The 960948-nt window shown below is 36.6% G+C and overlaps 3 protein-coding genes across 5 annotated transcripts; all 3 read right to left on the bottom strand.

Annotated features, from left to right (window-relative positions):
- Nucleotides 1-301: 301 nt before the first annotated feature.
- Nucleotides 302-519413, bottom strand: Ephrin (ephrin). Of its 2 annotated transcripts, none has more exons than XM_090414874.1 (6): nt 519258-519413; nt 18753-18894; nt 16268-16436; nt 9590-9694; nt 9073-9318; nt 302-4417 (listed from the first exon to the last, which is right to left on the bottom strand). In XM_090414874.1, the coding sequence occupies exons 1-6, from the start codon at nt 519398-519400 to the stop codon at nt 4272-4274; spliced, it is 951 nt and encodes a 316-aa protein (XP_090271000.1). In that variant the 5' UTR covers nt 519401-519413; the 3' UTR covers nt 302-4271. The 2 variants fall into 2 exon arrangements, with proteins under 2 accessions (XP_090271000.1, XP_090271001.1); XM_090414875.1 differs by lacking the exon at nt 519258-519413 and adding an exon at nt 298049-298373.
- A 101175-nt stretch (nt 519414-620588) lies between these two features.
- Nucleotides 620589-751962, bottom strand: LOC150092266 (prolyl 3-hydroxylase 2-like). The gene is made up of 12 exons (XM_090414922.1): nt 751470-751962; nt 746281-746433; nt 722136-722307; nt 718180-718305; nt 702791-702927; nt 696217-696312; nt 688494-688742; nt 686444-686539; nt 672466-672616; nt 655423-655537; nt 638840-638912; nt 620589-622598 (listed from the first exon to the last, which is right to left on the bottom strand). Exons 1-12 carry the CDS (start codon nt 751953-751955, stop codon nt 622215-622217), a joined length of 2238 nt encoding a protein of 745 aa, XP_090271048.1. The 5' UTR covers nt 751956-751962; the 3' UTR covers nt 620589-622214.
- Nucleotides 751963-780704: 28742 nt separating this feature from the next.
- dbo (Kelch-like protein diablo) lies at nt 780705-940904 on the bottom strand. 2 transcript variants are annotated; one of them, XM_090414919.1, is made up of 10 exons: nt 940557-940904; nt 908386-908658; nt 876833-877105; nt 863456-863614; nt 847027-847237; nt 838204-838387; nt 832184-832327; nt 826113-826246; nt 801453-801661; nt 780705-781918 (listed from the first exon to the last, which is right to left on the bottom strand). In XM_090414919.1, the coding sequence occupies exons 2-10, from the start codon at nt 908632-908634 to the stop codon at nt 781727-781729; spliced, it is 1755 nt and encodes a 584-aa protein (XP_090271045.1). In that variant the 5' UTR covers nt 908635-908658; nt 940557-940904; the 3' UTR covers nt 780705-781726. The 2 variants fall into 2 exon arrangements, with proteins under 2 accessions (XP_090271045.1, XP_090271044.1); XM_090414918.1 differs by lacking the exon at nt 940557-940904 and adding an exon at nt 940028-940109.
- Nucleotides 940905-960948: the final 20044 nt, after the last annotated feature.

The following is a 960948-nucleotide window of genomic DNA, read 5'->3' as shown; positions in this document are numbered from 1 at the left end:
CCAACTCCCCATATACGAGAATAAAAAGGCGTTAGATGATTTTTTTTTGTCTGTCTGTCAACAACTAAATCTGTTAATGCATGCTGCTGAGTGTAGCAAAGATTTTCCTAGATGCAAGGACTTATGCGCAGGCGCAAAAGGCTCTAGCTGCAAATTGGAAAACAAACACTGAAAGAAAAGCTTTGTTGGTTGTTTTCTGTATGTCACCATGCTGATAACATACAGAAAAATTTAAGTAAGTTAAATAAGATGTGTTTTTGGTTTTTAAGTAAAAAAATAAAGACACAAAGACAGTCCAAAGTATTTGACAAAAGCTTTTTTGCTTCCTGGTTATACAAAAATGATACAACATCCTCTATGTATATATATTTATATTTATATTCCATCACAAAACAGGACTCGACAGAATTTACTGTATCCACAGCAACCGAATGCCTAGGCATTCAAACCACATAGTGGCTCTTGTTCTTCCATCGTCTGTCAAAACGGGCTGCAGGAGTAGGCCTATGACTGGTTTATTTATTTATTTTTTTTAATCCGAAAATTTAACAGACAACGCATAGTGACCTGGTATGGTAAAACTTACATTGAACTTTTTATAACGTCTTTCCTGAATGCTGTAAAAATACCCGAATATAAGTGCTTGCGTTATTTTAAATTCATTAATGGAAGAAAAAAAAAATGGCCGTTTGTGGGAGAAAAAAAAAAGTAATGGCGACCCAGTCTTGTATTTAAATTTTACATGAAATAGATGCTCTATGGCAACGCATTCACATATCTTTAAAAGTCTTAATTTATTTTTATTTATTTTTTACCGCAGAATAGTGAAAAAATTTGTGTTTTTTTTTATATTTTTCCTTTGCCTGTTGGCAACAAAATAAGAATGTCGAACTTTTATTTTATAAAAAAATTCACTTTCTCTTATTATTAATAGTAAGTTAGCGTCTTTATAAATTTAATAAATTACTTGAGATTTTTGAATTTATCTTATATTCGGGTAATTTCCAACATTAACATCTTTCTCACTTGTTTGTTAGGAGTACAAACTATGTCAACCAACTTGATACTTTAATGCATTGTCTCAATAGTAGAAATCCCGATTTTAGCTTTTTCCTAACGGTATAATTGTAATTATCTAGTTTATAGTTGAATATAAGCTATACATGTGTTCTTGTTTCGCATTTTAACGGAAATTCCAACCAGCAGTCAATATTAGAAGTTTTTTCTATGCAAGCCATAATCCGATAAACGCACAAATTAAAAATAAAGTTTATCTACAAGGACTGCTTCCCCCCCACTTAAAAAACATCGATTTCTTTTAAATTTAGATGCAATAAATGATTTCTTGCGCAATTTTTTTTTATTATTTACAGAATTTCGTAAACATTTATACTTGTAAATGCTAAGAAAATGGCTGTACATAGTTGATGTGTATAAAAATGATTTAAAGTCTAATTTAAGCATTATTAACAAGTGTAAAACCCATGACGAATGAATTACAAAAATAAAAATCTAAAACGAACGGAAGTTAAATATTGAGTAGATGGCGAAATATGTAAACACCAGATGGCGCCATGATAATTTTCGGATATTGTTTACACTTTTTATAATTTGGAGTACTTACCAATATAGACACCAGATGGCGGCAATAGTCATTAATATAACTTGGGGGGGGGAATGTCTTAAAACACCTATTTTTTTAACGGTATGCCTCCTAACATCCTTACAAGTGAGAAAAATGTATTTTTTTCCTTTCAAAACGACATTAACAAAGTACAAACAGTTACACAAAAATACACAAAAGTGATATCCCGATGGCTTTGTAAAATAAATACGCCCCTTTTTTTTTTATTCAGGGCAATCATTTACCAATACTTTATTTTTCATGACAACTAAATAGGTGCAGAGGGCACAAATACACAAAACTGTGTGATGACATCTTCAGTACTAAAAATAATCCAACTTGTACACAATAACATACCACACAGTATACAAATGTCTGTGGCAACTTCTCTGCAGGTGGCGCCATCTACATTAAGAATGCACGAGTCCATGTATTGAACCTTTCCAGTCGGCTAAAAAGTTTTTTTTTATTTATTTATTTTAACTTTGGAGGAATAGCTCCCCCTTTTGAAGCAGTCAAAGACAAAGCGTGAACTAGCCTTAGAAGCTCTAATCTGTTTAACATTTTAAAACATCCAACTTGTGTCGTCTTGTACACCATTGAAAATGGTTACAACAGTGTATGTCATGTATGGGCTGCTATGGTGAGAGCTGAAGAAGCCTTAAAAAAATGGCAGTTTGCAGTATCTAATCGAGAATTAGATGTTGCCAAAATGAAGGAACTGGGAAAGGTGAAAATGCAGTCATATGAACAAATGCAGACAAACTACCAAAAATTGCATGTCAGAAGTACAAAAAATGCTCACAAGATGGCATTGTTTTAAACTCAGTTTTGTTGTGTTTCCATCATGTTCATTCATAGTTGTATCGACACTAAAGCCTATTTTTTTTTACAGATTTTACATTTTAAACAAAAAAAATTGGTTTTTTTTTTCATAGCATAAAAATAAATACAGAAAACCCGCGATTTACAGCCACATTCATTACTAAAACAATAAAACCATCACTATCATTGCAATATATTAAAAAAAAAAAATCAGTAACGTTAGATTTCCTGCAGAATTCTAGAATAGACAATAAATAGATTTATCCAAACACATTTCCCTACAGTAAAACAATTAAAAATTCACTAAAAAACAACTTTGTTGTTAGTAAAAAAAACTGGACTCCGTTTAGGGTTGCTAAAAAAAAAAGGTGGCACTGTTGTAGCATCCAGTTTGTTCGTTTTTTTTTTGTTTAAAACTTCTACAAGTACCACATTCTCTCGACACAAGAGTTCTATACTTAATTAAGCAGTATAGTTAACGGAAAATGACAAAGCGGTAAAAAAAAACTGTGAATCGGACTGCTTATATTGACTTCGCTGAAAGAAAGAAAGGGAGAGAGATCATGTCAAACGAAGGTGTTGGTTACGGACGTATAGCAAAGTTGGACCCTTTTTAACTGCAGCTTCAGGGCTTTCTTTTTGCTGGTGTTAGCTGCCAACCAGAATATTTTAAGTTTAGTTTCTGGGCTGCTGTTGCGATTATTTGAAAATAATATGGCAGCGATAGGAGATAAAATAAAAAAAAAGAGCTAGCTGTGTTAAGGCACTTTTTTACGCATAACCTAATACTAAATTTGGCACTTTGCTCCCAGAAATGTGTTGACGTACCAGGATACAAAACATGAAGGCGAAAACGTAAGGATGGAATCACCTGCTATGGACTTTATCCTACTGGTGCTTGACTTCTATCCCATACTATAAATTTAGATCTGTTCGCCTAAAAAACTGAAACCAAAAATATATCTTTCGCTGTCCCAGGTTAGTATTGGTTATTCTTATCAGAATATAAATTAAATGTATTGATTTTTCTCTCTCCCTTTCATTCTTTCTTGTAGAATGTACATCAGAAATTCGAGCTATAGCATGTTTTCCGTTTTAAAATCAGTCTTTTTTTTTTTTTTTTTTTTTTTTTGCAGGTGGCACATCATTTATCGGAGATTTCTGGCACCAACCCTCCTGAACAAAGAAAAAAGACAAATTATATATATATAAAAGCGAACTTTCAACGATGAATTAAAGTCTTAAACGAATTGAGTCTCTCATCCTTTTGAAAGTTCATAAAGCGGAAGGGTAGGAGAGGTGAGTTCACTGTTCCAACACCATGTTACTCCTCTGTCTTTTTTTTTTTTTTTTTTTCCACCTGTTTGCCTGCCTGTCATGAAAAGCAAGCGATCCGATAGCACACACAGCGTCACAATAAGCACATTTTTTGTCAGTGTCACTAGATACAACGGCGTTGTGTATATGCATGTTTGCGTATAACACTACGAACTTGGCCTTCCAGTACATGCGTGACTTGTGAATGACCTTGGCGAATGACCTTGAAAGTAAAACTCCATCTCAGCAGCTATGAACTGCGTGGGCCAGTGCGATGGTTGCACGAGGAGATACGGACAGCAGCAACACCAACAAACAACACTTTGGTTGCTGTTGTGGTCATTTGGGTCTTTGACTTTTTTTGTGGTTTTTTTTTTTGTTGTTTTTCAGTTCTTTCGAAAAATTTCTCTTTACCCACGCAAGTCTATGATACAGAGCACTATGGTACAAGTTTTACAAATGCTGATTCGAGGACATTCTCCCCCTTCTAAAGGGGATTTTTCCCTCACCTGCTTAGGAACATCAGCAAGAGTAACGTAACAGAAGAGACCATAAGGGATCCAAGAGATGGAGCTTTTGCTGGTGGAGCTCTGTTATTAATCAGTTCTTCGTTCTTGGCTCGGGTATCGTTCGGTAGTTTGTCCTTTTCTTCTGTAAAAGAAAAGGTATTAAGATCAGTTCAAGATTTTCACTTATCTACATGGATAAATGAATATAAAAGAACATTTATTACCTAATACTCTCCATACTTTTATTGTTCAAATAAATTACCTAATATTTTGAGTTTCAAAGAGTAACTACTTTTAGAGGCTCAACACAAAGACATGATACGAAAGGAAACGAAATTCTGAAGTCACTACTTACCTTTTTAAGTATTTGTAAAAATTTGTGTCTACAAACAGCTGCTGGGAATGGAGAATGAAGATATATTATTGATATAAATCAGTGGCAAGAGCTAAGATAGGACCAGTTAGGTATATTCTTAAAGGGCAGCATAATAGGATATCCAAACATACTCAAGTGTGAGCCAGTAATGTCTTAAGGTCGGCATTATCGTGTTCATTCAGTTTAAATTTGCTATTAAAAGGACGAAAAACCATCGTTCTGTTTTGATGATTATTGGATTTTGCTGACTGAAGTAAATAGACAATGTTACCAACCAGCAAAACACGGTTATACAAATTGAAGAAATTATTTTTAATGTAGGTTTTATCTTTTTCAATTGTTTTTATGCCTATACGTGGGAACACCTATTCGCGTGGATACTCTAAATGTGTTCCAGGTCACAAAGCTTCATTAATAATGGTTTATGCGCCTCACTAACTCTATCTTTTTTTTTCTAAGAGATGTATAGGCGTCATAAAACTTCAGTGGACTTTTTTTGAGACTGTATGTATAAAACACTAAACAATGCTGTCGTTTCTATAAGGATTATGTTACAAATTACAAGTAAAAGTAGCCATTAAAATTGATTTTGTCTACTCAGCGAAATAAGATATGAAATTGAGATATAAGTCTTATGATAAATACTGGATCTTCCTCGATTTAAGGCAACTTATCAAAATAACCGTACTTCATATTAGAACAGGAAAACTTGAGTTGTCAATTTTCTGCGACATGTCAACCATTCACATTGCCTTTTTTAAAAGAATATTTTTCACATTTGTAGACTTGTGAATTTAAATATCCATAAAAACTCGGTATTCTTTCGAAGGATGCAGCTGATTAATCAAAGAGTTCTCTCTCAGTACCGCTGAGATGCGTTTTTTTTTTCTTTCTAAGACATTTCCGTAACTTTTGTCTAAACCAATTAAAATACGACACTGTTGTTGATCATCTTTTCCTTCTAAGCTAAAAGTTTCTGCACGAATATTTAAAAGAGACAGTGGAATAAATCAAAAAAAAGAAAGGAAAAAATAGAACAGCGTCAAGATAGTTCGCATTAGTTAACTCTCACTATATGCAAATTACTGAAAAAAGACTCAGGCAAAGCCTATATCATGAATCCTTTGTTAAAAGAAATTCACTTTAGCGAACCTCCAACATTAACAAGACTAGTGCTTTGTTCTTTAAAGTTTACTATAGTGAGGGTTGACTGTATAAAAGCATTCGGAAAATTCGGGAGTAGATTGAGCATGGAGGATACTCGATGAATCGTGACTGGAATAAAATTATTCTAATTTCATGCAGGACTACTCCTGCATGAAATTAGAATAATTGTATTCTAATTATTATGTAATCTAACTATTGCAATTGGGAATATGAGCTATCATACTAATAAATGTTGCGTTATAAAAGAAATGGAAGCCCTGCAGTTTTGACAGTGTTCAGTAAGTAATTTCTGTAACGATGTCTAATTATCAGATTTACTACAAAATGAGTCTTTGTGAAAATGGCATCTGAAAACGTTTTTCATGTCGTGAGGGAGTAGTGATTGAATTCACAGGAAATGTTTTATTCATCAGAATCAGGGTCCCCTGGTCCACATACACGATTTTCAATGTGCTGACCTTTCTTGTGTACAACAAATTGCATCCGGTGTGCGACATGCTCTACAGCTGAGCATAAGGAGTCCGACTGGATGTTCATAATAGCCTGCTTTATGTTCTCTTTCAAGATATGCAAGTTGGGAACGCCACCAACATACACCACGGATTTCAATTACCCCCACGGCCAAAATCACATGGAGTGACTTTTGGCTTCAAACTTCTTAATCATAACTCTCAGTGCTACAACTGAAATAGGACCTGTATGCAGGTTATGAAGCCTTCTAAATCCCCGAAGGGCCGCTACGGTATTGCACTGTTTAAGGTAAAACAACTTAACAAGTAAAGCACGTCTTATTGAGCGCAATTCGTCAGTCATTCGAATGCCTGAACGTTCCCAATCCCTTTATAAGTGGAATTGGTGGCGCTGCTGTCACGTACGCGCATAATCCTTTTTACCTGCGTTTACTGTAAATATTTGACAGCTTTCGGCTCCGCCAGCGCCAAAGTATCCCCTATCGACGACTTTTCGTACTAAATATTTTTTTTTTTTCGCGGAAATCATCTCCCCATGCCTTCAAAAGTCTCAATATAAAATTTGGTCTCATTCCGTTTATTGGTTTTAGCTACAGATGCCTTCAAAGAGGGAAAGTTATTTTATGGCCACCCTGTACATATCTTGAAGTGACAATACAATAGAATATCTGGTGATATATCCATGAGACATCAAGGATTCCACGAGAGGAAAAACAACCACGACGCCGACCTAAATCACGGAGGATTGATGATATCGGATTTGTAGGAGTGACGTGGGAAAGTAGAGCATGGACAGGCAGTTTTGGAGTAATCTTGGAAAGGCCTTCATCCAGCAGTGGATCGACAATGATGATCCATGAGACAATGGAAAACAAGGGGAAAGAAATATTTCCAAAATTGTTTGCCATTTTGGTAGGAAATTACGTATTTGTGATCAACACTTCGTTCTGATGTTAACAAGGAAAAGGATCATAACTTATAGCATGTTTTTATATTGAACAACTCATCAGAATTCACCTCCCCAAATCACCGATGAGTATTCATGCGTGTAACCTAATTATAAAGGTAGTATATGTAGTATGTAATATACAGAGACGGGTGTTGATTACAAAATTAAAGGCACAAAGCATTTAGCCTCGAAGATTCCCAAAATAAAGGACATTAATGCCAAACGTATAACAACTTTTGAGAAACATCTCTATCTTGATGGTTCTCAAAAGTTGCAGCGATTTACTTAAAGGGCAGCAACTGGGAAAGTCAATTAGCACTGACTGCAATAATATTGGCGATGAAAAAGATTCGATGAAACTAGTAATGAGATTGGGTGTGCATCGGTATCTGAAGGGTCGAAATGAGAGCAACTTTGTGAAATCGAATACTTCACATGATAACAAAGCAAAGCATTTATTGATAAGGATCTCGTCATTAAAGGCGAACAGAGGAAATGACTCGTAATACAATAAAAGGCATCGGTCTCTGATTTTTAGTGGCAGAGCGAAATCCTTTTTTAGTTTATAAGAGCTTTAGCGACTTGGAGTCGCACTAGGACGAAAGAAACGTCTACTGTTTGGAAAACCTCAGTTGGGATCTCTTCTTGGAAAATCAACAACTATAATGGCTTTTCAATTGATGGATAACACATGATGGACAGTCATAAGTACTGTGGTAATTAAGATCTGATTTGTCTTTCTCTTCTCGTATAACATCTTAAAGACTCATCTATTTAACAAAAAGCAATAGAGCAACACGAATATTTGACTCTCTTACGCATAAAAAGGGATTCACTTCTCGAACACGATGTAATAAAAGAAGATCCACGACATTAATATAATCTGTTCTAAAGTCTAGTCCACAGTGGAAATGTATGAAATTAGCGGTCTTGATTTTAATTTGAAAAACGACCACTAGGTGGCGTACATGCTCACTATTTGCTGGCACTCGCATGGGGATAGTAGTGTATTGTTCTCTTCATAGTCCTAACAGGAAACGTGTGTGGCTTTAAGCATTTCTGAGAAACTAGTCTTATAAAAGAAACTAGAGAAACGTGGTTTGTACGATGTTAAGAAAACTGTGTGGGACATCTTGGAGATAAATTAAAAGGTGTGTGTGCTCTAAAGTATAGTGAAGATTTTCTCACTCCAGCTGATACTAAGAAGCGCATAAAAATGGCTGAATAAAAACTTTGAAGTCGTTTACAAAATGATACATGCAAGAACGTTCCTCGTGAGTTCTTGGGGATGAAGAAAATGAAGAGAGTGATGAGGAAGAAGGACCACGGAAGAAATCGAAAAAGTCCGATGCACATTTATACACGGTGAGAGAAATTATAGTGGAGCAGTCAAATTGGATACAAACAATGCTGATGTCTTTCTTATATTCGGGTACAAGATTGTCTACAGTAGTCATGGAAATCTATTTAAAGCATTCCAACAACTTAAATTTCTTTTGGATTAGGGGATGTGTAGCTCAATTGGTATTGATGATAGTCTTCTACTGAAGACTTGGATTCGAATCTCTTTAAGAGGTGACGAGCCTTTTGTGGGGATTTTTTCAACTAAGGGTAAGTTAGCCTGTTTCATATAGAGGTGGTAAGTTTTCTCTTCTCTGGTTTTTATTTGCAAAACAAACAAAAACCTTCCAGAAGAACAAGCTCAGTTAACAGACAATACATTGGCCTCGTAGCCTTCGTTTCTTGGGCTATTCAAACCAATCCTTATTCTTAATCCCTTTCCCAGATTATCCCAAATCATGAAAATAAGATTCATTGGTCATAAGTCACCTTACCTGTCTTTTTGTTGTGTGTTTTAACTTTCTCATCCTCAATTGGCACTTCGTATGGCTTGTTGACGGGTGTTTTAGGTGTATACACAGGTCGAAACCAGCGAGGAATCGTGGTGGATGTAGGCGAAGGGAACGTTTCCCTTGCGGGATTCGATAGAATCGCAATGGGAGATGTAGTGGGAGGTATAACTGCTGGAGTCTTGTATACTGGGATTGTTGTGGTGCTAGTTGTGGTGGTTCCAGAAGGTGCTAAAAAAAGAAAAGTGAAATAAAAATGGGGATTACCTCACTTAATTCAATCTGTAATTTAAAATTACATTATACTTTTTTTCCCTTTCTATTTAGTTTACTCCCTATACCTGGATATCTTTCTCGTCAATAGTTGAATTTTTCTTTCACTTTAAAGTTAAGATTAATGAACTTCAACATTATAAAAAACACTCTTTTATCTCCTTCATGTCATTAACCCGTTTATCACGCATAAAGTTTAAAAAAGAAAAAGAAAAAAGTCCAAACTTACTTTTGGAAGGCGAACAGCACACCTTGAAGATCACCTTCATATTGTGGGTAGCGCATCGACCACCAACTCGCTGATCGAGCCCTTTTAAATCGCCTGTAGATGTAGCTAGAAGGGGGGAAAATGCAGATAAATTGCAAGTCGCTCATTATTTTTAAGAATGAAAAATATTCTTTGACTTTCTATAATATTTGTATCATGAATCAATGATCCAATAGCGATCGAAAAGTGAAATGCTGAATTTACAATTTATTTCGTTGCCATTTTAAAAAAATAAAGAAAAACAATCTAAACTGCAAACTGTAAGAGTATGGCTTCGTTTTTGACTTACAAAAGTAAGTCAAAAACGAATAAGTAAATTAATAATGGAAGAACGCTTTATATACTGTATATTACAATTATTTTGTTGTTTGTTCAAAACGCGCATGATTTTAAGCTTTGTTTCCATGACTACAGTGGTTCTGCTTTCGTATGCCAGGTGGCGCCGTATATTGTACATATCGTTATTTACTGATGTTACTCACGATATAGCAGGATTTATTACGAAATAGACAGTGTTTCAGTGCCCTTTCAACATTAAAGTTTTGGTTATTTAGAAATAGACCCATTATGAGCTAAAACTGAATTCAAATGTTACTTTTAAGGAGAGAAATATCACACTTCAGCACAAATTCATCCGCACCATGTTCTGTGTTTTGAGATACGCCATGTACTGTTTATTGAGATACTCGTTTGAAAATTGACTTTATTGTATTCTTCTTTTTTTTGCTAAAATAGAACCACAATTGAGTGATTGAAAGACAGCATGTTTGTACTGATCTCTAGACGACAAAAAATCGGACATTTAATTCTTACTTTTCTTCTCATAAACACAGCACTCTCACGCACATACAAACACAGAACCGGATGTGACGTAAGTCTGAGCGCCATAGTAGGAGTTAGTAAGATATTATGTAATATGGGGGTGGGGGGGATCATTAAAAGACTAGTTTTGGATATAAATCAAACATGTTAGCAATTACTCTTACTTTAAGATTAACAAATCATAGAAGTCCGTATGTGAAACGAATTATTGGTTGAAAACTATGTATTCAACGATTCCCTTTTTAAGTATTCTCCGATATTATGCACAGTCAGTGTACACGATTCTCCTGTTAAGTGTTGCAAGTTAAAGCATTTCGAAAGAACAATCTAGGCTTTAATGAGATTATGCTTTTCATTGTTTAATCCCCTCAAATACTTGCCGTAGATTGATTAGGCACACTTTTTAATTTTTCTTCGTTAGATTGAGTTGTCTCTTCCATTAATGCACTATTTATGGACTCTAGAATTAATCCTTCTTTTCATCAAGAGATCACCAGCTTTGAAAATATGCTTATCTGTTTTGCAACTCCACGGCTTGCTTCTTAATCCTCTTTACACACACACGCATAGAGAAGTAGTAGTACATACGGGCATTTTTAAACATTTGAAATATGGCTGTGTAACGCCATATTTTTATTCTGAAACTTCACACCATTCACTCGAGTTATTTGTAATGGAAAAAACTTTTTAAATACAAACAATGGATGCATTTACAGAAAAGGAGTAGTTTTAATTGGTAGAAGTGACTGTGTTTGGACTTGGAGATATACTCTTGCGAAGAAAAGAGCAATTAGCTTTCTTAGTGGGAAAAAAGTCACTTTATTAATTAATATTAGCACAAACTCATGTCTAAATGAATATTTACGCAAGATACGGATTGTTTATTCAATGCAGTAGAATATTAAAACGACAAAATGCAATTATTATAACAAATGGGCTTAAAGAATTTCTTTCTTTATTATTTTTATTACATGGTTAAAAAATTATGCCATAATTTTGCTAACTGTTGCACGTTCAAATATTTTATAGTTTTTTTCTTGAATTTAATCAACAAACCGCTGTTTTGTTTTTTATGTAAAAACGAATTTATTAGATTTTTTTTTAAATTTACTAATCAATTACGTTCTTTATCTCCTAACCCCTCATGCTATATTTCAGTTTAAAAAAAAAAAAAGTCGTAACTAATGCCATTTTTTTTTTTTTTTTTTTTTTTTTTTTGTTGTTGTTGTTGGCAATGAAATTCAACATGTACAGGGTTGTTCAAAATTCCACGCACAAACTTTGAAGGGAGGTAGAGAACATCAAAATCAACCCTATTCACATAGGAAAGCATGACCGGAAAGTGATAGGTGGCGCTGTTCGCCAGTCCTCCAGGTGAGCAATTGGGGCTTCCTCATTCAAGCTTTCGACGTCATACGAAGAACATGCGTCGTTTTACGAACGCTGAGATGGCAGACATGCACCTCCTTTACCATATTATGTATCCAACTACTATTGAACTGTCCAGTTAGGCCTAATAAAGTTTTTTACACTACTTACTGACTTGTGTTATTTCTGTATCTTTGTGTCCCTATTAGTACCTTCCGGTGGCGTTTCCGGTCATGCTTTCCTATGTGAATAGGGTTGATTTTGAGGTTCTCTACCTCCCCTCAAAGTTTGTACGTGGAATTTTGAACCACCCTGTATATAATTTTTTTATATGACCTAAGTATGGGAACTGATTTATTATAACGCTAAAGCGACGAAGGTAGGTATATGACTCATCTCTTTTGATTCTCGCCTATTCGCTAATTTCAAAATTATTACAATATCGAAGGCTCCCCTATTCTGCGAGATAACTTCGACTAAAATATTCATAGTATTTTAAAGCAGTATAAATAAGGGAATGTTGATAAGAAGCACCGAAAAGGCTTAAATCTCTATTGACTTCCTTCTAATATTTATTTCAATGAAATGCATCGTGCATTTTAATACTACAATCAGTTTTTGTTCCGCTAATGTGATTATCTTCTTTTAAAACTACCTTTAACTGTGTAGTTATTATTTTTTCGAGTTTCATTTCAAATGCGATTTCGTATGCTTTGTTTTCTAATCCACAAATGGCTTTTTATTCTTACAAATAAAACCTACGTGTTTCTCCTCTAAAAAATCCATTTTGATAAGTGTGTGCCTCTCTCTATGAGGTCTTTCATAAGAATCAAATACTTGTCTCCGGACAAATCCTACTTCTCCAAGTAATCTTTAAACATATGCACCTATCTGCACATGTACATCAATTTGTAATTTGCTTTCTTAGAGAACCTTTCTCAAATTTAAGCCCCATGCAACCGACTGTCGACCCTTTCCATATATCAGCAACGTGTAAACCTATTCTCGGCAGTATAATTATAAAATCAATCATTCGATTTTCATTTCTCCTTTCTTACCTTCCTATTTCCATATGAGGGTCGTTACATTTGCAGATTTATTTCTTACTTCTAGAAATTTCCACCAAGTTTTCAATTTTTATTCTTATCTGTGCTTTCTGCTTTTTCCTAAACAATCTGTCTATCACTCGTAGCCAGCTTACATTACCAAATAATCCTTTTTGCCACTCTTTGCCATCTTTTCTGATGCAACTGCGTCGTAAGATGTTTCAGTGTCATTTCGAGGGCCTTCTCAAGACTGCTTTGTAACTTTTTTTTTTCTGCCACTCCATCTAATATTAAATTTCTTGAGTCGTTTAAAAAAACTCGAGATCCATCAGTTGTACTGCTTCTGGAAAAATAGTTTCTTTCAAGAAGTCTTAAGACTTTTTTTTTTCTTAAGATTAGAATTCATTTCTGCTAGTAAATGTAGAATTTTATTTTTTCTGGGATCTTTAGCAATGTCTTTTAAGTCATTAAGTGTTCCTTGGTTTATCTGAACAACACGTTTTCGGCAACTAATCTGTTTGTCTTCTATTGATGATTTAAAAGTGGGAAAAAAATGTTTTTATATTTTTACCAATTAAATGTGTTCACAGATGAATGTTCTTTGATTAAACACGAAAAACAAACTTTTAGTTCTCTCTCCTCTTCGTTTTCCTATTTGTGTATTTTGTTTAGTTTACGAGTTAAATTTAAAAACTGAATTTTGGGGTGGAGCAAAAATCAAGCAATTAAATTTTGCTTCTGGCAGATTAAAGATGCGAGGGAAGTTGAATACAAATCTAAAAGTGCAGGCTCCAACGTGACAGTTTACTTATAGTTCGATGGAATGACAAATTCTTCAGGCAAAATTACAAATGCTGCCTCCAGAATATCCTCGACGCTTCTAAAATGGTTTAGAGACAGTTTGAGTTTTTCTCTACGCTACAAAAATACCAGGATGTACTTTTTTTTGTCTGTCTTTCAATTAAGAGAATCTTTACAAGAGATTTTGATTTAAAGAAAACTTTTCGTTTCTGTCTATCAATTTTGTTTTCCAATTAACAGAACCAACATTCGTCAAATCCCCAACAAATTGAGATTATTGAGTTCGAGATTATGTTGAGATTATTGAGTTCGAGATTATTTGAAAGATTTCATCATTCAAATAATCTCGAACTCAACTGTATTTAGAATGACCACGTGCTCTGAATTTTGTACATCGCTAGCATGGTTGAAAATATCAAATAAATGAACTTTTATTATTATAGAGCGATAATCAATTGTAAAACAATAAATTTTATTCAATGCGAATAAGTAACGTATGGTTATATTTGCAAATGTGAAAACAATTGCGCCAATTGTAAAGTAGCTGAATCTGTACTATATATTTATTTAGGACTATTATTTTATAAAAAAAATTATATTATTATAATATAGTTGTGATTGTTTGATTTTTGTTTAAGTTCCAAAGAGATTTTTTTTTTATTTTTGGTGGATAACTAGTACACCATTTAGGAACAATAATCTAATTGATATATATCATTAATGCACAGTTTATGGCACCATCTATCCCCGTGTGGTTGCCGGGATAAGAATAGCACCAATGTAGCTAATGCATGTCGTACGAGGCGACTAAAATTGGTACCTTTGGAGGGTAATGGATGGCAATGCTGTAGCCAATGAAGTTCTAACTGAGGCTTGGCTATTGCTGTTACCCTCCTGCCATGATCAGAGCTTTATAGCTCAATAACACCTTTTCCTTACACTGTCCTCTACAGACAACGGGGAATATAAAAAGCAATATTGCTTCGCCCCTTTAAGCCAGTCCTTATAAGGACTATGGCACCATCTACTTTACCAGATGGCATAAAGTTAGTAACATAACATCAATTGCTTAATACTTCCTGTTCGTCTACTTCAATTTCGAAATGCATCTGTCACATCAGCAACTGAAAATCTCCACCTGGATGACACAACTTTGCAAAATGAGTATCGCATCCCTATCCAATCTGAACTCACAAATTATTAACATCTCCTTAGAGGTATGCCCGGGGTGGCAGAAAAGTTTAAAAGAGGCAAGAGAGGAGAACCTGAACTCCTCCTCACAGGGAAATATGGACCCGACATCGTCAGTGCAAAATGGGGTGACCTCTTCGTTGATGACATCAGCAAAATCACCCCTGAGCAAGTAGAGGTAGCCCTGGATATAGACGAGGAGGCAGCTTCGGCGTTCTACACAGCTCTCTGCAAACTAGACATGGCCAAGGGAAGTGAGGTGGCCAAAAGAATCATAACAGCCCACAACAAAAGAAAGGAACAGATCCTTCCTCCACCTCTAAGTTTACATTTCCATTCCTTCTCCAGATTTATTCTCGCTTTGTTTTATTACATGTTTCCTTTTTAGAATTTTTCCATTTTTTTAAAGTGAAAAATCAACGACCGTTTTAGAAGCGCCCCTGGTGGGGCAAACAGCTAAAACAGGTCAGCCGAGGCCTCTTTTACCTACTCTACCACTATGCACTCTATCTTTATTTCCTCTCCTACTATCTGCTGAATCTCAGCCTATCTTACTCTACAGGCCAATGATGAAGTTTGTTGAACTCACAAAATATATAAAGTTAGTAGCTGATCTTCAGCTTTTCCTTTTTATGATTTTATTAACTAAAACATAAGAAACGCTACAGTCATCCGTTTACCTTTTAGCTCATAACTACAAGATGAATCGTCAAAAAACTTACTGCAAGTTGCTGAGATGTCACTTAATTTTTGTTTTTCTGGTCTTCTATCGACATCGCCTTATGCTTTGAGATCATCACGGCACACCATTCATTAAATTCATTGATGAGCTAACCGCCAAGAAAATACGGAGGTTACAAGCCTCTACGGAATTAATGGCGATCTTTAAGTGAGCTAATTCGTTTTTGGTAGCCAGTTGGGATAAGTTCTGCTTCTCTAGAACAAAGATACTTCGATGAATTACACCTCAACTTATCTTTTTGTTAACTGGTTTCTATCTGTTCCAGCTGGAAGCGTAATCTAGGTGGACTTAGGTCGGGAGATCGAATCAAGGGCGACACAAATGCCGAGAGTAATTAATTTTGCATTAGATGTCCCATTGTGGTCGGTACAAGTCTAATGGATAAACCACTTCTCTTAGAGAGCACAGAACTTGTTTGGAAATGATAACACGTGTAGTACGCGCCTAAACATTTCAGTATAATAAAGGAGACAGGAATTTAAAGCAAACTGCAGAAACTCTTGACGATGTGAATGAATTTAATAAAATCTTACAGCTCATTTTGCGTTTCTTTACAATCTTAATATTCTATTATTATTAGAATATTAAGACTCAATTTCAGATAAACAGAATATCCATTTGGACAGAAATAAATAAATACATTCTTGGAATCAGAGAAATGTTACTTACATACGAAATAGTAATCCTGGCCCGGCCTAAATTCTAAACCACCTGGCTGGGGAGTGAAAGAACGAAAAGTTATAGTAAAGTACATAAGTTGATGAGGCTTATCACAGACCGCAATAATTCGCGGATGAGGGTTTGTTATCCTGCACGAGTCGTATTCTTCTTTGGATACCTGTAAAAAAGACATTTTGAAAAATTAGTGGCTCGCGTTTTGAAAAGAATAATGACAATGATAAAAAAATTTATTCTTAGGTTTCTATCATTAAAATGACTCGTGGAACAAGTCTAAACACCCCCCCTTCCAGAGTTAGTCTATCTTCACGCAGAAAATACAGTTTTTGTTTTCTTAAAGACTCTGGTTTTTAATCTGCAATTGAGCTGAACTCGACAGTAGAACACACGCACACAACTAAGTAACTTATGAACATCACTGCTTATTTAGAACACAATGTCGTCTATTTCATTTGGATGAATAAAGTAGGCTATTTCTTTGCGTGTGAAGGATATTCTGAATAAATCTTGAGAAATAATGTTGTATACTTTAAAAATACATTTCACAGAAATAATTGTCTAGGTTTAAAGGATTATCATAAGAAAAGAAAAATACATTTAAAGAAAATCTTATTCTTAATTAAAAGTGGCTTATTTAACAAATAAATTAGTGGAATTCCACATGTTCATTTGTCTTGACAGGCAAAATAAACATCTTTCTCCTTTTTTTTTTTTTTTTACATTAAAATTTTGACAAACTTGTTTGCGATACTGCTTGAAATATTAATTAACAGTCTTTGTTAAATATGGAGATTAAAAAAAAGTAGTATCTTGGTTGACACACTAGAAGGAAAAAGGTAGCCCTATTCATAGGACAGAATTATTCGTCATTTAATATGATTATTAAAAAAAAAAAAAAAAAAAACCAGAGTTCCAGACATCTAAAAATTACTGGCATTAATTTAAGTCGGATCAGTAAATGCCTCGTAAAATCTTAGCGGTTTGTAGATTTTTGGGCGTCTTATAGGCAGTAGATTTTTCAAATAACTGGGCAGTTTTTTTTTTTTTTTTTTTTTTTTTTTTTGTAATAGAGATTTTAGAGGAAGAGCGAAATGATTTTTTCGGTAAGAGAACTCAAAAATCTGCAAACTATAGATTTTTCGAACCCTTGCACTTGAATTTTTGCATCAGTAATTTTCGTTTAACTTGACATATTTTTGTATTACGTAAATAATATTTCATTTTTAAATAATATTTATATTGTTTATTGTCCCCTATATTTGTTTATTATGATGGCTTGTTCCAATATGCAAATTTATCACCTACTTGAATAGTAGGCCAATTATAATGGTTGAAATTCGAGTAATGAATTTTTGGATGACTTCAGACAAAAAAAGTAAAAAAAAAAAACTGCATTAAGTAAATCAGATGGTGCAGGAAACATATTCCTATTAGTATCGATCCTTTTTTTGAACTACAGAAAATTCTCTAGGGAATTAAGCCATGTTATCTACTCTTTAACTTATACTCAATGGTTTCTCGCGGCCAATTAACTTTGTTTTATCGAAACCAAAATACTCGTAATACCATGGAAGAACAGTTAAGCCTCTCTACATCATATGCAAAATTTGTGTGCTTCTGGTAGATTTGCTTGTTTAGTGAACTCAAGTCTTTTATTAATATTTTACTAATTTGATGTTTAATTTTTATACTTTAATGATCTAAAAAAGTTACTGTTGATATTTATTTCTTATTTCTTTTTGCTTGTATAAAAATTAAATATATGTAGATATTCAATCTACACCTTATTATTTTTAAAATAAAATAAATAAATATACTTTCTCAGTTTACTCTTAAAACCAAGATGTTTGGATTGATTCATTCAATCCAATACCCTTGGAGGATGGCAATGCTGTAGCTAATGAAGTTTTGAGGTTTGGGTATTGTTGTTATCCTCCTGCCATGATCAGAGCTTTAATAGCTCAACAACTTATCTCTACACTGTCCTCTACAGATAACGGGGTAGATGAAAAGCATTCTTGCTCCCCCCTTTTAAGCCAGTCCTTATAAAGACTCTCAGCCGACGGAAGTTTAATAATGAGTAACTAACTCTAATGCTCCCCCCCCCTCTCAGCTTAAAATTTCGTGGCTTGGTCTTATCTTATCTTATATATCTAGTAAAAGTGTGTCTTTTGCCAGATATTTGGGCTTCCAACTGACACTAACCGAACAAAAGCGCTCGTGGGAAAAATGAAAATAAATAAATAAAATGCTAATAATCTTAATCTCCAAGCATTGGACGTTAAATGTGTCAATTAAATAATGTATCTCAAACACGTTTTTAGATATAACTTTCATAAAATTGTGAATTTACGTCAAGTTCAATTAACTCGAAATAAAATCATATTTATTACTTTGTATTTTGAACTTGGTCTTGTTATTCAGTCATTTTTTTTTTAAACTCGATAAAAGACGACAAATATTGGAGTTCACTTACATTGTAAATAATGTATCTTTCTGTATCTTCTTCTTTAGTTCCAGGTGAGTACACAGGACAAATAATGTTCACCTGATCGTATTCAAACGGTACATTTCCTTTGTTAACATCAATAATGTGATCTGTGTTGTCTATTCGGAATCTGGAAAAATAAAAGAAATACATAAAAATCAATATTTTTTATAATTTATTTTAGTTTAAGATTTTATAATTATTTGTAAAAGCTTATTTACGAAACTTTTACGATTTATTTTAGGTATAACTAACATGATTGATTTGTAAAAATTTCGATTATAGAGTCCATAATTATTTATCATTACTGAATTTATTTTTATTAATTTTTTACTAATTTGATTTTAATTTTTATAATACTTGAATGATCTAAAAAAGTTACTGATGATATTTACTTCTTATTTCTTTTTAATTGTACAGAAATTAAATATATGTAGATATTAGATATACACCTTATTGTTTTTAAAAGAAAATAAATATACTATCTCAGTTTTCTCTCGCAGCAAACCGAGATGGATAATGAGAAATTTCACATAATGAACTCTAATGCAAGCTTTGAATGTATGTTTGATAGCATCATTAAATATTAGAGAACCAAATTAGGTCAACTTTTCGAAATGAATGTTTTATGGCCTTCATTTCTGGATGAAGGATTAGAACCTCACTGAGTATGCGCAGACCCCAAACATTAAATGATAATTCATCTGTACAAAGCATCGAAACAAAAATGGCATTATCAGACTCATTTAGTCTATCTACAAAAAACTTCCACTTCATTTGCTGTTTCTTTCAGACAGGTCGATCTCATTGGCCAAATGCAACAAATCTTTGAACGCAAATCACCACTTCTATTTGGCAGATTTGCGCTGTACAAATTTATGTCGGACAACCTTGTATAGCGAAAATAGGACCGATGAATCATTAGTCATCATAGCGGGGGGCGATGAAAACACGAATGCGAATCGTTGGTCAAAACATCAAGTAACAGTCCCATTTTCCTCCCTCGCTCTGCCAATGAACAGACAAGAAAATATATAACCGAACATCAACGAGGCTGTTAACGAAATCGGCACACCGTATTTCCAAAGCGGTTAGGGGGGGGGGGGGATGAGAAAGAGAACGAATAGATAAACAAATAAATAAAAAAAAAAATCGCATATTTTCAAACGCTAGCATTTGCCTTATGTCAGGGATGGTTACAGCAAAGCTCTCTTGTCAACAAACCGAAGCCAAATTAAAGGGCCCTGTACGACCGCGTGCTGTAACATTTCTGACGCCACGGTCTCTTGTTCATAATTCTGAATTCCTACCGAGACCAATAATTATGTAATAAATCATCTGAAAACCGGAGCGCTCTCACTTATCCCCTTTCCTTCTGCCCCCCCCCCGCACCACCACTTCTTCCTTTCCGCATTCCCGTCGGCAGAGAGTAACGACCAGTGCACTACTTTCGGAAGCGATCGAAGACTTCGTTTGGGTCTAAGTTGTTAGTGTTGTGCCGAAGCCTTCGTCGTTCGTTTGTTTCCTTGGAAAGATGGAGAGAGAGAATGGGGGAAGACAAGAAATGGGGGTTGCATTAGATACGGAAGGATGTCGGTCGTAAAAGACCTTTACGACCGCGTGATGTTCGCGCAAGTTATCACAAGCGACGGTGAATGTGACGACGCTTACGACAGGACGGTCGTATTCGAAGGAGAGGCGACCGCTCCATCTGTGCGTTGTGTCCTCCTTGGCTCCCATTGAGACGGTTGTTAGACATTCTTTTCCTTATTTGCTGCTGATCTGTGTTTCTTAGGAACGAGTGAAGGCTCGATGTTCATATCTTACGGTGTGTGGTAGTAATTCGGGTTTGTGCAAGCACCCCGGGGGCTACAGACAGACACACACGCGCGATATTTACGATAACAGTCAAGATCGAAGCAAGAGAATTCTGTTAATTTAATGGAAAAACTTCCTACAAGAATCTTACGTCAGTTTGCATAATTAAAATTGTATTTTGAACATAAAACGAAAACTATTTTTCGTTTTTTTTTTTAAATTTAAATATAAAAAATAAAACGCTGGCGATGTTTTGTTTTATTTATTTTTAATACCGAAAATCAAAGTGCAAAACTGAATTTTCTTTTTTCTTCTCCAACCCCCTCTTTTCCATCTTTCTTGGCGGAATAACAATCGGACAGTACACCGAACAAACATAAACGCGTGCCTCTTGAGGCTCGGTCATAAAAGAGTTTTTGATGGCACAGATTTCCAGTTTCCAAGTCAGCTATACATCGGTACTGTTAGGTGTTGCGGAAACCCTCTTGGGAGCACCCTCGGTTCGTCTTTATTGGAAACGTCGTGCTTGCTTCCTTCCTCTTAACCGGGGGGGGGGGGGCGAGAAAGGAAAAACGACTTTTCTTTAGTGTCTGCGGCTAAAGTAGATAGGAAGTACAAAGGTCGATGTTGGTTTGCCCAAACTTCGAAAATACACCCGATCTTTATTGGTGTTGTGAAACAGTGACCTTTTATTTCATTTGGTGATTACCTGTCCCCCCATCCCCATGGGGTAAACAGTTATAGCATTGCATCCGAACTTAAAAGTTCTCTGTTTGTATACTCCGAAGTCTAGATGAAAGAAAAATGGATTCTTACACACATCGTTCCACTCTTAGTGCGATGTATGCCAATTCTACGTTAGCATTAAGCCATTACAAACGCTAAATAAAAAAAAAAAAGATCTTGAAATTGACCAACAAAGTAATTTAATAATAAAATCCTAATAATAGGTGGCATTTTTCAACAGTAAATTTGTGATTTATGGCATGTTATCTACGCTTTTAGTCATCTGTAGCTCAGTCGATATAGACGAAGCCTTTTGGTCGAATTCGATTCCCATCAGTGACGTGAGCAACCTTTATCTGCTCTCTTTCGATTAAAGGTGAAAAAAAAAAAAAAAATCATAGGATTTTTTTTTTTTTTTTGTACCCGGAAACTGAGGTTGTTCAAAAACCTCAGAACAGGCAAATCGGCCCGTGAATACACGGATCTACATAAAATACTTAAACTAGGAGGACTGAATCAGTCCTAAGGTGAAGGAACGAGGAGGGAATCCCATGCGAATAAATAAAACAATAAAACTCATCTGCATTTGCTAAGATAACGTAAATAGGCTACACGCCATTAATTAAGCCACTGTTATTTTAAATGTCGCTAAAAACCAGTGCAGTATACATCAAATCTGTCATGCAACAGTTTGGGAATGCAAGCGATTTAAAACAGGATAAAATTGTTTAGTAAAGTTCGGTTATCACCAAACTGATTCCATCGTCTCCCTCCCACTACCAACATTATCTCCCTGGACCTATCAAAGTTATCTACAAGAGAAGCAGAAGAGTTTGCACGTTACTACCACGGACCTAATGACGTAGCGAACCTTATTCCTATCTGTGCATCTTAGCACCATCTTCCTTCTGCACCCTGTTCGCTATCTCCGAACCAAGCTTTCAAGAAACTGACTGTAGCACTTAAGGCAATCTATAATGGGCGTGTAACGTAGAGACTATACTTTCAAGCTAGGGGAATAAGTGCATTACTTTCCCTCTGCATTCCCCTCCATACACACGTTTCCTTCTAGTTCTTTTTACGGGTGGATGGCTTGGGGTTGCTGATATGTGAAAAGCTGTAGTAGACACTTCAGTCGCGATGAAAAATCGAAAATAAAATAAAAGCTATTTCGTTTTATTCTTCCTCTATATATGTAGTTGTAATTGAAAAAAAAAAAGGTGGATGATATCACAAAGAAATAAAATATCTTTCCCTTTAAATTCCATCATTTCCTCCATAAAGGAAGAATCATTTTAAAGATTCCATTAATTTTATTATTAAATTTTTAAAAATTGCCTTTCAATATTAATGAGTTAAATTCATTAATATTGTGAAATCTAATTCACTATTGTGTTTCCTCGCGTTGCATCTTTTTTACAGTAATCATCTTTCGTTAACGCCTAGCAACACAAAATAACGATTATTTCTACTGACTACAATAAATTGAAGCATTCCAAGTAACTTCTTTATTTAATGATTTATTTATCCATTATTATTTTTATATTTTATTTATTTATCCATTATTATTTTTATATTATCTTTTATATGCATATATAAAGATATTTATCCATTATTATTATATTATTTGTATATATATATATATATATATATTATCTTTTTATATGCATATATATATATTATCTTTTTATATGCATATATAAAGATATTTATCCATTATTATATTATTTGTATATATATTTATATTATCTTTTTATTTTTATATGCATATAAAGAAATAACTAAAGAAACTGTTCCTACACACAATCCCGATCTACCAATGAAAAGGTACAATTTTATGATTATATTATTTCTTTATTATTTATTATTATTACTGTGTCCTTTTTTTTTCTTTATCTTCATTACTTCTCATTTTTTTTCTTTATTTTTTATTAATATTAATTTTTTATTATATTTCCTTCATTATTATTTATTTCTTTATTTTTTTTCTTATTGCGTTATTTATTATTATTCTATTTCTATGTTGGGTAACTCGAGACTATAGATAAAACTGAAACGAGATTTATCAGTATTATAAAAAAAAGAAAAAACGCTTTGAGTTTCATAATGAACAATCATATAGATTCGAAATAAGATTACCATTGCTTGGTAACAATATCTGAAAATAATTGAGAGTTGGATAATAGCTATTGTCCCTATAAGAGTTACTAGTGCTCGTTCCTTTACTCCTGCAAAATCTACGGAAACTAGGCTTAGCTCAATGGGCACAACAAAACCTTGCAAATAGAGATGAAACGGATGCCCGCATCAGATAACTGCGCCCATAACATCCTCCCTCCGCCAGCCTTCTCCTTGTAGTCTCCGCCCAATCACGCGAAAACAAGGAAAACGCGGTGCAGATATAAAACAAAACTCCATGACGACATACGTATGGTCTTCAAGATATAATTATAGTTTTAAAAGACCATACCAAGTCCCCAAGGTTCACGATAAACAGAAAAGAAAAAATATATAAAAGCAAAGGAGTAGTGCATTTACTTGATGTGCACTACAATTAATTTTTCACTGTAAGAAAGTGACAAGTTGTGAAACATGAACTGCTACCAACTACGGTTTTCTTTTGTGTCTTCTAGACTTTCTTTACTTAATTCCAGGTCTGAGATATTTTGATGTGGAGCCCTTCGGGTTTGCCTACAACACTTTTGATAGCAACTGGTGAAAACTCTAAAGCAAAAACCTATGCACAAAATTAAAATTTTAATAGTACAGCCAATTAAAATTTTTTATCTATTTATTAATTTGAAAAGCCTTTATAATTGTTGTCGTAACACGTAGGAAGGATTCTCCGATGCTTGCGTTTTTTTTTTTTTTTTTACTTCGATTGGTTCTCTTAAAGAAACCAGTCAATAACCACTCTGCGAATTTTTGTCTACGCTCTCCACTCTTTAAACAGTGGTTAGTAATTTTATTTCCACAGGATATACAAAATATATTAATATACTAATAGGAAAATAAAATATTATCTTTCTTAAAAACAGTTTATGGTATATTTTACTTTTTTTTTAATAAAACGTTTATTTTAAATTCAGACACCATTTATTATAAGTCATCACTTTGTATCTTAATCAATGAAAATTTTTGATAAAAATGCTTAATAATTAAGTAGTTGACTCGTAGATTGAACTCTTAATTTTTCTTTAAAATGTTTTGTGTTTTTTATTTATTCATTTTTTATTCATATCAATAGAAAAGTGGGAAATCTTTAGAAAATATAAAAGCAAAAGTATATCTCTTCGCTTGACCAATAGATGGCTCTGAGTTTTAACACACTGCATCTTTTATCACTATTATATATATATATATATATATATATATATATATATATATATATTCATGTGATCACTTTAGTAAGATTCCATTAAGATTTAAAGGGAGCGAAAAAAACGCCTACATGCTTACTCTACTCTTAATATTTATTAAATACAAATAGTATATATAAAATATATTAATATACTAATAGAAAAATAAAGTGTTATCTTTTTAAAAAACAGTTTACAGAATATTTTACTTTTTTTTAATAAAAATCTTTTTTCTAAATTCAGACACCCTTTATTATAAATCATCACTTTGAACCTTAATCAGTGACTGCGATTTAATTCTTGTACTTTGTACCATTTAAAGAGGTGGACTTTTCTAAATTCTCCAATTCGATTCATTTAGGAAACAATCGCCAAAAAAAAAAAAAAAAAAAAGCCTTAAAACTTTTCCAACCATCCGTTTTCTTGTCAAAGGTGAACATACACACAAGCGTTCACCAAAGACTAAACCGGAACTCAACATCTGCCAGTTAAAACTACGGATGCTAGAAATTTGCTTTCTCGCCCTTCTGCACGTGCGACATGTGGACAGTACACTAATTAGCATGCAACGCTCACGCTCTGACAAGCGGTGTATCCCTGCGTATCAATATGCATTATGCGCGGAGACCAACCCTGGACTATGGGTGATCATATTACAAGACAGCTAGATTAAGAGCACTGGCTCATTACCCGAATGAGCACATCCGGGTCCTCCACCCCTTTGGCCAGAGTAGCTAGGATTACAGAGGGACTAATTAACCCACAACGTCTAAATCTCTCTGCTGTTCGCTTAATTAGCGATAATGGAAGAGGGATGCTACTTAGAACTCTATATTTGTGTCGGAATGGAGAAATGTTAGATGGTAGTTTACCAAACTCAAAGATACGAGAGGAGAGAGCGCGCAAACTTTGATTTTTGCTCCGGTATCAGAACAAAGACTAGCAAGGGCTTCCAACGCTCTGCTCTTACAAAGCTGTGGTGGTGGAGAGCTATTGCTTCCGGCAGCTAGGATCAACACATGTGCGAGGAGAAATACGAACATGCGGCTTTATTAGAATCAATAAACAGGAGGTGGTTAAACTATTGATGATTATTTTAAATCTCTTGGCTAAGGCTGTTTTCCAGTGGAATTCATTTATTGAAAGATTTCAATTTATATTAAAGCCGCCATCTTTTGCGACAACAAGAATGGTGTAAAAGACATTCACTGTATACTGGAAATATCAATTCATTTCTTGCAAAGCACGTACATGGTATATTGTTAATGATAAATATAATCAATAAGGGACCTTGTCGTTATACCAATTCACAGAGAGCCATTTCTTACATGAACAGAACCAGCAAAGATCTAGCAGGGCTGCTATGTTTGTTTAATCTCTATAGTACAGATGGGAAAATGATGACTATAAATGCAACCAATTTTTAAGAAACCGTTATTTATTTTTTGCACAATCCGGAACTACTCTAAAAACCTACATGAATTTTTTTTCAATTCCTTTTCAATGTCCAACAAGATGGTTTTACACTCGGTGATAAAACTCATCTCTCACCTAAAATCCATCTCCTGTCTACGATGTTGTACTTTTGATACAGAAGCAACAAATGCACAAAAACATCTGTCTACTAGAGGCACAGGCTAAACGTATTGGTCTACAGATCAACATCCAAAAGTCCGAGGTATTCTCAATAGGTTGTGAAAACTTTATACTTCATATCAACGATAAACCCTTAGAAAGAGTAAAGGACTTTCAATACCTTGGATCGTACATCAGCAATACAGAAAATGATATCAGAAAACGTAGACAGCTGGCTCTAGTCTTCCATAACAAACTCCGCCCCATCTGGAAATCATCATTAGTATCATTAAAGACAAATTAAGACTATAACGTGCAACCAGCAGACCATCTTCTTGTATGGTTCTCAAACCTGGACAATAAGCACCAAACAAAGTACAGATCTAATTAACTCCCTTGGAACTACATGTGTCAGACTGATCCTTGGATACACCTGGATGGACCGTGTCACTAACTCTGCTGTGCTAATTCTGGCTAAGCAAGAAACCACTTGTCAGTATAGTCAAAAAACTACAACTCGGATGGCTTGGGCATCAACTCAGACATCCTGAAGTCTCGCCCTTTTTGGAATCCCTCATCCTATACAAACCAGAAGATGGCAAACGCAGTAGAGGAAGACCATGCAAACAATTTTGGCAACACATAAGTGAAACCATCAGTGGGCTGAACTGTAAAACTCCATCTGACATCTACCAGTTAGTTCAAGGTAGAGAGACTTGGAAGACCATAATTTGCAATATTTAATTTTTGATATAAATCTGTTTTCGCTTTTCACATTGTATCATATTGTGAAAAAATTATGTATGTACGTAAAGGAGATTAATGTATGTGGTGTTGCAAATTATTAAAATCCTTTCGAAAAATCTTGTAACAATTGAGAAAAATTAGAGAATCACATAACCAATAAATAATGGTATAAAGTGGTATTTATAAAGGGTGTCCCAAAATTCACGCAAGATTTAAATTTAGCACCATTTGTGCGGTAAAGTGTTGCCAACGAGAAAAAAAAGACAGCGTGACAGCTGACAGTTCAGGGTTATTAAAAATGGAGCGCTACACGAAAGAACAACGCATTTTCATTGTTGAGCAATATTTTAAAAATAACGAAGGTTTGGCAGCTACAGTTCGCAATTTTCTAACGAAATATGGTTGGAATAGTGATTTAACTTCAACTGTGAAAAGATTAAAAAATTCAAGGAAACTGGATCAATTAGTGATCTTATACACTCTGGCCGTCCTTCAACAAGTCGTTCAACAGAAAACATCGAAGCAGTTCATGAGAGTATTGCTGAGAGTCCAGGAACATCAATTTGGCACCGTGGTCTTGAATTGGGCATTTCGAGAAGCTCTCTACAGCGTATTCTCACGAAAGATTTGCATCTTTAGGCTTACAAAGTTCAATTGACTCAAGAACTGAAGCCTACTGACCACACACACAGCGAAGAGAGTTCGTTGAATGGATTATGGAACAACAACAAGTGGATGCTTATTTTTCGAACAAAATCATCTTCAGCGATGAGGCTCATTTTCATCTTGATGGCTTCGTTAATCGACAAAATTGTCGCATTTGGGGTTCAGAAAATCCACGAGTGATTGTTGAGAAACAAATGCATCCACAACGTGTCACTGTTTGGTGCGGATTTTGGGCTGGAGGCATCATCGGTCCATTCTTCTTCGAAAATGCGGCTGGTAAGGCAATAACAGTTAATGGTGCTCGCTATCGCGACATGATAATCCAGTTTTTTGTGCCTAAATTGCAAGATATGGATGTGGACGACACGTGGTTTCAACAAGACGGTGCCACATGCGATACAGCCCGAAAAACAATTCAATTACTGCACGAGTCATTTCCTGGTCGTGTAATTTCCCTTTTTGGTGATCAGAATTGGCCGCCCAGATCATGTGACTTAACGCCGTTGGACTTTTTTCTTTGGAGTTTTTTGACGTCTAAAGTTTACGCCAACAAGCCCACGACCACCCACGCCTTGAAGGAGGAAATTGAGCGCTGTATCAACGAAATTCAGCCACATTTATGCAAAACAGTCATGGAAAATTTCGACAAAAGAGTGCGTATGTGCCAGCAAAGCCGTGGAGGCCATTTACCCGATCTGCTATTCCATGCATAACCCTATACTGTATACTTTATGAATCAATAAGAAATTACGATTTTTTTAATTAAAAACCTGTGTTTTCTATCAAAATTACTTCTTGGTGAATTTTGGGACACCCTGTATGTGTTTCACATATAAATCATGTGAAATTTATATCACCTAATGCGTTTATAAAAGGAACCATTTCAATGATAAAATTCTTCCCTGTGATTACTTTATAAAATTTCACAGTTATCCACAATACGATTATAATTTTACATGATTAGCTGAGTTTTTTAAAGTGGTAATTACAATTAATGCTATTTGAATATCTACATCATAGCAATTAGCAATTTGGACAAAAGAAATAAAACATCTGGCAGTAAATAAAAACGTTTCTTATAAAGTCTTTCATTACTTGCAATCTTCATGCCTCAACCAATCCTCGTTATGTTTTTCTAATTATCTTCAAAGAACCGTTGATTAACATTCACCGTTTTCATTTGAAAATAATTACACAGTTTAAATTATACTGTTCTTAATAGCAATTCGCTTAAATATTTGAGAGAACGTTGCATCATCTATCATACCTAGTGCTCCGCAAATAGCAAAATTTGATGAGTAATTAAAAAGATTTTTTTTTCCTTCTTCATTTTTCAGAACGTACAAATAGACAGTCGCATTTTACTATCTGGAAAAAAATGTAATTAATTAATTTGCACATTTAGAGATTAAGTATTTTTCTTTATGAATTAACAAGCGCTTTTCAGATTGCTATCTACCAATGTTACGTTGTAGTTCACAACTGTTATGAAAGGAGGTAATCTATTAGGAATAAAGCTAAAGTACACAAGTTTTCGAGTAGAGCAGCACTAAATAAACTAAAATAAAAAGTGCATGCAATTTGGTAGATGCAAGAGTGCTGTTCAACATACTTTATTTCGTGTTACAGGCTATCAAACGGGAGGCTACGCTCTTGCATACAAATCAATGGACGGTTAGGCTTAGTGGTAGCAATAAACTTGAACACAGTCGCGAAAATGCTGTTCTGTGGCAAAGAACTTGCACTCTCGTGAACAGCGTGAATTGTAAATGAGAAACGGTTTCAATAGCGTTGCTGTAATGTGGTTTTAATTGTTAATAAGGTCAATTCTGAAGTTTGGGAAACCTTTAAAAAAAAAAAAAACTAAATTCTTAGAAAACAAAATCGGCTTTGGCTTTTATATAGAAGACAAAACTGGCTTTCTCTATAGAAAACAAATTATTTTAACAAAAAATCGGCTTTATACACAGAAAAGAAAATTGGCTTTCTCTGTAGAAAACAAGATATTTTAACAAAAAATCGGCTTTATACACAGAAAACAAAACTGGCTTTCTCTATAGAAGACAAGAATTTTACCAAAAAATGGGCTTTATTTACAGAAAATAAAATTGGCTTTCTCTATAGAAAACAAAAAATTGGCTTTTATATAGAAAACAAAACTAGCTTTCTCTATAGAAAACAAAATATTGGCTTTATGCACAGAAAACAAAACTGGCTTTCTGTATAGAAAACAAAATATTGGCTTTATGCAGAGAAAACAAAATATTGGCTTTATGCAGAGAAAACAAAATATTGGCTTTCTGTATACAAAACAAAATATTGGCTTTATGCAGAGAAAACAAAACTGGCTTTCTGTATACAAAACAAAATATTGGCTTTATGCAGAGAAAACAAAATATTGGCTTTATGCAGAGAAAACAAAACTGGCTTTCTGTATACAAAACAAAATATTGGCTTTATGCAGAGAAAACAAAATATTGGCTTTATGCAGAGAAAACAAAACTGGCTTTCTGTATAGAAAACAAAATATTGGCTTTATGCACAGAAAACAAAACTGGCTTTCTGTATAGAAAACAAAATTATATTTCTACAAAAAATCGGCTTTATACACAGAAAAGAAAATTGGCTTTCTATATAAATAACACAGAAAGCAAATTGGCTTTTAAAATAGCAGCTTTCTTACTAGAATAGAAAACCAGATTTTAACAAAGAAAAAAATCAGCTGCACACAAGAAACCAAGTGGCTTTTTATATAGAAAACAAAAAACCCAAAATATTCGAAATATTTTCACAGGACAATCCGAACCTTACTTCTTCGTTCTTGTACCGCATATTTTTCTGTGCACAGCGAGTGCTTACCGTGCTGTAGGTAAAAATATTGACATGAAATTCGTGGTTCATTATCGCTGACTAAGTGAAGGAATAGGCGCTCTTTTTCTTGTAGTTTCAACTACTCATCTGTCTAGTTCAGTCACGATCTAATGTGACTGGCAAGGCCACCCTCGCACGAAAAGCGAACGGGGTTCGAGAGTACGGGCTAAGCAGCAGGTAAGATTAAATTCTGGGACCCACACCTGTCATTAGCCGAGTTAATAGTGCACAAATGACTTAACAGTACACCAGTGTAATGGAGAAAAGCAGCATTAACTCCATCTTTTTTTTTTTCTTTTTTTCATTCTCCAACATGAGTGATTTTAGAAATTAAGTCATCGTGATGGATGACGGGAAATTAATCGTCCTCTAAACTAGGGGTTTCGCTGACTGGCTTTGTACTTTAGACTTTAGTTGCTGTTAGAACATAGAATATATGGATTCCGCAAGTATACAATAGAATAAGGACATGCCACGGCAGCTTGAGAGATTCATAAATAATAATAATAACATAAAAACAGAAGACAAAGGGCTGAGTAAACTTGCATACATTGCTGCCATCTGGTGGCTGAAATGTACATAAAACATGCTATATTTCAGATTACTTTTGACTCATTCCATAGAAGTACCTCCACAGTTTAGTCATTAACGATTGCCCAAAAAGACCTAGGTTCGATTCCCGTCTATGCGAAGAAACCTTTATAAGAGTTTGAGTTAGTGGGTCTCGTGTTTGCTAGCCATGATTCAAAAAAACACCGCGAATAGTGTTAAGAGACATATTTCCAATTGGGTAAATAAATCGGGGAGCAAATAACAAAGTTGACGAGAAAGCCAGTTGCTAGAACATCAAGATTGTAATACTTCCTTTAAACTTCATACATCATTGAAAAAAAAAAAAAAAAAATGGTGACGATGTCCATAATCTTTGCACTCGCTAAGAAGATTTCGAAAGAAATTCAAGTCACGGTGTTACTCCATTTGTTGGTTCAACGTCTCTGAGGATTCAGCTAACAACATTGAGAACAGCTCAATCCATACATTAATAACAATCTTTTATCACACGCGTAAATAATAAGCTGTGTGGGAGAGGTTCCTCTGCAGACCAGACGTAAATGATCGATCATAAAACGTTATAATCAGATATAGTAGTACCTGATTGTGTGTTATTTTCCCATCGTAGTTTAGTTGTCTGGAGTTCAGCCGTGTGAATGGCTATTCGATAGCAAGCGTGTGTGAGAATTGAACCATTAGGAAACCTCATGGTCCCTGAACGAGGGAAATTATATTTCTACTTTGTTTTCAGACAAATGGAAACCAGCGAGATGCGTTTGTTCAAGTGGAAAATTCTGTACAGAAATGAGCAAGGTTGACAAGGAGCGCATGGAAAGAAATCCATGTTGTGTAGATCTAGTAACAATGTCATTTTAATGGCACGTGGTGCGTGTGTGTGTGTGTGGTCGGCGATCAAGAAAGCGTCATCACAGAGGAGATTGTAATCACTTTAATGGAGCTTTGATGCACTGGTGAGGAGGGTAACATATGGCTCCCTACTGGCTGTAAACGGGGTGATTGTCAGGGTGGAAACGATAGGCACAAGTGTACTCTCTGGATGTGGCTCATTACTTCAAAACACAGCAACACGCTACGAGCGTTCGGTGTGGAAATGACGATGGTCTTGGAAGGGATAGAAGAGGGGGGAAATAGTGGAAAGTAGGAGGCACGAGGGCAGTAACTCAAGGAGGGCTGTCGAACATTTGCGTGACTCTACGAAATGAGATGTTTGTGCCAGTAAACGGAGGGATAATTTGCTTTCTGTTGGCGAAGGAACACGACCAAATAGCATTCTCATTTTGGACCAAGTTTTCGTGGTTGTGACACTTGAAGGAAGGGGGGGGGAGGCAAGAGAAGCTAACAGAAGGAAGTGAACGTCGGAGATGTTTCGTAACAACTGATGATATGGACCGATTAGAGAGTAACGGAAGAAGAGATGCGTAAGCTTCGTTGGTGGTTCCTGACGACAGTAGGAAGGGCTACATCCCGTCAACATGGCTGACAAGCGTAAAGGGCATTGCAGAGGACGTGAATCGTAAACTGGCTGTCGTGAATATTCATAATCTCACTAGCAATTGCTGCTCCACTGGAGCGAGGCTTGGTTGAAGAATGGTTTGGCATTTCCTATTTCCGTGAGGGGAGGATTCTGTGCATGCTTATGGACACACTGAAATTTCAGTTAGAAATATTTGATTTCCCAAGCAGTAGTGCATTCGATTTTTTTACGAGAGGGGGGGGGGAGATATGGGAGGAGTCATCCAATAGAATCTCTGTAGCGTGTGAAACTGTAATAAAATATCTGACTGGAATCTAACAACGGACATCCATCTTGCGATGCTTGTCTAAATTATTCATCGAAAGTTGTGCACTAAAAATGAAATCCTATAGTTGGCCCGTAATGAGTAATGAATAATCTGAAAATAAAAAATAATCCTTCGTTTTTATGTATGATTATGACTTTTATATATTCCTATATTTACTCGGAGACAGCGGCAGGTGACTCTGTTTGACGACATACAACGAGCGCGAGATACATCCTCTCCTTCTTCACTAATTGTTGCACTGGAGTGTAATTAAATTGTATTAATTTCCCGCCCGACACTTCTGGTGACTTCTTTCCGCGAGTCGTAGCTCACACTTCGCTATCCTGTTCGCTTACTCCGAAGATTCCCTGCGGATGGTAAGCTTAAGCAACCATAGTGTCCAGTATTGATTAACAGGATTTTGCCTGACAATCTAATTACCCCTCTGAAACAAATTACCGTGCAAAATGGTGTCTTCCCCCCCCTATAAGTTTGTCACGTGCCAACAGTACACTGTTCAGGAACAATAATAGACGAGGCAAGTCTGCCTAATGGAACAGAAAATAGGATGGGTTAGAATTTTAACACATTCTGCTCAAGGCAAATTAAAGAAGAGAGAAAGTGTAAATTATGAGAGTGAGGATATTAACTTATCTACAGCTTATTCATCTTCACACTTCGGCGTCTCCCCCCCCCCCTCCTTTTTATCGCTCAATTGTATTTGGAGTTTTCTTGAACAAACCTATCTTGGGTTTTTTGTTTTTTCCCATCGTGTATCGAACGAAATATAATATCTATTATTATTATTATTATTATTATTATTATCTGAGACCTCCAGGGAATCAAGGACTCATCGAGGGAGGCTGTAAATTACCCAACCCAGCTATCATACCTTCCCTTAAATTCATTCACACTAGATGCACTCACTACCCGTAAGGACAAATTATTCCACTCACTCACTGCTCTCTGGGAGAAAAACCTAGCTCTTAACCCTTTCTTGACTGAGAATAACCTTAACTTCTATGGATGCCCCCCCGTGTTCTCTCCCCACCTTCCATATAACGAAAAATTTCATCAGTTGAAATGCTATAACAACCATTCAAAAGTTTATAGACTTCTATCACATCATCCCTCTGTCTCCTGTTAACCAGGGTCTGCAATCCACATACTCACAATCTAAATCCCATAATCCGGTTATAATCTTTGTAACTCTTCTTTGCACCCTTTCCACAGCTTCTTTATTTTTGGTTCAGAGAACATTAAATCAATTTGTACTCTAACAGTGTGTATGATTTAAAAAAATGCGATATTCTAGTCACCAAAGAAAATCACAAACAGTACACAAAATACATTATCATAAGTAATTACATATTGCATTCCTTTGATCTAGGCCGCTTGCCATTGTAGACGCGAATTAGGGTTTAGAAAAAGAGAAGAAAAACTACTTACTAATTATATGACAAAGTATGGACAGATAAAGATGGAGTCAACATGCAACAGAGTGAAAGTATTTCATATTTTTGTTTATTCCTTCGTTGGTTTTTAAGCCAATTATAGTTTACAGGTGATATTGCTGCTGTAGCCTTGAAGGGGTGTAGTTAGTCCTTGCTCCAGGCATGGTAATGTTTTAGTGCAGTTCCCATAATTAATCTTCCAATTTCTATTAGTTGCTACCAAGCAAAAAAAAAAAAAAGGCGATAATGACTAGCACTATAATTATGACCTCAGTGACAGGCCTATCATCCCAGCACGTGATCTCTTTCCCCGCTAATTCCCTCCTGGTTATGGCAGCTTTAGTTTCTTGTATCTTCATATGACAAAACCTTCAGATAGCTTTATTCAATAAATGGGATTCACTCTCTCTCGGGCATCTATTCTGGTTTGTTCCAATGCACGTATCTCTGTAGGCTATATCACTGGGGAAAGGGTGTCAAAAATAAATTAAATTACCACACGAATTGAAATAAAAGTGAAAAAAAAAAAAAACTGACATTTGCACATCATCTGCCATCTGTCGACGGAAATAGGTACTAATCGTCCCCAGAGATAAAATCAATTTTACTGTGACATACTTACCCATCCCACCATAAACTGTTTATGGCGAACTATTGTCAAGCTTTCTCGCGCCCTGTTCTGTCCTCTATATCACCATACATCATCGATGTCACGCTATATACTAGTGTCACTAGGGTGTTGTTATTGTGTGTGTCCATTAATATCATCAATCGATCTATGGAGAGGTGAGAACGAAGGAAATGGTGTTGAAATACAAGTAGTGTTTTCCCTCGGAAAACACTACTTGTATTGGTTGAAAACAATGGCTGTTGAAGTCTTTTTAACGATGGTGGGAATAAGTTATGATTCCACGAAAACATCACACCCTTGTTGAATTTACAGAAGAAAATGTACCCAAGTTCAACAGTTTTAATTTACACGATCTAATTTTATTCAAAAACTGATAATGTCTGTTTCTGTTTCGGAGGTTATAGAAGGATTGAAGTGGTAAAAAAAATAAATAAAAATATACGTTAATAAAGATAATATTGGAGCTCACCCACGGTACTAATGTAATAGGTTTACAACCTTTGATAGGTAGGAATCACATTAAAAGAGAAAAAAAATTCTGCATACTGTAATACGTATTTTGGTGACAATAGCAGGCCTCCCATTCATAAAAAAATAAATAAATAAAAATGACAATCGTACCCAGTAGCCCAAGTACACGAAAATCGATCTACCTGACAGACAAGTCTGTAGTTTGTACAACAGTCTGTTGGAGGTGGTCTTGGAAAGTAAAAGGAGGGGTAAAAATGGTGACAGCATCCATAATCCACGACGCCCTAGGAAGATGCAAAGTCTTTTCCGTTGCTATAACAACAGCACACCGATTTCCAACAAGGATAGGAAGATAGAGGGAGAAAGCAAACTGCAGCCAGAGAAAAGGTTGCTATGAGGGGGGGGGGGGTTTGCTCGTCTTTTGGAGGCTGATTTTATGCCGTCATTATGACATAATCCGCGTCTCTTGTGACGGATGTCACGAGTCGCGCAAAGGCCTAGGTCGGTTCCTGTCATACTAAGCTCCATCGTTAGGATGGGAAGGGGAGTGCACGAAGATGCTGTTTCCATAACAACGAGGTTGAAGAGCAATGCAGGGAAACGGTCCAGTTGTATTAAACACACGCGAGGAGAAATCTGGCGGGTTTTGAACGCAGTTCTAGCTGATGGCGAAAGCTAATGCAATTTGAGTACTTCCCAGGCGCTGGCGAACATTACGAGGTTCTTGACATCCCTAGAAGTAAATCTCGCGTATAATGAAGTGTGCAGAAACATGGCCGTGTGCTCGCTAAAGTGTTCCCGCGTCATTTCAAACAGGGGATTAATAGCAATTTCATAGTAAACATTGAAAGAGGTAAAAAAAAAAAAAGTTCCCAAATTGTAAAAGAAATTTGCTGTTTGCAAGAGAAAAATTTATCTTGGAGCGAGTGGCGTAAGGTGGATAAACAGCAAGAAAGTTTGCTTGCGTAGATGACATTTGTGTAAAGTACTGAACATGTTGCTTTAGGTAATTTATTTCATCATTTATTACTTATGGAATAATAACGTTGTGATGCCATCTAGCGAACACTAGTGAAATTAGCAGGTAGCTAGCTACCTTTCTCCATTTCTGACGCATTTCACTGCTGAAATATGCAACTGTATTAATGATCCAAGGCGAATAAAAAGTATTTTTATATATAACGTAAACACTAATAAAAGGAAACATACGGGCTCCTGGGAAGAGCTAGTGTGCAAACCAAGGCAACTCAGATGTCAAAGATTAAATTCTCAAATGTTTGACCCTTGTTTAAAGTTTAGTTTTATATTTGGCTATAAAATATGGTTGGATCTATAATATACTCCATTTTAATAGTATATTTTTTATTTCTTCTATTTTTTATTTTTATAAATAGAAACAAATTGTTTAAGATCCAAGGCGAATAAAAAGTACTGTATTTTTATATATAATGTAATGTCTAATAAAAGGCGAACATACGGGCACCTGGGAAGAGCTAGTGCAAACCAAGGCAACTCCGATATCAAAGATTAAATTCTCATAAGCTTCCCGGTAAATGTTTGACCCTTGTTTAAAGTTTAATTTTATATTTGGCTATAAAATATCGTTGGATCCATAATATACTCCATTTTAATAGTACAAATTGTTTATTAGTCTCCGATCCGTTTGTGTCTTATTTATCCTCGTATTATTTTTCCTACAATATTAGTGACTTGGAATTTTGACAGGTCAACACAGTTCTACTTTATTTATGTATTCACCGGTAGTTTCCAGGAACAAAAACTGTAGATCGCCCCTCCAGAGAGGAACTTGCCAACTGATTTTTACGACATAGCAGTAGTTTGGAAACAAACTACCCTACAACCCGCTTTATTTTTATTTATTTACCAGCGGAGAACCTCGTTATCGAATAAGTTTCACCAGTAGACCAAACTCACGTGCCTTCTTGCCTTCCTGCATTATTCAGGAGCAGACGGAATAGTAGTTTGCCAAACCTTACCGGCAGGAAAGTCACTTCGGAAATTTAAGATCGCTTAGCTACCTGAAGCTGTTTGGGTCGACTAAAGCAATATGCAACAGCTATGAGATTGTTGTTTTTTTTTTTTTCAAGGTTCATTAGTATAAACTGTGCTTCTGATGCAGGATGCACAGAGGTAGACAAAGGTACCGATGATAATTAGAGAAGACCACCGACGATCAACTTGTTTTTCACCTTCCCCCTCCTCCCCTACTTTGTTGGCCCACATTGGTGATAATATAAGCTTACTATGAGGTTTGAATGTCGAGACCTGAGTTAATCCTTGGTTGTGGGTGGTTTTAGTAGGTTTTCCCCTACAGGGTTTCTATCCCCCACCCAGAAAATAAGTAAAACAGTCTCTGATTTCATAGCCCAATTCCTTTTTATTTTTCACTTTACAGTGAGGGGGAAAAAAAAAGGAAAAAACGAAATGTGCCATTTATCACCCACCAGATCGATCAATCTTTTAATGTCACCTAAAGCTATCTTACGGAAGCGTATATGCACTACACAGACATCTCCTGCGATAAAATCTCCGCTCTATAGACGCGTAACAGCTAGTATGGTGGAAATAAATTGAATCTTACACGCAATACTCGGGAGATGTCGCCAAACTTCATTCCCGTGGAGGGCATGTCCTATCTAGGTAATGTAATTTCGCGTCCTTTTTTTTTTTTCGCCCCTCATTCTCCCTTGTTTTGATTAAGCACCCCGTCAAACTATTAGCGTGCCCTATTACACCTCCATACATGAGGTGTCGCCAGAATAAGTTAGAAGACGAGTCTTGGATGACACAATTAACAATATAACGTCAAAGGCACCTCTATGAGTCTTCCCCCCCCCCTCCCCCAATAACTCCCCCCTCTCTCTCTTTACAGATACTGATGAAATTTATCACGCTACATAGCACGGAACTGTGGATATTACTGAGGTCGTCATGTAAGTGTCGTAATGAATCGGTGACCTTTGACCTATCTTTTGTGAGTCTGGGAAAGTAGCGAGCAAAGATATACACGCCACTAGCTGTACTTTGCGGGTTTTTTTTTGTTACTGCTTGGTTATCAGTTTGCCTCAATTCTCTCAATCCTGTCTTTATGCTCTATTTGGTGAATTCTTTCACCTTCTGTGTTGCAAGGGAACAGAATCGGATGACCACTGATATAGCGAGTACGCAACGATGGACAAAGGAAACCCGCTACCACTGCGACAAAGCTATCTAAATTACTACGGACATGTAGTCTAGGGGGCTTTTATACTCTGTCATCTCTGACATGACCCGGAGAGAGAGAGAGAGAGAGAGAAGGAAGCAAGACGAACACAAACGGATGGATAAAGTTATCTTCCACATAACTGCAGACATGGGGGACTGTCCTATCTACGACAGCATAAAGCGAAAATAATGGTCTCGTACTTCTACTGCCACCTAGCGGAAGCGAAACACACTAGATGGAATGATTCATTGCAGAAGTTATAACTTCGTTTTATCTCTTCCTTCTGTGGCTTTGTCCTATGCCACCGTCGCCACTTTCTCCTGTAATAGTGCAATAGAGGTCACACTGTACGTAATTAAATTAAAACTGTTAATACGTAATTTGTGCTAAATAAATTTGGATTCCATTTAGCTCGTTTAATAAGTAGATACCATTTCTAATGAATTTTTCAAACTGTTTTTAATACTGCTTTGGTAATAGATTTTGTATACCGAATATGTCACATCCAGTGGGAGGAACCGATCGATCCCCCCCCCCCGCCCAAGTCATCAGAACGCAATAATATTGTAAAGTTTATAGTTAAGTAAACAAACAAGAAAGCTATGTACCTAACTTTTTAAAATTATGATATGAATTATAATTTTACTTATAATAGGAATTTAGAAAAATGGGAAACCATAAATGTACTGTTTCAGTATTTAGGGCATTTATAAACAATATATACAACATTTTAACTTATTCTGGAATCCACTTTCCATTTCCTTGTTACTGAGGTGGCACTTCAATCGGCAAATTTGATTGGCTACAATTTATTCATTTTATCAGTATTTAGTGCATTTATAAACAATATATACAACATTTTAACTTATTCTGGAATCCACTTTCCATTTCCTTGTTACTGAGGTGGCGCTTCAATCGGCAAATTTGATTGCTACGATTATTCATTTTATCAGTATTTAGTGCATTTATAAACAATATATACAACATTTTAATGTATTCTGGAATCCACTTTCCATTTCATTGTTACTGAGGTGGCGCTTCAATCGGCAAATTTGATTGGCTACAATTTATTCATTTTATCAGTATTTAGTGCATTTATAAACAATATATACAACATTTTAACTTATTCTGGAATCCACTTTCCATTTCCTTGTTACTGAGGTGGCGCTTCAATCGGCAAATTTGATTGGCTACGATTTATTCATTTTATCAGTATTTAGTGCATTTATAAACAATATATACAACATTTTAATGTATTCTGGAATACACTTTCCATTTCATTATTACTGAGGTGGCGCTTCAATCGGCAAATTTGATTGGCTACAATTTATTCATTTTATCAGTATTTAGTGCATTTATAAACAATATATACAACATTTTAACTTATTCTGGAATACACTTTCCATTTCATTATTACTGAGGTGGCGCTTCAATCGGCAAATTTGATTAGCTACGATTTATTCATTTTATCAGTATTTCTTACAATGAACAATATTGCTGCTGGAACATTTGAACTATCGACTGACTATTCAATAAACTGAGTTGCTTGTAGGCACACAAAAATCAGTCTTGCCTTTAATATCACTACTTAACCAACTACATTTGTTATTGATTTTCTCATAGGCTTCAAATGTTTTAAAGCATTTGAAGTTATAAAACATACAATATTTAAATGGAAAATTTAACTGTACGCCATTAGGAAAGCTACCTGCTGTGTTTGTCTGCCTTCAATTCCCCCCCCCCCCTTATAAAGATGACAATAATAATAATTTTCGGATAAGGGCTAGTCTTGTGTCTAAATATATATTTTGTGTTTAAATGTTTTGTGTTGCGCGATGAATAAAATATTCCATCTACGTATGAGGCAGGTAACTCTACTCTGATAGATGTTCTTTGCTTGGAAAGGCGGGATTCGAACCCAGATTTGAGACCTATTTTTATGTCTTATATTATAAATACGATATTTGTTATTTTTTAGGTGCTGGATTGGATTTCTATCTTTTGATCATCCCTTCTGTTCCAAGTGAGACTTTAAATCAAAATAGGTAATCTTTAATCCCCCACTTTGGGATTATAAATGGGTAATCCAGGAAATGGGTTGTTGCCAATACTTTGACTGAGCAGTATAGGCATTCGTGTATCATAAGGCGTGTCCAATCTGTCTAAATACGATAAGGACAACAGATTGAAAAGATTAAAAGAGCAATGGTGAATAGTTGAAGCATTTCTCTCTCTCTCTCTCTCTCTCTCTCTCTCTCACACACACACACACACCGGTCAGATGTTTCATCTTGGCGTAAACACCAGCTGAAGACAAATGTCTGACAGCTTATGAAAACGTGCGCGCCCCCTTCTTTACGGTCTGCTGCTGAGAAATGTACGTGCTTTTAAAACGATGGGGCCCATCACCATGGCGACCCATAATACCGCTTGATGACACATTGCTTTTGGGTTACTTTTTCGCCTCGAAACACGAGTGCAAGATGGGTGAACTGCCTTTGAATTCGCGAGTTAAAAATACACAAGAAAAAAAAAAAAAATGTAAAGTAAAGAAAGAGAGAGAGGTGATCGTTGCTATGACAACATCTAATAGGCACGTATCGACGCAGAACCTCGGGCGCCGGCTCGAAAAATATCCCTTCAAATCACCCAATCCTTAAAAATAAGGAAAAAAGTGAAATAGCACACCGTTACTATAGTAGCCTAAAACTGCGTGTTTGATTTTTAATTTAGGTTTCGTATCCTGGATACAAGTGCAAGCGTTTAAAAGGCATCCCCGCCCCCCCTTCTCTTTAATATGTTCCGTTTCTGATGACTCACAGGAGTGAGGTTATGTTTCAGAGGGATAGTGGTTGCATTTTTCGTTTTTAAAAACGCGCTTTGAATAGTTGGGAAAATTCGTAACCATGACAACGCCGTATATGAAATTGGGGTGGGGATACTTTACTGCAACAGTTATTTCAGAGTAAATTTAATAAAAGCAGCGAAGTGCAGTGTTAGAGCAGGATCTGTTCGTGCGTAATGGACATTTTCTCCATTTGCAACTAACTTCTCGTGGTCATTATTCATTATTCAACGAGCCAAGTAGGGTTATTCCTTAAGAGTTTTAATCTAAGTAAAATTACTGTTTTTAGATGTTTTTTTTTCTCTTTACCGAATCGCAAAATGTGCTTGTAAATTTCTTTTTGGTAAAATTAACTTTTTTAGTGCACTTTTTGCGGAAGATTTCTTTCTAAAAATTGAGTAATTTTATATTGTGTTTGCCATTTCTATAAATTGCACGGTTCTGTTGTGTCGGATGTAATTTTCCCGCATTGATTCATTCTTATATCATTTCACATCTTGGCAATATCTGCAAATTTAATAAAGGTGAAGAAAAGTCCGCTAGGTTTGGCCATTCTTTTCTTTTGTTACTTCCATTGCGCGTGTTGGTAAATTCGCTTCAGATAAGATGAATGATTCTTTTTCTTCAAAGATTTGCTTCTTTAAAATCATTTACTATATCCAGTATATCAATATGATTACTATTATTATTAGTGTGTGTGTGTGTGCGTGCGTGCGTGCGTGTGTGTGTGTGTGTTGCAGATGGGTTAAGAGAGGCTTTTATGAGATTTAACGTAGAAACTTAACCATCATTTATAAGAAAGAGCTCTTAGATAACGCCTGTTTAATCAATTAGCAATGAGAAGAAGGCCCTTGGGTTGAACAGACCCGGATTCGAACTCCGTCTCGAATGCGAAGAACCTATAACAGCTTTTCTTACAAGAGTTTCTTGTTTTCGTTTTTTTTTTTAAATAGCAAATAGTGACCAGGTTAGTCTCACGTGAAGGTTGCAGATTTTTTTCCATCCGTAAAATAGATAAATGAGCCAGAACGCACACACACACAGAGTACAGTAACACTGGCTTCACAGTCTTCGTTGCATCGTACGTAAGAATATTCATTGACTAGACCTTCCTATTTTAATTACTCTTGCTGAGCAGTGCATTTTGTAAATTTTGATGATTACGATGAAACCGAAAACATTTATAATAGGGAGTTTGTTTTCCTATAGAAGCATCATCATCATGCACATCAAGGATTTAGGCCTAGCATGGCCTGTTCCGGGCTTAGAAGTCATCATTGAATCTTTTAAGAGGACGTCCTGGTTTTCTTTTTCCTAATGGCTTGTACTTTAAGGCTTCTTTTGGTAATCTTTCTGTTTTCATTCTTTGAACGTGTTCCATCCATTTATGTTTATATTTTTTAATTTTTTCTATTACCGGTTCTTGGTTTAATTCTTTCATAATATCTTCGTTTCTTTTGTGATCAAATAGGGTATACTTTGCAGTTTTTCTCATAAACTTCATTTCTGCTGTTGTTAATCTTTGTTTGTCTTTTTGTTTTATTGTCCAGATTTCGCTGCCATACATTAAGACTGGTAGGGCTAATGTATTGTATACTTTTAGCCTGGTTTGTTTTTGAACTAGGTTTGGTTCAAATATAGAGTTAATTATACCTGTTATTTTTAAATATTTTGCAGTGTTTACATTTATATCTTTTTCATTTTCATATGTTTTCTTCGTACATCCTAGGTAGTTAAATGAATTCACCTGTTCTAAGATCTTGTTATCTATTACTATCTTAGTTCTTGCTGGATCTTGTCCTTTAAAGGCCATCGTTTTTGATTTTTCCGTTGATATTATCATACCATAATCTTTGGATATCTCGTTTAGATTTAAAATAGCTTTCTGTAAATTATCTTGAGAATTTGTAATTATTATTTGGTCGTCGGCAAAAAGGAGAGTGTTTAAGTTCACAGTAGGAGAAAGTTTAATTCCTTGATGTAAATTTTTATTCCATTTTATTATTATTTCATTTAAGTAGATATTAAAAAGAGTTGCTGAGAGGGGACATCCCTGTCGGACCCCTTGGTTTATCTCTCTCGTATAGGATAGCTCATGATTTAATCTTATTTGTATTTGATTATTTTCATATATACTTATGATAGCTTTGAAATATTATTTGGTATTTGTCTTTCTTTTAATATGTTAAATAAAATGCTTCTTTTAACTTTGTCATGAACATAGAAGTTTTTAACATACGAGCATCATTAAACATATAATTTTTTTTAATTATTAAACATAAATGATTGAATGTATAAGAGAATAAACTGCTTCATACAGAAGAGTTACTTATGTTTTGGCGCAAATATAAGACACTGTTATCTTTTTCACCAAACTACGTGAACGTTTATAGGGAATAACCTTAATCAAGAAATAATCCAGGAAACAAAGCAAAGGAAACTAATTTCCCGACCTTGAAGTAATGATGACCAGGGGGGGACAACTTGAACTTTCTTAAGTATATTCTCCCCCCCCCCCTCACACACGCATACGTGGGCAGTGGAGGAGGGAATACAAGTCTTCAACCCACCCAACAAGTAATTGGTGTTTCCTCCACAGTAAAACTTTTTGAATTTACTTCTCCGTACAATAATTAATGTTAGCAAGCAGCCCTTGTACTTTCCAAGAAGTTCTTAAATTAAGCAGTTCTAGAGCACCCCACGCACCTTCTTCTTCTTCTTTTTTTTTTCTATATAAATCGCGTGCAACACCCACTTACACACGCAGTGATTCTAACGTCCATTTTAAAGTATACGTTCAAAAATTGTGTGCAACGCCCATCACTCTCTTGGAGTGGTTGGTTGCCAATGGCAACCAAAAGTTAATCTGAAAGCGAGAGGTATTTTTAACCTACTTTGTGTTTGTAGAACAAGTCAACTCTGGCAACAGCATCGTGTCCCCGCTCTGTACTCTTGTCAGCGAGAAGTCAATAAAACACAGAACGAACAAGCCACCCGCAGCCTGCACTTGCCACTAAGATCAACTAAAATTTTTACAACTTGTTGACACCGACTGGGATCGAGATTAGTTAATTATCCAGCCATGTTTATGCTAAAGAGATTGAAGGTTCGAGACGCAGGCTTTCGTTTTAAACTTGCATGCATGCTTCATGTTGAGATGATTTGGCGAAGAGGGGCGTCAACGCCGTAGCCTGTACACAAAGAAGGCGGGATGAAAAACGGGCGACTACCAATTAAGATCCGAGTGGATTATGGGTAATTAAAGAACTCATTTCATCCCCGGCGCGTAAGTACCCCAAAGACAGTTTTATTTCCATTAACTAAGTAACAGCGATTGGACATCTAAGATGTATTAGTTATTTGATCTTCTCAGTTTTTTTTTCTTATGTAATTGAAGCATTTACATAATGACACGCGTGTACAGAATGTGTTTAAAAGAGGGAAAAAGAAAAAATATCGTCTTTGGCGCTGGTGTTAATTTTCCATGGTAACACATCTCCAGCGCGCTACGACTTTAGTGATTGGTTGTTCCCCTCAATTCTGGTTCAGTTATTTATTTAAAGACAAGTTTAATTGAAGTCTATGCACGGCCTTATGAGTATCAAGCCAACACACACATTAGCCATTTTTATACGGTAACGTTGCTAAACAATGCACATTCATGAAATACCAAACAGTCAAGTAGACAGTGATTTTTTTTTTCTAGTTCGGCATCCTTAGTACGGCTTTACAACGCAAAATAATTCATCACCCCACTAAATTTTTAACGGATGAGTGCGTGTCGTGTAGGTTTTCCTAACTGCATTTTTACTCACTAGCAGCTACGTAAGCTATTCTATTGCTTTGTTTTTTCCCCGCTTTTTTTTTTTTTTCTAACTACTAGTTTTCAATTACTTTTTTTTTCCCCTTCAACGGAGATATATATATCAGTATTGGTCTTATCTAAAAACCCGTGCAGTTGCCTAAGGAAAGTCTTAGTATTCATCAAAGTGAGCTTTTAGTAAAAGCCGAAACGACGCGAACAGGAAAAAACAGAAATAATATTTAAACTCTGCAAAGCATGCACAGTTAGCCTACAGAGTAAACAACACAGACGACCGGACGCACCACCTCCGGCAGTGTCGAAAACTAGAACGTAATTACGGAAGGATAGAAGAGGAGAGTAGGCAAGGAAAGGCGGGTGGCGGGGGGGGCGAAGATTCTAGAGGGGGGGGGCGCAATGGGGGATGGTATAAGAGTTTCCAATGAGGAGGGTGATTCAGAAGTGGAATGGCCCGAGGATTATTTTTTGTGCGCATGTGTGCCTGTTTGTCCGTTCCGTGTGTGTGTGTGTGCGCGAGCGACGTCGCAGGTCATCCTGGTGAGGAGCGGGAAAGTGGTGATTGGTGATGGCATTCCTATGTGATTATAGAGTGTGCGAGAAGGCTGTCTGATCTGGGAGATGGTTCACACATATCCATCCTAATGACTTATGCCTACAGGCGGTGGCGGAGGGGGGGGATACGGAGGGGACAGAACGGACCGGACATTGGTAGCAGCAATGTGTGGGTATGTAGCATTTTGCATTCAGACTGGCTACGGTCTTTGTATGTTAGGGGAGGTCAGTCAGCCAGCCTGGTGGGAGTCACGCTACTCTGAAATTAGATAATGCCCATCTATTGAATATATGCATGAGATACAGATGGAATAACAGCTACGAAACACAACCAAATCTACTTCTATTCAAAGAAGGGAACAAAAGACACAAGATTTCTTGGATACATTTTATTTTCTGCACTTCTTTGACAATCTTTAAAATATTTTCCACATGAGTCGCTTGACACGTGTCAGTTATGTGTTGTGGACTATTTTGTTTATCGAAGAAAAATAGCTAATTATTTAGGGAATCAAATTAATGTAAGAGAGAGAGAATTACCAATAAAAAATACACTAAATGAGAATTATTGAGTGAAAAAAATTGCCTTAAGAAATTTCGACGTGAATAAAATAACATCCGATAGAACGACGCATTCCGTATAGAAACGTCCTGCATAACTGAATATTAATTCAGTTATGCAGGACGAGCAAATGCAAGGAATAAAACCGAAAAGTAAAAATAACAATAAACAGTCTAATGTATCAAACTTGATTGTTGCCATACTGTTAAGTTATTTTATGTCAATTTTAATTGTTCAACGACCATTGTTGGTTTATTACAAGCAACTAAATTCGCTATTAACAATTTCATTGTTTACACAACCGATGAAAATGATCAAAGCGCTCGTTGTAATGAAAAAAAAAAATTTTCCTAAATTGAATATTATTTCACTTTTTTTTTCAAGTGGATCATTTTTGAACTGCAAAATTAATTTAAAATAATTATATCTATAGTACATATGACAAACGAGGTTTAATTGTTGTGATAATGACTGATGACGTCACTCGACAACAATGCGATGATGAAATGCACATTATTTTGTGATCGTCTGCTGCCATTTCAGCTATTAACTTTCTCTTTATTTATAATCCGAAAATAATTAAATTTTAATTATGGTTATTGAAATATGTCAATCAAGTTAAATCACAGTAGCAGTTCACGTGATGTCCTTTGTTCAAATATTTAATCATGTTCCTTCGAGGATATAAATACGTTGTTTTACAAACCGATAGATTTTGGTTAAAGAACGCCTAGTTTGCATTCTCAAAATTTAAATCGTTATGAAAATCCCATTTATTAAATACCATCAATAACGGCCAACAATTGCAATAGCATCCTTACACTGGTGTCACATTTCAACCACGAGAGCGTTCGCTTACTCGCGTTCGCCCAACAATGAATCACTGTACCAATAGTGGCAGCAGTCTTACAATAAAAACAATGGCTTCTCATCAACATGCGCAAGCGCTCTCTCTTTTAGAACTGGCTGAAAAGCACTTGCGGACGATATATTTTAAGGGAAAGAGACGGCGACAGAAGTGCATTACAGGAAAGGCCTACATTTAGTGCAATTCTCGGAAAGCTTTAAATACCTTACGAAGACGTGCTTCGAGTTAACTATCCACTGGAGGGCCTATCATCATTTCGCGGACGTGGTTGCCATAGTAACATGCGTCCAGATTGTCCCTAGGGATAAAAGAGATATTTGATAAAGTGCACGGGAGGAAACCCTTTACAGGTCAGACTTCAATAGAAGGCATGCTGGTAGGTTATAATGAAACAGAGAATTCGTGTTAAAGTTATGTCAGTCGGTAACTCTCTTTCACGCAATCAGATAATAAAAAAAAAAAAAAAAAAAAATGGAGGAGTCGGAAAAATTAAGAAATGGATCAGATTTAAGAATGGATCAGGAACAAACGGATCACAGAGAAATTGATCAGAATAAGACGGATTAAGAAGTGGATCAGAAAAAGAAATTGATCAGAATAAGAAGTGGATCAGAAAAAAAATTCATCACAATAAGAGACGAATCGGATTACGAAGTGGATCAGAAAAAGAAATTAATCAAAATAACACGCGAATCGGATTAAGTGGATCAGAAAAAGAAATTGATCAGAATAAGAGACGAATCGAATTAAGTGGATCAGAAAAAAGAAATTAATCAAAATAACACGCGAATTGGATTAAGAAGTGGATCAGAAAAAGAAATTAATCAAAATAACACGCGAATCGAATTAAGTGGATCAGAAAAAGAAGTTGATCAGAATAAGAGACGAATCGGATTACGAAGTGGATCAGAAAAAGAAATTAATCAAAATAACACGCGAATCGGATTAAGTGGATCAGAAAAAGAAATTGATCAGAATAAGAGACGAATCGGATTACGAAGTGGATCAGAAAAAGAAATTAATCAAAATAACACGCGAATTGGATTAAGAAGTGGATCAGAAAAAGAAATTGATCAGAATAAGAGACGAATCGGATTACGAAGTGGATCAGAAAAAGAAATTAATCAAAATAACACGCGAATCGGATTAAGTGGATCAGAAAAAGAAATTGATCAGAATAAGAGACGAATCGAATTCAGAAGTGGATTAGCAAAAGAAATTGATCAGAATAAGAAGTGGATTAGAAAAAATTAATCAGAATAGCAGACGAATCGGATTACGAAGTGGATCAGAAAAAGAAATTAATCAAAATAACACGCGAATCGGATTAAGTGGATCAGAAAAAGAAATTGATCAGAATAAGAGACGAATCGAATTCAGAAGTGGATTAGCAAAAGAAATTGATCAGAATAAGAAGTGGATTAGAAAAAAATTAATCAGAATAGCAGACGAATCGGATTACGAAGTGGATCAGAAAAAGAAATTAATCAAAATAACACGCGAATTGGATTAAGAAGTGGATCAGAAAAAGAAATTGATCAGAAAAAGAAATTAATCAGAATAACACGCGAATCTGATTACGAAGTGGATCAGAAAAAGAAGTTGATCACAATAAGAGACGAATCGGATTACGAAGCGGAGCAGAATAAGAAATTAATCAGAAGAAGAAGTGGATCAGAAAAAGAAATTGATCAGAATAAGAGATGAATCGGATTACGAAGTGGATCAGAAAAAGAAATAAATCACAGGAAATGGATTAGATTACGAAAAGCTAATAAGATCAATTTGATGTGGGTATGCAAGAATTGTTTTTAATTTATATATTTTACTTATCTATTTTAATTTATTTTTAAACGAAATTTTAATTTATTTTTCAAATTTTGAAACATGTGGCGGTGGTCCTGTTCAAAACACGCGAAGATATTTATATACAAATAAAAAAATAAATAAAAATAAAATACTCGACACCTTCTTTCACACACACAAAACGGATAATTCAAATATGCTTGTTTTCTTGGTCACATTGATCAGGATGGTGAGGGGGGGGGGGGGCGTCGTAACAGCACGTACATGTCTTTTGGTCGACCCTGCACAAACGCCACTCGGCATATGGGTATTTCACGCACAGAGTACGTGCCATGGCTGCACGAGATGTCGGAGTGAAGAGGTTCACGGACTAGTGTGCTGCACTCAGCTGTTTTTTTTTTTTTTTTTTTCCTTTTCCTCAAGAACTTGAAAAATCTATTTGAAGTGGCTCGCACGTGTGGGAGAAATAGCTCTTTTCTTCGAATTGGATCTCTTTGGAAGTTCGTAAGGTTATCAGCGAGAGTACGTGGAGAGGATTTGACTTTCTCTTCTCTACTTTGCTGTCTTAGTTTTCTTCATCGCTCTTTCCTTTTTTTTCCCCCTACTTTCTTATTTCATATTTCCCCTGTTCATTTTTAGCATCTATTTTTCTTTTCTTTCTTTTAAAATCGCATACTGAGCTGTCCATTTTAAGTATTCGGATTTATCTTTGGGATCGACAAAATGGGATAAACGAATCCTGTTTTTCTATATTATTAAAATTCCTCTTGCATGCGACTTTGATTACAACCCCTCATACAGTGAGGGGAAGAGTTTCCCTCATTAGGAAATCAACGAAAAATACAGTCGTAACCTAAAGAAATATTAATGCGAATATATTAATAATATTCACATGGAAAATTAATCCATTGAAGAAAAATATTCCTGAATATTAATTCAGTTATGCAGGACGAACAAATGCAAGGAATAAAACAGAAAAGTAAAAACAATAAACAATCTAATGTATGAAACTTGATTGTTGCCATACCGTTAAGTTATTTTATGTCAATTTCAATTGTTCAACGACCATTGTTGCCGTTTGTTACAAGCAACTAAATTCGCTATTAACAATGCATTGTTTACGCAACTGATGAAAATTATCAAAGCGCTTGTTATAATGAAAAAAAAAAAAAAACGAAAACAAATAGAATAAATAAATAAATAGAAACGTCGATGGAAGCAAAGATGGTGGAATGGGGTGGAATAAAAATTAACTTTAAGCAGAAGTTACGCTTCTCCATTACAAATTCCATACTACAAGGTTAGGGGGGGGGGAGGTAATGGATTCAGCTGTCAGGTGTTTAAAAAGGGAAAACAAGCATCGGAATGGGAAAGTGGATTTGTTTAACCCCACAGACACCAGATGTCGATCTTTCCTTAGCCAAACCCCATTAACCCCCAGCAACCACCACACGACGGCCACTTCTTAACTACTATCGGTGATTTGGGATGCCGACCACCCCATATAAATTTCCGGCTCTCCTTTCCACCCTTGGATGTTTTCACTTACAAGAACGCCCATCCCTGACGTGTTCCGTGCAGGAAAGACCGCAGGGGTTGCTCTGGGGGGGGGTATAAATATATAGCTTTGTCACTACCTCTCTGTTGCTTTGCTCTCCTCCTCCCCATCGGGTTTAATTAGAGATCTATAAATTTAAGTCGCGAGATTTTATTTCTTGCAAATACTCCCCTCCCTGTAATTTTACGAATCCAAGACGAACCCTGGTCTTCAACAACTCACAAATGATAGCTGTCGGAGCTCCTGCATTTGTGGAATGTCAGCACTCTCGAAGGCGAGAAGCGCGCGCACACACACACGCACGCACGAGTTCCACGTGAGCCCCCGAGGGGCCGTTTTTCCAAGGATCGAGAAGAGATGGAAGTAAGGGGACAAACAAACCGAATGCACAGGTGTCAGGGGCTGCTTCCTTGGTGATTAATTACGTCCAACCTAGCCATTAATAATAATTTTCTCTTTCGTTGTGTACCTATCTTCTTAATCCATCTCTTGCAACCGGAACAGTACGGTGTTGCTGCTGCTAGCATAATTGGCCTTGTTACCGATTCGCGGTTGATAGGTACAGTTTATTAGGAATCGTTAGGCCTAACTTACTCTATTGTGGAAGCTTAATAGATATTTGTTTGGCTTGCAGAAAAGAAATTATAATAAGATGCTATCTCTACATTTTTTTTTTTTTTTTTCAGGGGGGAGTGGAAGCACAAATTCGCTACATATAATCATTTTATTCTTCTGCTTCCCCAAACACTGCTATCATCCTTGAATCATTTGTTGAAATTGTGTAATTGTAGTTTTAAGAAACAATTATAGTCCAAACATTACCAGGATTGTAGTCAGAGAATTTCTGAATTAATTATTTCTTCAAAACTGCGTATATTAGATATTTATTTCCATGCTTGCAAATTAAATGTTATATTTAAAAAGAAAAAATAAACTGTGTCAATTTCTGAACAATTCTTTCAACAATGAGATGCCACCCACGTTACTATAGTAACAATGTAATCACATTTTACACCGTTACCGAGGTAACAACTCGATCGCGTTGCATATTGTTACTATAGTAACAGCATTCACATTTCTCACCGTTACTATGGTAACGGTAAGCCATTTGGTAATCGCCATTTCATAGGGCCAAGTTTTTTTTTTTTTTTTTTTTTTAAATTCTCCATCCACAAACGTGCAGATTTCTGACGATATTCACGTGCGTCTGCTTTTGGACTGAAATACACTAGGATCACGTGGCGCGTAACTGAGTCAATCAATTCTTGTGCTTCGGTTTCAGCAGCCAGATTCGCGTGGAATTAATTAATTATTAAGGCGAAGTTTTACTTTTATGCTCGCGAGGCTGCCGTCTCGTGAGGTGCGTAATAGCCGTAACGGCAGTACTGAAAAGTAGTGCACGTGCACACACCCCAAAACACCGCTACGAAAGACCAGAGAAACGGTCATGAGCAGAGATGCGGTTGCAGAGCAATGAGCTCTCTTAAGAGAATAGTTTTACATCCTCCCGCATACTCGTGCATTTTTTATGAAGACGAGGGCGACTTACGGTATTGCAGGAAGCAGAGAGGGAATTAGGGAGGGGAAAGAGGGATACGCACCGCACCATTCGCGAACTTTAGAAAGGAGAGGAACTCTCGCCAAGCAAGTAAAAAATGTAACACCAGTCCGTTGATTTGCGGTGAATCTAAGAATTCCATCAACTTCCAAGGTCCGATGATTTTTTCCTGAATTGAATGAGAATTTTGCGCCAGGAAAATTAAAAACATCTTTAAACTAAAAATATTATTTATAGTTTAAAGATGTCTCTTATGAAAGATAAATAAAACATGTTGAATATATAATAAGGATGAAAAAGTTAACTTCATTCCCACACTTTTAAAAAGATATAATCAAGTAATTATAAATTGATTAAAGATCTGCACCAAGATTGGTTGGTTAGATTGATCAATCGACCGTGAGATGCGGTGATTGATTTTATATGAGATGCCCATATAGGGTAACGGATGGCAATGCTGAACCAATGAAGTTTAACTGAGGTCGGCTGTTGCTGTTATCCTGGGTAAATGAGTTCGCTCTCTTAGGGTTTTTTCCTTAAGGGAGCACTTTGAGTCTCCGGGGAAGGTGTTCTCCGGCACGGCCCGCTGAGGGGCTTTGTCGGTGAATTATTTTCCTCGGAATTTGAGCGGTTCTGCTCAGTGGTCGGGGAGCCCGTCACTGAGTGGAACCAACGCTGAGATTAGGACGGTCTTTCGCCCACTATGGAGTGGCCTAGAGATCGTCCGTATTTTTGAGATTTCACCTTTACTTACATAGTCGGTGATTGATTCATTAATGCCCTTGGGGGTAAGGGATGGCAACAATGCAATGCTGTACCAATAAAGTTTAACTGAGGTTCGGCTGTTGCTGTTACCCCCTTGGGCGATGAGTTTTTGAGTTCGCTCTCTTAAGGTTTTTGCCTTAAGGGAGCACTTTGAGTCTCCGGGGAAGGTGTTCTCCGGCACGGCCCGCTGAGGGGCTTTGTCGGTGAATTATTTTCCTCGGAATTTGAGCGGTTCTGCTCAGTGGTCGGGGAGCCCGTCACTGAGTGGAACCAACGCTGAGATTAGGACGGTCTTTCGCCCACTATGGAGTGGCCTAGAGATCGTCCGTATTTTTGAGATTTCACCTTTACTTACATAGTCGGTGATTGATTCATTCAATCCAATACCCTTGGAGGGTAATGGATGGCAATGCTGTAGCCAATGAAGTTCTAACTGAGGCTCGGCTATTGCTGTTACTCTCCTGCCCATGATCAGAGCTTTAATAGCTCAGTAACACCTTATCCCTACACTGTCCTCTACAGATAACGGGGAAGATGAAAAGCATTCTTGCTTCACCCCTTTAAGCCAGTCCTTATAAGGACCAAGATCGGTTGAATCAATCGACCGTGAGATGCGGTGATTGATTCATTCAATCCAATACCTTTGGAGGGTAATGGATGGCAATGGTGTAGCCAATGAAGTTCTAACTGAGGATCGGCCATTGCTGTTACCCTCCTGCCATGATCAGAGCTTCAATTGCCCAATAACACCTTATCCCTACAGTGTTCTCTAGGGAAGATGAAAAGCATCCTTGCTTCGCCCCTTTAAGCCAGTCCTTGTAAGGACAAAGAGAAGAGGACGAGGAATATGGATGAATCAATCGACCGTGAAATGCGGTGATTGATTCATTCAATCCAATATCCTTGGATGGCAATACTGTAGCCTCGGCTATTGCTGTTACCCTCCTGCCATGATCAGAGCTTTAATTGCTCAATAACACCTTATCCATACACTATCCTCTACAGATAACGGGAATGATGAAAAGCATTTTTGCTTCGCCCCTTTAAGTCAGTCCTTATAAGGTACTCTGAGAAATGCCTAAAGTGCCCCATCTAGTGAGTAAAAAAAAAAAATGTACCAGGAGAAGATGCAACTATCTATTAGATGAGGAAATTATTGGCAAAGAATTTTAAAATCCTAAATAAATACAAGTTTATGCGTTTAAGGTAGAAATGGTTAAATAACTTATTTTTAGTTTAAAGATGTATCTTATGGATGATAAACAAATATGTTGAATATATAATCAGGATGAAAAAGTTAACTTCATTCCCACACCTTCAAAAAGATATAATCAAGTAATTATAAGTAGATTAAAGATTTCCATTTGGCTATTCAGGGGGAGATAGGAAAAAATGGCGGCCCGTGTGTTAGTGTTTTGTGTAGTGTATTATTGATGATGAAATTAAAGAGTCAGCTGAGTCATTGTGTTGTTAATTAGTGGCGATAGTTTTGAATGATAAATGATATATACAGAGGTAAGTGTTCTTCATTTTCTAAGGTTTTTTAAGGTGAAATATTTGCTACCGTTGCTGGTAGATCGATTTGATCTACGGGATATATACGGGATATATATATAATAGAGTAACATTTTATTGCTGGTAGACACCTAAGAGTGTCTACGGGATCTGCTAGTGGACCCTCAAAAGTTCACAGGATTGTCTTTGCCTGCTCGGGGCACCTGAGGGACCTCTACTCTTTCTCCATCTGTGTATCAACACATTTTTATTTCTTGAAATGACAAAACTTCTAAATGAGACCCAATTCGAAGAAGTCTACAGGGAATTCCTCAGACTGGGAAAGCTACTGAGTGATAACTGGCCGGGAAAGGTTAAGCTGTATGACACGTTTCCCCCTGAATGTGTCTCAGACGCTGTCGCTGAAGATCATTTAGAGTCGATGCCTTCTACTCCTTCAGACTTTGCAGAAGTGCGTGCTCACAAAGTCGTCGCTGAAGATCATTTAGAGTCGATGCCTTCTACACCTTCAGACTTTGTAGAAGTGCGTGCTCGCAAAAAGCGAACAACAACAGAAGAACCGCACAATGACAATACTGTAATGGAACAGGATTCTCAGGGTTCGGACGCCGCTACCTCTCCCAAAGAAAAGGTGCCTCCGGTCATCCTTAGAGAAAAACAAAAGTGGGCAGCTTTACGATCCACAATGTCCAATCTGCATATTGGCTTCATTAAGGCCAAAAACATGGATGAAGGCATAAAGATTCAGCCAGCAACAGTGACAGACTACAGAAGGTTGACCAAGGAACTGGACAACAGAGGCATCCAGTATCATACCTTTGCGCTCAGTTCAGAAAAAAATTTAAAAGTAGTCCTTCGTGGTGTCTGTGAAGACATTGACACAGCAGAAATCGCTGCTGACCTAAATTCTCAGGATCTGCCACCAGTCAAAGTGAGCAGAATGTACAAAGCAGACAAAACTCCCATGCCATTAGTCCTTGTTGAGATTCACAAAATATATAAGGATATCTACAACTTAAAAACAGTCTGTGGTCTCATCGTCACACCGGAACCACTCCGTAAAAGATCATCTTCTGGGCAGTGCCACAGGTGCCAAAAGTTTGGCCATGCCCAGAATCTATGCCGAGCAGAATATAGATGTTTAAAATGTGGAGACAGCCACCCAACCAATACCTGCACTAAGCCAAGGACCACCTCGGCCAAATGTGCCAACTGCAGTGGCCCTCATCCGGCGAACTACAAAGGATGTACTCAACACCCAAAGAACAGACGGATGGAGGCAATCAATCAGCCCTCCTCCTACAGTACAAGAACACCAGCGGCCCAGACATCAAAACCGGAGACTCATCGACCACAGTCGGAGACCTCCAACCAAAAGCAAACAAGAAGTTATGCCGATGTGACCCGTACAACTAGGCCAATTCCAGACCAAAATCAACCAAGAGCACCTAAAAACCTAACAGCTATTATCACGGCCTCACTAGCAAACATGCTACAAAATTTTAGCCTATCAAACCCTACTGAAACCTCCACTAAAAGATTTCTTCGTGAAACACAGGTCATCCTCACAGCTCTCATAAATGAATAGTAACAAACTCATTCCAGCATCTCTTCAAATAGTTGCTTGGAACGCAAATGGCCTCAAAAACAAAATCCTGGAACTCCGTGCCTTCACATCTAGGTATCAGCCAGATGTTATTCTAATCAGCGAAACTCATCTAAGACCCTCAGACAACCCTACAATAAGTGGCTATCACCTATACAGAAATGACAGACTACTCTACAGAGGTGGTGGCACTGCCATCTTCATTAAAAACTACATTAAGCACCACTCTGTGAGCATTCCTTCAACCACTAACCTTGAGATCACAGGAGTGGAAGTAGTCACCAGCTCCACTGGCAAACTGAAAATCTACTCAGCTTACAACCCTCCCCAAAAATCTCTTCTTCACTCTGATCTAAATGCCATCTTAGGCATCAGAGGGCCCACCATTATTGCCGGGGATCTGAATTCCAAGCACCCTGCCTGGAATTGTTCAACCACAAACAAGAATGGTTGCATCCTTTTCAATTACTTAGGATCAAGCAACGCTGTTGTGGCAGGCCCCACCGAACCAACTCATCTCAGTACGTTCGGCACTGCTGATATCCTGGATATAGCTATCCTGCAGGATATTAAACTTCAGTACAGTATCATTTCTATGGATGAACTATCATCCGATCACAATCCAATACTGCTGCAGCTGGGAAATCAGGAATTCCTGTGTCCTCCTTCTCACTCCTACATTGTATGGGAAAGACTGTCAGCCGCACTCAAGGATCATATTGGACCTGTTCCTCACATACGCACAAAAGAAGAAGTAGAAACTGCAGTTACAAATCTCACACAACAAATTAATTCTGCTATAAAGGTAGCTTCCTCCTACAAAACTGCCCGCAAGCCAGATCGTTTGCCTGAAGACATCATGAACTTAATCAGAGATAAAAACAGAGCTCGAAAGAGATTCCGTAACACGTGTGCACCACAAGACAAAACAAATCTAAACAGACTAAATGGGGCAGTAAGAGATGCACTGAAAGCTCACAGAGACTATGTATGGGATGAAAAGTTATCCTCCATTTCACCTAGTGATCACTCCATCTGGGGACTACTGAAAAATACCAAATACAAAGGCAGATCCCTTCCCCCAATATTAACTGATCAGGGCCTTGCTCACACAGATGTGGACAAAGCAGAGGTTATAGCGCACAGCTTAGAAGAGCAATGCAGGCCTTCGTATGGAAACCTTGACTTTGACCACATACATAAGATTCACAGCAAGGTCAGACACTCACTCAAACTTCCTATCACCAGCACTGACCATATTGCATCAACATCACCTGCTGAGATATATGACATTATTAAAAATTTAAAGAACAAAAAAGCTCCTGGACCAGACGGCATTACTAATCGTGTGATTAAACTTCTGCCCCGGAGGGCAGTAGTGTACCTGACCAGTATAATAAATGCAATTTTAAGATTTCACTATTTTCCTTCCACCTGGAAACTGGCTGACGTAATTCCCATACATAAGCCAGGCAAAGACTCACACCTACCCCAAAATTATCGTCCAATCAGTCTCATCTCAAATCTGGGTAAGGTTGCAGAGAAGGTCATCCTCTCACGACTTCAAACCTCAATAAATGACCTAAACATCCTTCCAAAAGAACAGTTTGGTTTTAGGCAACACCATAGTACTACCCAGCAAATCCACAGAATTGTTGAATACATCACAACCAGCTACAACTGGCGCCAGTGCACAGGTGCTGTTTTCCTAGATTTATCCAAAGCATTTGACAAAATCTGGCATTTTGGACTCCTGCACAAGCTTATCTCAGCCGGCATCTCACCTAAAATGGTTCATTTAATCCACTCATATCTTCAAAATAGATCAATGCAAGTAAAAATCAACGGTTCTACATCCTCCCAGCGCCACATCTTTGCTGGAGTGCCGCAGGGATCTCTGCTGGCTCCATTGCTGTTCTCTGTATACATGTCAGACATCCCACACAATCCGATGACTTCCATTTTGGCCCTATATGCAGACGATACGGCAATACTAACCAGATCTCTCAGACCCCTTTTCATTACCAGAAAGCTTCAAGAAAACATTCTAAAGCTGGAGGGTTGGTTCTCTAAATGGAGATTGGAAGTCAACCCCCAGAAAAGCTCAGCCGTTCTTTTCTCAAAAAGGCCAATGTCTCCTGTAGGAGATTTGTTACTATTCAATATTAAAATTCCCTGGCAGTCAGAAACAAATTACCTGGGTGTAATTCTCGACAAAAAGCTATCTTTCAATCAACACACCAAGTCTGCATGCACAAAGGCATCTAAAGTCATAGCACAGATCTATCCGCAAATTAATAGAAATAGCAAGCTCAGCAACAGAATCAAATTGCAGCTATACCAGTTGACGATTCGTCCTATAATCACCTATGCCTCTCCGGCCTGGAGCCACACCTCTAATGCTAACATCATCAAAATACAGCGAGTGCAGAACAAGTGCCTGAGAATGATTTTGAATGCTCCGTGGTATGTTAGAAACATTCAACTCCACAGAGACACAAATATTCCCTATATCTTCTCTTTTCTACGATCCTTAGCCACCAAGTTTTTCCTAAAGACGTCCACACATCCCAACGATTTGGTTCAACAAGCTACAGCATACGATCCAACGGACATATTCAAATACAGAAGACCAAAAGCTATATTGGCCTCCTTTAGTGATGCATAATCTCCATGCCCAATCAGGGCGAGCATTCTGCTCATAAATTTTACCTTCACTGCAACCACAACAGATAGCGGGGAATATGAAAAGCATCTTGCTTCACCCCTAAAGACATAAATGTCAATTGTCAATTTGGCTATTCATTATTGTGAATAAATATGTTGAATAAATTTCAGGATATATATTCTTTGAGTGAGATAGAAATCTTCGAAGGTTGGTTTTGAAGGAGTAAAGAAGATAAACTTTTAAGCCAATGTCAGCAATAATGTGTTGAAGACTTTAAAAAAAATCCGATCTTCCATAGCATCTGTGGTCTATTATATCATTGCAATTGTTAGCGTGTTATTATATCATTGCAATTGTTAGCGTGTAATTGATAATTAGTTAAGCTGTTTTCATTTGGCTATAAAATATGAATGGATCCATCATATCCTTCATTCCAATTAGTAGCCTATTAGGCCTAATTTAACTCTATTGTAAAAAATTGCTATTTGTTTGGTTGCTGGAAAATGAATAATATAAGATGTCTCCGGATTTTTTGTAGAAACTTGAATTTTTATTTCAATAATCGTTTTATTCCTTAATTATAACAGTCACCATTGCCACTGAAGAACTCGTTCACCTTATACTAAATAGTTCCGTAGTTTCACGACATTAGTTTGCATTTTACTTCGGCAAACTAGCATGACATTATCCCCAACCCATAAACTCTGGAGGTTGATATCGTACGAGGAAGATTCGTAGACAAATTCGGTTTATAAACCGAAGAAATCCTACCTTAAAATGTACCGGAAATTCAAGAGAGAGATTGAGACTGGAAATAAAAAATAAAGTTCTCTATCTCCCCCGACTACTTTGGGTCGTACGGAGAGGTCATCTGTTATGCGTTGTAATCCATACGCTTCGTGTCGATTAGCTAATAGTAGATGCTACCGCCACAGGAAAAGCGGGCTCTACACCTGACGGGTATCCACTGTGTTTGTTATAAACGACTACCGTTGTAACTAGGTGGACTGGTTCCGACTCTACTTTCATCGGAGGGGGAACGCGGAGGGGGGGGGGGAGGAAACCGCTGATAAATGGAACCTGACAAGAGCGAAGCTGAAACGGAAAGAGAGAAAGAAAATGACGAAGCAATAAAAGTAAGATGGTAAAAGGAAAAAGGTGTCGCCACTGATATATACTGACTATCGGAATATAGATTGGGACAAGCCGCACATTATTCTAGTGTAGGGGAGACTTAAATCGTGTGTCTATTTGATATCATCTAACGTCAATAAGAAACTGTCCGTTTGGAAACTCTCACTGGGCTTGTTTCGTTAAAGAGCAAACCTTACAAAGAAGTGTGTGTTGGGTCAATTGACGGGTGACCTCTATAAATCGTTCTCGTATACAATAGTGAGGTCAATGACTAATAACTGCCTTCATCTTTATTATGTCAGTCTGAGCGCCTCACCTGGATTTTTTTGTTTAACGTCTACTTTTTCAAAGAGTACGCATGCGCTTACTTATCCTTGTTATTTTATGGTTTGATATAAGGCAATGAAATCTTAAAATCCTAAATAAATACAAGTTCATATGTTTAAGGCAGAAATGGGTTAAAATATTATTTTAAGTTTAAAGATATATCTTATGGAAGATAAACAAAATATGTTGGATGCATGATCAATATAAAAAAGTTAACTTCATTCCCACACCTTCAGAAAGATATAATCATATAATTATAAGTAGATTAAAGATTTCTATTTCTTGAAAAATTTGGCTGTGGATTGGAATACAGCCTTTAAGTTAATGAGGAGTTAAAAAATCGCGTTTACTATAATAAAATATAAAATAAAAACATCGAAAAAATGAAAGAGTCAAAACTTATTTAACTCGATCTTCTTTTTTTTTTTCGCTTGAATTAGCATCCAGCATTAAAAATATAGTTACTGTTGACTTTGGGTTGCAGAAATACTTCAAGTGTCACAGGGTTATACTATAATTATAATTAAAGCATGCTATTCACAAGAAATTCCTGATTGTGGCCTGCACTAATTACAGTAAAAAAATATGTATATATTCGTCAGTAGTATAGATAAATGCAGATATTGATGGCATAATTAATAATTGCCTACAATCGATGAGTTACGTAAGATAAGCTTTCGGAACCATTCCCTTGATATTACTCTCATCTATTTACCCCCCCCCCCCCCCGTATAAAAAAATGCTTGCAACAATACTTTGTCGGAATGCCAAAAAATCCGATCATAAATTTTTGTTACCATTTATATTAACATGAATTTGATTAATATCAACGAATACCACCAATCTTTAAAAAAAATAATAAAATCAGGGGCAAATGTCGTAAGTTAGATCTATTTAGTAGCTTGCTGTCTGGAAAGTCATAGTTGTTTCACGATAGCACAATAAATAAGGGGGTGGTAGAACGGACCAATGACATCCGGAGCTATATATCGCTGTCATCATGTATCCCTCCCCCCCTATCCCTCCGCACAAAGCAATTTTCCCTATCCGTCAGCTTAATATTAGACTTGGGGAGAAGCGAATAAGTTGGTCCACTTTGTCTTTTTAGTATTTCGTTGCTATGACAACCGGCAAAACTGCTTCTTCCATCTTCGTCTACTACTTACCAGCTCCCTTTCTCAAGCGAAACCCCAGTTTCGCTCTTGTACCACATCAGTCCCAGGTGGTGGTTATGACGACAGCTGTCAGACCGGATCGTTTGGGCGGATAAATTTTTTTTTTTCCCCCGTAGGCACGTGGTTTTAATCAGTTCCTCTGTTGAGGGTTTGACATTAATTTTGATCAGTTTTTGCAGTGGTTATTTGTCTTTGTCCTTGCTATTCCACCCTCCAGGACCGTGAAGATTGAGTTCAAGATTACACTTAAACAATGAAAATGTTAAGTCAATATTATCATCACGTGCGTTCATTTTTATTTTTCCAAATAGGCGGAGACCAGTTCAGTTTTAAGATAGGCAATCTTAAATAAGTCAAGAGAATAAAAGAATGCCCACCCCTTCATTTTTTTTCTATTTTTCTAAAAAAAAAAAAGCCTTCTAGTTTTGGAGCACCAAACTGGTGTTGTTCTCCTCTGTTCCAAACACTTCGTGTTACGTTTTGCTAGGCATGGTTGTTGGAATTCTTGCTGTCATCATCTAGCTATAAAACCCTATAAGATCTACAATAACACAGAATTTTGAGTAGGTCTTTTTTTTGTTTTGTTTTTACAGAATCACGAGTATGCAACACACACACACACACACACACACACACACACTAAAAACTCACTTCCTGAAAGCTCTACTTCAATTTTACCTACCGCAGAGAACTGAGCAAGGGAGCGTACCCACATACACACAGAGGCAAACCGGAAACAATCACCTCCAACTACGATCCCCCCCCCAAAGAATTTAATAATAAGGCAGGTGGTTGAGAGTAATTTTTCTTTCCCCAAATAAATAATAAGCTGCCGTCATCACCATTGCCATCAACACAGCCAGTGAACGATATCCCTCACTCACTTGAAGCCATCTGGCGTTCCACCCCCCTTCCTGCCTGCTTTTCTGAGGTTTCCACCCCAAGTAGATCATGCCAGGTTGGACTCTTTATCGTGACTCAGGCACCTGACTGGATGTCACGGTACAAGGATCAGGTTTCCATCGAAAAACTAAAACAAGCACTAAAAAAATGACCTAAAACAGAATTTTGGTCATTTTTTCAAGATTCATGAGAATATCTTCAGAATTTTGAAGTGCATGACATTTTTCAAATGTCCTACAACAATAAATAATAATAAATTGAATTATTTCTGCCAGTATTCGCTAAAAAATTGTAGGGATTTCCCAGATCACATACATTTCCAATAAGTTGTATTTCAAGTGGTATCTGGAGAAAAAATCGGTGATGGGGATGCTAATGTTCATTAAGATAACTTATTTCTAGAACAGTTCTGTTACTTTTATTATTTATATTACATACGTTTTATTGGTTAAAATATTTTGCAGTGACGTCATTGTCATAATTCTTTTTTTTTTTTTTTTTTACGAAAAAATTAAAAGGAGTTCAGTCTCCAAGTTTAAAAAGGACTGATTTACACGCTAGTTAGGTTGATCTCTAGAGAATGATTTTACAGATTATCTAACCCTTAATCTATGCGTTGTCCTAATATACTCTGTCCATTCAATTAACATTTATTCAGAGCAGCAAAAATTATTTGAGAGAATTTTATTTTAACTCTCACGTCCAAATTAAATCGGAGCAAAAAAAAAAAAAAAAGTTAATGGAATGGACAGAGTATGAAAAAGTTTAGAAGAATGGGAATGATGTAAACCACGTATAGCCTGCTTATATGGCATACAGAAAACACAGTACAGCTCATATTACAACAAGAGGAAGCGAGGTAGCTCCTTTTTACGTGTGTTTCATTGCGTCACTTTTTACAGCCTCAACAGAAGCTCGCGCTTCAAAAATCCAGGTAAACTAGAGCGAGAGAAAGAAAACGGAGGATCCGATTGCTGAACATTAGACGGTCAGATAAAGAGCGTAGAATCACGTTTCCACGCGCATTCATAAATCACAAATCTCGAGTTCTGTCACGAAGTTGGTTTGTGCAGTCAACACGCGAAGCCAACGAAAAGGAGCGATGGATGTGCGCTGTAATCCAACAGGTGAGTGATTGATAAGCATCAAGCCAGCAGGAGGAAATAGGGGGCAAAGGGGGGGGTAAAAAACAAGCGGTTTACACGTGGTCTCACACCTTGGGTGTGTCGAAGAGTTTGATTTTTTTTTTAACCCCCAGCTATGTTTCCCACTCGTATAATCTCGTTGGCAGAAGAGATAGCAAAATCATGGCTACTGCTACTATTTGGACTTTGTGTGTTGGAAGAATCAGAAGTTGTTCTCTCTGACCCTCAGTCACTTAATCTATCTCCTTCTTTCACTAAGTTTTCTAACTTGTTTCCCTCCCATTCGCTCACCTTAAGCTCTATTTTATTTATTTTTATTCGCATCTTAAGAAAAGGAAACATAACAAAATACAATTTCTTGTTCGTGTGTCTCGTTTGCAAATTCTGAATACCACGTATTCAGAATTCAGAACCCCCACGTCATGGATATCAGATGATTTTAAATGATTGAAATGGTAAAAAATGACCAAGTACTATATTTATTTACATTAACGTCAGGCTCTAAGACAAGTCGGTTGGAATCGAGCGTGTAAAAGTCGCATCATGTAAAAAAGGCCAACTAAATATATGGAAAAAGGCACAAGAAAAAGGAGACTCTATTTATTTACACATTAATCCTTTTGAGTTAGAACTATTCCGGTTCGAGTTCAGTTTAACTGTTAAGATTTTCTCTACTATACATAAATCTATCAGACTTTTTTATGTTATATTCCATCGAGTCGTTCTGACTCCTGGTGGCTCGATGAACATACGTTCTCCATTCAGATGTGTCCCTGACCATGTCTTTCAGTACCTCCAAGCACACTCCAGTTGCTTAACTCCATCCACCCATCTAATTCTTGGTCTTCCTCTTCTCCTGCTTCCATCAACGTTAGCAAGCATCATCATCTTCTCCAGGCTGTCATTTGCTCGCATAATATGTCCGAAGTATGACCATTTTTGCTTGATGATCATAGCTTCGAGGGAGCGATCTTGCTTCTTTCTGTCTATCACTGATTTATTGGTTTGCTTTGTAGTCCATGTATTCTTAGGAAGCGTTTCCGAACCCATAAGTCAACTGCATCTATCTTCCTTCTTTCATCAGGGTCCAACTTTCACACCCATACAGTATCGTAGGGAATACCATTGCTTTCACGATTCTGATTTTTGTTGCCACGCTAATATCTTTATCTTTAAAGATCTTGCTTAAATTTGTCATTGCTTTCTTTCCAAGTAATAATCTTCTAACTTCTTCAGTACAATAACCATCTTTATCAATTCGGGATCCTAGAAGCACAAAATTGTTCACTACTTCCATTTTCTCCCCATCTACTTCAAAATCATTACGTTCACATGTTACCATAACGTTTGTCTTTTTGAGGTTAAGACTGTTTTATACCAAACTATTAATAAAATTTGAATTTTAAAACCTTTTCACTTTTTCTCCAAAATTTATCCATCTCAGAGATATCTAAAGTGTTGAAATGCGAGACCGTTTGTTTCTCATGGATTACGTTTATTTTTAATATAGCACATCGCTGATATTGCTGGAGTGTGCGCGAACGTTGGTAGATCTACGATGAAGGATTTATGTTACATCACCAGTTAATATCTGTCTTGGTTTGAAGCGGTGGAAGTGTCCAACCCATAAGGTTGGCTATAGCTCACTCATTCTACTGCTCTACAACATTAATTTCATCCCTTACCATTAGAAGCAAGTGATACAAGAAAACAGACCACCAGAAAGTATAAAAAGAAATTGGCCAAAGTCCATACATCAGTCACAATATAGCGAGTCGCTCGTTTTTCATGACTTGAGAAATGATACAATTCATTTTCGCAGATGTAATTTTCCCTTCACAGTACAGATCGTTTTTATTGGGGGGGAGAGCGGGGTAGCGTTTGTGTGCACTTACAAAAAACTATAAACCGTAAACGATCCATAAATATCAAGATCCTATTAACAAGTCTATTTCATTATTTGATACTAGAACTTCGGCGCGCGTAGTTCGCTAAAAATCTATTTCTTAATACCATTTAGCATTAACATAAAATACTCTAACCACGTAATATACGCAATCAGAAGGTATTGGTGCCCTGAAAGCCTAACTCAACATATGTGTTGTTTAAATTGAAAATATCATCATCAAATTCCTGCCATGTACCCTCAAGGGGTGTACAGGATATGATAGTACTACATGAAAAATTTACATCATTACTAACTTCCTATCTACAATTTTCCTCCAAATCAGTCTGTTACTTGTCAAGACTCCAACATTATCAGATCTTATATTTCTATCGTCTAAGGCACTTTGTACCGTATCAATCCACCTATATCTTGGTCTTCCTCTGGGTCGTTTTCCTGCCAACCTGGCAGAGAACACTTGTTTTGCTAATCTTTCTTCGCCCATTCTGTTTAAGAGACCATACCACCTGAGATTAGCTCTGCTAACGCATTCCTGGATGCTGACAATGTCAAGTTCTTTCCTAATATCCTCGTTTTTAATATGATATTGCCATTGATGCCATCTGTTCACGCCTATAATCTTTCTCAGGACTCTCATATCTGCAGTCTCTAGTCTTTGGTCAAGTGTTTTACTTCTGACCCAGCTCTCAGATCCATAAGTTAAAACTGGTTTGAACACCGTCTTGTACACAGCTAATTTAGTGTTCGGACTAATTTCTCTCTTATTCCATATGAATTTATTCAATTGACTTCCTACCATACCAGCTTTGTTGATTCTGTTGTTTATTTCCATATTTAATTTACCATCTTCACTAAAAATCGTGCCTAAGTAGCTGAAATGTTTTACTTGTTCCACAGGTTCTCCATTCACAACACAGTTGACATTTTCAACGATTCTGCCTATTTTAATAATACAAATTGAAAACATCTATATTGTAAAGAGAGCGATATACAACACCATCAAGTGTTGTAATATTCTGATTGATTGTGACCTCCACAAGGACTTGTCTCCTCCCATTTTACAGTGTGCACAGGCTTGGGATTTTCTTCGGAGTATTGGAAATTACTAAAGCAACTTGCATAACCCAGTGGCGCACCCAGAGGGGGGGGGAAAGGGACCCGGGCACCCCAAAGAAAAGGAAAAAAACACTAGAAAAATTTCCAAAAATCTTTTCCTAATTAAAATTCATTTTTTTTTTTATTTATGTTGTGTGCTACTTATGAATTAGCGATCACTGCAGATGCTCAGTTATAGGTCGTATGCGATGCATAGTGTGTATTCGCAAAACGTCTACTCAACTCAGCCCCCCCACAAAGGTTAAATCCTAAACGCTCGGCCCCCTCCAAGATTAAATCCTGAGTGCGCCACTGGCCTAACCTATCAAAGACATCGATCAACTCCCTGAGATAATTTGAAGTTGGCAATCATCCAGTTGGACAAATCCTTATATTAATTGGAACTACATCGTCATTTTAATAGTCGCACTGTCGTATATTTTGACTTGATCATAGACATAGGATATTGTGTAGCTTAGAGAAGGACCAATAAAATGGAATGTATACGTTCAATATATTTTACCTTTATCTCTCTCGCCTTCTTTTAAATTTCTGTTTGCTCCACGACTTGTCACTCTAGCTACATCAAACCACACACACACACACTACATTAATCTATCGCAGACTTATCTTCTTCCTTGCATGCCACCTATTGTGGCTGTTTCATCATTCCTGGTTCCCATGACAACGTAGATCTACTTCAATTTTCATGGAAATGTAAGATTGGTGATTTCTCCGAGGATGCAAAGAGTCGTATACGTACACGCACACACATATATGTATTTCTCTAGCCTCTGAAAGACACTCAACTAGGACTAGATTGTTTCTTCAATGCTACAAGCCTTCCCCCTCTATTTCTCTACCCAACTATCCCCATTTCCTCGTAGATAAAGTCATTTCCTCCCATTATTATTAGCATACTGTTGCAGCATCCTTAGAAAAAGATGAGTTACGAGTCTCCGGAAATGAAAACAGGAGAACAAAGCACACATAAAAAATGAGCCCAAGTTATGAGGTCCACCAACCGAACCACTCTCCTTGTCCTCCAATCCAATTTCTGCATCCAGCTGATATTTGTACAAGTTCTACTCGAGAATAATATATCTTTTTCTCCCTTTTTTTCAATCCCCCCCCTCGTTCTCCAATCAATGAAAGCGATCCTAGGATTTCCGCCATATCTTCGGTAACCTTTTCTGCATTATGTAGAGAAGATAAAAACATCTCTTCAAACGATGATAAAAAAAAAAAAAAACGTGGACTGGCTGAATATTTGTATGCGTTTTCTTTGCTTTAATCTGTTATTTATATGCAGAAGGATGTTGAAATTTGTAGTTGAGAAAAAAATTCGCATATTTCAATACGACTATTTCTAAATATGGTATTTTAGTAACAGAGTAGTCCCAACTTCTTGGTTGATTATTTTTTTTTTCTCGCTGTCCATCAAATCCTAGTTGTAGTGTGTCCACAATGAAGCCTACAGTGCCCTCTAGCGCCATCTAGTAGTACTTCAATCTAAAATACTGAAGTGGGAAGTAGAATTTTGATCAAATGCAACAGGAAGTTAAATTCTCATTTCAAAATCAAATTTATTATTTTTTTAAAATATTATCATCGTAACATTCTTTTATTATTTTAGATTTTATTATCTTGAATCAAATAATAAATTTTAAACAGGGGTACAAAAGGTGTATTTGTACAGCGTGAAAAATCAAATTCTTATAAAATTAATTTATTTAAGTCTACTAGAAGAAAACCATAATTAAATCACGTCACCAGATGGAGCTTTTCATGAGTCCACTCCAAACCACGTACTTTCTTTCAAACATTTCTGTTGTTATTATTTTTTCTCTTTTTAAATGAATATTGATAGTACAAGCTTAACATCGATGAAGAAAAGAAAAAGAGAATGATTGAAAAACGAAGCCCATTTCTACACAAGATACTAAATCAAGCACTTATCTAATGGACTACCAGAGCGCCCTCTAACGAGTGGGAAAAAAAATTGGTGTTCATTCTCTGAGTCGGTGTGTTCCCTACTTGGCAATAGTAGCACTAATGCATAGCCCGCGACAACCACAAGAACACTTGGTCGACATCGCTCCGACTATAGTAGTATTGCTTCCTCGCACGCGGCAGCTCATTGTAGTGATGGAATGAGAAATCAATGGCAGATAGCTCGCTCTCCGCTGACGACTGCACTCGCGCAGTACCTATCATCATGGTGCTCTATACATTTCCTTCGTCGACAGACTACACAAGGCAGTGAACAAGCTTAAAGCGTCCAAAGGGACTTCCAGCGAGAGATGGGTTTCCTTCTCTCTCTCTCTCTCTGCACGACCCCTATTTCCTATCCCCGTTTGCTCTTCCCTCTGTAGTCTCTTGCCAGTGGGCTGTAATAGAATTTAACTAGCACTTTGGGATAAGCGACCGTTCCGATGCACTTCGATTCCGTCCATGCCCTACGACCTCTACGGCACTAACATGGGAGCCGAAATGTCACGCCCTCACTGCTTGCAGGAGCAACAGCGGTCACGTTTTATTGAGGCTGAAAAATTGCGATAACAAAGTCACGCCCTTTGCACCGACTGGTAACAATGACCATGTTTTATCGGAGGTCAAGGGCCCAAAAAAAAAAAAAAAAAAAAAAAAAAACGAACGAAGAAAATGATAAAAAAAAGAGTTTTATTTCATCTACATATGTCGTTAAGAATGCACACCTTTCTGTCCATCGCTCTTAATCGATTTATTTCATTTTTGTTATTTTTTTTTTCAGCCTACTGTTCTTCGTTTCGGCGCATTGATTAATAGTAAGAATAATGGAATGTTTTAAGACTGTATTTTGTTGCTGATCGAATAAAAATAGAATGTTTTATTGCTTTAAGTTTTCATTTTAAAGAAATTAAAGAGCTAAAAATATTCCTATACGTATTTAATAAACTAATATAGGTTTAAATAGAGAACTCGGATCTTGAATAGCGAGTTTGATGTCTGAACTGTGCTCAGGTGTTCGCTAATTTCCTGATGGATCACCCAGTGTACCTTTAGAGGTCATCTACAGTACCCTTCAGATGAAATCTGTTAACCTTGCTAATCAAACTAGGCTAACTACATACGATCAACAACTGGCTGATCTCTCTCCCTGACATACATAACTCTTTATCTGAATAAACAACAGAGAATAAAGAGCATTTTAAATGATAAATCTACACTCTAGGATACATTTTAATTTTTCTAAATTATGCACGATTTGTTTATTTGTATTTTCATTAAACCAAAGATTAAAATTGTAAGATTTCAAATTTTACAACCTTGCAAGGAGACACAAATAAATAAAACTCTTACGTTTTTGTTTGACATTGATGTATGTAGGAACGAGGTCAAAAGGTCTGGACCTCCTTCCCTTAAGCAGAATCTACACGTATGTTGGTTGAATACATCAAAATTAAGATCTCATCTTCATTTTTGACAAATTTCGACATTGGATTTTTATTACCAAATTAACAGCGCATTCTTAGATAAAGAAAACAAGTTCATTTAAAAAAACTTTAAGAAAACTTTTCACAAAGAATGAAGACAATTTTATCAATAATGAATTTAGTTTAATCCTTTATCCAAGTGTAAGCAAACAATGTTTGCGCCTGAAGTAGTTCAGGACTGAGGCAACTCGTAGTAACGGTGGATCAAGCTCTCATCACTCCTTGTCTTAGTATCTTCCATAATGCAAAGCACATCTCCTTGCGGACATGTCTACTGCTATACATTAAGGGAAGGGCCACTACCCAGACCGATTTCGACCTTTATTGAGGTCTCGTCAGTGGGAGCAGATCCCGAAGTGATGATACTAAGGCAGAAGCAATGGAGAGGTCATATTTACTTATACGAGTTGCCAACAGGTGTACCATCTTATTATTAAATTACTCTGGATTTAGAGAAAGATGTTGTTTAGACTATAATAAATTTAGTTTAATCCTTTGCATTAATTCTGATCGGAACTTTGTTTCTCATTCAGAATTAAAAAAAAAAAAAAAAAAGTGTAATCTTTATTTTTTTAATTATTTCAAAAAATTATCAAGTACTTAATTGCTGTTTTGGCATTAATGAAGAGAAGGGTGTTTTATTGTTCTAACCATTAATATCTCTAACTATTGATATCATACTAAGTTTTTAAATACAACACTACATACGCTATACAAGCAGACGCAAATTTAACAAAGATAAAATCTGATTTTTAAGTCGCGCGGTGAAAAACATGAAAAGATAAAGGGTTACTACAATTTGTAGACTGCGTTATATGAGTACCGTGTTGAACAAGGGTGACTACAATTTGTAGACAGCGTTGTATAAGTACCGCGTTATACGAGGATTACCTGTATTCAAAAGGTTTGGTTTACATGGAATTGAGATTGATATACAATTAAGGTTATGACGCCTTTGTTCTGTGGCTGGTTTGTCTGTATTTGGGGATGTAAAACCTTGGGATGTCTTTAATTTTTCGAATTTTGTAACTCGTAAAATTCATACAAAAATCTTTTCAATCCAAAATTCTATCCAGTTTTACTGATAATTTTTAAATGTTTTTCTTTCAATAATTTCTTAAATTTATAATTTGATTGCATTGGACTTGTGCCACTTTCATCAACAAACGATGGGACAGCTCTGTTCAAACGAAGACTCCCAACAACCCCCAGCGCGTGCCGAGCTAAACGAATTTATCCTCACGCAATCATTTTAACTTTCAACGAACAGTAATTATATTTTCAAGGATGCTCAACTAGTAAAAATAACGATTGGGTGCGGAAACGTCTAGAAAAAAAAAAAAACAAACAAGGGAAAAAAAAGTTAACAAAATTTCATTATTTTTGTTATTCCCCCCCCCCTTTTTTTTTTAATGTTTTCTCTTCTTTTGCGAGCAATCTGTGCGAAGCAGTTACCAGGAAGGAAAAATTGCATTTCTTGTGTTTAGAAAGATTTTTACAAGATTCTTCCGCTCCTTACTCAGCCGTCAATCTTCTCCCAGGTCTGTGCTTAATTAAAATCGATCTAGACATTAATTTCGGGATGAACAACACAATTGTCCTGGTTAACGTATTGATCGGCAGTGGTTGTTAAACTGCTGTGGACCGGAGTGGAATGGATGCGGGAAAAGGTAGGATGAATGAAATGGGATCTCTCAGCTCTTGGGCTTCCTTTACTTTTCTGTTTATATGTGATGGGAAATGGGGGCTAGTGGGCTTTTATACCAGTGGGTGGCATTGATACAGGTAATTATATGGTGGATTGGACAACTGTGTGTGTATATACAACGTCTGTGTATCAATTATTCTCTCTCTCTCTCTCTCTCTCTCTCTCTCTGTCTGTCTGTCTGTCTGTCTTATAGACGGTGTTTTGCAGTTAATGTGTTCTTACCCATATCAGTTTCAATTACAGAAATAAGCATAAAAAGCAACGAGCTCTTAATATCTTTTGTGTTTGCTGTTTAAATTTTAATATTAATCGAATTAGCTAGGATAGTTGAGTTCTTTATGCTTATCATTTGACTGTAATTTTGGTTCTGGCTTTAATATTCTTTTTGGGGGGGGGGAGTAAAAGTAATTTGTCGTTTCTCCTTCAATTAGGAAACGTTATTTGAAAGAATACAATAGCCACATAAAACTCTGAGTATATTTCGGTATAATTGGAGTCTTTATAAAAAATTAACCATTTTGTGGGTTTAATGGTAGCAGGATACTTCCTACCAATTATTTTTAAATCTACACTTGAAACATTAATACTGTTTGAATTTTCTGATAAAAAATAATCCCTAGATGACATGTTGCTTCAAAAGAATTGCTGATTCCATGAAAAAAAAATTTTTTTTAGTCAAATACACGCCTAGTTTTTCACTTGCTTATTTTAGAAACAAACACGCATGTTTCTTAGTATTATTTCTAATTAAATATTTTTTATGTTTGTTTCTATGAAATTATTAACTATTCTCTCTTTCGTCATGAATGATTTTCATCGCCCGGTGTAACATCGCACTTTTACAACCTTCTTTTATTGAAGTTTTCGCATTTTTTTTTTAAGAGTACAAGTAGCTGCTGTTTGAAACTTTATGTAGACTAGATTGGCCTTAAAAAGTAAATTAAACTTGCGTGATATTTTAAGTACTGTAGTACTTCCTTGGGGTCAGTGAAAGGCATCAAAGTAGGGATATTTTATTGTCGAATAAGAATGTAAAAAGTCAAAAGATGACATGTGCATTAAGATGTTAATTATCTTTCGTTTTGGAAGATTGTATCTAGAATAAAAGAGACGATTTGTGTGTATGTATGTGTGTACAAGGTAAATCCTAAAGCTTTTGGAATTTGGAAACGTTTAACAGATTCAAAAAAAAAAAAGTTCCACGTCAGCGACACCATTCTTGTAGACCCCAATCTCTCTTTCTAGACATTAACTGTCAATCGATCTTTAGTGTCAACCCGTCGAAAACGATCAGACTACAAGCACTCGAAGAATATTGGCTGAACTCGCTGTAGGTAAACTGTGTTATGCTCTTTATCTGTCATATAGAGGGCATCGAAATCTTCCCAGTATTGCACTAATGTCGTAGAGAACTGCTGGCCTTCGAAATTAATGTTTCATGAAGAGGAATTCAACTCCTGAGATGTGTATCAACAAACAGTACTTCCTATACCGATGAGGATTATGCAAGAGAATCGGATCAGATTTTGTTTTTAGTGGGATTTTAAATTGATTTCAGAAGGGCTAATTTAAGCTATCAGCATCGACTTACCTTTATTTTCAACAACTAGGACAATGTTACCAACAATCAATTAAACACGGATGCTCCAACATGACAACAATACCAGACAGCACATCCAGCGGTTTGAATTCAGAAAAAAATAAAAAATAAAAAATAGAAGAAGCTGAAGATGGCGCTTCTAGCAATTTGGCACGTTCCATTTTCATTTCATTTATTAGAATGGATACCTTACTTCCTAATGGATGGACTTGAATAATACTGAAAAATCGAGACTCCCTCCAATAACTGAACCTAGTATAGAGAGGATATGGACCGCATTATCTTCGCTCAGTCCAGTTTTTGGATGGCCCGGCTTTTCGTCGTCCTCAAGCGTCTCACGAGCACTTTGAAATCGCTTAAACCACGCGTAAACTTGAGTACGGGATAAGCATTCATCACCATATGCATTTCGAAGCATTTCGGTAAAACGTTTACCAAGTTTAACACGAAAGTTAATCGCAGGTGTCTGTTTGAAACTAATTTTCCGACCGTTCGTCAAAACACACCGTCACTCTTGGCACTATAACTCGGCTTCTAACGAAACAAATGTCATAAACAGTTGACACAATACTAAAGAAGGTTGCCGCTTTCGAGAACAAAAAGATACAACAGGTGGCGCCACTAGTTTCTTCTATTTTCGAAAAGTTCGGTTTCTTTTTGGACAGAGTGTAATAACAAACTCTAACGGTGCAGTCGAAATATTCTGATTTTTATTTATGTATATACGGAACACAAAACTAACGGACTACTATAATACAAAAACGAAAGAAAAAAAAAAGAATGGAAATGCTAAACCGCACCCATCTGTTGAAAGCTTCAAGAAGAGTATGTAAAGTATGACTAAAAAGATCACGGATGTATTCCCAAACAAATCGAAGAAAGTCTTCAGTTTACTGAAAACATATGTCACAGGTATTCTTGAAGATAATGTATTCTTTATGTAAGACTTCAATATCTAAAAATCACAAAGGATTTTGAGAACAAAACCACGTAAGGCAACCACATCACCATATACAACGTATATTTTCATACGAGAAGATAAGGGGAAATGTAAGAAATGGTAGGTAAGCTTATCTGAGCTAGTTTTAGCAGCATCATTGACCACAATATTCAGTTGTTTCGTTTATACATTCAGAGGTAGAACTACAAATGTTTAAATGTCGTAATGATAATAATAGAGATAAAATCAGTACGCATTGAATGATAAATGAAAAAACAGTTCCTCTAAATATATAGATTAAAATTGAATAAGTGTCATTATTAGGAATGATGGTGGAAGGAAACAATCAATGGAAAAACTATCACACAGTAAAAGTAATGAAAAGAATAACGAAAAAAAACGTAACGAGAGAAAAATGTAAATAGAGTAATTAGGTACACAGATAGCACCACTTGGAACACATTAATTCAATTCCCATCATTGTGTAGCAGCGCTAGTGTTATCAATATGGCGGTAGTCGTGGAGCAAAACATCGTCTCAATCCATTACGAGTTCAGATCGTGAAATAAGCTTCCAATATCTCTGCTACTCGTTTACGACTGGGCAATAGCTCTTTTCCTCATCTTACTCGCCTCCATTTTAACCCTCCAGCAGTAGCCCATAAGAACGCGGAGAAGAAAAGACATTAGAAATCTCACAGGTAAGAATGCACTTTGCCAATGGTCTATATCACCCTTGCCACACATTATCGTTAGGCCTAACGAGAGGCAAGTACAATCAACTAGAAAAGTGGATGGTGCACCAGGAGAAGCAGTCAAGGGCTAATGTTGGCCTAAGGACTTGTAAAATGAGTCTGTTATAGTGAAGAAGACGATGGCTTTCTTCTGAATACAGCTAGAGTTGCCAATGACCATCTTTTTCTTATCATACATTGTGAAGTAAGAGACAGAAGGTGCTAAATTCCACCGACAATAAAAAAAAAGGGGAACAAGGTCGGCGAAAATGGTTTTAAGCAATTTCCTATAAGTAAGATTCAACTTTAAGAAATAAAGGAGTCATCTGTTAAATATTCGATAGATGACGAGAATTCCTTACGTTGTGTGTGTGTGTGTGTGTGTGTGTGTGTGTGTGTGTATATATATATATATATATATATATATATATATTTTTTTTTTTTTTTTTTTTTTTTAATTCAATAGAGTATTGACGCTCCGTTAGATTTTTATCTCTGCCAGCTTTGGGAGAGTAAGAAAAAAATATTAATAACGCGATGCAAGAAAAAAATATTTGATGACAATGTTTGAATTATAGCCCTTGGGACATCGTTAATTTTTTTTCCCTTTTATTTTTTTTCAATTGCGACACCTTCATAAGTATAAAGTGCAAACAACTTTATCAGAAAATTTGTTACAAGTCACAGTTGCCAGAATTAATGATGCTTACATTTTTCAGTCCAAAAAAAATTAAATAAAAAAAAAAAATAAGCCGATATGTCAAAAGATAATTGTGAAGGAATAAAAAAGTCAAGAATGAGTACAACAAACAAGAATTAAAACACAAAAATATTACATAATATTTTAAAAAATATTTGTTTATCTACAGTTTTTGAGATAGCAATAAGAACTATCCATTAGCAGCGTGTTTGTTACCAACAGGAGCCATTTAGAAAATAGTTACGTTTCCAATTGCGCAGTAACTATCTGTTTTAGCTTACTTTACTTCTATCCTTGCCAATTTCTTCTTTAAGTATTTTGTAGCAAAATAAGGAGCAAAAAAACATGCTCCCATCTTCTATAAAATGGAATTGTTGGCGAAATCCCCTCCATTACAACCATTCTTAATGGATGTCTTCTTTTCTATAGTTGAATTGCGAACAATAATAGGTTCCTGAGAGATAAGTGCCATCTTTGTTTTATTAGCACAACTTAAAGCTGCATATTACTGTTATTTTTGCTGCAGTGCACAAAATTCGAATGATATCCAAGCTGCATTTTTATCTGCCACTCAAACGTTTGGATTGTTAGATTGCCTTGGTGACGTCACGCACTTCATGAAGTTTTTAATTTGAAGAAAAACTCTACTATAATCCGTAAAAGATAAATACTAGATAATTCTGCAGTTAGAAAAATGTTTTATAATTCAAAAACGCCCAATTCTTGAAACAAACACTGCAAATGCAGATTCAACAGTAGCCGTTGACTAAAAACGTTTCTATTTGAGTTTAAAGCTCCAGTTCGTTCTCATTCCAGAAGCATTGACCACGCTTGATGTTTTCTTTTATTCCCACCTGCATAAAAATCCAAGGCGTGGTATTTAGCACGTCCAATCTTTTCACTATAAACCGGGTGTTGCCCATCACAACAGACACAGGGGTGGCGAGATTATACCTCAACAAATTTCACGCATGTTAAGCTATTTGAAGTGGAAGCATCCCTCCCACGTTCATGCCAGACGCTCACGAGGGCCCGTGCTCTCGACGTGTCATGTACGGAAGGTTGTAAGGGTCACCAACTAGTTAACCTCACAACACAACAAATTGTGAGTGGAGATACCGAGGGGGGGGAGAAAAGTTTGGATTCTGGGAGTTTTCCTAATCAAGATAAATTGTTACCCCCCCTTCCTTTTGCTCCATCCGGGAGCAGACATTCCCCCCCCCCCTGGTAATTCCTCCCTCTCCCTTCAAAATTTTTTTGGGTCGCAAACCGGATCTCGCTATGCATCGAACTGTTCGGATGCTGCAGTTGAACGACAAATGATTATTTTCCTTTCAAACTGTTTTAGCCGACACCCCCTTCGTTTCTTAACCCCCTCGAGTTCTTCGCGTTGAGGTGATCGATGATGGGACACCCATTCAGTGTCCGCGTCAGTCGTGTGACACCGATGATGGATGAACCAAGCAGCAAAGACCTACTACTATAACTAGCGTATTGCTGGACGTTGTGCTTCTTTAACAGGACTAGATTATGTTTTGTTTTGTTCTCTAACGCTTGGGGGCACTGCTTTACGTCGATGTCCTACTGAAGTTTGGGATGGGATGCGCAATTAATCACTACAGCAGCTGGAAAGTTGTGAGAATTGTCTACAACACCCCCTGGTGTCGTAAGCCGCAGGAGTACAACCGAAAAGACATCGATGGAAATGACCCCATACTTGCCCAGCTGAACTGCACGAAACTGATAAAATTAGTGCATGTTTAAGATTAATAGTGATAAAAGACACGTGCTTTTAAGGTATTATGTTATCAGAATGTAGGAACGTAATCAAACGCCATCTACCGGCTATACAAGCCGTCCAGGTGGATTTTTTTTTTTTTTTTTACTGTCCTCTGGGGATATCAGAGGAGTGTTAAATTAATGGGACCTTTGGAAAATCTAGGAATGAAGGAGAAATAAAAAATGACGTATAAAGGATGGATGGAAATCAAAAAAATTCAAATTGTAATCTTTGTTTACTGATTTTAGACAATAAAAATATTAACACACAGAGAATGAGTTCACTAATAACGCTTACAACCCTTAAAATAAGATAAAAAGATCTTTAAACCCTGCACATAATAGCAGGCAAGCTAACAGAAAACCATTGGCTCATTAAGACCCTAAAAAGACCTCTTCGGGAGTGACAGTTATTCTGAGGACTCTACCTTAGCTTTACAGAGCACTCACAACCTAAATGTGGATGCAAATACATCTATGAGATTGTATTCTGTTTAATTCAACAAAAAAAAAAAAAAAAAACGTTACTTTTGACTGCGCCGAGAGCGTGTCATCTTATTCTTAAAAATGCCATATTTAAGCGGATATTGGATTAAATATTTATTTTTTAAATAAATTTTCTATATTATTAATAAGTAATTAAAATTCTTTGTTAATTTTCAGAAATATTTGTCATGTTTTTCTTAACTAACAACTTTATCATCATGTTTTTCGAGTACACCAATTAGATTATTTTATATTTTCTGTTAAATTGTTTCGATGATTTTTTCAAATTTAAATGGTGATTAATACCCTTGGAGGGTAATGGATGCTAATGCTGTACCAATGAAGTTTAACAGAGGTTCGGCTGTTGCTGCTACCTTCCTGCCATGGTCAGAGCTTTAATTAATAGCTCAATAACACCTATCCCTACCCCGTCCTCTACAGATAACGGGGAAGATGAAAAGCATTCTTGCTTCGCCCCTTTAAGCCAGTCCGTATAAATTTATACATTCGTGGTTATTCCATTTCGGTTAGTTATATTAGCAGATTTTCAGTGTCCATTTTTTTCAAAGCTTGACCTCATTTTCAAGAGACCTAATTACTCTAATAACATATCCATAGGGTGTACACTCAGAAATATTTTTTTTCCTTCTGAATCTAATCACTTTAAAGAACTAAAGTGACTTAATGGGCTTTCCTGAATGATTATAGTGTCCCTAATCGTTATCTATCAACGACAGGGACTATAGCTATGATGCCTTTTACATAATACACTTAAGTCAGCTTCCAGTGCGAATATTGTAACGATAGTTGATATTGGAATGAAGGACGACATTTTAAATGTATAATAATTTTGTATTAAATGATGGAGAAGCAAATAACACCTTCCAGGCGCAGAAAATACAAGCGACACTAAAACGTGGTAGAGTTCTTTGTTGATCAGAAACAGTAATAAATATAAACTGCAAAGGCAACTTGAGGTTGCCTTTGCCTCAAAAATCTTCAAATCCAAAGTAAAATAAACTGAGTCGCTAACTTATTTACAGTTCACTTGTGGTTTACCATATAAAAAAGATCAGTTATGTGAATCACATTCTAGTAATTGAAAATTCATGTATTGTTTTCATTTTTCCGTGTTCGCTGAGAACGAAAGAGGGCGCTAGTGCAATTCCCAGATCTTCCCTGAAGGTTATTCTACAAATGTGCTTAATGTAATCAATTTTGATTTTCTTGGACCAGTTCAATGGAATTTTTTCCTCTTTCCCACTCCCGTAGGATAAAAATAATCACAAATCACTTGAATATACCCAGAGCAATATTCCGATAACTACGGACGTGCGGTTATAAGAAGATGGGATATGCAAAAAAGAAACTTGATAGAAAAAGAAAATAATGTAAACTAATATTGGGTAGATTGATATGTTTACTAGATTTAATTCTTTACGATTTGCTAAGGATCCAAATAACTACACCTTTTTGTTTTCAGTTTCCGACACCAGATTTCGTTATTAATCTTCTTTCTATAATTTTAGTCTAATTTGTATTGTTATGTTATATATGCTATATTTGCAGCATCTTAACAAGTCGATAACGGCTCTGCGTTGTGTTTGTTCGAAATATCGAAAATGGGGTTTCAGTTGGTAATAACCAAAATATATATCTGCCTATAAAAACATACCAAAACTGTATTTATTACTATACTAATTTGACTCTTTATCTTTCCACTCATAGAAAGAAATCCTTGGACTTCACATTTGAGAAGCATGGTGGGACTTCCACCAGTCCACATAATTAAAACTATCCATCCAGAAAATGTTCGCCAAATAATTCCCACAAATCACGATGGCAATGTGGATGTTCCCAAGAGGATGCTTCCAGTTCTACAATGGTGATGCAATTCGCGTCGCTAGGGATAGCAGATGAAGGTTCTCAAGATCCTTGTGAGAATGAAATAATTAAAAAACTGAACAAGCCACGACTTTAAAAAATGTCAACAACTCAAAAAAAATTCAAAAACACTGCAAGTTCACATCGATGCAAAAAATTCCACTTGCATCTTCCTTAAACGCTTCTTATGAGGACTCAGTAACTTACAAGAAATGCCGATCAGAATCCAGTAATCACTGGCGCAATGGGATGGGCTTCTTTGATCAAAGCATGCCAACAACTACATAATTTTTAAGAACCATGGGTTATCGTTGTTCATCATCTTTGTACATCCGTGTTCTTTGTATCAGAAAAGACCATGATGATAGATTATATACAGTTGGCTATGTTTTGTTTTCTGATGTCCATTAGAAGAATCTTACACAGTCAAACAATTGTTTGCACCTCTCTAGCATCACTTTTTCCTACCATATCTCCAGCACACTGCCACCTTTGTTGGCAAGAGAATGCAAACATAGTGAACGCTACATTTTCCTTTAAAAAAGCATGTCCAAATATAATTATATTTTCTGGGAAACTCCTCTTTCACGTCCAGTCCAGCGTAACATTTATGCGAACAAGAAATTCTTTGTCGACTTGGCGCAGTGGAACGAGTCAGTCAGTGAACAATCGTTTTGTTAAAAAGACGTAAGCAGGAATCCTATGGACATTTCGAGCTTGGGTTATTCTCATTGGAAGGAGCAACCTTTTCTTAATCTATCTTACTATTATCACATGAACGGTGGCATTTAATTTAAAAGAAATATTACAAACTCGTCAGATGGATTGAAGTGGTTTTCCAAACCCATATTTTATAACTTTGTGTGTGAATTATTGAATCCGTTCTCCAAACGAACAAGCTCTGGGTTCGAATTTCTTCGTGGGCATTGATGTTTGGGACTGTCTTCGGTTGGGAGATGATTTTCATCGCAGGGTGTTAAACTATTGGTCGGCTTATAGAGATCTAAAGTGGCTTGAAAAAAAAAGTCCCATATTTGGAACTTTTTTTTTCAAGTCACTTTAAAAAAAAAACGCTTGAAAAAAAAATCCCATATTTGGAACTTTTTTTCAAGCCACATTTTTGAAAAAAACGCTTGAAAAAAAAAGTCCCATATTTGGGACTTTTTTTTTCAAGCGTTTTTTTTTTTTTAAAGTGGCTTGAAAAAAAATTTTTCAAGCCCTCTCTAGAGCAGGGTTAACTGACCATGTAAAAATCAATAAATACAATAATATAATAAAATTTTAAAAAAAATTAATTCTTATCCCAGCCAAGGTACTATTAAGTTTACAACCTATCATGTCACAGATGCAAAATGCCTGTCCTACGTAACGCAAAGTATCGAACTTTATTTTATCCTATTTTTTACAAATAAAAGATTGGAAAATCATTATGTAATCTAAAATGTCTGAAATTGTAAAAACTTTTTCCCCCATTATGATTTTCACAACATTCAATTCAGGGATAGATTATTATATCGAGCACGCCTCTGTCTATATTTGTCTCATATTCGATGTCTCTATTTTCTCTCTAACCAGTAATTACCGAAATGTGGAAAAACAGCTACTTCCCATGAGGCTAAATGCGTTTTTAAACCACCGACTACTCTGATCGCTACACTAATGATCTGTTATTATAATTTCTGTGTCATTTGTTGCCTCATCAAAAGCAGACGTTATCAAAAGTATTCTTAAATGGATATAAATTAGTTTAATAACTTTTGCTCTAGTTAAGTTGGGGTTATCAATTGTTTCTACTATTTTAAAACCGCAACCAAAGACTGTTGCTATAGCAACATTTGTTTGCCTGTATTGTTCTGACAACAAATACCGTTGGGTAGAAAGATCCACCAATTGTAATACGTTAGAATGCTTTAAACTGTCCCGTCTTGGATTCCAGATGTTTATCATCTCCTGGCTATAATCTACTTCCTTCAATAGTTTCCACTTTTATTGCCGATCAAGTTCGTAACGTAATCTGTACATTTTTTCTTTTTTTTTTTTTTGTCTTTAATTGGCCAGTGTTACGGACCCTATCGGTCCTATTGTATATCTGCGGTTCACATTAGTGACATAACATAAATCTCTTTGTCATTAGTCCAAGGACACCATTAATGTTAAAAAAGGATCAACCCCTAGTCATAAAACTCACTTTTAGGCCTTCTAATGGCGTTACCATCGCCAGCTACGTGTTTTTCGGCTGTGAACGAACGCCAGAAGATTGTTAGAAAAGAGCTGAAGGAGATGCAATTAGCCATCAATGTCTCACCATATAATTCGCCAGGAGAAAAAAAAAAATCACAGATCTTTACTGCTTCTTGCGACATCTAGTGGCAAGCGTGGGGGTCTTTTCCATCGAGATTCCCCCAGCTGTTAGATAGCCCTTGGGGTGAAAAAGACGTAGGTGCCGGAATTTGAGTTGCGAGACAGACCCAGCACGTGGACCACACCCTAAGAGATAGATGAGAGGAGGGAGTGTTTATCACGGGCAGTTCCAACAAGAAAGAAGGAATAACAAAAGGGCCTTCACCTTGGCGTCTTTCTCTTGAAGCTCATCCGAATAGAGCAATGAATTTCCACATTCTCTCTCTCGGGAAAAAAAAAAAAAAAAAAAAAATTTGAAAGTAAATTATTTGCCATTGAGGAAAGAAAATACTAGTTTATCTACACGCTGCTTACTGTTTGCATTTCTAATGAGACAGTACTGTATCATAATAAAAAGAAAAAAAAAAGTGAGGTTCTCAATATAGGGTATTATTTTTTTTTTTTATGTGGCTCCGACCTACAAAAGTTTCATAAGCCTATATTACATTCACACCATGGGTAGGCTGAGGATTCTCATTTTTATATATTTTTCTATGTTTATTAATTTTAATAGTCCACAAACCTTGCTCTGAGAAAGCAAACAGAACTTTTTTGGACCACGTCAGACTTCAAGTAAGTGGTGTCACACCGGGTAGTGAAATTCATCTTTCACCTAAAGACAACCACAAACACCCACGGCCAAGATTGGATTCGAATTCACAGCCTGCTGGGTGGAAAGCGGATATGCTAACCACTCTACCAACGAAATCAAAATGTTTCGCTTCTCCCAATGATGTTTCCATCTACCCTTTGAGACCTTAAGAACGAAGAAACTAAAGATACGGGGCCAGTGCGTCATGGGCAGTTTTCCCTGGTTTTCTCAATGAAAAATCCTTCCACCTTTGTAAGACACTTGCTAAATAACTCATCTTCAAAATTCCTTATTTCGTCTCCCAGACAGGATTGAAACCATCTGTAATATCTGATGGGAGTGAATGAACAGACGTTAGGCTTAACCAATAACTTTTCATTTTCTTTTTTGTCATTATTTTTAAAACTTCGTCGTTTTTTTTCTCATTCGCACGCATCCTTTCATTTGTAATCTTTCTCCAAATTCTCCTCCACCCTTTAATTTTTTTTTTCATTTTTTAATCTTCAAGAAAACGTTGGAGGTCGTACAACCGCCCACCCAATGGCTCATCCAAGTGCTTGGCACACTTATGAGGAAATGATTAATAGTTAGACTTGTGGACTCACCGATGGAGATGATTTACTGTTCCTCTTTGGGTACCTCCCCTAGCGTTTTTAGCCAAGCGGTCAAACATGCTATCGTCTTCCGCTGTGCATATTTATTTTATACCCGTTTGGAGTCCACTAACTCAACTTCCACTCTCATATTTTATACCGGCTGCATATATATATATCAAAGAAACTGAACTGTTTTATAATAAATATTTCTTTCCATATATCTGATTCTATAAGACAGATGTGTGGAATTGTGCTGCAGTTACCATGACAACAAGAGACCTTCCCTAGAAAGACCTAGGTTCGAATTCTAATACGATTATCGGGCAATATGTGCTCGTTCCTTAATTTAAACTACACAACGAAAACAAACGAAGTTTTGCTTGTGCCCACCAGGTGGCACTGTAGTGTAGGTTACGTCAAGAATGAAATATGTCCAAATTGAACTCCAATGTTCAACATTGGAGTTCAGTTTGAACTTAAAAAGATGAAGAATGAAGATGGCGATAATTTTTGCTTCATTCACGTGTCCAAACATTAATTATTAAGGATCTGAAAAAGCCATCTTTACATAGTCTTTGCGTTGCATGACTATTTTAAAATGCCATTATGTTTATATCAATGGATATTTCCATTCCACTGAATACAGAGTTTAAACAAAGTTAAAAATTCAAAGGATCCATTGAAAAACTGGCATGTCAGTGTTGTTATTCTGTTCTTTATTAAGTTAACGTGTGTAAATGATCAAAAAAAAAGGCTTGAATTCACAAACCAAACTCAATTATAGTTGTACAACAAAGAGTCGTCAAATATTGTATTTCGTTCATGCAGACTTCCGGTAGAGAATATCTCCTACAAGTTTTCAACTGTTTACAATACCTGCAGGAATATATAAGAGTGAACTCATGCATTTGATGAGTTTATCCTTCATTTGAACAGGAATATACAAACGGCAAAAAATTCCTAAGGGTACTTGCTGTTTATTGAAGAGAATTTAAAGGAGAATAGCCCCAGCCTCTCCCAATATCAAATACTTGACAGAGTTAATTGGCTTTGCTGTATTTTGTATATTCAGCTTTTGTGATTCAATGAGAGCATCGAGATATATTCTTCGCTCTCTCTGGCACTACTACATAATGCATTGGCGAATGGTGCGCGGTTTTAATAAAGTGAGGTTGCTTGCTCTAGCATTTGCTTGTTTTTTATATTTCCGTATTTTTTGTTAAGTGTATTGGAGTAACAGAAAACAAGATGTAAATGTTTGGAGAAGTCCTTTCACATCTCTCGTATATTACACCTGTTTTTTTTTTTTTTTTTTTGCTTTTTTGCTGCCTCCACCACTTTAAACTTGTTTACAGACTGTACCATTCCCTGGTTTTCTTTTAGCAATTCTCAAGACTGCCATTGAGGTTTATCTTAATGAAGCAGTGGAAGAAAACTTAAACCCCTAGACGCACACTCTACCGCCAAATTACACTTGAGATAAGGTTAAGCAGACGATAGGAAGAAGAAAAGTAAAAAAAAAAAAAAAAAAAAAAGAAATGGCTGGAGTTTAATTATTCCATTTTGGTTTACTCACTTTTTCCGCCCCCCTATACTTCCCCTTTTGTATTTTTCCAATCCTGTAAAGGAGCTGTGCATAATTTTTACACAATTTAACGTCTGGGAAAATTACTCAGTGGTCCGCACCTGCTCCACCCGATGAAGGCTGCCCTGTAATTGTTTGTGTGTATGTGTGTTGAACGGGGGAGGGGGGGGGGGGCAGTAGATCCGATAACTTTCCATTACCAACAGTGGTCCTGGCCATATGGGTTATCTCTTCTTAGTCGCTGCGCGCGCCGTATACGTATTCTAGGTCCCTCGAGACACCAATTAATGGTCCGTCAGAATGATAATAGATGTAAGTAATGGCCGACCGAAAATGCTCCACGAACCAGTGGAAATACGGCTATTGCTTCGTGGGTCCAATGGCGTATATCTATACAGTAACAGCTCATCTCCACCACCTCTATTGTCAGCAGAAACATCCCTCTCCCCCCTACCATACGTCCCTGTTTTCCACGAATGATTGATAGGGGGTATATATAGAAGCACAAACATTGACACCGGGCTATCACCGTGAGAATGGAAAGATGGACTAGGGCCATGCCGATCTTCTATCTCCCACCACCCTCCTATTCAGCAATCATCTATTGCTATTATGGGGATAGAAATGATAAGTGTGGGGGGGGGTAAACAGAAATCCAAGAACTGTGGTAGTGGTGGAACACATTCTTCTGGAAGGATGTTTGCCTTGTGATTGTTTGTTTAAAAATGTTAGTATTGTATTGTTCCAAAGTAGGAAGAGTGTAGGGATCGATTTGGATACGGAGCACCATCCGGATGGTGAATTATAATGTAGATTTCTGATTAAAGAGATGAAAGATACAACAAAGAAAGATATATGCCCACAAGTGTGACACTATTCATTTGCTGCTGCATAAAAACCTAGTGATTTTATAATAGGATAACAAAAAAATTAAGTTAACTCAAATATATTTCTGGTGATAATCAGCAGATAATTTTTTTTTTTTGACTAGATGGGTAAAGCAAGAATGTTTTTCATATTCCCCGTTATCTATAGAGGAAAATGTGTGGATAGGGTAATATAGCTCTATAAGCTCGGATCATGGCAGAAGGGCAACTAATAAAATGGGTACCCATTTTATTAGTTGCCTCGTATGACATGCATGGCCTACAGTGGGGCTATTCTTATCCTGGCTACCACACGGGGATCAATAGATTTTTTTTGGGGGGGGGGATAGGCTGAGTCCTTGACTTTTCATCTGATTGAAGAAAATCTGTGTGGATGAGGTGTTATTGAACTGAAAGCTCTAGTCATGCTGAGTAACGGCAATAGCCGAGCCTCAGTTAAAACTTTATTGGCTACAGCACTGCCATGTATTACCCTGGAAGCCCTAAAAAGGTCTTTAGGTTGTGAAGAGTCTTTTAGATCCCCTATTACAGCAGATAGTCCTTATAAGGACTGACTTATAGGGGCGAAGCAAGAATGCTTTTCATCTTCCCCGTTATCTGTAGAGGACAGTGTAGGGATAAGGTGTTATTGAGCTATTAAAGCTCTGATCATGTCAGGAGGGTGGCAGCAATAGCCGAGCCTCAGTTAGGACTTCATTGGCTACAGCATTGCCATCCATTACCCTCCAGTATTAATCACCGCATTCCACGGTCGATTCCGCCTCTCAAACCCTCCACAGCAAATAGTCCTTATAAGGACTGGCTTAAAGGGGCGAAGCAAGAATGCTTTTCATCTTCCCCGTTATCTGTAGAGGACAGTGTAGGGATAAGGTGTTATTGCGCTATTAAAGCTCTGATCATGGCAGGAGGGTAACAGCAATAGTCGAGCCTCGGTTAGAACTTCATTGGCTACAGCATTGCCATCCATTACCCTCCATTGTATTGGATTGAATGAATCAATCACCGCATCTAACGGTCGATTGATTCAACCCCGCCACAGCAGATAGTTCTTAAAAGAACTGGGCGATGGACTGAGTCCTTGACTCTTTATCCCGTCATCTGAATGAAGAATATCTGTGTGGATGGGGTGTTGTTGAGCTAAAAAGCTCTAGTCATGTCATGGCTGAGTAACGGCACTAGCCGAGCCTCAGTTAAAACTTCATTGGCTACAGCATTGCCATTTGTTACCCTGGAAGTCCTAAAAAGGCCTTTCAGAGACTATAATAATTTCAAATTCCACAACAGATAGTCCGTATAAGGACTGGCTTAAAGGGGCGAAGCAAGAATGCTTTTCATCTTCCCCGTTATCTGTAGAGGACAGTGTAGGGATAAGGTGTATATTGAGCAATTAAAGCTCTGATCATGACAGGAGGGTAACAGCAATGGCCGAGCCTCAGTTAGAACTTCATTTGCTACAGCATTGCCATCCATTACCCTCCAAGTGTATTGGATTGAATGAATCAATCACCGCATCTCACGGTCGATTGATTCATGTCCCGACGCAAGACGTTGCTGACTATAAGGGCGAAGCAAAATGCTTTTTTATTCCCTGCTATCTGATAAGGATTACTGTGTGAGGAAAAGTTTATGAGCTAAGAGCTCTGCCTGAGTGGGTGCGATTCAGAGATCTTCATTTGGAAGTAGGATGGCCTTCGGTCTCCTATATTTTGAGAAGTCTGTTTCATCATAATTTGCTGCTTGTTGCACTAATTCATTTGGATGTGAGCATGTCCCGAGCTGTCATCATAGATTAATTATAATAATCTAATATGAAATAATTAATGATGTATTTGATTTATTCAAAAATTTTAAAAAATTTTAATGAATTCCATTAAATTTTTTTAATAATTTTAAATAAAATTTTACTTGCATTATTGTTTTAAATTTATATTTTATAAATTTAAAAATCTCACTAATAAAATAAAGTTTGTAGTGACCTTAAAACATTTTGCTATTGGCTATTAATAGTTTATTATCACATATGAGGAATGTTGTGTGCGTGAAGAATTCGGTGATTAAGTAAGCTTGAACATACTAGTTAATTAGTGTCTGTTCATGCAGCGGAGAAAGTTAGTATAAACACTTAACTATGAACCACAAATCGGAAAAATATTCCAATTTGAGTTGTTATGACAACTACCATCTCGCATAATAGCAATCGCTTTATTTCTCATGTACCACTACCATTACGGAGGGGGGGGGGGCGAAGTCCGCGTAGAGCGCTAAAATATTGTCGTTAGTTGGATTCGAAGTAGCAAGCATTTTGCCACTGTGCTAAGGGTGGTGGTTTATTTGATTCTCGACATTGCCACGTGGAAGATGCAAGCAGAACCCCCGTTGTCATGACAACACAATCATATCTTAGATGAGCAATTTTAGTATACACAGAGAGTTAACAAAAGTCTCAGTAGATGAGATCGATGCTTAAAGATTTTGACGTGGGTGTGATTGTTGATGACATTTCCATCCACGAAGGATTGTCCCAGAGACCGGCGAATGAAAATCATTATACCAACTAAATACCAACTTTGCTGTTTTCATATATGTGTGAAATCTTGCTTGAGAATTACAAAGTAAATAGACGCCTGTAGAGAATATAGACGGAGCTAAGATGGCTTCAATTCAGTTTCCTGTTGTCATTTTGCAAAAGTGTAGAGACAACGTGCATGATTGTTTTGATTAAATAACCTTTCTTCTACTGGATAAGGTTGCATCGGAAATCAACCCTTGAAATAGCAAGATCCACCATGTATCTCCCGAACACCGTCCAATGGCACAGTCGCCACCAGACATCATGTGTCCAAGTTGCAATGTCACATGTCGTGGCCACACTTTGGATGGGTTACTTTAAAACCCTATTAGCGATGATAATATCAATCGGTGCACTCCATGTGGTCTGGGTACCCCAGTTTTACTGTCAAACGTGACTTGTGTTGGGTACTCGTTCCACCATCTCCGCCCCCCCCCCCCTGACGAGCCAACACCAAATGAACATTATACAATTAATATTGCTTTATACCATAAATATTGCAAAGCACGCACAGCGAAGAGCGTGAGGCTGCAATAGCACGCGCAGACACAACGCCCCACCCAAAGGGCATGCAACTGAGGCAGCGAAGGTTCTGCCGCGGTGTCAGAACCGTGAGCGGGAAAAGATGGACCTCCTCTGTACCGCGGTTGTTGTCTTAGGCTCCGGTAATTTGGCCGAGCTACATCCCCCAATAACTGCGGGGCAAAGCGTCTTTCTCGTTAATCGAGCCAGCAAGAACTGCACGTGCTTCGAAAGTCCAAGTACTTGGTGGGGATCGACGATTAATGTCCAAGTGGCCTCTTTACCCTTGGTAACAGTGGCTGGCAGAGTGAGAGCGCCCTCGGGCGACAGCTAAGGACATTAACGGGTCCTTGGTCAAAGAAAACAAGGCAATCTTCCAGGAACCTCTTTTTTTTTTTTGTTTTGTTTTGTTTTCCCCGTTGCCTGGTCAAAGAGCTGGTTTTTGGTAAGGTTGCGACAGTGCAACATATCTGTTTCACATGTTTAAATATGCAAATATAGTCTACGATTCCCATCTGCAGGACGTCCAGGAGTAAAAGATAATTTAATTATATCATAATAGGCTTTAACATTTCAATTTATCGGGAAAAAAAATTATCTTTTTAATTGGTATTTAAAATATAATCCAACTGGCGATTTTAACTCCTGAAAAACAGCAATAACGTATTTAACATAGTTTGTGCCAGTTACATAACAAACAAAAACTTTCTTGACGATGACTGCCATCTATTGAAGTTTATTGGAACTATTAGCATTTATTTTAATACTCAACGCAACAAACTGTTATATACCCGTTCAGCTTAAACTCAGGCTATCCCATTTCCCCAGGGAGGATGAAAAGTTGTCTATAAAGATTACACGCACACGCTACTCCTATATTTATTGTGACCATTTCACATCGCTTTCATGGCTCGATCAAATACCTAATACAAAAATGAACGAGTCCTTATAAGGACTGGCTTAAAGGGGCGAAGTAATAGGGAGAGTAATAGCAATAGCCGAGCCTCAGTTAGAACTTCATTGGCTACAGCATTGCCATCCATTACTATTAATTAATTAATTACCATCCATTACATTAGTATTAATCACGGTCGATTCAACTCTATGCGATCAAAAACAAGACATCCCCGGGAAATATACTTTAATTATTACTATATAATTATTTAAAAGGTGTTTAAAAGAATTGCAGATTTACACAGCTAATTCTAAAAATTTGAAAGGTAGATTAAACTTATCCTAACTATCTTTACATTTACTATTAAATTAAAAACTATTATTTTAATTTTATTATTGTCATCTATGATCATTCTTAAAGATATTTCATCCTTGGAGAAAATGGATTGGAAAAATGTATGCTCCGGGAACCACCTCATCACTGAGGCACTTAATATTTTACGTATTATCAAACTCACAAGTCGTCAGGGCAACACAGGCGCAAGAAGTCCCGAAAAAATTTTAAGTGTCTCAGTGATGAGGTGGTCCCCGGAGCCCTCTAGCTCTTGGGGCCCCCGCCAACCTCGAGAGTGTAAGTACGGCCCTGCAAATCGTGAAAAAAAATGAATGAACGTGAAGATCAAGAATATTCGGACGTATAATTGAACATCTCATTGGCCTCGCAACAATAGAGGAAGGCCAATTCCAATCAGATGGTCTATCCAAAGGAGACAAAGAAAGCATACATACATCCATAGCAAATCAGCTCGGATCTGATCACCAATCTCTTGTAGGTAGTTGGCAGAGATATGGAGATTTCGCTTATCACCTGCATCGATAGTGTTGGTGGTCTTTTTCGCTGTTTGGAGCCGAGTACACAGTTGTTCCAAACAATCAGTACAAGTCCAGTGGGACAGTAGGGTGCAAACGCTGCATGTGACCCCATCAACTGGCGCATCTGTCACGCAGTAGGAGGTTAAGCAGTGGCGGCAGAACAGTCACGTCGCTAAATCGCTGTATTCTTAATAGGTATCCTCCCTACCTACATCCTTTTGGTCCCCGATTTTGAACAGTAGAAGACACGGGTTATTCACTTTGTTTAACTTACATGGGATTAAAAGAAACTACTCCGTTCTATGACAAGACAAAGAAAGGAAAAAGGCAGTCATCCCCTCTTCCCCCCCCCCCCTGCGTTTCAACTTATAACGTGAACTCTTCCTGTGCTGTGGAAGATCCGGTTTTATAGACGAGGTCTCCAGTGTGTGTCTCTGTCGATGTACATCTCATGTTATGCTTGTCTCATCCTAGTTAAGTAACCGTTTTAGATGACGGACGGACGGGGGGGGGGGGGGGGAGAAGATATTCAAAAAGCACGTGCAAGTCCGGGATTTCCGTTTGATCATAATAATCACGATAAATCGCTACCACCTCGGAAACCGTGGTAAATAAATAAGAGTGAGAGGCCCAAAATGGCGGCCATCTAAAAGTATGAAGACGCAGGGGGAGGGAATAATGGGGGGTAAGAAAAACCGGTTAGTATGGTTGCCCTCTGGCGTTCTCTGGCGCGTTTCTCGACCGACAGACAGGGTCTATTACCACGTTTAATTCACACCTTTTCCAGTACCAACCCGCTTACGGGTGGAGTCGCGAAATGCATCGGCCGACCGCTAATTACGGAGCGCGCTTTCGTCCAGTTTGGCTATTTATTGGAGGGAGACGGAGAAGGTATGCCATAGGTTAAGCAAATGAAGTTTAGAACCCGATCCAGGTGGCAGTAGTGTGCCAAGATATTTGTTCTTTACAAGGCTCTGGTGATAGTTTTGGGCGGGGCGCTGTACGAACAAATCAAGCTTATAATAGCAAATGGTGGTGTCAGCTATTCAATGAATGTTAGAATACTAGAGAGAACTAAGATGGCGAAAGAAAGCAGGCGGGCGTGGGCTCCATTTACTTCTTCCTCCCCAAGTACTGTGTCAGATATAATGACAACATTCGCTGAAATGTGTGAAATTCACCACAGGAGCCTTTACTGGCATCGCTGGATATGATTATTTTTTTCAGGCGTGGTCTGCCCTTTTTGCTGGTTTGAGTAAAGTCCTTTACCGGGCCATTAAGAGCCTCTTCCGAGAATAAATGCGTCTCAGTGTCCAGGAAGTGGTATTTCCGATGAGTCAAGGATATCGTCAGGTGTTTAATACCAAGAGAATATTGAAAGGTTTCGCCACACGTAACGAATGACGTCCTACTTTCAGACAATCAATGGAAAGCAGGATTTTTTTTTTTTTTTTTTTTTTTTTTTTATTGCCGTAAGAGAATGTCATGTATAAATGAATAAAAAAAAAAATAATTTGGTAGGAAGTTTTTCCACTTGTTACAAAGTAAATTATACTTGCCTACAAATTATATACTTGGTTTAATCCTTTATCCAAGTGTAAGCAAACAAAGTTTGCGTCTGAAGTATTTTCAAGACAGGTCAACTCGTATATAGAAGCTGATGCCTTCACCACACTTGCCTTAGTATCCCATAATGCAAAGCACATATCCTTACGGACATGTAATGGTAGGGATTATGGGAAGAGTCACTACCCAGCCCGGTTTTGACTTTTATTGAGGTAAAGATCGAAACTGGGTGATCATTAGAGGCCAAACTCGGAAAATATCAAGGTTGAATTAAATCAGTTCTCATATATTTCTTTACACTTCAATAAAAGATAAAAATAGGTATATAATTTCTTGTAATATATAATTTATTTTATAATTTACTAAAATTATTTTTAAAAATAGCTTTACTACTAAGTGTTTTATTACTAAGACAATACACCTTTTTATTATTTATTTAGAAGAAATATATGAATTTTATAATAAGTGGGAATTTTTAATCGGGATGTTGAAAAGTGGATGAGATGCGGTGATTGATAATGCTGTAGCCAATGACGTTCTAACTGAGGCTCCGCTATTGCTGTTACCCCACTGCCATGATCAGAGCTTTAATTGCTCAGTAACACCTTATTCCTACACTGTTCTCTACAGATAACCGGGAAGATGAAAAGCATTCTTGCTTCGCCTCTTTAAGCCAGTCCTTTTATGGAAGGAATTTTTAATAAGTTGGTTCTTCTATATAAAAGAGACAGGACCATCATTTAAAAAAAAAAAAAAAAAATCCAGAATTACAATTTTCAAAATGAATTCAAAGTACGAATGAAGTTTATTGCTAAAAGATTTCAATTATAAAGTGGACTTAGAAAATTCTTATAACAACATATGACATTTGTAAATACCAGTCGACTACACCCGGATACAATATTTTCTTCAGGGCAATAATTCAAAATGTCTCTATTTGTTCTTTATCACGACTTCTTTGGCTTTCTTTGCCAGCTTACAATAATTTCATTTTCTAGGAGCTGCCAAGCCCATACTTGCAGTTCATTTATCAGTCCAGATGTTTCTGAGAATTCCAACTTCTAATAACAACAATAAAAACTGCTACAGGTGTTATTACGCGCACACACACCAAAACAAATTGTTTTATCTATCTATTATTCTCTACATGGCAGTTACATAGTGTACTTGAATCCCAAGAGAGCTATAAAACTTTTGCTGGTTAAGTCTTAATATCTATAGAAAGCTTTAAGACGTTCTAGTAAAAGAAGAAAAAAATCTATTGAAACAATTCTTAAAACAAATGGTAGACCCACTGAAATACGTTCTGAAAAAAAAAAAAAAACAGTTTAGTTTTCTAAAAACGTCGCTAGAGGGCGTCTTGAGGACAAGACTCAAGAGAAATACGTTCTGAAAAAAAACAGTTTAGTTTTCTAAAAACGTCGCTAGAGGACGTCTTGAGGACAAGACTCAAGAGAAATACGTTCTGAAAAAAAAACAGTTTAGTTTTCTAAAAACGTCGCTAGAGGGCGTCTTGAGGACAAGACTCAAGAGAAATACGTTCTGGAAAAAAACAGTTTAGTTTTCTAAAAACGTCGCTAGAGGGCGTCTTGAGGACAAGACTCAAGAGCTTGCTAAGCCAAGTGTTAAAAGCAAATGCAAGCTGGCCTATCTATAAAATCAGACATTGCTATCGTGGCTACGAATCCCAGATGAGAGAAGGCAAACGCGATAGACATTCTTGATACATCCCACGTGACCCGAACGCTACTCGGTATATATACATAGCGTTGATTATAACAACTGGTTAAGGTTGGCCTGTTCATCGCGATCGGGCGCAGAATTGTGTACATTTTGACACGCTGACCTGATATCGTTGCATTCATTGAACACCGTAGCATTTGCTGCTAACGGAGGGCGTCAATCGTAAAGGTGTAATGCTACACATTAGCGAAATCTTCCTAAATTGATTTCCCTCATGTGTTACGTTTAATGGGGGATGGCTGCGCATTGTTTCACACAACATGAATAGCCCTGGTCCTCATTTCCAGCGCGTGAACGTGCTCTTAAAGTTATCTCGACCGGCGTATGCTTGGTGCCAACAATGGTCGAGTTCGTCTTGTTATGACAATCTGGGAAAGGAAGAAATGGGGCGATGTTGAACACAAAGGGGTCGTTCATGAGAATGTGATTTTAATAACAATAGTGGAAATAACAGAAGAGTGGACACTGATGTTTCTGTATCAACATTGCATAGACTTCGGTTGTTTCCCCACATATTTTATTTATTTATTTTTTTTTATTGGAGCCTCTATAGCTCAATTAGCTTGGTTGGTTGGAAAGACTCAGCTTCAATCCCATCGTTAAAAAAAAGCATCAGTGAGTTAACCGGTCTCGTACGGAGGTGGAGTTTTTTCTGCCAGAAACTAAACTTTTCGTCCCTCAATACAGACAAACTGGCAAGGACAACAATTCACAGACAAAAAAAAAAAAAAAAATACATTATAATCTATAACCAATAGCTTAATATTTGTTTCATGAGATGATGTTGTATATCCCTTCAAGGCCGTTGTACCATTATACACTAATTATTTTCATTTATTATATAATTTCTTGTAACACATAATTTATTTTATATTTTACTAAAAATAATTTTAAAAATAGCTTTACTACTAAGTATTTTAATATTAAGGCAATACACCCTTTTATTATTTATTTATGGGAAATATATAAATTTTAGCTCGACAGTGCATAGAATACAATTTAAATTGCCTTTCTTACCTACACCTTGAAAAAAAAAATAATTTTTGAAGAATTAAATTATCAAATAAATAAATCATACTCAGTATACTGGGGTGTTTTTAATTCGATTTAATTTTATTTTAATAGCAAATTCAGATAAGTCGGAGCTGGAAACTAGATAGCCTTAGTTGGGTTAACACGAAGACGATAAAAAGCTGTTAAACCTGCATAAATAATTAATTAGTTAATTTTGTTTATATATGGGGGGGGGGAGGATATTAGGTCTCACGTAGTAAAGTGACAGGCGATACGTCAGGGACTGGAATGGGTGTCCTATGCTAATACGAGTCCGTTCACTGATAATTCGCTTGTCAACAATTTCTTAATTCTGGCAACTTGACCCACTTCCCCTACTCACTTATATATGAAAGTCATTTTGGAAACCGCTTCACGATTTTGTTCTTACGGAGGTGGATATCTTCTCCCCCATTGCCTCCCCCTCTTCTTCTCCGAAGTACAAATCAAGTTAGACAATGAGGTCGACACACTGAGGTCACCGGATAGGAAAACAGGGAGTGAGGGATATTTGGGTGCGGATGTTGGACGCAAAATACAGGCTCTTTAGTCATTTGTATTCAAGACGCTCTGCTCATTAAATACTTGGCTGGAAAGAGTGGTATTATTCAGTCCTTTCCACCCGCTCACTCACCCACCCCACTACCCGCTGGTTTTACAGCCGAGTTTGAAGGCAAATTATGGTGCTGGAGGTGCATACGTTTCAGTAATTGGTTGGGTTATCTGTTGGCTTGGTCCTTCTAGAACGAACAGAGAGATTCATCTACTTTACTTGACGTAAAACGAATGAAGATCGTGTAATTCGAGGACCTTGATATCATCTAAAACTGCATTTTGTATTGGTTTATTTGTAATACTTCATATTTGCGAGGTCAACTTCAAAACAATGAAAGATCGTAGACCGTAGGGTTGTTCAATGCCAAATCGGCGCTTGCTTGTAGATTATGTTAAGCGCTGGCTTAACATAATTTATTGTTATGTTAAGTTTAATAACATAACTTAAAATCATTTATGAGTTTACAATTGAAATGACTTTAATTCACGACCTGTAGAATTTACTAAGGTTTTATTTTTATTTATCTATTTATTTTTTTACGCAATCAGCAAGCCTTGCTCTATAGACCAAACAACAGAACTATTTTCAAGGCACTTGATGCCTCCAATAAGCGGGAAGGTAGCGTCACACCTGACGATGAAATTCATCTCTCACCTAAAAGACAGTCAGAACCATTCATGTCCACTGCGGGGTTTGTACCTGCAATCCTGTTAGTTGGAAACTACTCGGCCAACCATATTCACCAAAAGTGGGAAACCCATTTAGTTAGCTGAAGATCAGAGGGAATCTTGACCTTGAAACAGTAATTGGATCACTTCAGTCCTCTATTAAACCAAGTGGTAGTAATCATCATCATGCCTATCAAGGATTTAGGCCTAGCATGGCCTGTTCTGCCTTAAAAGTCATCGTTGAATCCTTTAAGAGGACCGTCCTGGTTTTCTTTTTCCTAATGGATTGTACTTTAAGGCTTGTTTTGGTAATCTTTCTGTTTTCATTCTTTGAACGTGTTCCATCCATTTGTGTTTATATTTTTTTAATTTTTTCTATTACTGGTTCTTGGTTTAATTCTTTCATAATTTTTCGTTTCTTTTGTGATCAAATAGAGTATACTTTGCAGTTTTTCTCATAAACTTCATTTCTGCTGTTATTAATCTTCGTTTGTCTTTTTGTTTTATTGTCCAGATTTCGCTTCCATACATTCAGACTGGTAGGGCTAATGTATTGTATACTTTTAGTCTGGTTTGTTTTTGAACTAGGTTTGGTTTAAATATAGAGTTAATTACTCTTGTTATTTTTAAATATTTTGCAATTTTTACGTTTATATCTTTTTCATATGTGATCATACATCCTAGGTAGTTAAATGAATTCACCTGTTCTAAGATCTTGTTATCTATTGCTATTTTAGTTCTTGCTGGATCTTGTCCTTCAAATGCCCAGTTTTTGATTTTTCTGTTGATATTATCATACCATAATCCTTGGCGATCTCATTTAGATCTAAAATAGCTTTCTGTAAGTTATCTTCAGAATTTGTAATTATTATTTGGTCGTCTGCAAAGAGGAGAGTGTTTAAGTTAACTGTAGGTGAAAGTTTAATTCCTTGATGTAAATATTTACTCCATTTTATTATTATTTCATTTAAGTAGATATTAAAAAGAGTTGCTGAGAGGGGACATCCCTGTCGGACCCCTTGCTTTATCTCTCTCGTATATGATAGCTCGTGATTTACTCATTTGTATTTGATTATTTTCATATATACTTGTGACAGCTTTTAGGACATTATTTGGGATTTGTCTTTCTTTTAATATGTTAAATAAAATGCTTCTTTTAACTTTATCAACTGCTTTTTCATAGTCAATAAATGCAATATGTGTTTCTAAATCGTCCTTTTCTAAATCCATTCTGTACTTCTAAAATTTTCAGAATATTTAAAATTATTACAATCATTCACTATGTACATTGGTTGTCTGTATGTCGGTTGTGTTGCACCATGTGATAAAAATTACTCACCATCCACGTTGTTTTCAATTATGCCTAGGAATCTAAGATCATGAAAGTCAATGTCGATGCCTATTATTACACAAGCCTGTGTATTTCGCTGAACGAAAATACCCTTTCTTATTGTCATAATTGCATATTAATTATGCGTTCCCATTCCAAATATTTGTGCTGGGGGAGAAATATTAATTACATACCTTCTAAATACTAATTACATACTAATTACTTCTTACATCGAAGAATAACTCAGTATTTATTTATTTTCTTGTTTAATTTAGAGGTAGCTTCGAAAATAACCCGCTGGATGCACCTTCGTGTAAGTATTATAACCACCTAAATTGATATGAATCACGTGAGTGCCCGGATGAAAAATCATGAACATTAAATGTATTTTAACAAGATCTGCCGATATTTGAATGTTGTTTTTGATTTAAAAAAAAAAAAAAAAAAAAAAAAAAAAAAAACACCGTATGAATAAAACCTCCATCGGAACATTATACACAACACGGAGAAACACGTGATACTCGCTCGAGCTGGAAAAACACTTCTGAAGTAATCGAATACCATAGGAAGCGAACCGTTGAGAACAGAGTTAAGGCCCGGGGTCTAAGAAGACGTGGAAGATATACAGGAAATGGAAGAAAGACGAAAACAGATTGTAGCCGACCACATTAAGGACTTTAGTCCAATGACCATATATCACTAGCGTTACTCGGGTCATGACACGCGCACCTACTTTAAGAAATGGTGCGGAAAGCTCTTCTGAAACTACCCCCAAAGTGCGGTTTTCTTTGTGAAGATAGTGAATGTATTGGAGGTGGGGGAAGGAATAATTTAAGCATTTTTTTTCCTCCTTCAAACATGGGTTGGATATTTCAATCGTCCTGTAGCGAAGTGATGAATTGCACTAAATGATTTTAAAAAAAAAAAAAATTAATCCAAGTGTTTTACTAAAATATTTCTAAAATTAATGTTGGAAAAGTGTATTCACTAAATTCTAAAAATAATGCAGTCTTGTTTTACTAAGAGGGCAAAATTCGTCCTTTTTTTAATCCTTCCTTAAAAGCTTTGATAGGGCAACGTCAAACCTGACATAACAAATGAAATTAACATGCAGCTTTCACATTTTAATCTCGCGCTAATGCCAGCTGGAGGCATCACGTGTAATGCCATACATTTAATGCTAGTACTCGCGCTATGTAAAACAGACAAGCACGAGATTTGACAAAAATGAAATCAACTACAATGAAGCGCGCATATTTCACTCTTATACAAGCTCCAGGCAGGTGGCAGTGTAAGTATTATAAGTCCGCGTCATGACAGAGTTACCACATTAAATCCTGGTGGTCCGCTTTAAGAAAATTACGCCCCATCTTTATATCAAGGTCCTTTTCTCTCTGCTTTTCCTGCCCTGCCACTTTATGTTCTGGTATTGGTAGTCCATTAGGACAACATTATATCCAATTACTTGGAATAACGTAAGAGTACTTGGGCTAGCAGCTTAACGGACTTAGTTCGGTAATGACGTACTTTGCATGGAAATGAACATTACTGACATCTAAAGAGAAAATCAAGAAAATAGCGGCAACGAACTAATCGTTTTAATACTTGGGACACAGCTTAGCATTACAGTATGGAACCATTTCGAAAAGTGATTTGTCAGCATTAGTACAGCGGGTAAAAGAGGCTTGGAAAAGTATTCGGGGTGGGGAAAGGGTCATGAAGGGATGGAAAGTAGGGTCATAGAAACGCTAATTAAACAGCGAAATTAAAACGAACTTCCCTACGTCTCCTGGAAGTCGCAATCTTCCCGAATAAAATTTTAAATCCGAGGTTTTTGCAATTGGAAGTTCGAACTCGATCTTAAATATGAAATCAAGGTTTATTACTTAATCGATAGATGGGAAATAACTCCCGATTGGGATTCATTTCTTAGTATAGTTTACGACATTCGATTTTTATCGCATTCACGAAAAATTGTAAGCCTGTAGGACCGAAACATCAGGATTTAATCTTTGGGGGGGGGGGGAGTTGAGTAGACGATTTGAGGATACACACTACGCATTGCATACGACCAATGACCGAGCATCTGCAATGATCGCCAATACATGCTACCCGTGATCTCTAGCCCGATTCGGGCAAACAAATTATCGCTCGAGCACTTCTTTCGCCTTGCGTTTACAATGGCCGTGATTCCCGAGTGCTTTACATTATAGAAAATACTAAGGAAAGTGATCTGGAGCTTGCTCCACCTTTATTACGAGTTGCCCATAAGGTTGCTTATGCTTGCCTCCGCTGAAACTTTTAGTTTCTATATATTCACACGAAACTCTTGTAGTTTCTATCTTCGGCTATGAAATAATGTTGGATTCAATATTCATTTAATTTGTACCATCATGTATTATATTTGCAGTGTTTTTTCTTTATGTTTTTATTGCATTTTATCACATACTCTAGTGATGAATATATCTCTCAGATATACCATCGCTAGCTCAGGGTTAAATAAACAATATTAGCTCAGCTAGAACTATATATGAGGCCATTTTTAAATTTTACTTTCCCGTATAACTTTATTAAAATATTTTTCGATCCTGTCTTCACATTTTTAAATTTTACTTTCCCGTATAATTTTATTAAAATATTTTTCGATCCTGTCTTCACATTTTTTTAATCAGATTCAAATTCTTATAAAATGCGCATTTAAGGCCATACTTCTGCATTCCTTATTGTTTGTGACTAGCAATATAGAGGGCGCTACACGCAACAAAAAAAAAACTTCAGTTTCATCTTTTGCCATCCTTCTTATCTACGGATAAAGTCTCCCATTTATGTCTTTATATATGTGCCGGATTTCTCAGATCAGAGTGAGAGAGGCATAAGAAGGAGGAAGAGATACAGAAGGATCGCCGACACATGGCAGGGAGGGAGGGAAGAGGCCCTTAGGGACGCTCGCGTTCTCTCCCCCCCCCTTGCTTTTAGAGTTACCTGTGGTTAGCGAGCCTTGAACGCTCCCAACAGCGTCCGGTCCTAACGGAATGCAGAGGTGTTAGTAGTCGCAGATAGTACTCATCCAATCACAACCTACAGCCCTTCACGTGAACTGGGGCTACCCATAACGAGGAAGGGACGCAAGGTAGACGAGATAAAGACAAGCACGCAAAGCTGCTAGCGTCCATGGCGCGAGCTCACTAATTACTTGACATTTAGCCCTTCGTGCTGGGCCTTTCGCACTTCTGAAGCCAACTAAAACATGAAGGCAGTGGGCGGGCAGTGGCCTCATCGACTGGTTTGACAAGTCAGGCCTTCTCTCCCTCCCGAGGAACCTAGACGGAACTTGAAAGCAAAAGGGACTCACTCGAGGGGACACAACATCACGAAGAACATCTTAAAAGAAAGAAAGTGCCAGCTATAAAAGTTGCTTCCATGATTTTATTCTGTGGAAGCGAGATTAGGTCAGATGATGGCGAATATCGTGTTATAATAAAGCGACATCACCCCAAATACAACAATGGCAGCCGATAAACGCACACACTAATATTATCTCAGTTATCTACATGAATGTGAAACGATATAAATTGATGGTGAATAGCCATACAAAATCCCCACCGTTGACAGTCTAAAATTTCCCTATAGAATCGTACGTTATATTTACATTAATTAGAACGAAATTCAAAGCGAATCAAACAAGAACGTGTTTTCCAAATTTAAAGAGTAAACACAATACTTGGAAAATCCCATCATGCATTAAGTGAACTGTCTCCATTGCTTCCACCTTGGTATCACCACCTCTGGGTCTGGCTTCCACTGATGAGCCCTCAATAAAGGTCGAAATCAGTCTGGATAGTGGCCCTGCCCGTAATGCATATATTATACATGTCCGCAAGGAGATGTGCTTTGCATTATGGGAGATACTGAGACAAGGAATGATGAGAGCTTGATCCACCTTTACTACGAGTTGCCTCAGTCCTGAACTACTTCAGGTGCAAACTTTGTTTGCCTACACTTGGGTAAAGGATTAAACTAAGTTTATTATAGTCTAACCAGGTGCAAAATAAAATTCCAAAGTCACTATTAAAAATGCAGTTATGAAAAGCCTTTATTTGATAATACTAATAGTCTAGATCAGGGCTGTCCAAAACACTATCCGCGGCCCGCCTGTGGGTTTTGATTTTCACGAGCGAAAAAATAAAAACAATTCGAATCGAATGTGTATCAGATATTTTAATTCTAGCAGAAATCAACGTGTTTTTCAAATATTAGACGTGTCAAAGAAGCATTCTTATACTGTTTTGTTCTAACGCGCATGCTCCGAGCGCTCAAGGGGAACATGAGCGCGCAATTAGTGCTGTTCGTTTGTTCAGCTGTCTAGGTTGAGTAGCTGCTCACCAAATTATTAAAGCATTGTGATGCGACCCTCGGATTACCTAAGGTTGGATAGCCCTGGTCTAGATCATTGGTTTCCAAACGATGGTACGCTTACCCTCGGGGGGTACAAAAAATAATCGTAATGGCGGAAAAACAAGTAAAGTAAACAAAATGCACACCTTAGTTATGGAAAAATAAATGTTAGGTTTAAAAAACAGCTGTTTTTTAAGGGGAAAGCGAAATAATTATAAAAATTTTTCAACTGAAGCTGAGTTTACCGGTCTTGTGCGGAGGCTGTGAGTTTCTTCCCGACATAAACGGTTGCTTTAGTCTTAAGTACAAACAACCGACATATTACACACACACACACACACACACAGGGGGGGGAAAAAACATCTCTCTCTCGGCATAACTACTTTTTTATATGATTTCTGTTTCTGCTTACTTCCATATCTCGTGGCGGTTGAACTCGCAAGAATGTACTAAGGAACTCGCACGTTCGGAAAATCTAGTAAATCATTGAATTAAACATACAGACAGAGAAGGGAAAAAAAAAAAAAAAAGGGAGAGCAGCCACAATATTAAATACATACTTCAGTCGTCTTCTTCGCGCAACCATAAAGTACATCCTATGCGTAGTAAATCAATATTTGAATCAAAATTGAATTTAATTCTAATTCTGTCTATTGAGTTTTGAGAATCAATTTAAATGGTTTTTCCAAGTTCCTCACAATGCTGTAAAATGTTATCAATAATTCTGTATATTTTTGCATAATTCTTCACTCGGTGTGATGCGTTTCTGGTAGTTTTACAACCCACGCTTGAGTGCACACCGAAACGGACCCATGTTAATATATCATACTGAAAAATAACTTATTATTATGCATCAGTACTTTTCTAAATAGTAACTAACTCTTCAAAGTACAGAAAACAACATCACACAACGAACTCTGTTAAAATAAAAGAAATGCCTTATTACCCCCACTATTTTTCGAGAACCATTATAACCTTAGCTATGACGTCATCCCAACTCCAAAAGACCGTTCTTCTCTGCCTGCTAAGCACGCGATTCAGTAATAATGGTGATGCAGTGTTCACAAATGTGGTAGAAAATGGACTTAGATGATATATCTCGGTTGCTAATTTTCCGATGCTAGTCAAAACTTGCTACCATCAAGCAAGAAATTTACTGTTGGAAGAAAACAGACCACAATGGAAAACCATTAGTATTATCGTTCATTGTTTTATCCGAATTGAAATATAGACTGACCGGATAAACACACGCATGCTCAGAAAAGACACCTATAGAGTGGATTCTTGCTTTGAACTTCCGGTAATTATGACATCTGTTGAAATATTAATTAGAATTCGATTAGAGCTTGGGATAACGTGTGTGTGTGCGTGATTCCTATTTGGAAACAAGTAGGATCGACTTAGAATTCTACCAACCCGTGACGTCATACCCAGAAGGGGTGGCTTACAATCGTGTTTAGCCAATTGATATTACAGCCCCTAAGGGAAAAAAAAATACTCCAAATAATCATGTTAACTGACAAAATTCGCGGATAACATCACCGTCTCAAATATTTTAACTACTCCTTACACACCGGCTTCTACGGCAGCTAAGAACATGCATTAAGACACCAACTGCCATTACTTTCCTTAATGAAAGATTGGTAACGCTTTGTTCGTTTATTGTCCACAAAGATATCGATTTCTGTTTCGAATAACAAACACGGCGGTGATTTTAGGGATCTTCAAAGCAAAGCGGGGTCCACGTAGTTGATAACGGCATCAAATAGTTTGAATTTCACTATTATAACTCAAGCAGCTCTTAGAGCAAACTCTCTTGACATGAACTTCCTCTGGTTTGCTGTTATTAACTAAAAAACTCTTCGTTAAAAAGCCATCCATTATCTGCCACTGGGACTACACAGCTAATTAGGAATACTTTTTAAGGAAAAATCCTTTATTTAATGGATTTTATTTGAAAGAAGATGAAATATGTTAACTGAGGGTTTATAGATTTTAATGGCTTCGTTTTGAAAGAGCTAACGTCCCTTAACAATGTCCTAATTAATTTTTCTTAATGTCTCTTTTGTGGACCTCTGTTCTTGTTTTCCACTTCCGTTTTGGGTCGCTGCATTAATAATATCACCTTTTTATTTATTTATTTAAATCACGTCATTTCTATCGTTCGCATTTGAAACAAGAATGTTGCAATAAACACTGCTGGCATTATTTAATGAAAAAAAATAAAATAATAATAAGTACATTACCATTCAGATGTAAATTTCTGACTACAAACAGATCTCTGAGAATACTTACCTAAAACGAAAGGAAAAATAAATATATTAGATTGAGAAACTGCACAAAGATCTAATAATAATAATAATAATAATAATAATAATAATTTACTTACGATTTTTTATAACCCTTCATGGGCGTCCGCAGGGAAGTTTAGGAGGGGCTAAGATATTGATGTAATTATCTGTGTCGAAGCTAAGGGGCTAAGCTTCGAAACAGATAATTACATCAATATTTTTTATTTAATTATTTATTTATTTTTTTACAAGAAGATCCCAGGAGAGGTGAAGTATCCTGTTGGCTCCCCCTGTGCGGACGCCCATGTAACCCATGATAGTATCTCGGGTCGCCCATGTAACCCATGATACTCAGTATCTCGGGTTCTATGGGTTTTAAAGCACATTGTGTTTACATAATTTTCACTTACATAATTTTTGCGCAATAAATTTTATATTTGGGATATTTACTGCTGAGGTATTGATGAAAATTGATATGCCAACTTCGTTATTTATTTTTTAATTCAGTATCGCACCGGAGTTCAATTACTTCCATTTGTAATTCTTCATCAATGTCTTCGAAACATATAATAAGTTTTCCTTTTGTTTAAAGCTGTCAGAAAACATTTAGAAGTTTGAATTTATTCTGTTTTAATCTCCGTAGGATGTTAGAAACATTGGTTTTTTTAGAAAAGAAATCATTAAGATCGCTGGCTGGATACTAAGCCTTCGCAGGGGCCGTATCCGGCCGGCCAGTTTGCGATCCCTGCTCTAAGGCTTTTCACACTGAAGGTGAGTGAGCTGGTTTCGTATAAAGGTCACAGGGTTTCTTCCCAGAAAGGTTACAAGGCTGACATACCAGCCGAAGAACACACAATTAAAAAAACATAATACAAGAGACTCATAACTCTAGATGTCCAGCAGTAATCCGACCTCCAATGACAACGTCTGTGCAAGAGTTACAAGAACAATTTTATGCGTTTTATGGCTAGTTTGATATATACAAATGACGACTTGGGATAAGCTTTAATTTGAGCATCCACCTTTTTAAACAGAAGAACTCAAAGAAACTCAGGTTGTCATCAGTGGAGGAGTGAAGACTCACACGAGATCTACCATATAAAAAAAAAAAATAAATAAATAAAAAAATCCTACCTGAATACAATTCGCAGAACTCTTGTATTGTCTTTTAACCTCGCTCAAGATAACACCAACTTTTCCAGAACTAATCCACAACGAAAAGAAAAATCGAGGTTGAATACCAAGAAGAAAGAGCTAACCTCAATTACCACCCCTTTCTGTCTCTTCCCCTACCCTCTCTGTGGCATATCTGGGCATGCGTGGATGAGCATTGACTGACGTGACTTACGGCCAGCATATGTTCGGGAATAAACAAAGGAGGCCTCTCCTTTTCATTCCAGTTACCAGTGAACATTTGGCAGAAACTCCAAAGGCACGCCAGCGTTCTCCGATTTCACGTGAGGGCGGGCAAAAGCAGCTAATGCCAGTTCCATTATTAGCCAAAACGCTTAGGCTGGCAACTTCATCAGGAAACCTAGCAGGTTATTGCTTTGCTCGACCCTGCTTGAAATATGAGTACGGGCCATGAGGGAAGCCTAATCAGAACTGTTCTGTATAGGCTTCTTTGTCATTTGTTGTAATTAAAGCAGATCTCGCGCTCTCCTAGCCTCCCTCTAATACATGCATAGGAGAGGGAGCGTACGACTCTACCTGGAATTGAATGCGACTTCAAGCTTAGGAAAAAGGGGGGTAAAAGAGAGGGGGGGGGTTAACGAACAAGCTTCTCAATATGCGGAGATTCTCGTATTTCAATTAACCCGGCATAATTTGCAGTACACGTACAAGACGGATCACGCGCGCGCGCCGCTGTTGTGGGTCGCGTTAAGCAACCTTTCTCCCCCAAGTTGCTGAAATAACGTTCCGTTCCGTTCGCTTCGTGTTGTGCGCGCGCGCGCGCGCGGAGTTGGATGAAAATGAAATGCTCTTAAAAGACAAAAGCACGTGCTGCTTCTCTATCCCCCCCCCCCCTCCCTTGAAAATTTTGTGTGCGGCACGCGCTCAAACTGCTAAAACAATTTGAGCGAATGGAGGCAACGAAGGGAATGTATTTAAAACATGACATCACGTGAGTTTAACACGTCCTTCGTGTCAGCCGCTAAAATAATTGTGCAATTTCGCAAAATCAGAAAAAAGAGACGTGATTTGAGCATCGCGTGCAAGCTGCACGCTCCTAGAGCAAACAATAACTTTCTAAAAGTGAGAAAGCAACAATGGACATCCCTCCCATTGTTGCGTGAGTTACGCGCAAGGTGCATATGTTAGCAAGATAAGATGATATATGGACGTGTATTCCTTGGGTGGTAATATAGAACTGCGAGTCAAGGTTATTATAATGAGATTAATTAACACTTTTCTGTTTTATATCTACTTAACAATACGCGCAGAACCCGTCACAAGAGATTTAAACTAGCAACAATTACAATGCAAGAAAAAAAAGTCACTAAAAGCGTCTTAAATCGTCTGTTTTTAATGTTCAAAAATCAGCATAAACTATGCATTGTTACATCATTACTTTGAAATAAGCAAAAGCCACTGATTCGAGAAATGGACATTAAAAAACATGCGCAGAAAAATTAAACCGAACTTTCCTCGCGCGAAATCAACAATTACATTTTCACATTCTTGGCAATGAAATTAATTATAAAATAGCAACTTACAAAACGATCGCGTGCAGCAGTCACGCAAATTTCCTGAGTCGCGTGTGAAAAAAGCATGAAACTGACGCGAAGCTCACGCGCGCGCAACGCAGAAAAATCACAACTATAATCGCAGACGAACTTTTAATCATTTTTAACACTTTTGTTTCATTAACGTCAACTGCTTAATAACAAATGCATTTTTGACGCCAGCACACCTAATAAATTACTTTAATATAAGAATATTAACGCGCTGCTATAAAGTGAAAAGACAGCGCCAAGTGTGTGTGGGCAGAATTCGGGATCTTTTATTACTGAGTGCGTCTATTAATAAAATTGAGAAATAAGATGAAAAGAAAATCAAATCGCTTGAGCCTGTTTTCTTATTTTCGGTGATGACGTTTCTTAATTAAATACTGAGCAAGCCGAAGTAATGAAAAGTGTTATTACACTGTCAAAGAAAATTAAATCAACTGCTGAATTAATAAACGAAAATATACCAAACTGGCTCTTTAAAAACACGCGAGTTAATTACAGCGAAATGGAGAATAAAATGTATGGCGTGCGAGCGAAAAATGCATTGTGCAATGCACACGAAATGAAACAGCGAATAGTTCACCCACACCAGATACGTTGATTTCTCATTCTGGCAGCGCGTGGCTCCACCGCATCATTCACACCGAGTTTTAAAACCCGATTTTACACGAAATTAACCGAACATTCATTTTATCAACGCAAACCACAGCAATCTATTACGTCACCTGGTAAGAAACGTACATCAACACGTGCTGATGCACGAGAAATGAATTTTTTCTTTTTTTTTTCATTCACGCATGCGCATTCGACTGGATTAAAAGAAATAAACCATATTTGGCTGCATTGCAGCTCGCTAATGCAATTGTTATAACTTTTTTTTTTTTTTTTAAAGCAGGAAGAAGCAATCGCGCGCCTTTTTTCGCACCATCCAGTGGGAGATGGCCATCAAAGTCACACCTAAACTCCTCCGATAAAATCTCGCTCGTATAGTCCCCGACGATTGACGTTGAAATATACCCAGGCAGGTGGCTGCAAGCGTGGTTGGGTACGCTTTGTTTCCACGGTGACCGCGAGCAGACCGTAAGCCTTTGCACGTGCCCTGGAACAGCCAGCGACTTGCAAAACATCAAGGAGACGGGTGACGAGCGCAGAATAAATTTTGAGATTGTGGTGTCGGCCCAAACTTCCATTTTAAGTTGGCAGAAATCCTTCAAGAATATTTCAATTCCTCTCTTTGTTCCTTGGTGATTCCTCCCAGAAATATTCCTCCTTTTCTTCATTGATTCCTCCCAGAAATATTCCTCCTTTTCTTCGTTGATTCCTCCCAAAAATATTCCTCCTTTTCTTCGTTGATTCCTCCCAAAAATATTCCTCCTTTTCTTCGTTGATTCCTCCCAGAAATATTCCTCCTTTTCTTCGTTGATTCCTCCCAGAAATATTCCTCCTTTTCTTCGTTGATTCCTCCCAGAAATATTCCTCCTTTTCTTCGTTGATTCCTCCCACAAACAAACGCGTTTTCTCCTTCTTTCATTTCTCCCAGATCCTCTTATTTCTAATTATCAATAATTCCAAAAATATTCCTCCATTTCCCCGATATTCCTCACATTCCTCTCTCCCTTAATCATCCTCATTCAGTCTTTCTTTCTTTGACGCAATTCGAACATTTATTTTAGCGACACAGTTCCCAATTGGCACTTCAATTAACCCTTACCGACTACCATGGAATAAATTTGCCACGTGCTTTTCATTTGTGTTGTTCGTTTCAATTGTTGTTTTCGAAATGCACAACACAAATGCAAAAGCCATCATTTTAATAACCTGTAAGACTTATTTAGGTTACGTCTGCATAGGCTGATGACCCCATCACATAAGTATGCAGAATATAAAAGAAATTCACACTCTTTATTTGCTACTCTGACCGTACAAAACGCACGAGATGTCAAACAAAAACCGAGTGAACAGACAAGCCAACGTACCTGGTTTGTAAAGCTGTTCCCAATATCCGAAATGGGATACATCTCTTTGGGGGTTTAATGATTTTTAAAAAATACAAAGAGGCGGAGAGGCGGCTTTGTTATGAGTTATGTTTCTCGCCGACACTATATATTTGTGACCCTAACTTGTTAGCAAAACAATTGTCAGGCATGACCCCCCCACGCCCTCTATCGTCTAGTGCTTTCCTTTATCCTGGACGTGCGTGTGCCAGTTCGCTCATTGACCTCTGACCTAAAGGCGTTTATCATAGCGAAAAACCACACACAAGCAGAATTTTGACCACATCCCGGTGTTATCCCGCTTGGCCACTCTTTCTCCAGCAAACGACAGAACGAGAAAATGGGTTAAAGAATGATTAATAGTAATGGTAATGCCCGACCTCAGCCAAGAATATTCTCCAAGCATTCCCGCATGAGGGCGTGCTTGTAGTCGCTCAACAACTGAACACTGGATAAGTGTTAAAAATCGAACACGCAAATATGACTGCTTGGAAAGCTATTATCACTTAGATAACCTCGAAAATTTATGATTATTAAAGTCTAAATTATATATGACGTCATCCAAACTGACACTCTCTCTTTACTTTATTTTTAAAGGATCAAAGTAACCAAATCCGTTCATAAGGAATCCAAACTTATAATGAAAAGATAAAAAGATTATGTTTCTTGTAATTTAGGCATTCATTTATGTTTTACGGAACACAGAAGCTATTTACATGCATCAAGATAGGACAAGTTTAAAAGCTGCAGCTGTAAAAGGCTTTTTGAATTACTCACAGACTATAACGCAAGTGGATATCTGTTGTTAATCGCAGATGAAGAGGAGGAATCAATGTAATATACGACTGGCTAGCTAATCTTCATTGAAAAGAGGGAGTTCTAAAGATTGTTAACTTCCAAGACGAATTGAAGATGGATTTTTCCAATCAAAGTATTGTCATGTATACATTCAATGGAAAAAATAATAATAATTTCTCTATACATTTTTATTTATTCTAGTAATTATATTACTATAATTAAACGGGTCTTTGAAGCCTTTGACAGCTAAATATTTAACAAAAAGTCACACATGGTTGGTGTGACTTCCCACTTGGACGAAAGTGCAACAAAGCCGTCGCTATCACAACCAGTTCTGGAAAAAATAAAATAGACGGACGGGATTTATCTTCACTAAATAAAAGTCGTGATCAAACCACTTTCTTCAACGAACTCAACCATCTCGAATCCGGGAAATAACTTAAAAATATTAGTTTGACTACAAGACAGATATCGTCTTTAAGCATTTTTTTTTTTATTGTTGTTTTCCCTCACCTACATACGTCGTAGTTAGACACTCCTGTAATACAAACTACGAAAAGATTCCCTTTCCCTTTTAGGGGGGCGGGGGGACCATCTAAAGTCGTCCCGTTATGTCTGTCTCTTAAAAATAAAATGGCAAAGGATTGTTGTCATTTTTTGGGGGAGGGAGTACCGTGTTCTTCGTAAAAAGTGAAGGGACTGTGTTTAACTTTACACAGGAAAGGAGTGGAAATGTGTTTTATAGATCTTGAACAAATGCGAATCGAATCGATATTGTTTTCAAAGCGAGTTCAGGTGTGTGTACATTTCGAAGAACAACACAATGGTACAATTTATGGTTTTTGAGTTTTTAAATATAAATAAAGAAAAAAAAACATTAATAAGAAATTCGATACAGCAAAAGAACACTGATTGTGTCATCAGTTTCTTTGTTACGTCTATTTCGCACAGAAGCGTACTAATATTTGGTTAATTACAATCAAATTTCTGCTTCGATCGTTTGGTAAGCAACAATGATCACGTGTTTTGTAATGTTTGTCATTGTTTAAAGTCACAAAGACTGAAATGTACAAAAGTATTGTTTGAAACATACGTGAAATAAAGCAGACATCACGTGGGATTTTGCGAGAAGTATAATTCTTATAAAGAAAACGACATTTGGGATATATTTAAAATCAAACAGATATTACAAGTTAACTAAACTGAATAAGGGATGTCTTTTATCGTTTGCTATGTGTGTTAATGTAAATTTTAGCGTTGTTATATCATACACACCCTGTTGACAGTGTTCAGGGGGGGTTGACGCGAAACATTTAAGCTTGAAGCTATGACTGTTGAACTTATTACCTTTGGCCTTTTTCTTTGGCTGCGGCGGAGCCTCTGGCACCATACAGAAATGGGAGCGTCCCCTTTCTGACGCCTCCTGACCCTCTCCCAATGTTCAGGGTGCCAATTACCGCGCGCCAAACGCGGTTACTTCAAAAGAATAACTTTGTAGAGCAGAGTTCGCGACGTCGGACTTACGCTGACGGTCAGGGCAGAGTGGGGTGCAATATAGAGGGGGCAGGTGAACTTTGAGACGTTGAAAGATTTTAACACGGAATGCGCGGAAAATAGATTTGAAAAAAAAAACAGGAGAGAGAGAAAGTATGAGATAATATAATGTCTGCATCTCTAATGTGCCCTTCAATGAGGCAAGCAACGTGTCAATCCTACTCCCTAATGGTAAGGTCAATTTAACTCCGTGGGGTGCATATCTATTGTGGGCGCAAGCTTGACATCCCGATAATGAACCACTTTAAAGGGCAAAGGTCAGAGTTTAAAGGCACAGGCTTTTAGATACATTAGAGCTAATACTAGTCCTACCCATTCGTGCAACTTTTATCAGATAATTTTTGCTAATTCTAAAGACGTTTGGGAATTCTACCCTTACTAGTTTTTTTTTTGGGGGGGGGATAAGAGAGAACGGAGGGATGTGATAAGGTTGCAATCTGATCCTTTTTACGATTTTTATACGCAATTCTTAGAGAAAATAGGTCCCTTTGTTCTATGGTGTAACCAATTATTATTTATTTTTAAATTTGTTGTTCAAAAAATTCCACTAATAGCCATGTAAATTTGTGAGCAGCTCCCCAAGTACATAATTATCGTAGGCATAAATTTCAAAGAATTAAAATCGTTTCCTTTATATTACATTTAGAGATCACGTTTGGCTTTGCTGTGGCACTAGCATCGCGTATAAGGCAACACTGAGCGTATCCCTCTTCTGGGAATACGTTAATGGCACGCACCAGCTGAAATTAGCTAAGCATTTTTCATCTTCATTTGAAGAACTACCTCCTTTCTCTATTACGGCGTATTATAAACATCTGGTGGAAGGTTAGCTGTAAGAAATAATGATCGGATAGAAAACGAACTCCGACATTTACATAAAAAACATTAAAGAAAAACTACACGTGTTCAGTAGCAACCAAATCACAGTTATACGTTATTTACTCTTTCACAAACAGCCGATGGTTTCTGCATTTGTGTCGAAGAACAACACATTTGAGTCATAATAACGAAACAGCTCAAGTAGTATTAGGGAGAGATTCTTATTTACATATTAAAGTAGGCCATTACATTTACATAAATGCTCGTGTGTGTGCGCTAGTCAGTGGAACGTTAAGCGATTACAGCATTAGTCCTTTAGACCTATCCTGGAAAACTATTTCCTGCTTAATAATCTTTTTCTTTGCCTTTTTTTTTTTTTTTTTTTTCATCCTAAACTATCTCGTTGCCAGTTCAAATAATTTTCCATTCTGCTGAGCTCTTTTCAGTGATCATAAACAACATTCAGAATTATTTTTACTACTGAGGTTTTCATTTACTTCTTTAAATTGTCCTTACAAGTAAATGAAGTGTTGAATATAAATTATATTTAATAAGAGATTACGTTATATTGGAGCCTCCATAGCGATAAAAATGGAGTTGATTTCACATCAACTAAATAAATTTTTTAACTTAGGGATATTGTATATTAGGATAACCAAGTTATTTTATAATTTATTAATTATTAATTAAAGCTCTGATCATGGCAGGAGGGTAACAGCAATAGCCGAGCCTCAGTTAGAACTTCATTGGCTACAGCATTGCCATCCATTACCCTCCAAGGGTATTGGATTGAATGAATCAATCACCGCATCTCACAGTCGATTTGATTCCTAATTTTCCTCAGAATCATTATTTTATTTTATAAAATATAAAATAATCATAAGGCTCCGTATTACTATTTATAAATAGTAATACGGAGCCTTATCAACTTTACCTATAGAAGTTGTAACAAGGTGTTTTTATTTTTAATAAAAATCTCTGGAGAAGTTACAGATATAACAAATTTTTTAACTTAGTGATATTATATATTAGGATAACCAAGTTATTTTATAAACTTAGTTATTTTATTTTTAAAATTAAATTTAAAACTTTAAATAATAAAATTATTATATAAAATTTTAACAATAGACTATACGCCTTTAATAATTTTATATTATAATTAACAACATTTGTATGTACTATATATTTGTGGGGGAAGGAGGAGGAAGAAAGTCCTTTTTTAGGACTTCCAGGGTAACAAATGGCAATGCTGTAGCCAATGAAGTTTTAACTGAGGCTCGGCTATTTATATTTATATTTATATTTGTGGGGGAAGGAGGAGGAAGAAAGTCCTTTTTAGGACTTCCAGGGTAACAAATGGCAATGATGTAGCCAATGAAGTTTTAATTGAGGCTCGGCTATTGCCGTTACCCAGCCATGACTAGAGCTTTTAGCTCAATAACACTCCATCCACACAGATTTTCTTCATTCAGATGACGGAAACTCAGTCCATCGCCCAGTTCTTTTAAGAACTTAATGTTATTTCATCAATTAGAACGATCCCTAGGCCACTCGATAGTGGTTTCCTATACCTTACTGTATTATACATATATAAATAATAAAAAGGTTTATTAGTTTATTATTAAAATATTCTGATTTAATTGAAATTTGTGAATTATTTTATGCTAATTAGAAAGAAAATTATTCTTACCATATTATTAATTACCGCTAATCTTTTTTAAGAATAAATAAACATAGTTTGCGCGTGAATTATCATAACGACTGCGCTACTTATTTAATTTATCACCAAAGTACTGTATAATGTTTTTTATTACAAACAGTTTTACATATTATGGCTTCTTAAGTGAATTTTATAAAAGCACAAAAGAAAATAATAATAAAATAAAATAAATTATAAGAAGGCAAGTCCAATACAATTGTTTTTTCTTCCCACTGACCTTTAAGTCCATCGGTTTGAATCATCGGAAAGAAACTCCGTTTGTAAGCACTAACCAATGCGCAAAGAGGATGCGCACAAGTCTATCTCATTTTGATGTCAACACAACTTTCGGTGTTGAGTGAAAAACAAACAAACAGTTTTGGAAACGAAGTTTTTTTTGTTTTTTTCTTTGAAAAATCTGCCGAAAATGTAGTTTCTACAAATCACGTCCTTTGTTTTTCTTGTAAAGAAAGTTGACTTGAGATAACCGATTTTTCCTGCCATCGCTAGGTCAAGTAGCGGCAGAGATTCGAAGTGAAGAAATGAAAGAAAGAGAGAGACCTCAACAACCAACCCGTTCTGCTTTTCTTAAGCACATACTTATCGATTAGATCAAATCGATAACCAGTTATTGCTGATGCGCGTTCCCTATTGATGACGAAAGCAGGAAACGTGGTATTCCCATGATTCGCTCCAAATACTCGGTTGGTCCGTGACAAAAGCAGAAAAAGATTTTTTTCCCCCTTCTTCTGCCACTGAAAAATCTATTTATGGTAATCTAAGGGCAGAGATACGTTCTTTAATGTTCCTCGCAAGTCGAAAATATATCTTCCTCTCTCTGCTCTCCACTAAGTTTTCTAGTGATTTTTTAGTGGGAGGGAAGCGAGTACTTGACGAGAATGGGGACGAATTTCCTCCATCTCCTTCCCTGTCATGGGAAATTTATTATGTTATACCACGAAATATATCACAACTATGCTGTATCTCGGGCTTATTTAAATAAATAAAATAAAAAAAAACAGAATGGAGATAGAAGGGAAAAAGGTTATTACAAATAGCAATGGAATCTTTTCTAACATCTTATATTACTCTAAATAATCCTAGTTTTAAAATTTTAGAATAAATTAGAATTGTAAAATAAATTTCATATGTATTTCCATAGAGAGTTGAGTAGTCATGTTATTATACAAATTCATTGCGACTTCTTTTGACTTATCACTCCATGTTTTTCTTATATTTGATGCTTGTATTCTGCGGAATAAAAATTTTAAAAATTATCTTAAAGTGTTCCACGAACCTTAGGGATCCATGAAAACTTGTAGGGTTTCTGTACAGACGTTTATAACCTGTATTAGAATGGGGAAAATGCTATTTTTTTAATTATTTCTAGAATAATTATGTTAGTTCATTAATTATGTATCATATTTTCCTGATTGAAATGTTTTGCAGGTAGCCACCATTTATTGGGGGTTTTCAAATAAAAGTGTACAGTTCTGCAGTATCAAAATGGTTAAGACACAGCAGTTTAAAATATAATATTAGAAATTAAAACAAAAATTCTATATTTGAAGAGAGGGTTGATTTTTATGTACGTAGGTTAAAGTTTAGGAAGTAAAAGAAGCAAAAGTTTCCGCCATCTTGTGTTCCTAACTCTAATTGTGATCATTCTGCGAAACACTGTGGGTTGTACGGTCGATTTTCTAAGACAAAACTTTCTTTAAATTGCAATGATAATTCTTGGTTTTTGATTTAAATAAATACATTTCTTATTTCTAAAACTAACTTCTTTTCGTTTCCTAAAGGGCGTGCAAACTTCTTTCTCTCTAGCCTTTCAAAATAGACAGGTAGTCGATCTTCAGTGTTTTTCATCATCGGTAGTTGAGTTCATTTCTATTACTATTTGTGCGCTTATTGATAGCAGAAGTATACATATACACTAAACAATTTCCGTCATCTTGTGTTCTTAACTCTAATTGAGATCATTGCACAAACGGTCCATTCTCTAAGTCGCAAAGTTAAAAAACTAGCTGAATAAAAGAAAATTAATCCTTATCCTTATTAGGACTGGCTTAAAGGGGCGAAGCAAGAATGCTTTTCATATTCCCCGTTATCTGTAGAGGACAGTGTAGGGATAAGGTGTTATTGAGCTATTAAATTAAAGCTCTGATCATGGCAGGAGGGTAACAGCAATAGCCGAGCCTCAGTTAGAACTTCATTGGCTACAGCATTGCCATCCATTAATAATAATTTGTGAGTTCAACAAATCATCATCGGCCTGTAGAGTAAGATAGGCTGAGAGTCAGCAGATAGTAGGAGAGGAAATAAAGATAGAGTGCATAATGGTAGAGTAGGTAAAAGAGGCCTTGGCTGACCTGTTTTAGCTGTTTGCCCCACCAGGGGCGTTTCTAAAACGGTCGTTGATTTTTCACTTTACAAAAAGGAAAAATCCTAAAAAGGAAACATGTAACAAGACAAACAAAAAAAAAAGTACAGAAAAAAGCAGAAATTGAAAGGTGAACTTAGAGGTGGAGGAAGGATCTGGCCCGAGTGATGCAGCTCACAAGGAACTGCACCGCCTCGCTGTAAGCCTTCGCCGCTCGGGTTCTCAGGTCCTCCCCCACCTGTGGGAGCTAAAAACCAGCGAAGCTGAGTACAGAAATCCACAAGGTGGTTACTGTTCCTTTCTTTTGTTGTGGGCTGTTAGGATTCTTTTGGCCACCTCACTTTCCTTGGCCATGTCTAGTTTGCAGAGAGCTATGAAGAACGCCGAGGCTGCCTCCTCGTCTAAATCCTGGGATACCTCTACTTGCTCAGGGGTGATTTTGCTGATGTCATCAACGAAAATGTCACCCCATTTTGCACTGACGATGTCAGATCCATGTTCTCCTATGAGGAGGAGTTCAGGTTCTCCTATTTTTTTCATCGCTTCTTTGAATTTTTCCGCCATCCCTGGGATACCTCTAATGAGATGGCTGAGAGTCTCCCCTGCTTTCGCGTGAGGGACTTCTGGGTGGGCGGTCTCAGATACTTTTGCTGTTTTGGGCATTACCAACTCTTCTTCCTGTGGGTTTAATGGCCGTTTGGAGGTGTTGGTATTCACCTCCATCTTTCCCTCTTCTATGTCTGTATTAGTATCTATATTGGTATTGATGGTTTCAATAGCGACTGTTTCTTCTTGTTGGATTTTACTGCTTGTGGAAGTTTTTTTCCCCTTTCGGTTTTTCTTAGACGTGTAGGTATGGATTTCTGTTATATCAGGAGCAGCCTCGAAAGGAGGAGAAGCTTCCTGTGGTGTGTCATTTCCATTGCTTGGTGGAGTTGCTGGCGTGATTGCACCACCCATCCTCTCAGCAAGGGTTCTGGATGGGCATGTGTCCACTTTGTGGTCAATGACCCCACATTTCAGGCAAGCTGACTCACAGTTTTCTTGGTTGTGGCCTGCTTTGAGGCAGTTTTTACATTTCACTCTAGGACAGTCCGCCCCAAGGTGAGTGAAAGCACCAGATCTAAAACATTGTTTTTTTACACCAGGGTAATTTATCATTACTCTGGCGGATCCAATAATAATGAAGTTGGGAACGGGCGTTTTCATCTCGAGGGAGATGTGGACTTCACCCGACTTCCATTTGGGGTTTTCTGCGTCATTTAGGACTTCCACCTTGTGTATAACGCCCCATTTCCCGAATATTTCGTGGATGATTTTTACATCCGTTTCAATATATTCTAAAGGGAATCTGGGGATTCTAAGTAGTTTGGTAATGCTCCCTACCAAAAATGGAACTATTGTTTTTCCATTACATTCGAATCCTGCAAGTAGTTTGTCTCTTGTTTGCTCACTCCTTACTACTACTTGGAAGCGGCAAAGGGAGTAAACCCAAAAATCTGCTCAGCGCCGACGCTTTCGATGAGGGCTTTGGCCAAACATCGAGGTCGTAGATCAGCTTCCACTTCGATTCCAAGGGTCCGCGTACGCGGCAAAGCCATGCTGGTAAGGGGGTCCTAAGCTATTCCCACCACCGAGTGTGTTGTTTTTGCCCCAGTCTGGGGTTTATTCTGTATCTGCTGCTGTAGTTTATTATCAAGTGCCTCTATGAGACGCTTTGCCGATAATAACTGAGCTAACATATGCTATACTACAATTTGCGCTTAGCTAAACAATTTGCTAATCACTTATGGGGAAAGTTCACAAAAATGAACGCTAACCACACTACAGAAATGATCCTGTGAAGTATGATAAGTCCTGAAAAGGAATTTCTTCCTTCCTCCATTACCCTCCAAGGGTATTGGATTGAATGAATCAATCACCGCATCTCACGGTCCTTATATAGTCCTTATAAGGACTGGCTTAAAGGGGCGAAGCAAGAATGCTTTTCATCTTTCCCGTTATCTGTAGAGGACATTGTGTGGATAAGATGTTATTGCGCAATTAAAGCTCTGATCATGGCAGGAGGGTAACAGCAATAGCCGAGCCTCAGTTAGAACTTCATTGGCTATAGCATTGTAGCATTGCCATTGATTACCCTCCAAGGGGTATTGGATTGAATGAATCAATCACCGACAATGTAAGTAAAGGTGAAATCTCAAAAATATATACGGATACGGACGATCTCTAGGCCACTCCATAGTGGGCGAAAGACCGTCCTAATCTCAGCGTTGGTTCCACTCAGTGACGGGCTCCCCGACCACTGAGCAGAACCGCTCAAATTCCGAGGAAAATAATTCACCGACAAAGCCCCTCAGCGGGCCGTGCCGGAGAACACCTTCCCCGGAGACTCAAAGTGCTCCCTTAAGGCAAAAACCTTAAGAGAGCGAACTCAAAAACTCATCGCCCAAGGGGGTAGCAGCAACAGCCGAACCTCAGTTAAACTTCATTGGTACAGCTTTGCGTTGCTATCCATCACCCCCAAGGGCATTAATGAATCAATCACCACATCTCACGGTCCTTATGAACCTTACGAACAATTATTTAAGTCGGATCTGTGATTATAAAAGGTGTTGTGAACATACAGATATTTTTGATTAATTTAAAATTGATTTTTTTTATTGAAATAATTTTAGTGATAGAATACATTAAAGATTCGCAAAGGTAGTTTTATCTCATACAAAAAAAAAAAAAAAAAACTTGTAATGACTTCCCAAAATAAAAATTACTACTGTTGGGCTTCGTATCCACTGCGCAGTGTAGCCATATAATAATAAAGCCATAAAATAACTGGTAGCCTTCCTATATGGGAAACATTACAATTAAATTGTACTTTAACCAAATATAGATGAGCAACAGTTGAATCGTTCATCATTAAAAAAAAATCTTTGTAAGAGGCTATTTTTAGGATAAAATGCCAAGAACAAAAAACTCTTCATTAACATCCATATCATTTTCCCGATGTAATTGATAATGTTTATTAAAGCCACAGTTTATAAACGACACTATGTGGGAAACAAGTGGAGAAGAAAAACTAACACTCCATACTGAAAATATAAACAATAAAGCATCCAATGAAATAACTAAAAACGGCCATTATTGTCACCCGAAACATAATGATGCATAGTTGCAAGAAACGTAATAAAACTTGGCCGATCAGCTAATGTAGGTCATTGTAAAGAGACCCCCACCATAAAAGTTATCTTGCCAATAGTACTCTCATTAGTTGCGGATGAAAAGAGATGGATTTTTTTTTTTTTTTTTTTCCGTGAGCTCTCGCGAGCGTGTATGTGCATTCACAGCGGTGTTTTTAAGTGTTCATTATATCCTATTGATTAGCAAGCGTTGAGGATTGGTAAAAATGTATCCAACCAAGCAGGGAATGTTCAAGAAAACAGATGAGAAGAAGAAGGATGGAGAGAAAGAGAAAAAAATGTCAGTTATCTTAATGTATTTGACAAGAGTTTGCACGCAAAGTTGGGTAAATCTTAAAAATATCTGAAAGAAAGAATGAGGAAAAGAAAAGTTTGCTAACAGTTTGCATACCAAAGAGACGATAATTAAGGCCGTGATAGAGAGAAAGATAGATAGATTGAGAGCGGCTTGCTTTCGAGTACAACAGTTTTCCAGATAATATTGGTTAGTGCGACACATCACAATAGCATCCAAAGTGGAACTCGCTTCCTACTCGCTTCTCCCAGAAATATTTTATTTTTGTCTGAACGTAGAAAAGAAGTAGCTAAGAATGAATGATTGTAATTGCTTACGGAAACTTTTTTTACTTTTTTTTAAATTCAATTTTTTATTTTAAATCTCCAACGATTCATTTATTTTTGATATTCCTACAGGGTCTGTAATAAATGTAACTAGCAATAGTTCGACTTTTTTCTTTCTTTCTCCTGTGCTTAAAGAACAATGGTATTAATTCCAAGTTATTTGGAACATCACTAAGAAAGGCCTTAAATTGAAATTGTTAGGAAGGCCATCATCGGTACAATCATTAGGGTTATAAAAGGGACTGCTACACCAAAAAAAAAAACATTCAACTACTACATAATCAAAAAGCTAAATACGATGATGTTAGTTTTCAATTACCTCAGAAAACACGTCATAAGATGTATGAAATGCACATAAAAGTATCTGATATGCACGTGATTTAAAATAAATAAATATCCCTCAAATCGATATACAGGGTGGTTCAAAATTCCACGCACAAACTTTGTGGGGAGGTAGAGAACATCAAAATCAAACCCTATTCACATAGGAAAGCATAACCGGAAACGCGACCTGAAAGCGATAGGTGGCGCTGTTCTCCAGCACTCCAGGTAAGCAATTGGGCTTTCTCATTCAAGCTTTCGACATTGTACGAAGAATACGCGTCGTTTTACGAACGCTGAGATGGCAGACATGCACTTCGTTTACCATATTATGTATCCAACTACTATTGAACTGTTCAGTTAGGCCTAATAAAGTTTTTTACACTACTTACTGCCTTGTGTTATTTCTGTATCTTTGTGTCCCTGTTAGTGCCTTCCGGTGGCGTTTCCGGTCATGCTTTCCTATGTGAATATGGTTGATTTTGAGGTTCTCTACCTTCCCTCAAAGTTTGTACGTGGAATTTTGAACCACCTTGGTTGGAAAAAACTAAAATATAAACCCATCTCTTTATTATTAATATTATCAAAAATAAGTATTTGTAGTGAAGATCACGAAGAGAACGTTTGTGATGTAGGATTCATAAAAAAAAAAAAAAATCATCCGAGAAATGTCGGAAAACATTTAGAGGGGATAACAAAAATTTAAATAACAAAAAATAAACTGCATACAGTATACAAATACGTCTGAGTTTAATTGTTGAGGTAAGTAATGGCGTTAATATACAAAATTATTTTTTTCTTCATTAGTTTTGGATTTGGAAGGTCCTTTTTGTCTGGAAATGTGTTTATGGGATTTTCACTGATAAACAGAATATTTTTAATGTGTAACTCCGTCCACAACAGGTTGTAAAGTCATAGCACATTTGTAACGTGGCTGTGCTAAGATTTTTTGCAATTTATTTATTTTTAAACAGTCCAAAAACTTCGCTCTAGAGATCAATTATAGAACTTTCATTTCAGAATTTTAATCAATCATCAGACTTCATTAACACGTCCTTTGCTAATTTGCTTCACTGTGATTTGAAGAGTGGAATCTTTGGAATCAGTTAGTAATCACACTGTGCAGTGTGATTACTAACTGATTCCAAAGATTCCACTCTTCAAGTGATGATTGTGGGTTCTTATATACTGTGACAAAGTCAAAAGCAATGTACGTCTATCAACCTGTGTTCTGAGGCTGTTTTGTCCGTTTTGATCGATTTCAAGGAAAAAATATCCTTAGTACCAGTCCTTTTATCACGAAGTCCAGACTGGCTGAAGGAACTCACTCTGAAGTGCATTTGAAGTGCTGTAATTGAAGACTGACAGTAATGTTGGTAAAATATGCCTCTTTGATAGTGTATAGAATGCACAAAAAGAAATGAAATATCTTGTCCATCTACAAGATATTTCGTTAGGTCTTTCCAGCATCTTGTGAGTGACCCTTCTAAAGAAAATATCTTTCTCTCTCTCTCTCTCTCTCCCCCCACGAATGTGGTTGTTAGTCTCATCTGGTTTCCCATGTTTGTTTGTTATACAAAATACATATTGCAAATCTCGATCTGTAGTTTATCTTTCGTTTTCAGTGCAAGTTTCAAGGATACTTCCCCTCTTTTGTATGTGTTCTGGAAGTTTTCATTTCGATAGGTGCCAGAAATACAGCAATAGTCGAAAAATTGGAGTAGGTAAACGCGAGAAATTTATTTGTAGTGTTCATGGACACGCATGAATATTTGCCAAAAGATAAACAACTTATAAATAATAGGATAACACTAGTAAGTTTTCAATTTATAACATGTAGGAGTACTGCTAACAGCATAGTTGGGTTTATTGTTCCACACTTGTTATTCGACGTTCAACCAGCATTAACGAAGGCTTACACTACGAACCCCCCCGCGCGCGCGCGCGCACACACTAAAAGCAAGGTAAGTTCAGAAACTCTTTTATAGAAGAGACCAAACATGGAACTTTTTTTACAAGCCACTTCAGTCCTCCAATAAGTAGGATGGTGGCATCACATCAGATGATGAAAGTCATCTACCATCTAAAGACATTAATAAAACATTCATGTCTACAGTAGGATTCGAATTCATTGGCTCTACTGACCCAATCAAGCCGCCAATATAACATACGGACACATACATTTTTTTTTTTTGTAATATTACTTATTTCAGTACTAGATTGCAATATATATACAATTAATTTTCTATTTCACCAGTAATATTTAGTTAAAACTTAACTTTATAAAAAAAAAAGTAAAAATAAATAATTATTATTACATAAATTTTAAAAATTCTAAAAAATTTGTAGTTTTCAGCGTTAGAAATTTAGTTGGTACACCTCACAATTTTTAACATAGTTGAAATTCAATTTTAGCGAAATATTGGATTAAAAAAAAAATTAACAAATACGTATCCAAATACAGTATCTATATCTATAGGAGCCTATAGATTTTAAATCTTTATAAGTTCCTTAGATTTAAATCTTTCCGAACCTATGTTTAAATCTATATAGATTTAAAATCTAGGTTAAAATTAAATGGAGACTTTCTAGAAAAACTAGAAAAAAAAATTACGAGGAGTTTTTTCTCAAATATGTATTTGTTATTAAGAAAGTATTAATGTATTTGTTACATAATGCATTTGCTATTAATAAAGTATATCAAAAATTTTATTAAAATAATAAAGATTAAAAATATGAAGGGACATTTAAAATTAAATCGAAATAAGAAATGTCAAATTATATTAAAAAGATTGATGATCACAATTTATTACGTATTTGGTACACCATATTTCTCTTTTTATAGACTCGATCCTTAAGATAATATTAAAATAGTATAATATAATGAAGGCTTTTTTAGACAACCACCATACCCTTGGAGGGTAATGGATGGCAATGCTGTAGCCAATGAAGTTCTAACTGAGGCTCGGCCATTGCTGTTACCCTCCTGCCATGACCAGAGCTTTAATAGCTCAATAACACCTTATCCCTACACTGTCCTCTACAGATAACGGGGAAGATGAAAAGCATTCTTGCTTCGCCCCTTTAAGCCAGTCCTTATAAGGACTATAAGGATAAGGTATAATATAATGTGTCAAAATAACAGAATGACACATTTATTTCACAAGTGGTTGAAACTGTATCAAGAGTGATCAGTAGAAGATCGACATTCTAAATTTTAAATAAGTTTAATTCTAAAAGAGTGATTTATACTGCGCATATTTGTGTATAGTTTTTCGATTCTGGTGCTGTGAAGAATAAATGATAGATGGAACGTCCCTTTTTTGCTATAAACCCCTGGGATGGGGAAAAAAAAAAAAAAAAAGGTAGACATCATCAGAATACCGTATATATTGTTGACCCAGTGGACATTTGACAAACTTTTTTGCATCCCCCCCCCCTAATTCTTTCTCTCTCTCACACACACACAGAATTTCCCTCTGGCATCAGATATGACACTTTTTCATACGTTTCTTTTTTGTTGTTGGCTACTTAATGGAGAGAAAGCAGGGGACAAAAAAAAATTTAAACAGTCGGGAAATTTTTCGTTTCCACGGCAACGTTTACCGTCACCCAAAACTGAAAAGCAAATTCTATCTTACTAGAAACAGTATTAAAAAAAAAAAAAAAAAGGGTGGGTGGGAGGCAGGATTTTTATTTTATGTTTGTTTTTTGATGGAAGAATGCTAATACAACAGCACTTAAAGTAACAGCTCATGAATTATTAATATATATTGAATATATATTGAATATATTATATTAGCATTGACATCTACTTGGATTTCAACTATGTTAAAAATTGTGAGGTGTACCAACGAAAATTCGTAACTCTGAAAACTACAAATTTTTTAGAATTTTTAAAATTTATATAATAATAATTATTTATTTTTACGTTTTCTTTATAAAGTTAAGTTTTAATTAAATATTACTGGTGAAATAGAAAATTAATTGTATATTTATTTATAAATCAGTGCATTTTTAATTTATAAGTGCAAAATTTATATTTGTACTTATAATTTAATTATAAATATAACTTTATTTATAAGTAAAATTATAATTTGTAATTAAATATTTTATGTTTAATTTATTTTATTTTATTTTATTTATTTATTTTTTTTTTTTTGTATATTTTGTTAACGACCAAAGCGAAATTTATTGTAAATCCAAGATAATTTTGTTTTTAATATAAAACAAAATTATGTTGGATTTACAATAAATTTCACTTTGGTCGTTAACAAATTAAAATATATTTTAGCATTAGCACGTCAGTTTACTCAGGAATAATGTGGACAATTATTAAATAAGGGGACGCGTGAAATTTAACACAGATTCTCTGGGGGGTGAGGCAGTTGAAGTTGGCGTACCTGTGGCTTATGCCATGCGAAAGAGTATGTAATCCTTTCAATTAAGAGTTACGCAGTTTTTAACTTTGCATCGGAAAAGTGGGAACCATTCTTAGAAGCGTCACTTGTCAATATTCTAATTTTCTAAACTTTCGGCAGTGCTTTAATTTCCTCTACACACTTCCTTCAAAAAAAGATAATTAGCCTCCGCTTCTTGGAAGTTTTTTTTTTTTTTTAATGTCTTTAAATTTTATTACGTTCCATTACAACCTGGGGTATTCCCTGAGAGCTGTTTTTATTTTTTTTTCTATAATTAGTGCTTAAATTTTAGACCTACTCGAATATTAAAAAAAAAAGTAGGAAAGTCGCTTATTAATTACGATGTTCCTTCATGCCCCCCCCCCTCACTGGACTCCCATCGTTATCTCAACATAGTGCAATATTCCGTCCTACCCCCCCCCCCCTGCCTTTTTTTTTTTTTAAATATTCACCTTCTAGAACAAAGTGAAAATGAGCCAGCTTTTCATTAGCGCAAAAATCCACACGCAAGTCGCGTGCAGGTTCGTGAGAGCGTGGTTCCGTTCCCACGAGCAGTCAAGTGACAGAACAGCGAATGACGTGACATCTACAACAAAGTTAATAGGAAAGTATAAGCTCGTGGAGGCTCATGTCTCGTGTTAATAGTGCGTGAGGATAATCCGATTATGAAAAATACAGAACTTGGCTGTCCGGCTAATACATAGTACATGATGTATGAACTAGTTAGAAATTCACACAACTATTGCATGAAATGATTTTTTTTTTTTTTTTTTTTTTTTTTCGGGAACTGCTGGTATATTTCGGGCATTAGTCAAAATGTCCAGTATGTGCATTGTAATTCTCAACCTGTTAGTTTCAATCTTCAAAATCATAGTGTTATAAATGAGATGGCAACGAGTCACGTGATTTATTCCAACCTCCAAACACACACCTGCGCATTGGAAATTTTCTCAACTCGCTACAATAATAGTAATGAAAGCTATCAGAAAAATACGAAATTCGTGCTATAATGGAGACTAACATTTTACATTCTTATTGGCTTAAAGAGGCAAAGCAAGAATGCTTTTCAACATCCCCGTTATCTCTAGAGGACAGTGTAGGGATAAGGTGCTATTGAGCTATTAAAGCTCTGATCATGGCAGGAGGGTAACAGCAATAGCCGAGCCTCAGTTAAAACTTCATTGGCTACAGCACTGCCTCCAAGGATATCCTTGGAGGGTAAATCACCGCATTTATAATTTTTAATAATTTGTAATATTATGATATGAAATATTTAATAGTGTATTATATATTTATAGAATTTTCGAAAATATTTTAAACTTTTAAAATATTAAACGCAAACAGTAACTATAAAATAAAAGTTAGAATGTTATTCTTTTCAAAAAAATTAAAATATAATAAACTACTGCTAGTAAACCATGTAAAAGTAACAATGGGTGACTAGAAAAAAATACTAGAAAAAATATAAAATTTTTTTAGAGATTATTAGGATTTTTTTACGTCTTTTAAAATAAATAAAAAAGAAACGTTAAGATAATACCTAATCAATAAAATTATAATAACCGTTTAGAACATAAATGTCCTTGATAAGATTATTATTATTATTATTAGTAATAATTCATATTACAAAATATAAAGAAATTCGTGTCATTACTTGGTTACTTGCAGATGAAACTTTATTCTTCGTTTTCTGAAGAATATAAAATGGGATAAGAACTATTATATTAGTCTCCACGCCGTGCGTCTCTTTAGCTACATAACAGATTACATCAATAACTCCTGCAATCCACGGACGCACACCATAATGAACCTTACGTTACTTGCCTACAATTGAAGAGAATATTACCATGGATTATGAAAATGAGAAAAAATATACTGAAAAATTATTCGGAATGTATAGGTTTTCGAAATAGAGCTCCCAAATGCTTGAAGGGTGCATCATATCTGTCTAATCCACTCGATTATTACAAAGTTCAATGCACCGACTCAAATCTTACAAATGCATGAATTTTGACGTAATATGACAGAGTTTAAAATCCGAGTTTTGGTGTTTAAGTGCTTATTTCATCTTTCACGTCCCTCCCTGGATGACACTGCGTGTAATGGTTTTCTATTCTCAACGATTATGATGACTCACTGTCTTTACATGCCGAGTATGTTATCAAAGGTCTAGCAGACACAATCCTTATCACTCTAATCCTGTAATGGACTGGTAAAAATCTGCTCCCTTTTATTTTCCAGTAACCTTGTGAGATGCTCCTGTTGCTCATCCTTTTTACATTTACAATACTTGCAAGATCTCGTTGTCTCGTGGGGGGGCCTTGCGTTTTATGCTTGATTTATCGTTGCCAGACTGTATACGAGCAAAAGGGGAAAGAACCTTCTAAAGAATTGGGGGTGGGGGGGTGGCAAAAGAGCATTCGCGGCGATTGATTCGCGTCGTTGTGAAAAGATGAGGCAGACCTCGGAAAAAAACCCTCTATCCACCTTAAATCACATCAAAGCTCGGTCCACTTTCCTTGTACACGCCAGGATAGCATCTGAAACGAACGGACGTTTTTACAGAAAATGCCCATCTCCTAGCCGTTCGCTCGTTGCCATAGCAACAAGATGAAATGTCAGTTGTCAGCGTTAGCCGATGATGGTGGGTGACGAGGACGAGGATCACCAGTCAACCTCTCCATTAATCGACTAGGTTGGAAGATGGGATGGTTGCGGTGTTTCTCTTCTCGGTTGACTCTCCTCCCCCCTTCCTTCCTCAATCTGACGTTTCACTATGGCAAAAGTTTGATTTATTCGGAATTTTATGCTGATGCGTTTATTTTTCGAATATTATTATTATTATTTTAAGTTGAAAGAGAAACGATACCGTTAGTACCACCCTCTTGAGTTTCCGTACTCCTGTAGATTCCATTTTTCTTCCTTTTAAAGCCGAGACATCTCTAAATATAGAATCTTGTTTACATCTTAAACAGCAGGATCGCTAGAGCGCACAAGACACAGGCCATTTCACCTAGTTTATGACAGCGAAAATCCATTGCATTACTGTTTAACTTGACCAGCGTCAGTATCAGTACTGTGTGCAACCTTTAAGGCAAATTCAAGGTTGAGTTCAGGTAGTAAATAGTTGCATTTACAAGATTTTGTTATTTTACACATTAAAAATGAAACTAACACACACATGAATTAAAATGGATCGGCTATTTAAAGAAGCAGCTGTTTTTATTTAGAAAATATAAAGAATGCTGTATAAAATTAAGACATTTTTAATAAACGGACGATAAAAAGAATAATTTTAAGATTTCATTAGAGTCGTCTTTTAATTTGTGCGTCTTCTGTTCCTCTTTTTATTTTTTTCCCCCGGTTAAAGTACACAAAATGAGAGAGAATAATGGGGAAAAGCAATAAGACCACTCCCTTGTCAAATATATCATTGACTGCGCTACACATATACTTCCAGTGTCGGACAAAAACGGAGGTTTTAAAAAGAAAGAAGGAGCAAGAGATGTACGACTCCTAGACAAGGATCTGACTCAAGTCCCTGTGCCATGTTGCCCTACCGGTGACAGCCGTCAGTAGGGGAGCGATGAGCGTGTATGACAAACGTCGCTGCAGGCGCTCTGTCAACAGCTTGAGCGTCCCCAAGTCTCGGGATGACAGCCTCCCCCAGACATGGAGAAGTGCTTACTTAAGGAGTGATCGCCATGGGAAGACAACGAAGAACGCACCGTAAAAAAAAAAAATAATAAAAAATAAAATAAAAAATAAAACATTAAAGATGAGCCCCCACCATAGCTACGGGTATGTCACGATCTAGTTGACGGCGTTTGTGCTTATGTGTACGTAGACTTGTGTGTGTGTGTGTACATGAACTTGCGGAGTCCTATTTCCAATCACTGATCTTCGACTAGTAATGCCCTCTGGGCGAAAGAATGCAATTTAGGGAATCTAATAACAGCAGGAGTCAATAAGTCTGGGATTTTCCGAGGGGTGGGAGACGAAAGGGGAGGTTATTGCCGTTTCTCGCAAGAGTGGAAACTCAACTCTGGAATAAAAACTAAAAGTGGGAAGTTGGAATCATAAGATTGATGTAGAAATTGGATACTGTATCAACAAGGCAAATTAGCACAACCCCTTAATCTAGAAACCACATGAATGGCCCCATCGAAGGAAGTTATTTTGGTACGAAATTTATCTGTAATCTTATTTGTTGCTTTGTATGCCTTGTTTTGTGACGTCACATCCGCTATCGCCTACTACAAAGATTTCATATAAATGTAGCATATTTGAGTCATTGTTAAAATCATTGTTTGCCGTTGCTTTAGTATAAATGCAAGTATTTGTTGCTTTGTATGCCTTGTTTTGTGACGTCACATCCGCTATCGCCTACTACAAAGATTCTCATATAAATGTAGCATATTTGAGTCATTGTTAAAATCATTGTTTGCCGTCTTTAGTATAAATGCAAGTATTTGTTGCTTTGTATGCCTTGTTTTGTGACGTCACATCCGCTATCGCCTACTACAAAAATTCTCATATAAATGTAGCATATTTGAGTCATTGTTAAAATCATTGTTTGCCGTTGCTTTAGTATAAATGCAAGTGTGTTTACCAAAATGCGCCCTTTCCGCTTTATTCATATAAATGTAGCATATTTGAGTCATTGTTAAAATCATTGTTTGCCGTTGCTTTAGTATAAATGCAAGTATTTGTTGCTTTGTATGCCTTGTTTTGTGACGTCACATCCGCTGTCGCCTACTACAAAGATTCTCATAAATGTAGCATATTTGAGTCATTGTTAAAATCATTGTTTGCCGTTGCTTTAGTATAAATGCAAGTATTTGTTGCTTTGTATGCCTTGTTTTGTGACGTCACATCCGCTGTCGCCTACTACAAAGATTCTCATAAATGTAGCATATTTGAGTCATTGTTAAAATCATTGTTTGCCGTTGCTTTAGTATAAATGCAAGTATTTGTTGCTTTGTATGCCTTGTTTTGTGACGTCACATCCGCTGTCGCTTACTACAAAGATTCTCATAAATGTAGCATATTTGAGTCATTGTTAAAATCATTGTTTGCCGTTGCTTTAGTATAAATGCAAGTATTTGTTGCTTTTTATGCCTTGTTTTGTGACGTCACATCCGCTATCGCCTATTACAAAGATTCTCATAAATGTAGCATATTTGAGTCATTGTTAAAATCATTGTTTGCCGTTGCTTTAGTATAAATGCAAGTATTTGTTGCTTTGTATGCCTTGTTTTGTGACGTCACATCCGCTGTCGCCTACTACAAAGATTCTCATAAATGTAGCATATTTGAGTCATTGTTAAAATCATTGTTTGCCGTTGCTTTAGTATAAATGCAAGTATTTGTTGCTTGGGGGGGGGGTGGGGGGGGGGGGGGGTGGGGGGGGGGGGGGGTGGGGGGGGGGGGGGGTGGGGGGGGGGGGGGGTGGGGGGGGGGGGGGGTGGGGGGGGGGGGGGGTGGGGGGGGGGGGGGGTGGGGGGGGGGGGGGGTGGGGGGGGGGGGGGGTGGGGGGGGGGGGGGGTGGGGGGGGGGGGGGGTGGGGGGGGGGGGGGGTGGGGGGGGGGGGGGGTGGGGGGGGGGGGGGGTGGGGGGGGGGGGGGGTGGGGGGGGGGGGGGGTGGGGGGGGGGGGGGGTGGGGGGGGGGGGGGGTGGGGGGGGGGGGGGGTGGGGGGGGGGGGGGGTGGGGGGGGGGGGGGGTGGGGGGGGGGGGGGGTGGGGGGGGGGGGGGGTGGGGGGGGGGGGGGGTGGGGGGGGGGGGGGGTGGGGGGGGGGGGGGGTGGGGGGGGGGGGGGGTGGGGGGGGGGGGGGGTGGGGGGGGGGGGGGGTGGGGGGGGGGGGGGGTGGGGGGGGAGTTTATTACCGCCATCCAGACGAACATTCCACACTGCGAGAGGTGGGGAAGGACCAAAGGGGGAGGTCAAGAGTAAGGCGTGACTTTGCACTGCTCTGATGGATCGGCTTTAATTCACCAAGCCAGGGAAGGTTATTGGAGAAGTAAGACGACGCTATATCAGGTTTAACACTTGTTTGATAGCTGCGACACCCCGCTCGGATATTCACTTCTAGGGCAGCTGACGCCATTTTGATGTGCGGAGGGATCCATTATCCTAAATAACGAAGCCACTAAAAAATAGTCCAAATTGCATTTTTTTCTAATAACTTGAATGGAAAAAAAATAAAAAATAAAATAAAATCCAGGATGAAAAGAGCTTTGAACATCGCTAAGGTTTTACATAATACTCTTTGTGTGTGTGTGTGTGCGTGCAGTAATTGAAGAATGAAGTTTGATAAACGAAATTGAGTTTCGTTTATTTCGGCATGCAAACAACACATTTGTAACTTCAATTACTGCATGCTTGACCTAACTGGGATGCGATTTCGTAGATATGGTTAATCGCTATGATCATTGCTGTTATCAACCCTAGATTCGTTTATCGTTCACCTGCCCTGAACCTATCATTAATTTCATTGCGTTTTTCCAAGTTTTAATTTTGCATCATCTGTATTCCCTTTGTCAGCTTCATTTGGGTCCGAAAAATGGGAACAATTTTAGTACGTCTTTATGACAAAAGTGGTTTTAATCGAGGATTGGGAGAGTTTTCACTTCTGCTTTTATTTTTAATAATGCGCAGCATTTTTCTGTCTTTCGGTACTCAATATTATAGAATTAAAATCGAACTAAAAATATGCCAGTAAAAGAAAAAAAAAAAAAACCCTCAATTATCAAAATTAAAATAAAAAATTCTCTCCTTCGGTACACTTTGTAGTTGGTTGGTCATTGAATCAATGGGAGCAGCACTGCCCCCTAGAGGGTATGGAAATAAATAAAATATGCCTAATAAAGGAATTGCGTCATACATTTCCTTGTTATAAATTATAAAATTAGTAATTCGTTATTATATATTTTATTGTTAATAATTATCACTTATGTTAAATAAAACAATGTCATGTGTTTAATTTGTATTATAAAATCTAAATATTTGCTTGTTTTTTTTTTCGGAAAATGGAGTTCTGTAATTTAGGAATACGCCCTTGGATGACCTTCATTATTTATTTGTAATTAAAAAAAAATAACATTAGACATTATTCATTAGAAAATTCAAGGAGCAGTTAGAATACCGACTGAAACTAATCTTCCCAAGTCTGGTGTGACGTATGCTGTGACGTCACACGAAGATCAAAATTGGTGAAATATTAATAGTGGATTAGCGAGGCATTTGTCGATACTTTCAATGGATGTCTTCGAGTTGGGGGGCTTACATACATCATGCGACCCACTTTGAAGAGGCGAGCGTGAAAAAAAAAAAAAAAATAGTCCGTATTACCAACATGAAAAATAGAATTAGCTAAAACCAAAACACTGATTTGAATTGATCATCAATACTAAACCAGTGGAAAGATGACTCCTTTGCTAGCGTATCAAAACTAAATTTTAATGGACATAACAATAATAAAAAAAAACTTACGTACACATTTATTTCAACTCACTTATCACAGGCTCCATTTTATTGGTGTCTCCACCACTCACCTGGTAATCCAAAATTAAGACAACTCTTAATGGTTGTTGAGGGAGAGGTCACATTCCAAAAGTTCATTTTCTCCACCTCGCCTCATTCGTCAGATGCTCGGGAAGAGGGGAGGCTTTAAAAAAAAAAAAGGGCACTTTTCCAACAAATTCGACCTCACTTTCCTGGGTTGCCGCTACTAGTAGACATCATTCCTCCCCTACGGTACAAAAGTTCCCGAAATATACCCCGCAATTGCTTCTGGTTGAGGGTAGAAGGTAAACATCACTGATGGGCATGTCCGGCACCCAACTCTTGCCATTTCGGGGACTGTTTACAATCCTCGATAAGTTCCAAATACTTTTAAAAGTAACCGGGGTGGAATGTTTCGCCATCTGGCAAAAATAATCGTAAAAGGCGTGGGTGGCCTTCGGAGTATGCGACGAAGAACATGTCACCGAGACAAGATAGTTGACCTTTGTTGTTACAGACACGAGCGATTACGATGGTGCTATGTTTGTCTTTTTCAGCTGCAGAGAGGCAAATAGTCTGGAGACAGCATCACATCACCCTTCATCCACGCACTACTGAGGTGGTCTCGTAAGAATTATGAGAACAAAATCCCATGTCAGCACTTCCATTCGAGGTAACCATGATCAGAAAAAAAAAAAAAAAAAAAAGGAAAAAAAAACACAGAAACACAGCCAACTACAGGATGCTAGACCTGTTTACATGAGGATTAAATTACGACTTAGGAAGCTGAAAAAACACCCCACTTTATCAGATGGAATTGGGGAGTCTTTCCATGTCAATCAAGAAGACGTCGGCACCGAGTACTTAAATCAACGGTAAGGTCCCTGAGAAAGAACAAGCGGATAGCTAGTGAACCATTTCCAAATACAACGAAAGAGTCATAAAAAACGTATTTGCACGAAAATTTTTGTTTGTTGTCATTATACAATTTAGAATATTAATGACGTCATCAATATACATTTACCATTGGACAAAAAAGAAAGAAAAAGGATCCTAGCATTTTTATATTTTTCACACCACCAATATTAATATGGCTAAAAAGTCATTCTCCATCTCTGTTATAATTCTTACTGATATTCTGCCCGCGCGTGCTACGTAGTTAGGTGTCAATGGCTCCTAGTCTTTCTCTGTATGTCTCTGGATGTTTTCACATCCCTTAAAACAAGCAAATTAACCACAAAACCAGGCAATTAATAGACATAAACCATCATCACAAACAGAGAGGCATTACACCCCATTTAAACCCTCGAATTAATAATTAGTTAAAAGTGTTGATGGACTAAACCGAGGACAACTGTCGCCAAAACGCAATGACACTAATACGCATGTCATTAATTCCCTATTCTTGCAATGTCTGATCTTTCAACAATGGAAACATGGAGAAGCTGTGGACACCTACATTGACCCCAGGAAAGATATCGTATCTCCTAAGTGTCCAATGCTGGGACAGTTTGAATCATAGTTTTCAATTAAGATATATGCACAAACACAGAGAGACCTTCGAGTTATAAGTCGTACATATATAATGCACTCCCTCGTAAATATATTCATTAGCTCCGCTAGGTGGCTGATGTTGTGTGGGCCATTGCGAACTACGTAATGAGAAATAATGGGTCTATTAGTAAGCGCGCGCTACCTGGTAATGAATGGACCGATGTTTACACACAGCGAGACGCACAAGTGTTAAACTGACACTATAGAAGCAGTTATACCTGAAAGGCCTTACACGAAGATAACACGTGACCATCATCGCTAACGCCCAAATCCTTATACGATTTTCTATGTATTCACTTCTTCAAAAAAATAGCAATCTGCAGGTTGAATCTAAATAGAATAAATTGGAACAAATGAGATCTTCGTTTCTGTCTGTTATATATGGATACGTTTTCCTGTTTCTATTAATTAGAATAGAGGCAGCAAACGACCCTTGCAGCGTCTTATCAGCGACTTGAATTGAAAAATACGGAGGCGTTAGAAAAATTAAAAAATTCGGCCAATTAAAGTGTCTGAATGCTATCTGTTGTATTGTCTTGGTGCCTATCATCCAAGTAACTCATCCAAGAATTCCCCCCCCCTCTGGTAAGCTCTACTTCATTTACTCTCCTTCCCCCACCACCTCTTTACTCCAACCCCCCTCCCCTCCTTTTACTGTTCTGACGTCAATCGATCCGTTTCGCTCCCAAAACGTGGGACTCTATAGAGAAGCAACGGTCGTCATGGAAACGCACGTGCAAAAGCTTGTGTGTGTCAAGTGTGCGTGAGATTGTTGCTAGCGGATGGTGTAGCCAAGAGGAATCTTCATGGAAATATGAAAAATTGCAGCAAATGCACTTTAATTCTATGTTTCAATGGGGAATTTGCTTTTATAAGTAAAAAGATAAAGATGGGGGATTGATCGGAAATTAACGTTAAATGTGCGAAAGACGCTTCATCTAGGGGAAATATTTTACGTGGTTCAATTTTTTGAAATCCTCCACGTTGGATTAATTGTCAAGGTGGCTCATATGAACAGCTAAAGATTTCAAAAAAAAAAAAAAAATTGCTGTATAGAGCAAAAATGAACAATATTTGTTGTTATTATTATTATTTGGCGAAGTATGCAGGTACCTCAGCTGCTTGCTAATAGCTACAATGGCCATCGGTTGGAAAGATTGAGTTCGAATCCATCTACGAAGCAAACCTGCTTTTATAAGTGTCTCACTCGCGCACGCACACATACATTTGAAGGTGAGCTATCCGTTCTCATAAATAGATGGATTTCTCATCCACAAAACAGACCTACTGGCCACAGACACACGCACTTTACAGACACAATCCATGGGCCTCGAAGTAGCATTTTTACCGATATATCAGTGGATTAAAGTGTTGTATTACAGCTTACTAAGACTTACACCTCTTAATCTCATGTTTTATGCGCCTTATAAAGATTACTGGCGTCCTAGATCGAAGTAGGTCACATGGACAGGTCAAATTGGCGACGTCCACTTGACTATGCTAAGGAGATCGTGAATGCAAGAGAAAAAAAAAAAATAGCCGTATTTCAATAAAATAAAATATTTTATTGAAAGTTTATAAAGCAATTAACGTGAAAAAAATCCTGTAATATTCGAACTAGGGGGGGGGCAGAATAAAACCGATTTGGAACGTAATGCGATTTCAAACCCACCTTGAACACAATACGATCTCATCACCCACTTACAAATTCCAGCCCAGTTCCAAACGAAGGAGAGATCCATGCACGTGCGTGTTTTGTGTGGAAGCACGCGCACTAGTGCGTGCGTGGGGGGTTGACCGCTATTGTTAACAACCTGTCAACTATACCAGTCAAAGTTAGATCCTTTTTTTTTTGTTGTTAATTTTTTTTTTCTCTTTTTGGTATTGGAGAACTGCGGTACCTTAGTAAAGGGGTGGGGGGAGGAAGGAGATTGATACTACTAGTGTTACGAGCAGTAGGGAGGAGATGCGATACGAGTATGCAAGAAAGCGAGGATGTGTATTCATATTTCACCCTTACGTCGGACAAAAGATTTAAAAAAAAAAAAAAAGAATGAAAGAAAGAAACTCCCCCCCTACCCCTCTCTCGGCTAAACTTAACGAGCAGTTCGAGACCAATAGCTTCTCGTAGCCCTCCAACGTACGGCTCGCGAGCAAAACCCCTTCCTCATGTTGATTAATGAGATCTGTCACAAGGCGGCGCTGTAACACCGTACCGTGCCTGATATCGCGTCATCGCGTTCTTTCTAGCACAGATTGACGATTTATTTCCACAGGCCGCAACCCAAGGGCCGAGGCTATCACGAGAAAGAATCCCCCCCCATGGTATATTCCCCCCAAGCACTTGAACCACCCCCATTTCTATTCCTCGTATCGGTGTCCAGCCAGTGCGCTTTAAAAATAATTTTCTTCTTTCGTTTCTGTCTCCTATTACTCGGGGGTGGGGTGGGGGGGGGGCTGAGAAACATGCGGCAAATGGACGTACGGAAAGAGGATTTGCATAATCTAAAACGGGAACCTTCCATTAAAGTCTGTAATAGCAAGTAGCTGGTTCAAGGGTTCTTGTCTAGCGGCAAGTCAATTTACAAGAAAGAGAGAGTTGGGGGGGGGGGGGGGGGCGCTACGACGATAGAAACGTTCATGCAAATAGTAATTGTGGCATTTCTTTAATATGCGGGGGTTCCTTGGGCTCACTGGCACTTGAAATATGTGCAAGTTGAAGAGAGTAATACCCTCGTGAGCTTCAGCTGCCTTTTTTCTCCCTCTGTCGATATTTTAAAATGGTTGGACTCATAATTTATAGACCAAAGTTGTTTCTGCATACTTTCGTTTCACTTTAAACGTGATTTAATGATTAATTAATAAGTGGATTAAAAGAGGGCGCTAAATTCGTGTTTGGAAACTTGATTTTTGATATATTGAATTTTTCAACTGCTGTAAAAAAAAAAAAATTGATTTTTTTTCCATATCGTAATATCGATATTTAATGTTTGACTATTATTTGATTAATATTAACTACGCTTTTATAATGTAATGTGTAATCAACGCTAACAACATCATTGGCTAAAAATAAATAAATACATAAGATTTGTTACGCAATTTTTCATTCTTTAAATGGCAAGTTACATATACATGTGAATATCTGTTTTTTTTTTTTTTTTTTTACAGTACAATCAGCATTATGTGTTTAAGTAACCATGGCAACGTGTTGACAGCTGATATCTCACGCGAATAGTCAGGAAAGCTTCCATTGTTGAGCACGCTTGGCAAAGTGCTATGCCTAATAGGATAAAAAAACATATAAAAAAACAGTTTTAAAATTAACTTCTTTTGATGGAGGTTTAAATGCAGTTTCCTTTTAAAAAATAGTTCTTTTTTCTTTTGCGTTATTTATTTATTTTTAAACGTTTCTACAAGAAAGTTATGTACATTCAAAATTTCTATAGAATTCGGGTTTTTCACGTAACTTTTTTTTTTTATCCCTTTTAGCACATTCAGAAATTTCAATCACAAAAAAAAAAAAAAAAAAAAAAAAAAAAACCAAGTTTAAGCCTATCTTTTAAATAAATGGCTTAGCCGAAATCTTCAAGAAGCGTTACGGACGTTAAACATTATATCGAAGTAAGCCGTCATACTGTAATGTGAAACTAATTTGTAAGCGTTAACCTCTAATAATAATGTTATCTTTCAAATATAAGGAGTCTTGGCATGTGCTAAGAGATTCAGTCAAGTATACGTCGCTGTGTGTGTGCCGAATCTATTTTTGGAGTTATATTTTTCAAACAGCCTTAATAGAAATGTTAGCAAAAGAAAAATGACATTGTTACCTAGCAACTGATAGTTGGTTAGGTTTCACAAGGCTAGGGAGAAGTCAAATAGCTTGCATATAAAAATAGTCTTCCGGTAAAAAAAAAAAAAAAAAAAAAAAAAAAAAAAAAAATTCATTAGGAACGTAACCCTAGTAGAATTACTGGCAAATATTATATCTGTGCAGCTTCCTTGTCTCCATTCTTAGAACGTACAAGGTCAAACCTTAGGATTCTCGAAATTGCTGTCCATAACGCATTTCAGAACACAAGTGGTGCAGTCATAGAGGGAGAAAACTGAGTCACCTGATCTTCCCCATGGCTTGAAAATATGAGACGGGCGCAGAACAAGAATCATCTTGACTAGATGCACACATCACCGTTCACTTAGAAAAGACCCAAGAAATGCCATCCTCCCCCAGTTCATTTAGGGGGATGAGATAAGACCCTGATAACCAACGAAGGAGAGTGCAAATATACTTAAATAGCTTCAACACGCTTTTTCCCATTCACCCAATCGACTTAAGGCGAAGAATGTCATAAGGAAATAAAAAAAATAAATAAATAAAATAAAAATTCACAAACAAGCCTGAAAAATAATTTTAACCTTCTGTAAGACACTACGTGATAAGCTATTACTTATCTGCGTGCTGTTATTTGTAATAATAGGTTGTACAATTTGCACGAGCTGTGAAACAACGCCCTTGTACTAGTTAAGACGTAGAGAGAGAGAGAGAGGGGGGGGGGGTCCCAGCTAATCTAAGAATTTCTAAACGTAAGAAGATACCGAGTAAAAACCATTTTTTTTCTACCCCCCCCTAGCAAATTACAGGCCTCATTAGCAAGAACAAGTTGATCAATTAGGGTATTAGAGGATAAAATCTTTACCCCCCCCCCAATCCTAATCTTTCCCATGGAATTACCCTATTTGTCTATGGGTCAAGAAGGACAAAGTTAGATACAAATGCGAGCTTGGGTTTAGCGTCTAATAATGTTAGTTCACTATTTTTTGAAATCCACCCAAGGCACTCCTCCCTCGCTATCTGCAGCCACCCTACACGAGGTCGTGCGTTGTTCAAGGTCCTACTGATACGACAGGTGTAGGGGGGGGGGGAATTGGAAGATTAAAAAAAACAGAAAGGGGGGATGAGTGGATACGTGTAAGAGCGTCATACACACCCACTAGATGAAAACAAAAATCGTGGATAATTTAAAGAACGAAAAGTAATATGGTTATTAAGATATGTACACGTGACCACTGCTCACTTTAGGGAGGGGGGGAAGGGGGGGTCCGTAGAAGTAAGAATTAGAGATTGTTATATCACATCAAATGATATTTAAAAAAAAACATTAAAAACATTCAGTGACAGCCATGTTATTACATAAAGCTGTTATACGGCCCCCTTTTAACCCCTAAGAACTGGCGCCTTATTACCCCCGAAGGATTTTGATTCTGCTACGAAACTTCGAGATCAACAATTAATAATACATCATTCCCGTAACTGATTAGAAGTGCTGGGCTACAAAAATCTTATGAAACATTCAAAACCCCGAGCTGTTTTACGATCGGGGCACGTGCTCCACATTTGAAACTTGAACGTGAACCACTGAAATATTGATGGAGTCTGACGCGATGTACTTAATTGATATCCTTTCAAGTTGGAACACTGAACGCCATCCTTGCGAGTAATTTACAGATTCGCTGATCCTTTTCTCGTATTGGCAGTCCCTTAAGGACGTTGATACTTCGGGGACTTCTAGAAGGAGGGGGGGGACGAAGGGGAAAGAGTAATTTTTAGTTTTGATCAGTCAACCGATGAAAATGTCAATTCAGAAATTACTTACAATACCGACAGATGGCAGCACTGTGGACATTTGGGATTCGAAATGTTGATTACAATTTCTTGGATTGCGAAAAGATGACACGGGAGAGGGATGGTGACAAGAAATTAGTTTTGTAATCCTTCCTCCATTACACATCTATTATGAGACACACTCGTATTAACTTAAGATGAATCCCTTTTGTATTGAGTGAACTGCAGTTATAGAAAGGCCTGGAATCACTACCACGGAATTTGAACCCAGTTTTTCTAACCAGAGAGCATTGATATTGATTGAGCTATTTGAGTTCGTTCTTTGGATCTTGAATCTAAAATACAGGGTGGCCATGAAATAACTTTCCATCTTTGGAGGCATCCCTAGCTGAAACCAATAAACGGAATGAGACCAAATTTTATATTGGGACTTTTGAAGGCATGGGGAGATGAATTCCGTGAAAAAAGACTTAGTACCAAAACTCGCCGATAGGGGGAATTTTGGTGCTGGCGGAGCCGGGTATGATAATAATAATAATAATAATAATTATACTATCCAGTTTCTTCAAACTTCTTAATCATAGCTCTCATTGCTACAGCTGACATAGGACATGTACGCAGGTTATGAAGCCTTCTAAATTTCCGAAGGGCTACTACGGCATTGCACTGTTTAAGGTAAAACAACTTAACAAGTAAAGCACTGAACTGCCTGAACGTTCCCAATCCCTTTTTAAGTGGAATTGGTGGCGCTGCTGTCACGTACACACAGTAAAATTTGAATAATCCTTTTTACCTGCGTTTAGTGCAAATATTTAACTGCTTTCAGCTCTGCCAGCGCCAAAATTCCCCCTATTGGCGACTTTTGGTACTAAATCTTTTTTTCGCGGAATTCATCTCCCCCATGCCTTCTAAAGTCTCAATATAAAATGTGGTCTCATTCCGTGTATTAGTTTTAGCTACAGATACCTCCAAAGAGGGAAAGTTATTTCATGGCTACCTTGTATTTCAAGGATGAATTCTTTTAAAATCTTTTAACGTACTGTTGAAAGACAAGTCAGCCAATAACTCTTATTCTTTTAATGCGATGAAATTCGAGGCAATGTGATGAGTCCTCACGAGAAGTGGATACTGAATTCCATATTATAAGCATGTTTAGGATTACGTTTATTCGTGTTAAAATAATAAAGGACCTTAAACTGATAGGATTAGTTCACTAATGCCTCAGAACTGCTGCAAAAACAAATACATTACACACACACACAGAGAGTGAAATGACATTGAAATGTCCTGTGTTGTTCTGCCACTAAGTCTGTCGAACACGTGATCCATAAACGTCTGTTGCGCCACCTAGTATTAACAAGTTTTATGTCTTATTTATTACTTAATAAAATATAAGGTCGTTATATATTATTGTTCTAAGGTATTCAGATAATACGTTTGGAATTTAAAAATAATTAACAAAAAATAAAAAAGATCCTTAAGGATGGTGGAAAGCCAACGTGAAGGGGTCGATAACTCGGGACCCTGTTATACAGGGTGTCCCAAAATTCACGCAAGAAATTTTGATAGAAAACACAGGTTTTTAATTAAAAATTGTAATTTCTTATTGATTCATAAAGTATACAGTATAGGGTTATGCATGGAATAGCATATCGGATAAATGGCCTCCACGGCTTTGCTGGCACATGCGCACTCTTTTGTCGAAATTTTCCATGACCGTTTTGCATAAATGTGGCTGAATTTCGTTGATACAGCGCTCAATTTCCTCCTTCAAGGCGTGGGTGGTCGTGGGCTTGTTGGCATAAACCTTAGACTTCAAAAAACCCAAAGAAAAAAGTCCAACGGCGTTAAGTCACATGATCTGGGCGGCCAATTCTGATCACCAAAACTGGAAATTACACGACCAGGAAATGACTCGTGCAGCAATTGAATTGTTTCTCGGGCTGTATGGCATGTGGCACCGTCTTGTTGAAAGCACATGTCGTCCACATCCATATCTTGCAATTTAGGCACAAAAAACTGGATTATCATGTCGCCACCATTAACTGTTCTTGCCTTACCGGCCGCATTTTCGAAGAAGAATGGACCGATGATGCCTCCAGCCCAAAATCCGCACCAAACAGTGAAACGTTGTGGATGCATTTGTTTCTCAACAATCACTCGTGGATTTTCTGAACCCCAAATGCGACAATTTTGTCGATTAACGAAGCCATGAAGATAAAAATGAGTTCCATCGCCGAAGATGATTTTGTTCGAAAAATAAGCATCCACTTGTTGTTCCATAATCCATTCAACGAACTCTCTTCGCTGTGTGTGGTCATTTTTAATAACCCTGACTGTCAGCTGTCAGGCTGTCTTTTTATTTCTCGTTGGCAACACTTTACCGCACAAATGGCGCTAAATTTAAATCTTGCGTGAATTTGGGGACACCCTGTATTTGAAGCCACTTCAGACCTCTAGTAAGCAGGACGGAAGGGTCTATACCAGGCGATTGATTTCCGAAGGCACATAGTTTGAAGGGGAATAACAAATATATTTATAAAACAAGAATCATACTTCCGGCGTGTGGAATTTAGAATCGCTCTAGTTGTATGCATGATGTCTGGTATATGATTTTGATAAAATTTGTCTATTTGTTCCGTTTTGGTCTGCCAGTAAGAAAATTAGAGTCAGAGATCGTCAAAAGATGTTTGAAGGGCTCTGCAATCTCAAAATGTTTAAGAAATACTGTCTTAGAATAGCTTGGGCTCATCTAACAACAGATACCACTCTTTGAAGATTTACTCAGTCTAGAATCATGTTGATAAAAACCCCAAACCACTATTAATCCATACAACGATGTCAAGTGAAGAGAAAAAAAAATAAAGAACAAAGGCCTGAATTTATAGAAATGCGATAAATTCTTCACTAAGACTTGTTCACAGCACGGTAATTACTCAGCAGACAATTGAGATCCCCCGCGGAACAGAAGACTCATTCGTCTCATTTAGCCCCTTGTGACTTTTTATCATTTCCCCGAAGTCAAGACCCAACTTCGTGGACGTTGTCTTTTTTCGCTAACAGCGAAGACTTTTCTAGCGTGATGGACTTGGTGAACACAGCGAAATACACGAGCTTTTAAACCACGTGCTTCAAAAAAAAAAGAAAAAAAAAGCTAAGACTGATGATCCGTGTACACTATTCTGACTAGATGCAATCAGAGAGGAGTACTTTAAAAGCTGTAAAGATAAATTACTTCCACGGCTTAAGAAGAATGGAAATCTTTGCAAATATTTGTTTTATTATTTTATTTGAACCGTTGTGTGCAGGAAATGAAATAATTTGCAAAGTTCTGATCTACATATCTACGCCCCTGTCCAAAAAGAAACCGAACTTTTCAAAAATAGCAGAAATTTAGTGGCGCCATCTATTGTATCTTTTGGTTGTCGAAAGCGGCAACCTTCCTTAGTGTTGTTTCAACTGTTTATGACATTTGTTTCATTAGAAGCCGAGTTATAGTGCCATGAGTGACAGTGTGTTTGGACGAACGGTCGGTCGTCACGATATTCATGCCGTACGCGACGAATTCTCGCTATCAATCGCTTCAAAACTTCGAGATAAAACTCGCCATTGACCGTTTGGCCAGGTGGAATGAATTCTTTGTAAATAATACCCTTGGAATCGTAGAAACAAATGAGCATTGTCTTTACTTTTGACTTCTCCAAGAGACTTTTTTTTCGGATGCCCCTCTTCTGGTGGTCTCCACTCAGCACTCTGGCGCTTTGTTTCGGGTTCATACTCAAAACACCACGTTTCGTCACCAGTAACGATCGTTTCAAGGAAGTTTGAGTCCTTACGAGCGGTTTTAATAAGGTCCTTGCAATGTTCAACTCGATACATTTTTTGGTCGTCGGTCAACTTGTGGGGAACAAATCGCGAATTCAATTTCTGAAGGCCCAAACTCTCGGTTAAAATATTGTGCACAGTTGATTTTGGAATCCCCAATTCATCTTCGATCAATCTCAAGGACGATTTCGGGTTTTCTTTGATGAAATCACGCACTTTTTTTGGATGTTAACTTCGCTTAGTCCAGTTTTTGGACGGCCAGGCTTTTCGTCGTCCTCAAGCTTCTCACGACCACTTTGAAATCGTTTGAACCACTCGTGAACTTGAGTACGGGATAAGCATTCATCACCGTATGCTTTTTGAAGCATTTGAAGCAGTTTAACACAAAAGTCAATCGCAGCTCTCTGTTTGAAACTCATTTCCCGACCTTTCGTCAAAACACACTGTCACTATAACTGCTTCTAATGAAACAAATGTCATAAACAGTTGAAACAACACTAATGAAAGTTGCCGCTTTCGACAGCAAAAAATAGACAACAGGTGGCAGCACTAGTTTCTTCTATTTTTGAAAAGTTCGGTTTCTTTTTGGACAGAGGGTGTACATTGTCACTTTTAAAAAAATAAAATATCACGTATGATACAAAACGAGAGAAAATGGATTGAACATCCCCTCTGAGCCTATTCTGAGAACAATGGACCCCATTATCCCAAACGTTGACGAAGATAATGTTTTAGTAAAACCAAGAGCTTGTAAATGGAAGCAGAGCGGAACTAACTCACCGTTTTTAGCTTTGTTCTTCAACTCTGTTTTTACAAAGTTTAAATTTAAAACAGACGTATGTAAAATAACAGAGAACCGCACAGTATCAGCTTCCTGGAGAAGGAGACGGATTTTCCTATGTCACCGTGTGTCTACATTAGTAATATCAGGCTTTTGCAGAAGCATGAGATGCAGCTCGTATAAGCTGCACTCATGCAACACCCTGTGATAAATCCTTAGAAATGGATGGATGGATAATACGATCTATAAAGATTTGGAGATTGCATGTATCTCGCATCTATGAAAGCAATAGTAAAAATTCATCTTGCCTGGCCATGGCAAGGAAAGCCAAAAAATTACGAACTTTCCATCGCTCCACTAAAGAGAAGAATACCAAATCAGTTGCCAAAACGTCAAAAGTATGAACATTATCAGTCTATTTCTGCAAAATTATACTTAACAAAGATGGCCGCCACAAAGTTATACTGCCGTTCTTTGAAGGTCGTGTAGTATCCTAAGTGTGTCTACAATTGTTATGATGCTTAAATGCGTCTTCGTAGTCTGTCCTAGAGGTGAACATCTTCAATGGTGACAACATCAATATTAACCTGTTTCTCGTGGTGGGGTATGCTAGGGTTTGGGGTGTTTAAATTTTAATTTTCTTTCCTGGTAACATAAACATCCATTTGTTTCCGACAGTGGATGAAAGTCTATCCTCTGGGTTGTCGTAATCCCTGTAGATTAGTATTTCTCAATCACTGCCAATTCGTTAAATACATAGCTATATCATTTATTTTTTTTTTATTTAACTTTACCTGTCCGTAGCGCAATTTGAATTGGAGAAACATTTATAGAGCACGTGTATGGTGTGCCCTGCCGTACTGCATCAAATAGCAGAAAAGCGGGGTGATTTTAGAACCGTCTTACATCCTCTGTCCAAAAAGAAACCGAACTTTTCAAAATAGAAGAAACTAGTGGCGCCACCTGTTGTATCTTTTTGTTGTCGAAAGCGACAACCTTCGTTAGTGTTGTGTCAACCGTTTATGACATTTGTTTCATTAGAAGCCGAGTTATAGTGCTAGGCGTGACAGTGTGTTTGGACGAACGGTCGGAAAATGAGTTTCAAACAGAGAGCTGCGATTGATTTTTGTGTTAAACTTGGTAAAAGTTTTACCGAAACGCATCAAATGCTTCAAAAGCATACGGTGATGAATGTTTATCCCGTACTCAAGTTTACGAGTGGTTTAAGCGATTTCAAAGTGGTCGTGAGACGCTTGAGGACGACGAAAAGCCGGGCCATCCAAGAACTGGACTGAGCGAAGTTAACATCCAAAAAGTGCGTGATTTCTTCAAAGAAAAACCGAAATCGTCCCTGAGATTGATCGAAGATGAATTGGGGATTCCAAAATCAACTGTGCACAACATTTTAACCGAGAGTTTGGGCCTTGGTAAATTGAATTCGCGATTTGTTACCCACAAGACCGACGACCAAAAAATGTATCCAATTGAACACTGCAAGGACCTCATTAAAACCGCTCGTAAGGACTCAAAACTGGCCAAACGTCAATGGTTAGTTTTATCTCGAAGTTTTGAAGCGATTGATAGCGAGAATTCGTCGCGTACGGCATGAATATCGTGATGCAGGCAGTTAGTCGTATTTGCACGATAATGCACCATCTCATCGTTCGAACATTGTGAGACAGTTTTTAAGCAAAAACCAAGTTTGTGTGTTGGATCACTCGCCATATTCACCTGATTCAGCACCCCGTGACTTCTTTCTCTTCCCCCGACTTTATTTGCCGATGAAAGGAAAGTGATACGACACCACTGAAAAGGCTCGAGCGGCAGTAAACCACGACCCTCAAAAGTGTCCCAAAAACCGATATAAAAAACTCATTTAACGAATTAATTGACAGTGCCAAACGCTTTTGGACAGAGGCTGTATAACACTTTTGTAACATTTTTAGAAACAGTGGTTTTATAAAATGTTCTTGAAGTGGAGGATATCAAAGATTCCCTTATCAATATCATGAGCTTGAAACAGATACAAGTGACAGCGAATTTTCTTTCTCACGTTACTTTACATTCGATAAATATAAGACTGGATATCTCTCTGTATTCATGCCGGTATTTGCAATATTACACTACTTTTTCAATATAAAATTTATCTATCAAAAGAAAACTGCACCAACTCCTTCAAGGGCTTATTCTTTTACATACCAAACAATATCAAACTGGAAGATGTGCTACCTCCTCTCAAAATTGGGAATTGTTGTAGCTACTCGCGTGCACGATTTCTTATATCTTTAGTGCGTTCCCCAAAGAAGGCATTTTCAACATCTTATGCATCAAGGCGCTGCACTTCGACTAACAAGACCCCAATATGCAAGAGGGCATCGCATAGTTTCTAGAAATTTGAAAACGTGTTCACGATGAAGTATATAAAACTCTACAAGTTTTATCTTCCGAATCCTTTTTATGATGCTCCAGAAATGGCAAACTGTACGAGGACTTTTCGATTTTATTGTAATGGTGGACTTGTTGCGAAGTTAAGCCTAACATTGACCCACTTTGCTCAAGTAGACACTTTTATTATGCTATTATATTAAAAGCACGTGTTCTATCGAGATAATACTATTAAGGTTTGTAAATATTTCAAATGCAGACAAGCTGTACGTACTACAAGAGGACAAACATTCACTTTTGGTGTCAATCTGGATATTGCCACGTTGATCCAACGAATCGAAGGGCTTGATCTATAATTCGCCCCTTTAGATTTCCATGTGTGAACAGCTCATGTTCGAGGTTACTTGCACCAAGTCGGTCTTTGTTATTTGGCATGATCAATAGCCGTGCATTCCAATATGGTTTTAACCCATGCTGCGTTACACTCATGCTGTGTTCCCTACGTTGTCTCATTAGCTCCTTGCACAGTATTGTGAGGATGACATATTACAGTACTGAGCAAACGGGTCTAAACTGCGGTCCACTTTACACCCAGAATGTAATCACGGAGGTCTAGTCAAGTTATAAATGTGTTTGAAGTTGGTATCGGCCCACAAAAATAAATTTTAATCATGGACTTGTTTCTGAAAGTAAAATATCTTATTTATTTAATCAAGTACACTGATCAGAGATCTAGCTAGTTTCTTTTTTATTTTATTTATTTAATTTCGTGTGAGGGGATTGTGGGGACCTAAAAATCAAACTGATTTTTAGGTCCGATTCATACTTTATTTTTTTAAGTATTTTTTGTTTAAAAAAAATTAAAATTGAATCCCCTAAGAATTTTTATTCGTAAGATGGATTAGGTGGCACTAGTTTATCTCTACCTTAATATTTTTTATTAATTTTCTTTATTTGAAAATCGATTGCCAGCCTTTGATGATTGTCGCAGCTAAGTGCATTCCTTCAGGGGCCTAGACGAAACGCAAAGTTTGTAATCCAGCTAATGTTTATGAAAAAAATACTCGTACGTGTTTAGCTGTAATAAAATTACCCCCCCCCCTCCAATCTTCTTTCGAAATAAATAAATTGGTTTATTTTACAAGCCTTCGATGTAATCGGGAAATATATTTCTAGTTTGGGATTTGAATAGGAACCACAGAGCAAACTATGAAAGTTCCCTCTGAAGTATTCTTTCTATCAAAACCTCGTATTGTTCATTTAATTTCTTTCTTTCTATCCCAGCTACCACTATCTCTCCACCTGATAAGGTCACTCCAATTCACAGGGGTGAAAGGAACCTCGAGATTGACCAAAAACGAGCAACAACCGGTGCTTTGGGGGGGGAAGAGAAAAACTCGTGCATTTTAACGGTCCCCAAATGACGCTAACGGCTTGAAGCCATACTGCGGTAGTGTCGGTCGTGCATTGTAACGGTCTCATTATTGTCTTGGTGAAGGGCAAGCCAGTGCCTCGCGCGCAGCCAAAGTCTAAGTTATGTCCCACGAAACAACGCCGGACTGTAAATTATTGAAAGTGCAGAGCTGGTGGGGTCGGTATGAGCATCCATTCCCAACAGCTCGAAACAAGGGGGTGGCCGTCAGCAAAGGAGAAAGTAGACAACTGGTGAGAGAGAGAAGAGCATAGGAAATGAAAGTGCGTGCGCGTGGTTGATGATTTTCATAGTGTTGTTTAAAATCCTTGCTTCTAAGACAGTAAACGAAACTGCATCAACTATCAGGATGAGACGTGGTCTTTATGAAGACGGGAGATATTTAGGGTAGGTGGGGGAGGGGGGGGAGAAATGGCGACTTTGTTTCCTGGGAATCCGCTTGATACCTGACTGGTTACAGGCGGCTAATTAGATGGAGTTCTTATAGCGTCTTGTTCCTACCCCGAACTCTTGGCAACAATGTAGAACTCAAGAAACGCCTGTTGATTTATCTTAGGTCATTACAATAACAAAACGCAGAGGATGGAAGAGAACCTTGGGAATGTTAAGGGGCTCATTATGAGTGGTCAACGCATTCGAAGTTTTAGTAATGGGGAAAAGAATTTAACAAAAGGGTAGGGGTGCAAAAGAGGATTGCAAGTGAAGAGAAAAATGCGCATATTACATCATGATAGCAAGGGTAGATTTCAAGTTTAGCAGCTATCAGATAAGACCATGAGGCTGGTGTATTATTTCTGTAAATTGCATGCAAAGTTATCTGGTTGTAAAAGAATAAAGTTTGACTTTCCTGGAGAAAAACTCTTCATGGCAGACTGGCTAATCCATGATGAGTCGAAAAAGATCCTATCAAGTACCTTTATAGAGCTTTTCAATCAAAGGTGAGTTAAGCTGTCACACACAGAGATGCCCAGTTTTTATTGTTATGGGAATACGGATTTTTCATCCTTCCAAAAAAGACAAACTAGCCTGTAAACACACATGCACTGTTCCCTAGTAAAGTAGCATTATCGTAACCAATCTTCACATTGAACACCCGAAAGGAAGTGACGTAGATTACGATACTTGGGGGGACGAGAATTTATACTCCAGATATTTTACGAGGTGATCTTTAAAGGGGTGTTTAAAGTTTCTTACCTGAGTGGATCTCAACATTAACTGAAAGGTGTCAAGACCTTTCAAAAACCTACAGGTGGCGCTACTGTTCTTTGTAGTGATATCGTTTCCAGATTTTCCACATATTTGAAAGAAACATCGTTATCAATATTGACAGACACAATAAGTACAATCTTTCACTAAAATTTGTCTTGGTTATTGAAATGCAAACAGAGGTGGATGGTAACTCCGATCGCCAATTAAAAGTTTTAATCAACGCCATTTAATAGGCTGCTATTGTGTATGGCGTAGTTGCTCACCATTAAAAATACCTTGGATTGCAACAGGCCACACAATTGATGGATTAACGACCGGAGTAAGGCTTCCCTCGGAAAGCAAACAATAACATTTAGAAATCCCATTGGGAGGAGACGAGAGGGAAAATTAAGAAAGACCCCAATAAGATAAAGAAATCTATTTTAACACTGATTTAGGATTCTGTGCTGCGTTTAACGATACGCGGGTTTAATTCCCAATTATTCTCGCTGAAAATACACAAATGACAATAGTGGGATCCTTTATTGCATTAGAATGATATCCGTTTATCTTTCCAATAAGTTTGGCACTCCCTTTCCAGGGGTGATTACGCAATTAGAGAAAGAATTCGAAATACGACAGGTCCTTTGTACTCCATGTGTGTGCGAGAGTTTTTTTTTTTTTTTCGTGCACATTATTAACTTAATAATCTAAATAAAACGAAAGCGTACGATAAGAATTCCATAATATCGAATATGCAACTGATTTATTTTCTGTTTTTTGTCGATCTATTCGCGCAAAATATCCTAAATTATGCGCTCATCAGCATAAAAAAAAAAAGAAGTTTAAACCTACATACACATCAATGGATTAATATATTACATCTCAGTATTCAACAATAGCATTTTTATAATTACCATGGTAACCCAAGTTGCTATGGTTTGCACGACAGATGTACGTGGAGTACCGAGTAAGACATATATAATTTACATTATGTTTTTCATGGTAAATATATAAACATTTTCTTTATATAAACATGAACGTTTATATAAAGTGCTGAAGCCCTACTTCGCAGACCAAATCTAAACCGTAATGACGTTCTTACTATTCCTAAAGTATGGGAAATTGTCATACAAAATTGTAAAATAATTTTTTTTATTTTATTTTTATTTTTCCCCCCTCCAGTTATATTTTAATTTGATCCTACAACACGCATATTGGGATTCCATTGTAAGCATGCGCCCTAACTGGATGTTATTCCTAGTATTGTTTGAATTAACTGTACTGATGACGTCCCAAGATACTTCGGATGAAATATTGACGAATGAAAACTTATCACTGTGGTTAGTACGTGTGTTTGTTCAGTCATAAACTCATATTTGCACGTTGAATCTGAGGATCCTTCATCTTAAAATATAAGATGAAGGATCCTCAGATTTAGAAGCGTACTAAAATCCAAAATGTCCTCAGGAATCACAGCCAAGAAAGCGAATAAAGAAATAGTAAGAATGGACAAAAATAAGATTGCCTAAGAATAATACGAGGAGATTACACATCTCGGACATGAAAGCTTGAACAATCATAATCGAAATAAGGAACATGGATTATTACGCAAACAAAGGTCGTGATATTTTCGGCAAATTCCTTGCAGCCATAGCTAACTCCTTGACGTACTTCCTTACCACGTTCCTTCAAGACAAAACTTGGATTTCTTTTTTATTTTTAGATCAAGAATTGAGCTGACGTATTCAATGACATATCCTGTGAATATGCCTTCTTATACATCGAAGCAACGTCAGTAAAATTTCTTTGTTTTTCTGTGAATTTTAAACATTATCCCAACATGTTTGCAAGTCATTTTTCCTTCCGATTTGTATAAAGGCAACGAAGCTGCTGACATCCAACCATAACCCTATCATTAGCATTCCTATTATGGCAGCATTTATTACAGACCTAAGCGGGGTGAAGGGGAAAAAAATTCTGACTTATCGCTACGGTTATTAGCATTTCAAAACTGTTTTTATTTGTTCAGTCTGGAGCACTCGAAAGAACACTAATATTTTCAATCGATTACTTACTGTTTTTTAACCTTCCAAAAATAAATAGGTTTTTTTTGTTTCTCTCTAAAATTCCAATGGGCGAATCGTCAGTACAGTAACCTAGCTATTGATCTGTCATAAATAAAAGACCGTGGATGATTATATTCCCTTTGCATCGCTGCACTGGAAGATTAGCGAGCTCTGTGTTTTTTTTTTAGACGCTTTCATATTTAAGGATGCTATAGCATTATTTCCCCCTAGGACAGGAAATATTGCGTTGTTTTTAATTCATCAAATTTAAATAGACTATTATTCGTCTATTTAATATTAATTCTACACACACGTAACCGAATTTTAGGGTTTTGATGTATTATGTGAGGTCAGTCAAGAATCAAAAACACTTCTATGTCATCACTCACATCCTGCTTTGTTCAAAACTGTGAAATCGACATCTGGTTCTCATGGCAACAATAGGAAGCATCATTAGATGCCACATACGGGCAACTAAGGAACTAGTGAATCATGGTAGCTATTTCTGCTAGCAGAAGTGGTTCAAGTTAAATAGAAGGAGGAGTGGAAAGCTAATGTGTGCACAGTTTATCTCCGGTTTAGGCCTAAACGCGTATTTTTTTCGTGCTCCCTCCCCCATTACTTTCGATGAATGTTCTGGGTAACCAAGCAAGTCTACAAAGATTATCATCATGGTTTTGACAACCCTCTTTCCAGTTCCCATCACTCACTAAGAGACAAAGCTGCCTTGACAACGCACACACATACACCTGTACAAATGCACACAGGTGTGTCGTCAAACTACGTCAACTAACATACATACACTGACTGGGATGGTCGGAAGGTATAAGGAGACTGAATATTGATTAATGTTTCGCTTGTCACTAAGTAATTTTTCATTGAGGTGGGATAGAGTATAGAATAGAACCCTTTATTGAATCAGCGTTCGGGTTTAGTGCAATAGAAAAAAGGGACCGCTTCTTCGTTTGATGAGCAGGAAAAACTGGAAATTTAGATGCAAAAAAGGTAGCTAAACAACCACCAACTGTATGGTGGTATCTTGGACCGGTTATAAATGTAGCAACTCTGATCTTCCAGATTCCAGCCATTGTAATTGATGTCCTGTAGGTTAGAGGTTAAGACAGTTTGAATCTTCAGTCACAGGAACTAGAAAATTATTTTAAGTGGCTTAGTAAACGTTTTCTTTACAAAGCTTATTGAAACAAATCATTACAAGTTTTTCATATAAAAATGAATAATATTCTGCTTGTTGCATGTACATTAAACGGTCAACTAAGTCAGCGAATGTTATCAGGTTTAGAAGGTTGTTACTTCGGAAGAAGGGGGGGAGCTTTAGTTATTTCCCTCCCCCTTTTACTATTAGGCCAGTATATTATGAGTGTTCGCTGGAGGTTTGTCTGTTTTGAGGGAAACCTACAACCTCCATGAGATCGAGTAACCTACCTTCGCTTGAAAAGTCCAACAGATATTTCCCTACGTTACTGATGTAATTAGTTGATACACTGGATAAAAACATTTGGCTTGTATAAAATGACAGACATTCCAGTAAAACTCATCTGATATAAGACGGTTTCGATAACGGGTTAAACACACACACATGTGGCGTCATCTGACGGTTATTAGATCCTTAACGTTAAGTAAAAGAACAAGAATGTTGGCGTAGAAGAGGCAGTAAATAAGGCAGATTTCTCCTTGATCTGTATCGAAGGTTCCAAACTCCACTAATCATATTTAAATGTACCTCTGATCGATCTGACTTGAAAAAACGAAGAAAAAACTTTTTTTTTTATTTATTTATTACCACTGGCGTCAGCATCTTTCTGTCGCTTGCAGCTCATAGATTATTTTAAGTGCAGCCTATCGACCTACTTCGATGGTACTCAACGTCCCTGTCTTTGTTCGCTCTTTGGTTTTGCTGTTAGTGTTCGCCTCCACTTTTTTTCTTCTGTTTTTCCTTCCCCCCCCCCATATACACTCCTTCTTCAGTCCCTATGCCGTTTTCCTATTGGCAGCAGAAGGTGGTCAAGATGTACTTTTCCCATCCGAAGAAGCATTTACGGCAAGAGTGGACATGGCAGTTTTACTTGCTGGTTTGGGTGGGTTCTGTGCGGATCAATACCAGAAACGCGCCGTTGTTGTTATTGGTGGTAATGGTGATGGGCTTAGTGGCGCCGCCACAACTAACATCAGTACCAAAGAAAGAAAAAAAAAAGTTTCTAGCAAACCCTGTCGTTTCACCTCTTCTATCGATGGAACTCGGCCAAAAGCCCAATTGATCATGTTCGCCGGTCAATACGACCTTGTGTCCGCGCTGTTGTTGTGGAAATGGACGCCACAGGGCAGTCATCCATAGTGTTTGCCCCACTGGATGCTCCAATGAACGGTTTACATCACTTCCTCCTTACCCTTCCTTCCTTCCTCCTCCTCCTCACCGTCCCCCCCCTTTCCTGATCGGGTCCTGCTGTATTTCTTTCTTTTTTTCCCCTTCTTTTTTTCCGTGTGTCGTCTCGGGAGTTTCGCGGAGTCGAGAGATAAATAGCGCGCCTCAGGAAGGGACTGGGGTGGGGGGGATGAGAGGGGAAAAAGTCTTAACGGAGATGTCGCACGTTCAACGCTGTAAAACAGAATGTGCGGAAAGGCGTCCGACAAAGCTATCTTGTCATGTCTTGTCTTTTTTATTTCTTTCACGATCTCCACCCCAGTGTTTCCCCCCCCTTTTTTTTGTATCCCGAAGCAACAGTGCTGGGGAAGAAAAGCCTGTGGAGAATTTTTTTTTTAACCTTTAAGTAACAAAGGTAACACGGAGATAGGTGATAGAGAAAGATTCACTTACTCTCTCACCAGAGGCCCAAAGGTGAGTTTAAGAGAATGTTACTTCGTTTTTTTTTTCTTTCTATACCAAGTTAATGTGGCTGAGAAAAGAACCATCGTTCGCTAACCAACAATAAATCAAAGGGAGCCTTCGAAAGAAGGGAACGATATCACGCAAAACGCTCCGAATTTGTTTTCTTAATCAAATGCATCAGAAAAGGAAAAAAAAAACATATCAGAACAAGTCATTGGCTTTTAATTTGCACCCGAAGTCATTATCGGAAGGTATCAACACCTCCGTCTTTATTACACTTATTAATATCAATCCCATGCATGAAATATCACCGATTTTAAATACACCAACCACTAGGAATTACTTCCCTGGATATTCCTCGACTAAACTGCCATCTGACGGTAGATCATTGCACCATAAACGTCATCAACTTTTTTTTTTCGCCTTCATTACTGGGTAAGCGTCTTGATTGATAAGTTTAGTGATTGAGGTCGATCTACCGCCTACCACGATGACCATGCACCCACATACACACACACCCACACTCCAAAAAGACTTAATGTAACAAGCCAGATGTTCCTACATAATCGTCTATTTTATCTATGCAACCTCCTCGTACCAAATACCATCTTTAATTGAAGCTCTTTTCGTTGCCACAGTAACAAAGAAACAACTCTCTGGGTTTAGATTAATCTCTTCAATACATAGGTTACGACTTAGTTAAATATCTACTTGAAGTTTACAGTTTGGTGATTTCTAAAATTACCCGTCTGCCTGTCAATTTCTACAAACTGCAGTGACCTCTAGCGGCAATTTAAAATTCACAGTAATAGTCGCTGCGTGCCCATTATTTACAATTGTTGCTTTAAATGCAATAGCTAATATCCACACAGCAGAGGTGGGTTGGGAAAATCAAGAACTACGTTGACTAGCAGCGCCATCCTAAACAGATATTTGCGAAGTAGTTAATAGTTGGCAAACGAGCGTTGTTTTGATATTACAGCTCCCTTAAGACTACCTTGATCAATGATTATATCTTTAGGCAGACTAGTGGAGAATATAAATATGTCAATTTCGGTTCCTGAAGAGCCCTCTAGCGGCACTTTGGTTGATCACAACATTAAACTTGAGAATGAATCACAGCCATTTTCTTTGTACTTCTTTTGGTAAACAGTCTTGGCAACAAAGTAACGAAAAAGGAATTTTCTTTGAAAGAAGTGGCACAAAAATAAACCCCCTGGTCTCTACGAAATCAGTTATAAAACGAAAAAAAACGCAGAACCCAAAACAACATAAGAAACTGACTAGTTTTTTATCATAACGTTGAACAGAGCTGTATGAAAAATCGATAAGCGTTACATAAAGTTAGAAATCAGGTTAATGCGAGTACGCGATAGTAAATTTCCGACTGTCTCTTGTGATCTTCATCATTCTTGGTAGACTTTGTCGCTGTCATTAGAACAAAGTCGGCAACTTTATAGAAATAATGCCCGAGTTGAGCTATTGAAAATCTAAGAAATATTTTTGTTCTTAAGTTGCGTATATAAAAAGACTCCAAGAATAAATGTTTTGACGTCTTCTTAAAATAATTTATATTTGGTAAAGACTATACTCTCAAGGACTTTGAAGACTGTTTTCCAGGCCATCACTTCAATATCCTTTTATGACATGAGAGAATTTCATGATGGAGTGGACTTGGACAAGACAATCGCCAACACTTCAAAGTCTTGGAGCGAATTTCACAACTTAGCACTCCCAAATACCCCGTGCTCACACAAAAGGAATAGTTCTTTGAAGAATTATGTTCGCTTAGAAAAATAAATGCTTGTCCGTCAAAAAAAAAATTACAACAAATGCTTCCACTCCACTGGAGGGACAAAAAAGAAAAACCACAAATTGCATAAGCCTTTTCATATGCTCTGAACATCTATTGAGTTTCATCTACAGTACTGCCATCTATATCAACTAATACAAAAACAAGAAAACATTAACAAAAAAAAGGGAAGGACATTTGTTTTATTTTTTTTTTTGGTCGTCTCTTTTCGCTACCAAATGCTAATATATAACGACATTTTGTTCAAGCGAGCATGCACGTAAAACACGAACAAACTAGTGTCCTTTCTAACTCAGAGCGACAACAAAGCGGACTTAACTTGTCAAGGACGGTTAAAGGATGATTTCTCAAACAAGCTACGACACTGTCGTGACATTTGGAGACGCGCCGCTTTAGATGTTGGTACGGTGCTCTTAACTCCAGTAACATTGATTTTGGTGTGGCGGAGACAGAGACGGTCATCTAGCGTTCGCCCCTCGCAGCACTAGCGCATCTCCTCGGACTTGGAGGAAGCGGGGAGGGAGAAGAATGCCCCCCCCTCCCTCAGGAGACAAACTATTGTCTAAGAATCTGTCAGGGGAAAGGACGACATGAGCGGAGTATTTGAGGAACCCCGATATGCTAACTACATGCTTTGTTACGTTCCGTAAGTTTTATCGGGAGTGTGGATATTGCAAGAAGCTCTGACGGAAAACACGTTCGCCCCATTTATCATAATACTGTGGACTTTGATGTCGCCGTATTTTTACTGTGGGGAGCCGTACGTCAAACCACCGAATTCGATGAAGTGTGAGCGTTAATTTATTTCTGCTTTTGGAAGACAGCAAAGAGTGAAGAAGATGGAAAAGGATCGAAGTGTGTTGACACATGGGATGCGATGAAGTAAGGCGAGGGGGAACGACGGAGTCAACCAGATGTGAACCGAGCTGTTTCTCCTCACACCCTCGGTTCAATGTCCATCATCTTAACTAGATCTCCACCACTCCATTTCCCATAAGGGGGAAGGTTCAGTGAATACCGACCTCCGTAAGTGGGAAAACGAGAAACACACCGCGAAGATGAACTGCGTTCACAGATCGGCAAAAGAAATCGTCATTGCTACGTGCCGAGAATGCACTTCCTAACACCACCCTAGTCTGCACCGAAATCAATTCAGGTGAAGGCTGTGGTGGAATTTTCAATGGGGTAATTACGTATCAACAGTTGGTATCCATGTATGCTGGCTCCTCCAATTACTCCCAGCCGCTAATTAATCTCTCGCAACACTGCCACAAGGGAGCGCTCTATTCCCTCTGCAAGTCTCATTGTGAGGCTGTTTTCCTGTCTACTCCTTTGTTCCAAGCACTGTGCTGTCAAATCCCTCGTGCTGGGAGACTAATTAATCGACAATACCTTACAAGTCGTTTCTTTGGGAACCTCTCAAGAACACTGACTGCGCAAAAGTCATGCAGATTATCCATTGTTTGGTTCCAGTCTGATCATTTAATTGTTGAACACTCCCTCCGATTCTGACATCATCAGATGGATTGCAGTTTTTTTGTTTTTTTTTTGCTATTTGCAATTTCGGGCCAAAAAATGACTTCATTAGACGCACAAGCTGAGGTTTGTTTTCAAAGGTTAGGTCCTACTTTTCCCAGCATCTATAGTTGCTTTTATTCGAAGATAGCAATTACTTGTGGGGTTCAGTACCTTTGGTTCTTTCTGTCTATCTGAATTACGGTTTCCGTTTTTTAGATGATCAGAAAGAAAGATTTGTTCCATAGTTCTTTCTGTTATTCCAATTCTTTTGTTGGCTTAGTACTTGTTAAAGTAACTTATCTACATAAAGGTATTGATCATAGCCCCCACCCACGCCCCTTCTAGTTGTCCAAGGAAGGTGAGGTGGGGGATTTGCAATTATATTTGGCCTTTTTTGTATGTGTGTCTCTAGATCTACACACCAAATGGTAATTAGCGTGTAGCCCATGGTTGGCAAACGAGGACTGCGATTTTGACAGGAGGGTAATGGGCCTACTTCCGTGTCAAAAGAGATCACGTGATGGTTTGTGTGTTTCACGAACGCTTATTCATCCTATATTTGCGACAATTGGACTCCAGTGGAAAGCACAGTCACACACATATAGAAAAACAAAGAAAATATATTCATTCTCTTTGGTCAAATGAATTATCCATGCACACTGGACACGTTTTAAGCCAGTAATTAAATATTTACGAAATCATTTTAGCTGGTTTACATTTTTAGCAAAATATTGACATTATTCTGAAGTGTATTTTATTATATGAATAAGTTGAGAATCATGTCAGAAATTAATATACACCCTCTGTCCAAAAAGAAACCGAACTTCTGATAGGAAATAAAACACAGGCCAATTATAATTATTCCAATCATTTATTTCAATCAATATACTCTCCCTCAGCTTCGACGCAGCATTTGGCACGGTCAATTAATTTGTTAAATGAGTTTTTTTATCTGCTTTTGGGATACTGTTGAGGGTCGTGGTTACTGCCGCTTGAATGTTTTGAATGGTATCGGGGGAAGAGAAAGAAGTCACGGGGTGCTGAATCAGGTGAATACGGCGAGTGATCCAACACACAAACTTGGTTTTTGCTCAAAAACTGTCTCACAATGTTCGAACGATGAGGTGGTGCAAAAGTTACCAGCAATACGATATTCATGCCGTACGCGACGAATTCTCGCTATCAATCGCTTCAAAACTTCGAGATAAAACTCGCCATTGACCGTTTGGCCAGGCAGAACGAATTCTTTGTGGATAATTCCCTTGGAATCGTAGAAACAAATCAGCATTGTCTTTACTTTTGACTTCTCCAAGCGACTTTTTTTCAGATGCCCCTCTTCTGGTTGTCTCCACTCAGCACTCTGGCGCTCATACTCAAAACACCACGTTTCGCCACCAGTAACGATCGCTTCAAGGAAATTTGAGTCCTTACGAGCGGTTTTAATGAGGTCCTTGCAGTGTTCAATTCGATACATTTTTTGGTGTCGGTCAACTTGTGGGGAACAAATCGCGAATTCAATTTACGAAGGCCCAAACTCTCGGTCAAAATGTTGTGCACAGTTGATTTTGGAATCCCCAATTCAATTCATCTTCGATCAATCTCACGGACGATTTCGGGTTTTCTTTGATGAAATCACGCACTTTTTGGATGTTGACTTCGCTCAGTCCAGTTTTTGGACGGCCCGGCTTTTCGTCGTCCTCAAACGTCTCACAACCACTTTGAAATCGCTTAAACCACTCGTAAACTTGAGTACGGGATAAGCATTCATCACCGTATGCTTTTTGAAGCATTTGATGCGTTTCGGTAAAATGTTTACCAAGTTTAACACAAAAGTCAATCGCAGCTCTGTTTGAAACTCATTTTTCGACCGTTCGTCAAAACACAGTCACTCTTGGCACTATAACTCTACTTCTAATGAAACAAATGTCATAAACAGTTGACAAAACACTAATGGAGGTTACCGCTTTCGACAACAAAAAGATACAACAGGTGGCGCCACTAGTTTCTTCTATTTTCGAAAAGTTCGGTTTTTGGACAGAGGGTGTATATTCAAAAACGACCACCCCATTCACCCATAAAAGAAAAATTGAAGACTGATTCTATCAGAACAAAAATCCGACATCTCAAATAGCTTAAAGTCTCCCGGTGTTGATTGGTAGGAATGAGATTTCATCAGAATGTTCATTCATACCACACAGTAATACGAGTGGCAGCACAGGATTGTGTTACAAGAACATGGGATCGATGAAATCCAATAATTTCTTGTTAATAAATAAGAATCCCATCAGGAAGTATTCATGAGAAAATCAGGCACTCAACAAAAAGGTGTTGAATATCTACACTGAAATTAAATATACGCACGCGTCTATGGAAGCAGACGGTACTCTACCAGATGTGGACTTTGCTTCATCTCAGATTAATAACGTGGAGGGATGAATTTAACTCTTGTTTTCAACTAGTGTTTTGATTCTCTTTGGAAACCATCAGATTGAACCATGGTATTCATCTATGAAGAGATCGAACATTTCTAAAAGCGTTGACGTACTCGTATGTCCAAGTTAGCCTTTTTTTGATGCATTAAAATTAATGTCCTACCTGTACGCCTGTCAGATGCACTATTTTGAATGCATATCATATATTTAAAAACATTTATATGCATGACAATCTAGTATTTTTTTCATTGAAGAAAATGTCATCATTAGTGTAACCGTATAGAAAAACAATACAGGAGTCACCTTAGCTCCCTCGGTATCAACGCTCTTTGATTAAGACCGGGTTCGAATCCCTGCTAGAAACGTGAACTTTTATAAGGATATTTCAGATGAAGTCTGAGTTGGCCGGTCGCATACGGAGGTGAAGGATTCAACGTTGGTATTTTAGATCTGGGTCTGGCTCCCACTGACGAGACCTCAACAAAGGTCGAAACCAGTCTGGGTAGTGACCCCCCCCCCTTCCCATAATGCATAGCACCATACTGTCCGCAAGGAGATGTGTTTTGCATTATAGAGAACACTAAGGAAAGTGACCAGAACTTACTCCACCTTTGCTACGAGTTGCCCTTGTACTCAAAGGGTGCTTGCGCTTGGATTCGCCGAAACTTTTATAGTTTCTATATTCGGCTTTGAAATAATGTTGGATTCAATCCGCTTATTTTGAATAATATCATATGTTATTTACGTTCAAATTAATGTGAAATATAACACTGAATAAAAAAAATAATAAAATAACTTTTCCTTGTTTAAACCGACGACATTTACATTGGTTTGTTCAAATGGATACATTGCAATATCTAAAGGCTTCTTGTAGTCACTTGAACCAACATTCATTCTATTTCGATTGCACCACCTTGCACATTAGTCATTGAATCCCACCTACTGTATATGAATACAGAGTATAAACCATTACAGACAGAGTGGGGCTTGACTTTGTGTGACATAGACTGAGACGTGACACGACAACGGGTCCTCACATTGTTTGGCGAAAAAAGCGCAGTTCAGACCCACCTGGATGTTTACTTTAAGCCGTACACAGGAGGCAAGCTAGACCTGAGGGCTGGTAGGGAAAAGGGCGATATCGATTTGGTTGTATGCATATACGTGCGAATATTTGCACTACCTCCTCCCCTCACCAACTCTCCATCAGATCTAGCTATTCGGTGGACACAACTATCCAAACAGCTGGGCTATTGTTGTGACTCATTTGTACCAACCCATACGCGTGTCTCCCAGGGAAACCAGAAGCTTTCTATGACGTCACAGAATAATGGAGATTTCCAGTCTGTGGGTGTAACAAAACATTGGGATTAGGTAGCTAAAAGCGGACAACATACAGAAGATGGAAGTGACCGGAAGAGGACTTCAACAGTTGACAGAGCGGGCGTAACATAAAGTAACCTACCATTAACAATAAAGATAGAATTACAACGCAAAAACCTTGTTGTTTGACCGGTGGCTCCCCCTATAGATAACAATCAAAATGAAATTTCGTTTTCTATGCAATTTCAAACGACTACTTCTGGTTTGAATTGAGTAGAATGTCTACAACATCACTTGAGTCCATGTTGTAGACATTCCACTCAAGTGATGTTGTAGACACACTTGAGTCTACAACAACGATGTCTGTAATTAATTATACTTGAATAATTCATAATTATTAAAGTGCAAAAAAAATTATATAAATTAAAAATAATTAAACACTAATAAGCACAACTTACACGTTGTATTTTCATTTAAACAAACTTTAAAATTTAAGTAAAAAATGTTAAATTGGAGTGACAAGAGATTCAATCAAGCTGCGAGTCTAAATCTCGACATGGATGTTTGTAATTGTCTTTAGGTGAATTCATGGTCGTGTGAAACTAACCTGCCCTCCTTACTGGAGGCTTGAAGTGGCGTTTTTGGTGTCTAAAGCACAGACTTTGTAAAAATATTTAAAAAAATAATAATAATAAATAGAAATAATCCTTAGTGAAGTGCACTATAGATTTAAGTGCAAATCGTGGATGGGGACGGCTCGTGCATAGGCACTGCACGAGCGGAACTGCAGCACCCCCCCCCCAGTTTTTCTCGATCTATAAATATTTATTAATTTATTTATATTTGCTTGTAAAATTCATGCAACATACGATTGAATGCGTGGAAATACATAACTCTAGGAGATCCCTCTTCTCTTTATTTGAATTTGTGTAAACATATTCAAATAAATCCACTAGCTACTTCAAAGAACGTACTAATAATGTTAAATATAACTGGTGGTTACAGCATTTCATACATTTTAACGGAAAGCCATTCCCTACAGCCTTAATCAATGTTTAGAAAGTTACAACACAGAGTGAAAAGCTCACTGAGTTCATAGTGGGAGGTTTCGGCAACTCCAAGTTCTCGTAATTGGCTGCATCCTTTGGGATTTGAGTTCGCGTGTCTTTTGAAGTTGTAATACACATAACCGTGTGAATAAGCGTTATGGAATTTGAATCGTTCTAAGTATTCGCATTCAAATTTGCGGAAGAAAGCATCAGAATCAAGTAGAAAGTGTGCATACATACATACAAGGCTTTTGAGTTCGGAAAGAGTACGGAAGCCAACTTGTGCCACGGGGCTTTTCAATAGAACCGTAGCTCCTGATACTAATTTCATGTCTGTCGTATGGGTTCGGTCAAGTGGAACACTGCCAATAGATTTTCTCTTTTTTTTTTTTTTTTTATTATTATTATGATTTGTTTGCGTTGACAGGTCTAAAAATCGAGACAAACACAAGGCTTTTGCTCGTGTCAGAAATTGAAAGGAGGATTCTGTAGACAGCAAATATATAAAGTAACGAAGATCAAAAGACAGCTACCGAACAAAAACTGTTTATTTTCGTGCACTTGAACGAATAATTCGCTAGCAAACCTGCGGAAGCCCATGGAAGTCCTCCAATTTTTTTTTTTTTATTTAATAAATAGTATCGCCTCAAATGTGACGCTGTCTGAAGCTCTTTTTTAGGCATCGACTGATAACAGTGAGAAAAGGCAGTTTACAAATAGGCAGTGTCGGTAGGAACTTCACAGATACATTTTACAGAGGGGGTCTTAATCCCTCGGGGATTGTATCAGAGCATCAAAGGTGCGCAATACTCCTTTGTCACCAGCTAAGTGACGAAATGAATACAAACACGCTTTCGTCCCAACTCTCCCCCCCAACGTTTGCATCCTTTTCTGTGAAAGCTTGAATCCTTTTTGGAGAGCAGCCTCTCTAACTCCCCTTCCCCCCAAAACCTCTTTCCCCCCATCTACAGCATACGAAGAGATAAAGAGGCCCAACATTTCAATTAATTCTACAAACCGGCTGCCGATCGGAGTTTATTGAAAGACTTTGGATGTTGCCAGCCTTCATTCAAATGCCTTCAATGTCAGCTTCCCCGAACATTGATAATTCCCTCCAGCCAAGCGATACACTTGCGGTAAAGCTCGTGCAGAAAGTTTTCTTTGAAGTTGTTTACAAAACACATGGCGAGATGCACTTGAAATCTTCGCTGGCGCTGATACTTCCAGGTATTGCTTATTATTTTCACTCGAGGCATTACATATTAATGGTACATCAAGGATGTCCAAAAGTTAATGAATGGGTTTAGGGTAAAATAAGATGCGAAACAAAACACCCCATACAAATAAACAGGATATCCAAGAATAAAATCGATCCAGTAGTACACTGCTTTAATAGGAATTGAATTCCTTGGAGGGACTATCGTATACGCTCCCTTATTGGTAAAGAACGGGTGCTTGGTTCCATTCAAGGGTCTTAAGAAAGTTTTCTAATTTCCGTCCACATGGGTGTGAAATAGGCTGCAAAAGGCTTCAAGCGTACAATTTTCCTTCAGGTATTCCAGCTGTTGCCTTCCTCCAACTTGCAATAAAGACCGCTTCGACTACAAGATTTGGGGTTGCTTAATTGACTCACAATAGGTTCTTCAATCCTATATTGACGGTCTTAATTGGATCATGGGTTAGACTCGCTAATGAGTGGACGAGAAGTTAAAACAAATATTATCTGTGGAAGTTGAAGCCAGCGTAAGTGATGATTGTAAGAGAATATGCTTAATTGGAGAATGAGGATATTTCTCATTCTCCATATGTTCCTTAAAAAAAAAAAAGTTTTGCGTTAGCTGGACAAGTACAGTAATCTGTAGGGGAACTGAGCGAATGCAGCTCAAGTGCTGTGTTTAATTGCTAAATTAAATAGGCGATCTATTTAATCTTTGTGGTGAAAGGCAGCCAGTTATTTTCAAAGTCTGACTAAGAGCGGGGGAACATTGAATCGTAAAAGAGGGTCGTTCGAATTAAATGAACATCTTAGTATATATATTAACCTGCCCATTTTTGCTATTGAAAACAGCTTATACATCTATACTGACCACAGAATTTCGTGTTTATCTTTCATTGAAAAGACTCCGAAATGACTCAAAAGAACGCTCATAGTTATTATTATTATAAACATGAGAGGCTGAAGAACCTCTATCGCATCTTGCCATGTGTGGGGTGCAGCTAAGTACTGACAAAATCATAATTAACAGCCAATACAGCCATCGTAACCACGGTTGCTATGGACGCAGTTGTAAATGACCCAACGCAACCTACGTCATCATCTGTCCCTAGTTAAGTCATAACTATTTGATAATGATATTGTATTTTCCACCTCCATAAGCATCGCATTAACTGAAATATTGGAAAAATAACCACTAAGCAGTACTTTAGGAAATAATATTCGCGAAGATAATAATAACGCAAAATGTACACGAATCAGGAAGGATCCCAAAGGATACCGAAACAACTTCGAAGTAAATAAATAATTAATAACAAAGATGTTGGAAGTATTTTCCACTTGGTTAGACGATAATAAATTTAGTTTAATCCTTTATCCAAGTGTAAGCAAACAAAGTTTGCACCTGAAGTATCTTCAAGACTGAGGCAACTCGTGGTAAAGGTGGTCCAAGCTCTCATCGCTTGTCTTAGTATCTCCCATAATGCAAAGCACATCTCCTTGCGGACATGTATAATGTATGCATTAAGGGAAGGGCCACGACCCAGACCGGTTTCCACCTTTATTGAGGGCTCATCAGTGGAAGCTAGATCCAGAGGAGGTGATACTAAGGTGGGAGCAATGGAGAAGTCATATTTACCAATACAAGTTGCCAAAAGGTGTCTTACTTTATTATTAATCCAAGTGTGAGTAAACAAAATTTGAGCCTGAAGAGACCTCAATAAATGTCGAAACCGCTCTGGGTAGTGGCCCGTCCCTTAATGCATACATTATACATGTCTGCAAGGAGATGTGCTTTGCATTATGGGAGATACTAAGACAAGGAGTGATGAGAGCTCGGTCCACCTTTACCACGAGTTGCCTCAGTCTTGAAGATACTTCAAGTGCAAACTTTGTCTGCTAACACTTGAATCAAGGATTCAACTAAAATTATTAATAAACAAAGTTTTCAGAATTTCGCATCTAACCAAGTATTAATCGGGAGGGACTAAATATTGGTGTCTGAAGACTGCGGTATTATAACCTAAGCATGAATCAACGTTATCCAATCAGTATGACTGAAATGGCCAAATTAAAGTAATAAGTCAAGGTCCCACTACAATAATTTAAATGTCATCTCATCACCCTTTGCCCATTTAATTACGCTTTCAATGAATACATGTGTCAATGACATTTGAAAATGTTCCATACGGATCGCAAGCACTGTTTGTTCAGATTTAAACTTCGATGTGTTAATAATAGTATTTAAAATCCGTCTTTTCACTTCATTTACGTATACTTAAGCCTACTTTCAGTCATTTGATGAAAAAGGTTTGGGAATTCACACAAATCTGAACGATTTGATGCGGAAAATTAAAAAAAAAAAAAAAATTGAAGGGCACGAGTGCTATATTTTCCCCACAGACACCAACCTCGTCCTCATCTATTATCGAACATAAACAAATCGCAGAATAATCGGCCTACACTGGTCCGTGGGTCGCACCAAAATTATCGGTAATCGGCTTAATGTGATTAGATAGCGTTGGGTCCAGAAGTAGGGAGAAAAGTGGGTTGGGGGGGGGGTAGAAAGCGAGAGAGGAGTGAGAAACACTAGGGATAAAACAAAATAAAAAAAAAACGACTAGAGAAAGGGAGAAACGCGCGCGCGTGAAATTTTGTGCCCATTACCAAAATCTCATTAGATTGGATGAATCATCATCAAGTTGGTGTTTTTTTTTTTTTTTTGGCCGTTTGCGAGTCGTGAATCAGCTGTACTGATTGAGCCAGTGTGTCAGGCTCGGACTCCATCATTAATTCTCAACATACCACCTCATTAGATTGTATGTCTGGACACAGTTCCTTTATGGGCACTTGACATCTGTTTGCTTTGTTTTGGCGAGCATGCATAGATGAACCCTAATCACTTTCCTATCGATTATTTGGAAAAATGTGTATTTTTTAAGGGGGGAGGGGGGAAAGAAAAAAAAAGAGGTTAATGTATATACTTTGAAATTAATATATAAATCCTGTAAGGACAGATTTTATTTTGCGCAAAGAAAACTCCATCTCTAATTACTGTAACTAAACTCTTTGTTTTTAGGGTGTTTAGAATGATAAATGACACCCACTGAGTATCCCTACTTTGCTAAGAAACTGCAATTAATCATCTGCTATCTTAAGATGGAGTTGAGTCTTGTTAGCTACCGAGATATTTATATACCCGCGTAGTTTTTGCACCTGATGAAAGTGGAGTGTGGTGTCGAAACGTACAAATTCTTAAAAAATATTGTGAAGAAATTGTCATTCTATTATGTGGGTCTGGCAACGAAAAATTTATCTTAAAAATATTCCCATCCAAACTTACCCTTTCTACCCTTTTCTTGGATACAAGTGGACTGATCCATATCCTAGGTAACGTAGTAATTTAGGCTAATCATATGTTACTTGCTTGCATTTGAGTACAAGCTGTGAACGACATCAGCTGCTTGATTCAAAGCGTGGCCAGGTGTAGGGTTGACCAAGCGTGACACACTTCTGTCCGGTCTGTCGGAAAACCTATGACGTCATCGGAGGATCATCAAAAATCTATTGGACGCTTGAAATGCGTTCCCGATTTGGAATGCCTTGTGAAAAACGAACGGTGGCTGTCTGGGAATAGTCAGAATGCGTGAAGGAAACGTAAGAAAAATAAAATATAGATGGGGATGATATTCAGCGGTTTAAATAATTCTAATTGGGAAAAAAAAAAAAAAAAAAAAAACATTTACTGAGGTTTTGAGGAAAACAGCATAGATGACCTATCGCGTTGTGCTTCGTGAACCATGACCCTCTTCGGAAACCGTCTTTTGTTGCTCCTCATATCCAGTATTTGTTAGTTGGTAACCCTCAGAGCACAGATTAGCACCAATATTACCGCACTTACATTGACTAATGACAGGAAGTTTGACTGAAACGGATGTATATGATGATACTCTCTGAGGATGCCTCGAATATCACCTAAAACTATCGAAGCATGGAAAAACGTCGCAATTATCCAAATACCAATTGTTCTTCTGGATTCATCGTACCAAATGAATTTTTTCCGGTTTCTGTGTCATCAATTACATGCGTTAGTAAGAAATCAATCCATTCATAGCCATCTTTGACTTATCGCAAGTGTGATGTTTAGTTTTTATCGTACTTCCCTCTGGGTGTGAACATTTTATAATCTACATTTCTTCATTTATATGAACTTATCGAATCATTAGGACACTCATTATTTGTTAATATTACTGCAGTCAACGCCATCTGACGTCGGTATCGTTTACTATTAAGGCAGTTCGAATAAAAAAAAATAATAAAAAGGACACGCGATGGAATAGGGAGATCTATTATTATGCTAAGCAGAATTAGCCGAAATTACCTCGGAGTAAAAACACTCACCGGGGAGGGGGGGGGGAGTAAGTATTTGCACGTGCAATTGTATATAGAAGGGAAACCAGTAGAATTATCCAGCGTCGGAAAAAACAACATTGACTAAAAGAAAACTACTTTAGTTCCGATCCGCCCCCCCCCCCACAAAATCTGTTGCCAGCTCATGTGATAGTTTCCATGACCATCGTCAGGCACGCGAGTTTTATTTTTTTTAATTCGCCGCCTTTCTGCGGAGCAAAAGGTAAACGGTGGGCTACTGACAGCGGCGACAACCCCCGCGAGGGGTGATTCAGATAGCGAAGAGGGACGATGACCCCCCAACTAATACGTCATGTTGCCACTCGAAAGTGTCACACTGCTAATCTTGTTTCACCTCCAGGTGACCGCCCGTAAATACGCCAAGCGGATGACCTCATCAAGTAGAGAAGTTTATGCGTTTACCTTGTTTCGGAATATAGAGGAGGGGGCGAGTAGAATTGGAGGTTTGAAGCTCGTTGGATAGGGGGCAGATGGTTATCGTGGTTTCCTATGAGAACAGCTTCCCACCATACTCGCCTGCTTCTAAACACTTTTCTAGTTCATCACGTGTTTCCATAGTTACCATCCATGACGTTCCATTGTTGTGCTATTTGATGTGTTTTTAATACTGGATGAATAGTGTGACACTGGTCTGGCTTATATCCAGTTTTCTTTTCTACATTTGTTGTTGCTAGATGGGCAAAATTCTTGGTTTATTCTATCGTTCATTCCTCGAATTTGTTACGAATCTTGCTTCCCCTCCCTCTCGTACATCTCTGGAGCTGTCACCAACACAGGGTTTGAGAGCGTGCCAGTGGATACCTGTACTTGAAGTAGCGACAACATACTATGTGATGTCATTTTTCTTTTGGCCCCGGCTTGGTAACACGATAAATAAAAGACAGGGTACAAATCGTCCTCCACGTTGTTATAAAGAAAACTAGGCTAACACACACAAAACTTGGCACCAAACGCAGTCTGGAACATGGCAGAGAAAGGTGAAGCACCTTACACAAGTAATAATACTTTTTTTTGTTTAGTTGCCATATGGATAAAGACACAGAGAGATTATTCTAGAAGCTGGCAACTTCAAACGTAACGAACTTATACAAAAGAGAATAAATGTGTCCACAAAACAAATTTGCGTTTGTAACTTTTATAGCACGCTTTGCTGAAGACAAATTTAACCTGCCTGGGTATATTAATTACAAATTTCTCCCCTTGTATCGATCGTGCCCCTTTCTGATTGTTTGAATTAAAGTTCGCTGTGTTATAATTTGTAATTTTTAGCACCCAATTTATCCCAATCATAATACATTGGGGTTGTTTTCACAAATTACGAATTAACTCGGGGCCGCTAATAATTTAAACAGACAGAAGAGACTTAATCGATGCAAGTAAATGGTAGCAGAGAGCGAGTTTCTAATTACAGCCACTATTTTTGAATTATGAGAGAGTTCCATAAACAAAAGTGACGTCATCAATTCAAATCATTGTGCTAGGCGGACGTTAATAGCGACTCAAACTGGCAATTACGTGTTATTACTGAGATAAACTAGTAAACTTTTACATTAACAAGCATTACTAAAATGCAACGCTTGTGTACACCTCTTTTGTCAAGGGGGTGTTTATTGTTACCGATTAACAAAAGGCTATCGATGCACCAAGAATTTTATTTGCCATTAAGTCTATAACAACTTTGACCGGTACTTTCAACTCTTACACGAGAGACTGGATTTTGTTGGCTATTAACAGCTGAGTGGACTTCCTTGTTGGCTAGCTTAGCCATCACTAGTGAAACAAGACACGCCTTGAAATTAAAAAAAAAAAAAGAAATTTAATTTTCATTGATTACTATGTACTCTCGACACTTAAGTGTACACACACACACAGAAGTATTTCTGAATATCCAATTATGAATATTTTTTGACCTGTCCACGTCTAGCTCTACAGATAGGTTTTTAACGCTGTATTACGATTCATTGCATACACATTTTAACCAGGTCACTACCCTTTGAATACTCTATTATCAGTACATACTATCATAATTGTCCTCCAAAATAAAGTATTAAACAGACATCATCCAGATCTCAGACTTTTTGATGTTTGCATACATTTTCGCCTGATGTATCCAATGACATGTCAAAACCACACTCTGCCATTTCTCGCATTGCAAGCCTGCCATCATAATTTACGTCAGTACTAGGAACCCCCCCCTTTATGGAAATCCCTTTCACTGTCTTATTTCCCCATCTATTCATTGCTGAACACCGCATCGGCCGCCCATTCAAGATCATCTCTTTCTGTGTCTTGCTTTTATTTCTCTGCCGTCTTAAATTCACAATTGCTGTACGTCCTCGCGCGAGGAATTTTCGTCTTTCTCCTCCACCTCCTTTACCCTCCCCCTACCGGAACGTATTGCCGCATTAGCACACAAATCGAAAAACTTCCTTTGCCGAAAAAAAAAAAAAAAAAAATCGAAATTATCATACAACCGATGACATATTTCCAAGCACGCGCGTTCGAGTAACACCGGGGTCCTATTGTTGGTTTCGTGAAAATGGGGTCATATCTTGTGGAAAGAAACAGTAAATAATTTTTAATTCATGTATGGAAAATATGAAGAAATGTTCGAAGTTCTCAGTTATATTTATATATAAGCCTATTACGAACATACAGGTATACGCGATAGGATGTGTGGGCTTGTACTAGAGGTAACAGATGCCTGTGTGTGTATAAAATTCAAGCTGTGAATACATAAGAAGGCCTTTTTATGTGCAACAAAGCGAAATATCGCTCAAGCATTTTAAAAACAGCATTTCCTTTTGTGTTACCAGAAACTTGCACACACATCAGTTCCTGTAATAGTCCGCACATGGCATGATATGCTATTACACGCTCACACGAACTCCAAATAGTATCTCTGTCTTTTTTTCTATTATGGTTTCATGCAACAAACGTATTCAAATATTTTTGAAAGATAAGATCTTGGGAAGAAAACATCTGGAAAGACTTATGGTATTGATATGTTTTTATTCTTTTGTTCGGATCTTTAAACAACTGGGAAAGGTATTAATGGTTCTGGTTATGTAAGGAAAATATTATAGACGAAACAGATACAAAATAGAAGTGGGAATTGGGTATTACCACATTAAGGATTAAAAAAAAAAGTAAAATGACGCTAAAACAGATTTAATCCAGTCTAATGCTGTCCACTGTCGTCAATGCTAATTGATGGCACTTCAGTCGTGGCGCGTGTGATTGTTTTTACTTTTAATAAGTATTTTTTTATTTCCTTTTTTTAAAAAAATCTGCACGCATGAGATCAGACATAGTTCGTGGTCGCTCTTCCTTTATTACTGTAACATTAATTACACCTGATTAGGAGTTTGTTCCACATCATTCACTGGGTAAACGGTCTTCTGTATTACATCCACTTCCAATTCCATGAAAATTCATCGAAACACAGTTAGTGGAAAATGCAATTCGTCGAAAAAATAATTCACCGAAAATTTTAACTAAAAATTAATTAAATTGATCCAGCCAAAGCGGAGTTACTAATATCATTTTGAATTTTTTTTCTCAAATCTTATGATAAACGTGATCCATTTAGAACAAAAACTAAACCAGACAGCTTCTTGTACTCACAAATTCTACTAATTCGTTGAAGCTACCTCAGGATGTGTGTTTAATTTTTGTTCGATAGAGGTAATCGTTTTTTTTTCTCGAAAATTGATTTATTAATTAGACTTTTAATCCCGAAATGTAGTACTCTTTAAATTGCCAAGCTCCCATTTTAAATATTTCTGGTCAAACGTTTTCGGCCAATAGTACTTGAGGATTTCTTTTGGCATTACAAAGTCTTCCAACAGTGCTAGCCCATAAAGTGCTTAACATTTAACAAGAACATCAACCCTTCTCAAAATTACATCAGTGTTTCTTATAATATTTAATTTATATGCTTTAAGTCATCATTCATTACTATAGACGATGGCTGAAATGCTGCCTTCGTTTCTGGTACCGTAATACGACCCTCCCCCACAAAGTAAGATTTTCAGTTTAATTCTAACTCCGTCTACAGTACATTTCAGAAAATTCGACCGCAAAACTCGCATAATTTCAACAAGATACGAGCGTTAGGGTTTAGGATCATAAGATGGTGTCTTCCGTATTCTTTTCTTGCAGGTACCTTGAAAATTACGACTCTCTGGTAATAATGGTTACTTGATGATTTTCCTACGTTCTTATTTATGTTTCCAACCCACCCAGAGGCGTAGGGGGGGGGGTGCCCGAGGTGGCACTTTGAACCTTTTCGAACTTTCGCAGTTAATTCTAAAATACAGTCTCGAGAACTCAGATCCAAATATTGTAATACTACTGCGAATTTTCCTTTTCTAAATTAAAACTTGATTAAGAATGACTATGAAATAGACTTCACCAATGTCATCGACGATTTTGCTAACAGAAAAGCAAGAAAAATAATATTTTAGAATGTTGAAAGTAAAGTTTTACTTCAAAACTAAACATAGTGTTTTAATTTATTTCCCTCTACTTCGTTATGACTTTTTATAGTATTTTTGGTGTGTACCGAGAGGGATAAACTCAGGGCCCACCCCGGGCAACAAAAGCTCTAGCTCCACCACTGAACCCCCCCCCTATTTTAAAGGAACATCAGAATGCATTACTTTAGATTAAAAAAATGTCAAGAACGACTTCCTAGTTATTGGTCCCAGATACTTTATTCTCTCATAACATTGCATTAATGATTTTTTTTTTAAATTTTGGATTGATGAGTAAAAAATGTTTTATTATATAATATTTTACATTCCATAATCTCCCCCCCGTCAGCTGTCAGGCTATACCCTCCCTCCTGTCTTAGAGCAGTATGTAATAGATAGATGAGCCTATACAAGGGCGAAAATATATTCTTATAAACAAAAGAACAATTTGTCCCTATAGTCATTGGAAGGAGTGTGTGTGTGTGTGTGGAAGGGGGGGGGGGAATCCTGAGCACCAAATCTTGAGTTGCAGCTTGATCAGTGTAATTTCCTTTAGCCTTTCGTGCAGAGCCCTTCATTGCGTATTCTGTCCCAGCGCAATAAATTCAGTGCCCGGTAGATTTATTACGGTCTTCAATCTTGTTTGTAGTCAGATATTATAATACATGCCGCTCTTCCAACCCATTTCTCATCTTTAAGACAGCGGGCCTTGAATCCTGTAGTGGTCCAAACACGTTACTGGAAAATAACGCTACGAGATTATCTAACTTGGATTCCAAATTAGTTTGTTCTTCACGCTCGAAATAGAAATAAAAATAACCTTCGCTTGTTGTATTTATGTCTGTTAATTCCGTGTTAGAGCCTCCATAACTTAGTCAGTATAGACGAAGCCATTTGGACGGAAAGAACCTGGGTTCGATTCCCGTGTTCCAAAGCTGGTTTGTCTTTTTTTTTTTTTTATACCGAATGTTGAATCCTTTCACTTCCATGAGACACCAACTCGCTCGTTGTTAGTGGAGTAAGTTTTTAATAAAGATTCTTTTACTCCTAGATGGGATTTGAACCCAGAGAAGAAGGAAACACTTCTAAGGTATCCATGTTCCGTTTCTCCAATTAATTTTCTATAGCATAAATAAATAACAGTTGGTGTTTAACAAAAGATCCACTTCTCACAGTAAAAGGGAAAAAAAATCTTTAGATACAGTTTGCGATAAAGGAGGACCTCCCAATAATGAAACTATGTAGCTAACGGAGTTCTATTTATCTTTCACAGTTATCCAACTGTTCTCATCACTCTACGTTTTCCCACAACACATACACCATCTGTAATATCTATTCTGCCATCGCATGTCGGATCTCGGTCTATTAAGGCTTGAAGACGAATCACGCTTATACAGATTAGTAATTGGGATGGCCATCGTTTGTCTGTGAGCAAGGGTATGTCTATGACGCACATTCTGTGAGAACATGCCACTGTGTTATTGGAGACAACGTATTTGACCTGCAATTTTCATCGCACAGCACCTGCAGAGAGCGCTACAATCCTTGTGTGTGTGTACTCTCTCTCCATCCGCTGATGTTTCGAGAGGGGGAGACCTCCGAACTGGACTGGACAATGGACCTCATTAGCAGCTACACTGTGGTTACATAAACCACCCCCCTAAGTTTCCAGAAAACCGTTTCCGTTTCGGAAATGGAAGTGGGAGGGTGATGGATTGGGTCTTTTGTTGACGGGCGAGATTAGTGATAAGAGGTGGAACAAGATTGAATTCCTACGAGGGATAGATAGATAGAAAGAAATTGATTACGAGAGGCGATTTGGCCATTAAAAACTTTTTTTTTTTATATATAGAAGAGCGGTGTGATTCTTCCCTGAACATTTGAGTGAATGTCAGCAGCAAACGTTGGAATAAAAAGACACAAAAAATTACAAAAAAAAAAAAAAAAGTCGATTTAAAAAATCACCATCATTAGACTTCTAGAGTGGTTTTAGCAATCACAAGGAACTAGCAGAATTTTACGGTAAATTTTATGTCATATTAATGATTTTTTTTGTGCAGGACTGTCGGGATCCTTTGATTTGGATCTTATCCAAGATGTGATGAAGACTTTTCAGCTGAAGGTGAGTTAGGGAATTTGACTTTTTTTTTTTAAAGCTTCCAGCCATCAGTTGGCTATTTTTGGCGTATTTTGTTCTTTTTGAGGAGTGTTTCCTGTCATGGCGACCTACTTTAGAACAGTAAATGTCCCCAGTTATATCAAAGCATGAAATATTGCGTAGGAAGTTCGTGTCTTACTTCATAACTACCACATGAATATCTTAACACAAATATAAATGTAACTATAATTACAAAAACGAAAGTCAGAGCTCAGCTGTCCATCCGTTCCCATTCATCGAGTGATAGTTCCTGCTTGGATGCAATTAGCGAACGGGAGGAATCATGAATAGGGAATGGGTAATGATTGAATCGATCACGAGGACTAAGACAACACTCCGGAGTAGACCCAACACTATACACATTTAAGTAACCCAATAATAAGACCATCCAAAAAAGTTCGGATGCTAGTGTTCCACCATACTTGTAGCATTAGTAATACTAGTCATAGTTTTCATCTGATGACATCTCCTCCTCTTCAAAACTGTGGAAAGATTGAAAAAATAAAAATGCCTTTATCATGGTTTTGATGTCCTTTATCTGAGCTGTAAAAATGTACCCCAATGTGACTAATTTGTTAGTGGAAAAGGAGCAAACAAAATAGCGTGTGCATGTTTTTTGATAAGCTTTCAATAGCATTCTGACTTAATGATTTTTAATGTATTAAAATACTGTAAAAGTATGAAAAGATTTTTACGTTACCATCTTCAGAGATCAAAGCATAAGATATCCTGAATACTTACCTGAAAGAAAATAGAAACGATTGTTATTATTCAAAATATACATCGATTTATGAAACTTCATTCAAATGCATTACTTATATAATTGTACAGTCGATAAAAATAATAATAAATGATGGATGACCAAAATAGTAGTCGTATTTAATAAAATTGAAGTAAACCAGAGATGCGCTTGTAATAGTTGCATGTTTCTTGACGTCACAGACACGTGATCACTACTCTAGAAGTAGTGATCACGTGTCTGTGATCACTACTCGCAGAAGAGGAGGGACCTCTTCTGTCCTCGCATGGGACTGGCTAACTCAGCATCATTTAAAAATCCCTTATACTCGTTCTTTGGATGGGATTTGAATCCGGGTCTTCCAATCGACGAATGCTGGATACGATGGTACTTCTGAGAGATGTTGACGTCTTAGATTGTACGGGAATACTTGGATAAACTATATTGAAAAGTATTATGCAAACGAGAGGGGGAAATAAGGATCCCCCCCAATTATTGTTCGCATTATTTCTGGACAGCTTCATTTATCTCCAAAAGAACCGGTGCTTGTTTTTCTCCGGGTACTCCTGCATCCCTCCGACTTCTTTCTTTCCATCTGCACTTCACAAATCAGAATGATGTGAACCATGACAAAGAGGGGAGACGAAAATTGAAACTTTTACATACATAAACGATGTACTTGAAGAACCTTAAAAATCCTTAAAGCTTTTGCATAAAAATCGGCTGTCAGTTACTCGTGAATAATCGCAATAATAATGTGGAATGTTTCGCCGAGTACAGGAGCCACTGTGGCGTATTTAAAGACGCTCCTTCAGGCGAATCTTGAGGAGTTGAAAGATAAAACGTAAAGAAGGGGAAGGAAGCAGTTGAAATACCAGGAAAAGGGGGGTATGTAGAAAAGAGAGGGGGATGGAAGTGTTTCTCTACGAACGTCATGCAGAGAAGTGTAGCCAGCAGTCTGGGAAAAGTCTACTGGGACTGAGAAGAGACTAGATCCAGCAGAAAATCGGCTCACTTTGATCTCCCTCCTGGTGTTATATTTGCTGCTAGTTTACGGTAACTCTGACAGGAGAAAAAGGACGCACTTTATCACAGAATGTCAAACAAAGTGGCAAAACTTTGTTGGCAACCTTCCAGTTTTCTCTCGAGTTTGCTTGAAAGAAATATAAGAGTCTTCAACATGTCTGTGCTTGCGTGTCGGAGACAAAATCGAAAACACTTATAGACTGCAGAGGATTAAAAATAAGGTTAAGCACTGTCATTGTGTTGTGCACTGCTGAACAACCCATTGACGCCATCCTTCTATAATCCAAGCGACGAACGTTAAAAAATCACCAATTCTATCGTTTAAATGCGTACCCAACATCACGTGACCTTGGTCTATTTGTGTAACGTCTACCAAAACACCTCACCCTTTAATAATAGTGTTTTGACAGAAGTGGAAATAGCGCCACCTACAGACAAACAAAATTATTACTGTAGTGGATTGTTAGGATTATTTCGCAGCTTTTAATAATCACTTTCATGACGAACATATACATTACAGCCTCCCCACTTGGTCTTGGGGTAAGGAGGGGAAGAAGAGGAGTTGAATTTAAGTGTATGTGAATTCTAAGGAGATATTTGCGAGAAGAAATTGATGATCTTAACTTATGACTGAATGGATACATCCTCACGGTATCCCCAAGTTCCTCTCACCCCCCCCCACTCCCGCTGTCAGTTTTTCACCATGCACAAATAATCATCTTTGATTGGCCACTGCAGCTTTCAACAACACTGACCGAAAATCATCCATCAAATAAACACAGAATGTCTTAAATATAGACGAAATATTAACGGGTGGTCCTACTGCACTAGGCCTAACCACCGTTCTTTAACATATGCACCTCTATCTGCGAACACGGCTGCTGACAGCTCCGTGATGGATGGGTTCTACATTACCGACAGAACGACCGCCTGCGAATGATAAGAAACAAGTATATGTGCACCCAACGCCTCCAATCGCCAGTGGGTGGTCTGTGGGTGAACTTAAAAAAAAAGAGTGGCCGATTTTCATCATGCTTTCTTTCCCCTAGTTAACCCCTCTTTATTTTCCCCTTCTTGATTCATCGCGGAAGCGTAAGATGACTTTTTCCTCTTTTTTTTTTTTAGAGATGGAAGTTCTGATTTGCGCTTTCAATTCTCTTCAATAAAATCTATAAAACTGGGCCTACCTACTACCCCAATCGATTTACACAATAAAGTTGTTTACCGGGAGAGAATGGCAGGTGAATAGGAGATTGATTTGCATTTAATTACTTTGTACGAATGAAAAAGTATCTGCGACTGACCAGCCGATAATTCTATTTAACTGCCATTGGTTACCAAAAACCCCAATTATTCTTTCAAGGATGTCTTCGTATTGAAGCCACACCGCTTCTCAGAATGCCAAAGGCACAAAAAACAAACAAATAAATCTTGCTACAGTTTTCTCTGTTGATTTTATTATCCTCCAAATGCATTGAAATCTAAATAGCTATGAACGAGTAACAATAAAGCCAACCAACTGTACATTGTTTGTTCTTAAAAGCTAGCAAACAATAAAAACGACTCCAAATTGACATTGCGATGTTAATAACAAGTTGACCTCAACCTGAAAAGTCAGGTGCAACTTAGCTTGTACTAAAACTCAATGACGAGTGCAACAATACAGCTAGAAAATGACTTTGTTTTTCGTAGTAGACCCACGGTAATATCACTTGACCTCCACCTACAAAGCAGGTCGCGAAAAGTGGTGCTCGTGGCCTCAGAAACCCCACTGGGTAACATTTAAAAATGCACCTGCAGGGATTACAGACCCAGAGACAGGAATAAAAGAGTTGGGTACGCTCCCAGCCACTATACACCGATGGCTTCCAATTTCTATAGCAAAGTCTGTTGTGGCCGACCTAGTGAAAAGAGAAAATGCCAAGCTGGAGCCGTTCGTAATACGTCGCACGTGCGCTTTCACAGCCCGAGGTGACAGAAAGCTGATTAGAATAAGGACTAACAGGTACACTACTTAGTGAGTCTCACCCATGGTTCCGACATCTACATATTTATGAAGCGCTGCCTTGTTTGCCAATACGGGCACCATCTCAATCCTATTCCCTTCCCCTACAAGCCAGTGGGTTCTCTCCCTCTTCCTCTACCACCAACCACCAGTTAATCTGGGCTCCAAACAGGTCTAACCGAGTTGATAGGAACAGCTGTATTTCCATTCTCCCAGCTTTTCATTTAGTCGTTCGGTGGCCCTTTGGGAATTCGAGAATGCTAAGCCTAAAGGGTAACTCACAATACGAGCTAAAAGAGGGGGGGGGTATTAATTTCTGTAACCCTTTTGAGTGCTTATTAAGTAAAAATAATTTAAATTGTCTATGATCATTTCAAAACACGAAATTTGGCTGCAGGTTATTCCAGGTATAGTGGCTAAAGTGTTACGACTAGTCACGTTCTTGTTACCCCCCCCCTGGTGACTTTGGGTTTCGGCCAGGGAAATATCCTTTTTATGGTGTCAAGGCTCTTTAGGCTAGTCGGAGATAGGAATTATGTTTTGTTTTTTTTTAATGGATTTTTACTGGTAATCTAATTATTAATAGAATTAAATCTACGAAGTCTGGTCTTTTGAAGCTCTTTGGAGCAGAGTACGTTCATCTGTGTCACGTGAGGTACGGCATTTTTTTTTTTTTTTTTTTTTTTTTTTTTTTTTTTTTTTCTTGCAAAGGTTTAAATAAGTTTAAAGATAAAAGTTTAAAACGACTTGGTCTTAGTGGTAGAGTCCGATGATATTCTTTCTCGTAAGGACTCGGGCCTACCTACCTTTCTTTGTAGTATGCATGGTTCCTATTATTGTAGTGGTCTCGGAACAAACGAAGTCGCTTGGCGACAGGGTTTGATGATAACGAGTTGACGTCTGCACAGACCTACTGATATCAACCCAATGGAACAAGTGGAACGTAAGCTGTGCAGCAGACCAGTGCGCGTGCAACGACGGATAAAAGTTCATTTTCGAAGGATGGTCGAAAATACTTGATTCATGTTGTGGATCCTCAACTTGGTTCTGATCACTATTTCCACCCTTCAAGACTCACCACCAATCTGAAACATGGTGATCTAATACTTATTTCAATAGTGTATTTTTCGTTCCTCCTATTTTCCCAACCTTCACAGAACGTCCAGTAAGATTGTTGGAATTTGTTTCAAAAATTAATTAATTATCGTATGATGATACAGCGGCTGTGAGTTACCTTTTACGGGAATGTACGGCACCCTCTCATTCCCTCCAAATTTTATCCGGGCTTCTGAATCGCCATAGCTGACGAATCAGAATTATGGATGGGTCAGTATTCCTGACTGTAATCAATGTGTGTCCTCATGGCTGGTTTGCCTGCTTGCGGGATGAAAAACCCCAGATGGCGGGGAAAAACCCTGCTGTCTACGCCCAAGACCGGCTAACTTGGCTCTGGCCGAGGAAGATCTTTAAGCGACGGGAATCGATCCTGGAGAACACGTGTTTAAAATTCGAGTAGGTGCATCTGTTATTGCTGCTAAGCGAAAAAAAAAAAATTGAAATCTCGTTACGCTATTGCAAGATCTTTTCGTGGTAAACTTCACGAACTATTTCAGTCGATGGAGTCAAATTTCCTTAATGGGCTCACTCAAAAAAAAAAAAAAAAAAAAAAAAAAAAAATCGCGCAATGTCTGACAAAGTCAGCTTTCAAGGTCTGTTGCAGAATGAAGAGATCCAAACTACAATGGCTTCAAACAGTGACGTGCAGAAGGGAAGTGGATGAGATGAGTACAGATATTACTCTTTCTTATGATAAACGCAGCCCATAGTAGTTTGGTTTTCTCTGATTTTTTTTCTGATTTCCAAACATCGGGGGGGGGGGGGAATTAAAACGTTAATAAGTTTAGAATAATATTTCAATGCAGTACGCTAGAAGGAAGTCCAGGCAACAGATAGTTTTCTTTTTGGCATCTATAAAAGGATATTTGAGTTATACAGATTGGGTACGTTAAAAAAACTTTAAAATGTGTTCTGTCCATCGTATGTCACTTATTTAAAATATTTTATTCCATTTTGTGCATTATACAATTTAAGATGGGATTTGTCTTCGCGGAGTAAAAAATATCGTATGGCTAACTGAACTTGAATTGAAAAACCCGGATAAAATCATAAACGCGAATTGAATTATTTTTTTTATATTTTTTTTCAAAAAAAATTAGCTATAAGTGAGTCCTAACCGTTTGTTGTAAAAATAAAAATAATTAATGCGTATTTATTAGATCTCCATCGATGTATTTACTGTAACTATTCAATTATTAATAAACTACTAAGTCCGATCCTGTCACCTTCTGGCGCTTGATTAACAAACAAAGGAGGGGGGTGTATTAGACTGCGTAGTACACTACTCAACAGCAGTCCGTAAACCATTAAATATAAATTATAAATGTAGAATGATAGAAGAGAAAAGCCCGCATGCATATATGTCAATAACTAAAATCGATAACCTTTCCTCTATCTCAAAGTATATGGAGGAAAAACGATTCATCTCTGACATATGTGTCTGGAAGACTACGTAAAGTGTATAATCACCTTCTGTCCATCTTCTCATTACAATTACGCCAGCATATACCTGTTTAAAGAACATAAATGAAGACTTAAGCAAGCCACGATTTATAGCATAACGACTGAAATTCTTTAGTACCGAAGAATTTCAACGTAAAGAAATATTACAACACAAGAAACTGCTGCTAGATCATCAAAGTGCTAGAGTGCTGCTAGATCAGTTGCAAGCGATCATCAAAGTGCTGGAGTGCTGCTAGATCAGTTGCAAGCGATCATCAAAGTGCTGGAGTGCTGCTAGATCAGTTGCAAGCGATCATCAAAGTGCTGGAGTGCTGCTAGATCAGTTGCAAGCGATCATCAGAGTGCTAGAGTGCTGCTAGATCAGTTGCAAGCGATCATCAAAGTGCTGGAGTGCTGCTAGATCAGTTGCAAGCGATCATCAAAGTGCTGGAGTGCTGCTAGATCAGTTGCAAGCGATCATCAAAGTGCTAGAGTGCTGCTAGATCAGTTGCAAGCGATCATCAAAGTGCTGGAGTGCTGCTAGATCAGTTGCAAGCGATCATCAAAGTGCTGGAGTGCTGCTAGATCAGTTGCAAGCGATCATCAAAGTGCTGGAGTGCTGCTAGATCAGTTGCAAGCGATCATCAAAGTGCTGGAGTGCTGCTAGATCAGTTGCAAGCGATCATCAAAGTGCTGGAGTGCTGCTAGATTAGTTGCAAGCGATCATCAAAGTGCTGGAGTGCTGCTAGATCAGTTGCAAGCGATCATCAAAGTGCTGGAGTGCTGCTAGATCAGTTGCAAGCGATCATCAAAGTGCTGGAGTGCTGCTAGATTAGTTGCAAGCGATCATCAAAGTGCTGGAGTGTAAGATTTGCAGACAATGGATACGAGAGCCTGTGACAAACACCATCTTGTATTTTTTATTGTGCATTTTATGTGCTAAACATATATGGTTATACACATAGGATATTCAATAAGCATTGGTAAATGCTTCTTCATGAAGAAGAAGCATTTTTATACACTCATCGATAAACAACTGCATTTTCTATTTGGTGTAAATTATTTACACCAAAGTGCTTTATAATCTCACGTACATAATCTTCTATGTCTAATTTATCTAATATATTGAACATTTTATTATGTTTTACCCGATCAAATGCCTTCTGAAAGTCTACGAAGCATATGTAAATGTTCCTATTTCTTTCAAGTGATCTTTCTATTAGTCTTTTTAGTTCCAGGATAGCATTAATGGTTCCCATTCCTCTTCTGAAGCCTTTCTGTAAATGCTTATCATTTCAAATTGACATAATGCTTCTTGCAGGCTTTGTTCTATAATTAAACCTGTGGAGAATTCATGACTAAACAAACACACGTACTAACCACGGTAATAAATTTTAATACGTAAATATTTCATCCTAAGTATCTTAGGACATCCTCAGTACAGTTAATTCAAACAATACTAGGAATAACATACAGTTAGGACGCATGATTACAATGAATCCCAATGAGTGCAATAGCGTGTTGTAGAATTATTAAAATATAACTGGAGGGGGGGAAAATAAAAACAAAATAAAAAAATTATTTTACACAATTTTGTATGACAATTTCCCATACTTTAGGAATAGTAAGAACGTCATTACGGTTTAGATTTGGTCTGTGAAGTAGGGCTTCAGCACTTTATATAAACGTTCATGTTTATATAAAGAAAATGTTTATATATACTAAATAATTTAAGTTACGTGTGTATGTTTAATTGTTCTTGTACTGTTTTTCTATGTCCACAGAAAGATTTCTTTTGTTGGCTTCAGTGGATCAATCGGAAGCGATGATACCTTTTGGTTGAGAGATGTGGGTTCAAATTCCCCTCTAGGATACGTAATACAGTCTTTTCAATTGAAGGTGAGTTAGTTTGGTCTCATATAAAGACGGCAAAAATTGAAAGTGTTGCTTCCACTGTTTTTTAACCTTCCCCTACATTATAATGTAGGGGAAGGTTATCAACAACTGCAACCATACAAACGCCACTCGCTTACGATGGTACATTCATTTTTTATTTAGTACTTTTTTGAAATATTAAATAATTTAAGTACACTAGTTTGTTACAAAATAAACTGGAGGCGTAATTTTTTTAATGCCCATTCCATAAATATTTAACAACACACTTACTATAAAGTATTAAACAGAACTTGCAACTTGGTCCTGAAGCAATTTAAATCCAGCTGGTTAGAAAAAATAAACCCAGACAAATGCGTTAAGAGAACAATAATCTCGAGCTAGTGCTCGAGATTATTGTTCTCTTAGAACAATGGCTGGAATAACTTGCCCATATAAAAATATCAAAGTTCTTCCAGAATCAAACACCAGTGCAGATCAGAATTAAATCAATAAAGAAAATAGATATAAACATAAACAAAATGTTACAATGCATTTTTTTTATTTTAATGCACACTTTCAAGTGCACATTAATAAAAAAAAAAATCGAAAATCTTTCCATAATGGAAACTGGCCGTCGAACATTAATTCGATAACGCAGGATGAACAAATGCAAAGAGTAAAACTGAAAGTCTTAAAACAAATTAGTGTAATCGATGACGTTTGCGATTAATAAATCCCGAGAAAAAAATGGTTTATACCATGTTTCACTTTATTTTTCAGTTCACCATCCGATTCTGTTTTGGACAGCTGGGACATATTAGGCGATGTATTATAATGCAACTGTGGAAAACGAATTCAGAATAGCATGTATTGCTTTCTGGAGAAAACTCTTGATTTTTCATCCTCCACAGATTGACCAACTTTGGAATTAGCCTAAGAAAAGGTCTACAAAAGTTTTGTGGTCAATGACTAGAATCGAAGCAAACAAGGCCATGAGGCAAGCGTAATTATATGTGTTAATTATATTCTTCTGGCTTGTTTGTTTTACAAGATCAAAAACCCTCCACGACTGTATGGGGATCCGCTAATTCACCTCGAGTTTAAAAACCCTTATAAAGATTTTTCGAGACAGGATTCGAACCCACGTATTTTTTTTCAAAGCAAAAATCTAAACTACGGACCTCTTAAGTCTTTCTACCTCTTGTCTATTTCACGAAGGTTACCACGAGGCTACACGGGCCTCAGCACATTAATTATCACAATTATAATTTAATATTTAGTAGCGAATGATTATTCTATAGGCATCTATTAAAATTTAATGCTAATGTAAAGTGGGCTCCGAGTAAAAGAAAAATAATTGATGTATGGCTGGTGAACATGTAAGCGAACTGATACGTATCAAATTAATTCAGATAATTTGGAATTTATCACCATCGAATTCCCAAATGCTAACTAAAACACGTACTATGATATGAAGACAGAGGGCGCTACTTACACAGATTGAAAACTACCCAAACAATTCACGTTTTTTTTTTTTTTTTTTTTTTTTTAAGGGGAAAAAAGCGCTGATCGTGTGTGATTTATTTTAGCTATTCGCGTTGATCAACTCGAGAACGAAATCTAATCCCAAAAACCAGTTTGAACATCCTGTTTACATTGCATCAATAGCGAATAGCAAACTTGCTTCGAGAACAAATTGCAAGTCGCCCTCTAGTTGTTGCGACAGATGTCGCTACGACATTTCTTGTGGAGTTTCTGTAGAATAGGAAATCAATCAAATGTTAGCACTGTCATCATTTACTTAGTGCCCTTCCGAAGGAGAAAAAAAGATGCTACAACACCTTGATAGAAACTTGATTACCCGCACTAGAGGCAAGCTAATTTAACTTTCTGGTCACATCAGGGAGCAACTCTTACCTGTTGCAAGCACGGAATAACAAATATAAGTACATATTTAGCGTAACATGTGTTCTATCTTCTTGCCACTTGGTTAACTATCACAAATTCTGAGTAGCCTGTCCACATCATATCGTACGGTGACTGGATTTCTTTCTTTATTTTGGTGGCTTTACAAAGACAGTTAATTGTGTTCTTGCTTCTTCTAGAAGAGAATTTGGTACGTGGGCTTTCTCATGATGAAGTTCGCTTGCTTGCCTGCAATTAGGGTTAACCTCCTACCTTTACCACGTGGTTTCATCCCATTTTCGTTAAATAAAAAAAAAAAATGAAAATCTACACATGATTTCCAAAATTGAATATAAAAAGAAGCGGCGCATGCGCAAAAGGGTATTTTTTTTAAGTAAATTATTTAAATATGGCAACGTTCTCATTTAGACCAATCCAGATGGATGCACTTAAAAAACGGAGCTAGTAGACCACAAAGATGCGATCAGTGTCATGTAGGCTTCCCAAGCGACACCTAATCAATCATTTTGATTATATTTTCTCTCCTTTTTTTTCTTTTTTTTTAATAATCCTTTCAGCTTGAATTGATTACAAGCCAGCCCCGCTTTTCTATCTAAAGTGAGTCAAATCAGGTTACTTCTACCCAAGTTATCTTGATAAAAGGCAGACATCCATATTAGCATGCCTGTAGTTCGGGGAGATTTCCTAAAAACTGACAAAGGTGACTTAATTGGTAAATGGTTGACTTTAGGGAACAGGTGACCGTAAAAAGCGGGTGAACATGATTATTAAATTCCCCAATTTTCTCCCTGTATTGTCGGAACCTACCTTTATAATGTAGCTAGTCTAGTACATGTGCATTTCATAAAACACAAAATCTTTCAGTTTTTGTCTTGATTTTTCCGTTTAAACTGAACCATCACGTGTGTGTGTGTGTGTGTGTGTGTGTGTGTGTGTGTGTGTGTGTGTGTGTGTGTGTGTGTGTGTGTGTGTGTGTGTGTGTGTGTGTGTGTGTGTTTCCAAGGCGACCATTTCGAAACTAGAATGTTTCCAGCAAAAATCAAATCTACTTCAAAATGATTGCTGCTTTGAAAGTTTAACTACGCATGCGTGACATGTCGACTCCATGCTTGTGTGGTTTGCATTAAAAATGAAACACATTTGAAAAACTTGGGAAGTTATATCAATCGAGAATGAGAAGTATACAGAAGTAAAAGTTGGAGTATTTTGACCTTTTTAAATATGCGTTTCGATGCATTTTATGCCAATTCTTTTCCCATAAGGACATTTTATTTTGTTTAATTTATTTATGACTAAATATAGAATAGCAATTGGGTTGGAACCTGACTGCGATTCAGATTTTTTTTTTTTTTCATTATGTTCTTTAAAACATAAAGTTTCTTGTTATTACCACTAGAGGGTTTGTTTATCAAACCTTTTAAATTCGCTGTTCTAACAGCCGATGTAAGCAGGTGTGTTTACTCACTTCAAATAGACAAAGACAGATTAGACTGGAAATGAAATGTCATGTAGGATTGGTTTTATCCCCCCCCTCCTCCCCATCATGTATCTTGATTGCTAACGAGGACTACGGCTTACTTAAGTTGACTTGAGGTGTTCAAAGATGTCTGCCACCATTTTAGACACACAAATGTGGGTCTAAAATGACCAAAATTTAAAAAAAAATTCTTTCAAAATTTTTGTCATTTTTGGGTTGGGGGGGGGGGGCACAAGTTAGACACTCGACAAAGCTTTCTTTTGCTTTTTTTTTTTTTTTTACTTCTATCGGTTGTAAGGTTATAAAAACTATTTTTTTCTATTGATATTAAAAACTTTTGTATTTTTTATATATATTTTTATATGATTAGGAAATTCTGCTCTAAAAATCAAATATAAAACTTTTGGATGTCGCTTCAATCCTGTAATAATCGGGGCGGTCTTTCGCCCACGAATGAGTGGCCTAGGGATTGTCCGAATTTTTAGAGACGGCTTTACCTTTAAATAAATAAATACGGCAATGCTGTACCAATGAAGCTGTTGGTACATTTGCAGATATAGGAGAGCTGTCCAGTTTTTTTTTTTTAATGGATTAGTGATCTATCCTATCCGCCGTAAGGTTAAAATTCCGGATTATCAAACTGTAGGTCATATTCTCCCTTAAAGTAGCGAGTTAGTTTCGTTTTCTATGGGTCCATACTACAATCATATTCCATGTTCTTAGACTGCTTTATTTTTTTTTCATAAAAAAATAAATAAATAAAGCAGCCTTCAGAAATTAAAACTTGACTCCTAATAGACTGAATAACTTTCTTTTTTGCTTGAAACTTCCTTTTTTTATTTTTTGGTAAATATTTCGCGCATTACTTGACTGAAGCCAATGCAGGGGTTTTTCTCTTAAGATTAAAAAAAAAATCCTTTCTTGGAGAAACGCTCTGCATGTTTGTATATCTTTAAAAGGGATGCCTACGGTCACACGATATTTTGATATTTCTTAAAATTGCATCTTACGTAGAACTCAGTCACGTGCTCAAATTTAGTCTGACGTCAAACTTTTTTTTTTTTTTTGAGACTAGAAAAAAGTTTTATTTGGTCTCTAGAACACACAAAAATTAATTTAAAAAAATAGAAAAAAATCCTTAGCACGGATACCAACGTACAACCTTGTGGGTGGAAATGATATAGAAAAAATCTCAAGGATTATCTCATTTTTTGGGGGGGGGGAGCCTTGAGAAAGTTCCATTTGGTCTTCAGAGCAGATAAAAATTAATTTAAAAAAATAGAAAAAATCCTCAGAAAAAAATCTCTCTCATCTTCTTTTTACCCTCTTTTACCTTGCGGCGTCGAGGGTTTATTAATCGGACCTCAAACCGTTGACAGGATAAGGTGGTCAGCCTTACGCCCCGATGTATCCTATGTCCTGTAGTGTTGAGCTCTAAGGCCGGTTTGCCTGCTTTGCGGGATGAAAAACCCCAGGATAAACTGGAGGGAAAACCCTACTGTCCACGTCCTAGAAAAAGTAGAATAATTACTGATTTATTCCCATTCCCATAAATTAATGATTTATTACCAAGACCGGCTAACTTGGTTATGGCTGAGGAAGATCCTTCGGCTCCTCACGTCTGACGCGAATCGAACCTAGGACACTCCTTCCCCAGGCTCGAACCCCAGGTTGCGAAGCGCACAGTCACTACGCTAACCTCACGGACATCTCAAGGATTAATTATTACTTAATACACCCTAAAAAACATATTTTGATTTAATGTTATTTATTATTGCAACTAAAGTGTGTCGGGTCCCATTCTTCATGCGTCTGGACTTAAAAAAAAAAATGCGGTTCCTAATCTATAGACGTCTGCTGCATTCTATCTTACTTTCTAATATTCTCGCAGAGACATAAAAGATCGACCAAACTAGTACAGAATTCGTCTCGAGAGCTCCCACACCACATTCAAGATTACATCGGCTTACTTCTATTCCCTTAACACATTAGAATTTTCGCTAAAGAAGTGTGAACTGGGGATTTCAACTTATTTTCTTGTTAGTGTAACTACATAAGAAATATTGCGAACAAAAAACTCTTCAACCCAAACACTTCCAAAGTCTATTAATAAAAAAAAGTGCTATTAAAGATCCCAGGAGTTTAATCACTTTTAATTATTCTTTCCATCTTTATTGGATTTTTTCTGACGCATCTAGTTGTCTATTAAACTCTGTAGGAGTCTTAATCTCGGTGTTCGCATTACCACCTTAACAGTTGCATCACCATCTAATGCCTCTATAATTCCCAGTTAATCTCCTTTTTTTTTAATCTTTGTAAGCAGCTTCGTTTTTTGTATTTTTTTATTATATTTTGCAGTCTTTACTGGCGACATCTCGCACCGGCTTTTTTTATTATTATTATTTTGTTTATTTCCTTCTTTTAGTGCGAACCCTTCCTCGCCAACAGATGCATGAAACGTCGGGTTCTTCCATGCAGAAGTTCTTGATTTCATATTTTTATTTTCTTCTATTCCTCGAGTGATTTCAATTTGCCATCCCTTGATTCCAATTTCGTTTCGTCTTGTAGACCGGCCTTGCCTTCAACTTCTTGCCTGGTTGCTCTCGAAGATTAAAGTCTAGTTTTTTTTTTTTGTACTTCCCCTTCCCCCTTCTAACCATCTCTCGCTTGTAACTCAAAGAATGTGTTCAACATATGGGGCTGAGCCCTTTATTAGTTGCACCGCTAAATTAGACATGCCACTGACAGACTCTTTCACGCACACCACGTTCTACGAGACAGATTTAGGATATTCATATCTCGTTTTGGTGAAAAAAAAAAGTGAAGGAAAAAGAGATGGAGGGAGGGATGAGAGGAACTTTTTTTCTCCGTAGTCAACAAAGCAACCTTATGTCCATTGGTTGCAAGAAAAAATTCTGCTGTTGATAACCTTCAGTTCCCAACTTGCATAAAGATGAAAAGAAGGTAATTTTTGACTCACATTAAACAGAAAATGAAAAAACAAAAAGAGTTACTGAATGATTAGACAACTGTGTTGGAACTTTATGTGCGGGCAAATCTATTCTACCTTCTCTCTTTCATTTCTAATTAGTAGCTCCTGTTAATTGATGCTCGTATTAATATCAGATTGCTGTTATTAATACTATAGAGTGCTGTGAATCTTGTCTAAGGTTACTCCTGGAAAAGATAGACCAACCAGCCTAAGAACACACACGATTAACACCTAATAATAGATCCCACTAATCGATGCTCATATTAATATCAGATTACCAAAGCCAGGAAGGTATAAGAAGGAACATTTTGATGAAATAAAAGAGCTATAAGAACCAATTAAAACCTCGCGTCTTTCATTGATACACTGACTAATATAATGGGATGAAGGAACAGAGCTTGCTCTCGTAGTATTAAATGACTCAATGGTTAATAACAATCATTAACCTTATAAAAATTAACATTTGTTTCGGTCCGATATACAAATTTACACCATTGGACCTACAGCGTTTCGCAAACTTAGTTCTAATTTATCTCTTCGGATGAATCCAGTTTAAACCTGGGTTCGAAACCCTCTAGGATTCCAGTATCACTTATACCTTTTCAACTGAAGGGAAGTCATGATAAAGGCTTTTTCTCCCGAAAACTTAGGCTGCTGTGAATCTTTTCTAAGGCCTGGAAAAGATAGACTAACCGGCCTAAGAACACACACGATTAACACCTAATAATAGTCCCTGTAGCATCAGTGGCTTGTCATTATTATACAGAGCTAATCAAAACTTATCTTTGCGGGGCCTCCCTATTTGATTGTAAGCTATATTTAAATCCAACACCTTATGGAGCAGTCCGTCTGTCTGAGAACCTATTTTTAAGCAGTTTTATATCCAAAATCATTTTCGAAATAGGTTTTTATTTTCTTCCCTGAAATTTATCCCTAGCAATGCAGGATTTCCCTCTGATTACAAAATGAAATAAATAATAATCAACACGATCAACAATCACTTCTGTGTACTTCATTCTCCAATAGCTACTATCACGCCACCTGGCGACAAACTATACAATTAAAAAAAAAAACGATGCACAGCAATCCCACAGCTGACCCGCATGTACAGTAGCAAACGTAGATCAATTTTGGAAAAAAAATATTCTTCGATAGAGGAAATAAAGAAAACAGAAATTCACCTACTTTTTCCCCTTGGAGCTATTACGCGTATTAACATTTACCTGATCAAAGGGGGGGGGGGTTTCCGCTCCTTACCACCCTTCTCTCTCTCTCGCTGCTTGATTCGCTGTTGGCATGTTTGAAGTGAAACGGCAGCGCGCGCGCGCACACACACACATTCGTTCCGTTGTGGAACGCTGCGCTAACCGCATGAAAAATGAAACAGTTTTTAGGGTCGATAGCATAACGCATTTCGGTCTTTAAAAATTCACGTGCCGGGGCTCCATCCTCTCTCGTCATGGAGCCGCAACCGTAATCATGGTGAATAATTCAGGTGTAACCGTCTACCGTACACAGAGGAGGGGGGAGGAAGGTTTGACGGGGGGGGGTGACTAAGGGAAAAGAGAATTTTCCCAAAATAAACTCAATAGTACCATTTGGCTAAGCACGTAGTGTGTAAAGGGGAAAAGGGGACTTTTTGTGGGGGGGGGGGGAGAGGGACTGAGGGGAAGTACTAGTTCAGATGATTGGCAGAATGAAATGCGAGTAAAGGAAGTGGATTGGAATGCATCGCTAATATTTAGGGTTCGCTTCCGAGATCAAACATCCGGGTGTCAAATTTACCGAAGTGTGTGAAGAAATGAGCAGCCTATATCGGAAAATATCTGTGCTTGCGCTAACGGGATTTTATTTGCACTAGATTATGTTCGTTATCATAACAGGAGTCTACTTCTCTCCAGTTTAGAACCGTGAACACCGCTACAGAGGGAGAAACGTACGCATTTTTACGTTTTTAATGTTAAGCCAGTTAGACAATGAACAGAGGGGAAAAATGGATCGCTTGTTTGACCTCGTAGAACTGATGTGGTTTGCAAACATTTCTTAGAACGATTCGGGTTCATCATAATTAATGTTTCCTTTAATTGAAGCACTTCGTAAACACGATTGTAATCACAGCAAATTTGCGTTTTCCATTTGAAGTTGAAAGAGGCCGACAGAATATAAAAGGAGGCCGACAAGCTCTGGGAAATAGAACTCTCCCTGAGATCATAGAAGCATGGAGAATGAAGAAAGAACAATGGGAGCTATTGTTAGGTCTAAAACATCATTAGCAAAAATTACTTAAAATTAAACTCAGCTATTATGGGCTTCAAAAAATTTGTGCATTTATCAACCGAGAATTTATATTAGAATTTGGACACTAATTATTGATTACCAGGAAACCAGTGTTTAGCATGTAATAGTAGTGACCCCTATCGGACATCTGTTGAACTTTGCTTAAAAAATAATACATTTTAATAAACGCAATTATAATCTACCATCGAATTTTTTTCGAAAATAGTTGCGATGTCCAACCACCAGGTGGCACTTTTTTCGAGACAAAACACCTATTAAACTGCTGCATCAATGTTCCTTTAGCTGACTAATTAGGGCGTCAGCAGACATCAATTTATACCAATACAAAGCAGCATGGAAGATTTATTCTGCTACTATGTCCCTACTAAACGTATCCCCCCCCCATCATTTGTCCCCTTCAAAGGGTAGAAAGGAAACCCAGTACTTACAGTGCATGGTGGAAACACCATAATGTATTTTTTTCTTCTTTTTAATGTCTGCCAGTTGGAAGTTGTAAGTGATTCAAGTTTACACGCCATGGGGCTCGTAGTATTAACTTTAATACTTGCTAGGTGGGCCGTCTCCTTGTTTCCCTTCTGTAATTAAATAATTTGTCAACTTTTTTCTTTTTCTTTTTTTTCACTCATGTTGTCAGCCGTTGGAATAATTATTGAATTCCAGTGACGATAGCTGTTGACTGCTAATGTTGATTATGGTCTTTGAGATACGTTTCCTAATCGAAAATAACTATGGTGGTATTAATTACACTGTTTTTTGTCTATCCCTTTTACATTACGTGAGAAAGCCAAGTTCCTAAGATACAGCATAGTTTTTAGTGAAGGTAATCATCATATTTGTGAATAATTCTACTGTTTTCGTCTAACCCTACTAATGCACACACCAACTCCAACCATTGTCATCAGTCATTTCAAGCTGACTGACTTAATCTAACTTAAATACTTTTTTCTTCTTGGTTATTCTAGAATAATCTTCCTCCATACGTGTGTCTGTGTTATAAAAATGTAAAGATAATGCTCCGTGTGGGTATGGTCACAGGAAATAAGACTAAAGCCTGCGGTTGTAGCGAACTAGTTGTAATTTAATGGCTCTTCATTTATTATCAGTTTACTTCAAACTAATTTAAAGTGTATATTTGTGTCTTCATTGTGTACAGATTACTGGAATCCTGTATCAATTATGGAATGAAAATTAACATCAGAAAAACAAAGGTAATGAAAATAGCAAAGAAAGAGACAAATATGGATATCAGAATAAATGGGGGAAAACTGAATCAAGTAAAGACATTTAAATATCTAGGAAGTGATATTAGCAGTGATGGAAGTTGTAAAAGTGATATAGAAGAAAGAATAGCGATGGGAAGAGATGCCTTAAATAGAAAATGGAATTTATCCAGAAGTAAAATGGACAGAAACCTAAAGAAAAGACTAATAAAGTGTTATGTGTGGAGTGTGTGCCCTCTATGCAGCTCAAACTTGGACATTGAAGAAAAAAGAGATTAAGATTTTGGAAAGCTTTGAGATGTGGATTTGGAGAAGGATGGAAAAAATGAAATGGACAGATAAAATAACTAACGAAGAGGTCTGAAAAAGAGTAGAAGAAATAAATCTGTTAAAGAGGGTAAAAAGAAGAAAGGGAAACTGGATTGGACATATTCTGAGAGGGAATGGAATCATCAGAGATGCCATCGAAGGAAAAATAGACGGGAAAAGACCCAGAGGAAGAGTAAGGAAACTAGATGACATGCTCAATGGAGACAGGTACACAACCTGGAAAGAAAAGGCTCAGAACAGAAGAGAGTGGAGGGAAAGTTTCTGCTACTAAAAAAACCTGCTCAATTGCCGAAAACCGAAGAAGAAGAAATTTATGACGAAAGAGAAAAAATAAATTTGATAATACAAGTTACAGTGCGACTTTGACTTAAAGGCTTCAAAACTCTGGTCTAAGAAATTTGCCTAAAATTGTATTAACTAAGTATAATTCTATTACTTTTTTTTTCCCGGGCCGATTGTCACGCTATTCACAACACCAAGATGGATTCTTTGAAGTCTTTGTGACTAGGCCTACCACAAAAAAATCCTCATCTTCAAATACCAGTTCCTTACAAAGCACTCTCTCAAGATCAAAGTTGTTAAAGAAAAATAGGTCGGACATTGAAAAAAAAAAAAAAAAACTGGATAGGGGTATCGTACAAACTACATCAAAGGACAGTAAAGAATATCCCTCCTGGGTTCGCATCAATATGTTAAGAATTTTACTTAACATCCGTCTATTTTGTACTGGGAAAATTGAAACGTCAATTGCATCTCATTGATCTATGGAGGGACAACAGAACGCATCCATATCACAATGCGTGAAATTTTCTATACTGAAATAAAGATCATAACTCTTATTCTCTGGTCATGTGTGCGTATTCCCTAAACCCCCCCCCCCACCCCTCTCCTCTACTCTTTCTCTCCGACACCCTTTCTATACTCCAAATCTCTTCTGTGTGTGTATTCGCTAACAAAACCACAGCTCGGGGTTACTATACAAATAGGTGGCTTCAAAAGCTCATAACGGGGTTGACACAACAGATGGTCCCTGAACTGTGTCACTTTTGTCGGCAAGGGACAAAGAAAGAGTGCGTTTAACTCACTTAAAAAATAAGTTCGTCGCCAATTGGTATGAAAGAGAGGTGGCTTACTGAATATCGTTAACAAAGTAATAGGGGATCGATGGACAAAGCACGTCCCTTCACAAAGTTATTGCAAAGGTCCCAGATATAATATGGTAAATTTACAATGGCAACCCCAACCAGGTTTCGAAATTAGGTACTGCAAAAGGCAAATATCCCTACAAGGCTACTTCAAATTCGAACGAAATGACTTCAATAACTCTGCAAATTGGTTTTTCTTGCATGTCTCATCCGAACTAGACATTCACATCTGTCTTAATTCCTCTTTTGCCATCGTCATGACAACCACATTGAAACTCTTTAAACAATGTCTGTGTTTTAATAATTCCGACTGCACGTGGTGTTTTCTATTGTCACCAAGTCCGTTTCCATGACAACGTTGAAATAAAGTATCTCCGCGCTGTTTTTATTAGAAAAAGAACACAAGGAGAATTTTTTTTTTTTTCTTTTTTTTAGTTATCAGCTATTATTTTGTAAATAAATCTCTGGAATTTAATTCTGTTCTAAAACAAAGAGGGCAATTCCACGGAAGTATTGAAGAAAAAAAAATTGATATGATTTGAGAATTTTAAAATTCATTTTTTTTACTTGACATTTTTTTAACTAGGGGGCGCCTACGGCGCTCAACCTCCCGATTTCCGTGCTGGTAGGTCATGCCTGATTATATGCGGTTGCCCTTGTGTTGCACTACCTACCCAATAGTAGTGCAACACAAAAAGGCGACTCGCAGCAAAGGTGGAATAAACATCACGCATTTCGTCGCCTTCCAAAACACGTCACATCCGTGACATAAAAACGTTTCAAATTTCGCTTATCTTAAATTCCTGAAAACCTCAAATTAAAGGAACTTTAATAAAAGAAAAATAAAGCAAGAAAAAATAATTTCATGAATTTGTAGAGTAAATATTTATAATCATGCATAATCATAAATAAACTAAAATAATCTTCCAACACCTTTTAATTTTATATAGAGTAGATAACAAATAACGTGACATATAAAAACGCCTCTAATTTTGTCTTATCTTTTTATAGATATAGATATAGAGTGAGATTTTTTTTACCTGAAGCAAAGTAAAGTATATAAAATACATTTAAAATATGCTTTAAGACGATTCAATCGTAAAGAACTACTTAGAAAATATTATATACTGTGTTCTATTCCATAGAAAGAGAGGACCAATCACTTTTAGAAGTACTTGAGAATATTCTCTGGAAAAATATAACCAATGACTTGTACAACAATTGGATTTCAATTTCTATTCGTTTTGTATTCATTGGATGCTATTTAAAAGCCATAATATAGCAGAAGGTTCAAAGCTCAGCATTTACAGCTCTATCAGGCACGTTTCAAAGGTAAAAAACGAGCGTTCACATGTAAAACGATGGACTAAGAAGGAAATATTCGCAGTCATCCAATCCACTCACACAGAATAGGATATTACATCTGTTGCCAGTGAGTTCGTTCAGGAAATCGTACCAATCGAGGTTAGCAAGACGCATAGAAATGAAGGCGTCGCATATGCGCTTCCTTTCGGGCACATGAACACATTCTAAACATCTACGCGCGCACACGGACGTTTTGTACCTTGCCGGCGACACCATAATGGCCGTGTCTTCTTGAATTCGCGTCCGAAAGAGGAGACAGACGCTTGTTGAATGGGGAGAAACTTCCAACAATGGCGTTGACATTCATCATGGCCAGCACGTGGCCGCGTTCTGTCAAAAGCGCGCGTGTTTGTGTGTGTGTGTGCGCGGGCACACAGATGCCTTACATCCGAGCCTTGCTCGCGATTGCAAAGGATCTTGTTATCGAAATGAGAGAGCGATTTCCACCGACAGTTGCAGCCCGGGAGTGATGTGGTGTTGGGGAGGTTATTGGATGCTCCTGCGAGAGAGACGGGGAGGGATGGAGAAGATGGAGAGGACTATCTGTGTTCGCCAAGGGGAGACGGGGAGGGATGGAGAAGATGGTTTCACCATGGAAACCAGAAACATATAAGTGGGCAAAAAGACTTATTGCTCACCCTTCCAATGCTGGCCAATACGTTAATTCTGTCTTGGTGACCGTAAAATATAACAGAAATCATTTTCCTCACCCATGGCGTCGATAAGATGTTGTATTGATGTGTTTAGCAACACAGCTTGGAAAATAACATTACTATGAGTTGGGGATATTCCAAAATCGTGACGAGAGTGGGGGGGGGGATATTCTGAAATATAAATGAAAAATACCAACAAAAAAACACGATTAAGGTGTATTTTCAATGTCTCTACTTCTATAAATTCATGATTTACAATTCACGCTAAAAGCACGAGTTTAAAATCATTTTACTGAAATATGTAGACTTGGGTTGTTGTTGTTTTTCCTAAATCGCTATACGTTATTTCTTTAATGGAACATAAATCAAACCAAATGACTGATATGTTGCCATACCAGGCCTTTCAAGGTATCTATCAATTCTCGGCGATTTCTCATTCATCTCAAGTTTCCTTGATCTATTTCTTTCTCCATAAACTACATTCATATTTTTCTCTTTTCTTCATTATTTATTTATCTGAAGATTTAAGTCTTCCATTTATTTATTTATTATATTTAGCATCCAACTTATTCTAATATTTTTACTGGTCCTTAACATTTTTTTTTTTTTTAAATCAACTTATGCGGAAAGGCTGCAATTCTACACATAAATGCATGCATTCTAAGTTTCAAACTTGCCTCTGAAGTCTGTCGAGGGAGAAAAAAAAAAAGGTAAAAATAGTGGTGTTAGATATGTTTAGGCCATAAAAATGTACTCTTAGTAGTGCAACACAGGGCAACTCGTAGCAAAGGTGGAGAAAGCTCTCAATTTTATAATAACCAAGATACAATGCTTCTCCACATTGATTAAAAAATCATGGATATTATTCTTCTCCACTGTACATATTTCCACTCAACAATAATTAACTATTTATTCCTATGAAAATAAAGGGTATAATAGATGCAGCCATATTTTATAGCCAAATATCGAGAAAAAAACTTAAAAACCTAGAAATTTACAAGTAAGCTCATGAGACTATATCCTTCGGCATCTTAATTAATTTAACACACTACTTAAAATACAATTAGCTATACACAGGAGGTCGTATTTACGACTTTATTAGTGCTATTATAATATAGATACATTTATATTTTATAGAAAAGAATAAAACATAAAAAAAATTCTATATTTTTCTATAAAATATAAATGGATCTATAATATTATTTATTTAATTTCTTATGTATGCTAATTTAAAGCTATCTTTTGATCGTATACTTCAGTAATACTTTCTTCCCATTCTGTATTATGGATAAGCAATATAAATAAACAGCGGTTTAACTATCATGGTGTTATTTCCAGGATTTTTCCAGGATTTAGTTCCTAGAAACTGAAAATCGAACAAGCTATCATGTTTATCTTTTTTTTTTTTATGCAGGGAGGAGAATGTAGTTTTTTCTCTTCTATAGAGGAAACGTTGAGTTTAAAAAAGTTGCGAACCATTCGTTTATTTATTTATTTATTCAAAAGAAAGTATCACTACAACGCAATATATTGAAACAAATTTAGTTATGAATGCTTTCAAAATTTATATATTGAAACAAATTTAGTTATGAATGCCTTCAAAATTTATATCCCTAGAAAAGACAAACGAATGTATTACCAAGAAAATTTATTATTTTTTTTATCCTCCTTGACTCAAATATATCGTTGTAGTCGCGAAGTTAAACTCTTCATTTCCTCCCTTCTAAGTTATTAAATTCGATCTATCAACAACAAGTTGCTGTGAGGTATTAGAGATTTATGTTTGGTCAATGATAAAATGCCTATCAATACTAATGTCAGTGAAATAAATAAAACGTGAAAATATTGTTCCCAACGTAAGGTCTTTCAAGTATAAGTGGTTCATATCGAAGTGAAAATGGAGTAGCATCTGTATAATATCAAAATCTGTTGTTGTTGTTTTTTTTTTCTGGACTAAACTGTCAAATCAGAGAGCCACGCGCACATTATATTCAACAATCGAATGAAACAACAATAAGCGAGGAAAAAAAAGCCATCACTTGACTTAATCTCGCTTTTTTTAGACACCATCCAGTCTAAAACGCTACTTCTGGATTTAAAAAAAAAAGCTTTTCAATGCTACCGCTCACCTAAACATGCTTATCAAATTCCAAATTTTTTCCTTTTTCTTCCTTTTTCAAATTAAAGTTATTTTATGTACTAATAGAGCTTTGAAGGGTGCTAAAATATTTCTTCTCAAATGCGAGTTCAACGTATTGATGATGCGAGTCGAAGTGCAATGTATAATTCAACTTTTTGAATCAATGACGCGTTTACTTCTGAGCCTCTTTTACTTATGGCCTGATTTGTTATTAAATACGTCAACTGTCAAGTATTATCCGATAGGCAACAACCCCTACTGTTACCATAGAAACGAGGAGTATGACGTCATATCCATCTTAATCAACAGAAGAGTAGTTTTTTTATAATGCCAGAGGACTTTTTAAAAAAAAGGGAGTGAGAAAATACTTCTAAAGCTGAAGAAATCAATCTTTTTAATCTTTATGTATCGCTTTTCCCCATTCTTTTGCATACAAACAAAGAATACAAAAGCAGATTTTGGTATTTTAAGTATTAAGAAAAAAGCTTCAACTTATACGATATATCTTCTAAATCCACCGTAATTTATGTAACCCCCTCACTCTTAAAAAGCTCCAAATAAAGATCTCCGAACTTCCCATGTGTTGAAGACAAAGTCAGCGAACTTTAATCATTATTAACGTGATCGTTTTCATTGTTCAAATAGATCCAGTGCTGTATTTATTGTTAGCATTATACGTGCTCTAATTAATAGCACGAAAATTTATAACAGCGAACAATTTCGAGTCAGAAAATGCAATCATAAAAATAGTTCTGTTTGAATCCGAAACTAAAAGCATAATTAATTCCATCCTGAAGTGTAAAATTTCCTTCCACCAGATGGTATCATTGTTTTGTAAACATTTCAAAAATATTTCAAACTGCGCAAGTGCAAAATGGCTTCACCGAAACTTGAGATGGTGAATTTCAATAAAATTCTACCAATCACAGTCGAGGAAGAACCGAAGAATAAACCATGTTAGTATTTATTATATAGTTTCTATTATTCATGACTATATTTCAAGATTTATTTATCTTTCATATAAAATCTTAAAGTAAATTTTATTTTAATTTTAAATTTAAAAATAGAATTTTATTTGTTTAAACATTTTAAACTTAATCAGCTTGTATTTTAATACACCATTTATTTTTCAATATTAAAAGAATATAAATAATTGTGTTGTTTCCTCACATAAAGAAAGTTCTCTTTGTCTGTTTACTTTTAGTTTAATAAATATATTTCAGTTCAGTTTTGAATTAGGGACACAGACATTCCTCTAAATAATCACTTGGAAAACATCAAATGGCCCGTTTGTCATTCGCTGCATCAGCATTTAATAATGCATCACTATTATATTTCCGAAACATTTAACAAGTTATCTTCTCTAAGAGGCAAAACACACTTTGATGCGTTCCAGATGGTATCTTTGAGGGCTTCATGGAACCATTAATTCACAAGTAATCCAATTATTTGCCAGCTTAAAGTCTTTTAGGCTCTCTTTTTTGCGCGACTAAAATACAAGCATCAACTGTATATTTTGAAAATCATATTCTATATATGTATTTGGAAAAACAAGATGAGATTAAAACTATGTCAATAAACTAAGGATAATGTTGCGTCCTCAGCTAATTTTATCATTCTTCTCCTAATTGGAGATAAATTTTAATAAACAGTATATTACACATATTTTTTTGTTTAAATATCTGTGAATTAATGGTTGGAAACGTACAGCACATTGGTAGCATGAATAGATCAGGTATTCGATGCCAGTCTGGTTGGCCTATTGGGCATCGTATCGGGTTTCCAACTAACAGAGGCTGTTGGAGTTCAAATCCCATCCCTATTATGGATGTGAATGCTATCAATGACATAAAACAAATAAAAAACTCGACTGTAGATACCAAAAATGATATTTTTTCCATACTAATTCAAATCTCCAATTAGAGTATAGATGATATCAGATCTAGGATAAATTCATCTGTTGTCTACTATTGAGCTACCGTATCTTTTCTTGAACAGTATTGATTTAACATTTCTTGCTTAAAATCAACAAACGTAAAAAAAATATAAAAAAATTCAATGAAAAAAAAATTGGCAGTGATACATAGTATAAAAATATTTTAAAAACTGAGTTGGTCATCGAACTTTCTTAATACCTTGTCATACCTCACCCCTTTTACATCATCCTACACTTCCATTATGTGTTTCAAGCATTTCCTGGGTCATAACCTTGTGAAATGGGGGGATTACGGTAGCTGATCCCCTGACCCCTAACCTACACTACTTTATCCACCCAAATATTAGCTGTAAGTAGCCTTTCTGTTTACAAACGATGGATTTGTAGCGGTGAAACCGCACAGTAGTTTACAAGAGTTGTGTGTAATGGCTGTCCTTACATAGGATAACTTCAGAGGTAATGGGCGCATAATCTTACTGCCTTAATTAGGGGGTTCTTTATTATGTAATCTTTTAATGTAGTTGCAGACCATTAAGGAGGTCGACTACACACAGTAACGGGGACTCCTTCAATATAGAAGGCTTTATTTTTTTTCCACTTAGGTTTTTACGTCATCATGTTACATTTGGACGACTGGTAATGAATCGGAGATTTTCTCTCTCCTCTGTCCCTTTCACACACTGCCTACACCAGCGCCTCATGCGTTGTTTTTCCCAACTAGATCGCAATCTGGTGAGGTGATTATAAAACATAAGGAATCGCCAGCACTGGGTTTATGAAAAGAAGGGGAAGACTGATTATATTGCACATCCTATAATTTTCTTGGCGTTTCATAAATCATTCACTCTCCTAATGTTCTTTCCTTCTAGATACACACAGGGGAAAGAGAGAAGGGGCATTGGAGTCAAGTTTTTATATTCTCATTTGGAACGCTTCTTGTATGGTCCTCAATTCGTTTATACTATTTTATAATAATGTGTTTCGGCACTTTTCTATTTTCGCTTGGCCCCCAGCGTGCACATGATCATTGGAAATGCCACTCATTGTTCTATAGAAGCATTTTGGCGAACTTGATCAGAACTTGTTTGGGTGAACACGAATATTTTATGGCCTTTGTCGATTCGTTTTTTTTTTTCTGTATGGCATTTTGTGCTTTCTTCGAGTAGATCATTAGAATATAAAGAAAAATGTGCCACGAAGAGATGGAGAAGATGTGTTTATTGTTATGCCTAACTTCCAATAGCAATTCTTGTAGACGTTTGTAATATCGAATGATGAACGGCATTCGATTCACTTACATACTGAAGACAAGACATAAATCTTCGATGAAATTAACTCAAAGAAACGACTTAGGTCAGGAGGAAGTGGAAAAGATGATAAACGCGTTAAAGGAACAAATCAAAACTGACCTCGTTTACTCGCAAGATGTATTTGGGACATCACGAAGGCTTACTGAGTGAAAAAACGATGCAAAAGAAACAGTTTAGGAACTCACAGAGTCGCTAACATCACCGTTCAGAACTAGTCACATCACTAATGATTTACTACTCCTGGAAGAACATTTCAACGCACTCTTAAACCGAAATAACCCAACAGACTTGGAGTATTCCCAGCTACTAGTAACTAAAATATCCAGCATGGAAGAAGTGATGGATGCCATCGTGTTGTGAGAGAGATTTGGAATTCAGAGTGCTGAAAACACATCGGTAATTTCGTGAAGATATCCACGAGTACCGGGATGTATATAAGGAGTGTTTCCCACTGGTAATTATGCCATTCAGGATGCACAAATAGAGGCCGTAAATTTCGACTTTATCCTTAAGCATCTTTCAGGTGTTCAGTAAAAAAAAAAACGGTAAGAATTTGCTGTTGTCCAGCATCATTCCAAGGCAAGTTTGGCTGCGAGGTGAATATACGTTGCAAAAAGAATGTTCCGATTTGAATTGCATCTCTCTGCAATTGTAATCACGAACCACAAATGAATTCAACATGGAGCATTTGTAACTGTGGTGAGTGAAACTTTAGACCTTGCTTCATACTTGGGAATTTATTTTGCAACTGTAACACATTTTCATTATTAAATATAATTATTTGAAATCGGGTCATTCATTTCGAAACACCCTGTATCCTGACTGCATGTATTCTCCAGCTGATTTGTCTTTTTTTTTTTTTCCGAACTTTTCCGTTGAAGAACTTTATGAAAAGTTCTTCAACTTCCGTACCAGACCGACACTTTAGAAGGTAATCAAGGTGGATTTGAACCCATATCGCTCCAACTCAAAGGTGTAATTTCCTTTGTATAATTTTCAATGTTTCAAGTAAGAGATGATTAATGTTTGCTGGTAATAGTTAAACTTAGATTTAAAAAAAAAATACGGGTCCTGCAAATAAAGATATTAACTCCACTTTCAAGCGTTTATCCGATTAATGGAAGGAAGAAAGGATCGACTTCACTTTCCATCTTGTCCTCGCCATAAAAACAGAGTGAAAAACGTGTTTTTTTACCTTCACTTTATGTCTTAAAAAAAGACCGAAAAAAAAAAAACTCGTCTGTCTTTTCTACTTAACCTTAGCTCTTATACTAAGGCTAACTTTAACCTGTACCTTTACCAGTAATGTGTGTGCGTGTGTGTATATATATATATATGGAAACGAGCTGGAACTTATGTAACAATTGTAGGCAGCGACGAATAGGGATGAAGAATAACAAGAAAAACAGCATTTCTTTCTTCTTGTTCGTTCTTGCTTCCACTAGTACCTATCGTGGTCTGGCGTTAATTACACAGGGCTCCGCCCAGCGGTGAGAAGTGGCCACATTCTCGCCGACACGGCACCAACGGCGACGGATAAGTGTGAAGAAACTCGTCCCATCTTGCCTCTGGCGGCAGTGCCTTCCCTTATCCCTCCCTTGCTGTTCCCCCCAGTACCTTCCCTTGCTGTTTTCCTCCCCCTTATTTCTCTGACTCCCCGCTACCCGACCTCCTCTTGCTCACCTTATCCTTCTTCCCCCCCCCCCCCCCCCCGCGCGCTCATTCCCCGAAGCACGATTTCCCACCGAAGTTCATTAATTTTTCATGAATTCTCATACTGACAACCACGGTTATCCACTGATGATGGGTCAAGACGGAAAACCCTCGCGCACACACACTAGTCTGTCGTCTTAGGTCGACATTGTCGGCGGCAAAAGACAATGCAGAAGTAGGCAACACATTATACATTCTTACTTTCATCTTTACCTCCCACCAACGTCCATTTTGGATTCGCCAAAAATCTCTGTTAGGAGCTGTTCGAACCACAGCGCTCACAGATGGTTGTAACTAAAAACTTTGCTGGTAATAAACTTGCGTGACGTCACTCGCTTAATATTTTTCAATATTCTACTGGGTACCTGCGTTGCTATGGTAACCGGCCAAGTGACGTCCTAGGGTCCATTAATTTTTTTTTTTTTTTTTTATGATGTTCAACGCCTTCTCACTGTCACTAGCGAAAAAGTATTAAACAACTTCGTTCACAGTATGAAAATCATTGGTCATCCTTCTCAGCACTATTAAGTTAATGACATCATCAACGTGGTTTTCAACTTTGTTACGTCTCATTTAGCGTCCAGTCGGGTGAAGCCTTCCATTCTTTACTAGAAACGCCTCTAAAAAAAAAACCGGCACAAATGTCCAATTGCCTTTCAACGTGTAATAACTTCCAGTAAAATACGACGGTGATATCCCATTGACATAATAGATGATTCGAAAGTAGTACACACTAATAACTGTTTGTTTCACGAAAACGAGACAGAAATCTGGTTCAAATCCCGTCAAGGATAAAAATATATATATATTTAAGTCTTTTCAATCAAGAGTTGGAAGGATACGAGAGATATTTCTTCTGAAAAATAGACAAACCAGTCTCTGAACACACAAAACAGTAACGTCTCATAGGCTTATACAAGTGCATTTCCAAAACCTTTTAAATGGATGGAATACTTGTCTAAGTTTTAAGACACGCGTCGTATCCGACAATTTTAGATTTCTCCACAACTGGCAATACGTTTTTCAACCGATCTTCCAGTTGATCCGTTGTAAAATAACTTGTTTGCGTGAATATGGTACCTGGTATGAAAAAGGTAGCATCAGTGATGTGCTGGAGAGGTTAACAGCTGGCGAATTTGGTTGATGGGCTTGAAGGTAGTCCCTAACTAATTAGGGAACAACCAAGGATAGAAATGATCTTTCTCCACCTTTGATAAATCCACCATTTTAGAACTTCACTACCAAACCAATCTATTATACAATAAACCATCAGATGAATGTTCAATCCCATTTTTGATTCATTTGATGGCTTACAAGAACAGCCAAATTCATAACAAGAATTTCTTATTCTAGATTTGGTGTATTCTTACTTTCTCCATTGTGCGTAGCGAAGGATAATCCCTCCAATCAAAAACAATCACGAACCAGACGAGGTTTTAAAATTATGGGAACAAACGCCCATTTCTTTCAAGCTAATCATTAACTGCCAAAGACCTTTTATCCATTTAGAACAAGTCGACACTGTTCGGTGTCAATCACATCCTTCTTAATGAGTATAGAGTGTCAGAGGTCAAAACCAGGGTTGATAGTTTGTCTTGAGTTGTCAAGGGCGAAACATCGCTGCTGAGTGCTTTTGTCGTCAGATGTGTCGCTGTCTGTTAATTATGTAGTTTTACCAGTTGTTTTTTAGTGGGTTCAAGCATTACTGAAATGCTTCATCTCCTTGACTACACTTGAAGACGTAGGGGTAGATGGAGGCAAGTGAAAATGGCGATTTTCGTTGTGAATTAACGGAGTCCATGTTTTGAAAATGACAGTAGAAATATTATCGGATATAAAATGGCATTCAACCATAAACGGTAGGCTGAGTGTCGGTAGCCAATGATTTATATATCGGCAACAGAACACAAATATCAGACTTGCCTGCGAAGTTAGACATCTTTATCTTCCTCAAAAGCATAAAAGTTCATCAGCAGATTGAGCTGCAAAAGAAGGCGATCCAACCTTGGATCCAACCTTCAGCGAGGTTGGAGAACATTGCAAATCAGGAGGATTTGGATCACTGGACTATAATCTTTTACTGTGGCATAGAAGTCATTGAGATCTTGGATGTTAATCCTGATGTAACTAGCCTGTATATAGAAACTCACATAAGATGTGTCGCGCTTGTCTTAGTCAATCATCATTGTCGTTCTGTCAGCATTTCTGTCAATAGTAGTTGAAATGCTGTCTTGAAAACTTGACGGGTATTCTCCTTGATTTCAAATAGAAAACCAAGTTCACCAACTAAAAATCCACGTAACGGCAAATACCGTTTTGCAACATTGAACTGTTACGGTATTGAGAGGTGGATTTTTGTCCCACACTGGTGTCCAAAACCTAAGGGTATTTCTGAAGATTGCAACCACAAATTCATCAGCTGGTGGCAATTTGTATAACTCAGCAACAGGGACACGTAGTAGCACTCAAAAGGATAAAAGGGAAAAAGGCTGCGCTACGCCTCCCCAATGCGTGCACGTGATAGATGAAACCCATTCGAAGAAGAACAAAATGAAGAAATATTTTGAAATTATAAGTAGCAATAATTCTGTCCGATAGAAGTGAATAAAATTCGTGATTAGGTTGTTTGGTGTGTGTGTGTGGAAAAGTAAGAGTTTCTTTCTCCGAAAATAATATTTAATTCATCTTCTCGGGAAAATCGACCATATTTCAGACATTACAAATTAATTTAAGATCATGAGATGACACAGTTGTCTGATCTCTCTCTTCCCAGGTACCTTCAAAATCATCGGTGGTCATGAACTCAACTATCGGCGACGGCTAAGCGGAGACCAAATACTCGCCTATTTTTCAAAAGTTAGTTTTTGTTAACTGAGTCCAATCTGCGTTTGTTCTTCCGCCTTAGGTCTTATTCTGTTTTTTTTTTCCTTATAAAATTTGATTTTTCTCCTAATTTTTCTGAGTTTTCATTTCCCCTATTATACTTGTTTTAGATACGATGAGACTACGTTTATTTATTTTTCCACATTATTCTGCTTAAAACAAGCAGAAATCTTGCTTGTCTAAAGTGTCTGCTGTTTTTCTTTGTTTTTTGTTATTTTATTCCGCTGTTATTTTTTATTACCTTTAGGAATAAAAAAAAAAAAAAAAAAAAATCACGGTAAACGATTTTTTTAAATTATTTTTTATTCGCGGAACAACCAAAATTAATAATTCCCTCTAGCTTGAGGGAATTCAAAGAAATATGGTATTTAAGATCGCCATCAAACTTCGCTGGGTAGTTTCGAGTAAACCATTTTAACGGCAAAATTATTATTGAAAAAAAAAAAAAAAAAACTTTAAATCCTTGGACATCTCACTGAATACTAGACTACTTGCATAGACATTTCCAAGTACTACTTATCGTAGATTTTCCGTATTTATTCGCCAGTGGAAAAACGGTTTAAAAAAAAAAAAAAAAAAAACTTATTTTCTTAATATATTATCTTGAGAGGATGTTCTGGAAGAACCTGTGTCTATGCTGCACGCTTCCCTCCTCTACCTCCTTATTCTTTTCAAATTATTTGCAGCAGCTTACAAATATTTCTCGTGCACATTAGTTGGCAAAACGGAAGAAACGCGGGAAGAGAGAAAAGAATGACACCCGACCTTTGGTAGCGATGACTTCGATTCCAATTCCGTCAAAGACAGAAAGAACGTTTAAAGGACTTGAGTGTTGTGGGTGAGTTAAGAGCAGACCTTACGGTAAGACGAGCCAAACAGTTCTCTTGGACTTCGCGCTTTTAAGGACTTCACCCCCTCCAAATGAAAACATCCAAAGGAGAAGGTCGACGATGCAACTTAAACCTGTCGGGTGGATCCTGTTTTTCACCCCTTCAGAGACTACATCTCCCCGCTGCAAAACAGGCAAAAGGCCCAATGGATAGATGCGAATACAACGCACACAAATCCTAAATTATAGTAACATAGAGTTGAGATACATGATCCAGCGTATGGGACGTTTGAGTACTTCCACTGTGTGTGTGTGATAATACTTACTAAAAAATATAAAAAGAAATTTTGGGGCGCATCCCAGGCAAAGTGGACAACCGAATTATGAATTTGAAGGGGGGGTTGAAACTGACCAACGATGGTACCTTCGCCATGTAAGGTCACTCACATGGGGGATATCGCTTTCAATCAAAGTTCAGAGTGAGAATTCCATCTTTGATTATGGACTTTTCTTCGCTCATATCGCCAATGCCTTCTTACTTCTAAGGGGTGTTGAATACGGAGGAGAGGGGGGGAGGAAACACCACTTTAAAAGACAAATATGACGTGCTCATGATAAAGTAAGGTGGTTGGATGCGCGGGCCGGTTCGTGTTATTTACGACATGAGGGAATCTCAGCGCCCTGTGCTCAACCAAATGACCCTGGCTGTAAGTTTCACAGGATTAGCTTCAAACATGCTCACCACGCATAAATAACTGGTAACTCGACTCGTTGTCTACAAGGGCCTCTTCCACAGTTCAAGTGCCGTGTGCTATTGACACCATCGGAAGATTTCCACCCTCCCCTGTCTCCCCCCCCCTCCTTGACGCTCCTCTGACGGAGATGGAAAGTGATTTACAGAAATCTTGCATCGAGGAAAAATATCGTGTTTCACATAACTCTTGACAGTCGCCATTTTGTAACTCCAAGATAAAGTCTTATGGAGGAATCCACCAGTTGTTAATTTTACGAAAGTTAAAGTACACACGACAACTAGTAGTGATAATAAATCTTTGTGGTTGCTTAGATACGATATCTTCTTAAGGGGGTGGAAAGATCTCCCACCCACGGGAATCTTGTTCATCTTCCCGTACAAAGACGCCATTTTTTTTTTATTTTAAATGAAGCGATTTAATTTGGTAATGAAGTTCATAAGTTTAGGGCCCATAGAGTTTGGGACCCCAACCTTTATTAGAAGCATTTGTTAGGCGCACGCTACGATAAGGAAAAACCGCTGCTTTGGTGTATGTGTTTTATCGCCCCCCCCCCCCTGTCACAACTTTATCCGTCTCTTCTGCACCAACATATTCCAGCACACACACAGCAGGAGTGTTCCGGTAGCGAAACCCATACTTGACACTATTTGCCGATAACAAGCACACACTCGCACACAAATATCGGGCTACTACCCATGGGACTCGAAAACTTCGCTCTCGCCAATCAGTGCCATTTAGTGGTTACGAGATGAGCGGCATCGTCCCTTAAACACCCCAGGAATCTTCGTGTGGCCGTAGATTTCATACTCTCATCACGAAGGAGGGATTCAGATGAGCGCGCGGGGGGGGGTAGGCAATAAGGGGAGCGGAAAAGACGGGAAGGGAAAATTTATTCTCAATGGCAGGGCAGGCATTTACCCAATAAATCATTAAGTCCCGAGCTGGCTACGAAGTAGAGCCGCAAAACAACGCGCATTTCTGTCAAGGCGAGAGAAGCTCACGCACGTGAAGAATATACCTGGCTCGGGCAGTCCGCCCTGAAACCATTACCGCCATGCTGTCGGAGAAAATTACGGCAATGCAAGTCTGGCATGTACGGAAAAGTGGAAGTCTACTATTACCACTAGATAACCAAGAGTTAGTCGCACTCGGGGGTTGTTGTGATGGTGAGGTGGGGGAGGGGGGGGGAGACGCATGGTAGTCCACACAGGCGCCGAGAAACCTCCGAAGAAAATTTCTGCTTTCGACCGGATAAATATGAAGGCTACAATTGAAAATAAAAATACCCATTGAGGACAATTAGAACGGGAAACTTCGTTTTGCGTGCAAAACGACACGTGTAAGCCCTGACGGAAGGGGGGGGGGAGACTGACGGACAATTGGCTGTTACTGTTATCGGTCACGAAGGTTCAATGGAATGTAGAAATTTCATAAAGGCAATCTCATGCGAGAATAATTATCGATTTGGATCGTAGCATACGTCACAGGATGTCAGTCGTGCTTAAATAATTCCAATGCCGTCAAATTATGATTATAAAAGCACTCTAAAACATTGTTAAAAGCCATTGAGCTGTAAATTAATACAACAAATTCCATTGTTGTTGACGTAACCAACAGACGTCTATTTCCATTGTTACCTTTATTTCGGAACACAAGAATAACATTCGACTGCAAACTCGCTTTATATTTTTGCGATCGCAGCTCCCTCAAGCGTCCACTGTCTGTCCCAAGTATCCAGTTCTTAGTCTGCTAGTATTCTGAGGCGTCTGCGAAAACAAATGGATTAAGCACGCGGCCTTGACAGTCGCGAGCAATGACGTGATAAAAAGTACGCTATCGTTGCCCGAGAGAGGGCGCCAAAAGAATATGAAGTTCAGAGTTCAACGGCGTGGTATGTCCTAATTTAGTGGCGACCGATCCCTGAAAGGTACACCATCTGCGCGCTCAGCAATTACGGCAAATTAATGTCGAGTTAGCTTACAATAGGGAATATATTTTGTGGCCTGGTTTTTACTCTTGACGTACTGCGTGGATACAAATCAAGGGCCCTTTTAGCATTGAAGACTTTTTTTTTTTTTAAGTTTTTAACAGCGAACTATTTGGAAAAGCGGAAGGCCTTCGTAAATGTGGATCACAACGTGAAAAATTTAAATAATAAAGTTAGAATGCAATCGGCGTGCGAAGAAAGAAAAATAAAGCCGTTTTAAAATATTTAACTGGAAACAGATGACGTCATTGTCTGCGTATTTAAATTGTTAAACAATAAAACAAAACACAGCCTGGACGATGTGAATTGAACAATCAGTAAAAAAAATGTCCTTTAAGCTGACTCTTGTATATTGTCAGATAGACATTACTTCGTTGAGAAGCCAAAATCCATCGTCTTCATTACAAAATGCTGTACTGAAGTACAGAACAATGACAAGCATCAATTACGTATAAATCTCCAAGGATGACTACAGTTGGCGCTTTGCCAAAAAATAATAATAAAAAAAAAATAACGAGAAAAATGTTCTCTTTGTAAGTTTATCATTTCTGTTAGGTGCTCCTAGTCTGATTAAATGATTCACAAAGGCATTTTAACTTAATGAACCTTCAAAGAATAAATTGCGCACAGGTTGGCTCGGAAAGAAACACATCAGTCATCCGGCAGAGTGGAAGTACTCATACTTGCTCGATAGCGTACTATTTTTCCACTTTTCAAACATTACTTTGAATAAACAGCATTTTGCGGCGAATAAATATTACAACTCTTGGTACAATAAACATTTAAATTCTATTTAAGTCAACTTTTTAAAAAAAAAAACTCCTAAAAAAACTGCAAGAAAAAAAATTGTTAGCGCTGACAGATTGGCTCTAAGAATGCATGTCGAGATTTGAACAATGGGACAGGTGTGTCGCTATGGTAACATGATGACACCAGCCACTCCCGCTCTATAATTGCTAAGTTGAAGCAATGCGCTGTTGGTTCGATTAAGGGTGACCGACAGATTAACGAGTGCGAACACACTTGGGAAAGCAGTTAAAGAACGATGCAAAAATGTTCGTTTTGGAAATAAACTATTTAATTCCAAATAATTGAAATGGCTAAAAATGTAGTTAATTGCCTTGAGGAATATATTTAGTAATGTATATTTCCAGTAATATTATTATTGCTCTAGGAAATGCAACAATTGGAGCACGCGCGCTGGTGGAATCGCGAGAAAAGAAAAAAAAAAAAACCTGTCGATTTCGTCACTATGAAATCTAAACAAACGATATATTTAATAATGTACATTTCCAGTAATATTATTATTGCGCGTGCAACAATTGGAGCACGCGCACTGGTGGAAGCGCGAAAAAAGAAAAAAAAACTGTCGATTTCGTCATTATGAAATCTAAACAAACGATGTATTTAGTAATGTACATTTCTGTAGGAAATGCAACAATTGGAGAACGCGCGCTGGTGAAAGCGCGAGAAAAAAAAAAAAAAAAAACTGTCGATTTCGTCACTATGAAATCTAAACAAACGATATTTCCAGTAATATTATTATTGCTATAGGAAATGCAACAATTGGAGCACGCGCGCTGGTGGAAGCGCAAGAAAAGAAAAGAAAAGAAAAAAAAAAAACTTCGATTTCGTCACTATGAAATCTAAACAAACAATATATTTATAGTAATGTACATTTCCAGTAGGAAATACAACAATTGGTGCACGCGCGCTGGTGGAAGCGCGAGAAAAGAGAAAAAAAAAAAAAAAACTGTCGGTTACGTCACTATGAAATCTAAACAAACGATATAAGCAACAAAAGAAAATACTAATAAAAAAAAAGACAATTGTGTCGATTTCACAAAAGAAAACGCAGAAATTACAACAAAGTGCAATTTATAATTAAGTATTTGCCTTTTTCATAGGCGTAGCAATAAATCAGTTCGTTTTTAGTGTTTCTCTCAAGTACCTTCCAGTAGCTAGTTTTAAATTAATAACAGCAACATCTTTTGTTGCTGAAAATAAGAATCGACCATAGGAGCTGTTTGATTTGTGTTTCTTTTAACAGTAAGAAAGCGTGTTAGCGTGTTCTTAATGCAAATGTTTAGTAAAATCACCGAAGCGCTTTTAAGATGTCAAGAAATATCAAAGTACGGTGTGAGGCTTCCACTTCTGTGAAATCCGTTTGGAAATCAGCACGTCAATAAATTAATATCGTGGAAATCGGGAAACCGCGTGCTCCAAAAGGATCCTTGTATGACAGTTGTGTGTGTGTGTGATGCCGAGAAATCGTTATGTAAAGCCTGACATTTAATTAATTGTTACTACGCACCCAATGACGGTCTAATATCCGGGTACTTTGAAGTGGAATGTACTGTATAGGTAATAAAAGTTCTCTATTTCATCGCGGTTTGCGAGCGGTGTTGACAGACCAATTGACAAAATGGTCGAAATGCCATTCAATATGGCATCTGGTTGGATTTTGGGATCTTTAATAAACGTCACTTTTACTTGAGGGGATTTCGGCCGAGAAATACAAATCTCCCTGGGGAGTTTGAATGCGAAATATTGGAAAACGAGGTGAAGCAACTTCAATCATACGTATTGGACGTAAAGCACAAATCCGAGCAGTAGGGGGTGGCTTTTCTTTTAGTGCTGACAGCTATTCGAACATCAGTTAGGGGATGTTATGAAATTAGGGGCGGGATAAACAGCGATAGAAGGAGAAGAAAATTTAACACTTTATTTATTTATGTTTAGATACTGGATGATGATATTGCTAAAGTAAATGGGAATAATTGTGAAAAAAAATTCATTTATATATCTGAATGCATTTTAAATGCTTAATAATATTTACAATAATTTAATAATATTTAAAAATATTTTAATACGTTCGTAGATTTGTTTTATTTGCAACTGCCGCGCCCTCTTATGTCCGTCTGTTGGCGTGAGATTACGGAATAATTAATAAAACTATTAAAATAGTGCAATACCAAGGCAACTCGCCCTGAACGTTTTATAAATGCATCAATTATCGATTCTTTTACAAAATTCTTCAGTTTTAAATCGTAAATATCGCCTACTTTGTATCAAAAAGAATTTATCTTACTTTTTAATAATAAAAAAAACCTTTAAATTGATAGCGAAATGGTTAAAGGAATAGTGGAGAAAATGCCAATATTAGAAGAGAGAAAAAGAGTGAATAGAAAATTTAATTTTTTTCTCACATTCTTGTAGTATTTGACGTCTAAATCTCACTCAAACTGCTGAATAAAAGGCAATATAAACTTTTTCGCCATTCTTCACCTTAATTTATCGCTAAGGTGAGAAAAACTGTAAAGTTGGCACAATTTCAGGGTATGCGTTCGTTCACATCTAATATTCGGTCGACGTTGAGCATCCCGTAGTGATATCGACTAGGAGTCCAAGTTGGCGTCGTAAGATAGAAATTGTCCTATAAATTATCAGATTTAGGGTAATGGTTTCGAGTAGATTGGTTGTGTTCAAGGATCTTAAGTGTAATTTTTTGTGTTTTTTTTTTATTTTGCTTTAAAACTAAACTAAGTTTTCTGTATAGCGCAATTTTTTTTCTATATTTTCGGTGTTACATTGCACCCTTTCTATTTATAACAGGCATTTTGTCTATTTTGTGTAGAAAAATCAAAGACTAAGCTAGCTCATCATCAGTTGAAAAACCTTATAAAGATTCCTAACAATCGTAGACTGGACTCGAACCCTGCCGAGTACTTGGAGAGACTTCCTCCACGTCATCTTCATAGACTTTCCCAAATAGTCTCGTTTTCAACTCCCAAATAAATAATTATTTTCGTGTTTTTAACAAAACGAGTTTTGTAATTTCTTGCGTAATTTAATGTCCTTGGCTTCAAGAGCATCGATGGAAGTGTACGAAAGTCAAAGTAACAGATGTAAGCAGTAAAAATAAGCAAAACATAAAACTCACCGAGAAGGAACGAAAACTTCAAGATGAGGGGTAAACACACTGCAGAAGAATAGCCATTAGAACCATTTACGTAAGTCATAACACTTGTTTTAAAATCTCGCAAAAATATCGTTATTGCTTTTACCAGCTTCCAGCTAAAAGGGCAACCCGGCAAACGCTTGATAAAGGGCTCTTTTAAGTGAATTAGTGTGTAGTTTTAACAGTCACATCTAACACTGGCAGTCTGTTTATTATTCATAACTCTTCTTGCTCTTCCCCCCCCCCTACAAACAGTGAACTGGCATCGCAGTCTCTCTCATCATCCCATAATGCATCTTTCCTCCATTAAGAGTACCTTCAGGGCCTGCGACCAACCATAAATTACTGTTATTTTGCATAAAACGTAACTTGCTTAATTCGGAGACACGAGACGAAATATACAAAAGTAGTTTCGTTTACATTTTTAAAATGTGCGCGCGCGCCTACACGTGACTCATATAATGAAGCAATAATTTAAGAGATTTTAAAACTCTCTTTTTCCCAGTATAGCGTTTTTACTTTTAAGGTTAATAATAAATACGGTTGATGGGTTAGTTTAAAATCCGAGTAACTACGGCAATGACGTCAGTGTCTTACGGATGCTTCTTTTGCTAGAAAAAATATCCGATTTTCCGATAGGAGAATGTTTGCCACCTCCGTACGAGACCGATTAGAACACTGGTGTCTTTTTACCGACCAAAGGGTATCGGAATGAGCTACGGAGGTCTCCAATAAATGCTATTGCCGGCTGGTTGGTGAGTATTAGCGTATCCAATCTTCAGTCAACCAACAGGTTGCGGGTTCGAACCCACAAACGGATATGGATGTTTGTGGGATGGAAGGGGATTCTACAAGATGATCACCATGAAATTCTCTTTATCCTCTAATAGCCAGAAATATACGTTTTATTATGACATTTAAAAAAACTGTCTCTAAATGTCTTACTAGAAATGTATTAAACACGAGTGCCCTTGACATAGACTGAATAATTGTTTATCTAAGTAAAAAGCGGTTATTTTTTTCTAAAATAATGTTTCGACTTCGTTCAAGTTAACCCACATTTCTACTCACAATGCTAATTTATTCAACCACGCCAAACAATGAAATTAAAAAAAAAAAAAAAATATGCAGGAGAAATTGACATTTGCTAATGTCACGCATAGTTAAACTCTCGTCCACAGGAAGCATTCAAACTGGCATTGTTGCTCATGCCAGCACTCGTTTTGACCTAAACACTACTAAAACGTGCTTATCATTATTTTTTTTTTTAATTTTTAATTTTTTATTTTTTTAAATGCTTGCCTATCGAGTTGCAATTGCATGATTGGCGTTTCGTGTTTGCTGTTGACAGGCGCGTGTGTCCTAACCACGTGTTCCAAACGGGGTGGAACATTTTCCCCTTCTACCCTTGGACCGTCTAGACACGACGGCTACATGAATTTTTTCCCTACCCCCCCCATCCCTTCCCTTCTCGGCAATCACGAAAAAAATGCATGAAATAAAATTATTATGTTAATTAGGTTTCTTTGTGATAAAGAGGGGTGGAAGAAATGAAAGAAAAGCGGTGTAATGATGCGACACGTTGCAAAGCGATCCATCTTTCCATCGGGTTTTTAAATAAATATGTGCTAACATTGGCTACATTGCCAACTGACAAGATATTAACTTCTTTTTTGTTGTTTCGTTTAGGGTAGTGACCAGCGGTCATCCAATACAATTTGAACAAGCCCTTCACCTTTGTGCGAACCGCTTTTTCTTCTTCGTCCAGCATGAGAATCAACCCTGCTCTTATGAGCAACCTCTTTGGCGATGATTTATAACAAGCAGGAATGTTGCGATGCTGGTATTTTATGTGAAAGACAGAAGAAAGAATTAGTTCTTAGAGCGTAAAAAAACGCATATAAAAAGGCATTTTAAAATGTTTTTCCATCGAACTATGTAATTTATTTTGTAATTTCCTCTAAACGAAGCTTGAGTTCCTTCCAACAATGATGTTTATTATGAATTAGTTTTTAGAATTGCATTGTTGAGAATAAACTGTTTACCATCATTGTTGATTTGGTTGGTCTGAAAGGTGCAAAAAGCAACTCAAGCGAGTAGCCTCAGAGCTTTAGTTTTTCCGAGATGGAAACAAAACACTGTGACCACCCTCTTATGAGCCCTCACGACGTTAGACGATGTGTGTGTGTGTGTGTGTGTGTGTATATATATATAGAAGATTTTGCGGTGCATTTTTTGAAACTTTTGATTATTTGGAATTTGAATTTTTTGATTATTTTAATCTTTTTAAATTTAATTTTTTTTGGATCTTTTCGAAATGATTTTTTTATTGTTGATTGTCTTTAATTGAATTTTTTTATGATTCTTTTCAATTGAAATTTTTGATCGTTTTGAATTTTTTTGATTGTTTTCAAATGATTTTCTATTGTTGTTTTCAAATGATTTTTTATTGATTGTTTCAAATGATTTTTTATTGTTGATTGCTTTGAAATGATTTTTTATTGTTGATTGTTTTCAAATGATTTTTTTATTGTTGATTGCTTTCAAATGATTTTTTTATTGTTGATTGCTTTGAAATGATTTTTTTTATTGTTGATTGTTTTGAAATGATTTTTTTTATTGTTGATTGTTTTGAAATGATTTTTTTTATTGTTGATTGTTTTGAAATGATTTTTTTTATTGTTGATTGTTTTGAAATGATTTTTTTTATTGTTGATGATTTTCAAGTGATTTTTTTTATTGTTGATGGTTTTCAAGTGATTTTTTTTATTGTTGATGGTTTTCAAGTGATTTTTTATTGATTGTTTCAAATAAATTTTTATTGTCGATTGTTTTCAAATGATTTTTTTTATTGTTGATGGTTTTGAAATGATTTTTGTATTGATTGTTTTGAAATTATTTTTTTTATTGTTGATTGTTTTGAAATGATTTTTTATTGTTGATTGTTTTCAAATGATTTTTTATTGTTGATTGTCTTTAATTAAATTTTTTATGATTCTTTTCAATTGAAATTTTTGATTGTTTTGAATTTTTTTTGATTGTTTAAAATTTTCGATTTTTTAATTGTTTGCATTTCGAATTTTTGATATGAATATTCGGAATTTTTTTTTTTGTTTATTCTCAATTAAATCCAGCCACAAATAATCAAGTATATTTCTTTCAAATAAGTATTTACCTGTAAGCATTTTTTTAAAAATCCAGAGTGCCGTTCTGATATTTAAAAAACAATTATAAAGAAAGAAAAAAATCCAAATAATTAAACCCACATCAAACGATTCTAGTGTTAGAAGCCCGGGCGGTATAATTTGAAGAAATTTAAAAATTGGGGTGCGAGTTAAACGACTTAGAAAAGGAATCAACATATTGATCCAACACAGTCTAAGATCCTCTACAAACTAAACTGGGGAAATTAAGCAAAACATGATGATAGCGTATACCACACATTACGTAAGAGATTGCGTATTAGTGTCAACTTGTAGGTGTACGTTACAAAACAGAAATGGCTGAACCTAACCTACTTTCTTAACGAATATTTTCCTGATATTAAAAAGTGGTACCGACGATATCAGCAATATCCTTTTTCTTAAACACCAAGTCATACGCGCTTATCAAAGACGAACATCCGTCTTCTAAAATCCCTGACTAGCTCTAGAAATTTATAGCCGGTCTTTTATCAAGCATACTCTTGTACATAAAATTAAATATTATGCCGATTAAAGGTCCGAGATGCATAAGCTGTAACTATTAGATTATCTTTTGATCTCAGAGAACCATAATTTTTACGCACACCAGTATCTGCAGGTAACTACTAAAAACAAGTTATTATTTGGAAGTTGCCAAACAACGTAATTAATAATCCGTGTTGCCAATATCCTCAGCACATAAAAGCGCAGGCAAAGTGGCACCGAAACGACCTCATAAACGCTGCGTCTAGCATCATCGACTTTTAAAGTCAAATGAAGTTTTATGCGTGTTATAGCTTCTTCGCACACCTACACTGATTTGATGTTATCTCATTGGCCGCTTCACTACAAAAACTGACCTACTAAACAACACTTCTAGCACCTTCAAACTCACTTGCAGTTTTTTTTTGATGGAACCGATAAAGCTTTATCTTTCGGTAGCTGGCAGACACTTGCATTAAAAAAAAGAAGAAAAGATAGAAGACGTAGACGGAAGAGGAATGCGTGTATTTAAAGTTCTTATCTATATTTCTTAGCGACACCTAGGTATTTAAAGACACGGATGTGCAAAAAATGTGTTTAGAAGAGCCCTGGATGAAACTCAAAACTGGTTCTTTTAGTAGCATTACAAGAAAAGCAAATCTCGGCTGTTGGCTTCATATTTCGATTTCCATACTTTAACTGGATAAGTTGATGGACATTAAACTTCTGTCCCCACTAGCTCCCCCTAGCGGGATGATGTAGAACTTTCATAAGATAGATTCCGGTAATTGGACCACATGTTTATTACGATAAATAACAATAAAAAATAAACCGACAGGTTTCGTAAGGGGTCAAAGGTAACTAAAAATTAAAACACACGAAATGAGAAATTACTCAAAATAACTTTTAGTTACCTTTGAGCCCTGAAGATGTAAGTCATACGACTTACGAAACTTGTCGGTTTTTTTTTATTGTTATTTATCGTAATAAACATGTCCAATTACCAGAATCTTTCTTATGAACCACAGAAATCTTCGCATACGATTTAGAACTTATTGAGCAGTAGGGAATGGGTCCCAAGATGATAAGCAGACATTATTTGGCCTCTAGAAAAGTAGGCACAAATACATTAACCTCTGGGACCACATGTGGCCTGCATGGTACGATTTGTATTAAAAATTTATGGTAAACTGCGCCAACCAACGAAGACTCTGTAGAGTCATTCGCAGATGAAAAACAGTCCTCATTCAAATCATCTGAAATGCATTTCTAGCCGACTCCCCCCCCCCCTTCAGGTGACTCATGTATGTCAAGTTCAATAGAATATATGTACAAATGCACCATATTTTTCGAAGTAATACGATTTGGTCAGGCTCTAGAGAATCTTCAAAGCTGGTTACCGCCTACCGTCTGCCGCTTGAACAAGTGCCTGCTCGTGCGTATATTGTCACTTTAACCCCCCCCCCCAAATCCACCTATCCCCCCGTGTTGTATAACTGTTCAAAAGAGGAAACCCGACAAGATATATAAAATAACCCCTTAAAAGACTGCAGCAAAAATGCAAGCCAAGCAAATAGTTGAAAGACGAGAAGGTGGTAGAAGCCAGGTGCTTTCTGCCTGGCCTGCTTTATCCTCGTCCCTTCCATCTGTTTTTTTCCGGCAGGCTAGCCGCTCGTAACACATCCACAATGACTAATAGGGAATCCTCTGTGTTCAAAAGACTGGCATCGAAGTCCCATTCATCCAGTATCTCGTATCCGATTTCTACCAGGCCTAACATTTACATTAAGTCTTGACCCCTTAGTCTTTTCCCTACCAGTCTCCCTCTTTCCTGTGCCTTCTTCCCCATTGTTCCCAGGAGAGTAAGCCCCCAGAGCAGCTAGATGGAATCGATATCAGTACCGGAACACGAGCGATTCCTGCATGCACTCAGCCACAGCTAACCCTCGTTAAGACTAAAGCCCAGCACAGCCTTAGGGATTAAATTACACACTGCTGACAGTTAATGCTCCAAGAACATGGTTGTAAAGAGACTTCCAGCATGTTCGAGAAGTATTTTAATCCACGCGCAAGGCTTCTCTTTCATGAGAAAAATATTTAATGTCTGTTTGCCCGACGCAAACCCAAAAACAATGAACTGTTCGAAAAATCACCACAATTACTCTTCTTTAGTCGAATATACAAAAAAACACCGCACTGCGCATCCTGATTGTGACGTCACCGTGGCTAGACTAACAATTGAAATTTCAACAATGGGTGCTAATTACATCGATGTACAGCTAATAAATGCTCATATTGGCAGTTGAAAGCCTTGTTAGGTTTTAAATAAACCGTTTTATTTATTTTTTTTTTTTTTCAGTGTTGCGTTTAACTTTTGCTTGGTCGCTTCGGTTCTTGTCACTCGCTTAAGATCGAGTATACACACACGGGAAAAAAAAAATCAAGTACATTTGCAACGATCCATTGATGTATTTAATCAATTTGTTTGTTAGTTAAACAGCCTAAAAACAAAGCCTCAATTACAAGCGATTTTTCTTAAATTAAATTTAGAAGAATGCCGTCAAACTTAACTGCATTTTTGCAATTAAGTTTCGTGCGTTTTTATAATTAGGTTACTGAGGCCTCGGCTGTAGTGTTTCTATCCGGATAGTTTTTTTTTTTTTTTTTTTTCTTGTTCTTCAATTTTAATGTAGATAAATCGTCTACCATAACTCCAACGTATAACCAAGGGATGTGAATTTTATAATTAGCAATTAGCACACTTCATAGAAAAATTAATGATTGCTGCTAAGGCCCCAGACGGGAGGATTTCATTTAGGGACAATTTTTTGAGGGGAGGGGGATGTTCAAGATATTTTATTATTGCTTCATGAACAACAGCTGTATAATTTTACAGCATATAGTAGTAGGAGGGATGTTTATGTAAAGGTTTATGAGGTCAAAAAAAATAAATAAAATAAGCTTCTGTGATTTTCACGTTATCCACGGATGTGATAACTAAACTGGATTCAACTGAGCAAAGGGTTATGAGTTCCGTACACCCTTAAAAAAATACACCACTTGTTAGCTGAGAAGTTGGCTGGTCCTACTTTGTGAACATCTAGTCTAATGACACCAATATGCAGTTTATTTTATTCTTTGAATAAAAGTAATAGAATTAACATATTTTATACGAAAGGCTTGAACAAGTCGTCTATTATGTCCTCTGATGCACTATGAATCCATTTTGGGATTCATATTTCACCACAGTGGCGTATTGCTACGCGCGCAAGCATATGCACGTCATAGTGAGATGCGAGCTATTAGCTTAACGCGGCACTGTCCTTCGCGCAGTTCCACTGTTGTTTATGTGCAGTTTGCGCCAGTAGTAGAGTGTTCGTAGTGCTTATCGTGTTTACTGCGTCTCTTTAAATATTTGGACATTACATTGGGGTTATGATAATGGATTTTATTTTTAAGTAATTTTGAATTATACTAAACTGTATTTCATCGATAATAAACAATATTTTTTTCATGTTTAATTTTTTTTTTTTTAATTTTTACCATAATTTTGATATTTTATCCAAACACGTATACACCGTACTTACAGTGTGTATGTATATTTTGAAAGTTGCCGCACCCCCACGATTTCAAGCCACGAGCAGCCACTGTTCAGGATTATTATGTGATTTATAGAAGCAAGAATTCAGAACATACAAGTATTATAATTTGCAAATTATAAACATCGTATGTCGAGTACAGTTTATTTTTTCTTTATTCAATAATTATTTGCATCTATATTTTAATTTGTTAAAAATTATTTATCAAAAAGAAAGGCGGGTTGGAACAATGAAATATTCCCTCAATGGGAGGGAGGGGGAGGGGGAAGACCATCAATTTCGGTAACCTGTCTTACGGCTATCTGAAATACACTTCGCAAGGTTCGCGTGCGCTAACACTACACTGACAACATTCTGTATACTTCGGATAAAATTTTATCCTTTTTTTCCCAAAAAACTAATTCATTCTGGTTGAGAATGTTCATAATGTTGGCTAGCAATGGGGAAAAATGTGTAACTTAATGATTATTATTAGTACTAGGATAATGGGCAAGTTGACACCTTTTATCAGATAAAGTGTCAAAGAAATTTCGGTACTAAACTTATATCAAGGCTATCTCGTGAGGCAGGGTAGTAAAGAGGGCCAAAATGACACCCTCTTTATGAAAACAACAACATAAACAGGAAGTTGAAAACACGAAAAATCCTAGTAAAAGATGTTATCTAGTTTCTTAAGGAGTTGCATTAAACAGTCTTGGGGGGGGGGAGATAAAACATCTTCCTCAATGCCACATTTCCAAACAGCATATTTCCCCCCCCCCCCTTCCCCCCCTAGTAAACTCGGAAGGTGTCAAAAAGGCGGGCATCACTGTGGAGTTAATTTCGGTAAAACCATTTTTACAGACAAGATAACAAAACCCAGTGCCCCCTGGTGAGTGTGATAAGGAAAAAACGTGAGCTTTTTTGACCCACTTTTACCTCCCACAACGTCGGAAGCTGGAAAGGGAAATGTTAACCAGTCGTTCCCCGATTGCTATCTACAAGAGAGCAAGAAAGCTAATCGCCTGTAATTACGGTTAAAGACCTCTTCATTGCAAAGCTGCGTCTACTACTATACGTAAAAAGCCTCGAGACTGGTAAACGCGTGAGCACTTATAGCCTCTGTGTAGAGAAAACGGCACAAAAATAAAGAAAAAACATTGTATACAAAAGTATGTCCTACTTTATACAGTAAAAGACTGGTGCATTCACAGGGGCGTACGAGGTCGCCATTTTCACTAAAACTGGGCCATACTTTCCAACTAAAAATAATAAATAAATAAACTGTAATACTCAGACTTCCTCTACGCACAAAACCTATAATTAAAGCCTTTGCTTAAAATCTATTTTTTTTTTTTTTTTTTTTTTAACAATTCACGCGCTCTCAACAATGGAAACACGAGCCGATCTTGAAGGAAGGTGGCGCTCGCTAAAAAAATACAAAATAAAAACACAAGCGAGTTGTAATAGAAAAGCTGAAGAGTGGGTAGGGAGCAGGAGAAGGAAAGAGAAGAATAAAAAAAAAAAAAAAAAAAAAATCAAGAACTGCAACGAAGGCAAAGTCCCACATGTGCGTTTTTTTTTTCTTTTTTTGCACTCCGTGACTGTAATGCAATTCGAGAAAAGATTGAATGTACCGAGCACTGTAGTAGCGAGAAGGTGTGTTTGAAAATATTGTTTCTATAAATAGCTAAAACTCTTCTTCCTGAATTTCGTTATTTCCAAATCGGAGAAATCTCAATGTAAATCTCCGACTTTACAATGCAAAACAGCGAGGTGTTTTTCGAGGCCTTTCGCATCTGTGAAGAACAATTTCTTTAAGGTGTCTAATACATTAAGCCATTCTCAGTCATTACATGCACTGGTGAAAATTTTATGTCCGTACTTCGACGGCCATTTTGTTCGAGTTTCGGACGTGTTTTTTATTAAATAATAAACAGACTTGGGATTTGTAATTAAACTGGGATTTTACGTTGGTTGTTGAACACGCGTCAACTTATTTGAGTAGATGTAAGACGAACTCGTTTAATACGGGGGCGTATCAGAAAATTACCGAAAATGTCTCATTTTCGGTGATTGTGCCAGCCTGATTGGCAGCTGGTTAGGAGGTGAGCTCTTCAACTAATAGGCTGCGAGTTCGAATCCCGCTACGGGTATAGATGTTTGGGATTGGCTTTAGGGAGATGAATTTAATCTCGCCGGCTATTGAGGGGGCCTGAAAGTGCTAAAAAAAGTTCCATGTTTTTTATAGGATTACCATCTTTAAGGGGTAGAAGCCCCATAAAAGAAATCACTGATCAGGTACTTTTTTTTTTTTTAATAACATCGTCAAGAGCGAAATAGGCGAGTGTTCCGTAGCTTCGCTTTATAGAGATATTTTAAGAACGAAATAGCCAATATTTTGATCCAGTTAAGAAAGATAGATACGTCGTCGAATAATGGTGATAGAGATGTGAAAATTTCTTAATCCGGCTTGGATCCGCTTAAGGTTTTCGGATAGTAGTTTAATGTGTTTTTTTTTTTTTAATTTTAAAAATTTGGCTATTTATTTTATTTTTATAGCAAGACGCAATTCTAGACAGCTCTTCACAATGGGATTTTGTTTGAAGTCAGTTTGATAATTATTGTCTTAAGGTCAAAGGTCAATAATTCGATGTATTCGGGATACAACAGTTTTGTATAATTGACGTAACGTCTAGGTGGGATGATCACGCGAATCTTGCCTAGGAGCAGCGAATTAAAAAAAAAAAATAAAAAAATAAAAAAATAAAAAAAAACATTTTTAAATAAATTTAAACAATATCTCTTTTACAGTTACGACACTAAAGTATCAAACCTAATCTTTTATAACCTGAATATTTTTCAAATAAATAAATTATTGGATAAAAATCTATAAACATATTTACTGGACTGCTGTAGTTGAATCTTAAAATCTTAAAGTCTTAAAGAAAATTCAAAATAAAAGCTTACCATAGAGTGGAAGTATTGAGAGCAAAAGAAGTGGAATACTTACCTATAAAAGGAAGAAAACACAATAAAATATTTGTTAACTAATACATAATAAATAACATGATTATGTGTAAACATACAACAGTCATTGTTTCAATATGTCATTGTTGTGATTATAATTGTTGTAGGAAGACAATGGACAGATGTGTTAGATCAGTGGGTTTTTGAGCATCGTATAGAAGAGAAAATTAGCTACGTTTTAATAATTTGTGTAATTTTTTTTTTATTTCTTTGACTCGCAGGGCTCTCCACGAGTCCCCTCCCATTTCTTTGTGCTGTTCAACTAAAATTTTAGTGTGTGTGGTACGACTCGAGCACACTACATTACCGAACACGTTTTACGCATGCGTGCTCCACGTAAAAGACCCCCACGCTCTTCTGAAACCCTACTTTATCTGGTCGTCCCTCCCTGTTCTATGACTAAGAGATAACTGATGCAAAAAAGGAACCGGAGAGCACAAAGAGACCTCAATTTTGCAACGAATGCCATCAGGGTCACCATTGGGAGGGGTGAGAAGAAAATTTAAAGGGGGGGAGGAGGGGTAAAAGAGCCGCCTTTGCTAGAACGATTGTTAAACATTCTGCCGATTGCCTCCCAAAAATAGATGACACCAGTGGACACCACCTCTTTTCTCCTACCATTTATACGATCCCTCTTTGCGTGCAGTTGAGAAGCGCTCCCACCCCCCAGAAATGTTTTCATGCACATTTTGCTTCCTTCTTACAATTAATTACATTTAGTCGGATAATGCTACTAATCGATCACATATGTCAGGAACAACCAACTCCCCCCCTTTGTACACAGATAGCGGGATTCAACATAATCAATCTTTATCTCATTTCGAGCTCGAGCTCTACATAGAACGGACACGCCACAGACTCCGAAAAATCCCTCCTGCCACAGTCGCTACCGAGTGCATGGGCACGAACCATGACGGGCATCTAAGCAGGTAATCCTGACCTCGCCAGATCAATACAAACAATACAATTAGGTCACCTACGGCGACCACAACAGCCACTAGTCCGTAGAGAGAGAGCAGGATTGCGTGTCTTTTACCCATTCTCCATACTTTCTATCGCTCGGTCCAGCATCTTCCTCCCCACGGACAATAAATTCTCTAACTGTCCGCCTACTTCTGTCGTTCTTCCCCCCCCCCCCCCCAAGTTAACTTCCCTCTCGGCACTGTTTAATTAAAACAAGAACGCCCGGGAATTTTTCTCTTGAGCGTTTTATCGTGGGTGGGTGGGGGGGGTTCAGGGGGGGTTGGTTAGATTAACGCACTGAAATAAGAGAACGCTGTTGTTGCTATGGTAACAGACACTACAGCCCGAAACGATAAACAGGAGAGAGAAAAAAAGGTAAATATTTATCTATTTAGCTGCTGCTAACGTCCCTACTAGAAAGCCACCGGTTTTTGACTCATAATTCTACCAAGGAGGACCAACAACCAACCACCAAAGTAAAAACGCAAGGCAAATGAAGTGTTGAAATTATACCAAGACTGTGCTGAGTAATGGGCTTTCGCACGAGCTGCGAAATGTTCCCTCTTTCTCCGCTTCGAGTTTAATTTGTTTGTGGTGGAAAGAGAAAATGATGGGAAGATATTTTCTTTAATTTGTCCTACGGGAAGCTGGAAACATTGTATCTGTATTAATTTTGCGTGACATTCCTGCCTTTCTCCATAGGTGGCGCTACACGTACACATTACGTAACCCCAAAAAAAAGAGAACTCAATCAACAAAGAAATGATGGCTTATTTTAATCCGAGAACTCCGACAATTTATGATCATATTTTCTTTCTCGAAATTGGGTGCGTGGGTGGATGTACAGTTGTGACAATTGCAAATAACTGCAAACATCTCTAGAGTCAATTCCGGTGAGAAAATAAAGAAAAACGTTTACACATAAAAAAGAAAATCTCCGGGTAGACAGACCATTTCCTTTTTTTTTGTTACTAGATTTATCAGGTCTGCTTCCTCAATTCCCATTGCCAAGACAACAATATTTGTTGCCTGTAATCAGTTCCGGCTATCATTCCATCACAGCCAAGGCAGCTTGCCATCAGGAGGGAGAGAAATAGAGCAGCTACCAACGCCCTCTTTGGGAATTGGGACTGGGACATCAACTAATGAAGGAGTTGAGCTAACCGCTAAAGCAACAGAGCAAGTCGATACCCATTGGCGTATCTCTGTGCCTAATAGCCAACGTCTCTTGTTATTTTTGGCCCAACATAACACAAATCAAACGAACTAACTAACAATGGGATTTTATTTCTATCCCAAGACCAATAATTTCACAAATAACGAAAAGAAACACGTAGCGACACCTAGCGGAGAATTTTATAAAACCAAACAAAACACCATGTACAAATATAAGTGTTAGGTGTATGCGATGACGTCAAAAAAAGTACCCAATCACGCCACCTGGCGGTGGATCGGTTGTCAGCATTAGACAAGACGATGATGGTGGTACTTTAGGCGAGGATTTATCACGTGAAATATTTCACGTCACTTGTAATGTGTCTTTGACTCTCGACCATACACCTTAGCAGTCAACAAACATCCATCTTCGCTACAGATCCGCCAAGAACAAAACTTCGCTGATCCATGTTCGCAGTCATCGTAGCCCCACCTTCTTCTTGTTTTTCCAATCACCAAGTCGTTCTGGATAATGGAAACTTCGCCCATCGTTCTCTTTCGTTCGCGAAAGACATGCTTGTAAATGTTGATAGGCCTATCACCGACTAACCACAGGGATTAGGGTAGAAATTCTCCGTTTCGCGTCACCTCTGTGGTTACATCTCTTCCCCAACTTCATTTGTCAGAACTTCATGAAGCTACAACGCTGTTGTAAACGCGCTACGAAATGGAAACCACAAATCTAGGAAAGGCGAAGAGATTGCTAGAGGGAGTTTAGAAGACGTGGATCACAAACATAAGACTTACAGATCTTTGAGTTATCTGTTTGGGAGAAGAAAAAAAATACATTCGCGAACAGGTCTTGTTTTGGTATCAATTTCAGTAGGGCTTCCCTATATCGCTACACACACAACTTTCTTATATAGTTTTTGCCCTTAGCGATCCCTCCCCTCCAAACTACGATAAGCACTTTTGTTACAAACAATGAAAGAAAGAAACTCAGTGTCGAGTTAGGAACTTGACGAGTTAGAACGACTTTTTTATGTACGGCCTGCTTAGTACGGTAGGTTCATATTAAAAATATAAAAGGGTTGGGCATTAAATTGAGTAATAACTGAATTTGAGCAGTGTTGCCATCAGGGGCGACTCGTGCATAGGCACTGCAGCATCCCCAATTTTCTCGATATATAAATACATTTATTAATTTATTTATATTTGCTTGTAATATTTAATTTTATCATCAACAATCCGAAACAATTCTCTTATTTTGTATAAAAAATAATAAAAATCCATCTTGTAGCAGTAAGAGGGCGCTAGCAGCACTGTGTTTACCACTGTTATAGCTACGCGCGCAAGCATACGCACGTCATAGTGAGATGCGAGCTATTAGCGTAATGCAGTATTGTTATAGTTTTTATTTTAGCACATTATTGGGGTTATGATAATGGGTTTTATTTTTAAGTAATTTTGAATTATACCAAACTGTATAATTTTATCGATAATAAACAATATTTTTTCGTGTTTATTTTTTTTTTTTTAAATTTTACCATAATTTTGATATTTTATCCAAACACGTGTACACTGTACTTACAGTGTGTATATTTAGAAAGTTGCAGCACCCCCACGATTTCAAGCCACGAGCCGCCACCGGTTGCAATACATCACTACCTATACACACTCTTATTTTAAACAGTTTTTTATATTTTTAAATTAAAAAAATGAACAATTAATGTTTCATAATGCCTCAATATCTTGGTGGTAGAACTAACACATCGGAGTTTAGAAGCATAATGCAAATAATGATACTTCAATATTTACATATTCCCTTTGTTGATGGGGTTATTATCCTTTGAGTTTAATGTTTGCACATAGCGGAATAAACTCATTCATTAACAGCAATAGAAATTTTTATAACTATTTAATAAAGATAATTCATTCCTCTAGTGTCCTTTTAGAATCACTGGAGATCATCTGTGTTGTTTCTTCTATCTTTTTTTTTTTTTATTGCTTCCACCCGGAAAACTCTTTAGATATGTGCAAACTTCGTTAATCTGTTTTTTTCTTCTTAAAAAAAAAAAAAAAAAAAAAAAAAAAAAAACGATTAAAATGTACGACGGGCAAAACAGAAAGAGAAAAAAAAAAATAAAGAGTGAAGGGAGAAAAAAAAAAGCGGACTCACCAAAAAGATTAACAAGAAAGCCAAATCCCAGTCGTATTCAAAGCCCTCCTTTCATCCCCCCCATTTATACCCTTTCTATGTCCCTTTTGCAATCAACGTTAAGTACATACATGCACCTCAAGCCACGAGCAGCATTTAGCATTAGGAACGAGGTCGTTATGGTAACAAGCATTGTTCCAAATGGCTGCGAATGATACTATTTAAATTAGAGGCATCGCGGTACCAAACAAAGACAAAAATTAATAGCCGGTTTCTACTTATTCGCACAGACTTTTCTTCTGTTATTAAGACACAGGAAGATTAAAAAGAGGGTGGAGAAAATTAAGTAATCACCTTGTACGCTGTCAAAGAACTCGAGTGACACATCGCCGAAGAATCTTGGTATTGGACAGTATTCATAGAAGCAAGCAAACAAAGTGAGTGACATTCGCGATGTGTGCGAAGAGTTATTAAAATGGAACGCCCTTAATTTAATTATTCCCTCGTGCACAAATCAATATCGGTATTGATGTTGTAATGAGGGCTGTCGTCATTTTCATCTCATACTGGTTAAAAGGAATGAGAGACCTTTTTTTTCGGAGAAATGATCAAAACTCAAATATTAATGGCCGAATGTTTTTATTTGAAATTAAAAGTCTCTGCCAGTCGGAAGGTGATTGCGATGGACCAATTTCTAGGTAAAAGAAGAATAAAAAAAACTGACTGGGACAAACAATAAAAAAAAAATGAAAAATGGTTTCGGGGAAGAATAGTGCATTGAGTTTGAAAGCAGCCATTTTTCTTCAAAGGAATTGAAAGGCACGCAGGGAAGTAGGGGGGTATTTTTCATTTCCAAGCTGCGAAGTAACTCGTATGAACTGTACGTTCTCTTTATTCTAGAGCAAACTGACATCCAGATGGATGACGTAATAATCATAGTAAGTTTTGTAATTCGCGCACCCCAAAAGAAATAATGAAAAGAACACTTGGCACGTTTTCTCGAGCCACGTAAATCATTCAGAGATCTTTGCACGGATATTGAGTGAACTAATAAAGTAATTCTACGCTGAATTGACCAAAAAAAAAAGTGAAAACAGTCTATTTGCTGGTCGGAAACATTGGAAAAACAAATCAAACCAAACCGACTGCTTTGGTTGACGCTTATAAGAGCTGAGAAGACACGATAGGCAGTGCGATCGCGCTGATGATAATCATGGAATTCTGAATGCTCAGCTGGGTCGTTTCTGTCACAGCGTAGGCAACACAGAATTGCCCAACATTGAGTGTAACTTCGATGTTCATATTTCCATCAACTACCACAGAGGATTCAAATCACGATTTGCATCCCCACATCACAATTACCAAACTTAAAAGAGACAGGAGGATGGAACTTCTGCTAAATAGTGCTCGGTGCAGCCGTCACACCGAAACGTTCCCATCCGGTTAAAGAGGTGCTTGTAAAGCGTTTTTCTATTCCACATCACAGCTTTCAACAGTGAAGTGTCCAATCACGGCGAGCCCGGCAAATCAAAACAGAGCATGGTTTGGAAAACGTTTAACTGCACATGACTATAGAGTTCAGAACATAATGTTCTGGTACAAATCTTTATAATGCCAATAATTGATTTACTTTTTATTTTATTGTTTTTGCCACTTATTTTCATCACTATACTTGTTGGACACTATTTCATCACTATTTTATTTGCCACTATTTCTATTTGCATCTATTTCTTCACTATACTTGTTGGACAGTATTTCATCACTATTTCTATTTGCGACTATTTCTTCACTATACTTGTTGGACACTATTTTATCACTATCTTATTTGCCCTATTTCTATTTGCCACTATTTCATCACTATACTTGTTGGACACTATTTTATCACTATTTTATTTGCCACTATTTCATCACTATACTTGTTGGACACTATTTCATCACTATTTTATTTGCCCTATTTCTATTTGCCACTATTTCATCACTATACTTGTTGGACACTATTTTATCACTATTTTATTTGCCCTATTTCTATTTGCGACTATTTCTTCACTATACTTGTTGGACACTATTTTATCACTATTTTATTTGCCCTATTTCTATTTGCGACTATTTCTTCACTATACTTGTTGGACACTATTTTATCACTATTTTATTTGCCCTATTTCTATTTGCCACTATTTCATCACTATACTTGTTGGACACTATTTTATCACTATTTTATTTGCCCTATTTCTATTTGCCACTATTTCATCACTATACTTGTTGGACACTATTTTATCACTATTTTATTTGCCCTATTTCTATTTGCCACTATTTCATCACTATACTTGTTGGACACTATTTTATCACTATTTTATTTGCCCTATTTCTATTTGCGACTATTTCTTCACTATACTTGTTGGACACTATTTTATCACTATTTTATTTGCCCTATTTCTATTTGCCACTATTTCATCACTATACTTGTTGGACACTATTTTATTTGCCCTATTTCTATTTGCCACTATTTCATCACTATACTTGTTGGACACTATTTTATCACTATTTTATTTGCCCTATTTCTATTTGCCACTATTTCATCACTATACTTGTTGGACACTATTTTATCACTATTTTATTTGCCCTATTTCTATTTGCGACTATTTCTTCACTATACTTGTTGGACACTATTTTATCACTATTTTATTTGCCCTATTTCTATTTGCCACTATTTCATCACTATACTTGTTGGACACTATTTTATCACTATTTTATTTGCCCTATTTCTATTTGCCACTATTTCATCACTATACTTGTTGGACACTATTTCATCACTATTTTATTTGCCACTATTTCATCACGATACTTGTTGGACACTATTTCATCACTATTTTATTTGCCACTATTTCATCACGATACTTGTTGGACACTATTTCATCACTATTTTATTTGCCACTATTTCATCACTATACTTGTTGGACACTATTTCATCACTATTTTATTTGCCACTATTTCTTCACTATACTTGTTGGACAGTATTTCATCACTATTTTATTTGCCACTATTTCTTCACTATACTTGTTGGACAGTATTTCATCACTATTTCTATTTGCGACTATTTTATCACTTTTTTTTGCCCTATTTCTATTTGCCACTATTTCATCACTATACTTGTTGGACACTATTTCATCACTATCTTATTTTCCACTGTTTCATCACTATACTTGTTGGACACTATTTCATCACTATTTTATTTGCCACTATTTCTTCACTATACTTGTTGAACAGTATTTCATCACTATTTCTATTTACGACTATTCATCACTATACTTATTGTAATAAATTTAGTTTAATCCTTTATCCAAGTGTGAGCAAACAAAGTTTGCACCTGAAAGTATCTTCAGGACTGGGGTAAGGTGGTACAACACCAGGGAAACTCGTTGCAAAGGTGGAGCAAGGTACCAACACTCCTATCTCAGTATCTCCTATAATGCAAAACACATCTCCTTGCGGATATGTCTAATGTTATGCATTAAGGGAAGGGCCACTACCCAGACTAGTTTCGACCTTTATTGAGGTCTCTTCAGTGGGAGCCAGGCCCAAGTGGAGATACCAGGCAGAAGCATTAACAAGGTCATCTCTACCTATAGGAGTTGACAAACGGTGATGTTAGCTTGCTCCACCTTTGCAATGAGTTTCCCGGTGTTGTACCACCTTACCCCAGTCCTGAAGATACTTTCAGGTGCAAACTTTGTTTGCTCACACTTGGATAAAGGATTAAACTAAATTTATTATAGTCTAACCAAGTGGAAAAAAAATAAACTTTCAACTTATTGGACAGTATTTCATCACTATTTCTATTTGCCACTATCTTTATTGCATCTCGACGTCATCTTTACCATGACAACTACCTATTTTAGCATTTACCGCGGTTACTTTCTATTTCATCACTTTATGCATTGCTAAATGCATTTTTATCACTATCTTGCTGTTTACGAGCGACTTATCTATTCCTGTTTTTCTAACATTATCATCGCTGTCTTTGATAATCCTCCATCTCTACAGAACTGCCCCCTCAAGAATTCCACTGCTATAAAAGACGGACGATGGACGGGAAGAGGTTACAACATCACTACACGAATAGCGCACATGCTTGGTATGATACGATCCTTACCTGCCATAATATTGCGTCCCGTGCAACTCCCGTTGAACAGCTCCGAACGAGCACCACGTGCGAAGCTCTGTTGAGATGTGCAGCAATTTTGATAAGGGATGATGCTCTATCTATTGCCTATTCACGTCCCTTTTACGTTCCTTAAGTAGAGCTTCTACTCTCACTAAACTTGGTACATGTTTCCTGTCCTCTCTTTTCATCGCTGGAAAAGCTCCTTCGGGATTTTCGCACTAACCCGGATGTTCTGGGAGACGTTACCTGCCAGTCTGGCAATAGCAATGCAACCACCACTCTCAACTTTTGGTGATTACCTGTATTATGACAGTGACCTCTGGCGGCTAGGAAGGGCACCAGATAGGTTGTTTAAATGGTTGGATTTCCGTAACATTTAGTGTTTAATACTTGAAGCAATATAAAAAAAAATAAAGCCAGGATTATTAAGGAATCAAATAGACCACAGCTGTTAGGGAATGGAAGTGCTCTTTATTTTATTTTTATTTTATTGGATGCACATTGCTCACCCTAGCGGTTGCCTCGTACTAATGCCTATTCGCTATACGAACTTTTGGAAACTATTTTGGGGTCCTACCATCCTTATGTTCTCCCGCGTGCCCATTTTCTCCCTCTCGAACAGGGGACCAACGAAAGAGCACGAAAAAACACTCAGTGGTCTCTCCCCCCCCCCCTCTGTTTGATGTCGTCTGTCCACAGGATGTCACATGTGCTCTTCTCTGTGCACCAACTGTTCCTTCAGGTATGACGACAAGCCAGTGCATTGACCAGTAAGCAAACATTCTCAAGCAGCTTTTCCCTTTGTGAGCATGGGCGTCTCGTGGCTGGCGCTTTTCGTCAGTCGTCATGTCACTCTGCGGCTCTCTGGGTCAACACAGACTGCCACCACCACCTCTCTTTCTCTCTCGGCTCTGTCAATATTTGTATGTGTTGGAGAGTGTTGAGTCAATACTCTCGAAACAGGAATTTTGAAATCCCACTGTAAGTCTTTCCCACCATCATCGCTGCCGCCCATTCTTACGACGCTAGGACTTTCGGTGTATGTACGTTTGTGTGTGTCGGGGGTGGGGAGCAGCTCTTCATGTCATCTGGTTTTGTGAGAAAGTGGAGATCTACAAGGGGGCCCTTGAATGGGGATCCACACATCAATGAGTGCTTGAGAAGGCGACAGGACTGACAGCGTGTACATTCAGTCCGCATTAACAGTTATGGGAAGTCTGCCATGTGCGCATGGAAAGTGACAGCCAAGAATTGTTTGTATAGCTCTTATAGGTGTCGCTCTCACTGGGAGTCGGCCCCCTTGTCTGTCCCTTGTCTCTCTGTAGTCTGAAGTCTTTTTTTTTTACCGCGTGTGTGTGTCAACTCTTCCTTTGCAATTCAACCCTTCAGCATGTCTGAGTGCGGTATGCCCCCAAGGTATTAAAAATAGTCCCCAGATAGAATCGCTATTCCAATATCATCAACTATCGTACTTGGGAGTGAAGCTTTATTAGAGTGCAATAGACTACTCGAAAGTCTTGATCAGGGTGGTCTGTGGGTCGTTTCTGGAATGCTACTAATGCCAACAATAGCTTGTTTGGGTTTATGAATTTCAGTTGAGCTAGAAGGGTGCTCTTTGCAGATTTATCCTCTTCCACACCTCATTAATTCTCACGAAACCCGGCTGAGGGTAGGAATAATGTGAATGGTGTGAATATTCGCTGTGGCAGTTGGCTACGCCCCTCTAAAAACGTATCACGTGTGCTTGGGCTCCGAAACTCAGACAAAGAAAGGTAACTGGGATTTCAAGGGAGGGGGGTTGAGAAAGACCTTCGTTCTCATTGAAATACTACACAGTTCCGAGTACCCCATTCAGCGTTCATGCTATACACCCCGCCAACTTCCCTACTTCAGGAAGAAAAGCGACCCATTCCACTAGTCAGCCGACCAGCTTGGAAGAGTCGTAAGTCGTGCATGCACCCTCCTCCTGTGACAAGCGAAGCCATGACAACGGTTGGCGGTAAGAAACAGAGGCCCTTGTTCCTCGGCCGACAGCTGTTTACGGCGACAAGTCGTTTGTCAGAGCAACCTCACCTTGATTCCCGGGGCTTTTTCTGTTTCCCCCCCAATCCCCCTCCAGCATTTCCCCATCCCACGTGTGACAGACGCTTAACACGGGGGAATCAACAGGCTTTAAACTTCCCCTGGCCATGTACATCGGGGGCATACGTTACATCAGTAGGGACCGGTGAATGAGGCAGGCCCCTTTGTCCGAATTTGTCGTAATCCCATCAAATAGACTCAGCTTCAGTACGGGCCCTTTTCACGACATCAGAATCGCTTACCTCAATCCCGTGCACCTGATTTTGTTTATTTGTTTGTATGCGCGCGCCTTACAAGTGCTAACATGGTAAATGTGGAGTCAAGTTACCGTCTTCATCGATCACCTCCTAGTTAAAGTCCGGTTGCACACTCCCGGAGAGCGAAAATCGTCGTTTATTGTATAGAAACACTTCGCACCCCCCCCCCCATCGTGGAAGAAACCAACATGAAGCGGACACGGAAGGATAAAACAACACTATTACCATGACCCTTTTGGCCAGCAAAGCGAGCCAGATTCAACCCCTAAATAGCGTAAATAATTATTCGAAGGGTCGCTTTGTTTTAGTCGCAAAGCATCTCGGTAATGAACCATGACTTGTTCTGTTGTAGCTGGAAATCTTCATAACGACTCTCTCTTTTCCTCGCCTCCCTCCCTGCTGTTCGAGCAGAGCTCGAGCCACGAGGAACTACATTATAAACAGGCTCCAGGCATTCAGTAACACCCAAGCCACGAGAAACGTTGTAGTGGAAAACACGAATAATAGTTATTTAGATTAGGTAATTGTTTTAGTCGCAAAGCATGACGGTAATGAGCCATAACTCCCCCCCCTCGAGTCCTCTATACTGCCACCACGAACTTATTGTAATGATGAAACGCACCATGGAACACATGACTGGCCATTCAGCTTATATCCCCCCTTACGCTTCAACTACCTTTACAAGAGGCTTCTGAAACCCAGAGTGGGTGTTCGCCCACTACTGCAGATGGTCCCCTTGTTAAAGTGAGTTGTCCAGAGGACAAAACTTCACCAAAGGTCGGAAAGCAGGGTGCAGCACACGGCAGAACCCCCCCCCCCCGATACCTCCCAGAGGGCAACCGTCCATTAGCTTAAAGCTTCTCCCCTCTTCGTTCTCTCCCCTCCCTACCACTCTGCTCCCTCTGGAATTCCACAACGGCGTTAGGACAAGAGATGTGCACGACGATATAGTCATTTGCAGTGCGTTGGCATCACGAAGGTTGTTGTTCCGTCTTTCGGGTCAGAGGTCACAGCATCCTCTTCGCTACAGTCAGCAGGGAAGCAGAAAAAAACAATTAGGCTTGAATTACCTGAGATAGAAACGAAGCCGCCGTCACTTTAGGGACTTGGAATATACAGGAAACCTGTCTATGTCCGATACATTTCTTAAGAACTAGAGGGTCAGCTTTCTTTAATCTCTCATCCCCCCCTTCGCCTTTGGGATTTTCTTTTACGGTTATCTGTGTGTGTGTGTGTGTGGATAGTGGTTTGAGTTGAAATTATGTCACAAGGAGAAATTTTTTTTTTTTTTTTTTTTTTTTTTTTTTTATCGGGAGCAATACTAGATTTAAAAAAAAAACTAGAAATATTGAATCGTTTTGAATTTACCAGGTAGTTTAAAAAAACTGTACGGTAGCCTTTTTATCATTTTTACGTTTTTAAATGTAATCCAAGCGTGTGAAGTAATAAATGAAGTGTTCATAGCTCTCATCAAAAATCTGAAGTGCGATCAAAAGAGAAAAAAAAAAAAAAAGTTCAGCAGCTGTGGGCAGCCAGACTATAAGTAGCGTTGTCACCTCTAGCGCATTCTCGTTGCTCGCCAGAGCTCGCAGAACCTATCCGGTTGCGTATTATACCCATACATCATGTGTTGCACAGGCGGTGTTTATGGCAGAGGTCAAAAGAACGATTCCTAGGCCGCATAGCCAGTTCAGGCCCCGTCTGGCTCACGAAACTGTAGTTTGCACGGCCATTAGAATCCTCGACACCAACTCCCCCCCATCCCCCAGTTCCCTGCTTATGTTTGTATGATAGCCGTCTGTTTAGTTACCTTGCGAACTTGCTACGAACCCCCCTTAGTCTTTCAACGAAGGTTAAAAAAAAAATCTGCGTTACCTATACGTAAAAGGGGTTGTTTCGGTCTGTGAAAAGGTCACATTTAGCAACCATACACATACTTGGACAGTTCCGCAGTTAGCCGACTCTGGTACGAACTCGCTGTCTCATCAAGAGATTAAAGGCTTATTGAGATGCCTTGTTCGTTTGGATTGAAATTCAACGTATTCCCCACTGTTGGGTGGTCCGTAATCCCTCTCCAAATGCAGAGGGGACAACTGAAAAATTATACAGGAGCGTATAAAGAGTTACTACGAGAAAACTTTGTCTATTGATCGAAAACTGGGGAGAATATTCCATAGATTGTCTACAATCTTTTATAACGTCTAGGAATATTTATCTAATCATGGAGACAAAATAACGCAATTTGTAACCATCCATCCTATCAAACTGACAACAATCAGGTCTAATCGAAATTAAATATTTTGACTGGCTATTCCACTGTGCAGAATATTTCAATAAAGAGATCTTCACGAAGATGGCAACCAGAAATTTAAATTCAGTTGATTCCAAAGAGTCTCATTTGGGGATGGGTAGTCTCAGATTCATCTTATAAATCCAAACTAGTCTCATTTCTTCTCTTGGCTAGGAAAATAACTTCTATTCAGACTTTTCAGCTTAAAATGAATTAGTTTCGTTGGAAATGAATCCCTCTTCATCTGGATTTTCGTCTCGCCAATCAGGATCCAATGAGGAAGACCAAACGCTACATACAGACAAATATACTGGTCTAATAGCCTTATTGCTTTGGCAGAAATTCGAATTCATGGTCCCACAAACCCAGTTTTCCTCTTAAGAGGATGGATGCTATCACTGATGGCAAATAAGAAGAGCGACAGGAATTGGAAACCTGATCGACAGTAAGAGGTATCATCGGTATGAGATGAGTGGTCTTGATATTGTACTACTTAAAATAAAAACGTTCGGAAGTGTTTTTTTTTTGTCTTTTGCTTGGTCCTTTTTTTATATTTAAGGTATTCTGACTGCAAAGGTTCAATTATTTCTTCTGGATTCTACCTGGATTCGATTAGAGCCAATCGTCCACACCACTACGGTAACTAATGTTAAGAACTAATTAAAGAAAGAGCTTAGAAATATCTACTGTAGCTTATCGTACCATTTTCTTCAATAAAATGCTTATCTGTTAAAGAAGAGGCCACTTTTTTTGGCTCTTTTATTTTTCAATTATTTATTTGAAGAAAGAGCCTAAACATTTTTTTTCAATGTTTGTGTTTTTTTCTTTAGTTTTTTTTTTTTTAATATTTCTGTCCACTCCATTTCACATCCAAGTTTTCTGTTAGACGAAGGTGCCTTCATCAAAAAGGTCAAAGAAAAGAGCAAGACGGTGGCGCACTTTATTCTAAATACTATCATTATCTTCAAGTGTTTTCTGTGTTTCTAAATAGGCGAGACTAAACTACCATAAATATTTAAAACGTCCCAACCGACTTTGAACTTCCTCTACCCATCCATCCCAAAAAGTTCCCATGGGTCTAAATTTGTCCATCGCAAAGATAATTTTTCAGAAGATGGGAATCTTCAACAACACTTGAGGAGTCTACTTCACCAAATTCATCTTCAAATGGACGATATAACTTCTCGTTCTTGACTCACTTCTTCTTAGCGCGCGCGCGCGGGCTCCAGCACGCGAAACGATAATACAAGTGTCTCGCGCATCACACAAAAGTGACGTAATTATAGTTAGTTAGCGCTGGTCGTAAAACTACAGTGGGGAGAGGGAGAGAGAGGAGAAGTGATGATAGAAATTGTAGCTAATGCACCACTTAACAGAGTCTAGCACTACTTCAGATCTCTGCAGACATAGTACCCGGATGAAGTCGGTATGTCTTGTTCTCGGCAAAAGGATTCTAATTGCTCCTTTAGACCCCTTTACCCGTCATTGTCGCAATTACTGTATGATATTTCAAGGAGAAAGGTAACAATAAGGTAAGATGCGTGCTAATCTTGTGTTGTGTGCCTTAAATGCACTTGCCACAAGCGCGAGAGGGATCCAATTAAATGTGACGCATTTGAACTGGTTGATTAGCGCTAATATGCTTCTCAGAAGCAGAGAAGGGGAAAAAAAAAAAATTCGCCTTTCATTCATCATCCACGATAGAAATGGTGATGTCCCAACTAATGCAATTGTTTCCATGTCATTTTGGTTCTATTAGTGTTGAGGAGAAGGCATTTGATGGGTTGGCTGTGTGATGTCTAAAGTAGTTAGCCGGTCTCGGGCCATTCTTTTTTTTTTTTTTTTTTAGGACTGGTGATAAATTTGTATTTTACATCGTTGCTTAAAAATAGCGGTTCGGAAAAGTCCCCAGAGGGCGCTTTTGTAATTTACTCTGGTTCCAAGATTACCGAAACATTCATTAAATTGAATTCTAAATCGTTTTTTTTTTTTTTTTTTTTTTTTTTTTTATCCTCTCTCCCTTCTCCTTCAGGAGGGATCCGTACAAACCCAAAAAAAAAAAAAAAATGCACCTTTGGAATACAATAGATGTCGTTCACGTCCTTAGGGCGCTACCAGCTCGATCTCATTTAGAAGAGCAAAGTCGATATCCGCTAAAGTAAACAGTACTCTCGACCCAGAGCCAGTTGAATAGCGTAAGTAGTCAATAGGACTGTATCGAGAACACAGAGCAACCTTTGATGCAGTGATATTTGTGCACACAAACACGTCCTATCTTTCTCTTAGCCTCTCTCTCTGAGAGACGGGTGCGTTTCTCCGGATGGACGATATGCGCGAGCCACTGAACACGAATACACTCCCCCCTATTGATCTGTGCTACTTACAGGTTGAAGCAAAGGCGCGAAACGAAAGCGAAGTCCCCATTTCTCTGTGTGGTACGTACTTCGTCTGTATTCCCCAGTTACACTTTACATACGGGCACTGTTGCAACGCCATGCAACAATGATGTGGCTCCCCAGCATCCAACTACAGTGAAAGGATCTGAAAATCAGCTACAGAGAATGGAAAACGTTTCAATAGAAAACTTACTCGACTATATGGGTGGGAGGAAGACACACTAAGAAAGTCCACATGCTGCAGGTTAGTACTTATATAAAACCACAGGTGGCGCAGCTCCAAAGAATGTATTTAGCATATTCGCATTCTAAAAATTAAATAATCCAATAAATGTATTCATATCTAGAGTGATTATGCGAAATGTGTGTCCCTTTTGATGCTCCGTATCCAACAGTATCGCCATGGTAACAGAAACCATTCTGTTACCATGGAGAACTCCATGAAATCCACAATTCTCTCATTGGAGCCTTTTTTTTTTTTTTTTTTTTGAAAGTCTCGCACACGTTTCAAAAGAGTGAGGCACACGAGACGAGGTTGAAACAAATGAGGCATGCGCAGAGGGGGCTGGATCTTAACAATCAACAATCTCGTAGGTTAGTAACAAACGACATCCACTTGTCAGTCGCAGTGACGCCGAAGATTTCACAGATATTAAAGGATGTCATAATGCTGATCTCGTGAATAATGGCGAACGTCAGTTGCATGTGCATGGACAAAACAGATGTCTGATAGATGGCGCTCAAAAAATGACAAGCGTAGGAGGGGTGATCCGTAAAGTCCTGTCATGCAGCGGTTTCCTCGTAAATGGTCTCGTACGGTGCACTGATGAAGTCTGAAGGCCAAGGTGGATCACCAGCGAGTGCTATTGTGTCTTCGGATACGGGGGAACATCCGTGGCGCGCGCGTGACAGGGGATAACCAGCTTCCCAATCTACAGGTAATAGGAACCTGGGAGTGTCTAAACACAGGAAGGGATTAAATTATGCACGGGAGTAGGATGTCTTGTTGGCTGTTTGAAGCAACCAACAAGACATCCTTTCTCGTCTTGTTCATCCCCTAAAAATATTAGTTCGGTTTCCAGATAGTGCCGGCAGGTGGCGCACCAACCAGCATTCAGGTATGTCTCTATTGATGGCTTCTATGTTCGCTGAATCGAAGTTATGTTCACTGCAGAAACTTAACTGAATTCAAATAGAAAACTTAAAGGGCTATCTACTACAAGAGACCCTACTATACGAACGCTTCCATTGATGGTCGAATCACAGCATCAAAAAAAAAAATAATAATAAAAAAGTTCACGTAGTAAGAAATAGTTCGAAACACAGCATCAAAAAAAGTTCATGTAGTAAGAAATAGTTCGAAACACAGCATCAAAAAAAGTTCATGTAGTAAGAAATAGTTCGAATCATAGCATCAAAAAAGAAATAAAAAAGTTCATGTAGTAAGAAATAGTTCGAAACACAGCATCAAAAAAAAGTTCATGTAGTAAGAAATAGTTCGAATCATAGCATCAAAAAAGTTCAAGTAGTAAGAAATAGTTCGAAACACAGCATCAAAAAAAGTTCATGTAATAATAAATAGTTCGAATCACAGCATCAAAAAAAGTTCATGTAGTAAGAAATAGTTCGAATCATAGCATCAAAAAAGAAATAAAAAAGTTCATGTAGTAAGAAATAGTTCGAAACACAGCATCAAAAAAAGTTCAAGTAGTAAGAAATAGTTCGAAACACAGCATCAAAAACAGTTCATGTAATAATAAATAGTTCGAATCACAGCATCAAAAAAAGTTCATGTAGTAAGAAATAGTTCGAATCACAGCATCAAAAAAATTCATGTAGTAAGAAATAGTTCGAATCATAGCATCAAAAAAAAAAATAAAAAAGTTCATGTAGTAAGAAATAGTTCGAAACACAGCATCAAAAATAGTTCAAGTAGTAAGAAATAGTTCGAAACACAGCATCAAAGAAAGTTCAAGTAGTAAGAAATAGTTCCAAACACAGCATCATAAAAAGTTCATGTAATAATAAATAGTTCGAATCACAGTCTCAAAAAAGTTCATGTAGTAAGAAATAGTTCTTTTATCTGACTGATAGGGACATGGTTATCTATCTAATTCTCACCATCTCCATTGTTTTACTCTGACAGGTTTATTTGTTAGTATCAGATAAAAAGTTGACAAATAGATATACGCGCACGCCACTACGCGGAGCTTAGAAGTCAAAACTCGACAACAATACTTAATTCAAATCACGTGATTATATTATGTGAACAGTACTATGCATTGTCAAACTTTCATCGTGCATTTACATCGCTGAATCAACGTTCTTCTCTGGGGTGTGCTACAAATCCGTACTTTTTAAGAAGGGTATTTGCATCTCCGCTAAATGAAGGATATACAGTTGGCGCTAATAAGCGTCTAAAACGAACTTTTTTTTTTCTTTCTTTTTCGGTGCCGTCTTCTTAGGGCGGCACCTTATATAATCCCCTTTGCCGGAGGCACAAAAGCGCATCTGGTTCGAGATTCAGCTACCGTGTGTGTGTGTGTGTCGTATTTAGGAGACTTGTCCTCTGGCTCCAGATGCATTTTATTGATCTGTGGAATTGTATTGATTTACAGCTTAATGCGGGGGTTGGAAGCGGTGCACGTGGTGGCATCAGACGTCTCTGCATGCAAGAAACCGATTAAGCTCCATGTCGATGGGTTGTCTCCAGGTCTTTTCTGGCAGCGACATAGAAAACGGGGGGGGGGAGTAGATGAAATTTGGAAGAACTTGGGAGGGGGGAAAAGTATGAGTTTATTGCGGAAGGTTAGGACTTTTTTTTGTTTGGGAAAACTCTAAACACACGCCAAACGCTGGGAATAGCTTGGAGTATCGAACAGATGGGCCGTATTTGCTCGTGTAGGCAAGCAATCCACTTGGAAGCAAATTATCTTAAGTATGTAGATGGAACAATGGTGATGATCATCTTGGTGGTCAGGTAACAGCAGTTAGGATTCTCCAAAGCAGTGTGGATCGATACCAGTTAATGTTAGAACATTCTACTTGGGTTTTTTTTTTTTTTTAAGATTCACCATCGATGAATCCATACTTTATTTTTTCCCGCTGACTATTCACTGGTTATGGTGTGCGTTATTATACATGCTGTATTTCAATATTGATCTCTCTAAAATAGGTCACTTCCACGCAGGTGACACTTTGTCTCTAGATGAAGGGGGTTTCGTGTCTCTAAGCAATGAACACACACAAAGAGGATGTGCTATTTCATCTTGTTCTAATGCTACAATTACTAACATTATTTGTTCTCCATTTTTGCAGCTAACTTTATAATGGAAACTGCTACAGCAAAAGTACTGCCATTATATATTGGTTGAACCACTTCGATATGAATTGACACCGAAGTTTAAAAATACATGTGAAGCATAGTCGTTAGTCATCAGAAATGACATAAGAGTGAGGGAAGAGGTTATCTTGAAGTAAGAAGGATAAACCCAAATCATCATCTTCACCCCTTCCTCGTTTTGTTTGCATTTATCCAAGTTTACTCACCTCTTAATTGGGATTCCACAGAAGAGCATACCTTAGCTACAGGACCAGGAAAACGTAACTAGTAGTTGTGGTTGACTATTTCAATTATTCCCAAAGCAATTAATTCTATGAAGCGAGGGTATTGCATGTTCTTTGGGTGGTTTGTATATGACGAGGGGATAAACATCCACCATCTCCGCATGATGATGTAGTTTGCTGAGATGAAGTCGTTAGCAAAGTTCTTCACATTTTTTTCCATCCAAAGAGCAGTATTGCTACCGACTACGCTACGATGAACTAAAATTCGAAAAAGGAATTTTAAGCAACATATAAATTGATATTCTAAATAATGGCCTTCATTTCAGAATTAGGTATTCCTTCCTGATGTTCTTAAAAATAGTATTTTCTTGATCTGTTTCTTTTTGGCGAAGGCTATGGCGACTGTTGGAATAAAGAAAAGTTAAACGCCGTAGTTATTCACGGAATACCCATTACGAGCCGTTTTCCCACACGGCCACGGTATAGTGATTGGTTGGCAAACGTAACAAAGGGGTTGGTAAGAAAACTGGAAGCGGAAGTTAGGAGCACGACAAAAAAAAAAAAAAAAAGTAATTTCTCCTAAAGGTGGAGCCACTTGTAAAAGAAAGCAGAAGGGCAACGAAATAGACTTCACATGGCAGTACTGTACGGAGGTCACGTGACACCGATAGCGAATTTGACTGCCACGATTTAGCGGAGTTCGAAACGGAAACTCTATTGCGTGCCAAAGCATTTCCTTCCAGTCTTAGAGCAATACAGACTGATAATCGGAATGAGTTGGTTTATAAAAAGGCCGGTGCTGATACCGCTCATCAAATACTGTTGACCTTTGACTGTCAGCGAAACAGTACATTCCCTTAAGAAGGCCAAAAACATCTTAAGCAGTTGAGAGTACAGAGTGAATAGCTTTCAAGTAATAGTTCCTCTTCTTGAGGGCCTATTCTGGACCAACTAAGCAGAAATTTCACGGAAGCATTGTCACGTGACGCAACAATCAAAACCAGGAACAATGAAAGAATGCAACTGTTGATACAACAATGGGCGCTGTACATCATTAAATCTTCGCGTTGCCATAGAAACGTCCTTTTCACATATTTACATCTAACAATACAGCTAACGTTTTTTTTTTTTTGTTTTTTCTTATCTACATAGGGAGAATAAACCTGTAGGACACACCGTCGATATTTTCACACGTGTAGGAAACCTGCCTTTGTCTTATGTCATTGGCTGTATGAAGTATGTTAAGACGATGTTTAATGCTTGCAGCCACCTTCTGCAAGTGACAGGCCAAATTTTGTGTGACATGCCCAAGTCGGAAAGGGGAATCGAGGGTATACGAGGGAGCGGGAGGATGGGGGGAAGGCACAGGAGAAGAGATTAAGTTTCTAAAGCAGCACGAGCATCTATTTGGTGGTGTCAAAATTTGTCAATAGCGTCAATCTCAACAGAGCTGCTGGCCAATTATTTGTTATTCTTTTTCACAAGCGCGCCAACCTAAAAATTAGGCTCATCTCACCATCCTACGTATTAATTTACAAGCCTGTTTTTTTTTCTTTCTCTCCTGGTGACTGAAAATTTAGATTTTTTTTTTTTTTTTTTTTATTTCTGTAGCCTAGCCCGTCATAATACGATTACTCCATGGCTTGTTGAAGAAGATGGATTCGTTTTTTTTTTTTTTTTTTTTTCTCTCATTTTTTTTTTCTCCCTTTTCGCATCTGTCTATGGCAGGTAATTTAATAAAGCATTCTCAGTGAGACGAGGATTTTAAAACGCACGTGAAGACTCCCCCCCCCCCCTCTTCTGTCTTTCCCATGTTTCACCGTAGTTATTTTAATAGAACATTTTGAACTGAATTTTTTTTTTTCCCCTTCTCGGTTCTTGAAGAGTTTTAATATGACTATAGACGCGTAATAGGGGGTGCTTTGGACAAGAAAGTAGCGTTAATCTAATAATCGGAGAGTTTTTTTTGAAGTACTTTTAATAACTTGGTTTTATAAAAGTATTTTTAAGCTTTCTCATGATAGGAGATTAAGAAATAGTAAGAAGGATTTATCCAATTTGGCATTAAGCCTATATTGGTAGCAGGGGCGGCTCGTGCGTAGGCACTACGGAACTGCAGCACCCCCAATTTTTCTCGATATATAAATATATTTATTAATTTATTTATATTTGCTTGTAATATTTAATTTTATCATCAACAATCCTATACAATTCTCTTATTTTGTATAAAAAATAATAAAAATCCACCTTGTAGCACTTAGGAAGGCTACAGTTTGCATATCATCGGAACTTAAAATTATCTAAGGGGAATTCTGCAACCCTCATTTGTTATTCCATAACTCCGCTGTGACCTTAACGTGTTAATAACATCACCGATCAAAAGTCAAAGCTATCAACAACGATAACAAAATAATAATAATAAATTTTGATAGCTTAACTAGTAAAGTTATAGATTTAAATGACTAGGGTGGTTCTATAAGCGCTATACTTCTACATTTTTTTTTTTTAAACATTATTCACATATGTTACTTCCCACAAATGCCGTGTACTAAGGTGATAAGGGAGCAACTGAACTGAGGGGATGGATACTATCGATGTCTAGTGAAGACATTTCTTTATATTGCCTACCGATGAACTATAAGGGTTGGGGGGAAATAGAAAAATACAAGACGAGGCTATTGGGGTGATGCGATAGTGCACGAGGGCACTTTGATGGGGGGGTAGGAGAGAGAATTGAATTATAAAAATCGAAAATCAGGAGGAGGAGGATTTGGAGGAGGAGAGTTAATAACTTCTTGGGGGGGGGGTGTTCAGATTTCCACTTCGCCGTGCGTAGAATTTCTTCCTTGGCTTTTTATACGCCTAAACACAGTGTGTTTTGTAACCCCAATAAATAAAATAAATCAACGATGGCCCTTATTTAGAAGCTCGCACTTAAAGCACGCGGTCTATTCGAACGAGCCTACCTCTTCGTTTTCTTTCACCTTGTTTGTTCAGATTGAAGACTTTTCTGCTGTCAACTTGTGTCTCGAGCAAATCGTTCACGAGACCAGAGCTGGGGTTTCCTGTCCCTGATCGCATTAGTCGCAGCTCCCACTAAACGGACCAATCGAGGCGATGCCAACGGCTTTATTAGTAACACTTTCCCGCTATCCTTAGAGAGTTTTATCAGACGTACAGGTTCTTTCACTACACGCAATGTCTCCTCTTGTCAGTCAACCATTAACGAAGCGAAACTGACTGACACTGCTCGTGCCTACAAGACTGACACTCTTCAGACACCACCTGTTTTTTTTTCATCCCATTTTCGTCTTTATAGATATGTCGAACTATATTTCTCTTAGCTGTATTGTTTATTATAATAAGCCTTAGCATTCGTTCCTTGATCATTTTATTGCAGTTGATTTCATTGTTGGGAGCGCGAGTAGCGAGCGCTCGTGTTTTGTGTCAATTTCAACAATCAAATATGGATTTGTTAAGTCGATGGCAATGCATATTGTTGTGCGTGATGCCTTTCTACCTAGCTGTACCAGCCTATATTAAACTTACTGCATTATTTAAAGTTCAATACGCTTCAAAATCCATTTAAGGCTAAGTTGGAGAAGTAAAATTAGATAGAATCAATGCTCTTCATGTGAATACGGGATCGCTAACATATGCAGTCATTTTTTTTGGACCAAAAAAAAAACATGTTTGAATTAAATAAGAGTCAAGTACCGAACTGACATGCGGATCCACAAATTTCAAATGGTTTTCTAATGTCACAGTCGATTTCCCATAAACCGGTTGGAAGTTATGAATTTTTAAACAGCGGGTTGAGAACTACAATATATGTCATGCTTACGATGGTAGCAGTATATCTGCTAAGTGTTGAATACGAGCGGGGGGAAGTCATAATGGAGCCGACTACCATTACAAGATTATTGGAAAATACAGTAAAAAATAATAACAGTAGTTGTTATGTTACAATTTTTTTTTTCTTTGTGGATATTGATAATTTCAACAGCCTACGTTGAGTTTTTGAACATTAATAACACAAGATGATCGAAGCTTTTAAAATAATAGTAATAAAGCAAAAGTTTCTGGAAATACTCGATTTGTTGGTGGGGGGGGGGACTGCATATTGTTGAAAACAGTATGCCACAAAGTCCTATTGTGGGATAGGAACGAAACACGTGCGTATACCTGTAAGAAATTATGCACAACTCGTTGATAACAGATCCATACTCACCAAAGTGAATGTAGGTCAAATAACGTATTTTGGATTTTTAGTTATCCCCCCCCCCCCTGACATCTACGCACTCGAATTGATTTCAGGAACTCAGCCTGAGTTTGAATCCAATTAACATACACAATAATCTGATTAGTTCCAGATTGGTCTTTCTATGATTCTTCATTGGAAAATGGGATGCTGTTGCCACGTTAGTCACTTTGAAATCGGACCTTAAGAAATTTGGACAAGAGCTTCAAGGGGTCTAAGGGGGGGCAACGAGGAGGTGTGGTCGGACTTCTCCAACAACAGCTGCCCCAATACTGAACTGACACTCACATCTTTGCCTGTCCAGCGATTACAGTAATCTTGCAAGAAATAGATCCTAATCCTCAACAACAGCTGTATACAAACAAAATCATCGACATGGCCAAAGCTGTTCAAGGAGCACACGGAAACATCTAAGACTCTTCAAAGGACAACAACAATAATCTTGATTCAAATTTGCTTGGCTGCTGAAACCAAGTTTGTATGTTTGTTCCCAGTTCGGGAACAAACATACAAACACACTACCGGATAAAATATTATGAAAAATAAATACATAAATAAACGAACAATATCAATGTAGGTTCCCTGAATTATTTTGTTCACCTCAATAAATATGTATCATCATCATCAGTGGTTCTAAGGGGTTCCCTAAAGCGCTCACGACCATCCAAGTATCTTTGGATTGGTAACCATAATTGTTGTATTAGGTGGTTAGTCCCATAAGCATACTTTTATATGTAAACTGCATGTTCCACTGGCCGATTTGCCTGGTTGGAAGCTTAAAAAAAAAAAAAAAAAAAAAAAAAAAAAAAAATTCCGAATTCACGATAGGCAGTGAAGAGGCAACATCGACCGACCTAAGCTACGGTACCTTATAGATAAAATACAGTGATTACATTTTTAACCATCAACTGATTTTGTTTGTTGCGTATTTACCTATGGCTACAGTGGACACAGTAGAGGTCGGGCAATACATTGATATCTGTGGGCACAAGTCTTACAATACTGTAACTGAGGTCACAGTTGCTTTAGTGACCTAAAAATTCGGTCGTAGAGGTGGGGGGGGGGGTAGATTTGTGGGCGGTCAAGAATCTTGAGAGGCTGAGAGATATCCAAGATGGTTCTGGAGAGTCCCGAGCACCATTTGCTCATCAATTCAAAGAAATATATTTTTGTGTGTGAATAAAACTTCGATTTAAGACGTATTTTCGTATGATTATGTGAATGAGAACTTTTATGTGACTTTAGAAATCCAAAAGCATTTGAGGGGGCGGGGAGAGAAGTCGAAGAACATTTCCATTATTTATGTTCACGTGCTCACAAGCCCGAGGTGATCTTAGAAGTGAAAGTTTACGTTCTGATTAAAATTCATGACGCCTTAAATGCAATGCTGGTCCGCAGCCAGAGCATTTTAAGAAACCTTTAAGTCCCCCCCGCGTTCAAATGTGAGAAATCAACTAAAACCATTGGGAAGGGAATCTGAAATAGATCAATGCTCAGAATGGCATGGAAATGATACGAGTAGCTAGAAACGGTAACTGAACGCCTCTAGCGGACGTATAGGAAACTAGCTAAAAAAAAAAAAAAGATGCTGTAGTCAGAATTCAAAATGTGAAAATGTTGGAAGGGTTGTTTGTCTTATTGGGTTCACGATGGCGAAACGAAATCCCACCACAAATTATATATATATAATTTGAGAACAGAGGATACGCCACAATGGGTGGCGTATCCTCTGTTCTCAAAACGGAACGAAATAACATCTGTGTTGCAAATGTTAGTGACCAATCAGCAAGGAAGTATAAAGAAAATTTTTCCACTAAAATTATGCCATAATTAATTATTATTTTAATATGTTAATAATTAATTATTAATTCTTACATTACAATAGAACCAAGGTGTTCCGTTAAAATTTCTGGATTGTTTGGGAAACGCTGCACTCGAATATGGTCTGAGCAAATCCACAATATTCTCACTCAGTTACAGTTGGTCTGCACTACTGTCTGTAAAGGTGTGTTCTAAAGCTGTTTGATTCATCAGGATTATCAAAACAATCAGCTATTTTCAGTTTTTCTTTTAGTAAGTTAGTCTTTCTCGTCTAACCACAGTTTACTGTATATTTAGGTCACTAGAAAAACAGCAATCTTGCAAACGATCGTTCATTTTTTAACACGAAGGCATCTAAAATTAATCAACAAGTTCCTATTTGTTATATACAGTTAACTGAACTAAATAACAATGAAACAAGAAATTTACATTTCTAGAAGTTCGTTTGTCATCATGGACAACAATAAAAATATCACGTGCCACGATTAGCGCAAGTTTTTAATTGTTAACATTGATAACAATGAAAAGCTGAGTGCAAGGGGAAAATAATCGTTTGGCATACACAAAAAAAAAATGGTGGCTTCATAGGGGAGTCGTTTGGCACAAAAATAAGTATGTATTTATAGACGTAGACTTAAAATGCTAAACTCGTGTGGCTTGGCCACCTTATGACCACTCAGACAAATCAACTCACGCTGACAAATAACCACGGGAAATATTTTGAGGCCTAAACTTCGTGGGTGTTGAGGAAAAGTTGTCATCCCGGACTTTTGTGTGCAAGAACATCGATTAAACCGAGATTACACTTTATCCAGGTAGACAGACCTCCGGTCCAGACGACACGTTTTGTTTTTTAAATCTTTCGCCGAAAAGGACGAACTCTGTGTAAAAAGACCAAAACAGCCATCATTTGATACAATGCATACATCAACAACTTCGTTCTTTTTGTCCTCTTCCACCATGATAAGAACGTAGCGGCACTAAGTCTACCATAAATTTTCTTTATCAAGTATCTGTCTCCTGTTCTCACTCGGAAGCCTTAGCCGTGAGTTACAGCGTCTGTCTGCTTGCGCATTTTACCCACTTTTTTTTTTTTTTGTCGTATTTTTTTCTTGTTTCTCGGTGTTCCGCCAACCGTACGATTTCTACTGCCGTCCCCTCCCCCCCCCCCCTTTTTTTTTCGCTTTAAGATTTGTTGCTTCCATTTTCAGCTCTGTCCAGACATTTTAGGGGGAAGAGAACGTCGGCTGCCAAGGAATAAGAAAGATACGGCATTTTCTTACCGGTGACTGGAGGATATAGTTTAGTTCGGAAGACAATGAGAAAGGGGGGGTGGGGTAGGTGTGAGAAATAAACAGGTGATTTTAGAACAGTGAGAAAGGATGAAGCATCAGAAAAAAGATTGGCGAAAACTGGAAGTATATTGGGCATCAACTTGAGTAGGATCCCACCGATAAATACAAGAGAAACATTAATATGCTAACAATGGTAGACTCAACACGTGACTATGCGTCCCATCACCAACAATAGACAGCCATCTATTAAATAAAAAAATAAAAAAGCTCGCTGTAATAATGTGGTGCGCGTTTGTTTGCAAACGAGCACCACATTATTACAGCGAGCATTTTACACATTATTACACAAACCGATATTTGCAATTCGGCTAACGTTTGTTACTTCCAAGTGTGGTCACCAGACGGCGCTATCTGTCTATTCGTGAATTCTTGTCATAAACAGATCGTAGACTGTAAAATTCAGCATTAAATTGGTTTACCGCGGTGGCAATGACCCTTAGAGGTGGGCTACAAGTTCCAAATGGCAGTATTTATGACGAGGGCATTTCTCGTAACAGGTTGAACGACGATGCTATTCCGAAGATTAAAAAAAAAAAAAAAAAAAAAAAAGAGGGAGGGAAAGGAACCAGAACGTGCATAACTGCTAACAGATATGGGTGGAGATCGGTGTGATAAAAATACGAAACTCCGCCTAATTTGACACCCCGTCGCACTTTTGCAACGTCTTATCGGGCCGCATCTCGCTAAATGTCTCTCGAACCCCTAGGAAAAATGGGTGATGAAATACCTGAAAGATGCGTTGACATGACAACCGACATCTTTGACGGAGAAAGGTGTCATCAGATGTCAAAAAAAAAAAAAAAAAAAGACGGTCGGGTTAAAACGGCCGGAAGAGAAAGAGCTCCAAAAAGGGCCCGTAGAATTATTGTCGGAAGGAGAAAACAGCGTCAGAACTCGTGGGAAATGTCGCATCAGACAAATCACACCGAGTCGTTCTCAGCGAAGCAGCAGCGCCTTTATAAATCACCGGACTTCGGTTCGATCTCCGGAAAATGGAGCCAGAAATTATTGCCGTGCTTAGTTATCTGTTCCAGCCAACTTGTCGTCCCTGTGTTGAGTGGCGAACATCTTCTCTGTTTCTCCATGCTCCCTTCTTTCCATCGAAGCGTCTTCCCCTTCTTTTCCTATCCCCCCTATTTTGCTATGCACAATTTATCATCCTTCCAAAGCAGCCATCTCCAACTTCTCTACCCAACGATATATTCATCAGTCTCCAGAAAAGTTTTGCAAGGTAAGTTCCCATTTATTTCCACTTCATCCGTTTTATTTTTTTTTTCCCCTCTTCCAAATGTACACCAACAATGAAAAGTTTAGTTACAAACAGTTGCTACGCTGTCCAATGGACAGAAGATATTGTTAAAAGTAAACAATGAACTAGATAAAACTATAAAAGTTCGTGAGGTTAGCTCTTGATGTTCTGGTGGCTTCTTCCAGTGACGGAAACCACAGTTTTTCGGTCCTCCTCTTGAATGAAGTTTATAAACGAAATTATTCTCAGAAAACCAAAAGAAACAATAAAAAAATATATCTAAAAATAAGATAAGATCTTTGAGAAATTTCAGCAATGTGCCAAGCGTTTATTTATTTATTTTTAAGGCTTGTCAGTGGTCGGAGAGATTATAAATGTACACGTGACCTCACTTAAGTTCTGTGCAACTACAGAACTCAATGAAAGACACTTAATGGATAAGACAATCCTCTTAAGACAAAAGCCTCATGCTGGAATAAAAACGAACTTCGATCTTCTAAAAAAAATATTCCGGTTTTTATTTATTTATTTACGAAGAATGACAGTTCCTTGCTACCCAGGGAGTAAGGCACTCTTGAATGTGGTCTTAATATCGAACTATTAGAAGACACGATCTCCAAAGAGCTTTGAATGATTGTATTTCGTTGGTTTCGTTTTTATGGTTCGATTACCCAGACTGCATCGCTTCGAATTATTGATTCTGTACGCAAGACCTGTTTATCCCTTCAACAGAGGTCTTCGCATCCCAATGGTATATTTTATGGATGTTTACGGACACACAGAACGACCATTTTGCGTGAATAGTATCGTCTTTCTGTAGCTTAATGTATTATTACAATAAGTTTAAAAAATTGTAAATTTTTAATTAAAAAAAACTTGCTTTTTAAAACAAAACATAAGAAATATGTTTGAGGGAACGGGTGGGAGGGGGAGAAAAAAAAAGCGCGATCCATACACCACAAACAGCGCTAATCTCTGATTGATAGAGACGAGTACCTAAGCCTAATCTCTTTGATTACCACCACTCCGACCACATCGTATCTCGTCTGCCGCTGTCCGATTGCCGGCGAATGGGCTCCAATTCACCGTCATGATCCAGCTATCATCCAGGGGTCGTGCTATGAACATTAACAGTCTGGGAAAGCAAACATGATTCCGCTGGAGTGGCCGATAGACAGCTTCTGAGTCTTGTCAGAGGAGACTTAAGCTCCTTGGAAAAGGCCCCCGAAAACTGTCGATAGATAGAAATGCTTAAGATGGTTTAAGGCTCCAAGAAAGTTTTAAAGACCTGTTCAAAGGTGTTCTCTTTCTTAGATATTATTTTTCTTTAATCACACACGTCGAAGGTGGTAACAGTTACATACGTCATCTGCAATTAATGAAAACTTCGAAGTGGAGGAGGGAGAAAAATGAGGGTTTTTTTTCGCAAGATTAAGAAGTGTGAAAAGTGAAGATAAAAGCTACCGAAGTCTTTTGGACAGGATCGTAACTACATCATTTCTTTGTCTTAAGTCAGTTCTATCTTTTACCAAAGAAATGGATAATCTTTAGTGTTTTTTATTAGCCGAAATTGTTTCCGCTATTTTTCCGAGTAAATACGAGGATCTGTTTCTTCAACTTTGTTTTGTGAGGGGGGGGGTATGTGAAAGAACGGGGGGACGGGGGGGAATAAATGCCATCTATCTAAGGCTCCGTAACTGCCGCTCAACTTACTCGGGTCTTCTGCTGTGTGTGCATTAGGATGATCTGCCTTGAGACGTCTTCTCTCGCTAGGTCTCGGTGCTCTCCCACCAATTGAGTAAAAAGGGCCGATGTAATGCTCGTTCTATAGGTAGTAGCCTTTGCATTCATCTCCCTCTTCCTTCAAATCCTCCCATTTCTCTACAAGAATCGCTAAGCCTAAAATAGCAGCTCTAATTCTTAAGCCTAATCCTATTAGTATACGAAGTAAGGGGTGGGGTGGGGATGGAAACGATGAGGCAGCTAAAGGTTTTCCCCGTATAGAGAGATTTGTACCAATGGGAAGAAACAAGATGGATGGATGGGGAGGAGGGGGGGTTGGAAAGGTGGACGAGAAACTCCATTTCTCGGTGTGCTAATGCATCGCAAAACGGCGGTTGGACTTTTGCACGTGAGACCTATAGGCGGTAGGATGACGAACAAAAAGAGAGGTCGGCAAGGGATGTCCTGGGAAGACTTAAATTGTACGCTAACCTGGTTTAGATTCGGTGCGTCCCATGGATATGGAGTCGTTTGGTTCGCCATTACGTGAATTAAGACGTAAGAAGAAAAGTATCATCTTTGAACCCCCCTCTTATAAAAATGCAGTTGCATCCGTAAATATCTTGGGCTTTGCTTTCTGCAAATATTAACCTTTGTATTTGTAAAGTTGGTGTCTTTCGATTCGAAGTGTTTTTATGACCGCTTTGTCTATTTTGCTGGATTAAAAAACCCTATGGAGATCACTGAATAGGACTTAGTGTTATACGACAAAACCAATCAATGTAAAGAGAGGGATTAGCAATTTTACTACAATTAGGGACACATCAATTCCCCTCCCATTTTTTTTTTTTATCTTTGGTACAGAAGCGCCGCCTGTTGACACTTGAATATTTCGTTTTTACAGCTAATCCATAAAAAAAAATCTCGGTGACGCCAATGAATGTAAATTAGCGACCCCTTTAGCTTTAAATCCCGGATTGGTGTCCATCCACTCCCGATAACATCCAGTACGTCGACGTATCTGGCGAGATCGGGAGCTTTGTATGAAACATCCCTCGTCCACGTTTCCCCAACCTGCTTTCATTTCCTTCTGTATTTGGCCCGGTCCGCTGTTTTTTGTGCGTGATGCGAACAAGGAAGAGAAGACGATGCTGGCTTCATTTCCTTTTTACACTTGGCGAAACATATGAATATCCTCCGCCTCCAATATCCGTCCTCCCTCCTTTGCTACCCCTCAATATTTGCTCCCTCCTAGTTTCTTACGATGTCCGTCGTAAACACCATCGCTTGTCACTTCCCATTGCTAGCGGATCGAAAATATCTTTCTGAAGCTACGCATTCCCCTCCCACCCCCATCCCTTACTCTTCCCACTTTTATTGTAAGCGTGATCTACATGACGTCACCTCGGAGTACAACTTCAATCAGCGAACAAAGATGGATAGATGGACGGACACACACACACACACACACACACACACACACATAGAGAGAGAGAGAGAGAGAGAGAGGTGTCAAAGAGCTACCGACAGAGATTGCCATTTTGCTTTCACAACGTACGAACTGCATTCAACTTCGCCATTTCCCCGGTGGTAAACTCGGCGCTGACTGCTCCACTAATTCAATTTCGTATCTTAATGTTTTGGCGGTGCTTCCTTTATTTTTTTTTTTTTTTGCCGAGAGTTCGCGCCCTAGTTTGGCTCGCGTGAAAGTCGTTTTCCCGTGGAGACAGACAGCAGTGTTTCGTAGAGCGAGAGAAGAGTAATAGCGAGCTGAGTGCAGAGACAAAAGCGCAGGAGTTAGGAAAAGAACAGACAGACAGAATAGAAGAAACGCCTGCACGTAATGAAATAAATAAAGAAAGAAAATATTAACAAAAATGTACAATTAGTCGTAGCAGTCGTGGCAATTTAGCCATCTTATGAGGATGACTGAATCCGAGTTAACACACCAGAAACGAGTGATATTTTCCATGCTAAAAGCACGTGCTCGTTATCGACCTCCCTGCGAAACTTCATCCTTTAACGGTCCTGGTTTTGAACTGTGAGGCTTGTTCCTTTTAAGGGGAACGTATGAATTTGGGAGAAGTAGGTAACCACTTTGCATCACCATTTTAGTGTAGGCTCAACATACTTTCAAAACTTCGTTTTTTTTTTTTTTTTTTTGGCTCCGAAATCAATGTTGTGCACTTTCCACAAATTAACACGACTGTCATTTGTCAGCTAGACTGCGAAAAAATTATTTTTAATATCAAAACAAAGCAATTGGTGAATGGATTTACAGACTTCGAACTTAGTAGATACGTACAATCTTATTAGTTGCTGGTTCTCATAAAAAAACAATGCAATAGCATACACTAGGGATCCACGCAAACTTAGACATTCCCAACAGCCTACAGACGTTTACTGATAATTTTGTGTACAAATTGATCATAGGGTCCGCAAAAAGATATATTTTTACATTAACAATCCCTGGTGTAGACGGTGAAAGAGATCTTGACTATTCTCTTTAAATTCAAACCAAGATTGGATCCGATGTTAACAGAAACGAGAGGCGAGGGGGAAATACGAGACAAGAATGGTTCCCAACCACCACTTCACAGATTCTCACTACCCTTCGTTCACGCCATCTATCTCTTGTTATAATTCAAACTCTTGAATGAAATATCTACTCCCCCCCGCCCCCCCGCTTCCTTGTGGGACTGAGGAACTAATTTATCTCCCTTCGCTGCTCAGGAGACACTTTTTATGGTGGGGATCGGAAAAGGTTCGAGAAACCGCGTCTAGGACAACGCCTTCATCTATCCCCCGCTCACATAAATTTGACCCCCCAGACAGGCTAAGAAATTACACTGACGGCTGCAAAGATGCGACCGCTTCGAGACAGAACTACGGAATACTTCTGCGAGTGTGCGAGGTTTTATTTATGGTTCGAAATGCGGTCTGGGAAGAGCAGTCAAACACTTCAATTTGGAAAGTCGCTTTAGGATGCTCTCGATTTACGACACGCCCAGATGAATTAACGGGAAAAAAAAGATAAAAAAAATAGGCTTATCCAACGTATTTTCGCGTCAAGGTACATTACCATACAACTTCCGTTTTCGACGTCATTTTGCATCTCGACCTTTGACCTCTTCTGTCTCAAATTCGAACCCCGCGTTCATGACTTGACAATTGCCTATTCATCGACTCCTTCACGGTTCCCACATTCTATTTATTCTTCTCTACTCGGTCCATTCTTCGGGAAAATGTCGTGACGTATGCGTTATAGCTTATTTCTATCAAACGCAACAATTACCGCAGACGAAAAAAACCATCACCGAGTAGCATTTCAATAATGACTCGTGTCCAAATGCAATCACCAGCGCGCGCTCCCACGTGGAGAGAGTGCCCACATTGTTGCCAGAAACCATAGTGACAAGCAGAGTAGCACGTGACTTAAAGGTCTGATATTGTTGAAAAGCGTTTATGACAGCTACAACCGCGTGTTCCTGAGTGAAATGAACGAGATTAGAAAAGAGGGGGGGGAAGGAATAATAATTCTCCACTAGCAAAAATCTATCCCATGATGCCACTTTTCTAGACGGGATAGCATTTTGGCCGTCACCATAGTGTGAAGTGTTAAACCTCTTGCACGACATGTTGAACCGGAGGTTTCCGTCAAGGTCACGATGGTATTGTTGTATTAGCAGTGATCGATCACAAGGTAATTGTACTGATTATAGTGACCTCCAAAATAACTGTGAATTAGCCGTCTGAAGCTTTTCCCTCTACCTCAGGCATTTTGAGAGAAATGTGGCTTATAAAGATAGAAAAGTGGAATGGCCACTTTTTTTCCTTGTTTTTTTCCTTTTAATATTATCTTAAACGCCGCCTTATAACCATGTACAGATATCTTTATTCAGGTTAATGCACAAGTCTTAACCATTTTAAGAATTTATTACAGCAAACGAGGCCCCCTTGCTTAAAAACTATGAATCAAGTTGGGAGGAATTTGAAACCCCGTCTTCGTTGTTCAACTAAAACACTGATAGTAGTATTATGCTATCTTTCTATCCAACCTCTTATGATTAATTTCTAGCTAAATGGCGATGCTCAGCTTTCTCCGTTTACTCATTTTAATGTTCTCTTTTGAACTATTACCAGCCTCTCAGTACAATAGAATATTATCAGTAAACACGTCACATTGATAACAGAATATCAGTAAACATGTCATATTGATAATAGAATATTATCAGTAAACTCTACATAAACACGTCATATTGATAATACAATATTATCAGCAAATACATCAATGAAGTAAATACGTCATACTGATAATAGATCAGTAAACACGTCACGCTGATAATAGATCAGTAAACACGTCATATCGATAATATAATATCAGTAAACACGTCATATCGATAATATAATATCAGTAAACACGTCACACTGATAACAGAATATCAGTAAACATGTCATTGATAATAGAATATTATCAGTAAACTCTACATAAACACGTCATATTGATAATACAATATTATCAGCAAATACGTCATGCTGATAATAGACCAGTAAACACGTCATACTGATAATATAATATTATCAGTAAACACGTCATACTGATAATAGATTATTATCAGTAAACACCTCATGAAACGCATTTGGATCTCCATTTTATGATAATAACAGAATCAGTTTATTTAATTAGCTAGCGAATGATGATACTGTAAGATCGGTGTAGCCCGGAATAGCATCATGTTACATCAATGTTTTACGATTGGTTGAAATGTGTTTTGTCTAAAGTGCACGACTGGATTCAAACTCAAGTTAGCCAGTCTTGGGTGTGGACAGCAGAATTCCCCCGCCCCCAGTTTATCTGGGGGTTTTCATGCTTCAAGAAGGCAAACCGGCCCCGTGAACACACACACATCTACAGTCAGGAATACTGACCCAGTCATAGGCCTGATTGGTCAGTATATCTGTTCCGAGCCGGGATAAAATTTGGGGGGGGGGGCTAAGATGGTGCCGTACCTCCCCGTAAAAGGGACTCACGGCGGTTGTATCATACGAAATCATTATTATTAACCCAAATCTTTATCGACTGAGCCATGAAGGTACTACAAGTTCCATGAAACTAGACTGGGAAAATTCTTTAATCCAACAACCCCCGAATTCTTAACGAGTTCCACGATTTAACCTATAAAACGTTTACACGCAAATAGAATTATTGCATCATCATCTTCTTCAGGTGTTTCATCATAATTGTTAACATCGAGTAGACAGCTGAGAGACTATCCCCTATCCCCTCAGCCAATCAACCTGAGTGGACAGTGTCTTGGATCTCCCACGAATCGATTGTCAGTTCAAATGCATTCCACTGAAGTGTGTAATGGCTTTAGGTTGCTGGTACAAGATCACCACTTTGTTTACTATACGCCTGAAAAATTTGTGCTGGAACTCTTCTAGAGCAAGATCTGTGGATTATCCAATCTTTATCTGACGATCAGTGCAATACTAATGTGTTCTAGGTTTGAAACAAACCCATAACGCATTCTTAAGGGAATGTAAACAGGAGAACGTATCAAAATCATCCAGAAGGTTATTCACGGAGATTTTACAGTAAAGCTGATGGCAGTGTACAGAGCATTGGGTCCACTCAAAGCTAATTCGGTTTCGGTAAACTAATCATAGGGCATTGGATGACTGCAGTGGGTTTTTGTTGCATGACCTATCTTCGCATCTAAATCAGTTTTTCTAAACCTTTAGTCTGAGAACAAACTCCAAGCATACGATATTCAATTTGAAAAAAAAGTGGATACAGATTTTTATATAAAAAATTTAAAACTGATATTTAAATGTCAATAGATATTTTAAATTGAAAAGAGCATCTTCGAATTGCTAAAGTTTAAGAAGTATTGCCTCAAATAATGGTCAGAATACTGGAAGCCTATCTTCGTACTCCCCCCTTGAACATAGCAGATAATGAAGATCCATGTCATCAGTGGAAAACTGAAGCCTATTTAAGGATTTAGCTAATCTCCCGTGGTGGTGATGGCGCAGATGCTCCATACGATAAACTCGGAGAATCCAAGCAAACATACTGACCTCATAGCCACTTCGGCTGTGATTTTGAATCCTACACGTCAATAAACCTGGTCCGAGGGAAAGTTTAAAAATTAGTCTGTCCGTTAGACTCAAAACTGAAATATGAATGCCACGGAACTCGGTATCGAGGCTATTACATTTACATTTCGATCGCAATCGACTGATATCGCCAACTAGTCGCCCGAGTTCTCCAACAAATCCGCTGTCATTGGAGTCAAAGGTGAGCCCACGTTATTAATTTCCTTATTGTTCGCGATGTTTTCGCATATCTGTCAAACTCTGCGGTATACATAGCAGCGCTATTGATTACAGATTGCACGAGGCTTCATTTTAATAACCAGTAACCACCGAGTTTGCTGACGACTTATTGAGACACACATCGAATGTTCCACTCATGCAAAATCCAGTCAACTGCTGCTTCTACCTGATTTGTCAAAAATAAACGAATAATCCATCTAACGGACAAAGTTATGATTTTGTCCGTTAGGTGGAAGTCACAGTAATTAAATATTACTTATTGTAATATATGACTTACGACTTCAAAGGATTAGGGACTTAACACGCAACGTATCGCGTACTGTTGACATTATCCATGGACTAAAATTATTTGCTTTTAATAAAAAAATATTGACCTTCAAAAATCAAATTACGTTTATGATGGACGGTGAACTCCTTAATGTGCAATATATTTATTTCAAAGCGGTTAACAGCAAAGCTATATATCAATCTGGCTGAAATTTATTGGACAGGATTAAGGCTGACATTTTTGGGGCATCCGCGCAGTTCACGATCAATCTACAAACATTGAAAAACAGAAAAATATTAATATGATGTTTATGCTCTTCCGCTGGGTTTAGAGGGGCCATCTGCTTTATATTACGCTATCATTATTTAAAATATGTAGCAGTCCCATCCCATCCGAGATACGGGGGTGATGTACTCATCGTAAGTGCTCACTTCCGTTACTAATTTGCCTCAGAAATTAAATAAACTTGCCTAAGTGCAAATTCATCTTGGAATTAGATTTAAGATGCCCCTTTTTTTTATGTGAATCCCACCTTAGTATAATATTTCTCCTCAATTTCGTAGTATACAATCCCAACTTTGTTTTTCTCATTCTTGATAATAATTAGGCCTTAAAGGTTGTTTCAAAAATGTCTATGGAATATTAAGCACATCACAATGTGTTTGGCTCAACGTATATAATTTTAATATTGTTGCATTTATTTTTTTTCCTAATCCTATGCTTTCTCATTTGATACTTGTAACCAACCAAAATGATCTGAAGCTATAGTAAAAGCTCCTGATGTGCAATGACCAGCATACCACTCTCATTTCTTGCAGAGACGGTTGCCTTCTTATTTAACCATGCTGTTAAGGGTCCCTTAGATTCCTCAGCAACTTTTCTTAATATATTTGCATAAAGATATAAAGATAATTGCAAAGCTGAAACGAATGTTCACATATAAACACGAGGATGTTATTTTCCCTCTTTACAAGGCCTTGATAAGACCTCACTTGGAATGTTGTGCGCAGGTCTCCGTTGTGATTCTGATATATTGGAGAGAGTACAAAGGAGTGTTAAAAAAGATATCAGGATTGTGGAATACTGATTATGAAGACAGATTGAGAATTTGTAGACTTCAGACACTAGCGAACAGGAGAAAGAGGGGTGATATGATTGAGACTTACAAACATCTGAAAGGATCGTACAGGGTTTCAGTTGATGGAATTTTTCAATTTATGGAGGGTGGGGAAAGGACGAGAGGGCATCCTTGGAAGCTGAGAATGAATGCCCCTAAGAAGGGGTGAGGGATAGGTTTTTCTCTCAGAGGGTGGTGCGTGATTGGAATGGATTGCTATTGGATGTTGTGAGTGCAAGCAGTGTGAATGAAAGAAAGAATAAGTATGATAGCTGGTGTATGTAGTATGTGGCCTCCCTCGAGGTGTCCCTAATAATAATATTTGTTTCCTTGCTTGTCGTACAGCATCATTTCTAAATAGCTTCTACGATTGACGGAGGCATGTCCAATGGTATGCATATTCGTTTCTGAAGTTGAGAGAATTCGATATTTATTGTCCCTTTTGGGAGGAAGAATCCAGCAACCTGTAAAAATTACTTCTGCGTCCATAGCGCTAGACTGCACGAAGAAAGACCGTTCTAGTCCAGTTCGATTCGTCGACTAGAAGAACATTTTCTGTGTTTTCTTTGACCGATTCTTGAGTTACCAATCTGTAGCACGGGCAAGTAAGATTTTTCCTTCCAGAAACTAAGTTTTTAACACAGCAACAACAACAACAAAAAATAATTTTAATAAATTAATTTGGACTGCCATTCATGGGCTCTTTTCAAGAGAATGAAGGAGCAATATTTAACTTCCCTCTTTCTGACTCCCAGTTACATTATCGCCAGCTGACGGACTTGATTATAATTTCATAAATCGATTCGTCAGGGCTCATTCCACCGGGGAAAAAGTTTCATATCATCCTCAGAGGACTAAGCGTCTAAAACCAACGACTATTCCCAGGAGATTTCGTGCCAAAAATCATCACTAGAAGCCCATTCACTCCCACCCTTTCAAACTTACAGAATGCGTTAACTATCCCGAAAACAGCAGCTTAACATAAAGGTCACCGTGTTCTTCTCATGCTATTAGAACCACGCAACAATAAGCGGCTGTTTCTAGCGATTCTAAGAACCTCCCTGGCAATTGTTTACATCCTTTTAAAGCTATTTCACTTTCTGCATGCTCATAACACTAATACCAAGAAAACTGTGCTGTGGTTTTCGAAGAAAATCCACTGAGAATATTTCCCACTTCCAGCTGCAAAGAAAATGAATATACAGCTCTTTCCGGAGAATATGTACCCCCCCCTCCTAAGTATAACTATTTTGGCGAGAGTTCTACGTATCCACTCATTGCTTCTTACGAACAATTTGAATACTTGAATAAGTAGCACAGTCGGCAGAAGACCCGGGCTCAAATCCCATTTGAAGTTTTCCCTTCTCTCTCATGCGAACTTTCTAAGCCAGCCTGTTAGACACTTCAGAAAAATTCCAAAGACCAAGTTCTGGAGAAGTGATTTCCTGGTGAGTTATAAAAGTAAATCAAATAAATGCATACTTGGTGGTGTCTTCTATTAAATAGAAATGTTGACCTGCGTGAATATTTTTAATCTCACTTCAGGTGAGGCATGTTTTATTCGGTTAGTTGGTCTCCACCGAAGTGCAGAAGACGCCCTTTTGAGTATTGGATTCCTCTTTTACTAGAGTGATGGAATCTGCATGGAGATGACCGCAAAATTAATTAAGTTAAAACAACATTTCAGATGAAGTTGGCGATGATAAATCGTGCTGGTTCATTCTCTTGAAAAGAGCCCATGATTGGCGGTTCAAATGATTAAAATTCGGAAACTCACCCCACTGGAGCACGAGATATATTGAGTGACAGGAAAACCTTGTAAAAAATGAATTCATTTGGGAAGTAAATGACTAAATCACTCTGTTTTTCCGAAACTCCTAAGTCCCGTCAAATAGCTTTAATGGTCTTCAAGTTGGCCCTCGATGATTCATTGATACTGGGGCTTAAAAACTGATTTAATATATCAATGGTTGCTTTAGTCTTCAGTTGATTTGCGCCTCAGGTATGAGCTGCTCAAATTAGCAGCTCATACCTGAGCTTTTTACTCTGTAAAACCCGAGTCATACCTGAACTTTTTACTCTGCAAAACCCGAGTCGTACCTGAACTTTTTTACTCTGCAAAACCAGAGTCATACCTGAACTTTTTTACTCTGCAAAACCAGAGTCATACCTGAACTTTTTTACTCTGCAAAACCAGAGTCATACCTGAACTTTTTACTCTGCAAAACCCGAGTCGTACCTGAACTTTTTACTCTGTAAAACCCGAGTCATACCTGAGCTTGACTGAGATTGAGTGAAATGAGCTATACGCAGATGAAGTGTTTATTGATTTTAGTTATTTTGGTACGGAGTATTAACGTTAAACTAAAGATTCTACAACAATACAAAAAAAAACTGTACCATCAGCTTAGGGTAACTAAGTATTGAGATCAGTTCTGCAATGTCACGCACGCATAAGAACATCGACTGTTTTACTCTCAAACCAAAGACCATTCGGCCAATGTATTATGTCTATAAATGGCACGTGCTCTGATCCCTATGCATATTATGAGAGATCCGAGATTTTTTCTGGTTTTTTTTTTTCTATTTGATAGGGAGATGGAAATACGATGATGAGGACCAATCAACTGGCCTTAAGTGATGAAACGCACTTATTACAAAAGAAATAGATGAGGTATTACCCCCCCCACACACACACCACCACCACCCGAAAACAATACCACGGGCATCCATTAAAACACAACCTAGAGACAGTGGGAAATAGCATTTGACTAAAAGACACTAGTAGAATACAGTATTCTTGTTACGATTTACTAAGCTATGGTTTCACGTAACCATGGGAACGTGTTGAATCTAAAAACACACAGGTGTGGAGTGTGTGCATACATGCATGCTTTTTTTTTTTTTTTTCAAATACTATTTATTTGAGAAGCCCCATATTACCAATATAACTGTTGACAGTCATTCTTCAATGAATCAGAGTCTGTTGGGTACACAACGAACTTGGTGATAATTTCGTTATTTGGAAAGGTGCTAATGTCAAGCCAATTTTGTCCACTGGGTAGTTAGATCAGTTTTCATTGTTGACAGTCGTATTTAACAGAACCACAGAATGAGGTCACGTATCCGGAATTCCATTGTGTGTATGTGGGGCGCGTGCTCACAAAGATGATAATAATAAAATTAGGATAAAGTGTAAAGCATATTGGTCTAGGACGCTGTTTTAAACAGTTCCAGGAAATATATATGAACAAAAAAAAAAAGAAAAAAAGGTAGTTTAGGTAATGCCCAATTGGAATATACACTCAAAGCAATGAGCAACTCCCTTGAAATGTAAATTCGCACGGAGTTTATAGAAAAGGATAAATTTTATATTTCATGAGTCTTCCAAAATACGGGAATAAAAATCAATTTCAATATAGAGCCCTATCCCTTTGGGGGAATGATTGGAAGAAGAAAGAAGTATAAAAAAAAATTCGACTATTCAAAAATTCATATTTCGTGCACGTAGCTTTTGTAAGATGGCTTTAGAAGTTGCTTTGAAAAGAACACATTTTACGTGCGATGCCCGAAGCGAGGGAGAAGAGATTTTTAAATACAGATTCGCCTTTTACCATTATAGTCAGGCGTACTGTATAAATTTGTTAAGAAGGTTGCAAAAAAAATGCCACGTGGGCTAACTTTGCGCGCTGCGATTATCAAGTCACAAAAAAAAACGACATAAACCAATAATGAAGAGAAGCACATCGTGACCTCTAACGGTCGAGAAATGAACTAGAAGGGAAAGTTAATTTTCTATTTTTAGTAACACACACTCTCTCTGAATTTTTTTTTTTTTTTTTTTTTTTTTTTTGCTGTTCCGATAGAGGGCATCTGTTAGATACATTTTAAGTTCCACACTCGTTGGGCTTTGGCCCGTGTAATATTTAGTATGTTCATTAAGTGGTAGCGCGGGGGGGGGGGGCGGCACTGCTATCTCTCAAGAGAGTCGGTCTTTTGCTGAAACCACAAACGACCTAGACTAATAACGTCAAAGAAATGCATACGAGATTAATATATACATCAGAAGCCTTGCGAGAGACACACACACAAAAAAGGGCGCTCTCATTATGCGTAGGCATGGATACAAGTGAGTACCATCAACATGGCATCATTGACGATGTACAACCAGGGAAAAGTACAGCCACAATCAATGCGCTTGGGTACGTTAGAAGAGGGGGGATAGAGGATGGAGTAGGTTCACGATGAGAGGAGAATTAATGGCTCGCCGTAAACTAATGAATTTTTAATAGCCAGTTAACGCCAATTATTGTTTATTTCTGGGGACGTACCGGAACTAGAATTCTTCCGCCAATTTAAGTCTCTAATTATTCTTCATAATTACATATTAGGCTTTCGCCATAAAGTGTAATGAAAGCTCCAATAACACCCACACCCCAATGGTTTTGCCTCGTTTTTATCTACGAGGTCCACTTTAGCTCCTCCTCTTTTGCATGGTCAATCTCCTCCCACGAGAGATTCGTATAAACGCTCCCCACTATTTATGTATGTCCTAACACACAGGACAGTCGCGTTTAAAGTCTGGATGTATTATTTATGTCATTGGTACACGAAGTCCTATCGTGCACGCTATAGGCAACAATTTATTTGACTGTTGGCTCTCGCATTGACACACACACACACACACACACACACACACACACACTATCCTTCTCAATACGGCTTTATGGCCTTTTAAACCCTTGTTCGTTATCTGGATTTTGCTTTTCTTAAAAATGATTACACCAACCCTTTACTAATTCATTTAAAAAAGCAATCAATAGTTTACGTCAGGTTTTAAAAATGGAAATGTCTTCGCTGAATTGATTTTTGTTTCCATTATCGTTCTGGCTATCAAGAAATCAATAAGGCACACGACTCGCTTCGACGTACTTCCCCCCCCCCCCTCCGGTTTAATAAATTAAAAGATAAAGCATGTCCGATTGGCGTGTATATCACCGCTACTAAAAGCGGCTATGACTGCATTGATAATATGAACAATAGACATTTAATGGGGGGGGGGGTTCGAAAAGATTTTATTGTGTGTGTGTTTGGAAATCAATCAACTGTATAATAGTCAATAGGCAGTGTGTAGACGAGAATCCAAATAATCCCAACTTTGATAACGATCATAGAGCGAATATCCAACCCCCCAGCGTCCCCCAAACCACTTCCACAAAATAAAAAAATAATCGATCTTGTTATAGCGGCTGTTTTCACGTCAAATACCGACCAATGAGATGTTCAAGCGATGGTGTTTAACAACACAGTTATTAAATCTTGTCTGCCGCCATCGCTCGTGCAACCAACTTTTCGCGGGTGAGAATGCACCACACACACTCTCAGAAGCTTTGTTATTAACTAGTATATTATGCGCAGTTTTCAAGTGGAGGGAAGTGCAGAGATCGGGCCCACGAAAAGACCGATAATGGGGATAGCGAGGGGGAAAGAGCCATTACCAAGTGATAACGGAGGTCATCATTAGTCGCCCTACCACCCAAGCTGTTGCTAAATGTAATACCGCGTAAACCTCACTCCTCTCGCGAGCTTTATTATCCCTCAGAAGCATGGCATTGCTGTTTATGGTCAACTTTATGGTCTCAATCATTATCTTTAATAAGGCATAAAATGCCAATACAAACAAGGCATCCAGATGGGGGAGTTGCTGGCCTTCATCTTCTCATCGCGTTATGATGAACAGCGAATAATCTATCTCATCTTCTGTTAACATCAGCTTACTAGATCGCTTTAACATCTCCAAACATCTACATCAGCATCCTATTTGTTTACTAAAGATAGAGAGAACAAAAGAGGGTATTCTATCCAAATACTGTTTCGTTAATCTCTTCTTTCTATGATGTATGAAACCACAACTAAATTCCTCTGGGAAAGAAATTTTAGTTAAAGCTTCCAGACTCCTGTATGGTTCAAGTATTCTTAAAATGCATCACAGAAAAAAGAGACTAAATATCATAGAATTGAACAGAGTATTTACTGCGCATGACTGATTCATGTGTTACTGACTAGGCCTACTTTTGCCTGGTAGCACTCCACTTAAGACACCAAAATCAGTTAATGTTCAAATATCAATATGACATATTGAGGAACTAGTTTAGAAGTTAGTCTAAATGAGATCGCCAAAGATTATGGTATGATAATATCAACGGAAAAATCAAAGACTATGGCCTTTAAAGGACAAGATCCAGCAAGAACTAAAATAGTAATAGATAACAAGATCTTAGAACAGGTGAATTCATTTAACTACCTAGGATATACGATCACATATGAAAATGAAAAAGATATAAACGTAAAAATTACAAAATATTTAAAAATAACAGGTGTAATTAACTCTATATTTAAACCAAACCTAGTTCAAAAACAAACCAGGCTAAAAGTATACAATACATTAGCCCTACCAGTGTTATTGTATGGAAGCGAAATCTGGACAATAAAACAAAAGACAAACAAAGATTAACAACAGCAGAAATGAAGTTTATGAGAAAAACTGTAAAGTATACCCTATTTGATCACAAAAGAAACGAAGATATTATGAAAGAATCAAACCAAGAACCAGTAATTGAAAAAAGTAAAAAATATAAACATAGATGGATGGAACACGTTCAAAGAATGAAAACAGAAAGATTACCAAAAACGAGCCTTAAAGTATGGAAAAAGAAACCAGTTCATCCTCTTAAACGATTCAAGGATGACTTCTAAGGCCGGAACAGGCCACACTAGGTTAGTGAAATTCAAATCCAAATTGCATTGGTCAGTTTTACAAGCACTCTATCTATGATCGAAATATTATTGAGTAATCTTAAAATACCGCCTGCTTATAGAGGTAGAAACAATGGTAAACATTAATGGAACAGGATAGAACGATTGTGCAATTTGGAAACCATTCACACACAGGGAGACTACCGAACTACAGCATTCAAGCCACTTCAGGCATCCAATATGTAGTGGTGAATTCCTCCAACACTTAAAAGGTATTCCATAGACATTCATATCGTGGATTCGGACCCACAACATAAATTACTGGGCGAGAACAAGTAGGAACTTCTCTACCACCCACTTACACGCTTTTGGTGTTACAGGACTTTATTTTTGTACGTATATTAGTATTCATTTTAATGATGCCATTCTCAAATACGTTTCCATGGCAACAAATATCATCACATTATACGTGTACATTACTTTTTTGATGAAGAAATAATAGATCATTTGAGTTATAATTAAATAGTTGCAATTCCAAATGACTTTAGCTAAAGAAATCGGAACTTTTCCAGTAGTACAGATTTTTTTTGTTTTAATTTATGTTCTTAATCTTGTTACTTTTACTCACAGATTCTAAATCTATCCAACACAACAGTAAGTTTACATATTCTATCACCAACTTATCCTTCTACCTAACAGTTATCCAACTAGTGTGTGTTTACCCATTTGGTCGGCTGAGTTGAACCAAGAAAGGTTGATAAAAGCGCCCAAGCGACACACTACACGCCTTCAACATTTACTCAAACGCAAAAGGACATTGTTTACCACAGAATCGCAGATGAGCGGACGGACGGGGAGGGAAAGCAAGTAAACTACACACAAAGTACAGTTGTGGCATGTTAGCGCAGGTTTCTGGAACTAAATATTTATGGGCAAATCATCGATCGGTCACAACTCTCCCTGCATATTTGATATTCCAAACTTTAGGTAACAGATGTTTAAAATTTCAGTTAGCGAACGGATGAGTACGAGCGAGAGAAAGAATGAGAGAGAGAGAAGAGGGAAAAAATGCCTCGTTACTGCCATTATGATTGCACCCTTTTTTTTCCCTTCCTAAAGGCATTATTAGCCATGTTCATTTGGCTGAGATTGAGCTGAGTATCACAAACACCAAGTGCTCCACCATTTCCTAAATATTACGCGCAGCTTTCATTGTTAGGCGCGTGCTACACAACATAATGATGCGGTTGATGTTTATTATTAAATTTCTGTGTGTGTGGTAATAAGTGGTCAATTTCTACATTTGATATGGGAAGCGAAGACACAGAAAATAAATAATAAAAATAATACAGAGACAACTGAAACCCATAATATTTTCTGGGAATTAATGAAGTTATTTTGATGCACTGGAATTACCAAAAGCAATCTTTTTATAGTAACAAAAACTCTGTTACCAAACGAACAATCCATTTATTACTATAATCAGCAAGTTAGAGGAATATCTCCATCCACACGCAAATGAGAGTAAAGTAAGTGACCATTTACGCTACCTTAAGATATCTCCAAGATGATGGAAACTGTGGATGCGAACAATTCCCCCTTTTGTGTGCACACATCCGGGCATTCATTATGCGAGAACGCATTTAAACGACAAGGGTTGCAAAACTAACATGGCGTCGTTATAGGGACATCATGGCCATTTTAACCACTGCGAGCAAGCTCCTGCAACAGGTCGTACTTGATGTGTGTGTGTGTGTGTGTGTGTGTCCATCACCGACTCACTTCCGTGCAAGCTTTATCGCCAGTCTAACATTGCGACTGTAAATTTGGCGCCGATGTCTCTGCTAGCCATTTCTAGCAGTAACAAAGAGAACTTCGGGAGGGGGGGGGGGCAAGGAAGGTTTATACGCACGCGACAGATAACATTAAATATTCCATCAAGAAGCTATTGTGTCTCGAAATGAATAAATCAAAAGGGTTTCATACAAGAATGCCGAGGGGATGAAAAAAAACTGGCGCTCACAAAGAACTCTAACTATAGGCATAAATGGTGGAATGAGAAAACATTTTGTATGTGCATTCATGATCTAGACAGCCCCTCAAAAGACAGCTTAAGCTCACGTGTATGAAAACATCTCTTCTGTTGTCGCCCCCCCATCCCACCCCACCTATACTTTTCATCTCGATTATCGACAGCCTTTTCATTCAACGTAAAGAACGATGAATCCAAGATGATTTAAAGTCCGTCACGAAAAAAAATAAAATAAACTTTTTTTGTTTTACCTCGGCAAGTACTTCAAGGTATTGATTTCGCTGTAAATTAACAACTCTAACTTATATGGTAGTTTGTTTGCTCATTAATGAGAATATTAAATGCAGGCTATCGAATGTGCATGGATCATCATAATCATAATTTTTTACCATCGAAAAAGTATTACTTTTTTTTTGCGCTTTCGAATAAAAACAAAAAAAGTAGATATTTTCAATACTGTTGTCATGGCAACTACATTAAAAAAAAGTGCTTCGTTTCGATGTCCGCGAAATAGACATTTTCAGAACTGTTGTCATGGCAACGATGTTAAAAAAAAGTGTTTCGTTTCGATGTCCGCGAAATAGACATTTTCAATACTGTTGTCATGGCAACTACATTAAAAAAAAGTGTTTCGTTTCGATGTCCGCGAAATAGACATTTTCAATACCGTTGTCATGGCAACTACATTAAAAAAAATGTTTCGTTTCGATGTCCGCGAAATAGACATTTTCAATACTGTTGTCATGGCAACTACATTAAAAAAAAGTGCTTCGTTTCGATGCCCGCGAAATAGACATTTTCAATACTGTTGTCATGGCAACTACATTAAAAAAAAGTGCTTCGTTTCGATGCCCGCGAAATAGACATTTTCAATACCGTTGTCATGGCAACTACATTAAAAAAAAGTGCTTCGTTTCGATGCCCGCGAAATAGACATTTTCAATACCGTTGTCATGGCAACTACATTAAAAAAAAGTGTTTCGTTTCGATGCCCGCGAAATAGACATTTTCAATACCGTTGTCATGGCAACTACATTAAAAAAAGTGTTTCGTTTCGATGTCCGCGAAATAGACATTTTCAATACTGTTGTCATGGCAACGATGTTAAAAAAAAGAAAGGTTTCTTCTTATTCGTGAATTAAGAACCATTAAGAACGAAATCAATCCCTTTTATTCTCGATAATTTCTTAACGTCGACTTGCTCCAATCGTAAAAATATTGATTTTTTTTATTCCCCCCCTCCCACTCTTCGATCACGTGTCCACGTTATGCATACACACACTAATCAAAAATGATAATGTGGGAAACGATGGATTTTCGCCTCGGAAGACACAAACCTTTAATGACCTTTTAGGTCGACACAACCGCCCCTACACTAGTATTTCCGCAACACACTTAAATGCACCGATGCGTTCACTGATTACGGCATTGAAAATAATCGAATTAACCAGTTCAGTTACGCTTAAGTTAGCAAACCGTATCGGTGCTATTTTAATAACATATCAGCGCCATAGTTAAACAAAGAATAGCAGTAATGGGGTGTCCGTGTAGAACTCAAAGCTCTTCTTTTCCCAATAGAGATAAGCTTTTTGATCCAGCTCAAATACCCGCGAATGTTCACACACACCGTTTCTTTCCCCTCTCACCTCCCCAGACATTTTCATCAATATGCAGCACCCTTGATTCAAAGGTCAAAGATGGTCGGCGCCAAAGGTTAATGTGACCATTGACACCAGACCACCTGGAGGCGTGGTTAAAGCCGAACTAAGGTCATGTATAGGAGGAAAGGGGAGAACAACCCGTGTGTGTGTGTAGGGGGGGGGGCTTTAATAATTTATCGAAGAAAAGAGGGTATTTATTTAAAAATTGGCGTTGTAATGAATCTCTGTAAACGTCGTCATTGGTATGCATTTCAGAGAGGGGGCCAAGTGGAGGCAACCATGAGGGGGAGGTGATGCGGATGACCTTTGCCGACCGCCAGGAAAAAAAAAAATGAAGCTTATAGAAAGAGGAGGAAAAAAATTAATTGGTCAGATATTTTAATAATGCGGTATCTTTTGAGGGGAGTAAACTATCGGGGAGAATGAAACTGCCGTTCGGAATCTGTAGAGGTTACGATACGACAAAAGACGCGTCTTACACACCACACCAAACTTGCCGAGTCCAAGAAAAAAAAGAAAAACCTCCCCTCTATCGACGACGGAGTCGTTTGCCCCATCGCCAAGGTTGAGAAAGGAGTGCAAAGCAGTTGGCGTGCTTTGTTCCCATTGGTCGCGCTCTGCCCCGGGAAACGACTGCTGACTCCGTCAAAATCTGTGCGTTCCACTCACCACCCCTTTTCTCTCTCCCCCCCCTGTCGCCCCCCAAACTACCTTCTCGCTCTTCCACCGGTCAGAGCTGACTACAGGTGTGAGATGATTATACAGTAACAGCCCGGGTTCTACTTATCTCCCTATCTATCTATCCATCTATCTTTTCACTTCTCCACTATCGTGTTCCTGGGCCAAGTTTTTTTCCTTCCATTAGTTGGTTACAGGTTTCTATTCATTGGATGACCGATTCGCATTTTTTCCCTTCTTCTCTCGCTTTAAACCTAATCAAAGCAAGAAATATGTTCGTATCGTTTTTTTTTCCCGTCTTCTCTTTCCCACATGACCTAATACATTTCAAAATACTTGAGTGCATCTTTTTCGCACGCCCATAATCGAAGGACCCCTTTAAAAGAATTTTATTGAAATAATTTAGTTGTTTTTTTTTTTTCTTCTTCTTTCGATATTAGCATTTGACTCGGTGAAGAATGTACATTTGCATTCTAAAATAGGGTTCAATTGTAACCTCGGAAATATTGCTTGTTAATTTAGTATTCAGTTATGCTCAATGTTTCAAAAAAAAGCAAATAAACGGCTATTAGACGAATGTGTTTACTCCACGACTTCCATGAACAAAGACCGAAAGGGGGGGTACCATTATTTAACTTGAAAACTGCAATGGATGAATTTTAATTTAAATGAAGACTCACTATTTGCATCTGGTAAAAGTTGTCTAGTTAAAAAAAAAGAAACCAGTTTTTTATTTTGTATCTTTGATTATTATTTCTTCCATTCTTTGAGCAACTGGTTAAAAAGGAGTATATCCCAGTGGCTCACCCAGGGAGGCCAAGGGCCCTTGAGCTCCTCACGTCAACGGGGATCGAACCTAGGACATTCCTTCCCCAGAGGTTGCGAAGCGCACACTAGGCTAACCGCGCGGACTTTAGTGTTTTACATCCATTGGAAGTTTATTTCATTGATGTTCTTCTACCACATCAAGAGTATCAATATAGAGCACGTGATTATAATATAACGAAATTCTCATCTGTTATTCCTTTATCCACAATAAGCTGTTTCTTTGCAGGGTTATGATATACAATAATTGCAAATAATCAAGCCATGGAAGTCAATTTAATAAAACTTTTATTTTTCATTCGCTGAAGGTTTTTTAAACATCCGTATGGTCTGGGGAATCCTTAGAAGCTTTTGCAGACTCCTAGGGTTCCACGGAGTTTAAGAAATACTGCCTTAAAGCGTTGAGTTGATTAAGAAAAAAAAAAAAAATTTTTTTTCCAAATTTTCACGCGGGTCCTTAAGATATCGGTAAACCCTAAACCAGCCGTTGATACGATAAAAAAAAAAAATAATAAGGAGAATGGTGTCTTTTGAATAACTTATTGTGCGTCATCCTCAGAAGGTAAATGGATGATTCTACATCATCTGCCCTCGCTGACTACCAAAAATAATCGGAAAATTACCCTCCAAAGCAATAACAGTCCAATGACTTCCAAACAGACAAGTATTTATATTGACATACATTGTCACTGAGCGACCTCTTCGCTCTGCTGGCACATCTCTATCGGTCAAAGCCCCGATAGATTATTATTAACAGAAAGAAGAGGAAACTTATTCATTTCGCGGTGTGTTCCTTAGATCAACGTTATCTCCGAGCAACAATACCTGCCCTTGCTCGTCTTGCATCGCTTGAGATAGAAGGAACACGAATGGCTTCATCTAATATAGTCGTACGCTGTCCATTGCCTCCGTCCTTGTCTATTGTGATCGGGGTGGAATTCTGTAAGGAAGGAACTCCCACGGATGATTATTAAGAAGTTTAAATTTATCATCGTTAGTCAATAGCTTAAAAAAAAAAAAAGGTCTTAGAAAGAGATGGATGAGGGGGGAGTTGAGGGCGACAGAAATCAGAGGCCGTCAAGGATGGGAAACAATTACCAAGCATTGTCCCGTCCGTCATGTAGCTTTTGTGGAAGCCAGGGTCGTACAGAACTTGGACTTATTATAAAGGGTTGACCCGGTTAACCTCCGTAGCGTTGTCGCAGAGGGATCCGATAACGAGGTCGTAACGAGAGCAGTTCGTGAAACTGTAGTCTGTCTCTTTTAGTGTTTCATTCTGTATCCCCCCCCCCATCAACCCCCTCCCAAGGTCTCCCCTTTCCGCTCCAATCGCTGCGACCGCAACCTCTTTTCTAATGGTATCCTTATAGCGTTTCCTGTGAATGGCTATTCTTGGTTATCGCCTGTCGCATTTCCTGAACCAAATGGGGGGAAGGAAATTCACTGGGATTCTCTTTAATGTGCACTGATTAAGAAATCTGGAACGCGAGCAAAAAAAAGAAGGGGGGGACAGAAGATGAAGATGTTTTCTTAGGGTTGTTCTACAAAGACTGGCTTCGTTGAGAATGATTGAGATTAAAAAGGCATCCTGGAAGATGACGTAATACCCATTGCATTGTCTGCTGCTCCTATTTCACAGCCAATCAACTATCATCGCCCTCCCTCACGAGCACAGCGAGTTATTTTCACAGATATCCACGTCTACGTAGATTCTTCACCTTATCCTTTATAAGGCAAATTCCCTTTTGAATTTGTATATCAACGATCCTTGCAATAACTCCCGTCTAAATAGCAACACATCCTTCCTCTGACTCTTTATAACACGAACAGACAGACGTGGATGTATGTGGAATATTATTAGTCATACTCTTCCAACGTCCATCTCTTCAGACCTGTGATTTGCCTGGAAATGTAATGATAAACAGCAGACATCTTGGATATTCAACCAGTGGTTCAGTCCATATTTAGTAGACAATTACAATCCTCTTTGGAAAAAGAATCATTTATATCATTCATACGCACACACTCCCAACATGGTGGTATAACATTTTCCAACTAAGTATTTATTCAGCTAAAGAAGATGTATCTTACACATTGAATGTTGATAAAAACTTATACCAAAATATAAACCCCAACGAACGCTACTCAACTCCAGACGCCAATGTTGTTCTCTCTGACAATCCCATATTGTAAGTAGTTTTTTTCCTTTCAAATAAAAAAATCAGCCTTATTTGGACATTTGAGGTTGCACATACCCGGGCGACATCGTCTGGTGTAGATAGTGTCACACCGGGCGACAAAAATTATATGCACTATACTTTTTTTCTTTTTTTTTTTGGCAAGGATCACCTGTTAAAATTTCCAAGCTATCATTTTATAGAAAAATGATTAAAAACAACTCTGGAGCAATTGAGATTCAGACTCAATAAATAATAAGACGTATTTTGAGAGTTTGCGTTTTCACAAACATTTAATTCGCAAAGGATTGTGGGTATCCATCTAGAATGATGATGAAAAGAGGTAGCGCAAGATTGGTTGGTTGTGAGAAGGGTCAGCACAATCTAAGGCCATCATTCCAACAATTCTCTCAATGGAGTGTGTTGCTGCATGAAAAACATCAATTTTGGTGAAAGAATACGAACTAAAAGCTAATATCTCTAAGATATTGCGAGTCATCTATGTAACCAAATTAACAAAATATTTTTGTTTATTTTTTTGGGGCCAAAATTCACTAAAATAAAAAAAAAATCACTAACATCTTATTAATTCACTAGGAATCAATAAATCTTCTCTATAGTTAAAAGGCAAAGAGATAAAACCACCAGTTGCTCGGAACTGTCATTCACTCTTCCATTCTATTTCCAAATCTCTCCCTGTCACACACACACACACACACACACACGACTGCGGTTCTAAACTACTTAAGTTCTATTAACGCATTAAGCGGATTTGTAGAGATCAGCATTTCCTCCCATTTTTCCACTGGTATTCACGAAGCGAATTTGCAAATGGTGCTGACACCGTGTGTATATGTGCGTGTGCTCTGAGCCTAAACCTGAGGGACAGAGGATCGGAAGGGGGGAGGGGAGATCACGAGTGGTTTGTCATACCCTGTTCAAAGAAAAGCGGGACTTAAATGAAAAACAGCCACAGCAGAAACTCCGAAAAAAAAAATCACCTGGGGATAGCCTTTGTTAGTCTGCATTATCCGTCTATAATAGTACGATACAATGCATGTGTGTGTGCGTGCGTAGCCGTGGGTCACAGTATTTCAAAGACCCTATCCCCCTTTCTTACCCTCACCTAGAACTGTTGGTAAAGTGAACTTACATCGGCTTCCAGTTTAGCCTGTTCATTTTAACAAGATCCCTAACTTAAGAACCTTTCCCCACCCCCTTTATTCACTCCCCCAAAAGCCGACATTCCTTAAAAATAAAGTACAAAACTCCCTATCTTTCCTCACGATACGACAATCTTAAGAAATTCTACAGATCAGCTGTTGTCAAAGCCTTAGTCGTATTTGACGCACTGAAAATTTAAAAAAAAAAAAAAAGTAATATAAAAAAGGGGATTTTGTGTTCGTATTATTCATTTGGGATGAGAAGTCTGCGCTTTTATCACGGTGCCACTTATTACATCGAGTCTTCACAATCCATTCTCATCCTTTATCACTTCTCCGATGAAGTAAGTGTAAGGCAAGTGCACGTTTAATGAACATACAAACAGCGCAGCCAAAAAAAATTACAAAAACTTGACAACTGTTTTCCTCCATTCTTAGCTGCTTGGGGGGGGGGCTATTCAATTTTGCTCGAATTTCGAACACCTCAAGGAGGCCCAGCGCGTGATCAAGTAACCAACATGACCAATAATCGATTTCATTACCTGCGCGCCTAACTTAGCTCTCTCCATAACATCCAGAGCTACTTTCCATTGTTTCCATTACCATGGCAACAAGAAACTAATCAAAGGAGCAAGAGCGACTCTTTTTTTTTTTTTTTTGGCTCTGCATCAGAGTAACAATAAGGATGGGGTGAATAGAGAGGGGGGGGGAAGCTTTTCTCCCGAAGTTAGAGGACAATGTAATATTGAGTAAGGAACCAGACGGAAGACCTTGTTATAAGAATATTCGATGCATCAACTCTTTTTAGTATCTGAACTTGCATCTCGTGTGGAAGTAAGAAAAAAAAAAAAAGTGTTGCTTGCAATAGCGATCTTTAATGATTTTATAGTAAAAAAAAAGTGTGCTACGATAAATTAATTAGCTGCTTAATGAAGTATAGAAATTGCACATTACGTAGTGAATAAAAAAAAATGGATTATGTAGAAGGCGAAGGCTGAAATACGATTGTAAGAAGGCAGTGTAGACCTCCTTCATAAATTCTTTTCTTTTTTGAGTTTTGCTCTTCAAGCTCACCTTGACTGCCAATCCTTAAGACCTCTTCCAGCTGACTACATCGCACCATCTTCAAAAGTAAGTGTCAATTGACTTTTCCCCATTTATCAGAAGGTGCATCTTAGCCTTAGGCGTATTCTTTAGCCTTCTGAACTTCCTAAAATTGTGGGATATTCAGACTTGGTCACCCCCCCCGCCTTTATTCAAATAAAAGCTGGAATTAATTTCCACAAATTTCGCACTAGAGTTACCGACTACGGGCCATCAATTTCTTATGCAAACAGCGCCGCGCGTTGACGACCCCTCAAAACCTAATTTGTTCGTCTCATGGGAATGTGAGTGAGAGATAGAAATAACAAAGTTTCTCTCTTTCTTCCTGATTTTTCTTAGTGGTCGTTTTGCCTTTTTAAGATTGGGCTTTGCGCATCTGGTCCCCCCCTTTAACAGGCAGGGAAAAAAAAAAAAACTTGCCCTCGAATAGAAAACGCTACCTATGTAATCCTCGTGTCACACGCAACGCATGTACCCTTCATTTCACCGAAATTGAACGGTCGTTACTGCAGCAGAGGAGATTAATTCCACACTAGTGAACCCCGTACTAGCATACTTATGTAATTTATGCTCCAACTGAAGCAGCTAGTCCAACAATATCTTCTGCATGTGCCACGTTCAACTGAAACTAGTGTACTGCAAGCAGTAGGCGCACGCTTGCCTCGATGGGTTGCCGGCAAAATGAGGTTTGTAGCACTATGGCTAAACAAGCGCCTTTCTTTGATCTTTCATTAACTGAGACTTCCAATCAATCCATACAGTGAGTTAGATTTTTTTTTTCTTTCTTTTTTTTCCTTGTCGATTTAAGGAGTTTTTATTTCACCTCTTCTATTCGCTGCTGTTCTTGTGGTGAATTGTAACCAACCAATCAGCGACCTGTAATTCCATCTCTTGTAAAGCATATTGTAAATTGTTTTACTGGAGAACAGTAAGAATAAAAGCTTATAACAAGTGACTCTCTGTTTGTTTCCCTTGTGTAAACAAGAACGTATCTGTATTCGTTTTCTATCATCCCTTTAACAATACAAGATTCCAGCAATCCAACCGACTCAATCAGATGGAGTACAATCACAGGAATTATTATGCCAGTTTAAGATCTGTTCTTTTACTGGCTTAAACTATGATTGAATGGAAAATTTTGTGGCAATAGGAAAGACCAAGAGAAAGACTGGATGGGTTAATTATTATAATATTGGAGTCTTGACAGACAACAGATTGATTTGGAGTTAGTAATGGTGTGACTTTTTCATGTAGTACTGTCATAATATTCTGTACACCCCTGCTCATCTAGTCAGCAGTAGAATGGCCCTTAAACCTCCTTTCTCCCCCCCTCAAAAAGAAAGAAAAAAACTATGGCAAGGCACCTGGAATTTCGGCACATCCATGAAGACGTGGATCACAATGATGTAAGAAGCTGATGATATATTGGCTTATATACTTATGTATGCAAAAATCTGCTCTGGATGACCTTGCATACTTCGAGATTATGGTTTTTTTTATTAAGACAAGCATTGTAAATGTTTGCTCCTAAAAGTCTCGATTAGGAGAGGACTTGCGAGCATGACAAACTCGCTTCTATGATTGATTTTATTTCGATTCTTCAATATGCATTTTTGCATTGAATTCCTCATCAACGTCCAATGTTAATTTGACGCTTTTTTTAAGTTATTTGCATGTCTGATAATTCACGAGTGAACCAAGGAACTAAAGGTATCTTTCTTACGAAGGACATTAGTCTTATTCCAGGACCCCCGTGCGCAACTAGCCACAGTTGCTATTTCTCGGCCTAGCAGACAATTGTTGTTTCCTTCGCAATGACTGATGTGTTCTATCCTTCCATTTCTATCTTCTATTAATGATTCGATAACATCCACTTCCTCATCCATCTCCTGCTATCTTTAGAGGGGGAGAGGAGAAATCCCAAGATGATTTTTTACGTTATAAAAGGAAAAGAAAGTTGGCCAACATACGGGAACAAAATCGCTTTATCATGAAGATTACATGTTCAGAATTTTCCGTAAAAAAAAAAAAAATTCTGTTGATTTAGAGAAGTTGTCTTTTATTAACCCCACTGTAATTCCCCAACTCTGTTGGTGTGTGGCTATCCCCCCCTTCCTCTGAAATGTTATAAATGTCTTTCTGCAGTGAACTTGACAGTTTCTTAAAGTAGAAAGCTAAACGTATCTCTTTGAGTGTTGCCTTATCCAATTAACCCGCACAGAGTACGGACAGCTTTTCTGTAATTTTTTTTTTTTTTTTCATTTTGGTTCATCCAGTGAGGTAGAATTTATTCCATAAGAACTGATTTGACCAAAAAAATGTCCATTTTGTGGTGTCAATTGGCAATTATGAATTTGTATATGAACACAGTCGTTTTAATAGCGTCGAAACGTCAATGCTGTAATGTTGGAAGGGTGTGTTTTCATGCTAATTTTTTTTTTTTTTTGGGGGCGGGATTTTAAACTAATCATAATAATAAAAAACGATTTAGCAGAATCAGTCTGCCTTGTGAGGGACGTGCCAGCTGCCTCTATCTCCGTCTCTGTACGCAAACACCACCAGGAGTGTTCGTGTGTGTACAAATCGAGCACAAAAATCGTTTTCTTCATCACTTTCTTGAACTCAAGGACTGCAAAGGTAAAATCAACATTGGGATGGATTTATTTGCTTTCTAAAAAGTATCTTCGAGGGGGTGGGTTGCAGTGTTGTAGCGTGGCGAAGTGGATGAACGCAGTTAATTTCAAGAAGCCAGGATAATGGTTTTTATCAACGGGCCTCCCTAGTAAATATCACTTATTTAGCAGTTCAACCCCGCAAACGTATAAATCAGAAACGCTGACACCCCAAGGGGGCACACACCGAAGAGGTAGTCACTGCCCATAATTATAATGGCCAGCTAAACCACACCTCCGTCCGCGAACCTGGTACGAAGGGATCCTGGCGGTGGAATCCGCTCTACGGGAAGTATGGTGACCTGAGGGTGTACAGTTCCCTCCCGCAGCCCTCTGTCGTATCTGGGGGACGGCTACGAAGAGTTCATTTCTCTGGATACCGTCGCCCCCCCCCCACCAACTTCTCCAATTCTCTGGCGGTACGGTAAGGTGGTGTTTGGACAGATGTTATCCAAATGTGTGCCAGCGTTCCGATGACCGTACGTGTCTACGGTGTCGTGCCGTCCATTTACTGGCATATGGGGTCTTCATCGGACCGTGACTTGCCGTACGAGCGTGGCGAGTCCACCGACGTTTCTGCGTCCTGCAGCCGTGTTCTCGCCGGTCACGACCTTTTTAAAGAAGTGCCGTCCGTCGCTGGTCGGCACCGCCGAGGAAAACGGCAGACTCCATCTTGGACACCCCGAGCTTAAAATGGGATTAGATCCGTGAATAGCACGCAGTGTCTTTGCCGTCGTCATTTTTCGTGCCCTGAAATAAGTGAATCAATTCCAAACAGGCAAGAAACCAACGTGGGCTTTCACTTGTAGTTTCGTCCTCTATGCTGATGACGCTGTCGGCGTCCGTCTACTTTCCTACGGGGGTTCACATGTTTAAAGAGTATATAACTTCTTTCTAAATATTAAATATTTTTTTTTTCATAGCCATCATTGGCGTGTGGATGTATTTTCAATTTAAGTTTATTGCGGTGGATATGAATGACAGTTCAGGTGAATTTTGCGAAAATACTAAAAGAGATTAAAAAATAAAAAATTGAACTCTCATTATTAAACGTATTTCTTTCCTTTGTCTTTTGCTTAATCTTTATAAGTATGAATTGATTTTTCAGCTTCTGCTTGTTAACGCCCGACTAATCGCATTAAAAAAAATAATGCAAAGAATAAAACAAAAAAAATGTCGTGATTATTTATTAGCAGGAAATTCACAATTAGCTCCATGGGCGGTTTTAAATGATTACTTCGCTATCAGTTAGCGTTTTAAATTGTAATTAGAACACAAGGAAAGCATTTTGAAAATTAATTTGTTCGAAGCAGTCGTAAATCTGACCCCCATCAGGATAGTTCTCCTTTTACTAAGATTTCTTTAATAAACTTAATACCAGCGACTTAAAATTGTTTAGTGATGAACTACTTCATCATTTGTTTGTCCCTAATCTTTACTTGTCAATTAATATTAACGTGTACTTTTTCAGGGAAATGAGATTGAAGTTATGTGGGGACTAACGGTAAGTTTTTTGTCTTCCGTGTAAACCAAACTAGCCTACGAACACACTGAATTGAGAGCTGTCAACACCGACCGCACCATCCTACCAAGAAGAGGAGAAAAAAAATAATCCAACCGACTATAATTTTAGTTCCATATCATCTCCTCGCTTCTATAATAACCTGATAGATTGCATCTTACACGTGCTACCGAAGCAACCCAACTTCATTGCGGTTATCAATTTGCTGGAGCAGTAAGTAAAAGCCTACGCATGGCTACCATCAAGCTGTGGGTTTTGAATCCCGCAATAGATGTTTGTAAAATCAAGTCCGGATAAGTTGACAGCTTATCTGATCTTGGAAAAAATAATTCAAGTTGTTCTAGATATAAATCAAATGAAAGCTTTGAATCAGATTAAGATGCTGGTTAAAACGTTTAGTATTCTTATAAGGTATACAGCCAAATTCCTGTTTTTTTCTTCTTTTATTAAATCAAAAATAATTAAACATTTTCAGTGGTATTTCATGTTTCAAATTCGTCTCTGCCAGTTATTCTTTTGTATTTACGGCAGATAGAAAAAAGTTACGAATATTTCGAAGCGATGCACTTATCAATGGGCTATAGACGACTTGCCTATTTCGTTCTCGACTACGTAACTTATTGTTGACATGGAAACATGAAGGCAAATCTGTCTTAAGCCAATAAAGCACCCCCAAAAATATATTCTACTAAGCGTAGTACAATATAACTTGGAGAATATATTGAACTGATTGTCGCTTGTGTTTGGAATGTGAATAGCTGTTCTATGCATGAGCAAAATATGGTTGGGAATATCTCAAACGCAATGAGAATTGAAAATTAGAATTAAGGATGCCTTGTAGAATCATCATTTGTAAAAACATGCTTGTTACAAACAACGTAATGCATTTCTATCAATTCATGTTTTCAAAAGCCTGGTTTTATACGATGGTAGCATGGTTTTCACTCTCGAAAACTGGAGTTTTACATCTCCGAAACAGGCCAACCGATTCAAAATAATGCACACAATTAACACTCGTAATACACTGGCATCACAGCCTTAGTCAACGATTCCTAAAATGCTCCAGTGTATCCCGGATAGGTGAAACCAAACACCCAGTAAGGCCAATCCAAGCTTCACCATCTCCAAACTAACTGATGAAATCGTATATGCGAAAGACCAATAAACTTAAAAAATTCTTTGCATTGTCAAATGAGATTCGAACCCGTCTTTTTAAAGAAAAAGCAATGATCGGTCGTATAGGACACGCCACAGTAGGACAGGAATTCAAAAGAAGCTGATATTTCATCTTGACGAATCATTCTATGATGAAGGCAAATTTTAATTCATTACGTCAATTGAAAAAGTAGCTAAGGGGTGCAATAAGGGATTCGAAAACTGCTGACTTACGCTCACACGCAGGGGAGGCTCGTGCATAGGCACTGAGGAACTACAGCACCCCCAAATTTTCTCGATATATAAATATATTAATTAATTTATTTATATTTGCTTGTAATATTTAATTTTATCATCAACAATCCTAAACAATTCTCTTATTTTGTATAAAAAATAATAAAAATCCATCTTGTAGCACTTAAGAGGGCGCTAGCAGCAATTGTTTACCACAGAGTCATATTGCTACGCGCGCAAGCATATGCACGTCATAGTGAGATACGAGCTATTAGCGTAATGCAGCACTGTCCATCGCGCAGTTCCACTGTTGTTTATAAGCAGTTCGCGCCAGTAGTAGAGTGTTCTCTACTAATTTTCAATATTTTTTCATGTTTAATTTTTTTTATTTTTACCATAATTTTGATATTTTATCCAAACACGTATACACTGTACTTACAGTGTATATGTATATTTCGAAAGTTGCAGCGCCCCCACGATTTAAAGCCACGAACTACCACTGCTCACACGTAATATCTCCATGTGTTACGTTGAATTCTTTTATTTGGAATAATTCTTACAGAATTATTGCGAATTAAATTTCAATTTTTTTATTTTTTTATTTTTCATAGTGTACAGTGGAAAAATATCCAGTTTTAGTCATTTGAAAATCGATTCATTCTTTTGTGCTTGCTTTAAAAAAGGTTGAAAACAGTCGGCGCTGATTTCTAGACAGATTTCTTCCAGAGCGATAATCAACTTGATAAAATGGAAACCCCTCCTTTTATCACGAAGTAATTCATAAAGGCCGATGAAGATCTAGCTTTGAGGTCTCATAAAATAAGAAACACAGGACCTGTTGCTTTTCTTAGAGATTGAGAGATGCTATTCAATAAGATTAAGTTCTAAGATTCTTTGAGCTAAAAAAGGAACAGCAATAAGTCTGACAAATATTCGTCAACCCCAAATGAAGATCATTACGCTCCTATTCTTCCAGCGTGGGGAAGATTTCTCTGGTTAGTATCGCGAGTGCGTTCTTCCATAGACTTGCTCGCAGCGTAAGTTTTAAAAAATGTCTTAATTCTGGTTTGGTGCTCTTACTTCAAATCTTGCGTGCATCAAGTCAGAGTGAATCTGTCAGAAAACATTTGCAGTTTCTGAGACGTCTCCCTATCTTCAAAATAGACAATCCCTTGTGCTGGGAACCAGGGAGCACAAACTATGTGGGTTACGGTGTAGCCCAGATAGGTTACTTGTTTGCATTCTATTGAATACTGTTTGGGTGAAGCAAGATGACGCCTTTGCCTTTATAGAAGTTGTCTTAGCAGTAACAGAAAACCCCTGGAAACCCTCGGTCAAGCTTTTCTTGTTTAACAATCAAGATCTTTGCAGAAACAATTCACCATCCCCCTTCAATCAAAAATATTACTTTTTTCTTGAAACTCCAAAGTTCGTATATTTAATGCTTGAGCCTGATTGGTCAAAATTCCCTCCTTTTAATCGTTTATATTTTTTAAATTTCATGTGACATTTATTGATATCCACCGTTTGTGCATTATCTTTCAATCGCATGTAGCCATTGGATTTGGGCATGGCGCATGCGTAGAAAACAAATTTGTCATCCTGCATTATTGGATTATAGGTGGGCAGCTTTCCGAATCGAAGCCATTTCCTCCTGTAATCTTAGAAATCCTTACAGAATACAATAAAATCAGTACATAAAATCGGATATCGTTTTAAATCCCAAAAGATTTCGGATTTCATGTGGATAAAATAAAAATAAAGTGCCTAGAACTGTCTCGCGGAGTATGCGAACAACGTTAAGATTTTGGAGTGTCGATCCGGTTCGTTTATCAACACAAGACACATGCGAGACGAACTCGATTACCAACATTCTAATCAATGTTTAATAATGATCAGAGATTCAAAAATTATTTGCTTCGAACCGGTTTATAGCTTATTTATTAACCATCGATCGAATTAGTTCACTGTTTTTTTCTGAGAGGTCTCTGCAATCGTGTCTGCTAATATTTCAGAGATAATGACTTTGTGAATCTTATGCTAATATTCTGAAACTGCTAGAGAACCAAATGGAGTCGACTGTGTGAAAACAATCATAGAACCAAGAGCAAATGGAGTCCCATCGTTATCGACCATTGTTTGGCCACAGACAGGCTCTTACTCAAATACCTTAGTTCCAAAGACCTCCTGTGTAGGGTACCAGTCAATAGTAAGAAATTACAATCATCCCATAATGAGTACGGTGGTCATTTTCCTACCCTACCCGCGTCCCCCGAAGCCGCACCTGGACAATGGCTATTGGTGGTCAAGAAATGTTCCCTCAGTTACCACCTCTCCAAGAATAAACCACAACACGTTACGATCTATTGTAATGTCCAGCTACCCCCATAATAACGTACCCCCTGTGCAATTTATACTTCACCTGAGCTTTTCCCCCCAAGAAGCCGCTAATGAATGGGGTTGGTTATCCTCAGGGTTCTGGGAAGACCAGTAAATCAATAAATGTCAATTCTTTCATGACTTGTGGGTATTGGTTTAATCCCCTCCCCTGCAGATACCGAGGGGAAAGAAAACACTTGCGAGCACACCTAGACAAAGGACAGGTGCTTTCTACTTGTCTGTGTTCTCATGTCTAGAAAAGGGAGGCTGGAACAGAAACTGTCTTACAGATAAAATACAAGTTCTTTGGAGTTTCCTTCAAGGAAGCCTTACTTACGTTCGCTAACGAGAAAGCGCTTGGTTCTATTTCCCGCCCCACAGAGTAGAGGTCACAGGTCAAAACTCCTAATTTTAAGTAACCTACTGGGGTTGGGCCTCTTTGCTTGCAACGTAGAATGGACCATACCCTTTCACTGGCGTAATTGGACTGACCTTCTAAGTCAAATCCCAACTTTCTGTTATCCCCGCAAAATTTGGCGAACCTCCTTCGCATTGACCCGAAAGGTCAGGGTAAGGGACGACGAAGAGAACTGTTACGTTTTTATTCTGCCCTTTTTCAGCCATCAAAGCCGCAAATTTGGCTATTTCATCCGGGCATCGTTGTATTGATATAGCCCTTTGGCCGCAGGGGACCCGGGAAGACAATGTCCCTCTTGAGGGAAGCCCATTTATATTTCCCTACTTTGAACTCCACACCACTCACTCATCCATTTACTTTTTCTTTCTCTCTGTTGCGTCACTGCTTAGTCCCTTTACACAGTTATTTAAAGAAGGCTTAATAACCCGAGAATCGACCACAAAACCCATTCTTCTCTCTTTCCCCTATCCCCGTCGCCCCCAACAGTCGTTTGGTTTAAAGCACGACCCAGGTGGTATGAAACACCTGAACAGGCGTTAACCAACTCCCCAAGTAACCTCTCAAAAAAAAAAAGAGTAAAAAAGTGTGCTTTTAACCGACTAAAATCCTTTTATGACAGTCCTGGTGCCCGCTTGGGGTACACGATGGTCGGATGAACACCTAACTTCGAGGCCACCCTTCCGTTCATATAACAGGAGCGCGAGATGTTGCATGCTTTTTACCCCCAAAAGTGAAATACGTAACTTTAGTTACACTGCTAGTAGCATATAGCTGTAGTGAATACTGTAGTTAGTTATCTGTTGCCATGGTAACCTAACAGTTCAATGTGGGAGCTTTCGAAGAAATTTTCATCAGTCATAACACTTACTTGGACTATTCTTGGCTATATCGTAAGCCGTAACGTGCCTTTCATATATCCCTCCCACTGAGGGATATACATGAAAGGTTCATTTAAGAAAATAACTAAAAATATCAGCATCATGGTGTTCAAAATCAGATCTTTTTATTTATTCTTCTTTTTTATCTCTATGACAGCACAGTCCATACCTTAACGAAACAGAATAATAAATATTTTTCAAAAATACAGTTTATTCACGTTTTAATATAATTTAAAAAAATATATTAATACTATTATGTGACACCTCTAGGGAGTCCAAAGACTCATCGAGGAGTGTGCCAACAGCATCGAACGATTGAATCCCTTCCAACTACTAACCGCGCTCAAACTTGCTTAACTTTTTGCGAGCCATTAAGTAGCAATCGACCAACCTTTGCTGGCATACGGAATATTTATCCAAGTAAACAAAACAAACGGTGGAATCGCTCCGGTAATAAGGACAATAGTCGCAACAAACAAAAACAGATTCCGGATAAATTTGAAGAATTATCAAGTTCCAAATTGGAGATAAAAAACAAGAAAGAAACAATTTTTTCCCTTTTATTTTTTGTCACATTCTTTTATCTTATTATCGGAGATATTGTCGCCCGCTTGTGCACGGCAATAGAAGAGTAGCCTACTTATATTTCCTGCAGGTCTTCAAAAGTAATCAGCTTACGTATTTACATCCATTTCTTATTTGTTCCCGCATTGGATTCATTCTTTGTCATTCACTGCTTTGAACCTTACCAGAGCCTCATTAAATCAACGGTCGCTAGGCAACATGTGTCCGTCATCTTTACTTTGTGCCCATTTTCTTCATATGCAATTTTATACGGAGAAGCTGGGTTCGTACAAGAAACAGAAGTCTGTGCAAATGATGAAAGTAAGGGACAAGAATTATGTGAAATCTTTAAACACACACACAGATCTTCCCTTAGGTTTCCTATCTTACAAGTCCTGCAATGGACACTAACCCTACTGAACGTGTGTTTGCCTATTAAGAATTGTTTGAAAGAGCCTTCAACAATTCTTAACGCATTGCAGATAATAAAGGGACGATGTACAATACAACCATTACAAGGTTTGGTATTTTGCTGAAGAACAACTCACGGTTAACTGTATACCAATAAATGTATTTCAAAAACACATCGTATGATCTCTGGTAGTAAATGATTTTATAGATTTATTATCTGGTTCTTGACATAATTGTTAAAAACGTGTATTTTGGGAGTCAAGTTGTGAATGTATTTTTGGCGTTTAACACTCACTACGGACTGAAATCCATGACATTTATGACATTTTTAAGCGAAAAAAAATCAAGACACTCAAGAGAGGACCATTAACATTAACAAGGAGGGTCATTTACAAAAAAAAAAAAAAAAAAAAAAAAAAAAAAAAAAAAGGATGCATTTACTTGGTGTGCAGCTACGATAATAAATCTGTGAAACCATTTATATATAAAGTTTGTATACTTTTTTATTATTCACATTGTTGTCAGCAGGTGGCGGGCGATGCAGTTATGTGCAATAAGGACAAGGCCTTCAAAACATGGCGTGCATACTTCTTTCAAGTCTTTGATTGATGTGGTTAGATTTCTTGGCCAAAATAAGTTTAAGGAGACATTTCGCGGCTAATGTGGATAAATGGTAGTTTGCTGTAGTGTTGGTTAAAACAGATAGCTTGCTTATCTGTGACAAGAGACTGTGTGCAATTTTTAGTGCATTATGGTGGTGAAAAAAAAACACCGGAGAGGGGGGGATAAAAAAAACACTGAAAGAAGCATCTCCTAACAGTCCCATTTGCAAAAAACGGAATCGATCAATTCATTCATAGAAATACAGCACAAAATTCAATCTTTGAAGTGATGTCACTCAGGGGCAGGAAGACATAAAATGATATCCAGAGGTGAATTATCTCTCTAGCTCGCATTTTGAAGTGTGTGTGTGTGTGTGTGTGTGTGTGTGTGTGTGTCAATGTGGTACCCAAATAGCAATGACAAAACCCCTAATCTCATCAGCGCAAGCCAACACCAGCTGCTAGTTGATAATCTATAATCATAAAGAGGCCGTTCCTGCTTTCATTTGGAAAACTAGGGAAGCGTAGAAGGGGGGGTAGGGAGAACTATAAAAATCCATTTGAATCCTCTCTCATATACATATATATATATTACTTTAAATTTCACCCTTTCCCCCTCCCTAAAAAACGTCCCCATAAACCAATTATATAGCCCAGTGAAGGCTACTATGATGACCGTGGGATTAGCTTTTCCCCCTGGTAGGTCGTACATCTTAGCGTCCTTTTGCAGCGTCTCTTGCTGCCCGCTGCGAATGACACTGTCGTCAATGCTTGTGAAGGGGGGAATGAAAGTCCCCGATGAAAAACCCCTCCAATTCTCACTGCTGCGCAAAAGCCTTGTTTGCTTGTTATAATGGGTCTGCAACCAAACGAGACAGACAGGAAATTGGCGAAAGGGATTCAGAAAAAAAAAAAAATGCCGATTACTAAGGAAAACGTGGTAATTTTCAACAGCAGACATAATCCCAATTGGTTGTTTGTCCTTGTAGAAAACGGCTGTCAAGAGTTTTGAGTGTCATCCCTTTAAAGGACCAGAACCACAATGTTTTCTCACATAATCCTGGAGATTCATCACTTACGGTAAATTATCCATCCATTCTTCTTTGCCTTTCTTTAACAACACTGTCGATGACGCAATGCGACATTTATATACATCAGTGGCCCCCAAAGAAAAAGGAAAACAACACTAGCTCAGAAACAGGTCCAACTTCTTCAGAAGATAACTCGAATCTCCAATTGGTAAATGTTAGCCTTTGGATTCATAAGAATAAAAATTCTCACGTTTTTCTTGTTTACAAAAGCAAGAATGTATTTTCCCCTTCAACCCAGTGGTTTGTGGGATAGCAAGGCAACTTTATTAAGAAATTATTACAGAACAAGGGGGTTTTGCGTTACCTTTCTTGTCCAAGAGTATTGTCTGTAGATATGTGCCGGTGTGGCTGTTTCGAGGGACAAAAAACTCTACCTCCGTATGAGATCGCTAACCCACCTTTGAAAAGCTCTGATAATGATTCTTCGCGTCGTACATGGGATCCGAACTGAAGTGTTTCCAGCCAAAGATTCGTCGAAACCGAGTGAGGTATGAAGACTCTTGAATCCGCTACCAGAATCTAAAATTAAGACCTTTTAATAACCAGTCCAGAAAGTAAAGTATCTTTTAAAATTAGAGGCCGACGTAGACTTTCATTGCTAGGTGGCGAGTTAAGAATTTTTTTTATTTGAAAATGTATTTCGAATTTGCATTTCAATTCCAAAAAATACAGAACGTGGGTTTTAATTTCATTTAAAAATTTTTGACGTCATGTCCTGAATCCATCCCGTTCGCGATGAGTTACTGGGAGCAAAACATCCTGGCAAAAACTTAAGCAGATCAACTCAATTTTTTTTAACTCGAAAAGTACCTAATACACGATTCCATTTGGTTTAATATTAAAACATTATCTGTTTAAATATGAAACCAAATATTAATATTTAATATTTGGTTTAATATTTAAACAGAGGATCGCATATTTAAACTGTTTAAATATGCGATCCTCTTCTTGCTCTCGAGTTGAATATTTCGAAGGATTAAAGTGCGTATCGTGTAAGGTGACGAAGAGACTCCCACAAAAACTTCAACCCGTTTTCCTCTTCTGCAGAGGGGCGGAGTTTATGATAGCAGTTACAGGTTGTGGGGTGGGTGGGAGGAAGGCATTCAAGTTATCCCCAAACCTTCTGCTTAGAAGTGTAAAAGAATATTGCTTGACTAGGCCTAGTCATTGCCTTAGCCCTGAACCACGTCGACTGGTCTTGGTCACCGTACTCGTTCGTCTTGTCAGCGGGCGAACATCAGACTGCAATAGCTTCTTCTTCCCCCCGCTGATAACTTGTCCGGCGACTGAACGCACAGGCAGGCTCCTTGTTTCTAAATTGACGAAGTCAAGTCGCAGTTGGCGGTGCCTTTTACGGCGAAATAGTTCGTTGGAAATTTTAGGCCTAGGACTCCTTAAGACGACAGTTTTCCTTTACGTAGAAAGCCTACAGGGAAGGCTAAGCCTATAATCGTCTTCATTACCGATGGCAGATTTAACCATTTACTGTACGCAGTTGACTTTCGCTAAGCAGTCAGAGATTAAAGCATTCACTGGTAGCCAGATTAGGATAATCAGACATTCGTTATCGGTAAGGGTGTTGTTACAAGTCGCCGTCTGCAGTTTTTATCGCCAAGTTTGTAATACTTATTGTAATACCAGCGATATTGTATGCCATTGTTTTCATAGTTACAATAGTTTGACACTGCGAAAACTGAGAATCTAATTCAATTAAAATCATCATATGATGGCACTTGACTACCCTAATATAAACATAAATGGATGGAACACGTTCAAAGAATGAAAACAGAAAGATTACCAAAAGAAGCCTTCAAGTACAAGCCATTAGGGAAAAGGAAAACCAGGACGTCCTCTTAAAAGATTCAACGATGACTTCTAAGGCCGGAACAGGCCATGCTAGGCCTAAATCCTTGATACGCATGATGATGATTTGACTATCTGAATACAGCAGGCATTTCTTTGATTGTTAACCTGAGCTGTCTTTATACAAACACTCTTAAAAGATCAACCTTTCATGGATTATTCCAGTGATTAGTTATGGCCAAAAAGTCGGAGGACAAACACCTCCAAAAGGTCCATATTAAGTCAACCAAAAAAAGAATGAAAGAGCGACTGACATCTCTGTGCATACACTGACACACTTTTTCTTCTTGGCATCACAATAGTACGTCATCTTCCAGTCTTAAACCAGGTTAACCTCCTCCTTGGGTGCTATAACACTGAGCTGAGAAATAAACTTGGGAATGCCAGTAATTTTACGAAATGTGCAACCCGGCAAGTGGGAGTTTCCACTTGTATCTCACCCCAGCCAACGTGTACACTAGTGTTTGGATACTACACCTGTGTAACGTTATGGAAGGTATGTCACTTCCTGCATGTTTCTGACGGCTATTTACTATCGGATGACCTCAGATCTACGGCCCCTTACCTCTTTTAACGTTATAGAGATGGAAGCCATGGCCATCTTCGAGTTTTTACGATCTGTATATTTTATAAATACAACCAACCCACTATCTAGTCTTTTCGTCGCTATAACTTACAAGAACCCTGACGTTCAACTTGGAAACTCGAAATGACCTTTGACATTTTTCTACCCGTAGTAAGAGCGATCTAGTAGGAATCCACCGTCTTGAATTTCTTCGCCATTCTCTTCTCGATTAAAAAAAATAGCATTTTGTATAAATATTTGGACATCCTTTTTAGTAGGATTGTGTTTCTTTATTCACGATATTAAATAGTAGAAAAAGGATGGGTACGAGATTAATAAAAAATCTGCGTCTATGACTATATGCTTAATAACAATACAAAGTCCGTAGATGTGGGTCAAGAGATGGAACCAACAAGGATTTTAGTTGGTCTTAATCAAAAACGAATATTTAGGAACCCATAACATAAATGACTTCGAAGATAATAACAAACCAAGTCCACATACAGGCACATAAGAAAATAACTTAGGTTAAAGAAATAGAGTACAATTAAATAAAAAAAAAACGTTCCATAGGTGTCGCTAGTGTTGAACACTGCATCCCAATGGGAACCGAACCATAACAGGTTTATTTTCTAGTTGCTTTCCTTGGCATTTTTTTTTAAAATGCTGTTTGGTACAGTGTTATTGGAAAAACGTTTGTACCAACGTCTGTCTTTATCGAACAGAAATAAACGTCTGTGGAACACGCCAGACCCTCAACACAAATTGATCCAATAGTGTCCGCTACTGACAGTTGTGTTCTCGCTTGGACAAATGGGTGAGAAGCAACATGCTGCTATGATGGCCCAGCAAATGATCAGATTTGGCATTTTTTTTATCCATTGAAAATAGATGTTGGAAAGAAGACGATATCCTCTTTGACCTTTTATTTGGTGTATGTATATAGCGACAAATCTGGTGTTCTCATTTATTCTCTCTTTCTCTTCAGAAGACGTTTTCCCACCCTTTAATTCCAAGACGTTTCGTAAATATAAGTTGAATGATGATTCTTCTATTAATGAAGTATCTTTTATCATCTTCGAAATAACCGCCGAGTCATCTTGACCTTTTTGACCTTATCGAATCATTTTCGAACCTTTCAAATCTAATTTTCTGGTTTCAATTTCTTATTCTTAATCTCCTTGGTTACTGCAGAGTTCGTATCCCTTTTGGTACATTAACATCTCTTTCAAACGCCCGTCTTCCATCTCCCCACCCCCGCTGTCCTAAAAATGCACCTGTCCCAGATTTTAATTTCCTTAAACAATTCTGAATAATATTTTTCAGTTTAGGGGGGGGGGGGGGAGAACTACCTTTATGTCAGTCTTATATCAAAACCTACATTCATCCATCATTTACGGGATGTACCAGACTTGCTCATCTATTTTTAGCTTGCGCATCTGGCCTGATGCCATACATCACTTTTTTTTTTTTCTTTTTGAGTTCATCTTTTCTTTAATAGTCAACCATCGACTTTTTTTTCCCTGTAAGCAGACTAACATGATAGTTTGCGTGTTCATCGTTAGCAAGACAACCTAAGTCTTCTGGACAAGTTCGTAGAAGATAATTCGAAGTAGCTCATAAACGATCGTGCACACAATCAACATAATTATTATTTTACTTACAACAATGTTCGCCAGGTGGCGTACATAAATTGCAAAAAAAAAAAAAAGGGAGGATTTTGTTTACTTCGTACACTAGGAGGGATGACCTGTTTTCGCAGTATTACCTAAATATTCGTCCCTATTCTGTCTAATGTGTGAAATGTGACGGAGTTATGGACATTCCTTGTTTTCGTGTCGCGCGCGCATGTAGAAAACATCCATTTTAGCGACTAGAACCCTCACTCCCCTTTCTTCCGTCATTGAGTCTAGGCTGCGGCTCTCTGTTGGCCTTTCCTGGTAGGACCGTGACCTGCATGAGTGCGAGCAGGGACAACCTGCTGATCAGTATTTCTTCCGTAACACCCCTCCTTTCGTATGACCTTCACCTTATCCAGAAGGGGCCGCTCTTCCCAAAGAAACTACAGGACAGTGCTAATTTTCGTAGTTAGCATTGACACACACACACAAAAAAAAAATGCCAATAATTGGGCGGATAACGGCGAAAAGTGTCAAAAATGGGAGAATATACACGGGTGGAGTCAACAGTGATGGATCTGAAAACACTATTTAGTTCAGTTGTTAATCGGAGATTAGCTGGGCTTAATTAGGATTCTGGTCTAAAGACAAGCAACACCTGTAGAACAAGGGGACACCTCCCTCCACTCCCCTGTAATCCCTGTCGAAAGTCACACCTTAGGATACCTCGTGAGAATTGAATTCTTGCCAAAGCATCTCCTCGTTCTGTTAAGGGAATTGATTTCGCAGCAACACTTGAGAACTCTTGCTAAATTCCTTGACGCTAAATAAGTAACAAAGACCATCTTGGTTCGACTGCAGTTACCCACTAAAAGGAATGTTTCTAGACGCTTATTTCAATGCCAATTCTACAGCTAAGTAGTTTTTTAAATGGCTGTTGAACATCCAAGATTTTAAACAATAATATAGTTGGGATCACGAACATCTGTTATCTAACACGGGATAGAATCCCTCAGCCCCTATTTTTTCTAATACATATCCTAAATATTGTACACTTCATTGGCTGAATAGACGTATGTTCTCAAACCAAGCTCTGCGTCTGAGTCCCTTTGTAGGCATGAATGTTTGGTCATCTTTGGGTGGAGAGATCATCATCATCCTACTGATTGGAGGCCTAAAAGTGATTTTGTAAAGGTCTATTGTCTCCAGAGCATTTCTGGATTACGTAAATTTTGCTCACTCATGATAATTCTGCTGTAGGCTAATACACTTTTGTGGATTGGATTCACATAACAAAAAATGTGCATATATTGTAAGGTAAACTGAATAATCCCTTGTTCTGATCTCATCCTTATTTCTTCAGGTCTTCTTTAACTACCCCCCCCCCCCAAAAAAAAAATCCAACTCCCGCAGTACGCTCTCTATGATTCAAAATAAACCAGACAGCATCCACAATAAAGATGCGATATATATAATATTCTTCACTCTTAAAATGCAAGGTAGAGCGTGGACAGACCACTTACACATCCAGCTATTTCAACTCCCTCTGTCAAAATATTTGACAAGTGAAGTCAGTATTTGTTATTAAAAATACAAAGCACTGGGAGAAAGATAAATCTCTCTTTGTCTACACATAGGCTTAATCAAGTTATTTATACGATGACATAAACGACTTGTTCGAAGACGCCAGATGGGTCCTTAGATTTCCTTGAAATATCCTTTGTAGGAACACAGAAATTGAAAACAAAGTTTAATGACTTACTTGATCCGTATGAGATTCTTGAATAGCGACAGGCAAGTAATCCAAATCGCTTTTGATTTACAGACATATCTCGAAGTGGATCATTACAAAAGGATTAAGCAGCTGGATGTGAAAGCAGGGGGATTGCAACTCGAAGAAAATATCGTAGAAACTTCTGATGAGATCTTCACTTGGATTGAGCACATTTTTGTAAATTGGCAGATGGGGTTAAAGCCGAGTATTGTTGACAATCTCATTACGGATTAGCAGAACTGACTTTGACAGCAATTAAGGTGTCCATCACGCCAACATAAACAACCCTTCGAAAAGTTGCAGTTAATTATTAATGCCAAACTTGTAAGCCTTTTAGAAATCGAACTGAGTTCCTTTTTAAGCGAAAGCGATTTAAGATCCATCGTCACAATGTCAATAGAGGGGAAGCCATAGATGTGAAACGTTAGCAATCAACTCGGCCAACACATCCGTATACATATTTATTGTTGTCATGACAACAGAAAAGGCATTCTCCGTGTTCTTTATTTTTTTTGTCCTTTTCACGCAGATTGGCAACTCGCTAATATAAGTCCCTAAATGCAGTTGAACAAACAGATTTTAATCGTGTCTGTACATCGTTATCTCCCCAATCCTGCATTTCTAGTCTTAATCTTGTGTGTATACACACACACACACACACGTCAAGTACCAAACTGAGTTGTAAAGGATATAATAAGGGGAAACATTTCTATCGATTAGCTGGTATTCGTGGAAGGATTCATTTAAAAGCACACAGCTCTGCAATAACACGTCAAAACTTAGGTGATTTACAAGTGGACCCATTAGTGGAAAGTAAATGAAGCGTACATAGCGAACGAGTTGATGTGTGGCCTCTCATTCCGGAGTTTAGCATCAACTAATGCTATTCAACAACTCTTAAAAAAAAAAAAAAAAAAAAAAAAAAAAAAAAAAAAAAACATAGGAAAGAGAAAATTAAGAACTATTTGGGTGTTAAAGAAATCTTATGGGTCTTTTCTTGTTGTCTATTTGATGCACGACATTAGATATTTATTAACCATCTGTCGTTGATAGGCGAGGATATATTTAATTCAGTTCCTGTGTTCAATCCTAACCATTTCTTTTATTACGATTGTGTTTCTTTGTAATCGAGTACAGAACTTTGCCATTGACCCACAGTTGCCCCCTTTGTCTACCCCCTAAACACGATTCTGTAATAGTTTATGAACATTACAAGCTTTTCATACATGGCATGCCATTTTGCTCAATCCCCTACCTATTCATTGTACTTCTTATCTATAGTTTCAGATACTAAAGAAAAAGAAGGGAAACGCAACTTTTTCTTTTAGTGAAAGACATCAATCTTTCATCTACTTCAACTCAAGATAACGACAAACTTGATAAAAAAAAAATAAAAATAAAAAATTACCTTGATAATGCAATAAGCGCACGCCTCCAACAATGGCAGCTCGAGGACTAGCTCGCTTTCTAACAATAGTTGTGTAAAGTGTGCATTTGGTGTAATAGCCATGCTGGGAATTTTCTGCTTTTTTTTTTTTTTTTTTTTTTTTTTTTAGTCTTACTACTTTAAATTAAGACATTTTCTTATGGCCATTCAATAGCCCTCAACACACCCTTGGTTCTATGCGATTGCCCAGTGAACAGTGACCACCAATTGCTTTTATTGTCTACTGCAGGGCAGAAAAACAACGTTGGCAGTGAATAATGACCTTTTACAACCCCCCACTTTTCCCCCCAGCTTTACACAAACAGTACTGTAAAAATAACAACTGCCCCTAGTCTGAAGAAAGTCGATAACTCATCAGTTTCTCCACCTACCCCACCACTACAAGCAGACGGTTCCTATAAAGGAAGTTAGTATAATTCAAGAGGGGGCCTACTAGATTGTAGACGTTTTTTTTTCCCTTCTCTTTGGGGGTGGAGGAGTGGAAGGATAGAGTGTGGTTAGGTTGGAATTCGAACTCCAGGCGCCCTTTAATTTGAGGGAAAAATAGACTATTTGTGGATGTTAAATAATAGGCGAAGACTTCTAAAGGGGTTATGGTAATGGTTATTTGGGACTGTAAAAAAACAGCTGTAAAACTCATTTAACAGATTGGGATAGCCCCCTAAGAGCTAAAAAGATCCCTTCGGTCTTTCTCCTTTAATCTTTCCCCTCATCTGTTTTCAAAGTAGGTCAAAATGGGTTAGAATTGTGTAAAACGGAGGAAGCACTCTCGATGCACGCAAAAGAAATTAATATTATCACATAGAAGTGATTCCCAACAAAACTGAAATCACTTAACATTATACTTATGCTACATAATTTTCTAGGCCCCTTAAAAGTGATTTTTCTATTTCTAGATCGCGTGATACTGATATGTGGGAGGGGGGGGGGGGGAGCTTAAGTACTTACCTAGTACAGTCCCATGCATGTTGATACAAATATTGAAACGTAGTTTCTTCACAAATTTTTTTTGACGGATCATGTATAGGTAAATTGCATGAAACCAATGATTAGTTTGTAGAAGAACCATCCATAAGGGACAACAACAAATGTCTGTAGAGTTATAAGTAACTGAATTTAATGTTGGATTAATTAGTGGGTGAATCGTGGACTGATATATCGAATAGCATTATTTACAAGAGTTAACCATACATGATAAATCGCAAAACACTCTTAGGTTTCCAAAATGAGTTGGCGACACCGCTCTGCACTGAACTTCCATCCAACAACAGTCTGGGCCACCTTTTGCTTGTGTATCTTCGTCCCACGCTGCGGTGTTTGAGCCTAAAGGATCCATTATCCGAGCGCAAAGTTTTTGCGCAAGTTAAGATGACTAAATACATCATTCCAAGTTTAAGACACACACATTTAAAAAGAAAAGTGGTGGTGGGGAAAGTACTTACATGGGGTTGGTGGCGTTCCAGTAGATGTCGGCTAGCCGGATGCACGCTACCTCTGACGACAGAGTGTCCAGGAGGGTCAAGAGAATTACCACGATCATCCATGGCATGATAGCAAAGAAACCGAGACGCAAGCAAATCACCGAAGACAGCGTAGAACGACGACTACCCCTATTTTTGCACGCGCCCTCACACAACACCGGTGAGCGTACACGCGGCAGCACCGATCCACGGTTTTACTTGGAGCACATAAGCCTCGCAAACAAAACACCTCGCCACGGCAGCGTACGGGCCAAAACACTTTCGTCGGCTACCAGATGCACTCTAAATCGACTCCGCGTCACAGGCGAACGCTGGCACCACCACCGACAAGCGTGCCTACTCTCGCCACCAATGCTCGGACGCCGTTCGTGGAAGGGGGATGGGCCAATGAGCGTTCGGGCGCCGCAAAGGAGCGATGCCACGGCATCGCCTGCCGTCTGGTGACCAGTGTGCACCGACAAAGACGACCGCGCGCGCGCACACGCGCGCACGTAGGACTGAGTCCAACACGGGTTTGATGCGTTAGGCCATTCATCCACTCTCGGGTGGATCAATAGGACGGCGTCCCCTTTTATAAGAAAGTACCTTCGACGGCCGCTAACTTTGTGCGATTGTACGGAAAGGCCGTGCTTTCACCCATTGATCGACCTGTGAGGGGGAAGGTGGACCGAAATTACGAAGCGACGTCCCCTTCGAAGTCTTTTCACCTTACCGTCATCTGTCCAGAAGACGAGAAACTTTTCTTGATCACTTCTGTCAGGTTGCCAATTTTCTAAGGCTGTCAGGAAGTTGTTAAGCATTTTTGCCTGAAAAAGGCTAAAAGTTGGTTCGTGAACTATTGAAAAGTCCCGCTCATCTAATACCGAAACCGCAACATACCCAAGTGCAAGAAGTCCCAATTTTCAATGCAGTTTAATCTAAAATCTTCATTTTTTAAAAGTATATTTACTTAATTTATTATATATGGTTTAAGTTTTATTTGATTTACTTATTCATGTGACGTCATAACCCGCTATTAACTTTGTGTATAGTAGAAAGAAAGCGAAAAAATGCAACTTTATTTAACTAATTTTGAAATTAAAATTAAAATAAATAAGATACATTTATTTATTTTCCAAAATAGTATTAGTAATATAATTTTAATGTTAAAATTTTATTTAATTTGATCTAATCTTGCTACACCTTTTTTTAAATCGTTTAAAATAAATTTAATTAAAGTACAGTGAAAACCAATAAAATGAAATCTAAAAAATCCTCGTTATCAATAAATTCTAATTATAACACGCAATCTGTTATTGAAAATGTCATGGTAGGTTGTTGTTGTTGTTGTTGTCTTTGAAGAGTCTTAGATGTTTCCGTGTGCTCCTTGTACTGCTTTGGCTATGTCTATGATGTCTATGATTTTGTTTGTATGTATAGAGTTGTTGTTCAGGATTAGGATCTATTTCTTCCGAGGCTGCTGTAATTGCTGGACAGGTAAAGATGTGAGTGGGTGTCAGTTCAGTATTGGGACAGTTGTTACAGTTTCTATATTCTCGTATCATCTGTATTGATCTTCATTCCTCTATAATGTCCTGTTCGTAGTCTTGCTATCGTGGTGAAGGTTTTTCTGTCAGCACTGATTTCGGGAATTTGATGTTGTATCACTGATTTCAGTTGAATTAGTTTAGCTTTTGCTAGTGCGTTAACATCAGCAAGAGTTATCGCGAGTTTCTTGGTTGAGTTCTCTGGTCTCTTTTGTTAATTTATCAGCTGCTTCATTGTAATCAATGCCTACGTGAGCAGGAATCCATTGTAAAATGCAACTTTTACCTAAACACTTTAGTTGATTTAAGAGTTTATGGATGTCTTGTGTGAGCTTGGTATTGCTGTTTTTGATTGCCTCCATAGCTGATCTTGAGTCACTATAAATTATTGATCGGTTGTCGAATGACGGGCTCTATAGGCAGTTTGGTAGTAGTTGATTTTCTTATTTTTTGTCAGCCAGTGCATAAGCCTGGAGTGTATGATTTTTTCGGTAATTTTACAAAGTATGCTAGTTAATGCGATAGGTCTATAACTTTGACATTGTTATTATGGGTCTGTGGTCACTGATGTCATTTCCCAAAATTTTCCATTGTGTACTTGATGCAATACTATAATGAATAGCTGTGATGTCAATAGCAGATTCAGTTCCCGTCATATTAATTATGTATTTGTGTTGTATTATTTATCGTAAGGAAGCGGAAGTGTTTTGAAATAGAACCGGAAATTAAATATCGGAAATGGGAAGCGAGAGACCTTAGCCTGATTTTTTGCAAACCAGTCCCTGACATAACTGTCATTTCAATCAAACAAGGGCTCACAATCACTTTAACTGTATAAAATTAGATTAGGCCAGTTTAGGCATTATCATAGAATGAGGTAATTTTGTTTAAATTTTAAATTAAAGATAAATTATTGTTTGCAAACGATCATGTCCGTGGCTGATTTTTATTCCATCACATTGCAATACGCCAACTGCCTATTTATTTATTTATTTTTAATTTTTTTAAATTTAAAATCTAACTGCCTATTTTTTGAAAATAGGCAGAAGACATGTCTCATTACTTATTGCAAAGCTTGATACCTTTAATCAGGCTTTTAAAATGCCACTATCTGATTTGCTACTTGGGAGTCTTGTAGGCCAAAACAATAATTATTATCGAAAGGGTAGCTAACACACACACACACACACACACACACACACACACACACACACACACACACACACACACAATCTTGGCTTTTTTGACCTATTCTTCAGCTACAAATGACAGCTTACCTAAGTTTAGTGGAAAAAAGACACCAGTGTTCTGTACAGTTAACACTGAAGATTGAAATATCTATAAAGGTAGTTGGAATTTACCTAAGGATTTAGCTGATCCTCCTAGCAGTGCAAAACCAAGAAACTGGTGGAAAGAAGTGCAAGAAAAGGCAATCAAGGCCCGGAACTTCAAAGTAAACGTTAGCTTAGAAGCTGTAAAATATGAACAAGCAAGTTGAATGGGGTCCAAATTTTCTAGACATTTATGAAACTAATCTGGATGTTAGGATTGTGTCTATTAGGATTTAGCAATGTCCCTAATGACGGATATAGTCCTCCCCTTTCTTTATTTGCAAATTTCCCTCCCCTCAAAAAATCTATTGGAAGGCTTCGGAAGTCATCTTGAGGAGATAAGATAGAATCGATTCTTGACGGGGATCAACCCACCTTCATTACTGACTTTACACTTGTATGGGTATCGCATCGATTTTTCTTTACGTACTCGCATTAGTTTTCTCTATTCGCCTCCGTCGACGAAAGGTCACCAGTGTCGCTGTTTATTTGGCCGACACAATGACAATCAAACGGCTAACGATTGCGCGTTTATGTAGCCGAGATAAAAGAGTGTCGTGGGAAATTTGAACCGTACATCCTCCATTTGGCACCCATTAACACTGCTTCTCCTCATGAGCGCAATCTATTTCTTGGTTTCGGTAGCAGCTCATTACTTATTAACGCAGACCGAGCGGATCACACAGCGAGGCAGCGACCCAGCGAACTCGACATGGGACCATTCATATGCACAAAGTCGTTCGGAATAATGGGAAGAAGATCTAATCCATTCTTTCTATGTGTAACACGCGTTGTTTAAGACAAGGCGAAAGTAACTTTGTATAATGCCAGTTAATGGCGTGTGTGTGTTCTCTGGTTGGTTTGTCTGTTTTTTAGAATCTGAAATTTCTTTCCGCTTGTGCTAAGAATGACTGAACAAAGTCTTCTAAACCTCAGTCGAAGTTAGCCAGTCTCATACGAGATTCTTTTTTTTTTCCCACCAAGAAACTCGGGTTTTTCATACCCCAGAACACACACACACACACACACACACACACACACACACACACACACACACACACACACACACACACACACACGGATTACAATCAGGAGTACTAAGAAACGGTCCCTTCAGCCATAGGCCTGATTTGTCAGCTATGCCGGTCTCTAGCCAGGATAAAAATAAAGGGGATTGAGATAGTGCCGTACCTCGCCGTAAAAGGGGTTCACGGCCCAACGTTGCCTCATCACACGAAATAAATAAAGACAAAAGACTTTTTATAAAGATTACTGGCGGTTTGTTCTTTCTATTTCTATACCAAATCCTCTTTTTGATTCTTTGTCGAAGTGTTTTTTATTCAGTGCAAATTCCGGTGTGTGTGGGGGGGGGGGGGGGGGGTCCGTCAATAATTTACGTCGGAAAGTTGTCTGGAAGTGGGAGGAATCTGAAATGTTTGTACAATAGGGGAAATCCAAAGAAATTAAATAAAGAAACAGAAGGAGGAGTTTCGTTTAGTTTTCCCCTTTATGCCCCCCCTCATGTACAAACATGCGATTGGCAGAAGATCAAAAAAAACATTTTTTTTTTATTAACATTCATTCTCTCTCTAAGCTAAACTAATATAAAGAAAAAACAGCCCGATTATCATCACTTCGACTGTTGACACGTCTGACTGCTCTGATTTCTCACTAAAAGACCCCCCCCCCTTCTCTATTTTATTAGGGATCGCTACAGAATGCAATTCGAATATCTTCATTTGTCTTCCAATTAAGTGGACTGACGTCAGCAACGAAAACCAACTTTTAGCCACCTCTTACAATAGCGCGAGTGTGTAGTGATGAGGTCACCGATTGAGTTCTTTCAACGCGCTGACCAAGAGGGTAATTCAAACTTCAGTTTTGCGCCCTGTAAGTTGTTTCCATAAGAGATAATGAATAGCTTAAGGCATCATCAATCACTATACAAGACTCAGCAGTGCAGGGACCTGGTAACGCCCCCTGGGAATTCGTGTCGGAATCATTGCAATAAGTGATATCTGTTGCTATTACACATAACTACAAAGCGATACATTGGAATATGTTGGTGAAATAGGCTTACTGAGACTGCGCACTAGATATGTCAGTAGTGTTACGTGGCAGGATGCGAGACTTTTAACAATGGCTGAATGCCTTTAACACGAGAATATCTATAGACATGAAATACTTACCCTTAGAGCAGTGTTTTCTCAACGTGGGGCGTACGCCCCACAGGGGGAAATTTGAATTTTTTTTGGGGGGGACAATTGAAAATGATGTTGCTTTCGTCACCTGATCACTGATATACTCAAGACACTCACCATTGTCGACGAGGGGGGACGTCAAAATCTTTGAGGGGTTGAGATGGGGCATGATCCAAAAAACGTTGGGGAAATACTGCCTTAAAGGATGGCAAGCCGGCTGTATTAAATTGCCTAAAATCTCTATTCGGGGGTAGGGGGGGGGAACAACCCTTCTAGGACGGACGAGAATTGAAGGAATGGCGATTTACTCAAAGGATAGCGGGGGACACAGAGCCGCTAGATGGCGCCACTAGAAGAATATGGTGAATATATCTATTCTATTCTATATATATATATAAAGATAAGCAAATTTGAAATGTTTTTATGTCACGTTTTTTGTCTCTTCATTGTTCTGAAACGTCCAACAATCTGTTTGCCTTCATGAGACAATTTGTTGGACATTTCAAAACAATGGAGAACCGGCTTACCAGCCGGGAACTCAGGGGGGGGGGCGCCGTAGGCACCCACGAGTTGCCTCAGACCTGAACTATGTTCAGACCAAATTCGATTGACTTGTCTGTTTGTTTACTTGGAAAAAAGGATTACAACCACGTTTATAAAATTGCTTGGTATCTTTAACACGCACGTGTATATATATATGAGAGAGAGAAAGATAAAGAAAGTTGTGTGAGGATGTTCTGGGGTGGGATGGAAATAAGCGATTTCGAGTGAGGGTGACTTAGTCCTCCAATACAGCAAGAGATGGCAATCGTTCGCTTTGTATGGATTCTCCAACACATGTGAGAAGGATGGATAAATTCAGCCATTTTCAGGGTTTTGTACTTGACGTTTCTTATTTATTTTTTCTTTTTTTTATTGAAGCTTCACTTCAAACACCCCTTTTATTTATGAAGAATAACGGAAGTTGCGAATTCAACTTTGAAACTACAGTGCAAACAGAATCCGATCCCAAGAATAGCTAGGTGTCAAGCAGATCGTTAACATCGCTACGGCACAGCTTACGAAACACGAACCCGTTCTTGAAATAGAATACAGTCTACCGAAAAATAAAAAAATCATAAAAAAAAAAAAAAACACAACAACACTATCCAGTTTGTCGAAGCAGAATTCTTTGGTTAGTTACGGCACTAGACTGTTTACCAAGCGATGGCATTGTGCACGAGGGTGATCTGCACCTGCTCTTAGAAGACGACCACGAGGCGCGTTTACTACAACCTCCAGAACGTGAAGAAATAAATTTATGTGCTGTGGCGAAGAAAGACAAGCCAAGCCTCAAGCAACAGATCACGTATATGCTCGTGCTTCAGCTACAATTCACTTGCCAGCGACAACAATAAAAGCACGAGGGCATCAACTGGCTGGCGCGAGTTGTGAAATTGACATAAACAAATTCATGTCCTATCGTTTAGATTTTTTTATACGCAGTTACCATAACTAGGATCGCTGTGTGTGTGTGTGTGTTGGACTCATACAAGCCAGCTAACATCAAATGCTCCCGCTTGCTTCCATCTTTCACTAAGATTTTTGTGCTTCCACTTTTACAACACATTCACAGGGCTTTTTATAAGGTTCACAGTATCGAACAGCGATTACTTAAAAAAGGAAACATCTATTCGTTCTATCCCGAAGGTTGTAATTCTTGTTCGCACTTTCTGTGTGACGTAGAGAGAGTTTTTCTTTCTTTCTTCTTTTGGGAGGTTCACTCTGGGACTAAAGAAAAACAGAAATTTGAGTCAACAAGCCACTTAGATTTTCTTTTTTTTTTTTTTTTTTTTTTTTTTTTCCCGTGCGATGTCTGCTTATTGTCGTATGGGAAAAGAACATCATAGACTGTTTTGTTACTTCGTTAATCTATTTAATTCTACATAGTTGAGTACTTTAACTTATGTGTACATAAGCTAAAATTGTTAACAAACACAAATATGACTAAACTCTTATTTTTTTATCGCTTAGTATCGTTTCTATTGGGCTCAACCACTCTTAAGTATCCAGACCCATACTGTTATCTTATCTGTACAAAGCTGTAGTTTCATTGAATCTCCGATAGCAGGCGTAGGCTATTTTTTGATTGAAATCAACAGCATCTCTGAACTAACCATCTATCAATGGTTATTGAAAATCAATAAAAATAACATAAAGATTTATGTATGGCCTTTCAAAAGGGGTTTAATGAGGATGTCAATATCCTATAGTTCATTGTGATAACTCTGCTGCAAAGCAAACAATAAAATACGTTTAGATATGCACATACTTTGAAATATTTCTTGCTGTGCAAAAGTCTGGACTCTGCAACTTTAATGTATAAAAGTCTCAAAAATCCTTGAAGCATATTGTATGAATACCTGCAACGAATAAATGTACTGTCTTAGAATCCATCAACCAATAATGTACAAACTTTCAGAATCCAGCAACCGATAATGTACAAAATTGTTATACAAAAGTCTAAGAATCATGCAACCAATAATGTACAGAAGTTCAGAATCTAGTAACTGATAATGTACAAAATTGTATAGAAGTTCAGAATCTAGTAACTGATAATGTACAAAATTGTACAGAATTTTAGATTCTAGTAACTGATAATGTACAAAATTGTTATACAAAAGTCTAAGAATCATGCAACCAATAATGTACAGAAGTTCAGAATCTAGTAACTGATAATGTACAAAATTGTATAGAAGTTCAGAATCTAGTAACTGATAATGTACAAAATTGTACAGAATTTTAGATTCTAGTAACTGATAATGTACAAAATTGTTATACAAAAGTCTAAGAATCATGCAACCAATAATGTACAGAATTTCAGAATCTAGTAACTGATAATGTACAAAATTGTACAGAATTTTAGATTCTAGTAACTGATAATGTACAAAATTGTTATACAAAAGTCTAAGAATCATGCAACCAATAATGTACAGAATTTCAGAATCTAGTAACTGATAATGTGCAAAATTGTACAGAATTTTAGAATCTAGTAATTGATAATGTACAAAATTGTTATACAAAAGTCTAAGAATCATGCAACCAATAATGTACAGAATTTCAGAATCTAGTAACTGATAATGTGCAAAATTGTACAGAATTTTAGAATCTAGTAATTGATAATGTACAAAATTGTTATACAAAAGTCTAAGAATCATGCAACCAATAATGTACAGAATTTCAGAATCTAGTAACTGATAATGTACAAAATTGTATAGAAGTTCAGAATCTAGTAACTGATAATGTACAAAATTGTACAGAATTTCCGAATCTAGTAAATGATAATGTACAAAATTGTTATACAAAAGTCTAAGAATCATGCAACTAATAATGTACAAAATTCTCAGACCCCAGGAACCTTAATATGCTGGCGATGCTGCGATGGTATAGTAAAAAAAAAAAACAAGTCAACTATTTATTCTGAGCCTTAAAATTTTAGTTAAGCTCCATTAGTTCACCAAATCTATGCATATTTATTAATTCTCTACAGTGAAGTGTATTTAGATCTGCACGATATCATGTGAATCCTGTTCCTAACCAATTTAGAATGTTATCTTTCTGAATGTACATGTTTTAATAATAATATTATCCGAATGCTTGCTCTAATGTACAAATCAGTAAACAGAGTAGGAATAAGTGAATAGCTGTTGGTGTAAACAAGGAATTCAACGGATCATATTAATATTGGCTCGAGATCATCACACTGCGAAAGAGTCAATATTTCACCAATTCGGAGGAAACGAATCGCCGACTTTGTTAACTTCTAAGATCAATAATGTCACTTGCAATCGGATGTCGAAGGACTTCGGTAATCAAACTCAGAATGCAATGTATAGTTTCTGTTTGATGTAATAACATTTTTATGCATCGTACGGGAGGATGTACGCATTTATGCGTTATTCATAGTGCTGTGTAGGAAGTGTACGTCACTGCAAATAGACTGCGAACATTCAAGGTATTACGAAGATCACAAGAAGACTGGAACAAATCTGATTACACGCGCCGCTAAGAGATCTTGGAGTATATTATGTATGCAAATATATTTAATTAACTAATTAGCATCTTTAATTAATGAAAATGGAGACTTCCCTCCAACACGAATGCCAGCATGGCACAAAGGTTAACCGTTTGACTGATACCAGTAAAGAATTTGATAAAGAAAGGAAAACTCCACCAGCTTGATATGAGTGACATCCTCGATCCCGGTAGAAGATTGAGTTTCAAATATTCTCTTCCCTAGCGGAAACTAAAGCGAAAATGATGCAATTTAAAATCAGTTTTCGAATTCAAAATAATAATATTAAACTCAAACGGAAGCGTCGTTTTTTTTTTTTGGCTTCCAATTATGCTACAAATTCTGGGCCACTGAAACTGTTGCTTGGTAGCATTCCTCCATCGTATACAATTGTTCATACCCACAAATCCATAGGCCTATGGTGGTGCCATCTGTCGGTACTTTTAGTAACCACCGATTAAAGCGCCCCCAATTTGATATGTACAGTTTTGTTTCGTGTATCGAACTGTTTATCACGTGTCCAACTGGGGGGTTTTAGCAGAATGCAACGAGGACATAAAAAGCGTTCCCGTAAACAAATCCACCTACTGACCCTACGAGTAAAATCACATTAATGATTTTAACATAAGAAGTGACGAAAATTAAGCAATATGTAGCACTAGAGAGAGAGAGAGAGGCAGACACCTGTATAATTAATTGCTCGGGGGAAATATTTCAGGGGTTCTAAGGCTAGTGGCCTCTCATAAAGTAGGCAGGTAGGAATTAATCTCATTTTTATACTTGTCTGACATGGGTGGGATAGCAAACAATCATTGCACAAGTCAAGGGCTTTGACCGCACAGAGATAATGGTCATTAAAGAACCCACTTCAAAGTATCCGAACACCCTCGAAACTGTGTGTGTGTGTGTGTGTGCGCGCGAACTTTTTTTCTTACACATGTGCAAGTTTTTTTTTTTCCGGTGCTCGGATAAAATTCATTCACATACGATCTTCCTTTAGATTCAAACCTAGGTTTCTACTAAGGGACTGATGGGGGGTTAGGGAGGGGGGGGGGAAGGTTCGCAATTTTATAATGCGAAGAATAACGCCAAACGGAGGTCAAAAGTAGTTGGAATACTTTCTATCCAGGAATGTGTAGGAACTGGCGTTTTCATTCGCGCGTGTGTGTGTGTGTGTGTGTGTGTGTGTGCACGCGCGCTCTTGTCATCTCTCGGGGCAGGGTGTGCGTTCAAGGAACGCTGGCTTTATCTTTTAATAACTAATGACGTACTGAAGCTGGTAAACTCAATTTGGGAGTTTTTCTAATTCTCAATATTAAATTAATGGATTTTAGAAAAAAAAAAGAAAAAGAAAAGAAAGAAAACTAGTCGCGTCTTATCTCTTGCCATACGAAGAGTGGGAAGATAAAGACTGCCACTTGATAGTTGAGTCACGTAATTCCATAACCACAGCAGCACTCTAACGAAAAACCAAAAACTCTAAAAGACCTCTTTCAATTCTTACACGGAGTCAGGAATGTGTATAAACTGCGCGTGCATTCAAAATGTCTTCATTTTCGCTGCTGTAATGCATCTCGTCCTCCATCTCATTAAGCCGTTTTAATAATATATATATATATATATATTTTTTTTATTTTTAATTTTTTTTTATTTTTTTATTTTCGGCGATGTTGTTCCAAGTCAGGTGAGATACAAGTTGATCCTCTTTCCTTCAGAACTTGGTCTCTGATGTCATCACACGTTCGGATTTAATTAGAAAAAGCTGAAAAAATAACTTCAGCAACTTCTTCCTCTTTCATTTTGCTGTAGTGACTTCATGCAAAAAGCTTTTTAAAAGCACTCAACACAAAACAACAGAGTTGATGGTTTCAAGTACATAACGAAGTTTCTTTTGTTAACGCGATAAACAACTAATCCAGTTTTTTTTTTATTTGTTTTGCTTTTCTTTAGCAAAATAAGATATTTGTACTCTACAAAGTGTTATTTATAAGTATAAAAAATTGTTTCAGTCCTTACGTCAGAATCATACCAAAGGGACCCTATTTATTATCTTTAACTCAATTTTCTTTGGCTTCTTCGAAACTGTGTCGTCCAATAATGCTAATTTATTACGGTAAGATTTCGGATAGTTAAGTCAACTATAATGATAAAAAAAAAAAAAAAAAAAAAAAAAATTCATGTTTTGATTTGGTTGTAAGTACGGCCGAAAGAACTAGGGCGATGAGACTAATGAAGTTAAGTTCTGCGGCTTATTTGATTTATTTGTTTTAGTATTTCTGTTTTGTATACTGGAATTGCCAGAACTACGAATGACAAAGTGTTCGTATGGGCTAAAATATTAGACAAATAACCGGAAGGGACGCGGGTTTGATCTGTAATAGTCGCGAACTATATCATTCACTATCAAAAATAAAATTGAATAAAATAATAAATTAATAAAATGAAAAATAAAACAAAAAATGAAATAATAATGTTAAGATAAGGGATGGTGAGATGGTGGTAGTTATCTGCCGTTCTCTCCTCCCTAGATATCAATTAAAATCACTGATAGTGTTATGCCAGCTATTTTGTGATTGATAAGGATGATTTCTGACTACGCATTCAGAACCAGGGCTAAACACGGTCTCGTCTACTCTCTTTTGGGAATAAAAGTCGTTAGGGGACTTCCTACTAGCCTACAAATAAAAAAAAATCACTTATTGCCCGTGAATAGAACTATTGTTACCATGGCAACAATCCAATCAAATTATTTATGATATAGGCGTAATATTTGTTACAACTGTTAAATTCCGAATTCCCCTCCCCCCCCCTAAACCGGTTACTTTGTGTCATTTTTTTCCTTCCCAGTTTTTGCTATTATTGTATTTATTTAATTTATTTGGAACTTATATTATTACCTTATTCAACGTGTTCACATTAAGCCCGGAACCGTAGTTAAAAACGCATTTATTTGAGAAAAACAAATGGCTGTGATACCGATTCAAAGGAGTGGGCGTCATGCTTCGAAGAACTGACTCCAAACGTAAGTAAAGACATAACAATTATGGAAACGATGGCAGACGAATCATAAAAAGAGGCGTAATGATGACATCATTCATTATAGCAATAGTTGTAGCGTAGACATATAATTTTGATTTGTCTAATTATACCCTAACCAAATGGTCCAATTGAAACAAAACTAAAACGACTCAACAGACCTTAATAGAAACCCCCAACACTAAAATTTAATTCATTTCTAATGAGCAACAGATCAGTTATTATGATCGAAGTGTTTCGCTAATAAAAACGAAATTATAGTGAAAAAAAAAACATTTTTTTTTTTACATTAGGCTTAAGGGTTTGTAATGTATGACGATGGAATTTCACAGTTCAGAGTTGAGTCCCACTGTTGTGATTTTTGCGAACTATCGTACGTCTTCGGCAAATTTAGATAATTCAAAAAGGATTATTGAACAGAGATATAAAAATCCAAGGTGTCAAAGGTCACACTAATTTTTATATATACAGGTAACCTTCGTATAACGCGTATGTTAGGTTCCATAGAAATGTCGCGTTGTATAAATCGCGTTATGCGAGACTCTGATCACATAGAAAAAGTAGGGTTAGGTGACATATCCAACAAAAAAAATATTTTTGTTGAATTCAAGCAATTCACGTAAGTTAAGAAAACATAAACTATGAGACAGATACGTAATATAAAATTATAGAAATACAATCCGGGTGAAAAACATATGAAAAGATAAAGGGTTACTACAATTTGTAGACCGCGTTATATCGAAACCGCGTTATACGAGGATTACCTGTATATCGTTCATATCAGTGGATATGAACGATACCTTTTGGTCGGAAATACTTGGATTCCAATCCCGTCTAAAACGCGAAAAACTTTCATTAGGGCTTTTCAAATGGGTTAGCTGGTCTTATACATCGCTAGCACGGTTTTAACTCCGGTCGGTTTTTCTCCTTCCTTAAAACAAGCAAATACACAACGAGCGGACATGATATACAAGGGATATTTACTTACTATTCTTATAAGTGGCTTGTTATGCAATATTACACACGCGAAACTAGTCGTATTTTCCATCAGTATTCAGAGGTGTTTTGTATTGTTGCCTTTCACTAGCTATTGTCACGTAAACTGGGTTTTCATATATTTCGCTAAATGGAGGTTATTGACTTCATACAGGAAAAATTTCCTCTTTCAAATCAATGATCTCCAAATTACAGTTTTTCTAATTTTTTTTTTATTTATCGTCAGCCAACAAAAAACGTAAAAAGTAGGATTTCCCTGTTTTTAGACGCTTTGTTGCTAAACCTTGTTTTGTTGATCTGACGTCATTGATTTCTCGAAATTTTTAAATGAGGTTTACTCCAAATTAATTAGCACATGAATACTGTAAATCTGTACCGTGGTTAAGCTTAAGGATAGATATTTTCTCGTCCATTGAAGTCTCCAATACGTAGGATGTTGTCGCACATGAACGCTATGAAAGTCGTGGCTCACCAGTTACAGTCCCCCCCAACTGCATCGGGATTCAATGAATTCTGAAATGAATAAAACTAAAAACCAACCAACCTTTCCCAACAAAACTGAATATTAACGATCGATACCGAAAGCAGCCTTAAATTTTACGTGCTCTCGAGATTTGTAACAACACTACCATTAAGAAAGCAAGTCTCAAAATATATATTTTTCTTTTTCTTCGCTACAAACTTTTTTTTTGTTTATTTTTTGAAAACGTTCTTCACAAAGTTCCATACGAAGCAGTCTTATCCAATGGAAATGATACGTCTTCGATATCCCTGTGTAAGAGACAGCCCCTCCTTCCCCGGAGTGCTTTTCTCTTCTTCTTCTCCCCCCCCCACCCACAAATAGCGCACTTTAGTTTTGCGAGAGTTTGTCAAACAACACGGAACAATTGTCCGCTTTCACAAGCCGTTTCTAGAAAACGTCTAATTTAGTAGAATTGTACGAACGCGCACGACGATGACGTTTCATTTGGTAAAATCCACCCCTGAATATGGCTAATTATACCTTGTCGGAAACGGCATCTCTTCCTGGGAGAAAGGAGGATCCATTGGCGATAGTAGTGGCAATGGTGGCAAGTGGAACATCAGCAAACGCTAGAGGGGGTGGAGAGGAATGAGAGGAGTGAAGGGGGAAAGTAGGGAGGTGTATCTGAAAATGAAATAATTACTCACCACCCCCTCCGCCCACTTTCTGTTTCATCTCTGCCTTTCCTCTTCGATCTACACTCCAAGATGTGTTATTATCTTATCGAGAACTCTCTCCAGGACTCCAGGCGTTTATTAAACATCAGGCATATCGACTAGGAGCTATGAGAACGCAGCCACGTGTGTTACTACGACACATCATCATTGTAATTTTGGTCTAGTCTATGTAGTTCCAACCTATACACGTTTCTCTGAATGTCTAGGAATAATGTAATGATTTTTCACCATCTAAAATGAAGAATACACACACGCACACACATACAGTACGTACATTATGTAAGTGTGTTTGTGCGTGTGTAGTTACTTGCATGGACGGAATAACAAATACATAAATTCAATGCTGTGGACGTGAGTGGATAGCTACTATCGAAAACAAGTACAATAACGACCAAGTGTGGGGGAACTGATGGTTAGGTGGTATTGTTGGGTATTTATTGAGGGTAATTCTTGGAAAGAAACCTACAGTAAGGAGGTTAAACTCTCCCCCCATCTCTTCCTTTGCTCTTCTTTGTCAACAATGCTAAATGGATTTTTTTTTCCCTTCACTCAGCATGTCGTGCATTGTTGACAGCAAAGGGCGTTTTGTCATACAGCTTTAAGAATAACTAATCACCAGACAGAGAGTGAGTTTGAAAAATTGATAAAGATGGGAACTGCATTGCATCTCGCCACACCAAGCATATCTCATAGTTGGAACAGACGCCGCAAGATAAATGACGCTGCACAGATCAATTAGCAAACCAGGCCCATCTCAACCGCTAACCCTACTTATTATAGCTGAGTGGGAAGGATTCCTTTCATCTCCTGCATTTTTGTGTTATTTAGAACAAATCACCTTCCAAACACACTGAAGTCTTTGACAGCCTGTTTACAATGCTATATTTAAACAATGAATTGTACATTATACACACGTCACAATACGATCTACAACTATCTTGATGGCATATCTTTATAATGGAGTGTAATGAGTGTGGGTTTTCAAGTGATTATTGTTTAAAAAAAATATAAAGTATTACGAGAAAGGAAAACAATAAATTCAACGTTAGGAATTTTGCTTAAGATGTTATTTCACATTTTTTAAATTACGATAGGACCAACACATATCGAACCAGTGATAATTAATACCGAAGTGGTCATGGTGTTGAAGAGAGAGCAAGTAAGAAGGAAAGAGCAAGTAAGCTACATAAATCGATTTCTAAAAACAAACAAAAAAAAAAAAATTTCCATAGTTTAGAAATATGATTCCATGATTATTAGAAAAAAAATCTTTAGGGATTTTATTAACGTTTCGTTTGATGGACGAATCTTTTAAATAAAGCGCCCATTATCAACGCAATTCATTTTTTAAATGAAATACATAAGCACTTTTTTTTTCCTTAACTACCTACTGAGAAATCTATTTGACGTTTTTTTTCAAATGAAATCGACAACACCTTTAATGAAAAAAAAAAAAAGAATTTTTATGCATTTTTTAAAAAAAATAATTCACGCGACATCGTCTCGCGCTGCAAATGAAATCAACAATTACTCACCGTTAAGCGATAAAAATAATAAATAATAAAAAAAAAGAATAAAAAAAAAAAAACTCAGTCGCGCGATGCCTCAGCACGCGCTGCAGATGAAATAAACAATTAAAGTTTATTGTTCTCCTAGATGCCGGGAAAAAAAAATAGTTGATTTCTATCCTTTTTAAACTCCATAAAAGATTTCAAGTGTTAATTAACTTTTGAAACCAAACTCTGTACAATTTCTCCACATAATTCCGATTCATAGACAGATGTTCGAGTTCCCTGAAAAACTGCTACATCTCGTGACAATTAGCTATGCGCAGTTTCTTGTTTCCACAGAACGTTCTTTTCTTAAGGAGCAGAATAATTTCGTGAGTTATGTGTACGCCTGGAGTCCTGCGTAATGGAAAAGGCATGCCATTAATGAGGTGGATGTATGATGGTTTTTAAGCAAGCTGAGAGGGGGGGGGGGGAATAAAAGAATAATAGTTTCCTATGGCACCTTTCTTTGGCAACTATCACAATATGTGGTACTTGCCTGCAATTTAAACGACCAGCATTATCTCGCTGCAATATCAAATGCTAAAAAATATTGCGGCATAAAGCTTAAGGAAATTTGGAGCTAAAAGCTTAACATGCATTTTATAACACAATTGTGTTTTTTCTTTTTTTGAAGTTACCACTTTTAGGAGGTATTAAAAAGCTTTAAATGCTACATTTTCAGGCGAATTTTCCGTTCTAGCTTCGTGCAGGCGCGTTCTTACCAGGTCGTTGTGAACGCCACTTGCGACAACCAAGCAACTAACTAGTCTTTTTTTTTTATCTGAACATGTGTGCTAAAATATTATTTCTAAATAAATTATTGCTTTTATTAATACGTATATTATAACAGTGGGATGTATTATTATTATTATTATTTGTTTCTCTGTGAATACATTGCCCAAGGCCTAGTTTGTTCTACTCATATTTGCAATTCAATTTATTTAATGTAATACAGGAGGGTTTCACGGTTAGAAATATGCAACTCAATTACTAAGAAACGTACAGAAAATTTTCATTGTTTAAATTATCCAATTTTATTTATTAAGAATGTAATGCACATGTAAGTTTCATTGTTAGAAATATGCAACTTCACTTATTTATTTAGAATGTCATTCACGGGCAAGTTTCATTGTTAGAAATATGCAACTTCATTTATTTATTACGAATGTAAAGCACATGTAAGTTTCATTGTTAGAAATATGCAACTTCACTTATTTGTTAAGAATGTAATGCACATGTAAGTTTTATTGTTAGAAATATGCAACTTCATTTATTCGTAGAATGTAATGCACGGAAAAGTAGTTTATTGTTACAAATATGCAACTCCGTTTATTAAGAAATGTACAGGAAAGTTTCATTGTTAATGTGTAATGCACGGGAAACTTTCATTGTTAGAAATATGCAACTTCACTTATTTGTTAAGAATGTAATGCACGGGAAACTTTCGTTGTTAGAAATATGCAACTTCACTTATTTGTTAAGAATGTAATGCACGGGAAACTTTCATTGTTAGAAATATGCAACTTCACTTATTTATTAAGAATGTAAAGCACATGTAAGTTTCATTGTTAGAAATATGCAACTTCACTTATTTATTAAGAATGTAATGCACGGGAAACTTTCATTGTTAGAAATATGCAACTTCACTTATTTGTTAAGAATGTAATGCACGAGAAACTTTCATTGTTAGAAATATGCAACTTCACTTATTTGTTAAGAATGTAATGCACATGTAAGTTTTATTGTTAGAAATATGCAACTTCATTTATTCGTTGAATGTAATGTACGGGAAAGTAGTTCATTGTTACAAATAATGCAACTCCGTTTATTAAGAAATGTACAGGAAAGTTTCATTGTTAGAAATATGCAACTTCACTTATTTATTAAGAATGTAATGCACGGGAAACTTTCATTGTTAGAAATATGCAACTTCAGTTATTTATTAAGAATGTAATGCACATGTAAGTTTTATTGTTAGAAATATGCAACTTCATTTATTTATTACGAATGTAATGCACGGGAAAGTAGTTCATTGTTACAAATATGCAACTCCGTTTATTAAGAAATGTACAGGAAAGTTTCATTGTTAATGTGTAACTCTATTGTTCATAATGATTAGAGCTTGTACATTTATTTTAGCAACTGATTTTACCAAACGATATTAGTCAAACTCTTCATGTTATTGTTGGACATTCATGGTAAACTCCATTGTTGAAACATACAGCTAAATTTTATCAGGAATGTACTGGTAATTTGCATTGCTAACAATGCACAATTCATTTTACTTGGGATAGAGCAACCACAACAATTAATATTTGAATCAAACTAATTTCTCCACCAAGGGGCGCTTCCATACATGAATTCCGTAGATTAATACAGTATGTACTTTTATTAAGGAACTGGAAAAGCGATTCAAACATATTCATTTGTTCTGCTGTAAAGCTTTCGGAAAAACGTCGTTATGTTTATTATGTGGTACGAGATCGAGTTTCTGTTTGGACCGTGCAGTTTCCTGGGATGCGGTAAATGGTATAGACGAAACTTGTTGCTCTGAATGGTTTATTTCATGTGCGCTTTGCTTTGATTATACTAAGATGTAGAGAGCCATTTTCGGGTAGTAGCAGAGTTTGGGATCAATTTCGTGTTCCGCATTTGCTATCTTGGTTTAACGACGCACGCTTAGATTCATTTATCATCTAACAGCGTACAAGTCTTAGGAACAGGATACCAACAGTGGTCATTAATTCAAGGGCTATTCTGCTCTGTAATTCGTCTCTCTCTTTCATTGGAGAGACAGGAACAGATAGTGCAGTACATATAATTCACACACACACACACACACACACACACACACACACACACACACACACACACACACACACACACACACACACACACACACACACACACACACACACACACACACACACAGTTATTGAATTCACTAAATATACGCTTCATAAACTGCAACTGCCTTTTAAAACTAAAACTTAAAGTGATCAATTGAATCTGCTTGTAGCGCCATCTGTTGAGGGATTATGAAACATAGTTTTTTTTTTAATTTTCTTGCCAAAACTCAATTTATTTATTTTTATGAAATCAAGTGGTTCCTTCCGTTCATAACTTTACACGGGCGTCGCGTGGGAAACTTAATTAAAATTACAAGGGTCTTTCACTCCCACCGTTTGATATCTGGGTACATGTGGTCGGCGACGAAATCCATTTTCACTTTTGGCTCGAACTAGGTCACACATTAGTGACAAGAAAGGTTGAGAGAGGGCAGAATTCTTTAGCACAGTGGCCTCTTGCAGGTGCATACGTCCATTTCGTTATCTTCATCGTTCTATCTGGTAATGGCAGACCAGGAAGGTCCGTCATTAACGTATCTACAGCACTACATAGGAAATAATGAGAAAACTAAACACTAAAAGAAGTTAGTCTGATAGCGTGTGTCTCTGACTTGGCCTTATCAAGGCGTGTCCCCTTACTAGTCGTTTGTTTCACTGCAAAATGATCGAGGGGGAGGTTGATAGGAAGGGGGAGGTGGGGGGGGAACTAGACGCCATCTCTAGGACGCACAGATGGTATGCTGTCTAGGAGATGAATTTTTGAATGATATTCTGTGTACACACAAAGTGCGTGCGTGCGTACACATTCGAATTTTTCTTTCTGTCGATGGTTTGTTAGTATTACCAGCTTGAAAAGCAAACATCAGATCTCTATTAAACTGGACTTCAGTAAATTATTACCAAAACAGAAATCGTTATAAGAAACATAAGACATTAAAAGTCTTATACGTAAGTAAAATCCTATTTTTGCCATCTACATGCGTCTGTTCATGGGATGTTAGTCATACGTCATTTATTACACACTCAAGCCGCTGTTGTCCTAGATTACGTGAATTACCTCATGATTTACATCTTTTGTGAAAAGCTTGCGTAAACAATGAGCCATTCACCCTATCCTGAATCCCCCAATTATTTAAGAGTGACACGTATGTTCTGCAAGATGTCGAGGAGGCGTCATGGCAAATATGTGTCGAACAAACAATAGCTCGAAAAATATGTCGTATTTTCTTCCGTAAACCCTTAGATAAGTACCAGGATACTAATGAAGGATAGGAAATAAAATACAGTATTAGTGTTGGCCTCGATTTCAGTTTTTAATTGGGACGTGAAGGTTTTTTTCGTCCCAGAAATTCGGGTTTTTCTTCCTTTTAAAGAAGCCTACCAGCCTCACGAATACATATCTATAGACATAAAATACTTCCCACTACTCGACTTGAATTATCGCTGAAAAGAATTTTTTATTTTCAATTTCAATAAATATCAAAACTGTCAAAAATCAAGAGATGAAGTTTTGTTTAGCTTAAAAAAAAATAAATAAAAAAAAAGACGGAGCGCAGCTTAATATTGGGGTAAGTTTTGTTGATCCTGTGAAAACGATCTTTTACAGATAAATAAATGCCACTGTACCTTGGGGCAAAACATTGATTGTTACGTGAAAAAAAATAGTTCCTTTTGTTCTTGTAAAAAAAAAAATATATTAAAGCCGTGGTAGAAGGGCAGACCAACATAAAAAACACAACAAAAATATATTTCCGATGGTGGAGTGAGGGAGGAAAAGATCATTTCTGGCATGGACACACAGAAAGAAGGATGAAGGAGCAAATTCTGTTTTTTAATACCAATGTACAGTACTTTTTGTAAGCTATTTTCTATGGCTTTCTAATATGACTTGGGCTGGCTCCGCAGGCTCTATACATCTCTTACTACAACATGTTATGACAGGGTCAACAGAGGTAGGCGAACTGCGCCAAGTACGATCTCTCTCATTCCTTCTCTTATTCTCCTTTCTTCTTTCTCTCTCTCTCTCTCTATTCCGGATACATTAAAGTACAACTGTACCCTAAGGTTAGTCTCAGGATCTAGTTTAACTGAAGAAAAAGAGGTTTATTATATGTTCGTCTAGTCTTTTTTTTATTTCTTCTTATCCTCGATAGAAGAGAGCCTTTTAGGTTCGCTTCAGCAAGTAGAGGGCCTTTCAAACAGTGACTACAGGCAAAGAAATTTTTAGTTTACGAAAAGGAAAAATATTTGAGAACTGGCTGAAAAGTGCAGCCCGCTTGGAGGCTAATGTTACTGAGTCATCTTTCGTGGTTTCAAGTGAATTGCCTTCTTTCTTTCCTCTTGATTCTTCTTTTACTCTTTCCCTCGCTCTTCTTCTTTATCTCCGAACTTCAAAAACACTCCTTTTCTTCAAACCACTACTATTTTTTTTTTTTTTTTGTGGTGGGGAGTCCGAAATGCAATCTATAGGCCAACGAAGAATTCTATCAGATTCAATTGATGGACCAAAAGTGCATTTTTTCTTTTGCCCACGTGATAATCGAATTAGCTGCATATGGTTTATCCTTGGGGGGGGGGGGGGTGTTTACGACATCTGTAACGCGTACATTAATTGCAAAAGTAAGAATGAAAAATAAATTTGACCACTTACCAGATGTTTAGTCTATTTTTGCCACCGACATCAAACATAAATCCAAATTATGAGTTGCAAAACATCTTAGAATGTTAATAACGACTTCCTGCTAACATTGAAAGCGCGTGAAAATTGCCGCGTGACAATTCTGCGAGCGAAAATCAACAAAGTAGGTCAACGAAAGGGAGGAGTTGAAGAACTAGATCGTATAAGGGCGGGGAGATAGAAATTCAGGAAGGTTATCCTCTCCAAAGCAACGCTATGCTGACTCCATCCGTAGGAGATTCTTCCCCCTTCCCCCTTACGTATTGTTTAGCACTAATCAGGGGTGTGAGGGTATCAAAGTCACCTGTCAGGGATGTCAATAGACGTCCAATCATTGCAATAAGTGAATGGTAATAATGCTTGTTGAGACATCGCTATTGAAGGTTGAATTATCAAGGGGCTGATTAGGGGGATCGTCCAAGACAGCCTATCGAGTGACGCAGATTACACGTTAGGGGGTAGACTGCCCTTAAAACGCTCAAATTTAAGTACGGACTCCACACATAGAAATCATCGGATCGTGGAGGGTATGAGTCACCAAACACCTCCTACGACAACAGATCAAAAGAGCTTCGCACGAATCCCTTATATATTATTCCCCTCAGCAGTCCTATTGTAAGGGTGTCAACTAACCCAGTATCAAACTGCCCCCTTCAGAAATATTAGCTGTGAATTGATCAGATATATTCCTCTCTATTTAGATTTTATTCGCGGTTATTCTGCTTTAAAATATCGCTAATAAAAGTGATTTTTTTTCCTTTTTCTTTCTGTCTTTTTTTCGGAGTACCCGGAACAAAACTTTACTCAGAGGAAAACGAAATGTGGTCTGTTCAACAGTGCATCGAAAAGATCACGTTAGGTCTGATTTGCATACCTTGTAATACTTGCGCTAACTCTCTGTATTATGCTAATGAGATGGTCACCAAAGTCGATTAACAGTGAACAGCGATCCATTAAAATCACCTTGGTTCGGTGGCCACAAATAAGCTTTGTGAGTTCCAGTGATCCCAGCTGTGTAGATTGCTGCTCAGATTAACAACTAGTACGCGTGTTCTATAGACTCACCTGTTGACGTACACTAACGAAAACGGACACTAATTACAATAGCCTCCCTTCTCTATAAATTAGAATTTAGTCTGAATATCAAAACAGAATGAGATCTTTAGCAGTCAGTGCGTCTAATATTATCGCAACTGAATATATATTTAACGTTTTAGTCAACAGCGAACGCTACTGTATTGTACACAATAGTTTATGGCAGAATCTCTAGATTTTTCCATGGGCTCACATTTTTCAAGTGAATTTACGTCATGAGCGCTTTTTTTTTTTTTTTTTTTTTTTTTTTTTTTTTTTTTTTCGGGCCATCAAATCTTTAGACCCTCGCCATATGGACCCTCGCTTTCCTGGGTTTTTCTTTTTTTTATTTTTTATAGCCAAATAAGATAAAAGTTGAAATTTTACCAGTTTATGAGAATATAACATTTGACATCACAGTTGCCTTGGATTATACTACTTAAAAGACACGAACTCCGCCCTAAAGCCATATATTCCTTTTATTAGTGCATTGTTTAAATTTCACTGGCCTCACCAAAGTAGATGTCGCTAAATTTACGTCTTCTGTTATATATTTAGAATTTTATATATTCATATATCCATATATCCCTCCACTATAGAGTCAAAAAAAAGTACTAAATATGCACAGGTACGAATTCAAAACACATCCCAGAACAAAGCTTCAAATTCCAGGAGAAAGGGTTGTTAAGGCCCTAATCCTCCCATCCACACCAAACTCCTCTCAATAGTAATAAATAATGAGCTTTGCTTGCATGGCCCTCCTTATTTAGCACTAACCACAATATCCATAATATTGTGGTTAGTACTAAATCATTTTGGCTATAAATGAGTCTACTTTCAGTTGATGCATGTTAAATGTATTCTGGTGGATCCATCGTACAACCTCTTTAATTCCTCGTGGACAGAAGACATATTATACCTGTCATAAGTTGACATCATTGATCTTTTAAAATGTTTACAAAGCATACGAAAGGGGTCTTTTGTATGTCTATGGATTTGGATCGGTTTTTTGAGGCATTCTTTTATTTGGTTGTTTTTTAGAAGATGGATGAGTCTGTTTTTCAAGTTGAATTCATTTTATAGTAATAAGTGAACCCTCTGGACTCATTTTAAGCGATTTTTGGTCCCTTAATTCTCGCATTTAGATGTCCCCCTAACTCCCCCTCTTCCCCAGCAAGATTTTTCCATGGTAGCCGGAAGGACCCAGGTGGTGCATATCCAGATGACCCCAACTCGGATCTCTGCTGCGTAAAAGGGTTAACAAATTGACGGCGATGGTTAGTTTCGCAGCGAATCAGCTCAACTCGAGTTGACACACTCAGTAAATGAGGCAAACGCGCAGCGAAAGGAGACGTCGATGAACGCAGCGCGAGCGTTTAAATTTTAATCGGGTTTGCAGTGATCTAATTCATTAGTAAGTTCCCCCTCACTTGCCGCGTTCCCTTCATCCGCTTAGCACCTTCGCGTTTCATAACTGGCCTTTCTGTCACCATGACCTGCTGATAGAATGATTAATGTACTAGCTCTGGCTCGTGCATACACCACACACACACTTCCCTAGAAGTGTTAGACATTTATTTGTTTGTCCATGCAGTCACCTAGTAATTAACACTACAGCGTTAATATGCACTGATTACAGCCTCGGTAGGCGATTGTTGCCAGCGACATCTAGCGGAATCACTTATAATATTAGCTCAACATCTTGGATGAATCCGAGGATGGTTCTCAGAGATGTAACCGAAGAAATCACGTGATCAAAGACCCCAAGATGATAATGTCGACTAGGGCAGGGTACAGGGAAAGATATCCCCCCATCCAAACTCCCTTTTTTTATTATTAATATTCACACAAGTCTCGAAGGAAGACGTGCAGATGAGTCAAAGTCCAGATGAGGAAAGGTGACACGAATTAAAATCTTTTAGTAAAAAATGGGGATCCCATCAAAGCTTATTGTGCTAATGGTGGCTTTGAACGTATATTACCCACTTCTCCCAAGCTATTAAATTAAAATTCAGCCCTCCACATTCTTGGTTTATACTGTTAATTAAAACATGCTCATCCGGGTGTTTAATGTGGCTCTTTTTCTTATTTTTTTTTTCGTTACGGCAACTAAAACTCTTTTCATCTTCTACTCCATTTAAATTTTCTAGTCATGGCTAACGCCAGTTTCTTTTCTCCACACATTTACCCAACTCCATCTCTTTTATTACATTTTTCTTTGACGCCATTTTTCTTAGCTTTCACTACAGCTTTTGATATGTAAATTTTGAATTCTTTTTTCCCCCACTCTGTAATATCTTTGCGCATTTCAAGTCTGTTCTCTTTCTCTGTGTGGATGTTACGCCTAGCCCAACTCTCTCGTCTTACTTTTTCCTGCGGTCTATCTTTCTCCTGGAAATATGAGTCCACATTCAACAGACTGAGTTAAAAATAGCCCTTTTTTTTAATACGATGTTTGGACGGAGCTTTCTTGCGTCTGTAAATATGTTTTTTTGTTTCCTTTTTTTTTATTTAAGATGGTAACGTAAAGGAAAAGAGGATAATACTAAATATAAGAGAGACAGATTTATAGAATATATAAGAACAGACAAAACTACTGTGCATAAGCAATATTAAATTTTCTTCTATACATCCGGATGCGACTACGTAGTGGTTACGTCACTTCCTTTTTGATGATAAGCCTAAGACGTTAGGTACTAACAAGAATCCCTAGTATTCCAGGAATTTTCTTTTCAAAAAATGAAATTGCTGGCCGTCTAGCTTCACGTGCATACAAAAGCGAACGGACGAACAAGTGAAGAGACCGCGTGCTTTTTTTTTTTTTTTTTTTTCTGGAGTCCAGTGTGCCCACGAAAAGGCCTCTTTTCTAAAAGAGCCCTTGGGCTGGAGCATGACTGTTCACTTTGGCTCACTTCTTGAGGACCTAATGTCCTACCGAGCCACACTCTAATCTGCCTTTCATCTATGACGTCACACATAATTACTGGCTCGTGAAGACAGGTCGTTTCACGCGCCTGGGACCATTATCTCCTGGAACATTAGACGGGGGGGGGGGAAGGAGGGTTCACGTGATTTTATTAAAAATTCATGGATTAAATTACGTCTGCAGACAGACGGACGGACGGATAGCGATGTGTGTGTGTGTGTGTGTGTGTGGTGAAGAGAGAAGTAAACAACATACAGTACTTGCTATTCCTTCTCATCGTTAGCAAGTACTGTATGCTGTTTACTTCTCTCTTCACCAGACACACACACGAAGGGTGAAGAATTTGTGTGGCAACTTTGAAAACGAGATTGAGTGGAAAGAGAGATGTCTCATCTCTAAAATGTATGGCCAAAATGCTTGGTCATGCATTCTACTCCAAATGTCTTGACGATCGACCTTGACACATTTCATTCTCAATAGAAATCATTCTTTTCTTATCTGTCTCTCCCGTGTATAAATATTTAATGAAAGTAAGGCCACTAAAAAGAGCTTTCTTTATCCCGAAGGCTTTTTTTGACATATATGTACGACCGTGTTCGGTTTGCGTCATATTACCGATGACGTTGATGCAGGACATGGCGAGCACATAGTGAGTGTTGTTATTGGACTGGTAACGATATTAAGTGTGTATTGATAGATGGGTCGCGTCGAGGCTAATACAAATACTTCTCCCAGACAGCTTTTGTCTCCGGTTTCATACCATTCCATCGATTGATTGTTTTCATTGATCTATTCGGACTTTTGACGTAAAAGCTGCATTCGAGGCCGTTCTAATGTCACGCTGGTAGGGCACCATATTTCATATTTAAGGATGGATCGTCACAAACAGAGAAAGCAACCATTTTCAACCATTTTCAGAGTAATTTTTTGACGTAGATGGAGGATCGTGTCAAAGTTTTTTCTGTTGATATCAGTGAAATGCGGTTTGGGGATTCAAATGCAGAAGAGGATTGGTAAACTAGAAAAAGTAAGTAAAGAGGCACAAATAAGACAGAAAAACTTCGATATTAGGTGTGAGATTATCACTGACTTATTGGAGGAGGCCTGAAGTGGCTTGGAAAAATTCGATGTTTGGTCTATAGAGCAAAGTTTCCGGATTAACTAAAAAATTCCAAAAATATATAAAATTAATAAAATTGGAAAAAAAAAACCTTAACTGTCTACGATATTAATGCACTAGGTTTCCGACGTTTACTGGTGGGAATCACATTAAAAAATCTAGCCCACAGGTGGCGCTACATTACATTTCGGTTGTAATCTTATTCTTACTATTCTACAGTTTCTATTTTGTAAATTTACAGCGTTTATTTCAAGTTAAATGTATAAAGTAAATAAAATTGAGTCATTTTTGTTAATTGTTAATCTGGCTAGGATCGGGATATTTGTGTGAGAAAGTCCAAGTTGGCTCGGCTCAGGTCACGTGAGAAGCAGTTTAAACTGATGCCACCATCTGCGTGTAATGGCATTTTTTATTTATTTTATTATTTTTTTTTCGCGGCATCCTTTCCATCGTCAAACTGGTCGTGGTTTAGAGAATGGCGTTCCTTGGCATCGAGCAAATTCCGTGAATAACTCAACTCTCTCGCTTCTAACCCCCATCCCCCCAACCCCATCGTTTAACATTTGTGCTCATCATTTTTTTATTCCTCTTCTTGTTCGCTCAACCAGCGAAGCCTAAATAGCATTTATAAACCCTGACTGTGGGGTAAAAAAAATTGAAAAAAAAAAAAAAGTTGGCCATTCTTTGGCTGGATTAAATATTTTTTCAACCTTATCTGGGAAGTATTGTGACGTCATATTTTGATTGGATTATTCTGCTTGTTCATAGAAAAGTTTGATTTCAAAAATACGATATCACAGTGCCCGGATTTGTCATTCAAGAGATCAAATATTGATTTATCGTAGAAAATGGAAATAAACACAGGAAAAAAAAAATTTTGATATAATCAAGAGTTACAGTAGTGGTACTACTGGAAATACTTGACTACTCTTTAAGTCCAAATTCGACCTGCAATAACGCGAACTGGAGTAGCTCTACTACCTTACTGACACACCATCTTTATTTATTTATTTAGCCATCTTTTTTTCTTTTTATGTTGCCAGGTATCTTCCAAACATTGTCAGTGTAGTAATCGAAGAGCCAGCAGTGTGAGAATAGCGGATATGCTACTCTTAAACTGTAGTATAAGTAGTCACTGTCGTCATTGGCACACCCAGGGAGGGGGCCCCTGGTTCCCCCAAAAAGAAAAAGGAAAAAACACTAGAAAAATTTCCAAAAATCTTTTCCTAATTAAAATTCATTTTTTAATTTATTTATGTCGTGTCTTCTATTTCTACGCTATTTATGAATTAGCGGTCTACAAGGTGAGAATACCCTTGGGCTCTTGGGAATCACGACCGTTCTGAACTCAAGGCGAACGAAGTAGTGATCGGGCGCTACTTCGTTTGGCTGAGTAGGGCCAGAGGAGATCACGGGTATCATGTATTGGGGACCACTGCATATACTCAGTCATAGCTCTTATGCAATGCGTAGTGTGTATTCTCAAATCGTCTACTCAACTCGTCCCCCCCCCCTCTCCAAGATTAAATCCCGAGTATAAAATATTCTATCCAAAGTGAAATCAGATGCGATAGATAATATACAACAATTCGACCTTGGTTATTTATAATAAGCAAGAATCTAGTAGCATATTCGCTATTCTCACACTGCTGGCTCTTCGATTACTACACTGACAATGTTTGGAAGATACCTGGTGAGTATTAGTCGATTCAAAACCGGATAAACTGCATGCAGTGATTCTAGGCTTCATCTACAAACGCCAAGTTGATAGATCGTTGACCAGACAGTATTAATCTACGGGTGTAGCGAATAGAGCCACTGGAAAGGTCCGTCAATTTATGCAGCTGTCTAAACAATGTCCGAAGGTCCTGCTTGAGGAAGTTACTCAGAGGGTAGTTTTTAGGGTGCTGGAAGAAGGAGATTTTTAACAGTCAAACATCGTTGAATAAGACCATTTATGGGATGTTCTATGTTCGCGTTCTAATGCAAATGCACACATTCTGTGTTAAGAAGTATTGCTTCTATCTGGACAACGACCCTTTTAAGAGTACTTACAGATTGGTTCTGCAATATAAAGGTAATGAAATGACCCTCCGGAAGTCCTGACCTCAATGCAACAGAAAACACCTGGAGTCTGATGGAAACGAGAGTAAACCGTTGTGGTTTTGAAAGTCGATGCACTTAAAATTTTGGTGTGTGGAATCATACGATTTTTTGGAAAGCCCTAACACGTGACCGTACTCAACGCAGTCCGAATATCAAGAATATTGATGGAGAAGATTCGTTCAGTCCGCGTGGGCATCCAAGTTACGCCATCTAAAGATTTTTCGATAAAAGATGAATTTTTTTCTTGTTTCTCATTCATTTATTTGCCGGGACAAAAACCAAAACGAGGAAATCAACAGTGGAAGAAACTTTCATTATTCACCGACAGGTGGCGCACTACTTGCAGTCACTGTTGAGTAGAGGATTAGATTCTTTATATATAATATTTAAGTGAGAGCAAAGTTCGGCTTCCACTACTCAATGTATAGTCTGAAACCGTATGTGCGTGGAGAGGGAAGTCCGTTGAAGGCGATTTGCGCATTTCCCACTTGCCTTTCTCTCCCCCCCCCCGTCCACTCCTCTTTTCACTTAAAATGCCGATTATACCGTAAAGGATGCCCAATGCTATTAGTAACCAAAGATGTATTCACTCGGGAATGCAGGGTCACCTATTTTTAAAGAAACTGCTTTCAACACCACCCCACACTTCACTTGTCCACGGCAACCCGCCCGATTCGCTTCGGTTGGGGTGGTTTTAGTCATCCCTCTCTTTCTCTGTGTTGTACGAACTACAAAGTCCCTCAAGTAGGTTTTGTTCCCTCTACTACGAAAAAGAGGATAGATGAATCTCTGTCTGAGTTGAAGCAGGCGTTCTGAAGGGTTCGCGTTAACACTTTTAATGCCTATTTAACTAACCATACGGAGGTCATGACGGAGTCCTTGAAATGTACACCATATGGCTTGTCGGAATGTTTACCACGCTTGTATTTACAAGCGAACAGAACAGAAAAAATCTTACAAACTTCAGTTGTGAGTTTTGAACAATGAATCGTGTGGTTTTTATAGCTATTATTCAAATAGTTTAATAAGTGTTAAAGGTAACACAGTAAAAAATTTTTGAAAAAAAGCATCAAAAGCTTATAAAGTACACTGAGTTGACAATAGTAATGTTGTGTATCGAGCTATCAATGCTTTTGCGATTTTAAACACGTAAAGTAGAATGAGTGCATATTCAAATAGAGTGGATGTTGTTGGCTCTCTCTCACTCTGAATAAAGAGGGCGCTCCATCCTTTTTACCAAGAGAAAATAACTGCAAATTCGTTCGTTTCGGTGTAGCACGTTTTTACCGATAAAAATCAGGTCTTTTTTAGTTCACACCTCACGAAAAGCACCAAAGCAATCTGTGTGTTTTGTGAGCTCAAATAAAAGGGAGTCAAATTCAATCTATTTTCGAACTTTTAAGTTAAGCCAATGATTGATCGGTCATATGCACATAACCTAATATGCAATAGTGCGTTACCAACGCGTGCAAATAGTTTTCACACAAAAATAAGTTGCTTTTGCTACTACAAATATTTCAAGGCGATCATGAAAGTAAACGTGAAAATAATCATAACTTTTATCCTTATTTCTTCCTTCGCTCTCTCTTTTATAATCGTTTATCATACAGAAAAAGCAGTTCCATTGATCTGTTATCGAATGAGGCGCGTGTGACGTCATCCATACGTAGTCAAGAACGAAATATGCGATCGATAACAAATTCATGCGCTTTTTTTTTTCAGCTGCGTATGAAATCTAGTTATTTTACATATTTTGGAATTATTCCGTGAATAGTCGAGTGTCCCGATCCCTCTCGGGCACATCCAGTCCCACTTGGATTCTCAACCGAAATATTAAATCAAGTACACTAGAAAGAAATGATAACATTCCTCCATATTTACAAATTCGATTAATTCCAGTTTTTCTTTTTAAATAAATCAGATTATTTTATTATGTAAGCATTGACAGGTGGCGTTGGCGCATCAACATGCTCAATTTCTACTTAAAATGCTGTTTTGAGTATTTATAAGCATTTTATTGTTCCACTACTATTTTAGGTGATAAAAAATCACTGGAACAAGCAAATGAAAAAAAAAAATTTTTTTTTTTTAACATAACAACATGCTTAGCAATGTTGACCTTTTACCGTGTCGATCGTAAATGCGGGATTAGAAACGTAAACAAAGCTAACGATGCCAATATCACCGTGGCATACAAAAATGTCTACTTTTAAAGAAAAACTACTATTCATCCATCTGTGACGAAAATGCAAAGACCCACTTTTTTTTATTCTTCGCTCTTTCTTTAAAAACACATATTACTGTAAGAAGCTCTCAACAAGACCATGAGTCGGTCTACTTTGCTGAAACTTGTCTCTCTTTAGGTAGAGAATAGGTGGGGAGGGAGAGAAAGTGCAAGCAGGGGAGGTAATGTGAGAAATTAAAGGCGCTGTTTTATAAATTGCACCAGTTTTGAACTCGTGCCAAAACTGACTTGGCTTTGTTGCTATGCACTCGTCTCCATTCTTTTTTCCCCCCCTTCTACCAGTAATAATTCAAAAATAAACGTTCAGGTAGGTGAAAATATCGTATGAGAAGATAACTGTTTCTGGAAATGATTCAATCGAATGGTTCCTAAACTACTGCACTCCTCACTCCCCCCCCCCCCCCCCAAAAAAAAAGCTACGTAAAATACAAGATAGAGACACGAGCATCAAGAACCGAACACAACTATTCCATTTAGAACACTAAATTAGGTAGGTGGCGCATCAGTCAATTCATCCCTTCCACGCAAACAGAGCCATTGATTTACGTGCAATCGCTTATTAACCAAATTTATTTCCGAAGCAAAATGGAATGCGTTATACTGAACGATACTAACAGATTCCAAAAAGTAGCGCTTTAATTTTTTTTTTATTAGTTTTTATTTCTTTTAATCTATAGATAAGAACCAAACTTCGAGCAGTAAATTGTCAGAAGATAAGAACAGAGGCCACCGGTGTTAGTCGTTCTACGGAACCCAGAATTAGGCAATTCATTCAAAAATGCGCATTAGTATTGTTCGGAGACAGTAATTTTAGTGCGTGATAGTCGATAGCGTCCATTTAACCAATAAAACCATTGATGAAAGTGGCCTAGATTACCTAAACATTATTGCAATGATTACCGGTGATTCATGCGCATAAACAAAGTTGCTGGATGGACTGCATTTTAACTGTGTGTGTGTGTGTGTGCGTGCGTGCGTGTGTAGTGTCTCTTTAATGTGCTTGGCACTAATAACAACTCGAAAGAAAACGAAGTTGGAGCATCCCCGTTCATTTATTAATATACGACATTACGGTAACAATGCTATACTGTACGGCGTTACTTATCAATAATGAAAGCGCATCTCTCATAACTATCTGAATCCTAACGTTACCTGTAGCAACATAAACAGCAGATCATCAATGCAATATTATTTCATCTACGAATGCCATCTCTATAACATTATCTTCAATTCTCATTATCATGACTTCTCAATTTATGGTCATCATTACTATAAAATTATATTCGTCCATGATCATGGTATATACCGTTATATCATGATCATTTATTTCAAATATATTTGAACATAATGTGATTTGTAGCACCATGAACAGTGTATCATCATCACTGCAACATAGTCTTCATCTATAATCATCATCTCTATAATATTATATTCATATATTATTATCATCATCTTCATTTATGATCATGATCACCATAAAATTATATTCGTGTATGATCATCATCTCTATAATATTGTATTCATATATTATTATCATCATCTTCATAACATCTTCATCTATGATCATGATCACCATAAAATTAAAATCGTCGAGGATCATCATCTCTATAACATTATCTCATGATGATGATGATCAACATCATCATATCGTCATCTATGATCATAATATCATCTACGATCATGATCACCAGAAAATTATATTCGTCTATGATCATCATCTCTATAATATTATATTCATATATTATTATCATCATCTTCATAACATCTTCATCTATGATCATGATCACCATAAAATTAAAATCGTCGAGGATCATCATCTCTATAACATTATCTCATGATGATGATGATGATCAACATCATCATATCGTCATCTATGATCATCATATCATCTACGATCATGATCACCAGAAAATTATATTCGTCTATGATCTTCTTCATCACTGTCATCTTCGTGTACCATCTTCTTTGTCTATGGTCATCATCTTCATTAATGATCGATCCTAATCAGTACTAGAGTATCTTCATCTACTACACCCGCATAATATTATTCGTATCTATGATGGTGATCGTTTATTTGGGCATCACTATCTTAATGTAAACGTCATCAACATCTCCACCTGTGACATTATGCTCATCGTCATCTGCAACATTTTTATAGCCCACCTCGTGATATTCATTTTAAGTTCTGGGTATTATTAGGATTATAATATAACTGGAGATGCCGTCACCACTGTAAGTATCCTTATAAACGTATTACTAAGCACGGATCACGCCAGCCAAAATTCGAACTGACCACTGATTAAAACTTCATCCTGTCGAGCTCCAAACATTTGTTTATAAAATCGATCGGCGATTGGTGGAAATTTCCACTTGACTTTCCCGCTTTCAACCAGAACCGACCAAATTAAGCCTCACGATTTTTTATTTAAAGAATTTCATCAATCATTTTTAGGTCTTCAATCTATCGAATGAAAAACGTGATATTCGCACGAGGCATTGAACTGACCCAAACCAATAGGGCTTCTCCTCCCCCCCATCACATTTTTATTACCAAAGAATCCCCACAAATGCAAATTTTTGTAGCCATCCCCCTTTCCGTGAACTAGAAATAACATGAAAATGCCTTTTCTAGGCTTCGGGAACTCACTGAAAACTACGCATGCGCATATGATTCGGATAGAATCGACGCCAAATAGAAGAAAGAACTAATCGGATTGTTCAGCTTTTTAAGACATTAATTAAGGCTTTTAACTATTATTGAATAAATAAAAATAAAATTTGAATAAATCAATTTTTTTCAAAATAAACTCACGCTCGACCCGGTTCAATTACTCCCACGAAATGTATTTTCTTATCCTATTTATGGATGTTTTCCCTTTAAAGGTAAAAACTCCCGTTAACAGTTGCGAAAACAAACCCATCTCTATAAACGAACGGGTTAGCGTTCATCCCGAAAACGAGCATGCCGCGAATTCTTACGATGTGCAAAGCTAAATCTTGGAGCGCAGCATAAAATATCATTCTTGAGACGAAATGCGAAGAATGTGAGCGGTCTTCCAAAGTTTGCCTTTTAAAGCCCATCTCAATCAGTCGTCTGAACCGTATACGTTGTATAATTGAATTACAAACAATAAAGTTAGGGTTAAAAAAACCAAGTCAACACTATAAAATGCTTTTAGTACATGCGAAGAATTTAGTCCTTACGAACAGCTTTCAGTAAATCTTAAACCCGATTTATAATTTGTAGTTTAATTATTATTGAAAAACATACGTATTACAATACTGACTATAAACTGGATATTTCCCTGAAAAATGGAGGCGCGCGCACACCTCGTGGTATCCAATAGCAACTATTGTTGAAACCTACATCCTTTCTCGTTGATCAATCTCGAGAAACGTGACACGTTTGGTTAAAATAATCTGCTTTGCACGTGCACAGTCAATTTCATGCAATTGAGTTTTTGTTTATTTGAAATGTATTTTTATCGCATTGTTAGCTATTTGAAAAATCAGGATTCTCTTTATTTTAATAAAACTAATAAAAATAAATAAATAATATAAACGTTTACAAATTATCAGTCGAGACAATCGCATTACATGCAAATGACTGAACAAGGTTAAGAGTCAGCACTCATTTACATATTTGAATCTGTGTGCGCCTTTAATGGCTGGAATGTGCGAATATTTAAACCGGAAACAAAATAAATAGGAAATTAATTGTGAAAGGAAGGACAGGATGTCATTGCTGCTTCATTAGCCTTGATGACATGTCTGTCTACAGAAAGAAATAAAAAAAAAAAATTCTTCAGGTACAATGTTAGCCGTCAGTAGCGTATTAACATGTGGGGACTTTTAATAGGACCCTTACGGTGCTCGCTCCCATATCTGTAATGTTAATTAGTTTATGTTCCATTACTAGTTCTCCAGAGATGGGAACAACTTATCTCAATCGATTAGTTAGTCCTGGAAGGATAAATATTCACGACCTGTCATCCGATAAATAATTAAAAAAAAAAAATTGGTAGCTTACTTATTGCAATGGGTCATTGATGAGACGCGTTAAGATTAATGCAGATTCAATGAAGGACAAGATTTTGCTGGTTTTCTTTTTAATTTCTTGAATACGCGACGTGTCTTCAAGGAGTAAGACGTCAACTCTTGTGAAGGTCTTGCAATTGCTCATTAAACATATCGATTGGTTGGTTTCCGAAGGCACTGATTTTTGGTGTTGTTTGTGTCGCTGCGAACACTCCCGATTTTCCCGTTAGGACTGTCGGATCTTTGCTGGAGGTCATGGAGTCCGGCGACGGAAGAGAGGGATGAGCTGTCGCTAAATAAATACGAAATAGATTGGTGGGCGTGCGTGTGTCTTACTCAACTAGTTTTTATTTGTTACACACACACACAAATCGAGGGGATTTGAATTTAAAATATAGTTGCGTGGGACTATATATACACCCTCTGTCCAAAAAGAAACCGAACTTTTCTAAAATAGAAGAAACTAGTGGCGCCACCTGTTGTGTCTTTTGGTTGTCGAAAGCGGCAACCTTCATTAGTGTTGTGTGAACGGTTTATGACATTTGTTTCTTTAGAAGCCGAGTTACAGTGCCAAGAGTGACTGTGTTTTGACGAACGAACGGTCGGTCGTCAAGATATTCATGCCGAACGCGACGAATTCTCGCTATCAATCGCTTCAAAACTTCGAGATAAAACTCACCATTGACCGTTTGGCCAGGCGGAACTAATTCTTTGTGGATAATGCCCTTGGAATCGTAGAAACAAATCAGCATTGTCTTCACTTTTGACTTCTCCAAGGGACTTTTTTTCGGATGCCCCTCTTCTGGTGGTGTCCACTCAGTGCACTGGCGCTTTGTTTCGGGCTCATTTTCAAAACACCACGTTTCGTCACCAGTAACGATCGATTCAAGGAAGTTTGAGTCTTTACAAGCGGTTTTAATGAGGTCCTTGCAGTGTTCAATTCGATACATTTTTTGGTCGTCGGTCAACTTGTGGGGAACAAATCGCGAATTCAATTCACGAAGACCCAAACTCTCGGTCAAAATGTCGTGCACAGTTGATTTTGGAATCCACAATTCATCTTCAATCAATCTCACGGACGACTTCGAGTTTTTTTTCTTTGATGAAATCACTCGCTTTTTGGATGTTAACTTCGCTCAGTCCAGTTCTTGTTCGGCTCGGCTTTTCGTCGTCCCTGAAGCGTCTTACGACCACTTTGAAATCGCTTAAACCACTCGCAAACTTGAGTACGGGTGTATATTATTACTGATGTGTGTATGCATGATCCGTGAGCTAAAAATTAAATTCTGGTACTTTTATCAGAGTTTTCACTGATGCAATAATGAAAAGAATGTACGATAATACAAAATTGGTGCCTTTTGTGTTCTGACATCTTTCGATGGTTTTGTAAGGTAGCGATTTTTGTGAGGATATCATCATCTTTACGCGGAATGATTTTCCTATATTTTTGAGCGGGAACGATTCATAGTTTATATTAAATAAATGCGTAGTTATTTATCTTTTGGTTTGCTCCATCGGAAGTGGGGGATTAAATGCCAAGGGCTAGCCAGCCACCTTGTTCAGATTCCTTCTTTTATTATTTTTACGAAAAGCAAAACATTGTTACTCGTGTGCCCTCTTGTGGTCATTTTTAAAACAATACTCTAGTTTTAAAGTAGCCTTTGGATTTCCACGGAATCTGTGATCTGAGGCTGATTTGAAGGGTTTAACTCGTTTCTCTTTGATATTTTGATAATGCACGCACAATTCTATCTTTCTATCTATTTAAGAGCACGATAAATACGACTTTTAGCCATATAACGTACGTTTAAACGAAAGTTTGATTTGCATTTTTTCTTTCTTTGGAAACATATGATCTCCCCCTGTCTAGACTCTGGAAAATAAGCAGGGATCCTTCCCAGTCGACTTGCCTATTAGGATTCATTATACCTGACGAGTCTCCTATGGAAAAAATGCCCCGAACCTGCTTCACGTAGCAAAGTCGTTGCATCTCCCTCTTTGACTACGTGGCTCCCAAGGGGGGTTCACACTGATCACTGCAGTTCGAACGAAGAGAGAAAAAAAAATCAAAATGTATAGCTTCACGTTTCTGGTAGCTTCAACTTCGGCGTCCATAACGACCGAAATAATGACCTCGGAGCAGCCGTAACGTACTTTCCTTTCGCCATCCTTCTTTTCGCTAGCCCCTCCTGTCTTCTGACTCTAGTGCATTCTTTACTTCGTCCCCACCCTTCCCCTACACCACTACCACCCTCTTTCTCCCGACACGTTTCCCACAAAATCGTACGTGAAATTCAAAGGGGGGCGAAGTAGGGGGGGGGGGAAGAGAGAAGAGCGAGAGATCGACGGAGAAAATGGTTCACCGAAATAACCGACTTCCTTCCTTTAGACCACCTCACTTTATCGTCGTCCGGAAACCAGCGAGCGAGAGTCGGTACAGCCCAGTTGACCTGAAAGACGACAGTCTATCGATACTGGCCGCAGCTTTACACTCATCTGGTGACCCATTCACGCACAATGGGCCGTAGCTAAAGGAGCCTTACATCGCCCACCCCGTTCTATTGCTTGCTAGTGCACGTGCATTTTCTCGAGTCTTCTCTCTCTCTCTCTCCGCGCGCCGGTGACGATGGGGTGGGCTGCAGCTGTTCCAAGATACACGGGTGAGAAATGATTTTCTGTGCTCAAGACGCAGTCTGCTCGTGTCTAGTGAAATTGACTGGGGGGAGGGGGGGGGCGAACCCTCCGGAAAGCACTTAATGAACCAATCGCCTAACACTGCATCAAAGTCAATACATGCGCGCTGCAAAGAGCGTATGCGATAGCTTATGCGTCTGGATATTACAGCTGCCAACCCCCCCCCCCTTCCCACCTCGATTACGCAAGAAGGGAAAAATCACTCAGACGTCTTATAGACACATCCGAGAATTAAGCCTTACCAATAATACTCACTGAAATTGCACCGCAGAGGACGAAATCTAACCGAGTTCACCGTGGAAATGCCTGATCAGATCAGGATAAGACAATCATAGGGGAGCTCCCCTCCCATCTGAAAACAAATCGGAAATAAATGTCTTAAACAACATCTACTCTTAGTTTTCACTTTCATTCCAGCAACTATAAACATAAATTGAAATATGGAATCTAAAAGCGTAAGTAAAAATATTGTAATCAAGGAAACATAAGAAATAATTTTAAAATATAAAAATAACGTAACTGTTCTAGAAATACGTCAATTTAATGAAACTTAATGTTTCCCATTTTTTTCTCTTTTTTTTTTCTTTTTAAAGAAAGTAGATCTACGACAAGTTATAAATAACTGTGTGCTCTTAAGAACCCTTGAATCTCGGGGTTCCTCGGGACACAAGGTAAGAAATATTGAGTTAATATCTACAGTCTTATCCAATCGTCTTTGTCACGCATAAGTATTTTCCGAGATTCTCTCTCTCACTGATATTTCGTACACGACCCCCACATTATAATTGGAATATCAAGAATAAACATAAATATTTCCTTCTCCTCAAATACGTAAATGTCGTTGTCATTGGGATTTTATCCGTTCTGAAGAGAGCCAACAAGTTCGAAACCGAAAAAGAAAACGACCTAGTCGTGTCTCCATAGCAATTCTTCGTTTCCATTAAAACGGACTGCATAAAAACAAGACGCTAGTCATTTATAAGTAGAATGTTGCTTAATGGTCACGAAAAAATCCCTAATTGGATTCCCATTAGGGTTTACTTGATCGTTTTAATAATGAAGTAATCCGAGCCTCGAGTTCTGATGTCACCCATTTTAAAAACTGGAAATAAAAACCGTATCTTGTGTTTACTTAATGGCATTTCTTCTTGCATTATTCTTCAACATCCTTAACGTGGTAAACATACAAGAATATTTAAATGATTTAATAATTCAATAATAAATATTTCAATGCACTTCTGGCTTTGTGTTATTAATAAAAATAGGTTCGATAGAGCAATTTTTTTTACCCATACACACGCACAGAAAAAGAAATAAATTACTGGCATTCTCCTTGAAAAGAATTACAGGCATCAGCTAATGAGGGCGACATCACAATTTAGGGACAAATGGTTGGTTCCGCAATGTCTTGTCGCACGTTGTGCGGACCTTATTTTCTTGCAGTGCTCAATCGATCGGTCATGGTTTTAATCCTGCGAGTGCTGCCGGCTCTAAATATTGACTTCGAATTTCCATTCTGCGAATAGATTAAACTTTTCTCGCATCTTCGGCGCCAAATTTTCACCTGTTTTTCCAAACGCGACTTCATTTTAAGCTACTTTTTTTTTTCTTTTTTTTTTTTTTTTTGTTTCGCTTCGTACGCATGGCAACACGACCTACGTATACACGCTGTTTGTTTCGGAAAAACTTTAATGAAAACGCACACCTTTCAGCTATGGTAGTAAATGGGTTTAGACCCCCCCGCGCCAGTCACATGACCTCCTTCCCGCCCTCATCTAGGGAGGAGAGAGAGAGAGAGAGAGAGAGAGGATGCAAGCGTAGGCTTAGCGGGCAAAGTGAGTGACAGCACCAACATCGCCCCGTGTAGAAGCGAACGAAAGATTAAACAGAGCAAGAAGGATCAAATCTGGCGCCGTACGAGCACGCGCTCATGGGGTTGGTAGAGCGGCGAGGGCTTTAAAGACAATGGAGATGGATGCCCGACAAGTGTAAAGTGACGGAATATGATAGGAACCATCGTTCGAACGGTGCCGTCGCCTCCCCCCCCCCCCCCCCCCACAGCCCAATTCCCATCTCCTACATTTTATTAAACATACCAGGAAATATAAAACCAACTGTGTTCGTCGGCGACTCCACCATCATCGCTCCCCGTTTCTATTCTTGTGTTCCGCTGCTTAAGATGACCTTTCCGTCTACTGGTAATAAGAGAATCTATTGCTTCGTTAAATTACTCTATTTTTCTTATTACGACATCGCCATTTGTTTTAAATCTACGGCAGTTATTGGGATGGCAATCGACTTAGTGTCGAGAATGGCAAAAACAGTTTGTTGTAAGAAACTATTGATCTTTTAAAAGAAACTTCAGAAGGAGGGAGAAAAAACAAACAAACAAACAAAAAAAAAACTTAGGCAGCTTTTTGGACAGAGATAAAAGATGCAGGAGAAGGCAGTAGCACCATAACAGTGGAAAATCTTGAAAATAAATAAATATATGGCAGTCGGAAAAATGTTTGTATCGACTACCATGGCAGACCGAATCGCTTTGATTCCAACGAGGAAATAAAAAAAAAAAAAGAAGTAAAAGTTCTGTGTGTATGTTATGAACTTTAGAACAGGACTGTCATCAGAAATATATTTAACCAATTCCTGAAATTACTCTGCATTTTTAATACACGATTCGTTTTGAATTGTGTAATAAGGAAGAAAAGCCATTTGAGGCAATTTATGCTATGGAAAAAAAAAAAATCGTAAATATATATTTGAATTTTATAGCATACTGTAACTTCACCAGTTGAAGTGTTTCAATGACGCAACAATGAAAATATTATTGAAATCAAACAACAATAAAAGAAATTATGATTGGCAACCATGTTTAACTTGCCTATAACGAAAGCTAATGTAGCCTATTCTGCTTTCATTATAGCCTAATACAGCCTCTTCTGCCATCATTATAGGCTAATGACGCTTCTTTAGTAAGCTATAACCAAGGATAAGAAAGGTTAATATGTATGATAGGTTAATTTGGCTCAGTTAGCCTAAATATTTTTGAATTCAGTTAATAATAAAAAATCTTTGGTAGGAAAATAAATTAGTTTTCCTATAATGAACCCGAAGGCTAATACAGCCCTCTTCTGCCTTCATTATAGGCTAATGATGCTTCTTTAGTAAGCTATAACGAAGGATAAGAAAGGCTAATATATGCGATAGGTTAATTTCGCTCGGTTAGCCTAAATATTTTTGAATTCGCTTAATAATAAAAATGTTTGGTAAGAAAATAAATTAGTTTGCTTATAATAAAAGGTAACGCAGCTTTGTCTGCCTTCATTATAGGCTAATGATGCTTCTTTAGTAAGCTATAACGATGGATAAGAAAGGCTAATATATGTGATAGGTTAATCTCACTCGGTTAGCCTAAATATTTTTGAATTCGCTTAATAATAAAAATGTTTGGTAGGAAATAAATTAGTTTGCTAATTTATTTCCAATTTATTTCTTGGATAAGAAAGGCTAATATCTGTGATAGGTTAATCTCACTCGGTTAGCCTAAATATTTTTGAATTCGCTTAATAATAAAAATGTTTGGTAGGAAATAAATTAGTTTGCCTATAATAAAAGGTAACGCAGCTTTGTCTGCCTTCATTATAGGCTAATGATGCTTCTTTAGTAAGCTATAACGATGGATAAGAAAGGCTAATATCTGTGATAGGTTAATCTCACTCGGTTAGCCTAAATATTTGTGAATTCGCTTAATAATAAAAATGTTTGGTAGGAAATAAATTAGTTTGCCTATAATAAAAGGTAACGCAGCTTTGTCTGCCTTCATTATAGGCTAATGATGCTTCTTTAGTAAGCTATAACGATGGATAAGAAAGGCTAATATCTGTGATAGGTTAATCTCACTCGGTTAGCCTAAATATTTTTGAATTCGCTTAATAATAAAAATGTTTGGTAGGAAATAAATTAGTTTGCCTATAATAAAAGGTAACGCAGCTTTGTCTGCCTTCATTATAGGCTAATGATGCGTCTTTAGTAAGCTATAACGATGGATAAGAAAGGCTAATATATGTGATAGGTTAATCTCACTCGGTTAGCCTAAATATTTTTGAATTCGCTTAATAATAAAAATGTTTGGTAGGAAATAAATTAGTTTGCCTATAATAAAAGGTAACGCAGCTTTGTCTGCCTTCATTATAGGCTAATGATGCTTCTTTAGTAAGCTATAACGATGGATAAGAAAGGCTAATATCTGTGATAGGTTAATCTCACTCGGTTAGCCTAAATATTTTTGAATTCGCTTAATAATAAAAATGTTTGGTAGGAAATAAATTAGTTTGCCTATAATAAAAGGTAACGCAGCTTTGTCTGCCTTCATTATAGGCTAATGATGCTTCTTTAGTAAGCTATAACGATGGATAAGAAAGGCTAATATCTGTGATAGGTTAATCTCACTCGGTTAGCCTAAATATTTTTGAATTCGCTTAATAATAAAAATGTTTGGTAGGAAATAAATTAGTTTGCCTATAATAAAAGGTAACGCAGCTTTGTCTGCCTTCATTATAGGCTAATGATGCTTCTTTATTAAGCTATAACGAACGATAAGAAAGGCTAATATATGTGATAGGCTAATCTCACTCGGTTAGCCTAACTATTTTTGAATTCGCTTAATAATAAAAATGTTTGGTAAGAAAATAAATTAGTTTGCTTATAACAAAAGGTAACGCAGCTTTGTCTGCCTTCATTATAGGCTAATGATGCTTCTTTAGTAAGCTATAACGATGGATAAGAAAGGCTAATATATGTGATAGGTTAATCTCACTCGGTTAGCCTAAATATTTTTGAATTCGCTTAATAATAAAAATGTTTGGTAAGAAAATAAATTAGTTTGCTTATAATAAAAGGTAACGCAGCTCTGTCTGCCTTCATTATAGGCTAATGATGCTTCTTTATTAAGCTATAACGATGGATAAGAAAGGCTAATATATGTGATAGGTTAATCTCACTCGGTTAGCTTAAATATTTTTGAATTCGCTTAATAATAAAAATATTTGGTAGGAAATAAATTAGTTTGCCTATAATAAAAGGTAACGCATGTCTGCCTTCATTATAGGCTAGTGACGCATGTTCAGCAAGATATAACAAAGGCAGAAGCCTAATGTGCTTGATGGGCTAATCTCTTTGAGTTAGCGTGTAACGAAGCTGAAGATACTGCAGATTCATGACAAGCTGCTAATGAGTATTCTCTGAAGAATCATCTTCCGATCTTTCCGTAATCATGAAGATAATCATCATATTCTTCGATAGGATGATTATCTTCAGTTCGCATAAATCTAAAAAAAAATAATCTTTATTCTTATAAATGATTCGCATAAGGTTTAAAAAATGTTTATAGGATTTTTTGATTCCCATTGCGCATGTCTATTGATTTATAATAAAATCTTGAGAATTTCGTGGATTAAATAAAATTCGATAGATTACGCATGCGCAGAAAATAACGGTCCGTTCAGGTAAAGCAGCTTTTTGTGTTTTATCTCTTCTACAGCATCCAACAGCATTTAAACGCATTCAATACACGAATAATACCTCTGATCTTAAGAAAAAGTTCTTTTATCAAGTAATCCCATTTTGTCTCGTGTATCGTTCTGTGCATTTCTTCAGCTAGAGGATGATAACAGATGGCAACGGGAGAATGGAAGATCATCAAAACTGATGTCCTGACAATTTATTTTATCTAGAAGCTGGGATTTCTGGTGGCCGAGAAAGCTCTTGAGTGTGTGTGCGTGTCTCGAAATCCAATTACGAACAATCAAAGAATACCAAGGCAAAAACGACAACATACTCGAAACGGTTTCAGCTGATGCCTGTCTGTTAGGGATGGTGAGGGGGTTGAAAGCGGGGATGAGAGTGTAAGGGGGGGAGAGAGAGAGAGAATGATTGAAGCACCGAGCCACGCAATGTAGTCACTGGGGAGGTTAAGCACTCCATCTTTACTAGTAGTGTTGCTGCATTAGTACCTCCATAGTGAGCGAGTGAGGAACGCCACGGGTTCGTAACCCAATTAGTGGAGATAGAAAGCGATTAGACGATGGCTGTTAAAACTTCTCCTAGACGCTGATGAAATAGTACGCAACCAGAGCGGGAAAATGGAGGCAACAAAGCAAGCGAAAGAGTTTTCGATCTAGGAAGACGCGTAAGGAGCATTTTTCTTGGTAAGCAATTCAATAAAATCCCACTTTGTCCCTTAATTAGTGATACCCAAAGCCGGAGCTGTATTATTAACGGTAGTTGCGCGTGCATTCTATCGACACCGGCACTTATACTGTTTTTTTCCCCCACCCATTCTCCCTTTTTTTTTTTGTTCCGTCAAGTAGTTGGGAATGGTGCATAATTTCGCCGAGTTTGTTTGAGGAGGGGGGGTGGAAGGGAGTCGAGTGAGGACAAGGTGATGCACACTGTCTGATTAATAACCGCACGAGGGCAAAAAAGGTCCCTCTTTATGGCACTTTCTACGAGAAAATTATTTTAGAAATGTACAGCGAATGTCGTTTCTTCTGTCAGGTTTGAAAGAAGGTGAATGGTTCTTTAAGAAGAAGAAAAAAAAGTAAAGGAACAAGAGAAGAAAAAATCGTAACAAAAGGGATGAAAGATCGATGGAATGAGAATTTCAACGGATGTAAAACGGAAACGTAAAAAGGGCTGACAAAGACTGAGAAAGCCAAGAACAGAGAGAGAACGAAAAAAAAAAAAAATAAAAGAAAGTCGTAATGGAGCTATTGTAGATTTAAAAATCCTAACGGTGAGTCGAATCAGAAATAAAATCTGAAAACTATTCAAATGATGAAAAAATTAGCAAAAAGAATAAGATGGGAGACGTCTCATATGCACATGAATAAGAAATATTTTAGAGAAAAAAGATAAGTCAATAATAGTGATGTAGCATTTTGAAAAAGTCGCATAGAAATCCAATATTGATGCATAATTATACTATCTCACACATATTTGAGGAATTATAATATGCATTAAAACTCAGTTCTTCTCACCAATATTGTTTATTAATGCTTTATGTATATTGAATAAAAATAAACGTTATTCCTATTTGACGCTTTCCTGCTGTACACTAGTGTGTTGCTGGGAAGTCATCATGATAGGGGAGCGATTGCTAGCATAACAAGTAAAGAATAAAAAAACCCGTTTAGTTTTGTACGATTTAATAAATTCAAGCCCATTTGCTATCACTAATACTTACTTCTTCCGTCTCTTATGCAATACAATAGACAGTTCGGTTACCACAAGCGATTCTTTCAAGATTAACTCACATATGCTCCTCTGTAAGAACAACATGACAGGGGAGAGATTGCTAGCATAACAAGTAAAGAATAAAAAAACCCGTTTAGTTTTGTACGATTTAATAAATTCAAGCCCATTTGCTATCACTAATACTTACTTCTTCCTTCTCTTATGCAATACAATAGACAGTTCGGTTACCACAAGCGATTCTTTCAAGATTAACTCACATATGCTCCTCTGTAAGAACAACACTGGAACGCATATACAGTATATTGCTACTAAAATGCCAATTATCTTTACCAAGCTTTTGTCCGTCCGTATGAGCGACTAAGAGAGCGGCACTCTTTCTCCTAATTATAAAACTACCATCACTTCAAACAGTCTTACAAAACACAAAAGAACGTGTCAGTGTAAGCAGTAGACACTTCAACTCCTTAACCTATTTCTAAGAAAACGTTGAAGGAGGACGTTAGAGAGAGAATTGCTTCACAAATGCGTTCTTCCATCCCAATAACAGTGCACGACTGTCCCCGTAGACTCCGTGAGCAGGTTGTCTCGGAACAATTACTTTGCCAGGTGACAAAACCAGGAAATGAACTAATTCCTGTTAGCTAACACACAGCAAGAGTGATACGATGGAGCATTTGCCCTACAGTGGGTCTCTCTTAATCATTCCCAAGCTTGCAGGGGGGAAGATGTTCCCACCAATGCACTGGTACATGGGATTATGCACCCTTGGGAGTGCGAAGAGGAAAAAAAAAGATTTCTTGCAATCGATGCTTCTCCACTCCAGCAAGAACTAGAGATGCTCACTCTTCGTTTTCTATAGTATTCAGTTGAATTACCAGCCGGTAATCAGCTAAGCAAAAAGAAAAAAAATTTAAATGCAGTAACGTCTATTTAGCAAACTGTTAAAGAAAACAGAGCGTGTACATCTCAGCCCAGGTGTCTGAAGAGACATGAAATTCACATGGCTTTAACTCCTTCCATTGTTTGTTGCACATCTGTCGCGAGACAGTAGCGTTGATTGTTGACATTGTTGACACGTTCTCTAATTGTTATCGCGTCCAAGACAAGGAAACTCATTGTTCACATTCCACAATAGCTTTTTTTTTCTTTTTTTTTTTTTGGTGAATTGTCTCGTGTGTAACATCGTTATCGCTGTTAAAAAACCCACCGGTACTAATCAGGGAATTTACAAGATCGGAAACTACATACAGATGACACTAGTTAACAACCAAGAATTTCGTTTTTCGTACAGAATTCCGGTTTAAAAAAAAAAAAAAAAAAAAAAAACAGACATGAATTCTATCACGTGTTTATATTTAAATTGGCTTTTGTTTCCGATAGTTAATTTTCCTTCGTCTCTTGAAATACATTAAAAACTCATTACAGTTCTTAATTGGCCAATTTAAAGGTTATCTCAATCGAAGCTTTTATCTCGATTGAGGGCTGTTTATCTAAATAGTTTCGATGCGTTTTTCTACTGTTTAATATTCTTATAATTAGCGGCTGCAATTTAGCCAAATGAGATAATTTAGTTTGGGTGTTTATAACATTCCAAATAACTTAATATTCCTTTACTGGTTTTTATAATGCGTTTTACTGCACGTTGCTTATGCTAATTAGGTTTCTAATCACTAAGTTATCCTTCCTCGTTTGCATTTTTAAGGGTCAACTCGTATAATTGGGAAAAATCCAGAAATGGCGGTCTCTTGCAGGAACAAAATATACACTTGGCTTTCGTGTATACGATACAAACACTGATAGCTTCGGTTAACATATTTCAGATAAAATAGGTTATCAAAGCAAGATTCAGTTTAATTTTATGACAAGATCGCCCCCGTAGTATCTAGTTTTCCACTGTTTTTTCCGTACTTTCTTCTTCTCCTATTTTTTTATATATTTCTCTCTTTCGTTATTGTTCATGTTTTTTCTTTCTTTTCATTTTCCTGTTTTTCTTTTATTTTCCGGGTTCTTACTTTTTTCGTTTCCGTTTTCTTTCTTTCTTTTTCCTGTTTCACTGATTTTCCTATTTTTTGTTTTTCCTGTTTTTCTTTTCCCTTTTTCTTATTTTATTGATTTTCCCGTTTTTCTTTTGCGTTTTCTCTTTCTTTTCTGTTTCATTGATTTTCCTGTTTTTGTTTTCCACTTTCTCTTTGTTTTTTGCTGCATTGATTTTCCTGTTTTTTGTTTTTCCTGTTTTCTTTCTCCCGTTTTATTGATTTGTTTTCATTGATTTTCCTGTTTTTCTTTTATTTTCCGGGTTCTTACTTTTTTTCGTTTCCGTTTTCTTTCTTTTTCCTGTTTCACTGATTTTCCTATTTGTTGTTTTTCCTGTTTTTCTTTTCCCTTTTGTTATTTTATTGATTTTCCCGTTTTTCTTTTGCGTTTTCTCTTTTTTTTCTTTTCCGTTTCATTGATTTTCCTGTTTTTGTTTTCCATTTTCTCTTTCTTTTTTGTCGCGTTGATTTTCCTGTTTTTTGTTTTTCCTGTTTTTCTTTTCCCTTTTGTTATTTTATTGATTTTCCCGTTTTTCTTTTGCGTTTTCTCTTTTTTTTCTTTTCCGTTTCATTGAGTTTCTTGTTGTTGTTTTCCATTATCTCTTTCTTTTTTGTCGCATTGATTTTCCTGTTTTTTGTTTTTCCTGTTTTTCTTTTCCCCGTTTTATTGATTTTCCTGTTTTTTTCCTATTTTTCTTTTCCATTTTTTTTCTTTTTTGTTTCATTGATTTTCCTGTTTTTTGCTTTCCTGTTTTTCTTTTCCGTTTTCTTTTCCCCGTTTTATTGATTTTCCTGTTTTTTTCCTATTTTTCTTTTCCATTTTTTTTCTTTTTTGTTTCATTGATTTTCCTGTTTTTTGCTTTCCTGTTTTTCTTTTCCGTTTTCTTTTCCCCGTTTTATTGATTTTCCTGTTTTTTTCCTGTTTTTCTTTTTCTTTTCCATTTTCTTTTTCTTTTTTGTTTCATTGATTTTCCTGTTTTTCTTTTCCATTTTCTCTTTCTTTCTTTTTCCTGCTTCATTAATTTTCCTGTTTTCCGTTTTCTTTCTTTCTTTCTTTTCCTGTTTCATTGTTTTTCCTGTTTTTTGTTTTTCTCTCTTTCTTTGGTTATGTTTTTTCTTTCTTTTCATTTTTTGTTTTTCTTTTATTTTCCTGGTTCCTGTTTTTATTTTCCTTCCTGTTTTTCGTTTCCTCATTCTTTCTTTTTCCTGTTTCATTGATTTCTTTGTTTTTCCTTTTTTCGTTTTCCGTTTTCATTTTTTCTTTTTCCTGTTTCTTTGATTTTTCCTGTTTTTGATTTTTCCTCTTTTTTTGACAACTTACTCCAAAATTCAGCTATCATAAATACCTTCCCAATTCCAAAACGATCGCTGAGTACGTTAATACTTCACGCTCGCAAATACAGGCACTCACTTATCCGTTCTTCTCCCCCCCCCCCCCCCGCTGCCCACTCTTCGCTTACCACCAAAGATCAGTGTCTGTCTCGGTTCATATAATTCAACCAACTAATTTACAAAATGATTAAAATACGATTGTCCACCCAAAGTATGAAATCAAGTATATAGTTGGAAGCGTCATTATAAAGAAACTGAGGGGCGTCTCTGACAAGCTAAATACCGTTAAAGCTATCTAATCCTTAATAAGAAACCCGGATTTATTAACATAATAAATTCACTCGATGCCACTAAAAGTATAGCGGGCATGAACATTGTGGTCACATTCTGTATTCTGGCTAAAATTATATGACTCCTGGGTGATTTATTACGTTAATAAATTGGAAGCTTGATCTCTCCACTAGATGGCGTGTATGTGAAGGCTCTTGTTTGCTATTTAGTTTTATACAATCGAATTTTGTGGTTTAAAATTGCTAAAATTTATTCAGCAAATTATGATGACATTTTAAAGTATTTTTTTTTATAAAATCGTTTAGGTAAAGATTTAATTTATAGTTTATTTCTTTATTTTAAAGATGATTACGCAATTTATAATATTTATAGCTTTGCACACTTGTCTAGTGTTTCATAGAAGGCAGCCATTTTGGATCCAGTAGTTCGTTGGCTGTTTGTTCTTGGCTACACTTTAAAATGAGAGTTTCAGGGATTCTACTCCTTCAATCGACTTTTAAATCACTCTAAAAGAACTATTAGAAGAGAGTGACTCAGAATAAGTTCCTTTTTCTCAGAGTGAAGAACATTTCATGACGCCAGTCCTGTTTAGTTACGTTCATTGCATCCATTTCAATCCAACGAACAGAAAATCGCTTCTAAATCAATAAAAAAGTCCGCGATTTCGAGGTGAAAAAAAAAAAAGTTTTATCCAGCAAATCGGGGGATTGTTCGCCGTCTTGTCTTGCTGAAGCATCTCATAGGTAGCGACAGCCCTGCTGACGGGGGGGAAAAAAACCGATAACAAGTTCATCTCATTCATCGTCTGTCGTCAACTCGCTCGAAAGTGTGTTCGAGTGGTCGACCTGGCACATGACGGACGACCGGAGATTGCACCTCCAATTCCAAATAATCACCCCCTTCACATTCGTTCCACTCCCCCCCGCGGTCCCCTTACACTTGTCTCTCGTTAAGCAGAGCGCTTGGAAGACAGTGAGCGTCTCCCTGACACACTGAGGGAATATATCCAACGTCTTGACAAGGCGTTCCAATTACCCTTGAGAAACGTGCTCCCGAGCTATCTGCCTAATGAAGCAAGGTAGCGAAGGAGAGGAGAGATGGAAAGGGGGAGCAAAGCGCCTGTTGCGCTTTTGAAGGCGTCAAAGTCTTAGTTTGCCATCGACCCTCCTTATACTTATCGCTAAATCTACGTTTCGTTCATCCCCCCCTTCTGGTGGGGAACACCAGAATAAATCCACGTGGGGGAAAGAACCAGAAGGAATTCCAGACACACATCAAGAGCTTTAATAATTTTAAAAACATTCTTCACATTAATATCCCCGGACTTAGAAATCGCTTTTTTTCCCTTCTCTTATACCTTCTCTCTTTTCACTAAAGAGGGGCCATTACGGACCCCCCTTACATGAGACTTTATATTATGATCACTTACAATAAGGCAATATTAAGTGTACGAAAAACACTGGAAGTTGATGTGCGTTGCTGGTTTCGAAATGACACAGATGAGGGGGGGGGGGTTCAATGACACAGATGAGGAGGGTTCAATATGGTTGCTGGTTTGTCCTCTGGAGGTTGAAGGGAAAATAAATGAATATCACTAGAAGGGCTTTATCGGATTTGAGTTCGAAAGAGATTTCTGAAACCTTCACTGTTATTACCACGTTTGCCACCCCCCTCTGCGAAAACGAGTAATAAAATCCCTTCTCTTTTATCCGACATTTTTCTTTCAAAGTAGTTCTCCGTTATGAGCCATCTTTTATACGAACCTATTTTGACTTCATCGCACTCGGTGATGATGCAGAGCACAATATTTAGCGTCCCCCTCCCCTAGTATGCCCTCTAGCGTATAATAGAAACAGCTAAAACACTTTATTTATTCTTTTTTTAGAAAAGTTGAAGATTACGTACGTAAGATATGGACTCAGTACCAGACAAATAGTTTTGAAATGAATTTTAAGCGACATAACATTTATAATTGAGAATGAAGGCAACTCTGTACAAGACAGCTTCCATAAATACGTCACTATCACACCACAAAATCAATACTAGTAAATTTTCTATGCACCCTGCTTCTCTTCAATGATTGCAATGCCATAGATTGGAGTTCCAGACACCGTACTAGTAGAACTTTGTTAGCACTCCAAAGCAAATATGTACCTACTACTGGTCCTGTATTTCAGTGCCTACGTTTCCAAATATACATTATCAGAGCTATTTATAAACACTCAGGACATAGTCTTCAAAAAAAAAAAGCGATTTTGAGTAGCGTAGTTTAACGTGTGTAGTTATTTTTATTATCTGTCTTGGGGAGATTGTTTTACTTTATTTATATCGAAGACCAGAGGGCAGCACAGTTCTCACAACTAACAATGAACACAGTGAGAACTAGAAACAATTACATAAGATGGATGACTGAGCTCAGACAAGCATTCAACACATCAAATAGCTTAACTGTTTCACTCGAGTGGCATCCAAATTGGATTTTTCCACAGGCCGTATTAGCACCAGTCCCTGAGAGCTAATGGACTCGGTCCTTGATGCACAAACCTCAACTTTGTCGCTCGTATGATAAAAATAGTGACCTAAGATTACGACATTAAAAGACAGTCTCTTTCTCCTCCCCTATTCGGCCATTTGGAGTGGAGGGAAAGGAAGAACAGGAGGGGGGGTTCAAAGTGAGATACCCATGCGTAGGTGTTCGTGAGAGCGTGCATGCGTGAACTCAGATGGGGAGAGGGTAGGGTCCGTCTGTGATGGCGCTTATCCACTCATTACATCTTCCGAAGAATATAATGACACTGTTTGTTCCTTCCGACAAAGTCAAAAGGCACTGTCTTCGCTACTCTCCACCCTCTTCCCCCCCCCTCGCTCCCTCCCTGTATAGGTCTCTCTCTTCCCCACAGACTTGTAACTGACACGTCATCTCACTAATGGTACCATCGCCGCCTTCATCTCTTTGGTTGTTTCCGGACCGGGAACAGGAAGAGGAAAAATGATGGAGCAGGATTAGAGAGCGTCACCACAGATTGTTGCTCTTTATCATTCCCTCACAACCCTGACGACAACTTCTACCACCCTACAAAGACATTTTACACAAGCAACTCTGGTTAACAAACCACTCACCGACACTGTCATGTCGAGTCACCAAACCGCAGACTTTGCGAAATCCCTCCCTGTTCGTTGGGCAATCCCCCCCCACAAACCCTCACTGGATACACAAGCCCCCCACACACACACACACAAACCCTCACTGGATACACAAGCGACGACAGAAATGCTAAAGCGACATAAGACAGATTGCAAAGAAACATTATTGATTGTACACAGATGGCCAAAGTGACACTACTAGGGTCTAATGAGAAGACAGTGGAGATTATAAACAACAGCGATGATGGCAGTGAAGACAGATATAAACAAACCCTTAATGATTGTATATAGAATACTTGATGACAGATCATACACGGTATCAACTGCAATGATTGCAGAAGAACTGTCAAAGCAAAGTGCGTGTCGAGTATAAATAATTTCTATAATTTATACATCTTAATAGATCTGCCAAGCTACAGAAGTTTAGCTTATTATCGTGGATTATATTAAGAATTATTAGCAATTCCTGTCATCAAGTGGACAAGATTAAAAATAGTCCTATTCATGGGTTGTTTCCAATTTATAAAAACAATTAACGTTACATTTTAAACACGTAAATAACTGTATTGATTTTCTCCTAGGCCTAATGTTAGGCTTAACGAATTCGCTTGAATAAGCTTGTTTGTGACAGTGTAGTATTTTTATTTTAACTGTTTTTAGATAAAAGCGATCGTCCGGATTACAATCTACTAATCCTGGTTCATGATTCAGTAATAGTATACGCTTATTTCCCAAAAGAAAGATTGCACGGTGTTAAAGAACCGCTACTGTGGGCTAAAAAAGAAATAGAAAGAAAATGTAAACAAAGCCAACTGTACCCCCTTAAGATCTCTTTGGAGCGATTCTAAAGAAGTTCCGTTATAGAGTCTCAAGTTGATCATTTTTTTCCCCTTTACTCTTTGTGCAAAACTAATCCTCTTACAATCACCCTTCGATAAAACGCGCTGTGTCCAACAGGAAATCTTGGGCTCATCTAGAACCTGCCGCATTCTACACACGAATCTGCCCACGGAAAAGAACGAACGGTCAAGCACCGTTGGCCGTTGGTAAGCCTCCAACATACCTCCACATGTGGAGTCGTTTTCCCCCTCTTTGCCCTCCCTCCCGTTCGCCAAAGTATTGTTGGATTAGGTGGATGCGTAGCATATGGGAGGCTTCAGTAATCTCTGCACCGTTTCGGAGCATTTGTCCTCCAATTGGAAGGAGGATTAGGGAAATGGGCAAGTTGAACGTATTAATCTGTGGCGTGCGTCTCAGGGATTTTCCCTTCAATAGATTGGAGAGGATTAGAGTTGTTGGGGATTTTTTTTTTCGTTCTCTCCTAAGTGAAAATTCAGAACGGGGAAGAGGAAACAGTAAGGTGCTAAGTACCTGGACATGTTATTAGTGTTTGATGACGCATATTTCTTATGGTAATGATTCTCACATTTCTTTTCTTTCTTCCCCCCCCCCACCCCCAAACTCTAATCTCTACCTACGTAATAATAAAACATCCGAAAGGCAATTATTCATCGCTGGCTGCAAAGCTAATTGCAGATCAAAAATCCACGCGTTAAATCTCGCTTCCCATGATGCTTAGCGAAATGAGGTTCATTTTTCACTGATGGAGATCTGAAGAAACTCAAGTGGCCAGCGTATTTAATCACAAAATTAAAATCAAATGCATACAGACCACACACACACTTTTTTGTATATAAACATCTCTAAACACAACCCTTTATACTAAATGAAAAAAAAATGAGATGAATATAAGATAAAAGTGAGTAGACGCTAAAAAAAAGGAAGTCGTACTGATAAGTCAGTCAAGAAAAGTAAACAGAATGGAAGCAATGGTAAGGAGGAACCCTGGGTGGGGGATTAGACGCTATCTCTTTTAGGCCTTATTCCATACCCGTTGTCTATGATGGTGGACTCATGTTACTGTCAATCATAGCTAAGTAGAAGGATAGAATTATTCGAATAACAACTTCACAAGACTGGGACTCATTGAGAAGGGGTAGGGGGGGAGAAGAAATACCCTAGTAGAGGACTGATAAAGACGTAATCTTAATGGTTAAGAGCATCTTTGGATGCTTTCCGGTTTAATAAAATCAACGTGCGTATTCATGCCTTAAAGTGTCACTTCTTGAGAGAAGTTAGAGAAGTAAGAAATTGATGATTTGGAAAGACTATTTTAATTAAGATTTTTTTTAAAGGATTGGATAAACGAGTGTAGGTTTTGGAACTTACATTTCGCTGTTATTTTTGCTTCGATTGCATAAAAAAAATTATTTAAATACGTTCTTAAGTTAAAAATAGTGTGCGCAGCTGTATTTCATCGTATTTTTGATTCTGCGCAGTTCTCAGAGAAGCCAAAGCTGTTAATGACTAAACTCTCTTTAAGTGTTTTAAAATAGTGCCTTCAAATTAACTGATGACAATTATATAGCAAACATAACTGTTTAAATTCGCGCGCGCACACACACATAAAAAAAAAAGGGTGAAAGGTCCGCTGTCGATAGACGAAAATGATTTATTAAGCTTTCGATAGCAGATCCTGTGAAGCGAAACAGCACCTCTGCGATGCATACTCTGATAACGACAAGATATCGCAACTGTTGCAGGCATGCACACCCGCTCTCCCCTCTCTCTCTCTAGGTAAGGCTAGCACGCTGCCAATGTCTCAATAATGCGCGCGCGAAATGAACGAGTAAAGTACAACGCTTGTTTGTTGCATCCCGCTGCTATCTCAGCTGTTACAAAAATGACCGCATAAAAAGACACACACACACACACACACACACACAGAAAAATCTCCTCGTGCAAGAGTACAGGGGTGAGTTTTCTTGTTGGAAAATACATCTAATTTCCTGGGCATATAGTCGACGTGGTCATCCATCATTTTTAACAGTGTATGCTCGGTAGGGTGCTAATCGAAAAACACTCTAGCTACTTCAGTACGCTTGGCTTATTTTATTCGTTCTATCAGCATTTTATAAAGTCGCCATGTCTGTTTATGGCTGGGGAAATTGCCTGAAGATACCTGAGAAGTTTACAACGAAGATTATACAAGGCTATACTTTAGGGCGAAACAAGAAGACAGGAAGAAAAAAAGTAACGTCTTTATTCTGGGCAAAATACGTTGGCGTTCTTTCTCTTATTATCTATTTTTTTTTTTAGCTTCGAAGGTATTTGTTAACTGGCTTGAGGATTATAAAAACTGCCTGGAATTCATTGAATCTAATGACTACGTCTGCCAGCATTGTTAGGTCACCGTCTGTTTGTGTCTCCACCCCTTAGACTCGCCAATCATTATAAGGAATTGTTGAGACGAATTCTTTATGGCAATCACCAGATGGCATGATATAGTAAATTTTCACGCAATAATACTAATGATAACCGCTTTATTTTTCTATATCACAAGATGTTTTTTTTTGTTCGCGACGTTTTAACAGTACTTACACTACCTGAACAAAAGTATTGGTAATCCAGACCCACCACATTTGCCTAGTGCATGACTCTCAGTAATTGATAATGACTTATGGAGGGTTTTATTAAGTAGGTTCCGTTATTCTATTGGGTATTCTACACATATTTAAGTCTTTGTTAACGTTTTTTTTTTTCTCTGTTTTTAATGCAAAAGAAGGGGCTACGATTTAGCATGACGCACGATGCGAGAAGGCTTTCGTCATGGATAACAGATACGTCAAAGCGGTGTCACTTGAGAGCAGGTGGTTGGGAATTGAGCATTTGGTCTCCTACTTCGTTCCAGACCCGGAATACAAGGCTAAACACGCACAACTGTGACCTTTGATTAATGAATTTCAAAGGAAAATGCCGACAGAGTTCAAAGATTACAGCATAAGCAGATGTATCCAATATGAGGCTTCTTTAGGAGCTCCAAATCACCTGACACCGTAAAAGAGGCGATAGGATGAGAAGGGAATCGTTTACCGTAACTTCTTTGTTAACAAAAGATAGTCTCGAAAGAGTTAAAATTAGTGTTACGATCGACCACGTCCCCCCCTTCCTTTTAATGTATACCCCCCACCTTCAAAACGTCACTCTGTTTATTTCCGTTTGACACTTGTTTCCAGAGAGATGACTGATTATTTCGTGATCAAAGTTTTGTGATAAATTATCGGCGCGAGATAATTAAGTAAAGGTTGTTACCGGTAGAGGGCTCTGCAAGGCAACAACGCATATCCAACAACTCAAAAAAACCTGCATAAATACAAATTTATTACCAGTAATGCTATGTGGAGCGCGAAATAGAAAAAAATGAATAATAAATGAGCCTCCATATCGTCTACATCTCATAGAACAGTTAAAAAAATTCGTTTATTAATTTTTGGTTCTAATTTGCGGTATCTAAAAATGCGTAACAATTTTCAACGGCTTTCGGCGCGTGCTAACGAACGTTCTTTCGCAGTGCTTTGCACTACCAACCTCCCATCCTGTAGGCGATCGCTCACGACGGGAATACAGATTCGCACTTTAAATCACCAAATTTCACGCAGCTCACGTTAATCAGCCCTTCATTAATTTAAAACTCGAATTTTTACCTCCTTAAGAAAGTCAGCTAAGAAAAACGCGATGAGGGTATGAAAGAGATTCTAAATAAATTCCCGTAGTAAATCTAGGCCGGATACGATTCGTCATCAAGAAAAACAACAATAGGTGTCGTTACTCGCAACTAGTAAAACATATGCATTCAAACACAGTCCGGTTAGGGGGGTGGGGAGCGTATAAATCTCTCTATCTCATGTAGTTCTTTTTAGAAACACTCGCATTGATTAAATAGATGAAGAAGAACGTCAAGAGTAAGCCATTGCTCTAAGAAAAACACAAAATTGAACATTCATTCTATTGCTGGTTCAGTAGCCAAATTGATTTGGTTAACTCAGCGATTTCGTTATAAAAATGATAACTAGGCCTAACATATTCGCATCTTTCAATACATTTTATGGGATTAAAAACTGTCCTTTCCACGTATTGAGATTGACTAACTCACCTTCACTTGAAAAGTCCTTATAAAGAACTTTTACCTTCAGTTTTATCTTCGTTATCGACTGAGCTATGGGGAATCCTTCAATTTTTAAGAAACAATTCTCAATGTCTAGGGTTGGCGTTTTGACGAGATACTTTGACCGTGTCAGTAGTTTATAAAAAGTCCCCTACAGCAAGTTTCAGCACTAGATGCGGTACAGATAAGAGTGGCTATTGAAGAAGGGACCTTTTTAATTCACTCTGTTCATCTTTCGGGTCCTTTAGCTGCATTGATTTCTTTAAAATTTTTACAATTAAGATTGAAGTGATATTTGGGATTTCTCAAGAGAGTTTTGAAGAAAAAAAAATGGTTAAGTGTCCCTTTGTCTAGTCAACTATCACTCCTCCCCGGTGAAGGGGGAGGAGCAGGTATCTGACAAGAGGGCAAGGGGTCGTAGTATGACATCACCCTCCCAGGGAGAAATTTCGTTGCACCTCCTAACAGGCCAATCGTAAATGTCAATCACGCCTCAAGAAACATTTCCCTTGGAACTGATCCCCAAAATTACTATCCCTATGTCCCCCCTTAAAATATTTCTAATCTCCAAAGGCCTAAGAAGAAACCATGAAAGGAATTACTCAATCGAGTTCCTTGTTTGAAATACGAAAATATGAAACATTCATTCGTGTTGTCATCGGCTTGCAAGTTGAGATCAGAGAATAAATACTCAACTGTTTGCACTTTTAATTACGATTTTAATTAGTCTTGAAAATAAAGGGCTTTCGGTGATATTCTTTTCATCGCAAGCTTTTTAATACGTTGCTTCATTTACGTGTTTGAGAGAAAGACCTTTCTTGTATTTAAATACCAGTTGGATAGGAAGACTCTATGAGCTAATGTTCGTTCTTCTACCTGCATCTTTACCATTGTCAAATGGAGTTTCCTAAGAAAGAAAAATAAACAAGTTCTTCCTCTTTCCCCCAAAAGAAAGGGAGTGGGGGAAGAAGCAGAAGGGTGCAATGTGATGAATTTCTCGTACATACATAAAAGACTCGGAGAATCAGGAGACGTCTTAAGAGACCAGCTAGAGATGGAATCTAAAGACGAACAAAATCTTTAGAAGTGAGATATTCGAACTAGAATAGGAAAGGGAATTTTCGCTTCCTGATTTACACTTTGGAACATATTTCGCTCACCAGGTGGCGTTTAGAAACCAAAAAAAATTTCGACTGTACTTTGGAACTTGACGAGAAGATGAAATTCTACGGATAAACTTGAGAAAAAAATGTATTTTTACTCACCAGGTGGCGTTTTAAACCACACTTGACCATCTCTGTTTTAAGATAAACATCGAAGGTACTTAATGGATAAGGAAATTACCTAAAAATGTAAAATTCATGCCTAGCAAAGGAGTACCTAATGTTGCTAACTGATGAAGGTTCTCTTAGGAATAATTCACGATGTCGCACGTGTTTGCCGAAAACCCAAATTTGTAAGGAAATGCTAACGACTTGTGAGTACACGGAGAAGCTCAGCGCACTAAATGATCCTCTCCCAGGTGCGAAAACGAGAACAAAGCCGCACCACCACTTTCAAACGCGATGAAGAATGAAGATTAGAACCTGACAGCACACCTGTGTTCGCTCACATCCACCTCCACAACTCCGAACTCATGATACATCCTCGTGCAAAATGGGGTTGCATTCCGCAGTCCTTAAACCACACACGGTCCGCTACCACCATTTATAATTTGAAGCGATTAAAACGTTACAGTTGAAGACTTATTTTCGGTTCTCCCTTTGCAGTGTCGTCAGAACTTTATTGGTCGTTAGTGACCACACACATGGGAGATACTCGCTGTTGATTTATTTAACACTTAGCCAAAACGACACCGTTAATGTGCTCACTAACGACCTCTACCGGAGTGGATTCGAAATTAATATTAATTTCCCTTTTACGCTGCTGTCGACAAACATTCTATGACGTCATGAATGGAGGAAATGACGCGTGTAAACGAAATTTCCTTTTTTTTTTTTTTTTTTTTTTTTAAATGAAGAAATTTACCTCAAGCGTTGTTGGAATCCATGTCTAAGGTTTGTGGGTAATGGTTCATATAAACAAAGAAAAATGATGGGGGGGGGGGGGGAATGGCGATGATCTACGTAGTCACCCAAGACTTTTCGAAAAATAAATGGGTTGGTTTTTAAGCGCGAGAAATAATAATTACAAAGGGGAAACTTTAGCGTAATGCGGCACTGTGCGTCGCGCAGTTCCACTGTTGTTTATATGCAGTTTGCGCCAGTAGTAGAGTGTTCGTAGTGCTTATCGTGTTTACTGCGTCTCTTTAAATATTTCGACATTACAATTAAAGACGTAACATTTGTTGGAGTTTTTATTTTAGAACATTATTGGGGTTATGATAAGGGATTTTATTATCATAACCCCAATTATTTTCTTTAATTATCATCGCGAGTTCCCTACCAAAAATATTTTTCTCCTTACTACATCTCTAAGCGAAGTACATGGAGTTAATTTCCACTTTCCAATACTGAAGTATGTTTTTGCACTTCCCATCTTTACAATTAGACTTTCAGAAATATCTTTTGTAGGCCGTCTGCTATGCGATGGTTATAATCTTCTTTGTTTCTTTAAGAGAAAAATATCTTAGAAAAATTTTTCTACTCTGTAAGTCACCAATTAATTAACAGACCGCTTTGTCGTTGTACTTTGACGATGATTACGAAACTAATATAGTTGTGTATTGGGAGATACAGGGATTGATCTCCAGAGATGCCTTTTGAAGTAGTTCTTAATATTTAAATTAAGACTGTAACCTTCAGCATTCTCTTCTTACGTGAGTATTTGAAGACGTTTCTATTATGAACAAATCACATGATATGGTCTGCGAGTATCCGCTGTAACATACGCGTTTATACACCTTTGTCCCTCCACTGTGGCATCACCTGTGTTTAACCAACCCAAGGAATATCGTAACCTATCACCCACAAGGGTGGGTCAGTGAAAATTTCCGCATGGGCCTCTCTATAATCTTCCCACACTTCCTCCAGGATCCAAATAAGGTGTAGGACAGAACCAATAACTTTAGTGAGGGGAAGGCAGCGTTAAGGGTGGGTTGGCAGACCTGGTGATGTTGTGTTGGGGTAATGACCCAGGGTAAGTGGCGCATAAAGTAGGAAATAAACAATAGGTCATTTATCACGATACGTTACGGTTTATTTAGACCAGTATTTTAATTTTCACGCGTTTATATTTAGGACATGTACTTTGTAAGTAAACACTCACACACAATGGAGTGTTCACGTTCGTTTCAATCTTCCTGTCCAAATACATTTTATGCAGTCTGTTTATCTTTTGACGTTTTCCTATTTTCAGAAAAACAATTTATTAGTCGCGAGGAGATGCTTCTCCCTTTCTAAAAAAATAGAGTGGATTAACCTCAGTTCTCATCGTACATAAAACACCCAGCTATTTTGTTAAACTTGTGATCTTGACAAGTACTGGATACGATGGAGCAGACGAGCATGCGCACAACAGTCTTTGATCAAATATCAACAATTAGCTTCAAAAAATATTTGCAAATTACTGGCATATCTATAGAGTTTATGCATGTAATTGATTTTGTGTGACTAGGGGGTCATTGCACTTTTCATTTTGAGCTGCCCTTATCAGAACTATTAAAAGAAGACTATCCGATGAATGCACTGAAGGAGGGTTCTCTTAGTGGAAAAATAATTAATAGTCCTTGCTGTCCACAAATTCATTCATTTCAAATGCATTACAAAGAACCCCATATTTATTTTTGTAAATAATAATTTCTTACTCTAGGGCGCAAATACATCACAAAAATGTTATTTATCGCATTTAATTTAAATTTAATCGAAAAATAGCTTTTTTTTACGTTGGCAGTGCAACGTCACCAGCACAACACTAATGCCATCTGGTGTCGGAATTGTGAACTACACTAAGCGGGGGCATCTCCATCCACTTGAAGCTGCGATTACAAATCCTAAATTAACACCGGAACTCATTAGTCAGAGGAGGACCAACACGATTGGCTTTATGAGGTGCGAGCCCTGTACATCACTCTTTTCTTGAGTAGTTCCTTTTTGATCTAATTGAACACAGGTTCCAAACCCAATACATCAATTGTAACTTTTTTTGCAGCATACTTGTCTATCCCCTTCCTCCCCCCGAAAAAATCTACACTCAATGAGGGCAAAAAAAAAACGAAGGGAGTGCAGGTTATTAGAAAAGGATTGAACTAGCAAATACATGTGTCTATCGGCAGTGTCCTTTCATTATTTAGAGGGCAACGTGCCATTTGATTTTAATAATTTCGGGAGGGCTGCTGGGGGGAGGATAGCGAGGGGGTCTCATAAGCGTGGAAAGCGAAGCCTGGATAAAAGAAGGCGACTCAAGTATGCCCTTCTGACACGGTTCGCGACAGTTGTCATCTACTCGCTGTTTTCTGTCTGCAACTAGCTATTCATCATCGCGATCAGCTGCTTGCTTTTGAAGATTGAGATTGTAAAGCATTTCATGGAGGTTATTAGCACACATCTGAGTCTAGAAGGAGACGAGAAAAAAAAAAAAGATGCCACAGAAATAATTTCCGGCAATCCATCACCCCAACCCTTTTTAAATTCCCCTTAACTTTCATTGTTCTCCCCTTTTCTACCCCTCATCAAAGTCTAAGAAAGCGAACGTCTTTCAACAGAGATTGAGAGAGAGAGTGTGTGTGTGCGTGCGTGCTTCGTATAGTGACACCTATAAAGTGATGGAAGAATTAAAAACGAAGTCTTGAATTTTGTCACCCGGACTGGAAAAGTGCCATCACTTATCCCCCCCCCCCCGATAATAACGCTGGATGCTACCGGAGGTCGTATCCCTAATTGGGAACGCGCGCGAACGAAAGAGGGACTAATTATAGCAGTCATTGCACGCATGCGTGGAATCCAAGCAGATAAAAATCAGTAATGGTAGAGATTTGGACAATTATTGCCTAAGATGAACACAAGGCATCTCATTAGGGTTAACATTAGGATAATCAAATCTGGCACGCCAAATTAAAATAACTATCCTCTTACAAAACGTGCTATACAAGAAGCTTAAGGGCTGTCAAGGGTGTCAGCTATCTACTGACAAACAGCAGAGTTGATGCCAAAAATAATAATAATAAATATTCACAGGAGGAGCGTTGCCAACTACGCATGCGTAGAAATGTACCCCACACAAGTAGGGTTGGGTCGTAAAACTAGTACGATATCAGCACTCACAAGCAGGCTAAGAATATGCACAACAGAAAATTAAGTGAGGGTTTGTATCGACGTAAGATGTTGACAGTGTAAATACGTTTTACCTGATTGTTCTTTGATTGCCACACACACACTCTGACAGCGTTTTCTTTCGACCACTGTACAGTGTTTTACCGTTACAGTAACACAGGGTGTTGTAGGCTATTATTACTTTAGCAAATCAGTATGAAAAACAGCTCGATACTACAAGTAAACAGTGCGTCTGTTATGTGCAGTCTGTAATCATGTAAACGACCATCCAAAGACAGATCATCAATGCATGCAAACATCTGTATTCGAAGCACGTTCTGTTGGAGATCGCGAATCCTACAAAAGAGGACGTGGCTAAATACGAAGTTGAGGATTAGTCGTGCGTTCATATTTGGTTTACGACACCCAACTGGAATTGTTTAGGATTAAATGCCATCGGAAGAGACTGTGAAATGAGAAGCGGTTAATTTGCGAAAAGTGAGTGGGAAGATGGGGGAAATAAACACTGTCATTATTTTTTTGTCTTCTCTTTAAAGACCGAGTTCGAATCTCGTCTAGAACGTGAACCTTCGGAAGAACTCAGCAGCTAAAGTTGAGTTACGGAATCTCCAACAAAAGTGGAATTTCCCTTCTCCAAAACTCGAGTCTGACGAAGGCAGACAAACCAGCCAAAGAACACACACACAATTAAGTCAACATTGACCTCATAACCTTTAGTTTGGCAATGATTTCAATTCATAGAACCCTCTGGGACAAACCACCATGGCTAAAAACGACTCCATCTCTAGCCAACGTTACTGTCCTGAGCCACGTGGCTATTCACTGTCTTACCGTGAGGTCAGCGATACAAATTCTTCTTCCTCAAGTCATCTTCTAGAAGGAGGTTGGCAACCATGGCACGGAACCTTTATCTTTCTTTTGCTGCTCTGGAACATTTTTGGTAATTCAAGCCAGTCGAGTCCTTAATGTCTTCGAACACATTCTCCTGCGTCTACCTCTCCCTCTTTTCCCATCCAGTTTCCCTTCTAATATTAATTTCTGAATGCCTTCTTGTCTAGTTAGATGTCCAAAATATTTAAGTGTTCGCTCTTTAATTATTTTCATTTTTGCTTTCTTTAAAACATCTTCATTTTTCATTTCCTCTGTCCATGGTATTATCAACATTCTTCTGATGGTCCACATTTCGAAAGCTTCTAATTTTTTCTCTCCTTCTTTATTTAGAGTCCAAGTTTCACTGTTGTAGAGAAGGCTTGACCAGATAGAGCATTTTATTAATCTTTTTCTTGTGTCTATATTAATGTCTCTGGATGTTAGAACAGTTTTCGTATCAATAAAGGCCTTTCTTGCTATCTTTATTCTTCTTTTTATTAACTGTTAACAGAAAGAAAAATGAACAGGTAGGTTCAGTTTCTTATTTATTGGTTCTTTTGATATAATCATGTACTTTGTTTTCTTTAGGTTAATAATTAATCCCATGTCTAAGCTTCTGTTGTAAATTTCGGTGATTAAGTTTTGAAGATCATCTTCAGATTCAGCTATAAGGACTGTGTCGTTATAGCTGAATCTGAAGATGATCTTCAAAGATGATGAAGATGAATGTCTTCTATTTCTACGGGCAAAGTGCCTTTTATTCTTTCTAGGATTATTCTCAGTAGTAATTTTGTAACGAAAGTTCTTGAAATTTCGGGGATAGTGACAAAGATGGATTTCCTTAGATCATCAAGGAGTATCCTGAATCATAGATGTTATTAAAAATAGCCTTTAGGTCATTAAGTGTGTTTTCATTTACTTTCTTTAACAGCTCAATAGAGATCTGATCCGGGCCTGGTGTTTTACCTGCTTTCATTTGACTTAGAGCGCATTCTATTTCTTCTTATGTAACTAGTTCACCAGCATATTTTGTATATCTGGTCCGTCCGTGCAATCAAGGTCAAACAGTTCTTTTCCATATTCTTTCCATCTTTTTATGATATCTTGTGTCTCTAGTAGCATTTTTCCATTTGAATCTTTTATACAAGGATTATGGTTGAAATTTTTCTTTTATTTGTCAGGGCTTGGATTGATTTATGAATTTCTTTACTATCGTGTTTCATGTCCAGTTCCTTTATTTCTTTACATTTTTTCATTTAGTCACTTGTCCTTAGCCTTCCTGCATTCATTTTTTATAAATTTACTGAGTATTCTATACTGTTGTGTACTTTTCCTTTTTCGTCTTTCATTCATAAGTTCTAGTATTGATTTAGCCATCCAGGGTTTTTTCTTATTGTATTTAATTTTGGGGATAACCTCGTTAGCTGTCTTATATATTGCACTTCTAAAATTTGACCACCTATTTTCAATTTCCTCTATGTTACAAAGTATATTGTCTTCTGTTTTTTATCCGACATGATCTAGTCTTCCTAATTTCTGAGTTAAACACCATTATGCTGTCAGGTATATTCAGAGCTGTGAAGTCAAGCGAAGATACAAATTAAGAAGTGAAAAATCAACTATCGAGATAAAAGACCCGATGATCTAGCACAAAGTTTATTCTTAATGTATGTTAATACCAGGGGCGGCTCGTGCGTAGGCACTGCGGAACTGCAGCACCCCCAATTTTTCTAGATATATAAATATATTAATTTATTTATTTATATTTACTTGTAATATTTAATTTTATCGTCAACAATCCTAAACAATTCTCTTATTTTGTATAAAAAATAATAAAAATCCATCTTGTAGCACTTAGGAGGGCGCTAGCAGCACTGTGTTTACGTGATGTGGCACTGTCCGTCGCGCAGTTCCACTGTTGTTTAGAATTTTAAGAATGACTTAAAAAAAAGGGACATTCAAAAGTCATTTATACCCGCAGGATTCCAGCCTACGATCAGGTGACTAGGAAAGAAAGTAGTTCTCCTTTGGCCCATCCAGACTGATGTTTAGAGAAAGCATCTTCATTTAGTATCACTTATATACGGCTTCACTTTTCATACACAGAGGAAGACTTGAGTTATCCTGTCACCTTCGTTGTGAATGGATGAATATTTTAATGTACGCTGCTATACACATTATTTATTTATTTTGTTGTCACGAAGTGTATTATCCCAGGAAGATTTTTTTTTATTTTTTTGTGAAAGATAAAAAAAAAAACTGCCAGTTCCCGGAAAGATACTCCCATACAAACGAACACAATTCCGAATTGAGATAACAACAGAAAAATAGAAGTCGGGTACCTCAAAGCAATGAAAAAAAAAAAAAAAAAAAAAAAAAAAAAAAAAAAAAAAAACGTTATTTCGAACTCAATGTGAGAAAAGTACAAAAACCATTTTTTTAAATTTCAGCACTATTTTCGAAAAAAAAAAAAACAGAAATGTACACTTTTTTGTGTGTTTCAACTGCCACGTATTGTTAAACTAATTGTACGTTGCAGATCCAAGGTCACGTGACCTCTTTCCACTCGAAAGCTCTTGTGTTACGCCTACAAAAAGAACAGTATACTTACTGACATGGATTCTTTTATAATTTTTTTTTAAATCCCCCCCCTATGGTTCAGGCTGTTCAGCGTTAACCACAGTATTCTCTGGCAGTATTAATCCTCGCTTTAATGGACTGGGAGAAGAAACATTACTTTTTATTTTTTCTTTTTATCATTATTAACTTATGTACACACAGACATGTAGCATTTTCTGGCACACGATCTTTTGTGCACTTAGAAATGGTGGGCATTGTAATGAAATTTAAAGAGGGGCCTGATCGCTTTCTTTCAAGCACACAACACTTCGACATCTGCCGTTAATGGACCATGAAATGACTACTTTAAATAGAACGATGCAACACAATAAACGAAAGGAGAAAAAAAAAAATAATATTGTCTCGAAATCTATAAAGGAATATCTTCATACGTGTTTTTGTTCCTCCAGTAACGCGCGTGCAAACCAAACGATATTACAGGATTACCGGATTGTGTTATTATTCGCGTTTTTTTTTTTCTTTTTTTTTGGGCGCCTCCTAGCAAAAGGATTACTTCTTTTTTTTTATCTTCAGATCATGGTTGTGGGCGACTCGTAAAAATTGTACACACCGAAAATCTGTGGCATCTAGTTCTTTTTGCCAACGGGCAGCACGCAAAAGGGCTTTACCCGCAAAACGTACGAGACGAAGGGCCTTGAATCTAAGGTGTCTGTCTAAGAAACGCGATGAAGTAATCATCGACAGCTTTAGCTATTGGAGAAAAACAGAAGAAGAGAAAAAAAAAACGTGTTCTAATATTCATAAGCAACATCATTTTCACCTCATATGATTGAGAAACATTCTTATGGCGAGAGGGGGTTTTAAAGTCCAATTTTTTAAACCCAGGCAATGATAAATGAACATTTAGGTATAATAAAGAAATAAAATATTCAAGACTGAAAGGCAAATACATTTTATGAACCTGATTATGATCGGAAAAGGCAAAATTTTAGTCTGTAAGGCAAACTTTTGGTTATGACCAACAAATGGATCAATGAATTTTCGATCAATGAGGAAAAGAAGACAGACAAGGGGAGGGGTGGTAGAAATAAATGATTATTATTGACGAAAACCGGAATTTTAATTATTGTAGATAAGTATCATCTTTCAAAGCTCGTATATCCCTCACAACCTGCATTTAAATCTCCCTCAATAGCCGTCGATAAACACCTACTTCATCAAAAATTACCATTAGGTACGATCGAGTGAATTTTCTCAATATCGGGTAGGAAAGTTGTTAGGCGCACACAGGACTTGTAAACAAGCCCCAAATACTAGCGAGTTTCAAACAGCAGCTTATAAAGCAGCGAGAAAATTACTCAGCCTTCGCACACCTCAACGAACGGACAGACACTTCATCCATCATACACAGACAGTCCAGCCCTAGCACCGTAACAATAGAAATGAAAAGGTTGCAAGCCCAGGTTTTCGTGGAGACACATCCAACGGCTGTCATTTTTCATTATAAATAATAGTGTGAGATACTAGGTGCTCGTTCGCCGAGCGTGACACTGCACTGACACGCTGAACAATGTATACATAAAGCAGGTTTCGAGTATGAAAAATGTTACGCGTTGCTTCTTAATTATGTTGTCTTCGATAATATTCGTGGGAGAACAGAAACAAAACCTAACTGAATCACTATTATCGCCAGGGTGTGCTCCGAGCTGATCTGTAGGAACTGATTAGGTTCTGGGCGCAGCCATACAGCGGTAATCCCTACCTGCAGAGCATCGTAGGGGGTGCTGTTGTCAAATGATGACCGGAACTAATTTTTGTTGCTCCACCAGCTTGCAGAAACTGCAGTTAATTATGTTTCCTATAGAAGGATTTGGGGGTTGTAGTACAGGATTTGGGGAAACGTGTTTGTTGAAAAGACTCCTTTGTTGTTGTTCGGGGTTTGAGTGTGTGTTCCGTATTTAACTGAGTTTGTTTATGAAATATATATATAAAGATGAAAGCAACTGTCTGTACCAATAGGCGTCAGTGTTTTTTGTATCACTAGATCAAAAAACCCAAAACATGGCTAGAAGTGCTCAATTCCCCCCCCCCAGATTTGACGTCTCTGATTGGATGCTGTAGGGTCACTCTTGTACCTCAGAGAAGCGACAGGGTTCGCAGATGCCCTTTACGCACAGAATTACTAACACAAAACACAATCACAAACATCCATGCCCATGGTGAGATTCGAACCCACACCCTATTGGTTGAATAGCGAGTACGGTATCCACTAGTCGCTGGGTTTTTTAAGACTAAGGGTGTTTGTTTACTGTCCGACCACAGATATGAGAACCTCAATTGGCTCGGTGCCAAGAAGAGTGAATTCATGTTGATGGGGAAAAAGAGATAAGTCGATGTACGAATTGGTCACCAAGATGCGAAATCACGTGCTTCATACGTAAAATTTCCCAGCTGTTCTACAAGCAAAATAGTTACCACTTTGAAAACTACAATGATCATAAAAGAGGAGTTAATTTTCCGACGTGTCATAATAAACAACTCATCCCAGAAGACGGATTGATTACCCTATTATCGGAATGGATTCTCCTTTTTGTGACATGCGCAGAAGCGTCGAAGGGTCTCGCATCTGTGGGCTTACAGTAAAATTAAAAAATGCATTTTAAAAATAATAAAAAAGGAAAAAAGGAAAGAAACTTGTCCATCCTGGCATGTAACTTACCACAGATTGAGAATCCTGATTTTCATTGAGAAATCGTGGGTCAATATTCGGAGAAAATAATTTAAAAGAAAGAAAAATTCAATAAAAATTTGAATGATGAAAGAAAAGCATCGGAAAAAATAATTACTTGGTTAATTATTTTTACACTTAATTAATTGTCATGTAGGGTTACAGCGCCATCTAGTGACATACTGTCAGAATTTTATTTATTTATTTTTTTCGAGTTACGATTGAAAGAAGCCAAGTATGACACATTCGTTTATAACGGACTGGATATTACGCATTTAGGGAAAAATTAGAACCTCAAGGGAGGGAACCAACAGGGCTTTTTTGTACGAAGACAACCTCACCTAATCAAATTGCAATTAACTACAAATCGTTATCGCTCGGCATGTGAAGCAACAAGTTCCGATTCGATGATATTCTCAATAATCTCCATATTCAAGTTGTCTCGCCGTGTGTGAAAGTTGCACAGAAAAAAAGATAGACAGAAAGAGGGAAAAAAGCAACAACAAAGAAACAGCGGGATAACTAATGCAATTTATTCCCGCTGATTAAATCCAATGATGTTTTAATTAAGAATAAATTCATTATCTTTAATCGCTTCATCAAAGGATAAGAAACCAAGATAATTAAAATCTAATTCTGCACATTTTCAGCCTCATGTGTATAATTAGGCAAATACTTTACACCAAATACCGGTTCTAAGATTAGAGGGGACATCAGGGAACCCACCAACAGAGCTGCAGAAAAGACAAAACCGGTCTTACAAATCTATACGGCAGTTCCCATTGGCAGAAACAAATGCGCATAATTAAGTCATCCATCACTAGATGGCCTTCGGGTGCAATGGACGAAATTGACATTTTTTTTTTCTTTCTTTTCTCTTGGTACACGTGTTATTTTGTTCGCCATGTCTGTCTGCTATTTCTAACATCGGCAGACTTTAAAAAAAAAAAAAAATAAAAAAATAAAAAATAAAAAAAATGCGTAATTTAGGGTTTGTTGTTTCCCCTTTTGAAATTGGGCAATTCCTGAAATTAATCTTACTTAACATTTCTTCCTGCGGAGCTGGGAGTTAATTAGAAAGATTACAGAAACGAGGGAAGAGACTCGAGACTGAAAATAGTGTACACTTGCCAGACGCATCCTCCACATTAATTACATGCAACTTATCAGAACGAGAAGTGATTAAACAAATCCCTTTATTAAGTTCCTTAGTTTCTTCTTAGTTGCAATATTGAACGTAGAGGGAGAGAAGGAAAAAATGTTTGTATCAGATGCTGCCACTTAGAAGGGATTACGTCTTAGATGCGTCTTGAAAATGCTAAGAATTTTGTATCGTCGCCATTCTGTGCAATGATCTTTAACTCGACGAAATTTTCGTTTATTTGGTTTTTCTTGATGAGTGTTTGCAATGAAAACACAACACACTAAACAATCTGCACGACAGAATGAAGAAGAAAAACAAATGAATAGAAAAAAAAAATAGAAGTAAAAAAAAATTGACAATTCAAGATACGAAATTGTAGAAAAAAAAAGTAGACAGCAGAAGAAAAAAAAAAAAAAACACTGGTCAGAATACGTCGTTGCTAAAAAAGTAAGAGATCAACAAACAAAAAAGAACTAATTTAAAAAAAAAAGTCTTTTAGCTTGGGAGGTAGCCAGAATCACCGGTAGATGAGTTTACGCCGGCCGATGATTTCTAGACTTACAGGAGAAAAAAATGTATGATTAACAGTTGCATTGTTTCACCTGCTTTTATTCTAAAGTGGTATTAACTATACAGAAAAGGGTGTTCGGGGGGATGATTTGTCTGCGTTGTGAGGATAAAAAACAGTTTTTGTGGGAACCAACTCTACGTCCCAAAAGTCCGAATAAATAGAGAACTAGCAGAATTAAAAAAAAAAACCTAGAATAAGTTCCCTAATCGGACTATAACCATCTTTGTTACTGGGGACGCAAGTATACGATCATGTAATTGATGTAATATACTGTTCTAAATATATTCCCCCCCCCCCCTTCCACAAGAGAGAATTAATCGAGTCAAGGCACACTCACTGTAGGCCGATAACACTCACTACTTGAAAAAAAAAAAAAAAAAAAAACCTGAGCAAGTAGAGGTAGCCCTGGATATAGACGAGGAGGCAGCTTCGGCGTTCTACATAGCTCTCTGCAAACTAGACATGGCCAAGGGAAGTGAGGTGGCCAAAAGAATCATAACAGCCCACAACAAAAGAAAGGAACAGTAACCACCTTGTGGATTTCTGTACTCAGCTTCACTGGTTTTTAGCTCCCACAGGTGGGGGAGGACCTGAGAACCCGAGCGGCGAAGGCTTACAGCGAGGCGGTGCAGTTCCTTGTGAGCTGCATCACTCGGGGCAGATCCTTCCTCCACCTCTAAGTTCACCTTTCAATTTCTGCTTTTTTCTGTACTTTTTTTTTTGTTTGTCTTGTTACATGTTTCCTTTTTAGGATTTTTCCTTTTTGTAAAGTGAAAAATCAACGACCGTTTTAGAAACGCCCCTGGGGGGCAAACAGCTAAAACAGGTCAACTGAGGCCTCTTTAACCTACTCTACCACTATGCACTCTATCTTTATTTCCTCTCCTACTATCTGCTGACTCTCAGCCTATCTTACTCTACAGGCCGATGATGAAGATTTGTTGAACTCGCAAATTATTATTTATATATATATATATATATTTATCCTTATATATATATATATATATGTATATATATATTTATATATATATATATATATATAAGGATATATGTATATATATATTTATATATATATATATATATATAAGGATATATTTATCCATATATATATATATATATATATATATAAGGATATATTTATCCATATATATATATATATATATATATATATAAGGATATATTTATCCATATATATATATATATATATATATATATATATATTATCCTTAACTGAAGTTTTAACTGAGGCTTGGCTATTGCCGTTACCCAGCCATGACTAGAGCTTTTAGCTCAATAACACCCCATCCACACAGATTTTCTTCATTCAGATGAAGGGATAAAGAGTCAAGGGTTCAGTCCATCGCCCAGTTCTTTTAAGAACTTAAGCATATATGTACAATGTTCCGAACTAGTCGCATCTCTACCAGCATTGGGGCGTACTTCAAAATTCAAAAATACGCTTAGCGCATTTTAAACTTATATATTCGGCTAACTGCAGTTCACATTTCTACACTTCATTAACACAGGTCATTAAAATTAATATCGAAAACAATTTTCGACAAGAGATGCTTATAAATTTCAATCCCAAATCATTACTTAGCGGATCGCATTTCAATGCTGATTGAAACACGATCTGAATGTGATATTTATAGCTGCTGGGGTACCAAATTTGACACGTCGCTGTTACAAATAGATACGGCAAAAAAAAGCTAATAGTAAAAAATCCCTGGAGGGACGATATAAAAAAAAAATAGAGTTATCGTCCTCACGTCTCCTCCTCTTTTGCCAAAGAGTTCCCAAACGTCGGAAACATTAAAGGCATACCATAATTAAGGAAGACTAACACAGGAACAGCCGTTACACTATTCTCATGCGGTAACACATCCCCCCCCCTTCTGATTCCCACTTTTCCCTCCAAACGTTGTCGTGGCTTATTAACATTGCCACGCTGTCATTAATTCTGTTCCCGCTCCTTATCCACGGCCTGTCGGCAGGTGTTCCGAAAGTGCAGCTACCCGCCTCTTGCTGTTGAGCAAACAACGCCAGGGCCAGAAGAACTCTGTAATATCCGTGTTTATTACAGGTTCCGATAGACAGAGGGCGTTGTTTCAGGTTACGATGTTAGTTTGGGTTAGCAATCCTCTATGTCTCTGTCTCCGACAGAAGGGCGATCTCCCCCCCCCCCCCAAGGAAAATTTTGACTTCAAAAAATCGGTAAATATGTAATGTTTGTGAGCACGAGAGTTTTCTCCTTATCTGGACGCATTAGTGACATACGCTAAAGATAGATAGATAGAAAGATAAAGATGAATGCAGAACTGTTTGTCTTAGCCATTTATCTCCTCTTTAAATCCAGTTTCTATTCCACAAATCAGACCTTAACACGTGTTAAAGCATGTCCTGAGCATGTCTAGGTGGAAGATAGTTCCGAAGTAGCAGGCGGCTATCTCCATCACCGAGTACGTTTCAAGACCTTCTTAAGTATCATTAGTACAATTAATTAGTCTCATTTGCGTTACCCTGTAGTTTTAATCAAAGCAAGAGTGTTTAACGATCTAATATCAATTCCTGTTACTTATTTTTTCTTGTATGACATTAAAGTTATTATCCATGTGAACATCAGCCACAGCTTGCGATAAATTCATTTTGGCTTTAGCTATTCTTCCATGTATATTCAACTGTGATGATTCTTGACTTATTAATACCACAGCAATGAACAAAACACATAGATTTCTCAACAATGAGCTAACGCAAGCAAAGAACAGAACACGTAGATTTCTCAACAACGAGCTAGCGCGAGCAAAGAACAAAACACGTGTAGATTTCTCAACAACGAGCTAGCGCGAGCAAAGAACAAAACACGTGTAGATTTCTCAACAACGAGCTAGCGCGAGCAAAGAACAAAACACGTGTAGATTTCTCAACAACGAGCTAGCGCGAGCAAAGAACAAAACACGTGTAGATTTCTCAACAACGAGCTAGCGCGAGCAAAGAACAAAACACGTGTAGATTTCTCAACAACGAGCTAGCGCGAGCAAAGAACAGAACACGTGTAGATTTCTCAACAACGAGCTAGCGCGAGCAAAGAACAGAACACGTGTAGATTTCTCAACAACGAGCTAGCGCGAGCAAAGAACAGAACACGTGTAGATTTCTCAACAACGAGCTAGCGCGAGCAAAGAACAGAACACGTGTAGATTTCTCAACAACGAGCTAGCGCGAGCAAAGAACAAAACACGTGTAGATTTCTCAACAACGAGCTAGCGCGAGCAAAGAACAAAACACGTGTAGATTTCTCAACAACGAGCTAGCGCGAGCAAAGAACAAAACACGTGTAGATTTCTCAACAACGAGCTAGCGCGAGCAAAGAACAAAACACGTGTAGATTTCTCAACAACGAGCTAGCGCGAGCAAAGAACAAAACACGTGTAGATTTCTCAACAACGAGCTAGCGCGAGCAAAGAACAAAACACGTGTAGATTTCTCAACAACGAGCTAGCGCGAGCAAAGAACAAAACACGTGTAGATTTCTCAACAACGAGCTAGCGCGAGCAAAGAACAAAACACGTGTAGATTTCTCAACAACGAGCTAGCGCGAGCAAAGAACAAAACACGTGTAGATTTCTCAACAACGAGCTAGCGCGAGCAAAGAACAAAACACGTGTAGATTTCTCAACAACGAGCTAGCGCGAGCAAAGAACAAAACACGTGTAGATTTCTCAACAACGAGCTAGCGCGAGCAAAGAACAAAACACGTGTAGATTTCTCAACAACGAGCTAGCGCGAGCAAAGAACAAAACACGTGTAGATTTCTCAACAACGAGCTAGCGCGAGCAAAGAACAAAACACGTGTAGATTTCTCAACAACGAGCTAGCGCGAGCAAAGAACAAAACACGTGTAGATTTCTCAACAACGAGCTAGCGCGAGCAAAGAACAAAACACGTGTAGATTTCTCAACAACGAGCTAGCGCGAGCAAAGAACAAAACACGTGTAGATTTCTCAACAACGAGCTAGCGCGAGCAAAGAACAAAACACGTGTAGATTTCTCAACAACGAGCTAGCGCGAGCAAAGAACAAAACACGTGTAGATTTCTCAACAACGAGCTAGCGCGAGCAAAGAACAAAACACGTGTAGATTTCTCAACAACGAGCTAGCACGAGCAAAGAACAGAACACGTAGATTTCTCAACAACGAGCTAGCACGAGCAAAGAACAGAACACGTAGATTTCTCAACAACGAGCTAGCACGAGCAAAGAACAGAACACGTAGATTTCTCAACAACGAGCTAGCACGAGCAAAGAACAGAACACGTAGATTTCTCAACAATGAGCTAACGCGAGCAAAGAACAGAACACGTGTAGATTTCTCAACAATGAGCTAGCGCGAGCAAAGAATAGAAGTTTAACAATGATTGAAGATCGCAAACAGTTTAATTGTTGTAACAAACCATTGTGAAAAAAATCAGTTTCAACTTCTTTCTTTCCATGGGCACGTGTTTTATTTACGTTCCATTTTTTTTTTTAAATAATAAATGTGAAGTCTTATTCCGCCGCGCCAAAAGTGTGTCACATCTTTTTTGACAACTATAATTTCCATATAAAGATGATATCGGGAGGCTCAGTGCATGGCCTGCTACCAAACCTATCTATCCCGGAAATTAATAAATGCATACCGGCAGTTGTGGAAGCGTCATATTCTTTTATAAGAAAGCTTGTTTTAGCTGGTCTTTCATTGGATGGTACTTATCGCATAACACTTGTAATTACCACCGCTACCCCGTTACAGCTCAATTTCCGCTACTTTCAAAACAGCCCGTTTATCTGACGCTATTAATGGTTTTCCCGGCCAAGTTATTTAGTCGGTGTACTCGCCTATATTCACATTTAACCCTACTCCACGAAATTCACTCTCCCCATACGAGGGAAAAAAAAAAAAAAACAGATTAAAGGTTATTTGTACAAGAAACAAATAACTTGTAGATCGACCGGATAGTTCTGGCTAACCCCCTAAGGTTGATTGCGTCTTGATGATATCTAACTGGGAGAAAAATACGAAAAAACAGGTCTCAGTTCATTTAATTAATAATCTGTCTATTTGAATACGAAAGTATTATCAATATTACTCGTTCTGCCATCTGGTGGTCAGATGATAAAGTAACCTTATGTATTATAGAACAGGAATCTACGAAGCGTCTATTTTATGGATCGATATTAATATTATTATAATGCTACATACCTAATTTGAATAAACATTTATTTCCTTTAAAACATACGCTTACACAAACATCCATGCCCACGGCGGGATTTGAACCCGCAACCTATTGGCTGGAGAGCGGATTCGAATCCGCAACTTATTGGCTGGAGAGCGGATTCGAATCCCGCCGTGGGCATGGATGTTTGTGATTTGTCTGTGAAAATACTAGTGATGGTGGTGGGCAGTAGATGGCGTTAGTGTAGATGATGAGGTTCTCTGTAGTTAGTGGATTGAGTGGTGCCCTCCCTCGATGAGTCTTTGGACTCCCTGGAGGTGTTACGTAATAATAATATATCAGAGTCGGTTTCGTAAGCATATTTGGAAAAAATGGCAGAGCCCTTTTGACTCGGGAAACTTGGATTCGAATTCCAACTAGGACGTCACGTACTCGGGAAACTTTTCGGATGAAGGTGAGCTAGCCGATGTTATATGATATCAGTATAACCCCAAACTATTTTTTTATGTAGTTTTCACCCACGAGAGGTTTTGTAAGCCTGTAAATACATTTGTGCAGTCGATGGGCTAGAGATTATTTTCTATCACGTATTAATTTTAATTTATTTTTACATAGTCTGAAAATTCTGCACAAACTTTTATTTAAATACAGGTTTTTCATTTTCAAAACGATAGAAATTATTCTCTCATATGTATCTAGTAAAATGAATGGCACGCCATCTGGAAAAAGAAAATGAACCACAAGCCGGACAATTTTAATAATAATAAAAAAAAAAACTCTTTTATCTATACGCAAGTCAAGTTTAGTTTAAAAATAGCTCAGCTAATATATTTTTTTATTACTTCAATCCATCGATGTTCGTGTACGGTTGAAAAGGCAGTAACCTAAAAAGACAAGCGTATACGGAACCATCGATGGAGCTTTGAACAATAAAGAGCCCGCACGTCAATAAACATATATGTCATTAGAAGTATCGTTTACGGTGGTCTCCCTTTCGCTCCGTAGATTGACCTTATTTCGAAAAAAAAAAAAAAAAATATCTTAACCCCACTGTTTCTGTATTCATTTCCATAATTGCCAGTGGAGTACAGACTACCTCTGATGGACCACGTCATCTCCATCGCATCTCATCCCCCCCCCCCGTTACTTCCATCCGCATTGAAAGCTAAACATGAAAAATCTCGTGGAGATGGTATTGGAAATCGAGGTTTTAAAATTGAGATTAATGATATTCAGAAAACTATTTCGAACCCCCCCCCGTGCGTTTTCTTTTCCTCCCCCGCCTCTGTCTTTTTTTTCCCCCTCCGTTTCAAAGTCGGGGCCCCGGTTGCCATGGCAACGGGACGTTTTCCGCAACTGATTCAGAGACACCCAGACGCGACGCTCGCGCGGTATAAAAGGGTTAGGACGGCAAAGCAATGTCACGGAATTAAATTATAGGCGGGGGGGGGAGAGAAAGAGGAAAACATTTTAAATCCGGAGGACAAATACATACGCCTGGACGCTAGAGGTCAAATAGAGGACTCTTACAAAAAAAAAAAAAAGGAGGGGGGGGGAATAATACATTACCGGCGGCAGTAGGTCGCTGTTCAGTGACATTACTGTAACGGATGACTGTTCGTTTGTTTGTCCAAACAAATACACAGTCTTTATGAACCAGTTTCCGTTTTGTTTTTTTAATAGGTGACTAAAGAAAACTCAAAAGTGAATCTAACTGGCACAGATACGACTACAACTTTCTTTTTTAATTTTTTGTAACTTTTTTTTTCTTTGTTTATAATCGAAGTCCAGAAAAGCATACGTAAAGATTGCTTATTAGTTTTCTTCAATGGCCGACAGATGGCGTTCTATAGATTCAACCGTAAAGGATCACGTAGCCATTTGACTCCCAAAGAAAGATTTGTTTGTGATTGACTGATCACGTATTTTGGACATCCGGGCTTTGGTACGTGGTGTTTGGAGTTTAAAGATTGTCCCAAAAAAGAAGTATTTTATAAAATATTCGATGCTACTAAATCAGGAATTTCCATCGTTGCTATGACCACGTTCTATATTTTTATTGATCCTCATGCAACGGAAAGTTTATTCCAAAAATATATGCATATCAATAATTTGGACAGCAACTTGTACACAAAATGGTTCTTCCCCTTAGCGCAATGATTTTTAATAAAGTATTAGATATGTAAAAACTAGGATAATATATCAGTCGAGTATGTAATGTTTTAAAGTTCTTCCATTGGATGAAGAATCTAAGTTCCGTGTTCAGTTCCACTAATATGCTTTCCAATACGGTTGCCTAATACAAAACATGTCAAACCAAAAGACAAAATCAGGACTAAAAAAAATGTTGTGGCAGAGTTATTGACTTTTCAGGAAGGTGGTTTCATAGACTACCATTTTAGTCATCAATCAGTTGTAGTACAATTTGTGGATATGAATTGAAATGTGGCCGACGTCCCTAAAAATGAACACATGGAAAAAAAAAAAAAAAAAAAAAAAAAAACGAAAAATCAGCAGATTTTCCATCCACACTCGTAGAGGTTTGTGCAGAATGTTCTGTGTTGAACAACATTGCGTTTGTTACCATGAGAAGGCTGATTGCACAATGCCAACCCATCATTGCATATAATTCATTGTGATTGGACAAGCTGAAAACCTGTCGTAGGAAGTAATTCACAACACACTTCTTTTTTTTTTTTTTTTATTCGAATAGGCATGTTGGGTATGGGGCTACCAGTAGAACATGATTTTCTCCAGCGTATCGTTCCCATCTTTAAAACTAGTGGAAGAAATATTAATAATTTGAGGTATGCAGATGGTACAACCTTGCTAGAAGAATGCAAAGAAGATTTGAAGGAACTTATTGTGAAAGTTAAAGAGGAAATTGCTCAATATGGTCTTAAACGTAACCTCAAAAAGATAAAAGTCATGGCAACATGTGAACTTAATGATTTTGAAGTAGATGGGCAGAAAATGGAAGCAGTTAACAACTTTGTGTTCCTAGGATCCCGAATTGATAAAGATGGTTATTGTACCGAAGAAGATAGAAGAAGATTATTGCTCGAAAAAAAGCAATGACAAATTTAAGCAAGATCTTTAAAGATAAAGATATTAGCCTCGCAACAAAAATCAGAATCGTGAAAGCAATGGTATTCCGTGTGGTACTGTATGGATGTGAAAGTTGGACCCTGAGAAAGAGTGAAAGAAGGAAGATAGATGCATTTGAATTATGGATTTGGAGACGCTTACTAAGAATACCATGGACTGCTAAGCAAATCAATAAATCAGTGATAGACAGAATAAAACCAGATCGCTCCCTCGAAGCTTTGATCATCAAACAAAAATTGCCATACTTCGGACATATGATGCGAGCAAATGACAATCTGGAAAAGATGATGATGCTTGCTAAAGTTGATGGAAGCAGAAGAAGAGGAAGACCAAGAATTAGATGGGTGGATGGAGTTAAAGAAGCAACTGGAGTGCGCTTGGAGGTTCTATAGAAACGATCCAGAGCAGTATTGAAATGCTAATGGACCATATCATATCCCAAAGGATTACGATGATGACATAGCTGGATAAAACGAAAGTGGAAATGTTTCCCAGTTCCGAGGTAAATCCTGTAGATTTGAAAAAAAGTTTGGAAAGAGTTTGTTTGTTTGTGTGTGTGTTTATCAACACTTAGTGGAAAATCTATCCAAGAAAACACCAATGGTGGCCAAAACGGTCTGTTTGTTACTAGCACGATACACGTTATATTTCCAGATACTTTTGGCACAGACAGTATATATGTTCTGTGAATAAAAGGAAACTAATTGGTTTACAGATGAATGGGTTCCCCCCCCCCACAACTCCCCCCTCTAAAAGAACCTACAACACAAATACAGAATTTCTTTTTGCTATCACCGTGCTGTCTTTATTTAAACATATGCAACGTATGACCCCATAAATGTTATTACTGGATCCATTTATCTTCTATACATCGCTGAAAGATTGCATGTTTGGTTATTTATTCATTTTTGAATCCTATTCACGATCTACTGAACTTTTGTTGATTGCTTTGCATTCTTTTTGCCCTTCGATAAGTGCTTAGGTTTTTCCTTGATATGTTTCTTATTGTGAACTCCATCTCTCTGTTTGATAACTACCCACGATCTTTAATGTATTGTGTCACATTGTTAGCTGTTTCTATTGTTGAAAAGTTTATTTTTATCGTATATTGTTGAAGATCTTGGTCGTTTGATGAAGGATCGTTACCATGGAGAAATTTCATCAGTAAACATTGTTAGGTTATTGTTAGTAGTTTTGTATTGTTAAAGGAAGCTATATTAGTTTTTTTTCCCTTCTTTAGGAGATATCGTTATTAACAGTAGCTGTTTACGTTCGATCGATAAAACAGGCCGTTTTTGTCATTTTTATTGAGGCATATAAATTGCTGGAAAAGTTCCATGAAGTTTAAGAAAGTCTGTATTTCTTTTTGAATAAATGTGAGTAGTTTTATTTTACATGACATACTTTAAGTGATGTAGGGACCGTCTAAAACGTACGTCCGTACACCTAGGAAAAACATTAAAAAATCTTTTGTGACAAAAAAAAAACATTCTTAGGCTTAGCTAAGCCTAATTTGAAAAGTTTTTCTAATTTATTTCAAATCGTTGGCCTTATAGAAGAACTCAGCCTATAGAAATGCTAGGAATGCATAATCCGACTACGGCAAAAGGACTGGAATAAGGATTACCTGATAGACACACACGCACACGCACACATACACGCGCAAATGTTAAAATACGAGATGGCAGTGCAAAGACCTTCTTTAAAAGATCACTTTAAATCCTCAAGAGTTTTAACGACCACCTTTGCCCTAAATGGGTCAAAGTTTTACGCATTCACTCTTTCCTTCGGTCATTATGGTCCCACGCTAACCTACACCACGCTATAAATTACCAGAGAGAGAGAGAAAGGGATCTGAAATTCGCATAGCGTGTTGACCAGGAACTAAATTCACTGTGCGTGACACCCACCGGAAGTAAGTTTTTTTTTTTTTTTTCCCAGGATATGGCGTACTGACACGAGTTTTTTTTCTTTCTTTTTGTGCCTCTGACCTCGTAATTAAGAAAGGTATAAAATAGCTACTAGTTTTCTGGTCTGCGCATGATACCATATTTCACTGGCTACTTTGTGATAATAACCAGCTTATCAGTGATATTCCAAATATCGTTTAGCATTAACCCGATGAAAATACTTCATGGGAAGTTGGTTTTCTAGAATTTATCATGTTGGATTTCCCGGATGTACGTCTCCTTCATTATTTTCAGTTTTTTCTGTTTTTAACCTATTATGGGAGTTTTCTTTGATGATTAGGATCGAATGATAAGACCCTTCTCTCAAAGAATTTCTGTTTGCCTTGCTTCAGCTAATGATTATACTCATTTGGAAGAACGTGTCTCATAATTCTTGGTCATGGAACGTCTTTAAGCTTTTCCATAAAACAAACGATGTCCTGGAATGATCACGTGTGATTAGGTAGGAAGAACCAAAGTATGGATATCTCAAGACGCTATAGAAGATATCTTGAAGGGAAGAAAAATTTAAGGAAGCCAAAATAGCGAATGCCCATGGGCGGCATGTATCCTAACAACATTCCTACCTGTGCTCGGCATCGAGGATTGTATCCTCGTTTCTCTGCTTGCACTACTTGAAAGACAAGGGCGCTGTCCAGGAGTCCGTATATTCGCCTTTTACTAGTGCATTAGATAAAGGTTTCACTGGCCTGACAGCTGGTTGGTTGGTTGGTTTCGTTTTAACGCTTACGTATAGACGTACACTATACCATGCAGGCTTTCGAAACCAGATCAGACAAATAATAAGGGTGGTCAATCCTTATTTTCGTAGTTCTGTAAATTACGTGTTTTCTCTGAACCGATTTGCCTGTATGCGGAATGAAAAAACCCCAGTTTCCGGGAAAAAAACCCTCCACCTCCGCACGAGACCGGTTAACTCATGAAAATTGCTCAGAACCAATAAAACTTACGCGGTTTGTTTTAGGGGAACTTTTGCAATTACCAGCAACCGCAATCTATCATATCTGGAATTGTTTCTTCGCACTTCTTTAGATTTAGATGCGTAGTCAAGATTCAGGCTCGAGATGAGTTTAAACAGAACTGCATTTGTTAACATCATTAATATCAAATAGGATTTATTTTATAATGGGAACTATGGCAACGTTTGAACGTGGAAATTGACAATTAACACGAATGGTTGTGACGTTTGTTGAACGTGCTTGACGCAACAATGATATACATAACCAATCGAAAGGAAATCGAAATAAATATATTTTCATTAATACAGGGTGGCCATAAAATAACTTTCCCTCTTTGGAGGCATCTGTAGCTAAAACCAATAAACGAAATGAGACCAAATTTTATATTGAGACTTTTGAAGGCATGGGAGATGATTTCCGCGAAAAAAAAAAAAAAGATTTGGTACCAAAAGTCGCCGATAGGGGAAATTTTGGCGCTGGCGGAGCTGAAAGCAGTCAACGCAGGTAAAAAGGATTATTATCATTGTAACGCGCCACATATCCAGCTGGAATGAGTGATGCGGCTGTTGCTTACACCGTCGAAATGTTATTATCTGCCTTTAATGAAATTATCCGCTTGTTTTCGGCTACATCAGCGCCAAAATTTCCCCTATCGGCGGCTTTTGGTATTAAATCTTTTTTTTACGGAAATCATTTCCCCATGCCTTCAAAAGTCTGAATATAAAATTTGGTCTCATTTCGTTTATTGGTTTTAGCTACAGATGCCTCCAAAAAGGGAAAGTTATTTTATGGCCATCCTGTATTATATAAAATATTCTTCAATAAATAGACGCGATGGAAGTGGCTTTTACATCAAGGAATGCGATGATGATGATGAAGTCGTTACGAATTTAAAACAAAACACGGAAATCTTGATTATTTAAATAATTTTAAATAACCAAGACAAAAAACGGATCCTCTTTATCTTCTCTCTGTAATTGTTTTTATTTTTCTTTTATACTGCAGGCAACAATGTTAAGTGAAAGATTAGCAAACACCCCCTTGCTATTTTAACGACGTAGGATGGACCATAAATTACATACCGATTTGCTTGGGTCACTGATGAGACTGGATCTAATTCATGGGGAGTATAATTATGTAACCATCCGTGTACTATGAAACTGTAATTAGCTCACAATTCAATTAATATCTAATTCATTTAAACATAACAGCCCCTAAATTCCCGAGCACCCATTACACGAACAAAAAAAAAAAAAAAAAAAAAAAAAAAAAAAAAAAAAAAAAAAATTTCCCTTCATTCCAGAGCCATTTTTCAAGCGAACATTTTCCAGCGAATCACTTGTAGAGATGTAGCAGGGGAGGATATGTTAAATCGTGAACGAGGAATTTGATAATGAACCCAGATAGAATTCATGAACCAAGCTTGGCTTCCTTGTCGTACGCCCCTTAGTTCATTGTCTCCCCTCAAATGATAGTAGGCAGGAGAAGCATGCACACACACACACACACACACAGCAGGAGAAAAGCAGCAGATGATGTTAGATGGAAGCGGGAGATAAGAGACCTCTGGGAAGGTTTTTAGAGGATGAGATGGGGAAGAAGGGAGGCAAACTTTTACAACGAACTCCGTAATGATACCGAGCACTAGGTAATTGCAGTTACTGCTAGCCAGCATGGGAACTATGGCAACGTTTGAACGTAAAAATTGACAATTAACATGAATGGTTGTGACGTTAGTTGAACGTGCGTGACGCAATAATGAGATCCATGATCAGACCGAAGGAAATTGGAATTAAAACAGACACGCTAATGCATTCTTACTTTTCTTGTGCTTCTGTTTTCTCCAATTTCTTTTGCTGGTTAGTTTTTTTATGAGAGTTTTATCCTTTGAGGAAAACAATCAAAAAAGTTTGCGAGTGTTTATAGAAGCCAACTATCAATTGTGGTCACTTTCAAGTTTCTTTGTGGGGATACGTTGGAGGGCAATCAACGATCGTTTGTCTATCAATTTATTGTCGTGTGTCGGTTCCAAACTACTTGCAACACAATCTCGAAGCAGCAGAACTTTTACTCATGCGTCTCTCGTTGCCACAGTTACCAGGTTGTTGTGGTGAAGTAAAAGAATAATAAATGGCTCGTTCAAGTTCCTATTATTGGTTCGCTTATAATCATTGACATTTTTTTTTGCAACTAAACATAGGTTTCTTGATTCTTTTTCTGCCAACCATTTTGTCCTTTCTATCTTTCGCAAATAGCTTGTCTTTTCACGACACAAAACAACAAAAGTGCTTTATCATCAGCAAGTAACGTCTTGTATTCTCCTTTGTACGATCACTGAAATTTCGAATCCGCCTACCGTATTGATATTCATCCCGTTTGTGAGATCACACAAATGTATTTCGGATTATATTATGTTATCCTTCTTGGTAAATACGAAGCTTAAAGCTGAGTAGGTCACGTGATACGTTGCGAGCGAGTGTGAAATTGACAGCTAGGAATCATTGTTGGGACGAGTTGTCGCGTGATCTCGGCTAAAGTTGAAGTGGGGAAAAAAAAAAAAAAGTTTCCAAGTGATTGGTTTGAAATTGACAGCATAAAAACGCTTCTGATCCATCAGGGTTTAATTTTTTTTTTCTTGTTAATATTTCGAAATTGATTGAAGATAAATTTGCTGCCAATAGTCACAAATGTACTCGATAGCATCGCATCCTTTTATAATTACACAGGCAGCGCCAAGCAACACCAATTGAAAACTAGAACACGGCATAGATATAATTATCATTGTCTTTATGGATCTCTGACACCTGCTCGTTCCTTGGGCGTTGTTCAAGTGCACTAGCGGAGCGGTCTTACGAAAATAGTAATCTTTAACACCCCGAAGAAGGACAGAATAGGAAAAAAAAAAAAAAAAAAAGTAGGAGGCGCTCTAATCACTGACGTCATCACCATGGAGACACGTGCGGCGCGAAACGAACACAAAACGCCGCCAAGGTATAATCAAGCCAGGTGCAGTGTCACACAAAGGAGAGACAGCAGGCCTGACGGCAGACCGTAATCCACTCTTACGGGGCTTATTGTGGAATTACAAAAGACCTCTTTTAACCCCCTCTGAGTTCTTTGAACGGGCGCGAAAAATGCACGCGCGACACTCACACACACATATACGTATTCATCAGGCCGTAGTTTCTGAATATATTTTATAAACTTCCCGACCCCGCCTCTCACGGCTTTACCCCTATGAAATTCTGCCCCCCCTCCCCCTCTTGGTCCGTCTCTTTCTCTGGTTGTCGTTCTGTGTCCATTTGTATGTATGTGGCCAGACGTGGAAGCAAGAAAACCCCGCTAACGATGCCACGCCTCCCTGTTGATGGCCATCTGGCCTATCATCTGCGAGGCCAACGGAAGAGTGTTGTAGCGAGGCAGCCCATTATAATAGGATCCTTAATAGCTCCTTTACGGCAAAATATTCGAATCCATTAGACAGCTTCTTAACGTGGGGTCCATCTACGGGTACACACTTTCATCACCTTTTATTAAGGTTTCTGTAATTATAGAGTGCCGAAAAGTCTCCCAAGTCGGCAAAAAAAAAGAAAAAAAAAGTTTATGATCACTAGGGATAGCGATATGAATGGCAGCTAGACCCGATCTTTGTTGCAGGCGACGGAATACGACATAAAAGGGAGGAGAGCATTCTTTAGAAACGCGAGGAAGTGATAGACGTCTGTCAAGTGTGTGTGTCAAAAAGGGTGAAGTGGCAGAGCCTTGCAGTGTGCTAAGCTCAACAGGTATAAGACAGGAAGTGGCCTTCAAACAAAGCCATGGAAAGGTCCTTATACCGCAAAGAAAAGAACGGGAACAACCAATAGCGAAAGAGCAATTCCACCCCCCCCGTTCATCCCTAGATATGCAAGGAAATAGGAAAAATGTAAATGCTTCGTAGTTAAAATATAAACGAACCACCCACTTAGGTCCCACGCTATACATCTCCTCGAGGGATCTTTATAGCTAATTTATGATCCCGAAGCACGGTTAGCTGGGGTTAAACAAACAACATTCACAGCAACACCTCATCACAATAAAATCCTCCGATGTTGCTCCCGCATTTTTCTCCCACAGGGGTAAGCATCCCACTAATGATTTCGAAACCGGTCTGGAGATGAATAAAAAGGGTGTAAAAACTTAGTTAGTTGTCGTCGGATTAAACGAGAATCTATTTTCGTTTACCGCGATGATTTAAATGTGTTTACGTAAGGACAGATTCTCATTTGCCACCAGAGCAACATTTCTTTGTTATAGCGACCTCAGAAATTACGTTATACATTTAAATTTAGATAATATTCACTCTTGTGGTTAACGTATTCATTCCTGTGTCGTATATTTCAATACTTGTCACGACAAACAAGGGTTTTGCGAAGCAAAAGATCGCTCTTACAAACTATTAATTAGGAGCCGAGTTGTGTAGTTTCGTAGTGGTAAGCAACACTGTTTGCGTGCCAGTGGGAATGTGTTTATCCCAATATAAATCATACATATCCTGGCCTTATAATTTAGCACCACGTTTGATTGATGTTGGTGCGTATTTCCACCAGATGTCGTAGTTAATTCATTCTAACTAGCCAAAGAGTAAACACTAATAAATATGCTTCCTCCATTGGTTTCTGAGCATGCGTGCAAATGTCGTTTGACTGACGCTTTTGTATGAACGATCAGCATTCGGGGGGGGGGGGGGTTGTTTCCTATTGTTTTTTGTTGTTGAAGATCGATTAATTATTTTCTTTTAAAAAGTTGCTGAGATGTTTATTTAATAGTTATTTTATAAGTATATACGTTTAATTCATTCTCTTATGTTTAGACAATTTTTTCCTACTTGAAATCTTGTATTAAGGCAAAAAACGAACAAATGAAAAGGATTAAAAAAAATAATAATCAATTTAGTTGAATCCTTTATCCAAGTGTAAGCAAACAAAGTTTGCGCCTGAAGTATCTTTCAGGACTGCAGCAACTCGTGGTAAAGGTGGATCAAGCTCTCATCACTCCTTGTCTTAGTAGCTCCCATAATGTAAGGCTTATGTATCTCCCATAATGTATAATGCTATGCATTAAGGGAAGGACCACTACCCAGACCGGTTTCGACCTTCATTGAGGTGTATTTAAGTAAAGACCTCTCTAAAAAGTAGGACGATCCCTAGACCACTCCATAATGGCCGAAAGACGGTCCAACTCAGCGTTGTTCCACTCAGTGACAGGCTCCCCCCCATCACCGAGAACTTCTCAGCGTTGGCTCTACCCAGTGGCAGGCTCACCCCACTACCAGCCAGAGCCATCATCTCAGCGGTGGCCCTACTTAGAGACAGGCAACAACCTATCGCCAAGCAGAGCCTCTCAAAGCCAGCCTCCACCGGTTCTGACCCCTATCGAGGTCTGGTCAGTGTGAACCAGACTCAGAGGTGGTGATACTGATGTGGAAGCATTAGAGAAGTCATCTTTACCTATACGAGTTCCCAATAGGTGTCATTGGTGTTGGATATCCAATATCAATGTTGGGAAGATAGTTGCCTCAGTCCTGAAGATATTTTCAGGCGCAAACTTTGTTTGCTCACACTTGGATAAAGGATTCAACTAAATTTATTATTGTCTAACCAAGTGGTTAGACAATAATAAATTCTAACCAAGTCTAACTATTCTAACCAAGTCTAACCATTTTTAAAATTTAAAAATTAAAAATTTTTAAATTTTAAATTTTTAAAAAAAATTTTAATTTTAATTTTTTTTTTAATTTTAAATTTTAAAAAATTTTAAAATTTTAAAAAAGTTTTTAAAAATTTGTCACATCGACAAATTTGTAGTTTAAATTTATTCAAAAATAATCAAATTAATTTATCCAAAATCAAAGTTGTTGTTTGCTGGTCTGTCTTTCCGATGTATAAAGTTCAAACCTTTTGACCTGCACTCCTACTCTGACCCCCCTCCCTTCCCCCATACTAGATTTTACGAAAGTTTTAGTTTATTCTTAGAAGTAGTTAATGTAAACTTTTGAGTACACAAATTGTTCATGTACGATATAAAGTTATCTTGCTTATTTTTTTTATCTTCTACTTTCTTACTTGTTAGGCTTTTTTATCTTCTTTCTCTCTTCTTTTTTATTTGTTAGTTTTCTTAATCGATAAAGGACTGTAAGTTGCGAAAAAGTTGCTGAACATATGACATCTTTTGTTCGTTTTCAGAATCTTATTCTTAAAGAAAAATTTTTTTTTCATAAAACTTTAAACTTACGAAAATAAAAAAAAAAACACGTTGAGCTTAGTGGCATTTATATTACATGAATATCACTAAAAGAGCACAGATGTATATCCCTATGTGATACTCTTTTAGGTAGAATGGCTTGGGTTTGGTCGGAATGATTTGGTCATTACCAAGCAACTGAGACTATCAACCCAGCATCTTCTTAATCATCTTTTGAGAAATGAAAACTTGGGATGGGATTCTTTTTTTTCGGAAGAAGGTTTTTTTTTTGGGGGGGGGGGGGGTTAAGATACCTAATAAGGAATAAATGTTGTGGTTATAGCCTTTTGGCTGTTCACGGGGTTGGTTTGCCTGCTTGTGGGATGTAAAACCCCACTTTCAACACAATAAGGCCAGCCAAAATAAGCCGTATTTGTCTTATATACTGTAGATGAAGTACATGCGAGAAAATTCTTTTTTTTTTTTTTTTTCCCCTCTACCAGTCTTGAACCTAGGACTGGTTTAATCGTTTTCTAGTGTCTACCCTCCCTGGATATGCCAAATATAGATCCTTCACTGTACAGTTCGAATGTGTGATGAGACATGCACCCTTTGATTACCAAAAACTTGGGTTCAATGTCGTTTATGACACGAGGATTTTTTTTTTTTTTAATTGAAGGCGAGTTCGCTGGTCTCATAAAGAGATGGGCCCAAGAACACACCCAATTAACGAATAAAAATATGTGGAGTGGTGCAGATGGTGTAAGTGTAGAGTGGTCCGCGCGGTCCTCGAACTCCGAGGTCTTATGTAATAAGAATATTATGACAGATTGACATTTAATAGTTCATGACTAGTTCCGATCCACTTCTTTTCTAAATTATTCTGTACCTCGAAAGTACGGCAATATTATTATTTTTTTATTTATTTCATTCTTCTAACTGCATCAATCCACCTGGATCTTGGTCGGGAATTTTTTCCTAGCATTCTGGCAAAAAATCTGTTTGCAAACCTTTCCCATTCTGTTTATGTGACCATACCACCACATATTAACCCTGATCCCCCATTCTTGAATGCTAACAATGTCAAAACCTTCATTCTCAATATGATATTGCCATTGAGGCCATCTGTTCACGCCCCTAATCTTTCTCAGGAGTGTTTTACTTCTTACCCAGCTCTGAGATTGACATTTTTTTTTTTTTTTTGACTAATTTCTCTCTTATTCCATACGAATTTATTCAATTGACTTCCCACCATACTAGGCTTTGTTGATTCTGTTGTTTATTTCCATATTTAATTTACCATCTTCACTAAAAATCGTGCCTAAGTAGCTGAAATGCTTTACTTGTTCCACAGGTTCTCCATTGAGAATAAAGTTAATGTCTCCAGTGTTCCTGCTTATTTTCATTGTCTTTTTATTGTTGATTTTCGTATCAAAGATTTACTACAACAGTTATTCGAATCCTGCAGACTTGTAGCGGATTTATTTAGAAGTATAACATCATCCTCATAAAGCAAAGAGCTGACATTAACATCTCCAATTTTCATATCATGTTTAATACCACATTCCTTCATAATGTGATCCATATAGATGATGAATACCAGAGGGGATAATGTACATCCTTGTCTCACACCACATTTAACATTAAACCATCTTCCTGTACTTCCTTCAATTCTAACTGCTGACTTAACAATGCAAGTCTAAGCTACTCGTGGTTCTGTGTAATGTTCTGTTGTGCTATATACGTAATGTACCTTGCAAAGAAGTGCTACCATTGAATACGTACCTTGCAAAGAAGTGCTACCATTGAATACGTACCTTGCAAAGAAGTGCTACCATTGAATACGTACCTTGCAAAGAGGTGCTACCATTGAATACGTACCTTGCAAAGAGGTGCTACCATTGAATATTAAACTTATTAATTCAGGGAAGCATAACAACAGCATCTCAACTGAATCTGTCTTAAAAAAAAAAAAAACTCAATTTTCACTCATGATAATCCTATAATATTTTAGCATCGTGAGTTACAAAAGGATTACATAATCTTGGAAGATTAGAGAAAGAAATACGGTACGTTACTTGACTGACATTATTTGCCTGAGTCTTTATTGGTGTTTTTTTTTTTTTTTTAAGTTTACATTCTTGAAAATTGAAAAAATGGTGTCATATGCCAGGGGAAGAAGTGTCCTAGGTTCGATTCCCGTCGACGACTTGAGCTTAAAGATCTTTCTCAGCCATAGCCAAGTTAGCCAGTCTTGGGCGTGGATAGTAGAGTTTTTTCTCAAGTTTATTCTAGGGTTTTTCATCCCGCAAAGCAGGCAAACCAGCCTTAGAACTCAACACTACAGGACATAGAATACACCGGGGGATAGGGTTGACCTCCTTATCCTGTGAACGGTTTGAGGTCCGATGATTAATAAACCCTCGACACCGCAAGGTTAAAAAAAAAAAAAAAAAAAAAAAAAAAAAAAAAAAAAAAAAAAAAGTCGTAAAAGTATCCTATTAGAGAAAAGGTGTCGGAACAAGATCAACCTGCTAATCAAGTCCTCCTTTTACACCGCTTAATTACCTGTTTTGAAGACTTCTTCTGTTTCTCACACTTTTAAATCGCCACGCAGATCACTTAGAGATATTCCCAACACGATTTCGAACCCGATGTCCTTAACAATTCACATAAAACTCTTCGCCCATAATAATCGCGATTCTGATTTTTTTTTTTTAAATCTTTTCTCCCTATTTTCAACTCCCATCAACGTTCTCTTGAATTCCGAGTTAAATAAAAAAGCGAACCTTTTTAGTTTTAATCCCAATTCTCTCCTTAATCGTGTTTAGTACGGAATCGCATTACATCAACCATGTCGACCCTTCAAAAGTACCACTAGGTAACTGCCAACCGATGACGTTTCATTCGACGGAAATGACGTCACTCGAGAAATATCCCGCATGACATGCTCTGTAAGTCGAATTTTCTACACTAGCGCATTTCTACGATGTAAAAGCGTTCGCTCAGCAAGGTGTTCGGGTGTGTATTCTATTCTCTTCTATAGACCCCTCAGACTGCGGGGGGGGGGTTAGAAGCGCAAATTAATACCTTCGTAATGCATTTAAGAGGCATACTATTAGCCACATGACCAGCCATACATCCGGTTGACGTTTTTCTCCTTAATCAATTTTTACTTTTTCCTCCCCTCTTTGGTTCCCCGTCTGGCTGCCCTCCCCTCTTTTTTTTTTTTAATTTTTTTTTTTTTGCTTTTCCCTATACAGGTTGACCACAAGAGTGGCCACAGAAAGCCTATCTGTGCGGCGCCGTCTCGGATGCCTCAGTAGCCGCCAAAACATTTGCGGAGTTCAGATAATTGGCACTCACAGAAACAACTACTTAACCTTAGTCGCCTTATCGGCGACACGCGCTGTAAAAATGCCCACTTCTCAACATCGCGGAAGAGTCCCCGAAAGGCATGCAAATTCACCGCAAGATTAGATAAAAGGTGAGTTAATGATTTCCGCTAACCCTAATGACGTTCGCATGTTCGGGGCATCATTATGGCACGCGGGGCTCGCGCTGAAACCTGATACTATTTATTACATGTTGCCACACAAGCGCGCAGGTAGGTGGAAATAAGGGAAAGGTGTCTGTTCTTTTTATTTTTTATTTTGTAAGGGCAACGGAGAAGCGCGGGGGGGCAGGGGGGTGGCGCAGGGTACGAAGAAGATCTTACGCTTTAGTGAAAAATGGCCGTTCGACTCGACGAACCGGATCTGCTAGATCTATTGTTTTTATGGACGTTCTTTACCTTCCCCCCCCCCCCTACACTGGCTTCGCTGATATCTGATAACCGAGGGTTTTCTGGACGCTCGTGCTCATAGTGGAGCTTTAGGGAAGAGGTAATGGTCATTCACTCCTTAAGAATTACGTCTGGAACCTCCCCCCCCCCCCTGTTCTCTAGACGTTGCCTTATTCCATCCCTTTCCCCCTTTGGCTCATTGATTTCGTAAAATACTGGTTTCGGTGTTTTCCACCAGGTGGTGACTGATTTGTCCACACTTGATTTTGAAACCGATAGGCATGCGGAGTTTAGCCCACAGGTTCACCTTTATTTATTCTTTCTTTCCTCTCACACTATTACTGGTGGGTCCTATTTCTCTTACGAGGCACGTCAGAAATGATTTTTCATCTGTACTTGAGTATTCTTCCGTTAAGGTCTCCCAACTGCGGATTTTACGGCCAAGTATCTCGCTTATCAATAATTATATTTTTATTTTGCTTCCGTGCAAGAACTACCCCCTTAAGATAGATCACAGTTAATTGCTTTTATGTACACAGCGGCATTTTGTACTTGAATTTTAATTATCACGTAGTCCCAGATATTAGAACTAGTTTATCAGATCCACGCCGAATTCCATTTCTATTAATTAGTTGCTAGTTAATTAATAGCACTAATTAACTAGAAATATCTTCGGAGACCAGTTCTTACGCATCGCAATAAATAATAAATAGTAAAAATAAGAATCCTATGAAAGCAATAGCTAAGTTACCTCACTTATTACAACAATTTCAATTGTTGCTAACACAACAATTGACATTTCCCCAACAATGAAATCCCAAAGCTGATTGAGATATCGATAACAATGAAACAGAAGATAACACGTTGAGTTCAACAGACAGTTAAAAATACTTCAAACAGAATTAGTTACATTATGTAAACTGTTCCACAATGTATAAAGCCCTTTATTTCGCTCCCTTATAATGAGTTGTGATACGCTAATATTTTATAATGCCATGTTCACTTAAGCCTTTACGTTACTGATATAATAAGTACGGGAATTAATACAGTCTTGTCAAATAAGGGAGCTACGAAATTTAGGCGATCATCGCATATTAACACTGCCATCAGTTTTCTCCGTAGCGCACTTGCTTAATCGCTGTGCTCACACCACCTGTCAAGTCTATAGGACTTTCTTTTATAATCGTGTCAACACTGTTTAAACACCATATGAGAAGTTTGGAAGCCGAACTTTCCATTAACCCCACCATTAATCTTCCGTCATAGCGTTAAATTAGGTTTTAAAAATGACTTCTAGTTTCCTATAGCAACAGAGGTTTTATTTAATACGTTATGGTACGCACAGGCAAAACGCGACTCTGTAAAAATTTGCCCTATTTTGTGTGTTTAAAAAAATAAAGTACTGCGTTAAAATATTTCATCGTATTTAGCCTATTACTTAGCTAGCATTTTATGAGCTGAAAAACGTGAATTTCAAAAAAAAAGCAAGAAAAAAAAATACGCAGCGTGATCAATTTCATTTTAATCTTTAACAATACTTTTTTACGCTACAAGTAGTTACCATAGTAACTGGTTAAACAATGAATCTAACTTTTTAATCATTTTCACCCAGAGCTCGCGCTGCTCGTGTTAAAGCAAGCTTTAACAGAAACAAAACAACAATGAAAAAAAAAAAAAAAAAAAAACAGCGCGTGCGGGAGGATGAAAGAAATGGAACACGCGGTTTCACATTCTTGTGTCATTTCAGAAAGCTGTCTCGTGTCGTTCTAGTGGCAGACGCAACAACGTTCTTCGTGAAACAGATACGTTAACCTAGCTCCGGATGCTAGCAGTTGTTTGTAATGGCCTTTTCAACTGCACTTTGTTGCCACTTTCTCTTCTATGACGAAGGTTTTTACACTTCTTCGCACTTTGCCTTCAATCACGTTGAGGTGTGGTCGGAGCACAAAGTAGCCATTAATGAGTGCTCATGGCATTTCGCAGGTGTTGAGGTCCGGCTTCATAATGACGGCGGTGGACCACGAGAATACAGCTGTTGTTGCTTCTAAAAGTAGAAAGAATTTGCTTGACGGAAGGAAAAAAAACATTTGGGAACAATAGTGGGCCTCTTAGTACGAGGCTATTTTAGTCGTCTAAGAGAATGTTTTTCTTGTTATGTTTTTTCCCGTGTTTTGTTTTTATAGCAACATCTGGGAACCTGTTAGCCTTAATTCTCCCATTAAACGCTTCTCCCCATTCAGTAGCACATCAAGAGGTATTGAGTCCCAGAGGAAAACCAACTCCGGTCCTTGATGTACCTTTGAGTTGGTGTACTGATGCAGGAGAGTTTAATATAGAAGACTCTCGAGTATCCTAAGATTTCCCCCCCTAAATAAAGCCTTAAAAATCTCTCTCTCCCCTCATCGTTATCTTAGCCGTGTATTTTTTCCCCCTAGTACCTTTTTGTGATTGTGGATACCAACTTGGAGATCAAAAAACTGCAAAAACCCCTAAGAACCATAAAGGCGTGAGGATAAACTGCACTGTGGAAGTTGCTATGCCTACAGTTTGGACTAATAACGGGTTATTCCATGAGATAGAGCACAAATTGCCGATGATTTGTGTGTGCACTTCCACGGAGCCTCCGCTTGGAGATGATTGAGTCATAAATTGTGACGAATACCCAGCCGTGCTACTGTTGGTTGCTGTTCATATTAGGGTCCTTTGATCTACGTTCCCTAATGTTGTCTTGAAGGAAGGAAAAGAGTTCCATTTTGAATTCTATACATTCGATGCATCGGAGTTGGGAATTGTCCCCAAGCGAGTTCTATGACTAAGCACGATTTCTCTCGCACACACACACACACACTCCGAAATCGTTTATATAACCCCCCATCCTCTACAGGTGTTCAGGGACTATTTTACCACCCCCCCCCTGGTGACTCACTAGTGACGTTGGTATGTGCAGATTTTGGAATCGAAGTTCCTTTTATTCAGTAACGAATTATTGGCAGTACGCAAATGGATCCACAGATGAGTCACGCGCCCCCAATAATTCACGGAGTGTCATGGTAACATCGCCGTGTGCACAACAAGACAAAACATCAACGAATGTGGAGGCAATTCCAACACTTTAATTGATCCAATGCACACCATGGTTGAAATGGTTGCTGTTAATCGAACGGCCATCTTCGGAGGATACACACTGTGGCGCCACCTAACGGAAAATGCTTTAAACGTCCTGTTAATGATAAATCTTGGATGCTTGTTTTCCTAACCCAGATTTCGGGTACTTAAATGAAGCTTCAATCAATTTTTTTCCCTCCTTTGCTTTTGTAACTGTTTTTAAAGGAGTCACAATTAAAATCACATTAATTACAATGATCCGATGTTGTGTTCTGCGAATTAACAGATGTCTTATCTTCTCTGTTGTTTGCTTTCTTACATAGATCGTTTTTTTTTTTTAGCTAAATCTAAACTTTCTCTTCCCCAACAGTGGAGAAAGGGGGGGGGAGGTTAGAATCCACGTGACAACATCGTTAACTAGAAACGCAACGACCAAAAATGGTTTTCTAAAAAAGAAATTTAAGATACACCGATGGAAAGAGAACAAAACTAAAGAAAGAGCGATAAAAAAAAAAAAAAAAAAACACCCAGATAAGTTCTGTGTGTTGCATTCTTTACGTCGGGGGGTACGGGAACTTCAGCTCGCGCTGTGAGCGACGGTTGTAGTTTGTGCATCCGCCCTTTGTCTTGTCGTGTCTACCATCTGACCATTCCCACAGCTATTGATCCCAAACAGTTCTTCGATCCACTGCAATCGATGGGGGGGGGGGGGGGAAGAATGCAACGGTGTATGTATTTTAGAAGTGGGCACAGTTTTCTGGGGGATTTCTTTCAACTACTGCAGATCTGGGGTGGCTTTATTCCTCTCTAGCGCCGTCAGTGTGCTTCTTTCCACCCACCCCCGGTCTCTTCCCCTGTTATAATTGAATCCAGGCTGCATGTGACAGGGGAAGCTTGGGGAGGAATTTCATCTTTCAGGGCCCATGTTATCTGCGTTTCTTTTTTTTTTTTTTATGCGGATCAGTTACGGGGTCCTTTTGATCTCTCGTTTGTTTTCTTCTTAAGGTGTTCTAAGTACTTTTGACGGTGGAGAAGTCGTATCTTTAAAACCATTGGCGTTTAAAGAGAACTGTAATTTGCATCACTTATAAATCATGGTGCTATGATCGCCTATTGTCACAGGAATTTTTTTTTTTTTATTTTATTAATAGGGCATACATCCCGTAGTCGGCGGTATATCCTTAACACATATTTTAGTAATATCTTTTGCTCAAAAAAAATTTTTTTTTTTATTATATTTAATTTCGTTTTTTTTTTATTTATATTTTATTTTATTTATTTTTATTACAAGTGACTAAATATCATTAATTTTTGAGAGCCGATCTGTGAAATCAGTTTTTAATATAAAATGGAATACGACAACGATCGATTTTAATCACTGGTCTGCCACTAAAACAGTTCGACTGAAATTTAAACCCATATGAATACGACAAGACAAAAGGCACTAAGTCTTAATGCAATCTATTGTTTCAGAGAAGAGTTTTTATAGTGTATGGAAAGCAACAGGAATTTAAAATGGTGTGCGACTACGTATTTTGCAAAATATATCCTCCCCAACAAAAAAATAATAATATTATATATGAAATCTTTAGATCTTTAAATTTACATCATAATTATATAACTTGATTTTCTGAGCATGATTAGATAAAAGCAAAGAATATCACCACTCATACCATACTACATGCAAAGATAATATATGTTCGTTAATGGAAAATGAACCATAGATGGCGCTGGAGCTCTGGAGTATCCAGAGGAGATTTACGTTTTTTTTATGGTTTTCATAATATGATTTGAAACTGTTTTAAATGTTTATAAAAATCAAGTGGATATTAAATCCACCATGATTATATATAATCCACCGAGACTATATATATATATATATATATATATATATATATATATATATTTTTTTTTTTTTTCGTGGCACATAGGGTTTTGTGTAATTTCTGTAGCCCTACATAAGTATGATAATAAAAGCAATACGGCACTAATTCTTTTAAAAAATAGTGTAGAGTCCTCTAAACCCTTGTTCTTCTACCTGTGTTCATGAAAATTTCCTGGCGGTCCGCCAAAAATTCCTTCGGCTCTCAGAAACACCCTAGAGCCACGTATATCAAATTTTCTTATCTCTAAGCAGCATCAGATGTCGCACTAGCTAAAAAATTGTAATTTTATAACAGTGTATTTAATAAATAAAATACATTGGTTTATGTAGATGGTATTTCTCAAGTGTGTTTTTTTTTTTTTTTTGTCGTACTGACATCTAGTTTCGGAGGTGCCGGCAGCATCAACTGACCCAAGGGTAACTGACCGCTTGCTGGTTATTTATTTCTAAGCAGGGGTGCGTACAGTCAGTGCCTGGCCATGCAGTCTAAACTCGAAGTCATCAATTTTCCCACCTTTCCTCTGTAGTGACAGAATGTACGAAGTAAGGCACGCGATGTTTTTTTTTTTTTTTTAGTGAACGACGTCATACTCTACTAGGCAAATGTGAACTAACATCTTCACCAACACAATTGCACAACGTTAAGCGTTTTCCTACCATTAGTCAATCTTCATGAGACGTACAAAAAAAAAAAAAAAAAAAAAAAAAAAAAAAAAAATCACACGTGCTAGGCAATCCTCCCACATCTATAAGACAATGGAGGAAACCAACACGCGACCTAATAAAACGCCCCTCGCCAAGCACCACAAACGACAACCGCATTTCTTTGGTGACAATTGCCATGATGGATCACTCGCATTTAAAGAACTTTCAGTTTATTCGCCTCCCTTATTTTCTCCCTACATGTCACTCCCCCTGTTGGCAGCACAGGGTATTCTTCCTTCCCCCCCACCCGTGCACCCACCGCTCTCTCTTCATTGGATAGCGTTTTCAACTTAACCTTACCAAACTCACCACACCCTGATGAAAATCAAGAGACTAGGAACGCCTTCTATGTCTCGCGCTAGCCGGTCCTCCCCGTTCCGTACTCTGTTCTCACACCGACAGTCTCCATCTTGCTACAACCGGCAGATACTTAAATGTCTACATCATCCATCAAGTCTACACCTCAGGTGGCATCTTACATTCTATTGCCCATTCGACCGATGAGTCTTTCTTTTCTATCAATTTGGTTTCCGTGGTTTTGCTCGCCTCCCTATTTTCTCCCCTGTTCTTAATAGCTTGGAATCATCTACATCTCGTTCTTCTTTCAAATCTGTCATTGACACATACTTCAGATTGCATGCGTGCCTTTACTTGGTCCAATACGTCAACTTAGTCAAGTCTTAAGTTATAAATGTCACGAACATTCTTGGATCCACCTGACTTTTTGAATGGGGGCCATAAACTATAGCTTCTGTATTTTTCTTTAAGCCAAAACAAGAAGGCTTTCAAAAGCATTTTTACTAAGTTTTTATAGTGTGTAGGAAGATGTTATGTTACCTAAAGTGAGGGTTTTACTGTTAGTGTTTCGAAAGATCCTGGAAGTCGTTTTCCGGTTGCATTTTTACTGTTTTCTTTATAAACATTGAAAATATGTATTGTATATCAACAATAATGGAAAACTAGTGTCTGATTTTCTTTATTTTGGAGATTTTATTGTATTTTTAAAATGTTACGGGTTATGAAATTACAGCCGTGTGTTCTTTGGATCGGTTTGTCTGTTTTGTTTGGAAAATTCAATTGTCACAGAGGAAAAATTTTGCCACCTCCGTTTGAGTGCGGCTAACTCACCTTTAGTTAAAACATATTTCAAGACTTTTCATGTTCTAGACGGGACTGGAACCTAGGAGTTTCCAACTAAAGCACATCGTTACCAAGAGGATCCCTGTTGGGATCCTCCGTATCTCTCAACAAGGATCCCAACAAGAACCCTCCGACTGCTCTCAATGTTTGCTTGGAGGGGAACAATCACCACGAAGATGCTATCTTCTTCTTCTAGATCACCTGGATCGAGCTGGAGTCATAACAATCCCATTTTGAAGAGATAATAAAATACAAGTCGTGAAAGCAATGGTGTTCCCTGTGGTGCTGTATGGATGTGAAAGTTGGATCCTGAGCAAGAGTGAAAGAAGGAAGATAGATGCATTTGGATTATGGGTTTGGAGACGCTTACTAAGAATACCATGGACTGCAAAGCAAACCAATAAATCAGTGATAGACAGAATAACGCCAGATTGCTCCCTCGAAGCTATGATCATCAAGAAAAAATTGTCATAAGCACGAAAAGAGGAAGACCAAGAATTAGATGGGTGGATGCAGTTAAGCAACTGGAGTGAGCTTGGAAATTCTGAAAGACATGATCAGGGACACATCTGAATGGAGAACGTATGTTCATCGAGCCACCAGGAGTCAGAACGACTCGATGGAACATAACAATAATAGAGAACTGGTAACCGATAACATTTTATTTAAAATTTCACCAAAATTTGTCAAACGGTTGAAGAAATGAAAAATGCAAGGGGACGGACACCCTACTACTTCGGTTACTATGGCTCAGATCACTATCATATACACACACAAAAAAGTGTCTCAATCTTTACGTCAATCTAAGACGATATTAACTTCATTTCCCCGCCCAATGACTTACGCAGTGGGCAACATGTACTAGTGATATGCATATCACTACCACTTACAAAAAAATAAACTTGAAAGTGAATCTTTCAGAGCCATCGTTCCTTTAGGCTCATATTTACAATGCGTTAATTAGCACTCTTCACCTTACAAAGGCAGAAACAGTTTTCGCAACACGCCCGTCAAATCCGTAAGAAAGAGGTAATGAATAGAAACAACGGTATAATGAAATTCTTTGCTTTAATTACCAGCGTTTTTAATTACTGCTTAATTAAAGAGTGCAGCTAAAGGTAAACAGGCGCCCCCCCCCCCTTTCGTTCCCACCCAGCATATGGAGGAATTGAAACAATTGGCTGATGATGAGCGACGCTGGCGGCATTTTCATGCCTCTTTATTACCCCAAAGCGCGGACAGCGCCTCCCTGCGTCACTTTTCACCTGTCCTTTCTTCTCTCTCTCTCTCTGTCTGTCTCTCCAGCCATCTTCGCGTTGTCCGAGCGCGATGCAGCTGCTGTGACTACTCCACTGTCGACAGCGCCACCTGACGGCCGAAACCGAATACTTGTTGGCGATTATACAGAACATTTGTTCGCATCTTTTGCGGCACCAAGACTTCCTGGAATCCGTGCTAAATTGGCGGAAAATGTGACGTCAGAATTGTCAGAGAAATGTAGGACCACCCCTGGTGACAAGCAAGAGATGGTCTGAAATCGTTGGAGAAAGTGTCTTTGTTCAAGGACCATTAATGTCAACAGGAATGGTTTCTTTACCCGATGACGTCATCACTGTTCTTCAATTTATTTATTTATTTATTTTTTTTTTTTTGAAAGTGATTTGACGTTCTATTCTCTTTCTGTATGATAAATAGACACAGAAAGAGAAAATAATATTTCAAATGTTTTCTGGATTATTAATTTTGTCAACATTATTTCGTGAACAGGAGGCCCTATGTTACGAACTCATGATTTTAATGATGCACGTGAAGCTAGAGGTGACGCTAGCTTCTCTAAGTGGTCTTAAACTATTTGAATTTAGTGCTTGGCATTATTCTATAAAGATAGTTTTACGGCATAAGCAGAGGAAAATTGTTTGGTTGCTATGGTGACCGACCAGATGAGTTTGTGTTAGAGGAACATTGTTTAGGCTAATGACTCAATAAAGATGGCTAGCAAAGTAGGAGTTTATTTGGATACGAGAAAAAAAAAACATTTTGTGTACTGCATGATAATGAACAGTTTAGTTTTTTTTTTAAATTATTTTTTGTGCGCGTCGTGGTGCCCCAGCTTAGAAATGGAAGGAAACAACTAGGTTTTTTTTTTTTTGGTTTTTTTTTTTTTGGGGGGGGGGGTGCATTTATCAATTCATTAATGCACAAAATATGCATATTAGGCATGATTAAAGTTTCTTAAAACCATAAAATAAGTGATTTCTAATGAATACGACTCCATTTTTGTGTTCAAACTAATGGATATAAAACTAAAAAGATTCATATTAAATATTAAAATTTTATTAATAAAACCAACTTAAACGAGCGTTTCCGAAGCGTGTGCCCTTCTGCTTTAGACACTGACTAACTCACCTTCAAGCGAAAAAGCCTTTGTAAAAGTTCCTCGCGTCCTTGATGGAATTCGACCCTGGATTTTTCTAATCATCTTTTGAATCAGACGCACAAATAAATTACGAAGCAGCATTTAAATGTTTATTTATATACGGGACAGCACCGATTTTTACGCCGACGGTGATTGAAACGGCTTATTTTTTAAGGCTAAAAGTAAGTATTAATATCAATCGATATTGAAGAGAATAATTTTCCAGTCAATTCAAAAAATAATAATAATAATAAATAAATAAATAAATAATTAAGGTAATAGTAAAAATAACGAAATTAACTAATAAATACATTGAGAGAGTTTTTTAACACTTCCGTTTTTCTCTCCTTTATTTAGTATGTCAAAGCACCAATAACTATTAAAATTAATTCTGTATTTTTTTTTTCAGGAAATATAAATATCTAAAATATTACTGATTATGAGGGAGTGTCATAGTAGTTCGGAGAACACAAAGTGTTAACCTGGCAAATTCACATTTAGAATGAACATAAGATTTAGAAATAAAACACTACTTAACAACGATAAGACATTAAAATCAGTTTAAGTCATGTAAATTATTATTTTCCACGTTTATAGTATAGGAGAAGACGGGGACTCACCAAACGGTTCTTATTAATTAATAAGAACTGCTTGATCCACCTATCTCATGTAGGAACAATTATATGCAGTTCTAACTGTGGGCGAAGAAGAATTTTGAGTTACATACTTGAATTTATTCTCTTATTCAAACTGACATTGTTGGTCGGCAATCAAATGCCAAACAACAATGATCATCAAGTATATTGTTCAGTCCAACTGCTGACGTCATAATTGAAACAATCGAATGTCCTTCAATTGTTCATTTACAATTAGGAATTTGGTTAAACCTTTATACGAATAAGGTGCTCATCCCACACACACACACGAATAAAACGCTTATTCTGAGTGACAGTAATTTTTTTTTTTTTTTTTTGTGTCACGTAGAAGATGCGTGGCAAACACTTAGCGCATCCGACTTATCAAAAGATGAAGGGAAATCGATTTCGCTGTCTTCATGCTCCAGTTAATATGGGATTAAATCTGTAAAATAATAAAAAAAAAAAAAAAAAAAAAGGAAAGCATTAAAAAGAATCCGAAAACATTATCAACGGAGAAAGGCGACATCCCTTTACTGGAAGTCGATTTCAAATAAATTTGATTTCCTCGGAGTTCAACTTAGCACCGTTGGACTGAATAAGGTCAAGAGCGATCTTTGGTTAAGGGAGAAGAAAGGGTCCGTGTTACGTCGATATCAAAGGAGAAACGTTGAAGTGGGATTAATAATTATTACCGATAAAAAGAATGCGTCATTTTTGACATAAAACAGAGCCATTTATTTGGGTCACAATACAAGGCTTGCGTTATGCAAATGATGTCGATGCTGCTAACTTGCATCCTAGATTACATAGCAACACAAAGGTTTGTAGTCTCGGGTCCTAAAACCCCAGGGAGAAACAAAGAAGACAAAGAATAAAACGAACGTGTGCTGACAACATTAGATGTTCGAGTAACCAGAACCCAGTTCAAGACTTGGAGAAAAATCAAAAGATGCCGACAAATTGCTCGGTAGTTTCAGAAATCTGCTTCTTTGTAAGGTAAGAATCCTTGCAAGAAACAGAGCTGCATGGTCCGGTGGGGATAGCGAAGCATTTTAATGTAGCAAGGTACAACTTACAGCCGAGCGAAATATCACCAAGAAAAAATAAAAAAACGTCTAATAATAATTAAAAATGACTTAATTTGTATCCCTTTTAGCTATTATTATTTTTTTTAAATTATTTTTTCAGTTATTTTTTTAAATACATAAGAGGGAAAAAATAAATACACGGGAAAAAGCGTTAATTATTTCTATTTCATTGTGTGAACATTAATATATATTTTAAGCAGATTTATTTATTTTTTTCATGCAGAACGTAGTAATATTTAGCTTTCAGTTTATTTCTTTTTCATTTCTTTTATATAATTTTTCCTCCATCACTCAATCTTAAAAAAAAAAAAAAAAAAATTCAAATACTACAAATGCTTTTTTTATATAAACTAACAAAGAATATTTGCAACCTACGCATTTCTTTAATTTTCCTTTGGAGTATTTACTTAAAAATAAGATTAAAACACCGAAGCCATCAGTTTTTCATCTAAATATTTCCGATCTACCTTCCTAAACAATAAAAAAAAATAATAATACCTTGACTTTTCAACTACACATACAGGAAATTAAGATATCTTATTCTTTTAGGTTGAAGTCTTGAGCGAACAGCCAATTTATACGTCTTATTGTTCTTCCAACTCATGTTAGGCAGATGTACATGTCATATTCTTTTAGTTTCAACTCATAACAATCCGTCTCGAGCCACAAGATGAAACTTACACAATCCAGCGCGTGCCTTGCCTCGTTCGAAATTGACATTGTTACAAGCGGGAATTTATATTAATAAACACGCAACAATTCACCAGCGTTGCATGGCTAAGAGGAGGGGAAAAGCCTTGGCTTCTGGTTGTTATGGCAACGAGCGCACGTGACGTTTTGTGTTTACGGGGGGGGGAAGGATGAGAGTGGTGGTGGGGGGGAATAAAACGAAGAGCAGTTCGAGAGGAAGATAACTCAGTCACGCATGCAAAATCTATTTCAATAGAGCTAAGGTGCTAAAGCTCCTTTGCTGGGTAATTATGTACACTAATGAACCAAAAATATCGGGTCAGCGGTCTAAAACTGAATCGGGCGTGCTTGGTGGTGGTGGTATGTGCCCTTGGTTGCATTTAATGATGCAACCAAGTATGTTGGAAACAGGGGGATAAGAAGCGATTGTGTTTCCATGACTGCAACGTCTGTTAGGGGGACCTTCTCCCTCATTAGTGTTTGGTTGCTTCTCGGGTATTCTCATTAGCGAGACATCTTTATTATTATTGCGGCTGGGGTAATATGATAATGTGGAAACTAAGGGTAGACTCATCCCTTTTCCCCTCCTCCTCAACTATGTTGCCGCAATTGCTTCCGATCTGACTGCAGGGGGGGGGGAATGTCGATAATGTTAGATTACATGCTTGTTACAGGGGAAAGAAAATACGAAGGGGGGAAAAGAAAGCTTTTTGGACCATTATTTTAAAACGGAGATAGAAGCTACCCTAATGAACGTAGCTACTCTAAGATATCCCATAATTGTGAAGGATATTCCAAAGAGACTTGCTGTCTGCGACTTGAGGATCATGATGCCAGCAAGCAAAGCAGTAGTTTAATCTACCATAACAACAACAGGTGCTCATTAGAATCCTGTTACAAGGAGGTTTTTTTTGTAAGAAAACGTCTCAATGACTGTCGAACACAGAGAGGCAATTCCATCACAAAAACAATTACAAGTATCCAATGTATATTTTTTAAATTCCAAATTAACCTTAGAAGTTACTTTAGGCTCAGTATTTATACCGTACCATAAATTTTTTACTTTGTGTAGCAATTCATCGTGTGTGGTTACATCTCAGTCTTCGATACAAAGAACACTAGACATATCAGGAGAAAACAGATGAAGATGTAACTGGAATATGAAGAATGGATTTTCCATAACCCTACCAAAGCAAGACTAATGGACCACTGGTGTTGATAAAAAAAGAGAAAAAAAATATTATATGAGTCACGTGTTTGCAGCTCACAGTTTCATTACTATATTCAGCCGTCCATCAATGATGAAAGAATATGGGAAAGGGATCGAAATGATGGATGGGTTTACTAATGTTCTCTCTACAGATGAAGATTTCACAAAGGTCCATCAATGCTTTAAGGAAGATCCCATTAGATAGTAAGAAAATCATGTACTTACGATTTTCCTATGTGGAAAAGGTAAACCTGTATAAACAGCATGCCAATTAGAAGAAAAAACAGTAAAGATAGAAAAGCACCCTAGAGCAATTCATATAGAAAGATCCAATGAGGAGGAGAATTGAATATTTTTTGTGTTAAACAAACAACATCCTTCTTTTCAGTCTGTGATCAGGTTTTGTCACCAATAAAATAACACAATCTAGCATATTTGTGTCGCATTTATTCAATACTGATGTAAGCAAATGTAGAACACTGTCTAAAATAATATTTCCCCCCGGTACATGACCAAAATATTAAGTAATTTTTTTCCCCAGTATATGACCAAAATATTAAGTAATTTTTTTTCAGTACATGACCAAAATATTACGTAACTTTTTTTCCAGTACATGACCAAAATATTAAGTAACTTTTTTCCCAGTCGATGACCAAAATATTACGTAACTTTTTTTCCAGTACATGACCAAAATATTAAGTAACTTTTTCCAGTACATGACCAAAATATTAAGTAACTTTTTTCCCAGTCGATGACCAAAATATTAAGTAAATTTTTTTTCAGTACATGACCAAAATATTAAGTAACTTTTTTCAGTACATGACCAAAATATTACGTAACTTTTTTTCCGGTACATGACCAAAATATTAACTTTTTTCCCAGTCGATGACCAAAATATTAAGTAAATTTTTTCCCCAGTATATGACCAAAATATTAAGTAATTTTTTTTCAGTACATGACCAAAATATTACGTAACTTTTTTTCCAGTACATGACCAAAATATTAAGTAATTTTTTTCCCCAGTATATGACCAAAATATTAAGTAATTTTTTTTCAGTACATGACCAAAATATTACGTAACTTTTTTTCCAGTACATGACCAAAATATTAAGTAACTTTTTTCCCAGTCGATGACCAAAATATTACGTAACTTTTTTTCCAGTACATGACCAAAATATTAAGTAACTTTTTCCAGTACATGACCAAAATATTAAGTAACTTTTTTCCCAGTCGATGACCAAAATATTAAGTAAATTTTTTTTCAGTACATGACCAAAATATTAAGTAACTTTTTTCAGTACATGACCAAAATATTACGTAACTTTTTTTCCGGTACATGACCAAAATATTAACTTTTTTCCCAGTCGATGACCAAAATATTAAGTAAATTTTTTCCCCAGTATATGACCAAAATATTAAGTAATTTTTTTTCAGTACATGACCAAAATATTACGTAACTTTTTTTCCAGTACATGACCAAAATATTAAGTAATTTTTTTCCCCAGTATATGACCAAAATATTAAGTAATTTTTTTTCAGTACATGACCAAAATATTACGTAACTTTTTTTCCAGTACATGACCAAAATATTAAGTAACTTTTTTCCCAGTCGATGACCAAAATATTATGTAACTTTTTTTCCAGTACATGACCAAAATATTAAGTAACTTTTTCCAGTACATGACCAAAATATTAAGTAACTTTTTTCCCAGTCGATGACCAAAATATTAAGTAAATTTTTTTTCAGTACATGACCAAAATATTAAGTAACTTTTTTCAGTACATGACCAAAATATTACGTAACTTTTTTTCCGGTACATGACCAAAATATTAACTTTTTTCCCAGTCGATGACCAAAATATTAAGTAAATTTTTTCCCCAGTATATGACCAAAATATTAAGTAATTTTTTTTCAGTACATGACCAAAATATTACGTAACTTTTTTTCCAGTACATGACCAAAATATTAAGTAACTTTTTTCCCAGTCGATGACCAAAATATTACGTAACTTTTTTTCCAGTACATGACCAAAATATTAAGTAACTTTTTCCAGTACATGACCAAAATATTAAGTAACTTTTTTCCCATTCGATGACCAAAATATTAAGTAAATTTTTTTTCAGTACATGACCAAAATATTAAGTAACTTTTTTCAGTACATGACCAAAATATTACGTAACTTTTTTTCCAGTACATGACCAAAATATTAAGTAACTTTTTTCCCAGTCGATGACCAAAATATTACGTAACTTTTTTTCCAGTACATGACCAAAATATTAAGTAACTTTTTCCAGTACATGACCAAAATATTAAGTAACTTTTTTCCCAGTCGATGACCAAAATATTAAGTAAATTTTTTTTCAGTACATGACCAAAATATTAAGTAACTTTTTTCAGTACATGACCAAAATATTACGTAACTTTTTTTCCGGTACATGACCAAAATATTAACTTTTTTCCCAGTCGATGACCAAAATATTAAGTAAATTTTTTTTCAGTACATGACCAAAATATTAAGTAACTTTTTTCCCAGTCGATGACCAAAATATTAAGTAAATTTTTTTTCAGTACATGACCAAAATATTACGTAACTTTTTTCCAGTACATGACCAAAATATTAAGTAACTTTTTTCCCAGTCGATGACCAAAATATTACGTAACTTTTTTTCCAGTACATGACCAAAATATTAAGTAACTTTTTCCAGTACATGACCAAAATATTAAGTAACTTTTTTCCCAGTCGATGACCAAAATATTAAGTAAATTTTTTTTCAGTACATGACCAAAATATTAAGTAACTTTTTTCAGTACATGACCAAAATATTACGTAACTTTTTTTCCGGTACATGACCAAAATATTAACTTTTTTCCCAGTCGATGACCAAAATATTAAGTAAATTTTTTTTCAGTACATGACCAAAATATTAAGTAACTTTTTCACCAGTACATGACCAAAATATTGTCTTTTTCCCAGTACATGACCAAAATATTAAGTAAATTTTTCCCAGTCCATGACCAAAATATTAAATAATTTTTTTTCAGTACATGACCAAAACATTATTTAAATTTTACCCAATACATGACCAAAATGTTCCGTAACTTTTTACCCAGTACATGACCAAAATATTAAATAATTTTTTAAGTATATGACCAAAATATTAAGTTTTTTTTCCCAGTACATGACCAAAATATTAAGTATCTTCGTGAGCAAAATATTAACTGCATGAAGAAAATATTAGGAACGTTTTCTTTTATATGTATTTTAATTTTTCCTTGTTTGAATACTTGACCAAATACAAGGAAAGATTTTTTTCTCGTATTTACGGTTTAACTTCAAAAAAAGCGAAATGAAGTTTTAATTTGCAAAGAAAACCCAGAAGTTCTTTTCAATCTGCAATAATCCAATTCGCTTTGCAACGAAAGTAATAATTTCGGTTCGTAGTTGTAATTAAGTAAATAATAAATAAATAAATTCAATTTTCGAAGAAGTACCCCTTTGTGTGTGTAGGGGAAGCCTCTAGGGGTTATTTGTATGTAATTATCGAAGCCTGGAAGGACTTACTTGCTAACTGGGCACGACGTTGCAACGCGCGGTCTTGCTCATTTGCGCGGAAGGATTTGGTGCGTCCGTCAAGTGACGCTGCACTCACATCGGGATGCCTTCGATCTGGCCACACGTATTAATTGGAAAACTAATATTTACTTAACTGGGTGGCGTGTTTGGCTGCTGGGATCGTTATTTCGATATAAGCCCTTAATTAATATAGACAAGCACCAACACCGTGTACACTACGCTATAACGAGGTTTGCTCACCAGGAAATGTGCAGTTAATATACAACTGGCTCCACTCACTCCTGTGCAGAAGACACATGGATAAACAAGAAGGAAAAAGAAACGAACAGCCAAACAACTTGAAAGATAGAAAGAAGGATGTTGCATTGCTGCTTACGTCTCTTGATTGGCAAAGACAGTTTTGGATCTACATGATTTGCTTATCCCATCGGACTCCATTACGCACGCACGCACGCACACACACACACACACACACACACACACACACACACACACACACACACACACACACACACACACACACACACACACACACACACACACACACACAAAATACAGAAAAGAATTTGTTGCAATTGCCCAATAATTGGATACTTACAGATCGGACTGCGGTACCAGACGACTGAAGATGGCTGCCTGAAATACGTTATCAATAGACGACCACTAAAATTGTAAATATTAAATCCCTTTTTAATTTTTTTAAAACTTTTCCCGTAAGATTGGCATTTTAATCACGTATAATGAGAAGATCATAAAAAAAGAAAGATTGGTCTAATAATAAAAATCATATCGACGGAGGAAAGAGATAGAACTAGAAAACGTAACTGGGGTAGAATAGCATGGAGGAAGAAAGGATTGAATAGAGAAGAGACAGATGAAAATAAAGTCAGAGGAAATGGGAAGAAAGAAGATAATTAAGATTGCAAAAAAATAAATGAAAAAAAGGGAGAAAAGACAGACCAATTTAGAAACAAAGACAGAAGAGGAGATTGGAGGCACAACGGGAAGAAGGAAGAGTGAAAGACAGAGGCACAAATCTCACCAAATGTTAATCGTGTCAAGTGCCGTTAATATAGTGATAAGTAGCGACCCCTATAAATCCGTAATTATCAGTTTTAATTTACGAGGGGCTTCCATTAGAGGGGAGTTATTAAATTAATAGAAGGCTCGTTGCGAACACCTTACATCGATTTGTTTATGTATTCTTTCTTTCTCTCTATCTTCTTTGAAGCACAGAGAGATAGAACGAGGGGGAAAAACACATCTGGTATCGATCGGAACAATTAAGCTCTTTCCACGAGATGATGAGGCTAATTACACGTGCTCATACTTGATGTTGGGCTCCGTTACCATGGGGACGGACATCAAGTACGGTGCGTAATAACTATTTATTTCTTTTTGATTGCCTAAAATAAAAGGGCCGATAAATCAGCGAAGCAGCAACAGGTGGGAAGGACAATAATCATAAATCAGGGGCGAATTTGTCGTGTTGCGTGGTTATGCATTGCTCGGTGCAGGGCAGGCGTTTTAGTGGCTCTTATTAGGACATTTTACCAATATCGCTGCTATTAATTTTCGTGGAGATTTCAGGGGACCGAACGCTAGACAACGAACGCTTAGCATGCACAGGGATGGACTTACATCGGCTATAAATACTGCACGTCAAGTACACGACCAGACAAAGAGCAGATAAGGTTGATCGCTTGCCTGCTATAAATTCATCTCGCTTAAGGAATTTTTCCGTTGTGGTTCCAGTACACACTTTACTAATTGCTCCCCCATCCATTAATTAATATTTTTCAATATGAGCAGGAGATTCGCTATGTTAAAGTAATGGAGATTAGGCTTAAGTTTATGGAGTTGCTCGTTAGGTTTAGCATCACTGGTGTCTGCGCCTGGAAGAATAACCTCCCTCTCCTTGGATTTGAATCCATCTACGAAGAGGATTATTTATGATGGATTGTCAACTTGGTGGGAGTTAGTCTCCAACAACTGATGTTTTTTTTTTTCCTTCCTTGAAATTTGGAATTTTTTTCTTTTTCAAAATATACAAACTAGCCGATGAACATATGCATTTAAAAAGATACTCGCCTCGTGATTTTACCTTCCTTATACAAACTCAACAAATACAAGAGTTACCAAAAGCAGAATCAAGACGCAAGGCTTCATTCCCCGAAGCCAGGCTTTTATAACCGAAGTCGATTATAAAATGGAGCAAACAAACAAAAGAAGTAAATACAGTAAACTAGCATTAAGTACCATACGATCCTGAAAGTGTATTCAGAAATAAGTGTAACAGTTGCATATTCCTAGCGAGAGATATATATCACATTCCTCATTCCATCTCGGTAAAGCTGGCTACCTATGATACAGAGCCTTCTTAGCTGGTTTCGACAGACCCTTTGACATGATGTTTTCAGTCGGTTACCGTTCTCACTGTGGCAAATCAACGTCCTGCTTGTAAGTGGATCTCCATATCTGAGCAATATCACAAGTGGGATTACACTCAAAGCCTTTATACAATAACACTACCATCTATTTTTGATGACAAAAAAAAATTCTGTAATATCATCTATGCAATTCTGTTAGCTGTTTTTTTTTTCTTTTCTATTTCCTGAGTTGTATATCAACTTTAATTTTTCCTTTTTCTTTTTGCTTAGAATTAACACTAGCGATAGCGTGGTTATGGGACTTCAGTGTTTTATATCAACCAATTCTGTGTATACTCAAGAGACGAAAAAAAAATGCACAAATAATTAAACCACTTCTAGTAATGAAATTATTTTCTCTTCGACCAACTCCTTACCAATTAAAAAAAAAAGTTGGGAAACAAGTCTGGATGTTAATTCGAGTGAGATCGACTCCCTCGAATAACAAAGAGGATAAGTCAATAGAAATAAAATACATCCAACGACAAGGCACACCCATAATTCCGAGAAAATTCTAACATGGCGATTACCGATCTTCTTACTATTGGAGGTGAGGGGGGGGGGAGGGATGGGGAGCTTAACTTCTTTGAATCCGTGTGACGGGCGAACTCTCTTAAGACACCTAGCGTGAGTTTTATTGCCGACATTCTTGCTAATCTTAAAGGTATGTTCGGCGCCCTCTACAGACGAAAACACTTACTGGGAAATGTCACTGAAAGGTTAATAAGCACGGTCAGCTTCGAAGCATGTACCATTCGGGCCCGTTCGACTCTTAATGCGCTAGTCGGAGATCAACAATGGGCTCGCATCTCGCGCCATGAGCAACCGGTATCACGTTTAGCGAATAACAAATCACATACAGATATCGTGCGTGGCTAAATAGGATCACGCGCATCAGACGTCATCGTATTAAAGTAGCAAATCACGTTCTGTCTTGTCATGTGACCCACAAAGCCAGTCGGTTACGCTTTGTAAGTACAAAGAAAGATGCTTTGAAATGAAGACATTTTCATGCTGTTGGAGTTCCACGCATTCCAATCTATCTTGCTTGAGAAACACGTAGTTTTTTTTTTTCATGCTTTCTGGTTAGCACTAAAAGCTTTTTTTTTTTTTTTTTAAATAAAACTTTTACGTTTTGTAACCTTTGCTAAATCGTAGAGTTATCTGGGGTTTAGTGTGGAATCCTCTTCAACTGCTCGACTGGTTTTTATTACGATACGACTTGAAAGGCGAGTATAAGCTACTTTTTGCTGTCCCCTCTAGGTCGTAACTCTTTCCCCTTATCCCCCGATATGTCAAGTATCTTATATTTTATTAATCTTTTCTTCGTTTTCTATTGAAGTCTTTTCTGATGTTTTTTCCTGGCATTTTTTTCTACTTACCCCCCCCCCCCCAATGGATTTATTTTTTAATTCATTTAAGCGTCCTTGTCTCTCATGTATTATTCACTCATTTTTCTTTTCCTTGTTCTGTTTTTTAAAATACCTTTAGGCGTTTAGATCCGTTCTTATTGTTCTTAGCATCGCCGTCTTCCAAATTTCGTTTTTAGAAATTATTCAAATACAAAACTCGTAGTGCGCACACTCAGATAGAAATTGCTATCATTATTTTACTCTCTACCAATAGAAGAGCTTCCCCGAACAAATTCTTTGAAAATTTTAAGACATACACCCTCTGTCCAAAAAGATATCGAACTTTTCTAAAATAGAAGAAACTAGTGGCGCCACCTGTTGTGTCTTTTTGTTGTCGAAAGCGGCAACCTTCATTAGTGTTGTGTCAACTGTTTATGACATTTGTTTCGTTAGAAGCCGAGTTTTAGTGCCAAGAGTGACTGTGTGTTTTGACGAACGGTCGGAAAATGAGTTTCAAACAGAGCTGCGATTGACTTTTGGGTTAAACTTGGTAAAAGGTTCACCGAAACGCATCAAATGCTTCAAAAAGCATACGGTGATGAATGCTTATCCCGTACTCAAGTTTACGAGTGGTTAAAGCGATTTCAAAGTGCTCGTGAGAGGCTTGAGGACAACGAAAAGCCGGGCCGTCCAAAAACTGCACTGAGCGAAGTTAAAACCCAAAAAGTGCGTGATTTCATCCAAAAAAAAATCCAAAATCGTCCGTGAGATTGATTGAAGATGAATTGGGGATTCCAAAATCAACTGTGCACAACATTTTGACAGAGTTAGAGCCTTCATAAATTGAATTCGCGATTTGTTCCCCACAAGTTGACCGACGAACAAAAAATGTATCGAATTGAACACTGCAAGGACCTCATTAAAACTGCTCTTAAGGACTCAAACTTCCTTGAAACGATCGTTACTGGTGACGAAACGTGGTGTTTTGAGTATGAGCCCGAAACAAAGCGCCAGAGTACTGAGTGGAGACCACCAAAAGAGGGATATCCGAAAAAAAGTCGCTTGGAGAAGTCAAAAGTAAAGACAAGGCTGATTTCTTTCTACGATTCCAAGGGAATTATCCGCAAAGAATTCGTTCCGCCAAACGGTCAATGGCGAGTTTTATCTCGAAGTTTTGAAGCGATTAATAAGAAGAATTCGTCGCGTACGGCATGAATATCGTGACGACCGATCGTTCGTCAAAACCCACTGTCACTCTTGACACTAAAACTCGGCTTCTAATGAAACAAATGTCATAAACAGTTGACACAACACTAATGAAGGCTTTCGACAACAAAAAGATACAACAGGTGGCGCCACTAGTTTCTTCTATTTTACAAAAGTTCGGTATCTTTTTGGACAGAGGGTGTAGTTATCTCCAGGAATCGGAGAGTCTCTGTGGTGGCATTGCAGAATCGGAGCAGCTATGCCTACCTAACTCTTTCTCTGATATTAAAATTTTGTACAAAAGAACGCTGTAACCTTATTTGTTGTCGATGTTCCTATTTATCAAATTAGCAACATATCTAGTGTTCTGTGTGTGTGTAGGTGTGGGCGTACGTGCAGTGTCTTTATTACTTAGTTGAAATTCTTTAGTAAGATCATCATTTGAATCTTTTATTTTGTTGAAACGTCATAGGTTATGTCACGAATGTGCCAATCGCTATCAACAGTATTTCCTCATTACCAAAACATTAAATCCAACACGTGTCTGGGGTGTGTGCATACATGAGACAACACAAGGATACGGCAAACGACCAACTCCATGTCATGTTCGTCATCCCAGTGTTTTGTGCGATGCGAGCTTTCCAGTCCACTTTGAGGTTGAAGAATTATAAAACCCGGTTTCCTAGAAGAAAAAAAAAATAGTATTTTATGTGATGAGTTTGTACATCGTATGCCAAAACGGACAAACCAAACAGCGCTCACACAGTTAACAAATGTTAATATCCCAGCGTCGTAGCTTCGTATTTCAAGCAACAACAGTCCAAACATGTAATATACGTTAATACTGAATAGTTGCCTCATAGGCCACATTAAACCGAAAAAAAAAAAAAAAAAAAAAATTGGAATTCTTCATGAAAAAAAAAAAAAAAAAATAGGCGTTTAGTTATTCCATACCTCGTATGCTGGAGAAAAATTTATCACCAGCCTTGTGTAAAACAGTTCCAACTCACTGCCATGGAGAAAGTGAATTAGCATACGTAAGATTAAAAAAAAGGGGGGGGGGTTGCTGCTGCACGCGAAAGAAAGTGATTTGGTCGCTATCTGATGGTCATCATCAATACTAAGGGAAGAAAAGTGAGGAGTTGCAAATCTGTTTATGGTTTTCGCTGAACGTAACGTTTTTGGCAACGCGCCAGTTTTACAGTCTTGACCTTGGCGGGAGCGATTGCCGTAGACGAAGTTGCGGAACTTAATGATTTACACATTTTTTTCGCGAATGAATTGTGTTCGTTCTATCGCGCGTCTTCCCACGAATCAGGATCGAGGCTAAATTGCTTGCATCGAAGATGAGATGCCTCGTCTTATTGAGCCGTGAACGCAATCTTGGCACTCCGACGAAGCTCTGCGGAAACATTTCGGGCACCGAAAACTCCAGCGAAATAGGAATTAGAGAATGTATTGGAATAATCATCTTTCGTTCGACTTTATTGCAGGAGTTGGCAGAACTTTTGATTTCGTGTGAGCAAGTGTTGGAGAGACAGAACGGGGGAAAAAGTCCACGCTTGTAACATTAGCAGCAAGATGATGCTTCGGGGGGTATCACCGAGAGATCAGTAAAACTTCTCAATCGCTAGCAGATGTCTTTAAGGAGGAGTCGTAATTCAAAGCGTCTTGAGGTTAATACATTTTGCAATGAAAAATGTAGAACATTTAAGTAAATAACTGCGATAATACAGAAGGGGAGGAGTTGTAGTAGGGGGGGGACAGGTAACTCATAGGAATGATAGACACGTTTCGCCTATTATTATTAGTATACATTAATGACAGAAAATCCAAGCCCTTTAAAGTGCTTTGAAGCCTAAAACAACAAATTCCACAACTCCCGTTATTGTTCATAAACGTAGTGTTGTAGACTATTGATCTCCAAAGTGTGGTACGCGTACCCCCTGGGGTACGCGAGTCGATACGTGGGGGTACGTCAAAAAAAGTTTTATATTGATAGGAAAAAAAATTAAGTAATTAATTAAAGATAAAGAATATTACTTTCTTTCATCAATTAAACATGTATCTAATATAGACAAAGACGTTATAAAGATCCTGTAAACTTAAATTTGCGAGTAGCGCACATTGGGCGACTTTGCACACATAATCGTCCGTGGCAAAGCTGTCATGTTTTAAAACTGGCGAGTAAATCTTGACATTAGATACATCACAACTTTGAAAACGAATTTCAATAGAAATTTCTTAACAATTGGTGGATGGGACTGAAGTCCGAGTATAGCAGTTTAGTAAACACAGCAAATGATGCACTCCTACCGGTTGGTTCTACTTATTCATGCGAAGTATCATTTTCTGCAATAAGAGGTATTAAAACCAAATATCGAAATAAATTAAAACTTGGAACCAGACCTTCGTATTGCAGTATCAGAAGCCATCAAACCAGAATTTCAAGAAATTATGAAACAAATGCAAGGCCATTGTTCTTAAATATTGTAATAAATATGTTTGTAAGCTGTTAATAATAAAAATAATGTATAAAAATATCTAGCGTTTTTAAATATTATATAATGATACAAGACATATTTCCTCTTTATGATACTTATTACAATAGATTTTTGCTCAATCAATTGGGGGGTACGCGCTATTTATTTTTTCTGTCTTGGGGGTACGCGATCAAAAAAGTTTGGAGACCACTGGTATAGACACTCAAATATATTTTCTTTTAAGACATATTTGGGACTTTATCTTTATCTAGAAAACACATTAGTGATGACGTTTTGATTTTTCCCTTTCCGACCGTAGGTGACTTTGTAGGCATTGCCCACAAAGTATTCCTGGTGAGAATTTCATAAGATAGTTCACCACTGCTTTCGCCAACCCCCCAATTTTATCCGGGCTCGGGACCGGCATATGGCTGGGACGTATTCATGACTGTAATCCGTGTGTGTTCACGGATTACAGTCATGAATAAAAGGTGAGTTAGTCCAGAAAGAGGTTCTTCGCGTCATTAACTAGAATTAACTGCATATAAACAACAGTGGAACTGCGCGACGGACAGTGCCGCATTACGCTAATAGCGCGCATCTCACTATGACGTGCATAGGCTTGCGCGCGTAGCAATATGACACTGTGGTAAACACAGTGCTGCTAGCGCCCTCCTAAGTGCTACAAGATGGATTTCTTATACATAAAGGATTAAAGCCTAATGGGCTGCATAATAGTTAACTAGATTTATAAACTGAACATGGTACAGACTGTTGTGTCATAATTACTCAGCGAGATGTTTCCATAGAGATAAAAAAAAAAGATGCCGAGTAGTACAACCTACTTTAGTTTATCATTCTGCGGTTGCTTGTTGTGTTGTTCAGATCGTATCATCATCAATTTCTATCTCGATGTAACAAAGGATCAGTTAACAGCTAACGATCTGTTAAGTTTAATCTAAACTGCTTACGAACAAGATCAGCTTGAGATTTTTTTTTTTTTTTTGTGAAAACTAAAACTATATTGGCTACAATTGCGCATGTCCACAACAGTAGCCAACTTCAAAACGAATTGCAATGGCTCTTATACATATAAAACAAGAATGAGATGCAATTCTTGGAAAAGTACACGAGGAACCAAAATACTTTTTAAATAGTGCGAGTTCTCTCACAGAATAATAAAAAATGATTGTCCAACGGAAGAAAGGGGGGAAAATAAAAGTTGGGGGGGGGTAATAAGTGCAACCCACCAAACAAAATCATCGTAATCAGCCAAGACAAGTTGCAAAGCCTTTCCCCATTTACACATGTTGGTTTCCCTTTAGCTCTCGCAATGGGACTGGGGGGTCGAGATAAAAAAGGGGAGAGGCCATTCCCAATGAGCACTACTTTAGATTTACATGACGCACTGAAAGCAAAACAAGGAACTGGCTGTCACATCCATTTGTTATGTTCCACCAGACTGCATTTTGAAGACGGCTACTTAATCGATCTTCTCCAGCATTCTTTTTGATTCAATCTTTTTCCGTACTCATCGAAAGCTTTTCAAGAATGCGATTTTGTGTGAAAAATTCCATTAGTGATTTACTTCTTTTTTTTATTAGTTGAATTACCGTCCTTTTCTATTTCTTAAGCTATTTTTAGCACTTGTATTTTAATTAAAGAATTTATTCACGTCCCTCACTTTTCTTTGCATTTTTCCTCTCTTCCACTTTTTGTGTCTGTCTCAGATGTCGGCATTTATCCTACTTAACTGTGTGTATACTTTCTTGCCACCCCCCCCTTCTTCCTCCTCTTTTCCCTGCCACATTGACAGCGTTCAGACACCAAATTAATCTTGGGTAGAGAATGCAGACAACACTTGTACTTCTAAAGATATGGAAATAGAGCAAATACAATGAAGCCAGGAACACGTGCTCGTTCTTAGAATCCTCTTCCTAACGTATTCGACTGAAAATCACATTTCCGTGATTCCTCCCTCCCTCCCTCCCTGCCGCCTAAAGCGTTGGATAGCATTAGGCTTAAGAATATAATCGGAAGCTAGCAGCAGACAATCTGTCCTGTATTACTGCTCCCAAAATGGAATTGAATAGGGGAAAAGAAGCCAGTAAAGGGAATGGGGGTATGGGGTGGTCGGTAGAGGGATTAGCAGCGCTATCCGACTGCAGCGATACCAATTAGAGTCCTATATAGAAGCGGGACTTGAGTCAGCGTAGTCAATCATTTTCACTGATTGGCAATTTGCCTCAGCTATTCGCATATGGAAAGCCATTGTTGTGTTGCCTCCTAGGGGGATGCACACCCCTCTTCCCATTCTATTTTTTTTTTATTTATTTATTTAATTATTTTCTGAAGACGGGGATCTTTAGAGGATATGACCGAGTGTTTTTCTTCATCACGTATATTCTTTATTTCGTTTTCACTTGTGTATTATTTGGTAAACTGGAATGGTATATTTGAGAATGATAAAATTTGAGTCCTGGAATCAACATGTTTACACGGGAGAGTAACAAATCAATGTATACGACCTTCGTAAGAAACTGGATAGACAAGTACTCGCTTCAAACGTTCCGACTTCGAGGAGTTACCAACCCTATTTAAGAAAGCGTCTACAACAAGTGTTTTAGCAAGTTCTCAAGGAGCTATTCACATTTGTCTACTGAAATAACTTGAGGATGTTGACCCCTAAACGAAATACGGGAGTGGGAAAAGCAAATAAAGGCAACAGAATAACGTAAACCAAAAGCCGATTGGTGTAGTGACGTCATCAAATAACATAAACCAAAGCCGATTTGTGTAGTGACGTCATCACAACTGATTAAGTTAACTGATATAGAGAGAAGTGTGTTAAGGAAAGCGGGTTCGACATTGCAATCCGATATTGAAGAAGGTCAATTAAACCCTTTAAATCCCCCTACAATTCCTTAAGGGGGGGGGGAGGGGAAGACATGTCCGCCATTTTTGTTTCGATAGTGTACCTATCACCTCTCGCGTTAGTAAACAGGCAGATGGATCACCCCGATATGCTGAACAGATGTAATCTTTTGGAGAAAATACCGAGATGAAGATAAATTTATGATCCCCGCATCTGCTCCCGGCGTCATTAATTACCAGAGCGATCAAGTGGCTGTCCGTGTTTCATGTTGTTCTCATCTATCTCTGTCGCCAAGGTACGGATTGTGGTGCGAACCACAAGACGGGGACGCCCGTTCGCACGCCCCTCACTGCCCAGTGATTAATTACCTGATTAATTTCATAATTCCAAGCCACGAAATCGGTGAAATTAATGGAAATAATTAATTAACTTAGAAAGACAGAAATTTAACTTCATCGCACATGCCACGTATGGATTATAGGCGTCCAGAGGGCAGCACCGTAGCTGTCTGGAAATTTGAGGTTGGAATGTGTTTCCTTTCGTCATCCCCTCCCTACATATTTTCTCTTCCACCCCCCCCCCCCCCGGGTGTAAAGTGGACTGATCTGTAACTATAAATAAATGGACTCAGTAAGTACAGTAGGTGATAGCGAAGATACTCGAATGGCAAATAGAGTTGACATCCATCTTTGTATTCCAAATGGCTTATCTGACAGGCTGCCTCGATAAATCATTACGGTTAAGTGCGCGCGCTAATTATTAGCAATGATTAGGTGAAGTAAAAGGCTGTATACAGAATGTGTCGTTAAGACTCGCCGTGTCCAATATTGATTGGCGATATAACCCAGCCACAAAGTTAATAATTGTATGCAGTAAGTATGGAAGGTTTAGACTTCGACTGACGTCTTGTTAATAATAGTCTTACTGCTCCCCCAACATCCGGAAAGTCTTGGCATGCGTACTGATTATATAAATAGTACCTTCCACATTCTGCACCTCCTTTTTGCGAAGGTTCTGGTGTCAGTACAGCTTTAATGTTTCTCCTCGTTTGTCTCGTGCGTATCCTCGCCTCCCTTTGTGTTATTAAAAATAATGTTTGTTGGGCGCATTCTCCACCGAACCTGGAAAACACAAGTAACCACTGTATATTTGTGGTGTGTATTATTACCGCAAGAGGGCGCTGTTACAATAAATACCAAGATGGTCGTGTTCTGACCATAAAGAAATGCAAGGCGATGTTGGACTGAATACCTTAGTGCATTAATTCTCATCCTCTGTCTCTCTGTATGTAGATTCATTATATCAAAATCCATTAGCTGCTTCTTCATTTCAATAAACCGCCAACGGAATCCAAGATTAACAATGAAGTTTAATATTTGAATTGTAGAGTAAATGTGAAGATGCGTAGGGTGATGGCGGAAGCATGAAGGAACTTGGTTTGCGAGGTGAACATGTAAAAGTTGTTGTTACACCGTCTTTGTTCTTTTATTATTATTAAGTGACTGCAAGTCTTACTTCTCAATATTTCTTAAATGCATTTCAGTTTCTTTGTTGTTAGGGGGAGGGCCATAAATTAACTTTCCCTAAAGGTAATACACGGAATGAGACCACATTTTATATTGAGACTTTCGAAGGCATGGGGGAGATGAATTCCGCAAAAAAATAGTACCAAAAGTCGCCGATAGGGGAAATTTTGGCGCTGGCGGAGCCGAAAGCAGTCAAATATTTGCAGTCAACGCAGGTAAAAAGGATTATTATCATTAACGCGCCACATATCCAGCTGGAATGAGTGATGCGGCTGTCGCTTACACCGTTGAAATGTTATTATTCCATTTTATCTGCGTTTAATGTAATTACCCGCTTGTTTTCAGCTCCGCCAGCGCCAAAATTTTCCCTATCGGTGGCTTTTGGTACTAAATCTTTTTTTCGCGGAAATCATCTCCCCATGCCTTCAAAAGTCTCAATATAAAATTGGGTCTCATTCCGTTCATTGGTTTTAGCTACAGATGCCCCCAAAGAGGGAAAGTTATTTTATGATCACCCTGTATTTCCAGTTAAAGGAAGAGTAAATTGTGGTTCCATGGAGATTGGATTTAGATTGCGTTCAGGGGGTTGTTTAGAAAGAAAAAAAAGGAACAAAATATTCCTACATTATTTTATGTAATTAATTATGCTAATAATTAATTTACTGAGTCCATTTATTTATAGTTACAGTACACATTTAACAAGAAAATATCCTTAAATAGCAGATCAATGCACTCGAGCAGTTGTATAGGATGAATATAAATAATTGGAGATAATTACAAAATTTAAAAAAAAAAACGAAACAATATCAACGTCAAGCTAGCCGTGAGCTTCACCATTGCAGTGAACAGTACTGAAGCGGTAGAGTATTCCTCCAACAAAACAAACAAACTTGCCTGAGAACACACACACACTGTTAGTACACATAACACTAGCCTCAGAGTAGCTCAATTGATAACGACGATGCCTGTGGATGTGACTTGAGTTAAAATCCCATCCAGAACACAAAGAAACCTATCGGGTTTTTAACTAAAGGTGAGTCAGCCGGTCTCAGGCGGGGAAAATAGGTTTTCTCTTCCAAACAGGGAGACCATTGCACCTTTATAGGTTGAGGTAGATGAATGGAAGTCCTAATTCACTAAAGATGTTTGTAAATTTCTAGCCAGGAGACTGAACCCATCCTTGGATAGAGAGAGTTGGTCCTACTTCCAGCCGAAAGCTTCCAGTGGTGTAAGATTTTGTGTGCGTGTTTTTTATAAACCAGAAATGTCGTGACATTGTAAGATTTTACAAAATGGCAGTGTCTTCTGAAAAAAAAAAAAAAAAAAAAACTCGGTAAACGTCCTGGTATGTAATAAATTTTTGAGATATGACGTCATACACACACACAGTACAAGGTTTAATAAATTTGCAGGAATACGTTTCACACTCTTCCCTTCAATTCTTTCCTTCAAAACACGTGTTATTTTATCTTTAAGCAATGCATAAATAAATAACTCTTGACTTCACCTGTCGGTGTTCGTATGAACTATGCGTGTTCAAGCGCTCTATATCAAATCCTGGCTCTACTAATGGAAGTCATAAATTTTCTTGCCTAGCACATCCGGAATGGTTTGGCAGTATGCAAATAAGAAGATACTTGTGGATGTACAGCGCACAAAAGGTCAGGAAGCAAATTTGGGCCTTCTGCTATACTACAAGGCTAAAAGGAGTTGACGGAGAGTGAGTATGACCCTTGCGGACTAGGCGACATTATCAGAGGATGTCATCGCGGAGATCTGTCACAGTTGCCAGCTTTTCTAGGACATGCTCACTAGTTCTAAGAGAGGAAAAGGGGTGGGTTAAGGGGGGGGTGTTTCTTTATGCGCGTACTGAATAAAGATGACGGTAGAATGGTGGTGTTTGGAACCGCGTGAGGCTGTCTGCTAGTAAAGCAGTGGAACAAGCATTTCGTTACCGTAGCAAATTACGACGGGGGTTGAGGGAGGTGGAAAGAACAAATTTATATACGTTAATAACCATGTCTTATCTGCTAGCGATGTGTGTGTAGTTGTAAGAATTTATCCGACCTCAAATCTTTCATTCAGCATCAGTTTAAAAAAAAAAAAAAAAAAAAAAAACACGATCGTTTTTCCCGTCAGTAACGGTCTGTTAAAAGAACTAAACACAGAGTTAACGATGGGGGGGGGGGGGGGATGAACACACACCTGTTTTGCGCATGTGCAGACCTTAGGTGTTAAATGCTCCGAGTTCAGAACCATCCGTTTTAAAAATGTAATGGTTGTAACAACAACCTTCACTTATATCAATCGGTGGCTCTCTTTTAGGTCACATGACCATGGCAAGGTTAATCATTCAGGCCCGTAGGCCATTATGGTCGCTGGGTTCCGAAACGGACGGCTGCAAGTCACTTACCCTCATCTTCCAGTACATAATTATCCAACTGCAAGGAGTGGACTTCTTTAACATTAAAGAAATTTAGTTGGAGAGTGTCAAAAATGCCGGAGGCTTTCACAGGTTAAAAAAAAAATGGGTAAAAAAAAAAAAGAAAGAAACCGAGGGAGCAAAAGTATCGCGTGCACCTGGACTAATGGTCTGTTAAGTAATTTTTCTTGTCCCATTGCTTTAAACTACCGACAGGTGCTTACCAACGTGCTAAGTATCCAGACACCAAGCCGGAAATTACCACATGATAAACTCCTCCCCCCAATAAATGACATTTTGTGCTTTCCGAAGAAAAATTAGTTCCCCCCCCCCATCACAATCTTTCACGAGGAAGAAAAAAAAAAAAAAAAAATAGAAGACCTCGATAAATTGTGTTAACGAAAAACAAAATGGAAAAATAAAGCCAAAAGACGACTTATGAATTTTTTTTTTTACATGTTTGGATAATGAGGTATTAAGGAATCGGACAGACAAAAAAAAAAAAAAAAAAAAAAATTTAACGACCCGAAATGTTGCTTGAGTTCAGGGTTGTCTACACACGCAGAACAAATATAACATTAACAAAACCAGCTGCTACAAAATATTTCGTATCGCCTGTCAGAAAAGCCAAGAACTATCGCTAATTTTGTAATTACATTGTTACTTGAATAATTGGAGGAAGATGAAGGCCACGCGGACGCTTTTTACTGCTTCTAACCTTCATATGTGTGCTTACATCCAGACAGCGTTGCCTTTTTATGTCTAAATTAGCTGTCTTGTCACGCAGTTAATTTTTTTTTTTTTTTTTTTCCTGTCTTGTCGCTACCTTGCTTTGGTAGTCGTTAGCTGTCTGGCAAGTTAGACGAAAATGGAAAATTATTTTACAGTTTGGATTTCATTGGGTCGCTTTTAAAGTTGGGTTTGGGCAAATATATATATATATATATATATATATATATTCTTCGTCTAAACAGAGTGAATATATATATATATATATATATATATATATATATTCACTCTGTTTAGACGAAGCTTTTTTTTTTCATTAGAAGCTGAGTTATAGTGCCAAGAGTGACAGTGTGTTTTGACGAACGGTCGGAAAATGAGTTTCAAACAGAGAGCTGCGATTGACTTTTGTGTTAAACTAGATAAAATGTTTACCGAAACGCATCAAATGCTTCAAAAAGCATACGGTGATAAATGCTTATCCCGTACTCGAGTTTACGAGTGGTTTAAGCGATTTCAAAGTGGTCGTGAGACGTTTGAGGACGACGAAAAGCCGGGCCGTCCAAGAACTGGATTGAGCGAAGTTAACATCCAAAAAGTGCGTGATTTCATCAAAGAAAATCCGAAATCGTCCGTGAGATTGATTGAAGAAGAATTGGGGATTCGAAATTCAACTGATTTTGAAGGAGAGTTTGGGCCTTCGTAAATTGAATTCGCGATTTGTTCCCCACAAGTTGACCGACGACCAAAAAATGTATCGAATTGAACACTGCAAGGACCTCATTAAAACCGCTCGACTCAAACTGACCAAACGGTCAATGGTGAGGTTTATCTCGAAGTTTTGAAGCGATTGATAGCAAGAATTCGTCGCGTACGGCATGAATATCGTATTGCAGGCAGCTGGCCATTTTTGCACGATAATGCACCATCTCATCGTTCGAACATCGTGAGACAGTTTTTGAGCAAAAACCAAGTTTGTGTGTTGGATCACTCGCCGTATTCACCTGATTCAGCACCCCGTGACTTCTTTCTCTTCCCCCGACTTTATTTGTCGATGAAAGGAAAGCGATACGACACCACTGAAAACATTCAAGGGGCAGTACCACAACCCTAAAGAGTATCCCAAAAACTGATATAAAAAACTCATTTAACGAATTAACTGACCGTACCAAACGCTGCGTCCAAGCTGAGGGAGAGTATATTGATTGAAATAAATGATTGGAATAATGATAATTGGCCCGTGTTTTATTTTCTATTAAAAGTTCGGTTTCTTTTTGGACAGAGGGTGTCTTTTGTATCTTTATACATCTCCCAGTTAAAGACAAGCACTGACATCTATGCTTACGGCTGGATTCGAACCGAGAGCCAGTACGAATCAATAGCGTCAACCCAGCATATCAGGACACCACATTATATCTATCAACATATTGGAAGAACGGCGGTACGATTAAAAAAGACCTAAGTTCGAGTCTGTTCATGACGGGGGAATCTTTATATGGACTTTTTCAATCGAAGGTGAGTTAGCCGATCTCATACGGAGGTAGCAGAGTTTTTTTCTCCCTGAAACTCGGGTTTTTCATCCCGCATACAAACCATACTAGTTGTTGTGGTGGGCAGTAGATGGCGTTGGTGTAGATGATTGGTTGTACAGTGGGTGTCCTCCCGCGATGAGTCTACGCACTCCTTGGAGGTGTCACGAATAATTGTCAAAGTAAACGAAGTAATAAAACAAAGCGAGGTAAAGAGAGCGGAAGTCACATGAACTAGAACATAAAAACAGGAAATAGGAAACGAAAAGGACACCAACGAGGAGGATGCGCTCAATAAATACTTTATCGGGGATTCCTAAATGCCGCTAGCAGAAGTTCTGTTGAAGATACGTCAGTTCCATTGATGCTTCCATTGTTGCGGTTGCCAAGCAACAATTCCTGGAGGTACAGGCTTTGTTTTAAAAACATTACTGACGAAAATTAAGGATTCTGCGAAGTGCTATTGTTCGGAGTTTTATGTAATAAGACCACACAGTAAAGGAGCTCGTACAAGTCTGTTCTCATCACACTCTTTATGAGATTACCGAAAGATTGCACCCCCCCCCCAGCCATCAATCCATACGTTTGGTCCGCTCTGCTTTGGTACATTATTCATTGTCTGCCTGAAAGACCTCATTTCGTTTGTAAGCACAAAATATATCTTTTGGTTCTTTGGAGCAAAACGTATAATATGGGGAAATATAATGTTTTATAAAACGAGTACATATTGTTGAAATTAACATACACTCAGATTCATTTCTACTATCATTCTTGTTACAATACATTGTTGGAAACCAACAAATCTGTGGGACTGATATTGTTGAAATTAACATACACTCAGATTCATTTCTACTATCATTCTTGTTACAATACATTGTTGGAAACCAACAAATCTGTGGGACTGATATTGTTGAAATTAACATACACTCAGATTCATTTCTACTATCATTCTTGTTACAATACATTGTTGGAAACCAACAAGTCTGTGGGACTGATATTGTTGAAATTAACATACACTCAGATTCATTTCTACTATCATTGTTGTTACAATACATTGTTGGAAACCAACAAATCTGTGGGACTGATATTGTTGAAATTAACATACACTCAGGTTCATTTCTACTATCATTGTTGTTACAATACATTGTTGGAAACCAACAAATCTGTGGGACTGATATTGTTGAAATTAACATACACTCAGATTCATTTCTACTATCATTCTTGTTACAATACATTGTTGGAAACCAACAAGTCGGTGGGACTGATATTGTTGAAATTAACATACACTCAGATTCATTTCTACTATCATTGTTGTTACAATACATTGTTGGAAACCAACAAATCTGTGGGACTGATATTGTTGAAATTAACATACACTCAGATTCATTTCTACTATCATTCTTGTTACAATACATTGTTGGAAACCAACAAGTCTGTGGGACTGATATTGTTGAAATTAACATACACTCAGATTCATTTCTACTATCATTCTTGTTACAATACATTGTTGGAAACCAACAAGTCTGTGGGACTGATATTGTTGAAATTAACATACACTCAGATTCATTTCTACTATCATTGTTGTTACAATACATTGTTGGAAACCAACAAATCTGTGGGACTGATATTGTTGAAATTAACATACACTCAGGTTCATTTCTACTATCATTGTTGTTACAATACATTGTTGGAAACCAACAAATCTGTGGGACTGATATTGTTGAAATTAACATACACTCAGATTCATTTCTACTATCATTCTTGTTACAATACATTGTTGGAAACCAACAAGTCGGTGGGACTGATATTGTTGAAATTAACATACACTCAGATTCATTTCTACTATCATTGTTGTTACAATACATTGTTGGAAACCAACAAATCTGTGGGACTGATATTGTTGAAATTAACATACACTCAGATTCATTTCTACTATCATTGTTGTTACAATACATTGTTGGAAACCAACAAATCTGTGGGACTGATATTGTTGAAATTAACATACACTCAGATTCATTTCTACTATCATTCTTGTTACAATACATTGTTGGAAACCAACAAATCTGTGGGACTGATATTGTTGAAATTAACATACACTCAGATTCATTTCTACTATCATTGTTGTTACAATACATTGTTGGAAACCAACAAATCTGTGGGACTGATATTGTTGAAATTAACATACACTCAGATTCATTTCTACTATCATTGTTGTTACAATACATTGTTGGAAACCAACAAATCTGTGGGACTGATATTGTTGAAATTAACATACACTCAGGTTCATTTCTACTATCATTGTTGTTACAATACATTGTTGGAAACCAACAAGTCTGTGGGACTGATATTGTTGAAATTAACATACACTCAGATTCATTTCTACTATCATTCTTGTTACAATACATTGTTGGAAACCAACAAGTCTGTGGGACTGATATTGTTGAAATTAACATACACTCAGATTCATTTCTACTATCATTCTTGTTACAATACATTGTTGGAAACCAACAAATCTGTGAGACTGATATTGCATTGTTGAAATCGATTGTTGGTATTGCATTGTTGGCTGTTTCAGTTATAATTGAGTGCATATTCACAGCATTTTGTCTTTATACATTGATATATCGTAGCTCCCAGTTGCTGAACTAGAACAATTGACATCGCCTGACAATCATATGCCTAGATATTTTTCCTTCTATAAAAATAAAATAAAAATAATAGAAAAGAGAACTTAAAAATGCATTTTGTTTTCGCTAAGTGACTCGAACAGATAACATCGTCTCAGCCAAAGCGCACTTATCCATCACTTTTAAACGCTTACCAAAGATGACACTGGAAAAAAATGGACCAGTTGAATTATGCTGTGGCACCAGATGTACTTGACACTTGGCAGACAGGTTGGGGAGGAGGAAAAGAAAAAGAAAGGCAAAAATAAACGGAAGAGAGGTTAATTTTTTTTTCCGATTGGGCTAAAACCCAATAAAAAAGAAACAGTTAATAATTCATGAGGACGGAAGCTTAGCATTGTTCTCAACAGACTTGTAGGGAGGGAAGCTACAAGGAAAAATAACTAACGTCTTTAACTAAAGAATAACTCCCAAATGATGTTTAAGAGTACGGAAAAATCATCTCAATGAAGATGCAATACAGATGGTCCTGACGCTGCAAGATAAATTGGAAAGAAAAGCCTCGTCTTGAGAATTGATAGAGATAGCAACAGTAGACTCGAGAATAAGAAACAGGTTCAAAGAACTCTCAAGAGTGTATTTCAAAACACACAAAATAAATCTTTATAATTTCTTCTTAGCATCGTCAGTCTATATTCTTCACGTTTATTGCGTATTGGTCTTGTTTTTCTGCATTCTTGCATTCTTCTCTATGCATCGATAGTATAATACGTTACGTTGCCAATATGGTGTAACAATTGGAAAGCTCTTGACATAAAAGAAATCGATCCACTTGGAGTTTCTATAGAGCTCGGAAGTAGAGAGGGATAAAAAATAAATAAATAAAAAAAAAGCATCGTGTTTGTTCGTCTGTTAAAAGTATTATTATAGTATCTGTTATGAACAAACGATCCCAGTGCCTATCCCCCATTGGTAACAAGATAGACTGCAAAAAAAGTCAAGCGCGCGCACTCACACGATCTTCTTGTAATGATATCTTCAAGGATAAAAAAAAAAAGGACATTGTTAAGTATTGCAACCAGGGTATAAAGTCTTCGGTTGCGTAGATGTTTCCATAGAAAACCGAGTGATGCGTGCGTGTGTGTGGAGTGGAGTTTTTTTTTTTTTTAAAGAACCATTGACCAAGAAGAGTTTTCATGCATTCCGATAGGCACTTGAGTTATAAAATACTCTCGTCCACATAGTTGGTAGCTAAAATTGAACCCACTACATCGATTATTGTTTTAAACTAAAAGCCAAAAATGGGTTATTCAAATAATGATGTAAAATTCATTTACTGAAAAAATTATTAAAAACAAACGTCTAAAGAACAAATTTAGATTAAGTTCTAACCTTTCCTGAATGATATAATTTTTTCCTTTTGTTTATTGTGTCTTAATTGACTAAAATCTCAGCTTTAGTTCGATTAACTAAACTATTCAAATAAATTTGGGTGGAGAGACCCCGACTTACTTCGTATCCCTAACAGAAATGCCATTTAATTACTCCCTGTAACTTATTAAGTACAGAGGCGTCATTTAATGAGAGCCCTCTCTTTTCTCTTTTCCATCTGTTCAAAATGCACAACATGTAGGAAGGTGGGGAGAATATTAATACTCATCAGTCAACTTCAAGATTATAGCAAAAAGCGTGTATTAAAAAAAGCAGTTACCGAAATATGTAAAATAATTATTTTTATTGTTACAGAACTTCGCACGTTCCGTAACAATAAAAATATGTTGTCATTTTGTTAACAATAAAACTGTTATATATTAACAATAAAAATTTTAATTGTTAGAGAACTTAACGAGTTCTGTAACAATAAAAATGTGTTGTAATTTTGTTAACAATAAAACTATTACATGTTAACAATAAAAATGTCAATTGTTAGAGAACTTAACAAGTTCTGTAACAATAAAAATGTGTTGTAATTTTGTTAACAATAAAACTATTATATGTTAACAATAAAAATTTTAATTGTTAGAGAACTTAACAAGTTTTGTAACAATAAAAATGTGTTGTAATTTTGTTAACAATAAAACTATTATATGTTAACAATAAAAATGTCAATTGTTAGAGAACTTAACAAGTTCTGTAATAATAAAAATGTGTTGTAATTTTGTTAACAATAAAACTATTACATGTTAACAATAAAACTGTTACATGTTAACAATAAAATTTTTAATTGTTAGAGAACTTAACAAGTTCTGTAACAATAAAAATGTGTTGTAATTTTGTTAACAATAAAACTATAATATGTTTACAGAATTATGGCTGTGTAAACATTGCTAAGATTCATTGCTGCAAGTCTTATCCGCTCTTGTTCTACTTGTAAGAGTCGATGTGAAAGCAACTCCCAATTGAAATGGATGTTGGTGAATTATTAGCAACTGTTAGTTCATTTACTATTTATTTATTATTTATACGTGATTGTGTGCACGTATCTAATCATGTCATGGCCGCCATAGGAAGTACTCTCTATATCTACACCACGAAACATTTTGACATAATTCCCATCCAGCGCTGGATATTTCTTGGAGAAATACATTTGCAAATGGATATATTTCGGAAGCTCCTTCTCAGAGAGTTGCTAGGTAACAGCATCTGCACTAAAGTGCTATACATAGAATGCCTAATGAACAAAGCATTTCAGCACACACACGTGGTTTATCCCATAAAAAATAAACTTGTAAAATCGAAATTTAAATTCCAAATTGTAGTTGTGCGTACTTTTGCAATCCTTTAGAGATAGGGGGGGGGGATGAAAAGGGGGGTACCTATTCAAACAATACGTGAGCTAAACGTTCTGATAACCAAGTTGCGCGCACGCACCCACTCACTTTACATTATCTATGAAATGACAAACGAATAAAAAAGTCTTACCGCTATCTGTCGTTACTATAGTTACCAGAGAACAACAACAAAAAAAATAATAAAAAAAGGTGAAGAAAAGATTTCTTGGTTCCCAAGACTTTCGTTGGAACGGAAGGGTAATCCAAAGAAAATTAATTGCGCGAGCAGACGCAGCAAGGCATATTTTCCGAAGGATGGTGCTAAGAAGGATGACTTAATAGATTATACGAACGAAGTACGGCAAGGCTTTGTCGATTAATCCTTTTACTTAGGTCAAGAGAGAAGAATGTAACAATAACATCGGAGACGGTTGTCTTGATGAGAGAGAAGATGAGGTTGTCATATGCAGGTAATGTCTTAGATCTTGTGCTACGGTAATGAAGAGGAAACCAGGTTTTTTTTTTTCCGTGAGGAACAATAAGGAAAAGCCAACGCTTTATGCCTCAAAGTCGTGACTGTACCCAATTAGTGTACAGCCCAACTTTGCAATATGGAAACCAGGGGGAGCGACCTCCGCTCCACTGATAAATTACAGAAGGGTTCTGTGGGAAGACGGCAGAACTGGTTGCCACCATCACTATACAGCACACATCGGCTCTTTTCTAAGATTTTAATCTGCGTTATCTTTCTTAAGGTGTACTAGTAAGCTCGTGTAGGATTCTTATCGTTATTTGTACCCAACACATACATACGGCAATCTGGGTTACTGTTTTGTCGTGAATAGGCAGCACATGTAATTTATAGAACTTCTTTGGGAATAAGATTTATTTTTCACTTGCTTCAAGTAGCGCTTTGGCTAATTTAGTTTTGCTCGTATTTCGTCTAAGAAAAAAACTTAAAAGACTAAAATAATTTTCGCTTGTTCGAGGTGTTATCATCTAAATATATATTACACAAAAACATACAAGTCATCGTCAAAAAAAAAAACGTATTATTCTCTATTGTCTTTATATTTTCGATTCTCTATAGAACAGAATCTTATTGTATGGGGAAAATAGCTTAAAGATATTGACCTAAAGAAGTAAATTAAATCGTAGGCCAAACAAAGACTAAGTGAATAAATTACTTGATTAAAAAAATAAAAAACAACAACAGTACAATGGGCTTTATTAAATCTTGCACTGTAAAGTCTTAATAACTTGGTATAAATCGAGAAACGTCATTTTCTTGAACTTCTTACGGGCGAAGCAGGTAAGGTTATAAGGCCAATGTGGTGGCCATAAAATAACCTTTCCTCTTTGGAGGCATCTGTAGCTAAAACCACTAAACGGAATGCGACCAAATTTTATATTGAGATTTATGAAGGCATGGGGAGATGAGTTCCACGAAAAAAAAAAGATTTAGTACCAAAAGTCTCCGATAGGGGAAATTTTGGCGCTGGCGGATCCGAAAGCAGGCAAATATTTGCAGTAAACACAGGTAAAAAGGATTATGCAAATTTTACTGCGCGTATATGACAGCAGCGCCACCAATTCCACTTAAAAAGGAATTCGGAACGTTCAGGCAGTTATTCGAATAACTGACGAATTGTGCTCAATATGCGTCCTACCTTGTCTCAGTGTGCTCTATTTGTTAAGTTGTTTTACCTTAAACAGTGCAATGCCTTAGCGGTCCTTCGGGAATTTAGAAGGCTTCATAACCTGCGAACAGGTCCTATGGCAGTTCAATCATTACATTAATTTCTGTGTCTCTCGCAAGTTTTAATTTATTAATTATTATTATTATTATCATTGTAACGCTCCACATATCCAGCTGGAATGAGTGACGCGGCTGTCGCTTACTCCATTGAAATATTATTATTCCATTTTATCTGCCTTTAATGTAATTATCCGCTTGTTTTCTGCTCCGCCAGCGCCAAAATTTCCCCTATCGGCTAATTTTGGTACTGAATCTTTTTTTTTCGCGCAATTCATCTCCCATGCCTTCAAAAGTCTCAATATAAAATTTGGTCTCATTTCGTTTATTGGTTTTAGCTACAGATGCCTCCAAAGAGGGAAAGTTATTTTATGGCCACCCTGTATTAGGCTTGTGTGTTCCAGTTCCCGGTTTGGGGGTAGGGGGATAAAAAAAGAGACAATTTTAGGCACACAATAGACATTGAGGAGAGGGGCTTCGAGACATTGAGACACCGGGGAGAGGCTTCGTACTTCAGTCGATATGCTTTTTGGTTGGAAAGGCCTGGGTTCGCCCCTTCAAGAAGCGAAGAACCTTGATAAGAAGTCCCAAAAATTGATTTTTCATCCGCACACCGACCAATTTACATACATCGGACTTAGGCTTAGTTGTTTTGGCTCTAATTTCAACCAGCCAGCCCAAAAGCTCTTTACAAGAAAATTTAAATGATTATCTATTGACAAATATTTACTGTTTATAAAAAGCCTGGAAGAATTGTTATTTCTTCGTGGAAATAAAATTTTTATTGTTTATAATTAGCTTCAAGTGGTGTTTTCATTAGATTTTGTTCTCTTTTTTACTTTTACTCTTATGCTTTGACCGAACTCTTATGCTTTGACCAAACTCTTATGCTTTGACCAAACTCTTATACGTTGAACAAACTCTTATACGTTGACCAAACTCTTATGCTTTGACCAAATGGCATTATCGAAACTGAAATAGCTACGGAGACGCTAGGACCGTATGTAAAATATAAAATTGCAATTGAATTGAAGGGGGGCACAGGGGCAAATAAAATATACTCATAATAAACAAGGGATCCGCAAATATTAGAGGCTCCAGGACGATTCCCTCTGGCTATGCTACAACCAAAAACATTTTTTGCCAACACACTTGTTAACTCGAGCAGGGAGAGATAGAGAGAATGAGTTTATCTCTTGATTTTCCTCTCTGTACTATGTAAACCATGATGGAAACAAGATCATTGTTTATTACCTTTATTATGAGCAGCCGACAGCCTCCCTTATCTTGACAACACATTGACAGCCGATTTTAACATCGCCCAACTAAAAATGGATTCCTGTCATCGTTGAGAACTTCGCGATGCATTCATTACACAGAGGCCCTCTCCTGTCTTCGAATGTAAATTGCAACGAACACACGCGTTCCGAAGCTTTTTTGTTTTGTTAGGCATCCCTAGAAGCTCTGTAGTTTTCTAAAGATGTTTAACAAAACATTATTTTGGCCATTATTTCTATTATGGATAGGTGGCAGCACTGTTAACGATGCAATGTCTGTGAGAACGATGCCATCCCATACATATAAAGAGGTTGATTACAAAGTTTATACAATATTAAGAAGGAAAAAAGTAATTTTTGTTTTGCGTATCATCGAGCAGTGTGTGTGTGTGTCTCATCGTGTATGCGAATGCCTGTCACTGGGTAATGGCCTCGGTGATTCTCATCAAGTACCCGCTTCTGATTACAGAAGGTAAATGGAGGCGAATACAGAGAATGAGGAAGAAAAAATAAAGAAGAACGAGCTTTTATTTTTAGCAGAATTTATTCTGCATAAGAAGATGTCTTTACTAATACACCAAATTAGTATACTGCGTTAATATTCTCGAGGTTTAACTAATGAAGTTTATCAATCATTTATTTTAATCTGTTCGTCCCCGATAACTACATTGAGAATTATTAGGAAAAAAAAAAAATTAATCCCATCTCGTTCCCCCAAACCCGGATGTGCAAGTTGATATCATCCCAATACATGCGTCATCTTGCGTTGGCCACTAGAGGACGCTGTCCACCAACAGCACAAATATATCCTAAGATGTCGGTTGAAGATGATGACATGATTCGGATGTTTATTATCAGATAATCCAGAAAATTAAATCCTTCTTGAGATCAGTGTATGAAGACCAAAGAAAAGAACTTCGAAACACACATAAATTTACGTCATCAGGAACGTGTGTAGGGCCAGATGCCATGTGCCCATACGTCATTCTACATTTGGGAGGGGAAAGGGGGTGGTTCGAAGTAGGTGCGGTCCCTGTAACATTCTTGTATTGACATTTTAATAGTTTGTGGTATGGAAAGTAGGTGTAGGTCTTGGCACTTCTCAGAGAACACAATAAAGTTTTAACGCATGACGAGGTGGAGGTCAATGGCGAGGTTATTCGCCGTCTCAGTTCCGCACACTTGACACTGTCTAGAAAAGGCGTATAGGGACAAAAAAAAAAAAAAAGCCTAGTAAAAGTTATGAATTAATTTTGTAGGGGGTAGACATGTTTCGGGATCTACATTTATTTTATTTATTTATTTTATTTTTGGACCTTTTGCTGAAATGGATCCCGAAAAAAATCCTCCATTCAACAATGTTGAAATCTTACTAATCATACGTAATCCACCCTCTCCCCTTTTATAGAATACGATGAACTCGTCCATTACCATGACCACTTACTGGAAGTCTCAATCGATATTTAAATACAGGATACTCCGAGAATTCTTTCGCATATCCTGAAACGTTGTTTAGGTTTTGATTCTTGGAGCGACTCGCCTCATAGAACAAAGCTTTACTTCAATTATGCGCAGCTCCTAATGGACACTTTCACAAAGGCTCTGTGGGTTAGGAAAGAACTCATAATAACCGCTATTACCGTTAGTTAGATTTCTGTGTTTACTGACTCTTAATTCTTAGGCGCGAACAATATCTTTAATTTACGCGCGTGCGAAAGAGTAATATGTCACTTGGGTTGAATTACTCAGGAAATAAGCATACGCCACCAACGAACGATGACAGTACAGATTACTGTTGATGTTAGGCCTAAGTGTGCTTGTTTCCATGTTAGCTTATATGTAAATATGAAAGTTTTAAGAAGTATGATTTATGATCCACCAGTGTGTTTCTGGTTATAAATAAGGTATGGAGTTAGTGGTTCTGAAATGGAGTATGATGGCCGAATCGTATGTCTCATTGGGAGATGATTAATAAGTACAAATATATTATTGAAATGCAATAGTATCAAGCGAAATTGGTAAAAAGCATTAAACTTTAGCCTTGATGGCTGCCTTAAATGAGCAACGGATAAAGCATCAACTTTTAATCTTAAAAGCTAATACTTTTATTAGCCTTTAGCATGGAAAGATAGAGGCTGATGGCCTTTTTCAAGAAAGTCTATACAAACTAAACATGGCAGCATGCCTAGTGTTTTATCGGTGATTTGAAGAAAGAAGACAATTTGAAATGTATTATTGAAATATAATAGCATCATGAGAAATTGGCACTGGGTAAAAAAAAGCATTCGATTTTAGCCTTAATGGCCAATAGTTTTAAACAGATGACAATAGACTTCAGCCTTAAAGGCTGGTATCATTTACTAGCTAAAGATAGCTAAAATTTCAGCCACAAAGGCTAAATTCTAATAAAGACTTATGCTTTTTTAGCCTTTAGTCACTGTTTAGTCTTAAAGACTAACAGTTTTAAATAGCCAACAACAGACTTTACCCTTAAAGGCTGATAGCCTTAACTAGCTAAAATTTCAGCCGCAAAAGCCATATTCTAATAAAGGCTTATGGTTTTCTTAGTCTTTAATTACTGTTTAGCGTTAAAGGCTAATAGTTTTAGACAGCTAACAACAGACTTTAGCCTTAAAGGCTGATAACCTTAACTAGCTAAAGCATAAAATTTCAGTTAAAAAGGCTAAATGTTAATAAAGGCTTTTCTTATCCTTTAGTCACTGTTTAGCCTTAAAGGACAGCTAACAACATACTTTAGCCTTAAAGGCTGATAGCCTTAACTAGCTAAAGCATAGCTAAAATTTCAGTTAAAAGGCTAAATTCTAATAAAGTCTTTTCTTATCCTTTAGTCGCTCTTTAGCCTTAAAGGTTAATAGTTTTAGACAGCTAACAACAGACTTTAGCCCTAAATGCTGATAGCCTTAGCCAGCTAAAGCATAGCTAAAATTTCAGTCATAAAGGCTAAATTCGAATAAAGGCTTATGCTTTTCTTAACCTTTAGTCACTGTTTGCAGTTAAGTAGTAAAGGTTAATGACTTTTTTTTAACGAAGTTGATGCAAAATAATAAAATAAAATAAAAATTTCATGTTCAGAGTTGGGAATTGTGAAGATTCTATAGTAGGCCACTTTACAGTTGAGATCCATCTTTTTTTTTTCTCCTGTCCGTCAATACAGACAAGCGAGATAGATGGTTGACCCCACCTCCCTTATCTTCCAAATACAGGGGATTTTACCTACATTGATGAGCTCTTGAGTTTCCTCATCGGACAGACAACCAAAATACTAGTTGAGTGGCATTTAAATGGGCTAACAAACAGGTTAGCGCCCTCCTAAATAGTGTATTCGAACTTCCCTGTTACTAAAAACGAAAAATGGCAGGTAAAGCCTTAGTGATATCGCTCCCTAGCGGTCTGATTTAATCCGATTTTTTTTATTTCTCAAGGGAGAAGGGGGCTTACCTTTCTGTTATCATATTTTGCTTTAAACAGATCACCAACCATTTCTTTTGTATTAATACAATATTTGGAACAATCAATGCCATGCATGATATTTTTTTTATTTGTAGCTATACGAGACTTGAATTATCTCAACCTTAGCTATTTTAGTTGCTACGAAACACCACCTTTTTTATTATTATTTTTTTTATAACCGAGTACTGTATTATATAATAATTTCTTCTTTAGATAGGGTTACGGGAAAAAAAAAAAAAAAAAAAAAAAAAAAAACCATGCACTTGTTTCCGACACCACCACCTACCTCTTCACATAATTTTATTAGTTTTTTTGCTAAAAGAAAGAACACTCCGATGAAATTTCAGCAACTGTTCAACAGAGTGGGAATGGAAATCTGTAGGTGATTGCTATGGGGCACGTCAAGCTGCGAGATATCGAGCCAGTTATTGGCTTAATCTGATAGCCGACGATGGCACATCGTGCTTCGCACACACAAGAAATCTTCAACTTCTTTTGTTGCTCGCTTCAATGTGATGAACGAGGATAAAAAAAAAAAAAAAAGTTAATATTTTCTGCTCATGCATTAAACACTATTTCTGTATGTGTTAAAGTTGGCTAAAAAAAATAACCTATAAAAGGTTAGGTTTTTATTGTAAAAAGATGTTTGACTTCTATTTCTGGAGCCTCGGGAAATTTATCTTTAAGACTCGCAACTGTTAACCCAATTGCTTTAGACGAAATACGCAGTGCGTGTATATGCGCAGCTTGATCTCATATTTAAAAAGTTGCCGCGTGTGTGTGTGTGGGGGGGGGCGTGCATGAGAACTTGTACACTAAAATTATATAAAACTTATGCAAATTGTATCAGCTTTATAATTTTCTTTTTTTGTGTGTGTGCGTCATGTGCGCGCGCACACAGTGAACATGCCTATCAGTGTTTAACTTCTGTTCAAAATATTTTTGAATGACGTCACGAGCTGTCATTACGTCACTACACGCCTTACCCCTTATATATAATTTTAAACACACACATACATGTTTATATATAACATTATAATAAGTTTAGTTTAATCCTTTATCTAAGTAAGTAAACAGAGTTTGCGCCTGAAGTATCTTCAGGACCGAGGCAACTCGTAGTAAAGGTGGACCAAGCTCTCATCACTTCTTGTCTCAGTATCTCCCATAATGCAAAGCACATCTCCTTGCGAACATGTATAATGCTATGCACTGGGTCTGCCTCCTACTGACGAGACCTCAATAAAGGTCGAACCCGATGTGCTCTGACTGGAAAGACACGGGTTCGAGTCCCGTCTATGACGTGATGAACTTTAGAGATTCTTTGTTTACCAGTCACCGTTTGGTTTTATTTAGGAGACTTTACCAGTCTTAAGGGATGGATGGATTGAAGAAGTCAACTGCGTGTATTCACTGACCAGGTTTGGAGAATTACGGAAATGTCAATCATCGCCAATTTCGTTATTGACGAAGTAGCTGAATATTTCAGTAAGCATGTCAGTACATCTGTCTTAGTCGACAACAAATAAAATCACATGTTTGGTATTTAATTGAATTAAAAACACTGTTATTTGCATGGGTAAGTACACGACAATGTAATCTCCAACACTTGGACGGCATCGCTAAAAAAAAATTAGCACGTGATCGGTTAAAATCCCATATGTTAACACGTGATTTAAATCTTTTCCGAACCACTCTGACAAGCGACTTTTTTTTTCCGAATAAAAATTTCCATTTTGAACAAAGGCAGCCATCACTTTCGTAGACAGACACCGTAAAACCTGACGAATATTACACACAACCGCGTATGTTCCGGAAAGCGATAACCTTTGACCCAGCTTAAAACTCGTGTCGTTAGAGGTGACCACTTTTGTTCGATTTATTTTCTTTCGGTGCCTTCGGGTGATCTAAAGAGGCTGCGTTCCATCAGTTCAGTATGGGGAACTGCATCAATTCTAACTCTCGGTGCTAGAGCAGATTGTCAGTATATACACCAGGGGGCGTACACGCTCACGTCGATCACCTATCATTTTACCTCGTTGACGCCCTCCGTAGCGTGTGAGTTTTTTTTTTTTTTTTTTTTTTTTTTTCCCGAGCTCCTTCCGAGAAAGCTACCGACTGACGATGTTCAGGGGGTCCTCCCTAATTTATTGCTGTAAGGGGCTGAATCGTGGCTCTAGTCGATTTTTCTTTCCTCCCGAGGTCTCTTTCTATTCACCCCCCCCCAACATTTCCCCTCTGATTTATTTAGCTCATACGCCGAAATCAGTCATGGCATCGATTCTGTTTATTTCTGCCGCTAGAGGTCTTCAAAGTCAATAAGGTATGGGCATTTGATAGTGTGCCAAAAAAAAAAAAAGGGTCGTTGGCTTTGCTTGCGATCCCGCGTTTCGTGCAGCCCAGTAGGGGTCACTGCCATCGCGCTGATTGACTCTGTATTCTCCCCCCATGATGGAGAGTCAGATATAAAGGGGGTGGGTACGGCACAGCGATACTAGTTGACAGAAGATGTACGGCCATCCAAGCGTTGAATGACGGCAAGTCATGCAAACATGGTACCGGAAGATTTCATAAATCTGCAGGCGTTCCTGGATCACCATTAGTTTGCTCTTTACTCGCCAAGTTTCCATAGCAGTGAAGAGGAGGATTATGGTTTACAACGGTGACCATGTTGGGATGGATCAAAGAGTCGTAGGTGGCGCTGTGCAACGATACGTGTTATGGGTATGTAACTCTGGACGTTGTCAAAAGTAGCAGGAGCGGGGAGCTGTATTATGGACGATGCCAGGGAGGGAAGATTTCCATTTTTCACCAATTTCTGTGAATAAAGCAAAAAGAAGAAGCCATGGCCGATGTTTGATGACTCACAAGAATGCAGTTCCCAAAACCTATAGAAATGGACATCAAGTTCTGTGTTCGTTAACATCTATTATACCAAGCATAGTGACCTTCCCCATATCACCTTAATAATAGATGCTGTGATTAATTGTTTTGAATGTTTGTAGGTTGACAATTGACAATTGACATTTATGTCTTTAGGGGTGAAGCAAGATGCTTTTCATATTCCCCGCTATCTGTTGTGGTTGCAGTGAAGGTAAAATTTATGAGCAGAATGCTCGCCCTGATTGGGCATGGAGATTATGCATCACTAAAGGAGGCCAATATAGCTTTTGGTCTTCTGTATTTGAATATGTCCGTTGGATCGTATGCTGTAGCTTGTTGAACCAAATCGTTGGGATGTGTGGACGTCTTTAGGAAAAACTTGGTGGCTAAGGATCGTAGAAAAGAGAAGATATAGGGAATATTTGTGTCTCTGTGGAGTTGAGTGTTTCTAACATACCACGGGGCATTCAAAATCATTCTCATGCACTTGTTCTGCACTCGTTGTATTTTGATGATGTTAGCATTAGAGGTGTGGCTCCAGGCCGGAGAGGCATAGGTGATTATAGGACGAATCGTCAACTGGTATAGCTGCAATTTGATTCTGTTGCTGAGCTTGCTATTTCTATTAATTAGCGGATAGATCTGTGCTATGACTTTAGATGCCTTTGTGCATGCAGACTTGGTGTGTTGATTGAAAGATAGCTTTTTGTCGAGATGTTTGTAGGTTCAAAAAAAATGCAAATTTATGTAGCATTAGTATGCATATATTTATTAGGTATTAATGAAGTTTTCCCATTCTTTAATCTGAAAATAAAAATATTTAATTCTATAGATAACAAAATAGAGGATATTATAGATCCAACTAGATTTTATAACCAAATTGAAGTTTTGCATTTTATACTTTAGAGTAATTGTTTGTTTTGTTCTTAAATTGATAGATGCAAGTTTCAACACGTTCAAATATTTAAAAAAAAAAAAAAAAGATTAGCAACTTTTAAGGTTCAAAGATCAGACAGACGGTATTTAGGATGTTCTGGAAAAACATTTCTTGGGATCTGAAGGTAAGTTAGTTGCTGGTGGAGGGTTTTTCATCCAGGTTGAACGAACCCAATTACTGGCCTCATAGTTTTAGGTGCTTCAGCCGAAATTCCAAAACAGCCATTTTAAATGGTGATTATAAAAGTTTTAAATGTTATTGAACGTAGAATGTCTTTCGGCCTATTTGGTAAATTAGAAAAAAAAAAATAAATAAATAAACTATAATCATCGTGCTATACGAAATCAAAATGGAATGCGCTTTGAATTCCATCTAAATCTGAATATCCGTAATATTTTTTATTGGAATCGGTTTGTTACTGTGTTAATCAATGTCCTTTTTCTAGTGTTTCATTACTTTTAATTGAGTGATGACGTCACAATGGATATATTGTTGTAAATGAAAATATTAACTGTAAAGTTCTTGTGTTACTCTTCAAATTGATATCGTAAAAATTTATATGGAATCCAAGAAAGAAAAGGTTTGGAATATAATCAGTAGTCCAAATGAAGAAAAAAAAAAATTTCCAGGAGAAAAAAAATCTTACAACTCCGTATCAGACTGGCTAACTCACCCTACTTTACACGAATTCAAATTTATATGCATATTATTATATAAAAAGATTTAAACAAAGGAGATAGTAGTTTACTATAACCGGTTAAATATACTAATGTCACTGCGCAAAAAAAGTACTCGACTCAATACTTTTTTTTTTTTTTTTTTTTTTTTGTAGTGGCGTTTTGTAGTTATTATAGGGAAAACGATAAGCAGGTTTATTAATTCAGTGATTAGCATAACGAAGAGTTTAAGTGATCGTGCATTTTATTTCATCGTGAGCGCTTATTAAGAAATTATACTTTGAAAGTGTTCAAGACTCTTAAAGTGGATCGCTTAAGAAATTAGCGATTCTAATTAGCAACGATTGGATCATTCTATTGAGATTTTATGTAAATAAAAATTTGGAAAAGGAAGATCGCAAATTTAAAATAGGTTTTTTTATGTGTTTCTTGTTAATTTGTTGTTTTTATAATAGTTTGTAAAAACCACCCATTTATTACTCATATATGAATTATATATCTTTCAGACACAAAATGCCCGGAAATGCAATTCGAACAAGTAAAATCCGTAAAGCAATAATAATAAGAAGAAGAAGAAGAAAGAATGTGCGGACTCTTCGGAGATGTCTTTCTTTAGTTATGAATACCAAGGCAACTCGTACGGAACGTTATATGAGGTTCTGTGTACTGTTGATTACTTCTTCAAAACTTTTTAGATTTCACTGTACACGTCACGTTTATCCTTTCATAAATATCATTGGTTACTGCATCGTTTTTGACTTAGTCAACAACAACCAAAATTTAAAAAAAATTTAAAATTTTAAATTTTTTAAAAATATTTTAAATTTCAAAATTTAAAAAAAGTCAAAATTTATTTTTTTAACATTTGAATACGGAAATTATCAGAAAAAAAAGATTTGACATAGCAAATATCAGGAAAAAATTTATTTATTTTTTAAAATAATAAATTGTAAAAAAAAAAAAATGGAGATCACAGAAAAATAACTTCAAAAAGTTCGGAGTTTATACCGGAGATGTGTTGGCGTTACCTCTTTTGTTATTTGATTGAGGGGTTTGAAATCCCCTCTAAGACATAAGGAATATTATCTTTCAGTTCATAGAAAAGAAGTGGAACCCCGTCTCTGCATACAAATCGGCCAGCAGCACACTCGCCTCGTGGTTTTGTTCTGTACATCATAATACAAGTTGCTAAGCCTAGAGCTCGCCATGGTTTAAACGAACATCATCACTATCATAGTATTGCTTGGATGGATCAGCTTGGAAGAGGATGAAAATTAACAATGGAGAAAAATCAACAGGAGGAGGAGGAGGGGAAGGAAGAAGTTAGGGTTGTAAGTGAGGTCGGTCATTTCCACCTGGGATCTTCAGAGGTTACCCCATAAGACCGCTCCATCTCTTTAGTGAGTCCTTTATGTAACCCACACAACCTCCGACCCCTTTTATCCCTTAGAAGAGCATCTCTGGCTGATGCAGCTCCCTAGGGTGTCGTATTTCCATCGACTCTTCCACCATCACCGACCATCGCTCCTTACAACAATGCTTTTCCTTCAGATTGACTCCGCCTCACCTTTGTCCGTGCAGGTGTCCAAAGGAAGAGTTCTTGCGATAAAGGTGCCGCCAGTAAGAAAAATCTGAGGAATTCTGCATGTAAGGAAGGGGCGGACCTGAAGCCGTCAATATGTCAACAATGTAAAGGACCCCTGGGGAACAAAAGGCTCCGTAGAGCTGTTATTGTCACGGCTCTACCTGTCAACCTGTCCGCTACAGCTGCGGGGGGATAGTGGCCGCTGCGCACTCACGTTGACAAGCGCTAGACAGCAAAGTGGCATATGTCCTACGACTCAACACCCAAGTGTAGGTGATGTCTCTGTTACTCCACCGCCTCTCCGTGCTCCTTTGTTTCATGCTAAGATTATGGAGTGGAACCTGCATCTACGTGTGCTCGAGGTGCGTACTAGTTAGGCCTAACCGCTGTCTCTCTCCCCCATCCTACCGATAAATTCCACTACAAGGGAGGCGCAGGCTCTTTAATTCAATCTCCCCGTTCTCGCCTATGCATCAATTTGAAAACACCGGCGAGACTTACATCATCGTCTGTTGACATCAGCGCGTGCGTCTTGTTATGGCCCGCTATCTACACTTTAATCTGTATACGTATCTTGTGGAAAGTGGCACATGCCAATAAATAACGATCAAAAAAAAAGAGCCACAATCACTTTCGATATACATACGCAACAATGTAGCGCGTGTTCTTTGAAGCCCAAATCACTGAGCGCGTGGTAAGTTGATAATGGGTTATTACAGTTACTAGAGAGGGGGAAAAAATGAAATGTGCATATTTTATCCATGCTTAGATAGCAGACGTATTTGCATTGGATAAAAAGCAACACGTGTCTAAGAGAATCTAAACGAAAAAAATAATAATAATAAGACATTAAAATTAGGAAGGTATAATTATATGTTTCTGAAGACTTAAAAAACATTGTTTCCATTGAAAATATCGCTTAAATACAAAGAAACTGATGGTTTCTATAGAGGGATGCTTGCAGTCACACCAAATCCCAGTTGGAGTTGACCACCATTCAATATTGTCCACAATGCATTCTATCATCTTGGTCCAACGCTACTTTGAAAGAATAACGCGGGGATAACACAAAATAACCCTATCAGCGGACGACGGACTCTTTTCAAAGGAGAATTGATGGTTTAACCCTACTCTGGTAACCAGGGACAAACCGCAGTGAGAAGGAGACGAGGGATTGCATGTGTTCCCTACTGACATAATTTATCTATCCCTGTTTGAGGGGAACAGACAATAGGAGGGTCACTGGTAGCATGGGGATAGGTTTTGCACAACCCCAATGGAACTTGTACTGTGAGAAGGTGAACGGAGCGAATAAAGAATGCATCAGTCTGTTAGGAAGGGGGGAACAGAAGTTTTGTGTGCATTTCTGGGGGAAAGGTTAGGTCCCCCCCCTGAAGAGTGGGTGGACAGAGAGCCAATTGTTTAATCGTCAAGTACCCACGGACAATGGACAGTAAGTGATACTCTGTGTTACCATAACACTCCATGTATTTGTTATGAAGGGCTAGAAATGCAGATGACGTCATCGTTTACTCAAAGTCACATGACTTTATAAGGTGTTACCATTATTCGCTACCATTAATGAATGATCAGCGTAGACTTCTAATTTAGAAACTGGTGATGTGTTAAGGGATGCGAGGCATGAGGGGGGGGGGTTGGAAGAAGAGGGAGTAATAACTTATTTTCATTATTCGATTGCGCTGTCATCGCCGTACCCAGAAATATTAAAGTCCGCGGATGATGTCACCACAGGATTAAAAGGGATGGGAGGAGTTAAGGGCCGGTAGGATAGAGATGGGGTGGAGAACAGGGATGCTAACGAGGTCGCAAGCAGACGCCGGAGTCACTGTAGAAAGCTTCTCATTTGTGCTGTAGCGATGCCTAACTCTGATAACCTCCACCTCAATGACACGAAGCCATTGAAGCGTGGGTGGACGGGGAAGGCACACACGACTTTAATTTAAACGCCTTACACTTCCCCCGACACTGTTCTCCGCTGTCATAATTGGACGGTAGGGTTGACGTAGCCTGGAACGCCGTTACCTGTTGAATGAGTGAGTCGCTGAGTCATAGCTGGCGGAGAGAATGTGGCGGTTTACTTCTTTTTGGCATCCGTCGGTGGTAATAATTTGTGCAGACGCACATCGCTTCAAACATGAGTAGGTGTGGGATCGTCCCATCGCCTTACGGAGTGATTAGGGGGTGGGCTCTGGGAAAGCGAAATGGCAACAAGTCTTGCCAGAAAATAATAAAATGAAAAATCTCAGTTAAAAGTTGAAGAAATCTATTGGGATTATGCTGGAAGTGAGGCAATTTATAAACCCTGTTTTCTAAAAGACTGATCAAATGTTAACCTTTAAAAAAACGGCATTTCAAAGGCCAACTTTAGGGTAGTCTTTTAAAAAAACGGCATGTCAAAGGCCAACTTTAGGGTAGTCTTTTAAAAAACGGCATTTCAAAGACCAACTTTAGGGTAGTCTTTTAAAAAAACGGCATTTCAAAGGCCAACTTTAGGGTAGTCTTTTAAAAAACGGCATTTCAAAGGCCAACTTTAGGGTAGTCTTTTAAAAAACGGCATTTCAAAGGCCAACTTTAGGGTAGTCTTTTAAAAAACGGCATTTCAAAGGCCAACTTTAGGGTAGTCTTTTAAAAAACGGCATTTCAAAGGCCAACTTTAGGGTAGTCTTTTAAAAAAACGGCATTTCAAAGGCCAACTTTAGGGTAGTCTTTTAAAAAACGGCATTTCAAAGGCCAACTTTAGGGTAGTCTTTTAAAAAACGGCATTTCAAAGGCCAACTTTAGGGTAGTCTTTTAAAAAACGGCATTTCAAAGGCCAACTTTAGGGTAGTCTTTTAAAAAACGGCATTTCAAAGGCCAACTTTAGGGTAGTCTTTTAAAAAACGGCATTTCAAAGGCCAACTTTAGGGTAGTCTTTTAAAAAACGGCATTTCAAAGGCCAACTTTAGGGTAGCCTTTTAAAAAACGACATTTCAAAGGCCAACTGCAGGGTAGCCTTTTAAAAGGCTACCCTGCAGTTGAATATTTTATTATCTTTCTGACACTTCAGTTCTTTGTTAGCGAAATCGTAATATTTCATGAATTGGGTATCTCGTCTCATATGAGCCTCCTCCCTCCGACATTTTCCCCACAAGCCTTTTTAATTACCGCTTAGCCGTCCGTTTATCCTATCAATCTCTCTCCTCCCTCTGTTGCAAATAGCTTGGCTACCGTCTTCCACATTCTGCTCGTCTTCGTTATCAAGGGCACATCATTTCTCACCGGTTTCTTCCATACAGGGGGGGGATAGGGAGGGTGTGTGTGTGATGCCATTTCCTCCCCTCCACTTTGCGGATGGGATGTCAAGATTGCATCCCTGCCTCCAACATCCCCATCCCAGTGTTTTAGTCCATAATTTTTCATGAAGAATTCCTATCTGCTTCTTGTTATTCATTGATCAAATGTAAGGATAGTCGGACAGATCATAATAACAGACCCCTTATCAGGCCTATCCCTTAATCCACTAACAAGAACCACCAACTGCCGGTGGTGATTTTTGAAAAAAAAAAAAAAAAGATAATCAATAGCTTTTTTAAAAAAAATTAGCAGAAAGGATATGTTCAGTAGAGGATCGCTAGTATATTAATTGGCCCATCACCTGGATGTAATAGTCTGTCGATTACATCCTATCCCTTAAAAAAAAAAAAAAATTGCAATTCTTATCTTAACTTCTATTCTACCGATGTTCAGATAAAAAAACAATATAGAATTACACATAAAAAAAATCCAAATATTATGCAGCTGGTGTTATTAAAAGCGACAATGTATACATGTTTATTTCATGATTCCCATTCAGGCATTTTTTAAAAGGTACATAATTCGAAAACTTTGAATGACCAAGGCATTTGATACGGGCGATGCAGTGGCGCCATCTGGTTTCTTCTTCCAGTAATATAAACTACAGTATGCGTAGGTTAGCATACTGTAGTTTATATAACATTGATGATTGGCATTCAAAAACACAAGGAAAAAGAAATAATGTAGGAGAGTACCCTCAACAAATATCCCAACATAATTTTAGGATTGTAACTCTTTCTAAAAATAAACCACTGACATTCTCGAACCCCGCGACGCTTCGTGCGCCCGAGACGTGTTAGCGGAAGTGATGCATTTTATAGTTATTTCCTGGAACCCACCAAACCACAGAAAAACTTACTCATATACAACCAGACACAGTTCTTATTACTGTTTGACGAATCCCCCAGTTGTCAACCGTTTAAAATTAGGAATCCCCATTCAGTTTCATCCCCCCCAAGTTTCTTGCAAACAAGTTTGTCTTAAAGAAAGGCTAACAAAGCTGATAAATGCGATTGAGAGAAGAAAATGAAGACTGTACGAACTGCCTTTAATATTTGATTGAGTGGGGGAAAGACTCCTTCGAAAGAAAAAAAAATGGGGGGGGGGTCAGACTTGCACGTGCTGGTTTACGTCGCTGTTTTTTGTTGGCGTTAACAACCCTATTTGTTTTACTTCCGTTTTTTTTCTACTTTTTTATTTTACGAGAGAGAGAGAGAGAATAAAATAGATAAAAGGAAGAATATTGGAAGGGGAACAAAAACATAAAATATGCGGGGGGGGGACAGCTGTGAAATAACAAGGAGACGGAATGACAACTCGGAGTTAAGAATATTTACTTCACTACCAGCTGTTTTTTTTTTTCCTTATTACATCCTCTACTGTGGAATGCATATACTCCCCCCCCCCCAAGTCATTTCAGGACAGAGAGATGACTGTCGCTTTCTTCTATCCGTACACAGGTCCTTTTTCTTCTCCATCCTTATCAGCTACATCCATTAGAAGCCCTACCTCCTCTGTTTAGATTTCAAGTCTCCACTTTAGTGTCCACCCTGCTGACACTCTTGGACAAGACGCGGGGGGGGAGGGGGAGGATACAAGTAACGGATAAACAACCTTATCTACCGCTGCACTTTGCCACACACGTGCACCCTCCGTTAGTGTACTTTGCGTCCATTTCTGGCGCTGTTTGAACACAACAAAAGCTGAAACCCCACACAAATCCTAAACACACAGTCAGTCTCAAACACCAGGAGTGGGGAAATGCGGGGATTTAGACTCGATACATCGGGAAATTGATGGGATTTATTAGGGTGTTATGAAAAATCTTACACGTGATGGGTCTTCGATCTTTTTTTTTTTTTTTTTTTTTTTGTTGATTTCAACGCTGACTGACTAAGACATTTGTCTTATCAGCATTCCTTAATGCTGTCATTAATATAGACTGGGGCTATGAAGTCGGAATCAACATCATCATGCGTATCAAGGATTTAGGCCTAGCATGGCCTGTTCCGGCCTTAGAAGTCATCGTTGAATCCTTTAAGAGGACGACCTGGTTTTCTTTTCCCTAATGGCTTGTACTTTAAGGCTTCTTTTGGTAATCTTTCTGTTTTCATTCTTTGAACGTGTTCCATCCATTTATGTTTATATTTTTTAATTTTTTCTATTACTGGTTCTTGGTTTAATTCTTTCATAATATCTTCGTTTCTTTTGTGATCAAATAGAGTACACTTTGCAGTTTTTCTCATAAACTTCATTTCTGCTGTTGTTAATCTTTGTTTGTCTTTTTGTTTTATTGTCCAGATTTCGCTTCCATACATTAAGACTGGTAGGGCTAATGTATTGTATACTTTTAGTCTCGTTTGTTTAAGTATAAAGTTAATTACACCTGTTATTTTTAAATATTTTGCAATTTTTACGTTTATATCTTTTTCATTTTCATATGTCATCATACATCCTAGGTAGTTAAATGAATTCACCTGTTCTAAGATCTTGTTATCAATTACTATCTTAGTTCTTGCTGGATCTTGTCCTTTAAAGGCCATAGTTTTTGATTTTTCTGTTGATATTATCATACCATAATCTTTGGCGATCTAAAATGGCTTTCTGTAAGTTATCTTCAGAATTTGTAATTATTATTTGGTCGTCGGCAAAGAGGAGAGTGTTTAAGTTAACTGTAGGTGAAAGTTTAATTCCTTGATGTAAATTTTTACTCCATTTTATTATTATTTCATTTAAGTAGATATTAAAAAGAGTTGCTGAGAGGGGACATCCCTGTCGGACCCCTTGGTTTATCTCTCTCGTATATGATAGCTCGTGATTTAATCTTATTTGTATTTGATTATTTTCATATATACTTGTGATAGCTTTTAGGATATTATTTGGGATTTGTCTTTCTTTTAATATGTTAAATAAAATGCTTCTTTTAACTTTGTCAAATGCTTTTTCAAAGTCAATAAATGCAATATATGTTTCTAAATTGTATTCTCTTCTTTTTTCTATTATTAATTTTAGGCAAAAGAAATCAGAATTGTCTCTATAATTTGCGTGTATTCTTCAGACGATTTTTTTTTGGGGGGGGGGGGATCTTTTTTGATAACAATTTATTCAAAGAAAGGATATTAAATATCTAATATTTCATAACGAAATGGCCTTTGAAATGAAATATACCAGAAAGCTTAAGGAAATCCGAACTTCGGCATCAATCTCCTTGCTATCTGCACGAGTTAAAATGCAACAATCTTTGCCCACGTGCTTTTTGTTCTTTAGACCACATGATCGTCTCTTTGAATTACTCCTATACCTCATAGGATTTTGGGGGTGAAGTCTGACAGAAGTGGTGGCATCACAACTTCCAATTCACACACACAGCAACATAATCACGAACCTCTCTGACCACGGCAAGATTCAAACCATGCCTCGAAAACACACACAAAACGAAATTTATTTCTCGGCACCACCAAAGTGATAGCCGGTATCATTCCATAGGATAATTGTAGTCATTTATCTGTCATCAAGAAGACGGAAGTGACGTCACAAAACCCACCATAGCAGCGCAATTAGCAGTATTTTCATGACTTTGACAAGCGTATCCCGTCTATTTAATCGGATTTTACCATCTTACTAAGGATTTCTGACAATTAGTAATGTTAAGGGGTTGAACCCGCATCCCCTTCGTTATTAATTTTCATTACGAACAACGCCGGCCCCCGAAAGACAGAAATAAGAAAGAAAGATAACAGCGTCCCACCGCTGACGATGGCTGTCATTGTAAGAACCCTGTCTGAGTATGACGTCATCGAACGTGCCATCCAAGAGGAATTGGCCCCCCAACGAAAGAGCACTCACAGGTGCATTGGAAATTAAAAGAACAAGAAAACTGCGTACCCCGATATCTTATCTGTGACTCCGGTCTGTGTCTGGGGGATGTCAATGTCAGCGATGCTAATGCCGAGGTCCGTCACCGTGAAGGACTTACACTCCATCCACGGCCATTACATAAGGTCCCCATGCTGTAACCCCATTAGCGCAACTCTTCAGCTATTCTGGTAGACGTCTGCCATTTAGGCGAAAGGTAACAGGTTTCAACTATTTTATAGTCGGATAACGATGTTTATGGACTTCCCCCCCGCTTGTCCCAGACAGAGGGGAAAAGGGAGACAAGTGGGTGGAGCACATTTGCCCGCCCACAGAAGTTGCTTTAGAATTTCAGTAGTACGAGACGTGAGGATTAAAATTTTTACCTATTGTTTGTGTGTGAGTGCGTGCATCTAATGATTCAAACTTGTCCACGAAGACATCGCAATGAATATTAAAAAAATAATTGGGATGTTCCTTCCAATGGATGATTTCTGTTTCAACGTCAATTGTAAGATTAACTACATCAAGTATTTATTAATTTACGGTCCAAAAAAGGGGTATTGGATAAATAAATGTAAGTCTTTATTTTTTTCCGAAAAAAAATGACACTGGAAATCATACCGTAGTCCAAAGAATGACTTTGAAATAAGATGAGAGCACTCGTTCTTCTACGATTGATGGCAGCAATGATGTCATATTCTTGGCCAGCACCCTGTTGATGCTGCTGCCACCTATTGGATTACTTCTAATTTAAGTCACTCGTTCATATTGAGCTTAAAATTAACGATTAAAATAAAAAGCCAGCAATTCGTAGCCTTCTTTGAAATCAATACACATTTTTGTACCTTCGGTAAAGGGTGCTTTCTCTCCCACACACCCATCGTGTTCCTCTTGATTAAAAAAAAAAAAAAAAAGACAATTTTCTTAAGTCAGTAATTCGATCTTTGTCTTTATCAAATTTCTTTAGCGTTTCTTCATCATTACACTCTTGCTACAGACTGGGTAATCTTTCTAGTCTGCACTCCCCCCCCCCCTCCGAAAAGCGTTACATGACATTCCCTTGTGTGATTAACTCAAGTATTCTTTCGTATTGGCTGACAGAGCTTCTGAGTCAAAAGAGAATTACAGTCATTAACCATCCCATTAAGTTCGCCTCACTCTACCAGAGCACCCTGGTGGCCAATAATGGAGTTGATGAGATAATAATTAGAATCGGACATATCATTATTAGGACAAGAGTGGGGTTGTTCGATGTTAACAAAAGGGTACAATCCTGGGAACGTACAAAGACTTTTGAGTTGACTGCCGTCTTTTCTATAATTCCCCCCCCTTCAGACGTTAAGAGGGGGCTTGTCCCTATTAAACACGACGGGAATTTTATTATCTCCATTAACCTCTTACAATCTTGGCAACTGTTCCTTCGCTCATTTGTGTATCATCAATTTCCGACAAGATTGTAAAGAGATTGATGCAAAAATAATCAAGTAGCATGTCGAAAAATATTCACATTAATTCACTTACAAATTATTCATTTTATATCCTTCATATCATCTGGTTTTTCTCATCCGGGTTTCAGAGAATCATTGCTCGTTCATCAACTGGACCGGAAGTGACGTCACAGAGCCCGCTGGAACCCTTGGATCGATTCACCCGGTTTGCTGGAATGCGTTGCAGGATATTTTTGCGAGGCCAAAGAAAAAGGCTTCAAGACTCTACACAGAACATGTTCCTCTGCCAGGTGGTAAGGATTCTGTAATCAAATCATTCTTAAGCGTTGTGTGCCAAGACGTAGCAAGGGTGGCGTGCGCATAATAGGCGGGAACTTGCGTTCTTTGCCGAGAGTTCCAAGAATGAGAAAACTGTAAACATCGTACCGAAAATGATGAAAGTTCTTTAACGTGATATTGTACTTTAAATACCATCAACAGAACAACACGCCTCAACTTTTAACTCAAGTTAAATCATTTTCTAACAGTTGTTCGGTAATTTTGTAAGTTTCCTCGGAGATAAAAAAAAAAAAAAAAAATTCTTTATGTGTCTACTGATGTTTTATAAATTCTGAGAATTATTCCAAGGCCCAATTCAAATACAATACGCTTCCATTGTTGTGTTTACAACGTCCTATTTATCACATCACAAACTGGTTGACGTTCAGAAGCACGCATGCGTGCTAAGGTCCACTAAAACTGGATTTTTTTTTTTTTTTTTTTCAGAGCCTTGTTTTAAATTTATTTTCCCCCTCGTTTGCAATAAAAGGTAGTGTGATGGCTATTCTAGTATTCGCTACGAAAACAAATCAAAACCACTAAATTACGGACATTATAGAAACGTTCTGGACACAAACTATTATTTAAGCAATCACCCATCGTTCGCATCAAAGAAAATCTTATTGTTTAAATAGATTTCCATTTCTCTCTTGTTCCCGGAGCAAACTCCTGATCGGGTAAGAACTCACTGCTGCCATCTATCGGCAGGAATTGTCATAAATGTTCTGTAATGTTCCGAATAAAATTGTGTTCATGTATCGTCTGACACTGCGAATTGGAAACGGAGTCGAGTGATCTTTAAGATGACCTTTTGAAGTTCAACCAATGGGCAGAATGAAGGAGTTTAAAGAAACAAACGAAACAGTCAAGTGGTGGCATGAAAAAATAACAGCACGACTGCCAGAGTCCAACTGTTCCCCACTGGGTTCATAATCAGTTGGAATGCCAGACGAAACTTACAAACGTCTCAACAATTCGATTGTTGAGTCTCCAGCATTGTTTAATGAGAGTGACGTCAACATCGCTAACCAATCCCAAATGAAGTTTACAGATAGTGGCAAAAGATAACAATATTAATGTAAAAAATTCGTTTGGGCATTAGTTGAAGGCATTGCGACCAATCAGAAATTTAGCGACCTACTTTTAAAATGGTGACGTAACAATGAACTGATTTTTGTTTATTTGCTTGTGAAATTAACAATCGGATTACTAAAAGATGTCAGTATCCATAATGAATGTTCTCAATTGTGACGTAACAATAAATATTTCTGTTAAATAAACAAGCTTATTATTATTAAACGATGTAGAGGACGCATGCGCATCCGGTTCCCAAATTTCAAACACGAAAATATGCTTTATAATTCCTGATTATAACGATTGTATTCTGTCAGGGTGTCCAAATAATGACAGGCTCTGTTTGTCCAAAATAAATGCTGACATGATGTGATTAGTTCGCAGTTTTCCCCTTGAACTAATTTCTTCGTTTCATTCTAGTTCGCTCAAGCAGTTTTGACAAATATCGTCAGATGGGTTGATTTAAATTACACTGGGCAATACTGAGAAAAAATTTCTTAACGATCTAGTACGTCTTCGTTTATATATATGTATACTAGGGGGCTCCGCCCCCTCTGGAGCCCAACCCCCGAGTTCCGGGCTGGTAAGCCGGTTCTCCTTTAATCCTGATGACTCTAGGAGACAAAAATGTGACAACAGTGTGTTTGTCTCATGAAGACAAACACAATGTTGGACGTTTCAAAAGAAAGAGACAAAAAACGTGACATAAAAACGTTTCAAATTTCGGCTTATCTTTATATATATATAGAACAGAAATAGATACACACACGCAGAATTAATATACAGATATTCCTTATATATTTAGGAAACACCAACATTAACATGTACACTTCTTTTATACGCCAAATAACACTGAAAATTCTGAAATGCAGAATTTTCAGTCTTTCAAATTTGTGTATAAATACGTATAAAGATTTAAAAAAATATATCCCCCCCCCCTAAAAAGACTACTGCAGAGCTCAAATGAGTGGAATTTGGATTGGTCCACGTTAGGTCCTCAAAGCTTGGTTCGTTGTTATCGAAAAGCCCACCCACGTTACTACATATGCTACGGATTGATAAACTCAAAAGGTTATCAGCCTTTCGTGGGTGGGATGGACATGATAAAATCGTAAATCATCGACAGCTTAGTCATGCATAACGTGCGTTTGTCCATTGGATAAGTAATCGGTTTAATAATGTTCGACATTGGTTGTCATAGCAACCATTTTTACTTTGAAAAAAAAAAATTCCAATGATTATAGATTGTATTATTTAACATTCTTTTTTTTTTCAGTTTTGATTCTGCCAATGATTTTGATAAGTGGCTTTACTCCCTCCCCCCTCCAAAAAAGGCCACTTACGTTAAATTTCTGGAGCAAAACATCAGACTCCACCTGAACTAGACATTGAATAAATTAAGTCTTTCTCCAACCTATTCTTTTATAGCGTCGACGTTTGCATACTTCCGAGTAAATTAAGGTCAAACATTTTTCCTAAATGACGTGTTTATTCTCACAACTCTCCTACTCACTGCAGTATAATATAAAATATTTTAAAAAACATGTCTGTTCTTTGTTCGAATTGGGCGTTGTTAGGTATAGCTTCTGCTCTTCGACCTTGTATATTAAAACGTGCGCTAATTTTCTAAATTGCAGCGGAAAATAAAATAAACAGGAAAATACCAGAATATTATGCATGCCGGTCTTGATACTCGACCTTTTTTTAGTGTTTTTGTGGATTAATAAATTCTACAGAAGGGCTAAAACAAGGGGCAATTATTCTCTAGGATTAAAATGATAATCACTCGGTGATAAACTATTCAGAGAACGAAACTCTTTAACAATAATTAAAAACAAAAGTCAACATTTGCATTATTTTAATAAAAACTGTATATATTAAAGGGAAATAGCCATTGTGTACTCTAAATTGTGACGTAAAGCAACATTCTTTGTTAAATTAACAATCAAAATATTGTATTTACATTCTGAATTGTGACGTAACAATGAATTTGTTTGCTTGTGAAATTAACAATAGGATTACTAAAAGATGTCAGTATCCATTGATGAATGTTCTAAATTGTGACGTAACAATAAATATTTCTGTTAAATATTTATTAAATATTTATTTATTCTTAAATAGTTTTGCATGGCGATGTAACAATGAACATTTGGTTGCCTTAATCACGTGGTAAAGACCGCTGAGTTTTGAATGATACTACATGTCAATAACGTGGATTTGTATTCAAGGGCAGACAAAGAATTTTAAACACGAAGACGATAATGATGGTTCGGGATAGCCAACGTGTGGTGCATGAATATTCTTGAGTCCGTTTAAATGCAAATGGTAAAAGAGCCCGTGCGATTCCGATGACAAATATCTTTCTTAACGGGGGGGGGGGGGTCAAAGTAGTCTTGGGAAGTTATTCATTGCGCTTCTTGCTGAACGAGCTACAATCCCTCCCCGCTTCGCCATAATGCACAACTAATAAGCATAAAAGTTTGAATCAACAGAGGCGACATCTGTCGACTTGTTTGAGCCATTCGAGAAGTACTCGGAGGGGGGGGGGAGGGGTTAGCATAGCGTGAAAATCACGATGTACTGAGTCTCTTTTGATGCAGCCGCAAAAGGGTGCGAAAAATGTGCGGTGAGAAGCATTCGTAGTGTGCTAAGGAAAAGTCGCGAACACCGCCGGTTATGAGCGATGCGGATTACGGCAGATTATATCAAGGTTCGAAGGAGAAAACACAGAGAAGCCAAATATTTATCGATGTCAGTCAAAATAAAATTTTCATTCCACTTTTGCCTTATTTAATCCCGAGGGAACGCTGTAAACGAACCAAATCAGCCATGTCTGCTTCTGTTTGCTCTACGGCTTTACGGAGCGCACACCGTCTCGCACAGCTGGACACTTAATACGGGGGGGGGGGTGAAGAGAGAGAGCGCGCGAGAAACTTGGAGAGTGCACGCACACGTACACTACCACCAGAAATGAGATTTCATCGCACGATTAGGACAAGCGGGGGAGGTTACAGATTAGAAGGCCTAAGATTTAATCAGAACATGCGATGAAAACAGCTGCATCGGAGAAAATTTAATATGTGACTCCCTTCTTGGTCTGTTCACTTGTCGTCGACTGTCAGAGGCAGGAAGATGGGCTTGTCTTGCAAGGTGCGCACACACACACACATGTATGTATATATATACACACACATACGCTGCTCTCGTAGTAGTACTGTAGAAATGACTTAAATAGTAAGCCACGTGTATTAAGTTTCGAAAAGGGTGTGCAGTGAAGAGTAAAGTTTTATATACGAACCAGTAGTGCTAGCATTTAAAACGTATTAATGTCTTCAATATGTTTATTATTCCCATAAAAGTTATTACTTGAGGCACGTGATACGTAAGTACGAACCCTTTTGCGTCACATGCAGGCGGACTGAAGTTATTGCTTAATACTTCCACTCTCAAAAGTCGTCTCCCTATAGAAATCATCGATCATTTTTAATTAATTTTTTCCCCCTCATAATTATGTACCGTTTATTTTGACAGAGTAAAATTTTCCATCACGGTGATACCAACTGAGTTTTTTTTTGTCGTCTATTTCGTCTTTGAGGAAGTCGTATTGCATAGAAGCCTAACCACAAACAACAAAACTGTTTCCTTTGCAATTAGTAAACTTCCTGTAGGAAATAAATAAATAATTAATTAATTTGACAGAACAGCGGGAGCATACACATATGAACGTGTGCAAGAAGAGACAGTTGTCATAGATACGTGAAGCATGACTTCACATCCGCCTTAGTCGACAAACAAACAAAACTAATTTATTGTAGGGGAGATATTAATGTATTGATGGTTCCAACGAATGCTAAGCCTAAGTGCCATAGGTCTTCATAGAAGGAAGTTGAAAAATGTAATTCTCTTAGCCAATCAATAAATGCATCGCACTGGCTATCTCTTCCAGAGTACATTTTTTTTTTTTGTGCGTGCGTGTGTGTGTGTTGCAGCAAATTTTCTTCGTAAATCGGAAACAAATGTAACAAGAAAAAAAAAAATGTGACTAATACCTCCTGGATTGAAAGAATTTGTCTTGATCTACCACAATCCCTCTGTCCCATTTGTTACTGCCTAAGATAACATCGAGATATTTAAAAACCAACTAGTTTTCTTTTCTGTTTAGTCTCAAAACATCCCCACGATGGCGCCACCAACCACCACTGCCATTGTTACGTAAGCAAAACTGACAAATGATTCTCAGGGCGCGAGCTGAACTGACAATGACTGCGTGTCAGAAAGAGCAAACGATCACGTTGCCTAGCGAGGAGGAGGAGGAGGTAGGGAGGATGGAGATAAGAAAATAAAAAAGGCTTCTAATCGTCTCATCCAATCAAACACAACCGAAAGCTTTTCAAATTTATCCTTACCTTGCACCAGATGAGGGACTCGTGTAGTTTCCTATTTCGCAACAAGCAAGGGGGCTTTTTTTCCACAAAAGGCTCGTCTTTCTTATATGTTGTTTTATTGACGTCGTAGTAAGAGTGCAGGAAGACCTTTGTGTTTGAATCAAAGAGCTAATAGAACTCCCCTAGTCTTCCTCCTGCCTTTCCCTTGTCATTTAACCCCCCCCCCCACAAAACCCCCTGCAATATTCTCCCGCATGTCTTACAACTATACCATATTCTATAGGGAGGCGCCGACAAGAAATCCGCATACACCTGTACTAGTATTTAACCAGATGTCTGGTCAGTCTCCCCCCCCCCCTCAGAACAACAACAAATTTTATAGATCGCAGTTAACGTTTCTTCTATAACGGTGATTGCGTTTAATATTAGTCATCATGATATAATGAGATAACAGCGCCATCTGTTGGAAAATAACAAAACTATAAAATAACTTAATAGATCCGATTAAATGAGCAATTTTTTTTGTGGTGTATAGTCCAGTGGGCTTCTTGCGTGTAATGAAGCCTTCATTGTAGAAATATTGTAAGGCTTTCTGTTGCTCCAAGATTGTCGTTTCTATTCAAGGTGACCTCCAGGCGAATATAATCCTACTCTGTTGGAGTGGTGCATTGTTCGAAGGTGATCATAACAGGAATAATCCAGAAAAATATTATTTTATTGTAGCAATTTGACAGTCGTGGGTTTTCAAGTGTGACCAGCAATTTTCCTGGTTTCGTCGTAGGTGTGGGTCTTTCTTTACCTCGTGCGCCAAGGGGTCAGAACGCGATCTGACTTTTATTGTTTGCGTAATCCTTTCACACAGCCCTACTACGGCACTCGAACTCGGCATCACTTCGCTGTCTTTACGGGTAATTGCATTTCTGGCCAGACTTTTGTACCATATCGCAAAAAAAAAAAAAAAAAACATCAAGAGGAGGCCATGTTGGCGAAACACAATCGGGGTAAGTATTGTTGGGGTGGTCACACATTTAGCCTGCCTAGGAAGCTCGAATTGAGAAGATAGCATCTTTTTTTTTTTACCGCTGCGGCAACCATCTCTTTGTAATCCGACCAACTATCCGGCCCTCCTCGAGAGAAGAGCGCGCGCGCGCGCGCGCGTGTGCGAGGGTGCATATTTTATCTTCCTCTTCTTATTCTCTCTCGATCTACCCTTTCCGTAATTTCCTCGCTCACCTTCCGACCCTAATTCCAATGCGGAGAAGAGGGCATTCCGAGCCGCTCAATGCCGTATACATTTGACACAGGTGTTGAACACAGTCTTGGGGTCGGCCATCCATCCGTCTTTGGCTGTACCTATGTGGTGTCTGGTTGCACGGCCTTGACTCCCCAAACCCGCCAATACTCGACTACGCTTGGCACAAAACAGAAGTTACGGTATGGCGTTCCCAGAACGCCAATAATCATCGCCCAGGGGCAGTCTGCATATGTCCCAATTAAGACCATCTTATGAGAGTCTCACCTTGGGTGTCAGTCTTTTTTTTTTTTTTTTTTTTTTTTTTTTTTTTTCTTCTGCGGCCTGCGATCTTTCCTGACACTTTTAATTGTCGTAATTTGAATGTCTTTTTTTTTTTTATTTCTTATAAAGTGGCGATGATTAGCTTCTTTCACCTATCTGTCTATCCAAGTAGTCTCCCCTGCGGAGTTCCTTTACGAACTTTTTTTTTTGTCTTTTCATTCGCTCATCATGTCTCGCCAAGTTGTTCATTTTCTCCATTTTCTTCTATTACTCTCTTCAATTCATTTCCGTTTTTTCCCCCCTTCTTTCTCTCCCATCTTTTGTCACCTCCTACTTTCATAAATGGATTGTTTAATTTTGAATTTTTTTACGAATCACTTGTCCGTACGAACCATTAATAACTTTTATGTAAAGCTCATCAAATATCTTTCCATCAGGTACTCCACTCTTCTTTCTATCTGTAACATTCATAAAATGAAGGGCGTAAATTATAACACTTTTCCAAATTTTTATTATCGCCCCGTCCGTAATCCCACCTGAAAAATTCCGTACTCAATAGGCAATCTATCCAATGAATCATCAGCTTAAAAAATAAATAAATAAAAATAATAATAATTAATTATAATGTACAATTGTTCTTTATTTCAGTATATTTTGTTATCTTACCGATGTATCCATGGGATGATTAAAGAGTCCGCTAATGAATAAAATATACTACAGAGATAACATCTGGTTCATCTATGATCAAAGAATTATATTTATGACGTCATTCTACATCTTAATATTTTTTTCCCTTGAACAATAACTGCCATTCTATCGCATCTTATAGCCATAGGTGTGAGCTTACTTTTTAAGAATTGATATGAAAAAATATCACAGAAAAAGGGATATTTTAAATGGATTTTCCCTCTGGGAAGTGGGGTTTTTTTCATTCTTCAAAAAAGCCAGAAGAGCATGCGCAGTTATAGCCATCGAAGACAATTCAAATCGGATTAACTACCCTGTTAGAGGGTGCAATATATATTACTTTTTTTACTAAAGTTGCATTCCAATTATTTATGCTATTGACTTACCAATACAGTTTCTAAAGTGTCAGTCACATAAGGATTTGAAAATTCGCGATAAAATTTTCAATTTATCGCATATTTTCAAATCTTTTTAGACGTTTAGCGAAGGTTGTCAGGAGTCGAATCAAACCCCTATTAAATGAGTATTTATTTATTGAAAAGATGAGGATCCATTCGAAGAATAGACCGCTTAATTAAGTATCGTACATTAGACAACCAAATATAGGAAATAATTTAAATTTCGAATTAAGAAAGGGGGAAAAATTCATTCTCTCCCCTTTATAGATCTCGCTCTTCTCATTGACACACATCTCATCATAACCTCTTGAGACAGACGAGTCTGGGGTGGATATGAAGTTATGTAATTTATGGACTTGTCCGAAAGCAGCTTTTTATATGCTGAAAGGAGCTGCTCGGCATGGATTAATTCATAGCTTTCTATTTTCGTATTCAGCAAGTGGATTCGATCTATTAATCCTGCAATTCCCGACTTTGGAAGCGATTTGCATATTCGTGTTAAGATACCTGCGGAGCGAAGGCCTAAATTAGAACTAGAACGACCGGGTGAGACAGAGATGCCAGCGTACTAGTTTAAACGAAAGAAAAAGAGAATTTTGAAATATATTTGCGTTATTTCCTTCATAAACATGTAACAGGGAAATCAATCCAAATAATCACTGGAATTTTTTCCTGTTAATTCTACACTCAAGGCACGTAACAAGCCTAGAAAGATTGCTTCCAGAAATAAAAACGAAAATATTAATAAAAAAAAAAAACTTTTTTTTTTCCTTTGCTTTTCATCCCCCACCCCACCCCCGAGTCATCAGGGTTCCGACAATTTATGTAGGGCAGTAGTCAAAAGAATAGTCTCACTGATATGCCACCATTATTGAAACTGCAGGAAACTCATAACTTAGCGAGTAGAAATAAAAGAGGGCGCGATTTACAGCCTCGGTGACGTCATTAACAGCGGTGATTTCGCGCAAGAAGCGAGATATATAAATTACCGGCAGCTGTGTTCTGTGAAAAGAGATGGCCAACAAGCCAAACGTAGCCATCCACACCCTCATTGTGACGTATGGCAGTTCACAACACGTGCATCTGACGTAACTGATTACGACATAGACTACAGATAATGGCACACGTTTTGTTGTCTATTGGCCATATCAGAGTACGCCTTTTCAATGGGAGCTGTGTCTTTAGGAGTCTTTTCAGCAAACTGCGACAATAACCATTTCAACTTTTCGTATCCACCCCTAGTTCATGGTCGTTGCGTTCGCCGAACTTTATACTCTCCAACAAAAGAAACAACTTAAAATACTTGAGTCGTTTTGGACACCGTAATATCGTCTAGAATGACTCGCTAGAGTCCATGGAAGAAAGACGCATTTTTTTTTTTTTAATCTTTAATTTTTACTGACTGTAATTGCTTTCATAAGTTTGTGAAGTTTATTTGTGAAACGTACATTATTTACAGCGCCATCTACCAAGCGAATGAGTTTCATCTCCAAACCCATCAGTTTTTATTATTATTTTTAATAATGAGCTCACGAGAGTCTATTATCATTATACGTTTCTTTTACATTGTTACGATCATGAGCTAGATAGCGCACGAACTAAAAAAAAAAAAAAAGATATAAAAGCAATACTCATAACCTCAACTACCATTCTTCAAAAACCCATGACATTGATTTCACATTTTGCCTCCAGATGGCAGTGGTGTGCCTCCAACACGTGACAGTTATAAGTGATTGTATAAATTGCTGTAACGATTAATACTGTCATTAAAATCACAGCTCTTAGACGGAAAATGGGGGGACAGCAAAAGAGGGATGCCGAAGTCCGAGGTGGCAGTGAACTCGGTAAAAGCCACCAAACCGGACGGCACAGACACGTAAGTTTTTGATTAAGCGCTGAGGTGTGTCTTGAACTCGGAACGCCCTGTTAGTCGGCTTGAACAGATGCCAGCCAATGGTGTACATAGGTGTCCTTAGCACGTGGCAACCCCGACGCAAATTTATAGCCATAATTTATTGTTATGACTTCCCGTCAAGACGCCCTCTGCCGGACGACAATGACAGGCCTGACATTAAGGAGTCAAAAGAGGGGATTCCAACTGGCGTCACACCCTACAGGTACCCTGTCTCTCTATATTTTTTTTTCTCTTAAAGGAGAGTTTGTCATTAACTTGAGGACTTTTTGTTCGTTTTTGGCACGTTACCTGAGAGACAACACGGGATACATGACATTTGTAATTACAGAGGAGAAACATGTGTTGCAATATAAGCTTCAATCTTATAGCAACAGGTGGCATTACAGCCCTAAAATCATCGTCTCCTCCGGTTGCATAAAAGCGATCTTGCCTCGCCAATCAAATTAATCTAGAAATTCTCCATTCCACAATCAACGTCAGATAACAACTATCCACTGTGTTAACGACAGCTATTTTTTTTTAATTAATTACTAAGTAGTTTAATACACCTCTTTGCAATTCGCCGACAGTTTTAATAAAAATTAATTATAGGCCAAAAATTTAAATGTAACAACTTTTAATAATGCTGATAGTTTATAATCCTATAACAATTAAACATCGTTGGTCTTTTACAAGTTACCATAGTAACAGTGAGCGTTGTTGCCATAGCACCTTCATTCATTGTTTGCCGGAATTGTTGATGTAGCATTATTGGCATTTCAGCTTCTTTCCATTGTTATCAATTGCAACAATTGTAATGTTAGCATACGACTAAAGCAATTGCAGCTAATTCTCTTTATTTTTGTATTGGAATAACACAACTGCTTCGTTGCAATTTTTCTACAAGTGTCAACGTTAATTCATGCATTTCCCTTTCTTCACACACTACGATATCAACCACACATGGTTTCCCTTTCCATTATAGCTGATGTGCTGTTATGATAGAGTTTTGGCTTTGCTTCTTCCATTAAAACGAGATCAATGGAAAGTCTCAAGTGATCTTTTTGCAGCTTCATTTCCATAAATAAATAACTCCCGTTCGCTCGTTCTCAATATTTACCTTCGCTTCTTGTTCGCGTGAAAACAGATTGTCTGCCAGTCTTTAGGGACCTTATCTTTGGTTTAATTAAAACACGGTAAACACCGAGAATATCTTCGCTATTCAAGGCAAGCCAGTTGATCACCTACCAGAAGTAATTCCACTAATTAACACCTTTTTTTGTGTGTTGGATAAAGTGCGGTATTTCTTCAACGACATCTACAAAAAAAAAAAAAAAAAAGTGACGTCATAGGATGTCATGCTATAAAAATCTGAGTTTTTATAAATAAAAACACCTGATAGGATGAATAATGACGTTTAAATGTTGCTATTCATCCCCGGAACGGTCTAAATTGACATTTAGGTTCGCTCTTAAGCAGTTTTTAGATTTTTTTTTGTTTAATCAGTGATGTGTCTGTTTTTCATAGTTTAGTTCAACATATTACCTGAAGGTGGCGCTAGTGATATTCAATATTTATTAAACTGTTGTTTTCTAATGTATACTGGTTTTCGTTGCCATGGTAATTGACTACCTAGGTAACAGAATTTAAATACAGTATTAAGTAGACATCGTCAAATAGATGGATTTTTCAAATTCTGCATGGTAAGCAATGGCCAGGAAAGAACAAAAACTTGTAAGTGTAGATGGATAGGGGGGGGTCATCTGTGCTTTATGAGTGCCCCTTTTCGCGACCATCATTTCTGTCTGCGCAAGATCGAAATGGTAAAAAATTCACTTTTAACCACACATTTAGGCTCAGCGGCCGTAGAAAATGCATTGGATATTGGGCTTCTAAAACCTATCATCGTAACTTGTGTGACCATGTCGTAAAGCACCGTGTCTCCTCCAGTTCACGCGACGGTCAACCAGTTACTCGCCCACGTGCGCTTGAAGTGTCCCCAAGTCGTATCGATTCTTTATGGAGGTCCGCAGTTCATAACCGCATCCTACAAGTCGGCTTCCTGCAAGTGGCCAAGATGAAGGAGGAATTTTATGGCCCAGTGGTCACCGAGAAGGGTTTATACAACGCACGTGTCGAACGGACATAATTCATCCAGCGACGACCGAAATTCATGCAATGGAGGCAAACGAAAGTGGGTTATAAACATTTGTATCCAATCTTATTAAAAGCTTCGAGTTAGCAGATTTTATTATGCAAGGGGGGGCTGTTTAGACAAAAGATGTCACTCAGCTGGTTGCGCACGAGTCCCCATCCCCTGCTTTTCTCCAATCCAGTCGAGTGAATTAATTCGGTACCGATCAACCCGATATTTAGATTCCCTTTGGACAGAATTAAAATAATCACGCCAGAGGGCGCTGCAGAAAATACCGGTGTGATAATACCTGCTTCGGTAACACGTAGAAGTGGTGTGTCCTGAAACCGCTGCTCATAAATTTACAATAGCCTGGATATTTAACGAGAAAATTGAGTGTCAGCTAATTGTTGACCTCCCGTCAATCAAGACGGTAGAAACGAGGTCGCTCGTGAAATAAAAAAAAAAAAAAAAAAAGAAGAAGAAGAATAAAAAGTGAACATTCTTTCTATAGTCTTTCCATTCCAAGCATCCCTTTCGCGTGTTTGGGGGATGGGGGAGAAAAGCACTGTTCTACTTAAGGGGTTAAGTGATGGATTGGACTGCTAAGTGATGCAGGGATTGTAGGTGGCCATTATAACGGTAACTTACTGCAACAACACCTTGAGGTGACTTACTGGGAAAGATTGGGTCACAGGACACTAGAGGGACTTTCTTTTTTTTTGAAAGCGGGGGCGGTAGGAATTGACAGAATGGGAACACTTCAGAAACAACACCTGCAAGTGAAACTATGTGGGTTTAGGGGACATCAGTGCCGTAGTCTTCCAAATCGAAGAAATGAAAGCTTTTAAATTCCTCCCTTTACTAGTCGAGTCAATCACACACGATTAGTTTCCCCCCTGGAAAACTTAAATTGCTGCTTACTGTATACGATGAGTTATGATGCGACACAAATCACTGGGGCACTTTATTACGGACATTTCAAGTATACACACGCTGCAGTACACACACACACACACATCACCGATCTTTCTTTAATGTTGTTATTAACGTAACCGCCCATTGCTGGGCGATGGTCGGCTGTATCTCGCTTTCCGCACATGTGTTTGAACTATAACTCGCTAAACAGGCCCACTGTGACTTTTCGTCCGTGAATAGTATGCGAGCGAACCAAATTAGAGAAATATCTGAACATCGTTTTCAGATAAAGAAGTCGAAACTTTTAGATAATCAATCACCCAACACTCATTCAAAATCGTGATTTATTCGGGTCTAAAGTTTGTTGCATTAAGGGAGTCATTTTGTATCCAAATGGATCTGTTGGCAGGACACTTGTTATAAATTTATCTTCCAAGTAGAAAATTATAATATTAACCAGCTAAAATAGTACGCTAATAATTAATTTATTTATATTGAAAATCCTTGACAAATATTTTTTTCCATCTGCTTTGAGATTCTCTCAATTGACTGTTTACTCCTCTATCACTACTAAACAAGATTCGGCAAAGTAGCCCATTCTTCCTCCTAACGATACGTTTGGGACATTTCGCAAATCCTTCTACAAATCAGTCTCGAAAAGTTGCCACTTCATTTTGGCGATGATGATGTTGTTCACATGGGATCCAACAGCTACAGTATTCTGGGACTGTTCATTGAGTCCACTTTTGTCTCTCTGTATGAAGCTGGTCATCTAAATCCCTTATAAACTGGTATAAGTGTTTCTCATATTCTACACGGGATCCAATTTTTTTTCTAATTTCTTGAACTAAGTTATGTTGCAATTTTTCAAGACTTGCAAATATCAGAGATTTTTTGGGTACGTAAGTGACAAAAACGCCTTGCGTTTAAGAGTTATTTAAAGTACATGGGAATTCAATCCGACTTATTACTGCCAGCCTGACTACCCGAGTGGTTAGCGTATCCACTCGCTAGCCAAAAGGCTGTGGGCTCGGATCTCACCGTGGATGTTTGTGATTATCTGTGGAAATACCAGTGGTGGTGGTCGACGGTAGATGTCGTTGGTGTGGCTGTGGTCAGTTGGTGACGAGAGAGAGAGAGAGATGTAGAGCAGGTGCCACCCCTCGATGAGTCCTTGGACTCCTCAATACAAAAAAATACAAGAAAATGAAGACCTTGAGAAAGAATGGAATCAGCAACATATGAAAGTCTAGGAACACACAAAAAATATCATACAAATGAAAAATTACATATATGGGACAATGAAATAAAAACAATAATTGAAAATAAAAAGCTGGCTTTTAAAGGATGGTTAAGTAGCAAAAAACAAGAAGATGAAATAGAATATAAAAAAATACGAGCAATAACCAAAAGAGACACAGAGAAAGATGGGAAAACTTTGTATCATATCTAGAAAATGATATATACGAAATCAGACCCAGTGCCTACAAAATACTAAAACACATGAATAAAAGAAACTGCAAATATAAATTGTGAAATAGATGTAAAAGAATTCTTGGATTACTCAGATCTCTGGACGGATAATACTGGCATCAAAAATAATTACATCAGAAACTTACAAAATACCTTAAATGATATGATAACAATGAAAGAATTAAAGGACAACCTAAATAAAATAAAAAATGGCAAAACAGCAGAAGATGGGATAAACTCCGAACTGTATGAATTTGCTGGGAAAAAATGTCATCAAAGATTGTTAAAATTTTTAAATAAAATATATACAAATGGACAAATACCAAGAGAATGGAATACAAGTATAGTAATACCTATATTTAGAATAGGGGATAAAACAAAACCTGCCAACTACAGAGGTATTAGTTTATTGATTATGCTACAAAATATATAGCAGAATACTTAATGAAAAACTAAAAATATATAAAAAAATACTATTAGAATGTCAAAATGGGTTTAGAAAAGGACACTCTACAATGGACGCAGCTTTCTGTTTAAAACTACTTACAGAAAAAGAAGGGAATTTAATTTGGAAACTCAACTTTTGTTTATAGATTATGAAAAAGCATTTGACAAAGTAAAAAGATATATACTGTTTGATATATTACAAAGAATAAATATATCCAATATTTTACTACATGCAAATATTGAATGTATACAAAGATAATGAAATAAAAATAAAAATAAATGAAAATTTGTCTGAAAAACAATCTATAAACCAAGGAGTAAGATAGGGATGCCCTCTGTCTCTAATACTTCTTGATATTTATATTAATGATTATATTAATACAGTGGAACATCTTAAACAACCCAGGTATAGAAATTTCCTGGAATAACAAAATAAATACGCTTTAATTTGCAGATGATCAGGGAATAATATCAGATAAGGAAGACAATCTACAGAGCAATATATAATTTAAACATTATAGTAGAACAGTTTGGAATGAAAATTTCCATTGATAAAACTAAAACGATGGCATTTTGTGGACAAACTCCAGTTGGAAGTAAAATAGTTATCAATAATAAAATAATAGAACATAAAAATACTTTCAGGTATCTTGGATGTGAAATATCACATGAAGGAGAAAAAGACATGAAATTAAAAACTTCAAAACTTTTAGATTATAGGCCTGATAAATAGAACACTCAACCCAAATATAGTACAAAAAGAAACACGCTTGAAAATATACAATACTTTAGCAGTGCCCACATTATTATATGGCAGCGAAATTTGGGCAATAAACAAACAAGATCAACAAAGAATAAAAACAAGTGAAATGAGATTTATGAGAAGAACTGCAAAATGCACATTATTAGATCAAAAAAGGAACGAAGACATTTTAAAAGAACTAAAAATAAAATGAATAGAAGAAAAACTAAACAATTATAAACAAAAATGGATTGAACATGTAAACCGAATGGCCAACACCCGACATTCTAAACAAATACTAAAATATAAGCCAATCGGAAAGAGAAGGCAGGGTAGACCTCAAAAAATGATATTGGATGGATAATGAGACCGGAACAGACCAATGTGGTCTATACCCGTAATTAGTGTTATGATGATGATATTAGTTTTTTTTTAATTAAATCTCGCTACCAGAATTTTTATTCAGTTAAGACTATTTACATTGATCACGAGAACTTAAACAATCCATCCATTGATTCGTGATTACTTCAAAGGAACAAACGCTCGCGATGAACTTATAAACAACCTTAAAATACTTCATTGTTCCAAGTAAACTACGCCACGTGATCCACAAAAAAAAAAAAAAAAAAAAATCGATCTTCTGTTGTATCAGCAAAGCTGGTCTTCTAAAGAGGGTGCAGCCAATGCCCTACATCGGACTCTCCGATGGTAGAAGCCCCCGAATAGGCATCCTAATTGGCATCGGGATCTCCCAGACGGACCGTCTAGGGTGTTAGTGATGTAGGATGCCGCTGTCAGTTACGGCACTCGCCGACCGCTCCTTTATACCGGTTCGTAGCTCTCCCCTCCCCTCCAGAAAAAACACATAAATATCCCCATTAATTTTTTGTCTTGTTCTTTGTGCTAATTTCAACTTTTAGTAAAAAAAAAACGATCTGAAATAATACGCAGCGGTAGCGTTCGAGTGAAGAAGTCGTAACAGCGGGAAAGGCGAGTGCATAGAACAGCTATTATCCCACCCATTAAGAAAACAGAAAGTGAAAAACTATTGTGGATTTTAAGCCAGTAACAAAAAGATGAAAACAGAATTTCTTCAGGTAATAAAAGGACAGAGTAATGCTTAGGGGAAAATCGAAAAAAATTACGTTAATATCATTTCCCCGCTTAATTTCAACTGTTCCCTCCTAACAATGAAGTCTGGATTCGCCAGTATCCCTATTGCTCTTACTTAAATGCCAGATCACAAATTGTAAAAATAAACAACAGCTATAGCAGCTCCAAAACAGTAGACTGCGGTGTACCACAAGGATCTGTCTTAGGACCAATTTTATTTAATGTTTATATCAATGACTTCTGCAATCTTAAAGTAAACAGTAAAATAAATACTTTTGCAGATGATACAGTACTCATTTTCTCCACAGACACAGCCGAACAAATGAAAACCATCGTGAATGCTGATCTTTTGAACGTAACAAATTGGTTCCAGTCAAACAAACTCGGTTTGAATGTCTCAAAAACTAAATATGGAAATTTTAACTTGCGAAATACAGCTGGCAAAACGAACTTCAGTGCACAATTAATTTTGCATGATTGGAATTGCAGGACAAATTCAAATTGCAACTGCGAGAAAATAGAAAAAGTCAGTGTAATAACTTACTTGGGATTAAAAATTGATAGGAATTTAAGCTGGAAACCGCATATCACCGATGTCGTAAATAAAGTAAGGATTATGTTAAACAGACTTTACTACCAAAACAGATTCTTAAATATAAATATGCTAAAAATATTATATTCTTTCTGGATTCAAAGCACACTACAATCTGGTATATTAAGTTGGGGAGGAATCTATCGCTACTCTGAAACCTTTAGTCTCGACTCAGAATAAAGTAATTAAAATCTTAACTAGAAACAAATATAAGGATACTGCAATGTGTAATAAATACACCACACTAAACATACTATCCTTTATATATTTATACGTCTATAGATTACTATTATTCATAAAAAACGCAACGAATACGTAAATATCAAACAAGATACTTTCCTTAGTAGACATAAGGGCCTAAAATATTTAGTTCCAAAAACAAATAAAGAAGCAACACACAAACATACTTATTTAGCCCCGAAAGTATTCAACACACTTCCTTTAACAATAAGAAATGAAACTAATCCAAACAAATACAAACTCTAATCGAAGAGTATTTATTTTCCCACAGAAATGAGGAAGCTCTGTTCAAAATAATTGTATAAATGATTGTTTTTTAGCGTATTTGTATTCAAAGATCCAGTCTTATGTGTGAAACGTAAAATTTAAATAGTTTGTTTTTATTTTGTTCCTAATTAATGTTATGCAACTTTCTCCGTACATAATTAGTATATCTCCTGCGATTTTATTATGTAATTATATTATAGTAATATATAATATGTATATTATATGAATGTACACATGTGTATATAATGAAAATGCCTTACATAAATGTTTGTAACTTTATGCATATCGTAACCCGGATGAGCTGTTGCTCTTAGGTTACACATACGATTGTTCAACATATTGTACTATTATAGGAAGCTTACAAATAAATTTTACTAGTGTATCTGTCTTCCCTCTACACACACACACACTGCTGTCCTCTAACCAGTTGAGTTGTATTATAGTCCCAAACATACTAAATGTAAACTGTACGCTTATACACTTAGATCAAATAAGAATTTATTAATTCTTAGCTAACAGATAAAGTTGTTACTGTTCTTGCTTTTCTTTGATTCAAACTCGAATCCTGCACTGATTATATTTAATGGTCCACATATAATAAAAATCCAAAGATTCTCCACACTTTAAATTTTCCTGTAAGAATTGATGCAAAGCTAAATAAGCTAAATTCACTCTGCTTCAGAACAAGGATGGTCAGTAGGCCACACGACACTTGTCAGGTGAAATTATGCCCTTTTAAATTTTGTTTTTTTTTTCCGTTTTTCAGTTGGTCTTTTTCTACAAAAAATGTTCATCAGCACTCATTTTGGAAACTAATTTTGACTGAAATAATGGGCTCAACACTTACAACCTCTGATTATCTTCTTTATTTGTGTGTTGAATGCATCTGTCTACGGAACCATTCAACTAACTTTCCTCGCTGTTCAGCGGGGATCCTCAACAGCCGCACAGTATCGTTTTCCGATCAGGATGAAGCTCTCCATCACACTCAATTCTTCACATCTGCCAAATATATTAAATTAATGAATTTTTCCGTTTTTTTTTCCCTCTTACATCTTTCTGCGATTTCGTAAGTCTTTTGTTTACAAATGCATCGTTTTGTTCACTTTTTTTTTTTGTTGTTGTTTCTGTCTATCAATATTTTGTAGCATTATTCTATTGTGTGTAGGGAACAAACACAGCGCAATCGAAGCAAGAAAAGCATCAAAGATAATCATAAAAAGGTGCGTTTCTTAATGGTTGTATGACATTCGCAATCATTTTTGGTTTAACATACACAAGACGTAATTTTGCAACTAAAATAACTCATTTGACACAATAAATTGAGATAAATCGACACAGTTTAGATGGAATTTCAATAAAATCATTTGGACTGAAAAGCAAAACAACATGAAAGCGTACTGACGGACACAATAATCCAATATAGTGTTCCGTGCAAACTTGTAGGGATTTCCTGGAACACTACATTAGTTTAATATGTCCGTCAGTACGCTTCCAATACCTCCGGTCGTGAAGGGTGTTTTTAAATTCGGGAAAGATTAATTCTCGCTTAATACGATATTAGAGTTTCTAACTTATAGGTGGATTACTGTATTTTTTAAACCACATTCATAATGATTAACTCTCTCTACAAAATTCAACAGTCATGTTAAGCAAACTACTACAGTAGTATGATGCAGAGCTCCCGTGTACTTGGAGAGTCAACTTTTATCAAACGCACAACAAATCAACAATTAGTACACAACTTGATCTACTCGCACACGCGCCACGTATCACGTATCAGATATAATTATTCGAATTATGCTTTCTACTCGTGAGGTAATGTTTTAAGCTAGAGTATTTATGTTATGGTAATTTTGTCATTAAGTTCACATAAAAAAAAAAATCTAAATCGCCACTACGTTAATTGTTTTGTATGAATCTACTCCGAAATCCTCGTGAATAAACGCCATTTCTCTCATTAAAACAGTGAGTAGGAGATGGGAATAGAAACAAGTCATTAACCACATTTGTTGGACACTTATGAGTGAATATATCAGCGTGTCGTTGAGGAATCCTCGGAATTCGAAACCTCTTTTACCTTTCCCTTACGGCAATATAGGGTTTCTGACTCCTAATGAGTTCTTTACCATTTCGAAAGCTTTCTGAAACTTGGATTTTCAAATAAATTCACGAAATTATGAAACACACTTAGATGAGTTTCGGTTAGCATGACTTACATTATTGATTACATACAGACTATGAATGTGAACTGCATCTAACCTGAACAAACTAATCGATTGATCTGAAAACTAAAGGATTCTATCGGATTTCCTGTTTTCTATAAGTCAGTTAGCCGAAAATCTGAAGGTGAAACTGCTCAAGTAGAATCAACGAGATCGCTCTGAATTTTATTTTATTGACGAAGGCAGAATTTAACCTACCTGATATTAAGTGAGAGGGCGCTGTTGTTACTTGAGATGAACCATTAAGTATGAAAAGGCATATGAAAATACGGACTTTTTTTCGCCATCGCATCCAATCTTTTAATCGGGATTCAAATTGTCTAATATCGCATTTTTTCGGACAGAGAGATCCATCCTTTCGTATTGTAGTAGCCTTACGCAATTGTCCTTAAGAAGTAGGTTCGAATCCAGTGTGGAACGCGAGAATTATTATAAAGGCTTTGAAGAAGTTGATAGGTTGCATACTCTCGCATGCAGCCATATAAGATCATGGCTACGGCAAGGTTTTTTGATCCTACGAAACTGGCAAACACGATAAAAGAACACGTGCGAATTAATGTACAAATTAAACACTTCCAAAATGTTCACAGATTATAGGCCTGATAAGTAGAACCCTCCACCCAAATGTAGTACAATAACAATGAATAAATGAAGTGAAGGAACTTATAAAAGCTATGAGAAGAAACAAACAGGATTAAGATGAACTCCCCACTTGTTATTATTCTCGGAATATTTGGGCTTTTTGCGAGACCACACAGAAATTCTTTTGAATTCATTATTGTTTTTATTTATTTAATTCAAAAGGCGGTATTCTCTCTGTAAATATAAATAAGACAAAGTTACTGTCCAATGACAATGAATCGCTAACAAACCTTCGATACGGAATGACCTACGGGAACTTTCCGCCGTTGATATGAGCAAGCATTTTATAGCCACCCTTAATTACGAAGTAGTGATATAATTAAAAATAATCATTCAATTACCGTATTACATTGAATGGAGTAAGGGTCCAGTGGTTGAGCACAAACGATGCATCCTCGAATGCATCCAAACTGTCATTGGAAGTTTGGATGAGCATTCGTCTTCGGACAAAGCGTAATGCGCGGACACATTGTCCGTATACATGCTCTGTCTACACCAATTTGAAATCTCTTGTGTGTCCACAATACTTTGTGGAGAGCACCAGTGGCCTTTCAGAGTGCATTTGAAAAAAAACAGGTTGTACTATTTTCAAGCGGTGCTTGAAAATAGTACAACTTGAAAATTCCTGGGTCCAGATGGACACCATTTTTTGACACCTTTCTTGTGACTTCAGAGAGATCTAATTAAATCTTGATCCAGCCGGAATTTGAACTAAAAAGGATTTTCATTTTAATGACTACGATTGAAGCTTTCGTTCCTGCTTTCCAATTCTAATAATCCCCACACCTTTAGAAAACGAATAAATTCTGTTTTTAGACAAACCTGAATCATTTACCATTTTAATGCTGTCCACAGTTTTTAAATCTGTTGTTCTATTGATAGAAATGCGTTTCTTTTACATGACCTTTTATCAGACCTTTGTACTCAACAGTAATCCTTCTATCGCTTTTTGTTATCCCCTTATTATTTTTGTTATCCCTCCCACCAAGAAGTGTTGTATTCTAGCAACCATTGGGAACACCCAACACTTTCTTAATAAATAACTGTCTTAGCGATGGTCTGTTTACGAGTTTTGTTTAAGACTTACCTAAATCTCCTTTGGATTTCGTTCTCCTTGGCAGATCCACCCATGAAGTTGAAGAGAGTTTCTTGCTAATGACAAGAAATATTCAGTACATACACGTGGGAATCCAAGCTACCATCACTGAAGACATAATTTTCGTTTATTTCTATAATTTTCAAGACTTTGCCAAACAATTCTTGCACACATTCTTAAGTTTACTAAGCTGCTTATTTATCCGTTCTATACGTCTTTGTATTCAACCAGAGCATCGGATAAGAAACACAACACACACACTTCTCCCCTCTTCTTTACATTCAAGACATTCTGGTGCCACTATTGATATCAGTTAGCTTCTAACACACTTGAAGAGGATCAACGTCTACAAATAACTGTTTGTAGACCTCTCCGTGTCTGGCTAAAAGAGCCAAGATTTATAGATTGTTATGACACCAGCAAGCATAGTTCGATGCACACACACTAAGTGGGAAATGCTTCCAGCAGTTTAGGTAATGCAACACTCCTGGATGACCATGCAAGCAACTTTGAGCGATAAATTTAAATAGTGTAAAAGCTGTCCGACCAGACATCAGAGCTGGGCTAGTGTGTTACCAACTGTAAGAACACGACGGGGTTATGTAAATCGTAACTGTGGTTAGTTCTACTGGAACAACAGTCGAGAAAGTTCCGGAAGATAGTAATAGTGATATAATTAATCGTGTAATGTTAATTAGCTATTAGTTATCGACAACATAGTTCAGACGTGGTGTAGAATTTTATGGAACATAATCAAAGAGATTGAGGAACTAATGGCAGGCAAACAGACCCAGAGAGATAGATAGAGAGAGAGAGAGAGAGAGAAGGAGAGTAATGTATCACTTCCAAGAGAATTGGTAACTGGCGAAGTGCAGCCGTCAGCTGCACCAGGAAACCCCAGTCAGAGGCCCCAACCACGACCATAAAATTGTCATCAAATGCGTAAACAACTGCGAAATGAGTTAGCAGGGGGCGCTGCATGCAACCCATAACGACACCATCAGCAAGGAAATGATATCCATCACTTCATGGAGCGGGGGAGGCTGGCTTCGTACGGAGACAATTGGTATAAACGGAGGGGGGAAACAACAGTAGAAAATACACAAACGAACGCCGAGGATTACACGTGATTTATATACAAGTACACCCACGGGGGTTCCCCATGGGTGCAGCACAGCTAGTCCATACTAAGTGTGCTTATTCAAGAAATAAATGAAGTCAATGGGGAGGTCAGCGCATACAAGTAACTCAGCACTTTTTTTTTGTGCGCTATGATACGATTGTGTCTCTTTATCTTCCCACATACAGGGCTACATCTGCAGCACTCAAGAATGAGTTCTATTTTTAGTCTAACGTCAGTTATGCAAATGGTACTTCCGTGTTCAAAATACAGTTTATGTCCGTTGCAATAAGAGTTCACAGTTGTTGAGTCTATTCAATCAGTTTGTTATAAATACTCATCGCAATCGATTAAAGTGTATTGTCTTATGGGAAAATTGACATCCAATTCACCAAAGAAAGGCATCGCCAATTTTGTCACGCTACTTCAAAACATGGTTTTGAAGTAGTGTGACAAAAGTGATGAAATTGCAGGATGAACAAATGCAAAGTGCAATGGACAACCTGGAGCTATACATACGTTATTTCATGCTTTATTAGTATTGATTAAGAAGGGTGTTATGATTTTCTTAAAAATAGCAACGCCATATTGGTAAGTTATTTATGCAACTGCGTTAAACGAGTTTTAGCTATATAGGAAGTGAGGTAATAGCGATTTCATCTTTAACAATATAGCCATCCTCCGCTTTAAGAGTTGGGGGGGGTAATGTTCACAATCCTTTTACCATCAAGAATTTCGACCTCCTTCCACAAGATCCTCCTTTTCAGAAAAACATAAGCAATTCATACATCCTTATAACTTCGTTCCAGTTTTTTTTTTTGAACAGCCAAAGGCACTTCAAATTCTCAGTGGAAGTGAAGACACGTTTTTATGCACTGTGTTGTATTATGGGAAATGGGAGTAAGGATAGAGAATGCGAAAATCATTACGTCGTGGATTCGACCATGAATATGTTTAGATGGTGATTATTATCGGCTAGTGTGAGATGAGCATGGTGTGTTTTAGATATTTGAAATAGTTTGACGGTATCGACACAGGGGGTTCGAGGATTATGCTTATCTTTAGCTCACCCATAGCAGGATTTAAAATTTGTACTGTATTTAAGGACGCGGACTGTATCTGTGTTTCTGTAACAAACACAGATACAGTCCGCGTCCCCTAAATTGCAGTAATCAGAAAACAACCCAAATTTAAATGCTATGCAGAACTGAGAGAAGAAACCTTTTAAGAAAGCATAAAGACGTTGATTAGTTGTGGTTTGATATCCAGAATGGGATCACGTTTTAATGCTGAAGATTGAAATTAGAACAGAAGCGTCTAAGACGTTGAATTCCACTGTATTGTGTCTGGTAACAACGTGTGTTCTTTGGTCGATTTTTACGGTATTAAAAACCAGAATTTCCGAAACAAAAATCAAAATATTTTAACCAAGAAATTGCATTTAGTAAAGACTCAGTATCGTTCATTTATCTCAAATAAAATTCGGAGGGTTGACGACTTTTTCATGAGTATAATCGCATTGACAATGGTCAAATTGCGCGTGTCTTATCCAGATGGTTTAGTCCTAATATTAATCCTTTCCTCTGATTGTCAATCTGTACAGTTCGAAGTTAATTTAGGAAAAGTGTTATAAGAATAGAGAGATAATGAATGCCTTGCGAACATTACAAAATGATAAACTGCGTGACCAAACTAAATGGGTGCACATTAAGTGAACAATGGAATCTGTCGGTGTTTACGTCAACAATGCAGTAGGCATCCGCGTGAATGATCTCATTTGCTTGAATCTGACATCGGGGGTGAAGTGTAGCGTGCCCGGATGTTATCTGATGAACACTTTGCTGTCTTTAATTGTCTTAGATACACGATTTAATTCAAAGCAAATTCTGTTTGGACCGTTTTCGCTCTTTCTGAATATTTGTTCAGAATGGCGAGTTTTCGGGCGCTATCACGTGCAACTAGACGACTCTCGGCACTAACAAATACTCAGTTCATTAATCATATTCGCCAAAGTCGGGACGATGTCAACGCACTAGCCGGAAACTTGGGAGGAAGGGATGAGCATGATAACGTGGGCGCGTGATAAGGCAATTTGCAGCGGCGTGGTAGAGGTAATGGCCTGGAAAAGGAGAGCGATATTGAAACGGCTATCTTATCTTGGACGGTATAGCGTTAACCGCTGATCTGGCCCGAGTTGTCTCAGATGTGTCAGAAATCTATCAGCCCGCTACGAACATCGCGAGGCGGGCATCCACATGGCTGATTCAGAACACCCCGACCGTGCCGCTTGGAGGCGCAACTGTTGGCCGTCTTACTTGATTATGCTGCCGTGTGACGAGAGAGGAGCGACGAGATTCTCTAGGGAAGTCTGTATCTCAGTAGACCGCCCCCCCTACCCCCCTGTAGATAATATAAGCAAAGCGAGTTAATATGTCATTCAGAAGTGTGTCTCCTTCCTCCCTAAGGGACAGAAGCAAAAGGGGAAGTGTGTGGCAGGAAGTGCATTCTTGATACACGTGCAAAGATCCCGAGAAGTCTTTGAAGGAGAATGTGTGCGCGTAGGATTTTTTTTTTTTTTTTTTTTTTGAGCGTGAATTCTTCACGATTTTGAATTTCTTAGCACCTGACAGGAAGAGAGATACAGAAGGAAGTATTAAAAGACGGGAAAAAAAAAAAAAGACACTGGCCAGCAACTCTGGAAATAAGCGCGTGCATCGAACTTGTCAGCAATGTCACGCGACATCCGACTGCTTGGCGTCTTACTTGACATCGATCCACCAATGGAAACAATTGCCGAGTGGGCATCCAACTTGGCAACAGCAAAACTACAAAAGATGTATTCTCCGCAGGTTTCCATCCTCTTTACAGGGATGAGAGGCCTCGGAAACCCAAGGGGTGAAACATCCAATTCATCTCTCTCCGTGTCTACGGTGAATTTCATTGTGTTTTTAAGAACCTTCCCAGTGGAAGCTGAAGCAAGTGTGTCGGGAATGCCTTGACTTAGCGACTGACGGAGATAAGCCATCTAACTAGCAAAGGTCACTTACCTTCGCCCCTCCCCTCGCAAGAAAACTGGTGTTCATTCTACCCGTCTGTTTATGCATGCACAGTGTCGGCTACTTCTGGTTTGAGAGTAGGTCGCTACCTACCAGGCGTTAGCATAATATTAGGATAAGAGTGTCGTACGCTAATATCCCATGACAGGTTGGATTTACAAATACAAAAAGGCTACTCCTTTCAACCCCCCCCCCCATCCCTTTCCTATTTTGATTAGGGTGGCGAGAAAAATAAGTAAACAGCGGGAAAACTTTTGTATTGAAGCGTAAAAGAAAATGCTTTCTTGAAGGAGCATCAACACCTTGAAGAGGAAACCGGGCCTATCCTTGACGTGGGATGGGGTGTAGTCAACTAAACGCCCATCAGCAAGTCAGACAGACCCATCACTAACGGACTGCCAGCGAAAACTTCAAATCTTTACCATAAAAGCAAAATTCTCACAGCTCCTTGTTTCATTAGGGGGATCGCGTTAAAGCACCTGCAGGATTTTGTTGTAAGTAATGAGCGTGTTGACACCTGAATCAATAACAAACTCCACGCATTTGGTATACAAATGAGAGAAGGGGCTAAAAGTCGACACCATCAATTAGCACATTAAGATTATCTCCCCCCCCTAAACTAAATGTTCGCAAATTGATTTATGTTTCTAAACGACTTTTACCAACCCCCAATTGGTACTTTCAATCACCCCCAGCGGAAACAATCCCCAGTTGGTTTGCCCAGACCGATCTACAATACCCACATCAAGAATCCATTGTTAAGGGGTCTTTGTACCCATTTGCCGTTATTACCCTCCTAAATATTGGTATTATCGTGACGACTTGAATGCCTATTGTCTCGCGCCACCTACCGACGAATTGCATAGCGATGGAAGGCTAAAACAAAACACTAATTACGTAGACTGTCAAGCACCCGCTAGCACAGACGCATATTTCAAACGCTTGTTTTGCCGGTTCTGCTTGATGTTAATTTCAAGTAGGGTTTACAGCTTGTGAGATCTTTTGTACCCTCTGGGAATTCGTACACCTCTCTGATTAACTAGGATGTTGATCTAGCAAGAAACGCATCTCTAGAATTGCCAGGTAAAAAAGAGCATTGAAATCGTGATTAAAACTGACAAAAACCTCAGGGCTACCGGGAGGGGCGTACTATTTGTGAGGTCACGCTGGTCAAATAACTCAAAAATGTATCTGCTGTAATAGTTTTCGAGTTAAAATAAAATGGACAATACCAGAACATATTTAATAAATGTTTTACTGCAATTGAAATCTTTATTGTAAGTTAAAAAACAATGTTGAATTAGCCATAAAAAAATGGAAAAAAAAATAAAATAAAAAAATGGAAAAAAAAATAAAATAAAAAAATGGAAAAAAAAATAGCTCTCATTCACAAACTCCAACAAAACCTAACGCGATCATTTCCAAGTAATGCATTACGAAGTCCACAAACAAAACCTGATTCACAAGGTGCAATTTTCCCCGACTAAGGGATAACCGGGGGTGAACTTCAAACCCCACATTAAATCACCTTTATCACTTTTATGATGGTTCACTATTGGTTTGTGAGGTGTCGCTGTCATACTTTTTAGTACCAGAAAAGCTTCCATCTCTCTTGGAGGTCCCGTTTTTGAACTTGTCCTTCACAAGTTTTACCTTCGAACTGACACACCCCTCACGCCATTCATCTCGGCTAATTCCTAACATTCCGTGCTCACCTAGGTCACATGCATTCATATCTTTCGCAGTAGAATACTTCCTGGTAGGGGGTTGCGCCACAGTTACATGAAATCCAAAATTATCTTGACATTCCCTGTCATAGAGGGTTCGGTAAGAAACTGCATATCCTCCCCCCCCCCCCCTAGCAATTCAAACAGTTTGTGCCTACCGTTGTAAAGCTCTTGCCAAACTTAGTTTAGGACGGTACACCTTCTGTCCAAAAAGAAACAGAACTTTTGTAAAATAGAAGAAACTAGTGGCGCCACCTGTTGTATCTTGTTGTTGTCGAAAGCTGCAACCTTCATTAGTGTTGTGTCAACTGTTTATGACATTAGAAGCCGAGTTATAGTCCAAAGAGTGACAGTGTGTTTTGACGAACGGTCGGTCGTCACGATATTCATGCCGTACGCGACGAATTCTCGCTATCAATCGCTTCAAAACTTCGAGATAAAACTCACCATTGACCGTTTAGCCACGAGGAACGAATTCTTTGTGGATAGTAGAAACAAATCAGCCTTGTCTTTACTTTTGACTTCTCCAAGCGACTTTTTTCGGATGCCCCTCTTTTGCTGGTCTCCACTCAGCACTCTGTCGCTTTGTTTCGGGCTCATACTCAAAACACCACGTTTCGTCACCAGTAACGATCGTTTCAAGGAAGTTTGATGACGGTTTTAATGAAGTCCTCGCAGTGTTCAATTCGATACATTTTTTGATCGTCGGTCAACTTGTGAAGAACAAATCGCGAATTCTCCGCCAAACTCTCGATCAAAATGTTGTGCACAGTTGATTTTGGAATCCCCAATTCATCTTCAATCAATCTCAGGGACGATTTCGGGTTTTCTTTGGTGAAATCACGCACTGTTTGGATGTTAACTTCGCTCAGTCCAGTTTTTGGACAGCCGATTTTTCGTCGTCCTCAAGCGTCTCACGACCACTTTGAAATCGCTTAAACCACTCGTAAATTTGAGTACGGGATAAGCATTCATCACCGTATGCTTTTTGAAGCATTTGATGCGTTCGGGTAAAACGTTTACCAAGTTTAACACAAAAGTCAATCGCAGCTCTCTGTTTGAAACTCATTTTCCGACTTCGTCCAAACACACTGTCACTCTTGGCACTAGAACTCGGCTTCTAACGAAACAAATGCCATAACAGTTGACACAACACTAATAAAGGTTGCCGCTTTCGACAACAAAAATATACAACAAGTGACACCACTAGTTTCTTCTATTTTATAAGTTGTTTCTTTTTGGACAGAGGGTGTAAATACACACAATCTTCTAACCGGTGTTACATCAGGAATTTCAAAGTTCCTTCCCGATAGTTGGGCAACGAAATGTGTTTATTTACTATGAGAAGAAAAAATCTTAATAGGAAAGAAACCCGTGTTTTTAGAAATAACCCTTCCTCCTCATCTTCTCTTCCAGCTGTCATCACCGTGCATGAAACGTGTTATGAAAGAAATCCTCCCAATCTGTTCTATTTTCTTATTAGAATCTCCACACCGTAACCTCTTTTTTTTATTTGAAATCCCATTGCTATGACAAATGCTAAAACTATGCCCAAGCCAGTTGTCCATCTAATATCAAAATGATTATCTAGAAACTATTCCACCCATACGTCTCCGGCTGATAAGATCTACATAGTGACCTGTTCGCTAGCCACACTTGATTTATAAGTCAGGATTACAGCGAGTTTTAAGCTGTACACAATTGCTAAAAGCGGGTTGCAAGCAATCAGACTTCTTACTGGGCACTCGAATGCCTACTTAGGTCACAGTATGGTGCATCTTTGAGACGCAGTAGGAGAGCGTCAGAGGAGTTGCTTTACTAAATCATGTTGTCCGGCTAGAATCTTACCTTTCCCCCCTCTATCCCCTGACTATTTCTCTTTATTATAGATCGGCGAACATTTTAGTTCGCACGCGCGTGTACTTTCTCTGAAAAGTTGTCTCACTACGGAGAAATAGTCTTAATAAATTTGGACTTGATAAGAATGTTCCCGGACTCCCTCTAGTGGTCGTTGAGATTCACTCATCGCTGAAATTAGGGATGTTAATACTTTAAAATAGAGGGGGTACCAAAGAGAGAAAAAAATAGTTTATATAATTAGCTTGCTATCTGAAAACTTAAAAATATTTGCTGTAAAAATATCTTCGTGTAATTTTGCTGTAAAAAATATCGTGACGCTGTAAAAATATGTTCCTTCTTTTAAAAATGTTTGCTCATAAAAGCAAATATATTTGCTGTAAAAATATCTTCGTGTAATTTTGCTGTAAAAAATATCGTGATGCTGTAAAAATATGTTCCTTCTTTTAAAGATGTGCGTTCAAAAGAATCCTGTTTTAAGAGGTTATTGCCTTTATCGGTCCATTAACAACAAAACTGACCTGCCCTGAAGCTCCAATCTTTTTGCCAATAAAAACAAACCGTTTTTTTTTTCTATTTATCCTTCTTGGAAAAAGGGAAGATCTACCAGACACCTGACTTTCCAATCTGTAAGAAGTGTTACATTTAGCTGTGAAGAATTTCAAAGCAATCATAACAGAGGGCGTATTGTCCAATAGGAATCGAGTACTAATTTTTGTAATCAACAGAAATAACTGAAATAGTTATGCCACTGTGGAAATAACTTAAAGGCAGAAGCCATGATAAAAAACGATGTCACTCAAAAAGAAGATAAATGGTTAATTTCAAATACCAGAAAAGCTTGAAATTATGCTGTGGGTAAATGAAAAATAGAAGCAACGAAGCAGTGGGAGGAAGGTTTGAAGGAGTGAAAGAACTTTTTCTGGTCTTCATCTGTTAGTGAAAACTTAAAGGGGGTTGATAGAACAGCTGTAAAATGAGAACTAAGATATTCATTTCTTCGAACAAGAGGTGGTGACGAAGACCAAAAACCATACTGGAAGAAAACAAGAAAACGGTTATTTTTAGACGTGTTCCATATTCCATATTAAAAAATCGAACGCCCAACTACGAGTGCACCGCACTACACGTGCACAAAAAAAAAAAAAAAAAAAACGTGAATAACAAAAAAAAATTTTAACTACAGTATACAATGGCAATGAGATAATCTTGTTGTCAAATCAGTACACACACAGGGAAGTTTTTTTTTTTGCCTCTTGGAAAAAGACACTGTTACACACGGAGAGAGAGGATGCGTAGCTCCTGGAGGGTGTTGTGTGTAGTGTCAGTTGGAAAACACAACTAATATTTCTGCAACCTAATGAGTCTCAATCAAAAAAAAAAAAAAAGTTTGCGCCGTCCGCTGACCTATGATGCACAGCACTTTAATTAGACCAAGATTGGCAGTATCTAGCGATTATTAATGTTTCGACGTACTGCAAGAGTGGCACTGGAAGAAAAAAATTAAAAAAAAAACTGCAGCAAACGCTAATCAGTTATTAGGAGGGGGGGAGGGATCGATTTGATCTTGCGATCTATACAAGTGGCAACCATTGTTTGGAGAACCTCTACTGACAGGACAAGTAATTTTAGGTGATCGCATGCTCGCGCTATTAACATACCTCCGAAACAACGCCTCGAGACAGCTCCTCTCACCAGACAGACCTTGTGGAGTGGACATTATCCACTCGCAGTCCACTTACGTACTGGAGACTCCTTTTGACCAGCTGTACACAGTTGAAAGACACATCCTGAATAACCCTTCGTGTTTTCGCCCCTCCCACCTCTTGAGTATTGAAGGGTAAACCACAGCAGATAATTCCTAAAAATAGTTTAAAATTATCCGAAGTTTCGAAAAATAACTTCTTTTACCACAGAGGTCGCTGATAGCAGACATCTCGCCAAGAGCTTTTAACAATTGGCCGATCTATAAGTAGCTATGAGACTATTTCTTTTTTTTCCTGGCTCATCGGTGACACAAACTGATAAATTATTACCTTCATAGGATGTCACCGTAACTTTTTTTTTCTTGACCTGGTTGGATGTACATCTTTATTTTATTGTGCCCTTAAAACAATCATTTATTTGCATAGTAATAATGCGTATCTATAATTGAAAAACAGAAGAGTACAATAAGAATAAATGATAGTGGAAAATGATTATTACTCACACATGTCAACAGAGAATATAAAAAGGCAGTTGTAGGAATTTTAGAGGAGAAAAACCGGTAGACAAACGAAGAAAAATAACAAATAAAAAAAAAGAGTGGAGAACACTGCTATTATCTTGAGAGATGGGACAAAATAAAAGAAATCTCCAGAACAACCTAAAGGGCCGGCATTAATTAGTCGTCAATAGAATACTGCATCCAGAAAAATACGATGTACATCTTGGTGATGAACTACGGGACCATCATTTAACAAACCCTCAGTAATATGCGCTTATTTTTAAGTTTATCTTCGCTTCGTCTGTTTTATTTGTTTTTGCTTTTTTTTTTTTCTTTATTAGAAAACCGTCATCGAACTTTGACCTTCGTAGAATTCAACATGTCCAACAAAACCTGAACAAAAACATGTTTCAAACAGGAAACTGTCAGCGTACATTAGATATTAAAAAAAAAATAGTCTACTATAGATGTTTACGTTAGCATTTATTAATTAGTAGGTATTTATTATGCAAGAAAAAAAATATTGAAGTTTAGCAGTCAACAGATATTTATCACATTTTTCGGAATATATAAATCCAGGAATTACAAAAAAAAAAAAAAAAAGGCAACAGATTGACGAAGGCAAATTTAGATAAGTAACACGATTGCCTATGTAAATAGATGAAGCCGGTATTAGAATTGAATCAATTCGTATCACTGTTATTCTGTAATCTCCTGACATTTGGTCATCCGAAGTAATTATCAACTGTCACGTGCTAGCTAACAGACTAAGTCATAGGATATTCGAATGCTGTCTTCTTAGACACAATTTTGAGTAGATAGCCATAGTGATTGGACACTTAATAGCCATTATCATGCCTAACAGGTATCATTTGTGATCATTTATCTACTTTCATTACAAATAAGATATACAGGACCTTAACAACAAAAAAAAATCTTCAAAAATACCTTTTCCCTTTTTTCGCCCCTTGTTAAAATATTTCGAAATCTCCGTGTATGTGTGTGTGTGTGTACAGAGGTTACATAGCTCATTAGCATTACAAAGACGAGTTTAAATCTCGTCTCCAGATTTAAACCTGCATAATATATTTATCATAAAAAAACGGGCTCATATTGTCAGCGAGGACAGCTATTGGATGTTAGCCAAGCCCATTGATTATTACGCAAGCTAAGTAAGAAATCGAGGGGGAAGGGTCAGCTTAAAGACATTATCTGAAGTTATTTAGATGTTCTAGCTGTTCTACACAGATGCTAGTGACCTCTTTAGTAGTACGGGGCTTTTTTTTCCTATACTTTATAGACCATTTCTCTAGGTCCGGCTTAAGTGGTATGTAAGTGGTTAAAGATTGAACAAGCTGATACTAGGGACCATAAACATAAAATGTGGGAGATAACAGAATGAAGGTGTCTGTTGATCACCTCTACGATCCACTATTTTTTTTTTTTTTTACCAGTCAAGTTACTTTTTTTTCCCACTTGACATACCCTATCAGGTAGTGATATAACTAGACTATAGTTTTCTCTGCTTCATACATCATACGCCGTTGTTAAATTGATATATTTTAATAATATAATAAAGATACACCAGAGATTTCGTCTTGTATACGTATTATCTTCGTTTGTTGTCTGTCTAAATATTATTTATATACAGATAAATAAATAAAGCGAGAGAGCGAGATCAGCTATGCATCTCATTGTTAGAATCTAGTTGATTAATTTAATATGACAACAATGATAAATTATATTAGTAGCCAAAGATTAAACTAACTTTAACAATGTATGAGTTAGATATAAAATTCTCACTTCCATTGTTGTGAAGAACGTACAATTTTTTCAGTGTCTAGAGAGGCCTGTAGTATTTGGGTGAACATTATAAATGTGTATTTACCATCTCATGCTCGCAAAAACTTTATATTATTATGATGTCATAGTAAAGGATTGTCAAATTCACGTTTTTTTTATGCGACTCATTTGTATTTGGAACCTAGTGTCATACTCTAAACCATTCTTTGATTCAATGGATCGCGATGTTCTTATCCTGGAAGATTCGATCACTCCTGGGATAGTTTGAACATACAGTCTGTTGACTTAAATGGTTGCACGTGTCTCAGGTATGTTTTAAAGATTTTTATGACTATCAACACCATATCACCCCGCGATTCTCAAAATGTTTGTCGGGTCCTAAAAGATACCAACCAATCAATCTTTGCAACGAACGGGTAGACGCTCTACAGCCATACGAGATCGTCAGGTTCCAATTTGTTTTCCCAGTGAATTACAAAATCTCGTGCCAGTATACAGTACCACAATAGCCAGACTGGACATGGTAAGATGCCAAGAGTATAAAAGTGCTATTAAGAATGAGGACACATAAATTGGGATTATGTAATCATCTTTAAGGATGGTAATATCAAATACAGATATCGATTATTCAAATATAAAAGGAAAGACTATTCACTGAAGCAGCGGAAGTGTGTGTTAATCCAGAATAAAAGCAGGGCTAAAATCCCGTGATTATTTTCTTTCTTTGGGTTTCGTTGGTTGTTAAATAAATGGGGGTCGCACTTTTGAAAACACCGTTTATCATCATTCCATTAATGAGAAATTTGAGATGCCTCACAATCCGCATGGTCTTTTCCAGACATTATCAACACGAATATCAAGCATGAAAAACCTCAAACAGATAGCCAATCAGATACAAACTACTGACCACCTGATCAGTAGTTTGTATCTGGTTGGCCATCTATTGACCAATTAGATAAAATCGAAAAAAAAATACATAAAATAAAACTTTCCAATTCCATTGTAAGTTCTAGCTGTTCTACACAGCAGCTAATTCGTATTGTAATTAGCTAAAGGAAGATAATACATTTAACCCGGGGTTCTCGACCTTTTCCAGAGGCGTACCACTATATTTAATTCAGGGTATTAGATGTACCAGTAAGCAAATTTATTCTAGAAAAGCGTGCTTTGTTGGTCCCAGGGGCAAAATAAGCATTTCTCTACAATACTAGCGATTTATTTGGCTATTTGTTATTTTATTCAGATATTTATTGGAGAAATAGATACTCTTGGGATCTATTCAATGGATTCTGTAAAATGTGCAATTTTTAAAAATTAAAATAATAATGAGTGAATACATAAACAAATTTTGACTTCTGATAATGGTACTCCAGTTCTCAAATAAACTTACAGTCAATAAAGCTATAAATGTAACACATTTTTAATTACAGAACTCCGTGCTGATTTCAGTGTGAAGGTTGTGCTTGTTTAGCTAAACACAGCTTCTTAATGTCTGGTTTCAGACTTAATTTGAGTCTTAAATCGGGTTCAACATTCAACTTATTCCTGTACTTGTTTTTGATATAAAGAGAAGAAAACCCACATTCACAAAGGTAAGTAGTTGCAAACACCAACAGAAATTTTACAGCTTTTTATGGGATCATTGAATATTAATTTCTTCTTGTCAACCAGAAGTCTGTTAAATCCATCCTCTTGATCGTCTGAGACTTCCGTCGCAGGAGAACTCGATGAGTTCATCTTTCTCTGAAGGAGTTAACGTTTCTGGTAAGATGTCATCAATGGAAAATTCGGAAGCCAGCTTTCCAGGGAACTATACCTTGAAATCTGTGATTAGACGTCCAAGATGCTTCTTTATATTCACTGCCAGTTCACTATGAAGAAGAATTTCATTCTCAGTTAAGAAAGCATCCAATAATTGAAAAGAACACATGTTTCCAGTATCGATTTCTTTGATGATGAAGCCAAGTTTTTTCCTAAGAGCCGCAATTTTATCCTGTACAAGAATAAGGAAGTATGCACACCCCGCAAGCTCGTGTTCAGCTGGTTGAGGTGGCAAAATAAATCTGCCAGGTAAGCCACAGTTCATCAGTGAAATAATTCAAGTCTGAGTCTGAGGATTTGTCAGAGCCTGAACTTTGTTCAGAACCTGAACGAAGTTCAGGCTCTCTGACAAATCCGTTCAGATCGTTCAGAGCCTGCACTTCTGAACGAAGTTCAGAAGTTCAGACAGGCGTCACAATACATTACCCCTCGACAGCCACCTAACTTCGGTGTGAAGTAAAAAAGAATCATGTTCAGCATCTATTTCATTGCACCAAATGAAAAATAGTCGTGAATTCAACATAGCTCTGACCTTAATGAAGTTAACAATTTTTACACTTGTCTTCAGAGCAACAGGCATATTTCTTGCGGCTAAAGCCTCGCGATGAATGCTACAACATACAAATTTTGCTTGTGGAGCTACTTAAATTTTTGCAACAACGCCACTGTGTTTCCCAACCATTGCACGTGCTCCATCGGGAACAAACGCCAACCCATTTATTCCATTCTCTATCATTCGTTTTCGTAAATTGGTCTAATTTTGAAAATATTTCATTTGAGGTTGTTCGAGCAGGTAGTGGTTCACAAAACAAGAACTCTTCCTTCACTGTTTTCCCATCTATAAATCTTATACACGTAAGAAGAGGGCCACGCTGGTAATGTCAGTAGTATGGAAACATATTTACTAGCCTGAACTTTTACTATTAACTGTACCTGAACCTTTTCTATTAACTGTACCTGAACCTTTTCTATTAACTGTACCTGAACTTTTTCTATTGACTGTACCTGAACTTTTTCTATTAAGTGCTTTTTAACATTTGAAGACAAATCTGAAATTCTTCGTTTCAAGTTTCAACACCAATACTTTCAAATTGAACTTCCCTATTATCTTTGTATATTATTGTACAAAACCTGTAGATGCATGACATATTTTAAGTAGAACTGTTAAATATTTGTGCATACATTTTTAATTCTCAACTCACGTTGTGAGTAAAAAAATATGTTAATTTGCCCTTTTATTTTATACTCTGTTTTCTCATCATAGGTTGAGAATCCTTGCATTAAACCAATTTGAAAGTTTATTACTTTTGTATGAATTTAATTTTATAAAATATATTTGGAAACTTTATGTTGATCTTTATATAAATAAAATTAATTAAATTTTTTTAAGTTTTTTTTTTAAATAATAAAAACTTCGTAAACCTGTTATTATTATTGTTATTATTTCAATAAAAGATACCTTTTTGGAAGTACGTTTGGTAGAGTGCTTAGTTTGCCAGTTAATTGAAATGTTTTTGATTTTTGATTTCATATACATAAGTGGCTCGAATAGTAGCTAAATATGGTCAGTTATAAGTACCGTCATGGAAGCTTGTCCAAGGCGAGCACATGTTTTGTTATTAATAATAGCTTTTTAAGAACCGTCTATCACTTATCCAGCCCACAGTATTCATGTACTGTCGGTTTACTATCCCTCATGGGTGGGATTTGCATTTAAAAAATAAACAAAAAAAGACTGCGTCACTCAAATCAACTGTAGATAGCATTATCAGCCAATGGAAATGTAGGGGGCAAGAAAAGTACGAGAATGCTCAGGAGGTTAGCGCTAAAGGAGACCAAACGGGTGAGAAGGGTGGGATAGAAATCTCAGAAGTCTGATGTGGAAACGATCAACCGCTTCATAGAAGAATGAGAAGAATGTCTCGACTACCGTAGCGCACTAGAAGTCCCTGATATGGCACGAAGAATCATGATATATTCTTTGCCAATCGAAACCTATACAGCACTTCTGGATAATAATTGTGGCAAAAGATTCTCGTCTTTTACAATATGAAAAAACGCATCTTATTTTGCAGTCATGGTTTGCGAAAAAAGGATGTGGATGTGGCTGACCTGAAGAGTTCTGAACAGAACATCTTAGGAGAAAAGTGACATGGGTCAGACCCGTGCATCCAACAAAAGGTACGTGGCTGTGTTGAAGGAAAAATAGTCAAAAAAGAGGCTCCCATATTGTAAAAAAGCACCCGCGTTATAAAGATATTTCAACTGTCTCAACATGTTATATTTGGCTATCCATATTGTCATTGCTAGCACAGATTATTTTTGGCTTAAAAAATAATGTTTACAGTCACCGTGTGGAATAGATTTCGGGAAATTTGTATCTATATAATTTTGCACTTGAATTATTATCCCAGCCTTTTCATATGCGTGTGTTAATGAAATTTGGGAGTTTTTTTTACCCTCTCTATCTGTGTGGAATAATCATATACAACTTAAAGGTTGCGGGGGGGGGGTGTCCTGGAAGGAAGCACTTAAAGTGTGTGTGAAACCATTCTATAAACGTGACTTGAGCTATATAAAAGCTTGGAATGTCATTTCTGTCCAAAAGAGGTTGCAAATTATAGTATTACCAGGGTGGGGCAAGAAAACGGCATCATCTATACAAAAGCAAAATCCCCCCAAAGAGAATACTGTGGTAAAGTGGGTAGGACAAGAGCACAATCCTACTTTACACGGCCTTGTTCGTATAATTCGTGGTTCTCGCGTCTTAGAGCAATAAAGCGTGCAAGAAGAGATCCCATTAGCCTAGCTCTGACCTCGTATCTGATGTCCCTTATAGTGAAGATCGCCTACACTTTATGTTGCCTTAATTCTCTCCATGGGTCTGACCATAAGTCCTCCCTGGGGGGATTTCTGTGCGACCGGATGTAAGAAAAGGCAAAGAAATTGCGTATAAAATTCAAATCGATGGGGATATTGGATCATGATTCTATGTAAGCAGAATCAAGACAAAAGAAAAACAGAAGAAATAAAAAACAGACTAATTTAGCTACTAATAAAACTGGAAATCACAATAAATTCCCGAAAAAAAAAAAATACATCGCACATTTTAAACGAGTAGCGATTGTTAGTGTTCATGAGCGCGTCAATTCGTAGCATTTAACAGCTGTTGCTATTTTTTTTCTTCCAAGTCACAGAAATAGCAATTGTTTGTTATCGTGTGAGATATATCTTCCGACATCACACGCAGTTTCTTTACCACTTCGCCAACATCTTTGTTACCTTCTTTCTTTGTTACCACTCCGCCAACATCACTCCATTGTGTTCGAGTTTTACTCCTTTTCCGGAAGGTGGCGCTGTCTTCGTTTCAGTGCCGACCGGACTATTTTTAAAACGGTACTACTCTTTGGAACGTCAGAGTCTTAATCATCTCCCCCCCCCCCTTTCCTTCCATCTTATAGATAAGATCTAGAGTAAAATGCTCTGGCTCTCTTTCTTGGCGGTTCTTTTGGTTGTTCGAAGAAAGAAAATCTCTTAATTACCCTGTGGAATATGTCTACATGTGTACTGAGTGCCGACACCAAAATGCTACTTAAAAGTTTTTTAATTTTTTTTCTTCTTCGTGTCTCCTTTCCCCGTCAATATTGAGTTATGGACTGCTTTCACCAGTGGCATGCTGGGTACACCATTTCATGTGACAAGCAGACAACGCGATGAAATCTCCATCTTACTAAAAATATCCCCCATTATGCATCACTAACAACCCACACAGCATTCGGTATCGCGTGTCAAACTGGAAAATGTCTTGGCACTTGCCAGCACTTAGTGTTCGATGTTACCACAAGTTCGATTTCCAGCTTGTTAAAGGGACAAACTGGCATTTAAAATTGTCCTTTATAAACACCGTCATATGTAGAAGGTTCATTTATACGTAAAAAGTTAAGCTAGATGATATTTGCGTTATGTTCGCTATGTAAGTCTGATGATCCACACACCCTTTGAACGAAAGACATTCTTAAATAAAAAATCTCGGGGCTACGATAACATATGTTATGCCAGCTTTTAATTTATGAGAATTCTTGAATTGTTCACCTTTTTAAGGGTCAATATTTTAAATATTTTCATTCATTCTTTTTTTTTTTCAAAGAAAACACTAAACAATTTCTTTTAGCAAACATTGGTGAGTTTATTTTTCTTACGCATGCGCAAATAGGAGAAAGTGTCTCGAAATATTTTATTTGCGCTTTGATTTTAAAACTGGAATCCCCAGGGATCGATTTTAATTTCCAGTTGGGGTTATGCATGTTTCCGACATCACTTTAGTAGTACATACCTCAGTCTATCAATGTAGCGTCCGCTATTTACTTTTTCTTTTCTTTTTTAGATCATCGTAAATTTATTTATTTATGTTCAGACTTTGTACACAAAAACGGGTTTAATTCGTTCACTAGAACAAATTACATGACTTTAAGTGAGCTCATAAACTAAATATATGTAAAAACATCAGATTTGTACTCACTGCCTTAGGAGAAGGAAAAAATAAACAAAGAACGGCCTAAAACTTAATGCATAGGTCAATGAAGGATAGAGAGACAAGGCAATGGTTGTATTATTTTTCTGCGGTATTTGTGTGGAGAGAGACAGACGGGGGTAGGGAGACAGCAAAGAGTTTACCATCAAAGGATGGAGGGAAAAAAGCCAAACAAGTAAAGAAAAGAGAGAAAGATAGAAGAAGAATAATGGCTGAAGATTACAGAAAGAGAAAAAAAATAGTAAAGTAGACATTAAGAAAGAAAATATAAAGAGAGAAGGGATGGATAGAATCTGAACTCCTTATAAGGAATGGCTTATAGGGGCGAAGCAAGAATGCTTTTCATCTTCCCCGTTATCTGTAGAGGACAGTGTAGGGATAAGGTGTTATTGAGCTATTAGAGCTCTGATCATAGCAGGAGGGTAATAGCAATGGCCCAGAACTTCATTGGCTACAGCACTGCATTCATTACCTTCCAAAGGTATTAATCACCGCATCTCTCTCCAGAATGAGAATTATTATTGAGCAATTAAAGCTCTGATCATGGCAGGAGGGTAACAGCAATAGTAGCCGAGCCTCAGTTAGAACTTCATTGGCTACAGCATTGCCATCCATTACCCTCCAAGAGTATTGGATTGAATGAATCAATCACCGCATTTCACGATCGACTGATCCAATGAGAATTTATAGTCCTTATAAGGACTGGCTTAAAGGGGCGAAGCAAGAATGCTTTTCATCTTCCCCGTTATCTGTAGAGGACAGTGTAGGGATAAGGTGTTATTAAGCTATTAAAGCTCTGGTCATGGCAGGAGGGTAACAGCAATAGCCGAGCCTCAGTTAGAACTTCATTGGCTACAGCATTGCCATCCGTTACCCTCCAAGGGTATTGGATTGAATGAATCAATCACCGCATCTCACGGTCGATTGATTCCCCCAATCCAATGAGAATTAAACTTGTCATAAAAAATTATACTATCATGATATGAAATATTTAAAGGTGTATGATATATTTTGAAATTTTTAACAAATGTTTAGAAATATTTATTGTAAAAAATTTTAATTTTAAATAGAATATAAATTACATTATTTTTATAGGAAAAATTAAACAGAAATTTTATATACTTTTGCAAAGAAGCAGAGAAAGTTGAATGTTTATAAGGAGAAATATATGTTGAAAACATGGAGATAAAAAAAGATAGAATGAGAGAGAGAGGTAAAGCTAGAGATGATGCCAAAAGGAGTAGAACAGGAACGAATCAAATCCCCACTTTAACATGCTCGCGTGCACGCACCCACACACACACTCAAATATAAACAGCGATGCGATAATGCCGGAACCATGGTACATCTGCAGTGGGCGGGGGGGAAGAATGATCCCCGAGTAACAGCCATATTACGATGGTCGCGACTAGTCTATGGAGACGTTTACTTTTGAAAGATAACGTAGCTATCCAGCATTCCAAAAATTACATCTCTCGGTTAGTATAGATTGGTTGCACGTGCTAACAGAGCGACTCAAAAGAAGGAAAAAAAAAAAAAGGGGGAGATAGGCTCTTCGCTGTGATGCAGCACTCGTTGGGTCAGTCGGACTTTACGTCTCCGTATTCTCCTGTCTTCTGACGCCTGCAACAAGCACTAGCCTCTTGGAACAGATGGAGACGAGACCTCGTTTATACAAATGTCCCGGCTTCACGGCTTACTGGGGGTACTACAAGTCGGTTTTAGTCTGTTTACAACCCATTTTCCCTGTGATTGAGACTGGCTCTTGTCCTATCTGATGCTTTGCCCGAGGATGTTTAGAAGTTCTGTATTTGCACTGGGAATAGTGCTCGCAGTATACTCAACGAGCAAAGCTTTGAAGGGGGGACAAGGAAGGTATTTCATGCGAGATTGAAATTCGCTGTTTGTGAGGCTCCAGTATATAAATGTAGAAAGCTGATAGATAGTGCATGTATACATTATGTGCTATACATGAAACTGAGGCTAAGATTGTAGAAGTAAAAGGTAAATATGGTTTCATAAAGAGAAATTTTGATATGACGAAAGAGGATTGAAAATAATGAATAAAATAAAACAAAGCTGTACATATATATATATATATATATATATATATGTAGAGGAGAGTACAGGGATAAGGTGTTATTGAGCTATTAAAGCTCTGATCGTGGCAGGAGGGTAACAGCAATAGCCAAGCCTCAGTAAGAACTTCATTGGCTACAGCATTGCCATCCATTACTCTCCAAGGGTATTAATCACCGCATGTCACGGTCGATCATCCTTAACCACCCCCACAATTACAACTATCATTAACATTACTGACAGGATGGGTGAAGCATTAGTGCTTTTCATATTCCTCTTTATCTGTAATGAGAGTTGTTTGGGATTGGGAGGTTTGTGAGCAATTAAGCTCGCCATCTGAGGGCAGTTGTGTTAGTTATGATCGGTTGAGAGAAGAATAGCCTTCGGTCTTTTGTGTTTGTGGTAATCAGTCTCGTTGTAATTGACAGCGTGTACGATTAGTGGGTTTGAATGTGAACTTTCAGTTCTTTGGGTGGAGAATTATTGAGCTTTAAGCTCGCCTCCCGCCAGAACCTTGCGTCTGGTTGATACAGTTTCATTTATTTTGACTTGCATGTATCTGTCTCTGAAGTAAGAGTGAATTATTTTAACTAGATTAGTAGGCATATTGAATGTGATGAGCTTGTAGAGAAGACCCTGATGCCACACCTTATCAAAAGCCTTTGCAGCATCTAAAAAGACTGCAGCTGTATGAAGGTTCTGGTTGAAGCCTTCGGAGATGTATTCGATCAGCCTGTGGATCTGCTGAACGGTGGAGTGGTTTTTTCTAAATCCAAATTGCTCATTTGGGATTATACGTAGTTGGTCCATTTGTGATTGAAGCCTAGTAGGGATTACTTTTTCTGCGATCTTTCCATCTTGTAGCAGATGTCACACCAATCTTTTTGGTGTGACATCTGCTATTTTCCATGTTAAGGGGAAATACTTGAGTCTGAGGATAGCATTAATTATGTTGACTAGATGTACAATGGCTTTTCGGAGTAGTTTAAGTATTTTGTTTGTAATTCCATCTGAACCTGGAGCTTTATTGTTGTTCAGGTGGGTTATAATGTTTATAACTTCTGTTAGAGAAGTGGGTGTGAGAGGTTCTAGGTCATCTTTTTGTTGCGTTATGGCCTGCCTAACTCGGCGGTGAATCTTGTAGATGAGATTGATGTTCAAATTTTCATATGAGGGTTTGCATTGAGTTTCCAAGCTGTCAGCCAGTCTCTGCCTTTTCCTTGTCCGTATGGGCTGTTCCTTTCGTGGTCTGAATTGGCGGAAGATTCTCAGAAATTTCCAAATGGAGTTGTCTTCTGGGTTTAATTTCGTTAGCTTAGATTCCCATTCTTGGTGTCGATGTTTTTGGAGGGCTTCTCGGACTTGTCTGTTTAATTTATTCAAATTTGTTTTATCTTGAGGGGGCTCTTGTGTTATGATACCTCTTTCTGGTTTTGTTTTTCAGTCTAATTAAATCCATGGTTTCCGACCACTTGGGTGAAATACTGTAGTTTGGGTGATTGACTTTATTGCATTTTTGATTTGACTAGTAAGGTTGTTTGCGGCCAATTCTATCTCCTCTTTAGTGGGAATAGCAGGGACTGGGACAATGTAATATCAGGTAGGATTCTGGAGAGTTTGTCCCAAGATATGAAAGAGTGGGGAGGGAGAATTGTTCTTGTGTACCAAGTTGAAGCAGAATAGGGTTGTGATCGGACGAAATTACAACTAGTCCTTATATAAGGACTGGCTTAAAGGGGCGAAGCAAGAATGCTTTTCATCATCCCCGTTATCTGTAGAGGACAGTGTAGGGATAAGGTGTTATTGAGCTATGAAATGAAAGCTCTGATCATGGCAGGAGGGTAACAGCAATAGCCGAGCCTCAGTTAAAACTTCACTGGCTACAGCATTGCCATCCATTACCCTCCAAGGGTATTAATTAAAGCTCATGGCAGGAGAGTAACAGCAATCACTGAGCCTCAGTTAGAACTTCATTAGCTACAGCATTGCCATATTTATTTAAAGGTAAAGCCGTCTCTAAAAATTCGGACGATCCCTAGGCCACTCAATCGTGGGCGAAAGACCGTCCATCTCAGCGTTGGCTCCACTCAGTGATGGCCTTCCACCCACCCGCCACCACTGAGCAGAACCGCTCAAATTCCGAAGAAAATCATTCACCGACAAAGCCCCTCAGCGGGCCGTGGCGGAGAACACTTTCCCCGGAGACTCAAATTTTGCTCCCTTAAGGCAAAAACCTTAAGAGAGCGTACTCAAAAACTCTCGAATCTCAGCGCCCCTGGGGGGTAACAGCAACAGCCGAACCTCAGTTAAACTTCATTGGTACAGCATTGCCATCCATTACCCTCCAAGGATATTGGATTCTCTTTGGCGTCCAACCTCCCACTGTTACGACTGAACTTGTCATAATAAAATTATACTATCCTGATATGAAATATTTAAAGGTGTATAACATATTTTGAAATTTTTAACAAATGTTTAGAAATATTTAATATAAAAATTTTAATTTTAAGTAGAATATAAATTACATTATTTTTCTATGAAAAATTAAATTAAATTAATTTAAAACAGCGCATTAAAAGTGGTACACTTGACGTTACGTCAATCTACTCAACTGAAATTTTATATATAGAAAAAAAAATACGAAATAGAAACGATATGTTAAAAGTTTATTTTTCACTTGGTTAGACTAACATAAATTTAGTTTAATCCTTTATCCAAGTGTGAGCAAACAAAGTTTGCACCTGAAAGTATCTTCAGGACTGGGGTAAGGTAGTGCAACACCAGGAAACTCCGAGTTGAAGATATTTTAATATCTTTAACTCGGAGTTCAAGATATTAACTTTGTTTGCTTACACTTGGATAAAGGATTAAACTAAATTTATTATAGAAAAGAATGTAACGCAAGCTTCTACAAATTAGTTCAAAACTGACGTTGATGTTACAAGAACGTTTTGAAGTTCAAAAGAATTCTGTTAGTAATCAGAAAACCTTGCTTTTTACTGAAAGACTACTCATATGCATCTGCTTATCGATCCAAATGGATCAACAATTAGAGCTTTCGTATTCAACTGTCGTCTGATGACATTCCTAATCCTTTCCTCGCCTTTACCTGAATCTTCGTGGCCTTAGTCACATTCATTTTTTATTCCTCTTCCTTCTCCCTATTTTTCGCTTCATCCTTTTGGCATTCCTCCCCTAAGATGAACCTCATATTTCACCCTCTCTCAGTAGTCGAATATTTCATCAGCCATCCTATCGAGCTATTCCTCTCATCTTACTATTATTGTAACAATGCACAGAACCATCCACTCAGACAATAAACAACTAAGCCTCGCACAAAGTTAAAGAACACAAAGAAATAAAAAATTTCGATGTAACTAAAAATACCAATTCTAAACCTTTCACTTAGACAACCAAGTATTACGCTAACTTTTTTTCAACGCAGTATGCATAAACCTGAGATCGTTTTCTCTCCTCTTTTATTCAAGTATGCATTATCGTCTGTAAAGTCTCGAAAGTTGTTTACCACGGCACGCGCAATGACTACGTCTGGAAGTAATTCTTTAAGTGCATTAGCAACAGCGAGTATAGATGGTGACACAAGGATCTTATCTCTGTTCTAAAGAATGATCAGATTTCCCGGGGAGAAACTGCTTGTGTTTCATAGAAAAACGTAAGTATAGAGAGCGGAGATAGTGGGGGGTGGGGGGGAAGGAATAAGTTTAGCGACACACTCAAAAGGCAAGGAGATACGTTGGACATTCATGTATAGGGGATGGTAGTCCCATCACTATAGGAAGAACGAAAGATAAAAACACAAAAAGATGGGAAGAATGAATAGTGGAGTGAAGGAAAATTGTAGCATATAGAAATGAGCAAACTAGAAGGTAGCAGTCGAAGCCCCTCAGCAGTAGAATCACACATTAATGGATGCCAGATCCAAAACTTTGTATCTAATTCTTTCATTTTATAGCGTAGCATTTACTTGCTATCCCATTCAAAATAATCGCAAGGGACGATTTTAAAGGTTGACAATTTGGAACAACATTTTAGACAAACATTCCTGTCTAAATAAAGCAAAATACGCAAGAAGGAGCATTATCTTGGTGCACAAACCAATCCTCAATATGTTACTTTTCAGGTTGTTTTTCTTGGCACATCTTTACTAAAATTTAAATTGAACAGATGGTTAATACTTTGACCCCTGGAAACTAATTCGTAATGCAGAATTCCCTAAATGTTAAACATATGTCAATCCACTTTTGATTGAAAGACCCAACGGGTTTATTGTGGTAAAGAACCCAACACACAATTATACTTTACAACAGGGTTTCCCAAACTATGTTCCGAGAGAAGTTCTCCAGGAATTTGTCATTTTAGTTTTCTAAGCATTTTTCATGAATAAATATTTTATAGTGGAAATATTCTGAGAAATATTATCGTTAATTTTCACTAATCTTTGAACAATCGGGAAAGAGGATACCGCTGTTTATGATCCATCATAAAAATTGCCTGCAAGCCGATTACAACAATGGGCGGCGTATCCTCTGTTCTCAAAACCGAAAGAAATAACATCTGTGTAGCAAATGTTAGTGATCAATCAGCAAGGAAGTATAACGAAAATTTTTCCACTGAAATTGAAGATCAAGGTAGTCTGTATCCGGTTCTCAGATCTAGTACCGTGATTTTTTAAAAGTAATAAGCCTACAAATTTAAATTTTAATATGAATAAGAGACAAGGGACTTTGTTTAATTTTGGTGTTAAGAAATTTCTTATCGAAGGTGTTTGTGACGCAACAGATAGTGATTCATCCATCTCCAGGAGGGGAAAACTACCAGCACACAGGAGAAAAAGTCTGCATTCACTCGTAAGTACTTTTAATAATATTATAAATGTATTTGGTGATCAGAACGGGAGATGTCAAAAATCAGCACAAATTAATTTAATGATGTTTATGTTTGTTTAATTAATTATTAATTAATAATAAAAATCAGCTAAATTAACAAATAATTATTAATTAATACGTTTCAAAATAACCAAGGTGTTCCGTGAAAATTTCAGGATTTTTGAAGCGTTCCGTCATCGGAAAAGTTTGGGAAACGCTGCTCTATAAGATGTTAATCCTCAACAGACCAAGTTACAACTTTCAAATAGCAAAATCCAATTCTTCCTACAACTAGGATTCAATTTCGATTTAAATCAGTACTTGGAAATGGACGCAAGTGCTACTGACGGAGTTTATCATAATCATTTCTAGTAGCTAACGTTTAGAGGGAGTGAGGTTATTAAGATATGAACAAAGTCTATATAATCACGTGAATATAGAATTCTATTAAAAAACTATCGTAAAAGTTATTTATAGATCACTTTTATATTAGCAAAGTCTTGTTATGATTCTTGGTGCTTGTGTTTCAACAAAAGCATTTATTTTTCGTATGTTATTTAAATTTTTATTTTCCGATGTTGTGTGGGTATTTCAAAACACTGTTACTCCTTCGCCGTTGTGTACTTTACAGTGGATTCGTTATGTTTGGTTCACCCCCCCTTCCGGTTTGCATGTACCCGGTGTGGTTCGTGTCTGCCAATTCCTGTTTTTTGCCTTCTTTCTCTCTGTCTGTCTGTTTGCTTTCAGCATTACTTTTACTTGGTTCCCTCACTCTTCTTTCAGTTCTCAAGCACACCCACTTCTACTCCCTATATGTGTGTGTGTTTCTGGGGGGAAACCATTTTTACTTTGCCTCCTGCTCAGTTTTGTTTACTGTAGGCCACCCCTTTTGCACATCTTTCACATTTTTTTAAACCATCGTATTACCTCTTCCCTAGATGAATGCGTACGTGAGTTTTTGTATATCTTTCTTCTTCATTCGTTTTTTCTCTTCTGTCTCTCAGCATAAGCAATTTATCTCCCCCCCCCCAGTACTAACACTAATTTATATCTGACTAAAACCATACACGCCATTTGTATTTATGCATCATCCTCACAACTAGATAAATATTAATTACCTCTTTATCTTATTATTTCGGGATAATTAACTGTCCTTTTTCTCATTCATTCACTCTTGCTACAAGTGTTTTAATTCTTCTTCTCTCTAACTACCTCTTAGGTAACAAACCTCGATGTAACATCAGCTTTCATTAGAAGGCTGATGTTCCATCAAGGATAACGAACTATAAGGATAAAAAAGGACTTTTCGAGACTTGTAATTTATAACAGGGAAAATAAATGGAATTCAAACAAAGTTATTTATTTTAACCCCATAAGTTGGGCGATTTTCTTTAGAGTATGCCAAATTAACCAAGGCTGAGAGTAAGAATGTATTGTGTCTGTAAATTACGTGTTCTATGGAAGACAAATTCTACCTTCCTATAAGGCTGGCTATCTTATACTCTGTTGGAAAGTTCCTCTGAGTACAATGATGGGAATGAAACGCAAGCTTTCCAACCAAACACACACACAATGAATAACAAAATATTTGTTATTCATTGTGTGTGTGTCTTTTTTTGGGGGGTCTGGCGTGAAACCTACATAAGATTTCCTCGAGTCTAGACACATTAGCTGGTTTCCCATGCAGCCAGAAGAGTTTTCGGTAAAACAAACAAACAAACAGGACCAGAACACAGTTAACGGACGCGATATACACTGGCCTCGTAGCTTTACTTACCACGGTCGTAATCTCAAACCTTTTGAACCCGTTTGTGACTTTAGCCAAGTCATGTATATGTGACATTACAAAACACAGACGTCTGTGTTTTGTAATACTGACTTTAAATTTATCATAAAGAAGCTTCATTTATAGGAGCAAGATGAATTTTATAGGCTATCGATGTACATGTATACGACTATTTATAGATGCATATAATCCAACATACATCATACTACTTATGTTGGCCGTTACACTCATATACTTGCAAAAAAAAAAAAAAATGCACGGATGCGCGCACACAAAATAGACGGTAGAAAGACAGCTGATAGACCCACATACGAAAGGGGATATCTTCGTTTTCGCGAGAGCACGCACTGTACCGTATCCTCGTCAGCTGAAAACTAGACAAGAGTTTCTTACAAGCGAGCTAGTTGTGTCTTTACGTTTCACTTAGAAGGTACAGCGAGGGGGGGGGGATAAGAGAAGGAGGAGGAGAGCGAAAGGAACACGTGGAAAAGAAGGGGCGTCTGAGAACATCCTTAGTCGTCGTCAGTTATAAGCGGAAAGAAATTCTTGCAGGCGTTAACTTCGCAGACGGACACGCTCCGTCAGCATTCACCATGATTAACCACCCCTTTCGAATACGCGGATATACGTAAACCTCCCCCGGAAGTGTTGGCCCTAACTCTAGTCGTAGTAGTGTTATTGGTACTGGGAAGTCTCCCATAAACCGTAGATTAGCGACATTACGTTAAGGGGGGCGTACATGAAGTTAATCTTTTCAAATACTGTCAAGAGATACGAAAGTATGCCGAGAAGGAAATATTTTGGTTTTTATATGACTCAACATGGCGACGTTGGCAAGTAAAGGGCGAAATTCTTGATATATCGTATTAGGAAGCTCCTCCATTTACCTGACTCCACATATCTCTACCGGATCTTACCTGTCGTAGCTATTTTTGTCCGTGGTAAGTGCTTTTATAGAGTAGTTGGAAGAAACAACTATTAGAAAGATCTGGGTTCGAACCCTCATACTACGATGGCAGTTATTTCTACCGAAAAACACAACTCAACCGGAGGATACACAATTTTCAAACAATGAACATGAGTCATAGACTCAGTAATGTTGTTACATCAAGCAACCACGATTTTTCATGTTTTTTCATGGTTGCCATAGAGACATGAATTCTTTCGGTGGGTATGCGTGTGTTCATTGCCCACTGATGTCATTTTAGGATCAAGTCAAAGTAACCAAGACTATGACGCGAGAGTATCACTGCTGGGATGGAAAACCGTGCCATCTCCATATATGAAAGACCTACTAACTTACTTCAGTTGAAAAGGGTTAAGAATGAAAGTTCCGTACCTTACGCCGAGATTCAAACCTATCAAAGGACATGCTTCGTTCTTCCAATTGACACACGTATGAAGAATCAAAAGGAATCAGGATTGAATCTTCCAAGAAGTCAATATTTTCTCGGAGTAAAGCCACAAAAGTGCAATTTAGCCTGTGTGCGTGCGTGCGTGCGCGCTTGTGCATTACATCGTGCAAAATTTACATTTATTTGCGTGGTTTAATAGTTGGGTGGACACAATGCATGGCAGTTTGATGGAACAGGGCGCAATAGTCGTAGAAAGAGCGATGGAAACGCAGCCCGGATATTAACGCCCTCTTCTGTTACTGTCCTGCAGAGAGATTACCAGAACTGATGAGTAGACATCGCAAGAGAACAAACGACCACCGAAGTGCAAGTTCGAAGCGACGGCGCAGTAACGGCACGCAGGAGAGAGAGTGAACGAAGATATATTTTTCCACATTGTGAGCTGCCAATAAGACAAAGCGACAATGCTTACGCGTAATGGACTCTGCAGTTCTTCCCTTATCGTATTTTCGCTTTTCGCTCAGAACGACACTGCAAAGACGATGGAGACGCTCTTTTTGATTTCACATTCGCCAACATCCCATGTCCAGTCGGGTGAGAAAGAATTAGATAAGGAACAATAGCCATCCCATTACCCGCTACAAATATCAGTTTCCTTCGCTTCGGATCGCGTTTCTTTGGGAGCAGTGGCCGAAATCTAAAGAAACGGAGTGGGGGGGGGGAAGAAAAACGAGGTGATATTGCAGTCCTGTATAATGCGGTTAAGGGATTTAAAAAACCGATTCTTGAAGGGAAAAAAAAAAATGCTCAAATTAATGATCATTGGCTCGGGTTTCAACATGGAACCCACGTGATGTGTTGTTTTCAATAAGATTCACCAGCACGCACCTCGGCACCACCTTGTCTGTCCAATGGAATGTCTAAGTGTCCCTTTTCAGTAAGCATCCACTGCTAACTGCTGTTTTTCCTCCGCCCCCCCCGCCCCCCGGCCGACATCCTTCCAAAGTCGGTAGCCCTTCGCACTTCTGACCCCGAAAGGCTTCGATTTGCACACGGCACGCTGACAATGAAATTTACGACGCGTGAAATTTGCCCAGAAAAGTGGGCGGTCTTCTATGATCCCATATTAAATGCGGTGTTGTGTGTTTCCACTTTGACTCCTTGTTTTTATCGAAGGTTTGTTGTTGGCTAGATCCGATGTTGGTATGGGTTCCTGGCTCGGGGTTTTTTTTCAGGAATTTTTATTAAATAATAAATATCATGATCGTATAGATTCGAAAATGCGAAAAATAACATCACGTTTTTTTTTTTTTTTTTTTTTTTTTTTTTTTTTAATTGCATGCGGACGTTTCGACTTTCCCACAGCAGTCTTCATCGGGTACAGCACTAATACCTCAACTCTCCTATCGGAAACTTCTACGCCTAGAAAAAATATATAAAAACCAAGTAACCCTTTTGCATTCTAATCTTCAAAGGCAGGATCTACGATCCCAATTAAATTAGTTCTCTTGATGTCCGCACGGGGGCGCAAACGAAGCACGTCTTTTAAACAGAACGAAATGCGTATGTTTTACTCATTTTACTGGATTAGAAAATGCCAAACGAAGCACTCTTATTTGAAATGGGAAATAGAGTTGGGGGGGGGGAGGATCCTGTGACGTTCTGCTATGGGGATTCTTTTTGTTGTTCTTTATAAGCGTCAACTTACGAAAAGGTGAAAACTGGTGATTAAAAAGAAGGCGCCGAAGGGTGCTGTTATTAAATTGCAGCCCGATTCTCTCAACCTACTCGCGTTATTCTTGCAAAGCGCAAGAGTCAATGAAGATCGATGAGGTAATAACACTTAGTCGCGTCAGATGGACCAGGAACCAGCCTGCTTGGAAACAGCGAAGGAGCCAACGAAGTTCAGGTTTTTCTGAACGGAAACATATCCCAATTATGATTCAGTTGGGACAAAATACGGAGAATTATTTACCAGGTATATCTACTGTCAGTTTAACCACCTTTTTTTTTCCTTCTTACGTTTCGTAGACAAGCCAACAGACGGGCAAATATTTACCATCTTTGTGTTTTATGTAAAGATACTCAGCAACGAAGTTTCAGTAATTTTGTAATCTTATTTTTATGCGTAGTTTTAAAAACAACTTCAGAGAAATGTTTCCAAGTAGCCACCATAAATGAAAACATAAAAAGATCTGTTAATATCCATAATGGATTAAAAGCCGTGTAATACATTATGGGAATTATACACATACGTGGTTACGTTAGTACTGCCATCTGGTGCCTACCTGAGAAAAATATTTAAATTATGAAATATTTTAAAAGTCTAATAAACCTAACGAAATCAGTGTCGTTCTAGGGTTTGTAGTGCATTTTTGTTTTTAATGCATGCTCCAGAGAAACTCATTAACAAGTAGATGAGGATGGCCATGATTATTCATAAGTTCTTCCTTTGGACTTCTTAACCCGTGTCGGCAAGCTAGTGAAGTGCTTGAACTACGTAGCAATAAAGGATTAAGCTAAAGGGTATTAGGATACATACCAGAGGCTAATGTGGCCAGTACGTCAAGTGCTATTAGTGTTCCCAGTGGAGAAATGCGTTTATTAAGGCGTGGGTAAGAGATGCAAGTCAAGGAGGCGTTTATCGGATCCTTTAGCTCTGTAAGAGTTCAAACTCGACTAACATTGAGAGCCGTTAGAAAAACGAAACACGCACACACACATTTTTCGCATTCCTGAAGGTTGTTTATGTATATCTTATGTTTACGATGTTAATTTTAAGACGGGGAAACTTATAATACTTCTCATGAAGAAGATGCTCAAGCGGACATAATATAAAATGTCAGTTTAATACTATATTAATCCTTCAGTTTAACGCCTATCACAAATTGCATGTTCATATGACGTATTCCTCAGGATATTTGCATACCATCCATAATTGAATATGGTTTTAGCGACTATAATTAGCAAAGGATGAACATTTGGCCAACACCTTCATAAAAATCAATGCTAACAATAGTATGTCCTTGATAACCACAGAAACGAGAAGAGTCAAATCGCTTCCATTAAAGGATCACATTGATCCTTGAAATGCTCGCTAATCTTGAACAACAAAATTATTCTTCGACTCGAATATGTGTTCGCTAAATACTTGCTGACAGATAGTGTTCTGACAGTCCCTGAAACTGTTTGAGATGATAACGGTTAGGCAGATACCATCATATGAATAAAAATACACGCTGGAGGTTGTAAAATGAAGACATTACTGTACAGGAGGAAAAAATAGTGCACTTGTGACACACAGAAGACAGATAAATATAAATAGGGTGGAGGAAATGAAAACGAAAGAGGGAGCACGGTTATTCGCGTGATGAGAAAGACAGTGCCAGTGAATAAAGTTAGCAGAACATCAATTTTCAATCTCCTTGGAATGATCAAGGTCGCCCTATTGATTGCCGGACTGCGATATGTATGTGTCCGTGGAAGGTGGAAGAGAGAGTTGAAAACAGGGAGCTGTACGCAGTCTTATTTTGGTGTGACCTTCATGGACAGTGTTAGCGTCGCTCATTCCGACTACCGGACGCACACAAGACATTAGTGTCTCGTACTGAAGGCGACGATGTCGGTCGCAAGCGAGGTAGCTTCATCGGTGCAGCGTTTTTGTGCACGTGATGTCGTGTCTGTACGGCAAACACAGAGATGGTTTGATGGTGAAGATTTTTATCTCGTTCGAAAGAGAAATTCTTTGAGTAATCCAGGGAGGATGTGTTGCCATCCGGTTCCTTTTTCTACTTGCTTTGTCTGTAGCATTCTTTTGCCTTTTATGAGCCTTCCAACTGTATCACCCTTCAAATCACTCTCCGATGCCTTGTCATTTCCTTTATTACTTTTTCCGTTTTCATGGATGCCACAGAGAAAAACAAAAAGTGACACTTTAAGAACAAAGACAATAAAGATAGATAGACAGTGATCAAGACAGATAGAAAATAAACCGGGGGAGAGATGGATGGACAAACAATAAGGCAGGGAGATAAAAAATGATCAAGATAGACAAATGGTCAGAAGGAAGAAAATAAACACAGATAGAAAGAAGGTAGGCAGATAAGAGCATAGAACAACATGACATCAACCATGTAAAATATCTGGGAAGAGTTAAAATACAGAGATTAACGAAACAAAGCCATGTAATTTTCTCAAAGAATAAGGTCTTCTTAAAGAAACAAGTATTCATGCCTCTATAATCCCATTGTAAAGCGAACTTCGCTAGATGCATGATTGTTGTCAATACACCCACGCCTCTTCTTTATCTCGTGCTTGCTTACTAGCTCGCGTAGTCTGGTGTCAACAACAATGGCTAGTATAGAAATCCAGTCCCTCTTGGATTTATTGGAAACTCTAGATCTGGAGAAGAAGAAAAGTGGGTAGTGAGAATTGTTGAATTTCTTAGTGTGCAAAGACAGCAAATCATTCGCTTTAATGGCTAAGGATGGAATGGAATCTTTCTTAATACAGCTCACAAAACCTTCCGTTGAATGTAAACCAGTTTACGCATAACGTATAGCCACAGAACTGCATTTATAGGCTGTTATTCACCAATGACATGTTCTGGGATCTACTTCTTTTGTTGGAGAAGAAGCAGCCAACACTTTAATTTACAGAACCGTCGGATTTTGATAAGTAAAAAAAACATACTTAGAAAAATGCGAACGTTTTTCTAGTTTTAGAATTTAAAACAAAATAAAAAAAATATTACTTCAACAATAATAAGTTTAAAGTGACAGGTGGCGCTGTTCGCCAGGTGAGCAATTAGGGCTCCCTCATTCAAGCTTTCGACTTCGTACGAAGAACATGCGTCGTTTTATTGAACTGTTCAGTTAGGCCTAATAAAGTATTTTACACTACTTACTGGCTTGTGTTATTTCTGTCTTTGTGTCCCTGATAGTACCTTCCGGTGGAGTTTCCAGTCATGCTTTCCTATGTGAATATGGTTGATTTTGATGTTCTCTACCTCTCCTCAAAGTTTGTACGTGGAAGTTTGAACCACCCTGTAGAATCGCGCTATTTATTATTCACGAATAAATATGTTGTATTATTTACGTACTGTAATAACTTAGTATAGGCGAGATCTCAAGTTTAATGTCGATTTTAATTATTTTAAACTTCGAATTGAAATGATCACTTTTCTATCAATTTGGATTATGTAAGCTGAATTTGCATACATTAAAAAACCAAACAAAAAAGCCTGCAATTTCACGAACGATTAAACTATAGAAGAACTCGAACCCATTCTGGTTGGCTGAGTGGTTAGCATGTCAACTTTTCAACCAACAAGCAGTGGGTTCAAATCCGTCTTGGGCGCGAATATTCTCTGAAGGTGTTTAAGTAGATGAATTCGCTGTGAGATCACCGTTTGCCAGACCAGGTAAAAATGAATAAAAAAAAAAGAAAATATGAAAACTAACGCAGTATAGTTTTCTTAAGTTTACAACAATCTAAAATCTTTGTTTTTAAATGTACTTTTTTTTTTCGTTCTTCGAAGATAATGTCTTCATTTTATGCCAACATTATTCAGTCACGTATAGGTAAGGCAAGAATGAAGAAAAAAAAAAAAAAAAACGTATAGATATACAATAAAGCCATCTGTTGAAAGGTCATGCCTGTTCGAAAACCGTTTTTCATATGTAAAGATACACGAAAACACGATTTTCATCTCTAATAAATACAGTGACACTAAATTTATTCTAGTTTCAATAATACATAACAAAAATGGACCGCTCGTGCGTGATAAATAGACCCACAAGTTATGGCCCCAGTCTTGTAATTTACCAAGAACTTAGCGGTACAAGAAAGAAAGATGAGCAGAGGTTTTTAGGTGAACAATAAAAAAAGTAAGATGAAACTTTAAATAACCTCGATTGCCGTGAACTACGTAGATAAGGGGTTGAGGAGGAACATGATTATAAGATTTCATAAATTTACATAAAGTGTGAAATTGACAAGAACATTTTAATCGGGTCGATTTGGAAAGCCTCGGGGAATTTATAAAATGCAACGCGGACCACATTCTGTGTGTGTGCTTCGTTAGGCCTAACGTGATGCGACTTCCAAATTCGATACTCATAAATGGACATCCATTTTCGATATAACACAGCTCATTGCCCATATGGGAACTTCACACATTTCTCTTGCTGTGAGGTGAAATCAAAAGTATTTTATCTTTTTTTTTTTTACGGTGGACAGAGATAGTTGTACCTTATCGGATTTTATATCTTCGCTAGCTCAGGATCGGAAAAGCTGACGATGTGGAATCCGTCTTTTCAACCACCATCGTCGTCCTACAGAAGTGACAGAGGTTGAATCAAAAATTCGATAAAGACATTAAATGTAAAATATTGGTATCACTCTTTCTGTCTCTCTTTTCATGTCGGTGATGTCCTTGGACCAGATGACAAGACGGCGAATATAATTTGCTGTCTTTAGATTCAATGAAGAGAAACTTTTAAGAGAATAGGAGATATGAAATAAGGAAATACATTTACATTTTTACGGGGGGGTAAGAAGCATTTCAACGAGATTATTTCTTGTTTGCAGAAGGGAGAAAAGATGGATCATTTTGTTTTAAGAAAGGCTTAAAGCAATTCGATCAAAAATGTTAAGTGCTTCTTACTTCTGTTTCTTTTTCTTGTAAGATCTCGAAGAACTCTCATCACACAGACACGGTAGGTATGTGCGGGGTCGAAAGCCAGGTGTGGTGCGAAGATACTCTCATTTCTTCATGGTCCCGCCTTAATATCGGGTCTTGTTGTCTTCCCCCCCCTTCCCAACGCAGACGATTCTAGAGTATAGTTTATCGGTAAAACACACACTTCCCTACGTAAACTGTACAAACAGACGGAATCGTCCTCCTCTCCCCCCCCACCCTTATTTAGTTGCGCAAGAGCCTACGACCGTGTAAAATTAGGCACACAGAGTACCCTGCCTGGTGTTTGTATAAGCGACAAATATGGCGTTTGTCTGCCAACAAATTTACCAAACACGTGCATTTTGAATCTCAGATTGCGTACCGCTATTTTATGTCGTCGTCATATATGTGTGTGTGTGTATCAACCCCACCCCAACCCACATCCCCCCCTACCAATTTCCTCCCGCTACATGTGTGCCATTTATTTGAAAAGTGATGCGAACGATTTTTATACCCACAGCTTCGGAGATCAGTCCGAGTTAATCACATCGTTTTGGGAGCTTCTTGGAATCTCGTGCGTCCATTGCTCTAGCGATATGCCATGCTTTAGTGAGAGAAAAATGTCTCGAGAATTTCATATTACATAAACCGTACGGTTATACTACCCCATCGGACATTGCACCGATGCGTTGGCAGCTCCTTTCCCAAAATCTCATTCGGTTTTCCCCCCATAGATGATTAAGGTACACTAGACAAGGCAAACATGACAATTTCAACCATCATTTAAAGAAGAAATAATAAATGTCCTCCGAAATAACACTGCACAAATCGCCAAACAACATGACACCAATTATAACGGACATCGATAAATCCGTAGTGAATGCCTTTGTTACGCGCTAATTTCAGAGCAAAGAAATCTAGGTTTAACCCGTTGAGGGATAAGAGGAACTTTGTTAGGCCTTTTTAGGTAAGGCTAAGTTAGGCATTCTGATGGAAAGGCCAGATATTTTTTCCTCTTCCAAATTCTGGTTTTATCTCCAATAAAAACAATTAAATTAACGTGTAAACACAATAATTCGACATTCTAAGCATAGTTTTCATTGTTAAGAATGTGCAGATCTTTATCAAATTAAGAATTACCGGAACTACTCACAAACAAACAAAGAATAGAAACAACGGGGTAAAAAAATACAAAACCGCATTAATTGTACAAATTTTAATTAACGAAACACCTCTGGGATTATGGGAACTGAATGTTTTTTCCGATCAGAGGGATAAAAAAAGATTTTTTTAAAATTTTCTTTACGAAAGCATCGTTCAATTACAGAGCCATAAAAAGAAGAGTGAGAAATGATCCTTGTGTTTCATCGACTGACTGGCTTTTACTTAAGATAATAGGGACGTGATCGCTCGATTAGTACTTCATGAAATAACTTATTTCTCCTTCTTGAAAGTGAAATTTTTTTATCTTAAGTATGGCAATCCATTCGAATGAACTGCCCTCTCTCCAATGATTCTGCAGACTAGATGCATTGATCTGAAAGTTGCTGGCTTAGCAAATCATTTTGAGATCGTAAAAGTCAAGGAACAGACTTTCTTAGATAGTTCCCGTCTATCTTGACGTTCTCGTGTACGTTTTTTGCGTATTTAACCCACGGTCGATTTAAAATAATTGATTCCAGCTCTGTAGAGAGTGAACACCAAGCAGAAATCTTTGGACTCACCAGAGATTTTTTGTGTGGGGGAAGAATCTTCTTTCCAGACCCAAGAAAATAACAGGGGCTTGACAGGGGCAGCTTCGGGTGACCACGTTGATGATATTAAACGATGCGACACTGTGAAAAAGATTCCTATGGTCTCCAGGATACCAGATGTGTGTGTGTGCGCATCCCGAGACGTGTTACAGGAACCAAATCACGAAATACTTTCCATTTATGCATTGTGTGACGCCCTACGGGGTGATGTAGTGTTCCGGGGGCTCGTGCCTTAGTCCCGGAGCGGTAATTATGTGAGAACGAGACGCGCAGACGTAAACATGAGGTTAGATATATTCAATCTACACTCGGTGTTCTGTAGCTTCACAAAACAGATGGTCAGAAGACTACTTTCATGTTTCCTACGAGTTACAAACCCCCCTAGGGATGGGGAGAGGGTTCCGAGCTCTAGTGATTAGAATCCTCAATGTTTATCGAGGAAATCTGGAAATACTCTCGCAAACAAACGTCCAGATGACTCTTAAAAAAAGAATGGGAGTGTCCTAGTCTCAAATACTTTTATACAAGACAAATGAATGAAATCAATCTTTCTTTTTAGCCGTCTTGCTTTCCTAAGCCTTACATCAATGAGCTTTTAAAGGGAGGCAGCCATGTTGGATCTGTCGTGTAGTAGATTCAAAATATTTCTTACATATCGCTGACATTCACCAGGAATGAATGTGTAAGCAACAGAAGGCAGCTTACTTTATGGTTGGTGTTACTCGTATTTAATTAACAACTAATAACTTATCGCTGGCGGCGTGTGTAGTTTCTTAGATGTCAAGAACGAGACATGAGAACTATCCCAGAAGCCAAACTTGCAACGAAATATGTCGTATGTCTCTGCTTCTAACAATGCAAAGTTCCCGACCAACGCTTACTGTCCGTTGCCTATTTCACACCTCGCGCTGGCAAGGTCACACCAGTGACGTCACCAGAAATACCAACACGTCACAGTTTATCTGGTGTCGCTGGCCGAGCAAAGTATGTCATCTCGGAGCTACGTTTTTCCCATCTTGCCCTTTGACCTGACTTATTTGACAGAGGGGGGCCCGGCGGTTGGGCCGGCGTGTCAGAGAGAGAACGAGAGAGAGATGACCAAACTTGTTCTGTGAGAACGAAATTAATTCCTGCACTTAGTACAGCGACCAGAGTCGAAGCGATGAACACGAAATGCCCCCACTCCCTATATCTCGAGTGGGCCATTCGCATCCGACATAAAGAAATGCTATCACTATGCCGATATTAGACATCCCTCTTTTGATGGGAGAGCCCCCGAGGCTTGGAAAATGTGGCGGCAGTAACCGGGACAAGAAAGTGTTCGGATGGACTACTGAGAATAAGATCGATCATTGCACGTTCATCTCGACAGACTTGTTTAGCATTACTCCACTTTTCTAAGAGATTCGGCACTTGATAGGAACTCATAGATATCGTCTAATAATTAATTCAACCACTAAGAAAACTCCATCTTACCATAAAGGTTGGTTACATGTCCAAAAGAGAACTACTTGAGTTATTTTAGTAACGAATTTGTGTCTTTCACGAAAGATTTAGTCACAGAAAATCTCAAAATAATCAACAGCATGTTATAAGTGCGTAGAACAAAAATCCATGACTTTCGCCAGAAAATACTTATGGTAGATAAAGATGAAAATTAAAAGGAAAACACCAAACTTTTAACTCAACAGAAGAAACTAAAAATAAATAAACAGGCAAAGAAAAATAAATACATACCGGAAACTAAATTAGCCAACAATCTTCAGAGTACAACCAGATGGATGGTCAATCTCGAAATAAGAAGAAAATTTGTGAAGTGGATGTTCCTTCATAGTTGGCAGTTGCCGTGGGTGAACTAAAATTTACGACTATTGTAAAGATTAACGGGCAGAATCAAAGACAACCCATCACTCCATGCCATCATTAGGATTACGGGAATGTATTGTGTCGAGTACGAGATAGAGTTGGGCTTAAGACAAAGATTTATTGTCCCATTAGGATGGAGTTGAATGGTTGGAGGAAGAGCAAAGTACTGAAAGATTACTAAAATGACGAAAGGAGATGTCAATTTAGTATGGAGTTGGGACATCACTGTCATTTTCCGTAGCACCAAATTCAATAATCACTGAATGAAAAACACGTTCCCATCAAGTTCTTACGAACTTAAGAAATCCTAACGGAAATTTAACTAAAATTCACAACTATTCGAAGAAGGCACATTGGTCATTGAAGCGCCCTCTGGATCAAAAGAAAAGCAACTATTTTTTGGCTTCATTTTTTTTTTCAACTGTCCGACCAGGTGAGGGAGAGGAGATGCGGGTTCCGAGAGAAAGTCCCCTCTCCAGTGACTATACATCAACCTTTATAGTATACCATCTATTCTGTTGAACCGTTCATGGTCCACGGACAACGACTGGAAAAAGAAGAAGAATAATAAAATATAAAAAAAAAAGAAAAAAAACACTTTGGAGTGATGAAAAGCTGCGTCCCCATTTATATTGTGGTTACTTCAATGTACCGGGGCGTTCAAGTACCCCCAACAGTTGGCGGCGCTGATGCACTTACACTCCTTGAAAGTCGGCTAGGATTATGAGATCCGATACGCAGTGGATTTCAAGGCACGCGGGTCGGCAGCACACACACACACACACACACACAGTGGCGGAAGATACTCACCCTGTGGAGATATTCGCGCTTCACGTGACGCTTAAACAGCGTTCCGATTTAAAGGAACACAAATTGGTAAGGTAACTTGCAGAGACACCTGGGATGTTGTAGCGTAAGTAATACGCATACCTGGCCAAGGGCAAAAGAAAGAGAGGCCAATCTCTCCCCCCAATAACTTCATTTAGGTACCATTAGGAATTGCTACACCTAGAGGCCTTTCTCAGTCCGATCGGCAATTAGTTCGTATTCTGAATGCCGACAGTTAGTACGTTTAGCTGTTAGGGAACAGAAAAAGAATGAACAAAAAAAGAAACAGTCGTGGGCTTATCAGGCATACCGATGAGATCTTGTTAATGTTCAACTGCATTTGTTTGGAAGTGAGTTTATAATGAAAATGAATCTGCCTTAAATATGATGTTGTACGCTTCCTACGATTGAATGCTACGACTGAAATGCTGTCGTTTGTCCATAGTGATATGAATCAGAGAATCCTCGTCAAGGTGGATGGGATATCATTTAATCTCTGCCAAATAACCCAAAGTTTTTGGAATTAATAGACGATAGCTTTATAAGATATATTTTGTAAGATATATTTTGCCGGGCCTGGACGGGGGTGCTTTAAAAGCACCCCCGTCCAGGCCCGGCCAGGCCCGGCCCAAGAGATTTTTGCACCCCAAGCGCGGAGCTTTTGGGGTGGCTTTTAAAGGTTACAGAGATTTAATACTAAATTGAAATGTTTCCTATAATTATTTATCAAGCGGTCATTTTTTATAGATTTTTCACTCAACATAGCTCCGTTTGCAGCAATTTTAATAAGCGACTTGTGGCTGTAATGGTGACAGTCTAATAGCTTGGCGATGGTAGACCTTATTTCTAAAATTAATTAGGATAGCATTTAATCTTCCAGTCCTTCCATAGATCTAATCAATATTAATATCTCAATATCTGCAGTTTCTGAGCCGTCGATATGAGTGTGACTCCATTTTAGAGTTACACTCGTATCGTACTCATGCAGTACAAATAGGAATACTCAATTGCTACCATGTTTGCTATCAAACTCGGCTATTGAAAGTCTTCCCTAAGCTCCAATTCTTCAAAGCGGATCCGCATATTCGATCGCAAGTTCCCAGTGTGCTGCCTGTTGTATAGAGTTGTAGCATCTCCACTCCATTTCATACATTAAGTGGTGTAACTGCCCCTTCTAGTGGTCGATTTAATGACATCATCAAGGCTAACAACAGACACACTACTCAAAAGGTCTAATCGTTTTTTTTCGGTGTCTAAGTCAGTTACAATTGCTTAATTTAACTTCATTTCCAGGCACTTCTGTTTCTCTCCTGGAACGTAGTTAGTCGTCTCGCCTAATCCAAGCTGATAGTTTTAACCACTGTGTAAGTACCAGAGATAAATAGTTCAACATACAGTAGTCATGAACTAAGTATTGTGGTTAAGACTCACTGAAATTCGGATTTGAATTAATCAGTGACTTCCTGTGTTGGTGTTGATTAGCAAGGGGATTAGAGAATAAAACATGATATAATAAAAATTTGTTTTGCTTATCCTTTATGCTTTTCCTTTTATTGCTTATCCTTTATCCGTATACTAAAGGATAATTCAGTATTGTATTTCATTATCTTAAAAAATAAGTAATCAGCTGATTTTAAAAAGAATTGCCAATTAGATATCCTGAGGAACAAAATAGGACAATTAGCTATCTTGAGGAACAAAAAAGGAAAATTATCTATCCTCAGGAATAAAAAAGGACACTTAGCTATCTTCGGAAATAAAAAAGGACACTTAGCTATCCTGAGGAACAAAAAAGGACAATTAGCTGTGTTTAAGGCTAATTGCCTTAAAATTTGCTAATTGCTGTTTTTAAGGCAATTCATATTTTTCAAACCACGTGATAATTCTTTGTGTGTGCAAGAGAGAGAGAGAGAGAGAGTAAATGACCATTTTATCGATAAAATCATACGATCGATAAAATGTCTTAAAGAACAGCTTCAGAAAGTTATGGACGCTTATTCTGACTTTAGAAAGAAATGTTTCTGTTACATGTTACGCTATTCTGTGCGGCACAGCACGTACCACTTAGTTTAGAGCTTCAACTTTTAAATCTTCCAGTTACTTTTTAATTTAAAAATTTCAGCTTCGCACTATAATAACCTCAGGTAATTGAGAAGGATTCAAAACTAATTATACCTAGAGAGGAGATGTTTATCTTTCTCCATAAATTATAGTTTGTTTTTTTCGCTGAAATAAATATTCTTTTTTACTGGTTAATTTTTCTCTGGAAATAGGCTTACCTATTGCACTATTCGTGTAGCAGTCTTATACATTATTTTTCCCGGTAGGAATGAAGTCTGATTCATTTTAGATTAAAAAGATTTCACTTAAGAGCTGTTGTTAATCTACCAATAGGTTACCAATTAGTTAACACGTTCAATATCAATACTGATCCACAAAATAACAATGGATAACTTAGTGCACCATCTATCATTTTGGTGAGGAGGGTCGTTCAACAGGGAGGTTAGCCCGGATGATCTTTTCTTTTGCGTGTCATATAGCTAACTATGGTCTTCAGGAGTTGGAAACCAAAGACACAAAACAAGGACATGGTCTCACACCATGCGATGAAAACCATCTGTGGCTGAAATACAATATACAAACCGGATTCGAAAATAAGGACGAAACTAAAATTCACTTCCAACCCCTTATCAGTATTATTAATAGCAACATTAGCCTACCATTGAATAATATAAAATATCCATCGAATAAAACACTCGTGTTTTGTGAAAAATAATCCATTTACGCAAGCTGGTAAACGCTCCCATTCACGTGCGTATTATATAAAACGATCTCCCGATTTCAACCATAAATATTATTCCAGACCTAGGTATCTCAACTAATAGGTGAACCATCTCTGCCTTTACTCAAGAAGGGTTATTGAATACTACCGGAGACTCTAAATAAATAGAAAACCTCTTTTCTTAAGTAATATAGTTTAGATCCCATTTGATACTATCGAATATTCACAGCTCGCGAAAGAGCTTTACGCATTTTACAGGAAACCTTAAATCAATGGATGAGAAAGATTTATAACGAGTGCAAATTGTACGCTATCTCACTTCTCAATAAAACACTTAAATCTTCCTAAACACGTATAGATTTCATAACATTCAGCATTCGATAATGCCAAGAACTCAGTTTTTCTTGAAAAACTCAATTCTATGACTGAAATCAGCCAAGAATTAAAAAGGACCAACGTATTTTATTCGGCGAACACTCTAACATAACGCTTTAGATTAAACTGTTAACCTATCCCAACAGCTTCAGACCTCGAAAACTTAAGTGCCACGTGGAGGTACCTTATTTATGCACGATTACCTTCCCCATTCCCCCTGCTATCAATTCTGATCCCCAAAGAACAAACTACGACTAAGAAAAGTTAAGATTCATATATTCAACACAAAATATTATAATAACAGCTTTGGTGCACACTCGTTGTAAAAAAAAAAAATTCTTTAGGATCAAGAATATCAGTTATAGCTGAATATTAATTGTATTTGTAAGAAGATTAAGGAACAGGGAGATTACATTTTAATCCTATTATTCTTTTATGTTTTTTCCCCCTTTATGAATTAATTTCGTTTGGATGATGGGTGTGCTTTTTTTTATCCCTCAAAAGATGGCTGTTTGCTTTTCATATTTTGAAAAATACCTTCAAGGGATTTTGCGTACACTTAAAGAGCAGAATGTGATTATAACAAAGGCTGTTTTGAACTCTGAATTGTCCTGTTCACCCACTTTATTCATTAAGCCTAGTGGCTTATTATGGCCAACTACGTAGGCTGTCATAAGCCATTGCGTGATTTTAAAATGCATAATCCCATGGTGCATACTTAATTACCAAAAAATGTGTGCCTTTGTCGGCAGGTTAGTCTATTTTGTGGGTTAAAAATCTCAACTTTTAGGGAGGAAAAATCCCCGAAGACTTCAGTTTGAGATCAATAACTCACCTAAAGAGTTCGTATAAAGGTTATTAGTGTCGACGGGACTCAAACCTAAATCTTTCCATACAGGACGTCCTCGTTTCAGTCTGTACTCTGGAAAACTTCGAATTAAGTACGACTGTAGATGTTTATTTGATAGGAACATTTCTTAAAGAAAAAAACCCTCTAGGAGTAGCAAGAGGGTTTTTTCTTAAACAAAACAGAAAAAATCCTCCATACATTTCCCAAATGACAAGAAATTATTGATGAATTAACTTCCATATTATTAAACGAATGCTCTATTTGCACCGCCACTATAGCTAAAGCTCTTGTCCATTAGTTCCTCTTGAATTCAGGTTAGCAAACAGTTACAAGTACATCACCTTGGAAGCAGAGTAACAAAATTCCTCTCTTGAAGTCCTGTAGATAAAGTTCAAACTTCAACCAAAGAAATTTTGTTTAAAGTACTCCATTCCCAGCGATATCTGCATGCTTAGGTTGCTCTAAATGTACTAAGAGACCGTGAGATCGGTGTTATAAAAATGAGCATAAGTTATAAAGACAATAAAGAACCTCTCAGTCTGGACTCGTTAGGTCCTTTAGAAGCAATTGAGGAGACGAAATTGTTGTAAGCAGAGATTCTATCTACACAATGCGAAGTGATGATGGAGAGATGTAAAAGTGGACGCAGAGCACTACAGAAAATTGGATTCTGTTTATGACCAACTGCCGATTGTTCAATAAATCGATATCCAAAGAACAGATCGCGCCATCTTTTTGGCCTTGAGTCGCATCACAAACCCTGACATGAGCTGATGCATCAAAAGCATTAAGGATGCATACTTGTGGTATTAGCAGTACATTAACCCTTTCTACGATTTCGGTGCAACTAAGAATCGATTTCAAGCTAATCCTTTTTTAAAGATGTCTCACTTAACGTAGTAACATAAAGAATTTGGAACTACACAGCTGTTGTAATTCGGATTCAAAATCTTCCAGGGAGAAGTCGCTCATTATGTGTGTTTTGGAATTACAGCCGAGGCTATGAGGACAGTGCATTATACCTACTAATTGCGTGTATTTTTCTGGCCTATTTGAGGGAGGAGAAACCCCTTTATGAAACCAAAGTAACTAAACACCCCCCCTCCCCTTCCCTAGCTCCCGAGAAGGGGAGGGGGGGGGGGGTGAATCGAACCAAAATCTTTCCAACCAAAGGGCGAACCTGGAGTCATCCAGTGCGCGACGGAGACCTGGAGTTTTTTTTAACAGAACTACTATTATTGATTTCTAAATAAAATCTCAGGCCAGTGTTCCCTACCTACCAAGTACTGCAAGACCAGCTGATTACTTTGGGAACTTTTGTTCTGCTATTTCAGCTAATGTTCTTGCGTTATTTTTAAAGGCTTCTATAAAGCCAACTCATTACCCTTCACAAACATGGAGCTTTTCGGAGTTCCAAGTTGTTTTGCTGAAAGAACGGAAACGCATGGGATAATGAGGCCATTATGTCGACACAGTAAGGGGTCGTGGAGAGTGAGAGAGCGATTTCGGCATTATGTATAGCAATACAGTTGTTCACACAGTCCACTGTTCATCACAGTAATTACCTGTATTGTGTATACAACTAGTAGACAACAAGAAGCGGGCTTGGAAGCAGCTCTTTCACTGTGTTTTAAGTTGATTGGAAAGAGTGTGTCTGAACCCTGCATATGTTGGCAGCTAAACAGACTCACTTCAAAACGCTGATTACGATGAGGCAACAAATAAGTGACGAATTAGTTGGACACGATTGTGGATATGTTCACAAGGATGCTGAGGTCAAAGAAAATACGTCAAGACTTTTATGTGCATCTCTTGAATTGCTGGCCTGCATTTGTTTCCAATGTGAAGACAATCATAAGCCTCTACCAACTGTCTAAAAAGTACGTAAAAATAAATAAATAAATAAAAACGTCGTATTACATATTTCGATGGTTCTCATGTATTCAAAAATTGCCTGCTTTAAATTTTTCAAATAAAAAAGGGAATTTTTACTTCAAAGTACTTATTAGCTACTGATCTGCAAGAATACAGATTACTTAGCAGATAATCTGAATTGTACTGATCCGATTTATATTATACCTGATCGGTACATATAAACATGCAGATACAGATCAGTGTATTATTATACAACCTAGGACGCTTTCTTTCTAACATGATTCAATCTAAAATTGAAACATGTTAGTTCAGCGATATGCAGTAAATGACTTAGAAACTCTACTGCTCATTGACAGATGCGTTGAGCTTACAAAGAAGAAAGCTTTGTTGTTTTTTTTATTTATAAACAAAGACACTTGTAATCAACTGATGAGTAAAACTCTTCCTGTACTCTTTGCCTTAATTATCACCACGCGAATTGTAACATGACGTCATAGTAATGACATCATCGTGGTTTTTCTTTGAATTGTGCTTTGGTCACTTGGTGCTAACCAAGTCTGGAGAGGTGGCCAGACAATGTTATCGCCTTCTATCTTACCATCCAGGTCAAGTAGTTGTTCACATAAATCTATATCGTCGTGTTCCTGTGTATACATTTTTTCGCGGTTTTCTCTGATGCTCGTTTCTCTGTTAAGTTTCCGGTCCCCCTCCTCCTCCTGCACATATTTAACACCTCTTAACCTTCCCATGGCACGACGTCGGGGTACAAAGGTGTGCCTGGAATTGGCGTGCTCATCATACCAGGTTTACTGACTGCATGGTCGATGCATCTTCCCTAACTGTGACCCGAAAGTCACCCATCAGTAGGGAGGGAGGGAGGGCAGCCAGACCCAGTGAAAATCGAATGAGCACAGTCAGTAGAAATATGCCCAAAATGTGCATTAATATAGCTATTTGAAGAGAGAGAGAGAGAGAGAAAGTAAGAAGTTCGAATAACAGTGAAATGTAGAGATAGACAGACAGAAATAGAGAAACAGTGAAAGACAGAAACACACACACACAGAAACAGAGAAAGACAAAAAATAGAGAAACAGTGACAAGTAAAGATAGATAGACAGAAATAGAGAAACAGTGAAAGACAGAAACACACACACACAGAAACAGAGAAAGTCAGAAAAATAGAGAAACAGTGACAAGTAAAGATAGATAGACAGAAATAGAGAAACAGTGAAAGACAGAAACACACACACACAGAAACAGAGAAAGACAGAAAAATAGAGAACCAGTGAAAGGTAGAGATAGACAGACAGAAATAGAGAAACAGTGAAAGACAGAAACACACACACACACACACACACAGAGAAAGACAGAAAAATAGAGAACCAGTGAAAGGTAGAGATAGACAGACAGAAATAGAGAAACAGTGAAAGACAGAAACACACACACACACACACACACACACACAGAAACAGAGAAAGACAGAAAAATAGAGAAACAGTGAAAGATAGAGAGAGAGAGAGAGAGAGAGAGAGAGAGACAAAGTAAGAAGTTCGAAAAACAGTGAAAGGTAGAGATAGACAGACAGAAATAGAGAAACAGTGAAAGACAGAAACACACACACACACACACACACACACAGAAACAGAGAAAGACAGAAAAATAGAGAAACAGTGAAAGACAGAAACACACACACACAGAAACAGAGAAAGACAGAAAAATAGAGAAACAGTGAAAGATAGATAGATAGAGAGAGAGAGAGAGACATATAGAAAAATATAGATACATACAGTAAAAGGTAGAAACACACACAGAGAGAAACAGAAAAAAAACGAGAGACTTGATAGGTATTCTTTCTATATATAATATGTTAAACAGAGCAAGAAAAAAAATTGAAATTATAAAAAAAAAAAACTACTTTATAAAAATATGGAAAAATGGGTTCCCAGCGCTACTGTGGGAAAAGAAAAGAATGAACAAGGTTATTCTGGTAAGCTGTTAGCGTATCGCATCAAAATGTATTTTAGTCATTGCTTAAATTAGATATTCACTGAGACCCCTCCTAACAATCGATGGGACTGTTATGATGACCTCGGTGACAAATGGTGTTCGTCTTGAGACACACCCTGTCTTGGGACTTATCATTACTTTTAACGGTTTCCGTGAGAAAATCAAAATCACGCCAACCGTAAAATAAAAAGAAAAAAAAAATGAACACAAGTTCATCCAATCACTTACAAGGCCTAAATTTGAATAGTTGAAAATGCATAGAGAATTGAAAAAAAAAAAAAAAAAAAAACTTTAACAAAGTAATCCAAATTGGGCAAATATAGAAGTTAGATGACTATTGCTATTATAAATTACTATTACTTAAAAAATATAAGAATAAAAACCAATTAATTTTGAGCTTCCCGCGGTAAACAGTCCGCGAAATGAGAAAATTCAGTCAAATGGATCCAAATGATAATTTGTAACTAACCAGCAACTGATACGCAAAAATCTTCCAAGCCGGTAGAATACGATACTGTTTCTTATTACCACACATAAAACCGTTGTTTATATTCATCTACAGCGCAGACACTTCGATATGCAAAACACTTGTAGCCCACGAGTCCATCAAAAAATCGACACGAGTTCACGATGTAGAAAGCGGGTGCATGTGACTTTCTATTTTTATCGATGCTCTATAGGACATAACTAAAATTGATTTTGGCGTCCTGTTGGCAAATTGTAAGTCAATATTATTTCTATAACAGTAGCGAAAGTCCACTCATGACCTTCCCCAACTTTTCAAGTTTTCCCCTGCGTCCGATCGATGCCTAAAATTTAATTATCCACAGATCGATATTAAAACTACTTAAACTCTACAGGGTTGTTAGGAAGACGAATACCAAACGTGTTATTGCACGCGGGGAAAAAAAACACTTAAAAGTAAGGGATGGGGGGGGGGGGAAGGAGCCAGGTGAAAATGAACGACAAACAACTTTCTCGCCTTACGGCCGAGACTGGAATAATGAAGGTGTACTTACATTGGGGTGGACGTGTTCCAGTAAATCACGAACAGGCGTCTTCCTTCACAACTTACAAGCATACTCCACGCGAATAAGAACCTAAACACTATTCCCCAAAGGATAGCTAGTTTAAGACGTCGACACATTTCAAAAAACCACATCTGTACGTTTGCTATGTGGCCCTGCGAAATAAGCCGAGTTAGCGTTCTGTGTGTGTCGGTCCCTAGACAACACTTGAGAACGGGAGCTTTGAAACGGCCGGCGAACTACAGACACGGTAGGACGCTGCCCATGCTACTCGCTCTTACTTGATAAGACGGAGAACAGCGCCATCTTTTATTCTTCTTTGAAAGCGTCACTCAGTTGGGAGTTTTATCAGTTGGTGGTGCGTCTTGTGCGCTTGCCTCCTTTTTTTGCTCTCTTCCTTCTCTTAAATAAACATCGCCTTTCTTCTTCACTTCGTTTTCATCCACAAGGGTAAGGAGAAATGCGCGTGATCTCTGCTTTTCTTGTAGTTCGTCTCAATCGGACCATCATTCCTTTTTACATGATTGTAACGACCTTCGTCAACGACAGTAATATTCTCGTTTAGGCCTTAGCCGCAGAATTTATTATTATTATTATATATTTTATTTATTTTCTAACTCGGTGTTCAAGTATCGAACAGTTGATGATACAATAGTTTTGACTCTGAGTGATTAATTCTAAAAAAAGTGAGTGAATAATTTTTTCATCGCTGGACCAACGGTGAGAGCACCTGGCTTACTGGAGACTGGAAATGGATTGAAAAACTCCCATGCTTGTGGTCCCTAGATTATATAACTCTTACACCCCACTCACAGTAATGCTAAATGAGTTTCAACCCATGAAAATGGGCGAGAAATCGAAAAAAAAAAGGAAAAAAATCATTTAGTGTCTTTTACATTCTCTGATAAAATGTACTTTTTCATTTGATGAGAAAACAAATTAACTAATGGAATAAAGGACATTATTTACTTAAAGGTGCGAAGCCTATCCTTACAGATTTATTGCACCTCCAAAAATAAGAAAATTTGACCAATAATACAAACGCCCTTGCGGTCATGGACACATTTGCAGTGGAAGTTTAAGAAATTGAGGGCGATCGAAATAAATAAAGAAATTTTCCGACAAATCATGTGTTGAAGTGATGCATCTTTGTGTTCCGTCCTGGACTGTAATATAAACTGTTGTTATAAGAATATAATTTATATTATTCCATTTTATAATACATTTCTGTAACAATACCCACTAATGATTGATTGGGACAGTTATAGCAAACAAAATGGCGGTAGGCATATGACTAATTTTGTTTATAGGCGTTTCTAAATAATTAAAAAAAAAGTCGATCTACATAGTCCCTTTCAACAAACCATGCATTTCACTTTTAGATCGATAACAGGTTCTTCAGCTGAAGAACTGTATTCATTTATATAAAGCAAAAAGTGAATGTTTGGTATAGTGGTGAACGAAAGTGCAACCAACACCTTCACAATTTCTCTGACCGCACATACACCAAAGGTTAGTGAGGATAACTCCTGATGGAAACTGTATGAAAGATAAAAGTGATACAACCGTGACAGGTCTAGTGATTGATTCACAAGAGAGCTGTCGCCATCACTAGAAATCAGTGCCATCAATCATAATCACTATTAGCTGATAACTGTAATATGTGCTGCTTAAAAAAAAATACAAGAAAAGCCAAGTGTCCATTGGCTTTAGCTTCAATACTGAGCCAAATATCGACAAAAGAAAAAAATTGTTTTGAGATAGCACTGAGGTCATACTAAAGGCGTGCTGAGTAATTAATTAGTAGAAATCTACATACACTGATATTTCCTAAGGGAGTCTTCTTTCAATTTTACAAATATACTACTACTCAAAAAGTTAGGGAAACATTTTTTTTTTTGTATTTGCTTACGTTCAGAACATTTTTCTATCAATGATTTAAAAAAATCAAAATAAATTAATACAAATAAATCAATTAGATGCGTAAAGTGAAATCACTTAGATTCATAAATCAATTAAATTTATATTAAATAAATTAATAAACAGTTTCTAACCTCTGATAGAAACTTACATTAACTTTACGTTTTTATTTTCCTTTTTTGAGAGATGAACCAAGGGGTCTGACAGGGATGTCCCCTCTCAGCAATAATTTTTAATATTTACTTAAATAAAAATTTCCATCAAGGTATTAAACGTTCTCCTACTGTGAACTTAAACACTCTCCTCTTTGCCGACGACCAAATAATAATTACAAATTCTGAAGATAAACTACAAAAGCTATTTTAAATCTAAATGAGATATCCAAAGATTATGGTATGATAATATCAACAGAAAAATCAAAAACGGTGGCCTTTAAAGGACAAGATCCAGCAAGAACTAAGATAGTAATAGATAACAAGATCTTAGAACAGGTGAATTCATTTAACTACCTAGGATGTATGATCACATATGAAAAAGATATAAACATAAAAATTGCAAAATATTTAAAAATAACAGGTGTAATTAACTCTATATTTAAACCAAACCTAGTTCAAAAACAAACCAGGCTAAAAGTATACAATACTTTAGCCCTACCGGTCTTAATGTATGGAAGCGAAATCTGGACAATAAAACAAAAAGACAAACGAAAATTAATAACAGCAGAAATGAAGTTTATGAGAAAAATTGCAAAGTATACTCTATTTGATCACAAAAGAAACGAAGAAATTATTCCCAAAACAAGCCTTAAAGTACAAGCCATTAGGAAAAGGAAAACCAGGACGTCCTCTTAAACGATGACTTCTAAGGCCACCCTAGGCCTAAATCCTTGATAAGCAGGATGATGATGAAGATTTTCCTTTTTTGAATATTGGAGAAATATTTTAAGTGTTGTCTAACAACTCATAATTACAAAATCCATCTTTCTTTTAAAGAACGCAGTAATGATAGTTTAAACTTGTTTAACTTCAAACTTTTTTATCTTTAATTCTTATTGAAATACCTTCCACATCGCCAGTTAATTTACCTTTTATCTTTCTTCTTAGAATACTCAAGACAATAACATCTTTCAAGAAATATTTGATTTTTTTAAAAAGTTTATATTTGCCGGTGGCTATAAATTTGCATATGTTCAAAAAAAAGAGGATCTTTTCTCTTCTACTGGACATTATTGATGAATCTGAGTAAGTTAAAAAAATAAATAAAATAAAACGGTAGAATACTTCATAGATGGCACTACTATCGGCTCTTTCATACAGGCAAGGTTTTCTTCTTTTACATTCATGGCTTCTAAATGAATATTAGCATCAATATTAGAAGGCCTAAATACCCTTCCAATTTGTATAGCAAAGCATTTCGCACTTACCGCAAAGGTTTTTGCTTTCTTAATGATGTCTTTCACAATGTTGAATGCTAATTATAGACATAGGGTAATAATGGATAGAAAGATACAATAGAAATGCTTAATATCCTTTATAAAAATAGGTTTTTATGCGCAGAGAGTAAGCCATCTCTTTATAATATTTGTAACAATTAAGACACCAACTGAAAATATAAAAAAAAGCTGAAAATCCACATGATTTTATTATTATGTGACACCTGCAGGGAGTCCAAAGACTCATCGAGGGAGTGTGCCAACAGCATCGAACGAATGTCCCTTCCAACTACTAACCGCGCTCAAACTTGCTTAACTTTTTTTGCGAGCCATTAGTAGCGGAGACTCTACCAATCGACCAACCTTTACTAACCAAACTCCATTGACCAATAATTATTAAAAGAATTTTCAAAAAATGTCGTGTACACTATTTTCCCTTACAATGTAACTACTTAACTTTTTAGCCTTAAATATTGCTGGAGAAAACTTGAAAAATAATCTCTTCATTAAGAAAAAAAAAAAAAAAACACGCTTCATGGAAATCTCAGCGACATCTACAGGTAAAGATGCGAACTATATATGTTCCTACTTATATGAATACAAATGTAATTTCCTGCTTCAAATGAGAACGCCACCTATGAGTCGGGAATAGAACTACCATATATTTTCCTATTTATATATTTAATTAAATGTAGGTACGTAAATCATGTAGTTAAAAAATATTAAGTTATGTCTAATAACCAAACACTGGATGAACAATGATACTTTAATTTTGAAGCTTATCTACAGCATTTACTATTAAATAAATTAGTTTAGTTTTTATATTTAGTTATATAAGTGATACATACTGGAATATAAGTCTATTGGCATTCAAAATATTATTTTGTTTCAACCACTTATACACTGTAAGTACAGTGTATACGTGTTTGGATAAAATATCAAAATTATGGTAAAATTAAAAAAAAAATAAACATGAAAAAATATTGTTTATTATCGATAAAATTATACAGTTTAGTATAATTCAAAATTACTTAAAAATAAAATCCATTATCATAACCCCAATAATGTTCTAAAATAAAAACTATAACAATACCGCATCACGCTAATAGCTCGCATCTCACTATGACGTGCATATGCTTGCGCACGTAGCTATGACACTGTGGTAAACACAGTACTGCTAGCGCCCTCTTAAGTGCTACAAGATGGATTTTTATTATTTTTTATACAAAATAAGAGAATTGTATAGGATTGTTGATGATAAAATTAAATATTACAAGCAAATATAAATAAATTAATAAATATATTTATATATCGAGAAAAATTATGGGTGCTACAGTTCCGTAGTGCCTATGCATGAGCCGCCCCTGAATATAATCCACAGAAAAGCGAATTATTTGGCACTCTTTCTCGGATGTATAAAAATAGTGGTATGTCTGTTTATGATCCTCGAGTGTTGAAAGGTTATGAGATCCACAAATCTGTTGCATGGCTGTGTGACATTTTTGTCTCCTTCACCTGGATACAATGCTGTGGTTAAGTCACGCTAACAGTTTAATTAAAATATTTCTGGCCTTCAAATGAGAAACTCAGTCACATTTCTAGGAATCAGCTTCACCGAGCATTCTAAATCGATGGTTCAAAATTTACCTGATAAAGATCAGCTGTCAATTAGGGGTACCGATTGAGACACCCCTTAATAAGTGTGAAAAACAGAGGTCCCTCAGGGATCAACTATAGTTTCAGTATTTATAAAAGACACGCGGTTTATAGTGCAACGATACAGCTTTGGTATACAACGCTGATAACTGATCCACTGAAAAGTGGATCAGTTACTGGGCCTGCATTGTAAACTCATTCTTAGCTTCCGTCTTAACTTTCCAATTTGTCACGCTTTAAGGTTGATTACACTGACACTACCTTGAACCTGCTTTCAAATTGAAATTCTAAGAGTTTGTTTAAATATTATTGCCCCGTAGTTTCGGAAAAAAATATTAATCAAAGGTGATTTAGTTGCATACGAAATTTAAATGAAACTTGATTAATTTCTAGGAAAATAAACTTTTTAAATACCGCTATAGAATTTTTACCAATTCAGAAAGTTCTTCCTCCCACTGGGAAACCCTGAACCTTCTGAACCCCCACGGTTCAGAAACCTCTTACTGTTAATATTTTTGCAGTCTACGTATTGATAGACCCTTCTAAACAATCAGTCTTTGATGTGGTCAGTAAAATTAACTTCAGAATATTCTGTTTCAGCGAACGGTGCCCAAATGCATTCTCCCAGTAATGGCTGAAACAGTAGAGCCTGTTTATAATTAAAACCGTAACATAGCTAATGATTTCTGAGCATCCTAAACAAGGGAACGTTCAATAGATAACCTTACAGAACGTAACAGCTGCAATGTATTCAAGGTAGGAGGAACAAACGTATTAAACATAAGGCAAGTACAATATTCGCATTTAATACCTTGAGTTTTCTGCTAGTAGATATAATAGATTTGCCAATCCTCTCTCTCCTTCACTAGCTCCGTACGCTCCTTGGAGTTCGACAACCTACAAAAGGCGAAAAGTTTCCTTCTTGCCCTTTGATGGTCAAGGGCGATTTCTCGTAATACGTCGGCATTTTTGCAAAATACGCAAGCATCCTATTTGTTTTTCGTCCGTTTGCGTATCCGTGTTTATACAATATAAAAATCCATTCTTGTTCGAACTCTCTGAAATCAAGCGATCTCAGTTTTAGTTTTCCTGTCTAAGCAAGATTCGAAATGTTGCCAATCAATTGTTTTTTACATCAAACCCACAAAAGCAGCAAAACGTACAGAACCTCAGTGTCATGCGCACCAGTAAATCTAATAATAGTTTATTATATTATAAATTAAAGAATAAAAATGTAAAAGAACTCTCAGCAGCCGACAGGACTCGAAACTGTGCGGGGAGACCCCAAAGGATTTCTAGTCCGTCGCCATAACCACTCGATTAATAAAAGAAGCTGAAGGGATTCGCGCAAAAATAAAAACAATGGAAGATGAAGGAAACACCAAAGCTACGTGGCTCTTTGAAGAACAAAAAAAGCAGAAACCCACAATAAATAAACTGAAACACGAGAGGATAGAGATCGAGAATGCAAACCTCCTCAACAATCACCCGAACAAAATTCATTTGATGGCAACGCTTCTACAGCAGCCTGAAAAACAGCTCACGATTCAGCAGTTATTATGGATGACGCCATTTTTGTTATGATTGTCGTTGACTATCTCCTCACTCGTTCTAAAATCACAATGTTGGTTTAATTACGTCATTCAGTGAGACAAAATTTCAAACATTTTCTCATCTTAATGAAAACTAAAATACTGCATCCTCAGATGAAAGATGAAACTACTTCTAATTGAAAATTATTTTCTTTAACAAAGTTAATTAAAGATGAGCTAAATCGCCTGAGGAAGCATAAGACAACAGTAGCAGATTACATTCTGAGTAAGGGACTTTGCTCGCATTGTAAAAGCGATTTTAATCCTATTTTTCTACAATAAATTTAATGACAAGACATCTGCGCTTGTTTAGTTTTCCATGTCTTTAATTTGACTTTATTTTCCCACACTGACTCCAGCGTTAAACATAGTTTCTGAGCTGATGACATAAATATAGAATGATGTCTGATAATGTCTCCACGATAAGCGAGTAATTCGGAAGATCGCATTAAATTAAACCTTTAAGAAAATACGTAGACGCTAAGAGCCTAAATTGAGAATACCTGAAGAGAAAGAATACTTCCAATCCCCGTATTTCACAGTCTGTATCGGCAACTTCTTAGTTGTTGAGGGAGTGCTGTATCGCCCCTTTATCCCCCACAATCGACTCTGTTATTGCTAAGTACAACCCGCAGTGCGATTGCTCAATGACAATTCAACCCATCACCAATAAAAGTTGCCGCCTTTCGGTCTAAATGACCCCCTCTAATTAAAACAAATAAAATTAGCGAAGGACTTCTTTTTTAGTGTTCTATGAAAAGCTCTCTGGTGTTTAGATGTAACTATAAAGAATCTCCTAAACAAAGACAGTTGGATTTGTTTGGATTGATTAACATAAGCAATGAAAGCAAAATCTCCTACATGTTTATGATTGTGATTAGTGTAGTAATACACCCTCTGTCCAAAAAGAAACCGAACTTTTCGAAAATAGAAGAAACTAGTGGCGCCACCTGTTGTATCTTTTGTGTTGTCGAAAGCGGCAACCTTCATTAGTGTTGTGTCAACCGTTTATGACATTTGTTTCGTTAGAAGCCGAGTTCTAGTGCCAAGAGTGACTGTGTTTTGACGGACGGTCGGAAAATGAGTTTCAAACAGAGAACTCCGATTGACTTTTGTGTTAAACTTGGTAAACGTTTTACCGAAACGCATCAAATGCTTCAAAAAGCATACGGTGATGAATGCTTATTCCGTACTCAAGTTTACGAGTGGTTTAAGGCGATTTCAAAGTGGTCGTGAGACGCTTGAGGACGATGAAAAGCCGGGCAGTCCAAAAACTGAACTGAGCGAAGTTGACATCCAAAAAGTGCGGGATTTCATCAAAGAAAACCCGAAATCGTCCGTGAGATTGATTGAAGATGAATTGGGATTCCAAAATCAACTGTGCACAGCATTTTGACCGAGAGTTTGGGCCTTCGTAAATTGAATTCGCGATTTGTTCCCCACAAGTTGACCGACGACCAAAAAATGTATCGAGTTGAACACTGCAAGGACCTCATTAAAACCTCGTAAAGACTCAGACTTCCTTGAGTACTGAGTGGAGACCACCAGAAGAGGGGCATCCGAAAAAAAATCGCTTGTAGAAGTTCAAAGTAAAGACAATGCTGATTTGTTTCTACGATTCCACGGGTTGAATTCAGTTTTATCTCGAAGTTTTGAAGCGATTGATAGCGAGAATTCGTCGCGTACGGCATGAATATCTTGACGACTGACCGTTCGTCAAAACACACTGTCACTCTTGGCACTAAAACTCGGCTTCTAATGAAACAAATGTCATAAACAGTCGACACACCACTAATGAAGGTTGCCGCTTTCGATAACAAAAAGATACAACAGGTGGCGCCACTAGTTTTTTCTATTTTTCGGAAAGTTCGGTTTCTTTTTGGACAGAGGGTGTAATTAATTGCTGGGTGTTGAATGTTGATTAAACGAACAATATTATCACCGACTATTCTGCATTAGTCAACGTTTGAACTAAATGAACGTTAGTTTTGCAAACTTTCCACTGCAACTCATTCGGATACAACTTTATCATTATTTTTCTGGGGGTACTTTTCAAGAATCATCAGCATGTGACCACGTTGCTAATTATGATGAATGAGTATCTCCTCGCATCAAATTTTACGAGGGGTTATTTAAACGAGAAACTTTTCAACAAGCATCTTTCGGACAGTTACGCTATGTTGCAAGACTCTATTCGAAGGACAATCACGTCTCGTTTTCTTTCTTCCAATGTACGTGTGTGTGTGTGTGTGTGTGTGTGTGTGTGTGTGTGTGTGTGTGTGTGTGTGTGTGTGTTGGTGCGCGCGCGCGCGCGCGTTTGATCTTTTCTCGTTATTCAAATTCTCGCAGATAGAACTCTTTATAAGAATGGTTGTAAACTTCTTGAATAGGTGGCGCATTTACATGACCGCAATAAACCAGCTCCGTCTCCATGGTGATGGGAATTTAAAAATAAACTTCTTTCGATAGAACAAATCATATCGTGTATGAGTCTCTGATTACCTGCTGGCAAAGTAATCTGGTGAATGTATGCAAGTGTAGCAGATAACGCTAAAATCTGAATTTATTGGTTTGAACAGCTGCCCACGTCAGCAAGGTTAACAACACGAGATGATAATTTGTGATTCATAGGCAACAATGCGAACACGTGCAACATAATTTTAAAATTAAACAGAAATTTAAATTTATTTATTTAAATTTCAAATTTAAATAACGTATCTCATCTTAAATTTTATTCCAGCAGCTCGTGCGTAGGCACTGGGGAACTGCAGTACCCCCATTTTTTCTCGATATATAAATATATTTATTAATTTATTTACATTTGCTTGTAATATTTAATTTTATCATCAACAATCCTATACAATTCTCTGATTTTGTATAAAAAATAATAAAAATCCATCTTGTAACACTTAAGAGGGCGCTAGCAGCACTGTGTTTACCACAGTGTCATAGCTACGCGCGCAAGCATACGCACGTCATAGTGAGATACGAGCTATTAGCGTAATGCGGTATTGTTATAGTTTTTATTTTAGAACATTATTGGGGTTATGATAATGGATTTTATTTTTAAGTAATTTTGAATTATACCAAACTGTATAATTTTATCGATAATAAACAATATTTTTTCATGTTTAATTTTTTTTTTTAATTTTTACCATAATTTTGATATTTTATCGAAACACGTATACACTGTACTTACAGTGTGTATGTATATTTCGAAAGTTGCAGCGCCCCCACTGAGTGAATCCATACAAATCAGTGCAGAACACAAATTCCAGTTACAAATAAAGGAATGACTTTTTTCTTTTTTTTTTTTTTTTAAATACAAAATTCCATCCACCAAAAGTTGTCAACTTCTGTCGAGCATTGATACCGTGGGTGGGCTAAGGATTAAGCACTCCGGAAATCGTGCTCTAGAGGCCAAGCATGGAAACTTTTTCTAGCCACTTCAAACCTACAATAAGCGGAGAGGTGGTCTCACACCGAGGATGAAATTCAATCTACCAACTTGAAAAAAAAAAAATAATAAATAAATAAATAAAAGAAAAGAAATAAATAAAATAAATTTTTTTTCCCCTTACCGTCCGAAATACGAAGTACAAACATGAAGATGTAAGTTCCTTATAGGCTGTTTGGTCCACCAAAGAGGTATTATATAGAAAATGGAGTCAGGAGTGGCTTAAAAAACTTCTGTGTCTGATTTCTAGTAAAGGCTTCCGGATTATGGAACCACCATACAAATATACGTCAGGCCTACAATCTTTCATAACTCAGATTGATATTTTTTAAATAAAACTTCATAACTAACTTATTTCCGCTTTTTTTTTTTTTGAAAAAAGTAATTAATGCAGTGAATATGAATTTTTTTCTTCCTATACTAAGTTTTCATTTCCCAGTTTTGTACATACTAATTCTCTTTCATTAGCTCACGTGCATCGCGCGTTTCTGAGCTCGCTGCACGAGTGTTTCTTTTGTAGAAGCTAGTTGCCATGGGCAACTGTCGTCAATCACTTTCTGACGTACAGAGCGCGCTACTGTATTGTCATTTTCAGCAAAAGAGAGTACAATATTAAATAACCTCACATATTTTCATCACAACGCGCTTGAAGGAAGAGAAAAAAAAAATGCCAACAATAACAACAACATAAAAAGAATAATAATAAATCAAAAATAATGGAGATTTTTGCTTGTTGCCGAATGAAATTGGTTGATTATTATTTTTTTAATCCAGTAATCTAAGATCTATCAATAAGTTTCACTTTTTTTTTTTATTTTACTCCTGAAAAAAATAAAAAATAAATATAAATAAAAAGACGTGTATTATGTACTTAGAATGAAAGTTCAAAATTTAAAACCATTATTTTTGGCCTTCACTTTCCTATGGAATTTTATGACTCAGTTATAATTCTCGTATACATTATACAAAAAAGGTGTACGCTTGTTACTTATTTGTAAAATTGTTTTTATAGAATAAATCCTTAAATAATTTATATAAAGACGATGCCAAAGTTTTCAGATTGATATTTTTATATTTTATTTCAATTTTTCAAGAAATACTTGACAATAAATTACATTATACTTTTACTCATTTATTGAAGTTTGAGCAAACAAAAAAAACAAGTGAAGGATCTTTTTAGGCAAATTTGTTTGTTTAATATTTTTTGTTAACTATAATTTAATTTTTTAATCAGAGAAAAAAAATTCTCTTAGTCTAAGATTTTTAGAGTATTATAATATAATAAGAATACACCTTTTTATTTTAAAAAAAATAAAATATTAATTTGACATTGATTAAAATGATATAATTTTTGCTGTCATCAGTGGGATTTCACTCTAAAAAATTCAATACGCCCAAAAGGGTATGCTGTATTTTTTTTAATTGACTAATTCAGGCGAAGAGCATTGATTAACTGAAAGTTAATCAATGCACTCAAAATAAAAAAACAGTTTTTATTTTGAGTGCTTTACTGCCATTCACGTAAAATCTCTATCAAAATACCTTTCTGTCTTGAAGATCATTTTGCATTTTGATTTTATTTTTAATTTTGTATAATAACGTTTTAGCTATTATTTTACATTCAACATTTTATTATTATTATACCAGTTTCGGGGATGGGTGAAGAAGATGAAGGACGTTTGTAGCGATGTCCACTTTTCTTTTATAAACCTATAAAAAATGAGGGGTAGCTAATCAACACCTCTACAGTGACCATATCGCATAGTTACATTTTTCTCCATAGAGTTTGTGCTAGAAATCGGAATATCTCATACGTTATTCTGTTATGTTTCAGAAAAGAACAAAATAAAATAACACTTTTTTTTATTCGATTCTCTTAAATAAGAACGAAATGTAGGGCATCCGAAACTTAATACATTTGTTAAAACAGTTTGGAATTAATAAGAGAAGCATTCAGTCTTTTCTATGTTTGTAATACTTGATTAAAAGGCTTTTATTCGCACTACAGCAAGATTAATGTAGAACCAGTTTGCCACAACAGACAGGATGATTACAAAGGTTACCATGGTAATGGAGAAACCTGTATAGAACTCGCGAAAATTCCCGGATCAACAAATCGTTGGAATTACCAGCGAAAGGAATTACACTTCCTCGATTTGCAAGAGCAGCAAATACGAAAATCATACAGCGATGATCACAGAGGGCTCTCCGGAGAGTTCAAGTATCACCGATGCATCAGATGAGGAAAGCAAAGAAAGAGAGTTGAGATTGTATGATAAATGATTTAGGTGGGAGGGGGTTAAGTGAGGAGGAAAATGCGACAGGAAATAAAATATCAAAGAAAAAGAAAATAATGGAGGAAACTTTGACATATAACTAAAATAAAGTGGACATAAAAATTGAAAATATCGAAAACACAACATCCCCTCCTCCAAAGTAGCATTTCCTACAATTAGCTTCTCTTATCCAGTTGTACTGACTGAGTTGATAAAGAAACTGAAGCTTATTTCCCCAGTTAATGATGCCAATATTTATTCTTTGTTTCTGTTTGTCTTTTTCATAATATTCAAGTTTCCAGACAAGATGACAGGTCTTTTCAATCAAAGGGTGAGTTAGCCGATCTCACACGGAGATGAAGGGGAGTCGTCACTCAAAACATGCCCCGGGCTCGTTGAACAGACAGATCTACAGGCATGAATTACTTACCCTTAGGAGCTGTAATAGAGGAGCGCTGTACCGTCTACATTAATTCACCGTGACTGCTAATCAGGGTCCCTATGGAATGTATGGGTTGAAGACAGGATGAAATTTATCGTCTTAGTATAACTTTAATCTCCTTAGAAATACAGGCATATCCCATCTACAGACAGAATTTCCTATGTCGCTCCAGCTGTTATTTTTCTTCTAAAACATGATTAAAATAAACAAAAGGAAATCTTCTAGGCGCGTTTTTTCCATCCCCCCCAACACACATTTGATAACTATTTTGAACATATATAATGAAGGTTTTAATTTCTTTTACTTGACGAAAGGTGTATCCTGTATGGGCATGGTGTATAGGTCTGGGAGCCCTTCTCTATAGAGTAAATATGGAACTATTTCAAGCTACTTTAGATCTTCCACACAACAAGCTAGAAAATTCTAGACCAGCTGTTTAATCATAAAGCAATTTTTATTTCAAAATCGGTTTGTTTACTTATCTTGATAACTTTGCGCGCACAAATGAGTTGCCTTGCATTACCTTGCAATGTTTGAAAAATTTTTTTAATTAAAAAGCAAAATTAATTAAAGATTTATTTTTTGTAATTTAAAAATTTTAAACGTGTTTAATTTTGTTTTAAACTCAAGGAAAGATAACAGTTGTTTGATGGATAAAGTCAAAAGAAAGTATATATATATCCTTTCACTCTATCTTGTCTGAACTAAATATTTCTCTAAACAACCTAATCACACCATCGCTGTCACCAACTGGGGTTTAATTAAAGATCCGGGCACAGAAGCAAAGAAAAAGAAAAAACACTAGTTACGAACAATCAAAGCTAACGCCAAATTAACGTTCCACTTTATTAGGGTGGGGCATCCTTCTCCCCCGCCACTATGCTGAGCCTTGGGCATCTCATCAAACGAACAACTTCAGTAGATGTATCGCCCTAGGGACACATGTCACTGTTTGAAGCATTTCCGTTGTCAGCGAGCAGACAATAGACTTGGACAAAGGCTATCTTGGAATCGGAAAATGACACACTTGGTGTATTTTACCAAAATGTTTGTTCCTCCGTCCTTTTGGTGTTTTATATAGGTTATTCTCATGGCCATTTAAATCAGTATATAAACTCTGTCTCCAACACTTTTCAATATTTAGATTAATGAAATATTAATACAGTGGAACGCCTTAAAGAATCAAGGTGTGGAAATTTCCCGGAATAACAAAATAAATATGTTATTATTTGCAGATGATCAGGTAATAATATCAGATAAGGAATACAATTTACAAAGAGCAATATATAATTTAATAAACATTATAGTAGAACAGTTTGGAATGAAAATTTCCATAGATAAAACTAAAACAATGGCATTTTGTGGACAAACTCCAGTTACAGGTAAAATAGTTGTTAATAATAAAATGACAGAACAGATAAATACTTTCAGTTATCTTGGGTGCGAAATATCACGTGAAGGAGAAAAATATATAAAATTAAAAACTTCAAAACTTTTAGATTATAGGCCTGATAAATAAAACACTCAACCCAAATATAGTACAAAAAAGAAACACGCTTGAAAATATACAATACTTTAGCAGTGCCCACATTATTATATGGCAGCGAAATTTGGGCAATAAACAAACAAGATAAACAAAGAATAAAAACAAGTGAATGAGATTTATGAGAAGAACTGCAAAATACACATTATTAGATCAAAAAAAGGAACGAAGATATTTTAAAAGAACTAAAAATAAAATGAATAGAAGAAAAACTAAACAATCATAAACACATATGGATCGAACATGTAAACCGAATGGCCAACACCCGACATCCTAAACAAATACTAAAATATAAGCCAATCGGAAAGAGAAGGCAGGGTAGACCTCAAAAAAGATATTGGATGGATAATCAGCCCGGAACATATATCGGGTCTATACCCGATATTAGAGTCTTGATGATGACATAAATTCTGAACTTAGAAATCTGGAATTCTGAATTAGAAATTCTGAACTAATATCAAGTCTATACCCGATATTAGTGTCTTGAAGATGACATAAATTCTGAACTTAGAAATCTGGAATTCTGAATTAGAAATTCTGAACTAATATCGAGTATAGACCCGATATCAGTGTCTTGATGATGACATAAATTCTGAACTTAGAAATCTGGAATTCTGAATTAGAAATTCTGAACTAATCTCGAGTATAGACCCGATATTAGTGTCTTGATGATGACATAAATTCTGAACTTAGAAATCTGGAATTGCGTAAAACACTAGATATCGGTGAAGTTATAAACGAGAATGTCTCATTTTTGGTCTTTGGACGAATTGAGCTGTTAGTGTTGACTTGGAAGAAAGATTAAATGCGATCACTTTCATATTATTCATCACAACTCGAAAATCAATCTTCTACAAGGGGGGGGGGGGTATTATCGCAGTAGATCCACTGGAGCGGAGCTGGACACAATGCCATTCAATTCTTTAAAAAGCATATTCCGGAAATTTTGCAATCCAAATGAAGTTAGGAATCTTTTTTGACTAAAACTCTTTCTTAAACTGTGTTCCGCGGAATCCTAAGGGTGCATTAAAACTTGTGAGGGCTCCCTAGAACGTACAGACATTTATAATGTATATTTAGTTTCTGAAACAGAACAAAAAACTTCAGTGAATGTGGAAAATATTAATCTTTATTAAACTGACTTACACACGTTACTTATTTTCAATTTGTGCATTCTTGATTAAAATATTTTACCAGATAATGAGTCATTGTCTTAATTCCTTTTTCCATAGGATTGGCAGTCAAGCCGTTCAGGTCTTCTTGGGTACAGTCATCCGAACCAAAGTGCAAAAATGGTGATCCTTCAAGCATGAAGAGTGCTTCAGCTATTTCTGTGATCTGCAAAGAATGGGGTTTATTATACAAATATGCAGCAAATCCTGATTCTCAGCATTAAACAAAAAGCTATGCATGATCATCATTATTCTCCCAAACAACTCTGTTCCAGCATGATGGACGAGTCTTACTTATGAGAAGGAATTGATAAGACAGTTGCGTACATGCCTTTACTCCATAGATTTGCTAAGTGAATGCGTTTTGTTTCCATAGCCGAAGAGACTCTGCAAGGACAATAGTTTGTGAAACAATCAATAAACTCCCAGGAGAACATTACATTCTTTCGGCTTGCATAATTACAGCAGTGCAATCTCTCGCTGACAGTAGTGACTTTAAAAATGCATCGAGACCGTTGACGCAAATGTTAAGTAGAATCACGATGGGATTCAACTGCATTTGTAACACTGATGTAATTAAATAGAAACTCCCTAAATGAATACAGAAACCTCTTAAAATGTCCTTGTTCGTATAATCAAGCCGATAATGATAAGCCAGGTCCAGCTAAAATCAGCATTTTTATGGGTTTTATCTGTTTTGGGAAAGAAGTTTGAATGAGGCATATCATTTTGGAAATATTCTTTCCCCACCCCCCTTTTGTAGGATCATTTAGGTACTAACAATATGCAGTGATACTGGAAAATTAGTTACATGAATCGGTGTTTTATATAACCCTTTTTCGTTTATGAAGAATTTGCCGTTTATTATGAAGAAACAGTGGAGTGTCCATAACTACAAATTTGACGCAGGGGGAGTGTCCGCTTTCATGCTGTAAAACCTTAGTCGATTTAGAAGGTCATGTGTCGGATGAACATTTGAAATTGAAAAGCCAAACACGCATTTAACAAGGAATAGAAACAGGACAAATGAAAAACAATGGTGGAGGTGACTATGTATGATCACAATAAAGATTATTAATTTTTATTTTTATGCCTTAGCTATGGATAACTGATTAATTCTGTTCTTGCAGTATTTGTTTAAAGTGTTGAAAGGTCACTGGCCAAATTTTAAAGGCATCCTCCTGCTAAACGGAATCCATAGTATTAAGTATACAGTACTATAGCTTCAGATCTGCACAACATAAGGGCCGTATGCGGCCCTCAGTGCTATTTATTTTGGCCCGTTTGTCCCGAGTTAGTCGATCTCTGGCCCGTGCCAGAGCTCGACTAACTCGGGAACCGGTCGAAAAAAGGCTTAGAAAAATTTCCTCTAGTGCCGACTAGATTCGAAACCAAGAGGTCTTCCTTCGTGCAGTCAAGCGTCGTGGTGTGCAAACGTCACAGGCTCCATACAAATGTATTTTTAATTATCAATATAAAAATATCAATCATTTATCTTTATTAATACCATGAATTGCTCCAAGAAGACAAATTGCACTCTTGAAGACGTTTATCCTTACTGAAGAAATTATTAATTTCTTTTGCTTATTTGATTTTCTAACTTTTTATTGGTTGCAAATATCCTTCAGCGAATCTCCGTAACTCAGTTGGTAATGATAGGAAAGATCAAGGGTCGAAACCGGTCTGGTGTGCGAAGACAAAGTGAAGGATTTTGTCCTTTCCTGGAAACCCGTGTTTTTAATCCCACAAAACAGACAAACCGACCATAAGAACACACGTAATATACAGACATAGATGCAGATAAAAATTTGTCGCCTTATAATGAACAATAATCAGGTTTCAAAGAAGAGTAAGAGGAGATGGGATATTACTAATAAATATAACTTTTAGTTGCGCGGTATTGTTACGCTCTTTTTCTCTCAGTGTCTCCTCCAGATGTCGCTGTATTAGACATTTAATGTTTGCAAACATGTAGTTTCAACAAGACTGTAATAGGAAGTGACCTGAGTTATTTTACAGAAAAGGTTAGCGAAATTTCAAAAGTGGGATTTAACACTGGAAATAAAAAAAAAAAAAAAAAACGAAACAAAAGTCGAGTCCAGAACAAGCAAATTAAAAACTAAGCGATGCGAATAAGAAGGTCATCATATATATCAACCTCTCTACATACAGACAGGAAAATTCGTTCTTCGCAGGAATAAATTTGAAACCCATCTCCTCCCTCAAACACAATAACTGTCTCAATATTAAACAAAAATATATCTCAGGCACAAAAAAAAAAAGGATAAAGTATGGTCATATGAAAAAGAATGCATTACGTGCATGGACACATCCTCCTTGTAAACTATCAATCACAGAAAAGAATTCCAATGAAAAAAAAAAAAAAAACATTATTTTTACTTTATTTCTATGTTTTATTCCTCAGAGGGCGCTCGATTCGTATTTGACTCCATATTATACTTGTTCATAAAGAACAAATTTTTCTTACGATAATTAATTAAGGATGTATGATCACATATGAAAATGAAAAAGATAGAAACGTAAAAATTGCAAAATATTTAAAAATAACAGGTGTAATTAACTCTATATTTAAACCAAACCTCGTTCAAAAACAAACCAGAATAAAAGTATACAATACATTAGCCTTACCGGTCTTAATGTATGGAAGCGAAATCTGGACAATAAAACAAAAAGACAAACAAAGATTAACAACAGCAGAAATGAAGTTTATGAGAAAAACTGCAAAGTATACCCTATTTGATCACAAAAGAAACGAAGAAATTATGAAAGAATTAAACCAAGAACCAGTAATAGAAAAAATTAAAAAATATAAACATAAATGGATGGAACACGTTCAAAGAATGAAAACAGAAAGATTACCAAAACAAGCCTTAAAGTACAAGCCATTAGGAAAAAGAAAACCAGGACGTCCTCTTAAACGATTCAACGATGACTTCTAAGGCCGGAACAGGCCATGCTAGGCCTAAATCCTTGATAGGCATGATTATGATGATGATAATTAATTAAAAGAAATGAATTATTTCTAAGTCCAGGTATGTACTAGTTTATTTCCCCCTTCTTCTCCTAATTATTATTGAAGTCATTTGTGAGTGATGACTTTAATGGTTTGGATTAACTTTTTTTTTTTTTTTTTTTTTTTTTTTTTACAGTCAGCTTTTGACGATTTTGCTCTAAAGACAAATAAAAAAAACGAAGGTGGGGCAAAGACCATAATGTCTTTATCAATATTTAAATAGATCTGTACGGAGATGGTTATGATGTCGATAAAATGTCAACAGGATCTTGTGAAGGTTACTAGACAATCGAGCAAATAAAATTCTCCTCAAGATTACGTCACCAAGGAGTGGTCGACTCAGAAGTGTCTCGAGTGGGTACAGACGGTTTGTTTGCTCTAAAAAAGAAAAGTGACTTTCGGCTAATGTGATTAAGCCATCTTTATAATCTGTCGTGTGGACATTTTACTAATAGTGAAGATAATTCGCTGAGCAAATAGGTGTTTGTATCAGCGATATCGAATAGTATTTTGATTTTAGTAAAGATTTTTTAACAGACGTGAGGATACTCCTTTATTGACTCTATTTTGTTCGGGCAGAGATGGGAGATTGCTGTAGGGTGGTCGCAGTTGTGTTTGTTCTCTTTCTTTGGCTCTCTCTTCAGGCCCATAGCTCCGTTCACCTTTTGGTTGTTTTATACTGAACGTAGTTATAAATATACTTATAAATCGCCGTTATCTAAAGGAGTTTTTAAAGTCTTATCCTCTGCCATCTGTGTTGTTTGCCGTTTTCATAACATCACCTATTGTTCTGTTTTTCTTCCAAGTCAGCAGCCTCTCCATATATTTATGGCTGTTTTTCTCTTCACTTCGAACCATCTGTTTTCATTTAGTTCTTGTTTTTTTCTTTCGCTACTCCAACTCCAATATTTCTTTACTCTCTCCAGAATCTCCATTCCCCACTCGGCATCTGAATCAGCATTTTTTTCTCCCTCCCACTATAATTTCTCCGATCCCGAAGTTAGGCAATTGTTAGTAGATTGACTACCTTTTGTAGCATGTAGAGGGAGAGGATAAGTCTTCGGGACCATTCTTTTGTGTAACGCCACCGTGGGTTCTACGATAAGGAATACACGTGCTGCATCGCCAGACTGGGTTGTCAATCATCTTCGAAACGATAGTAACTTCACAGTGCACCGGAATTGGTCCTTAAAAAAAAAGAAAAGAAAAAAAAGACAAGTCGATGGTGCTTCGTGCGCTTATCTTTCTGCATTCGTGGAAGGAAATGTCAATTTAAGGACGTCGACAAATTCCGAATATAGATCGTCAACCAGACTGTATAGGTGAATGAAAGGTTCTTTCCAAGTCAAATTCCTTTGAAAGAAAAACAAAACAAAACAAAGATGACACTAAATCTTTCTCATTATTAACGTTACTGGAAACAGCTCATCTAAGTCCGATTTTCTTTTCATCCATTATTATTTTATTTATTTTTAGTAACAAAACATCTTCACAGATGTCGCTTTGTTCGATTCGTTTTTATATGAGCAAGATGTGTTTGATTTTATTATACTTTCTTTCTTTCATGATTCATAACATCAACGTGAGAAGAACGCTAATTTCCCCCCTCTGTAAAACAATCTTACTAAGGGGGTGAGAGGTCATTAGAGTTTAATAGTGTGAAACTGATAGCAAAGTAACGATTCTCTCTGTCTGAATTCGCATTACGCAACTTGAATCCTTTCATAATAGAAAATAGTCCCTAAGTAAAACAATTAAGTTGTTGTGTGGTATTCTGATTTAACCAATGTTGGGGCGCCTACCAAAGGTCACGAATACCCCATTAAAACAGGTGCATTCCGTAACTTGTTTGAAACTTTTAATTGTGTACAATTAATTCTGATCAATATCCCATTGATATTCATGTGCTCGCTGTTTGGCAGTATTAGCACGTCCGGTGTCACACCCAGCAAATCAATTAGACTCTAGGGAAGGGTTATCTTACTGACTTTAAAGTGACATTCCTGAAAGAATACATGCCCACTAAAATGCAGCAGGGGAGGGGTGTGTAAAAAGGTGTATTGAGAATTTCTCGGAGTGCATGGATGGATGCAAACGGCTGATTTAGTTTGCTTTATTATTTTTTTTTTCTTGTTTAGGTAGCGTCATAATTTACAGTTGAATGACAGGATTGAAACCCACAGTCGAGTAAGAAAGAATGAATTATGATATCAATTTAGTATTTCTACAGTTAAATTCAAGAATGTTTGCATTTGAACCCTTCGTGTATTTATTACGATAATTACTTTCTTCAGGCTACAAAAAAAAATCCAGTTTAGAACAGCACTGTGTGTAGGTTCAGTATATGCAATCTCTTAATACGAATGACTGTTGTAATCATTGGGGGTTGCCAAAAAAAAAAAAAAAACGGGATTTTTCTCCGGGTATTTTAGGAGACCACCTCTTAGCCACCAACATGAAGAGCTTTACAGTGTTTTTTTTTGCTCCAGTATCTACGTAGACATTCCTAGCCATCAAGCTGTTTTCTCCGGATGTTGCATTGCGCAATGCCATCCAAATAAACGCCTCTGCATTTTGCAAACAATTTCTGATTGCTAGGGGGGGCATCCCTTATGGAATTATGCCAAAACTATAGAAGAGAAGGTCGCAAAGATCACTGGTATGTATGGATCGAGTTCACAAGTAAAAATTAGTCTTCCCATCGCGAACACCTTTCTTTCTTAGGGTATTCTTCTCCGAAAGGGGCATTCTGATGCCGAGTGACCCGGATCACAGATTAGATAAGTAATTTTTAGGTAACACAGAGGAGAGGAAGGTCTAACCTCTGACTCCATTCTTGTGCAGCTCTCCAGTCAAGTCATTTTTAGCGGTGTCGTTTACTCATGAAGTCTTCGGTTAGTGGGGGCCACAAACCGACAGATAAAAGGTGACGGAAAACCAGTCCCTCGCAGTTCCACTCTGCAATCTGTTCCCCTCCCCGCTAGCGTCCTCAGCAATTACATTAACCTCCAGTTTCCTTCCTGCAATAGACACAAGAAATGACACAGCGCTGACGATCTATCACGGCTACGTCATTCTTCTCCACCCACTGGCTATGACCCCACTATCTTATCACTATCTTCTGGCGGTCCACTGCCACTTGGTGTTTTTACAATTGTTCTCCAGGTGATAAAGGCAACACTGTCGCTTTGTTCTTTGTTGCGCTCTGGGAGCGAGAGTATACTGAAACAGACAACTATGATAAGCGTGAGCACGCACGCATGTATCTGTGGACATTGTTGTGGTGTTAGGAAACGCCAGCAGTTGCTTCGTAGGTTAGGAGTCCTACACAAACTAATGAAACTACAGGTGGCGCAGACAACCGCGTGACTACACAAGGACTATAAAATCTGTTACTTTCTCTCTATTCTTGGTCAGTGTTATAATGCGGTTGCCCAAAATTAAACTTATTAAATTAATTTTTTTTTTATCTTCAAAGTTTCTTTATTTTATGTTGAATTAAAATAGCAAGAAAAGAAGTAAGTTTAGTTTCGAGTTATCCAAATTTCTAATAGAACTAAGTTAATATATATTTAAGGTAACATAATATAATAAATTTAGTTTAATCCTCTCTCCAAGTGTAAGCAAACAAAGTTTGCGCCTGAAGTAGTTCAGGACTGAGGCAACTCGTAGTAAAGGTGGATCAAGCTCTCATCTCTCCTGTATCTCCCATAATGCAAAGCACATTTCCTTGCGGACATGTATAACGCTATGCATTAAGGGAAGGGCCAGTACTCAGACCGGTTTCGACCTTTATTGAGGTCTCGTCGGTGGGAGCCAGACCCAGAGGTGATACTAAGGTGGAAGCAATGGAAAAGTTATATTTACCTATACGAGTTGCCAAAAGGTATAGCACCTTATTATTCAATTACTCTGGATTTAGAGAAAGATGTTGGAAGTTTTTTTTCCCACTTGGTTAGATAAATATGACTTGTCCATTGCTTCTACCTTAGTATCATCACCTCTGGGTCTGGCTCCCACTGACGAGACCTCAATAAAGGTTGAAAACGGTCTGGGTTTCAACTTTCCTTCCCTTAATGCATAGCATTATAAATGTCCGCAAGGAGTGATGAGACAAGGAGTGATGAGGACTTGATCCACCTTTACCACGAGTTGCCTCAGTCCTGAAGATACTTCAGGTGCCAACTTTGTTTGCTTACACTTGGAGAAAGGATTAAACTAAATTATCGTCTAACCAAGTGGGAAAAAAATTGTAACATAATATCTTTTACATTTTTTTTCCCTGAAACAAAAATAAAAAAAAAATCTACTCTCATGCGGCGATTGAAGGACTACTTCGGAACTCGGATTTTTCATTACAAAACAGACAAACTGGCCAAAAGAACACACGCAACTAAGTCTCAATTACTTAGGTCGTTTTAAAGCATCATATTTTTTTGCTTTTTTGCTTTTTTTTTGCAAGTAAATTTTAGTTAGGGTTTTAGGCTTAATTTTTAGACCACGATATATGAAAAGGAGGCAGGGAAATAATAAAGCAGCAACTAATATTTATTATTTCAGCCGTAAGGAGGCTCTATAAAGATGAAAGAAGGATCAGACTGTTTTAACCCAGTTCTACTCTTAGTTTAAATGTCTCCAGAGAAAAACTCGATTCAATCAAATTTGATTGAAGTATCTTCCTTTTTTGAATGAGAATTGATGCCCAAGTAAGGTTATCAAGACAATTTTTAGTTCCAACGCACAATGAGCGTACTGGAACCGGTTCTTTCGTGTTTAGTTTAAAGGTACTATTGTGTCCGCTTCCGACATTGTGTCCTAGCGAATTCGCCCAATTATCATTTCATCATAGTGAAATGATAATTGAGCGAATTGTGATTGTCCTCTTTGGCGTAATATCCCCTCTGTCCAAAAAGAAACCGATCTTTTCGAAAATAGAAGAAACTAGTGGCGCCACCTGTTGTATCTTTTTGTTGTCACAAGCGGCAACCTTCCTTAGTGTTGTGTCAACTGTTTATGACATTTGTTTCATTAGAAGCCGAGTTATAGTGCCAAGAGTGACTGTGTGTTTTGACGAACGGTCGGAAAATGAGTTTCAAACAGAGAGCTGCGATTGACTTTTGTGTTAAACTTGGCAAAAGTTTTACCGAAACGCATCAAATGCTTCAAAAAGCATACGGTGATGAATGCTTATCCCGTATTCAAGTTTATGAGTGGTTAAAGCGATTTCAAAGTGCTAGTGAGATGCTTGAAGACAACGAAAAGCCGGGCTGTCCAAAAACGGGACTGAGCGAAGTTAACATCCAAAAAGTGCGCGATTTCATCAAAGAAAATCCGAAATCGTCCGTGAGATTGATTGAAGATGAATTGGGGATTCCAAAATCAACTGTGCGCAACATTTTGAGCGAGAGTTTGGGCCTTCGTAAATTGAATTCGCGATTTGAAACGACTTACTATCAGACAGTCCCACGTACAAAATCCTCAACAAAGATCCTACCATGAAGAACCATAATGAGACAAACTTCCTGATCCGTAACATGAATTCTTGGCCTGAAGAACTAAAAAGAAAGCTTAAATTCTCACATCCCATACTCCTAGACTGTATGGGGCGCCTAAAGTGCACAAGGAAGAAGTGCCACTTCGATTGTGGATGGCAGGTCCTCCCCCACTTACCTATTGGCTAAGCAACTAGCGAACTTACTTAAGAGAAAAATTAGACAAACAGAGTCCTACATAAAAAATTCTCAACACTTTGTTGACAAACTCAAAAACGTGAAGATAAAACAAACAGACATAATGGCCAGTCTAGACGTAGTATCCTTGTTCACGAACGTATCAGTAGAAGAAGTCATGAACATTATCAAAGATTTCTTTCTGATATTACAAAGATTTCAAGCATTGCCTACAATCAAATTTCTTCAAAGTTAACAACAAGGTAAACAAACAATTAGAAGGCCTTTGTTAAAGAGATTGTTAAAGGCCCATAACATTAGGGTTGTATTTAAACCAACTACCAGCATCAGACAGGTTCTAAGATCTCCTAAAGACAGTGTTCCATTTTATAAATATCCAGGTGTGTATAATATTCCATGCACGTGCGGTCTTTCCTACACTGGACAAACTTCGAGAAGCCTCGAAATAAGACAGAAAGAACATGTTGGCGATATAAATCAGCTCTATGCCCTACGTAGATGAAGCTTACAGACATCGATTATTCAAAGAAGCAGCAGTAGTGCTACGTACAAGCAGCAACCTAAACAGAAATCAAGGGACCATACTGAATTATACTTGGAAAAATCTAATTAATTCCCTTAGTTCAATAGAACTACAGTACGCGAATAATCATATTACGTGTTTGCATGTAACGCGTGTTCATGATACTGAGTAGAAATGTCACGCGAACGTGTTACCTTAGCTACCTAACAGGTACTAAAGCTTTTTTTGTATTCTTAAACCTATTTTGCATTTACCTTTTTTTGTACTGTGCAAGCCTTGAGAAAGCTACAGTTACTAGCGAGACCGGTAGGCAATATTGTACGAAATACGTACGAATTAAAAATCTATGGTCAGTTTAAATAAATCTTATATTTTTTACTGCAAGGACCTCATTAAAACTGCTCTTAAGGACTCAAACTTTCTTGAAACGATCGTTACTGGTGACGAAACGTGGTGTTTTGAGTATGAGCCCTTAATAAAGCGCCAGAGTACTGAGTGGAGACCACCAGAAGAGGGGCATCTGAAAAAAAGTCGCTTGGAGAAGTCAAAAGTAAAGACAATGCTGATTTGTTTCTACGATTCCAAGACATTATCCACAAAGAATTCGTTCCACCTGGCCAAACGGTCAATGGTGTGTTTTATCTCGAAGTTTTGAAGCGATTGATAGCAAGAATTCGTCACGTATGGCATGAATATCGTGACTACCGACCCTTCGTCAAAACCCACTGTCACTCTTGGCACTATAACTCGGCTTCTAATGAAACAAATGTCATAAACAGTTGACACAACACCAATGAAGGTTGTGCTTTCGACAACAAAAACATACAACAGGTGGCGCCACTAAATGTCTGCTATTGTTCAAAAAGTTGGTTTCTTTTTGGACAGAGGGTGTATTAGAAGTTGTACAGAACACAAACGAAAAAAATGTCTCGCGTTCATCGCTATTGCATATTATTTATATAAAACATATGAATATAATAAACATGTATCTTTATATCTAATGAATTTTTATAATTATACATTGATTAAATACAATTACATTAAACTTGGCTCCCACGGGCTACCGAGCGCGTCCCCTAGGTGACGAATTGGGGGGAACCCTAACTACCATCCGTTGGATATTAGGGCAGCTCTGAATATATTGAATAAATGGTGAATTTATGGCCTACCCTTCCAAGATGAATCCGACAGAAATAAAATGGCCCTCATACCCGGGTCTCCGGCAGAGGGTGCTAAGAATCCCCTGGTAACTCGATCATGCTGCCATTACTCACCTTAAGTTGAAATGCCCTTTATAAGATTCTTAGACCGTATTCGAACCCAGGTTCGAACCAAGTAAATAAAGATACATCTTCAATAAATCAACTTTTTTTTGCGCTTCAAGTTAAACATTTGGCTTTGATTTCTTTTCGAAATAGATGATAGACAGTCCGTGAGGGATAGGGATAGATAGGGAAATTCCTGCAAAAATATTATAACCTATTAGACCTTTTTAAGGTTATTGTAATGAGTTGTTTTATGCCCGTTATGGGTGAATGCAGCGTTGTTTACGGTTAGCTGTCGACTGTTGACAGTGTCATAGGTGCGTTTCGTAGATCAACGTGAACTGGCTGTCTTGTTAGACAGCCTCTAAGATTTACCATTAGGAGGGGGGAGAAGAGGATGTGTTTTTTATGATTTTTTAAGAAAAATAGAATACAAAAATCTTCTCGGTGGAAGGATCAAAGGTAAAATGGTTTCAAGTGAAATAAAGTCTGACACTGACTACCAGAACAGGCAGCAGGGTTAGCTTATGTCTTTAATATGCGAGAAAAAAAAAATCAGTTCACTTGCCGTAGTACTGTGAGAGAAGCTTTGAAGTGAAGAACCGCGTCTTGCATTTTTCAAAGTGTGGGCCTCTTGAGAGAGACAGAAAGAGAGAGAATATGTTTCACTGCGCGAAAATTTCCGCTGGCATGGAGGTATACCTGAATATCATCACAAATACGAATGCATGTAGCAAACATGAGAAGCATTTTATTTATTCCCCCCTCCCATCCTTCTCTAGTCGTATGTGGAATGCTGTAGAGCACAAGTGTCTCGCTCTAGATTCTCTAGCATTCCAGGAATTTCGGCATATTAATATAAAATATAGCTAATGGAATCAACAGTCACAGAAGTGACTTTTAAGGCAAGTAACGGAAGAGAAGCGTCGACCACTCTTATTGCAAAAATCATTACGGACAAAATTTACCCACTAAACACTTCACTTGTATACGGTGAATATTATTGAGCTGTCTTTTATTCAACAGAAGAGTTCAATACAAGATGGCACGTAAAATTTGTTGCAGTAAATACGATTAATGACGTAAGCATTTAAAATGAATAAAAGCCTGTCAAAAAGCATATTTTCTCCTCTTCTTTCGTTATGCGCTTCTAGAAGTCATATCATTGAAATTTTAAATAAAATGTGGAAGGTATTCGCTTCCTGCGACTGTGCTACTTGGTCACGTGACAATCTCATCGCGATCGGGCCAAAATGGAAAGAAGATATGAGTGTGCGAAGGGAAATGGCTATTCTGTTTTAAGCAAACACTTCTGAAGACCTAACTACTGGCTAAATTGTTCAATTGATTGACTTGTTTATTTTGAAGCTTCTATAAATCACAAAAATAAATAAAATAAATCGGCTAACCACCTTTCATTCCCTTATAGGCAGTAGATAAGGCCATTTAATCCTTAACTTTTGGAGACTGAGTGGGCAGTTCACTCTCCACTGGTAGCCAATCAAATGAAAGATAGCTGGCCCAAGGCTATCACTAATTTCAAGCGGTAACCGATGAAGAGACAGGCAAACATGTTTAAGTTAGACCGGGAGAGAGATAGATGGAAGCACCAGCGGGTATATGGCTGGCATTGTTTAAACTAGTTGACAATTTAAATATCACTGGGAAATTCTTCCGGGCAAGCAATAATAACAGCACTAAAAATACTACAAATCAAAGATAATGTCCGCAAATAGCCGCTTATAAATTGCAACAGCCGTACTATTTCCTTGGTACTTACTATCTCAACATACGCGATTTTTACTGTGGGGATGCGAAAGCCTTTTTACACTTTAGTATTTTGCTCATTTATTTATTTTTATTAATATTATTTTCTTAAAATAGCATTTATTTCAATTATTTAAAATTCATATAATAATTTTAAAAATACATATTATTTTAAATGATTTCTTTATTGTCGTGAAAAAGTTGCGCCCTCTACTTGCGCGATCTTCATTCTAATTAATTGATTGATTGATTTAGCGTATGATGATATAAACAACTGTGGCGCCAATCTGGACAGGTACACACCATCGTATAAAAACGGTATACGTTACTGTTGTAATGTATTTTTTTCTGCGCGTGGTTGCGGCGAAAAACCAGAGCTTCGTGGAAAGAAACCCCTCCACCTCCGTACGAGACCGGTTAATTGACGTTCACTTGAAAAAGCCCTGATAAAGATTCTTGGCGTCTTAAACTGAATTGGAACAGTCTTTCCCACCAAATTACAGCTTTTTCCAGCTCTTCACACACACACATTCCATACACCATAATTCGAGCTTCCAAACCATCTGCGAATAAAGAACTCATCCAATTTTTTGAGATGTCAGTGTACGCATCAAGTAACCGCATGATTGCTAAGAATTTCCTAAAGAAATCCTTCAAAGGAGATGACTTAAGTCTAAAAAATGCGCAAATCACATTTTGACAAAAGAATTTGAGCAGTTTGTTTCCAAGAACCACTTTTCAGCTCGGCCCAACCACTTCTACGAATATCTTAACGACATCACTGGTTGCGGTAACCTCTAGGTGTCACATGTCACACCTGTGTGCCCTAGAAAACTACCTCGATGTATGTTGGGGGGGGGGAAGTTACATGACTGCGATTAACATAATAATAGTGGTTCGTAGTCGATGCTTCCACCCCTTAAACATCCAGGAAGTTTGAAGGTGGTCTGCAGGAAGTACACCGAAATTATAGTTAATAGCGTCTGCAAGAAAAACAACCTTTTCTCCTCTCCCCCCTCCCTCGTTTATAAAGATTTTCCCCTGTATGATATATCGGATTGATAGTTTAGACGTATTTTATACAATAAAAGTATAATGAAAAGGAACCAGAGACAGTTTTGTTGACAGGAGGAATTAGGAACCATGAATAACAGGTTATGGATAAAAGAGATGCGATTAGCTAGTTGTGTTGCTGAATTACATGGATTACAGCAATTACCATCTGTGGATTATAGGCTGGAAGCTATTTTATGTTTCTATTTGTTCCTTTAATTCTTGGTTTAATTGATTCTGTTTTCCCGGATTCTATAACACAATCAGGGCCGTACTTACACTTTTCCCGAGTGCTCCAGCGGCCCCCTCATTGTTCGGGACCCTTAAATTGGTCTTAATTTCTCAGGGACCCCTCCCAGCTAAAGCCTCGTGCGCCTGTGCATAAGTACGGCCCCTGAACACAGCTGAATGAAACGAGTTATAATTGCAGTTGCCTTTTAATTAAATTTACTTATGCAGTGACGAAAGAACTCTAGGGGAATGTTTGATTCCGGGTTGGGCTACGTGTCTATATACTTAGTTTACAGGTGTCTCGTTTGCAGGGTGGGAGTGAGACAAGGAACGGCTGTTTGGACATACGGGTACTTCTCTAACATAAATCGTTGATGTGCCATGGCCAGGTGTTGAAACTGAAATAGTCCCGAAACTTTCGTTCGTTCCCATCTTTTTTTAACGCATGTGTGTGTGTGTTGGAAGCTGCCACCTCTGTTGAAGCTCTGGAAAAATTATGGACATGGTGGGATCATAATACGAGTGCAGGTCACCAAGACATTCTAACAATCGTTGTCGGGCACGACAACAACACCGAGCGAAGAAAACGCGCGATACACCTCGAAAAACCGCACCTTAAAGACGGAATTCTTTCTATCCCTGTGGTCCATAATGATTGTACGATAATTAGAAACATGTTGACTCAAGGATCGTACTTCACCTAATGTACATAAGTCGGGATTCGGTTGATTCTCAGAAAAGTGAAGATGAAAAAAAATATATATATAGAAAATAAGAAATGCGACCAATAAGACAAAAGTTATCTGGAGAAAAATATGAGGAGTGAACCCTCTTGAGAAACAGAGGGGGGGGGTGACGGAAGCATGATTCGATACTATAGATGCTGGTGAAATTAAAAGGGCAATGATGTGACCATCAGTGTAAAAGATAAATGAGAGAGAAGGAATCGGCCACAGACGGAAAAAATGGAGCAAAACTCTGCAGCTGACATAAAATGTCTGTGAAGTACAGAACACCGTCAGATGTATGTGAAGGGTGCACTACAGTAAGATGGCGGAAACGGCTGATCATGACATCCCAAGAAGAGCGAGAGTACACATTAAAAATATTTGTTCTTAATGTCTTCGAGAGAAGAAAGTGTTTAAGATATTGTGGGTGGAAAGAAACATGAGGTTACTCCCAAATCGGGAAGAAAGGACCTCTAGCAACCTACTTTTGCTTCCTCCATTGGGTGCATTTTATTCTTCCGAAAAATCATTTAGCAAAAATGCCAAATGTTGATCTGTATGTGACCGAACATATTAAGCACAGATACTTGTACAACCAGAACTAGGCTTAGTATTCTAGTTCATCTGTTAAGTCTAATAAGCTAGTCTTTTTTTTTTTTTTTTGTATCCGATAATTCATTAAATAAAGGGACACTACTATCATGAGTTTCTTTTAACGCAAATTGTCGATTTATATTTTTCTTATTTTAATTAATCTGAAGATAAATATATATAAATACGAAAGTAAAAAGTGAATGTAATTGCAACTTCAACTATCAATCTTAATTTTAAAATTGAATATCTTGTTACGAAAACTCATTTCAGATGCGTATGAGAACTGATTTATAAAAAATGAAAAAAAAAATCAAAATAAGAGATATTAAAATAGACATTTCTGAATGTGCATTAATGTTTAAAAATAAAGCCCACAACATTATTAAAAAATAAATATTAAGATCGTTAGATATTTCTGAATTTGCTTTAATATACGAGAATACAGTATTATTTAAAAAATAATAATAACCTCATTTCCTTATTATATCCTTATAAGGACTGGCTTAAAGGGGCGAAGCAAGAATGCTTTTCATATTCCCCGTTATCTGTAGCGGACAGTGTAGGGATAAGGTTATTGAGCTATTATTAAAGCTCTGATCATGGCAGGAGGGTAACAGCAATAGCCGAGCCTCAGTTAGAGCTTCATTAGCTACAGCATTGCTATCCATTACCCTCCAAGGGTATTGGATTGAATGAATCAATCACCGCATCTCACGGTCGATTGATTCGTTCTTCCCCTCATTTCCTGTAGCTTGAGTTAAAGTTTTAAGGCTACGTATCTTTTCTTATAAATGGTGTATTTCATGTAAACACGAATACAATTTTAATTTCCTTTAATTTTTATTTTTTCCTCTTCCTTTTATATTGTATTTATAATTTCTAATTATTCTTTTAATAATATCAAATCATGACTATTAATCACATGTAAAAAACCATAACCCTACCTTAAACAATAATTAAATATTCGAAATGAGTCAAATTAATTATTAAAAAAATCGACAATTTTACTGCTTGAAGTAAGCAACGAAAATTCACTATTTTTGTTCTTATGAGAATAACTGCCGATGCTTTTATTTCCCTAGTTTCCAAGTGTTTTATAACACAGCATTTTTCAGTATTATTTTATAACAGACTTAAGAACTTTAAACCTCGTCGTCTATGATACACTGGTAAGTCATTGAACTATTTATTGACTTTTTTTTCCATTCAAATTCCATGGAAGATGATTAGTCGAATGCTTCATCATAAGATAGTCCAAGGGACACCGTGAATTTCTTCTACGACCGTTGGCTCATGTGGAATTTATTTCTTTTGAAATTTGATATGTGATGCTTATTGGTTTCATGGCGTTGCTTTCTTCCTTTGTTGCTTGCAGCGCCACACTGGCTGAACGTTCAAATTATTTAAGTTTTAATTTTTATTTATATACTTCCTGAATTTCTAACCTGGCAGACGTACAATGCAATAAACGTGATTTTGTAATAAAATAAAATAAAATTAACAATTTTATTTTATTTTATTCTCTTTTAATATTCTAAACGCAATGTTTAGAAAATTAATGATAAATGTTTTTGACCATTTATCATTAATAAATCATTTTTGAACCAATAAAAATCACTTTGTGTCGTAACCTTAGATACAATAGCGCCTAATACATCATTTCTTTATGTTGATTTAATGGGGAGCAGTGAATTAAAAAAAAAAAAAAACATATGAAGGTTGTATAAATATTTATTTATTTTTTATTTTTTTGTTTAAATGTTCTCCATGATTTTAAAAAGGAATTTAAATGTCAGAATCTACAAAGCCAAATCAATTCACTATCTCACTACTTGGGAGAAGTTATTTTTCTGTATAAATTATTAGTTCGACATACTTTAGTTTCATTTCATTGATCATGTGACTGCTGTTGACTAATCACAAAACTTTAAACGCAAAAATGATAACTTTAAAGCATATCGCTTGTAGAGTTCGAGAATTGTGATTTTTTTTTTTTTAATGTATTCAACTTAAGAAGTTCTTAAATATCCAACTTATTACCTGACATTTTTTTTTATTTAATTTTAGTACCTGAGATTCAGATGAATTCTGGCTGCAAAATTATCCTCATTCGACTATTTTTTTAAATAATTAATTAGTTTTAAAATCGATTCATTATCAATCTTATTTGAAGATCTAAAGACTTCCATGATCTATCTGCTTGTCAAAATAAATAGAATTAAGGAAGTATTGCTAGTTTAAAATTATTCCAGCTATTAATCGACAAACAGACTTGGGTTCGAATACCATCCAAAATATGAAGAGCCTTTATAAGGATTTTTTTCATCTCAGGGTTACACAGAAGAACACGACAACAGAATAACTGATCTTATAGCATTAATGGTTTCAATAATCAAAAACAGGAACAACAGGTCATCCGATAGTATAGTTTAGAGGTGGGTTTGAACTCCAGGGAAGAGAAGATGGCCATCCCAACTTACTTCGTCCATTGGGCTCATCTTCATGACCTGAAGGTGACCTGCTCTTTTTTAAGGATGCTAAGGAATGTGTCAAGATTAAGCAAGTCCACTTATTGGTATTATACGTTAACTACTATTATTAAATTCGAAGTTCATAAAGGTTTATGGGCACTCGTTTCCCTAATTTTTCGACAATTAAGAAATGAGCTGCCCAGTTTAAACGTGGCCGTACCAGCCTTGAAGATGATCCACGTGAAGGACATCCAAAAAGTGTACCAAAAACAGAAATCATTGATCAAGTGCACGATATGGTATTGGATGACCGGCGAGTCAAAGTGCGTGAAATTGATGAGACTATAGGCATTTCAAAAGAACGTGTAGGATCTGTGGAAAGATGAACAAAAAAAAAAAAAAAAAAAAAAAAAAAGGTTAATATTCTTTTGAGGTTCGTTTTTATTTAATCAAGAAGTATGTAATGGGTTCTCTTTGCAAAGACAAGAATATTCACTTATGTATTATCTTTTGACAGTGAAAGAGAGGCCAAATCGATTGAAGACCAAAAAAAAAGGGAAAAAAATAAAGAAACAAAGAGGAGAATTAATAGATAGAGAAAGAAGATCAGAAAATAAAAAAGAAATAATAAAAGAGCAAGCAAGAAGAGGGGAGATAGAAAGAGATTTATAATTTGGGAGTGCGACTCCTAAAGGGCGCATTAGGAGATTGCAAGGGGCTCGAGACATTCCTGACCAGTCGTACATCTCTCATAGGAACTACTGAGGTGGTCACGAGAAGTAATCTGGGGGGGGGTGCAGAAAAGAGTGGGTCTATGAATTCACAGCAGTGTCTGGTAGGGCAGATTTATTTCTAGTGTGGTTTTTGTCTCCTCTGCCGGATCTTCTCCCCCGTAAGCCTCAGCGGCACGCAATAACCACGACTTTACGGTCACGTGACCGTCTCGTGAAGGCGAGAAAGTTAAGGTGTCCGGTTAGTCACGCTATTGCGCAGTAACAGGGGTAGCTGCAACAACCCAAGCTACAGACACGAGCGATGACCAGAGAAGCCATCCCGTCAGGAGTTACGGCTAAGCATGCATACCGTAAAACGGAGAAATATATATATATATATTTTTCCCCCCCTAAGGGGACGGGGTTAAACCGATTTTCTACCCGTCGTCGTGTGTTGCTCCCTAGTATTTCACTCGAACGATGTGCTGATGCTAATGTGAGCTGCTCGTTCTCATGGTCGAAAATCAGGTGTGAGCTATCGTCTCTGTACGGGGACGGAGTTATAAGAACCCACAATCAGCGTCAAGCACGCAAGTGAAAACCACTGACAGACGAGAACAGGCAGTTAATTTAAGAGCGCCTCAGTTAGGTTTATTAATTTATTTTATTTTATTTTTTTAAAAACGAGCTCTTTGAAATGCAAATAGAATATGAGATTCATTTAGGCTTAGTGCGAATGCTAGAAAGTCATCATAATTTTAATCACCTGAAGCGGTTATTAAAATTGCTCAACGATCAGTCAGTAGATGTCGCTGTGATGAAAATAGGGAAATAACAATATTATTTCTAAAAATGTGTGTATTTTGCACTTCATTTATATTACAGATGTTAATAAATACTTATTTTCTATCTATATCTTATATTAAAAATAATTCGTTTAAAATGTGAAGCTTCCGTAAGCTCAAGTGGTAACAGAGATGTCCTTTTGTCGGAAAAACGACCTGGGTAGGATATGAAATTATATGAAAGCTCTTTTTTTTTTTAAACCCGAAAACCAACCACTGCGTTGGGAGTAGCAAACTATACAGATGTAATTAGCCGTCCTATCAAGGCTCAAATTAGATTCACATGAAAAAAAGTTACGTAGTCGTGACAGACAGGACTTTCCAGTCTTTATTTCATTAAGGAGAAAGCAAGATTTTAAAAAGTTATCTTAAATTACTGAAATAAGAGCCAACAGGCTTCACTTCGGAATTAAAATTATTCAAAATTATATTAAATGACGTATTCAATATCCACTTAATTTTGAATAGTTATCTTAAATTTTGTATAAAATATTAAATAATGCCAAGTCAAACTTTATTTGGAATTTATTTGTGAAGTTTGTGGCATCTATATATAATATAGTATAATATAATAAACTAGTTTTATCGTTGTTCACCGGAACAACGTAATGTTACCATGGAAACACTTAGTTTCGCTTGCGCATGCTCTTAATTGGTCAAGAACGAAAAACAGACGACCAGCTGTAAGCGATACGTGTACTTTCTAATGTTCCAGTCCAAATTATCACCTTGTGGTGAATTATAAAAGTGATTGTAGAAAATATAAATCATTAGAATTATAATATTATATTATAATATTATTATTATAATATTTCATTATAATTTTATTATTATAATATTATAATTTTATTATATTATTATTATTATAATATTTATATTATAATATTATATATAATATAATAAACTAGTTTTATCATTGTTCACCGGAACAACGTAATGTTACCATGGAAACACTTAGTTTCGCATGCGCATGCTCTTAATTGGTCAAGAGCGAAAAACAGATGACCAGCAGTAAGCGGTTTTTAACTATTGGGTAATAAGATTACAAGAAGTTTTATGTAAGTGTTAGGATGTGGCAGGAGGTACGGATATTTAATTTCAGCCAACAAAAGAAAGCTGTCGGAGATTATTATTTGTAACTTGGGCTAATAACACAGTTTGACGTCTTGACCAGGCTAGAGAAATGCATTTTTTTTCTTGAAAAAAAAAAAAAAAAAAAACATGATTGAAATACCATCTCTCCCCACCCCCATTGAACGGACGAAACAAGGCTTTTTTCTGCGCACACTTGGCGAGGATGAGATCGCTTGAACATGTCGCTAAGATGATTCTGCCTCCCTAACGTGTTTCAGAACTGTCACAACTAGTTGATGCCACAATTTGTTTGACCTCCAGCGTTTCTCTGTTGACCTCTTTCCGTCGCAAGTATTTCCCCGCTTTTGAAGACGGGATGAATTTCAAACTCAGCAGGGCCCCAGCAAATCCTCTGCTTCAGTGATCCCTTCCTACGTAAAACATTATTACATCGATGACCATGAAAATACTTCGTCTGTCTCTCCCCCCCCCCCCAACCACACCTCCAACCCATCTCAACCACATATTTTATTTTCCTGAATGTATGGTTTTAAAATTTTTAACTTCGTGATCATTTCCGGCAGCGATGACATAAATGAAGCCATTGATTTATGTCACTCAAATTACTTCGTATAATGCACCAGACCAGTGCACTATACGAAGTGAACTTCTAGCTTAACTGCTTTTTCCAGGCTGTAAACTTTCTTTGATTTCTTCACCACGAATTGCCTTTGGCGAAAACCGGAATTTTTTTTGAGATGGGAAAAATAAATACGTTTTGAAAAATGAGGAGTTTGCATGTGGATTTTAAACTGTTTTTACAAGCGTGTAATGAAGTATATGGGTAGGTCTGAACTTGACTATTTAAATAGTCCATTCTAGCTAAACAAGGAAGAACATTCCAAGAAAGAAATTCATCAAAGTGTAGTAAATTAGAAGGAACAGAAGTACAAATGTGCATCTGTCGAAGTCATGGAGTTGGTCATTTCCAGGATGTTTGCATTTGCACTTGGATGATTTAATAGTGATCATAACAACAAAATAAGTATAAGATGTTTGAAAAAAACAACAACTTTGCAATCTTTAAGAGATATAATCATATCAGAGATAAATAAATGATGTAATACGATTCATTTAAAATTTAAAATTCGTAATTTTAGAACTTTCAAATTAATAGAAAACAAGCAATTATCAAACTAATTAAAATGAGCGGAACAGATTGAATAAAACTAAATTATGATAAAACGAAGGAAAATATTAAGTAGGAAATAGAACTTGAACAAATAGGGATTCAACCCAAAAGAATTTCTCTTTCAAAGCTCATATTTTTAAGTTTAAGAATATGAGTTTATATATAAATACTTAAAATAAGTTTTAAAATATTTAAACATTGAGAATTTAAATTTAAAATAAAAATAAATTTTAAATAGAAATATGAAAACTAACTGCTTTACTAAAAATATTTTTTAATAATTATTATGAATAAAAATTTCCAAAAACTTCATTCACCTATTTAAATATAAGTTATTCAGTATATATATTTTATCATTTTCTTTAATAAATGTAACCTCGATGGTGGCTCGCGTGTTAGTGTTTCGTGTCGTGTATTTTTGATGGTGAATTGTGAATTTGACTGATATGTTTTTAGAGATTTATGCTTATTCATTAATAATAATATCAGTTAATTACTTGCTGCCATAAACAGGCACTTTATTTATTTTCTATACTGGTTTATCCAGGTAAGTATATTGAATTTACAAGGGTGATACGCTAGGCCTACTGCCGCTAGTATCGCCATTGCTGGTAGACACCTTAGTGTGTCTACGGGATTTGCTAGTGGACCCTCAAAAGTCCACAGGATTCTCTACCTGCTCGGAACATTTGAGCAATCTCTAATTTCTCCATCCATGACTTATTTCCGAATATTATCATGGCAAAACTTCTAAATGAGGCCAAATTCGAGGAAGTTTACTTTGAATTCCTCAGACTGGGAAAGCTGCTGAGTGATAATTGGCCAGGAAAAGTCAAGCTCTTTGACACATTTCCTCCCACAGCAGTCACAGAGGATAATATGGTTGACATGAGTGAAGAGCCCATAACTCAGACGCAATCAGATTTAGCACACTCCCCGAGTATGGAAGATGTTACATCCCAAGACAGCAGACATCATACCTTGGAAACTGATACAGAGTTCCAATTGGTGAAAAAGAAGAGGAAAATCTCCACCAATGTGGAAGAACCCAAAACATCAGGGATAGAAGCACACAATGGTCCTAAAGAAAAGATACCACCAATCATATTAAGGGATAAAGAAAAATGGATCCCTATCTCATCAGCCCTAAGAGAGCAAAACATCTCATTCTCAAAACACAGATGAGGGAGTTAAAATACAACCCTCTACAGTCTCGAATTACAGACAGATGACCAGATTTCTGGACAAAGCTAGCGTCCCATACCACACCTTCACTTTACCTAGTGAAAAGAACCTGAAAGTTGTTCTATGTGGGATAGCTGAAGGTATCACTCCTGAAGATGTGTCCACTGATCTCTCCAGACAGGGCCTGTCCCCAGTTAAAGTGAGCAGATAAAAGGCCAATGCCTTTGGTGCTGGTGGAAATAAACAACACACAAAAGCAGATCTATGAACTGACTGTAGTATGCGGTCTCAAAATTACAACTGAGCCTCTAAGGAAAAGAGCATCTGCAGGTCAGTGTCATAGATGCCAAAGATTTGACATGCCCAAAAATTATGTAAGGCAGCCTACAGGTGCTTGAAGTGCGGCGAGGGACACCAGATCAGCTCTCTTGCACCAAACCTCGCACACCCCCAGCATGCTGTGCAAACTGCAGAGGACCTCATCCCACCAACTACAAGGGATGCCTTTCCAATCCAAAAAACCGAGGACCAACAAAAGTCAATCTTGTTCCGCCACGTAAAAACGTTTTAAGCAACCAAACAAATCGTCTTCCAGTCCGAAACACCTTGCCTTCTTCCTCACAAGAAGGAACAACCATGACCAAAACATATGCTGAGGCTGCAAGAACTAAGCCTCCTACATCTCTCGAGCTCGAGCTCCAACATAACACCCATTTTAACAGCCTCACTTGCCACTATGCTGCAAGAATTCGGCAAGACATGCCCCTCAACATCTTCCATAAAGAGATTCCTGCAAAGCACTCAAAACATTATAACAGCCATCTGTCATGAATAATAAATTCAAACCAAAAGCTCTTAAGATAATAGCATGGAATGCAAATGGATTGATGAACAAGATTTTGGAACTACAAGAACTTTCAACTCGTCTCAGTGCTGATATCATCTTGATTGGTGAAACACACCTAAGACCAGCTAATAACCCAAAAATCCGTGGATATACTATGTACAGAAACGACAGAATTGGCACAAGAGGTGGAGGCACAGCCATATATATAAAGAGTTATTTGAATCATAACACAATAGACAAGCCCAAAACAGTAAACCTTTAGGTGACTGGTGTGGAGGTACATACCGTCAATGCTGGGAGTCTCAAGATCTATGCTGCATATAATCCTCCAAGCATTCCTCTGCTGACAACAGATCTAGACTCCGTACTTGGTCCAAATGACTCCATAATAATAGCAGGAGACTTCAACTCAAAACACACATCTTGGTACAGCTCATCTACTAACACCAAAGGCCACACACTTTTCAACTATGCAATGCTCGACTCTGTTGTAGTCGCCGGCCCTACTGAGCCCACCCATTTCAGCCCTTCGGGTGGCTCGGATGTGCTGGACATTGTCATTTTTAAAAATTTAAGATACCAATTCAAATTGGAATCAGTCAACGAATTATCTTCTGACCACAGTCCCATAGTGCTCAACCTAGGTTCATCAGATCAGTTCTCTCCTCTGCACACATTCATACCATGGGACAAGTTAGCCAAGGTTCTTCCCGATCATATTGGTCCAGTACCCAATATCAGTAAAAAGGAACAGATTGACACAGCAATAAATTACTTAACCATACAAATACAGAAAGCAATTGAATCAGTCAGACAATCAACTGTCTTCAACCCAACAAACCGTATCCCTGAAGAAATCATGGACCTAATCAGAGCAAAAAATAGAGCCAGGAAGAGATACCACAATACCAGAGCCCCACAAGATAAAAAAGTATTGAACAATCTAAACAGGCAGGTCCGAGAAGCTCTTCAAAAACACAGAAACCATCAATGGGAAACCAAATTGGCTAACATCAATACTGAAGATCATTCTGTATGGAAATTCTTAAGAGCAATCCGCACCAAAAAGCAACTCATACTCCCTATCCAAACCAAGAAAGGGACAGTTCACAAAGATGAAGAGAAAGCCGAAACACTAGTAGATAACCCAGAATCTCAGTGCAACCCATCGTATACTAATTTAAATATCAACCTTATGTACAAGATTCATCGTCATGTTAGGTCAACCTTAAGACAGAACATTGTCAACTCAGAACATATCACTCCTACAAATCCAACAGAAATGATAAATATCATCTCCCATCTAAACAATAGAAAAGCTCCAGGACCGGATGGCATAACTAACAGAATAGTAAAACTACTTCCAAGAAAGGCCACAGTCCATCTCGTCAACATTACAAATGCTATCTTTAGATTCCAGCATTTCCCTTCTACATGGAAAACAGCCACAATCATACCACTGAAGAAGCCAGGAAAAATGCTCACCTTCCTGAAAGCTACAGACCCATAAGCCTATTATCCAGCCTCGGAAAGGTAACAGAGAAAGTGATCCTCTCAAGATTCCAAGCAGAAACAGATAAGTTAGGAATTTTGCCTAACGAACAGTTCGGCTTCCGTAGGGCCCATAGTACAACCCAACAAGTGCACCGGCTGGTAGAAATCATTACTAAAGGTTTCAACTGGAAACTCAATACAGCTGCCATCTTTCGACGCAGAGAAGGCGTTTGATAAAGCATGGCATCAAGGTCTTCTCTACAAACTGATAAAATTTAATTTCCCAGTCAGACTAATAAAGGTAATACATTCTTATCTGAAAGACAGATACATGCAGGTCAGGGTAGGCGAAACGGTTTCGACCAGACGCAGGATCTCGGCAGGCGTACCTCAAGGATCTCTTCTGGCACCTCTACTGTTTTCAATCTATGTAGCATACATCATCCCTCTGAACCCAAGAACAACATTCACTGCATTATATGCAGATGATACTGCACTGATGGCAAGATCACTGAGCCCAAAACTGGCAACTAAAAGACTACAAACTAGCATACACATTTTAGAAAAGTGGATGGCAGACTGGAGGATCCAAGTTAACCCCCAGAAAAGCTCAGCCATACTGTTCACTAGAAAAAAAATCCATACCATAGAGGATATTTATTTATTGGGAGTAAAGATTCCATGGCAGTCTGAAGTTAAATATCTTGGAGTGATTCTTGATAGTAAACTCCTATTCAGCAAACATATTAGTTACATTTCCTCAAAGACATCCAACGTCTTAGCACAGCTCTACCCTATGATCAACAGACAAAGTAAACTGGACACGCAAACAAAATTAACAATGTACAAGATGGTAATTCGACCGGTTATCACTTACGCATCCCCAGCTTTGGAGCCACACCGCAAATTCTAACATTCTAAAACTTCAGAGATTACAGAATAAGTGCCTGAGGATGATTCTGGATGCCCCCTGGTTCATAAGAAACCCCCAGATCCATAGAGAAGTCAATATCCCTTATATCTCTTCCCTTCTCTTAAATCGAACTGAGAAGTTCTCTACCAAGACAAGTAACCATCCAAACCCGTTAATCAAGGAAGCCTCGGAATATAATGAAAAAGAAATCTACAAATTTAAAAGACCAAAATCTATTTTAAGTTCAGCTGAATGCAACTAACTTCACTGCCCTCAATGGGCGAGCATATAGCTCACAAACACTCCATTCAAAGTTCTTCCATTACAAGACAAAGGGGAATATGAAAAGCAATTTTGCTTCACCCATCTAGCCAGAAATGTTAATGCTAATGTTAAATAATGTAATAATATATAATATAATAATTGACCGAGGAAATCGACCGCGAGATGGGGTGATTAATACCCTTGGAGGGTAATGGATGGTAATGCTGTAGCTAATGAAGTTCTAACTGAGGCTCGGCTATTGTTGTTACCCTCTTGCCATGATCAGAGCTTTAATAGCTCAATAACACGTTATCCCTACACTGTCCTCTACAGATAACGGGGATGATGAAAAGCATTCTTGCTTCGCCCCTTTAAGTCAGTCCTTATAAGGACTTAAAAAAAAAACAAGAAGTGTAATAGCGAGCATTGAGATCCAGGGTCACGGATGGCAATGCTGTAGCCAATGAAGTTTTAACTGAGGCTCGGCTATTGCCGTTACCCAGCCATGACTAGAGCTTTTAGCTCAATAACACCGCATCCACACAGATTTTCTTCAATCAGATGAAGGGATAAAGAGTCAAGGATGCGGTCCATCTCACTCCCCCCCCCCCAAAAGTGTAATAGCGTAAATACGATCTACAAGTACAATAATGTGTGTGTGTGTGAGAGTCAGTTTTGGGTCCATAAGGGAAGAAAACCTCGGAGGAATCTCACCCATGACCCTAGAACTAGAATCAACTGAGTACCACACACATATACACACGCACACACACACACAGTCATAAAGCAGCAGGTGAATATACTGAGTGATGACCATTTTCATCCAAGTGATACGCGTAACATGATTTTATTTTTATAAATTTTTTTCATGAAAGAAAATTCAAGCAATAAAATATCAGTATTTATTCCAGATTTCTTTATCCGGGGATGTCCCTTAAAATCCTAGGATATACTCTTTAACCTTAAAAATTGTCAGCAGTAAACATACGGGAGTAGCAGGAGTTTTTCCCCCCGGAAACTCGGGTTTTTCATCCTGCATACAGACAAATCGGTCCTTCAGAACACACGCAATTTACAGACAAAAAATACTACTTGTGGTGTTGATGGAGATGGGCGGTAGATGGCGTTGATGGAGACGATTGGTAGTAGAGGTTCGGTGTAGTGATTGAGACAGTTGTATAATAGTAGGTGTCCTCCCGCGATAGTTATATAATGTGTGTGTGTGTGTGTGTGTGTGTGTGGAAGAGAGAATGATATATTAAAATAGCAAGTGAATCAGAAAAAGAATGGATTACGTCATTTATTCATCATAGAACGAGACATGAAATGGCACGGATGCAGCAATCGGATATACGCGTAATTTTTAGCTCGTGAACATCAGTGCAACATTTATTTGGCCAATGGAATATTAGGTGGCTAATAATGCAGTTAAATCATTTTAAGTAGATTATTGAAAGCTCATTAAAATGAACAAATAAAAAGCTTTGTTAATTTTACTTTTCCTCCCTTCCTGATTTAAAAATCCTATCAGTATTTTAATAAATTAATAAATTTAAATAAATAAATAAATGTTTAGATAAATTAACTAATTTATCAGTTTAATTTACTTTTTTGCATTAATTTAATATTTTATAATTTAATAAATATAATATTTAATAAATATAATATTTAATAAATATTATATTTAAGTATTAGTTATCGTTATAATTTAATACTTATTAACTATTATAAAATAATATAACAGTTTACTTTAAATATAATATATATAGTAATATACTAATAAGATATTAATGATTTATAATAATTATTTATATTTTATTGTATATTATTGATAATTTGTCCGATCATTAAACGAAAACTTCGATTAATGAAGATAATAAAGGTAATCTATTAATATACATGAAGATTAAACCGTTTATTGCTCCCAGAATTAACCGGTTCTTACTGGTTACAATTTTGATACGTAATGTGTTACGTATAACAAATCTGAAACGTAATATATTCTGACACGTACATTCCGAAGAGCATGCTGGGTAATTTAGGAAAGTCCAAAGTATTTATTACGAAGATCAAGGTTTATGCTAATGTGTAACCTTTGCAAAAGCTTTAATTATTAAATAAATTTATTTTTTAATGTGAGTTGCATCCTCGAAGGAGTGAGTGGGCATATTTATTATGATAACAATAAAAAGACATGAAAAGAAGCAAATGCGAAACGAAATCAAAATATTTTTTTCTTTCTTTCGCAACCACGATGAAGCTGTAGAATTCTGACAAAAGTTTCTTTGACTAAAGCACCTTCAGTCTTTGTCGCCAAAGGGTGTGTGTGTGTTGTATTAATTAAGTACAGCGGCGCCTGTAAATTTGGCGTGCATCTTAGAGAAGTGGTTCTGAACCCTAAGGGGCTGCAAACTGCTGAGTCGTGAACAATTACAGTATATGAACAATAATTATTGAATTCTTCATATACAGTGTCACATTACCACTTTTTCTTTTCTTTTTTTAAATTTGGAAAAGCTTTTTATTTTTTTAAAACAATGTTTATGACAAATTAGGAAATATAATTTTTTCAAAAAATTATTTATTTTTATACGGCTTATACTTCATATGGAAGTGTCTCCGAGATCTGTATCAGTAAATTCGGGTTGTTGCTTGCCTCGGTGGTGGGAAGTCGAAGCACTACCGTAAGTTCTGATGCAAAACATGAGGTTTATATTTTAATAATTATTTTATAAATGTTATAATAATTTATGCTTTTATTTTTTATTAAAATAGCTAAAATATTAATTTATCATTTATTAGTATTTCTTCGAAATTTCTTCATGTAACATGGAATTATTCCAAATTAAGGTTTAGTAGATGGGAACAGATTTGTGGTGACCCGAATCACAACGTTAAAAAAAAAAAAAGTTAATGTTGGCTACGAATAAAAAGTTAGCGAGTATACTATTTTTTATAGCATATTTTATAGGCTGATTTTTTTGAAAAATATTTATTGATGCGAATTTAAAAAAAAATTAATACCATGCTTCTTACAAAACACACTCGTATATTATGTTTTTCTTTTTTTAAATTGACGGCATAAATAAAAAAAAAGTTAATAGCATGATTTTAAAAAATAATTACTAGCATGATTTTATTAAAAAATACCATGATTCTTACAAAACACACTCGTATTTTATGTTTTTTTTTAAATTGATGGCATAAATTAAAAAAATTAATCAGTAAAAGATTAGAAGATGAAATAGAATATAAAAGAATAAGAGCCATAGCTAAAAGAGAAGTCAGAAAAAGACAGAGAATCATGGAATAAATCTGTTTCTAATTTAGAAGATGATTTATATAAAATAAGACCCAATGTATATAAAATTTTGAAACACTTAAATGCAGAGACCAAAGAAAACAAAATTAAACACTGAATTAAAATTAGAAGAATTTCTAAATTACTACACAGAACTGTGGACAGACAAATATTTTAAAAAAGACAACTGGCAAACAATTAACGAAAATGAAAAGGAAATAACTGAAGAAGAATTAGAAATCAGCCTGAAAGAAACAAGAAACGGAAAATCACCTGGAGAAGATAAGCTAGTTTCAGAACTATATAAATACGCAGGAACAAGATTCAAAAAAAGATTCTTACTATTTTTAAATGAAATTTACTCAACTGGTATCCCCCCAATAGAATGGAAAAAAGCAATTGTGATTCCTATCTTTAAGAAAGGTAATAGAGATGACCCTAAAAACTATAGAGGTATCAGTATACTAAATTCATGTTACAAAATATACAGCAGAATCTTAAATAACAAACTAATGAAATATTCCGAAAACTTTATTCTAGAGGTACAAAATGGATTTAGAAAAGGACGATCATGTATAGACCCGGCCTTATGCCTAAAATTAATAGTAGAGAAAAGAAGAGAATATAATTTGGAAACACATATTGCATTTATTGACTTTGAAAAAGCATTTGACAAAGTTAAAAGAAACATTTTATTTAACATATTAAAAGAAAGACAAATCCCAAATAATATCCTAAAAGCTATCACAAGTATATATGAAAATTATCAAATACAAATAAGATTAAATCACGAGCTATCATATACGAGAGAGATAAACCAAGGGGTCCGACAGGGATGTCCCCTCTCAGCAACTCTTTTTAATATCTACTTAAATGAAATAATTATAAAATGGAGAAAAAATTAACATCAAGGAATTAAACTTTCACCTACAGTTAACTTAAACACTCTCCTCTTTGCAGACGACCAAATAATAATTACAAATTCTGAAGATAACTTACAGAAAGCTATTCTAGATCTAAATGAGATATCCAAAGATTATGGTATGATAATATCAAAGGAAAAATCAAAAACTATGGCCTTTAAAGGACAAGATCCAGCAAGAACTAAAATAGTAATAGATAACAAGATCTTAGAACAGGTGAATTCATTTAACTACCTAGGATGTATGATCACATATGAAAATGAAAAAGATATAAACATAAAAATTGCAAAAGATTTAAAAATAACAGGTGTAATTAACTCTATATTTGAACCAAACCTAGTTCAAAAACAAACCAGACTAAAAGTATACAATACATTAGCCCTACCGGTCTTAATGTATGGAAGCGAAATCTGGACAATAAAACAAAAAGACAAAGATTAATAACAGCAGAAATGAAGTTTATGAGAAAAACTGCAAAGTATGCTCTATTTGATCACAAAAGAAACGAAGAAATTATGAAAGAATTAAACCAAGAACCAGTAATAGAAAAAAATTAAAAAATATAAACATAGATGGATGGAACACGTTCAAAGAATGAAAACAGAAAGATTACCAAAACAAGCCTTAAAGTACAAGCCATTAGGGAAAAGAAAACCAGGACGTCCTCTTAAACGATTCAACGATGACTTCTAAGGCCGGAACAGGCCATGCTAGGCCTAAATCCTTGATATGCATGATGATGATGATGATGATTTTATTAAAAATTAATACCATGATTCTTACAAAACACTCGTATTTTATGTTTTTTTTTTTAAATTGACGGCATAAATTAAAAAAAAAGCTAATAGCATGATTTTTAAAAATAATTACTAGTGTGATTTTATTAAAAATTAATACCATGATTTTTTTAAAAAAAGTTAATACCATGGTTTTTAAAGAATAATTATTAGCATGAACTTTTAAAAATCTTTAATCGGATGATTTTTTTAAAAAAAATACTTATTAGCATGTTTTAAAAATCTTAAATACCATGACTTTTTAAATATATAAACAGTCTTCAGCGACTTCTAAATTAAATATTATATAAATTTCGAAAATAGCTGACAATTCTAAATTCTTGGGACTTTAATTATCCTCGAACCGGATGTTTGGCAATCGTTACATGTTTTTATAGTCTGGTTCTGTTCGCACTATTAAGAAAAATCAAAGCAGTTCATTTTTTTTTTTAAACGCAGCAAAACTTGTATCTGGTTGGAATTTTTTTAAAATTTATTTTTAGGCCATGCAGTTTTTTTTTCAAAATTTTAGACATCGGGTTTAATAAGATTCAAGGTAAAAAATGGGACTTTATCTGCTTACTGAGTATAGTACGATGAAACAAATATAAAGAAAATCACCTTTTCTGTAAAAGATAGACTAGTATTGGAATATTTGGTTTAAAATACACTCACAAGCGAGTACGATATATAGCTATAGTGTGATATTTACTCTTATATGTTGATCTTTCCTGCTATCTATTGCTTTAAGAAATTGCTCATTCCTTTGTCTACTATTTCCTGTCGAATATTTTAACTTTACGCAAGCATTGCCAAAGATGACATTAAGAACTTTGAATGATACTGTTTACATTTCAAGGTTTGTGTAACACTTACAATAAATTGTCAGTTTCTTACGGTTTATTCTGGGTGTTTATGTGTGTTATAAGTGTCTACTCCACACCCAAATTATACATAGAAAACTGGAAATGTAAACTTTGTTTTCCGCCAATCCTTATCAAATATCCAGATCGTTATCGCCATCTAGCGGCAGGAATGTGAACTATTAGATTTTAGTTTTGTTAACGTAGACTAGAGTTCAAATTTTTAATGCTATAAAATTGGTGAATATATTTATGTCGCTAAGGGGAAATTTCGTCGTTGGAGAAAAATTCAAAGTATTGTTCTTGAATGGCAGTTATCAAAGTAATTGTGTCGATTGGAACCATAATTATAATTGCATTAATATTATATGTTTCATCTCAATGAATCTGTATTACATAAAACTAGTATTGTTTGCGTAATATTAACTCGTTTATTATTCTGATATCATTGGTGTCTAGACTATGCTTAGTAAATGAAGATTCGAGACATTAATTTGAGCTCATCAAAAGCTGCTTAGTGATATTCAGAAAGAAAAAATAAATGATTTTTGATGAAGCTTTGAGTGGTTGTTGAATTTTAATGCGTAGCATTAAATAGCATTTAATACGCTATTCGCTGCCAAACAGACAGTACGTAGTTGTTTGTATTTAAAGTCTGAACACGACTCACAGCTTCACTTTTGGACGAATGGAGGGCGTGCTCTGCTAACAGCAATCGTCTTAAAGAGAAATAATTTAGGTGGTAGATGAGTTTTATTACTGTGTAGCACCACCTCCTTTCTGCTTATTGGAGATCTGAAAATAAATTGGAAAAAGACAAAAAGACAGTGTTTGGTGGGTTTCCAATTTATTTAAGTTGGCCCACCCACAGTCTACAAACTTATGTGATTATATAAAAAACCACATTTTACATTGAGACTTTCGAAAGCATGGGGAGATGAATCCCGCGAAAAAAAAAAAAAGATTTAGTTCCAAAAGTCGTCGATAGGGAAAATTTTGGCGCTGTCGGAGCCGCAAGCAGTCAAATATTTGCAGTAAACGCAGATAAAAAGGATTAAGCAAATTTTACTGTGAGTACGTGACGGCAGCGCCACCTATTCCACTTACAAGAGGGATTGGGAACGTTCAGGCAGTTATTCGAATGACTGACGAATTGTGCTCAATATGCGTCCTACCTTGCCTCAGCGTGCTTTACTTGTTAAGTTGTTTTACCTTAAATAGTGCGATGCCGTAGCGACCCTTCGGGAATTTAGAAGGCTTCATAACCTGCGTACATGTCTTATGTCAGCTGTAGCACTGAGAGCTATGATTAAGAAGTTTGAAGAAACTGGATCACTAGGAGTTAGACCTGGCAGAGGACTTAAAGCAGTGCAAGAAGAGACAGTAGCAGACGTACACAAGAAAGATCAGCACATTGAAAATCGTGTATGTGGTCCAGGGGACCCTGATTCTGATGAATAAAACATTACTTTTATTCATCAGAATAAAAACATTATTTTAAATTTTAATTATTTAAAAATTCTGAGGAACAAAATAAAAACAAACTATTTAAATTTTACGTTTCACACATGACTGGATCTTTGAATACAAATATGCTAAAAACCAATCATTTATACAGTTATTTTGAACAGAGCTTCCTCATTTCTGTGGGAAAATAAATACTCTTCGATTAGAGTTTGTATTTGTTTGGATTAGTTTCATTTCTTGTTGTTAAAGGTAGTGTGTTGAATACTTTCGGGGCTAAATAAGTATAATGTTTGTGTATTGCTTCTTTATTTGCTTTTGGAACTATACATTTTAGGCCCTTATGTCTACTAAGGAAAGCATCTTGTTTGATATTTACGTATTCGTTGTCGTTTTTTATGAATAATAGTACCCTATAGACGTATAAATATCTAAGAGGTAGTATGTTTAGTATGGTGTATTTATTACACATTGCAGTATCCTTATATTTGTTTCTAGTTAAGATTTTAATTACTTTATTCTGATTCGAGACTAAAGGTTTCAGAGTAGTGCGATAGATTCCTCTCCAACTCAGTATACCATATTGTAGTGTGCTTTGAATCCAGGCAGAAATAATATTTTTAGCATATTTAAATTTAAGAATCTTTTTAGGTAGTAAAGTCTGTTTAACATAATCCTTACTTTATTTACGACATCGGTGATATGCGGTTTCCAGCTTAAATTCCTATCAATTTTTAATCCCAAGTAAGTTATTACACTGACTTTTTCTATTTTCTCGCAGTTGCAATTTGAATTTGTCCTGCAATTCCAATCATGCAAAATTAATTGTGCACTGAAGTTCATTTTGCCAGTTGTATTTCGCAAGTTAAAATTTCCATATTTAGTTTTTGAGACATTCAGACTGAGTTTGTTTGACTGGAACCAATTTGTTACGTTCAAAAGATCAGCATTCACGATGGTTTTCATTTGTTCGGCTGTGTCTGTGGAGAAAATGAGTACTGTATCATCTGCAAAAGTATTTATTTTACTGTTTAGTTTAAGATTGCAGAAGTCATTGATATAAATATTAAATAAAATTGGTCCTAAGACAGATCCTTGTGGTACACCGCAGTCTACTGTTTTGGAGCTGCTAGAGCTGTTGTTTATTTTTACAATTTATGATCTAGCATTTAAGTAATTTTTGAACCAGTTTAGGGCGGTACCTCGTATTCCTATGACTTCTAATTTTTTTATTAAAATTTCATGTGATACGGAGTCAAAAGCTTTGTGTATATCTAGAAATACTGCTAATGTCAGTTTATGTTCGTCAAGGGAGGTATAAACTGTGTTTGTGAAGTTCGATAAAGCATGTTCTGTGCTAAACTTTTGCCTGAACCCAAATTGATTCTTTGAAAGAAAGTTGTCCAAAAATTTCACCAGTCTTTTTACCAATTTCTCTAATATTTTCGAAAAGACCGGTAGAGGGGAGATCAGTCTGTAATTTTTCAAGTGAATTTGAATATGGTGTTGAATCTACTTGGTAATGTGTATGGAAATAATTTGGACATTTTATTTTTCTTGAATACTTTTGTAGCAAGTGGACAAAACACGTAGAAAAGGAAGGTATAAAGGCAAGGAGTGCATGCTAAACAACCCCAGCTGAGTACGCCACTGATGGAGCATGGTATGAGTGAAATGACTTCCAGTGAGGTGTTATTATGGTCTGCCTCATTAGTCAACTGCGCACTTTACATAATTAAAAGATGGAAATGCGATGCTTAAAACAAACCGAAAACAGTCTGCATGCCCAGTCAGTGCAAGAGAATATCGCCCCATTCACCAAATTTAAAGATAGTGATGTTATGATATGGATGATGCTTTGATTTGATTTATACCACGATCCAGTATCACAGCGCGCGCAGGAAAAAGAACTCCATACACGAGTTTTGACATTCTGCACAATTCTGTGTTGCTTTTATAGAAACAACGCTGTTCAGAAGCAAACACGATAATCCATTCTATCATACTGCAAAGGTGAAATGTTTTGGGAGAAACAGTGGGCAATAGTTAGTTAGATTCATCAGAGAATCTAACTATTGCGCACATGCGCAATAATTAGTTAGATTCAAACACTACGGTGTACTGTTTACGCTTTGTCTCGTAGATCATTGTTGAATCAATCCTATCTTGATGAGATCGGAATGATTTAATGGTGCAGAAGAGGTTAACTAATGAGTGCCCATTTTGTGAAAAGCTATCAACCTGATGTACGCGATATTGAGCTCACTGCTACCTCTTCATTGGATGATGAAGAAACTCAGGTGTATGAGGACGAGGCATTAGAGCTGTTGCACAAACTGAATAAGAATTCAGCAACAGGGACTGATGGAATATCAGCACGTGTGCTAAAAGAGTGTTCAGTAGAACTGGCCATTCCTTTGACCAGGATGTTTAATATGAGTCTCAGAACAGAGAAGATTCTGCAGGAATGGAAGGAATGTATGGTAATTCCACTGCACAAGGGTGGTGCAAAGACCGATATATCCAACTATCGACCAATTAGTATCTCAGGAATGGTGATGAAGATTTTGGAAAAGTTGGTTAGGGCCCGCATTCAAAAATGGGTTGACAGCGAATCTCTACTTTGCAATGAACATCATGGGTTTACTAAAGGAAGGTCATGTTTTAGCAACTTGTCAGTCTAATGTTACCACTGAGTTAGAACAAGGGGGAATGGATACACCATGATACTTTTGGATTTTGCTAAGGCTTTTGACAGAATACAGCATGGTAGACTATTGCAGAAACTACAACAGTCATTCATGATATATATTCGTAGGGTAAATATAGGATTGAATTATAAACTATTGGCAGGGTCGGTTCTAGAATTTTATCCGCCCCGTGCAATCCATTACTGGCCACCCCAGCACCAACCTTAAATTAACTTTTGGAATTTTGAAAACCATTATGTTCAACATTAGCTTCATGACCATTAATTTTAAATATAGTACCATTAATAATAATGCACTGATAAAGTGATTAAAATACTGCATATTCATAAAATAAACCATCGACTTCATCAATTGACAATTAAATGAAATGTAGTAATAATTTATCACTTACATATATGGAATGATCTTCACTTGTACAATGGTGAACTGTTGAGTTACACTTAACTATAGAATGTACACGTTATAGTTTTAGCACGATTTTCGCATTGTTTTAATTAGAATTTATATTGTTTTTAGTATCTACTGATTAAAAATACACTTTTCTTGCTTTCATATTTGCAAAATCAGAAATTAGGTCTGCATAGTCTAATTTCTGACAGTTTCATGTTCAATTGAAATCATGGCAAGTCCTTCCAATCTAGTTTCGGCCATTGTTGAGCGTAAGTAAGTTTTAATAAGATTCAGTGTTGAGAAACTACGCTCACCACTTGCAACCGTCACAGGCAATGTCAGAAATATTCTTAGGGCGACAGCGACATTCGGAGCGTTGGGAAACACTGTCTTAAGGGTAAGGATAAATATTAAAAAAAAAAAAAAAAACTATCCTATCTTGCAGATGATCGCTTTATTAATATTTTTATTCCTCACTAAAAATGCTTTTACTTTCTTTCATTGCAGCCATTATTCGTCTCATCAACTGTCTTTTTACCACTTTCTGTCAGTTAATTTATCGCAAGAAATTAATTTTTTTACTGTTTTGCTTTCTGGGTTCGCTCATCCAAATTTGCGTCAATAATTTTGCTGTTTTAAAGCAGTCAAAAATATGTTTCGCCAACAAGTTAACATCATTAATAATTCAGCTTCATTCCCTACAGAGTGATTCCTTCGACCATCCTTCTTTCATACGCAGCACTAAAAACCATCCAACATTAATAAGGTTATTCTTTTTTTCAACTTCCTTCCTCCTCTTCTCTATCTACAGTTCTCCTTTTTTTTTTTTATTGTTGTTTTACCTACTGAATGTTTCATTAGAATTTTGAATAGTATTATTATTTAACCGGAGAATGGATAAGTCTATAATAATGAGCCTTTTTTTTATTTGCAAGTTCGGTTTCTCTTAATTCCCGTTGGGTTTTGTGACATCGTTAACAAAATTGTTGGAAATATTTTGTAAAAAACGAAAAAAAAGCTTTTAATACTGTGATGGCAACACATGGAATGTAAACTGAATATAAGTCGTAGTTTACAATAGTTGAGTAGTATTCTGAAACTGAGAGCAATGTATATATATATATATATATATATCCTTTTTATCCCAAGCCAAGTTTGCGCCTGAAAAACCAAGTTTATAAAATTTCTTGGCATCTTTAACATATACATCCAAGGTAAAACCTTTCCACATCTTGCTCTCATCCTGAGATTTTTATTTAATAAGTTTAAGCACCTTCTGGCAACTAGTATAGGTAAATATAAGTTCTGTATTACTTCAACCTTGGTATCACCACCTCTGGGACTGACTCCCACTGATGAGACCTCAATAAAGGTCGAAATCGGTCTGAGTAGTGGTCCTTCCCTTAATGCATAGCATTATACATGTCCGCAAGGAGATGTGCTTTGCATTATGGGATACTTAGGCAAGTGATCAGAGCTTACTCCAACTTTACCACGAGTTGCCTCAGTCCTGAAAATACTACAGGCGCAAACTGGGCTTGTTTGCTTACTTGGTATCTTTAACGTATAGTACACCCAAGGTAAAAAACTTTGCGCGCGCGCACACACACACACACACACACACACACACACATATATATATATATATATATATATATATATATATATATATATATATATATATATATATATATATATATATATATATATATATATATATATATATATATATATATATATACAGGATGAAGAACTGCACGAAACATATTGAAATACCTTTAAGATTCCTCACTATTTCTTTCGCTCAGTCTTTTGCATTTATTTCACGAACAGCTTAATCTCCACTGTTGCATTGGTTACAGTGGTGAGGTCCCGAGTTCGAAAAAAATTCGAAAGGAACCGTTGGGGCAGTACCAACACTGTCTGTTTACTAATTGGTTTACTAGGTGGTTGTAGAATTTGGCCAGGGTGAGTCCTGGAAATGCGGCATTACATTCTATTCTCTGATGGGAGAATCAGTGACTATCTTACCCGGGGGGGGGGGGAGAAGAGGAGGGTAGGATGATATAGTTTTCTCGTGTCGTAATATTTTACATTTCGTGAAAATAAAAAAAAAAGGCATTTCTTTGTTACGTGATCAACAAATGGCATAAAATTGCATTTGTTGATTATGTGATTTTTTCGTAAATGTATTTTTTTTTAAATATTTATCCCACACACTAGAGGTAGAACTTGTCGCACATCAGTGTTACAGGTTCTTTGCATCTGATGTGGAAAACAGATGAGGATCGAGAAATAACAAATTTAATGCTATTTTTCTTGAAGAGGTGAAAGTTGGACAACACTTTATGAGGAAGGCTGTTCCAGAGGACCGAGGCAGATGAAATAAATGAAGAAGATGAGAAAGAAGAAGGTTCTGTGTGCTTGCAATTGTACAAAAAAGGGATCTTAGGTAGCTGCTACTCTTCTCTTAACAGAACCAACACTAAGTGGAAGAATAATGGCTGTCAGTCAGATGTGACCATGGAAGAATCTGTACAAGTGACACAGAGACGAAGTATTGCCGCTACGAGGTAAAGGTTGAAGTGAGCCTACGAGAGAAGAATCATCCATGAACCGAATTCCTGTTCTTTGAGAGCATCGAGAATTTTAGGGAGGTTTTAGGTGCACCACCCCAAACATGCTGCTAGTATTCTAAGGATAGGTGAATTTGGGATTTGTTTACAGTTAGTAGCCGTTTCGTGAGTTTACGGGACGAAAAACCCGAGTTTCCGGGAGAAAAAACCCGCTTGCCCATACCAGATATCGACTAATTCGAAAGGCTTAGGAAAAAGTTCCTCCAGTCGGTGACTAGACTTGAACTGAAGTCAATCTTCGGGCGGACTTGACTGGATATAAGTGCGTATTGTATACACTAAAATAACTAAATATAAGCATCGTATACGGAAGAAAATGCCTAGTTTTTGAATACTGTTGATGTCATGTGGATGCAGGGCCGGTGCGAGAGTATCTAACGCCCCTAGGCAAAGAAAATTTAGGCGCCCCCTATACATTGTCTCTATCCAGTAATTAGTGCGTCATTTTTTTCGATACCCAAATTCGATTAGTGCGTCTATCTTAAAAATAAATGTTTAAAAATTTCCTGTGTATACCTTTTTATGGTTAACTATTTTAAAAAATCACTCACCAGAATGAAATAATTTAGTTACCGATTTAAAACATTTTACGAAGTCATTTTTAATGGCATACTACACTACTTCCATGTACACCAAGGTTTCCCAAACTGTGTTCCCGCGAGAAGTTCTGGAATTTGTCATTTTAGTTTTCTAAGCATTTTTCACGAATAAATATTTTATAGTAGAAATATTCTGTCGAAAAGCTCAGACCCAGAACGCCTATTAACATCCGTGTATCGTTAATTTTCACACATCAAAACCTTTCAGCATTTGGGAAAGGGAATACCGCTGTTTATGATCGGTCATAAAAATTGCCTGCAAGCGGATTATAACAATGGGTGGCGTATCCTCTGTTCTCAAAACTGAAGGAAACGACATCTGTGTAGCAAATGTCAGTGACCAAGCGGCATATTTTTAAACATGTAAATATTCATGAATTATTGTTAATTTTCACACATCGAAATCTTTCAGCATTTGGGAAAGGGAATACCGCTGTTTATGACCGGTCATAAAAATTGCCTGCAAGCCGATTACAACAAATGGCAGCGTATAATATTTTTCGTACAAGCGAAGTTTTTAAGCAGCAATGCTTAGAGGCTGACCCTGATGAATAGAGAAGCAGTAAAATTTGCAGAAGAGGCAATAGGGCCATACCGTCAGTTGTATGAAAAAAAGAAACAAAATGCCTGCCAAGCTACATTAGCTCAATTATTTGTTAAGAAGTAGAATAATGAAAATTCTGAATATGTTTTATTGTCTTTCAGCTTCATGGTTTTCCTTTAACTAGGCCCTGAGACATACCTTAATTCTTTTATAAAAAAAAATTAAGGGTCAAAAAAGAAATTTGAGGAACGAATTATACATTTCATTTATATATAAAATTTATATATAAATGTTTATATGTAAAATTTATTAATCAAAACCAATACATCTGTATACATATATGATTAATCCTATTATCTGTATAGCAAGACAATTATTACATCTTAAATACAAAAATTATGAAAAATTAATCTTTCGGGCTTTTGTTTTGGCAAAGTTTTGAATTAATTCATCTATATTGATCGCAGATGCAATTTCATGCTCTGTATATATTATTGCTAGACCAGTGAGTCGTTCCTGAGCCATCGTTATGTTATGAATTCATCCTCTGCCTCGTACACAAATTGTTTCTTGTTTTTTCAAAGTCTAACTGTTTGTTGTTCAAAATTAGGCGTTGCACCTAAGACCTCAGCGATTTTTTCCGCATCTGTTAACATCTTTTCAAATTCATCCTCATTTCGGATTTTCATTAAGAAATTCTTTGTATCATTAATACAATTTATGGCACCATTTATAACAAGGCTCGTATTCTGAAGTTGTTTACTTGTAAAGTTTATTTCAAAAAGGATATTATACCACACTACTAAGGATGCGATAAATTTGAACTTTCTTAAAGTTTTAAGAAGACTACTTTGCATCTAATTTCATGGTATTTCCACTTAATCCACATAAACTATCATCTTCAGATATTTCTTGAAGTGCCTTCGCAAACATCGGACAAATTATATCTTGGGGGCTTTAATGAGTCAATTCGACTCTCCCATCGTGTATCACAGACTGGTTTGAGTGTAAAATTACTTATGTGTCTTTTGAGGTATCCCATCGACGAGTCGAACCGGGAAAAAATACATATACACGATGTGCCGCGTCAAAAAATGCTGTGGCATCTAAAGTATTAGCAGTGCAATTCACTACTACATTGAATGAATGTGAACTACAGGGTACATACATTGCTCTCGGGTTAATATTTGAAATCCGTCGCTGCACACCTTTCATATTACTGGCATTATCATATCCTTGACCTCGTAAATCTTGTATTGGTAATGAAAATTTGTCTAGAATTCCTAGTATTTCATTTGATAAAAATTCTCCAGTGATATTTTTTATTTCTATAAATCCCAAAAAGTGTTCTTTTATAGAAGCCGTACTAGTGTCTACGAATCGAAGTACTCTGCTCATTTGTTCCGTGTGACCCATGTCGGACGTACAGTCAATAATTACGGAAAAATATTTTGCGGCAACAACAGATTCTAAACTTTTCTTTTTTATCGCATTGGCGAAGATGTTTATTATTTCATTTTGAATATCTTTTCCAAGATCATGCACATGTGTATCTTTATCTTCTATTATGGTTATCTTTCGGAAAATCAAGATTATGAATCTGTTCGGGTCCATGTTCAACTAATAGTTGACGTAATTGATTGATGTTGGAAAATTTTACAGGACACCAAGTTGCTGGATCATTATCATTTAAATTTGTAAAATAAAATCCTTTTATGATTGGATCTGTACAACAACCAGCTTCAGAATCAACAATACGCGTATGATCTGTAGATTTCTCCTCCAATTCATTAATCAAAACTATTAGACGAATTATCCAGCGAATAATCTTGAAGATTTTCTTCTTGTATGCGATTACGATCTTCTCGGCAAAGATATTTTAAAAATACCCCTTCTTGTTTTTTCAATTTTGTTTTTAAACTATCTATCATACATTTATAATCTAATAATTCAGCAATATCCTTTTCTATGAACATAATTGACAAATTTCTCAAATGCATCTGACTTAACGAATTCTGTAAATATTTTTAACGCGTTTAAGTACAGAAAATGACCACTAGTATTACAAACAGACAGCGTCCAGGGCCGCAGTTATGCTTTTGGAGACCCAAGGCGTAACATCCTTATGAGTCCTCCAAAATAAGCACTTTTTTTTCGTTTATTGAAAATAAAAGTCGACATTTCCATAATAACTCATTTTAATAACACAATACAACATTGGTATACATATATTTGCATTTTAAAAAAAGAAAAATAAATCAGTTCAAATTTAAATAAAAAAAAATCAATAACTAAAAGGTTTTTTTTTTCTGGCTTTGGTTTTAGCAAATATATCTATAGGATTAATTCAGTTCCAACTTTATCGCACAATTATTAAGATTTATTCAACTCCAGATTTTATTTTTTTAAGTTGCAGTAATAAGCATAATAATTCCAGCTTTAGTTAAAACGTAGAGACAATCAATAGTAACGCTAACTTGCTATGCTCGCTAACATCCACTTTTTTACTCGACATTTTACCCTAAAATGAACTGAAAAATCAATTAAATTTATTAATAATAATAAAATTTGAAAATCAAATGCTCTGTTTATGTGATATAGAAACTGCTCTTACCCACTAATTAATACAAATAGCAGCAGCACACAAAAAAAACTGTTGTCTCTGAAACGTGTTCTAAAATGTTCGCAAGTTCAATACTCAGCGATCTGTTCTTTCCTAACAGGATTCTGAGAAATCACAGGGCGAAATATTCTTAAGAACGTTAAACTGACCATATATTTAATCTCTGGATTAAACTGCTAAGTCAGTGATTGGTCAACACAAGCCAAACATTTACTAAGAAAAAATTTCCAGAGAAGGAGATTGGAATTTAGTAATATTGATAAGAACAATAGACCAGGTAGTTCAGAAGCGAACGCCATCTGTGACAAAATGAAACTAGTTTATTTAATTAAAAACACAAAAATATAACCAATTTATTAAGTATATCTGTATAGAGTTCATAATTAAAAGGACTCGAATAATAATAATAATAATAATAATAATAGATTTTCTCATCTTGTTTTGGTATTATCAAAATTATCAAGTTATTCTGAAGCATTATGAATTTTGCTATTTTATTATTATGCCGCTAATATTTCTTCAAATGCGGCACTTTTTACAACAAAACTGGCTACGTTATGTTGATATATCTGTTCGCAAATATACTCGAAATCCCTTTGACCTAATAAAAATGTAGAATGCAGATGAAACTTCAACATTCTATCTGTTAAAATGCGATTAACATTTATTGAAATAAATATGACGTTTTGCTTTCTTTCCTTACAAATAAGATTATATGGGTCGCACATTTCAATTTTAGGAACGATTTTTTTTTTTTTAATGAACAATAAATGATGTTAAACTGCATTACTCGGGGTTTTCGATTGTGAGTCTTTTTAATATCAAAGATTTATATCCAGTGGTATTTTATCAGAGATTCTTCGCCTTTGTCTTTTGTTTAAAACTGCAACAGTACAATTACTTTGGAAAAATAACGAATTCAAACAAAAAGAAAGTGCGCATATGTTATCTAGCAGTATTTGTGTGTGTGTGTGTGTGTGTGTGTGGTGAAAATTTTGGGAGGGGGGGAGTTGGCCATTAAAGGCGAATTAATTCTGTTATGAAAATTTTGGAAATAAAATTTCATTTTGAGGCATGCACCCACACGTTTCGAAAGATGAACTGTAGGAAAAATATCGCTACTTCAAAACTGCCGTTTATTTCGATTTGTAGGGAGTGATTGGGGGAAACCAAGAAAGTTGAAATGCAAAAACCTACAGATTACGTTTATAAAAATTATGCATTACATGATATGATTCAAGATTTACGTATGATACTCTATAAAGCAAAATTTAAAAGCGCGAACCATTGCGCACTCTATGAACTAACCTTCGAACTAAGATTATGAATAAAAAAAGAAAACTTAATTTGGAACAGATGGATGCTGTTTAGATTCGGATTTTCATGAATTTATAAAATAATTTTTTGACAAAAAATAATTATCTTCAATCAAGTTCTGGGAGAATTTTCAAATGTATTGGCGATTAAAATAATTAGCAAAAAAAATTGATAGTGACATTGATCTTCCAAAGTGACACAATATGAAGTAAAGAAAGTACAAAAGGATTTCTTATTTTGCGCTGGCATTAAAAACTATAATTATATGATAAAACAAGCAGCAAAAAATTAATATAACTCATAGTTATTTAGTCTGATATAACTTTGATTCCGGTTACCGAGCAAATGGCAAGCAACTGCGTTTCTTGCTGTAGGCAACTGAACGTAGCTACTACGTACGCTAGGTAATCTAGTTAAGGGTTCTTTTCAGTGTGAAGGATTATCGCCCCTTCTAATGGACATGACGGTCAAACTGCACTTCTTATCCATGTTCTTTCAATAGGTGGACAGAATATTATCCAGGTTTGCTGGGCGTGAATATATGTCCAGCAAAGAAATGGTTCGTTTACATACATGAATTTTATGGAATACAGGAGTTCCTGCTAACTTTATATAGTTTTATATGTAGCAAAATCTGGCGCCCCGAAGTCTTAGCGCACATAGGCGATTGCCTAGGTTCACCTAATGATAAAACCGGCCCTGTGTGGATGTGTTTATGTCAGGAGAAGCTAGAGATCAATTGTCATTCCCATGAAAGACCCCATTGTAGGATTGTATGATTACTGTTTAAGGCATTGGTTGTAAATCTTGATTTCGAATCTTGGGATATCTGAACACTTTTGTAAATGAGTAAGGTGAGTGGAATGTACTATCGAAAGAGAGGATGCCATCCACCACAACACGTAGTTAACGACCAAAGAGGTAGACTGCAAGAAGGCAGGCTTCGATGCCAAACACGATCAAAAGCCTGGAAATGACCAGGGGCAACAGCACACGTTTCTCCGAACTTTTTACGGCCCGCGTTTCCAGCGGTGGGCGATGTAGTTGTGGATTTAGATTAGCCGAATCCATACTAGTGCTAGCCGTTTAAATGATGGACGTCCAGGCAGTCGAGAAGTTGATTGTTGATAACTACTTTCTTCATTCTTTTGGACTGGAATGATACTTTGTTGGTTCTGATTCTGGTATTGGTTCTGGAGCAGATGTGGATACAACTGGAGAGTAGCAAGCAGGGAGAGAAAACGTTTTAACAATCTTTTATGACCAGGAAAAAGGGAAAATTATTCTTCGAACTTTTTGATGTAATCCTCGGTATAACTTGGATGAGTTTCGTAAAATGCACCAACAATTATTCGATGTGTTTTGCTCATTCATGATCCACTTTTTCCTAACATATTTTATTGACACTTGTTATTTAACTTTCACTAAAATTATTTTAGACATCTCATATTTGATTTCAACTGTCATTTTATTGAAATAAAAAAAATCAAAAACGATTGAAAAAAATTAGAGAAACATCGGAAAGTAGAATACCTTTTATTTTTCATTTTATATTTGCAATATAAAATGAACTAAATCCCTCTGAGTTAAGATATAACTCAGAAGGTTATACTTGAATTACTCTTTACGAAAAAGTAATCCTAGAAAAATAATTAAACCCACTTGCAAAAGTCACACACATCAGTTTTAAGACACCATCTAAAATATCAACTGTTCCATAATACCTGACATCCCCATTTTGAAATTATTAAGCGTGGCGTGGCCATCAACTGAGAACTGAAAAAAAAAAAAAAAAAAAAAACCGTTAAAAGTAGTCTGAAAATAAAATTCCGTTTTTGTTCTGTAGATAGCCAAGGGTGATTAAGGATATATAGAATGCAGTCACTAGTTTAAAAGTTGAAAAAACTTACCTGGAAAAATGTTTAAGAATCCAAGAAGGGAAAAAAATGTCTACTCAACACGGAAGCTCCAACAAGAATAACACTTTGCAAGCATGGAAGGGGGAAGGAGTTAGTAAAGGAGTTAATAGTTCCATTGTAGGCCGGTCGGCTGCGACACCTTTTTTGACGACGTGGTATTCCTTACTACCCGAAGTTTCTCTATGACTCTGCTGCTATCGGATGAAATTCATTGAAACCTGGTATTAGAATCTATAAAATGTGTCCCATGATCTCAAACCTCAATTTGGCGTTTAAATTTTAGTGAGAAAGATTACACGATACAAATTTACCATTGCAAATGACAATAAATAAACTTACCATAGCAGTGGTTCCCAAGATTAGTCTTCTCGCGACCAGGCAAGGTATTATTCTGGCAGCTTTCCAAGCACAGTTCTCCCCCCCCCCCCCAACACCATCACTCTACCTCTCTTACTTATGCCCTCATATAACTGGTTTAGTAAAGGCCATAAAGACCTATGCAGATGAACAGCAAAACATTCGACATGGCTGATGATTAGCATGGCCCTTTCTCCATTCTACGCTCAATTTTCCTCACTCTGTTCCAGTAGTTGTTAGGTTATTGGCCATTATCTGATCCCTAACTGGGATGATACACCGATTTAAATGCTTGGCTCTATTTTCTGATATTATTTTACTACGCAGGATTTTTTTTCAATTCGCCACAATCCATCCGGCCTATCAGAATCATTTTATTTCTTCATAAACACAGCTTTTGCTTAATGTAAAAGTTCTTCCATAATCTTGTGCTTGCTATTTTTTTTATTGTAGTTAATAAGTTTTTTCGTAGTTAATGATAATCCAACTTTAATTGTGTTTAATTAATTCATCATTTCTTCTAGTTCTCTTTTGTTGTTTGCTAGTAGTAGTCTTTAACCATCAATACTCTTTGTCACTTCAATCTAGTTCACTTGGAACAACAGCTTCTTCTTCTTCTTCTTCTTTTTTTTTTTTGTTTTTTTGTAAAGTTGTACCTTAAAACCATAACCCAAACGATGAAAACAACAAAAACATTCGTTTAGTAATAAATTTACTGGTTCGCTACCAAACCGAAAAAGTTTCATCGTTTACTTTTAACCTAGTGACTCCATCTGGTGGCAAACTCAGGAAAGAAAAAAACAGTCAAGAATCTCCCACCCCCAAATAATAAACCCAAGAAGGAAAAAATAAATAAAAAATAAAGTAAATTATGAAACAATTTTCAAATTATTGACTTTCCATGTTGGTTATTGAAGCAGCGCATGTCTCGAATACCGAAACAACTCTCGTTTTACATAAAAGTTGGACGCTCATTTTATTCCCCTCCCCCCTCCAACTAGGACAGTGCATCGTAATGAAGTTTTGAATATCCGCCATTTCGTGCAGTTCCTCTAACAATCAAAGTTCGCCAGTTCGAGGTTTTAGTTACTTGCCATCCCATCTATTTTTCGCTGTTATCTTTTCTCACATAAATTGCAATCCCAGTGTTCCAGTCTTGCGGTTTTTTTTTCCAATCATCCCACAGGCCTCGTTATGGCAGGGAACATCAGCCCCTCGTTATTCTTCGAGGATTGAATTTCTGTCTGACTCCCTCATAGCCTACCGCATATTTAATAGTTCGGTGCTGGAAGCTTGATTACATCTGCTCCTGATGGTCTCCTCGCATTTCTTCGCTATCGATGCAATACGAACTATCGTCTTTCGTTCAATCAATGCTAAAATAATGAGACGATTTGCTAATATATACTGCAGATGGGAATAATGGAAATCTTAGGTATTACGTTTCACCATTAGTGAGGTGTAGATATTTCAGGCATCGACATCTCTCTCTTCTATAATGCGATGACAGGCTAACATAAACTCCCAGAAGACTTCAGCGAACTTTAAATCATGTTAATTTTAAATGATGAAATTAGTATTTTAATGATTATTCATTTAAAATATTGTGGCAATCCTTTAGAACAAAGTTTTCTAGGCGATTGTTCCATCCAGCGGGCTAGAATATGTGCATGTATTCTTTAGCGAGGCCTGTGATAAGTAAATGATCATTATCATTTTACTGAAGGAAAGTCGCATGCCTCAATTCGTCAAAATCGACTTTAGAATACACGCACAGAATATATAAATACATACCAGGATTAGAAACATTGCATTTTTTTTTGTCCAGCATATTGCGTAAATATATTTAACTACGGAGAGAGGTGAATGATGAAATGTAGAAACTGGCAGTCCACCTAAATTTACCCAAAGTTAGGTCTAAAAAATAGTACCGTCTATCCAATTTGGGGGAATACAAATATCTATGGTGGTTATAGTATGAATTGCAAGAGTTGCCAAATTCCCATTTTATACCCATCTTGTGCGTACGTTTTTCTTTTAAATATCGTAATGTAGTATTTTTTAGATTTTTTTAAAATATTTACAAATTTATTTATTTTTATTATATAATTTTCTAATATTTTATTGTTATGTATTTTTAATATTAAAACCATATTTTACGTTGCTGCAATGTGTCTTTCGTACTAGATGCATAGGTCCTCCTTAGCAAGCTTGCGATCGTACTAAAATACTGTCATCGTTGTTTGTTGGCAGCTCCTTTTTGTTGGCAGCTAACTTCCATCTAAAGATGGAAGTTAGCTGCCAACAAAAAGGAGGAGCTAATTTTAGGTCTAACTTGTTGAAAATCGGTGGGCAGTCTTGGGGTGATTTCCCTCAAAGCTGAAGAGTGGCAACCAGCCTTCACTGACACTGAACTTAAGACATAATCAGTGAATCAAGATTTAAATACTCCAGTTTTCGGAAAAACAAACAAAGATGCCTGTGTGAAAGATCGTCTATCAGAAACCGACTGAAGAAAGACCTAGAAACAACATCTGCAGTCTTTCTACTGGCGGCCCAGACGTTCACAAAGTATGCCTTAGGAACAATATAGCTTTTCGTAAATTATAGTCGTCTGTCTCTGGACCATAGATCGCTACAGGGCCGCGCCGTGCGATTGTGCAGATTGTACCCCGCACATGGGCGCTTGAAGATGAGGGGCGCCATTTTACCACGGCAAATAATAAAAAATATATACATGTATATAAATTTTCTTTTTGGCCAAAATTTTTCACGGAAACTTATTTTATGGTGGCGCTGAAAACGTTTTGCACAAGGGCGCCTCCTACCCACGGGCAACACTGGATCGCCAACTGGCTGTCCAAAGATAGAATACCTGTCCTATTAAGTTCATGGAAAGATCACGTGACATAACTTCTTTCATTTTATTCTGAAAGTATACTGTTCTGATTGGTTCCAGACTATAAAAAAGGGGGAAAATGTGAAATAAAGATTTTCCTTAAGAAAAAGGAAGAAAGCATGCAATCTATACATTAAAATTTGTAGTCACCCACCCATCCAATCTTTAACGTCTCTATTTTTTCGATCTTGAAATTTCATACTCGTGTATTTGCGAGCTCCTCCACTCCAAGGCAAACTCCTATCATACTACGACGTGCTTATACCAAACCTCTTCTGATACTCAATGCTCTTGACCCTAATAAGTGCATTGGTCTACACAGTATACAACTTCAGTCCAAAAAGAAACGAACTTTTCGAAAATAGAAGAAACTAGTGGAGCAACCTGTTGTTTCTTTTTGTTGTCAAAAGCGGCAACCTTCATTAGTGTTGTGTCAACTGCTTATGACATTTGTTTCATTAGAAGCCGAGTTATAGTGCCAAGAGTGACAGTGTGTTTGGACGAAAGGTCCGAAAATGAGTTTCAAACAGAGAGCTGCGATTGACTTTTGTGTTAAACTTGGTAAATACAGAAACGCATCAAATACTCAAAAAAGCACACCGTGATGAATGCTTATCCCGTACTCAAGTTTACGAGTGGTTTAAGCGATTTCAAAGTCGTGAGACGCTTGAGAACGACGAAAAGCCGGACCGTCCAAAAACTGGACTGAGCGAAGCTAACATCCAAAAAGTGCGTGATTTCATCACAGAAAACCCGAAATCGTCAATGAGATTGATTGAAGATGAATTGGGGATTCCAAAATCAACTGTGCACAACATTTTGATCGAGAGTTTGGGCCTTCGTAAATTGAATTCGCGATTTGTTCCCGACCAAAAAATGTATCGAATTGAACACTGCAAGGACCTCATTAAAACTGCTCGTAAGGACTCAAATTTCCTTGAAGCGATCGTTACTGGTGACGAAACGTGGTGGTTTGAGTATGAGCCTGAAACAAAGAGCCACAGGTGACATCAAGTAGGGTCTATCATCAGATTTGCAACTGTTTGCTGATGATGCGAAGATAGGCAGGGCAATCGGGGATGCTACTGATATTCAGCAATTATAAAACGATTTGAATAGACTGGAAATCTGGGCAAACGAAAATGGCTGTCAGTTTAATGTTAGTAAGTGTAAAGTTATGCACTTTGGGGTTCCAGCGGCATATTATATTAGCGGGGTTGTTACAAGAAACTAAAGAGGCAAGGGATCTTGGTGTATTAGTGGATAAGAATTTAAAGTTCAAAGGTCACATAACAAACGTTGCAAATACAATTCAGAGGATAATTGCTATGTTGAAGCGAACCTTGACATGTAAGGATAAGGAAGTCATTTTGCCTCTTTATAAGGCTTTGATAAGACCACACTTGGATTACTGTGCGCAGCTTTGGTCTCCCGGGTTCCAAGGGGATAAAGAAGCTGTGGAAAGGATGCAAAGAAGAGTTACAAAGATTATATCCGGATTATGGGATTTCGATTATGAGGACAGATTGCGAGTATGTGGATTACAGACTCTGGTTAACAGGAGAAAGAGGGGTGATATGATAGAGGTCGATAAACTTTTGAATGGATGTTATAGTATTTCTAATGATGAATTTTTTCGTTATATGGAAGGCGGGGAGAGAACACGGGGGCATCCATGGAAGTTAAGGTTGTTCTCAGTCAAGAAAGGGATAAGAGCTAGGTTTTTCTCCCAGAGAAAGCAGTGAGTGAGTGGAATAATTTGCCCTTAAGGGTAGTGAGTGCATCTAGCGTAAATGAATTTAAGGGAAGGTATGATAGCTGGGTTGGGTAATTTACAGCCTCCCTCGATGAGTCCTTGATTCCCTGGAGGTCTCAGGTGGCTGTGGACTTCGCAACCATATGCCTGGGGAAGGAGTGTCCTAGGTTCGATTCCCGTAGGTGACGTGAGGAGCTGAAGGATCTTTCTCAGCCATAGCCAAGTTAGCCAGTCTTGGGCGTGGACAGCAGGGTTTTTTCCCAGTTTATTCTAGGGTTTTTCATCCCGCAAAGCAGGCAAACGGGCCTTGAGAACTTAACACTACAGGCCATAGGATATACCGGGGCATAGGGCTGACCATCTTATCCTATGAACGGTCCGATGATTAATAAACCCTCAACACCGCAAGGTAAAAGGAAGATGAGAAGGGATGAGATAATAATAATAATAATAATAATAATAATAATAATAATAATAATAATAATAATAATAAATACATATTTATCCTTTCATTAGGAGTGCTCAATCAGTCCTGAGGAACCCCATACGAATAAATAAATCAATTAATCTCCAATCTCGTTCATACTTTTGCTGATGATAGGGGAGAAGACATCAAATTAAGGAAATTTTCGGAAGCACTAATAAAATAATGTATTAATGATAAGTATTGTTATGCAAAAATAATAATATTCATTACTGTTTATTCTATGCTGAGAGGGTACCAGAAAAATTCGGAAACACTCCACAGGTATCATATTCCAGGTGTACATGAATCCCTACAGCTCCAGATTTACCAGTAGTGGATTCCTGTCACAAAAATCCTCTACAAAACCCAAAGATGTTTGTTGGGATTGAGAGTGAGTAGCTTAGAAAAGGACTCCACTAAACTCACTATCATTCAGAACCATAGACGAGGTTTATATCTTAAAATGGTACATTACAATGTTGGCAGTCATCTTCGTGTAGATCTCGCTATTCATTCCTTGCTTTACTAGTATCAAGAGGGGAAAAAATGTTAGGAAAACATGGCCCAGACTGTCATGATTGTAGGACCAAGCATATTCTGAACCAACAGGAACTACGATTTATCACTCAATCCAACGTTTACTCCATAATGTTCTTTCCTCCTCAACTTTCGTCATTGCTTCTAGTTTCTGGTAGACAGGGATGGTACCTTGAATGGTCGTCTTCTGTTTATTCCATTTGACATAATGGTCGATGCATAATGCATTCAGACACTCCTTTGAAGTTCATGATCGCATCATGCTTATTGGGTTTCATGATCCTTCTACTCCTTTCGTGTCTTTCTTTTTAACTTATGCCACTGTTCATGTACCTACCCCACAAGGTGATGGTTTCTAAGATGATCTTTATGGCTCCCATTATTATCACCCATTCCAAATCACTCTGAATATTTGCCCATTATCACACACACACACACACACACATGCTTGAACATTGTCTTTCATAAATAGCTGGTGCCTGGCACATGAGAGTTAGTTGCTAGAGAAGATTACAAAGGGATTTCATCTTCAAGGCACTCACTCACTCACAGAGAGTATAAATAAATCTACTAAAGCCTTTTATTCCACAAATGGAACAGGCAAGGCAGTTTGAAGACTGCAGGGCAGCCAAACTTCCTCCTTAGCCATCACAGCGCTAGCCGAAGTCTATGAATGATTTTAATAGACATTCTTGGAATAGAATAGAGCAGACAACTGCCATCATTTTATGATCCCTAAACTTATATACACTGCTTGGAAAAAGTCAACAGACTTCTCATACTGTGAAGAACAAACATCCATGGCTCCCACTTAATAAGATGTAAGACATCCTTTCGCTGCGATGACTGCAGCAGTCTATGGGACATACTTTCCATACGCGTACGATAGCGATCAATGGGAATTTTAGATCATTCTTCCTGTAGGCATGTAATGTCTTGCTTGTTGTGGGGTGGACGTTCCTTGACCTCACTTGACGTCCCAATTCATCCCACAGATGTTCAGTATGAGATCAGGGCTCTGTGGAAACCAGTCAAGTGTGGTGACGTTTATGTGTGCACTGTGTCACAAGGATGTTTCTTTAAACCATGCAGTTACAACAGCTTCCTTATGATGCAGTGCATTGTCTTACTAAAAGAGACAATGGTCAATTCCGTAGAAAAGCCACAAAGTAGGAAACATTGTTCAGAATGTTTAAAAACCTCCTTGGCGTGGCACCACAAACAGAAGACCGAGGCCAAACCAGGAAAAACATGATCATACCGCCACCTCCTAATGTTATAGTTAGGGTTAAGCACTCTGGTAAGAAACGTCCACCGGACATTTGCCACACCCACACCCGTTCATCTTCTCGGTAGAGGGTGAGGCGTGATTCCTCGCTCCACGACACAGCTTTCCAAGATTCTACTTCCCATTGTATACGCTTTTTGCACCACTGAAGACGCAGCCACTTGTTGGTTCGGGCAATGTAGTAGCTTTCATGTTGCGGTCCATTATGGAAATCCATGCTGTGAGTCTCGGTCCTGATTGATTTTATGCAGATTCGCATTCTTTCAGTCGATTCCCGGAACTCCGTATTCAAGGTGGCGGCGACGATGGTGGTTTTCACATATCATTCTTCATAGCACCCTATGGTGACGTTGGGTGAATGTGGTAGGTCGTCCACTGCGGGTAGCACTTGACTCCTTGGACTTCCATCTCAGTATGGTATCACTGATTATTGACCTGGGATCGCCCAATTTTTCAACAATTTTCAGAACATATCATCTTATCACAACGTCTCTTTCAGACTCCGTCAGTTCCGATGGAATTGGTCAGTCAATGGAATTATATCCGAGTTTCACTCGGATATAATTCCATTGACTTGGGAGCATCATATCCTCCAATTTATACCGGCTTCAAACACGTGATTTGTTACATGGCACGATGCACCTTGCCCATGGGGGGGGGATGTCTGTTGACGTCTTTCCAAGCAGTGTAGCTTAGTGGAAGTGGCGCTTGAATTCTCTGCGCCGCCAGATTGCCGTCACCCGCGTTCTCTTTGCCACGACCAAAGGAGCTACGAGCTTGTATTCGTGTGCTAGAAGTAGAGCTTGCCGCAACGCTGAACGCTGACCTTTGGACGATCCGACGTCTTGAACGCTTCAGCAGAAAAATATTTTCAAAGAATAAAAACTTACAAAAGAACTCAGCTTCCAAACCTCAACTACTTCTCAACATGGTAGTAAACCCATCATCTCTTACCTTGAAGCAATCAGCGCACTCGCGCGTGGCCACAACTTCGCTATAGCACCTGAAAAGATCCCTTCTGAAGGTGATACAGGTAGAACGAACTATCCACACCCTTCCCAACCATATTACCAACAATATCAGACTGGATGCAGGCAGTGTTCTTACCTAAGCGAAACCATCAAAAAGCAACCTATCAAAATGAGAATTCAAAGCTGAGCAAGAAATGAAAAGCAACAACAACAAAAACAGTAATTACTCAAGTGGATAGGGAAAATGCTACTGTGGTTCTGAACCAATCAGATTACACAGTTAAGCTTTCCTCTTTACTTTTCGATCTACCTGCCCCACAGAATATATGATCCCACCAACACCCAAAAGAACACTACATAGGCTCCTTAAGTTCGCCTCTTGGCCTTGGAAGCGACAAATAGACTAAAACTTTTAACTCTAACCTCCCCCAAATATATGGACAACCAAATGTACCATAATGTCATATTGTCGATAGCATTGATTCCCCCACATAAAAATTAGCCAAATATTTAGCCCAAGTGCTCACACAATATACTGGACACACCACACAAAAACTCGGCCCACTTTAAAGTCCGTATAGAAAGCTCTCACTCCAAAACACTGACATTATTATTAAGAGAGACATCCAAGGGGTCAGGGACTAATCGAGGGAGGCCACATACTACACGCACGAGCTATCATACTTCTTCTTGAATTCATTCACACTGCTTGCACTCACAACTTCCAATGGTAATCCATTCTAATCACGCACCACCCTCTGAGAGTAAAATCTAACCCTCACCCCTTTCTTAGCGGCATTCATTCTCAACCTCCAAGGATTCCCTCTTGTCCTTTCCGCATCCTCCATAAATTGAAAAATTCCATCAGTGGAAATCCTGTATGAACCTGTCAGAAGTTTGTGTCAATCATATCACCCCTCATTCTCCTGTCTGCTAGTGTCTGCAGTCTACAAATTTTCAATCTGTTTTCATAATCAGTATTCCACAATCCTGATATCATTTTTAACACTCTCCTTTGCACTAATTCTCCACAATATCAGAATCATGACTGAAACCAGGATATCAGACCTGCGCACAATTATCCAAGTGAGGTTTTTATCAAGGCCTTGTAAAGAGGCAAAATGGCATCCTTATCTTTACACGCGAAAGTTCATTTCAGCAGTGCAGTTATCTTTTGAGTTGTATTTGCAATCGTTGCTACATGGCCCTTGAACTCCAACTGATTATCTGCTAACACTCCAAGATACTTAGTCCCATCAGTTTCTTCAAGCACAATCCCATCAATATAATACGATATTGGTTATGTAATCATGCCGAAGTGAATGATTTTACATTTACTCACATTGAACTGACACCCATCTTCCCATGCCCACAATTCCAGCTTATTCAAATCATTCTGCAAAGAATGCATATCAGCAGTATTCCTGATTTACCTTCCTATCTTTGCATCATCAGCAATAGCTGTATGTCGCGTCATATCCTTCCTAATATCATTAATACACACAGTACCGTCGACAGGGTGTAGCATAGGGCAGCCTTACTCACAGCGCAGGCTCAATAAGGGCGCTCGTTCAGCCATATTGCGGTAGGCACCGTCGCTACGCTAACAATTCCTATTAGCTTAGCAAGTGCGGAAAGAAGTTTATTCAAGCTTAAACTGATTAAAAATTATTTGCGAACAGCAATGATCCAAGAAAGATTGGTTGGTCTAGCAACTATATCAAAAGAGGCAGTCATAGCTTATAATTTAAATTTAGAAGAGCTTAAAAACAGTTTTATTGTGCAATATCCCCGTAGAGCAAACATTGAATTAATATTATTATGTAATTGTTTTGCGTTAATGTTTCTCTTGTAATAAAAACAAAATAGCAACTGGAGATTTTCTTATTTTTTTGTGTTATAATCCATCAGGGGCCATTTAATTGTTTGCCTCAGGACCCGATCTAATCTAGCGACGGCCGTGTATAGATTGAATAACAGTGGACCAAGCACTGATCCTTGTGGTACACCACTTGTTGCCTTAAACCTTGCAGACTCAGATCCCTCGTATACTACTTTTTGATATCTGTCAGTCAGTCATCCTCTTATCCATGCTAATATTGTATAACCCATTTTCTCCAATTTATGCAACAGTCTACCATGCTGTATTCTGTCAAAAGCCTTAGCAAAATCCAAAAGTGTGATGGCGTGTCCACTCCCCTTGTCTAGATGAATGGTAACATTATCATAGAATGTGAGCAAGTTGCTAAAACATGACCTTCCCTTAGTAAGCTCATGTTGTTCATTGCGAAGTAGTGATTCGCTGTTCACCCATTCTAAATGCGAGCCCCTAACCAATTTTTCCCAAATCTTCACTACCGCGCCTGAGATACTAATTGGTCGATAGTTGGATACATCGGTCTTTGCACCATCCTCGTGCAATGGAATTACCATACATTCTTTCCATTCCTGCAGAATCTTCCCTGCTCAGACTCATATTGAACAGCCTGGTCAAAGGAAGCTGGTTCAGCTGAACACTCTTTTAGCACGTGCTGATATCCCATCAGTCCCTATTGCTGCATTCTTATTCCATTTGTGCAACAGCTCTAATACCTCGTTATCATACACCAGAGTTTCTTCATCCAGTGAAGTAGCAGTGAGCTCAATGTCACGTAATCTAGGTTGATAGCTTTTAAGAAAATGGTTGCTCATTAGTACATCTTCTACATCTGCAACCCTAAGGCCATCTGCATTTGGAAGTCATTCTTTCTTTTATTTGCAACATATCGATAGAATTCTAGTGGGTTGTCTTTAGCACACAGAGACAGTTTCGTTTCATACTCATACTTTGCTTTACACACAACAGCTGTGACTATTCTAGCCTGCTGCTTATAATTTTCATAATGCATATGATCCTTATCCAAGCAGTATTCCTTTCAGTAACCCTTTACGAATATTTTGCTTAATAAGGTTACACACCCATTTGACTTCTACCCTATTTTATTCTTCGAACTCTCGGGACACATTCTGATATCGCAGCATTTAAGTTGTTTAAATGCTTCCCATGCTCTGTCGATATTCTTCCCATCCATCAACCGATTCCATGCAATTGAACTCAGTATACTTCTCAGTTGGCCATAATTTCCTGCTTTGTAGTTCAACTTGTAACCGTTTTGGAATGGAACATTAATAAACTTAGTCACTTGCCAACAGAGGCGTAGCTAGGGAGGAGCAGTCCTCCCCAGGCGACACTTTGAACCTTTTTGAACTTTTGCAGTTAATTCTAAAATAGTCACGAGAACTCGTTTCGGGAATTATTTTGCTAACAGAAAATAACAAGGAAAATAACATTTTAGAATGTTGAAATTAAAGTTTTACTTCAAAAATAAACAGTGTTTTAATTTATTTCTCTAAATATCGTTTTGACATTTTGTAGTATTTTTTGGTGTGCACGGAGAGGGGTGGCTAACTCAGGGATCGTCCCGGGCGGCAAAAGCTCTAGCTTCACCAGTGCTTCCCAAGTGAGTATGCATGATCCCTGTCACCAACCAGAGGCAGAATAGTTAGGTCTTTAATTGAAACACCCTCTGACACTATAATCAAATCTAACACTCTTTGCCTCGAGCCCCTTCTGTCACAGGTTGCTTGAGAAAGTTGTCCCGCAACAGCTCCATAAATGCATTTTCATTTTTCTCATCAGATTCTATTGATACCCAATCAATATTTGGATAATTAAAGTCTCCCATTATGATTACTCTTTTCGCGCTCATCTCGTGTATTTGGTGATGCATTTCTTCATCACTAGCAACCGATCCATCATTTCAGTAACAACACTCCACTATGTAATTGATCTTGTTATATTCCTCCTTACACCAACTGGCTTCCAACTCACTACAATCACAGGTATCAGGTATCAACTCTAACTGGATTCAAGTCATCCGATATCATTAGCAGCACGCCCCCTTCCTCTCCTATCTATCCTTCCTAAAAATAGTGTACCCTTTACATTCGATACCAGTTAATGTCTGATTCTGATAGCCAGGTCTCACTAATGCCTACAATCTGAGGTCCCAACATATTGACTAAGGCAACAAACTCTATCCCTTTGTTTCTGATACTCAGGCACGTTCCGTACCGGGGTGCAATGAAACCAGACGGAACAATTTAGGGGTGGTATAATCAAACACGTTCATAAAAAATAGGGAATAAATAATACACTGAAATGTTTGCGCATATTTGTCACCTTCGAATATGAGAGATTTCAGTGAGGGACTGAGTCGCTGGGTAGTTAAATAAATGGTACGAGCTTCAACACAAAGTACGGCGCGTAAAGTTTTCGTCTGGATAAAAGTAAGTTTTATCTAAATCTTAGATAAAAGCAATTCTGAACGTTTATGTGTGATTGTTTTTTTTTTTTTTTCTATGAGTGCTTTTGAATGACAAGCTCATATTTAAATATAATCATATGTCGTTCTACTCAGAAAAGACAGAAGGGACTCATCTGATTACTGATAGTGGAACACAAGGTAAGACTTTGATTTTTGATGCAATTTAATTGCTGTTGCTTCGTTTAGCTTATGCTTGGTATTGCTGGCAGTCCTTTGCGGCTGCGGGATTTTCTACAAAATTTTTACTGGCAGGTATCTAGACCTACAGGATTTCTACTAGCGCTCACACGCAATCAAATCGATATGAGCGTGCCTGACCTAGATGTCGTCACTGATTTACTCGATAAAGAGGCGGCTCTTATACTCATTAATAAACTCCAAAAGAAGTTCAAGCTGAAATGGCCTACTATCATGATCTACCCCGACATCATTATCGAGTCACTCGATAAAGGGCTAGCACTCACTTTTGTTAAAAAGCTTCTCAAGAAATTTGAACGAGATTGGCCCGGCTACTTAAACTTATATTCTTCACCCGAGGTCGATGTTGAGGAAAACGAAGACTCTCCTCAAATGGAGGTAAAATTCAATCTAGTTGTCTCTGCCTCTAATCCTTCTGATCAAGGAGAGATCCACGCTCGTAAGAAGCGAAAAACTCTCGCTGCTGAGCCAACAAATGATGTTGGTATGAATGAGGACGCTCCCATTTCAGATCCCTCTGCCTTCCCCAATGAAAAGGTGCCACCGATTATCCTAAGTTCCCTTAGGATAATCGGTGGCAGAGATGGACAACACTAAGAACCACCATGGCTAACTTACAAATAAGTTATAGATCGGCTAAAAATGTAGACGAGGGCATAAAAATTCAGCCCGCCACGGTGGCTGATTATAGAAATCTTACAAAGGGGCTGAACGCAAGAGGAACACAATATCACACGTTTTCACTTGCCTCCGAAAAAAATCTGAAAGTGGTCCTACGAGAAGTCTCCGAGGATATTGACATGGATGAAATAGTTACTGACCTTAACTTACAGGATCTACCTCCCATAAAGGTCACTACAATGTTCAGATCAAATAAGACACTTATGCCTCCAGTCTTAGTAGAGATTCATAATATTTACAAAGACATATACAATCTAAAATCAATCTGTGGACTTAAAATTATCCCAGAACCATTGAGAAAGAGAGCATCTTCTGGGCAGTGCCACAGATGCCAAAAATTTGGCCATACCCTGAAGTTATGCAAAGCTGAGTTCAGGTGCCTAAAATGTGGCGGGAATCACCCCACAAACACCTGCACCAAGTCAGAATCCACCCCGCTGCTAATTATAGAGGGTGTATACATCACCCCAAAAACAGATGGAACGATCCAAATAATCAATCTGCCGCGTGATTTAGTGCGAGAGTTTCTGAATTTCAGGCTTCTCAGTCCTCCAAGAGTGAGAACATGACAACAGGTGCTCGCCCACCATTAACTGAGCCCCTTAAGAAAATGAATCTTCAACATCAAGCGAGAACATATGCTGATGTGGTCCGCTCCAAACAGATAGTACAAACCCAGAACCTGGCTAATCCACATTCAAATCTATCAGCTATTATCACCTCTTCTCTTGCAAATATGCTGCATGATTTCAGCAACTCAAATCCATCACTAAGTGTTACAAAAAGATTCTTACAGCAAACCCAATCCATATTATTTGCACTCTCTGATGCATAGGAAAAAATCACCCCAGATTCGCTTAGGATTATCGCTTGGAACGCTAACAGTATCAAAAACAAAGTGTTGGAAATCCAGGAATTCAATAATAGATATAATCCAGACATATTTCTAATCAACGAAACTCACCTGAGACCTGCTGACAACCTAAAAATCAGAGGGTATCAGATTTACAGAAACGACAGACTTGACTATAGAGGTGGAGGTACAGCCACCCTTATCAAAAACTATATCAACCATCATTCAATAACCAACCCTACAACCACCAACCTCGAAATCACAGGCATTAATGTCCTCACAAACTCAATTGGAAACCTAAACATTTTTGCTGCTTACAACCCTCCATCAAAAACATTGTTGACCTCAGATCTGGATGCTATCCTTGGAGTAAAAGGACCGGTCTTCATCGGTGGAGACTTCAATGCAAAACATCCTGCCTGGAACAGTAAATCTACCAACAAAAATGGCCGAATACTGTTTAACTACTCAAGTTCCAAATGCATAGCTGTGGCTGGTTCTTCTATACCAACTCATATCAGTTCAATTGGCTCCTCCGACGTCCTAGATATAGCTGTTCTCCAAAATGTCAAATTGCAGTACAACTTGGATTCACTTGACGAATTAACCTCTGACCACAACCCTATTCTGCTCCAATTAGGCAACCAGAAGGGACTGTTCCCCCCTCACACCTTCGTACCTTGGCAAAAACTATCCAATGTGCTCCCAAACTACTTTGGCCCTGTTCCTCATGTTAGCTCCAAGGAAGAAATCGAATCTGCAGTCGATCAATTTACTCAACAAATCAATGCAGCCTTATCATCATCACCTCAAATACACCTACTTCTAAGCCTAAAAGACTTACAGAAGATATTATGAACTTAATCAGGAAAACAAATAAGGCAAGAAAAAGATACTTTAATACCAGGGCTCCCCAGGATAAAACGTTACTCAACCGGTTGAATAGTGCAGTGAGAGATACACTGAAGGCCCACAGAAACAAACTATGGGAAGATAAATTAGCTTCCATTTCACCCGGTGATCAAACCGTTTGGAAACTGTTAAGAAATATCAAAAATAAAACACTTCCTCCTCTCAAATCGGATTTAGGCATAGTTCACTCAGATGCTGAAAAAGTTGAAACTATAGTCAAAAACTTAGAAAAGCAGTGCAGTGCAGTCCATCTTATGATAACCTGAACTTCAATCATCTTTATAAAATCCACCGCCACGTCAGATACGTACTAAAACAGTGTGATACTTGTACCAGCCAACTCACACCTACTACAGCTGAAATTTATGACATTATAAAGAACTTAAAGAATAAAAAAGCTCCAGGGCCTGACGGCATATCCAACAGTTATTAAACTGCTACCCCGAAAGGTTATCGTACATCTTTGAACAATAATAAATGCTATGTTCAGGTTTAAGTACTTTCCCTCTGCATGGAAGTTGGCAGACGTAGTTCCTATATACAAGCCTGGCAAGGATCCTTAGCAGCCCCAAAGTTATCGTCCAACAAGTCTGATTTCCAATTTGGGCAAAATAGCAGAAAAAGTTATCCTTTCCAGAATTCAACTTTCAGTAAAAAAATTAAACATCCTTCCTTCAGAACGTTTTGGTTTTCGTCAGTTTCACAGTACCACCCAACAAATTCATAGACTAATCGAATTCATTACCACAAGTTACAATTGGCACCAATACACTGGAGCAGTTTTTCTTGACTTCGAAAATGCGTTCGACAAATTATGGCACTTTGGACTACTATACAAGTTGATTTTAGCTGGCGTTCCATTAGATCTAGGCCAAATTATAAAGTCATTTCTTAGTGGCAGACGAATGCAAGTCAAACTAAATGATATATTATCTACCCAGCGACCAATCTTGGCAGGATGGCCTCAAGGGTCCCTTCTGGCACCGATACTTTTCACGATTTACATGGCAGACATTCCACACAATCTAGTCATCTATCATTGCCCTATACGAAGATGACACAGCTATACTAACCAGCTCTATTAACCCGCATCTTCTAACCAAGAAACTGCAAGAAAACCTGCAGAGATTAGAGCACTGGTTCTCGGAATGGAGATTGCAAGTAAACCCTCAGAAGAGTATCGCCATGCTCTTCACTAAAAACTCAATATCTCCCAAAGATGACATCTTCCTATTTAATATCAAGATTCACTGGAAAGCAGAAGCCAAATATCTGGGTGTACTGCTGGACAGAAAACTAACCTTCAGTCCACACATAATAGCCTCATGTACAAAAGCATCAAAAATCATTCCACAGCTTTACTCTCTTATCAATAGGAATAGTAAGTTGGATACCAAAATAAAACTGCTCCTTTATCAGTTGATGATTCGACCCATTATTACTTATGCATCCCCAGCCTGGAGCCACACCTCAAGTACAAATATCCTCAAACTACAGAGAGCGCAAAACAAATGTCTCCGCATGATCTTAAACGCACCATGGTATATCAGAAATGTCCAACTCCACCGGGATACAAATATCCCCTACATCTACTCTTTCCTGCAGTCTTCAGCAGTAAAGTTCTTCTCAGCATCCTCTTCACATCCAAATGAATTAGTGCAACAAGCAGCAAATTATGATGAAACAGACTTCTCCAAATATAGGAGACCTAAGGCCATCCTACTTCCAAATGAAGATCTTTAAATCGCTCTCACTCAGGCAGAGCACTTAGCTCGTAAACTTTTCTTACACAGCAACCTTATCAGATAGCAGGGATTATAAAAGCATTTTGCTACATCCTTATAGTCAGCAATGTCTTGTAACACAAAGCACTTTAATCACTGCTCTCAGCACACTGAACAAACATTCTAGGAGTAAAATGGAGAATGCGCAGTGGGTGCATGTGTAATAATGGCTGCATACAATAAATAATAAGAATGGTAATATAAATATATAAAAACATAAAGTAATTAACACTAAACAAAAAATAAATATTTTATGCTTAATACTTAATGGAATGGGGTCTCTTGTTTTCGTAATGAAAATAAACATAAGGGACATATTTACTTAACATGGAATTTCTCGAAAATAATTAATAACATACTTAATCAATTGTGTGCTCATAGTACAGAGTTGATTTTTAGTAAATATCTACGTTAGTATTAGAGAAGGTAAGTTTTAATATTAATTTGCTAATTTATTTATTTCTCCACTGTGCAGTAAAAGCAGATATGCAATCTTAAACTCCATTAAGTTGTTTTTCTTTTTACAGTACAAATTTAAAGGAGATTAACTTTTGTGTTTAATTGTGTGTTGAATTTGTGTTCGAGAAGCAGAAACGAATTTTAAAGTCAATTTCTTTTACGCCATTTTGGACACAAGTTTAAATTCTTTAAATGAAAGATTTGAACTACTGAAATTACATAACGATAATTTTGGCGTTCTTTGTGACAATCCCAGTTTATCAAACATGCCGAAAGATCAGGGGACTTCAACGCATGATCCGCAGGGCTCTTTTCCGTGGCCTTCCGGCCATTTTGAAAAAATAACTACTTAACATTAAAACGCGATTAAATAAAAAGTAATTTCAATGAAGCCCGCGGGCCACTAAGCTATACTGAGGTATTTAGAATTGTAAGATGCTTTCCAGATTCACAAGGAACGCTGTGCATTTGATACTTTACATAAAATCCTATAAAAATAAATAAACATGCTTCTTCAGCCATCTACCAGGGCCAAGCTGTACTTAAGTACTAGTACTAACGTCGCAGGTAGATGGTTGAAGCAGTAGTTCGTTCGAGTGCGCTGTCTAGTGCCTTCCAGATACATCGTTATTTTCATATAAATACAAGAGGATCTTGTCCACAGTCAAGTCAGTCGTGAACAGTGTGAAATTCACATATAAGCGCACGCAGGTTGTCGTGTCAGCCATAGCCTATTGTGGTTTTATATTGCCAGACTTTTTTTCATTAATGAGATATATTCAGTGAATAATAACCGTTACACGGCCATTTTGGATCATTTTTTGGGTTCATCTTCCATCACTATGGCGAGTAAAAAGCGTAAATCAAGTGATTCTTGTCTGGTTTTTAACGAAAAGTGGACCAATTTGTACTTTTTTGTGCCGATCGACGATAAGCCAGTGTTTAATTTGTCGTGAGTCAGTGTCAGTATCAAAATAATACAATATAAAACGACACTATGAGACAAAGCATGCGTCCAATTTCGATCACCTTCAAGGGCGGCTTCGTGTGGACCAAGTGAACTGTCGCCAAATTGATTTAAAATGCCAGCAGGGTACGTTTAAAAGGCAGAGGGAAGAGAGCGAAGCGTGCGTCAAAGTAATAGCTGAAATAATTGTTAAAAAATCAAAAGCCTTCTTGGACAGCGAGTTTGCAAAAAGAGCGTCTCATCGCTGCTGGGATATTCTGTGCCCAAATAATCAGGATATGTTTAAAAAAAGGAGTTTGTCTGGGGTAACTGTAGCACGTGTCGAAGAACTTGCCAATGACACTGAAGGAACTTTAAAAAAACGGTCGTCCGAATTTACGTCGTATTCACTTGCTTTAGATGAGAGCACAGATGTGAAGGATACAGTACAATTGGCTATCTTTGTCAGTGGCATTGATCAACAATTCAAACTGATATTCTTGAAGCCGCCAAGAAAACGCTCCAGCATTTCGACCTCAGCTTAACCAACCTCAAGGGTGTGGTAACTGATGGTGCCCCTGCTGTGGTGAGAAAGAACGAAGGGTTTGTTGCGCTTCTATGGAAAGAACCGGAACTAGAAAGAAAAGATTTCCTCCGAATTTGTACGCGAAAACTATTGGATTTGTCATTAAAGTTATTGTGACTGTCGTCAACATTATTAGAACAAGAGGATTGAATCATCGTCAATTTCAAGAGTTTTTGACCCAACAGTGCAAAGCGGATCATAGCAATGTGGTTTATTATAGTGATGTGCAGAGGGAAGGTTCTTAAAAGTCTTTGACTTAAGGAGCAAAATACAGCAGTTCATGCAAACCAAGGGGAATCCGACTGCGGAATTTAATGATCCAAAGTGGATGATAGACTTTGCCTTTGTGACCGACATTTCGTTGCATATGAATGACCTAAATACCCGGCAACAATCCAAAGATCAACTGGTGCCCACTCTGATCACATCAAAGCTTTTGTGGCCAAGCTCAAATTTTGGGAGGTACAACTCGCAAAAAAAGAACTCATTTTCAGCTTCTTGCTGAGTCCAACTGTTCGTCTCTTGATGAATACGCTACAAAATTAGCTCTGTTGCGAAGTGAGTTCGAAGAGAGATTTAGTGATTTTTGTAACCAACAGACTTCTTTAGATTTATTTTCAATGCCATTCAGTATCAATGCTGCCAAAATTCCAGATTCAGTACAAATGAAGCTGCTTGAACTCCAAAACAACTCTTCTTTGAGAGAAAAATTATTCAATTTTACAGACATTTCGGAGGATGCATTCCCTAATCTTCACCTGCATGCTTTGAAGATGTGCACTTTATTAGGAAGCACATACTTATGTGAGCAGTTCTTCTCCAGAATGAAACATGTGAAGTCCAAGACAAGAACTCAGATTATGGACCAATATCTCGAGAATATCCTGCGCATAGCGACTTCCAACATTGATGCCAACATTGACAAGCTGGTCAAGGAAAAACATTGCCAAGTTGCCCATTGACATTGTAAAAAAATGAATATTTTCTTCATTTAAATTTTTTTTTTATCAAGTACTGATTTTACTTATCATGAACCAGACTACTACCTAGGCTCTTAAAGTGGAGTTTGTTTATTTTTATAGGATTTTATGTAAAGTATCAAATGCACAGCATCCCTTGTGAATCTAGAAAGCATCTTACAATTCTAAATACTGCAGTATAGCTTAGTGGCTCGCGGGCTTCATTGAAATTTTTAATGCGGCCCGCACTGTCTGAAAGGTTGAAGACCCCTGACATATAAGTGATTAAACTAATATTGTATTAGGAAGTACAAAATGAAAGATTACATATTTTGATAATCTGCAAATGGATTTTTGAAAAATACTAAGTAAAAGACCTCATTAATACAAAGCACAGAAAAATAAATAGGACAAACCTGAGCTTTATAAAACTTTTTCCCAGTTTATTTTAATAAAAAAACAAACAAACAAAAAAAAAAAATAGAAATACACAGCATTTCGTTTCAATTCAGACCACACACTAGAATGAATGATTACTAATACAATACAAAACACACAAAAAAAAAATGTGTATAGCTTGAGATTAGATTGCTATTTCTACAGGAAAATAGGTAACAGATAAATTATGTATTTAAATATATATATAATAAAAAGGAAATTTGATCTCAAATGTCACAAAAATAATGAAAGTATTTAGTTCTGTGCCTCGAAGCATCAACTTCATATCTGCTGAGTAACATTTCTTGAAGTAGTATAAAATGATTTTTATTTAAACACTCAACTGGCAATGGCAGATGAAATATACTAACCACCTTTTTTTTTTTTTTTAGCAAACAAACAAATGTAACATGATGTTACATTTGTTTAAAAAGTAACAAGTGTTACTTTTTAAAGACATTTTTAAACATCGTTGTTTAAAGACAACAATAAATATATAGAAAGCATATTTCTGATTACTGAAATCTTTTTATCTACATTTACTTTACCATCAAATTAATAACACAAATTACACATTCAATGCCAAAGTAAATAAAAATTTTGAATGTTATTTCTTGTCATAAAGTGCAGTATCGGAGGTGTCATGTAATAATAACAGTATCCCCTCCCAACCCCTTTTATGTATTAGAAATATCAGGTAAATTCTTTTTTTTAAAAAAAAATCTTGTTGGTTAACCTAATGAGACCTGGATCAAAAGTTACAGTTTATTTTGTCCATAATGGGAGAGCTACTCTGGTATCATGTCAATACATCATAAGTTATGATTCCATAATGATTATTATTATTATTATTATGATTCCTGATACCTCCAAGGAGTCCGAAGACTCATCGTGGGAGGACATCTTCAACTGTCTCTACACCTTACCTCTACTACGAATCAACGCCATCTACCGCCCACCTCCAACACCACCACAACTAGTAATTTTTGTCTGTAAATTGCGTGTGTTCTGAAGGGCCGATTTGTATGTATGCGGGATGAAAAACCCGAGTTTCCGGGAGAAAAAACCCTGCTACCTCCGTATGAGATCGGCTAACTCACCATCGAATGAAATCGACCAGATAAAGATTCCTCCCGTCGCGACGAGAATCGAACTTAGGCCTATTCCAATCGAAGGGCGCAATGTACCGTCGTTCTTCCAATTGCGCTACGGAGGCGCTATTATATATTACACTGCCTATTTTATGTCTATTCTTTGTCTTGATATATATGGTGAAAATGCACTATTCAATTAATGTCTGAACTATAAAACTATTTAAAATTAAGAACAATCTCTATAATAATAAATATAAATAATTTTCAGATTTATTTTGAAAGTTACATAACACTATGTTAGAACTATAAATTAAAGATGCCAAGAAATTATACTGTTGGTATAATATAATACACACACGTTCATGCCAATCACGCGATATCGCGTGTTCTCACCGAGCGGTCGCTCACGCGTTATCGCGTGGATGTCGCTAACTAAATAAAAAAATAAAAAAAATTTGTCCACCACACGAAATTCCAATTTTCAGCTTGGCAACGAACATTCATTACCAATCACGCGTTATCGCGTGAACGTCGCTAACTAAATAAAAAAAATAATAAAAAAAAAATTTGGCCACCACACGAAATTCCAATTTTCAGCTTGGCAATGAACGTGTTAATACTTTATCCAAGTGTAAGCAAAACAAAGTTTATGCCTGAGCCTGATCGTATAAAGAAGCTAATGAGTACACGTCTTAGCATCCCATAATGCAAAGCGCATATCCTTACGGACACGTATGATGCTATGCATTATGGGAAGGGTCACTACCCAGACTGGTTTCGACCTTTATCGAGGTCTCATGAGACCTCAAGAAGGTTTTGTCTTACTTCACTTACAAAAAATGAACTGCCCAATTGAAGAGTTTGTTCCTTTGTGTGATGTTAACATAATTAAACTGCCATTATGGGCAATTTCGATATGTTAATATAGATTGTAATGAAGTGAAAGCTTTTGGGTATAAAGAAAATGAATTTCGTGAATTCTTGAGAGACAACCATCTTAGGAATGATAAGGGAAGCCATGTAAGGATTGAGAGTCTTAGATCTAATTATTTCATCATAAGGTATGATTGTGAGTGGGATGTTACATTTCCCTCCTATGAGGGAAGAGTGACCAAGAGGTAACCACCTGAGTGGTGGGCAGCCAAATGAAGACTTCATTTAGCTGCCCAGCACAGGGAAAAGGAGCGTATGTGGAGCTACAAAGATGGTGATTACGAGAGATTAGGAGAGAGAGCTTGAAGCTATAGCACTAAATAAGGAGTTAAGAGGGAAGGAGATAAATGCTGCTTTGGACCAAGAAATATTTAATAACATCAATGTATGAATGTATTCTGAAGGTCAAAAGGCTGCATAAGGTAGGTGTCAAATGGATGAATGAAGGGATTAAGCATGAAATATGGAAGAAAGTACCGCAGAGACAGAACAAGATAAATAATATTAATAATTAGTTACTCTTTGTGCAACTGATTATTAATATTATTAATAAACAGTTGCACAAAGAGTAGGAAAAAACAGGCCAGGAAGGGGACTCACAGTTGGTAAGAACAGCAAAAGTGCAGTATGAGCAGAAATTATCAAATCAAGCCAAGAAAAATCCTAGTTTTTCTGAGTTTTTCATCTATTAACATAAATGAAGATGGAATAAATAGTAGCTGCTGCAGAGGACATAGACATAGATGAGATATTCAGTGAACAATTTATAAGGGCATTTCATCCTCATCATTGTCAAATCATGAGAAGCTCAAGTGCAAAGGAAATAGGAGAGGATAATTTACTGGTGAGTGAGCAGGAAGTATGTGAGGAATTAAGTAAGCTTGATGTTAATAAGAGATAACATCATAAAGATTCGAAAGATATAACTCATCTGGCTTGATCATGTCAGTAGAGATAATGGCTTTTCAATGCAAGTTCTTGAAAGACTTAAACCAGGAACCCAAAAAAGAGACTCACCCAGAATAAACTAGATAGACAATATAAAAAAATCAGACAGGTGCCTCACTTTACAGAGCATGATGCTAAATGTCATTCAAGGACTGATTGGAAAATTACCATGAGACATATTTCCTAATACCGGCTCAACAGCACTGTTATGGACTATGGAAGACATCAATAAGGCAATAGGATTTGATGACAGATTGTCACGTCTTAACGAATGTTCTAGAGAGTAGGCAGTAGCTTTGGCATACCTGTTTAATAAGTCATGCAACAGCATAGGTCTCAAGGAAAAAAAAATAAAATTGATCCAATTCACAAAGGTGGTAAATAAGATCATGGCTACAAATATTAGGCCAATCAGTGCATTTTGGCTGTGACTGTTGGAAAGGATCTTGTTAAAGGGAGGTCGTTTTAGAAATTTGTTTATGCACTATAATAAGGTGATGAATGCATTGAACATGGGAGATGGATATTCAGTGATATACTCAGATTTTGCAAAGGATTTTGATAGGTTGCCACATGACAAGCTGATAACTAAATTGAAATGGATAGGATGGGATAACAAACTAGTGAGTTGGATAGGTGACTGGCTGTTGGCATGTTGTATATGGTAACGTGGTATCCTAGAAATAGGAAGGTCACTAGTGGTGCACCACAGAGATCTGTTTTGGGACCACTGTTATTTAACTTGTATATCAATGATAATGGGAGGTGGTTTAAATGGAGATGCAACCATTAGTAGATGATGCAAAACTGGGGAGAACAATGAAGGAGAAAGCAGATGTGATCCTACAGGACTAAAACAGATTGTATGAGTGGGTAAGTGAGTGAAACTCAGTTCAGTGTTGCAAGTCATTGTGAAATCATGAGAAGTTCAAGTGCAAAGGAAATAGGAGAGGATAATTTACTGGTGAGTGAGCAGGAAGTATGTGAGGAATTAAGTAAGCTTGATGTTAATAAGAGATAACATCATAAAAAAGATTCGAAAGATATAACTCGTCTGGCTTGATCATGTCAGTAGAGATAATGGTTTTGATATTTGGTAAGTAATGATGGAATACATAGGATATACTTGGTGGAGAAATTTTGAAGGCAGTAGAGGAGATGAGAGATCTAGGAGTAGTGATGAACCTGAAGATTATGGGTCACATTGAACAAGTTGTGAAGTAGTTTGAAGTTTTTCCACTTGGTTATACTATAAATTAAAGATACCAAGAAATTATATACTTGGTTTCATCCTTTATCCAACTGTAAGCAAACAAGTTTATGCCTGAACTATTTTCAGGACTGAGGCAACTCGTATAAAGCTAATAATTTCACATCACTTGCCTTAGTATCCAGAATGCAAAGCACATCTCCTTGTGGACATGTATAATACTATGCATTATGGGAAGGGTCAATAAAGGTCGAAACCAGTCTGGGTAGTGACCCTTCCCTGTATAATGCTATGCATTATGGGAATGGTCACTACCCAGACCGTTTTCAGACCTCAATAAAGGTCGAAACCATTCTGGGTAGTGACCCTTCCCATAATGCATAGCATTATATATGTTTGCAAGGCGAACATACTGTATATAATGTATCTTTAGTATGCGAACTTAGTATCCCATAATGCTTTGCATTATGGGATACTAAGGCAAGTGATGTTAAACTATTAGCTTCTTTATATGAGTTGCCCCAGTCCAGAAAATAGTTCAGGCACAAACTTGTTTGCTTACACCTGGATAAAGGATTAACCAAGTATATAATTTCTTGGTATCTTTAATTTAAAGTTGTGAAGAGGTCACATTGGATTATGGCAATGATGAAGATGACCTTGTGGTTAGTGAGTGAAATGCATTATCTGAGAGAGTGTGGTGAATAAGTCTAAAGCACAGTCTAATGAGCTTAATTTGTGACAGTGCATATCTCTTGCGATGAGTCTTTTGACTTCGTGGAGGTAACTAACAATTCATAATTTAATTCATTTACTTTAGCACTGTTATATCATATATTGAATTCTGAAAAGAGATACTTTATCTTCTATTATCATGATAATTTAAATAAATACTATTGTATTTAAGTAACTCTCTATATCTACTTTCAAAAATAAGAGAGATAATCCACTTATTATTAAAAAAATAATAAGTATACTGACAACCTGAAATTCACTAATAAAGATGCCCTTGTAAGTAATTCAGAGCACAGAAATTATTTTAAACATGGAAAGCACTATATGTAATAATAAAATCTATTTAGCAAAATAATTTTTTTATTATTATTAGACAGGCACCTCCATGGAGTCCAAAGACTCACTGTAGGGAATCCAAACTATCCACATAATATCTATCATAATTCTTCTTGAATCTATTAACAAAAAGACACCCACAACCGACTCTGGCAAATCAATTCCATCCATTCACCACTCTTCCAATTCTAACCCAATTTCCAGGGATGACATCTTGTCCTGCTCCCCTTCTAGCCAAGAGCTGAAATATTTATTCTGTATTAATTCTATAAAACCCGTTTAAGAAAACTTAAATGTTTCTATCATATCCCCTCTTTTTTCACCTATCAATTAACTTTTGACCCACAAACCCTCAAATCTATCCTCTAGAGAGCATTCCACACATCACTCACCTGCAGATCCTCTCCACCACTTCCTCATCCCTAAGAAACCCAGTTGACCAGACCTGATCATAGTAATCCAGATGTGGTCATATGAAAGCTTTATAAAAAGGATTGATAACTCCTTTATCTCTGCTTATTAGTGTGTTCTTCAGTAACCAAGTAATCCTATGAGCGACATTGTCAACCTTAGCAACATGCCCTCTAAATTTTAACTCTATATCTACTACCATTCCCAAATCCCTAGTTTTATACATTTCATAGAGTATAATTCCATCAGTGTAGTACACAGCTTGTAATCTGTTTATCCCAAAATGTATAACTTTAAGGTGGTACAACACCTTACCCCAGTCCTGAAGATACTTTCAAGCACACTTGGATCAAGGATTAATTTAATCCTTGATCCAAGCTCACACTTGGATCAAGGATTAAACTAATTTTATTATACTCTAACCAAGTGAAAAATAAACTTTCAACATCTTTCTCTAAATCCAGAGTAATTTATTAAAAAGGGTGGCACACCATTTGGCAACTCCTATAGGTAGAGATGACCTGCTAATGCTTCTGCCTGGTATCTCCACTTGGGCCTGGCTCCCACTGAAGAGACCTCAATAAAGGTCGAAACTAGTCTGGGTAGTGGCCCTTCCCTTAATGCATAACATTAGACATATCCGCAAGGAGATGTGTTTTGCATTATAGGATATAATGTACTTGCTCCACCTTTGCAACGAGTTTCCCTGGTGTTGTACCACCTTACCCCAGTCCTTGAAGATACTTTCAGGCGCAAACTTTGTTTGCTCACACTTGGATAAAGGATTAAACTAATTTTATTATACTCAATGAAGAATGAAACTGGTCTGGGTATTGACTTTCCCTATAATGTTTTTGAATTAGGATACTGAGACAACTGATGTAATGTCAACAGCTTCTATATATATATATATATATATATATATATATATAATATATATATATATATATATATATATATATATAATATATATATATATATAAGTAGACCAGTTGTGAAGATATTTCACATAAAAACTGTTTGCTTATGCTTGGGTAAAGGATTAAACCAAGAATATAATTTCTTGTCAAGTATAATATATAATAATGTGGATAGACTAAGATTATTTGCAAACCCTTATCTAGAAACCAAACATAGTATATTTTCAAGAACCTGCCATAGATCATCAGTAAGCAGAGTAGTGGTCTTACACTAAGTAATGAAAATCATCTACCTCTTAAAGACATCTGCAAAATGGGACCACAGTAGGATTTGAACCTATAGTAAGGATGAAGAATAGAGGCATTATCCTTGTCCAATTGGTTCTCACAGCTCCAGCTTGTCAAATTTAAGAACTTCATAAGCACTTAAGAGACTAATTCACTACTGAGAAAAAGCAATAAATGATCCCTTCCTGACATCTTCATTATGATATCTGTAAACAGCCACCTTTCTTTTCTTTTCTAAACTTGCACATACCACTACATGCATAAGAGTCCAACAGTATATTTCAGAAGTTGGGAAGAAAGCAAACCCAATATCACAGTGTACCTACTATCAGAAATATCTTTTTAAGAAAGTGATGTAATTGATAATTGATAGATGTGGCAAAATGTTCAGCATTGAAGACTAAGTGTATGGAAAAAATTCCAAGTTCCTTAAAAAAAAAAAGCTAGGGTCTTCAAGAAACATGCATTTCTGTATAAATATGAAAACACTGAGAGAGAGAGAAGAGAATATCAAAAATAAGAACAGACTATTAGGAGAGTAGCAGTATCTAAGAAAAATAGCCATACATATCCTAGAAACCACAGGGGAGAGCTATCCTTCTTTCTCCTGAATTGTAAAGACTGCCCACTTTCACCTGGACACTTTCATACAGGATGCGTGAACCCATCCATGTGCTAATTACATTAATATAGTCAGAATGGAAATGCTTCTCAGATATGCCTTTGTGAATGTAAGGACTGCATCTACTTTCTAAGCAGATAAATATATAGTCTGATTGACCATGAGATAAACACCAATCAAAGGATCCAAGAGAGATAATTGACTGCTTTTTCACAGCAGTAAATTGGCTTCTTAAGTGCTTACGAAATTCTTAAATTTGACAAGCTGGAGCTGTGAGAACCAATTGGGCAAGGATAATGCCTCTATTTTTCATCCTTGCTACATAGCGTAGGTTCAAATCCTACTGTGATACCAGTTTGCAGATGTCTTTAAGAGGTGGATGATTTTCATTATTTAGTGTAAGACTGCTACTCTGTTTACTGATGATCTGTGGCAGCTTCTTCAAAATATACTATGTTTGGTTTCTAGATAAGTTTATAGATAGTTTTTAAATAATCTTAGTCTATCCACATTATTATATATTATACTTGACAAGAAATTATATTCTTGGTTTAATCCTTTACCCAAGCATATGCAAACAGTTTTCATGTGAAATATCTAAAAATAAGAATTATGGGGAGAGTCACTACCCAGATGTTTCTACTAAGGTAGAAAGATTTAAAAATTAACAATATAAACCATAGTCCTATTTTAAAAACAATAATAATAAATAAAGACAATCTACTAGAATTTGAATAATGTCATACAGTTATTGTGGTTAAAATGTGGAGTTATTCTTATTCTGAAGGGCAACAATGAATTTCATAAAGTTTGCAAACTTTAACCACAATAACTGTATGACATTATTCAAATTCTAGTAGATTGTCTTACTGGTCTTGTCTTTATTTATTTATTTATTTATTATTATTATTATTATTATTTTAAATAGGGCTACGGCTTATATTGTTAATTTTTAAATCTTTCCACCTTAGTACCAATACTCAAATGCTTTAACAAGTTTACCAAGACAACAGGTTCAAATCCCACCATGGATTTTTATGATTGTCTTTAGGTGGGGGATGCATTTCAACACCTGGTGTAAGACCACCATCCGATATACTGGAGATGTGAAGTGGCTTGATTTCTGATATAAATAAAAACATTAGCTCATTCATGATACTGACATACTACAGGTTTGCAACCTTTTGTTGGTGGGAATCACATTTAAAAAACAAAATACAGCGGTATCTTGCTAATCTGAACTAATAAAAACTGTGCTTGTTCAGATTAGCGAATTTCCCCCCAAGAAACAACAATAACTAGCGTTTAAAACAAAAATAATCAGATTGTAATGGTATATCAATTTAATTCTGTAAATAAATTAACTGACAGAAAAAAGCTACTGTACTGAAATGTAAAACAAAACAAAAAAAAAAATACAGTACACAAGTTTATTTTAATAAAAAATTTAATTCATATGTACCTGTATTGTTGAGGATTCTGATTTAATAAAATTGCATAGTTCAGTACGTAACTTCATTTACGTAAAAAATATCACTTTCTTGTACAAAAAAAAGTTTTTTATTTCTTTGTAAAAAAAGTCACCGATTTTCTTTTGCTTCTTTGAAACTAAACTTTTTTCGAATGCTTCTTCTCGGAGCTGCATTAGCAACAAAATTTTGTGGAATGGCTTATCATTCTGCTTAGCCCATTCTATACGCATATTAAAACTGTCAGCTGCCTCTTCATGTTTTACTTTTTTTTCTTCAAGTTCTACATAGTCATCATCATCTTCTAATTCATTCTGTAGCGTATTTATATTTATATTTATAATTATTATACTTATAATTATATTTATAATAATAAGCATATTTATAATTTCATCATCTGATTTGATTTCAAATTCACTTTCGGTTCTACCTGTAATCCATTCCGCAACAGCTGTTTGTGAAATTTCAACATCTGGATTTATATTTTTAATCAAATTATGCACGTTTTGAATTTCATCTTTTTGTGTATATTTGTGATTCATGCCAACAATACAGTACGTACTGTACAGTATAAAAAAAGCAAACGTGAATACACAATAAATCAAAATAGTCCTCCAGTATAACCGTACAATCAACAGTATGAAAAAAATACTATACTGTAATAATAATAAAATAAATAATAATAGTTAAAATAATAATTATTAAATAAAAAATAATAGTACACAAAATAATAATACATAATAAATGAAACTTTTTTCTTTCAAACTGCAGTTTGGATTACTGGAGTTTTCGGACTAAAGAAGTTCGGATTAGCGAGATACCACTGTATATCCAGTTCCTCTCTCTCTCTCTCTTTGATAATGTCTACATGACACTCGCATTAAAAAAACATTAAATTTTTTAATCAAGCACTTTTATTATTAAATTAATTAACTAATAGTACTTTCCATGTTTAAAATAATTATTACTGTATTTTTTTTAAAAAAAAAAATAAAACTTTTAATAATGTTATGTTACATTATTCATTATGTAGATAGGATTTCAGCTTTCACTACTCACATAAAAAAAATAACTAATGTAAACAAAGAAAGTGGGTAATGAGAATTTGAATCTCACTGTTGCATAGATGTCTGGATAACTCTGTCCAAAAAAAAATTAGAGTTTGGTGCAATTTTTAGCCCACTTACAGTATATTAAATGCACACTAGAATGTTACCAAATCTTTTAATATTTGGGAGGCAACAACAAAATTACAGACATAAAATTCTTGTAGTCTTTTTTTTTTTAAACCTTTAATTAGTCGCATGGGGTTTATTTGACCACAGCCATCATTCAAATTCGATTTTTGAGAAAACCAATGTTGGATTTTTGTTATGATTTTTAGAAGCTGAGTTTCTTGCTGCCCCTGCACCAAATTAGTCGTGTGCTGGCTGTCAGCGCAATCAGTTGTGGAGGCAGGAGTGATTTCTGACGTTCTGATCCCATGCGACTACTCGAGTATTTTTCGAGTGATTTTTTTTCCTTTTTGATTTTGTACTTTTATGCATATTTTCTTGTTCTAGTCACAATGATTACATTTGTTGACACTGAGTTTGCCATTACCAAAGTAACTCAAAGCATTTTTGAGCTGTTTTATTTATAATATTGTGATTTATGTCTATTTTTTATGCATTCTTGGTGGGCATTTGTGATATTATTTGTTGCAGCATGCAAAATTGATTCATGTAAAAGCTTGAGAGAGGAAGAAATAGAAGTCTATTTGGTAGGAGGAAATTCAGAAGAGGAATCGGAGGTGAAATATTGAATATTTATGACAGTGAGACTGAGCAAGAAGTGACTGATACAGAACCACAAAGTCCAATTCTTATTTCTTCCATGCACAATATCCCTCAAATTGATGAAGAATGTCGTGAAATAATAAAATTTTATAATTCCACAAAAAGGAAGTGTTGATACATGCGATAAAATGTATATGACGTATAATTCTGGAAGACACACTTAAAGATGGCCATTGACACCGTTCTTCCATTTCTTGAATGTATATGTTCTGTATAATTTTGGACTACTTAAGAGTTATAAAAGGAGCAGACTGAACTTTTTAAAGAAATTATCTGTAGAATTGACCAGGCCATTTCAAAACCAGCATTTAGATATTCCACAAGCTTCACAACCAGAACCAAGCACTTCTGGATATTCCTGGGCCACTGTGCAGGGGTGAATTCTCCATGCTTGCTGTGCAAGCTCATTAATTGAGAAAGAAGTAATATTTATTTGTTAATGCATGCATTCATAAGCATTCCATTTAGGCTTTTATTTTTGTAGACAGAAGACGTCTTAAGCTTGCGTGGCAATAATTGAGCTTTGCGTTGTGTATCGAAGGCTGATGCTTGCTCGTCTAGTCAAAGCTACCTTGGCTTGCTCGGTTGTAGGAACTTCCAGGTCCTCGCAGCAGCACTGTGATTTCATGTGCGAGCATTGCCATTTCACGTTGTTCACTCTGTTGCTTAAACACAGGCCATACGCAGTCAACATAGCTCTAGCCAGTGAGCTTCAGCCAGCCTTTATAAGTGTGCGTGTTGCTTGGGAAAATTAAGTTACAACCAACTTTTTATGATGATGTTACTGACCAGTTCATAAAGAATAACTGTAGGGTAGAATTTGTATTCAAGTGGCTAAATTGAAAAAGATAGAATATCATTTGTAATATAAATGTTGTATTTGTATAATTAAATGTACATAAATTTCTAAATATATAGTTTTAAATGGTCAGTAATTCATTATTCCGCTAATCAGACTTCAATTATACCTCTCACTCCTTGAATGATAGCAAGAACAAGCGTGAATTTCAAGACCAGCATTCACTCCTGCTGCTGTGTAATATCTCTAAGATCGAAGGATCATAAAATAGGTGAAAGTGTGAAAAATGTCTGAGCTTTGGTTGCAATGAGCATTCTTCAGTAAGATGCAATAATTGTATGGAAAATTAAGATTAAATAAAAATGTCATAAAATTTTCCAACTGTTATACAAGCAAAATAGTTACCACTTTAAAAACTACAATGTTCATAAAAGAAAAGTTAATTTCCAACGTGTAATAATAAACAACTCATCTCACAAGATGGATTGATTACCATATTATCGGAATGGGTTCTCCTTCTTCTGACATGTGCAGAAGTGTCGAAGGGTTAATAACTAATATAAAAATAAAGCAATATTAATGATTTGTTTATTTCATTTTACTGTATACCCACAGATGGGAGACCCTTCGACACATGTTAGAAGGAGAACTCATTCCGATAATAGGGTAATCAATCAACCCTTCAGCATGAATAGACCATTCTTGACAATCTGCCAGCCCCAGTTCTATGAACTGTGGGTGTACAATACTCACCAGAATCAACCTTATAATAAATAAAAACATTTCATGAGAAATTAAAGAAATATCATAACTTTAATTTTGGGATCAAATAGGCCCCATGCAACTAATTATGTAACAAAAAAAAAAAAAAAGATGCGACTAAATAAGCACTATTTAAATTCACTTTGGCTATCCATGTGTGTAAGTTATATAAGGACTTGTTAGCTAGATTTTATTAAAATTTCATAATTGGAATCCCCACAAAAATTAATTTATCTTAATGCTTCAGTCAGACCATTTTTAAGGACATAAAGAGACAAAATGAACTGAAATTCTATATTGCATAACTTTGCAATAGTTCAGTGGAATTTAATAAAATTTGGGGCTAAGGGTGAATAGAGAATATGTTCATGTGGTTTTATTGGCAAAATGATTTACACTGATATTATAATTCCATATTATCACAATGGAATTCGATGAAATTTAGTATTGGGATCTCTATTACATTTTATTGAATCACTTCAATTGGACCACTAGAGGAGCAAAATCAAATTATATATCTAGATCACATAAGCCAAAAATGAGTTGATATATCATACACATGCTACAAAGTTTGACAAGTTGTTGGACTGTACAAAATTATTCACTTGAAAGTGTTCTTTAAACAATGTAAATTGTCAAACATCATAAATAGGTCTTGTGAAAACTGGAAATATCGACAACCAAAAATTTAACTCTGATTATATCTGAAATTATAATAATAATTTTTCTATCTAAAAATGGACCATTTTTGTTAGAAAAAGTGAAATGAAATGATAATAATAATTCCTTTCTGGCTTGAAGGAATTTAAGGAAATTGGGTAGTCAGTAGCACTATTAAAATATATCATTTTAACTACACCATTTTAATGACAAAATCAGCCAAAGCAAATATTATGCCTGCAGTATATACACCTAAAAGAGCTCTAGGTTAAATTGTGATAATGATATCACTATATACAAATGATATTATGATACGCACCATTTTATTTACATAGGGTGTTTTTTTTTTTTTTTTTTACATGAGTAGTATAAATCAAAAATCACATTTACATATTTACATATTTACAGCGACTATTTCCAGGGATGGCTTCTTGTTCTATCCCTGTTTCCCATTATATGAAAATTTTCTTCCACATTAACCTGTGGAACAATTCCTTACCAACTGATGTCTCAATCATATTCCCTCTCAATTTCCTATTCATAAGGCTTTGCAAATTGCATTCCCTCAATCTATCTTCATATCCCATGAAGATAGATTGTTTTTTTTTTGAACACATACCATCTCCACATATTTGTTGCAAAATATGATAAACTATGTGTGAAAAATATATTTAACTGGCGCTAGGCAGGAGAATAGACTTAATTCACAGAATTATGAGCATGAGTAGTCTTGATACACTGTCAACAAAACAGTGCACTCTTGATTTATTTGTTATTACTTGCCTATGCTCCACTATTCCATACATCCTCCAACCTCAATCTAAGTTGCACACAAGTTCCAGCAAGCCAATGACTGCAGTTTCAAAGAGATATGCCAACAAAAAATCTGTACTTTAGCATCTCCCCATGCCCCTCAAAAAAAACTCATAGTTGCTATTATTAGCAGCTAAACGTAAGCATGGAAGTGCTAGTTGACATGCTCTCTACAGCTGAGAGAAATTGGAGACAAGGTCTTTTATATAAAACAGTAGATTCCATGAAAATTCATCGAAAACAGTTTACCAAATGGTGATTCATCAAACGACAACTCATTGAAAAAACAATTCACTGATAATTTTCTGATGAATTCATAATTCATCAAAGTAGTAATTTTCTTGCAAACTACTGTTTAAAGGTTACAATACCTAACGCTACTCAAGATACAGACAACATATACAATTCTCATATGTCACATATATATATATGTATATATATATATGTATATATTAAAAAAAATTTAATATATATCTTAACTGTAAAATTTCATTAAATCTCATCCATTCAGAGCAGAATTATTAATATTATTTCAAAACTTTATGAAAATGTTACATAATAAAAGTGATCCAGTTGGAACTAAAACTGAACACCGAAGACAATTTCTTGTACAAGCAACTTCTATAATTCCACTAAAGTCAGAAGTTATTGTAATACATAATTTTGAACAAGTTGTTCCTTTGTAGCACTGAATATAGTTGAACTGAAAAGTGGAATGGTTCGACAAATTTTGGAAAAGTTTCAAATACTGCATCTGAGTAAATTTCATCCCATAATAATTGCTGTACTGACATCACATTATACTACTAGTAATAATAATAATATTAATGGAGCCTCTGTAGTTCAGTCAGTGTGAGGCTCTTTAATTAGAAAGACGTGGGTTCAAATCCCATCTATGATGCAAATAATTTTTATCAGTCCTCTTCAACTGAAGGTGAGGTAGCAGGCTGTTTGTTCCTTACACTATAGTTCTGTTGACTTCTTTCCAAGCAGTGTATAAGGGGAATAATATGCTATGTTTCAGCAGCATTACAAGTTAATCCAATAAATACTGTAGGTTTTTTTTTTATAAGAACATTTAACATGCCTTATTATTCATTTCTTGGTAAACTGTTCATTGATGATTTGTAGTTTTAATGGATTATGATTTTTCGATGAATTGCCTTTCAATAAATTGTGTTTTTGATTAATTGCTGATCGATAAATTTTTTTTTTTTTTTTACAGGAACTGCCTTTCAATTAATTTTTTTTGATTAACTGTTGTTTGTTGAACTGTTTTTTTGACAAATTGCTTTTCAGTAAATTGTTTTCGGTGAATTTTCTGGATACATAAGCAGTGAGAGTTAACTTATGAGTGTCTATTACAAACTATGAACAAACTCTTTCTACAGATAGCAAAGAATATATTGCTTTACAGATTACCAGCATATTTAAAAATTATCATCAAAAACAACTCATTAACCCTTGGGGGAGCAACCATTATATTTTAGCTAATCTCTGGTTTTCTGATTCTTGTGGAAATTTTTTTGCACTTAGCTGGGTAGTGCAGTAATGAAAAATTATATTAACAAAAACTGAAACACGCAGACACAAAAAATTTAATAGCACTTTACTAAATAAACTTCAATATTTCATTCTAAATCTAACAGATCATCTTTAGTTCAGAGTTCTTAGGAATAGGTCTGTAAAAGTTGAAAATGTGTTGGATCTTATGTGGAAGGAAACCATACTGTTGCATAGTATGTATGCTAGTTTCAGACAATTCAAATAAGGTAGAATAACAATGATGGTTTTCAAAAGGTATGAGCCTCAAGCTAGTATAATACAGTAGATTGTGAGATGTGATTAAAAAAAAAAAAAAAACTACTACTTGTAACTAATAAAAATAAGACCCTCCCAAATTTTAGGTAAAGAAAAATCATTGTGATTCACACTAGTATAACGTAGTAATGCTTCAGCACTCTTTTTGAACAAATGCTCAAATCTGAAGTGCCAATGATATAGCACAAGTTTTAGATTAAAAGATTCTATGATCAGCATCGGATTTAGCATAGCAATTCTCATGCTATGCTAAATCAGACTTCTCTGGTTTATCACAAATGATATAAGATTAGTGTTCCTCTGATCTTTTCTCAACAGAATATTCATTTTAATATTCTAATTTAATAAAAGAGATGGCAATCACAAACTATGTAGTAAACATCTGAGAAGGATAGAGGGGATCGTTTATCTTTGTAGAAGGTAACAAAGAGGAGAGTTTGTTGACAGGAAAAAATGTAGGCACTAGATTATATTTCTTGAGGATCTTTTAAATTGGTTCAGATTTCAGCAACATAAGGAATTAGAATCCTCTGTACAGGTTCAGATTTCTTAGAATAGGTCTGTAACAGTTGAAAATGTGTTGGATCTTCTGTGGGGAGAGCCATTCTGTTGCATAATGCATATGATGTTGTTATGTTCTAGTTTCAGATCATGAGAGTAGGAATAACAAACAACCTGACACTATTCAGCAAAGTATTGCTTATGCTCATTTTTTGAGACAGATGATGTACCAAATCTTCTGTTGTACATAATGGACAGTGACGGCTGGAGAGAGGTGGTTATTATGCCAAAGGGAGAGTGGAGGAGGATGTCTTAGACAGCTGATTTTCCATGCTTTTCTATCTTTATAGCAAAGCTGATAAGGGAGTGTAGGTTGTTGATTTTAGTTAGGAAAGAGGGTAGGGCATATGGTAAAATCCACGCTGGCCTGGTTGTCCAAGTGGTTAGTAAATTAAATTAAATTCCAACCAACAGGCTGTGGGTTCAAATTCCATCATCATGGGCATGGATGTTTGTGACTGTCTTTAGGTAGGATATGAATTTCATTACCCATTGTGAGACCACTACACTGCTTATAGGTGGCCTGAAGTGGTTTGAGAAAATCTAGAGCAGGGGTTCCAGGCTATATAAAAAAAATAAATATATATGTAAAATAGGAAAAGAAAAATTACCATAGCCCACCCATGGTACAAACAACTATAAGTTTAAAAAGACCCTTTAATTCATGGAAGCCACATCAAAAACAGTGTAACCAGAATAATAACTGAAGTTGCATGGAGGAGAATGGAGCATCTTTTTGATGCTCATGGTAAAATTGGCTAAGGCAAAAGAAAGTGGGCTCCCTATGGAAGTACCATTGATCTGCTTGTAGAGTTTATATTCACAGATAATATGTTAGATTCAGATTGAAATATTTGATTTTATAAGTGGTATTAAACTACTCGTGTCTATATATTTGATTTTTTATTTTCTAGTATGTCACAAGTGCCACTAAAGACTCAAAAAAATTATATTGCATTATAGCTTATAACAAATTGTAATACTATTTTATCTACATTATATCCCAGCAAATGCAATCAAAAGTCTGTACATGAAGTAATAATTTTATGACTGTGCTTTTTTGAATACTAAAAGAAGTTTAGCTACAAGTTGCCCTGGATGTAAATCACACTGCTCAGCATGCTCACTAGGAATCATGCATTACCTTACATTTTAGTATATTTATGAGAAAATACCATTCAGTGCTTTCTGTTATAATAGATATGTACAGTGCTCAGTATACAAAAAGTACAGCCATGAAGCTACCTCTTGTGCAAATTTTTGTTTGCAGTACTTAAGTATAACTATTACATAGTTGAAAACAAGAATCTTTGGGATTTGTCATCTGTAGCATACTACTCCTTGCAAAAATACCTATTCCAAAATTTATATACTTTAAATCTAAATCCAGTTCTATTTATAATATAAATTTGAAATAAATTAGTACAGTTAATTTTAAAATTTTAAATCATGTCTTTAAGATGAATGTAATATCTTCATAATGTACTAACAACCATTCTAATTATACAACACTAAAAATTAATTCACATATATATATATATATATTACTTCTCATTTAAGATAATTAACCCCTTAACGCACTCAACTGACTTAACTCGGGACAAAGAAACTGAATTTTTTCCACGCACCCGAGTTAATATGTGTGACCGTGAATTTTGGTTTCACATATAAATACAACCGAATATACAAGCTAGACAATTTTGTGCCTATTTCCTTTCAGCCGAGAAAAGTTGCCAATGGCATGTATCAGCTATTTCGTTTGCGTATTTTTTGTCCACTATTGCCTGCTGCATCATCACCTGTGAATGTAAATTCTTTGTTTTGCAACTGCGCATTTGTTCACTAGAGTGCTGTTTACATCGAGGCCGTTTATATTTTATAACATCTGTTTGTTATTTATTTTCACGTTATATTTATTACCCTATCATGGATAGTGATCAAGACTGGTTATTTAGTTCAGAAGATGAAACTTTAGAACACAGTGGCAGTGATTCAGAATTTGATGCTATTTCAGAGGATGAAAGTACTGATGATGAAACTCTTGCTTTAGTCTGACAATGGTATCCAATACAACAAGATGCTCATCCACCTTCACCATTCGCTTTCACAGAAGCTCCCGGTATAAAAAATATTGATGTTGGCGATTATAACTGCCTAAATTTCTTCAAGCTTTTTTATTTTTTTTGATGATCAATTGATTCAACGTGTTGTGGATGAAACAAATATATATGCAAGGAGTCGTACCCGTGGTAAAGAAAAGACATCTTGGTATGACACAAATCCAAATGAAATCCGAGTATTTTTGGCTGTTGTACTTTTGCAAAGTATAGTAAGAAAACCAGAATACAGTCATTATTGGACAAAAAATCCATTATTATATACACCATTTTTTCTAGATTGTATGAGCAGGAAACGCTTCGAGGTCATAAAACAATTTCTACATTTTTCATATAATAATGAATTTGATCCAGCAAATCACCCTTGCCCAAAACTCAACAAAATCTGGCCAATTTATGAAGATTTGAATAGAAAATTTGGCAATTCAATTATGCCAGAGAAATTGGTGACTATTGACGAAAGTTTATTGCTTTATAAAGGTCGTCTGAGATGGGTTATAAATCTTCACAAGTAGTGATGACTGATGAAACTTTTATTGAATAAAGGTTATTGTTTGACTATGGATAATTTCTATAATTCACCTGGATTAGCAGATATATTGATAAAAAATAAGACCGATGTTTATGGAACATTACGCGTATCACGAAAAGAAGTACCCAGTAAATTGAAGAATAAAAAATTTAAAACTGGAGAAGTAATTGGTTTTCAGAGGGAAAGTGTGTGTAATGAAATGGAAGGACAAGAAGGATCACACTACATCAATGGTAGATATAGAGATGCACAAAGGAAGAATAAAAAAGCTGCAACTTGTGTTGGATTACAACCATGTAATCCTCTTGTCTTCGTATGTTGTACCCAGAAAGAGAGGCAAGAAGTATTATAAAAAGATTTTCTTTCATCTCTTAGACCTGGCACTGTGGAACGCTTTCGTGCTTTACCAAAAATCTAGCGGTAAGATGGATTTACTTGATTTTCGCCTCAAAGTAATAGAACTCTCCATTGAAAAATATAAAATTACAAGCATTTCAAAAAGCGTATGTCCATCAAATATCTCAAAACCACTGAGATTATCTGCATGACATTTTCCATCTTTCATACCACCAACAGAAAAGAAAGAAAATCCAACTCGCCAGTGTTTCCTCTGCTCAAGAAAAAGGAATGAACACAATAAAAGGGTTTGCAAAGAAACAAGATATATGTGTACTGATTGTGACGTTCCTCTTTGTGTCATCCCGTGTTTTAGAATTTACCACACAGTGGTAAATTTTGACTAAAATATTATTATTTTCAAGATTTTTTGTTGCCCGAGTTAACTCGGTTTAGCGAAGTAGATGCAGTTTAGTTAACCTTTTTTTGCAAAAAGAGACTTTTTTTTTGTGTTTTTTTCCAAGATTTGTTAATGTTCTTTTGTGTATAAAGAAAATAAAGAATAAAAAAATTGGTGGAAAAACGACCGCTTTCTGATTTTTAATTAGTGCGTTAAGGGGTGTTAGCAGTAAGAGTATATTATTTCTTTGCAGTTATAATTTGTTAAAATGCTTAGTGCAGAAATGAAATTTTAAAATGTAGAGTTGTAAACTTTTTTTTTTTTCAACTAAACACATTTGACAAAATATCTATATATTACTTAGTCTTATTTCAGTATTTTTAATTCAAAATGATCTAAACAGTTTAAAAAATTACAATAGACTATTCTTAATAAGAGACAAACCAAATATTCTAATAGCAAGGTATAATATATCCACATGGAACTGATGTTCTTTAGGTTTTGCAATTTTTTGTGTTTCGCATTAATATAAAAAATATGCAAACATTAATTTCACTTTAATAATCTTTTACAGCAAAATCTAGTAAAATTAAACCTTATCATTTCCACAGTAAAAGATACAACTTAACTACTAATACATACCTATTCAACATTGCTATTAACTATCAATGTAGAAACTACATTAAAAAATAATTGGCTCACATACTAAACACATAAAAGTAATCAAAGTGCTCTATACACACACACACACTATAAACATCTTGTCAGAAAAAAATATTATATATCACAATATAAAAAGAATCCTATAACAAGTTATAAAAAATGAAAACATTAGCACCACTTGCAACATAAACATAACGTAAAATCCAACACCAATTTGTTTGTGTCTCACAGATAATATCTTCTAAATGATTTTTTTTCCCCTTTTAAGGAAACCATAAATATTTACATGTTTATACATTTAATCCTCTTTTCTTTCTATAAAGCATGTGGCAGTTTAATGAATTACACACACACATTAAAAATTAGCTTTTTCTCTGTTTCACAGAGAAAATCATTATAATTCAGAATTATAGGAATGTAATCTTGAAATGCCTCTGATAATACTTACTGAGAAACAGATAAAAGGTTATTTATGACAAAAATATTTCATATTTACAAAAGCAAATCAATTCACAGTATTTGTGGTGATTAATTGAATCATATTTACTAATATATAATGCTTTTGTTTTGTTTGACTAAAAGTATACCAAATGGAATTTTTTTTAGGTATTCTTCATCTAGTTAAATAAAATCAAATTTAAGAGGTCATATTATTGACAACTGGCAATATTACTGGCATTTGAGAAGTCACATTATTGGCAGTGAATTTTTTGAAATTCTACACAAAACAGTTAAGACTAGAAAAGCAGTTAATAAACATTCTTCCAAAATATTTATCATTAAATCATAATTCATCAGTATATTTTTGATCATTTTCAGAGCCACTTTTATGCTGAACACCATATTTATTTAAAACATCATCATTATTTGAACTAGTCCTCACAACGTTTGCTTTTTCAGGGTCATTTTTTGCATTTTCTAGAGAATTATGGTTAACAGATGATGAGATAGATTTATAAGAATAATCTCTTCTTGATTTAAGTTTCTGTACAATTTCGTTAAGCGAATTTTTTGCAATATCCCTTTCTCGTTCTTTGTATTTTGAATCAAGAGTATACCACATGGCCAAGGCACATCTGCGTCCTCTTCTCACAGCTTTAACTCCATGAAGATTCTCTTTTCCTGCTGAGAATGCAACCATACGACCACATTTTGGCTTTAAAGAAGCCTGAATAAAGATCACATAATGAAAAAATATGATTACATTCCATACCAAGAAATTTCTCTTATATTATTATTTATTATTATTATTATTATTATTATTATGCAGGCTCCTCCATGGAGTCAAGGACTCACTTAATAAGGTCTCTTCCAGGCTAAACAATGCCAAAAAACTATGATACTATACCATACCTATTACCATTTCTTAAAAACATTCCCTGAAAATGCATTCACAACATCCGGTGATAGCCCATTCCACGAGAAAAACCTGTTCCTCATATACTTCCTAACCACACACTTAGTTGTTAGGAACACTCCTGAGTTCACCCATCATAAGTTGTGAAATTTCATTTGTGCCTAAGATTTTGTTACCAATTTCTATGATTCTGTCATATCTGTCCATGAATTTTCTAACTTCTGTCTATTACTCAAATTTTGATGAAAATATTCTTCCTTCAGTCTGTCCTGATTGCACACATTTCACATACCATCTTCACTACATTATCTCTTTATCTCCTCTAAATTCAGGTGACCATATATGAGTACAGTAGTCAATATGTTGTTTTATCAAAGTGTTGTATTGTACAGGAGAGGAATAATGGCACTAGGTTGTGTGAGTTAAACATCAGAAAAACATAAGAAACATAAAAAAACACAAGAAAGAAAAATAGTTAAACATAAGAAAATTTTGTAATTAAATGTGTGCTGATAATTGTCTAAATTGTAGAGATTAAGTATTACTGTGAGATATTTCAGTGTGGAATGTAGTGCTTGGATAGGCAATATTATCATAAATTCATTGGTTTTATTAGTAGACTGATACAACATGGCAGTGAAAGGCAAATTATTGCATAGGTCTGTGTGGAAGACAAAGTAAACAGTATGGATTTCTCAAAAATGGTACAGTGCTGTGAATACAGTATGTATGTATGTATGTATGTATGCATGGGAAGATATCACAGATATTTATATAGAGAGGCTGAATAAGAGAAAAGAATGAGTGTGGGTATGTAGGAAATGTGATATTTTGATGGACTATGAGGCTTGCCTTAAATATGAGTTTCAATAGTGTAAATATGAGTAGGGAATGTGACATTGTAATTGACATGACAATTGAACATTTGTGAAAGTTCAGAGAGAGCATGTATATGGAAGTGAGAGAGCGAGGAAAAAAGTTCCATTGATGAAACTAATGATAAAGTGGGCAATAATGATGTTGAAAAACAGAGTGCAGTTAAAGGTAAGGTGGTGAGAGGGGGATTGACAGAAAACAAGTGTGTGTGACTGGCAATAAAGTAGCGAGAGTGAATGATAGTGAAAAAAGAACAAGATTTGAGTTGGTGAAGATGAGGCAGATGGAGTTGGATTCTGAATATATAGAGATATGAGTAATTAATATTTACTTCAGAATCCAACATGATCTTCCATCACATAAGCTAGACTTGTAATTATTATTTAATGTAAATCACTTGTTTATAAATGGATATTCATGTAACTACCTTTAAGTTCTATTAATAGTTAATTAATTAATCAAGGATATATAATAATAGTGAAAAGACTCTGTATTAAAATATTAAGTTTGTTTTATTTATAGATATGTTAATATTATAAGAATTTGTATTCAACATTTTAACTGCGTATTAATTGAAATGTAAATATTACTTATCTGTTCCTGTTTGTAGAAGTATAATGTTGTGCAATGTCTCAGTTTTATTATATTTTGTTTTGGTTGTCATGGAGACGTATGTAAGATAGCTAGCGCGAGTTTAGAACAGAGCATGGCAGATTGAAAGGCTGGAAAGGATTTTAGTAGAAGTAGAGCACAAGAATAATTTCGGCGGGAAGAAGGGATATATATAAGCGAAGAACGGAGAAAACGATTCATTCAGAGAATCAGAGTGAGATAACAGCGAGTCAGTCAAGTAGCTCGCTAAGGTCTACTAGTCGAGGAGCGAGTTAGCTAGTAAGTTGCAGAACAACAAATAAAGCAACGAAAGATAGCAAAGTAGCAGCTGGATGACTAGCGATAATTTAGTTGGGATTTTGACTCAAGACCGACCTTTCAGGGACACACAGAAATTTGAAGAATAGCACGGAGCAACTAAGAGAATAAGTAGAGGCAGCAAAGTTAAATTTAAACGATAGCTGTGCTAAGAGATATAGTGCCTGAAAGATTAATTAAATGCTGGAAGAATAGGCAACCGTGCATAAAAACTTGAAGTTAAAGAATTACTGCGTGTTACCTTAGTTCATGAGTTATTGGTAGAATACTGAATTGGTCAAGTGATGTCAAAGATAGTACAAGCGTTTTGCTCCGAGCAAGAACCTTTAACTATGTGAATTGCGACCATTAATTTATTCAGTTATTACTAAGAGGATTTGATTTGTTTTTAATGAGTGCTGTTAATTGTTTTAAGTGAATACAGTTATAAAAAGGTATCTGTACATAAGTAGATGAACAAAGAAATTTACCGGTAAGAATTAACGAATTTTGTTACTCCTATGTGGAGATATGTGTATGTGCTTCTTCCTAAAATATCCCTACATTAACAGTAACTTTTGCGGAGAATAGTTGAAGTGTGGATTTAAGAGTGTATACTTGTGAAGAAGTGTTGCCGCCCTTGTATTGTATTTGAAACTTAAGTAACTATAAGATATTAATGTAGTTGGTTACTAAGGAACTTATGACATTGAACTTTTTCAAATGGTTAATTGAATTTTATGAAAGCTGTATTTCAGACAACAGATTAACCATTGCCTAAAATTATATGACTATATTACCAGATGAGCTGAAATGTTTGTAATACCTTATTCAGTGATTTAAACTAAAGTGTATAATTTGTAAGCCTATATTAAATGTTTGTTTTGTTGATCTAAAGTTGTACTTTGCCTGAATCTCTTTTACTGCACCGTTCATAAAATAATCGAACCAAAGTGGGTGAATAAAATAAGTTAAATAAACTCGGCCTGTATACATAATAACAACACATAAAAAGGAAATAGTTGAGAGTTGGTTTTACTTTAATTCTTTGACTAATTTAGATATAGAGTGGCGCAGTCAATAAATACAAATTTTCTCTATATTTGGATTAGAAAGCAACTAGCAACTTTTTTTTTTTTTTGTTTAAGAACACCATAGTGACAAATTGACGGATCCAAAGTATAGGTTAAGACGAAATGGATCCAACAATGGGAAGTGAAATGAAAAGAGTGAAGACAAAAAAAAAAAGAAAAAAAAAAAAAAAAAAAAGATGTTGGTATAAAAAAGTTCCGAAAGACCCACAATTGGTGTTGTATGGCAATCTGATTATTAGAGGTTTGGTAAATGACGAGATACAAGGTTTGTTTTCTGGGAGGTAAACTAAACAGAGTGATTTAGATGCTGGGTATGAGGAGTAAGCAAACAAAGGAGTTGCTAGTGGTAGTAGGGACAAATGACTTGTCTGGGAACAAGGAGAATATAAGATTGGATATCAGGAGGATGTTGAGAAGGATAAAATATAATAGTGCGATAGGTAAGATAGTCAAGTGTGTTGCCCAGGTATGACAGTGATAAGAAGACACAGAGAGCATGAATTATCGATCATATGTTAGCAGAGTTGTGTGAAGAGAAAGGAGTGCAGTTTATCAATGTTTGGAATGAGTTTGAAGGAAGAATTGAACTGTATAAGAGTGACACTGCATCTGAATGGTTTTGGTTTTAGTCATTTGGAGAGACTACTACTGAAAGGGAGAATAATGAGTGCAGAGAATAAATCTGAGTGAGTAAGAAGCGATGTGAAAGAGCAGGAGAGTAAGGACGGAGAAACTGAAGTAGGGCTTATGAATGAAGAAGTGGGTAGCATGAGTAGAGAATGAAAGAACAGGTCTGCAAGACAAGCAGAGAAATGGGGAAACTCAGGGTGGACAGGGAAACACAGCATGAGAAAGATTGATACTCCAAGAGGATGTGAAAATGTAGACAAAAAGGGAGAAGAATGACCTGGGGCAAATGTGATAAACTGGGAAAACATTTGGATTTGAAGAAGGTTCTGAGATTAATAAGGAGAAAAAGAAATGGCTCGAGGAAAGTATAAAGAAGTCACATCTAATAAGTGGTATTAGTGCAACTTGTTATGGATCCAGAAATGAGCTCTTGTGTTTACAAATGATACAAGTATCAGAAACAAGGGAAATCAAATGGTTGCAATGACTGAGTTTAGTTCACCCAAAAATTGTTGGAATAAGTAAGGCATGGTTGGATGAAGATGACAGGATCATTCTCATCCAACATCCTGACAGGAATAGAGATGGAAGGATATGATGTATTTCGTGCAGATAGAAAGCGTAAAAAGGGAGGTGGAGTACTGCTAATGATAGAGAGTTATGTCTATGCAAGAGGGAAAAGAGCAGTTGGAGTCTGGTTAAACAACGATAGTGGAGTGAATGTGTGCAGAAAGTGTAAAGAATGTGAGGATTTAAAGAGTGTTTCAGGTCGTGAGAGTGATATCGTCGTTGAAAGTGAGAATCTAGTAAATAGTGATATGCGAGGTATGAATAGTGATATTTGCGAGGTAGTACCAGATAGCTGTGAGAGTGGCGTTGAAAGTGAGAATGAAGGTAAACATACAGAACGAATGAATGAATTATCGGAGAATAAAAATGATGAGACTGATGCAATGAGTGAGATCGCTCGGTTACGCAAATCGGCAGCTGGAGCATTGGCAAAAATCTTTACCGAGCGTACCGACTGATAAACGGCAAAAGTATGATAGAAAAAATAAGAGTATGATAGTGAGTGTAAACAAAATGGAAGAGCGAGTGTTGTATGAAGATTCCTTAGTAAGAGGTGTGTTAGTTGAGAGTTTAACAAAATCGTACCAACCTGGTGCAAACGTTAAGGATGTAAGCGAGTCAATTAGAATGCAAAAGCAGCAGGTGAAAGAATTGATAGTGGTAGCAGGTACAAATGATTTGAAAGGAGACAAAATGGCTATGAGTGAGGATGTGAAGGAATTGCTTGAGGTAGCAAAAGAGAAGAGTGAGAGAGTTAGGATACCGAGTCTGTTGCTGCAGTATGACAGTGAAGATTATAGAAGGATTGCATAATTACAAATGGCTTTATGCGTGAATTATGCAGGACGAGTGGTGTGGAATTTGTGGATGTGTGGCGTGAGTTCGATGGGCGAAAGGATTTATATAAGATGGATGGTTTACATTTGAATGGATTTGGTGTATGGAGACTTGAAAAGGTGTCGAATGTAGTGGAAGTGGATGTGCAGAATCAGGGAAACTAGAGTTATTAAGGAGGAGGGAGGAGAAGTAGATATGCAGACTTTAGGAAGACAGTTGAGTGTATGAATGTTTGTAATATGCCCAAGCGAGTAGGAAAGACTACGAATCAGAATGGGATAGTTAGTATAAGGCATCAAAATAGGAATAGGACAAATGGGCTTCTGCAATTCATGTATACTAATGCCAGAAGTATTAGGAACAAGAAGGAAGAATTTTTGACCTTGGTTGGCACTTCCAGGCCACAGGTTATTGGCATTAGTGAAACATGGCTGACAGAAGATGATATAGCTAGTGGGATTGAATGTGAGGGGTATAGTGTGTTCAGGAGTGACAGGGAAAATAAAATGGGGCGAGGAGTGTTATTGATGATAGCTGATGAGCTACAGCCAAGGAGAATAGAAGTGGAACTGCAGGATAGAGAAAAGAGCACATTTGAGGCTATTTAGTGTGAGATTGAAACTAGCAGAACAAAATATACAGTTGGGTGCTGCTATAGACCAGGTGATGGAATAGATGGTGGAGATAGTTTGCATAAGAAAATAGAAGAAATGAGTGGAAGGAGGGTAATTATTATGGAGGATTTCAATTATGGTAACATTGACTGGAAGGAGGAGAGGGCACATGGGAGGAAGGAATTGGATTTTATGCGATTAATAAGGGACAACTATCTGCGACAGAATGTAATGGAAAATACTAGAGGTCAGAGAGTGCTTGACCTAGTAATTGCACCTGAGAATTTGGCTGTAACGAATATGACCACATTGCCACCAACTGGTGAGAGTGATCATAGGGTCTTGACTTGGGAGGTGGCTAAAGGTATTTGCAATTTACAATTAAGGCAGGGTACATGTGGAATTATCGGGCTGGTAAGTATGACAAGCTTAGGAGTTGGATTGGTTCAGTGCCATGGCATGTAAACCTACAAGGGCTAGATGTTGATAGTGCATGGAAGGTGGTTAGGAAGTGTTTGCATGAGACAATGGCTGACTGTATACCTAGAGTCCGAATAATAAATCAAGCAGGGGTTAAATGGATGAATAACACCATTAAGCTTGAGCTGCAAAAAAAGAAACAACTATGGAGAAGTTGTTTCTTTTTGAGATATTGATATAGTTGAATTACTGAGTGAGCACTTTGCAAGAATATATCATCCAGGTGGTGACATTGCAGGAATGAATGAACCAATAGATTATATGGGAATTGTCGTGAATGAAGTGGAGGTGAGTAGTCTATTACAAAACCTCAATGTCAATACATCTGTGGGATTGGATGGTATACCAGCTCGTGTCGTACATGAAACAGCTAAAGAATTGTCAGTGCCCTTGACCATTTTGTTTAATTTGAGTCTCGGGTCTGGGTTAGTCCTAAGGGGGTGGAAAGAGGGGAAAATAGTTCCACTGCATAAAAGGAAGTTCCAAGACTGCTGTTGTAAATTACCGACCGATTAGCATATTATTATTATTATTATTCAGGCCCCCAAGGAGTCAAAAGACTCATCGAGGGAGGTCCTTCCTAAGACATAAAGTCTGTCAAGACTCATTGAGGGGAGGTCCCCCCTGAGAAACACAAAGTCTATCATACCACTCTTTAAACTCACTGACCATTCTCGCTCCCACCACTCCATCAGGCAATGCATTCCACGGCTCAACCACCCTCCACACAAAGAAACCACTCCTTACCCTCTTGCTCACAGTTTCCTTTCGTAACTTCCAGGGATGGCCTCTTGTCATCACTCCTTCCCGCTGTTCAACCAAGCGAAAGAACTCCCCAGTGTCAACCTGTAACCACCTCTCAACAGTTTAAAAGTCTCAATCATATCACCTTTCCTTCTTCTATCCACCAAACTCTGCAGTCCACATTCTCTCAGCCGATCCTCATAACTATCCTTGTACAGTCCTGAAACCATCTTTGTATCCTTTCCACAGTTAATTTATCCCCTTCAAATCCTGGGGACCAAATCTGAGAACAATAGTCCAAGTGTGGTCTGATCAGAGACTTATACAACGGAATGATAACCCTCTTATCTCTGCAGGTCAGTGTCCTTCTCATAATAGCAGCAATCCTCTGTGTTACCTTCACCACCTTTGCAATATGTCCCCTAAACTTCAGGTTTCTATCAATCATCAACCCCAGATCTCTTGTCTCCCCTACTTCCTCCAGTATAACTCCTCCCATAGAGTATGCAGCATCCCATCGATGTTTCCCAAACCTCAAGACCTTACATTTTGCTGCATTAAACTGACACCCCCATTCATTTGCCCATCTATCTAGCTTATTTAAATCCTCTTGCAGGGCTACCACATCTGCACTATTACTAATAATCCTTCCCAGCTTTGCATCATCCGCAAACAACTGAATATCCCCCTGCAATCCACTGGCTATGTCATTGATATAAAGATTAAACAATATAGGTCCTAGTACTGAGCCCTGTGGGACCCCACTTGTAACCCTCTGCCTCCTGGAAACTACTCCACCATACACAACTCTCTGATACCTATCAGACAGCCAATCCTGAATCCAGTTGACCAATCTGACATCCAGACCCATGTGATGCAACTTAAATATCAGCTTATCATGTGGCATCCTGTCAAATGCCTTCGCCAAGTCTAAGAAAATTGCAGTATATGCCTTTCCCTCATCTAATGTTCTTGTAACTTTATTATAAAAGGCTAGCATATTGCTAAAACAAGAGCGTCCTTTCACAAATCCATGTTGATTCTCACAGATAACATTACCCTCATCTGCCCAATGCTGTATACGGTCCCTCACTACTTTCTCCAAGATCTTAACAACTAATGATGACATACAGACTGGCCTATAATTAGACACTTCCAGTCTGTTACCACCCTTATGCAATGGCACTATCTTACCTTCCTTCCATTCTCTGGGCACCTTTGCCAAAGCCAGACTTTCATTGAAAAGCCACGTTAAAGGCACTGTCAATTCCCTAGCACATTCTCAAAACTCGTGGTGAAATACCATCCAGTCCCACAGCTTTACTGACATCCAGAGTACTCAGTATCTGAAACACACTCTCCTCCTGTACCTCCACACCTCGAACCAGTCCTATCCCTCTAGCATTAAAACTGACTCCTCTAGGATGAAATACTCCAATAAAGTGTTCATTGAACAATTCCACTATGTCCTCTGCATCAGTCACTCTATTCCCATTTTTATCCCACAATATCATTCTTCCACAGTCATTTCTCCTCCTACTGGCCACATAGCTAAAAAATTCCCTACGATTTTCTTTGGATCTTAGGGCCAATCTCCTCTCATATTCCAGTTTCGCTTTTCTTACCACACTAGTCACTCTTCTGGCCTGTGTCTTATATTCCTCATGCATCTCTTCACCTGTCTCCTTATATCTCTTCCATAGCCTCTTTTTCACATGCAATTCCTGTTTAATATTGTTTGTCATCCACTTTACTCTAAATTGCGTCCTCTTCTTCACTCGTGGTATACAACTTACCATTGCTGATAACAAATATTCTTTCACAATTTCCCACGCATTAGTGATATCCCGGCTTTCCAATTCCTCCCTCCATGAAACTTCCCAAAGTTGACGTCTAAGACTATTATAATCACCTGCCTTATAATTCCACATAAGTTCCCGTCTCTTTGATACTCCTGCATGTCTATTCATTTTCCAAGTCAACACCATATGGTCACTCTCTCCAACTGGTGGGAGAGACGTCAACTCAGTTATTATCAACTCTTCTGATGCTAGAACCAAATCCAAAACTTTTGAACCTCTTGTTCCCTCTGTTACATGTTGCCTAAGACATTTGTCCCTCAAGAATTCTAGAAATTCCATTCCCCTATTGCTACATGCATCTTCTCTCCAATTTATACTACTGAAGTTAAAATCTCCCATAACAATCATTCTTCTTGCACTTGCCAAACTTAGCTGTCTAAACATCTCCTGGTCCCCATCCTCTGTGCTCCTGGGTCTGTAGCAACACCCCACTAAATATCCTGTCTTGTCTACCTCTACCTCACACCATACGCTCTCAAAATCATTTGTCTCACTTCCTTCCAAATTCTCCACTCTTAGAGGACACAGGTCATCACTTATCATAAGCAGTACCCCACCACCACGCTTTCCCCTCCTATCCTGACGAAAAATGCTATACCCAGCGACTTCTATTCCTGTTGTTATATCCCCTTCTGTCAACCACGTCTCAGTGATCGCAATAATTTTTGGCCAGGCTGATGCTATCTGCGCTACCAATTCCTCTCCCTTATTCCAGATACTCCTGGCATTAGTATAAAGCATATAAATGCCATTGTTTCTATACCCAGCATTATCCCTTCTAGACTCCACTGGGCTCAGTGTTACCTGACATTGTCTCCCTTCTCCCAAGTATCCATTCCCACAAGAGGCCACCCCTGCTATCATCCTCCCTGGGACACACTGACTCATTCAGAACAGCAATCTCTCCAGATGCCTACGTCCTTCCTCATTCAAATGTAAACGGTCTCTCGCATACAGTTCCTCTCTTTCCTCAAACGCACTCCAAGCATCCACATATACCAGTCCTCTCTTGTCACACATTCTCGCTATTATGCCATTCAATATCACCGCTCTTCTGCTCAGCTCATTATTATCATACCTAGGCAACACGCACACTATTTTTCCTCTCTCTGTCTTCTTCCGTACAGTCTCAAGCAAAAATCTCATATCTCTCGCTGCCTGACTTACATTACCACTCAAGTCATTCGTTCCTACCATCACAATCATCTCATCCACCCTTTCACCTCTCTTAATTGCCATAGCCACCCTTTCTATTGTTCCTCCTGGCAAACACTCCTCACGCATCCTATCTTGAACACCACGGATCATTGAGTCACCATACATTATACCTCTTACCATTCCCTCGCTCCTATTGTTTCCATTCTCTCCTCTTCTTTCATTCCCATACCTCTCTCTTCTACTGTTTCCATTCTCTCCTCTTCTAGCACTCCCATACATCTCTCTCATTCCCTCTCTCCTACTGTTTCCATTTTCTCCACTTCTAGCACTTCCATATCTCTCTCTCATTCCATCTCTCCTACTGTTTCCATCCTCTCGTCTGCTAGCATTCCCATACCTCTCTCTCATTCCCTCTCTTCTACTGTTTCCATTCTCTCCTCTTCTAGCACCCCCACACCTCTCATTCATACTCCCTAAATTCTCTCTCGCTCCTACTCTGATTCGCCTTGCATTTATCTCTTCCATTCTCCTAATCTTATCTTTCATACTTCTGCTCTCATTCACAAGACATTCCACCTCCTCTTTCAACTCATCTATCTCCCTCTGCAGGTCAGTCACTCTTAATCTAAATTCACTCTCCCAAACAAAACCATCTCCTAAACTTTCACAGTCACTCACACCTTCCACACTATCAACTATTATTTTCTCATTCTCTCCTATCACACTACTTGTCTTCCTACATTCATTCCCCGTTCCTGGAGCAACAAAGTCGGATATCGATATATCTAATGTACTTATTTCCTCCAACTGCCTGCATTTTGCACACATACGCTCTCCACTCTCTTTAACAAGCCACATATGTAATTCCCGAGACGCATACATGCCGCAAGTACTGCATGCCACAAAGTCCCTTATGATATTGCTAATAATTGAGTTCTTAAATGGCAGAGGACTTGGCGTTACGCCACTTGTGACTGCTGCTGAATCCACCATCATTCCTTACTGCCGAGTAGTGTAATCTTTAATAATTATTCAATTAATAAATAAGAGGAAAAAAAAGTACAAACATCAGAACATTTAAGTACTAAATATAATTAAATAAAATGAAATATAACTAAATACAGTAACTTAGCTTCGTTTTGTCTTCCACCGTTACGCGTTCGATTCCGACGGTACCAAAATATATTATATCGCGACAGCAACTAACTTCCAAAAAACAACTACTGAAGTACACTCGTATTCAGAGAAACAATTTAGCACTCAAAAACGTAGTAAAACGGGGAAAAAAGCGGACTATTCACCGATTAAAAATCACTTTCTTCTGCACAGCTCAAATTCACCGCCACGTGCTCATTGTAAGCAAACCAGTGCTCTTTGTAAGCAAACAAAGTTTGCACGTGAAGTAACTTCACAACTGGGTACTTGTACATAAAGGCTAATGACTACTTGCATTATCCGGAATATCAGGAATCGTTGTCAAGGTCTTGGAGAAATTAGTCAAGAGAAAAACACAGGATTGGATAGATGAAAATGGGATACTGTATGGGGGATAACATGGTTTTGTGAAGGGTAGACGCAAAAGTGGCTTAATCAGCTCATCAAATCACATGGTTGCTGAAAAATACTTTAACAAGCAGAGACAAACAAGTTATTGTTCCTCTGTATCGAGCCTTGATAAGACCCAGAGACGAGTGACCAAGATGACAGCAGGTCTATGGAATGAACCTTATGAGAACAGGTTAGGTTGAAGATTTGTGGGTTGCAAAAATTGGTTGATAGATGGAAAAGGAATGATATGATTGAGACATTCAAATTACTGAAGGGTTTCTATAAGATTAATCCTGAATATATTTTTGAGAATAGGACTGGTGGTGGGTGGACTAGGGGTCATACATGGAAGTTGGGCAAGAATGTGGTTAGCAAGGGTGTTAGAGTTAGGTTTTTTACTTGGAGAGTGGTGAATGAGTGGAATAAGCTGCCAGAGTCTGTTGTGGGTGCTATGACTGTGAATGAGTTCAAGGCGAGGTATGATAGATACTGTGTGAATGTCGAATAGTTGTTCTTGACATGATGTTAGGGCCTCCCTCGATGAGTCTGTCGACTCCTTGGAGTTGCCCGAAATAATAATAATAATAAAAATAGTGGTAGTGTCTTTGAGGCACTATGGTGTGAGATAGAGGTAAATAAAATGAAATACTTAGTCGGATGTTGCTATAGACCTAGTAATGTGTAGGCTATTGAAGAACACACTAACAAGTAAAGATAAAGTTGTTGCTATTCCTCTTTATAAGTCCTTGATTCATCCACAGACAGACAGACAGTTACAGTTTAGAGGGCATATTGCTAAGGTAGTGCATAAGAATACTTGGCTGTTGAAGAACACACTAACAAGTAGAGATAAGGAAGTTGTTATTCTTCTTTATAAGGGCTTGATACATCTAAATCTGGATTATTGTGCTCAGGTCTGGTCCCCTGGGTTTCTTGGGGATGAGGAAGTAATGGAGAAGATTCAGAGGCGAGCATCCAAGATGATGAGTGGTCTGTGGAATGTTCCCTTGAGGGTGTGTGGGTTGCAGAAGTTGGTTGATAGGAGAAAAAGAGGGAATATGATAGAAACATTTATGTTGCTTAAAGGATTTTAGAGAATTGATGCAGGGGAAATGTTTCAGCACTTGGCTAGAGGGAAGGGCAGAACAAGAGGTCATCCCTGGAAGTTGAATAAAGGTGTGGTTAGTAGGGGTGTGAGGACTAGATATTTTGCTTGAAGAGTTACGAAGTAGTGGAATGAGTTAAGAGTCAATTATGAGTGCTTTGTCTGTTAATGGGTTCAAGGAGAGGTACAACAAATCTCTCTTTGAACCCATTAACAGATCAGTGTAGATCAGCGTTCTTCAACCTTTTTACACCTGCGGACCGGGGAAAATAGGAGAAATATTTCGCCGACTGGCTGACAGCTAAGACAGAAACATAAACCAATGTACAGTAGATAGTATTTTATTTATTAAATCCAATGTTATAAAATTACAATTTTTAGCTAGTGCGACATCTGCTGCTGCTTAGAGGTTAGAAAATTTGATATACGTAGCTGGAGTGTTGTTTCTGAGAGACGAAGCGCTGCAATAACATCCATTCAATTTCTCTGTTTGGTTTTTATTACTGACATGGCTGAAAATGTCTTTTCACACAAATAGGAAGTCGAAAAAACGACCAACAATTTGATAGCTTTATAACTCAGAGATGGATATTCTTTTTCGAGTGATATCCAAAATTGAGACAATGATTACATTTTATGTCTGTACACCAGAGTGACATCAGAAGACAATTCGATCAGCTTTCTTTTTCATGAAGATCAAGTGAGCGTGATTTTATATCTTCCAAGAAGGGATTATTAATCCAGAGGTTACTTTTATGAGGATCCTCATTTTCAGGGAAATAATTATTAGAGTTTTCAGCTAACACCCTTAAATGTTGACTTATTATGCTGATTATGACTTTCTTGTTGACATCAGCAGCAATCAAAAATTCTTCCAAAAGTGGGAACATTTCTATATCTTCCTCTTGTATGCAACTATCCCAAAGAGCCAGCTTCTTTTTGAATGCATCCATTTTATTTCTCAGTGTAAAAATAATTGCACAAGATCCCTGAAGAGAAATATTAAGTTCATTAAGAAGACTAAATATATCTGCCATATATGCAAGCTTAGTCATCCATTCCTCATTCAACAAAGGCTCTACTAGGTCAGATTTTCGCTCTCGCAGAAACTGCTTTACCTCTTCCCTCAGTCCGAAAAGGCATGCAAGAACCCTTCCTCTCGATAACTACCTCACTTTTGATGGAGAAGGAGATGTTGGTGGTGTGAGTCCATATTCTCACACAGTGTCGTGAACATCCTGGAGTTCATAGTTCGACTACAAATTTCATTAATGATCTTCACCACATCATTCATCACAGTGTTTAGTTCAGTAGAAAGCTTCTTTGCAGCTAGGTGCTCCCAGTGGATCATACAGTGAATGGACAAAACTTCTGGGTGCGCAACTTCTTTTATTTTCACAACTACTCCTGAGCAACATCCAGTCATGCTTGCAGCACTGTCCATATACACCCTGATGCATTTGCCCCAGTCTAAACCCTGCACTTGAAAATACCCGTCAAGAGCATTAAATATCTCTGAACTAGTGGTCCGTCCAGGTAAGTTAAGGCAACAAAGAAGTTCTTCCCTTAAGTCTTCATCTTCACTATATCTCACGAAACAAAGTAGGATAATATGGTTACTCACGTCAGTTGCTTCATCAAGTTGAATTGCAAAACTTCTCGATTTCTTTATCCCTTCTACAATTTGCTTTTCAATATTGGTGGCCATATCAATAATTCTCCTCTGAATGGTGGAGTCCGAAAGTGATATAGCCTCCAGTTTTTTAGTGGCTTGAGGACCCAAAATTTCTCGTATGACATCTAAGATGCAAGGCTTTACTAACTCCTCACCAACAGTAAATGGTTTTTTCATTTTAGCTATTCGAAGAGCAACTAAATAAGATGCTCGAAGCAGCGACTTGTCACTAGTCATCATCATTTTCATTTCACTTTTCTGACTTTTCATCTGGTCACGTAATCTTTGAAAAAAGTTCAGTGGCTTACAATAAAATCTCTTATGCTTTGAATGCAAATGATGAGCAAGTTTGGAAGGTTTCATAGCATCATTTGACAGAATTTCAGAACATACTACACACAAAGGCTGTGGCTATAGTTCACTGCCAGGGGCTACAATGAAACCAAGCTTTAAATAGTCCTTGTCGAAACGCCTAACAAAGTTTCCTTTTCTTTTTTTGGTTTGTATTGCACATCCCAGTTTCAACATATTTATTTTTCTTTTTTTTTCTTCTAAACTTGAAGTACTAGTACTTGGCACACTTTCAGTGCCATCACTACTTTTTCTCCTGAATATTGTCCTTGCCTCTACTAAAGAAGGTTAAAAGGTTTTGCTGTTTGACTTTTTTTGTCTCCATTTTATAGGGTTTCAAATTTCACGAAAGAAATAACTTGTTTTCTGAAATACCACAACACAATATTAGAAAACAATACGAATGAGTGCGATAAAATAAGAATTTTTGCAATGTATCGTCGACAGGCGAGCTGATGCAATACTGGCATTTGATGGCCGCACACTTCACCTATACCTTGGGCGCTACATTGTCACGTGCAGTGTCCTGCAACAATGTCTCAGCGGCTACACGATTGGGGGGAAATTTTTGGTGGACTGCCAGGAAATTTCCGCGGACCACAGGTTGAAGAACAGGGGTATAGATAGTTTGGGTCTCCTGCGATGAGTCTTTGGACTCTATGGAGGTGCCTGTACAATAATAATAATAATAATTCATAGTAGCAGTACTTGAACATAAAAGCATGCATCAAACAAGTACTTAAAGATTAATTATACAAATTATTATGAAGATATAATATAACTAAACATCCTAAGAGCATGAAAGTTTGTGTGTTTTCATATAAGGAATTAAATGAAAATGAAAAAATCTAGTGCAATCTGTAATAATTTGTAATATAATATGTTAAGCATTAGCATACAGAAATGTTTATTTAATGTTAATCTGGTTTAAAAACAACAGTTTTCTCATTATAAATTTATTTAATAGTGTGAATACATGCATAATTTCTCTGAAGTTTTACTATAAAAAAAAGCGAGAACAAATTTCAACTTTAAATAATATTAAGACAAAAATAATTTAACATTATTTAAAGTTAGTTAGTTCATAACCTTTCTTGTAAAAGCAGTAAATATTTAATACAATGGCAAATTGCTATTGCCTTACAACAGAGGAATTTTTATTGCTTTTAAAAGGAAGGTTGGAGAGTGTCTGCAACCAATGGGATTTTGGTTTGTAACACACTTGCCATGGATGCCTGTTGTACAAGTACAACATGATTATATGGTAGACAACGTTCTTGTCCAATGCGAGACAAGTACCACCATTCCACTTATTAGAAGCCTGAAGTGACTTGCAAAAAGCATTTCTGGATTATCTAATCCTTAACTCATCCATAGTACTAAAAATGTAAAGTAGGCTTACAACTTTTCATAGGTGGAATTTACTTTAAAAAAAAGGCACAGATTTATAAATTTGAGCAGTTTAAATAAGTTATCAAAATTTAATAAAATGTTCACAAGTGATCTTTGCTACAGTAAAAAAAGGTACAAACAGTATTTTGAATTTTTAAATGAATTTTTAAAGAAGCTAAATTTTAAATACAATCTATAATAAAATACCTGAACTGTCTTTTTATCCTTAGCAAAAATAAATTCTCCCCCATCGAAGTCATTGTTAAGGTACACAATTGCACTGAAAGAAGAGAACGAAAACAGTTTATTGAAAACCTAGTATAACTGTTTAAAAATTTGTGTACGCACACATACAAAAATGTTATATTTTAGGGATCAAACTTTGTATATTACATTGATCATTATTCTCCAATTAGGAGTTGTATATTGCATCGGATGGCAGAGGTAGGGAGTCTTGTTTTCACACCTTCCTATTTCCTCTCTATTATATTAAAAGTAATATAATAGAGAGGTTGCTGTTCTCTGAAGGGTGGCATGGGAGATGAACATACCATCTTCAAAGCTCCATTCCTACATAAGGTATTATTATTATTAATATGTGATACCTCCAAGGAGTCCAAGAACTCATCATGGGAGGGTGCTCCACTCTACCCTGCCACACACATCTCACTGTCATCCTTAATACTTAATTCTCAAACTACACACAACCACAATCAACACCATCTACTGCCTATCACCACCAACAGTAGTATTTTTTTTCCTGTAAATTGCATGTGTTCTAATGGCTGATTTGTCTGTATGCAGGATGAAAAACCCGAGTTTTTGGGAGTAAAAGCCCTGCTTTCAGAATAAACCGTGTATGTTGTGGAACAGGGTGGAGATTGGTGAAAGATATATATAGCAAGATGTTGCTACAGACCAGAGAATGCAGACAGCGAGAAGCAGGAAATGTTTTGGCAAATTGGCTTGGAAAGTGGAATCGGATGATCATTCTGAGAGATTTCAACTAATTTTAGAATATACAGAGGAAAATACATAAGGTAATAAGAAAACAAAGGATCAAGAGTGGCTTGGTTTTATGAATGTTTTAACATCAGGGAATTTGAGTGTGATGACACTTTGAGGGAGGGAGGGAGAGAGGAACAGTCATGCAGAAATCTTGAGACTTCTCAGGCAGATAGATGACTATAACAGTCTTGGAAATCACCTTCAAGCAGTATATGAGGAAAAGAGGTCAGCTGTGCACAGGAGCTAGTTAAGTTAAGCCTAAACACATGGAAGCTTGTTAAGGAATGTTTACCTTGAGTAAGAAGAATAAAGAAATTGGATAAAATGGGTGCATGGAAATCAAATGCAAAAGAGATTATGGAAACAGTATAACGAGACAGGAAATAATTACATGAGCAATATAAGGCTCAAGCTAGGCAAGTCACTAGTATAGTAAGGAAGGAAAAATTAGAATATGGTCTCACATTGTAATTTCATGACAGTGTAAGACCACTGCCCTGCTTACTGAAGGCCTGAAATGACTTGAAAAAGTTCCATGTTTGGTCTCTAGAACAGAGTTTCTGGCCCAGGTAAAGATAAAAATATATTAAAAAAATTAATTAATAAAAAAAATTATTATTTATACAGGTACTCCATGGAGTCAAAAACCTCATCATGGGCTCTGTAGCTCAGTGACTTATAAGTTTCTATCATATCCCCTCTCGTCTGCACATCAGCTAAACTCTGCAACTCACAGACCTTCAATCTCTCCTCACAGGGAACATTCCACAGACCTGACACAAGCTTGGTCACTCATTTCTGAATCCTCTTTGAATCACCACCTCCTGGTCCCCTAGAAATGCAACTGAACAAATCTGTACACAGATTTGCTCACAGATAAGGAATGGTTATCAATTTAATGTTGTAAAATGTAAGGTAATGCACTTTGGGATGAAAGGGGTTACATACCTCCTATCATATTGATGGTACTAAAATACAGGAAATTGATGAGACTAGGGATCTGGAAGTGATAAAACTCAGAGGACATATTGCAAGAGTTAGCAACATGTGGGAATCACAGCCTTATAAAGAGGGATAACCTCCTTATCTTTACTTGTCAATGTGTTCTTCAATTCAACATCCAAGTAATCTGAGCTTTTTTGCTAACTCTTGCAATGTCCTCTGAATTTCAAATATCTGTCCACCATCACTAGTCTTATCAATTTCATGTAATTTAGTACCATCAATATGATAGGAGGTATGTAACTCTTTCATCCTAAAGTGCATTACCTTACATTTTACAACATTAAATTGATAACCATTCCCCTCACTGCCAATTTAAGTCGTCATGCAAGATATCACCTTAATCAACTATTGCCCCTCCCCAGTTTTGCATTACCAGCAAACACCTGATACCCCCCCCACCCCACCCCTGCAAATCCTCTGCTATATCATTAATGTACAAAATAAACTGAGCTCATTCCCAGTAAGAATGTGCTACAGTTTACAAATCCCTTTTGTGGGTGGGAGCTACATTAAGAAACAAAACAACAACAAAACTGACAATGCCATTTAAGTGGTTGTTTAATGAAATCTAGAAGGTGCAGAATGAGGGTAAGATAGTGAAACTGAATAAGGGTGGTGGTTAAAAAAAAGCATCAAATTGTAGACCAGATTATATTTTATCTGGGATTATTAAGATTTTGCAGAAATTAAGTTTGTTTTGTTACAAACAGGCTGAAGATCTAAATTCCCTGTGGTATGAACAGTCATAAAGTTTCCAGGTATTTTCATGTGTAAGTGTGACATCAATGAAGTGTGATTACTGGAGATAAAATTAATATACTCATCGAAATGTTGGAAAAACTTTAATTAAAAGTTGTTTAATAATTCTCTTATTCATCAGCCATTTTCTGTCCACTGCTGGATGAAGGCCTCCTCCAAAGTCCTCCATTCAGTCCTATCTTGAGCTTTTCTATGCCACTGACCAGCAATCTCTTTAATCTCATTCGCCCACGATCTCTTTGGTTTTCCTATAGCTTTCTTTTCACCTATGGGATACCATTCAGATATCAACTTTGTCTATTTTTAAGTGTCACTTCTTGCAATATGACCTCCCCATTGTCATTTGGATCTATTAATGGCAGTTATAATTTCTCATTCTAGTATAAGCTGTGACCATTTCCCTCTGGGTCATCCTCAGCTTGTTAGTCAATTTTTGGTCAAATTCCATGTTTCACTTCCAAATGTCATGAAGTATACAACTGTCGAATATTTTTCTTTTAAGGCATACTGGGATGTTTCCTTTGAGTGCTTCATGGTATTTTCCAAAGACTATCCAACAAAGTTGAATTCTATATATAACTTCTTCACAGTCTCACTCTGCTCTGATCACTCTGATCTTTTGTTCCTAGGTAAACATAGGAGGTTACTATATCAATTGCCTGGTGTTCCATTTGTAATAACTTTCTGGGGATGCATTTATTATACAATTTTGTTTTGTCATTGTCTATATAATTCCCTAATTATCTTTAATGATCCATAATTTTTATAATGAAAGTTTCCAATATCTGATGTTGAAGCAACCTAATAGCAACCAACTGGCAGCTATAATACAAAAGTTGGCTCGTTTACAAGAAACAGCAACTTTTATAACTCCATTACAATACTTTCAAATTATTGTTAATAAAATCCTTTCTGCATTCATTTTAGAAATTATGGACTTAACAACCATGTTATAAATAACTCTTAATTTCCCGACATTTCGATCTTCATATTAAGATCATCATCTGGAGTATATACAAATATACAAGGACAAGCTGAGTTACATTACACACAGTAAGCTAAGGAAACAATGGTTTGATCAAAGGTCATTCTACTGGCATGACTTCTAGTGAAAAAAAAAAAAATACAAATTAATTATTTAGAAACTACATCATGTATATACAAATATACAAGGACAAGCTGAGGTAAGCTAAGGAAACAATGGTTTGATCAAAGGTCATTCTACTGGCATGACCTCTAGTGGAAAAAAAAAATACAAATTAATTATTTAGAAACTACATCAAAGCTAAATTCTATTTAAGATAACATGAGAAAAACATTCTTTTTTATAGATAGTCTTCTTTCAGTAACAATGATGTCCTATTTTTAACATTACAATTGTTATTTTAGATTTAGGATTCTGGATTAGCTAGTCCTGTTTATAGTTAACTCTTAGAGAGAAAGGTTCCGTGGGTAGAATATGTGCCTTCCATATGCTTGGGATTTTTAGACCATCATTATTGTTCAGATTGTGGTGGTTGATAAGAATCTCACAGGCTTCTTTAAATTTGCATTCATACCATGTTTTGGTGTGATGTAAACAACTGGTGCTTTTCCAGTCAATTCTATGTAAAGTGTTCAGGGCATGATCAGAAAGTCCAGCTTCACCATAGTTATTATATTTAATGTGTCGTTTATGTTTCTTTTGTCTGATAGGAATTGTGCATCCTATTTTCCCTGTATATGGATTATTACAGGTGCAATAAATACGGTATACTCCAGGGTGGGCCAGCGGAGGGAGTGGGTCTTTGGATGAGTTGAGTAAGCGTTTTAATTTTGCAGGAGGTTTAAAGATGGCTTTGAAGGTTGCATTTTTGTAGTATTTTGTTTATTTTATCTGATGTCCCTTTAATGTAAGGAATGATTATAGTTTTATTGTAGGTTATCTTTGGTTTATCTTTGTTTTTTTATTGAGGTCTTGTATAATAAATTTAGTTTAATCCTTTATCCAAGTGTGAGCAAACAAAGTTTGTGCCTGAAAGTATCTTCAGGACTGGGTTAAGGTGGTACAACACCAGGGCAACTCATTGCAAAGGTGGAGCAAGCTACCAACACTCCTATCTCAGTATCTCCTATAATGCAAAACACATCTCCTTGCGGATATGTCTAATGTTATGCATTAAGGGAAGGGCCACTACCCAGACCGGTTTCGACCTTTATTGAGGTAGAATGGGAGTTCATGTCTCTCATCATTGGCCTTTGGAGAATAAAGCATGCTGAGGATCAGCAGACAGTAAAAGAGGAGTATGATATAAGATAGAGTAGGATAGTAGGAGGTAAAAAGAGGCCTCAGTCAACCTGTTTGGCCTTATTGGCTAATTGGTCTGTAACATATAATCTCAATTTACCTGTTCAGAAAAGGTTAAACATAGACTTTTGTCTATAGTTCTCATATTATTTTATCTAAAGTAATGATTTACTCCAGTATTAATGGAGGTTCTTTTTATGTTACTAGATAATATTCTTATTTTTATTCCAGGTAAATATATATATATATATATATATATATATATATATTTTTTTTTTTTTTTTTTTTAAACAGGATGTAAATAATAGGACTTGTTTAAATATTTATTTTAAATCTAAAATAACGGGACTTAAGGTCCGGTAAGTAGGAATGAATAGGAACTTACTGAGGAACTTGTATACCTGGTACCACTGGGACTTAGAATGGGGAAGAGACTGGCCCGGGAGATGCCGCTCACGAGGAGCGGCACCGCCTCGCAGTAAGCCTTCGCCGCCCGGGTTCTCAGCTCTCCCCCCCCTTGTTTGGAGTAAAGAAACCGTGCCAGCGAAAGCTTTGTGGCTAGGGGAAACAGAGTGGTTATTCTTTTTCCTGGGGTGGGGGGGATGGTGGGTTTTTTTTGGGTTCTAAAGAGATATACAGGGCTTGATGCATCCCTGTATAAGAAAGCATATCATCGGTGGTTTGCAGTATTGATTCACAAATTTAAAGTCTCCTAGTAAGTGCCTTTCTTGTGCAAGAAATTTGTGTAAGTAGAAAAAGAAACCTTTTCTTATTCTTGCATACATTAAATTTGCGTCTCGTACCTGGGATTTTTTCAGTACTTTCCAGATGTGATATTTTAGTACATTGATTAGGAAGATAGTGAACTTTTGGGTTTTTTGGACTGGTGGCGGGAATTGTAGTCGTACTACCTCTTCTACTGTCAGCATGGGGATTCCCAATGCTGTGCTGAGTCTCCGCCAGATGCGTTGGGCTGGTGGGCAAAAATAAAAGAAGTGGTCCACCGTTTCCACGTCCCGGCAAACATCGCAGAATGGGTCGCACGGGTTAGGTACATACCGGGATTTCACCTGTTTCACCGGGAACCGCCCGTAGGCTATTCTCCAGGCTAGATCCCGATGAAAAGGCTGTCCCCAGCTATTTTTGATGTTTCTGAAGAGAATTTCATTATTTGTACTAAGATTGGGTGTATCACGCCTGGAAAGTTGGAAGAAATCCCAGTATACTGCTTTGGGTTTGTGTGTGAGGATTGCTATTCCTCTGTCTCTGAGTGTTGTGATCGATTTCACTACTGTACGGTACCACTTGGGCACCCCCCTTGCGCGGGGTCCAGCATAGTCCGTGATCCCAAAGAGGGGGAGGAAAAGTCCTATAAAATATCTAATTAGTAGGCCAGAAATGTGGTTGGAGTTTAAGGCCTTCCGTACGGTTTTGAACGTGTTTGCTTGTAGCAAGCTTCTGTGATCGGGCAGAGCATAACCCCCTTCTTCCTGTTTGAGTTGTAGATATTCTTTCTTTACTTCGCGTTTTCTCCCATTCCAGAAGAAATCCAGGAGTTCTTTTGATAATTTATTTTCTTGTGCCAGTGTGATGCCTGTGATATTGACAGTGTGCATCAGCATTGGGGTGACGATTGTTTTTATTACTGTCGCTCTGCCATAAAAGGAGAAGAAGGTTGGTTTGAACAGCCTTATCCTTTCCCTGCTTGTCTCCTGCAATTTTTGGATTGGTAGTGCTAGGGTGTCTGAAAAGGGCACGCCTAGTATAGTTAGAGGCTGTGTCTGTAGCGTTAAACCGTAGGGAAGTCCAGTGCTATGGAAATTTCCGAAACTTTTGATTTTGGTTTTTTGTGCGTTAACGCGAAGACCACTGACTATGCTGAATTTTTGCAGCGTGTGCAGATAGATATAGATGGACTCAGAGTCTCTGAGTGTAGCCATTACATCGTCTGCATATGCCACTATTTTGCATTGTCTGGAGCCTTGGGGCAGTGGAATACCGTTAATTGCGGGGGTGTTATCAATTCTTTTGATTAGGGGTTCTAATACTAGGGAGAAGAGGAGGGGGCTTAGCGGGCAGCCTTGCCTAACCCCTCTCTTTATGCGGATTGGTTCTGTTAGAAACCCATTAATAGATAGTTGGGTCGTGGCTTCCGCATACATGTTTTTAATTGTACGCCGAAGTCTCGGGCCCACGCCTGTTTTTAGTAGGATGTTCTGCAAGTACCTGTGGTTGACGCTGTCAAACGCTTTCTCCAGGTCGGTGGAGAGAAGTGCCAGGGGGTATTTTTTCTCTTTGGCCAGTTTGATCAAGTCTCTTAACAAAAAGAGATTGAATTCCATAGATCTACCAGGGATCCCATAGACCTGTGAGCTTGTTATTATTTTTTCGATACCACCCTTAAGGCGCGTGCAGATAATTTTTGCAAAAATCTTGTAGTCTACGTTGGTTAGGGAGATTGGACGCCAGTTATTCGACAAAGTCCGATCTCGGTCTTTCTTGGGGATAAAGATGGTGTGGCTCTTAACGAATTCCTCGGGGATGTTTCCCGAAGTGAGGAATTCGTTAAAGATGTTTATTAACGCTGCCAATGCAAATTCCCAGATAGATCTATAGAATTCTATCCCCAGTCCGTCTGGCCCTGGGGTCTTCTTTGTTTACATCATTCTGTACGTGGCCTTTAATTCGGCTGCAGTTATCGGCCTGTCCTGCAGGGCACTAAGATGATCGGGAAAACGTGTTGTGTCCCACTCACTGAAGTCATCCGTGCCCTGCCGGTCAGAGAAGATACCGATATACTGCTGATGAAAGTGACCGAGTATTTCGTGGGTTGAGCGTAAAATCTGGCCCTTCTCCTCGATCTGGTGAATCGTTTTCTCATCATTAGCCGCCACCCGTTGTTGGTTGTAGAATGCGGCGGAAGGTGTTTCCAAATGTCTGAGATAGAGTCTCGTTCGAAAGTCGAGGTCCTCGACTCTACTCTGCCGCTCTTGCTGCAGTTCTATTTCTACTTGTCTGATGAGATCTCCGCAGGGAACTCCGCTCCGTTCGTTTGTCCGGTACCAGCCGAGTTCCCTGTAGAGATCCCTCAGCTGTTTGCGTTTTTGGTAGGCCCTTTCGCGTCCACATTTTTGGAACAGTTCCCTAGCCTGCCTCTTGAAGGTCAGCCAGTTTTCCCAGTCCCAGTTGGTGTTTGTCCATCCGTCACAGAGGTTCTGTAGCTGGTCGCTGAAAAGACTGGGGAAGGTAGGAGGGAGCCTCCAAGGACCTCTGGCTGTTTCCATCACCTCTGGGAGCATGATTTTTAGTATGACCATCTTGTGGTCGGTTGTCAAGTTATGCACTGCGGTGTGACGTATCCTCTGAACATATTGTTCCAGGTTTTGGGACACGTACACCCTGTCTAGTCTTGTCGATATCTGGCCGCGTCCCCACGTAGTTTCTACTTTGGCGGGGTTATTCCGCCTCCAGATATCGACGAGGTCAAAATTTATACAGCATCGATTTAAAGCGGCAATGCCGCCAGTTCCGTTGTTTGCGTTCCCGCCTATTTTGTCTAGACGTGTGTCTTCCACACAGTTCCAGTCTCCTGCAACTATTAGGTGTTCTGCTCCCAGGAGATAGTTTTCAAGGGCAGAGAAGAAACCACTTCTGTGGTATGGATTGTTCGGGGCGTAAACTGCAGCAAGTCGGATGGTACGGCCACCGTACTTCCAGTCCACCGTTACTAGGCGTCCTGCGGCGTCTTTTTGGACGTTGAAGAACCCCCCCGCGATTGGGGGGCGAATTAGTATCCCCACCCCTCGCGAGTGAGCGTCCCCGAAGCACCAGTAGCTGGTGACCGGATAGCTTCTTGAGAAGTTCTCCACGTCCCAATGCTTATAGAAATGGGTTTCTTGTATCAGGAGGATATTAATTTTGTGTGTTAACATTAGCCTCCAGACAGCGCTTTGCGCAAAGGGGTTGCGTAGTCTGTTAGTGTTTAAAGTTGCGATTTTAACTTCCATGTTGGTGTTAGAATGAGGGGGGGGCGTTATCTGGTGTTTGTTTTATGAAACCCGGTTCTGGTTCCTCGTCGGAGCTGGTTGCACTTTGAGCATCCGAGACAATGACAAGCCTGTCTGTAGAGTCCCTGTCTTCGTCAGAGTCCATTTCGTGGACTTGGGGTTGTGCCAATTGATCCATTGCCGGGGGTAGGCTCTCTAACATTGTAACGTCATTGTCGAGGGGCTTTGCGCCTATTGTTCGACGTTGACCTGTTGTCTCTGTGTACTCTGTTTCGTCCTCCGATGACATCATGCTGCTTTGTTTCGCTTTTTTTTTTTCCTGTGATTCCGTTTCTCTTGCGCGCTTTGTTGGGGCGCTGGATGTGACCTCTTCCTCTTTCCTGCGAGCTTCATGGTTTGCCACGTTGATGCTGGCGATGTTCTGTGTGTGGCGGCTTGCCTTGGGTATCTTTGGGGTTTTCGTTTCCGTTGCTGCTTCCTTTTCAGCCTGTTGGCCGAGCTCCGGAAAATCGCTCCTTGATACTTTCTCAGGGTTCCCGATGGGCGTAGCCCTAATTGGTGTTATGGTCCCTCCCATTATTTCTGAGTGTGTCTTGTTCGGACATGTGTCCACTTTGTGGGTCAGAGCCCCACACTTAATACAGGGTTCTGTACAGCTTTCTATTTTATGCTTTGACGATTTGCAATTTCTGCATTGTATTCGAGGGCAATCTGCCCCAAGGTGTTCCTCCGAATTACATCTAAAGCACCTTTTTTTCACACCTGGGTAGTTCACCATTACCCTCGTTCCCCCCAAAAAAACAAAATTGGGGACTTCTTTTTTCATGTCAATCTGGATTTCAACGTCTCCTGTTTTCCATCCTTTATAGTCTGCGTACTCCATTGCTTTAATCTCGTGAATTTCCCCCCATTGGCTAAAGAATTTCTTGACTTCAGGTTCGTTCTCTAGGTATTCTAGTGGAAACCTGGTTATTTTTAGCGTTTTTCGTAGGCTCCCTACTAGAAACGGTCTGATTGTTTGTCCACAACAAATGAAACCCTCTAATAATTTCTTTTTTGTTTGTTCGCTTTTGACCACTATTTGAAATCTATTGTTCCCATAAGGTATAAAACCGTATATATTTTCAGCCCCTACTGTTTCGATTAGAGCTCTTGCTAACGCCCGCTGATCTACGGGCTTCGTGAGCTCGATGCCGAGCGTCCTAGTTCTAGGCAAAAAATGTGACATGGTTACAGAAATACCTGACTACTGGATGTAGAAAGGGAATGTAAGGGAGGGCAAAATCGAGGAACGTTGGGCGTTCCTCGCCGCAAACAAAGCAATACCAGAATAGGACGAAAAAAAAAACAGGCAATAAAAAGAAAAAAAGGTCTTACCAAAGCTGGGGTACTAGTGCGGAATCTGAGCATGGAGCTCTCTTTTCGGGCCGTTGAAACTGGATCTTCTTGAGAGGTAGATGTCTGCCTTCGGCCGGAGCTTTCTCGGGGGTCCTCGGGAACTGTCTCTGGAATCCGCTGCGTTCTGTCGATGTCGATATGGTCTCGTCAGTGGGAGCCAGGCCTAAGTCGAGATATCATCAGGCAGAAGCATTCGCAGGTCATCTCTACCTATAGGAATTGCCAATTGGTGTGCCACCCTTTTTTAATAAATTACTCTGGATTTAGAGAAAGATGTTGAAAGTTTATTTTTCACTTGGTTAGAGTATAATAAATTTAGTTTAATCCCTTATCCAAGTGTGAGCAAACAAAGTTTGCGCCTGAAAGTATCTTCAGGACTGGGTTAAGGTGGTACAACACCAGGGCAACTCATTGCAAAGGTGGAGCAAGATACCAACATTCCTATCCTAGGACTTGGGCCTGGCTCCCACTGAAGAGACCTCAATAAAGGTCGAAACCGGTCTGGGTAGTGGCCCTTCCCTTAATGCATAACATTAGACATATCCGCAAGGAGATGTGTTTTGCATTATAGGAGATACTAGGATAGGAGTGTTGGTATCTTGCTCCACCTTTGTAATGAGTTGCCCTGGTGTTGTACCACCTTAACCCAGTCCTGAAGATACTTTCAGGCGCAAACTTTGTTTGCTCACACTTGGATAAAGGATTAAACTAAATTTATTATACACTAACCAAGTGAAAAATAAACTTTCAATATCTTTCTCTAAATCCAGAGTAATTTATTAAAAAAGGGTGGCACACCAATTGGCAATTCCTATAGGTAGAGATGACCTGCTAATGCTTCTGCCTGATATCTCGACTTGGGCCTGGCTCCCACTGAAGAGACCTTTTTCAGCGGCCCTGAGAGAAAGCTCCATGTTCCAGTCCTTCTTCAAACCTGCTCCAGCGGATTCCAGCAACAGTTTAGGAGAACCGAAAAGAGAGCTCTGATTGAAGTCCTGCCTTGGTAAGTTTCCTTTGTGTTTTTTTTTTTTTTAGGCCTATACACGGCATTCCGCTATTTTATAGGAATAGACTATCCTTGGAAAGTCTTCTTCCTTTCTTTCGTTAAATAATGTCTTCGGTTTTACCGAGGGTAAGAACCCTCGGGTTCGAAATAGATACTGGTATTCACCAGAGGACGTTTGCGAGGGCTATTATTGACTGCGTCGGGGCAGACAATATTTCCGGTTTCACCCCTTATGGGGGGGGGAGGTTTCAAGTTGTATGCAAAGACGCTGCTACTAGAGAAAAACTTCTGAAAGGAGTCGAGTGCGAGGCAAAAATTTTTCAACCCTTTGTGGTAGGAAGCTTTGTCAAAAGAGTAAGAATAGATCGTTTTCCGCTTGAATGCTTAGAAGAAGACAATGACATCATAACTAAAGTCTTCTCGAAATGGGGAGCTGTTCGAGATATTGAAGTTGGCACGGACGCTGAGATCCCACAATGGAAATCTGGTGAAGTCACCTTTTCCGTCATGATGAAGGCGGAAATTCCGAATTTTGTCAGGATAGGATCGGCCAGGGTAATGGTGAGTTACCCAGGAGTAAAGAGGCAATGCTTTAGATGCGACGCCCTCACTCATCTAGGGGCCCAGTTCCCGAAGTTAATATGCAAGAACTGCCTAACAGCGGGCCATACAGTAGCACAGTGCCAGTCAGCATGCCTAAAATGCGGCATTCACAGCCATAAGGTGGACACCTGTCCAGACAGAAACCTGGCCGAAAAATTGGGAGGCAGTATTATGCCCAACACGGAAGCAACAGCCAAAAATGTCATTGGCGCAGAACAGAATGAGTTCCCTACCCTGAAGGCCGCGCATGAGGGAACAACAAGAATCATGCCGCCACGTCTGAAACACTGCCGAATACACCAATAGAGAAACCTACAAGCAGGAAAGACAAAAGGCAGAAAGAACCAGCCACCGAGCAAACCGCCACTACAAATGTAGCAACCGAAAATAACCAGCAGCACCAACAAAAAGGAACTATCACTGCAGTCACAATAGACGAAGACACGGAGGCAGTAGATATGGAAATCAACAATGCAGAAAGCACACAAAAGAGGCCAGCCAGCCCTGAAGAAGTAAATATAAAAAAACCAAAACCAGCTGAAGTTGGAAAAATAAAATCAACTTCAGAACCCACAAAGTTCCCTCACGCAAAGGCCAATGCACCTATATTGCATCTCTTAAAAGAATATCCCCGAGGAGGAGGCGAGACTACGAAAAGCAATAGAAACATTCGGAGACATTCAACTGATACTCACAGGACAAAACAGGCCAAGAGTCATCAGTGCAGAATGGAACGACGTGTTTGTCGATAATATAGATGAAATCACTCCTGAAAAGATCATTGGTCTTATCGATGCAGAGGACGACGTGGGACTAGCACTGCACAGAGGCCTCTACATGCTAAACCACGTCCGTGGAGACAAATTAGCAGATCTCATCATTAAAACCCACAACAATAGACAGCAGGAGGATTTAAACCTCGCCTAACAAGTCAGTCGACTCCTAGTATCGATCTGCCAGAGAGAAAAAAAAAAAAGATCTGGTTTGTTTTTTCTTCTTTTTGTCCTCTTTCAGATTAGAATTTTTGTTGTAAAAAAGGTCTATGTCTATTCCACACAGGAGGGGGTATCCTGAGAACCTGGGCTGCGAAGGCTTACACCGAGGGGGTGCAGCTCCTTGTGGGCTGCATCACCCAGGCCAGGCTCTGCCCCCGCTCTTCTCAGTATTAAAGTGGTCATTCCGGTTGAAATTTCAGAATTTTCCTAGTTTCTTACAAAGTGTTATATGTAATTTTAAAGGTTATTTACCAGTTCCTCTTTTTCATGTGGTGCTTCTTTCATTTGTTTTTCTCCACTTTCCTTGGGCAGACACCTGAAAAGAACGGATGGAGGGAGATAATGTCGGAGATCTGCTTGGTGCTGACATTTAAGTCAGGCCAAGTAGATCGACTGAGGCCTCTTTTAACTATCTACTGCTATCCACTCTATCTTTCTCCTCCTCTCTCACTATCAAGCTGACTCTCAGCACAACTTTTTTTTAAATCTAAAGAGGCCAGTGATGAAAGGCATGAACTCCCATTCGACCTCAATAAAGGTCGAAACCGGTCTGGGTAGTGGCCCTTCCCTTAATGCATAACATTAGACATATCCGCAAGGAGATGTGTTTTGCATTATAGGAGATACTAGGATAGGAATGTTGGTATCTGCTCCACCTTGCAATGAGTTGCCCTGGTGTTGTACCACCTTAACCCAGTCCTGAAGATACTTTCAGGCGCAAACTTTGTTTGCTTACACTTGGATAAAGGATTAAACTAAATTTATTATACTCTAACCAAGTGAAAAATAAACTTTTATCAAAATGAGGTCTTGTAGAGAATTTTATTAATAGTGTTTTGGCTGTAACCATTTTTTAGAAAAGTATTGCTGATAACTTTGAATTCATCTTTCAGAGCTTGTTCACTGGAGCAGATCTTCAAAGCCCTGTTTTTTAGAGTATTAATGACACCTAGTTTTTGTGTTAGGTGGTGGTAGGAGTTTATGTGTATATATTAGTATGTGTTGGCTTCTGGTACACAGTGAAGGAAAGAAAGAAGACGTGTGACAAGTGTATCTAGAAACAGAAGTGTGTTCGGTTTTTCAATCTCAATTGTGAACTGTATGCATTTGTGTTATTTGTTTAGGTGACTAAGGAAATGTCTAGTGTCTGGATGCCATAGGGCCAGATCGCGAAAACATCGTCAACATATCTAAGCCAGACTTTGGGTTTTAAAGGAGAAGAATCTAGAGCATGTTGCTCAAAATGTTCCATATAAAAGTTAGCAATAGGGGGGGATAATGGCGAGCCCATGGCTGTGACTTCTTTTTGTAGGTGGAAAGCGTTTTGCCAAACAAAATAACCAGAATGTAATACATATGCCAAGAGCGCCATGATATCTGGAGAGAATTTGTTCTGTAAAAGAAGTATTGTGTCATTGATTGGGACATTCGTAAAGAGGGCTGAGACGTCAAAACTGACTAATAAATCATCTTTTTCTAATGTAATGTCTTTGATTATGTTTATGAAGAGTTGTGTGTTTCTGATATAGGAGGGGAGAATGACCTACCAACTCTTTGAGTGTTGCTGCTAATTTCTTGGCTAGGTGATAATTCGAGCTATCTATACCTTCAATTATCGGCTGGAGTAGCGCGTTTTGTTTGTGTATTTTTGGTAGACCGTAAATTCTCGGGGAATTTACGGACTGCTCAGGACTTGTGTACAGAATGTGTTGCGAAAGATACAATAAAGTTGGAAAAGTAATGCCAAAGAAGATACAAGCACGAAATTCTCTTTCTTGAATCTGCCTTGCCCTTTAAAAACTATCCCAATCTCAAAATTTGGATGCATAAAAATGCATTATCTATGGGAAAAGTTCATCCTCAGATGTAATTTAGGAATCTGTCTTGTTTTGTTTTTTCAATTCAGTCTCACTTGTTGCATGTGTCTTTACTTGTGCATTATTCCCTAATGATACCAACTGACTTTCGAAAAATATAGGAAAAAGTAATTAAATTACTATTAGTTATATCGATTAGTTATATTACAGTATCCTCTGTACCCCTTGGGAGTACGTATCAAAAATTTGATGAGATATCATCTAAATTGTCATATCCTTCCTAAAAATAACAATACAAAGTGTGTTTTATTCATATATATACCACATTTGATACACAAAATGCCCGTTAAGTAATGAGACTATCATCATTATATCAAAACAAAGAACTATATTTGGAATCGTCAATTACACAGATTCAAAATAATCTTCTCCAACTCCACACAATGCTTACATCTGTCGTACAGGTGTTCCAAGGCACAGTGGAAGTTCTGAACAGAAACCTTCAGTGTCTGGGTCACACTGCATTGGATGTCCTCAATGTAGCTGTGAAGCGCTCCTCTTTCAAGGCACACTTCATCTTTGGAAAGAGGAAAAAGTCTGTGGGAGCCAAATCTGGTAAATGGAGGGGGGGGGGGATCAACTTTGAAGCCAGAAACTGCTTCACGGGCAATGCACGGTGCATATTGTCGTGCAATAAAAACCAACTGATGTTGTAGAACAGGTCTTTCTTGACATATCACATGCGAGCATACGGATGTTGCATCACTCCTCAACAATACTGATTGTTCACTGTGGTACCCTCAGGAACAAATTTGCAGTGGATAATTCCAGCAGTATCAAAGGAAACAATGACCATTGTCTCGACATGCGATTTTTGCAACCTGACTTTCTTCTGCAGGGGAGAAGACATTTCACAGAATCACAAGCTTTGGCATTTCCTTTCCAAATCAAACTGAAAACACCAACTTTTATCACCAGTGACAATTCTTGGCAACACATCATGTTCTTGATTAATTGCATGGATGAAATTTTGACAACATGAAAATCAGTGCTCTCTCTCTGTTCATGTGTCAACGTGTGTGTGTGGCACAAACCTCAAACAACTCTTCCTCTTGTGCAAATCTCTTCCTAATATTAATTGACCATTTCTTTACTGACACCAACTCCACAAGGAGTAGCCTAGTGGTTATTTGCCTGTCATGGGCAACAATTTCCCAACTTTCACCATGTTATTTTGATTTGTCCATGCCAAAACTGCCGTCCACAATGTGGTTCATCCTCGGGAGACTCCCCTCATTAAAAACCAATGGAACACCAGGCATGGCTCAGATAGTCATTGCCGTAAACTTTTTTTTTTTTTTTTTTTTTCAGTCTTGGTACACTTCAGTAGCAGTTTTTCCTGATTTTCAGTAAAATTTTATCACAGCTCTTTGCTCCATGCAATTACAACACACTCTAGCAGTTAAAACTATAAACACATTTGTTACTTTTATTCAGAGGGCTTGTCCTGTAAAAAATCAATCTCATTACTTAATGGGCACACTGTGTATCACTACCTGATAATGACATCTATATGCATTCTCTGTCAGTACTGAAGATACTGTAGCAATGCCACTAGTTTTTTTCTTGATCCTAATATTCTTCTATGTATGTGGTTATTTTCTTGAATTATTAATTCAAGAATTCCTGAGAGGAGACAAAACTGAGCTAAAAGATCTCCTTTAGTAACATTTAGGGTGTGAAATTGAATATGGACTGCATGTACTGTGCTATAATATAAGCATGATATCTGAAGTTTTGCAGAAAGCACTCTTTATCAAGGTGTACTATATTTGCTTAGCTAAATTTATTTATATAAGTAAATACAGCAGCAGCATAGATCAGTTAGAATTTTTAAAAAAATACCTATAATCTCTCCAAGTATAAGCAGGTTGCTGTTTAAGGCACTCTCCATTGCTAGTAAGAACACAGTTGTCAGCATGAACTGGATGGCTAAGGTCTGTTCTCTGACCTGGTGAATCTGAAGAAAAAAAAAAGAAAAAAAGAAAAAAGAGTTAACATTATTAATCCAATAAATAAATAAACAGCATAAAGTTTATCTAACTTGCCAATTATGGAAAGTTTGAAAAACTACAGTTACTTCCTGCTATAATGAACTCACAGCAATCAAAAGAATAATTTGTTATTCTTTTGAATAACAACTAGAATGACTGCCTTTTATTAGCAATTATTATTGCAAAAAATTAACTGCTAATAAAAGGCAGTCGTTCTGGTCATGTTGTAGGCAGTCACATTGTAGTGGATGAGTATGCCATAATGGGCCATGGCTTTGGTGAGAGTCGAGTGTATTTTTTTTCCCTTAAATTACTCATGAATGAAAAATACTGCAGTTATTTACAAATAGAGGTAACCCTTGTATAATGCGGCCTACAAATTGTAGTAACCCTTGTTCAATGCAGTACTTATACGAGGTTTCGATATAATATGGTCTACAAATTGTAATAATAGAGGGGTCTATTCTACAAGAATGTAATAATAGAGGGGTCTATTCTACAAGAATGTAATAATAGAGGTCTATAAATTTTTGAAAGAGGGGTCATAGAATATTGTCTGATGAAATTTTTTGTTATGTGGAAGGTCAGGAGAGAACATAGAGACATCCATGGAAGTTAAATTTGTTTGCAGTCAAGAAAGAGGTAAGAGCTAGGTTTTTCCCTCACAGAGCAGAGAGTGAGTGGTTTGCCTTTAGCGGGTAGTCCATACATCTGGTGCGAATGAATTTAAAAGAAGGTATGACAGCTGGTTTGGGTGACCATTGCAAACAATTTGTAACGATATCAAAAATGTAATTTATTAGCTTCATCTGCATGCAATTCTCTGATACCTTTTTCTATATTTACCATGATTTGTAAGTAAAGTATATATGTTGAGGAAACAAGGTAAAATCCAGACTTTTAGACAAAACATTTAATTCATCATTTCTTAGTGAGGTCTATTTGTTAAATTTATAACCCAGCTGTTGTGGTTAGACTCAGTTATTGGTTGAATATTATGAGTTTCTTTCTTCTAATATTTAAAAACTTAAAAATTAATCTATGTTTATGGATGAAATGTGCTTGTCTGGCTGAAGAAAACGAAATACAAGAAATTAACTCAAAATGGTCTTGATTGAGAATGTCTTTTAGAGTACTTGAAAGTTCCAGAAGTTGAGCAGTATTTAAATAAAAATGTTTCTTCATTCTGCAAAAACAAAATCACAAGAAATGGGTATTATCAAGTCTTGTACACAGAGCTCATACAATCTGATCTTCTGATTCAATTAGGTGAACTGATTAAAATTAAAAGTAATCTGATATGTAATGGATACAACAAAATTATCTAAAAAAATTGATAATTATCATCCTTTTACTAGATTACAATCTGATGTGAAAAGAATTTCAATACCCTACCTTAAAGGAACCTCAGAACAAATAGCAAGGATTCTTCATAAATTCAATCTATATGTTTCCTTCAAACCAGCTCTGAACTCTGTCTTCCTTTGTACACCAACAATAGATACCTTACAACTTCCTTACTGGGTGTCTATCAAGTACCTTGCATATGTCATCTTTCCTATTTTGGAGAGATTGCCATTCTGCCTTGATTAGAACTGAAGAACATCAAGACTATATTACACTTTCAAAATCTGAAAAGTCTGGCCCTGCTTCACACACTATTAATGCACTAGACACAGAGTTCTTTGGAACCACATAAAACTTCTTCATTCTAGCAAGTTCAAATTAAATCGTCTTTTCCTTGAAACAAGCATTGCGTGCTCTGTAGAGTAAATGGAAGAATAGCAGAACATTGTACCCTTTAACTGAAAAACAACCAGAGTTCAATTATCTTTGTGACGAGAGGATTCTTTATATAGAATTTTTCAACCGAAGATGAGTTAGTTAGTTGATCTCATACAGAGGTAGCAGAATTTTTTCTCCCAGAAACTTGGTTTTTTAATCCCACATAAGGATGTAAGGCTGTAAAGATAAGGAAGTCATTTTTCCTCTTTATAAGACCTTGATAGGACCATAGGCAGGGCAAACAGGGATGCTACTGACATTCGGTAGTTACAAAATGATTTGAATAGGCTGGAAACTTGGACAAACGAAATGGCCATCAATTTAATGTTAGTAAGTGCAAAGTTATGCACTTTGGCATGATTAGATTCCAGCAGCATATTACATTGGCAGGGTTATGCTACAAGAAACTACTGAGGCTAGGGATCTTGGCATAATGGTGGATAGGAATTTGAAGTTCAAAGGTAATATAGCAAAAGTTGCAAATACATTTGCAACTTTTGCTATATTACCTTTGAACTTCAAATTCCTTAACCTTGACATGCAAGGATAAGGAATCATTTTGTCTCTTTATAAGGCCTTCATAAGATAAGACCACACTTGGATTATTGTGTGGAGATTTGGTTTCTGGGTTCCAAGGGAATAAAGAAGCTGTGGAAAAGGTGCAAAGACGAGTCACAAAGATTATAATGGGATTATGGAATTTAGATTATGAGTATGTGGATTACAGGCTCCGGTTAACAGGAGAAAGAGAGATGATATAATAGAGGTCTATAAATTTTTGAAAGAGGGGGTCATAGCATATTGTCTGATGAAATTTTTTGTTATGTGGAAGGTTAGGAGAGAACATGGAGACATCCATGGAAGTTAAATTTGTTTGCAGTCAAGAAAGGGGTAAGAGCTAGGTTTTTCCCTCACAGAGCAGAGAGTGAGTGAGTGGAATGGTTTGCCTTTTAGGAGGTAGTCCATGCATCTGGTGTGAATGAATTTAAAAGAAGGTATGATAGCTGGTTTGGGCGATCTATAGCCTCTCTTGATGAGTCCTCGACTCTCTGGAGGCCTCAGGTAGTAATAATAATAATAATTTAAAATAATTTTTATCTACACAACTTACTACAATTGTTCCTTTGAACTCTAATAGTGTAATATCATATACTTCAGTTGCAACCAAGGCACATGATTTATGACTCATTATTTGGATTCATCTTTTGAATGTAGTTAATAGTCTATTTCCCTGATGATGCTCATCTAAAGCTGGCTGGATGAAACATATTGGAGTCTTTGAATAAATTCTCTATAATTTTGGAGAATTTATTCTGTTGGATTCTGAATGAAGAGAAATTAAAATTATTAATACTCCCTTCAGAATCGAACATAATCCACGATATCCAAGGCTACATTTGTAGATATTATTTAATGTAAATCTCTTATTATAAACTATTATTCATATTTTTTAATTACCTTTGAGTTTTTTTATTTAATTAATTAATCTAGGACATATATTAATAATGGAAAGGACTCTGTATAAAAATAACATTCAGATTATTTTATTTATTCCTATATTGATAGTAGAAGAATTTGTGTTCATTATATTTAATTATATATTATTTGAATTGAAAAATATCCTTTTATTTAGTTTCTGTATGTAAAGGTATAATGTTATGTAATGCTTATGCTTATGTACTGCTCTAATTGTTGTCATGGAGACGGAGTTAAAAATAGAAAGCGTGAGCGTAGTAGTGCGTGAGTTATGGATGTGAGATGGAATTGATTTGAGCTAAACGGTGAGAACAAGTTTTGGCGGGAAAACGGAGTGAATATATATAAACGGAAAGCGAGAGTAAACAAGAGCAGTGGGTCAGGAGTTGGTCAAAGCAGTTGGTTGGCAGAGTCAGCACTAGAACTAGGGAAACAGAGACCGAGTACAATTGGAGCACTCAGCACAGTAATGGCACTGAGAACAGTACAACAGAGATGAGGAAATAATTTATTAGCAGCACAGAGTTAAGTAAGAGGCTGTAGTAGAAGAATTAAGTGCTGTAATGAGATTACGAAGGATCGAAATGTAAATTGACAACTCAGAATATTGATATGGAATTCTGAAGTTAATGTTGTATTCCAGTGCTTTCAAGGAAGATTAGTGGAAAGCTGATTCTATTGCAAAGTAGTATATGAGGAATAAGTGAATTTTCTAGTGCAAGTGTGTCTGCATTTGTGATGTGCTGAAGTTAAAGATTAAGTTAATTTAAAGAAGATTACTTTTGAAATGTGTAGCTCTAGTGTGATAATTATCTAAAGTTTTAAGTGTGCCTCAGTGAATAATATGTGCAAAGATTTATTCCGGTAAGAACAGTTGTACTTAATAATAGCATTTTAGAGTGAAGTTATAAGAGTTATCTCCTTCTGTTAATCCTAACATTAACTGTGGTGTTTATGCTGAAATTAGCTGAAGCTAGAAGATTAACAGTCTTCCCCCCTTAAAGTGATAGCTATCTCTTGACTGAGCTATGTGATTTCTGACTAAGGGATAGATAAAGAATACTATTGTAAAAATATTTGCTGTGAATTTCAGTGGTAAAGAACTTTAGCACTATCTTTGCCTATTAAAGAGAAATTAGATTTTGAAGCTCAGTGTTTAATACCAAAAGTTAAGTGAATGTTATGTGTAGTTGAACTGAGTTAATTTTGCATTATCTTGTATCCAAAGTATGCTTATGTATATATTATATAACCTTACATTAAATGTTTTGTTTTTATTGATTTCAATTTGTTGTTAGCCTGATTCTTTTCCACTGCACCGTTCATAAAATTATCAAACCTAGCGAGAACCTAAAATGTTAATGTAAAATTCGGTCTATATATAAACATTAATCTGAATATAGGGTGGCACAGTATAATAGAAATTTCCCTATATTTGGATTAGTAATCAACACACAATTAATTAACCTTAATAAGAACAACGTTAAAGCAAGATGGCAGATCAAAAGACAGGAAGGACAATCCAACAATTCAAATTCCGTAAGCTGTAAAAGTTATTTAAATATGTCTAGCGCACATGTTCCATTATAGCTATTAATTATATATTTTTTGCATTTTATTTATTTTTTTACTCAGTCCATAAACTCTGCTTTAGAGACCAAACATGGCACTTTTTCAAGTCATTTCAAAAGAACAAAGAATTCAGATTTATTATTTGATGCCCTGAAAACAATAAAACCATAAAACAAGTTCAGTAGCCAGTGATAGAGTATTTTCTATTTCAGGCAATTTTGTATCTAGAATAAGAACGAGATTAAGTAATTGTTCAGTGGACATTTTATATGTTTTTTGAAATCATATTTCCTGAAGCAAAACACTTTTTCTTCTTCAACCTTTTGGTTCTGTCCACTGCTGGAAGAAGGTCTCCCCCATGATTTTCCAGACCACTCGGTTTTCTGCCTCTCCCATCCATCTCACTCTTGCAATTTGTTCCAGTTCATCCCTCCACCTTCTTCTTGGTCTTCCTCTTTGTCTTGCTCCATCCATTGGTCTCCACTCTGCTGTTTTCTAGTCCATCTCACATCACTGCATCTGGCAATACGGCCAGCCCATCTCCACTTAGCCTGCTTAATGTATTTTATAATATCCATGACAGGTGTCATGGATATTGTAAAATACTTATCCAGGTATTTGTCTTCCTATTTCTTAATGTTATTTTTAGCATACTTCTCTCCATGTGATGTTGTGTTGTTCTCAGCTTTTTGTTTAGGGCTTCTGTTAAAGTCCATGTTTCTCCTCCGTATGTAGGACAGGAAGTATGCACTGGTCGAAAGCTTTCCTTTTTAGACTCCAAGTGATGTCACTTCTGAATATGTCTCTCATTTTTCCATAAGCCATCCATCCAAGGTAAAGTCTTTGTTCAATCTCTTTTCTTTGGCAATCCTAAAAGGATAACAATTGGCCCAATTATACATATGAAGTAACTTGTTCTATTTCATGGTTTTCAACTTTGACAGTTCTATGGTTTATGTATTTATTCATCATTATTTTTGTTTTCTCTCTATTTATTTTTAATCCAATCAATCCAATTCATTTAGCTGATTTAGCCTTTCTTCCAGATCTTCAAGATTATCTGCTATTAGGACAATATCATCTGCATTCAGATGATGCAGCCTTTCTCCATTTATGTTTATTCCTTTTGTTTACCAATCAAGGCTACTAAAGACTTCCTCTAGTGCAGCTGTAAATGATTTGGGAGATATGGTGTCACCTTGCCGGATGCTTTTTTGTATTGGGAACTTTTCACTGTTTTTATATAATTTAATTACAGAAGTTGCATTATTGTAAATATGTTTTAATGTTTCAATATATGGTTTCTCAGTTCCCTGGGTTTCGAGTGCTTTTAGTGTTGCAGATGTTTTAATTGAAACAAATGATTTTTCGTAGTCTATATAGGCCAGGCATAAGGGTTTATTGTATTCAATTGATTTTTCAATGAGCTGTCTTAACCATGCTACCGGCCAAGACGACCTACAGATGTCAAGGTTATCATGGATGTGAAGTGCATATTAAAATTGTAATACCATTGATATTACATTGAAATATATGATGGATATGAAGCGTATGAGAATGCGTATTTGATCCATAATGGCCGGTAAGGTGGTTAATGTGTGAATATTGTCCAAAGTATTGTAATTCTTTCTAAATCCATCTTGTTCACAGGATTGCATTCTCTCTAGCTTAGATTTTATTCTATTATTTATAATTTTTGTGAAGACTTTATATATGATGGGGAGTAGGCTTATAGGTCTATAGTTTTTAATTTCTTCCTTATTGCTCTTTTTAAAAATTAATATTAGAAATTAATTGTTCCAATTTTTGAAATTTTTCTCTGTTTTAGGCATTTATTAAAGAGTTTAGTCAGCTGTTTGATGACAGGGCTTCCTCCCAATTTTAAGAAGTCTACCATAATTCCATCTTCTCCTGGGGCTTTTCCATTCTTTATTTCCTGCAGTGCCATTTCCACTTCGCCTTGTAAGATCTCAGGGCATCGTGTTCTTCCTCACTAGAGTTATCCATAGATGATTCTTGGATGTCTCGGTCTTTATCTTCATAGAGTTCGGTATAGCATTCCTGAATTCTTTTGATTATTGCATCTCTATTTTTTAGAAGTTCATCATTTTTGCTTCTTACAGCAACTATTTCCTTTGTTCCAACTGATAATGTTCATCTTAGGGCCTTCATATTACCATTGTTTTTTATTGTTTCTTTAATTTTCCTAGTATTATACGATCTAATTTTATGTTTCATCCTTTTATGTATAGTTTTACAAATTTCTGCATATTCTATTTTATTGGTGTCAAAATCTCTTTTCATATCTCTTCTTTTTTTCATCAGATCTAAGGTTTCCTGTTTTAGTTTTTCCTCTCTTTGGTGCCTTTTTACACCTCCTATTTCTAGTGCACAATTCAAGATAAATTTTGTTAAGATTTCATTAACATCATCTTATATTTTGTATGGATTTTAGTTTAGTTTTTTTTTAATTTGGTTTTGTATGGAGTATATTTTATTTTGTTATATTTTTGTAGTTCCATAATATTAAATAAACTGAAAAATTTTAAAATAAGTATAAATTTTTTTACTGTTTTAATTGTATTTTTTTTTGTAAATACTGGAATTCAGAAACCGTTTTTTTCAAAAGTCGGTTTTTGTATGAACACTAGTTGCTATTACATCAGAAATTTTTATGCTATAAACAGACGACATGAGCTAGTTTTTACATTTTCATGCTGAGATCACTATAGCTAGTTACATGCAGTTAACACTTTGCAGAAAAGGTGTGATTCAAGCTTTGGATAGAGAAGACTATTCCTCTCATGAAATAGCTAAAAGTCAATAAAAATTCTGTAATCAATCTAATGTGGTACAGCTGCTGTTGAAAGTGAATGAAACCAGATCTGCTGAAAGGAAGAAGGGGACAGGAAGAAAGCCACTCTGTACACCATGTCAAAATTGAGTTCTAAAGCATCTCTGCTTCAAAAATCCCACTGTCATGTGAAGAACTGAAATGGGACCAGGAAGAACAAACAGGAGTGGTGGCAAGCTCTGTAACTGTCAGGAGAAGACTCATTCGACAGGGACAGACTCATAGCCAGGCACCCTAAAAAGAAACCCTTGTTAACCAAAAAAAATAAGATTGGCTCAGTTAAATTGGTGCAAAGAGCAAGCCAAATGGACTCCTGATCAGTGAAAAGATAAACTTTTTCTGACAAGAAAAAGTTTAACCTGCAGGGTGCTGATGGCAGACAGACAGTTCAGAGACAATCAAGGGAAAAATTCAACCCTGACTGTCCGGTGTCAACAGTCAAATTTTCAGCAAGTCAGATGATCTTGTATGTCGATGGGTCTAGATGGGCTGTATGTCGTATCATGGTGTTGGTTGCTTGCTTCCAGAAAAGATTCAGTGAATGCACGTGTACCAGAAAATTTGTTTCTGGTACACGTGACGGTTTTGCCGACTAACAGAGACCAATTTACCATTAATGACGAACTGCATCTTTCAGGATGACTCCGCCCCTTGTCATAGAACAAAAAGTGTGAGTAATGCTATAATAACCTAAAACAAATATAAACTCTATGAATTGAGTTTAGTACTTAAAAAAGCTTTAGTTTTTGTTGCAGTTAATAAGTGGTTCAATGAGCACTCGATTCAGCAACTACCATGGCCAGGAAGCAGCCTAGATCTCAACCCCATTGAGAATTTATAGTACCAAATGGAGACTGAAATACACAAGAAGAAGCCGAAAACACTTCTGCAACTCCAAGAAGTCATTATAAGGGTATGGAACCATAAACTGACAGTTGCATCCATCAGGACATTGATTTTGTCAATGCCCCGATGATGTCAAGCTGTAATAAAGGCAAGACCCACAAATAACTAGAAGCAAAAAGTGAAACTGAACTAAATTTTGATACCAGTATTTGTTTTTCCAGTGAAAATATCACTGTCCACTCTATTTTGAAATATTTGCAAATTTGTTAAGTTTGTTGTCATTTCATATTATTATTATTATTATTATGTAACATCTCCAGGGAGTTCAAAGACTCATTGATTGAGGGCATCTACTCTACAACTCTCCATCTCTACCAATCCAACAACTGCAACTACCTTCATTATCTACACCAGTGCTTCCCAAACTGTGGGCTGTGACCCTTTTGGGGGCCATTAGTTTTGTTGAGGGGTTTAATAAAGGCAAGAGGCAACCCACAAATAACTAAACAGCAAAAAGTGAACTTTTAGCTTTCAATGTTAGTAAAATTGTGTAATTGAACTAAATTTTGATACCAGTATTTGTTTTTCCAGTGAAAATGTTACTGTTCACTCCATTTTGAAATTGCAAATTTGTCAAGTTTGTTGTCATTTCCTGTTATTATTATTATTATGTAACACCTCCTCCTGTCCAAAGACTCATCAATTGAGGGCACTCTACAACTCTCCATCTCCGCCAATCCAACAACTGCAACTACCTTTATCATCTACACCACTGCTTCCCAAACTGTGGGCTGTGACCCCCTTTGGGGCCATTAGTTTTGTTGAGGGGGCCACAAAATAATGAAAACAAATTTAAAATGTTTTAAGACTAAGTAGATTTTTTTTTTTATCTTGAAAGAACGTATTTAATTTTTATTATTAATTATTTCTTTTCTGTTATTTTCATTGGTGTTGGTCACACACTGGTGTTGGTTCACAAATTTTGCTTCCTGCATATTTCGGCACTTAATGAATATTAGCTATATAAAAATATAAGATAATGTGCCATGTCAAATGTGTATGTAAGATGCCAAAAATGTAATATTTGCATTTGATTTTTTGCAATATTCGCTCTGTATGTTTTGTATTGAATATAAATACAATAAATATTATAATAATATATGTCTGTATTACAATTTTTTTTCTTTCGATGGGGACCATGAAATATTTTAATTTTTCATGTACACCCCTTGAGGGTACATGGCAGGAATTTGATGATGATGATGCTTGCAATTCTAAATAAAAAGTGGCAAAGCTTTTTATAAAGATCTCTTTAGAACACTTTTACATATACAGTATAAAGAAGTGATAACTACTGTTAAATGGTAATGAAATTCATGTCACACTGGGAACACTCATGTATTGCAGAAAAGTGAAGTCGCAAGGGTCAGTTGACTTGAGGATGGAACTGTGAATGACTGAACTTTTGAAAGTCTGACAAATGGTAGATTACTATAAAACAGTTGATCAAAGATTAGAGACCACTGACATCAGTTTTGAGGAACATTAGAGGATTGATCAGATAAAATCAATAGCAAGGAAAACATTAAAAATCTTGAGTAGTACTTTTGTGGTCACTTAAACAGAGTGGGACAGAAAGATTTGGCAAATACAGTTAGTAGCACCTTTGAAGACCAAAATGACAATGTCAGAGACTTGACTAATAACATATTAATGTGGAAGAAAATTATTGATAAGAAGCTAATAATGTAAATGAGTTGTGTAGTATTATCAGAGCATTCTGAATACTTCTTCACTGATGTGATGAGAACTCTACTCCAATTGTGATTTCAACCTCATAACCAAGCTTTCTGGATTATGCAGTGTTGCTACTGAGAAGTATTACACTCCCATGCCCATTCACTCAAATCTATTCAAGTCTTCTTGTAAGGACACATCTGCTCTCCATCTCATAGTTTCATAGCTTGTCCCAACTTTGCATCATCTGCAAACAACTGAACATTCCCCATCCAAATCTTGCCCAATATCATTAACATGCAGGTTAAACATCAATGGCTCTAAAACAGACCCTTGAGGTATACGACTAGTGACTTCCCTCTTCTCGGATATTGCTCCCCATAAACGACTTCTCGATACCTATTAGATAGTTGATCTCCAATTCAATGCACTAGTCTAACATCCAACCCTATCCATTCTAGTTTGACTATCAAACGGCTTTGCAAAATCTAAGTATACTACTGTATATCAATCTCCTTTGTCCAATGATGCCATCACCTTATCATAATAAGTGAGTAGATTTACTGAAACATGACCTCCCTTTTAGCAAATCCATGCTCTCCATCAAAGATAATAACACTGTTGTCAACCCTATTCCGGATCCTGGAAACAACTATCACTAGCATCTCCAACACTTTAACCATGACAACTGACACACAGACAGACCCTATAATTTGATGCTTCAGTTCTGTCAGCTCCCTTATGAAGCAACACAATCCTGCCTTCATTCCACTCGTTTAGAAACTGACGCACTGTAAGACTCATATTAGACAAATATGTCAAGGCAGATGTCAACTCCCTGGAACATTCATTCAAAATACATGGTGATATATCAAGTTCCACAGCTTTATTAACATCAAGTTTGCTTAATACTCCATATACCTCTTGCTCGCTTCCAGTCAGTAAGTGACCTTATAACTGTAAGTGAGCTCTCCTCTCATCATCCACTGCTCTCAAACTCTATATGATGTCACTTTGCAAGAATGAAAGACCTTTACGAAATGCTCATTAAATATCTCAACTCTATCTTCTGCAGAAGTGTTTTCATACCATTTTCTCCAATCAATATCATTCATCCATAATCTTTTTTTTTTCTTTTTGCTAGCTACATATTAAAAGAGCTCCCTAAGATTGTTTTTGACTTCATTAACTAACTGCTGCACATATTGCACTTTCGCTACCCTTACCAACCACAGTCACCCTCCTTGCCTATTCTTTGTAATCCTCATGGAATTGATTATTACCATTCCTCTTATGTTGCCTCCATAATGCCTTTTTCCTGTTCATCCATTTCACACCTATTTTATTTAACCATCTGATCCTTGGAATACATTTAGACATTGCTTCTACTAGATAGTTCTTGAATATCACCCAAGCATTGCTGATCCCCCTTATAACCAACTCCTCATTCCATGCTACAGCTGCAAGCAGTCTTCTGAGATTCTCATAATCATCAGCCTTGTAGTTCACCACAAGGCTGATAGGTGAACCCTTTCCTCACGGTAGTCCTCACACTGCTGGCAACCACCCACACACAACTGGAAGGTGATTTGACAGCTCATTTATAATAACATCCTTGGATGAGATGATCAAATCCAAGACTCTCAATCCTTCTGTACTCTGTATTTATATACTGCCTGAGGTAGTTGTCCCTCAAATACTCGAGAAACTCCAGTCTATATTGCCATAATTAAAATCACCCATAATAAGTTCTTTTTTTTTACTTGCTTGGCTAATTTGATTACATATCATGGTCACTATGTACATTACAAGATCTATAGCAACATCTGACTAAGTATGTCATTCTATTTACATTTATCTCATAACATACTGCCTTAAAACTACTCCCACTATTTCCCTCTTGCATCTCTACCTTGTATGGACATAACTCTTTTCTATCATCAATAGTACGCTAACATCCTTTTTTCCTTTTCTATCTTCACGAAACACATCATACACTTTCATCTCTATTTCTGTCAGGATGTCATCCTCATCCAACCATGTCTCACTTATTCCAACAATTTTTGGATGAACAAACTCAATGCATGGAATTAATTCATTTCCCTTGTTTCTGATGCTTCTAGCATTTGTATACAAACATAACAGCTCATTTCTATCTATAACAAGTTTCTCTGATACCACTTGTTAGATGTTACTTCTCTATACTTTCCTCAAGGCATTTCTTTTTCTGCATATTCTTCCCAGAAGAACCATCTTCAAAGCCAACTGTTTATCTCACCTCCCAGGTCATCCCCTTCCCTTTTTGTCTGCATGCACACATTCACATCCTCTTTGAACATCAACTTTTCTCATGCTGTGTTCTCCTGTCCACCCCGAGTCATCCTGTTTCCCTGTTTATCTTGTGCCCTTTTTCTCTCAGTCTCTACACTCATGCTACCCACTTCATTCATAAGCACCACTTTAATCTCTCCTTCCTTACTCTCCTGCTCTTTTACATTGCTTCTTACTTGCTCACATTCATTCTCTGCACTCACACCAAAACCAAATTCAGTTCAATTTGTCATTCAAACTCATTCCATACATTAACAAATTGCACTCCTTTCTCCTCAAACATTTCTTCTAACATCATTCACAATCTTTGCTCTCCATGTCATCTCATCACTGTCATGCCTTGGCAACAAACTGACTATCTTTCCTATCACACTATTATCTTTTATTCTTATTAACAACACCCTAACATTCGATCTTACGTTTTTCCTTGTTCCCAGTCAAGTCATTTGTCCCTACTACCAACTCTCTTTTTCTTGCTTACTCTTCATATTCAATGTCTCAATCACTCTATTCATATTACATCCAGGAAAACAAACCTTGTGCATCTTCTCATTTACCTGTAATAATCAAATCCCCATACAATGCCACTTGCGTATCTTTCATTACCTCTTTCATACTGACATAATTTGTTTTCGTCTTCTTCACTCTTCCATACATATCTATAATTCTTTTCAGTTCACTGTGCATCCATCTCATCTTCTCCATCTTAGATTTTGAATCTTGCATTATTTTTTAGCTATCATTCACTCTCTCTATTTTATTGTCAGTTACACACACTTGTTCTCCATCAAAGCTGCTCGCCACCCTACCATTACTTGCACTCTGTTTTTCAACTTCTGCTACATTTGTATCACTCACATCATTCTTACTACCATTTGATTGTTTCATTCTGCATATCACTTGAATGCTTTTTCAAAACTTTTTTTTACTACTATTTCACTGCTCTTTTACAATGTCTTCCTTTGCTATAATAATCACCACTCATCCTTCTCGTGGCAATGTTGCAACTATCACCTTCAGTTTCCAATATGTTACTGTCCATCATGTCCACATTCAGATCACACTTCGATCAAAATCAAAATTTAACTCCTGTAAAGGCAAAAGACAATGCCACTATCATCTTTTCTTCGCTGGTTACTATACTCTACTCTACGATTAACGATTTTATAAACAAACAAGCCTACACACTACAAACACTGCAAGCATACGACTTCTACTGCAATTCTTACACATAAACACACACTTATTAGAATTAATTAGTCAAAAAACTTATCTAAATCGAGAGCCTTCTTCTCACAAACCTTCCAGCGAAATGCTCCTGGGATGATTTGCTATAAAGGCAAAAAAATTTGCTAGAAAAACATACTAGCAAAACTAAGAAACTGGTATGCAAATGATAACATAACTCTTGATATGTCAGAAAATATTTTGTCTGGCTTTTTCATGCATTTCTGCAATCAATAGGAACTGCAACATACATATACCATGTGCCTTGTTGCTAGCAGTGCTTCAATGCATATAAAATTTCTTTCCTTCCAACTTCCCATAGAGCTATCTGTTCATGGTTTTCACAATGTGTTGATACCACTGAAAATGCTTAAGTTTCTCATCAACTACTTGGCAACGTAACTCATAAAATCAAGGAATGATTTATCTTCTTTGAATCATTTCTTCAAAATGGAATTAGAAATGCAATTATTATTCAGTAGTAGTATAATCAACCTTATCGATGAAAGAAGAACATAGAAAAGAGGAGCAAATGAAGAAGAAAGATTAAGATATAAAACATTGGATAAAAGAATCAAACAGTTATGCAGAAGATTGAAAGAAAACTGGATAAATAAACAGTGCACCGAGATAGAAGAATTACAAAATACGAACAAAACCAGAGAAGCATTCCTGAAAGTGAAAGAACTTAATGGAAAAGCAAAACATACACAGTCTAATAACATCAAGGACAAAGATGGAAACATAATCATTGATAAGGAAAAGATAAATGGAAGATGGGTAGAGTACTTATCAGATCTCTATGATGATGATGGTAACATGTTAGACGATTCATGACACCTTAAGTTAAACGTAATAACAGATACCACTCTACCGACAAGAAAGGAGATAGAACATGTAATTAAGAATCTTCCTAATAATATATACACTGAGTGTGATAATATCTCGGCTGAGCTGCTGAAAGCTTTGACTGGCAATAATAACACTTTAGTGGAATCCATTCAGGACATCTATAAAACAATAGAATTACCTGAAGTTTTTACAACATGCACAAAATTGCAGGATTACAGAACTGTGAGCCTAATATCCCATGCATCTAAAATTATTTTAACCATTGTTAACAAACAAATTGAAAGCGCCTTAAGCAGTGAATTGAGTGAACAACAGAAAAGCTTCAGAAGAGGAATGGGAACCATTAATGCTATCCTGGAACTAAAAATATTAATAGAAAGATCACTTGAAAGAAATAGGAACATTTACATATGCTTCATGGACTTTCTGAAGGCTTTTGACCATGCAAAACAATAAAATGCTCAATATATTAGATAAATTAAACATAGAAGATCATGTACTGAGATTATAAAAATGATTTACACCAAACAGAAAATGCAGCTGTTTAACTCTGAGACTTCTGTAGTGAAAATAAAAAGAGGAGTTAGACAAGGTTGTATCCTTTCACCAAATCTATTTAATATCTATAGTGAGACAGTGATGAAAAAGATTGAAAAACAAAAAATAGGAATTAGTATCAATGGTATAAAATACAACAATCTTAGATATGCTGATGATACCATTGCAAGAGCAGAAAACTGAAACAAATTAATCAAATTGCTGCAGCTACTAATTGAAGAAGGTAAAGAATTTGGATTAGATATAAATGCAAAAAAGACCAAATTTATGAAAATCTCAAAAGAAAACAGATCCGAGCCAGAAATATTCATAAACAATATGAAAATTGAACATACAACAGAATACAAATATTTAGGCACTTACTTTACTGCAGATGGAAAGCAAGATAAAGAAATAAAAATAAGAACATCCATAGCTAAAGATGCATTCTGGAAAAATAAAGATATGCTCAGAAGTTCTGTGAGTATCGAGACAAAGAAAAGAATGATAAGAACATTAGTGTGGCCAATTTTCACATATGGAAGTGAGACCTGGATATTCAAGAAGAGACTAAGACAACAGATAATGGCCTTTGAAATGTGGTGCTATAGGAGAGCTCTAAAAATCTCATGTGACTTTTTAGAGCTCTTTTTTTAGTGACTTTTTTTTAGTCATGTGACTAAAAATCTCATGTGACAAAAACAGATGTCCTACAGAAAATGAGAACACAGAGATCTTTATTACAGGAAATGATCCAGAGAAAGATGAGATTGGCAGGACATGTACTGAGAGGTTCACCAGGACAGAGGATACTAACAGTTTTAGAAGGAAAAATTATGGGAAAAGGATCAAGAGGCAAAAAACGAAGGACATAGCTTGAAGATATAAGATCATGGACAGGATCACATGGCTATGCAGAAACAAAAAGGAAAGCCACCAACAGAGAGAGAGAGAACGGGAAGGACATGGTGCTGCACCCTCTCACTGAGGAAGCCACATGAAGAAGAAAAAGAAAGTAGTAGAATTGTCTGCGTGGTTAGCTGAGAGATTACGAGCTTTGCAACCATATGCCTGGGAAAGGAGTGTCCTGCATTCGATTCTCGTTGCTGATGTGAGGAGCAAAGGATTTTTCTCAGACATAGCCATGTTAGCCGGCCTTGGATGTGGGTTGCAGGGTTTTTCTCCCCAGTTTATCTGGGGTTTTTCCTCTTGCAAAGCAGGCAAACTGGTCTCAAGAACACAACACTTCACAGACAATTACACATGGTTGAGCGTGGGGATAACGACCCCACCTCGTAGTGAGTTATGAAACCCAAAAATGGGAAGCCAAGGCCCTACATGGGGCTATAGTACTGAAGAAGAAGAAGAATAGAATTATTATTTTGTGTTAATTTAAAACCAATTTTTGAAATAAAGAAAACATAATACATTAAGATGCTTTTTAATTAATACTAAGGACTGTGTACTTGTAGATAAAATGCTAATTTTAGATAAACTGGATAGCATGTAATACATCCCTCCCATTTCTCCATTGCACCACTGCTTGTTTGCAGACATTGGAATTTAATATCACTGGGCATCATTTTCTTAAGAATTAATTTTATATAGAATGGCATTATTTATTATTCCTATTTGTATAAATGTTTCTTAACCATATCAAGTTAATAAAAAACCTACCAGGTAAAGCAGTTCGACATACCAGGTGGGTATATGCAAAAAAAAGTTCTGACTTCAAATCAAAATACAGTTCTACATAATGTCTAGCCTTTTCACTAACATTAAGAAACAACTGGGCTGAAATTGGATCCAGAATGCCTCGTTGTGCAAGCTGAAAAAAAAAATTATGATACTGAATATATTCACCAATTCGATTTATTTATTACTGTTTTTATTTTTAACCAGATGTAATCATAATAAAAAATATTAATCAAATCAGTGTTAAACTAAAATTTCTTTAATAGAAAAGAAGCCAATTTAATTAATGTTAATTCTTTACAACAGTGTTTCCCAAACTTTCAGTACTTGCATACTCAATTTAAAATTTTAGTAACACCTGCATACCTGCACCTCAGACAAGGCAATTTGGAAGAAGTCATAATAATATTTCATGCAAACACAGATAATTGTAAAACTATTTGTTTTTTAAACATTTACGTTATAATAAATTACAACTATTTAAAACAAATTTTTAATTATTAAATGCATTTCATTTATATGAAACCAAAAAACATATAGAAGAAACCAAAAATTATGAAATTTAAATTTTCAATAATAAAATTAAGTTTAATGAAGTTAAATCAAGTTTTTTGAAAAGGAATGATTAGTAATGGATTCTTTCTGCACTACTATCAAATTTGTTCATGGAGTGGTTTGAGAAACAAGTCTTAATCTTCTTCCTTAAAAAAGCCTTAATCTGGAAAAATACTTCCAACATCTTTCTTTAAATCCAGAGTAATTTAATAATAAGGTGAGATAACCTTTTGGCAACTCGTATAGGTAAATATGACTTCTCCATTACTTCCACCTTAGTATCACCACCTCTGGGTCAGGCTCCCACTGACGAGACCTCAATAAAGGTCGAAACCGGTCTGGGTAGTGGCCCCTCCCTTAATGCATATCCGCAAGGAGATGCGCTTTGCATTATGGGAGATATTAAGTCAAGTAGTGATGAGAGCTTGGTCTGCCTTTACCATGAGTTGCCTCAGTCCTGAAGATACTTCAGGCACAAACTTTGTTTTCATACACTTGGATAAAGGGTTAAGGTCAAGGTAATCATTCTGATTTATATAGATGTCTCCATCTATCTGATTTTTTAATATCTTTGTTTTTTGAGAGTTTATTTTTAGTCCAAATATTTCTGCACTTCTCCTAAGGCTGTTAAAGTGGTTTTGGGCATCTATGATGTTAGAGTCAATGAGGACTATATCAACTGCAAAGCTCAGGTCTGAAAGGTGCATCTGTATATATCAGTATTGGATGAGTGCCCCTCTGTCACACCATAGCTCATCATGCCATGCCTAAAATATACTCAGGCAAATGCATTCTAATTATTCACCATTCCACAGAAGAAAACTATTCTCACTTCTCTGCTTTGCTCACATACTCTTTGTACAGCTTTCAGGGATGACCTTTTGTTCCCCCCAAAATCCTACCATACTATGAAATAAAATTTTCAATGTTAACCTGATAAAAACAAATTACCAACCTATGTCTCTATCTTATCCCCTCTTTTCCTCCTCCTCCTATCCACTAGACTTTTGCACATTGTATTTTCTCAACCTTTCTTCATATTCAACATCCAGACACCAAAAATTGCCTTAGACAATCAACTCTGGAGCCTTTCCAATATCTTCATCCTTTTGAAAAACAAGGTAACCAAATCTGAGCACAGTAGTTCATATGTGGCCTAATCAGGACCTTACAATGACTCTGTAGATATAATCTCCCTATGTCTCCGAATTAGTGCCTTCTGCATCATATCCAACATTTGCTGTCACTCATAATTTTAACACTGTGTCTGCATTTTAGGTCCCAATCTACCATTGCCCTCATATCTCATTGATTTCTCTGATTATTTCCTCCACCATATCCCCACCAAATGTATACTGTGCATTCTATTTTTGTTTTCAGAATTTTAAAACCTTAAACTCTGCAACATTAGACTGGAAACCCCATTCCCATGACATTCACTCCGTATATTCAAGTCCCCTTATAAAATCTTCCAAACTTCACATCATCTGAAAAGAACTGAATATCTCTGCTCAAACTTTTCCCCAATATGATTAACATATAAGTTAAACAGCAATGTCCTTAAAACAGACCCCTGAGGCACACCACTAGTGACGTGACTTTCCTCTTCTGGGATATTGCTCTCCCATACACAACTTGTTGATACCTATCAGAGAGCCAATCTCCAATTTAGTGTACTAGTCTAATATCCTCTCCACTCTAGTTTGACTATCAACTTATTATGTGGTAATCTATCAAAAGCTTTTACAAACTTGAAGTATACTACAGTGTATCCATCTCCACCTTATTGTAAATAAGTAAATAGATTATTGAAACATGACCTCCCTTTAGCAAATCTATGCTGTCCATCAAAGATAATACCACTGTTGTCAACACAATTTTCATGAGGCTTTCCAACACTTTAATCACAACACCTGATGCACAGATTGGCCTATAACTTGATGCTTGAATTCTGTCACCTCCTTTATGAAGTGGAACAATCTTGCTTTCCTTCCACTCCTGAACCCAATATAAGATACATTAAACAAATGTGTGAAGGAAGATGTCAATTCCCTGGCATGTTTCTTCAAAATATGGGGTGATATATCATCAGGTTCAACAGCCTTATTAATTCTTAATTCTCCATATACTTCTCCTTCTTCTTCACTCACAGTTAGTCTCTCCTCATCATCCACTGCTCTCAAACTCTCCATGATGTCACAATCACAAGGATAAAAGAACTTTATGAACTGCTCATTAAATATCTCAAAGACATCCTCTGAAGGAGTTGTCCTTATACCAATTACTCCAGTCGATGCCATCCTACATAATCGTTCTTATTTCTGCTGGCTACATACAGATAACTTTAAGTTATCTGTATGTTAACTTAAACATACAGATAACTGTATGTTTAAGTTAATTTAAACTGTATATTTTTAACTGTATGTTTAAGTAAGTTAAAGTCTAAATGTCGCTCATACTTCACTTTTTTTACCATTCCTCTTATGTTGCCTCCATAATGCCTTTTTCCTCTGTATTGCATGTTTAATCTCTTCATCCATTTCACACCCACTTTATTTAACCTTCTGATCCTTGGAATACGTTTAGACATTGCTTCTACTAGATAGTTCTTGAATATCACCCAAGCATCACTGATCTCCTTTACACCCAACTCTTCATTCCATGCTACAGCTGCAAGCAGTCTTCTGAGATTCTCATAATCATCAGCCTTGTAGTTCACCACACATACCCTTTCCTCACACTGCTGGCAACCACCCACACACAACCGGAAGGTGATTTGACAGCTCATTTATAATAACATCCTCTGATGAGATGATCAAATCCAAGACCCTCAATGCTCATGTGTCCCCTATTACATACTGCCTAAGGCAGTTGTTCCTCAAAAACTCATTTTCTTTAGTTAAAATCACCCATAATGTTCACACTTTTTGCATTTGCTTGGCTGATTTGCTTATACATCCAGTGAAGTATTCACCTCTATCTCACACCATACTACCTCAAAACTATTACCACTATTTCCACCTTGCATCTCTACCTCGTGTGGACATAACTGTTTTTCTATAATCAATAGCATTCTACCTTCCTTTTTACCCTTTCTATCTTCATGAAATATATTTCATGAAGATGCGACCATTTCATTTCCATTGTTTCTGATACTTCTAGCCTTCGTATAGAAACATAACAGCTCATGCCTAGATCAATAAAAAGATCCAAGATACCTATAGGATCCAAGAATGGATCTATAGGTCTCCTGGATCTATTGAGATCTTGTTGTAGATACAGGAATGGATCTATAACAAGATCTCTCATTCTAATACAACTTATTAGATGTAACGTCTCGATACCTTCCCAGAACCATTTCTTTTTCTCCTTACTTGCCCCAGAATCTTCTTCAAATCCAACTATTTTCCCTACATCCCAGGTCATTCCCTTCCCTTTTTGTCTATAAACACACATTTACATCCTTTTGGAGCATCAACCTTTTTCCTGCTGTGTTCCTCTGTCCACCCTGAGTCTTCTCATTTCCCTGTTTTTCTTGCACACTTGTTCTCTCATTCTCTACACTCATGCTACCCACTTCTTCATTCAAAAGCACTACTTCGACCTCTCCTTCTTTACTCTTCCACATTGCTTCTTAATTGCTCAGATTCATTCTCTGGACTCAATTACTCTCCCTTCCAGCAGCAGTCTCTCGAAAACTCACACCAAAACCATTTAAATGAAGTCCATCACTCTTATACAGTTAATTCTTCCTTCAAACTCATTCCACACATTAACAAACTGTACTTCTTTCTGTTCATAGATATCTGCTAACATATCATTAATAATTCTTACTCTCTGCATTATCTCATCAATGTCATACCTAGGCAACACAGAGCACCTTTCCTATCACACTGTATACCAGACAAGTAATTCATCCCTACTACCACTACCAACTCATCTGCTTGCTTAGTCCTCATATCCAATGCCTCAATCACTCTATTCATTTAACCTCTCTGAAAACAAATCATGTACATTTTCTTGTTTACCACCTCTAATAATTGAATCACCAAAACACCATTCGCAGGTCTTTCATTACCATTTTCGTTCTGTCATTTGTTTCTATCTTCTTCACTCTTCAATACATATCTACAATTCTCTTCATTTCACTCCGCATCCACCTCATCTCTTGCTTCATTTCACAAACTCGGCTTTCAAATCTTGCAGCCTTTTTCACTACCATTCACTCTTGTTGTTTTATCACCAGTCAGTTACACACACATATGTTCACCATCATCCTGCTTGCCACCTTACTGTTAACCACACTCAGTTTTTCAATGTCATTATTTCCCACTTCATCATTAATTCACTGTTTTTTAACATATAAATTATCACCTGCTTTATCATCAGTGGAACTTTTTTCCACACATTCTCTGAACATGCACACAATCTTCAACTGCCGTGTCATGACAGTTGAAGATTGTTAATGATGCCATATTCCTTACTCATATTTAAACTCATACTTAAGCAAGTCTCATAGCCCATCAAAATATCGCATTTCCTACATACACACAATTCTTTTCTCTTATTCAGCCTCTACATTAATATCCATGACATCTTCCCATGCACACATATTACATTCATGGCACCGCCATTTTTGAGAAATCCATGTCATCTACTTTATTTGTCTTTCACACAGACCTACGTAATGATTTTGCTTTCACCACCAAAATTGTATCAGTGTGCTAACAAAAACAATGAATTCTTGATAATATCGCCTAAGAAATTTATCCAAACACTGCATTCCATACTCAAACATCCCAGAGTAATAATTAATCTACAATTTAAACAATATTGGCACACATTTAAATATAAAATGTGCTTATCTTGCTGCAGCCCATGTGACGACCGATGTTTAATTCATGCCACCTAGCATGACTATATTTAATTTGTAAAAAATAAATGGTTATGTTCTGAAAACCATATTGTATGTATCTGCTACACATAACTGTAACATTGACTAGGAGCTCTTCTGAGCATGTGTAGCAATTGATGTTGTTGTTACGTGCCATCCAGTCATTTTCGACTCTTAGTGATCTTGTGAACAAAGGCTCTCTATCCTACTTGCCATCTTATCCTTTCTTTCAGCAACTGTAAGTTCAAGTTGGTAAGTTCTTTTATGTTGTCCATCTAACTCGTTTATGGGCTTCCTCTTCTCCTCATTCCCTCAATCTTCTCCAACATAACTATCTTTTCCAATGATTCATCAGCCCACATAATATGTCCAAAGAACATCAACTTCTGTTTAGTGATCATCACCTCCAAGGAACATTCTGTCTTCATATTCTCTAAAACCTTATTGGTCATTCTTGCAGTCCACGAAATTCTTAATAGTCTCCTCCACAGCTATAATTCAAATGAATCAATTTGCTTTCTATCTTTCTTCTTAATAATTCAGCTTTCACATCAATATATCACTAATGAAAATACCATTGCTTTGACAATTCTAACTTTCGTGGCATTAACTCACACCTTTATCTTTCATAAAGATAAAGGTGTGAGTAATTATATCTTTTTTCCAGGTTTAATACTGCTTTTTTTCCACCCATGACCATCCTTCTTTTAATTTCGTCTTTACATTTACCATCATTTCTGATTCTGGACACCAGTAAATCATAACCTTTCAATGATTTCTATTTTATCTCTCTCTATTATAAATTCATTTAAATTGCCAGAAGCCATCACTTTTGTTTTGCTGATGTTTAAATTAAGCCTGGCTTTGTTACTTTCTGTCTTAACCGATACAATCAACCACTCCAGATCTTCCTTAGCTTCTGCTATGAGGGTTGTATCATCTGCATATCTTATATTATTTATTTTCCTGCCACTAATCTTAATTTCAGCCGGATCCTTGTTTAAATCAGCCATTCTCATAACACATTCACCATAAATATTAAAAAGGTAGGGTGACAGTATACAAACCTGCTGCACCCCCTTTTATCACTTGAACACTGTTTGTTTCTCCAAAGACTGTTTTTATTGAAGCTTCTTGGTTGTCATACAGCTCTCTTATCAAGAGAATTAGATATTCAGGTATTCCCACTGATCTCATTACAATCCACAGTCTGTTGTGATCTACATAATCAAATGCTTTCTTATAATCAATAAAACAAACGAATACTTCCTTCTGAAATTCTCTTGTTCTTTCCATAATCCATCTCATGTTTGCTATTTGGTCTCTAGTTTCTCTACTTCTCCTAAAGCCTGCTTTTCTCTATTCACATATGGCTCCAACTTTTGTTGGATCACTTTCAGCATAACTCTACTTGCATGCGAAATTAAAGTGATGGTTCTATAATTATCACAATCTGCTAGGCATTTGATTTTTTTTTTGGATTGGGATGAATACTGATGTTTTCCAATCTCTAGGCCAGTATATTTTTTTCCAAAACTGTTGACAAATTTCAGTCAATATATTCACTACCTCATCCCCAGCTGCTCTCAATAATTCCGCTGACACACAATCAGCTCCTGGAATTTTTCCTTTTCGCAGTTGTTCCATTGCTGCTATCACTTCACTTTTCATTATCATGGGTTCCTCAACAGATTCTCTCCTTTCAAATTCTCCTTCAATATTATTATCTTTATTGTACAAATCCTCTACATACTCTTTCCACCTTTTTTTCACTGATTCTTCTTTCCTGTAATATCATTTATTCTTCTAAACAGATCTCTTGTTCTACCCCTAATATTGCTTTCTTCAATTTCTTTGCACATTTTGTTTAGATGTTTATGCTTATCTTTCTTAGCCTGTCTTTGGAAATCTGCAATCAGTTGTCTAACAATTTCTTTGTTTCTCTGAAGTTTCATTTTTCTTCTTTCCTCTGCTTCTTCTGACAACCATTTACAATCTTTCTTTCTCGTTGCTTTATTAAGAGTATTCTTTGCTGCTTCTATGACTGTACATTTTGTTTCTTTCCACAGTTCTTCTAATTGTCTTCTCCAAATTTTTTAATTTCTTACCGACTTCTACTTTAAATGCTTCATTTATAGGATCTAAATCAAATCTGATGCTGCCCTTTTGTTTTCTTCTTAGCCCTTAATTTCAATTTAACTTCAGCTATTAATAATTTATGATCTGTCTCACAGTGTGCCCGAGGTAGTGTTTTAGCTGCTTGGATAGCACTCCTCCACCTTCTGTTGGCAACAATATAATCTTGATTTCTGTATTCTCCATTAGGTGAAGTCCATATGTACAATCTTCATTTATGTTGTTGGAAGCAAGTGTTTACAATAAAGCAACTGTTCCCCAACATCCTTTCTCTTGCTTCATTCCTCAGTCCTAAACCAAATTTTCCAGTGATGCCTCATTCTTCTTTTTCACTCACTTCTGCATTCCAATCACCTAATATCAAAATAAAGTAAGTTTTATCAGTACTGTATACTACTTGTTGTAGGCAGCTATAAAATTCTTCTACCTCACCTTCACTTGAATCTGTAGTGGGTGTATACACCTGTATGAGTGCAATATTCACTGGGTATGCTTTTATTCTGATTAGAATTATTCTATCAGACACTGGGTTGTAACCCAAAATGTATTTTCTGTATTCTCTTTTTACTATGAATGCTACTCCATTTCTTCAAAGGTTTTCATGTCCAGAGTAATACATCATGAAATCAGCGGTATCAAAGTGACCAGTTCCTGTCTATCTCAGGAATGTTAGGAATCAGCGATCTCAGTTCGCTGATTTCTAACATCTTAATCCGAGTCCTCATTTCTTTCTTCACTAGTTCCAGCTTTTCTTGTAACAATACTGCTTTGTGGGCTCGCCAAATCATGAGCAGAGAGAGAGAGAGAAAATGCCTGGTAGAAACAGCTGAGTGCTGATTTCTAGATTTCAACACCAGAAATTATTGGCAAGGGGAGATTGTCAGAGCAACAAGACACAGAGAACAGAAGAGAACTGAATAGAAAAAAACAGTGGTAAAAAGGAGATCAAGCCATACTTCAAAGAGATTGTTAGCTCTCAGGGGGGGATAGAGAAAGGAGGCAAAAATAGGCCTAAATCCTTGGAATAATGATGCTGATTAAATTATATATCTACATATTTTAATTCCTGTGATGATGATGATACAACACAGGAATTAAAATCTTCTATTTGTCATGAAAATTAATTCTCAGTGAATTGGTGAATGTGACCAAAATAACTCAAGAACATGTAAATACAAGTAATGAAATAAGCAGAAGCATCTGCAAAAATACATATTAAATAGACATACCACACAAGCTAGAATACAAGAATATCTACTATAAATGGTAGAAAATATTCAAAAGGAATGCAATTAGAAGTACATATCAATACTTGAAATATAAAAAAAGCAATGAGACCTGATATGTAGAACAGCAGCTGGTGTACACATTTGACCAGAAATGCTCAAAATATGGAAGTATAAAAGTTTTACAGCATTTGCACTAAACTGCACTGCATAATTCAGTAGGTGTGGTTTGAAAGTCAAATAATGAATAACTGGCACAGAGCTTTAAAAGTACCTGTCTATAAAAAAAGGAAATAAAATTAAATGCAAAAATTAAGGAATTTCCCTATTGAGTGTTCCAGATGAATTTATGCAAGCATACTTAAGAAGAGGCTAAGAAAAATTGTGAAAGAGAAATCTGAGGATAAACAAACTAGGTTCACATTAAATAGGGATTGCCAGTATCAGATATTCATTTTAAGACATACAGTTGAGAAAGCATGGGAATACAACAAGGATCTACATTTAGGTTTTACAGATCTGAAAAAACACAAGGTGGCAAGAGAAAAGCTTTTAAAAATGCTAGAATTATATGGGATAGGAACATATATAGAGCAACACAGTCAGTCTATATTAAGCTGTAAGTCAGCAGTTCTTAGCCTCGACCATAGATGGCAAAACTATCGGCAAGATTTTTTTTTTTTTCTAAGTTGGTACATCTGTCATAAGCATCTATGTGAAATTGGAAGCCATTCTATCAAGTAAGAAGTTTATTTTATACAGCTGTCCGAAGCAAAAGTGTTGTCTGTATCCCTTGAAATGGATAAAATTGAGTATTGTGCGGTTATAAAATTCTTTGTAAAAGAAGCTTTAACGCCAAAAGAAATTCATTCAAAGTTAATAAAAGTTTATGGGCACTCTTCTCCTTCGTTTTCGATAATTAAGAAATGGGCTGCTGAGTTTAAACATGGTCGTACCAGCCTTGAATATGATCCACGTGAAGAACGTCCAAAAAATGTAACACCATCAGAAATCATTGATCAAGTGCACAATATGGTATTGGATGACTGGCGAGTCAAAGTGCATGAAATTGCCAAGACTATACACATTTCAAAAGAATGTGTAGGATATATTTTGCATGAAAAATTGTAAATGAAAAAGCTTTGCGCAAGATGGGTACCGTGCTTGCTCACAACAGATCAAAAACACACTTGCATGAAAATCTCTGAACAGTGCTTGGAGTGTTTTAACAAGAATAAATCTGATTTTGCGCATCGATTTATTACTATGGATGAAACTTGGATTCACCATTACACACCAAAATCCAAACAGCAGTCAAAACAGTGGACAGAAGCCAGTTGTTCAGCGGCAAAGAAGCAGGAAAGGTCATGGCATCAATGTTTTGGGATGCTAAAGGCATTTTCTTCATTAATTATCTTGAAAAGGGTAAAACAATAACCAGGGAATAATTCCGATCTTTTAACCAAACTAGACGAAAAAATTCGTGAGAAAAGCCAGGTTTGCAGAAGAAAAAAAATCATCTAAAACTTGAGCTTTTTCTTGGTTTTATACGTTGACCAGATATTTGTAAATGATATGCACGAATTGTCGACAAGTTTCACCAGCTATTCTGTCTGGCTTCTGTCAGGACAAGTATAGGTATGTTGTATAGGCCTGCGTATTTGAAGAAGGCATTAATGTCCTTTGGAGATCTTAAAATGCGGTATATTGCTTTGACAGGTTTGAGAGCAACTCTGACGCTGAAAGACTTAAGGAGTTTGGCTATTTTTGTTGACACTGAGCCTGCATAAGGGATGCCAATGGACGATGTATATTGTGCGACAGGAGGTTGCTGCTGTAGAGGGTTTCTATGAAGAATCTTTTTGATTATATTTCTTGGGTAACTGTTGTTTACTAGGGTTTGAGATATGAGAGCAAGTTCATCAAGGAGATCTTTTTCTTCTGAGATAATATTGGTCGCTCTATTTTTAAGCATATGTATTATGCTGAGATTTTGCGCAATATGGTGAGACGATTTGAAGTGCAGGTAACGTACGTCCAGTGTCTATTGGTTTTCAATAGATTGTGAGCTGGATTTGTCCATTCTCTTGTTTCTTTATTAGTGTATCTAGAAAAGGCAACTGGCTATTCTTTCAAGCTCTAACATGAACTGTTATTTTTTGGTGGAAGGAATTTATTTTTGTAAGGAAATCAAATAAGGTAGTTTCTGTGCCTCTCCAAATTATGAAAACATCATCTACATATCTCCACTAAACCAATGGCTTTGGATTTAATTTGGAAAGGATGTCAGCTTCCAGTTTTTCCATGAACAGATCAGTGTAGGGATTGTATAGGATCTTGATAACTTCTTGAACAGGTACGTTGGTAAATAATGAAACCACGTCTAAGCTTGCGAGGATGTCTGTTTTTAAGATGGAGATGTCTTTTAATTTTTCAGTGAAATGCTAAAAATTCTTTATGAAGGAATCTGATTTTTTATATTAGCTTTCAAAAGACGAGCTAGATATTCAGTTAATAGATATGTAGGAGAATTTCTTCCATCGACAATTGGGAGGAGCGGAACTCCAATTTTGTGCACTTTTGGTGCACCATATAAGCATGGCATCAGTGTGTGTAGAGATTTCAGACTTTGTTGCAAGTCTGAAGACCACCTAGTCATGTTCCGTGATAGGATATTAGTCTCTTTTTGATTTTTTAAAGTTGGATCAAAATCTAATATACAGTTGACGTCAGATTCCTGATGTCAACCTATCGCAAAAAAAAATCATCTTTCATCAGTGCACCTGCCCACAAAGGTACTTTGGCAATGGGAAAAGTAAGGATGTGCACTATGAATTGTTGGAATATCCACCCTATTTCCTAGATTTGGCTCCCTCTGACTTCTATCTCTTCCCAAAACTAAAACTCTTCCTCGCTGGTCAGCATTTTTCTTTGAATCAAGAGATGGTTACACCTGTAGAGGGACATTTTGCAGATCTTACCGAGAACCACTACAGGGATGGGATAATAGTGCTAGAGCATTGCTGGAATAAACGTATTAGTCTTAAGGGAGATTATGTTGAAAAATAAAAATAATTTTGAAATTATAAATTCGTTTTTTCATTGTTAGGCCGAGAACGTTTCAGACTATCTAGAATAATATCCATTTTTTGATTGTATTCCATAGCATTAAGAATGACTGTGAACTGTGACATTTTCCTTATCTGCTCTGGTGATGACAATACAAGGGTCATCACCAGAGCAGATAAGGAAAATGTCACAGTTCACAGTCAATCTTAATGCTATGGAATACAATCAAAAAATGGATATTATTCTAGATACCAGATCACAATCCCACAAAAACACAAGTTAAAAAAATTAAAAAAAAGAAGAAAACTTGAAAAAGGTATCTTCCTGACTGTTGGGCATTACAAAAAAACTCAAACCCTTTGGTTCTTGCTCCCCCCCCCCAGATATATGGTTTATCTAAATTCCACAAACCTAATTCCCCCCCCCCAGACCTATAGCAAATGCCATTGATGCTCTGTACTACAAATTGTCAAAACAGTTGGCAAACTTTCTTATCCCTCCCCGACTGGACTTGCCATATCCTATATAAAAAACTCTACCCGTTTTAAAATCTTGATTGAAAATCTAACTTTAAATAATGCAGATATATTGATAAGCGTTGACAACACCTCACTGTTTACAAATATTCTCTTAAATGACACCTTAACACTCATAAAAAACGTTTATTCTTCTGATGAAAACCTGTTTACATAGACAGATACATTCACAAACTTTCCCACCACCCCTTTCAACAATATGGCATCATTAAAATTCTAACCAATAAAGCCTATAATCTTTGTTCCAGTGGAACCTCTCTCTCTCAACTGAACTGAACCATATGCGCAACACCTTCCTATCCAATGACTACAGTGATTACATAATTAAAAAATAATCAGTTCCTCCCCCATTCCTTGTCCATCTATTCAGAATGATTTCAGAAATGCCATCACCATCCCCTACATCCATGGCACATCAGCAAAAATAGCCAGGTCTTTAAAAAAAAAGTACCACCTGTAAACAGCTTTTAAGCCCCACTAGAAACTTCCTACCCTTATCCATTCTACCAAAGATCAACTCCCTCCTCTCTAAGTGCATGACATATATATAAAGTATCCTGTTCCTGCAAGTTGGTTTACTTTGGACAGTCAGGTAGATGAAAACCACCATGCACCACCATAGTAAATTTAAAAAGGAAAGACTGTTTTTGGAATCTGTAGAGACACTCAGAAATCAACTTAATTTAAACAAATACGGATGCATAAAACTTCCAGGATTTGGGAAATAATAATCGTCAGAGGTCCCAGTTCGCATCCCAGGCCGCCTACAAATGCTACCTAGATAGCACTTTAGAGTCATCTAAGTGTTTCATTAATTTGTACTCCCTGAAGATGTCTCAGTGACTGAGACAAAATAATGGAAGCATTAAGAATAATTTTTAATGCTTCCAATGCCTATAATTTTTTTTTTGTTTAAAAAGTAGTCCAGGATCTCCAACATGAGATCCTGGACTACTTTTGGTAACACAAACAATCTAGTTCTCTCGCTATTTGCTGGAGTAAAAACATTATTAAAGCAGAAGAAGCTGAAAAATAAAAATATTTTGTACCTGCTATTTTTAACTTCTTCATAATAAGATAAATTAAACACCTACCAAAATGGAACCGGCTGATTTCATTATTATTAATTTTGGTATAGTACTGCAAAATTTCTTTCACCCTATTTCCTTCCTTCCTTTGAGTATCACAAAACAGAGTGTAAATGAGACTTGGAAAATAATTCCAAGGTTAGTATTTGTTCTTTCAGAGCCTGTCTGCAGAAAGATGATACAGAGGACTTCGGTAAATTAAATGACCAATATAATCAACTATAAGTGAGCTTCACAAATATTTTGCTAAGTTTCACCTTCTTACACCAGACCTAATGGACTCTGAAAAACAACTGTCAGGGTTATTCACAGAATGATGAAAACTGTCACACTACAATAAGAAACAAAAACTGGTTGGCATTTAGGATTAATTTCACTTTTATTTTAATTTTAATATTTCAAAATTATGACATAGGCCTATGTGTTTACAAAAAATACATAAAAAGAGAAGCTTACTATTGCTGCTCTTCCAACAGTCAAGCCCTCAAACATCTCAAATTCTGTATGAGGAGAATGTTTTCCATTGTATCCATCACCATGAATAGCACCATCCTACAAATATAAAGTCATATAACAGTTTTAAAACAAGAAATAATGATATAAGAAATTTCTTTGAAATGATATATCGTATAACTGAATAAACTAAAATAAACTAAATGATAAAACTTCATTAGAATAGTATCCAGTAAAGAAATAAAATCTATACATCTCAGTTATGAAAGACTGTTTAAATATATAAAGTAATACTTTTTTAATCCATCTCAGATTAAACAATTATGAATCTATCTAGCTTTAAATGAAAACGTGTGAAATAAAATACGATATTAGCTCTGCAACTTTACAGAGATACAAACTTAGGACTTTTGGTATGCACAGTTATAACATCAAACTAATAGCACAAAAAACCACCAAAGTGTCTGCATATTCATCTTTTATTAGTTAATTTTTAAATTCTGCTACCAAACAGCACTGTTTCAAACGTACTGGTTATCTCTGGTAGCAGGCAGCAACCTGTGGTATTCATAACTTCCAGATCTGTTGATGAATGCCAATATAAAACAAAGACATCATAAAGAAAAGAAATGAGTAAAACAGACCACTTGCAAACTTGTTTAATCAGAGCAGAATTTTCAACAGATGTTTTGGCTACCTTCAGTGCTGTAAGGGTTATAAACTAGTACAAGAGAATAATGTATAAAAAAGACATGAGAAGAATGATCATATATGTTGGAAAGTAAGAAGAGACCTTGTTCATCGTCACTATTACAGTCCAATGAAATAGAGCAATTCATTATTTATATAGCCATACATATATTTAAAAAAGAGCATGTGTAACTCAGTGGAAATGGAGTTTGCACTCCACAGCGCTTAACCACACGAACGAAGACTTGGGTTCAAGTCTAGTCGCCGACTAGAGGAACATTTTCTAAGCCTTTTTTTGACTGGTTCCTGAGTTAGTGAATGTCTGGCATGGGTAAGCGGGTTTTTTCTTCCAGGGTTTTTGGGTTTTTCATCCCATAAACACAAGAAAATCAACTGTCAAACCCACACTATTTTCAGACATTAAAAATATTGTGTTAGGGACCATGAGATGGCGGCACTTGTTAGCCATCTCTTCACTGTGTTGAGATTAACTTAGATAGCCTCAGGCCAGCTATCTCTCATTGGCCAGTGGGGACTGAACTGCTCACTCAGTCTCCAAAATTTAGATAGGGCTAAAACGGCCTTGCTTACCCTTATACGAGAATAAAAGGTGTTAGCTGATTTTTTTTTATATATATTAAAAAGAGCTGAAGATAGCTGTTCTTATTTAAATTCTGTGGATAGATCAGTGTTTCAAAGCTTTCTGTATATCTGTAGTATAAAGCTGTAAAATAAAAAAAAAGTAGAAAACAGCTCTCATGAAACACTTCACTTTTTATTCCCAACAGGCCAAGTATGGAATAAATGCCATGGTACTAATTCAAACCCACATCCTGCTGGATGGAAAGTAGACCTGCACTCTAATTAGAATGAGGCCAGCAGAAACTTGAAACTATTATGCATTCATAGATGATTTAATGTAGCCAATAATTTTTAATAAATTCTTTATTACTGAGTAACCAGTGCAAGCTGTTCACATGAAAACACATCATGATCAAATTCCTGCCATGTACCCTCAAAGGGTGTACAGGATATGATAGTACTACATGAAAAAAAAAATGAAAACACATAAGTGATCAAAAATTCAAGCAGACCACATTATTAGATGAAGGATTATCTGTTATTTAATCTTCTCATATCTGTCAATTAGTAGTGTTAGCAATCAGTCATTAATATAATCATACAGTAATAACATATGAATAAGCCATATATATAATGAACAGAATATTCGGATACTGATAATGAAAAAATATATAACTAAAGCAATAATATGTAAGAAACTTCATATCTTTATATTACATTTTTAAAAATTCACAGTTAGCAAGAATATTTTGCAGTGAAAATTATTCCACTAGATACTTACACTAGCTAAATGAATAAGTTTCTCACACTCTTCATCTGAAGCAAAACCATCTGCAGCGACACGAAGAGTTCCATTTAAATCTTTATCTCTTAAGTAAATACTAATTCCTTGAGACTTTGACCATGTGTGCTTTTCTTTTCTTATTTCTTCTTCTTTATTTCTTATCTGATTACTAGTGGCATTGGTAAAATTACTGTCTGAATAAAGTGGTGATGGAGGTGGAACTGGCTGGGTAAGTTTGGGACTTTCCTTAAAAGAATAAAAAAAAATCCAAAATGATTAAATTTATTCTGAGTGCCTCATTTTTATAATTCACATAAATTGTGTGAATTCATCTGCTATTTAAAATAATGAGTTGGAAACTCATTTTTCAAACAAGAAAGCCAATCAACAAACTTTATTGATATAATGCACATATTTATGAGATATAACTTACCTAATTATTAATTTCTAGCAAAATTTTTGGCCTTGACCTGAGTGAAAAATTTGATCAGAAGTGATATTCGATAATCAAAAAATTTGATAATCAGTGATGGGAAGCAGGAAGTCAAAATAAATAGAATGGAACAGAATATCAATTAAGTAGCAATTAAACATATGATATATGCATCACTGCAGTTAGTAATCTATGTCTAGCATGTTGTCATAATTAAACAGAATTATATTACTTAAATATAAAGAGCCAATAGGCTTCATTTCGGCGATATAAACATTATTTAAATTAAGGGGATATTAAATCCCACATTGTTTTAAGATGGAATAATAAACTCAAAGATTGGAATCAGAGAGATTCCAATCTTTGAGTTTCTTATTCGGTTTTAAAACAATGTGGGATTTAATATCCCCTTAATTTAAATAACAGAATTATATTAATATTTTCTTCTTGACCTCCATGGATTCAAAAGACTCATTGTGGTAGGTACACTAGTCAATCCTTTTAACCAAGGCAACAAAGTTGCCTTGGTTAAATCATATTTAGAAGTAAAGAGCCTTTCAAGTTATTTGAACAGAAGAAGAACATTAATTTGCTCATATAAAGAGCCAAGAGGCTATTTTTCTGCAGCGTAAATTAAGTTAAGGGATAATAAATCCCTCATTATTTTAAAGCCGTATACGAAACTCGGAGATCGAAATCTAAGAGTTTCATACCGAAGAACTCTGGGCGAGACCAAGCATAAGTCAACACCTGGGTAGTACAACTCAGAGCAAAGGTGGAGCAAGCTCCGTCACTATCCTTAATATTTTCTCATAATGTAAAACGCAATTCCTAGGAGATGTATTACTGTTTTAAATTATGAGGAGAGGCCACTACCCAGACCGGTTTCGTCCTTTATTGAGGTCTCGCCAATAGTTCTTCGGCATGAAACTCTTAGATTTCGATCTCCGAGTTTCGTATCCGGCTTTAAAATAATGAGGGATTTATTATCCCCTTAACTTAATTAATTTGCTTATGTTTCCAGCTTATTCAAATCCTTTTGAAGAGCCAAAATATCAGCACTAATACTAATAATCCTCTCATGTTTCACATCATCTGCAAACAACTGAATATCTCTCTGTAGTCCTGTGAAAATATATGCATGCTAAAAAAATGTTAATAGCATTAAATTGGGTATTTAGCACAACTCTCAATATTAAGAAAGCCTAAGGCAATGATCTAATAATATGTTATTAGATCTTATATTTCTCTCTTCTAAGGCACTTTTTATTGTACCAATCCACCTAGATCTACCTCCTTCTCTGGGTCTTTTCCCACCATCTTGGCAAAGAACACTTGTTTTGCTAATCTTTCCTCTCCCATTCTGTTTAAGTGACCATACCACCTGCGATTAGCTCTGATAACACATTCCTGAATGCTAACAATGTCAAGTTCTTTCCTAATATACTCATTTTTAATAATGATACTAGACTGATGCCATTTGCTCACTCCTCTAATCTTTCTAAAAACTCTCATATCTGTGGTCTCTAGTCTTTGATCAAATATTCTATTTCTAACCCAGCTCTCAGATTCATAAGTTAAAATTAGTTTGAACACTGTCTTGTGTGCAGTTAGTTTAATGTTTTGATTAATTTCTTTCTTATACCATATAAATTTACTCAGTTGACTGCATACCATACCAGCTTTGGTAATTCTTCTGTCTTTCCATATTTAATTTGCACTTTTACTTTATACAATGGAACCTACCACCCTTTTATCTATGCTTGTCAGCATCACCAAATATTGCAGCAATTCTCTGGATTATCTTAACAATATTCCATATTTACCTAACTACTATCACACTGAGATTCCCTTGTTTCCTCCACTTCTTCCAGTAAAACATCACAAAATGTGTATGAAGTATCCATCTGTGGATCCCAAATTTCAAACCCTTATTAAAGGGTTTGAAATTTGGGATCTGTATTAAAGTTCATTTTCCCATCTTTCCAGCTTATTTAAATCCTCCTTGAAGAGCCACAACCTCAGCATTATTACTAACAATGCTACCAAGATTCACATATCTATCATCTGCAAACAACTAAATATCATTGACAAAAAGATCAAACAGTAATAGTAAATCCTGTGGAAATCTACTTGTAACCTTTCTACTCTCTGATACTACTCCTCCTTATACAACTCTCTGATATCTACAACCCATACACTGAAACTTAAAAACTTGTCATTTTTGGTACCCTATCAACTGCCTTTGCAATGTCAAAAATGACAGTGTATGCCTTACTCTCATCCATTGCTCTTGTTATTCTATTATAAAAGACAGCCAGATTACTAAAACAAGAGTACCCCTTAATAAATCCAAGCTGGTCTGCAAAATAATACTTACCTCATCTGCTCAATTCTGTTTAAGAGTTCAAAGCAATTGATAAGGTACAAAAACACAGGAAAAATACAAAACCAGTCTACAGTTTGATATATTCATTCTGCCATCACCACCCTTATGCAATGGCACTATCTTGTTCTTCTTCCTCTCCTCATGAACTTGATCCACTGCAGGACTTTCATTAAACATCCAGGATAATGGCACAGTCAGTTCCTCAGCATATTCCCTTAATACAAGTCACAAAATCCCATCTAGTTCCACTACCATACTAATATCAGAGTACTCAGTATTATTCAGAATACATCCTCTTCACTTCTCCTTATCTCTCTCTCTCTCTCTAGGAATAAAACCTGCTTTATCAGGATGGAACAGCCTAACAAAGTGATCATGCACAGTTCAACTATGTCATCTGCCTTGGTCACCCAACTACCATCTCCATACTACTACCTTCTTTCAAATGTACTCCAAGTGTCTATGTATTCATACTCCCTTTCCTATACATTCTCATTATTTTCTCATCCATGATTACTGTTCTCCTCCATATGCATTATCATACCAAGGCAATATGATTGCTATCGTCTCTCTCATGTTTCTTACCTGTATAGTCTCTTAATCTCTTCAGGGCTTCCATTCTCCTTCTCAACAGTTCTATTTCTCTTTCCAAGCATCCTACTTTACCTTACATTCACAGCCATCACTCAAACATCTATCTATGCCACACTGCCCAAAGTCAAATCCATAGAACACATCTTTCAAATTATCTTTATCCTCTGATGGGCTACTTGTATTTACAAGTTAGTACTTACCCATTTCCAACGTACTACCTCTTCTTCTGCTAAAGTTCAAAACACAAACATTCCAGTCATCCAGCATGTGTTGTCCTGAGGTGTTACTCCTCACTGACTATATTTTTCTTACTTGCATAAATTTCTCATAAGCAACTGCAGCTTGCTTGCTATAGAGCTTGCATAATTTAGTCTACTTTCCTAATTCTCTCATGTTTGGGTCATCAAACAATAGAATTCTCTTATTATTAAACTTTTTTTTTGGGGGGGGGGTACAACTTCATCTTCTGAAACTTTCAATGCTTATGGCTCTGTAATTCTTGCCTGCTTCTGAGAGCATTTCATCCACAGCCTCTGTCAACTGCTCTACATCTTCACTGTCAACCTCCAATTCAGCTAGCAGCACAACCTTGTCACCAATCTCTTGTAAGGCTTTGTCGAATCCCCTAAATGAATGAACATATTTGCAGCAGCTTCTTTCAAACTGCATTTATCTGTGCCATGGCATGGCATAAAACACTGCAAGGGAAAGATATTAGCAGTGCATGGGAGATAGTTAAGGGTCATCTAGAGCTGTGTTTCCCCAAACTTATGGATGTAAAGGCCCCTTTGGAAAAATTAAAATATTTCACGGCCCCCATCGAAAAAAAAAAAAATCTTAATACAGACATATATTATTATAATATTTATTGTATTTATATTCAACACAAAACATACGCAGTGAATATTGAAAAAATCAAATGCAAATATTACATTTTTAGCATCTTATATACACATTTGACACATGGTACACTTAGTCTTAAAACAATTTTAAATTTGTTTTCATTATTTCACGGTCCCCAAGAAGGCAGCAGCCCAGTTTGGGAAGCGCTGATCTAGAGGAAGCAATATTAAATTGCATACCTAAGGTAAGGAGGGCTAATCAGATAGGTATTAGATAGGAGTTAGATGGATGAGTAATATCATTAAGCATGAGCTGCAGAAGAAGAAAATGCTGTGAAGGGTATATAAAAAAGGAAGGTGACCAGCAAACTCGTGAACAGTACAAGGCTCAGGCAAAAAAGGTGACCAACATGGCAAGGAAGAGAAAATCAGATTACGAGAAGAATCTACCTGAGCAGGCCAAAGGAAATCCCAAAGAGTTCTTTCATTAATTAGCAAGTAAGAGGAAGAACGACTATGGAAGATTGACCTTAATGAGCAATGATGGTCATGAGGTAACAGAAGCAGATAAAATAGTTGAGTTACTGAGTGACCACTTTGCAAGGGTATATCATCCAAGTGAGGTTATGATGCTATAATAAATGTGACAAACACTGATGTGGGAACAGAGGTGAAAGAATTGGAGGTTCTTAGGATACTGGAGAACCTCAACGTAAATACAACTGTGTGATTAGATGGGATATAAGCTCTGGTTTTGTGAGAATAAGCAAGGGAACTGGCAATGTCTCTGACTAGGCTGTTTAATTTAATTCTCAGCTCAGGTAGAGCTCCAAGGGAGCAGGAAAGAGGGCAAAATAATTTCTTTGCATAAAGGAGGATCTAAGTCTCTGGTAACAAATTATAGACCAGTTAGTATCTCAGGAGTGGTGGTTAAAATACTGGAAAAGTTGGTCAAAAAGAGAATTCAGCAATGAGTGGATAAACATATGGCACTTTATGAGGAGCAGGATTGGCTTTGTAAAGGGTCAGTCATGACTTAGTAATTTACTAACTTTTTATAATAATGACAGCTCAGATAGATAAAGGGAATGGCTACACAGTGATACTGCTGGATTTTGCAAAGGCATTTGACAGGATAATACTTTGAACTCTGTCACAAAACTGCAACAAACAAGGATGGATATGAAACTGGTTATGTGGATAAGAGGGTGACTGCTAGAGAGATATCAAAAAGCATATGAAGGGACAGAATCAAGGCAAAAACAGATGATTAGCAGTGTGCTGCAAGATTCAGTGCTGGGACCACTACTGTTTAATTTGCATATAAATGATATAGGAAATAACCTGAAAGGAAAAGGAAATATTCAGTTGTTTGTTGATGATGCAAAATTAGGTTTTCAGTTAGGTTAATCAAGACAATGTGGAGTGCATGCAGGATGATTTAAACAAACTGTCAGCATGGGCAAAAGATAATGGGTGTCAGTTTAATGTTGAGATATGTAAAGTTATGCATCGTAGGATAAATAGATTACAAGCTGTGTACCACAATGATGGAACTGTAATCCAGGAAATAGATGAAACTAGAGATTTAGGGATGGTGGAAGACAGAGAGTTAAAGTTTAGAGGGCATATTGCTAAGGTAGCCCATAGGATTACTTGGCTGTTGAAGAACACACTAACAAATAGAGATAAGGAAGTTGTTATTCCTCTTTATAAGGTTTTGATATGTCCACATCTGGATTAGTGCACTGAAGTCTAGTCTCCTGGGTTTCTGAGGATGAAGTGGAGAAAATTCAGAAGTGAGCATCCAAGACAGTGAGTGGTCTGTGGAATGTTTCCTATGAGGACAGATTGAGGGTGTGTGGATTGCAGAAGTTGGTTGATAGGAGAAAAAGAGGAAATATGATAGAAAAATTTAAGTTGCTTAAAGGGTTTTAGAGGATTGATGCAGGGGAAATGTTTCAGCATTTGAGAGGAGGCCAGAACAAGTCATCTCTGGAAGTTTGATAAAGGTATAGTTAGTAGGAGAGTTGTGAATGAGTGGAATTTGTTGCCATAATCAGTTGAGTGCTTTGTCTGTTAATGGGTTCAAGGAGATATGATAGATTGTGTGGATAATTTTGGTCTCTCCTGATGAGTCCTTGGCTTTCATGGAGATGAACATACAATAATAATAATAATAATAATAATACATATACTCTACTGTCACCTCACACCATGCTGTATCTACATTCTTTGCACAATGAAAGATATTATATTCCTTTCCAAAGTTTCTCAGGGATTTTTCACCTTCAATAGTAGTAAAAGTATTTTTTAACATGCAGTAAAGGCAGCAATAATACCCTGGTTCATGGAGGATGGCCATTGTAAGTAAGAGTGGTTATAAGTCACATAGGTCATAAATTAAGGACTGACTATATTTATACTTATGTAACATTTAATGTAAAATCTTCATTAAAAATTATGCTTAAATCACTAAAATGTGCAACTGTCTATGGCTTCACTACTGAAAATGTGGTAGTGAACTGCATTCTTGGTAACGAGTGACAAAAAACCCCAAAAATATAGAAAGACTTTATTTTCTGCTTATTTTCATAGTCTTTTTTATTGATGATTTTCATCCCAGATTTGTCAACAATTATTTAAAGGTTTTTGAAGACTTTTAGCAGATTTAAGAGTAGAGAAGTCATATGCCTAGAGTTAAAAACTAAAGCTTAATATTCCTATTTTACAGGTTAATTATCACCTGTTTCTTTGTAAATTTAACAAATAGTACTATTCTATTTTTTATTAACATATTTTCCATAAATTATGTAATTCTTTTGGAAAGATGGTCAAGTCATTGCAGTGGATATCAATAATGTTAAAGAGAACTCTAACTGTTAGGAATAAGGACATTATTCTTCCACTTTACAAGGCTTTGATAAGAGCACATCTGGATTACTGTGAAAAGATAGTTACTTAGGTCTAAGGAGATGAGGAAAAAATAACTTGTCTATGGAATTGAATTGTACATGTGAAGATAGACTAAGAGAATTTCATCACTAAAGTTTGAAAAGAGATAGAGATATGATAGAATATACAAGTGTCTACACTGTAAAGGGATCTTGCAGCATAGAGACAAGTAAGATTTTGCATCTTTTGAAAGTGTAGAATTTGGGGTCATCCCAGTAAGCTGGCTAGGAACACATGAACTCTAGGTTCTTTCCATAGCATGCGATGAGTGTATGAAATGGGCTTCTGTTAGATGCCATGAATGCATCCTTGGTCAATGTGTTTAAGGAGAGATATAAGTATTTAAATATGAGTGTCTAAACGAGACCTCCCTTGACAAGTCCTTGGAAATCCTTTATAATATTACAATAATAATATTAACAACATGTCGTTAATCATGTAACTCAAATTTCAAGAAATATCATAATATGCATGGAATTCCTTAAGTAAGAAAAATAGGTATCTCACCTGAAATGTATTAGTGTCTGCAAACTGAAATGCATTTTTGATGAAGGACAGCATCTCTGTTTCTCTTTTCCTTCTCTTATAATACTGCACAGCCTCCTAGATTTAAAAGTACCCAAAATTAGCATATACTGTATTCATCATTTTAGCTGTATTCATAATTCACATAAGAATATTAATATGTTACATATATATTTTACAAATATATACATAACATATTGAAATTTGCAGGCGTAGACTTCTGTAGCTAATTGGTTCAAAAGATATATTTCAGTGATTACACCACATTTTTTATTATTCAGTTATACAAAATACTGAAATAATAGTTCCCGACAAGTTTCGTAAATCGTAGGATTTACATCTTCAGGAGGTAAATAGTATAACTTAAAGTTTAAAACAAGAGAATTAATAAATACAAATAATAACTGTCTGGCTATTCATAAAACTCAAATAACAGAATGGAGATATAAAACGTTATTGACGTTGAACAATACTGGACGATGTCACATGTTCTCGTTCATACAGTCCAAGCTCAGATTGAGGTAGATTTTTTATCAGAGCTGACCACACTTGATGGAGAATTAAAATTTGATTTTTATTGCATTGGGTTGGGTTTTTTAGCATATTAGCAGCTTCTTTAAATTTTCTTATATAACTGTTGTTTTCTATGTAAGACATCATCGTTTTTTGCCAGAGTACATCGCGTCCAGTGGAAGTGGTATGGAAAGCAAGACCCGTTTTTTGTTATCTTTTGTATTGTACGTCTTTTTGGTGTTCAGCCATGTGTATTTCTCCAGATCTTCCTGTCTGTCCTATGTAGTAAATCCCACAAGAGCAATGGATTTCGTAGACTCCTGGTTTTTTAAGAGGATGATGAGGTGGTTTTGGTGGATGTAGGAATCTTGAGATTTTTTCCATAAGAAGGAAGGCTACTTTTATGTTGTGTTTGTTCATTAATTTGGCTAGCTTATCTGTAACATTTTTGATATAAGGAAGCGAGATTGCGTTTTTGTAATCCTGTTTTGTTGGGTTGTTAGCTGGAGGCATTTTAAGGATTCTCTTGATGGTTTTTGTTTCATATCCATTCTGTTGGAGGATTTGTGTTAGGTATTTTAGTTCTTCATTACATCTTTCTTGTGTGCTGGAGATATTGTGTGCTCTGTCTCGAAGAGTTTTAATTAAACTTATTTTTTGTGAAGGATGGTGGTGTGAGGTTGCATTTAGAAATCTTCCAGTGTTTGTCGGCTTCCTATATACTGAGAAGGAGAGTTTACTTTCTTCATTAACTTCTAATAGAATATTCAGAAAAGGAAGTTTTTTATTTCTTCTTGTTCTAAAGTGAATTTTATGGTGTTGTGCAAATTGTTGAGATAATCTTTGAAACTGATAAGTTCATCTGTTGTTCCATTGAATATGATGAAAATATTGTCCACATAGCGTAGCCATATTTTTGATTTTTTATGGTAATTCTTAAGAGCACTGTTTTCAAATTTTTCCATAAATAGGTTTGCTAATACTGGTGATAATGATGAACCCATGGTCAAACCTTCTTTTTGTTCATAGATTCTGTCTTGAGAGGTGAAAAAAGTATTGTTTATACAATGTTTAAAAAGATTTAAGATGTCCGGAGGGAAGAGTTCTTCTAGGAGATTCAAAATTTCTTGTCTTGGGACGTTTGTAAACAAGCTGATAATGTCTAGACTTGCTAAGATATCTGTTGGACCAATATGTATATCTTTCACTTTTTCTATGAAATGTTTACTATTTTTTATGAAGGAATATGTTTTTCCTATATGCTGTGAGATCATGTTGGTGAGGTATTTCGCCAAGTTGGAAGACGGTGAATCTCTTCCGTCTACTATTGGTCTTAAAGGTATATCTATCTTATGGATCTTTGGAACACCATATATTCTTGGTATCAAAGGATGTTTTGATTGTAAATATTTTTTAAGTTCTTCCGTCCAGAGAGGCACTTTTTTTTATTAGATCATTTGTTTTTTTGTGTGTATGCCAAGTCGGGTCTCTGTCTAAGGGTTTGTAGGTGTTTGTATCTTCCAGGAGACTTTTTTACAATTTCAATGTCGTTGTCACACCTATGTGGTACTACCTCGCAATTACTTATCACATCACTATTTTCTAAAAACATAAATGGAATCATGTTCTATTTATCAATCAGTTTTATCATAATGTTACTACTGTCATGAGAAGACCATTTTTCTTTTTCTCGTGAGAAATGAACAAATGGCCTACCCAAAAATGCCACTAAGAACAGACAAGAGGCACAAAATTCTAACAGCAGTGATAAATGGCAGCATAAAAAAAAAAAAAAAAAAAACACAATCAAACAGGATTGTCAATGACTACTAAACAACCAACCATGCAAGTCAGAAAAAGGAAAAAAACACTTGTGAGGATCATGCTAGACATGAATACCTACTGGCTAGCAAGAGAAGAATTTTAAGCCTGCTGCAGTGTCTCCCACAATGGGGATGAACTAGATGCACAGTGAACAGAAGACATTCCTGGAAAAAAAAGCTCCAACTTCCATAAACTGCCAGATCAACCTCAAAACTTACCAATCTTCAAACAGGAGAGGCCAAGATACCAGATAACAAAAAAGAAAGCATGCTTGAAAAGAGAGAGAGAGAAAAGAAACCAAAGTGAACTCTATTACACAGAAGGTTCTCTTACCACCAAAGAAATCTCATATTTTCTAGAAAAAGGTGCACGAGGCTCCCTCACAAATTATCAACAGCCCTCAAGCTTATGGCAAAAATTCTGGAGTTCATATCAGAGCTCCAAAGTCTACATTACAAACTGAAGTGCCAAAATAATGGTAGAGTTCTATGGAGGAAAAAAAAGATACATAACGAAAAAAGAGCAATATAAAAAAAAAAAAAAACTTCAAATGACATTCGAGATGCCACACAAACAGCTACATAATAACTATTATGTGCAAAAATACAAATGGAATTTAAATAAAAATGAATGGTAGAAGATTAGTAATAATTATTATTATTATTATTATTATTATTATTATTATTCAGGCCTCCAAGGAGTCAAAAGACTCATCGAGGGAGGTCCTTTCTAAGACATAAAGTCTGTCAAGACTCATCGAGGGGAAGTCCCCCCCCTGAGAAACACAAAGTTCATCATACCACTCCTTAAACCCACTGACCGTTCTCGCTCCCACCACTCCATCAGGCAATGCATTCCACGGCTCAACCACCCTCCACACAAAGAAACCACTCCTTACCCTCTTGCTCACAGTTTCCTTTCGTAACTTCCAGGGATGGCCTCTTGTCATCACTCCTTCCCGCTGATCAACCAAGCGAAAGAACTCCCCAGTGTCAACCCTGTAACCACCTCTCAACAGTTTAAAAGTCTCAATCATATCACCTCTCCTTCTTCTATCCACCAAACTCTGCAGTCCACATTCTCTCAGCCGATCCTCATAACTATCCTTGTACAGTCCTGAAACCATCTTTGTCATCCGTCTTTGTATCCTTTCCACAGTTAATTTATCCCCTTCAAATCCTGGGGACCAAATCTGAGAACAATAGTCCAAGTGTGGTCTGATCAGAGACTTATACAACGGAATGATAACCCTCTTATCTCTGCAGGTCAGTGTCCTTCTCATAATAGCAGCAATCCTCTGTGTTACCTTCACCACCTTTGCAATATGTCCCCTAAACTTCAGGTTTCTATCAATCATCAACCCCAGATCTCTTGTCTCCCCTACTTCCTCCAGTATAACTCCTCCCATAGAGTATGCAGCATCCCATCGATGTTTCCCAAACCTCAAGACCTTACATTTTGCTGCATTAAACTGACACCCCCATTCATTTGCCCATCTATCTAGCTTATTTAAATCCTCTTGCAGGGCTACCACATCTGCACTATTACTAATAATCCTTCCAAGCTTCGCATTATCCGCAAACAACTGAATATCCCCCTGCAATCCACTGGCTATGTCATTGATATAAAGGTTAAACAATATAGGTCCTAGTACTGAGCCCTGTGGGACCCCACTTGTAACCCTCTGCCTCCTTGAAACTGCTCCACCATACACAACTCTCTGATACCTATCAGACAGCCAATCCTGAATCCAGTTGACCAATCTGACATCCAGACCCATGTGCTGCAACTTAAATATCAGCTTATCATGTGGCACCCTGTCAAATGCCTTCGCCAAGTCTAAGAAAATTGCAGTATATGCCTTTCCCTCATCTAATGTTAACTTAATCATAATGTTAACTTAATCATGCAGTACTATCACAGAGTATCTTTTGATTCCTTGAGAATACATATCAAGCAATTGATGATGATGATGATGAAATATCCAGTTAAGTAAAAATGCATCGGTGGCTTTGACAATAAAACCATATTAAAAATGAAGGCAATTGAAAGAGATGTAGTTTATTAATAAACCAAATTCAAACTTGAGCTAATATGAAGTGGTATGTTTATTTGGAAATCGTTAGGTAGCGCCAGTGAACAAGCAACATGAAACTTGTGCTCCCATATTTTATCGTTATTGTAAGTGTTTCTCGTGCAAAATAATCAGTAAACAGAAAACTAACAGAGGGTTCTAAGGAGCCGATTACTTCTGCACAACCTGCAAGTACCTATAGTCCATCAAATAAGTTATCCTTACAATTAAAAAACAGCCACATGAAAGTGCCCGCTATGCCTACCATATGAAGTAAAGGTGATGGCAATAAAGGCCACTGACAAAAGAGTACCCCAAGTCTCATCAGTATAGTGCCGTTTGGTCGCCGACAAACCCAATGAAAATATGAAGTGCTGTAGCTATAAAACTGAAGTTACCAAAAAAAAAAAAAAAAAGTACATTGTGCAATTTCTGTTGCCATTGTTATATGCTTCCTGTGCAAAAATAGATAAATCAACACACTCAACCAGCCTTTTTTCTGTTCGCTGTGCCTCCCTTCCTTAAAACAGCTTCTGAATTTAGGTAAACGAATTGAAAACTCCAAACAACACTTTAATACTATGATCAAAACTTTCTCTTCCAAAATCCGAATACTGAAAACTAAACTCAAGCCTCGACGATCAGAGTGAAAAATCACTGCCATCAAAACTACTTCCCTATTTCACTCATCTCAGTCCTCTCTAAAGTGATAGAGAAAACCATCAATTCTGAACTCCTACACTACATTGAAGGCACTAGCTATTAAGTGACCACCAGTACGGATTCTATTGCTGCCAATCAACATGAGATCTACTCTCATATATCACTCATCTCTGGACAAATGCCTGGAGAAATTTGGTGAATCTCAAGTGGTTGCACTTGATATCTCTAAAGCTTTTAACAGGGTCTGGCACAAAGGCTTACTAAGCAAACTCCTATCATTGGGACTGTCTCAGGACTTCTGCAGTTGGATTGCCAGCTTTCTGTCTGGATGCACACTATGTGTGATGGTAGACAGTTCCTTATCCTCTCACCATGCAACTAATGCCAGGATTCCAGAAGGTTCTGTTCTCTCACCAACCCTCTTCCTTCTGTATATAGATGACTTATTTCAGTTGACCTCCAACCCCAATACACACACAGTTTTGCAGATGACAGTACATTGCACTCTTCCCTTTCATTTGACAAACCTCACTCTACACAACTCATTTCAACCTACAGAATCAACCACCACTGCCCTCAAATTCTGATCTCCAAGCCATCCTCCAATGGGGCTCAGATAACCTCGTCAATTTCAATGCTAGTAAACCCAGTTCTGTTTTTTTTTCTCACAAAAAAGAACCATTTCCCCCAGTATTATTTTTCATAACACTCAAATTTCCAGACAAGATCAGACCTCTCTTCTTGGAATTACCCTGACATCGGGCCTCTCCTGGCATAAACACATCGCAACTATTGCATCCTCAGCTTCCAAAAAACTAGGATTTCTCTTTTGCTTAAGACGTTACTTCGCCTCTAAACAGTTGTTAACCTTATACAAATCACAAATCTGCCCAGCTATCAAATACTGCTCTCACATTTGGAATGAGGCTCCTAAAAGCTTCCTCAAAATGCTTGACTCAATACAGAGAAGAACAATTAGATTGATAAATGACCCATCTCTTACCAGCTCATTCCTTCCTTTCACACAGATGTCTGGTCTCTGCAATTTGTGTATTCTATAAATATTTCCACAGCAAATGTTCTTAAATAGCATCAATAATTCCCCCCACTCAGTACCAAGCCCACTGAAACAAGTACAGCTGTCGCCCAACATCCTTTTACAATACACTTTGAAATCTATAGAACAAGTTTCTTTCTTTTCCTCCTCCTTCAATCTCTGCTACTGCTGTACTGTGGAATAGTCTTCCCCCCCCTGAAGTATTTCCCAAGAGGCTTTTAAATCAAATGTAAACAAGTTGCTCCTTTCCCAACCCACTACCCATATATGGTACTAATGTACTATAGGTTGATCAACCAACCTCTTGTGTATGGACTCAACACAAAAAACAGGAGATGAGAGTATTTTCGGAAAGACAAGGGAGAGATTAATCTTTGTAGCTACTACAATACAAATTTTAATCATATCTTCTTTTTTAATCTTACCTCTCTTGGCGTAAACCACTCCAGTTTTACAGCATTCATTTTTAAATAGAATGCTTTATTTTCTATCATTACAGTGTCCTCTGGCTGTAGCAGAAGAAATGAAGAGACAGCTTCACAGGTTTTTTTAAGATTATTAGCTATATGCAAAATAAGAAAAAATAATTACTTAAGAATTTTGTTGTAGTGGTAAACACATAAAAAAATGCATATATTGCAAAAAAAAAAACAATGACATTATTTATTATAATTATTAGACACCTCCAGAGTCCAAAGACTCATCGAGAGAGGGCACCTGCTCTACAGCTCTGTCTCCACCATTCAATCCACCAACTGACTGCAACTACACCAATGCCATCTACCACTGACCATGACCACTAGTTTTTCCACAGACAATCACAAACATCCATGCCCACGGCAGGATTCGAACCCGCAGCCTTTGGCTGGAGAGCGGATATGCTAACCACTCGGCCAGCCAGGCCCGCATTATCAAAATAATTATTTTTTTCTGCCTGTGTAAGCTTAACTGCAATTTGTGTGAACTTCTAGTGATGAGTTATTTCTTAAGTATTTAAAATTTAAAAAAAAAAAAAAGTAATGCAGTAAACATGCTAGCACTATGCAATCTGAAATCAAATTTCCATATGAAACAGTCTATTTACAAGTGATGTAATACTTTTAAAAACTGATATTTTTATAACATATGTACAAATCCTAAAATAGTGGGTAACATAGTATCACTTCAATTATACAAACACATTAATCCTTCTTGAATACGGTGTACTAGAGACAAAAAAAACCCACACACCAATATGCTCGGTAACTCCATTGATTCAAAATACTCATTACAGGAGACATTATTCACACAAATTCAAGGTAGTCACAAACTACCTTTGGCAATCCATTCCCATCATCTACCACTCTCCAAGCAAAGAACTTAGTCCACAACCCTTACTAACCACACTCTTACACAACTTCCAGTGGTAACTCCTTGTTGCCTCCCTGCTCCTCATTTATTGAAAATTTCTTTTGTATAAACTTTATAGAATTCCTTTAGTAACTTATAAGTTTCTATCATTATTCTCGTGGAAATGCTTAGACGTTGGTTATACATTTTTTACTAAGTAATTTAAGGAAATTACAATGTCAACTAGGATACACATTAAAATAAATTTTAATATACTTCAATATTTCGGCAACATCACGTTGCCATTTTCAAGAAACTTAAGAACAAGACACGTGCACGCAGACACAACAAACAGTAAATAAGGAAGAAGCAGGAAGTCCTGATTTCACATCAGGACTTCAGGAGAAATAATAGCTTCCTACTTCTTCCTCATTTACTGTTTGATGTGTCTGCGTGCACGTGTCTTGTTCTTAAGTTTCTTGAAAATGGCAACGTGACGTTGCTGAAATATTGAAGTATATTAAAATTTATTTTAATGTATATCCTAGTTGACGTGTAATTTCCTTAAATTACTTAGTAAAAAAAAGTTTCTATCATGCCCCTTCTCCTCTACTTTTTACCTAAATTCTGAAACACACACACACACCCCTCTGGTCTATCCTCATAGGGAGCATTCCACAGACCTGCCACCAGCTCGGTCATTTGAATCCTCTCCACCACCTCCTGATCTCCAAGAAACCTAAGTGACCAAATCTGTGCATAGAAGTCAAGATGCACCTGAATTATATATCATAATACATACAAATTGTAGGATAAATCAACAATACCAAACTGAAATCAAAGTAAAGTGGACAGTGTACTTCATTTGTGGTTCAACACCTGGTGAAGGAGTTGGTAATCAGGATCACGAATGTCTTCACTAGAACCATGAAGGTGTTGGTAATCAGAATTCTATGAGTTGCTGAAAAGAACAAAAAATTCTTGTTGAAGAGCTGAACAAGCAATACAAAAAATGAATTCCAGGCATGCGATAACAAGATCTGAAGAAAAGACAGAACTAATAACAGTAATTTTATTAGTTAAGCCAAGCATTTTTTAAAATAGGACACTGAGTTCATTATATTAAAAATAGAAGATATTATGGATCTACCCATATTTTATAGTTTCCAAAATATAGAAAGAAAGTTTCAAAATTTAACAAAAAGATTATAAGAATATAACCTTGGTATCAGAGTGCCTTGGATCGCATTACTTTAGTGACAGGGATTCTGTCCAGGTGCCTGTATATTTGCCTCCTTTTAGTGTTCTAATAAAAGGTGCTAATATCTAAATAAATAAAATAAATTAGTGTCTTTTATCTGCGCACTAATAAAAGACAAACATATGAGTTCCTGAGCAGGGTCAAAGTCTTAAGTAATGCAAAGCAAGGCAACTCCAATGAAAAGGTTATATTCTCATAAGATCGGTACTATCAACATAAGAAGCCTGAATGGCAAAGAAATGGAGCTAGCTGAGGAATTAGATAAGTACCAGATCGACATAATAGGGGTGACTGAAACAAAAAAGACAAAAACTGGTGAGATCTTTCTGAGCAATAAATACAAAATGTTATATTCAGGCAATGACAATCAAGGAAATGACGGAGTAGCCATTGTATTCAACACTAAATATGAGGCTAATCTTCTTGAATGGCAGGCAGTCTCAAGTAGAGTGATGCGGGCAAATATCAGAATGGGGAACTGGACAATGAGACTTATTTCTGCCTATGGTCCCACAGAAGGTTCTACTAAGGTAGAAGTGGAAGAATTTTTTGATGCTTTAGAGAAAGCAATTGACGCAATGAAAAAGGAAAAGTTGGTCCTTGTTGGGGATCTAAATAGCAGAGTAGGAAATGATTGTCAGACATACAAAAATATTTTGGGAAAATTTGGAGAAAAGAGCAACGCTAATAATAATGGCAAATACCTGTTGGATTTCTGCTCAGGACATGGACTGCTTATTACTAACACCATGTTCCAACATAAAAATGTGCACAAATTCACATGGAGAGAAGAGGCAAGGAATAAGAAAAGTCTCATTGACTATGTTATTGTTGATAGTGATGTTTTCTCCCTGGTGCAGGACACCAGAGTGTACAGAGGATTTGAAATTGGAAGCGATCACTATTTAGTCTTGAGCAGGATAAAATTGAATTTCATATTGAAAAGAATAACATGTAAGAAAATTTTAAAGCGAATAAAAGTTGAGCAGCTCTCAGATGTGAACTGTAGATTAAAATACACAAATATTTTAAATATTTGTGTATTTTAGTACATACACAACACTTTCCTCTCCAATGGCTACAGCGATCACAGTATCAAAAAAATAATTAGTTCTTCTCTAATTCCCGGTCCTTCTCGTCAACAAGAATTTAAAAATGCCATCACCATACCCTACATCCGTGGCACATCTGAAAAAATAGTGAAGATTCTAAAAAAGTACAACCTACACACAGCATATAAACCCCACTGCAAACTTACTACCCTTATCTGTTCTACAAAAGATCAGCTCCCTCCTCTCTCTCTGCCTGGAGTTTACAAAGTACCCTGTTCCTGTAAGCTGGCATACTTTGGACAGACAGGCAGATCAGCATCCATCTGCCTAGAGGAACACAAGACTTACATCTGTAAACACAACTATGGTCATTCAGGCTTGGCTGACCATGTCTTGGACACCACCCACAGAGTATCTTGGAAGAAAACCACCATGCTCCATCACAGCAAATTCAAGAAAGAGAGACTATTCTTAGAAGCAGACAGCAGCTCTTAGAAATCAACCAAATCTTAATAAATACAGTTGCATTAAGCTTCCGAAAATTTGGGAAACACTCATCACCAGAGATCCTACTTTATATTCCAGGCCACCTACAACCGTCCTTAGAGGGCGCTCCACCTAGATAGGACTTTAGTGTCACCCACTTGGTTGTACTTAGTATTGAATGATATTTGTGTTATGTTACATTAGTTATTTTTGTAATCCCCGTAGATGTTCTAGTGACTAGGACGAAATATAGGAAGTATTAAATTCTTTTTAATCCTTTCTTAGTGTTGTAAAAAATCCATTAAACCTCCAACATTATGTCTTCACAGAACTTAAGCCTCTATACACGAATGTTAATTTACAACTCAAATAAAGACTAAGTATTGCTTGATATAATGCCCAATTGACACCATATAACTGTAGCATATTGAATAGCTTCTCTCTTGGCACCTTGTCATATGCCTTTTCCAGATCGACAAAACTTAAATACAGATCTTTGTTATATTCCCATGCTTTCTCAACTATTTGTCGTAAAGCGAAGATCTGATCGTGACAGCCTCTATATTGCTGGAATCCAGCTTGTTCTTCACCAAGCTTTTCTTCCACAATTCTTCTCAACCATTTCTCAAGTATACTTGCATAGATCTTGCCAGGTACACTCAGTAGGGAAATACCTCTGTAATTCTCACATTCAGTTTTATTTCTCTTTTTATATATGGGTACTATTAGAGCTCTACTCCAATCATCGGGAATTCATCCCTCTGTCCAGGCTTTCTGAACTATGCAGTGCAGCCACTGTAAGACTTTTATACCACCATATTTCAGCATTTCTGGTCAAATAACATCTACTCCTGCTGCCTTTCCACATTTCAAGCCTTTGATGGCTTTTTCAACTTCAAGTATGGATATATATTCCCGACTGTACGCCTGTTGAGTGTTTTTTACCACTGTGCTATCACTGCTTTTTCATTTAGCAATTTTTCGAAGTAATTACTCCATACTTCAAGGATATCTTTTTCTCCTGTTTTCATGTCACCTAGAGCATCTCTAACTCCTTTTACAGCACTCTTTCCTCCGTTTCTAAGTTTCTTCAATAACCTCCAGAATATCTTACAACCTTCGTGATATTTATTTTCTATGTTCTTGCCAAAGTCCTCCTATGACTTTTGTTTAGCTAGTTTCACACAGAATTTCGCTTTCTTACATTTGTCTCTGTATTCTCTAAGAGCACAAGCTGACTTATTTACCAGGAACTTTTGATATGCTTTCTTCTTTTCCTACACTGCCTCTTTAACTTCCTGTGTTCACCATGGAGTTCTGATTTTTCTATCATTGCAGACAACCTCACCACATGCCTCTCTAGCTGAATCAATCAAGGTTTTCTTCAAGGCTTTGCCACTGAATCTCCAAGGTTTGGTTCCTGTTCTCAAACTCTTTAATTTTTTCTTCAGTAATCTTTGTGTATTTTAGTCTACAGTTCACATCTGAGAGCTGCTCAACTTTTATTCGCTTTAAAACTTTCTTACATGTTATTCTTTTCAATATGAAATTCAATTTTATCCTGCTCAAGACTAAACAGTGATCGCTTCCAATTTCAAATCCTCTGTACACTCTGGTGTCCTGCACCAGGGAGAAAACATCACTATCAACAATAACATAGTCAATGAGACTTTTCTTATTCCTTGCCTCTTCTCTCCATGTGAATTTGTGCACATTTTTATGTTGGAACATGGTGTTAGTAATAAGCAGTCCATGTCCTGAGCAGAAATCCAACAGGTATTTGTAATTATTATTAGCATTGCTCTTTTCTCCAAATTTTCCCAAAATATTTTTGTATGTCTGACAATCATTTCCTACTCTACTATTTAGATCCCCAACAAGGACCAACTTTTCCTTTTTCATTGCGTCAATTGCTTTCTCTAAAGCATCAAAAAATTCCTCCACTTCTACCTTAGTAGAACCTTCTGTGGGACCATAGGCACAAATAAGTCTCATTGTCCAATTCCGCATTCTGATATTTGCCCACACTACTCTACTCGAGACTGCCTGCCATTCAAGAAGATTAGCCTTGTATTTTGTGTTGAATACTATGGCTACTCCTTCTTTTCCTCGATTGTCATTTCCTGAGTATGACATTTTGTATTTTTGCTCAGAAAGATCTCACCAGTTTTTGTCTTTTTTGTTTCAGTCACCCCTATTATGTCGATCTGGTACTTATCTAATTCTTCAGCTAGCTCCATTTCTTTGCCATTCAGGCTTCTTATGTTGATAGTACTAATCTTTAACTCTGGTGATGTTGAGTTGGGGTGTGCTTTTAGATTTGTTCCAGTAGCTGACTTTTCGCTGTTCGCCCTGGTTCCCTGGCGAAAACAACGGGAGCCTTGTTTAACCGGGCGACACCCCAGCCGGCACGAAATTTTGCCATGTTGTACCATCATTTTCTATATTGGTTTAAGCCAATAAGAATACAATTTGGTCAGATAAATCCCCAATTGCCAGCCCATCCTCGTTCATTCAGTATCCAGGTAGATACCCAACAGTGTGCACCACGAGAAGGTGAGGATTGGACATTATGTCAGAAGCCCTGGTCAGTTCTCTGCATTCCTTTAAAGGCTATGTGGAGGTCTCCTCTCAGTTATTAACCATTAACCACAGTAATTAACTTTAATGAAATAAAGGTACAAATATTTCGTACTGAAATTAACAGTATATCATCAGTGTAGACAACAAGCAGTTTAAAGGAATGAAATAGAAAGCATATAACAGTCAGTGGATTACCAATTAAAAACTGTTGCCAAGTGCTAGAAATTAATATTAATAAAATATTATTAAATAATTTTTAAAAACTATTTCTTAACATAAAGATAAGAATCTCCTAAACTTTGGGGAGAGTGACAATCATTTTGATTCATATCTGGCCGATATAAAAGGGCTTCGCAACTTTCTTTGAAAAGGTGTTCGTATTTAAACTTCCATCTATTGAGAAGATGAGCTTTATCCCTGGATATTGTGTTTAGTGCCAATACTGTGTTGTGCCAGACCAGACTTTTGAGGTTTCATGTATTAGATATAATATTGAATTAATATATATATTTTTCCACAGAACAGCCTGTTTGTCCTAAGTATGTTAAATTTCATTCACACGGTATCTAGTAAATGCCAGCTAATGATAGAGGTGCCAGTTTGTCTTTTGTAAATGGCAACAGGTGAGAAATTTTGTTGATAGGAAAATATGTGGGAATGAGATGATACTTCTTCAAAATTCTGCCAATCGGTTCTGAGATGCCAAAAATATAAGGGATTGGAAGAATTCTGAGGTGTTGGAACATAGGAGTCAATTATCTGCTGAATTTGATTAGAGTCATAACCATTAAATTCCATTAACTTTTTGATAGTGAAAAGTTCTTGTTGTAAGCTTGAGGGAGAGGAGCACACTTTATGTGCTTTTTTAATTAAAGACTTGATAACATCAATTTTTTGAGAGGTGTGATGAGCAGACTTTTGATGAATGTATCTGTCAGTAAAGGTAGATTTTTGATAAACACTGGTTAATAAATTACCAGCGGCTGTGCATGTAAGAAGGATGTCCAAGAATGGTAAACTACCAACCTTTTCTTTTTCCATGGTGAACTGAATGCATGGGTAAAGGCTAATGATCTACTGTAGGAATGTAGTAAATTCCTCTTCAGAATGTGGCCAAATAGCTAAGACATCATCAACATAATGAAACCAAAGAGAGGGTTGGGGATGAATGGATGAGAAGAAGGTGTCTTCCAGATGGTTCAAAAAATAGTTTGCTAAAGGTGGAGATAGAGGGCTACCCATGGTAGTATCTTCAACTTTATCTTCAGCTGAAATATCCTGAATCTATAACAAATTCAAAAATCTTTGCAATATCCAGAGGGTAATCATCATATAGTAAATTAATAGTGTCAGATAATGGAATATTGGTAAAGATGGAAACAATATCAAAGCTCACTAACAAGTCCAACTCTGGTATTTGAACATCCTTGATTTGTTCAAGAAAATGTGTGGAATTTTTGATGAAAGATCTGGATTGTCCAGTATGGGCAGTTAATGAACGTGACAGAAATTTAGCAATTCTACTGTTGTACTGTTAATCTCAGTATGAAATATTTGTACCGTTAAACATTTTTAATGTCTCTGAAAATAGTGTGGGTTCCACAGTCGATTTTCTTGAGTTTAAAGGACGAAAAACCAGAGTTTCCAGGAGAAAAAAACCTGCTTGCCTGTGTCAGAGATTGACTTACTCAGGAACTGGTCTAAAAAAAGGCTTAGAGAATGTTCCTCTAGTTGGAAACTAGATTTGGACACAAGTCTTCCTTCATGTGGTTAAGTGCCATGGAGTGCAAATGCCACTCCCACTGTCCCATATTCAATTTTATTTCCCGTTTGTACAGTCCTATCAGAGCTCTACTCAAATCATCTGGAATTCAACCTTCTGAATTACAAAGTCGCTATAAAACTTTTATATATCCTTATTTGAGAATATCTTGTTAAATATCATCTACTTTAGTTGTTTTTCCACGTTTTGAATCTTTGATGGCTTTTTCTACCTCCTCAAGTACTGATATGCACTCCTGACTGCAATCCTCTTGGATATTTTCTAGTACCATTCTGTCACTTAACATTTTCATTTAACAATCTTTTGAAGTAATTACTCCACACACATCTAGAAAATCTTTATCTCCAATTTTCATGTCATCTTTATCATCTCTTGATTCCTTTTTTTTTTTTTTTTTTTTTACAGTACTCTCTCCTCCACTTCTAAGCTTTTACAATAGCTTTCACAACATTTTCCCACCATCCTGATATCTTTCTACTATATTCTTGCCAAAGTTTTCCCATGACTTTTGTTTAACTACTTTTACGCAATGCTTCACTTTCTCTGTATTCTCTCAGAGTACATGCTGACTTGCTAGAAATTTTTAACACGTTTTCTTCTTTTCTCTGACTGCCTCTTTTACTTTCCAAGTCTACCACAGAATTCTTATTTTTCTATTCTGGCAGACAGCTTTACAACATGCCTCTGGCTGACTCAATCGTACATATTTTTCTTTTTAATATGAAATTTGTTTCTATCCTTCTGAAAACTAAATGATGTTTACTTCTTATTTCAAGTCCCCCTGTATAATATTCTGTCCCAAACCAGCATGAACATTTCATTATCAACAATAATATAGTAAATAAGAACTTTCTTATTTCTTCTCTCCATATGGAATTGCTCAAATATCTTCATGCTGGAACATGGAATTACTAATGACTAGTCCATATCCTGATCAGAAATCCAATAGGTATTTACCATTGTTATTAGTTTTGCTCATATCTGCAAAGTTTCTGTAAAACATATGTCTAGTAATGATTTCTTACTCTGCCAGGTTAGATATTCAACAAGGACCAACTTTACATTTCATGGCAAGTTCCTTCTCTAATGACTTGAAAAATTCCTTCACTTCTTCCTCAGTAGAACCTTCTAAAGGATCATAGGAACTCTCCTTTTTAAACTGCCTGTCGTTCCAAAAATTATTTTCATGTTTAGTTTTGAATACTATAGTGACTCCTTCCTCTTTCTCTGATCATTACTACCTGAATGCATCTTGTAGTCATTATTTAGAAGAATATCATTTAGTGTGTTCATGTTGTTAACACCAAATTATGTCAATGTAGTACTTCTCTAATTCATTTTTCAGTGGTAAATGCATCTTCAATACTGCTGATGATGAGTTCATTCTAGTAGCTGACTTTTCATGTTTGCCCTGGTTTCCTGATAGAAAGAGAGAGAGAGAGCGGGGGGGGGGGGGGATGCCTTGTTTACTCATTCTTTTAAATTAGTATATATAAATGCAAGTCCTGGAAGAGGGGGAGAATGATCCCCCCCTCCCAATATGAATCCCACCACCAAAGGCTGTACATTCAGTAACATTAGTGTACAGCCTTTGGTGGTGGTATCTAAACTAAGGATTAGATAATCCAGGAACCTATTCTGTTCTAGAGACCAAATGTGGCACTTTTTGTGACATTTCAGGCCTCCAATAAACTGATGATCTTATGGAAATAAAAACTGCCTCTCATTTAAAGACTTTCACAGACAGCAGTGCTATAGTGGGATCTGATATCCCCCCCCCCCCCAACCAGCTAAGTCACCAAATGAGTTTCAGTACTATCACTTTTAAAAAAATTGACGTCTTAGTCAAGTTCACTTACTTGGTTAAAAAAAAAGAGCATCTTATCTTTATTTTAAACTGTTTATTCATTTCTTCATTTTTTTTCGGTGCTGAAGAAAGAGCATTCAGATATAACACTAACATCAATATGTTTTTAAAATTATTACTTACCCACTGAGTCTTATGTAGTTTAATTATGATAGCCTATAATATTGCAGTCAGGAGAATTTTTTTAATTAATTTTTTTCTACTACAAAAATGTATTTAATTAGTGATCCTGAGAATGAATATGTATTAATTATCGAGGTTATTCATAGGTTTGTGTAGCAAATTTTGTATATAATAAGAGTGTAATATGTATGCATGGATGACTGTGGCAGATGCATTTGTTGACAGAGTAAACAAGAGAAGTGAGAGAGTGAGGATCTGCAGAAAGTGTGATATATTAATGGACTGCAGTGATCTGAATGAAAATCAAGAACCTGAAGTGGAGAATACCAAATGAAAGGCAGTGATGGATTTAAGACTAAGAACGATAGCCAGAAGAGTGAGCATGAGAATATGATTGATAGAATACAGAAATAATAAAAAAAAAAAGGGGGGGGGGAGAAAATTGGGCATAATTACAGAAGTGTGCCTGACTGACAAAGCAAGAGCTGGTTTAAAGAAATGGAACAGAAGACAGTCCGGCTGATGATGCAACAGTGAGAATGTTTGCTCGAATGTAAGAATTGAAAAATGAAATAATTCAGATGAGGAATGAGATAAGGTGTGTACAGATTGAAATTAGATGTATGGTGGATACAAACAGAAGAGTGAGAAAGAATAAAATGAAAGATAGTGGAGAGAAAGAAGAAGAAATTACTCAAGAATAGCACTATGTGGAGTTTCTATCATAAAAGGTGTTATGAATGAGAGGGTGCACAAGATTTGTTTTCCAGGAGGAAGAATGAACAGGATGGGTGAGGTGCCTGGATATGAGAAGTGAGCATACGAGGGAGTTAGTGGTTGTGGTTGGAACAAATGACTCAGTTGTCTACAGGGAAAATGTGAGAATAAATATCAAGAGATTATTGAGGAGAATGAAACATAACAGTATAGTAGGAAAGGTAGTTTGTGTGTTGCACAGGTATAACAATGATGAGGTGCAGCAGAGAGCAAGGTTAGTGGAAATATGTGAAAAGAAAAGTGTGTGCAGTTTGTGAATGTGTCAGATGAGTTTGAAAGACAAATGGAATTGTATAAGAGTGATGAACTGCATCTGAATGGTTTTGGAGTAAGTCACTTGGAAAGGTTGCTGCTGAAAGGAAACGTAATAAGTGATGCAAACAAGGTATCATTGGAAGTTGGAGATGATGTAAATGAGCAGGAGAGTGGACCAGATGAGACTGATGTGGTTGCGAATGTAGAGGAGAATGTGAGAACATGAATGCAAGTGGGACAAGGAGTTAAGGGAGACACAGTATAAGGAAAGTGGATTCTGAAAGCAGTAATGAATGCATGCATGTGGATGATTGGAATAGGAATGGAACAGTCTGAAATAAGTGGGGATTTGAGTCGGGGGGGGGGGGTATTTGGGACAGAAGGTGAGCAAACAAGTGAGGAGAAGTCACAGATGGGGGTAGCATGAGTAGGACTGGTTATAGGCCAAGAAGTGAATTGTTATGGTTATTTGCAAATACCAGGAGTATCACAAACAAGAGATATGAAATTTTGCATTGACTGAATCTGAATGTGTAAAAAAATAGTTGGAATAAGTGAAACATGGTTGGATGAGAATAGCATCTTGACAGGAATAGAAATGGATGGATATGATGTTTTTTGTAAAGATAGAAAAAGCAGGGGGGAAGAGCTGGTGATGATAGCAGGGGAATTATGTCCATGAAAGGTTGAGATACAAGGAGGAAAAAGTGGCAGTGGTTTTGAAGCAGTATGGTGTAAAGTGGAGGTTGATAGAATTATATATTTGGTGGGGTGTTGTTACAGTTAAGGGAATGTGGAAGGTGAAGACAAAGAAATGTGTAGGCCTTAAACCCATTGGTGAGTGGAGTGCATGGCCTGAAAGTGTGGTGAATGTGGAAACTGTGAATAGGTTTAAGGCATGGTTGAATGATCTTTATGATGAGGGAGTATAGATCTCCCACGACAAGTCCTTTGACTCCATGTAGGTCAGATGTTAATAATATACGTGCACCTTGGTATTAAAAAAATGGTAAAATTACATAAATCCTTTCATGATGTAAATCAGGTTAAGGCAAAATTCCCCATCAGTGGCAGAAATGCTAGTCTTCACCTTATTTCCAATACTACTATTTTATAAAACAAAAAATTTTAAAACTGATATTCGATAATGTTTGTCTTCTTTGCAGGAAGAATTTTCCTGCAATGAATTGTCAACAAAGAAATTATCTGGACATGTATATGGTATTAGTGATGAATAGCCTAGAATATATTGATCTTGCCTTTTTTCTTCAAATTTTACCAGACCACATCTATATAGTTTATGATTCATTTCATAGTCAACTATTTAAGTCTCCAAAAAGAATTACTTTTCCTTTATGTCAGTTTCAACTCTAATGAAGTAAACAATTCCTTTGCTTCTTCACTACTGCCTTAAGTGGGACTGGAGGCAAAAATAAGTTTCATCTTCCAATTTATCATTTAATAATGTCTTCACATCATCCTACTCAAAAACCGTTTGACATTCTAGAAGTTCAGCTTAATCTGTAGTGTTGAAGACTACTCCATTATTTCAATATTAACACAGTATTAAAATCATCATCCTCAATTTTCTGATATGCACCCTCAAAGGGTGTTTAGGTTACTATAACAGCACTACATGATTAACTTTACATTATTATAAATCTCCGATAAACAATTTTCTTCCACATCAATCTATTACTTGTGAGCACTCCAATATTGTCATAACTAACATTTTGTGCTTGTAAGGCACTTCTTGATCAAATCAATCACCTAGGCCTTGGTCTTCTTCTGGGTCTCTTTCCTGCTATCTTGGAATCAAACACTTGTTTTGCTAACCTTTCTTTACCCATTCTATTTAAGTAGCCATACCACCTTAGATTAGCTCTGCTGACACATTCTTGAATGCTAATAACATCAAGTTCCTTTCAAATATCTTCATTTTTAATATAATTTTACCACTGATGCCTTCAGTTCACTCCCCTAATTTTTCTTACAACCTGCATATCTGTTGTCTCTAGCCTTTGATCAAGTGATGTATTCTTAAAATATATTCTCACGATATTATTGCTAATTCTCTCTTATTCCATATAAATTTATTCAGCTAGCTACCCATCATACCAGCTTTGCTTTTATTCTATTATCTATCTCCAGATTTAACCTGCCATCTTCACTAAAAACTTGGCCTAAATATTTTGAATATTTTACTTGTTCCATAGGATATCCATTCAGAATGCAGCTGAAATTTTCCATGCTCCTGCCTATTTTCATAGTTTTGGTCTTTTTATTGCTGATTTTCAAACCAAATTTGTTACAGCTGCTATTCAATTTAGTTAGTGAATCCCGGAGCCTTGCACTAGATGTATTTAGAAGTACAACATCATAGAGATAAGTACAACACAAAGAGATAAGTTTGACATCTCCAATTCTAATATCAGGCTTGATGCCACTTTATTTCATAATGTGATCCCTATAAATGATGAATAACAGTGGAGATAATGTGCATCCTTGTCTTACCCCTGATTTTGCAAATCATTTCCTGTATTTCCTTCAATTCTAACTGCTGACTGACAACTTAAATATAGACTATGCATTGCTCGGTATAATGTTCCATTCACCCCATGTAATTGTAGTGTTTTGAAAAGCTTTCCTCTGGACACCTTATATAATGCCTTTTCCAGATCCAGAAAACTTAAATACAGTTCCTTGTCATATTCTCATGATTTCTCAACTATTTGTCTTCAAGTGAAAATCTGATCTTGGCCTGAACCCAGCTTGTTTTTCTGCACATTTCTTTTCCACAATCTTTCTCAACCTCTTTTCAAGTATCCTTGCATAAATCTTACCTGGAACACTTAGTAGAGAAATTCCTTGTAATTCTCACATTCAGTTTTATTCCCTTTTTTTTTTATAGATGGTACTATGAGAGCTACTCCAATCATTTGGAATTTGACCTTCTAACCAGGTCCTCTGAATTATGCAGTGTAGTCACTGCAAAACTTTAATACTTCTATACTTAAGCATCTACTCTAGCTGCCTTTTCAAATTTCAAGTTTTTGATGTTTTTTCCCTCCAGTATTCATATGTACTCCTCTTTGCATTCCTCTTGAAACATTTCTAGTATGGTTATGTCACTGCTTGGTTCATTTAACAGTCTTTCAAAGTAATTAATCTAGACATCTAGGATATCCTTATCTTCAGATGTTTCTATATGCCTGGTGGGATTCATTTCCTACTCTGCTTTTTAGATCAACAACAACCACTTTTTCCATTTTTATATCAGCTGCCCGTCCGAATGACTCAAAAAATCCCTCCACTTCTTCTTTGGAAAAATCTTCAGTGGGATCATAGACACAAATAAGTTTCATTGTCCACGTCCCCATTTTGAAGTTTGCCCATATAACTCTACTCGAAACTGTCTTCCAATCAAGAAGTTTATCTTCATGTTTGGTGTTAAATGCTAATGCTGCTCCTACCTCTTCTTGATTATTATTACCTGAAAATAACCTCCTATACATATTATTTAGTAAGATTCATGTTTTTCTTAGTCTCAGTAATGCTAATTATGTCCACGTGGTACTTTTCCAATTCTTCTGCAAGTTCGATTTCCTTTCCATTAATACTTCTTATACTGATGGTTCCTATCTTTAGTTTTTCTGATGTTGGGTTTATTCTTCTTCCAGATGTTGAGTTAGAGCTTGTTCCAGTAGTTGACTTTTCACTGTTTGCCCTGGTTCCCTGACGAAAACAGCAGAGGCCTTGTTTAATGGGCGATGCCCCAGCTGGCATGAAATCTCATCATGTCGCACCATCAAATGCATTTGTGTGGTTTAAATCAATAAAGAGTACAATTTTGTCATTAAGTCCTAAATTGCCAGTAGGTATCTACTAACAGAGTAGTCACAGGGTGCATTGTGACTATCCCTGTCAGGATTGGAGAACCAACTAGGTCAGAAGTCCCAGTTGGTTCTCCACATTCCTTAAAGGCGATGTGGAGGTCTTCTCCCAGTTATTTGGCTGTGACCCTTAAGCGACCCCACAGTATTAAAATTATAGTAAAAATATTAAAACAATATTCAATATTAAATGTATTAAAATGTATCAATGTTAAAACAGGATAATATCCAGATCTTTCAGTTTTGAATATTGGAATATGAATTTATTAGTATCCCAAAAAATTACTAAACATGGATTGATACCATAATAAATAATAAAGCAGGTTTTTTTTATTCATGAAAACCTGTATCCAGATTACACTTAGACTGAACAAAGCATTTATGGCAATTTAAAAAATTACCTACTTTTATAATAGCTGTATTGCAAATAATGATAATGACTAGGATAAAAATTCTCATGTTCCTGGCCATACATATATGATAGCTTCTTAGGACAGTCAAACTTGCAGTGAAGAGAATGTGCAAAGTGATCTACAAAATATAAAATACTATTAGTTCTACTAATTATATAATTCAACTATGTTAACCAATTCTCAGAAAATATTTACTTCTATATATAAAATCAAGTTATATGAGTTTAGGCTTAGTACAGAAGTCTGAAATTTACAATGAATTTGTAAAGAAATCTCTTATAATGAATAATAATGTTTGTGGAACATTATTAATGTTCCACATAATGAATTATATTTTATTTTATTAATTATATTATATTAATTATATTTTTCTATCATGCTTCTGTCAACCTTCCCCCCCCCTTTTTTTTGGCTTAAAAACTATCAACTAGTCTTTGTAACCCACAGACCTTCGATCTATCCTAATAGGAGTATTTAATAGACCTGTCACAATTTTGAACACTCACCTCTAGATCCTCTCCACTACTTCCTCATCTCCATGTCACCCAAATGACCATATCAGCATGCAGTCCAGATGTGGCCTTATAAAATGGAATAATAACCTTCCTATTAATGCTTATCAGTGTATTTTTCAACAATAAAGGGATCTGATGCATTATTTTGGTCACCTTAGCAATATGTTCTATAAACTTCAACTAAATGACCACAATTACCTCCCAAATCTCCTTACTTTGTGCTATTGATTGCAATGTATTGTTGAGCTTATGTGTAGCAGCTCTTTTGTAGAAACTGAAATTATGGAACCTTTTATGTTGTATCTTAATAACCTAATAAACAAGGTGGCAAACCCCTTATACATTCTTTGAATTCCTGGTTACTTGTTTTTGCATGTGAATGCAAACTTTTCTGTACCATCTTTTAGCCATTCTTTGGTCTCTTGGTGTTAGCATACGGCAGTTGCTTGTGCATTTCTTGGCTAAGGTGACACCTTCTGTGAAGGTATCACCTTAGCCAAGTATTGCTTACAGTTGATTTTGGGTGGTGAGGTCTATTACCAATCCAATGTCATGAATAAATAGGCCTATCGTATGGCATCTCATGATAAACCTCTTTGATCCATTTTTCATCATGTGCCATTGGCAATGTACAGATGTATGAGGGTGGTCTGAAAAGTTCTTGGCCTTGACAATAGATGGCAACACTATCAGCAAGATTTTTTTTTCTAAGTTGGTACATCTGTCATAAGCATCCATGTGAAATTAGAAAAAAAAATCTTCCTGATAGTGTTGCCATCTATGGTCATTCTATCAAGTAGTTTGTTTTATACAGCTGTCTGAAGCAAAAGTGTTGTCTGTATACCTTGAAATGGATAAAATTGAGTATTGTGCAGTTATAAAATTCTTTGTAAAAGAAGATTCAACGCTAAAAGAAATTCATTCGAAGTTCCTAAAAGTTTATGGGCACTCTTCTCCTTCGTTTTCGACAATTAAGAAATGCGCTGCTGAGTTTAAACATGGCCGTACCAGCCTTGAAGATGATCTGCGTAAAGGACATCCAAAAAGTGTAAGAACACCAGAAATCATTGATCAAGTGCACGATGTGGTATTGGATGACCAGGAAGTCAAAGTGCGTGAAATTGCTGAGATTATGGCATTTCAAAAGAACATGTAGGATATATTTTGCATGAAGAATTGCAAATGAAAAACTCTGTGCAGGATGGGTGCCGTGCTTGCTCACAGCAGATGAAAAATGCACTCGCATGAAAATCTCTGAATAGTGCATACAGTGTTTCAACAAGAATAAAATTGATTTTGTGCATCGATTTATTACTATGGATGAGACTTGGATTCAGCATTACACACCAGAATCCAAACAGCAGTCAAAACAATGGACAGAAGGTGGCTGTTCAGCACCAAAGCAGACTGCTGCCTACTTTGGTGCTGAACAACCTTTGGTGTTGATGTCAGTTCCATTAGCAGGAAAGGTTATTGCATCGGTGTTTGGGGATGCTAAAGGCATTTTTTTATTAATTATCTTGAAAAGGGTAAAACAATAACCATGGGAATATTATTCCAATCTTTTAACCAGACTAGATGAAAAAAATCGTGAGAAAAGACCCAGTTTGCAGAAGTAAAAAATAATCTTTTATCAGGACAATGCACTTGCCCACAAAGGTGTTTTGGCAATGGGAAAATTAAGGGATCTGCACTATGAATTGTTGAAATATCCACCCTATTCCCCCCAGCTTTGGCTGCCTCTGACTTCTATCTCTTCCCAAAAGTAAAACTCTTCCTCACTGGTCAGCATTTTTCTTCAAATCAAGAGGTAATTGCAGCTGTAGAGGGGTCTTTTGCAGATCTTACTGAGAACCACTACAGGGATGGGATAATGGTACTGAAATAAATGTATCAGTCTTAAGGGAGATTATATTGAAAAATAAAAATAAATTTTAAATTCATTTTTTAATTGTTAGGCCAAGAACTTTTCAGACCACCCTCGTGCATTTAACTTTAGGAATATGTCTGCAAGTAAAGGCAAGAGGTGATGAAAGAATATGTTTCATTCTAAAACAGGGATATCGCCACACTTATTTCAATGTAGTGTATATAGTTATTAAAAGTATAAACTTAGTTATAATAAATTGTCAGCTGTTTAAAAAAGTCATAAATAGACTGTACTACTTCATGCAAATTAGAAATTTTACAATGAAGATACCAAAAGCACTGAATTCTTACATTCATAAATTACAGGGGTTATATCCAAAATAATGAGCAAATATTGGTTTAAATAAATCAAGATATATATATGAATGGAATAATTACTATCAACAGAAACAGAATTTATGTTTCAACAAAAGTCACCAGAATGATCCAAACAAATCTGCCATATTGCAAGAACTTAATCTGCTATGAAAGAAGCTCAATCCAGCACCCTGTAAGTGGCTACACATGGCATCTTGTACTGTCTTGTTGTTCTCATAGTAATATCGTCTCCTCTTTCAACAGCCCAAATAAGTTGTAGTCCAAGAAGAGAGGCCAAGTTCAGGCCTGTATGGGGGATTGAAGAGCAATTCACAGCCATTTATTTTTGACTGTCCCTAAATCAGCAGCATAAGTGATGCACTCATTGTGTCAGAAGATAATACCTCATTTTATCAGACGATTTTCATAAAGTGGATGGTGCATCTTCCTGCACCTAATCACAGCCAAGCTGCACTGATAGTTTCTCCCTTTCAACACCAATATGCAAAATACAGTTACCATGACCTTACTGGTTGAGTATATTGCTAATATCCTCAGCCAATAAAACTTTATTGTTTAGAAAACAGATGTGATGACATTCCACACTCTGTTAACTCTATTTTAGGGATGAATTCATTGTATCAACATTTATTATTTAGCAATGTCCAGTATCAAATAATCATCATGCAATGCAGTCAATAATGACATGCTGTCAAGCATGTCATTATTGACTGCATGGCATGATGTCTTATGCTAAGAGTAGATTTTACCATTTCCTTTACCATCATCTGCTGAACATCTTCAATAAGGGTAATGAATTTTTGCATGTTGTGTTCTGTCGGGACAGTTCTCAGTTGAACAGCATGAAGTTAGCAAGCAATGTCTGTATTTCACTTTGAAATATTTCAAAGTTCTAATATTGCTGGCACCCATGCGAGCATCTCTGAACATACACAGTGAAGTTGCATGTAGATGCCCAAAGCCAAATTATTCTCCTTTACCAGGAACAGGAACAATCAAAACACATTGATAAAATAACATACTAATGCAAGCCATTTCACCATGGGAAATTGTAGGGATATCAGTAACATGCAGGATCTGTATTTCACTGCATAGTAAACAGATGTATAACTGGATCATGTTCATTAATTTTTGGTATAACCCTTGCAGATATATTTTAACTTTAATAGATATTGTATTGACATACGTGCAATAGATAGCATCAGTTCCATTTGTGCAGGATCATTCAATGGCCCTTCACAGAGAAGACGGCATTCATCTTCAGCTTTCAGATATTCTATTACAGCTTTCTCCATTAGATCAACAACAACTTCATAATTTTTTTCTGTGTAGATATGTGCTGCTTTCAGATATAATTCCTAATGAAATAACAATTTTTTATTTTTATCTCTATTAGTATAGCAAATATTTCTCCTTTAACCTGAATATGCTGCAAAAATATGAACAATAAGGTACTTTGTAAGGTACAATGCCTTCCATAACTATTATTTTTCCAGAATTAACAAATACTAAAATATTAATTATAAAAACTTTAATTAATACTTTCCTATATTTTGGCAATGTTACATTGCCATCATCAGGTATCACAATAAACAATGATATGTGCACGTAGGCACTAACACTGGGCAAATGAAGGGACAACTAAAGCAGAGTCTAAAGTCTTAAATGGCAACCCCCCCCCCCACCACCAGTGGGTTGAATTGAGTAGTCTTGGTTGTTAAACTGATGATCTTGAAATGTAAGCTTCCCAAATTTGGAGTAGTCTCATGCACCCAAATTTGTTGAGGTTTGGAAAGTTTTTCAGGGCTGAGGCAGATTTAAGGAATAGTCTTTCATATTTGTATTTGCCACAGTGTAATAGAGTGGCCTTCTTCCAGCATATCCTGTGGTGGGTGTCCAAAGCATGGTCAGCAAGTCCTGAGTGGCTGTAGTCATGGTCAGAAATTATGATATTGGCTGTCGTGACTGTTTTGCCATAATAGGACAGTTTGAAACTGCAAGGGACCTGGAAGGTCTATAAATGTGGCTGGTCTTTGATGGAGCAGATAAGAGATGCTACTTTCTTATGTGTTGTAAGTGGTTGAAGGTTATTTCCTTAGGATTTTTGTCAAATTTTGGATGTGCCCCGGATATATGGAATGGTGATAGATCTTAATCTCTGCTCTGAAAGTAATCTCTGCTCTGAAAGGGAGAGGGGAGGGGAAGGGTTACAATTGCAGTTACAAGGTTTTAATTTTTTTTTTGGGGGGGGGGTGTAGACACTAGCTAAGAAAGTGTTGAGGATATGGTCAAGTTCAGTAGTTAGGGCACTGTTATCAGAACTGATTATTTTTGCACTGTTATATGGAGTTTTTATAATTCCATATTGTTGAGAAGGGGGTTGGTGTGACTTCTAGTGAATGTATCTACTATATGTGTAAGTTTTCTGTAAATGGAGAATGCAAAGGATCCATCAGGCTGATGTGTAATCAGAGTGTCTAGGAATGGGAGACTGTTGTTGTTTTACTTTTTAAAAAACTTTAATTAATACTTTCCTATATTTTGACAATGCTACAAAATACTAGCTGTGGTGGTGGTGGGCAGTAGATGGTGCTGATGTAGATGATTAGTAGTAGAGATTCGGTGTAGTGGTGGAGACAGTTGTACAATAGGTGTCCTCCCGCGATGAGTCTTCGGACTCCTTGGAGGTGTCACGAATAATAATAATAATAATATTCTTACATTTATATCTGTAAGGATGTCTTACCAAACAAGGCAAAATAATAGCTTAATAATTTAATGGTTATTCCTAGTCATCTGTTTCTTCTCTTCTTCTTCTTCTTCCTAACATGGATTTTAGGCCAGGTGGCCTGTTCCAGTCTCGTGCATCTCTTTCTTGGTCTTCCGATTCTTCTTTTTTTCACTTATTTTATATTTGTATAATATTTTATTTTTCTTTCTTTCTTTAAAATAAACAAAAATAGGAATGACAATTGGCATAAAACTGAGTCTGATTATTCAGAACAGGATAATCAGACTCAGTAACACAAGAATTGATAATGTGTTCCATGAAATCATATCAAATTCATTAAAAAAGAGAAAATTTTCTCTATGATCTTATTGTTTTACAGTCATAAAAGTTACTTAAAACTCTAAGAGTTAAAATGTAAAAAAAAGAAAAAAAAGAAACAGCAATGTACTTCCTTATTTCCCTCCAAAAAAAAGTCTCCCAAATGTTGTTTTCTCTGTTTGCTTCTATAAATTCAAATTGCTTCATGGAAACTCATGCAACAAAAAGTCAAAAATCAATGTTGAAATGAAATGAAGAATGAGAAAAATTATTATCACTGCATCAATAAACAATACTTTCTTTTAGAAATCTGATAAAGTTCAAATAACACTTTGGAACAAGAGCAGCAATTTCAACTGTTCCTCACTTCAAACCAAAACTCCTGACCACTATACAAGGCTTGGTTCTCTCTCAAATGGGAGCTGAACCATCTGATCCCTCATTAAGGCTATTGGGTACAACTTACTCCCATGGTAACATCACCCAGTCTCATATGGAGGCGACGGGTCTTTCCTCCTAGAAACTCAGGTTTTTCATTCCACAAAGCAGAAACTGGCTAGAAAACATGCAAATAACTAATATAATATGCTGGCTCCATAGCCTTAGATGCTTTGGCCATAACTCCAAAGAGACAACAGCCACTAGCCATGGCAACCACCTAAAGATAAGGCTGTCATCATTTTTCTCCTCAAACTCTTGTATAGATGACCAAGGAAAATTACCTCCCACTATATCACAAACGCTCATTGCATGGTTCCTCTGATCTTCCACCAGAAAGATATCAGAAAAATTCTCACTGGTCTGAATACTAATCTATTTCCTAGTCCAGATGATATTCTTCTTCTAATGTGCTCAAAATGACTTTCAAGAATTAACATCCATCTGATATTGCCTATTAAAACCATCATATCTATATCCAACTCATCCCTAAAAGATGAGATAAAATCAGCCATCAAGTTCATTCTCACTGCTCTCACTTCAATCCTCTTGAAACAACAGAGAAGGGTCACTCACCAACTTCTTCACTATCTGGAGGCCCACATTTAACCAGTGATCACCAATATGGATGCTGCTATTCTCATTCGACAGCAGAAGGTGGCAGATCACCTAGCCAATCTTATCCACCTTTAGATACAAGCCATGAAAAGATTTGAAGAAACTCATGTGGCTGTTCTTGACATTTTCAGAGCATTCATTGGGTTTACTTTCAAGCCTTTGCAAATAGGCTATCAGATTGCTTCTAGTTGTTCAGCAACTACTATGATGGATTGTTTCTTCTCTTTGATTTCTCTATCAATGGTTGCAGCATCCATATTGGTGATCACTGGTTAAATGCTGGGATATTCCAACGTTCTGTGCTTCTGCTCACACTCTTATACATTAATGACCATCTTCTCTCACTGACTACAAATCCTATCCATGTTGATGACTCCTTACTTTTCTCCAGCGAGATGAGAATAATGTAGTGAACTTCAACATTACCGACACATTGTCTCATTTCTTGTAGGAAAGATCTCACTTCACACTCCCTTACATTTCATAAGGGGACACATATTATATTCATAGTCTCCTCAGCATACAAAACAGCTTGATGTCCTTTTCCATTTAGGGAACTACTTCTCATCTGTACAACTATAAACACTATATAAATCTCACAATTGCCCAACGATGGAATACTATCTTTGAATTTGTACTGGTGCATCAAAAACCCTCCCTTAGAATGCTTGATGCTATCCAGACGAGGATGATCTACTTAACAGATATCCCCCCCCCTCTCTCTTTCTCTCACAGAAAGATTCCATTCACTCACTTTTTCATAGATGTTCTGTTTTTGCATTATGCCATCTCTACGAAATATTTTTATGGGCAATAGTCTACTGAACTAGCTATAACTGTTCTTCTGCTTTCCTTTGCATATATAAAAATACAAGCAAGTGGCCAGCTTCCATATTCAATTCAGCTTTACGCTTATCAGACTAAATTCACATCCTTGTCCTCTTTCATTTCATCTATCCCTGTTCTTTGGGACAGCCTTTCCCATACATCTCCCCCCTGTTCCACATACACACCAAAGATTACCACCACCACCATCACCACCAGATGCTCAACAAACACATAAAAAGATTCTTTCTTTCTTCTTAATATGCCTTCACACACATAACTTCTGTTACAAATGTTGCACCCTCTTTATGTATGATGTCAATAAATGTGTGTGTGTGTGTGTGTGCGAAAAATATTATTCATGAAAAGGGTCTGAAATGCTTTATTCTGACATCACAAAACTAATAAAAGAAAGGATAACAAATATCCATTATTGTTTTATATACAAAGAAAAAAAACAATGCTTCCCTTTGAAACTTTAAAAAAGTTTCATAGAATGATAAAAGAGGATGATAAAATGATAGAAGAGGAGAGAATGGAAACATTAGAAGAGAGGGAATGAGAGAGAGTTATGGGAATGATAGAGGAGGGAAGAATGATAACAGTCAGAGAGAGGAAATGAGAAGAATGCGAGGGAGTGCTGGAACCAGGGACAGAGTGATGCGAGGACAGCAGGTAAGTAGGGAAACACAGAGAGAAAGGGTTAGAGAAGAGACAGAGAGAGAGTGGGGGATGCAGGTGAGCAATCAAGGAACAGAGTAATTAGAGGTGTGATGTATGGTGTGCAAGATAGGATGCCAGAGGTGAGTTTGCCTGGAGGGATGATAGAAAATGTGGCTATGGCAATTAAGAGACGTGAAAGGATGGATGAAATGATTGTGATAGTGGGCACAAACGACTTGAGAGGCAGTCTAAATCGGGCGGCAAGAGATCTGAGATTCTTGCTTGAAGTTGTGCAAAAGAAAACACAAAGAGGGAAGATTGTGTGTGTTTCCCAGGTATGATTGTGACGAGCTGAGCAGAAGAGTAGCAATACTGAATCGCATAATAGCCAGAATGTGTGAGAAGACAGGTTTGGAATATGTGGATGCTTGGAGGGCGTTTGAGGACAGAAGGGAACTGCATGCTACAGACTGCTTGCATTTGAATGAGGAAGGACAAAGGCATCCGGAAAGATTGCTGTTTTCTGAATGAGTCGGTGTGTCAATGCAGGGAAATTAGAATTCCCAGGGTGGATGGTAGCAGGGGTGGCCTCTTGTGGGAATGGGTCCTTGGGGGAAGACATCAGGTAACATTGAGCCTGGGGGGGGGAGCAAGAGGGGGCAATGATAGGTATAGAAGTAGTGACATTTTTATGCTCTATACCAGGGATGCACAAACTTGTTAAGGCCAAGGGCCGCCAAAAAAAACTTGAAAGTTATCTACCATATATTGTTTATTTTATTTATACCTATCATAATTGTTACAAAAAAGGTAATAAAAAGTAAGTGAATTTAATTTGATGCATGACATTGCATTGATTTGACAATTGTTTCGATATTTGGTTCAAGTTTTGTAGTAGCCAACTGCAAAATTGATTCTAAATTTCATCAGTGTCATGTGGTTCCTATTTTTCGATTTGTTAATATTCATGACTGAAAAAGTTTGTTCACGAATATATGTTGAGCCAAAGAGGCTTGCAAATTTTAATGCATTATCTAGCAACCATTTATAATTGTTTTTATCTACACAACGATAGAAGTTTAATAAATTGCCTTTAAATTTATTTCGCAGGCTCTCATCGTTTTGAATGTCGATGAGTTCAAGCAGTGCTGATTCTGGTGCATTTTCGGGCAAAATAGCAAAAGGATTGCTAAATAAATCTAGCAACGGTTTCACTTTTTTAAAATCAGAAAACCGATCCTTGAAGGCTGATATCAAGTTATCAATCTTTTCAACATACACAGTTTTGAAGTTGACATTGAACTTTTCAGAAACTTTCTTATAATTAGGAAAATGGATGTAATCACCTGACTTCAGTTGGATTTGAAATAGATTTAACTTGCACTGAAAAGACAATGTGGCCATAAAGTTGAGTAACCAATTGATCTTTGCCCTGAAGTCGCGTATTTAACATATTTAAATGATTAGTAATGTCAACCAGAAAGGCTAAGTCACATAACCAATTCGGATTTTTTTATGTCAGGGATGTTTTTGGTTTTTTTCAGTCATGAAGATTTCAATTTCATCAATTAAATTTAGGAACTGCTCCAATGTTTGTCCATGACTTAGCCACCTCACTTCTGTGTAAAAAATTACGTCACCATATTCACTTTCAATGTCTTCAAGAAACTTTTTAAATTGTCTGTGATTAAGGCCACCGGATTTTATAAAATTAATCGTTGAAACCACAACTTTCATGACATATTCAAATCCAAGTTTCTAAGGGCACAAGCTCTCCTGGTGGATTATACAGTGGAATTGTATCAACTCATTGTCGTGCCGTCCCAAATGCTGTTTCAATAATGTTACCAATCCAGAATTAGCTCCTATCATGGAACGAGCTCCATCAGTCGTGATACCTGATAATTTTGTCAGATCTAAATCAATTTTCAAAAAAATCAATTCTAAAACACTGTTCCAAAAGCCCAGTGAACATGTCATTACCTTTCGTTTGATCTGACAATGAACTCATTCCAATCAGCTACTCACTTACCTCAAATTCTTGTGTTATTCCACGTGCAAATATTAACAACTGGGCTGTGGAAGAATGTCAGTTGATTCATCAGTAGCTAATGAAAAATAGGTAAATTTCTTTGAATAAGATGTTAATTGGTCCTTTACATTTTCCAACATTGCAGTAATTCTTCTTTGCACAGTCATCCTGTTTAACTGAATTTTCTCAACATTTTTGGCTGATTCAGGTAACTCGTTAAAGTTAAAATAATACACGGTGAGGCGGGCCATCAGCAAATCAACGGAGGGCCACAGTCTGTGCATCCCTACTCTATACTAATGCCAGGAGTATCCGAGATGAACTGGTGGAGCTGATAGCATCAACCTGGCCAAAGAGATTCCAAAGGTTATTGGAATCTCTGAGACGTGGTTGATGGAGGATGATATAATAACCGGAATTGAAGTGGCGGGGTACAGCATTTTTCGGCAGGATAGGAAAGGAAAACGTGGTGGTGGAGTACTTCTTATGATAAGTGATGACTTATGTTCTCTAAGAGTGGAGGCTTTGGAAGGCAGTGACACAAATGGTTTTGAAAGCATATGGTGTGAGGTAGAAGTGGCCAAGACAGGATATTTAGTGGGGTGTTGCTATAAACCAGGGAGCACAGAGGATGGGGACCAGGAGATGTTTAGGCAGTTGAGCTTGGTAAGTGCAAGAAGAATGATTGTTATGGGAGATTTTAACTACAGCAGTATAAGCTGGGAAGAGGAAAATGCAAGTAGTAAGAAGCGGATAGAATTTCTGGAATTCCTGAGGGTCAAATATCTTCGGCAGCATGTAATAAAGGGAACAAGAGGTTCACAAGTTTTGGATTTGGTCATAGCATCAGAAGAGCTGATAATAAGTGAGATGACATCTCTCCCACCAGTTGGAGAGTGTGACCATGTGGTTTTGACATGGAAGATGAACAGACATGCAGGTGTATCAAAGAAAAGGGAATGTATGTGGAATTATAGGGTGGGCGATTATAATAGTCTTAGGTATCAACCAGGGAAAGTTCCATGGAGGGCAGAATCGGAAGGCCAGGATATCATTAGTGCTTGGGAAATTGTGAAAGAATATTTTTTAGCAGCAATAGTAAGCTGTATTCCACGAGTGAAGAAGTGGACACAATTTGGTGTAAAGTAGATGGCAAGCGATATCAAACAGGAATTGCAGTTGAAAAAGAGATTATGGAAGAGATATAAGGAGAGGGGTGGAGGTCAGATACACAAAAAATATAAGATGCAGGCTAGAAGAGTGATCAAAAATGGTGAGGAAGGCAAAACTGGAATATGAGAAGAGATTGGCACTAAGATCCAAAGAAAATCCTAGGGAATTTTTTAGCTAAGTGGCCAGTAGGCGGAGAAACGATTGTGTAAGAATGACATTTGATAAAAATGGGAATAGAGTGACTGATGCAGAGGACATAGTGGAGTTGTTCAATGAGCACTTTATTGAAGTATATCATCCTGGAGGAGGATTTAATACTAGAGGGATGGGATAGGACAAGTTCAGGGTTTAGAGGTGCAAGAGGAGAGTGTGTTCCAAATACTAAGTACTCTGGATACTAGTAAAGCTGTTGGACTGGATGATATTTCACCACGGGTTTTGAGAGAATGTGCTAAAGAACTGACAACTCCGTTGACCTGGCTTTTCAGTAAAAGTCTGGCTGTGGGAAAGGTACCCAGGGAATGGAAGGAAGGTAAGATAGTGTCGCTGCATAAGGGGGGTAGCAGACTGGAGGTGTCTAATTATACACCTGTTTGTGTGTCATCAGTAGTTGTTAAGGTCTTGGAGAAATTAGTGAGGGACTATATACAGAATTGGACAGATGAGGGTAATGTTATCTGTGAGAATCAACATGGATTTGTTAAGGGGCACTCTTGCTTTAGTAAGCCTTTTATAATAAAATGACAAGAGCAGTTGATGAGGGAAAGCATATACTGCCAGTTTTTTGGATTTTGCAAAGCTGTCTGACAGGGTTCCACATGATAGGCTGATATTTAAGTTACAGCACATGGGTTTAAATGTCGGGTTAGTCAAATGGATTCAGGATTGGCTGACTGATAGGTATCAGAGAGTTGTGTATGGTGGGGCAATATCAAGGAAGCAGAAGGTTACAAGTGGGGTTCCATAGGGCTCAGTACTGGACCTGTATTGTTCAACCTTTATATCAATGATATTGTCAATGGATTGCAAGGGGACATTCAGTTGTTTGCATATGATGTGAAGCTGGGAAGGGTTATCAGTAATAGTGCAGATGTGGCAGCCCTGCAAGAGGATTTGAATAAACTAGACAGATGGGCAAATGAATGGGGTGTCGGTTCAATCCAGCAAAATATAAAGTCTTGAGATCCATTGATGGGAGGATGCATACTCGATTTGAGGAGCTGTACTGGAGGACATAGGGGAGACAAGAGTTCTGGGGGTGATGATCGATAAAAAAACTGAAATTCAGGGAGCATATTGCAAAGGTGGTGAGAGTAACTCGGAGGATTGCTGCAATACTGAGAAGGACACTGACTTGCAGAGATAAAAGAGTTATCATTCCATTGTACAGGGTGTTCAGGATAAATTTGACATATTTATAATTAATTATATTTTTCCGTAAGTTACATGTATTAACACACACTTCTCTTCATTTAAAAGTTTGGACCCTTCTTCATTCATATACAAGATGTCAGAAAGGATGGATAGCTGGAACCCACCTGAATCATGGAAGAGAATAACTTGTATCATGATGATTCGTGCCCGCCATCAAAATAAGGATATTACGACTGCTGCCCAATGCTCCCTGAATACAGTAAAAACAATCAGGAATGAACTAGAGACTTGCAATGGTGACTACGAGGATGTAGCAAGAAGAAAGATCCCTAGCAGACGATCTGATTGCGTTCGTACAGCAGACTTCCTCGCAAATCTGCAGGAACAGGTGTTGAAGAACCCTGGCATTGGAATTCGGGCTTTGTTCGTGGAGTTGCTAACTGTAGTCAAGCCCTGGATAACAAGGGTAGCTAATGGTAGGCCGTATGTATGGCAGCAGGATTCGGCCCCTTGCCACACCTCTGGGAAAAGTCAAAAATGGTTGTCTGAAAATTTCTACGACTTCACCAGTCCAAATGTTTGGCCTCCAAACTCCCCAGACCTTAACCCCATGGATTATTTTGTATGGGGCGCAGTTGAAAAAGACACCAATCGCACTTCCAGTAATACAAAAGCCCAGTTAATGGATAAAATTAAAACAGTTTTTGCGGCCCTTCCCAGGGAGACTGTAGCATCAGCTTGTTCGAGGTTCCGAAGCAGAATTGAAGCTGTGATCGATGCTAATGGTGGTTATTTTGAGTAAATCTTGTTGATAGTATTGTAATTAACTCTGCCTGTAATGTTTTTTTGTCAATTCATTAAATTTAATAGATACAAAGAAGATTTTCTTTTTCCTTACGAAACTGTCAAATTTATCCCGAACACCCTGTATAAGACCCTGATCAGACCACACGTAGACTATTTTCTAAGATCTGGTCCCCAAGATTTGAAAGGGATAAATTGACTGTGGAAAGGGTACAGAGGCGGATAACAAAGATGGTTTTAGGACTATACAATATGAGGATCAGCTGAGAAATGTGGACTGCAGAGTTTGGTGGACAGAAGAAGGAGAGGTGATATGATCGAGACTTTTAAACTGTTGAGAGGCAGTTACAGGGTAGATATTGGGGAGAGTTCTTTCACTTGGTGCAACGGCAGGAAGGAGTAATGACAAGGGACCATCCATGGAAGTTACGAGAGGAGGCTGTGTGAAAGAGAGTGAGGAGTGGTTTCTTTGTGTGGAAGGTGGTTGAACCTTGGAAGAGTGGTTGAGAGGGAATGGTCAGCAGCTTCAAAGAGTGGTATGATAAACTTTGTGTTTCCTAAAAACGACCTCCCACGATGAGTCTTTTTAATCCATGGAGGCCTGGATAATAATATTAATAAATAATAATAAGAGCATATATGAATACAACCTATGGCATAAAAGATGCCTTCTTATTGCATTACTTAAAAGATGACAAACTTGGCTCAGTATTTCATGCTCATCTTTTGTGCTAGAGATTTAATTAAAAGTTGCACTTTTTTAATGGCTATTTCAAACTAGTGGTTCTCATGATCGATAATCTGGCAAAAACTCTTCACAATAGCAGAGAATCCCATGTCATGTCAAAATTATTATTCACAAGTGAATGATAACTTTCAAAGGAGTTCATTTATCATTCATAAGTGAACTCTTGATCTTTTCTTGTCTACGAGTGATAGACAAGTCCTAACCTTTAGACAACGCTGAAGCTTCAACTTATGTTAGAGGATATTCTGAAATGTTAATTATCTCTGTTAATCTAACAATTGATGTTGACTGCTTGGTTATTGTTTATACTGTTAAGAGGTCTGAATTTTTATATGAAGTGATTTTTGTTAAAAACTCTTTGTTAAATCAGTGGAAATTCTACATAAAGTGCTACAAAATTTTACGAAAAAAAAAGGTGCACTAATCAGTAAAATGATATATGACTGATGAATGATAGATATTTCTTAGCTTCACATAACTGGTTTACAAGGAGAGCTGTTAGCATGCAAAGAAATATAAATGCATAAATACAAATTCATGTATATCAAAATATGTGTTTGATTTGACAGAAAGTTGGGATAACATATCTTTCTTAAGTGCTTTAAAAAAATACTTGTTTTTCTTAAAGCAAGCAATGTGTGTCTTGCTCTCTTTGTAGAGATTAATGAATTGATATTCATGTAAGTAAAAAATATATCAATAATTAAACAAGATAAATGCTGCATGTATTACTCAATGTTGAATTTTTGGGCAAGCAACTCATTTTATATGGGAACATAAGTAACATATAGGTAGAATATTAATTATAAGAAATGGAATAACAAAATAAAATATTTTTATAGTAATTTCAAGCAGAGTTTTTATACTAATGTAACTACAGTATACTAGTATACTGTGGATCCATAAAAAAGTTGAGAGGGACAAGAAGAAGGAGAAACTTGTTACAGTTGATTGCCATTATAACAAATTCACAGAAACCACAGAAATAGTTTCTTACAGAGGACAATTTTATAATGAATTATCTTGAGGAAGGCTTAGGGGGACATCAGTCAGAACTTTTTTTTTGTTATAGAGAGCGAGTTTGTTATAACAGTGTTTGTTAGACTTAACTGTAACATTGGATTTAGAGACCTGTAGACAGTACTTTTTAGGAAATACAGAAGAGGGAATAATGTTCCAAAAGACAGTAACAGGAACAAAGAGGAAGAAAAATTTGCTCTGCAAGTTTAGAGTTGACTGTGAAAGTGCTGAACAGCTGGTGCACATGCTTTAACAGACCTAAGGAGAGTTGTCAAATTATCCATACCAATTCTAATGAAGAGTGACTATGAAAAATTTTGTAAAAAATGTAAGCAACAGAAACTGAATATCTGTGTGAAATAGTGAAGTGAAGCTATTTTTATGGGGTTCTAAGAGGCACAGCCCTAAAATGCAAAAACAGTAGGGTTTAATGGACTATTTCTACAGTATTAATAGCTGTTTAGATGTAAAGTAACATCTTGGAAAAAAGAGAAATTAATTTGGAGATCAGAATTTATGGTGGGTTATAGAATTTGATATTCTGGAAGTTTTGTTAATTTGGTAGCACAAGGTTTGTCAAATATTTGCTAAATATAACATCATCAGCAAATTGAGAATTTGTAACCAACTAGAGATTTGTTGATGTATATATAAGTAAAAGGAAGAGAGTAAGTAAAATAGTGACCCTTGCAAAACCCTAGTTAGTTGCTAGGGATAAAAATCCATCCAGACAATAGGAACTTACTTAATAAGCCTTTGTGGAAAACAAGATAAAATTTCTTGGAGATATCAGGAACAATCACAAGATTTCTCAAACTTTTTTCACAGCATGTGTCTAAAGGTGAGGGCAACATATGTAAAAAGGTCCCTGCAGGTTGGGAATCTATACTAGCAATCATTTATTAATTTAGAGTCTTACAGGTAGCACAGAAGTTGTGTTAATAGTCTTTTCGATCCAATTTCTCTCACTTTAGTAAAGTAATGTGAGGAAACTGGATAGTAATTTGATGATAAACATTGTCATCCCTCTTAGATATGAGTTCAACATTGGCTAATTTTCAAGCTGCAGGATAGACAGCAGTTGAACCAGGAGAAAATAAAGTCAACTCAGGAGTACAAACCTTCAGATCAATCAGAGAAATCATTACGATAATTAAATTGTTTGGTATCCAGTTTGAAAAAATCTATGATTTCTTTCTGGTAAAAAATCAAATGGGAATTGAATGTTATGCGTTTCGAATGGTAGGAAAACATTAACTAAAGAGAATTTGACAAGATCATTAATACAAGGATTGGAAGAAATGTAAAAAAAAAAAAAAAGCCAGGAGATTGACTTTTTTCCAATAGGTAACAATACAGTACAACTATTTAACACCAAAAGAGGTGAAAGCAGGGTTAGAAAAAAGTCCCGACCAGGGCTAGACAAAGATGTTACCCACTTGCCTGTGATGAGCAGATTTTATCAGCTGGCAAGTAGCCACAGACTGGAAACAAAACATAATGTTTCTTATTTAATAAAAGTAACTTTCTAAACATTCTTAACTTATATTAACAGTATTAACAACACCAACAAACTAATTTATAAAAAAAGACGTTTATTAACTGTCTTATATTTCACTGAATTTCAAATCAGCATCTTCAGAGCACAAAGTGGGAGTGAGAACGGTCAATGAGTTTAAAGAGTGGTATGATAGACTTCGTGTTTCTTAGGGGGGACCTCCCCTCGAGGAGTCTTGACAGACTTTATGTTCTTAGGAAGGACCTCCCACGATGAGTCTTTTGACTCCATGGAGGCCTGAATAATAATAATAATAATAAAGCATGAAAACACAACAATGAGTAAGTGAACCAATTCAAATTGTAACGACAAAAGAAAAAAAAAAAGAAGTATTATAGTTATGTAGGAGTTGATTCTAAGATAACAGTCTCCAAAATTTTTGGCAAATTAATGCAACCATAATTGTTCAGGTTAGGAGAATTCTTCATAGCCATGGCTGATTCTAAAAATAATCTTTATCACCTGTAACAACTTCTAAATAGTGCATTGGTTTTTCTTCCATCTAATCCTGTGTGTAGAGGTGTCCAAAGTTGGTCTGCTAGTCCTGACTTGCCATAATGATGGTAGCGAATGTATTTTTTTTTATGTTCTCCAAGATGGATGTTAACAGATCTTCCTGTCTGCCCATAGCAAACCAAGTCACAGTCACAAGGAACTTCATACAATCCAGGATATGCTATGAGATGGAGTTTATCCTTAGGAGATTGGATGAGAGTTTCTAATTTAACATGTGGTTTGAATGTGGTGAGTGGGCCATGATTTATTAGTACTGTGGCTATCTTTTCTGATGTACCTTTGATGTAAGGAATATGAATAGTCATGTTTTATTCTTGTGTGTTAGAGGAGGTAGAAGTAATGGGGCTATGTAGTATTCTATCTATTTTGTAGGAATTGTAGCCATTGGCCAAGAAAGTATGATGCACATATTTAAATTGATGAGCCTCTATAGCTCAGTTGGTATAGATGAAGCCCTTTGGTCAGAAAGACCTGGGTTCAATTCCCATCCGTGGCGTGAGGAATCTTAATCTGGTCTCTTTCGATAAAAAGTAAGTTAGCCAGTCTCATACAGAGGTAGGGAGTTTTTTTCACTTGGAAACTCGGTTTCTCGTCCCACAGAACACGCAAATAAGAAATGACTGACCGACTTATTTTGTGGGATATCCAGTTTCGAATTGTAACAGGCCACTAGGCCTAATACATAAAGGAAGAGGAGGATTTAAGTTGAAGTTGCCTTTTCTTGACACATTAGCTAATAACCTTTCAGATCATTCACTATCTTTTTCCATTTACAGAAAACACACACACACACACACACACACACACACACACACACACACACACACACACACACACACACACACACACACACACACACACAGGAAGATGTCTACATAAACAATAACATCATGATGCAGCCCAACAGTATGGTATTCTAAAAACATCTACACAGAGCCAGAGCAATTTGTTCTAATGATACAGCTCTTTTGACAGAACTTAAATATCTGCAACATACTTTCTTGGCCAATGGCTACAATTCCTATAAAATACTACATAGCCCCACTACTTTTCCCTCCTCTAACACATAAGAACAAAACATTCACTATTCATAATCCCTACATCAGAAAAGATAGTCAAAATACTAATAAAACATGGCCTACACACACCACATTCAAACCACATGTTAAATTAGAAACTATGATCTGCTCTCCTAAGGATAAACTCAATTCCCTAGCACATCCTGGAATGTATCAAGTTCCTTGTGACTTGCCCTGTTATAGTCAGACAGGAAGATCTGTTAACATCCACCTCGGAGAACATAAAAAATACATTTGCTACCATCATTATGGAAAGTCAGGACTGGCTGACCACACTTTGGACATGGACACCCCTTCACACAGGATTAGCTGAAAGAAAACCAATGTGCTATTTAGAAGTTATTACAGCTCAGAAAGATTATTTTTAGAGTCAGTCATAGCTATGAAAAATTCTCCTAACCTGAACAAGTATGGTTGCATTAATTTACCAAAAATTTGGGAGACTGTTATCTTAAGATCAACTCCTATAACTGTAATTATTATTATTATTATTATTATTATTAAACAAGACCTCATGGAGTCAAAGACTCATCTAGGAGGTCCTTTTATCTCACACACATCTCATCATACCAGGTCTTAAACACATTCAAACTCCTTGCAGACACCACACTCTCAGGCAAGGCATTCCAATCATTCACAACTCTGCACGAAAAAAATCTGCCTCTCACTCCCCTACTCACACCCTCTTTATACAGTTTCCAGGGATGACCTCTGGTTCTCCCCTGATCTCCCACTATTCTCTGTAGAACTTCTCCACCATTGATCCTATAACAACCCCTTACCAACTTGTAGGTCTCTATCATATCTCCCCTCTTCCTTCTCTCCACTAGACTCTGCAAATTACATCTTTTCAATCTTTCCTCATACTCAACAATCCAGAGGTCAGAAACTACCTTAGTCAGTCGCCTTTAGACCCTTTCCAACATCTCTTCATCCTTCTGAAAACCAGGTGACCAAATCTGGGCACAATAGTCCATGTGTGGCCTAATCAAAGCCTTATACAATGGAACAAGAATCTCCCTACTTCTACACGTCAGTGTCCTCCTCATCATTCCTAGAAGTCTTTGTGTTGTCTTCACAATTTTGGCGATGTGTCCCCTAAATTTTAGATCCTTATCCACTATCACTCCCAGATCTCTTATTTCCTCTACTTCCAACAATATATTCTCACTAAGCATAAATTCTGCATCCCATCTTTGTTTTCCAAATTTTAAAACCTTACATTTTGCAACATTGAACTCACATCCCCATTTCCGTGCCCAATCACTCAATTTATTCAAGTCTTCTTGTAAGGCCACAACATCTTCACTACTCTTTATGGTTCGTCCCAACTTTGCATCATCTGCAAACAACTGAATATCTCCATCCAAATCTTCGCCAATATCATTAATATACAAGTTAAATAGTAATGGCCCTAAAACAGATCCCTGAGGCACTCCACTAGTGACTTTCCTTTTCCTGGATATTGCACCCCATACACAACTTGTTGATACCTATCAGATAGCCAGTCTCCAATCCAATGCACTAATCTAATATCCAACCCCATCTGCTCTAGTTTGACTGTCAACTTATCATGAGGTACTCTATCAAAAGCTTTTGCGAAATCCAAGTATATTACTGTGTATCCTTCTCCTCTGTCCAAGGAAGCAGTCACTTTATTGTAATAAGTAAGTAGATTACTAAAACATGACCTCCCTTTAGCAAATTCATGCTGTCCATCAAAGATTATACCATTGTTGTCAACCCAACTCTGAATCCTAGTTCTCACAAGCTTCTCCAACAACTTAACCACAACACCTGACACACAGATAGGCCTATAGTTTGATGCTTGAGTTCGATCACCTCCTTTATGAAGTGGCACAATCTTGCCCTCCTTTCACTCTTTAGGGACTTGACCAAGTGCAAGACTCGTATTAAAAAAATATGTCAAGGCAGGTGTCAATTCTCTGGCACATTCCTTCAGAATACGCGGTGATATATTATCAAGTCCCACAGCCTTATTTACATCTAGTTTACTCAACTCCCCAAACACCTCTTGTTCACTTACAGTCAGTCTCTCCTCCCCATCATCAACTGCTCTTAATCTCTCCATGAAGTCACATTCACAAGATTGAAAGATCTTTATGAACTGCTCATTAAGTATCTCCACCACACATTCTGCAACAGCTGTCTTTATACCATTTCCGCCAATCAATGTCATCCTTCCATAATCATTCTTTCTTTTGCTGGCTACATATCGAAAGAACTCCCTAGGATTCTTTTTAGCTTCATTAGCTAACTGCTGTTCATACCTCTCTTTAGCAACTCTCACCAACCAAGTCACCCTCCTTGCCTGGTCTTTGTAGACCTCATGAAATTGGTTACTTCCACTTCTCTTATGCTGCCTCCACAATGCCCTTTTTCTCTGTATTGCATGCTTAATCTCTTTATTCATCCATCTCACACCTACCTTATTTAACCTTCTCCCCCGTGGTATACATTTAGACATTGCATCCACTAAAAGTAATACTACTTTTTTTTTTTTTTACATTAGAAAGCTTCCAAATTATGAGTTTAGATCTTTTATCAGTTATAATTTGAATTGTTTCACATACTCGTGTCATGTGTAAACTATAGAATGCTTTTTTGTACTCTAAAGATGCTGGTTTGAAATCCAGTGAAATATAAGAAGCAAATTATATTTTCCAAATAATGAGTGTTATTATGTTTTAACCTATTCTTCCCATTTTCTTATTATATATTGACTTCTCTTTCATGGAATGGTTTTCACACAGAGGAAATGTTCTCCAAACAATGAGACAGCATCTCTAGTCACTTTATGGAAATTTTATTGAATTACTGGAATATCATAATTAAAAAATGGGGGAAGGTCTTAGATGAAGACATTTGTTCCTGGAGAGTAGGATTTTGCATAATTGACACCAATATCTTTAGCAAGAGGTCAGAAAGCATAACTGCTATTTAGATACAATGCAAGTTTTGGTCCTTTCAAAATCTATTCTGGATGTGTGATATTAAGTTTTAACTTGCAGCCATTCAGTTTTTAACAGGCCTGTGTAACTCAATGGAAGTGGCGTTTGCATCTTCTGCGCTAGGCCACTCGAAGATAGACTTCAGTTCAAATTTAGCCGCCGATTGAAGGAACTTTTTCTATGCCTATCTTCAACTGGTTCCTGAGTTAGTCGATTTCTAGCACATGCAACAGGTTTTTTTCTCCCAGAAACTCAGGTTTTTTATCCCATAAACTCAAGAAAATTGACTGTAGAACTCACATTAATTCAGACAGTAACATATTCTGTTAGGGTTAAGCACTAAGAGATGGCAGCACTTACTTGCCAGTCTCTTCATCATTGGTGGCTTATAATTAGTGAAGGGTTAAAAGGCCTCACCTACTCCCTATAAAGGGAATAAAAAGGCATTAGCTTATTATTACTATTACCATTAAATTTTAATATAAACAAAAGCAGTATGTAAGGGAGGACAAGCAAGGGTTGAGAGTCTTAGATCTAATCATCTCATCAGATGATGTAATTGTGAATGGAGAGTCACTCCCTCCAGCTGGTGAGAGTGACCATGAGGTAATCACCTGGATGGTGGCCAGCTATATGAAAACTAGTCAGGAGAGGACATAAACTATAAAGATGGCAATTAGCAAATAGATAGCTTGGGAGACAGCTTGGAATGATTGCATGGAATATAAGGAGTTAAGTGGGAAAGAGATAAATGCTGCATGGAACTAAAGGGATTAAGCATGATATTTGGAAGAAGAAGAACGACAACAACAATGATTACATCAACTGCATGAGGAGTATAAAAGGCCGACCAGGAAGGTAACTCAGGTAAGGACAACAAAGACTGCAACACAAGCAGAAATTAGCAAACCAGATGAAGAAAAATCCCGAGATTCCATATATCAGAAAACTCTGATATATGGAAAGCAGAAGGAAGAATGATTATGGTAAAATGATATTAATGGATTAAGATGGCAGATTGGTAACTGCTGCGGCAGGCATAGTTGAGATATTCAGTGAACAATTCATCAGTGTGAAATTATGAGGAGACCAAGACCTTTGCAGAAGAAACAGGAGAGGATGGTTTACTTGTGAGTAAACCATCCTCTCGTGTGTATATAAATATAAATATATATATATAGTTCCCACCCACGAAAGGTTATTAGAAAACCTGTAGTACATTTGTACTGTGAGCAGACTAAGGATTTTTATTTTATTTTTTTTTTTTTTGTAATTTTTTATTTATTTTTTTTACCAGGTGAGGCATTGTAGCTGTGGCTACATAATTTAGAGCCACAGCCTTATCACTACCTTTGTAAAGTGGAACAATTTTAGCTTCTTTCTAATCCCTTGGGAACTGTACTTTTGCAACTCTTGTTAAAAAGGATGTTTTTAACAAGAAAACTATAAATGTTAAAATTATAGGTCAATCTGTATAGCAAGAGATGGGAGTTAAGGTTCTGGAGAGGTTAGGATACTGAAATGTGCTGATAACAGCAGCATACTCTGTGATTATCAGCATGTGTTGTTTTTTAAAGGGAAGTCATGTTTTACAAATGCACATACAGTGGTAAACTTAGATTTTGCAAAGAATTTCAATAGGCTGCCTTATAACATGTTGGTAACTAAACTGAATTAGATAACAGACTAATGAGTTGAATACAAGACTGGTTAGATAGGCATTAACAATGAGTAGTATATGAGAATGTGGTGTCCTGAAAGTCATTGGTGGTGTGCCACAGAGATCTGTTTTGGGGCCATTGTTCAACTTGTATATTAATGATAATGGGACAGATTTAACTGGAAATATACAACTGTTTGCAGGTGATGCAAAACTGAGAAGAAAAATGAAGAGTCAAGTAGATGTTGTGGCCTTACAGGAAGACTGTATGAGTGGGCAATTAAGTGGAACTATCAGTTCAATATTGCAAATTGTAAGCTTTTGAAGTTTGGTAAGCAGTGATGGGATGAAAAGTATATACCTGGTGGGGAAACTTTGAAGGAAGTAGAAGGGCTGAGAGTCCTGGGAGTGGTGGTGGACAAAACCCTGAAGTTCAAATATGACTTTGTAGAAGTTTCGAAGTTGTCAGATTGGATTATAGCAATGATGCAGAGAACCTTGACGTGCAGATACAAAGAAATAATGGTATAAGGTCTTGATGAGAATTCACATGGATTATTGTGCACAGGTTTTGTGACCTGGTTTTCATGGTGATGAAGATACATTAAAAAGTGTCCACAGAAGATTAACTAAAGTGATTAGTGGAATACAGGATATGAAGACAGATTGAGAGAATTATTATTATGATCAGACTTCCATGGAGTCAAGACAGGAGTCATCACAGAGGTCCCACTATCACACGAATAGCTCATCACACCTTGACTTAAATGCATTCACTGTCTTTCTGCACTCACCACCCTTTCAGGCAATGTGTTCCAATCACTCACTTTCTCTATGCAAAAAATCTACTCCTCATCATCCCCTTGCTTACATCCTCCTTATACAACTTCCAGGGATTGCCTCTTCTTCTCCCCCATCTCCAGATATTCTATGATAAATCTCATCCACATTAATCTGGTAATTATCCCTTACCCACTTATATGTCTCAATCATGTCTTCTCTCTTCCTTCTATCTGCAAGGCTCTGTAATTTGCATTCTATCAATTCAATGTATATTCCCCATTCCAGAGACCAGAAACCAACTTAATCAACCATCTTTAAACCCTTTCCAACATCTCATCATCCTTTTGAAAACCAGGTGACCAAATCTATGCATAGTAATCCATATGTGACCTGATCAAACTCTTGTACAATGGAATCATCACATCCTTACTTCTATATGTCAGTGTTATCTACATCATTGTCATTGCCTATCCACCATCACTTCCAGATCTTTCAACTCCACCTCCTCTAAGATACCTCCACCAATCCTATACTCTGCATCCCAAACTTTAAAACTCACACTTTGCTACATTAAACTAACGTCCCCCCCACACACATATTCAGACAGTCTATTCAAGTCCATGCAAAGCTACATCTGCTCTACTTCTCATAACTTTCCCCAACTTTGCATCATCATCATCATCATCTGCAAACAACTGAATATCACCATTTAAGTCCCTTCCAATATCATTTACATGCAATTTGCAAAGTCTCATAAAAAATAAGAAGATATGATTTAGACTTAAGTTGGTAAGGGGTTGTTACTGGGTTAATATGGAAGAAATTTTTCGTACAATGGGAGAAGGGGTAGAAGAAGATGCTATTCCTGGAAACTTTATAAGGATGGCGTGAGCCAAGAAGTAAGGAGCAGGTTCTTTCAGACATACCAAATAAGTTTAAAGCACAGTTTGAAGAGTTCTGTGATAGTGTGTACTTTCCACAATGAGTCTTTACTCCATGGAGATTTAGTGATGATAATAATAAGAATAATAATAATAAAGATCAAAAAGGGAGATTATAAGTTGGAAAATCTCTGGCATAGTGTTTTATGTGAATATATGCACAAATGCTACTTTGATACAAAGAGATAATTTCATAGACATATCAATAAAATCAAAGAATATGTAATTGGGAAAATCGTGACGAGTGGTACTTAAAAAAAAAAAGAAGCAAACATTTCAGTTTCTGGTAGGAAAAGAAGGAAATCTGGTTTTGTGGACTAGAGATGGAAATGAACATCACATTCTAAAGTTGGAACTAAGACCATATAAATTTGTGAAGTAAATGTGGAAGGTTTGCGAGATTTGCTTTTCTCTCTTTCTCTCTCTTTTTTTTTTTTTATAGGTAATTTATTTCTCTTTGCTTTTCATGGCTGATGAGATGAAATTTGGAAGGACATGAATATCTTTATGAATTCTTGACTAAGCCATATAGATGAAGAATTTCAGTCAACTCTTCTGCAAATTGTGGCCTTAGAAGTATCCCCAACATACATTATTACCTGCATTCCCTCCAGGCACACTTCGGAATAGCGGCAACAGCAAGGCTGGCAGAACAAACTGAAAACAGTTCAACAAACTGAAACTTATGAAAGAAACCCGATTTGCATACTGAGTGAGTAACCAGAAGACTGATGGAACACAGAAGTTTAGCAAACCTTTCTGAAGCCTTTGAAATGGAAAGAACAGAAACTGTGTGAATGTGTTTCTTGAGGAAGAGGATAATAATGTTATTTTTTTTTATGATGTTATTGCTGTAGCCATTTGAAAGAAATAGTGAGCTTAAGGAACTCCAATTCTTGCAACAATAACAAAGAATGCATCCAATACATCAGTGTCTTTATTTTACAATCTATGTATTTAAGGATTATCATTTTATGGATCTCCAATGTTGGATTATCATTTTGTGCACCAAAAATCACAACTTACTGTCTGGTGGTTAGTTCAGAAGTTCTATGAAAAGAATAACTATTGATTTCAACTTTTGATACACACTAAATTCTGTGATAAACAGAATTATATTTTTGAAGGACAGTAATTCAGATGTAGAAGAATTTCGAATAGCAAAGTTTGTGTGAGGTGTATCTAATCTAAATACAAGAATAAGAACTGTCAGTTCTCATAATAACTGGCTATCCTCCTCAAGAAGATTTAGAAGGTTCTGTTCCATACACCCAAATACTTCAGAGGAGAATCAATCGTTTCTTCTGGGTTCGAATGATAGTTCAAATTGTCCCAATGCACCCATTATGTGATATCATATTAGGTACATTACATTTTTATTAATGAATAGCATATTTAGTAGTAGGGTGGGTTTAGGGTTAGTTAATCTGGGAAATATGCTCTAGGGCCCAAGTGTAGTACTTTTTAAGACCATTTCAGGTCTGCAGTAAGTAGGATGACAGTGGTCTCACATTAGGCAATGTAAATCAACCCTCACCCAAAATCCACAGTCTATATATATAGTATGAGAGTTGGAGATGCCATTCACCCAACCAAAGAGGTTGGTGATAATCATCATTGTTGTTGAACTGTATTCTAACAATTGTTAATTTGTAATTCCATCCCACATATTAACTATTTCTCATAGGTTTGCAAAGAATATGCAAATGACACTTGGCTGAAAATAAAATTCTGAAATAACTAATTTAAGTAAGTTTATCCAATTTAATTATTGACAAAACAACTCGTTATATTCACAAGATTTTGCAACTATTTATCTTATGGTAAAAACGTGATCACAACAATCCCTATTTAAATGACCTAAGCCCAGTTTGTTCTTTATCAAGTTTGTCCAAGGATTATTCTTGCCTCTTAAGCATACTTACATAGATTTTGCCTGGGATGCACACATAAGAAAATTCCTCTATCATTCTTGGATTGTTTTATTTCTTTTTTATAAGAGAGCTCTATTCCAATGATATGGAGTTAAGCTTCAGTGAGCATTTTGAATTAATTATGCAGTTACAATAGTTATACAAAAAAAAATCCTTCCATACATCCGGAATATTTATCTTTAGCTTTGTACTGCCTCTGTCATCTGTGAATCCTTTTATTCTCTATGTGGCACTCTATCCTTCATTCCTTTTTCAGCAGCCTTTGGAACATTCTGCTACTTTCATGAGATCCACATTTAATTCTTCCCATAAAGTGAAGATGATTGAGTGTGCAGTATTATAGCAGTTATTGTGATGTAGGATACAGTGGCTTCTCACAGTTGAGTCATTAGCTTCCATGGAAGTGTCATGTAATGATAACATATATTATAGCTTTTTCATATTTTGTTCTATATTCAAAAAGAGTGTATGCAAGAACTTTTTATGTGACCTTCTCCTTTCATAGGTTGCTTCTTGAGTCCACCATGAAGTTCCATGGCACCATGCTTCCTTAGTGCATCTAACATTATTTTCTTCATATTTTACTACTGGTTCTCCAATGTATGTTCTAATACAAACATCAAAGAGTTTCCCTGTAGATCATCAGCAATTGTTACCAGTATGGCAGTAATTTATTAGCTGAGATATATCTTTAGATTGTGACAGACTATTAATGAACTGCTTTATTTTACAAAAATTCAACAGAGTGAAAAGACTAAGTAAATGAAAAGCATGCCTTCTATCTTAGGAACATATTAAACATTAGCTAATCTCCAAGATACATTATAAATAGCAGCAACAGAAAAGATAATATCAAATAATAGTTAACTCCATAATATCATCCAGAACAATTAGAGGAAACTTTAGCACCGATATTGAGCCTTATTCTTCTGATTTTACTGCTAAAGATCAAAAGGACCATTGAATACAGGATGTGGCATATAGCAATAGCTGAAAGAGATTTATCAAGATAAATAATGGAAGAAAAGAAAGAAGCCAGAACAAATCGAATTTTATACAGCTCTGTTAAATATCAAATTATTTTTAAAATAACCAACCGATAATCAAACATTTTGCAATTAAACTTTGTTCTTATTAAAAATACCTGATAATTTTTTTGTTCCAAATTTTTCACTTCTTTCACATCTATATTAGGAAGATCCATATAATATCGGAGATTATACTGCATTACTTCATGATTAGGATTGTAAAGGAGAAATGTATAAGCACAGGAGGCTGCCTTCTCTGGATTATCTACCTGAAAAATTTATACGAAAAAATACTTTTTTTTTTCTTTATACAAACTATTCCAATTATGTTGAGTATATTCTATGTTCTCAAAAAAAAAAAAAAAAAAAAAAAAAAAAAAAAATCACATTTGACGTCCGTAGACGGCTATGGTCACTGCCATACTCGCATGGTTTTGGCAATGATGTCTTCTGTTAGAATAAGTAGTAGGGTTGCAGTTGCACTTGGCCAACCAGGCCAGCTATGTTCTCAAGCACACTTAAATACATCTCCTACATCCAAAGTTGTCAGAATGGATGTATACAAACTGGAAATAACAGTTACACAAGGGAAAATATGCTCAACAGCGAAGTGTGATGAAAATAAAGGGTGATACCCAAAGTTTTTTTTTTTTTTTTTTTGCAGATTCTCCTTTACAGATTTTGTAAATCTGTAGAGGAGACTTTTCTATAGCAATACAAGAGCTACTGTTGTGCAATATAATGGCAATTTCCTGACTGCACTGTCAGAAATTGCCAATGTCCCTAACTGACAAGTTTTTATTAATCTAACTGGCATTAATGGAAAACTAGAACATCTGGGTTGTACTTAAACATAACATTAATCACCACAATAAAAATAATGAAGCAGTACAATTAAACACTTGAAAAATATCTGCACAAAATTGCACTTCTTAAAACAACTGTGAGACATGAAGTAAATAGCATTTACATCAATACCATTTACAAAAAGTACAGCACCCCAAAGAGGCAATTATGAACTTGCATTGTTGAGTAATATAGGATGTGGATAACACTTATAATGAATTTGTGTGGGTTAGCGAAAATCCTTACACAATAAGCAAAACACAATTGCAATTCTGGTTTCAGTAAATGTATTGTGTGTGGACTTGTTGGGAACCAATTAAGCAGGCTATACAAGGGGGGAGGACTGTAAGTTCTGATAAACACCTAGAACAAAAATATTAAAACAAATGATATAGCCACAAGAAAGAACATACCAGTAGCAGAGTTATGAAGGTAACTTATGTTCTTATATATCCTCATAATTCTTTCTTGTGGTCATATCAGTTGCTTTAATATCATTTTTGTAATAGGTGTTTATCAGAACTCCCCTCCCCATACATCAGTGATTATCTCAATGGAGAAAGATATTTCAATTTTTTTATTAACTGTCTTTGAAGGATGTTCCTCTACTGATATGACTATATAATTTCATCAAGAGGGGGTCTACTACATTTTTTCTAACAGGTTTCTGATTATCTGAACCTGTCACTATCCCAATCACTGGAGTGGTTAAGGAGGTCCTAATTCTTGCCAAGCTAGATTTCCCAATCTTTTTAGACCACTGTATCTAAAGTCATATGAAATTATTAGTGTATATTCAAAAGGTTAATGATAAAAGGAGCAAGGACAAAGGGCCTTCCCTGGAAGTTGCAAAAGATGATGAGTAAAAGGGAAGAAGTAAGTTTCTTGCATGGGGACTGGTAGGAGCATGGAATGAATTTCCTGAGAGGGTGGTGAATGTGCAGACTGGGGATGAGTTTAAGGAGTGGTATGACAGACTTTTATTGGCTAGTGCTGAACCTCCCACAACGAGTCTTGTGATTCCATGGAAGTCAAGAAAATAATAATAATAATAACCAACATTCAAGAGTTCTGATATTGCCTTGATCACTCATCTATGGATCCTTTCCAATGTTTGCGCATCACAATGAAAACTGGTGAGCAAATCTGAGTACAAGAGACAATGTGAAGTCTGACTAATACCACAACTATCTCCTTATCTCTACTTCTCAATGCACTCCTTATCATGGCCAGCAATGTGATATGCAGTCTCTGCAACACTTTGATGCACCCTCTAAACTTCAATCCCCTGTCACCTCTTAATATCATCAATTTCATTCATCTCCTGCAAAACAGTATACAGCTTTATACCTCTGCATTTTGGAGTATGAAGATATAAGGCTGTGTATTTTCATAATAGATTCCCATGAAGTATCCTGTCACATGCCTTTGCATACTAAATTACTAAGGCAAGAGCATCCCTTCACAAAGGCGTGTTGTCTTCCATACAGCATCACATTCCTATCCACCCACTCCTGAATTCTGACTTTAACTAACTTTTTCAATACCATAACCACAAGGTTATAGAAGTTCGTTTATGTAATAGCACTACTTTGGCTTCTTTCCACATCCTTATTACTTAGCCAGTGATGATGACCCTTAAACTGAACAATCTGTTCAGAGGCAGTAAAAATTTATATTGAAATTTCTTGTAACAGAGAAGCAGATATTCCATCTAATGCAATGGACATATTCACATCAAGAATTTGATATATCTTAAGCACCTCTAGTTCATCCACTTCTATTTTTTGCATCTTTTACTGCAAAAATTCCTTTTTGAATGACACACCTTACAAAGTGATCACTCAGTACTTCAACTTTTTTTCTGCTGCCACCTTCCCATCATTATATCCTCCCATTTATTGCTTTCTTCAATTACTCATTAATCATTTCCCATGCAATATTAATGTCATTTCTTGTAGTTTATGATGCAATTGTGCTTCTTGAAGCTGCTTTCTTAGTTGTATCATTACCTGCTCTATAGTTCCACATACTTCTTGAACTGAAAATTTTATTTAACTGAAAATTTAACTACATCTCAGGTTAAGACTGCTTAATCACTCTTTCCCAAATCACATAACCAAACCAAAGCAGTAACAACTTTGGTTAGGGACAAATTCTCTCATCGGAATTTGATGAGAGATCCAGCACACTCCAGCTCCAGGTCCCCTACATCACATGCTGTAGGGGCTTTTAAATAATTATCTTTCATAGTTACATAAATGAAATTATCTTCCTCCCCCATCTCTTTCCTTCTCATTCCAATACTCAAGTCTAGCAAATTAGTTATGCACCCTTTGCTCATTCATCTATAAAACAAACATCTTTAATACAGGTTTGCAACAGCTAGAGTTATTGGATTACAAATCTGGAATTATATTACACATACTTTATAATCAAAGAAATAAAAGTTCTTACCATTTCTGAATAATCTTATTATACAATACTCCAAATCCTTGGTGCCATGGGTCTCCTTCAAATATATTTTTACTTACTGTAAAAGGAACAGCAGTTGACAATGTATGAATATTGCCAAAACTAATAACAAAAGGGATAGAAGGTAATTTTCATTTTGATTTTTTTTTTGTTATTTGAGAAAAACAATAATGCAAATTTTGGAGCTTTTATACACCAAACAAGTCTTGACACATTGATAATTACACAGATGAAAAGTGGCTATTGAAGTTAATATAACATCTGGATATTACAGAAATAATATGGATACGAAGCATATATTTTTGATATATTTTATCTGTGTGATTGTTTGGATGTTTAAGGAAGATGGCAGTTTTTAATGTTAATATAATTTTAAGCAGTTTGAGGAATATACAGATTAGTACAATTATGATTTCTGGTTAACTAAAGTTTGAATGCTACTACTACCAGTGGCTGAAAAAATTTTATAGAATAAAAGTTCAATGACTGCTACTTAATGGAATAAAAGTTCGATGACAGCATTGGCTAAGTTTCTTTTCTTTTCTCTCGATTTTTTTTATTTTAAATCAAGGAAGTTCTTCCCTTTACTAATAGTGTTCAAATAATTGCTGATGACTGTCAAATACCACTGTGGGTACAGCTGACCTCAGATGCAGAAGTTTGGGAACAACAGCTCCCATCACTACTGAAACCTACCTGTTGTCATGGAAACAACAATCATGTCTGTTTGTTGTCCGAAACTATTTTTGTTTTATTACTCTAGAAGGAAAGATAGATAGGACTCAACGAAACATATATCTTTATGAGAGAGAGAGAAACATTAACTGTTCATCAAAATGCAACACACGTACAAATTTCCCAATTTACTGCCTTTTTCTGCTTTCTCTATGAATTTGCATCATGTTGGAAAAAATATAAATCATACCTCTTCGACTGAACCCAGATCTTTTGACTTCTCATCAAAAGATCTGGGTTCAGGAATCACAAAGAGGAATAAAAGCGGAATCAAAAAGATTCCTTTCATCACGACAAGAAGAATTTTTATATGAGCTTTGTCAAGTGATAGCGAGTTAGCCAGTCTCATACATGGGAAGCAAGCATTCTCCTGGAAAAGCCTTGCATTCGTTTTTATTCACAAAAGATAAATCGACCAGAACACACCGTTAACAGGTAAAAATACTATATGCAATACTATAATGTTTTTATTGCACCCCTTTTTTACTGTGAATGAACGTGGTCGATAAGTAAATATATATTTTATCTATAAATGAGATAAAACATTCGCGCCATAGAAAACATTTCCCTGATCAAAAGCAAACTATGTCTTACAAGGCTTTTTCCATCCAAGTGATAAAACTGTGAGTAGTATTCGGGGAAATTTCCAAACTTACTTTTATTATATTCAAGAAAATGATAAAATAACTATGTATCAAAAGTGATGCAAGCACATCCTCTACATAAGATATCGGTTTCTCATTTTATTTTTTTACTATGGCATGCTTTAGGCATGTCTTACATAAACATGCCGGATATATATACATCGCGACGATAATATTTTCCAGATGTGGTAAATTCTTTGCTCAGTCAGCATAATAACTAAATTACTGTAAAGCTTTCATCCGTGATTTACGATGAAGCATTGCTGTAAAATCAACCGTAGGTGTGTTGATGGCTATTTATATTTCACCCAATCCCTCGCTAAGTTCATTATATATATATATATGAACTGTTAAAAAATTATAAAAAAACAATATCAAATAAAATACCGGATTATTAATTTAATAATAGAGCGAGTCAATTTTCACACAACACATTATATAATGTGTTGTGTGAAAATTATATATATATATATAATGGAGATCCCATATAATAATAATATATACTTGTATGTGTGAGAGTGAAAAGTATTGCATACTGAAATGGTAATCAGACGGGATTAATAGGCTATCAAAAATAGATTCAAATCGTACAATGTATTACTTACCTTAAAGTAACAGAGCTGCAAATAATCGTATGGCACTTTATTTTCAAAGTCACTGTCAATATTTTTTGAAGGTCTCGTTTGGCTTCCTAAATGTGAACGTTGACATTTCATAAGACATAAGGCACTCATTAGCACATTTTCAAAAAATGGTAAAAGTTTTAGATCTTTATCTCGAGAGGAAATGCTATCATCAGTTGGAATGGCATCTCCAAATTGTTGACGGCAATAAGACCGACAATGTGATATACCTATCTGGTAACTCCGATACTCTTCCAACGCCCTTTCCATAAATGTAATACACACAGCCCAGCGATTTTCGAGATATGCATTTACTGCAGTTTTATACAAGTTTTCATATGAATTCATGGAATTTTCCTGAACTCCTGGCACACCACGAAACCAAAAAAGATGAACAATTATAAGGAAAACTGTTAAATTCCACATATTCATAATTAAGCTTACCAGCGTTACACGCACAATCACCATCACCGTATACGGAATACTAGCCAACTCTCCGGTAGTCCTCATATGTTACTCATTTTGAAGTTTATGTTATGATCTCGTATGTTAGGGCGCTGTGCACAAATTTATCCATTCATTCATTCATTTATTTTATTTACTTTATTTCAAATGACAACAGAGTTAAAAAAAAAAGCATCGAGTCTGAGGTTAGTAATAATGTACAACAAAATGGAATTATCAAGAAACAACTGTAATAACATATATTATATAAATTGTATTATCGATGGTATTTAAGTATGTGTAGGAAAAAAAAATAAAGGCATTGTGGAAGTGGCACAAGATGAGTGGATATAATCAGCTACATGAGGAGTACAAAGAGCAAGCAAGGTGACTGATCACTGTGTAAGGGTAGCAAAAGTGCGGTATAAGCAGGTTAGCAAATGACGCTAAAAGAAATCTTAGGGAGTTTTTTCGATATGTGGCTAGTAGAAGGAAGAATAATTACACTGGCCAACAAAAAAAAAAAAAACATTTCTGCTGATTATGATCTGACACTTGTTTTTTACTAATTTGGGTGCGCTGATTTCAAATATCAAACCCATTTTTCTCTATAACGTCAGGTTTTTCCTTTATGGCATTTTCTTTTTGTTAATTTGCAAGTTTTTGATAGTTTTAAGGAGGCAGTACTATTTAGAGGATCAAAAAAGTCGATTTTTTAATATTATTTTCTGAAAGTATGTACTTTTAAAAATCTGTTCCTAACTTTTTATCAAGAAATTCGAAAAATTCCCGAAGATATAGCCTATTATTCAAAGCGGTGCGCAGATCAGAATCGGAGCGCTCACCGCTCTCGCTTATTAGTAAACGAATAAATGCGTAAGATCCTGCAACGGTATGTACTGGCGCTTTGAATGCGAGAGAGGCCGATAACCAACCTAATACATTTAGGCGATGAAAAGTAGGCGATGACAACTGCCTAAAACAAATGAATGAAATAAAGAACGATCGAAATCAGTCAATTGTTAATCGATCGTGAAAGTATGATGAGCGCTTATAACGTTTCAATAAAGTCTCTGTTTTTTTTGTCTTGTTAATTGCATGTTAGTCAGCAGTGAAGAAAATACATGATGTCTACATGAGCATAAAGCTTCATTTCCTATACAGCCATCTTGATAGATTTCCCGAGAATTTAGGTGCTGTAAGCGATGAACAAGGCGAAAGATTTCATCAAGACTTAAAAACTATGGAAGATCGGTACCACGGAAGATGGAATTCTCACATAATAGCCGACTACTGTTGGAGTAGTCGCAATTCAAAGGGATTGCCAAAACAGAACACACAGCAGAAATTGCTACAAACAAAAATTTATTCCCTGAAACTCATGTGTAAGTAAAATTGTTATTTTTTTTATAAATATTCTTGTAATTTTTAATGAATATTGTTAAGTAGTTATGTATCTAATTATCGGCGCCTCTCTCGCATTCAAAGCGCCAGTAGGTGCCGTTGCAGGTAAGAACCTGCAACGGCACCTACTGGCGACGCATTTATTCGTTTACTAACAAGCGAGAGCGGTGAGCGCTCTAATTCTGATCTGCGCACCGCTTTGAATAATAGGCTATATTTTCGGGAATTTTTCGAATTTCTTGATAAAAAGTTAGGAACAGATTTTTAAAAGTACATACTTTCAGAAAATAATATTAAAAAATCGATTTTTTTGATCCTCTAAATAGTACTGCCTCCTTAAAACTATCAAAAACTTACAAATTAGCAAAAAAAAAAAATGCCATAGAGGAAAAACCTGACGTGATAGAGAAAAATGGGTTTGATATTTGAAATCAGTGCACCCAAATTAGTAAAAAACAAGTCTCATATAAAAGTCAGCAAAAATTGTGTTGGACAGTGTTATAGGAGGATGATGTTTGTCAGTGATAATGGGAGAATGATAAACACTGGGGAGGATGTACTGGAAGTATCTAATGAGCAATTCATTAAAGTATTCCATCCTTGTGATTGTAACATAATGCATAACTTTAGAGCAGTAAGAATGGGCGAGGAACCAATGATCATGATGATGAGTGAGCAGGAGGTACATGAGGCATTGAGTAACGGGATGTCAACAAGGCAATGGGACTTGATGTCACCGTGTCATGAGGGAATGTTTCAGGGAGTTAATAGCAGCTTTAACTTACATTTTTAACATGAGTTTTAGATTAACTCACGTTTCACAAAGGAGTGGAAAGATGGCAAAATTGTGCTACTTCATAACGGGATGATAACACTAAGGCTTCGAATTATACTCGAATCAGCTTGTCTAAAGTTCTGGTAAGGTGTTGGAAAAGCTAGTAAGGACAAGGATTCAGAACTGGATTGACAGCAACAGGATTCTCTTTAATGGACAGTATGGATTTGCTAAAGATGGTGTTTTAGCAATCTGCTTACTTATTATAACAAGGTGACGATTACATAAACATATACAATAGTATATTTAGATTTTGCAAAGGCTTTCGATAGATGCCACATGACAAACTAGTAGTTAATTTGGGAGATACGGGGTTGGATATTTAATTAGCGTTGGATTAAAGATTGGCTGTCTAATGGATATCAGCAGGTTGTGTACAGGGAAACGATGTCCCAGAAGAGGAACGTCACTAGTGGCGTACCTCGGGGGTCTGTTTTGGGGCCATTGTTTGTTTATTTTATATGTAAATACATTGGAATAGTCTTAAATGGTGACATAGAGTTGTTCACAGATTATGCAAAGTCATGGAGAGTTATGAGAAGTAGAGCAGATGTTGTAGCTTTGCAAAGGACCTAAATAGACTGTATAAGCGAGTGCGTGGGAATACAGTTTCATGTTGAAAAATGCAAGGCTTTGAAATTTGGGAAGAAAGAGAGGATGCAGAGTACAGGGTTGGCATAGGGATATTTTAGAGGAGGTGAAAATCTCGGAATGATGGTGGACAGGGACATGAAATTGCTTGGATATTTTGCTAAAATTATGAGGCTAACACAGCGGATTATTGGATTGATGCAGAAAATATTAATGTGTAGAAATAAGGATGCTTTGATTCAATTGTACAAGACTTTAATCAGGGCATGTATGGATTAATGTGCACAGATTGGTCACCAGGTTTTCATGATGATGAGATGTTGAAGAAGATTCAGAGACGATTGTCTAGGTTGTTTATGGTATCTGGAGTGTGGAATATTGAAAGAATGCAAATTACAAAGCCTTGTAGTGGATACAAGGATGAGAAGTGCCATGATCGAGACGTTGGTAAGGGTTAATTACCAGATTAACGTGAATGAGATTTTTCATAAAATATCTGGAGACAGGGGAGAATAAGAGGCTGTCCCTGTAAGCTGTATAAGGTGGGGTGAGTGAGGAGTAGGTTTTTTTGCATAGAGAGTGGTGGGTAGTTGGAATGCATTGTCTGAGAGTGTGGTGAGTGCAGAGACAGTGAATGCATTTAAGTCAAGGTATGATGATCTGTGTGTGTGTGTGTGTGTGACAGTGGGATCTCATGCAATAAGTCAATTGACTCCATGGAGGTCTGATGATGATAATAATAATAAACGAAGAGCCTGTGTAGCTCAGTGGCGGTGGCACTTGCATCTCTGAACTCATCTCTGAACCGCCCGAAGATAGAAATATAGTTCAAGTCTAGTCGCTGACTAAAGGAACTTTTTCTAATCCTTTGTTCTACTGGTTCTCAAGTTAGTCAATCTCTGGCACAAGCAAACAGGTTTATTTCTCCTGGAAAAGGATTTTTCGTCCCATAAACTCAAGAAAATTGACCTTAGAACCCATAAACTCATAGACCCCATAGAATCAATGGCTGGCCCATAGACATGGGCCAGCTATCTCTGATTGGTAACCAGTGGAGATTCTAGCAGCAGTGATTGGTTATTGTGTCAACCAATCCAATTGAATGCTGTCACTTGTCATGAGTTGAGCACTTTCTGTATCCAATGGCTGTATTACAAACAGCTGTTACACATATTTTCTGGAACTGAAAATTTGAAAGTGGATGTTAGGAGAAAAAACCAAAATATTTTTCTTGCTATGCAGTATAGCATCTGATGAGGTTGCAAAATTTCTAACGGTATAGAGACATTTTTATTCTAGTCTTCAGAAGCGAGATAGCATTTAAAGGCCTATCTTACTCCCTGTAAGGGAATTAAAGGCGTTAACTTTATTATAATAAATGAAGGACTGGATGCAGTAGAGGTGAGGGTATGAACATTGCCCACTCTCTATAAGGGAACAAAAGGTGTTAGCTTATTATTATAATAAATGAAGGCCTAGGTGCAGTAGTGGTGAGGGTATGAACACTGCAAAGGGCAATCATCTATCATATCATGTTCTTGGTACTTTATTCACCTGACGAAGTCGGCATTTTCGATGAAACTAGTAGTGAAACCTTATTAAATCTTTTGTATTTTTTCTTGGTGTTTAAGTTAGTTAATAATTATATAAATATATATATTTTTAAAAATAGATTTAATGACTAAAAAACCGAGATAATTTATAAAGATTTTAATAAGAATAATACGACTAGTTTCGGCTTATAACAGCCTTCCTCGGGTATTCTTAAAGGACAAGAATAGTAATAAACATTAAAGTATCAAAACAAACTGGAAATTACAGGTAAAAATTGCCACACATAATTGATACATAAAAAACGTTGAATTTTTTCAAGTTGTTCTAACAGGCGTGCCATTGTTTATTGCAAGTGTGCGTGCAGGCTCACGTGAACGCCAATATTGAATAACTGCAGCATGGCTATCTGGGATGTTATAACTCAAATTGTTGTTTAAGTGGACAGGGTTCAGCAGGATTTCCCTTAATTATACAATTTCCCTCTCAAACTCATCATTACAGCGAAAGATATTTTCTGATCTATCCCAGCAAACGGAGTGGCTTTGTTGATCATCATTAGGATTATTTGAAAAAAGAACATAGCTGGATAACGCAGTTGCATGAGATATTTTGTAAGAGATGTCTCTCTTATGCTCTTCTATACGATGTTCAGTAGATTTGTTAGTTTGTCCAAAATAAGGGATATTGCAATCGCATCATAATTTATATACACCTGGATATTTTAGGTTGTGATGAATAGGTTTTGGATGGCTGATTAGAGAACAGATTTTAGGAAGTGTGGTGAAGAACGTCTTGATATTATATTTTTTAAGGACTTTAGCTAATTTTTTAGAGACTGTGCAAATGTATGGAATGGAGATGCTACCTTTAAAATTAATAGTTTCTGTTGTGCACTGCCTGGGAGGGTCCAGAAGAAATTTCTTAATCGTTTTTTCAGAGTATCCATTTTGTTTAAAAATAAGGGTGAGGTGATTTATTTCTTTTTGTAGTTCATCTTGGAACTATATCTACCTAAGATATAGTTCCAAGTTTTTGTGGTGGGAAATGAGAAAGATTATGCAGATATCTATTAGTATGAGTAGGTTTTCTGTACATAGAGATTTTTAATCTTTCAGAGCATCGTATAAGCATAACATCCAAGAAAGGTAAGGAGTTATTATTTTCTAGATCAGCAGTAAATTTTATATTAGGATGTTTAGATGATGAAGAAAATCTGTGAGAGATGTGTGCCCGTGATTCCAAATAATGAATATATCATCAAATATCGTTTCCAAACTTTTGGTTTAAATGAGAAGGAAGATATGGCTTTCGTTTCAAAATCTTCAAGGAAGATGTCAGCTAGAACTGGGGACAAAGGATTGCCCATTTCCAGGCCTTGTTTTGGTTGGTAAACGGAGTTTCGATATCTGAAGTAACCAGAATGAATGCAATGTTTTAATAAAGTAAACATTTTTTTGGATAATTTGTCCTTTAGTAATGTAAGTACCTCGTCCGTAGGAACGTTAGTAAATAAAGATATAATGTCAAAACTTGCTAGAATGTCATTTTCATTGATGGGAATATTTTTTATATGCGAAACAAAATCTGTGGTGTTTTTTATGTATCAACTTGAAAAAATTCAAAGTTTTTTATGTATCAATTATGTGGCAATTTTTACCTGTAATTTCCAGTTTGTTTTGATACTTCAATGTTTATTACTATTCTTGTCCTTTAAAAATACCTGAGGCAGGCTGTTATAAGCCGAAACTAGTCGTATTATTCTTATTAAAATCTTTATTTTTTCAGTCATTAAATATATATATATATTTAATGACTGAATGAATATATATATCCTTAGCTTCCGATCTCCTTAGCTTCCGACGAGTGTCCGAAGCTAAGGAGATTGTTCAGTTAATGAGTGCTCACTTGCTAAGATATATCAACCAGGTGTATGTAGTATGGTGCATGGAGCTACTACTACGTTGGATGAAGAGTTAGAGGTTCATGAAAATGAGGTTGAAGAGCTCTTGCATAACCTGAATAAGAATTTGTCAATACTGATATTCCATCTGTCAATAGGGACAGATGGAATATCAGCCCGTTTGTTAACGGAATGTTCAGTTGACTTGGCTAGGCCTTTCACACATTTCTATAACTTGAGTCTCAGCTCAGGAATGATACCACAGGAATGGAAGGAATGTAATATAGTTCCATTGCACAAGGGTGGTGCAAAAACTGATGTGTCTAACTACGGACCTATTAGTTTTTCTGGTGTGGGAGTGAAGATTTTAGAGAAGTTGGTAAGAACTCACATTCAGAAATGGGTAGACAAACATTCTATACTCTGCAAGGAACAGCATGGATTTACTAAAGGAAGGTCATGTTTTAGCAATTTGCTCATATTTTATAACAATGTTACGGCCGAGTTGGATAAAGAGAATGGTTATACTATGATTATGTTGGATTTTTCTAAGCCATTTGATAAGATCCCACACGATAGACTGTTGAGTAAACAGGAGAATATGGAATTGGAACATAATCTATTGATTTGGATCAAGGGAGGGTTGACAGACAGATATCAAAAAGTTGTATACAGTGGGTGTGAATCGGTCAGATTTAAGGTAACCAATAGTGTACCTCAGGGTTCAGTCCTTGGACCATTATTGTTCAATCTATACATTAATGACATAAAGCAGGGTCTATCATCAGAATTTGAATTGTTTGTTGATGATGCAAAGATAGGCAGGGAAATCAGGGATGCTATTCAGCAAATACAAAATGATTTGAATAGACTAGAAATCTGGGCAAACGAAAATGGCTCTCAGTTTAATGTTAGTAAGTGTAAAGTTATGCACTTTGGCATGATTAGAGATCCAGCGGCATATTATATTAGCGGGGTTATGCTAAAAGAAACTGAAGTGGCAAGGGATCTTGGTGTATTGGTGGATAAGAATTTAAAGTTCAAAGGTCACATGGCAAAAGTTGCAAATACAATTCAGAGGATAATTTGTATGTTGAAGCGAACCTTGACAAGTAAGGATAAGAAAGTAATTTTGCCTCATTATGAGGCTTTGATAAGATCACATTTGGATTACTGTGCGCAGCTTTGGTCTCCCGGGTTCCAAGGGGATAAAGAAGCTGTGGAAAGGATGCAAAGAAGAGTTACAAATATTATATCCGGATTATGGGATTTAGAGGACACATTGCGAGTATGTGGATTACAGACTCTGGTTAACAGGAGAAAGAGGGATGATATGATAGAGGTCTATAAGCTTTTGAATGGGTGTTATAGCATTTCAAACGATGAAATTTTTCGTTATATGGAAGGCGGGGAGAGAGCACGGGGGCATTCATGGAAGTTAAGGCTGTTCTCGGTCAAGAAAGGGGTAAGAGCTAGGTTTTTCTCTCAGAGAGAGCAGTGAGTGAGTGGAATAATTTGCCCTTAGAGGCAATGAGTGCATCTAGTGTAAATGAATTCAAAGAAAGGTATTATAGCTGGGTTGGGTAATTTACAGCCTCCCTCGATGAATCCTTGACTCCTTGGAGGGCTCAGATAATATTAATAAAAAATAATATTATTTATATCAGGGGTGAATTTTCTGGGTGCCCTAGGTGTGCAGTACTTCTCCATAAAATATCAGTATCACCGATATTATATTTTTGCATTTATTTCTGTTAAAGACTCTCCCAATTGTTTGCATACTTCGTGGGTTTCTAAAATCGAACACAATATACTAATGCTTCGTTGTCCACTTCATTAGGGTAATAAAGCATTAGTGCTTCATGAAGAGGGCACTTTTCAACTCATAAATATTGCATCACATTCGCGTTAATAGCTAGGGTGTGCTTCCAAAATCATACACCTTTGAGCCCTTCGAAAAGATGTAAAGCAGGTGCAGCAGGCAAATTCTTAGGATTTCAAGTATTTTTAAACCGCTGAGAAGGCGAGCCTGTGTGAGCTAACATTTTGAGCTCACCTAGCAGCTATGATTGGTTATTGTGTCAACCAATTCAATTAAATGTTGTCACTTGTCATGAGTTGAGCACTTTCTGTATCTGATGGCTGTATTACAAAGCTGTTACAACATGTTTTCTGGAACTGAAAATTTGAAAGTGGATATTAGGAGAAAAATACTAATTGATTTTTCTCTTGCTTGTGCAGTATAGCATCTGTTGAGGTTGCAAAGTTTTTTAATAGTATAGTTTTAATAGTATTAATAGTATAGTTTTAATTTTAATTAATGACATTTTTATTCTAGTCTTCAGAAACAACAGACAGTAAAAAATATCTATTCCTGAATAAAAATGAATATTCTGTGTATTATAAGATGTTGTTGATCTACAAAAAAAATACCATGGGATTGATAAGACAGATGAACCTCTGATACTAAAAAAAAAAAAGTAATGAATGTAGGATTCCAGAAAACGGATAATTCCGATAATGATCAGATGTTATGTACACTGAGTCTGAGTAAACAAAAGAAAATTCTTGGGAAATGAAGCAAAATATACCACATAACATGGGCAGCAAATTTTATGAAATGATTTGCTGCTCAATCAAACCCTATTTATTCCTGCCATACTCTCCATCTCCTAGTAAGTTTTTTGTTTTTAATTATGCCATCATAAATTCACTTATTCATGTCTAGATTTTATAGGATCGTGCTATTCGCTCTACCCAGCAACTTATAGGACACACATATCACAAATGTTAATTATTAATAATTCGTTTACCATTAACCGCCTAATGGCCATTATGAATCAAATATGCATCATCATACACTTTGTATCCATAATATATTTCAATGTAATATCAATGGTATTACACTTTTAATATGCACTTCGCATCCATGATAACCTTGACGTCTATAGACGTCTTGGCCAATAGCGTGGTTTTGATGAGAGTATTTATACTCACACTTTTTCTTTCCTTTCATTCCTATTCTCACGACTTATAAATGATGGTTCACATGTTTTCATCTTTGAGTATTTCTAATATACCAACCAAATATAGCATTCTCCTTCAATCCTAAAACAAACCGACGATTCTCCCATTGTATGCATAGTATTCAAAGTTATCCTGCGATTAATTGCATTGGAACAATTAACATGAGCGCTGATGTGTTATGCACCTTAAAACTTTCATACATCGATAAAAATGTAATTATATGGTCATGTGAGTCTGCAGAGGGGGGGGGGGGGAGGGAAACGGGGAACTCCCCCAGGATCGAGGAAAAAATTGCACAGATTATAATCGTAAAAGTGATTGAGCTATGTAACCTTACACCCATGACCATGGGATGCGTTCTCTGTCTTAAAATTTTATTATGGGTTGGCCTATTTCGGTCCACGGTGGGGTAGCCATAGAACACGTGTCTTATTGCAGCAATAAAACATGTATTCCTGTTTTTGGTTCATCTTTTTCTGATTTGTGAACAGCGACCAGTTCGTTTGCCCTCTGTGTCTAGTGAGTCACTGAGTGAAGTTTGAATTGTAAATTTATAGTAATGCAAATTTAAACAGAAAAATACATTTTTAAAAGGTAAGTGTATGTAATTTAATATTATTTTGCTTGTTAGTTTTACGTTTTTTTTTTTTTTTTTTTTTTTTTTTTTAAACTGAAATAATTCAATTTAGGATTTTGGAATTAATTAGATGATTTTTAATAAAATAAGCGGGTCAAATTTTTTTATATATATATATATGAAATTGTGCTAAAAACTGTATTAATTCCGAATACTTTTTCACCAAGAATTAAAGATCATTAAAATCGAAGTAAAATGAAAATAATGTATTTATAGTCTAGATCGACAAATAAGTACATTAAAAATGCTAAAAGATGTTTATTGATATAATTATTTAATGATATCATTAATAACAAAATTTATTAATGTAATTATTTGTCTCCAAGCTTTGCCTCCCCCCTGGAAAATTTTCTGCAGACGCCCATCATGTAAACGATAAAATTGATATGAAATTTATAGCATGGGTTGCATAACCCACATGACAGCATACCCAACTGAAATGGGCACGCGACGCCACTGATATATATATATATATATATATATAAATATTATTTGAGGGTGATCTGACAAGTTCTCGGCCTAACAATGAAAAAAAAAAAAGAATTTGCAATTTCAAAATTATTTTTATTTTTTAACATTCTCTGCCTTAAGTTTACAGATTTATTCCAGCGTTGCTCCAGAACCATTATCCCATCCCTGTAGTGGTTCTCAGTAAGATCTGCAAAATACCCCTCTACAGCTGCAATCACCTCTTGATTCGACCAACGAGTGAAGAGTTTTAGTTTCGGAAAAAGACAGAAGTCAGAGAGAGTCAAATCTGGGGGAAGATGGTGGATGTTCCAACAATTCATAGTGCAGATCCCTTAATTTTCCCATTGCCAAAACACCTTTATGGGCAGATGCATTGTCCTGATGAAAGATTATTTTTTTCTACTGCAAACAGGGTGTTTTCTTAGGAATTTTTTCATATAGTCATGTTAAACGGTCGGAATAATATTCCCATGGTTATTGTTTTACCCTTTTCCAGATAATTAATAAACAAAATGTCTTTAGCATCCCCCAAACACCGATGCCATGACCTTTCCTGCTGATAGGAACCGTCTTTGTCATCTTTGGCCCTGCACAACCGGCTTCTGTTCACTGTTTTGACTGCTGTTTGGATTACGGTGTGTAATGATGAATCCAAGTCTCATCCATAGTAATAAATCGACACACAAAATCAGTTTTATTCTAATTAAAACGCTTTAAGCTCTGTTCAGAGATTTTCATGTGAGTGTGTTTTTGATCCTGTGAGCAAGCGCGGACCCATCTTGCGCAAAGCTTTTTCATATGAAATTGTTCATGCAAAATATATCCTACACGTTCTTTGAAATGCCTATAGTCTCAGCAATTTCACGCACTTTGACTCGGCGGTCATCCAGTACTATATCGTGCACTTGATCAATGATTTCTGGTGTTGTTACACTTTTTGGACGTCCTTCAAGTGAATCATCTTCAAGGCTGGTACTGCCACGTTCATACTAGGGAGCTCATTTCTTAATTGTCGAAAACAAAGGAGAAGAGTGCCCATAAATGTTTATGAACTTCAAATGAATTTCTTTTGGGGTTAAACCTTCCTTTACAAAGAATTGTATAACCGCACGACAATAGCGCACTCAGGATTTAATTTTTTTTTTGGGGGGGGGAGATGCCCGAGTTGAGTAGACGATTTGAGAATACACACTACGCATCGCATACGACCTATGTCTGAGCATCTGCAATGATCGCTAATTCATAAGTAGTATAGAAATAGATGACAGGACACAACATAAATAAAAAAAAAAAAAAGAATTTTAATTAGAAAAAGATTTTTGGAAATTTTTCTAGTGTTTTTTTCCCATTTTCTTGGGGAAGGGTCCAATGTCCCCCCCTCTGGGTTCCCCCTTGCCGCACGATACTCAATTTTTCCATTTCAAGGGGTATAGGCAACACTTTTGCTTCAGACAGCTGTATAGAACAAACTACTTGATAAAATGAATTGCAGTTTCACATGGATGCTTATGACAGATGTACCAACTTAGAAAAAAAATCTTGCGGACAGTGTTGCCATCTATGGTCGAGGCGAAGTACTTTTCAGACGACCCTCCTATATATATTTGAAATGATAAATGAAAGCAGTAAGCTGGTTGGCTTTGACTACATCCTGATTGCATATGTACTTACCGTTCCTTTAAATTTTTTGGAAGAAGCTGTGAGCAGTGGAAGACTGGCCAGGGTGTCAGCTAGCTCGATGGCAAATGGATCCCCTTAAATATTAGACAGTATGTTAAAAATGTTAATAACCTTTTAGCAGAGGTGTAGCTAGGGAGGGGTGGCACTTTTAACCTTTTTGAACTTTTGCAGTTAATTCTAAAAGACAGTCTCGAGAACTCATTCCCAAATACAATAATACTACTGCGAATTTTCCTCACAATTGCTGTAAGTTGTGAGAGGAGTTTTTCTAAATAAAATTGATTAAGAATTACCTACATTACTATGAAATAGACTTCGCCAATGTGATCGACGATTTTGCTAACAGAAAAGCAAAAAAAAAAAACATTTTAAATATTGAAATTAAAGTTTTACTTCAAAAATTAACATAGCGTTTTAATTTATTTCATTATACGTCGTTATGACTTTTTGTAGTATTTTTGGTGTTTATTGAGAGGGGCGACAAACTTAGAGATCATCCCTGGCGGCAAAAGCTCTAGCTACACCACTGCCTTTTAGTAGCCATTTTAATAGAAGTTCCATTATTATTACTGTATGCAACTAAAATTTAAGTTGTATTACTATTTTAATTAAAAAAAATTAATAAAAGCATTTTTAGAGGATACTTTATATTTAAGAATATAATAAATAACTTAAAAAAAAATAATTCTGATTTGGGTTATGTGAGGCCGATGAATACATTATATAGGCTCGGATCTTTAATATTGCGAGTGCGCAATGAAGCTTAGCTGGAAATACCAGCCTGCGATTGTGACGTGCAGCCGGAGTCAACTTTGTATCGAGCTATTGCAAAGATAAACATTTTTCATTGCGTCGGCCTCAGTTTGAGTGTGCTTCGTCAGCTCTTCACCTCGTGCTTGCTGTGTTTTATAAAAGGTATGTATTTAATTAATATTTTTTACATACTGTGGCCCTATCCCCTTTAATTTAAATATAATGTATTTTCTTTCATTGTATAAAATTAGTATAAAAATACTAGATAATAAATATATTTAAGCTGCAGTCTGAAATTATAATATATATGTATATATATATAATGCAAGTTCAATAAATAATGATACCTTTTATTTACTTTACAGTTAAAATTACTGTGATTGTTAAAATTGTTGTTAATAATAGATGCATCTATAAAGCATATTTCAATTGATGTGTTCTTGCATTGTAATTGTAGATGTTCATTTTTCCCAACTTGGATTATTTTTAATTAAGTTTTAATTTTAGGAATATTACCTCTACCAGCATGGAAAAGAAAAAGCATAAATCTGGATCACTGAAACGCAAAGAGCGACAAGAAGCAGAAAGGCAGGAATCAGCCAAGAGATGCAGGTCTATTACAGATAACCACCATCCACATCAATGTACAGTTCTGCAACAAATAATCAAGAAGCAAGAAACAATACTCATGGTGATGAGGCAATGACTTGCGAGTTACAAGATCAGGAAAGAGCTACTTTGAATGTAGAGACAAATACAATAGCATCCTTTACTCACCAACCTAGGCCCAGTACTTCTTGTTGCTTCATTGTTCCGGTATCTTTACTACCTGTAGTTGCAACATATGAACATATAGCTTCAACTAGTTATATGGAATTAGATACACCTTCAGGCTTAGATTCTGAAGCACATCCTATAAATCAGGAGTCTCAAACTCAAACGCAGCAAAGGGCCAGTCAATTTGATATATATCAGATGAGGACCGTATTCGATATTATTCTGTGAACCAAAACACTGTGAACCAAAAAAAAGAAAGGCTCTAACAAAGGCCCGTTTGTTGCCAGGCCTTTACAACTTATGCAAACAGTTACACCACTATTTAAATTTATAACCATTTTTATTTTTAAAATTTAAAAATATAACAAGTTTAGAAAATATAAGTTCAATTACATTATATTCATACTTTAAGAAAATTATTTAAATACATAATTTTGACTTACAAAAATAAAGATTTTTATTTAAGAGTCCTTTTTTAATTTGATTTCGATCATGAAACCTGGCATCTTTTCCTCTGTACTAATATGTACAATATCTGCTTTTTCGTTTGGTGTTGCAATATGAAGTATTGCATTTAATATAGAATATTTTATCCGTGAGCGGAACTTTGACTTATTAAGTTTCATAATTGAAAATAATTGCTCATACATAGGTGCTTCCAAAGATTGGCAACATTTTTGCACAATAAATTTTATATTTGGGATATTTACTGCCGAGATATTATAAAAATTGATATGCCAACTTCGTTATTTTTTAGTTCAGTATTGCACTGGAGTTCAATTACTTCCACTTGTAATTCTTGGTCACCGTTTTCAATATTAATTAAAAAAGGTGAACTGAATAATAATTCATTTTCAAACTGGTTGAAAATCAGAAAATCTTTTTTCAAATTCAATTCGAGGAATGTACTTTTCAGCATCATTATCTCGAGAAATCGATTTAAGTATAAGAAAGTGGGCTAAATTATTCTTTGGCAACTGGGTTTGCCAAAGATAGTTTTGCCAGGAATGACTTAATTGAATCATACATATGACACATCAACTGTTCACGTCCTTGTAGAGCAGTATTCAAAGTGTGTAAGTGGCTTGTTATGTCAACTAAAAAGCCAAGTCTTTGCACCAATCTTCATTGGTGAGCTGAGGAATCAATTTTCCTTTGGATGAAATAAACATGTCAATTTCTTTTAAGAGTTCAAAAAATCTTTTTAAAACGACGCCGCGACTAAGTCACATAACCTCCGTATAATATATAATATAGCAAACTGCTGTATTGTGAATCCAATTCATCCAACAAAGCATTGAATTGTCGATGATTCAAGGCGTGAGAGCGTATCCTGTTTACTGTTTTAATTACTACACTCATGACGTGTTCCACCTTTAGTTTTTTTTAACACAAAGTGACCCTTGGTGTATTATGCAATGAAACGATTTAAGTTTGCCCTTGCACATTTCGTTTTTCATTTGAAGTTTTGTAACAAGTTCGACGTTAACACACCATAGCAGGAACGCCATCTGCAGTCACACTAATTTTGACCAGTCCGCATGAGCATTTTCAAGACTTTTCTCAATACACAAATATAAGTCATTTCCTGTCTTTGTTCCTGACAGAGGCGCTATATCCAATAGTTCTTCAGTCACATTCATATCGTCATTAACGCCACGAATAAATATTGCTAACTGGGAAGTATTAATAATGTCTGTACATTCGTCAACTGCAATGGAAAACGTTACAAACTCTATTTTTTCACGCAATATATCTTGGAAGTTCTCTGCTATATATCTTCAACATGCTCCACAACTATTTCCTGATAGGCTTATACTTTGAAATGCTTGCTTTTTTTCTGGCCACACGATTTCGACTGCACTTAAAATACAATTTTTAATAAATTCTCCATCAGTAAACGGTTTCGAAGCCCGAGCAATTTTTTCACTTATGACATAACTATATTTTACAGCAGCATCACTTGTGATAACATTCGAAAATATCCTCTGTTGAAACTTCAGTTCATTTTTTGAATCTTTAAGTTTGTCATCAGGAGTCTTTTCTGTATATTTATCACAGTTCTTATTCATAATGGCGATTTAGGTTATATTCTTTCACCACGGCAATACTTTGTCTACATATCAAACGTTTTCTTCCACAAAGAAAACCACTTTGCCTTCTTCCATTTTTCTGGAAAAGTTCTGTCTTCTTGATCTATTTTTCTTTTAACTTTAAATTCAGACATTGTTATTGGCAAAAAAAAAGTTATTGAGGTAACTTATTAATACACTATCGTATTACAATGGTAACTTGTAACTTATTGAATTTGTATCACGTGGCTTAAAATGGCTGCGTGACAAGTAACTTCCATTCAGTGTTGCCAACATTGGATGATAGAAACATAGTACAAAGAATTGTAGCAATAAGTTTTACTTTTGTTTAAAGCTCAAAACATTTAGAAGTTTGAATTTTTTTCTGCTTTAATCCCCGCAGAATGATAGAAACATTGATTTTTAGAAAATAAATCATTAAGGTCGCGGGCCGGATACGAAGCCTTCGCGGGCCGCCAGTTTGCGACCCCTGCTATATATGAACCTACACAAGAAAATGAAAGATTAACTGCTGGAATCAGCAAATCAGAAATAGTTTTTCACTGAACATCCATTTCAGCCACTTGATCTGCAGTTTTTTTGAGAGGGAAATTATGAATGACTCAGTCCCAAGAAAATGGCTAACATATAAGAAAATAGGTGCTTATTGTTCATGCTGCTTGGCCTTTGAGTCTCCCAACACTTATAATCCATCACCCTTTGTACGTGGCGACTTTAGTGACTACAGGCGTATTAGCCAGAACTTGGCTTTACGCGAATCGACAAAAACACATCAGAAATGTACAGCAATTTATCAGCGTGGTTAATAATGACACCTTAGAGAATTTTTTTGCATCTTCACTAATTAAAACGGAGTATTGTCATGAGGATTATAGACATCATAAAAATGTTAGGCAAGCCCTTTCTTTTCGAGGTGACAGAAATGAATCAGCCTACACTCTGGATAATGAAGTTCTGAATCATGGCATTTTTTTAGCTACAGTGCAGTTGATGGCAAAATATGACCCCCATCATGCCAGTCACTTTCTGTAGTACAAAACAAATCTACACAAAAAATCAAACGATTAGAACAAGGAAAGGCTCAAAGTAAAGGCCGTGGTAGACTTGTTACATAACCGAGTAAACACAACTATTAAAATGTTAATTCAAATTATGGAGAATACGATAAAAGAAAGAGTTAGTTGTGAAGTTTCTCAAACAAAATGTTATTCGTTGTTTGAACACAAGATAATTAATCCATCAATCAGTTTAGCATTATTGTTTGGTATGTGCTTAAAGGTATTATCTGTGAGCGCCTACTTTCAGTTGTGCCAAATAATAACGGTACAGGAAAGGAACTTTTTGATCTGACGAAAACATTATAGCATATTAAAATTGATCCCGAAAAATGTTTATCTGATAGTACAGATGGAGCTACAAGCTACCATGGTCATTATAATGGTTTACAAAGTAAAATTACTGATGTGGCTGATCAACATGTTCATATATGGTGCTATGCCCATTTCTTGAATTTGGTGATAACTGAAACAGCAAAATGTTGCATGCCTGTAGTTCTTTTTTGTTTGCTCTAAAATTTATCAACTTTTGTGAAAACATCATACATGAGAATGGCTGTATGGATAGAAGTTGTTGGAAAACATAGGACAAGAAAAAATGAAACGATTAAAGCTAACTGGCGAGACAAGATGGTCAGGGAAAATCCAGTGCAGCAACAACTAATATATATATTTATATATATGGACGTTTTAATGGTTCTGCTGTCAGTACTTGTGTAAATCTATTGATATGCTTACCAATGATACAAGTTTCAGAAGTTTGATGCAAAAACAAAACAAGAAACAAATGTTTTACTTTAAAGTCTTCTAAAGCAGCGCTTCCCAAACTGTGGGCCACGGCCCCCTTGGGAGCCGTGAAATAATGAAAACAAATTTAAAATGTTTTAAGACTAAGTAGATTTTTTTTTATTTTAAAAGAAACGTATTTAACTTTTATTTATTATTTTTTTTATTTTTTATATTTTAATGGAAAAATTCACACATTGGCATTGGTTCACAAACTTTGCTTCCTGCATATTTCGGCGCTTAATGAATATTAGTAAATATTGCTTATTCAAATGTTTCATTTCAAAACAGTGGTTAATTGTATTTACTTCGAATGCTCTCCGGAAGCTTCAAATCTTCCTGTCCCTTTCATCACGCGTTCGTAATCAAGGACTGTTGATATTGACTTGATATACATATCAAAACTCATTTTATATTATCACTGTCATCCGAGTTAGTTTTCTGTTACCAATAAAAGTTTCGCATATACTTCATACATGAAAAAAAGCTTAAACAAGTTCATGTGGGGAGATAGTAACTCGCTTGCAGTGGTAAACAACCCCCCTCCCTAACAGCCACTATACTGCAGAAGCAATAAAAACAAGTATTTTATTATGCCAGTGAATAGGGTATGAGGAGTCTGTGTAATATATTTCTCAACAAATAGTGCAATTGGAGACAACTGGGATAAAAACACACTAATTAATGAATCACATGTCCCCTCATACAGAAACTATGCTGTATAGACTGAAACAAAACCACATGTTGCATGGGCAAACACAGTATCTAACTAAAAACTATTGTTATTAGTTAGATCTGTGCGAGTTCGATTTCCCAAGGCAGCAATAAAATTCAACCGAACGTGTTAAAATTCGTAAAAGTGTTAAAACTAAGTAATATATATATATAATATATATAATGAATGTTATGGCAGTTTCACATATGGAATTCGGTTGAAGAGAGTTAGCATTTCAACTCAATTGTCAGCTATGCTTTTATCTTTCGGTTGCGCGATCTTTTGTTAATACCGCACCAATCATATGCACGTTTTAATAACCTGCCTTTGCTGTCTGTTTCGCGTTAGGCTTAATTACCGTAAAGGGAGAAAAGTCACAAAAGTGAAAAATGTTCCTGGTCCGGGGGTTCTCTTATTCAGGTAATATTCACTAATTTCATGTCATCAGTCTGGGGCGTGCCAGTATCGGTAAGTGGTGATATTATTTGATCTATTCTACGTTAAAAAATTTAACCCTGAGATGGATAAGTGGCTGATAAAAAATTTTAAAAAATTCCCGCGAACAATCAGAAGCAGAAACAGACTCAAAAAAAAAGGACAGTATTTCATATTTTACCAGAACAGCCCGCATCGTCTTCAGAACCAAACGGTAAGAGGCAAAAAATGTAATATATGCATTTGATTTTGGCAATATTCGCTGTGTATGTTTGTACTGAATATAAATACAATAAATCTCTCTATTACGATTTTTTTTCGAGGGGGGGGCGTGAAATATTTTAATTTTTGCAAAGGGGGCTCTGACATCCAGAAGTTTGGGAAGCACTGTTCTAAAGTATGAAACAATATTGACAGCATTTACTTATATATTTGAAACTACAGCTCCGTTATCAAGTTATTTACAGACAAGTGGTTTAGCTATGTTTACTGCATGGAGTTTAACAGATTCAGATACAACAAAGTTGAAGGAACAGACAAGAACATTTGATCGTTCACAGTAAGGCATTGGAATTTGTAAATTAATGTAATGACAAGATTTCACTTGAATATGGGAAAATCAAACATCGGAAATTAACTCTTCAGAAACAGCACTGCTAGTTGAGAGGAAGAAGAAAAGAAGGCAGATGAGCTTATAGATGATGAAGGAAATTCCTCAGATTTTTAAGTAAATGTGTTTAACCTAATAATGGACCCCATTGTCCAGTCACTAGATTCACGCTTTGTACAATACAAAAAGTTGTATAAAAATTTTCCTGCTTGAAACTATTGCAGAGAAGGGCCTTGAAGATGAAGCATTGGAAGGTATTATTAAGCTGTCTCCACAAATCAGCAAAGATCAAATAATATTGGAATTGTTTTCTTTTGCTTCAAACTTTGATGCAAAAGAAAACAATTCCAATATTATTTTGATGTATTAAAGCTATTGATTAATAATGGTGAGAATATGGATTTCAGTTGCAACATTGTAAAATTTTGAAACAAGATTGAGACATTGTAAACAATTTTACACTTGTTTACAATGTCTCAATTCTGAAACATTGTAAACAAGCATAAAATTTGTAGCACTTGACCATCGTTTGTACTAAAAATTCTGGCATCCAACAGACATCATGACAACAGAGGCATAGCTGTGTGTGTGTGTGGGGAGGTCTGCCTTGAGCAGCATTTTGAACCTTTTTGAACTTTTGCAGCTAATTCTAAAATACAGTCTCGAGAACTCTCCAAATATATTGTAATACTACTGCGAATTTTCTCACAATTGCTAGTTGTTAGAATTTTTCTAAATAAAACTGATTAAGAATTACCTACATTACAATGAAATTGACTTCGCCAATATCATTGACAATTTTGCTAAAAGCAAAGGAAGAAAAATAACATTTTAGAATGTTGAAATTAAAGTTTTACTTCAAAAATAAACAGTTTTTTAATTTATTTCCCTATACATCATTTTGACTTTCTGTAGTATTTTTGGTGTGTACTGAGAGTGGCAGCAAAAGCTCTAGCTACACCACTGCATGACAAGGCATATGATAACCTTCATGAACTTTATAAAGCCATCTGCACGCTATCAGTTACTCAAGTCCAATGTGAGAGGGCATTTTCAAAGCTAAAGATCATAAAGACAAGGCTAAGAAATTCACTATCTGAGGAAAACTTGGAATCATACATGTTGCTATCCATTGAAAAGGAATTGTTAGATGAACTGGATGCAGAACCAATTATTGACATAATTCACACAATCATCTAGTGAATTCAAACGATTGCTCTTAATATAGTGAACTACATGAAATATGCTTTTGAACTACCTGTTAATGTGTAAAATGTTCAGTACAAGCAAACTATTTAAAAATATCCACCATTTATTTAAAATAAAAAAAAATTAAAAATTCAATTATAACAATCTGTGTTTACATTTAGCATATACTGTATACTAGTAATGTGTATAATATATGTATACTGTAATTACTTAAAAATATACATTTTGCAAAAATTTTAATTGTACCTTTTTTCCACTTATGTATTTTTTGAAAATTTTATTTATTATAAAAATTAAATGATAGCCTTATAGTTGTGTGTGGGCCCCCTTTTGTCTCTTGGCAACCAATATTTTTAGACCCAGTCTGCCCTTGGCTGTGAGCATACACTTGGTGGAGAACATATGTTGGCCATTAATCCAAAAGGTCTTATCTTGGAACTAACTTCTTGCCAACATTACAAATAAATGACCATTTAGATATGGTTATAATCTAACACAAATTTAAATTACAAATAAGTACACGAAACAATTATATTAAAAAAAAAAAAAAACGAGTGGCAAGCTAGGACCATATCTTCTCATTTTGTTAGAACCAGTTGTTAAATGTTAAACTATGCAGAACACAGTCATTGAACAAAAACAACAAAAAAAAAAAAAAAATGCTGGCTTGTAAATTTTAAGAAATCATCAGGCTTGATTTTAAGTCTTTTATGCACGTTTCATATAAATCCCAAGAAAGACCTTATCGTGTGTGTGTGTGCGTGCGTGTACACACACATACACCAGCATGTAGATCAAAGAAAATGGCATTGGAGTTCATATAACTAGGCTACCTGAAAAAACATCAGTCTATGTTCAATTTTAGATGCTGCTAGAATTTTTTTTTCAGAAGCCTTTCTTTGACCAGTTTCCATGTTAGCTGGCCTTCAGAATAGGCAAGGGTAAGGGGAAGTGATAGATAGAAAGAATGAGCACCTGAGAAGCAAGTTACTTATTTCCCAGATCATTATCTATCTAGACTCACTTCAAGAAAGATAATATGTGGTCTACTCTGTTTTCGCTAATCTTACTAACCATGTCAAGAATTCATTTTGTCATTACAAGTGACTACTGTGACATCAATGAAACAAGGTTGCTGACCCATATACTCCTAATCCTAATTCCTGTCTTCAGGTCATCCAGTAATATATGATGTCATTAACATAAATAATGAACAAGTGAGGACAGAAGATGCACAGTCTTCCTTAAATCCCCAATCTGGTCAGTTAATGCTACATCTGTTTTTATAATAGCCTCCTGTTCACTGTATAAGTTATATATCAAGCTGATAATGTATTGAAATGAACCATTATTTTTATCGTCATTCTTAGTTTTTCATGCTGAATATCAATAGCTTTTGAGGTAGTCTATAAAGAACACCAAGGAAAAATATATAAACTCTACACTTTTCAATTATATTTATTTCGTATGATGATGATACAACAGCCGTGAGCCCCTTTAATGGGAAGGTACGCACCATCTCAATCCTTCCTAATTTTATCTGGGCTCAGGACCGACATAGCTGATTAATCAGGCCTATGGCTGGGTGAAGTATTCCTGACTGTAATCTGTTTGTTTTCATGGAGGGGGGCCTGTTTGTGTGTTCTGGGGGATGAAAACCCAAGTTTCCAGGTTTTAAAAAAAAAACAACCCTATCCCTGTATGAGCCAGCTAACTTGCTTTTAATTGAAAGAGACCAGATAAAGGTTCCTCACGTAATGGATGGGAATCAAACCCAGGTCTTTCTGACAAGAAGACTTCGTCTATACTGAGCTATGGAACTCTTTCAATTATATGCTAGAGGCAAATGATTTGATCTCTACCACCCCTTGTTTTTCATTAAACCTGCCAATTCTATGAGAGCTCAAATGGATATTTTATCCTGCAAAACAGAAAACTGGCAGAATAAAATCAATAGACATAATATATATTAGCAAGACAGTTATAGTTGCTTCAGCTATAATTTCAAAAACAGCAAGTGATTTCATAGACAATGTCTGCTGAATTGGCAGCACCATTCCTGCACTTTTAAATATTCAAACAGCTGTTGGTCAACATCCATTCACTGTCCAAATACATACCAAAGCAACTTCTCATATACCTCTTTCGTCCCACATACTTCTGTAGTGTGGAAATCATTACAAGTTTTCTCTAAAAACTACAACCTCCAGCTGTTCAAAAAATACATAATTTTTCTTGACCACATATGATGTTAATGTGCTATAGGTTTTGTAGACCTATACCATACCTAGACCAATACACTGCTTAAAAAGAAGTCATCGGACACCATAGTGTGAGGAACAAACAGCCACAGCACCCACCTAAATAGAACTTGTTTTCACTGTGATGACTGCAGAAATTCTATAGGGCATGCTTTCCACAATGTACGATAGTAATCAATGGAAATTTTGGACCATTCTTCTAGGCATGCAATGAGGTCCTGAACTGTTGTCAGGGCAGACATCCCTTGACCACACCTGACCTTCCGCAGTTGATCCCACAGATGTCAATAGGGTTGAAATCCGGGCTCTGTAGAGTCAGTCAAGTATGGTGACATTCATGTCTACAAACCACACAGTTACAGCAGCAGCCTTAGGACACAGTGCATTGTCTTGCTGAAAGAGAATGGTCAGTTCCATAGAAATGGCATTAAGTAGGAAACATTGCATTATCTAGAATGCTGGGGAGTTCAATATTGGTAGCGCCACAAACAGAGGTCCAAGGCCAAACCAGGACCATACCATTACACTACCACCTCCAAATTTCATAGTTGGGGTTAGGCACTCTGGTAAGAGATGTTCATTGGGCATCCGCCACACCTGTCCATCTGCTCAGAAGAGGGTGTAGCATGATTCGTTGCTCCAAAACACAACTTTCCAAGCTTCCACGTCCCACTGTACATCCTCTTTTCACCACTGAAGACAACACTGCATATTGGTTGGGCTTGCATATTGCAGTCCTACCATGGAAAATCATGTTGTGAGCCTCTGTTTTGATTTGTGTTCCAGTCAATACTTGGAATTTTGCATCCAATGTGTCAGCCAATGAATGGCAGTTTTTACATATTCTTTGTAGCATTGCACTTGACTCCCTGTGCTTTCATCTCAAGTATGGTATCGCTGATTCTTGACTTGGGATGACCCAATTTGTCAATAATTTGCCAAACAGATAGGTCTGCAACATGGCATCCTACCACAATGCCTCTTTCAAACTCTGTCAAGCCCCCTCTTGCAGCAGTTTTTACCAGAACACAGTTGCCCTGATTTGGGAGCATCATATTCCTCCAATTTATACTGGCTGCAAACACGAAGCACTTTGTCCATGTGTCTATCGACTTCTTTCCAAGCAGATGTGTTTGCAGCATTTGTTTAGGTAGATGAACTACTCATGAGAAATTCAAATAGGTAAAAATATTAGAGATGTACTTGGCTTAGCCTTCCCCACAATAGCAAGAAACAACATTTGGTAGCAAATTAAAATCACTTGCATCGCAATCATCTGGAAGTTCAGAGATGCAGTGGAAATTATTTTTCCACTGCATCTCTGAATGCAATAATAACCAAAGTTTAATACTAAATCAGTGGTAGTCCGCTCTTATTATACAGTTTAACTTAGCAGAGATAACATATAAAAGGCAATTTGACCAGCTAAACTATTGCCGATGCATTTGACTGACATCATACATGTTTAATTACAATAATTTACTTGACAGTATCAGCAATTTTTTTTTTTTTTGAATGATGTAGTTAATGGCATGTATATATTCAACATCTTTAACTATACTTTTATGTCATCTTTATCCTGAGAAAGGTCAGAAGGCCTCTGAAACCAGTTAATATTAAAAAAATTCTATGTTGTGCATATATCAATATGAGTAAAATTCATTACTCAAAACTATGGTTCCTTGGAAAACAATTTCTAAATTCAGGAAGGAAAGAATTTCATTATTTACTAATATACTGGTGACATTTTCCTGGATAATTTTGCGACAGTTTTGTGTCACATGTAACATTACATTAAATATAATATTTGCATTTCTTTTTTAATTTATATATATATTTTTAATAAACAAGCACAGATGGCCAATATTTAAATGATAAGGTCAACATTACAAAAAAAAGTTAAGAATCCTTATCAGAGTTTATGGGAAATAATTTATTGATCAGCATAAGATATATCTTCAACACTAGTTCAAAAAAAAAAAGCTTATCACAAGAAATTTTTCCACTTCCTTCTCTCCAGTTCAGAAACTAGTTTTTTTGTTTCTTTCTCTCTACCAAAAACAATATATTACTGTACTCTAAGCTAGTGTGGATAGAATTTGATACTGTTGTGGTCTTAATTACCATGAATAAACTGATCGATCTGCTAAGTGATACATGAAGAGCATACAAATTACTTCCAGTTTCAAGAACAGAATTAGTAGAGCATAGGTGACCAAGGTCTAATCATTGATTACCATATTAAACAATGGAAAATGGCATAACTTCTATATAGAGCATTGGATCTCCCTTCACATAAGATCAGATGGAAGAAAATCAATGCAGTATTTTGGAATCAACAATAGCTATGAAGCATTCTCCTAACCTTAACAAATATTGTTGCATTAATTTGCCAAAAATTAATGAGATTGTTATCCTAAGATCAATTCCTACACAATTCTAATACTTATTTTTTTTACAACTAGAGGGTGGCAAATTAGATCTTTTGAATGTTACAATTTGAATCATTTCAACTTACTTATTGTTGCATGAAACTGTAGCACGCTATTTTGCACTGAAGATGCTGGTCTGAAATATAAGCTAGTTAATTGAACACCTTTTTAATAACCAATTCATTTGGTGTTGTAATATCGTTAAAATAAATTATGAATAATATCCAAAACCTAAGCTTATCTCTTAGATTTCTTATAGACAATGTTTTTTTCTTAAGCTTTTCTATACCTACTTCTGGGGATGTTGTTTTAGTGAACTGGCTTCTATTATTCCTCTAAGTAATAAAAATGCAAGTTGCTTCCTAACTAACCTCATTCTTCTTTTATTCCCTATATCTGTCTTTGGAATAAACTTCCTCACATTGTATTTCCCAAGAATTACAATCTACAGCTGTTCAAAAACACATCCATAGATTCGTTTTCACTCATCTTAACCTCTTCCACATGTGGAATTAATATTAAAATAAATAGCATTTATAACTCCTATTAACAGCTAAAACATTTAAGTAGATGAAACTTACAAACACTGATACTCAACTACTACCTGATTATTACAGCAGCAGCAATTCTCAAAACCCTTTTCAGAAACAAAATAACTGTTCTTTTAATGTTGTTGTAATGTTTTGGGAGAGGGAAATCTGCCATCTCCACATATGGCATATATAACATAACTCAGTACATGACAATATTACACGATAACTTAATCATGTAATACTGATACAGTAACCTGTACACTGTCTTTGTCTTTTTATTGCCGATTTTCATACCATATTCATTACAGCAATTATTCAATTTAGTCAGAGAATCTGCAGGCTTGTACTGGATTTATTTATGAATACAACATTTGCATAAAGTAAAGATCTGAGATCAACATCTCAAATTTTGATATCAGGCTGATACCATTTTTCTTCATAACGTGATCCGTATAGATGATGAATAACAGTGAAGAATTATAATGTGTAGCCTTGTCTCACATCTGATTTAACATCAAACCATCTTATTATATCTCCTTCAATTCTAACTGCTGACTTGCAACTTAAATATATATAACATGTATTGCCTGATATAATGTCCCATTTATCCCATATAACTAGCATTTTGAAAAGCTCTTCTTTGGCAATTTGCCAAGAGGAAAGCTTTTCCAGAAACCTAAAAGAAGCCTAAATACAGAATCCTTACTATATTCCCATGATTTCTCAACTATTTGTCTTAAATTGAAAATCTGATTCTGACAACCTGTAATTGGCTTGGATCCAGGTTGTTCTTCTCAAAGCTTCCTTTCCATAATTTTCCTTAGTCTTTTCTCAAATACTTGCATAATCTTAGCAGGAAAATTCTTTTGCAATTTAATTCTAACACTGTTTTATTTTTCTTTTTATAGATGGGCAATATGCAAGTTGCAATGCAATCATCTGGAACTGACCCTCTGACCAGTTGTTTTGAATTATGCAATGTAGCCAAGGTAAAACTTTCATACGTCCATATTTGAGTATTTCTGGTCAAATATGGGATTGGATTATAAAATACTGGCATGGATAAGAGGATAGATGACTGACAGATATCAAAAAGTTGTATATGGAGGTGTCTGCTAGATTTAAGGTAACTAGTGGTGTACCACAAGAATAAGTCCTTGGTCCACTTAACATTATTCAAGCTGTACATTAATGACATTGGGAAGGATCTAACATGTGACACACAGCTATTTGCTGATGATGTAAAGATAGGTAGGAGGGTAATCAGGAGTGCTGTTGATATTCAAATCATTCTACAGTACTTGCAGAATGATTTGAATAGGCTGGAATTGTGGGCATGTGAAAATGGCACTGTGATTATTGCGATTTTGATTGAATATTTAATCACATGTGTGATTAGATATTGTCATGCTAGATTGGGGATTATGTTAGAAGAAACTGATCAGGATCATATAGCAAAGGTTGCAAATACAACTTGGAGAATAAAGTAATGCTAAAACAAACTTTGACATGTAAAAATAAGCAAGTCATTGTCTTTTTACAAGACCTTGATAAGACAAACTTGGACCACTGCATGTAGGTCTCAGTTTCTGTAGCGATACAGTGGAGGAGAGAGTGTTAAAAATATCAGGATTGTGGAATACTGATTATGAAGATAGATCGAGAATTTGTAGGTTAAACACTAGTGAATAGGAGAAAGCAGGGCAATATGATCAAGACTTATAAACTTTTGAAAGAGTCATGAGGATTTCAGTAGATGGAAATTTTCATTTTATGGAGGGTGGGGAAAGGATGCAAAGATATCCTTTAAGTTGAGAATGAATGTCAAGAAGGGAAGGGTGAGGCTAAATTTTTTTCTCAGAGTGGTGCATGATTGGAATGGATTGCCATGGGATGTGGTGTGTGCAAGTAGCGTAAATGAATTCAAGAAGTATGGACTCCCTCGACAAGTCCCTGACTCCTTAGAGGTCTCTCTTGATAATAATCCACTCCAGCTGCCTTTCACTTACTAAATGGCTTTTTCTACCTCAAGTACTGATATGTACTCCTTCCTGCATTCCTTCTGAGTGTTTTCAACCACTGTGCTGTCACTGCTTATTACATTTAGCAGTCTTTCAAAGTAATTACTCCAGACATCTAAAATAGCTTCAGTTTTCATGTCACCTTTATCATCTTTGATTTCTCTTGCTGCACCCTTTCCTCTATTTCTTAGTTTTTTTTTATCAATATCTTCCCAAATATTTTGCCATCTACCTGATATTTATTTTCTATATTATTACCAGTCTTCCCATGATGTTTGTTTAGCTAGTTTTACACGATGCTTCACTTTCTTTCATTTTTTTCTGTATTCTCTCATAGCATAAGCTTATTTCATTATCATAGCAATTAAACCCAGCACTGCTTTTATTATATGAATGCATGCATAGTGCTTTGCCTTAATCTGCTAGTAAAAATGGCTGAAATGAAACCAAAACTGAAATCAATGGAACTGAATGAAATCAAATTTCACTCAATTCCATCCATCCAGAGTGTGGTTATCATTTTGTTCATTTCAAAACATTTTAACCCAGCAAATGGTCCAATTGAATTGACATGACATGCAAAAATGTTACACAGAACCTGAATACTGAATTGAGTAAAATCTGTCTACTCAGAAGTGAGAAAAAATAGTTTGTATAGAGATAGATGGATAGTCAAAACAAATCTCTAAGAAATGATTAGCATTTTGGAAAACATACAAACAATTCAGCATTAAGTTGTTTCATTTACAAAACTACAAAGAATTAAATAATTTAATGTGACTAATTGGCACTTTGTCTAAACATGTTCAAGTTGGGAAAATCAGATTATTTTAAAGTCAATCTTGGAGTTTTATAATTGTCCACAAAAGCAATCTATGATAAATTATGATATTAATAAAATGAGACAAGAAAACAAAGATAGGCTACATGGCTTTTCCTTATTTTTGATTGTGCTTTCTTGCTCTCTCTACACACACAAATCAATACATGTCCATTAGAAAAGGTGTTCTTTATTATTGTTACGTGGTTCTTGAAGCTGGACATGAATCTGCTTCACACATATATACATACATACATTGTCTATTTTATCATTTGGGAAGAGAGTAGGAAGGGATCAAATGTATTAAAATAGTGCATTTATAAACATGGCAGTAATAATGCTTCCATATATCAATTTGGATACTTTGTTAACAATGAATAATGGAAGATTCTACTTATACAGGGAATGAGCATGTTATCCTTGATATTTTATATATATATATATTTTTTTTTTGTCATTGTTGTTTGTTAGAATTACAGTATAAATATTAAATTTTAGATAAGTCAACAATGGGTATATATTTTTTTCTTAAGTCTCATCAATATCTTGGTTTTAAAGACTTAATAATTTTACTAATGTCCAAAATTTTCAACGAAACATATAAATATTTTAATGAACCGGTTTCACAAGCAAAACATGATTTTTTTTAGGGATGATGGATGAGTACATTAATTAGGATATTATATTTCAATATTACTAGTTTACTCCAAATAATTTACAATATTTCTTCGGCACACTTTAGTTAAAGCTATGGAATAACTTCATTAAAATCTTGCTCATAATTACAACTGTATAATCATAAAAAAGAAATCAATCTAAATGTATACAAGATTGAAGTTACCAAAGTTAACTCAAGTTTTTGAATATTTAAGGCAGGTTTAAAAACTTAACCCCTTCAATATTTACTTGGAATAAAATAATCTTTACACACCATATGTGAAATACAGTACTGCCTTATAATTCAATATCTACAATTGGAAGTCAGATCAAATATGGTGTTAATGTCTTTTATAATTACTCACAAAACTTAAAATCCATAAGTTTTCCTTTGATATCTCAATGATTTTCAAGAAGAAAAGCATCCTGTTCAGACACACAACGATGTAAAGTTTAAGTGTTGTGTTTGCCACTACATCTGATTTTGTTTCTACACGAGTATTATTTCCACAAGATCACAAGAATAGTAGTTTCTGCTATCACCAGTAATGAGCTTCATGGTGAGGCAATCTAACAACACCAACACCACCTCCCAGTCTTCTATAGTTCATACTTCCACAAAGACGCCACTGATTTTGCTCAGGATCATATACTTCAATAGTTTTTAAATATGAAGTACCATCAAAACCTCCCACTGCATAAAGAAGTCCATTTACAACTGCCAGTCCTACCTAAGTATTAAAAAAAGAAAAAAAAAACATGATGCCAAAATAAAGGAGCATACTTCATAATATATTACTATAGTATTAATATCATGTGTGAAATCTAACATTAAATATAACTGAAAAAGTTAAGATACATTACATAAAAGATAAAATTGCATCAACTGCACAGAACACCAAAAAAAAAAAAAAAAAAAAAATCAGTCGTATTATCAAATATAGAATTCTAAAATGATTTTTGCATTATCAGCTTATTCCAAATAATTTACAGTATTTCTTCGGCTCAATTTAATTAAAACTTAATCAAAATTTGTTAATACTAGTATGCAATTTTTACACTAAAAGTACTTTGTAATAAGGACAAAACTAGTCTTCTATAAATAAATATTCTAATGCCCTTTACAAAGGGGCTGCTGTTTTAGTCCTAACTTTTAGATGGTAGGCAGCTAGTTTCCACTTTTACTCATCACTGGCAGTTGAGTTCAGGGCCACTGACTATTCCAAACTTTTGAGGTAAGAGTTCAGAAGAACAAAATGTCACCATCTTATATTCCTAGACCATATTGGTATTATCTGAAACAGCATGCATTTTATGGTCAGTTTTTGGAATTGCAGAGCCAAAAATGTTTCCAGGTCCAAGTTAGTATAACCCTACCTTTTGCCAAGGTTCCACTAACTTGGAATCAAGGTGAAAAAAAAAAAAGTAGAATCAAATCCATAAGCATTTTTTTTTTCTGGTCTAGAGGGTTATAAAAGGAATGCGTTGCAATAAGACTAAACAGGTATCATAGTCATGTTTATGTAAATATATGCTAGTGTACTCTATTGTCACTTTTTTTTTTCTGACAGTGGTGGCAAACCATTACACACACACACACACACATGCCCAATGGCTTAAAAAAAAAAAAAAAAAGCTATACCCAACTGAAATAGTTTACCAATCTGGTCATCAAATAAGACTACCTTAAAGGGAAGAAAAAAAAAAAAAAAAAAACCGGCACCCTTCATCCTGAACCTTACAAGTTCTCTAATTAGACTTGGGTGAGAGAGATGTATGGTATTTTGATTAAAAAAAAAAAATAAACCATATTTCATAAACTCTGTAATGAAACAAGTTCATTACTGATTTGAATTGATTATAAACATATTCTTTTACATATAAAACGTGGAAAAAAATTTAAATTGAGAAATATGTGATTTCAAAAACAAATATTAAAAGGTTTTCACATCTGAATTTGTGGTTATGTTATAATGACCACAAATTAATACTCCATTCTATATTAAAACAGATATGTCCTTATGAAAATCCTTTTCAGGAATCTCTGGAGGTAAGCTTTGTTTATTATTTATAAATACAGTAAATTAGAAGACGTTCAGCATTCAGGTATCTGGAATAGCCATACTGAATAGCAACCTCACTGATCAAAATTGAATTCCAGTTTTTCGGCAGGATATACCATGATATATTTTCTATAGTATACAGAAAAGTTTAATTTAAGAAATATAATGCTGAGCTTTCATCTACTTAGCAGAGTAGCTATATGCCACCTGGTAGATTTATTTCTGCTGTTAGCAGCATACTGTTGCCATCCAAAATGAAATAAGCAATATGTTCACACCACAGTGACAAATTGCTCTCACATACACACTACTTTCAAGCATTCTGCATTCAAGTACAATTTAGCCACAGATATAAAGATAGCATTTCTGAGGATGAAAAAAGCACATTTTATGGCAAATGTAATGAAGATCTCTTCTTCCATCCTACCAGTCTCCTATGTGTTTATATACGAGAGTGGTCTGAAAAGTTCTTGGCCTCGACCATAGATGGCAACACTATCGGCAAGATTTTTTTTTTTTTTTTTTCTAAGTTGGTATATCTGTCATGAGCATCCATGTGAAATTGCAAGTCATTCTATCAAGTAGTTTGTTTTATACAGCTGTCTGAAGCAAAAGTGTTGTCTGCATCCCTTGAAATGGATACAATTGTGTATCGTGTAGTTATAAAATTCTTTGTGTAAAAGAAGGTTTAACACCAAAAGAAATTCATTCAAAGTTCATGGGCACTCTTCTCCTTCATTTTCGACAATTAAGAAATGGGCTGCCAAGTTTAAACGTGGCCATACCAGCCTTGAAGATGATCCACATGAAGGACGTCCAAAAAGGACGACAACACCAGAAATCATTGCTGAGACTATAGGCATTTCAAAAGAACATGTAGGATATATTTTGTATGAAGAATTGCAAATGATAAAGATTTGTGCATGATGGGTGCCACGCTTACTCACAGCAGGTCAAAAAAACGCACTCACATGAAAATCTCTGAACAGTGATTGGAGAGTTTTAACAAGAATAAAACTGATTTTGTGCATCGATTTATTACTATTTATGAGATTTGGATTCACCATTACACACCAGAATTCAAACAGCAGTCAAAACAGTGAATAGAAGTCGGTTGTTCAGCACCAAGGCATTTTGTTTATTAATTATCTTGAAAAGGGTAAAACAATAACCGGGGAATATTATTCCGATCTTTTAACTAGACTAGACAAAAAAAAAACGTGAGAAATGACCCGGTTTGCAGAAGAAAAAAATCATCTTTCATCAGGATAATGCACCTGCCCGCAAAGATGTTTTGACAATGAGAAAATTAAGGAATCTGCACTATGAATTGTTGGAACATCCACCCTATTCCCCAGATTTGGTTTCCTCTGACTTCTATCTCTTCCTTGCTGGTCAGCAATTTTCTTCGAATCAAGAGGTGATTGCAGCTGCAGAGTGGTATTTTGCAGGTCTTACTGAGAACCACTACAGGGACGGGATAATGGCGCTGGAATAAATGTATTAATTTTAAGGGAGATTATGTTGAAAAATAAAAATAATTTTGAAATTATAAATTCGTTTTTTTTTTCATTGTTAGGCTGAGAACTTTTCAGACCGCCCTCGTATATAGTCTAGTTTCTTTGAGACAGATATGGTATCATGTTTCACTGATGTTATACCCACTGCACCATTATTTTCAATACTGTCTTGTAAGTGTAATTTATAACATTTCCCAATAATATAAATTATCGTGCCTTTTGAATGTAATAAATTTGCTTTAATACATATATATTGGTGATCAGTTGCACAGCCTGCAATGGGATGTGCATTTTTAATTAATTTGTCATTTGAGCTGCTAACAGCTTTAACTTAATAGTTCAGACAGTCTCTGAAATGTTTATTTCATTATCCAGCAGCTGAAACTGTACAATCATTCTGCTAAGAATGATTGTTCATAGCTATTTTCACATTTTCCATCTACATTACTTCTGAGGGTAACATGTTAATTACATTGCTGAGGTATTCCATTGCTCAGTATGAAACATGACTATTTCATACATAAGAATATGTAGCAGAACTTTGTTTAAATTGTTTGCTAAGTACTGCACTGTTTTCAATTTTTTCTTTATAATCTACTATACATAATTTTCCTATAAAATTCTTAACAGGATCTGTATATTTGCAGCCACACAAATTTGATCAACAATGCTATCATTATTTCCATCATGGGATGGGATTACATGCATTTAGTATAGCCAGCACGCCATTTCTCCACTATATATCCTAAAACTGGGTATGTGTTATGTGAATTTCATTTAATTGCTTCCATGTTGTGGCACTTCAAAATGTTTTTGATCCTTGAGAACAAAAGAACCAGGTTACATGGAACAACAGTGGTTATAAAGGCTCAAGGATCAAAAACATTTTGAAGTGCCACAACATGGAAGCAATTAAATGAAATTTAATTGCTTCCATGTTTAGACTCAGTTTAGACTAAAGATCTAACACAAAGCACATTTAAATGTTTTCTACAAGGGAACTACAAGAAAATCATTTGTATGTGCTTTGTGTTAGATCTTTAGTCTAAACTGAGTCATATAAGCCTATGGAAATGCCCAATTCCTCTGCAATCTCAAATATAGTTAATTACCAAACTGACAGACATCAAACAAATATGCTTACTATCTTACATTTCTTTTTTTCAAAGAAGCACATCAGCAATTTTCTGTTTTTTATCTTGCAATATAATTCTACTTGGCATTTAATTCCTTCATGTAGAATTATTAATGAAGCAATTATAGTGGAAAAATGATTTCTGAGATATTAATTTAAAATAAACAATTTTAATTAGAATTTCCAACATAGACAAATTCTGATGTGTGTTTCAACATTTTAAACTTTTTGCATACATTATTTTGTTTATTCACAACACGTACAGTATATAAAACAATTTTCACTTCCAAAAAAGAGCCTCTGTAGTTCAGTTGGTATAGACAAAGCCCTTTGGTTGGAAAGACCTGGGTTTGATTCTTGCCTGTGACACGAGGAACCTTTATCTGGTCTCTTTCAACAAAAGGTGAGTTAGCCAGTCTGATATGGTGATAGGAGGTTTTATTCACCCAGAAACTTAGGTTTTTCATCCCCCAGAACAAGTAAACCGGCCTGTGAACACACACAGATTATAGTTAGGAATACTTAAGACCCAGTCATAGGCCTGATTCGTCAGCTATGTCAGTCCCGAGCCCGAATTGGGGGGGGGGATTTGAGATGGTGCTGTACCTTTCTGTAAAACAGGCTCACAGTCACTGTATTCATCATACAAAAGTAAAAACTTCAACTAAATTATATCTACTTTATAAATGAAATATCAGATCAATCTTACAAATTTATTTATTTATTGTTGAAAATCTTAGCAGTCTTTCACTTTTCAATTTTTTTTAATGTCATTCCCAATTCACAAGAGGGATATAAACTTATAATACATTACTGCAGGTAGGAAAGGATTTTTTTTTTTATTAACTTCATATATTTCTTCTTGTAGATAAGCTTATACGTTGGTAACACGACTATTAAATTATTTCAGGAAATTACAACATATACTAAATATTAATTAAAAGAAAACTTTAATCAATACTTCCTATATTTCAGCAATGTTACATTGCCATCTTCATGGGAACATAAAACTATGATATGTGCACGCAGGTACTAACAATGAGAAAATGAGTCCGAATTAACCACAGCCTCCTCCTCCCCCCCACTTCATAACAAAGATCACACTAAATCTATCACCATTCCTTACATCCAGGACACTTCTGAAAAGTTAATCAAAATCCTAAATAAATATGCCCTGACGACCTGTTACAAACCATGTAAGAAATTGACATCCCTTATCTGCTCCACCAAAGACCAGCCACTTCCCCTAGACCTACATGGAGTATACCAGGTCCCTTGCAGCTATAAACTGTCCTACTATGGCCAAACAGACAGGACAGCTAATATCAGGATATCCTAACACAAAGACTACATCCGGTTTCACCAATACAGCCATTCTGGGCTTGCAGACTTTGCTCTGGATACTCGCCACAGAATACGATGGAAGAAAGCCACTTTACTACACCACAGCAAATATAAATACGAAAGATTCTTCAAGGAATCAGCCTCAGCTCTAAAAAACTTCTCAAACCTCAACAAATTCGGGTGCATGAGACTGCCCCAAATTTGGGAAGCTTGCATCATGAGAACATCAGCCCAACAGCCAAGACAACCCAATTTAGCCTGCTAAGGGACACCTTTAGGACTATAGGAACAATGTTAGTTACTCTCTTTGGCCTCATTTGCTCGTTGTTAGTGCCTGCATGCACATATCATAGTTTTATGTTCCCATGAAGATGGCAATGTAACAATGCAGGTATATAGGAAGTATTGATTAAAGTTTTCTTTTAATTATTATTTAGTATATGTTGTAATTCCTGAAATAATTTAATATTCATATAGTTCTTGTATTTTTCAATTTATTTTTTCATAATCCAGAAACCCTGTTCTAGAGAACACACACAGAACTTTTTAAACCACTTCAGGCTTCTACTAAGTGAGGCAGTGGCTTACACCGGGAAACAAAAATCACTTCCACACATAACAAAAATCATGAACATCCATGCATGCAGTGAGATTCAAACCTGCAGTCTACTGGTTGGAGAACAGATATGGTAACCACTTGGCCAACCAGGGCAACAAATCAGTGCAATGGAACAAAAAATTTTACTTGATTCCTTTGTGTTAGAAAGCATGCAGAAATAATTCTGCATGCTTTCTAACCTCACCAATAATTCTTCCACATCTCTCTCTCTACCCCCACATTTACCCCCCCTCTTTTCAATCATACTTCCTTTAACAGCAGATGAATGTATATCGCTACATGCTGGGATGCCACTGAATAAGAAGACATCCAGCAACATTCTACAAAGGTATATCCAAATTATTCCTCCTATATATTCTTCATATATCTGTCCATATAAAACATCAGTAATGCCCTAAAATTTGAGTAAAAAGCCAATGACATTATAAACGGGGTACTGCTAAAAAAAAAAAAAAAGTCATAAAAATAATACAGCATGTTCTATTATTCTCTAAAAAGAATTACAACAAAAAGATATTTTTTAATAGATATTACAAATCAGGTCAGCAGATTATTCCCTGGAAGCCCTTCATCAAATAAAGACAAAACCACCTTATTACCCAAAATGAGAAACAAAGACAATTCATGGAATCAGCCAAGGCAGTGATGAAACTACTTAACCCAAACAAATATAGCAACAAGAAATAATCAAAATTTTAAGAGATGCTACTATTCTGTCAATCCACAGGGATGCCTAGAGAGTGGACCAACCAGGATTCAGTCGCATTTTAAACACATAAAATGTCACAACACATACAGCAATTACGCAACAATATTAGTCTGATCCATGCTATGTGAACTATAGCTCAGTCAAGAGCCTCTGTAGCTCAGTCAGTATAGATGAAGCTCTTTGGTCGGAAATACTTGGGTTCGATTCCCGTCAGTGAAATGAGGAACCTTTATCTGGTCTCTTTTGACTAAAGGTGAGTTAGTCAGTCTCATACAGAGGTAGGGGATTTTTTCACCTGGAAACTCGGGATTTTCATCGCCCAGAACAGACAAACTGGCCCGCGAACACACATGAATTACAATCATGAATACATCCCAGCTATATGCCGGTCCCGAGCCCGGATAAAATTGGGCAGTTGGGGAATACAATGGTGAACTACTCTGTAAAAATCTCACCAGGAATACCTTATGGACAATGCCTACAAAGTCACCTACAGACGGAAACGACTGAAAGGGAAAATCAGATCAGATCATAATCCAAACAGTGCTGTCTTCAGGTAAATCAATATTATGTTCTTGCTTACTTAACCCATTTTTAACAAATTTCTTGGCAATGACCGCACATGAAGTCAAGAGATCAATTATAATATTCTGAAAGAGTTATAAACTTGGCATGTGCATAAATGTCATGTGATGCTTATGCTAAATCTATGAAAGTGAAAAATGTTTCTTCATTATTCATATAGCAAATTTGTATATGTTAAAGAGAAAACATATCAAAAAAGTATATTTAATTATGGATGAAAGATACAATCAAAGTAATAACAGTAATAATTTTTGATATTTTTATTGTAATTAATTTTATGTGATATTTTTATTTCACAAAAGTTAACCATAATCAGTTAAAACAACAAAATTAGGCAAGTGAAATATTTAAAATAATTCAGATAAGCAATATTGATTGCATATTAAAGATAAACTCTTAATTGATATGATTAATAAATAATTTATTACTTTTATAAAGCAGACATGACAAAGATGATATTCATTATTTAGATTAAGTATCATAATATACTCAAATAGCACATAATAAAAATGTTACTTTACCATAGCCTAATGCTATTTAAAGGCAATATAAGTGGTACCTATCTGAAAAACATATTTTATTTCTTTTCTTTTTTAAAAAAATAACCACAAGTAAAAGTAGCAGCAATTATATTTTATTAATGCTAACATGAAATTAATTAAAGAAGTGTGTATCTATAATACTACAATTACTACTTCCCATAAATGGAGTACAAGTTCACCCTTAGTTCTGGGTACAATGCCTCCCCCTTACTCCTAGTATTGGATTATTTTCATCTAATGACTAACTCCAACTCAGGAGGGAGGTATGAAGTCATTGTGCATTGAATTAATTATTTCTTTATCCCAACAATTTCATTAATAATTTCTATCGGTGAAAAGTAACGGAACAATTAATGTTCCGTTACTTGCCTCAAAGTTCAGAAGAGCAGGTGAACACATGAAAAAAAAAAGTAATAAAAAGTAAGATCACAACCATTCTTTTTAATAAATACCAGGTTGGTTACAGCTAATCTGATGCAGGAGACATAACTGGTGAATGCCTAGTGCTATTCCCTTATGTCTCAATATTCTTAATGAGATAAGGATTTGTTACAATATGCTTTCATTCTGTGTTATCTTGTAGTAGTCAACATATCTCCTCTCACTAATTTGTATGCTATTTTTCTAGTATTATCCTGTCCAGCTAAGAGTTGCTCATGCAATAAACAGAGTAAATTATTAAATATAAATTTCCAATTTCCAATTTTTAGTATATTCATTAGATTCTTGTAAATCTCCATTTGCCTATGAATTACCTATGAAATAATGACACTGGTAAAAATCATGAGCTAGGATGTTCTTACCCCACTTCCAAGGCCATTTGTGCTGCCTGGAAATAGTTGTCACCATCCTTCTAGCCTCTTTAATGTAATAAGTTTTTTCTCTCTCTCTCTCTTGCCAGTCTTTCTCAATTAGGTCCAGATCCTCCACATTACACTGGTGATTTTCTATCCTAAAAGCACACTAAGGTTCATTTTTACTGACTATGAAATGTGATAGGACTGAAAATATCACTTTACTCTCCTCAAATGTCATAAGAGACTCATTATTCTGCATACCTATTTATTATATTAGAATAATGGAATCTTATCCATATTCTCAAGCTCTTGTGATAAATGAGAAGAGAAAGAGAACTAGAACTACAATATTTTGTCATAAGTCATAAGTATAGGTTATCTGTGTTGCAGATTAACCATGTTTCTGGATGGTCATTAAATAATTCCAATTTGCTTACATGTGACTACTATTTTGCATTTATTTGCATTGCCTTACATATCACTGGTTCTTATAAACCACCAATATCAAAAATGTAAGTAAGTAGCAATTTAAAAATTAAATGAAACTGAAAATAAAAGTGATGGTAAGGGACAGAAGTTAATCAAGAGGAGTGACTATGATAATGGTAAATAAGAAACAAGAAATATGATAAATGTTTAAATAATTAAATAATGCTTTAAAAAACAGATTTAAGACTTGTTCAATAACACACATCTTTATGAATGCACTCATTTTTTTTTATTCATTGTACTCTGAAAGAGAAGATTAGTGTATATTTTGCAAGGCTGGCAATAACTCAGTTATGCCTCCCTCTGGCATTACTACAAATTTTGGAATAACCAGTTTAAAGGCCAGGTTAAATTTACAACTTTACAGAAAGAGTTAACCAAAAGAAAACCTACAGAGCATACAATGCAGATGAAATAGAATTATATCAAAAGATATCTCTTGTAGTATATGAAAGAAGAATTGCAGAGACCAAAAGTAGCATATTATCATTCACATAATAATTTACAATATTCTCTCTGTGTGTATGTGACTACTAAATTAATTCTTAGAAAAGAAAACAACCATTTGAAAAGATCACCTGTTATTCCATCATACAAAGGAATGTAAAATACTTATTCAGTATATTATCAATATTTCAATTATTCAAAGCCACTGAGTCCCCCCCCCCAAAAAAAAGGTAAACCATGGTTGTGCAGCCTAGCATGTCATGTGATTATTTAGTCGCAGTGTAAAGACATTTTAGTTTGACTTAGCATGCATCAGCAATGAACTATCTTTTGCAATGAAAGAAAGTTCATCTACAGAAATAATTTTAGATATTAACACGCACCCAACCAGAACTCTGAGGACTTATTATATTGTCCTAATTTGAATGGAATGATAGTTTAACTATGTCAAAACATTACATTCTGATCCTAAGTGGCTGTAATTAGTAATTTTTCTCTTTTTTAACACTGCTAATTGTCTGTTATATATTTCAATAAACATGGATTAAGTTATTCTTTAAATATTTGAATTTTAAGCGATTAATAAATGATAATATACTGTGTTTACATATTTCTATATGCTTGAACTGTCTGAATAACAGGTACTCTTAAAAGTTCAGCAATTTAAATTCTTCATTTTTAACATAACTATTGTTTTCAACTATATCCTTATTACTAAGTGGACAGAGTCAGACTCTCTTTCTCAGCCATTTGCACAATTTGATTTTGCAGAAAATTCAAACATAAATTCAGTTATTGAAAAGTTGTTAAATGATAAGAAAGTACAAAAATGCATTCCCTTCTTTATACTGAAAATCATGTACACACACACACACACCATCATCATCAGAAAACAGATTTTATCAAGTATTATACTGTTCTATCCTGTTAATTTTAAATATTAAAAAGGGCAACAGGCTTTGTTAGGGTATTTCCTATGCATAAAATGAAAATGAGAATTTTGCATAATTTAAAACCTGAAAACCAGATGCAATATGTTACTGGTGTGGCATGACATTTTGAATTGCAAACTGCCTTATTCACACAAAAGGGCAGACAATCATGGTTTAGAGAAAGATTATAATTTCATAAAGAGACTCAGTAATGTTGCTAAATAATTTCATATGTGAAGAAACATTATAAAAAAATTTGTTATCAAAAACTTTTTCAATTTCCTAGTTAATTATATCTTAAATTACATATGATAGTAAAGTATAGAGTATATATTGTCAGCTATGTATACACTTTCATAGTCGATAATATGAATCTTAGTGCACACACAGAATAAAAATAATCTACAGTACAGCATAAAAAAGATGAACCTTCTTATTCTACTTTTGTAAAATCTGTTAAAACTGAAAATGCTTTTAACTAAAGACTTACTTTACTTAAACTTTAATTTCATCTATTTATCTATCATACGCATCAGCCTGAAATTCATCTCTGTGATATGAGTTCAATCTTTTACCCCTTGCGTGTAAAATTATATTCACATCTTCCTTTGTCTCATTATGATATCAAAACTGCTTTGATTTTGCTATATTTATTATTTGACTTGACTATTGCTGTTATTATGCTTTTCATCTTAATTATCTTAACATTATGGAATGTAGGATTTAAATTAACAAGGATTAAACATGCCGACAATAAAAATTCCAAAGATTAGCATTTAATGTGACTTCAGCTAAATACCAACCATATATAAATAGCAATGATTTATATTAAAGCAGGAAAACTAAGATTATCTGAAAATATACTTCAGTGTTATTTTCCTTATGCCTTATAACTCAAATGCCTTATAATTTTTGCTAAATTTACTTTAAGCACAAAACAGAGGTATTACCAAATATCTATTTTATGCCTTACATAAAATAGAAGAATCACCCTAAACAGATTTTTCATTTCAATTATCCAATCAGCAAAGAAACCCCACTGTTGGATAATAAAGAAATATCTGCTTGCATAACGAACTGATCACTGCAAGGGCAAATACTTGGACCAAAGTTAGCTTGAGCAAATAGTTCTATATTTAGGAGGTAATTAAATGTGTTATGATCACAAGTGATAGGCACTATAGCGATCTTTTGTTTGATCCAATTTGTTACACTGCTTGTAGTGATAGGTATTAATTTTCTTTTATTCCTTTGGATTTATTTACTACCAAACTTTTAAAACATCCCACTGCCATGCTATCTCATGAGATATAAAGACCCCACGGCACCAAAGTTTATTTGCACAGTACAGATGGCATGGCAAGGGTTGCTGCAAGTAATATGCTGGCATGGTAGGGCTATGAATGTTTTTTTTAGGTGACAAATGAATTTCACTGTTCAGTATAAGACCTACTTATTTAGAGGCTTATCATGGCTTGAAAAAGTTCATTTTTGGTCTAGGTTTCTGGATTAACACTTTACCTATCCATAATGCATAGTTTAATGTGGGATTCACATTAAAAATTTTACCAGTAGGTTACAGTGAAATATTTTGGGACTCTTTGTGTTACAATTCCTAGGCTTTCTTTTGAGAAACATATCATTTTATACATTTTCCTGCTCAAGTTTTAAGACTTTGATATAGTTTTAATGGTGAAATAATGCTAAAGCGTCACTAGAAACACATGATTTCAAACTATAATGGAGCTACACGTGTTATGTATGCTGTTGCAGTATTATTCATTCAATGTAATGGCCATATACTCAAATAGTCCCCATTCCACATGTTCAGGAATAATTTAAAAATTTTGGATAAAAACATATGCCATAAAGACAACACAACACTAACTATAATGAAATAAGTTCCTTAATTCATTAACAACACACACACACACACACACACATATATATATATATATATATATATATATATAAAATAATCTACAATATAGTAACAAGCAGGACTACATAATAATCTATGTTTATACATTAATTCCTAATTTTTATTGGAAAAATGAACTCCATTAATTATCTGTTTTGAGTGATGACAGATTTTTCAAACCATAATACCAAATGACACATTTATCTATATTTGGGGTTCAACTAAAGTAGTATAACCATCATCAACATACGAACTATCAATGAAAAAGTGGAACTAGCATAAGTACAGAAATACCACGTAGATAATTGGTATTACCGAGATAACAATAATAACCCTAAATAATGAATGATTTATTCAGACAAACAGGGACCAGTAATAATGCTATACTTGCATGTAAGCTTCTTGCTTGAGTCAATTTCAAGCAGAGTGATGTAAGAACATTTCAAATGAAGAAACTAGAGACAATGAGACTTATTTGAAAGAGAGGAATTCAGCTATTAGAAAAGGTAACTGACATAAAAAAAAAAAGGAAAAGCTGATTCTTGTTGGAGATCAAAATAGCAGAACAGGAAATAAATCTCACATATATAAAACTGTTTGGGGAAAATCTGGAGAAAAGGAAAAGCTGACACTACATACTTGCTAGATTTCACAACATGGACTAGTTATCATAGTGACTAGTCCACATTGTTACATGAAAAACACACATACACAGAGAAAACACACATACACAGCAATTATGACCTTGTGTTAAGCAGAATAATGCATTTCACATCAAAAAGAAAAACAATTACCAAAGTTCTGAGAAGAATTCAAATTGAATGGCTTTAGATGTGAGTTACCAACAAATATTATACACAAATATGGGAAAAGGGATAAGAGTTTGAAAGCAAATCCAAAACTGTATACTAAACAGCAAAATCTGAAGACAATGTTAACTGACTCGATTACAGAAACATGATGAAACAGTCTACAAAGACAGAAACATAAGGACACCAAGTGGACACAGGAATTAGAGAAACACTAATCTAGGGAAAGTTATATGTTGATTATCAGTCATGTTGTTTAGAGGAGGAAACACATCTAGGAATAATAAGTACACCTTTATTTGTTAAATTATTAGACCAATATGTCACTAAGGCATCTTTTCATGGGCACAAAGATATTTACTATGCACATAAACACATCATTAGGAAGGTAAACATGACTGAGTGCAAAAAGGTTGGGATCCTAAATGTCTAACTGGTAACCTCTATGGGTTGGTGATGGGATCTTGCTTATTCAGTCAAAGGTTTCAAGATGAGTCTTCAAGATTTTTGGTAATGTCAAGCCATATTTGACTAGATTCAGAGATCCTTCATCTATCAATCATCATAACTCCTCCCAGCAGTATGGTGTCATCAAAACCTCAGCAAATACAGCTTGAACCATCTACTTTGACCACCCCACACTAGCCTCTCCATTGAAATCAATCACATACAGAACACTTTTTGTAGCCATTGGCCTTTCCTTTTACAAAATCAGCTCTCCACTCACCCCTTCCCTCCAAATCTGAACCACAAAACATCCATATTGCTCTCTGTTAAATTCAGGTCACATCAAATAAAAATTTCATTTATTCTTAAAAGATACACCATACAAACTTCCTTTAAGCCATACCAAAAATTAACCACACTCATATACCACTAAAAGACATTCTCTATCATCTAGATCAGGGATGATGGGTGATGGATCCCTTTGGTGTATATGGTGCATGCACCAAAAGTGGCACATTGAACTCCAATGATGATAATAAAAAAAGTACGCCTATTTATGCGAAACATATTAACCAAACACCGATTTGTAAAAAAAAAGAGGCAAAACTTGTAATTTTTAGCAATTTTATTGTTTTGTGCACATCTTTTGCACATTCACTTGTTTGATCCTAAGGTACCAAGTGTTAGTAACAGTGGTGCATCGCAGGTTTTTGTCAGTTAGTTTACTACTGATACTCGTGTGCTACGGAGTTATGCTTTGTTCATCTTTTGCAAACATTTGCAGTTTTGTACTTTTTTTGAAAATTAAGTCTTGTTTTTATGTTCAGTTACCCATCACAGTGCAAAAGAAAAACAGAAGGTGATAGTAAGCATGAATTCAGTGAACAGTGGGAAAATGAGTTCTTATTTATAGCGAATCTATCAGGAAAACCATTGTGCATTGTTTGTGAAAACACTTTCTCAAATACATGTAATAAAAGACATGATCTTAATAGACACTATAAAACACAACATCAGACTGAAATTGAAGGGAAAACTGAAACCAGTGCCTGGGTCTGAGTTATGGAGAGAGAATCTTGTTTTTATATTATATCAATATATCATGTCTATATTAACACGTTTTTACTGGGAGTTTTTAAGGGTACAAGATTTGTATGGCACATTTGAACTTGTACATGAAAATGGCACATGGAATGTAAAAGATTGGCCACCTCTGATCTAGATTATGTTGGTGTCTACAGTATTCCTGCAACCTAATACACTTTGGACAAACTGAATGAATTAAAGAAAAAAAAATCCTTAGCCCATCCATGGTACTAATGTACTGTAGGTTTACAACATTTCATGGATGGGAGATGCTTAAAAAAAAAATAGTCAATATCTGTCTAAATGACACACCATTCTGTGGCAGATTATGCCATTGGTACAGATCACTAGATCCAATGGGAGAAAATCCTCCTATTATACAGAAGCAAATCTGTATAATAGAACGATACCATCATTGCACCCACAGAGGATACCAGTTAGGATTTGAGGATCCTGATTTGTTGCACTCAATCTGTGTTTGCCCTCTTCTGTGTGCCTCTGTGCAATATGTATACTGTATATCTGCATGCCCATGAAGATGCCTTGGTGATCAAAGTGAAATATTGGTTTACTAACTTAATAACTAAATTTAGTTAATTATTATCTCTAGATGTGCTTTTAACTCTCTAAAGAAACAGCAGAGTTAAAGAAACAATCATGAAAAGAAGAAATCACATAGAAAGTTCCTGGTTTATAAATCATGTGCTCTTAGAGAAACATATAAGAAAGCTAAATAAAAGTGGCTAAAGAGGTAATGGAAAAGTTTTGAAAATAATATAGAAGATAAAAACCACAGAGATGCAAAATGTTTTGCACGCTCCTAAAAAAACTTGCAGAGAGAGGGAAGAGAATCATGAATGAAATCAGAGATGGTAATTAATGGTGATGCAAAAACTGAAGATGAGGATATTATTTATGCCTGAGTTAATCACTTTGAAAAATTATTGCAATCATGAGCATATTTCAGTAGAAAAAAAAAAAAAAGAGAGAGCTAGATTTGACATTCAACCTGACAAATGCTTAAAAATGGAGTTATGAAAGCGTTACAGTCACTACTGAATAATTCAGAAGACTTGGTCAAAAGGATGGAATGCCAATGATTGGTATAGGATTTTCATGATACTAGTGTTAAAGAGCAAAATAAAACTAAATATGAGAATTATTGAGGATATTTGAAATAACGATTTCAACATCATGAGATCAGGAATATTTTAACTTCGGTGCACACATTTGTACACATCTATGTTTTTACCTCTTTTTTTCTGAGAGTATCCTCAAGATGGATCTATACAATAAAAACTAGAAAGGACAAATGCAAAAATATCCAGATGTACTAAAGAAATATCTACACTTCCAGCCTCCACCTACTACAAACCTGTATATTAAAAAAGTAGCTTTATCTGACGCTGTTCTGAGACCATCCAAAGGATGGCATTATACAGATGTTTTTTGATCTGATTAACCTCTTGAATTTTTGTAATGGATGCTATCACAAAATTAAATTGATTACAAAAACAGAAAGGAATAACTCAATTTCTGGACATTTTCTAAATTGTAGCCTATATCCTACCTTCTCGGGCTCCTTATCTGGGATTTTTTTTTTTATTAGACAAAAAAGATAAACTAGTGTGGAGGAATTAATTTAACTGACAGGACCTGTAGAAGTGTCGTGACAGTAATTGAAAGTTTCACAGCAACTTTCAATTACTACTGGAAAGAACAGAATATAAACATATCATGTTACAAACTGAAAAAAAAATATTTTAAAGTTAACGTATTAACACTATTTCAAACTGAGTACCTGAATAAAGCTTAGATTGGCTGGAAATTCAGATTTCTAGCAGAACATTTCATTGCTGGCATGTGATACATATGTTTTTTAAGCTAATTTCTGTTTCATCTACAATGCACATCTCTGCAATTTTATTATTCTTCTTTGTTGGATACTTTCCCAAAACTGAAATCTAGCAATAAATTAAATATGCCCAATTAGCTTTACCTTCAGCAATGTAAATTCCATGTATCCAAGTGCAATTATGTTTGCTTTGTTTAAACACCAGTACACTATCCTCCAACCAAACAGCATAAAGATAAATGTGCATATGGTCAGAAATAATGACATTATACTGGTGCCATCTTGTACAGTAATAAAAAATGCTTTCACATTGTGCTAAAAAAGACTGATTGACCAAAATGACTAATGTCGACTATTTAACTGGGTTGGAAGAGTTGAATCACTTGTGAAAAACTAAATAAGATATTTGCAGCAGAATCACACTACTAAAGATATGCAGGAGGATTGTTATGGAGAAGTTTGGCAGACATAATCTAAGAAAACTGAAAAAAAAAAAAAAAAAGAAAGCTAAATGCACTGAACTAACAATTAAGTGATATCCCCACAGCCTAACTTTGCTTTAAATTGAACATTTGAAGCAATGGATTCGAGGCACACAAAAACATGCACCCCTCACAGTTTGAAAGATCCTGGTTTGAATCCTGTCAAGGACACGAGGAATATTTTCTAGGCTTTCTGAAGCTGAGTTAGCTAGTCTTAGGCAGTGTTTTCTCCTGAAAACCTGAGGTCCCAACCACAAAAGACAAACTGACCAGCAAACACATGTAACATGAACAAAATACATTCACCTCACCTTACAGTTAATTCTGAACAGTATATCTATCTATACTTACACTAAAGAATCTGCAATCTAAATTGATAGCACATAGCAACCACTAAAATCAACATTGCTGAAATCAGATTTCAACAATTCTGCGAACAGAAGACTGAATAAATGTAACATTTCAAATAACTAAGATGGCTTACAAAAGAAGAGGACCATTTAAGATACCGACAATAATATTACCTCAAACAACAAAAATTCATGTTCATTTATTTATTTTTTATCTCAGGGTTACTGAGCGTGTAAGGAAAATATGAGTGGTGAAATGTGATTCTAATGAGACAAAAATGTATAATTATTGTATTTTATTTTTTAATAACAGGATGATAACACTCAATTGTAATGGCTTTGAAATAATGTTCTATAGCACATCACAATAAAAAAGGTGTATTTCATGTATCGTTAGTATAGTGTAGTGCAGTACAGTAAAATGATTTGTATAGCATATCTCAAATTTTTTTTAAAACTTTTTTTCCTAAAAAATGGGGCATACACCCTTGTGTGAGTGGTGTCTTGATAAACACAGCAACTAATTAATGGAATTTTAACTGAACAACAGATCAAATCAAAAACTGCTTAACATTCTTTTGATCTTGATCATCATGAATAAAATGCATATTTCTCAAAAATGTTTTTTTCCACTTACAATATTTAGTGTTCAGTCTTTAAGTATGTATTTCACAAGCATAAATGCTGTGACTAGATGGGTTACAGGAAATGTAATCTGCAGCAAGGATAACCAAAATTATAGATATGTGAAAGCTCTTAATGAAATGGGTTGGCTGTGGACAAAATAACTGAACCACCCAGTGATACAGACTTAACAATATACAAGTGGAGAAAGTACACTACTGGTGTATGATGTATGCAGATTACATCTTATCAGTCTCAGCAAAGTGAAAGGTTGAATCTATAATTGCAGCTGTTGCAACATGACCACAAGAATCTCAGTTAGCACTTTGAATGGGCATTACTGAAGCAAGATCTCTGGTAAGTACTTCTGTAATCTGGTAGCAAAAACTGTACGTGTTCATGAAGAACTGTTTCAATGGCGATGATATCAAGAATGCAAAAGAGAGGTAGGCCATCATCAGCAAAATAAAGTGAGTTGAAAGAGGACAGTGGTAGGTTCATGATGTGCAAAGTTCAAAATGGACAGTGAGTATCCTGTATCATTAAAAAGTACTTGCAAGAAATATCACAGAGAAGGACAAAGAGTGGCACTGCATAAGCTTCTCATTACATCTGCCATCCAGTGATACAGAGAACATAATGGACTAAGAAGCAGTGTCAAATATCATATGGCTGAATGAATTATGATGTTTCACCTACACAAATTAAATACTCCTATGTAGTAAATGTTCAAATTAAAGCCATATACTACAAATTGCTTGATGCAAACAGTGAAATGTTCCATAATGATTTCCAAGCATTGTGTTAGACTCACTTATTCCATCAGAGAGTGGGCTTACTCAAAGTACTACACATGATGTTAGTGATACTGCGTGATTTATATTGTATAGTGAAGTACTATAACATTTCCTTTTTGTGAGAGACATTTTTTAGGATTATAATGGTCCACTGCACAAAGTGATGTCTTTGAGAAAACACAGCTACCCTAAGTAGACATTCTCAATAAGCACTTCATGCCTCTACTGACAAGGCATAAGGCATTGCAGCATGGTAAATTTTATTATGGTGGCTTCCAGGATAACTGATGTCACATTCTATAAGGAGAATTTTAAACCTTAGCTGACTGACCTTTGATCCATGATGACCTTTGACTTAATGGCTGTCTGACATCCTATTAAATGTTATTCCACTGGTGTTTCCATTATTTTGTCCACCAATTGTATTTTAATCTGCATTAAGCACATTTCTTAAGTAAAACAGTTAAACAGCTTTAATGAAACTTAATTTAATATGTTAAATATAATAAAGTGGAGAAAATGCAAAAACAGTAAAATCTATTTTTAAAACGATATCAAAATTTTGCAGAATGGCATGCAGAAGAATAACAATTTTAAAAGCTTCTTATAAAATATGTATGCTAATATCAAAAAGAAATACTAATGACAAAAATAAGAAAAATTATGAGTGATAAAAAAATAAATAAAAATGAATAACATATATTCAACACACCCCAGACCTCCTAGATGTCATAGCAACTATAGGCTGCCACTGGTTTGTCTGAGGGTTGTACCTTTCAGCACTACTTAGTTCTGTTGTGTCATCCCTTCCTCCAACAGCATAGATCATACTATTATATACAGCACATCCTAAATGCTTCCTTCTTGTACCCATTGATGCTACTGAACTCCACCGGTTTGTACGAGGGTCAAAGCGTTCCACTATAACATCAATTAAAAAAGAGTACATTAAAATTTAAAGTTATATTTTAAGTAAATTAAGCTAATTGAAAGGTTAATTATGCTGTTAAATAATAGCTTATCTGTAAATTATGTGGGAAGAGAATGAAGATGAATGAATCTGATAGTGTGTACCAAACTAAGCAAGCACATAGAGGAAATAAGATGAGATGTCAAAAACATGTAACAAACCTTTTCTCACTTTTTTTTTTTTAATTTTTGAAATTAAAAAATTATGCCTTTGACTGATTCAGCCAGAGAGGCATGTGGTGAAGTTGTTTGTAAGGATACAAAAATCAGAACTCCATTGTGGAGTCAGGAAGTTGAAGAGGTTGTCAAAGAAAAGAAAAAGCATCCTGAAAATTCCTGGCAAGTAAGTCAGATTGTGCTCTGAGAGAATACACAGAAAAATGTTAGAAATTGAAGCACTATGTAAAACTAGCTTAAACAAAAGTCATGGTGAGACTTGGTAAGAACATATAGAAAATAAAATCAGAAAGGTGGTAAATATTCTGAAGGCTTCTGAAAAAGCTTACAAATGGAAGAAAGAGTACTGTAAAAGGAATCAGAGATGATAAAAGTGACAAGAAAACTGAAGATATAGATATTCTAGATGTTTGGAAGTGATTACTTTGAAGAACTGCTAAATGAAACAAACAATGATAGCATGGTGATAGAAAACAACACAAATGCAATTAACACTTGAAGTAGAAGAAGCAATCAAAAACCTGAACAGTGGGAAAGCAGCTGGAGTAGACGATATTTGACTAGAAATGCTCAAATATAGAAGTATAAAAGTTTTACATTGGTTATACTGCATAATTCAAAACGACTGGTCAGAGAGTCAAATTCCAGATGACTGGAACAGAGCTTGCATATTATCCATCTAGAAAAAGGAAAATAAAACAATCAGAATTATAGAAGAATTTTCCTAGTGATTGCTTCTGGTACGATTACACAAGTATATATACTTGAGAAAAAGTTAAGGAAAATTGTGGAAGGGAAGCTCTGAGAAGAACAAGCTGGGTTCATTTTGTCAGAATCAGATTTTCAATTTAAGACAAATAGTTGAGAAATCATGGGAATATAACAAGGATCTGTATTTAAGTTTTGCAGATCTGGCAAAGGCATATGACAATGTGATAAGAGAAAAGCTTTTCGAAATACTACAGTTATATGGTGTTAATGGGACATTATATCAGGCAATACATGGTATATATTTAAGTTGTAAGTCAACAGTTAGAATTGAAGGAAATACAATAAGATAGTTTTGTGTCAAATCAGATGTGAGACAAGGTTGCACATTATCCCCACTGCTATTCATCATCTATATGCATTACTTATAAAGGAGAGAGATATCAAATCTGATATCAAAATTGGAGATGTTAATCTCAACTCTTTATGTTATGAAGATAACATTGTACTCCTATAGAAATCCAGTACAAGTCTATAGATTCCCTGCCTAAACTGAATAACTGCTGTAGTACATTTGGTATGAAAAGTGACAATAAAAAGACAATGAAAACAGACAGAAACACTGACTGCATTCTGAGCAGAAGGAAAACCTATAGAACAAGTAAAACATTTCAGCTATTCAGACACAAGTTTTAGTGAAGATGACAAATTAAATATGGAAATAGACAACAGAATTAGCAAAGCTGGTATGGTAGGAAGTCAACTGAATAAATTTATATGGAATAACTGAGAAATTAGTCAAAACATTAAACTAATGTATACAAGACAGTGTTCAAACCAATTTTAATTATTGGATCTGAAGCTGTTAGAAATAAAATATCTGATCAAAGACTGACCACAGATATGAGATTCTGAGAAACAAATAGTGGAGTGAATAGATGGCATCAATGGCAGTATCATATTAAAAATGAGGATATTACGGAAGAACTTGACATTATTAGCATTCAGGAATGTGTTAGTAGAGCCAATCTCAGGTGATATGGTCATTTAAACAGTATGGGAGAAGAAAGGTTACTAAAACAAGTGCTCTTTGCACTTGTTTTAGTAACTTGGCAGGAAAAAGACCAACATCTGAATGGATTGATACAGTAAAAAGCACCTAGAAGGCAGAAATATAAGATCTGTTAAAATTGGTTATACTGCCTATAAATCTGTTATATAAATCTGGAGGAAAACTTTCAATAAGAAGTTAGTGATTATGTAACTTTTTCATTTAGTACTGTCATAACAACGTACACCTCCTGAGAGTACATTGTCAGGAATTTGATGATAATGAAAATTATTTCTCATATTAAAGATACCAAGTATATAAATTTTTTGGTATCTTTAATTTATAGTATAACCAAGTGGAAAAACTCCCAAATTCTCATATTGCACTTTTTTTTTTTTTTTTTTTTCTAACAATCAACAACACTTGAATCTGCATGATATCAACAAACAGTATAAAAAAAAAAATAAAATACTAAAACAATGAACTTTTTTTAATATTCTAAATTTTGAGCTGTGTAACTGCTCTTTTCAAAAATTTACCATCTAAAATTCTATGTAAAAACTGTGAGCTGCTTTGTGAACTACAAACCATACTTTTAAGTGCTTCAGTTAAAATAGTTTTTAGTATGATACAAATGTGATAGTAGCAATTTTTGAATAAGACTAATTACTAAGTCATTATTATAGAAGAAAACAATTTTTTCAGTTGTATTTTAATGAACTTCATTATAATTTTAAACTCAGAGCTAAATAAAATTTAATTTCACTATTAATTGCATCACGTCATTAGTATCTATAACATTCTAAAAAGGCACATTTATAGAAATTAATAATGCAACATAAATTAGATATGACTTAAAAAAAAAAGACTAAATATTTCTAGAACTGGAATTTCTAACAATATGCTATTTTTAGTTGTTTTCCAATTCTGACATAAAGCAGAAAAATTGACTTTATTGTGAAGCATGTGGCAAAACAACTAATATGGGGATTGGAGCTTTTTTGTTGTTATTACTATATAGTCATCTATGTAAAAATTTTATTAATGTACAGGATTTTTACTCATGTTGTCGAAGGAGGGCCTTTGTAAGTCACACAAAAACCAGATATGGTGGATGTTCACTTACAGTAATTAAATGGGCCAAAAAAAAAACATGATATTAAACAAATTTCATAATGAGACCATTTTTTTCCCTACAAAATTACCTGAAAGCTGATGTTATAATGATAACATGTGAAAATAATTATTTCATGACTTTTTTTTTAAGAAAATATGCAAGTTAAAATACACACAACTATAAATTACACTTTAAAAATATTTTGATTTGAATATAAATTGATTTAAAAAAGAAAAATTTTAAAAAAAATTGTGGGATTAGCCTAAAAAAATATAATTAAACACAAATGCTACTATCTATTAATTATTTTTATTTTTATATTGAATCCACACAAGAGAGGTAGAAGAACCTATGGAACATCAGTGCCGCGTGTGTGTGGTGAGGGTGAAGACAATAGTTGGGAAAGAAGGTTATTGACCTCTGTCATCTATTCCAGAGGATAGAAGTAGATGGAATAAAAGAGAAAGAAGCTTGGTTTGTTTGCAGTTTTACTGAAAAGGGATATTGGGTACTGCAACTCTTGTATTAAACACATCCAGTGGAGGAATGATGATTGTCAGTTCAGAGGAGCAATGACCATGGAAGTACTTGTAGAAAAGACAAACAGTGTATCTTGAAACAGTGGCTGAAGTGAGTCAGTAAAGGAGGGTTCATCCATGAGCCAAATCACTCTCCTCTGGACAGCATCAAGAATTGTTAGGGAGGTTTTAGGTGTACCACCCTAAACATGTGAGCTAATGGTTTAGTTTCTAAGTACTTAGATCCAAATGTTTAGTTAGAATATAAACCAAGCTTGAAGTATAAAGTATACTTAAATTTAAACATTGTCTTGTATATTTTAAGAGGTCTTTTGGCTGATATCCTTCTATCCTGCTCATTTCTTATATACATATGCCCATTGGCTACTTGTCATACCAGACTTCATTATTCTGCTACCTATTTCTATATTTACTTTGTCATATTCAGTAAAAATTATGCTTCAGTAGCTACCATATAACCTGGTTCTATAGTTACACTACTTGAAATGAAGATGGTTTTCTGTATCCCTCTCTCTGAGTTTTTTTTTTTTTTTTGATGATTTTCACATAAGAAATTTGTCACAATTATTTAATTTGGATAGAGACTGTTGAAGAATGCAGATGATTTATTTTATGATTATTATTTTCTTTATGTGAATTCCACAAGGAAAAGCTTGTAAACCTATAGTACATTAGTTACTGGATAGGCTAAAGCAGGAGTGTCAAACTCAATTGGACCACGGGCCATTTGCTATAAAACTGTATCTCAAGTGGGCTGCAAAAAATTTTCGACTAAAAAACCTGCACTAATTAGAATCAAAAGGAAGTGAACAAATTAGTATAAATAAATTGTAAAATTAATAACAAAAATTTTATTTATTCTAAGTCATTACAAGACATATAAAATAATAGTATAATGATTATGACAACTCAAAAAAAAATATATAAAGAATATTTTTATTATATTAATATTTACAATAGATAGCATTTAATCCAAATTAAACTGAAATTAAGTTTTATTTGAATAAATCAAACATTTATATATTTATACATTCTAAAAAAAGTATAAACTCTCATTAATAACCATCACAAAAATTTACAGAGCCTCCTGTTAGTTTGAAATGTTGAAATAAAATACTTCTATATATATATATATATATATATATATATATATATATATATAGTTTTGGGGGAGAAGGGGGGGAATATATTTTGGGGAATTTTTTAAATGTTACTTAAAATATTTTGGGAAAAATGATAATATTTTTGGGTTAAAATATATATACTTGCATAATATAATTATAGTAATTTAATTCAGTATTTTATTTTTTTCCTGACACTTGACAACGTTTATTATTAACCAGCCTGCCAAAATTTGGACTCAAAGATTGTGAGCATACAATCTTCATTGTGGCAGAAAGGTTGATGTTGGTTAATCTTGATCTGGGGGCTGTTTTTTTACCTTTCATACATGAGAATAATTGTTCACATAAATAGGTGCTTCCAAAATAACATAGAATATATCCTGCAAACTTTTTTATTTCTGGATATTTTCAACCTAAATAGCTATATTTTTGGTACACCAATTTCTTGGTATTTAGCTTTTAGAATGGAATCATTTTGGAAATCAATAAGTTCCATTTGAATACAAATAGGAGGTTTTCGAAATTAAAGGAAAAAGGATCTGTAAAAAGCGAAAAAACTTCTTCTTGCTCCTTAAAATCTTTAATCACCTATCAAATTCTTCTTTTATCTTTTCTAGTTTGGGACAATATAGAGAAAAGGTAAAACTTTGATTCTTATTGTTCAACTGTTCACACATAGGAAAGTAATTTTGAATATTCTATTTTGAATGATTTTGAAATAATTTAAAAAGCACATTTTGATTTTGAAATCATTTAAAAAGCACACATGTATGATGGCAATGACATGTGTGCTATTAACTGATCTATCCACTGAAGTTTGACATTTAAATCATTCAAATGTCCTGTAATATCAACTAAGAATGCTAGATCTTGTACCTATGTCTGATCATTAAGAAATGCAACATCATGATTTTTCATTTCTAGGAACAATTTGATCTCCTCTAAAAGTAAAATAAAAAAGCTTTTTAGAACCTTATGACAAGATAACCAACGAATCTCTGTGTAATAAGGTAGCCCTTAAAATTCACTCTCCAAGTCTTTTAGAAATTATGCAAACTGGCAATGATTGAGGCCTCTGGATCGCATGAAGTTCACAGTATTTGTCACAGGCTTGAGTACGCTGCTCATTTCCAATACTTTGGAGCACAGGACCTGCTGATGAATAATGCAGTGGAAAGATTGAAGTTTTGGAATGTCTGGATACATTTCCTTTAACTTTTCTGCAAGTCTTGACACAAACCCTTCATCTTTGCCTGTCATTGCTGGAGCACCATCGGTTGTCACTGCTACGAGCATGTTCAGAGGAAGTTGGTATTTTTCCAAAATGCCCCACATGGAGTCAAAAATGTCTTCCCTTGTAGTGGTTCCATGGATGGGAATCATTTCCAAGATACTTTTGGCATCGAGAGCGGTTTCCTTGTGTGCATTGTCAAAGTCATCTATCTAAATAGCATCATCTTCTTTCCCATTATTCCAAGTAAAAATTACAAGTAATTTACAAGATTTTAGAAATGTAATGAACATCCTTCACGAATGTCTGAGAAGTGAAAGCAGAATATGAAATAGACAGCAATAGTTGGCCAATAGAGATAGAACAGCTATGAAGATGTGGATATGATTGGTGTGGTATTAACAAAAGATCGTGTTACCAAAACACAAAGTCAAGCCGACATTTTTGAGCTGAAATGCTAATTCTCTTCAACCAAATCCCATAATATCTGAAACTGTCATAAAAACATTCGCTCTATATGTCTTAGTTTTAACATGTTTACGAATTTTATTGCAGCTTTGTGTTTGAGTTAGCGGGCACACTCACACACATCTAACTAAAAACAATAGATTTTAATTAGATACTGTGTTCGCCAGTGCAACATATAGTTTTGCTCGAGTCTAAACAGCATGGTTATTGTGAGAGGGGGAGATGTGATTCATTAGTTAATGCTGTTTTTATACCAGTTGTCTCTAATCGCACTAAAGAAATATAATACACAGACAGCAAATGTCTCTGTACTTTATTCAGTGGTACAATAAAACTACTTGTTTTTCTTGCATCCACAGTATAGTGGCAGTTGGGGAAGGCATGTTGTTTACCATGGGGAGCGAGTTATCGTCCCGATGTGAAAGTTGTTAAACTTTATTTTCATGTGCTATGTATATGCAACACTTTTTAATTTCTTTTTTTTCATAAAGTAAAATCAGGGTACAGGGGTGTGAGGGCGAGTTATATTCGAGTAAATACGGTATTTCTGTTTTATTATAAAAAGCAACCATCCTTTTTTTAAATCTTTCCTTGAGGCATTGGGGGCCGCATGCAGCCCGCCAGTTTGACACCCCTGGTCTAGAGGTTATCTAACCTAAAAATCCTGCTCAAAAGATGGAATTTTTTCAAGCTACTTCAGGATCTCCAATAAGCAGGATGACAGTCCATTCACAAACATCTATACTTAAGGTGGGATTCAATCCCATAATTTGCTGGGATACACTATTTGCTCTGATAACCAGACCAGCATTTAAGAAGATAAAGGCATGTAAGAGGATAACATCATCTGTACGGAGTAAAGGCTAGCTTAATATTTAATATCAAAAAAGACCAGCTTAATACCTATTTGAATATTAAGGTTAATACTACTTTCCTTAATGATGTGATATAAATAAGTAGAGTTCTATGTTATACATGATTTCTTCTTGTACATTCAAATTGCCGATTTGAACTTAAAAGTGCGTTGTGTAAGTTCCATTTATATACAGATGATATACTGAAGTGACTTCCCCTCCTTCATATCCTTGAAATATTCTGACATGCAAATCTCTCCTGACCTTCCTGCCTATCCTATATTGAACATCCCACAGGTGATCTTATAAATACCATGTTCCTTAAGTAGTGGATGATGAGGTTTTGGAAGCCTAAGGAGATTAGAAATCTTGTTGAGGGAAGAGAAGAAGGCAAAGTTGATACCCTGCCGACATGGCAACTTTGAAATTTGCCATTGTGACTAACTGTGGGAAGTAATAGGTGGCACCAATGAATAAGTAACATTAAATTTGTGCTCCCACATTTTATCGTAACTGCAAGTGTTTTTTGTACAAAATAAGCAGCAAACGGAAAAGTAGCAGAAGATACTAAGCAGCCGATTACTACAGCAGAAATCGTAAGTAGCCATAGTCCATTAAAACTGCTATATTTTACAACTAAAAAACAGCCACGTGAAAGCGCTATGCCTACTGTCCGAAATAAAGATGGCGGTAACAAAAGCCAACAACGGAATATTACCTCGAGTCCCATTAGCATAGCGTTGCCGACCACCAACAAATCGAATGACATTACGAAATGCTGCAGCTGTGAAACCGAAGTCAAAGAAGGAAAAAAAGGTATACTGTGCGATTTCTGCTGCAACTGGATACACATTTCTTGTGCGAAAATAAACGAATTGGCGCACAAGCTTTTCACCGATCTAAGCCAGCCCTACTTCTGTATGATGTGCCTCCCTTCCGTAAAACAGATACTAAACCTAGGCAAAAAAAGTCACAAACCTTGAGTAACAGCTTAATATCACGATCGATACCTTCTCCTCCAAAATCGGAAAGCTGGAAACCAAGCTCGAGATGCTCAACGATCAGCTCCCGTGCCTGCTAACGAACTTCGTGACCTAATCACATCATCGGTACACAAGTCGCTCGAGACAGAAAATAGGAAACTCAACGCTGTTATCCTCAACTTTCCGACAGAAAATGATAATTCCCTAAAAGAAGACATTGGCAAACTTGCAGGAGAATGCAATTTCGATCCCAGAAATATCGTCAAATGCCATCGTATCAGACCCATAAACAAAAGAAAGGATGGAACAAACTATCCACGTCTTTTAAAGTGACCTGTGACTCACCAATAAACACAACCAAATTTATAACAGCAATAAACAACAAGCAAAAGGACACTTGCTCCCCAGTTGTGCATACGTGCTCAACCCGATTTAACCTTTGCCCAGAGAGAAAAAAGACACCAACTCAGAAGACAACTAGAAGAAAAATGCCAAAATGGAGACGGCAGTTGGGTGATAGACTACAAACAATTCAAACTTGTACAAAAACCAAGTGACGCCACTAGCTGTCACCAAGGACACCAGCATGCAAACACTGCATAGGAAACATGCAAGACCCTTGAGGTCAAATCCATGCCTCACAGAACCTTGCATATCCACTTCACCAAAATCCACGGCATCAACTCTAACCTTAATAGCATCCACTACCATCTGCAGTCCACCAAACCCCACCTACTCTTCTTAACAGAAACTCAAATCTCACCTTCCCCCAGCACTATTCATCTCAACCTTCCTAACTATACACTATTTAACTCCTTTCGACCCAAGGGAGGCATCTGTGCATATATTTGCTCTGACATACCCTGCCAGAGAGCAACTAACTTGGAATCGCCCGACTTCGACCTTCTTTGGCTGAAGATATCCCTTCCCCACTCAGCCAAATTCATCTGCTGTCTCTATTCATCATTCATCATCATCATACGTATCAAGGATTTAGGCCTAGCATGGCCTATTCCCGCCTTAGAAGTCATCGTTGAATCGTTTAAGAGGACGTCCTGGTTTTCTTTTTCCTAATGGCTTGTACTTTAAGGCTTGTTTTGGCAATCTTTCTGTTTTCATTTTTTGAACGTGTTCCATCCATTTATGTTTATATTTTTTAATTTTTTCTATTACTGGTTCTTGGTTTAATTCTTTCATAATATCTTCATTTCTTTTGTGATCAAATAGGGTATACTTTGCAGTTTTTCTCATAAACTTCATTTCTGCTGTTGTTAATCTTTGTTTGTCTTTTTGTTTTATTGTCCAGATTTTGCTTAAAATACATTAAGACCGGTAAGGCTAATGTATTGTATACTTTTAGCCTGGTTTGTTTTTGAACTAGGTTTGGTTTAAATATAGAGTTAATTACACCTGTTATTTTTAAATATTTTGCAATTTTTACGTTTATATCTTTTTCATTTTCATATGTGATCATACATCCTAGGTAGTTAAATGAATTTACCTGTTCTAAGATCTTTTTATCTATTACTATTTTAGTTCTTGCTGGATCTTGTCCTTTAAAGGCCATAGTTTTTTATTTTTCTGTTGATATTATCATACCATAATCTTTGGATATCTCATTTCGATTTAAAATAGCTTTCTGCAAGTTATCTTCAGAATTTGTAATTATTATTTGGTCGTCTGCAAAGAGGAGAGTGTTTAAGTTAACTGTAGGTGAAAGTTTAATTCCTTGATGTAAATTTTTACTCCATTTTATTATTATTTCATTTAAGTAGATATTAAAAAGAGTTGGTGAGAGGGGACATCCCTGTTTGACCCCTTCTCTTGTATATGATAGCTCGTGATTTAATCTTATTTGTATTTGATTATTTTCATATATACTTGTGATAGCTTTTAGGATATTATTTGCTATTTGCCTTTCTTTTAATATGTTAAATAATATGTTTCTTTTAACTTTATCAAATGCTTTTTCAAAGTCAATAAATGCAATATGTGTTTCCAAATTATATTCTCTTCTTTTCTCTACTATTAATTTTAGGCAAAAGGCTGGGTCTATACATGATCGTCCTTTTCTAAATCCATTCTGTACCTCTAGAATAAAGTTTTTGGAATATTTCATTAGTTTGTTATTTAAGATTCTGCTATATATTTTGTAACAGGAATTTAGTATACTGATACCTCTATAGTTTTTAGGGTCATCTCTATTACCTTTCTTAAAGATAGGAATCACAATTGCTTTTTTCCATTCTACTGGGGGGATACCAGTTGAGTAAATTTTATTTAAAAATAGTAAGAGTCTTTTTTTGAATCTTGTTCCTGCGTATTTATATAGTTCTGAACCTAGCTTATCTTCTCCAGGTGATTTTCCGTTTCTTGTTTCTTTCAGGCTGATTTCTAATTCTTCTTCAGTTATTTCCTTTTCATTTTCGTTAATTGTTTGCCAGTTGTCTTTTTTAAAATATTTGTCTGTCCACAGTTCTGTGTAGTAATTTAGAAATTCTTCTAATTTTAATTCAGTGTTTAATTTTATGTTTTCTTTGGTATCTGCATTTAGGTGTTTCAAAATCTTATATACATTGGGTCTTATTTTATATAAATCATGTTCTAAATTAGAAACAAATTTATTCCATGATTCTCTATGTCTTTTTCTGATTTCTCTTTTAGCTATGGCTCTTATTCTTTTATATTCTATTTCATCTTCTAATCTTTTACTGCTTAACCATTTGTGATAGGCTTCTTTTTTCTTTTTAATTATTTCTTTGATTGTATCATCCCAGATCTTCAGTTTTTTTCTTTTATTGAATTTTTTGGTCTTTCCTAAGCTTTCATTTGCTGCTGCATTTAGTATTGTTTTTATATTAAGTCATTCTATTTCTATTTCTTCATTTTATCTAGTTGGTTAATTCTTTGTTCATATAGCCATTGTACATTTGTGTCATTCAATAGTCTAGTTTTATAATCAAATGTTTCAATTTTTCTTTCTGTTCTTGTTACTTGTAGCCATTTAGGTGGTAATCTTAATTTTATTTTAACAAGGAAGTGGTCACTGCTTATTTCATATCCTTTGTGAACTCTAACATCTAGTGAAACTTTTGATGTCTTTTCATTTAATATGAAGTAATCTAATATTGATTTCCATCCTCTTGCTGCCCAAGTATATTTATGTATGTCTTTATGTTTATAGAAGGAATTCATGCTGTCTCTATTGCTCTCCAATTACCACCAATCACTCTGAGCTTTTTCATTTCCTCTCCCTAAAAGTCGATTTTCTCCAGTCCCACAATCCTAACAGCGAAGTCATCCTCCTGGGTGATTTCAACATCCATAACACCAATTGGCTTTCCTCTTTCAGTTATACAGATCCTGCAGGCAGAGATGCTGAAACATTTGCAGTCACCAATGACCTCACACAAATTGTTCAAAAACCAACCAGAATACCATATAACCCAAACCACTCCCCAAAAATACCCTAGATCTCTTCCTTACTAATGACCTCTCCAAATATGCAGTGAATGTAATGAGCTCCCTGGGCAATTCTGACCACAACTCAGTGCTTATCTCCTCTCCCATGCAACAACGCTTACACTGTCACTCCCACACAAGAGTAGTTTGGCATTATAACAGTGCCAAATTGGACAGTCTCCGAGACTACTATGCTTCATTCCCATGGTTAGACTATTGTTTCCGGTCTTCCAGTCCAAACATATGCACTGAACGCATCACCAAAGTGATCCTCGCTGGCATGAAAACATATATTCCCCACACTACTCAGACCTGCCATCCCCTAACTAAACCCTGGTTTTCCAAAAAATGTGCCAAGGCTGTACAAATGAAAAATCAGGCATACCACAACTGGCTCAAATCAAGAACCCCATCCTCATTCAATACCTATACTGAAGCCCGTAACAAATGCAAGAAAATTATCAATACTTCCAAAACAGAATTTGAATGGGCCAAAAGCAGGAAGCTTGCAGCCTGTCCAAACGGCAGCTGTGCCTTTTGGTCTCTTGCCAAGGCAATTGGCCGTAACTTTTGCCCTACACTATTCCCACCTCTATAATACCCAGATGGCTCAATTGCAACATCACCCATAGAAAAAGCTAACCTCCTGGCATCACACTTTGCCTCCAATGCACACATGGCAAATGCCCTCCAATCATTCCAACTGCCCAACATACAATGCTCCCTGTAACCTTTTGCCAAAAAGACATCACAAACCTGCTGTCTAAATTAGACACTAAAAAGTCTCCTGGCCCAAACGGAATTCCTCCAATTATCCTGAAGGTCTGTGCATCTGAACTGACTCCTATCCTATGCCACCTGTACACACTCTCTTACTCCACTGGTATATATATCCCAAAACCTGGAAACTGGCCTATATTCAACCCATTCCTAAAAAGGGTGACAAATCACTGCCATCTAACTATCGCCCCATCTCAATCACCTCAGTCCTATCAAAAGTAATGGAGAAAATCATCAACTCTCAACTTACCTTGAAAGTACCCGGCTATTAAGCGACCACCAGTATGGATTCCGTCAAAGCCATTCAACAGGAGATCTACTCTCATATATCACCCATCTCTGAACATATGCCATGGAAAAATTTGGCGAATCCCAAGTAGTTGCACTTGATATCTCTAAAGCCTTTGACTGGGTCTGGCACAAAAACTTACTAAGCAAACTTCCATCATTTGGACTGTCTCAGGACTTCTGCAGATGGATTGCCAGCTTTCTGTCTGGACGCACACTATGTGTGATGGTGGATGGCTCCTTATCCTCTCACCATCCAACTAATGCGGGGGTCCCTCAAGGTTCAGTTCTCTCACCGACCCTCTTCCTTCTATATATCAATGACCTACTTCAGTTGACCTCTAACCCAATACACAGTTTTGCAGATGACAGCACATTACATTCCTCCCTTTCATTTGACAAACCCTACTCTACACAACTCACTTCAACCCACAGAACATCAACTACCGCTGCCCTTAATTCTGACCTCCAAGCCATCCGCCAATGGGGCTCAGACAACCTTGTCAACTTCAAAGCTAGTAAAACCCAGTTCTGTCTTATTTCTCACAAAAAAGAACCATTTTCCCCCAGCAATGTTTTCGATGACACTCAAATTCACAGACAAGATGAAATTTCTCTTCTCAGAATTACCTTGACATCAAGCCTCTCCTGGCATAAACACATCATAACCATTGCATCCTCAGCTTCCAAAAAACTAGGTTTTCTCTTTCGCTCAAGACGTTACTTCACCCTTAAACAGCTGTTAACACTATACAAGTCACAAATCCACCAAGCTCTCAAAAACTGCTCTCATATCTGGAGTGGGGCTCCAAAAAACACCCTCAAAATGCTTGACTCAATACAGAGGAGAGCAATTAGACTAATAAATATCCCATCCCTCATCAACTCGCTCCCTTCACTTTCACATAGACACTTAGTCTCTGCAATCTTGGTCTTTGCATTCTATAAATACTTTCACAGGAAATGTTCATCTGAAACAGCATCAATAATTCCCCCAACCTGTACTAAACCCATTGGAACATGTACAGCTGCTGCCCAAGATCCTTTTACAGTACACCTCGAAACCCACAGAACAAGTTTCTTTTCCTCCTCATTCATCCCTGCTAATGCAGTACTGTGGAACAGTCTTCCCCCTGACATATTTCCCAAGGAATACAATATGCAGGCATTTAAATCAAATGTAAACAAGTTTCTCCTTTCACAACCCATCACTCATATATGGTACTAACGTACTATAGGTTGACCAGCCAACCTCTTGTATGGGCCCAACATAAAAAAAAAAAAAAAAAAGAACATAGGGGAGAATTACCACTCTTCTGAAAAATTGTTCATGTTCATCTGATTTCTCCTAAGAGGTTGATGTAGGATTTTACTGATCAATGTTCTGTTATAGCCATTCTTTGGTAGGATGGAACGAAGGTAGTTGAGTTCTTGATTTCTTTTATCTATACTGATGGAGATTTCATATGTTCTATTTCTCAGGGTTCACATAATGCAAGTTCTTTAAATTCAAAGAAGAATTTTTTAAACAGAAAGGATTAGCAATGGGGCCCCCTCTCTGTCTCTGCTACTAGCAAATCTTTCATGGAGTGGTTTGAGAAAAAAAGCCTTATAGTACCATACCATGGAACACAACCTGAGGTATGGCATGAGTGTGATATTTTCATTGTTTGGTCTGGCTTTACAAACCAAATAAGAATTTCTCTTGCCTAAACAATTTTCACTCTAGGATCCAATTCAATTTTGAATTTATCAAGCAAGAGATTACTACCATTTTTGGATTTGCTCATAGAGGTATCCAAGCAAAACAAACTAAGTTATTTAGTTTATAGAAAGACAACTCGCACTAGATGATACTTGCATGCCCAATCCCATCACCATTCAGCATAAAAAAATAGCATTATAAGAACCCTAAGGAAACAGAACATATAAAATTTCCAGTGGTAGATAAAAGAAATCAAGAGCTCAATTACCTCAGTTTCATCCTACCAAAGAATGGCTATAACAAAACATTGATCAATGAAATCCTGTCAATCCCCTGAGACAACCAGATGAATGCAAACAACGTTTTCAGGAGTGGTAATTCTTCCCTATATTCACAAACAAGATTTCAAAGTTGCTACATTAACAGGGTATCAAAGGTACCTTCTTCTCCCTCAACAAAATTTCTAATCTTTTTAGGCCTCCAAAATCTTGCCATCTGCCACTTAAGAGACCTGGTGCTTACAAGATCACTTGTGCCTGAGATGTGTTACATAGGAGAGACAGGTCATGAGAAACTTGCATTTCAGGAATATTTCAAGGATGTGACAAAAAAAAGAAAATGCAAATTGGGATTGGTAGTGCATATAACAGAATTTGTTTGAATTCTGAATCTTTCAAGCAAGAAGTATTGCAGCAATGTACTGAAATGATCCATATAGATTACAGTTTCTAGAGCATTTAAATAGATATCTGAAATATCATTGTTAGTGTATGACTAACTGTGCAACAAGAAATAAAACATTATATTACACCAAGTCTGGACCTCTCGTAAAACATCAAGCCCAAACGGATACCTGTGGTGCACATAATGTCACCAACCATCAAGCATTCACATAGGACATGCACACATTCCATTGTTAGTATCTTTGTTTTTCCCAAATATTTACATTATGATCGTTACTTGTTTTTAATAATTAAACAGTTTAATTATTCAGACACCTAGTTGAGTGTCTGAATAAATATTTTTCTTCAAGTTATCCTATGTGGTTTAATACTGACACTACATTTAATCATGACCTTATTCCTGCTGGGCAAAGGTAAAATCATGGCTGGCTTGTATTATTATTATTATGGGCAACTCCAAAAAGTCCTTAGACTCATCGAGGGACATTCTGAAAATCATGTCAAGAACTATCCAACATTTGCACAGTATCTATCATACTTTGCTTTGAAATCATTCACAGTCATGGCACCCACAACAGATGAATGCAAACAAGTTTTCAGGAGTGGTAATTCTTCCCTATATTCAGTTGGTCACAGGCAAGATTTCAAAGTTGCTACATTAACAGGGTATCCAAGGTGCCCTGGCAACCTATTTCATTCATTCACTACTGTCCAAGCAAAAAACCAAATTCTACCATCCTCGCTAACTTACTCAACTAACTCTTACTCGATTTCCATGGATGGCCCCTAGTTCTGCCACCACCAGACCTGTTCTGAAAAATTTCCTCTGAATCAATCTTGTAAAATTCTTTCAGACATTTGTATGACTCATTCATATCACCCCTTTTCCACCTATCAACCAGATTCTGTAATCCACAAATCTTCAACCTGTTCTCATAAGGTTATTCCATAGACCTGCTACTATCTTCATCACTCGCCTCTGAATCCTCTCCACCACCAACTCATCACCAAGAAACCCTGGCAACCAGATCTGCATACAGTAGTCCAGATGGGGTCTTATCAAGGCTCGATAAAGTGAACCAATAACCTGCTTGTCAAAGTATTCATCAGTAACCAAGTAATCTGATGAGCTGCTTTAGCCACTTTTGCTGTGCCCCCTAAACTTTAACTCCCTATTCACTAACACTCCTAAATCTCTAGCTTCATCAATTTCCTGGAGTACAGTTCCACCAATGTGGTATACAGCTGGTAATTCACCCCGAAATGCATAATCTTACTTTACCACATTGAACTGACACCCATTCTCCTTTTCTCAGTCTGCCAATATATATCCAAATCATCCTGCAAAATTTTGACACTGTATTAACTAGTGCTCTACCCAACTTTGCATCATTAGCAAACAACTGAACAGTTCCTCTCAGATCCTTTCCTATATCGTTAATGAACAACTTGAACAGTAGTGGTCCAAGAACAAAATCCTGCGACACGCCACTAGTCACAGGCATTCTTTTGGATTCTACTCCTGAATAAGCTACTCTCTTATATATCTTCATCAACCACCTCTCCTATCCATCTCACTAACCCTATATCCATCCCCATGTGCTGCAGTTTACTGATTAGAATTCCATGTGGTATCCTGTCAAAAGTCTTTGCCAAGTCGAGCAGTATCACTGTAAACCCAATACCTTTATCCAACTCAGCTGTTCATGTATTATAAAATGAGTGTAAGTTACTGAGACATGACCTATCCTTCACAAAAACATGCTGTCCTTCCATACAATATCCCATTTCCATCTATACATTGCTGTGTTTTGCTCATGACCAACTTCTCCATTATTTTAACAACAACAACTCCTGATATGCTGAATGATTCGGTAATTTGCTACACCAATCTTGGAGCCTCCTTTATGAAATGGAACTATTTTTCCCTTCTTTCCACTCCCTTGGGACTAACCCAGAGACTTAGATTAAACAATATGGTCAAGGGCATTGACTAATTCCTACAATATCATCATCTGGATGATATAGTCTTGCAAAGTATTCACTTAGTAATTCTACTATTTCGACTGATTCAGTTACTTCCTTACCATCGGCATTCATTAAAATCGTTCTGTCATACACATTTTTTCTTTTACTTGCAGCATATCGAAAGAACTGTTTGGGATTCTCTTTAGCATGCATTGCTAAAGATAATCTGCTTTTGACTTTCTTAGCACACTAGTTACTCTTCTGGCTTATGCCTTGTACTGTTCATGTGCCTGCTGGTCACCTTTCTCCTTAAATTCCCTCCACAATTGTTTATTTTTCTGAAGCTCCAGCTTAATGATGATATTCATCCATTTAACTCCCACTTAATTTACTCTCCTGACTCTAGCTATGCAGTCTGCCATTACTTCCCTCAAATACTCCTTTACTAATTCCCATGCTTCCCAAACAACATCATTTGTTCCAGCCACTATAATCATTTCTTTCACCTACCCTTTTGTGTTCTAATATCCTCACTAACAACATACATTTATGCACCTAGAAAAGCATGACTTTGTCAAACTCTCATTGATAACTCCTTTTATGATTAAATCGGTGTACAACACTTGCTCCTTGATTTTTCTTTCATTCTTGATCAAGCCCTCATTTCTCTTATCTCACACTTCTTCCTTTCTGATATCAGCTGACCCACTTGCCAGACATTTTCTGCATTTGCTCCAGTTCCTGCTTTGCCATATGTATCACTCCACACAACAAACTATCTCCCTCATTGCAGCTAACTCCTCATTCTTTACATCAGTCATACTATTCTTTTGTTCAACACTTTTACTCTCTCTCAATCGTATATTTAATCTCACTCTCAAATGTGTGTGATGTAATGCCAGAAGGCATTACATCACACACATTTTTAATTGTATTCTGAGTTCCATCCACTACTTCAATTTAGTGACCTAAGACACACTTTTGTTCCTTGCTCATAGCATTTTCAGCACACTTTCCCACCACTATCATTTTCAAATCAAATTCCAGCTGCCTTCGGTAATGTATACATTTCTGAGACACTGCACGGCACGAAGTCCCTTTGATTAAATTCTTTAAACAATGAAGCCTTGTATGCCATTGTTTTTCTTCGAATCAGTGCCATGTGCTACACTACGTAACTCACTGTGCAAAAGACTAAATTAACAATACTGAAAACAAAACTTTTAACTTAAACTAATTAACTCCACAATACAGTCTAATTCTAACACAATTTTTTTTAACTGGTAATGCTATATTTTTAAAACTACAAAACTTAGCTTTCAGGGCCTCTCTAAACACAGTTGTACCATGATACACCACCTGGCGTTATCAGTAACATTTTTTGATGAGCTTGCTAATGTCCATTTGTCATGTCTTTTTCTGAGGAGATGAGGGTGACAGTATTTATTTATTTTTGCTTCAATCAAGTCCTGAACCATTTATAAAATGAGGTTATGAAACTTGCTAATGGTTTCACTGATAGGCATGTTACCATTAAGGTGCTGACTGCAAATCACTTTGAGTTTCTTTCTAATGATTTTGTTTTGCAAGAAAGCATCTCATCAAGAGTGATAAAGCATTGTTCCAGACTGCCAATGTGCTTTCAAAGTTAAACTGTTTAAATGAAGGGAGACAGAGGATGGAAAAATAGCTTATTGAGGTTGGCTCAGAAGTTGGCTTATTGAGGTTGGCTCTTCACCAATTCAATGATTTTTTGCAGCTAGCATGTATCCATTGACAAAAACTGCACAAAAAAAAAAAAATCTATGTTTCTCTGATGCTGCCCAGTTTCCAGTTATGGCACTTCATATCTCTTAATGATCTTTATACACTAGTGAAATCCAAATTACTCTGTTATCACCAGGCATGGCTGGATCTTAGTATTTTTTGTGTGTGTGGGAGGCATTTGCTTACAGATGATGTAAAACAGAGAAAAACTTTTTTTAAACTACTCAGATTACTTACAGATTTGTTTGGAATTCTTCATCCCCTTAAGACCTACTGATATAATTAAATTTGATGTAAGGTTGGAGGAAATTACTTTAAAAACACTAAAAAGTAGCAGGTTTTTTTTTTCTCCTGGAAACTTAGGTTTTTCATCCTGCATACAGTCAAATTGGCTATGAGAATACATGCATTTTACAGACAAAAAACTATTGTGTTGGTTGTGATGAGAGATATGGTAGTAGTGTCATTGTGTGTATTTGGAGAATTAAGTAGTATGAGAGCCAGTGAGAGCTATGAAGCAGGGTAGAGTAGAGTGTCCTCCTGCGATAAGCCCTTAAGCTGCTTGGAGGTGTAGCATAATAATAATAATGCGTAAGTCCATAATCATATCCCTATGCACTATGAAAACAGTTTACAGACTCTTATATAACAGTTTATCTTAAACTGAACTGTTGACAGGAAAACTAATGAAGATGTCTTAATATTAATGGTAATGATTGTAAATAAATCAGAATATGATAATAATCAAATATAAATATTTTCTAATGATAAAAAAATAAAATGAAGATCTATCCCTCAAGAAAAATGAAATATAATGGATTTCTATAGTTTATGAACAAAGTGGCAGAGCAAGATTTTCCTTCTGGAGTGGAGAAAAAGGAACAGCCGTCATTTATCAAACTCAATAGCTTTTGACTATTTTTCAAACATGTAAAATGAAAATATACAATTCTTTTACTGAGACAGAGAAAAATATACCTTTATTGAATCTGATATAACATTTGACTCTCATAGCAAATACCATAACAGTGAGTTCATTCACTATAACAACAGAAAAGATGCAGTCAAATTTCTATAGCATCAATGTTATACTCAGTTTCCTTGAACAATGGTGAGACATAATAGTTATTTTCCTTTATAAAAGAACTGATAATTGAAATAAACATTTCTCGTGCTATCACCGTCATTTATCTAAGAGGTGGTGTGAACTCTTTCTATAAAGATATTTTAATATATTCGCAAGAATGTTTTCTGCTGTAATATTTTTATGAATACATTATTTTAAGTATACCTCAGTATCCATATGTTTATTTTCTTCTTTTCATTGAATAACTATAAATTTGGCAAAGTCTTCACAGTATAACGCAAGTGATGATATGATTTGTGTGCATATATATATATATATATATATATATATATATATATATATATATATATAAGATAATTATAATTGCTGGTCATAGCATCATTTAACACTTACAACAGTGAGAGTGTTGTTGAATCAATAATAGACTTTTAGTGAAGAAAGTTGTAGCATGCACTATCTAAAGAATGCAAGTACATGATCTAACTGTGTGCATGCAATGAATTGAGCAGTGCTGGGAGGTTTACTTTACCATTTCTAACCAATACTAACTGCAAAGAATATACTTTGAAATAATCATTTAAATACCGTTTTCAATGTAGCATGCTTTTATTTATTTTATCAAATGACAGTACTGACATTTTAGAAGGACTATGAAAGCAAACAATTTCATGTGCAGGCTGTATAGAAGAAATGGATGAGAGTTTTGAGATGTGTGGAGTGTGGTTGATGTCAGAAAAGATGTATAACAAGGATGGCCTGAATTCATTTGGCATCAGGAGCTAGGAAAAATTACTTCTTATGAGTCCTAATACAGAGAATCAGGGAAACTAGATCATCAAGGGAGGAATGGGAAAAATGTGTGTGAAAGTTTTAGCTATGGTATGCAAACGTGATAAAGATACGAACTGCTTTGAATATGGTTATGTATCTGGCAAAGGGATAGAAATATATACTTTGGTTTTGGATCTTTTAAATATATCTGCAGGGGGGGAGGGGGATTCTAGAACAAGACCAAAGAGACTGCATATCTAATTATAAGAATAGGCTACGTGGTCATTTATTATATCTATACACAAATGCCAAGAGCATCAGAAACAAAGGGGTTGAGAGTTTGTTGCTTTACTGAACAGAATGTGGCCTAAGATTGTTACTATTAGTGAAACCTGGCTATCAGAATCAGATATGGTAAGTGGGATCGAGTATAATGGGAATACTATTTTTAGGAATGAGAGAAGGAGTACTACTAATGATATCAAATAACTTAAGTCCAGTTATTTTAGAAATACAAGAAAACAATGTCCCATGTAGCAGTGAGTTTATCTGGTGTGAAGTGGAGGTTAACAGAATGAAATATATGGTGGGGTGTTGCTACAGACCTGGCGACTCAGTTGCCAGGGAAGAAGAAATGCATTGCCAATTTAGCCTTGTGGGTATCAAACGAATGATCATTATGGGTGAACTTTAATTTTCCAAACATTGATTTGGTAGAAGAGAAATCCCATGATAAGAAAGAAGAGGAATTTATTGAAGTGTTAGCAGGCAACTTTCTCAAGCAGCATGTGAAAGAAGGAACTCAAGGTCAAAGAGTGTTGGATTTGCTCATAGTGTCAGAATGGGGTCTGTTAAGAATATAGGTATTTTACTACCAACTGGTTACAGTGATCATGTTGTGCTTTAATCTGATGCTCCGATTAAAATAGGTTACATGCTGAACTACAAAGCAGGAAATTGTGATCAACTTAGGCGAATACTATCTTTGGTCTCATGGTATCAGTTACTGAATGAGAAAAATGTCAGCAATGTATGGGAATCTTTAAAAAAGTATTTAAATGAGGCAGTATCTGAATGTATCCCTAGTGTTTGAAGAATAAAGAGATTGAAAGTGCAACCTTATTAAGCAAGAGATCCAAGAAGATGATGTGGAAAGAATATCATGAGAATAATAGTGAGAAGAGTTATGAAATATATAAAGCTCAGGCCAGAAAAGTAAAAAGTATTGTGTGAAAAGCTAAATCGGAGTATGAAAAGAAATTTGCCATACAAACTAAAGGCAATCCAAAAGAATTTTATCGTTATGCTGCAAGCAAAAGAAAGAATGAACATAAAAGAATAACTATAACTTTATTGAATGCAGATGGTACTTGAATGTCAGAAGCTAATGGAGTGCTCACTTTGATAAGATATATCAACGATGTATGTAACATAGTGCACAGTGCTACTGCTATATTGAATGAAGAGTTAGAGGTTCATGAAAATGGAAGAACTGTTGCATAATCTGGATAAGAATTTGTCTATAGAGACATTTGGAATATCAGGCTGTTTGCTAAAGCAATGTTTAGCCAAATTGGCTACACCTTTCACATGTTTGTATAACTTGAGGCTCAGCTCAAGAATGATACCACAGAAATGGAAGGAATGTATGATAGTTCCACTGTACAAAGGTGGTACAAAAATGATGTGTCTAACTACTGACCCATCAGTATCTCTGGTGTGGTAGTGAAGATTTTAGAGAAGTTAGTAAGAACTCTCATTCAGAAATGAGTAGACAAACAAGCTATACTCTGCAAGGAGCAGCATGGGTTTACTAAAGGAAGGTCATGTTTTAGCAATTTGCTCATATCTTATAACAATGTTACGGCCGAGTTGGATAAAGGGAACGGATACACTATGATAATGTTGGATTTTTCTAAGCCATTTGACAGGATACCACACGAAAGGCTGTTGTATAAACTGGAAAATATGGGATTAGAATATAAACTCTTGACTTGGATTAGGGGATGGTTGACAGACAGATATCAAAAAGTTGTATACAGTGGGTGTGAATCTGCCAGATTTAAGGTAACCAGTGATGTACCTCAGGGTTCAGTCCTTGGGTCATTATTGTTCAATCTGTACATTAATGACATCAGGCAGCATTTAACATCAGATGCGCAATTGTTTGCCAATGATGCAAAGATAGGCAGGGCAATCAGGGATGTTACTGATGTTCAGTACTTACAAAATTATTTGTAAGTGCTGAATCCAGTGGCATATTATATTAGCGGGGTTATGCTATAAGAAACTGAAGAGGCGAGGGATCTTGGTGTATTGATGGATAGGAGTTTGAAGTTCAAAAGTCACATAGCTAAAGTTGCAAATACAACGCAGAGGATAATTCGATGTTGAAATAAACCTTGACATTTAAGGATAAGGAAGTCATTTTGCCTCTTTATAAGGCTTTGATAAGACCACACCTGGATTATTGTGTGCAGATTTGGTCCCAGGTTCCAAGGGAATAAAGAAGCTATGGAAGGGTTTCAAAGAAGAGTCGCAAAGATTATATCTGGATTATGGGATTTAGATTATGAGGACAGAATGAGAATATGTGAAAGGCAGACTCTGGTTAACAGGAGAAAGAGGGGTGATATGATAGAGGTCTATAAACTTTTGAATGGGTGTTATAAGGTTTCATGTGATGAAAGTTTTTGTTATATAGAAGGTGTGGAGAGAACATGGAGGGGGAAATCTATGGAAGTGAAATTTATTTGCAGTCAAGAAAGGGATAAGAGCTAGGTTTTTCTCCGAGAGAGCAGTGAGTGAGTGGAATAGTGTGTCTTTAAGAGTAGTGAGTGCATCTAGTGTGAATGAATTTAAGGGAAGATATGACAGCTGATTTGGGTGATTTATATCCTCTCTTGATGAGTCCTTGACTCCCTAGAGGTCTCAGTTAATAATAATAAAATGCGCTATTCCCAATCTTTTTATTATACTATGACAACTGTGTGTGTGTGTGTGTGCTGATGCCATAAAGGATATGTATTATAAATGAAGTTACTTTATAATCAGTTTGAAGGAACATATTAAGAACAGAATAACAGAACTTAGCAGAGATAACATTCTATATAACCTCAGTGGTACAGTCAACAATCTGAGGGACAATAAGGAGTTTGTTAGCATAGTGCCTGCAAGGCTTTGATTTGTACTTTTCAGTAGCTTGTTATAGTGAGCAAGGGTAACTGTGCCCTTTTCTATTTCTCACTATAAAAATAAACTTGTTTGAAATGTTTCATTAGTATTTAATGTTTAGAAATAAAAGCAGGTGTTATTATAGATTATTTTCCTTCATCCCAAATTTCCTGCCTACAATTGTTTAAATCAAATAAAAATAATTTATTTTTTCTTGATAACTTTTAGCCTAATTGCAGTGATAATGCACTATTTTCTAAATCTTTCATGTGTGAGATTAAAAAAACAATGCTTTGTACACGAGCCACATTTTTACATATATTATATCATGAAACAACTTTCTAATAAGACAGAGGAGTAAAAAATGAAATGAAATGAAAAATTCAAAATGCTTGGTAACTCAATGGAGAGATGACCCCTGCATGAATATGTAACAGTAATGACTTCCAGTAAAAGCAAAACCAACCTGAATTTAAAGGCGACGTGCCATCAGAACCTCCAACTGCATAAAGATATCCTCCTAATACAGCCACAGCTACTCCTAATCGTTTTGTACTCATAGGTGCGACTTTTGTCCATCTATTAGTTTGTGGATCATATCTAATAATAAGAACATTAATATCTAAAATTTAATGTTTAATTTAAGCATAGTTTCACAGTTTGAAATATCTCTTCATAATTTTTTATTTGGGAAAGTTAAGAGTTCTTGTTTATCTTTCTCTCTTTAGTTCTGTTTTTCATTAATTTCACAATTTCATTATGTCACAATATTAGCTTAAGAATTATATATCTTATTAATTACACTAAATTAACTGAATTATTAACCATTCCATTCCATATATTATTATTATATAATATTATATTAGCCATTTATTGAGCAGTCTCAATACAGCAAGGTTTCCTCTCTTCTGTATATAAAAGCAGAGTTGGAAGTATTTTCTTGTATGAAACCTGAGATTAATTCTATTAAGCTTCAAAAACTAATTAAAACCATGCCATCATCAATCTCCCAATATGTCCCCTAAACAGATGTCCAAAATAAAGTACTACACAATTAAGATTACTAATGTCCTGTCAAATTAACCTATCACTTATCAGCATCCCAATATTGTCAGTTCTTATATTTCTATCTTCTAGAACACTTCTGACTGCATCCATCCATCTACCTAGATTTTGGTCTTCCTCTGAGTTTTTCCTGCTGTCTTGGTATCAAACACCTGTACTGCTAATCTTTCCTATACCATTCTGTTAAAGTGATATCAAGGTTCCTTCCTAATATATTAATTTTTAATATCATTCTGCCATTGATGCCATCTGTTCACTCTCCAATTTTTTCAAAGAACTCTCATATCTGTGGTTTCCAGTATTTGATTAAGTGTTATTACTAACCCAACTCAGATCCATAAGTTAAAATTGGTTCGAACATTGTCTTGTATACTGCTAGTTTAATGTTTTGGCTAAATTCTACCTAATAAGTACAATCAACTGGCTCTCTACCATATTAGCTTTACTTATTTTATTCTTGTTTCTATATTTAATTTGCCATCTTCATTAAAAATTGTGCATAAACAGTTGAAATATTTTACTTGTTCTATACGTTTTCCATTGAAAATTCAATCAATTTTATTTTCCATGTTCCTGCCTATTTTCATAGTGTTGGTTTTTTATTGCTAAATTTCACAAGATTTGTTCAGGAGGATAGCATCATTCTGCAAAGCTGTTTGATATCTCTGATCGTCATATCAGGTTTGATGCCACTTTCTTTCATAATGTAATCCATATAAATGATGAATAAGAGTGGAGATAGAGCACCCTTTTCTCAAAGCTGATTCATCAAACCACTTTCCCATACCTCCTTCAATTCTAACTGCTGATATACTTAAATATAGACTATTTTAATGTATAATGTTCCACATTATACAGAGCAAATATAACTGTAGCATTTTGAACACCTTTACTCTTGGCACCTTGTCATATGCTTTTACCAGATCTACAAAACTTTTCACCTGAACTCATTTTGTTCTTCTCCATGTTCCACAATTTTTCTTAGACTCTTCTCAAGTATGCTTGTGCAATTCCAACCTGGAACACTTATTATTATTATATTATACTAAATTAGCCATTTATTGAGCAGTCTCAATACAGCAAGGTTTCCTCTCTTCTGTATATAAAAGCAGAGTTGGAAGCATTTTCTTGTATGAAACCTGAGATTAATTCTATTAAGCTTCAAAAACTGATTAAAACCGTGCCATCATCAATTTCCCAATATGTCCCCTAAATAGATGTACAAAAAATAAAGTACTACACAATTAAGTTTAAGTGATTACTAATGTCCTGTCAACAAATTAACCTATCACTTATCAGCATTCCAATATTGTCAGTTCTTATATTTCTATCTTCTAGAACAGTTCTGACTGCATCCATCCCTCTACCTAGATTTTGGGTCTTCCTCTGAGCCTTTTTTTCAGAACAATGAGAGCTCCTATAATATGGAAATCAGAATTATGACCAAACCTTCTGAATTATGCAGTGTAGTCACTTTTATACCTATATATTTGAGTATTTCTGGTTGAATACATTTTTCTCCATCTGTCTTTCCACATTTCAGGATTTTAGTAGCTTTGTTTAATTCAAGTATTGTCTTTGTCTAATTCCAGAGGACTGCATTCCTCCTTGAATATTTTCTGCCACTGTTCTGTAATTATTCCAGAATTTGGCAACTATTCCACAGTTACCAAAGTAATTATTCCAGATATCCAGAATATCTTTAGTTTCATGCCACCTTTATCATCTGATTCAGTTTACTGTGCTCTTTCCTCCATTACTAAGCTTTTCTTTTTAATAGCATTCAGATCATTTTGCCACCTTCTTGATATTTATCTTCCGTATTCTTACCAAAGGCTTCCCATGATTTTTGTTTAATAACTTTTAAACACAGTTTAGCTCTCTTACACTTTTCTTTGTATTCATATTCTCTTAGGGCATTTGCTGACCACTTGCAGTACTTCCTATATGCTTTGTTCTTTCCAAGACTGCCTTTTTTTTTTGTGTTCCCCACAGTTCGTTCTATTTGTTTCTATCATTGCAGACAAATTTATCGTATGCATGCCTACCTGAATCAATGAATTGTTTATCAAAGTTTGCAGCAACTCCAAAGTTTGGTTCTTGTTTTCAAAGTTTTAAATTTTTTTTCTTAAAGTTGTAGTTCATCTGTATAAGCTGTAGAACTTTACTACTAGTACTTAAAAAAAAAATTTACTCAGATATTTTTCTTTTCAATATGATGTTCATTTTTATCCTGCTTAAAATGAATTTTAAGCAGGATAAAAATCACGCTTAAATGATGATCACTTCCAATTTAATGCTTTGTATAATCTTGTATTCTGAACCAGAATCAAGGTATCGTCGGCAGTAATATAATTGATATGACTTTTTCTTTCTTTCTTTTTTTGGGGGGGGGGTGCTTATGAGTCAAAGCTGTATAACTGAGAGGAGACCTCTACATAGCCTTTAAAGGAATAAGGAATGTGGAGAACCGACCAGTCCTTCTGGCCTAATGTCCCATTATCACCTTCTCGTGAAGCACCCTGTTAGGTATTTACCTGGATAAGGATGGGCTGGCAATTTGGGATTTAGCCAACTAAATTGTATTCTTATTAGCTTAAACCACAATGTAAAATGATGGTACAACATGACAGAATTGCATGCTAGCTGGGGCATTGTTCGGTTAAACAAGGCCTCCTGTTGTTTTCGTCAGGGAACTAAGACAAACAGTGATATGTCAGCTACTGGAACAAATCCTGAAACACATCCCAACCCAACATCACCAGAGTTCAAGATTGGTATAATCAACATGAAAAGCCTGAATGGCAAAGAAATGAACTAGCAGAAGAACTGGATAAGTACCAGATCAACATAATAAGGTTGACTGAAACAAAAACTGGTGAGATTTTTTTAAGCAATAAATACAAAATGTTATATTCAGGCAATAACAATCAGGGAAAAGAAGGAGTAGCTATAGTTCATGACTTACTTTTCACGGTATTAACAACACCATACAATTTTATCAAAGAGATGTTTTATTGACTGCTAATATTTCGCTGATTTTCAACTCAGCACCATCAGAGCACAACCCACTTGTACATGCGACAGTGGGTGAGCAAAACAATTGCAATGGACAAATTGCTGTTTGACTTCCACTGATCCAAATTAATTCATTTACCCGGACTTATAAGAAAATTACTGATTTGATAATTTTAACGAAAAATAAATAAACAATAGCAATAGACTTAAAGCGAAGTAAAAATAATACAAAATAATGATAAATAAAATATTATGTTTTCAGTTTTAATTACATTTCTAAGTAAGGAGAAATACAAAAAATATCAACACCAAAAATCAGTCTGCAATCGACAGGTTGAACACCCCTGGAATACAACATGGAAGACGGTTGCAAAAATTGTAGAATATGGGACTGACAGATATCAAAAAGTTGTATATGGGAAGATATGAGTCTACAAGATTAAGGTAACTAGTTGTGTACCACAATGATCAGTCCTTGGTCCACTGTTATCCAATCTGTATATTAATGGAATTGGGAAGGATTTGACAGGTAACATACAGCGATTTGCTGATAATGCAAAGATAGGTAGGCTAATGAGGAATGCAGCTGATATGCAGTATTTGAAGGACAATTTGAACAGGCTGGAATTGTAGGTATGTGAAAATGGATATCAGTTCAATCTCAGTAAATGTAAAGTAATGCACTCTGGCATGAGATATTCAATGTCATAGTATATTGGTGGAATTATGCTAAAAGAAACTGTGAAAAATGATATCATGATTATGGAATGCTGATTATGAAGACAGATTGAGAATTTGTAGACTGCAGACACTAGTAAGCAGGAGGAAGAGGGGGGGGGTGATATGATTGTGACTTACAAATTTCTAAAATGTCATACAGGATTTTAGTTGATGGAATTTTTTATTTTATGGACGGTTGGGAAAGGACAAGAGGGCATTCTTGTCCTTTCCCAACCCATAGACACACAAACTCCACAGTTTTTCTCTTTGTGTGTTCCTTTCCTACTTCCGAACAGCTACATTTAGCAATGTTCGATAATATTATTTTTACTTCTGCACATACTCGAAAATGCATTAGAGCAATTTCTGTTCCAGTCCACAATCGTATGCCACCATTATTGCTCTTGGCACTGTATGTGAAATGAAGATAAAGTTCTTTTCATATGAAGGAAGTCTATTTAATTACAACTTCATAATGAATATTATAAAAGTTCTCCATTTCATAAGATTTGTACATTGAGGTAAATTCATGTAATCACTTCTGAAAACATAGTGGTAATCTTCTTTTCTCTTGTCATTACAACATATTTTGTAAACAACTTCAGTCTAAATAACAAACAACACCTACACTAATTTTGACAGCTCATACAAAATTACAATTAAGCTCTAATAACTAATTTTAATAAATTTATTTTACACCTAAGCAAGACTTCAGTAGCCAAAGATAAAAACAATATTTTAAAATGTCTTGCTTGCGATATATATGAAAAGAAACAAATTTAACTAACAACTTCACAAAATAGTATCTCATTATTAACTTAACATTAATTTATTTTTATATTTTTTAATTTATGGATATCTGAATGTTAATACAGATAGCCCACAGAATAAAATGCTTCAAATACATACTGGCAATTATGTAGCAAGATGAACACAAATTGGTTAGCAAATACACAATATGAAGCAAATACACAATAACCATTTGGTTATTGTGTATTTGCTTCATATTGTGTATGAAGGGGGTTTGAGGAGTGGTTTGAGACCCAAATGGTTAGCAGCAATGTACTGGAGGAGGATCCTTGTTTAATATACTCAAAATGACTTAGGTTCAAATGTTCAGAGTAAAACATACTGCTGATGATATGAAACTGAGTAGAGTATTTGATTATTTCAATGACCTTAGTTCTTTAAAGTGAAGTTCCAAAATTAAATGTGAACAAACATAAGTGATTCTGAAAGAAGATACTTCTCAATTTACTTTTTAAAATTACTTTTCAATTCGAAAACACAGTAGCATAATGATTTTTAATACATAAACTGTATGTTGATGGAATTATTAAAATGACAATGCAAATCACACTGAGATGTCATACACATCCTTTCTTGTCGATTTTTCTGGGTAATCTCTGTATTCTGAGTAGAATAAAGAGCTAACTAGAGTTTTATGACTCAATATCCAATATCTAATTCATGGACTGTTTAAGGGTAAACAATCTTCTGTACTAACATACAATTTTCAGCATGATCACAATATAATCAAATTCATATCCAATAATGGGATCATTAGATTTGATAAAAAGAACTACCCATAAGCTGTGATGTTTAGTAGGATACTGAATAAGATCTTTATCAAGATTCAGGATGGCAAATCTATTGGATCTAAGATTTAAAGAATTAAATTATTTATTTATTTAGAATGTACACCCACACACATGGGTTACATAACCAATATACCTTTCTACAAAATTAAGACAGGATACTCCATCTTGCCCTCCTACAGCATACAGATAACCATCAAGAACTGCAACTCCAACACTGGTACGACAAGAGCTGGTAGGCGCAACATCACAACTCCACTGGTTTGTTTGAGGATCATATCTAGAGAGTATTAATGTCTTTGTATTAATGATCGTTAAACTTTAAAATTATTTCTATTATCACAATTTTATTGTCTAACTTTCAGCTTCAATTTACTTATCAGCAAATATCATATAAAGGTACAAAAACACCTTGCCACTCAGGTAATACAACATGGAATTTATGCAAGTGCATAATTAAGGAAAATGTGCAATCTCGTTACTATGGTATAAAACTATCTTTAGAGCTGAAATTTCTTTTATAAAAAGATTAACATTTTGCTTTCTTTTACTTTTTTAACTTTGAAGTTTCTCATTAACTGGTTATTCTTCAACACACTTCTAATAATCCAAAGTACAGGCTATTCTGGTCCTGATTTGTGATGTCAATTTCTGAATCAATTTGCATGTTAATTTCTTCGATGGCAGTATTTCATTTTGATTGGAATAGTTTTAATAGACATTCTGATCTTAAATATATGCTCTGGAGTTTCTAAAGGCCTAACAAGATCAAATAAATTGTAACATAGTAAATACAATGGATGGCATTGTTATGGTTTAAAACATGAGCTTTTTCTTGGTTTTATTTGTTGACCAGATATTAATAAATGATATGCACAAATTGTCAACAAGTTTCACCAGCTATTCTGTCTGGTACACACTAACGTTAATGCAGTCAAATAAATTAAAACTGATGCATAACATCATAAGCATGGAGCGTGGTGTCTCAGTCATTGTTTATTGAGCGCGTTATATAGTTTTCAGCAAAATGAAATTCTGGTTTCCAGATGTCTTTCAGAATCATTCCTTGATTTCTGTTTAGATTTTCTCTAGAGCAGAGTACAACCACGGCTTCTTTGAAGTTTCTACATCAAAAATCTTCTTCTATATAAGGCATGGAGCTGTTATCCCAATCCTGAAGTATATGCTCTATTGTTGTCCAATCCTGAAGTATCTGTTCTATTGTTGTTGAACCCCTATGTTCTTTTTTTTTCAAATTTCCAGGCTTCTTGATGTTTGACCTATGTAATTTAATCCACAAGAACATGGGATGTTGTATACACCTGCGTATTTGAAGAGGGCATTAATGTCCTTAGATCTTAAAATGTCGCATATAGTTTTGACAGGTTTGAGAGCAACTCTGACATTGAAAGACTTAAGGAGCTTGGCTATTTTTGTTGACACTGAGGCTGCATAAGGGATGACTATGGACGATGTATATTGCACAACAGGAGGTTGTTGTTGTGGAGAAGAAACATCAAGAAGCTGGAAATTTGAAAAAAAGAATATATAGGAGATGTGAACAACAACCGAACAGATACTTCAGGATTAGCCCATCGCTTCTTGATCTCTAACCACACCATCGATTGGGATAACAGTTCCATGCCTTATATAAAAGATTTTCAATTTAGAAACTTCAAAGAAGCCACAGTTGTGCTCCGCTCTGGAGAAAATCTAAACAGAAATGAAGGAATGATTCTGAAAGACATCTAGAAAAGCCTAATAAATTCACTCAGCTTACCAGAATTTCATTTTGCTAAAAACTATATAAAGCACTCAAAAAACAATGACAGACACTACGCTCCATGCTTATGATGCTACGCGTCAGTTCCAATTTGTTTGACTGTGTTACTCCATTCTTCTTTTTTACTAGCAAATGTTAGTGTGTACCGTTATACTTATCCTGAAGAAGCCAGACAGAATAGCTGGTGAAACTTGTTGACAATTCGTGCATATCATTTACAAATATCTGGTCAACGAATAAAACCAACAAAAAGCTCAAGTTTTAATGTTTAAGTGACCAAATACAAAACAAAATTGTTATGGTTTCATGAATTTTTTTTATATCATATTTGATACTGCAGGCAAAATGTATTCAAAAGAATCAAACAGTTTTAATGTGGCATCCTCACTATCAATACATAACAGATCATTGACATGTCAACCTTAGTAGGAAATACCCATGAAGAGGGAGGGAAACAGAAGTTGTGATTTCACGTGGGCAAGAAAAACTTCTGCAGGTTGTCTGTTATAATATTTGGCCCAGAAGAATAACGAACTTGTTCATAAATATTTTTATATTTAAAAAATTTTTGTTGAGATTATTTACAAGCAGGATGTGGACAATGTCCAGGGTTTGAGAACACCCACATTGGTGGACAGAGAGGATGTCAAAGATTTTGTAGTAATCAATTTTATCAATGATGACAATAATGACACCTTTATCAGTTTTAATAATATTAAGGTACATTTAACTTTTTTTTAATAGTTTTAGTGAAGCAGGCAAGAATGGTTTCATTTTGGAATTATTCTGCTATTAATTACAATGTTTATACTTTTGTTAGGGTCATTTTATAATTTAGTTTGGGCCTCAATAATTCATTCCTGGGGATTTTGGGGGGGGGGGGGAGATAGTAAAATAATAAAACATACCTATTAAAACTCATTTCTTCCAGAGAAAGCTGGATAGATTTATAATCAAACTAAGTTCACTATGTTTGTCTGCACTGGGAAGAGAGGAAGTGAAGGTAGGTAAGAAAGGTTGGAAGGTGATTTGAGTTTATTCCATTTTTTTTAAATATTATAATGCTGTTCTATTATAGATAGGAATTACTATCTGTTAATTAATAACTTGATCTGCTTAGTCAAAACCTGCCATTCTAGACATCAGGATGCCTTATAAAAATTAATTTCTAAAAACTAAATTACTTTTTGGAAATTAAAAGAATATTAATGTAAATAACTATTTGGGAACATTGATCAAGTGTAAACGGATAAGTATTTTAATACCGACTAGTTTCACCAAACTTAAGCTGTTGGCATCGTCAGGGTACAAGCACTGAGGTTAAAACATATCACAAAATAGATCTTAATTAAGTAACGAAACCTGTGGTGAGATCATAATTAAAAGAAACACACGTATTAACCACAGTGAAAATTATTTAATTGTAAATATTTCATCCTAAGTATCTTAGGACATCATCAGTGCAGTAGTGTTTAAACAATAATAGGAATAACATACAGTTAGGGCGCATGATTACAACAGAATCTCATTAAATGGGTGTAACATGTTACAGAAAAAAAAAAAAAAAAACTAATAATTATTTTACAATTTTGTATGACAATTTCCCATACTTCATAAGAACGTCGTTGTGGTTTAAATTTGGTCTGTGTAGTAGGGCTTCAGAAAAAAAAAAAAAAAAAAATAGATCTTAAGTGTAAATTCTAAAAATTATAGTTGCAAACTAAAATAGCAATGAACGTGAATAATATGTTTCTGTGATAACTTCCATCATAGAAACGTTAAAAAGAGAAGTGACATCTAAGCTTGCAAGTAGATCATTATCAGATATAGTAATGTTTTTTAATTTATCCACAAAATGTTGTGAATTTCGGACATAACTCTCTGAGTTATGAATATGTTGTTGTAAGAGTTTAGAGAGATGCTTAGACAATAAGTAAGTAGGTGAGTTAAAGCCATCTACAATGGGGCATAAAGGAATACCATCTTTGTGAACTTTTGGAACCTCATAAAGTCTTGCAGTTAGAGGGTGCATGGATTTTAATTTTTTAATTAGATCTGTTGGCCAGTTGATGCCCCATTATAGCTTGAAATATACTATCAAGCAGCTTAAGAGGGAAGAATGTTCACTCAGCAGGAAAGGAAATGTATTACTTGATATAGCTTTTAAGACAATCGCTTTTTTTTTGTTTCATATAAATGATTCAGTAATTTAACTTTTCTTTTTATTGAATTTAATTGAAATGCATGCTTAATTGAAGCATGTTGGGATAAATTAAAATTACCTAGCATTTAAAAAAAATGCTTATATTAACACTTGCATATTTAACCAGATTTCATACTATCCTAATATCAATAATTACCTGCATATTCTTATGAAAAATATAATTTTTATAATACCAAGGACATCCTCAGAGCTATACAAACAGTGGTTAAAATGACAGAACAAACACAGAGGAATAGAATAAATTAGAGAATAAATATTTTGAATAAAGACAAGCTACCTCATTTGACTTTATGACTGTCAGAATTCAGAATGCACTACTTTCTCAAAATAATTTAATTATAATCAAAGTTGACAAAGATAGAGTGGTCACAGTTAAGATAAAAATGAATATTATAGAAAAAATGAATTTATGAGATCACATTCTACTTATAAGAATATCTGTAGAGATCCTATGCAATGATCCACTACCCTGGGTAGTGGCCCTTCCCTTAATGCATAACATTATACATATCTGCAAGGAGATGTGTTTTGCATTATGGGAGATACTGAGATAGGAGTGATGTTTTCTTGCTCCACCTTTGCAACGAGTTGCCTGGTGTTGTACTACTTACCCCAGTCCTGAAGATACTTTCAGGCACAAACTTTGTTTGCTCACACTTGGATAAAGGATTAAACTAAATTTATTATAGTCTAACCAAGTGAAAAATAAACTAAATCCAGAGTAATTTAATAAAAAGGTGGCAACCATTTGGCATATGTCAGAAAGCCATGCCATTGTTCCTTTTATGTCGAATAAAGTTCTAATAGACTCATCATTTTGCTTTTCTGAGAGTTCTTCTAGATACTGTATTTATGATGACTGCTATACTAGTGATGTCAGCTTTTTTTCTCGGAAAGTCAGGGTTGCAACATCGACAATTTATTGTCGACAATGGTGAGTTTTTTGAGTATATCAGTGATGAAGTGGTGAATGCAACATCATTTTCTAATTCCCCCCCCCCCGTTGGGCATATGCCCCACCTTAAAAAACACTGGCCTAAAGGAACATAAAATATACACCTGCCACCATAAGGATGGTCAGTTAGGTCTAGCTGACAAAAATACCTTGCACAGAATCAAATAGAAGAAAACTACTATCTTCTTTCTTTCTTCTTTCACTACATGTTATTCCTGCTTCCTATGCAGGGTCCGCGTGTTACTTAGATGCAACTTATTGTTAGTACCACTCCCAACTGACCTGTCGCCGCTGGGGGGAATATATTTTTGGCTGTAGAGGCGTATGTTCACGGGGCCAGTTTGCCTGCTTGCCGGCGGAAAAAACCCTACTGCCTGCACCCAAGACCGGCTAACTTGGCTATGCTTGAGGAAGATCCTTAAGTTCCTCATGTCTTCAACGGGAATCGAAACTGGAACACTCCTTCCCCAGGCATATGGTTGCGAAACGCAAAGCCACTAGGCTAACTGTGCGGACAGAAGAAAACTACTATGCTTAGCCAAAACAAATACAAATTTCAGAGACTTTTTTTTTAAATCAGCAGCAATTTTTTTTTTAAAAAATCAATCCTAATCTTAATAAATTAGGTTGTATTAAACTTTCCCAAGATTTGAGAAACTAATTCTTGGGCATCCCACCAAATAGCTAGGGTGCCCCTCAAAGGACTTCAGGCTTTCATTCTAATCTTTTCCACTTATTCTATACAATTGCATGTGTGCTTTTGCAATTTTAATATTGTTTCCTTGATGATATCCAGTGGCTGAGATGAAATATAGGATTGATTAAACATGTTGTTTAATTATTTCTATGGCTGTATTTATTCGATTAAACGTTATTATGAATTCAAACCCACATTTAAGTCTAAAATTAAATAAAATAAAAATCTGTAAATTCCATGTATCTCTCACTCACTGTCGAAAATTTTGTTTCTAAAGCAAATAATTTCTGCTTGCTTGGCATAAAATAATGATAAATATTTAGGCTATTTTCTTCATTATATAATAAAAAAATAATAATTACTAAATTAAATACACTTTTAAATATTAACTGGAATTCATAGCATATGAGTAAAATTCTGCTATCGCACATTTTGAATTCCAGTACTACCAGGCAATTGCATTTCTTATAGTGCATTAAAAAGGAAAACATAAATACCTTTCAATGCTGTTCAAATATGACTGTCCATCATGTCCGCCTACTGCATACAGGAGATCATTAAGAACAGCAACCCCAACACCACACCGTCTTTTACTCATTGGAGCAGCCATTCTCCATTCATTAGTCTGGGGATCATATCTTTCAACACTGGCAATTGCATCTCCACTACACCAACCACCAACTAAAAAAAGATTCAAACCCACTTTTTTTCAAAAATTAACCTCCAACCAAATAGTAAAATATAGCACGTAAACTTTTTTTTAAACATCTAGCAAGAAATACTTTTGTATTTAGTAAGTTAATTAATAAAATTATTTATATATTATAAATAACATAAATGTGATATAAACATATAACATTTATATTATATTAACCTTTGTAGTGCAACTGGAAGAACAATGGGTCATTGCATCTTTTGAGTGAAAAAGACTACAGTTTGATTTTCATTGCGACAAGAGGAAGCTTTATGTGAGCTTTTCCAATTGAAGGTGAGTTAGCCAATCTCATACAGAAGCAGGGTTTTTTCCTCCCTGAAACTCAGGTTTTTTCATTCTGTATACAAGCAAACTGGCCAAAGAGTGCACACAAAATTTGCAGGCAAAAGATACTACTGGTGGCCAGTAGTATCTGTTGTATAGGATAGATAACTATACTTATCTATAGTTATCTATAGTAGTATGGATAGGATAGAGAACTGAGTAATAGAGACAGCAGGTTGTGCACTCTCCTGCAATGAGTCCTTAAAGTAGTCATGTAATAATATCATGATCACTTTAAATAAGTAAGCAAAATTATAAAGTTATTTTGTGAAGAGTGCATACAAAGTATGACTTTCAATGGAAGATGAGCTGACTATCAATAACTGAGAGTGATGAAAGTACAAATGCAACTGTAGTGAATGGAAATGTAATGAGAAGAATGAGTGCTTGTTTTATGAGTAAGAAAGGTAGTCATACTTGTGAGTGGGCAAAATATTCACCTACTTTTGCACTCGTTTTTTGCTAATGAACACTAGCAAAAAAAAGAGTGCAAAAGCAGGTGAATGATCATGTTTAGAAAGAAACCAATGTAAGTAAATGATTTTTTCATAACAAGATCATTCACTGGCCATATTTAAAACAAGAAATTCACTTGTTATGAAAGAAGTCAATGAATGTAATGGAAATGATATATGCAATGGGCAGAGCAGAAGTGAGAATGAATATGAGAATGGCTAATGGGGCGAATTTTATGGAAGAGTTAAGAGTAAGTAATAAAGAGCCTGAAAAGAGAGGGTGAGGGAAGGGAAAGGCGGAAAAATGGAATTGCAGGGATGAATGTTAAGTGGTAAAGTGGTTAGTATGGAAAATGTGGGAGGTAACGAAAGGGATGTTATGTCAGAAGTGAGCTAATGGGGTTAAGGAAAAAAATTAAGATGGGCAGAGAGTGAGATAGGACAGTTAAAGAAGAGAGTGGCTGTTAAAAGTGGAAGAAGAAGGATACCTGCAAAAATGAAGTCAAAGGCGAATAACAGTAACAGAAGGTTGCAAAGTAGGAAGGTCTGTTCATGAAACTATGCAAGTAGTGAATGATGCTGAAAATGTTTTATTTCATTTTATTTTTTTTAAATATATAGTTTTATATGGATGTTTATTTTACCTTATGCGAGCATTTTTTGTATGAGTTTTTTTTCAATTACTACTTTGCTTGAGTGTATTTTAATAGTGTGCATAGATGAGTTCTTATTTTATAGTTATTATAAACATATTGATAATGTGTGTAATATAACATTTTAAGTCCTTTGTTAATTTGACATAAAAAACTAAACATGCTGTCCTGCACAACACTTTGCTTTTCTCAAAAGAATATAAATTCTTTTAAATGCTGATCCCATTGAAAGGTACATCAACCTATCATCATTGTTTTCCCATTATGTATTCTCTTGTCTACACACACACACACTGCTTGGAAAAAAAGTCATCAGGCACTATAGTGTGAGGAAGAAACAGCCATGATACCCACCTTAATAAGATTTAGGACCTCCTTTCAACAATGACTGCAGCAATCCTATGGAGCATACTTTCCACAAGAATATGATAGTGATCAATGGGAATTTTGAACCATTCTTCCTGTAGGCATGTAAACCTAGGTTCTGGAATGGTGAGGACATCCCTTGACCTCACCCAATGCTTCAGTTCATCCCACAGATATTCAATAGGGTCGAGATCAGGGTTCTGTGGAGATCAATCAAGTGTGGTGACATTCATGTCCACAAACCACACAGTTAAAGTAGCAGCCTTACGACATGGTCCAATGTCTTGCTGAAAGAGACAATGGTCAGTTCCATAGAAATGCTACAAAGTAGGCAGCACTGCATTGTCCAGAATGTTCAGATACCTCTCAGAGTCAACGTTGGTTGCACCACAAATAGAGGCCTGAGGCCAAACAAACAGGAAAAACAGGACCATACCATCAAACCACCCTCTGAATTTCATAGTTGTGGTACGTACTCTGGTAAGAGCCATTGGGCATCCGACACACCCATACCCATACATCTGCTTGGTCGAGGATGTAGCATGATTCATCACTCCATATACAGCTTTTCAAGCTTCCACGTCCAAGAGTACATGCTCTTTGCACCACTGATGATGCTGCATGTTGGTTCAGGTAATGTGGGGCTTACATATTGCAGTGCAACCATGGAAACTCATATTGTGAGACTCAGTTAAGTCCATATGGCAACACAGTACTCACTCCATATTACAACAACATGGCAATGTTGTCAGATTCGTGTTCCATTCAATGTCCAGAACTCCACATTCAACGTGTCAATTGAGAAATGGCGGTTTTAAATATTATCCTTCATCGCACCCTATGGTCATGTTCAGTGAGTGTAGTGTCCACTGCAGTAGCACTTGCAGTTGACTCTCTGCACTTCCATCTCAGTATGGTACAGTGATTGTTGACCTGGGATAACCCAATTTGTCAACAATTTTCTAAATAGATAGGCCTACAACATGGCATCATATCACAACACCTCTTTCAAACTCCATCCGTTCCCTTCTCGTAGCTATTTCAACCAGACACAGTTGTACTGACTTGGGAGCATCAAATTCCTCTGATTTATACTGGTTGCAAACACTTGCTACACAGCACAATGTCCATACCATCAATATGCCATCTTAAATTAGTTCATATTTGTAAATATCACTATAATAAAAATCAGTATAAAGAATACAAATGAATTCCAAATATTTATGAACACACACACACACACAGAATAGGTATTATTTCATAAGTCATAGAAAATTCACTGCAGAATCAAATTCACTCTTGAAAAAGAGTGAAGTGTTTAATTTTTTAAACAACTTAATAATGTGGGTCATATGATAACCTGTCCTTAAGAGTTTATGGGAAAAAACAACCAGTTCAATCAGATATATCCACAAAGATCTCTTCAACAAGGTTCCAAAAACAAGGGAATAATCACACACAGAAAAAATATGTAAATTTACAATATAAAAAAAGGATTTCACCTATAAGTGATAATAGCATCATTTTAGATTTATAAATAGTAATTATACAATCACCATCCTTTGCACCAAAGGAATCTCAAAATGCTTTGTGCATATTTTATGGAAGTAATACAAAGCATTGAGAATGAAAATTAAATTTCAGTTTAATGCTTCCATTATTTAACCTCTATTCTAAGGAGATCATCAGGAGTCCAATATAGACAGCAGTGAGTGTGTATATGCACTCAAAGGAAGTGAAACTGGACAATGTCTAAAGTCTGAAGAAGTAGTCCTATAGAGGTAACTTTGGTGCACAGCTGATGCTACTGATTTGCCTCTTACATATTAGCCAATTACCCAGATCACTAATTTCCCCCCGAGACATAAAAATCCATCCATGACAAATTCTTCAAAAATTTAACCCTAAATATCTGAGATATCACATAGTCAGTTTTGACATCGCTCTTTGTCCTTTGCACACAAAATTCCTTATTCCCTGCTTAAAGACAACATTAACAGCCCCCCCCCCCCTCTCCACAATATCAAATCGTATGAAGTATAATCTCCATACATACAACCTTCAAAATCCATTCTTATCCTTATTTAGCTCTTCTGAGCTTCCCATTTCAGTTTCAGGACTGAGTTGGGTATGGAATTACTGTAGAGGCAACTAAGGCTATGAAATTATCATATTAAGTATGTTAACTGTATATTCATTTGATGGTGTTTGTCAGTTTTGGTAGATGAAAAACTCAAGATTATAGGAGTTTCTATATAAGAACACTGCATGGAAAACTATTATAAAAGTTGGAGCAAATGAGAATGGATATTAAACTAGTAGCATAAATGGGGATGGCTGACAAATTCCAGAGTGGAATCTAGGAGAATAAGATGGAGTACTTAGGGTTCTTCTTCAATGGAGCCACCACTCTTTAATTTCTATATCAATGATACAGAAAAATATATTTGGGGGGGGGGGGGATATTCAATTGTTTGATGATGATGCAAAGCTAGGGAAGGCAATAATTGATAAAGATGATGTAGATAACTTGTAGAATGATTTAAATAAACTGGCATTGTGGACAAAGGATAATGATTGTCAATCTAATGTTGCAAAATGTAAGATTACACACTCAGGTTGAAAATGTTACATACTGTGTGTCACACTAATGATACTGGGAGTTGCAGGAAATTGATGAGACTAGAGAAATGGGAGTAATATTGGTGGACAGAAGGTTGAAATTCAGAGGGCATATTGCAAAAGTTGGTAAAACAGCACAAAGGATTACTTTGATGAAAAACACACTAACAAGTAAAGATAGAGAGACTATTATCCCTCTTTATAAGGCTATGATTCTACTGCATCTTGACTATTATGCACAGGAGGAGGTGAACAGCATTCAGAGATGAGTGACTAAGCTGGTGACAGATTTGTGGAATGCTCTCTCTGAGGATAGGTCGAAGGTTGCAAAGGTTGTTTTGGGTTTGCAAAGTTAAGTTCATGATAAGTGCAAAAAAAGAGAGGACATGATAGAAACTTATATGTTATTAAAGGGATTCTATAAGATCAACACAAAGGAAATTTTTCAATACAAGATGAACAGAGCAAGAACTATGGGTCACCCCTGAAAGGTGTGTAAAAGCATGGTTGGTAAAGCTGTGTAAATTAGATTATTTTTGCTTGGAAAATGGTAAGTGAAATGAATTGCCAGAATTAGATGAGTGCCTTAATAATGAATGAGTTTAAGAAGAGGTATTGTGCCTATAAAGGTTAGTGTTGGTCTCTCGCGATGAATCTTGCGACTCCATGGACATATCCACGTAATAATAATAAATTAGGTTCCTTTTGCATTGTAAACAGAATTCCAACTAAAGGGCAAATGTCAGCATCCTTGTGATTGCGCTACAAAGTTCCTCAAGCCTACATGCCTATTATGCATAAACATCTGACCGAGTATAATTGTCCTAAAAATACAATTTGCTGCTACAACTGTGGAGATTCAGGTCTGAAAAACTATACAATTAATTGTATCAAGTTGAAGAGTTAGACTTTTTTTTTTTTTACTACTGCTCTTAAAAATCATAATAACCTAGATAAATACAGATACATAAAACTTCTCAAGATATGGAAAATTGTCATTTAAAGGCTACTATCTGACAATCAAAGCTATCAATGAGCCCTATAAAGGGATAATTCCCCCAAATAACTTCAGTTTAATTCTTAGTCTAATCAGATTCACTTCTGTCTACATTTTTAGAGTCTATGTTCTTACATTGTACCCTTGAAAATGTATCTGTGATAGAAAGAAAATACTGAAAGCATTAAAGTAAATCAAATTTCATTCTTAGTGCCATGCATCATACTTCCATTAAATCTGCATAATGCATTTTAAGCATTTATGCGCAGATATGTTTTTATGTGACTAAATCTCAGAAAGGAGAGGCCAAACTCACAGAAGACACAATTTAGGAACTGCCACTAGACCAACTAAAAAAAATAGCTCCTCTTCTTGTATGTAATATAAATCATCATCATTATTATTCTCCACTAAGTTCTTTCTTCTTGTAATATTGCTTGCTTTGACAGGAAGATCAGAAGAAAATCTGGAAGAACATAGGATTATGTCTATTAAAATGAGCAAACCAACCCTTGTAGATCATTCTATTAGTGTAGAGAATTAAATTAAAGATAATGTGCAGAAGCAAATCTGGTAGGTAAAACTGTCCTATTTAAAAACAATCTCATAAAGAAGAAGTCTTGCAAATGCCAATTGTAAATAAACAGAGACATGTGCTGTTCACTGCGTATGTGTACACACGTATGCATGCTACATGATGGGGTGGGTGAGTTTTAGAAGGCATTTCTTTGAAATGTGGAATAATTTATGTAGCTTTAGAATAATACCAAAGGATGCAAACATAGTCTGCAACTACTTACACTTTTACTGTATTTACTTTATTTTTATAGTCATATTTGTCCTGCTTCTTTTTTTCTGTATAGGTACTACATGATTGAACCTTTTCATTGCCAAGCTAGAGTTATCTCAAATGGTTTAAAAGCGATGTCCATGCCAAGCTCATATATTCTTCAGCATGCATTTGATTAAAAAAAAAAAAAAAGAAAAACTCAGTTGAAACAACTTTTAAAACTGTTTGAATTTTTCAGGCATGTGGTGACATCGATTATGAATATAACTCTGTTCAACTCAAGCAGTTCTTTGTCTATATCTGCTATCTGGAGGGAAATATTTGTATTAGTGCAGATAACAGAAGCAATGTCCCAGATGATGTGTCATTATCACTATTCCTGGGAAGACATGAATCATGTAAGTGTGCATACTGACCATAAGTCATGAAAATTGCATGAAATCATGAGGAAAGAAAGAGAGATAGACCATCAGCTAATGAAGCCCAATTTTGTAATAGGTAATAAGTAAATGGAAGCAGATGTCAGGTCAGACATGAGTAGTTCTGCTGAATGTTTATGTAAAGCCTTGAAGCAGTATAGAAAGTTCTATACTGCACATAAATAAATAACAGTTCTAAATTCTTAGGCAATGTAAAAACAGATTTTCAACTTACACTTATAATAGAAATTTTTCTAAACTTTCATACACCAAGAACAGCCACTATAATGGCATGTGCATCACTCGCTGAGCAACCCCCTAAGAAGACTGAAAGGAAGACACTTCTGAACTCTGGTTCCTCCTACACCATAAAAAAAGAAGAAAAAAAAAAAAGAAAAATTCCACTAGGTATTACTATATGTGTTCAAAAACTCATTGAAGAAGTGGGGGAAGGGGGCAGATATGTGTGACAAATGTTGCGTTGCTCTATGTATATGTACCCTCTTGTTTCAAAAAATACCATACAATGGCTAATGCTGAAAGCATAACAAAGATGATGCAGTGTTCAGTGTTGTATAAAAATACTAGGAAAGATTTTCATTTCAATAAAACATAATTTATGTGTCAATTTTGGTTTGAAAACAGCCTTGATTTAAAAATAGCCTAAAATTTTGCATGCTTAAATGAAAATCTAAAAATAAGATAGCAAGGAGAGTTTGGCCAGTTTGTATTTTCTCAGCAGTGAAAAGATTAGTATGTTTATAACATACTATTAATGGTTTAATTTTGAACCCAACATATGGTCAATTTCTGTTAGAATAGATCATGTTAAAACAACTAGTACATTTCTATTTTTCAAGGCTAATTATGCACTATATAAGCTGCATATCTTGCACTGCAATACATGCATACAACCAAATACATATTACATCAAGAGGCTCATACAATTGTTACAAACAATTCAGTTTGATTTTGTTTAGAAGTGAATTTAGAAATTCACTTCTAAACAAAACTTCTAAAACTTCTAAATTCACTTCTAATGACATCATGATGTCATGACAAATTTGACTATATTTAAAGAGGGTTATCAAAGTTGTAATTATATATATAAATGGACATGTCAAAAGTCAGATCTTGGTTTATGACACTTTAATAAACCACTTTGGCTTATAACACTGCAGACACATAGCTGTTTTGTCACTACAAATGGCCCATTTGAAACCAAAATTCATTAAAATTTTATAAGCTTTAATTTTAATTCTTAGTATACATTTTAAAAGAAATTTTAAAGATTAAATTTCATTGCATTCTATGTACCCAGTGTATAGAATATAATGAATTATTACTATTAGCTTAAATTATTTTACCAAAAAATAATCCGATTGAAACATATTCTGTTGTACATTCTTAATTCTAAATATTTATCGCAGAGTAAACTCTGCCCAGTCACAGCCAAGTTATTGCAATATATAATTTCAACAGAATATATCCTTTGCCTCCTTGTAGTTGATCTAACTGAAATGAAATCAAAATATATTGACAAATTCTTGTGAAGATTTCATATACAGCAAATTTCAATAAAATCCATTCAGCCAAAGTCCAGGAATAACTTGCATACAGACATACAAACAAATGTAAAAAAAAAAATGCTGGTACATTTTACAAAAGATATATAAAAGAGAAAGGAAATACTGCACAGAACTAGTAGAGATAAAGGAATACTATACAAAGCTAATATGTGAATATGATTACTTACAGTTATTAGACAAGAGTCAATACAAAAACAGTCATCAGCAGAACAATTTTAGTAGTAAAATGTTTTTCAGATATCTGTACTTCATAACCACATGCAGACTTACTTTAATCTAAGTTTCATCATTACAAAAAATATCCCAAGATGTATGTGATATACTTTTATGACACAAATGACTCAAACAACATGCTTTATACCTACACATATTTTAAAACAGAAAACTCACCAGCAAATAATACCTCTCCTCTCCTTACAGGTTTCCGTGGTCTAGTTCTAGGACCCTGCATTAATGGCCTTTCTTGAGGTAACAGAAGATAATTTTTGGCTTCATCTACTAGATCACGGCATGCTTCATCACTTTTGATTAGAAGATCTGAGCCTACAGTACCGACTAAGAATTTTGGACTGAGTAGTGGCAACCTCACATGCTGCAAAACCTAATTATGAAAAAAAAAAAAAATAGATATTGTAAGGAAGCAAATTAAGGAAAAGTAAGGATCAGATTCATTAATTTTATTATTTAAAAAAAAAATGTCACTTTTTGTACTGACTACCACTTCTTTATATCTGCAGAAATATGCCAAACTGTATAGCATGATATATGAGTAAATATATAAATGTAAAAAAAAAAATAATAATAATAATTACTGAGCTAGTAAAAACAATTTCAGCATCTTAAAAAAAACTTCATTTATCTCACATTTTTCTTTGGAATAAATATGCCTTAAGTGTTTAATATGACAATCAACAATAAATTTCATCAATTAGTTTTGATAAATTGGACGGGGTTAAGTTACTGATACATAACAAATTTTTGGAATTAGAAAACCTGACAATTTCCAACCAATCAACAACTTTTTTTCCAAAAAATTTCTATAATTTGTCAGGTCAGTGATTTGGTCACCTCCTCTATTTCAACCTTCTAAAGTACAGTATGCCTAACTGCATTAATCTACCCAAATCTTGGCTATCTTCTAAATCTTTTCTTTGTTATGAGGTGGATTCCAAATGTTTCCAGCCTGACGTCAAAATTCACATCAATTTTAAGACACCATGCAACATTAAAATTCAGCGTACCAGTTTCAACTCTCTACCTACATCATTCAGTTGGAGGCACTCATTTGACTAAAATGTGGCACACTAAGTGGCTGTAATGTTAAAAATTGACTACCACACTGTGATAAAGTTTTTCACCAGAGAAGGGCTTTCTCCAAGTGCTATCAAACAGCAATTGGATGGCATTTATGGGGAAGCTTCTCCTTCATATTCTATTGTGATGGAATGGGCTAAACAGTTTTGCCTAGGAATAGAGAGCATTGAAAATGATCCTTGTGGTGGTGAGCCTGTGGAAGTGATGACTGAGGAAAATATCTCTCTTGTTGAGGAGGAACTGATCAATGACAGATGACTGAAGCTCAAAGAAATCTCAGTAAGGTTGGGGCTTTCTATAACAACCATCTTTTGCATCATTCATGAGAAGCTTCACATGACAAAGGTCAGTGCAAGGTGAGTGCCTTGACTCCTCTCTTCAATTCAGAAGGAGCATCATGTGACTTGTTACTGCAAGTTTTCAGAGCTTTGTCAAGGGAATCAGAGAGAGGTGCTGGAATGTATTGTCACCAGGGATGAAACCATCCTTTATTATTATCCACTTTCCAAAATGGAATCCATGGAGTGGCGCAAACCAGGCGAAGCACTGCAAAGAAAAGCCAAAGTCACTCAGTCTGCCAAGAAGATCATGGCAACAATCTTTTGGGATTGCCAGAGAATTCTCTTGATTGACTTCAAGGAAAGGAATACCACAATGAATGCAGAATATTATGCATCACTCCTGCACAAACTGAGTAAAGCCATAAGGGAGAAGAAATGAGGCATGTTGAGTCATGGTGTTTGCCTGCATCAAGACAGTGCTCTAATCCATATGGCTACTGTTGCAATGGCTGCAGTGAAGGACTGTTGCTTCCAGGAATTGAAGAAAGACCTTTGAGGAAGAAAATTTGCAGATGACAATGAGGTGAAAAATGCAGTTTTAGGTCATTTTGCAGACAAAGGTACAGACTATTTTTTTAAGGACACAGAAATGTTAATTCAAAGATGTGAAAAGTGTGTTGAAGTCAAGGGAGATTATGTTGAAAAGTGACATAGTTGTTTTCTTTCTATCACCTCTAAAAGTTAGTCAGGCTGTAAACTTATGGAACCACAATCATATTTTGGCTTAAAACTTGTTCTGCTGCTCTTCTGTTTAAGTCACCATGTTATTTTAAATTAACTATGTTTACATATTCTTGAATATTATTAATGCTGGGTTCATTTTCATTTCAATGTTCACTCCCCTAATTTTCCCAAAACTTTCATATCTGTTGCCTCCAGTTTCTGATGTATTTTATTTCTAATTCAATTATCCAATTCATATTTTATATTTCAACATCTTGAACTTTTAACTAATTATCTCTTTTATTCCACAAAATTTATTCATTTATCTATTTTCATATTTTGGCTGCTTTTACTCAAAACTGTGCCTAAGAGCTCAAATGTATAACCTGTTCTATTCTACAGGTTCATCACTGAAAATACTGTAGATATTTTCTATTTTTCCATGTCTTCACAGCATTTGTCTTCTTTTTGTTGTTAATTTTCATACCAAATCTGTCAACAATTATTTCATTTAGCTCAAGACTCTTGAAGATTTGTAGGATACTATTATCAGCACAGAAATTAAGTTCAATATCACTTATTTGAATATCATGTTTAATACTACTTTCCTTAATGGCATGGTACATGTAGATTATAAATAACAGCAGAGATGGTGTGCAAATTGCCTTGCATCTGATTTAACACCAATCTTTCTATACATCGTTCCATTTTAACTACCAATTGTTATTTATGAATAAGCTATGTATTCCTTTGTACAATCTGTCTTGGCAATCCTATTTTGTCTTTAGACAGTTCTTAGCAATTTTCCCTTTAACAATTTTGCTTTGACTTTTTAAAGGGAAATTTTTCATGTATGTTTATATGAATTTTTCTTGAAGTACTCATTAAGGAAATTCCTCTTTATAATTTTCAGTCAGTTTTATTTCCTTGGCCATGGCAAAGTCAATTGCAAAACACTTTTTTACAATCATATTTCAGCATTTTGGGTCAAATATTTACTCAGCATTCTCTAGTTTGTTACCTCATTTATAATTTTTCAAAGCAATTATTCCCAGAGAACAACAGTAATCTTAAGTTTTTATATCACCTTTATGATCTTTGATCCCTTCTGTTGTATCTACTACTAAGATCCCTACTAAGATTACATAATAACTCCATATATTTGGTTACCTCCATAACTATTTCTTTTCATGGCTTTCAGATACCTTTATGCATAATTTGACTTTCTTAAATTTTTTTGTCTATATAAGAGCACATGCCAAATGATTAGCTTTTTATATGATTTCATCTTTGAATAGATTGTTTCTTATTCAAGGAAAAATGAACATTTGGAAAAAAAAAAGAATCAAACTTTAGGGATCAAATGACAAAATCCAAAGAACATGATAACTGAATCAAGTATGGAAATGTGATGGAGTTGTCAGTAAAGATAAAAAGATCAGAGCTTCGTGGTGGGCTCAAGAAGTAAAAGAAAATTATGAAAAAAATCACATCAAAATTTCTGGCAAGTAAACTAGCATCTGCTCTAGAAATCAAAAAACATAATGAGTGAAGCCACTTTGAAATGTAGCTAAACAAAATCATGCAAAGACTTTGGAAAAAGAAAAATATATATAAGATAAGTATTCATAAAGGTGGCACCAAATGTTCTAGAGCTATTGAACAATATAAAGAAAGGCAGTACTGTTCTTAGTATTGTTAGTAATATGCATTTCTTGGTATTGTTCAATAATAAGAAATGAAGAAAAGAGTACTGCAAAAGGAATCAGATAAAGATGGCATAAAACAGAAGGAAGATAAGAATGTTACTGATCCAGAATAATTACATTGCCATATTTTGGCAGCTTTCATCAAATTTTTAATATGTCTGACAGCTGGGGGCTTTTGAGTATCCCCACACCCACCTGAGCAGACATTGTTGGGCTCACACCAGAGTAGTAGAGCTTCCACCCCTTATCCAGGTCGACAGTTCCAGAGCCTCTCCTCTTGGTTGAAGAAAGCCCAACTAAGCCTAGCCGGTAGCGCTTGGCTTCCTCGACCAGTTCCAACTCCTTCCCTGTCAGAGAGAAGATGTTCCAGTTGCCTAAAGCCATAGTCTGGTGCCGTTGTCGTTGCCATTTCCGTCCTTTTGCAGAACCATTTCTTTGCGCTGCTCCTAAACACCTCCCCAAACGGGTAGTGGGCCCATTGATGGAGTTTCCTCTCCATCGATGGGCCCGCTAGACACCACTGAGGAGTGGTGTCTAAGGGAGACTAACATATTTTCCGAACGGATCCCTCTGCCTAAAACCCGAACGCGTCCCTTGGTAGCCCGCGATGGACGATGTGGTATGAACATTTTTTGATGGCCTGATCATGTTACAGTGTTTGATACTGTCCTGTTAGCACAAGACGAAATGACACAGCAAAATAGGAAAGATTCCCCTGGAACACTCTAATAGCATTTGGGGGAAGGAGCAAGAAGAGCAGCAAGGGAGGAAGAGGAGGGACCAGTCTACAGATAATATAACTGGTAAACATTATCAATCAAATATTTTTCATTGATATTAGAAATCGTTTATTTCAGCAAAATATATGCATGCATCATACAAAAAAAAAAAAAAAAGGGGGGGGGGTCCCCAGCTAAGGAAAGTTTAGAAAATGCTAACCTACAAAATAAGTAAAATATTTTGGAATATAACTAAAATACATGGAAATAGATAGTAGAATAATCAAAGCAGGTAATGATAATGTAAGGAGCTAGTGGAATATACTTTTATGGAAAAAAAAATTAGTCTAAACACTAAAGTATATAAAATGTTAAAGCCAATTAAATTTACAGATATCTGAGAGTTGGATTAGAAATAAAATAGTTGACTGAAGACTAGAGACCTACAGAAAATTAAATATTTAAGGAACAGAAGGCATCAATGGCAGAATTAGTATTATCTGAGACCTCCAGGGAGTCAAGGACTCATTGAGGGAGGCTATATATATCACCCAAACCAGCTTTATTACCTTCTGTTAAACTAAGAGAGAAACTGTGAAAGAAAAATCAGACGTTTGTAGACCTCAATCATATCACTACGCTTTCTGCTGTTAACCAAAGTCCATAGTCCACATACTTGCAATCTGTGCTCATAATCTATAATTCCATAATCCCATATAAGCTTTGTGATTCTTCTTTGCACCCATTCCACCACAGATTCTTTATTCCCTTGGAATCCAGGAGACCAAATCTATGCACATTAGTCCGGATGCTCTTCAAGGTCTTATAAAGTGGCAAAATGACTTCCCTATCCTTATATGTGAATGTTCACTTCAACATTGCAATTATCTTCTGAGTTGTATTTGCAATTTTTGCTATGGACCTTTGAACTTTAAATTCCTATCCACTTTTACACTAAGATACCTAACCTCACCAGTTTCTTGTAGTATAACTCCACTAACATAATATGCTGTTTAAAATCTCATCATGCTAAAGTGCATAACTTCACTTAGTAACATTAAACTGACAGTCACTTTCATTTGCCCAAATTTCCAACCTATTCAAATCATTCTGTAAGTGCTGGATATCAGTATTCCCTGATTGCCCTGCCTATCTTCACATTATTATGATGATGATGATCAGTAAAAAATTGCACATCTCCTGTTAGACTCTTCCTAATGACATTAATGTACAGACTGTATTGTATTGTATGAAGATAATAAAAATGAATTTACATTATCAGGATTCAAGAATGTATGATCAAAACTAATCTAAAATGGCATCATCACGTAAACAGAATGGGAGGGTTAGGGACAGAAAAACAGGTGAGTAATACCAGGAAGGAGGCAAAAGATCCAAAAGGAAGACCAAAATGTAAGACCTGACAATATTAAAAACAAAACATAACAGATTAATTGGTAATACAGAGAAAAAATTAAGAGAGATAAGCTATATAAAAAACATCAGAGATAAATATCAGGAAGGTGACAAAATATTCTGGAGACTATTGAAAAAGCTTAGAAATGAAGGAAAGAGAATACAGGGAGTCCACACTGGACTTCCCTATTTTCAATGTATTACTACTACTTAGGTATATGAAAATGGTGTCAAAATTGTACAAATGAGAAGGAACACTCACCAAGTTTTTGTAAAAAAATTCAGTACACTTCCAAGTGTGCTCCTTTAGTAGCATACACAATGTCAAGTTGATAGTCTATCTCCAATCAGGTTCTCTGAAGTATGTCAGGGATGATAGAGGGCACAACAGCAGAAATGTGATGTTTAAGGTTCTCTAGGTTGTCCACTTTAGTTGCATAGACTTTATCCTTCACATACCTCCACAAGAAAAAAATCAAGTGGGGTAAGATCTGGCAATAGTGGTGGCCAGGGAATCTGATCTTCACACGGACCTCCAAATGACAGTGTGTGGAGGGGGGAGTCTTCAAGTTGTGGAAAGAAGAAATTTTCCAGCATGTGAAGGTAAATCATTCCATCGATATTGCTTTCCATGAAAAATAAAAAATGGGCCAATGATAGCATTTTGAATGAACAAGCACAATATCCTGACATTGTGCTTGTTCACTTTTTTGCTGACATGAAAAGTAGCTTCATCCGAAAAGCAAATCTGGATAAGTCTTGTTGACACATTCCAGAATTTCAGCTGCAAATATTACCTGTTGTGGCTTATCATTTTGCTCGATTTCCTGCAACACCTGCAATATGTATGCATGTAGACATAACTTATGGACCTTGTGAATGGTGGAGTGAGATATCTGTAGCTCATATGACACTTTCCTAATGGATTTTGGGCGGGCTTCGTGCAAAGGTCTCGCAAATCTTCTTTACCTTCTCTTCAGATATTGGCTACTTCCCTCCTCCTCCATGTTGTTTCGAAACGCTTCCTGTTGTTAGGAAATTTTCTTTCCACAAATGGATACTCTTGGAGGTTGGGTGTTGCCTTTATGTACACCTGATGGAACTTATGCTGCACTGCTTTGATTGATTTCAGCTCAGCTAACCACCACACACTTTACACTCTCTCTGCCCCTGATGCCATGTTTAAAACTACGACAGCCTTGTCCAGCAGTGATATCGCATTGCGATGCAGGAAAAAATTCTGGAAATTTGTAGAAAATCTGGAATGTTTGAACAACCCAAACCTTACATATTTCCACATTTCGATTTTTTACTCTTCTTTGAAACTAGGGAGGTCCAATGTAGACACCCTGTACAATAAAAGGAATCAGCAATAATAACAGTGACAAGAACTGAAGATAAAGATGTTGAAAGTTTATTTTTCACTTGGTTAGAGTATAATAAAATTAGTTTAATCCTTTATCCAAGTGTGAGCAAACAAAGTTTGTGCCTGAAAGTATCTTCAGGACTGGGGTAAGGTGTTGTACCACCTTACCCCAGTCCTGAAGATACTTTCAGGCACAAACTTTGTTTGCTCACACTTGGATAAAGGATTAAACTAATTTTATTATACTCTAATCAAGTGAAAAATAAACTTCCAACATCTTTCTCTAAATCCAGAGTAATTTATTAAAAAGGGTGGCACACCATTTGGCAACTCCTATAGGTAGAGATGACCTGCTAATGCTTCTGCCTGGTATCTCCACTTGGGCCTGGCTCCCACTGAAGCGACCTCAATAAAGGTCGAAACTAGTCTGGGTAGTGGCCCTTCCCTTAATGCATAACATTAGACATATCCGCAAGGAGATGTGTTTTGCATTATAGGAGATACTGAGATAGGAGTGTTGGTAGCTTGCTCCACCTTTGCAAGGAGTTGCCCTGGTGTTGTACCACCTTACCCCAGTCCTGAAGATACTTTCAGGCACAAACTTTGTTTGCTCACACTTGGATAAAGGATTAAACTAAATTTATTATTATGAAGATAAAGATGTTCAGATATTTCTGAGTAATTACTTATCCACTCTCCAACTAACTGCTGCAGGTTCAAATCCTGCTATGGGCATGAATATTTGTCTGCACTGTCTTTAGACAGTGCAGATGAATTTCCTTCACCAGGTGTGTGAGCCTAGGTTCTGACTATCAAGGTCTGAAATGGTATGGAAAAGCTCCATGTTCGGTCTCTAGAGCAGGGTTTCTGGACTGTGTAAAAAAATTAATTTTAAAAAAATTTTTAAATGATAAAAAAATCCTTAATGCACCCACAATAGGAATGTACTATATGCATACAACTTTTTGTTGATGAGGGGAGACAAAAAATTTGTAGTACCATTGTAGTAGCATGTGCATCCCTTAAGGACATATCATCAGGAAATAATAACAAAAAACAACAACCTGGATAGCATAGCAAGGAATAAGTCAAAAATGGATTTTGCAGTAAGTTTAAAATAGCTCACTGTTTATTAAAAAAGGTAGGGATGATTCAGGTTAAAAAAGCTGCTGCTGAGTTGGTAACTATATATAACCACTGATAAAAGTTTACAAGAATATAAAACAATATGACAGGGAAAAAAATCACTTTTTTTTAAAAAATTTTTACAAGAATTACTAGGAGTAGAGAGTTAAAGATAATAAAAGGTTAAGATTGTCTTTTTTATGATTTTGATGTCTTTAAAATCAGTTATCTCCACTCTTAAATCTATTTGAGCTAGAACGTTAACTACTACACAGCTGAATGAAAGAAGGAACAGTATCAGTACAGGAAATTCTGCATTTATCAAAAATGGAACTGTAATTGATTTTTCCAAGTTAAATATAGTTGTAAATATTATCATTATAACTATTATTTAAAAAAAAACCCTTCATTACCTAAACTGCTGGGGATAGGTAAGTTGGTAATAAAATCAGAGAACATATATCTGCTACATATGAATTTTCAAAACTAAATGTGGAATAGACATCAGAGACACATGCAATACAGTGAAATAGTTAGTGGTATATAAAAATGATGTTTTGGACAAAATCATCCATCATTTTCAATGACACTATGAGCAAATGTTAGTTTAAAACAAGTAAGAACATATGCAAAGAATCAAATTTAATTATTTAGCATGGTGTATGTGACTGATTTTAGCATTGCTGATATATCAGCAGGATAAGTTACAAAACTGAAAGTAAATTCTTTTATTCAATGTTATTTTTAGAAGTGCATGAAAATATTAAAGAAAAGTGCAAATAATACTTTAGTGAGATTTTAAGAAGTTATTTACCTCTAGCAAAGACATGTTTGACAACATCACAAACATGTAACTGGCAAAATTTAAATGTCACACAACATACATTGAGTGGCAAATTTTAAAAACAGGAAAACACTAAGAAACAAAAGCTGGTAGCAGATAGTGGGTGAAAGGAAAAGAGAGAGAAGGGGGGGGAAAATTTGAATGTTTTCATATCGACTGAGACATGCCATAAAAATTAATTAATAAATAAAACAGAAGTTTTATAAGAACTGCATGCACAAAGACAAACTGACATGCTGCTAATTTCAAGTATACTTCTTACATGTATGCTTCTAGTGATAGGCCTGTGTAGCCCTGTTGATATGGATGAAATCCCCACATCCACTACTGTGGAAATGGTGTTTGCATTTGCTTGACACCATTTCCATTTGGAAATGGTGTCAAGCAAATGGGTGGCCTAACACCATAATGCTAGGCCACCCAAAGAAAACAGCTCTCAGTTCTAGTCTAGTCACTGACTAGAGGAATTTGCTCTAATCCTTTTATCGACCAGTTCCTGCTTTAGTCAATCTCAGGCAAGGGCAAGCAAGTTTTTATCTCCTAGAAATTCAGTTTTTTTTATCTGTAAACTCAAGAAAATTGACCAGAGAATCCACACTATTTCAGAAAAAGAACATACTGTGTAAGGGTTAGGGACTACGAGATGGTGGCACTTGTTGGCCGTTCTTTGCAGGATGGCATTTATAATTAGTGATGGCCTTGGGCCAGCTCTCTCTGATTGGCTATTGGTGGAGACTGAACTGCCCCCTCAGTCTCCAAAAGTTAAATGGGGGACTAAAACAGAATCACCTGCTCCCTATAGTGAATAAAAGGCATTAGAAGATTACTTTTTAGAAGGAACTATTTAAATAGATATGCATCCATTATGTTATATAAAAAGCCTCATTCTTCATATTATATGAATGTAGTAAGTTACAAAAATCATTCATTCCATCTGAATGATTTTTGCAACCGTTTCAGGTAAATAAGAAAATGGAAATAATGTTTTCAGAGCGAAGGGTTACATTTAGAAAGTAGATGGGAAAAAAAAAAACAGATTAAAATGGTTTTGGTGTACACAGAGAGAGCTTGGTTCATCGAGCGTGCTGAAATGCAAATGCAGGAAAACTTAAGCAATTAGGGCAGATACAGGTGAGTGAGAGTGTGCGTGTGTGAGAATGATCAACAAGTGCAGAATCTAGTCTCTCAAGCAAAAATAGTGCATAGAGTAGTCAATTCAGGAAGTAAAGGTGGGGGGGGGGGGCTTAAAGGGATGCTGCTGTTTCTATATACTAATGCCAGAAGTATCAGGAACAAGAGGGAGGAGTTTTCGGAATTGGTTAGTGCAACCTCACCAAAAAGTTATAGGCATTAGTAACATTTGGCTGACAGTAGATGATGTAGTTACAGAAATCGAATGCAAAGGGTTTAGTATTTTCAGGGAAGATAGAGTAGATAGGATAGGGAGAGGGGTACTGTTGATGATAGCAGATGAACTGCAGCCAAAAAAGAATAGGAGATAGGCAGGAGAGTGGCTGTTTATTTGAAGCAGTCTGATGTGAGATCAAGGCCAGTAAGACAAAATATACAGTTGGTTGTTACTATAGGCCAGGGAGTTCCACTGATGATCTGCAAGACATGCATTGGCAAATTAATACAATGAGTAGAGATAGAGTGATTATTATGGGAGACTTCAACTATGGAGATATAGATTAGAAGAAAGATCACATGGTAAGAAAGAAATGGAATTTATACACCTACTGAGAGATAACTACTTTAGGAAACATGTGATGGAGGGAACTCAGGATGTGAGAGTATTGGACCTGGTCATATGAACAGAAGAGCAATCCATAACTAAGGTGGGCAACATTGTCTCCAATTGGAGAAGATGACCATGCAATCTTGATTAGGGATGTTGCAAAACATCCCTAATCATTGATTGCATGGTCTATGGAATATTCTATCAAGAATGGGTATATGTGGAACTACAAGGCAGGTGATTATGACAAGTTTATGAGGAAGCTTGAAGCTATTACATGGAATAAAGTCCTGCAAGGGAAGGGTGTTAGTAGTGCATGGGAGATAGTTAAGGGGCATCTATAGGAAGCAAAAGTAAATTATATACCTACCGTAAGGAGGGTAAATCAGGTAGTTAGACAGATGAGTAGTATCATTAAGCATAATCTGCAAAAAAACCAATTGTTGTGGAGGGTATATAAAGAAAAAGGTGACCAGCATGGAATGGAAGGCAAAATCAGATCAAAAGACTAGTTGAGCAAGCCAAAGGAAATCGCAAAGAGTTCTTCGATTACATGGCCAGCGAGACAAAGAATGACCTCCATGGTCATAGAATAACCTTAATGAGTGATGATGATGGTCACGAAGTGACAGAAGGAGATAAAATAGTTGAGTTACTGAGTGACCACTTTGCAAGGATATATCATCCAAGTGAGGTTACTGCTTTACCATATGTGCCAGACACTAATGTGGGAGCAGAGGTGGATGAATTGGAGGTTCTTAGGATATTGCAGAATCTCAATGTTAATACAGCTGTAGGATTTGATGGGATATCAGCTCGTGTTTTCCCATAAATGTACAAGGGAACTGGCAATTCCTCTGAATAAGCTCTTTAATTTGAGTCCCAGTTCTGGTAGAATTTCAAGGATTGGAAAGAAATCAAAATAATTCCTTTGCATAAGGGAGGTTCTAAGATTGCAGTAACAAATTATAGACTAATCAGTATCTCAGAAGTGGTAGTAAAAGTACTGGAAAAACTGGTCAAAAAGAGAATTCAAGAATGGGTGAATAAAAATATGATACTCTATGAGGGGCAACATGGCTTTGTGAAGGGTTGGTCATGCCTTGGTAATTTACTAATTTTTTATAACAGTGTGACAGCTGAGTTGGATAAAGGAAATTACTACATAATGATTCTGCTGAATTTTGCAAAGGCATTTGACAGAATACCACATGGAACTCTATTATGCAAATTTGAACAAATGGTTATGTGGATAAAAGGATGCTAGACAGATATCAAAATGTGGAATATGGAGGAGCAGAATCCAGGAGAATAGTGGTGTGCTGCAAGGTTCCATGCTAGGACCACTACTGTTTAATTTGTACATAAATGATATAGGGAAATCATTGGAAAGGAAATATTCAGTTGTTTGTTGATGATGCAAAATTAGGTAGAGTAATAATTATCAAGGTGATGCAGAGAGCTTGCAGGATGATTTAAATATGCTGTCAGTATAGGCAAAAGTAATGGGTGTAATTTTAATGTGGAGAAATGTACAGTTATGCATTTTGCGTTAAATTAGTTACAAGCTGTGTACCACATTGATGGAATTGTACTTCAGGAAATAGATGAAGCTAGGGATTTAGGACTGGTTGTAGACAGAGAGTTGCTAAGTAGCTCATAAGATTACTTGGCAATTGAAGAACACACTAACAAGTAGAGATAAGGAAATTGTTATTCCTCTTTATAAGGCCTTGATATGTTAACACATGAATTATTGTACTCAGGTCTGGCTAAGTCTCCTGTGTTTCTTTGGGATGAGGAAGTGATGGAGAGGATTTGGAGATGAACGACCTGTTGGCATGTTCCTTATGAGGATAAACTGAGGGTATGTGGATTGCAGAAGTTGGCTGATAGGTGAACAAAAAGCATTAAAGTTACTTAAAGGGTTTTATAGGACTGATGCAGGAGAAATGTTGAAAAAACAGGGAGCAGAACAAGAGGTCATTCCTGGAAGTTAAGTAAATGCGTGGTTAATAGGGGGGGAGGAACTAGATTTTTCACATGGAGAGTTGTGAATGAATGGAATGGGTTGCCAATGTCAACTGTGAGTGTTTTGTTGTAAATGGATTCAACGTGAAGTAATGATAGATTGTGTGGATAGTTGGGTTTCCTGCAATGAGTCTTCAGACTCCACAAAGGTGCCCATACAATAATACATTCAATGGACAAAACATTAGAGATAGGGATGATGGGAAGTTGACACTGGCATCTCCCACACAGAGCGAAACGAACTCGACCAAACAGACGATAAATAGGCAGACACTAAGGCTTCCCAACAGTATATCGCAATATATTATTATTATTATTATTATTATTATTATTATTATTCCTGATACCTCCAAGGAGTCCGAAGACTCATCGCGGGAGGACATCTTCAACTGTCTCTACACCTTACCTCTACTACGAATCAACGCCATCTACCGCCCACCTCCAACACCACCACAACTAGTAATTTTTGTCTGTAAATTGCGTGTGTTCTGAACGGCCGATTTGTATGTATGCGGGATGAAAAACCCGAGTTTCCGGGAGAAAAAACCCTGCTACCTCCGTATGAGATCGGCTAACTCACCATCGATTGAAATCGACCAGATAAAGATTCCTCCCGTCGCGACGAGAATCGAACTTAGGCCTATTCCAATCGAAGGGCGCAATGTACCGTCGTTCTTCCAATTGCGCTACGGAGGCGCAATTGGAAGAACATGAACATGAATATGAACATGAGTAAATGTGGAAATAATAGTGACTTTGATTGTGGACATATTATCGGTGCAAAACAGATGCATCATTTTTTTAATTAATTGGCAAGAACCCCTAAGGTTCTCAAGGGCGTCTGTATCAAGGGTCTACTGTGAATATATCATCAAAGGATGTACAAGTGCCCAACAAGCAAGTGGTGACTGACCATGCCCCAGTGATGATTGAGGTCAATATAGACTGTCCAGATTCATACAGATCAAATGCTGGGCAATGGAGTAACAAATCACATTCAGTTTCAATGTCGGAGGTTCAAACGGCATCAGAGCTGATGCCCTAATCATGTACCACTGTTGACAGCTCATCATCAGAGCAAAGTCGTTTGGTTTTATAAATCCCATTATCGGTTGTACCAAGCTGCCAGGAGGGTGTGGTGTCGACAGCATGAGGCCATGACCCTGTCATGACAGGTTGGCTCTGTTCAAGGTGGTATTGGCTCTGTGATGGTTTGGGAAGCCTTCTCATATGACACATTGAGTCCCTTAGTGTGTCTGGAGAGGTGCTTAAATGCTGTGAGCTACCAGAATGTGCTGGCTGATCACCTATACACTTTCATGGACTTTAGGCATCCTTCAGCCGATGGTCTGTTTCCACAGGACAATGCACTGTCCCACCAAGCATGGCTCAAGGAACACTCATTTGAGTTTGGGACCATCCAGTGGCTCCAAGGTTCCTGGATTTAAATGTGATTGAATCGCTCTGGGATGCAATAGAGTCAGACATCAGATCCATGTATCTGAGACGACATCTAAGGCGCAGTTGTGGACAATGCTGCAACAGGCATGACTGGAATTACTTCTGGCAATCCTCCAGCATCTGGTGGAGTCAATGCCTTGGAGAGAGTATAGACTGTTATTCACACTAGAGGAGGACCAACATGCTATTAGGGTGGTATCTATAATGTTTTGTCCATTGGGTGTAATAAGTCCCAAAAATGTGTGAAGTTAAATTTGTTTGGTAAAAAAAAATTATATCTATATTAATGTCTAGTAAACAGGTACATATTATTCTTTGTGCATACTTCTATAGATACGGATGCTTACACTGCCAATTTTTTTTAATATCTTAAGAAGTTTAAATTTTTAATCAAAATCTTCAAAAATAAAGAAAGTGCAGCAGGCAACACATACAAAAATGAAACGCTTGACTGAAACATTTTTCAGCACTCTAAACACACACATCTTTTACAGTAGGCATAATAAGAGATGAACACATTTTCACAGGATATAAGTCATGTCACTGTTTTTCGAAGAAAGTAGCATCTCATCATCAGAGGCATATGTGAAATAAAAAAATTTTCGTGTCAATCTTCATGCCTTTAAATTTATTTTGGTATAGTTTAATTGGAACACTTAGGGATGGAAATTAAAAACAAATCATGTTAAAAAAATGAAAAGTGATGAGTTGCAATTGCAATGATCAGTTTACATAAAACTGAATGAATCACAAACAATATTGGAGATAAATTTGTAATTTTATATGAGGTGCTTGGTTAATTGGTCAGATAACACAGAATTCACTGTGTTTAGTTTAATATACTTCAAGTAGTGTCCACATGGTTAGCCTAGTGGCTATGCGCTTCACAACCATATGCATGGGAAAGGAGTGTCCTGGGTTCAATTCCCGTCGCCGACATGAGGAGCTTAAGGATCTTTCCCAGACATAGCCAAGTTAGCCGATCTTGGGCATGGACAGTAGGGTTTTTCTCCCCAGTTTATTTGGGGTTTTTCCTCCTGCAAGAAGGCAAACCAGCCCCATAAACACATGCAGATACAGCCATAGAATATACCGGGAGGCATAGGGCTAGTCACCTTACCCTTGGGACAGGTAAGACTTATAAGAGCTTAAGATAGCTCTGTAACAGCTTAAGATAGCCAGTAGGCCTAACATGTAGAAGATACTTAAAGTAACTTCTGAGCACTACAATTGGAATATTTTAAGAAAAGTTTATTTATATTGTATATTAAATTTAGTTTAACCCTTTAGTCAAGTGTGAGCAAACAAAGTTTGTGCCTGAAAATATCTTCAGGACTGGGGTAAGGTAGTACAACACCGGGAAACTCGTAGCAACTCGTTTTTCAGGTTCAGACTTTGTTTGCTCACACTTGGATAAAGGATTAAACTAAATTTAATATAGTCTAACCAAGTGAAAAATAAACTTTCAACTTCAATTTCTTTATATTAAGTTAACACCTCAGTCTGAAATCAATAACAGCACTTATTAAAGATGAACATAGCATTTCAGTATAAAAAAATAGAACGTACATATAATAAAAAACGCCAACTACAATTATTAGTGTACGCTTGAAGATAAATCTTTAACAGCAATCCTACCCCAAAAAAAAAAAAAATTGGGGGAGGACCTATAGCATATACAGTAACAATGATGGTTTAAAGATTAGATGATCCAAAAGGCCTGTTCTAGATTGGATGATGAAAACTTGTGCTATATGAATACACTGAAGTTATGAAATCGATGAGATACGCTCGCTCTGATATTTTCTATTATATGTTATTTTAAAAAATGTTAGTTGTGATCAACTAAATTGATTTCACAGCCCACTAACAGGTTGAAAAAATGCTGCTCTAGGTATCTACTAACTTGCTCAAAACCAGTGTTCTCTTCATGCAAAAAGAGAGATAGATAGATAGAGAGAGAGAGGAAGGATACATATATCCTTAAATAAAGAGGTCTCATCCTTATTATACATTTGCAGAATGAGTATATATGCTTGAAATTTTCATCACTATCAAAAACAATGATCTTACACCAAACCACTACAATTACCTGAGCCAGATGCTGTCTGCGTTCTGTAACGTTATATTTTACCCATGACATAACAGCATTAAACACTTGCTCTTCACTACGAACATTTAATTCATCACTTGAAATGATGTCAATCAGTTGATTCACAGGTAGTAACAAAAATTCTTCACTTTCCATTACCTAGAAAAAATTCAATAAAATTAAAAGATGAAATATCCACAGTGACAATATTATAGACACATAAGTTCACAAAACTTTTAGTTTAACATATGAGGGTGGTCAGAGAAGTTCTTGGCCTAGCAATTAAAAAAAGAATTTATAATTTCAAAATTATTTTTATTTTTCGACATAATCTCCCTTAAGTTTAATACATTTATTCCAGCAATGCTCCAGTGCCATTATCCCATCCCTGTAGTGATTCTCAGTAAGGTCTGCAAAATGCTCCTCTATAGCTGCAATCAACTCTTGATTCAAAGAAAAATGCTGACCAGCGAGGAAAAGTTTTAGTTTTGGGAAGAGATAGAAATCAGAGGTAGCCAAATCTGGGGAATAGGTGGATGTTCCAACAATTCATAGTGCAGATCCCTTAATTTTCCCATTGCCAAAACACCTTTATGGACAGGTGCATTGTCCTGATGAAAGGTGATTTTTTTTCTTCTGCAAACTGGGTCTTTTCTCATGATTTTTTTTTTGTCTAGTCTGGTTAAAAGATCGGAATAATATTCCCCGGCTACTGTTTTACCCTTTTCAAGATAATTAATAAACAAAATGCCTTCAGCATCCCAAAACACTGATGCCATGACCTTTATTGCTGATGGAACCAACTTTATCTTCTTTGGTGCTAAATAACCAACTTATGTAAACTTTTTGACTGCTGTTTTGATTCTGGTGTGTAATGGTGAATCCAAATCTCATCCATAGTAATAAATTGATGCACAAAATCAGTTTTATTCTTGTTAAAACTCTCCAAGCACGGTTCAGAAATTTTCATGAGAGTGTGTTTTTGATCTGCTGTGAGCGAGTGCAACACCAATTTTGCACAAAGTTTTTTCATTTGCAATTCTTCATGCAAAATATATCCTACACATTTTTTTGAAATGCCTATAGTCTCAGCAATTTCACGCACTTTGACTCGCCAGTCATCCAATACCATATCACGCACTTGATCAATGATTTCTGGTGTTGTTACACTTTTTGGACGTCCTTCACGTGGATCATCTTCAAGGCTGGTATGGCCATATTTAAACTCGGCAGTCCATTTCTTAATTGTCAAAAATTAAGGAAAAGAGTGCTCATAAACTTTTATGAACTTCGAATGAATTTCTTTTGGCTTTAAAACCTTCTTTTACAAAGAATTTTATAACTGCACAATACTTAATTTTATCCATTTCAAGGGATGCAGACAATACTTTTGCTTCAGACAGATGTATAAAACAAACTACCTGATAGAATGACTTGCAATTTCACATGGATGCTTATGACAGATGTACCAACTTAGAAAAAAAAAATCTTGCCGATAGTGTTGCCATCTATGGTCGAGGCTGAGAACTTTTCAGACCACCCTCGTAAATGCAAATACTGAACTACAAAAGTTAAAATGACTGAACAGATACACAGAAAGTAAGAACAATAGTTCAGTATGCTAGACAGGAAAGAAGTTTTTCCTGTGTCATGTAGGTTGTTTGTTAATATTACTGATTTTAACAAAAGAAAACTTTTGTCTTGTCCATGCTTAAAACTAACATTCTTTCTTCAGTAATCGAATATAAACCCAAATTTGATAGTAATAAGTAAATTATAATCATTTACAAAAGTTACAAAATCATCAGAACCTGAATCTTTCCTGTCAATACAAAATGAACATAAAAAACAAGAGAAATGTGAAATGTAAATATTTTAAAATATTTGTAGATTTAAGTAGGAATATGAAAAGGAGATTAGGTACTGACTATACTCTATATTGGGGAACTTTTGCAAACAAAGTTTGGGAAAGCAGTCTAGGTAATGACCCTTCCCTTACTGAATCGCAATATACACAGTGTACCCATTAAGTAATGAGACAAGATTTATTATATCAAAACAAAGAATTATATGGAATTTTCAATTACACAGATTCAAAATAATCTCCTTCCAACTCCATTTACCTCCAACGTTTACATCTGTCATAGAGGTGTTTGAAGGCAAGGTAGGGAAGTCCTGAATGGGAACCTCCTTCAGTATCTGGATCACAACTCGTTGGATGTCCTCAATGTCGCTGAAAGTTTCAAAGCACACTTCATCTTTGGGAAGAGGAAAAAATCTGCAGGAGCCAAATTTGGTGAATACCAGAGGATGTTCGATCACACAGATCAACTTTGGAGCCAGAAACTGCTTCACAAGCAGTGCACAGTGTAGGGGTACATTGTCATGCAACAGAAACCAATTGTTGTTGTAGAACAGATCTTTTCTGACACGTTGCATGCAGGCATACAGACATTGCATTACTCCTAACATTACTGACCATCATGGGTAACTTCTCTAGCTTTCACCACATTTCCATTTGTCCATGCAGAAACTGGCTGTCCACAGCAGTGGTCTCCAAACTTTTCGTCGTGAGGGCCATATTGGGTATTTCAGCACTGTTCAGCGGCTTGTAGTAATAAAAAAACTCTAGAACTAGATATATGAGTTTTATTGAAAGCAGATAAAAACTGATTACAGAGCATGTGAGATTAAATTATCGTATATTAATGACAACGAACACTATCAGAAAATTCTCATATTTTTATCACAAATTATAATAAAACCATTAATGTGAATGATGTAACTGTGTTTGTGTTTTTAAAATCTTATTAAACTCAGGTTCAAATTTTGAAGTGCTAATTACAAGTAGCGATTTCAAATGTTCATCAGATAAATTTGCCCTGTGTTTTGACTTGATATATTTCATTCGGGGAAAAGTTTGTTTGCAAAGGTACGTTGTCCCAAAAATAGAGATAAATTTACAAGCAAATTTCTTGAAATTTGGGAACTGCTCAGAGTTCAAAAATTTATAAAAATCGATCAAGTTTTCTTCCTTGTATTCATTTTTAATATGTTCATTTGTCTGAAGTTCAATAATTTCCATTTGAAGTTGACTTGGTACATCAGTAACAACACAGTCAAATGGATTTTGAAACAATCTTATTTCCCTAGCATTGGCATCCAAATCAGCAAATCACTTCTGAAATTGTTGTTCATCATCATCATCAAATTCCTGCCATGTACCCACAATGGGTGTACAGGATATGATAGTACTACATGAAAAAATTATATCATTACTAACTTCCTATCTACAATTTTCCTCCAAATCAGTCTGTTACTTGTCAAGACTCCAACATTATTAGTCTTATATTTCTATCGTCTAAGGCACTTTGTACTGTATCAATCCACCTATATCTTGGTCTTCCACTGTGTCATTTTCCTCCCAACCTGGCAGAGAACACTTGTTTTGCTAATCTTTCCTTGCCCATTCTGTTTAGGTGACCATACCAAATGAGATTAGCTCTGCTAATGCATTCCTGGATACTGACAATGTCAAGTTCTTTCCTAATATCCTCGTTTTTAATATGATATTGCCATTGATGCCATCTATTCACGCCTATAATCTTTCTCAGGACTCTCATATCTGCGGTCTCTAGTCTTTGGTCAAGTGTTTTACTTCTGACCCAGCTCTCAGATCCATAAGTTCAAACTGGTTTGAACACTGTCTTGTATACAGCTAATTTAGTGTTCTGACTAATTTCTCTCTTATTCCATATGAATTTATTCAATTGACCTCCCACCATACCAGCTTTGTTGATTCTGTTGTCTATTTCCATATTTAATTAACCATCTTCAGTAAAAATCATGCCTAAGTAGCTGAAATGTTTTACTTGTTCCACAGGTTGTCCATTCACAACACAGTTGACATTTTCAATGATTCTGCCTATTTTCATTGTCTTTGTCTTTTTATTACTAACCTTCATACCATAGCTATTACAACAGCTATTCAATTTAGTCAGAGAATCTTGCAGACTTGTAGCGGATTTATTTAGTATAACATCATTCGCATAAAGCAAAGGGCTGACATTAACATCTCCAATTTTGATATCATGTTTAATACCACTTTCCTTCATAATGTGATCCATATAGATAATAAATAACAGAGGGGATAATGTACATCCTTGTCTCACACCAGATTTAACATTAAACCATCTTCCTGTACTTCCTTCAATTCTAACTGCTGACTTACAACTCAAATAAAGACTAAGTATTGCTTGATATAATGCCCCATTGACACCATATAACTGCAGCGTATTGAATAGCTTCTCTCTTAGCACCTTATCATATGCCTTTTCCAAATAGAAATTGTTGTTTAAGATCTGAAATAACTAATTCATTTTTTTCCGTTTGGGAAACAATTTGTTTAAATTTTTGCTAGTCGTTAGTTTTTCAACCGAATATACACCGACAATTTACATGTAACTTTTTTTGATTTCGTATAACTTTGAGTTTTTTGTCAATGAATACAGATCGGGTAATTTTGTTTTTATTTCATTTTTTGCTCGTTAGTTCATTTTAACTGTGTTTTTACCGACTTTTTTAAGTGTTCTTATTTCGTGCGACATACGTTTTTTTTGTTGATAAAAAAGTTTATTCAGATGTAACTGTTTTATTTCGTTTTGAATTCTTTTACATTTTTTTTGTTAGTCCATTTTAATCGACCTTTTACAGTCAGAAAGACCGTAACTTGGATTACGGTTACTTTTTTGCTATTCGGGAATATATTTTGAACACAATTTTAATTAATGCATTTGAAATCTATCAACACCCCGTGTTTTTTTTTGTGGATTCTTATTGAAAAATTAGTCCAATTGGCAGCCAAATAAAATCATATCGCGGGCCACAGTTTGGAGACCCCTGGTCCACAGGGACTCCCTCCACCTCTTTAAATGTTGAAAACCAGCAGAACACCTGTGCACTGTTCAGACAGTCATCGGCGTAAACTTTTTTTTTTTTTTTTTTAGGTCTTGGTACACTTCTGTAACAGTTTTACCTAATTTACAGTAAAAGTTTATCACAGCTCTTTTCTACATGACACAACTTCTGACACACTCCACTTACACACCATTACTTCTTACTGCTGCGTCACCCGACTCAAAAGCTGCAACTGTGATTGCAACACACTCTAGCAGTAAAAACTATAAACACATTTGTTACTTTTATTCAAAAGGCTGTCCTGCAAAAATCAATCTCGTTACTTAACTGGCACCTTGTGTACACATCCGAAAGGAAACGTGCTTTACATTATGGGACACCAAGACGACAGATATGAAATTAACATCCTCTATATACAAGTAGCCTAGTAATGAAGATATTTCATGAGTAAACAAAGTTTTCTCATGCTTGGATAAAGGATTAAACAAGAATATAATGTCTTGTCAAGTAAAATTTACTTTGCAAAAAAGTGAAAAAACTTTCTGCTCTGCTGGTGATAAGCATTTAATCAACTTGATTAATCTCTTAAAATATCAGAACCTGAATCTTTCCTGCCAATAAAAAATGAGCATAAAAAACAAGAGAAACATTAAATGTAAATATTTTAAAATATTTATAGATTTAAGCAGGAATATGAAAAGGAGATTAGGTACTGACTAGTAGTCTATAATATTAATTGAAAAATTTACATCAAGAAATTCAAAAGCAAAGATGTATTGAATTAGATCTCAAAAAACCACACTAAGTTAGAGTTGTATAATTTAGCAATGCACATATTGGTCTACTATTATTTCCCATTCAATTATTAACTAATTCATATGGCCATTAACAGTTAATATTCAACAGTTAATATTGAATAGCGATATGAATGTGTGATTTTATGATATTTTTAGAAATTTTTTCAGGAGTTATCCCACAACTTTATTAACTATTTACTGTCCAACTTGTGAGGACTAAAAGTGGGACAGGAAAGTCACTAATATCATCAAAATTAACAGCATTTAATAACACGTTGGTTTTGGAATTTTTAATTATTGACAGTAACTGATCTTATTAACTATTTCACTGCTAACTATAAATATATTATTTCAGGAAATTACAACATATACTGGAATATTAATTAAAAAACTTTAATAAATACTTCCTATATTTTTATGTCACATCATTTTATGGGAACATAAAACTGTGACGTGCATGCAGGCACTACTAAGAGCAAATGAGGCAGAAGAGAGAAAACTACAGATGTTCCTAGAGTCCTAAAAGTGCCCTCTAGTGGGCTATATTGGGTTGTCTTGGCTGTTGGGTTGAAGTTCTCATGATGCAAGCTTCCCAAATTTGGGGCAGTCTCATGTGCCCAACTTTGTTGAGGTTTGGAAAGTCTTTTAGAGCTGAGGCTGAACAATCTTTCATATTTAAATTTGCTGCGGTGTAGTAACGTGGCTTTCTTCTAGTATATTCTGTGGCGGTTATCCAGAGTATGATCTGCAAGCCCAGAGTGGCTGTATTGTTGAAACGGGATGTAGTCTTTGTGTTCCGATATCCTGACAATGGTTGTCCTGCTTGTTTGGCCAAAGTAGGACAGTTTACAGTTGCAAGGGACCTGGTAGGTCCAGGCAGGTCTAAGGGGAAGTGGCTGGTCTTTGGTGGAACAGATAAGGGATGGCAATTTCTTATATGGTTTGAAACAAGAAGTCAGGTCATATTTTTCAAGATTTTGGTTAACTTTTCAGAGGTGCCCTGTATATAAGGAATGGTGATGGATTTAGTGTAATTTTTGTTATGAGGGGGGGGGGGGTTGTGGTTAACTGGTTTTTATATATTTTTTGGATTATTTTGGGATTGTACCCATTGGCTAAGAATGTGTTAAGGATGAGGTTTAGTTCAGTGGTTAAGGCATTGTCATCTGAACAGATTAATGTTGCCCTGTTATATAGGGTTTTTATAACCCCATATTGTTGGGGGGGGGGGGAATGCTGGTGAATGTATCTGCCTGTATGGGTAGGTTTTCTGTAAACAGAGAAAGCTAAGGATCCATCAGGCTGGCGAGTGATTAGAGTGTCTAGGAAAGGGAGACTGTTGTTTTCTTCTTTTTCCGAGATGAACTGGATTCTGGGGTGTTAGTTGTATATACAGTAAAACCCCGAAATTACGCGGTAGGTGGGACCTACAAAAAGCGCGTAAGTCGAATTCGCGTAACTCGGGGTATAATTTATATATACAAACATACAATTGGGACCAAAGGTTTACAAAAACACCTATATTTTTTAAGAAATATAATCATAATTGTAGTTTTTCGTACATAAAAAAAAGAAAGTTATTTCGATGTTGATGGTTTCATAAAATCTAATAGGTTCATCTGACGGCATAATGTCTTTTTCTTGTCACGCAAAATTTCTTCATAGCAAGCTAATGATTTTTTTTTATTCCTTGCCTTATGGCTACAATTCATTCCTCGTTAGAATCTATGTCCTCCAAATTCTGTAAACCTTTCTTTTATGATTGTTCTTACTGTGGATTCCTGTAGATCGAACTTCTTTGCTAGCTAACAAATTTTCATTCTACCTTCAAAATGCTTAATAATGTTGAGTTTTATTTCCAAAGTCAATGTTTTTCTTTTCTTGCTAGCTGTAGAAGAATTGGACTTGCTTCTTTTGGATGACATTATTATTTTTTATGTGATAAAATTTTTATCAAGAACATAACATTAAACAATCACAAGGTTTGTAGACTATAAAAATCGTGTATAAATGGAGACTGCTGTGAACAAGCACGTCAGTGCTTGTTCACAGCATGTGCCTGGCGAATGCGGGCGGCATCTGAAAGATACGACTAGTGGTGAGGCGTGAAATGGGATTGGAATAAGTACATATAAGAAATCGCGTAACTCCGGATTCGCGTAAGTCGGGGTATGACTGTACTGACATTTATATTAAAAACATCAAATGCATTTCAACTATGTAATAAGTCAATTTGCTGCTAGTGACCTAAACTCTCTTTCTCTCTAATTATACGTGATTTAATTTGCACATTTAAATTTTGTGTTTATTATCTATTAGTTTGAATTGCAAACTAAATTTATAAATAATGAATTACACGATAACCAGAGTAATTAACTTTAATGAAAATAAAGGTATAGATATTTTGGACTGAAAATAACAGTACATCATCAGTGTAGACAACAAGCAATTCAAAGGAATGGAATATAAAGTACAAAACAGTCGGTGAATTACCAATTAAAAACTGTTGCTGCGTGCTAGAAATTAATATTAATAAAGAATATTATTAAAATTATTCCTAAAAACTATTTTTTTGATGGTTACATAAGATAAGAATCTCCCAAACTTTTATGAGAGAGAGAGACAATCGTTTCGATTCAGATTTGGCCAATGTAAAAGAGCTTCACAACTGTCTTTGAAAAGTCGTTCATATTTATATTTAAACTTGCATCTATGGAGAAGATGAGCTTTATCCCACTGGATATTGTGCTTAGTGTCAATACTATGTTGTGCCAGACCAGACTTTTGAGGTTTCATGTATTCGATATAATATTGATGTTCATTAATTCTCCATTAAGTTCTCTTTTATTTCTACTAAGGAATTGGCAATACCTTTGACTAGGCTCTTTAAGTCTCAGCTCTGGTAGAGTTCCAAGGGAGTGGAAAGAGGACAAAATAATTCCTTTGCATAAGGAGACTGCAGTAGCAAATTAAAGACCAATCAGTATCTCAGGCATGGTGGTGGTAAAAGAAGAGAATTCAAGAATGAATAGATAAAAATATGATACTGTATGAGGTTCAACATGGCTTTGTGAAGGGTAGGTCATACATTATAGAAAGTTAGAAAATTACTAGAGCAACAGTTGAGTTGCATAAAGGAAATGGTTACACAATTTTTTTGGATTTTGCAAAGGCATTTGACAGAATACCACACTGAACTTTGTTATGCAAATTAGGACAGATGGGGATGGATATGACACTGGTTAAATGGATAAGAGGGTGGCTGAGGCAGAATGGAGGGGCAGAATTGAGGCAAAAACAGGTGACTAGTGGTGTGCCACAAAGTTCAGTGCTGAGACCACTGTTGTTTAATTTGTACATAAATGATATAGGAAATAACCTGAAAATAAATATTCAGTTGTTCGCTGGTGATGCGAAATTGGATGGAGTAATAGTTAATTAAGGCGATGTGGAAAGCTTACAGGACGATTTAAATAGGCTGTCAGTATGGGCAAAAGTTAATGAACATCAGTTTAATAGAGAAATGCAAAGTTATGCATTTTGGAATAAATCGATTACAAGCCATGTGTGTTACACGATGGCACTGTATACTCCAGGAAATATATGAAGCTAGAGATTTAGGGGTGGTGGTAGAAGTTTAGAGGATATATTGCTAAGGTTGCCCATAAGATTACTTGGCTATTGAAGAACACATGTTAACAAGTAGAGATAAGGAAGTTATTATTCCTCTTTATAAGGACTTGATACGCCCACATCTGGATTACTGTGCTCAAGTCTGGTCCCCTGGATTTCTTGGGGATGAGGAAGCAGTGGAGAGGGTTTAGAGGTGAGTGGCCTATGGAATGCTCTCTATGAGGACAGATTGAAGGTGTGTGGACTGCAGAAGTTGGTTGATTTTGGTTGATAGGAGAAGGAGGGGGGATATGATAGAAAGATTTAAGTTGCTTAAAGGATTTTATAGGGAGCTACATCTGGCATTTATTGATCTGGAGAAAGCATACGATAGAGTGCCAAGGCAAGAAGTCTGGAGGTGTCTGAGGGAGGAGAAGGTTCCGGAGAAATATGTCAGGTTGGTGCGGGAGATGTACAGAAATGAGACAAGTGTTCAGACCTGTCTGGAACAGACAGAAAGTTTTCAAGTAACAGTTGGCTTGCATCAAGGGGCAGCATTAAGTCCGTTTCTGTTTAACATTGTGATGGAAGTGGTGATGGAGGAGGTGAGAGAAGAAGCGCCTTGGACAATGTTATATGCAGATGACATCTTGCTGTGTGCAGATTCAAGAGAAGAAGCAGAACTAAACTGGAAAGATGGAGAAAAGTACTGGAAGAGAGAGGTATGAGACTGAGCAGAAGTAAGACAGAGTATATGTGTTGCACAGTGGGTGGCAGACAAGAGACAGATCTGGAGCTGGAAGGAAATGTTATCAGGAAGGTGAGGGACTTTAGATATTTAGGTTCAACAGTAGAAGAAGATGGAGGAGCTGAGAAGGAAGTGGGATGCAGGATACAAGCGGGTTGGAGGAACTGAAGGAAGATGGCTGGAGTGTTATGCAATAATAGGGTGCCGATCAATCTGAAAGGCAAATTTATAGGACAGTAGTGAGGCCAGCTATGACATATGCTATAGAAACTGTGGCCCTGAGGAAAAATAACATCAGCAAGATGGAAGTAGCAGAGATGAGAATGCTTAGGTGGACGTGCGGCGTGACCAGAAAGGATCGTCTGAGAAATGACTATGTAAGGGGAACAGTGAAAGTTACGAACTTAGGAGCGAAGATACAGGAGGTAAGGTTGAGATGGTTTGGTCATGTGATGAGGAGGGAGGACGAATATATGGGAAGAAGGGTCATGCAGATGGATGTGCAAGGAAGGAGGAAGCGTGAGCAGCCAAAGAAGAGATGAAGGGAGCTGGTAGAAGAGGACTCGAGGATGAAGAAATTGGATATGGTGACAGCCCAAGACAGGAGGATGTGGAGGTGACTTATCATCAACAGTGACCCCACTTAAGTGGGAGAAGTTGCAGAAGAAGAAGAAAGGGTTTTTATAAGATAGATGCAGGGGAAATATTTCAGCATTTGGCTAGAGGGACCAGAACAAGGGGTCATCCTTGGAAGTTGAATAAAGGTGCAGTTAGCAGGTGTGCGAGGACTACATTTTTTGCTTGAAGAGTTGTGCGTGCTCTGTCTGTTAATGGGTTCAAGGAGAGGCATGATAGATTGTGTGGACAGATTGGGTCTCGATGAATCTTCGGACTCCATGGAAGTGCCTGTATAATAATAATATTTTCTTTCTTCTTATTATTATTTACAGTCTCAATATTAATAATTATCATTATCCTCAGTGCTTTTAAAAAATACTGGAGACTGCTGTAATTTTACTTTATCACCTGATATCATATCAAAATAGTATTCTACTCTACACAAAGCTACTGTACTATCCAAAAAATTACATGCAAAAGCATGATACTTTATAAGAAATCCATTCCAAATATTACTTGTACATTTGGATTAGAGGATTCAGGAAGAACTATTAATGGATGACAAATTCAAAGGAAAAATCAAAAATTGATATAAAAGTATTAATTTGCATATTAGCTGAAATTTCTGATTTAAAGATGCCCTTTGGTTTAATTGGATAACTCAAAAATGAAATTTCATTTGGTATTAGTTTTAATTTTATTAAACTGTAAGAAATTTTGAAATATTGCACCTGTGTCAAGTAAGATTTCACAAGGCATCTTTTCAATAAATTCTTGTAGAACCATCTCCATTAGTATAAGGAGCTAATGTTACATCAAACTTTCTCAAGAAGCGATGCGTTTAGCTTTATTCATGTTCAACAAGTAATTTGACATTTCTGTTCTTGCCAATATCATATCAAGATCACAGTTATTTCTGAATTTTCTTTTACTTTAGATTTTGTATGCTGATAACCAAATTTATTCCTAACAGAACAATCTTTAGCAAAATGACCAGCTCTGTTGTATCTAAGGAACATCTAGACACATATCTCTTTTGAGATGTTTTATTCTTGTCAGGAGCATTAAATTTGAAAGAGAAAGACTGATTATCTGTAATACGATTCTTGGATCTTGTTAAGTCAGATATTTTTAGTTCTTCTAATTGTTCCAAATCATGTGATTTTAATTTTGACTCAGATTCTGAAACATCATTAATTCATAGAAAATTCCTTACTTTTTTTTTTTTAAGCACATTTTAATTTTTGAAACTGCCCTTCTCTCTCTTTATCTTCAATCAATGTGTCAGGAGAATAGGTTTCACTGTAAAAGTTTACCTCCTTAGTGTGCATAGAATGAAATATGTCTAAGTCTTTTCTCTAATAAGCTGATAACATTGTTCAAGCTTTTTAACTTTTCTTATATGCAATTTCTTTTAAATCGTCTCTAAGGCCATGCCTAAATTCACGAAACAATAACTGTTCTGAAGAGGATCTCTCTTCAGATGGAACATGGGGAAATATCCAAAAGTCTGTGGTAATATTCAGAAACATACTCCATATTACCTTGAATGCACTGATGAATTTTTCTAATGTCAGGCCATAACTTTACCACATTTGAAAATTCTGATATCAGCAAACTTTAAGGTTGCATAACTAGCAATGTCTCTTACTAAAGATAATGTGCTTAGGAATGTTTTTGCTTTGCCCAGTAATTATTCGGAAGTATGATTAAGAGATCGAAACCATCATTTTCTTAAATCCTTCATTTTTTCTGTATATTTAAAAAATGTTTATGTTCTCATGACTATCACCTGAAAATGAGAATATTAAAAAGTTTGGATTTACTAACTTAAAATATTCTCCAGCATTAAAAGAAAGATCCTCACTAGATGCACTACTGTCTCCTGTAGACATTTGGCTACAAGAGTCAAAAATGAGTCAAACTTGAGTCAAAAATACAATTTCTAGATTCTATAATAAATTAATAACTAATTCTGTTAGATGACTCCACCAATTTGTTTAAAATAACTCATATGGGGAGGAAATCCCCACACTTTTTACAATACAATATAAACCCAAATCTTTCCAAAATCAAGAGGCACTGATGTAGCAGCTGTACTACAGAAGTTCAATAAATATGTACTGTTACAAATGTTTTGTGAACTTCCACTAGTTTTATTTAACAGACTTCGTTGGATGATTTTCATTGTCTAGTGTGAATACTTATTGGCAGATTGAAGTACCATGTTTGGTACATTACCAAATGTGTGTGACAAACATCAAATGTAATATGTTTGGTCTTTAGGGCAAGGTTTTTCCCAGATCATCTTATTATTAGCATATCCATAGTACTACTGTGCTTTCATGGGTGGGATTGTCATAAAAAATATAGGTTATAGGGAAACTTATGTTAACTGAAAGACATTCCACATCCAACAACAAGCCTCCAACAAGTATGTTATGCGTGTACTTGATGACTAAGTACACTCAATAACATACTTTCAATAAATTTGACAAAGATGTTTAGAAGCTTTAAAAATTTAATGATCAATAGTCATATGACAAAAATATGTATCTAGCATATTTTGTGGAATATTAAAATATTGCTTCACTTTGGATGTTTAATTAATAATAGACATTATATATTATCACAGAGAAGTAAACTATTTTATGAACAATGAAATGAAGTACTTTAATTCCATACCTCTTGAAAATTGTGTTGAGTGAACTTATCTGCTATTCTCAGTAGCTCTCTACATGAATGGGTATCTGCAAAAGCCCTAATGCCTAAACAATTTGAAGGATCAAGCTGCCTTTTCAAGAATTCACAACAGACATCCTGGATTTCTGCCATCTGCAGCAAACAAGCTGCAGGAAGTAAAACTTGAACATTATTTTCTTCAACCACAATATGTGAAGTATAGGCAAAGTCAATAAGAAGCTCCATTGCATGCTCATCTATGTCTCTGATTGTTACCTAATGAATAAAGAAAATTATTAAAAATATAAGTCCATAACTACGATGTTGCTTAAGATTAAAGCTTAACAAAAAGGAGACCTCAATATTGTCTATAAGAAATGTGTAGAGAACTGAGTGGGTAATATGCAATTTCACCTTATATAACAGTAATTCCACCCGTATAGCTAGGTATGAATGAAAGATGAGATTTAAACAAACTATATTCTGGTTGAAAACTAAGTTGAAACTAAGCAAGCTCAAGGCAACCAAGTCAAAAAGCATGGCAGCTGATCTGTCACCTATTTAAACATGTAGCACTGGTTATGAACACTAACTGATTATTATGAGTTTAAATTATTTTACATCAGCATGCTAATAACCCTGACCCTTAAATTATGCAGGCTACTTACCTCTAAGAGATGGCTCTTTCTCCTGCACAGGTTAGTGAAAAGGCAAACAAGTAAATTCAAATGGTTAGGTTAGTATTTTCCACTTTTGGCACTCTAATACAGGTTACGTTAGTTATTAGCTACATCAGAAGATGATAGAGATTGCAAAATCATTAAATGAAATTTCAGAACAAAATAATATGAGAATATCAAAAGTAAAGGCAAAAATAATGATTTTCAAAGGAGAAAACCCAATAAGAAGTAAAACAATGGATAATACAATACTGGGACAAGTAAATACTTTCAAATACCTGAGATGCAACTTATCATTATCATGTTCTGTCTTAATCAACTTTATTATATGGACGTGAAAAATGGACCATAAAAAACAAGAATGAAAAATAGATTCAAACAGCAGAAATTAAATTTCTGCTGTTTGAATATACTGGGGCCATAAAACAAATGAAGAAATTTTACAATCCCTGAATACAAAACCAATTAACTGCTATATATATATATTAAGTTTATATAAACAAAAATGGTTAGAACAGCTAAATCAGATGGACAATAGCAGACTGCCAAAAATATAGATATAAAATAAATGGAAAAAACAAGAATTGGAGACCAAGCAAGTGATGGCATGAGACCAGAACAGGCCACTTGGCTTAAAATCCAATAGAAAGAAGAGTTACAGCCATCAAACATTTATTTATTTATTTATTTATTCGTACGGTTTCCTCCCTTTTCTTCCCCGTCCCTGTTGGGGCGAGTTGAGTCCCCTCATGGGGGGGGGGGGGGTTAAGTATTTATGACTGTAGATCCGTGTGTGTTCACAGGGCCGGTTTGCCTGCTTGCGGGATGAAAAACACCAGATAAACTGGCAGAAAACCCTAGACGACCGGCTAACTTGGCTATGGCTGAGGAAGATCCTCAAATTCCTCACATCTTCGACGGGAATCGAACCTGGGACACTCCTTCCCCACTCATATGGTTGGGAAACGCACAGCCACTAGGCAAACCGGACGGATGCCATCAAACATGATATTCTGTTATATGAAAAAATGGTCTGCAGTTTTTAAATATTCATTTACTTAGAATAACAACATTCTCTTTTTGAGATTTTGCTGAAATGATATGTATCCACATTACCTTGATTACCTTGGACCTGTGGTTTCAGGCATGATTTCTCCGTGACTGCAGGTCGTAAAGAATCCAGCTATTCCTGTCTTGGGCTTTTCTTCCAACTTTCTTAATCATTGGGTCTTCCCACCTTAAGGCTGGTCTTCCAGGTTTCCTTTTGGTATCTCTTGGATACCAGTTTGTAACGCTGACTATCCATCTGTTGTCTCTCATTCTGGCAAGATGTCCTGCCCATATTCTTTTGCTGTTGTAGATTGTTTTTATTATATCTGTGAGTCCAGACTTCTTCCTGATTTCTGTGTGTCTTACGTGGTCTATTTTGTTTATATTGCATATTCTTCTTTCTATTGCACGTTGAGTTGTTATTAAGCTTTGTTCTTCTTTTAAAGTTGTGTTCCATGTTTCACTGCCATAAGTTAATGCTGGTAAGTAAGATGTGACTATTGAAAAGATGGGCTCTTATGTCTATATCTATGTTTTGGTTGGTAATTGTTGATTTAATTTTGTTGAAGGTTATCCAAGCAGCTCTTTTTCTCCTTGCTATTTCATTTGATATATCGTTATTCATTTTTATGGACTGGCTGAGGTAGATGTATTCTTCAACTTTTTTGATGGTGTGAGATTCTAGAGTGATTGTATGAGCTTTACAGTATTTGTTTTTCATCCATCTTGTTTTGTCAGGGTGTATTTTCCAATCCAATTTTTTGGCAGTTTTGGCTTATGTTATTCAGCATTGATTCTAGGAGTTTGGGTGAGCGAGATATTAATACCACATCATCGGCGAATCCACATAACATAAGCAATATTAAAAGAATTCTCCAGTATTCTATTTTATGTCTCATAATCAATGTTGTTTTCTGACACAGATTATAATTACAAGATTCATTGGATATCTTGTATTATTAATGGTCTAACAATAATAATAACTACATGGATATATGACTCTTAGTGGAAACCAAGACACAAACAACTGACAAATTAATAATTATTAATATGAAAATTTCTTTATGTGAAAATGTGAATAAACGATTTAGGTTCAATTATAATTAAACCTAAATTATTTATGAAACATTAAACAATAGTTCTAAACACTGAAGTTTGCAGTACTGCTCTGCTCCTAACAATCTCACTCTCTGAACACCCACCACCCTTTCTAAACACTTCTTTCTGCTGTTTATCATTAACTAATTTCTTATTATTTTACAAGGTAATCAATACGTATCTGGATAATATTTGAAGTATCATCATCAGTAGTTTCTTATGTGGAATGCTATCAAGGCTTTGCTAAACAAATAACTCATATCACAGCCATTAGTTTGGGTCTATTTCCCTTGTGGCTTCATATAAAGTAAGCAGATTGTTAATCTTTTCTTAACAAAATCAGGCTGTGCCATGCTCAAGAATTATGGCTAAAATTCCTAATTAATTTTTTCATTACTCTGTCTTCTATAACACTAAGATGACTATAAAATGTCCATCTTGTAATGAACTGTCCTCATACACTGCAATATTTCCTAAAAATAATCTAGGTGATTCAATGAGAATAATCAAAAGTGAACTGATTAATCTTAACATACTCCTGTTTACCACCAAAGGAGATATATCTTCCCTACCTCCAACTTTATCACTTGCCAAGTGATTTAAGATAAACAATTTCTTTGTCCAGTACAATGCCATTCAGCAAATCTTGTTCCACAGGCAATATTTTCTCTTTTAACCACTACTTATGAAATACTTCTGGGATTACAGCTGGATCATTGAAAATTATTCCACAGTAAATGCTTAAATTCATTTCTATGATATATCTTTACTCCTTTTTACATTTTTATTTTTAATGCTGGGCCTATACACGAGAGGTTGGTTGGTCAACCTATAGTACATTAGTACCATCTAATATCTATAAAAGCTTTATGATTAAATTTTCCAAACTAGTTGTAATTCGCATTTTGCTTTACTGTCTTTAATTAACAATTTATTTGATGCTAGTTGTTTCTTATATCTATCATTCTTAATAGCTGATTTATCAGATCAATACTCTTTCTGTAACTTTTCTTATACTTATTTCTTTATGGACTTCATTATTCATTGAGCTAATTCCAAGTTTATTAAGAAATTTACTCTTGTACATACAATAAGGGACATCTTTACAAGATGTCCCTCAGTGTTATCCATTTTATATTAGTTTCTTTCTTCCATTGAATAATGTTTCCCAATTCATACTCTATAAGTTAGCTTTTTTTGAAACATGTGGAAAGGCTTATATGTTGGCAGTACATGTTAATTTATTTTCACAGTATTGATTACAAAATTATAAAAAAATAATATTTATTAACTTATTAGTTGATATTTCACTGGTATTATATCCAACATCTTCAGAGCACAACAGTCCATCACAGAACACAAAACAACAATTTGGTATAACAGTGGAAGTTTAAAAAATTTTAAACAGACAACACAGGCTAATCTTGTCTTATCTGTTAAAATCCTAATTACGAGGGTGGTCTGAAAAGTCATCCACCTCAACCATAGATAGAAACACTATCGGCACGATTTATTTTTTTTCTAAGTTGGTACATTTGTCATAAGCATCCACGTGAAATTGCAAGTCATTCTATCAAGTAGTTTGTTTTATACAGCTGCCTGAAGCAAGAGTGCTGTCTGTATCCTTGAAATGGATAAAATTGAGTATCACGCGGTTATAAAATTCTTTGTAAAAGAAGGTTTAATGGCAAAAGAAATTCATTCGAAGTTCATAAAAGTTCATTTAGCACTCTTCTCCTTTGTTTTTGACAATTAAGAAATGGGCTGCCGAGTTTAAATGTGGCCATAATAGCCTTGATGATCCAAGTGAAGGACGTCCAAAAAGTGTAATATTTTTCACCAGAAATCATTGATCAAGTGCATGATATGGTATTGGATGACCAGCGAGTCAAAGTGTGTGAAATTGCTGAGACTACAGGCATTTCAAAAGAACGAGTAGGATATATTTTGCATGAAGAATTGCAAATGAAAAAGCTTTGTGCAAGATGGGTGCAGTGCTTGCTCACAGCAGATCAAAAACACACTCGCATGAAAATCTTGAACAGTGCTTGGAGCATTTTAACAAGAATAAAACTGATTTTGTGCGTCGATTTATTACTGTATATTTCTGTGTATCGTGTAGTTTTTAATTTATTTATTCTATATTCTCCTCTTTCGTCGTTTGTTGTTTCTTCCCTTATCTTTATATAAATTTTTTTTCTTATTCCTACAATATTATCTTTATCCTTATGTCAATTCCTAAAACTTTAGTATTGTCTTGTTCCCTTATATACCTCTATTAACTTTAAACTTATGTCCTTCTGTTCCTTATATCTTACCTCCAGTATTCCAATTTTTATGTGAAGGATCTCTAGATATTTATTTGAATTAGTAACTGCACCTCAGGAGCTCCTTTTAAGGCATTAAATAATACTACTTTCGGTAGATATCCTTCCTTGCACTTACATACAGTCATGGCTAACCCTTTTCTTTAATTTTGTATTAATTATCTATCTTCCCTGCTCACAAGCTTGGTTGTTTTTGAGAACAGTGCATCAAAGAATTAAATATCAGGCGACACTCTATTAATATTTAAACAACAAATTTAATTCACATAAAACAATTTACACTAAGCTTGCAGTAATAGAATAAAGCATCTCAATTCAGATCTATATAAATCAATTAGTTAAATTGCTATATCTTAGTCACACAAATTATATCACATAATTAACTAGGTTTCCTATTATAACACAAATCATTTACGCTGAGCATTGGTACATGTTACCGAACTGTTAACTCTTAAATATCGAGCACATAGACCATATCGTTTATACACAAACGCTCCTTCCCTTTTATGCTGGGAATATTCTATAGGCAAATTTCACGAATTTGGCAAAGAGTTACACTCTGACGTATTTCACATACAAATTCCTGACTATTATTTAACTTCTAATCTTCAACTGTTAATTATGCCTATTTTGATCAGCCTCTACTTTACAGTCCACTAATAAAAGGTCCCTTAAAAACTCAAAGAAAAATTGGAAAAACAGATACACTCATTTGGTGGTGACTACCCTCTATTGATCTGGCTTCACACTGGAGCTGTTCCTTTTTCTTCTGTGTCAGGTTTTCACTCCCTGCTTGTGCTGGCGATAGACTTGTTGACGGCCTGTGGAGTCTGTATCTTCCCGGGACACAGACAAAGGTTCTTCGGTTTATATGGAGTAGTTGTATGTGCATAGAAGGCAATGGAGCAATTTCCTTCCGCTTGAAGATTCCTTCTCCTTGGACTATAGCTACCGGCATAGAGTTGTCATCAGGGGTCTATTCGTTGCCCGGCAGATCGGCTCCTCTCATCCTTCCTTTAGGCCTCTGGCATACTTTCTCCAGAAGTCACGTTCCCGATAACGTACATCTGGCGGATAACTGCTGATGACTTCCTGTCGACTGACCAACAATCTCTGGGTCACCGATGAAAACTTCTGGAACCGAATCTTTCATGCATGCCTGCGATCTTTTCGCCAACACCTTTTATTCACTCACTTATGAATCCTTGCACGGAGATATGGGACCCCCGAACATTTCGGGGGTCCCATATCTCCGTGATCCTTTCTCTGACTGACCTTTCCATTGTTTTTCTCCAACACTCCCCAAATCCTATTCGTTCTGGCAGCGGACATTTGTTTGAAGCTTTGTCGGTCCACCTAGCACTGACCTTGAGTGTTTCCATCTAGAATACACACACAAAATTTGATGTCTTTATAAGGAGCTAAAAATACACTGTTTACTAGTGGCAAGGTATTGCCTTAATCCTACATCTTCTAGAATATTCCCTTATTTGGTAGAGAGCATATACAATTCCCATAGGGATTATTTACATTTAACAAATATCTATGTACAGGTTACAGTTCTTACTGGGTTTGACCTTGGTAAAATTTCATGTAAAAATGCTTAGTCTTTATGGAGCTACATAAATATTTTTATATTACTATGGATGAGGCTTGGACTCACCATTACACATCAGGATCCAAACAGCAGTCAAAACAGTGGACAGAAACTGGTTGTGCAGCACCAAAGAAGACAAAGTCGGTTCCGTCAGCAGGAAAGGTCATGGCATTGAAGTTTTGGGATGCTACAGGCATTTTGTTTATCTATCATTATTATTGTTATTACGTGACACACCAGAGAGTACTCATTGAGGGAAAGTGTGCCAACAGCATCGAACGATTGAGTCCCTTCCAACTACTAGCTATGCTCAAACTTGCTTAACTTTTTTCGTGAGCCATTAGTAGCAGAGGATCTACTAATTGACCAACCTTTGCTGGATAATTATCTTGAAAAGGATAAAACAATAACCGGGAAATATTATTTCAATCTTTTAACCAGACTAGACGAAAAGAATTTGTGAGAAAAGACTCAGTTTGCAGAAGAAAAAAATCATCTTTCATCAGGACAATACACCTGCCCACAAAGGTGTTTTGACAATGGGAAAATTAAGGGATCTGCACTATGAATTGTTGGAACATCCACCTATTCCCCAGATTTGGCTCCCTCTGACTTCTATCTCTTCCCAAAAATAAAACTCTTCCTCGCTGGTCAGTATTTTTCTTCGAATTGAGAGGTGATTGATTGCAGCTGTAAAGGGCTATTTTGCAGATCTTACTGAGAACCACTACAGGAATGGTATAATGGTATAATGCTTGACCACAGCTGGAATAAATGTATAGTCTTAAGGGAGATTATGTTGAAAAAAAAAAAAATTTTGAAATTATAAATTCGTTTTTTCATTAGAACTTTTCAGACCACCCTTGTAGATGCCACCTATATTGGAAAAAGAGAGAAAACAAGTATTAATTAGATAATAAAATTACAGTTTCCCAGATTTTTGGTAAATTTATACAGCCCTATTTGTTGAAGTTTGGAGTATATTTGAAAGCTACTGTTGATTCTCAAAACAATCTCTCTGACTTATAACTTCTACTTTTGTTACACTTTTGTTTTCTTCCATTTGATCCTCTATGAAGGGATATCCAAGGCATGGTCAGCTAGGGATGACTTGTCATAACAATAGTGCCCGATGTATTTTTTATATTCATCAAGGTAGATGTCAACAGTTCTTCCTGTCTGCTCATGGTAAGCCAGGTCACTTCGTAAACTCTGGATGTGATAAAGAACAGTTTGTCTTTAGGTGAATGGATGAGTTGCAATTTGACATATGGTTTAAATATGATGCACAACTAGAAGTAAACAAAAGTTCTACGCAAAAGTCATTATAAGTCAGAGACTGTTTTTGGAATCAACTGCAGCTTTAACACATGCTCCAAACCTCAACAAATATGCATAAATTTACCAAAAATCTGAGAGAGAGAGAGAGTCATTTTAAGATCTAATTAATACTTGTTTTCTCTCTTTTTCCAACATTGATGGCACCTAATTAGAACTTTAGTTCCTTGTGCTGTCCATTGCAATTATTTAAACTAGTCCCACTGTTATACCAAATTGTTGCTATTTCGTGTACTGTAACAAACTGTTCTTGTGCTCTGAAGATGCTAGATATAATACCAGAAAAATAACAGCTAATAAGTAAATATTAATTATTTTCTTATCATTCTGTGTTGTAATCAATATACTGTGAAAATAAATTAACATAGCTTTTTTGAAATCCCATCCCAATATTTTCTAATTGTAATTTTCTCCAAAGTCAAATAATTTCTAACACATGGTAGGGAGTTCTTAGTAATTAATATGGATTAATTCCCTTGATGTTATTATGAAATCTAAGATTCTGTTTCTTCTAGACAGTTCTGTGTACATTTTTATTTAGATAATTATTACAGATTTGCTCCAAAAAGTTACTACTTGTTATATTATCAACTCAATTCATTCTCTCAGTCAATATCTCCCATATTAAATCCTATTCTCATTAATGATATTTTATTTTTCCATCTCTCTTTAAGTAACCAGTATAATATCACTATTTCCTCACTACAGAGCCTCCATAACTCATTCGGTCTCGATGAAGCCTTTGGCTGGAAAGGTCTGGATTCAAATCCTGTCTATGATGCAATGACTTTTCAATTAAAAATGGGTTAGCTGGTGTCATACGGAGGTGAAGGATACTTCAGGTGAACTTTGTTTACTTTACTTACAACTCGGATAAAGGATTAAACTAAATATATAATTTATAGTCTAACCAAGTGAAAAAACTTCCAATCACTTATTCTTAGAATAAGTGATTCTAAGTCGAATGTTCAACTGTCAAGGCCACAAGAAAAGAAAAGTATTCTGGATGTCTTGAGTAATTACACTGAAACACTGCTGAATGAAATATGTGACAGAAGGGTAGTAAAAAATATTAAGGAGAAATGCAATCAGGAGTACATATCAATGCTTAGGTAGGGAAAAAACCCATCAGAAAAACTGAAAGATAGAAAGGAAGTTGGAGTAGATGATATGTGATGATACATCCTGAAATATGGAGAATTACAAGTTTTACTGCATAATTCAAAAGGCCTAGTCAGAAGGTTGAATTCTCCCGATAAATGGAGTCAAGTTCTCACAGTCCATCTATAGAAAGAGAAATAAAAAAATATATATATAAGAATTACAGAGGAGTTTCAGTGTTCCAAGTAAGATTTATGCAAGCATACTTGAAATGATTCTCAGAAAAACTGTGGAAGAGAAACTTGAAGAACAAGCTGAATGCAGACTGAACAAGGATTATCAGGATCAGATTTTCACTATAACACAAAGAATTAAGAAATCATGGAAATCTAATAAGATATATGTTTAAGTTTTGTGTATATGGAAAAAGAAATGTGCCAGGAGAGATGCATATTTCACTTGTGTCAGCAGGCAGTATTGAAGGAGGTACAAGATTGTGATATAAAACCAGATGTAAGACAAGAGTGTACACTACCTCATTTCATATTCCTCATCTATATAGATAACATCATGAAGGAAGGAAAGTGGCATTAGGTTGATATCGAAATTGGAAAAGTTATTTCAGCTTTTTACTTGATGCAAATGATGCTATACTCTTATATAAATCTAGTAAAAGTCTGCAAGATTCCATAACCAAATTGAAAACTTGTAACAAATTTGGAATAAAAATCAGCAATAAAAAGATTATGAAAATAGGCAAGAATAGTGAAAACATCAGCTGCATCATTGGAAATCTACAAAAGAAGTAAAATATTTTAGCTATTCAGGCATGATTTTTAGTGAAGAAGGCAAATTAAATATGGAAAGAGAGACAACAGAATAAGCAAACTAGTACGTGTGGTATCAACTTAATAAATGTATATCAAATAAGAGAGAAATTAATTAAAACACTAAACTAACTGTATACAAGTTCAAGCCAATTTTAACTTATTGATATGAGAGCAAAGCTTGAAATAAAACAGTTGATCAAGAACTACACTGGTGTTATAAACCTAAGGACGAACACTATTTCTGAAGATTACAACTGCAAATTCATATGAATCGGCTTGTGGCGTTTTGTATAACTGATGATTTTGAGTAGAAAGCAAGTAAACATTCTTTGAATTGCACACAAAGGAGTCATGTGGTAGCACTCAACAGGATAAATGGCTGTGCTAAGCGAATTGTGAATGAAACTCTTTTAGTGAAGGAATAAAGTTACAAACTTGGTCTTGTAATGTCTCAAAGACATTATCCTGATGATATCATGTGGGGAAGAATTATTGGAGAGCTTGAAGAAGACTGCAGAATTACTGATATTGCCAGGGAGTTTGAAATCTCACATAGCTTTGTACCCAGGTTCTTCTAGGCAGCATTTCAAACCACTGGAATGTATTCCAGATGTCTGTTAAGAGATTGTCCTCGCTTGACCATGGAGCACAAAAATAGATCTTTGGCTATGACAGCAAAACATAATCAATGCACCACATCATGCCAGCTTGCAAGTTGGTTCCATTCAAATACAGGTGTGTTGACAAACTGCGGCAAGACATGTGTAACAAGTATACCTACACCCAAAGGCCTGTAGTCTGCATCTCTTTATCCACAGCTCATCAAAGAGCACGTTTTCAGTGGTGTTGTATCCATAAAAATTGAACAAAACAACAATGGGCTAATGTATTCTTCAGAAATGAGAGTCATTTTAGTCCTTCCTCCAATTCCAGATAATACTTGATCTGGCGCAAAAGTGGTACTGCTTGTATCTTTGCAAGAATGTTCTTGAAAGGGATAGACATGGCAGTACTGGGATCATGGTGTGGAGAGGCATTATTATTATTATTACATAACACTTCCAGGGAGTCCAAAGACTCATCGAGGGAGGGTACCTGCTCCAACAACTCTCCGTGTATACCACTCCACTAACTGCAACTACCTTCATCATCTACACCAGCACCATCTACCACCACCACTATTTTCACAATCGCAATGCCCACAGTGGAATTCGAAACCGCAGCCTTTTGGGAGAGCAGATACGCTAACCACTCGGCCAATTATTCTTAATGGATTCACCAAGCTACAAGTGCCGGAAAAAGAGAATATGATTGGTGAACAATATTGCAACAAAGTTCTTCAATGTCAAGTTTGATTGTTTCATGTAAGAAAAGAATTCATTTTTATGGATGACAATACTGCACTATATTATACACGAGCAGTGTAGATACTTCTGGAGACCAAGGATATTAATTGAATCGTATGGCAGCATGCTCTCCCAGATGTCAATCCTAAAGAATGTTTGGGATGCAATAGGGAGACGCATTCGTTGCTGCTCAAAATTCCCCTCCAGAAAACAAATAAGGCCTCATTCTTGCTCTGAAGGAGCAGTGGACCAGGTTTGCCTCAGGGACTCCTGAATCACTTGGCTAAGCATGGTACAATGCTGTCTGCTGCATCACAGTTCATGGTGGACATATTCCATATTGAAATGTCTCTTTGCATAGTTTTCTATAAGCCCTGTACATGAATTCCTTAACTACGTTCTTCGGAAATTTGTAACTTTTGCCAAAAACATATTGCAATTTAATTTGTAAGAAATTTATAACACATTTTTTTTTTTTTGTGTAATATAATTTATTAGCATGCTAGCAATAAATTTATGTCCACATTTGGCTGTAGTCATGAAAATTTTTTTATATACAGGTAAAAATGCAGTTTGTCCTTAGCTTTTAGACACCATTGTATAAGATATGAGAGTTATGAGGAAAGTTGGGGAAAAAGATTAATACATTAGGAAGGAACTTAACATTGTTAGCATTCAGAAAGGTGTGAGGCAGAAGTAATCTCAGGTAGTATGGTCATTTAAACAGAATGGAAGAGAAGAGATTAGAAAAACAGGTGTTTAACAGCAGGAAAAGACCCAGAGGAAAACCAAGAGCAAGGTGGATTGATGCAGTTAGAAATGCCACAGGATACTCAAATGTAAGATCTGATAATTTGGAGGAAAACTGTCATAGGAAGTGTACAATAATGTAAACTTCCCATGACAATTCATACATTGCTTGAGGGTACAAATCAGGCATTCGATTTTGATGATTTTTTTCCCGTCTGAATGATCAAGATAAAAGTTGACTAAAGTCGGAGACAATGGTGATCCCATGGCATTTCTTTCAATTTCTTTATACAGTTGGCCATTTCAAGTGAAATATCTTGAATTCAACACAAACTTAAAAAGGCTGATCAACTTAAGAAGTTGACGTTGACTTACTCTTCTATTGAAGAGTGAGTTGATGTCAAAATGGACTATTAAATTATGATATCGAATTGTAAGTTTTAATTTTTTTGGATAAATTTGGTAGTACTTTTTAATGAATGTTTAGGAGGGTGAGAGGTTGGAAAGGAACTTAGAGATTTTGTATACATGACTTCCTAAGGAGTCAATAATTAATCTAAGGGAGCACCAGATTTATGTAGTTTAAGCTGTCCATCCATATATCCTAGGTGGTCTGCCATGATAAGTTCTGAGTTTTTCAACAGTTGTTTCATCCAAGATGATGATATATCTAAGAAGGTATTGAACTCGTTAAGCTCACTGATGGTGGGATTCTGCTAATGAAAGCATAGGTATTAATTTTGGAGAACATCCATCATTGACCTGTATGAAGTAGAGTACAGAACAACGGTTATATTTGCTTTTATCTGCTCTTGTAATAGTAAGATTTTTTATTATTCTCTATGCTACAACGGGCTTTTAATTCAGCAAGTGGAATATCATGCTTGGGTGTTTTTGAATAGTAAATACTTTTGGTGACTTTAAAGTGCAATGTATTTCTATCCTCACTGGAAAGCTGCAGAAATGCAGAATAGTCTGCTCTTCTTACGAAACAATCAAATGGATTACCTTTTTGGCCAATGGCTATGCCTCCAACTAGATAATAATTCTAACATCGCATACCCACAACCCTCTTCCCTCTTCCAAATACAGATTTGGAAGGGGAGGTATGTGATCACTTATAAACCACACAAAAGCAAGCAACTCTTATCCACTCCCCCAAAAAACCAACTACTCCAGGTAAATCCAATGGATTTATCTGGAGTGTACCAGGTATCCTGCAGCTGCAACTGTTCATACTATGACCAAACAGATAGAACAACCAACATCTGAATATATGAACACCAGGAACTACATCCAATTCCACCATTATAGCCACTCAGGATTAGCAATGTCCTGGATACCTGGCACAGGATGTATTGGAAAAAAGCCACTTTACTCCACTGAAGCAAATTTAAATTTGAGAGGCTTTTCCTCAAATCTGCTGCAGCTCTTACCAACTATCTCAACCTAAACAAATATGGTTGTATCAAACTGCCTCTCATATGAGAAACCCTCATCTACAGACATTCAAGCCCAACAGTCAAGAACACACAACCAAAGCCAACAGGTGCCATAATTATAGGACTTTAGGCCAGCCTATACCTCTGCTGTTCCATCTTTGTTACTGAAGTGTGCCTGCGCATGCATATGTTTGATACTAACATATTAATCTCTGAAGATGCCAATTTAACTTTGGCAAAATATAAGAAGTAATTTCCTGAAACAACATGATGCATGATAATCAATGTATAAGCCTAAACACTGAGTTTACCTTTCAGGGTCTTCATGACACCTAGCTTCAGGACAGGATAATGGTGGGAAGTCGCATGGAAATATCTTCCAGTGTGGAATTTTTTCTGTTAATGCAAAAAACAGCATTATATACAGTGACTGAGATTAGTACATCTAGAAAAGTAAGTGTTCTGTTTTCTTCGACTTCCAAAATGGATTTTGTTGTTTAAGCCACTTAGGAAGTTGTTAAAACAAAGTGTTTCTCTGGAACCCAGATAGAGAAGATAAATATATTCCCTTAAGAACAAACATGCATGCTAGATATTGTAAGTTATTTCCTTTTCAAATTATTTGACAAAACTTCTAACTCCTCATGTAGCATAAAAATAAAAAAAGCCTTCCTACATCAAGAAAATTAAGGCATTTTGGATGTGACAGATACTTTTCAAATTTGAAGATTTGTACTACAAACAGAAAGATTGGCTAGCAATAGGAGCTTTATTTTCACTACATTTAACAAATATGTATATAGAATCCTGTGAAAATATAGCTAAGGTATGCTGATGATATTTGCCTTCTCTAACTTTACCAAAGAAACATGATTATTTTAACAACTGCCTAAATATCTGGCTTAAACCCAAAATACATTTCACAGTGGAAGTCAAAGAAAACAGAACAATTAGTTTTCTAGACATAATAATCTCAAATCACTGAATATAATACTGTCTTCGTCATTTAATCAGAAAAAATGTCATACTGGAAGATATTTCTATGTAACTTTCTAACTCTGTGCTGCCCAGAAACTAGGTTTCATACAGAATCGCAATGATAAAGAATACACCACATCAAGCAACAATAAAAGAGAACAAGAATTGAATTACTTCAGGGAAGCACTCCTAAAGAATGCCTACAACCCAAAGACAATAACATTTTACAAAAGTCAAATATATCAGTTGGGAAATCAGTTGTGATTTCCCAACATAATTAGGGAATTGCTATATTATTGTAAGAAATAAAGAAAATCAAAATTTTAAAGAATCATGAAACTCGGATTATTTTTATATGAACATTTTTCAAAAATGCAAATCAAAGGTACTCTTTAATGTAGCGTCTTCAGTTTGTTTATGAATTTATCTGTTATATAAAATTATCCTAATGTACAGTAAATTTAAATAACTGAAAGATAAATTAACCTTAATAAGATGCAATTATGTCTTTTACAGTAATTGTTAAACATGAAAATATCAAAGCTTAATCATCAGAATTTTAATACATGATTTAAATTAGAAAGTTCTTAAGGCAGGACATTGGATTTATGTATTTTTGAAATTCTGTGTAACTGAAATGGTTTTATATGATAAAATTGTAGCGTCTGTGTTATGTCTGGACACTGAGAAAGAGAACTAACAGCATTTAGTAATTCATAGATCTTTTTGCTTTTGTATGTGGAGAGCCTCCATAGCTCAGTTGGTTTCAATGGAGCCCTTTGGCTGATGAAAACTCGAGTTCAAATCCCATCTATGACATGAAGAGCTTTATTAGGGCTTTTCTATCAAAGATGAGTCAGCTAGTTTTATACAGGAAGTGAAATTTTTTTTTCCTCCTGGAAACTCAGGAGAAAAAATTCAGGTTTTTTATCCCTTAAAAGAGGCAAACCAGTCCTGTCAACAAACATATCTACAGACATAGAATACCACTGGACAAGAAAAGCAACAGGAAACTACTCTGTTCTATAATAATTCCCTAGTAAAGTGGTATTACTACACCACCAACCACTAGGTTGAAGGAAAACACATATACACAGAAACATACACATGAGGGGGGCCCTCTTCTGTAATGTGACAGTACAATAATTCTACAAAAAAAAAAAAAAAAAAAAAAAAAAAAAAAAAAAAAAAAAAAAAATCCTAAGTACTCTTACTGGGTGAGAATAATAGTGACATTGCTTTTAACCACAAACTTTTATTTTAATACAGTTCTTTAAACTGCTGCCATTTTAATAATCTTTGAGGGATGTTATTTTCTGGGAGACTTGGCTGTTAGGATGTTTATTACCAATATTAGGAGGCATATTATAGATACAACATTCCATGATAATCAATTCCAAATTTGGCATTTGTTAGAGAGAGACTATGAAGTTAAGTCACTGAATTTAAGTAATTACAACTTTTGAAAGTTGGGCTGAAAAGTTGGCAATGCATTAATGCCAAACATGGGATGTGTAATACAAGTTACTACTCCCTTCTTCTGTGTGTGTGTGTGGGGGGGGGGGGATTAATATAAAAACAGCTTATTGGTTGATGCTACTGTAGGCACATATTTATAAATGTGTCAGCTTTTTTTTTTTTTTTTTTTTCCCTTCTCACTTTTAAATGCAGTTTCAAAAATCCAGCTGAAGAGACTAAGGATGAAACTTTTTCAAGCTGCATCAATCCTCTAATAAGTAAGGCGATGGTCTCACACGAGGTGATGAAAAGTGAGGAAAGAATTTCGGAAAACTTATAAACTTAAACATAAGTAGAAATGTGCTTGTGTCACAGCATCATTTAAAGAAGTCTAGCCTATTAAGCTGAAGGGCAAACAACAATTTTCTGTTTATCAAACTGTTGCTTTACTTGTCTTTGTATACAACTGTCAAATATGACAAAATATTTATGCACTGACTATCTACCATTTTAAAGTTTTTATGGCATAAATACAACACATTTCAAAAAATGAGATAGTTATTTATTAGACTAGCTCAGTGTTTTTCAAACTTTTCTAAATTAAAAGTTTGGTTTGAGACTATTCAGTGAAAGGTCAGTTTATTTAATGTTCCTGTAAAATGGGCGATTTTTATCTGTGTTTTTTTCTTGCTTTTTTTCCCTTAGAATAATTAGTTTTTTATAGCATATTACTATTGACTTTTATGTTTTTATTGTATTAGGTATATTTCTTAATATTTTGGTGAGATGCTGTAATATTCAAGTAATTCTATAAAATGGCACCAAAAATGCACAAGAACAATAGAGCAGCAATAGAAAGAAGGAACACTAATCCAAAGAGTAAAGTTGAGAATGAGAAGGCTTGACCTATTGACCAGAAACATGCCAATACTGAAATTAACGAGAATAGTAAAAAGGAAATTAATTAACTTTTAAAATCGAGACTAAAATTATTACAGATGCATGAATTAAAAAGTTGAAAGCAGTTAGAAAAGCACAGGAAGGACAAGAAAGTTAAGCAGTAAAAGGAGAAACAACAGAGCAATGAAGCATACAAGAAATTTAGAAATGATAACTAGGTAAGTAGATAAAAAGAAGGATGATATATGGTATGGAGAATGAATTATAAAACATTCAATGATAATCGTGGTACTTGTGTGAGTTTTCCAAGAATGAAAATCATAAAAAATGCAATTAAAAAATAGAAAAAGAAAAGAGATGGTAGTTTCTTGTAAGCAATTTAACTAATGATAAATACAGTATGAGAGAGGATATGAAAAAGGATAGATGGAAGAACTGAGAACAAAGACTAAAAATTGTTAGTCTCTTATCAAGACATGATAGTACTGAATTATAAATATGATAGCAAATGATTCAATATGTAGACTGTGTAGAAGGAAGAACTGTGAGTTTGAAGGAAAAATTTATTTATATGAGAGGGATGGCTTGTGCTCGAATGCATTTTGGTATCAAGAGTCTAGAGAAATTATTTATTGCCATGAGTGAGACGTAATACAGAGAGTCAAGTCATACAGGGAGGAAATGTGAGAATTATGATGAAAGGATGATTGTGTGCTAGTCCAGTTCAAACTTATTAAGTATGTGCAAGGATGTTTGCATAAGTGAAGCATTAGATACAAACAGAGATCCGTAAGTTGTCTAACTGAATCATATAGACCGCAGATATAAGTATATAAAAAACCCTGAGGGTACTTAATTTGCACACAAATGCTAGGATTGAATTTGTTGCCTTGGTTGAATACCAGTTAATTTTTACACTCAATACCAGTACTAAGTGGTATTGAGTAAAAAGATATAGCATTTTAGGAAGAACAGACACAAAAGAAAGGACAGGATGTGCTGCTAATGACATCAGATGATGAAGTCCAGTTAGGGATAGGGTAGTATCAGTAACAATTTTCCATGTAGCAGTGAATTTGAAGATATCTGGTGTGAGGTGCAGGCTAACAAGATTAAATACATGGTGGGGTAGTTACAGACCTAGTGGATAAGATGCTGGTGACAATGAAATGCATTGCCAAATGAACCTGACGAGTATTAATGAATAATCATCATTGGTGATTTAACTGCATGAACAATGAACATGGATAGCAGTGAAATCTCACAAGAAGGACAAAGCCCAATTTATTGAGATGTTGCAAGACAACTTCAAGTACCAAATGACAGAATTAACTGAAGGTCAACGAGTGTTAGAACGCATTACAGTGCAAGAGGAAATTTCAGTTAAAGATGTAACAGTGATCATGCTATAGTAACATGGGAAATGGTCAAGAATATGGACATTTCATTCTACATGGAGTGTCCATATTGGTTGTACTGCTTTATATGTATATATTTTCATTACATAATTAAATATTAGCGATTTTGCTAAAATGCTGTTATTAATTTTAAAAATTCTGCATTGTCTAAATCCGTATTTTAAAATACAGAACTGACATTAGACGATGGATACTTGAACAATTTAAAACAACCTCTACGCTAAGAAATAAACTTTTAAAGAAAAAAGAAAATACTGTATATATATATATATATATATATGAAAATATGAAAAATACGAATAATTTATGAGATGTAAACCATTATTTAAACAATTCTTGGCAAAATTGAAGCTATTTTTTATTTAACAGTATTAATAATTCAATTTTCATCAATAGAGACTGAATCCTTTAGAATGCCTGTTTGTACAATTTGGAGCAGAACAACCTCCCATTTCGCTATAAAGTCGAAAAAATCAAGAGCTCAAATGAAGTGCCACTCTGGGGCCAATATGGTGGAAAGTAGGCATATCTTCTATTTAGAGCTTTAGTACTAGGTTTGGCTCCATGGATTATTGGTTGCAGATAGGAAGGGTATTGGCATTTTGTTTCAATAATGAAATAATGTGAGTAGGCACATTTAAAATAATTATAATACTGGAGAAAAACTTATGTAAAATATTTTATTAGAGTATAATTTTCATCTAAGTATCATAGGCATTGTTCTTGTACCGACGATGCCTATGATACTTGGGTGAAAATTCTACGCTAATAAAATATTTTACAAGTTTTTTTTTTTGGTATTGTAATTATTTTAGATATTGGCACTACATGTGAAGTATTAAAAAAATACCCTAATGATGCAATATCAAAAATTTGCCCTATAGTTAAAAGAATAAATAGAAGTGAAATGGATTCTTAAGAAATAAATACTTAAGGAATACCATATGAATAAGAATGAAGTCAGTTATGAAAACTAAAAGGTACAAGTATTGTACAGAAAGCTAAGTAAGGGGAAAAAGAATTCTATCACTGTTCCACAAATAAAAGAAAGAATGAATATTAAAGAATAAGTACTGAATGTAGTACTTACTCTGAATAAAGAAGAAATTATATCTAAAATTCAACTTGGTTGGATAGCTTTGGAAAACACTGAAGTGTTAAAAGGAAATATCCCAATCTGTCTTAAAAGAAAAATCTCTGACAGTTGTATACTTTTGGTCATGATATACAAAAGTGAAACATGGACTTGGACTAAAAAAATTGACCAGTAAGTTGAGGATTACCCAGAGGTAGATGGCAAGATCATTATTCAGTACTACCATTCTAGATAGAAAGTGCAATATTTAGGTCAGAGCTCAGACTAGGGGGAGGGGATATTATAACAGCTATTCAAAGATCCAAATGGCATTGAATAGGACATACTGCAGGAAGTAATACTCAAAAATAGACAAAGTTAATATCAGAATGATAATTAGAGATGAAAAGAGAGCTACAGGAAGATGAAAGAGATGGTGGGAGGATGAGATTAAAGAGATGGTTGGAACTCAGTGGCATAGAAAATTTCAAGATAGAATTGAATGAAAGACTTTTGGGGAGCTCTTCATCCAGCAATGGACAAAAAATGGCTGATGATGAATGAAACTGAATGTAGATGGTATGCTGGTGGCATATCCAGAAGTTGTTCAACTAATGAATTTAATGCATTAGTTGAATGAGTTGCTAAGAGCTAACAACTGGGTGTATGAAAATTAGAGCTCAGTGCTACCTTTACACTTGATGAAGAACCTCAGATGTATGAGGAGGAGGTACTCAAACTGTTGCATAAACTGAATAAGAATTTGGCAATATAATCTGATGGGATATCAGCATAGATTGTTCAGCTGAAGTGGCTATGCCTTTGACCTGGCTATATAATATTGAGTCCCAGAACAATAAAGATGCCACAGGAGTGGAAAGAATGCATGATCTCACTGCTCAGTGGGAGTGGTGCAAATACTGATGAGTTCACAGATATTTCATTCTTTGCACCATCCCAAGCAGTAGGATGATGAAGGTTTTCCAAAATCTTTACCATCTAGAGTGATGATGACAATTTTTGAAAAGTTGGTAATAGCTTACATTATAGAAATGGATTGACAGAGAATCTATACTTTACAAAGAAGAGCATGGGTTTACTAAGGGAAGGTCCTGTTTGAGCAAATGCTTATAGAAGAGAAGAGAACAATAGGGTATCCATGAAAGTCGAATATGAATGCAGTCAGGAAAGGAGCAAGGGCTCATGGAGCAGTGTATGATGGGAATGGCTTGGAGGTGGAGGAGGTGAGTGCAGGTAATGTGAATGAATTCAAAGAAAGATATGACAGCTGGTGTGGATGATATGTGGTCTCCCTCAATGAGTTCCTGACAATAATAATTATTATTTTACATGGAACACCTCATGATAATATACTAAACATCTCAAAAAGATTACTAAAATCTACAGAGTACAGGGTGTCATTAGTATACAAAGTAAGAAAATATAATATGAAATGTCTATGGACCTGGAAAACTTATTTCTGCAGATCATAAACTTCATTTATAAACGAAGGATAACTGTGAAGGACAACTCTGCTTTTTTATTGCAGAGTTGTCCTTCAAAATGTCCATCTTCAAATATTCAAAGAGATATCTAATATTTAAATTATGTCAATTCATATGATCTGCTGAATTAAATTATTTTTGATATGGTCTTTACATCAGAAATTCTACTGTGTGCAATAATAACGAAACAGTTGTAATGCTGGCAAATCCATTATTATTATTCTTGATTTAATCACATCAACATGGATGAAATGCATCACTCTTCATGCACTTTGCAGCCATATATATTTCAATGGATTATCAAAGGTATTATGATTTTGATATGCACTCTGCATCTATGTTAACTTTGACACACACACACTATCAAGAGCAGGTGGATGGTTAAAGCAAATTTGCACGTGATTTTCAAGTAGCTTCTTTTTTCGTTGTTATTTTTATATATAGTATTAAAAATTTGGATAACAAATAAAGTCCAAGAAATTAAGGCAGTCAAATTTTGAAAAACTCCACATGCATACCAGTAATCAGTAGCAGATCCAGACTAGGGAGAGACTGAAAAATTGAGAGGAAGAGGAATTGAGAAATACTTGAGCTTTCTTTTTTTTAATGATTTCTTGTTTTAAATATAAATGTGCTTTAATTTTTCACTAACTGTAATGCTTTGTTTAAAATTCTGAATTTGTAATATAACTAAAAAACACAGGCATTTTTTTTTTGCCTGTGTTTTTTTAAAATCACTGTGTTGCAAAAAATCACTGATTATTTAACTAAAAATTCACAATGTTTTACTCTCATTGCTTGAAAGGAGGATCACAAGGCTACCACTATTGATAACGTTTAAAATATTTACTAATTATGAATTCTTGAAGAAATTATTCATGAATCAGAAAAAGTACAATTTTATTTGAACATTTCTTTGTTGCTAAAGCTTATATATATAATCATTCCAACATAAGAATTTGCAAAGCCTACAACATGCTGATGCCATGTCTGGGAATGTTTAAATATAGGTATGTTTATAATAATAATAATTATGCATGCTGATATTTTTTCTAATAAAAGCCTGAATATATAAAGTGTTATTTCTTGAAGTAAGCTCTGTCAAAGAAACTCTACTGTGGAAGTTATATCCAAATGATTCTGATGCTTTCTTTAAATGCTGAAAATCCAATTTATACAAAAGTATACTGAGAAATAATGGAAGGGCATTCATGCCTTTTCACTCAGCTGTGGATATTTTTTAAGATTTGTAATCCAAAATGTCTCTAATGTTTGTTTTTAAAGAAAAAAAAACCTTAAAGTGGTATCTGAAAAGAGAATAGCAGCTCTTCTTTTCCCAGTGTTACTTTTTTTTTTCTGGATTTCCAGTGAGGGGAAATCTAATATCAATGAAACTGAAGGGAAATAGCAGCTGAATTTAAAGCAAAGTATGAAAAGTCAAGAGATTAATTTCAATCTAAAGCATTAAAACTTTTATTTATTTCATTATTTTTTCTTTTACTTTGTTTATCAGTTCCATTAATGCAATAAACATTGAAAGCAGTTGTGTTCAACTCTGTTAATCTACAATTTTAATTTCTTCTTTAAATTGTTCAATTTTGTTAAATCTGTAAAACAATTTTCAGTGGTTCTTAATGATGATGGTCAAAGGACTATTCGATTTATTCACCGTTTATTTTGCTTGACAAAACTCTGGAACATGAGCCAAAAGCTAATCATAATTTCACTGCAAAATTTACTGAAACTCAAAGCTGACTGTATTCCAGAATACAGATATTACATAATTTGAATGATAATGGGTATATATATAAAAGAATAAGAGTCACAGCTAAAAGAGAAGTCAGAAAAAGACAGAGAATCATGGAACAAATTTATCTCTAATTTAGAACATGATTCATATAAAATAAGACCCAACGTATATAAGATTTTGAAATACTTAAATGCAGATACCAAAGAGAACATAAAATTAAACACCGAATTGAAATTAGAAGAATTTCTAAATTACTACATGGAATTGTGGACAGACAACATTTTTAAAAAAGACAACTGGGAAACAATTAAGGAAAATGAAATAACTAAAGAAGAATTAGAAATCAGCCCGAAAGAAACAAGAAACGGAAAATCACCTGGAGAAGATAAGCCAAGTTCAGAACTATATAAATATGGAGGAACAAGATTCAAAGAAAGACTATTATTATTTTTAAATAAAATTTATTCAACTGGTGTCCCTCCAATAGAATGGAAAAAAGCAATTGTGATTCCTATTCTATTAATAATAGGGTCATCTCTATTACCTTTAAAAAAGGTAATAGAGATGACCCTAAAAACTATAGAGGTATCAGTATACTAAATTCCTGTTACAAAATATATAGCAGAATCTTAAATAGCAAACTAATGAAATATTCTGAAAACTTTATTTTAGAAGTACAGAATGGATTTAGAAAAGGACGATCATGTATAGACCTGGCCTTTTGCCTAAAATTAATAATAGAGAAAAGAAGAGAATACAATTTAGAAACACACATTGCATTTATTGACTTTGAAAAAGCATTTGACAAAGTTACAAGAAACATATTATTTAACATATTAAAAGAAAGACAAATACCAAATAATATCCTAAAAGTTATCACAAGTATACATGAAAATAATTAAATACAAATAAGATTAAATCATGAGCTATCATCATATACGAGAGAGATAAACCAAGGGGTCCGACAGGGATGTCCCCTCTCAGCAACTCTTTTTAATATCTACTTAAATGAAATAATAATAAAATGGAATAAAAATATACATCAAGGAATTAAACTTTCTCCTACAGTGAACTTAAACAATCTCCTTTTTGCAAACGACCAAATAATAATTACAAATTCTGAAGATAACTTACAGAAAGCTATTTTAAATCTAAATGAGAGAGCCAAAGATTATGGTAAGATAATATCAACAGAAAAATCAAAAACTATGGCCTTTAAAGGAAAAGATCCAGCAAGAACTACGATAGTAATAGATAACAAGATCTTAGAACAGGTGAATTCATTTAACTACCTAGGATGTATGATCACATATGAAAATGAAAAAGATATAAACGTAAAAATTACAAAATATTTAAAAATAACAGGTGTAATTAACTCTATATTTACACCAAACCTAGTTCAAAAACAAACCAAACTAGATAAAGTATACAATACATTAGCCCTACCAGTATTAATGTAAGAAGCAAAATCTGGACAATAAAACAAAAAGACAAACAAAGATTAATAACAGCAGAAATGAAGTTGATGAGAAAAACTGCAAAGCATACCCTTTGCAGTTTTTCATTTCTTTTGTGATCAAAAGAAATGAAGAAATTATGAAAGAATTAAACCAAGAACCAGTAATAGAAAAAATTAAAAAATATAAACATAAATGGATGGAACACATTCAAAGAATGAAAACAGAAAGATTACCAAAACAAGCCTTAAAGTACAAGCCATTAGGAAAAAGAAAACCAGGATGTCCTCTTAAACGATGACTTCTATGGCTGGAACAGGCCATGCTAGGTCTAAATCCTTGATACACATGATGATGATGATGATGGGTATATATTGAAGTTGAATTGCAAAGGATATTATCTCTACAGGTGCTGTACAAGTAAAAATTTCTTATGATCACATTTCCAAGATTATCAGTGGTTCGAAGATAATAAACTTAGCAAGATAATTAATTCTATAATATCCTAACTTTATGCTGGACACTTGGATAATTCAATAAACATCACTATAACTTTCCTTAATAGCAATCAACAAAATACAGCAATGAAACAGTTTCTGTATAATTTCAAGGATACATACAATCTTCCTACTGTCATAGAGAAAGCAGAGTCAAAACTAATGATAACACTGATCTCAGACAAACTGATTTCCGAGATGAGTAGTCCAAATATGAGAATTTCCATCATAAATGTTCTCACATCTAACTATTCTTGATGACTTACATGTGATTGTGTTTCTTTGTATATAATTTATAAATATTTATAAATCTGTATAAAAGGAAAGAATAGTAAATATTCATCATTGTTCTATAGCTGTAAATAACAGTGTTTGCCTTTGAAACCTTAAAAGATTTGAAAATGACTAAGAACTGATGACAATGCAAACTTTGGCAAGAGAATGAGAACTGCCTTGGTAATCCATTACTTAAAAGACAAACTCAGCCAAGAACCTATATACATTTTATTATTATTATTATTATTATTATTATTATAATTATTATTATTATTATTATTATTCAGGCAAAGTTCCTGGCAAATAAGTCAGCTTTTACTCTTACAGAATACAGAGACAAATGTAAGAAAGCTAAACAGTGTGTAAAACTAGCTAAACAAAAGTCATGGGAGGACTTTGGCAAGAATATAGAAAATAAATATCAAGAAGGTGGCAAAATATTCTGGAGGTTGTTGAAGAAGCTTAGGAATGGAGGAAAGAGTGCTGTAAAAGGAATTAGAGATGATAAAGGTGAAATGAAAACAGGAGAAAAAGATATCCTTGAAGTATGGAGTAATTACTTTGAAAAACTGCTAAATGAAACAAGCAGTGATGACAGCACAGTGATAAAAAACACTGACCAGGCATGCAGTCAGGAATACATATCCATACTTGAAGTAGAAAAAGCCATCAAAGGCTTGAAATGTGGAAAGGCAGCAGGAGTAGATGATATTCGACCAGAAATGCTGAAGTATGGTGGTATAAGTCTTACAGTGGCTGCACTGCATAGTTCAGAAAGCCTGGACAGAGGGACGAATTCCCGATGATTGGAGTAGAGCTCTCATAGTACCCATATATAAAAAGGGAAATAAAACTGAATGTGAGAATTACAGAGGTATTTCCCTACTGAGTGTTCCTGGCAAGATCTATGCAAGTATACTTGAGAAACGGTTGAGAAGAATTGTGGAAGAAAAGCTTGGTGAAGAACAAGCTGGATTCAGGCCAAATAGAGGCTGTCAGGATCAGATCTTCACTTTACGACAAATAGTCGAGAAAGCATGGGAATATAACAAAGATCTGTATTTAAGTTTTGTCGATTTGGAAAAGGCATATGACAAGGTGCCAAGAGAGAAGCTATTCAATACGCTGCAGTTATATGGTGTCAATGGGGCATTATATCAAGCAATACTTAGTCTTTATTTGAGTTGTGAGTCAGCAGTTAGAATTGAAGGAAGTACAGGAAGATGGTTTAATGTTAAATCTGGTGTGAGACAAGGATGTACATTATCCCCTCTGTTATTCATTATCTATATGGATCACATTATGAAGGAATGTGGTATTAAACCTGATATCAAAATTGGAGATGTTAATGTCAGCTCTTTGCTTTATGCGGATGATGTTATACTTCTAAATAAATCCGCTACAAGTCTGCAAGATTCTCTGACTAAATTGAATAGCTGTTGTAATAGATATGGTATGAGGGTCAGCAATAAAAAGACAAAGACAATGAAAATAGGCAGAATCATTGAAAATGTCAACTGTGTTGTGAATGGAGAACCTGTGGAACAGGTAAAACATTTCAGCTACTTAGGCACAATTTTTACTGAAGATGGTAAACTAAATATAGAAATAGACAACAGAATCAGCAAAGCTGGTATCGTGGGAAGTCGATTGAATAAATTCATATGGAATAAGAAAGAAATTAGTCGGAACACTAAATTAGCTGTATACAAGACTGTGTTCAAACCAATTTTAACTTATGGATCTGAGAGCTGGGTCAGAAGTAAAACACTTGACCAAAGACTAGAAACCGCAGATATGAGAGTCCTGAGAAAGATTAGAGGCGTGAACAGATGGCATCAATGGCAATATCATATTAAAAATGAGGATATTAGGAAAGAACTTGACATTGTGAGCATCCAGGAATGCGTTAGCAGAGCTAATCTCAGATGGTATGGTCACTTAAATAGAATGGGAGAGGAAAGATTAGCAAAACAAGTGTTCTCTGCCAGGTTGGCAGGAAAACGACCCAGAGGAAGACCAAGATATAGGTGGATTGATACGGTACCAAGTGCCTTAGACGATAGAAATATAAGATCTGATAATGTTGGAGTCTTGACAAGTAACAGACTGATTTGGAGGAAAATTGTAGATAGGAAGTTAGTAATGATGTAATTTTTTCATGTAGTACTGTCATATCCTGTACACCCCTTGAGGGTACATGGCAGGAATTTGATGATGATGATGATGATGATTATTATTCAGGCCTCCATGGAGTCAAAAGACTCATCGTGGGAGGTCCTTCCTAAGAAACACAAAGTCTATCATACCACTCCTTAAATTCATTGACCGTTCTTGCTCTCACCACTCCATCAGGCAATGCATTCCACGGTTCAACAACCCTCCATGCAAAGAAACCACTCCTCGCCCTCTTGCTCACAGTTTCCTTTCGTAACTTCCAGGGATGGCCTCTTGTCATCACTCCTTCCCGCTGTTCAACCAAGCGAAAGAACTCCCCAGTGTGAAATCTGTAACCACCTCTCAACAGTTTAAAAGTCTCAATCATATCACCTCTCCTTCTTCTATCCACCAAACTCTGCTGTCCACATTCACTCAGCCGATTCTCAGAACCAAAATTGTAGTCCTGAAACCATCTTTGTCATCCGTCTTTGTACCCTTTCCACAGTTAATTTATCCCCTTCAAATCCTGGGGACCAAATCCGAGAACAATAGTCTAAGTGTGGTCTGATCAGAGACTTATATTATGGAATGATAACCCTTTTATCTCTGCAGGTCAGTGTCCTTCTCATAATTGCAGCAATCCTCCGTGTTACCTTCATCACCTTTGCAATATGTCTCCTAAATTTCAGGTTTCTATCAATCATCAACTCCAGATCTCGTCTCCCCCTACTTCCTCCAGTATAACTCCTCCCATAGAATATGCAGCATCCCATCGATGTTTCCCAAACCTCAAGACCTTACATTTTGCTGCATTAAACTGACACCCTCATTCATTTGCCCATCTATCTAGATTATTCAAATCCTCTTGCAGGGCTACCACATCTGCACTATTACTAATAATCCTTCCCAGCTTCACATCATCCGCAAACAATTGAATATCCCCTTGCAATGTCATTAATATAAAGGTTAAACAATATAGGTCCTAGTACTGAGCCCTGTGGGATCCCATTTGTAACCCTCTGCCTGCTTGAAACTTAAATATCAGCTTATCATGTGGCACCCTGTCAAATGCCTTCGCTAAGTCTAAGAAAATTGCAGTATATGCCTTTCCCTCATCTAATGTTCTTGTAACTTTATTATAAAAGGCTAGCATATTTCTAAAACAAGAGTGCCCTTTCACAAATCCATGTTGACTCTCACAGATAACATTACCCTCATCTGCCAATGCTGTATATGGTCCCTCACTACTTTCTCCAAGATCTTAACAACTACTGATGACACACAAACTGGCCTATAATTAGACACTTCCAGTCTGTTCCCACCCTTATGCAATGGCATTATCTTACCTTCCTTCCATTCCCTGGGCACCTTTCCCGCAGCCAGACTTTCATTGAAAAGCCAGGTTAAAGGCATTGTCAGTTCCCTAGCACATTCTTTCAAAACTCATGGTGAAATACCATCCAGTCCCAAAGCTTTACTGACATCCAGAGTACCCATATCTGAAACACACTCACCTCCTGTACCTCTAAACCTCGAACCGGCCCTATACCTCTAGCATTAAAACTGACTCCTCTAGGATGAAATACTGCAATGAAGTGTTCATTGAACAATTCCTCTATGTCCTCTGCATCAGTCACTCTATTCCCATTTTTATCCCAGAATATCATTCTTCCACAGTCATTTCTCCTCTTACTGGTCACATAGCTAAAAAATTCTCTACGATTTTCTTTGGATCTTAGGGCCAATCTCCTCTCATATTCCAGTTTCGCTTTCCTTACCACACTAGTCCCTCTTCTGGCCCGTGTCTTATATTCTTCATGCATCTTCTCTTCACCTGTCTCCTTATCTCTCTTTCATAGCATCTTTTTCACATGCAATTCCTGTTTAATATTGTTTGTCATCCACTTTACTCCAAATTGTGTCCTCTTCTTCACTCGTGGTATACAACTTGCCATTGCTGCTAACAAACATTCTTTCACAATTTCCCACGCACTAATGATATCCCGGCCTTCCAATTCCTCCCTCCATGAAACTTCCCGAAGTTGACGTCGAAGACTATTATAATCACCTGCTTTATAATTCCACATAAGTTCCCGTCTCTTTGATACTCCTGCATGTCTATTCATTTTCCAAGTCAAAACCATACGGTTACTCTCTCCAACTGGTGGGAGAGATGTCATCTCAGTTATTATCAACTCTTCTGATGCTATAACCAAATCCAAAACTCTTGAACCTCTTGTTCCCTCTGTTACATGTTGCCTCTGACATTTGTCCCTCAAGAATTCTTGAAATTCCATTCCCCTATTGCTACATGCATCTTCCTCTCTCCAATTTATACTACTGTAGTTAAAATCTCCGATAACAATCATTCTTCTTGCACTTGCCAAACTTAACTGTCTAAACATCTCCTGGTCCCCATCCTCTGTGCTCCTGGGTCTGTAGCAACACCCCACTAAATATCCTGTCTTGCCAACCTCTACCTCACACCATATGCTCTCAAAATCATTTGTCTCACTGCCTTCCAAAGCCTCCACTCTTAGAGGACATAGGTCGTCACTTATCATAAGCAGTACCCCACCACCACGTCCCCTCCTATCCTGATGAAAAATGCTATACCCAGCGACTTCTATTCCTGTTATTATATCCTCTTCTGTCAACCACGTCTCAGTGATCCCAATAATTTGTATTTTATTGGTTGGTGCTTCTGATCAACACTGGCTTGACAGCCATTTTGAACTGTTGATTGTCAGAGAAAGTAAAAACAGAAAACTGAGAAGGCAAAATATCAAAAATGTATTGAATCATATCTTTGAAAGATTTATTTTTCTTAAGTGAACTCAAATCCAGCAAATCAAAATATGAGAAAAGGGTCCAGTAAATGCCACCTTGATTTCCAAAAGCTTTTAGAAGAAATAATAATAAATATGCATTGTTGATGACTTCTTCTAGACTCAAATCAACCAGTAGAACAAGCAGGATTCAGTAAAGGCTTTAACACAATTGATCATATTCATGCAGTAAAACAAATAGAAAAAGCAGAAGAAAAGAAATTCCCTCTCTGTTTAGCCTTCATTGATTATGAAAAAGCATTTGATTCTATCAAAACTAATGCAATAATCAAAGCACTCCAGAATCGATGAGTTCCTGGAGAATATATGGACCTCCTACTGGCAATATACCTCACTGTAACAGCAACAATCCAACTTCACACAAGTAGCAATAAAATATCAATTGAAAAAAGTGTCCGACAAGGAGACTCTCACCCAAAATCTTTACAGCAGTCCTTCAAGAAATATTTAATAATATAAACTGGACAAACCTTGGTATAAAAATTAATAACAGAAACTTAACACACCTTAGATATGCAGATGATATCAATATTTGCAAACACTCCAGGAGACCTTAATATAATGATAGAAGATCTAATCATGAAAGCAGAAAAGTCGGGCTAAAGATAAACAGAGAAAAAACTAAAATCACGTTTAATCATTTTGTAACACCAAAAAACATAATAGAAAACAATTTCTTGGAAAGAGTCTCTTCATATACATACTTAGGTCATCTCATTGATCTAAACTTGGACTCCAAAAGGAAATAAACAGGAGAGTTTAACTTGCCTGGAGTGCATTCAGAAAATTGAAAAGCATTTTTCAAAACAATGATGTCCCACTCTGTTTAAAAAGGAAGACATTTAACCAGTGTATACTTCCAGTCACCTCATATGGTTGTGAAACTTGGTCGCTAACAAAAGCACTGGCAAATAAATTAACAATAACTCAAAGAAAAATGGAGAGGTTGATTCCAGGCATCACATTAAAAGATAAGCAAAACACCTGGATAAGAAGCCAGACTTGCATCACTGACATCATTCTTCACCACAAGCAACTAAAATGGAAATGGGCCAGACATCTATCCAGAAGAGATGAGCGATGGACAACCATACTAACGAACTGAATTCTTAAAGAAGGGAAACGAAACCGAGGACATCCTAAAAGAAGGTAGAGTGATGAATTATTAAATTTTGTTGGGGAAAATTGGTCAACCATTGCCAAGAACAGAGAAAGGTGGAAAGAACTGGAGGAGGCATTCGTCCAGCAGTGGACAGAAAATGGCTGAAAAGAAGAAGATGAACTGTTGATGTTTGCCACTTGGGAACAATCACAAAAACTGTTCAAGCTCTATCTAAAGTGATTCCTCACTTCTTTAAATTTTATACAAGCTGGCTTCCTAAACAACTTATAGATGAACACAGACATTACACACATACACACAGACTGCACTTGAAGTGGCTGTCAGTTTCCAGGTTTCAAAATTAAGCATCCTGACATAAGTTATAAGATATTTGGTTTTTTTGTTTTGTATTTTGTTCCAGGAAGGGAAAAAAAATAAAACTATGAATCACATACTCTTGTTAATACAGAAAACTAAATCATTTTAGCATGAAATGTATTATCATCAACTTAACTATAATGCATTTTCAAAATATTTAAAATTAACTAAATTATAAAAGAACAAGAACTTACTTCAGTCTGTCTGCTCTCTGCTAATTCCCCTGTAAACATTGCATGAAAATAGGGAGAGCATGCTGACAAGATAACTCTATGGGCAAAAATCCTACGTGTCCCTACAATTAATACAACATCACATAATTCTCTGTGTTTTCTTAGTAAATTGATAGCTTCAAGTGTGTGTCGAGGATGCTTTTCTGATGTATATTCCAGCCTTGCTGGTGATGGAGGACATTCCAAGTCTGAGTGAAGAATTTCACCCATCCTGAATGTGAAAAGTGACAGGTGCTAGAAATAAAAGGATCAGTGTTTTTTTTTTCCCCTGAAGAAAAAAAATAATTCAAGATTTTAATCTATATAGGATATGATAAACAAAAAAGTTTAAACTTTATACTATTATTATTTTGGACACCACCAAGAAGTCAGAAGACTCATCAATTGAGGATGGTGAACTCATAAAACTTTAGTCTTCATTTAGTCTAATTTCATTTCTTCCGCTTATTGTTTTTTGTGTGTTATTACAATTTTAAAATTGTATCCTGAAGATGTCTCTGTGACAGAAACAAAATATTGAAACGATTAAACTTGCTGGTTAATTATTTTCCTTTGTGCTGCAATTATTCCATTAAACCATATCAAGAGTGTAAACCAGCATCTAATCATAAATACTTGTTCACCACAAATCTTCAATCACTACTGCATGCCCTCTATAAATTGTCCTAATATTTGTTCACTATCATGCAGGGGCGAGGGGCAAATTCTCCATGCTTGCTATGCAAGCTCATTACTTGAGAAGTAATATTTATTTGTTAATAAATGCATGCATTTATAAGCATTCCATTTAGGCTTTTATTTTTGTAGACAGAAGACGTCTTAAACTTGAGCGGCAATAATTGAGTCTTACATTGTGTATTGAAGGCCGATGCTTGCTTGTCTAGTCAAAGCTACCTTGGCTTGTGCTGGCGATAGACTTGTTGACGGCCTGTGGAGTCTGTATCTTCCCGGGACACAGACAAAGGTTTTTCGGTTTATATGGAGTAGTTGTATGTGCATAGAAGGCAACGGAGCAATTTCCTTCCGCTTGAAGATTCCTTCTCCTTGGACTATAGCTACCGGCATAGAGTTGTCATCAGGGGTCTATTCGTTGCCTGGCAGATCGGCTCCTCTCATCCTTCCTTTAGGCCTCTGGCATACTTTCTCCAGAAGTCACGTTCCCGATAACGTACATCTGGCGGATAACTGCCGACGACTTCCTGTCGACTGACCAACAATCTCTGGGTCACCGATGAAAACTTCTGGAACCGAATCTTTCATGCATGCCTGCGATCTTTTCGTCAACACCTTTTATTCACTCACTTATGAATCCTTGCACGGAGATATGGGACCCCCGAACATTTGCTTGGTTGTTCCAGGTCCTCGCTACAGCAATGTGATTTATGCGAGCGGATAGCCATTTCCGCTCCCTTCATGTCGTCTTAAACACAGGCCATACGCAATGTAAGTAGCTCTAGCCAGTGAGCTTCAGCCAGCCTTTACAAGTGTGCGTGTTGCTTGGGAAAATTAAGTTACAACCAACTTTTTATGACGAAGTTATGGACCAGTTCATAAAGAAGAACCGTAGGGTAGAATTTGTATTCAAGTAGCTAAATTGAAAAAGACAGAATATCATTTGTAAAATAAATGTTGTATTTGTATGATTAAATGTACATAAATGTCTAAACATATAGTTTTAAATGGTCAGTAATTCACTATTCCGCTAATCAGACTTCAATCATACCTCTCACTCCCTGAATGATAACAAGAGCAAGCACGAATTTCAAGACCAGCATTCATCCCTGCTATCATGATAGACAACTTAAAAAATTGTAGTGGTGAGATTTTAAAAAAATCTCCAATAAAAACCATAAACAAACTACAAGAAAAAATCACAGAAAATTGCAAAAAACAAATCTACCCTCGAACACCAATGAAACATCAAAATTCCATGTAAAAATAAAACCATTCCAAATCGACTTTAACAACAACTAAAGTCTCAATTCTAATATTGATGATGTGCAACACTAATATCCAAACCTGTTATGTTATTCATCGCTGAAGCTCAAAGTGGTATCCTCTGTGACTGTACATCTTGCCTTGAACTTGCCTCATTACACTGTGCATGATGCTTTTGCAAGAAGGACAGGACTTATGCATTTGTCAGGTATGATACCCTTTGCCAAAGGTCATCAAAACTTAGAATCTCTTTATATGATCTGCTTTGGCTAGAGGTTTTCTTACCTCACTTTGTTGCCTTCATTTGCCGCCTCTACATTCTCTCAATTCTTCTTATTTTACAAACCTAGTTGACCATTTATCTGTGAAAATTGATCACGTGCAGTCTGATTACTCTAGCAGTGAGATAATCTTCCCTTCACCGTTTCATAGACAAAGCTGGAGGAGAAGCTGAACTGTTTGCAATCAGTAATGATTTAACTGAAATTGTTCACCAACCTACCAGAATTCCAAATAATCCTCATCACTCTTCCAATGCTTTGCATCATTTCTTAACCAGCTCTCCCTCCAAATACATCACTGATGTTAGCTCTCCAATTCCCAAGTCTGACCTTAATCATTTCCATGTTTACTTTTCAACAGAACACTGTTCCCCAAGTCAATCTCAGTCTCATATCCAATGGCATTAAGATGGTGTCACTGAGATGACCTTTGAGATTTCTATGCCTCATTCCCATGGTCTGATTATTGCTTCCACTCTTCTGATGCTGCTCTGTTCTAATAACTGGAAGCATTTTCATTGGAATGAGTGGTTTCATAGCCTGTCCACTCAAAACCCTCAACTGTTATCTAAGCCTTGGTTTACTAGTAACTGTGTTGGAAAACCAGGGCTTGGTCGAAGTCCAAACCAAAAATTCAACACATGTCCAGTGGATCAAGTCAAACATTGCAGCCTCTCACTCAAGCTTACACCAAAACCAATAAAACTGCAAAAATAAAATAAATCATCAACAAATCCAAAGCAGACTCTGTAAGGGCTAAACAGCAGTCAGGCCTTTTGATCTCACCAATGCTGTGAGATGTAACTTGTAACTTCTACCCATCCATGTTTCTACCTCTCATATCCTGATGGTACAATAGTAACATCTCCTAGATTTTTCTTGGAATCAGTTTTTTCTTTCAACGCTTGTGAAGACAACCAAGGAAAATCTCTTCCCACTATGTCACAAACTATCCACAGTATGCCTTGTCTGATCTTTTACCAGGACATCAGAAAAATACTCAATAGCCTTGATACTAATAAATCTCTTGTCCTAACTGCTGGAGTACCACTTCTCTAGTTATATATATATATATATATATATATATAACTAGACTTAAAAATTACATTAACAGTACTAGTCCAAAAAAAAAAAAAAAACAGTAATGCGAGCTTGAGTTCCAAATATAAGTTGACTACGTGCTGTCATGAGTGCACCAGTATTGAGCAGAGGCAATGTGTGCATCAGAAAGATTGAAACTTAGGGAGTTATTGATATGTGAAGAATCTAACGCAATTTCTCTGGACTCGACAATCTTTCTTTCAAGTTCATCATAGCACACATGGATTATTAGAAGTTTGTGTCCAGTCCACAATGCGTTGGCAGCCTTCATCTGAGTTAACGGAGAAAAGAATGTGGCTAGACAGAGAGCGCTGGCTCTAGTCCTGTTGTAGGAAATATCTCTACAGTGTTCTTCCAAACGTAGAAGGACATATGTATATATATATATAGGGTGTCCCAAAATTCACGCAAGAAGTAATTTTGATAGAAAACACAGGTTTTTAATTAAAAATTGTAATTTCTTATTGATTCATAAAGTATACAGTATAGGGTTATGCACGGAATAGCATATCGGGTAAATGGCCTCCACGGCTTTGCTTGCACATACGCACTATTTTGTCGAAGTTTTCCATGACCATTTTGCATAAATGTGGCTGAATTTCGTTGATACAGCACTCAATTTCCTCCTTCAAGGCGTGGGTGGTCGTGAGCTTGTTGGCATAAACTTTAGGCTTCAAAAAACCCCCAAGAAAAAAGTCCAACGCCGTTAAGTCACATGATCTGGGCGGCCAATTCTGATCACCAAAACGGGAAATTACACGATCAGGAAATGACTCGTGAAGTGATTGAATTGGTTCTCGGGCTGTATGGCATGTGGCACCGTCTTGTTGAAATCACATGTCGTCCACATCCATATCTTGCAATTTAGGCATAAAAAACTGGATTATCATGTCGCGATAGCGAGCACTATTAACTGTTATTGCCTTACCAGCCGCATTTTTGAAGAATGGACTGATGATGCCTCCAGACCAAAATTCGCACCAAACAGTGACACGTTGTGGATGCATTTGTTTCTCAACAATCACTCGTGGATTTTCTGAACCCCAAATGCGACAATTTTGTCGATTAACGAAGCCATCAAGATGAAAATGAGCCTCATCGCTGAAGATGATTTTGTTCGAAAAATAAGCATCCACTCGTTGTTGTTCTATAATCCATTCAACGAACTCTCTTCGCTGTGTGTGGTCATTTTTAATAACCCTGAACTGTCAGCTGTTACGCTGTCTTTTTTTCCTCGTTGGCAACACTTTACCGCACAAATGATGCTAAATTTAAATCTTGCGTGAATATGACGGTGAACGAGTTCAAGACAAGGTATGATAGATACTGTGAGAATGTAATCGCATAGTTGGGTGGACATGATGTTTAGGGCCTCCCTCGATGAGTCTAAGGACTCCTGGAGTCGCCTGAAATAATAATAATACACACACACACACACACACACACACACTAAAAACTTGTGTTCCAGAACTATCACCCATCCTGTTTTGCCTCTTCAAGATGTCTTAATTATTTGGTATCTATCCGACAGCTTTGAAAGCATTCTTTTATTACAGCCTGTTCCCAAAAAGAGAGAGAGAAGTCAACCATCAAACTATATCACACCACATCAAACTATCATACTCTTGAAAATAATGGAAAAGGTCATGAACAGCTTCACTACTTGTAGAGTCACCAATTACTTAGTGATCACCAATATGGATTCAAATGGCTATTCTTGCTCCACAATGGAGCAAGAAGAGCTCCTATCTAAACTCACTCATCTTTGGACATGGCCATAGAAAAATTTGGAGAAACTCAAGTAGTTGCTCTTGATATTTCCAAGGCATTTGATTAAGTATGGCAATGTGGCCTTCTTATTAAGTTATATCTTATGGTATTCCTCTTAATTTTTGTGAATGGGTCACCAGCTTCTTCCTGGGTCATTCATTGCAAATCATGGTGGATGGTTTCCTTTAGGTGGATATTTTAATCAATCAAAGAAATGCAGATATTTTAATCATTTGTTTCCTTTATCAGAGCACTGTTCTTTCATCTACACTCTTCCTCCTATATATCAATGATCTCTCTCTCTCTCTCTCTCTCTCTCTCTGACATCCAATCCTATTCATAACTTTGATGATGATGATAGTGCTCTCCATTCCTCTTTTTCATTCTCAAATCCTTGTGGTACTCAGGCTTCAAGATCTTGTATAATCAATGCCTCAAACAATGATCTCCTTGCCATTCTCAAGTAGGGGTGAGAATAACCTGGTGAGTTTGAATGCCGCCAAAACACAATCCTGTCACATTTCCCAGAAGAAGGAGACCATGCTCAACTCTCCCTTACTTTCAACATTTTGCTTGCCAACTAGGATATTTTGTCTTCTTGGGTTGATTTTCATGTCTGAAGATGAACAGATGTTGGAAAGGGTCCAAAGGCGACTGACTAAGGTAGTTTCTGACCTCTGGAATGTTGAGTATGAGGAAAGATTGAGAAGATGTAATTTGCAGAGTCTAGTGGAGAGAAGGAAGAGGGGAGATATGATAGAGACCTACAAGTTGGTAAGGGGTTGTTATAAGATCAATGGTGGAGAAGTTCTACAGAGAATAATGGGAGATCAAGGGAGAACCAGAGGTCATCCCTGGAAACTGTATAAAGAGGGTGTGAGTAGGGGAGTGAGAGGCAGGTTTTTTTCGTGCAGAGTTGTGAATGATTGGAATGCCTTGCCTGAGAGTGTGGTGTCTGCAAGGAGTTTGAATGTGTTTAAGACCTGGTATGATGAGATGTGTGTGAGATAAAAGGACCTCCTAGATGAGTCTTTGACTCCATGAGGTCTTGTTTAATAATAATAATAATAATTACAGTTATAGGAGTTGATCTTAAGATAACAGTCTCCCAAATTTTTGGTAAATTAATGCAACCATGCTTGTTCAGGTTAGGAGAATTTTTCATAGCTATGACTGACTCTAAAAATAATCTTTCTGAGCTGTAATAACTTCTAAATAGCACATTGGTTTTCTTTCAGCTAATCCTGTGTGAAGGGGTGTCCATGTCCAAAGTGTGGTCAGCCAGTCCTGACTTTCCATAATGATGGTAGCAAATGTATTTTTTATGTTCTCTGAGGTGGATGTTAACAGATCTTCCTGTCTGACTATAATAGGGCAAGTCACAAGGAACTTGATACATTCCAGGATATGATAGAGAATGGAGTTTATCCTTAGGAGAGCAGATCATAGTTTCTAATTTAACAAGTGGTTTGAATGTGGTGTGTGTAGGCCATGTTTTATTAGTATTTTGACTATCTTTTCTGATGTACCTCTGATGTAGGGATTATGAATAGTGAATGTTTTTTTCTTATGTGTTAGAGGAGGGAAAAGTAGTGGGGCTATGTAGTATTTTATCTATTTTGTAGGAATTGTAGCCATTGGCCAAGAAAGTATGTTGCAGATATTTAAGTTCTGTCAAAAGCGCTGTATCATTAGAACAAATTGCTCTGGCTCTGTGTAGGTGTTTTTAGAATACCATACTGTTGGGCTGCATCATGATGTTATTGTTTATGTAGACATCTTCCTGTGTGTGTGTGCGTGTATGTGTGTGTGTGTGTGTGTGTGTGTGTGTGTTTTCTGTAAATGGAAAAAGATAGTGAATGATCTGAAAGGTTATTAGCTAATGTGTCAAGAAAAGGCAACTTCAACTTAAATCCTCCTCTTCCTTTATGTATTAGGCCTAGTGGCCCGTTACAATTCGAAACTGGATATCCCACAAAATAAGTCGGTCAGTCATTTCTTATTTGCGTGTTCTGGGGGACGAGAAACCGAGTTTCCAAGTGAAAAAAACTCCCTACCTCTGTATGAGACTGGCTAACTTACTTTTTATCGAAAGAGACCAGATTAAGATTCCTCACGCCACGGATGGGAATTGAACCCAGGTCTTTCTGCCCAAAGGGCTTCATCTATACCAACTGAGCTACAGAGGCTCATCAATTTAAATATGTGCATCATACTTTCTTGGCCAATGGCTACAATTCCTACAAAATAGATAGAATACTACATAGCCCCATTACTTCTACCTCCTCTAACACACAAGAATAAAACATGACTATTCATATTCCTTACATCAAAGGTACATCAGAAAAGATAGCCACAGTACTAATAAATCATGGCCCACTCACCACATTCAAACCACATGTTAAATTAGAAACTCTCATCCAATCTCCTAAGGATAAACTCCATCCCATAGCATATCCTGGATTGTATGAAGTTCCTTGTGACTGTGACTTGGTTTGCTATGGGCAGACAGGAAGATCTGTTAACATCCATCTTGGAGAACATAAAAAAAAATACATTCGCTACCATCATTATGGCAAGTCAGGACTAGCAGACCACACTTTGGACACCTCTACACACAGGATTAGATGGAAGAAAAACCAATGCACTATTTAGAAGTTGTTACAGGTGATAAAGATTATTTTTAGAATCAGCCATGACTATGAAGAATTCTCCTAACCTGAACAATTATGGTTGCATTAATTTGCCAAAAATTTTGGAGACTTATCTTAGAATCAACTCCTACATAACTATAATACTTCTTTTTTTTTTCTTTTGTCGTTACAATTTGAATTGGTTCACTTACTCATTGTTGTGTTTTCATGCTTTATTATTATTATTATTATTCAGGCCTCCATGGAGTCAAAAGACTCAACGTGGGAGGTCCTTCCTAAGAACATAAAGTCTGTCAAGACTCCTCGAGGGGAGGTCCCCCACTAAGAAACACGAAGTCTATCATACCACTCTTTAAACTCATTGACCGTTCTCACTCCCACTTTGTGCTCTGAAGATGCTGATTTGAAATTCAGTGAAATATAAGCCAGTTAATAAACATCTTTTTTTATAAATTAGTTTGTTGGTGTTGTTAATACTGTTAATATAAGTTAAGAATGTTTAGAAAGTTACTTTTATTAAATAAGAAACATTATGTTTTGTTTCCAGTCTGCGGCTACTTGCCAGCTGATAAAATCTGCTCATCACAGGCAAGTGGGTAACATCTTTGTCTAGCCCTGGTCGGGACTTTTTTCTAACCCTGCTTTCACCTCTTTTAGTGTTAAATAGTTGTACTGTATTGTTACCTATTGGAAAAAAGTCAATCTCCTGGCTTTTTTTTTTTTTTTACATTTCTTCCAATCCTTGTATTAATGATCTTGTCAAATTCTCTTTAGTTAATGTTTTCCTACCATTCGAAACACATAACATTCAATTCCCATTTGATTTTTTACCAGAAAGAAGTCATAGATTTTTTCAAACTGGATACCAAACAATCTAATTATCGTAATGATTTCTCTGATTGATCTGAAGGTTTGTACTCCTGAGTTGACTTTATTTTCTCCTGGTTCAACTGCTGTCTATCCTGCAGCTTGAAAATTAGCCAATGTTGAACTCATATCTAAGAGGGATGACAATGTTTATCATCAAATTACTATCCAGTTTCCTCACATTACTTTACTAAAGTGAGAGAAATTGGATTGAAAAGACTATTAACACAACTTCTGTGCTACCTGTAAGCCTCTAAATTAATAAATGATTGCTAGTATAGATTCCCAACCTGCAGGGACCTTTTTACATATGTTGCCCTCACCTTTAGACACATGCTGTGAAAAAAGTTTGAGAAATCTTGTGATTGTTCCTGATATCTCCAAGAAATTTTATCTTGTTTTCCACAAAGGCCTATTAAGTAAGTTCCTATTGTCTGGATGGATTTTTATCCCTAGCAACTAACTAGGGTTTTGCAAGGGTCACTATTTTGCTTACTCTCTTCCTTTTACTTATATATACATCAACAAATCTCTAGTTGGCTACAAATTCTCAATTTGCTGATGACGTTATATTTAGCAAATATTTGACAAACCTTGTGCTACCAAATCAACAAAACTTCCAGAATATCAAATTCTATAACCCACCATAAATTCTGATCTCCAAATTAATTTCTCTTTTTTCCAAGATGTTACTTTACATCTAAACAGCTAATAATATTGTAGAAATAGTCCATTAAACCCTACTGTTTTTGCATTTTAGGGCTGTACCTCTTAGAACTCCATAAAAATAGCTTCACTTTACTATTTCACACAGATATTCAGTTTCTGTTGCTTACATTTTTTACAAAAATTTTCATAGTCACTGTTCATTAGAATTGGTATGGATAATTTGACAACTCTCCTTAGGTCTGTTAAAGCATGTGCACCAGCTGTTCAGCACTTTCACAGTCAACTCTAAACTTGCAGAGCAAATTTTTCTTCCTCTTCGTTCCTGTTACTATCTTTTGGAACATTCTTCCCTCTTCTGTATTTCCTAAAAAGTACTGTCTACAGGTCTCTAAATCCAATGTTACAGTTAAGTCTAACAAACACTGTTATAACAAACTCACTCTCTATAACAAAAAAAAAGTTCTGACTGATGTCCCCCTAGACCTTCCTCAAGATAATTCATTATAAAATTGTCCTCTGTAAGAAACTATTTCTGTGGTTTCTGTGAATTTGTTATAATGGCAATCAACTGTAACAAGTTTCTCCTTCTTCTTGTCCCTCTCAACTTTTTTATGGATCCACAGTATACTAGTATACTGTAGGTACATTAGTATAAAAACTCTGCTTGAAATTACTATAAAAATATTTTATTTTGTTATTCCATTTCTTATAATTAATATTCTACCTATATGTTACTTATATGTTCCCATATAAAATGAGTTGCTTGGCCAAAAATTCAACATTGAGTAATACATGCAGCATTTATCTTGTTTAATTATTGATATATTTTTTACTTACATGAATATCAATTCATTAATCTCTACAAAGAGAGCAAGACACACATTGCTTGCTTTAAGAAAAACAAGTATTTTTTTAAAGCACTTAAGAAAGATATGTTATCCCAACTTTCTGTCAAATCAAACACATATTTTGATATACATGAATTTGTATTTATGCATTTATATTTCTTTGCATGCTAACAGCTCTCCTTGTAAACCAGTTATGTGAAGCTAAGAAATATCTATTTTACTGATTAGTGCACGTTTTTTTTTCTGAAAATTTTGTAGCACTTTATGTAGAATTTCCACTGATTTAACAAAGAGTTTTTAACAAAAATCACTTTGTGTAAAAATTCAGACCTCTTATCAGTATAAACAATAATCAAGCAGTCAACATTACTTGTTAGATTAACAGAGATAATTAACATTTCAGAATATCCTCTAACATAAGTTGAAGCTTCAGCGTTGTCTAAAGGTTAGGACTTGTCTATCACTCGTAGACAAGAAAAGATCAAGAGTTCACTTATGAATGATAAATGAACTCCTTTGAAAGTTATCATTCACTTGTGAATAATAATTTTGACATGACATGGGATTCTCTGCTATTGTGAAGAGTTTTTGCCAGATTATCGATCATGAGAACCACTAGTTTGAAATAGCCATTAAAAAAGCGCAACTTTTAATTAAATCTCTAGCACAAAAGATGAGCATGAAATACTGAGCCAAGTTTGTCATCTTTTAAGTAATGCAATAAGAAGGCATATCTTATGCCATAGGTTGTATTCATATATGCTCTTATTATTATTTATTAATATTATTATCCAGGCCTCCATGGAGTCAAAAGACTCATCGTGGGAGGTCGTTTTTAGGAAACACAAAGTTTATCATACCACTCTTTGAAGCTGCTGACCATTCCCTCTCAACCACTCTTCCAAGGTTCAATTACTGTTCTGTTCCTAACAGAACACTAGCTGGCAACCTCAACAATAACAACTGTCCACCTAAACTGCACAAACTACACACTGCACGGTTCCTTCCACAAGGGCAGCACCTGCATGTATCAGAACTGACAACTCATCAGAGATAGCAAAACCTTAAATTGCAGCCTCATTTGATCTCTTCTGGCTGAAAATAATTTCCTTGCCAAACCAACCTTTTATTTGTTGCCTCTATTACTCCCAAAACTCTAATAACCACATTTGATTTTCTACAGTCGAAATAACCTAACAATGAAGTCATTCTTCTTGGGGACTAAAACATAACTCAAACTGCCTTCCCTTCTCCAATTTCACCAATCAAGCAGGCAAGGATGCTGAGGTATTTTTCATTACCAACGACCAAGCACAGATGGTCAATCTCCCTACCAGAATTCCTGACAACCCCTCCAAATCTGACGACATGCTTGCTTGATCTCTTCTTAACAAGTTCTCCTTACAGGTTACTGGAGATATCAGTTCTACTCTTGGTAACTCAAACTGCAACCTCATAGAAGTCTCCATTTTGCCATGGAACAACTTCACCCATTAGTTCTCTGTCTTGTATTCTTTGGCACTATGTATGTCATTCCACCATATGGGATGACCTTTGTGATGACTTCTGCTCCTCCTTTCCATGGTCCAACTACTGCTTCAGTTCTCCTGATCCAAACAGCTGCTCAGACTGAATAATAGAAATCATCTTCTCAAGAATGAAAGCGTTCACTTTTTATTCCTCTGGCCACCAATGCAATAATAACTTAAGACCAAAACTCCAGCTGCTCATTCTTTGCAGCTCCCAACAGCCATAAAAGAATCATCACAAATCCAAATCATATTTTGAATGGACCAAATGATGCAAACTCAACTCCAATCCAAATGGTAGTCAAACCTTCTGATCCTATGCAAAGCCACTGGGCAAAACTTTTGTGCACCTGTGTTTCCACCACTCTCATGTCCAGATGGTACTATGGCCACCTCACTCAAAGACAAGGCTGACTTACTGGTATCACTCTTCTCTGCCAATTCTTGAATTTATGACCAGGTCAATATTCTCCCACTTTAGCAACAGTAGCTCACTCCATGTCACCCACAGGCTTCTGCAAGAAAGAAACACAAAGAATTCTTAATAACCTGAACACAAACTATGCATCTGGTCCTGAAGGTATCCTAGCTACCTACTTACCTTCTGTGTTAAAAACTTATGCAGCAGAACTAACATCAATCCTGTATCATCTCCTCAATCTATCCTATTCAACTGGCATCTACCCTACAGCTTGGAAACAGGCCCACATCCAACCCATTCGAAAGAGAAGTAATAAAAGTCAGCCAACAAACTACTGTCCACTTGCTTTCACTTCTGTTTCTCTCTAAAACTATGGAGTGGAAGGCAACTTTATCATCAACAGCTAACTTCTGCACCACCTGGAGACCTACTAACTAATCCCTGACCAGCAATATGGACTCTGATGCTCTCGATCCACAGCTGATCTTCTAGCCATCACCACCCACCTCTGGACTCATGCCATGGAAAAATTCAGGGAATTTTTTACAGCTGCTCAATCCTATATCTCAAATTCATCCAACCATGAAATCTTGCTCACATATTTGGGGTAGTACACCATTTGCTTGATGTTATCCAGAAAAGTGCAATCTGGTTAATTAATGATCCCTCTCTCACAGATCCATTTCAATCCTTCCTCCATTAAATGTTCAGTTTCTGCCTTGTACCTGTTTTACAGATACTTGCATGGATGGTGTTCAGATGAATTGGCCACTATCATTCTTCCAAAAATTATATGAACAAAAAGTACTGCTGCTAACAATACCTATTTTTAGTTCAGCTTGAAAACTACCAAACTAACTTCTCTGCCTCCTCTTTCATTTCATCTGCTTCTCTCTTTGTAACAATCATCCCCATTCTGCCTTTCCCAAATACAACCTTCAGCTGTTCATAAAAAGTGAACAGATACTTCCTTTCTTCATATCCTCTTGCTCACAGCATTAATATGCTATAGGTCTTGCAACCTTTCAGGTGTGGATCAGATATAAAAAATCTAGTCTTAAATGCTTCAGCCTCAGGTTCATCAACTTTGAAGACTCACAAATGGTTTGGGCCTTTTCTTGAATCACTTGAATAGAAATGGGACTGTTTACTTTATTTTGATTTATTTCTTTATGCTCAATCCATAAAGCTAGAATCCTTTGTTTTTTTCCATAATCACTGGTTGAACTATAGCAACTTGAGCTGCTTTCATACACAAGACACTTAGCAACTGTTTACTTTTTTTTTTTTTGGCATTGTCCCTAATGGTATGAAATTATGACTGACTACAACCAAAATTACACCCCCCCCGTCATATCTTTTCAATGCAGCAAGCTTTTCTTCTTATTTAACTCGGAAGATTTATTAGAACAGAGTACAAGGTTTACTTTAGGATAGGGATGTGTGTGTGTGGGGGGGGGGGGGGGAATTAACTACAAAATAGGTGAATTAAAATCTGAAATTAAACAGCACAGAAACAACTGAAATGTTGAGGTTAAACTAACACTAAAAGTTTTCATGTAAACACAAACTTCCATGCACCGGCTGATATGGAAATTTCTAAAAAAATAAATAATTAAATAAAAATAATAAAAATAAAATAAAAAAAATCACAAAAGTTGGACATGTGTAACTTCACATGGTAACACACCGAACACACCAATCTGGCAAGCTGAGTGGTTAGGGTATCAACTCTCCAACCAACTGTTGACTGTTGGTTGCAATCCCACCATGGACATGGATGTTTGTGAATGTCACCTAAAATGCAGTAGATGAATTTCATCAGCCAGTGTAAGACACCACCCTACTTATTCAAGGCTTGAAAAAGTTTTATGTTTAATCTTTACCACAAGGTTTCCTAACCAGGTAAAAAAAAAAATAAGATCCTTACCCCATTCACACCATAAAATTCACTTTAGAACAAGAAGAAAATAGAAAACATCCTTTCTAGATATTCTATTAGAAATTAATGAAGAAAGTAAACTCTCCTTCTCAGTATATAGGAAGCCGACAAATACTGGAAGATTTCTAAATGCAACCTCACACCACCATCCTTCACAAAAAATAAGCTTAATTAAAACTCTTAAGAGACAAAGCATACAATATCTCTAGCACACAAGAAAGATGTAATGAAGAACTAAAATACTTAACACAAATCCTCCAACAGAATGGGTATGAAACAAAAACTATCAAGAGAATCCTTAAAATGCTTCCAACTAACAGCACAATAAAACAGGATTACAAAAACGCAATCTCGCTTCCTTATATCAAAAATGTCACAAATAAGCTAATCAAATTAATGAACAAACACAACATAAAAGTAGCCTTCCTTCCTATGGAAAAAATCTCAAGATTCCTACATCCACCAAAACTACCTCATTATCCTCCTAAAAAACCAGGAGTCTACAAAATCCATTGCTCTTGTAGGATTTGCTACGTAGGACAGACAGGAAGATCTGGAGAAATACGCATGGCTGTATTTCACCAAAAAAGACGTACAATACAAAAGAGAACAAAAAACGGGTTTTGCTTTCCATACCACTTCCAGTGGACACGATGTACTCTGGCAAAAAAAAGACGATGTCATACATAGAAAACAACAGTTATATAAGAAAATTTAAAGAAGCTGCTAATATGCTGAAAAACCCAACCCAATGCAATAAAAATCAAGGTTTAATTCTCCATCAAGTGTGGTCAGTTCTAATAAAAAATCTACCGCAATCTGAGCTTGGACTGTATGAACGAGAACAAGAACACATGCAGCGTCCAGTATTGTTCAACGTCAATAGCATTTTATATCTCCATTCTGTTATTTGAGTTTATGAATAGACAGACGGTTATGATTTGTATTTATTAATTCTCTTGTTTAAACTTTAAGTTATACTATTTACCCCCTGAAGATGTAAATCCTACGATTTACGAAACTTGTCTGGAACTATTATTTCAGTATTTTGTATAACTGAATAATAAAAAATGTGGTGTAATCACTGAAATATATCCTTTGAACCAATTCGCCACAGAAGTCTATGCCTGTATGATTACATTTTTATCAATGTATGAAACTTGTATAGCACATCAGTGCTCATGTTAATTGGTGTAATGCAATTAATTGTATAACTTTGAATACTTTAATTTATCAATTAATTGTAACCAAATCTGTGCAGAGCAGGGGATAATGTGTTTGTTTTAAGATACTGTATATTAGAAAACAATAATGAAGGAGAATGCTATATTTGGTTGGTTGATATATTTGGACTATTCAAAGGTGTAAAATTTAGAAGAGGAGAATGAGGCTTACCTCTGACTACAATATACTTTCCCATTATAAATATGGATAAAAAAAGTTATAAATTATTGAAAATTTATATATTAAAAACTTGCCTATATCATATATATGAACTTGCCTACCACATCACTTCACACATGCAAACAGATGAAACTCAGAAAACAAAACAGCAACTCATGACAAATGATAACATTCAATTGGATTGGTTGACACAATAACCAATCACATAACAATAATCCAATAACCTTTAGGTGTTGTTGTCTCAGAGCTCACCCTGCCTCGCCTTCTGAGCAGTTTTAAACTACCAGAACGCTAAAAATTTGACCAGCTGTGCCATCTGTAAATCTTTTCAAAGGGCTCAAAGGTGCGCACCCGGACTATTAATGCGAATGTGATGCAATGTTTATGCATCAAAAAGTGTCCTCTTTGTGAAGCATTAGTATATTGTGTTTACTTTTAGGAATCGCAAAGTTCGGAAACAATTAGGGGAGTTTTAAATGGGAATAAATGCAAAAATATAATATCGGTGAATATTGCTATTTGGTGGATGAGCACTACACACCTGGAATATTCGCCCCTGTATTGAACCAAGCTGTCTATAACTTGGGTTAAAACTTTTGGGAGCTGTTATCATTTTATGCAATCCATGCTACTTCAATTTTCATTAAAAAAAAAAAATGAACAAAATCAGTTTAGTAAATCTGTCAGAGACAAACATTCTAAAGCATATATTTTAATTTATTTAAATTAAGGGGATATTAAATCCCACATTGTTTTAAAACCGAATAAGAAACTCAAAGATTGGAATCAGAGTTTCATGCCAAGGGTATAGCAAAAAGCTGTACCCTTTGCTATTAATTTGGTCTAGATACTCACTGATGAAGTCTCAATAAAGGCTGAACCGGTCTGGGTAGTGACCTCCCACCATAATGTAATAGCAGCATACATTTCCTAGGAAATGTGCTTTACATTATGGAAAATACCAAGAATAGCGATCAGAACTTTACCACCTTTGCTACGAGTTGCCCGAGTTTGTACTATGTACTTGGACTACTTGCATTAGCTCACGCTAGTAGTCGCCAATACTTTTATAGTTTACTATACTATATTCGGCATGAAACGCTCTGATTCCAATCTTTGAGTTTCTTATTCAGTTTTAAATTAATTATTATTTATTATTATTATTATTCAGGCTTCCATGGAGTCAAAAGACTCATCGTGGGAGGTCCTTCCTAAGAACATAAAGTCTGTCAAGACTCATTGAGGGGGGGTCCCCCCTAAGAAACACAAAGTCTATCATACCATTCCTTAAACTCACTGACCGTTCTCGCTCTCACGACTCCATCAGGCAATGCATTCCACGGTTCAACCAACCTCCACGCAAAGAAACCACTCCTCACCCTCTTGCTCACAGTTTCCTTTCGTAACTTCCAGGGATGGCCTCTTGTCATCACTCCTTCCCGCTGTTCAACCAAGCGAAAGAACTCCCCAGTGTCAACCTGTAACCACCTCTCAACAGTTTAAAAGTCTCAATCATATCACCTTTCCTTCTTCTATCCACCAAACTCTGCAGTCCACATTCTGTCAGCCGATCCTCATAACTATCCTTGTACAGTCCTGAAACCATCTTTGTCATCCGTCTTTGTATCCTTTCCACAGTTAATTTATCCCCTTCAAATCCTGGGGACCAAATCTGAGAACAATAGTCCAAGTGTGGTCTGATCAGAGACTTATACAACGGAATGATAACCCTCTTATCTCTGCAGGTCAGTGTCCTTCTCATAATAGCAGCAATCCTCTGTGTTACCTTCACCACCTTTGCAATATGTCCCCTAAACTTCAGGTTTCTATCAATCATCAACCCCAGATCTCTTGTCTCCCCTACTTCCTCCAGTATAACTCCTCCCATAGAGTATGCAGCATCCCATCGATGTTTCCCAAACCTCAAGACCTTACATTTTGCTGCATTAAACTGACACCCCCATTCATTTGCCCATCTATCTAGCTTATTTAAATCCTCTTGCAGGGCTACCACATCTGCACTATTACTAATAATCCTTCCCAGCTTTGCATCATCCGCAAACAACTGAATATCCCCCTGCAATCCACTGGCTATGTCATTGATATAAAGGTTAAACAATATAGGTCCTAGTACTGAGCCCTGTGGGACCCCACTTGTAACCCTCTGCCTCCTGGAAACTACTCCACCATACACAACTCTCTGATACCTATCAGACAGCCAATCCTGAATCCAGTTGACCAATCTGACATCCAGACCCATGTGATGCAACTTAAATATCAGCTTATCATGTGGCATCCTGTCAAATGCCTTCGCCAAGTCTAAGAAAATTGCAGTATATGCCTTTCCCTCATCTAATGTTCTTGTAACTTTATTATAAAAGGCTAGCATATTGCTAAAACAAGAGCGTCCTTTCACAAATCCATGTTGATTCTCACAGATAACATTACCCTCATCTGCCCAATGCTGTATACGGTCCCTCACTACTTTCTCCAAGATCTTAACAACTAATGATGACATACAGACTGGCCTATAATTAGACACTTCCAGTCTGTTACCACCCTTATGCAATGGCACTATCTTACCTTCCTTCCATTCTCTGGGCACCTTTGCCAAAGCCAGACTTTCATTGAAAAGCCAGGTTAAAGGCACTGTCAGTTCCCTAGCACATTCTCTCAAACTCGTGGTGAAATACCATCCAGTCCCAAAGCTTTACTGACATCCAGAGTACTCAGTATCTGAAACACACTCTCCTCCTGTACCTCTAAACCTCGAACCAGCCCTATCCCTCTTGCATTAAAACTGACATCTCTAGGATGAAATACTCCAATAAAGTGTTCATTGAACAATTCCACTATGTCCTCTGCATCAGTCATTCTATTCCCATTTTTATCCCACTATCATTCTTCCACAGTCATTTCTCTTCCTACTGGCCACACAGCTAAAAAAATTCCCTAGGATTTTCTTTGGATCATAGGGCCAATCTCCTCTCATATTCCAGTTTCGCTTTCCTTACCACACTAGTCACTCTTCTGGCCTGTGTCTTATATTCTTCTTCTCTTCACCTGCCTCCTTATATCTCTTCCATACTCTCTTTTTTGCATGCAATTCCTGTTTAATATTGTTTGTCATCCACTTTACTCAAAATTGTGTCTTCTTCTTCACTCGTGGTATACAATTTACCATTGCTGCTAACAAATATTCTTTCACAATTTCCCACGCACTAATGATATCCCGGCCTTCCAATTCCTCCCTCCATGAAACTTCCCGAAGTTGATGTCTAAGACTATTATAATCACCTGCTTTATAATTCCACATAAGTTCCCGTCTCTTTGATACTCCTGCATGTCTATTCATTTTCCAAGTCAAAACCATATGGTTACTCTCGCCAACTGGTGGGAGAGATGTCAACTCAGTTATTATCAACTCTTCTGATGCTATAACCAAATCCAAAACTCTTGAACCTCTTGTTCCCTCTGTTACATGTTGCCTAAGACATCTGTCCCTCAAGAATTCTAGAAATTCCATTCCCCTATTGCTACATGCATCTTTCTCTCTCCAATTTATACTATTGTAGTTAAAATCTCCCATAACAATCATTCTTCTTTACACTTGCCAAACTTAGCTGTCTAAACATCTCCTGGTCCCCATCCTCTGTGCTCCTGGGTCTGTAGCAACACCCCACTAAATATCCTGTCTTGCCTACCTCTCCCCCACACCATACACTCTCAAAATCATTTGTTTCACTTCCTTCCAAAGCCTCCACTCTTAGAGAACATAGGTCATCACATATCATAAGCAGTACCCCACCACCACGCTTTCCCCTCCTATCCTGACGAAAAATGCTATACCCAGCGACTTCTATTCCTGTTATTATATCCCCTTCTGTCAACCACGTCTCAGTGATCCCAATAATTTTTGGCCAGGCTGATGCTATCTGCACCACCAATTCCTTTCCCTTATTCCGGATACTCCTGGCATTTCGCTATACCCTTTGGTATTAATTTGGTCTAGCTACTCACTGATGAAGCCTCAATAAAGGCTGAAACCGGTCTGGGTAGTGACCTCCCACCATAATGTAATAACAACATACATTTCCTAGGAAATGTGCTTTACATTAAGGAAAATACCAAGAATAGCGATCAGAACTTTACCACCTTTGCTACGAGCTGCCCGAGTTTGTACTACGTACTTGGACTACGTGCATTAGCTCATGCTTGTAGTTGCCGATACTTTTATAGTTTACTATACTATATTCGGCATGAAACTCTCTGATTCCAATCTTTGAGTTTCTTATTCGGTTTTAAATTAATTTGGTCTAGCTACTCACTGATAAAGCCTCAATAAAAGCTGAAACCGGTCTGGGTAGTGACCTCCCACCATAATGTAATAACAGCATACATTTCCTAGGAAATGTGTTTTACATTATGGAAAATACCAAGAATAGCGATCAGAACTTTACCACCTTTGCTACGAGCTGCCCGAGTTTGTACTACGTACTTGGACTACGTGCATTAGCTCATGCTAGTAGTTGCCGATACTTTTATAGTTTACTATACTATATTCAGCATGAAACTCTCTGATTCCAATCTTTGAGTTTCTTATTCGGTTTTAAAACAAAATGCGATTTAATATCCCCTTAATTTAAATAATGTTTATATCGCCGAAATTAAGTCTATTGGCTCTTTATATTTAAGTAGCATATATTTTAATATAAATACACAGATAATTTGTAGATGGTTATCACAGAACACAAAATTAGCTATATCAGTGTCAGTTTGAAGCAGTCATTATTACTATTCCTAGGTCCCCATGGAATCACTGGACTCATCACAAGAGATTTTTTTTTTTATTATTAAACCCTCCATGGAGTCAGCAGACTCATAATGGGAGGTTCATTCAACTGACAACATATTTATCATATTGAATCTTAAAATCCTTTAACACCCTACATATTCCAGTAATGGGTTCCATTCACTCACAATTTTCCATGTAAAAAATCTACTCCTCAAACACTTCTTCAACACACTGTTAGATAACTTCCAGGGATGGTCCCTGGTTCTTCTTCATCTCCTCTCACCTTCTAATCATTTTATAATTCCTTTGGATTAATCTGATAAAATCCCCTCACTAACTTAAACGTCTATCATATCACCTCTTTTCCTTCTATCCACTAAACTGCAATCAACATTCCTTCAACCTCTCTCCATCGCTAACATTCCAGAGCCCCGATATTGTCTTAGTCACTCATTTCTGAACCCTCTCTGATGTTTTCACATCACAGTGAAATCCAGCTGATCAAATCTGAGAAACATAATTCACAAGTTGTCTGACCAGTGCTTTATATAGTGGCACAACTACCTCCTTATCTCTACATGTCAGTGCACTTCTTATCATAGCAGCACTATGACATGCAGTCTTGCCACACTTGCAATATGTCCTCTGAACTTCAGTCTACTGTCAACCATCACTCCCAAATCTCATCTACTTTCTGCACTCCAAAATGCAACAGCTTACACTTATTAATTCGTTATAAAAATTATGAGTAAAACTTCAGTTTAATATAAATCAAAATAATCACTCGATGTTTCGACCTTCATATTAAGGTCATCATCTGGAATATACACACATATATACCGAGAAACAAGCTGAACTACAATCTACATCAATGCTTCCCAAACTGTGGGCTGCGGTCCCCTTGGGAGCCGTAGGTTTTGTTGGGGGAGGGGGGGGTGAAATAATGAAAACAAATTTAAAACCTTTTAAGACTAAGTAGATTTTTTTTATCTTAAAAGAAAAGTATTTAATTTTTATTATTTCTTTTTTGTTATTTTTTATATTTTAATGGAAAAAAATCACACATTGGTGCGGGTTCACAAATTTTGCTTCCTGCGTATTTCGGCGCTTAATGAATATTAGTAAATATATGCTTATTCATATGTTTCATTTCAAAGCAGAAATCTAAGAATTGCAGTTTCAAATATTTCATCTGATATTGGTGTAGCAGTATTGAAACACATCCATCACATTAAATTGTTATTAAACTTCTTTTATGTTTTTAATTCTTTCTTTATTACTAAAGAAAGAATTACTAAGAATTTTTTATGTTTCAAGTGCTTGTACTGCAAATGTACAATAACAATATATCTATCTATATAAAAATATAAGATAATGTGCCATGTCAAATGTGTATGTAAGATGCTAAAAATGTAATATCTGCATTTGATTTTTGCAATATTTGCTGTGTATGTTTTGTATTGAATATAAATACAATAAATATTATAATAATATATGTCTATATTATGATTTTTTCTGAGGGGGACCGTGAAATATATTAATTTTTCCAAAGGGGGATCCTGACATCCAGAAGTTTGGAAAGCACTCATCTACATGGTATGCTAAAGTTACATTGATTTGGTCAACCATTAAAACCATTGGCCTGACCTCTGGTGAAGAAAAAAAAACAACATTTTTTTAATATTATTTAAATTAAAAAATTTTTTAAATCTTTTTTTTTTTTTAAATTTTTAAAAACAGGCCAACAGTTTTAACAGTTGACAAAATCAATGTACCTTTAGTATACCATGTAGACTGCAATGCAGCTTGTTTCTTTGTATATATAATATTCATCAAAGCTTGATTTGCTTCCTCAGTCTTAAGAAAAGGCTGGTTATATTCCACTAATTCGGGCCCTGCCCAAGGGCCTATGAGTTGTGGAAATACGTTCTGAAAATGAAAGCTGTGCTGAACAAAGCGGCCTTTTGCAGCTGCCCAATTTTTAATCCATCTAACTCGAGTGCTTCTAGATGTTTTTTCAATGTTTTAGGGATGGCGTCTAAAGCACCTATTATTATGGGAACAACTTTTGTTTTCTTTTGCCAGATTTGTTCAACTTCGATTTGCAAATCGCGATATTTTGTAATTTTTTTCATTTTCTTTGTTGTCAATCCGACTATCTCCTGGTACTGATATTTTGATAAACGCAACACCCTTGTTTTCACTTTTTTCAAGCACTGTGATATCGGGTGTGTTGCATTCCAAGCTTTTGTCAGTCTGGATTTTGAAATCCCAGAGTATTTTAGCTTTTTCATTCTCAACAGATAAAGGTTCCTCACATCACTGAGTTTAATCGAACCCAGGTGTTTCCGACCAAAGGGTTTCGACTATACCGACTGAGCTACGGAGGCTTTGTGTATATATACATATATATATATGTGTGTGTGTGTGTGAAAAGCTTTTTACCTTGGGGATAATATATATTAAGGATACCAAGTAATTTTATAAACTTGGTTTTTTACTCCTTCTCCCAAGTAAGCAAGACAGTTAAGTTTGCACCTGAACGTAGTTCAAGTCTAGAGGTAGTGCAACACCAGGGCAACTCGTGGTAAAGGCGAGTAAAGCTGATCACTATTCTTAGTATTTCCCATAATGTAAAACACATCTCACTAGGAGATGTATACTGTTATACATTATGGGTGGGAGGGTCACTACCCAGACCGGTTGAGCAAAAAACCAAGTTTATAAAATTACTTGGTATCCTTAATATATATTATCCCCAAGGTAAAAAACTTTTCACATCTTTATCTCATCCAGAGTTTCTTATTCAAAGTAAAAGTAGCAACTTGTATAGGTAAGGTTGATAAGGCTCTGTATTACTAAAAACCTTGGTATTTCAGGGTCTACCTACTCACCGAGGAGACCTCAAAAAAGGTTTTAACTGGTCTGGGTAGTGACCCTCCCACCCATAATGTATAACAGTATACATCTCCTAGTGAGATGTGTTTTACATTATGGGAAATACTAAGAATAGTGATCAGCTTTACTCACCTTTACCACGAGTTGCCCTGGTGTTGCACTACCTCTAGACTTGAACTACGTTCAGGCGCAAACTTAACTGTCTTGCTTCTTGGGAGAAAGAATAAAAAACCAAGTTTATAAAATTACTTGGTATCCTTAATATGTGTGTGTGTGTGTGTGTGTGTGTGTAGTCCAAATGATGACCTTAACGTGAAAGTCGAAACATTGAGTGATTCTTTTGGTTTATATTAAACAGAAGTTTTACTCTGTAATGTGGTAATTATTTCCATAATTTTTATAATGAATTCTAATCACCGTGTAACCATGATGGAAAGGGATACACTTGTTAATGTTAAAACTACAACCCCACTGGCTTTGTTCAAGTCAAAAGCCTATTCAAATCTTCCTGAAGGAAATGAACATCAGCATTACTACTTATAATTTTCCCCAAGTTTGCATCATCAGCAAAGTGAAAGAACCCTAGTCAGTCCACATGATATATCATTTACATTTTTCTCAGAGATTTCAATATTTTCATCTCCAACTACCTTTTGTTCTTGCCCATAAATACGAATTAATCATCATTTATTAAAGTATTCATTTCTGAATGCTTCGTTTTACTTCGTTCCTTGGAAGTTACTATTATTCACATTACTGTGAAGAGCTCAAAAGAGCAGGCATATGGGATGATGAACGAGTAATAATGAAAAATTTAAAGGAAAAGAAATCTATAATTTACAAATTTTTATATACTTATCTATAACAATACATATTATTTTTTAAAAGAATTTATATTATACTATTAAACTGGGAACTTATATTAACTATATAAGTCAACTGTTTAATGGAGGAAGGGAAAGAGCTGCTTTCATCTGACAGCAGAGTACCACATTTAATCATCATGTGGACAGTTCTACCAGCTTTCAAATGACTAATCTGTAAAGGTATTTCATTCTAATAAGTGTGAGACTCACAAAGTCTGAATTGAAGAGAATGTGACACAGCAGTTGAAAAGGGCCAGCAAGCCAGCAGTGGATGTATTTAAGTTAAAAATATACAAAAGAATCAAAGCCAGAAGGATATAAATGGTAAATGACTTGGATTGAAAGGAAACTGAGAATAGAAACAATGAATATATTGACACAACTAAAGATGAGGAGTTAGTGGATGTTATGATGGAGAGGAAATGAGATATTTTGGGTTTCAGTCAGAAAAAATGTAAAAAAAACAAGGCAAGAGAAATTTAAGAGGAGCAGATGAACCAGTTCAAAAAATGGTACTGGCTTATCAGCAGTAAATATATAAATGACAAACTTATAAAATGTAATGGAATTAGTGAAAGGATAATAATTATTCTCATAATCATCATCAGACATCCATGGAGTCAAGACTCATTGCAGGAGGTCTCACTCTCATGTATATCCAGCTCATCATACTACGATATAAAAGATATTCATTGTATCTGCACTAATGACACCTGAGGTGTGGAAAATGCAGAGATATTCCAATCATCAACCAACTTCTTACCCTATCCTTATACAGCTCTCAGGGATGACCTTGTTCTTCCCCATTTATTCTATGAAAAATCTGATCCATATTAATCATATAATTATCGCTTACCAACATACATATCTTGTTATGCTTCCCCCTCCTCCTATTCGCTAGACTGCAATTTGCATTCCCTTAATCTGTCCTCATACTCAACATTCCAGAAAACCACTTTAGTCAATCATCTCTGAACCCTTTCGAACATCTCATCTTGTTGAAAACCAGGCAACCAAATCTGTGCACAGTAATCCATATGCAGTCTAATCAATGGCTTATACAAAGGAATCATAACATCCTTTCTTCTACATGTGTGTGTTCTCTGCTCTGCATATAATCTGTTCTGCTCTTACAATTTTAGCAAAATATCCCTGAAATTTCATGTCCTTATCCACCATCACCCCAGATCTTTGCATAGTAATCCACATGCAGTGTGATCAAAGTCATATACAATGGAATCATAACACTTCTAGATGTCAATGTTCTCCACATTATTGCTATAATCCACTGTACAGCCCTAAATTTTAGCAAAATATCCCTGAAATTTCAGGTCCCTATCCACCATCACCCTTGATCTTTCATTTCCTCTAAGATATCCCCACCAATCTTATACTCTGCATCCCCACCATTGCTTCCTAATTTTTAAAACCTTACGCTTGCTATAGTGAACTGGCAGCTCCAGCCATTTGTTCATTCACCCAATCTATTCAAGTCTTCTTGCAAGGTTATTTGCAAGGTTACTCACAAACTTTATTTGCTTACACTTGGATAAAAGATTAAACCAAGAATATAATTTCTTGGCATCGTTAATTTATAGTATAACCAAGTGGGAAAACTTTCAACATCTATCTCTAATTCAGAGTATTTCAGTAATAAGGTGTGACACCTTTGGCTACTTGTATATGGAAATATAACTTCTGCATTACTTCAACCTTCGTTTCACTTCTGGGTCAAGCTCTCACTGATGTGACCTCAATACAGGTTGAAACCGGTCTGGGTAGTGACCTTTCCCATAATGCATAGCATTATACATGTCTGTAAGGATATGTGCTTTGCATTATGGGATACTAAGGCAAGTGATATGAAGTCATTAGCCTCTATATACGAGTTGCCCAGTCATGAAGTTAGTTCACACATAAAATTTGTTTACTTACACTTGAATAAAGGATTAAACCAAGAATATATTTTCTTGGTATCTTTAACTTGTAGAAATTATCTGAGGAACAATTATAGAGTATTATTCAAAGTAGGAGTATAATTATCTCAGGAGATCTTAATGCACAGGTTGAAAAAGAGAACAGGAATAGAAAACAATTTGGGGCCATTTGGTATTGGTCAAAGAAATGAAGAACAAAAGATATTAGGTTTTTGCATCAGAAATGATCTCAAAATAGGAAACAGCTGGTCTGAAAAAAGACAAAGCTACAGAATCATGAGGGATACTTGAGAAGGTGAGCAAAAATTGATAACACGTTGTTTCATTCTTGATAAAGAATGTTGTAGGGAAGTCACTCTCACATCCAAGTTTTACTATCCGTTGCTTTAGATGGAGATTATAGGCATCTTATAGCCACCTATAAGGTGTGCAGAAAATAAACATGGCAATAAAAAAAAAAGAGGATGAAAGCTGGAACTGTAGATATTGAAACATTGAGGGAAAGAAGCAAGAACTTGAGTCTCATATCAGGTCCAAGGTGATGAATTAATCACAGATAATATAGATAAGAAATGGGGAAAAAAATTCAAGTTGCAATGGTGGGAAGAGCAGAAGAGGTGTGTGGAAGAACAAGTAAAAGCAGAAAAGGAAAAAGAAACATGCTGGTGAGATTAAAGTTAAAGCTTTTTGGAAGTTCATAAATCAAAGAAATTATTAAAGAAAAAATAAATAAAAAGCTGGAAGAAGATATTAATGGAAACAGGAAAATATTATATGGATTAATGAAAAATAAAAGCAGTAACAAAAAACCAGGTTTTTTTAATAAATGGAGATGAAAATAACACCACAAAATTATTTTTGAGAGCTGTTAAATAAAGATGAATGCTATAATGAAATAAACTGGAGTGAATATAGTGATGAGAGAGAGAAAGAAAAGGTCCAGTAGAGTTGAAGTATTGAGGAAGATGAAGAATGGAAATTCCCTAGGATTGATGATTTGCCAGATGATCAGAGATTCTGTTATTTCAGAACTAAAATAGTTGTCTGATATATCTGGAGAAATAAGGTGATACCTGATGACTGGACTAAGTGGATTATTGTTTCAATAGATAAAGGAGGCCCAAGAAGGGAGTATACTAAATATAGAAGAATAACATTATTTTGTCATCGTACAGAGATTTATAAAAGGATAATGACAACAAGAATAAGGAATAAAATAAAGTCTAAGATTTTTTTTTTTATATGTTGTGCCCATACACAAGAGGTTGGTTGGTACCTATAGTACATTAGTACCATGTATGGGTAATGGGTTAGAAAGGAGAAACTTGTTTACGTTTGATTTAAATGACTGTAAATTATATTCCTTGTGAAACACAGCAGGGGGGAAGACTGTTCCACAATGCAACATTTGCAGGGATGAAGGAGAAGGAAAAGAAACTTGTTCTGTTTGTTTCTAGGTGTACTGTGAAGGGATGTTGAGAAGCAGCTGCATGTGTTCCAAAGAGCTTAGTACTGAGTGGAGAAATTATTGATGTTATTTCTGATGAGCATTTCTCATGGAAATATTTGTAGAATATACATATTGCAGAAACCAAACATCTGTGCAAAAGTGGGAGGAGTGAGCTGGTAAGAGATGGGTCATTAATAAGTCTAATTGCTCTCCTCTGTATTGAGTCAAGCATTTTGAGGGAGCTTTTAGGGGGCCCCACCCCATATGTGGGAGCAGTATTCAATAGCTGGGCAGATTTGCGATTTCTATAATGTTAACAGCCGTTCAGGGATGAAGTAACGTCTTGAGCAAAAAAAAAAAAAATCCTCATTTTTTTTTTTTTGAAGCTGAAGATGCAATAGTTGTGATGTGTTTATGCCAGGAGAGGTTTGATGTTAGGGTAATTCCAAGAAGAGAAATCTCAAACTGCCTGGAAATTTGGGTATCATCAAAAAGAATACTGGGAAAAAATTTTCTTTTTTATGGGAAATAGGACAGAACTGGGTTTTATTAGTACTTAAGAGAAGAGTACTTTGATTTTAGAAAAGATGATCAATTGCTGATTTGAGATTTGACATAAGAGAAATTATACAGAGGCAATGGATACCTGGAAGAAACCCTATTTATGGAATTTATTGAATTTCTTTGATTGGATTCAACGGCAAAAAATTCTGGGAAGGTTGGGGAAAGACAGGCAAAGGAAAAGAAGACAGTTATGATTGAGAATATGTATGCTAAATCTATGATCTGTATGAAGCCTTGATAATTCAGAATGGTTTACATTTAATAATGGACCGCAAAAAAAATGTCTTTTCTCCACTACTGTTCATTGCAGTGATATTTTTTTTTTTTTATGTTTCTCCCATGCACAAAAGGCTATTTCCACAAGTGGATGGGATTTTTTCTTTTTTTTTTTGCATTTTTAATTTATTTTTTACATGGTCCACAAACCCTGCTCTAGAGACTAAACATGGAACTTTTTTAAGCAAGCCACTTCAGGCCTCCATTAAGCAGGACAGCATTTCACAGTAGGTGATGAAATTCATCTCCCACCTAAAGACAATCACAAAAAAACATGCCCATGGCAGGATTCAAACCTGCAGGCTTTTGTTGAAGAGTGGGTATGATAATCACTTGGCCAACCATATTTAGAAGTGTTCTAAATATGGTTAATGGCCAAAAAAGAGAAACAACTTTGTTTGCAGATGATGTGGTGATTTAGGCACATTAAGAAAAACATTTATAGAAGAAACTAGACAAATGGAATAGCACGACAGAAAACTGTAAATTACATGTTACTACCAAGCAGAGTGAGAGCATGGTTTTAAAGTACAGAGAAAATGTACTCATTAACAGTGTTAAACTCAATGGGTAGGTCTTGAAGAGTAGTAAAGTCTTCAAATATTTGGGAAGTGTACTTCCTAGTGGGGTTTAGATCTGAAGAAATCAAGGAGGATTATTTCACTGGGCTAGTGCTTGCAGTGTGTGTTTATTTGCAGATGATGCAAAGTTGGTGAGAACTAAAAGCAGAACAAATATAGTTTTTCAGCAGATTATAAATAGGCTATAAGTTGAAAAGGGAAAGAAGCCACCAATTCAATGCTGCAAAGTATAAGGCTTTTTTTAAACTTTGGAAAACAAAGATGGGATGTAAAGTATAAACCAGTGGGGATATCTTACAGGAGGTGAAGGAGATAAGGGATCTAGGGGCAATTGTGGCCAAGAACCTAAAATTGTCACATCACAACAGATTATGGCAATGATGAGGAGGACATGTAAAGTAAGGTGGTTATGTCTCCTTTGTATAAAGTCTTGATCAGGCTGCATAATATGGGTTTCCAGGGGATGAGGATGTATTAGAAAAGGGTCCAGAAATGATTGAATAAGGTGGTGTCTGGTCTCCAGAATGTTGGGTATTAAGAATGATTGATGAAATGCAATTTAAAGAGCCTTGTGAGGTGGGAGAAGGAAGGAGATATGACTGAGATTCAAGGTGGTAAGTGGTTTACCAAAAGTGGTTTGTCTTCTTATAAGGAGAGTGTGAGTAGGATGGTAAGAGGTAGGTTATTTGCACATAGATTAGTTTATAAGTAGAATGCACCTGAGTGTGTAGCAAGTGCAGAAACAGTGAATGATTGTAAGGCACAGTTTGATGTGCTGTGTGTGTAATGGTGGAATGTTCTGAGGCTTCTGATTCCAGAGGTCTGACTGATGATAATAACAGAAAATAACCAGCAGATTTCTGGCTTCGTGAAAATCAGTACTTTACTTTGATTTTTAAGGGATGAAGTTCTTTGCACTTGCTATTATTTAGGGTTGCAATGAAGTAGCTAAGGCCATAGGTAAGTATAATTGCCACTCAATTGCGTGTGTTCTCAGGCATTTTTTTTTTTAATCCAAGTTTCTGGATTAAAAGACCTTCAGCTGAAAAGTCCTTAGAAATTTCTATGTCAGACAGGATTTGAACTCCAGATATTCTATGGAAATGAATTTAAAAAAGTGAAGACCAGCTCTCTCTTGCTCTTCAGGATGTTTTGCTGATAATATCCTGGAAAGCATCAACACTGAATGAGTTTAAGGTGGTATATAGGAAGTGTTCACGTCACTAGTTGTGTCAGTTCAAGTCATTTGTTGTGTATTGAGTGGTTAACTGACCTTTAGCTGAAAGGTCCTTAGAAATTTCTATCTCAGACAGGATTTGAACTCCAGATGTTCTATGGAAATGAATTAAAAGAAGTGAAGACAAGCTCTCTTTCTCTCTCTTCAGGATGTTTTGCTGATATCCTGGAAAGCATCACTGAATGAGTTTAAGGTGATATATAGGAAATGTTCAGGTCACTAGCACGGATATCCCATAATGGGCAGTCCTGACTGCATGAAAATCTAGAATATTATTATTAACTCAGACTCAATCGGATTAAATCGGACCCCTTGGAGGTATCAGGAATAATAATAATAACAACATTCAGTTTCATGTAATTAGGTATTCATTACAGAATGGTTATTCTATGTAACAGATATTCTTGTTCACTGAAAATTAAAGCAAGTTTTGTGACAACAACAAATGAGAATTTCAAATGATATTTGAAAACAAAGGATATTCATTTTATGATAGACTATAAGGAGATCTTCATCTCCTTATAGTCTATTATAGTCAAGTAACCTGGCTTTATTTTTTGTGACTCTTACCAACAAAAGGATGTGAACCATTAGTACTCTGGTAGGGCTAAAGGTTTGTTTAATTAAATTTTTTATTTAATTTCTTTTTTTCTTAGACAGTTTAAAAATTTACAAGATCAAACAAAAAGAAAAAAAAAAAACATTTTCTTTAGGCCTCTGACAAATAAAGTGGTGGTCTCAAACAGGATGATGAAATTCATCTCTCATCACAAACATCCATATCTGTGGTGGGATTTGAAATTATTGGTTGAAAAGCATGTATACTAACCATTCAACCAAAAAGTGCAGCAAACTAAGGTTATAGAACCATAATTAATGCTATGATAATGCAGGTAATTCCATCTGTATTACTGCTATGTCTGGAAGCTATGTGTATTCTCTGATCAGCATGTTTATCTTAGAGGATCAAAATCGGAGTTTTCCTGTAGGAAATCCCTGCTAACTCCAAATAAAGCATGTTAACCTGTCTCAATTACAATTGAAAGGCCAAAGTTCAAAAATCCTGGACAGGATTTCTGAAACCAGATCTTTCCAAAGGGCACACCATCATCACTAACAGAGCTAATGTAGGCCTTCCATAGCTCAGCTGGTATCAATTCAGTATCATCATTAACTATGGTAACAAAACTAATTTAGGAAGTGCAGGCACATAGCTGAAGGCAAATTATACACATGTATCAACATAATAAGCTAAACTATATTTATGCTAAATTTATTATTAGTGTCCACTTTAAGGAGTTCCCCGTGGATTACTGCAGAAGGACACATCACGATTACACTATATTTAATTAAGAATTAAATTTTGATACTTATAGTTATTGGAAACTTTTATAAATATCCTCTTTGTCCTCATTTCCTATTTATTTATATATTTGTAATTTTATAATTTGCTTACATGTCTTATGCCACAAGATCAATGTTAAATTTTAAAAAAGTACAGTATAAATTACAAAATAATTTCGCAAACTGTAAGTTAATGATACAATGATTCTCTGAGAGGAACTATTATCTCACCATGAAACCTTCATTTACTGGTACAGTAAATCTTATACTGCTGTGGTCATGATTATTCAATACACGTGAACATATGCACACATAACAGATGATGGTTTGAAAATACAGATTCTTATGAATTTTTGTTTCAATCTATCTAAATTATAACATTATTTACGCTATTTAAGGCAAACATCTGGATATATCATATAACAGAAAATTATCTTAAATCAATCGAAAAGAAATAATTTAGAATCAATCTGCTCCAACACTAAATAAGCGGCTACAATCCAAGAGCAGAATACTCGGTGTAGGACGTGAAAAGGAAATCAATTTTGTCATATTCTTCCTTATTGTATATCTCGAGATGCGAAATTGTCTGCGAGTTCAACGCCTTGGAGTGTTTTACTGCCAGATCGACAAAATACTAAATGTAAACACCGTATTTAAATATTTGATACATGCCGACTACACATGTAATATTACATTAAAAAATTCTATTCAACCTTTACATTGAAAATAAGCAATTTCTGCAAGTTTAAATACTCACAATCACAGGGATGCACTGTTTACACCATATTTCGTACTCTTGAACGAACGCCACTTTCACTGCTTTACAGATGACATGATCTTAAATTACACACCAGTGTTGACGAGTTGTACCATTATAAGTCATATATTCACAGATACTCATAATATATCTAGTAGCTTAAGGAAAATAAGTTGCCATTATAAATTTAAAATTTTAATTTAAAATTTCTAAGTCACAGACTTAAAAAAAAAGTAGAGAGATTTTTTTTCATCAGTTTCCAAAGTGAAGATTATTTATATGTATTACCACAACTCACAGCACTTTTTGAAAAATAAATAAATATACTTATTATCTTTAAGGATGCACACAGGTAGTTATTATAGTCGACAGTTAACATGAACGTAATTAAAACTGTTTGGATTAATTGCTTTAAATCATTTCTCTTAAAAGAAACTGTTAAAGAAATTGAACTCCAGTATTGAATCTATAGCAAATATCATTTGCTTCCATAGCGCTAGGTCGCAGAAAGAAAGACCACCTTAAGGTAGATTCAAGTCGCCGACTATAGGAACTCTCAGCCTTTTTTAGTCGGTTCTCAAATTAATAGACATTGGCACATTTGCAAATAGATTTATCCCTCCTGATAACACGGATTTTTAACGCCATAACTAAAAAAAATCGACCTGTATAATGTTAAGGATAGCATCAATAAGATATAAGCAGTTGTCTGTCATACCCACCTTTGTGGGTGCTTTACAATCATTGAGTCTTAGGCCAGCTATTAATGGTGAGAATTCAGTGGCCATCACTGAGAAAATTTGTTACTGTAAAACAGCCTTGCCTACAAGGCGTCATATAAATTTTTTTTTTTAGAATTTGAAAATTTTCATACTGAAGCTAATTGGTCAACTAACACTACTACCAAGATGGATCCTGCGAATTATTATTATTATTATATATTCACATAATTGATACACAGTCAAAACACGATTTAAACAACAGTATTTAAACAACAAATATTATTTAAAAAACAATTTGACTGATGATACAAAACAATTCAGATTCTAACCAAGAATCTAAGAATAGTCTGTCAGGTAACTTCGTAAAATACGGACTGTTCCAAGTAATGCTGTTTTGTTTAGGTCACATAGGGTCGCTTCATTGATGTTTATTGCTGTAAATAGTTGGACAGCTTCTTTGAAATTGCGGAATGTGCACCGATAACTATTGGGATAACTTTAGTGTGTTTAAACCACAGCCTGCCAACTTCGATTGCAGATCTCGATATTTAGTAATTTTTTCTAGTTCTTTGTCGTTAATGATGTCATCACTGGGTACTGCGATATCGATAATCCAAACCTGTCGATGATTGATAATTATGATGTCAGGTCTATTGTGTTCCAAATGCCGATCAGTTTGTTTTCGAAAGTCCTAGAGAATGTTTGCTGTTTTGTTTCCCAATACTATTTCTATTTTATGCTGCCACCAATGAATTATTTTGGCCACTTGATCATGCCGTATTTATAGTCGGTTTGAGCTATCTTCCTGCAGGCACTGATTAGATGTTTTACAGTCTCATCTTTCTGATCGCATAATCTGCATTTGCTGTTATTATTGATGTTCAAAATTTTCTTTCATTGCATCAGTTTGTAATGCCTGTTCTTGAGCTCTAGAATAAATCCTTCTGTTTCTTTTTTAATATGTCCATATTGTAGCCATTGTCACGTCTTGTTTACGTCAATTTTGTCCTCAGTATCGCTAAGAAATTGGCCATGCAAAGGTTTATTTTTCCAGCGCACATATCGGATATTTTGTTGTTCCTTTTTGTAATTGGATTTGTTTCCTGTTGCTTTCAGAAGACCTTCTTGTGTAACTGCTTGAAGCATTTGTTCAGAGCTATTGTCGATGTAACTTTTTAAGCTATTTTTTCTTTTCCATAGTCTGTCTCACTTGTAGCAAACCCCGTCCACCTGTTTTCCTCGGTAGGTACAACCGGCCAACATCACTTCATCGATGTAATGCATGATGCATAGTCATTAGTTTTCTAGTTTTGCAGTCCAATTTTTCCATATCTTCTTTTGTCCAATCTATTATGCCAGCTGTGTATTGGATCACTGGTATAGCACAAGAATTCATTGCTGTAATTGTGTTTAATCCATTTAGTTTTGTTTTCATAATATTTCTAACTCTTTTAATGTATTCTGATGCTGCCTGTTGTTTAACTTTCGAGTGGAGAATATCATTGGCTTCTAATATTCCTAGGTATGTATAGTGTTCGTCAGCTGAAATGGCTTTTATATATTTCTCTTGATCAAAATTAAAACTGCTAGTGTCATTAATTTTTCCTCGTTTAATAAATAAAATTGCGCATTTATCTAAACCAAATTCCATTTTGATGTCCTGACTGAAAATACGAACTATGTTCAATAAAGAGTCTATTTATTGGGCCGATTTTCCATATAGTTTCAAGTCATGCATATACAATAGATGGGAAATTTTAATATTTTTAAAAATCAGCTAACGCCTTTATATTCCCGTATACGGGAGTAGGCGAGGCCATTTAGCCCTATCTAACTTTTGGAGACTGAGTGGGCAGTTCAATAATTTTAATATTAAAGTTAGGAATTTCACAACCAAGTTTGGTTTTGTTCAGAATCATAAATAAAGGTATCAAAGAAATGTTGAAGAGCAATGGTGACAAGGAATCACCTTGGAAAATTTTACGCTTAATGCTGATATCTCCGAATCGTTCATTATTCACTATTAAAGTTTTCCATGAATTTAATACAGCAGCTAGAATGGAACGTATGTTTTTTCTAATTCCAAATATTTGTAGTGATTTTACGATCCAGCAATGTGAGAGGGAAACGAATGCTTTCTTATAATCTACATGCCATGTTTTTCGTCTTTTTTTTAATTTTCTGAGAATCAGTTTATGAGGATCTGGTCTTTTGTTTCTCTGAATTGTTGAAATTTTCCGGGAGGAAAAATTCGCTTGCCCATGCCAGAGATCGACTAACTCGGGAACTGGTCGGGGAAAGGCTTAGAAACAGTTCCACCAATCGTCGACTAGACTTGAACTTAAGTCAAACTTGGAGCGACCAATCGCAGAGGACGCAAGCGCCACTTCCCCTGAGTATATTTTATTAAAACGATAACAAGTAAATACATAGTAGTGAAATATTTACATCATAAATAGATGTATACATACAGATTACATTCAGGTTTAACTCTTAATACCTTTGTACTACTGTTATCAGATCAATAACAAATGAATACATAGTAGTAAAAATACACACATCATAAGTAGATATATACATCATATATTTACATTTGTTTTAACCTCGTCAGGGGTACTGTATTACTATTTGTTACAAGTAATTCATTTTGTGAATTTACTTCTCATAGGCTTTAACATGAATGTAACTCTTAATATACAAATAAAATAAATACACAGCAGTAAAATAGATACATCATTGATAGATATATTCGTCATATGTTTGCATATGCTTTAACCTCCTTAAGGGTATAACTATTTGTTACAAGTAATTCATTTTGTGAAATTAATTCTCATAGCCTTTAACAGTGAACAGTTACATGACATTACATCATTACACAATAAATAACGGAAAAAACTCACGTAGAAAGATTATTTATTAGTATAATTTTCGCCTGTGTGTCACAGACATCTTCTGTACATTAAGCTCAAAATTAAACACTAACTGACAATTCCAAAAAGCGCCACCTAAGTAGCTGGTGAAAATTATACTAATAAATACTCTTTCTACGTGAGTTTTTTCCGTAATTTATTGTGTACCGATATGTCTACTCACGGTTTACCTCTTTTAAAACTTATTACGTCATTAGCTGCATTCAGTTTTTAAATCTAAATACTTTTGTATTACTATTATTAACAATTTTAATTGTTAGCTATTTTACCACACCATTATATTTATTTATTTATTTATTTATGTTGGGCCCATACACAGGAGGTTGGTTGGTCAACCTATACTACATTAGTACTGTGCATGGGTAGTGGGTTGGGAAAGGAGGAATTTGTTTAATTTGATTAAAATGACTTTAAATTGTATTCCTTGGGAAACACAGCAGGTGGGAGACTGTTCCATAGTGCAGCAGTTGCAGGGATGAAGGAAGAGGAAAAAAAACTTGTTCTCTTTGTTTCTAGGTGTACTGTGAAGGGATTTTGTGCAGCAGCTCCACGTGTTACAATGAGCTTAGTACTGAGCAGAGGAATTAATGATGTTATTTCGGATGAGCATTTCCCATGGAAATATTTGTAGAATATACTTACTACAGAGACCATACGTCTGTGTAAAAGTGGGGAGAGAGTTGATCAGGGATGGATCATTGATATGTCTAATTGCTCTCCTCTGTATTGAGTCGAACATTTTGAGAGAGCTTTTAGGAGCCCACCCCATATGTGGGAGCAGTGTTCAATAACTGGGAGGATTTGTGATTTGTATAATGTTAACAGATGTTCGGGGATGAAGTAAGGTCTTGAGCAAAAGAGAAATCTTAGTTTATTGAGGCTGAGGATGCAATAGTTGTGATATGTTTATGCCAGGAGAGGTTTGATGTGAGAGTGATTCCAAGAAGCAAGATCTCAAACTGTCTGGAAATTTGGGTATCGTCAAACATATACTGGAAAAAATGTCCTTTTTTATGGGAAATAGTACAGAACTGGGTTTTATTGGCGGTGAAATTTACGAGGTTATCCGAACCCCATTGTAGGATGGCATGAAGATTGGAGTTGAGGGTGGTGGTGGTGGTTGATGTTCTGTAGGTTGAGGTGAGTTGTGTAGGGTAAGGCTTATGAAATGCAAGCCATGAGTGTGGTGTGCTGTCGTCTGCAAAACTGTGTATTGGGTTGGAGGTCAATTGCAGCAGATCATTGATATATAGCAAGAAGAGGGTTGGTGAGAGGACAGAACCTTGTGGGACCCCAGCATTAATTGAGTGATGAGAGGGTAGGGAGCCATCCACCATCACACAGTGTGCATCCAGACAGAAAGCTAGCAATCCAACTATAGAAGTCCTGGGTCAGACCGAATGATGGTAGTTTGCCTAGTAAGCCTTTGTGCCAGAACCCATCAAAGGCTTTGGATATATCTAGTGCAACCACTTAAAATTCGCCAAACCTCTCCATAGCATTTGTCAAAAGATGGGTGATGACGTATGTGAGTAGATCTCCTGTTGATTGGCAGTGGCAGAATCAATAATTGCAGTCATTTATTTGGTGAGTGTCTTCTAGATAGTGTAGGAGTTAGGAATTGATGATTTTTTCCATTCTTTTAACAGGATTGAGGTAAGCGAGATACGACAGTAATTGGATTGCAGTGGTTGTCGCCCTTCTTGGGAATGGGCTGAATATAGTCCAAATTCCAGTTTGTGGGATAGATTCCAGTGGAGTAAGAAAGTATATATTGGTGACATAGGATAGGAGGAAGTTCTGGAGTACAAACTTTCAGAACAATTGGGGGAATGCCATCAGGGCCAGGAGACTTTTTTGTGTCTAATTTGGACAGTATTTTTCTGATCTCATCCTGGTAAAAGGATATGGGGCATTGTGTGTTTGGTTTCTGGAATGGTGGGGGACGTTTACCATCGTCAGTTATGCAAGCATTTGAAGCAACGTATGAAGCCAGAAGATTGGCTTTTTCTGTGGGTGATGATGCAGTAGAGACATCTGGGTATGATAGGGGTGGGATAGTGTTGGACAGGAGGTATGGCCAATTGCTTTGCCGAGAGAGAGACCAAAAGGCTCGGCTGCCGTTTAGATAGGTTGCAAGTTCCCTGCTTTTTGCTCTTTCGAACTCTGTTTTGGAGGAGTTGATTGTTTTTTGCATCTATTATGGGCTTCAGTGTAAGCTTTGAAGGAGGATGAGGTTCTTGATTTCAGCCATTTGTGGTATGTCTGGTGTTTTATCTCCAGAGCCTTGGCATATCTTTTGGAAAACCAAGGTTTCGTTAGGAAATGGCAGTTCAGAGTGCTGTGTGGAATGTGTGTATTCATGCCGGTGAAGATTACTTGGGTAATAGGCTCGGTGCATATGTTTATAGTCCAACCATGGGAATGTGGCATAGAAGTTGCAGAGGCTGTCCCACTTGGCACTGTTATAGTGCCAAAATACTCTTGTATGGGAGTGTCTGTGTAAACGTTGTTACATAGGGGAGGAGATAAGCACTAGGTTGTGGTCAGAATTGCCCAGGGGCCTCACTACTTTCACTGTTACTTGGAGGAGTCATTGTTGAGGAAGAGATCAAGGGTGTTTGCGGAGTGGTTTCGGTTATCTGGTATTCTGGTTGGCATCTAGATAAGTTGTGTAAGGTCGTTGTTTGATTATATATTTCGAGTCCTTAAAGTTCACTTAGCATTTTTGATAAATGATGCCCTGTCCCTCTCCCACACACACCAGAAGAAAGACTATATATATATATATATATATATATATATATGCATATGTTCATTTTAATATAAACTGACTAAAAATCCGAGAATTATAACAAATTGAGATTTATTTAAAAACGCAACATGTTTCGTCGGAATTGACTTCATCAGGCATTAAGAGCATAGAAAGCTATTAAAAGACACTGAAAAAAACATTGAGACACTCAAAAGCTGTATAGTTATACAGCTATAATATTCGACTGTAAATTACAGTTATTATGAACTTGAGCTATAGTCCGTGTTAAAGTTCTATTGTTGTACACTTGTGCGTGTGTGGAACCGCGCGATCTCCAGTATGTGATAGTGTAGAGCTGAAAGAGTCAAGCAAATTATAGCTGAGATTATTGTTCATATGAAGAGGGTCCAAGGTGATTTCTTTTGACTCGACAATGCGGCGTTCTACCTCATCGTGGCAAATGTGTATATATATATATATATATATATATATATATATATACACAATTATGAATGTTCTTCCTGTTCAGATATCTGAAGGGTAGCATTAGTTAATTTGATACCAGTGAATTTCGAAAGACTCCAGTCCTCTTCGTTCATCCTTTTCAATTGGATAGAATTCCTCATGACATCTGGCATGTATCTATTGAATTTTGCCTGGATGCTTTCACCACCTGTTCTGTCATACATATGGTCACACCTGTATGTCCAGTTAGTATACATTGTTATAATAATTATGATTGTTTGTACTTCGCTTACCTTTTTCTCGTTTAGCCAAAATATTAGATTTTCATTAATTAATTTGATTCTGTGGCATCCATTGTTTCACAAGGCTCTAGACTTCTGGGTTTTTTTACAATATATTATCATGTAATAAAGTGTTTCTGGCTCTTTACAGAATTGACAGGTTGCAAGACAGACCATCTAGTGGTATTCCTTTTGCTACAACCCACATTTTGCTTTGCAAACATGCATGATGAACTTTAAAGAAAAAGGTTTTGTAGAACGGGCTTCTTGGAAGACGAAATATATCGCTTAACTCTATTATAATTGTAATCATATTAATTCTTTCCTTTTTTTGCTTCTTTACATCGCAGAACACATCTAAAACCTTGGTGAAAAGTATTAGGAAACCTATATTCATTTTGTTTATGAAAATCATTTTCTAGCTATATAAATGCCATAATTATCAATATTTGCAGTATTCTTTTGCATTAGGAAAAGGGTTTAGCAACACACTTACGTCGTAAACCATCATATTTTCCAGTCAAACTTATTTTCTCTTGTAAATGCAGATTTTTCCTCATGTAAAGCATGCAAACTCAGAAAACATACACCCAATAAAAATACATCTGATCTGACTAACATGGAGGTAGGTGGATTGTGTAGTGTAGAGGAACATCTCGCAATGAATTCTAGGAATTCACCGAGGTGCCATGTAAGTTCTCTAGTGCTTTTTAATTCCATAAAGTATGTGCAACTCCTTTGGTAACCTAACACATTTTTGAAAATCACTGAGCTAACAGTGATTTTAGCCATTACCCTTAGCCATCATTGAGAGTTAGGTTTAAGGTCACGAAATAGCATAGTTGTTGGTCTTACTCTATCTCCCAAAAGCCTTGGATCATTGATAAATTGGGCTCACCATTAGTGACAAACGAAGGATGACCTAGGAGTTTCATTCTTTACTTACTTTGGGGAATAAAAGGCATAAATAAAAGTCTGCTATTTTATTTTGTTTGAACAATTATTTGATAAAAACCTTAAGCAGCCATGAACACAATTTTGGTACTCTGAGGTGATGGTTTTTATTATTATTATTTTTTTTTTTTTTTACAGTTTTCCAGAGTATAAACAAGACTAAAAAGTGAACCATTACAGCAATGTTTCTTGTAACATAATCATAGGCGGCGAGAAATAATACTATTATATGTTCGTTGTAGTCGCCAACTAGAGGATGGTTTTGTAGGCAATTTTTAAGTAGATTTGAAAGTTATTTGATTCCCGAGTTGTTGCATATATATGTTTTTTTCTTCGCCGAAAGTCGGGTTTTGACTGTGCATGTTATAAAAAGAGCTACACAACTCACACCATTTCAGACATTTCAAAAAACAGTATGTGATGGGATTTAAGATGAAGAGTCAGCAACAGTTTTCTATGTTCCTATCTGATGTCTGTAAAATCCTCGTTTGCCATCAACTCAACTTTCAGTGAGACCAGACTTCTCCAATTACTAAAGGTTAGATAGGGCTAAAAGACCCACTTACCACTTTTAAGAATTGGAAACGCTTCAGAGGATTTTTTTATTTAAAAAAAAAAAAAGACTAGCTTGGAGATTTAAAGAGCACCTTACATAGTAAAAGATATTTGGTTCACTGTACTGGTTATGGTAAGAGCATAAAATAACATGAATTTCTTATACTGATAAAAAAAAAGACGGGATAAGGAATAAGACATAGTTTGTTTTTTAAGTTTAATAGAAATAGAATTTTCGCAGATTAGATAGTGCAAATACTTCTCCAGTTGACATCTTCTGACTTTGATAATATGGTCAAATATAGAACTAAAGTTATATAACCCTACAAAAGTGTAGATTGAATAGAATATAAAAACAGTGATCTTCCAATCTTTTACAAAAGTCCCTGCAGAAAAACTCGATGGCTAGACTGTATAAAAATGACTTAATAATATAAAACTTTAAAACTGTACAATATAAATAGCTGAGATATAAATAAAAATAAATATAAATAGCTTATAAAAACTATTGGTGTGTGAATGATTTATAAATAATGATTAAATTAAGAAAAAACAAAGTTGTAAAACAATAAAGGCCTGTCATCCGTTTGGAGATGTTCATTATAATTCCACTGCATAAAGGAGGTTCCACGACTGCCGTTTAAAATTACCGGCCGATCAGCATATCAGAAATTGTTGTCAAGTTCTTCGAGAAAATAGTCAAGAGGAGAATGCAGGAATGGATAGATGAAAATGGGATACTCTATGGAGGACAGCATGGTTTTGTGAAGGTAGATCATGCCGCAGTAACTTGCACACGTTCTATAACACAGTGACGGCTGAACTGGATAAGGGTAACGGGTTTACAGTGATTCTACTGGACCTTGCTAAAGCCTTTGATAGGATACCACAAGAAATTCTAGTCAGTAAACTGCAGCATATGAAAATTTGATGTTTTAAAGATACTTGTGACATAAAGACTGAATAATATATGCATGTAAACACAAGAAAGAAAGAAATATAGTTATAGAGTAAGGCCTCTAGGCTTTCTTTATTTAAAGAAAGCGTAGAGGCCTTACTCCATCGTCCTAACATGAATCGGAATGACTGTATCTATATCAAAAATCTGGGAAAGTCTAATCAGGATAACTCATCAATTCATATTAATTTTATGTTATTTAATATTATTAATTAATATCTTTATTTCAATCATGTCTCTGCTTAAAAATATTCCTTTTAATACTTAGTGATATAACATCACGCGGCTTGTTCTATTTTTAAATGATCTATTGTTAGTATTCCACCTTGTATTTTTTTAAAACTGTTCTTTTAGTGCCACTGAAGATGGTCTGCTATTTCCAAACCGAATATTTGGTTAATTAAATATCTTTCTTTTGTTTACGTGCATATATTATCCAGCATATCAAAATGGAGTAGAGTCAGGAATAGAGTCCAAAAGACGGCCTGTGACTAGTGTGCTGCAGGGTTCTGTTCTTGGACCACTACTTTTCAATTTGTTCATTAACGATATAGGAAAGGATCTGAGAGGAACTGTGCATCTGTTTGTGGATGATGCAAAGTTGGGTACAGCAATAGTGAATTCTCAGGATGTCAAAATTTTGCCGGATGATTCGAATAGTGTGGAGGACTGGGATAAGGAGAATGGATGCCAATTTAATTTGGAAAAATGTAAGGTTTTGTATTTTGGGGTGAAACGATTAGCAGCAGTATATCACATTAGTGTAACTGTACTCCAGGAGATTGAGGAGGCCAGGGATTTGGGAGTGCTGGTGGATAGGGAGTTGAAGTTTAGGGGGGGGGCACATCGCAAAAGTGGCAAAATCAGCTCAACAAATCACTTGGTTGCTGAAAAACACCTTAACGAGTAGACAAAAACAGGTTATTGTTCCTCTGTATTGAGCCTTGAGAAGAACTCATCTAGACTACTGTGCGCAAATATGGGCGCCAGGGTTTCTTCTTGATGGGGAGGAGGTGGAGAGGATCCAGAGACGAGTGACCAAGATGATAGCAGGACTATGGAATGAACCTTATGAGAACAGGTTGAAGATTTGTGGGCTGCAGAAATTGGTTGATAGGCAGAAAAGGGGTGATATGATTGAGACATTCAAATTACTGAAGGGTTTCTATAAGATTAATTCAGAAGATATTTTTGAGAATAGGACTGGTAGTGGGAGGACTAGGGGCCATCCATGGAAGCTTGGTAAGAGTGTGGTTAGCAAGGGTGTTAGAGCGTTAGAGCTAGGTTTTTTACTTGGAGAGTAGTAAATGAGTGGAATAAGCTGCCAGAGTCTGTTGTGGGTACCATGACTGTAAATGAGTTGAAGGTGAAGTATGATAGATACTGTGTGAATGTCGAATAGTTGTTGTTGACATGATGTTGGGCCTCCCTCGATGAGTCTGTCGACTTCTTGGAGCTGCCCGTAATAATAATAATTAGTTTTCAGCGGAAAAAAGGGGGAAAATGAATAAAAGCCATTAGGACACTGAAAGGTAGGTGGCGGTGCTCTCAAAATAAACAGCATCGAAGTACGTAGAACTTTATTGTTAATTTATTTCGTCACTTAACATTGAAATTGAGTTATATTCTTTTGGTTTATTAGTCGACCATGTATATTAAAAGATCTACACAGTTGTCAACAAGTTTAACCAGCTGTTCTGCCTGGCTTCTAACGTTTGCTAGTAAAAAAGAAGAATGGAGTAGCACAGTCAAATCAAGTAAAATTACGTAACATCATACGCATGGAGCGTGAAGTCTCAGTCATTGTTCGTTGAGCGTGTTGTATAGTTTTTCGCGAAATGAAATTCTGGTCAGCTAAGTGAATTTATTAGGCTTTTACCTAGAACTTTGTTATTGGTCGAGAGCTTGGGGTTGATTTTAATAATGTTCAGCTGCCAATTTTTCTGAAAGCACGTGGGGGCTGTGAATGTTTATTGTTTTAATATTCGTTCTAATTGTTAGGGTTTCTATAATGGGCAACTTAGTTTCATTCTTTTTAAAAGTCTGAAACAGTAGCTTTTTTTATTTTTATTTTTGGTGCGTAATTCGCTTTTATAGCATGGACTCAATTTCGGATTTTTGACCTTATAGGATTTTTAATTTGGGTATTTTTCTTTTTACTGATTAGGTTGTCTGGAAGAGGAATATTCCACTAATTCGTTAACGTCTGTTATTCCCTATAGGGATAAGGTGAGGTCGTTTAGTAGGGCTAACTCCAAAAGTTAGCCCTACTAACTTTTGGAGAATGAGGGAAAAGTTCAGTCTCCCCCAGTAGACAATCATAGATAGCTTCCACAAGGCTTTCACTAATTATAAGTGGTAGCCGATGAAGAGACGGACAAACAAGTGCCGCCATCTCTTGGTACCTAACCCTAACAGTATATGTTTCAGTCTGAAATAATGTGGGTTCTACGGTCGATTTTCTTGAGTTTACGGGACGAAAAACTCGAGTTTCCTGGAGAAATATCCGCTTGCCCATGCCAGAGATCGAGTAATTCGGGAAGAAAGGCTCAGAATAAGTTCCTCCAATCGGTGACTAGAACTGACTCCTAAATTGTTCTTGCTGGGAGCATAGTGATCGAATCTCTGTAAAGAGAATTGTAGTTTCATTGACAAGAGAAGCTATAAATATTATCAGGGTCGAATATTTCTTCATATTTGAATCCTTCGGAGTTTTAAAATGATAAATATTTTCTGATGGATGAGGAGCATAATTTTATAGTTAGTGTGTTTGGAAATATATTTAAAGGTTTTGCACATTGCATGTACAGGGTGCATGAAATTAAAATGCCCTATTCGGAGCAATATGTAGAGAGCACCAGTAGACGAAATACAGATCATGCGGAATAGATTTTGACAATTTAAAAAAAAAAATCAAAAATGACCGACGAGGGGATGGGGAGGATTTGGGGCTGTGAACAGGAGATATTTACATTAATGTGAACCAGATGGTATATGATTGTGAAATGATTCAGAGTCAAGGTCAAACGAAGTTATTCGATTGTTTATTTCTTTCATTTCGTTAAAAAAAATACATCAGCTAACGCCTTTTTGTTCCCGTATAGGGAGTAGACGAGGCCGTTTAGCCCTATCTAACTTTTGGAGACTGAGTGGGCAGTTCAATCTCCACTGGTAGCCAATCAGAGATAGCTGGCCCAAGGCTATCACTAATTAATCGGCACGCAGTGAAGAAGGCGGCTAGTAAGTGCCGCCATCTGGTGGTCCCTAACCCTAACACAATATATATTTAATGTCTGAAAATAGTGTGGGTTCTACGGCCGATTTTCTTGAGTTTACTGGACGAAAACCCGCTAGCCCGTGCCAGAGATCGACTAACTCTGGAACCGGTCGAGAAAAGGCTTAGAAAAAGTTCTTCTAGTCGGCGACTAGATTCGAACGCCTTTCGTCGTACGGTCAAGCACTGTAGAGTGCGAACGCCACTTCTACTGAGCTACACAGGCTCTAATATCATAAAAAAATATCACATGGAGCTCTCAAGAAAATCTGGATGGTCAGTGGAGGTGACATTCAATGTGTTGGCCTTTGTGCAGGACGAGTAGCTGATACTCTATACATCACATCTACAGCGGAACGTAACTGATCGGCCGAAAGGTTTTGCATATGATGTGTGATTTGGTCGTTCACATCTGCCAGGTGAAGAACTTTGCTCACATACCCTCTGCTTTTGAGGTAACCTCAAAAGTCACAAGCCAAACTAGTGGTGACCGGCGAAAATTTTAAGTGGGGGTGCTGCATATACAAAATCAGAAAAATAATTCTTTTCCTAACCAATTTATTAATAAATAAATTTACATATTAAAATATTGCTTTATTAAAAATATTTTACCCTCACCACGAACCCACACCAGTAATAAAGTTTCGTACACGGAAATAACGCGCGCAAGCATATTATGTGTAGTGACACTGCTTCACGAGCAGTGTCGGATTCACTTGTTACGTGCAGTGACAAGGGCAAACGAATATCGGCGAGTCTAGCTGCAATTAGCCGAACTCGATAATTCCGACATTTGTTTCGTAATCTAAAGCGTTAATCGAACAATTCCATTTATTAACTATTCAATCAATGTCAAAACATAAGCTGTAACCTTTAATATGTTGTAAAAAAAAAAAAATCAGTTAACGCCTTTTTATTCCCTTATACGGGGAGTAGGCGAGGCCATTTAGCCCTATCTAACTTTTGGAGACTGAGTGGGCAGTTCAATCTCCACTTGTACCAATCAGAGATAGATGGCCCAAGGCTATCACTAATTAAGCGGTACTTAGTGAAGAGAGACGGCTCAAATGTGCCGCCATCTCGTGGTCCCTAACCCTAACACAATATATTTAATGTCTGAAATAATGTGGGTTCTACGGTCGATTTTCTTGAGTTTACAGGACAAAAAACCCGAGTTTCCGGGAGGAAAAACCTGCTTGCCCGTGCCAGAGATCGACTAACTCGGGAACCGGTCGAAAAAAGGCTTAGAAAAATTTCCTCTAGTCGCCGACTAGACTCGAAACCAAGTCTTCCTTCGTGCGGCCAAGCGCCGTGGTTGGCAAACGCCACATCCACTGAGCTACACAGGCTCTTAATATGTTGTATTGCATTTATAGAATGTTGTAAGCATTGCTATTATTTATAAACACAAACAAAATTTAATTTTTTCGTTTTATCCTCCTTGGGGTGCTACAGTGCTTATGTACGAGCCGCGCCTGCTGATTACTTTATCTCTTGTGAAATGTTGACACAATAATTATTGAACTTCATTTCCTATTTCGGGAGGTGCTCTGTCTGGAGTTCTGGTACCCTCTCTGCTGCAGTTGTTGGATGGCTAAACTGTTCAACATATCCCGTTAACGTGTAGCTGTGACCGTGCAGATCAGAGGTCCTTTCTATACCACCTTACGACTGATGTGCTGTGGACAATGCACTAAGTTTTCTCACACTGACAGCGCTATACTTCCTCAGTCGGTCACCTCTAAACTAATCATTTTTTCTTTTTAATTATTGTCAAAATCTCTTCCCAATGATGGGTTAGGGTACTCGCCTAGACTGAGGGTATTTGTCTACTGGTTCTCTCTACAAATTGCTCTGAATAGGGTACTTTAATTTGAAACAACTCTGTATGCAGAGCCGTTCTGTATGCCCACAGATGCGAAACTCTTCACACTTCTGCGCATGTCAGAAGGAGAATCCAATCCGATATTTAGGATAATCAATGCGTTGCGTGGGATGAGTTATTAGACGTCGGAAAATTAGCTTATCTTTTATGAAAATTCTAGTTCTTAAAGTGGTAACTATTTTGCTTGTACAACAGTCGAAAAATTTACGTACAAAGCACGTGATTTCGCGTGTTGGTGACCAATTCGTACATCCTGTATTTCTTTCTCCCCTTCAGCATGAATTGACTATTCTTGGCACATTGCCAAGCTCGGTTCTATAAAGTGTGGGCGTACAATACTTACAGGGGCTCAACGCTTTAGCTTTGGGTCCCGTAAAATCAGGACTAATTTAAGGACCCTAAACAATGAGGGAGGGCCCTCAGAACACTCTAGCTCCTCGGGAAAACGGCCATGCCTGTATGTAGAGAAGATTTTGCAGAAAGAACGAATTTCTTTCGTTTGTGGTAGTTGCACAGTTCTTGTGTGTGTAATATTGACATAATCAATTAATTGTAGCGGATATGCTCAGTTAATAAAATTGTGAGTTACATTTCTAATGGAATTTTATTTAAACAGCTACGGTTTGTAGAGAAAATGTACTCTGTAAGAATTGTAATATGACACATTTTATGTTGTATGTAGGTATTACCAAAATTCATAGGTTTGTGAAATATTTAAGTATCAACGTGACTTCAGTCTGATTAATGTGAAGTTTAGGAAATCAATAGAGCTATTGTGAAGTTGAGTGTACTGCTAAAATTTGGAAAGTAATATGCAATTTAGATCCCCCACACACATAAACACATCACACAGTAAAATAAAATACCTGTAGGTGAGGAAGCTACAATTTTTTTTTATCCTGGATCCTGGAAATTCGTGTTTTTAACTCTCCATCTCCGAAAAATAGGTCGTACAACTTACAATGGCAGTTGTCTACCGTTCTACTCTCTTCTCAGCACTTTAAGAATCATCAAATATCCATGCATTCAGTTATGGATGAAAGCTAAGGGTGGAAGTCTGCTGCTGGCCAGTTTCCAATAAAAAAAAAAGTTCTACTTTTTTTTTGAGGGGATAAAAAAGTAGATAGATGATTTATGAGGTGTGAGAGAAGTTTTCTTCTCCCGTTTAAGAACGGACTCAAGATTGTTAAATATTTTTGTCCTAGTTCTGTATTTTTTTCACAACTTGCACTCAATACATAATTAATACACACACATGCAGGCCTTCCCCGCCACTAGGGAGTCCAAGGACTCATCGTGGGAGGGCACACTACTCCACTTCGCTGAATACATCTCATCCTCTTCATTGCTACTTAATCTCCAACTACGACACCACCATCTATCGCCCATCATCATCACCATCAACAGTATTTTTAATCTGTAAATTGTGTGCTGAAGACCGATTTGTCTGTACGCGGGATGAAAAACCCGAGTTTCCGGGAGAAAAAACCCTGCCACCACCGTATGAGATTGGCTAACTCACCTTCAACTGAAAAGCCCATATATAAGGATTCTCCTCGTCACGACGAGATTCGAACCAAGGTCTCTTCCGATCGAACGACGCAATGTTCAGCTATTCTTCCAATTGCGCTGCGATGGCTATTTTTAATTTTTACAAAATCCAAAAACTCTACTCTAGAGAACAAACGTGGAACTTTTAAATATTCAAGCCACTTTAGTCCTCAAAGCAGCAAGATACCAGTCTCACACAAGCAGTGCTAAGTGGGGATTCTAATTCCATTTCCAAATCAAAATGGTTGTTTTAATGCTACTTTCTATTTTAGACTTGCAGAAAAGGCAAAGAGGAAAATATTTTAAGTTTAAAAAAAGTGGAGAAAGACATTGTGAATGATTAAATTGTAAAGAATATGTCAGAGATGTGTAAAAAAAAAACAGGCGTATAAATCTTGATTGACCTTTCACGCTACGAACGAAAACTATCAAGTCAATTAGCAAATCACAAAAATAACTTAGAATTTAATACTTATGTACGTAAATTTAAATAGGCTAGGGAGATGATACAATGTCCGACCCAGTGTAATAAAAACCAACGTATGACATTAAATCAACTCTGAGCAGCCTATATACTAGATTTACGTAATGATGAATTAGGCTATGAGACAAAATGTGTTACATACTGTATATCCTCTAACAATGACTCACGCTCATGATTCTCGTTCCTGAAGTTAAGGTGTCTGTAGCGTGTTGAATAAATTTAAAAATGACGGTTTGTTATTCAGAAATCTCCATGTTAATACATCTTTATATTGCATTTATTTTATCAATCAGATACAATTAAAAAATTAGATATTTTTATAATTCCCGATTTTCAGAAAATGAAATAAAATGCATATCTGCAAAAGCACGGAAGATATACAGAAACGTAAGTTTTGCTCTGCTGCGAGCCCAAATACAGAAAACCAGATCGAACTGTTCTCCATTGCATAAAAAGCATCGTTTACATGTCTTTGCAAATTAAATATCCCTGAATATATCGAATGCTTTAGATTGTACATATTTCAAGAGGATTTTAAAGGTAGAAAGGATTATAAATATACTCCAAAAAATGAAAGCATTTATACAACAGAGTTCGCAAAAATATCATCTATCTTACTAATAAATTTGTATTCCTTCCCCCCCCTAACTAGAATCTTAAGAGCCTGTGTAGTTCAATGGAAGCGGCGTTTGCACACCACAGCGCTGAACCACACAAAGGAAGACTTCGTTTCGAATCTTGTCGGCGACTAGAGGAAATTTTTCGACCAGTTCCCGAGTTAGTCTATCTCTGGCACGGGCAAGTGGGTTTTTTCTCGCGAAACTCAGGTTTTTGGTCCCGTAAACTCAAGAAAATCGATCGTAGAACCCACACTATTTCAGACATTAAATATATTGTGTTAGGGACCACGAGATGGCGGCACGTGTTGAGCTGCCTCTTCACTGTGTGCCACTTAATTAGTGATAGCCTTGGGCAAGCTATCTCTGATTGGGTGCCAGTGGAGACTGAACTGCCCACTCAGTCTCCGAAAGTTAAATATAGGGCTAAAAACGGCCTCGTTTGCTCCCTATACAGGAATAAAAAGGCGTTAGCTGATATGTATAACTAGAATTTTACTGAAATAGTCACTTCATTCTAATCAGACTTTGGTTAATCAATTGCTCCAAAACATTCTGAAGTTGATATAATGGCCAATCTTGAAAAGTTACGAAGGTTCTGTCACATGATAAAGCATTAATCCCAACATTACTATTTCCTTTTAATTAAAACGTCTTCTTTCATTTAAGAACGATTTAAGAAGTTTGTGATAATGGTGAAATCAGCAGAGGAAATGCAAGTCGTTTAAAATAGTGTGGATTATGACACGATTGCATTCAGAATCACACAAACACAAGTGGTGTGATCTCTGATACACTTAAAGGATATTATTTAATATCTTCAAGTCAAGATATTCCACCACTCTCAGATTGTATGCGCTATCTTAAGTACATAAAGCAGACCTCTCTCTAAGTTTGACAGTGGATGGTTGGAGGTCTCCTACATATCTTCTTTCTAAATACCTATCAAAATTCTTCAAATCTCACATAGGGCATCCAAACTCTTTGAAAAGCTTAGAGCATTTTGTCAAGAAACATTCAGTGACACATATTACTCCATCATACATATTAGCTAGTTTAGATGTAGTTTCGTTGTTTGCAAATGCCTCTGTGAAAGTATTAATACATGATTCTTTGCAGACCTATTCCTCCTACTGTACACGTCAAGAATGAGATTCTTTCTTGGAAAGGGAGATTTTATTACCAAAACTATGATCTGGCAATAGGCTCACCTCTATAGTCCTCATGGCTAATTTACATATGGAAAATTGAGGAAGAAGTTATAGCACAGATGATCCTACAGCAATATGTCGATTTTTATTACCGTATTTACTCAAATATAACTTGCACCCCCGATTTTATTTTACGAAAAAAGAAATTAAAAACTTTCGCACACAAAAAATGTTTGAAACTGTAAGAAATACGTAGTGAATTTTATGGCAGTTGCAGATATTTTGGAATTCGGCTGAAGAGAATCAGTATATCAACTCAACAATCATCAGCTTGCCTTTGTTGAGTCATGCGATCTTTTATTAATACTGCATCAATCATATGCTCGTCTTCATAGCTGCGCTATCTCTACTGGACTACCATTGCTGTCTGTTTTGGCTCGGCTTTCACTTCTCATTTGTCATTCGCTAATTAAAATCTTTATTGGCAAAGCAAGTTATCGCTAAAGATTCAAATATATCGCATCATGGTGAGTGGTCGATCGTGTAAATAACGTTAATTAAAATTTAAATGTGCAATTATAAATTATAATAAATACTGAAGATTTAATTATAAACGTCAATTTAGTTTTTTTGAAAAACTTTAGCTACCGAAAATCCCCGGATATATATCTCATCATCACGATTTTTTAAGTTTAATTTTGGGGAAAACAGCGAGTTATATTCGAGTAAATACGGTATATGGAAGCACACCCAAAAAAGATCTTGATGATTTTGTACAATTTCTAGATAATTGCCATCTAAAATTCAAATTCACATTGGAAATAGGAAAGGAGAATAAACTACCATTCTACCTAAATATCCTTTATCAACAAAAACAATGCTGGATGATTAACATTATTGGCTTACAGGGAAAAAAAATCATACAGATAGGCATTTTCCTTTTTATCAATCCCATAACAGCAGACTGAAGGACTTATAACCGCATCAGTGCTCTGTGTGTGTGTGGGGGGGGGGGGGTGTAGATAATGCCTAAGAAAGAAGTTTATTGATGTTTCGTTTGTTGAAGCTCTTTGGGAATACCTCTTGAGGAAGGCTGTTCAGGACAGAATAAAAGAGAAAGAATAGAAGCAAGTTCAGTGTGTTTGCAGTTGCACAGTAAAGGGGTGCTGGGAAGCTGCTGCTCTTGTATTAACAGGTGCAACAGAAAGTGGAGGAATGATGGTTGCTAATTCACTGGAGTAGCGACCATGGAAGTACCTGTAACTTACCTTATATTGGTGAAACTGGATGTACAATCCCTATGCATAAAAAAGAACACAAAAGACATTAAATATAACAATTTTGGTGAAGCAGACCTCTCAGATCATGCTTCTCAATACCTACACCAAATTGATTGAAAAATAACCTGCTCTTTACATCACAAAAACCTGGTATGAACGAAAATTTAAAGAAGCCTGTGAAATTCCAATTAACCACCCTAATCTCAACAATAATGGTGGCATAAAAATTCCAAGAATTTGGATGGCACATATTCAGCCTACTTAGTTTTCAGTATACTTTAGTACTAAGCAATTTTCAGCTTTTATTGAAAACTATTCCATACCAATTGGCTGGAATTTATATATATATAATTTATACTTTATATATACATACATGTTGCTCTCCAGCCTAATTTAATTTTGTAACCTAATAGATAATAATAATAGGACTCAAGCTTTGATGTAGTAAAGGTTTTTTTTTTTTTTCACCAGAGGTCAGGCCAATAATTGTTGTAACGGTTGGTCAGTAACTTTAGCAAACCATGTAGATT

The sequence above is a fragment of the Typopeltis vanoorti genome, chromosome 26 (assembly GCF_054136105.1).
Source record: "Typopeltis vanoorti isolate ZY-2024b chromosome 26, IOZ_Tvanoo_1.0, whole genome shotgun sequence".
Lineage (NCBI taxonomy): Eukaryota > Metazoa > Arthropoda > Arachnida > Uropygi > Thelyphonidae > Typopeltis > Typopeltis vanoorti.
Note: the sequence above shows the minus strand (reverse complement) of the source record. Positions and strands in the feature narration are given on the sequence as shown.

What these genes read in the sequence shown, in the direction of transcription:
- Ephrin (XM_090414874.1), bottom strand. Translation starts at nt 519,400, where the DNA reads ATGTGGTTTTTTGAAATGTGTCGACGTCTTAAACTAGCTATCCTTTGG. An exon ending in TGGAACACGTCCACCCCAAT is followed by an intron (nt 18,895 to 519,257) that starts GTAAGTACACCT and finishes TTATTTTTCCAG; the next exon opens with ATTCCGAATAGACAACACAG. An exon ending in AACACACAACAAAAAGACAG is followed by an intron (nt 4,418 to 9,072) that starts GTAAGGTGACTT and finishes TTTCTTTTACAG; the next exon opens with AAGAAAAGGACAAACTACCG.
- LOC150092266 (XM_090414922.1), bottom strand. Translation starts at nt 751,955, where the DNA reads ATGGTGATTGTGCGTGTAACGCTGGTAAGCTTAATTATGAATATGTGG. An exon ending in GCAATACAGCTATTATAAAA is followed by an intron (nt 702,928 to 718,179) that starts GTAGGTAATTTT and finishes TTTTGCATATAG; the next exon opens with CTAATAATCTTAAAAAAACC. An exon ending in AGGATAAAAAGACAGTTCAG is followed by an intron (nt 622,599 to 638,839) that starts GTATTTTATTAT and finishes ATCTTTATTCAG; the next exon opens with GCTTCTTTAAAGCCAAAATG.
- dbo (XM_090414918.1), bottom strand. An exon ending in TATTTGAACAGCATTGAAAG is followed by an intron (nt 832,328 to 838,203) that starts GTATTTATGTTT and finishes AATACTCTCTAG; the next exon opens with ATATGATCCTCAAACAAACC. An exon ending in CACGTCGCCTTTAAATTCAG is followed by an intron (nt 801,662 to 826,112) that starts GTTGGTTTTGCT and finishes TTGATGTTATAG; the next exon opens with TGGAACGCTTTGACCCTCGT.